The sequence below is a fragment of the Fusarium proliferatum genome (genome assembly GCF_900067095.1).
Source record: "Fusarium proliferatum ET1 genome assembly, contig: FPRO_scaffold001, whole genome shotgun sequence".
Lineage (NCBI taxonomy): Eukaryota > Fungi > Ascomycota > Sordariomycetes > Hypocreales > Nectriaceae > Fusarium > Fusarium proliferatum.
In genome coordinates this window covers 5,292,278-6,348,331 of record NW_022194790.1, presented here as the reverse complement: position 1 = coordinate 6,348,331, position 1,056,054 = coordinate 5,292,278, and the positions used below count along the sequence as shown (strand labels likewise).

General features: G+C 48.7%; 364 protein-coding genes and 8 non-coding genes across 372 annotated transcripts; 189 read left to right on the top strand and 183 right to left on the bottom strand.

Moving 5' to 3' along the window:
- Window positions 1–2,678: 2,678 nt before the first annotated feature.
- FPRO_00001 (uncharacterized protein) lies at window positions 2,679–3,315 on the bottom strand (the record flags this gene model as incomplete). Its single annotated transcript, XM_031225877.1, has 5 exons — window positions 2,679–2,782; window positions 2,925–2,968; window positions 3,023–3,038; window positions 3,170–3,194; window positions 3,256–3,315. 5 exons carry the CDS (start codon window positions 3,313–3,315, stop codon window positions 2,679–2,681), a joined length of 249 nt encoding a protein of 82 aa, XP_031076469.1.
- A 5,009-nt stretch (window positions 3,316–8,324) lies between these two features.
- FPRO_00002 (uncharacterized protein) lies at window positions 8,325–10,623 on the bottom strand (the record flags this gene model as incomplete). Its single annotated transcript, XM_031225876.1, has 4 exons — window positions 8,325–9,533; window positions 9,584–10,039; window positions 10,093–10,356; window positions 10,477–10,623. The coding sequence occupies 4 exons, from the start codon at window positions 10,621–10,623 to the stop codon at window positions 8,325–8,327; spliced, it is 2,076 nt and encodes a 691-aa protein (XP_031076468.1).
- Window positions 10,624–11,191: 568 nt separating this feature from the next.
- FPRO_00003 (uncharacterized protein) lies at window positions 11,192–12,153 on the top strand (the record flags this gene model as incomplete). The annotated part of the gene is made up of 4 exons (XM_031225875.1): window positions 11,192–11,234; window positions 11,318–11,852; window positions 11,920–12,022; window positions 12,082–12,153. The coding sequence occupies 4 exons, from the start codon at window positions 11,192–11,194 to the stop codon at window positions 12,151–12,153; spliced, it is 753 nt and encodes a 250-aa protein (XP_031076467.1).
- A 3,995-nt stretch (window positions 12,154–16,148) lies between these two features.
- FPRO_00004 (uncharacterized protein) lies at window positions 16,149–16,863 on the top strand (the record flags this gene model as incomplete). Its single annotated transcript, XM_031225874.1, has 4 exons — window positions 16,149–16,331; window positions 16,446–16,494; window positions 16,606–16,628; window positions 16,813–16,863. The coding sequence occupies 4 exons, from the start codon at window positions 16,149–16,151 to the stop codon at window positions 16,861–16,863; spliced, it is 306 nt and encodes a 101-aa protein (XP_031076466.1).
- Window positions 16,864–16,896: 33 nt separating this feature from the next.
- FPRO_00005 (uncharacterized protein) lies at window positions 16,897–17,346 on the top strand (the record flags this gene model as incomplete). The annotated part of the gene is made up of 1 exon (XM_031225872.1): window positions 16,897–17,346. The coding sequence occupies one exon, from the start codon at window positions 16,897–16,899 to the stop codon at window positions 17,344–17,346; it is 450 nt and encodes a 149-aa protein (XP_031076465.1).
- Window positions 17,347–17,940: 594 nt separating this feature from the next.
- Window positions 17,941–18,649, bottom strand: FPRO_00006 (related to reductases; the record flags this gene model as incomplete). Its single annotated transcript, XM_031225871.1, has 3 exons — window positions 17,941–18,190; window positions 18,239–18,549; window positions 18,599–18,649. The coding sequence occupies 3 exons, from the start codon at window positions 18,647–18,649 to the stop codon at window positions 17,941–17,943; spliced, it is 612 nt and encodes a 203-aa protein (XP_031076464.1).
- Window positions 18,650–19,320: 671 nt separating this feature from the next.
- On the bottom strand, window positions 19,321–20,161 carry FPRO_00007 (related to cytochrome P450 CYP4/CYP19/CYP26 subfamilies; the record flags this gene model as incomplete). Its single annotated transcript, XM_031225870.1, has 3 exons — window positions 19,321–19,521; window positions 19,583–19,803; window positions 19,849–20,161. The coding sequence occupies 3 exons, from the start codon at window positions 20,159–20,161 to the stop codon at window positions 19,321–19,323; spliced, it is 735 nt and encodes a 244-aa protein (XP_031076463.1).
- Window positions 20,162–20,404: 243 nt separating this feature from the next.
- Window positions 20,405–21,594, top strand: FPRO_00008 (related to dehydrogenases and related proteins; the record flags this gene model as incomplete). Its single annotated transcript, XM_031225869.1, has 3 exons — window positions 20,405–20,450; window positions 20,539–21,021; window positions 21,074–21,594. 3 exons carry the CDS (start codon window positions 20,405–20,407, stop codon window positions 21,592–21,594), a joined length of 1,050 nt encoding a protein of 349 aa, XP_031076462.1.
- A 263-nt stretch (window positions 21,595–21,857) lies between these two features.
- Window positions 21,858–24,008, bottom strand: FPRO_00009 (uncharacterized protein; the record flags this gene model as incomplete). Its single annotated transcript, XM_031225868.1, has 7 exons — window positions 21,858–22,186; window positions 22,246–22,613; window positions 22,672–23,031; window positions 23,091–23,297; window positions 23,362–23,485; window positions 23,548–23,681; window positions 23,737–24,008. 7 exons carry the CDS (start codon window positions 24,006–24,008, stop codon window positions 21,858–21,860), a joined length of 1,794 nt encoding a protein of 597 aa, XP_031076461.1.
- Window positions 24,009–24,936: 928 nt separating this feature from the next.
- FPRO_00010 (uncharacterized protein) lies at window positions 24,937–26,054 on the bottom strand (the record flags this gene model as incomplete). The annotated part of the gene is given in 3 exon segments (XM_031225867.1): window positions 24,937–25,470; window positions 25,489–25,773; window positions 25,788–26,054. The coding sequence occupies 3 exon segments, from the start codon at window positions 26,052–26,054 to the stop codon at window positions 24,937–24,939; spliced, it is 1,086 nt and encodes a 361-aa protein (XP_031076460.1).
- A 735-nt stretch (window positions 26,055–26,789) lies between these two features.
- Window positions 26,790–27,623, top strand: FPRO_00011 (uncharacterized protein; the record flags this gene model as incomplete). The annotated part of the gene is made up of 4 exons (XM_031225866.1): window positions 26,790–26,831; window positions 26,896–26,914; window positions 26,971–27,054; window positions 27,112–27,623. 4 exons carry the CDS (start codon window positions 26,790–26,792, stop codon window positions 27,621–27,623), a joined length of 657 nt encoding a protein of 218 aa, XP_031076459.1.
- A 42-nt stretch (window positions 27,624–27,665) lies between these two features.
- Window positions 27,666–29,021, bottom strand: FPRO_00012 (uncharacterized protein; the record flags this gene model as incomplete). The annotated part of the gene is made up of 1 exon (XM_031225865.1): window positions 27,666–29,021. One exon carries the CDS (start codon window positions 29,019–29,021, stop codon window positions 27,666–27,668), a length of 1,356 nt encoding a protein of 451 aa, XP_031076458.1.
- Window positions 29,022–29,160: 139 nt separating this feature from the next.
- FPRO_00013 (uncharacterized protein) lies at window positions 29,161–36,740 on the top strand (the record flags this gene model as incomplete). Its single annotated transcript, XM_031225864.1, has 5 exons — window positions 29,161–30,364; window positions 30,457–30,606; window positions 30,628–31,511; window positions 31,657–35,481; window positions 35,532–36,740. The coding sequence occupies 5 exons, from the start codon at window positions 29,161–29,163 to the stop codon at window positions 36,738–36,740; spliced, it is 7,272 nt and encodes a 2,423-aa protein (XP_031076457.1).
- Window positions 36,741–38,116: 1,376 nt separating this feature from the next.
- FPRO_00014 (putative mfs-multidrug-resistance transporter) lies at window positions 38,117–39,874 on the top strand (the record flags this gene model as incomplete). The annotated part of the gene is made up of 1 exon (XM_031225863.1): window positions 38,117–39,874. One exon carries the CDS (start codon window positions 38,117–38,119, stop codon window positions 39,872–39,874), a length of 1,758 nt encoding a protein of 585 aa, XP_031076456.1.
- Window positions 39,875–40,586: 712 nt separating this feature from the next.
- On the top strand, window positions 40,587–42,894 carry FPRO_00015 (uncharacterized protein; the record flags this gene model as incomplete). The annotated part of the gene is made up of 3 exons (XM_031225861.1): window positions 40,587–40,853; window positions 40,906–41,211; window positions 41,266–42,894. The coding sequence occupies 3 exons, from the start codon at window positions 40,587–40,589 to the stop codon at window positions 42,892–42,894; spliced, it is 2,202 nt and encodes a 733-aa protein (XP_031076455.1).
- Window positions 42,895–43,656: 762 nt separating this feature from the next.
- FPRO_00016 (putative transporter (major facilitator superfamily)) lies at window positions 43,657–45,312 on the top strand (the record flags this gene model as incomplete). Its single annotated transcript, XM_031225860.1, has 1 exon — window positions 43,657–45,312. One exon carries the CDS (start codon window positions 43,657–43,659, stop codon window positions 45,310–45,312), a length of 1,656 nt encoding a protein of 551 aa, XP_031076454.1.
- A 1,439-nt stretch (window positions 45,313–46,751) lies between these two features.
- FPRO_00017 (uncharacterized protein) lies at window positions 46,752–48,624 on the top strand (the record flags this gene model as incomplete). The annotated part of the gene is made up of 3 exons (XM_031225859.1): window positions 46,752–47,704; window positions 47,767–48,226; window positions 48,331–48,624. 3 exons carry the CDS (start codon window positions 46,752–46,754, stop codon window positions 48,622–48,624), a joined length of 1,707 nt encoding a protein of 568 aa, XP_031076453.1.
- A 490-nt stretch (window positions 48,625–49,114) lies between these two features.
- Window positions 49,115–51,298, top strand: FPRO_00018 (putative alpha-glucosidase (maltase); the record flags this gene model as incomplete). Its single annotated transcript, XM_031225858.1, has 7 exons — window positions 49,115–49,325; window positions 49,393–49,556; window positions 49,610–49,739; window positions 49,803–50,220; window positions 50,312–50,653; window positions 50,713–50,809; window positions 50,861–51,298. 7 exons carry the CDS (start codon window positions 49,115–49,117, stop codon window positions 51,296–51,298), a joined length of 1,800 nt encoding a protein of 599 aa, XP_031076452.1.
- A 1,268-nt stretch (window positions 51,299–52,566) lies between these two features.
- On the bottom strand, window positions 52,567–54,354 carry FPRO_00019 (putative Dextranase; the record flags this gene model as incomplete). The annotated part of the gene is made up of 1 exon (XM_031225857.1): window positions 52,567–54,354. One exon carries the CDS (start codon window positions 54,352–54,354, stop codon window positions 52,567–52,569), a length of 1,788 nt encoding a protein of 595 aa, XP_031076451.1.
- An 886-nt stretch (window positions 54,355–55,240) lies between these two features.
- Window positions 55,241–56,518, bottom strand: FPRO_00020 (uncharacterized protein; the record flags this gene model as incomplete). Its single annotated transcript, XM_031225856.1, has 2 exons — window positions 55,241–55,582; window positions 56,504–56,518. The coding sequence occupies 2 exons, from the start codon at window positions 56,516–56,518 to the stop codon at window positions 55,241–55,243; spliced, it is 357 nt and encodes a 118-aa protein (XP_031076450.1).
- Window positions 56,519–56,572: 54 nt separating this feature from the next.
- On the top strand, window positions 56,573–57,329 carry FPRO_00021 (uncharacterized protein; the record flags this gene model as incomplete). The annotated part of the gene is made up of 2 exons (XM_031225855.1): window positions 56,573–56,837; window positions 56,890–57,329. The coding sequence occupies 2 exons, from the start codon at window positions 56,573–56,575 to the stop codon at window positions 57,327–57,329; spliced, it is 705 nt and encodes a 234-aa protein (XP_031076449.1).
- A 220-nt stretch (window positions 57,330–57,549) lies between these two features.
- On the bottom strand, window positions 57,550–58,460 carry FPRO_00022 (uncharacterized protein; the record flags this gene model as incomplete). The annotated part of the gene is made up of 2 exons (XM_031225854.1): window positions 57,550–58,269; window positions 58,335–58,460. The coding sequence occupies 2 exons, from the start codon at window positions 58,458–58,460 to the stop codon at window positions 57,550–57,552; spliced, it is 846 nt and encodes a 281-aa protein (XP_031076448.1).
- Window positions 58,461–59,640: 1,180 nt separating this feature from the next.
- FPRO_00023 (uncharacterized protein) lies at window positions 59,641–60,800 on the top strand (the record flags this gene model as incomplete). The annotated part of the gene is made up of 5 exons (XM_031225853.1): window positions 59,641–59,670; window positions 59,700–59,900; window positions 59,965–60,435; window positions 60,502–60,630; window positions 60,711–60,800. 5 exons carry the CDS (start codon window positions 59,641–59,643, stop codon window positions 60,798–60,800), a joined length of 921 nt encoding a protein of 306 aa, XP_031076447.1.
- A 507-nt stretch (window positions 60,801–61,307) lies between these two features.
- Window positions 61,308–62,726, top strand: FPRO_00024 (uncharacterized protein; the record flags this gene model as incomplete). The annotated part of the gene is made up of 1 exon (XM_031225852.1): window positions 61,308–62,726. One exon carries the CDS (start codon window positions 61,308–61,310, stop codon window positions 62,724–62,726), a length of 1,419 nt encoding a protein of 472 aa, XP_031076446.1.
- Window positions 62,727–62,850: 124 nt separating this feature from the next.
- Window positions 62,851–64,096, bottom strand: FPRO_00025 (uncharacterized protein; the record flags this gene model as incomplete). Its single annotated transcript, XM_031225850.1, has 2 exons — window positions 62,851–62,876; window positions 62,914–64,096. The coding sequence occupies 2 exons, from the start codon at window positions 64,094–64,096 to the stop codon at window positions 62,851–62,853; spliced, it is 1,209 nt and encodes a 402-aa protein (XP_031076445.1).
- Window positions 64,097–65,151: 1,055 nt separating this feature from the next.
- On the bottom strand, window positions 65,152–67,231 carry FPRO_00026 (uncharacterized protein; the record flags this gene model as incomplete). The annotated part of the gene is made up of 2 exons (XM_031225849.1): window positions 65,152–67,152; window positions 67,208–67,231. 2 exons carry the CDS (start codon window positions 67,229–67,231, stop codon window positions 65,152–65,154), a joined length of 2,025 nt encoding a protein of 674 aa, XP_031076444.1.
- Window positions 67,232–67,695: 464 nt separating this feature from the next.
- Window positions 67,696–69,330, top strand: FPRO_00027 (uncharacterized protein; the record flags this gene model as incomplete). The annotated part of the gene is made up of 1 exon (XM_031225848.1): window positions 67,696–69,330. One exon carries the CDS (start codon window positions 67,696–67,698, stop codon window positions 69,328–69,330), a length of 1,635 nt encoding a protein of 544 aa, XP_031076443.1.
- An 89-nt stretch (window positions 69,331–69,419) lies between these two features.
- Window positions 69,420–70,913, bottom strand: FPRO_00028 (uncharacterized protein; the record flags this gene model as incomplete). Its single annotated transcript, XM_031225847.1, has 2 exons — window positions 69,420–70,539; window positions 70,591–70,913. 2 exons carry the CDS (start codon window positions 70,911–70,913, stop codon window positions 69,420–69,422), a joined length of 1,443 nt encoding a protein of 480 aa, XP_031076442.1.
- Window positions 70,914–71,314: 401 nt separating this feature from the next.
- FPRO_00029 (uncharacterized protein) lies at window positions 71,315–72,983 on the bottom strand (the record flags this gene model as incomplete). The annotated part of the gene is made up of 3 exons (XM_031225846.1): window positions 71,315–71,647; window positions 71,697–72,467; window positions 72,516–72,983. 3 exons carry the CDS (start codon window positions 72,981–72,983, stop codon window positions 71,315–71,317), a joined length of 1,572 nt encoding a protein of 523 aa, XP_031076441.1.
- Window positions 72,984–73,607: 624 nt separating this feature from the next.
- On the bottom strand, window positions 73,608–74,852 carry FPRO_00030 (uncharacterized protein; the record flags this gene model as incomplete). The annotated part of the gene is made up of 1 exon (XM_031225845.1): window positions 73,608–74,852. The coding sequence occupies one exon, from the start codon at window positions 74,850–74,852 to the stop codon at window positions 73,608–73,610; it is 1,245 nt and encodes a 414-aa protein (XP_031076440.1).
- A 672-nt stretch (window positions 74,853–75,524) lies between these two features.
- FPRO_00031 (uncharacterized protein) lies at window positions 75,525–76,457 on the top strand (the record flags this gene model as incomplete). The annotated part of the gene is made up of 2 exons (XM_031225844.1): window positions 75,525–75,723; window positions 75,781–76,457. 2 exons carry the CDS (start codon window positions 75,525–75,527, stop codon window positions 76,455–76,457), a joined length of 876 nt encoding a protein of 291 aa, XP_031076439.1.
- Window positions 76,458–78,308: 1,851 nt separating this feature from the next.
- Window positions 78,309–79,427, bottom strand: FPRO_00032 (uncharacterized protein; the record flags this gene model as incomplete). Its single annotated transcript, XM_031225843.1, has 2 exons — window positions 78,309–78,800; window positions 78,873–79,427. The coding sequence occupies 2 exons, from the start codon at window positions 79,425–79,427 to the stop codon at window positions 78,309–78,311; spliced, it is 1,047 nt and encodes a 348-aa protein (XP_031076438.1).
- A 1,435-nt stretch (window positions 79,428–80,862) lies between these two features.
- FPRO_00033 (uncharacterized protein) lies at window positions 80,863–84,377 on the top strand (the record flags this gene model as incomplete). The annotated part of the gene is made up of 3 exons (XM_031225842.1): window positions 80,863–82,920; window positions 82,988–83,205; window positions 83,255–84,377. The coding sequence occupies 3 exons, from the start codon at window positions 80,863–80,865 to the stop codon at window positions 84,375–84,377; spliced, it is 3,399 nt and encodes a 1,132-aa protein (XP_031076437.1).
- Window positions 84,378–84,545: 168 nt separating this feature from the next.
- Window positions 84,546–85,421, bottom strand: FPRO_00034 (uncharacterized protein; the record flags this gene model as incomplete). The annotated part of the gene is made up of 2 exons (XM_031225841.1): window positions 84,546–84,829; window positions 84,881–85,421. The coding sequence occupies 2 exons, from the start codon at window positions 85,419–85,421 to the stop codon at window positions 84,546–84,548; spliced, it is 825 nt and encodes a 274-aa protein (XP_031076436.1).
- Window positions 85,422–86,891: 1,470 nt separating this feature from the next.
- Window positions 86,892–88,472, top strand: FPRO_00035 (uncharacterized protein; the record flags this gene model as incomplete). Its single annotated transcript, XM_031225839.1, has 1 exon — window positions 86,892–88,472. The coding sequence occupies one exon, from the start codon at window positions 86,892–86,894 to the stop codon at window positions 88,470–88,472; it is 1,581 nt and encodes a 526-aa protein (XP_031076435.1).
- A 417-nt stretch (window positions 88,473–88,889) lies between these two features.
- On the top strand, window positions 88,890–98,574 carry FPRO_00036 (uncharacterized protein; the record flags this gene model as incomplete). Its single annotated transcript, XM_031225838.1, has 6 exons — window positions 88,890–89,236; window positions 89,294–91,147; window positions 91,226–95,193; window positions 95,251–97,074; window positions 97,127–97,899; window positions 97,954–98,574. The coding sequence occupies 6 exons, from the start codon at window positions 88,890–88,892 to the stop codon at window positions 98,572–98,574; spliced, it is 9,387 nt and encodes a 3,128-aa protein (XP_031076434.1).
- A 390-nt stretch (window positions 98,575–98,964) lies between these two features.
- Window positions 98,965–99,387, bottom strand: FPRO_00037 (uncharacterized protein; the record flags this gene model as incomplete). Its single annotated transcript, XM_031225837.1, has 2 exons — window positions 98,965–99,279; window positions 99,337–99,387. The coding sequence occupies 2 exons, from the start codon at window positions 99,385–99,387 to the stop codon at window positions 98,965–98,967; spliced, it is 366 nt and encodes a 121-aa protein (XP_031076433.1).
- A 2,092-nt stretch (window positions 99,388–101,479) lies between these two features.
- On the top strand, window positions 101,480–102,807 carry FPRO_00038 (uncharacterized protein; the record flags this gene model as incomplete). Its single annotated transcript, XM_031225836.1, has 6 exons — window positions 101,480–101,638; window positions 101,686–101,722; window positions 101,770–101,846; window positions 101,898–102,289; window positions 102,346–102,419; window positions 102,470–102,807. 6 exons carry the CDS (start codon window positions 101,480–101,482, stop codon window positions 102,805–102,807), a joined length of 1,077 nt encoding a protein of 358 aa, XP_031076432.1.
- Window positions 102,808–103,915: 1,108 nt separating this feature from the next.
- Window positions 103,916–105,619, top strand: FPRO_00039 (uncharacterized protein; the record flags this gene model as incomplete). The annotated part of the gene is made up of 3 exons (XM_031225835.1): window positions 103,916–104,276; window positions 104,337–104,472; window positions 104,518–105,619. The coding sequence occupies 3 exons, from the start codon at window positions 103,916–103,918 to the stop codon at window positions 105,617–105,619; spliced, it is 1,599 nt and encodes a 532-aa protein (XP_031076431.1).
- A 1,194-nt stretch (window positions 105,620–106,813) lies between these two features.
- FPRO_00040 (uncharacterized protein) lies at window positions 106,814–107,830 on the top strand (the record flags this gene model as incomplete). The annotated part of the gene is made up of 1 exon (XM_031225834.1): window positions 106,814–107,830. One exon carries the CDS (start codon window positions 106,814–106,816, stop codon window positions 107,828–107,830), a length of 1,017 nt encoding a protein of 338 aa, XP_031076430.1.
- Window positions 107,831–108,513: 683 nt separating this feature from the next.
- Window positions 108,514–109,519, bottom strand: FPRO_00041 (uncharacterized protein; the record flags this gene model as incomplete). The annotated part of the gene is made up of 2 exons (XM_031225833.1): window positions 108,514–109,351; window positions 109,416–109,519. The coding sequence occupies 2 exons, from the start codon at window positions 109,517–109,519 to the stop codon at window positions 108,514–108,516; spliced, it is 942 nt and encodes a 313-aa protein (XP_031076429.1).
- A 955-nt stretch (window positions 109,520–110,474) lies between these two features.
- On the bottom strand, window positions 110,475–113,895 carry FPRO_00042 (uncharacterized protein; the record flags this gene model as incomplete). Its single annotated transcript, XM_031225832.1, has 2 exons — window positions 110,475–113,762; window positions 113,824–113,895. 2 exons carry the CDS (start codon window positions 113,893–113,895, stop codon window positions 110,475–110,477), a joined length of 3,360 nt encoding a protein of 1,119 aa, XP_031076428.1.
- Window positions 113,896–116,096: 2,201 nt separating this feature from the next.
- On the top strand, window positions 116,097–116,717 carry FPRO_00043 (uncharacterized protein; the record flags this gene model as incomplete). Its single annotated transcript, XM_031225831.1, has 1 exon — window positions 116,097–116,717. The coding sequence occupies one exon, from the start codon at window positions 116,097–116,099 to the stop codon at window positions 116,715–116,717; it is 621 nt and encodes a 206-aa protein (XP_031076427.1).
- Window positions 116,718–117,338: 621 nt separating this feature from the next.
- Window positions 117,339–118,164, bottom strand: FPRO_00044 (uncharacterized protein; the record flags this gene model as incomplete). Its single annotated transcript, XM_031225830.1, has 2 exons — window positions 117,339–117,547; window positions 117,606–118,164. 2 exons carry the CDS (start codon window positions 118,162–118,164, stop codon window positions 117,339–117,341), a joined length of 768 nt encoding a protein of 255 aa, XP_031076426.1.
- Window positions 118,165–119,735: 1,571 nt separating this feature from the next.
- Window positions 119,736–124,305, bottom strand: FPRO_00045 (uncharacterized protein; the record flags this gene model as incomplete). The annotated part of the gene is made up of 4 exons (XM_031225828.1): window positions 119,736–120,363; window positions 120,424–120,519; window positions 120,578–124,017; window positions 124,090–124,305. 4 exons carry the CDS (start codon window positions 124,303–124,305, stop codon window positions 119,736–119,738), a joined length of 4,380 nt encoding a protein of 1,459 aa, XP_031076425.1.
- Window positions 124,306–124,896: 591 nt separating this feature from the next.
- Window positions 124,897–126,665, top strand: FPRO_00046 (uncharacterized protein; the record flags this gene model as incomplete). The annotated part of the gene is made up of 4 exons (XM_031225827.1): window positions 124,897–125,516; window positions 125,587–126,043; window positions 126,128–126,329; window positions 126,385–126,665. The coding sequence occupies 4 exons, from the start codon at window positions 124,897–124,899 to the stop codon at window positions 126,663–126,665; spliced, it is 1,560 nt and encodes a 519-aa protein (XP_031076424.1).
- Window positions 126,666–126,840: 175 nt separating this feature from the next.
- Window positions 126,841–126,924, bottom strand: tRNA. Its single transcript is given in 2 exon segments — window positions 126,841–126,876; window positions 126,889–126,924. It is a non-coding gene; the product is annotated as a tRNA-Thr (tRNA).
- A 636-nt stretch (window positions 126,925–127,560) lies between these two features.
- Window positions 127,561–128,958, top strand: FPRO_00047 (uncharacterized protein; the record flags this gene model as incomplete). The annotated part of the gene is made up of 1 exon (XM_031225826.1): window positions 127,561–128,958. One exon carries the CDS (start codon window positions 127,561–127,563, stop codon window positions 128,956–128,958), a length of 1,398 nt encoding a protein of 465 aa, XP_031076423.1.
- Window positions 128,959–129,306: 348 nt separating this feature from the next.
- On the bottom strand, window positions 129,307–130,652 carry FPRO_00048 (uncharacterized protein; the record flags this gene model as incomplete). The annotated part of the gene is made up of 3 exons (XM_031225825.1): window positions 129,307–129,429; window positions 129,496–130,403; window positions 130,514–130,652. The coding sequence occupies 3 exons, from the start codon at window positions 130,650–130,652 to the stop codon at window positions 129,307–129,309; spliced, it is 1,170 nt and encodes a 389-aa protein (XP_031076422.1).
- Window positions 130,653–133,590: 2,938 nt separating this feature from the next.
- FPRO_00049 (uncharacterized protein) lies at window positions 133,591–134,738 on the bottom strand (the record flags this gene model as incomplete). The annotated part of the gene is made up of 2 exons (XM_031225824.1): window positions 133,591–134,080; window positions 134,137–134,738. 2 exons carry the CDS (start codon window positions 134,736–134,738, stop codon window positions 133,591–133,593), a joined length of 1,092 nt encoding a protein of 363 aa, XP_031076421.1.
- A 955-nt stretch (window positions 134,739–135,693) lies between these two features.
- FPRO_00050 (uncharacterized protein) lies at window positions 135,694–136,264 on the bottom strand (the record flags this gene model as incomplete). Its single annotated transcript, XM_031225823.1, has 3 exons — window positions 135,694–135,808; window positions 135,862–136,042; window positions 136,093–136,264. 3 exons carry the CDS (start codon window positions 136,262–136,264, stop codon window positions 135,694–135,696), a joined length of 468 nt encoding a protein of 155 aa, XP_031076420.1.
- A 1,514-nt stretch (window positions 136,265–137,778) lies between these two features.
- On the bottom strand, window positions 137,779–138,734 carry FPRO_00051 (uncharacterized protein; the record flags this gene model as incomplete). Its single annotated transcript, XM_031225822.1, has 2 exons — window positions 137,779–138,355; window positions 138,418–138,734. The coding sequence occupies 2 exons, from the start codon at window positions 138,732–138,734 to the stop codon at window positions 137,779–137,781; spliced, it is 894 nt and encodes a 297-aa protein (XP_031076419.1).
- A 667-nt stretch (window positions 138,735–139,401) lies between these two features.
- Window positions 139,402–140,097, bottom strand: FPRO_00052 (uncharacterized protein; the record flags this gene model as incomplete). The annotated part of the gene is made up of 1 exon (XM_031225821.1): window positions 139,402–140,097. One exon carries the CDS (start codon window positions 140,095–140,097, stop codon window positions 139,402–139,404), a length of 696 nt encoding a protein of 231 aa, XP_031076418.1.
- Window positions 140,098–140,410: 313 nt separating this feature from the next.
- Window positions 140,411–142,493, top strand: FPRO_00053 (uncharacterized protein; the record flags this gene model as incomplete). Its single annotated transcript, XM_031225820.1, has 3 exons — window positions 140,411–140,818; window positions 140,871–141,528; window positions 141,580–142,493. The coding sequence occupies 3 exons, from the start codon at window positions 140,411–140,413 to the stop codon at window positions 142,491–142,493; spliced, it is 1,980 nt and encodes a 659-aa protein (XP_031076417.1).
- Window positions 142,494–142,909: 416 nt separating this feature from the next.
- FPRO_00054 (putative HOL1-Putative substrate-H+ antiporter-unknown biological function) lies at window positions 142,910–144,573 on the bottom strand (the record flags this gene model as incomplete). The annotated part of the gene is made up of 2 exons (XM_031225819.1): window positions 142,910–143,181; window positions 143,241–144,573. 2 exons carry the CDS (start codon window positions 144,571–144,573, stop codon window positions 142,910–142,912), a joined length of 1,605 nt encoding a protein of 534 aa, XP_031076416.1.
- Window positions 144,574–145,255: 682 nt separating this feature from the next.
- FPRO_00055 (FMS1-Protein involved in the biosynthesis of pantothenic acid) lies at window positions 145,256–147,075 on the top strand (the record flags this gene model as incomplete). Its single annotated transcript, XM_031225816.1, has 3 exons — window positions 145,256–145,559; window positions 145,750–146,048; window positions 146,131–147,075. The coding sequence occupies 3 exons, from the start codon at window positions 145,256–145,258 to the stop codon at window positions 147,073–147,075; spliced, it is 1,548 nt and encodes a 515-aa protein (XP_031076415.1).
- Window positions 147,076–147,561: 486 nt separating this feature from the next.
- Window positions 147,562–149,307, top strand: FPRO_00056 (uncharacterized protein; the record flags this gene model as incomplete). Its single annotated transcript, XM_031225815.1, has 2 exons — window positions 147,562–148,691; window positions 148,752–149,307. The coding sequence occupies 2 exons, from the start codon at window positions 147,562–147,564 to the stop codon at window positions 149,305–149,307; spliced, it is 1,686 nt and encodes a 561-aa protein (XP_031076414.1).
- A 779-nt stretch (window positions 149,308–150,086) lies between these two features.
- FPRO_00057 (uncharacterized protein) lies at window positions 150,087–151,642 on the bottom strand (the record flags this gene model as incomplete). The annotated part of the gene is made up of 3 exons (XM_031225814.1): window positions 150,087–151,399; window positions 151,448–151,572; window positions 151,614–151,642. 3 exons carry the CDS (start codon window positions 151,640–151,642, stop codon window positions 150,087–150,089), a joined length of 1,467 nt encoding a protein of 488 aa, XP_031076413.1.
- Window positions 151,643–152,351: 709 nt separating this feature from the next.
- On the top strand, window positions 152,352–153,832 carry FPRO_00058 (uncharacterized protein; the record flags this gene model as incomplete). The annotated part of the gene is made up of 2 exons (XM_031225813.1): window positions 152,352–152,535; window positions 152,589–153,832. 2 exons carry the CDS (start codon window positions 152,352–152,354, stop codon window positions 153,830–153,832), a joined length of 1,428 nt encoding a protein of 475 aa, XP_031076412.1.
- Window positions 153,833–154,348: 516 nt separating this feature from the next.
- On the bottom strand, window positions 154,349–156,028 carry FPRO_00059 (uncharacterized protein; the record flags this gene model as incomplete). Its single annotated transcript, XM_031225812.1, has 1 exon — window positions 154,349–156,028. The coding sequence occupies one exon, from the start codon at window positions 156,026–156,028 to the stop codon at window positions 154,349–154,351; it is 1,680 nt and encodes a 559-aa protein (XP_031076411.1).
- A 977-nt stretch (window positions 156,029–157,005) lies between these two features.
- Window positions 157,006–158,004, top strand: FPRO_00060 (related to isoflavone reductase homolog P3; the record flags this gene model as incomplete). Its single annotated transcript, XM_031225811.1, has 1 exon — window positions 157,006–158,004. The coding sequence occupies one exon, from the start codon at window positions 157,006–157,008 to the stop codon at window positions 158,002–158,004; it is 999 nt and encodes a 332-aa protein (XP_031076410.1).
- A 421-nt stretch (window positions 158,005–158,425) lies between these two features.
- On the bottom strand, window positions 158,426–160,661 carry FPRO_00061 (uncharacterized protein; the record flags this gene model as incomplete). The annotated part of the gene is made up of 2 exons (XM_031225810.1): window positions 158,426–160,350; window positions 160,406–160,661. 2 exons carry the CDS (start codon window positions 160,659–160,661, stop codon window positions 158,426–158,428), a joined length of 2,181 nt encoding a protein of 726 aa, XP_031076409.1.
- Window positions 160,662–161,013: 352 nt separating this feature from the next.
- On the bottom strand, window positions 161,014–161,829 carry FPRO_00062 (uncharacterized protein; the record flags this gene model as incomplete). Its single annotated transcript, XM_031225809.1, has 6 exons — window positions 161,014–161,222; window positions 161,255–161,350; window positions 161,410–161,465; window positions 161,616–161,710; window positions 161,734–161,757; window positions 161,785–161,829. 6 exons carry the CDS (start codon window positions 161,827–161,829, stop codon window positions 161,014–161,016), a joined length of 525 nt encoding a protein of 174 aa, XP_031076408.1.
- Window positions 161,830–163,069: 1,240 nt separating this feature from the next.
- FPRO_00063 (uncharacterized protein) lies at window positions 163,070–163,294 on the bottom strand (the record flags this gene model as incomplete). Its single annotated transcript, XM_031225808.1, has 1 exon — window positions 163,070–163,294. One exon carries the CDS (start codon window positions 163,292–163,294, stop codon window positions 163,070–163,072), a length of 225 nt encoding a protein of 74 aa, XP_031076407.1.
- A 543-nt stretch (window positions 163,295–163,837) lies between these two features.
- On the top strand, window positions 163,838–164,350 carry FPRO_00064 (uncharacterized protein; the record flags this gene model as incomplete). Its single annotated transcript, XM_031225807.1, has 3 exons — window positions 163,838–163,890; window positions 163,977–164,157; window positions 164,213–164,350. 3 exons carry the CDS (start codon window positions 163,838–163,840, stop codon window positions 164,348–164,350), a joined length of 372 nt encoding a protein of 123 aa, XP_031076406.1.
- Window positions 164,351–164,663: 313 nt separating this feature from the next.
- FPRO_00065 (uncharacterized protein) lies at window positions 164,664–165,229 on the bottom strand (the record flags this gene model as incomplete). The annotated part of the gene is made up of 3 exons (XM_031225805.1): window positions 164,664–164,905; window positions 164,936–165,062; window positions 165,140–165,229. The coding sequence occupies 3 exons, from the start codon at window positions 165,227–165,229 to the stop codon at window positions 164,664–164,666; spliced, it is 459 nt and encodes a 152-aa protein (XP_031076405.1).
- A 332-nt stretch (window positions 165,230–165,561) lies between these two features.
- On the top strand, window positions 165,562–166,575 carry FPRO_00066 (uncharacterized protein; the record flags this gene model as incomplete). Its single annotated transcript, XM_031225804.1, has 1 exon — window positions 165,562–166,575. The coding sequence occupies one exon, from the start codon at window positions 165,562–165,564 to the stop codon at window positions 166,573–166,575; it is 1,014 nt and encodes a 337-aa protein (XP_031076404.1).
- A 229-nt stretch (window positions 166,576–166,804) lies between these two features.
- Window positions 166,805–167,809, top strand: FPRO_00067 (uncharacterized protein; the record flags this gene model as incomplete). Its single annotated transcript, XM_031225803.1, has 1 exon — window positions 166,805–167,809. The coding sequence occupies one exon, from the start codon at window positions 166,805–166,807 to the stop codon at window positions 167,807–167,809; it is 1,005 nt and encodes a 334-aa protein (XP_031076403.1).
- Window positions 167,810–168,681: 872 nt separating this feature from the next.
- Window positions 168,682–169,455, top strand: FPRO_00068 (uncharacterized protein; the record flags this gene model as incomplete). Its single annotated transcript, XM_031225802.1, has 1 exon — window positions 168,682–169,455. The coding sequence occupies one exon, from the start codon at window positions 168,682–168,684 to the stop codon at window positions 169,453–169,455; it is 774 nt and encodes a 257-aa protein (XP_031076402.1).
- Window positions 169,456–171,570: 2,115 nt separating this feature from the next.
- FPRO_00069 (uncharacterized protein) lies at window positions 171,571–176,015 on the bottom strand (the record flags this gene model as incomplete). The annotated part of the gene is made up of 6 exons (XM_031225801.1): window positions 171,571–172,791; window positions 172,869–173,044; window positions 173,101–173,739; window positions 173,791–174,422; window positions 174,485–174,986; window positions 175,040–176,015. 6 exons carry the CDS (start codon window positions 176,013–176,015, stop codon window positions 171,571–171,573), a joined length of 4,146 nt encoding a protein of 1,381 aa, XP_031076401.1.
- Window positions 176,016–177,136: 1,121 nt separating this feature from the next.
- On the top strand, window positions 177,137–179,132 carry FPRO_00070 (uncharacterized protein; the record flags this gene model as incomplete). The annotated part of the gene is made up of 3 exons (XM_031225800.1): window positions 177,137–177,495; window positions 177,545–178,546; window positions 178,598–179,132. 3 exons carry the CDS (start codon window positions 177,137–177,139, stop codon window positions 179,130–179,132), a joined length of 1,896 nt encoding a protein of 631 aa, XP_031076400.1.
- A 121-nt stretch (window positions 179,133–179,253) lies between these two features.
- Window positions 179,254–182,018, bottom strand: FPRO_00071 (uncharacterized protein; the record flags this gene model as incomplete). Its single annotated transcript, XM_031225799.1, has 5 exons — window positions 179,254–180,295; window positions 180,345–181,012; window positions 181,062–181,142; window positions 181,191–181,785; window positions 181,834–182,018. The coding sequence occupies 5 exons, from the start codon at window positions 182,016–182,018 to the stop codon at window positions 179,254–179,256; spliced, it is 2,571 nt and encodes an 856-aa protein (XP_031076399.1).
- A 1,384-nt stretch (window positions 182,019–183,402) lies between these two features.
- On the top strand, window positions 183,403–184,413 carry FPRO_00072 (uncharacterized protein; the record flags this gene model as incomplete). Its single annotated transcript, XM_031225798.1, has 1 exon — window positions 183,403–184,413. One exon carries the CDS (start codon window positions 183,403–183,405, stop codon window positions 184,411–184,413), a length of 1,011 nt encoding a protein of 336 aa, XP_031076398.1.
- Window positions 184,414–185,040: 627 nt separating this feature from the next.
- Window positions 185,041–185,670, top strand: FPRO_00073 (putative amidases related to nicotinamidase; the record flags this gene model as incomplete). The annotated part of the gene is made up of 2 exons (XM_031225797.1): window positions 185,041–185,436; window positions 185,485–185,670. The coding sequence occupies 2 exons, from the start codon at window positions 185,041–185,043 to the stop codon at window positions 185,668–185,670; spliced, it is 582 nt and encodes a 193-aa protein (XP_031076397.1).
- Window positions 185,671–185,729: 59 nt separating this feature from the next.
- On the bottom strand, window positions 185,730–187,508 carry FPRO_00074 (uncharacterized protein; the record flags this gene model as incomplete). The annotated part of the gene is made up of 4 exons (XM_031225796.1): window positions 185,730–185,858; window positions 185,911–186,738; window positions 186,785–187,147; window positions 187,194–187,508. The coding sequence occupies 4 exons, from the start codon at window positions 187,506–187,508 to the stop codon at window positions 185,730–185,732; spliced, it is 1,635 nt and encodes a 544-aa protein (XP_031076396.1).
- A 2,164-nt stretch (window positions 187,509–189,672) lies between these two features.
- FPRO_00075 (uncharacterized protein) lies at window positions 189,673–191,407 on the bottom strand (the record flags this gene model as incomplete). Its single annotated transcript, XM_031225794.1, has 3 exons — window positions 189,673–190,652; window positions 190,712–190,789; window positions 190,843–191,407. The coding sequence occupies 3 exons, from the start codon at window positions 191,405–191,407 to the stop codon at window positions 189,673–189,675; spliced, it is 1,623 nt and encodes a 540-aa protein (XP_031076395.1).
- An 884-nt stretch (window positions 191,408–192,291) lies between these two features.
- FPRO_00076 (uncharacterized protein) lies at window positions 192,292–192,770 on the top strand (the record flags this gene model as incomplete). The annotated part of the gene is made up of 2 exons (XM_031225793.1): window positions 192,292–192,488; window positions 192,536–192,770. The coding sequence occupies 2 exons, from the start codon at window positions 192,292–192,294 to the stop codon at window positions 192,768–192,770; spliced, it is 432 nt and encodes a 143-aa protein (XP_031076394.1).
- A 2,528-nt stretch (window positions 192,771–195,298) lies between these two features.
- FPRO_00077 (uncharacterized protein) lies at window positions 195,299–197,518 on the top strand (the record flags this gene model as incomplete). The annotated part of the gene is made up of 2 exons (XM_031225792.1): window positions 195,299–195,606; window positions 195,658–197,518. 2 exons carry the CDS (start codon window positions 195,299–195,301, stop codon window positions 197,516–197,518), a joined length of 2,169 nt encoding a protein of 722 aa, XP_031076393.1.
- A 641-nt stretch (window positions 197,519–198,159) lies between these two features.
- Window positions 198,160–199,703, top strand: FPRO_00078 (uncharacterized protein; the record flags this gene model as incomplete). Its single annotated transcript, XM_031225791.1, has 9 exons — window positions 198,160–198,339; window positions 198,387–198,529; window positions 198,576–198,617; window positions 198,672–198,738; window positions 198,791–198,818; window positions 198,869–198,881; window positions 198,934–199,023; window positions 199,074–199,416; window positions 199,470–199,703. The coding sequence occupies 9 exons, from the start codon at window positions 198,160–198,162 to the stop codon at window positions 199,701–199,703; spliced, it is 1,140 nt and encodes a 379-aa protein (XP_031076392.1).
- A 1,290-nt stretch (window positions 199,704–200,993) lies between these two features.
- FPRO_00079 (putative acetyl-CoA synthetase) lies at window positions 200,994–203,240 on the top strand (the record flags this gene model as incomplete). The annotated part of the gene is made up of 6 exons (XM_031225790.1): window positions 200,994–201,048; window positions 201,104–201,127; window positions 201,179–201,205; window positions 201,255–202,414; window positions 202,463–202,723; window positions 202,776–203,240. 6 exons carry the CDS (start codon window positions 200,994–200,996, stop codon window positions 203,238–203,240), a joined length of 1,992 nt encoding a protein of 663 aa, XP_031076391.1.
- Window positions 203,241–203,480: 240 nt separating this feature from the next.
- FPRO_00080 (uncharacterized protein) lies at window positions 203,481–204,631 on the bottom strand (the record flags this gene model as incomplete). Its single annotated transcript, XM_031225789.1, has 3 exons — window positions 203,481–204,058; window positions 204,119–204,371; window positions 204,422–204,631. 3 exons carry the CDS (start codon window positions 204,629–204,631, stop codon window positions 203,481–203,483), a joined length of 1,041 nt encoding a protein of 346 aa, XP_031076390.1.
- Window positions 204,632–205,088: 457 nt separating this feature from the next.
- FPRO_00081 (uncharacterized protein) lies at window positions 205,089–206,427 on the bottom strand (the record flags this gene model as incomplete). Its single annotated transcript, XM_031225788.1, has 2 exons — window positions 205,089–205,953; window positions 206,012–206,427. 2 exons carry the CDS (start codon window positions 206,425–206,427, stop codon window positions 205,089–205,091), a joined length of 1,281 nt encoding a protein of 426 aa, XP_031076389.1.
- A 509-nt stretch (window positions 206,428–206,936) lies between these two features.
- On the bottom strand, window positions 206,937–208,393 carry FPRO_00082 (uncharacterized protein; the record flags this gene model as incomplete). The annotated part of the gene is made up of 5 exons (XM_031225787.1): window positions 206,937–207,001; window positions 207,053–207,328; window positions 207,384–207,461; window positions 207,514–207,936; window positions 207,988–208,393. 5 exons carry the CDS (start codon window positions 208,391–208,393, stop codon window positions 206,937–206,939), a joined length of 1,248 nt encoding a protein of 415 aa, XP_031076388.1.
- Window positions 208,394–208,900: 507 nt separating this feature from the next.
- FPRO_00083 (uncharacterized protein) lies at window positions 208,901–209,314 on the top strand (the record flags this gene model as incomplete). The annotated part of the gene is made up of 1 exon (XM_031225786.1): window positions 208,901–209,314. One exon carries the CDS (start codon window positions 208,901–208,903, stop codon window positions 209,312–209,314), a length of 414 nt encoding a protein of 137 aa, XP_031076387.1.
- A 173-nt stretch (window positions 209,315–209,487) lies between these two features.
- Window positions 209,488–210,292, bottom strand: FPRO_00084 (uncharacterized protein; the record flags this gene model as incomplete). Its single annotated transcript, XM_031225785.1, has 3 exons — window positions 209,488–209,848; window positions 209,897–210,133; window positions 210,192–210,292. 3 exons carry the CDS (start codon window positions 210,290–210,292, stop codon window positions 209,488–209,490), a joined length of 699 nt encoding a protein of 232 aa, XP_031076386.1.
- A 573-nt stretch (window positions 210,293–210,865) lies between these two features.
- Window positions 210,866–212,794, top strand: FPRO_00085 (uncharacterized protein; the record flags this gene model as incomplete). Its single annotated transcript, XM_031225783.1, has 7 exons — window positions 210,866–211,238; window positions 211,293–211,514; window positions 211,565–211,853; window positions 211,909–212,093; window positions 212,146–212,204; window positions 212,263–212,621; window positions 212,674–212,794. The coding sequence occupies 7 exons, from the start codon at window positions 210,866–210,868 to the stop codon at window positions 212,792–212,794; spliced, it is 1,608 nt and encodes a 535-aa protein (XP_031076385.1).
- Window positions 212,795–213,437: 643 nt separating this feature from the next.
- FPRO_00086 (putative monoamine oxidase N) lies at window positions 213,438–215,147 on the bottom strand (the record flags this gene model as incomplete). The annotated part of the gene is made up of 5 exons (XM_031225782.1): window positions 213,438–213,686; window positions 213,737–214,596; window positions 214,654–214,800; window positions 214,848–214,916; window positions 214,964–215,147. The coding sequence occupies 5 exons, from the start codon at window positions 215,145–215,147 to the stop codon at window positions 213,438–213,440; spliced, it is 1,509 nt and encodes a 502-aa protein (XP_031076384.1).
- Window positions 215,148–215,683: 536 nt separating this feature from the next.
- FPRO_00087 (uncharacterized protein) lies at window positions 215,684–216,565 on the top strand (the record flags this gene model as incomplete). Its single annotated transcript, XM_031225781.1, has 3 exons — window positions 215,684–215,745; window positions 215,792–216,028; window positions 216,082–216,565. 3 exons carry the CDS (start codon window positions 215,684–215,686, stop codon window positions 216,563–216,565), a joined length of 783 nt encoding a protein of 260 aa, XP_031076383.1.
- A 503-nt stretch (window positions 216,566–217,068) lies between these two features.
- On the top strand, window positions 217,069–219,069 carry FPRO_00088 (uncharacterized protein; the record flags this gene model as incomplete). The annotated part of the gene is made up of 4 exons (XM_031225780.1): window positions 217,069–217,765; window positions 217,818–218,095; window positions 218,141–218,268; window positions 218,319–219,069. The coding sequence occupies 4 exons, from the start codon at window positions 217,069–217,071 to the stop codon at window positions 219,067–219,069; spliced, it is 1,854 nt and encodes a 617-aa protein (XP_031076382.1).
- Window positions 219,070–220,077: 1,008 nt separating this feature from the next.
- Window positions 220,078–221,040, top strand: FPRO_00089 (uncharacterized protein; the record flags this gene model as incomplete). Its single annotated transcript, XM_031225779.1, has 1 exon — window positions 220,078–221,040. The coding sequence occupies one exon, from the start codon at window positions 220,078–220,080 to the stop codon at window positions 221,038–221,040; it is 963 nt and encodes a 320-aa protein (XP_031076381.1).
- Window positions 221,041–221,779: 739 nt separating this feature from the next.
- FPRO_00090 (putative D-amino-acid oxidase) lies at window positions 221,780–223,057 on the top strand (the record flags this gene model as incomplete). The annotated part of the gene is made up of 5 exons (XM_031225778.1): window positions 221,780–221,811; window positions 221,874–221,993; window positions 222,047–222,245; window positions 222,292–222,695; window positions 222,751–223,057. The coding sequence occupies 5 exons, from the start codon at window positions 221,780–221,782 to the stop codon at window positions 223,055–223,057; spliced, it is 1,062 nt and encodes a 353-aa protein (XP_031076380.1).
- A 289-nt stretch (window positions 223,058–223,346) lies between these two features.
- FPRO_00091 (uncharacterized protein) lies at window positions 223,347–227,156 on the bottom strand (the record flags this gene model as incomplete). Its single annotated transcript, XM_031225777.1, has 1 exon — window positions 223,347–227,156. One exon carries the CDS (start codon window positions 227,154–227,156, stop codon window positions 223,347–223,349), a length of 3,810 nt encoding a protein of 1,269 aa, XP_031076379.1.
- Window positions 227,157–229,253: 2,097 nt separating this feature from the next.
- FPRO_00092 (uncharacterized protein) lies at window positions 229,254–230,951 on the top strand (the record flags this gene model as incomplete). Its single annotated transcript, XM_031225776.1, has 1 exon — window positions 229,254–230,951. The coding sequence occupies one exon, from the start codon at window positions 229,254–229,256 to the stop codon at window positions 230,949–230,951; it is 1,698 nt and encodes a 565-aa protein (XP_031076378.1).
- Window positions 230,952–231,983: 1,032 nt separating this feature from the next.
- Window positions 231,984–232,586, bottom strand: FPRO_00093 (uncharacterized protein; the record flags this gene model as incomplete). The annotated part of the gene is made up of 1 exon (XM_031225775.1): window positions 231,984–232,586. The coding sequence occupies one exon, from the start codon at window positions 232,584–232,586 to the stop codon at window positions 231,984–231,986; it is 603 nt and encodes a 200-aa protein (XP_031076377.1).
- A 4,223-nt stretch (window positions 232,587–236,809) lies between these two features.
- On the bottom strand, window positions 236,810–237,604 carry FPRO_00094 (uncharacterized protein; the record flags this gene model as incomplete). The annotated part of the gene is made up of 1 exon (XM_031225774.1): window positions 236,810–237,604. The coding sequence occupies one exon, from the start codon at window positions 237,602–237,604 to the stop codon at window positions 236,810–236,812; it is 795 nt and encodes a 264-aa protein (XP_031076376.1).
- Window positions 237,605–239,401: 1,797 nt separating this feature from the next.
- FPRO_00095 (uncharacterized protein) lies at window positions 239,402–240,261 on the bottom strand (the record flags this gene model as incomplete). The annotated part of the gene is made up of 2 exons (XM_031225772.1): window positions 239,402–240,121; window positions 240,190–240,261. The coding sequence occupies 2 exons, from the start codon at window positions 240,259–240,261 to the stop codon at window positions 239,402–239,404; spliced, it is 792 nt and encodes a 263-aa protein (XP_031076375.1).
- A 1,687-nt stretch (window positions 240,262–241,948) lies between these two features.
- On the bottom strand, window positions 241,949–242,928 carry FPRO_00096 (uncharacterized protein; the record flags this gene model as incomplete). The annotated part of the gene is made up of 3 exons (XM_031225771.1): window positions 241,949–242,517; window positions 242,578–242,649; window positions 242,724–242,928. The coding sequence occupies 3 exons, from the start codon at window positions 242,926–242,928 to the stop codon at window positions 241,949–241,951; spliced, it is 846 nt and encodes a 281-aa protein (XP_031076374.1).
- A 737-nt stretch (window positions 242,929–243,665) lies between these two features.
- On the top strand, window positions 243,666–244,561 carry FPRO_00097 (uncharacterized protein; the record flags this gene model as incomplete). Its single annotated transcript, XM_031225770.1, has 3 exons — window positions 243,666–243,810; window positions 243,862–244,397; window positions 244,451–244,561. The coding sequence occupies 3 exons, from the start codon at window positions 243,666–243,668 to the stop codon at window positions 244,559–244,561; spliced, it is 792 nt and encodes a 263-aa protein (XP_031076373.1).
- A 253-nt stretch (window positions 244,562–244,814) lies between these two features.
- On the bottom strand, window positions 244,815–247,392 carry FPRO_00098 (uncharacterized protein; the record flags this gene model as incomplete). Its single annotated transcript, XM_031225769.1, has 4 exons — window positions 244,815–245,524; window positions 245,582–246,474; window positions 246,531–247,050; window positions 247,137–247,392. The coding sequence occupies 4 exons, from the start codon at window positions 247,390–247,392 to the stop codon at window positions 244,815–244,817; spliced, it is 2,379 nt and encodes a 792-aa protein (XP_031076372.1).
- Window positions 247,393–247,850: 458 nt separating this feature from the next.
- Window positions 247,851–249,527, bottom strand: FPRO_00099 (uncharacterized protein; the record flags this gene model as incomplete). Its single annotated transcript, XM_031225768.1, has 5 exons — window positions 247,851–248,046; window positions 248,118–248,760; window positions 248,820–249,088; window positions 249,146–249,378; window positions 249,429–249,527. 5 exons carry the CDS (start codon window positions 249,525–249,527, stop codon window positions 247,851–247,853), a joined length of 1,440 nt encoding a protein of 479 aa, XP_031076371.1.
- A 510-nt stretch (window positions 249,528–250,037) lies between these two features.
- FPRO_00100 (uncharacterized protein) lies at window positions 250,038–251,206 on the top strand (the record flags this gene model as incomplete). The annotated part of the gene is made up of 3 exons (XM_031225767.1): window positions 250,038–250,533; window positions 250,590–250,856; window positions 250,923–251,206. The coding sequence occupies 3 exons, from the start codon at window positions 250,038–250,040 to the stop codon at window positions 251,204–251,206; spliced, it is 1,047 nt and encodes a 348-aa protein (XP_031076370.1).
- Window positions 251,207–251,406: 200 nt separating this feature from the next.
- On the bottom strand, window positions 251,407–252,451 carry FPRO_00101 (uncharacterized protein; the record flags this gene model as incomplete). Its single annotated transcript, XM_031225766.1, has 2 exons — window positions 251,407–252,369; window positions 252,419–252,451. The coding sequence occupies 2 exons, from the start codon at window positions 252,449–252,451 to the stop codon at window positions 251,407–251,409; spliced, it is 996 nt and encodes a 331-aa protein (XP_031076369.1).
- Window positions 252,452–252,838: 387 nt separating this feature from the next.
- Window positions 252,839–254,062, top strand: FPRO_00102 (related to 2`-hydroxyisoflavone reductase; the record flags this gene model as incomplete). Its single annotated transcript, XM_031225765.1, has 6 exons — window positions 252,839–252,872; window positions 252,922–252,992; window positions 253,044–253,255; window positions 253,309–253,405; window positions 253,458–253,749; window positions 253,800–254,062. 6 exons carry the CDS (start codon window positions 252,839–252,841, stop codon window positions 254,060–254,062), a joined length of 969 nt encoding a protein of 322 aa, XP_031076368.1.
- Window positions 254,063–255,266: 1,204 nt separating this feature from the next.
- FPRO_00103 (uncharacterized protein) lies at window positions 255,267–257,385 on the top strand (the record flags this gene model as incomplete). Its single annotated transcript, XM_031225764.1, has 3 exons — window positions 255,267–255,687; window positions 255,735–255,946; window positions 256,063–257,385. 3 exons carry the CDS (start codon window positions 255,267–255,269, stop codon window positions 257,383–257,385), a joined length of 1,956 nt encoding a protein of 651 aa, XP_031076367.1.
- A 223-nt stretch (window positions 257,386–257,608) lies between these two features.
- FPRO_00104 (uncharacterized protein) lies at window positions 257,609–258,526 on the top strand (the record flags this gene model as incomplete). The annotated part of the gene is made up of 1 exon (XM_031225763.1): window positions 257,609–258,526. One exon carries the CDS (start codon window positions 257,609–257,611, stop codon window positions 258,524–258,526), a length of 918 nt encoding a protein of 305 aa, XP_031076366.1.
- Window positions 258,527–258,659: 133 nt separating this feature from the next.
- On the bottom strand, window positions 258,660–259,688 carry FPRO_00105 (uncharacterized protein; the record flags this gene model as incomplete). Its single annotated transcript, XM_031225761.1, has 1 exon — window positions 258,660–259,688. The coding sequence occupies one exon, from the start codon at window positions 259,686–259,688 to the stop codon at window positions 258,660–258,662; it is 1,029 nt and encodes a 342-aa protein (XP_031076365.1).
- A 332-nt stretch (window positions 259,689–260,020) lies between these two features.
- On the bottom strand, window positions 260,021–262,548 carry FPRO_00106 (uncharacterized protein; the record flags this gene model as incomplete). The annotated part of the gene is made up of 2 exons (XM_031225760.1): window positions 260,021–260,233; window positions 260,287–262,548. 2 exons carry the CDS (start codon window positions 262,546–262,548, stop codon window positions 260,021–260,023), a joined length of 2,475 nt encoding a protein of 824 aa, XP_031076364.1.
- A 475-nt stretch (window positions 262,549–263,023) lies between these two features.
- On the top strand, window positions 263,024–265,379 carry FPRO_00107 (uncharacterized protein; the record flags this gene model as incomplete). Its single annotated transcript, XM_031225759.1, has 2 exons — window positions 263,024–265,239; window positions 265,289–265,379. The coding sequence occupies 2 exons, from the start codon at window positions 263,024–263,026 to the stop codon at window positions 265,377–265,379; spliced, it is 2,307 nt and encodes a 768-aa protein (XP_031076363.1).
- A 413-nt stretch (window positions 265,380–265,792) lies between these two features.
- FPRO_00108 (uncharacterized protein) lies at window positions 265,793–266,758 on the top strand (the record flags this gene model as incomplete). Its single annotated transcript, XM_031225758.1, has 1 exon — window positions 265,793–266,758. One exon carries the CDS (start codon window positions 265,793–265,795, stop codon window positions 266,756–266,758), a length of 966 nt encoding a protein of 321 aa, XP_031076362.1.
- A 544-nt stretch (window positions 266,759–267,302) lies between these two features.
- FPRO_00109 (uncharacterized protein) lies at window positions 267,303–268,216 on the top strand (the record flags this gene model as incomplete). The annotated part of the gene is made up of 2 exons (XM_031225757.1): window positions 267,303–267,856; window positions 267,919–268,216. The coding sequence occupies 2 exons, from the start codon at window positions 267,303–267,305 to the stop codon at window positions 268,214–268,216; spliced, it is 852 nt and encodes a 283-aa protein (XP_031076361.1).
- Window positions 268,217–268,553: 337 nt separating this feature from the next.
- On the bottom strand, window positions 268,554–269,970 carry FPRO_00110 (uncharacterized protein; the record flags this gene model as incomplete). The annotated part of the gene is made up of 2 exons (XM_031225756.1): window positions 268,554–269,756; window positions 269,806–269,970. 2 exons carry the CDS (start codon window positions 269,968–269,970, stop codon window positions 268,554–268,556), a joined length of 1,368 nt encoding a protein of 455 aa, XP_031076360.1.
- Window positions 269,971–270,633: 663 nt separating this feature from the next.
- On the bottom strand, window positions 270,634–271,287 carry FPRO_00111 (uncharacterized protein; the record flags this gene model as incomplete). The annotated part of the gene is made up of 2 exons (XM_031225755.1): window positions 270,634–270,887; window positions 270,948–271,287. The coding sequence occupies 2 exons, from the start codon at window positions 271,285–271,287 to the stop codon at window positions 270,634–270,636; spliced, it is 594 nt and encodes a 197-aa protein (XP_031076359.1).
- A 298-nt stretch (window positions 271,288–271,585) lies between these two features.
- FPRO_00112 (uncharacterized protein) lies at window positions 271,586–273,727 on the bottom strand (the record flags this gene model as incomplete). Its single annotated transcript, XM_031225754.1, has 1 exon — window positions 271,586–273,727. One exon carries the CDS (start codon window positions 273,725–273,727, stop codon window positions 271,586–271,588), a length of 2,142 nt encoding a protein of 713 aa, XP_031076358.1.
- A 789-nt stretch (window positions 273,728–274,516) lies between these two features.
- FPRO_00113 (putative alpha-glucoside transport protein) lies at window positions 274,517–276,048 on the top strand (the record flags this gene model as incomplete). Its single annotated transcript, XM_031225753.1, has 2 exons — window positions 274,517–275,055; window positions 275,121–276,048. 2 exons carry the CDS (start codon window positions 274,517–274,519, stop codon window positions 276,046–276,048), a joined length of 1,467 nt encoding a protein of 488 aa, XP_031076357.1.
- A 436-nt stretch (window positions 276,049–276,484) lies between these two features.
- Window positions 276,485–279,123, bottom strand: FPRO_00114 (uncharacterized protein; the record flags this gene model as incomplete). The annotated part of the gene is made up of 3 exons (XM_031225752.1): window positions 276,485–277,684; window positions 277,742–278,005; window positions 278,059–279,123. 3 exons carry the CDS (start codon window positions 279,121–279,123, stop codon window positions 276,485–276,487), a joined length of 2,529 nt encoding a protein of 842 aa, XP_031076356.1.
- Window positions 279,124–280,536: 1,413 nt separating this feature from the next.
- tRNA lies at window positions 280,537–280,608 on the top strand. Its single transcript has one exon. It is a non-coding gene; the product is annotated as a tRNA-Thr (tRNA).
- Window positions 280,609–280,885: 277 nt separating this feature from the next.
- Window positions 280,886–282,720, bottom strand: FPRO_00115 (aurofusarin/rubrofusarin efflux pump AFLT; the record flags this gene model as incomplete). Its single annotated transcript, XM_031225750.1, has 4 exons — window positions 280,886–281,331; window positions 281,388–281,612; window positions 281,674–282,505; window positions 282,562–282,720. The coding sequence occupies 4 exons, from the start codon at window positions 282,718–282,720 to the stop codon at window positions 280,886–280,888; spliced, it is 1,662 nt and encodes a 553-aa protein (XP_031076355.1).
- Window positions 282,721–283,396: 676 nt separating this feature from the next.
- On the top strand, window positions 283,397–284,506 carry FPRO_00116 (uncharacterized protein; the record flags this gene model as incomplete). The annotated part of the gene is made up of 1 exon (XM_031225749.1): window positions 283,397–284,506. The coding sequence occupies one exon, from the start codon at window positions 283,397–283,399 to the stop codon at window positions 284,504–284,506; it is 1,110 nt and encodes a 369-aa protein (XP_031076354.1).
- Window positions 284,507–285,414: 908 nt separating this feature from the next.
- On the bottom strand, window positions 285,415–286,110 carry FPRO_00117 (uncharacterized protein; the record flags this gene model as incomplete). The annotated part of the gene is made up of 2 exons (XM_031225748.1): window positions 285,415–285,927; window positions 285,985–286,110. The coding sequence occupies 2 exons, from the start codon at window positions 286,108–286,110 to the stop codon at window positions 285,415–285,417; spliced, it is 639 nt and encodes a 212-aa protein (XP_031076353.1).
- A 1,196-nt stretch (window positions 286,111–287,306) lies between these two features.
- Window positions 287,307–295,112, top strand: FPRO_00118 (non-ribosomal peptide synthetase; the record flags this gene model as incomplete). The annotated part of the gene is made up of 3 exons (XM_031225747.1): window positions 287,307–287,574; window positions 287,635–293,790; window positions 293,854–295,112. The coding sequence occupies 3 exons, from the start codon at window positions 287,307–287,309 to the stop codon at window positions 295,110–295,112; spliced, it is 7,683 nt and encodes a 2,560-aa protein (XP_031076352.1).
- A 213-nt stretch (window positions 295,113–295,325) lies between these two features.
- FPRO_00119 (uncharacterized protein) lies at window positions 295,326–296,836 on the bottom strand (the record flags this gene model as incomplete). The annotated part of the gene is made up of 5 exons (XM_031225746.1): window positions 295,326–295,394; window positions 295,439–295,863; window positions 295,914–295,989; window positions 296,038–296,529; window positions 296,594–296,836. The coding sequence occupies 5 exons, from the start codon at window positions 296,834–296,836 to the stop codon at window positions 295,326–295,328; spliced, it is 1,305 nt and encodes a 434-aa protein (XP_031076351.1).
- Window positions 296,837–297,739: 903 nt separating this feature from the next.
- On the top strand, window positions 297,740–298,800 carry FPRO_00120 (uncharacterized protein; the record flags this gene model as incomplete). Its single annotated transcript, XM_031225745.1, has 2 exons — window positions 297,740–298,687; window positions 298,747–298,800. The coding sequence occupies 2 exons, from the start codon at window positions 297,740–297,742 to the stop codon at window positions 298,798–298,800; spliced, it is 1,002 nt and encodes a 333-aa protein (XP_031076350.1).
- Window positions 298,801–298,887: 87 nt separating this feature from the next.
- FPRO_00121 (uncharacterized protein) lies at window positions 298,888–301,246 on the bottom strand (the record flags this gene model as incomplete). The annotated part of the gene is made up of 2 exons (XM_031225744.1): window positions 298,888–300,979; window positions 301,032–301,246. The coding sequence occupies 2 exons, from the start codon at window positions 301,244–301,246 to the stop codon at window positions 298,888–298,890; spliced, it is 2,307 nt and encodes a 768-aa protein (XP_031076349.1).
- Window positions 301,247–303,648: 2,402 nt separating this feature from the next.
- Window positions 303,649–304,713, top strand: FPRO_00122 (uncharacterized protein; the record flags this gene model as incomplete). The annotated part of the gene is made up of 1 exon (XM_031225743.1): window positions 303,649–304,713. The coding sequence occupies one exon, from the start codon at window positions 303,649–303,651 to the stop codon at window positions 304,711–304,713; it is 1,065 nt and encodes a 354-aa protein (XP_031076348.1).
- Window positions 304,714–305,617: 904 nt separating this feature from the next.
- Window positions 305,618–306,442, top strand: FPRO_00123 (uncharacterized protein; the record flags this gene model as incomplete). Its single annotated transcript, XM_031225742.1, has 1 exon — window positions 305,618–306,442. The coding sequence occupies one exon, from the start codon at window positions 305,618–305,620 to the stop codon at window positions 306,440–306,442; it is 825 nt and encodes a 274-aa protein (XP_031076347.1).
- A 1,129-nt stretch (window positions 306,443–307,571) lies between these two features.
- FPRO_00124 (uncharacterized protein) lies at window positions 307,572–308,573 on the top strand (the record flags this gene model as incomplete). Its single annotated transcript, XM_031225741.1, has 1 exon — window positions 307,572–308,573. The coding sequence occupies one exon, from the start codon at window positions 307,572–307,574 to the stop codon at window positions 308,571–308,573; it is 1,002 nt and encodes a 333-aa protein (XP_031076346.1).
- Window positions 308,574–309,053: 480 nt separating this feature from the next.
- FPRO_00125 (uncharacterized protein) lies at window positions 309,054–310,208 on the bottom strand (the record flags this gene model as incomplete). Its single annotated transcript, XM_031225739.1, has 1 exon — window positions 309,054–310,208. One exon carries the CDS (start codon window positions 310,206–310,208, stop codon window positions 309,054–309,056), a length of 1,155 nt encoding a protein of 384 aa, XP_031076345.1.
- Window positions 310,209–312,129: 1,921 nt separating this feature from the next.
- On the top strand, window positions 312,130–313,512 carry FPRO_00126 (uncharacterized protein; the record flags this gene model as incomplete). Its single annotated transcript, XM_031225738.1, has 1 exon — window positions 312,130–313,512. The coding sequence occupies one exon, from the start codon at window positions 312,130–312,132 to the stop codon at window positions 313,510–313,512; it is 1,383 nt and encodes a 460-aa protein (XP_031076344.1).
- A 261-nt stretch (window positions 313,513–313,773) lies between these two features.
- Window positions 313,774–314,595, bottom strand: FPRO_00127 (uncharacterized protein; the record flags this gene model as incomplete). Its single annotated transcript, XM_031225737.1, has 1 exon — window positions 313,774–314,595. The coding sequence occupies one exon, from the start codon at window positions 314,593–314,595 to the stop codon at window positions 313,774–313,776; it is 822 nt and encodes a 273-aa protein (XP_031076343.1).
- A 325-nt stretch (window positions 314,596–314,920) lies between these two features.
- Window positions 314,921–315,416, bottom strand: FPRO_00128 (uncharacterized protein; the record flags this gene model as incomplete). The annotated part of the gene is made up of 2 exons (XM_031225736.1): window positions 314,921–315,337; window positions 315,393–315,416. 2 exons carry the CDS (start codon window positions 315,414–315,416, stop codon window positions 314,921–314,923), a joined length of 441 nt encoding a protein of 146 aa, XP_031076342.1.
- Window positions 315,417–316,380: 964 nt separating this feature from the next.
- Window positions 316,381–317,520, bottom strand: FPRO_00129 (uncharacterized protein; the record flags this gene model as incomplete). The annotated part of the gene is made up of 1 exon (XM_031225735.1): window positions 316,381–317,520. One exon carries the CDS (start codon window positions 317,518–317,520, stop codon window positions 316,381–316,383), a length of 1,140 nt encoding a protein of 379 aa, XP_031076341.1.
- A 1,482-nt stretch (window positions 317,521–319,002) lies between these two features.
- FPRO_00130 (uncharacterized protein) lies at window positions 319,003–319,350 on the top strand (the record flags this gene model as incomplete). The annotated part of the gene is made up of 1 exon (XM_031225734.1): window positions 319,003–319,350. One exon carries the CDS (start codon window positions 319,003–319,005, stop codon window positions 319,348–319,350), a length of 348 nt encoding a protein of 115 aa, XP_031076340.1.
- Window positions 319,351–320,231: 881 nt separating this feature from the next.
- On the bottom strand, window positions 320,232–322,237 carry FPRO_00131 (uncharacterized protein; the record flags this gene model as incomplete). The annotated part of the gene is made up of 3 exons (XM_031225733.1): window positions 320,232–320,770; window positions 320,837–321,674; window positions 321,725–322,237. The coding sequence occupies 3 exons, from the start codon at window positions 322,235–322,237 to the stop codon at window positions 320,232–320,234; spliced, it is 1,890 nt and encodes a 629-aa protein (XP_031076339.1).
- Window positions 322,238–322,581: 344 nt separating this feature from the next.
- On the top strand, window positions 322,582–325,213 carry FPRO_00132 (uncharacterized protein; the record flags this gene model as incomplete). The annotated part of the gene is made up of 10 exons (XM_031225732.1): window positions 322,582–323,514; window positions 323,570–323,600; window positions 323,648–323,731; window positions 323,785–324,043; window positions 324,097–324,196; window positions 324,249–324,370; window positions 324,426–324,636; window positions 324,690–324,846; window positions 324,896–325,057; window positions 325,134–325,213. The coding sequence occupies 10 exons, from the start codon at window positions 322,582–322,584 to the stop codon at window positions 325,211–325,213; spliced, it is 2,139 nt and encodes a 712-aa protein (XP_031076338.1).
- Window positions 325,214–325,579: 366 nt separating this feature from the next.
- FPRO_00133 (uncharacterized protein) lies at window positions 325,580–326,910 on the top strand (the record flags this gene model as incomplete). The annotated part of the gene is made up of 2 exons (XM_031225731.1): window positions 325,580–326,393; window positions 326,444–326,910. The coding sequence occupies 2 exons, from the start codon at window positions 325,580–325,582 to the stop codon at window positions 326,908–326,910; spliced, it is 1,281 nt and encodes a 426-aa protein (XP_031076337.1).
- Window positions 326,911–327,327: 417 nt separating this feature from the next.
- FPRO_00134 (uncharacterized protein) lies at window positions 327,328–329,207 on the bottom strand (the record flags this gene model as incomplete). Its single annotated transcript, XM_031225730.1, has 8 exons — window positions 327,328–327,378; window positions 327,430–327,794; window positions 327,839–328,445; window positions 328,527–328,555; window positions 328,611–328,695; window positions 328,746–328,828; window positions 328,879–328,915; window positions 328,962–329,207. 8 exons carry the CDS (start codon window positions 329,205–329,207, stop codon window positions 327,328–327,330), a joined length of 1,503 nt encoding a protein of 500 aa, XP_031076336.1.
- A 770-nt stretch (window positions 329,208–329,977) lies between these two features.
- FPRO_00135 (uncharacterized protein) lies at window positions 329,978–331,231 on the bottom strand (the record flags this gene model as incomplete). The annotated part of the gene is made up of 1 exon (XM_031225728.1): window positions 329,978–331,231. The coding sequence occupies one exon, from the start codon at window positions 331,229–331,231 to the stop codon at window positions 329,978–329,980; it is 1,254 nt and encodes a 417-aa protein (XP_031076335.1).
- Window positions 331,232–332,129: 898 nt separating this feature from the next.
- Window positions 332,130–332,684, top strand: FPRO_00136 (putative organic hydroperoxide resistance protein; the record flags this gene model as incomplete). Its single annotated transcript, XM_031225727.1, has 1 exon — window positions 332,130–332,684. The coding sequence occupies one exon, from the start codon at window positions 332,130–332,132 to the stop codon at window positions 332,682–332,684; it is 555 nt and encodes a 184-aa protein (XP_031076334.1).
- Window positions 332,685–335,583: 2,899 nt separating this feature from the next.
- On the bottom strand, window positions 335,584–336,182 carry FPRO_00137 (uncharacterized protein; the record flags this gene model as incomplete). The annotated part of the gene is made up of 4 exons (XM_031225726.1): window positions 335,584–335,697; window positions 335,744–335,808; window positions 335,862–335,966; window positions 336,020–336,182. 4 exons carry the CDS (start codon window positions 336,180–336,182, stop codon window positions 335,584–335,586), a joined length of 447 nt encoding a protein of 148 aa, XP_031076333.1.
- Window positions 336,183–337,472: 1,290 nt separating this feature from the next.
- Window positions 337,473–337,878, top strand: FPRO_00138 (uncharacterized protein; the record flags this gene model as incomplete). The annotated part of the gene is made up of 2 exons (XM_031225725.1): window positions 337,473–337,745; window positions 337,798–337,878. The coding sequence occupies 2 exons, from the start codon at window positions 337,473–337,475 to the stop codon at window positions 337,876–337,878; spliced, it is 354 nt and encodes a 117-aa protein (XP_031076332.1).
- Window positions 337,879–340,073: 2,195 nt separating this feature from the next.
- Window positions 340,074–340,454, top strand: FPRO_00139 (uncharacterized protein; the record flags this gene model as incomplete). The annotated part of the gene is made up of 1 exon (XM_031225724.1): window positions 340,074–340,454. One exon carries the CDS (start codon window positions 340,074–340,076, stop codon window positions 340,452–340,454), a length of 381 nt encoding a protein of 126 aa, XP_031076331.1.
- Window positions 340,455–340,855: 401 nt separating this feature from the next.
- Window positions 340,856–342,978, top strand: FPRO_00140 (uncharacterized protein; the record flags this gene model as incomplete). The annotated part of the gene is made up of 7 exons (XM_031225723.1): window positions 340,856–340,945; window positions 340,993–341,411; window positions 341,468–341,491; window positions 341,542–341,722; window positions 341,776–342,459; window positions 342,512–342,742; window positions 342,799–342,978. The coding sequence occupies 7 exons, from the start codon at window positions 340,856–340,858 to the stop codon at window positions 342,976–342,978; spliced, it is 1,809 nt and encodes a 602-aa protein (XP_031076330.1).
- Window positions 342,979–343,125: 147 nt separating this feature from the next.
- Window positions 343,126–345,276, bottom strand: FPRO_00141 (uncharacterized protein; the record flags this gene model as incomplete). Its single annotated transcript, XM_031225722.1, has 3 exons — window positions 343,126–344,191; window positions 344,255–344,379; window positions 344,431–345,276. 3 exons carry the CDS (start codon window positions 345,274–345,276, stop codon window positions 343,126–343,128), a joined length of 2,037 nt encoding a protein of 678 aa, XP_031076329.1.
- Window positions 345,277–345,726: 450 nt separating this feature from the next.
- On the bottom strand, window positions 345,727–347,583 carry FPRO_00142 (uncharacterized protein; the record flags this gene model as incomplete). The annotated part of the gene is made up of 6 exons (XM_031225721.1): window positions 345,727–345,926; window positions 345,985–346,078; window positions 346,133–346,161; window positions 346,207–347,242; window positions 347,301–347,424; window positions 347,507–347,583. 6 exons carry the CDS (start codon window positions 347,581–347,583, stop codon window positions 345,727–345,729), a joined length of 1,560 nt encoding a protein of 519 aa, XP_031076328.1.
- A 459-nt stretch (window positions 347,584–348,042) lies between these two features.
- On the top strand, window positions 348,043–349,532 carry FPRO_00143 (uncharacterized protein; the record flags this gene model as incomplete). The annotated part of the gene is made up of 3 exons (XM_031225720.1): window positions 348,043–348,189; window positions 348,246–348,553; window positions 348,605–349,532. 3 exons carry the CDS (start codon window positions 348,043–348,045, stop codon window positions 349,530–349,532), a joined length of 1,383 nt encoding a protein of 460 aa, XP_031076327.1.
- Window positions 349,533–349,941: 409 nt separating this feature from the next.
- FPRO_00144 (putative trichothecene biosynthesis gene) lies at window positions 349,942–351,077 on the top strand (the record flags this gene model as incomplete). The annotated part of the gene is made up of 2 exons (XM_031225719.1): window positions 349,942–350,117; window positions 350,171–351,077. 2 exons carry the CDS (start codon window positions 349,942–349,944, stop codon window positions 351,075–351,077), a joined length of 1,083 nt encoding a protein of 360 aa, XP_031076326.1.
- Window positions 351,078–351,823: 746 nt separating this feature from the next.
- Window positions 351,824–352,103, top strand: FPRO_00145 (uncharacterized protein; the record flags this gene model as incomplete). Its single annotated transcript, XM_031225717.1, has 2 exons — window positions 351,824–351,979; window positions 352,038–352,103. 2 exons carry the CDS (start codon window positions 351,824–351,826, stop codon window positions 352,101–352,103), a joined length of 222 nt encoding a protein of 73 aa, XP_031076325.1.
- Window positions 352,104–353,155: 1,052 nt separating this feature from the next.
- On the bottom strand, window positions 353,156–353,935 carry FPRO_00146 (uncharacterized protein; the record flags this gene model as incomplete). Its single annotated transcript, XM_031225716.1, has 1 exon — window positions 353,156–353,935. One exon carries the CDS (start codon window positions 353,933–353,935, stop codon window positions 353,156–353,158), a length of 780 nt encoding a protein of 259 aa, XP_031076324.1.
- Window positions 353,936–355,052: 1,117 nt separating this feature from the next.
- FPRO_00147 (uncharacterized protein) lies at window positions 355,053–356,173 on the bottom strand (the record flags this gene model as incomplete). Its single annotated transcript, XM_031225715.1, has 4 exons — window positions 355,053–355,091; window positions 355,140–355,820; window positions 355,956–355,997; window positions 356,093–356,173. 4 exons carry the CDS (start codon window positions 356,171–356,173, stop codon window positions 355,053–355,055), a joined length of 843 nt encoding a protein of 280 aa, XP_031076323.1.
- A 1,386-nt stretch (window positions 356,174–357,559) lies between these two features.
- Window positions 357,560–359,344, top strand: FPRO_00148 (uncharacterized protein; the record flags this gene model as incomplete). Its single annotated transcript, XM_031225714.1, has 1 exon — window positions 357,560–359,344. The coding sequence occupies one exon, from the start codon at window positions 357,560–357,562 to the stop codon at window positions 359,342–359,344; it is 1,785 nt and encodes a 594-aa protein (XP_031076322.1).
- A 592-nt stretch (window positions 359,345–359,936) lies between these two features.
- FPRO_00149 (uncharacterized protein) lies at window positions 359,937–362,555 on the bottom strand (the record flags this gene model as incomplete). The annotated part of the gene is made up of 3 exons (XM_031225713.1): window positions 359,937–360,896; window positions 360,948–361,201; window positions 361,256–362,555. The coding sequence occupies 3 exons, from the start codon at window positions 362,553–362,555 to the stop codon at window positions 359,937–359,939; spliced, it is 2,514 nt and encodes an 837-aa protein (XP_031076321.1).
- Window positions 362,556–362,994: 439 nt separating this feature from the next.
- Window positions 362,995–364,074, top strand: FPRO_00150 (uncharacterized protein; the record flags this gene model as incomplete). The annotated part of the gene is made up of 1 exon (XM_031225712.1): window positions 362,995–364,074. One exon carries the CDS (start codon window positions 362,995–362,997, stop codon window positions 364,072–364,074), a length of 1,080 nt encoding a protein of 359 aa, XP_031076320.1.
- Window positions 364,075–364,320: 246 nt separating this feature from the next.
- Window positions 364,321–366,638, bottom strand: FPRO_00151 (uncharacterized protein; the record flags this gene model as incomplete). Its single annotated transcript, XM_031225711.1, has 5 exons — window positions 364,321–365,255; window positions 365,313–365,582; window positions 365,634–365,792; window positions 365,842–366,037; window positions 366,093–366,638. The coding sequence occupies 5 exons, from the start codon at window positions 366,636–366,638 to the stop codon at window positions 364,321–364,323; spliced, it is 2,106 nt and encodes a 701-aa protein (XP_031076319.1).
- Window positions 366,639–367,542: 904 nt separating this feature from the next.
- Window positions 367,543–371,817, top strand: FPRO_00152 (uncharacterized protein; the record flags this gene model as incomplete). The annotated part of the gene is made up of 6 exons (XM_031225710.1): window positions 367,543–369,931; window positions 370,032–370,202; window positions 370,254–370,313; window positions 370,367–370,414; window positions 370,473–370,628; window positions 370,685–371,817. 6 exons carry the CDS (start codon window positions 367,543–367,545, stop codon window positions 371,815–371,817), a joined length of 3,957 nt encoding a protein of 1,318 aa, XP_031076318.1.
- Window positions 371,818–372,273: 456 nt separating this feature from the next.
- FPRO_00153 (uncharacterized protein) lies at window positions 372,274–375,781 on the bottom strand (the record flags this gene model as incomplete). The annotated part of the gene is made up of 9 exons (XM_031225709.1): window positions 372,274–373,073; window positions 373,141–373,592; window positions 373,653–373,919; window positions 373,970–374,075; window positions 374,129–374,701; window positions 374,754–375,137; window positions 375,194–375,386; window positions 375,448–375,471; window positions 375,527–375,781. The coding sequence occupies 9 exons, from the start codon at window positions 375,779–375,781 to the stop codon at window positions 372,274–372,276; spliced, it is 3,054 nt and encodes a 1,017-aa protein (XP_031076317.1).
- Window positions 375,782–376,369: 588 nt separating this feature from the next.
- Window positions 376,370–379,423, top strand: FPRO_00154 (uncharacterized protein; the record flags this gene model as incomplete). The annotated part of the gene is made up of 11 exons (XM_031225708.1): window positions 376,370–376,585; window positions 376,635–377,188; window positions 377,238–377,348; window positions 377,394–377,602; window positions 377,656–377,686; window positions 377,750–377,949; window positions 377,996–378,767; window positions 378,821–378,990; window positions 379,074–379,207; window positions 379,262–379,348; window positions 379,400–379,423. 11 exons carry the CDS (start codon window positions 376,370–376,372, stop codon window positions 379,421–379,423), a joined length of 2,508 nt encoding a protein of 835 aa, XP_031076316.1.
- Window positions 379,424–379,681: 258 nt separating this feature from the next.
- Window positions 379,682–381,323, bottom strand: FPRO_00155 (uncharacterized protein; the record flags this gene model as incomplete). The annotated part of the gene is made up of 4 exons (XM_031225704.1): window positions 379,682–380,111; window positions 380,165–380,549; window positions 380,608–380,792; window positions 380,845–381,323. 4 exons carry the CDS (start codon window positions 381,321–381,323, stop codon window positions 379,682–379,684), a joined length of 1,479 nt encoding a protein of 492 aa, XP_031076315.1.
- A 1,476-nt stretch (window positions 381,324–382,799) lies between these two features.
- FPRO_00156 (uncharacterized protein) lies at window positions 382,800–384,623 on the bottom strand (the record flags this gene model as incomplete). Its single annotated transcript, XM_031225703.1, has 1 exon — window positions 382,800–384,623. One exon carries the CDS (start codon window positions 384,621–384,623, stop codon window positions 382,800–382,802), a length of 1,824 nt encoding a protein of 607 aa, XP_031076314.1.
- Window positions 384,624–385,532: 909 nt separating this feature from the next.
- Window positions 385,533–387,258, bottom strand: FPRO_00157 (uncharacterized protein; the record flags this gene model as incomplete). Its single annotated transcript, XM_031225702.1, has 3 exons — window positions 385,533–386,275; window positions 386,322–386,908; window positions 386,957–387,258. 3 exons carry the CDS (start codon window positions 387,256–387,258, stop codon window positions 385,533–385,535), a joined length of 1,632 nt encoding a protein of 543 aa, XP_031076313.1.
- A 1,910-nt stretch (window positions 387,259–389,168) lies between these two features.
- On the bottom strand, window positions 389,169–392,364 carry FPRO_00158 (uncharacterized protein; the record flags this gene model as incomplete). The annotated part of the gene is made up of 5 exons (XM_031225701.1): window positions 389,169–389,642; window positions 389,719–389,922; window positions 389,973–390,049; window positions 390,097–390,200; window positions 390,251–392,364. 5 exons carry the CDS (start codon window positions 392,362–392,364, stop codon window positions 389,169–389,171), a joined length of 2,973 nt encoding a protein of 990 aa, XP_031076312.1.
- A 698-nt stretch (window positions 392,365–393,062) lies between these two features.
- On the top strand, window positions 393,063–395,062 carry FPRO_00159 (uncharacterized protein; the record flags this gene model as incomplete). The annotated part of the gene is made up of 6 exons (XM_031225700.1): window positions 393,063–393,119; window positions 393,177–393,243; window positions 393,353–393,511; window positions 393,569–393,652; window positions 393,705–394,684; window positions 394,736–395,062. 6 exons carry the CDS (start codon window positions 393,063–393,065, stop codon window positions 395,060–395,062), a joined length of 1,674 nt encoding a protein of 557 aa, XP_031076311.1.
- Window positions 395,063–395,694: 632 nt separating this feature from the next.
- On the top strand, window positions 395,695–398,079 carry FPRO_00160 (uncharacterized protein; the record flags this gene model as incomplete). The annotated part of the gene is made up of 5 exons (XM_031225699.1): window positions 395,695–395,890; window positions 396,046–397,330; window positions 397,385–397,500; window positions 397,549–397,746; window positions 397,799–398,079. The coding sequence occupies 5 exons, from the start codon at window positions 395,695–395,697 to the stop codon at window positions 398,077–398,079; spliced, it is 2,076 nt and encodes a 691-aa protein (XP_031076310.1).
- A 640-nt stretch (window positions 398,080–398,719) lies between these two features.
- On the bottom strand, window positions 398,720–399,577 carry FPRO_00161 (uncharacterized protein; the record flags this gene model as incomplete). The annotated part of the gene is made up of 1 exon (XM_031225698.1): window positions 398,720–399,577. The coding sequence occupies one exon, from the start codon at window positions 399,575–399,577 to the stop codon at window positions 398,720–398,722; it is 858 nt and encodes a 285-aa protein (XP_031076309.1).
- Window positions 399,578–399,887: 310 nt separating this feature from the next.
- Window positions 399,888–402,420, top strand: FPRO_00162 (uncharacterized protein; the record flags this gene model as incomplete). Its single annotated transcript, XM_031225697.1, has 3 exons — window positions 399,888–399,980; window positions 400,036–400,166; window positions 400,215–402,420. 3 exons carry the CDS (start codon window positions 399,888–399,890, stop codon window positions 402,418–402,420), a joined length of 2,430 nt encoding a protein of 809 aa, XP_031076308.1.
- A 745-nt stretch (window positions 402,421–403,165) lies between these two features.
- FPRO_00163 (uncharacterized protein) lies at window positions 403,166–403,667 on the top strand (the record flags this gene model as incomplete). The annotated part of the gene is made up of 3 exons (XM_031225696.1): window positions 403,166–403,363; window positions 403,418–403,556; window positions 403,612–403,667. 3 exons carry the CDS (start codon window positions 403,166–403,168, stop codon window positions 403,665–403,667), a joined length of 393 nt encoding a protein of 130 aa, XP_031076307.1.
- Window positions 403,668–404,061: 394 nt separating this feature from the next.
- FPRO_00164 (uncharacterized protein) lies at window positions 404,062–405,687 on the top strand (the record flags this gene model as incomplete). The annotated part of the gene is made up of 1 exon (XM_031225695.1): window positions 404,062–405,687. The coding sequence occupies one exon, from the start codon at window positions 404,062–404,064 to the stop codon at window positions 405,685–405,687; it is 1,626 nt and encodes a 541-aa protein (XP_031076306.1).
- Window positions 405,688–406,099: 412 nt separating this feature from the next.
- FPRO_00165 (uncharacterized protein) lies at window positions 406,100–409,305 on the top strand (the record flags this gene model as incomplete). The annotated part of the gene is made up of 2 exons (XM_031225693.1): window positions 406,100–409,170; window positions 409,239–409,305. 2 exons carry the CDS (start codon window positions 406,100–406,102, stop codon window positions 409,303–409,305), a joined length of 3,138 nt encoding a protein of 1,045 aa, XP_031076305.1.
- Window positions 409,306–409,360: 55 nt separating this feature from the next.
- Window positions 409,361–410,814, bottom strand: FPRO_00166 (uncharacterized protein; the record flags this gene model as incomplete). Its single annotated transcript, XM_031225692.1, has 2 exons — window positions 409,361–410,597; window positions 410,642–410,814. The coding sequence occupies 2 exons, from the start codon at window positions 410,812–410,814 to the stop codon at window positions 409,361–409,363; spliced, it is 1,410 nt and encodes a 469-aa protein (XP_031076304.1).
- Window positions 410,815–412,911: 2,097 nt separating this feature from the next.
- On the top strand, window positions 412,912–413,883 carry FPRO_00167 (uncharacterized protein; the record flags this gene model as incomplete). Its single annotated transcript, XM_031225691.1, has 1 exon — window positions 412,912–413,883. One exon carries the CDS (start codon window positions 412,912–412,914, stop codon window positions 413,881–413,883), a length of 972 nt encoding a protein of 323 aa, XP_031076303.1.
- Window positions 413,884–414,397: 514 nt separating this feature from the next.
- FPRO_00168 (putative proline racemase) lies at window positions 414,398–415,408 on the top strand (the record flags this gene model as incomplete). The annotated part of the gene is made up of 1 exon (XM_031225690.1): window positions 414,398–415,408. One exon carries the CDS (start codon window positions 414,398–414,400, stop codon window positions 415,406–415,408), a length of 1,011 nt encoding a protein of 336 aa, XP_031076302.1.
- A 286-nt stretch (window positions 415,409–415,694) lies between these two features.
- Window positions 415,695–416,931, bottom strand: FPRO_00169 (putative D-amino-acid oxidase; the record flags this gene model as incomplete). Its single annotated transcript, XM_031225689.1, has 4 exons — window positions 415,695–416,524; window positions 416,575–416,672; window positions 416,724–416,858; window positions 416,906–416,931. The coding sequence occupies 4 exons, from the start codon at window positions 416,929–416,931 to the stop codon at window positions 415,695–415,697; spliced, it is 1,089 nt and encodes a 362-aa protein (XP_031076301.1).
- Window positions 416,932–417,570: 639 nt separating this feature from the next.
- On the top strand, window positions 417,571–418,626 carry FPRO_00170 (uncharacterized protein; the record flags this gene model as incomplete). Its single annotated transcript, XM_031225688.1, has 1 exon — window positions 417,571–418,626. One exon carries the CDS (start codon window positions 417,571–417,573, stop codon window positions 418,624–418,626), a length of 1,056 nt encoding a protein of 351 aa, XP_031076300.1.
- Window positions 418,627–418,795: 169 nt separating this feature from the next.
- Window positions 418,796–420,077, bottom strand: FPRO_00171 (uncharacterized protein; the record flags this gene model as incomplete). Its single annotated transcript, XM_031225687.1, has 3 exons — window positions 418,796–419,624; window positions 419,673–419,806; window positions 419,859–420,077. The coding sequence occupies 3 exons, from the start codon at window positions 420,075–420,077 to the stop codon at window positions 418,796–418,798; spliced, it is 1,182 nt and encodes a 393-aa protein (XP_031076299.1).
- Window positions 420,078–422,151: 2,074 nt separating this feature from the next.
- FPRO_00172 (uncharacterized protein) lies at window positions 422,152–423,705 on the bottom strand (the record flags this gene model as incomplete). Its single annotated transcript, XM_031225686.1, has 1 exon — window positions 422,152–423,705. One exon carries the CDS (start codon window positions 423,703–423,705, stop codon window positions 422,152–422,154), a length of 1,554 nt encoding a protein of 517 aa, XP_031076298.1.
- A 1,201-nt stretch (window positions 423,706–424,906) lies between these two features.
- On the top strand, window positions 424,907–426,286 carry FPRO_00173 (uncharacterized protein; the record flags this gene model as incomplete). The annotated part of the gene is made up of 1 exon (XM_031225685.1): window positions 424,907–426,286. One exon carries the CDS (start codon window positions 424,907–424,909, stop codon window positions 426,284–426,286), a length of 1,380 nt encoding a protein of 459 aa, XP_031076297.1.
- Window positions 426,287–427,819: 1,533 nt separating this feature from the next.
- On the top strand, window positions 427,820–428,533 carry FPRO_00174 (uncharacterized protein; the record flags this gene model as incomplete). Its single annotated transcript, XM_031225684.1, has 1 exon — window positions 427,820–428,533. One exon carries the CDS (start codon window positions 427,820–427,822, stop codon window positions 428,531–428,533), a length of 714 nt encoding a protein of 237 aa, XP_031076296.1.
- A 484-nt stretch (window positions 428,534–429,017) lies between these two features.
- On the bottom strand, window positions 429,018–430,990 carry FPRO_00175 (uncharacterized protein; the record flags this gene model as incomplete). The annotated part of the gene is made up of 4 exons (XM_031225682.1): window positions 429,018–429,770; window positions 429,819–429,983; window positions 430,033–430,600; window positions 430,812–430,990. 4 exons carry the CDS (start codon window positions 430,988–430,990, stop codon window positions 429,018–429,020), a joined length of 1,665 nt encoding a protein of 554 aa, XP_031076295.1.
- Window positions 430,991–433,081: 2,091 nt separating this feature from the next.
- FPRO_00176 (uncharacterized protein) lies at window positions 433,082–434,113 on the top strand (the record flags this gene model as incomplete). The annotated part of the gene is made up of 1 exon (XM_031225681.1): window positions 433,082–434,113. One exon carries the CDS (start codon window positions 433,082–433,084, stop codon window positions 434,111–434,113), a length of 1,032 nt encoding a protein of 343 aa, XP_031076294.1.
- A 128-nt stretch (window positions 434,114–434,241) lies between these two features.
- FPRO_00177 (uncharacterized protein) lies at window positions 434,242–435,225 on the top strand (the record flags this gene model as incomplete). The annotated part of the gene is made up of 1 exon (XM_031225680.1): window positions 434,242–435,225. The coding sequence occupies one exon, from the start codon at window positions 434,242–434,244 to the stop codon at window positions 435,223–435,225; it is 984 nt and encodes a 327-aa protein (XP_031076293.1).
- Window positions 435,208–437,266, bottom strand: FPRO_00178 (uncharacterized protein; the record flags this gene model as incomplete). The annotated part of the gene is made up of 4 exons (XM_031225679.1): window positions 435,208–435,564; window positions 435,613–435,904; window positions 435,949–436,369; window positions 436,417–437,266. The coding sequence occupies 4 exons, from the start codon at window positions 437,264–437,266 to the stop codon at window positions 435,208–435,210; spliced, it is 1,920 nt and encodes a 639-aa protein (XP_031076292.1).
- A 662-nt stretch (window positions 437,267–437,928) lies between these two features.
- FPRO_00179 (uncharacterized protein) lies at window positions 437,929–438,244 on the top strand (the record flags this gene model as incomplete). Its single annotated transcript, XM_031225678.1, has 3 exons — window positions 437,929–438,013; window positions 438,060–438,179; window positions 438,231–438,244. 3 exons carry the CDS (start codon window positions 437,929–437,931, stop codon window positions 438,242–438,244), a joined length of 219 nt encoding a protein of 72 aa, XP_031076291.1.
- Window positions 438,245–438,585: 341 nt separating this feature from the next.
- Window positions 438,586–439,020, bottom strand: FPRO_00180 (uncharacterized protein; the record flags this gene model as incomplete). The annotated part of the gene is made up of 1 exon (XM_031225677.1): window positions 438,586–439,020. The coding sequence occupies one exon, from the start codon at window positions 439,018–439,020 to the stop codon at window positions 438,586–438,588; it is 435 nt and encodes a 144-aa protein (XP_031076290.1).
- A 1,655-nt stretch (window positions 439,021–440,675) lies between these two features.
- Window positions 440,676–441,218, bottom strand: FPRO_00181 (uncharacterized protein; the record flags this gene model as incomplete). The annotated part of the gene is made up of 1 exon (XM_031225676.1): window positions 440,676–441,218. The coding sequence occupies one exon, from the start codon at window positions 441,216–441,218 to the stop codon at window positions 440,676–440,678; it is 543 nt and encodes a 180-aa protein (XP_031076289.1).
- A 1,947-nt stretch (window positions 441,219–443,165) lies between these two features.
- Window positions 443,166–444,779, top strand: FPRO_00182 (uncharacterized protein; the record flags this gene model as incomplete). Its single annotated transcript, XM_031225675.1, has 1 exon — window positions 443,166–444,779. One exon carries the CDS (start codon window positions 443,166–443,168, stop codon window positions 444,777–444,779), a length of 1,614 nt encoding a protein of 537 aa, XP_031076288.1.
- Window positions 444,780–445,509: 730 nt separating this feature from the next.
- FPRO_00183 (uncharacterized protein) lies at window positions 445,510–447,096 on the top strand (the record flags this gene model as incomplete). Its single annotated transcript, XM_031225674.1, has 2 exons — window positions 445,510–446,700; window positions 446,746–447,096. 2 exons carry the CDS (start codon window positions 445,510–445,512, stop codon window positions 447,094–447,096), a joined length of 1,542 nt encoding a protein of 513 aa, XP_031076287.1.
- A 338-nt stretch (window positions 447,097–447,434) lies between these two features.
- Window positions 447,435–449,287, bottom strand: FPRO_00184 (uncharacterized protein; the record flags this gene model as incomplete). The annotated part of the gene is made up of 3 exons (XM_031225673.1): window positions 447,435–448,475; window positions 448,522–448,939; window positions 448,986–449,287. The coding sequence occupies 3 exons, from the start codon at window positions 449,285–449,287 to the stop codon at window positions 447,435–447,437; spliced, it is 1,761 nt and encodes a 586-aa protein (XP_031076286.1).
- A 493-nt stretch (window positions 449,288–449,780) lies between these two features.
- FPRO_00185 (putative transporter MCH1) lies at window positions 449,781–451,478 on the bottom strand (the record flags this gene model as incomplete). The annotated part of the gene is made up of 1 exon (XM_031225671.1): window positions 449,781–451,478. One exon carries the CDS (start codon window positions 451,476–451,478, stop codon window positions 449,781–449,783), a length of 1,698 nt encoding a protein of 565 aa, XP_031076285.1.
- Window positions 451,479–453,659: 2,181 nt separating this feature from the next.
- FPRO_00186 (uncharacterized protein) lies at window positions 453,660–453,884 on the bottom strand (the record flags this gene model as incomplete). The annotated part of the gene is made up of 1 exon (XM_031225670.1): window positions 453,660–453,884. One exon carries the CDS (start codon window positions 453,882–453,884, stop codon window positions 453,660–453,662), a length of 225 nt encoding a protein of 74 aa, XP_031076284.1.
- A 1,238-nt stretch (window positions 453,885–455,122) lies between these two features.
- Window positions 455,123–456,785, bottom strand: FPRO_00187 (uncharacterized protein; the record flags this gene model as incomplete). Its single annotated transcript, XM_031225669.1, has 8 exons — window positions 455,123–455,332; window positions 455,425–455,547; window positions 455,634–455,821; window positions 455,883–456,006; window positions 456,062–456,104; window positions 456,149–456,159; window positions 456,215–456,324; window positions 456,686–456,785. The coding sequence occupies 8 exons, from the start codon at window positions 456,783–456,785 to the stop codon at window positions 455,123–455,125; spliced, it is 909 nt and encodes a 302-aa protein (XP_031076283.1).
- A 1,029-nt stretch (window positions 456,786–457,814) lies between these two features.
- Window positions 457,815–459,685, top strand: FPRO_00188 (uncharacterized protein; the record flags this gene model as incomplete). The annotated part of the gene is made up of 3 exons (XM_031225668.1): window positions 457,815–458,470; window positions 458,522–458,802; window positions 458,850–459,685. 3 exons carry the CDS (start codon window positions 457,815–457,817, stop codon window positions 459,683–459,685), a joined length of 1,773 nt encoding a protein of 590 aa, XP_031076282.1.
- A 1,088-nt stretch (window positions 459,686–460,773) lies between these two features.
- Window positions 460,774–462,159, bottom strand: FPRO_00189 (uncharacterized protein; the record flags this gene model as incomplete). The annotated part of the gene is made up of 1 exon (XM_031225667.1): window positions 460,774–462,159. The coding sequence occupies one exon, from the start codon at window positions 462,157–462,159 to the stop codon at window positions 460,774–460,776; it is 1,386 nt and encodes a 461-aa protein (XP_031076281.1).
- A 171-nt stretch (window positions 462,160–462,330) lies between these two features.
- On the top strand, window positions 462,331–463,386 carry FPRO_00190 (uncharacterized protein; the record flags this gene model as incomplete). The annotated part of the gene is made up of 1 exon (XM_031225666.1): window positions 462,331–463,386. The coding sequence occupies one exon, from the start codon at window positions 462,331–462,333 to the stop codon at window positions 463,384–463,386; it is 1,056 nt and encodes a 351-aa protein (XP_031076280.1).
- A 1,831-nt stretch (window positions 463,387–465,217) lies between these two features.
- Window positions 465,218–466,480, top strand: FPRO_00191 (uncharacterized protein; the record flags this gene model as incomplete). The annotated part of the gene is made up of 3 exons (XM_031225665.1): window positions 465,218–465,465; window positions 465,521–466,034; window positions 466,166–466,480. 3 exons carry the CDS (start codon window positions 465,218–465,220, stop codon window positions 466,478–466,480), a joined length of 1,077 nt encoding a protein of 358 aa, XP_031076279.1.
- A 1,523-nt stretch (window positions 466,481–468,003) lies between these two features.
- Window positions 468,004–469,136, top strand: FPRO_00192 (uncharacterized protein; the record flags this gene model as incomplete). Its single annotated transcript, XM_031225664.1, has 2 exons — window positions 468,004–468,239; window positions 468,293–469,136. The coding sequence occupies 2 exons, from the start codon at window positions 468,004–468,006 to the stop codon at window positions 469,134–469,136; spliced, it is 1,080 nt and encodes a 359-aa protein (XP_031076278.1).
- A 2,093-nt stretch (window positions 469,137–471,229) lies between these two features.
- On the bottom strand, window positions 471,230–471,817 carry FPRO_00193 (uncharacterized protein; the record flags this gene model as incomplete). Its single annotated transcript, XM_031225663.1, has 2 exons — window positions 471,230–471,723; window positions 471,772–471,817. The coding sequence occupies 2 exons, from the start codon at window positions 471,815–471,817 to the stop codon at window positions 471,230–471,232; spliced, it is 540 nt and encodes a 179-aa protein (XP_031076277.1).
- A 7,176-nt stretch (window positions 471,818–478,993) lies between these two features.
- Window positions 478,994–480,394, top strand: FPRO_00194 (uncharacterized protein; the record flags this gene model as incomplete). Its single annotated transcript, XM_031225662.1, has 4 exons — window positions 478,994–479,335; window positions 479,634–479,731; window positions 479,917–480,182; window positions 480,234–480,394. 4 exons carry the CDS (start codon window positions 478,994–478,996, stop codon window positions 480,392–480,394), a joined length of 867 nt encoding a protein of 288 aa, XP_031076276.1.
- Window positions 480,395–483,364: 2,970 nt separating this feature from the next.
- Window positions 483,365–485,033, bottom strand: FPRO_00195 (uncharacterized protein; the record flags this gene model as incomplete). The annotated part of the gene is made up of 3 exons (XM_031225660.1): window positions 483,365–484,411; window positions 484,462–484,864; window positions 484,915–485,033. The coding sequence occupies 3 exons, from the start codon at window positions 485,031–485,033 to the stop codon at window positions 483,365–483,367; spliced, it is 1,569 nt and encodes a 522-aa protein (XP_031076275.1).
- Window positions 485,034–486,404: 1,371 nt separating this feature from the next.
- On the top strand, window positions 486,405–487,193 carry FPRO_00196 (uncharacterized protein; the record flags this gene model as incomplete). Its single annotated transcript, XM_031225659.1, has 1 exon — window positions 486,405–487,193. The coding sequence occupies one exon, from the start codon at window positions 486,405–486,407 to the stop codon at window positions 487,191–487,193; it is 789 nt and encodes a 262-aa protein (XP_031076274.1).
- Window positions 487,194–487,991: 798 nt separating this feature from the next.
- Window positions 487,992–488,993, top strand: FPRO_00197 (uncharacterized protein; the record flags this gene model as incomplete). Its single annotated transcript, XM_031225658.1, has 1 exon — window positions 487,992–488,993. One exon carries the CDS (start codon window positions 487,992–487,994, stop codon window positions 488,991–488,993), a length of 1,002 nt encoding a protein of 333 aa, XP_031076273.1.
- Window positions 488,994–489,353: 360 nt separating this feature from the next.
- FPRO_00198 (putative pH-response regulator palA protein) lies at window positions 489,354–492,086 on the bottom strand (the record flags this gene model as incomplete). The annotated part of the gene is made up of 5 exons (XM_031225657.1): window positions 489,354–489,675; window positions 489,726–490,971; window positions 491,018–491,726; window positions 491,781–492,018; window positions 492,082–492,086. 5 exons carry the CDS (start codon window positions 492,084–492,086, stop codon window positions 489,354–489,356), a joined length of 2,520 nt encoding a protein of 839 aa, XP_031076272.1.
- Window positions 492,087–492,738: 652 nt separating this feature from the next.
- On the bottom strand, window positions 492,739–494,574 carry FPRO_00199 (uncharacterized protein; the record flags this gene model as incomplete). The annotated part of the gene is made up of 2 exons (XM_031225656.1): window positions 492,739–493,724; window positions 493,773–494,574. The coding sequence occupies 2 exons, from the start codon at window positions 494,572–494,574 to the stop codon at window positions 492,739–492,741; spliced, it is 1,788 nt and encodes a 595-aa protein (XP_031076271.1).
- Window positions 494,575–495,292: 718 nt separating this feature from the next.
- Window positions 495,293–496,090, top strand: FPRO_00200 (uncharacterized protein; the record flags this gene model as incomplete). The annotated part of the gene is made up of 1 exon (XM_031225655.1): window positions 495,293–496,090. The coding sequence occupies one exon, from the start codon at window positions 495,293–495,295 to the stop codon at window positions 496,088–496,090; it is 798 nt and encodes a 265-aa protein (XP_031076270.1).
- Window positions 496,091–496,680: 590 nt separating this feature from the next.
- Window positions 496,681–498,316, bottom strand: FPRO_00201 (uncharacterized protein; the record flags this gene model as incomplete). The annotated part of the gene is made up of 3 exons (XM_031225654.1): window positions 496,681–497,438; window positions 497,500–498,023; window positions 498,063–498,316. The coding sequence occupies 3 exons, from the start codon at window positions 498,314–498,316 to the stop codon at window positions 496,681–496,683; spliced, it is 1,536 nt and encodes a 511-aa protein (XP_031076269.1).
- Window positions 498,317–502,292: 3,976 nt separating this feature from the next.
- On the top strand, window positions 502,293–502,784 carry FPRO_00202 (uncharacterized protein; the record flags this gene model as incomplete). Its single annotated transcript, XM_031225653.1, has 1 exon — window positions 502,293–502,784. The coding sequence occupies one exon, from the start codon at window positions 502,293–502,295 to the stop codon at window positions 502,782–502,784; it is 492 nt and encodes a 163-aa protein (XP_031076268.1).
- A 3,958-nt stretch (window positions 502,785–506,742) lies between these two features.
- Window positions 506,743–508,405, bottom strand: FPRO_00203 (uncharacterized protein; the record flags this gene model as incomplete). Its single annotated transcript, XM_031225652.1, has 2 exons — window positions 506,743–507,709; window positions 507,762–508,405. 2 exons carry the CDS (start codon window positions 508,403–508,405, stop codon window positions 506,743–506,745), a joined length of 1,611 nt encoding a protein of 536 aa, XP_031076267.1.
- Window positions 508,406–510,517: 2,112 nt separating this feature from the next.
- Window positions 510,518–510,991, top strand: FPRO_00204 (uncharacterized protein; the record flags this gene model as incomplete). The annotated part of the gene is made up of 1 exon (XM_031225651.1): window positions 510,518–510,991. One exon carries the CDS (start codon window positions 510,518–510,520, stop codon window positions 510,989–510,991), a length of 474 nt encoding a protein of 157 aa, XP_031076266.1.
- Window positions 510,992–511,738: 747 nt separating this feature from the next.
- On the bottom strand, window positions 511,739–512,967 carry FPRO_00205 (uncharacterized protein; the record flags this gene model as incomplete). The annotated part of the gene is made up of 2 exons (XM_031225649.1): window positions 511,739–512,156; window positions 512,204–512,967. The coding sequence occupies 2 exons, from the start codon at window positions 512,965–512,967 to the stop codon at window positions 511,739–511,741; spliced, it is 1,182 nt and encodes a 393-aa protein (XP_031076265.1).
- Window positions 512,968–513,334: 367 nt separating this feature from the next.
- Window positions 513,335–517,019, top strand: FPRO_00206 (uncharacterized protein; the record flags this gene model as incomplete). The annotated part of the gene is made up of 3 exons (XM_031225648.1): window positions 513,335–514,646; window positions 514,698–515,926; window positions 515,979–517,019. 3 exons carry the CDS (start codon window positions 513,335–513,337, stop codon window positions 517,017–517,019), a joined length of 3,582 nt encoding a protein of 1,193 aa, XP_031076264.1.
- Window positions 517,020–517,394: 375 nt separating this feature from the next.
- Window positions 517,395–519,103, bottom strand: FPRO_00207 (uncharacterized protein; the record flags this gene model as incomplete). Its single annotated transcript, XM_031225647.1, has 5 exons — window positions 517,395–517,510; window positions 517,559–517,579; window positions 517,635–518,050; window positions 518,100–518,873; window positions 518,937–519,103. The coding sequence occupies 5 exons, from the start codon at window positions 519,101–519,103 to the stop codon at window positions 517,395–517,397; spliced, it is 1,494 nt and encodes a 497-aa protein (XP_031076263.1).
- A 490-nt stretch (window positions 519,104–519,593) lies between these two features.
- On the top strand, window positions 519,594–521,336 carry FPRO_00208 (uncharacterized protein; the record flags this gene model as incomplete). Its single annotated transcript, XM_031225646.1, has 2 exons — window positions 519,594–521,147; window positions 521,208–521,336. The coding sequence occupies 2 exons, from the start codon at window positions 519,594–519,596 to the stop codon at window positions 521,334–521,336; spliced, it is 1,683 nt and encodes a 560-aa protein (XP_031076262.1).
- A 1,678-nt stretch (window positions 521,337–523,014) lies between these two features.
- Window positions 523,015–523,916, bottom strand: FPRO_00209 (uncharacterized protein; the record flags this gene model as incomplete). Its single annotated transcript, XM_031225645.1, has 2 exons — window positions 523,015–523,685; window positions 523,766–523,916. 2 exons carry the CDS (start codon window positions 523,914–523,916, stop codon window positions 523,015–523,017), a joined length of 822 nt encoding a protein of 273 aa, XP_031076261.1.
- Window positions 523,917–524,825: 909 nt separating this feature from the next.
- Window positions 524,826–525,964, top strand: FPRO_00210 (uncharacterized protein; the record flags this gene model as incomplete). Its single annotated transcript, XM_031225644.1, has 2 exons — window positions 524,826–525,015; window positions 525,069–525,964. The coding sequence occupies 2 exons, from the start codon at window positions 524,826–524,828 to the stop codon at window positions 525,962–525,964; spliced, it is 1,086 nt and encodes a 361-aa protein (XP_031076260.1).
- A 256-nt stretch (window positions 525,965–526,220) lies between these two features.
- On the top strand, window positions 526,221–526,719 carry FPRO_00211 (uncharacterized protein; the record flags this gene model as incomplete). Its single annotated transcript, XM_031225643.1, has 3 exons — window positions 526,221–526,335; window positions 526,389–526,512; window positions 526,563–526,719. The coding sequence occupies 3 exons, from the start codon at window positions 526,221–526,223 to the stop codon at window positions 526,717–526,719; spliced, it is 396 nt and encodes a 131-aa protein (XP_031076259.1).
- Window positions 526,720–527,327: 608 nt separating this feature from the next.
- On the bottom strand, window positions 527,328–532,644 carry FPRO_00212 (uncharacterized protein; the record flags this gene model as incomplete). The annotated part of the gene is made up of 4 exons (XM_031225642.1): window positions 527,328–527,891; window positions 527,942–532,053; window positions 532,103–532,426; window positions 532,482–532,644. 4 exons carry the CDS (start codon window positions 532,642–532,644, stop codon window positions 527,328–527,330), a joined length of 5,163 nt encoding a protein of 1,720 aa, XP_031076258.1.
- A 4,225-nt stretch (window positions 532,645–536,869) lies between these two features.
- FPRO_00213 (uncharacterized protein) lies at window positions 536,870–538,903 on the top strand (the record flags this gene model as incomplete). Its single annotated transcript, XM_031225641.1, has 1 exon — window positions 536,870–538,903. The coding sequence occupies one exon, from the start codon at window positions 536,870–536,872 to the stop codon at window positions 538,901–538,903; it is 2,034 nt and encodes a 677-aa protein (XP_031076257.1).
- Window positions 538,904–539,165: 262 nt separating this feature from the next.
- Window positions 539,166–544,508, bottom strand: FPRO_00214 (uncharacterized protein; the record flags this gene model as incomplete). The annotated part of the gene is made up of 4 exons (XM_031225640.1): window positions 539,166–539,986; window positions 540,266–540,374; window positions 540,434–540,631; window positions 540,681–544,508. 4 exons carry the CDS (start codon window positions 544,506–544,508, stop codon window positions 539,166–539,168), a joined length of 4,956 nt encoding a protein of 1,651 aa, XP_031076256.1.
- Window positions 544,509–545,587: 1,079 nt separating this feature from the next.
- FPRO_00215 (uncharacterized protein) lies at window positions 545,588–546,616 on the bottom strand (the record flags this gene model as incomplete). Its single annotated transcript, XM_031225638.1, has 1 exon — window positions 545,588–546,616. One exon carries the CDS (start codon window positions 546,614–546,616, stop codon window positions 545,588–545,590), a length of 1,029 nt encoding a protein of 342 aa, XP_031076255.1.
- Window positions 546,617–547,535: 919 nt separating this feature from the next.
- FPRO_00216 (uncharacterized protein) lies at window positions 547,536–548,086 on the bottom strand (the record flags this gene model as incomplete). The annotated part of the gene is made up of 2 exons (XM_031225637.1): window positions 547,536–547,542; window positions 547,692–548,086. 2 exons carry the CDS (start codon window positions 548,084–548,086, stop codon window positions 547,536–547,538), a joined length of 402 nt encoding a protein of 133 aa, XP_031076254.1.
- Window positions 548,087–548,450: 364 nt separating this feature from the next.
- Window positions 548,451–549,114, bottom strand: FPRO_00217 (uncharacterized protein; the record flags this gene model as incomplete). The annotated part of the gene is made up of 2 exons (XM_031225636.1): window positions 548,451–548,867; window positions 548,929–549,114. The coding sequence occupies 2 exons, from the start codon at window positions 549,112–549,114 to the stop codon at window positions 548,451–548,453; spliced, it is 603 nt and encodes a 200-aa protein (XP_031076253.1).
- Window positions 549,115–549,687: 573 nt separating this feature from the next.
- Window positions 549,688–550,827, top strand: FPRO_00218 (uncharacterized protein; the record flags this gene model as incomplete). Its single annotated transcript, XM_031225635.1, has 3 exons — window positions 549,688–549,708; window positions 549,761–550,737; window positions 550,821–550,827. 3 exons carry the CDS (start codon window positions 549,688–549,690, stop codon window positions 550,825–550,827), a joined length of 1,005 nt encoding a protein of 334 aa, XP_031076252.1.
- A 1,306-nt stretch (window positions 550,828–552,133) lies between these two features.
- FPRO_00219 (uncharacterized protein) lies at window positions 552,134–553,180 on the top strand (the record flags this gene model as incomplete). Its single annotated transcript, XM_031225634.1, has 1 exon — window positions 552,134–553,180. One exon carries the CDS (start codon window positions 552,134–552,136, stop codon window positions 553,178–553,180), a length of 1,047 nt encoding a protein of 348 aa, XP_031076251.1.
- Window positions 553,181–553,307: 127 nt separating this feature from the next.
- FPRO_00220 lies at window positions 553,308–554,551 on the bottom strand (the record flags this gene model as incomplete). The annotated part of the gene is made up of 2 exons (XM_031225633.1): window positions 553,308–554,012; window positions 554,063–554,551. The coding sequence occupies 2 exons, from the start codon at window positions 554,549–554,551 to the stop codon at window positions 553,308–553,310; spliced, it is 1,194 nt and encodes a 397-aa protein (XP_031076250.1).
- Window positions 554,552–555,290: 739 nt separating this feature from the next.
- On the bottom strand, window positions 555,291–557,613 carry FPRO_00221 (putative recombinational repair protein mus-23; the record flags this gene model as incomplete). The annotated part of the gene is made up of 4 exons (XM_031225632.1): window positions 555,291–556,228; window positions 556,276–557,368; window positions 557,417–557,544; window positions 557,598–557,613. 4 exons carry the CDS (start codon window positions 557,611–557,613, stop codon window positions 555,291–555,293), a joined length of 2,175 nt encoding a protein of 724 aa, XP_031076249.1.
- A 1,621-nt stretch (window positions 557,614–559,234) lies between these two features.
- Window positions 559,235–560,869, top strand: FPRO_00222 (uncharacterized protein; the record flags this gene model as incomplete). The annotated part of the gene is made up of 1 exon (XM_031225631.1): window positions 559,235–560,869. The coding sequence occupies one exon, from the start codon at window positions 559,235–559,237 to the stop codon at window positions 560,867–560,869; it is 1,635 nt and encodes a 544-aa protein (XP_031076248.1).
- Window positions 560,870–561,612: 743 nt separating this feature from the next.
- On the bottom strand, window positions 561,613–563,452 carry FPRO_00223 (putative DIP5-glutamate and aspartate permease; the record flags this gene model as incomplete). Its single annotated transcript, XM_031225630.1, has 3 exons — window positions 561,613–562,651; window positions 562,705–562,998; window positions 563,052–563,452. 3 exons carry the CDS (start codon window positions 563,450–563,452, stop codon window positions 561,613–561,615), a joined length of 1,734 nt encoding a protein of 577 aa, XP_031076247.1.
- Window positions 563,453–567,081: 3,629 nt separating this feature from the next.
- Window positions 567,082–567,903, bottom strand: FPRO_00224 (uncharacterized protein; the record flags this gene model as incomplete). The annotated part of the gene is made up of 2 exons (XM_031225629.1): window positions 567,082–567,435; window positions 567,487–567,903. The coding sequence occupies 2 exons, from the start codon at window positions 567,901–567,903 to the stop codon at window positions 567,082–567,084; spliced, it is 771 nt and encodes a 256-aa protein (XP_031076246.1).
- Window positions 567,904–571,119: 3,216 nt separating this feature from the next.
- On the top strand, window positions 571,120–572,988 carry FPRO_00225 (uncharacterized protein; the record flags this gene model as incomplete). Its single annotated transcript, XM_031225627.1, has 1 exon — window positions 571,120–572,988. The coding sequence occupies one exon, from the start codon at window positions 571,120–571,122 to the stop codon at window positions 572,986–572,988; it is 1,869 nt and encodes a 622-aa protein (XP_031076245.1).
- A 514-nt stretch (window positions 572,989–573,502) lies between these two features.
- FPRO_00226 (uncharacterized protein) lies at window positions 573,503–574,495 on the top strand (the record flags this gene model as incomplete). The annotated part of the gene is made up of 3 exons (XM_031225626.1): window positions 573,503–573,618; window positions 573,671–574,257; window positions 574,305–574,495. 3 exons carry the CDS (start codon window positions 573,503–573,505, stop codon window positions 574,493–574,495), a joined length of 894 nt encoding a protein of 297 aa, XP_031076244.1.
- Window positions 574,496–574,774: 279 nt separating this feature from the next.
- FPRO_00227 (putative acetylglutamate kinase/N-acetyl-gamma-glutamyl-phosphate reductase precursor (ARG-6)) lies at window positions 574,775–576,286 on the bottom strand (the record flags this gene model as incomplete). The annotated part of the gene is made up of 1 exon (XM_031225625.1): window positions 574,775–576,286. The coding sequence occupies one exon, from the start codon at window positions 576,284–576,286 to the stop codon at window positions 574,775–574,777; it is 1,512 nt and encodes a 503-aa protein (XP_031076243.1).
- Window positions 576,287–576,517: 231 nt separating this feature from the next.
- tRNA lies at window positions 576,518–576,589 on the top strand. The gene has a single exon. It is a non-coding gene; the product is annotated as a tRNA-Asp (tRNA).
- Window positions 576,590–576,968: 379 nt separating this feature from the next.
- On the bottom strand, window positions 576,969–579,536 carry FPRO_00228 (putative signal transduction scaffold protein, essential for virulence and fertility; the record flags this gene model as incomplete). Its single annotated transcript, XM_031225624.1, has 3 exons — window positions 576,969–577,228; window positions 577,277–579,112; window positions 579,161–579,536. The coding sequence occupies 3 exons, from the start codon at window positions 579,534–579,536 to the stop codon at window positions 576,969–576,971; spliced, it is 2,472 nt and encodes an 823-aa protein (XP_031076242.1).
- Window positions 579,537–580,433: 897 nt separating this feature from the next.
- Window positions 580,434–581,690, bottom strand: FPRO_00229 (uncharacterized protein; the record flags this gene model as incomplete). Its single annotated transcript, XM_031225623.1, has 3 exons — window positions 580,434–580,849; window positions 580,900–581,548; window positions 581,607–581,690. 3 exons carry the CDS (start codon window positions 581,688–581,690, stop codon window positions 580,434–580,436), a joined length of 1,149 nt encoding a protein of 382 aa, XP_031076241.1.
- Window positions 581,691–582,219: 529 nt separating this feature from the next.
- On the bottom strand, window positions 582,220–582,937 carry FPRO_00230 (putative PHO88 (involved in phosphate transport); the record flags this gene model as incomplete). Its single annotated transcript, XM_031225622.1, has 3 exons — window positions 582,220–582,614; window positions 582,677–582,837; window positions 582,918–582,937. The coding sequence occupies 3 exons, from the start codon at window positions 582,935–582,937 to the stop codon at window positions 582,220–582,222; spliced, it is 576 nt and encodes a 191-aa protein (XP_031076240.1).
- A 937-nt stretch (window positions 582,938–583,874) lies between these two features.
- Window positions 583,875–584,750, top strand: FPRO_00231 (uncharacterized protein; the record flags this gene model as incomplete). The annotated part of the gene is made up of 1 exon (XM_031225621.1): window positions 583,875–584,750. One exon carries the CDS (start codon window positions 583,875–583,877, stop codon window positions 584,748–584,750), a length of 876 nt encoding a protein of 291 aa, XP_031076239.1.
- Window positions 584,751–586,752: 2,002 nt separating this feature from the next.
- On the top strand, window positions 586,753–587,480 carry FPRO_00232 (uncharacterized protein; the record flags this gene model as incomplete). The annotated part of the gene is made up of 2 exons (XM_031225620.1): window positions 586,753–586,875; window positions 586,980–587,480. 2 exons carry the CDS (start codon window positions 586,753–586,755, stop codon window positions 587,478–587,480), a joined length of 624 nt encoding a protein of 207 aa, XP_031076238.1.
- Window positions 587,481–588,154: 674 nt separating this feature from the next.
- FPRO_00233 (uncharacterized protein) lies at window positions 588,155–588,687 on the top strand (the record flags this gene model as incomplete). The annotated part of the gene is made up of 2 exons (XM_031225619.1): window positions 588,155–588,224; window positions 588,332–588,687. The coding sequence occupies 2 exons, from the start codon at window positions 588,155–588,157 to the stop codon at window positions 588,685–588,687; spliced, it is 426 nt and encodes a 141-aa protein (XP_031076237.1).
- Window positions 588,688–590,037: 1,350 nt separating this feature from the next.
- FPRO_00234 (uncharacterized protein) lies at window positions 590,038–591,076 on the bottom strand (the record flags this gene model as incomplete). The annotated part of the gene is made up of 3 exons (XM_031225618.1): window positions 590,038–590,551; window positions 590,604–590,766; window positions 590,821–591,076. 3 exons carry the CDS (start codon window positions 591,074–591,076, stop codon window positions 590,038–590,040), a joined length of 933 nt encoding a protein of 310 aa, XP_031076236.1.
- A 5,632-nt stretch (window positions 591,077–596,708) lies between these two features.
- On the top strand, window positions 596,709–597,836 carry FPRO_00235 (putative thiamine repressed nmt1 protein; the record flags this gene model as incomplete). The annotated part of the gene is made up of 3 exons (XM_031225616.1): window positions 596,709–596,743; window positions 596,791–596,893; window positions 596,946–597,836. 3 exons carry the CDS (start codon window positions 596,709–596,711, stop codon window positions 597,834–597,836), a joined length of 1,029 nt encoding a protein of 342 aa, XP_031076235.1.
- A 666-nt stretch (window positions 597,837–598,502) lies between these two features.
- On the bottom strand, window positions 598,503–599,624 carry FPRO_00236 (uncharacterized protein; the record flags this gene model as incomplete). The annotated part of the gene is made up of 6 exons (XM_031225615.1): window positions 598,503–598,580; window positions 598,635–598,801; window positions 598,855–598,954; window positions 599,005–599,135; window positions 599,189–599,320; window positions 599,378–599,624. The coding sequence occupies 6 exons, from the start codon at window positions 599,622–599,624 to the stop codon at window positions 598,503–598,505; spliced, it is 855 nt and encodes a 284-aa protein (XP_031076234.1).
- A 1,875-nt stretch (window positions 599,625–601,499) lies between these two features.
- On the top strand, window positions 601,500–602,165 carry FPRO_00237 (uncharacterized protein; the record flags this gene model as incomplete). The annotated part of the gene is made up of 3 exons (XM_031225614.1): window positions 601,500–601,731; window positions 601,788–602,039; window positions 602,089–602,165. 3 exons carry the CDS (start codon window positions 601,500–601,502, stop codon window positions 602,163–602,165), a joined length of 561 nt encoding a protein of 186 aa, XP_031076233.1.
- A 1,307-nt stretch (window positions 602,166–603,472) lies between these two features.
- Window positions 603,473–604,228, top strand: FPRO_00238 (uncharacterized protein; the record flags this gene model as incomplete). Its single annotated transcript, XM_031225613.1, has 1 exon — window positions 603,473–604,228. The coding sequence occupies one exon, from the start codon at window positions 603,473–603,475 to the stop codon at window positions 604,226–604,228; it is 756 nt and encodes a 251-aa protein (XP_031076232.1).
- A 527-nt stretch (window positions 604,229–604,755) lies between these two features.
- Window positions 604,756–605,081, top strand: FPRO_00239 (uncharacterized protein; the record flags this gene model as incomplete). The annotated part of the gene is made up of 2 exons (XM_031225612.1): window positions 604,756–604,819; window positions 604,876–605,081. 2 exons carry the CDS (start codon window positions 604,756–604,758, stop codon window positions 605,079–605,081), a joined length of 270 nt encoding a protein of 89 aa, XP_031076231.1.
- Window positions 605,082–605,898: 817 nt separating this feature from the next.
- On the bottom strand, window positions 605,899–607,861 carry FPRO_00240 (uncharacterized protein; the record flags this gene model as incomplete). Its single annotated transcript, XM_031225611.1, has 7 exons — window positions 605,899–606,610; window positions 606,663–606,848; window positions 606,899–607,063; window positions 607,111–607,304; window positions 607,350–607,397; window positions 607,454–607,546; window positions 607,631–607,861. The coding sequence occupies 7 exons, from the start codon at window positions 607,859–607,861 to the stop codon at window positions 605,899–605,901; spliced, it is 1,629 nt and encodes a 542-aa protein (XP_031076230.1).
- Window positions 607,862–609,217: 1,356 nt separating this feature from the next.
- FPRO_00241 (uncharacterized protein) lies at window positions 609,218–610,458 on the top strand (the record flags this gene model as incomplete). Its single annotated transcript, XM_031225610.1, has 3 exons — window positions 609,218–609,376; window positions 609,430–610,162; window positions 610,211–610,458. The coding sequence occupies 3 exons, from the start codon at window positions 609,218–609,220 to the stop codon at window positions 610,456–610,458; spliced, it is 1,140 nt and encodes a 379-aa protein (XP_031076229.1).
- A 288-nt stretch (window positions 610,459–610,746) lies between these two features.
- FPRO_00242 (uncharacterized protein) lies at window positions 610,747–612,935 on the bottom strand (the record flags this gene model as incomplete). The annotated part of the gene is made up of 3 exons (XM_031225609.1): window positions 610,747–611,883; window positions 611,937–612,758; window positions 612,807–612,935. 3 exons carry the CDS (start codon window positions 612,933–612,935, stop codon window positions 610,747–610,749), a joined length of 2,088 nt encoding a protein of 695 aa, XP_031076228.1.
- A 599-nt stretch (window positions 612,936–613,534) lies between these two features.
- On the top strand, window positions 613,535–614,377 carry FPRO_00243 (uncharacterized protein; the record flags this gene model as incomplete). Its single annotated transcript, XM_031225608.1, has 1 exon — window positions 613,535–614,377. The coding sequence occupies one exon, from the start codon at window positions 613,535–613,537 to the stop codon at window positions 614,375–614,377; it is 843 nt and encodes a 280-aa protein (XP_031076227.1).
- Window positions 614,378–614,932: 555 nt separating this feature from the next.
- FPRO_00244 (putative ATP dependent RNA helicase) lies at window positions 614,933–618,275 on the bottom strand (the record flags this gene model as incomplete). The annotated part of the gene is made up of 2 exons (XM_031225607.1): window positions 614,933–615,113; window positions 615,163–618,275. The coding sequence occupies 2 exons, from the start codon at window positions 618,273–618,275 to the stop codon at window positions 614,933–614,935; spliced, it is 3,294 nt and encodes a 1,097-aa protein (XP_031076226.1).
- A 689-nt stretch (window positions 618,276–618,964) lies between these two features.
- FPRO_00245 (uncharacterized protein) lies at window positions 618,965–619,399 on the top strand (the record flags this gene model as incomplete). The annotated part of the gene is made up of 3 exons (XM_031225605.1): window positions 618,965–619,027; window positions 619,114–619,318; window positions 619,374–619,399. 3 exons carry the CDS (start codon window positions 618,965–618,967, stop codon window positions 619,397–619,399), a joined length of 294 nt encoding a protein of 97 aa, XP_031076225.1.
- Window positions 619,400–619,682: 283 nt separating this feature from the next.
- FPRO_00246 (uncharacterized protein) lies at window positions 619,683–621,506 on the bottom strand (the record flags this gene model as incomplete). Its single annotated transcript, XM_031225604.1, has 1 exon — window positions 619,683–621,506. The coding sequence occupies one exon, from the start codon at window positions 621,504–621,506 to the stop codon at window positions 619,683–619,685; it is 1,824 nt and encodes a 607-aa protein (XP_031076224.1).
- Window positions 621,507–622,160: 654 nt separating this feature from the next.
- On the top strand, window positions 622,161–622,958 carry FPRO_00247 (uncharacterized protein; the record flags this gene model as incomplete). Its single annotated transcript, XM_031225603.1, has 2 exons — window positions 622,161–622,540; window positions 622,592–622,958. 2 exons carry the CDS (start codon window positions 622,161–622,163, stop codon window positions 622,956–622,958), a joined length of 747 nt encoding a protein of 248 aa, XP_031076223.1.
- A 117-nt stretch (window positions 622,959–623,075) lies between these two features.
- Window positions 623,076–623,988, bottom strand: FPRO_00248 (uncharacterized protein; the record flags this gene model as incomplete). The annotated part of the gene is made up of 2 exons (XM_031225602.1): window positions 623,076–623,804; window positions 623,863–623,988. The coding sequence occupies 2 exons, from the start codon at window positions 623,986–623,988 to the stop codon at window positions 623,076–623,078; spliced, it is 855 nt and encodes a 284-aa protein (XP_031076222.1).
- Window positions 623,989–624,788: 800 nt separating this feature from the next.
- Window positions 624,789–626,025, bottom strand: FPRO_00249 (uncharacterized protein; the record flags this gene model as incomplete). Its single annotated transcript, XM_031225601.1, has 7 exons — window positions 624,789–624,965; window positions 625,018–625,197; window positions 625,244–625,324; window positions 625,382–625,447; window positions 625,494–625,521; window positions 625,569–625,846; window positions 625,900–626,025. 7 exons carry the CDS (start codon window positions 626,023–626,025, stop codon window positions 624,789–624,791), a joined length of 936 nt encoding a protein of 311 aa, XP_031076221.1.
- A 312-nt stretch (window positions 626,026–626,337) lies between these two features.
- FPRO_00250 (uncharacterized protein) lies at window positions 626,338–627,904 on the bottom strand (the record flags this gene model as incomplete). Its single annotated transcript, XM_031225600.1, has 2 exons — window positions 626,338–627,219; window positions 627,269–627,904. The coding sequence occupies 2 exons, from the start codon at window positions 627,902–627,904 to the stop codon at window positions 626,338–626,340; spliced, it is 1,518 nt and encodes a 505-aa protein (XP_031076220.1).
- Window positions 627,905–628,999: 1,095 nt separating this feature from the next.
- On the bottom strand, window positions 629,000–633,454 carry FPRO_00251 (uncharacterized protein; the record flags this gene model as incomplete). The annotated part of the gene is made up of 2 exons (XM_031225599.1): window positions 629,000–630,905; window positions 630,984–633,454. The coding sequence occupies 2 exons, from the start codon at window positions 633,452–633,454 to the stop codon at window positions 629,000–629,002; spliced, it is 4,377 nt and encodes a 1,458-aa protein (XP_031076219.1).
- A 5,725-nt stretch (window positions 633,455–639,179) lies between these two features.
- FPRO_00252 (uncharacterized protein) lies at window positions 639,180–642,089 on the bottom strand (the record flags this gene model as incomplete). The annotated part of the gene is made up of 1 exon (XM_031225598.1): window positions 639,180–642,089. One exon carries the CDS (start codon window positions 642,087–642,089, stop codon window positions 639,180–639,182), a length of 2,910 nt encoding a protein of 969 aa, XP_031076218.1.
- A 1,036-nt stretch (window positions 642,090–643,125) lies between these two features.
- On the top strand, window positions 643,126–648,618 carry FPRO_00253 (uncharacterized protein; the record flags this gene model as incomplete). The annotated part of the gene is made up of 1 exon (XM_031225597.1): window positions 643,126–648,618. One exon carries the CDS (start codon window positions 643,126–643,128, stop codon window positions 648,616–648,618), a length of 5,493 nt encoding a protein of 1,830 aa, XP_031076217.1.
- A 1,822-nt stretch (window positions 648,619–650,440) lies between these two features.
- FPRO_00254 (uncharacterized protein) lies at window positions 650,441–653,608 on the top strand (the record flags this gene model as incomplete). The annotated part of the gene is made up of 1 exon (XM_031225596.1): window positions 650,441–653,608. The coding sequence occupies one exon, from the start codon at window positions 650,441–650,443 to the stop codon at window positions 653,606–653,608; it is 3,168 nt and encodes a 1,055-aa protein (XP_031076216.1).
- An 849-nt stretch (window positions 653,609–654,457) lies between these two features.
- On the bottom strand, window positions 654,458–655,732 carry FPRO_00255 (putative chorismate synthase/flavin reductase, NADPH-dependent; the record flags this gene model as incomplete). The annotated part of the gene is made up of 2 exons (XM_031225593.1): window positions 654,458–655,604; window positions 655,698–655,732. The coding sequence occupies 2 exons, from the start codon at window positions 655,730–655,732 to the stop codon at window positions 654,458–654,460; spliced, it is 1,182 nt and encodes a 393-aa protein (XP_031076215.1).
- Window positions 655,733–656,817: 1,085 nt separating this feature from the next.
- On the top strand, window positions 656,818–658,073 carry FPRO_00256 (uncharacterized protein; the record flags this gene model as incomplete). Its single annotated transcript, XM_031225592.1, has 2 exons — window positions 656,818–657,783; window positions 657,840–658,073. 2 exons carry the CDS (start codon window positions 656,818–656,820, stop codon window positions 658,071–658,073), a joined length of 1,200 nt encoding a protein of 399 aa, XP_031076214.1.
- Window positions 658,074–664,202: 6,129 nt separating this feature from the next.
- Window positions 664,203–664,931, top strand: FPRO_00257 (uncharacterized protein; the record flags this gene model as incomplete). Its single annotated transcript, XM_031225591.1, has 2 exons — window positions 664,203–664,336; window positions 664,538–664,931. The coding sequence occupies 2 exons, from the start codon at window positions 664,203–664,205 to the stop codon at window positions 664,929–664,931; spliced, it is 528 nt and encodes a 175-aa protein (XP_031076213.1).
- Window positions 664,932–668,317: 3,386 nt separating this feature from the next.
- FPRO_00258 (putative protein kinase PAK1) lies at window positions 668,318–672,228 on the top strand (the record flags this gene model as incomplete). The annotated part of the gene is made up of 2 exons (XM_031225590.1): window positions 668,318–668,631; window positions 668,802–672,228. 2 exons carry the CDS (start codon window positions 668,318–668,320, stop codon window positions 672,226–672,228), a joined length of 3,741 nt encoding a protein of 1,246 aa, XP_031076212.1.
- Window positions 672,229–673,116: 888 nt separating this feature from the next.
- On the bottom strand, window positions 673,117–674,636 carry FPRO_00259 (uncharacterized protein; the record flags this gene model as incomplete). Its single annotated transcript, XM_031225589.1, has 3 exons — window positions 673,117–673,751; window positions 673,803–674,411; window positions 674,459–674,636. The coding sequence occupies 3 exons, from the start codon at window positions 674,634–674,636 to the stop codon at window positions 673,117–673,119; spliced, it is 1,422 nt and encodes a 473-aa protein (XP_031076211.1).
- A 656-nt stretch (window positions 674,637–675,292) lies between these two features.
- On the top strand, window positions 675,293–676,169 carry FPRO_00260 (uncharacterized protein; the record flags this gene model as incomplete). Its single annotated transcript, XM_031225588.1, has 2 exons — window positions 675,293–675,603; window positions 675,656–676,169. The coding sequence occupies 2 exons, from the start codon at window positions 675,293–675,295 to the stop codon at window positions 676,167–676,169; spliced, it is 825 nt and encodes a 274-aa protein (XP_031076210.1).
- A 695-nt stretch (window positions 676,170–676,864) lies between these two features.
- Window positions 676,865–679,965, bottom strand: FPRO_00261 (uncharacterized protein; the record flags this gene model as incomplete). Its single annotated transcript, XM_031225587.1, has 2 exons — window positions 676,865–679,691; window positions 679,856–679,965. 2 exons carry the CDS (start codon window positions 679,963–679,965, stop codon window positions 676,865–676,867), a joined length of 2,937 nt encoding a protein of 978 aa, XP_031076209.1.
- Window positions 679,966–682,087: 2,122 nt separating this feature from the next.
- FPRO_00262 (uncharacterized protein) lies at window positions 682,088–684,348 on the bottom strand (the record flags this gene model as incomplete). The annotated part of the gene is made up of 6 exons (XM_031225586.1): window positions 682,088–682,921; window positions 682,968–683,078; window positions 683,130–684,062; window positions 684,117–684,126; window positions 684,181–684,193; window positions 684,291–684,348. 6 exons carry the CDS (start codon window positions 684,346–684,348, stop codon window positions 682,088–682,090), a joined length of 1,959 nt encoding a protein of 652 aa, XP_031076208.1.
- Window positions 684,349–688,467: 4,119 nt separating this feature from the next.
- On the top strand, window positions 688,468–690,187 carry FPRO_00263 (uncharacterized protein; the record flags this gene model as incomplete). Its single annotated transcript, XM_031225585.1, has 2 exons — window positions 688,468–688,789; window positions 688,842–690,187. 2 exons carry the CDS (start codon window positions 688,468–688,470, stop codon window positions 690,185–690,187), a joined length of 1,668 nt encoding a protein of 555 aa, XP_031076207.1.
- Window positions 690,188–691,025: 838 nt separating this feature from the next.
- On the top strand, window positions 691,026–692,103 carry FPRO_00264 (uncharacterized protein; the record flags this gene model as incomplete). The annotated part of the gene is made up of 2 exons (XM_031225584.1): window positions 691,026–691,950; window positions 691,997–692,103. 2 exons carry the CDS (start codon window positions 691,026–691,028, stop codon window positions 692,101–692,103), a joined length of 1,032 nt encoding a protein of 343 aa, XP_031076206.1.
- A 244-nt stretch (window positions 692,104–692,347) lies between these two features.
- FPRO_00265 (uncharacterized protein) lies at window positions 692,348–693,124 on the top strand (the record flags this gene model as incomplete). Its single annotated transcript, XM_031225582.1, has 1 exon — window positions 692,348–693,124. The coding sequence occupies one exon, from the start codon at window positions 692,348–692,350 to the stop codon at window positions 693,122–693,124; it is 777 nt and encodes a 258-aa protein (XP_031076205.1).
- A 1,352-nt stretch (window positions 693,125–694,476) lies between these two features.
- Window positions 694,477–698,460, top strand: FPRO_00266 (uncharacterized protein; the record flags this gene model as incomplete). Its single annotated transcript, XM_031225581.1, has 1 exon — window positions 694,477–698,460. The coding sequence occupies one exon, from the start codon at window positions 694,477–694,479 to the stop codon at window positions 698,458–698,460; it is 3,984 nt and encodes a 1,327-aa protein (XP_031076204.1).
- Window positions 698,461–698,830: 370 nt separating this feature from the next.
- FPRO_00267 (uncharacterized protein) lies at window positions 698,831–699,265 on the bottom strand (the record flags this gene model as incomplete). The annotated part of the gene is made up of 1 exon (XM_031225580.1): window positions 698,831–699,265. One exon carries the CDS (start codon window positions 699,263–699,265, stop codon window positions 698,831–698,833), a length of 435 nt encoding a protein of 144 aa, XP_031076203.1.
- Window positions 699,266–701,496: 2,231 nt separating this feature from the next.
- Window positions 701,497–706,319, top strand: FPRO_00268 (uncharacterized protein; the record flags this gene model as incomplete). Its single annotated transcript, XM_031225579.1, has 2 exons — window positions 701,497–706,053; window positions 706,104–706,319. 2 exons carry the CDS (start codon window positions 701,497–701,499, stop codon window positions 706,317–706,319), a joined length of 4,773 nt encoding a protein of 1,590 aa, XP_031076202.1.
- Window positions 706,320–708,825: 2,506 nt separating this feature from the next.
- FPRO_00269 (uncharacterized protein) lies at window positions 708,826–709,950 on the top strand (the record flags this gene model as incomplete). The annotated part of the gene is made up of 3 exons (XM_031225578.1): window positions 708,826–708,862; window positions 708,910–709,159; window positions 709,206–709,950. 3 exons carry the CDS (start codon window positions 708,826–708,828, stop codon window positions 709,948–709,950), a joined length of 1,032 nt encoding a protein of 343 aa, XP_031076201.1.
- A 346-nt stretch (window positions 709,951–710,296) lies between these two features.
- On the bottom strand, window positions 710,297–711,488 carry FPRO_00270 (related to NADPH quinone oxidoreductase homolog PIG3; the record flags this gene model as incomplete). The annotated part of the gene is made up of 2 exons (XM_031225577.1): window positions 710,297–711,234; window positions 711,284–711,488. The coding sequence occupies 2 exons, from the start codon at window positions 711,486–711,488 to the stop codon at window positions 710,297–710,299; spliced, it is 1,143 nt and encodes a 380-aa protein (XP_031076200.1).
- Window positions 711,489–713,109: 1,621 nt separating this feature from the next.
- On the bottom strand, window positions 713,110–715,081 carry FPRO_00271 (uncharacterized protein; the record flags this gene model as incomplete). The annotated part of the gene is made up of 3 exons (XM_031225576.1): window positions 713,110–713,171; window positions 713,222–714,680; window positions 714,728–715,081. The coding sequence occupies 3 exons, from the start codon at window positions 715,079–715,081 to the stop codon at window positions 713,110–713,112; spliced, it is 1,875 nt and encodes a 624-aa protein (XP_031076199.1).
- Window positions 715,082–722,415: 7,334 nt separating this feature from the next.
- FPRO_00272 (uncharacterized protein) lies at window positions 722,416–724,191 on the bottom strand (the record flags this gene model as incomplete). The annotated part of the gene is made up of 1 exon (XM_031225575.1): window positions 722,416–724,191. The coding sequence occupies one exon, from the start codon at window positions 724,189–724,191 to the stop codon at window positions 722,416–722,418; it is 1,776 nt and encodes a 591-aa protein (XP_031076198.1).
- A 1,459-nt stretch (window positions 724,192–725,650) lies between these two features.
- Window positions 725,651–726,510, top strand: FPRO_00273 (putative histone H2A F/Z family member HTZ1; the record flags this gene model as incomplete). Its single annotated transcript, XM_031225574.1, has 3 exons — window positions 725,651–725,761; window positions 726,135–726,266; window positions 726,322–726,510. The coding sequence occupies 3 exons, from the start codon at window positions 725,651–725,653 to the stop codon at window positions 726,508–726,510; spliced, it is 432 nt and encodes a 143-aa protein (XP_031076197.1).
- A 793-nt stretch (window positions 726,511–727,303) lies between these two features.
- FPRO_00274 (uncharacterized protein) lies at window positions 727,304–728,146 on the bottom strand (the record flags this gene model as incomplete). Its single annotated transcript, XM_031225573.1, has 1 exon — window positions 727,304–728,146. One exon carries the CDS (start codon window positions 728,144–728,146, stop codon window positions 727,304–727,306), a length of 843 nt encoding a protein of 280 aa, XP_031076196.1.
- A 5,161-nt stretch (window positions 728,147–733,307) lies between these two features.
- FPRO_00275 (putative ERD2-ER lumen protein-retaining receptor) lies at window positions 733,308–734,118 on the top strand (the record flags this gene model as incomplete). The annotated part of the gene is made up of 4 exons (XM_031225571.1): window positions 733,308–733,335; window positions 733,398–733,456; window positions 733,509–733,575; window positions 733,625–734,118. 4 exons carry the CDS (start codon window positions 733,308–733,310, stop codon window positions 734,116–734,118), a joined length of 648 nt encoding a protein of 215 aa, XP_031076195.1.
- A 609-nt stretch (window positions 734,119–734,727) lies between these two features.
- Window positions 734,728–735,339, top strand: FPRO_00276 (uncharacterized protein; the record flags this gene model as incomplete). The annotated part of the gene is made up of 2 exons (XM_031225570.1): window positions 734,728–734,889; window positions 734,935–735,339. 2 exons carry the CDS (start codon window positions 734,728–734,730, stop codon window positions 735,337–735,339), a joined length of 567 nt encoding a protein of 188 aa, XP_031076194.1.
- Window positions 735,340–735,563: 224 nt separating this feature from the next.
- Window positions 735,564–735,988, bottom strand: FPRO_00277 (putative ribosomal protein S19, mitochondrial; the record flags this gene model as incomplete). Its single annotated transcript, XM_031225569.1, has 4 exons — window positions 735,564–735,597; window positions 735,647–735,829; window positions 735,879–735,894; window positions 735,946–735,988. The coding sequence occupies 4 exons, from the start codon at window positions 735,986–735,988 to the stop codon at window positions 735,564–735,566; spliced, it is 276 nt and encodes a 91-aa protein (XP_031076193.1).
- Window positions 735,989–736,844: 856 nt separating this feature from the next.
- FPRO_00278 (putative cellulase precursor) lies at window positions 736,845–737,941 on the top strand (the record flags this gene model as incomplete). The annotated part of the gene is made up of 3 exons (XM_031225568.1): window positions 736,845–737,033; window positions 737,080–737,216; window positions 737,266–737,941. 3 exons carry the CDS (start codon window positions 736,845–736,847, stop codon window positions 737,939–737,941), a joined length of 1,002 nt encoding a protein of 333 aa, XP_031076192.1.
- A 917-nt stretch (window positions 737,942–738,858) lies between these two features.
- FPRO_00279 (uncharacterized protein) lies at window positions 738,859–739,978 on the top strand (the record flags this gene model as incomplete). The annotated part of the gene is made up of 2 exons (XM_031225567.1): window positions 738,859–739,378; window positions 739,425–739,978. The coding sequence occupies 2 exons, from the start codon at window positions 738,859–738,861 to the stop codon at window positions 739,976–739,978; spliced, it is 1,074 nt and encodes a 357-aa protein (XP_031076191.1).
- A 1,480-nt stretch (window positions 739,979–741,458) lies between these two features.
- On the top strand, window positions 741,459–743,969 carry FPRO_00280 (uncharacterized protein; the record flags this gene model as incomplete). Its single annotated transcript, XM_031225566.1, has 1 exon — window positions 741,459–743,969. The coding sequence occupies one exon, from the start codon at window positions 741,459–741,461 to the stop codon at window positions 743,967–743,969; it is 2,511 nt and encodes an 836-aa protein (XP_031076190.1).
- A 1,065-nt stretch (window positions 743,970–745,034) lies between these two features.
- Window positions 745,035–746,106, top strand: FPRO_00281 (uncharacterized protein; the record flags this gene model as incomplete). The annotated part of the gene is made up of 3 exons (XM_031225565.1): window positions 745,035–745,118; window positions 745,178–745,381; window positions 745,522–746,106. The coding sequence occupies 3 exons, from the start codon at window positions 745,035–745,037 to the stop codon at window positions 746,104–746,106; spliced, it is 873 nt and encodes a 290-aa protein (XP_031076189.1).
- Window positions 746,107–747,649: 1,543 nt separating this feature from the next.
- On the top strand, window positions 747,650–749,344 carry FPRO_00282 (uncharacterized protein; the record flags this gene model as incomplete). Its single annotated transcript, XM_031225564.1, has 4 exons — window positions 747,650–747,765; window positions 747,815–747,942; window positions 748,002–749,032; window positions 749,084–749,344. The coding sequence occupies 4 exons, from the start codon at window positions 747,650–747,652 to the stop codon at window positions 749,342–749,344; spliced, it is 1,536 nt and encodes a 511-aa protein (XP_031076188.1).
- Window positions 749,345–752,045: 2,701 nt separating this feature from the next.
- Window positions 752,046–752,117, top strand: tRNA. Its single transcript has one exon. It is a non-coding gene; the product is annotated as a tRNA-Asp (tRNA).
- Window positions 752,118–753,779: 1,662 nt separating this feature from the next.
- Window positions 753,780–754,795, top strand: FPRO_00283 (uncharacterized protein; the record flags this gene model as incomplete). Its single annotated transcript, XM_031225563.1, has 2 exons — window positions 753,780–754,564; window positions 754,648–754,795. The coding sequence occupies 2 exons, from the start codon at window positions 753,780–753,782 to the stop codon at window positions 754,793–754,795; spliced, it is 933 nt and encodes a 310-aa protein (XP_031076187.1).
- Window positions 754,796–755,258: 463 nt separating this feature from the next.
- Window positions 755,259–757,941, bottom strand: FPRO_00284 (related to dna mismatch repair homologue (hpms2); the record flags this gene model as incomplete). Its single annotated transcript, XM_031225562.1, has 3 exons — window positions 755,259–755,470; window positions 755,521–757,656; window positions 757,710–757,941. The coding sequence occupies 3 exons, from the start codon at window positions 757,939–757,941 to the stop codon at window positions 755,259–755,261; spliced, it is 2,580 nt and encodes an 859-aa protein (XP_031076186.1).
- Window positions 757,942–758,686: 745 nt separating this feature from the next.
- Window positions 758,687–759,953, top strand: FPRO_00285 (uncharacterized protein; the record flags this gene model as incomplete). Its single annotated transcript, XM_031225560.1, has 2 exons — window positions 758,687–758,720; window positions 758,833–759,953. 2 exons carry the CDS (start codon window positions 758,687–758,689, stop codon window positions 759,951–759,953), a joined length of 1,155 nt encoding a protein of 384 aa, XP_031076185.1.
- Window positions 759,954–760,367: 414 nt separating this feature from the next.
- FPRO_00286 (uncharacterized protein) lies at window positions 760,368–760,922 on the bottom strand (the record flags this gene model as incomplete). Its single annotated transcript, XM_031225559.1, has 3 exons — window positions 760,368–760,556; window positions 760,642–760,668; window positions 760,722–760,922. The coding sequence occupies 3 exons, from the start codon at window positions 760,920–760,922 to the stop codon at window positions 760,368–760,370; spliced, it is 417 nt and encodes a 138-aa protein (XP_031076184.1).
- A 4,495-nt stretch (window positions 760,923–765,417) lies between these two features.
- On the top strand, window positions 765,418–768,689 carry FPRO_00287 (uncharacterized protein; the record flags this gene model as incomplete). The annotated part of the gene is made up of 7 exons (XM_031225558.1): window positions 765,418–765,429; window positions 765,516–765,767; window positions 765,821–765,940; window positions 765,991–766,638; window positions 766,686–766,919; window positions 766,964–767,299; window positions 767,346–768,689. 7 exons carry the CDS (start codon window positions 765,418–765,420, stop codon window positions 768,687–768,689), a joined length of 2,946 nt encoding a protein of 981 aa, XP_031076183.1.
- A 7,033-nt stretch (window positions 768,690–775,722) lies between these two features.
- FPRO_00288 (uncharacterized protein) lies at window positions 775,723–776,565 on the top strand (the record flags this gene model as incomplete). Its single annotated transcript, XM_031225557.1, has 1 exon — window positions 775,723–776,565. One exon carries the CDS (start codon window positions 775,723–775,725, stop codon window positions 776,563–776,565), a length of 843 nt encoding a protein of 280 aa, XP_031076182.1.
- A 1,580-nt stretch (window positions 776,566–778,145) lies between these two features.
- On the bottom strand, window positions 778,146–779,584 carry FPRO_00289 (uncharacterized protein; the record flags this gene model as incomplete). Its single annotated transcript, XM_031225556.1, has 6 exons — window positions 778,146–778,291; window positions 778,345–778,429; window positions 778,484–778,916; window positions 778,966–779,217; window positions 779,279–779,331; window positions 779,438–779,584. 6 exons carry the CDS (start codon window positions 779,582–779,584, stop codon window positions 778,146–778,148), a joined length of 1,116 nt encoding a protein of 371 aa, XP_031076181.1.
- A 786-nt stretch (window positions 779,585–780,370) lies between these two features.
- FPRO_00290 (uncharacterized protein) lies at window positions 780,371–782,053 on the bottom strand (the record flags this gene model as incomplete). The annotated part of the gene is made up of 4 exons (XM_031225555.1): window positions 780,371–780,988; window positions 781,023–781,049; window positions 781,100–781,293; window positions 781,342–782,053. 4 exons carry the CDS (start codon window positions 782,051–782,053, stop codon window positions 780,371–780,373), a joined length of 1,551 nt encoding a protein of 516 aa, XP_031076180.1.
- An 877-nt stretch (window positions 782,054–782,930) lies between these two features.
- FPRO_00291 (uncharacterized protein) lies at window positions 782,931–784,316 on the bottom strand (the record flags this gene model as incomplete). The annotated part of the gene is made up of 1 exon (XM_031225554.1): window positions 782,931–784,316. One exon carries the CDS (start codon window positions 784,314–784,316, stop codon window positions 782,931–782,933), a length of 1,386 nt encoding a protein of 461 aa, XP_031076179.1.
- Window positions 784,317–785,944: 1,628 nt separating this feature from the next.
- On the bottom strand, window positions 785,945–787,303 carry FPRO_00292 (uncharacterized protein; the record flags this gene model as incomplete). The annotated part of the gene is made up of 2 exons (XM_031225553.1): window positions 785,945–786,939; window positions 786,988–787,303. 2 exons carry the CDS (start codon window positions 787,301–787,303, stop codon window positions 785,945–785,947), a joined length of 1,311 nt encoding a protein of 436 aa, XP_031076178.1.
- Window positions 787,304–788,472: 1,169 nt separating this feature from the next.
- On the bottom strand, window positions 788,473–789,879 carry FPRO_00293 (uncharacterized protein; the record flags this gene model as incomplete). The annotated part of the gene is made up of 1 exon (XM_031225552.1): window positions 788,473–789,879. The coding sequence occupies one exon, from the start codon at window positions 789,877–789,879 to the stop codon at window positions 788,473–788,475; it is 1,407 nt and encodes a 468-aa protein (XP_031076177.1).
- Window positions 789,880–791,492: 1,613 nt separating this feature from the next.
- Window positions 791,493–792,620, top strand: FPRO_00294 (putative pectin lyase precursor; the record flags this gene model as incomplete). Its single annotated transcript, XM_031225551.1, has 1 exon — window positions 791,493–792,620. The coding sequence occupies one exon, from the start codon at window positions 791,493–791,495 to the stop codon at window positions 792,618–792,620; it is 1,128 nt and encodes a 375-aa protein (XP_031076176.1).
- A 458-nt stretch (window positions 792,621–793,078) lies between these two features.
- Window positions 793,079–796,535, bottom strand: FPRO_00295 (uncharacterized protein; the record flags this gene model as incomplete). Its single annotated transcript, XM_031225549.1, has 3 exons — window positions 793,079–793,507; window positions 793,557–796,285; window positions 796,349–796,535. The coding sequence occupies 3 exons, from the start codon at window positions 796,533–796,535 to the stop codon at window positions 793,079–793,081; spliced, it is 3,345 nt and encodes a 1,114-aa protein (XP_031076175.1).
- Window positions 796,536–798,304: 1,769 nt separating this feature from the next.
- Window positions 798,305–799,527, top strand: FPRO_00296 (putative 26S protease subunit RPT6; the record flags this gene model as incomplete). The annotated part of the gene is made up of 2 exons (XM_031225548.1): window positions 798,305–798,539; window positions 798,593–799,527. 2 exons carry the CDS (start codon window positions 798,305–798,307, stop codon window positions 799,525–799,527), a joined length of 1,170 nt encoding a protein of 389 aa, XP_031076174.1.
- Window positions 799,528–808,073: 8,546 nt separating this feature from the next.
- Window positions 808,074–811,045, top strand: FPRO_00297 (putative protein-tyrosine-phosphatase; the record flags this gene model as incomplete). The annotated part of the gene is made up of 2 exons (XM_031225547.1): window positions 808,074–809,966; window positions 810,020–811,045. The coding sequence occupies 2 exons, from the start codon at window positions 808,074–808,076 to the stop codon at window positions 811,043–811,045; spliced, it is 2,919 nt and encodes a 972-aa protein (XP_031076173.1).
- A 2,030-nt stretch (window positions 811,046–813,075) lies between these two features.
- On the top strand, window positions 813,076–816,114 carry FPRO_00298 (uncharacterized protein; the record flags this gene model as incomplete). The annotated part of the gene is made up of 1 exon (XM_031225546.1): window positions 813,076–816,114. The coding sequence occupies one exon, from the start codon at window positions 813,076–813,078 to the stop codon at window positions 816,112–816,114; it is 3,039 nt and encodes a 1,012-aa protein (XP_031076172.1).
- Window positions 816,115–817,109: 995 nt separating this feature from the next.
- FPRO_00299 (uncharacterized protein) lies at window positions 817,110–820,500 on the top strand (the record flags this gene model as incomplete). The annotated part of the gene is made up of 4 exons (XM_031225545.1): window positions 817,110–817,348; window positions 817,695–817,862; window positions 817,918–819,846; window positions 819,891–820,500. 4 exons carry the CDS (start codon window positions 817,110–817,112, stop codon window positions 820,498–820,500), a joined length of 2,946 nt encoding a protein of 981 aa, XP_031076171.1.
- A 370-nt stretch (window positions 820,501–820,870) lies between these two features.
- On the top strand, window positions 820,871–820,961 carry tRNA. Its single transcript is given in 2 exon segments — window positions 820,871–820,906; window positions 820,926–820,961. It is a non-coding gene; the product is annotated as a tRNA-Pro (tRNA).
- Window positions 820,962–821,715: 754 nt separating this feature from the next.
- FPRO_00300 (putative triacylglycerol lipase V precursor) lies at window positions 821,716–823,470 on the bottom strand (the record flags this gene model as incomplete). Its single annotated transcript, XM_031225544.1, has 1 exon — window positions 821,716–823,470. The coding sequence occupies one exon, from the start codon at window positions 823,468–823,470 to the stop codon at window positions 821,716–821,718; it is 1,755 nt and encodes a 584-aa protein (XP_031076170.1).
- Window positions 823,471–825,450: 1,980 nt separating this feature from the next.
- On the bottom strand, window positions 825,451–826,821 carry FPRO_00301 (uncharacterized protein; the record flags this gene model as incomplete). The annotated part of the gene is made up of 1 exon (XM_031225543.1): window positions 825,451–826,821. One exon carries the CDS (start codon window positions 826,819–826,821, stop codon window positions 825,451–825,453), a length of 1,371 nt encoding a protein of 456 aa, XP_031076169.1.
- Window positions 826,822–827,859: 1,038 nt separating this feature from the next.
- FPRO_00302 (putative Arp2/3 complex subunit ARC18) lies at window positions 827,860–828,614 on the top strand (the record flags this gene model as incomplete). The annotated part of the gene is made up of 3 exons (XM_031225542.1): window positions 827,860–827,865; window positions 827,980–828,375; window positions 828,438–828,614. 3 exons carry the CDS (start codon window positions 827,860–827,862, stop codon window positions 828,612–828,614), a joined length of 579 nt encoding a protein of 192 aa, XP_031076168.1.
- An 8,876-nt stretch (window positions 828,615–837,490) lies between these two features.
- Window positions 837,491–838,458, top strand: FPRO_00303 (uncharacterized protein; the record flags this gene model as incomplete). Its single annotated transcript, XM_031225541.1, has 2 exons — window positions 837,491–837,547; window positions 837,598–838,458. 2 exons carry the CDS (start codon window positions 837,491–837,493, stop codon window positions 838,456–838,458), a joined length of 918 nt encoding a protein of 305 aa, XP_031076167.1.
- Window positions 838,459–839,045: 587 nt separating this feature from the next.
- FPRO_00304 (putative translation initiation factor 3 (eIF-3) zeta subunit) lies at window positions 839,046–840,823 on the bottom strand (the record flags this gene model as incomplete). Its single annotated transcript, XM_031225540.1, has 2 exons — window positions 839,046–840,681; window positions 840,735–840,823. 2 exons carry the CDS (start codon window positions 840,821–840,823, stop codon window positions 839,046–839,048), a joined length of 1,725 nt encoding a protein of 574 aa, XP_031076166.1.
- A 567-nt stretch (window positions 840,824–841,390) lies between these two features.
- Window positions 841,391–843,423, bottom strand: FPRO_00305 (putative flavin-containing monooxygenase; the record flags this gene model as incomplete). The annotated part of the gene is made up of 5 exons (XM_031225538.1): window positions 841,391–841,551; window positions 841,606–842,385; window positions 842,440–842,680; window positions 842,727–843,206; window positions 843,259–843,423. 5 exons carry the CDS (start codon window positions 843,421–843,423, stop codon window positions 841,391–841,393), a joined length of 1,827 nt encoding a protein of 608 aa, XP_031076165.1.
- A 2,136-nt stretch (window positions 843,424–845,559) lies between these two features.
- Window positions 845,560–849,239, top strand: FPRO_00306 (uncharacterized protein; the record flags this gene model as incomplete). The annotated part of the gene is made up of 2 exons (XM_031225537.1): window positions 845,560–846,191; window positions 846,242–849,239. 2 exons carry the CDS (start codon window positions 845,560–845,562, stop codon window positions 849,237–849,239), a joined length of 3,630 nt encoding a protein of 1,209 aa, XP_031076164.1.
- Window positions 849,240–849,768: 529 nt separating this feature from the next.
- Window positions 849,769–851,598, bottom strand: FPRO_00307 (uncharacterized protein; the record flags this gene model as incomplete). Its single annotated transcript, XM_031225536.1, has 3 exons — window positions 849,769–849,962; window positions 850,015–851,080; window positions 851,134–851,598. 3 exons carry the CDS (start codon window positions 851,596–851,598, stop codon window positions 849,769–849,771), a joined length of 1,725 nt encoding a protein of 574 aa, XP_031076163.1.
- A 2,302-nt stretch (window positions 851,599–853,900) lies between these two features.
- On the top strand, window positions 853,901–853,982 carry tRNA. Its single transcript is given in 2 exon segments — window positions 853,901–853,936; window positions 853,948–853,982. It is a non-coding gene; the product is annotated as a tRNA-Gly (tRNA).
- Window positions 853,983–854,083: 101 nt separating this feature from the next.
- On the bottom strand, window positions 854,084–855,627 carry FPRO_00308 (uncharacterized protein; the record flags this gene model as incomplete). The annotated part of the gene is made up of 4 exons (XM_031225535.1): window positions 854,084–854,802; window positions 854,851–855,078; window positions 855,125–855,342; window positions 855,395–855,627. 4 exons carry the CDS (start codon window positions 855,625–855,627, stop codon window positions 854,084–854,086), a joined length of 1,398 nt encoding a protein of 465 aa, XP_031076162.1.
- Window positions 855,628–859,288: 3,661 nt separating this feature from the next.
- Window positions 859,289–861,623, bottom strand: FPRO_00309 (uncharacterized protein; the record flags this gene model as incomplete). The annotated part of the gene is made up of 3 exons (XM_031225534.1): window positions 859,289–861,428; window positions 861,482–861,517; window positions 861,577–861,623. The coding sequence occupies 3 exons, from the start codon at window positions 861,621–861,623 to the stop codon at window positions 859,289–859,291; spliced, it is 2,223 nt and encodes a 740-aa protein (XP_031076161.1).
- A 1,104-nt stretch (window positions 861,624–862,727) lies between these two features.
- FPRO_00310 (putative mitochondrial phosphate transport protein MIR1) lies at window positions 862,728–864,022 on the bottom strand (the record flags this gene model as incomplete). The annotated part of the gene is made up of 4 exons (XM_031225533.1): window positions 862,728–862,766; window positions 862,825–863,170; window positions 863,232–863,651; window positions 863,862–864,022. 4 exons carry the CDS (start codon window positions 864,020–864,022, stop codon window positions 862,728–862,730), a joined length of 966 nt encoding a protein of 321 aa, XP_031076160.1.
- Window positions 864,023–865,536: 1,514 nt separating this feature from the next.
- On the bottom strand, window positions 865,537–871,803 carry FPRO_00311 (uncharacterized protein; the record flags this gene model as incomplete). The annotated part of the gene is made up of 1 exon (XM_031225532.1): window positions 865,537–871,803. The coding sequence occupies one exon, from the start codon at window positions 871,801–871,803 to the stop codon at window positions 865,537–865,539; it is 6,267 nt and encodes a 2,088-aa protein (XP_031076159.1).
- A 515-nt stretch (window positions 871,804–872,318) lies between these two features.
- Window positions 872,319–872,613, bottom strand: FPRO_00312 (uncharacterized protein; the record flags this gene model as incomplete). Its single annotated transcript, XM_031225531.1, has 2 exons — window positions 872,319–872,535; window positions 872,591–872,613. 2 exons carry the CDS (start codon window positions 872,611–872,613, stop codon window positions 872,319–872,321), a joined length of 240 nt encoding a protein of 79 aa, XP_031076158.1.
- A 6,249-nt stretch (window positions 872,614–878,862) lies between these two features.
- Window positions 878,863–880,878, top strand: FPRO_00313 (uncharacterized protein; the record flags this gene model as incomplete). The annotated part of the gene is made up of 1 exon (XM_031225530.1): window positions 878,863–880,878. One exon carries the CDS (start codon window positions 878,863–878,865, stop codon window positions 880,876–880,878), a length of 2,016 nt encoding a protein of 671 aa, XP_031076157.1.
- Window positions 880,879–883,207: 2,329 nt separating this feature from the next.
- FPRO_00314 (uncharacterized protein) lies at window positions 883,208–885,438 on the top strand (the record flags this gene model as incomplete). The annotated part of the gene is made up of 2 exons (XM_031225529.1): window positions 883,208–883,419; window positions 883,470–885,438. 2 exons carry the CDS (start codon window positions 883,208–883,210, stop codon window positions 885,436–885,438), a joined length of 2,181 nt encoding a protein of 726 aa, XP_031076156.1.
- Window positions 885,439–886,292: 854 nt separating this feature from the next.
- On the top strand, window positions 886,293–887,429 carry FPRO_00315 (uncharacterized protein; the record flags this gene model as incomplete). Its single annotated transcript, XM_031225527.1, has 4 exons — window positions 886,293–886,829; window positions 886,875–887,070; window positions 887,124–887,237; window positions 887,287–887,429. 4 exons carry the CDS (start codon window positions 886,293–886,295, stop codon window positions 887,427–887,429), a joined length of 990 nt encoding a protein of 329 aa, XP_031076155.1.
- Window positions 887,430–888,563: 1,134 nt separating this feature from the next.
- FPRO_00316 (uncharacterized protein) lies at window positions 888,564–889,959 on the top strand (the record flags this gene model as incomplete). Its single annotated transcript, XM_031225526.1, has 2 exons — window positions 888,564–889,470; window positions 889,520–889,959. 2 exons carry the CDS (start codon window positions 888,564–888,566, stop codon window positions 889,957–889,959), a joined length of 1,347 nt encoding a protein of 448 aa, XP_031076154.1.
- A 286-nt stretch (window positions 889,960–890,245) lies between these two features.
- Window positions 890,246–891,376, bottom strand: FPRO_00317 (uncharacterized protein; the record flags this gene model as incomplete). The annotated part of the gene is made up of 1 exon (XM_031225525.1): window positions 890,246–891,376. One exon carries the CDS (start codon window positions 891,374–891,376, stop codon window positions 890,246–890,248), a length of 1,131 nt encoding a protein of 376 aa, XP_031076153.1.
- A 923-nt stretch (window positions 891,377–892,299) lies between these two features.
- FPRO_00318 (uncharacterized protein) lies at window positions 892,300–894,480 on the top strand (the record flags this gene model as incomplete). The annotated part of the gene is given in 7 exon segments (XM_031225524.1): window positions 892,300–892,425; window positions 892,507–892,666; window positions 892,678–892,815; window positions 892,944–893,059; window positions 893,257–893,697; window positions 893,918–894,128; window positions 894,248–894,480. 7 exon segments carry the CDS (start codon window positions 892,300–892,302, stop codon window positions 894,478–894,480), a joined length of 1,425 nt encoding a protein of 474 aa, XP_031076152.1.
- Window positions 894,481–897,465: 2,985 nt separating this feature from the next.
- Window positions 897,466–897,852, top strand: FPRO_00319 (uncharacterized protein; the record flags this gene model as incomplete). The annotated part of the gene is made up of 1 exon (XM_031225523.1): window positions 897,466–897,852. One exon carries the CDS (start codon window positions 897,466–897,468, stop codon window positions 897,850–897,852), a length of 387 nt encoding a protein of 128 aa, XP_031076151.1.
- A 2,338-nt stretch (window positions 897,853–900,190) lies between these two features.
- On the top strand, window positions 900,191–900,490 carry FPRO_00320 (uncharacterized protein; the record flags this gene model as incomplete). Its single annotated transcript, XM_031225522.1, has 2 exons — window positions 900,191–900,287; window positions 900,384–900,490. The coding sequence occupies 2 exons, from the start codon at window positions 900,191–900,193 to the stop codon at window positions 900,488–900,490; spliced, it is 204 nt and encodes a 67-aa protein (XP_031076150.1).
- Window positions 900,491–905,160: 4,670 nt separating this feature from the next.
- FPRO_00321 (uncharacterized protein) lies at window positions 905,161–906,399 on the top strand (the record flags this gene model as incomplete). Its single annotated transcript, XM_031225521.1, has 4 exons — window positions 905,161–905,284; window positions 905,329–905,904; window positions 906,110–906,212; window positions 906,279–906,399. The coding sequence occupies 4 exons, from the start codon at window positions 905,161–905,163 to the stop codon at window positions 906,397–906,399; spliced, it is 924 nt and encodes a 307-aa protein (XP_031076149.1).
- A 241-nt stretch (window positions 906,400–906,640) lies between these two features.
- On the top strand, window positions 906,641–906,943 carry FPRO_00322 (uncharacterized protein; the record flags this gene model as incomplete). Its single annotated transcript, XM_031225520.1, has 1 exon — window positions 906,641–906,943. The coding sequence occupies one exon, from the start codon at window positions 906,641–906,643 to the stop codon at window positions 906,941–906,943; it is 303 nt and encodes a 100-aa protein (XP_031076148.1).
- Window positions 906,944–909,677: 2,734 nt separating this feature from the next.
- On the top strand, window positions 909,678–909,759 carry tRNA. The gene has a single exon. It is a non-coding gene; the product is annotated as a tRNA-Ser (tRNA).
- Window positions 909,760–910,308: 549 nt separating this feature from the next.
- Window positions 910,309–912,136, top strand: FPRO_00323 (uncharacterized protein; the record flags this gene model as incomplete). Its single annotated transcript, XM_031225519.1, has 3 exons — window positions 910,309–910,637; window positions 910,682–911,003; window positions 911,048–912,136. 3 exons carry the CDS (start codon window positions 910,309–910,311, stop codon window positions 912,134–912,136), a joined length of 1,740 nt encoding a protein of 579 aa, XP_031076147.1.
- A 69-nt stretch (window positions 912,137–912,205) lies between these two features.
- Window positions 912,206–913,810, bottom strand: FPRO_00324 (uncharacterized protein; the record flags this gene model as incomplete). The annotated part of the gene is made up of 1 exon (XM_031225518.1): window positions 912,206–913,810. The coding sequence occupies one exon, from the start codon at window positions 913,808–913,810 to the stop codon at window positions 912,206–912,208; it is 1,605 nt and encodes a 534-aa protein (XP_031076146.1).
- A 960-nt stretch (window positions 913,811–914,770) lies between these two features.
- Window positions 914,771–918,684, top strand: FPRO_00325 (uncharacterized protein; the record flags this gene model as incomplete). Its single annotated transcript, XM_031225516.1, has 3 exons — window positions 914,771–917,745; window positions 917,796–918,116; window positions 918,165–918,684. The coding sequence occupies 3 exons, from the start codon at window positions 914,771–914,773 to the stop codon at window positions 918,682–918,684; spliced, it is 3,816 nt and encodes a 1,271-aa protein (XP_031076145.1).
- Window positions 918,685–919,060: 376 nt separating this feature from the next.
- Window positions 919,061–920,179, bottom strand: FPRO_00326 (uncharacterized protein; the record flags this gene model as incomplete). The annotated part of the gene is made up of 3 exons (XM_031225515.1): window positions 919,061–919,256; window positions 919,304–919,865; window positions 919,915–920,179. 3 exons carry the CDS (start codon window positions 920,177–920,179, stop codon window positions 919,061–919,063), a joined length of 1,023 nt encoding a protein of 340 aa, XP_031076144.1.
- Window positions 920,180–920,951: 772 nt separating this feature from the next.
- On the bottom strand, window positions 920,952–924,005 carry FPRO_00327 (uncharacterized protein; the record flags this gene model as incomplete). The annotated part of the gene is made up of 2 exons (XM_031225514.1): window positions 920,952–923,617; window positions 923,672–924,005. 2 exons carry the CDS (start codon window positions 924,003–924,005, stop codon window positions 920,952–920,954), a joined length of 3,000 nt encoding a protein of 999 aa, XP_031076143.1.
- A 636-nt stretch (window positions 924,006–924,641) lies between these two features.
- Window positions 924,642–925,972, bottom strand: FPRO_00328 (uncharacterized protein; the record flags this gene model as incomplete). The annotated part of the gene is made up of 3 exons (XM_031225513.1): window positions 924,642–925,041; window positions 925,092–925,288; window positions 925,337–925,972. The coding sequence occupies 3 exons, from the start codon at window positions 925,970–925,972 to the stop codon at window positions 924,642–924,644; spliced, it is 1,233 nt and encodes a 410-aa protein (XP_031076142.1).
- Window positions 925,973–926,621: 649 nt separating this feature from the next.
- On the top strand, window positions 926,622–928,437 carry FPRO_00329 (uncharacterized protein; the record flags this gene model as incomplete). Its single annotated transcript, XM_031225512.1, has 3 exons — window positions 926,622–926,784; window positions 926,883–928,259; window positions 928,322–928,437. The coding sequence occupies 3 exons, from the start codon at window positions 926,622–926,624 to the stop codon at window positions 928,435–928,437; spliced, it is 1,656 nt and encodes a 551-aa protein (XP_031076141.1).
- A 2,547-nt stretch (window positions 928,438–930,984) lies between these two features.
- On the bottom strand, window positions 930,985–931,702 carry FPRO_00330 (uncharacterized protein; the record flags this gene model as incomplete). The annotated part of the gene is made up of 2 exons (XM_031225511.1): window positions 930,985–931,260; window positions 931,649–931,702. The coding sequence occupies 2 exons, from the start codon at window positions 931,700–931,702 to the stop codon at window positions 930,985–930,987; spliced, it is 330 nt and encodes a 109-aa protein (XP_031076140.1).
- Window positions 931,703–937,178: 5,476 nt separating this feature from the next.
- FPRO_00331 (uncharacterized protein) lies at window positions 937,179–938,329 on the top strand (the record flags this gene model as incomplete). The annotated part of the gene is made up of 3 exons (XM_031225510.1): window positions 937,179–937,594; window positions 937,714–938,040; window positions 938,095–938,329. The coding sequence occupies 3 exons, from the start codon at window positions 937,179–937,181 to the stop codon at window positions 938,327–938,329; spliced, it is 978 nt and encodes a 325-aa protein (XP_031076139.1).
- A 4,926-nt stretch (window positions 938,330–943,255) lies between these two features.
- FPRO_00332 (uncharacterized protein) lies at window positions 943,256–945,593 on the top strand (the record flags this gene model as incomplete). The annotated part of the gene is made up of 2 exons (XM_031225509.1): window positions 943,256–943,448; window positions 943,516–945,593. 2 exons carry the CDS (start codon window positions 943,256–943,258, stop codon window positions 945,591–945,593), a joined length of 2,271 nt encoding a protein of 756 aa, XP_031076138.1.
- A 5,580-nt stretch (window positions 945,594–951,173) lies between these two features.
- FPRO_00333 (uncharacterized protein) lies at window positions 951,174–952,419 on the top strand (the record flags this gene model as incomplete). Its single annotated transcript, XM_031225508.1, has 3 exons — window positions 951,174–951,905; window positions 951,952–952,160; window positions 952,206–952,419. The coding sequence occupies 3 exons, from the start codon at window positions 951,174–951,176 to the stop codon at window positions 952,417–952,419; spliced, it is 1,155 nt and encodes a 384-aa protein (XP_031076137.1).
- Window positions 952,420–952,875: 456 nt separating this feature from the next.
- FPRO_00334 (uncharacterized protein) lies at window positions 952,876–953,619 on the bottom strand (the record flags this gene model as incomplete). The annotated part of the gene is made up of 1 exon (XM_031225507.1): window positions 952,876–953,619. One exon carries the CDS (start codon window positions 953,617–953,619, stop codon window positions 952,876–952,878), a length of 744 nt encoding a protein of 247 aa, XP_031076136.1.
- Window positions 953,620–955,880: 2,261 nt separating this feature from the next.
- On the top strand, window positions 955,881–956,959 carry FPRO_00335 (uncharacterized protein; the record flags this gene model as incomplete). Its single annotated transcript, XM_031225505.1, has 5 exons — window positions 955,881–956,095; window positions 956,151–956,240; window positions 956,294–956,520; window positions 956,572–956,756; window positions 956,807–956,959. The coding sequence occupies 5 exons, from the start codon at window positions 955,881–955,883 to the stop codon at window positions 956,957–956,959; spliced, it is 870 nt and encodes a 289-aa protein (XP_031076135.1).
- Window positions 956,960–957,706: 747 nt separating this feature from the next.
- Window positions 957,707–959,302, bottom strand: FPRO_00336 (uncharacterized protein; the record flags this gene model as incomplete). The annotated part of the gene is made up of 2 exons (XM_031225504.1): window positions 957,707–958,568; window positions 958,617–959,302. The coding sequence occupies 2 exons, from the start codon at window positions 959,300–959,302 to the stop codon at window positions 957,707–957,709; spliced, it is 1,548 nt and encodes a 515-aa protein (XP_031076134.1).
- Window positions 959,303–961,790: 2,488 nt separating this feature from the next.
- Window positions 961,791–963,185, top strand: FPRO_00337 (putative acetylornithine aminotransferase precursor; the record flags this gene model as incomplete). Its single annotated transcript, XM_031225503.1, has 2 exons — window positions 961,791–962,105; window positions 962,160–963,185. 2 exons carry the CDS (start codon window positions 961,791–961,793, stop codon window positions 963,183–963,185), a joined length of 1,341 nt encoding a protein of 446 aa, XP_031076133.1.
- Window positions 963,186–963,534: 349 nt separating this feature from the next.
- On the bottom strand, window positions 963,535–965,545 carry FPRO_00338 (putative glutamate decarboxylase; the record flags this gene model as incomplete). Its single annotated transcript, XM_031225502.1, has 4 exons — window positions 963,535–963,588; window positions 963,639–964,865; window positions 965,028–965,055; window positions 965,118–965,545. 4 exons carry the CDS (start codon window positions 965,543–965,545, stop codon window positions 963,535–963,537), a joined length of 1,737 nt encoding a protein of 578 aa, XP_031076132.1.
- Window positions 965,546–968,821: 3,276 nt separating this feature from the next.
- On the bottom strand, window positions 968,822–971,091 carry FPRO_00339 (uncharacterized protein; the record flags this gene model as incomplete). The annotated part of the gene is made up of 2 exons (XM_031225501.1): window positions 968,822–970,949; window positions 971,000–971,091. The coding sequence occupies 2 exons, from the start codon at window positions 971,089–971,091 to the stop codon at window positions 968,822–968,824; spliced, it is 2,220 nt and encodes a 739-aa protein (XP_031076131.1).
- A 1,410-nt stretch (window positions 971,092–972,501) lies between these two features.
- On the bottom strand, window positions 972,502–972,587 carry tRNA. Its single transcript is given in 2 exon segments — window positions 972,502–972,537; window positions 972,552–972,587. It is a non-coding gene; the product is annotated as a tRNA-Ala (tRNA).
- Window positions 972,588–973,151: 564 nt separating this feature from the next.
- Window positions 973,152–974,334, bottom strand: FPRO_00340 (uncharacterized protein; the record flags this gene model as incomplete). The annotated part of the gene is made up of 3 exons (XM_031225500.1): window positions 973,152–973,315; window positions 973,367–973,524; window positions 973,577–974,334. The coding sequence occupies 3 exons, from the start codon at window positions 974,332–974,334 to the stop codon at window positions 973,152–973,154; spliced, it is 1,080 nt and encodes a 359-aa protein (XP_031076130.1).
- A 1,048-nt stretch (window positions 974,335–975,382) lies between these two features.
- Window positions 975,383–978,282, bottom strand: FPRO_00341 (uncharacterized protein; the record flags this gene model as incomplete). The annotated part of the gene is made up of 4 exons (XM_031225499.1): window positions 975,383–976,552; window positions 976,597–976,912; window positions 976,962–977,263; window positions 977,311–978,282. 4 exons carry the CDS (start codon window positions 978,280–978,282, stop codon window positions 975,383–975,385), a joined length of 2,760 nt encoding a protein of 919 aa, XP_031076129.1.
- Window positions 978,283–980,677: 2,395 nt separating this feature from the next.
- FPRO_00342 (uncharacterized protein) lies at window positions 980,678–982,267 on the top strand (the record flags this gene model as incomplete). The annotated part of the gene is made up of 1 exon (XM_031225498.1): window positions 980,678–982,267. One exon carries the CDS (start codon window positions 980,678–980,680, stop codon window positions 982,265–982,267), a length of 1,590 nt encoding a protein of 529 aa, XP_031076128.1.
- Window positions 982,268–983,341: 1,074 nt separating this feature from the next.
- On the top strand, window positions 983,342–986,886 carry FPRO_00343 (putative ubiquitin fusion degradation protein 2; the record flags this gene model as incomplete). The annotated part of the gene is made up of 7 exons (XM_031225497.1): window positions 983,342–983,407; window positions 983,465–983,711; window positions 983,766–984,174; window positions 984,223–985,386; window positions 985,434–985,526; window positions 985,579–985,944; window positions 985,995–986,886. 7 exons carry the CDS (start codon window positions 983,342–983,344, stop codon window positions 986,884–986,886), a joined length of 3,237 nt encoding a protein of 1,078 aa, XP_031076127.1.
- Window positions 986,887–987,229: 343 nt separating this feature from the next.
- On the bottom strand, window positions 987,230–988,291 carry FPRO_00344 (putative AAH1-adenosine deaminase; the record flags this gene model as incomplete). Its single annotated transcript, XM_031225496.1, has 1 exon — window positions 987,230–988,291. The coding sequence occupies one exon, from the start codon at window positions 988,289–988,291 to the stop codon at window positions 987,230–987,232; it is 1,062 nt and encodes a 353-aa protein (XP_031076126.1).
- A 7,841-nt stretch (window positions 988,292–996,132) lies between these two features.
- FPRO_00345 (putative ZFR1 regulator of fumonisin biosynthesis) lies at window positions 996,133–998,670 on the top strand (the record flags this gene model as incomplete). Its single annotated transcript, XM_031225494.1, has 1 exon — window positions 996,133–998,670. The coding sequence occupies one exon, from the start codon at window positions 996,133–996,135 to the stop codon at window positions 998,668–998,670; it is 2,538 nt and encodes an 845-aa protein (XP_031076125.1).
- A 489-nt stretch (window positions 998,671–999,159) lies between these two features.
- On the bottom strand, window positions 999,160–1,001,869 carry FPRO_00346 (related to transcription factors; the record flags this gene model as incomplete). Its single annotated transcript, XM_031225493.1, has 7 exons — window positions 999,160–999,378; window positions 999,451–999,626; window positions 999,678–1,000,122; window positions 1,000,189–1,000,244; window positions 1,000,291–1,000,852; window positions 1,000,904–1,001,626; window positions 1,001,684–1,001,869. 7 exons carry the CDS (start codon window positions 1,001,867–1,001,869, stop codon window positions 999,160–999,162), a joined length of 2,367 nt encoding a protein of 788 aa, XP_031076124.1.
- Window positions 1,001,870–1,002,881: 1,012 nt separating this feature from the next.
- On the bottom strand, window positions 1,002,882–1,005,402 carry FPRO_00347 (related to transcription factors; the record flags this gene model as incomplete). The annotated part of the gene is made up of 7 exons (XM_031225492.1): window positions 1,002,882–1,002,933; window positions 1,002,990–1,003,186; window positions 1,003,293–1,004,080; window positions 1,004,226–1,004,568; window positions 1,004,711–1,004,728; window positions 1,004,948–1,004,970; window positions 1,005,246–1,005,402. The coding sequence occupies 7 exons, from the start codon at window positions 1,005,400–1,005,402 to the stop codon at window positions 1,002,882–1,002,884; spliced, it is 1,578 nt and encodes a 525-aa protein (XP_031076123.1).
- Window positions 1,005,403–1,007,650: 2,248 nt separating this feature from the next.
- Window positions 1,007,651–1,011,864, bottom strand: FPRO_00348 (putative xanthine dehydrogenase; the record flags this gene model as incomplete). The annotated part of the gene is made up of 3 exons (XM_031225491.1): window positions 1,007,651–1,009,373; window positions 1,009,433–1,011,631; window positions 1,011,680–1,011,864. 3 exons carry the CDS (start codon window positions 1,011,862–1,011,864, stop codon window positions 1,007,651–1,007,653), a joined length of 4,107 nt encoding a protein of 1,368 aa, XP_031076122.1.
- Window positions 1,011,865–1,012,740: 876 nt separating this feature from the next.
- On the bottom strand, window positions 1,012,741–1,014,223 carry FPRO_00349 (putative BNA3-Arylformamidase; the record flags this gene model as incomplete). The annotated part of the gene is made up of 5 exons (XM_031225490.1): window positions 1,012,741–1,013,237; window positions 1,013,289–1,013,504; window positions 1,013,552–1,013,721; window positions 1,013,771–1,014,103; window positions 1,014,159–1,014,223. 5 exons carry the CDS (start codon window positions 1,014,221–1,014,223, stop codon window positions 1,012,741–1,012,743), a joined length of 1,281 nt encoding a protein of 426 aa, XP_031076121.1.
- A 952-nt stretch (window positions 1,014,224–1,015,175) lies between these two features.
- Window positions 1,015,176–1,016,140, bottom strand: FPRO_00350 (uncharacterized protein; the record flags this gene model as incomplete). Its single annotated transcript, XM_031225489.1, has 2 exons — window positions 1,015,176–1,015,856; window positions 1,015,913–1,016,140. 2 exons carry the CDS (start codon window positions 1,016,138–1,016,140, stop codon window positions 1,015,176–1,015,178), a joined length of 909 nt encoding a protein of 302 aa, XP_031076120.1.
- A 618-nt stretch (window positions 1,016,141–1,016,758) lies between these two features.
- Window positions 1,016,759–1,017,209, bottom strand: FPRO_00351 (uncharacterized protein; the record flags this gene model as incomplete). Its single annotated transcript, XM_031225488.1, is given in 3 exon segments — window positions 1,016,759–1,016,803; window positions 1,016,815–1,016,951; window positions 1,017,002–1,017,209. 3 exon segments carry the CDS (start codon window positions 1,017,207–1,017,209, stop codon window positions 1,016,759–1,016,761), a joined length of 390 nt encoding a protein of 129 aa, XP_031076119.1.
- Window positions 1,017,210–1,018,150: 941 nt separating this feature from the next.
- On the bottom strand, window positions 1,018,151–1,022,837 carry FPRO_00352 (uncharacterized protein; the record flags this gene model as incomplete). Its single annotated transcript, XM_031225487.1, has 5 exons — window positions 1,018,151–1,018,663; window positions 1,018,719–1,019,271; window positions 1,019,319–1,020,254; window positions 1,020,312–1,022,392; window positions 1,022,442–1,022,837. The coding sequence occupies 5 exons, from the start codon at window positions 1,022,835–1,022,837 to the stop codon at window positions 1,018,151–1,018,153; spliced, it is 4,479 nt and encodes a 1,492-aa protein (XP_031076118.1).
- A 1,257-nt stretch (window positions 1,022,838–1,024,094) lies between these two features.
- On the bottom strand, window positions 1,024,095–1,024,568 carry FPRO_00353 (uncharacterized protein; the record flags this gene model as incomplete). Its single annotated transcript, XM_031225486.1, has 1 exon — window positions 1,024,095–1,024,568. One exon carries the CDS (start codon window positions 1,024,566–1,024,568, stop codon window positions 1,024,095–1,024,097), a length of 474 nt encoding a protein of 157 aa, XP_031076117.1.
- A 1,821-nt stretch (window positions 1,024,569–1,026,389) lies between these two features.
- FPRO_00354 (uncharacterized protein) lies at window positions 1,026,390–1,028,195 on the top strand (the record flags this gene model as incomplete). The annotated part of the gene is made up of 2 exons (XM_031225485.1): window positions 1,026,390–1,026,907; window positions 1,026,956–1,028,195. The coding sequence occupies 2 exons, from the start codon at window positions 1,026,390–1,026,392 to the stop codon at window positions 1,028,193–1,028,195; spliced, it is 1,758 nt and encodes a 585-aa protein (XP_031076116.1).
- A 398-nt stretch (window positions 1,028,196–1,028,593) lies between these two features.
- Window positions 1,028,594–1,030,725, bottom strand: FPRO_00355 (uncharacterized protein; the record flags this gene model as incomplete). Its single annotated transcript, XM_031225482.1, has 2 exons — window positions 1,028,594–1,029,835; window positions 1,029,883–1,030,725. 2 exons carry the CDS (start codon window positions 1,030,723–1,030,725, stop codon window positions 1,028,594–1,028,596), a joined length of 2,085 nt encoding a protein of 694 aa, XP_031076115.1.
- Window positions 1,030,726–1,031,210: 485 nt separating this feature from the next.
- On the bottom strand, window positions 1,031,211–1,032,975 carry FPRO_00356 (uncharacterized protein; the record flags this gene model as incomplete). The annotated part of the gene is made up of 2 exons (XM_031225481.1): window positions 1,031,211–1,032,028; window positions 1,032,081–1,032,975. The coding sequence occupies 2 exons, from the start codon at window positions 1,032,973–1,032,975 to the stop codon at window positions 1,031,211–1,031,213; spliced, it is 1,713 nt and encodes a 570-aa protein (XP_031076114.1).
- A 392-nt stretch (window positions 1,032,976–1,033,367) lies between these two features.
- FPRO_00357 (uncharacterized protein) lies at window positions 1,033,368–1,033,801 on the top strand (the record flags this gene model as incomplete). The annotated part of the gene is made up of 2 exons (XM_031225480.1): window positions 1,033,368–1,033,456; window positions 1,033,573–1,033,801. 2 exons carry the CDS (start codon window positions 1,033,368–1,033,370, stop codon window positions 1,033,799–1,033,801), a joined length of 318 nt encoding a protein of 105 aa, XP_031076113.1.
- A 2,873-nt stretch (window positions 1,033,802–1,036,674) lies between these two features.
- Window positions 1,036,675–1,039,370, top strand: FPRO_00358 (uncharacterized protein; the record flags this gene model as incomplete). The annotated part of the gene is made up of 5 exons (XM_031225479.1): window positions 1,036,675–1,036,881; window positions 1,036,937–1,037,056; window positions 1,037,116–1,037,382; window positions 1,037,435–1,039,176; window positions 1,039,226–1,039,370. The coding sequence occupies 5 exons, from the start codon at window positions 1,036,675–1,036,677 to the stop codon at window positions 1,039,368–1,039,370; spliced, it is 2,481 nt and encodes an 826-aa protein (XP_031076112.1).
- Window positions 1,039,371–1,039,782: 412 nt separating this feature from the next.
- On the bottom strand, window positions 1,039,783–1,043,578 carry FPRO_00359 (putative ribosomal RNA-processing protein 12; the record flags this gene model as incomplete). The annotated part of the gene is made up of 2 exons (XM_031225478.1): window positions 1,039,783–1,043,436; window positions 1,043,510–1,043,578. The coding sequence occupies 2 exons, from the start codon at window positions 1,043,576–1,043,578 to the stop codon at window positions 1,039,783–1,039,785; spliced, it is 3,723 nt and encodes a 1,240-aa protein (XP_031076111.1).
- A 350-nt stretch (window positions 1,043,579–1,043,928) lies between these two features.
- FPRO_00360 (putative VPS29-involved in vacuolar protein sorting) lies at window positions 1,043,929–1,044,646 on the top strand (the record flags this gene model as incomplete). The annotated part of the gene is made up of 3 exons (XM_031225477.1): window positions 1,043,929–1,043,997; window positions 1,044,055–1,044,465; window positions 1,044,518–1,044,646. The coding sequence occupies 3 exons, from the start codon at window positions 1,043,929–1,043,931 to the stop codon at window positions 1,044,644–1,044,646; spliced, it is 609 nt and encodes a 202-aa protein (XP_031076110.1).
- Window positions 1,044,647–1,045,034: 388 nt separating this feature from the next.
- On the bottom strand, window positions 1,045,035–1,047,184 carry FPRO_00361 (uncharacterized protein; the record flags this gene model as incomplete). The annotated part of the gene is made up of 3 exons (XM_031225476.1): window positions 1,045,035–1,046,592; window positions 1,046,640–1,047,069; window positions 1,047,136–1,047,184. 3 exons carry the CDS (start codon window positions 1,047,182–1,047,184, stop codon window positions 1,045,035–1,045,037), a joined length of 2,037 nt encoding a protein of 678 aa, XP_031076109.1.
- Window positions 1,047,185–1,047,492: 308 nt separating this feature from the next.
- FPRO_00362 (uncharacterized protein) lies at window positions 1,047,493–1,048,032 on the top strand (the record flags this gene model as incomplete). The annotated part of the gene is made up of 3 exons (XM_031225475.1): window positions 1,047,493–1,047,706; window positions 1,047,756–1,047,815; window positions 1,047,866–1,048,032. The coding sequence occupies 3 exons, from the start codon at window positions 1,047,493–1,047,495 to the stop codon at window positions 1,048,030–1,048,032; spliced, it is 441 nt and encodes a 146-aa protein (XP_031076108.1).
- A 1,932-nt stretch (window positions 1,048,033–1,049,964) lies between these two features.
- Window positions 1,049,965–1,052,100, top strand: FPRO_00363 (uncharacterized protein; the record flags this gene model as incomplete). Its single annotated transcript, XM_031225474.1, has 3 exons — window positions 1,049,965–1,050,391; window positions 1,050,485–1,050,559; window positions 1,050,740–1,052,100. The coding sequence occupies 3 exons, from the start codon at window positions 1,049,965–1,049,967 to the stop codon at window positions 1,052,098–1,052,100; spliced, it is 1,863 nt and encodes a 620-aa protein (XP_031076107.1).
- Window positions 1,052,101–1,053,405: 1,305 nt separating this feature from the next.
- FPRO_00364 (uncharacterized protein) lies at window positions 1,053,406–1,054,728 on the bottom strand (the record flags this gene model as incomplete). Its single annotated transcript, XM_031225473.1, has 1 exon — window positions 1,053,406–1,054,728. One exon carries the CDS (start codon window positions 1,054,726–1,054,728, stop codon window positions 1,053,406–1,053,408), a length of 1,323 nt encoding a protein of 440 aa, XP_031076106.1.
- Between the last annotated feature and the right edge of the window lie 1,326 nt (window positions 1,054,729–1,056,054).

The window sequence follows — 1,056,054 nt, the reverse complement described above, 5'->3', positions numbered from 1 at the left end:
GCATTTTATATAAATAGGGAATAGGAATGCCAGTAATTAATATATAAATAGGTTTATCTCTTTACTTTTGCCATTACTTTCTTTTACTGGCCCCTTAATTTTAAATATTAAACTCTATTACTAATAGCCTGCTCTTTATATCTTATCTAGCTAATTAAACTGCTTAATTTCTTTACTTTTTATAATATCTTTTAATTAACTTCTAAACTTTAACTTAATATTATAACTATAAATAAACTAATTATACCTTAAAAATTAAATAGATAATTTACCTAAATATCTACTTTTTAATAATATTAATTTTATTAAATTACTTACTATAGTTTTAATTTATATTAACCCTCTATTTTTAAATTATACCTATCTCCTATTATTAATAGTGCAGTTTTGATTTATATAGGATTCTAATTTGCACTAACTTAATGCGATTTGGAATTTAGGGATAGTATAGTAAAAGATCTGCTAAAATAGAAAGTCAGATTAGCTATTTTTAGGGGGCAGGCGCCAGTAAGTAGTTATCCAGTAAGGTAGCTTTATAGGCAGAATAGACTGTAATAATAACAATATAGATATATAAAAGTCGCTATAATTATTCTTATTAATATTATCTATTATAACTTAGCAATATTTAGCCTATACCTTAATATAGATACTATAAATACTTTAGGCAGTAGGAATTTAGCTTATCTTAGCTGCTAAATCATCCTAGGCTTCTTTTAATAAGTTAAGTACTAGCAGTTTCTACTGCCTAACCTACCTTTAGGTTTAATCCTAATATAAATATAACTTAGCGAGGAAGTGCTAATAGTATGCCTAGGCTATTTCTTACATAGCGAGAGTAATGGCCCTGCCAGTAAGTCTTTTAGCATCCTCTTTATAGCCTTAATTATACTCTATACAAGTATTACTAGTTAATTATTAAAATTGCAATTTAATAGTAACCTAGTTAGTAGTAAGTACTTAAATATTAGATTAATAAGCTAGTTTAGCCTATAATAGATTGCAAGATATATAGAGGTCAATTAAAACCTTAAGCGCGATATGCCCCCTCTACTAATTAAAATAACTATTAGGGATCTATAGTATGCCGGAGGTATTAATTATATCTTCTAGGCCTAGACTATAGCGCTACTTAAGCGACTTCTAACTATAGCTATATATCTATACTGTCTAGGTTGGCCGCTATATTTAGTTATTAAAGCTATATTCTTGCTTATTATTAACTAAATATATAAGAAGATAATATAGAAGCTGTATAATATAAAGTCTAAGGATCTACTAAATAGGATTAAGTAAAGATAATAATAATAATAATAATAATAAAGGCTTAACTACTTTATTTAATACTTATAGAAATATATAATTAAGTAGAAATAAAAAGCAAGTAGCCTATATAGATATAAATTTTACTACTGTCTTTATTAGAAGCACCTAAAAAGGGCAGTATTAATTACTTATTACAGAAGTAAAGGGAATATTTTAATATATTAGTCTAATATAAAGGTTTTAATTAGGGTCTAGTATGCCATTAGCCTATATAGTAAGGATAATATTAAGATAGAAGGTAACCTCTTTTTAGATCCTAAAATTTAAATACCTTTTTAAAGTAGTAATAACTTATATATACCGCTTATTAGCTTCTTAAGTATCTATAAGATAGGAGTGATTAAGCTGTAATATAAATATATACTATCGGTTTTAATTAGTAGCTACTAGATCTTTTAATATTATCTTATTAAAAGCTAGAAGTGGCAGTAGCCCTAAACTAAAAAGCTAGTAATCGCTAAATATAACTCTAAATAGATCTTTACTATAGTTATATACTTTAGCCTAAATAATCTTAGGTGACCTAGCCTTTAGGTAGTTAGGATTTAATGCCTAACTTGCCTTTACCTTTATATAGTATATTCTTACGTTATAAAGTAGATATAATTAATATTAGTTAGTAATTAGAGAGGCTTTAGGAACTATACTACCTAGCTAGTTATAAAGGTGCTTATAATAGGCGCTTTTCTATAGAAGTATTTAAGGCTTTTCTCTATAGTGGTTTAGTAATAGGGATAATAGCTAATAAATGTGATCTTATATGCCTATATTAAGCTAGTAAGAGTATATATTAATCTGGTTTGCATTAAGTCTAGCCAGGATACTATCTTAAAATAGGGCTAAACTTCCCTTAAGTGTCTGCAATATAAATATATTCTTTAGATTATATGCTTAAAATAGGAGGTAAGGGTTTCTAAAGTATAGAATAGTATCTTCTCTTCTTATTTATATATTATATATATTCGCTTTTTTTACTACTAATATCTAAAAGTCTGTAAGATTTCTGGCAAGGATACTATAGGACAGGCAAAACGCTTAACTCTTATCTTTAGTAGCCTAACGGCTAGTACCTGGTTTCTTTTAGTAGGCATAAGACTTTATATATAGCAGTTTATATAAGTTAGGTATCTCCTGTTATATATAGTTAGGGACTGTTTTAAAGATAGCTAGAAGGATAATGCTATTATATAAGTCTTTAAACTGTATTAAGGATAGGCTATTAGCAGAAGCTTTTATATATAATTAAGCTCTATTAGGGAAAAATAGAAGAATGGAGAAGTAGATACTGGCAGTAGTAAAACTGCTAAAAGAGGTATGCCTTATATATACTAGGTCTAGGCCATAAGGTTATATTACTTAAGCAGTAAATATATTACTTCTATAAGTAGGGAAAAAAGAGAGTTAAAAGTAGCTAGGGGCTTAAATAGTAGAGAGACTTTTTGCCTTAAACTAGATACTATTAATATCCTATTGCTATATAACTATTATAGAGCTATAGTATAGTAAAGCCTGTATTTTATATAACGATAAGGGTTTAGCCGGTTAGTTAGAGAGGAAGCTTTACTACTATAGAAAGGAAATATAAGGATTATAAGTACTGTTATATTTTATAAAGATAGTCAGTAAAGGAGGAAGGGAATGGCTAATATAGTCAGTATATTCCTAAAGTGTTTAGGTATTTTCTGGCTTGGCTTACTTATATAAACTTAGGCCTATTAGAGATATAAATTAGTATATTCTATTAATCTAGAAGGGAGCAATTAGATAATAATAAATCTATAATATACAGTTATATTAATGGCTAAAAAATACTTAAAGTATATAATTATATATACTGCCTTACTGGTATAGAAAATTAGGACTACTAGCTGTATTTTATTTATTAATTACTTAAAGATAACTACTAAGGATAGATTTATCTCTACCTACTAACGTTATTAAAGATAAACTAGATAAAGGTAAAGGTAATAAGGCCAGATAGACTGGCATTAGTAAGGAAGTAGAGTCTTTATATTAAGTAGAACCGGTTAATAATAGTCATATAGGGATCGATAGGTCTGGCATAGTGCCATTAGTAAGCCTAAAGTTCTTAGATATATTACTTTTATCTCTATCTTCTATATAAGTATTAAGATTACATAAAGATAATAAGAAGAGTATTGGTTTAGCCCTAGACTTAGGGCCAGGCTTGCTGTCTAATCTGCAGCCCTATCTAGGCTAAGCCATATTAGCAGAAATAGGTAAGGCTAGGTTATTATATAAATTAAGGCCTAAGAATTTAGCTATAGGTAGAAATTCTTAAGTAATATTAAACTGCTTAACGATCTATTATGCCTTTATAAGGTGCTGCTAGTTATAGTATTATTAAATATAGAGATGCATTTGCATATATGGCAATAGGGTAGGGTTATTCTTAAGACAATTAGGTCTGTAAATGGCATATAGAGATATATAATCCGGTTATAGGGTTATTTCTTTTACTTATATTATCGGCAGCTTATGCATTATTATAATCGACCGATTAGGGGATAAGGTTTGGCTTCTTTAGAGAACACTAAAAACTAGATAGTTGCCTACTTAATATAGGGTAATGCTCTCTTACTATTTATTATTATATACTAGTAAGTTAAAATATTAGCCTAATATTAAATTTTAGGTAGAAAAGATATATATTAAGCAAAAAGCTTTTTTTTCTAGCTATCTTAATAAATAAGTTTTATAGGAAATTTAATAAGTAGCTGCTTATAATAACAGGTAGATAAAAATCGTCTAAAATTATAACTCTATTCTAAAAGGCTGCTATATAATATTGCCTTAACCGATCTCATTCTTATATAGCCTTATCTGCCTTTTCTTGCGCTAAGAGTATATAATAGCCTATAGTAATATATACAGAATAAATTTATATAAAATTAATAAATATACCCTAAGCTATATAAGTAGAACTAGATCTTTATTAAACTGCTGGCTTACTTATTTTATTTTAGTTATAACTATATTTGCTTATAATATTTATATTTATATAGATAGAGTTTATACCTATTAATTTTACCTTTTATAGTCTGTTTATTACAGTATAAAGAGAGTATTATTATAAGTATCGGTTCTTATAATTGGCTATTTCTATAATAAGATAATTAAGTAAGATTATAAGGCACGCTATTATATAGAGATAGAATAGTCTATTTAATACTAGCTGCCGATATGCTAATATTATTGCGCTAACTTAATAGAATGCCTCTTATCTTATATATAAGTTAAAGACTGGTATAGTAAATAGTAGTTTTATAGAAAAATAAATATAATATCTAATATATACTTCTATATAAAGAATTATAGTACTATATATACTCTTTTTAATCTTATAGTTACATTAAAAAGACAATAACTACTATATAGTATCTTAAATAATAAACTTACTATCTCTTTATAGAATTAACTTAACTTATTTAGCCGTAAACTATTAATACAGTTAGGGGGTATCTTTATAATTATTAGGTAGGATTTTCTTCTAACCCTAAGCTTTACGTGCCTTTATATCTCCTTTTAGGTTAAGATATTAAAGTAAGTTTAGCGTATATATTTATTCTTTATTATATTAGCTTCAGGAGACTAATTAAAGTACTGTATGCATTTAAACGTAACGATATTAGTTGCCGCTATAAGCCATAAATAAAGGTATAACGTTATTTAGTAAGTAGCATTTTAATAGGCCTAAGTCTTAAACTAGATTAATAATAGAATATAAAAGAGAAAATAAGATAGAAGGCGTAAATTAAAATTAAAATAGTTTTAATACTTACTAGTTATTTAATTATACCTTAAACTATACTTCTCTCTACTTTTTATATGCTTATCTACTAACGTTAAATTTTAGGAGATTTTAATTGTTATTTTCTGCTTAGCGCTTGAATTTAATAAAGATATTCACTATCCTGCCAACCCTATCCCTACTTACATAACTAATCTATATCTATATATTTATTATTATATATATACTTTAACTTTCTCTTTTTTTTTTTTTTTCTCTTTTTTATTTTTTTCTCTATCTATTTATTAATTTAAACTTTTTACTTACTATATTCTGCTAATAACTATTTAATTATAGTTAACCCTTTTACTAAAATCCCCCTTTACTTAATGCCTGCTATACCTTTATTAATGCTATATTATTTCCTAGCTGTATTATACTATATAGGATACTTTCTGACTTAATTAGGGCTGCCCCTTTTATTAAAAGAGTCTTAACTTATAGTAGCTAGGGTTCTTTTCAGAGATATTTATATTTTCCTTAAGTAATTTTATTAAATTCTTTTTCTATATCCTTAATAATCTTTATATTTTCTTTAATTCCTTATATTAATTTACTAACTTTATATATCTTTCTATAAAGTGCTATATTAAATTATAGTTCTATTACTTTAAGATAGTTATATTAAAGGTATACTAAATATCCTTTTATTTTATTTATTAAATAGAGTTTATTATTAGGTATTTCGGTTATAATTATAAAAAAATAGTTATTATCTATTTTATCTAGCTTATATTATTTATACTAATAGTTCTTATATAATACCTAGGCTACTTTATTATATTAAGGGTATATTAGCATTATTTATATATTATCTTATATATTAAAAATAGGTTCTTTATATAGTAAGTTAAGTGCATTATTAGTATAATAAGCCTTAATATAGACTTTTCTTCCTATTTCTATATCTAAATATTCTCTAGCTTCTTATATATAGATATCTTCCTATATATTATAAATTCTTAAGCTGTCTTTATTAACTTTTTTCTTATAGGGTTATTCCTATTTTTATAAGATTTATTTATCTTAGTAGTAGAGGTATTAAGTAGTTATTTTAGTATATTTACCTTTATATTGTATACTATAGGAGCTTTATTATTTCTTTTATTAAAGTTAGTTTCTTACTTTAACTTCTTATGCCTAATATTTCTCTTTATTTTAAAGTATTATTTTAATAGAGATATTATTAATTAATTCAGATATCTAGCTTAATTTTTCTATATTAAAGGTAATAGCTTTTCTTTCTTTAATAACTCCTAATATTTACAGTTTCTTTATATTTAGTTATTTCTTAAGTTCCTTAAGTTTTATTTATTTATTTTCTCTTTTTATTTTCTCTATCTTTTATTAAAGTATTTTTATTTTTTAAAATCCTTTATATATTTATAATATTTTCAATTTTATAGCTTATTTTATTAAATTCTTTTTTATTTAAGCTTTTTTAAGGTATATAGCTTATTCTTCTTTTTTAGTTTTCTCTCTTTTTATATTTTAACTATATAATTTTATTTTCTCTATTAAATTATCTATTATATTTACTTTATATTATTTCTAGTATCTATATATATATAGCTATTTAAGGTTTTAGCTATTAAGTTAATCTTAATATTTACTTACTGTAATTTAAATCTTATAGCTTTTTAGGCTATAAGTATTATTATACTATATATCTAAATTAATTATAATTATAGTATTTATATTTAAATAAATTATATAGTCTATAATTTCTATTATCTAGTTAGGTAACTTTTAAGATTATAGGTCCTTTATAGGATCTATATAATATATTACTTTAATAGTTCTTTTATAGTTATTGTTAGTTTTAAAAGTTACCTTAATTATTATTATTTTATTATTAATTAAAGTAATAAAGGTTAAAGTTATTTCCTTTCTTATAGTTTACTCTCTCTCTCTTATATTTATACTATTATTTATTAATCTTAATTACTATAATAATATATATAATTAAATCTTTAGGTCTATTAGCTAGGTATAATTTATCCTTAACTTCTTTTTTTAGGCTTTAATAGTAAATTTCTATAAGTAAGTTATTATCTTATTAGGTTTTAGCAGCTAGCTATTAAAACTTAATTAAGTAAGTTATATATAACTTATATTATTTAAGTATAAGCAGTTTAGCTACTACCTGGCATTTTTTATTAATTATTTTAAAATTATCTTTAAGTGCTTATTTAAAGTTTTCTTAATTTTTAAAAATATTTTAAGTATTTTAATCCTATAGGTTTTCTTTATTTTTAAGATAGTCCCTTATAATAAGTTTAAATTAGTCTTTAGTATTTTTTTAAATTAATAATACAGTAAATAGTAACTTTTTAATTAGGCTATTTAGCCTATTTAGAAATAATTAAAAATAACCTTTTATTTAGGTAAGAAATAGGATTATATTACTTACCTGCCTTTTAAAGGGTTTTAATTTAGGCAGCTTAAATACTTCTTTAGGGTCCCTTTTATAGTATTTATAGTTACCTCCTTTATTATTTATAATAAATTATATATTTACTTATACTTATAGTATATTAATAGTATTATATAGTTATTAAACTTTAGTGGCTATTTTAGCATTATTAGGCAGTACTTTAATATATAGAGGTATTAAGGTATTAGTATTATTAAATATCTTAATAGTATATTATTATTTAATATAATATAGTATATATTAAATAAAAGCTATTAATATATAATAGTTATAGGTTTTAAATAAGAAATTAATCTATATTAGGTTTTATATTTATAGAAATATAAGGCATATATATTAAGTTTAGCTAAGTATTATATTTCTTAATAATTAAGTAACATATATTAGGCTTATTAATATAAAGAAGTCTTATTAATAGCTAGTAAGTCAAATTTTATTTTAATGCTAGTAAATATAGTCTATATACTAGTAGTAATTACGGTTTAGTAGCTATAATTACTATATAATTAGCCTTAATTACTGATAAGTATTTTAATTATTAAATAATTATAGATAATTACTGTAATTATATAGTAAGTATATATAATTAGGTTATTTATTAGTTAAGAAAATATAGGGGGCATATAATGTAAGCGCTTTTTTAAGTTTGATTGTAATATATATAGCCTATAAAATTGCATTTATATATATAATTCTAATAGAATTATCTGCAAATAATTCTTAGGTTTCCTTATGTTAAAAAGCAGCAGCTCAATCCGATGTCGATCCCCCATAGCCTTGTCCCCACTCCGCATTCCATAACGCCCCCGGCCAGAATTCATACCTCTCGCTGAACCCTTCGCCTGCGTCGGCCTGCGGCATGAAGCCTTCTGACCGCTGCGTGCCGTCGTCGTGCATAAAGTCGCCCGAGATCCATTCAACTGCAGTCCAAGGGTTCGCGTTAGTTGAAGTTGGAGGAGTCAGAGTGTGCAGTTGATTCATTTGCCTTAGTGTGGCAATGAGTTCAGGAACATCGACGATCTCTCCCATTTCGGCTAAGACGCGCTCTCGCTCGCCGAAGGCCTTTAAAATGAACTGTGACGGAGTGACTGCGGCATTCGGCCTGTGAGTGTCCAACAAGGAATGCTTAGCGTAAAGTGACTCAAGCACGGCCCAACCGCGATTAGCTAACGAATTCGCCGGACTGTGAAATAAGAAAGTGGCGAGGGAGGCAAGGATATCAAAGTTGAAATGCAAGCGGATATACCACGCAAAGCCCCATCGATCCATCGAATCATACGAGTTGCTCGCGTTTTCGCAGCTGGAGAGAATGAGTTTGAAGAGGCTGTCACGAGGAGACAAGACATCAGTCCCCCAGTCTGGTGATTCTTGCATAGGATGCATCATGTCGTGCAGCCGTCTGATAAGGTGTGGGCGGATTCCTAGGGCCGCCGCGTGGACTTTACTTGCAGCGGATGGAATAAACCTTCTTTCAATGTCCACAAGGTCAGCGTCAAGCTGTTGTACGAGGAGCCGATTATGGTTCAAGAGGGAAGCATCTATGCTTCCACGGTCTCCGCCGTGGCCAAAGATGTTCGCCTCCATGGCCTGACGAGCCTTCTTGTCGAGTAAATACGCCGATACCCGACTTATGACTATGACAAATGCCATCTCCGTAGGTCCCTCTTTGTGCACTAGCGGATCTGTGGCATCGGGGAACAGGTCCGCATCGTTGAGGTTGAGAGGGCTTTTGGTGTCGAAGTGCTCAGGCACGGAGCTGTGTGTTAAACCAGAGTCGATGCCCAGCTTGATGTCGAAAAAGACAATTTGCCACCAAATACGCCGACGCATTTCTGTTTCAAATGGCGAGAGTGATAGATGTGTGCCATCACGATGATAGCCCATGCTCATAGCGATTCGTACTAGTGTACCTGACAGGACCCAGGCAGCATGTTTGTTGCATTGGCCCATGAGGATGATCTTCACCGTCAGCCGCTTCTATTACCCACAGAAAAGCCATCAAAACTTACAGAAGTATGTATCTGAGCTTGCAGGACAACCATGTTGTACCGTCCCGGAGAACCAAACTGCGCCAGCGACACGCTGACTGCGGTAAGAAATTCTTGGAGGAAGTCGTCTCGCTGTTTTTCAGCACCAAGCATGTTTGTGATTTCGTCACTTCTAAGTGCCAATACAGCCAGTCCGAAAATACTATACACCAGTGCTTGTTGATCCAGCGGAGTCGATTCGATGTCGGCTGTTGTAGAGACAATTAGGGGTTGAACAGTGGGTGCGTGTATTATCTTGAGCAGTGGATTGACGCGCTCGAGATATATCTGCCACAGCTTGAAGGCTGTGATCGGGTCGAGGGTCGGACAGTTAGTGAACCTCAGGGGTTTATAGCCTGTGAAATCATCAGATGCATTTTCTTCGCTGAAAGCAACCTCTGGCTGATCCTGTTCCATAAGGTTCTTCATTTTACAGATCTGTATTGATGGTCAGCTTCATTGGATTGTGATGCAGGTTGAAGGGCAAATACCTCGTCGTTGAGAGTCACCCACAAATCGCCATCGGCATGCGTCCTCGCCGATTCACCAATTGTTTCGCTGCTGGCTGGCGCGATGTCGTTACTGCTGGTGGTGGTACCTCCCTGTCCTGAACGAATTTGGGAGCTGTCATCCACTGCAACGTGTTCTTGAAGCAATGCTTCACATTTGGCAAGGCGCTCCTGTATATCCCGAGCAGTAGACTTAAGCCTAGGCCTTGAGGGTGCCGGCTTGGAAGGTACGCAAGTTACGTTGTTCTGTTCGTCTTAGAGTCGTTCGTCCAAATACAAGCAGGATAGTGCGGTAACTCGATCACGAGAAGTGACAAATGATGTCACTTACACGAGACTTAGCGTGATAGAGACAGAATGACTGACCTTGATACAATTCGCACAAGGGATATCCTTGTTGCAGAGTATCTTCCTCCGGCGGCAATTTGCGCAAGAAAGGACCCGATTGCTCGGAGTGCCAACCCCTCCGTCTGTCCGCCTTCTACTAGCGCCCGCTATCGATCCTGTTTCCATGATGGAATGCTGAATCTGGACCTGATATTTGTGATCAGTGAAAAGATGCGATTGCTGAGCGCAGTCGCAGGATGCCGGACTTTGAACTGTCCACGAATGCGCTCGAATTCTGCGCTATTTTCTACCTACTCCCGCCTCACGGGGTTGAATAAGCAGAAGGCGCATATCAGCTAGATGCGGGACTTCGCGTTCTTAACATTCCGAGCGGTCATTTCCCAACTGAGCTTAGCCGATTCGGACCAGTCAGTTATCTTGCAGAGCTTGCTAGGCTATGACTAATCGCGGAGATTCTTGGGGAACAAGGCCGATGAGGGAGCGTCAGCGCCCAGTGCATGTAAATGCCCCAATTGGGCCAAGTAACTGCAGTGCGAAGGCCTATGTTCTACGCCGATTGCGCTTACAGATAAGTGACTAAGCCTCCAAAATGAGACGGGGAAACTATCGTGAGAAGTATATAAAGGCTAATCCGCAATGGAATTTGATGTTCATCAGACTTCGCAATCATCAGCGTCAAGTACCACCACCAAGTCTAAAGACTATACGCAGCCTTCAAACCTAACTCATCACAATGGGTACCACTACCAATGTACTCATCTCTGGCGCCAGTCGAGGTCAGTGTACTTACAGCTCTCGCTACCACCTCTCTTTCGTGGCTTGACAACCCATTGGCTCTTGAATCTCACAGAAATGGCAGGTATCGGCAAAGGGTTCCTCGAGCACTACCTCCGCCGACCACACCACACTGTCATCGCTGCTCTGCGTGACATTACCAGCCCTAACGCCAAAGCACTCCTTGAACTACCAGCCGGCAAGGGCAGCAGAGTCATCCTCGTCAAGATCGAAGCCACCTCCACAACCGATTCCTTCGACGCCGTAAACAAGCTTGAGGCCCAAGGCATTACTAAGCTAGACGTCATCATCGCCAACGCCGCCATTGTCGGCAACCAAGGTCCTGTCGAATCCATCGATCCCAAGGCTGTGGCCGACGTGTATGTCATCAACGCAGCCGGTCCGGCGCTTCTCTTTATGGGCCTGAAGTCTCTTCTGGAGAGGGCCGAGAACCCGAAGTGGATGGCAATGAGCTCGGCCGTTGCTTCAATTGAGGACTATCAGAAGTATATGTTCTTCAAGATGTTCCCGTATAATGCTTCCAAGGCGGCTTTAAACCATTTCACAAAGACAATTCACGCAGAGTATGAGAACATTATTGCGTTTGCTGTCTCTCCTGGGTAAGTGATCCCGCGCGAAAGTAGAGTTTCTTATAGGATTGCGCTGACGATGCCACTGTACCTTCAGCTTTGTCGAGACGGAGATGGGAAAGAATGCAGTCAAGGCTTACAAGATGGAAAACCCTCCATTCTCAGATCTTGATGAAGTGGCGAAGAAAATTATTGAACGGGTAAGCACCTGCTTTGTTTCTTGCTTCGCGTGCGGCGTAGGCTGACGATGGTTGGTTAGATCGACACGGCCACCAGGGACAATTACTCTGGACGTTTCATCCACGCGGATGGAACTCCGATTCCGTGGTAACCATGCGCCGAGCATTTGCTGTCATTCTTCGGCTTTGTCTTGAATGATAGCATTGTAGAATGGGTTTTCAGCTTCTAGGTTTGCGTTTGAGCGCCACAATTGACTATTTCCTTGCTCTGTGCATCTATGGCACTCTGTGTGAGAGGTGCGACTGTAGATCCGAACCTGAACTTGCTTGACTTTCAGAATTACGCTCTTCGTCCATTGCTGGATGGTCTGCTAAGTTTTCCATGCTCCCCCATCCAGTTGGCAGATTCATTTACTGCTCTGGCGTAGGCCACCCTTCCATATGCCTACCCTCTGCCTGCCACCTTGAACAGGGGCTTGGTTCCTATTCTAGTCCGCAAAAGCTTGATGCGCAAGGCATCTGCCTTGCGCAGATCAAACGGCTCGCCCGAGCTTGTCTGTGTGTAAGCGTGCTCGGTCGTGGCCGGGCCAGGGCGCTTTTTACCACCGAGCTTCCTCACCTAGTGCAAGACATTGCGTCAAAGTAGCACAGGGCAACAATGCCGTAGATCCGGCATTGTGGAAACTCGAAACGGAGCTATGATTGTTCTTGGCGCCGCGCTTAGATCCGAGATACTAGATCCTTATGCTGCGACCGGAGCTCCGCAGCGAGGCGTCGTCAGTGTATAGAGCATACATGGGCACCAGCGAAATGATTTGAGACGATCGGAATGGATAAATAAGAGACTGAGCGAGGTGTATACTGTAATTATGACACGTAGATTTCCATTTTATACATTCAAGCCAAGATATACAGCAGTTCAATCTACAGAACAAAGCCAACCCCCGTTCTACGTGTAGCCACGAGCCATGCCCGGCTAGACCCCCACCTACACCGAAGCTGACCCCCCTGACTTGGCCGGCTATATCATTATAGTTTCCGGTGCCACTGGAAGAATCGGTTCCAAGACAGCCAAGCCGCTAGCTCTACGCAACACCCATGTCTACCTCAGCGATATCAGTCATGCGTTGAGGGTGCGGGTTGGGGAGGCGTCGTGTGTGTTGAACAATACACTGAGAAATTCCACAGTAAATCAACAACATCGATGCACGAAATAAAACGTGGATCAATCGATACCTTTTAGCGTAATTAAACTATTTAGAACATGCCAGAGAATTTTACATACTGATAAAAGAGGCTACTGCTGAGTAAAGACAGAATTCGAGGTTAATCTTATATTTAGTGATCTTGATCCTTGATAGTGGCTTGTGAAGTGGGCAAATAAGAGGAATTATAAAATCAGGAGAACCCTGTCGAGTCTTTGAGCAGCCAATACGATGCATTATAAAATCGAAAGAATCGTCAGGAATACTTGGAGGACTTGAAAAATGAAGTACGCCTTCTGGGTGAAGAGCTCAGCTTGCGATAGTGAAACACAGCCAGACCACCTGGCACAGGTACGTATGAACACTGGCACTGAGGACATCAGAATAGATAGCGCGATGGAAGGTAAGAAGCCAGAAACAGCGCCAAGGATAACCTAAACGGTTGGATTAACACAACGATAGAAAGGAAGACGACTGCCAAATTTACCTGTGGAATATTCTGTATCAGGTTAGGCCAGGCAACTTGATGGTATTTACTTGCGCAATAATACCAACAATAGTTACAAGAAGAGCCTAAAATACAACAAGACCAGCAATGGCAGTGTAGATAACATATTGACGTATTGCAACCTGATACCATGACTAATTAAGGCTCTTCCAGATAACTTCGTTTAGCTTTCTGCCGATAAATCGAGGAGACTTTTGAAGGGCGCGGTGGTGTGTAGCGGCTTGAAAAGTAACCTGTATATTATATTAAGTAGAGAATCTGATAAAAAAGCAGTATGTTTCTTATAATCACCAGCAAGCCAGTTATTCTAAGCGTTCTGGGCTTTGGGGATAAGGCCCTTAAGCTTTTTTCGGCCCTATGGGATAGTGTCGACTTTCTTGCCGATAAGCCCTAAAGGGCCTTCGCGGTAGGTAGGTCGCTTGTCCTCGCGACTACAGCCGGTAATAAGGTTCCCATATTCAGGATCGGATGTGCTGGTCATTGCCCTTTCGGCCTTATTGCCTGTCTTCGTTCCATACTTAATGCGCTTCTTCTTATAGTCTGATCCATTCGATTTTTGCTTTCTCAAGATTTATAACCGGTTATCACCCTCTTAAATAGTCCTATCTAGCTGCTTAGTGTCGCTAGCAATCTAAATCTTTTTAGCCAAGCCGTTAAAGAGGCTACAGATATGGTCCTTATCGAAACACTCTTTCGGCACTAAAGTAAATAAGATAGTGCAGGATAAGATGCGCTTAGTATACTGTAGGGTCAGCAGAAAGGCTTACTGCAGGTTTATATAAAAAAAGAAGTTGTATATAATAGTATATATTATAAATATATATATAACCTAGGCTATAAAGTAATATGCTTATAATCTATTCCTCTTAGTTAAGTCTTTAATATTAATATTACTGTAGGAAAGAATCTTAAGCTGCTTCTTTTTATTGCTGCCTGTAGCATTAAGTAGAAGGAGAACTAGCTAAATAATGCAGAGAGTAATAAGGCAGATAGCGCAATAAATATAAAGGAATCTAATAAAAAGGTATAAATCTAGACTTTAGCGCTAAAGGGCATAGGTATCTAATACTTTCTAAAAAGCCCCTATCTAATAGAAGAATCTATTAGGTAGTATAGGACTGCATTTACTAGAAGATAGTTAGGATTAATATTTAAGATGCTAATGCCATCCTGTAACCTACTATTTATACAAAGTGCCTATATATGTTTAAGGCGCATAGAAACGCCAATTTAAAGTACAGAGGACGAGGAATATAATAATATAGATTATCAAAGTGGCAAGAACCAGTACTAAAGTGGAAACCATACCTAACTTATTCTCAGTCGTACTTTACATAATAATCATAGACCAGATTGCAGAATATTAGCTGCCAACTAGCCTCCTTGATTTATTAATATTATAACGTACCCAATAGGGACATAGGCTCCGCATTACTTGCTACACCCTGGTTCGGGTCAGATAAGCTCTTCTCTAAGAATTTTATAAGATTTTCCATCCCAATACTATCCATAAACATTTGTTTCCATATGGAAAGTTTACAAACATCCAGGAAGCAAAGATCCAGGTACTTATCACTAATACTGCGGTACTTTGTTTAAAGGGTATTAAGCTAGAATCGTCTAACTACTCTATTATAGAAAATGCGGAGAAAGGTATATATACAACTTTCTGCTACAGGGCTTCATAACTTCATGGCTCTACACAGCATTAGGACGACTGAGAATAGCATTGAAACTGTCCCGTATCTTCTAGTTCTTTTCTTGTTCAGATTTAATCAGGCCTATCAATCCTTGCTCTACAAACCAACCACTCATCCACTTGTCGAGGAGTCGACTAGTGATCTTCTACTCATTATCTCGTCCGTTTCCTTAAAGGCCTGAATCGTTACCTAAATTCAATTTGCCATTAATAATATCGACTGTAAAAAAAGATGCGCTCCTCAGGATATCTCGCTTCTCTGGTTGCCGCCGGCACCATAGCCGTTCCCCACAATGGCAACTTGCGGAATGACGACAAGCATTATGAGATTATTACAAAATTCAAGTACGTCACTCACTATATTATCGGTGGTGGAGGCGATGCTCCCCAGTGTACCTGCGTTTCTCAGCCTCAGAAGTCCAACTTTGAGAATCAGTCGGATCACTCTGGGCAATAAATTACCACTGCCATCTGCACCAAGCCTACAAACGTCGAGCCCGTCAAGAGGCCGACGCAAATCCCCAATCGGGATTCTGTTCCCGGCTTTGGTCCCAGCTACGGTCTCTATGCCAATCAGCAAGAGGCAGTTGATCTCCACAATGACGCCCGTAAAGCCGTGGGCAACGGACCTCTTTCTTGGGATGACTCACTTGCCGTGGGTGCCCAGCAGTGGGCGACTTTCTTTCTTTCTTTTTTTTTTTCACCTCGACATTTCGGCCTCGTGAGCCTGTAACCATGATGGGCTTTGTGTCCCTCGACTTCCCGTACTTCCCGACACTGATGGTCACTGCATCCTCACCCACCCATTCGTCGGCAGCTTACCGCTGCATCGATCGGCTACTACAGCTTAGCCTGCCTGCACAACTCGACTTTTTGGGCCCTCTTATGCCCTCGATCTCGACGCATGGTTCCCACATGGTTCGTGGCGCTTTTTGCAATTCGGAAGCTCCTTTAGCGATCTCTGCAGTTGTGTGCTACCCAGAGGCCCTCTTCCTCACAGCCTAGGCTACAGCCTGAGTCACTACCATGCAGTTAGTCATTACAAGGATGTCCGGTAACACTGCGGACTACGCTCCGTCCAGTAAGTCCCGGCTAGACACGGACTCACGGACTCACGGACTCACGGACTCACGGACTCACGGGCTGGTAAAACCCCGCGACTTTTAATGTAAGGTAGCTTTGCTTGATGTAGATTCGCTGCGTGAAGGGGGGAAAGTAAGCATATTCGTAAGCTTGGTGCAGACGTACTAACCGAATGAGGAGACATGTCGCGATCGGTGACGAGCCTTAGACCTTGCCTTTTCCAGTAAGCACACGTAAAGCTCCTCGATACCATTATCAAACTATAAGTAGGACACTTCCTTTCATTAAGGAGAAGCAAATAACAGAAGCTATAAAGATAGTCGCCAATAGCCTACACATCGTCCCCTCCAAGCTATATATCTACTAAAACAAATATCAGCCGCAGCCAGTCCAGCAAACCATGCCAATCAAATCAATCAACATCTCCGTTGCAAGCCATGAAACTAGAGAGGCCATGGTCTCTCTTATACAACGCGACATTAACTTCTTTTCCTACACCAACCCTGAAGAACGCCTCGCCGCTATCAAGGAGATATTCGCTCCTGACATCGTCTGGTTCGACTTTGACGGCTCTACACACCACGGCCATGATGGCTTGCTTATCCGATCATCTATTCTACTGGATCAGTTGAAGGGGTACTCGCATCGAGCTGATGGAGGAGCCAGTGTATGCCAGAATATGGCCACTGCACGTTGGGAGGTTGTCCCGGAGGGTAGTGAGGCAGATGATGAGCAGATACCGGTCATTCAGGGTGGTGACGTGCTTGTCGTGGAGGACGGGAAAATCAAGATCTTGTGGTCGTATGTCGATAGACATGATGAGGTTCTGTTCCCTCATTTGGGACAGTGATTTTGACTGAATCTAGGATGTTGCTCTAATACAATTAAGACGTGATAATTCTTTAGAGGGAAATTACAACACAACCGGCAAACTGCGCCATTTGATCGCTGATAAGGCTTTAATATACCCTCGGTCCATCTCCAGACTATTCCAGGTGCCTGCTTCTCCTGCAGTTCGCCAAGCACCTTATCGTTCCATATGGGCTCCAACCTTTCGTCCATGGAAAACAGTGAACCACTGGTCGTCCTGTTTAACAACAAATCACGTTCCTGGCCACCTTTCAGCGGGACTCCCCTCCCGCACCGTATGCTGCACTCGTGCTCAGGTACAAACGTCTTTCACCAGCTTGCTCCACGGCGGTGGATAGAAGTTTCATCAGCCTTGCGATGATACTCATTACCATGTTGCCGATCCAGTTATACAGCCAGCTGCAGGCCCGGGATTCTCGATTCCTCATCACTAGCAGATGCGATCTCGCAGAGACTAAACCGCGCTCCTGAGACATTGCAAGACACATCGAGAAAGTTGGAGTGCCTCCTAACGCCGATTTGCTGAATCTATAGGGGTCGATCCCAAAATATTCACTTCTATATTTACGGCGTCTCACAGCAGACCTTTCCTTTTCAGGTGTGCTTCCGTCCACTTCCATAGCCTGAGCGTCAGGTCTGCCTTGGTCGCGTTCTTGCTCGGCTTGCCGATCTTGGCATACGGCACGACGTACCCGCCCGAGTGATTCTCTTTGAAATCCGCGCTGGCGATGGCAAAGACGGACGAGATGCTGCCGTTGTCGACGTCGTCGAGGATTCCCATGCAGCGCAGGATGGACGTTAACTTAGGCGTCGTATCGAGAGACCTGGTGTTGTCAGTATACTGGCGTTCATTTAATGGTGCTGGCACTCACGTGTGAATATGCCCAGGATGCACAGCAGCAGTCCATATGGCGCCCTCTACTCCCGAGCCCGGCCCGTATCGTCGATTCAGCTCCTTTGCGTGCAGCACGTTTCCCAGCTTCGATTGCCCGTAGCGCGTCATGGAGCCGGCGACTTCCATGTTGATGTCATCGAACTTGATGCCCTCGGATGGCGCGAAGAGGCTGTGGCCATCGGAGGTGACATTGACGAAGCGAACTGTGCCTGGCGGGCTGGCCATGGCCGTGGCCGTGAGAAGAGGGAGGAGTTGGTATGTCAAGAGCCAGTGCGAGACGTAGTTTGTCTGTTGGCTGTTAGAGTCAGTGGGGTAAGTGAGTCGGTGGAAAACAGACCTGAAACTGCCCTTCGTAACCGTCTGCAGTGATCTCGAAAGGGGTATTCATGATACCCGCATTGTTGATCAATCCATGGAGAGCAAAAGGATTTCTCAATATAAGCCCTCTCCTGGCCGACTGCCTTTATCCCACTAGGCAGATGATTTGGTACGTACACGACGTAGGGTCGAGCCCGGATATTGAGAAACTCATTGACGACAATACGGAGACGCTACAGATGCTACGGCGGAAGTGGGAGGTGGCGAGTAAGTGCTTATTTTTAGGCTTGTCGACCAAACTGCTAATATAGGTTCTTTAGACCAGGCTCTTCTGCAGGATATAGAATGCTCTAGACATAAAAAGACCTGTGGCCCAGCTAGACTCGCCTAGACTCAGTTAGAGAATACTTCAGCTAGCTATAAATTACCTAAAAGAGAAGAGGCTATTGGCAAGCTTGTGCGCAAATGGACTAAACAGTAAAAGTTGTTCTGAGACATTGACAAACTATTAAGTTCTAGGCCATATAACACAGACTAATAAATACAACTACAGATCTAACAAAAGCCACTGCATGTGGCTTTGCTGTAAACTGTTGTTGTTCAGGAGGAATTTAAGAATAATTTCAGAGAAGCGGGGTAATAAGAGAATGAGAATAAAATAAGAGCAATGTGGCTATCTTTATATTTCTCATATAGGTCAAAGTAGTCATAAGACTATATTTTGTTCTCTTATATTCATTCTTACTTTAATTTCTGGAATGAAACATAGACACCATTGGCATTGCCACAACCAAGCGCAATCTCCTTAGTCCAAGGCTTTGGGTCCATCGATTGAATTGATGTGAACTCTTGAGCAAACCGCATTATAACCAGCAGAGACTCGGTAATGGCATATTGTTGACCAAGACAAATGCGTGGGCCCCCATTGAAAGGCAAGAAGAACTAAAAATAATCAGTGTTATGCTAACCTTTCGCAAAGCCAGGATCCAAAGCTTTAACTTACCCATGAAGGTCTGAGAGACTCCCATCTCTCGGGACGAAATTCCCCAGCATCTTGGCCATACAGATCTTTACGACGATGCATGGCGTAGACAGTGTAATTCACCATGGAGCCCTTTGGAACATGAATAGGATGATCACCATTTGGGCCGCCACCATGGGGAAGAATCGTATCCCGATATGCCATACGGCCATTGCTAGGGACAGGAGGATGGAGGCGTAGTGCTAAAGTCATGTCAGCGAGGGTCTTGGACGAAAAATTACACTGACATTCGTTGATGCAGTACTTAGCATATGTGAGATGGCGAAGCTGCTCGTATGTTGGTTCATTTGTGTCTAGATGCTTAACTTCATCTCGAATCTTGGTCCAGATATCTGGTCTTCGTGCAAGGATAAAGAAGAGATTACCCAATAGATTCGAGGTGGTGTCTCTTGCAGCTATCAAGACGCTTAACAGCTCTGCGCGTATCTTTTCCTTCGATACACCCGAACTAGCAAGCTGCCTCAGTAGACTGCCATGCCGGTTATTAGATTCATTCTCTCTTGGTACTTCCCTAGCCAAAGTCGATGTGCGAAGAGCCATAGCTTGATCGACATAATGCTCGACATAAGACCGTGGCCCGGCCCATGGGCCGACCCGTGATCCCTGTACCTTACGTGTACCTGGATAACAAGCTTTGAAATCAAAAGGACCTCGCTTAAGAGCTCATTCGTCAGGGCGTGGTTCTATCCGTCCAAACATCATAACTTGTCAGCCCCTCCCTCCATTTCATCTGTGAGCTTATCCTTCTGTTACCTGCCGTTTGTGCAGACGATGTGTTACAATATGGTCGGCATAGCTTTACTTGGAGCCGGAATCTTTGCGAGAGAACGTACTTCGATCCCTCTTGAGCTGTTTATCAATGGCAAGGTTGCATTGCAGAGGAGCTTTTGAGTCAATGTTGCGCTGACACGTTACAGAACACTTACCAGCTATTGAGTCCGTTGGACACCTCAGCCTCAAAGCCGTCTACTCACGCTCTGAGGAAGCGGCAATATCGCTTGCGAAGCAGGCCCAGGACATGGTTGATATCTACTTTGATAGCCCCCCCACAAGTGGAAGGTCACTTGACGATCTCCTCGCAAGGTCTGACATAGCTGCAGTGGCAGCATGTGCTACCATTCTAGTCCAGCCCCAACTTATCCGGAAAGCTCTGAGAGCCGGAAAGCATGTGTTGAGTGAGAAGCCGATAGCACAGGACACTGCAACTGCGATTAGCCTTGTCCAATGGTACAGTTCTCAGTCCAGCCCTCCGATATGGGCCGTTGCTGAGAATTTCCGATTCAATGAGAGTCTGAGGTATGCCGAGATGAGAACCCGAGAAATCGGGGGAGAACTTGCATCCTTCCGTTTGAGCTACTATGGATTGATAAGAAACGAAAACAAATACTTCAAGACCGAATGTAGGTAGAAAGTACTGTGCTTAGCCTTGACACAAATACTGATACGTTACAGGGCGCAAGACTCCGGAATTCCAAGGTGGTTTCCTTCTTGATAGCGGAATTCACTTTATTGCCAGCCTCAGGCTTCTGCTACGTGCCGTTGGACAGGAAGCTAAGGAGGTAATGGCCTTGTCAAGTTTGCTAAAAGAGCATCTCCCTCCTGTTGATACTGTTCACGCTATCATATCTACCACTGATTCTCGACACGGAGCAGTTTGCATCTCCTTTGGGGTAGAGCACAAATCCACTCTGGAGATCGAAATCATTAGTACTCATGGCGTTGTTGTTTGGACGCCTGTCAGTGTACAATCAACCATCAAATCAGATTCTGGGGATTCAATGAATGAGACAAAGGAATTTATCTACAACAATGGTGTCAAGGCAGAATTTGAGGCATTCGCTCAGGCCATATTGCAGAAATGCCCAGACCCACGTCAGACTCCTCTGGAAGCCCTCAAAGATCTATCTCTTCTGCAGGGTCTGTTGGATTCTGCCGCATGTAATGGCTCGATGAGGCCTGCCAAACTTGAGTGAGGATCGAATAGTACATTCTTAGCAAGTTCGTCAGGGTAAGGCCAAACAACACAGACTCATAGATACATAGACACATAGTGAGTGCTGATTCAATTGCTTGCATTACATATTGGGGCTTTTAATATCAAGCATACAATAATTGAGGAATTGATTATGATTATACCATATGACATTTTATCAGGACTTTTATTCTAAGAGATTTCTTATTTATAAAAAGACACTTTTCTACTTACCTTCCATAGAATGACAGGCTAAATATAATACTATCCTGCTCTCTCAGGCTTAGAAGGAGCCCTCCTGGGCTGTCTTTCAACAAGGAGTACCAATGATAAAATAGATGCGATTGAGAAGTAAAGCATTACCCTCATCTGCTCCGAGGAGGCATCTGCATACAGAACTCTTATCCGAGATTGTGTCTCGGGCGAGAGCATCCCGATGTTTTCTGAGGACAGCAGTATTTGTGCAACTTGCTCTGCTGTTAAGAACTTGACAGCTTCTCTCTTTATATGGTTGATCAGCAAAGCGGAACAGACGGCAAGCCCGATTGTGCCTCCCAACACTCTGATCTGCGTCACAGATCCCATTGTGACGGCTAAGGTTGTGTTAGTTGAGAAATGTCAATGATTTGGTAGTGGAATTGGGAGATCATACCTAGATCTTTCTCAGTGACAACTAGTGGCACCATCATCAGGATTGTACTGAGGTTGAAGCCGAAACCGAGGCCCATAATAGCCTCGTAGCCATATTGGGCCGAGGCAATAGATGTTGATGATTTTAAGGAGCTATATAGGCCTACTCCTATTGTCTGCAGTGAACCTCCGAGGAAGAGCGTGTAGAGAGGAGGAACTCCCAGCTTAGAGACCAGTATCCCATTGATAGCAGTCGCCAAGGGAGATAGAAGAAGTAGGGGCAGTGTGCGAATGCCAGCGTTGATAGCCGATGTCGTGTTGACCGTTTGGAATCTCTGCGGTATGTTGATAAGAGCAGCCATAAAGGGGAATCCGGTAAAGAAACCGTTCCTGGACGAAAGTGGAATTAGTTAACCGAGGACTTGGGATTGACTGACTGTGGACTTACAAGAGTAGTCCCATGACAAACCTGTTGTGCACCAAGCTCCAAGGAAACATGGGCTCACGGACACCGTCTCTACTAGACAGCAGTCGCTCCCAAGCAACAAAGGCAATCCAAAAGACACCAGAGAGTACAAAAGTTGATACAATAGCACCACTACCCCACGGGTAGGCCACCCCACCTTGCTCGAGTGCAAAGATGATAAGGATGGAGGCAGCTAATGACACAGCCATACCCACAAAGTCAACCCGCTTCCACATTTGTTTCGAGGCGAGGGAATGAAAGAATTGATCGGATTCGCCGTAGGGAAAGTTGAATGGGACCGAGAAGGCGAGAAGGACAGCAGCAAGCGCTCCCCCAGGGCCACTACAAGTAATGAGTCACTAAACAGTATCTTCATTGCAATGGAAGAAAATGGAACTCACTTGAAGTAGAACACCCAGCGCCATGTCGTGTGGTCTGTGATTGCTCCTCCAAGGATCGGGCCGAGGACACTTGAGAGAATAAAGGTTGACGACATGATAGAGATATAGGTTGCGTATTTGTCGGGAGGCACCATGAGCGGTACCATGATTGTCGACAAAGAGTAGATACCGGAGCCTCCCATCCCCTGAAAGGCGCGGAAAACGATTCTATAGTAAAGATAGACGATGATAAGGCGCATGAGGTTGGTATTATGACAGAGAATTGACATACAGAGGTACCATGGAGTCAGAAGCACCACACGCCATAGAGAAGACGGTAAATATCGTGATCGCAAGCAAAAGCATTAGCTTGCAGCCAAATATGTCACTTAGCTTAGAATAAATAATGAGGAAACCTGAGATCTCTTAGTGCCTATACCAGTCTTGGAAACCAGAGTAAAGTTGGCTCGGATCATACCGGTGTATGTTACCAAGTAGGATGTCACGATCCAACCGGCCATATTGAAGCCTTCAAGGGCATCCACGATTGAGACCAGGGCCGTGCTTACAATGGTAGTTTCCAATGTCGACAGCAAGAGGCTCAAGCAGAGGCTACGCCAATGGCAATCAGCTGCGAAGCAAGGGCAATTGAGCGAAAGTAACCTACGCTGAGGTCAAAGCATGAAGCCTCCATCCAGTATGGTACACCTTTTGTTTGGTCGCATTGTCTGATGAACCAGCCGCAACCTCAACATTCCTGTTATTGTCGCTCAAGACCGAGCCGTGGTTGCCGGATGAAGCTTCAGCTTCAGTGACCGAGTCGGGCAATCTACATGCATCGTCAGCAGACGGGTTGTTGCTGTCGTCGTTTGTCTTGGCGGGAGTCCCGGGCCGAAAGGCTGGTAAATGTTTCAATGGCAAGTCTGGTGTTTCCGACATGATGGGAAGAGAAATGTGCCAGAGTGAGTTATAAGAGCTCAACTGGCGTAAAAAGGACAGAGCGCAGTTGAGGGCTTCAGGCTTTGCGTGGGTTTGACCACTACGGACAGGTAAACGGAACAAAGGAGAAAAAGAGTGGGGGATGAATTTGTGGTCAGCTTTACGAGAAGGGGCAACAACAAAGATTTCAGCCTCAGGAAACAAGAAACAGAAATTTCTAATTCCCGGGCTGCCTCCACCTTTTGGTCTGTGCGTTTCCTGTGAAGTTCAGGGGGCGCGTCGCGGGCGGGGTGAGGTAGTCAGCAAGGGGGATAGATAAGGAGCCCGATTACCCTGTATCTGCAAATGGGGGATATTGTATCACTCTTGATTGGAGCGGTACACTGCGCTCACAATGTCTTAGATGAACAGGTTGCCATTTGAATTTTTACTATAGTTGTTTATTTACCTAACGATGAGCTGTTGGGTTTTGGTATTGCATTTCTCCAATGACATCTTGGTTGCGATTCTGCTCCTTGAGTTTTCCGACTTCTCCCAGCGAGATCGTCAGCGAATAACCCATTTCGGCACAAATGTCTCACTTGGTGAGACGCATGATAAGCAAATTTCGGTCAAGGGGAACCGCACGTCTTTTCCTTAATTGCCTAATTTGGACAGTTGCGTCTCTAGGTAAAGTTGGGCAGAACTTGATTCCCTCGGCATGACATTCTTTCCGGTATTATTTCCGCTAGTGGGATGCTAAATCCTGAACTCCCCTGTACCTAGATTGACTGAGCCAATTAGCTGGCTGAAAAGAGCCAAGACACTAAGATTAAGCATATATTTAGCCTTTGTAAATTTATTTAAGATAAGGAGCTGCATGCGTAGCCCTTCCCCTATCTAACAGATAAAAGTAAAATGCCACAATTGCATCAGAGATAAGGATGCTTCAACTACCATCGTCGATCAGCGAGAGGATTCGCTCATGGGCGAAAAAGATGGTGTCAATCTTTCCCGACATGACAGAAAACACTCGGCCGCGACGCGAAACTCGACAGCTGCGGTCATCATAAGCCCCTAGCGGCTTGGTCTTGACGGCAAGCTGTGGGCCAATGTAACGGAACGTTTTGAGGAACGTGGGGAGGTAGTGCATAATCTGTTCCTCCATAAGCGCCCGCTTGGCTGATATGGTTGCAGGGCTAACGTCGTCCCGTGCCGCCCGAGCTTCTGCTGCAGTCTTGAATTGTCCGAGAGGCGTGTGGGGGACGCTAGACAAGGTAAACAACCCCGGCATTTCGGTAGGGTAGACGGAAGCCAGGGGGCCATCGACCAAAGTCACAGCCGGAAATTCTGAAGGCCCCTCGTAGTAGAGCAACAAGGTGGCCTCGTATATTACCTCCAGGTCCAGGTCCATGTAATGCCCCCACGTCGCATCCACCACAAAGTCAAAGCGTTCACCTTCGATCAAGACGCCATCCTCCACCTATTGGATGTTCGAAACTTGTTGCCCAAGCTCGAGGGCTCCTTTGAGTGCTGCCTCAAAATAGGCACGAGCCTTGCTCAACAGCAAAACCCTCTTGGGCACGCACATAATGCCGTCAACGTTAGTGATATGAACACCCGCAGGTGCCCCTTCGGTGAACGCTACCCCGCTTGAGGCCATGGTGGCCTTGTAGGTATTGTAATCAAGCAGGGAATCTTGAGTGGGTACAGCGTAGATGTTGAAGGGCACAATGCGGCTGAGTTCGGGGTAGTGCTCGACGAAACGCATAAAGCCATCTCTTGACTGGAGACGTGTACCACTGTGACGGGCATAATAGAAGCCCATATGCAGCCTGAACTGGTTGTTGCCAGATGCTTCATGTAGCAGTCGCTATGCTGTTCAAACAATTTGACGCGAAAGCCGAGAGCGCGAAGCGATGTTGCAATGTGACAGCCATACCATCCACCACCGATGATGCCAAAACTGTGGGGGTTGATGCAGGAGTCTTCGTCAATCTTTGTGTTTCCATTGATACCATTACCATTACCATTACCATTGTGAAGTTCCTTCTCGAGGTTCGGCATATTGGTGCGTTTGCGTCTTTTGAATAATAACTTTGAGGATATTATTCTTTATGTCTCGCTAGACTCTAGAGGTACCAAACGAGCTTTTCGATGTATATCTAGTATTGGCCACAATATGCAACCGCAAAGATGATAAAAGCGATTTCAAGGATCTCTGTAGATGTATTGGGCTTTGATATATTTGTGATTGGGATAATGTGACCTTTTATCTTCTCCTTGCTCATGAACTCGGTCTTGAGTCCTTGACTTGGGAGACTTGATACATTAATGAGCTCTGTGCATTTCCTCGATGACCGAAAAGTTCCCCCTAGCTCGGAACAGTGTATTCTTCTTACTGAGTCTGGTGTTTGTGGAGGGTAGATAAGATTCTCAAGGGTCGGAACAAGATTGTCAGCACAATATACATATACCTTGCAGAATACAATGGTGGGAGATGCAACTCTGTCGATAAGCAACACATTTTGTATTGATGGAAATACTGTGTAAGCATATCGCGTTTATCTGTTACATTGAGCTCTGCAAATCTGACTTGACAATCGACTTGGCGGTTTGTGATCTTGCCACGTAGCATTAGTACTTGAACAAGAAGGCGCATATTCTGAGACTGATTACCTTTCACAGCGTATCAAGATGACTCTGATTACTATCTCTATACATCCTCCAGAGTGTCTTGATTCTTGGATAAACTCAAACTCTCCATCAACTGAAGTTCCCAACAGCTTTGCCCTCCACGCCATGCGTATACTTTGCCTTCACGGAATGGGCACCAACAGCAAGGTACGTAGCCGTCGCATCATGATTACAAACAACCTACTGTAACATACTCTAATACAGACTCTAGGTGCTGGAGATGCAGACATGTACATCACGTTCCTTCACACCGTTCAGATGATAGCATGGACTGACTTCATTGTAGCTGCACTCCGACATCAGCTCAGCCATTCACAATCGCACAAATACGAGTATGTTGATGGTGGGGAGCCCATGCCGCCTGCTCCTGGTTAGTCATTGAGTCATTTGTTTACTTGCTTAATCAAGACTCTTACACATAACATAGGAATAGAAGCCTTCATTGGTCAGGATGAGAGCCTTGCATATTACCATCCACACTCGGCAAAGAGCATTTTGACAGCCATTGGCGACCTATGGGAGTACACTGCCGAGGAAGGTCCCTTTGACGGCGTCTTGGGCTTCTCCCAAGGCGCATCTCTAGCCGCTATGATCATTGCTCGTGCCCGCCACTCTAACCCACCACCTTTTCAGTTCGCTATATTCTTCTGTGCAGGACTACCTTACTGTGAGAAGTCTTTGTCTGCAGGCGAGGTTAAGTTCCTGAGGGCTGAGGACACGCAAGGTCCCGTTATTAATGTGCCGACAGCTCATATTTTTGGCAAAAAGGACCCTGATGTTAGCTATAGTAAAGCTATGACTGAATTGTGCCATCCTTGGGGAAGAGTCCTTCTGGACCATGGAGCTGGGCATGAGATCCCGCGAGTGCCTGTTGAGATGGTGGATGATATGGCACGCGCAGTAGAGAAAGTTGTCACCAAGGCAGCGATCGGTCAGTAGCTATGAGTAGATTGATAGAAGAGATAAAGTACACGAGATAAATCATAGTAGTGCCATATTAACAGCTAACCGAGTGGTCCATGCAATGAACCCCAACAGAAGAAAAAGAAAAAGCGTAATATCGATGTTGTTGAGCTTGATCCAAGACATACGCACGTCAGGTGTCTGAAGATGCATTGGACGCAACTCGTTGCCTCGTGGATACACGTATCTTGGGTTTAAAGCCTGCAAAGACTCCTTTTCACTGTTCGCGGATGCTCCAAGATTGAGAAGAGACTTTTCGAATCTACCATCCCAATCATATAAATGCTCCTCAATTAGATTGGCAGCAAAGTGCTTCTTCCGCGATCCGACTATGGCAATTTTATGCATACGCTTGACGTTTCTCTGGAAAGACTCTTTGTCAAACAAGAGTATGGTTCTGATAGCTGACATCAGGGAAGATACATCGAAATTTTCTTTGTCAAGACGGACTGCAACGCCAGATCGTTCCAGTCTCAGTGTGGTGACCATCTGATCACCAAATATCCCCATTGCAACCATAGGGACACCATGAAAGATAGATTCATTGACAGATGAAGGTCCAGCGTGTGTGACGAATATAACTGTAGAATCATGTTCGAGGACCGAACGCTGCGGTACCCAGGTAGCAAAGTGCCACGCTTGGTCCTGATTCTTGAATAGTTGATCAATGGTCAAGTGAGATAGGTGAGATGATGGGACTCGAATACTGGTATCGAGTCGACCACGACTTCTAGCACTTAGTGCCCAGACGACACCGTCGATCAAGCCGAAAGAAATGGCACCAGCGAGACCGTTGATGATCTTGAAGATTTTTGCGTCGTCCAGAATAACATGTGTACCAAACGCAACTAAAGCGATACTTTGATGTTCCTCTAGAAAGGACTTGATGTCTCCATCAAGGGCAGAATATGAGTCCGCCAAGATGGGGCCTACAGGATGAACCAAAGGTGGAGTGTCTCGTGGTGTTTCCATGCCATAAAAGTTGTTCAGAAACACAAGATAGTCCGGCTTGGAAAGTTTAGGCCGAGGCGCAACCCCTTCCTTTCTCCGCATGGCCTTGGTCCAAAAGATCCAATGAAGAAAGAATGGCGCCGAGCGAAGCAAAAAGGTCATTTCAAACAACCTATCATAAATGCTTGCATGCTCGCTGGTCAAGCATATTTGCTGCATACCAGGTTGACCCGGAATGTACTTCTGAGGCATCATCAACCATGGCATCTGAGGCCACATGACTGCATGGGGGAGCCGAAACTCATTGCAGACATCCAGAGCCGCTTCAACGTGGAAGTCGGAGAAGATAAAATCAGGTTTGGTGGTAGTGATTACCTCCTTCAGACCGCGATATGTAAAAGGCCAGAACTCATCAAATGCCATTTTGCCTTTGACAATATCTCGGTTCCCTTAAGCAGTGTTCCAATCTGACCCTATTATAGCAGGATATCCAATAAATAAAGTCCTTAGAATAAACATTAGTGTTTTTATTGGTTGCTTTATTTGTGAATATAAAGCCATTATGTTTAAGGAGACCGAGATACAGCAGCGTTACTTTACTACTGGCACTGGAACAACCATGCTTGCCAATCGACTGAGCTATTTCTATGACCTTCATGGGCCTAGCATAAGTCTTGATACAGCGTGCTCCAGTAGTCTCAACGCCTGTCACCTAGCCTGTAATAGTCTAAGGTTGGGCGAGTGTGACATGGCATTAGCAGCTGGCTGCAACCTGTTCTACAACCCTGATACCATTATCCCACTCACAGCCCTTGGCTTTCTATCTCCTGATGGGAGATGCTACAGTTTTGATGAGCGGGCCAATGGATACTCACGTGGTGAAGGGTTCGGAATGGTTGTGTTGAAGAGATTGAGTGATGCTATCCGTGATGGCGACTGTATTCGTGCCATCGTTCGAGGCTCCTCAAGCAACCAGGACGGCAACTCACCTGGCATCACACAACCTACTCGTCAGGCGCAAGTTGACTTGATCAACGCCGCATATCAATCAGCTGGTCTATCCAAAACGCAGACACGCTTCTTCGAGGCCCACGGTACGGGTACTCCAGTTGGTGACCCCATTGAAGCGAGTGCTATCAGCGGCGCATTCTCAGAGTATCGCTCCGAGGAAGAGCCAATGGTTGTTGGCGCAGTTAAGACAAACATTGGCCATTTTGAAGGCTCGGCCGGGATTGCAGGTCTCATCAAGGCCATAATGGTCCTTGAGAAAGGCATCATACCTCCTAACATGGGCTTCCAGACCCCCAACCCCAAGATCCCTGTTCATGATTGGCATCTCAAGTTCCCAACCAAGCCTGAAGCTTGGCCTTCTAAAGGACTCCGACGAGCCTCAATCAATGCCTTTGGCTATGGTGGAAGCAATGCTCACATAATTATTGATGATGCCTATCACTACCTCCTCGAGCATGGCTTGAAAGGCAAACACCAAACTATTGAGTTCCCACCGGTTGAAGGCTTGAAGTCTTCCATCAATGGTACGAATGGTACGAATGGTCATTCAAACGGTATCACTAATGGCCACGCCAACGGTCATCAGTCTACTTCTAGCTCAAGTGACGATGAGTATATCTTGGTCAAGCACTTCAAAGGTCATGGCCCCCCTAGTCGTTCATTCTTCTTTTCTACCTTCGATGAAGCTGGATCAGTCCGCATGGCACAAGAATACAAGGAGTTCCTTGATTCCACCAGCAAATCAATATTTGCGGGTCTGAGGAAGAACAACGCTTCTTGAGTAATCTTTCTTTTACCCTCACCAAGCATCGCACACCCTTCCCCTGACGGTTCTCCGTCGCCGCAGACAGCATCGCAGCTTTGTCGAACAAGTTAGAGAGCAGCCCTTCACCTGTAAGAGCCACTACTGACCCTAAGCTTGGATTTGTCTTTACTGGACAAGGTGCGCAGTGGTACGCCATGGGTAGAGAATTGTTCTCTGCTTATCCGACATTCAGTACGTCTATTTTTGCTGCAGACCTATATCTGAGAGAGCTGGGTTGCCCTTGGTCACTTGTCGGTGAATTGCTTCAAAACCAAGACAAGTCACGCATCGATGATCCTGCATTGAGTCAACCAATCTGTACAGCCTTGCAAGTGGCTCTTGTTGACCTCCTCGCTACTTGGGGTATCAAACCAGCTGCCGTAGTCTGTCATTCATCGGGAGAGATTGGTGCTGCCTATGCTACAGGTGCCATATCGCAGGAGTCGGCCTGGAGGTTAGCATTCTATCGCGGTGCTCTGTCCTCTCGCCTGGCCATGTCTCCCGATCATACGAACGGAGCCATGCTCTCAGTGGCCATGAGCTCACCAGATGCCGTGTCATATCTCAAGGAACATGTTGGCAGTGCCTTGGGTAGAGACATCGTTGTGGCCTGTATCAACAGTCCGAGAAACGTGACGCTCAGTGGCAGTGCAGCATACATTGACAAGATCAAGGCTGCTGCAGACTCTGATGGTATTTTTGCCCGCAAGCTCAAGGTTGATAACGGTTACCATTCACCTCTGATGGCCACCATTGCAGATGAATACAGAAGCTTGATTGGCGACCTCGAGGCTGGAACCAATATATTACCAGGCCAGGTCGCTCCAGTCTTTTATTCGTCCCTCGGAGGGACAGTCAGCTCTGCCTCTGCTCTTCAGAACCCCGATCATTGGGTTGACAACCTGGTCTCGCCAGTCCAATTCTCCAAAACCTTCTCACTCATGTGCTCCAACACCAGTTCCAGCGCACCAGTCAAGAAGCTTGGATCTTCGGCCAAAGCAACAGTCAAGCCCCCGAAGATTACTCAAGTACTTGAGATTGGCCCGCATGCGGCATTGCGTGGCCCCATTCGTGAGATAATGGAGCTTACGCCAGAAGTGAGTGGCATTGGATATGAATCAGTGCTCCGTCGTGGTACTTCTGCGGTTGACACTGCTTTGGGCGCCGCCAACTGGCTTTGGTGCTGAGGGTACGAGGTGGACATGTCTGACGCCAGTATTGCAAAGGACAGCTTCCTTGTAGTCAACGCACCGGGATACCCTTTCAACCACTCCAACATCTATTGGAATGAGAGTCGTATCAGCAAAGGATACCGCTTCCGTCCTGCTATGCGACATGAACTATTTGGTGCCCCCGGTGCCAGATTGGGATCCAGCCAATGCTGTGTGGCGGAACTACATGCGTCTTTCAGAGAACCCTTGGGTGAAGCATCACCGAATCACTGGTGCTACCATCTACCCCGCCGCAGGAATGCTTGTTATGGCCATAGAGGCTAGTCGACAGATGGCAGACATATCTCGTGTAGTCAAGGGCTTTCGCATTCTCGACGCTCGCTTTAATGTCGCTCTTCGCGTTCCAGCGACGCAGAATGGTCTGGAGACGCACTTTTATATGCAGCGCTCGAGAGACCATCCCGACACTGTGGCGAGGACAGTTCGCAAGTTCTCGCTCAGTAGTTATGAGGGCGGTGAATGGCGTGAGCATTGCCATGGTCTGGTCGTCACAGAGTACGAACAACCTTATACTGTCGTTGATGATGGAAGAGAAGACTTTGAGTTCCAAGAAGCATGCAAGAATAGGCTTACGAGCGTTGAGAAGGCCTCAAAAGTTGAGACCTCATTTCGGCAGCTCTATGAGCATTTATCGACCGTCGGCCTTGACTTTGGCGCCACTTTCCAGACTCTCCGCGATATTCGCTGTGGTGACATTGGCGAAGCTGTGGCGACTGTGGAGAGGCAAGATCTTGAGAGCTTGATGCCTCTGGGCTATCTTCAAGATCACTTGATTCATCCCACCGTACTCGATGGTATCCTCCAGAGCATCATTGTCAGTTTGACAAAGGGTGGCCGCGAGATTGACCAAGTCATGGTTCCTTCCGAGATTGGCGACCTCTGGGTATCTGCTGATCCCTCAACATCCAAGTTCGATGCTGTTCGCGTCTCTTGCTCAGGCAAGTTCCTGGGCATTAGGCAGGCTGAGGCGCGCATCGTTGGTATGGATGTTGAAACCGGCAAGGTCGTTTGTACGGTTGACAACTTTGTCATCACTACTGTGGCACGAAGCGAAGGCGCTTCTTCGTCTGACGCTGCCAGAAGACTCTGCTTCAACCTCGATTATAAGGTAGACCCAGCTCTTCTGGATCAAGAGACCGCAGACAAGACACTCCAACCTGATGCAAAATGTGGTGCTACTACTCAACAAGCCCAGTTGATTCAGGAGGTGGAGATGATGTGTTTCTTGTATATCAAACGGTTCTGGGACAGGATCTATGATGAGAACCGCGACGCCAAGTCAGTACCCTATCACAAGAAGTACATCGCCTGGATCAGGCACCAACTGGAGAAGTATGACGCTGGCCTTATCCCTCATGCCATGCCCGAATGGCGGGAACGAGCAGCCGATGATGAATACATCAGCCAAATGGAGACCAAGCTTCTCAAAGAGGGCTCAGCTGAAGGAAAGCTAGTCGTCAATGTTGGACGAGAACTTCCTAACATCCTCGCTGGCAAGTCTGATGCACTGGAACTCCTCTTCAAAGACAAGCTGGTAGAAAACGTCTACCGTTCTGGAGTCGGGGCTGAGATTGGTTATGACCGCATGGTGGCCTATATCGATGCTCTGGCCCACAAAAACCCAGCTCTTCGCGTTCTCGAGGTTGGTGCTGGAACTGGTGGCGCCACAAGACCCATTCTCAAGTGTCTCACGACACAAGGTAATGGAGAGACTGGGACACCACGGTTCAGCCACTATGCGTTTACAGATATCTCGATTGGCTTCTTTGAGAACGCCCGAGAAATGTTCAAGGATAGTGCTGCACGCATGAGTTTCCGCGCGCTCAATATCGAGGAAAACTTAGAGCAACAAGGGTTCTCGGGCCCGGGAGAACAGTACGATGTCGTCTGCGCTGCCAACGTCATCCATGCAACAAAGAACCTGGAGGCGACCTTATCCAACGCGAGGAAGTTGCTAAAGCCTGGAGGTAAACTCATATTGTATGAGATGACAAACACTGGCATGATACGGACAGGCTTTGCCTTTGGATTGCTGCCCGGTTGGTGGCTATCTGTCGAGGACTTCCGTCAGTTCACACCACTGGCCGCTCCGAATGACTGGTCCAGATCTCTCAAGGCCAGTGGATTCAGTGGTATCGATCTGCACATCTATGACTTTCCAGATCATAGGCATCAGATGGTCAGCGTCCTCATCTGCACAGCGCTTGGTGATGGAAGTGAAGAAAATGCACCAACCACTTCCTACTCCTCGTCAACTATCAAGATAATCACTTGTGGTGCGGGATCCGGCTCAGCCACCCAAGAGAGCCTTGCTACAATTCTTGAGAAGCAAGCGGCCAGCCTCAGCACTAGCGTCGATGTTGTCAACTTGCACGATGCTGTGGCAGATCTCAAGGATCTGCAGCAAACTCGTTGCATCTTCCTAGGGGACATCGAGTCCAACTTTCTGGAACAAGTTCATGACGATGACTATGAAGCTTTCCGGAAGTTGATTGGTTCCACCAAGACACTACTCTGGGTCAACCAGGGAGGTGGTCCCTCACCCAAGAACCCTGGCGCTGACATGGTGACTGGTTTCGCTCGCTGCATGCGTGCTGAAAACCCAGGACTAAACTTTGTCACTTTATCTGTCCATGACTTGGACTCTTTTGACAAGGCCGGCTCCATCATCTTGCGAATCCTGAGTTCAGGTGGTGGAAGTGAGAACACCTTCTTCGAGAAGGACGGCGCTGTCTATATTCCACGTATCACCGAGGCCAACACAGTCAATCATCTCATCGCTGCCAAGACTAAGGGTGAGCCAGCCAGGTCAGAGACATGGCAGGATGCTAGCAACGGTAGAGCCTTGACCCTACAGTGTGCTGTGCCTGGTCTCCTTGACAGCCTTCAGTTCCAAGACGACGAGCTTTATGAGAGGCCTCTCGGACCTTATGATGTCGAGGTACGCGTTCACGCCACTGGCCTCAATCTTCTTGATGTCATGATAGCTCTAGGTCAGGTCATCGGCGAAGCGTTTGGACAAGGGTGCGCCGGCGTGGTGACTCGCGTCGGAACAGACGTTGAACGAGTCTCTATCGGCGATTCTGTTTGTGTTCTTCTCAGGGGAACTTTCAAGACTTTTGCACGAGGCTCTCAGTGGCAGTTCGCCAAGATTCCCTCAACTATCGACTATGCGGTGGCCTCAGCAGTGCCAGTTGTTTACACCACCGCATACTATGGACTTCATGACCTCGCGCGCCTCCAAGCCGGCGAGAGCATCCTGATTCACTGGGGTGCTGGTGGTGTCGGGCAGGCTGCTATCCAGCTCGCCAAGGCGGTTGGAGCTGAAGTGTTTGTCACCGTGGGCTCTATCGAGAAGCGAGACTTTGTGCATGAGCACTACGGTATTCCTTTGCACCATGTCCTGTCAAGTCGCGACTTGAGCTTTGTACATGGCATCAAGAGGTTGACTGATGGACGCGGCGTCGATGTCATCCTCAATTCTACAGCCGGACAGACCCTGCGTGCTAGCTGGGACTGCATTGCCCCGTACGGGCGATTCATCGAAATCGGCAAGGTGGATATCTTTGCCAATGCAGGTCTCCCAATGGGGCCATTCAATCAGAGCGTCACCTTTTCCTTCTTCGACATTGGTCTCATATCACTTGAAAGAGGCCGGCTATTCTCCCGCGTCCTTCAAGATGTCGTTGATCTGCTCGCCAAAGGATCCATCACCCCACCACAGCCACTGCATGTCTACAGCTATTCGGACATCCAAGAGGCATTCAGAATCATGCAATCAGGATCTCATATGGGAAAGCTTGTCTTGAAGGCTCAAGATGACGATCATGTCATGGTAAGGTATATCAACAGCTCATATCATGTATCAACACTAACATCTTCCAGGTCGAGCCCAGTCGAAAGCCCACGTATTGCTTTGATCCTGATGCTTCATATCTGCTTTCTGGAGGTCTCGGAGGTCTTGGACGCAGTGCAGCACGTTGGATGGCGTCTCGTGGAGCCAAGAATCTCATTCTTCTCTCTCGCTCCGGAACCACGCGACCTGCAGCACAAGAACTCATGAAGGAGCTCGCAGGCGCTGGCGTGACAGCGTCAGCACCTCAATGCGACGTCTCTGACCGTGCTACTCTTAAGAGGGTTCTCAATGATTGCGCTAAAACGATGCCACCTATCAAGGGTTGCCTCCAAGGCTCCATGGTCCTCAAGGATAGCATATTCTCCAACATGTCCCAGGAAGACTACTACACTGCCGTACGTCCCAAGGTGGTTGCATCAAGAAACTTGCACGAGCTTCTCCCTCAGAACCTGGATTTCTTCATCCTTCTCTCATCTGCTTCTGGAGTGGTAGGCAACCGAGGCCAATCCAACTACTGTGTAGGCAACACCTACCAAGATTCCTTAGCCCGTCACCGGGTCTCTTTGGGTCTTCCAGGTGTAGCTGTTGACCTGGGAATGATCCTTTCTGTCGGGTTCGCAGCCGAGAACCAAGAGAGCATGGCTAATCTTCGCCAAGAAGGTTTCAATGCCATGCGAGAAGATGAGTTCCTTGCCCTGCTCGACATGTTATGTGACCCGAATGGAAAGTACTCTACCAATGCCAGCCAAGATTTGCAGGCTTCGTCCTTTGCTCAAATCGCAGTTGGTCTTGAGGCGCCCGCTACTCTCCGCATCAAGGGCATCCCAGAGCCAGCTTGGATGACCGACCCTCTGTTCAAGCATCTATACCAGATCCGAGGGGAAGGCGATCATGAGGGTGAAGGCGACGGTGAAGGTTCAGCCACGTCATGTTCCACGCTACTCCCAGCGGCGGCATCGTTAGCTGACGCAGCCAAGATTGTTAGCGAAGCTATTGTTCAGAAGCTCTGCAAAGCCCTGTCTTCAAGTGAGCGGGACATTGACGTTTCAAAACGTCTTCACAGCTATGGAGTGGATTCCCTTGTTGCGGTCGAGCTACGCGCCTGGTTCATGAAGGAGGTTGGCTCTGATGTTGCTGTATTCGATATCATGAGTGGGCAGAGCTTGGAAGAGTTGGCTGAACTGGCGGCAAAGAGAAGTTCATTTGCCAGTTTCGATGACGAGAAAGAGGCCGATTGAGCATCATGGGATTCAATTTGTCAAACAATATTTTATTTCGCCAGGTGTACTCTGAATGGGAAATTGGGTTGGGCTGGTCGCAACTATTCCATGCCTACTCATGGGCTGATTGTTGCCACCAATGACCGGTAATTTAATCCTTAGGATATGAGATTGTATTTTTTACTGAATGATTAATTGAATGCGTAACGATTTCTACAACAATAATTGACCATGCCTGGGTGAGTGATCTAGAGTTGGTTTAAAATCGTAGCTGCATTCTCGAAGTTGATTTGGTATCAGGTTATGCGTCTCCAACAGCATTATGAAATATTTATGCAACAACAGTGAGCAGGAGATTGAAAATAAAGAGATTTGATTTCTCTGACTACAGAATTGCAATGCAGGACCTGCTACTTGGACTGAGTCTCATTTGCATGTGACATTCACCGTCATCATCTCTGGCCCCTCCTCCTACTGATTTATGCCGAGGAATATCGCAGCCGGATTCTATGGCGATATTGATAAGGTTGGCAAGCATCTATATTAATAGAGCTGTATGAACAACAACTACCGAAACATCCCGTTCGGATGTCGATCTCACGGTGCACCAAGAGTCAATTAATATGCCGTCAGACCCGGAAATATCCCAATGGCAGACCTGATAAATCTGGAGTGTGAAGGCCTTGGCCCAGGTAGTTTGCAGTTGCGCAATTTCTAATTGGTCGAATGTACCTTCCATTTAGTCAGTATAGAGGCTGATTCGTTTATTGAAAAGGATTGCCGTAGCAATGTGCCGTATGTCATGGTACATATGCTTGTCGATTGAGCACCGGGTGGAATAGTAAGGTTTGAGGTTCAGGATTGATTGCTTGCATGATGACAAATGTTGCGCAGATCGGAGTTATAACCACCGATGCTCCGATTTTGCTTGGTCTGATAACCAGTACGAGTGGATCTATCAAGAACTGGCTCCACTTCGCAATCAGATCCGATGTTGAGTAGCTTGAGATTTGACTTTCCGCGGACTCGAACTCCATGGGCAGTCGGCGACCATCTAACGTCCGCTGTGCCTGATTGTCAAGGGAAGGTGTACTACGCGTCGCAACTGATGTCGTAATTACGACTACTCATACGCAGATGTCTAGGATATTAGACCTTGCAAGGATGGTCTTTGAGTTTCCTTGATAGTCATATTATCCCTTGAACCTTCCACTGTGTCTCTCACTCCGCAATTACTCTCTTGCATCTACAACGCAGAAAGAACCTGACGAATGTCGCGCTGCATACATGCTTCATCAATCAAAGAGATAATGCCTTCCATCTGAAATTGCGAGCTAGCATATCTATATTCAGCAACACCGTTCCGACTCAACCACTCCACACTCGAAGAAACAATGGCGGAGTCCGACGAGAAGCCTCGGCCCGACGACGCCGAGCACACGAAGACGAAAGCTCTACCTCACTGGCGGCTGGTCGTCGATCAGGCTGGCGTTACGCCCGAGGTTCTTGCCTACAACTATCAAGGGTCCGGCACTGAACAGGACCCTTTTGTGGTTCAATGGATCCCAAATGACCCAAGGAATCCCCAGCAATGGACAGACTCTAAGAAGTGGTTTATAACATTATCCGTGGCAACAGCTACTTTGACTGTTAGTCTGGTATCATCGGCATATACAGGAGGCATAAAACAGATCATCCGAGACTTCCACCTTAGTCAGGAGGTAGCAACTTTGGGCGTCTCTCTATTTGTCCTTGGTTTCGCTCTTGGGCCCTTGCTATGGGCACCACTTAGCGAGATCTTTGGCCGCCAGCTATTGTTCATTGGAACGTATGCTGGCCTTACCATCTTCAATGCAGCCTGTGCTGGTGCCCCCAATGGGGCTTCGTTACTGGTCTTCCGGTTTTTGGCTGGCTCCTTTGGCTCTTCTCCCTTGACTAATGCTGGAGGAGCTATAGCTGATATGTTTCCGCCCGATCAACGAGGCCTAGCAATGACCCTCTTCGTGGCTGGGCCATCCCTTGGTCCAGTGTTGGGCCCGATTTGCGGTGGATTCCTTGGCGAGAATGCCAGCTGGCGTTGGGTGATGGGATTCCTTGCCATCTTCGCTGGAGTTATGTGGATCGGAGGAACCATCCTTATCCCGGAAACCTATGCCCCGACATTACTGAGGCACCGGGCTGTCAAACTGTCTAGCATGACTGGGAAAGTGTATATCAGCACCATTGACTTGAAGCAGGGGAAGGTCTCTCTACGCAGAGCTATAAGCACTTCCTTGCTGCGACCGTGGATTCTACTCTTCAAGGAACCTATTGTCCTCCTGTTATCGATTTATATGGCGATTATCTACGGCACCCTCTACTTGTTCTTCGCCGCCTTTCCTGTCGTTTTCGAACAGGCTCGGGGTTGGAGTCAAGGTATCGAAGGTTTAGCATTCTTGGGTATAGCTGTAGGCATGATGGCTGCTTTGATTTATACGATTCCTGACAACAAGCGTTATGTTCTCCTCGATAAAAAACACAACGGTTTTGCACCACCAGAAGCCCGGCTCCCACCAGCAATAATTGGCTCGTTTGCCATTCCAGTGGGTTTATTTTGGTTTGCTTGGACCAACTATCCATCCGTCCATTGGATCGTCAGCATCATGGCCGGTGCCCCTTTCGGCTTTGGTATGATTCTGGTGTTTCTAAGCATCATGAATTATCTGGTCGATGCATACACGATCTTTGCAGCTTCAGTTCTTGCTGCTAATTCGATCCTACGCTCCTTATTTGGCGCAGCCTTTCCGTTATTTACAGTACAGATGTATGACAAGCTAGGGCTCCATTGGGCATCGACGATCCCAGCATTCCTGGCATTGGTCTGCGTTCCCTTTCCCTACCTGTTCTACATATATGGAGCGCGCATCCGGACTCATTGCAAATTTGCCGCTGAATCGGACGCCTTTATGCAAAGTTTGAAGCAGGCCCAGAACCAACGGGAACAGGAGTCAGAAGAACAGGATACTATTACCGAGGACGAGCGTACAGTCATTGATGATGGAGTCATCAGTTTTAACCATAGACGAACATCCTCGGTCCATGGTCCATCTTCACTATATGACGGCAACCCCTATGACATCGATCGTGTTCACACGAGAGATTCATTCTCTTAACCTTTACGAAAACCAACTTGGTTCAGCTTTAGTTAGACTTGTAGATCAGAACTCAAGTACGTGATATTTTAATTCATTTTACCCTTAGGACCACATACAAATTACTCAGACCTACCTCGCCCGTATAAATTCCGTACCGGCTGCTAAATGAAGTTGGGATTTCTAGTCAATTCGTAAGTGAGATGAAGTGGGTCACGGAGCTTGACCCTGACGATGTGATGTGGATCGACTGTGCCTTGCTGTTGAGGAGTTGGGGATTTGACACTATCTACAAAGTTTCAGGAATGAAATCTTAACCTATCAGCAAATCAAGACATGCTGTTACGAGGGAGTGTCTTCTTAGGCAGTTCTTAAATAGTAAAACTACAAGCGATAGAGTCCAAGGTCATATCGATCTACAGCATGTCTTAGTTGATGAAATTTCACATCATGAGGAATGGTTGGAGGCTAAGCAATTAAACTCAACGCTAAGCGCTCAGCTGCCTATTTTATTCACTCATACCCACTACCGACTGCCGCTTTCCTCTCAAGAGGGCTAGGCCTATGGGTCTAGAGGGTTTTATGCTGAGAAAGGCAGTCACCGAAAATTATCTAACCTCCTTACTCTTGCATCTGCCTATTTGGAGGCCGATGCACTGAGACATCAATCTAACATAAATACACTGCTTGAGGTCCTCAACTTTCTTGTCCCATCAATTCTTCATTTGTTACAATGACTCACACCTGGGATCCAGATCCGGCACCGCTTACCACTGCCGAAGAAGAGATTCTGGCTGAGAGCGAGGCGGTGTCTAAGCTCAGTCAATCGCAACTGGACTCATTTAATGCCTGGGTAGGATCTAACAATCCAGGAGTACTTAAGGCAAAGTCTTGGATCACGAAAAGATACGATCTTTATTACAACACCTTCTCTTACTCTGAGCTAGTTCTAATGCTAAAGCGGGCCAAATATCTCTCTGGTAATGTGCCCAATAACGAGGTAAGAACTATCATTTTATCACAGGGTCTATCAGTCTAACCAAGAACCACAGGACCAGGTCGACTTTATCGTACGAAAGCCAGGCCTTGGCTTGCCTCTTGGCCACATGCCTGACCAAGAGGACCGCTTCCCTTTGCTCTTCATGGAGGATAATTACGAGAACGGCTGGCGAGCTGCCACTTTACTTATCCGCGAGAGTTGTATGCTCAAGCTCGTCAACGAGCTCTCCGATAAGCCGGAGTGGTGGCGTAAAGTTCAAGACGAGGCCATATCCAGCAAGTGGAAGAAAGAGGCGTTGGAAATGGACTGGACTTCTTATCGGAAGCATGCCGATTTTACCTCCGCTATGGCCGATGCAGTCAGTTAAATGAGCCATGGTGTCCTCGACGTTATGATACTGATACTTGAACAGTGCATCAGCGAGCTGCGAAACAAAGCAGAGCTGTATGAGAAGACGGGTTTAATGCCTGTTTACGACTATACAGCCACAGTTATTAAATCAGACAGTTTACTAACACCTGACCTGGCCAAAGCTCTCCAGGAGGGCGTGAAACCGCTGGAAGACGTCCCCCCAGAGTTGAAAGACTGGCATCCCAACTCCAGCGAGCAAGTCCTGGATCTTGTGCATCCGTCACTGTGGCCATTGATGTATGGCCGCTCCAGGGTCCTCAGTGACAGACTTATCGACGTCGATAACGCCCTTGCTTCTTGTGGTACTGGCGCCGTGCTACGCGCGCCGGGGTCCGAACAGACAACGCATATCATCGGAGAAGGGGGATTCTGTGAAGATGAGGTCGTGGTGCTATCAAATAAGTTCCAATGGTTGCCTTGCGATGTCGACCTTGACCCTAAGACAGGAAAGGCCAAGATTGTGAGTTACATCAACAATCTCCATCCACAAGAACATTCCCGACTCTATCCTATTATTGAAATGTTTATCGAAAAGTCACTACCAGCTTGGGACATTATCTATGACTGGGAAGACTCCTTTTCTGTGCAGCGCCTAACCACAGATGAGGCCGAATATGATGAATGTCCCTGCCCTGATCTCTGTGGTATCGAGGACGGCTATGGCTGCACTCCATGGAGGCGTCCTATTAGTGAGGAGGAAGAGCCTAGATACGATGTCGAGTCGTGGGGAGAAATGCTGGCAGACGGCGAGGAAGACGATCGTGAGCCTGATTATTACGAACTCGGCGAAGAGAAGGCAGAGGATTATAAGACGAATGCGGTGCGCAGAAACCTGGATGACGCTTGGTTTGCATCAACCCACTCTGCCAAGCTCCCCGACGCCGACCCAAGCGCAAAGGACCATGTGAGGATCCAGCCTTCAGATGTGAAAGCAAATGGGTTCTTCAACAATAGCAGTCAAATCCAGGTCATCGTCAAGCTTGCAAATATTCACCTGACGCCTGAGAAGCCCGTCTACAATGGTGGTTCGTGGCATACAGAAGGCCTGCTAAATGAACACATCGCCAGCACAGCTCTCTACTACTATGACAGCGAGAATATTACAAATTGTACTCTGGACTTCCGGACCTGCGCAGATAAGGAAGACCTGGCTGCCGAAATCTCCTATGAGCAAAATATGCATGATCCAATTGAGCGAATTTTTGACATTACTTTGGATGGGTGCATATTTCAGGATATCGGTTCTGTCCTTACCAAAGCCGGGAGGGCAATATTCTTTCCCAACGTCTTGCAACATCATGTTTCGCAATTCAGACTCGCCGATCCTACCGAACCCGGTCACAGAAAGATTCTCGCGCTGTTCCTTGTCGACCCAGCGATACCCGTCATCAGCACTTCAAATGTACCGCCACAACAGAAGCATTGGTGGACAAGTCAATCAGGATTGGATTCTGGGCGTGGCGTGATGCCACCCGAGCTAGTCGAAAAAGTGGTTAATCATATGGACTGGCCAATTGATTTGGAAGAAGCCAAAAAGGTGCGCTTGGATCTGATGAAGGAGCGGACATCGTTCAAAGCGGAGGAGGAATCGAGATTTGAGAGGATGGAATGGAATTTCTGCGAGCATTGATTGTCACTAGGAAACATGTGGACCTATCCGGATCTAGAAAAAGCAACGGAACACTTACCCTGGACTTGTCGTATCATAAACGCATCCGAAGTCAGCGTCTTAAACTTCACAAAGCTAAGGGACCCAAATTCATGTCACTAAGTAAAAGTAGATATTACTCATTCACGCGATTGGTGAAGGGAAACTTACTGCAAACTGCAAATATCTTTTCATTGTACCTAGAAGTGTTACACTTCCTGTTCACACGCATCAATACCTTTGACCAGGCATTCGGCCGTGCATGGGGCTTCATTAAACTCGACAAAGTCGTCCACTAACCAAATGTAGTAATTGGCCGCCCCCTGCTACGTGATCCTGGTTAATCACCCTTGGCACCATGTTGGGCATTCCGGGTGAGAATATGGACCTAACGGCTCGTAGTAAATGGCCGGATAAGAGCCAGTGCAGTCTTACCCACGGGGAATTGTCAGGCTTGACCCCAGGTTTTGCCCACATTATGGCTCGACCGGCGTATTCCTTGGCTTCCTGGGAACTAGCGCAAATTCAAAATGAAGCCACTAGTCAGTAAGTTATTCCAAGAAGTCCGAGAAACAAGAGACTCTGTGCAATAAGTTTGCCTCAGCCGAGGGACTATATAACTCCGCGAGCCTGATTATTGTTGGATCTCCTTATTCACTTGGTTATCAAAGCGATCGACCTCACCCTTTTACCGGGATACGAAAACACTTTCTAAAAGTTCAGGTCGCCAAAGCCAAATCAACCATGCACTCCTCGTTGGAGCCCACTACCTCGGGCAAGGCCACTGTCGCAACCGTAGAAGCACCCGGCCTCCACTCTACGGGTCAGGAGAACTTTGACGAAACCATCCAAGATGCCCAACTCGCAACCACAAAAGAACATTCGATGACTCTCTGGCAGGGTCTCAAGCTCTATCCCAAGGCTATCGGATGGTCTGTCCTGCTGTCCACCGCTATTGTGATGGAAGGCTACGACGTTGTTCTAATGGGATCGTTTTACGCCCTGGAACCTTTCAACAAGAAATACGGCGATTTACAACCCGATGGTACATATCAGTTGACTGCTCAATGGCAATCTGGCTTATCTAATGCTATGGCCGTTGGTTCGTTCATTGGATTGTTCATTACTGGGTTTGTCTCGGAGCGTCTTGGGTACCGGAGAACGATGCTATCTGCACTTACCGCTATCATTGGTGCAATCTTCGTTCTCTTCTTCGCTCCAAATCTGCAAACTCTTCTTGTCGGGGAAATCCTTATGGGACTCCCACTCGGTGTCTTCCAGACATTGACAGTGACATATGCCTCCGAGGTGTGTCCCGTGGTATTGCGATGCTACTTGACGACATATGTCAACCTCTGTTGGGTAATGGGACAGCTTATTGCCTCTGGTGTGCTGCGGGGCCTCGTCACCCGGAGCGACGAATGGGCGTACCGTATTCCTTTTGCAGTTCAATGGGCGTGGCCGATTCCTATCATCATCGGCGTGTTTCTTGCACCAGAGAGTCCATGGTGGCTGGTACGACAAGGGCGCGAGGCCGACGCTGTAGCCGCCTTGAAACGATTGACAAGCAATTCAGATGTTGACTTCAATGCTGAGGAAACTGTCGCGATGATGGTTCATACAAACGAGCTTGAAAAGGAGATCGAGGCGGGAACGACGTACCTCGACTGCTTCAAGGGCGTCGATCTTCGCCGGACAGAGGTCGTTTGTTTTACTTGGGCTGCGCAAAACCTCTGTGGTGCTGGTCTGATGGGATATTCGACTTATTTCTACCTCCAGGCCGGCCTAGCTACTGAGAATGCGTTCAACATGGCCCTTGGACAATATGCCATTGGATTCTTCGGCACCTTGTTTTCCTGGGTCCTTATGACTCGCTTTGGCCGCCGATCCCTATATGTAGGAGGACTATCTATGCTTTTTGTTCTTCTTCTCGCTATTGGATTTGTGTCTCTAGCCGGAACACACAATACGGCTGCCTCGTGGGCTACTGGCTCCCTTCTCCTTATCTACACCTTCATCTACGACTCGACTGTAGGACCTGTTTGTTATTCGCTTGTTTCCGAGCTCTCGTCGACTCGTCTACGCGCCAAGACCATCGTTCTCTCTCGCAATCTTTATAACCTATTTAGTATTGTCAATGGTGTCATTATCCCATACATGCTGAATCCAACTGCGTGGAATTGGCGAGGCAAAGCCGGATTCTTCTGGGCTTGCTTTTGCTTTCTATGTGTCATCTGGACTTACTTTCGCCTCCCAGAACCAAAGGGCCGTACCTATGCAGAGCTCGATGTACTCTTCCAGCAAGGGACCAGCGCCAGGAAATTCAAGGAAACTAAGGTGGACCCGTTCCAACATGGTCTTGATGGTAGCGATGACAAGCCAGAGAAGGCGGAACTTTGAAGAAGCGGTTTGGAGGCGGATATGTCTGTGCTTGAGATCGCCTTCCTGACACGGACATTCTTTTCGTTCCTACTATGTGTCTTTGCAAAATAGGGACTGGGAGAGTATAAGAACGGTAACGGTGGTATGAGTACTAATCTGAGTGCTGTAAATATCGGCTAGTGAGTTAGGATTGTGGCGGGTACAAGAACTTAGCATTTCATATGTAGCACCTTGCTTATTTTCAGAAAGTATACAATTCATCACGCCCAACAGCTTAGCAACAGGCATACTGTAATCCATTGTCTATTCACTGGAGCCCCTGTAAAATATTAGTCTTCCGTTCGTCTTTCACTGCCCCTGAAAATGCTGATCTTAACTCCGTTCTCGAACCATTGTCGAACTCCATATGCTAGCCACCGTCTGTTCAAAAATAAAAAAAATAAAAACCAATCTTACTTACCGACACTTGCTATCTCGTTCAAGATCATGGTATGCGTAGAGGGACCTATGAATATGAGCGGCGGTATAGATCGCTCCGGCTTAGATCTAAGCACTTCGTTTCGTTTCATGTTACGCAATTAGGGGTTTTTGAGTCCTGGGATCCTATGTTCAATCAAGCGGAGATTCGCGTTTTCCGGAGAAAGCTAGGCTCAAACTAGGGCCTCTCCCTCACAAGCCTTTCCAGTGTTTTCTCGATTTCGTTTTTGTTTCTGCCGCCGTGCTGGAAGCGGCCGAAATGGAGTCTCAGTATCAGATCATGGAGGCAACTTCTGAAGAGCCAATGTGCGGCGAGGACATACACTAAGGCACTGTTGAGAGCCATCTCAGATGCTTGAATTTCGGCCATTTACCGAACATGGCATAGTCTCAGTCACTCTTGTGCTTATGATGGCGCCAAAAACCTGGCGATCATGTGGGTTAGTCGGTTCGTTATGCTGGGGTACATGCTGGAGAAGACGGATGAGCTCGCGAATCGGCTTTCGCTGTTGTGCGGGGATGAACATGGGGTACCGAGCTTGTCAGCGCTATTGAACTCTATGACCCGAATCCTTGCCCTTTCCCTCCACAATCCATATTCTTATCGATTTGCATCAGCTGTTTATCGCGGTAATACCAACCGTACTTCCTTCGTCCTTCGTCCTATGACACTAACACAACCATTAGGGTCTCCTTGGTGATTAAAGGACACAGAAATTTATTTTGGTTCCATCCAGGCTTGAGCCAGACCTTCAATTTGTTTGCAGATTACCGACTCCATGTTCTCGGTGAGGCTATACGATCCCAAATCTGGCGCTCCACTGCAGCGGGCTCCAGGACGCGCATGTGATCAGTGCCGGCGGAGCAAAGCAAAGTGCAACCGTCAACAACCCTGCCTAACCTGCACGAGGAGGCAGATTACCTGCTGTTACGATGCGATTCCGAAGCCTAGAGGGCGCCGGGCTCGGACTCGCTCCAGAATGGAAGCATCTGATTCCAATGGCTCGATGAATACCCCGGATATCATGGCTTGGGACACTGATGGATCATCATCCACCACAGAGGCCGCCGTGGAAATCCTCGGCACGGCTCAAACAGCTTCACAGCACCATATACCCACTGACGGGCTGGATTTGGTTCCGGCACCGACCACAGAACTAGAGGGTAGTAATGAATGCAGCACATCCCCAGGTTTTGCTGAGGCGGATACATCATCTGACAGTACCAGCCCTGCCTCCCTTCAAGGGTTTCTGAGTGCTGAGTCGTACCTTAGCGAGACTAGATCTGCTCCGGAGCAATCTCACTTCGAGTCATCTGAATGGGGAGCTTGGGCGAGCAGCGACGGAACAGAGGCGTACCTGCAACCCTTGTTGCTTATGCTCCCGCGTTCAACCTTCCTGCCTTACGTGCACACTTTCTTCCAACGACTCTACCCAGTGTTCCCGGTTATCGATAAGGGATGTCTTCTTACTTTACTGCAGTCAGATGAACATCTTGAACAGCCGCTGTCGGCCGGTCTTTACTCATTCCTCGCTGCCCTTTCCGCTGCCGTCATCGCGCAACTCAATAGCGCAGACCTAGGAAGCCTCGAGGCACAGAGCTCAACCTTTGGCGATATCAATGATAGCACTCGGCCGATACCTCCTATTCGACCAGCCCTTTCTGCACAATTCTTTGTCTCACAGTGCATGCAGGCCCGCCAGCAGCACGGTTATATTGAAGAGCCCGATGAATGGACAGTCTTGACGTCTTTCTTTCTTTTCGCGTATCATGGGAATTTGGATCAGAGCCAGCTCGCTTGGTATTATCTCCGGGAGGCAATAGGATTCGTTGAGGCCCTTGGACTGGATCAACCGAGTACCTACAGGAGCCTTGATATGGAGACAGCACAGCGTCGATGCCGTATATTCTGGCTGCTTTTTATTACCGAGCGGTTTGTGGCTTCTCTAGTAACCTTGCACCCGTCAACACTGCCCTGCTGACTTGATTCGATAGAGCTTATGCTATCCAACATCGGAGACGAGCCGTCTTAGCCCCTACCATTGATCTGCCTCGGATATTCGAGTCACAGGACCCCAAACTAGCATACGGTTTTGTGACTTTGGCTAGGGTGTTCGCCGCAGTCGACGGGTCCTTGATTACCGCCTGGAAGGATCAGCAACCGTCGGGTACTGTTATATCTCAGAACTTAAACCCTTCAATCGCCAGCTATCTGCGCCGTAATGACGTGGAAGGCGTCACGTCCGATATCGAGGAAACTCAGCGTCTTGACATCCTGATCACCCATTTCTGGCTCCGTGTGCTCGTCTGTCAGCTTCAAATTGGGCATACACCCCAGGCAATCTCAACTGCTCAGAGATCCACTATAAATTGTGTTTTGGATACATCTAGAAACTTGTTGCAGATCATATTGTCTGCTACTCCACAGTGTCTTGAGTCTCACGGAATTGGCATGGTATGTCTCTTTGAACGGACGAAATTAATTAGTGAGAGGCTGGAACAAGTCTCTCATGCACGCTAGATCTTGTCATGGATGCAGCTAACCTCCTGTATCTTTAGGAGCAAAAGGTCTCGGATGTGGCGAGTTGCTTGTGTGATATTTTGGCAGGGCTGGACACGGACCAACCCTCCACGGAGTTCTCGGCGCCAGATGTCCTAAATAACTTCATGGTGTTTCTTGCTGGCTTTCGGAATCATGAGTCCCGGTATCTCCAGCCGCTTATACAGAAGACAACCACGGTTTTGGGGGCCAGGATTCACCCTTCCTCGTTCCCAATGGCTGCGGAAGACCGAATGAATGATCAGGAAATATTGTGTTACGAGGAGGACGGAAGTGCATGGACGCAAGTCTGAATGCTTCCTGAAGGAATGGAGTGTCTTATTATCTACACTCTTAAAAGCATTGCTACACATGCAACATATGTAGTAAATTTTCGGCTAGCAATTCATCGGCCAATTGGATGGCTAGAAGTTGTGAGTCAGTCTCAGTCATATTCCATAGGAAGACCTTTCTATAGTAAGGGGTTCCCCGAGCTTTTGGCTTGATCTAACAAAAGTATCCTGGTCGTGTAAGCTTGCGGATATTTTCCTCATCAAGATTTCCGTTATTACTTGACCCCACCTGCTTGTACGGAAGTGCGGAGACTCCGCGGCGGCTGCACTCGTGCTGCATTCTCATTCCAGTAATTGACCGCTGCATGTGCCTCACGAGACCGGCAAGAAAATGAGATGCCTGAGAATGCCATCGGCCAGTGGACTTTAGTGTGCACATAACATATTTCTAGGGTCTTCCGCCCGTCATGCACTTCGATTCGTTCTTGCTAAATCCTGCAAAATCGGCATCATGACTCTTACCGTGCCTGAAAACGTCAATATGGACTTGACTATTCCTCAAGATTCACAAAGAGTATGGTGGAAGGAAGCTTCAATCTACCAAATTTATCCTGCATCTTTTTGCGACTCGAATGGTGATGGTATTGGAGATATTCGTGGCATAATTACTAAGCTAGATTATCTGAAAACCCTGGGTGCAGATGTTTTGTGGCTCTGCCCTGGTAAGTCATGTCTCGTCCAATTGCTGCTTTACAGTCATAAGGAATTCCGCAACCAACATACAATTAGTATATAAATCGCCTCAAGTGGATATGGGTTATGATATTGCCGACTACCGAACCATCCACCCACCATACGGGACACTGGAAGATGTTGAAAACCTCATTAGTGGCCTGCATCAGCGAGGAATGAAACTAGTCATGGACCTGGTAGTAAATCACACGTCTGATCAGGTAAACACAAGCTAGAGAAGCCCCAACCCATTTTACTAATTTATCCCAACTAGCACGCGTGGTTTCAGGAGTCAAGGTCATCTCTTGACAACAGTAAGAGAGACTGGTATATTTGGAGGAAGCCGATTTTTGACGAACGAGGGAACAGACATCCCCCTAACAACTGGGCGTCTATTTTTGGCGGTAAGATTACCTTGCCCCTCAAGTACACCGAACACTTCCTAAACCTCGATTTTTCCCATACAGGCAGTGCGTGGGCCTACGATGGAACGACCGAAGAATACTACCTGCGTCTGTTCTGCAAGGAGCAACCTGATCTCAATTGGGAGAACCCTGTAATGGTCCAAGAGGTTCACGATATGATGAGATTCTGGTTGGACAAGGGTGTCGATGGATTCAGAATGGATGTGATCAACCTCATCAGTAAAACACCGGGGTTCCCAGATGCCCCCATGACCGTTCCAAATCAGGAGTTTCAGCCTGCCTATCAGTACTACGCCAACGGCCCTCGCCTTCATGAATTTCTACGAGGGTTCCGGAAAATCTTGGACCACTACGACGCCTTTGCAGTCGGAGAGATGCCCTGGGCTAAAGATGAAGGAGATGTTATCAACTCAGTCGCTGCCAAAAGAAAGGAATTGAATATGGTTTTTCAATTCGACATGTGAGTGTTTCCGAGGCCAACTCATACTGGACTAGAGAATCCCCTGCCTTGAAATGCGATGATGAACAAGTTCTAACCATTGATTGGGCAGCGTTGATATGGATAACGGCCCTGAAGGAAAGTTCTCTCCCAGAGCGTGGTCGCTTCATACATTGAAAGACATCGTGGACAAGTGGCAGACATGCATGTACGAGAACAACGGCTGGAATGCCTTATTCTTGGAGAACCATGATCAAAGTCGTTCCGTCTCTCGATTCATTCCACACAATTTGTCAAACCGGAAGCTCGCCGCAAAGTTACTTGCCACATTCATTGGCTTTCAGTCAGGCACTTTGTTTGTCTACCAAGGACAAGAGCTGGGAATGTCCAATCTGCCGAGGGAATGGCCAATTGAAGAATACAAGGACGTGGAAACCCAAAGCTTTTATCAACTGTTTGCTACCCGTTAATGCTTTCTCTAAATCGGTCCCCGTTCTAACGTATTGTCTCAAGCGCTCGAGAAAAACTGGCTGGCGATAAGGTCGGCCTTGAGTCATTTCTTGATCAAGTTCGTCTCAAAGCAAGAGATCATGCCCGCTCGCCAGTTCAGGTGAGTTGTCTCCCGTGTTACCATCAGGGATTTATCACTAAGTTTTGAAAGTGGAACTCCAAAGAACATGGCGGCTTTAGCACTGGTGTTCCCTGGATGCGCGTTAATGACGATTACACACAGTGCAACGCCGAGCAGCAACTTTCAGATCCTACCAGCGTCTTTTTCCATTGGCGTCACGTTCTAGAGCTACGACGGCAGTATTGGGGAGTATTCATTTATGGCCGCTTTGAAATAGTGGATCGCGAACATCCAGCCATCTTCTGCTACAATCGGATTGGTAAGACCGCCAGCGCCACGGTCGTGGCGAATTTCTCCCAAGAGGAACAGGAATGGTCACCACCACAAGCAACAGTAGATTCATTGAGAAATGGGACGATCGTTTTGGCCAACTGCGGAAGACGGGAGGAGCTTCGAGGTCATAGCTTGACTCTCAGGCCGTTTGAGTCTTTTGTTGTGCTTGAACAGGAAAGTGGTCATCACCTTTAAGATAAGGAGTGCCCTTTTTATTAATGCAATCTCATACCATTGGTAGTGGGAGATCGAGACATTTATAAATCGAGACATTTATAAGATGCTAAATATCGATAATGGATAGGTCTGAGGAGGTAGAAGAAAGCTTTAAATGAGAGAATCAAGAAATATGGATGCGCTTTTGTCTTGTATTAAGTTCGTTTGCCTTTTTCACTTGGGAAAAGATTAGTCTTCATCTTCATGCACTAAGGCATTACGATCTTCTCGCACGGATTTCTCCAGTAGACACGAAGACGTGTGTTGGGGTGATACCTCGACCATCTTTAAGCTTGTGGCCGACCTCGGCCAAAGACGCTGATATGGATTGATCCTTAGATTAATCGTGAGGGGCACGTGTGAAGGACAAGCTGGACACTGCCAATGCATATGCATATACAAGATCAATATATCAATTGTACATACGTTTTACGGCGCGGTGCCTCGGATTCCAGATATTGCCGCGCATCTTCGTGGACTTGAGGGAATCCGAAGGTAAGCATCATGTGGGATAAATGATGTTTTGCACTAGCCAAGGGGGTTGGCCAGCCTCTGTGGAGTCATTGGCTGAAGTCTCATCTTCGTGCCTCCTGAGAGGTGGGGCCGAGGGCCTTAAGATGTCCATGTGACGGTGTATCACCAGCCGGACATTTACCCTTTGAAGCCTAGACCTATGCCTAGAAATCCAGGATTCGGAGCCAGGTTGGCGCTAACCAAGTTCTCTCTGCCGATTTAAGCTCTCAGCCACAAGTCTCAACTGCAAATAACACATCTGGCTGACAACTTAGTTGTTGCTAACTAACGCACGCTTCCCCACGGGGTAACGTGCCACGCTCCGGACGATTTGCGCTCGGTGACTCTAGCTAGAGGTGAAGACGGCAGTATCCGCTTGAGAATTCGCATAATTGCCATAAAGAAAACAAAAGAAAAGCCGTCAGATACCAGCCACAACAAGGTATCCAAGACAAATATAGTTACATTATTGCCTGTTTCTATATGCGGTAAAGTAACCCAGCTAATTCGATATGCAGTTAGGGAAGCTATAATGGGAGGAGAAGAGAAAGCAGTGTTAGACGAGTTCTATCTACCGCTAGAGAGCTATTCTTCCCTTCCCACCCCGATTGACCGATGTAAGTCGCTCTAAGAGAACATCCTGGAACCTCACTTTCCTCAGCAGTTCACCCTCAAAGCAGATAGTACTACCTCGTGCAATGTGATTCCCCAGTCCGTCCCGCCAAACCATCATCCTAGGTAATTTTCCACTGGCCCCAATAGCTACCATCAATGTTAAGTTGACCTAGTTTGTCAGATTGGAAGTTCTGCATAGTGACCTTCTGACCGCTCACAGTCCAATTGTCGATTTCCAGATCCATCGTCACACCTGACTGCTTTGGAACAATACTCTGACCAATCCCGATGACGTTTGTCTGCAATCCGTCGGGAAATGCAACATTCTTGATGACAAAGTTCTTGTAGCTTTGCAATGGGGTAATCCGCAATAGACCTGGGCACGGTCCTTCGCAGACGATGTTGGAAATTGTAGCACTGATTGATTTGCTTGGGTCAGCTGATTTGCCATCCATATAGAATGGCGATGCGCCAATGATTGCTGACGGCACAACCGTTTCGGACTTGTAGTAGCGGGTGTGGATGACGTTGAGTGTATCAATCTTAATGTTGTCAAGATTCCTAGTGTCCCAGCCCATTTGAATAATGGGGTCATTGTGACATTTCCATACAGTGGCGCGAGAGACTGATACACCAGAGTAGTACATCTTGATCCCATCATCATTGACATGATAGAAGATGTCGTGGACTACACTGTTGGGGTAGATTGCCGGCCCATCGGTCTGGAAAAAGTACGCTCCTACTTGTTTATAGTCGACAATCTCAGAGGTTATGTCAGAGTTCCCGTTGAAATCCATCGTGTTGAAAGGTGGAGCTGCGACCGTTGGGCCCTGGCAAGTCCACTTTTGTCCTTGGTTGATGCTGTTGTGCCACCACATTCTCAAGCCATACTGGTCACTCTTCTCGGCAACGTAACCTTTGGCCGCATTGGCCTGGTAGACGTAGTGCTCACCGGAAAGCACGCCAAGCCCGGTAGCGTAAAAGTCTTGCTTGGTCGAGTATTCAATGGCACCCTTCACATACGCTCCCGGGGCAAAATACACCCAGTATGTGTTTGGTGACAGACGAATGTGATTCGAGCCCAGCTTGCCGGACTTGCCCTTCTGATCTTGGTTCATGTAGTAGACTCCAGGCGGAAAGTACAAAATTGGTTTGTTACCCCAGTCGCCGTTGTTGATAGGACCGGGCTTCATCGTTTGTGTGTTGCTTGACGACATACGAGGCTTCTTATTTGAAGGTAGAGGCGGGCTGGCGAAGATTGCAAGAGCGTTGCGCGGCTCTCTGCCGACGACACTGCCACCTGAGGTAACGTACTGATTACCATCAGAGCGGAACGTGTACAGGTCCGAGTTGAACTCAACCGACATCCGTCGTCCGTTGTTATCCTTTGGAACACGAATAATAAGACCACCGTCCCTGGATTGAGAGAGTTCGTATGAGATTGAAACAGGACGTATGATAACGTCGTTGGCCCTGAGGGCAGTCCCGTCCCTACGCTTAATCTTGACATCAACATCTTGACTGTATTCGAACTGCGACCAGGCCATATTGAGTCCGACCTTTGGTTCAATAGTGATACCATCGTCAACGTCGGTTCCTAGAGTGTTGCTGTTTGGTGCATCTGTTGGTGCATAGATGCGACCGTTGCCGTTTCGTGGGATGGCTTCGTAGACGAAAGAATCATAAAACTTGTTGGCACCTGCAGCGCTGACTTGCACGGTGTACTGATGTGACTGGCGGACGTTCCCTGGCTTCACAGGAGAGTCTGTGTTGATCTCTCCTTCGGAGTGCCACCACGTACAGAAGTCGGAGCTGCAATGGGCTCTGTTGTCGTACGCATTGTGGTTGGAAGGGGCTGCCCCGACCAAGGAGATGAAGAGACCTGCGAAAACCGCAAGGCCCCGCATTGTGTGTTCACAAAGATGCGAAATGATGGATTGAAGATGTGTGGTGAGCTTGTGTTGGCCAAGAAGATTTGCTGCAACTGACAGGAATAGTCCAATTATATATTCTATAATCAATGCCGCCTCCGCAGATCACCAGCAGCATCGCTAACCTGGCACTGTCGGCATATGCCCGACACTACTTTTTACAATTCTGCACTTGTCTAAACTCTTTGCAGTAATTGGCCGCGACTAGAGGATCATAACCAGGTTCTTCTAGTTGCAGCTCAGGTGATTATGGGGTAAAAACGTAGAGATGTGGGGCACGTATTAAGTTCAGTGCCCCATTCACTGTAATAGTAGTTTCAGTATTAGGAATTATATAGACTAATTTAGGTCTAAAAGAAGTAACTAAAAGGCTTACCTTAAATATATAGTCTTATAAATATACCTAAAATTAGTATCTTCAGCTTTATAAAACTAAAGACTTTATATTTATATATTAAATAAAAAAAGAATATTAATTATTTATGTATTTAATAAATAATAATTTACTATAAATTTTGTATATTTTTTTATCAAATATCAGACCTTTTATAAGCCGTGATTAAATTTATAAAATCTACCTACTAGCTTAATATAGTAATTAATTGCTTTATGCTATATATGCCTAATTAATTACCCTCAGCTTTATGTTAATTGTTTTAAATGGGAATTTCAAAGACTGGTATAACTTTCTAACCTATAGAATGAGCGAATTATGTGCAAGTTTGTAAAGCAAAGACAACTTTATAATAGCCATTGGTATATCAGTTTTATCTTAGATATGGACCCTATCCTCCTTATGTTAATAAAGTAATCTTCTGCGCCATCTAGAGAATTGGCCAAAATACTACCATACTGGTCGTAATCAAGGCCAAAAGAACAACAAAATGTCGTCTTCACAAACTTCTCCCTCGGCTTTTGGTTTAGCACCAGACCATTCATTTTTGCGGCCACTGTGTTTCTTCTGGAAGAAGGCAATGACGTAAATGGCAAGCCAGATTTGCTTCTTAATGTTCTCCCGGCCTTGAAGTGTTGAGATGAACGCTGGAATTTCTGGGATGCCGGTGCTTGGGAAGACATTAACTTCGATGACGATTGAATCAAACGAACTGCTACCCTCCTGGGCATTGATGAGCTGAGAGAGACTGTCCCCGGCAGTGTCCTCGTCCTTGCCATAGTCGTCCTCTTCTGCAGAACCTTGGTCGTCCTAGGGATCTTGAAAAGTGTTGCTGCTAATGGCCGTCCGCATCATTCTGGGTTGCGCGAAAGATCTGATACTTGCTTTCGATGCTAAGGCGTAACCACCAACTGATGCTCCTCCAGACGGGGTTTGGGCGGCCACGAACCCAAGATAAGATTGATTGCTGAGGGAGACACTTGACAACAGTCTCTGGCTACTAGCAGGAGCATTACCAGCAATGTTTGTACGAATGTCTGTTCTGTTCACGGTGGCAACGAAGGAGGTTTGCGTACTGGCCAAACTATAGGTGGTGCCAAGTCTGATGATTTCAGCTTCGCTCACATACTTCTCATCGGGATCGGTAGTCGAGAGCGCTTTGTCTTCAAATGTCTATATCAGGGCTCGTGCAGCAAGAGTCTGGATGACACGGCCGCGTGTTGGTGAAAAGGTATATAGAACCTGTTTCGTTATGGGGTTATGGGGTATATCAGGAACCTCATACACTATCTTGGCCTAGAAGTCGGACTTGAATGTACTGCTGATGATAGCATACCAATAGCTGCGGATGGCCCAGAACATAGTCTCGGATTTAGGAGCCTGTTGGAGTGCGCTTGTAAAGGTTGCTGCCTTTAAGCATCTATTCAGGTTCTCTTCTAAGCCACTGCAGGGGTCCAGTCAGCTAAAAGGCTGGGTTGACGGCAGTCAGACTGGGTTGCCATTGGTAGTTCACCGCCCCGTGTACCACTTCAGCCTGAAGGGGAGTTCATCGGCAGAACGGTCACGGCTTAGAAGAAATCATCTATGCCTGAGTCCTTGAAAGGGAACCGCCGGCTGCAACGGGTAGTGCGGGACACCTACCTTTCTTTAACTGACATTGCGTCTATTAGTCAAATCTATCCAAAGTAAAGGAAGACTTGTCGTTTGGGCCATGGCAATAACCCAACCTACCCAACAAGCAGCCATTTTGATGTTGGCACCTTCACAACTATCTTTGTTGCGTCTTCAGGAAGAGTTGCGATGGATCACCAGACACTTATCCAATTCCCTGAATCATATCCCTCAGAACCACTGGTCTCAGCCAGAATCAGCTTCATTGACTTTGATGCTTCTCACAACCCACGAGTCAAGTCCCTTGTTGAAGCTGTCCTTCCAATTCAGGCCGTCCTGAACCTTCACTCGTCTGGCGGCGGTGGTCGTCACAACGCTGGCATCTCCTGGCTCCTATGCCCACCATGGAGATACAGACTTCCAGTGTGGCTCATTTACCACCAAAGGCAAGAATGTAACTCAATGGATTAACCTTGATCGCCTATACTCTTCTCTACCCAAGGTAGCTGCCTTCTTCAGCGCCTTAGACATTGAAAAGCCCACACACTGCCGCGTCAAAACGTACGCCTCAACCGTGACAAAGAACGGCTTCAAGTTCCACATCGAGACCTGGGATAGTTCCAAGGTCTTAGAATGTGGAGCTTCCTGGGTTTCTGGTCCAGCCAATAAGTCAGGTATCACTATTGGGACATTTGGTGAAGATGAAAACTTGTCTCTTACTGCCAGACTCAACAAGACCGGTGCAGTCGACTTTAAGCCGAGTTTTACTGAGTCTCCGAGAATCTTCTTGGCGTTGGATATGTTAAATATTGACAGGGGCGGAAATACGTGTGTTCGCATCTCTAATAGTCATGTCATGGGAACACAGATGGAGTGGCGCATTGACACTTGGGTAAGTATGTCTTTGAAGGAAGCCGGTGCGAGTTTTATTGCTATTGGTATTTAATTATATAGTATCAGTACGGCTTTTTATACTCTAGCAGCTGCCAATAAGGTTACTAATCAAGTTCCTCCTTATAAATAGACAAAGTCCAAACTAAATGACAGTTTCTGTTAATATGCGTTCGAAATCCAATCTCAATGCCAGAATGTTGGCCCAATAATCCTGAATCAATGAATGTAAATACCCATAACTGGGCTCGATGGTGAGGTATTTATCCGAGTGTCTATACAGAAGGCCCAAGACTAGGAGCAGCTGTCATACCTTTCTTGGGACATACAGCCGTCGGTTCGTGGCGAGCTTCGCTGAAAGCAAGACTTAACTTATCCCAATCCCAGCTACGGGACAAGAAAATGAACGAAAATGTCAACACCGGCATCATCAAAACATCCAAGACACCAAAGAAAACTAATCCACCCGTGGTGCCAATCGTGTGACTTCCATCACTGATACTGAAAGCAATAGGGTAAAGAAGCCAGAGGATGTTCAGCCAAACTGACAAGAGCCTGTAGTGCTTTCCGATGTCCATCTTATTTGCCGCCTCGTAACTTTCGTTGATGGTACTCATGGCAAGAATCACATAAGCCAGGGTTCCAAACGCAAAGAAGCCCCATTTATAGCTGGTAGGAGTGAGAGCGGCGAACAGGTAGGTGAGGACCCAGATCCAAGCACAGGCAATATTGCAGACGATTGTGACCCAAGAAACGTTTGCGAGAAGGCCTAACGCCAGAGCAAGAGACGGGAATGAGACGGTCCAGTAGACATATTTAACGTAGAATAGCTGGTGGCTCGTATCGCTGTTGCGGTGTAGATGGATGGGAATCCAGCCAAGATCAGCAGCTTGAGCGTAGTAGCAGACGCAACCGACGAGAAGGGCGACAGTGAATAGATAGTGGAAAACGCGTTTGCTTTCATGGGCGACAAAGCAAAGGGAGAGAAGGACGAGCTGATCGCAAGGCAAGAGTTGGTCAATTCTAGGAACTCGCTCTGGGAATAAGAACAAGGACTTACAAAGGAGACACAGAAGATGGCAGTAGCAGCCCAGAGCCAGTCGGAGCCATTGACGGATAAACCATTAACAACACTATCTCGTGGGTTGACGTTAGAGACATCGTTTCCTCGATGTAAAATGTTCATTTTCAGAAGTCTTCAAGAAGGATGATTCTAAAGAAGAAGTGTAAAAGTATAGTGTTGAATTTAAATTGAGATGTGTTGTTGGCGATTGCCATGATTTCTCGACAGACTGGAAGATGTCTTATAGTCATGGACTAATAGCTACTATTAAATCTATGTGGATCTCAACAACAAGTTGATTCTGGTTAGTGGACAAATGAAGGGTCTCGGACTAATAGTTTGCTCTTTCGGATTATCGTTTTGCTGAAACGGTGAGATTACAGAGTGGTCGGAAAAATAGTTTGGACATAAGCTCGGACTTAAGGCTTGGAAGGATCCAGTCATTTTGTTCCATATAAAGCCAAAACTGAAAAAGTAGTATCGGAAAATTAGTTTCTTCTTTTATTGTTATCAATTACTCTTCCCACCGTGTCAGCGAATATTTGTAATTATTCGTCAGCTTGCGCGTCTCACAATGTCGAACCAACAACGCAATACAACCTCATGCAACGAGTGCAAACGCCGTAAGCTCCGCTGCGACGCGCAACAGCCTCAATGTGGATTCTGCCTGAGATCCAATACTGTATGTGAAGTGTCGCCACGTGGGAAGCGAGGTCCTAAGCGAGGCCATCTCAATGCTCTGCGTGACCGCCTTGGTCAGCTTGAAGAGATGCTACAGAGTCGATTCGAGTTTGAGCAAATTCAAGAACTACAGACCCATCAGCAAACCGGGCTGCAGTATTTAGTGAGTTACGATAGCTATTTTAGATGTCTATCTATCACACATATCCTGCTTCGACTAACCCCACTCAGCCGACGTTCGAAGCCCAATTACCAGATACAGCCTCTCCCAACCTAGGGGTGCCATTAGACTCGCCGCTAGCTCAAGCCTTTGGCTTGATTGATCCTGTAGTTCATGCAGAATTGTATTATAGAACTCTTCAAAGCCACCACCAGAAAGTAACTGACATGTTAAGGGACCAACTCTATTTTGATCGGGTCCATCCATCATTCCCCATACTTCATCAGGCATCTTACCTCGTATGGTCTAGATCGGCGAGCAGATCAATTGTCCAGAGATGCCTACAGCGTATCATGTGGATCATCGCCATCCTGCTATCTACACAGTTTCGTGAGTTGATCGAGCCACTGTACACACAAGTCAAGAAAGATCTAGAGTTTTCTGAATCTTTCGAAGTTGAGCATGCTCAATCGTGGACACTTCTTACAGTGTGTGAGTTAATGCGTGCTTCGTATAGCCAGGCTTGGATCACTGCAGGTCGAATGTTTCGACTCGTCCAAGGTTTACGTTATCATGAGATTGATAGCCCAGATAAAGTGTATGACTCGAAGGAAGATTCGACATGTACGGAAGAAAAGAGAAGAGTATTCTGGATGGCCTACTTACTGGATCATCTCTTCGTCATGAGGAATGACTGGCCTGTGACCTTGAGCGAGCATATGGTAAGCTATCTTGGACATGCATTAACGGAAGAGGCTTATGACTGACACTTCTCTCTTTTATAAGATCTGCACTAAATTGCCGGTCCCCGATAGTGACTTTCAGGGAGATTGTCTCGTCTCAGGCAACTTCATCTCCCAGGCTATAACAGACCCAGCCTCCCAAGCCAATTCACCATTCAACGACTGTCTTGCAATAGTAACGCTCTGTGGTCGTGGTCTGCTTCGCAACCGGCACAACAATATCTCCAAAGTCTATGGTGACGATAATTCCGACTTATCTGAGCATTGGCGCTGGCTGGAGGACGTTCTCTTTTTGAAAGATCAGATAAAGTCACGAGGAGATACATTCCATCCGCTAGGGACTTTTGCTCAGATCCTAGGTCAGGTAGCGGAAATACTCTTATGCAAAGGTGTTATACAGAAAAACAGTAACTATGGTCAGTGCATGCTGGATGACTGCCATCGACGGATCTCGATAGCCACAGAGGAGATTATTCGCTTGGCAAGAGGACTAACTTACCTTCACTTCTCTCAAGTAAGTAGTTCATTTTGTTTGCCAAGGCACGGTTTGAACTTTGCACTAATGTCATACTTCACAAAGGTTTGTCCCTTGATGTCTATGCCACTCTTCGCCGCTGCCGAGTTTCTTTATGAATATCGACACTTGAAGGATGGTGCCTTTTTACAGCAGCTTCAAGATCTAGTAGACGTATTGGGTAAGCTGAGGAATGTAAATAATTACGATAAGAGCTATTTAGATCTACTTCCACACTCTTGTATATTAGCATCACTAGATATACTGCAGTATAGCAAAGAGTAAAGAAATTTATAAGATATTACGATGAATCTGGAGGATGGAGTATATGGAACCACCTCGAGCTCAACATTGCCAAGTGGTGACTGTGTGATCCTTACTAAAGGAATCCCTCCGGAAGCCACTATTGTTTTCACCCTTTCGACCGGGACGACGATATCTTCACAAAGACACTCGTCAGTGCGGTAAAGAGGCTGGGATAATTTACTAGTAGCGAGACATCTGTCCACTGCAGCCCGGGTGATCTTCAGCCTTGATTCGAGTAAAACATCGGTGATGCATCCAAGGAGTTCAGCCTCTTTTCGCACCACCCATTCTTGATCATTCTGCTCTTAAGAATCTTTGTTGATGCTGAGCCTGGACTCGACCGTGGGAGGGGATAGCGATGACGTCAAAGGTCCCAGCGACCTCTTATCTTGTGTGGCATACGGTTAGTCTCGGTCGCTACCAAATCCAGGCAAAGGCGCAGCCGACTGCGCCCCACTAGGCTGATAGCAGGAGGCACAGTAGTTACCCTTATTGTCTCTCTCTGCATAAATGAGAGACGATGCAGCATCTTATCGCTATTTTCTGTCATCCTGATCTCCGTTAAAATGCCTCAGACAGGTCCTTCCATGTCCCCAGCATTGGGCATCCGCCTTGAAGGGAATCAACATTCATATTCTCCAGGTGACACAGTCATTGGCTGTGTTTACCGAAAAAGTCCAGTCGTGAGCCCAGACACATCGGTCACCATCTCCCTATCCGGAAGAGCCAAGTCCAAGATAGTGATCCACCGCGCAGAAACAAACAACGCAGCTAAATACCGAGGCCGTTTCAATCTCATCCCCGAGTCTGCTGGCTCCCAAAAAATCTTCCAAGGTCCGCTGCATATTCAAAGCGGCGGCGATGAGCAGACTTGGCCGTTTGCAATAACGCTGCCAAAGCATGTTGACCCGAAGTACCTACAAGGCGGGCGCCAAGAACACAGCTATTTACCTCTCGGCGCAACAGATCATGTTCTCCCATCGACCTTTACTCTTCGCGCGCTTGGAGAGACTGAGGGGTTTATCGAGTATTTTATGAAAGCTACCATGAGGGTCACCGGAAAGGGTCATATTGATGTGACTGAAGCTGTCCTTCCGTTCAATGTCATCAATCTCAGTCCTGACCCTCCCATAGCGGACTTTGGTCTTAAAGGTTCACGGAGCCGTCAGACCATGTCGAGCTATCGCCTTGTCCCCGGTATGGAAGCCGTTAAATTATCATTTTCCCAAAAGATAAAGCAGTCTTTTAGCACTTCAAGTGTACCAGAATTCGTCTACAGTCTACTCGTTGACGTCCCAACTGTCATCCAACTTGAAAACCCAATTCCGATCCCTTTCAAGTTACGTGTCGTTCCAGATTTGAAAGCGACAAGCGAAATCATCAAAGAAATCCCTCAAAAAGTCAAATTAATATCTGTTTCTATGCGAATCGTCAGCAGCACTGAGGTCATATGTGAAGGAACTCTGTTTTCCCAGACAAATGAAAAACGCGAGGAGATTGACTTGTGTGTTGAGAGTGCCCTAAACAGGATTCAGGGCGACATCTATATACCCTGTACAGATGAAGGGCCACCACTCGATATTGGAGCCATGCTTGGTTTGCGTCTTGAACAGTTGCGACCTGGTTCTCCTCAACGACCGAGCAATTTAGTGAAACTCAACCCTACCTTTGCCACATACAACATTCGGCTCTCGCACAGATTGACATGGAAGGTCATAGGTACAATAGCGGGAGAGCGCTTTAGTGCATTAGGGGCAGTCCCGATAAGGATCTTGATGCCAAGTGACGAGCGAGGTCGACCGGGTGAAAAAGACTCAGTTCAAAGGGACGGAACTGAGGCTGCATTTCACGGTGATTCAGGTCCCTCCCAATTGCAGAGAAATGAGTTTTGGATCCAGCCCCCGGACGATGACGCACCCCCAAGCTTTACTGAAGTAGTCGGGGAAGACCCAGAAGTACGTGTGGCAGAGAAGTCCGGGAAATAGACAAGTTATGATTTGGGGTTGGAAGGACGATGTTACAACTTATGAAACGATGATATAAACACCATGCTAGTCTACTACTAGAATCAATGCCTACAATCTAAGCTGAATTTCCATTGCTTATTGCTCAATGCTCCCAAAACTTCTTCCTGCCTGTTAGGTAGGATTATATGGACAGGTAGCTGCTCACCCTCCTCCATCTCTCTGCCCTCATTCTCCCATGACAAATTCAGGACCACTTCATTATTCTGGTCCTTCTGCCACGAGACCCGAGCCAGTATCGGCTGTTGCCAAGTACCACTGACTGGAACTCTGGCCTCGAAAGCCTTGAAGAGGCCTACCCGCGGCTTAAAGACGAGCACCCTCTCGCCGTTGATCATGGCGAGTTTGAACCCCGCAACCTCGACGGTATACTCATATAGAAGAAGGCTGCCCCATGCGTGACAATCCGATCTTTGCGTGATATGGTCTTCCACCCAAATTGTCAAGTGGAGTCCAAGTTGCTTTCGCCAGGGTGCCCAGAAACTGAGGAATTGGGCTTCGTATGCCCTATCGCCGACGATGGATAAAGCCCTCAAGCTATAGAACGCCATTGCTATAGATACCTGTGTGAACTTGTGCGCACGCTCATCTTCCACTTTGGTTTGCAATCCCAGAGAGCGATTTAAGAGGTCAGAGGCGTCTTTGCCAGTTACCGCGCCACAGAGGACTGCCCAAATTTGACAATGTTCACTATAGTGGGTATGGTTTGCAAACGTAGTGAGTCTATTCGTGAAACAGGTACCGTCGAAGCAGTGGCTTCTAACAGCTTGCACGATCAGCTCGGCTTGATGTTTATGTTCATCTGTGCGTGACGGCTTGCCCAGGCACAATTCGAGCGAACTGAGCCTCTGTAGAGTGTATGCGAACAACTGATTTGTATGAGTCAGGTAACCAGTATCCTTTGCAGCGGGCGGAACTACGAATGGCTTATATGAACTACTCCAGTCAACAAATTCCCAGTCGCCAGCTAATTGAGAAATGCGCTGCAGGCCAGTTATTTCGTCGAGACGACTACCAAAGGTGTATAGAATGGCATCAACGATGGGTAGGAAGTCAGAGACAAATTCTTTATCTCCAAACTGCTCGTAATGGTCTGTTAGCATGCATACCCAGAAAAGAGAGAAATGGGAAATGGTCTGCAGATAGTGGCAGGGAGCACGGCTTGCTGTCAACCCAATCTTTGGCTGAAAAGAGTTATAAAATTGTAAAATTGCTTGGCGTGCAAGTCGATCATCCCGGGAGATGGCGTAGGTAAAGAGTGCTGAGCTTCTTGTATCCATGGCGTACTGTAGTTGCTCGTAAAACGGACAGTCCTCGTAGCAGTCGTGCATACAATTCTCCAAAGTGCGTAATCTCACCTCCAGAAGCTCAGAGCTGTGCCAACTGACAAGATTGTTGAGGCAGCCTCGTCTATCAACAAGGCAGCCTTTTCACCACTGGCCGACAAGAGCTTCTTTCCAGTTATTGCCAATTATCTCAATCATGCAAAAATAATATCCGATTGCTCTTGGGTTGATGCTATCATCACGGGTGACGCAGTTTTTGAGGTCAGTGAAACGAGTGTCTTCTATTTATCATGGCTCTGACAAAGCATAGGGCTATCTCTTTGCGCACAACCTCATAGCAGTGCGGCCTGAGGTCTTTTATCAGCACGTGGAAAATGCGCTTGGAGCAGGCAATGCCAAGAGAGTGTTTGAGATGGATGAGATATCCAGAACCATGGATCAAAACTTGTTCTGTTCCAGGCTATGCACCTTGTGTGGTGACGTCATGTTCTCCCGTAAGACAATCTCCCATTCAGTCCATCAATTCCAGCGAGGCTAACTGAGACGCAAACAGTACCCTACCACATACTATCAAAAGAACTATGGCAGAGTGGCAAGAAACAATATCGTTGTATCCTTTCCCTGGGTCCTTCTTCTCTGGCGTCCTTGGAATCATTTCATTGAACTCGTGTACCAATTCATGACCTTCATGGAGCGCTTACCTCTTCAGAGACAGCGCGATGTTTGCGTCGGTTTCGTCCGGCGATGGACGGTCTTTGCCTATGGAGAAGAGCCACGGTCTCAGTATACATGGGTAGATGAGGCGGTGGCGGTGGCAGATTCCCGGGAGGGCTGGGTCGTGCGATCACGAGTGAAGGACTTGGAGGTTTCTGTATATGACGAGGACGGCCAGCGCCACTATGAGAAGTGGGAAGCATTAGATAAGTGGTTTCAATCACTAGGGCAGAAGGCGCCGGCAGCCGTTGAGGCTCTGAGTATCCCGACAGTAGTAGCTTTGGGAAACAAGTGAGCATATCTCGATGTTACTTGGGCACATGGAGATTACGGAGTAGGATCAGTGAGTAAAGAAATGTAAGAGAGTGAGTAAGTTTACGCTGCGACTAAATAAATATCATGCTGGCAGTAGATCTTCCTTTCTTGCCTTTGACTAAAGCCAAGACCATTGACTTGCTGAAATCAGGGACGCTGATTTCCTCTGGTTGGGGCCTCTGCGCTTCCTTCGTCTTGACCTGTACCCCCCATTTCCCATTGGCAATCTTGACGTCTTTCAACTCCTCCCCATCAACATAAACATGCAACTCACTCAATTCGTCCTTATCAACTGTACCAAAGATTGCCAATTGCCTCTCTCCATCTATAATCGACGCCGTGGCATCCATGGTGAGTTGAGGTGGTGCTGACCCGATGGCCTTACTCTCTAGTCCGCCCATAATGGTATCTGTCACCAGCTGTGGAGTTCTCGATGGCTGCTGACGAAGAAAGCTGCCCTTTTCAAAGGCATATGCATATCGAAACAAGTTCTTGTCATCATAAGCCTTTGATGCGAAGGTGAGATTGACGGGCATTCTCGTATCAGCCATGACACCCATTGGCACGCTGACAGTCGGTATACCAAACTGGCGAATAGCGCAGTTCCCGTTCGAATACAGAACACCATTGAGCCATGCATGCTTTGCAGACTCCTCGTTGATATCTGCATCAGCTTTGCCCACATCGGCATTACAAGGCCACACAAGCATGTCCAACTTCAAAGCATCAAGCCAGTCTTCAAACGCCGACTTGCGCTTTGACTCAAGGTTCTGAAGTGCCGTTGCAAGATTAGGGATCTCGTAAGTCGGGACCCGGCCATTAGTGATGTGGGCAACGACAGCTGTATGCCGAACGAGAGGATCGTTGGCGTCGTATCTATCCGGCAGACATCCAGGAGGATGAGGAAATATGGTCGATGACTCGACTTGTGCAAGACTTGTTGCCACTTTGGAATCTTGATTTGCAGCCAGGAAGTCGTCCCAGGAATAGGCCATCAACTGGCACATGTCGATCTCATTGCGATGAGGCGGTGTTTCCGACCTGCTCTCACCACCAACGGGTTTCTCGAACTCGGTGACGAGTGGAAAGTCAGTCTCGACAACAATAGCGCCTAGTCCCTCAAGTATGGTCTTGGCCTGTTTCCAAAGGTCGATAACGCTATCGCGGGTATAAACCTTGCGTGCATCCGGGTCAGAGTCGACGCCGCCAATGTACATCTTTGGAACTCCAATCTTCTTGCCCTTGAGAGCATCAGGATCAGACAGATCAAAAAACGTCTTTGGTCGCACAGAATTGACATCGGGGAGCTTGACGAAAGGCTGCTCCCGCCAAAAGTCGCAGCTCGTCTTGTCATCCGCAGCTACGATGACATCCAGAAGCGCAAACATGTCTTCCACAGTTCTTGTGTGAGGCACTACAGTGTCGCAGGTGGGGAAAAGGGGCCAGTTGCCTCTAATTGAGATGAGTCCTCTGGATGGAGTGTATGCTACCAAACCATTATTGGAAGCAGGTGAACGGCCGGATGAGATGGTCTCTTCTCCCATACCAAAGACGCCAAAGCTTGCTGCGGTCGCTGTGGCAGATCCATTGGACGATCCCGAAGCAAAAGCAGCCGTGAGATAGGCCTCATTGTATGGTGACGCAGCACGACCATAAACGCCTCGTTGCATGCCACCAGCAGCCATTGGAGGCATGTTGGTACGACCCAAGAACACAGCCCCAGCGTCTCTCAGCTTCTCAACAGTAAACGCGTCTTCATTTGCGACGAGATCTTTGAAAGCGGGAGACCCAGCAGCTACAGTCATACCTCTGATCTTGTAAGAGTCTTTGATCGTGCAGGGAATTCCATCCAGCAAACCCAGTGTCTTGCCCATGGAGCGACGTTGATCTGATGCTTGTGCAGCATCAAACATATCTTGATTGATGACTGGGATAGCGTTGAGCTGAGTGGTTCGGTGATCATACTTGGCGATTCTCAGCAAGTGTTTGGCGGTCAGTTCAACGCTGTTGGTATGGCCTTGAGACAGTGCAGATGCAAGAGAGACAATTGAAGCCTCTACGATAGAGAGGTTCTACAGAGTTAGTATTTGTATAACCATTTCGACATAATATGGCGGTACGGCTTACAAGATTCTGGTCGTCGATTGCCATGTTGGGCAGGAGTTGATTCTTTCGGGGCTGTTTCTGGGTGATGTAGAAGTAGCTTTAGGCTTACATTAATTCATAGAAGATTGTTTAAGTAGTAAAGCAATATGTCTCGCGTATGTAGCCAGGCTGCAGTGCGCGAGAATTACAACTGTTAATTATAATATGCAGCTGTTAAATATGGCAATCGAGTTAAGATTACAGGTAGATACTATATAAATTAGCAGCTGATGAATTAATTACCAGCTGGTAATTTGATTTATCAGGATAAGACAGTTTATCAGACTTCCAATCAGATAAGCGCTTATCGCGCCCTTCTGATTCGCTGGCAGGGTCACGTACTGGCCTCAACGGTCTTATCGTTTACACTAAGAAGCACTTCCATTTTGGATATAAGCCCATGACCGCCGTTACAATCACATCAATGTCTCGATATTGCAACAGCTCAATTACCTTGCACGTCCTCCAAGATGACAAAATCTTCGACCTACCATGATGATGTTCCTGGAACCGTTCGTCTCGTTGACATCAACGGGATGAACTCTTCAGGGCCCCACGACTCTCAGCACAAAGACATTGTCCTCATTCCTCGCCCAAGCTCCGATCCCAATGACCCCCTCAATTGGTCCCATCGTCGAAAGCTTTTGGCAGTCAGCATGGCTTATCTTTACGTCCTGGGAACAGGTATAGCAACCTCACTTCAATACTCTGTCCTAGCAGATATCACCAAGGACACCGGCATTTCTACTGCAAATCTCGTCCAGGGAACAGGAGTCATGTTTCTCTTCTTTGGTTGGGCTTGTCTGATCTGGCAACCGATCGCTACATTCGGACGACGTGGGGTATATCTTACCACCATGTTGCTTACGGTTCCGATAATGGTTTGGACTGCCTACTCGACATCTGCTGGAGAATGGTTTGCCCACAGGATCTTGATTGGTATTATCGTATCTCCAATCGAGTCTCTGTGTGAGGTCACCGTATTTGATCTCTTCTTCGCTCATAACCGTGGGACTTACATGAGTCTCTACGTGGCCATTCTCTTTGGGTCCAACTTCCTTGCCCCTCTCGTCGCAGGATGGTTCAACGATGCTTTTGGATGGAGATGGACGATGCATTTTGGAGCAATTATATGCGCAATCTGCTTCCTCATCATGTTCTTCTTCATGGAAGAAACGATGTACTTCCGGGGAGCCTCACTCGAGAGTCAAACAGCTACCGATAGCGAACACCAAGACCTAAGGACGTCCAAGGCCGAAGGAAAAGCAGATGAAGCATCGCCGAGAAACTCCTTACCGTCTTCCCCATCGATCATATACCGTGATATCAACTCCGGCTGGGAAAAGTACACCTGGTTCAAGGTAATGACAGGCCGACCCAGCAACACGGACATGCTACGAATGGTATACCGGCCTGTCTTCATGATCTTCCAGTTCCCAACAGTTGCGTGGGCTGGATTTCTCTACGGAATCAATCTCGCCTGGTACAATGTTCTGAATGGAACTGCCAGCCCCGTTCTGTCAAGCAACCCGTACAATTGGAACGCGGCGCTGGTTGGTTGTGTATATGCAGGACCGATCATTGGAGCAGCCGTTGCTTGTCTCTGGGTTGGAAAGGCAGCAGACTGGATCGCCCTGTGGTTGGCACGACGCAACGGGGGTATCAGAGAGCCTGAGCAACGCCTCTGGGTGCTGCTTCTGTCAGGAATCATCTCATCGGCTGGTCTCATTACCTGGGGTGTTGGTGCATACTACCACGTCCATTGGATCGGTCTCGTGTTTGGGCTAGGTATGCTTACGGTTGGGTGTGTTGCTGGAGGTGCAATTGCTGTCAGCTACAACGTCGATTGCTTCAAAGAGATCGCCGGTGAAACCACTGTCTCTATCATGTTGGTTCGCAATACGATCGGCTTTGGCTTTAGTTATGCTATCACGCCATGGTGGACAACCCAGGGATTGAAGAACTGCTTCATCACGGCAGCAATGATTTCACTCGCGTGTACACTTACCTTCCTCATCATGATCGTTTACGGGAAGCGAATTCGACGGTGGTCTATACCATCCTACCGGAAGTACATGGCTAGCATGGCAGCCTCGCACGAATGAGGGAGGGAACGACAGCCATAGAGAATTTTTCCAAGCTAAAGGGAAAGGAAGATGTTGCGCGATGACAGTTCATTTCGTATCTACCCAGTTTATATAATACATTTTGCCAGCTTTCGCAATTGCTCTCTTGCCTCGGTCGCCGTAGGAATATCCTGTTCCAAGTTCTTGACAATGTCCTCCAGATATGTAACCAGCCGCCCGACAGCAAATTGAGATTGGTTCTCGTCATAAAGAAATGCATTATACACCATATGGCCAACACCAAGCAACTGGTGAACGATCTGACTGCTCGCAACCTTGAACATGATGAGGGAAGCTTCGGTGATCTCATTGAGAAATTCTTCTGCCACTTTGATCACCTCATCAACTGGGGCTTGGCAATGAAGCAGGCCCATGATATTTACCAGTGCCTCAGTGCAAGTTATCTGAACTGCCATAAACTTGCATCGATTGCTCTGCAGGTCGTCATGTGAATGCGAAAGTACACGGAGTATAAAAGGTTTGCTGGCTTTTAGTTGATCCAGACTATCGAGCAATGCCCGCGGGGATGGTGGGTCGCAAAACACGGCAACGACATCCCTGTGGGGCTTTCGCTGACGAAGATTAAGTATCGCATACTCCATCAATCGGAAGAGATCGGTGATGTAATCCCACCCAGCCGTCCAGGCCTGCGTCTCACGACTCATAGCAGGTGTGATACGAGGATAAAGCACTGAGACCTGGGCCTCGGGAAGTCGAATGATGTGCCCAAGTACGCAGGCTGAATGAATCTCAAGCCGATAGACGCACCAAAATAGACGTCTTCGGTCGTCTACCTCAAGTAGAGATATAGAGCTGTCCCAGTTATTCTCCATATTGAACCCATGTTGAGCGATCCAAGCGTGGCATAATCCGAGATATCTATGAAGATCACTCTTGCTACCGCTTCTCAGTGAGAACACAGCCAAGAGGCCGAATGACCGTAGGTAGTCAAGATCAGGTGTATCCGGAATTCGTGCTGGAATGTGGGAGACAGCCTCGTCGAAATAGATGTTGGCATCATGGGAGACAACATCGCCCAGCAATGAGCTATCGAATACCGCTTTGAGGGTGAGACTCTGGGCGCTCAGTGCACATAGTGCCATCAGAAGCAGGTATGCTGTCTCCCTGGTACTAGGTATACTGTCTGCCCACCGTCGTTCGAGGTCATTCTCGGAAAGAAATGGAAAACTTGATTAATTTAGCAGCCAGATCAATGAACCAGATAGAGAGACGACATACTAGCACTGGTACATTGTGTCCCGGTAGATATCTATCAGACGACGGATGCAATGCGGAGACCTGAAATTAGAGCTCTCATTCTCGGTGTGCTTCTGGTTGTTGCCTTTCCCAGTTGCCACCGTTGGCTTCCGACCTCGTTTCCGCACAGGTCGGGTCATAGCGCATTCGGCCCCGTAGTCGATGCATGTGAGACAAGCTCGGTGACCTTCCCGGGGCGTCGCCTCGGTTACCGATGATCGGCGACACTTCAGGCCTCTGGAGTGACAAAAGTCACAGGCCTGTAAAGCTCGCTGTCTTTGGGTACCTGATGATCTGCGCTGCATTTCTGTCACTCGTTTTGATTATGATGTTACAATTAAAAGCGGGAAAATGGATGTGTCCGGCAAGAGGGCATGGCTTCATAAATAAAGTATTTATCAGCTGCTGAAGCTTATCAATTTAGCAGCTGATAAATAGCCGCTGATAAGAGATTGAGTGGAGTACACAATGGCCGAGCGATGTGTCTATGGGGTCAGTAAATATGTCTGTACAGCATTTTCAGAATGACTACACACTTAACACATACTAAAGAAAATAATATAAACAAACAATGTGGCTTTGTGAGCTACAGCTATAGAAATTATATATCTAGTTTAATCCCTTTCTCTCTTGCAAGAGTCTCTTGCATTGCCGATAAGGCGTCTGTAATGGAGCTACCCTAGACATGGGCAATTAGTTTTAGTACTCAGACGCAAACAAAGTCACCAGACTTATAAACGACTTTTTTATTATTGTTTGTCTTTAACCACGCTTTCTGGGGATAAGGGCAGAGCAGACGTTGCTGCTCATAACTGTTGTCGTCCTTGAAAGAGTGAGGCAGTTCCGCTGGCACGGTCCCGTTCTCGACCCAAGCCCGGAGTGCGTCAAACGTGTTCGTCGGCTGTCCCCCTTTGCCGCCTGAGCAGTGCAGTAGCCCAGGAACTTCGAATACGCGGTAAAAGCTTGCGACTTCAGGGATAATCTCCCTTACTCTTTCGTAGTAGTGTCTTGTGCCCTTGACTGGGATAAGCTGATCGTGCTGCAACTTATTAGCTCGGGTTGCTAGTGTGAATGAAAAAAGGACTTACCGTTCCATGATAGCCCAAAATCTTGCCGCCCTTCTTGTTGAAGGCTCTCAGGTCGGGATTGTTCGTCCCAATTACTGACTCATACCGCTGAACAGCTTCGTGGGCATAAACATCAAACGCTTCTCGGCTCATATTCTTGTACGACCAGTCAGGGTTCGCTTCTATCCAGTACTTGATCCAAACCTCGCCTAGCCCCACTGGAGCTCCTTGGCAAGTCCCGTTGCTGCACGTGGTCATGGCAAGTCCAATATCGTTTGTCAACTGGAGCGACTGCCCGCTGAGCTGAGCTCCCATGTTGGGGCCGTACCATATGAACTTGCCATCAGTAGTGCGTGGGCCTGACCAGGTCGATTTGGCTATCTTGGCTGCCTCCTCAGTGATGCTAACAATAGTAGCAGTATCGGAACAGTTGAACGATTTGCCGACGATGTCCATTGGATCAAAATCACAGGCGTCTTCGTTGGAGATGATTCCATCGACAATGCCATCAAGGCCATCACAGGCCTCTATGGCCTCCACCAAGATGGCGTTCATCTCACAAGGGTACGGAAAGTAGTCTAGCTCCTGCATAATTAGCTGAGGCCAAAAGGTTGACATGAAGAATTGGTTCCAGTTGATTGCTGGTGCACACGCATGTATGCCATCATAGGCTTCTGGATACCGCTGCGCAAGCATCATACCCTGCCTCCCACCTTGAGAACAGCCACTCCAGTACGAATACTTGGGTGCTTCGCCATAGAAACTTTCGATCAACCCTTTAGCAATATTTGCCTAGTCCTGTTAGCATAAAAAGGCCAGAAAGATATGGTGAGAACATACTTGATCGCCTAGGGAGATAGAAGCGAAGTTCTGGAGGGCGGAGAGATTGGGATTCCCTTCGCTGCTTAGGGCCCAAATATCAGGACCATAGTCCATTTGTAGTTGCAGCCCAGCGTCAGTCGTAGAGGTAGCATATCCCTCACCGATTGCTCCGCTCATGGCAGCATAGCTCGGCAGATATCGTCCGGCTACCCAGCCTCCTCCCCCGATGGATTGGAGTCGACCATTGAAGTTGACAATAGGAAGCCATGTTTCAACGCGGACAGTGTCGTTCTGGCCAGGGTGACTGTACGTGACCGTGATATTGCAAAAGTCAACTTCCTCGGCGACGGTTGTTGGGTGGCCATAGTAAAGCATCGACTTGGCCTCAAAATTGTAGTTTTCGACCAGGATGACAGAGAAGTCAATGACTTTCAGTCCAAAGACAATTGGCTGACTAATTGCATGAGCAAAGCAAGAGAGAGGCATGGTTGTGCGCTTGATTTACAGGGTCAAGTGTAGATTATGAGTTGTAGAGACAGGAGTATTTGTCTTTTTTCTATTTATTTACTCTAAAGGCTTCTTATGTCTATTCATCTCGTGTTCCCCACAAGGATGTAAAAGTCCACTTGTGGCAATTATCCTGCCAAAAATCATATTTCTTATGCAATTCTATAGTTGTAACTTAATATTCTCTATACGCGTAATCGGTAACTTAACAGATACTCGGCTCATCTAACAGTACAGAGCCTGGAAAAGAAAACGCTTTGCGACAGTGGATGCAGAAAGGGAGACAATACTCGTATTCGCGTGTCCACATGGGGTGAAGACTATAAAATGTGGAGTTTTGGCCTTTTGGGGATAAAGGGTCGGTATTGGCGTGTGATTAATGACGACTACACACATTGGCCGTCTTACTGAGCACCCCGAATCAAGCCTAGGTTCCTATATGGCCTAGTGAGAGTTTGCAAAAACAAATAATAAGGGACAGCATAATAGAATGAAAAGCATGAGTTGCCGAACATATATGCAATAATTGCTGCCAACGATGTATATGTTGAGCGCGCAAGAGGTGCCAAGGATTATTATTGCCGTTGTAAATTATTTGTAATACTATTGTTGTGTGAGCATTGAATTGGGCCATTGCAACCATTCTGCCCAGTGAAGCCCGAGATGAGCTGTAATGGATTGTATTAAATACTGTCCGCCGTCACCGAATATCCATGTAGATCTGTTCCAATGCAGCAAGACTGCAAAGAATGCAAGGATAACCAGCGCTTCTGGCTGTCGCTTCTTCAGCAATTCGAGGTACTCGTCGTCAACATCGAGACAAAATGCTATCGCGGCATCGAATCGCCGTCTGTTAGGCTGATTCAGTGCTGCATGGAGAGAAAAAGACCGCTGCAATGTGGATGCGGCGTTGTGGTATTTGGTCGCTGATGACAGGGAGGCGTTTGAGTCGATCATCCTGTGGAGGATGGCTGTGGCTTCCATCTCGTTGTCTGGTGCGGGAAACGCGTCTTCAATTTGTTGTAGTATAGGCGCAAGTCCTGAATTCTTGATTGTATGCCATGAATGCTTCGTCACAGCGCGGACACCACGGTGAATAGAGAGATAAGTGATGAAGCGGTCGAGAACAGCGCCAAAGCTCTCTCTTGGACCTTGAAGAGTATCGCAAAGGACATGGACTCCGACAAGTGATGAGAAGAGAAACATAGGAACGCATGATTCTTCTGAAACCTCTTGCCTCTCCTCGTTGAACAAGGCCAACGCCCTTGTCTGGAGACTGGTAGCAAGTTGGTAATAAGGTTGCCGGAGCGAAGGAGGGTTGCTCAGATGGAGAGCAGAGAGGGCAAGAAGCTGATTCATCAAGTAAGGGGCTTTGAGTGCATAGTCCATTGTGTGAGAAATGATGCTCTCATTGGAGGGGTCAATTGATGTGATGGTGTGACGATTCGTCAGCAGATGATGATAGAGGGCGAAATGGTTGAGATCGAACAAGTCCCCTCTGACTGGGGTATCTCCGACTGCCGTCAAATCAGAACTAAGAGACTGAGCAGGGCTGAGTGATATGGACGTGGGGCCCGCGGGAGATTGATGGGAAGAGAGATGGAAAGGAGACGGCGTATCCACGCTTGATGTTTGCGGCGGTGATGGCTGCTGGCCAATGTTGATGAAAATGCATTGGGAACCACGGTTGGAGATCTTGCAATTGAGGCAAATCGGTCGAGATTCATCACATTTCATGTGTCGTTGCTTGCAGGCGCCACAACCATTTCGAGACTTGCGGTGCGATCGACGTGGCTTGAGGGGCTTGTCACTGTCTTTGGAAGACTTCTTGGTCTTGGAGCGGGCCATGGCAAGAAACGATCCAAGAGAGTAAATTGAATGTGAGAGTAGAGAGTATGCGAACAGGCAAAGCAAGTCTAGTTCCGTAAAGAAGGGGGATACTCGTATTCTAGTCATGTTTGACCACGACACGTGAACAGTGGATCGGATTCGACCACGGATCGGTGAGGCTATGCTTTAACTCTCCGAAAAAATGATTAGCGGTATCCACTGATGCACACCATTCCCGTATCGAGTCCGTATGGAGATGTTTCTGATTGGCTTCCCGCAGTATGCACTGATAACGCCCCTTATTCCTCGTTTACAGACGTATATGATTGGCTACTCGAGCTCCACCAGAGCCTGCAAGTCATTGATCCTGAATTGTCAGTTTCAGAAATAGCTTGCATTACGGTTGGAATACTAACTCAGTAACGCAGGTCCATACTCCGAAATAATTTATTTAGTGATGGCCTAGCGTTTCTTGCAAATAGTGCAGATAAATAATTAATGGATATCTTATAAATATTGCCATACCTTTCAAATACAAGTAGCTTGCCATTTGTTTGTTCCATCCCCATCGACTGTTCAAAATCCCATTATCACGATTAAAGATTTCCGTCTATCTACAAACTCGGAACCGCTATAGTTCCGACCAAGCCATACGCCAATCTCACATTTTCTGAATTTTCAGAGAGCACAATGTCCACCGAGGGTCTCTTCAAGCCGGTTCCCGGAGTTGAACCTACCAAAGGCGGCGCATACCTCTGGCGCTACAGCCCCAGCGTACCTGCGGCAGCCATATTCTTGGTACTCTTTATGGCTTCCTTTCTCTGCATATCCTGGAAGATCTGGAAGACACGTACTTATTTTTGCATCGTGTTTGCCATCGGTTGCTTTTGTGAGCTGCCACCACCTCCCTCCATTTTTCACCCTGTCTCCTAACTTTGCATATCAGTCGAGATGGTCGGGTATGGCGTCCGCGCAGGTGCTCATAGCAAAACCAGCAAAATCATGCCATATGCCGTTCAGAATATGTTCATCCTTATTGCCCCCGCCCTCTTCGCTGCTTCGATTTACATGGTCCTCGGTCGAATCATCAGAGGTCTCAACGCCGATAAACACTCTCTTCTCAAACCAACAAAATTAACAAGGACCTTTGTACTTGGAGATGTACTGTCCTTCATGATCCAAGGCGGCGGCGCCGGCATGTCGGTTGTACAAAACGCAAGTCTAAGTAAATGGGCTGAGAGGATTGTCATACTCGGCCTTGTGGTCCAGATTGTCATCTTCGGTCTATTCTGCGTCGTGTCCTTGGTGTTCCATCGCCGCATGATCCGCGAACCAACAGCCGAGTCGATCGGAACTATTATGCCCTGGGAGTCAACTCTTTATATGCTTTACGCTGTCAGCCTTCTTATCATGATCCGATCAATCTTTCGAATCATTGAATATGCTCAGGGTTACACTGGGTACTCTCTTTCTCACGAATGGACGCTGTATATATTCGACACTTTGTTGATGTGGCTGGTAACGGTTATCTATATCTGGCGATACCCAGATGGGCTCAATGTTAACGCTGGCCATGTCCGCTGCAACAGCACGCTTCTGGAAGAGGTTCACAATAACAAGTAATAGTACAATAGGAAGCTAAGCATTTTCTGGCTGATTAAGGCGCGCGATAGAAGTATTACGTCCTAACCATCTTGAGTTTATGTAAAGCTTACCAATATCTAAGCAAAGCAGACTAAATAGTCCTTTTAAAAAATAATAGCCTATCTTTTATATAGTTATATATAGTATAATTGTCTTTCTCTGGTGAAAAAGATATAGGAAGTTTTTTAACTGATCTTTTAGAATGGGTTTAGCGTAAGGTTGCCTTAATACTTTCTGCTGGGATGACCAGGGAGTTGGTCGTATTACCAACCAGACTGTCGTCAGTGGCATTAAAGCCCCTGTTTGTGTTCGACTGGGCATCGGTGGAATCAACTTCACTCCTTTCTACTCGACCGACTTTCAGAAGTAGAACAGCATCAGTAGCGTGGTTTCTGTGCCTGGTCGTAAGGAATCCTCTGAGGTCGGCCTTATTGGGACTGCTAACAGCGTTACCACAAACAACACTGCGCTATTCACCCTGGATATCTAACCTATGGTGATTAGGTCTATCAGAGCATGACATGGCAGGAGATGTGACCTTTTAAGGGCTTCCTTTACCGGATTGACATTTTTCCTTTATGTATTTACAGAAATCCTGCCACGCCCGGTATAAGATTCCCGCTCTAGCGTGGTGGCCAATACAATCGCTACAGCTGCACACTTTCATATATAGTAGTAAATAGCTATGTAGATGTAGTTTTGGACCTGAGACTGCGCTTTTGGTGTACCGTTTGTGAGTTATTATAGACTATTAATTACCTATACATTTAAGGAAGCACAGCGTTGAGGTTAGACTGCATTGTTATGGAAAATTAAACATAGTCTCTCTTTTTAATCAGTAATTCACTTAAAATACTGCACTTTTAAGCCTCTTTCACTTTATGTATTTTAAGTTTTCGCGATAATATCTATATCTTTACTTAAATTATTATACATCCTGTAAGATCCTATAGAGTTAAATAAAGCACAGAAACTTTAAAGCAATTTATCTTAATTATTCTACAGCATTATGAAAAGTATAAATGTATATCTAGTTTGTAAATATCTTTAGGAAGAAGCAGCGCTAAAACAATAATGCCTGGAGAACCCCTATACTTTGAAAAACCAGTGTAATATCTAAACCCCAAAACTACCTAAATTGATAGATTCGCTTAAGCAGACTACAAGATCGCTATCACTCAGGTTGCCAAGGGGACCTTAAGACAATTGGCCATGTCACCTAGGGAGAACTACGCCATTGAGTGGGTTTAGCTCTAGCAGCACCGACATGAGCTTCAAGAGCATCCTCGACAGACGTCTACAGTTTCAAGCCAATTTCTCCGTTTATGGATGATGCGGAACCTTTCGACAGCAAGAAGGTTAGTTTGCGGCCCAAGATAAAAGAGATCTACCCTGTTACAGGCGACGTGCCTAAATTCCAGCCATGACCCAAGCAAGGCATGGACATTGGTTAACCGACGTGTCTTTGATCCCATGAGCCCAGGCTTGGGCCGTCTTCCTCTCTGCGTCCAAGTCATCAGCGCTTCTGGAGTTTGAAGGGGTGGGACTTACACATCCCTTTCTTTATGCATACTCCTCGGGGACGAAAGGTCAGCCAAAGTGCAGTTTTCGTGCTATCGTGGACGTCGCCCTCAACGGGCACAAGGAGCTACAACTCCATGGCCTACTGTCACCTGGCTCGACACAATTACAGTACGTCACCACAATTTGGCTCATGTATATGTCAAGTTTAATGGCGCTTTTCACGGGCTGCCTGATTGTTTTGCACGATGGCGCACGATATATGCAGACTCTGCAGGGTGGCGACTTAATTCACCAAATAGTCTGGTCTTACTCAATGGAGCCTTTAACCTGCACATCTTCCCAGCGCATGTCTTCCAAGATCTGCCAAATTCGTCGCCGGTTGGTAAATCCACCAGGAACATCCAGCCCAACATCGGCATAACTCCATATGCCCTCATCCCTGTAACTAGCCGCATCAGAAGGTGTAGGATGTGGAGAGCTCATAACCTGTCTAGTGAGCTTTTCCCAGTTCCACTTCTCGACTTCTTCCATATCCGAGGCAGTCTTATCATACACAGCCTCAACGGCAAGATCCCAGAGGAAAGGGATTCGGAAGAATACCTCCCTCCATACAGACTGAGAGACTTTGGCGTCGCCTTTAGGGAAGGTTTGAATATCTTGAAAGAATTCATAGATGTAGTCATTGAGCTCCTCTGGCGATACCTCTAGAGACGTCTGAACGACATTATGGTCCAGTCGCTCGAGATTTGCAAGGAGTCTAGAGGTCAAGTCAGGGATGTCCATGGGTTCCTCATCCCACTGGTGTATTACAGGTTTGTCAGCATAACGTTATAGGCCAGAGGTGAGACTTGTTTTAGGATATAAGCTTACCCATCCTTCCCATTCGTCACCCCATTGTTCAATACAGGGATAGGGGACGTAATAGCGTTCAAAGCCGAGAGAAATTGGCTGGAGAGGTGAGTTTGGGATAGGAGGGACATAATTCATATCCCTTGGTTGTGGTCGCTGTCGCTGTATTTGGCCAAGATAGCGAGCACAGCGGCGTTCCAGCGTCAACCAAAGTTGAAAGGTAGAGCCAGCAGAGACATTGAATGGCGACCCGATTGCGCGACTAGCGATGTTGTCACAAGATGCGTGAATCCCCATATACATTTTTTCCGTGGCGGTGCTCGACTGCTTATCAGATTGGCGATGGGAACGATATGGGTGCTGTGGATACACCTGTTTCCTATCTGGGAGCAGAAGTAGTTTACCAGGGTAAGACTGCACCTCTGCAGCATAGCGAATAATATTTTGGCTGGCTGCCTGCGCTTCCGAGGGTGCAGCGTCATACGATGGCCAATGGGGTCCAGCTAAGACAACTGTGTCCTCGTCAAGATACATGCCGCAAATAGTGCAGTAGACATAGTCGGGGTTGGGAACCATGGCTTGTTGCAAGGGAAGATGCAGATAAAGACTGGTAAGCTAAAGGCGTTTGCAATTGGAAGCCTGCGTATGTAGTGGTGTGCTTCATAAAAAGTTTAGAATACAAAAGCCAGAGAACATTGATGTCCTCATTTTTATATCAGTAGACCCCAAAGGTTCATAATCGGCTGTGCATTCAGGATTCCGATAATGTTCCTCTGAGTGACTTTGGACCCTTGGATACCACACACCAGACGCCTCTACCGCTTGGTTCATCTGTGACATTAAATTTAATATCACTGCCACTAACTTCCAGCAGCTTTACTAAAAACGCAAGGTACCTTAAATTCGTATTTTCCCTATTGGCATTTGCCCCCTGTAATGACCGCCTTATGGGCTATGTCGCTCAAAAGGATAAGCACTTAACCTTTTTGACTCACATCGCCATTGCTGCGCCTCCAATCAATTCAATGGTTCATCTAATTGTTTCGATCAACTGTGGGGGTCTTGTAACCATTCAGCGTCAATTCCATGTCTCGTCAGCATCTCTTTACAAAGCTTTTCGTGAATCATAGCTTTGAACGGCCCTGATGGCTTAGGTTATGGCTGAAAAAGAACTGTAAGCAGTCATTTCACAGCAGACTCCCCACATATGACCATCCGATCTTACATCAGCAGAGAACCCCAAGGAACTTCTGCGACGAGCTACGGCCTTACTGCTTGTAAGGGTATTCTGTCTCTCGTCAGCCTCGATCCTACCGCAAGAGGCAATTTGAACCATGAACCAAAAATTTAGACTCGCCATGAGAAGACCGCAAGCGCCAGGATTCAATCGTGGGCTGGGTAGATAGGATACGAGTCTGACGACCATGACTGGAGGAAGATGACATACAAGCCATAGTATTCTAGTGCTTAGCTCCCGTAAGAGTTTCTGTTCCCTCCCCTGAGCAAAGCCCCTTGTTGAACATCCAATCGCAACCGTCTTGGACTTAGATATAGAATACAGTCAAGGCTTATCTTTCGTACTGTGTTCATAGAGTAGCTCCTCCTTTGATGGAACGACTATGCGAACCTACCTGCACGGGAACCATAACCGTAACGGGCTATAGCTTATTGCCTTCCAGAAACGGACCTGCAGAGCCACGGTGTCTGCAGATAGGTCAAGTCATTGGTCTGATCAAACCAATGCCAATTCTATTTCAAGCAACTGCTTCTAAGCACCGGGTTTGATTCCTAGTCTCTGTAGCTGGTAGTAAGGCTGAGCATTGTTTCTCTGGATATTTGAAGATCTTGTTAATAAATTAGTATATATATTGTAAATGTCCTTAACTGATCCATCTCGAAAACCCAACTACAAACTCGACTCTTAAGCTCAAAAGCCCTTTTCATATTCTATCTATTACTTTATGGTCAAGCAAAACAATCCATTCACTATCTTATTCTTTCGCCAATTGTCATGAAATACTCTTTAATCTTGGCGCTTTGGAGCGTAAGGGCTCTTGGGGGCCCCTGCAATCCAGCTGAGACTCCAGGATCCGTCCCTACGTCAGGAGGACTCGAGGGATGTAATGATGAGCTTTCAGAAAACTCCTCTACGTCCCTTGTCGTAAATCTACCTGGACAGGATGTTGTGGTTGAGATTTCAGTCCCAACAGAGTCCCCTGACGATGAAAATGGTCAGGTCACGGTCTCTGTTCGTCCCACTGAGACTACCCAGGCTTTCAATGGTCAGGAAACTGTGCTTGTTTCACCTGGTGATACCGAGCCGATAGGGGATGACTCTGCTCCTGCAACTACAACAGTTCCCTCTGCTGGAATTATTGAACAACCCTCTGGCGATGTCACCTCAGCAGTAGCAACCGATGCCGGAAGCGTTGACACTGAAACTGCCCCTATCGTGATTGACTCTAAAGGTCCTCCCACCAGTACTGTTACGAACCCGGACCCGGCGACTGACTCGCAACCTGCGGAACAACCGGTCACCGACAAGACCACAGCCTTGGGCTCTGACAGTACTTCAGCTGTCGGCACTCCATCCGAGGGCACTCAGACAGAGGCAGGCAATGGCGCTCATACAACTACCCATGGCGAAGTTGCTACCTCCAAGCCTACTACCAATAACCCAGATACATCGTCTGCCCAGGTCTCGCCAGGCCATGATCATTCCTCCAACGCGAATACGGTCACTACAACTAGTGCCACCGCTACACAAACCGGAAGCAACGATACCCCTACTACAAGCAAAGGAGGTGATGAAACTCCTACTACCAAAGCACAGAGTGACGGTATCCCACCTATTACATTAAACCCGGGAACGACCGCCAATGATGCGAAACCTGCTCCTACCATAACAGACGCTCCTGAGGGATTAGCCCCAACGACTATCGGAGGTCATCCCGAGTGGGTATCCAACTCTTGGATCACAACGACAGGTGACAATTCTGAGACTACTGTAGTCCCAGTCCTTGTTGGCTGCCCTGGGTGCGGCGGGAAGGGCTCAGGCATTGTCTTATTCGGGTTTCCTAAGACAACGGGTACTTGGTTTAAGCTACCCGGCCTTCCTAAGTTCAAGTTCCCTTGCATACCTCCCTTCTGCACTACTAGCCCCGATACGCCCAAAGAAGGCGATGACGGCGATGATGATGATGACGACGACGACAAGTCTTCCGCTACAACATGTACTGATAAGGCAACTGTTACCGACTGCTTCGTTGCTTGTACAACCTATACTGGGCCAGCTGGCAGTACCATCACGCCAGAGTGCAAAACAACCTGCACCAAGACACACACAGGATGTGATGTGGTGGGAACTACCACTACCTCATCTGCTGCAGCATGTGGGCCTTCAGGAGACAGCGCATGCCAGTCCTGTGAGCGAAAGCTGGTGTCTGAGCTACAGCCCGAGGAGTCTGAAGAAGGTACCGAGGAGGACTCAGATGAAAACGACCTTGAGAAAAGAGCCCCAAAGAAGAAGGCGAAGCCCTTCATCAATGTTGGAGGTTGTGGGAAATTGGCCAAGAATCCCGAGTTCCCAGATTATCCCGGAGGAGAGACGGTACTGGGCAATGACGAGAATATCATCCCCAACAACTCCCCCTTGAAAGATATCAAGAAATGGTGGCTCACCACCACAGACGAAAACTGCAGCCCAGTACTAAATGGAAATCTTCCCGCGACCGAGTTTCGTTCGCGTCGGAATGGCCGCATAGCTTCGATCGACCATGTCTATGAAAAGAGTATGCTCTTGGACTATTTCAGAAATATCATTGACACCACGGGCCCTGATGTCAAGGGAGCGACTGATAGTACTCACCGAGATAAGATCAGCTGCAATGACATCAAGGCTTACGGCGGCGCAAATGCTGACAGCAGCAATAACCTCTTACAGAAAGTATTTGATGCTTTTCCCGGAGCAAAGAAGAGTGCAGACAATAGCAATCCTACTGCCGTCCAAAACCCTCAGTATCTTGATGACTTTATAGGGATGGACCAGTGGACTAACGGTGACGCAAAGGTACGACTTGTGCTCATTGAGATGGACTAAGATCTCATGGCGCAATCATGCTAACGTTTTGATCTAGGGATTTGTGGCCAATGCCGAGGACGTACGGGCTCAGTGCGACAAATTGGTCGAATCCGGAATCGATGTCAAAGCTGAAACATCTCAAAGTGATGCTGAAACACGGATTGAGAGGAAACTCGGAAGACTCGAGAAGATAGCTATCGGTATCGCGATGTTCAGTGTCTCCGAAGCAAAGGAGGCTATGATAAGACAAAACCACCGAATTCACGCCAGACTGTAAGTGTTTTTATCAGACCCGGTACTCTCTCCGCTAACACTGGTGTAGTATGGATATCGATAACAACGCTAAGGGCTGTATGGATGACCCTGCAGTAAAGAACGGTATCTGGTCATTTGCCGAGGCGTACAAAACCTTCATGGCTAGTAGATTTGACGGTACAGAGACCTGGTCTATCAACAACGCTGCCGACTACGGGAAGACGAAGCTCATTGATAAATTGACGTCCGACTTGGCCGCGGCTACCAATGTAGCTGGGGCAGAAAGCCCGCAATGGCAAGCCAAGCTTGGGCAATGGAAGGCTAGGTTCAAGAAAATGACTGATTCAACCGTGTGGGCAGTTCAGGTGCCTGACTGGACTTGGGAGACAACAGTTGCCAAGCGAGATGGCGATGGACTCTCCTGCAAACGTCCCATTCCACCCTCTACGTCTTCTGAGGAGCCAACTACTTCTAAGGAGCCAACTACCTTTGCCACTTCTGTTAGGACGACTTCAGATGGTCCAAACACCGAGGAGCCGTCTTCAGAAGAACCAAGTTCAAGTGAGACGACAACGTCGTCATCTGTCAAGCCAGGCCCAACAATCGGCCAACGTCCTGGCTGGTTGACAGATGCTCCCACTCTGACCGACCGCATCTCCCCTACCATCTCGACCCCTGAGGGTTCCTCTTGCACCAAGACAGTCACTGAGACTATGTGTAACCTGGGAACAGGCAGACACGGCCCAGCTTGTGTAACACACTCTCGGTGTGACTCGTGGGTCAACACCAAGACCACCAGCAAACCAAGCCCCAGCCCTACCTTGGCCAGTCCTAAGTTCTCTGAGAATATTCTCCGCTGTAACAAGAGTGGCCAGGCTTCAAACCCCAACGCCATCTCTTACGCTGCTCAATCCTTCTGCCGCGACATAGTCGCAAAGAATAAGAACAACGGCTACTATTGGTCTAACGATAGGCTCGAGGGGAAGAAGGTGCCTTCGACCGGGTATCACTTCCAGCTTGATTTCTCGGTTAGAAAGGATTGTCTTTGGAAGGCTAATTACGATGAGTGTATGAAGTACATGAACGTTGCTATCGATGGTTGCAATGGCCGTAGCAAGTCGGACAAATTGGGTGGATGGGTTCGGGATAACTGCATTGAGGCTATTATCAACCCTAAGCCCGGTATTTAGATCTTTCTGAAGCTTTTAGTAAGGTGCGGTCTTTTTAAGTAATAGTTTAGATTGAATAACATAGACGTTTTAGAGAGACAGTTTCAAGGTAATTTAGAGACTCTGTTAATAGAAAGGCGCTATTTAAACTATCTCTTAGACTTTCTCTCGAAATTCTCAACTACTAGCTCATCGCGGGGTGTAATCAATGACCTGTGTCATGCCAATACTGGGGTTCTTGCCGTTAGCGTCCTCGGTCATGCTATAGAATTTGCGTGTTGACTCGATGTCGGACTGCTGGAGCTGCGGCGGCTCGTTGCGGTAGTTCATGACTGACATGGGATCAGGCGCACCAATACGGACGGCCCTCTCGCCCTCTCTATCTGCAGTCATCTCATCACGTACGTCTCCGATGGCAAATTCGTGTCGCAGGCCAATGACATGCCCAAGTTCGTGGAGAAAGACATTCCACACTGCAGATCGTCAGCTTTGAAACTCATATCAAGGCTATTTTAAGGACTTACTGTGTGGTTTCCACTCTTGACTGAATGCATAAGAGTACACAAATACGTAGTTGAGATCCTCGCCGTTGGGAAAGAAGGCTCTCGCAAGAGTTGTTCCATTGGCACCACCGTTGGTCAAAACAAAGGTAGCATCCTTGGCTAGCGGAACCCATTCAAAAGTGACGCCGACATTAGCTTCATTCCATTTCTGTGCAGCAATTTCGAGCTGCTGAGCAGCGTAGTCGGCGTCTTCTTGACTTTTGAAACCGGCTCGCCAGGCAGCCCACTTGATAACTGATCCAGGAACCCAGCGAGGTATGTGCTCCTTCAGCCCAACGACTATATCCCACAAGCCATTCTTTCGCTCCATAGCTTCTTGGAAAACCGGAGGGACGGGCAGCTGGGTGCTACATACCGGAACCTGAGTAATAGCGGGGCCTTTGACATTTTCGTCGACGTTGGAGACGTCGGTAGGCTCGATGGTCTTGAGAAAGTCGGCTCCGATTGTTTGCTCAACAGCATCAAGGAGGATCTCCTTGGTCGAGGGACCTTCAGAAGCCATTGTGGAACTGAAATCAGTGCCACACCACTGCAACTTATCCAGCTTGTTTGATTTCGTGAGTGGGAAGAGTGAAGAGAAGGTAGAAGATTGGTCTGAAAGGCTGTGCTGGAGATGATGATGAGCATTTTTGGTCACGAAGGAAGATGCTTCTTATACATAAATGTACTTTGAACTTCCCAAGGTGATCAATATCCAATCCAACAGCTCCCGATCACTATCTAGAGAAAATCTTGGCAAGTCATCTGCGGCTGAGGGTCTGGACCAATCCTGAGACATAAATCGCCACCAGCTACATCACAATAAGGTCAGCTAACGGATCGTACGATCAATAGCGTCCGGAATATCAAGCCACCAAGATCGTTGTATCATGTCTTGTCAGTTACAAATTAACTAAACAAGTTGCAGATGATGCTATACGGCCCTTCGAGACCCGCCGAAAGGTTGTATCAGTAACATCTGCATATTTGAATTGAACAAGACTAGACAAGATAAGCTAATGCAGCATATTCACTACGGCAGTAAGTCTTTATGGTTAGGGGATCAATGGTTCATGCGACTACTGATTACCCGGCACCACTCAAGTGCTAGCGTGCCAGATATCTAGTTCTATTTCGCCAAAAGCGTCTGCCTACATACCGAAACTAATGCCACTGTCCGGCCCTAGTGCTGCCAGATTTGGAAGCCAGAGGTAAAAGGCTGGCTGAACGACATACCAATGCGGCAGCTGAGCTAGTGAGGCTGGCTGAAGCATCCAGAAATGTGACAATAGCCCACAAAACGCGGGGTAACGAAGTGGGGCTGCATCAAGCTATCGATCGCGGTAGGGTCGAGCCTTATCTATTGGCTTTTAACAGCATCTCCAGTCACCATGTCTTTTGCGCCATCTCAACAATATTCCAAGAATAGATACATCTAGATTCTTTCAGGTATGCCACAAGGACGCACTATTGAGCTACCTTTCCATAAGAAGAGCATATTGTCTCACTCCTTCTGTCAGCTGTCATACTGCACCATGCTTCTGCAGAAGTTGCTTTAGAGAGCAAAGCTACGTTGATGTCTGGTATTTGCCAATTAACGAGGGCCAAGACAGTTGACTTTTGTGAATACTGAGTCAAGTCGCCGGAAGGAGATAAACCTCCGGAATTTTCAGCTTCCAATCTGCTGTCACCGCCATGTGGCTGATCAATGATTTGCTGGTTGGGGAACTCCGCACGTATTGCCTGTGTCTCACTTGAGCTCGCCACTTTCATGCCATAATACATAGATTGACCGAAAGGAGCCTGATCACCCTCAACGATATACTACACTCGAGAAAGTTGCCATACTATTGTTGCGTAGCAGTGTAGCAAGAGATTAGACTCAAATATGCGATCAGGTATAAAAATCAGGATGTCTACTGCATGAATGTCAATATCACCAATCTACTCCTCAACAACATCAGCATATCAATCTTTATTACCATAAGCCATCATGCGCGTCCGTCGCTCTCTTCAAGAACTTGTCAGTCTTTATGACAGTGGTGATAGAACCCAGCTGGAGAACCTCGTCAGGGCTTTTCGCAAGATCCAAGCCCTTCCAGTTGATGATCCGGACTCCTTCTTCGTCATTGCTGGCTATCACGGCGAGCCTTTCGTCAAGGAAGATCCTACAAACCCCGATTGGTGGGGCGGATACTGCCAGCACCAGACCGTTCTCTTTCCAACCTGGCACAGAGCCTATCTGTATCGTCTAGAGAATGCACTCCGCAATGCTTTGCCTGAGGCCCCAGATCTGGCTTTGCCGTTCTGGGACGAGTGTGTCACGCATGGAACGGCCGAGAATCCCATCCCCTGGTTCGTCACTGCTCGCGAGCTGCCTTTCCCTGTTGATGGCAAGACAGACAACCCCTTGTTCTCGTACACGCTTCAGAAGGGCCTAGAGGACAACCATAGCACTAGGGACGCGAGCCGGTACACCAAGCCTGCCGGCTATACGACTGTTCGCTACCCACTTTCCGGCCTCGTTGGAAACCCCGCCGACAAAATCGATACCGACAGGCACAATGCAAAGTACATGGATCATAAGACCAACACCAAGATCCTCAATTCCAATGTCAAAGCCTGGATGGATGGTACGGTCAAAATCACACCCGACGGCGATCCTGATACCACACTTCCCGACACCTACTCGGTCTACTCTCGCTTTCAGATCTGCCTCAAGGCGCCGAACTACACCGTCTTCTCCAACAAGGCCTCCATGGCAGAATGGATAATTGAAAATCATGGCGAGCCGCACTATGGTGTCGCCCTCGAGGAGCCTCACAACGCCATTCACCTTGCGCTTGGCGGCTTCTATGAGAAAGGCAATTATAACGCTGATCCAATCCTTGGTGCCAACGGTGACATGGGCGAGAATGAGACAGCCGCCTTCGACCCCATCTTCTACCTCCACCACGCCTTCATTGACTATACCTTCTGGCAGTGGCAGCTCCGTCATGATAAGACAGCCAATGGCAGTCTGACAGTCGAAGCTGGCAAGAAGGGCACCATTAGCCTGGGTGACCCAACCTTCCCCAAGGGTACAGCTCTGGACACAAACAGTCCATTGGATCCTTTCAAGAAGCCTGGCGGCGGTTTCTATACCTCGAATGACGTGACAGACATCAATGAACTTGGATACAGCTATGGTCCTGGCTCGCTTGACAATGATCCAGCCCGTTTTGAGCCACCTACTGAGCCCATTGCTAATATCGCACGGGTGCACAATGTCAGTCGTGCAGATTACGCCGGATCCTTCGTCATCCGCACCCACGTTGAATTGCCTAGTGGTGAAAAGGTTGAAGTCGGGCGCGAAGCCGTACTCAGCCGATGGAACGTTGCGGCGTGCCGCAACTGTCAGGATCATTTGGACGAGAACTCGTTTATTGCTATCGACGACAAGACAATGGAAGTGTTGAAAGGCAACGCTGACGATAAAGAGAAGATCAAGTTCCACGTCCAGATCCAGTCGCGTGAGTTTGGTGGGGATAAATTACAGGAGCCTGTGAAAGAGCCGATAGTGGAGTTTTTGTAAATATCCAACAGGAATTATCAAGACGATGTTTATCGTTGAAGACAATTGACCAAAATACCGGCACTGCTCTTTGCGTATGTTAGCATTAACGACGCCAGAGGACTATTAAAGTATTGACCTTATATGACGTTACCCTACACCCCGATAACAGACGATAATCAGAACCACTTATTGGAGTTAACATACACTCTGTAGTGTGGCTAGTGAGCCTCTTAGCCACAGTTACTTTTGTGGCTGCCGCTGCCTCTATGACTTACAACCAACATACCGTATCCTGCAGGAGGCCTACCAACATGAGTTCCCCGCTTTGTGCCTGATCACACTTGGGTAAACAACAGCCTCTTTACTTTTGCTTACTTTGTTTGCCAGGAAACCCTGAACCTACCAAAATATTCCTCAACAGTCAGCTACTTGAAGATGTCGACAACTCTCGAGCCAGAAGCGTTACTTCAAGCAGTCTTTTATCACATAGTTCTTCCTTCCAAACTACCTAGTAGAAACGACGCGGATAATTCTGGCCTGGCCTATGATCTTGGAAGTCGGCTTTGGCGCGCTTTGGCCAAGTTCAGTAACGATCATGACCAGGACACTTGGAACGTCCTAATCAGCTCCATGAAAGCTACAGCATTTCTGAACCAGGGCCAACTGATCAGCCACGAACTTCTGGAGTTGTTTCAAAGCATCGCTAGCGGCGAGAAAAACATGTGGCTTGCTCTGTTCGTCACTCAACAGAATGCTGCTCTGCTAATCCATCGCAATGACATGTCGGTTTCTGAAAGCCATTACTAGTGGTGGAGACATATTAGCTGACCATATAATAGTGAAGAAACAGTCGTTTTCGAAGCATTTCAGACCGATGCGCCGGTTAAAGATGTTCTCGCAGCAAACAATGGCCTTACGTGGGAATTTCCCCATCGTTCAGTCCAAGTCCCACTCAACGTTTTCAGCGACATGTCCTTCATGAGAAACCTGTCCCAGTTTTTGGCACAGGCAAGCTATGAATCCTTTGATCAGTTCGCGGCGAGGGCTTCCAAGGGCGGACAATCAATTGCCGAATCCCGCGACTCCACGGATCCTGCCCTCGTAATTGACATGCTCATGTCACTTTTGGAGGGGCTTGGGAGTGGCGTACAAGTTCAGTCGGTCGGTAAGAAAGTTCGGGATGACGTTGTTTTGGGATCATCTGAGATTCCCTGGAGGCGCTCGCCGTACTGGCTAGTTCTCCGTGTAGCATTGAGGCGCATGCTACGAGAAATGCTAGACCACAAATGTGCCGGCGAGGGACGAGTCTATTACAAGTTTATTATCTGCGCCATGTTGGCTGAGCTTTTCAACGACTGTGTTGAACACCTGCACCCCGAGATGACGTTGCAGCTTCGATCAAAGCTCTGCCGCCGCATGGCAAAACTCAAAGCGGACAGCACCGCGTCTCCACCGTTTTTGCGCCCATTGTATGACCAACTTTTCGCTTCTACGTCGGGAGAGATTGAGAACATTGTGAAGCATGTAACAAAACGAGTTTCGTTACAATGGGATGACTTCAAGGCCAGAGTTACTCGCCGCATTCCAACTCTTCCGTGTCGCGTTCCAGAAGCTGATCTATACATGAGACTGGATAATAGTGAGACCTTTCTGAAAGCTCAGCTGTCGCAAAAGTTCAATCCTATATCCCGTACTAGCTCAGAGGATTTGCCCAAGGTACAAGAGGGAACAATTCTCGAAGTTGGTCGTCTGGCCGACCGCTATATTTCCCTTCAGGACAGTGAGAACGCTGTGGCTATGAAAATGACAACCGGCTCGCAGAAACCGCAACAACTGTGCATATCACTTTCTATGGGTATTGTGGATCTACTTAGCATTGTGGGAGAAACCTTCGACAATGACTCGATTCTGATGAGTCGCCACCTTCTCAGACTTTTCGAGCTTTGGACAAACATGGACGAAGCGGCAACCTCTACGTGTCCATTGCTCAAAGAATATCATCCCTTGTTCATTCCTGATGCATTGGATGTACTTTGCCTGATGACCAGGGACGAGATGAAGCGTTTGTTACGAGTACAGCAATACATTCGCAAGCGTGTGGCTTCACACAAAAAAGGCCAGGGTACAATCTTCGATGCCCCCAGACAAGCGTCGTCGTTTCCCGCCAGATATGTCGCTTCCACTGCGGCTGGTCACCAGATGTTGATAACCGCCACGTTGATTGACGATGCTTCATTGACGGCCCGAAGATCAACCCTATCCAAGCTAGAACGGCTGACGAAAAGGTATGACAGCTTGACACAGTCAATGAACGACCTTACCTGTACATGTACCGTATCACCTGACGGCAAAAAGATTGTCCATGGCTGCCGAAGATGTCCGAAGTTCTGGCAGCGAAGAAAGCTCAAGATCAGCGTTCATGAAGACTTTCTCCCATCAGCGGATACTGACCAGCATAATGCCCAACGGGCAGCAATCCTTGTTGAGCTACTTAGCCCTCAGTACTTATCTGCCTATCGTACAGCAACCTGGCGGTTGTATCTTCTGGGTACCACGGTTCATGCAAGCACCAAGGCCGTCCCCAAACTGCTCCTTGAAGATGTCACCAATCTCAAGAAGTTTTCCCTAGTGGCCAATAACATCTTCACGCTTGCTTCGCGCAAGAAGTCCTTCCGCCAAACTCACTATGGCAAGTTCAAATGACCTAAAACGCCTAACCAGGTCACCTTTCCCTTTGGAGCCGAGATGTCATACTATGATACTGTATCAAGGCTTTGGGCGGACGAACTCCCTAAGATCCCTTGGTATCAGCACCTTTTAGGTCCTTGGCTTCCACAAGGCCTCCCGGATCCATATGAAACGCCAAGAGGAGTACTAGGCCTGCTTCTACACCATCCCTCTTCTTACGAGATCGTAGCAAGCGAATCAATGGGACCGCAATCTACATCTGGTAACGATTTCTGTGCTTCCCAGCGAGCAGTTTCTGCACGAGGTCGACGCTGGCTCGAGATCCTGAAGGAAATGGCAGCTTCCAATTTCGACTTTAGTAGTAGAGCTACAAATTCTTTCTTCCATCGCCTTGCTATGCAGGCCGGCCCAGCTGCACTGGAAGAAGGAATACTGCGTGAAGTTCACAGTTTCTTCAACAGTGAAAAGTTCTGTTGTAGACTGAAAGAGCGCCTCGAGGCTTGGATGGATACAATGGAACAGAATTGGAGACAAGTCGATCGGATGAGTACCGTTGTGATATTTAGTCTTCGGCTATATCACCTTTGCCCGCCAGCATTCAAAGTACAGGCTCATGAACTGCTGTTGAGAGCCCGTTCTATCACCTCAAACTGGATTCTGCAATTACAGCATGAGGTCAGATCAACGCTTGACGGCGACCTGGCCGGCAAGGCCGCTACCTTTGCTTTCTGGGCCGCGTTACTCTGTCGCCAGACATTCTGGGGATGTTTGGGTCATGATGACTTTGAAGCAACTGTGCTCAAAGATGATCCGTTGCCTTTCTTCCGATCGTCAATCGCACTTCAGGAGAACCTGCTTGATACTTCGGATAAATTGCCCACTCACTTGCGCAGCCTTCTTGCCCAAGACATGTCTGCCTGTTATCAGATGAGGACAATCGTCGAGAAGTGGGTGAAGAGCGACATTGGCCTGGTAGAGAAGGCAATTAATGAGACATGGGCCAATGCCAGCGCTCTCGCTAAGAGGTCTTACTCCCCGTGGAAGAAACTTCCAGGCAAACACTCCTCGTGGATTTCATCTCAAACCACCCCTAGTGGCTCATTGGCTTCACAGAGAGTACATTATCATATACTTCAAGGTCATCTGCTAGTGGATCAAAAGCCCCTGGGAAGGCTTCCTCTTGAGATTAGAGATGATGAATCTATGAAGGAGCTTTTCGAGGAGCGACACTTACTAACACGGCCATCCGGGCTCTTGGACTATCAGGTCCTTACCGAAATGGAAGGACACCAAATCCACGTCGGGATCAGGGATAGTAAATTAACCATTAAAGCTCTATTCAGAGGCTCCATTCTTCAATTCGTCCCACGCTCCATGTTGAAAGGTCCCATGGGCTGGGACTTACCTGCAGACCTAGTTGACGACTGCGTGCACTGGTTGGACTTGAGTACCGGAAATCTCGAGATGCGTCGAAAACCACGGATCTGGAGACGCAAGTTATCGAACTGGATACTCGACATCCGAAAGCGAAGAGCCACTAGAAATACGGGGGCCAGTCTTGTTGAGCCAAACTCGGAGATTGGAAGAAAAATCGGCACTATTTTCCAAGATTTTGAAGACTTCAAGAGGTTGACTATATACCAACCTGCCAATGGAGAGTTATCCGTTGAGCTCAAACGCTTGGAGATCCGCTTCCAGGTCAACCAGAGAGGTTTACTGTACTGCCCTCAGCTCAAGGCTGAGGTGGACCCTCAGCAAGATATTGGGACGCTCCACGGGCTACGCAGTCGAGTCACTCTACGCGATATCTCAAACCCTGAAAGAAGAAGTGTTCTTATCCCAATTGGGAACATCCAATGGCAGAGAGACGGAATCCATGTCGCTGTCAGGATTTCCAACGAAGGAGTGTATGCTAAATACACACTCAACTCAGTCCTAGGCCGACTAGACTGCCCACCCGAGCCGCTTCTTCTTTACCTCAAGGCAGCAATACATGCACTAACCTCTTTCCCACTACTAGATGACTTGACTGGAAAGACAGGAACAGAGGAGGCTCGCCATTGTCTGCTCTCGCCTCGCAGTCAGCCTTGGACTCCTTTGGCGGGCTTCCCACAGAGAATGCTGTCTGTCATCAAGTCTCTATCGCCGGAAAGAACTCTCTACCCCCCAGGCATCAATCTGTATCAGAAGGTCCGATGGGATCAGCATTTAACTTCCACTATCCAACATGAAGACTTGGCTCCTCTAGTCGCTCTAATTGAACGTCGGTCACGGGACCTAGAGATCTTCAGTATGACACAAAGTCAGCAGGAAAATGTGTCATATAACGCGTCTGTGGCTCGCTTGCAAATCAGAGGCCGTTTTCGAAGACAGATTTATGAGCGTGTGTGCTTTGATTCTGATTCGACGATTCTTTCTCAGGCGGCACAAACAGATCACTTCGTCCCTATTAGAGACCGAAAGTCATCTGTGAAGAGCTGCCGAGTTTATCAGACCATTCGTGCGATGATGGAATCTGGTACTGGTGCAATTCGCTTTTCCAAGCTTGCTCCAATTTTGGAAAGGTGGAACACATTTCCTGGTGTCAAGGAGTCCTTATCAGATATCGATCTAGCAGCGAGCTTAGAGGTTGGAGCGCCACAACTTTGGGGGGAACTTGTTCGGAAGCTCCATGAAAAAGACCCGGCAAGAACTTACGAGAGCCATTTCTCCTTAGCCTTGTTAGCGTTCAGCGACGACGTTGACATCGTCGTGATAATGTGGCTTGTGGCGCTCTTTAAAAGCAATAGGTTTAGTCGTATCCAGCCGCCTAGCCATACCCTGTTCACAAACTTCCGCCATTTTGAAAAGCCGTCCAAGGATGTGGTTCAGTCGCTAGTGCTACCAGAACCACTCGATGACGGTTATAGTGGCCCAGTGCTCCATGACAAGCCTAAGACAGATGCGGCGTCAAGAATCACGTCCCGTATGCTCAAGATGTGGCCAAATCCACCTCTTTCAAGACAAGAGTTCGAACTATCAGTCAAAGACCTAAACGTGAACACCAGGGACTTCAGCCTAAAGAAAACATGGCAGAGACTCTACCCCGAGCTTCGCAGACTGAAGTGTAATTGGGAGCTATCTGCTTATCTCCTTGAGCTGGAGACCGCAGCAGACAGGTTGATAGGCGATCAATCGACGACGCAGCAAAAGACATATCAAGACGTCTGGACTTTGAAACCAACACATCTGGGAGGCAGAAACTCAGAGGGTCCCAGAGAATGCTATATAGTTCAAACTTCGATGACTGACTTGTTTTCGAGGCATAAAATCCACGACAGGCCCGGCGCTGACTCTCAATCTTGGCTAGAAGAAAATGACCAGTCTTTGGTTGGAAGCTATAACCCCAATCCCAAGAGCCAGGTGTCAGAGTTACATATAGCTCAAAGACCCGAGTTCAACATCCTCCAAGGGATTATACAGAGACTCGTCTCTTCAAAGCTCGCTTCACAACGGGCCTATGGGGAGGACCTTCTAGTGTCACTCAACGCTTTGGCTCTAGCGCAACAGACACGAAAAGTACATTATAGCAGACCACACATTGCTTCAGTCGAGAGGGGTATTACTCAATGTCGCCATCTCTTACGAGAGCAAGGAGAGGAAATCGAGAATTCGGTTTCGCAAGGTGATGAGGGCTTCGCGTGGCTTTCAAAAGGCCATCTTTGGCCTTGCTTCTCACCAGTTGCTATTCTTGAACAGCTAAGAAATGGCAATAGATTGCTAGTCCCTCGTGCATTGGTTAACAGAATAGTGGAGTATGGGGTAGTTATGACACGCCTTCAGCGTTACCTGCGGATAGAAGATGCAATTCTTCGCGGAGATGATAGATGGTTGGAGGAGAACTTTGAGACAGAGGGACACTCCAATTGGAGCCCGCTCAAGTACCCAGAATGGCTTCTCTTAGAGATCGACAGCAACATGCTGATTCGACCTGTCCAATTCGAAGTGGCCAATGCTATTATCTCACCATCATCGATGTCGAATTCTGTTTTACAGATGAACATGGGTCAAGGTTTGCACATGTTACTAATCACATCATAAAGAATCGCGGAACTGACTATTACTGTAGGTAAAACTTCTTGCATCATGCCCATGGCTGCAATAATGTTGGCAGACACGAAGAATCTGTGCCGACTGGTTGTGCCCCGAGCCCTTCTCCTCCAGACAGCGCAAATGATGCAGAGCCGACTTGGTGGGCTGGTTGGTCGAGAAGTTTGCCACATACCCTTTGCTCGACGATCACCTACCGATGACCAAGCTCTAGACCTTTACCAAAGCCTTCACAAGAGAACTCTCGCATCAGGAGGAGTCATGCTGTGCTTGCCAGAACACCTACTTTCCTTCAAGCTAAGTGGGCTCCAGAAGCTGGCCGACAAAGAAGCAAAGAAAGCGCAGAAAATGATGGACATCCAAGCATGGTTGGAATCATCGAGTAGAGATGTCCTCGATGAGTCTGATCTCACTCTTTCGCCAAAGACTCAGCTGATATATCCAAGCGGTATACCCACCATGATTGATGGTCATCCTCAACGGTGGCATGTTATCGAAGATATGCTATATTTGGTTGAATCTCATGTACCCCAACTTCAGGCCAAGTTTAAAGATGGGGTGCAGGTATGGCGACGACACCGGGGCTTTCCTGTCATTCACCTCCTGCGTTCTGAGGTGGAAGACCATCTTAACGCTCTTCTAGTGGATGATGTCTGTCATGGTCGACTCTCACATGTTCAATTCAAAGCTGATAATAGCCTGGATGCCACAAGCCCCGTCAAACTGCTACTCTCAACTACTCAACCTTCCGCATCTATCTGGGGAGATGCAATTGGGTCATTGAATGATGAACCCTCTGGTAGAAAGACTCTCTATCTTCTTCACGGGCTCATTCCCCAGCGGTTGTTGATTCTCTGTCTGAAGAAGTCGTGGAATGTTCAGTACGGTCTTCATCCGGACAGAGCTCCCATTGCAGTGCCATTCGAAGCTAAAGGAATCCCTTCGCAAACTGCCGAGTACGGTCACCCAGATACGGCGCTTGTTCTCACATGTTTGAGCTTTTACCACGCTGGTTTGAACAAATCTCAGCTTCTCCAGAGTCTTCAGTTAATCAGCAATTCTGAAGATCCCTCCTCACACTATCAACGCTTTGCGTCCTCAAGACACCTTCCTGAACACCTTGAACATTGGCATCAGCTGGAGATGGAAGACGAGGCTCAGGTCACTCTTCTCTGGCAATACCTAAGGTTCGAGAAGCATGCCGTCAATCATTTCTTGAATAACTTTGCGTTTCCGCAACACGCCAAGCAGTTTGGGGTAAAGTTCCAAGCCTCAGCCTGGGACATCCCCCTGCTATCCGAGAGTATGATACGGCAAGGTATGACAACAGGGTTCAGTGGGACCAACGACAACAAAAACATACTGCCGCGTACGATTCGTCAAGACGATCTGTCCACTCTCATACAAACCAACGCTGAAGTTCTGGTACATCTGCTGGAGCCACGCAACCAAAGATGCTATCAAGCTATTGATCCACACGGACGGCATCTCAATGAGATTGGGATATTGGGACTGCTCCAGAACAACGGGATCAATATCTTGATAGACGCTGGGGCCCAGATCCTTGAGATGGAGAACGACCAACTGGCTGCGGCCTGGCTTGATGTCCATCACAAAGCCCAGGGGGCGGTGTATTTTGATAAAGACAGCCGTATTATGGTACGAGCTCGTTTTCAAAAGTCTCCCGTGCCACTTCTGGCTAGTTCCTTTGTAGACAATCTCAACGAATGTGTAGTCTATATCGACGAGGCTCACACGCGCGGGACTGACTTGAAGCTTCCAATATATGCCCAGGGAGCTGTGACATTGGGAATTGGTTCGACTAAAGACCAGGTAACGCAAGGTAAGTGCATAAAACAAACAATCTGTCAATCGTATGTGGCTAACCATCATAGCTGCAATGAGATTGAGACAACTCGCGACAACGCAATCAATCGCATTTATTGCCCCTCCAGAGGTGTATACAAGTGTTTTGTCTCTTCGATCCGTCCATAGACCAAAGATTGCAGCTTCCCAACCATTAAAGTCTACCGACATTGTCCACTGGCTCTTAGAGCAAAGTTGTGAGGCTAGTGACAATATGATGTCCTTGCACATCGCCCAAGGATTCGACTTTTGCAGACGTACAGATGCTCTATTGGATTTCAGAAAGTCCTCACAGAAAAAGACGAAGAGAGACAAGCTCCTCCAAGAAACTCAACAGCCTGAGGGACAGATATTGGAACAGCTCTACGGGCCAAGGGGGAAAACATTGTCAACCGCCTTGAAAGCATTCAATTCCACACATCTACAAAAATTTGTCAAAGACCTACATGAGCTAGAGGCGGATCTAGTCAAATACAAAAGGCGAGCATGTTCCTTGGCTTTTGATGAGGTGGAGCAGGAAAGAGAAGTTGAATTTGAAGTTCACCAGCTTCGTGAGAAGCAGAACCCTACACATCTTACAGCACTTACATTTCCGGGCCTCGAAAATGCCCTAGTTCAATTCTGTGAAGAGCCTGAAGTAGGGCTGGATAGCCTGGATTTTATTCCAGCTCTCGACTTGATTGGCAATACCTATCTCGGACTGAAGCATGGTATCAAGGGAGGCTCCTCGAAACTGTTTGTCTCTAAGGAGTTCTCCAGAATAGTTCAAACCTGGAAGGCCGACGCTTCTCGCCAACTTATGGTACGTCCTCTAGCAACTCTCGTCAGACTAAATATACTAATGATGTACATATAGCGACCAGTTGAATGGATACTCTGGAGACCTGACATCGAAACAGCCTTGATTGTCATTCCTGAGGAAGCTGAGCTCCTTCTCCCAATACTCCGTAGGATACAAACCCCAACAACCTTTCTTCTTCCGTACACGTCCCCATTTACAAGATCTCTTTTGGAGGTTGGTACGCTTGCCTACTATCCTGTACCGACTCCGAAGAAGGAGCTTGTGATTCCTTCTTGGCTGAGCATTGAGATCGGCATCATGGCCGGTCGATTATATCTTCCTTACGATCAGTTTGCGCAGCTACGCAGCTGTCTCAAAGTCGGCAAAAGGGCAGAGCCTTTGGTGACAATGGATAATGCTCATCGTACCAGGAAACACATCCTTCCCAATTTCAGTATTCTCAGCCCTCAATCGCTCTCAAAATTCCTAACCGAGTGGATTTTGTATCGGTCTCGGTCATCTGATATTACGCACACCCCTATGGGATACCTGATTAAGAACCGGGGTCTTCCTGAAAATCATCCATTCTTTACTTCTAAACTCAAGCCAAGGACTATAGAAACCAGATCAGAAGCTGATCATGTAGCGGTGCTTAAGAATGCAGAAGCCGAAGATAGCGATGAGGAAAGCGAATAGAGTGAAATCAGAGACGAAGTTAGCAGTAATAAAGATGGTACGGTAGTGTAATAAAATCATGTTTGTGTTCCTGCTGAACTACATCCTTATACTGGTTAAAAGACAATGTACTAGTAAAGGTTTTTTTGAGAGGTATGCAGGTATTAGTACATTTAGTAGAGTTAGCCAAGTACCAACATTATTTGTACCTGGGATATACAAGGCGACATTTCCTATACTTCTTGAGGCTTGCAGCTAATCTTTTAGAAATCGTAGAGAGGTAAGAGAAGTATAAGACGGCAGAAGACTTAGTAAAGAGAATCACCAAGGTAGGAGGCATGACAGTAGTGCCAAAGACATTTTATGTTCTCTTTGTGTAGGCTCTTGCCTGATTCTCTAGACTGTAAGGTTCTAGAGTGGTTTTGTTGAAATATCGTTGAGTCCGCCATCTGGATCTCCAATATATCCTAGAATTTCCCCAAGTCCTGTAGGATAGGTGATGCGTTCAAGAGAATCATCGGATGCAGTGAAGAAATAGAACGTTCCGCCGAGCTCGAACAATGTGTATGGCGCTCCTGATTCAGCATCCAGGGCGAAGAGGGGTTTGATGTCACCACTCAGCCCGTGACGCTCTAGAACCTCGGAGACTTTACCGCCTTCACCCCAAACCTCGTCACCACCCATTTGCTGGTAATCATTTGTCCACTCTGCGGTCGGTTCGGGGTACTTGTGAGCAGTTAGTAATAAGGAATGGGATCCGATGTTCCGATTGGGATTACATACATCGCACTTGGTCACAAGTACGCCATCAACAACTTCAGTGTTTGGGTTCATGGTAAGAGTTGTAATTTAAATATGAATTCAAGAGGCTGGGTTATTAAATGACGAGCAATGAGCAGCGTGGAGTGAAGCAAGCGGCAATATATATGTACATATGTCCCCAGCAAATGCCACTGACGTCAATTGTAAGACAGTCTGTGACGTGGCATTTGTCCCAACATTTGATCAACAGCACTAGACTGATTGTGTTTGTTGTCGAGATATTTCAGCTCGACACTAGCAGTCAATCAATGCCACAACTGTTGATCGTTCCATAAATAGATCAATTGACTTTGCGAGGTCCAGCGCGCAGGTTTTAATGGGCCAAACGATGGCAACCGCACCTGAGACACACCCTTTGAAAATATTTGGCTTTGACACTCGTGTGTAATTTTAAGAGGTCAGTCAGTGAATCACTGGGATTCATGCTCTATTTCAAAATTTCTATGTCTGTCGTCATCTCAGTTGTAATGCTAGCTATGTATCTGTCATTGACTGTGATGTTATCTACATGCATGCAATACTTGCTGTTTTGCGCATCTTACCATATTTGCAGGTCACGACCTGCCTCACCATGCTGGTGGCCTGTTTGAAAATGGATCTATCGCTTGCTGGTTTGTTTTCCGGCAGAGCATACAAATGGTCAAACTGTATGCCTGCTACATCTCGAAGCTATGGAGCGTATTCCGACTTGACACAGTACATACAAGCTCAGGTGCAGCGAGGCATGACATGCTGCAGGCAGTAATGCAGCTCGAGGTTAGGTGTAGGGTACCTTCTGAAGCTATAGCTAATAAGCCTTGCCATAGTGGCTAGGATTAGTTACTGCATAATTTCTATAGCAAGGACGAGATACATATTAATTATGAAGTATAGAAGGTAATCAATATAATATACCTATTAGTTTTGAAGGATTCATCAAGGACATTCATATGTATTACTCTAAATTGTTGATGCGACCGTTGGTGAGTATAGTAGCCTTGAACTGTGTACTCCTTGCATTGCCGAAATTTTTGGAGGCCGGAGCCATTGATTGTCAAAGCGGAATCGGCTGGGCCTTCCTTCCGTCCCGTCCCTAGTCCCTGTGCGGTGTCTATACTAAATGAGGAATGTCGGAAGCGACGCCGGTTCAAGAAGGTTACATGCTTGCCGGAACAACCTCTAACCCCAGCCATGCTGTACGAGTGTGGTCTGTTGAAATTTTTGTTGGCTCGCCGGGGAATGATTGTCAGATTCGCGCTTCGTCAATATGATTGGCGCAATGAGTCTCATGGAAAAAGGTGCCAAGCAATGGGGAGCCGATTACCGGCAAGCGAGTTTCAGAAGGGAAGTGGGCGGCCAATGGTAGAGGAGATATGCCTGTGTATCGGCGACAATTAACCCGAACCCGATATCTGATCAGGGGAAAGAGATTGTTGGTTCCATGGGATCGGCAACGGTCAAGGAGAAGAGCTCGGGCAGCTGCAAGTTCCCGCCCTGTTGGTAAAGAAATGTGTGGCACTTAAGGTTTAATGGCTACCATTGTGCAGAATAGTCGTGGAATCTTGGCACTCTGGCTGCAAGAAGCTGATTTAGAATCTTTGGGAACAAGACAACTTAAACACGCGAGTGATATGGTTAAGATTGTGGTAAAAAGTTCAGTCTGAAGGTGGCCTTTAATTGCTATGTGAGGAAGTGCATCATAGAGGGACATGACTTGGAGCCGCCAAATAACCCAATAACCGCCAGTCTTGCTGAACTAAATCACCATGCATTATACAGGAAGCTTCCCTTTTCCAACACGTCGTATTGCAGCAATGCAAAAGCATCTGCATGCAAAGATCCATGCAAATAACCGAGCCTGCCGAGTCACAGATTGATGGTCTCGTCCGAACTCCTACCAGGATGCGGATCCAGCATCTGTCGTGTGTGGCAATACCCTGTCCGCAACAAAGTTCTCATCGGCTTTAAGGTTAAATGTCAAATGGGCTGTTTATTTGCAATGTACTGCTGCAGGCAGTGTGCGCATGCATGTTACGTTTTAAATAAAGGTGCACCGGTTCCTTGGTCTTCTCTCCGTTTTGCCTTGAACTCTCTTCTTCGGAGCTGCAGTTTCCAGTACACGTCCATGCCGGAGTACTACCAAGGGCCTAACAACTCGGCCAAGCTCAAAGCCGTGACGCTTACGTTGCTGGCTAGTGCTACTATTTTAGTCACATGGAGAATATCCTGGCGTCTCTGGAAGAAGGTCATTGGACTGCCAGATTACCTATTGATAGTTGGTCTAGTAAGTAAGCTCATCGTATTGTTCTCTATCACATACTGATCATTCAGTCCTTGAGCATCTGTCTTGCTGGCTTTAACCTAGACCGTAAGTGTCGCGAGTTTGTGGACGAAACACCTCTAACAAAGTGTCAGCATACTTCCGATGGGGCTATGGTTATCACAAAGATGACCTGCCGCCGGAGATCCAGAAAGCTTTAACGCCGAAGATTGTAGATTTCACCTCACCTCCCTTTACTCCATCTCGCCACTAACAAGGACAGTGCTTCTGGCTTAACCAGGTCTTTTTCAAGGCGACAGCAGGCGTGATCAAGCTTTCTATTTGTACTATCTATATGAACATCTTCAGCAAACCTGTTCTATTGAGTACAAAAATTGCACGGTATGCCAATTTTGCACTGATGGGCGTCATCATCGCCTATTACACTGGCGGCACTCTGGTATCAACTTTTCAGTGCAACCCGATCCGTAAAGCCTGGCAAGGTGATATCGACGGGACATGCATCGACAACACCAAGTTCCGTGTAGCAAATGCCTACATTAACTCTTTTACGTCTGTCTTGCTTGTTTTGATACCATTTCCTGCTCTTCTGTCAACAGGGCATCGGACAAAGGAGATATGGCAATTCCTCTTTCTCATTGCCTTGGGACTTGCGTAAGTTGACGCAGCTATCGATGGAAGGGTTTTACGTTGACAAGCTGACGAAATAGACATACGGCTTGTGCTGTGGTTCGCGTTGTGATGATCTACGTGCCGAACGAGGGAGCTGCTACTGATCCTCACTGTATGTCCATTCCCAATCCTAATGCTTTGTCGTCATCTTAACCATGTCAGGGTACAACACTACGCCCAATACTCTCGCCATGGCTGAGATATTCACGGCCGTCATTGTGTCTACTATCATGACGATGCGCCCTTGTTTCCAGGTTGTCTTTAGTGGGATAGCGACGACCGTCACGAGTACCTCACGCACACGAAGGACTAGAATGGACAGCTCAGGTGCTATGACATCAACCGCAAGCCAAATACGAAGGGCTGATCGTCAAGGTTTTAGCAAGATCGGGACAGCCAAGACTGAGGTGTTGAACATTGAGTTGCAGAGCAGAGACCGCAGTACTGAAGAGTTATTTGTGCCCGGTCGCCATACCAGTACAAAGCATGAAAATGTGTAGAATATGTTTGGACACATAGAGATCCTGTTATAATGCGTTGAGTATGAATAAGACGTTGGATCTTAGCCTGACTTCTGCCATCGTATTAAGACCGGCGTTTATAACGCAATTGTCAAGCTACATAGGGCTGCAAAGGTAATTGAGATGCAGATGTAAGATCGCTTTTTCCTATCACATACAGACATGAAAAATTACCGTTATCACAAGACGTCAGTAGAGCAAGCGTGTGGTTCAGTAGGTTCGTCTCGTTATCTATCCGCTACAACCATGTTCACTACCCTGACTTGTTGTCAAATTTAGTATCCGCACGGGGGTGATAGTGCCGCCTTGGCTTATTTGCGGGCAGTCTGATCCCACCAATAGTCCTTCGTTGGCTTTAAACCGCGTATAAGTCTAGGTATGTCGCTTTTTCCACATTGCCAAGATGAACTGATTGTGCCCACAGTTCCCTTTTCCAACGGGACCCACGATCTCTGTCCAACGTCAAGCTAACTGTCACATCCCGTCCGATTGAATTGAAGCCCGTGCTTCGATAGAGACAGCGGGGCAAGCTCTGAGCTACACTGGTACCTACGAATAACTCGTGGGGAAGTTGGGGGTCTGAAAGGATTGGATCTTGTGACTTCAAGCCTTGAGAAATGAGAATCAACAGTACAAAGCCAGTGCTGAAAATTAATCAGCGTATTGTTAGAGGCCCATGAATCTCAGTGCATTTTATCGCGGTCCCTGCTGTTAGTTCCAAAGGGACCGGAAATAAACTTCCTTAGTGCTTACACATGTACCAACAAGGAAACCCGTTGCGCCCGATTAAAATCCTGTCATCATCCGATTCCATCTTCCATCTCCGCCTCAATCTCGGGGAGCACGAACTGCAGCATCTGCGCCGCGCCCCTGCACCTCGCCTATGAAGATTACATACTCCCTGCCAAGGCCTATCCTAGTCATGCTTCGGGAATTTCGGTGGAACAAGGATTAGTCACCGAGAGACATTTGTTCGTCATCCCATCTCACCCCTCCCTCTTTTTGTCGTTGCTTCTTTAACTCGAGGCTGAGCCGCAGTTGTACAGCATTGACGGGTTGGGTACAAGTCAAGGCAAGCAGAGCAATAATGTCTTTCCTACTGCACCTCTGCTGGTGTTTCGTTGTACTCAGTTGCTTAATATCTACTGTTGTTTGTCATGATGACTATAGGGACTTCCGCCAAAGATGTCTAGCCTTGAAGCCGACAAAGCACATTCACAATTCTACCTTGACGCGACAAGAGTTTATTTCCGCTGGTACAACATTGCAGCTCTCAGACAACGTCCCGACATGCAACCGCGCCTCCCAGGCCGTCACAGTCGACCTCTGTCGAATTGCCCTCCAAATCCCTACCTCAAAGCGGTCATCAATCAGCTTCGAGCTTTGGCTGCCCAGTGATTGGAAGGGATCGAGATATCTGGCAACTGGCAATGGTGGAATTGATGGATGTGAGTGAAATCTTAGTGTACAAGCTTAGCGTTATCGCAAAGCTGACCCAGGACCTTTAGGCATCAAGTACGAGGATCTTGCTTACGGCACGACTAATGGCTTCGCCACCATGGGTACCAACAACGGCCATAATGGTACCACGGGTATTACGATGCTGAACAATCCCGACATTATCAAGGACTTCTCATACAGAGCGTGAGTACTGTGATCTTCCTCAGAACCATTAGCTGACCATCAAAGTCTGCACACTGGCACCCGTTCCGCCAAGAAGCTCATAAAAGCTTTCTACGACAAATCACCAGCTCATAATTACTATATTGGCTGCTCGCTGGGCGGTCGCATGGGTATCAAGGCCGCAGAGAAGTACCCGAAAGACTATGACGGAATTGTAGCGGGATGCCCAGCTGTTGACTTCAATAATCTCCAAGGCCAGAGGGCAATGTTCTACCCAATCACAGGGTCTGCAGACTCACCCAACTACATACCCATTGAAACCTGGAAAGGCCTAATCCATGACGAAGTTCTCCGGCAGTGCGACAAGATTGACGGCGTTGAGGATGGAATCATCGAGGTACCAGACAAGTGTTTCTTCAACCCAAAGACTCTGCAATGCGGCCCCAGACGTCCCAAAAACTGCTTAAACGCAGCTCAAATCGCTCAACTGCAAAAGATCTACGCTCCTTATACTTATCCCAACGGCAAGCTCATCTTTCCTCGCATGAACCCTGGCAATGAACTCCAGGCCGTATCCAAGCTCATCGCCGGCACTCCCTTCAGCTATTCTGAAGATTGGTTCCGCTACGTTGTATACAATGACCCCAACTGGGATGCCAGCACCTACAACACGAACGATGTCCGAAAAGCGGATGAGCTGAACCCTTCCGACATACGAACCTACCCTGAAGAACTACCCAAGTTCAAGAAACGTGGTGGAAAGTTACTGAGCTATCACGGTGGTCAGGATAACCAAATCACTCAGTTCAACACCCAGCGTTTCTGGAACCACATGTACTCTGCCGATAACAACCTGCAGGACTACTATCGCTATTTCCGTATGTCAGGCATGTTCCATTGCAACTCTGGTCCGGGCGCCTGGGCTGTTGGTCAAGGCGGTGGTGCTCCTGCTGCGGGTATTCCTTTTGACCCCCAGCATAATGTATTGGCGGCCATGGTGGCTTGGGTCGAGAAGGGCCAAGCGCCTGCGAGTTTAACGGGTACAAAGTTCATTAACGACACTGTCAGTAACGGGGTTGACTTTCAGCGTCAGCATTGTTTGTACCCCAAGACACAGACATATGTTGGCGGCAATCCCAAAAAGACATCCAGCTGGCGTTGTAGATAGATCTCTATGTGAACAATACTAAAGCGCTTCCGTTAATTTCACTGGTATATGTACCAGAGAATCCAAGTTGGTGGGCCTCCTGCAGGATCATCAGCGCTTGGGCCCGAAACTATTTTGAGCAAAAATGAAAGCCCACAAGACTTCGTAGGCGTCGCCCACACCGGGAGACCGGATGCCAATAGATGGGCACCTGCCTGTTGCGTCTGTGAAAGAGTTATGCCAGCCTTAACCTTTCTCACGGTGCTATACGGGGAAAGCCCGGGATAATCAGCGTATTCCCTAAAATCAGCCCGACCACATAGTGCACGTGTAATTCATGAATCATTTTAACTTGAGAAGTTTGGGATTTGATTTGTCTGAACTGACAAATTCGACGATATCATTGATTTGAGTGCGTTGGCTAATCGATCGAGTTGAAATATAACGAGCGCTGATTGCTGCTATAGATGCCATTATAGCAAATCATCATCTCTATGCAAAGCCGCTCGGTCAACTCAAGCCACAGCCAATTTAACACGCGGCATTACATGTGAAAATGAATAGAAGTACCTCAACTTTAAATAATTTTGCTAACTGACTAGGATCTTATACGAAATGCCAGTAGAGTTCAACAATATACCAATACTTGTATGAGTAGGGCTTGGCACTTGACTAGGACTTTTGTTTCGAGATAGGTCGCAAGGATTTCTAAGAAGAGTTAAGGTTGCGATGAGCTTATTTAATCGACATATAGATTTGCAGATTTTGGCGATGGGATATTTGTTATCCCTCGCGTTGATACTTTGTGGCTCGCTCTCAGTCTTTGCCGTCTGTGTTGATAAGGTTTATGCGTGGCACGTTGAAAAGATAAGCGCTAGGCGGTGATTACGTTCTTAGAGCTAAACTAGGCCCGAGCCTTGCAGGAGGGTCATAGATCAAGATGGATGTCCCATTGATTGTAATGTCGCACTGGTAATACATTAGCCGAACATGACGTTAGGTTACCAAGACCTTTCGACGGTGCTCCCGTCCTTCCCAAAACTTCTTGGCGGGGGCTTCCTGTGTTCAAGCTTTGCAGACGACATTGTACTCTCTTCTTCGTTGGCGCCGCCGCTGCCGGCCGATGTGTTCATGGCGCAGGCCAACTTTATCGATGGCGGTAGTATTTTGGCCATCAACTTGCACCACCAATGATTTGATGGTACGGGAGCCATCATGGTGATGCGTATCTGGAGCGATTGTTGCCGTTATGTGCAAGGCGAAGCCTCGGCGACTTGCGATTGGCTGGACCAGCAGAGTATGAATCGTAATATTCCACAAATTCTCTACGAGTTAGAGGGATATGTGAAACCAGTTGGTCAAGTAGACAAGAACGTATGGGGTTTCATCTACATCCCAGACCCGGCCGAGGCAGAGGACGGGACCCACGTCAATAACCCCATGAACAGGTCGTCGCTCCCTCCGGCTCCAGTCTTCCTCCGGAAGTTCGAATGGCCACCGACCCTCCCTTCCCACGGTCGGCTCATGAAAGCATTCACCTTTGTCATGTCAACAGAAATGGTTGAGCAGCTTCGGCAAGACCCTACAGCTGAGGGCGTGACATCGGTCAGCGATACTATTCAAGCGTTCGTCTGGCGTTCAGCCATAAGAGCGCGTCATCGTGTGAAGACTCATCTGTGGTGCGAGACCTCTGATGAAGATAAAATGGCCATAGTTGAGTTACCTATCGACGTCAGACCGTATTTCTCAAAGCTGCTACCAGAGTCGTATATGGGTAATCTTGTCATCATCAACCGACCAAGTATGCCTGTGGCGATGCTCTGTGGCACAGGCACAACAGTCGGGCAAGTTGCCCAGGTGCTCCGAGCTGCAACAGTTCACATCACACCCTCATTAGTCCACGATGCATTCACGCTGCTGCAGTCGGTACCTGACTACACCAAGGTGACTACCGCGTGCATGGGGATGGACGGGATGCATATTGCAGTCACCAACTTGATGCTTTTCCAAACAAGCGCTATCTCCTTTGGAGACGAGTTACTGGATGACAGCGGCATGCCGTCAGCGATGCGCATACAGATGGTTGCTATCAATGCGGCATTCCGGATGGCGGTTATACATCCACTGCGCGAAGACGGAAGTATTGAGTTTGTTATTGGTATGCTGCCAGAAGAACCTGATGCAGTACTAGCAGATGGCGAGTTTACTAGGTATTGCAGGTTCATAGGTTAGCTTGGAGATGAAGTATGATAGATCTCTCAGTCGTTTTATAGGATGGCACTCATTACTATTTGAGTTTTGTAAGTAGAGATGGTAAGAAAGTTATGTATCATCTTGAATATCTAGTTAGTAAGGTATTTAACTCTTTAAATTAAAGCGTATTTAAAAGGGCCTTTAAGAGGCAAGTTTTATATTTATCAATATTCTTAAATGTATAATTAGGTCTTTCAAATAATGCGTATTTAGAATACGTCTTACTGCTAATTTTAAGACCATTTGGCTAGCGGGTTCCAGGGTAGCCGGATTGTCCCTCCGTCTCTACAAGACGCGATCCCAACCCCACCCGTACTCGTCCTAAAATAGCACACCAACGTCTTTGGCTCCCAACCCCAGAAACCACCTGCTCCGAGCGTATCTCCCATACCATCCAACTCACCTTCTTTCTCCAGCTGTTCTATCCTCGACCTTCTGTGCAACGCTGTCAGTCACGCGCAACTAGTATGTCGAAACGAGCTGATACCTACGTCAATACATTCTCGTATCCCCAAACCACGGCAATAATTGGCGACGGAGGAGCCTGGCAGAACTCCATTCGTCTTTTGGATATAGCCTCATGTTTGATTTCGATATTTGATGAGGTCGTGCTTTCACGAGACAGGTTAACCACCAGTCGTTACAATCCAATCACACTTTACTTACTCAGCGGCAAGAAGCTCCATAGGCCGATCTCCGTAGGAATACAGCACATTGAACATCTTTCTTTCCACCTCAGGCCATGGATCCCCAAAGTGTTCAACCAGCGAATCTCCTTTGATTTGCAGAGTTTGTTGTGGGGTTACCAGGCTTCGAACTATTTGCGTAACGTTCTTGTCTGCAAACACGGCACCATGTATATGCAGTAGTGGGCCACTCTGAGGCTGGAATGCACTTACAGAACCAGGGCTTTGAAGAGACCATGGCGAGCCCAAACTCTGTATATCAGGAGTCGCGCCAACTGTTTCAACAGCGGGACTGTGAGCATAGCTGGAGGTGCTCTGTGGATGTTGCCCATAACAAAGCGGCGGCGGCGATACTTGTGGTCCAGGTACATAGACTGGATAGTAGTGCGTCTGTGTTTGCGTGTGCGTATAAGTTGCTGTCTGTACGGGTGGTGCTGCGTGCTGCTCTTGCTGCTTGTTTCCAAAAAGACCCATTATCTTGGCTCCAACGGCGCCAGCGCCAGCGATTGTAACAGACTGGGCCATCTTCCCCAGGGCATTTTGTTGGCCATGGCTTTCGTGATGCTTCTCAAGTTTATTGCGAAGCGTAGAGCCAGCCAGAAAGCCTCCACCCATGGCCAGTGCAGTCTTTCCTAGGCCACGATCTCCATCCGCAGTGACTTGTGTATCCATCCCCACTTCCATGGTAGTTGGCTGATTCTCAATCGCAGGGATGTTCGGATCTGGACCTTGAAGGCCCTGATATTGTTGTTGCTTGTGTTGGGCCTCGGGATGTTTCCACTGAGTGGCCCCTGTAGCAAGAAAGACATAGTACCTAGAACACAAGACTGAGCCACTCATTCGGACCCTCTTACGAAATTTAACTTGGTGAGACTTACCATGCATTATGCTCAGGGCTCCACTTGGCCATCCAGCCAGTCGGTAAGGGTGACCCATTACCTTCCAGCGTTTCCTCCGCAATCGGCAAAGTATATGCTGACATATAGGCAACACAGCGTCTTTGTGGATTGTTGGCAAGGAGGAGGATGGTGTTTGAGTTTAAGGGATATGGAAAATTTGCGAACCAAAGTAATGAACTTCTCGAATCTTGGCCGTGGCGTGAATGAATTGGGGACTTTGACAGGCTAGACGGGGTTCTTATACCCCATTGACGCACATGGTGCGCAGTGCCTCTAAGGACGGGCTGTTATTGAGAGGGACCTCAGAATTAGTGGCCAAGTCCTAGACTCACAACGGGGAGAATCATACATACGTATCAACACACCACAAGCAAGTCACGAATGATATCGGATTCAGCACGGAACGCAATGGGTGTAACCAGCAGTCGATTACCGTCTGTAAAGTTAAGCTTGAGGTTGCCTATAATCAACAAGGACGTAATTAGTTTTCCTGAACTTAATCTTTACCTAAATATTCTACGATAACCAATAATTCTTGCTGCAGTGGATGCATGGGTTTAATTGGGGGTCTTAAGACTTTGTGTGTGAAGTGCCGATAACCGCTTTTCAGCCTGACTGAGATATAATTCTAGTCAGATCTGTAGCCTAATGACATGCCATACCTTCCTCATTGGTTGAAAGTAACTCCGGGGCTATGATCTGACGTAAGTACTTTAGTATTGCAAAATCGAGACCTTTTGTGGCTTAGGCAACTATTGAAGCAGTGACAGTTTCCTGAGTTCTTATTAGTTACAATTTATTAACTCCTCTATTATTAGATAATTCTCCGACTTTCTACGGAGAGAAGACGAGAGCATCTTAAGTTCTCTATATTGATTCAGGCTCTTTGCCACACCTCTCGGCAACAAAGAATACATCTAGCTAACAACTTAAACATTATACCATAATGACTACCTAATGCGTACAACATAGAGAAGGAAACTGGTTAAAAATCTCGATGTCAATAGCAATAGGATTACAACTAAATGCTATGAAACTTTAACAAATAACCACCAAATCAGACATTTCCGCTAAAATTCTTTTGCTAGACATGTCTTCCTTGCTGCTCGTAAGGTCAGGGACTTGGGTACTGGGTACAGGTTTGCAGGAAGTGGAAGTCCATTTCTTTAAATCAGAATTCCACAGAAGCTCTGTAGTATCTTCATAATGGTTCGACAACTCTGTGTTACTGGAGACCAGTGCACTAGCAGCAAAATCTCGAAGATCTGCCTTTTCAAGAGATCCTGACTCAGTCTGCTCGGGGCTCTCCGACCCTGGACTGGAGGGGGTATCCTCTTTTGTGTCCTGAGACTTTTTGATCTCTCTCCACTCTTCAATAATGCATTCCCAACAAAATTGATTCGGCAGAACAATAGTCGGATGACCCATTTGCAGACAAAGAGCCATTGTGGCCAGACGACCAAGCCAATTGCCCATAGAGCGCACAATCGAGGGATTCCCGGGAGATTCCAATATCTCGTTCCAGTTGTCGATCATTGTGAACTGTGGATTTCCTATGGCGATTTGATTTGTGGTATGAGAGTCAGTGTGCAGACACGCATTGTCCAGAATCCGTAGATATGGGCAGCTAAGTTGGCCCAATATATCAAGGTCCGCAACCCATTCCCCATGATCGTGTATAGACACAACAGATTCTAGAAAGTAGACCTCAAAGTCTCTGTTTCCGTGAGCACCAACGTCGATTGGAAGGACGTAGTCGGTGAACCGGAGGTGGAGAGTAGTTGACTGAAACGAGTTCTCAAGCTTCCCGTCGAACGTATCGTGGGTCACAACCCTCCAGTCTCGCTCCACATCACGAATCTGAGGCTCTGTGGGCGGAATCATCATTGCTATTCCAGGCTTTCCAATGCTTCCCCACACTCGTCGAACTTCAGAGGGCAAAGCACCTTCAGCGGGATCACAGAGAAGGGCCGCTGCGATATAGATGGAATCGCCGGTGGCCATCGCCAAGACATTGCTCAAGTTATCAGGACTGACAGCAAGACATCCAGATTCAAATAAAGCTATGCAAGCAAAGGTTCTCCCAATGTCAAGTGAGAACGCAGAAAATTGATATCCCATGACGTCGATATTCGGAATCCATGGCATCTTGAATAGAGGCTGTGATGTGACACCGAGAGCTAACAGGGAATTTGGTAACATCTTGTAAATATTCTCCACAGTGACAAGCGCCCGTAAGCTCGACAGAAGGTCCCGCCTATGCATGATAAAGGCATCAAGGTACCCCAATAGCTTCAACGGGCTAATCGAGCCTCTCTCCAGTGATCCCGAGAGTGCTTCGATATTAATTTGGGTGGGTAGAGAGAGTGAGCCAGTGCGCTCATTCAGAGGCTGAGTTGCATACAATGCAATCCGATTCGGGTCCCCAGCGACGAGATGAAAAGAGACCTCGCTGGGATAGAACTCTTCCAAACCAGTATTTGTATCTCCGTCTAGGTCAACGAATGAAGTAAAACTATTGTTTGACTTGAACCTTTCAAAAATCGTTGGCGGGCCCGTCCAAGTGAAGGAACTGTCCCCCTTGGTTACGGAAACCATTTCCGATTCGATGGGAAGTGCACATTCTCCCATGCTTGCAATCTTTTGAAGTCTCGAGTCATCATAGTACCACTCTTTCATATTCTCATCTGTCGCGAATTGCGTTTGAACCCAACGAACATGTCCGATTCCTTGAATAGAAGATCCATCGTAGTTCCTCTTTAATGACGGCCGTTGAGTTGGAAAAGCTGTAGCATATTCAAAGTTTAGAGAGTAGCTCTTAGAGTCACCTTTCCCAACCAAGTATCGAATAAGATAAGCCCTCTCACTGCTTTGGCCGATGGACTCTGCATATGAGCGTAGAATCTCAACCCCATCTTCTTCATGATTAAGAAGAGGCAGAAGCGTCGTGAGCTTTAGTATGCCGAACAGTTCGGGAACCGGTCTCCCTTCTTCCAGAAAGCTTTGGCAATGCCTTTCCCCATAGCGCATGAGCTGGAGACATTGTTTCTGGGCCAAATCTCCTGAATGAAGTAGTGGATCCATAGCCCTTGCAATATAGCCCAACCAGTGCATCATTCCTGGGGCGGCATGCTGATGGGCTTCAGAATCGATATACCCCCAGAGTTGGGCAATAATGGAGGCTATATTCTTCCGATCTTTATTCCATGACCGAGTCAGGCTTCCGACCGAAACTTGAAATAGCTCTTGAACCGTGATGCGATTTCCCTGAGTTGCAAGTGATCTCTCCGCCATCACGGGCCCGCCGTAGTAGCGGAGATGGGAAAGTGGGAGAGACCAATACACTCCATGGTGCTTTGAACTCGCTATATTAAGCCCAATCGTCAAAAGCCCCGCTGGGTTAATAAGGTCATCCTTCTGTTCCACTCGAACTGGTGAAGGTCCCTTGCCAAGCACAACCATGTCCGGATATAAGTGCCAAGAAGAAAGGCCTAGTAGCACGGCTCCATCTTGGACAGACTGAGGGAGTCCTTTCACAAGAGAGTCAATAGCTACCATAGCAGATCTCCAAGAGCCCCGAACGTTTTCAAAAAGTTGTGGTGTCGTGCTGACAGGAAGTTCGGTGTTGTCCACTATGAGCATGAGTTGCTTCTGCTTTTTAGCCATCGATCTGTCGGCAGCCTGAAGCCAAGATCGTGCGCTCGCTTCCCAATGAGCAAGATCCTCTCGCGGAATCGAAATGCGAGATGTAAATTGAGCTCTCTCGTATGACGGGTCAGTTTCCTCAATTCCGGCAAGCTCACGCTTCCTTTCAGAGACGAGTTCCGTCCAGATAGATGTAGCTTCCGCGGTAGACCACATTCTTGCAAGCATGCAGGCAAGCAAATAAACCGGGATGGCGTGAGGGCCCGAAGTGGCAGCTGCCCATATACCAGTCCCATCTATTCCAATGTGATCGGCAAATATTCCATCCGACTTTGATGCCTTGGGATTAACCGATCGGCATTGCGCAATTTCTACCGCACGCCGTCCATAGGCCTTGATAAGATCTGGTACTGGAGGAATCCAATCCTGGAATAAAGCACCCAATTTCCGTGCTGTGACATGAGGCATACCATCCTCAGCCGCACTTCGTCGTGAAGGAGTTAACTCATTTCCCAGTGGCTTATATTCTGCCGGCGCCTGAAGCTTGATGACACTGAAGTCAACATTGAGCGTGGCCAGACCAAAGTTGGCTTCCGCGGTCTGAGAAATCAATGATGCGCCTATCTTCTGGATATCCATGTTCTTGGCTGTGACGAGGCGTCGTAATCGAGAAGACACCAACTTAGATATAATATGTTAGCTCCAAGTTAGAGATTATATCTTTGTGAGGGATTGAACATACCCCTCCAATAGTCGGTAAGGTTGTGGTTCGCCTAGTTGCCTTTTTCCACTCAGGAGGCCTCATAAGCTGCATGGCTTGAAAGGCATGGGATCATTGGCTCGCCCTCATAGCCAAAGGCGGTAACGACCTGGCCACAGCCGTACAGCCGCCTTGGCGGTTCGGAATCAATGAGACACCTGTAAGCCACGGCGGCTATAATTTCTGCGGACATCCCGGTATTAACCCCTCTTTAAGGGAACTTAAATCACTAGGTACTTATAGTACTATAGCCTGCCTAGTCCCACAGGACTATCTGCAATCGACCTCGTGTCTTACTCTCCTGGAAGTAGATCTGATGTCACACCGCCTTTAAACCTTACGACCCAGTTGTTTAATCTGCCTGGCCCTGATTTCCCAAAAACCTTTCAGACCTCTCGCCCACGCCATCTCGTAGGGTTTTCATGACAGTAAATCTCACCAGGCTCAGGTTCCCGCACAACGGCATTACTTCAGTGCTCGGAATGTTTCACGAGCTAGTCTGTATCATGATTCTGCGGTGAAGCTACTATTTGCCTGATGTCGCCGCTGACATACAATGTGAAATGCTTTATGCGAACGGCCCATCGTTTGGTAGAACCCAGCCTTTCCCTTTGGAGAACGGTATATATGTGGCCATAAGAACAAAGGATCAACTTGGGCATCTTAATACAGCTGGCACGCTACTTCAGCCTCCAGTTATACGACTGTGATATCAAGGGCGTCATTAAAGAGACTGGTTTGTTACGGTGTGCAACGGCATTGAGTGAAACTACAGCCACAAGTCGGCGAAAGCCTTTGTGGGAGGGGAAGAGAAGATGGATTGGAACTCTCTCTAACCACCGCCATGTTCCAAGGAAGCGACTTTGTATACTGGATTATGCTGTTGGCTTCTACATGTGTTGTTTTACGCGTCTTAAGGAGAAGCTTGCGGCGAAGAGAAAGTTGGGTATACGTTAGGTATAAGTCCTCAGTTGCTTAAAACAATACTGAACGTGAAATCGACAGATATGCCACTCGAAAAGATAGACATTAAATACTTAACTTCTAAGTGAAAACTGGGAAACTTTTGCCAACAGTATAATACGTGGAGCTATAGCTATTAATCCGAGGAGACGCTATACAGAGAAGATCAAACCGGCAGAAAGGGGATTGAGGCAACCTATGCAGCGAGTAGCCGATTGATAAAACACAGCTGCAGGTAGAAATAATACGAGCGCTCTAGACCCTGAGCGTCTCTGGGAACATCAATTTGGGGTTACTTACCCGGCGCCTATTAGATGCTATTCTGTGTCGGGTGCACTAATTCAACGCACCCCGTACATCGAGCACGTTGTCACTTTCATTTTTGATTCGCGCTGTTAACTTCGCCAAGCTTTAGCTTATGATAGGCGCGCCAGAGAGTAACGTCTGAACTGTAAGCTAGTCGTGATATGTTCTGGTGAAACCTGTGGCTGAGAGTCGAAAATGATCACATGGGACTTAGACTACTCGGCAGATGTGTTATACGAACAGCCATAGCCATACTCGGCAAATCTGTTTAAAGACAGATACCTCATTGTATGGGGAAAGACATGTATAGCTTGTAGTCAATCATGCACATTTTTATATCGTTGCAGGGTTACATCTGCCGAGCCTCAGGTCAACGGAATATCTTTTAGCGAAAGCCCTGCGCGCGCTTTTGTCTATACGACAGTTCAAACTACTGTATTTTGAGAAGGTTGACGGGAGATGGCGTGTTCTATCCCACTTGTCTAAGTCATTCTAAGCGATAATCCGATGTTTGGCTTACAGCTATTGGAACTCTAAATACATTCTGTGCCGTGATTGCCGAACTAGATCTGACTTGTGAACCAAATCTGTGGTAAGGCCGAGAGGCATACTAGTACTAGCAAGGCTTAGAGTTAAAGTTTAACATTTACCTACCAGTTTACTGGGTAGCCTACTATTCCAGGAGTTGTTTCAGATGATGATAGGACTAGAATTCTCGTATTCTAGTCTGTCCTTCATCTTACCCCTACCATGGCGCAATTACATGCCTGCTATCCAAGCCTGTCTCCGAAGATGAAGCTTCAGGATGTGTTCAGTATCATGGTAAGAGATATCACCAGAGATCCTGGATGTTGTTTACATATAAATATATCGACATACCGCTCCCTTTTATTATCTTTCTCCTCATCACATTCGCAAGTTATTCAATAGATCACTCTTCAACTCTTTTTAACTCACCACTATCTACCTCTAACATTCTTTTCACCATGAAGTTCTCTCTTGGTCCCATCCTCCTCGGCCTGGCTGCCATTACAGGCGTCACAGCCTCGCCTGTGCCAGCCTCTGATGCTGCCACCTTCAACGACAACGTCGCCAGAGCTCCTCATGCACCTGCTGTGCCTGATGATTTTGAGCAGACTGCCAACGTTGAGACGAACGAAGTCGCCATCGTCCCTCGCGACGTGAGCGATGAAGCAGCTTCAGGCTTATCCAAGAGAGCCATCAACAAGTTTTTCAAGATCCACGTCGTCAATGCAGCCGGCAGAGTCCTGGGCATCATTGTCATCGACTACGTGATCAACCAACTTCCCGGCAACCATGAGGGTATCAACGCCTTCTACGACAAACTCACAAACGTCAAGGTCAACGGTGAGATTGTCGCTACACATTTTGAGAATGCCGAGAATCCCTTCAAGACCGCACAGAATGTAGTTTTTGACTTCAGCACTAAAGTAGTTTCTGGTGTCATTGACCTGGGTCTTGATGCGGGCGGAACCGCTCTTAAGGTTGTTGGCACTTCGGGTATTGAACTGGGCAACCTTGTTGTCGCAAAGGTGCTCCATATCTTTAACGATCAGAACAAGAAGATTGGAAGCGTGGCTGTTTAATGGGGGGCTGTTTTCAAGTCGAGTGAATTTTAGAGGATGGTTTGGCGGGGCACAGATTGAGAGGGTTTTTACAGAGGCTAAACACAAAGGGCCCATCGTTTTTGATGATGACTTACTCTGACCGTTGGCCTGGACTTTTCCCTCTCGGCTTGTCTATCTGGGTTGTAAATAGGAGAACAATAAAACAATACATAAAAGGATGCAAAAAAAGAAAAAAAATTAAGTATATACAATAACACATATCTACAAGTTGATGTATATTATTGAGGGTTTTTAAGACTGCTATTTATGTTTACTAACATTATCGCTAGTATATACACTGTACCTTGTCTTAATACTAAGTGTGAGTTTCTATGTTAATAAGACATTTAACACTTGCAACCGATAAACATAGCAGACGTGACCTTTATTCTCCCTTCCCCAACTGAATGGTTTATAGGACTATAACTGACACCGTTGAGGACTTCAACAAGATAGTATATAAAAGTGCTAGTGAGTGTGTTCTATCTACTTGATAGTTTGGGTAAAGAATGATATAGCGTGCTAGACCGTCCTCCGTCCTGTTTCATTTGTCTTCTATGATTAGTTGTGCTGCAGTCGTCGAAACTGGCCACCCCCCAACTAGAAGTGAAAGCCGGCAACTTCAACGTCATAGTTAGCTCTGCCACAGTTCAGATTGGCAGGCTCATCATGGCTACAAGATGCACCCAGCTCGAAAGACGCCTCGTATATGCCGCCGGTAGCTGCCTTGTTTCCTCTGAACCATACACATCCTGCCTTCCACTCCCTGTTTACAAACTGGTAGAAAAGATCTTCGCCAATGTCGCCCCCTTTTTCTGTGTAAGCTGAATGGACTCCGATACCTGGGACATAGTGTTGTGTACTTACAAACAGAAGCAGAGGGCGTCGTACGGTACTCCCAATTGCGCAGATCGTCAGACCAGAAGCGGGTATCGTAGTAAGCGCGGCACAAAGATCTCTTTCCACTTGGGTCAGGAATGTCGACTCCAGTATCGAGGCGCTTATGGAGATAACCATCTTTCTCATATGTGATGTACGTCTGGATAGGTGAGGTGTGGTTGAACTGCCACTCAACGACTGCGGGATTGTCAATAGTCCTGTTGAGTCCATGGCGCTGCGAGTTTGCGTTCTCATACCAATCAACATCAACACCATCGACACGGAAAACAGGGGAGTCGCGAGGAGTGGGAGTGGTCAGTCCGATGAAGGTAGCTCCAGCGGTGGCACCAGCAGCGGCGATGAAAGTGACGAGATCAGTGAGGATGTCAACACTACAGGCGGCGTTGGTAGCAGAGCCATGAGCGCAGTCGAGAGCGGTGTTGCGAAGAGAGACAAAGAAGGCACCGGCACTGAAGGTTGCAGTGCTCACCAAGATGGTCAGGGCCGTGATAGGCCCACGGGCAGCTAGCAGAGCTGGGATAAACATATTTTCTTTGTAGGGTGAGGATGGTGAGGAAATGAAGGAGTTGATGTGAAGGAGTTTGGTGCTTGCTTGGATTCTGATACTGAAAGCGACGGGAGTTTATATGTTTTTCAGAGCTTACAATTCTTATACTATATATTCTCTTCTATACGGACTAGAAGGTCGTTGGAATCCTTAGGTGATCCCTGTATTGCCGTACTGTGATTCCTGCCGTCTCCTGCGGGTACCTATCGGAGACTGTGCCGAGCAGGCGGGTAGATCGGCAGCCGTATATGCGGTGGGTCTCGTATTCAACAACTATTTACGATGATCTTTGTCGCTATTGAGTTATAAAGGAAACTATCAGGATAAACTCTCTACTCACCTAGCTTTGAGAGGCGTAATTATCTTCTAGCAATAAAGACCGTTTGTACGCGTCGGGGCAAAGTCTTGTCCCATGGCATTCTCTCGGTTCAGCAACTTGGTCATCTTATGACCAAGTGCGTTCTAGTGATGCCTGGCCGATGCCATTGTCAATAAGGGTTTCCTGAGATTTGATCTCACTTGGATAGACAGAAGGCCATGAGTTGATCACATCATTGACTCTTTGGGAGCAGAATCGCCTGCCGTTCTTACCGGCAAGATGCCGAACATCCATAATTTGTTTGTCAGTGGCCATATACGTGGCTCGTGTTCCTTTTGCCAACCCGTGATGAATGGAATCTTGTGCTTCAGAGTGGAGGCAATGAGGCTTTGTCAAGGTGAAATGTGAGTCCGTGAACATTTTCGCAGATGCACGTGTCGTCTAGCGCCGGCATTGTTCCAATGGATATCAAGTTATGGCACTGTTTTGATTTAAACTTCGCGCTATTACGACAGCTGATCGGGGCGCTATATTGCGCAAATTAGGGACTGCATCAACATGGCCTGACCTTGTGGATTTAAACGAAGCTTCTCTTCTTTGAAGTAGGCTGAGAAGATTGACATCTACGGCAAGTGTTGTAAATCCCCATTTCCAAGCTCCCATTAATTGCATTAGCTGCACATGACATCTTCAAAAGGGTCCTAGGGCCAACTTCCGACCTAGCGAGGACTAGCTGGGTCATAGCGCCGGCAGATGGACTTGACAGGTAAAACCTAAGGGGCCTGCCTACCTGGGTATGGCGTATAGTCAATGACATTCGATCAATCACATGGAGTTAAGGAAATGGGGCCCGGGGACCAAGAAAACACCGGATCTTAAAGGAGGGTGTCAAAATATACCCAGCAAAAGATATCCTAAGGTTAGTATAGGTACTCTAAGAAACTTACCTAAATCTTTTTTGTCACTCAGGATCAAGGTCCTGAGTTTGCTTTCCTCCCGTAGATGAGCTAGGAGATAGACCACGGAAATTGAGGACGCGTACCTATGCACAGACCCTCCATGCAAAACATCACCACCTTCTCAGTACAGAAACATGCTGTTGATGTCACTATCGGTCCGACAGTCCGCTGAATGAACTGCCGACACGACGATCTCGCTCCTACAATTGAAAAAAAAAACACGATGGGTTTACTGATTCGTAATCAGTAACCTATGTATGTTAAACCTGCCTTCATCCCCCAGCTGCCAACAGACTCGCAAACCACGATTCATCAACCCTTGCCAGCGTCCGAGGGTCACCGTCCTCTACAATCCTTCCGTGATCCAAAACAAGCACCCTGTCGCAAAATTCAGACACAATGTGCAGTCGGTGGGCGACCATGACTATCGTGCAACCAGCAAACTCCCTCTCGATCATTGCCAGCATGTCTCGCTCCGTGTCAGCATCGACTGAGCTGGTGAACTCATCCAAGAGGAGTACAGAGCTGCCACTCGTTTTTCGTTTAAGTACTGCTCGAGCAATGTTGAAGACCTGCCTTTGGCCTTGACTAAGTGAGGATTCTGATAGAATACTGCACAGCCCGCCCTGTGATTCTACCATATCCCAGAGGCCCGTTGCTTGCAGAACTTCACGACACTGCTCTGGCGTTGCTACCCCCAGCGGATCTAGATTCTCCATAATAGTACTGCCTATTGGCAAGAACACTGGGTCCTGCGGTACGGTTATTATTCTTTCTCTGAGCATCTGAGGATTTATAGATGAGAGAGGGACACCGTCAATGGACAGCATATACTCGGCATTATCCTTTTGCAAAGGTTCTAACAGGGCGAGTAGGAGGAGAATGAAAGAAGACTTTCCGCTGCCACGCACCTTCAGTTAGCAAAAATGTCTCAAGACTCTGTGATAATGAGAGGCAAACCTTCCTGTACGACCGCACAAGGCTATCCTTTCGCCAGCTCGGATGAAGACATCAATTCCTTGCAGCGCGTATTCCTCAGCATCTCCTCCACTGGATCTAGATTGTAAGTCAGGTTTCTCAATGCCTTCTCAGAGAGCTTCAGCTAGAAACTTACTTGTACGCCGCCCAGACTCCTTGTACTTCAATGACGCCTTTCGATGGCCACAGCCGATCAAGTTTTACGTCACCGTGCAAAACACTTTCCGTCCCAGTCTTGGTAGTAAAATTCCTGAGACGAGCTACAGCTCCAATAGAAGTCTCCAATGCGGCGTAGAACCGCACAATGTCGCTCAATGACTGACTCAATGTCATCAGCGTGACAAGTGACGCACCAGAAAGACTTGAACTGGACCGAAGCTGAGTTATCAAACCTACAAGAGCCGTTGCCGTAACAGCAACGACTACGTTCAAGGTCAAATACAGCCAGCGCTGTACCATTGACAGTAGATACATCGGCCTCTGGGACTGGTCCAGCAGTCGATGATTGTGCTTGATGTTTTTTCCCGTCCAGCCTAACGCACGAATGGTGGCGATGCCTCTGGATGTATCTAGAAAATGTGTGTATAACGGACTCTTGGCCTCAAGGTCCAACAATCGAAGCTGTCGAGATGTACGGAGGTAGAACCGTTGAATCAACCATAGGATGAGTATCATAGCCGGGTAAGTCAGTCCTAGCCAGGGCGATGATGACGCGATAAGGACCCCCATTCCAACAACACCAAAGACATCCAGCACTACGTTGGCTACAGCCATGGGGAGCTCATTGTCAATGATAGTTATATCTTGGGAAAAGTAGTTGGTGATGGTCCCAGTATCCGATGTTGTCAACAATTGCAACGGTGCGTTGATAACAGTCTCCAACGCCCTCTGGTGCAGTACAGACCCACTGAGACGGATAAAAGGTCCTAAAACTAGCACGACAGCAGCCATAAAAGATAATAAAGCTAGTACTTGGAGTATTCCGTAGATTCCGATATAGTAGGCCTGAGAGTGTAGTTGCGACAATCCTCTTTGTGGTCGGGCCGCATCGTCAGCCCAGAAAGTGAGCCATATGCGTGGAAAGTTGTTGAGGAAGCCGTTGCATACACAAGCGAAAACGAAGGCGGCAATGGGAATGAGGCCTATGGTGCGTATGTAATAGGAAAAAACACTCCTGTCACCCAACTTTCGTGCCTCTGCTTCTTCTGTAGTCATGGCTACAGTTGGTGATGCTTGGGAGGATGTCGGGTCTGTTGTACTGGCAAGTCCCTCAGTCGAAGCTGGCTCTGAGGCGAAGCCTAGATCAGTATTTGAAAGTGTACCGTCGCCAGCGGGCTTCTCTGCAGTCACGTCTCCATCACTGCTGATTCTAATGACATAGTCCGCGGCTTGGAAGTGCCGAGGGTTGTGTGTACACAGAACAACAGTGGCCCCACGACGACGAAGCATGCCATCTCGTCCAAAGACATGCCGGAACACATGATCCGATGTCCTTGCATCTAAACCGCTGAGGACGTCATCAAAGATTAGGAGTTTAGCATCTACAAGGTATAGCGCCCTAGCAATTGCTACTCGTTGTCGTTGTCCGCCACTCAAGGCAATGCCACTGCTTCCAATCATCGTGCTATCGCCCTGGGGGAGATTTGCGAGGTCTCGATCGAGCATGGTGGCGTTTATGACGGATGCATATCGCTTGTCGTCAAATGAGCTACTACCAAGGATGTTGTTGCGGATGGTGGCGTTCGTTAAGAACGGCTGTTGATCGCAGTAACCAATGACTCTAGATCGGTGAACAACCACAGAGCCTGTCGCAAAGGGGACTTCGCCGAGAATAGCTTTGCATAGGGTGGATTTCCCGCTTGCAACAGGACCAACAATAGCTGTGAGATGTGATGTCGGAATGGCTATGTTGACATGTCTGAGAACAGTAACGTTCTCGTGCCACCCAAAGCTCCCGTTCTTGATCACGACGTGAGGAGTGCCTTTCTGCTCCAGAGTCTGCATCTCAACTCCAATACCATTGGTGCTAGCAATGGAAGTAAAGGACGACGTCATAGACGCGGCTGACACAATGCCATTATGCACATGGCGATACTCAAACCTTGGCTCACGTTCCAGATACGTCTGGACCCGTTGAAGGCAGGTTAGCGCCCCGAGAAACTGTGGAATCTTCTGAAACAGTATCATCAGGGGCGACGCGAGGAGGGTAAGGTATGAGATTGAGACGAATATAGAGGTAGTGTTGAGCGCCTTGGTTGCCACCGCAAATGTGATAACGGGAGACAAGGTCATGGGAACCTGAGAGATAGTAGCCGCTGCAGCAAGGAGCATACGCCAACGCCCACCGATCTCAATCTCTCTCACACGCAGTCTCTGCACGTAAGACTGGATTGGCTTTGTCATGCCTGACATCTTAACCAGCTTCATCTGCGAAATAGCGGACGCTGTGACACCAACTCTCATTTCGATTGCCTCCATCCATTCTTTTTGGCGCGGTCCAAGAAGTTTACCTATCCCAAACGCTGTCAAGGTTGAGACAGCGACTACGCCAAGAGAGGCAGCGAATGCAGCGCCGAGCTCTCGCTGAAGCAGCCAGCAAGACAGAGCGATCTGGATCGTATTGGCCCAGTATTCATGGAGGTCGAGGATTCCTCTTGTGATGCGCTCCACGTCGGTGCTCATCAATGTGAGGGCGCCAGAGTCGCCGTCGACGGGCATCCTCAGCTCTGTTGTCTTCTCATACACGGCGAGCACAAGAATGCCTCGAACCATGATGACGAAACGCTCCTGGAAGTACCAGTATAATGCTGTTGAGAACGCGATGGCCCCGTACGTCAGAGCCGTCGCGCCAATGAGTCCATATCCATGGCTCTGAGCTTGGTTTTCGCTCTGCAGGTAGTGCAAAAGGGCGTGGATGAGAAAAGGTTGGCACATACTGGCAGCAAGGAGCGCTGCACGGGGAATGATTGGTGGTAATAACTGAAGAGCTAGGATCTGCAGCAGTAAACGTGCTAGACCATACTTTTGAGTCTTGTATGGATTATTCCGAACTTTCTCAACAAGATGTTGGTGTGATTCAGCTTCAAGTGCTTTGTCGAGGGGATATAGACTCTCCAGCGTCAGGATGACACGATAGCCTTTCATGAACAGCGTGTTCAGCCAGAAGAAGACGCCAAGATTCCAGATTCCGCTCGTCTCCTCAGGGCTATGCTGCTTCATCTCCCAGCCAAGCCATTTCTCTTTCTGTTGAGATTCCAGGTAAATCATGAGAGCTTTGAGGGCAGTGGCTGTCGTCAATACAGAAGCGTATTCCTGGCCCAGCCCCGATGTAATTAGAAGCCATGCTGTCCGTGTCCGAGCAACGTCGAATAATAACGTGACGGAAAGGTAGGCAGCGATGGCCGTTGAAGGTCGTGGCGCTCTTGAATGCTCAATCCATGACAGTGGGACAAGAAGCAGGGCTGCAATGAACGCAAGGGAGGCAGCAGCCAAAGAACGTCCTGAAGCGAACCGGGACGAGTTTCGCCCAAGAACGATAAGGGCAAGTTGCAAGAGGGCCAACCCTATTGCAAGAGACTATACGACGATGAAGAGAGGGTTTGTTAGTCGCTTGTACTCAAGACAGGGTGATGCATTAGAGACGCATACCAGCTTCGTCCACTGAACTGCCGAAGCGCCGACAATTGGGCGACGGCGACGACAAAGCGCCAGGATACGCAACAGCCCAAGGCAAATGAAGGCAGTGGCTGGTGCAATGACAAAGACGACATCTTCAAAGGCGACAGTGAAGTCAAAGTTGCCTCTACAGCCACGCACAGCAGGCCCCAGCGAGTCATCGTTGAGACAGGCGCTAACAGACGACATGGCCGCAGAACTGACACTGGCACTACAGGTCAGCGGGGGAGAGCAAAAAAGGATTCTCGCCCTGGAAGGTCTTTATCTATGACACTGCATGCATTGTGCGGCACAGCTGAATGGGGATCTGCACGTTGGTTGAATGCCTGTGTACTGTGCCCTGTTTTCCCCGCTCGCCTGTATCACACTGTGCTGCACTTCCCTGCTGCGACAGATAAGACAGGGCAAACACGCCACCTAATCCTCACAAAAGTCCCCTAGTACCCTGTAGTAGTAGGGATCGTCAACATCTTCTGCCTACCGCCCGCCCCAGAGAGAGGGCCAACACAAGCTTTGCTTTGACTCAGATTACTGTGCTTTTGCATTGCATTGCAGCTGGATACGAGAAGACTTACGTCACATCAAAGACTGCGCAACACTGTCAACCACGCAGCTTCAGCCCATCTTTGCAAGGCGCGCTCAGCTGTTGTTTGCCTGCCAAGTGCCAGCCTAGCCACCACTGAACACACACTGTTCTCCCCTCAGAGCCAGAATCTATCGCATTTCAATTGCAGCCGACATTTTCTGTATGACACAGCATTTTTGTAGCTGGTCTGCGCCATGGACAACGTTCAGCACGGCGTCGCCGAGTCGACACCGCTTCTACAACCCAACCTCAATTGCGACAGAAGCCCTCCCAAGACGAACAAGGCCGATGAGTGGCGGACGGCATGGCAGCGTCACTTTTCCCAGTGGTCAGCTCTGTACATCTGCAGTCTGTTCATCCTGCTCGTCGACGTCCCCAACTTCCTAAGCGAAGTCCCCAAGCTGCGTATGCTCGAGCTTGGTCTCTGCCGTGATTACTACGCGGCCACTGATCCAAGCGTCATCGGCCGCGATGGCTCCGTTCCCGAGCATCTTTGCAAGCTCCATGAAATTCAAAGCGCGCTCGCTAAAATGAGAGGTATTCTCGGCATGATTGAAGGTATTCCTGGTCTCATACTCGCTATTCCCTACGGCGTCCTGGCCGATAGCAAGGGCCGTCGGTTGGTCACGGGCCTTAGTCTACTGGGCTTCGTCCTGAGAGACATTTGGGCATTTACTGTGCTCTACTTTCATCGAGTATTTCCTGTCCGTGCTGTCTATGCTGCACCCGCTTTCTTGGTGCTGGGAGGAGGGTCTACTGTCATCAGTCCCATGATCATGGCCATTATTGCTGCTGCAATCCCGGAAGCATCCAGGTACGTACACTGCCGCAAGGACAACCTTGCTGAGTAATTTCGGGCTGAAAATTGATGAAATTCTTTATAGAACAAGGGCTTTCTTCTGGGTGCAGGTTGTCCTTCTCATCACTGAGCTAATTGCGCCACCACTTGGTGCAATTCTCATGAAGACATTAGGACCACATTTTGCTTTTCTCACGGCCGTCCCACTTGAAGCTCTGGCCTTTGTGGTGCTTGGATTTATCCCCAACACAAAATCCTCCGACAGTGCCCCAAGCGACATAGAGGGCACGGAAGGAGAAGGATCCCCATCTGCCAACGGCGAATGTGAGGAAACTGTGAATCATGCAGACTCATTAAAAAGCAAGGTTCTACGGGCTCTATCACACCTCTCACACAACATCCGACATGGCGTTTGTACGTTGGGCAGTCATAAAAGTCTTCTAGTCGGCCTTCTCGCGCTTGTCGTTGCAAAGATGGCCCGGCCCATGCTAGAACTCATCTTGCAATACATGTCTGTGCGGTTCGGATGGCCGCTGGCCAAGGTGCGTGTTTTCCAAGAACAGGAAACCAGCAACTATCTCCATTGTAGTCTCCCGTGTTCGCTAACGCTAACGCTCTATATCCAGACGGCGTTGTTACTTTCGATCCAAGCCGCGGGTCAGATTCTGCTCTTTGCTATAGTCCTACCGCAAGTCAATGTCTGGCTCATCAAAAGAATGAAGACATCTTCTGCTGCGAATCTCGCTCTGACTCGAGTGTCAATCATCATCCTTGCTGTTGGGTCACTCTGCATGGGTCTAGCCACAGCTGTTCCGGCGTTCATAATTGGTATGTACGGTATCAGTGAGATCAGCTACGCTCTGACGAACTAATTCATTCATAGCCTTTTTTGGATACACGCTTGGCAATGGCTTTTCATCCGCCCTGCGATCTCTCCTGACAACCATGGTGCATCCCGATCATCTGTCACTCTTATTCACTGCAATCGCCGTGTTTGAGGGTATCTCGACTATTGGCGCCTCGCCACTGCTCGGACTGTCCTTCTCAGTCGGTTTGGACATCGGGGGCATGGCTGTAAGCTTGCCGTTCTTTGTTGCCTCGGTTCTTTATGCCCTTGCTTCGGTGCTGCTTGTTAGTGGCATGTCTACAGTCGTGCCCGCCTAGCGTCTAATTTGACATCTGTCCTTGTGAGACTGTTAGCATACATTTCCCACGGTTGATCAATTGATGGGGTATTGGCGCTGTGATAAATAGATATTCTGGGACGATATTTTAGGTGGATACATAAAAAAAAAACAATCCAGTAACTTTTATCTCGAACTAGAGAAACAATGTAAGTTGCCCCGTACTGGAATCGAACCAGTGATCTTATCATGTCGTGTCTTATTACTAGTGATACGCTTTACCACTGAGCCAACGGGGCTTGAAAGGATTGACACTGCCAGTTAGACAGTGTGAGTAATTGAGCGACTCTGTTCGCACAGCCAGGAAGGCTAACATCATCCCTTCATTGTCTCGGACGTCAAGATTGTCACGGGGAAACAAACCAGCCGCTCTGGTACGCGGGTAAGGATTGCAATTAGGCGCAGAATGTCACCTCGGCTGCCTATCATGCAGATCGTTGTGAAAACCCTTTTCCCCGCAAAGATAACATGCCCAAATCCGGAAATGATTGACCCCAGATCTAGAAATGATTTTCTCGCCATCTCAGCGACGTAGTCATCTTAGTAAGGCCTGTTTCAACTAACGCTCTGTGTATTGGCTTTCCAAATACTCGTGTGTCGGTCCAGGACACAAACCATGAGTAGAGCGATGCGTGGGTGAGTAAGATGACTGTGCATGATCCAGCTTGTATCACCATGTCCAGAAATGATCTTCATCTACTGAACTGTTCAACATGAGGGCACTTAGATGGTTGAGTCTAGTGGCAGCATGGACACAACTATAAAAAGACAATAGAAAGAGCCAAACATCTTAGCAACTCAAACAACATTCAATCTCTCAACATTCTCTCTTCTTGAACAAGACACACCACCATTTCTCAATTCTCACTTGCAACATGGCAGCTGCAGCAGTCCAGACTTACACTCCCGCGTCATACGACCACCGCGCCGTTGATGCCATGACTGACGTCGACGTGGCCGCCCAGCGACTCCAGGAACTCAATGGCCTGGATCACATGAAGTCCTGCATCAGAGACGTCTTCATGAAGCACGGCGTTGACAAAGTATTCGGCGTCGGTCTCCTCCACCGCCACTACGACGTTGCCCCCGACGAGAAGATCATCGAGCTTGGCCCAGTCTCGTCGCCCTGGGTTGTCGGCGATGACGAAGTCGTGACTGGCGGCTCAGTTCTTCCTCACACCTGGCGTGTCTTTGACGGTGAACTCAAGCCCACAGAGTTCAAGTTCGTGCCACAGCGTGATCTCTCAAACGTCGATCGACCTGTCTTCCCAGCTGCCTTTGTCAAAGAGCTTATCGGCGTACTGCAGGAGACAGGACTCGATGAGGTTCTCGGCGTGAGCCTGTACGAGGCTGGAGATCCTGACAACGAGACCATGGAAGTGACATATGGCCGCAGTAGCATCGTCATTCCTTCTACAGGTCTTATCGGCTCCAAGGTTATTGGCCCACAGGGCTTTGACGCATTCCAAGCTGCCTGGACTTTCAGCAAGAAGGAGGGCGAGGACATTGTTGCTCACCATGGCATCTGCGCTGCAATGGGTGTCGATGATGGTGTCACAGCTCGACATGGGATCTGTGCCGCGAAGGCTGCTGATGATGGGATGACCGCCCGCCATGGTATCTGCGCAGCCAAGATAAACGATGGTGTCCAAGCACTACACGGCATCTGTGCAGCTAAAGCTGAAACCGGCTTTGAGGCCCGTCACGGTATTTGCGCCGCAAAGGCCAAGGATGGTGTTAACTCTCGTCATGGTATCTGTGCTGCCAAAGCCCCTGAGGACGGTTTGAAAGCTCACCATGGTATCTGCGCCGCAAAGGCCAGTACTGACGGAGTTACGTCTCGCCACGGGATCTGTGCTGCCAAAGCGGCTGACGAGGGTATGACAGCTCGTCATGGTATCTGCGCCGCAAAGGCCGACGATGGCTTTACGGCACGCCACGGCATCTGTGTTGCAAAGGTCTCCGAGGATGGTATCAACGCTCGACATGGTATTTGCGCCGCCAAGGCCGCTGACGAAGGAATCACGGCTCGCCATGGCATTTGCGCTGTAAAGGCTACTGAGGGCATCAAGGCGTACCACGGTATCTGTGCAGCCAAGTCTATCGAAGACGGTGTCAAAGCTCACCACGGCATTTGCGCTGCCCGCATTGCGGAAGACGGTATCAAGACTAGGCATGGAATTTGCGCTGCGAAGGTTTCCAACGAGGGAATGACTGCTCGCCACGGTATCTGCGCCGCACGTGTTGCTAATGGGGATGAAATGAAGATTTAAGATGGTAGTTACATTACGTTGTTCTGTAGTCATACTGCAGGCCGGGGAGGAGTGAGCCATGTACACATGGTTCATTGACTGCCTGCTTTGGAGGTGTGTACAGAGAGATAGCCATAATATGAATATCTATTAAATTCAAATATAAATATGACTCTCCTTGAGTTCCAGTAACTAATTATGACTTCTGATTCAAGAGAATTTAGGGGTTTTTATGGTGACGTTACCACTCAATATATTTCTATAGGCATTTATCTATTGATCAATAGGCGCAGGCGTCAGTGACAGTTTTTTTTTAACTTACTTTAAGATCTTGTAAAAAAAGACTATCACACTCACATACCGGATTCGTCATATCCTGTGATCGGAAGCTACGTCTTTCTGATAGGATAAGTAGTAATGTAGGAGCGCGGTAAAGGATGTCGGAGGGTTGCATTCCGAGAGCTCCAGTAAGAACGTCCAAAGGTTTGGAAGCTAATTCCGACAAACAATCTGATTAGCTGAGCTTCGTTGGACCCTGAAAATAAAAGGTGGACTCACCTGTGATAAGAGTTCGCTCTTATGAGATGTAAGCTTAGCCGCCGGCGCATTCATCTCATCCTCCTTCAGTCGTTGGCGCTGCTCCAATACCATCAGCGCTCCGCTGTCAATGGCTCTCTGGAATTCAGCCCTATAAAGACGCTCGGCGGCTTTGAAAATCTCGGCTTGGTAGATCTGGCTCTCGTGATGTGGCCAGGCTTGGGCGCTGGCATCGATAGTCCTAAGGACACAACCGAGGCCACGAATTCTACTAACTCTCTGCATATCATGGGCTCGAGACATGACTTCAAATGAGCTGGTGTAGTAGGTCTTTACGACCGAGTCGAAGTCGCGAAAGCCTAGCGTCTTGGCGCAATCGATAATGTAGGCGATCTTTCGCTCCATGGTCCATGAGCAAGGAGGAGTAGATGGATCATCCAGTTCTGCCGGGTCACTCAGCGGGTGCAAAGAAGACCTGCGACTCGCATCAGGCACGGCGAGAACCTCGTTAATTTCGGTAGTTGGTGTCATCAAGAGAGAAGCTGTCGGTGGTTCTATGCCACGGCGAGCTGAGGTGTGGGAGATACCTCTAGTAAGGGAACTATCACCTGTTAGGTTCTGATATTGCAATGGTGACATGTCTGCGGCGGGTATAGGCGTCGTGATGTGGCCAAGTGGAAGCGAAACGCCGGACAACGAGCTCAGTTCTTGGGCACTCCAAAAGCTTCCCAGGTGACCGTTAGACTTTGTGAAGAGATTCTCTATGTGGTCAAAATGGGGTAACATATTTTCCCCGCTTGAATTCGAGCACGACGGTGCAGGCATTGGTATAGGGTGAGGTGACATTCTTGGAACGACCGATCGGGAGTTAAAGTTTGCGCACTCCAGTTGCAGCTCCAGTTCTTCGATACGCTTCTTGAGTTTTTGTCCTGTTTTTTATTACTTAATGATTCTATTCATTTCCAGGCTGACGAGGACATGGACGGATGAGAGCGAGCGATGCCGCAAAGTGGTGTTGGGAGAATTGTAGGTGACTGACTGTGCTTTCTCTGGGCGATGCGATTCTGTGTCTTTCGTCTATCTATAGTCTCTGCCAGAATCTGCATCGGGGCATTGCTGTCATCTTCGTCCGATAACGTCTGTTCGGAAAGACCTGACTGTGATCCAAAAACTGACATGTTGACATCGGCTATGATAGACGTCAATTTGTAGGTACAGAGTTCGTCGGCATTAGACCCAGCGACTTTACTGTCAATTTGAACCCAGCTGAAATGCTTACGGCTTACACTCCAGATACGAGATCAGGCATTATGATTGCCTCACCAAGAACGGCTCACTGCTTACTGCATGGCCGACAAGCCGACGCGCCAACACTAATGCACGGGCCGTGCCTTCCAAAAGTTCCCTAGCCGCAGATTGGCCACTAAGGAGCCGAGGCCAGTGTGAGAACAAAAATACAGGGCAATGGCACCGTACAAACCCAGACACCCTTACAGCTTCTCCACCTATGACGTCCCTTCAGGCGTATAACTAGCCAAAAACTGTAAAAGGGAGGCAGTATGAACGCTGTGGCGTACAAGGGTTCTCAATGCTTGAAGGATCTATCGTACTTATGCATTGTTTTCGCGCCGTGCGGGGGCATGTTCCTTCCGGTGCCACATTCCTAAATGAATCATGTGCTATAGATAGCCGAAACTTGGCCTTATCTCTCGGTCTACGTCATCTGTCAGATTTATACCGACAGATAATGACACAGATGTCAAGTTTTGTCTGCTGGTAAAAGCTCTCAGCCACAAGTCACGACTGCAAATAACACATCTGGATAACAACTTAGACATTATACCATAATAACTAACCAATTGATGTTATGCCCTTTCGAATAGGCCTAAAAAGGTACAAGACGAAGTACATGGTTCCGTAGAGATGATCTTGTAGACAGTGAGCAACAACAAGACGATGGGTCAGGTGTATTCTGTGTAAGGCTTTGTGTCCCCCGACTTTTTGACCAAATGCTGCTTCTGCTGTTCAAGTATCACTGGCGGATAGGTTTCATTCCAGGATAGCAGAGCGACAACTGGGACGGAGCCGCATGAGAGAGTTGTGGAGTAAAATCATAAAAGCTAGGTCATCCTCTCTGCAAGCCACTCTCCTGCTTTGGGTTAGGAGCCGATCCAAGCAGAGGAGCCACAAAGTACACTGGGATAGCGTTTCCCCACTCTGGTTGGAGTGTATCCGAGAATACCCCCAACAGATAACAGAGCAGAACCACCAAGACTTGCCAAGAAGCGGAAGACGCTCATGCTGATGTTTTTCCGAGACAAGGCACAGCCAAGGTTGTAGCAAAGTAGCCATAGGCTGGAAGTTTGTAAGATGATAAATCGCTTTGAAGCTCTGAGATTGGGCCCTAGAAGAGTGTACTGACTGCATAGGTGGCTATGAAGATAGAGAGGGTAAGGTGAGGTCGAGTTCGAGAGATGAGGTTATATGAAAGGTTTCGGTTACTGAGGGAAGTGCCGCCGGCGCGACCATGGTGGACGTGGGAAGCCATTGTAGCAGAACTACCTAGCCATAGAACCTTTAACACTTATTACATGATGTAGCAATCCTTGCTAAATATGATGTTACGGCAGTAAAATAACGATTTTATTCTAGATCTTATACTATGATAAGCTTCCCCATGTTGTTACACTTGCCATTCAATGCCTCGCCCTGCATTATTCCATAGACATAACACTCCCCAACAAACCTCAGACTATTCTCTTTCGCAGGCACGATAGCGTAAGGTACATTGCAATGTTCCAATACATATATATCATCTCCTCCTCTAGCCCTAGATGGAAATAACGCGAAACGTCCATTCTTGGTGATTCCCAAGCGCCTATTCGTCAATGCTCATTTTGATGCAACCCGTATCTCTTGGAATGTTGCACCTGGCTTTCGACGCGATAAATTTGCGAGCTCTAATCTACGCTGGCCAGCACTATTCTCAGCCGTCCCTCACCATTCTTTCCTGCGACCAGAGTATGCCAGAAAGCAGTAAAGGACGCTTCGCCGAGTTTGTGATCTTTGATCATCGATGTAAGACTGGTGGCATCAAGAAGAGGGATGCTAGCTGAACTAGGGTCGATATGAGAAAGATCCGGGAATGCGAAAATGTCGCTTTTTCTGATAATACTATCGACAAGCAGCCCATTCACGCAAGTTTAGCCCCTATCTCGAGCATCGACATCGTGAAGAAGATTGCGGCCTAACACTCCACACGCGCTGTAGACTCCAGGCACCCAAGAATCTGCCAAAGGAACCGCTCGACTGGCTCATGTCCAGTCTGGTACCCAAGAGGGCAATTGTGCAGAGTCGCGATCGGCATAGGCCAGCACGGTTCCAACATTGCGTGGTTTATCTCCAATACATCGTGCCGCAACGTCCCGCGCTTGTTGAGAGAACAAAGGCAAACACTTACTACTACACTTGGAGCTTGATATGTTCTGGCAGATTATACTGAATCTAGTTTATTTCTATTCCTCACTTTTACGACCTACCATTCATTAACAAGTTGAGCAATTTAGTTGACCTCTTTTGATTGTGAGACGATCATATCGTGCCGCATTATATTTGATGGACCGTTCCAACCAGGTAACCACTTATAATCCCACCAAGACAGCCAATCTGGGTCACCAGTCCCACGAAATGGTGGTTCGCATCACGGGTAGTCTTATGAAGATCAAATTATACTGTACTTGAAGCAACGATTTATCCCACTTGGAATTCTGAACTTCGCCTTATACTGTTATCATCTTAAGGGGCTGGCATGGCTCGCTTAGCGACTAAACTTCTCAGAGACGAGATAGTGGCCAACCTGCGAACCAAAATAAGAGTCTTCCCACAATTATTAAAAAAACTACGGGTAGGGCGTAGGAGGTTGATCAATGCGTACAGGTATAAGGACATACTATACGAGAAACGTTTTTATTAGGTTTATGCAGTGCTTATGGTTTATGTCCTAGCCTGTAAATGCTATTAGTACGAGTTTAACTGAATATTGATGTTATACAGCAGATGGTAATATTATTTAGATAAGAGAAGGGGAAAAAGAATAAAATGACAGCTTAAAACCGTCTACAAATCATCATCCAGTGGGCTGAGACCCTGAGCAGTACCAAGCCTTTTCTCGAACCAAAATCTCAACCTCTCAACCTTCTGCCGGTCAACCATAAAGTTCATAAAATCATGGGGGTCAGTGTGTGCTTGATCAACAAACCCAGGAAACCCAACCGGCGGAGCGACATCACTCCTCACGGGCCAGAAACCGCTCGTCTTCTGGAATTCCTTGCTTAGTAAAAAGTTCTGCAGTAACTTAGCGCCCTCGGGGTGCGGCGCGTCCTTGAGAATGGCAGTGTGCTGTGCCCACGAGATGAAGTTGCTCTTCTTAGGATATGTAGCGTTGAGAGATCCAGCGCCAGTTGTCAGGCCCAATGCTGAGGTGAACGTTGCGACGTAAGGTGTCTTGGAGTCACGGACAAGCGTCTGCGGAGTGGCTGCTCCACGAACCCAGCGAGGCTTCTGCTGGAGGAGTTTGTTGAACCAAGATTCGCCGTACTGATTGAGGCTGTGGATGTGGTGAGTCGAGGCTCATGCGCTGATTGATGATAGTGGAAGACTTACATTTTTTCGAAGAGGAAGAGGATGGAGTCATCGTCATTAGGGTATGTCAAAGCAAGCTTACCCTTGTACTCTGGCGCAAGGAAGTCACTGTATTCTGCCGGCGCCTTTTTGCCCTTCAACTTATCAGCGTTCCAGATGAGCTGCCATGCAATACCGGTGAATCCATAATAAGCGGCATCAGCATCTTTCAGACCAGAGTAGATCTTGTCGAAACCCGCAGGGGCATAGTAGAGTAATGCGCCCTCTTCTTTCCACCTTGGAAAGTCCTGCGTAGTCTGCAGAGCGAGTGTATCGACATAGACGTTGTTGCTGGCGAGCTGTTGGTCGATTTTGCCATCGAGATATTTGGAAAGGTCGGTAGTGAGATTGAGCTTCATGCCTGGAAAAGCCGATTCGAAAGCGTTCTTGACCGCGTCATTTTGGTTCTTCTCATCGCCGCCGAACCAGGCCGTCACAACACCGCCCTCTTTAAGGGCAGCTTTGTAGATCTGGTTGATGGAACGCGTCTCTAGTTGAGCTGTCGGACCGAAGTGGAGGAGGTTATCATACGCCGCTACCTTGGTAGCGAGCAGGAAAGTCAAAGAAAGCGATGGGAGGTGCATTGTGAAACTTGAATGGTGTGAATAGTGATGATCATAACTGCCAGCTCGGGTTTCAAACCGTCTATATATACTCAGAGCGCCTCAGACTTTTGTCTTCTTCCGACTTGTAGAGAGAGCTCCTACGCGGCCAAATCTCAACGAAATATACAGCATCGGTGCAATTATCGTCCCGAGTCGTCGCCAGAACGGTCGCCATTTTTTCAAGTCAGGTCACAGACATATGAATCAATATGATGTGTTAATCAGCAAGCGCGCGCGAGACCTGACAATAAAGTTTGGCCTATTCGCCTGCTATTCCCAACGTGTCTAATCCCGGCACTTTGCCATCCGTACTTCTGATTGAGTCCACAACTCACAGCTCTTATATCGGCCGAGGCCCCCGAAGGAGGCTTAGCGTGTGCTTCTATTCAAGGCCTTGAGTGACAAGGTGATAAGTAATAACTGAAAGTGTAATTTTGCCTAGAAATTGCGTTCAGAAGGTCATCGAGTCAGCACCGGAGGAACATTTGTACTAGGCATGAAATAAATACTTGACGCGACAATCAACTCATGATCCATTTTATAATATTTGAATAGAACTGATAGATACATTGGTTTTCTAGAACACTCAACGGCACTGAATGACAGCCGACAAATGATGGGCGATCGGGATGTGGTCCACAACCCGCGCGCTTGGGCCTTGTTATTCAGGGCGGCCGCGTTAAGGGCATTTTACAATAATGCCGGACCTGGTATTTGCAAGATCGGTTGGAAATAGAAAGAAAACAGGGGTTATTGTGTATATCTAGAAAGTAACTTCATCCTTCAACAATTCTCTGTACAGCCAAGAACATAAGCAAGTCCACCTAGCTAAAATCCAACAAGCGAACCAGCAACCAGCGAATAATGCATTTTCGTAGTTGTTTCTTTACAGATTAGTATTAGGTGCAACAGAAAACGCAGTAATCTAGCAAGCTTAGGGAGCAGTGTAACTACCATCAACAAGGATAATCGTTCCGGTCACATATATAGAAGCATCTGAAGCAAGAAACAGATACACCCCTTTCAACTCCACTGTTTCACCAAAACGCCTAGAATCATTAGTTTCGACACGTGCTTTGTTCTTAAATACTAGATCACTTACCCCATAGGGACTTTATCCATGATAGCGCTCATGATTTCCTCCGCGATTGGTCCGGATATGCCAGTGTTGATGAATCCAGGAGACACACTATTGACACGAGCGAATCCATGCCATTCAATCGCTAGGGACTTGCCTATACGGGCCACTTCGTCAGAAATTCTGGCAAGATATGGTAGGGATGCTTACACGTGTGAATGAGAGTGGCCTTGGGCGCGTTGTAAACGGCCTAACGCCTAGGGATGTTGACGATGTGTCCACACATGCTAGCTGTGGCGATAAAGCTACCGCTCTCGAAATTTTCGAGCTTAGAACCGTTGATCGTTGTTCCCTCTTGCTTCTGTCTTCGAAAATTTCTCCCAGCGGCGTGGGCGCAGTAGACAACCCCATCAGTGTTGATCTTCATGAGATCATGGTATCTCCCAACGTCAGAATCGATGAACGCTTCATCTCCCCAGGAAACACCCGAGTTCTCCACAAACACGTCGAGGCGGCCGTCGAAACACTCCGTCTTTGATACCTTCCACCATGTTAAGCGTTGTTGAGCACAGTTATTGCCTAGATGAGATAGCAAAGAGATGATCCCGAGATATGGATTAAATGCGAGATCGACTACTCTGTTGCAATCGGCATGTTGGAAAGCGGTCTTGTCATCGTGGATATATACGATTTCTTTCTGTTCTGCTGTGCGTAGCGTAAACCTGCCTCTCTTCCTGGTTACATTTAACTTCTTGTGCGATCGATGTAGCCGTCTTTGAGGTAGCATTGTATCGGGTTGTCATGTTACCATTGCAGTGGGTCACGGGCCCTTCTGGAGCCCCTTACATGTTAATTTATTGGTGACGTGCTTTATGGACTGTTCGCGATGCGGTGAGTGTCTTGATTGGTCACATAGCGGGACTGGAGATGAACACCGTACCAAGAGGGCATGTATTGATCAATCATCAACGACACTACGCAACTACTACGTAGTGTTTATTAGGAATCAATAAGTATTAGTATAGCTTCTGTGAGTTGAGGCTGCGGATTCCCTAGCGTAAGTATTAAGTGGGACATATGGCTACTACGGCATAGCATAGATTGGGGGTTTTGTTTATCTCAAATAAAACAATGGAGGAAAATGAGGTACAGGGTAGGTTCATTACAGCTAGCAAATTAGCCAGATGTTATGGCTGAGCTAAGTTGAGAATTATAATTAAATGATTGGTAAAGACTGGAATATAACTGTAACAATAGATTATTACTTATAATACTGATAATAGCTTGTAGAAAAGCCAAGCTAGCTGTTATGGATTTGTTTGGCATATAGAGTAATATGGTATGAGCTCCACGTCAACATCAGGACGTACGACGGGCTATCTGATAGTAACGTTTCTTCTTAGGATCCTATGTTTTAGTTACCTTGTGTTTTGTTGTAGCCTTACAGGTTGTTTCAGGAGATGATCGCCCCAAGAATGCAGGAAGAGTGAGTCCATGAGAGGCATGCAATTCTGGACCTGCACAATACCGTCAATTGGATTGCGTGCGTTGCTCCTGGTCAGTTCTCACTTGCGGCTATGATGCCTCGAGAAGCCTAACAATAGTCCCTACCCACTTGCCCTATGGTAGTTCATGCAGTCTAGTATATCTTAATCCAAGACTATTTCTCTGTATCCACTACCCGTGCCACCGAGAGCCTGATTGGAGAGTAAGGAATGCTGCTGATGACACGTTCACCTTTCTTATCTAAACTTAATCTTAAAGACGTGCTATACATATTTGTCAGACAAACACATATCTTACGCTTTATGTCAACATACACTAATAAAAGACGGAAACATTGCCATCCAATAGAGTTTCGCATATCAAGCTCAAGCATTGAGTGATTAATGGTCAAACCCAACTCATTCATCTTTACTCCTTGGACCTTGGTACCCTTGTTTACTTTCTCCGGATCTTAGATGCAGCCTTCAAGGGATCAAGAATCCAATCTTGGTCCAAGTCACTTGGGCTATCATCCTGTGACGTAAACCACGCGATTTCGAATCCCAAGACCTTGGAGTCCTTTGGAAATACAAATTTGGAAATCTTGTCGGCATCTGCGTTTCCGATGTAGAAGGTGTCAGACTCAGAAACAATGACACGATGTCCCTTTTTAAGGATCTTTGCAGTGGTGCCTTTGTGCCAGGTTTGAATAATCCAGTCCTTTGCCAAAGTGATACTCTTTTCCGAGTCGGTGAGAGGATCGTCCCATAAGATGACCGATTTCTTCGGCGTAAGAGTCTTGAGCCAGTTCAGAAACGTATTGAATAACTTGTTATCGTCCTTGGTGTTCCACATGTATGCGACTTCATCGCCACCAAAGTGATGGTAAGATGAGCCGAAATACCCGTCGACAGTTGATACCAAGCTGGTGATATTATCATACACTGCTTTGTTGTTCTGTCTGATGTCGAGCTGTGCGTCCGGTTTTGTCAAGCTTGCCTTGCCTACTACCAGATTCTTTTTCCATATTCCCCTAACAGAGTGTCGTTAGATGATGATGCAGGAAAGGTGACGTGGGGTAATTGTATGACATACCAGATATCACTATGGCCAGGCATGTCTGTCTCTGGATACACCATAATTCCCAAGTTCTCAGCATAAGATACGATACTATGGATATCGCTGGGCGTATAGTACGTGTGAGTCTGACTATACTTGACACTTGCATTCGTCAAGCCCTCACCCCCAGGCCAGAGCAGAGGAAAACTTTCCGCATCATAGATATGCCAGTGAAAGACATTGAAGTTGTATTGGTGAAGCAAGGTCAACAAATGAAGAATAGCTTTGACAGGGAAGAATTTTCGGCCTGTATCCAGCATGAATCCTCTGTGAGGATAGAGGTTGGAAGCCATCTTTTGCAGCTTTGAAAAGGATGAGTTGAGGAACTGCGAGAGTAATTTTCGTATCGATGCAGCTTATTTATAGGGCTTATGAGCTGGCCGGAATTCGGCAAGGCGAGGCAGACTCGGGCGGCAGGGGAAAAGTATTGCGGGGTAGCTAATTCACAGCTTTTACACACTCGCATAACCCGGCTCGGGCACAAGGCGAGTAATGAAGCGCGTAAGTTGCAAAGGGCAATTGCACAATATGATTTAAGAGTCAGGAAATTGTCTCAGCTTTGTTTTCTGGGCTGGTTACACTTTAAATAAAGGCCTGAAAAGTCTGGTTTAGGGCTGTGAAAAGTACCATTGTCTTGTGGGATGCCTCCCGAAGGAATGTGGCTTGAATCCTTGATGACATAAAAGCTGAAAGTGGTAAGGCTTAAGGCGGCTTAGCATGTTCTCGGACTCGCTCGTGGTCTAGGCGCTGGCTATGAATCCACATGCTAGGAATATTCACTGGAGGCTTTGGGACTAGAGTGGTCTGATCGGTGCGAGAGCTAACGCTAGTCAGGTTGTCTAGTTTCTGAAGCATTATTACATATTTCAAATAGAAGACAAGAATGTAAAAGAGCGGTAAGAATGTATATTACAGTGTTAACTATGTGACTTGTCGCCTCGAGCCCCATTGCCATCTTGATCAGTGCTCTTTGACTAGAGCCAATACAAAGCCATTAAAGATAGGCGTGGGCAACATGGGGTGACACGCCACATTGGGCATCAGTGCAGCCTTGACTCTATGATCCTTTCCAATATGCGTCAAAATAGATTCTGCTCCAGGCTTTACCTCGTCATTCTTAAACATCGCCGGCACCACGTCGTCGAAGAAAACACATCCTCCAGGCCGAGTCAATTTAACAGCCCAGTCAAAATGCTCAACATGATCCTCAAATTCAGCGTCGATAAACACCATGTCAAACTGCCGTTTCTCTTCTGCCAGCTTGGGTAGGACGTCAAGTGCAGCTCCAAGTATAACGTCAACGTCAAGACCTGCAACGTTCTCCAGCGCGACGTCGCGATGCTTTGGATCGATCTCAATGCTTGTCACTTTGGCACCGCCTTGAGCGAAGCAGATAGCTGAGTATCCTCCAAGTGTACCGATTTCTAGCACAGACTTGGCGCCCATGAGTTGAGTAAGGATAGATAGATGTTGGCCAGACATTGGAGTGACGCTGATGGGGGGAAGGCCCTTGGCTTCTGAATTGGCAAGGGCTTGTTCCAGTTTGGAGTTGGGGGTAAGGAGAGCATCGTTGGCGAGAGTATCCAAAATCGGAGCCTGGCGGAAATTGTCGAAACTGGCAGCAGCCGCCAGAGCTTTGAAGTCAATCTCGGGCATGTTGATAGATATTATATGATAAGATTGGGCAGCAAGGTTTCTTGAGTATTGAATTGAAACAAAAGTAATGTGTAGTAGCTACTGGAATAACGAACTCGTTAAGACTCTATGCATTGCTATAAATACTAGATCGAATAATCAGATCTTGGAGGCGGATCCGAGATCTCCAGAGCCCATGGACCGGACCGGACCGGACAAGTATCAAGATTCGGCGATCTGATTTGTCCTTGCTAAAGCCCGACGATTAACCGCTCACTGACTCTGCTCCGGATCTGACGGATCCGCGGATCCGAGCCCATTTGGTACATTCACAATGGCACCAGGCGCGCAGAAAAACGCGTGTCTTTCATGTCGCCAGAGAAAGCTCAAATGCGATCGTAAGCAGCCATGCGCGAATTGCATCGCTCGGGCGGTTGAGTGCACCGAACAAGACCTGCCTCCTAACCGAGCAGTGAAAAGACCATTACCTCAAGAGTCAGACTCTTCAGCACTGTCGAACATACTCTCGAGGCTAGACCAGATCCAAGATTACCTCAAACCTAGCAAGAGAGCAAAGCATGTCTCTATCTCGACCCCGATTGGCGACCAGCTGAACGCCATTCGCTTTGACGTGCCCAGTGTCTCGCAGTCACAAGAACCCGCATCCAATGACGCTCCAGAGTTGATGCCTCCCGAAGATCAAATGCAGGCCACCAAATACTCGGTCAATGATGGTTTCTTGGTAAGTTCTATAATGGCCATTCTGCACAATTCTCTATCTTAACACCCGCAAGTATCGCGCACTCACGCACGAACTTTATATATCGATCTCAGCAGACTACAAATCTCAGAAAACAATTGAGCCTCGTCACATACAGCTTCCACCCAAATGGGAGACAATGCGCCTCTTTCAAGTATACTTCAAATACTTGGGCCATGTCCAGAACATCATCTACGAGCCCCACACACGCACTCTTGTAAATGAGGCATATGACCAGATTGTCAACATCTCTGCAACGACTGCGCCTCGAGGACTTGCCCTGATATTGTCAGTCATAGCACTGGCGACAATCCTTGAGCCTGTGGATGGTGACTTGGCTACAGCTATTCCAATACTCAAGGAAAGGCTTGGGGTATTTGCCGCCTACATTCGAATGGCGATGGACTGCCTTGAGCAACATCGTCGACGAGCTGATCACACTATCGAGAATGTCCAGGCATTGGTTCTTCTCAGCTTTGGTATCCATCATACGGAAACCTTCTCTCCTCGGTATCGTGTCTTGCTCGCTGAAGCTATCGCTGTTTCTCATAGCCTTGGGCTCCATGTTGTGGATCGGGTATCTGCTAGACGTGGTCATTCCAAGGTTGATGCGGACCCAACAGCACAAGAGATAAAGAGAAGAGTTTGGTGGTATCTCGTGGCCACTGACTGGGCATCCTCAAAGGCAGAAGGTGAATATTTGTAATTGAGATCGAGTTGACATGCTGACTTGTCACGCCCAGGAACGTCTGGAGCTACCTACCTCATCCAGCCAAATCTCATCAGTACCAACCTTCCGAGACATATTGATGATGTCGACCTCAGTAACTCTAATCACAAGGAGCGGCCTCTCTCAGAACCAAGCACTATGTCTTACAACCTCCAACGCATCAAGGTTGCCGAGGTCGTTCGCTGCATTTCCGATCTGATGCCGCACGATCCAAGCGAAGCATCATGTGAGTTGTTATTGTCACTCGATGCGAAGCTAGATTCAGTATTGCGCGAGCTTCCAAATTTCTTCAGGACTGAGCTGGCTGATTCTGAAGAAACTAAGCAGATTGATAATGCATATCCTCATATTCCGATGCAGCGACTCTTGATCAACCTTCTCATCAACATATTCCGTTGTGGACTACATTTTCCTTATCTTCCTGGACGTGTCAACAAGTCTCTACATGCATTCTCACGCCAGGCTAGTCTAAAGGCTGCTCGAGCTGTTCTTTCTTCGCAGCGAGGCATGACCATGAAAGATATGTTACACGCTGCCGATTTCATGAAGATCCAGGGCACCATTTTCCACATGTTTATCGGGGCACTTGTTCTTACAACTGATATCTGCTGCAACCAGGATGGCCAGACACAAGTATCTGAGCTAATCGAGGTTCTGAAGAAGCTGGACAGTATCAAAGATCACTCCAAGATGGCTGCCAAGTTACTAGATATCTTAACGCAATTGCTAGTCTCGTATGGAGTCTGGTCACCATCGACGACTATCTCTACATATACTCAAGATGAAGCACCACTTGACCTCGGTCTATCGGGATCTAAGTACCTAAGGCTAGATGGCCTTGATATGCCCTTACCTTTTGATGAGCTGTGGGAGACATACATTGAGCAGCCTGGTGGCTTGGATATGCTAGATATTTTGGAGGCCTAAGAAAGAGATTACCCGGTAGGGTGAGAATGCTTTGCCCCCGCTACCCAAGAACGCATCGCATATCTTGAGTGGTTGATGAAGGACATACAATACAGTACTAGAAGTGCGGAGCATTTTAGCAGTGATATCAGAATTTAGCTGAATCACTTTTCCTCTATGGAGTCACATTAAGTCATTGCTTGCATTTATTGATAGGTGTGCAGGCCGTTAATCTGGCACTTGATCTCGATGGATTACTTACGACTTTAAGTCCTACAGCTAAGTCTTCTAACTGCTTAGGTTTCTATACTTTTAGGCGTCGTTACTTTATATAAGAAAGATAGTGTCACTCTAAAAGATCTTTTACACTTGTGATAAGCTTTTGACTTAAATCTAGATAGTAATAATACTCTTACTTCATACAAGGACTTTGCTTGTCAAACACCATCCCTATGTTCAATAAATCTACAGTACATAGGTGCTGTCCAGCGCCGAGCCGACTTGCCCCAATATTGCATAGGAGCGGTTGTCATAAAGAAGGCAAAAGACAGCAAACCAATGATAGTGAATACCCAGGTAAGAGATTGGCTGTCCATCCAGATACTCGCGCAGAAGGTGAATATAAGGGCGATGCTATTGTTGATCACAGCCACACCTACCATTCCCTCCAAAATCATATCCGGGTAGCAGTCAGCCAGGTAGCTCATACCTTAATATTCTGGTTAGGACAGGACATCGTAACTGTATCAGAAGGGAGGTGTCACATACCAATATCTCCTGCGCATCCCCAACCGAAACCTATGAAGCCAAGACCGATATAAGCCCCCCAAAGCTCAGGGAAAAGCCAGCCTTTGTCAGATCCAATGCCAAAAACAATAAGACCAACAGGGTTAATTATGGCTGCCGGATACATGAGCCATAGTCGGTCTTCAGCTTCGCTTATGTTACCTCGACGCCGTGCCATCCATTCAACGAATTTATCCGAGAACCAACCTCCATAGAAGCAGCCAATAACAGCACCAATCAGGGTAGGTATGTTCATCAATGCCACTGAGGTATCGCCGTAGTTCCATGGGGCATCGTAATAGTTATCCTCCTCAACAGTAAGGTAAAATGTCAGCCACGCATCTTGTGCACCCCATTGCAGCCCAGCATAGAGAACAGCAGGGAAGCTAAAGACTCGGAATGTTCCAAGAAGTGAGGAGAAGTATTGCTTGAAACCAAGGCCTATGAGTGTAGGCGACGGCGTCACTATTGCGATCCGCTGCCAGTATGTCTTGGGTTTGTCCTCAAACGAGCTCACCTGCTCACCCGTTTCTGATGCATGGTCACTTCCAAAGTTGACTTTTTGCATCTTGGGAGCTTCTGTATTGGCGTTGGATAGGTGAACACCGTCGAGAACTGCTCTGCGACAGAAAGTTGTCTCCTCGAAGCCAAATAGGAAGACAACAAAGGTTGCCACGCTGATGATGACTGCTAACCAGCCAATCCAGCTCCAGCCAAGATCACTATCGGTGATAAGTCCAGCAAACAACGGACCAAGAAAAGTTCCAACACTGGTGGCGAGGATGTACAGACCGAGAACCATACCGCGCTGATGACTAAAGAACAGCTCGGAGAGCGACAACTGCGCGGCAGCCTCGGCACATGACTCAGAGGCACCAACAAAGAGCTGGCTCCAGATAGCATCGGCAGACCGCGTCGTCTTGGCGAACCATATACTCCCAGCAATAGACGAAAGGAGACAGAGGAGGTATGTGCTGCGGCGGCCATACAGGGCGGGCAGTGGGGAGAGGAGAAGTGTCGTGTAACCGATGCCGGCGAACAGAACACCGGCACCTGTGTTCTCAGTGCTGTCGCTGATGCCTTTCGCCAGCAAGGCGTCTGAAGCACTGCCGGCCGAGTTGCTGGTGGCGGCAGTTAACCCTACAATGAAGAGCACGAGGAATGCATGCCAGTATTTCCGCCATGGGGACCAGTTCAGAGGGTCGTTAGGGGAGTTGGTTGGTTGGGGGTTGAGAGTAACTCGGTGTCCTTCAGAGACGATGATGCGTTGCGTTCCAATAAGATGCTCGCTTCCAAGGTCAGTTTGAGACTGCATATTGTTTGGTTGGCATGAATACAATGGGAGATATCAGAGTTGTGATGAGCAGGATATTGGCTTTGACATGGCTATCGGATAGGCCATGGAGGCCATTAATGAATTAAGAGAGGGCCTGCGCAATACATCCTTGAATGTTCATATCTTCGGAAGTTCGGGCTAACTAACACCGCATTGGCTTAGGTTGTGATGCCTCCAAAAGTAGTGTCCCTCCTCCTCGATAGGTAGCAGTCAGAGGAAAATGAGAAAGTGTGACTCCCTTGGGTTAGTATAAGCCGGTTATACGGCCAAGGGCTAATGGCGGAAAACTTGCCTCATCGGGCCTGACAGGCTGAGTGTTATCACTATCTCGGGACTCGGCATCGAGATTAATCAGATTTCCCCGCAAACTTACCTGATAACGATTAAACTAACAGGCACTCGTCTCCATTGACTGCCTTCTTACGGCTTAGTTTTATGATCATCTTGATAAGGGCGTTTATGCGAATGACGCGGCTGCCACACAGAATCTTGGTCCCTAATGATGCCCCCATTCCCCCAACCACTGCTACCATGATTTAAGAGCCCCTTTCATATCGCATGGGGTACATACTTCGATAACAGCAAACACAAAGCATCCCAGTCCAAATCTGACCCCAAACCCAAGTTATCTTACTATCTGACACTATCCAAATCGCCCAAAATGGCTACTACCTTTATACCCAGCGCCTTGGAAAAACCAAGCAATTTTGGCTCCAATCTTGAGGGCCTTCTCAAACGTGCTGTCATCACTGGCGCTGATGAGAAGGCTCGAATGAGAGGAGATAACCCTCTCCCAAGCCTAGAGGCACCGAAGAAAGTGATTGTAGTCGGCGCTGGAATTTCTGGGCTCCGAGCTGCTTCGGTCCTGCGCCGCCACGGCCTCGATGTTGTAATCGTCGAGGCCCGCGACCGTATCGGTGGCCGCATCTGTGCCAGCAGCCAGCCCGGCAAGACGCGTGATCTCGGTACGTGCCAGTCCAACAACACATGTGGTTAACAGTAAACTGCAGACCTCAGAACCTGGGCTGTGTGCCGTCCTATCACACCTGCATGTCCAATGCCGGTGTAGGTATGTCAACACATACGTTCCTTCTAAGGGTACGCCTTATTATTGTCATGAAATATGCTAACATTTCCTTTTTCTTTCGTTTAAAGGTGCCGCTTGGATGCATGAAACGTCGCAAAACAAATTGACCAAGTTGATTCCCAAGCTGGGAGTCGACTATTACTACGATGACGGAGCTCCCTTGTACTACACGCCTTACGGTAAAGCCGGCGCTCAATTCAAAGCCAAGAAAGTGGCGGATGAATTCGCCGATTACTGTGAGTGGTTTTATAAGAACAATCCGGATGCTGAGGACAAAAGCGTCGACGAGTTAGTAAGATCATTTGTGAAGAAGCACGATCTCATCACAGAAGATGAGCGCCTTTGGGCCCCACAAGCTACCAGAGAGGTCAGTAAACGTCCGGTGACAAACATTTGTCTTTTAAGACCCCGCTGCAACTATTCACGAGCACATATTGACAGCACTATAGATAGAGCTCTGGATAGGCACAAGTACATCTGTAGCATCTTCAAAACACCTCAGCTATTTTGTTACGGAGCGTAACCTCTACGTTCTCCATGGTGGCTATCAGAAGATCGTGGGGTGGACAGCTGAGTCAATACTCGACTCCATCCACCTAAATCACCATGTCAGCCATATCCAGTGGAGCGAGGATGGTGCCTCAAGTGCCGTCGTCACCTGCCAAGACGCCCAGGGCAAGGAAAAGCGTTTGACCGCGGATGCTGTCATTGTGACCGTACCATTGGGTGTCCTTCGTCGTCAGTTGATTTCATTTTCGCCTGCCCTTCCGTCCGATACAAGTGAGGGGATAAATCGATTCAGTTATGGCGCCCTGGGCAAGGTATTCTTTGAGTTCGCCGAGGTCTTCTGGACCAAGGACCATGACCAGCTTATATACTACCCGGCACCCCCAGAACATCAAGAAGAAGGGCTTGTCACAGATGGCATCCTGGCGCACCCTACCGTCACCGTTAACACCTGGCTCATGTCGGGGAAGAAAGAGCTATGTGTCCAGGTTGCAGAACCCTTGACGCAGCGGGTCGAAGCCATGAGTAAAGAAGAGCTGTATAGCTTCTTCAGGCCTCTGTTCAATCTTTACCGCACTGAGCCATACAAGGCCCTCCCTCAACTTGTGAGTATCGAGTGCACAAAATGGACTCAGGATCCATTAGCTGGGTTCGGAACGTACTCGGCCGATAAGGTCGGCGATGAACCCAGCCTATTCACTGACGCTTTGGTAAATCACAAGCATAGCCGTCTGCAGTTTGCCGGCGAGCATTGCACTTTGGTTGCTAATGGGTGCGTTCACGGAGCTTTTGCTACTGGTGAGACGGCTGCCACGAACTTGCTGAGTTCTTTTGGAATTGGTTATGATGGTGGCGACCTTGTGAGTCTTATAAATGGCCTAAATTAGGCTAATAGAACCCAACTGTAGCTTCTATAATACAAATAATATGTTATAAATCAGGGAAAATCTCATAGAGCTTGCTGTCAGGTTTTACACCTAACTACCTTTGTAATAATATCACCTAAGTAAAAGAGAGTTATATTTAGAAGACGAATCTGTAAATACATATATATATATATAAAGATAAAGTAATATGATAAGGTATTGCAGGGATACTTGACATTTAGCTATTTAGTAAAGAAGTTCTATAATTACTCCAAAGCCTTAAAGCAGTACATCCCTCTTATGTCAGAATTTGATTAATTGTTAGTGTGAACAACAGGGGTCTAGCAGTTGTGGCTTGCCCATAGCCTATCAGCTGCTGTTGTTGGTCGTTGTATCCCAGCCTGATCTGCCATCTCCGCACTCACCACATTTAAGAAACCTCACCACTCGGTTCAACGTTGCTCAATCCCTCTCCACCTTTCTCATTTACCCATAAATCGAGCTGATATGGCCAACTCCCCTTTGCCCTCAAACGCCATGACAGTGCGCCTGTCCGATCCTGCCTATTGGCATGAGTATAAAAAACCCCTAACATTGTTCCACGACCTCCCACCGTGCGATATTGCGGCACCCAAGACAGAGGTCATATGTATCGTCTGTCAGAAACCTGGTTCACTCAGATGTTCTCGGTGCCACGACGCCGAGTACTGCTCAACTGATTGCCAATACGGTGATTGGGATACGCACAAACTGATTTGTGAGAAGCTGTCATCTTTTTCCAGCGAACCCCGACCATCCAAGGACCATTTCAGGGTATTGATATTTCCCTATCAGGCATCAAGTCCCGAATTCTGCTGGGGATTTTTCAAGAAACACGAAACCGATTATGAGGTTGATGAGCTCATCATTGTACATTCGACTATCGACAGTTGGAAGGCAGCGAACGAAGGACAATATACAGGTCCATGTGAATGGGTTATGCGTGTTCGTGCCCTCAGTCGGGACAGTGCTACACACGGAAAGATTCTCGGGCACGCGGTCAGAATTGCTTCCTATAAGTCTTCTCATAAATTGCACAGCCATTTACGCGGTTTCAATGAGACAGTCCTTACCCTAGCCGGCCCTTTAAGCAAACGTTTCTATGGTCCACTTGTGGCTTTGGCATACAATCTGGATAGTCGGTCTCATTTTGAGACTATGGACGACATATCATCTGCTGACTTTGGCGCGTTGGTCGATGTCTTCCACAAGTCAGACTGGAACCCGACCATCGGGCATGTTGAGGGATATCCTAAAAAGACCGTTTCGGCACTTTTCCTTCCCGACGTTTTCAACTTTCATCGCATGTATAGCTCTCGCCCAGAGACAACGTCAGAGAGTCCCGATGAGCTCTCAATTCGCCGCCTAATTGGCGCGCAGGATTCAGTCGTTGAGGTGAATATTGCTGCAACGCTAGACTCCAAACAGCTTTGTTCGCACAGTTCTTGCGACTTTGACGCTATATCAATTAAAGAACTGTGCCTCGATGGGGACATATTTCATACACTACTACTGGGGCCTCTTCTCTTAGATCTGCCCTGGATTGGCAGGATTGCTTTGTTCACTGATGATCAGATTGACACTCCAGAGTACCGGTGGTAAGAATCACGCTGTCGTTTTCTACGTCGGGGTATTGTCCTTTGCTATAAATCTCTTAGTATTGAGCACGTGCCTGAGAGAGATGGAATCATAGTGTTCAGCGCATTTGGCGTCAAAATAAGCCCACTTCATCTGATTGCCTACGACGAGTTTATGTTTCGCCAACTTCAGACTGAGAAATCGAAACGCCAGCTTTCGAAGGCTGGCTTTTTGTCATTCTGGAGCGACCTCAAGTCTGGCAAGGTTAAGATAACAAATGAACTCAAGACGCCGCAATATTCCCACCTCAATCTTCTAGAATTCTGGGGCGATTCTAGACCGCGCGAGACCCAAACAATGACACACGCCGAACTCGACTTCTCTGAGGAGTCGAGTCCATATGATACTCCTACGGATGCAAAGTATATCCTGACTGAAGACGAAACTCAGGTCTTTCTTCATATAAGGAAGCTTTTTCGGGATCCAGACTTCGTGAGGCCTAATCAGAGAGACTGGCTAGAGGTACTCTATGATGCCAATACGCTTGTACAGGACAGGAAACTGGGTCCAGACTACTGGGCAGATGAACTAGACAAGTTCTTTACCGATTACTTGTCCTCTTTAGCACAGGATTGAGATATATACTAGCTAGGTATTGAATTACTTCTGATATAATTATAATAGCAAATAGATATAGATATAACAGTGAAGTTTAGCTCCTTAATCTTAATGGGAGAAAGGAAATCCTGCTGCCTTTTAATGGACTTTCCACAATACTTCTATGGCGACTCCTGTACAAGATCTACTAAGGCTTTAGCGAATAGGTCTGCATTACCGGGCCACCTTGCTGAAATATGATCATACTCGTCATTCTTGACAACAAAGCTGGGCTGGCACATCAGAAGAGCGTAATTAATAGAGACTACTGTGCGGCCAACTTGCATGAGTGAGAGGAAGAAAACCGATAGCGATAGTGGTAGACTATATATATAAACTGGGACCGCTAGCTCTTGTGGCTTCATACATTTATGGTGGCTGAAGTAAATACTCTTGAAGACCTTTAAGTAGACCTCATTGAAGTGAAAACTGATGAGAAACAGGCTCATTTCTTCTGTGTGAATATACGAACTTTTATGGCCTGAGAATAGAAGTGAATGTGTATTCCAGACAATCACATGACATCGTGAATCATCGAATCTTCTTCAAGCTGAGATAGGGCCGTAGAGCCAAGTAAGGGGACCTCTACTCCAGATCAACAATCTAAACGACAAATGTCGCTTATCAGCTTCTGTAAGTAATTAATCCGCGGGATCAGTAGATCCTTTTGAGTTTCATCCAATAGAATAGGATCCGATAAGAAACCGTACATTTACGAATATCTAAACTAGGCCAAATATTAATAACATACTCCCTAATTAGTCTAGACTTGCCCCCGCGGCCCCTTGGCCTCCTCCCAAAACTCCCTCCCACAGAGAATACTTGCTGCTTGCATGATCTTCCACCTTCCGAGAGAACTCTAGTTTAGAAGCATATGCAAAACCCACACCTATTCCCGCCCCTGCGAGCGGAGCCAATCCCGTTACCGTACCGGCAATGGCAAGCCCAGTTCCCCCAAGGACTCCTAGAAGCGGTAGTAAGTTTCGCTTCATCACGTCCCGTTTGCGTAGCTTTTCTACTATCTGCTGAGTCTCGATGCATTGCTCTTCATTTTCCAGACTGAGCTGTTGAAGGGATTCGTTGAAATCCTGTTCCTCCTCCTCAATCCGTTGACGCTCTTGTTGGGCACTTGCTCTCGTCCTGTGACCAAGTCTTTCTTCGTCATCGAGCTCTTGTCGTCTCAATTGCCAACTCTGCTGCTCCTCCACCAATAAAGCATCGTTCGCGCTATTATCATGCAAGAGACGTTGATAATCACGTCTGCCTTTCTCGACCTCTCTAGCCAGTTGCTTTTGCTCAGTGCAAACTTTCTGCAAGACTTTGTTGTAAGCCTTCTCTCTTTCGATAAACACGCTCCGTAAGGAGACGCGCAATTCTTGTTGAGCAAGTTTCATGTCTCGAAGTTGACTCCGAACTTCCGAAAGAGAAGTCGATGCCTCTGACTGATTGCAGGCTCCTTGCTCGAAAGACCAAACCTCCTGGACGCATTTTCTCTCGACTGATGAATACTCCATAAGCAACTCTCGCCCAGCCATGGTTTCTGCTAGGGGTCTATCTTCATCTACCAGCTCCTTTTGGAGTTGTTGAGTCAAGTAGCCCCCCTTTTCGTTCAACGCCAGTAGCTCATTGATTGCTTTTATACCCGTCTCATAGTCGCCTAGCCACCGTCGTGTTTGGCTGCCTTGTTGACACAATGTTCCCCAGAACTCTAGCGTAGATGAGAGGCGAGTTTCTCGCATTTCGGCCTCACGATAGTCCGGCCCTCTTATGTTTATTTGATCCCACATGGTTGTTATAAGAAAGACCCGGGATGCTGCGTCGGGACCACAAATCCTTTGTAGCAAGGTGAAGTTCTTCGAGGCTGAACCAGAGACCCGGTTGTCAGAAATGCGATGTAGATATAGTATACCAGCTAATTTCATTCTGTGTTTGTAGATTGTTGATGTGATGTACGAAATTTCCTTAAGAATCTCAAGGTCGGAGCGCCAGGTGTCATTAAACCCTGGCGTATCTACGAGGTAAATCACCCGATTTTCAACATTCATACTGTAGATTCCGATGCCTTTTGTGTCTTGAAAGCTTTTAGCAGAGATTCTATCAGTATGCCGACTCTACTCACAAGACTCCAAGTCATGGCCAATTCCTGCGTCTTCTCCTGTGAGTTTGGAGATAAATGTACTTTTCCCAACACCAGTGATACCCATCACAAGGATGACAGCATCTCCAGCGGAAGGCGAACTGGCTCTTGTTAAATGTGAGGGTCACCACCAAGGTCGCTGACTTACCGTGCCGCAAACGAAAAGTCGTGATTCATACTGCAGGAAATACGATTAGAAGATCTGCATTGAGGCGATATCATCAACCCTTGCGGGGCAACATTTAAACATAAGGGCGGGTTCGGGCGGACCGAGCCTTATTTTTCCTTTAGTAGCCAAAATGAAATAAAGGGGTAAGCGCACACACTAAAAGGGATTTCTGTCTGGGCACGGCGTTTAGCACTTGGGGCTGACACAAAGGTTGGGGGCCAGAGGCATAACGTTCAACCTCAAAATAGACATCCATCCATAGCGACTGGCCGATGGTTCCCAAAGACAGCGCTTCACCTTGTGTTTATTAATAGATTAACTGGAAAATTGACCTATTATGGAATCAGCCACCGAAATGGTTGCTCAGCTGGAGGTCGTTGCGTAAGATAGCAGGGGTTGTCCAAAATCAGGCTGAGGAATCGCTGCTATGAATCGGTTGATTAGCTCTGTATTGCTGACCGAATGAAACATGAATGGAGGTAAGCGCCCGAACAGGCAGAAGCCTTTGTAATAGTATCTAAAATTAGAAGTTTGGCGCGAGCCTTGTTTGTAGTGTTATGGTTATTCACTCCAACTCGTAACACATAAAGCTCGCTCCTCGCTCGTTCTATGCGTACGTGGTTAGTTTCAAAGTATTCCAAATAAAGCGACTCTTCTAAATTCTTTTGTCTCCACACTCGTTTTAACATGGTTCAAGCTCATTACCGTGATGCAGAAATGTTCATGGATACTCCAGCCTCGGCCGGGACATTTCAGCAAACATTTCAGGCCCCATTCAAGCCCAGCTCATCTGATGTTTTCATCGCCCTCATGGGAATGACAGGTGCTGGCAAGAGCACCTTTATTTCGCATTGCACGGAAGAGGAAGTCCGTATCAGTGAGCCAGGTGCTCTCGAGTCCTGTAAGTCAATAGTCTATAGTTAACCATGGCCTCTGTATCTAATAAGAAATCAGGTACACAGGAGGTTCGGGTTCACAAGTGCAAACAGTTCAGTCCGTTTGCCAACGTATATCTCGTGGATACACCGGGCTTTGACGACACTACTCGCAAAGACACCGACATCCTCAAGGAGATTGCAGGCTGGTTGACAGAAACATACCAGCAGAAGATCAAGTTACGAGGCATCCTTTATTTGCACCGCATTTCCGACAACCGCATGGGAGGATGTGCACACAAGAATCTCGTCATGTTCAAGCGTCTTTGCGGTCCTGAAGGCATCAAGAATGTGACATTTGTCACAACTCACTGGGAGAAAGTCACCCAGGCCGAAGGCGAAAGACGTGAGTCGACTCTTCAATCAACCAAAGAGTTCTGGGGTTATTTCGTGGACAAAGGCGCCACTGTTCGCCGGCACGAAAACACTCAAGATTCTGCCCTGTACATTGTGGAGCAGTTTGTGCCAGGCTGGTCGGCCAGAGCACCAGATGAGGTCAACCTCGCTATCCAGTCAGAGATGGTCGACTCTGGAAAAGACCTGAACAATACAGCAGCTGGTAAGGAACTGCAGGATACTCTCTCAAAGGAACGAGAGAAGATGAAGCAAGAAATGGATGCCCGAGATCGAGAAATGAGGGAGGCTCTCAAAGCTCGTGACAAAGAGATGTTCGAATTTCTCCGCGAGGAGCAGGAAAACCAGAGAGTTGAGTTGAGACGTAGGAGCAGAGAAATGGACGAGCTCAAGGTCAGCATGGAAAGGATGCACGCAGAGAGGGTTGGAAAACTTGAGGCTCGGCTTCAACAACAATATGAAGAAAACAAGGCGTACCGTGAGAGCGTCCAGCGAAGAGACAAGGAACACACTGCAGAGATGGAGAGGATACAAGCTAAGCATGCTTCTGAAAAGAACCGTCAGGACGATATGTTACAGAGTCTCAAGTCTCAGATCAACGAGCTGAAGCGGCGATCGCCTCAGCCGCAAAACACTCCGCCTCCATTCCCGAACAGTCATACCCAACAGTACAATGGGTACAACAGCCCCTACGATGCACGAAGAAACATCCATACGCAACGACCCATGGAGGATAATTTCCTGAAGTATCGTGGAAGCTACCTCTCCAATTGTTTGACTTGCGGCAAGTACTTTCACAGTCGCGAGAAGCTCTTTCGTCACCTTGAAGCCCAAAATCATGCTCGGGATATAAAGACGGGGCGACCTGAGGGGAGTCCATACCTGTACCAGTCCGGGTACACCAATTAGAACGTGACCTTTGTACTGGGTCCCTATATTACTACAGAATAGAAAGATAATTGATTTGATTCTAATGTTGGGTATACCACGAATCCGGACCAATATTGATCCATGTGTGACAATAGCATGCCTGAATAAAGTATCGTAATCTAATTTTCTTTCCCATTTCGAAAGCAGGATGGTGCTTACTGCGTCGTTTCTCGATGCATCCGACTTCATGCCTGCTTTCGCACTCGGATAACAGGGTGCAGCAGGACGCTACTGAATATACATAGAGGCTTATGGTGTATCCTCAGCGAAAATAAAGCATTGATACGTGATTGGGCAGCTCGATGTTCATTCCCGGTAGGGCTTAGTACTTTTAGACAAGAGCCTATTCTTTTCAGACAGGCCTTAGGGTCAGGAAAATATAAAAATTAGAAGAGGGTGCCAAAATAAACTCGGGAAAGAGTCCCCTAAGCTTGGGTCAAGATACATAAATCTTTTTGTCATTTAGGAATGAGGTCCTGATTTTGCTTTCCTCCCCTAAATAAGTAACCCGTACCTGTGCTCGCCGCCAAAACAATCCGAAAACCGCCAATCATGCCGTGGAGTCTCATCACGCGCAAGCCAAGCCCGCTCCAAGAGACTTAGAGCTTCTTTCGCAGATCCAAATGCTTTAAGCGGGCCCAACTTGGAGACAGCCTCGATAAAGATGATCTCGTCCTCTTCCTCTGCCAGGACTCCAGCTATGAAGAATGGCCACATGATGCTGCGCAGGGAGACCTGGCATGCAGGTGATCCAATCAATCTTGCAATGAACTGCACGTGATCTTTCGTTTCAGTCTGCGAAGGTCGACGTCTTTGTTCGACCATAAGAAGGTAGAGTGTTGCTCCGTGTATCCATGCCTGTGCAACCTGATCGGCCGCCAGGTCTTTCTGTGAGTCGACTTGAGAGTCCATTAGGCCAGTTTGGAGCTTCATTTTCACCTCGGCCAGTATCCTCCAGTCTCGTTCTTCTCTTACGTGGAATACATTGTCTCCGCTAGCGTTTTTTGACGCATCGATTGACGAGATCTGGCCCAGAACTGCCAGAACCCAGCCCGGACATCCGATGAACTCCCCTGTCTCCAAAGTCGGCAATTCACAGCCGTCACTTGTAGGTTCGGCAGCTATCAGCATTCCATGGTATGGTTGCAGTTTCGGCGGTGTTCCACTCATGACACCTGATATCACGTCTGCGTATATCAAAAAGGCCGAGAAAAACCGAAAGGCATTTTGATCATCGGACCAGGGTCTCATATGTAGGTTCAAGCCATCAAAAATTGAACTCCTAGGTGCCACGGTTTGTAGAAATGCGTCAAGGTTAAAAGTCCCATCTGCTTGACGGCGTGTTTCGATAATATCACGGAACAAACCCAAGGCTGCTGTGAGGTGCAAGTTCCAATCAGCGCCCTGCGCCATGGCCGTGTCGAAGATGAGCTGCTGAACAATGGCTCCTAGTAACCGAGCCTGTTTAAGAGGGTCCTCCTTACCCCGTGGCCCTTTGTTAAATGCGGCCATTTCGCTCTGGATAATTTTAAGGGAGCAGTTCATATGCAACGCCAGAGTATCCCAAACTTGTTGCTCGCAGGTAGTGCGGAGAGTCTGTCTTGCATCTCGCGCTAGGAGGAGGGTGAAGTAGTATGCACTGATACTGATAACAGGATGATAGATTGCGGGCTGTTCTAGGATACCTTTGAGTAACCAGGTGCGACCACCAGCGAAAGTCTGTGGGTGATATAGGGGGAAGAGATGAGGAAATACGGTGTCGAGGTAAAGGCTTGTCAGGAAATCATCAGTTTCCTTTTGGTTGGTTGGGTGACATGCTCTAACAAATGTGGCGGCATCGGCGCTGGACACCCACGTACCGGGTTCTCCAGAGGACGGGGAAGTATCCTCCGAAGAGGCCTCATGTAACTCAATTGCTGACGAGCCGTATTCCTGTTGAAGAGGTTGAACCTGGACGGCGAAGCCCTTTGCACGGCGAGACGTAGCACCTTGGATGACCTGGGCTTTGACAAATTTAGCCCTTTGCTTTTGCTTATACCCTCCGTCCATCCACTGCGGACGTTTAGGACTATAGTGGCAGTCGATTGAGAGATCGTCACAGCCTCTGCAGACGGGCCGAGTCCTGTCACACTTCTTGCGCCGTAAGCGGCAGGTCCAGCAGGCTGGGGCAGTCATTATGCAGCTAATGGGGATCAATGGAAGCCCGACGGTGTATTTTTCACCCTATGAGCCAAGTCTCGATGGGTTGTGTGGATGGAAGCGACGCAAGATTGAGTTGGGGTTGTGATAAATCGAGAGTCTACCTTGGTCTGAGCGGAGCAAATGAAGTTGGAAAAGAACTGGGTCGGCTTCTGGGCGCGCGCTGCCCTAATAGGGAAAGGCGTGTGAGCAATAATTACGCTTGACCAATTACCTGCCTAGCTAGCTACTCTTAGCTGGTCTGAGCCCATAGCTTATGATGGAACCGCAACACCTACAGACAATTCTGATCTCTTGATTTGATATGTCTCATGTTGCATGGTTACCTGAGTCATGCATAGGGATTGTAGACAAATCTGACGTTTCGTCACTGACCAATTCACCGCCAAAACGCCACGATGGACAGAGGTCTGTTTAGAACCTCTCGAAAGGCTATGAATTAAATAGTTATTTATAAACATAATATAAGATAAATAAATTAGCTTTTGTTATTGGCATAAGGAAAACCTACAATAAAAAGTGTTTAAAAGGTTTAACAGTCCCTATTTGTGAAATTATAAGTAAATACATACTAACCTAGCAATCTCGCAGTAATGATTATTTAAGTTACTTAATATAACCAACTTTGACTACCGCGCGATTTCTAAAAAGAAGTTAGTATTATTTGACTGACTTATCTTTACTTCGCACTGGAGAACAATAAGCCTTAAACTCACTTTATCTCTACTCGGGAGGGGTCTCGGGGACCAGATTCTACCCGCCAGCCCGGACAATATCCCTTGTACGGGCTCCATGTCGCACCTGGAGTCCTGTTTAAAGCCTACTAGAAGACCACGATCTTCGATTAATAAAAATTCCTTGTTCTTTCATCACAACGCATGCATCACGTTAGGGCTTTTTTTACAATTGCACCTCTCATCACCAACATTTCACTGAATTCGACGACATTCGCCATGGCCTCTTCCCCCAAGCTTAACGTGGTCGTCGCCGGCGCCTCTGGTGAGACAGGATCGTCCATCATGAAGGCGCTATTGGCCAACCAGGCGCAGTTTCATGTCATCGCATTAGCAAGGCCTGAATCGGCAGGCAAGGACGTATACAAGGCCATGGCTTCTTCAAGCGCTACTATCAAGACGGCCGACTTCCGCGCTGTAGACAAACTTGCAGAACAGCTTGCGGGCGTTGACGTCGTCATCTCGTGCCTAATGCCGATTCAACTGGTAGAATCAGAGACACTTATCGACGCTGCGCATCGTGCTGGCGTTGGTCGCTTTCTGCCCAGCTTCTGGGGACCTGTCATGCCTCCGCGTGGTGTTATGGCTGTTCGTGAAATACGAGAGGACCTTCTGGACCGCTGTAAGCGTCTCTATCTACCTTATACTGTTGTCGATGTCGGAATGTGGTACCAGGTCTGCCTGCCAGCACCGTATGCTCCTCCACCACCCGTTGCCGATGTGTTCATCGGAGATGGCAATGCACCTAGCGCCATAATAGACAAAGACGATATTGGGCCATATGTGGCCCGCATCATCACGGATTCGCGGACCCTAAACCGGTCTGTCTTTGCGTATGGCGAGGTTACCACGCAAAGCACCATCCTAGCCGAGGTTGAGGCTGCAACGGGAAAGAAAATGCCGTGGGATTCGATGTCGGCTGCTGAGCTCGAGGCTCGTATTCCTGATAGCCAGAGATTAGCGGCAACAGACCCGAATGATGTAGGGCTGTTGTTGAACCTGGCTGAGGATCAGTATAGGTATAGTCGCTCTGTCAGGCTCGACAACACGCCCGAGCATGCCCAATATCTCGGGTACTTGGACGGCAAGACTTTATACCCGGATCTCGAGTGTAAGTCGGTGCGTGAATTTGTACAGGAGGTGGTCAGCGGAGAGCGAGACCATCGTATCTATGTTGGCCGGGATCCAGTGGCAGATGCAACGCAGCACAGGACTTAGGCACTCTTGGACAAGAGGGGGGACAAAAGAAGTAAGGTGTAAAGCCAGTAGTTCTACTTATCATCAGAGAAAGTCAGCTCCATAGCTACATGCAAGAGGATATAGTAAACCCCAATTTTAGATTTTCTGTTTCAATAGTGTTACATGGTTCCATATATCCATCCATTTCTGATGTTGACCTTAGCTTAGGTCTACTAGCGATATGTAAATCTAGTTCTCGAATTTACGGCCATTAGCCTAATAAGTGATATGGTAAATTGCACTGCTATTACCCTGATCTTTTGATAACTTTTCTACTACCAATTTGAGATTTATCAGCCCAGTCTGATACTATGCCAGAAATTCACCACTACTATATAAAGTACTTCAGTATTCTTACACATAGTTTCTTACTAAATAAGTCTATAATATATTAACTTATCTAACAATAGATCCTGGTCTGGTCAAGCTTCAAATTCCTGACTTCTGTAGTAAGAGCGATTTTGCCGAGGTCCATATCGGGCTGGACATCCTGTATCTGGACTTTTACCTTCTTTGTCACAAGAAGCCGATCTCCTGCACTGGCGCCACTCCCGGTATAGTGAGAATCACCAGTAATCTTGATGTAAGGAGAGTCTCGCGTCAGCCCGTCAATGCTTTCGAGGAAGTCAGGAGCCACAATCATCTGGCGAATGACAATGTTGGCTATGGTACAAGCCAACAGTATGAGTGTTGATATGGCAGAAACGCAGAACCATGCGGCGCTCATGGTATACTGCTTCTCAGTGAATTCGGTCCAGGTTGCGGTGGTGTTATGCCAAAAATCGTTACGCCCAGAAAGGGTAGTTCCGTCAGCACCTGTAAGAACAGTGTTGTTGTACGTTGCCATTAAGAACGTGTTCAATGCTGTCGAAAGCCTACCTTCTAAGTATGTTCGGGATATGTTTTTGAAACAGCCTGCAAAATAAGGCCATACGGGATCGTCTATGTTGCTGTACATTCTCAGAGGATCATAGATGAATTTCTCCAGAGAGCTTGGTCTCAAACTCATATACGATGCCGTTGTAAACGGCATTTCGAACAATATCCCTTGGGCAACTGGCGAGTAAGAGAGGTCCGTTATTTTTGAGGAGAACCTTGGCTTTTGCGTCCTGCGGATCTGCGTTGTTCGACATTCCAAATCCCCGAAGTCGCCCGATCTTGTGCAGTTTACGGTAGAGTCGACATTTGAGGTACTAACGTTGCACACGCGGAGCATGAGGATTTCCCGACCCCGGCCCGTCGGACAGGTGCCTCCAACAACCATTTGTAGGTATGATTCGGGCTCGAGTTGGTTTCCAATTGGGTATAAATGACGCCAGGTGAGGTTGTCGTTAACGAGGTCCAACCACATATTTGGTGTGGTCCCAAGGTTACCATAGGAGTTTAGCGGCCCTTCCTGAGAAGGCAGTGACCCGTAAGATGTTGAAGTCATTCTATGCCAAAGGACCTTTGGTTTATCTTTAGAACCTTGGAGTGGTAGCCAAGAACGACCTTCAAATTCCTCACCGCACTTGAGGATTTGATATCGGGACTGCAACACCATACTAGAATTACCCTCCCGAGAAAAAGACCCCCCACGAATGGGAACACCAATAAAGGAAGAGTATGACACAATTTGATTTGACGGCACCGGCGTCCATGCCGTTGGATTTCCATCGTCGTAGTCTGGGAGATACTCCATAAATGGAATACGGACATTCCGCCATTGATCTTGTTGGCCCAGACGAACTGCCCGAGGCGTACCTCCTAGCTTTTTGACAACGTTTTCAAACTGGGGGCTTGACATGTTGGCATGTGAAAGCAATATCTCGGATGCAGATAATGCAGCGAGGACTGTCCTTCGAAATGCGCTGATCCTCTCCATTGTCAAAGTGCCACCATTAAACGCGTTTGTATCTCCTTCAAAGAGTGGCGATGAGTAGTCGTTAGTGGCCTTTAGAGGTATCTGCGAGAAGTAATGCGCAGCAGGGATGCTTAAAGTCTGCGTATTCGTATGCGAACCGAGCGATCGAACGACTGCCTGTCCGCCTAAAGGGCTTAAACACCATAATGCTGCAATAGAGAGTGTCCATATGCGAATAATCCTCAAAGTGAAAAGATTTTTCAGTGTTGATACTGTAGTCTGGCCAGTCAATAGAAACTCCAATGAGCCAAGGCTCGTTCCTCGTTCAGCGCTAAACAAAGCAAGAGTCTTGAGGAAAGGCCCAATAACCGCTGCGAATGAGATAGGCCAGAGAGTTGCAGCCAGCTGTAGGGCCTCAAGAGTATCCTCACCGAAGGAGCTTTTCTTCTTATTATGAAGTGAGGCTACGATTCCCAGAAGAACTAGAGCTGCGATCAGTGGTGCTGTTTGGAGAAAGGTTCGAAGACTGCTTCCTACCAATGTATGTGAGAGGAACGACTAGAAGCAATGCAGGTGTGCCAATTCTCAATATTCGAGGAGGCGAAGCCTGCCCAAGGGGTAGATAAGCTGTCCGAGTACCGCCAGCGCCCGTGCCCCCAGTGGCTCCTTCTGACGCTGTGTAAACCTCCATCAATGCCGTCTTTTCGGCGATCTCTGGTTTTGTTTCGGCATCTCTCTGCGAGGATGAATCGGCATCTAACTGTGCGCTGCTTGTTGTAATTGGAGTGGTCATAGCAGCAGGTGACGTCTTTAGGTAAAGTTTGGTTGCGAGCTGGATGTTTTATCTGCAGTTGAGACTTTTGGCTGAGAGCTTAAGTCAGAAGAGAGAACTTTGAAGTAAAGGGAAGAGGGGGACGAACTCTTGTTAACCAGGGTGTTTATAACGGCTAAATTCGAAACAACCCTTAATTAAATATTTGCTGTTGGCTGTTCAGCTCATGCATGCCAAGACTGTTGGTTGGACTTTTTGTCTGTGCAGATTGCTGTTAACCCAAAATCCCTGTTATGCACTAATTATACAGAGTAGTTAGCTCAGCAGCGGTATAATAAATATATTTAAAATAGCTAATAGAAAACTATCGTAATTAATAATTAAGCGTTAGCATAAAGTATTTATAGCAGTAATACACCGAGTAGAATCCGCCGTACGTGAGGTCAGCAAACTTCTTGACCATTACGGGACTAATGCCTGACTTTTCGACCCACGTTAAAGATTCAGCAATTTGTGTGATGGTGTTGAGGGCGAAAGCATTGCCAATGAGCTTAAGTTTAGCCGCGTTACTACGAGGCTCATCTCTAAAAGACATCTTATTACGTCCCATTAACCTTTGATGTATGGACGTAGCTTGTCAATGGATGACTTGGCGCCAGCAGTTGCGAAGATAAGCGTACTAGAATTGGCCACTTGAGACGGACCAAATGCTATAGAAGATAGAAACAAAGGAAGTGTTTTGAATATGTTATTTAGAAAGCGGACATACCTGGACTGCTGACAAACTCTGCTCCCTTGTCAATCATCAGTTTCGCAATCTTAATTCTGGGGAAATAGTTGAACACCCGGTAAAGAGTTTCCTGCATATGTCACCTCCTTCGGCCATGGACTCGTAGATATCCGCAACGGCAGAGTCTAAGCCCAACCAAGAGAAAGTAATGTCACAGGAGCCGACATTCGTTCAATGAGGTACACATCTTGGCATGGTCCGAGCCGACTTGGGCTGCAAAGTCTTCACATCGTTTCTGGGTACGATTGTAGACGACGAGTGGTTTGTCTAGACAACCTTTCTTGACGAGGTTCAAGCACATACCCTAGAAACAGATGAGGAAGTGAGCTAATAGACAAAGCAGGATGCTCTTACACGGCCCATGTTACCAAGGCCTATATAAAGGAGTTGGGGAGCCATTATACAACGAGAAAGTTAACTCTTTGATTGTAGCGTATAGACGATAAGATTACTGAAGATATCGGGATTTATTTTATTCCTGTCACTTGGCATTTGGTTCGGAGCTGCCTTTTGTAGCCCGTGCAGAATCTAGATAAGGAGCTATGGGTCTACTTCGGGCTTAGGACGGTAACGGGACTTCGTTGCATAGCACATAAGCTGGGAAGCTAGACCCTTCAACAAGATGCTGCCTGTCATCAGGGAGCAAGAAAACACCAGACCTTAGTATAAGGTGTCAAAATAAACTTGGTAAAGAGTCCCCTAAACTTAGGCTAGATTTACCTAAGCATTTTTATCGTTTAGGGTGGTCCTAGCCGCCTGTGTAGTTCAACCTGGTACATGTCAAGCTTGCGGTTACACTCAAGATCGATACTTTGCTCTGCAGTCCTCTAATTGGAACTTCATTACTGATAATAAGATACCTATATATATGACACGGCCCAATTGATGCAGCTCAAGATTGCATCGAGTCAGACTAATAAGCTAAGATGAACCTTACCTTGGAACCATGATTGGTTAGCTCGATGTCGTTTGCACATAGAGCGTAGTGCCGGCTTACTGCTGCACCAAGGGTGTAGGCGGAGATAATTATTTATTAGCCCGTCGGAAACGTACGTGGTTCCTTCTTACCAGATACAGGAACTATTACGAGGTTGTCGCTGCCTTGTCTCCTTCAAGCGAGAACGACTGAATGTATAAACTGTAACTGGGTGCATCCGGTGATGGACCTTTGCTCAGCCGAACCGCCGTAAGCGCGTGTCCGAAGGGCAGTCATCTACAGGCTGCATTATCTGCAGGTCCGTATATACCAGTCTCTCGTGTTCCAGCACCCACTGACTAACTGCTGTTCAAGAGGCCGCAAAGTCAAATGCGATGAGGCCAAGCCAGCATGCATACGCTGTCAGACTGCACGCTTCAAATGCGAAGGATATGCGTCGAACTTCCGCGTGGTGGCCTCTGCTAGCTTGGCTACCGCAGCACTTCCAGTCATATTATTCAAAACAGCTCATGCACCACTTCACTACCAGCCACTACTAGAAGAAGTACTATACCTCGCCCAGCACTTCACCATCAAGCCTATCCCGACACACAGTTCCACGCACGAGAAGGAAGCTCGTCTCACATCTGAGCTATCTAATCATGCGTCCAGGACAGGACACGACTACATCTCCGTGATTCACAGAAGTTCCTTTATCACCAACTAGGCCGTAGTCTCCGCTCCAACTCTGTCACTCACGACCTTGGCGCCCTCTGTTTCTCCGTTGATAGGCACCACGTTAGCTCCCGCAGTAGTGACGTAGAGAACATCTTTCTCTGCCTCAGCCACCCGGAGAGCACACGCTGTAGCCGATGCTACAGCCCAGGACGCAAACCCTCCTGCAATCACGATGCCCTCGTCGCCGCTGAGTAGAATTTGAATGGCCATGTTTGTCGGATGCCTTGTCATATACACAGCCCCGTCATCTGCAATACAAAAATCATCTGGGACTAGCCCAACTGTCGGTGGCGGAAGTGGGCTTGTGAGTGATCTCTCCACGTGCGTTTCTGGATATCTAGTCCATCTCAAACGATGAGCTGGCTTTTGTAACTAGCCGATTCTAGATGAAGATACGATAAAAGGTGCAGTGAGCCCGGCGCTTCCGTGGGGTCCAGCTACGGTTGGCTGAAAAGCAACTAGCGAGATTGGCTAAGTTGAACAAGCTATTAGGGTAGTTTTGTAATATTGTAAGTTCTACGATGCAGGAGCAGTTTTACATCAGCCTATCAGTGTCCGTCTGTGCCACCCTCGCACTTGGACACGATAAAGCAAAATGAGGTCAACGATCACAATTGGTATCTCATCTCACAGATACACGACGCGTCATTGACTTGAATCATATGTATATATATCCTGGTTCAACGCCTTAAAACAGATAGTAACTCTTACTTCACACCCAACTTCTAAACATCACCCCAACACATTGATATCATGGCCAAAATCGTCCGCATCACGTTCCTGTTGCGAAAATGCGACGATATTACGTATGAACAGTTCCATAAGTAGTTAAGTCCTCTAGACATCCCCTTATCGTTTCACCAGAACAGCCACTGACTCGTTCTTAATCTAGCTGGTCGGAAGAGCATCCAAAGATATGGCTATCTGTCCCCATCGTCAAGCAGAATCTTGTCAAGTACTCGCAGTTCCACGCTGATAAGAAGCTTGACCTCTCAGGGACTGGCATGCCACCTGTTGCACCCTTCGATGGTGCGGCTATTATGTGGGCCAAGAGCCTTGCGGACCTCCATGCTGTGAGGGTATATCCTATGCATAAAACTTTTCGTCGTACTGATGTTCGATGTAAAGATCTTTAGCGATCCTGAGTATAATCGGATCGTCGTCCCGGATGAGGAGAAGTTCCTTAAGCGCGCTGAAGCTGTTCCAATCATTGGCTGGGATGAGGTTAAATTTGTCACGGAGGGTTTGCTTGAAGGTGCGGAATGACCTGATGCAGGGTCTTTGTATCTAGCTCGCGTGGATCAAGAGCCTTTTCATTGCCATAACGTGCCCGTTCACCATTGATCGAAGTTTCAAATTGAAGTGCACTATAGATCCTATCCTTGAAAATTAACTTCCTTATCATTAGGAGTGTATCTAATCTATTCTATTAAGTCATATAGCTTCTAGACTAGGTCCGACTGACTCTGTTCCTTGAGAAGGTTACCTTCATTTGTAGTCCAAACCCTTCTTACATATTGAATTTATATGCGTGTCTCCTTACTCTCCCCAATTTCTTGGTTTTCTTTCTATACCATGCCTAAATTCTTTGGTCAGTTTCGACTACATGAGGAACCAGGCGACAAACCGTGTCATAGCCAGCTCCAATGATATAGTTGCCAATCTTCTTCAATAACCAAAGGGTCGGAATAGAAATAGCAATGGCTCGTGCCTCATCATCCCCTTTGCTCATATTCAGTAGCGTGCTCGAGGGAGCAGAAGCATCGAACACTGCTGGTTGCGCCAGTCCGACCATGTCCAGGGCTTTGCTTAGCTGAGCGCCTTCGATCAGCTTTCAGCTACGGAATCCACCCATGACGAGCAGAGGTAGATCTGGGAACTCCTTTCGGATGGCTTCTGCGAAGTCGAGAAAGAATGCTTCTCTTGCCGCTGTGCTTTCTTTCTTCACCCGCTTAACTTGATCAGGGTCCAGGATTTCCTAATTGACGTGTTAGACAATGCTGGAAAGGTCGGTGGCACAGGGGATAGACCTACGATTGGCTCTTGATAACTTACCCCACTGATTTCCAGGAAAGTGAGCCCAGCGTCAGTGATCCCCGGCCCCCGATTCTCGGCATAAAGGTCAGCCCGACGGCCGTGATTCATGATGAGTCAACGAATAAGGCCAGCCCCGCAGAAATCTTGTAGTCTGAAGTCGACCCTTGCTGAGTAATAGAAACAAAAAAGGGACGGCATCCACAACCCCCGATGTTGTTCTACTGAAGACGGTCTCGGGTGGAAGTGAAAGCCGACGGGGAGAAATCAATTCAGGCTGAGGCGAGGCTTTATTATTCTGAAGGATGAACTCACTTTTAAGTGCCACGCCGGCTACTGCTAGCTTTGCCACTTTCCGTTCAGTCTGTCATACTTAAGTGTGGCATCGCTCCCAGAAAGACTGTGTCCGCTCGTATCATTTACCTGATTTGCTATCAAACACCATGTCGAACCGTTACCGCAAAGTGGTCATACCCAGATACGGCGATGCCTCGGTCCTCGAGATCGTTGAAGACACATTAGCAGCCCCAGCTAGCAGACATGTCCAAGTCGCCCCAATTCACGCTGGTTTCTCCGGCGCCGACGTTCACATGAGGCGCGGTGTCTACCCCTCGCAGCAGAAGCCTCCCTTGACCCCAGGCTACTGTCTCGTTGGCACTGTCAAAGCCAACGGCACCAACAGCAATATCTTCAAACCTGGCGACATTGTAGCATGCTTGACCAAGTATGATGCGCAGGCTGAACTTGTCAATTTGCCCGAGAAGCACCTTATTCCTGTGCCTGCAGGCCTGGACCTGCAGCAGGTGACTGCGCTTGTCCTCGACTGGTCCACGGCGTACGCCATGGTTCACCAAGTCGCCAAGGTGAAGAGTGGACAGAAAGTCTTCGTCCACGGCGTTAGTGGATCTGTGGGCTATGCCACCATGAAACTAGCACAGTTGCGTGGGGCCAAGGTGTACGGCACGGCATCGGAACGAAATCACGCTGCTATCCGAGAACAGGGAGGAGTCCCATTCGTCTACACCGATAAGAATTGGATCAAAGTGATGAAAGACGGTGGTGGTGTTGACGCCGCTTTTGATTCCATCGGTTTCGACAGCTTTGAGGAGTCCTATGATATACTCAACGACCACGGCATAGTTGTTGGCTTCGGTGCCAATCAGCTGTCTCTCACCGGCGAGGCTCCCATCTCAGCTATCTGGCCTACAGTCAAGTTTCTGCTCAAGGGAAGAGTCCCATGGCGGAGCAAGCGAACATACTTTTACCGCATCGATCGCGATCAGCCGGAGTACAGGCCTAACATGAATACTCTTCTTGATCTGCTCGGAAAGGGCGAGATTCATGTGCCCATCAGGAAGGTCTGGGACTTGGACGATATCCAAGAAGCTCACGGTCAGTGGCACAGCGGATCCGGAGTTGGTGCAGTTATCGTCAACATCAGGTCCGGTGCTGCATAGTGATGTCTGCGATGAGGGTGCCTTGATAGTACAGATAGCTAAAATATAACTTTTGAAAAGCTTAAGGTATAGGCTTCAATAATAGAATTTTATATAGAACTATTCACTGCTATAGCCTGAAATGTAAGGCATGGAAGTGGAGACATTATATGCTTTTAAAAAGGCGTGAATCAAGCGCATCCCTTTTCTTATAATCATAAACAACCCTTTTACTATTTCATCTCCAGCCATGGCATCTAACTACCAAGCATTCAATCCCCAGATTCCATCCATCTTTGATGCAGCATTATACGACAACTATGACGAAGTCTGCTCCTTGATCCAGCAGAATGTTGATGTGAACGCTATCAACCCAAACACAGGCGCCACTGCATTGCACATGGCGAGCGGTTTGGAAAGAGGGCGCAAGGTCAAAATCCTCCTAGAGGCCGGTGCAGATCATTCGATCGTCGACGATCTACACGAAACTCCAATGCATCAGGCCGCAATCACTGGGAACTGCGAAGCTGTGAAGCTTCTGCTTGAAGCTGGCGCAAGCCCTCATGGAAAAGGACGTGACGATTCAACCCCGACACATATGGCGGCTTGGAACGGCCATACTGATGCTCTGAAGCTCTTGATCAATGCTGGCGCGGACATACATGCTGTCGATGAAATGGGACAAACGCCCCTTCATGTGGCTGCAAATCACGGAGCCGGCCCGGCTACTTTGCAAATCCTTCTCAAAGCAGGAGGCGATATCAATGCCAGATCTGACAGTGGAGAAACGCCCTTGCTTGCGGCAGGGGGATATGATGATATGGTGGAATTCCTAGTTCAGGAGGGTGCAGATCTGGAGATTGCGGATAATAATGGGATGACAGCTTTGCACATTGCCGCGAGAGATGGAGTGCGCAGTCAAGTACAGTTCATTCTTGACACAAATCGCTTTGAAGTTAATGGCAAAACGAAAGATGGAATGACATCGCTTCATTTCGCCGCGGCCAAGTCGTATTGTGAAGATATCACCTCGCTTCTTTTGGATAGCGGCGCCAATATCGACGAAGTCGACAACGATGGAAATACAGCTTTGCATTTGGCCTGCGAGAGTTGGCAGGATAGCGTCGTCAAGATATTGCTCGACAAGAGAGCCGATACGGAGAAGAAGAACCAAAAGAACGGAGAGACACCTTTGCACGTTGCCGCACGTTGCCGCACGTATTGGACGAATCGGCCCTCTTCGTGCGTTGCTTGAAGCCGGAGCTGACCCGCGAACGACGGACCAGAACGGGAGAACTCCAAGACAGAGTGCGGAAGCTACAAAAGCGGAGCAGATTGTATTACAGATTGAAGAGTGGGAAAAGCAGGGGCCTCATAGTGATGAACTCAATAGTCAAGTCCGGGGCCAGATCTTGAAGGCTGCCGAGACCTGGGATGAGATTGTAAGGTTATTAAAAAGTATAGAGTAACCTCCAGGCTTATTTTATTTAGTGCTCTACTGTAAGCAGCCTAACTCTCTGATTTGTTACATTAAATTAAATATACGATCTCGGTAGTTAGATAGTTCTACTATTACCCTTAATTAAAGGTAATAAGGCTCCTTCACTTAAAGCCAGATTGCTTGCTATGACTAATCTACGTGTGCCACACCATGGCTTGGGGAATTAGTCCGTCCAGAAAGAATGTTTATGCGGGGCGTAAAACCAACAACCAATTGACTAAAACTGCCGAGTGATTACTATTCACTAATTGTAAGCTTGCTCTAGTGTTAGTGTGGGCTGTCTGATTATGCAGCATTGATCCTACTCAATTGGGAAGGGCTGTTCGATTATATAACCTTGATCCTACTTATTTAGGTAAATGTCCTAGAACCTTGACGATTTACGCAGAATTAACTGTGTTGACAAATCGATGCGTGTTTTCAATGATTTGAGTAGTTCCAAAAGGCCGGAGGCAGTGGCGTTCTATGGAGCCAATATACTGGTGTTGTACTACAGTTGGATGGATATATAAAACGACTGTTTGCACTTGGCAAGATAAGAACTTCAGGAAAACTGCATTCATAGCCACCATTCTTACTTCAATAACCATAACTCATACTATATCACTCGTCCAAACAAACCCACCATGACTTCTCCATCTACTATCCTCATCACCGGCGGAAACCGTGGAATCGGCCAGGGCCTCGTCAAGACCCTTCTAGCTCGGCCTTCACTCACCGTCATTGTCGGTGTCCGCGATCCATCCCACCCCACATCCAAAGCTCTCCAGGATCTGCCAGTGGGCAAAGATTCCAAGCTTATCACCGTCAAGCTTGACTCCAGCGTCCCCTCTGATGCTGCAGAAGCCATTTCTACGCTCAAGAGCGAGCACGGCATTCAAGCCCTTGATATCGTCATCGCCAATGCGGGAATTGCAAACGAAGGCGGTCTAGTCCGTGACACAACCGTCGACAACATCAAGAAGCACTTTGAGGTCAACACCATCGGTCCTATTGTCCTCTTTCAAGCCGTAGCAGACCTCCTACAGGCTAGCAAGACCGGGAAGCCACTTTTTGTTGCTATTTCAACCCTCATCGGGTCCATCGGCTCTATGGAACACCTGGTAGCACTGCCGCCTACCAGCAGCCCTTATGGTGGCAGTAAGGCTGCTCTGAACTGGTTCATTCGGCGCCTTCACTTCGAAGAGCCTTGGCTTACTAGCTTCGTTATCCACCCTGGCCTGGTGGAGACCGAGATGGCTGTTGCGGCTTTTGGCACTGGAACCACCGAGAAGCTCTCCGTCTATGGATCTATCTCTGTCGAAACCAGCGTTACGTCGTTGGTCAATGTTATTGATAAGGCCGGCAAAGAACTCAGCGGAACCTTTCAGAATTATGATGGTACGGAAATCGCTTGGTAGACCAGTACCATGAACCTATAATCTTGCGCCGATAGTGGAGAAATGCAAGGAAACGTCGGTGGTCCAGGGTTAGCCTCCTGCCACATTGCAACTATTAAAGTAGCTTTTATAAAATAGACTTGCCTTGAATATCTCAAAGTTCACAAATACCAGACCCCCCTTCACAATCTACTAGCAATGTTTCTTGCTCCAGGTAGATATACCTAATAGCAAACTGGTAGGGATAGAAAGTTTAGCCTTTGCTTTTTGTACAATTACACAGTTGAAAGACCTTAGTTGGGGTGACTTGAGGGGAGTTCAAGTTGAACTGACCGTGACAACTTGCCATACTATTAATATTATTTTCACGATAAGCGGGTATACACCTTCACGAGACACTCAGCTATGGTATCAACACATGCTGTGCAACGCAAGGATCCAACTGATAGCATTTACATAGCCTATTATGAGCCTCGGAAGAGAAAATAGGGCAGCACTTTGTGTATGGGATATTTGGCACGTCACAAATAGAGGAGAGATTTTAAAAATATTGATACGCCTTATGGCTAGGATACCTGGCCAGCCAAAGCAGCCAGGATCGTGTGATTCTAATGCAGTTCTGAGTGGTTATGCTCTAACCACTACTGATTGATCAGCAACAGGTCAGTATTATTAAACGACCCGATGGGTGGCTTGTGAGCCGCCATATGCCTCTAAATTAGCCACACTAACCCCCCATTTTATTGAGGCCTGTTTGATTGGTCATATTGTCTTTTAATACTACTTCCACTTGTGTTTACTGATCGGTAGCGCCAGCCTTGCACCATAGTACCACCTAATCTCGCCATTACATAACACCCCCGTCTATTGGGAAAATACGTGGTTTGTCAGACACAATTGCTTCAAGAACCCAAAATGTTTCGGAATAGTAGGAAAGTGGTGAAGCTTTTCATTTTGTGCCTTATAGGTTTCCTGTAAAGCTGGAAGATGCTGCTTTTGTTCGCCACTTCTAGGTTCTTGCTGAAGGACGCTTGCCGAGGATAAGAGAATAGGACCTGGGCGGTGACAGGTCGGTCTATACGCTAGACTTCGTTTTAGTTTCTCTGCGATATTATTCTTTGGTGCGATTTAGACCAGCACTGTAAAGTACTTAATTAAACTAGTTCATAATCCACTTCTCGGTTCTGCAGACCGCAAGCCGGTTACTCTCTTTCGTTATAAGGCACAGAAGGCAGATATGCATGCTGGAAGCCACCATGTTGCTGCCCAGTGAGTATCATCTCTGTCACGGCAAGACTGATGTCCGATTATGGCCTCGTGATTAGTGATCAATTAACGACACGGAGACCATTACGTTCTATATATCAGGCCCTTTAGTGCACCCAACCACTCACCGAGGGCTCCTAAAAGTCTCTAGTAAGATCGGTCCTAGGGGTTCTGATAAGCTGACTGCCGCTTGCCCCCTACTAGACTGGTAAGATGCTCCTGAACTATGCAAATCATATATTAAGTGGTCGGCTTCTCTTGCAGTGCAGCCCCTTTTCAACCATTGGATATATGCCGTCGTCTTCTCACTTCCTTAAAGTCATTGATCTTCTTACTTTCCTGAATTCATTGGTCTTCTCCACTTATCACGCCTAAAACCTATAGCTCCTAAATTGCATATTTTGCGGACTAGGCCATATAATACCTTACATCCAAGTCTAATGATCTACTACCAAGGCTTTGGGGCCAATGTAACAATAGCTCGTATTTCGTCAATTAGTTAGCGCATATCTAGTAGCATACTTGACTTGCTATGAGTATTCGGTACCGTAGGGACGTTAGGTCAGGAGATTAAGTACGAGGTAGTTGAGGGCACAGTGTCGAGTGCCTGCTGAGAGCATAAGGAGAAATTAGTGCTGTTGCTGTGCGGCTCAATGCTGAGGGAATAAAACCTGCTAAAGATGTCATGCCTTGGCTTAATGATAGTTAGATAAAGGGATTATTGCAGGAAGTAGGTATATGTAGTATATAAAGGTTAATCTATAAAGCTACAAAAAGTTAAATTCAATCTGAGTGTCATAGCAGCCATATATCTATGTATTAAACCAGTCTTGTTCTCCCCCTATTTTCATACAATGCGATCCGGGGTGTTTAACGTTCGGAGCCTTTCCATGTCAATTTCTCCTTCCCTTTCGACGCTACAACTCTTAATTTTTCCCTTGCTTTTCTAGCAATACCTCCGATTGTGCCTCTCTCGCCTGTTCCTTGCTCAGATAGCTGGCTGTTTAGTCCCCTGCTCGCACTTCCATCAAGTACAGGGGTGGAATTACCAGACGGCAATATTGTTAGTGGTGTTGAACCGCTCCCTGGCACCGAAAAGTCTGTTTCTAGAACACTATCACTGTGGCTGGAAACTTGGGTAGTGTTTTCAAGCCCTGATTCTTGGCCCTCCAAAGTAGGAGGTAATCCCGGAGTTGAGGTCCATGTCAGAGGGCAAACAAGACTATGCCCAAATATCACTGCGCCGTCGCCCTGAATGTCTAGGGACGGGCTTCTTGCGTTAAGCCTGAATTTTCGACGTAGATGAAATGTCTTTTCAGGCAATAGGACCTGTACGCGGTCGCAACGACACTTGGCCCCAGGATTGCAAACATCAAAAAGGTGGTCGGGCTGATGCCAGTAATAATCTGTGAACAGCTTCCAGCACGGCTCACTCCCTAGGCCATACCCATTCGAGTTCATGATGTCCTTTATGACGGGTATAGTGGTTGCCAATAGGTCGCGTCCCAGTGGCATTTCACCCCATGCGGCACACGTTGAGCCCGCGTCCTTCGGCTTGATGATTTGGCCAAACCCTTTGCCAAAGAGGGTAACTGCATCAATCGCCCTCACTAGATCGACCCAACCGAACCCAGTATCCTGAAGAGTCTCTTCTTTAAGATAGATGGAACCAACTCCATCAACCACATCTGTGAAATCCCATCCCACAAGATGTCGTCGAAGCGACATCTTTATCTTCGCCTTGTATCCGTCCGTTGTCGACGCATCGGTCTGGATGTCGTGAAGCATTTGGAGAGTTTCGTACACCCTCCCTACCTCGTCTGCAAAATGATACCACTCGATCTGTCTCTTGATAGTTGTTTTGCCTGTTCCCTCTCCTCCCGGCGTGTCCCAGACGGTTTCTTCAATAGGCCTGTTCCACTTCTCGTATATCTTGAGGTCCATGTTTTTTTGACACCGGAGAACATTTCTCGCACTCATCTTTCCTTCGTACGGAGAATCTGCTTCAATGATATCGTCATCATTGAAGATCACTGTTTGATCATCTCTCTTCGTGACGCGATGGAAGCCCGAACAAGATGAAGCAGCACGCTGGATCCGTTGACAAGCCATGCCCGACGATCTTCGCAGTCAAATAGAACGAAATGTGTTCTTTCCATTTCCAATACTTGTCGATGATAGTCAGATGTGTTTCCCAGCCTCGCAGGTTTGTCCTTCTTGCCCACTGCCACAGAGACGCCTGCTGTGAGAATCTTGCCTCCTGATACAGAGAAGCGATCCAAAGCAAAAAAACGACCTGGCTCTCCTAGCTGTGTCTTTCTTACATGGGTGATATTTTTTGAACCTTTCGTTATATTAGCACCTCTCACAAGTCTTTCTATTCCGATATACAGAACATACCGGCGAAGTTCAAAGCATGTGCGCACCAGCCAACGACATGCCGAGCGTTGTTGATGCCTGTAGAAGTCAAATGTTTTGCAAGATTAAAATCATTGGCAATAGCTGGAACTCGCGGATCCGAAAATGAAAACCGGCTCCCGTCCTCGTTAAACAACACATGCCAATGTACTATTTCCTCGTCATACTCCGTCGGAACCAAGATTGTGCAAAACCCTTTCAGAAGGACTTTGCCACAAAAATTAGCTATCTGTTGTGTTCTCAATAGCGCAGAAAGAAGAGGGAGTGTGACTTCGAGTCCCGGCTTTGTATTTGACCCACGACGTCGGACGGGGAAACCATGAACAACCACGGGGTTTCTGAATAAATCCATCCAGCATTGGCCTTCGGGGCGTAAAGCATCATCTGAATATCTGATACTGAGATTAGCGACGGGTGCCATGCTCCGATTCCCAATGTCAATAGCGATCTTAGGCTCGGCGATGACAACCTTGTCAGCATGCGCTGATCGGAGCGCTGTGGTCAACCATCCATACAGCTCCCCTACTTCTGCAATTGCCTCAACAGTTCCCGAAACCTCCAACTTGAAGTTTCCTTGGAAGTCGAGCCATCCTGTGAGTTTTGTCTGGTCAAACAACGTGACTAAGGCCTGTTCAGTTTTTTGTAGAACGATAATGAGGGGAAAACGCATACCTGAGCACTTGGAGCCTGAGTTACTTCGCAGAACATGTTTTGTTAGGTGCAAGAAATCTTCACCGAAAAATTTCCAAGTACGAGTGACATAATCTGAGCATGTCAGAGCCTCTTGAACATTGTTTCCGTCTCGTACCAGTACGATTGATCCCGCGAGCGCGTCTTCAGCAATCTCGGTATATTCCTCTCTCGTGAAAAACAATAATGGTTTCCAATCTGACTCATATGTCATTGAACACCTTGGAGGACCTTTCAATCTGCTAATTGTACGGTTTTCCGTCCGGGCGTACAACGCGTCTCGGATCTTTGTGGAAATTGTTTTCATTGAACTAGCGTCAGAGGTCGTCATGTTGGCTTCCCGATGCAAACGAGAAATAAACCACTGGAACGCAGTCGACTTTTTGACTAATCCATGGTATTTCGAAGGTTCGAAGTGTGATGTATCGATATTTATGTCGTCATTAATTACTGGGTCATCGACATATGGTTCAGGGTTTGGATCTTCTTCGCAACTTTCTGCATCTTCTATCTGCCAACTGGCGACTTTATCGCCGAATGGCATAGCATCTGACTTTTGCTCAATATTATCACTGTCTCTCAGATAGTATCGTTCAAATTCTTGAGAAATATCCCTACAAGACGAGAATAAGTATATCAAACCAGAAAGGGGTCATAACTATTTGTGAGTACGTACTTTCGTTTCTGATGAAGGAACTTCATAATCTCAAAATGACCCAAGGTCTCCTGTTCCCCACCAATTCTCAAAGCGAAGCCGCGTAGTATATCTGGTAGACTCTTCAAAATTCTCTCCAAAGAGTCTGATTCTGGAATCTGGGAAGGTTCGAAGAAGCTGGCAGCAAGATCATACATATACTTTGACGACTCGGGAATATCAGAGGTGTAAATTGAAGTGTTGTCAGTGGCGTCTTGACTTTTCCCTTGCTCTCCCATATCAACAGATGTTGGGACAGTTGAGCCATTGTCAAATTCATGTCTACCTCCCGACTGTGCCATTTCATGCAAAGATATAGAGCTTTTTGGAGCTGTCATATCTGTTTCTGAAGTTACGGAGTGGCTGATCCACTTAGATGACGGCTCATCATCTGTGGGGGCGCCGGCTGAATTCTCTGCCTCTATATCTGACCCCGAAGCTACAGCATGCCGAATTGCTAGCATATTATCCTCGATCAGATTGACTAAATAGAAATGTCAGCGGATTCTCAACAGCTGCTTGCTACTGGTAGCCTACTTCCTGTCATAAGGTCTGCCAACCTGCGCTGATTCTCAATCGGCTGAGGAGAGATTTGCAGAAGAAGATCCCGCGTGTACACGGCTGCTGCCATTGCTGCATATGGTTGCCACTCTCGACTCTTATGGGAATCGCAATAGCTGCAAATACCGCAAATGAGACGAAAGGGCATTATAATTCCTGGTCCTGTTCCAGCTGCAAGACACAAAATATCCCTATCTTCAGTCGCTAATCGATTTCGGGCAATGGCGTTCTTCAAAATGCTATTCCCTAAGCCAATCGTGCCATAATGAATTTCTGATATATCATCCTCAGGGCGTCGGTCGCGACGCGATATGTAATTCGATGGATCGCTACTACAACCGTCCTCGTTACAGCATATGTCGTGCGTAGCATCGGGTTTGAATAACCTGTCAGTACTTGGACTTGGCCTTTGGTACCTAACACGCATCCGCGGATTCATGTCCAAAATGTCATGGATTCCTTCGTCAATATGGTTTCCGTTTCTCGCGTGGTAAGAAGCAAGACTGACTGCAGCGTTCAAACCAGGCAACGGTGGCGGGTGTATAGCTGATTCTCGTTCCACTTGAACTGTTCCACTAACAGTCTTTCGAAAATCGAGTTGTACTACGCCCGGCTTATTATTGCCATCGGTGCTCACCACAACATCGCCTAAGCGAATATCATGGTCTGGTCTTGGAACAGCTCCTCCAGTAGTGACCATCAAACACAGAATGATGTTAGGGAAGGATCTCAACATGTCGACAGTAAGCCTACCTAGGGAATCTAGTACTGACTCTGATGGCATGGTAATAACGACATTGAGATTCCCAATCCTTCCTGTTGTATAATGGCTGAGATCATGGCGGGAAAGGGGAAGAGGGTCGTGTTTCTGGTCCAGGATGCACAACACAGCGATGTATTCATTTTGTTGCCCACAGATCAAGCCGACTACGTAGTCTTCTGGATTTGGCATTTTGATGTGACAGGTGATTTTGAAGCTATGAAGGGAGTTGGCTGTTGTTTCTCTCCGGCGGCATTAAATTAATTTGCATACAAGCAGAAATAAAGTTGAGAGCCTGAGTGCTGTGTTTCTTAGAAATAAATCTGGTGGGCTGATGAAGATATATCTTTTATTAGAAGTAAATCTTTTGTAGGACCAGCTTTTAGGCTCGAATAGGATAGCTCAACGTGGCAAAGGAGGGAGCCAGGTGACGTGTCGTAAAGACTACATCTGTGCTGCTTATTGGCGCTTCTGGGATTCACCAGAGCGAATAGCATAGAGGCAATAGATATTTTCAACCTCCTTGTAAGTAAACATATTGCCCGATTTCTAAGAATCTATAAAAACACGTCTTTAAGATTATATTCTTAAGAAAAGGCCTATAATATAATTTATACTTAATTATATACTAGCTTTTAATAAATAACTGCAATCTAGCAGAAATAAAATAAAAATATTTTAGTATTTTCTAAAATAATATGTTTAGTAAAATAAAATCCTTATAGAAGGGCAAAGACTTGGCTTAGTTAGAGTTTCTAAGCCCATACTATAGATATCATAAATATACTTCAGGCCTAGGGGATAAAACGTGCTAAAGACAACATACTTTAACTCAAGGAACCTAATACATATATTAATGCTTCTTCTCGGAACAAGACCTTAATCCATTTTCTTTAAAGCTAAGCTATACGCGGTATTTATACCTATAGTGATTAACAATAAAGCACATCTGCGTCTCTCAAGAATATAACAGGAATACAGTTTATGCCCAGCCAATCCTATATATCGCCACCAATATAACAATGTTTCATGTTGCGGGGTAAGATATCTTGTGGCTCTTTGCAGGGGTGCCTAAGTGGATTTGGCCCCCAAGGCAGAAAACTGGATGACCTTGCGAGATTCTGCCTGGCATGGTTCTCATCTCTCATCTTTTCATTTCAATTTTAACTTGACGCAGCGACAATTTCGATGGGAGATATCATTTGCAGTTTCTTCAGCTGAAACTGAGATTCATCTTATTCCCGGGGTCGCACTAGAAATCATCAAGGTCGACTGTTGATGACCCCGACTGAAGGCCCCACAAACACCGCAACATGGCGATCCATAAGCTGACCCCGATCCTCATGACGGGAAGTCTATTCCTGGGACTTCTTCTTGCCATCGGCCATCATCTCTACTACCATTATCTCGACGGGAGGATTATCAAGAGTCAAAACCAACAGGAGTGGTTTCTCCGCGTCGGCACTGGTATAGCGTTCCTCGCAAGAGCCCTCTTGTCAGCAGCTGTCGGGTTCGCATACACGCAAATACTATGGCGTACCTTGAAATCAAAGTCTGTCACTATCGAGGGTGTTAACTCGCTTTTCGGCGTCTTGCATAATGCCTGGGACTTTACTGTTTGGGAGCTGTGGACGGCTGCGCCGGCGCTTGTTGTAGTGGCCATAATAGCTTGGTAGGTAAGAAGCTCGAATTATCTGCAGCTTACTGACATTTACTTGTAGGGCACTCCCGCTGATAGCAGTTATTACTCCAGCTACACTTACCGTCCAGGTATCTGACCGTCCAAACATCACGGTGGTCGACGCTCCCATTCCACTGCTCGATTATGACAACATGCTCAACTTTGCTCAATTCACGGGAGTAGGCGGAGTCGGATACTACGCTCCCTCGAGCTACGTCTCAAGGGTGCTCTTATCAGTCGCATCTCTCGGCTCCATCCTCACTATCCCAGCACCATTTCCTAACTCGTCATATTCCATCGACTTTTATGGCCCTTCGATTTCATGCAATAACCCCCGTAACGCGACCTTTGCAAAGCTCCTAGGTGATACTGTCAAGAACGAGACCTGCTGTGGCAATTCTGTTGGCTACGTTGGTTTTGTTCCGAGTAGCAACACAATCAACAGGACTGTGGAGGGCTATGCCTTGGCCGGTCTGCGTGGAGCAATGAACTATTCTCTCATCTCGACAGTTGCATCCATTGATCAGACGGCCAACGCCACAAGTTCGGCTAAGCTCTATGTTGTCGTACCCGATAAGCCCGCGTCAAGCAGTTACATCATGGCAAACAAGTCGATCGAATGCGCGCTCTATAACTCGTCGTATGCCGTCAACTTTACATTCGACAACGGCAGGCAGAACATTACATACAAGTCCAAAAGACTAAATGGAGTAACATCCACCGATGCCGGCCTCAACCAGGATACAGGCTCTAGTCAGTTCAATGCTGCTGTCGCTTATATCGCGCTCATGGACTCTCTGGGCAAGCTGCTACTTGGAAGTCTGGGCATCTCACACTATGGTGTTATGCGTGCGACTCAGACACAGATCATGAGCTCTATTCTCATGGATGCCAAAGAGATGCAGGTTCTTGGTGGTGTAAATGCGGCAACAGATCGGCCGGCAGCACCAGATTCTGTGATTGGGAATATCTCTATGGCTGATGCATTGGAGCAACTGTTTACCAATGCGACGATAAGCCTCTTCAGTAACTCCCAGCTACTGTAAGTGCGCGCATGTGCTTCTTGTGATCGGCGCTCTGTTAACAATTACAGGCAAAACGACACCACTGCATCTCGCGGTAACATTACCTACCTCACCACGCAAATCGCCTTCTCCTATGAGCCTCGCAACCTCTTCATCGCATACGGGCTAGGCGTACTGGCTTCTGCGATTATTGTCATCATCGGACTTCTATGTATCAAGTCTGCATCGGCATCCTATGCGACTACTTTCTCAACTATTCTGCGGACTACGAGAAACCCCGATATTGACACTATCGTCCCCGCAGCGGAAACATCTGGCGCAGAACCTTTGTCAAAACATCTTGGCGATACTCGTCTGGTACTCCGACGCCAGGAACGGAAGCTGGAGGGGATGGGTGAGGATATGGTGACGCTCTTTGCTGTGGACTCGATGCCGGATGAGAAGGGTAGGACAAAAGACCTTCCTTATGATTCGTCCCACCCGGGGGATAGAGGGCAACAATACTCTGACGTAAGTATCGAGCTTCTGAGCCATGTCGACCATTCGGTTACAGATGCAAGGACTGGAAATGGCGGTAGGAAGCCGTTTACTAGTGGAAATTGAGTAATAACAAGCATATTAGGTCGCAACGTCAGCATTTTCGGTAGCATCTTGAATGGCAAAGCAATATTAATTATATAGATATTCATGTCATGTCATTAAATCTCAACGCTTGCAAGTTGTTTTACAAAAAGCCTTGGTTATAATCTTGATTATAACCTTGGTTGAACCCAATCCCATCAGACAGCAAACCCATCTCTTGCGCAAAATACAAAGCTTGATCATTTTGAGCCCAACTCACTGCCCCTTGAAGGCGCTGCAGCAGATCCTCAGTTGTCTCCATACCCACTACCGACTCACTGAACTGTGACTGTTCAGACACAGGGGATGGCTCTTCTGTACTCTCCGGATATGTCTTCTGCGCTCGTTCCGCGACTTCATAGACTACGGGCGATTGGGGCCCTATGTCTATACCCATTTGCATGGCAAAACCCACGGATGGATCGTCTTCCATCCATCGTGAAAAGCTTTTTGCGTACGTTGCTGGGGACAGCGGTCGGGGGAGGGATATTTGTCGTGTCATTGGCATTGGCATTGGTGCGAATTGCGGTTGTCCTAGTAGCATGGGCATCAAGGATCGGTTCCTGTTGAAGAAACGTCTCAAAGCAGCTGGGAAGTCACTATCTTGAGCCAAGCGATCTTGACTTAGGCACACATCGATGGTCAAAGCTAGTCGGAGATATTGCGTTGGACTTCGGGCCAGGACATCAGCGTGATCGTTGGTAAGCATCATTTGTGACGGTTCCTCGCGATCACTACACTCCATAAAGTATCGAATCGTCTTGGAAATAGAATGAACGCCGTCGTACTTGGGGTGAAGCTCTCTGAAAACTTGGATGAGGACGTTGAGTCGCGATTGCTTAGAAGCAACTTCTGGACGGGCCCATATCTCGGTTGCGGAAGAGGCAGCGGACATCTTCATATCGACCATGTGCATCGCAAGCGGGAGAGCTGTGCATGCTACAGCGCTGCTGGGTAGCCAACGGGTGAGTCGGTGGGGATGTAGTCGGGCGAAACATTCTGCTATGCTTTTTGTGGCGTTTCGAAGATCTCTTCGGTTATTCTTGAGGAATTGGGTTTCGTGTGATGCGGTAGGAGTTTGGTTGACGAGACCTAGTATTAGACCGAGATGGAGTTCGTAATTGCAGAGGGCGACTTGGCTGGCGCTGGGGAGATGTCAGTGTATGTGTTGCAAGGGGCGATAGGGAGCCTTACTGGAAGTAGATCCAGACTAGGTTAGTGAACAACACTGCAGAGTCCTCGTATCCTCCTGAACTCAATGTCAAATCTTGAATGGCAAGCGGTGGTCTTGTAGCCACTGCCCAGTTCTTGAGTGACCTCTTGTGTTCCTGTACTTGTGCATACGCCGTCGAATGTGCTTCCGCATCTAGGATCGGCAACGTCTCGGTAGGATAAACTAGACCCAGGACGTCTGTGAGGGTGACACAAAGTTCTGTAAGGCGTTCTAATGTGAGGATGAGCTTGTGCTTTGTGGCAATGTTGTAGACTCGGGACGACTCAAGTTCATCGACGAGATCATCGTAACATAGTGGAGAGCAGTTGGCAAAGTCGAAATGGGCACTGGTAATCTGGATATTCCGTCGAACGCAGAGGGGCATGATTCGATCGCGTATAATACAGCACCACCAGATACGTTTAAGTATATTCCGCCTCTTGACATCCTGTTGTGATATGTGTAGTCCGTAGGAGGGAGAATCGTAACTATCGGCGTCGCATGACTTTGCGTGTTGAATCGCAATTCGGAGCCATCTACTGTTCGCCTTGCCAGGCCCAGAGCGGAAGGTTGGGCACCAGTAGGTCAAGAGGAGGGCAGACTGTGCGATGGAAATAGGATCGGGGTCGGTCGAGAAGTCGTATAGAAGCTAGATCAATGTCAGAAAGGCTTCACTAAATATACCACATGTTGTTTACCTTGGCCTTGGTATAGAAAGCCTCTTTGGCTTCGAGGATGGTGGTGAATCCCAACGTGCGGAGACTCTCTTTAGAGACAAACTTTATTTGTTAGAACAACCCAACTCGAAAGTGGTGATGTCAACGTACAGTGCACGAAGCAAACATCATCGATTGCAACAAAAGCATCGAAACAGGCGTCCCAGTCGTCGCAGAATTAGGTGTAGGGTCGTAGGCGTTCCAGAAATCGGCTTCATTGATAAGAGGCAGTAGAGGGTGGATGTAGAGGAAGTAATGTCGGATGAATTCGTCGAGGATCGGTTTGGACGGGACGCGTAGACAGCCTTGAGCGTTGAGGTGGTGGAAATCGCAGTCGCGCATGTTGAGGGTCCGAAGGAAGGGCATCGACGAGTATAGAGCTTTGAGTTCGGATCGTACGGGTTCGCTGGGCTCTTCGATGATTGAGGGTGTATATGGTGGGATCTCTCTGATCTCCTCGATGACATCTTCTGTGCTGTTTGTCGTGGGCGACTCGAGGTCAACACGCTCGTGATGCTCGACCGATGTCTTGTATTCGCTCTCTTCTAGTGTATGTAGCACGGCAGTCGCATCGTCGACAGGACTCGTTGGGTTATCGTCGTTCGAAGTCGGCGACGTCGTAGATGCCGCTGCCGTGACGGCTTCACAGTCGCGAATGAGGTTGGCATTGTCGGAGACGACGGAGACACTGCGATGAGGAAGGGGACTTTACCATGTCAGTAGAGTAGAGGAGGCGATGATATCGATAACATACAAGGCATCAGCACGACGAGCAACGACGCATTCACAGCCGTCAAGTCGACAGTTGGTACAAGGCGTCGAGGTGCGAGTGACATCACACCGGACCTTTCGCTTGCGACATTTTAGACACGCCTTTGTCGCGCGCTTCCTCGAGACGGGCTTCTTGGCGAAGCGAATCGGTTGCTGAGTGTTGTTCATCCTGGTACCTATAAGCAAGGGCGGAGACGAGCACGAAAGTGGTACCCGAAGTTGAAGAGGAGGAGCAGGAAAACGGAGGAGAATTGAACCCCAGATTTACCCCAAACTTGCACTTGTCTTTGCTGAGTGAAGGACCCCCCCCTGCTAGGGGCTAAGGGGCTGGACCCATGTGGGACGGATGGTAGTGAGCCTCGGAATTCTCGGCTAGAGGGGTTTGTGCCCCACGGGGAAGCTTCAGGTTTTCTCTTGACGCGGTGACATTAGGAATCAGATGAGGGTTTTTGATGTTCTGGCTATTGGTAACTTGTGATGGTACTTGTGTGAGCTGGCTTTGGGGTGAATCATCCTCCGTGTCGCAGTCTAGATTAGGGATACCCAGATAGCAAACCTCTAATAATGGTCCAGGTGGCGAATGGCATCTTCCGACGGCTAAATGAGCCGTCGAGTATGAAAACAATTCAATACCACCCAAAAACAAGGCTAGGGACCTGAAAACTATGTAAAGACTCCGCGAGAATTAATGGCTCGCGTATCTTGCATAACGTTGTGTTTGCCCATCGTATGACACCTATGACTGGGGTCTCTGAGATGGCGTGGGGACAAAGTGTAGCGCATTTTGTCACAACCATATACGTAGATCTGTCACTATAAAATCACAATCGTTGTTTTCGAAACAACTAAACATCAATGAGGGTTTAACATCCTCTTTGAGCTGATTTAATGGCCTTTTGCAGGGGCAACTCTCCGTTTAATGTCCTGGAATCGATGATCTCTAGGGTAGCTAAGGGTTACGCTACGTCATGTTTCTAAGCCAGGGCGACAGTCGCGTGACGTTGTCTCCAGCCACTCTCCCACATAAAGCCCGGTCGGACACCTCGGACACCAGAATCTTAAATACTTTTCATCCCACCAAAACTCAACTGTGAACAGTTTGCCCGTGACTAGCTCAATGGAGCACAAGCTTGCAGAACCATGCCACGTTTATTGCTGCTATTTTTATCTCGTGTTAATGGAGCGTGGCTGTGCAGCCAGTCAACGGCTCGTTCCAGACGTAATCGGCACGAGCCACACAACAAAATGTCACGATACCATCAATTAACCCCTGTAGCTCGTAGGTGTCGCCGAGTCTACCATTAGGCTCTGCGCAATACGAGGACGTCACATCGTAACGGTGCCGGAATGCAAATGGGGCTCTGTGTCTAATTACAGTAGCCTTGCCCTCGTCCTTTCTAGGGATGCTCCCTTGATTATGTTATTGTCTCAGTATAATTTCAACGAAACGACCCCATTCTTTCTTTTCTTCATGTTTTCTTTTTGCCTCTAACTATAACATCATTATTTATTCCATGGATTTACTATCGTGCTAGCATATACCGAGTACACAATGGTAAAGAGGTTCGATGGCCTTGAGTTTTGGGAGCAACGATGCAAGGCTCTCGAGCTATCGCAAACGCCCGCTACAAAATCACCTACCGACAGCGAGCCATCCCTGTCATTTGAGAGCCCAAAAATACACAGCGCCGAGCCAGCATCACCAGCTCCATCGCTAATAAAATGGCCGACGACTGCAAAACCATTCGGAAGCCTCGATGATTCCGAACCCATCTTCATTCAAACTGTTTCTGCAGTCCACGACGTCCGCAATTCCATGTCCTTTTCGCCCTCATTGGACCAACATAGCCAATCTGCATGCGTGCTACGGCCAAGTAGCTTTGAAGGCAAGGAGGAGTTCCTCACTGTTATCAGCAGAGGTGGATCAGATATAAAATGGGACAGCAGTATGGATGAGAGGAAATCACCATCAGCTGGCTCAAATATTACACAACTCAGACGTCGATCACCATTGCGACTCCAAACAACCAACTTATCTGGAATGGCACAGCGTCAACAAAGACACTCAATGATGCCAAATCTTCCAGCCGCGAATACCAACAATTCACCAATAGATTACAGACACACATTGAGTGCTTCAGCAGATTGCGACAAGTGCATCACCCGCCAAACAGACAAAGCATTCGAAGCCCTCACCAACGCCCTGAGCAACAAACGCCAGGACGAAACAAAACACCTCACAGTTATCCGACCGACCATAGACTGCCGCATGCCATCGCTCAAGTCACCAAAACCAATTCGACCCAGAATGATACGCCAAAAAACGCAGGAATGGGCAGCGACGCAAGAAGATATCGATAGCTCCACAGCGAGCTCTTTATCAAGTCCGCTGAGTCCAATGATGCCGATCCAGATCTCTTTAGATGGGAAGGACTTAGACAAGTCTGAAATACCTCCGATGGGATGTAATCTGGATCATGACCTGGAGGACTTCTTGAAGTGGGAGGCACGAAATGTATGCGCTTATGGATATGGGACAAATGGGTATACCCTTTCGCCATAGACTAGAAAATGATTTGATGATGGGAGGATGATATACGGTTAAATTGCTGGACATCCTATGACTAGATTAACACCTTCATAATTGATACAATCGATTACTCATAGAAGTGGGCGAGATCATTTCAGAAGACTCCTCATCGTACTAGTGCAAATCGCATGAAAAGTTTCATATGTCTATCTTAGCGTTATGCCAGAAATTATAGTCACTTCTAGCTTTTGGTAATGATCATAACGTTACTTATTACTGTACAGCAGATGATGGACCAGTGGGATGGAATCGAAGACCCATTCTGTCGGCTATAATATACTAATTGGGCATAAACCTAATGATCTCATCCAATGATATTCGAGATCGCTCTTCGGACCAAAGGACACAACAGTCAATATCCAGCCTAGTCAAGGCGTAATTGGTGATTTTGCGCTGTACCTGGATTAATCACCTGTCGGCTTTCCTTCCAATTACGTGATCATTTACCTTAATTCGACCTTGGTTGCTGAGTAATGGGAATATCGTCAAGTTAACCCATTGCTCCAGGTGAGGGGTCATGTCAATGACCTAACCAGTATATAAAGACACACGCACCTATTGTAACAACACTCATTATTCACAACATAATCAGCATCAAAAATGGCCTCAGCAACTTCATTCCGCGACCTCGTTGGCATTCCCGCCTCGACGGCTAGCCCCTCCGACAGCGTTCTCATCATCATCGATGCGCAGAATGAGTACGCTGAGGGCCAGCTCAAAGTGGTCAACGCTGCTGAGTCGCGCAAAGTCATCGCTGGACTTTTGGAGAAATACCGAGCTGCGAATGGGAGTGTCGTGCATGTTGTACATGATACACCAGAGGGCGCGCCAGTGTTCACCCCAGGTACTAAGCTCGCTGAGGAGTTTGACGAGCTGAAGCCTAAGGATGGCGAGGCTGTTATCCACAAGAACTTCCCTGGTTCATTCACCAAGACGGATCTTCAGAGCGTCTTAGATAAGACTGGGAAGAAGAAGGTTGTTCTTACAGGCTACATGGTAAGTCACTGAGTTGCATTACTGAGAAGCAAGACTAATCATGTGAAGGCTCATGTCTGCGTCTCGACTACGGCGCGTCAAGCTGACGAGCTTGGCTTCGACGTCATCATCCCCGAAGACGCCGTCGGTGACCGTGACATCCCCGGCGTCGACGCCTCACAGCTGGTCAAGGTGTCACTGAGCGAGATTGGCGACGCCTTCGGAACTATCATCAAGAGCAGCAGCATTGCTTAGAACTATCTATAAGTGATATAAACTTTTACAATCTATGTCATTACAATTCATTATATAATTCATTCCTGCTTCTCTGAGAATTCTGGCTGTACGAGTTCCCTCCGTGTGAATTTGACGTTGAAGTCTGTCTGCTTGACGAACCAGGCGTTGATGATTCTCCACTCCTTGCTTGGGTCTTCAAAGTTAATCTGCTTCTTGTTAGTGTTGACTTCATCAAAGCGCGGGATGAGTTAAGCTTACCTCGAATCGTCTTAGAAGACTTGGCACAACCTTGTAGATCTCGAGGAGACTGATATTCTTGCCAATGCATGTTCGGCTACCCATGCCGAACTGGAACATCATACCCGTCATCTTCTTGATACGCTTATCTTCCTCTTCAGCGTCAAGCTTAGGATCAGGCAACCAGCGCTCAGGCCGGTACACATCAGTGTCGGTGCCAAAGATCTCTGGGCGGTTATGGATGATCCAGGCTGAGACACCGACGATCGTGCCGCCCTTGATAAACTCGCCTCCGATTTCTGCTCCCTGGGGAGGAACGATTCTCTCAAGGGGAAGACCTGGTGCGGGGTGCATTCGGAAAGCTTCCTGGACACAGGCATGAAGGTAAGGGAACTTCTGAGCCTCAGAGAAAGTGACAAGACCAGTTTCGTAGTCAGAAAAGACACCGGCCTTGGCAGCCTCATCAAGCTCATTTTTGAGCTTCTGGTAGCACTCGGGGTTTCGGAGGAGGTAGTAGAAGACGGCGGAGAGGGTAATAGCGGTAGTTTCCGAACCTGCAAAAGCCATGGAAACAGCCATGGTTTGGACCAGAGTGTCTGTCATGAACTCGGGGCGGGCTTCACGAGCGGCGATGAACTTGGAGAGCAAGTCTTGACCGAGGGGCTGTTTCTTGAGGTTGCTGGTGGGGAGGCTATCAACCGACTTGAGCTCAGGGATGAGACGTTCAGCCATGCGGGCGCGGGCGAAGCGTGCGACGGCGATTGTTGAGTCAAAGAGACCCCACTGGGAGAGCTTGAGGTAGATAGGGTTCTTCTGGAAGATAAGATCCAGGAAGGGAATTTGTCCGATCTGAGACCTGTTAGTAAGAGCTTGGATAAATGAATGGATGGCTTACAGGTGCAACATAGAGGAACAGCTTGCCTAGGTACGCGACAATACCTTCGACGTCCTCATTCTTCTCAATGAAGCCATGTCTCTTGCTGTAAGTGATCTCGCCAATGACATCAAAAGCGTAGAACTGAAGCCATTGTGTAAAGTCACAGACATCAGACCTCTTGGCAAAGAGATTCTCGGTCTGTTCCAAGAATAATTTGGTGGTGTTGTCGACAAAGGGCTCGTATTGAACGAGTGCGCTCATGGAGAAGGCAGAGTTGACACATCGGCGGAATTGGGAGTGGAAGTCATTGTCTGTTGTGCTGAAGAGAGATGCGAGACGGTGGCCCTTGACCACGGATTGTTGTACGATGTAAAAGTCGGACTGAAGACAGTAAGCATGAGTTTCTGGAGCCAAGTGAATGACGTACCTTGACATAACCCTTGCTGAGACCATAAATGGACTTGAGAACAGCAGGGTCTGCAAATGATAGAGCATTTGGTCCATATCTGACAATATCACCATGCTTAGCATGGAGTTTCTGCAGTGTCACCTCAGGTCTCTGCCCATAAACATCCCAGAAGCGCCACCAATCCGTCAAAGACGCCAAAAAGGGACCGGGGTATTTATTTAGACCATGGTGATATCTGTTCTTGACCAGCCACGCGACAGTCAGTGATGTAAGTACCAACACCCAATGCTGGGCGAGGGCACTGAGAAGCGTTTCAACCAAGCCACTGTGCATGTTGAAGGCACAAAAAAGGGCAAACAAATTAAAGAATTGTTGAAGAAGGCACTGAAGTGGTTTATTTTCTTTATTTTTCTATCCAGCATACTCTCTTCTTATATCACTTTCCAACTTAGACCAGATCTTGATGACAGTCTCGGTCTTCGGGTACTCCAGGTTTGCCCCCACAGGTCATTCTGGGGTATTTGGGGACAAAATGATCCACCAGCTCGGCAAGTAAACACGGCAAATACAGCTGATGCAGATATCCGAGCACATTTTTACGTTTTAATAAATAAATGTCATCATAATTATATACCTACAGCATGTTACTGGGAAAACGAGGCGAGGAGAGTTTTTCCCTGCGACATGCCTGCGTTGGAGCTAATAAATGTCGTCGGCAGATGTGAACGGGAGAGCAATGATAACGCAGATAAAGTAAGCAGACGGGCGACGATAACGAGTCTTCATTCGCACAGAGGAGATACGGCATTCGGAGTTCGCGGATGAGAGATAGATTGCAGAGTGTGCACGTCGTCATCACAGCAGCCATATCGCGTGTATCACAACTGCCGTGTCACAGAATTTGCCGATGCTGGGATTGCACAAGGTTTTGTTGTGTTGCGTTGCATTGAGGCTCCTTTTCATGCGCCGTGTTTCGAGTCTGGTTGGACGCATTGCGTATTTATCAGCTGTATTTCATTATCTGTGACCAGAACTAAGTTTATTCTTCTTATCCTCCCTTTTCTCGTCAGATCATGTCATTGAACCCCAGCCTTTATGCCATAAGTCCTCAATTGATGTCGGAAAATATCGCGAGGCTCAACCTTCTCCCGCGCTCGATGCAACCGCTATCTGTTTGGACCTTTTGGAAGACAGACTTTTCGGAAGTACAGATGAAGACGCAATGTATCCGACTCAGAGGTACCTCTCATATCGAGTGTACTATTGGGACCTGACAGTTGGTCAGTGTACACTCGCAACAAAGGTTCCGGTCCTTCCTGTTGAATTGCGTTCGGATATACGGCAGGAATGTAAAATTTACAGCTCAGACCATGCTTCATAGCTTCCAATGCCATCATCGGCCCGTTCCGAAGTTTATGTGGCCCATGAAGCAATGTCTAAAGGTAATAATGGGAGCTCACAGGCAGATGGTATGAAGGCTTCTAAGGTATACATGTCATATCGACCCTCTTCGACTGAATAATCTAACATACACATCCAAAGCCCTCAATACGTCGAGTCTATTTATCAGTTATGATATATCGTTCTAGCAAAGCTTTAACAACGGAAGCGGACGTGGCCGCCGCAAAATCTTGCCATTCCTTGTTCTTGTGAGTGTCTGCATAGTCAGTCACCTTTCACCACAATACATGGCCAAGTCTCCCCATAAACCAACGCTCTCCATCTCAAAAGCTGCAATACCAAAGGGCTCAGCAAGTTCATCTCCACCCCGGCTCGACTTGAGTACCGTGTCCCGGAACCAAACCGACACATAAAGATCTGAGGCTTTTGTGCCTCGCAAATACTCCTTTGCTCTTCCCAGAGTATTTTCTCCTTCAGCCGATATCTCGGTACAAGGAAATTCTCATCACATCCCGCCTCACCGCATGATATATCGCGACAGCGCTCGCATACCTGGCATGGCTGCTAAAGCATGTACATAGTACCAAAGTGTCGATCTGATGCTGTTAGGTTGGTTCGTAGAGCCGATCACTGGCTGAGCCAAGGTGCTGATACTTCGAGTTGCCATTCTGCTGGATTTGTTCCAAAACCTTTGCTGATCTTTCTGTAAGATCGTTAAGAAAGACATCATTTCTCATGTGGATAAGAAAATTGCTTATCGCTTTTCTCGCGGCATGGATGGGTTGTTTGGTCACGAAGTTGTCTTGGTACCACGTACCGTACCTCGTTTGAACTAACTATCACGTCACCAAGAAAGACTTCTCTGCTTCCATCGTTGGGTCATTATATTTCGGGGATACCGCCGCAGATACCAGCCAGGAAGGCCACCTCTGACCCTGAGTGGGAACATTGTAAGCGGTCAGCTGCAGTTCATGCGCTTAATTTTGCCCATACTGGACAAGAGAAAGAAAGATTCAGATGACGAAGAATATATAAACTTAAATTATTTTATCACAGTATTTAAAATAATTAGTCATTGTGCTCTCGGTCGGTTCTGTTAAGTCTTTCGGACAGCTGATCTACCTTTGAAAAGTAATTCCTCCTCATGGTTCTCATCTAGCACTTTCACCACTTCCTTGGCAGACTCTCGATCGGTGGAACCTTGTTCGTGCTTTTTCGAGAGCGTGTGAGATTCGAGCAACTGAGTGGTTGCTTCTAGTGAGATAGCGTTGCCAGGAGGACCTGGCGCTGTGCCACGCCACAAGGATATATATGCACTTGAATCATGAGGTCGTCCATCAGCTAGCTTCTCAGATAGTATTCGCACAACGTCTGCTCTGATTCGAGCCTTGATGCTTTCCATAACCAGCATTCGTTTACGGCTTGATTCCTCGCCTTGGGATTCATACACATCAGGCATTCGCCAGGCAAAATATGCATTTTGATGTGAGGGCCGGACTTGAACGTCAGTTGGATACTCATCGAAAAAGTAAGAGCACAGTTTGCAGGGTGGTTTGCTTGATCCGATGAATTTCCAACGATTGAAAAACCGTTCAGGACGGATTCCACCTTCGGACCTTTCTAGCCAGTCATGTACTAGCACTTCTGCATGCACCTTGGGGAGAGGTGCACCACGCCAAAGTTCAGAGACCTTGGCGTCTATGTCGTGGACAGAAAGTGAGCCTAACTGTGCTGCGAAACGATCCAACAACGACGCATCGCTAGTCATTTTGCTCATGATCTGAGCAGCCTTCCATGGATTTGGAGGAAGAACACCAACCACTGTTGAACTTGATGGTATCATGCAGATTTGAATGTCTGAGAAGAGCTGAGGCCAGATCTCTGATACTAAGTCCATCAAGTCTACTGCACGCTTATAGGTAAGCAGTCGACCTGCCACATGAACAAAGTCTGACCAGTATGTCGTTGACATCATGCTATCCTCACGCGCCACACGGCGCCTGACGTCGACAAATATATGGGACTTGAAGAAGCTGCTTAAAGAAGTAATCAAGTCACATACGCTGAAGTGATTTACTTAATAAATAATCATTAGATCGGCAGTTGACCCTGGATAAAACGATCCAAATACTCACCTGGTTCAGAGTGACATGCGTCAAAACAGGCTTCTAGAAGGCGTAGGATTTGGGATATTTCATTTTGAGTCGATTTGCCTAAGACTTATCAGTTCCATTTGGAAACCGCAAACAGAAAATACGGAACTTACTTTCCTGGGTGCTCTCACGCTCACAGGCTTCAGTGCAAGCTTGTAGATGGACTTTCAGCGATCTCAAGTATCCATTTACCCGGCTTTTGCACAACTCGAGCGATGCGTGTAGGGCCTGGATCCGAAGGTTTTCTCTTTCCGCACTATGCTCCGGTGGAGCTGCAGAGAACATACGCAGAATAGAAGCTATACTAGCTTGAATAGCTTCGTGTCTTTCTGAACTTTGGTGGTTGAAGCCAATCACATACTGGACACAATCGGGCAGCTGTAACACAGCACAAGCCGAGATTGCTCCGCTACCAACCTCGGTGCAACAAAGGTATGCAATTTTGGAAACAAATGCTCGGAAAAGTGGCTCCAGACCTGTCAAAGCATCGAATTCTGGGTCCTCTCCTAGTCTTCGTCGTGGACACATAGATGTCAAGACAATTAATAATAAAAGAGGAGGGTAGAAACGTTTGACTACCCCCGGCTCTAGAGCGACCGGAAGCGGTTGCTGAGTTCCATTTGATTCTAATAATAAGTCAACGTACTGCGACAATAGCTTTGCTAAATGCTTACCCATATTCACAAATACCTTGATGAAAGTAGTCTAAGCAGAGAGGGTGAATGCCTATTGAAAACTTTATTGATTGATCGCGTGATGGTTCGAAGTTCATGAAGTGCGAGGTGTGTCATTTCAGAAGAACCGTCAGGGATTTCACCCCGAGTAGCGTGGCAGGCCTCAGACATATTGCGGCTTGAAAATTCATTGCTGGTTGGGTGACAAGCCAACTGTCGGATGTGAACACGTCAGTCACATGGCTAAAATGGTATGCCTCTTGCATATTGGCCAATGGGATCTTGTATTGATACCCTGTTACTGAAAACGCGAACAAGATTGTATCATCGATGTCCTGTCGCACCCGCAACGGTCCAATGAAATTGGCCTTGGTAAGCATTAGCACAATTCGAGTCGGTAGGATGAGATAAGTACGAGTCTGGAGCTAAAAAGCCTGCTCGTCCAACTACTCTGCTTTTTGCTTCTAAGATTTTGCACCTCGATTTCCTACAGCAAACAGAATCTAGAAAGAAGCGTTGTAAGTTTATAAGTATACAACACCGTGTCTGCATCCGCTTCCGTACTTGATTGGCTGAGCCAATGGTCTGACGCAGCCTGACAGAGCATATTCCCTCAGTTGGCTCTCACTACGTCCCTGGAATGCTTGTTGTTGAGTATTACAAAAGAGAAAGATGGAAGATCACTCGCCTGTTGCCAGGGGGGGAATGGCCCAATTCGTATCGTTGCGCGAACTCGAGCTCCATCCAACAGTTGATGCAACAGCTCTACCCACCCATACCGATGCTTCTGATCAAAGCGGCGAGCATTAGTCTCCAACCGCTATTCCAAACAGACCAGATTTATCTGGCATTGGATCTCATGATCAGATTCCACCGAATGAGCACAGCATGGCCATGGTCAATTCGGTTAGCGGAGCGTCGGTTAGGAGCAACGAAGAGCGGCGACAACCGCGACAGCTCTTCCAGGAAGATAAACTGCCTCCCATTAACGATTATGCCCATGGCGGTAAACTTACAGGATACTTTTGTAAGCATCCAGCATGTAAGACTCCTCGCCAGACATACAAACTAGCAAGTCGTGTGAAGTGAGTCAAACTATTCAGTCTCTCTCGAGTGGAAGTTGACGATATAGGAAACACGCTCGCAATCACTATAAGCCAGTCATATGTCCAGTTTGCCCAGAAAAGAAAGCGGAACAACAGGATATGAAAAAGCATGTTCGAGTTTATCATCCCTTTCTTGCAACGGTTTTGGGTATCTCTGGCGAGTCTTTACGTTGTTCTATCTGCCGAGAGGCTATCTCGAACAGCAGGAAGGATAATTTCAAAAGGCATATGCGTAACTCGCACGGGATTGAGATGGACTGAAAAAAGCCTTGGCTGCTAATCGCATAGTGAATGAGGAACTTCAAGAGGGTTTCACGTCTTCAGTCGTTGGGTTAGTTGGGGATAGAGTAGCCTTATTAGAGTAACATAGATGTTATAAGATATCACAGATAGGAGGTTTATATAAGCTGCTTGCTGATTAGAGATTTAACGGGTCAAGATATAATTATACTTAAATGCTTAAGCCTAAATATATCTCCGTATACATGCAAAAGAATTTCAGAGTTTTAGCTATCAGCATAATCCCTCTACATTTAAATTACTGTATAATATAGGTTTAGTTGAACTACTTACAGAGAAAGGTTACGCGCTTATTAAGCGAGAAAGAGTCTAGTTAGGATCGCTCGTCAAACCAATTCAAGCTATTAATTCCATAAAGTAGGAAAGTCGCGGCATTAACACGCTTCAAACCAATTAAGGCTTGTGGATTAAATGCCTTACAAGTTCTTCTAAAGCCCTGAATATATATAAATCTTCTATCCTGGGCACGTGAAAAGCACAGAAGTAGTCGGAGCAGACAGGAGAAGCTGCTAAGTGTGGCGGTGAATTGTTCTGATCTAGCTCAAATTCCTCAGCATACACAGCTACGTGATAGTGTCGTGAAACCTATGTCACCATTCTACAAAAAGCCGAAATCTGGCAAATATGGTGTGGGTGTAGTGCTTACGATTCTTATAATAAGCTGTTTGCTGTTCTCCCTTGTAATGTAGCTATTGACAGTCTGGGCCGGAATGCTATAAGAATGGCAAGGTCGGATGTAATGTATGACACTATCTACCGGCCTGATGATAAATGAGAGACTGGTTTGTTTGTTGAATTAAAAAAAGGAAGAGAAGGTCCCAAATTATAGGATTTTATTATATAACCAAGCTCTGACTAACTGCGGAAGCCGCTCTTAGCTATCTGGTTAGGTCGTTGTTCCAGTAAAAGTCCTCCCTATCTTCAATCCGTCAATACGAACCAGACACCAATGAGCAACAAATAAAAACTCTGCAAATAGTTATACTTTGCGTGCCTAAAGTAAGTAAGATCAACATATATATAACAGTAAGGGCTACCATTTTCTTATAATTTAAATGGATTATTGACTTTGATATCTAGGTAATTACCTTTAACAACGCGGGGTGTTGTTTCTGGAGTTTAAGCTGTAGCACTAATTCGGCATACCTCGGTCTAACTCTCCCTTATCAATATGCTTAAAGCAAGCTTTATCTTGACGTGATTCCTGACGTTTCCTGCGGAAGCTCGAAGAGGAAACCTACAAGCTATGCAGGAGGGAACCGAAGCGGGATGGGCAATGCCTTAGACTATTACACAAGGCTACGTAGATTTTCAACGCAGCCTCATTTGACCGAAGGGGAAAGGTGTGGGTTGCTATCAAGGTCTGGATTGCAAATAACTCGTGCGCTATTGGGGTCGCTTAGCATGGGTCGGACCTGTATAGGCGTGAAGTTTAATGCCCCTATCACGAGATCAGTATTAGCTTGGAAAAGGCAGTTGGAGCCTAAGAGATAGATAATCCACGTTTTAGCTACGAATCACAACGTCAACTGCTGGGGATCCATCAAGTTGGAAACTCTGCCTTAGGATAGGCGGTGAAGGGTATCTTAGACCGACGATGGTGACTGGATAGGTTTTGGGCTGATGGTATCTGGGGTCCCACTGAGCCGCAGTTCAGCATGCTTCGTAATTATGGAGCGCGCCACGCTATTGAAAGTTATGCACTATGAGTAAACGCGCTATTCTTAATAGTTTAATGCACGCGTTGGTGGTTCTGTATATGAAATACGGTTGGGCTTGGTAGGTGGATTATGGGATATGCGCTTCTTTGTAAAGACTGAGATGTGAGATATGGAAAAAGGGTGTCAATCCTTCTATAGTATTTTCTGAGCTTGCCAATTGGCCGAAGTAGCATTATTGCCATGAAGAAACTTTTACATTTCTCGCGACCAGTCAGATGCAGCGTATTATTAAATGTGATAGCTGTGGGTCAACGAGACACTTTTCAGCTCCCATTTTCACTCCAACGCTGAGCTTCTAATCAGTATCCAGACGTATCCGCACCGAAACGGTCAACCCCAGCGCTTATCTACCTATCGCTCAGATTCTAGAACCGAGCAGCTAGTTAATATGGCACGATGGCTGCTTCTGTGTCCATTAATATGGGGTATCGGCCCGTAAGGGGAAGCTATTCCGGCTCTTCAGCTTTCAGCTTCAAGCCAAGGTCTTTCCTAAAAGCGCTTCTTTCCATCTTGGCATGAAATCAAACGAGTCTCAGTATACAGAAATGACAGGTAACTTGAGAAACCCTGTGCATATTGCCCTCAACAGAAATGGTACGGAGGAGTTGTAATCGGTAGCTATCTATGTTCCCTGATAGGCATCTATGAAATTCAGTTATAAATACCAGCAGAAGTCCGGTCATTTGGCATTCAATCCTTTCTATCTTCAGAACTCTCAGAGCCCTCTTTACTCAAGTTATATTCTTTTTACTCTTCAGTCTATTCAAAATGGCAACCACCGTCGTTCTGCCTAGTCTTCCGCCAACTATACCCGCTGCGCCTAAGCCTGGTGACATTCTCAAGCATCCCTCGCTCGATGAGAAGAAGAAGGAGGCTAGCATTAGTATCAAAGATGCGCCATTTTCCGACATCGACCCTGGTGTTTTCAACAGCGAGCTCGTGAAGCTCAAGATCTATGCCAAGCCCCAGAAAGATCTCTTGGCGAAGCCAGAAATTGGCAAAGGCAACATCGTGAAGGGTACCTATATTGGCACTCAGGCTGCATTAACTCACGCATATGGCCGAATTGAGCGAAGGTAAGACCCGCTGATTCATAGTGATGACTGGATATATACTCACGTCCTCAGCTACGAGTCGTATTTTGATGTTCTGCAAGTTGAGCCTACCCTACCTCGCTATGTAGACCTCAGCCAAAAGAAACAGTTGTTTCAATGGTCGGCCTATCCGACAGAAGATGGCAAGCCTTCTCGATATCCTCCCCATCTGCAGACAATTCCCAAAAATGAACAAGAGAGCAAAATCTTCAACGCCCTCGGCCTCGTTGAGACTGGTTTGATAATCAAGCAGATCATCCCAGATACCTTTCTGGGCAAGACAGCCCTTTGGATTACTGGCCTTAAAACCGGAAACATCTCCGGCGCTCCGACTGCAGGAAACACGATTGACGCCTTTGTCAAGTACAACGCAGAACATCGAAAATCAGGAACCGATATTGAACAAGGACGCAATATCGGCCTTTTGCCTGATTGGTTCAGCGATCGCCGTTTCGCCGATCAGTCTTTCACTGGCACCAACCCCACTACCATCGAAAAGGTCCCCAAGGACCTCCTTGCCGAGTTCATCGAGACCGCAAAGCGTGATGGGTGGGATTACTGGGCCAAGACTCTTCCCACCATTGACTCTGCTTCGCTTTTCGTGCAAGACACCCGCTACTTCCGAAAGGCTTTTGGCGCGAAGCCTGATGCTGAGTTGAAGCACAAGGAGCCTTCTTCGGACGAGAATTGGGCTTGTTCAGCAGTGACTCTCTATCAGCTCCGTGAGGACGGCAAGTTGCACCCAATTGCCATTGTGTGTGACTACAAGACTAGCATGAAAGACTCGGTCACCATTTTCAACCAGCGCAAGGATCCCTCTGACTCGTCTGTGAAGGAGAAGGACGACTACCCGTGGCGATATGCAAAGACCTGTGCCCAGGTTTCAGACTGGATTCGTCATGAGGTTGGTGTGCACCTGACTCGGGCTCACTTGATCGAAGAGGCCTTGATCGTTGCAACCCATCGTACTATTCCTATGGAGCACACGATCTTCAAGATTCTTCAGCCTCACTGGTACAAGACTCTATCTCTTAACGCTGCTGCAAGAGAAACACTTGTTCCACAAGTGATCAAGGATCTTGTTGGCGTCAGCCCAGATGCCCTGTACTCATACGTCAAATATGAGTTTGAGAATTTTGACTTTGTCAACAATTACGTCCCCAACGATTTGTCCAAGCGTGGGTTCCCTAGTACTACTGAGGGCCTCGCGGACAAGAAGTACAAGAACTACGCATACGCCAAGAACATGGTTTCCATGTGGAATGCCATTCGCTCGTATGTCATGAAGATGCTCTTGATGTACTATGACCAGAAAACTGCCGATAAAATGGTTCAAGAAGACCCATACGTCAAAGAGTGGTGCAAGGAAATGCAGACAAGTGGTTGGATCAAGACCTTCCCAACTATCACGACTCTTGATCAGCTCTGTGATGCTTTGACTATGTCAATCCACATCGCCGCTCCATTCCACAGCGCCGTCAACTACTTACAGAGCTTCTATCAGTCATTCGTCCTCGCCAAACCTTCCACTCTGTGCAACCCACTGCCGACGTCCCTCGCCGATCTCAAGAACTACACCGAGAAAAACCTTCTCGACGCCCTACCAGCTGATCGTCAAAGGGAATGGCTACTTTCCGTTCAAATCCCCTGGCTATTGAGCTTCAAGGTACCCAGCGAGCGCAGTCTGATCAATTTTGCGCAGTCTCAGTGGCGCGCACACAAGTCTGGAGAGAGTGATGTGGACAAGAGTATCAGCAAGTTCAGTGAGGCATTCTATCTCGACTTGAAGAAACTCGAGGTTGAGTTCCTTATCACGAGTAAGGGGATGGATGAGGGCGCTATTCCCTACATGGTCTTGGATCCCGGCAACACTGCCGTGTCTATCTTGATTTAACTAGCGGTTTATACATTGTATGTAGCTTGTTGCTATTGTTGAAGCCGGCTTTTTTTACTCTGGAAGTTGTAGTTTAAACTTTAGCTAGAAACTAATCGAGCAGCTAGACGTTGACATTTCGTCGATAAACTGACCCGAGCATGTGAATCAAGATGTAGCTGTTATAACGAATGTTTTTTAGACCGTGTATAAGTCCTTCTTTAGCTTTAGATTAATATACTAATAATACAGTACTTATTAATTGCTAGAGACCTAGTCTATAGAGGAAACTATGTTTATAGGTACTTATAAGAGGCAAGGAGCTTATACATATTTATTAGTAATAATTCCTTAATTATATCAATACAACTGTAGATTTCTGCATGCATGCTTTGGCATGACCTAGTGGAGTGACGTAGCATTTAATAGAGAGGTAATAATCTCAAGTTATACCGTGTAATAAAATGGCAATCCTACATAAAGGCATGTCAGAATGCAAATTGGCGATATTTGGCCCATGGTGGGGTGGAGAAGACAGGGTTCTTATCGTCAGGTCAGCGCGTTGTAACGTTGCTGAGTTGTCAGTTCCGCCGCCTTGGTCGTGTCTTCAATTACATCCAACCTTCAGAATTGCCTCAGAATCATCAAGGTATACGCAGAAGATGGCAGAGGCTTCAATTGAATCGACCTCGCCAAAGGCGGCCGCTGCTTCATCACCTCCAGCTGAGGCAACCCCTGCACCTGCGGAGGAGACTTCCACTGAGCCACCCACTGCAGAGAACCCCGCCCAGCCAGCTGAGGATTTCCATAACCCTAACCATTGGGCCACCTTGAACGAGGAAGTATGTGGAATCACATTCTGTTGGACTCGGTTATTGACATTAGGTAGGATGCGCTAGGAGATGACGACGCTGATTCAGCGGTCGGAGATGATGTTGCTAGCTCAACCGAGTCAATTTCTTCGAGCATTCTTCACTATCGCACTATCCATGGGAGAACGTATCACTCTGAGCGAGGAAATGCCGAGTATTGGTATGGAAGCTCTCTTAAGAGTGAGCTCTCGACTGATGTATACCAGGACACCAAACGACGAGCACCATAACGAGTCTATGGATATCAAGTGAGCCACGTGTTGCCAGAGATATGTGTACGACCTCAAGCTAACAGCTAACAGTCACCACCTCCTGTCTCTGTCGCTCGAGGGAAAGCTCCATCTGGCTCCTCTGAAGGATGACATCCAGGTTCGTACACTACCTTTGGATATTTACGAGAAATTACTCACAGAGATCGTAGAAAGTTCTAGATATTGGAACCGGGACTGGTAGGTTATTGAGACCCTCCCTGACTGCATGAGTCTAACTGAGGCAACAGGCATTTGGGCCATGTGAGATATCTTAGCATACGTAGGCCTTTTCTCTTTACTGACTCTGAAATAGCGATTTCGCCGACGAGTATCCCAATGCCGAAGTGGTCGGGACAGATATCTCTCCCATCCAACCTGACTGGGTCCCACCGAACCTGAAGTTGTACGAAACCTACAAGACCTGCCTCTACAAACAGAGACTGACGCAAGTAGCGAAATCGAAGACTGTACCCAAGAGTGGACTTACGACCCCAATTCATTCGATTACGTACACATGCGCTATATGTACGGAAGTATAAGCGACTGGTCCGCCCTGTTCAAAGAGGCTTTCCGCGTTTGCAAGCCCGGCGGTTGGGTTGAGAGCTACGAGGCCTCCCCTCGAATGGAAAGTGACGATGGCACTGTAACCGAAACCTGTGCTATCAACGAATGGGGCAAGTTCTTTATCGAGGGCGGGAAAAAGCTAAACCGCACTTTTGAGATCCTCGATAAAGACCTGCAGCAAAAGGGGATGGAGGAAGCAGGCTTTGTTGATGTGAAAGTTTGGGATTTCAAGGTATGTTGCATCACTCTTTTCTTCGTATTAGTGACTGACTTGGATCGTTTTAGGCACCTATCGGAGGCTGGCCTCAGGACCCTCGACTCAAGCAGATTGGACAGTTTGCTCAGGCTGCGCTTGAACAGGACTACGAGGGCTATGTTCTCTATATGGCTAATATGGTTCTTGGCTGGACTAAGGAAGAGGTTTCTGTGTACTGCGCTCAATTGCGACGCGAGATTCGATCGGGGAAGTTTCATCCTTTCTACCGCCAGCGCGTTGTGTATGCAAGGAAGCCTGAATAGGTATCATGTCGCATGTCAACAGCTTCTCACATAGCCTCTCATCGCAGAAGGGCGCATGCAACTGGTTGAGAACTTGACAGTTGCAGTTTCACATTCGCTCTGATGGATATTAAAGCTTATCCTGAAAATTTAATTGGTATTGCCATAAGCTGCATGTTTTTCCTTCATGCAATTCAACCGTGGCAGAATTAGATCACATCATGACGCGACGGGTTTGACATGTGCAAGCTCTGGCGCAATTCACAAGCTTAACCTCGGGATCTGTGACAGTCTTGGCTTGCGTGTTCTTATCATCAAAGTAGCCGATGGTCGTGGCCAGATCAAGTCGTGAGGTTGATCATATGACCTGGCGTTATCAACTGCTTCGGCCAACCCTATAGCGCTTGATTTTTTTTTACGGTGGACCTCACTTTTTTTTTTGTCGTGTTGGGGAATCTCAACAAAACGAAAAAGCACAAGCCTCTGAATCACGAGAGAAATGAGATACCCTAGACTGGGATGTCACATCAGATATTCAGGCTCAATACGACACAGCCATCACAAGCTTCGCATCGTCTTGGCAGGGTCCAAATACGTGTCCCTCACTCGCTCCACGTGGTGATGTTGCCTCGTAGGGTAGTAAAGGCGAAGAACTGCCAGACCAGACCAGACTGGCGGTGCAAGCATGAATGACAAGGAATCACTCGTCTTGGGGATTACGACGGCAAAAAAAGACCACTATTTCCGCTTGCGGTAATAAGTGGAATGATCGCCAAGATTACGCCGCCCGATACCGCGGTCTCCCCTGTTGTGCTGACACTGGTTATAGTAGGCGGTGGCAGAATCTTACGGCAGAATTGATCTAAGTTTATTCCCTTATTCAGTGTTGAGTACCCAAGATCGGTGGTCAAGTGATTGAGAGCAGGCGACAGAGGGGATTAAGCTTAAGTTTATCATCAGATACAGTAATCGGGAGACTCCATACTTGGCCGAGTTTTTGAGCCAGGCTGAGTCACTGAGTCAGTACATAATATGAACCGCGGCTTGGATCGGCGAAATTGTGCTCTGACTGGCAGTGATTCAATCACAAGGCAAGGATTTCCACTGCCGCCCACTGCGTCATATCACCATAATCAACACTGACAAGGGTGCGTGGATCCTGCTGACCTAATACCTCCGCTCACCCCTTTTCCCCTTTCAGTCACCTCGACTTTTCACGATATCGATAAAATTCCAAGCTTCGCACTACGCGCTCCCAGCAACCCCCCAACTCATTGCATAACGAAAAAAAGTATATCATACGATTACATCATGCGTCAACCCATATCGACACAACCAGTCACCAATGGTGACGGCGAAGAATGGTGTACGTATTCACACAGTTTTGCTGACGTTTTGAGATTGTACTAAGATTGAGTTAGATCTTCCCGACAAGATGCTCGCACGTGCGTGAACCCATGCTGTAAAATAGCTGCGTACTAACAACTCGTCTTCAGGACACCCCAGCAAGCCTCACATTGGCAGTGAGTTATATCCCAATCTGGAAATATTTGCCGTGCTTACAGTACCTAGGCTTGGATGAGTACCAGCAGATGCATCAGCTCTCCATCAGGGAGCCTGAAGCTTTCTGGGGAAACTTGGCTCGTGAGCTCCTTACATGGGATCACGACTTTCACACCGTCAAGAGCGGCTCGCTAGTCGAGGGCAACCCAGCTTGGTTCCTCGGCGGAAAGCTGAATGCTTCGTTTAACTGCGTTGACCGCCATGCGCTCAAGGATCCTAACAGGGTTGCTATCATCCATGAGACTGACGATGGAAATGGCGGTCGCTCTATCACATATGGCGAGCTGCTCAAGCAAGTCAGCAAGGTCTCCTGGGCTCTCAAGGACCTTGGCGTTCGAAAGGGCGATACGGTTGCTATCTACATGCCCATGATCCCTGAAGCTCTCGTCGCCATCCTTGCTTGCACCCGTATCGGTGCTGTTCACTCTGTTGTCTTCGCTGGATTTTCAGCTGGTTCGCTACGAGATCGCGTCGTCAACGCCAAGAGCAAGGTCGTCATCACTGCTGATGAGAGTCAGCGAGGCGGTCGAACAATCGGCATCAAGAAGATTGTCGATGAAGCGCTGAGCCCGCTTGAGGGTGTTCAGACACTTGTTTTCAAGAGAACTGGTGCTAAGGTTTCGTGGACTGAGGGACGGGATCATTGGTGGCATGAACAGACTGCCAAGTGGCCTAGCTACATCCCTCCTGAGGCCATGGACGCTGAGGATCCTCTGTTTTTGCTGTATACCTCTGGTTCAACGGGTAAGCCAAAGGGTATTTTGCATACTACTGGTGGCTTCCTGGTTGGAGCTGCTGCAACGGGAAAGTATGTGTTTGACATCCACGAGAACGATCGATACTTCTGCGCCGGCGACGTTGGCTGGATCACTGGTCACACCTACGTTGTCTACGCTCCGCTCCTGTTGGGTGTCTCTACAGTTGTCTTTGAGGGAACACCGACATTCCCTGATGCTTCCCGTTTCTGGGACATCATTGCGAACCACCAAATCACCCACTTCTATGTCGCTCCTACTGCCCTTCGCTTGCTGAAGAGAGCTGGATCCGACCCTGTTAACCATGACACCAGCAGTCTGCGAGTTCTCGGTTCAGTTGGTGAGCCTATTGCTCCTGAGATTTGGAAGTGGTACTACGATGTTATTGGAAAGGGAGAATGTCACATCGTTGATGTAAGTTGACCTCAGATAACCGTCGATAGAGGTGACTAACTCGAGTAGACATACTGGCAAACTGAGACTGGCTCTCACGCCGTCACCCCTCTCGCTGGTGTCACACCCACCAAGCCTGGATCCGCTTGTCTTCCATTCTTCGGCATCGACACAGTCTTGATCGACCCTGTTTCTGGCGCTGAGATCCACGGCAACGGAGTCGAAGGTGTTCTTGCTTTCAAGACCTCATGGCCTAGCATGGCTAGAACTGTCTATGGCGACCACCAGCGATTCGAGGAGACATATCTCAAGGTGTATCCCGGATACTACGTGAGTACTTTACCGATCTGATTTAGCTGAGTAAATACTGATCATTCTGTAGTTCACTGGCGATGGAGCTGCCCGCGACCAAGATGGCTTCTACTGGATCCGCGGCCGTGTCGACGACGTAATCAACGTCAGCGGCCACCGCCTCTCAACCGCCGAAATCGAAGCTGCAATGGTCGAGCACGCCGCGGTCGCTGAATCCGCCGTCGTAGGCGTCTCCGACGAAGTAACAGGCCAATCGGTCATCGCCTTCGTCTGCCTCAAAGAAGCATTCCGAACCTCAGAGGAAGAAGTCCACGCCGAGCTGAGACTGCAAGTCCGCAACAACATCGGTCCCTTTGCTGCGCCTAAGAAGATCTTCATGGTGGTTGATCTGCCCAAGACTAGGTCAGGAAAGATCATGCGTCGTGTTTTGAGGAAGGTTGTTATGGGTGAGCAGGATCAGCTGGGGGATATCACTACGCTTTCGGATCCTTCTGTCGTTGAGAAGATTATTGGTGTTGTGCATAAGAGCGGTTAATGGGACAGAATGGAATGAAGGAAGGGATTGTGGTTAAAATTTGTTTCTTGGAAGGGTCATGATTAGAGTATTGCTCTCAACCCACTGTCTTTATAACTTGTAATAATCCAATAGAAGATGATGCCATATATTCTGGGCCACGTTTGCTAACAATTGCACTCTCATTCTCAAGGTGCATCTACAGTCTCCTTATGTCATGCCTCAGATAGAAACGAGAACAGCTATTTGGGTCATTGTTGTCTATATAAGACTCTTGCTATCTAGCCATGAACCGACGACAAAATCTAACCCTTCCCTCAACCAAGGCTCATCGATGGTAGCCTTAAAGTCAAACCCATGGTCTCCAGGTCTGATAGCTAAGTGAATCTGTGTATTTGGGTCAAACCGTTGCAGGTAATCTACTAGCTTCCGTGTACCATCGACAGGGACTGCTGTATCCCCCTCGCCGTGAAGTAGAAATAGTGGCGGAAACAAAGACTTTTCATAATTTGAGGAGGTCAAGGCCGCCTTCTTGATTCGCTCAAGGACGAACAAGTCAGGATCCTCACCGAGAAGTTCCAGATAGCGTCCATTGTGAACAACCGCCATCGCCGAGTCAAGTCTTACAGGTGGATCCGCTTCCGTGATTGCGGGCTTCACAACGTTGACGGAAAGGAACTTGTCAACATCTTCGTTAGGATAGTTTGGCACACCAACGATTGACTTGTCGTAACACTCGGTGAAGTGAGCCGCTTTCATGTCGACCATTGGATAAAGGGCGATAATTGCCTTGGGCCTGACAAAACCTGATAGAACAGATTGCAGAGCCAGGTAACCGCCTTCGACAAGTCCAGAACGTTAGCGAATGATAACAATGGAGTTTGATAAACTGAGCTTACCAGCACTTTCGCCTACAAGAAGGGTCCTGACAAGGTTCAGTTGAAGCTTGTGTTGCCCAATCGCTGCAAGATGACGGGAAGGTCCTCCAGAATGCAGCCAATTCCAGAAGTTGCCCATGTCATGAATGATATCCCGGCCCTTCACCTCAGGAAGAAGTCTATAGTTTGGACTGATGATAACGGCATCTTGCTCCTCTGCAAAGTCAAGGACCCATTTGGAGAACCAAGCAGGAAACAAACTGGAGCCAGTTATCTAATAAAGAAGTCGGTTCAATGTTCAATGCCAAAATGAAGCTTGCATACCAAAAAGCCGCCGTGAATCCTGACTATGACTGGTGGGTTCTGGCTTTTGAGGCGGCGAGGTATCAAAATATCGACACCGATTTGAACTCCCGCGGACTCATAGTATGTTCGAGTGATGGTGAAGGGATTGAAAACGTCGCTTTTGACACTGTGTAGGACATTAATGAGGGCGTTGAACTGAGCGTCACGCTCCTCGGACTGAGGTGCCATATTGTTTCTGCGTTGGGCTATGATATGACTTCCAGATTTACGGATTGTTCATCCGCCTTGGCTTTGTAATATGCGTAAAGAGTGAAAGGAGAAAAGCGCGCCTGCGTCGTTCTCCAAGTGCTGTTTGAGGTAATAGCCAATTTCCAACTGAGGCTAGTAGGCTCAGAAATGGCGGCACTTACCGAAACCCCGCCCAATGGCTTCTTACCTGATCTGGGATTAGCACAGGACGAGATTCAAGCAACGCCTCTGCCATGTCCTCCGAGTAATCTCATCTTTCAAGAGAGCAGAGTTGAACCTACAGATAGTCCCTGTATAATAGTGAGACAGGACCTAGGCAAAAGAAATATATACAAATATGATATCTATGACCTATTACTTCGTAAATCTCTTGTAATTTGATCTCAAACTACTACTGCTCTCGACAGAAACCAAGCTTTCGTGGTTACTGCGACCCTCATGGAGTTGACCCAGAAGGCTTGGCAGACACACCAGACGGTTCAAGTTTAACGCCAGGACCATGACGGTCAAGAAAGGCTCGGGATATCATGGCCTTGTTGGCCACTTCGTCTTTCGAAGACACCGATGAAATATCCCGCCCTCCATAGTGTACGCTTCCTCGGTCCAAGTCGGTGAGTGCGGTGATGGTTGCGTTATAGCTTGCCTCGTCTATTTGCCCACCGACATAACGCGCCTGGCCTTGCACATTGACTCGCCTTGCGAACACCAGATCCTTCACGGTTGAAACTGTGATACCGTACGCATTGTCAGCCATTGTGATGTCTTCAAAGACGTTAGCTCGCTCCTTGGCCAAATCCTCGCCGGCATGAGCAACCACGTTCATGCATTGATGGATGCTTTCCTTGGTCTCTCGTAGCTGTGCCAGTTCGTTGATGTCATCTTCAGAGAGGTCCGTTTTCAGCTTCATGGCATCCATCCTCTTATCGATTTCGCTTCCGTGGCTTCTGAGACGCGATTCCAACATACTAATGGAACTCTTGGCAGAACTGAGACTACTTTTGATATATTTATCTGCTGAAGGCTGTTCGGAGAACTGTGGGTTCTCGCTGGATGTTGATTCGAGTGCCTCGATGTGCAAAGATAGCTCAGTGCAGATCTGGAGCCCCTTTCGTGTACTTTCTTTCTCTTCGAACAGAGCAAGCCAGTCAGTGCTGTCAGACTCGACGTTTTCAGCCGGAGGGACAGCCAGGCTACGTGCTCTCTCATCGAGCCGCTGCATGTGCTTTTGGAGGTCGGCGGTTGTATCATCTATCATGTCCTTGTATTCGTCGATGACATTGCGTGTAACAGCCGTGATAGTTCTATAGGAGTAAAGCTGTTAGTTGATTCCATGCGTTGACCTTGATTGAGAAACCGCACATATTTGCATTGGCCAATGCTATATTAATAGTGGACTTATATCCCGCAAGCATGTCTCTAAAGTCTGTGATGTCACCCTTCAGATACTGCTGGCCAATCCAGTCCCGGAAACTTGGCCGGGTCCCATTAGAATGTTTTGTGCACCGAGCAATAAGCTTGCCATACTCCTCGCAAGTCTTTCCACAGCGTAGCAGGGGTAATTCAAGACAGTCGAAATTGAGGTCAGGGTAATTTGTAACCGTCTCGAGGAGCGAGTGCAGCACTCCAGTGAGATCATTCAGCTCATTTTTGAGTGCGCGCGCGTTGGCGTCCTGGGTTTTGTAACTGCGGACAGTCTTGTAAAGAACAGTGCTCGACTGAAAGGCGAACGTCACCAGAGCCAATACCCCAGAAGCAACACTGAGCCCATCTGCCATTATCGCTGTGTCTTACTCGAACAAGTAAGTACTATTGACAGAGGGGCGGAAATGAGCTTGGTAACGAGGGCATGCCGTCGCTTATTTAATGCCGCATTCGCCACGCTGACTATAAGGTTATGTCCAATAAGCAAGCAGCAATGTCAGGAATGTTAGACTGGGCTACCTTAGAGGGCGTTTATGCGTCGTTGGTTATTGGCGCGGGTCTTGCCGGCAACCGCGGGTGTGGGGCCAGCAGGCTCCAGCCAAGATAGATTACCCTTTAAAAACAGTGAATTCAACATTCCACGAGGCTGTGCAGGACGCGAGGTTTAACAATGCTCGGAGATATGAGGTTTCACTTTCATTGAGTACCCTTAATAATGGGATGTGACTTAGTATGCCCGAATTGTATCTCCAATCGTACAGACAGGTTGATCAAGCGAAGAGAACATACTTATGATGTGATCTTGAAACCAGAGGTCTCTATCAACAGAGCAAAGCATCTTTACAAAAGGGACCTGATTTATCTAGGCTTGCAACGCCTTGTATATTTCCGTCTCTACCCGTTCCGAGCACTCCAGCACCATGGCGTCTTGGACTTTGAGTCAGCAAAGAACCCCTTCAATTCACCTGGTTGACTTACCGCCATATGGAAGAATCTGGCTGGCAATAATACCGCCGATATTATTCTTGCGATCAGCGAACCAGAAGAGATTAGCCAACCCTTCCCAAGATGCCGACCCAGCTGCACGACCAGTTGACTCTGGGAAGTGATTGATAGAAAATGATAAGCCCCAGCCTTCAGTGTGATCATCTGGCATTGGAGTCAAGGGGGTTGGATTTGCCAGTTCTGGCTTGGCCACGGGGACGCTGAGGTTGCTGAAGCGTGGTCTATCGGGGATTTGATCAGTGAACATGTCTAAGGAAATATGTCAGTGCAAGCTGGATAGAGCATCTACCAGAGATGAACTTACCATTGACTGTCTCAGCTTTGAGTAGCCTGACTCCTGATTTTGCATCCATGCCGTTGTTCAACAGTAGTGAAATGATTCCTGTAATACAATGAGCGAGACAACGAGCAGGATGAGTGGTATCTGAACTTACGTCCAAACTCTGTTGGTCTTCCAAAGCAGCCATGACCACCTGCACAAGGAACCTTCTCGCCATCCTGAGCAACAAGTGGACGTCGATAAAAGTGATCTGTGGTACTCAACTTGCCACCTGGGCTCCTGCGATGCATATACGCAAGATTTCTCTTGTCCTCTTGTGAAGGATGGAAAGTGACGTGGTCCATTCCCAACGGCTGGAAGATCTTCTCTTTGAAGACTTCCTCAAGTGACTTGTTGTACGTGCGTTCAATTATCACGCCGACCCAGTCCAGTGAGACTCCGTATTGAAACGTCTCGCCAGGCTGGTTCACTAGAGGTCGGTTTGCTGTGTCAATTGCTTCTCCCGAGAAGTCATCAAAGCCAATGGGGCGACTAAACTCGGCCAGCTTCTCATCCTCAAAGGCATATCCGAAGCCAGCTGGCCAATCGTCAGTTCTCATATATAGTTACGGAGAGATTTAGGTCGTACCTGTGTGCGTGAGAAGCATTCGAAGCGTAATCCTTCTAACTTTCTCAACAAGCTCAAATTTCCCGTCCTTATTCCGAGTCAACACCTTGACGTCCCGCAGTTCAGGGCAGATGGCTTCAACTTGATCTGCATCATCTAAGCGCAACTTCCCTTGTTCTACGAGTTGCATGCACGCGACTGATGTTGCCAGTTTTGTGAAGGATGCCATGAAGAAAATAGTCTCTTCTGACATGGGGCTTTCTGAGGTGACTGCCCTCAAGCCAGAATAATGCTGAAATATTGGTTCGCCATCATTTCTGAACGCGGTGTAGACGAGGCCTGGAATCTTGCACTCGGTGCCCCCAGTCGTGTACTCGTCGATAATACCACGAAGCCTGGATTGAGTATCCTGTGGTAATACAGGCATGGTTGAGGGTGTATAAATCTGGAATAGTCTGATTCGGACGGTATCGGGACGGGTGCTTGACTGCTTGCTACTTGGTCTGTAGCGCTCGACTCTCTTCAGGCTATAAGAACAGCTTTGCCGATCTAGTACTTCGTGCTGATTAAGAGATACCCCAATATAGAAGCAGCACAATTACCAGTCTCGTCAATAGTATGCAACGGAGAACAGAGTCACTGACAGGAACAAGTGCGGGGATCAAGCACCAAGAATGGAGTTGAGGTTATTACCCAATTAGGAATAAAGTTAGGCTACATGCGCGATAAGCTACAGAGACTAAACACCATTTACATGCAGTCAACAAGCCGTGTAAGTTTATCTGGAGATAAAACGGGGACCCAGCTAGTTCTTGATGACAAAAGGCATTTCTCTATAGTGTAACTCTAGCAATCACCAAGCCAAGTGCAAATAACCAGCTTCAAGGGTCAATCCTTAGCAACACAGCCGTTCGAACTATACTTCATTATCAACATGTCTTCAGCCCGCTATCAATTCCTCCCCGGTCCAGTAGGAGAAATGCTCCGCTCCGCATCACTCGCAACAACCGCCACGATCCCACTATCAGGCTCTCTCGTTATAACGACAGGCCATGTTGGAGTAGACATCAAAACAGGACAGCTCGTCACTAGCTCTATAGAAGCCGAGTTCAACGCAGTGTTTGACTGTCTTGATGCAGCCCTCAAGAATGCGGGTGTTATTAAGGGCCTTGCTTCAGCTCACAAGCTGGTGGCTTACTTTACCCGAGCTGAAGATGAGGCAACGCTGCTTGGTATCTTTCGCGAACGGTATCCGGGACATACTCCGACTTTGACCTCGGTTGTTGTGGCTGGACTTGTTAATCCGGGAATGCATGTTGAAGTACAAGCTGAGGCGATCGCTAACTAAAGGGGCTATGGAGATGTCATGGTGGAGAAATAGGCACAAGGAAGGGACAGCGATGCATAAACTAGCTATAACGAGTGTAAGCACATTTCAGCAGATACTCAAGTTAAAATGACAAGTTACATACAATCAGCATTTCTATTTCCGGTACTAAACCCAAAATGCTAAGCGACTATTTATTCTCGATCAGGCATGTTTCGGTAAGGGTTGCTAGGATCCGCCAACTCCTCCTCCACACTCTGTATCGTCTTGACTACCTTTGCAGGGGCGCCTAGGGCAATTGAGTAAGGGGGCAGACTCTTTGTGACCACCGCCCCAGCGCCAACAGTGCAGCCTCGGCCAATGGTTACGCCAGGGAGGATAACTACGTTGCCACCGATCCAACAGTCGTCTTCGATACGAATGGGATGTCCGAACTCGACGAACTTGATCCTGGATAGAACACTTGTCTCGTGGCCTGCGGTGTAGATGTGTACGTTGGGACCCATCTGGACACGGTCACCGATGATGACGAGGCTAGTATCTAGAATGGTCAAGCTGAGGATGAATTAGCCATGATTTCTTTATTTTGAGATGTAGACTTACCCAAAGTTCATGAAGCAGTTCTCGCCGATGGAGACATTGCTTCCGTAATCAGGCATGAAAGGAGTCTCGATGTACGTCCCCTTGCCGACCTTTCCGAGCATCTCCGACAGCATCTGAGCCCGCTTGTCGTCGATCTCCTCACGAGTGCCAGCGCTGGGATCAATGTTGTTGTACTTGTACGCCAGACAGCGCGCTCTGTGGCGGCCGTCCAACAGCTCAGGGTGCAGGGGGTTGTAGCTAGCCCCACGGTCAGAGTGATGCACCGGCAAGGTATCAAGGTGTAGAGTGTACTTACAGCATGCCAGAGATCATCTTCTCATACTCGTCGCACCATGGAGTACCCTTGAGGCCCTTGGCGATTTCGATGATCTCATTATCTTTCTGTTGCTTGGCCATGACGAAGTGACGTGACGTTTGAGCAGTTTTTGACACAATGCTGATAGATAAGAAGTGATAACGATATGAGACTTTCAGAGGAAAGTTATACTGTCTGATTGTCGAGGTAGATACGGAGCTGGTACCTGTCCAAGTTGGAGAAACACGTCTGATCTTTTAAGCGTGGAGAAGGTGAGGGCTTATTACCAAAAACGGAATTAAGACATGACCCACGGAAAAAACAGGTCTACCCCACACAGTGCCAACTCTTCACAAGAGGCAAAGCTTATCGGCAAAGGCCCATCCTCCGAGTGATGCACTGCAATGCTGAGATAGCCCAACTCTACAGGCTCCATGATTTCCCCCGCGTTCTGGGGGTCTAATCTTGATTAACGGGGAGATAGATTGCGGGGGAGATACAGGTCTTGTTGATACGTATCTGGACTTCTATTGGCTGCTGGTTTGCTTCGCTGTAGTGATTCCGGCTAGCCGGCCTGGCCGTTGGAAATAGTCGACAGCGAAAAGTATATTACCTTGACTCCTGACTCAATCTGACTCTCATCACTCATCACCCTCATCCTTATACAGTTCACGATGGCTCAGAGCACAGAAGCCCAGAACTCCGACAACAAGTGCGACATCAACGCCACCAACAACTATGATGTTGATGTCGGCAGAGTCGAAAATGTCGAATCTTTCACAAAGAGCCCTGATGCAGTCGATGACAACATCCTCCTCGCTCAGGGCCACGCCCCCGTGATGAGACGATCGTTTGATCTGTTGGGAACGCTTGGTCTTGGCTTCAGTATCACCAACTCTTGGGTTTCATACGCCAGCTGTTTCGGACAGAGTCTTCTCTACGGAGGTGCCCAAGCCACTGTGTTTGGGCTAATAGTCGCTTGCGCGGTGCAGTGGCTTATAATTCTTGGTCTTGCGGAGCAAGCTTCGGCGTTTCCGTCTTCAGGAGGTGAGCTGATTGTTTCCATTGGAGGCAATTGACTAACAAGTTTGGAAATGATAGGTCAATATCACTTTACGTACATACTCGCTCCCAAGAGATATCGTCGCTTCGCTGCCTTTGCTGTGGGAATAATCAGTGTTCTTGGTTGGTGGGTGATCACCTGCTCTGGCATCTCAAACAACGTGCAATGCATCATCGGCATGGTCCTCTTTGTCAACCCTGGTTACCAACCTCAGAACTGGCATTCATACTTGCTATACATAGGCCTCATCCTAATCACACGTGAGCCTTCCCCGAACCCCGTGCCGAAGTCATCGTGCTGACACCCACAGTCATCCCCATCTTCACAATCCCACAAAAGCATCTCGGAAAGTGGACGCAAGCATGTCTCGCGATATCCGTCCTCGGCTTCGTCGTCGTCACCATCACGATCCTCGCCATGAGCGACGGGTATAACCACCCCAGCTTCATCACTACATTCGACGGAACAAGTGGCTGGCCAGATGGAGTTGCATGGGTGATGAGCATCGGTAACGCCATGTACGCCTTCGCTAGCATGGATGCCGTGATCCACGTCGCTGAGGAAATGCACCACCCAGGCAAAGCCATTCCTCGAGCAATGTAAGTCTGCAATCTCGAGACTATCCAGAAAAAGAACTCTAATAAGGCTTTGAAGGAACCTCACGATGATTATTGGTCTTCTTACCTCAGTCCCATTCATCTTGGCCATGATGTTCGTGATCAAGGATCTCGATGCCGTCAGGGCTGCGCATCTTCCAAGTCTTGAAGTCTTTCATCAGGCTACTGGTAGCAAGTCAGCTGCACTTGGACTCCAGTCTCTTCTTGTGGTCATCTTTTACAGTACGTTTCGTAATATTGACGGGATTTTAAACCTTCAGCTAACAGTGTAAAGCATGTATGCCTAGCCAGTGGATCACATGTGGCCGCTTGACTTGGGCCTTTTCACGAGATGTAAGCCTCCATCTTCTTTACTTTCAATGTCTTGAATCATGCTGATCTAGCTATTTAGCGTGGACTCCCATACTCCAACTACTGGAATCACATCTCACCCTCTCTCGGCTTCCCCGTCCGCACGACTCTGCTATCTGTTGGGTTCTGCATTATCTATGGACTGTTATACATGGCCAGCAGCCAAGCCTTCAACTCCATCATCACCACTGCAGTTCTTGGTGTGAACATCTCGTACGCCGTCCCTCAAGCTATCACTCTTATCCATGGACGAGAGAACAAGCTTCCAATAAGACCTTTTAAACTCGGCAAAATCGGGGGCTATCTCTGCAATGCCTGGACTCCTCTCTGGGTCACCACGATCGGTATCTTTATTTGCTTCCCTAATGCCATTCCTGTGACTGCAGGGTCGATGAATTAGTAAGTTTAATTGCCATTTAAATGAGTCTAATTTTACTAATGACTGTCGTAGCGTGTGTGTTGTACTCGGATGTATGATGATTATCTTGGTTGGTCTTTGGTTCACTGTTCGTCGCTACTTCGATGGCCCCGCCATCGACTACGAAATGTTGGGTTTGAGCCGTCCTGAGTAGAGGTGAAAACTTGGTAGCTATTCATAGCTTTCTCACGATGGAGATGCCATTTCAGGTAGGTCAAGCCGCATGCGTGGCCTTGTTTAGACTGTACTTTATTAGGCCCATTAGAAGGAGGCGCTCAAAGCAAATATTAACAAGTATGTGAGAATTATGTTATAGAAGTCTAATTGTCCCTCAAATGAGACCTTTTCAATATTATGCCAAGATTCCCAGAATACCGAAAAAATGATAACATGGATGGGTGTACCTCGTCTAAGCCCTAGCTATGGCTTTGTTAGGTCTATGGACACTTTCAAAACTGCTTCAAAATTCTTCCCAGGTAGAAAGGCTAAGGATATCTTCCTCAGCGTTGGAATCGTGTCAGTCTGGTATTCAATTGAAGTGTTTGGCGTAGGACGACACTATAAGCTCCTAGTTACTAGTCCTAAGTAGAAGTGACTTATCGAGCTCATAATTTGAATCATACTGTAATGCCGAACAAATCACTGCGCGGCAAACAAAACAAGTAAATAAACGTCAAGTCATTCAATTTGGCTTTCGGAATCTGTGCCAAGGCTTTCCTCAAAAAGAATCATAGATTACTGCTACACTACAATATACGGTTCCGAGTCATACTTCTATATCACCCAGTCCCACCATTTCATAGCTTACTACCAACAGCCTTCTTTCTAGCAGCAACGACCTCGCGATGAGCAACCTGCGCATTCAGACAACCCTGCTCCAAAGCACCATCGATAGCAGCTCTCCAACCATGAGCCCAGTCAGCTGATGCAAAAAAGACATTGCCATGTCGACTCTGAAGCTCATCCTGGTATTTTGACATGTAACCTGGCTGCCACCAGGCAGGACCTCCCTTTGAATAAGGATCTGTAGCCCAATTATGCAGCATCTTCTTATTGTCAGTAATAAAGCCTTCACAGTTGAGGATGGGCACCTTACTAGTCTCTTGACATCCATCGGATGGATTTTGTTGAGAGCTTCAATGGTCTGTGCTGCACTGTTCTCGGGGATGAAGGTATCCCGCTCGTCTGCACCAAAAGCAACAACGTGGACATCGCCGTTTGGCAGCACGCCATCGCCGTAGCCATACATCAAAAGACCGGGGAATTTCATTCCATTCCATCTCTCAAGTTCCTTGTTGCTCACATCAGCATGAACCTTGGTCATCTGGTTCACATGACCGATATTGATAGCGTCTTGTCGTCGTTGTGTGAGTGGAGGAGAGAACTCGATATCCTTCAAGACGTTGAGAGGAATGGTGTTGATGATCTTCTTTGCTCGGAAAGCATTTCCATTGCTACTCGTCACAGTGACCGGGCCGTCACCAGATGAGTCTTGTGCGATCGACTTGACTTGCGTGGAGAAGGCATATTCCAGCCCATCTCCAGTAGCTTCTTCAAACATTCGCTTCGCAAGTGCAGTCTGGCCATCTCTCAGCTTATATCTCAACCACACATCAGCAAAGTTATCAGAGCTGTGCATTAGTAAAGCATGTGAGCGAACCATATCCCAAAGACTAGACTCCTTCATTCTTCCACCTGAGATGTGAAGTAGTAGAGATACCAAGAGACCTTGTTCCTCGGCTGTAAGTTTATGCTTGATCTCTTCGAAGCGGTCGTGGCAGGATAGTTGATCCCACTTCTCAACAGTAGATCGATCGACGATGGGGTTGTCAAGCTGGGCGTGGGGGAGAGGGCAGATGGTGCGACCGAATTGGCCGTCGACGTTGACGAACATGTCCCAGGCTTTGGCTTGCATTGCGCCGGCTTCTTCATGGCTGAGCTTGCGTGGTGTGGCTCCTATGAAGTTCTCGCGTCAGTAACTTGGAGTGAATGTGAAATTGGTTATGTTAATACCTGGTACGTCAATAGTGTAGTACCCTTTATGCATGTCTGGACTTCCCGTGGTTATGAGATCACGGTCCATGTTATAACGCGTCATTTCTCTGAATAAGTAACCCATATGATGAGTCACCCAAGTTCCTCCCATCTCGTAGAGAAACCCTTCAAGTTGTTAGTGAAATCTTTAGATACAGTAATGTTCTTCTCACCATCTTTCTTGGCAGTATATGTCCTGCCGCCAATTCGATCGCGTGCTTCTAGCAGTAAAACAGAATGATCTGCAAAACGTCAGGGCGGTTCACTTGAGAGACTATCTGCTACATACTCAATTGACTGAGGTCGCGAGCTGCCGCCAAGCCAGCATATCCAGCTCCAATGACAATTACATCGTAGACTTTGTTGATTGAAGTGACAGATCGCTGAGGCGAAATAACAGCGTCACTCTCAAGTCCCTTCTGAAAGCCAGTGTGCGACTCCCAGATATGACCGTCCTTAGTCTTGGGTGCCATTGTGAACAAATTGAAATGCGAATAATGGGCAAAGAATGGAGAAACTCTTGGAGTTGCAGGATTCGAAGTTGAAAGCTTGGAGTCTAAGTTAGCTTGGATGGCGACAAACCCGCCTCAACTTTATCTAGCTCCTCCGGGCTGGTCAAAGCTAATCCAATCAGTAGTGGATTCTCAAGCCATCTCCAACCCGGCAAATTCCACAATCGGCCCCATCACGAGGTTGACACTATTTCCTATCGTGGACTCTGTGGGGTTGAAGCTGTCCTTAGTTCCTATTTAGGTAGTAACGAGAGCTCCGCCCGCAAAGTGGCTTCAGCGGAGACTCCGATATCTTAATACCGCACTAGGTAGTTACTGCAACTTCCATATCCATGGTCATGATAATTATGGCGTCGAGACTGAATGCTCTCCAGCTTCTGTTCATAAAATCTCGAACCACAGCTCGTTGAAAGAGTCAGACCATACTCAAGCTATACCGTATCATATCACATCGCAACACACCACTCGCATAACTTTAGTGTACTCTATTCTCAAACATGCCTGACTTTACTGGTCTCGAACTGACTGGCAAGACTGCCATTGTCACTGGCGCGTCTCGGTAAGTTACCCCAGGCAACCAACGATCTTTGACTAATACATTTCAGCGGTCTTGGTGCCGGCATTGCTATCCTTCTTGGCAAGCGAGGCGCCAACGTGGTGGTCAACTACGTCTCTGACGGCAGCCGAGAGCGAGCTAAGAAGGTCGCTCAGGAGATTGAGGCCAACGGCACAAAGGCTATTGTTGTCCAGGCCGATGTTAGCAAGACTGCTGAGATTCCTAAATTGATTGATGCTGCGCTCAAGATCAGCTCAACTGGCAAGATTGAGATCCTCATTCACAAGTAAGTCTGGTTTTATGAAAGAGCGAAATAGTAGCCACTTACACGGATTTTAGCGCTGCTCAAGGAAACGAGGCCAACCTGGTAGACACAACCGAGGAATTCTACACTCGTCACTTCGACGCCAACGTCAAGGGTCCCATCTTCCTCACAAAAGCCGCAGAGCCTCATCTCCCTAAGGGAGGCAGAATTGTCTTCATCTCGTCAGCAGGAGCACGTCTCGGTGTCGCAGGACAGACTGTTTATGCCGCTACCAAGGCAGCTGATGAAGCTCTTGTTCGTGTCTGGGCCAAAGAGCTTGGTCAATCTCACGGCATCACTGTTAACTGTGTGAACCCTGGTCCTATTGCTACAGATCAATGGTTCCAGAGCGATGAGCAGTTCCTTAAGGATATGCAGCCGTTGATTGACTCTACGCCTGCTGCAGCGCGTGTTGGTGAGGTTAGTGATATTGCGCCTCTGGTTGCGTTCCTCTGCACGGATGATGCGAAGTGGACGACGGGTTCTGTGCTTTCTGCCAACGGCGGTCTTTACAATTAGATTAGTTCTTAAGTTTGGATCAATGAATATACAGACAAATTGATGAATGAATGAATGAACTGAGATTGAAGCAATGTCATGTTGGATGAAGCATGTGATAAGACAACTTACCGTATAGTGACTTCATGTAAACTCCAAGCTGACATCGTGATATTATGACGCTCCGAGCTCAATGACTCGCACCATGACCAATCGGAACCTCTTTAAAGCAGAGAAACCTGGCGATACGCGTAGTCGTCAGGGTTCCTCCCCTGCTCGTCAAGTTTATCTCCAAATGCCCAGCGGACATTCGCCACTAAGATACGCACTGTAACGGTTTTGATTCCCCGTAGTCGATAGCACTAAAAACCTGGCGGGCGGGGGCGTCTTTAGTGTCATGATGGGGTTGGGGCCAGGTTTCTTTCTCCCCAAGCTTGGAAAGCTTTCTGAACCCTTCCCCTCATTCAGACCCTCACTTTTTCCATACTGTCTTCCAAGGCTTATCGATACTCATCAATTCAGAAATGTCGGCGGTAAAACCTCCTCGAGAGTTCAAGTTCGTCGGCGCATTCAGTCGCAAGAGGAGACGTCGTGATGGGACAGCGCCTGGATCAATCGACTTTGTCGGACCGACAACACGATCGAAGCAAGCGGCGACGAAACCGCAGAGTGAAGCTGTTGCTACTGAGCCTGCGACACCGCCAAAGTCGGCGGATGGTAACAGCGAGGGTCGAGATAAGAGTGCTGGTAACACTACGCCCCCAGCGGCAGAGGCAGAGGCAGAGGCAGAGGCGCAGGCTCCTCTTGCGGCGACGCCAGTGATTCCTCACGAGAATGCCAATCCATTTGATCACGATATGATGATGGGGGAGGGGATGAACAGCGGGAGTGATATCGACTGGACATATTCAAGTCTCATGAACCCTTTCATCGACACAGGTCCCTCGTTCATGGCGCCTTTTGACCAGGTCAATGGCCAACTGCCGATTTATTTTGGCCCAGACATTCCTCTCATTCAGCTGGGAGACTCGTCATCTACCGACAACTCGCCTGAGAATCACTTCATCGGACCTCAATTACCAAACGATCACGATAGCACTGCGGGTGACTTTGCTACAAATGCGCAGTCACAGGCAATTGAAGAGCCTGTTTTGCCGTTACTCAACTCTCACGCCGCGCCGAGCAATATAAGCGACACCATTGCGCAACTACTGACACGATGTACGTACAGTGATTGATATCGCTCAATAAGTCTCAACCTAATGATGATTAGATGACCAAGAATTCTGCGTCATGCCACTGACTCACGACTTTGCCGCCAATCCCTTCCGATTCGACGCCGAAACTGGACGAGGCTCACAACTTCTCCTCCATTGCATTCTCGCTCTCTCCTACAAACACATCAATCGCGATACAGGTTCTTGCGCCGGAGAGGCCAAGATGCACAAGAAGAAAGCTCTGCAAATGCTGAAGGACATGGAAGGCGTGTCGCCGGCGTCGCCGATCGAAGCGACTTTCTTGGACGCTGTGCTGATTCTCATGACACTTGATGTGAGTCATTCTGCAAAGGCCTCCAGTCAGGACTGACATCTCCAGTGCGCGACATCTGCTCATGGACCTTGGACCTGGTATCTCAAGCGAGCGCATAAAATGATACAGGCTGCCGAATTCTGCAACATGAAGAAAACACCGCGAATGCAAGCACGTATAGAGATGCTGGTCTGGTAAGTATCACTAAACACCGCTTACACAACCCGAATACTTACTGTCGCAGGTGGGATGTTACTCTAGCCCTCACAAGCCGCCAAGGATGTGTCCTCTCCGAATCCACGATAATCAGCCTCTTCAACCGCGACAAAACAAGCGACGAGACCTTCTACAGCGTATCAGGCTGTCCCGAAGCTTTATTCCGCCACATGATACGCCTCGGATCTTACGCACGAGAATTTGAGCTTATAAGCAACATGACCTGCGCAAAGTTCGACATGGAACACGTTCTCAATGTAGAGAAGGAGATACGCGAGTGGACTGATCCCGAATACGGCGACATCCCAGACCAACTCGTCTCAGACACTACAGGCTGCGATATAGGCGATGTAGCACACTACAAGGAAGATCTTCACCACTGCGCCGAAGCGTGGAGATACGGGCTATTAATCTACATCGGCCGTGTGTTCAAGTGGCAGCGCGATCAACCCGCCCCCTCAATACTAGGTTTCCTAGCGCGCAAGACACTTAATCATGTTACGTCCTGTAGGTATAGTTCTATGCTGCAGAAACAACTCCTTCTTCCCGTTTTCTTAGCGGGGTGTGAAACATCGGATGAGCACCTGAGACAGGCGGCGAGGACGTATTGTAGCTGGTGGAATGAACGGACGAGGTATGATATGTTTCTGACGGCGAATACGCTGCTGGAGGAGGTTTGGGCTGATGAGGCGGTGGATTCGTGGTGGGGTTCTGTTATTGATCAGAAGAGCCGGTCGAATGTCAATTCTGGAGAGGGGAGGCAGTATTTATTTGGATGATCTTGTTTTTGTACGTCCTGGCGTTTGTGGTTTTTCATGGCGTTATTTCGTCGTCTCGGGAGGGATGAATAGCTGTGTTGATACTTGATGTCAGATTGGGAAAAATGACATTCACGATTTGAACCACGGGAGAAATTTTTTATGTTTATATAGTTCGTGCATTTCTTACTAAAAATGGCATTCTCTATCTTCCGAATGGAGTCATATCTGCTGGGGTCACTGGGCCAGAACTGTCTCTGGGATTCTCTTGCCATGCATGCAATTCTTGCTGAGGGAAGTACAGCAGGGCGTTAAAAGCTATGAACAAGCCCGAGGTGAAGGAATGATATGATGTCCACTACCACCGCGTTGGTCTGTCGCAACATGTAGATGTTCGGTCAATTCGGCATTTGTGTTTCTCTGCCTGAAGAGCAAGACAAGAGATAGCGCAAGGAATCCCAATTCATCCGGCTAGTCTTTTCGATAAGCATATCCCCAGATTCTTTATCAGATGGCCATTTTCCTGATAAGTGCCTTTAACTATCTGGCGATTAAGTCCCGAACCAGTGGTCTTGTGCTTCGTTATCCTGTCGGGGCAACATGCTTTTGCCGTCACAACACTGCATCAGCAATCAGTGGGGTATTCCCTCATTACACTCCGCACCATACCACAATAAAGTGATTACTTAGTAGAGAACGGCTAATTTGGGGGGTTGCACGACAGTGCATCCTTGGGCTGGTGGCAATCCGAGCGGTTGCGGGGTGTGGTATTACCCAAAGAGGAATTACGCGATCCGGTAACTACTGTGTCAAGACTTGGTGAACATTCTCCATAGAGACTCGGGGTATCACAAACTACAGTCTTTGGGGGTATCTATAGACATCTGTAACGTCTACAAAAGCAAAGGTTGAATCGTATCAGATTGATCCATCTCACCAACCAAACACAGCATCTCAATCATCAATCACATCAACCGCCACAACAAACACTACCAACACAACACACCACATCAAAGACAAGATAGCAAAATGGCAACCATGGATGAGGTATTCGCCGGCTACGCCAAGCGACAAGCCATCCTCGAAGCCAGCACCAACATCCTCTCCCAAGGCATCGCCTGGGTCGAAGGCGAACTGGTCCCCCTGCAATCCGCTCGCATCCCCCTCCTCGACCAGGGCTTCATGCATAGCGATCTGACCTACGACGTGCCCTCCGTCTGGGACGGCCGCTTCTTCCGCCTTGACGACCACCTCGACCGTCTCGAGGCCAGCTGTAAGAAGATGAGGCTTCGCTTCCCCATCCCCCGCGACGAGATCAAGAAGATCCTCGTCGAGATGGTCGCTAAGAGTGGGATCAAGGATGCCTTTGTTGAATTGATCGTTACCCGTGGACTTAAAGGTGTGAGGGGTGCAAAGCCCGAGGAGTTGCTGAACAATAACCTGTACATGTTTGTTCAGCCGTATGTTTGGGTTATGGACCCCGAGGACCAGTATCATGGCGGTCGTGCCATTGTTGCACGAACCGTACGACGTGTTCCACCCGGCTCTATCGATCCCACCATTAAGAACCTCCAGTGGGGTGATCTCGTCCGCGGCTTATTCGAGGCCAACGACCGTGGCGCCACTTATCCCTTCCTGACAGACGGTGATGCCAACCTCACTGAGGGCTCAGGCTTCAACGTCGTCATCATCAAGAATGGCGTGCTCTACACACCTGATCGTGGAGTCTTGCAGGGAATTACAAGGAAGAGTGTCATTGACGCTGCGCGATCTTGTGGATACGAGATTCGCATTGAGCATGTTCCAGTTGAGGCTGTTTATCAGGCTGATGAGATTTTGATGTGCACAACTGCTGGTGGTATTATGCCCATCACTACCCTGGATGATAAGCCTGTGAGCGATGGAAAGGTTGGACCTATTACGAAGGCTATCTGGGATCGTTACTGGGCTATGCATTGGGAGGACGAGTTTAGCTTCAAGATTGATTACTAGGGCATTGATACTTGCAACTATTGGCATTAAATAAAACGCATTTTACCTTATATGAGTTCCAGTTGTAGCTGCATAAGACTGTTGAGCATTACTTGAATCATGCCCGAGATGATACAGGAGAAGTATAGTGAAATTAGAAGTTGTATATGCAAGGTTAGAAGACTCTCGTCATCAGAATCATATAAATCGCTTTCACTGGCCTTGGACACATCTTGTCTCGACTCTTGATATGAGCCAACTTTGAGTAGCCGAGTAAGGCCGAACAATCCAGCTTTGATTGAAAAGAAACATCGTCTCATCTCAACATATCGGACGTACCATCAGCATTCTTTGTCAGTACTCCTGGGCGTCTCCGCAATCACCCAGGCTCGAGTCTACCAAGAGCAGCACCAAGGACCTTGGCCAATAAGGTTACCGCCCTATTTCAAGCTGTCGGACTACACATTAAGGCCCAAATAGGCAGAGTCTTAGTTTGGTGTTAGCGCTTCACTTGGTGATAGAGATGGGGTGATTTGGTCTACTGCCTACGAGGGTTGTCGTATTTCCTATTCGGGTAATAACCTTTACAAGAGTTTCTACTTTGTAGACGGCCTACGCTTTTTGGAATGTTGGCTGGTATTACAGGAGTCTTATGTATAGCTTCAAATGATACATGGGTCCCTCTGGATGAAATAAGTAACACATTCAGAATCCTTCAATCAATTTGGATTCATCAGATTATCTAATTCACCAAGACAACATGAGTGCACGCGATAGCATCGTCATCTTGGGGCAAGTCATTAACTAGAATATCACCATGTTTGCTCTCGAATGTGCACTAACAGTTACATCAGAGCTGGCATTATCGGCCTTGATGTTGCTCTGGTTCTAGCAGAACGAGGCTACGGCAAGTCCATCACAGTCATTGCTGAACATCTTCCCGGGGACACGGCACTGAGTTATACTTCTCCATGGTAAGAAACATCACTTGAAAGCGCTGTAATTTCTCAGACTTATCTCACTATAGGGCTGGTTGTAACTTCTCAGCTATCTCTGGTACAGATGCCAATGCCTTAAAATGGGACAAGGCAGGATATTTCCATCTTAGCAAGCTGGCATCTGAGCGACCAGAGCAGTCGTATGTCAAACGAACTCCTTCTACAGAGCTTTGGGACGATAATGTTCCTCGCGATAAGATCCAGGCAATGTCTGAGTATCTAGAGGACGTAAGTTCAAGCTTAGCTTGACATGACTCCAACTAATGCATTACAGTTCCAAGAACTACCAGTCTCTGATCTACCCGAAGGCGTCAAGTTTGCTGTCTCCTTTACTACTCTCACTGTCAATGCACCCAAGCATCTGCTCTATCTCTATGAGAGATTGAAAATTGACTACGGTGTTCGCTTTGTTCGTCAGAAGCTTCCAGATCTTCAGACTGCATTCTTCAGCCAGTCTACCCAAATTTTGTTCAACTGTACTGGTAACGCTGCGCAAAAGTTGCCTGGAGTTGAGGATCCAAAGTGTTACCCGACTAGAGGACAGGTCCTGTTGACTCACGCGCCTGAGGTCCATACGAACATTATGAGACATGGTAAAGATTACGAGACATACGTGATCCCTCGGCCCTTCTCTAAGGGACATGTAATCCTTGGAGGGTATATGCAAAAGGGTAACGGGTAAGCGTAAACTCTCTAGCTATAATATGCATTACGAGCTAACCGATCTTCTCAGTGATGGTGCGACATACTCGTACGAGACAGAGTCCATCTTGGAGCGCACCAAGGAGCTCAGTGATGAAGTTAGGAATGGAAGTCTAGATGTCCTCGCAGCTTTCTCAGGACTTCGTCCGTCCCGCGAAGGTGGCACTCGAGTCGAGAGAGAGGATCTGACTGTCGCCGGACAAAAGCGCACAGTGGTTCACAACTACGGTGCAGGTGGCACTGGGTTCCAGGCTGGTTATGGTATGGCTCTTGATGCCGTTCGTGCCGCTGAGCCTGTTTTGTCAAAGCTTCAAACCGAACTCAAGTCGAAGCTATGATGCACTTACCTGCAGCAGATAACAAATGTCTGACTGATGTTCAATGGAGTCACCGAGGACAATCACTAGATGCATATGGAAGAGCCAGTATGTAATAAACAAGGAAAGATGTACTATTGTATTGACAGTATTGCTTCTAAGCTATGTTCTTTTCATGTGCGAAATATGATAATATCTAAATACAAAAACAGGTCGTGTAGGTCGTAAGTTACTCAGTCTAAGTAAAGTATGCAGTCATTGCTCTCATGGTCCCAGACACTTTGAGATGCATGTAGGTACAGAGGAAATCTTAAAAGAAGTAAACAGGATAAGGAGGCTTCTCATAGCCAGCCTTGGAAGTAGTGGTGTGCTCAGCTGCCTTAGGAGTAGAGACAGGAGTCTCGTAGAGCTTGGTGGTGGATCGGATGAAGGTGGTGACCGTCCCGTTGCCAGGAGTCAGATGGGTGGGGATGGTAGGAGGATGACCCTTGGTGGGAGAGGGGTAGACGTGAGAGTTCCAGGGCTGGATATGGGTGGTGGCAGTGGCGTAGACAGTAGAAGAGACAGCGCCAATGGGGCAGTCTGTGACAGTGGGAGGGCAGGCGGTGACGGTGAAGTACTTGGTGGTGTAAAGAGTGGATGTCGAGTTACCAGGAGGGTAGTAAGTAGCACCAGGGCCGGGAATGACCTGAGTCTTGGTAACGGGGCAGAGAGTGGTTGAGAGAGCGATGGTCTCGGTGGTGACATGAGGAGTACCAGGGCAGTTGGCAACGTGGGGAGCGCAAGCGGTGACAGTTCGGATGTTGGTCGTGTAGACGGTAGAGGTAGACCAGCCGGTTGTGACGACATGCTGAGTTGGGACAGGGTATGTCTGGTGGGGTTGGCTGGGTTGCTCAGGCTGAGAGGGCTGAGAAGGTTGGCCGGGAGTGCTGGGCTTGGTTGGAGAGGACTGCTCCTCGGTAACTGGGCAGACGGTGGTCGAGATGGCGATGGTCTCAGTGGTGACGTGAGGAGTGGGGGTCTCGCAGTTGGGGTGCTCGGGGCCGCAGGTAGTCACAGTTCGGACACTGGTGGTGTAGACAGTTGAAGTAGACCAAGCGGTGGTCTTGCCTGGCTGAGTAGGCTTGGGCTGGGTAGGCTGAGGCTCGGTTGGCTTGGATCCAGTCTGGTGCTGCTCGGTCACGGGGCAGATGGTAGTGGAAACAGCGATAGTCTCAGTAGTGACGTGGGGAGTAGGTGTCTCGCAGTTGGGGAACTCAGGACCACAGGCAGTGACAGTGCGAACGCTGGTGGTGTAAATGGTAGAAGTCGACCATCCAGTAGTCTTGGCTGTCTCACTAGGCTGAGACTCAGTGGGCTTGGGTTGAGTGGGCTTGTGTTCCGTAGGCTTAGGCTGAGTCTGGTGCTGCTCGGTAACAGGGCAGACAGTGGTAGAGATGGCAACAGTCTCAGTAGTGACATGAGGAGTAGGCGTCTCGCAGTTGGGGAACTCGGGAGCGCAAGATGTAACAGTGCGGATGGTAGTCGTGTAGACAGTTGAAGTGGTCCACTCAGTAGTAGAAGCAGGCTGGGTAGATCCAGCTTCAGACTGTCCACCAGTAACGGGCTTGGTGGAGTGCCCCTCAGTAGCAGGCTTCGTCTCGGTCACGGGCTTAGTCTCAGTGGGAACCGCGTAAGTGGGCTGAGTCTGAGTAGCGGGCTTTGTCTCAGTGGCGGGCTTGGTCTCGACAGGCTTGGTGGACTGTCCCTCCGTGGCAGGCTTCGTCTCGGTAGCAGGCTTGGTCTCAACAGGCTTGGTGGGAGCTGGCTTCGTCTCTGTGTGGTGCTCTTCGGTTACGGGGCAGACGGTGGTGGAGATGGCGATAGTCTCGGTTGTGACGTGCTTACCGTTGGGGCAGTCAGGAACGTCAGGAGCACAAGAGGTCACAGTGCGGATGGTAGTGGTGTAGACGGTTGAGGTAGTCCACTCGGTGGTGCTAGCGGGCTTGGACTCGGTAGGAACTGGGTAAGTGGGCTTAGTCTCAGTAGCGGGCTTCGTCTCGGTGACAGGCTTGGTCTCGGTTGGGTGCTCTTCGCCGCCAGTGGTAGCAGGCTTAGTCTCAGTCTCAGTGGCAGGCTTAGTCTCTGTGGGGACCGGGTAAGTGGGCTTGGTCTCAACAGGCTTGGTCTCAGTAGCAGGCTTAGTCTCTGTCTCGGTAGCAGGCTTGGTAGATCCCTCATGATGAGTAACAGGCTTGGTAGACTCCTCAATCTCAGTAGTAGGTACAGTAGACTGGCCCTCTGTCTCGGTAGCCTGGGTAGGAACAGGATAAGTGGGTGATTCCTTTGTGACAGTAGCTGGCTTGGTAGATCCGGCTTCGGTCACAGGGCAGACGGTAGTAGAGATAGCGATAGTCTCGGTTGTGACATGCTTGCCGTTGGGGCAGTCAGGGATCTCAGGAGGGCAAGAGGTAATAGTGCGGATGTTGGTTGTGTAGACAGTTGAGGTAGTCCACTGGCTGGTCTGCTGAGTGTTGGGCTTGGTCTCGGTGGGAATAGTCTCGGTCTTGGCAGTGGCAGTCTCGGTGGTGACCTTGGGAGGAGGATAGGCACCGGTTGAAGTTCCAACAGCGGGCTTGGTAGACTCAGCAGGGAGGGACTCAGTCTCGGTTTCAACACCGGTCTCAGTGGTCTCAGTGCCCTTGGGAGGAGGGTAGACACCAGTTGAGGTACCAACGGCAGGCTTAGTGGTCTCAGTCTCAGCAGGAACAGTCTCAGTCTCAGTACCCTCGGTAGTCTCAGTGGTGGCCTTGGGAGGAGGATAGACACCCGTGGATGTACCGACAGCAGGCTTGGTAGTCTCAGTCTCGGCTCCCTCAGTAGTGCCAGTGGTAACCTTGGGAGGGGGGTAAGCACCAGTAGAAGGAGAAGTCTCAGTCTCCTCAGGGATTGACTCAGTCTTGGTCTCGGTCTCACCAGGCTTGGAAACAGTAGCAGTCTCGGTACCTTGGTGCTCAGTCTCGGTAGAGCCGGGAACAGGATAAGTGGGAGTACCGGTCTCGCCATGCTCGGTCACAGGCTTGGTCTCGGTGACAGGGCAGATAGTAGTAGACACAGCGATGGTCTTGGTAGTGACATGCTGACCGTTGGGGCAGTCGGGAACCTCGGGAGGGCAAGAAGTGACAGTGTATACATTGGTGGTGTAGACAGTTGAGGTAGTCCACTGGGTAGTAGAAGCACTACCAGTTTCAGTCTCAACACCAGTATCGGTAGTCTCGGTACCCTTAGGAGGAGGATAGACATCAGTTGAGGTGCCAGCGGCAGGCTTGGTGGTCTCGGAAACAGCCGTGGTACCCTGGGTTGTGGGGGTGCCCTCGGGAGGGGGATACGCGTCAGTAGAGCTGCCAACATCGGTAGATCCCTGCTGGGTTACATCGGTACTCTCGGGAGGAGTGTACTCGGAAGTGGGGGTAAGAGCCTCAGTTGTATCTTTGCCGGGCTTGGTGGTCTCGGTGTTGGCAGGAGGAGGATACAGATCAGTTGAGGTTTTACCCTCAGCAGTAGTCTCAACGGCAGTAGTCTCGACAGCAGTAGACTCATGCTCAGACTCAGATGGAGTGTTCTCAGGAGGAGGGTAAGCACCAGTTGGAGTGGACTCTTCAGATGTGACAACGGCAGAAGACTCTTGCTCAGTCTCTGTCTTTTGAGTGTTCACGGGAGGGGGGTAGGCTCCGGTTGGTGTTGAGGCCTCAGTGGTGTCTTGTCCAGGTTGAGTGTTGGCAGGAGGAGGATAAGCGTTGGAAGGAGTCTCGACAATAGAAGTGTCTTCAACAGGCTTGCTAGCACTGTCGGTAGCTGCAGACTCGGGAGGTGCATAGTTGGTAGTTTCTTGGTGCTCGGAAGTAGCGACAGTAGGAACCGAAGGAGGAACATAAGGAGAAGTCTCTTGCTCAGTAGGCTCAGTGTTGGCAGACTGAGCGGGAGGAGGATAGAGATCAGTAGAGACGGCCGGGGGTTGATAGACAGAAGTTGTCAAGGCCGGAGGAAGATTGTAGTCTCCCCTTGGCTGACGACGATAGTCTAAAACACCAGCGTTGGCCGCGCTAAAGGCGACGGCGCTGAGTAGAAAGAAGCTTCTCATCTTTCCTGTTTCAACGAATGTTTGAAGCGAATGAAATGTTTGTTTATGTGAAACGAAAGTGAATTGTTGCTGAGGGAAAAAATGTGTAACGAGCTGGTGTAGCCTGAATCTTTATACCAATCTCAAGATCGGCTGTCAGGTTACAATTTCAGCTGAAGATGGATTGTTTCTCCACGTAAGTCATACGCGCAAATCAATCATGATCCAAACTTGGAAGCGTCTCCATGGCCATGCAGGCCCGAAGTGGGAATACGGGCGCTTGCATACAAAACATAGCAGGGTGAGGTCATTCCGGATCTGCCCAAACGGGAACTGACAGGGCGGTCAGTCGATGGGTGGTTGGATGAGAGAGAGTCTTTTGGGCAGAAAGCGCGTGCGTTTTGGTAGTGGATCAGAGACATGGTTGTTGGACATCCGAGATACCCAGGCGGCTCGGTTCCAAAAATACAGCTGCAGTAGAAACGCTGTGCCGATCATTTCATGATGTGGCCTGTCGTAAAAAACGGAGTTACTGTAGTGCAGGTGGACATGGGGTCGAGTTGACCCTGGATAGGCCGCTGAATAAGAAACGGTTCTAACAATAACTAAATGTCTTGGAGAGAATCAAGGTTCACGCACACGAAACATGCACAAGGCCTCGTGTTTGCGACGCACGACTCCGCTGAGGTGCTGTGACTGTGTGCTATTATTGGATCTCTCTGGCCACTCAGCGGCTATAAACAGAAATCGAGGGGCCTGCACGTCTTGGTTGGTTGGGATGATCCCTGCAAGTTTAAGCCCTCATCGAATCATCCAGTCGTCGTCTGCCAAGATGGTCTAGATTAGATCTCCCCCCAAAAAAAAGTCCAACCACGTCAATTCACGATTCTGTGCATTAGTTTTTTACGAGATGGAACTGAGAATAGAATGTTCTGAGGTTTTTTTTTTATTCTTGCAGAAGAAGCGGGACGTGATTCTTTTCTTAGGTATATGCCCCGTTCAAGTCAACCAACAACCTCGTGTTCGGCATCATTTATCCAGCGGGGAAAGACAAGAGAAAATAGATCTGGAAGAGATGGAAATGATATGGGTTGAAGCGCTTGAGAATAATTGCAAGACATGATCGTCATTGATCCTCGAAGCAAATCTTGACCTGAAACAAATGGCTTGGGGATCTGGCGCTTATTGAACCCCGTTTGTTAGCGCGCGGTTCGTTGGGGCTAAGGGCTTTTTGAAAGACGCCACCGAGGCCACTGGAATGCGGGCTGCGGATGAACCGTCGACGCCACGTCGCACCATCAGCTAGACTACCCTGGACATAGCGAGGAAATTGTAGATTCAATGAAACATTGTTTCTAACTCTATCATATCAATTACCTTTGCTGATGTGAGCGTCTATGTAGAGTAGATAGTGTAAAGAGGGTTAATTCTATGCAAGCCATGAGTCGATAGGCGCTTTGTAAGCTGTCTTATGTTTAGTTAGCTCATCGGTCGCCCGTGTTACACGTGTCTTTTCCGACGCATTTGGGTCAGGCTGAAGGATAATGGTATCGACTTACCACATGTTTTGTACATACAAAATTGATCTCTTATCAATAATCGTCTCTCGATCATTACCATAAAAAGCTTCCAACGCTCCTCTTGCCACACTCAAGGCAAAATCTGGAAACACATAATTTCCATTACCCGATTAAGTCAAGCCTGATGCAAGCACCTAACACTTTAAGCTCGACGTGTAGCCTTTTCAAAGCACCCAAATGGCTTGGTTTTCGCCACGATGGCTTTGAAATAAAGCCTCTAAAGGAATACATATCGACTCGAAGCCTATCTGGAAACTTCAGGGATGGAGAACCTTCCGATGAACGCTGGAAATATATAGGAGCCAGCACCCAAAGCTTACTGACTTTCGGGTTGATAGAGGCTGTGACTGAGAATCAGGTCCCGGAACACGAACTCCTCAAAAGAGGCAATGGTGGAATACTTGTTTTGTCACTGGATAACCTCCCCAGAATCATTCAGAAGTGGCTTGCCTGCATACGACAAACTGAATTGGAACCACGCCGGCTATGGTTGAAACGAGCGCGGGCCAGTCTCGTCCAAGCACATTCTATGATGATCATGTTTCTCACCTCGCGTTTTGCCATATTCGATTCTTTGGGTGATGATCAGCAACCAATGGTCATATTCATCGCTCTAGTCGGCGAGGCTCTTACCAATGCGATGAACACGGTTCACTGCGACTCTCGGCCACCGACACCGTTGTCTTGGTCTATGGTACTGGTAGAGGATTACCGACACAAAGTGCGAGAGTCGATGCTTCAATCCAATTGGTGTCCCTTCACTATCGAGTATTTCCTCAATACTAAATCTGTCTCTTGTGTAAAGTACGTTAGTGAACATAGTCCACCGTCGGATGGAAAAGATCATGCTACATGTCAGCGAATTAAGTGTGTGGCGAACCGAGTCGACGACAGCACCTACACTCAACAGCACACTCAGTCCTGCAAGGAGTCCGCTTCAAAGGACTGCAAATTTGAAAAGCCTGCCCTTGGTCAAGTCGAAAACCTCATTTCTCGGAACCAAGTCCCTGTCATTCGCATAGCCAACAGGTCTGAGGACGCTTTGGGGGGCTTGGAGGTACTCAAATCATCAGACTTGGCTTACGTAGCTATCTCCCACGTCTGGGCTGATGGACTTGGGAGCAATACTGAGACTGGACTCCCCACTTGTCAATTAGCCCGACTAGCAGCCATGGTATTCAAGTCAAACCCAGAAGGGGCATTCTGGATTGACAGCTTATGCATTCCCCAAGCAAGGGAGCACCGTAAGAAAGCCATAAGGATGATGGCACGCACCTATAAGGAAGCAAAGGCTGTACTGGTTCTGGACAGCGGCCTGCAGCGTTGTTTGTCATCGGATCCGGAGGCTTCAAGGCTGCTATACGTCTTGACCTCTGGTTGGATGGGTCGACTCTGGACACTGCAAGAAGCTGTATTAGCTGACAAGGTATTATTTTGCTTCGCCGACGCTCTCGTGCCATTGAGAGACTTGATTCCAAACAGGGAGAACTTGGAATTATATCCATATATGGGGGATATGGCGGCAGAGATTTTCCGTTTAATCAAGCAGAGCCAGTACAAAGATCTCAAGATTGGCGATGTTTCCCGATCGCTTCGCTGGAGAGACACCAGCAGGGCCTCGGACGAGACACTGGCAATCGCGAGCTTACTGGGTGTAGATCCTGGGATCCTCCTAGAACTACCAGCCCAGGAACGTATGATAAGGCTATTCGAAGAGCTAAGGGAGGTTCCAAGAAACATTGTTTTTCTTGGAGGAGACAAGACAGATATACCGGGCTATCGATGGGCCCCAAAGTCGTTTATGGGGGCTCATGGGGGAAGTCTTGGGGGGCGAGATCTCTCTACATATGAAAACGACGGAATCTGCACCCCTTATGGCCTTGAAGCTACATACATGTCCTTTTATTTCCGCAAACAAACGCTACAGGCCAGGAGCTCCTGGAAATTGTGGCATCCAGAGACCAGAAAGAGTTTTGAAGTTCGCGGCTTGTCAGATTCGGAAGAAGAGTACGAATGCGACATGCTGCTAACAAACGAACCGCTGCCGAAGGGGAGCGCGTCACCTTGCATCAGCGTTCTGAGGACCGCTAACCCGAAGAAGCTTGAGGATGGTTCGTTCATGGTTCCTTGCCAGTACAAGCAAAGAGTGGTTTTGGTTGATTTAGTCAAGGATAGTAGTAGTGAAGAGGCTATCTCCTTGCAAGGAATGGGGAGGATTAAAGTATGTATTTCCTAGAGCACTTGTATGATTTCATTGAGTTTTGTTTCGAAAGACAATATGTGGAGCCGTCTAGTCATGATGTCAAGCAGGACCGGGAATGCCCAGGTAGGAATGATGAAGCTGAGGAAGTCCAACGCTCTGCGTTCAAGAGGTTGGTGTATTTAATCACACTCATCTTGCTCTTTGGCTACTCTTTTGCGCCTTCCCGGCTGCGTCGGCTTTTCTCTCCAAACTGTCCCACCGCTTCTCCACTACACCACTTCGTCTTGCTGATTCCGGGTTCGTCAATTTAACATGCCAGTCCTCTACCATGGCGATTAATCTTTAATTTGACTTTATATCAAGCGCTGCGATGCCTTGAAAGCTTGCCCAACTCCAGCTTCGTCCTATGTATTTGTCGATAGGTTGAGGTTTCGGTCTCCATCCACTGAAGTGGACATGTTCACAAGCTTCTTTCACTTCAGGGCTAATTAGTAATCTCTCGTTACTGATTAGCACTTTTAGAAGCCTTGTAGCTTCGGTCTGGATAGTGCTGGTGACATATTGGTTGCGTTGTCAGGATGCGTTGTAGTGTGTTGTGATTTTTGAAGTATATAGAAAGTAATTAATTGACCTTAAATTCTCTAAAAACTCCTAGCCATAGCCATAATTTATAGCCCCAGTAGTAGTAAAACTCGAAGTAATATTTTTACCAAGGCTGCATTTTAGTTATACAAGCTATAGGAAGTCTATTACTTTCCTTAATATTATTGAACTAAATTAAAATTTAAAGTAGAATCAGTAAATATTATTTAGTATATATATATAAAGTAAGTAATACTATTAAGGAGAAAACAAGTATAACTTTAATATAACTATACTATAGAAATAAATCTAATTCAGTCCAATAAGGGTACCTTAATCTAGCCAAGGTATCTATCTCAGTTGCCGCCCTGATGTTACGATTCGTGCCCGTAACAGCGCTACAAAGCTTCTATAAGCAGCTGTACACACTACTGTTATTGCTGCAATAGCAGTTATAGCCCAGTCTTTGGTTAGGTATGACCGTTAGACCTGACATGTTCCCTTAATTCCAGTATCGTAACCCTCATAAGGCCCAACAACTCGCTGTTCCAGACTGGCAGTCTTATAACACCACTTGAAATTATAATCGAATGTGAAGGCCTGGCAATTGTCATCTGCATTGCAAAGGTCTGCGCAAGCTTGGGTATTGTCGGCGTTAACATAATCCACTAGGCTATAGATGACCACATCGCATTGAATCTTGATGGTGCCAACGCATTGATCCGGGATGCACCTAAGCGGCGCTGAAGTTGTGGTCGTGGCTGGTTCGGTAGTAGTTGTATCTGCGATCGACGTGACGAAGGTAGTGGTGCTTGGCTCGACAGTGGCTGCAGAGGTGGTGTCGGAGGCAGCCTCTGTACTCGTCTCTGCAAGGCTAGTCTCGACTGTGATGTCGGTCGAAGTAGATTCAGCCAGAGTGGTTGAGGGCGCAGTAGTGGTTGGCTCAAGCAATGTAGTCTCTGTGGTGGAGGCCGCAGAGCTGGTCTCAGAGAGCGAGAGCGAGATGGAGCTTCCAGGCTTGCATGGTCCCGCAGATATAATGCTAGCGACTGCACAGAATACAAAAACAGAATGAAGGGCAACCATAATGAGTGGTTTTTAAGTAACGAGTGGACGTCAGATAGATTGACTGGGCAAGAGTAAAGGCTAACAAAACAACAGAGAAGTTAGGAAATGGGAAGCGTCTCCTTAATTAGTTGTTTTTTAGCCTATATTTCTAAACAATGTGCGATTTTGTATTAGTAATTTTAATGTAAAACCAATAGTCTTATATTAAACCATACTAGTAAACCTAATATAGAGTAGTCTTATACTAAACTATATTAGTAAAATTAATAGTCTTATGTAAAGCCCACATAACCCTTAACTCAGTTTTTAATTAGTTCTCTAGCCAAGCTGGTTTTTTCCTCTTAAGATCCTGCCAAGCCATTTCTTGTACCATCACGCTTGACCATAGTCCTGCCACATACTCATCTTTAAGCAGACAGCCTAAGGTACTGGCGATGCCACTTATAGCCAGGAACCTACATATAGGTTTGGTCAAATACCGTCCACCGTAGTTCCAGATCATAGAAGACCAAATCTGGAGAGCTTTGCAAGCGGAACACCGATAATACATACCAGGGCTTAAGTTACAGTAACGCCTATTTGACCTACACCCATCCTCATCTACTATACCGTGCCGACATTCAAAATACATTTGCTCTATGTTATAATAAATCGTACGCGCAGATAAGAAACGGCTCCTGCAGTGCCTATACACGCTTTAAAAGGGGCTTGTGGAAAAATTCGGAATTGTAATAGAGAAGCTCGTCGCTATTCGCACCAAGTTGCACGTCAACGAGTCCAATACCTGGTATTCTCAAGCTGTCACTAATACGCAACAGACAAACGTAGAAACAACCCTCAGCCAAGTCTCTAGTATAGCTCGCCGCAATTACCACGTATACATTAGAGTACACCTCCATCATTCAAGACGACTTACGCGCCCAGTCTTCAGGGTTATCCTAAATAATATAAAGACTGTCTATCTAAAGAAATAGGATACCAAGATATCTTGATACCGCGACCGCATCTCGAAAAGTATTGGGCAGGTCTGTAACGAATATACCAGATATATATGCGTAATGCAAGGTTTGAGTTGTGGTTAATATTAGTACTTTACCCTAGTAGTGCGATAAAGATGCATACTTTCCCACAGTGCCTGCATCAGGCTCGATAAGCTTGATGCTCCTGTCACTAATGCAGCTAACAGTAAGTATATGTAAGGGTAGAGTTATATGACTATAATAGCACTTCTCGTGGTTATCCTGGCTATTTTTAAGCCATAAGATTACAATAAGGAGGGCTCTAGGTGACCTAAAATCCTCACAAAATGGCCTTAAGTAAAGTTCTCTAGCCAAAAGACTAGCTTCATTAGCTGTAAAAGTAACGCTTCCTAGCAGTAACGCTAGTCATCACTATATGGGATAAAAACAACAAATCCAGGCCCTCTCCCAAACCTCTGGGTCACAAATAATCTCTTATTTGGCAAAGCAGAATCGTATTGTGAGCTAAGTGCCTTATGGGGGATTTCCTGTTTTCCTAGCCGAGCGTCGATCGTTCCAATTTTCAACGGCGGTCTAAACGATAGTGCACAGAGAGCAGTTTAGTGCAGCGGACTCTGCCAATGAATCGAGGCTATCCTGCCAGGAAACCCCGAGCTCGTTGTCGATTTTAGTCTCCCTGTCTTCCTGTTTGATCTTGAGCACGTTTATCTGACTTTTGTCGAAGGCTCGACAAAATTGATCCCATCTTGGGTGTGCCGGCAAAGCGGAAAAGTCGATGGCACGGCAATAATCGCACAAGGCCATGGTTGAGAATTACGTAGGTGACTTATATTTGAAAGTCGACCGTTTTTCTCAACTGGAGTTTTATGTAAAATATGGCGAGAGATCCGATAACATATGCATACGTGGTATGATAATGAAAAGCTTCGACAACCATGGCCGCGTCACCACAATTCATGCCAAATATTCCGTTTGTTCTCCTTGTTGCCTCGTTTCCGCCTTGATGTAAGAAGCGCCATTACTTGATGACCTATCAAAGTGTAGTGGCGGCTTGCATACATGCATCGGGGTTGGTCGGATAGGGAAGCAACTGCACAAGTTCGGTCTTTTCCGACCGACATAAAAGTAATTACTCATATTTATTCATACCTCGGACTTGTAGTTGCGAAACTACTTCTCAGGGTCAAATATGTCGTTTTGGTGCGGCGACTAACGACCTTGCTGCAGAACCATGGGGTTAAGGGCTTAACTACCAACAATGGTTGTTGAGCGAAGCTATGAGCCAGTTGCCCACTGTCAGCTATCGGCTGTCAGCTATGACAGGACTCCGATACTGGACTGACCAATGAGCCACTCTAACTCCCTGTCGTGATACGTGCATGCCCTGTTATTGCCGTCATTTCTACAACTGCCCAGGCTCAGTGGAGACGACCTTCACTGCCTCGGCAAATCAGATAGATAGAATGCTTGAAAGAACGAAAAGTGATGGAGGGCCTCATTTTCAACCCTGCGGGTCAAAGCACTCGCCGATTCTAGTCAGTTGTCCATGCAAGCGGCAAAGGGTAACTTATCGGATATGGCTATTTGTAAGCTAGTCGCCAGGGCAGCTTTTATGACGATCATTACGGAGGCCCCTTCAAAGAAAACAAGCGTCACTAGACGTCGAGAAATAAAATAAATAGCCACCAGCCCAACTAGGCAGATTATGGGAGCAGCATCGTCTTTGAGATCGGTCTCATACTATGAGCATTCTGTGATATACTTATCAAGACCTGGATATTCCATAGTCATGGCCTCAAGTTTTTCTGGCCTCATCGCACCCATATTACCTAGTCCATACACCCAGTGCCTCGAGATTTGGTTGAGGAGGGACCAGAGTACATATCTGGAGTTACTGCAGGTATTTTATTGACTTTATTTTCAATTATTTAATGAATTCAGCCTACAGACATTCAATCTCGTATAGATATTGATAAATCGGAAGTTCCAGTTCATAACAGGGAAAGGTTAGCCAACGTCACACTTTGACATCACCGCTCTTGGCATTTAAACCCTCAGATTGAAGTACGATTGCGAGGCTTACTTACACATATTAATATGGACTTTTGTTTGAGCAATTGATAATTATCCTGCTATTACTCTTTATATCAATGAAGACATTCCGAAAGGCTTAGTTTCCGAGGTTATGGAGAACAGAGGTCAGCGGGAATAAACTCAATTTTGACTTTATAATATTGGGGACTGCTGAAAAGCCGTTTCACATGCCGAGGTTACCCATAGCCCCTGTGGTTGCCATACCTTAGAGTTTGAAGATCTGTCCCTTCTGAGAATAAAGATAGTCCAAAAGGCCAAACTATAAGATCAAGCTTTAGGCAGCTGCCAAAGGAAATAACATCCACGGCAGTTGAGACAGAAGATATTCCGTCTAACAGCTAGCTGAAGCTAGTTCATATGTATCGTACATCGACCAATAGCTTAACTGGGGCCGAAACCCCGGTAGTTTATCAATCAGCGATAGTCAAACTGGAGATGTTTTGGCTTTTCTCTGGGGCTGATTTTGAGGCTAGCTAGCTCGCTCGGAACGCTATGAGCCAATGATCGACGAAGCCCCATCAGACATCTCAGGGTCTCGGGCCGAGACAGCATCATGGTTTTTAAACTTCTGCTAAGATCAACTGGTTTTGGCTCTCTGACGACCTTCTAGAATAAGCTTAGAAGACGGCGTAGTGAGATGAAACTTGGGGCGTCGTCCTGTTTCGGTCATGAGAGCAATGGGGCTTAGCAGGCTTCAATAAAGTAAACCGTCTTGGTTCGTGTAGAAATATCAACCTTCGCAAAAGCCATGATCCTAGAGTCAACGCGCGTTTCGTGTCTCGAGTCAGTAGAGGCACAGAGCTCACACATGTCTACGACGGATGGTACAGTCGAAACAAAGATCTGCAGTCAGCACGATCAACGTCACAAAGACATGTGAGCTCAGCCTATCTGGACTGTACTTAACAAAATTCTGTAGAAACTTGTTCAGATAGCGACGCCAGAGTGATGAGATAATATAACAGTCTTGTTATTAAGTATGCAACTTGAAATGGTCAGATTACCTAGTCGCTATCAAATGCCGTCTAATATGCAAAGATGCCTTCATTCAACGAGTTATCGCTTGCTGCACGCGCCGTAAACCCAGTAGTTATGTCCCTGGCCCGTCTAAAATTTACCCCGAACCCGTTTTTTTGACCATTTTTAAATGAAATTCTTGTGCTCCATCTAATCAGAGTCCTCCTCCTCAGGCATCGGCCGAGGATTGCAGATGATTGTGCCAGCCCACGTGATGAGATTCCCCTCCTTGCCATCTCGCGTATCGATGCTCTCGCAGCCGCCCTGTGCGGCAACGGGTGCTTGTGAGAGGACCTTTGCGAAGAAGTTCTTGGCGGCTTCGTTGCCGGCTTCCCACTGGAAGACAACACACTCGTCCATCTTGTCGCCGGGTTCTTTTCCGGGTGCGACGACGGGGACTAGTTGGTGTCGTCGTCGCTCACGAGGTAGATCCCACCATGAATTCATGACTGCCGTCCAGAGCTCAGTACCGTATCCCTGGCGGCGGAACTCTGGTTTGATGAGGAACTCGGCTTCTGGCCAACCAGAGATCGAGGACGACATGGCTAGGACGTCTGGCAGGCCACCCTCGCCTATGAGCTCATTGGTCGATTTAAGAAAGGCGCCAAACCACCAGTGGCTTTGGTCGTCCTGAACCAGAGAATGGAGTTGTCGTTCAGTCTCGTCCTTGTCTTTGGTTGCGCGGCCGCGAGCTGTTGAGTGGTTCTGGATATCAGGGCGTTTGCGAAGCTCATGGAATGCATCCAGGTCGTTCATTGTGAGAGGTCGGATAAGCAGACGCTCAGTCTCTAGTGGGGGCCGGTCCGAAGCGCTGGGAATGGGTCGCTCCGGCAGAGTGACAGAGTAGCTGAACCATGGCGTCATGCCAAGGTTCTCAAAATCCTCAGCGCTGACGAAGACCTCGAGAGGGGGAAGGGCGTGATGAAGAGGTGCCATCGTTTCCATAATGAAGCTGTTGTCAACAAATTGTAGACACTAGTGGATGGGAACGAGCTTTTGGATGAATTCTGGAATTGGGGTAGAAATGAAACTAGTCAAGCAGGAGGGAATAAATAAGTGCCGAGGCCTGTCTCTTTTAAAAGGATTGTCTCGTATGATGTCGATTTGGTTAGCGACGTTACATAGTAACACGGCAGAAATGAGCGGTGAGTTGTTCTCGCATTTCAGTTCTGACAGGCCCCAAACGCGAAAAAAGCCGTTGGACTGGAGAAAAACAAGCCCCAGGGAATGAGGATTTCACATGCAGGGATTGCGCGTCGGTTAAGAAAATATGTTCCTGTAGCTAGGGTCCTCCCCCTCCCAGTGGACTGCACCTCGCAAATAACAAAACACAACATGACTCCACCAGGATTCTGCGGTATTTGATTTGTCTCCGTTCTTTTTGCACAGTGAGACACGCCAGAAGAGGAACAGAGTTACCTCCTGAAACTGGATACAGAGGGTAGGACTGCCGAGACTACGGTTTGTTTGGGTTTGGGGCGGGATGCATGCAAGGCGAGAGAACAACGCTAGCGTAGCACTCGGACCCCTGACACGTATTGAGGGTCACTGGCGTGTTTGGCAGGACAAGGCTCAGTACCGGGTATTTCTGGTGGTCAGCGTTGCAGCTGTTGGTTGTAATGGCGTTGGGCCTGTGCATATCTTTACTGCAAACTGCTTAAACACAGACCGGAATACAGTGCCGTTCGCCATTGCTCTTTGGGCGTTGAGCTTGGGATACTGAGGCGTCGATCACGATGGTCTGATAGGTGCCGTGTCTCACTTTGAGTCAACAGAGACAGTGTTTATTGGTCGCATGAATCAGCTGATGTCAAAGCACTGCGATGCGAGATGTTGAATCGCCTCATTGACGAACCAACAATGATACCCTACAGGCCATGTTCATATCGCGCGGTCATTCCCCGTCCCTGAGAAAACAACATGTTATAGATCACATCAGCGGGTATGAGAGGTCCACAGGTCAGAATGATCGTCGAGGTATTCCTTGCGCGTTTCGCTCGGGAAAATTGCATCCGTTGGGTGCATTTTCGTAAAGAAGGGTATGCGAGATGACGGCTTCTAACGGTGTACATCGCCTACCAAGCATTCTAAACCACCACAGCTTCATATCCCGAATCATGGAAATAAGGCAGAATACTAAATATCCAAGCTTTCGGTAGACATAGGGCTGACACATATCCCATTCCACCCATTATCAACAGTTCACTCACCTCGTATCGACTATACCCGAGCAATAGCCTTAAAACCGTTCGGATCCGCAACCCCCTCTCCGCACACGCACACGGTGCAGTGCGGCCCCTGTCACATCATCCCGCGCCGGCGCGCACCTATTTAGGGGGAACAGGCTAGGTAACACCCGCCCCTAGAAGATTCCAGTAAAAATCAAATCACACTGTCAAGAAAACACGCGCATGACTGTGCCGCTCGCCCCGTGACAAGCCCGGCCCTTCTTCCCAATATCACGGTACCGGTAAGCTAAGCCTCTAGGGTTCCTGTCAACTGCAACGTCGTAAGTAATAAGACGTGAAACACGAGTGGGGGTCTGTTATACCGAGGACATATTGCTCCAGATTGTAATTATTTTCTCACGTGTATTTGGCCGTATAGTCACTGTCACACCGCAATCTACGAGTGAGAGACAACTATTCTCTATGCAACTCTGTCATGTATCATGGTAACGTCTCATTATAACATATCCACTATATATCCCAGAACCAACAACCAACAACCCTCGAGCCAACATCAAGCAAATGGCAAATCCTGTCGGTTAGACGAAGAATCACACCCTGCGAACCGCCACCAATCCTGATGCGTACGAACAAACAGCCACCGAATAGCAACGAGCGCAATCCAAGGAAGGGGAGGGAAATCCGCCCAGATGCCGCCCTCGAAGTCCTTATCGTGAAGAATCAACGCCAGCGGCAGAATCTCGTTCCGATGAGATGCTTTCTTCATGGCGTTAGAGCCTATCTCGGCCCCTGTCTTCTCGAACCACGCTCCCCAGTCGCACTTGTCGGCGTACTTCTTGAGCCCGACAAGGGTGTCGATTTCGTTGTGCAGGTGTGTTGTGAGGGAGGGCATGAATGAGTCGATGATTTCTCTGACCTTGGAGCCGTCGAGGTCTTGGTTGCCTTTGCGGACTTTCTCGATATAGGTTGTGAAGCGATCTAGGCCTTCGTGGAATAGGTGGTGCTCCTCGATGTTGGCGTCCATGAGGCCTGGCACACCGGTGATTCTGTTGATTTCCGGAAAGATCTTTTCTTCTTCAATGTCGTGATGTTCTTGAATTTCTTGGCTCCACGCCCATGCGAAGCTTGCAAAGTCCACCTTGTCTTTTTGCGTTCCTTTCTCGGCGACATTGATTGCTTGAAGGTATATGGCGTTGACGCCGCGCAGGAATAGGTTATGGACGACAGCCATGCCTGCAGCACATTTTCGAGCACCTTCAGCGCGTTTTTCAAGCTATGTTTGAGTCGGATCATTAGTAACTGTATCGTCGTGGGCTGAGTAGCTTTTTCCAGAATTCATACCGAGTCACCTGCTTTTGACGCGCTGATGAGCTCAAAAGGGCCGTCAACCCACGGCTTCTTGGGAGCTTCCATGATAATATGCCACAGAAAATAACAATAAGCCTAATATTTCGAAAGACAGCGCATTACTTATATGCTCAATATAAGAGGTGCAGCAACATATTAGTGCTGACGTGGGATGTCTGGAGAGTAATCGGTAGGGCAACCAATCATGGAGTTGATCTTGTATCTAACGTGCATCTTTTTCATCCCGACTTTAATTTCCTATAAATTGAAGCTGTGACATCAAGAAAAACACCCAGTCGCGTGTCATACTGTTCCTCTTTCCAACGATTTTGATTCTGGCTTGCACTGCTCTATGTCTTTGAGAGCTGGATATTTGCAGCGCTGGACGCCTGAGCAGGATGATCTCACAATAGCCTCATGGTCCAAGCTTGCTGACTCAGATCTAATGGAGAACTGCTCACAGGCTACTGTTTATCCTGAAGCTTATCGGGCCAATGTCATCGCTCCAAGTGGAATCTGTAAAATCCTTGCTTAGTCGATGCTCAGACCAGACGTGTCTCGACACTCCTAAATACTGGGTCAGAAGTCCCCGCCGAGAAGCGACCCCAAGCGGGATCATAATGGTTCCGATATCCGATAAAATCAGCTGAAGGAGAAATACAATGTGACCAAATTCATTAGAATTCAATGAAGTGTATGTTAAATATGGCTTTATATAATTAGGGCCTGGAAAAATAAACCGACAGGGAATCCGAATGCCCATTGCTCAAGGTCAGCCGGGACGTGATGGTTATGTATAGGGTAAGTTTGTCACTGAAGCCAGAGTCACTATGATTTGCTCAAGAGATCGAAAGCAGCTGTTATGTCTCGAGTCTGGTTGTAAAAAGATCAGTGAAGCTCATAGTTATAGCTCTTTAAGTTATGTAGCTGTTAAAATTGTTGTCTGGGTCCGCGTTTTGCATGTACCAGAGGGAGATGCCTCTGTGCAATTCTTCCCGCTTTGCGTCTGAACCATGAGCTTGAGAAACTTTAGTTAGTCAGCGGAACCAATCTAAAAATAGGTCCAGGACCAAACCCATCACGTGTCACAGCCGGTGCCTCGGCTTCTTTTGTTCCGAGTCTTATCAGATCAGATCAGAACATCGCGCCCGACTCATAAAATCCGAGTCCCGCCAAGTCAAGACAACATAACTACCGATTGTTAACTCTTGGAATCTTCCTGATTCTGCCAAGCCCATCTCAGCTTGACCAAGTTCTCTAGTGGCGCGCGCCGTTGAATGTCACAAGCAATAGCGGCGACTTTGACCCAGCGCTAATATTTCCGCGCTATTTAGATGGAGCCTGTCAGAGCCAATGATGCGTATTCCGTCCCCACCGCACAGACGTTTAGGCGAACTTTCCGTCGTCTTGGCAGAACGCCAAAGTTGTTGTCTCTACGCGTGGAGACGCAGGTATCGTGATAGCGTGACCTGCGGGATTGGGCGCTATTGTCTTGGGCATCTGATGTATCGTTGCCTCTACCACGCTTGGCCAGCCACAACTGGGGCTGGCTTTAGGTGCAGAGCAAAGAGCAAAGAACATCACGCCATGTTATCGATACAAAGAAAGGGAGCATCAGGAGTAACAGGATAACGTTATGTTCGTTACTACATGAATTGATCACTAATTACATTATCGTATCCTCCAATCATGACCAGCATCGCGTATACGGTCAGAAATCCTGCAACAGGGAACGTTCTTGAGAACAATCCCTTTAGATGCTAGTGCCAGAAGCACCATCCGTAGCCAATTGATGCTTGCGCGCGTTATCCTCCATGCGAGCAATTCGCGAGTTCCTCTTAGCCTGCTGTCTACGACGCAAGAAGAACAGAATCGCCCCAGCGATCAAGACAACACCAGCGATAGAACCAATAACAATACCAGCAATAGCTCCACCACTCAACTTATTCGACTTGCCCGACTTGCTCTCTGCCTCAGAAGCATCAGAGCTTTCAGAAGATGTAGACGGGTGAGTAGCAGTTGGGCTGGGTCCAACAGTCGCACCAGCTGCCTTGTCATCATCACCGGGTTCAGTGGCGTTGAAGCAGGGAATCTCAAACTTGAACTCGGACTTTGTGACAAAGGTGATATCAGCGCAGGCGTAGAAGGTCTGGTTGTGAGGTGCGTCCCAGTCTGCGCGGTAGATGATCTGCAGAGTTGCGTTGTCGCCGGCTGAGACCTTGGAGGGGGCATCGGGGACTTGAACGCAGGTGTGACCTGGGTCGAGATCTGTGATGCTCTTTTCCTGAATCAGGGTTTCAAAGTCATCGTTGGACTTGGGGTCTACAGAAAGCAAAGTAAATCAGTATTGTCAACAGACAGTTGAAAGATGAGGCTGCTGACCTTCTGAGTACGAGATGCTGATCTTGGTATTGTAGTAATCATCCTGAGCGACCAGAGAGACAGCACCGCCAGCTAAAGAACAAAGTTAGTGAATTTTCTAGCAAAACAATCGTGTCAAGAACAAATGAGTTAAGAGGCTGACGTACTCATGGGAAAGTTGGTTCTGTTCCCAGCAGATGCTCGTGAACCGCAAGGAGCCTTGTTGTCCATGTCCCCAGACCAAACACGGTCCGGGGGCCACATGAAAGCGGCAGGTCCCATGTCCTCATCCTTGACAGTGGCATCCGTAGGAATGTCATCTTGCCCAAAGGCAAAAGACGCCAGAGCCAGAACGAGCAGATTCTTCAACATGATGACTGAGACGACGGAGTGACAAGAACAGCACAAGACGAGGCAGAGGCTCCTAGAAGACTGTGGTTACTGTTCTCTTCCAAAGATGAGGGGAAATCATGCTCGTAATATACACCATTTCACGGATACACCATCTTCACCTGGTACATGTGACACTGCGGGACTTTTGAACCGCCAAGTAGCACACTGAACCCTTTGAGGCAAGAGAAAATGCACTACGACTTGGCCGTTGACATCTGATTGACCCATCCGGCAATCGTGTGCCACCTAAATCCGGTGAACATCAACCTCCCCCTGCTTATCAGATGATCAGATAAGATTTTGATGCATCCCGACGCTCCCATTGGCGCGACGCGCTAACCGAGGACCGCAGCTAGAGCACTTTGGGGCTAACTGCGAGGATTAAAGTTGGTGCGATATCGGATATACAGGTCTAGAGTATGCACTTTATCTTGGCATCAGGTCATGAAATGCTGGCCTGGCCAATCAGTGGTGTTGAGGGTGTAGCTAGGTCTTCGGTGTTCTCGGAATGGGACGGATAATTGACCGGAATGCAATTTCCTGCTTTGCGCTGGACATGGGAAGGACTTGTGATTTAAGCTTAGCTGAGAACAATTGGCCTGTGCTATTGGGATCGTGCAGCTATATAGCCTTGGTCCTCCTTCCATTCGTCTCTTCTCATCAACTCACAGCTTCATCAACCAAGTCCTCCAATCGTTAGACTTCACTCGTTCAAAATGCATTCTCTCGCTGCCTACACTCTTTTGGCTTCTGCCTCTCTTGCTGTCGCCATTGATCCCCGCTTCGAGTTCCCCGACACTGTCCCCCTCGTCAAGCGTCAGCAGCCTGGTACCCCTCAGTACGCCTGCCACGAAGACTGCGGTAAGTAACCCTCACAATCACTCCCAGGACTTTTTTAACGACAGAGTGTAGGTCTCTTGATCACCCTCGCTCGCGATGACAGTGACTACTGCGACAGCGATGAGTGGAACGAGCGCTACGGCCGCTGCATGTCGTGCGCCAACACGTACGACATCTGGAAGTACTACGGCAGCGGCGTAGGCAGAGTTGCTCAGTCGTGCGGTCTTACCCCCAAGCCTAGCCCCTCTGGCTCCTCTGGTGCTGCTTCTACTACCGCTGAGGAGAAGCCTTCTTCCACTGCTGCTGAGGCTAAGCCCTCGACTACTGCTGTCGAGAAGCCTGCTACCACTGCGGTCGAGGAGGCTGAGACTACTAAGGCTGAGGAGCAGGCTACTGCTACTGAGGAAGCTGAGGAGGAGGCCACCTCTGAGCATGAGCATGAGGAGACTGAGCAGGCTCACACTTCTACTGAGGCTGGGCAATCTGAAGCTCATGAGCATACTACTCTTGCTACTCACGCTGCTGAGACTACTCATGCTGCTAATCCTACCAAGACTCATGAGGCTGGCCATACTTCTGTTGATGAGGTTGGAACCGTTGGTGTTACTGTAAGAGACCATTCATCCTATATTCCTGTATAAGCCACTAACGATACCTCTAGGCTACATCGACTCCTCTTCCTTCACATGTCATCGTCAACGGCGCTGCCAAGCAGGTTGGTATCTCCACTGCTATGGTCGCCATCGTCTGGGCCTTGGTCGGTCTCTACTAGGGAATTGGTACCTAAAAGTATTGGGGAAGGCATTTTCTGACGGGTGGGAATGAGTGCATGAGTAATGGACTTATGCTGCAAGAGGATTCAGGGTATTTTCGCTTCTATATTTAATTTTAATTGATCATTTAATTTCACTACACTCTTCGCAGAGAGGTTACACATCTTCCTGCCTACAATCCGGTGTGGAGATTGAAGACCGGCAGCTAAACCTCGAATCGTGTTGCGTTTCCATAGCGATCGAATTATAGAATTAAACATTTGGTAAGCTCCACAAAAAATCCCATGATCTATCTTCTGGCTCGGCCATGTCAGGGTCATCAGTGGCGAAGCCGAATGGAGCCATGCTTGGATCAAATGGCAGTGCAAGCCAGTTATCCACAGCCGGCAACGACAGATCTCCTAGTGATTCATCCACTGGGGGCATGCTATTGTCGAATATCCATTGAGAGGTTTGATCTACTGCACGTATTCCCTGAGGAATCGTAGTTGGGACCAAGCTTTGCCTGTACTTCTCCAGATGCATGTCCAACAACTCTCCATACCTAGAAGCTAGATGCATCTCGTCGAGTTTACTATTCCTCAAACCTCGGATACTTCTCTCCAAGATTCCAAGGGAAGTCTCCAGATCTGTTGTTCGGATCCCAAGACTTAGGGCTTTTAGAAGGAAAATAGAAACCATGATGATGCGGAGGAATACTCGAACAGGGCAGAATCGGAGCGTACCAGCCTCGAAAAGCCTGTTGACCGATTCGAGAGCCTGGCATGATGAGTCTATAACTTCTCTGATGAAGGAGTAGTCTATTGCAGTGATAGACGACTGAAGAACATCGGTGTCGATGGAATTTGGCGGTCTTTTACCAAGAACTCGATCAACGGCGGCCTGAATTCCAAACGAGTTCATAAAAGCCCGCAGATAATTGAACTCAATGGCCAAGTCTTCGTAAGCATGAGGACATAAATCTGAAGTGAGAAGCCGTTAGCACAGAACGATCTGAGAATGAAGTGGGCATGGCGTACTCTCGTGGCTGAGGTGGGTTGTCTTCCATCCTGCCAGCTGTTTCTGGAAGTGCTTGATGATGTTGACGTATCTACAACTACCAAGAATCTCTCGAATCCCTGTCGCCGAAGGACACAGAACATCGATCATTGTTCGTGTAAGATTGGTCAAGTCAAGCCATGCTATTACTATAGCCGAGTCGCCTTGCTCGTCTCTTCTGGAAGACTCTGACATAAAGCGCGACACAGAAGTGGGCATCATAGAAGGACATCCTAGTCGACTGGACTGCTGCTCCAGAAATATATAAAGCAGATCGCGTAATCGTGTCTGCTGGGCTTTGAATCCCGGTGGTTTTGCAGATGTATCACCTCTTTCGCCATCATCGCAGAGACCAAGTTCGAGAGCCAAGGACTGCACACAGCCTAGTAACATCCAAGACATACGATCCGAGGTTTTGGCGGGTAGTATAACATCTCTAAGCCACTGAGCTTCGTTGTCGTCAGTAGTGTCTGCCTGATTGTCGAATTGATCATCCCGGGGATCGAAGTCGGTGAGCAAAGTAGATGAGTCCCAGCCGTCTGAAGCCGGCGGTAGATGTATCGCTTGCGGGTGCCACTCTATGATCAGCAACAGAGCTTCTATGGATCCTCGGGTTCTTGTCTTGGCTTTGGATCGCTTTTCTTGGCCAAAGATAATCCTCATGACGAGATGCTGACAGTGCTCCCATAATCGATGGTGGACAATAGTGCTCCTGGCCAGACCGCCGTGGCCACTCAAGACGTGGTATCGGGATGATATCATGAGGATGACACAGCAGAGGAGAGGCTCCTGTGTGATTAGCTTGTAGTGTTTTTCGTGGCTTAGGTCAAAGCCTCTCGACACGGGAGATAGTGGCGCTAGGTTTTGCTGAAATCTGACAATGAGATAGTGAGTTATGATCTTGCTTTCATTTGGAACGATGGTACTTACAGGTCAACGTAGTTGACTGCTTCTTCGGCCGTGAACCAGCCCATTCTGACAAACCGGAAAGCCCGCCATACTGTCAAGGGACTGAGAGAAACGGGGGAACTGTGGTTGGGTCTAGATGCCATGACGGAGGCAGTTGTTCCAGGACTCAACGTCTCCGCGGTACGATGCAGTGTATGCCGCGTCATAGGCCCTTGATTGTTCGGTGAGGCACCATCCCTGTTCGCGTGTTCGATCGCAGGCTGGTACAAAAGCCGCAGCGCGTCGTTACCGTTGGAAACAAGTGTAGTAGTGATTTCACATGCAGGTCCAGTGGAGCTTATAGACGGTGAAGCTTCGTTCATTACAGCTTGCTGCTGGCGTTCGTGCAGTCCACTACGCACTGGTATAGAAATGTCTGGGAATGTCAAGTCATTGCTATCGTCGAGCATCTGTGATGGCTCTTCCGTAAATGTGTCTCGGCTCATATTGGCTTGAGCCAGCGAGGTACTGGCCATTGTAACACCATGTTCTGAACCCACAGCTGGCAGGAGACAATACCACATTAGCAAAATTGCAAAGGGTGAAGAGATGGATACAGGGGCTGAGGCTAGAGATAGAGACACCTACCTTGATCCGATGATCCTCTCCTATCGAGAGTCTTGCTCCTTTTCCGATGAGAGCGCTCATCACTGAACACGCATTCTTTGACTTCTCGTTGACATCTCAAACATGACGCGCCAGGTTTGTCCACGATGCAGCGGATCTTCTTCTTCCGACACAACTCGCAAGCGTGGTAGCCCCGGCGGAAATCACGCACGCGCCGTCTGCGAGAGGGACCACCACTATCGGGCAAAGTGGGCTGGGTTTGTGCGTCAGCGTCCATGGGTGCTTTTCTGCGTGAAGGGAGTTGCCTGAGGGTCGATTGTCCGAGAATCCTGAGAATCGGAAAGTGGCGGATGATGACGTATATAAGTATCTCTTTGCCGAATGTCGCTAATCATTTAGCGACGGACTAATTCATGAGGCTAGCTTGGCGTCGTGCGGGGGAAAGACGAGCTAAGTCCAGGTTTGTTTTGGGGCGACATGAGAAATCTTAGCCGGGTAATGGCTTCCGAATGAACACTAAAGATAACAAAGATTGACTACGCGATGATTCTCTGCAACAGGGCGCACATGATTTATCAACGAAGAAAGGCCGAGCTTATGATTGTAATATTGCAGTGCTCGCATCTTGTACTGTTGAAAAGAATAACTAACTCACTATGGAATGGATCACGCTCAAGCAGGCCAACTTAGTCGAAGAATTGTACATCATCCTAACAAACCAGAACAACCACTATGTTATGTGAGGTAGCGGAAGTTCTTGTTCTTGTCACCAAGCTCAGTAACATCAACAGCCATATCGGAATCGACGGGGCCATATTCCCGGTCCCTTCTCTTGTTCTCATGTTCCAAAGCAAAGTGCAGGCCCAATGCAAGGACAGAGATCAGTCCGGTCAATCCACAGCCAATGGCAGTGCCACGAAGGTAGAGAGGTCTGTTCAAGCATTGTGTTAGTATACGCACGCCCAATTATGAGGTTTCGAAATGAGCAACAGGGAGACTCACCCGTCAGAACTGGGAAATACAACACTGCTGACAAAAGAAGAGCATTGACCAAAGGTAGCTAGAATCGCTAGTCCCGCACCCTTCTTCGAGTCTCCTCCCTGATTGTTAAGCAGCCAGGTGATGTTGATGGCGAGCGCAGGAAATACTCCACAAGACGCAAGAAATATGGCGGCATATCGCGTTGCCTTATTAGACTCATCTTGAACAACGACCAACATGAGGTAGCCAATAAATCCAATGAACGCGCTGCCGCCGACAACATATCCTCTCTTGCCATACCTATCGCTCACCAAAGCTGCCAGCACGCAGCAGAGGAAGGCTAGAAAGTATGGTGGTGCCGTGAGGCCCTGTGCCGTGACGGATGAATATCCCATATCGCGGACAATCGTCGGAAGAAAGTTGGAAAGGCCGGCGAAAGAATAGTTACAGCAGAAATGGATGACGGTATGGATATAGTTTTGGTAGTCTCTAAGGCCAGCAAATATTTGGTTCCAGCGAACTCCAGTCTTCTTGGTGCGATCGCGGACCTGGAGCCGTTCTACAGCGTAGGTGGCATCTTTCTCGGATAGGTATTTGGCTTTGTCTGGGGAATCTGCTAAGAAGAACCAAGCGACGAGGGAGAAGGCTACAGTGGGAGCGCCCTCTATAACAGACTAGTCAGAAAGCTGTAACACAGAGGGTTATGAGCATGTTGCCACTTACCGATGATAAAGAGATATCTCCAAGGCTCCAGTGAGCCACTGATATGCGTGATTCCGTACGCCAATGCAGAAGCGAAGCAATTCGCCAACGGCGACATCCCCAGGAGGAGAGAAACACGAAAACCGAGCTCATCACGACGGTAAAACAAAGACAGGAAATACGGGGCACCAGCACCAAATGCAGCCTCAAATACACCAAGCAGCGCCCGGCAAGCAATAAGCCCACCGAGGTTATGCACAGCACCGGCACACATGGCTGCCGTTCCCCAACTACAAGAGACACACTGTTAGTGCCAACCATGGTTATTGAGATACAGCCTTGCTTACCAAACGCAAAGCCCGGCGACGTATTTGCTCGCGGGGAGGATCTTCCAGAAAAGGCTGGTCCACTCGAAGCAAACGTAGCAGATGTAGAACGCGTTTAGGACCCAAGCCCACTCAGAGTCGCTGAGACCAAGGTCATCTTTTGCGCCGGCGGTTTTGGCGTTGCCGATATTTCCTCGGTCGAGATAGGATAGGATGTATAGGCAGCAGACGATGGGGAGAAGACGGCGGTCAAACTAGATAACTGTTAGGACAGATGTTATATGTAGCATTGGTAGTAGCTTACTGTATTCTTGATACGCTTATTGGCCTCCTCGGGAACATCAACGCGTTGCTGTTCCTGGTCTTCTGTTGCATGTTCAAGTTCCTCCGTGCCCAAGGACATCTTGTGTTCAGACTCTAGGTGATTCATCATGACAGTGTACCGAAAGGCGAATTAGAGATGGAGACAAAACTTGATGGATTGAGAGTTGGGGATGGATCCTTCTCGAGGATTTCAGTGGGTTTTAGTAGTCGAGAGATGGGCTATCGATCTTGAAGCGCTTTGACCATATCATCGACAGATCCCGTCAGTCTCCGGGACTCAAGGTTTGTAGCTCGCAGAAAGGGGTGCATCTGATCTCGGAACCAGATCCAAGATGCGGGGTCCCCGCATACCCCAGGTTTTCTGAGAACTATCCGGGGGAATATCGTTAGATCCGGAGCAGAGCATGCTCCGGATAGCGGAGTATCCGTCACTTTCCGTGCATATCCGGATCCCAACCAGCGCCGAACCTTTGCCTATCTAGACTTTACGTATATAAGATGTTCAGCAAACGTCCCCGTTTCTACTGATTATCATCAACCATCTCAACATCCAAACAACACATATCAGCATCAAATACTCCCATTCACAATGTCCAAGTCAATCGTCAACAGCACCCCCTACCCCTTCCAGTTCAACCCCCCAACCCTGCAAAAGCCTGGCAAGCCCGGACAGATCGCGGATGTAACTGGCACTCTGAAGAATGTCCGCGGCAAGATCCCATCTGTCCACGCCTCAGCCCTTCGCACCATGATGCTTGAAGCCCACAATGATCCTACAAAGATTCTCGCCCATTGCTGCAGCTACGATGGTCTTTCATCACGACTCTGTGAGGAAGCTGGTTTTCCAATGATCTTCCTCGCTGGGTATGCTGTATCTAGTGCCTACGGTCTTCCTGACACTGGTTATATCGCTATGGCTGAGGTATGCGATAAGATTCAGGAAACTGTAAGGCAGGTCTCTGTGCCTGTTATGGCAGATGGAGATACAGGCTACGGCAGCCCGCTGAACGTTAAACGAACCGTGGAGAGTTATGCCCACGCCGGCGCGGCTGGAATCATGATTGAGGATCAAACATGGCCAAAGCGTAAGTCTTGCGACAGCCCTTCCTGCAATAGAATCATGTAAAGCTAACTGCCTTAGGCTGTGGTCATACCAAGGGAAAGTCTGTGGTCTCTCGTGGTGAAGCATACGCCCGTATCCAGGCTGCTTGTGACGCTCGTGATCAAGGCAAAGATATTTTTATCCTAGCTAGAACCGACGCGCTGATCCATGGCTGGGAAGAAGCTTTGAGCCGTGCGAAGGAATTCAAGAGGATCGGTGTCGATGCCGTTTTTGTCGAGGCCCTTCCCGATCGTGAGTCTATGCGTCGATGTGTAGAGGAGATTGGCATCCCCACATTTGCAAACAGTAAGTTATGTCCGTTGGCTGAAGTTCTCCTCAAATCATATGAATCGTGCTAACTTATGGTGTTAGTCATCGAAGGAGGAAAGACTGAGAATCTGTCTGCAAAGGACCTTGCAGAACTGGGATTCTGTGCTGTGGCTTATCCCTGGACGCTTGTCGCTGCGAAGCTCAAGAGTATTCGCGAGACACTGGAAGAACTGAAAAAGAGTATGACCGTTGGAAAGCCGCCTATGATACTTTCATACAACGAAGTTTGTGAGGGCGTTGGATTCAATAAGTATTGGGATCTGGAGGAACGTTATAAGTTCAAGGATGATGGCCTCGTGACTGACTCCACAAACGGTCATTCTTAGTCGCCATATCTAGTACAAAAGGCCAGAGATCTACTATGTACCAATTGAACTAGTAACGTTTGTCTAGCCTCGAAGACATACTGAAAGTTGAGCTATAGAGCATTAAACCACTAATACTTTGTCGCTCAGAAGTAGTCGCCCAATTCAACAAGGACACGAAGATGATGAGATCAAGAGTGATTACCGAAAAGTGCCTCCTTTCATTTTAACAGGTTCTTTTCTCCTCTATATCTTATAAAAGGAGCGAATAGCTCATCAACCATCTTTACATCCCATCGAGGACCATCCCCAAAACAGACACAGCTATCATACAGCCTGCACTTAACGTCTTCCAGTAGATGGCGCAAGACTGTGTTATCTCGTACAAGCGCAGCCTTTCTCATGTTCTCTAATTCATCGTGACTCATTGTCTTCCTGAGCCGTTTCTCAATACCAATACACGATAGCCACTGGTCTGGATCCTTGCCCGTAGAGCGATACTCTGTTTCTATTAGATTACACAGTACAAGTCCCAGATCCTTTTCAGCGGCGACGGCATAGGCTTGGCTAATGGAGCCCGTTTGTTTATACTCGACTCTTGCCTTTGCCATGGTCTCGATGAAAGACGGCTTGATATCCTGCGTAGCTTTTGAATGCTCCAGGCCTTTTTGGATGAGTGCTTTGGAGTTGTGTTGCGTGCATACTGTTTGGTAATGTTCCATGACTGACCAGAATAGAAGGCCTGCAAAGGTCTCGGCACCGGTTCCCAGGTATGGCAAGATGTCTTGAGGCGGTAACGAGACGCGTAGGTAATGTAATGGGTCTAGCCACATGCTGCACTCCAGACGATATTGGGTCGATTGTGGGGGGCTTATTGGGAGAGAAATGCTGCTGAAGCTCTGGAAGCTGGTTGCGTCTGTAGTGATGATGTCGCTATCTGAAGGCCCAGTGCTAGGACAGACTGTTTCTATCTGGGAAACGCTGGGTGGAGCTTCGATATCAGCAGCAAGTGCAAGCTCACGAAGGATGTCAAGCATTTCTTGTCGTTCATCACCTTGAGCTACATCTAGTAGTTTCTGAATGCCCTGCTTCAGACGCGCATTTTGATCCGCCAGCGCGTGGTTTGACTGGGCCTGTCGCTTGCGAAAAGCTGCTTGGGAGCGGCGGCCTCGCTCACGACGACGCTGGAAGCCCATGTAAGCGCCTGCATGGAGTCGATTCGAGGAAACTCACCGTCAACTCATCTTGAGGTTCTGCAACACCCATATTGTCGCTTATATGCTACCTTTTGATCTACCATTGGCCCAAGAATATAACGTTCTGTCAAGACTGTTATCCGAATCTTGTATTTGTCAGACGGAAGCGGAGTAGTAAGCACAAATGCCTTGCCCTGATTGGGTGGGTAATTTGTACAGATTACCCCGATCACGTAACCGCCGGGGACAGCTTAGGCCGACCCAGTATCGCCAAAAGGGTTAAAAAGTTGAGGTTACGTGTTCGGAATAAAATGTCTGCCCGGGGTCAGAAATTGACTAACAAAGAGATCCCCGGTCAAGGCCGAGAGTTATCTATAAAATGAGGGTCGTTCCGCTTCACAAAAATACATGAGAATCACAGAATTCCCAAATACATCTCACTTACAAGTCATTCAATATGGTCAAAATTGCTATCGCAGGAGCTTCTAGCGGTATGTTTAGCTTTATCAACTCAGTCCTAAAGTTATTGACCGTTTTTAGAGCTCGCCAGAGAGATTCTCGACAGGCTTGTCGCTACTGGAAAGCATGATATTACTGCACTCGTCCGTAAGGTACATCTGGACCATGACCCGCTTGTTTGAACTGGCGACTGACAGACCTAGGACCCATCGACATTTCCTGAGCTCCCGGGAATCTCTTGGATTAAAACTGATTACGACAACAAGTCGGAGCTTGTGAATTTATTCCGCGGCGTTGAAACCGTCCTCTCGTTCCTTGCAGTCCACTTGGATCCGGGAAATGAGACCCAGAAACGACTTATTGACGCAGCCGTTGAGGCTGGCGTGAAGAGGTTCGCTCCATCTGAGTGGGCAACGTAAGCTTCCCAGAAAGTAGTGACAAGTATCATTGCAACTGACTATGCTTTAGAGGGGCCAAGTTGGCAGACTCTCTTGATGTCATGTCATGGTACAGCGGCAAGATCGAGATCAGAGAATATCTCAAGAGCTTGAACTCTGATAAAAAGGTAGCATATTCAAGATATCCTCTCCATTACAGAGGCTGATTAGATCAATAAGGTTATCGAGTATACACTGTTCCAGCCTGGTGGCTTTATGGATTACCTTTGCCATCCATACAAGACTGCAAAGTACATCACCACTACCGTCGTCAACGTCGACTTCGTCAAGAAACATGCGATTGTTGTCGAAGGTACACTCGACGACGAGATCACCTATACAAGTGTCAATGACATTGCCAACATCGTCACACAGGCTATTGACTTTGAAGGTGAATGGCCAGTGGTTGGAGGTATGAGCGGTGATCGAATTTCTATTCGCCAGCTCCTGAAAATTGGAGAAGAAGTACGAGGTAAGTATGCTGACAGAACTAAAGGAGAGGAAGGTACTGACTTCACGAAGGAGAACCTTTCACTATTGAGTGGCTCAAGATGGAGGATCTCGCCGCTGGGGAACTGAAGACAGATAACTATCCAAGACTTCCACTGCCGTCAGTTCCTCAGGACCAGGTGGAAGCTTTCTCAAAGATGGTGGTTATCGGGACACTTACTGCGTTCCATCGTGGAGCTTGGACTGTCTCGGATGAATGGAATCAGGTTTTCCCTAATTATAAATTTATAAAGGTTGATGAGCTGTTGAAGTCAGTGTGGGGGAGTGAAAATTAACATTGGAGAAAATTTTTGAATTCTCTGGGGATAGAGAGACATATTAGAAATACATGACATATATAGTTATACTAAGGCTTATCATCTTTCCTTGGAGATGGTGCTGATTGGACGGTCCAGACTACAGGGATAACTGCCGCCTATAAGGTTAACCTTTAGGCTGTAAATATAGGTAATAAATAAGAATACAGTATTTTTTTTTCTTAATATAAGCTTTTACCTAAAAGCTTTTATAATAACTATTATATCTTACTATAAGCCTTAAGGTATTATAAAGTAAAGAGATTAAGAGATATATAAAAGGATATAACCTTAAGTTTATATCTCTATATATATACTATAATATAACTTTATAAATAGTATATTTATAGTAAATTAAACTATTATTAATAAGGATTATATAAGCTAAAAGGCTTAAGTATATATTTAAAGACTTTTCATTATATATAATGCTTTTTTATATATAAGTAAATAGTAGATTAAAAAGTAGTATAGCTTTAAAGACCTTATAAAGGTTAATAACCTTTAATCTTTTACTAAAGCCTACTTTAAACTTAAAACTATTCTAGATATAGTTTATATTAAGCTGGCCTTTTTTGGTTATAAGGCATTTAAGGCAGCTATTAATGACCTAGGTGCTTGTTATATTATGGATTTTGCTTGCCATAAGGCCGATATATTAAAAGAGCTGGCGAAGAAGGAGGGGACAGTCCAGACAATAAGGCGATTAGCAGGAAAACTAGTAAACGCGATGATTGAAATAAGGTCCAATGGCCTAAAGCCTGAGCTGAAAGGGCTTGGCTGGACTTAGAGTGCAGTCCGCCGAGATCCCAAAAAGGGAAATCAGCCTAGGAGGCCTCCGAGGACTGGTCCAGAACACTGGGGATGTACATACGCCCGACTTGCCAATTATAATGTACAAACTAACCGCCGTGGTAAGGCTCAATTATTGACAAACAAATCCTACTGGTCCACAGTCACATGACCTTATGCAAGACTAAGACAAAAGACTCAGACAGAGCCAGCTGAATATGCAAACAATTTGCACCTGAAAGGTTCTCGTTCTTATCCTCTACCTAGAGTCACCCTCTACAAAAGCTTCTGATTCTTGAGTCCTAGGCTGGAGTAAACCTGTGCCAGCTGATTTATTCATCGTCAAGCTGTATTGCGGTGCAGACGTCTTATCGCGTTCGCTCTTCTCGAAATGGATGATTCACTTCTCCGAGGCCATACCTGCCTGCACTGCCAGAAGCTCAACCTCTGTGACGAACTAGAAAAGGTTTTCATATGTAGAGACTTGAAATCGAGGCACTATCCGGACCATCACCACATGAGATTCACTGGTTTACGTCTTGACGATCTACAAGAAGGTGCGCGCAGTGGCTGCAGCCTCGGGAAGTATCTCTCTTCACAGCTTGGAGAAGGATACCCAGAACAATGGAGCCCACACGACTTGAAGTTGTACACTGATGATTGGAGGTTCTGGGGTCTGATACCTTTGGAAAAGACTCTCTCAAGTGACCAAAAGCTTGGATTCCCGATGAAAGACCACTATGTCCATGCTCCGTCATATAAAGGATATGGCCATCCAGAGTTCCTGTCTTATAATCTCACGACTGATCAAGGTGAGCTGGCCAGCTAAGCTATTATAGCATATCACTGAAGAATATAGAGTTCAAATGGAGCGAAGGACTGTCTTTCACTCGAAAGCCGATAAGTACAGATCCACTGTCAGACATCACCGCGGCAACTATTAGAGATTGGAAAGCTAGATGCGACACCAGGCAATGTCAATCCCACACAATCTGCTCCAGGCCAATTCCAAGATTCTTACCTAGTCGACTCATCGAGATTGTCAGAATTAGTAAGGGCCAGAAGCCTTGTGTGAGACTTGTTGAAGGAAATTCGCTAGAGAAAGACACCGAGTACACAGCTCTGAGCTATTGCTGGGGGGGTGACTTGAATAATTGTTTGAAAGAAAGCAATAAGGACTCGTACAGGACCGAATACCCTGGGAAGACATTCCTAGGACGATCCAAGATGCCATTCTGACATCGCACAAGCTTGGAATTGGATTCATCTGGGTAGATTCTCTCTGCATCATCCAAGACAGAAAAGGATCCCATAAAGAAATTGAGATCGGCCAGATGACACAAGTCTATACCCACGCAGCTTTCACAATTGCAGCCAAAAGGGCACCAGACGCTCATACTGGCTTTCTTCACCCGAGGTCACTTCCCTCAGGAACAACAGTCGTGGAGGTCCGAGACGAAGCTGGAGAAACAAGACAATGCATATTGACCTTCCAAGTTCCGGAAAGAGATGAAGACCAAAATTTCTTAGATACAAGGGGTTGGACATTGCAAGAATACATACTGTCTCGCCGATTGCTCATTATCGGATCGTTGACGACAGTGTGGTCTTGCCGCAAGGAACGTGAGGGAAACTGTGACGGATGGAGTCTGGATAGAAAACGAGGTGACCCTTTCAGGTTTGAAGCAACTTGGATTTGGAGTGACAAGACAGTGTTCAAAAACACGCACCGTCTTGATGCTATTGCCTTCTTCGGCACTCATCCCGAATACGATCACCCAAGACCTGACGATCGTTCCATTAGGTTGGAGTGGAAGTATCTGGTTGAGCTATACACCAGACGAAACCTCACAAGGCCAACTGATAGGATTCTCGCAATATCGGGCCTAGCACAGATTTTCAGCCGCATACGCGGAGGAAAATACGCCGCTGGCCTATGGGTGAATGACCTTCCTCAAGCGCTTCTTTGGGAAACCAGTTCTGGAGCTTCATGCCCAAGACCAAGTAATCAGGGACCATCCTGGTCTTGGACTGCTATTAACAGAGCAGTTACATGCGATTTTGGTAACGGAAGAAATGTCTCATCAGTGGACTCTATTGAGTATGAGCTCGATCAGCCAGGAGCTCCCTTTGGGTCTGTCAAATGCGGTACTCTTCGTGTCACGGGGCCTGCACTGGACCTGGAGTGGAAATGTAGCAGAAGTACGTCTCATCGGAAGAATCCTGGGGGGCATCATCTGAAGTACTTGACGGCTGATGGAGGGTATATTAACGCTAATATCAAGTTTTGTCCCGATGCAGAAGAGTCTGACTCAGACTGGGCCACAGTAACATTACTTGCTATTAAAACTCATGAACTCACGGCAGGCTTAGTCTTGCGAAAGAAGAATGACACTGATTGCTCAAGGTTGGGCTTCTTTAACGCGCGTCTTCGGGAGAATAACCCCAATTCATACTGCCAATTGCCGATGGTCAAGGAATGGGGTAGTAGAACTTTCACTATTGTATAGTTGATAGATCTCTGCATAAGACGGGAACAGGCACTGTCGGGATTCAGTATCAGAGCCGTAGTGGAGTAGTGAGGGGTTAGTCCAGCGGAGAGTGCTCCCCAAAGCGGCAGAAGAATACTCCGCGCCTAAAGGATGGGGAAGCAAATGACATAGATAAACTAAACTCAAGATCAGAATATGACATAGTACTCAGATTGAATCATACCAGAGAATCATCGTCAAAATGGCTTCAGAAAACCTAGAACAGCGCACTTTGCATCTCGTTGGCATTGGCGTCGGTCACTCGATCGCTCCGCCAATGCACAACCATATTGCTCAATCCCTCGGGCTCCCATGGACATTCTACGCTACGGAATGCGCTACCCTCGATGAATTGATGGACCTTGCGCGAAAAGACACTACAGCAGGCCTGGTTGTTACAATGCCTTACAAGAACGCCATCATTCCTCGGCTCGATGCGTTAGACGACCTTGCTGCCACCATCGGCGCTTGCAACAACGTCTACCGAGACTGGGAAGATCCTAAAAAGTTACGTGGGACAAACACTGATTGGCGCGGAATCAAGGGCTGTCTTCTCGAGAAGGGAGATCAAGCTGGTGTACCTGTTCTGAACAAGCCAGCCTTGATCGTTGGCGCCGGAGGAGCTAGTCGAGCAGCTGTTTATGCGCTCAGCTCGTACTTTCAATCTTCCATCATTTACGTGTTGAATCGCGATGAGCAAGAAGTGATAGATCTGATGCGGGACTCTCAGAAACTTTCGCCTGTTCCGACAATCATCCACGTCAAGGAGGGAGAAGCGCAGAAGCTTGAGACACCATACTACGTCGTCGGCACAGTGCCTGACTTTGAGCCTCAAACACCAGATGAACTTGCTGTTCGAGCCAACCTGGAAGAGTTCCTCTCTCGACCTGAAAAGGGAGTGTTACTTGATATGTGCTTCAAGCCGAGAAGGACGAGAATGATCAAGCTGGCGGAGCAGAAGGGCTGGCCTACGGTTGAAGGAACGCATGTTATTGGGTATCAGATTGAAGAGCAGTGGAGGCTTTGGACTGGTGAAGAGAGGGTGAAGAAGCTTGATAGAGAGGGAGCGTGGAAGGTTCTTATCGACTCGGCTGAGAAGAGTCCCGGTATCAACTTTTAGATTTAATCTACTTAAGCTTTTTCATGAGACATTTCATGAAAGACCCAGTGACTTTAATATGAACTGAAATTCTTTGCTACGAACTGGAGGTAGCCAGAAGTATTCCTATGTCCTTGGTTTCATTACTACACATCTAGATCTGGTTCAACTTCAACCTCTCAACAAATTTCTTCCAAGCTGCGATGCCCCTCTCGGCATGTTGCTTCGGAACATCCTGCCCCTCCTCAGCCATAGTTCGTGAAAACAACTCCATCGAGACGTATCCCTTGTAGCCCATGTCATGAATCAACACCTTTGCGATATCCTCAACAGGGAGATATGCACCTCGATCCGTCTCATACATATAAGCCCTGGCATTTCGCGACCAATTCATCCTAGCAGGGTTTCCGTCAACATGAAATGGATGTCCTTTGACAAGGGGAGTTTCCATCCTTTCAGCATCAACGACTTGGATATAGAATAACTTATCCAGTGTGACTTCTTTGACAAGTCTCTCTAAGGATTCTTTTAGGTCTTGATCAGCATTGGGCGTCTTGCCAGTTGGAGAAGCTGGATCACCCCACACACGTCCGGCGATATTAAATGTGTCAAGGCAGAGGCCAAAGTTAGGTCTATCGACCTTCTGGGCCACTTCCCAGGATTTCTCCCAAGTGTCTACATGCGTACTCCAGCATAAAGCTTCGTATGCAAAACGAATCGGGGGGTCTTGTTTGATGCCCAGATCAGCTAGTTCGACGAGATCTCCTACTATAACATCCATATCGCCGGTCAATTGATCAGCCGGGAGGAAGTTGGCAGGAATCTGAATCGTATTGGTACCCAAGATCTTTGCGATCTTGAACCACAGTTTGATCTTCTCGATGAGTCGAGCGTGTTGCTCCCGGTCCTTCAGACCCTCATAGAACAAGAATGGCTGAAGACCAATGACTGTAAGCTTCAAGCCATTCAGCAGCTCTCGAATATGCGATGCTGCAGCAAGAATCTGATCATTGCTGGGAGTTTCGACGCTGTGCAGTCTTTTTGCCTCATATTCAAGATCCTCATAGAAGACTTCGATGCCTTGGAAGCCATGCTCTGAAGCCTGTTTGGCTTTGTTGGAGAAGTCGTGGAGCCATGCTCGGCCGAGCGAGGCTGACAAGATTGCAGGCTGGAAAACGCTCATTTTGTTTGATTTAGTGGCTAGATGAACTAAGGGCGATGAAATGTCGTTGGCTTTAGGTAGTGCTTTATCTCATGTATTCAATTGGTGGCATGGTGTCGCTCGAGGCCAGACTGACAGAAGTGAGCCGGCAAAATACTGTTCCGATGACGTCAACCGGGGATGCAACTCCCGAGGTTCAATGGGTAAGTCATTATCCAAGATTTTACATCCGGTGCCTTACTAAGTATAGTGACAGGATATGGACGTTCTAATACAGAGAAGAGTCATTGTGGACATTTACGGGCAATGGTGGTATTATAGCCTTGATAGATGTCATTGCCTTGTCTACGTGCCTATGTATCCGCTTCTCTTTCTAATCGCTCCTTATATGCTCTAAACACCTCGTCTCTCATGAGATTAGCTGGTGCTCGCCTCGTGGTGAATAACTCAAACTGCATCATTCCCTGCTCTGGTAGGACCTGCAGACCATCAACAGGTATCCATCCCTTCTCTGATAACGACTTAATTTGCTTAAGCAATGGAGTCTCTAGTGGTGTGTACGATAGCTGTGAATGTATATTAGCTTGATTCCACCACGCAATGCAATACTAGCGCTTACCTCGATTGCGACGCCACCAGTCGGGCTTGAAAGCCAATGATCTGGGAGACTCGTGTCTGCTGAGCACTGCCCATCGATTTCTCGTGTTGCCACGCACGAGACGACAATTGTGGGTAGGCTTAGGTCTTCAGGCCATACGTCGTCTTTGGAACCAATTACTCTAAACGATGGGGCATCATGACTTCCGATCTCTATCTCGATGCCATCCGCCGTAGACCTCCTTATTTCTCTTTTGTACTGGTTATTGAATTGCTTGATGAGTTCTTCTGCCCTTGACCGAGTTCGGTTGTGAATCAGAATAGTCTTCACGCCGAGTCGAATGAGAGCGTACGCAGCAGCACGGGCCATACCTCCAGCACCAATGATGAGCCCTGTCGTCCGTCTTCTGACAGCATTGATAGGAGATAGATTTCGCTGAACGCAGGTATGAATACCAATCCAATCAGTGTTCTCACCAAACAGAGCTACTGTTGGTCCAGCCGTATTTCTTTCAAGTAAAGAGTCCATCGTAGCCTTCTTCAGACATAGAAGGGTGTTGACAGCTCCAATGGCTTTTGCCTCCTCACTCAAGAAGTCAAGCATGGGTAGTATAGCAGTCTTGAACGGTGCAGTTATACTGGCCCCTCCGAAAGTGTTATCTTTGATGAGCTCAGATAGCTGGTCTATCGATTCCCGAAGGAAGATGTTGTATCGGTGCGGCATGCCAAGTAGTTTGAAGGCCGCATTGTGCATCGCTGGTGATAGACTCTTGGACGTGCAATTTCCGTAGATGCCAAAATATTGGTTGTCGAGAAGAAAGGATGAGAAGACTGCTTTCTGCGCTTCTTGAACTGTGAGCAGAACATTGGATGGACAATCTTGGGCCAGCCTTCGGACCAGTGGGTGAGTGACTGGGCTGAGGATGGGGTTGAGATAGCATGACATGCGTCCAAGACGGCCCGTATTGTATGCTATTAATGGAATGGTATGATCTGGTGACGAATTGACTCGGTGGATAAAGTGCTGGGCGGCGAAGTTGTCTTCCACGGACCTCGCCTCTTGACAGATACGAATGATGTCGCATCCGAGACTTTGAGCTCGCTCAATCATGGCCCATTGCTTTGGTAAGTTCCAGCCATCTTCTGCTGGATCGGCAACGACATGGTGTGCGATGATCTTCGTTTGGCGTTTAGATGTAATGAGGTTCTGAATCTTGGCTGCGTCGCATTTGAGATCGACGCAGAGGTACTCCGGAGCCAGGCGTAGCCCGTGATGTAAAAGCTCAAAGTACTCATCCTCGGAGATTCTCCTTTCACTTCCGTATGTATCGATATGGTATATAATTGGGAGTCGTATATTTCTCCTGACGACGAAGAAATGCCTGCTGATTTTATCTGTGGCAGTGTCCTTGCTGTTAACCTCACTTCCAAGACTTGAATCCGGTATTGTGAGTTCAAGAGCATCTGCTTCCGTGTCCAGTCCACGAAAGTCGGTGATGAGCGAGCTGAGTGTTGATAGTGGTAAGGACAAAGAGTACGTAAACTTTCTGGTCTCGAGTGGTATGGAAGAAAGACTGTTCTTTGCTTTGTACTTGCTGTAGCAGTCGTCTCGTCTTGTGATGCTGTATATCAGCTGCAGAAAGTCTTCTTCAACCTTCTTCAGTGCAAGAGCCCTAGGCGATATATCGCCGCGTGAGGTTGCAGTATCCGGCTTGGAAAGTGTCATATCTGAGATGTTGTAGAACTCAAAACTTGACAGATTCCGGTAAGCTGGTGCTGCACGACGTGTGAGATCCCGGATAGTTTTCACGTCGAATACTCTCAGATGCCGTTGAATCTCTTCAGCGTCTCGCAGAATGTAAATGATGAGATGATCCTTGGCATACTCGGCAAGCCATTCCTTTCCAGTGCCTTCAACAACACCAGGACCGCACACAATAACTGCACCAGTCGGGTTGTCGAAGAGCATAGATCTCATTAGTTTCAACTCCTCTTGTCGGTATTGAGAGATGCCGCTAGTTGCCTTGTATGCTGCTCTAGAAAGCCCTGTGGCTTTGTAGAAGTACTGATCCGCATCTAGAATTCGAAAACCCAAGGCGCTTGAAGCCATGACCGCTAGCGTTGACATGCCACTGCCTCGCATGCCGATGAGCGCTATAGATGCATTTGGTGCATAGTTGTGTTTAGGGTGAGAATGGTCGGGGGTAGTTTTTCTTGAGAGTGGCGTTTGAGGAGTTGGTATCCTCGAAAGCCCCAGAGGCGTTGTTGCTGCTGAAGCTGCCATAATTTTCACTGACGTCTTGCTGGGGCTAACCATAATTCTTTGACGCTTAGGTCGATTGTGCGCTTCGTGGACTCGTCGAGACATCAGGCATAAATCCAAGCGATGTGTCTTTGAGCAGCCAGAGTCATGGGCACACAAGAGGACATGGTACTGTTCTCATAGCGGCCAGCCACGCCTTTGCCCTCAATGTGTTTAATCATATTGCCGACCCTTGATACTCGCCCAGGGTAGGTAAGTGGCCGCGGCATATCCCAAACCAATCAAATGGCACCGGCAGAAATTTCTGCCGCTCCAGTTAGACCCAGTCACCCCGCACAACACTTACTGGATTAGGAAAGGATGGAGAAAGATGATTGTGATGAGTGAGTCTGATGAATTCGAGTGTCGATGAAATCTGGCCGGCGTCAACCACCGGCAGTTGAGATACACACAAGAATGTGAGGAAAGAATAATCTCACAGCATTTAAGCCTCATAATGTCGACGACTTCCCGAGACTCGAAAGGCAGAGGTCAGCAAGAAGCTAGTCCACGAGCTTCAAAACGTGCAAGGACCGATACCGAGACTTCAGACAAGGGGCCCAATGGACGTAATCGACATCGAATTACACGAGCATGCAACGAGTGTAGGAGAAGGAAAGATAGATGCGGTGGCCAAAGGCCATCGTGCAAGTCTTGCATCGATAACAACCGGACATGCAGCTATGGACCCTCAAAGAAGCGAGGACTACGGCCGGGTTATGTGAGAGGCATCGAAACATTACTGGGACTCATCTTTAAGTCCATCCAGGGGAGCGAAGATTGGATATGTGGGCTTCTGGAGGGTGTTGTTCAACAATCATCCTTCTGTCCCGCATCTGGTCTCCACGATGCAAATATCTCTGTCGATTTTCTACTCGAAACATGGCATAAATCCTCGGTATCGAAGAAAATGGGAAGTCTTCTGTCTGCAGAGGGTGAGTTTGATGAAGAAGGTGCCGACTCAAGTCAGATTTTCGACACAAAGGTGGTCGAGGGTCTTACACTTTTGGTATCGACAAAGAATGGCACAGGGGCTCCAATGACGCCAAGAGATACGATTACAACACAATCAGGCCTACCAACCTTTGATTACTCTCCCTTACCTACTACATCAACTTCACCCCCTCATCAAATCGAAAAGACAACGCTTCATGACACCATCACCCGCCAACCAGAACCCGCATCACGATGCCTGGATTCCCTGCCATCAGCTGTCCCTGACCTTCCGAAGAACTGGTCATATCTCTTAGACCTTTATTTCGAGACGACGCATTGCTGGTTCCCTATATCGCAAAAGCACGAACTTCTGCGCGCTGCTTACACGTTATCTCACGAACCATCGACAGCATCTACTAGTTCACTATCATCTGGAGAAATAGCCTTCCTTCATGCTGTCCTTGCATACGCCTCACATCAGTCGACAACCTTATCACAAACTCGTAGCGGAAAGTCGACTGATTTAAAGTACCCCAACTTGCCACGAAATCTACTCGAGACAAGTTTATTCGCGAAGCCAACTGCCTTTGATCTCGGACATGTTCGAGCTCTGCTTATCATATGCCTCTTTGAAATGGATCAGAACCGTTGGTCTGTAGCATGGACTACAATCGGGCGAGCCATATACACAGCAATATCCCTTGGCCTATTCTCCCAGGGCACCGCCGTTGATCCGTCAAGCCGGGATGGTGTAAAACGGACAACTATGGGCTGCGCACTACTAGAAACCATGGTCGCAGCACGTCTAGATACGCTACCATACCTCACACCCTCCAATATATTCCTTCAAGGCGGCTTGTTGGCTGATGGGAATGAGGAATGGGAACCATGGAACCTGAAGATCCTCGCTGAACCAGAATCTCAGCAAGACGAACAGAACACAAACTTGCATGTTCCGGGGCATGTGATAAGTACGTTCAACCGATCACTCCAGGTCGTTCTATTTTTGAACAATTTGATACACCACAAAAAGAATCTTGCCACGGTCGGGAGCTTTAGCAAGCTCATGGACTTATGCAAGGAGAACTTGAGCGCTATGGATAGCCTGAGATCCACCAGCATGTCACCTCAGGCTCTTGGTCTTTGCATAGCTTCAGCAACCATCTTTGAAATGGTAGCAACTGAGGCTTCGGTCTCCCACCGTCCTATCCTCGAACGCCCAAGAGGCTACTGGGAGAATGTTTCAATGTTGGCCAGCCTCACAGAGAAACGCGTCCGGATCATAGGTCGCTGTGCTATCTCACCTGTTATCAAAGCTTGTATAGAATTAGCTGCGCGGTCTTTTCGTCAGCAGGAAGCGCATTATGCTCCTAGTAATTTCGGCGATGATTCTAATTGCGCCAAAGAAGCTGTTGCGAGATGTTTGCATATCTTGCAAGAGCCGCTGGGCGGAATGTCCCAAGATGATGTCTTGAACGATTCACTGCTTATATCTGCTGGTGAAGAGAGTCATTCACTAATTCCAATACACGGGAAGAGACCAGTGCCATCCCAGTTCGAACTACCACCAACTCCATCAACACTACTGTCGAGCAAGGTGGACACATCAGTGCCGGACAATGCAGTACCTTCACAACCACCAAGCGGAATGTCATTCCCAATAGACCCAACCTTGGGGTCAAACATTGAAGATGACGGTCTTTTCGACAGTCTCGCTACGTTGGACTCGACGGATTGGTAAGTGTATAAAGAATAGACACCGTTTTCGTAACTGACGAGCAGATAGGCTGGCAAACCCACCAGAGTTCATGCAGCACCTGGGAATGCTTGATGATGCCCCTAGTAATCTTGAGCATCTGTTTGACATGGGTTTCTAGTTTGAAAAAGCACGCATAATAGCTTGTTCAATATCCTGGCAATATACTCGGTTGCGAGCCACACCCACGAGACTGTGAGGACTCGCACGAATCAGCCACAATAGCTGCACACTACACTAGACATATCATGACTCTCGGAAAGTGGCTAGAAATGGGCCGTTGAGGATACCTGTGTCTAAAACGAAACTGCTAAACGATTTAACGGAGGGGGATGCACTAAAGCCGCCCAGTAGTGGATGTTGCTCCGGCCGGCAAAGTTCTTTCCCACTTTCCTTGGTGACCGGTCTATCACAACAATCAGTGCTCCACTCTTATCAATTCGACGGATCGGGTGATTTAATGCTCTGATGTCGTGGAGATCAGTACTCTCACATCATCAACCACGCTCTTGACACTTCGTTGATCGGTTCAATATGGTTGCAGACGATACAACACCAGCCCACCAACGGCCCAATAACGACAGCGGCTTTGCAACAAATAAAATGGCCCAGCCGTCAGATGCTGTGCCGCAAGGTGCCAAAGCCGACGGCCAGAAGCAATTCTACATCTTTGGCCACAACATATCACACTCTCTATCACCGACACTTCATAACGCCGGCTTCAAAGCTCTGAACCTGCCACATCACTACCAAATCCACGAGAGCGAGAATGTTGATGAGTCAGTTGAGAGCATAATTCAACGACCCGACTTTGGCGGCGCATCTGTCACGTTTCCACACAAGCTACAGATCGGAAAGTTGTTGGGATCACTCTCTCCAAGAGGAGAGAGCATTGGAGCTATCAATACCGTTGTTGTCACTGAATTCAATGGTGAAAGAGTGCTTCATGGCGACAACACGGACTGGATAGGTATCAAGAGATGTGTTGAGAAGTCTGGAGCTCGAGACTTTGCTTCTGCGTCAGCTCTAGTGCTGGGTGCTGGAGGTGCTGCTAGAGCGGCATGCTACGCTGTCCAGACCCTCGGCTTTGGAGAGCTCATTGTCGTCAACAGGACTTTGAGCAAGGCTGAGGATCTAGCGTCAAGGTTTCCAGACCTCAAGACCCGGGCATTTACAACACTGAAGGAGGCTGCCACTGCAAAGGATGCTCAGATCAGGTTTATCGTTGCCTGTATACCGGCTGACGATCTTGGAGCTGAGAAGATTCCCAGTAGCTTGTTCTCAGGAACTGGAGATGGAGTGCTGGTAGAGATGGCATACAGACCGCAAGTAACAGGAATGATGACAGTCGCTGAGCGATATCCTGGCTGGAAGGTGTACAGGGGCGTTGATGTTCTGGAGGAGCAGGCATATGCCCAATTCGAGTTGTGGACCGGAAAAGAAGCTCCGATTGAGGCTATGAGAGGTGCTATGCAAGCGAAGCTAAAGGAGAAAGCTTGAGAGTGTTGCTCAAATCAAGGAAAGTCAGTTGGCAAGAGGAGCCAACGCGCAGTATAGAAGGGTTGATGAAATAAACTAGAAGGACTGCAACATCCCAGTCGGTACTACCACAATTATGCCTCCTAACAGGCATAAGTTTCTTTTACGAATTTGGGAAAGATCAGATTATAATCTGAAGGGATGGTTTCATGCTATGGTAACACTAATCTTAGCTTATGAACTGAAAATTACGCCAAGTTGTTGCAGCATCTATAAGCCTGCCGACATAAGCGGCGCCGTAAGCGGAGACCAACGTCAGCGTAGAATCTCGTATTCGGATTCCGAAGGCGCTGTGTGTGATACTGGTAATAATTGTGATTTGCCGTGTCCAATGTGCTGCATAATAAGACCCTGATCGGCAAGCTCGGATTGGTACATCGGGGACGATTCTTTACAAAGAATGAACTGCCGACATGTTATTCCGGGCTTCCGCACCATGTCCTAGCCTCACATATAAGCACCTAACGGACGGCAAGTATCTACATTATCACCCAAGCGGTTCAGAATGCCCTCAATCTACACCCTCAATCATGGCGACGCCGACAGGGAACGGCAGCGCCTTGACCTTCAACATGACGTCTTCAAAGATATCACTCGTGGTGATCTTCCTCCCGTCATTTGGCAGCATCTGAAGTCTGTTTCAGCCCCCAAAGTCGCAGACGCAAACACAGGAACTGGGATATTTCTCAAGGAGCTTGCTGCCAGAGTGACCGAGGAGGCACAGCTTGACGGGTTCGACATTGACACAAGGAAATTCCACGAAACTACTTCCTTGCCGGCAAATGTCAAGTTGCAGTACGGCAACGTGCTAGAACCCTTTCCAAAACAGTATTTGGGAATATATGATTTGGTACATGTGAAGTTACTGTATGCAGCGCTGAAGAAGGATGAGTGGCTTCAAGCTGTAAAGAATCTCAAGACACTGCTCAAGCCGAATGGATACCTGTTCTGGTCCGAGATAGGAGCCTATGGATACGCCAGTAACCCATACTCGGCTGCCCTCCATGAGTGGAAGAGGATCGAGTCTGCAGCGGCCGTCAAATTCGGACGTGACCCCAAGTAAGTGCCCAAACCCTCAGTCTCCAATGTGTTTACTTGAAAGGTCTGCTAACATGTGCAAGGTGTCCTGTCCTCCTACAAAGTCAATTTCGAGAGGCTGGTTTGCAACAAGTAGATGAAAAGGTTTTCATCATGCTAGGAAGACCTGACCTGACCCCAGTCATCACCAGAGTGGCTTTGGAGTACATGGCGCAAAGCCTGAACGGTATTTTGTTATTGGATCAGGACGAGAGCCTGGGGCTGACTGAGAGTGGGATAAAGTCACTGGTTCAAACGCTTACCAGGGAGACTGAGGACGGAGTCGAGGTGGGAACGAATTTGCACTGGGTTTGGGGTCAGAAGGATGGCATGTCGTGCTAGACAAAAGTGAAATCAGATGGTTACAGACACTTTTCCTACATATTCATTATATAATGTGTTTCTGATAGGAATGGTAGAACCACGTTGAGCTGAAGCCAAAAGCTTCTGATTAACTGACGGTTTCGAAGGCTCTTGACCTTTATTGCGAGATCATATCGCTTTCTATTTACTGGGTTAGGTCTGATAAATAAGAGAATGTTAATAGGATGTTGGCATTTGACCTAGACAGAACAGGAAGTCGCTTTGACAAATCCTGCTGGTCGTTACAAAGAAGCGAAGTTAGGGAGGGCTGGGTGCACCAAGCCCTTACAAACCAAGCAGACCGAATTAATTTGATTTATGTGTCCTTGAGCATCTCCTTCAAGATGGCTTTGGTAGTGTTCCACAACATGACACAATCGTTGTTCATCCAAAAAGCCCCAGTGTACCAAGTCGATCGCTGACCCTGGAGAGCATTGGCCCTTGCAAAGATACCATCACGCAGCTGTTCAGCAGACCAGCGCCTATATAACAGTCCATGATCCGAGAAAGTTCTGAAATCGAGATCCGTAGAGTTTCCAGCTGGGATTGTTCCAGCATCCATGAGATTCTGAACTGATTTGCGGATAAGGTCTTTGGCATCGTCAATTGAAGTCTCTCTCGGGACGACAGCTAGTGCCCGGTGGATAGGTCCAGTGGAGGAGTTTCCTTTATAGTGAAAATATGCTTGGAAGGGGACTGTTGGGTACGCGAGGTAGTTTGCGTTGATGGCAGCTGGAACAACATTGGTGATCTCAGCTGCGGGCAGAGAAGGGTGAGATACAATGCCAGTGAAGTAGCGGTTGCCGGCAGCGGAATGGAAGACTTCCAGTTCCTCACTGGCCAGGTCAAAGTATTTCGGGTTGATTGTCTCCGGTCCGATAGTGATCAGAAGTCGCTTGGCGTTGACCTTTGTGATGTGCCCATCTTTATCTCTAACCTCAAGCTTCACTCCGCTCTTGGTTCGCTCAGCGGAGATCACTTCGCTCTCATAGAGGACGTCTTTGCCCAGGAGTTTTGCAGCCTTTTTCCAAATCTCCGTATTATCACCTGATGCTGGTTGAAACGATCCGACGCTGGGATTCCATGCCTTCCATACATCAATCATCAACGCAGTGTTGAGATCAACGACGACAATATCCCAGATGCTCGGGCTTGCGGCTTCTGCTTGATACTTGCGCGCGAACTCATACCAAGGCAGCAAAAGATCCGACGGAACCCTGTAACCTCGCGGGAAATGCTTGCTAGTAGGTAAAAGGATGTCGGTGTACTTGAGCCACTGGTCACGATAGTTGCCCATAGCATCAGCGGCCTCTTTCGTGGTGGGAGGCGTATAGTCAACTGTTTTGCCATCTTCAAAGTTGACGTACAAGTTCTCTGCGGGTACAGACTGGAGTGGCCCGATAGGAACTTTGAGTTGCCGGAAAAATTCAATTGAGATGGAGATGTTGGTAAATGCGTCAACACCATAGTTGTACGCCTTTCCAGTAACGGGATCGTACCATGACTGTGCATGACCACCCTACAAAATGTCAGCCGTTCGCCATCAATAGGTCACCCATTTTATGTACCAACTGCTTTTGCTTTTCAATGACTACAATCTTCTGGCCATAGTTCTCTCGCAGCTGGACAGCAGCATAACCACCAGATCCCCCGCCGCCTACGACCGCAACATCAACGTCAATCGCTTGGGCGGCAGCAATGAAAGCTGAAAGTAGGAGCGTGGAGGAAATCATAATGTCGCAAACAGTTCAAAGGATGTTGTGAAGTCAGTAACTGCCTGTGGCATACACGGCTACTGTATCAGTCAAGTAACGGAGTATTTGATGCAAAATAAAACAACGTGGCATTGCTACTTTTCTCCCGGAATAGTCGGTAGAAAAGATAGCTAAACTCTATTTGGTCGGATTAACATATTTGCATCCTTGTTCTTTGGGGCCTGTTAACATGCTGTACAGTCCTTAGGGTGAACATGGGTTCTCCAAACTTTACTAATAGTCACTAACCATATTAACTTCAAATATTCTTAAATAATAAGCTTGGATACAAAGAATCTATAGTGGGCACTAAAGAGATAAAGTAGATTAAGGAAGAATAAGATATGTGAAAGAAATGGCTCAACCGGTCACGGGCTGATCGATATAGTACCCTGCACTATCTCTCGTAGCTTCTGGGCAGAGCGGTGTCTTATGGAGAATATTGCAGGTCTAAAGATGCAGAAGCAGCTATAGGTGGAACTCAAGAACATGCCTCTAGGGAAATGAATACTATGATGCGGAAATTGAGCTGGATCTGATTGGTTTCACTATCATCTTCCCTGATGACCATGATTCAATACCACCAAATCCAGAAACGGCACACAAACACATTCAAACCCAACAAATCTCAACAAAGTCGACTCATGGGGTTTCCATGTCAGGACTCCAGCCTGCATGTGGTATCATGAGCAAGCTTTCCACCGAAGCATCCAGTGAGGCTCGCATCTCAATCGGCTCCGCCTCGACCTTGCTTCCCGGAACAGCAGGTCTAATCAAGGAAACATTATCCAGCCCAGGTTCTTCAGAACTCTTCAATTCTGAAATGGCGGTCTCGCGACGTGATACGACATATTCGTCCTTATCGATGCGGGCCTGGACACCATCTTTTACTACGCCTATGCAAGATAAGTCAGCAACCGCATACGGAAGGAAAAGGATTAATGGGCAGGATTCACAATAGTGCAAGAACTTGCAGACCACAGGGAGCCAGACTGCTACTGCCGTGACTTGTCCAAATGACCAAGGCAATCCACCCTTAGGAGTATACCGATCGCGCAATCCCTTGTAAAATCGGACTAGGTCAGCGAGCCTGAAAGCCATAGGCACGAGCGCCAAGAATGCCGTCAGAATGGCCAAGGACTTCTTCTTGATTAAACTCCGCACCAATGAGCACTTTTTCGGGGGGCAGTCCTTTTCATAGAAACCATGTAGCGTGTCTAGCGCCCAGTCCGTGAAAAGCAAGAAAGTCAGTACATGCACGAAGATCAGACTAAACTTGATAGGGGTGAAACCCATCTTTATGTTGCAGTTCATACAGTACGACATGGCCCCAGGATGGTTGCTGCGAAGAGAGTCTGCGTCTCCTGAAGTTCTATCAGAGTCGATGTTATCGCGCTGGGGAACTGTCGGCAGAATCGGATGAACCACTTCCCCAGCAGACTAGTATTTCGTCTGGTAGCAGGAGGTAACAAGCTACCTTTGCTCAAAAGCCTCCTAACGCGTCCCCAAATGTGCTTCCTCGTCCACTGACGCGTCAATGGGAAAGAGAGACAAAAGAATAAGACTAGAACGTACTGCATGATCAATTGTCTATCTAGGTAGTTATATGAAGAACTCGAGCACACCTCGTCTCAGGAAATTTGAGCTCTAGAATATCATGTCCTTCGTTCCAGATGGCTTGAGTAGGCAGTCGTTTGGGATACAAGACGTTTACCTGGACATTGCAGCTGCCAGCCAATCTTGGTAGCGGTATCTCCATGGAGCAGCTACCGCTTCTTCGCCACACAGAAAGGTACAGACCATTATCAGTCTCCAATCCCAGCGATATCCAATCATCATGCCAACGAGGTAGTCCCAGAGGCCAGATAGCATGTGCCGTCACAAGATGCTGGCGAATCATCTTGTAAACATCCATCCCCTCGATGATGAGCTCCATCTGCGAAGGGCTCAAACGATCAATTCTACCGCTAAGATAGACTCTTCCCAGCAGACTGTTCACTACAGTAAAGGCATTGAGTTCGTCACTCCATTCCGGCTGAGGATATGCCCAGCTCGCACTTTGCTCAGGCAGTACACATGTTGGCAGAGCTGCAGCGATGGCAGCGTACAGGATAGGGTCTTGCTGGTCGCTAGTGGACTGAAGTGAGTGGACTGACAGCATGGCGTAATCCATTCTTTGTGCACCGCTGGAGCAGTTCTCGATCACAAGGTTTGGATGCTTGTCAAGAAGTGACCGGACCCAGTCGAGATAGCATCTCTGGTGGAGGAGCTGGTTGGCACCAGCGGAAGATGGGCCTGGAGCATCGGTTCCTTGAATGACTTCGATGTTGTAGTCGAACTTGAAGAAACCAGCTCCGTAATGGACCACCAGTCTATCGACGACGCTGGTCATCCAGGCTCGCACCTCCGGATGGCGGTAGTCGAGTTGAAATCTCCCTCTCTCGACAACCCGTTGCCCATTCTCGTGAAAGAACGCATCCTCTGGTAGTCTTTCACCAACGGCACTCCGGACGCCCACGACTTCAGGCTCCAACCATAGCCCTGGAATGAGGCCTTTACTCTTAATCTTGTCCATCAGAGTTTTGAATCCAGAGGGAAAACGCCTCTTTGAAGGTTCCCACAATCCAACGTCATCCCACCAGTTGCTATCATCAGCGTACCAGCCGGCATCGATGACAAAGTATTCGGCTCCAGATTGGGCTACAGGATCAAGCAGAGCCTCGATCTTGTCTTCGTCAGGGTCTCCCATGAGACAGTTCATGTAGTCGTTGAAAATAATCGGAAGTCTCTTGTTATCATCATGCGGCCGAATGATTCGTCGTCTGTAGTCGTTCAATGCATGGATAGCGTCTTGGAAACATCCAGAAACCCGAGTCAGCGAGACCGGAGGCGAAGTGAAGCTGTCGCCGGGACAGAGAGTATGTCTCCAATCGTGGTCTGCCTTTGTTGGCCCTCCAGCCGCGATGTAGACGCTATCTTTGTAGTCGCCGATTTCCCATCTCCAGGATCCATTATGCTCGATCTGCCAAGCCCAGGTATCCGAGTTTGACTCAGACTCCAATATTCCCATCGGTAGGTACGAGCCAGTTGAGAAGGATCCCCTGTTCTGGAGACCATAGGTTGCCTGGGACCCTGAGTGGCCATCATGTAGCTCACAGATGCCGTTCTTGTCTATGCCAATGTCGGGTAGTGAATGTTTGCGCCATTGAGCTTCTCTGAACCAGCTATTGGTTGCCGTCCTAAGGGCATAGTTTTTGTTCCATTCATTCGACCTTGTTGTGAGGCCACCGATGGTCAAGGATGAAATCTGAGTGACAATAACATCCGATGACTTGGATTCATTTCTGATGGTGACTGCTGACCTAAGAACAGGCACATCTCTGTACACGCTCAAATGAGCAGTCACTGAGATTCTGGCTTTTTCATCCTCACTATGAATGTCCAGTCTCTGCATATCTGCATCATGACTCTGTTGATGACTTTTGTATTTCAGCCTGGAAGACAGATACCCGCCAACAAGTGATTTTGCCGTCTTGTCATTGGTATTGCCTTCGCCATTGAGCCTGACACTAACAATTGGTAGCTCAGACGAGGCAAAGAGGGGTGAAGCAGACTTCTGATGGCGATGATTTAAGGGGAGAATCTCATAAAGACAAATTGCCCCAAACTCATTTTTGACAAAGTTGATGGTCAGTGAGGTGGTCTGCCAGGAGATGAAAACAGGGTTATCTGCCATTGGAAAGACGGTGAGACTGTAATGACTTGAACGAAGTAGACAAGGCAGGATTGCCTAGAGATCTAATAACCCTGCACTTTCTCTTATACAAGTTAGAAATGCAGATCTCTACCTATCCAAGCACTTTGCCCTTCTCTACCCCTCCCAATACGGGCGCTGGTTGTGGTCACGCTTCTGCTTCTCGCACTTCGGAGGAAGCATCAGGAAACACCTGGTACTAGGAAATACAGAGTGGGGGTGGAATAAGCGATAATTGCGAACATCCATGGCGAATACCAATACTCGATTGGTCGTAAAGGTTTAGTGGCTGTCAGTAGTTCAATATCGGCTTTTCATTGTGGGGGTGGATTGTCCGACATAAATCTTCACCCACGAGGCTTGTCCCTGATTAGGTGTAGCCTTAGGGGCTAAAGGCTCAAGAACACAACGAAATCCCGAAGAACCTGGCAGACCAACCTAGTCTTGAGCCTAGATCAATGGACATTCTTTACGCTTTTCCAATGCCTCACATTGAGCGCATGGCGCCGATGTGGTCTGCTTCTCCGCATTCCGGCCACTTCGTGACGTTTCCCCATGGGGCTTGAGAGCTAATTCGGCTGTCATGCGACTTCAAAGTATCCCAGCTGAAGGGGACTCCAAGTCGCCAGAATCAGGCATTTCATTTCCAAGTATAAAGTATAGAGCTCGGACGCTGCGAGTATTCAAGGCCAGACATTCTCACCTATCTCCCCTTTCTACTATCAGTATTTGTTATCAGCAGCAGCATTAAACAGAACCATTTTACCGGCCATGGAGAAGACCATCTCTGCTCATTCGGTCGAGCACAACGAAGGCCTAGCTAGGCACGATACACGCGACGAAAAGAGCAATTCCAACGTCATGCTTGGCCGTTCTGGCTCCTGGGAAGCTACTTTGGACGAAGCCCAGGCGGCAAATGCGCATGAACATGCTCTCACTGTTCGCCAAGCCCTCAAGTCGTACCCGTGGGCTGTCGTCTGGTCCCTCGTTGTATCACTATCCATTATCATGGAAGGCTATGACACTATCTTGATTGGCTCGCTCTATGCATATCCTACCTACGCTCGCCGATTTGGAGAATATCAGGATGCAACCAAGACATACCAGATCCCCGCCCGCTGGCAGAGTGCCATGGGGAGCGGCCCGCAAGCCGGCGCCATCGTTGGTGCCATCCTGAATGGGTTCATCATACAGCGCTTTGGGTATCGACCTGCGTTCCTTCTCGGTGTGGTATTGATGGCTGCTTTCGTCATGGTGTCATTCTTTGGCATGTCTGTTGAGCTTCAGGCAGTGGGACAGATTCTCTGCGGGTAAGTCGACCAAGCTCTCCCCTCTGCTCTACCCTCTTGGACACCTCGGCTAATTCGCGACCAAGGCTCCCTTGGGGCATCTTCGCCACGATCGGCCCTGCGTATGCTTCGGAACTCTGCCCGCTTCCTCTCCGCGTATATCTTACCGCATACACCAACATGTGCTTCGCAACAGGCCAGCTCATTGGCGCTGGAGTTCTCAAGAGTTTCATCGAGTGGGACAACGACTGGGCATGGCGTGTTCCTTTTGCTTTACAATGGCTATGGATCCCGTTTCTGTTCGTCGCTTGTATATTCATGCCCGAGTCTCCCTGGTATCTAGTCCGCAAGGGTCGATACGACGAGGCTGAGAAGAGTGTCCTCCGTCTCATGGCCACTCACGAGAAGCCCCAAGCAAAGCCTTTAGTTGCACTGATGATTCACACGAACGAGACCGAGAAACGGATTGCAGAAGGCACTTCATACTTGGATTGCTTCAAGAGCGCTGATGTACGCCGTACTGAGATTGCTTGTGTGTCGTTCCTTGGTCAGATCACCTGCGGTGCCCAATTCGCTTATTCTGCCACGTACTTCTTCCAGCAAGCAGGATTGGATTCGGAGACCTCGTACAATCTCAATCTCGGCGGCACTGGAATGGCATTCTGTGGTACCATTGCTTCATGGTTCTTGATGAGACACATCGGCCGTCGAAACTTGTATCTCGCAGGTATGAGTGCCATGAGCATGTGGCTTCTCATCATCGGCGCCTTAGCTACCAACACTTCCAATCCCGCCGTCAAATGGGTCCAGTCGATCCTTTGCTTAATCTGGCTCCTCACCTTCTCTCTTACTGTTGGCCCAATCGGATGGGCCATCCCTGCAGAAGTTTCGTCCACGCGTCTGCGATCCAAGACCGTGGTCTTGGCCAGAACCTCATACTACCTGGCGCAAATTGTTGCCAATGTCATTCAGCCGTACATGATGAATCCTTCTGCCTGGAATTGGAAGGGTTAGTACATCACTCCCATTTTAGATCTCACGAATACTAATCCTTGGATCACAGGCAAAACTGGATTCTTTTGGTTCGCCTTTGCGTGTCTCAGTGTTGTCTGGGCTTTTTTCCGCTTGCCTGAAACAAAAGGTCGCAGCTACGAGGAACTTGACCTGATGTTCGAGGCTAAGCTTCCGACGAGGAAATTCAAGACCTATCACGTTGATGCCTATGATAACAGCCAGGGAGCAGGAGTGGTAAAGGTTTAGAGCTGGACGGGAGCTCCCCTGTGGCCGCTAGCCTTGGAGCTCGCGGATCTGGTTTTCTTTTGAGACAGCTTTACATCCATACCTATCAGTGATGGTTCTATAAGATATCGGGTTATCAACTAAGAACTAAGTATACATCACACTGGCTCCCTTCTGGCGAGTATAAACTCTCATTCCACCCAATGTGCGTTCACAGTTCCCATTGCGACATCTTTAGGTCTTGTAGAAATCTAGCGTAAGTCTCAGAAATACCCCAAGGTTTGTGCTGTTCCATCAGTAAACTCGATGCCTCTTGTAGCATCTGTAATGGGCCTTCGGTTGCACACAGGTCATCGACTCCCTCAAGGGGAAGACGCAGGTCCTCACCAAATCTTATAAAGTACTGAACAAGTTCATCGTCCATCGGCCTGTCTAATTGCATGGCGCTTGGCATCCGCCGCCTGGCTGACGCATAGTCGCGCATCCCATGGCTTTCTAACGAACCATGTGTCGTGGTCGCAGAACTCACAGAGTCCTCGATGTCGCTCGTCGGAGACTGCGCTATAGTGCTTGCAGATTCGTAAAGCCTTCGGATGTTCGAAGTTTGACCATAAGCCCAGAGCACCAACGATGCAAGAAAGAGCGCACATGGTTCAACAATCGAGTCTGATGAGTATCTCCTGACATGCCACAGAACAGCCCCAGCGTGTATGACTGCCAGGCGAGCTTTATATCGATCTTGAGTCGCCCAGATCTTGATATTCTGTCTTGGTTCTGAGCTGACGGTACCGTGACGATAGAGATTACTGGGGGTCATGTGTGTAATTCCCGAGAGAGTACTCTGGTCAGCAAACGCAAAGAGGTCTTGGACTGGTGCGAGAAGTGAGAGTCGAGCTAAGTGTAGATGCAGTAATACTGGATCTTCAAGTCCTTCTGCCTTAGCTGATAGACTGAGTGCTTCCCAGTGCAGCACATCAAAGCAGTCACAGCACTGATTGCGCCACTTTATGTACTCGGGTACTGAGCCGAGGTACTTTCTCTCGGGTACATGGATGTTTGGCTGATTTGTTTGTGGTATGTCGCGAAGCGCATCAGCCAAATATCCGTTAGCTGCCCATCTGCGATGGACCAGCATGTGGATTATGACAATGGTTGCAAAGGAATCCGATGAATTCTGCGACTTCAAGTTTCGCCAAATCTCCAGCGTTACTTCAGGTATTGTAGGTCTTGAGGCTTCTTCGGCAGAGAAGGTTATTGGATCGGCATCTCTATCAGCTAGCTTTGCCGAAGACCAGGCCTCTGGCGACTTGGCCGCCCATAGCTCCTCTCGGCATGGAAGCCGCAGTTGAGGTTGATCTGGGAACAAGCACGGATGATGCTCAGAAGCCAGAGCAAAGTAGCAACTGGCCAACTATGAGTCATATTAGAATGTGAGAGCAATCGCAAACAGGGGATGCGAGTTACGTACCCAAACGAAAAGACCCGTCCTTCTTCGTGTCTCTCGAAATCGCCAGGTGATCCACTTCTGCTCCAGACTCTGATCAGTCTGATATGAACCGATATTGTCATCCTCACTCAATAAGCGAAGCCGAAGACATGCTTGTGCTGCCATTGCTAAGCCGTTGTACCCGCATCTGAGTAGTTCCGGCTGACGACTTTGACAGAGTCCAACTGAAGCCAGGATTCGAGCCTGAATATAAGGCAACGGCTCTTGGGAGTCGATAAAATCGAGCTATGCAGAGTCAGCTAGACTCTTACCAGATAGTGAGATGGCCATTGCTATACTTCTCTTGCCATGAGCTCATGCAGGATACAGCATAAGCAATCTCCAAAGCGATTGACCTCTTCAGAACCAAAGTATTTAGAACCAATCGCAGCGGTAGCTAGGCACAAGCTCCAGCCCCAAAGAGGGATAGACAAATGTGATCTGTCAACGAAGGGGTTTACCGGATGGAAGTGCTCGAAGTAGAGACCGATAAATAGTTGAAAAGTGCGTTTGGCTAGCAGACTCTCTTTGTGCGCTGCAGAGTCGGCAAGTATATGGGAGCTAGTCGCATGAGAGTCCAGTCTTGACATGAGCTCCTCGAATATACTATCTGGAACGTCACTTGATGCCCCAATCCGATTACTTGCTGCCGCGGCTCTGGCATCTAGGTCGCTGATCCATGATATGTGGACCTGCTGACCCGGACTTGGCCCATTGTCCCCACCATAAGCAGCGCGTCGTTGGCGCATGTATCTCTCTGCTCGGCTTTCCCTGAAACCCGCTCCGTCTGAATAATGCGTGGCTTTAGTGCCGGGGAGCGCAGGATCGTCACTAGTGTCCGAAAATTGCGTTTTCCTTTGCTTGTTGGAGGCCATAGAAGCAATCAAGGCAGAAACATGGTCTTGTTGTAGGCTCTGCTCGTGTATTTCTGGGAGAATTGGAAACGATGGTTGCGTCTCGAGGCTCTGGGGAGCAGTTGTAGATGCATCACCGACTTCAGATGCTATACGAGGTATGTCGTTGAGACTAGGCAGAAATGCGCTGTTCAGTGGGACATCGTCAAATGGAAGCCAGTTTGTGGGTAATGAATAGGGGTCTGGGATATCACCAACGGTATTTGTCGGTCTTTCAGGCTCACGCGTAAGATGGCTTTCCACTGACGAGCTTTGGCCGTCGTTACTGGTAATTTGATCACTCTGTGTCAGATTCGTCTGGACTTGAACAGCAGAAGTCACGTTTTGTTGGCTCGTCGAAGTTTCAAGCCAATCGAGTGCGGCCCCAGGCATAGCTACAGTAGCAGGCGACTGCACAGTTGATGCCGTTGTTGTACCTACAGAACCCTGCTCGTCAGAGGCACTGAGCATGATCTGACGTCCCCGTCGTTTCCGGGGGAGGTAAGAGCATACAAAATTCCTCACGGCGCAGTAGGTACATGGCGTCCCTCCAGAGCATTTGATGCGTGATTTGGAACAAGGCGCACACGTTCTCCGTATTGACGAAGCTGTTGAGGTTTGTGCGCCTCCAGGTGTTTCGCGTTCATGTAACCGTTCATGTCGTTGTGCTGCATCCCTAGAGATTCGCCAACAGTAAGCAACTTATCGGCATGGCTCAAACGAGGTGCTTGTTCCTGATGAGAGATGGTGCTTACTTGCGACTGAATCTTTTATTGCAGTGGGTGCATTCGATAGCCTTTGTATGAGTATGCGTCTGAGTGTGTCGCTTCAAATGCTCATATCTTGAGAATTGTCGATTGCATGTATCGCATACAAACGAGGACCTTTCTTGATCATCTTGCATTTCCGGTGACTCATTCGATGTCGAATCCGCCATTCGTATATCCATTTAAGCCAGAGCTGCATGAGTTTTACCAGAAGTGAAATTGCCAGCACTAGAAGGGGTAAAGGATACTAATAAGTACTGGCTCCTTAGGCTAAGCTGCAGCACTAAAGAAATAGCGGCTGGGGTGTGGGGAACGCTGAAAATCGAGGCCAAGAGTACGAGGTGATAGGTACGCTTCATCTGATCGTGGGCTGCAAGTATTCACCCCGCACAAAGCTTGCTGAATCCGGAAAAGATGGGAAGTCAGAAGGATTCGTCTTCAAAACTATTGACAGAAGCAAACAGAGAATAAACAGGCACTTTGGATGTGACATTCGTCGAACGTGTTTAAGTTCTACGAGTCTAATACACCGTCGATCTACATGTTTTCGAGCTAGGTATTACATGCGGTCAAAGTGTATTTCTCTCGCTGCTGCTAGGGCCATGTAGTCCCTATAACGCGTTGCAACGAAAGTGAGAATAAGCTCGTACTCGCAGGACCGCCATGAATACGCCGAGAAGCGTCTCTTGGATCTCAAAGGGGGGAAACAATGTCACATGGCTGGTCAATTGATACAGCATATCAAATCGTAAATCAGGCTTGTAGAAATTACAGCATAATTAACTTCATGAGGCCTAAGAAAAGTCCTGACATGTGAAGCCTAGCGAGCGAAGCGATGCTGCTGACTTGGCTTCTAGGAAGTAGGAGAATGAAGATGATGATTTAGTTGAGCGATTTAGAAGAAGGGATGCCAAGCAGGATATTGCTAGCAGAACTAATTGAGTGTAGATATATCTACTGATTACCGTTATTGGAGAAGTGTTGTTATAATGATAATTAAAGGCAAAGATTATCTGATACAAGTCGAATGGCTGAGAGTATTGCAAAAGAGAGTATAACAAGCATGATATAGATCAATAACAAGTCAATACCCAAGCTTCTTAAAGACGCTCAATAAGCCCCGTTGGCTCAGTGGTAAAGCGTATCACTAGTAATGATAAGATCACTGGTTCGATTCCAGTACGGGGCAAGCGCAAAATGTTCTTTTTGGCGTTTATGCATCCAAGTTCATTAACTACCTCAGTCAAGCTCTTAGAGCCAACTTTAAAGCCTATCGCGACATAATAGATAATTATACCACATTTTGCTGTCTTAAAATAGATAGATAGAGTTCATCTCGTTAGCAGGACGACTCCCTCTTCTAGTTGAGCTATGATGCTGAAAATTGCCTATTGAGCCCTGTTCTAGAGACTACCAGGACCAGACATCGAGAGCGGTCCTGATAGTCTAATGGATCCTGGCGCCTCTTAGTGGAACACCTTCTCCCTCCTCATCGCGAGACTGCAAATCAGACAAATGGACCCGGCCGCAATGATAGGTACATATGCGAGTTGAATCGCTCTCGTGATGCCATGGATAGCCTCAGCCTTTACGTCAGGCTTTGCGGAATCGATGAGACCGCTACCGACACCGGCGAGAGCGTCGGCAATCTCGGTTTTGGAGACGTTAGGGAAGACGCGTTGGAGAGCTTGCTGGCCATAGTTGACAAATAATGCGCCAGACATGCCGGTGCCAAATACAATACCGAGCATCTGTCCGACTGTCATGAAGCCAACGCTGTAAGGGATCTCGGTAGGCTTGACTTTCATCTGAGCGACTGCAAAACCAGCTTGACAGAAGCAACCAACGCCAGTACCCAGAATAATAGTGTAGCCGTAGATCTTGGCATTGGATGTGTGCTCATCGACGGTATCTGATGCATAGTTAGTGCCTAAGTTGAGGTATTAGAAGAGAATGGATGTTACTTACACATGAGAACTCCACCAATGAGCTCCATCAAAGAACCTACGATGTACCAAGGATAGTAGTATCCTGTTCGGCCCATGAATTGGCCATTCAACAAGTTGAAGGCGACGAGGAACAGGATGAAGGGCAACAGATGGACTGATGTCTCTACAGCCGTGATTCCGCGAGTGAACTGGTAATACAGTGGCAGGTAGAAAATGCCGATAAAGCTGCCAAACGTTGCCAGCACTAACAAAGCAGTTAGCTTGAGTGAACTAATACAAGAGACTTTTCTGGATGCATGACTTACTCATTGTAAAGAAGAGACAAATCATGGTACGGCTCTTCCAGAAGTGCATGGGGAACAGCCGGTTCTCAAACGTGGTGCCAACCTGGAAGACCTGCTGGAGCACAAACAGGATGAGCAAGACACCAGCTGTCACAAACAGACCAATGCTCCTGCCTGCATCCCAGCTCCAAAGGACTCCACCAAAGTTCATCGCCATGATGAGGCATAAGACAGAACCAATAGAAAGAGCTGTACCGATGTAGTCGATCTGAGCTAGACGGTTGGTCAAGGGGACACCAGCTTGAGGCTTGAAGTCGGGGAGGAGAAGAACGTAAATTGGACCAATGACAACCCCTACTAAGAGGTTCAGGTAAAAGGCCCATCGCCAAGTCGCACTACTATCGCCAAGCGATCCTCCAACCACAGGGCCAAGAACAGTACCGATACCCCAGATGAAACCCGTAAGGCTGAGATACTTTGGTCTCTCGGCGTTCGTAGTGGTGACTGACAAGAGTGTCAAAAGACCCATGTACATGCCGCAACCTCCCGCTCCAGCGATGGCACGGCCGACGATGAAGGAGTTGATGTCAGGAGCGCCACCACAGAGTGCAGATGCACCCATGAAGACGGTAGTTGAGCCAATGAACAGCTTTTTCGCCGAGAATGTGCCATAGGCTTTCGACCACGGGAGTGTTGTTGCGGCTGATGCGAGAGCGAAAGAGACACCAAGCCAGGGAACAAGGTCAACGCGCTGATAGGTCTCTACAACTTTGGCTTGGACGTTGGCGACTACAGTGTTGTCCAGAGCGTAGAGGAACAGGGCAGAGAGAAGGGCGCAGACAACTAGGAACCACTATTAAGAGTTAGCAAACTTCTAACAAGTCCGCAATGGGGGTCTTTGGTGCATACCTTGACACCATGAACATTTCGAGGAGAAGGGTCTGGTGCTGGCTTTTCAACCTGGGGTTCCCTGAGGGCTTCATTGCCTAACGACTCAGGGCCCGGAGATGGAGACAATCGAGACTCGTCCGAGCTGTGCCCGGACTGTTTCTCTTGAGTAAAAGACATAGTGAAGAAGAGTATTAAAATTTTTACAAGATTAAAGATTCTAAGGTTATAACGCTAAAAGATACTGTTGAACGATGAGATATAATTCTAACGCTAGGTCGTGATCTGGGGTTATGTATTTCTGATGCTGTGGAGAAGCATAAAAGTTTTCATATTTAATTTTGTAATTATCATAACTAACAACCGGTTTCAGCAGGCATGAAACGAGGCTTAGAAATTGCGTAGAAAACGATGGAAAACATCAAAAGTGAAGGGATTCAGAACCCTGCCAGTCTGGCCCTATAGGGTAAAGAAAACAGGAACAAGACGACACGAAATCCGGCCCGTACCGTAACGTTACAGCACACTGTGTGGTATTCGCAAGGGGTTTAGCCTGAAAATGGAATTTGTACCCCGTTGACCAGGGGTCGGGTGCATACGCGAGGCGATGGAGGGGCTCGGGGAAATCGCGTGATTGTGAGCTAACACTAGCTGCCGCAATTGCATCTCAAGATCTCTGGATGTTGTCTAGGTTGTTAAGGATATTCTCCAGAAGGCTGCGGACTAAAGTGATGCACGTCAGGGATATAAAGTTGGGTCTTTGGACCAAGAAACTAGCCAGCGCAAACAATACTCAGTTCAATTCAAGCACTTGACTCTCGTTGCATTCCAGCTTTCGACTACCATTCTCTGCCAAATGGCTGCCATTACTCAAATTCAATCTTCTGACGGCAAACCAGCCTCTGTGGGATTTCATTACTCTAAACAAGAACAAATTCCACCAGATTCTATCGGCGTCGATCAGATTCTGGTATCCTTTATCTTCTCCCCAATCAACCCCCAAGACCTCCTCGTACTTGCAGGTCGCTACCCAGTCAAACCGCTGCATACCCTAGACAACGAGCCTGTTCTGGGCTATGACGGCGTGGCTTGCGTCGACGCAGTGGGTCCTTTGACCAACCCAGAGCAGACCCACATTCGGCCCGGAGACTTTGTTGTTCCGCGTCGACATGGTATAGGAACCTGGAGAAGCCAAGCTGTTCTTAGCGTGACGGATGTTATTCCCTTGTCGCCCACGAAGGATCTGCTTGGCGCATCTCTGTTGCGCATGGCGTTTCTGCCCGCTTACCTCCTTGTAGAGGATATGCGTGACTTGAAGCCTGGTGATTGGATCATTCAGAACGCAGGTTCTGGAAACATCGCGAGGCTTGTAGCGCAGTTTGCACGTCTCAAGGGTGTTTGTACCTGCAGCGTCGTGCGTGATCGGGAGGGTAGCACTTTCGATGCTCTCAAGGCTGATCTGCAGAGCCAGGGCGTTGAGATCGTGATCACCGAAGACGATCTCGCTAACCACGGCACCCAGGCTTCGGCAGAACTCGCGGATGCTGCTGCCAAGGGTCGTATCGTGCTCGCCATCGACGCCGTCTTTGGTGAATCCGGTGAGAGACTTGCAAATGTCCTTTCTCACAGTGGAACATATGTCAACTACGGGTCTCTCGGCGGCGCAAGTGGAACCATTGGCCTGTCCCAGCGTTTGCTGTTCTGGTCAGAGGTCAAGTTTCGGAACTTCCGACTGTCTGAACAGCTAAAGGCTCGGACTGCAGCAGAGCAGGAATCTCTCCTGCTGTGGTTCCAGGACCTGCTTTCTCAGGGACTTTTGCGTACGCCACCTGTGGAGACTATTCAGGTTCCTTGGGCTGTTGAAGGCAGGGATGAGTTTGAGAGGCATGTGAAGGAGGCTGTTACTGCAGGTCCTGGTGACAAGGTGGGACGGGTCAAGAAGGTTTTGCAGTTTGGTAGGATCTAGCTGCATATGCGCCTTGCGAGGCTCAACGCAAGTGGTGGGTAGTTGGATTAGGTAGTAATGTAACCCTTTCATGCAAGCAGAAATCTTTTACGAGTTGTCACATATAGTGAGATTGCGTCATGTAGTGTGCATATTGTCCAACACTGAAAGGGGTAACAATGCTTGCTGATAGCTAAGTCCTCAGCTCATTTTGGTATAGTATGTGAGAAATAAAAATGTGTCACAGGAATTGAGTTCTAATATGTTACATAGATGCCTTGGACTACCAGCTTTCACAGAGCAGTATATTTGGCTCGTGCGTCTGGGTCCTTAGGACTGATGTTCCTAAATGAAAGAAGTACTAGTCCAGGCTTCTGTTATCTAGAAACCATAGCACAGGCAAGCTCTTAGGCAAAGGAAGTTTTCTCAAGATATATAAATACTAAATATTATAAAAGTAATAAAATGCTTTTAATAAATTATATCTTTATAGCTACTTAATAAGCAATATATAATTTCACTATAATAAGAAGCCTTAAGTTAATATTATAAGTTATAATTACTTATTGATTTATTTATTTATTTATTTATCTTTTTTATATTATAAATTCCTATTGAAGAGACTTAAGTTAATATGTAATTTATTAGTATTTTAACTTTATATATTTCATCTAGACATTATGGCATACTTAAATATACTAACCGCGCTATTCTAATTAACCTTATGCGAAATCTACTAAGTTCTCTTTTTCGGCCACAACTCTCAACTGCAAATGAGTTTTGGCCCACTTCAGTTTTCAGCATTTATTAACATTGGTCTGGGCAGAATGCTACTGCACATAGTAACAAGAGGCAAGCTGCAAGAAAACAAAACTTTTTAAGATATATAAATAATAATTAATTTTATCTACACTAAGGCTTCCAGTCACCTAGGTCTCCTTCTTTGCCTGCTGCTCTCGCTCAATAGCTGACGCATTGTACTTGCGCAGAATGTCCAGCAGGCCAGGGATAGGCTCATCAAAATCAATCTTCGCACTATTCATGAACCTAGCCAAGAAACCGTAAATACCATTGAGAAAGAAGATCTCAGTAATTTCCTCATGACTGAAAGCCTTCAAAGCCTCATCCATGACCTCTTTGCTAACATGAGGCTGGCGGCTGAGCTCTTCAACAATGCGAGCGATCAATCGCTGACGCGGAGTAAACAGGCTCTCAGGCAATGGTTCTTTGGGGTTGCGAAGAGCCGCGAATTGTTCCTCAGAGAGACCGAGGACGCGGGCAACAGGCTCGTTAACATCCCACTCGTAGGGGGCATCAAGAGTGGCTGCTGTACGTAGAACAGTGGTTTGCCATTCAGAAGGGAGAATCTTTCGGTTCTCGCTCCAGCTGGAGGAAAGGAGTGTCATAAATGGTTTGAAGAACACGTTGCTGTTGGCGAGGAGCTTTGAGAGCCAGTTAGCCTATTGTGTTAAGGCTTCGTAAGGGGAGGGCCGACCTACCTTGAAGATGTTCCTCTCGAATGGTAGAGTTTGCAGCGCTGCCTTGATGTCTGGCGGTGCAGTGTTGGAGTCGACGTAAGGGAGCAAGTGCTCGTTGGTGACAACGCGGTTGTCCCAAGAAGCCATTTTTGACAATGAAATGAAAAAGATGGAGGGAAGTTTGCAAAAGAGCTGGAATGATTTCTCGTGATTTGGTTCGAATTTGCTGTATTGACTTTGAGAAGTGTCTGTGAAAATCCCTATATATATAAAAGTACTATGTGAGACATGATGTAACGTTACATTCATCTGCCATAACAGCAATCACATCGAGGTCAACATATCACTAAAAGTCAGACTTTTTGAGTATCATAGCCTTGTCTTGGCCTGTGTCGCATACGAAAACCCCTTGTTCTCAGCTCATCGGAACATTTCCTGCCCAGTACAACAAACACTGTGTAAGATTAGCGTCGCCTCGGAAGCGGGCCGCTTCTAGCACATTCTCTAGCTGCATGTCGCTAAAGTGTGACAACCCTCGGGATGAAATCAATGCAGTCACATTCTTAAAACCTTTAAACATGATGTATATGCACGATTTGGGAAACGTTTTTTCGAGATGCAGGCTTCGATCTTGCTTCTGAGTGTTTCGAAGGATTCTGATCCTTTACTTGCAACCCACCACCCCTTTCTGCAATTGTGCAGCTGCATATCGCCACTTGTGAAACACATCTTAACGGAGCCGCAATTACGAACGAGTAATTGAAAGGATTGAGGATGCAGCCGCTGATTCAATGACTACCTTGTTAGGTCTTCGATGCAACCCTCGTGGCGTCAGTGAGACTGCATAGATCGTGGGGGTCGTAGTCGAAAGCCCTGTTCAACCCGAATACTACATCCAGTACATGCATCATCGCCACTTCCAGAAAGGCATAGTCCGCGTCTTACACCAGTTTTGTGAGGTTATTCCCAAACGATTTGAGTAACGTATAGTAAGAAACGTATGACGAGATGTGTTCTACTCCTTGTACGGCAGGGAATCCAATCCTTCGGAACAACGTTCGGCATTGCCGCTCTGCTTACTTGCAGATACTTGCAGCAGACAAGGCAGTTGAGCCGGAGTCCTTGTGTCACCACCTCGGGATGTGAAAGAATTTCCCAAAGGTATGAAGGAAAGAACTGAAATAGAGATCATCGAAAGATATTTAGTATAAATATGGGAACAATCTTATAAAACAACTATCAATTTCATATCACAAGCATATCATCCTCATAGATCAAAGCACTTAGACTAATATTCATACCATCTTTTGGTAACCCCCTAAATACGCTAATAATCTTCCATCATGAAGCTCTACCACCACGTTGAGAAGCATGGGGACTTCTTCCTCCCCTACCAAGACGGTCTCAGTCTCAAGCCTATCGAAGCCCTGGTGAAGCACGAGAAAGACATGGGCTTTTCCGATGTTGAGACTGTCCTTCCTGCGACAGAAGTCCAGAAGGATATTCTTAAGGAGGATGTCCAATGGGCTGAAGCAGTGCTCTTCACTGGAAAGACCTCTGCCTTAAGCTCTGAGAAAGTCCTTGATGTATGGAGATCCTTGGCATATCACTGTAAGTATTACATTTTCTGATCAAAATTCATATGAAAGTGGTTACTAACCTTTGGACTAGATATATGTCTTCGATCTTGCATTACCAATGGACCAACGCCAAAAGTCGTGGTCCAGCGATGCATCGAGCCTGTTCAATGGCGCCGCCCTGAAAAAGGGTTTGAAAAACTTCATCGAGGCTCAGCATTCCTGACGGTTGAAGCCAACAACCGTTCTGACGAGATCAATCTCGTCCTTCACTTCCATCGGGCCCTGATTGATACAACCTCGCTTCACACGCTCAGACTCGATTGTCTTCTTCAAATCCATGGTATTCCTGGTATCGAAAGCACTGGCTTTACCGCATACACACGATACCTCGCACAGAAGCGCAAGGACATCGCCTCATCCAAAACCTTCTGGTCCAAGACCCTTTCAGACATTGCTCCCCAGTCAATCTTTGGTCTTGAACCTGACGCTTTGGATGGTTTCAACCAGGATAGACACGGTGTCAGTGCTGTGATCCAGGGCGCAGAGCTAGCAACGCTAAATAGCCTTGAAAAGTCTCGCGAAGACTCAAAGTCATGGCGCCAGACGTTCCTTGAAGCAATTTGGGCCCATGTCTTGAGCGCCCACTCCGACTCTGAAGAAGTTCTTTTCGGAACTGTGCGCCGAGACGCAAACTTTGTGGGCGCAGACAATTGCGTTGGGTGCCTTGACCAGACCTATCCCGTCCGACTGCGCGTTCCCACTGGCGAAGATGCAACTTTCTCTGACATTTGCGACTCCCTGGACAATTACCATACGGAAGCCGGTCGTCACGCATTCGTCGGCTACACTGGAATCGAAGAGCAGGCAACAAATGGCATGCTGATCGAAACAGCCGTTAGCTACAGCCCGACAACCAACACACCTTGCATCGCCCCAAGCTTGCGGAAGTTCCCCGTCGTATTGTGCATCAACGATGCCAGCGTGTTACAACTCGCTATTAAGTGCACAACCAAGATCCCACTGGAGAAGGTCGAATTGGTGTTTAGGCACTTTGTTTCGGCGATCTTCAGTGCCGCCAAGGGCTTGAGCGCAGTGGACAAGTTCCCTCTATCCGACATCCAGCTCGTCTCGGATGCTGAAAAGCGTCTCATTCTATCACGATCCGTCAGCACCCGAAAGGTGCAAGCTACGACTATTCCTGCTTTATTTGAGAAGACTGCGGCTCAATACCCTCAACGAGTCGCAGTTGATTTTCAGGGCGACGCTAGCCTCACCTTCGCCCAGCTTAACAGCTTTTCCAACCAACTCGCGAGGAGGCTGAGGCTTCAGAAGGGTGCTGTCTATCCGATCTTGGCTGACAGGTCTCTAGAGCTGGTCGTGGCTATCCTGGCGGTTCTTAAGGCTGGGTCAGCGTATACTGTGCTTGATCCAGACTTCTCAGTCAGTCGCCTCGAGCAAGTCGTCAGCGACTGCAATGCAGCAGCGGTTCTGTCCACTCGCAGATACATGAACATGCTCCCCAACACTGTCAATATTGAACAGGATTACGCGCGACTACGTACTGATGCCGCAGAGTCACTCGACAATACTGATGGTATTGGCGTACACGTTGAGCCGCAAGACCGCTGTTACATCATCTACACATCTGGTAGCACAGGAAAGCCCAAAGGTGCAGTACTCACTCATGAGGCCGCCACGAGTGGGATGCAGCACCACTCTCTGAACGGGCTGAACCGGTGGCTTCTCTTCTACAACCCAAGTTTCAGCGCTGCTCAACGTACCATCTTGAGTACTCTTGTTAACGGTGGAACACTGGTGCTGGCACCCAAGGAAGAACTCACTCGGGATCTCGCGGGAGTCATTAATCGGCTTTCGGTCGATGCCCTCGGAATTACTCCTTCTGCCCTCTCTCTTTTGTCGCCCAAGGATATTCCAAGTCTCAAGAGTATTACCCTCGTGGGTGAGCAGACTCCTCAAGAGCTTGTGAACACTTGGTCTTCCGTCAAGGGTCTTACACTGAGAAATACGTATGGCCTCAGCGAGTGCACGCAACTCAACTTTGGAAGACCGTTGGCCGCAGTGGGTGGTCAAGTCCCGAACCCTCGCATACTGGACCCGCCAATCGACACCACGAGCGTCTTCATCCTTCGTCATGGTAGTACTGAGCTCTCACCACTGCTCGTATTCGGTGAACTGTGTCTCGCCGGTCCACAGCTCGCCCAAGGCTACATCAACGAGCCAGGACTGACTGAAAAAGCATTCGTCGCGAACCCATTCGGTCCTGGAAAGCTTTACCGGACTGGTGATAAGGCTCGATGGCTTCCCAATGGTCAGATCGAGATTGAAGGACGTGTCGATATGCAAGTCAAGATCAATGGGCAAAAGGTCGAGCCTGCCGAAGTCGATCGTCTTCTAGTATCGCTTGACGTGATCAAGGGAGCTGTGACGTTTTCTGTCAAGATGGAAGATCGTCAAATCCTGGCCACTGGTGTTGTTCTCGATGACGGATCTTCTTTCAGAGATGCTGTCAACTCGGCGAGGAACCATCTTCGTGCCAACCTACCAGTTTTCATGACGCCAACTCTTTGGATTCCCATTGAGTTGGTTCCTAGAAATGGAAACGGGAAGCTCAACTATCACTTGCTGCGAACTAAGGCAAAAGAGCTCGGCTTTGCTGGCTTTGCCAAGCTCATGGAGCTGGGCGACGAAGAGAATATGGACGAAATCCTCAACGATGTTGAACAAAAGATTGCATCAGTATGGGCAGAATCTCTCAAGATTGACCGATCTGTCATTCGTCGATCTCATTCTTTTACCGACCTTGGCGGGACTTCCATTGAGGCCATCCGGGTTGTGTCAGAGCTACGCGAGCACGGTCTAGCGACTGAACTCGGTGACCTGTTGGCCTACACCTCTCTCAGCAACATTGCATCTCGATCTCAGACTGTTTCAATGGAGGATGAGCAAGACCCGAAGCCCTTCTCACTTCTTCAGGACGAGAAGCTGCTTCAAGACTTGCCGGTGAGCGGCGATATTAGCGACGCCTATCCTGTCACACCCTTCCAAGAGTCCATGCTGGTGTCAGTCAATTCGCCCTCAGATCCATACACCTATTCTCGGGCTTGGGATGTAAGTCATCTGGATCTCACACGCCTGAGGGACAGTTTTGAGCAGGTGTTCAGGTCTCGTGACATCCTGCGTACCGTGTTTATTCCATACAAACAGTCTTTCGTGCAGACCGTGAGGACTGACGTGGAGCTTCCATGGTTTGAGACCCGACAGACTTTAGAGGCTTTCCAGCACAGTGGTAGTGTTCATCACTGGGATATGGATAAGCCTCTCTGGAAGGTAACTATTACGTCAGATCAAGCTCTGGTCGTGACAATGCATCATTCACTATTTGACTTCTGGTCTCACGGCTTCCTGTATGACGATGTCGCCGCAGTCTACACCGGTGCACTGGTTCCTCACCGTCCAAACCTGAGCCGATTTATCCGATACTTGCAACGAGAGCCTTCTGCTAACAGCACCTCATTCTGGTCTGAGTACCTCCAAGGTGCTGAAGTGCTCAAGCTGAACAGCAACCAGCTCTACAGCAGCAGCAAACTCGAGTTCGACCTTGGATATAGTCTGACTGCACGCGCCAGAAGTGTTGGGATGACTCTCGGTGCAGTCGTCTACAGTGCATGGGCCATCATTCTCTCCCGGCAGATGGGATCCAACGACATCACTTTCGCAACCACTGTTTCAGGCAGAGAAGCTCCTGTCGTTGGCATCAATGATCTCGATGGACCTACCATGAGCACTGTTCCACAGAGGATCAAGCTCGACACTGAATCTACCCTCCGAGATATCGCTCAGAAGACAGTAGCCTCGTTTTCTCAGCTACTCAAGCATTCTCAAGTCGGTATCGCCGCAGCGCTGAAAGCAGGCGGTATTGGTGCACAAGACATCGACACTCTCGTCAATATCTTGATCGATGCCAACAAGACCGAGAGGCCAAGAAAGTCCCACGAGATCTTCAAGATGCGTGGTTCGCGGCCTCAATGGGAGTCTGGACACGGAATGACTGTTCTGGAGGTCCAAGAGTCATCAGGACAGGGCGACTCCACCATTCTCCGACTCTCAAGCAACATAGATCCTCGACGCTTAGGATTCATCAAGGACTCGTTGGTAGAGTTGCTAGGGATTTTCTGCGAGAAGCCTGGTTCTATTCTTTCGTCTACCAACATCATGGGCGCTGCTGAATATGACCTCGTCTTCAACCAACTTTCTAATCGGGCGACACTTCGAGTCCCAGAGCCTGAGTTTCTTTACAGCGCATTCAAGAGAATTGCACAAGAGGCTCCAGATGCTGTCGCGATTGACTTTAACAATGAGGATACTATCTCTTATCGAGCCCTCGACAAACTTGCGAATCGTTTTGCTCATGCCCTTATCGATGTTGACGTACAACCGGGTGATCTTGTGCCCATCATGCTTGACAAGTCAGTTGACATGATGGTCGCAATTCTGGGCACAATGATTGCTGGAGCAGCATACGTTCCTTTGAGTCCCGACAATCCCACAGACAGAAACTCCTACATTGTGTCTGACACCTCAGCAAAACTCATTGTGGTTCATCCCGCGTACGTAGAGTTTGGCGATCATGTCAAGAAGTCACTTGGGGTTGAGACGCTGGTAATGAAGGGCTACGAGGATTTGAGCCCGAAAAGCTCGCGTGGTGAGGATACAGACTCTTGTCCCATTGTCAACCATACTCCAGCCAATCTCGCCTATCTCATCTACACTTCCGGCAGCACAGGACTCCCCAAGGGTGTCAAAGTTCCGCACAGAACCGCTGCAGCTGCCGTCACAAGCATGATACAAGTCGAAGGCCGTAGCCAGGGCGTTTGGAGGACTTTGCAGTTCGCCAACTACGTATTCGACGCATCGGTTCAAGATTTCTTCAACACGCTCAGCAGCGGCGGCACACTATGCATGGCCCCGACAGACGTTTTGCTTTCTGATATTGCAGGCTGTATCAACCGAATGGATGTCCGTCAGGCTATCATCACACCAACGGTTGCCAAGTTGCTCAACCCGGCAGATGTCCCGCGATTTGAAACACTCATTGTTGGAGGTGAGCCGTTGACCTCAGACGTCATCAGGACTTGGGCGCCTCACTGCAAGATCTTGAACGTCTACGGACCAACTGAGACATCGATGGTGGTAACCACCAAGCGAATTGAGTCACTATCAGAAAACCACGTTGTCGGCAATATTGGTGCTCCTTTTGATACCGTCATGGCATTCATCCTTGATCCAAACGGCGAGACACTGCAGCCTTACGGTGCAGTTGGAGAATTGTGTATTGCTGGTCCTCAAGTTACAGATGGTTACGTAAACCGTCCTGAGCTGACGGCTGCTGCATATGTTGATAGCGCTAAGCTTGAGGTTCGTATCTACAGAACTGGTGACTTGGCACGATGGCTACCTGATGGTGAGATCGAGTGTCTTGGCCGCAAAGACAACCAAGTCAAGATCCATGGTCATCGCATTGAACTTGGGGAGGTTGAAAATGCCATTCGGAACTCGGGTCTTGTCAAGGACGCGATTGCTGTGGCTGCCAAGGTTCATGATAAAGTTCACCTGGTTGCCTTCTGTACCTTCAACGATGATACCACTGCTGGAATGAATGGCACTGGTATTCTCGAACCTTCCACCATGAGAGATACATTTACGAGCCTGCACGAGAAACTTGGATCATTGGCGACTTATATGATTCCCAAGTTCGTCATTCCCATGATCGATTTCCCGAAGCTGCCTTCTCGCAAAGTTGACCGCAAGGCATTGAAGAAGATGTTGGAGGACCTCGATCGGGATTTCTTGTCGCAATGTGTGCTTGAGTCTCCCAGCCAAGACCACGCAGTCGTGCCTGTAGAGACACTCTCTGAGATTGCTTTGGAGTCGGTTTGGGCGGATATCTTTGGCCTACCGACCCATCAGATTGGACGGGAGGCAAACTTCCTAGCCTTGGGAGGTGACTCTATCACGGCAATCAGTCTCACTGGCCATCTTCGCAAACTGGGATATCACCTCACAGTCCTCGATATTCTCCAATCTCCCAAGCTCAAGGACATGGCTTCTGCCATGCAAAAGCTGGATACTGAAGCTGTGGGCAAGAAGAGGGTTTTTAACGTCCCCGAGAATGTCAAGATGGCCATTGAAAGCACTGGGCTTACATGGGATGATCACGTTGAGTATGGTAAGTTGCTCTCTCTCACGAGTTGACCCATAGACCACAGGATACTGACCTTCATCTCTACAGCATACCCTTGTCCACCCGGCCAAGCAGAGTTCTTGAAGCAAGGCGCCCGAGACTCTCAGATGTGGGTTCTTCAGACCGTGCGGCGCATGACTGGTGTCATCGAGCCTGATGCCTGGATCAAAGCTACCAAGCAACTAACTGAAGCCAATGACATCTTACGAACGACATGGCTAGAGGCATCTTCCGGGAACTGGGTAGGAGTTGTCCTTCGCGACACAAAGCTTAACATCACAACTGTCGCCGTGGACTCGGAGGATGAGATGCCCACTTTTCTCGAAGACTTCTGGCGAACACGCTTTGAGTTCGGTCGCCCCTTTATCAAGTACGCCATCATCACTCACGGAGACTCATCCTGGGACTTGGTCATCAAGATGGACCACGCGGTATACGACGGAACTCTGTTACGTGTCTTTGATCAACACTTCGAGAACATTCTACAAGGAAAGCCTTTGCCTCCTCGCGTGGAGTTCCGCGATTTTGCTCAACACGTTTTTGAACAAGACAAGTCCAAGGCACTTGAATACTGGAAGAACAAATCTACACACGCTGGGCAATCATCTCAGGTTTTGAAGGGTCAAGATCTCGGGGGAGTGAGTGAGCCTCGAGTCACCGCCAGTATCAAGATGAAGATGGATACACGTGGCATTGAGCACGTAGCAAGGAACTATGGCGTCACTCCAAGTATCATATTCCAGGCTGCCTTCACTCTTTGGTTGGCTAGGGCGACGAAGAGTGATCATGTTCGCTACGATTATCTCCTCAGCGGACGGAACGTGGCACTTCCGGATCCTCAGTCCATCAACGGAACACTAGCCAATTTCTTGCCGATCTGGACAGGAACGAACTCCACAGAAAAGGTCTCAGATCTTCTCGCGAGGTTACAAGAAGACTTTTGGGCTGTCACGGAGAATGGGTTAGTTGGACTCGACGATATCTACCAGACCCTGGATGTGTCCCGCGCGGCTCATGGGAACAAGGTCTTGTTTCTTTCGCAGCCATTTGACCCTGTTCCCTTGGATGATGCAACAACCCGCAATCGATGGCTTGTCATGGCCAAGTCAAAGGTGCGGATGTATCAGCCATATGCGCTTGTGGTGGAGGTATCGAAGTCTTTTGGGGATATTTCGATATTGAAAGTCATGTACGATGAGAAGGTGTTTGATCATGGGATGGCTGAAGCATTTGCTTCTGAGATTACTGAGTTAGTATCGGCTATGATAAAGTGTGAGAAAAGAAGTATGACCGTTGAGGAAGTTTAGATATATGTTTGTAGATTTAGAGATTTTAGATTAATATTTAACGGACTTAGATCATCCTCATGGTGTCGACACCGTCTGGGCGAGGGTATCATGCATAGCAGCTGTCTATTTAATTAGATCTGCTTTGCTTAGGAGCATACTGCGACATTAAAAGAACCCCAAGCAAGAGCAGGATACTGCATACTATGAGTCTGTTCTCACGGCTTTCATCTCCTAGATTCTCTCGTAAGCAACTATGCCTATAATACGAAGCATGGGGTCGTGGTTTGCAACATACCTTCGCTAACAGTAGTCAGACAGAGCCCAGTGAAGAAATTGAGTGGTACCATCATCAATCCGTAAACTCGACCTCTTCGCTCCTCCTGAGTCACCCGGCTTTTGAGATAGGCCATGCTGGGATAGTACAGCCCGGCACATATCTCAAAGACGCAGAACGCCCAAAAGCGACTTGACTCATCTCGAAGTAGAATTGCCGACAGAAGAGCCGAGGCCGAGATAGATGACGCAAGCTGGATTGTCCGCGATGAAACTTGTATCGAGTTTGCATCACGCGAGGTGTAAAGAAACATGAAAGAGCCCAGAGACATTGCGGCCGTGAGACTCGAGAATATGGTACCGAAAGGAGGGTTTGCCCAGATCCTCTCATGGAAGCGCGATGACATGATTGTCTGGGGCCAGGAGTAAAGGACAACGTAGACAGAGCCCTCAAAGAAGCACACGGTTAGTGTAAGAATAACCAGACTTGGATCCTCTACCCATATCGTCAGCTGCATTCGACGGCGGACGGTCGTAGTTACATACTCAGAAGAGAGATAGCGTTGGCTTTCCATGAAGTCTCGGCCAATGGGGGCCTGCCTGATGTACCACGATTCTCGGCCTGGATATAGATTAGCAATCGATATGAAGTGGATATGGCAGAGTTTACCCAGGACCGAGTGATGACCACCAGTGCGAAGCTTAGACAGACGATACTGAGTAAGAAGGGTGCAGTATGTGAACCCAAGGCACTCACAGCTGCTTGAGCTACAATGCCGCTTCCAGCAGAAACAATGCCATTTATCACAGCCATCATGCTATATATCGTGCTCAAAGCAGTCCCACGATCCCCAAATCCTTGCCGTTTATACTCAGCTGTCATCCAACTCTCAAATGCTGAGTAAAGCAATGTAGTGCAGAATCCGGCCATAACTCTACCCGCAAACAGTACTATTACGTTACCTGCGAGCGTAGTAAGACAGGAAGCTGAGTATACCAAACAGTAGTATTGGCACATGGATCTTTTGCCATGCTTATTTGCCAGCGAATCCACAAACAGTGCGCTGATTCCAGCAGAGACAAAGCCGGTGGCAAAGAGAGTGGCGATGGCAGGCTCTGATAGCTTATGGGTATTCTTCAGACAGCTGTATAAATAAGATGCCTGGGATGAGCCACTGAAAGTTAGTTTCGCTCTATTGGGTGCTATCCCTATCATTTAAACGCACCTGGAGCCATTCTGCAGCCATCGCCAGACCGTAAACCCACAGAAACTTGTTGCGGAAATTGTAATATCTATTACCAGTTGAGTCATGATCGATATCGTGTATCTCGTCGTCGATCATATCAAGACGACCAGATTCGGCCGCAGAGGCTCGTTCCACCTTCAACGTCACATGTCTGTGATGCAAATAGGAAGCAATAATGAGCGGTATGATGAGAATGATGAGCGTGATGGTGTAGTAATCCATGACTGGCTGACATGTCGGGATGAGTTATGAAACAAAGACTCCAAAGCCGTATATTGGAGTCAGAGTCGGGAGAAAAGGCTAAGAAAATTGGACAATGCCATCGTGGGAATATGAGACGGGGACCGTGCTGAGGCGTTGACGTTTCACGCCGTACCCCTGATGTCTAAGGCTAGCCCTCATTGGTCTCTGTCGTAAACCGCCGAAGTGGCTCCCGGGAATCCGGCAGAAGAGGCTAGGGGAGGAAAGAAAACTCAGGACCTTAATCCTAAGTGACAAAAAGAATTAGGTAAACTAGCCTAAGTTTAGCCTGAGTCTAGGATATCTTTTGCCGAGTTTATTTTGATACCCTATATCGAGGTCCGGTGTTTTCTTGCTCCCCGAGAGAGAGGTCAAAGACTGTGGGTCAGAAGGATTGACGGTATCTTAGCGTTGACGTAGGAATTCTATGCTGAGCAGAAAAGAAGACACCTTATCAGTATCAAGACAGAAATAACTGACATTATTACAATGGTCTAGGGAGTTCTGCCTGACTGGTATGCCACAAACATGCCGAGCTTCTATTATTGACAGGTAAATTGGCTAATTAACAGAAGACATCGTGAAGACCCACGTTGCCGTTTATCCCGACTCGGCAAATTGATCCGAGCTTTACGTGTAGGACTAGCCCTATTTATCTGGAGTCCGCGTCTGCTCTACGGATGGATCGTGCCACTTGAGGTGAAACTCAAAATGGCAGTGAAAAGGGGATAATTGCCTCAATTCACTATGAGAAGACCGATGGCCAAAATCAACTGTGTTGAGTATCCTTAATGTAAGTAAGATGTCTATCTTTTTTCACTACCCTCTATTATTCTCATGCTTTTTTACTGAGTGTCAAGTCAATTTCCAGAGACCTAGTTTATCATGGCCACGTCTCACAAACTGGTCACAATTACCTTCGTTTTCGCGACGATACTGCTCTGTACTGTACTATTCACGAGATCATCACCTCACTTCTCAAGATCAATATCATCGCCGAATCATGCGGATGTGTTTAGCAACGATCTTCATCTAAACTCAAGACTTGCACACGCCGAAAAGCTATGGAAACGCTCCATTAAAGCTCGCGAGGAGATGGTCGAAGTAGTGGGCTACGACAAGGCGTTTCCTGACGGATACATGAACCCATTCAACGTCTGGGACTTTGCTCGCCCCAGCTTCTTCTGCCCTCACGATCTTGAGCGAGTTGGGTCAATCAGCGACGGAGGAAAGATCATCTGCGGCATGTCACGCTATGAGAAGGAATGTCCTGGCCCATCATCAGACTCAAACAAAGCAAGGGAATTCATCGTCTACTCATTCGGTGTGAGTGTCGACTCCTCTTTTGAGGCAGAGCTGCTCCAGCGCACGAATGCTCGGATATGGGGATACGATGGCACTGTTGATAAGTGGGCGCAGCAAGTTCCTGAGTGGATATGGTCGCGAGCCAAATTTCAAAAGGCCATGATCGGAAAGGTGTCAGACGGCAAGGCTCGGCCGCCTGTGTTTTCGATACAAGATCTTATGAAAGCCAATGGGCATTCTTATGTTGATCTCATCAAGATGGACATTGAAGGTGCAGAGTTTGATGTTCTGACATCGCTGATCGACTTTGTTAAAGAGCAGAGAAAGAACGGCAATGCGACGATGCCGTTTGGTCAGTTATTGGTCGAGATGCATCTTAAGCAAGCACCAGAAGGCGCTACCGTTCCAAACGACCTTCAATCCTGGCTAAAGTGGTGGTATTCGCTAGAGGAGGTGGGCTTAAGGCCAGTGAGCAATGAAGATAATTGGATCGGCGATAGGGTATATGGCATGCCCAGATTCATGGAGGTGCGTCTAAGACAACCCAGCTTCAGCTTATGCGCAATTTTACTGACCATCACTCATAGTACACGTTTATCAATGCAATGGACAAGGAGAGGAACTTGTTACTATGGACATGAAAGACGTAACCTTGGATTTAAGCTATAGACAGAATATTTACAAGACCACATAGTTGTCCCAAAGCCTTGATACCGTAGCTGACTGAATCAGGCAGACTTGGGGTCTTGAGGCCACTTATCCAAGGTAGCCTTCTTTCCAGTCAACGTAACCTGGACCTTAGCTTGCGTAGGTTCATCCAGCAACAGAGTATAAGTACCAGGATACACCACCAGATCTCCATTCTCACCCCTTCGTGCGATGTTATCCAATGTCCACTCGAGCGAGATATCCTTGGTCGAAGAAGGAGCGACATCATGCAAGCGACCATAAGCTGCAAGTGTTTTGAGCGGATATGGCTTAGGTCCAACTTCACTCTTGATAAAGACAAGGGATACAAAGTCGGAGGTAATGCGACCAGTGTTCTTGACGCTGACTTGGATGGTAGGCAGAGCGCATGTATCAGAGTATTGAGCACTGCAGCCCTTGAGAAGCTTCTGGATGTCGAAGGTCAACTTATTGGCCTTGAAATTGGCCTTGAAGCTGGTGTAGTGGAGGCCAAAACCGTAGGGCAGAACTGGAGTCGAATACCAGCGATAAGTCCTTCCAGGCAACGACTTGGTAGGTCTCAGGTCCATATCGGTCATGCCAATCTGCTCAGTGTATTTACTGGGATACTGTGTGACGGGTAGTCGACCAGCAGGACTCTTACGCCCGGTGAGTAAATCCATAACTGCAGTGCCGCCATCCTGACCAGGGTAGTTGACCCAAAGAATACTGTTGATCTTCTTGTTCTTCAGAAGAGCAGTGTCATCGACCTGATCGCCAAGCTGGATAACTACCAGTGGTTTCCCGAGACTAGAGAGCTTCTGGAGCAGAGTTAGTTGACTTTCAGGCCAGTCGAGGTTCTCCCGGTCTCTGTCCTCGCCAGCAGCTGAGGCGTCGAGACCGCCAAAGTAGAGGATATAATCAGACTTCTTTGCCGCAGCCACAGCATTGGTAGTCCAGTTATCGTGAGACGAGCTGTTCTGCAGCGTCGGACCCCAAGCCACGTTGGTGTCAAGACCAAGCTTCTCAGCTGCGTAAAGCGGGCTGTGAAGGAAAGGAGCACGACCGCTGTATCCGCCCTGGAGCTTGGAAGTATCGTTGGCCCAGAATCCGATCATAGCAACACTATCCTTCTTCTTGAGCTTCAGAGGCAAGGTGCCGTCGTTCTTAAGAAGAACGGCACCCTCGACAGCAGATCGGAGTGCGAGGTCCTGAGCCTTCTTGGTGTTGACATCGGCAAAACTGAGCGAGTTCCATTGCGCTTTGGCACCGTCAAAGAAACCAGTATGAACGAGCCCTTCGAAAAGACGTTTCAGCGAACGATCCATGAGCTTCTCGGTCAAGAGACCTTGCTTGTAGGAATCGGAGACGTCGCTGGTAGTAGTATACTCACAGCTAGAATCCATGCCGTTCTCAAAAGCCACCTGGGCACCTTCGGCGTTGGTCTTGACATACTTGTGATTCTGCCAGATGTCTTGCATAGCTCCGCAATCACTGGTGATCCAGTTGTTATCGCGCGTCCAGTTCCAGTGCCCTCTGAGAATCGTTTCCTGCAGATAAGAGTTTGCGCACGAGGGGATGCCATTCACGGCATTGTAAGCGCACATGATAGACCCGACCTTTGCATCACGGGTGCACTCCTGGAAAGGTCTGACGTAGTACTCGGCCAGATCTTGCGGAGTGATCTTGGCATCAAAGTCATGGCGGGTAAAACCTCCCCAGTCCTCAAAGTCGTTACCAGCGTAATGCTTGCAGGTAGCAACAATACGTCGCTGCTCCTTATCGCCCTCAAGACCTCTGACGATGTTCCGAGCATAGCGGCTGACATGAAGAGCATCCTCACCAGGAGTTTCGGAGCCCCGACCCCAACGAGGATCTTTAAAAGGGTTCACGTTGGGCGTCCAGAAATCAACTCCGCGCATGCCACCGTTGGTGAATGCACGCGCTTCAGTGCCGACGGTATTGCCGATGTCATGGATTAAATCATCGTCGAAGGCAGCAGCGAGAAGAAGAGGCATGGGAAACGATGTAGCGACATCGTATGGAGGCGTGTTAGAATCAAAGTGAGCACCGGGAGATCCAGCGACTCCATGAAGGGCTTCGTTCCACCAGTTGTATCTTGGGAGTCCAATTCTTGGTGCGCCAGTTGCATTGCTGTTTCAATCAGCTCCGAGACCGAGGTAGTGATTATGAGTGAGTGTCTTACCTCACTAGATTGCCCACCTTCTCTTGGGGCGTCAAAGCAGCAACTAGAGCAGCTGCCCTTTGAGGAGGAGATAACGAGGTATCGCAAATTCCATTCTTGCTCAAGGGCTCCTTGGTACAGTCGGGTAAGGTATAGAAGGGGGTAGCAGCTATAGCCCGTCCATTCAGAAGAGAAAGCGATAAGACGCTAGCAGCGACCTGAAGATTGAGCAACATAGTGTTCCTCAGCTAGAAAAAAAAAAGCAACCTTGTCTGGCCCAAAACTACTGTTCTTGTCGTCTACTTTTATACTTCTCGCTTCATTTCTTCATGATGTTTCTGTTAGCCGGTTACTGCGGAGTCATGCATATGCTCATTTGCGGCTCACCATAGCCGAGCGAATAGAAACTCAATGACAGAGTGCTCTCAGGGCGGCATATGGCACGATCGGCAATTGTCTAACCGCAGTCGAAGCTATCGGATATTATCACTGGGTGCGGGGAGCCGCGGGGATGCGGGGAGAAAAGAGTGCAGTTTCAGGCAGAATACGGATTGATGTAACACAATAAATAGCCTAATAGCAAAACCTTTATTAGAAGCATAATACATTAAAGTATGAGGTCACGATCAGCAGGTGTCGAATGTATTGGTTATGTCTATCAGGGTTAAAAGCTTATGGAAATTAGCAGAAGTGTAATATTGGTGCGCTTGGACGTGGGAAATATTAAGGGTCACGGCTAATATACAGGAAACCGTTGGGAACTCGGCCCTTCTTTTAGCTCGGAAGCTTGATATTGGCCCACGTGTTTCTCCCTATCGAGTCAAATTCACCTCCATATGCCGCTTATATATCCCGTCCACTCCCTGAGAAACCATACCACGCAAGCTGATGGGCTACAGTCTGCATGACAATGGTGGCATCGGATGCGGGAACAAACAGGAATCTTACTGTTGTCTCGAAGCAACCTGTGCCTGAATGGATACGGTCTCTTAATAAGTTTCTTACGGATCCCGATAATGGTTTCAGTCTGCTAAGTACTACTGACATTTCCGCTCAAAGTCATTCTTCATATAGAATCCGATACAAAAACAAGTCGAGATATTCGGCGCCAACCTGGTGACGGCACTCGTCTTTTCAACGATGCGGAACTTTTCAATTATCTTTTCTGCCGACTTGACACTCTATGATGCATGACCAATTTTCTCTTTCCTCTTCCCACTTTCCAGGTCAACTGATTCATGAGCTTCCTCGGGAAAGGCACAATATACCCAAGCCTCCCCCAACTTCTTCTTCTTACGTCATGGCCGCCATGAGACGGCTGAATTATATGAAAATGGCTTTGCATGCAAGAGTTCCTAGATTTGCCGCCCGGATCTTCGGGATAATATTCGTAATATTTCTTGGATCAGCCCAAATCTGAGTCGTGGACGAGTTGATTTTGAGGGTGGCTTGGGTAGCAGAGGCTAGTGAAAGATGTTTCCAATCCGTAAAGTACTGGAATGTTGAGTAAATTGAAACAATGCTGTTACTTTCAACCTGAATATATCAAAATTTGTGAGATCTGAGCTTTGGAAGCACGTCCCCCTGCTGTGGCTAGCCAAGGTCAACATATAGCTTCAAGTACAATGGTATGCGGCATATGTGGTTTGGGAAAAGAGAAACCATTGTTAGAGTTGTTAGAGACTTGTTACTTTAGGCGCTGTAAGATGTAGAATTGATTGCGTCTAATCTTCACAATTTGATTGCAGGCCTTTTATTGTATATGGGTGTTTGCAAAATATAGACATCAGCGCCTGAGCTCCAGTACCTTTTGAAGACATCATGAGTTTGTTCCGCTGTGGAGCTACTATGTGGAACGAATAAGCGAAGAATGCTCAATCAGGTACAGCATGCAGCCAAAACATTAATACAAGGGTCCGCTTTGCTAGTTTTGGAGATAGCTTGTGATAATATTGAGCTGAACGGCTTCAGCCGTACTGACCCTTCAATAGCGTGATTGTCTATTTGTCTCATGCAGCAAAAGTCAGAGCGTCTGGTGTCAGCCATTGTTTAAAATCGTATTATGGCGCTAAGCAGCGCAACTGGGGATTGAATGAACAGCCATCATAGGTCTAACTTATGCAAAGCTAAAACCAACGGAGTTAGTGTTCATTCTGTGGCTTCAAAGCGGGGGAAGGGATGAATTAGAATCTGCTTTCAGCTCACCACGACCAAGCCACAAGCACACCGACTTGCGAGTCTGAAATGACCAGTCGCGAAATCTATGTCTTCCAGATACTGTGAAGCGACATCCAGTGATGAACAGACCCCTGCCACCTCATTGATGGGCACGGAGCCGTCTGTCCGGAGGAAGTGGAGGCTATATGCCGTTTATCTATTAGTAGTGTTGTACAGAAGTCTACGGGATGGTAGGGCTGAGACATAAGCAAGAAGAATTCTGTCGCTATAAAGTGACCTTTTCCACGCACGCACACACATATTGGGGAAGATCGAAGAGTTATAAAGTCATCGAGACCCCCCTTCTAATCCTTCACCATCAACAGCTTCTCTTTTCTCTATACAGACCTATTGTTCATACACACGATCATCCTGTTCTGTCAAACTTACTTTTACACCTTTACCTTTCACCTGTACCATCATGGGTTGGTTTGTAAACCTCCTGGACGGCGTCAAATCGGCAGGCCAGTGGCTCATCGACCACTCGGGGGATATTGCTCCTGTTCTCGGGGCTGTAGGCAAAGCAGCAAGTTACCTCCTCCCTTTGGACAATAGCGTCCCTGATTTTGCAGCTAGTGCTATTATTGCAAACCAGGACAATGAATCGGGCTCAAAACGGTTGGCCGACTTTCCTCAGAACTTTGCATACGTCAGCGGTCGGCTGGCTGCCGCCGCAAAAGCGGGAGTCAAAGCCATTCCAAAAATGGCTGGCAAGACCATCACGATCGATGACGGTCTAGTGGGCTTGTGGACAGATCCCACTGGCCTATCATTCGATGGGAAACCTTCTACATCGATGTATCAGGATCTTTCGGCTTTTATGGGAACTATGAGTATCCCAGTCTTCTGGACGGATGGCTCTGGAGTTGTTCATGACACCGTCAACGACATTGGTCAGATATTGTTTGCAAACAGTGGATCACAGGATCTCGCTGAGCTTGCTGGTAGTGACAGTCCTATTGCCACAATTAACGCAACAGTTCCGACTCAGGATGGTTTCCTTTATGCCTGCCACGTCTACTACCCGATCCCAATGGGCAAAGGCGGAGCGGATACCTCGCTGCATAGTGCTATTCATCTCATCTACACTGCGAATGCAGACAAGGTGACCGCGGCCGTAGCCCAAGACTATCTCACAGTCATCAACCCGCTGAGTGACCAAAACTCATGGGTGGTGACAATGAACATTACCTGGGCCAGTGTTCCCATCGCTGGATTAGAGGATGTCCAGACAGCGTTCGCGGACATATTCACCAAGGAGAACTCTGTACTCAATCTCTTGGTTTCCAACGTCACTGGCACACTTCAGACCGTCAAAGTGCAAACTCCGGCTGATAAGACTCCAGCCTACGCCAAAGCTGCCGTACAAGCTGCAGTGACTGCAGCCATCAACGGCGGGTCAGCCAAGGAGAATGTGCCCGCCAGCAGCACAGCTCAAGTCTGTATTACCGATTCCTCGTGGCTACCAAAGGTGTCGACGCCCTAGGCTTCTGGGCAGGCCACCAGTGCAAGCTATGCAATATAGGTCTTGTAGGTATTAAGTTTGTATTATCGGGAAGAAGTCGGAAAAGGGCATCGAGAGGTTGGATGAAATCAGACGAAAAAGGCAGGGAGACTGTGAGGATGCTGTCGCTTTCGGAATTTGAATTGTGTACGATTTTGACTTTGCACAATGGACTCAACCACTATCATCCTTACTCCCCGTCACAATGCCAAGGTAGAACAGAGGAGATCACCTCTCATAATAGACAATCACCTTTACAAGGTATTGGCAAACACTTCGTTCAATCAAAGAATATCCATTGAAGTTTGATGACTGTCTATTGTACGCCTTGTAAATTGTACATTAGAAGTGCCTCCCTGGCTGGTCTTTCCTTCTATCACTGGAGTTTATAGCTTCCATAAAAGATTGTTCATAACGAAATACTGCGTAAATATTCACAAACCGTTCTCGGCATATTTCCCGCTGTAATTGAAGTTGGTAAAACACAGAAGCCCATCATCCCCACAGCTTTTGTTACACTTTTCGTCGTTGTACAATCTCGCCTTGGCATGATCGTCAGACTCACTGCCAATTAATAAACCGGCTATCAGCCATGATTCATCAGCGCAATTTGGGGTTTTACATGCTGACTCACGGCGCACGATTTCACCTAAAAGGGTAAGCTCTTAGTTTGATTTGACTCCACTTAATCCTTGAATAAGGATCATCCCGCGATCAATGGGAAGAACCAAGAAAAGCGAAAGAGATTATTTAGATCAATATCCTCCCCGGGCCAGTAATGGACTTATTGCATAGTACCTCAGAACTAAGACTAGAAACACTTGCCTTCTTTCTTGTCAAATATCGCGGGCATCCCCAGTCCAAGGTGCGAATACCTTCGACCAAAATGTCCGACTATCCCAACTACTATGCACCGCCCAGAGTATCACCGGGTCCTCCACCGGGTACCAATACGAACAAGCCACTAGCAATGTATCCTCCATCCTATCAGGCACCTCCACCCGGTCACCATCAACCCATTTATGCGCATGCGCCGGTGCCTCCTAGCCTGCAAGCACCACCAAGCTACTACCCTCGTGTAGGCTTCACCAGACTTCCCGTCAAGTTTCACATCTGGAATGTCATGACCAGCGGCGGCACCAGCTGTCTCGAACTGGGCCCTCAACTCAAAGGCCCAGTAGCCTACTCTGCAAAGATGTTCTCTAGCAGCAGACTCAAGATCAAGGAAGGTTCATATGCATCTGAGAATCTACCTATCTGCACTATAGAGAGTCGGCATACTTTCAGCAGTAAGAGCACTATCACCTTTGATGGTTTTTCAGCCAACTTTGTGGAGACCAGCATGTTTAATGATGGCGCTACCTGGCCATTTGACGTTGACGTCAACGGTACCTCTCAGAGATGGCAGTGGAGAAAGAAGAAAGCACAACAAGCATCGACATTGAGACAGATAGTTGAAGCCTTTTCTGAGAGCGATTTTGGAAGCTGGGAGTTGGTCTCTGTGCTAGGTCAGGGCTGGCCCATCGCTACCTTTCATGCATCTGGAGGTAACACCTTTGAGGATAATGCAGCGCTCGGCGTATTTGAGTTTCATGGACCAGCAGCTATTGGCCAGTTGGGTGACATTTTTGCGAACGTCTCTATCGCTATCCTCCTGCGCATCATATCGCAACATTACATCAGTAGAATTGCAGCATTGGCCGGGTCATAATCAGCCAATATCTAATTAGTGAGGGGGCCAGCAGCTTCAAACAATGAACTTAATCCATAACTCAATAAAACCCCGTTTTCCTTACAAGTTAAGCTTTTCATGTACGCCATGAAGGAACTTGTCATTCTAATTCTGTATGCAAGCAAATCTTGTCATCTTCAACTCGCCACCGGTGGAGTAGACACCTATCAGGAGTTATCAATTAACCATGGAAACGATAGGAAATCAACAGGGACTCAACACAAGAAAGAGATTTTGGAGTCTACGGCACCCCAGCCTAAGCATCGGTCAGGCTGTTCCCAATAGAATGGGCGTGGAAAAGTGTATGTTAGGCGAGCAAGAATGTTGATCGATTCTCATGTGCGTCACTGACGTATTCATATATGGGAAAGTTCCAGTAAACGACTTTTCACGCAACACAATGGATAATTTACTGCCCAAGGCCTAGTGTCCAATAATTGAGGTCTCCATTAGCCCAATAGTAGGGTGCAGGGCATCAAGATTGATGTCTAAGGAGGGCTCATTTGCAGCAAAATGCTGATGACATAATTCAATTGGGTACCGCCGCTGCTGAGGTTACCTAACGAAACACTAGACAAATCTCTCCCTCAATGTGCATGCAGACTTACCAGCTACAGGAGCCTAAAAGATCAGCGATTTATCAGCATACCAGATAGATCCGATACTTAATCAACAGCGAAGAAAGATGATATATCGATGATGGTTTAGATCTAGTTCAACAGAACGCGCTAGAGGTCACCTATTTATGGTCACCAAACCTCCCAGGATCACAGACATAGCATGAGAATCCGGGCATGAATATATCCCCACTCTTTTTAATTTAGTGGCCTGTTAGTGCAGCAGCGATTTGATTACAGGGCCGCCTATTTTGAGGCCTGCTAGCTACCGTGGCCAAGCCAATGAGATTTCGCTTCAGTACAGCCAAGCCGCCAATTAGAAGAGGTATACACAGCTGTGCTGTTTGGGTTTCAAAGCCTTGGGTACAATAAAGGCTCACCGAAAAGCGAGTTTAATATATATATCTGGTGGCAAAGTATATTGTGTCTGCCTTGCAAATATCCAGGAACTACCGCGACATTTATATAAGTATACATTACTCAAGAAAACCATGTGCGACGACAGATCTTATTACAGGCCTTCCGTGAATCAGCGGCCTCAATCTCACCACACAAATCTCGCCCTGCCCCATCGAGGCGCTAGAAACTACAGGGCGGGCGACTGCCAAAGCTCTGCCGCCAATCGATATAGTGAAGCGGTAGCCGAGTGTGCCACACTTGAACCAGACGAATGGCCGGATTCAGCAACTGAGGCCAATCTCGACCGCCGACATCCCTTTCGGTATTCTGCATCTGCATACCATCACCTGAAACTGGACCTACTGCAGCAGTCAACAGATTCGTTCAAACGATGGATGCCCGGAATAGTATACAGCGCGCCACCGGAAGATAGGTTGCAGCCCCAGGAACGATTCAGAACACCTCGTCGCTATTCAAGCAGGCGACAAGTGAAGCAGGAAGACGACATTGACGACGACGACTTTGTTTTTGTTTCATATGCACCCCGCACCAAGGCATTCTTTCACTTTGCTTGTCCGTTTTACATCTACGACCCAGAAAAACACCAACAATGCCTCCTCACTGCCGGCCTGAAGTCAAGCGAGGGTGTCATCGAGCACGTCATGACACACCACTCCCGATCACCGTATTGTTCAAGATGCTATCGGAAGTTCAACTCGTTGATTGATCGCGATGATCACGTTTTGAGCGGTAGATGCAAAAAGCGATACCCAGACCCCTCAGATGGGGTCAATGAAGACCAAAAGGCCTATATGTTACGAGCCAATGATCAGCACTTGAGTGAAAAGAGGCGCTGGAATCGAATGTGGTCTATCATCTTTCCTGCCACGGAGTGGCCCCGCTCCCCGTATCTGGATCGAGGCCCTGGGCTCAAAGCATCGATGGTAAGAGACTTCTGGGATATATACGGTGTGCAGCTTGTCTCGGAGATTCTCGAACGTCAAAGACCATTCGCGAGCCAGGGTAGTAATACTCATAGTGTACTCTATGAAATAGGGCTGCGGGATCTCTTACAAATGGTTATTCAAGAGTAGGTAGGACTTTAAGAGCATGGGCCAGACGTCATGTTATGGATTGGGGGCGTATTCAGGTAGGAGTTTATGGCTTCAAAAGGATTGATCGAGATGGGTATACATAAAAGCCTGAACGGTTCTAAAGGCGTATTTCTTTTACCAAGGTTACTTAGAAGTTAGATCAAAGTTCTCACGATCAGTTTTTGCACAGATTTAATGAACAACGCCGGGAGGGGGGAACTCCTTGCTATTATATTTATCAAAGTTCTGTAAACTTTCACCTTAATTAAACCTTAGAAACATCAAATGATGGAAAAGCAGCCCGCACATGAGAGCATAACCCAATATCTCCTTCCAGGCTAAACAGATAAAAGTTCCTCCTTGGCGCTAGTTGTAAATTGAGCCTTGCGGCACTAAGATTGCTTGGTCTATTTCAGCTTTCTAGAGTCCAAAGCCTCCCCATTTAGTAAAATATCATAGACCGTACTGCGTATGCCACGATCAATAGTGTGAGCCACGGTGACCCGTAGTGTTTCTGCGTGTATTCAAGTATCCATTGTCTTGATTTACCGACTCGAAAGAGCCGGTGGGATATCCAACGTACGGAACTGGAGGATATCCAGAGCCGGGCACAGTAAAATATTCAGAGGAAGCAAAATTGCTCCCAGAATTCGGATGTGCCCCAGAGCCCGGAATTGGACTTGGTGCACTGTAATTAGTTAACGTATTATTCCAGTTAAAGGAATTTTCTCTCTGTACCCCAGTCGGCGTTCCTTGAACACCAAGATAGGTTGGGTCAGAGCTGTAATCAAAGCCTTGCGTTTGTGGTTGCAAAGTATGAGATGCAAGTTCTGTATCAGAATGCATGTGGGGTGTGCTACTGTAGGTTGGCACTGGTGTTGTCGGCAATTTACTCGACTGTGCTTGTGGGGGTACGAAAGGGCCGATATGGGGTTGTGGCGAAGGTTTGTAGATTCTATCCACCCATCGTCTAACAATCGATTGGGATCCTTCTGGAGGAAAACCTTGTATAGATTCAAGCTCATCGTGGAGTATCGACTCCATCTGTAGACGTGAAACACAGATTTCAACGTAGGGCGACAGTGGAGGTTGTTGCCCTGGAAAGAGCCTTTTCCAGATAATGAACCACCTTTCTCTTTCACTTTTCCCCTTGCATGACCCAAGCTCTGACTTCAGGGCCTCGACTTCTCCGTCCAACATGACACCTGATTCTTCGATATTCGTTATCTGACATTGGTTTCCCGCAGTGGAATGGACTCGGAGTCTATGTGCAGCACCCATGCCACGGAACAGATGGCGGCAAAATGGACAATAGAGAACGATGTCGTCTTCTCGGACTGTGCCGTTAGGCTTTATGTTGACCTCGACCAGTCGGTGTTGTCGGCTGATGTGTTGTAAGACATCCGAGAGACGACTTAACTGGTAGCCCCGACACTCGGCATATCGGTGCGGATCATGTTTGCAAAACGGACACTCGAAGGACACTATTGCCTCCCTTGTTGGAGGGTATTTCTGGCCGTCTTGTTCACCACCTCCCCCGTTCTGATCGTGGCGGCGACGCTTGTTCGCCCTGCGGCTGCTTTGAAGAGGTGATTCGCTGGCGACTTGGCGGGGCTCACTGTTCCCCGGGTTCATCTTGGCACCAATTTTTGGGGTAGTACATTTGGACTTGAGGATGGAGCTTCAGTAATAAACCGATAGAAAAACGAGTGTTGAAAGCCAAGCTCTAGCCGTTCAGGAAAATCATAGATATGAGATCGGCTCCTGGTGTACTTAAGATGGTAAGTGTAGGAGCCGCAAGTTTACTAGTTCACAGAAAGACGAGGAGAACGGCTATCGTTGCGGCCATGTTTTAACAAACATCATTCTTTGGGCACGGATTTGACTGAGTCAGGTATCAAGGCATTTCCTCAGTTTCCTCAAAATCTGGGTTCTGAATGCACTTAGCTGCATGTTCCAACACAATTGCGAGCGGGCAATTAAACGTTCTTCTGGTTGGAGATAATATGCTTGAATTTAAGGCCATTAATTAATGATTGGTGATGGGGCCTCTAAGAATTAGCTTCCGTCTTGCTTTGTCACGGCCAGCGCAGACCCCACTTATGCGCCTACAGTTGACAACAAAGCACTGAGGCTAGGGCGCTGGCCACGTCAATCGCACCTCAGCGAGGGCCTCCTCCCGTCGGGCCTCGCCCACAATTGAGGAGTCCTACCTTGATCAAAAGAGTAAGCTTGATTCCGAATGTGGTGGCTTTGTCTTAGCGAGGCTGCGATGCACTTTGTAAATGTAATTCGTGATAACCTGCAGTACCCTTATTTTGCCAGTGGCTGTTGCGTAGTTGCTGAGCTGTTTGCGTGGACTCGATGTTTGCAACATTGCCCAATTGTTTGGATGAGGTCCCCACGATCTTGTAGGAAGCCTTCAACTGTGAGGAAAATCTACACAATTGCGGAACATGTTATGTTTATATATGCTACATAATTCAATGCAGTTTCCAGCTTTTCGAGAGTTTTGCATGACTCCGATAAGAACCTGGGCAATTAACTACCTGGTACGTCCATGAGCTCTCAGCCAACGTAATGACTCTTTCCGCTCCGACCGAAAGGTTTGTTTCGATCGTCGATCATCGATACACACCACATGCTGATAAAGCCGTTCCTGCAGCCCCTCGCACCAATCGGGTGCCGTCACAAAGTACAGTGACCGCGTCCAAGACTGGCTGGTTGACCCTGGTCTGGATATCCAGGGTAGGTTGTTGGGCCACCTCAGCATGCAGCCCCAGCCTTCAAAAGACGTGCCAACGAACCCACCACCCAAGGCACGCCTGTAGGCGGTCGCCTTTTCCAGTGTCATGTCAGCGGCTGCGCATGCCTTGCAATTGCTTTGTTGTCTCCCGCCAGCGGATTGTGGCTGGTGTTTCAAGGTGGTAATAGAGGCGAAGTGAGAGATTTGGGTCATGTTATGTACAGAGAGAAATCAGGAAAAGCCGTCGCTCATAACGGACTTAGCTTATTTGATTTGGCGTATCCCCCCTCATTCTTTTCAGTGACTGCCAGCACATCGGCCACATTTGTGTGACATACTCCCCCGTACTCTCACACCTAGCCCACCCTGCCAATGAATGCAAGGCGAGCTGAACCAATCACTCCAAGCCGAATGGCGAGATTATCGAACTCCAAATCACCCAATTGAGAAGAGCGACACCCATTTTGTACCATTACCCTTCACAAAAATATGTAGCATCTGGGTAATCAGGTTTCACAGTCCCCGGGCTGACTGCCTTGCGTGTTCTGCACTTAAACGTCTTTACTCCGCCTTGAGGCTCAAGTGCACCTTCAGTTGATGCATCGACATTCCATACCAACGGGTTTCCAAACGTCCAGCTCCAGTAAATAAGCGAACTCTCGCATCAGCTGGTCATCTCATTGTATGGTCTCGAGCAAACAAGACAAGACTCCTCCGAACGAGTGTTTGAGGCGTTCTGAACAATGTCTTTAATGCAGGAAGCAACTATACATGAGTACATAAGAAAAACAACAACAACAACTGATAACCATGCGACACGTCCATTATCAAGGTTGCAATTCCACAATCGCGTCTCTCAAGGCCCTTATGGAAGACCTATCTCACCAGCCCCGCCAAGATCAGGAACAGCTGAAATTTACCCACAAAAGTCAAGTTAGAAAATGCCTGGATTCCACTAAAGAGGCAAGGCTAATCTCTATTTCATTTCTAGTACCCAACGAAGACATATTGTTAGATCAATTTTTAACCGAGTTAAAAGACAATGCCTTCTCAACGCAGGCTGCATCACTAAATGGCGTGATCTTGCAAGGACGACCAGATACACCAATCCCCATTTCACGAAATACAAAAAATAGGAGTGGATTATCATTAGATGCTCTCCGACTTCCTTCAAACATATCCAGCAATCAATATCTTAAAGAGGAAGAGAAGCAGAGTCCGCAGTTTCCATCCCGCAGCTCAACCCCCAGCAAAAGGAGACGTACAGCTGGACTCAGCGATGATCTTTATGACCTTGATGAAGATGGCGATAACAGCCCCAATGAAATCGTGAAGAGATTCGCCTGCCCTTACTTCCGGAAGCATCCAGAGCGTCACCTCGAATGCATCAACCTCAAAATGGTCCGCATCTCCGACGTCAAGCAGCATTTAAAGCGAAGACATACAGCGCGTTACCACTGCCCCATATGCTGTGAGGGATTCTCATCCCTGAACCTGCAAGGAAATCATATCTTGCAACAAACCTGTGTACAAGGATCTGGCGCAAACTGGGACAGTGTTTCCCCGGCTTCTCAGAAGGCCCTTCAGGCTCGCTTTGGGAAAACCCTTTCGCCAGAGGCACAGTGGTATGGGATCTGGACGATACTGTTTGGAGAATGCCGGCCTATGCCAAAGCCACATCTGGACGGCGTGGTGAAAGAAGTTATAGGGATTCTGCGCGGGATTTGGCTTGATGAGGGTCGAAGACTGATTTCCGAGTTTGTTGAAGCAAAAGACCAGCCAACCAGTTACAATGATCAACTGTACCAATTACTTGCGGGGGTTCTGGATGAAGTTGAGGCTCGCTTTGAGCAAGAGTCGTCTGAGAAGATCTCCAGCAAAACATCTGTTATTTCTGAACCAAGCCCTGAGGAATCTGCGGGAGTGCAGCTGGACACTGTTTCGCGTTATGTCACGGAGGGACCTGACAGCCAGTCGCTCGTTGCGCCCTATGACACTACAAGCTTGTCGTTTGATTTCTCAGCTGCACAATCAGAGGTTTCCGAAGTTTCCTATCAAACGTCAGAGCTCGGCTTCCCTGGAACGCAATGTTTCCAGAATCAATATCCTTATACTGATAATTCTGTATCGGATTTCCCGTTTTCGGATTACAGCCAGGAGCAACCTATTGCCATAGGTGGAGCGATGCTGTGAATATACATAACCATTCAGTTAGACTACGTCAGAGCAGTACGGGGTTCAACACTTGCTACACTGTGTTTGCTAGTGATAAATTATCGTCTTTACAATCCAAAACAGGGAGTTTAGGCAATGCAGCTTCTGTGAATACCATGGTTATGGGATCAAAATGCCCCACTGGGCCGGTGCCACTAGACTGATACTATTGTATTGCTTGGTGCAAAGCCTCATATAGAGGTAATAGAGCACGGTGCTAGACAGCTCGAACGTGGATTGCTAAAAAGATGCCAATGTTTCTAGACTACTTATGTCATCCTCGAGGTCCTCCTCAGTCTGTTCATTGAAGTGAGCATAGAAGTCAAGAAACTCCTCCACGTCCTCATAGACATCGCTATACCACTCTTCATCATGGACTCCATATCTCCATTTCCATTCCTTCTTATCTTGACTTCTGCAGTATAAAGCGAATGAGCCGCCCCAGCCACGAGGGCCACCACCGATCTGGAACGCTATGGCGATTTCCCAATCCTCCCAAAGCCCAGTGAGCTGATTTTGTTGCTTTTGTTCCACATGATTCCGTACTGGCACACCGACAGCTTGAATCATGGCCTTCATTTTCCCGGGTCGGAGAGGGGTGATGAAGTCGAACTGGCATGCCTCACGATGGAACGGCAGCCCTGGACCTGTGATGCCGCTAACAAGGGTGCAGAGGTACTCCAGATCCGAGGGAGGAAATTCGGCAACCTCTACACCCCTCTCTGAGATGCTGGCCTTAATGCCGGCAAAGTATTCAAGTCTTAGCGAGGGGTCCACTGGATCGTCATCCACACCCTCGAGCGAAGCCGACAAGATCAACGAAGAGATGACGGTCTTATCGAGGACATCTAGGGGCGTTTCAATGGACTCGGGAACTTCTATGAGCTCTTGGATTGCCTGCATTCGTAGGCTCTGTGCCACCGGTTCTGTGCAGTTCGGCGGAGTAGGCTCAGCTTCGACCTTTTTAACCAGAGTACGGAGTAAGAATAAATTATGCTGTAGCACACTTTCGCGGTACCGACGAAGTGCGGCCTCGATGTTTTCGCGCCTTTCTTGATTCATGTTGAGTGCGTGGCTGATTAGGAGTGCGCTGATGCCTGTAGATGAAGATGAGAGAGATCCTTTTTACTCACTCTTAGGGAGTGCCCGGAATAAAACACTCTCCTACAGTCATACGGCGCTAGAACACATTAAGTCAAGACAAGGGTGAGTACGCCCAAAGGGAACCAACTGCTGCCTGCAGTGGTTTGATGACGATGATGTTATTGCAACTTTCTTCAAAATAGAGAAAATTATGTATATCGCGCAGTGTCACAAGGGAGACATAAAGTAAGGCAGGCAAAAAGTAATGTGTTAAATATCCCCCCACAATAATGAGCAAAAGCGACTATGTACGATTTAACACAGATTCACTGTCATCTGCTGACTTGTCCGTAACACAGCATGAGACTCCACGCCTTTTCAACTCCTCGTTGTATGCCCGAGTTCTAGCTCTGTCCTCCTCTGTAGGTTTCCTGGGAATATCCTCTACATTGGGATTGAGCATATTCCTACGGGATACATTACGGCCATCTGCGGCGAGGAATTTCTCAGGCATCGGTAAACCATCGTAATATTCTCTGATTTGGGATGGGTTGAGACCAACCGCATCAAGAACATTCCGTTCGGCGTCAAATGTACGCAACACACCATCAAAGCCGAGTGCAGTTATACCATGTCCGTCTGGATCTCTCTTCATCGATCTTTGTATATCGCGCAGTGACATGTCATCGCTCGCGGGTTGTCGATCTGCGAGGACTTGGGCCTAGAGTTGGTTAGTTAATTCTCACTGTAATCAAGACTCTAATGTTTGGACCAACATTCGGTTGCTGCCTTTCTGCCATATCATCAGCGAGTTGGATGGCCTACTAATTTGGAAATCTGGAACAAACTGCAGTTCAGATGAAGCATGTAGGGATGGTAGAAGTCATCAGTCGGATCGTGCAGTGCGTGGGTGATGGACACCTATATACCAACCAACTGGACTACCGTATCGGGAAATCGCCGCAACGATGTCAGCTGTGAAATGCGGCGCAGGTACATAGGTTAGCGGTGCACGAGGTGTCGTATTGGCATATTTCGGGAATACGACATCTTGGAGAATCACATCCAATGCCGTCTTAATTCTGAATTGTCCTTACCTACATAGGAAATATTCTCTTCATACAAATCCAGATATCTTTGCACTGTGACGGTATTTTAGGGATGTGAATGCATAATCCCAAAGTCCCACGGTTGGTCCACTGGCCTGCAGATCAAAAGTCCCTCGTCTGCCAAACAGCCAACAACGCTAGAGATAATTCGGAATCATCCTATTAAATTGATTTGTAAGACGCAACCATGAGTTCTGAGGATTATGTAGCTGTCATGTACGAGACGTGGCTACTCTGGCCAACATGCAGCTTGTTTTGCAAGTTCAACGCATGAGCTAACAACCCTAATTGAGGTCAGGTTATTGTAATTTCCTTGAAGTGACTCAACAAGCCAGTGCAATTTACTATTAATTCTGGCTTCGAGGTACTCCTGCTGGTTCTGAATGGGCTTGGGCCTGTGACCTACAGGTTCGTAGCGCCGTTCACCTGTCTAATTACTTTACACTATTAGCGACTATTGCCACTACTCCTGAGACAAACCTTGATACTACTTCATCTGAAAGGCCTTACTACAAGACGCCAAGACGATGGCCAATCAGGTCGTGTCCAGATGCCTCAATACGTGGTTAAGTTTGCGTGGACTTGAGTGATATTTCAGTGACATGGAGTACAATGGTATATAATGGTATACGTCTTAGACAAAAGGCTATACGTTTTACTTCTCTAGAGCCTGATAAATAGCCTTTCCATAAGCCTCAGCCCGATCACTACTAACAAGTCCACCACCCATCTTATTCATAGCATAAGCAATCGTCATACGCTTGTCCAAGTCCATGATAATAGTCGAGCCTCCCCAACCGCCCCAGAAACAGATTTTGCCCTCTGGAATCCATGGAAGTGCCGGAGAAGGCGTCAGTCCATATCCAATGCCAAGTCTGAACGGCAACCCAAGAACCAAGTCCTTTCCATTAGACTGTTCCTGGAAGATCAACTTGATAGTCTCCTCAGATAGAAGCTTCTTGCCTCTGGATGAGCCACCCAATGTGATTGCAGAGAGGATCCGCGCCAGTGAGCGGGAGTTGGCGTGGCCGTTCACAGCGCCTAACTCAGCTTGTCTCCAAGGCCCCGTATTCACAGAGTTGGGGTCAAGTGGTGGATTGAGTAGCGTCTTGGCTTGAACCGATCCCTCTTCAAACTCTGGTATGATTCCTGTAAAGTCTGGGGGAATGATAGGAGAGATGCGGTCCCAGGTCTTCTCCGCTGCGCCAATCTGGAAGTCGGCATCCAGAACGCTCGCGATCTCGGTATCCACGAATTCGCGCAGTGACTTCCCAGAGACACGCTTAATCAGCTCTCCAAGTAGATGTCCCGAGCACAAAGCCTGATATCCCGATGCCGTTCCAGGAGTCCACCATGGAGCTTGTCTTGCTAGCATAGCAGTCGTCTTTTCAACATCATACATGTCTTCAGTCGACAATGGCTCTTCCCAGCCTGAAACACCAGACGTATGACCCAACAAATGTCTGACTAGAACATCCTGTTTTCCATTTTGCTCAAATTCGGGCCAGTAGTGTGAGACACGCTCATTGACATCGATCAAGCCTCTGTCGACGAGCATGAGAACCGCAAGACTGGTGATGGTCTTTGTGCACGAGAATACATTAACGATTGTATCTTTTTCCCATGGCTTAGTTCGCTCCCTGTCTGCGTAGCCGCCCCAGATGTCCACCACTTCTTTGCCATCAATGTCGATGGTGATTGAGGCGCCAATCTCTTCACCTGACTCGAGGTACTTCTCGAGAAGAGCCTGAACGTCGTGAAACCTGAGGTCACAGGTTCCGTGGATCTGAGTCATTGTTGCTGTGGGGTCGTGTCCGGGCTGTGATCGGTATTGCATGTTGGACGAGGTTAAGGCCCTCCTTTGACAGCGACTTTATACCTGCAGCCCTTGGAGCTAGCGGTCAACATGCCGAGGCATCTTGACGCTGCTGTCCCGCGGGAAGCTAGTCTAGAACGCGGGGTATACCAGGCTAATGTGGATGTATTGGTTTTAGTTGTTTCATTTTGGTCAAGTGGGCTGCGATCTGATGGGTCCACAAACGAAGAGCGATACACTTAGGCTTCATATTGCTATATGCATGATGCCTGGTGCCAGAAGATTTATTATGAAATCGAAGTCGGTATTATATGTCTAAATTAAAATAAGAACTCAACAAGCCTATAACTTACTGTATGACCTTTGATAGTAGAGCATTCTTAGAGGATCTGATCTTGTCGTGGCGGCCCTCACTGGGTACCCAATCAGCTCATCTCATGGAGTGTATGGCTTGCATATAACCAAGGATCGAGACCGTTCTAGAGAAGCTATCTTGTTCTGGCTAGCTTTATCTTGTCAAGCCTCTGATCAATCTCGCCTACGTAGCTCTCGCTTAGTTTATAATAAGTAGTAAATGATTAGTAACATCTAACGTCATTGCATCCGGACTTCAATGATTAATTGTTAAATTGAACGTCTTCTCAAGCAGCTAAAGTGAATCAGGGTGCTTTAAAACGACGGAAGGTCTCTAATTGGCCAAGCGAAAGCTGAGGGTCGTTAAGAATTAGGAAGCGACTGGCTTGACAATGCAAACGCTCAAATTGATATTCAACATTGGATTAAAATGTCAGAGGTATTAGTTAAGCCAGCGAACGAACGTTATATGGTGAATTGATGTTGGACTTGGTTGATGGATGGGAATCACTTCATTCACTTGACATTACTTCCATCCCGACCAGCTGACGCCAAGACCAATGTTTTAATCGGCGATCGGCGGTCCCGGTTTAAATCGTCCTTCCCGTGCATGTTGAAATGCCGACAAGGGTTACAGGGATTCATCGCAGAGCTGTCACGTAATTAATAGTGAATTCGAACTTATGTATATGTAAAGAGGCGGAAGCATTCATCTCATGTCTCGTTTGGCGAATGTACGGTGAGTCTTCGGCCTAGAGACTGATACGCGAAAATATGCTGATCTGATTGACTTGCAGATCGCGTGCCAACGGTGCGATGCACTAACGGACTCTCGGGAAATAAGATATCTGACAGGGCTAACGTCTTTGTTCAGGCACCCAAATTCCATGTCAGCAAGATTGAACGACTGCCTTGTTTCTGATGAGGTGGGGTCAAACATACGTTCCCCGGTGGCTGAATAACGGCTCCGAAGCATCCGAAACCCGACATGATTCGCCATAAACAGCCCAACCCGCGAATCGCGGTCCATCAGCTGAATGTCTTGTGATCTCATGGACTCTCTATAATATGCGGGGAGGCGCCGCACTCTAATCCAGCCTGGCGATGATGCCACTTTTCCACCTTTCATCTAGCCCCAACGCTTCCAAAACCTCCGATACTAAGCCAGCCATGGCAAAAACAAAATCCAGAATCCAGCCATTTTTAGAGGCTGTTCGCAACGCCAGACAACTCATCTTCACCGTCATCGTCATTGCCATTTTCGCCATTGCGTGGTTGGTCCAGGGTGGTTCGATTGACATGCCAGAATGGACCAAAGACATGCGACACCTTGACGGGGACGACTGGACGAAATATGCCGTGATAATCATCGTCGCCGTCTGTGTGGTTTTTACGCTCATGATGGCGACGGGCATAGCGTTATTGAGATCGGATAGTGCTCATGGTTATTCCTGATTGTTTCGGATGCTGCGGAGGTAGGCCACCTGTTAAGCGCACGTGCGAGATAAATGACTGATGATTACAGGCATGGAAGCCTTTCACAGACTGCGAGAAGAAGAGACTAACTGATTAACGAGGCCATGATAGAAAGGGATACACCGAGCGACACCTTTATGTGATTTTGGATTTGTATGAGCTCGGATACATTATATGGGTCTGGACTACGCCGCTGCGGCAATGATAATGATATTCCCCCATTTGGAGAATTCACATGCCGTTATTGGCTATAAATAATGGAGTTTAGGATAATGTATATCAATGATTTAATTCTGTTTTCTGACTCTTTTTTGGTCGCTAATACATTTCCACTTGAAGCGCAAGGAGAATCTTAGACCAAGGTGGATAAAGTGATGTCGGCAATGATCAGTACCTTACCTAATTGCCTGCATCTGCATCGTACCTTAGAACCTACCACGATGCAGGCAGTTCAGGATCTATTAACAAGACATCGACCATTGAGCTGTGCTCGGGAGACCTCCCTCTGACCCTCTAAACCCTAATCTCGTTCCAAGATGCCATCTACTATGCACTAAGGCAATTACATTTCGGACGTTTGTTTCGCTGTATTGACTGACCCGTTTGCAATAACACGGTGCTCATAGCGGAGAGGTACCATGTTATCTTGATGTTGTTCTATGATGCAGCATCTCATAACAACCCTGTTCTTGATACCCTTTGCATTTCCAACGAATCGCCTCACAGTAGCCTAATCCTACTCCCTTCACGAAGTTAAAGCTTTGCGATACCAACGCTTCTTAGTGTTCATAGCACTGTTTTCAAGTATGCATTCTATCAACAATAACAGAGTTCACATAAACCACTTTCTAATCTTAGATCTAAAGGAATACAATTGCTTTTTCCACCAGAACCAGAGACTTAATATCCTCATCCTTTACTTCTGCCAAAGCCTTACTGTAACTGGCGCTAAAGCTTGCCTCCTCAGCCTCGGTCTCATTACCTGCCTCTGAAGCAGTGAAAAGAGCGGGTAATAGGCAGATCTTTACGTCTCGACCTAAAAGTTCATTGTCTCCAGCTTGAGACTGGCCGACCTCCATCTTGTCCGCATCAAATAGTGTACCTGGCCTGAAGAAGAGAAACCTAAGCCGTTTTACAGACAGTATAAGCTCAATCTTGATTTTCAAGGCATGATACAGAGTACTTCTCATGTCGCTAATTGTCTCCGTTTCGGGTTCGTTACGAGGTAAGCGTTGGGTTATATCCCGACTTTCTAAAGGCAGAAAGCAGCTTAGATTCTGTAGTATCAAGCTGGAAAGCCACTCAGCCCGTTCTGAGATAATCCTGTTCTTAACATCTTTGTCTGATAAGAGAGACTTTATGGAAATGATATCGAGTCGTTGAAGGGCGTGCCATCCATCTGGTCTCGTTAGCTTTATCTCCAGACAGCAAACGAGATGGACTGCAAGGACAATGATATACGTACTTTGAGTTTCTATATGCCTTCTGTACTGGTCTAAGAGTGGCGAGTTAGCAGCCAGGAAGGCTGGAAATACGTCTTCGAGAACGAGTTCAAAGATGCCTGCCGTCAGCAGAGAGGCCAAAACGACCTTTTTCGGTATCTGCGCTGTCTCGCAATGGCTGAGAAGCGAGCCAAGATCGTAAGCTTGCCCGCCAATACGTCTAGCCCAATTATTTGCCAAGTCAGAGAAGTCCGTTCGCTGTTCCGGGAGGGCGTCGTCCAAACTCAGATGACAAATCATTGAGGAAGTATCGCGAACGTTGGAGTGGAGATTCTGATACTCTGCCCGGAGAGAGGTATTGAGAAACCCGAGCTTATCTGCGTCCAGATCATCGTGGTTCTTCTCAAGGAGTCGTTTTCGATCAAGCTTGTCTTTTAAACTGGATATAACCTCTCGAAGCCGAGTTTCCTCCCCATATTCACGCTGTGCTGAGCTGGCAAGGCGAATGCAATCTTCCAAGTCGTGGTTTCTTCTTTTGAGCTCGGATATCCGGTTTTCCAAAGTCGCCAAATAGCTCTTCTGCCTGAGGAGATCTTCGTCTGACTGTTTTAATCTGACCTCCATGGAGGAGTTGGGCGCTGCCTCCGAGATAATATTCATGGCGTCTTCTTGAGAGTCGGGAATAACAGATGCGGGTTGGGGTTCTACATCTGAGAGTTGCGACGAGGCAATTGTGCTTAGTTTGGAATCATCCTCGCTTTTAACCCTTCCTGTGTTGTCGTCTTCTCCTGCGAGCTCATCTTCACTGAGATCGTTGTTCGAGGACTGCCTTGTCAACCCCAAAGAGGACTTTGCTCTAGTCTATAGACTTGTCAGTTTAGGTCCACCTTTCCTCAGATTCAGTCTCTGACCTTTTGTCCTGGACGTTCTGCTACCACGCTTGGGTTGCCAGCCTGTGGAGTAGGCAATTCATTGGGTTCTCTGGAGCTGCTGATTGAGTAGATAGAACGAGGTGCAGAGAGTGTACCTGATTTAGCAGCTAAACCCAAAGATCTGCTTCGCGTGTAGCGCGTTTCTTGGGCAGGACTTATGCTAGTGAACATTCTGTTGAAGGTCTCCTGCTCTTCGCCAACCAGAGGCGTGAGACCTGTCGTACCTAGCTCAAACAGATCATTGAATTTACCGCATACTCCATAGCTACGCCATTCCTTGTATAACTTTTGTCGGATGCGCTCTTTTGAGAATTGCTTTCCCGTCACCCTTTCGAGATAACCCGGAGCCGTAACCTCGAACTTTACACAGTACTGTACGCACCAGTTCAGGTATGCTAGAAGTTGAAGTCGGTCGGTGGTACTCCATAAGATACGCTCTGTCGCCTTGGACTTGGTACGTCGCCTGGATTTTCGATTGTTCTTTCTTGCCATGATGCAGTTGTTTGGGAGAAGCTGGAGGCCTGCGTAGCCGCTGGAACCGATGTTGGTTCGACCCCTGTCGGCCTCCATGCGGCCATGCGCACAGGTGAAACTTGAATTGCCCAATTGCGTTGACTCAACTTTGCCATCCTGCATATTCATCGAACCAACAACACGTTACCATTGGCCAACGCGATATCTACGCGCTCCCTTGATAGCTACGTTTCTGCCTTGCTGCCTAGAGAGATAGTTCGCTGTTGAATCGTGGGGCTTAGCTGCAGCGACAAGCAGATTAAATAGGAGGCTTCCTGACCTACTATGCGCGAATTGTTCAATTGGCTATCGGCGCTTCAATCATGTCATTCTCAAGGTCATCGACAGTAACTTTAGGTCGAGAAACTGCACCCAGTCACCAACCTCAACCGGAAGAGGACCATGTTAGACTGGAACCAATCAACCTTGACCTGCTAGATGAGGACCGTGGTGATCCCTTCCCAAAACGCCTCATCATTGCGGTAGACTTCGGTACAACTTACTCAGCAGTTTCCTATGTCGACGTGCCCCAGGGATGTCCATCCGATTCCGTCGACTCGAGGTCTATTCGCTCGATCGGAAACTACCCTGAGAACTACAATTACCACTACAATGATCCAATGGGTATGGAGGTTCCTACCGAGGTGATATATCCCTTAGATCGACACTTTCGCGACCACTTTAATCTCGATAATCCCGAGGAACATTTGGAAAACGGCGAGGATGTTGAGATGCCAGTAGCTGACGAAGAGGGCGACATCTCCATGCTCTCGGACGTGTCGGAGGAATTCCGATGGGGTTACCGAGTACATGAAGTCTGGAATCGTCCATCTACACACTCCAACACCACAAACCAGCCTTTATCTCGATTCAAGCTCTTACTTGACAACAGTGAGATGACTGAAACGGTAAGGCGAGATGTGAGACAGACCATCAATACTCTGAAGAGAAGGAATGTAATCCAAGGGCCGCTTCACGTCATCGCTGATTTTCTCACCTACCTCTTGGAGCATACTCGGTCTCAGCTGCGCCGTCACGGCTTCGATGATAGTTATGAGAAAGAAATGATTCTTTGTGTGCCAGCTATCTGGACACAGAAAGCATGCCGAGACATGCAGGCGTGCCTAGCAGTAGCTATGAAGAGATCCAACTTCACGAGGGCCGATTTACAGAACAAGAGCGTTGACAACCTCTTCATCGTGTCGGAGCCGGAAGCTGCTGCTGCACACATGCTTTCAACTTCGGCTGAAATAAAGGTACAGACTGTTCCCCTGACTTCTTTCACGATGCTGTTCTAACATAGCTAACTAGGCTGGAGATTGCTTTGTTCTGCTAGATGCAGGTATGCTTTGCCCCTCTTGCGCCTTTCCATCTAACAACATGACCAAGGTGGCGGAACTGTCGATGCGAACACATATCGAGTCAGTAGGGAGGAGCCATTGAGGCTTGAGACGGAGATAGTGGCTCCTGGAGGTATGTTGTGCGATACCAGTGTGTGGGATCTATAACTGATTATCGCTTGAAAGGTGGTCTACACGGATCTAGTTACCTGAATGAAGGTTTCCGGGATTATCTCAAAGATCTCCTTGCTGATGAAACATACCTCAATGATGGTACCGAAACCATCCATGGAATCGTCGAGAGAATAACATTCGAAGAATTCGAAAAGAGGATTAAGCGTGGGTTTGACTATAACCAGCAGACGTCGAGAAAGGAGATATATATAAGAGGACTTCGTGATAATCCTTCCAAGGGCTTCAGAAATGAATGTATTTACATTCCTAGGTAAGTCCAACTCGAAAGCCCAAAGGAAAAGCTTCTAAACCTGGCGGCGATAGAATCAAGATTCAGGAGATATTTTTCAAGCATCTAGACGCTATAGCTGAAATTGTGAAGAGCCAACTTGATGAAGCAAGGGGGAAAGGATACACCGTTGGGGTAGGTTACTTTTGGTCAAATAGGTCGTTCACTCTGACATAAGACTTTGCAGAAAGTTGTTCTCATTGGAGGATTCGGAACCTCAATCTCGCTCAGTCAGAGATTGCAACACTTCTTGCAGGAATACGGTCGAGAACATAATTGCCGCATCACATTGATGGAACCTCAGCAAGGGTTTGTTTCCTAAACGCACGTACCTATCCGCAACTCACTAAGCTCTGATATACAGAACTTCCATCATCAACGCAGTAGCATCAGGAGCTGTCCTCAGAGCTCTGAATAAGGCGAATGGGCCGGAGAGGATAGCTCGGTCGAGTTATGGCATACTGCGAACTGAACCTTTTGGACAGTACCCTGAGCACGCAGGTCTAAAGCCGTCCTACGACCGTCATGATGGGATGCCGTATATCAAACAAACGATCGATTGGGTCTTGAAGCTAGTCAGTTGTTCTATCGAGACTTTTCGTTTGTTAGAGAACTAACTTGAACACAGGGAGAAAGAGTTCCATCAGTATGGCAGTGTGAACCCTTCACCTGCAGTCATACATTCGACGTCTGGCCTGTCCGGCCCTTTATCTGCAAAGAGATACTTTATGTGTCAGACCGTGCAACGAGATCACACTATAGGAAAACCCATCCTAACAACAAAGGTGAGCTTGAGGATCCTGATGAAGTGCATATCTGACTGTATTCTAAAAGGTGCCGAGTATGTTGGCGAAATCGAGGTGGACTTCTCTTCTCTTCGAGAGCAGTTAGTCCCGATCGAGCCTGTTATCAATAGTAATAAACAAAAGATTGGGAAAAGACATTATAGGATCGACTTTACGATGGCCATCAAGGTTGTTGATCGCGACTTGGAATGTAAGTTCTGCCAGATGAGAATCTGTCTCACTGGGACTCTGAGGATATGTGTTGTCCGCTGACACGCCGTTTATAGGTTTTGCCATCCACGATCAGAAGGTAGTCAAGAAATGTCGAATAAACATCGCTTCTGGTTTCAGACCCGGAGTTAAATAGACACCTGTTGTTAGGGGGATATTTCTATAGAGGCTGATGGATTCACGTATGAGGGCAAGTAGTTTATAGAATTAACTTATAAGACAGCAGATCCATGACTCGCCCGCATCTGTAACGTATCGTGCCGATTGCCGGTTCTTAGCCTTGGCTCGCCCTACAACTTAATTTTCAGTGGAGTTCTAGCGGAGTCTTAGTCCAAAACTCAGATCCATTAGACTGGGTCTAGTGACGACATCTTGGCTTTCGTCACGAAGCCAAGAAACAAAAATCAAGGAAGATGATCTTTAGCTGTAAAATAAATAAATGCAAATGCCCACAGAATCTCAGATCTGATCGCGCGATTATACGAAAACTATCGCGATCAAAATGTCGCAACCAAGTGACCCCCCATACCATGCAGGGGACGGCTATGCACGCGACATAAATGGCCGCCCCGTAGACATCGAATCCGGGTCTTCAGCACGCGACAGAGCATTCCCCAAAAACGCACCTCGACCTCTACGACTAAAAGATCGCGTTGTCAGGATAACATGGAGTTGGTTCCCCTGCACAATGTCAACAGGCGGTCTCGCCAATCTGCTCAACGAACAGCCCTACACATTCAACGGTCTAAAAACCATCGGCAAAATATTCTTCATCCTCAACATCATCCTCTTCCTAACCTTCACCGCCCTCATCGCCACGCGCTTCGCAATGAAACCCCGCGCCTTCTCAACGAGTCTGCACCATCCGTCTGAATCTTTCTTCTTCGGCGCTTTTTGGGTCTCTATCGCGTTGATCCTGACGGGCGCGCAGTCGTACGGTGGTCCGGAGACGGGGCCGTGGTTCACGACTGCTATGAGGGTGGTCTTCTGGATTTATTATGCTTGTGAGATGGTGGTGGCGGTGACGCAGTATCATATTATCTTTGAGACGGAGAGGCTTGATATTTCCGAGGCGTTGCCGGGATGGATATTGCCTGCGTATCCGTTTTTGGTAACGGGCATGTTGGCGGCCAAGATAGCGGGGAGTCAACCGCAGTGGAGTGCTGTGCAGATTATAGTTGCTGGTTTGATGGGCCAGGGACTTGGGTGGATGCTTGCCCTGTTTATCTATGCAGTTTACTTGTCGAGACTGATTCAGCACAAGTTGCCGGATGCGTCCAAGAGGCCGGGCATGTTTATCGCTGTCGGGCCAACAGGTAGCCTCTCTCCCATTCACTTATCCTCCTCTCCATGCTAATTCTTACAGCTTTTACGTGCGGTGGCCTAATTGCACTTGGTACACAAGCCAAGTCTGCTCTTCCAGATGACTTCCTCAGCACCCCCAGCATCCCCGCCGGCGAACTCTGGTCCGGCATGTCAGTGGCTGCAGGGCTCTTCATCTGGCTCATGGCGATCTGGTTCTCGGCCCTGTCGGCGATATCAGTCCTCCGCGCCGCTCGAAGAATGGACTTTAGTTTGTCGTGGTGGGCACTTGTTTTCCCCAACGTCGGTCTTGCTCTGGCGAGTATCAATGTTGGGAACACTCTTTCATCAAGAGGGATAAAGATTTTTGCATCTACTTTAACGGTGGTGTTGGTTATTGTGTGGTTTATCTGTGCGGCTTTTCATATCCGAGCCATTATCAGGAGGGATTTACTTGCTGTTGGGAAGGATCTGGATGTTGAGCATGTTAATAAGCAGCATGATATAAAGGCTGAGAAGCAAAGGGATTAGCTAACGAGTAGCTGAACTTTATATATCACTGGATGGTATCAATCGTGGCTTTCGAAAGGACTTGCAGGTCAAAATACTCGAACTATGACATATTTTCTATCGCTCTAAGCCCTTTAAACGTCTTACGTGTTCAATCGAGTCCGGCTGGACAAAAGACGCAAGTGCTTCCTCAGAGCCAGAAATTGGATGTCTACAAACCCTTGGTTGTCGCCCATACCGTACTTTTTGCTAAGGCTTGGCGTCGCCACCAGTCTTCATTGCGTTCTATGTGACAGTCCTTGCGCTTAGACAGCATTATCATCTGAGCCATAATAATGTACAATGAGTGTGATTCCAAGGCCACTACAAAGCTGAGTTATAAACCCTCTCTGACTCTGACTTACTTCAACCAGACAGACTAGGCATATTCGGTGAGACCTAATGATTCCTGTCCTTAAACAGGATCTCAAAGTCCGGCTCAGGAGAGCACTAACAAGGTCAGCATCAGATCCAGGCATCAACTCAAGCATTCAAACTTACCAATACTTCAAACTCGATATTCTTGGGCCGACTAACTCCATCTGGCAGCTTGATATCATAGTTCATCAATAGTTCCGCCATGATGAGCTTGATGTTGATGGCGCTGAGATATCTCCCCGGGCAAGCGTGTCGTCCAAAGCCCCAGGACAGATCATCCGTCCCGCTGCTGGAATACATATACTTCTTCTCTTTACCTGGAGCTTTGCGCCATTTATGAAATCGGAGACCATCAAACTCCTCTGGATTCTTATACAACTCTTGGTCTTTGTGAATGGAGCAAGTGTTGATTTCTAGTTTGGTGCCTTTGGGGACGAATGTGCCGTCGGGGAGTTTCATGTCTGCAATGGCTGCACGTTGGAAGGTTGCTATAGACTATTAGCGATGTTTCTAATCCTTTGAGTGGACATACTGAGATCAGGTGAATTAAAGCGCTGACTCTCTTTGAGAAAGCTGTCAAGCTTGTCCATGGCCACCGTCGAGTCCTTCGTAAAATTCCCATTTTCATCTCGCGGCACTGACTTGACCTCCTCCCGAAGAATAGGGATATACTCTGGATGCGCCACAAGGTCGTAAATAGCCTGCGTAGTCGACGAAAACGTCGTAACAGTCCCTACAGCAATCAACGTCATCTGATGCAACAATTGCAGCTCAACATCATCCGCAATATGCTCATTCCTTCCATTACTCAAATGATCCAGCATTGTCGGCGGATCCTCAAGATTACCTCCTTTTTCCTGCCTCTCACGCATAGAAGCCATAACTCGCTTGCGGCCCTTGGTCCATTGATCTCTGATGGCTGAGCGTTCGGGGATGAATCTGTACACGAGGGGTCTGAGCCATGGGTGCCATTGCTTAAGGGCGCGGATGCAGTCGAAGCAGGCTAGGACGTAGCCGGTGGAAGCCTCGAGCCATTCTTCGTCTAGGCTGGCCGCTGTGCCTTGGAACACGCGAGCGTTGTTGGTGGCGATGAGGCGTAGTACTCTGTCGTGGACTTTGACGGGAGTCCAGTCTTGTCGCTAGTCAGTGGAGCTTCATCTTACTTAATTACGAGACTAACCTTTGTATTTTCCAATAATCTTTGGCATGTTCTTCTGAACCATGCGATGCAAGAGTGGTGTGAAGGCGGCTAGTGTCATTAGCCTAAGCTAGTATATGAAGCAGCAGCCAGGAAAGATACTCACAGAGAGATGCGGTCAAATTAGCCTTGATAGCGTGGATTACGTATTCTGCTGGACCGCCAAAATGCGTATACTCGATTTGCATGTCCTTGTAGAGTCAGTGAATATCGAATGAGTGCTTGGGAAAGGCAGGCGGACATTGTCAATTGAGACTTTGAAGCTGAGCGCAGGATGACTTTTGAGTTCATCGAGGAAGCGAGGTGGGATCACGAGTTTGACTCCTTTCAATCTGTCAGCGAGTTTAATTGTGGAGTATCATCGCGGGTCTTACCATCCTGTGTATCAAGACCAAAGACCTCGTTTTTGAACTAGACCGTTAGCATTTCGTCTTGTTCGCGACAGTCGCTGTCATACCCTTGCATAGCCTTTTGCCATCACAGCTCGAGGATTGAAACAATACTCCAGAGCCCTCTGTCGCGCACTTTTGATCTCGTCTTGAAGCAGTATCTTGACTTTGGGTGTTCCGCTAGCACTCCAGAATCTCAAAACGACTAGGACGATCGAAGTGGCGGCTATGACTCCAGCAGAAACGATGCTTGTCCACGACGCTTTGCTACACATTGTCTCCATTGACTGTTGGAAGGGAAGTTTGGCACTCATGTTGGAACTGCTTGCCATCGCATAGGATAATTAGACTGGACGACTCAGTGGACTTTTCAGAAATCATTGCGGTATAAGTAAGATCTTTATATGTCAATTGACTCTCACATCTTCATGTGAATCCAGCATTTGTTTGCTACGCTAGAGATTGTTCCTGTTGAGGTCACGGCGCTAGACATTGTTCTTTTTTGTGGCTGAGTTTGTGGACGCCAACGGCCAAATTAAGCTCACTAGATCTCCGATTGTTCTCGATGGTCTTTTAATTCCGACACTGTGAATGGGAACGGCCGATTTAGTCATCAACTCGGCATTCGGAAGCCATTTGCTTTTGTCACTAGCTTCTATTTGGTGGAGGTGCGTTTGGTACCATAATAGCCCTCACTTGTCAGGTTGTGGGGCAGAGCGGGGGATATTAATTAGCTCAGCCTTATTTATTTTATGGATCTTGATGTCTCTTTGTAAATGCAGTCGATAGAGAGAAACTGGCAATTTTCCTACTGCTAGTATATATGATATACATGTTACATATTTGGGGGACATTTCATATAGTCAAGGCAATTCAAGCGACAATGAAGGTCACGCTTAAATGTACTGGATATACTTAGAGCAGTCTTAGGACTAACAAGTATAGGCATAGGGAGGGCTACTGTAGATGTCCTCGGACTGGAAGTAAATAACCTATAGGCGAGGGTGTTCGAATGTAAAATAGGGCATCAGCTCTGCACCTCCTTATTGGAAGCTGCATCAGAGTTGATAGTGCATTGATGGAGTTAGAGAGATGCCACCTTGAGCTCAGAGAATGGCTTCATCTGGAACATGTGTCCTGCACCGCCACCACTAAGTCCTACCGTCTTCTCGCCACGCTCCATCGTCAACTTGGCATATTCCTCAAGCGCCTCAGCACCAAACGAGGCACGGGTAATAATAACGCTGCACAAATCCGCTGCTTCTTGGAACGCAGAGTTGGCACCGACGCCTCCAACAGGTGTCATGGGATGTGCTGAATCGCCCAACAAGGTTACTGCCGCAAAGTCGGGGCTTTTGACAAGTCCATCCCACTCCCTCTTGAATGTCTCTGGCGAAGATGCGAAGAATGCAAGCGTCGAAGATGCAGATGGGTCCTGGCTCTGTAGCAGTGACCGGACGGTTGGATGCCAGCTCTTGGTCATCTCCAGTGTTTTCTCAACAGACTGCGCTGCATCTAGGCCGTGGAGGTCTTCTGCTGCGATCCCCAGCAGGGTTCTGTTGATGCATAGAACCCAGTAGACGTAGTCATCTGGCACCCTGAACTTGGTCCTTTCGTCGAAGCTTAGGTCTTGTGGAAACTCCATTGTGTCAGTGAAGAGCTTGAGACCAGGATTGCTGTTGTCTCCAGCAAGACAAATTCCTGCGAAGAATTCGTTGGCCATCGACACTCGAGTTTCGGGCTTGATGAAGGTCTTTCCATATATAGCTCCGCACTCAGTGTCCAAGACAGTGTAATTCGGCATCATTTGCCGACGAATATGCGACCTGGTACCATCAGCGCCGACCAAGATGGCTCCTGTTTCTTTGGTGCCATCTGTAAACGTTACCTCGACACCGTCGCTGGTGACACAATAACTTTCGAAAGTTTTTCCAAAGCTGATGTCATCTTCCAGTCCTTCCAAGAGCACATTTCGAAGAACAACGCGATCAGCGTTATAATACTTCCCCTCCGGCATCGGAGGGGGACCGCGTCGCTCACCAGACGGTGTTGGTTTCTGACCGGTGACAGCATCGAGACCGCTCATGGCTGGGTTGAAGAGGGCACAGGTATTTTCATAGGCCTTCCAGAGATTGTCTGGGAGCAGTTTGTAGAGTGCACCCGCGCCGTCGGGGTTTATGCGAATGCGATAACCTTGGGGACGGAAGTCTGCGGATGAATCACGCTCAAAGATGTGGAATGGTACAGATGGACTCGCGTGTTTGAGCCCCTGAGCGAGAGCGAGCCCTCCAAGTCCTCCTCCGACGATCAAGATTCTGTTTTGGCAAGCGGGTGACATTTTGATGGAAAAAACGAGTAGTGAGTTTGTAGTTTCAAGCGAACAAGTGGTGAAAGAAAGTTCTGGTGAGATGTTGCTAAGTTGAATTCCTATGAAATGTTTTTCCAGTATTTATATATCTTTAAGTAAGAAGCCTTCTACAATAACTTTGCCATTTAGTCAATTTCGTATCATCCGGCTGAAGTATTTCGGGACTTTCTACGATCCGATGCTATCCACCCTGGAGCTATCATCGGGGGATTGCGCGAGCCGAATGAACGCTCTGTCCAATTAAAGGGCTGGTGATCCTCACCTTGCCTGATCGAGCTAAGTTTCGTTAATCAGCCTCAGGCTTTACTGTTTATGGTACGGTTATTTCCCGTCATCATGCTTAGACACATTCCTAGCATACGAGATGAGAAGCATCTGTCTGCAAATCAAGATGGGCTAACCGCGGATTCTATCATTTCTAAAATCACCTGCAGGGGACAATCCTCCCGATGGTTCAATCAAAGCTGGGCAATGTTATCAGTTCCGTCAAAGAGCCCGTGCCGGGTCACGTGTTGCTCAAGTTACATTTATAGATCTAGTACTATAGCCGCCTCTTGACATACGCTGACCTCGTCTGACAGGGCATACCTTGTCTCTCTAAACTCGCTTTATTTTGTCTATTCAAACGTCGTTGCATATTAATGTGATAGTTTCTATTTTTTTAGATTTATAATGATTTATTGTCTTAAATTGTTGGGACCAGATCAATGACGTAGCCCGTCGCTACAGAGACGCGACTCTAAGGCTAATGGTGACGTGGTTGACTCGACTCAAATACTCATGACCTTTACCGTCACAAAACCAAACTCAACACCTCCTCATGAACTCTGCATAATTCAAACAACTCAAACCATACCAATAAATCATCATGTCTCTTCGCATCTCACAATCTCTCAGCCGCGCAGCCCTGCGGCCCAATCGATCAACCCTCCTCAGATCCCCAATCATCGCCCGCCGGTTCCAGAGCACTCAGCAGAACAAAGACCTGCCCATCCTCTACTCTGCGCACGCCAAAGTCGTCGGCGCCCGCAAGGGCCACGTCGAGGCAGAGTCTCTCAACGTCGACCTCACCATGTCCAAAGCCCTCGGCGGCCCTGGCGACGCAGGCAAGACTAATCCGGAGGAGATGTTCGCCGCTGGCTACGGCGCGTGCTTCCAGTCTGCCATGAATGCCGTGGCCGCCAAGGACGGAATCACCATGCCCACTGCGCCTGAGGACAGTATTGTTGAGACGACGGTCCATCTTGTCGGCGACATGAAGAAGCTTGATATGCAGCTTCGCGTGGATATGAAGATTATGGTCAGGGGGTTGGAGAAAGAGAAGATAGAGTCTATTGTTGAGAAGACGAAGAAGATTTGCCCGTACAGTAGGGCCATTGAGGGTAATGTGTGGACAGAGTGCACGGTTGTTAAGCTGGATTAATTGAGGATAGGGGCACTACATACAAGTCAATCTTAACTTGTGTCTTTTAGATTGAGCTGACTTGGCAAATGCATGACATTTTTTGTTTATTTAGACTCGGAATTACTTCAGTCAAACAATTCAATGACAGATGTTATCAAGATGTTGATTACTTGACAATGGACAAAATAGTAAGATAGTAGTAAAAAGAAACAATCCATAAAATTAGGAAATTTAATACGTAATAAAAGCACGGATATAAGATGCTCTTTTCTGGCTTATTCTTTAATCGTTTGAAGACATAACGCGGCTCTGCGCTAAGGCCTATTAGTTGTATCTAGGGTAGCAGACACAGATAAGAGATGATCTACATTAAAACCCAGCTGTACAGAGATGCACACTAAGTCCAGAACGTTTTGACATATGTATCGGCGCCATTGCTGAAATTAAATTATTTAGCCCTGGTTGCGACTCATGGTGCTTGTGTCCTTACTGACCTGATGCCATCTGTCGTCTGATTCAAGCTGGAGGTAAATTCTTGCACCCTAATGCGTCGCCGTACAACCGACATTCTCCGAGACTTATACTGACTAATGGTATAAACATGAAATCAAATAACCCCGTTTACTCAATCAACGCTTCTGTATGAAGCAAACGAGGTCTTCACTTCGGTCCCCTCACATTGGGTAACATCGCGCCCAGTAGACTACGATCCGAGCAACCCTGGTCTCAACAAGCAAATCGTAGTGAGATTTTAGATCAGCCTCACCTGAAGACTGAAGAGGGGAAACCAACTGACACGTGCAGGCCATAATAGGTATCCGTATGTTTCCAAAGGGGAAGTGTTAGACGGATGCGCCGACTCCCGGCCGAGAAGCTCTAGGCATTTCTCTCTCAAGACGCCAGGTGGTGTTGACTCTCTTTGGGCCTCAAGAAGAGAGGATTGGGTACCGTCTCATCTAGACCTCCGTTCCCGAACGGTGGTTGAGTTGTGAAATGAGGCTCTAGGACCTGAGTTACAGGGATCACCAACTGCCGTGGATCCGAAGGCTCTCGGTGAACATTTCAGCTCTGGACAAGTGCATTTACGTAGTAAGGAGACCAGCCTCTTCTGCATATAGTCTGACCATATGCAAGATGCAGTGGTACCACGATGCCAATAAAGTAGTCACAATATGGTCCCGATAAAGCGACATGTTGAAGCCATGTTGCGGGGTAATGCAGCACCGGATGTCGGTGGAAGCAAGCTACAGGGGTGTTATCACGAAGTTTTGGACTCTGAGCTGGGAGCTCCAACCCAAGGTCTAGCTGAGAGTCTAGTGATAGTTTATTTCTTCCCCCCCCTCGCTAAAAACTCATTGCTAAGCCAGTCTCGTCTTGATGTTTCTCGATACACCCGAGTTCGGATCATCGCCAGTGTTTGTGCCGAAACGGTCCCGACGAGGCGTTACGAGCAAACATTGGACATGCATGGTAATGCAATGCGTTCAGGGTCATCAATGGCTATTTGCTACCATCTGATCCTGGCCACGTCTCACTGCTTGATCACAGCACGATAAATGGGTTGCTGGGTCGATCGTTCGGTAATACGGCACAAACCCGTCAGCCCGGTACAATATACGAGGCCGGTGTTACAATAACAAAATGTAAACGCTCAAGTCTACCCGAGGTTTCAATTACCTCGAAAATATTTTTCTCAGTCTCATAACCTCGCATTGCTATCCCACGAGAGATGCAACAGCTAATGATCAGACCATGACGAAATCAAACCCAATTCACCGATGCTGTGTCCACCTTAAATCTGCATTCCCTGTGTATATCCCCAAATCATTGGGCTCTGGGAACTGTCAGCTACAAAACTATTGACAGGGCTATCGAGCAGCTATTGGCAAGGCTTGCAGTAGCAGAAACCTTGTCGCGCCAATCCCCCGCCACCAAAATCTGTGGCGAGGAATCACTGGCGGTTTTTTCTTCTGTGGCACTCTATACCGGCCCTGACCATACCCGAAATAATCGCCGTTGGGCGTACTAAGAGCGGGTGTTCCTTTCCACTACCGTCGACGTCGTTGTTGAACATACACTTGAGGTATTTTTAGATCCACCGCGACGACCCCTTTGGGCTCTTTTTCTTAACTGAACCGAATTTTTGGGGATAGCTTATTGTTTGTAGCGTTCTGCTTCTCTCCGAACTAATAATGGCGTGATTTGAAATCAACATCATCAATACATCTTGATTCAAGTCTAGACTTGAAGATCGATCTGAGACTAGCGCGCTGATCCTACGCATTGACACTCCCCGGACTTGTCAGGTTTCGTCTATCTCTTGACTGGACACTAAGATCTCACTCTTATGTTAAGGCTGACAACGATCAAGGATCTCAAGTCCAGGTACCAGGTTCAGGCACAAACAACAAACGTGCCTCAAATCGCAATGCCGAGGGGCCGATACCTCTACAAAAGTGGCTTTATTATCCTACGTGGCAGGGCGGCTCAACGTGGTATCACCAGAACGTGTAACAGCTAGCCTCGATTTAGCGCAAGCCATGCTTATTACCGTGATGGCCTGTGCTAGTGGGACGAGAGGCTCTCGACCGTTGAATTGCCGTTCTCGTCTTGGGCGCGGAGAGAATTTCTCACCAAACATTACCCAGGTTGGGTCTACGCTAAGCGAAGCTCGTGATCCACAATACCCCATGTTTTCACAAGTCTGACGAAAGTACGGAGCAAAGAAGAGTCTTTTCAGGTTCAAATCGCCTCTTTTGGACAGCTAAGGTTGACTAAATACTATGTACGAACCCTCTTCTGTCCCATCGGCCAAGGCATCATCCCAATCCACCATCAAAGGAGTGTGAGAAACGAAAGTAGGTACAGCTAACAAGCGTAGATACAAGACTCTGGGTAGTATGTACAAGATAATCGCTTACTCCTTGATGGACTTGTAGCCGCCTCCCTTGCCACCCTTACCGCCCTTGTAGATGTTGATGTTGATGGTCACGGGCGCATTGAAGTCAATTTCACCAATGCACATTTGGAACTGATTACTGTGAGAGACGCGCGAAGAACGGGGATAAGGTACTTACGCCGCTGTTGTTGTTGCAGCAAATGATCTTTGCGTTGCAGACCTCAGAGTTGGAGCAGGTTTGAGCTTTAGGGTGTCAGGTTACTCACACAGTAGGAGAGAAAAAGAGAAAAACTTACTTCCGTCAGCGCTGGTGGTGCAGCAGTACTGAGTTCCAGAAGAACAAGCGTTGCCCTGGTTGTTAGTCGGAGCGGGACAGTCCTTGTCACTGCCCTTCTTAGCTCCTTCACGCAGATCAAGTTAGATTCACAACTTTATCATCTTTCGGTGAACTTACGACGAAGAGCTGGCATTCTGGGCCAGGGAATGTCTCCCATGGAAGGTGCTCTAGGCTCAATGTCTCGAGCCTCAACCTCAACAGCCGGCTCAGCGACAGGCGAAGCAATAGCGCCTTGCAGAACGGCGAGGCCGTAGAAGATGGTGGAGAATTGGAGCTGCATGATAGCTTAAGGCACAAGGCGAAGCTGAAGACAGAAGAGTGAGAGTGAGTGTGTGTGCTCGAGTAATGTGAACGAGTGGAGTAGTGATGCCGAAGATAGTTTGAGGGAGACAGAGACTGGTATTTGTGCAGATGTCTTGAAGTACATGTCCCGTAAGTTGAAATTCCAAATTCGCACCCGTTGCTACTGTGGACGCTTAGATGACAATAAATGACATAAGTGCCGTCTGTGTTAAGGTTGGCCTGCTCGTGTTGGGGACTGCGGATGTCGGCGTTGGGTCAATGCGCATATGCATGGTGATCCGGGGTATACGGCCATAACCAATATTCAGCCGGCCATGATATGAGCCACTGAATAAGCTTTTTAGTTTTGGGACTTTGGCCTTTGTGACGAGAGCTATTGAACTTTGCTTTTAGTATCCCCATATCCATCTAGTTGAGACCGTTTTAAACGTCTCGTGTCTTACACGTGATTCCAAGTCACTGCACCCTAGTTGTTCCCGAGTTCAAGACTAGTAGATCAATTGTTTGGAGTTTCGTGGTAGACAGAGTGTACTGCTTATGCTGTGAGGCCCGAGACTGAGGCGTGCTGCAACATCTGTGCTGTTACATGCGTCAAGCCCTCGCTTCTGTTGGTCCATCTTCCCCTGCTGATCCGGGTCTCGGCCTCCGAATCGATCAACACAACCAATGAATCACTCTGTCATTGAAGCCTAATTCGCCGATGCATCCTCGCCTCCGTTGGTTTCCTTTATGCATTACATGTGCTGTACTCACAGGCTGTCGTTGCGGCTGAGAAGCCATGCTTGTGTCTTTTGCTCACCTCGCCCGATCATTCGGAATCTCGGTGCCGACGTAACATGAAGTATTGGACTCAGCTCATCCGGACTATCGCATGAGGCTCAACCTAGACCTGGGTCTCGATCCAGCCTCTTGTCCTGCCCTCCAACGATTTCACGATGTTTGTTCAGTTGTGGAGTTAGCCAACCCCTCGTTGGGCTTGCCTTTGCATGAGTTCGGCGTTCACTATGGTCTAAGAGGCAGGAAAAGAGTTCGATAGCTTCAAGTTCAGCTGACACAAGTCCACTTGGGCGTCAAGAGACGGCATCGTGAGGTCTCAAGTTGAACAAGACATGCATTTCTATGAGACCAAAATGTGTATATAAGGACTACTATTCTCCCCCTAAACTCGTCTTTTCTTCATCACTCACTCACTCAGCCATCAACTCAGATCTCAAATAAACTCTTCAACACTCTCTTTCGAGACAATCACTTCTTACCATCCTTCAACATGAAGTTCACCGCCTCCGTTCTTGCTCTCCTTGCCGTTGCCACTGGCGCTCTCGCCTCTCCTCATGGTGGACCTCCTCCTCCACCTCCTCCCCCTCCCCCTCCCGCCCCCAAGAACAACAACAACAACAATCAGCAGAACCAGTGCGGCAACGGCCAGTCTCTCTACTGCTGCACCTCCGCTGGCAACAAGGCCGATGTTGAGTGTGTTTCTTTCACCAACGGTGGCCTTGGAGGTGTTTGCAACGGTATCCAGATGTGCTGCAACAACAACGTGAGTACACTAACATCCCAGACCTGGATGCGATTTGCTAACTAGGACGTAGAACGGCAACCAGGGCTGCAACTTTAACGTTGGCGGTGGCACCATCACCATCAAGAAGACTGTCAAGAACTTCGGCTGGTAAAGGGTTTTACCCCTCTATCGATCATGGTGACTTCGGCACTTGAGTCACTGACTATGATACATCGATATTTACGAAGATCTACGATCATTTGACACACGAAACCTTCACGATCATTACTACGCGATGGATGAATGAATTTTGAGATTGATATGGAATGATTCGCTTCTGCCGGTTCTGGTAGGGGATGGCTCTGGCCAAGCCGTCCTCGAACATTACCATCCACACGCTTCTTGGCAAGCATTTCTTGGGATCTAGTTAGTTGCTAAGTACATAACAATGAAAACATATCTGGTTGTTGGAATTTCTCGTCTCCTAAGGCAAAGTGATTTTAAGTTCCTTGTCATAATTTAAGCTCTCAGCCACAAGTGTCATCTGCAAACAACAAACTAGGCTTATGACTTATTAAAGCTGATACGTTAAGCTCTCGCTTATGACTCTCTAGCAGGCAGCTGGCTGCGCTCGCTTTGAATAGAGCAAGTCTTCAGGTTCACAATCACCACCATGGGCGAGTTTGATGGAGTTCAAAACTTCATTTGAACTTCAGTTTGTTTGATGTTGTAAGAAAAGGATAAATTTATGATTTGAAACCTAAAGGATTGATTTGATACGTCGATGGCGACTTGTGCTTAAAAAAGAGGGAATCCTGTCGAACTCGATGGGAGAATATTGACGCGATAAGCCGCCACGAATGGCAATGGGTGAGTATCTTTCTATCGGTAGATCGGAGTATAAATGATGAAGAGAGCCTCGAGTAGTAAGATAGAGGACAAGCCACTAGGCGAAAAGGCGATCTTTTGACAAGGCCGGTGCAGCTAGAGAAATCCTTTATATCATGGCCTTGAGTGATAAGGAGATGGGCGTCATTTCGCCCATGCCGGCGGGTCGATGTGAACTGTGAGATCAAAGTACGAGCAGGAATACAGCAAATTGGGCGCAGAAACGTGTGGTGCAGTTCACCGCCAACGTGCAGCCGGGGTATTTGCTTGTATGAAGCCCTAGACCAAAAGGCGTCAAAATGCTATCGCTGAAATAGAGTCCAGTGATAAGTCCCACGGTGACCGAAGCGATTACCTTGCTGCGGATGTTCATTGTGATTGCAGTTACTTTGAATGAACTCCTGAGAGAGATGAGTCTTGCAGGTCTGATTTGTGGGGTGATATTGGTCTTGCGGGGGAAGCTTGAGTAGAGGATAAAGGAGAAGAATAATAAAGGAAAAGACGGGGCAAGGACGAGATTTATTGATGAAGAATAAGAAGACAGAACCTTATGAGTATTTACCTTTTGTATCTGAATTGTAAAGCTGGTCTTGATGTTGTTAGGCAAAGCTTGATGACAGTGAAAGTTTGCAGAATTCCAATGGGAGGTATGAAGCTTGGAATAAACTTTGGGCGATGGATTGGGATTAAATGATTACTCGCCAGTGCTAAAGCGGATATCTTTTTTATTGATTGATCTTTAATTCTGGCTTACTTAACTTCGTGCTGGCTACACAACTGCGTAGCTGATCGTGCGCAATGAGGTTAAACTTTGGGCACAGTTAATATTTTAACATTGGTGACTCGGAAAGAATATGGACCAACTGAAAACCTGTGCATGAGCATTACCGAAGACTATCTGGGGCCAGGTAGCTAGGGGAACTCATTGCAAGAATCTTAACGGTCTCAATCATTGATCACCAATCCTTGTATATTACGTGTAGATCGATTGAATGCTTATGGAACTGATACCTCCTCCTTGATAATTTAGTGTTCAAAAAGATCACAAGAAGGTTGCGAATTGCAGCTTATCATGTGAAGGCATGGAGTTAAGTAGAAATAGTCGGTCTCTGGCTCCGAAGCCGAAACGCAAAATCCGGAAATTTATCAGCACGGAATTCGGCGAAACTGCGTCGGGACATCATTGGTTGGCTGCATAATATGCCCCACCCGAAGCAACTTTTATCGAGGCTAAGAGCTGACTTGATGTATTTGCTATCAACACTGCCGCGAGCCCGCATTAGCTGGACTGACTTACAAATCAGCGAGGAATAGAACCTAATAGTAAGAAGATTGACAAGAATTACTATATAAGTGCTGGTTTATGCTGTCTGATATTAGTGACATCTCACCACAAGACATTCCAAGCTCTCAAACTTGACTCTTACTCCACTAAACTTACTACATACCAACGCAAACAATACAATCCCCAATACCAAAATGTCCCACCCAATCATCTTCAACGGCAGTCTCGGTCTAGGCCTCATGATAGTCGGCCTCGGTCTCAACGCAATCCTCCGCCCAAACGACCATCTCCAACGCCTAGAGTTTCCCATCCCCACTGAACCTCTGGCTAAAAAGTTCAGTCTCGCGCTCATGCGGATCTGGGGCATTCGCAACATCACTGTCGGCGTCTTGATCTCCATCATCTGGACTATAGGGGATGAGAACCTAATGGCCAAGGCCCTGAGTGCAGCGCTGGCTATGCCCATTACTGATGGGTTTGTGAGTCGGATTATTATCGGCGGTGGTGAGACGCAGCATTGGGTGTTTCCTCCTTTGCTTGTGGTAATGATTGTTGGGTTGTTTGGATACTTTTAATGCAGGTTCTGTGCGTTGCTATACTAGTCTATGTGCTCAACCATTGTGCACTTTGCCCATGGAGAAGAGCTTTATTGATTACGTGTTGCCGCACCTCGTTTTCCCCACCGTCTTATACGCGTATTCAGTATTCATAAGAGAAGTTCCACAGAGTGCAACGTCAGCGGTGAGGCGATGCTAGCCTAATTCAGGTAATTTTCGTATTTTATAGGGATTTTCGCATCTATACACCCAAGTACTGACTTTTCGCATGGACTTTTCCGCGTATTATATACAATAGTGTCAAGCGTTCCCAAGTAATGACATCAGCGATCGGCCATTTGCTGATATAAAATGGGATTGTCTCGGTTTAGGGAAATGCTTCATTCATTCTTTATACATACTGCCAGATGAACCTCAAGATGCGTCTCTTGTCGAAGGTCTGCGTTCCCGCGCTTGCGGTGCTTGTGTCATTTGTTACGTCTGGACATGCAGAGGACCAATGTCGATGCGTAAGCTACTTTACATATGCCTCGTACGCTCTCTCACAGTTTCTTAGACAATTCGCCAATCTTGTTGGCCCTCTACAGAAACCTGGGACTCGTTGAACTCTACGGTCGACGGACATCTGATCCGGTACATCCCACCAGGTGCTGTTTGTTACAAGTCCCACCCTAGCTACAGTCCTGCTGCCTGTGATAAGGTCATTAAACAATGGTCTGAGTCAAAGTTCCACTCTAGCGACCCTGCCAGTCTACACACCGAATGGGCCAACGCTGGCTGCACTCCAGTCTATGAGAACGGAACCAGCATCTACGGCGATGTAGAAGCTGGTGAGCGAGGTTGTTCCAGTGGAGCGCTTCCCGCCTATGTTGTCAACGCTACTACGGTAGATCACGTTGTTGCAGCAATGGAGTTCGCTGGTGAACATAATATACGATTGGTCATCAAGAACACTGGCCATGCTGGTAACGGAAGGTAAAGCAGAATCACCACGGCATCTTGATGCATATATGCCTGCTAACCTGGTTTAGGAACCTGGGAAATAGTACTTTGTCGTGAGTAAAGTCGCAATCCAATCTGCGCGCAATACTAACCTCTGTGTCAGAATCTGGACCCATAACTTGAAGAGTATCGATCTGCGTCAAGACTTTAACCTGACTTGCCCCAATGCCCAAGACGCCCCAAGCACTTATATGGCAGCCACCGTTGGTGCCGGTGTTCAAGACGGCGAGATGTTTGAAGCTTTGGCAGCACAGAACGCGTTGGCGGTTGGCGGTACCAGCAATGTGAGTATCGTCCATCATTCGTAGTGCCTGTGCTTGACTGACATTTGCCAAAGGATGTGGGAGTTGTCGGCTGGGCCACTGGAGGCGGTCATGGGTTCGCAACAGGAAAATATGGCCAGGGGGCGGATAGCATCCTCGAGGCTGAGATTGTCACACCAGCAGGCAACTTCCTAATTGCCAACCAGTGTCAGAACCAGGATCTCTATTGGGCTATTCGCGGCGGCGGCGGAGGCACATTTGGTGTCATTACAAAGCTAACTGTCAAGGCCTATCGTGCACCGACAGTGGTCATAGGAGGCTTTGACATCAGAGCCAAGAACCAGACCTCGGAAGAGGAGTTCTACAAGGTCATCGCAGATGCCCATACGCTCTTCCCTGCGATTCAAGACGCTGGTATCCATGGTTATTATACCGTGAATGGCCCTCCTGAAACTGAGGCGTTGACTTTCAGCGGATCGTTTATGGGCTTTGATATTTCTAACAAGACCTATGAACATGCCCTTGAGCCATTCAGAAAGATGCTTGCAGCATCCAACAGTACTATTAATTGGTCTTTGACTAAAATCCCCGTTAGCACTTGGCAGGGCCTGCTCGAGGTGTTGCCCGACATTGGGACGGTCAGCCCAGGCTACGGCATTAGCGCCTCTCGATTGATCTCACGACTGACAGTCACAGAAAAAAGAGAAAAGTTTGCAGCTGTATACAGGAAGATCGGTCCTACTAAGGACGCACCATCGGTATAGATATGAACATGTTCCTGTCCTATTCACAGCGCTAACAGACCCTCAGAATGGCTTGCCTAACCTCTCTATATCCGGCACCCTCACCATTAGCCCCAAGCCTGTCAACAACTCTTTACATCCTTCCTGGCGAAATGCGACAGTCCATCTGATCACAGGCCAAAGCTGGACTGACGCTACAAAGGACACTGAAGTCAGAAATATCGTTCATGATATGACATTTAGAAAACTCGCATTGCTGAAGGAACTGGATCTTGCGCAAGGCGCCTACTTGAATGAGGTAACATGGTGTCCTAGGATCACTATCGACGCACTTGGCTGATTGGTGTAAATAAGGCAAACTCGATCGAACCTGACTGGCAGTGGTCTTTCTGGGGACCAAACTACGCACGACTTCGTGATATCAAGGAGAAGTATGATCCTAAAGGCCTCCTGTGGTGTCCTCAGTGTGTTGGTAGTGAGGACTGGGTCCAGCGACATGATGGTAGACTCTGCCGAGCGTTTAACCCTTGGTAAGCTCAGCCATCTTTTATTAAACACTCCTTTTGAGAATCCCTCCATGGGGACATAACCGAGGCGTCATCAAACATGATAGCAAGACCTAGGCTTATGGCCATTTACTATATAGTTGAGTGAATATTGTAATTGCATGACTACGTTTGCCTACTCCGTCCAATCCATTGACTGAAACGTGCCCATCGTGTCAAAGATACTATCATGCATCCAAGTTCCCAGATCAATGTGATGGTCTCCAAGTATCGACTCGAAGTTACTCCAAACCTCTAGCTGTGCCGGGTCATCTGCCACAAGGCCAGGCTGAAAGTCATCCCGCGAGACCTGTAAATTATCCTCAAATGTCAAGATAGTGTTGCTTGCATCGTGGTCACTTTCTATCGTAGAAGCGACGAGCCTATCAAATGCGTTTCGAGCCTTAACCGCTCTCGGCCACCGCTCGGAGATGATGTACAGCATCGTGCTACACGCTCGAACGCTGCTGCTGAACTTGGGACTAAAGATTGACGAATCGAGGCAGAAACAGTAAACCATTACCAACCCGGCGACGAAGTTGGCATGTAGCGAGAGCAAAGAAAAAGAGATGTAAGTCTGCTGGTCGTGAAGGCGTTTTGAAAGGGAGCAGACCTGTCCGGCGGAGTGGACCACCTCGTGGAAGGTCGGGCTTTGTGGCGTGAGGGTGGGTAAGAAGGGGAGGTTTAGGAGTATGATGGCTTTATGGTACTGAATCATATGGTAATCAGTCGTGAGGTAAGGATGAGGCTTGTTCTCAGGATCAGTCTGAGGGATAGTAGCCTTCCATTCCTCCAAAGCTTGTCGAAGACGATCGACTTTGTGCGGTTTTATCGCGGAGACATCCTTGTCAACGCGACATACCGTATATGAAATCTTGGAATCGATCTGTTGCAGCCGAAAGATATGAATAGCTGGCGTGAGTGTGGTGATCTGAGAAGGATGTTGTTTCGACTCAGAAATTGCTGCAAGGATGGCTTCGTCAGTGCCCAGCTCATCGTCGATGTTGGCTGGGAGCGGGACGTCAATATCTCTATCGGAAATAGAGTGAGGTCGACCCATGGTCCGCGCGATTGATCTCTCCAACATGTATGTCGTCCAGAAGATCCGTTTCCGTCTCTCATCGAGAGTTGGAGGGATGTTGGTGGCTTGTCGATGGAGGCCATTATCGATACAATACCGCATTGTTATCTCGATCATCCACCTGATTGTCGTTAGATTGCTCGTTCTGTGATCGATCTCCGCCAATTGTGCGGTGGTTGCTTACCAGACCCCAGGACCTGTCGGAGACCTTAATTGATATATCGTGAGCAGAAGCATCGCCTCCAAGCTCTCGAGACTACCTGTTGCAAAGATACTGTCCGCATCTGCCATCGCGCAGGCATAGTGTCGCTGGGTTTCTCAAGTCAGATATGTAGATCGTCTTGGGGGATAAATCCTAACCTTTGGAGACGAATAATGATCATCATCGTTGCTCAGCTGCAAGTAACGTGCTCCGATGGCATACACTAGTTGCAAGGTTGCATAGTCGCATCTGCTCCACATAACTTCGGAACGCACAGCCTTATGCGCTGGTACGAGCTCAAGTCTAGCCTCGTGTAGCGACAGGACTCTTTTCCGAGGCAGGAAGGGATGTTTTGGGTGCACCCTTGCATAGTAGGCCTCAATGAGCTTGTCGCCGACTTCCTTGCTGGGAAGGTCTGAGCCGTCAGACACTTGGCTGCCCTCAGAGTGCTGCCTTGTGTTGGCACGCATGCCTATTGAAGACCGTGCCGCGACATTGACTTGATGTGAAGTTTCTGCTCGATCACTTTGTCGTGCACCTACTGAGGGTAATGCCGATCGAAGGAGTTTGGTAAGAGGATACCCGCTTGAAGTCCCCAGAAAAGAATCCGGCGAAGGAGCAACAATCCCAGCGCTGGCTTCCAAGTCCGAACTTGCGGTCTCGTTCAAGTTTGTGGGCTCAGTCTCATTTGGACCAGATTGGGAGTCAAGTATCTGTTGCTGGATAGAAGAATGGCTCGTTGGAGTGACGGCATTTTGTCGCGGGGAGGCTACTTCTTGTTGCAGCCGTGAGATTTGACGCTCAAGAGACTTCACATACTCTGCTGGGTACGCTTGCTTGGCACCATAGGAGCACTTCTCCCCCGCAGCGAGGCAATTCGAACATGCTGGGAATTCATTATCGCAGCGCTGCTTGCGGCTCTTGCATCGACGGCATGCTACAAGACCTCTAGGGCGACGACGAGTAGGCCTTGCGCTTGACGATTCGGTTTGTGAATGGGACATTAGAGGAGGTTGAAAGGTCCAAGTTTACAGGGGGCCAAAGCCATTATTACCCCACCTCTAGTGGTGGCGCTGTACTTCTGTAATAGTGCTTAGTAACTAGTTCAATCCCAAGGTATGTTAGTGCCTATCGGACTGAGCGTTGGTTTGAGAGAGAGTCAGCATGAATTTATATATCAGACTTGTGAATATGTTATCAGACGTTACAATAAACTCGTAATTGATTGCTCATAACATCCTGTGGATATGCCGAGCAGAGTGAGATCTCAATGCCTCTAGTGACTACAATCTAGGTGGCGAGCACTGCCTGTGTCGACTCGGGTATATAGCTATATATGGCCCAATTTAAAGGGTTGGATTTTACAATGCTTATAACAAAGTGCTTTATTTACAATCTTAAAGGCATTTCAGCTCCCTAACCACGCCCTGCAACAACTGGACCTCTCCAATATCTTAAGGTGCTGGCGACCCTTTCTCAATTTGAGCCACTTCCTGTTTCTCTTCCCTCCCATTGTCAATGTTACTTCTGTGATTAACCGATCGACTATGCCCGGCAATAGAGACTGTTTCAAATATATTGTTGCTGTCCAAGAAGATAGCGTCGACCTCTTCCAAGTGAAGGCCGCTAGTCTCAGGGAAGAAGAAGAATACGCCTGGGGGAGACTATCAGAACTCGCTAACTACAACAAACAAATGACATAGAGGACTTACTGGGGAAATTGAGACATATGTTGATGGCAGCGTAGATGATGTAGTATCTGTACTTAAGAGTAGCCAGTCCAATGGGAGTAATTTCTGCAACAACCTATGAACCCCAGAGTTAGGCCTTGATTTATCAGATGCAGGTAATCAGACTTACAAAGTTGAATAGCCAGGCGGTGGCTAATACTTGTTAGCGAGAGGCGCGAATCTAATTGAGAATGATGAGCCTACCAGTTGACATGGCCGTGATGGGCACTCGATGGCTAAGGGGCGAGATCTCCGCAGCATACAGGAATGTAAGTCCAAGAAACCCAGTAGGAAAAAATAGCGAGAAAAGGAATATGAAGGCCGCCGCAACTCCCACCGAAGCCGTGTTCCCCGGCTGCGATGATCCGCCCGCAACAACAGCCATACAAACACCCATCCCCAAAGACGACACCATCATCAGTTTGCGACGCCCGAACCTATCCACTGTCAAGACACCAATGGGCGAGCAGATGGTCTGCCAGGTAAAGACCGAAGCAGCGATGATCTTTGCCGCCCTCGGAGTTTGGCCAAGATAGTCCTCGAAGATCTTGGCTTGGTAGAAGGCAAGGGCGTTGATGCCGCTCATTTGCTGGAAGCATTGCGCCGCGCAGGCGAGGCACATGCGGTGTAAAAGGCGGAGAGGGCCGTTGGTGAAAATGTCCTTGAGCTTGGCTTCTCCTGCGAGGGCCAGGGATGTCTCGATTTCGCGGATTGCCTCACGCACCTGAACGGAATTTGCGTCCGTGTCTGTCAAATCGGCTAGAACTTCTCTTGCGCGGTCGAGCCGGCCCTTCTTGGTCAGCCAGCGTGGTGATTCCGGGAGCAACGGTGTAGTAAGCATAATGATGATGGAAAACACCCCGGATAGGGCCATTGGGAATCGGAAAGTGACAGAGCCGTGATGGAAGGACATGCCCAGATTCGTCCAGCCTCCGATGGCCAGGCCAAGGGAGATGAATAAGCCTTCGAGCATCACCGCTGCACCGCGATGGGCAGCGCCAGAACACTCTGCTTGCCAGTTGGGAGCTGTGGCTGTGATATGTCCGAAACCGTATCCAGAAACCAATCGACCGACTATGAGTTGCGGCAGCGAGTAGGAGGAGGCTTGGAGAGATGCGCCTATCGTGTTGACCAAGGCGCCGAAAATGATGGTCTTCTTCCGGCCGAGCTTGTCGCCTAGCCAGATGCAGCTGAGACAGCCGAAGAGACAGCCCAGGGTGTACATGGCCACGACTGTTCCCTTTTAAGAAACTAAGTCAGTAAAATAGTTCCGAAATGGAGGGAGGTAAGCGGCGTACTTGGAGGGTCGAGTTATGGTCTTTGATAGCCCCTTTGGTGTGCACGGTGTCGAGGGCAGGAAAGGTTTCGACCCACGACGGAAGACTGAGAAAGCCCCCAGCGATAGAGTTGTTATAGCCAAATCTGCAAATCGAAACAAACTAGTCAGCTGTTACCATGCTCCAGCAAACTCATTCGTGTGCGTTCAAAAGCTTGACTGACTTACAAGAGATAACACGGCAGAATGACCGCCCAGATCTGGGCCATCTGGAGTTTCCTCCCTCGAAGTCCAAAGAAACTCATCTTTTCCCTCGATGAAAAAATTCTTGCAAGTTTAGCTGACTTGAGAAACAAGAGCTAAGGTAGGGCGACCAAGTAGACTGTGGAGAAATGTTTGTCAGAATCTGGGGAACTGGGGAAATGTGTCGCCTTTTATCATAGCAAGGATCCAACCCATTCTGTCGCAGACTAATGGCAATTTGGGTCTCTTCACAGCCTGCGGTGCTGTATTAGCCATAACGCATCAGTGGTCTTGTTAGTCAGTCGGCTCAACCGACAGACATTGTTGCGGGTGGATCGGCACCCGAAAGATCGGCTGAGCCGACGGAACAACCGATGACGTCGGAACAGCCAGCGAGCTGCCTACCAGGTCAATATAAGCAGTGATAGTTCCAATCCTGCTTTTTTACAATTGAACCATTTCTTCGATATAAATTTATTTATTAATTGAATACATTGGCTATCCTCGGCTGTATCGCTGCAATGGCTACTCGACGCCTCGCCACCTGGTCTCACAACCTCCGGTACTCGGACCTTCCGGAAGATGTGACCCGTGCAGCTATTCGAAGCTTTTACAATTGGGTTGGTTGTACCATAGCAGGTAGTCAGCACGAAGCTACAACGATCGCCGTAAGCTCAACACCTACTTAGCCAAACAATAGCTAACATGGGCTACTTGCCGGCAGCACCAAACACTGTCACCCTTCTTCGGCCCACCTACAGCATCTCTCCTTGGATATCAGGGATCTTCACGTTTAGATGCTCAGCATGCGGCGTTGATCAATGGCATAGCATCGCACGTCCATGATTACGACGACACGCACCTCGACACCATCATCCATCCCACTGGACCTGTTGCGAGCGCTCTTCTTGCTGTTGCCGAGTGGAGAGGCGGTATCTCAGGGAAGCAGTTCATTACCGCTCTCGTGGCTGGTATAGAAGCTGAATGTAAGGCCGGACTTGCTGTCTGGCCGGAACACTACGATGTTGGCTGGTAAGTTTGCATGCATTCATACGTCGACTTGACCAACTTACAGCCCTCAAGGCATATTACCTCCACCGTCGGTTCAATTGGAGCAGCAGTTGCAGTCTCAAAGATCTTAGGGCTTTCTCCAACAAAGACTACCCATGCAATTGGTCTCGCAGCAACTCAAGTCACTGGCCTTCGAGAGATGTTCGGTTCACACTGCAAATCATTCCACGTTGGGCGCGCTGCTCAAAACGGCCTTGTAGCTGCTGTCATGGCTGAAGGGGGCTACACTAGCAGTCAAGGTGCACTGGAGGCGAAACGTGGCTGGGCTGCAGTTGTCGGCGCCCACAAGCAAAACGCGCTTCGAACCCTAGATCGTTGGCTCAATACTGAGAATGAGGACGGCTTAGCTCGTGACAACACAGGCCGCTGGGAGATTCTGAGGAACAGTTTCAAACCCTTCCCGTGTGGAATTGTCATACACCCTGTCATCGACGCTTGCACACAAATACACGCGGAACTGACGAGAGAGGGACACACCCCAGCGGAGATCGAGTCTGTGACGGCGCAAGTACACCCTCTTGTCCTGGAACTTACCGGGAAGAAGACTCCAAAGGATGGCCTGGAGGCAAAGTTCAGCGTCTACCATAGTGGCGCATGCGGACTCCTCCTCGGCAGGGTCACGCCACTGGAGTACGAAGATAATGTTGTACTCGATCCCGCAGTCATTGCCATCCGCGATCGCATCACAGCAAATATCGACACAAGCATCACAGCAGACGCGGCAAAGGTCGCTATTTCCCTTCAAAACGGACAGGTATTGACAAAATACGTCGATCATGCTGTTGGCAGTCGTTCAAACCCTCTGAGCGACGCGAAACTGCAGGAGAAGTTCATTGATGGATGCAAGAGCGTTTCAATACGTGACGCTGAAGCAGTGAGCCAACGGTGCTGGGCGCTGGATGCTGTGGATGATATCCGGGAACTTGTAAAGCATCTGTAGCTGCTGGAGACGTATTCATAGTGGCAGGGCCTCTTTCATCAATGCCCAAGAGAGCACCAGCCCGTGTTCTTCACCGCTAAGTGAACGTCTCCATGTGCCGTCTGAGCGCAATAGTTTCGGTAAATAATAGAGTTCCGGCAGACTCATTTCGCAGATCATGCATTATGCAAGGGGGGGGGGGGTTGGTGATTGATATCAAGGACTGGTATTCGCTGCTTGATGTCGGTGACGCACGTTTAAAGTTTAGTATTCCGGTCTTTCCGAAATTTTACGCTCAACATACAAAGCACTCCGTATATAACTCCTATTTCTTCTACTCTGCAGGGAGGTCCTAAGTCTGAAACATTATCAACATATCTAAAATCCACACTATACAGCTGTGAATCGACACTAGATACGATAGTTCACTATGAAGTGTAGTATACTTATCTCATTGGTTGCGTCCTGGATTTTAACAGTCTCTGCTTCGAAGCACACAACTTCGAAGTGCCGTCCGATTTCCGGCGATATCTTATTCCACAATCAATTCCAACTCTATCCGTCTTTCTTTCGATGGGATGATCAGCGCTGCGTTCTATACCTCAGGTATGCGCTCCATGGCATGTAGTGGCCAGTTTAAGCCTAATAGTTCGTCACAGCTCGATCTACAACGCGAGTATCGCCGTCTGGGATCCCTACAGCTCATCAATCCAGCGGATTATCTCTATCCCTGGAATAACCCACAGCCTAGACAAAAGACTCTCTGGGACTATCATCGAACCCACAAACAATGTCCTGTCTGCCGTCGTAGAGGCCGCTTCATTCTTTGTAAGCGCGGGAAACGACGTGAGCGGCGATAACTTTGTTGTCAAAGTCGATCTCAACACTTTTGATACCAAGAAGATTAACCTGACTGCTGTCACCAAGGGCCAGTACGGGGCGTTTCTTGACATTGATAATGGTCTTTCTGGAGATCTTTACGTCAATGGTGCTTATCCATCCAGTCTCCTTCACATTGACTGCGAGGATAGAGTCTCACCTTTCTACGTCCGCGAGCCAACCACTCCTCCACGTTCTTTTGGGTTCGGAGGAGTGGTTCGAGTCGATGACACTCTGATCGTCAGCGACAATACCAACCATCAGCTCGCCAAGTTCACTATTCACAGTGGCCATCACTCACCAGTTGTTATCCCACAGACAAATTATCACAATTTCTCTGGTGGAAGCTCCCTAAGCCTACCTCACCGTTACTGCGGAAAGGTTATGTTGATGGCAGAAGATGTCATTGCAAAGAATACCTGCGGTGTCTCAGTGTTTAGCTCGAAGGATAGCTGGAAAACTGCCAATTTCTTGGGCTTCATAGAGAGTATTGACAGGAAGTTGGAGCCTACCTCGGCTATCAGTCAGACTTCTGCGCATGAGCTTGGCGATCGCATTTATTCAAGCGTGCTGTTCTATGACAACAAGGTCAATCCTACGATGGCGGGTAACAGGACTGACTTTGCTCTGCGGGATATCACGGATTCGGTCGACTCCCTACTTAGGGCAAACGGATTTGATATATAGCGGTGTAGCCATTCATGAATTCAGAATAGTGGGTAGACCTCGGATGTCATAGTAGTAGTCTCTCGCTTACTTCCCCACTGGTAGACAATGATTGGAGTGGTTACAGGGCTGATCTCTTTATACGAAAACCTTGTCGGCTAGCACGGCCCACGAGGAGTCGAAGCGGTACCTGAACTCGGTTGTTAAGCTAGAGCTACCTACTCCAGATCAACTGATGTTGTGTTGCACGTTGTTTTCATCTCTTCACGACCTCGGAGTCCAGCTCAGTACATGGCGTGCATCATGCTGGGTTCTGTGGGTAAATAATCGCAAATAGATCCAGCATCACCATAGTAATCAGAGACCACTAATACTAGCATCTTGAGACATTGTATTACGTAGAATTTGACTGCGATTCGGCAAATGAGGAAAGTAAGGAGGCAACGTAAACCAATTTGCAGCAAAGAGGCAATAGAGAACATATGCCATACCTAGCCACAAGCATTGGCGGAACCTCGGCGGACCAACATACGTCGTCCGCGGAGCTTCGAAACTTACATAGATTAATGGGCCCATAAACCACCATTAATATCAGTCGTCTGGTAGAATACAGTTTTAATGAGCCATGATTACGAGTAACTAGTAACTCAACGATGTGGATCCCGTTTCAGAAATTAGATATATATGTCACGTCAATCACTACTCGCATCATTTCGTCCAAGAGTATTCACAAGATCTAAACTTCGACAGTTCTACTCAATCTAACAATGCGCTTCACTTCTCTCATCGCTGCAATTGCTTCGGCATATCTAGCCTCCGTCGCATCGGCATGCCAGCCAGACGGCACCATTGGAAGCTCATTGCCGGCTTCTAACCTCAATTGCTGCAGTGGCTGTGCTTGGAATAGCTACATCCGGAATAATGTCAGTCCTCCAACAGCCTAAGGGTTAGTCAGGAGACCAATACTAATCCCTTTACCAGGCCGTTACATACTATTGTCCTTCGGTTTCTGGGAGCCAGTGCAACATCATTCCTTACCACGGCTAGGGTAAAAGGCTCCAGTCTCCTCATGATATCACTCACGCCTACGCACATGGCTTCATTCGTCCCATACTTCCTCAGTCGGCGATGGAATAATTGGAGGAAATGAAATAACACTATAACCAATTTTTTACCAGGAAAAGACCCATAGGTATTTAGGGCAGCAAATTTATAGCAACCATATTCACCATTTCTTGCTCTTCAACCAGCTCTTAGTCTCCTTAAGCCAATGAGAAGCGGTCTCGACTCTTTCTTTTACCCATTCAATCTCATAAACCTTGGCATAATCACATCACAGGCTCAGACATTCTTTCCAGTCCTCGGGCCAAGTCCTTCCCTCCAAAGACTGTGCAAGTGGACGCAATAGCTTTGGCATTTTCTTCACGCATAACTCGACTAATCTGTCGTCCCCCAGGAGCTTTGCTGCTGCAAGGTGCAGAGCTATCTGAAACAAGTTCTTGGGGATGTCTTGTGTTAGCAGAGCGTTTACAACCCTCTCCACCTTCTATTCGGGCGTCTAATGCAATAAAAGTCTGTCTCTGAATAGAGGTATGTCTGCTATTGTCGACATAATAATGAACTTTTTTGATAACTCAGTTAGTGGCCTTGGCGTAGAAGTCTATAATGCATATTTATAGAGCTAGAAGAGTTCATAAATGTGCTCTAAGTGTACTCATACAAGCATGAACTGGTATCAAACGGAAATCGTAGTTCTTTCTCTATACTTCTCTGCTATCAGTTGCAACCAGAGCAAGTTGACTCGCAATCACTAAAAAGGACCCATTCATTTTCTCAGCAGCTTATCCGAGGCCTCCTGATAAAGAATCCTGAGCCAACATGCGGCGGTGTTGTCGAATTCGTGATAGAAGCTCAATCTGTCAGTCGGGCGTGGGATAACAGCGCGTCACCCCGGTGAAACGCCGTAGTCCTCCTATATAGAGCTAAACACCGTAATTGTTCATATTGAGATTAGGCTATAAAGATCACAAAGCCCTACTAAATTCTCTGTAGTGACCACCGGCATAACAAGATCCTCATCTGCCTTGGTATAGGGAAGCTCAGTCCAAGCCGGAATCTAACGGGGGTTCCAGAACCATAGGTAGCTGATCGAATTGACGGATAACCGGAACTTCCCTTCCAAATACAAGTTTCAAGGGGCTGTTAGAACCGGGGGAATACAAGATAGGCGATATTTGGGCATCGAGAGCACCCTTGATGTCAGCCTCGACAGAATCGCCAACCATATGCGCGTCATCTGGCTTCACCTCCAGTTTTTCCAAAGCATACTGAAAGATCCTGACATCAGGCTTAGGATGGCCAGCATCTTGTGATGTGATGACGCACTCGACAAGATCGAAGACGCCAATGGCTTTAGCCTTTTCTATCTGAATTTCGGTCGGGCCGTTTGTGATGATAGCAGTGCGATAGCCATTCTTCCGAAGGCTTCTCAAAGTCTCGATGCTTCCCGGCATAGCCCTTCGTCTCGCCCTGTATGTTCTTTTGTATAGACGCCGAAACCACGCGATACATTCGGAGTCCGGGTCTCCAAGGTCCAAACTGTTGAAAAAGAGCTTGACCTTTGCTGAATCCTGGTCTTCGTGTGCTATTTCATTTCGGAGATACTGGTTATAAACGAGATCAAGGGCTTCGTTGTATTTGTCGACAAGCACGTCCAGCGGGATTTCACGAGGAAGCGGGAGTAAAATTCGTACGGCGGACATGGCGTAGTAGACAGATTGTTGGTGATTGAACAGTGTGTTGTCGAGATCGAAGAATACCATGGTGCGAGTGGGCTGAGACTCGATCGTGAAAAGATTATCTGGGGGTGGGAGAGACATGACGGGGGTTGCTGAGTTTGTTGACACAAAGATCGAAGGCATGACGGAAATATGAAGGGCAGAAACTTAAAAGAGATCCACGATGAACTTGAGTACTTATTATATAACCACAAATTAAGGTTATACTCGCAGGAACTTCAAGTGGCAATAGTGTTAATTTGTGGCTGATAGCTTAAATTAGCGCACAGAACTTAGTCCCTTCCACCGCGTCTTCATTTGTACCAAAGCATGCCATATTGTACCCTCCCAGTTCTCTGTCGAACTCCACAACTGCGGCTTGACTGCTCGTGTAACATCTCCGCCGGGGCCCGATGCTGTAAATGTTGCCAGAATCTGGCGCGTTGCCTCTGTCTCATATACCCTAGAGTCAAGATTCGCTTTGTCAAAATTCCCAGACCTCATTTCCTTGTCGATGAGAAATGGCACGTATAACTGAACCAAGCCAGCTGTTGCGGCTATGATGGGGGCCGCGGAAGACGTTCCCTGCCGAAAGCCATAACCACAGGGAACTCCCGGGGCAAGGGTTCCGAAGTGAAGGGGCAAGCTCTTCAATTCGTGCGGGTTATATTCTTCTAGAAATTTGCCCCGCGATGTGGTTTTCCTGACATATATGACCTTGGGCCATTCGACGTGTCAGTAGCAGGTCCCGTATGAGGTTCCAGCGGACCGTCTGTGTCGGAGATCGTGGATAGGCTTTGGAGCGTCCATAATTGCTGGGCTGTGAGTCGATTATTGTAGCACTGGCTCATGGAGCTACCAACGATATAGGCTAAAAGGCCTTGCCATGAAAGGAAGTCCTCGCGAGATCTCGTTCGAGTAGTCGAGGCGCTTCTCTGTTTCTTGCACAGCATGTTTGGCGCCTCGCATTGGGAAGCTACGAATCATCCTCGGACATAAAGGATTCAATTGCCTTGATCATGTCCGCTGTAACGTAAAGAATGGTTTTCGCGTCTTCTGACTCTAGGGAGAGTAGGCAAAGGTGGCATTCGTGACTGCGAGAAATGTAGTTCTGATAAAGCGTCCTTTGCAAGACTGCCTCCACATATTTCTTTGACTGTGTTCTATACGATTAAGATTTATAAAAGATGTATTAACTCATAAGAACTTAGTTTATAAATTATAATCTATTCTCATTTTGCCTTAATCTCAAAATTCCCTACGTTATATTAATTATTATCTTACAGAGTGCACTAGGCATACTTACTTCTTGAGTATAGCTCGCAAGCAAGGCGCCCTCTTTTGTAAATACCTTTGCAATAGCCAAACATCTTTCATCACCTGCCCAGGGGCAGTTGACCTCGACTAACATCCATTCGTCGGCTCGTATGCTTGATGATGAGTGAAAGCAGATAGAATGATTGAGAGTGGATAACATCCCAATTTCTGTCCCTACTAAAATCGATGATTTAACGCTTTCCGCGATCGATTCCGGAAATCGGAAGTAACCGTGGGCATATGGGGCTGTTGCTATTGCAAGCCAATCAGATAGGAAAACCAGGACGGCTTGATGTACCGTAATGTCATCAGCATGAAGGATATCTTCTCGTGCACGGATCCAACACCGCAATACTCTATCCTGTGGTGGAGTGCTATCATCTCCAAAGCTGACGGCTGACATATCTGGAGCAATGGCGTCGATGCCCTGCTTTTGACGCATATGTCGTTCTTCTGCCGGTGGTTTCCCGACCGCTGCCATTCCTGAGGCATGGTGAATGTGCTGAGGCTTTTTGGGAGGCGTTCGGGCGAACGATACCACAGCAAGATGGATGCATTTTCCTTCCTGGGTTGCGTGGACCGTTCTTGTAGCATAAGAGCGCCCTTCTCGAACTCTCGCGACTGAATAGGTGACTGGGGATTTATCGCTTCCAAGGAGAAAGAATTGGCTCTGCAGGGAATGACAGACAAAGTCTTCACCAACGGTCTGTTTTGCTGCTATCAAACTTTGTGACATGATAACTCTGCATCGCCACTATCAACTCTTGACCGATTTGAGCGTCGGAAATTATAGGAGAGTACGTACCCTCCATAAAGCCCTCTTCCTCCAGGAGGATGCCAAAGACCACTGGTCGTTTTCAGGACATCCTAGTACAAACACACATTTGGCAGTCTATTTCACTTTTGATGAGCCCAGAAGAAAAATTTCATTTGACAGCTTACTCTTTCGATCCTTTCCAGCTGGAATAAGCCTTCCACTTTCGACAGTCTGGGCAGACGGATCGAGTCTAAATGATCTACCATTCTTGACAAAGGTGCTCTTCGTGAGCGTGTGCGTGCATCAAACGACTGGGATACTCCGGTGGATGGGACAGGACAAATCAACTTTGCTTAAGGTCTTCACTTAAGCAGATGGGCAAGCTACTGCGCGTTGTAGCCAGTGGCCGTGTGGTGTACCGTATCTGGGAGAACAGATTTGCCTATTGATATTGAATTGGTTTTTTTAGCCTTATTTTGTAGCACTGTCCCCGAGAACAACCTCACAACGGATCTATTGATCTTGTTTTTCCCCATAAGGAAATAAAACTTGCCGCGGCTAGAGTGGAAATCCGTGGCTTCAACCCCGCATTTCCCTCTACCTCCTGACAGCAGACTTTTGATAGTGGATCGATAAGGAACATCCCTCCCACTGTGTCCACTATTGACAGAACTCGCCCATATGAGGCCTTCCGCGACATCTACCTCGCTTACAAATAATGCAATAGATTGTAGAGAAATAGCCACAAAGTCCAAGCCGCAAAGATATCTGTCTGCCGTTCGCCCTCTCCGGAGACCTTGTAGCGACAACGCCAAATATTTACTTTAGACTTCTTGTATTCTGTCCTTTCTAATGGGAATCCAAAAAGCAACACTATCGATTTCCCCCTCAAATGCTATTGTGGTGGCGGTATATTTGTGAGATAGAGCTAGCCTATGACGTCTGTAGTAGATTCACCAACTTCCCCATGATTTACGAGCCGTCGCCCTGTCCAAATATAACTTCGTTATGGTCCTCGGAGACAGTTACCCTGAGACTGACGCTAATACCGCGCCCTGCCTCGTATGCCACATTGCGGACGCCGACTTCCGTGTGTATATCAACTTCTCTTATCGACGCTGTTCTAGTTCACTACGGACCGGCCCTCTCTGGAAGCTAAGTTCGGTGTGGTGATTATAATTGATTGTGGCGGGCTGAAAAATGAGGGGTTGTTGAAAGAGGCAAAACCGGGCTGGCTGAGTGGGATTCCTCCGGAACTCATCGTATTACTCCTATTGGTCTGCTCAAAAGATGGCAGCGTCTAGACCAGACTATTGATCTGCCCATATTCACTAGCGCCGGGAGCCAAGATTCTGAGGAGAGGAAAACCCTCGCAAGCGTGGCTACATAGTGTCGTTCGTATGGATGGAAACTGAGACATTGATTGTGATATATGTGATGGAATGTGATTTATACGACAGTCTCTGTGTAGCTCATGAAGAGGTTAGCGTTGGGCATGCCTGCAGAGCACTATTCGGGCCTCTTAATCATCTATAAAAGCTCATCTTTGTGTCGTTTTGAATCGAAGGAGCCAGAAAAAGCAAGTCACTGATATTCTCTTTCAATCTTCAACATCATTACAAGCACATCGTTTTGCACTACAGCCAAGCACAATGGCCACTCAAAGACCTGAACTATCTCAGCTAACGGAGGAAGAGAAAGAGAGGCAGAGACGTCTCCTCGAGCTCTGCATGCAACAAGTGGGATTCTTCAGAGGGAAGAAGATCCCAGTTTACACTCCCGGAGATCTCGAGTACGAGAAATCTGTTGCAAACTCGAACCTCCTCTATCGCTTTGACAGACCCGGATGTGTCATCCAACCCGAGCATGAATCTCATGTTCGCATCGTTGTTCACCAAGCTAAGACAGTAGGCCTACCTATACGAATCAAGAATGGAGGCCACTCATACGCTGGATTCTCTTCTATCAACAACGGTATCTCGATTGATCTTGTCAATATGAAACGCGTCGACCTCGACATTGCCAACAAGAACAACATGACCATCACCATGGATGCAGGCGCGCTCTGGGCTCATGCTTATCACGAACTGATCAACGACCATCATGATAAATTGGTCATCAATGGAGGGCGTTGTCCTAGCGTCGGAGTCAGCGGTTTCACTCTGGGTGGAGGACTCGCACCTTTTACTCGAAGTTTTGGCCTGGGGAGCGACACGCTTCTTGAGGCTCGCATTGTCACTGCAGACCATGGAATCGTCCAAGTCAGCCCCAATGACAATGACCCCGAAAAGAAAAGACTCTTCTGGGCTCTTTGTGGTGCAGGAGGCAATAACTTCGGGATAGTCACCCAGCTCAAGCTGAAGGTTCAAGAACTGCACCACGATTATGTTGTTGCAGGGGTCTACACCTGGGCACCTCCCCATGACTCCAAGTATCAGACCGCTTTTACAGAAGCGATGATCAAGTTCTACACTGCTAGTTGGACCAACAACATGACGATTGATAGCAGTTGGCTGATGGACCTCAAAGATGCCCGTGATGATCCTTCTGTTCGATTTTTGGTTTACTATAATGGACTAGAGACACAATTTGACAAAGAGGTCGATGAACGTCTCGGAGATTGCGGCAAGGTTGATGATAAAGATGAGATTGACAGCAAAAACAAGTCACTGGCAGAGCAGCTCAAGGATCGAACGCTGCAGGAGACTTCAACCCTATTTCTTCACGAGACTCTTGTAGCTCAGTGGTCAGAAGAAACCCAGAAAGCCCTGCCTTCAAATCCGATGTTCAGGATCTACACTTCTTTTTCATTCACCGAGGCAAGCGTCAAAGAGAATATTTCCGAGATAATCAAGACTCTGAAGACAAAGCTGAAAGCTTTCAAAACAGACTTCAAAGGCGAAGAAGGCTCAATCAGAGTCACTTGGATTCATTCCGGCGGTAAAGCCAACGAGAAGGGTCCTCACGACTCGGCTTATCCTTGGCGTGGGTGCGTCTATCACACATATATCATGATTGAGTGGAAAGATAAGTGGTTAGAGACGAAGATGAGGCTGTTCCTTGCAGAGTTCAATAAGGCATTGAGAGGATATTCTATGGATGGGCTTGGTGTGTATGTCAACTTCCCGGATGCCACACTCGACAAAGACACATACGAAAAGGCATACTATGGTGTTAATCGAGAGGAGTTACAGAGCATCAAGGTATACTGGGATAAAGATAATATCTTCCAGTGGCCTCATGGAGTCCAGGTTGGACCTCACGCTGAGTCGAAGGGCACTGTGATGGAGTTCGCTGCTTCCCCTCTACCTCCCAGCAGTAATCCTGCTGTTGAGGGGTTTGTCAACCCACGCGAAGCCGCAGGCGTGTCTGCATGCATATCTTGGGATACCTTTAACCCGGCTAGCGGTAGCCCTATAGTTAGTTTAGGTAGCTAAACTAGTTAGGACTGGTGAAAGGTCATGGTCTCACGAGTTTAGAGTCGTCAGTCAACACAATTCTTATTTGATTTGATGGCTCAACAAGTCATCAATTGCCCCTCAGACCTGCTTTGCAAAGCGACTACTACTAAAATGCTTGTGCCCGGAACATTTTTGTACTGTCCGTTGATCTAGCTTGTGATGAGCTGTTGACCTAGAATTACTGAGTAAAAGGAATGATCCCCAGCAGTCCATGCTCCAGTTTCATATCTAACAGTATACCGCATCAGCCTTGGGCTAAGGCTTCTGACCAGATTCATAACATAGACCTAGTTAGAGCCAACGCACGCGCCAATGCTATACATAATAAAGAACAAGCCTGTCGGTGTCAGGTTGCCAACCTTGATACCCTCATCATCTAGATATCCATCCCTTGAGAAAGCGAAGAAATAAATATAAATGCAATGATGACAGTCCTAAGAAGCTTATTAAGAAACTAGTCAGCCTTAGTAGGGCGGGCCCCAGATAGATGCGGATAATGGTTTGACCTGTATATAAGAGAAAGAAAAAAGGGAAAGAGATAAATAAATAAACAAAATCTCTAATTTTTTCACCAATCCTTAGGCTTTCGACCCCACACGACCTGCTGGTAATAAAATAATTGTGCCGTCGTGGATGCAAGCTCTTTGCTCAATTGCACGCAGTAATCCCCCATATCGGAGTTCTCCCAACGACAAACATAAGTCATGAAACCAATCCATCCTTGTATATCTCCAGTAATACTCATTTTCGCAAGACCCCCGATGTTCTTCAAGGCTCGCTCCTTAGGCCAATTTCCAATTGGCACCTTGATAATCCGAGATTGAATGTCAACAAAGCCGACTGCCTCAAGATGTTTCATTTGGACGTCTGAAGGAAGTGGAATGAAGGAAGTACCGAGCTGCTTGCACCCTTCTTCGAAGATAGTACCCCACGTCGCTATCGCGCTGCCATCGACAATAGACTCATTTTGGCTGTGAAATACCGGATTGAACTCATGAGTCTCAATCCAACCTCCAGGTTTAGTGGCTCTGTACGCGCTTTCATATAGATGGCGCCAGTCGGAAACACTTCCACCTAGAAATCGCATATGAATAAAGTCTCTTTGGACCTCGAAAGTCCATTCTTTCGTGAAATCATCGATTTCAAACTGAAGGTTCGGCGGAACAAAGGATGGCTGTATCGGTGAGATATCCGTGCCAGTAACGTTTGCTTCAGGAAAGTCATCAGCGAAATCAATAGCCCATAACCCTGCACCTGTCCCAATGTCAAGAACGTTGCTGACGTGACTTGTCTCAAGCGGTGCAAGATAGAGTTTGCTTTCAAGGGCGAGAAAGGTTGCGTAATAAAGAACTTCCATCATATCAAGAGATAGCTGGTCTTTTGGTGCCCAGTACCGGGCGTCTGCGTCTTGGTACGTTCGGCCGTTGATCACTACAGATGCAAAGATGCTGGATGTAAGAGAGGTGGTACAACTGCTCTGAGGTGACCAACTATCATCACTTTCTTGGTCATCGGTTATACTATCAACCTTACTCTTTTGTCAACTTCTGTGTTCATAGTTTTCTCGAGCGTTACCAACCTCTAGAGATAACTGTTCAGGAATTTGCTTTGCAGGGACTGGTTGGGTGTCTTGCGTTTCGCTCCACAATGGCTCAGAAACTGCTGGAAACTTTGCATCATCCATGGTCATGCTAGAATAACTTTTGATATCGGAAAAAAGGGCTTCGGCGGTGATCATAAGCGCGAATGGCTCACCGTCATAAACGACGATGATTGACCCGCACAATGCTCCCGTTTTTCTATCAACCACCCAGGATCCAGATGTGCCGGGAGCTACATTTTTGAAGCGCATTAGCTTTAAACCAAAATTCGGATGTGTATACTTACCCAGTGGTGCCTCTAAACGGAGTTTTCGAGTCCAAAGTGTTGACCCGCTAATTATGAGAGGTATCCGGGCAGGCTGAAGGGATGCAACGAGGCTGTCTGACTCTTCATCAACCACTATAAGGACTTCGCCTGCTTTTAAAGACTCATCGTTGGTATACCCAGACACCCACTTTCTCGCTCTCATTGGCGTATTGGATTGTATTACCTGCGCTGGAGGGTCGACGTAGTAGTTGTCACGTTCCCAGCCAGCTATATCAGATAGCAGAGCAAAGTCCGCTGGTATCTGCCGCGATGTTTCAATACTCCACCCTGATGTTTGGGCTGTGCCTTTGACGAGTTGGACAATGAAGTTGATGGTATCCGAGGGTGTGACAGAAAGCCAATCGGTTGATCCAGTGACGTCAACGTAACCGAGTGACTGTTCAGGATCGTGATCGTTTTCGTAATTTTCAACCACGTCATTGTCGCTTTCGCCATCTTCTTCCGTTTCTTCTGACTTGGGGTGTACTGGCAAGGCATCTGAGGAAGAATTGCGAGTGCAGAACTTGAGAAAATATCGGGTCATAACATGACCGGACGTTACGGCTTGCCTGGGTAGAATATAAGTAACCAGCCCACCAATTCGTGATATGTTCTGCTCCAAGACTGCCTCATCCTTGATGATTGTAATGAGGCAAAGTAGGCCACAGGCAGAGCTCCCCTCCGGCTTAGCTAGGACATGAATGTATAGGGTCTCGCCACTGCGAAAGGTGATGCCTTTGTCCAAAGTCAGGTACTCTCTAGCAACGGAGACACTGTCATCGCTAATTCTTCCACCCCCCTCCACGTATATCTTGGCGTTCTGAGGGGAATCTAGTCTCAATCTCCTGACAACAGCCTCGATCTCCTTCCAGGGGTCACTTGCTCTGACAACCTTGTCCGCAGTCCTGAGCCAGATAGTTGGGTAAAGGGCGATAGTTTTTACTCCGTTCTCATCCTTTGGATATCCCGCCATTCGCAATTCAACCGTAAGACTTGCGTCAGCCACACTGGTCTTGCCAAAGGGGTCCCATGCCCAAAAGGAAGCCGTAGCCCATATCCGATTTAATTCGGGCATCAGGAGTATCTTGGTTTCTCTCGCCCTTATGAAGAGACTGTCGTACTGATCATCTCCATCGCAGTGATTGTTCGAATACCAGATATCTTTGGCCGAGAAACAAATACTCCTACAAAGGTGTGGCCTTGAAAAGCTCGTTTTCTCGAAAGGGAGTATCAGAGGCTCATCCGGAGAAGGAACTTGGTATTGCTTTGGAATAGACATGGTGTGGATTCGAGTAGCCGTCGCTGTAGCATTCATTCTGAACACATCGGCTTCGTCGATGCAGAACTGTAGCGCATGCCTAGCATCCAGTGGCAAGAGGGCACGTACCAAGTGAATTATAATATGAAGGACTTGGGGTGTCCAAGGAACAAACCAATGAAAACCCAATTCAATTGAGAGAGCAAGTCAGGAACTGGCCGAAATTGCAGGCGATAATATTTTTATACCTTGTTTTGTCCTTGAGCTGAAACAGCCGCAAAAGTCATATCATGCTGAGACATTCTGAGATCATTGGCAAGCCACTGCAATCAGGTATTGGTTCCCTCATGCAGCTTACAGACTTAGCACACCGCTTTTTAGTACCTATCTAGACTCCTAAAAATTTCAGATTGTTTCCCCAAGTCTAACGCTCCAATCTATCTCTTTATTGTCGAACAAGATGACCATAGGGAAACTTCACAACAACCAGAAATTCGAGCTTCTGGCTCAGATATGGCCTGGAATGCTGCGCGCAGATTTCGACACATACGCCGAGCTTTACGACAAATACTACTTATATCTTGACGACCAGTTCTTATCTATCCAAGAGAAGCCTACTTTGTACACTGCGCGTACTCTCGGAGAGCTTGGTGACCTAATTCGCCGTGTCCAAGTGTCAAATCATACGAAGAAGGCCGATATTGTCACCGATCAATCTCGGGCATCATATAACACTGTTGACATAGCCGCTACTATGTGGCTGACGATCCATATACAGCACTCAAATACCCAGTCCCCTGACTGCTTTCAATGGCCTGAAGACAACACACTATCAAATGCTTTGAGAGAGTGGCTTGATCAGAGAATTCCACCAAAGCGACCACTAGATGATGAAGATACTCGCCAGATTCCCCTAGAATTTTCCATTCCAAACCTGATTCGATATTATGAGATGAAGGTGATCTGGACTAGCGATTTACTACAACATTTGAAGATCGACTGGGAACATAACCAGATAAAGGTTTATGAGCACGGGATATGTTTACGAAACCATATGAAGAATCCTGGCTCGTTACCTTTACCTAAAGAATTAGTCAGAGAAGCAGTCGACACGTTAACACTGCTTTTCCCTAGGTGCAGGGATACGGACGACCTTTTGTCAAAAGAGAGACGGACTATATTAGACGTTCCGTATGGCCGTTCAAGATCATTGGCACTTTCAAATTATCACTATTGGCGGCGAAACCTTTCCGAACTTATCGCTCATTGGGAAAATGACCCTAAGGGGCTATCACAGATACGGCTCAAGCCCGATCATGGAAATCTGATGGAATACATTACATTCTGGGTAGCTACACTTGTGCTTATTCTTACGATCCTGAGCATTGCGTTCGGTGTAGCCAGTCTGGTGCTTGCAAAAAAAGCATTGGACGTTAGCATACGATCGCTTGAATTAAGCGCTCAGTCGTACAATCTGGCGCTGGCTATAGCTTGTGCAGACAAGAATGCGACAGAAACTTTACCTGGTTTCTGTAAGTAGTATAGCCATTGAATTATTTTTTAACTATTACCTGGGTGAAGCCGGATGAACACTTTGTCCATAGTCAATGGTATAGGCCCTGCAGTCTGATTCCACCGACACCAAGAAACTATTTCTAGTAAGTCCAAAGTAGACCCTTTCGCGCACAGAGTGTAGACCCTGAGCCTCTATTATGAGGCACCTTGACTTTTAGTTTATTATTCAGTGGTAATGCTGGGAAATCCACTCCTCCTTCAAAACAGTGGCTTAAGATGGCTTAATAGCTCCCTTTACCTGCTTCGCAAAACGACTGTCGCTAAAATGCTTATCCAGACTCAATCGGCCTGACTCATGCATAGATAACACATCCTTTTCTTTGAATGCCTTCCAGATTGTGTTTGTGTCTGTAGCGCTGGTGAAAAGAATCTTGACATGTGTCTTGACCCTTTGGTCGCCCGTCAACTGCAGTATCTCAAACAGTACTTTCTCCACATACATGCCTTGCAACATATCCTCATCTTCATAAAAGTTCACACTGTCTATGACACAAAAGAGTGTTGTATCGCTGCGTAAGCGACGAACGAGGACAGAGAACAGCTGGCATAGCTCCTCGACGTCCTCAACTCCTCTCTTTAACAAAGGAAGATTCACTTCTTGGGCAACTTTGTCAAGGTCTGCGTCATCAAAGTGATGCTGACGAAGAAGCTGTGCCGTGAGGCTCTTGATGAGTCCGATACCGCCAATCAGTGGATCATCGAGGTCGGTGTGCTGTCCGCAAAAGAACGCAACGGCACAGAAACGATCGACCTGTCGCAGGTTCCGCACAATAGCGGCACTAAATAACGACAAAGGCGTGACACTCGTTCTACTTGGCTTCATGTGTCCGTGAACCAGTAGTTCAGTAGAGCTCATTCTGACAACCCACTGCTTGAACTGTGTATTCTCAACCAAATGCTCAGCCCTCCCTTGATCACGGCGATCCACAAGTGCAGCTGAACCTGAGATCTCAGCTATGTCGACTTTGTCAACTGCATAGAGATCAAAGTCCAAGTTCATGTTAAGAATTCGTAGAAGCTGAGCTTGTGATACACGTGCTGGACCGACCCAAGGTCTTCGGTCTCGGCTGCGAGATCGCTCGGCTTCGAGTTGGGTATGAAGTTGTGTGTACTTGACTGCAAGTCTTGCGTTTTGCCTTTTTTGCTCTATCACATACATACGTCAGTGAATCTTCTGGAATTGATGTAGAGGTGAGCACCAACCGTTCAAAGCAGTGAGGTTGGTGAGGTACTCCTGTGATAACCTCATGAATGCATTCATGGCATTAGACGCAGTTGTGGCGTTGGCCATGTTAGCTGCGGCGTTTTGTTCATTCGCAGTAGCATTGCGTTCGTTAGCTGAGGCTAGTCTTTGCTGTTCTGCTGCCATTTTGCGACCCGATTTGTTTATCTCTGACTGGGCATCTGCTAGTCTTCTTTGTTCCCTTACAATCTTTATCTGATCCAGCTGGAGCTGTTTCAACTTGTCGATCCCTGGCGTGGAGTTAGCCCTATAGATTGTCTCTTAGATTGAAGTACCAATACCTTCTGATGCTTTGATGTTTACTAATCGAAGTTCACGGAAACTTCCGATATTGGCCCTCTCCATTAGTCTTGAACTGCTGGAATTCAGGTCCTCTAGGCAGCCCGTTAGATCAGCCTTGTAGCTATCTGCTTGCCACATCGATAGAAGCATTTTCTTTCCTGTAGATAGATTAATGGATGGTAGCTCAAGTACGTGGATGAGAATTACCTTTCTTCGCCCAGTAGTAATCGATGATATCCTCAATCGCCTGGAGTATTGAGCTAAGGACCTTCTTGGCGGCAGCAACGATATCATCTTCCTTCTCGTAAACAGCAACTATGCTTTCAACATCCTCCAACTTCTCTCGGAACTGACGAAGACTTGACTCAATCTCTTCTCGAATTTTGGCTGTCCTCTTAGCAGCCTGTATCAAGTTAGTTACTGAGGAATATCGTGAGGCATGGGACTTTTTAGCTCACGTCAAAAACAATGTCAAATACACAGTGAATCACTGAAGAGTAGTCCGTGTTAGGCAGGAGAGAGAGAAGTCTCTTTCCATCATCAACGTTATCTGCCATTTTGTGCGCTGACCGTTTCCAGAATCCGATAAACCCTGAGTAATCGTAGTAATTCGCCCTGGCCTTTTCGAGCACATTCACGATGTCAACCCATCCTTTCAAGCCCCGAATACTTCTTGTCGTACCGGCAAGTCTCTTTGGTTCGTCACAGCTGGATTTGAGCTCCTCCATCGCTTCAGGGAGCATTTCTTCCCAAAAAGGTCGCCGGTCAGAGTCCTCCGAGGTATCTTCGGGCAGTATGTCTGGAAGCTCATGCTCCTTGGGCGGTTGGGAGCCAGGGGCTGGATCTTGGTTATGTGTCATTGGCTCGAATCGTCCCCGAGATGTGCTGAATTGGACGTCAGGGTTGGCAAAAGCCTCATGAAATTCGGGCAGACGTTCATCAATGAACTCAAGACACGGTTGCCGTCTTATGAACCCTCTATTCTTATTCTGGCTGTTGGCCATGAGTTTGACCATGAACAGCAAGCTTGAGTGCCGCTGAGAGGAAGTGATGTAGTGTTTGGCGCATCAGGAACTCAGCCCCATTTCGTCAGCACAGCCTGATTCTTGACACAACTGAAAAGCACCAGTACAGAAGAGATGATCCGCAGTTCGTTTTCTGACGTAGAATGTATTTTCAAGCCGAACAATGTCATAGCGTAAGATGGATAAGTGGGTGGAACTCTACTTGTTCTACCCTTAAGCGATGGCCACGTACAATCACCACCCCGCTCGCGCTGTGGCCTCCACGTAGCTCCTCCGCTGACGATATCTGTGTCAGTCTGTTAATGGCAGCTCGTCTCCAAAGGTGGTCAGCAAAAATTGGTTATTCCGTTTCAGCTCCGGTGGATATTGCAGAATTAGCACCTAGCTTATGCAGGAAGATAGGGTAATATCCAATCAACAAGCTTCTTTCAACCAGGGTCTTATGCATCGTCCAAGCGCTCGTGCTCCCAGGACCTTCACATCACACCAGAACATAAGATCATGACCTTGTACTTCTGAGATTAGGAGTTCTAATTACAGCGTCTTTACGTTCTAGGAATGAATGGAAAGCGGCGAGTTAGAGAAGGCCAGACGTATTAGACTAACGTTTGAGGCTTAACTGGCTCAAGATAAGAGCAAGTTCCGTGTTGCGAGGAGGGTGCATGGTGATATGACTTGTCTTACATGCATATTCCTTCCTGCCTGATCAGCCTCTTCACAACTTGGTCACCCACAGTCTAATCCCTGCACAACCACTTTTTGAATCAGACTCTGGTCTTCAGTCGGACCTCCAACCGCGGGCCTTGCCACTGAGCGATTTAATTCATCCAGAACAAAATCATTTAAGCACCATCAATTTGTGATCCATAGATCCATGAGTACAATGGAAGAAACCACTCCGATGCCTCCTCCGCTGGATGTTCAGGCTCCAACTGGGAGCAATGACAAACCCACCAACAGCGTACCCGACGAAGCGATTGATGAGCCAACATCAAGCTCAAAGACCGCCGCTGATGTCTCTCATGACTCCAGCAAGTTGCTCCCAGGTCAGAACCAGAAGAAACCGTCTGGAAGTGCGACCCCTCGCGACGAGACTGGTGACATGCAGGCTGAGATCAATCGCCTCAATCGCCAGATCCAGGATCTCAGGATGATACATCAAGAAGAGCGAGAGCAACTTGAAGATGCATTAGAAGAAGACTATGAGTTCAGAAGCTGGAGCACGCGTGAAGTCAAAGCACACGGGATGCCCTTCACTCGAAGCCATCACGCCTATGTCGGCGAAAAGGTTCCTCAAGACTTCGCCGAGGAACTGGATCAAGTTGAGATTCTTCACTATGCACGGGAAGCTGAGAGGCAGGCTGTTCAAGCCTGGAGACTTGCTCATCCGGGACAAGAATATCAGGCTCCGCAGTCAAAGACTGGTCCGCCAAGTACCTCAATGCTTAATCGTGTGTCATGGACTGAGTTCCAAGACTCACTCGAGGTCACGGACCAGGCTAATCGATTTGCGATCGACGTACTGGTTGGGGAACCGAATGTGAAAGTCACACTGCCGAGCCTTCGCTATCGCACTAGAGGAGAAGCTGCAAAATACGGGTTCGACAACAGAGTCGATGCTACTGGCGCTACTGCCAGTTCTTCAGCAGCGGCAAATCTACGAAAGCCAACTGGTAGAACCATGTCTCGCGGCCAGGGACCACTGCCTGAACGTATCCGTATCAACTCGACAGCAATACTGAGAATCCTGAGTAAGATTTTCCAGGAGGAAATCTCAACGAACTTTGAGCCAGTCTTGATGATGAGGCCATTTCGAGGACTCATCTGGTACAAAGATGAGATCAGAAAATGGAGAGATGATCTTGAGAAGAATGTCATAAAGGCTCAGATAGAATCCGAAAAGACGCAAAATGAGGAGGAAGACAAAGCAGACACTGCCGAAGAAAAGACTACTACCGATGAGGCACCTGGACCCAGTGCAGCGGAAGAGCTCTCTGCAAACGAAAAGGAAATGGAGGATGATGGAGATAAGCCCCAGAAGGAGGAATCCGCAAACAAGGGCCCAAACCCGGATCTTGTCAATTTTTTCGAAAGCATAGAGAATGGTCAAATCCCCAACAAGACAGAAGACAAAACTGATGCCAAGGAAGACGAAACAAAGGAGAGGCGGGGTAGTCAGGATGCCAAAATCGCCGATGACGATAGTCTCATAAACACGCAAGAAGCCCTGGACGACCTCAACTGCCTAGTCGACTTCATCAACCATGATCTGGAAGATAAACTGGCGTACGTAGCTAGCGAAGAGTGCACGAAGGTCGTGTGGAGTGATCTATGGCACCTTTTCAAGCCAGGTGACTTTGTGGTCAGCAAGGACGAGAAGCAGGCATATCGAGTCATCCAAGTCAAATACGCGACACACAGCATGAAGCCACCAACTGGAAGGAACCTCTGGATGGCAGAAGCAAAGGCTAAGCTTGATGATTCGCCGATTACTATCCAGTGTGTTTTCTTAGACTTCGATGGAGAAAGAATCGGTCCCGTTACGCAGACCATCGACATTCATCGATACGAAGGTGAAAGGAGTATTCGGTCTCTCTCGGTTGTTCCTTTACGACGGGCCAAGACTCGTAACTTGAAGGAGGCTTTGATCAAGCGAGGCTCCATGTTTATTGAAGCGTGCGATCCTCAGCGTCGTGGTATTCCAATGCACTATTCCGGCCTCTCCTTAGAGACACAGGAAGAAATCGACAGTCAAGTCGTGATCGACTTTGAAGAAGCCTTCGCCACCAACGATGTCGGAGGCAAAACCAAGCCCTCGGGCTGGACGATCGAAAAGCTGGTCCTCGAGTGCTTCGCCGGTAGTATCAAGGATGAGATGCAACTCTACCTGCACGACGTCCAGACCAACTGGAAGCCTGAACTAAAAGACGTTGATCCCGGCGGTGACTCTGACAATACCGACTACACATCCGATAGCTCAGATGATCGATCGCGGCGTCGACGTCGCCGGGCGCGCATGAATCAGACTTGCCTTCCACAGTGTTGTTCGAATGAGAATGTTCACGATGATGTTTTCGTGGAGCATAATAGGAGCAGTGAATTTGTGCAGAGTCAGTTTTGGGAGGACGATTTGAATGAGGGGTTGCCGTCTTTGACTATCGCGGCGAGACCCTTGAGAGAGGCGATGGAGGATGAGGATTATATCACTGATGATGACAGGTTGATTACGAGCTATAGGGTTTTTGGGTTTATCATGAGGAGTAGAAAATGGGGTGAGTACCATACTCCAAAGCTAGACCTGGTATCGCACCTGGAGTCTTCCTGAAGGAGTCAGGTTATTTCAGACGCTGAACTGACGTAAACTACTTACAGCTAAGCTCGACTTGACATACCTCGGACCTATGAAGGGGCAGAACACTTTCGACCTACTCGTACTCCCAACTGGACACAGAGAAATGGTGGAAAGTCTGGTGACACAGCACTTCTTGGACAAGGCGTCTGCTTACGATGAGACGGATGAAGTGGATATCGTCCGTGGAAAGGGTATGTAGTCCCAGTCTAAAGGTCGTTTATAACAACTGACATGGGCTCCAGGCAAAGGCTTGATTCTACTTTTGCATGGAGCTCCTGGAGTAGGAAAGACTACCACAGCGGGTAAGATTTTCGAACTGCTGTAGCATACACAGAGTGATGACTGACTTGGGTAGAATGCGTTGCGACATACTTCCACAAGCCGTTATTCCAGATAACTTGCGGTACGACCGGTCTTAATGTATCAAGCTTTGACGCGTGATGACTAATGGAGTCTTATAGGAGATTTGGGGTCTACAGCAGACGTCGTTGAGAGTCGCTTGGAGAAGAACTTTGCTCTGGCGAGTCGATGGGGGTGCATTCTGCTAATCGACGAAGCTGATGTCTTCCTCGAGGCCCGGCAGACAGAGAACTTTGATCGTAACAGCCTTGTCGCTGGTAAGTAAAGGTTTCCTGAAACATCGCAGTGAGTTAACCACATTGTCTCACCCCAGTCTTCCTTCGGACGCTCGAGTACTATACCGGTATTCTCTTCCTCACCACCAACCGTGTCGGCACCTTCGATGAAGCTTTCACGTCTCGCATCCACATCAGTCTATACTACCCTCCTCTCAACCTAGAATCCACAGTTGCCGTCTTCAAAGTGAATCTCACGCGCATCAAAGCCCGCTTCGAGAAGAAGAAAGAGAGAGGGGAAGCCGAGCTTGAGCTAGATGAGCTGTCGATCGCCACATTCATTCATCGATATTTTGAGAAGAATAAGGACGCACGCTGGAACGGTCGTCAGATCCGTAATGCTTGTCAGACAGCGCTAGCACTGGCTGAATTTGAAGGCCAGAAGCTAGCCAACCCAGCGGCGAGCGGCGGCCGTAACGTCATGGAGTTCGCAGCCATGTCAAAGAAGATGATAAAAGTCAAGCTAGCAGAAAAGCACTTCCAAGACGTCGCCAAGGCTTATCTGGCATTCATTAAGTATCTTCGGGAAGTACACGGTGTCAGTGCAGCGCAGCAAGCTAAGAACTACCGTCTGCGACATGATCGATGGGGTCTTGGCGAGTCAGCTAGTCTGCTTGCTTCCAGACAGAGAGAGTATGGAGCAGAGGGCAAGCCAGAATATGGGCAGCGGTATGGTCCGAGACCAAGTGGAAGAGGAGACAAGCAGACACGAGTACCACAATATCGACAGGAACAGGACGTGGATGATAGGGACATTGCAGAAGAATACGGATATGCCAATGAATACCATGGGTATGAGTACCATGGGCATGAGGATGATCAAGGGCTTATGCAGGACGACGACGATGGTAGGGACTTTGAGAACGGACCGTCGTTTGATGAGGAGGACGATTATGACGAGGGTTATGAAGACCGTCCTGCCGCGCGAGGCAAACAACCGGCGCAGGACTATGACCAAGACTTTGGGGATAACAAATACTACCCCGATGATCAGCAGGAAACTGCCAAGTATCGACCAGCTCCGTCGCAACCAGAGCGACGTACGGCCCGTGGTGGAAATCGGGGAAGAGGCTCTAGCCGCAGCCAACAAGCTTCGAGATTTGATTTTGTTTCCAAGAGGAAAGTGATGCCAGGGATTTATATGAAGATGCCTCCTGATGAAGCTGATTGAAGTTAAGGGGATTTATATTTTCATTACAAGCTATGAAGTTTGAAGAAATGGGAGGTGAGAATATGTAGTATTTCAAATACCGGTCAATCCTAAAAATACAACCTCGCTTGACAATCTGTTTATTGCACTCTCACTGGGCTCTTTCTGCAGCGTTCTACGCTTGACCCTGAGATTGTGACTGCGCCTGACCAGTGCCCTGCAGTCTTCTTTGTTGTTCTCGGGCAGCTTCAACAAATTTAAGGGCATCCGAGTGAGCTTTAAGCTGCCTCAGCTCCTCTTCATCAAAGGGTTGTCCAGCCACAGTCCGGTCATTGGTAATTTTATCAATCGGGGCAATCTTCTGCTTACTGTCGTCCATGGTTGATATAGCTCTTGTATAACGGCCCTTCATCTCTTCAACCCATTTATTCGCATCGGCACCAGATTTCTCAGCCACTTCGTCTGGAGCCCGGAAGTTCATCTCGCTAACATGCTGATGCCGTGATCGGGGATTTTGGCTTGTTGAGCGACAGCTTGCCCTTGTGGGTGCCCTTGGGTTGTCTCTCCAGAGTCATTCTTCCGTATTTCCTCGCTTCTTCGTTGTTGAATTTTAATAGTGAGCATTTTGGAAAACTCTTTAATCGTTTGACGCGCAGCAGTACGCTCCGGGCTATTCTGAGGCGAATTGTTGACTTTATTCCAGAGGCCGTGTAAGTCGACTTCATACTTAGCCTTTTCTTCGTCGTTAAGCATCAGCAAGGCCTTAATATGCCCCGGTTTATACATCGGCGGAGTTCTTTCCTGGGGTCGTTCAGGCTGTCCACCAGCAGTTTGCGCGGCATCAGTAGCAGCAGCTCGATTACCGGCTGCTGCACCTTTCGCTTCAAATTCCCTTGAATATTCGCGACGGATTTGCTGAGGTACTTTAATCTGTGGATGAATAGGGTGGTGTTTTCTTTGGTGATCCTTGAGCTTTCGATAGGATGGAAAGCCGATGTCGTTGAAAGAGCACTTTGCTTTGGTACACTTGAGTAAGCCTCGATGTTGTATCTCGTGGTCTTTCAAGCCTGCAAGAGTAGAATAGCCCATCAGTGACCTATAACAGTCTCTGACGTGACATACGAATGCAGTTGGCCCAAACTCCTCTTTGAATACCATTAAGTCCTCTTTTGACAAATCTCGACTGTGGTCTTGGATTACTAGATGGATGACACCTTGGTGATAAGTTTCACGAATCGCAGAGAAAAGTGTGGGGTCTAGTGTAGAGGATGGCGGTTCTGCAAGAGTTATTGTTAGCGACGTGCAACTCGAGGAAATAGAAGTCAAAGAGGGTTGAGATCCTACCATTCATGCCTTTGATAGCTTTCTTGTAACTGATGCAAGAGGCCAAAAGAGCGGACACGTCTGGGAACGTTTCGAAACAGCCCAGGCGACAATCAAGTTGAATTGTGTCTGGCACTGAGATGTTTGTGAGTTCGTCCTTTCCACTCATTTGTAGTAGCCTTTTATGCGAGTTACATAGTTCGAGTAGCTTCTGCACGACTGCAGACGTCTCGAGACATAAAGGTGGCGTAGAACTGCTGGCATAGGCAAGAACATGTTCGACCCAGTACTCTACTGCGTATGGGAGTAATGCATGAAAGCTTTGGCCTATCGAATATTGATGCCCTGGAGTGCTTGGTGATTCTGCTGCGAAGCAAAGGCTCTGTAAAAGCTGAGATAAGCAGGCAAGAGAGATGGTGCTGTGCGCATCCAGCTCGTTTATAAAAGGCCCACTGGAGTCTGCGATAAGAAACCTGTGACTTGTCGGTACGTGGGGTAGAACGGTCGAAAGCCAAGGAGAAAAGCACACTTACTGTGGAACTGTGGAATGAATGAAGACCACCGATCCCTGAGGCCCGTCTTCTATGAAAGGCTTGCATATATCCAAAGCGTTTGGAAATGGCTTGGTGTTCTCGTTCATGATGCAAGATTTGGAGTGTAATTCCATCGCGATTCTCAATTCGTGTTTGCGAAGAGGCTGCTTGCCTTTGGAAAAGAGCATCCAGCTGAATACTCGGCGTTGCTTTGACATGTCATTGTTAGAGCAACCTCTTGTGATATTCGTAAGTATCTTATTATACCTGTAATAGTGTTAGTTCGGTCGTAACATGTGTCGTTGAATGAGTCATACGCATCAGCAAGGTCTCTTGGCAGACTATGCACTTTGTTAAAGAGGTCCTCTCTACTCGAGGCCGTCTCCAGGATTTTAAGGACAAGGAAAACCCAAAGAAACATCCCTACATTCATGAGTCTTCTAAACCTATTTGGAACTAGTGAATCGATCACTTACCTTGAGCTCTTTCGAGAATTGCTTCTTTGACACCAGCAAGAACCTGACCGGGAATCACTCCATCATGCCTATCGTTCAGTTCTTCGAGGGATGCGCTGACAATTATTTCCAGATCCTTAGTGACATATGCTGACTGGTCTGCAAGACAAAGTGTTGGCTTGTTCCTCAAATGTACGCGAATGCTCGGGATGTCTTGACTGGAAAAAATGAGTTTACAATTGTCTTGTGCCTCACTGATTGATGCCAGGGTTTTGAGCATATCCCGATGCTGGCTATTATCAACTTCGTCGATACCGTCAATAATGATTCGGATGTCCTGGAATGCGGCCAAGAGCTTCTGTACAAGCTGTTTAAGGCATGGAATTGACGGTTTACTCCCTGTAACAATACAGTCATCGTATATGAACGAAGCTAACTCGGGTTTCCGGTCGACCATTTGGACGCAGAGGGTCTTCAAGACTTGGCTAGTAACGCTATGACTTGTCGTATGGAAGTCGCAAAAGAAAAATAAGCAGTTCCTGGCACGATCGCTCCGTAGAAAGTAGATGAGCTGAGAACATAGGATAGATTTGCCTGTTAATCTTAGCCACTGGTTATAGCGAGAGGAACATTATCGGAGCCATACCCGAGCCAGGCTTTCCGTAAAGCCACAGAATTGAATGCCCCCTACCGAATTGGAGCCATGATCGAACAGGTCCTGATTTCGTGAGCCACTGAGACGTGCCTTCGCGGCAATGATCACGAAGTCGTTCGAGCTTCGGTTCCTGATCCAACTTGGAATCTCCAGCTTCCAACCACTTTGTCACTCTGTTATACTGTTCAGAATCCCACCTTTCTTCCCATTTTTTTGCATCTTCTAATGACTTGCGTCTCCATTCCCAAGTCTGGGAGATGTCCAGAGATACTGCTTCTTTATCTAGTAATTCGCTGGTTTGGATAATATTTTGCAGGAGTCCGTCAAAGTGGTGTTCAAATCGACCCCAGCCGGATGTGAAGAATATCTTCCAGCCTATTTGGAATATCAACAAATTGTTAGGTCAAAGCTTCTTCATATCTCACACATACCTGGTTTCTGAATTAGACGGTATGCACGGCTATGGAAATCGAGAATATCGCTATACAGATAGGAGAGAAGCTGCTGAAAATCGTGCGACTCGCAGAAAGTCTCGCCCAGTCGATTGAGGCGCGGCAATGCTTGTCCAATCCGCCCATAAGCAGACACTAATCTGTCTAACGCACCCGTGTGATGTTGGACTGTCTGGAAGTGAACAACATCAGTACTAAAGAGTCAACTGTCTATTCCGGGGAGTTTCGCTGACCTGGAGAATAAGCTTGAGAGGTGCCTGGTAGATTTTAGACAAGGCCTTGCAGAGATTGACGAGGAAAATATCAACTTACCCATATATATGGCAGAAATGGTGTCCCGTTACAAAGAACATCTATGGGTTTTGATAGCCGATCTATAGCGTTCAGAAACGGAGTCAGTCGATCAAGATTTCGCAAGCTCTGGCGTGCAGCTAATTGCTGCTCAATTTGCCGGATCGCATGTCGAACGTCGTTCACGGTCTCTACCCCTAGTATCTGTCGGTTGTCTTCTCCAGAGAGCTGCCGCCGGAACCGCTCGCACGCTCTCTCGATAGCTGTTTGACTCATCATCAATAACTTTTGGATTAAAAAAACATCGAGCTCCACGATTTTTCTTACCCCTCACTAAGATCACATGTGAGACGGGTCGGGTCGAGGCGCTGAGGCCCTACACATCTTACATAGCCTCCACAATTCACCACTTGCAAGCATAGCCGCTGGGCTAAGACCACTCACTACGGTACTTCCATACCAGGGGCGTTATTACATTGGCTGAGCCAGTCATGGGGTGGTGCCCCCCTTTTGTCACACAGTACACACCGCTCCCATCATTGATAACAGTTGCTCAACTGAGAACATAGCCGCCAGGCGAAGTGGCACAATGCCGTTTTTCATTGGTAAAAAAAAGTGCAAAAGGCAACTTACCACCACAATTCCGTTCGCCACAGCGTCATTGCATGAGGGTTGGTTTCCAGCGCTTATTTAGCTCAATGTCAATTGACTATAGCAGCATATTTTCACAAACGAGGCTCTCATTCACACAACTATTTCTCCGCTGTAAAGAACGTTTTGTTTGGACTTGAACATTACAAGTAGACGATACTCACATCGATGCAGTAACAACATTAGCTGGAACTCGTGTCAGCGTCGTCTGTAATGTCGTTGGAATTCAACCCGGCGAAGAGAAGGCGACTGGGGGAGCCAGATTCGTCGCCACCTTCATCTAACGTCCTGAACGACTTTGAGTACCATGAGGAGATAATTTTCACGGCGCCAGAGTTCGAATATCCCACGAATGTCATTCTTGACTCTCCAGACGTAACGATTCCTACCAAGTCGGATAGCGCTGCTGAACTCGTGTGTTTTGGGACGGTTTGTAGCAGCCACTTTCTCCATGTTGAAATACAACTGACGCAAGTAGTTGACATCCTTCACTTGCTCCACCGCCCTTGAGAACAACCAGAAGCACCTTTGTCCACTCAAAACTCAATTGAGACTTGGGAGCAGCGGCACCCTTCTTTCTGAGAATACCGAGCTAGTATGCGGTGTGCTGGGCACACAAGAAACTGAGCTGTTAGCACTATTCACTAAAGAGAGTATCGATTTTGAGCTTCTGTGGATGCCAGAGCAATCACCGAATGCCGGCGCTATCGGAAATACTGTAGCAATTTGGGTCACATTATACGGACCCTGTTATATGTCCTCGGGCCTTCGCGAAACCCTGCAAGAACTTGAGCTTTACCTGCAAGACCCAATTTATGCCCTAAGGGATACCCCTTACTTCAATCCTCAACGGTTTTTCAAAGACCCAGATGCTCGAACTACGTGTTTTACAGCCGGCGATACACAACTTGAGTTACATGCAGAGTTTAGCGATGAGAAGGTCGTTGTTACAGACGTGCTAGATAGCCTCACTGTTGAGTCTATCCTGCATGAAACACCAGGTTCTAAATGTCTCAAAACTGAACTAAAAGGGTGAAGTTCCTTTGGATCGTGAAATGTAATCGCAGCTAACCTGGCTAAGGCATCAAAGGCAAGCACTCACGTTCATGCTTCGGCGCGAGATGGGCTGGAGATTACACAAGCAAGGCGAAGACGTTTGGTCTCAGTATACGGATGATTTTGGGCATACCGCGTGGGTTACCCGACCCGAAGGCGGTGCAATACTGACTTTTTTTAGTTACATTAATAATATTGACTCGTCTATCCACTATGAGAGCCCCCAAAATTCAAAAGGCGGGATTCTAGCTGATACAATGGGTCTGGGAAAGACTCTCAGCATGATCTCGCTCATAGCCCATGACAGGATACTGGCGAAAGACCAACGAACAGGATCATCAGATGGCAACGTATTGGGGAGAGGCACGCTTATAGTGCTTCCACCCTCTTGTGAGTCCTACTGTGAAAATAAGATTCCACCGGCTGACAAACGGCATACCAAGTGGTTCAAAATTGGGAAAATGAGCTTTCACTGTCAGTGTCCCACCATGCATTGAGAAAATATGTGTCGAGAGGAGCAACCGCTGACATTCTCAGCCACCTGACCGAGAACGACTTTAGCTGGTATCGACATCATCGACTGTGTAAAATCAACCAGTTCGACGATATCGGTTTCTACGATATTGTGCTCACAACCTACTCTACATTGGCTACAGAAAGACGGTGTCAGGGACAGAGAAGTATAGTTCTCTCTCACTATTGGCATCGCATAATTCTAGACGAAGGCAAGTACCAAAGTAGTAATCCTAATAGCCTAATAGTGTAAAAGACTAAATCGAGTAGCACATGAGATAAAAGACCTATCAACCGCCAAAGCTCAAGCTGTGTGCAGTTTGCAAGCCGATTCTAGATGGGTCGTCACCGGAACGCCAATTCAGAATAAACTTTCCGACGTCTTCAGCTTAATCCACTTCCTTCGCCTGGATCCCTACTGCAACAAGCCAGATTTTGTCCAATGTATTACAAACCCGTGGCGACGTGGAGAAGACAGAGGACTCCAATGTTTGGCAAAGCTTCTAAAATGCATTATGCTAAGGAGACCAAAGAGCACCCTGACATTGCCTGCTCGAGAAGATCATCGACGGTTCCTCAGTTTCAACCAACACGAACAGGTTGCGTACGACAGTTTAAAGCTAAAAGCAATTAAATGTCTCCAAGACAGTCTTGACTCAAACCCTCAGGAAGGTTACCGAAATGCCCTGGAGAAGATAAGCGCTCTCAGGGATATTTGCGAATTGGGGTGCTTGCCAAAGCCTGAAGTGAAACCAGTTCGCGACTTGATGTCTTACTCAGGCTCAAAGTGTGCATCTCCAACGACGAGCACAACAACAGATGACAACGAGGATTTTACAGCCAGAAGAACTATAAGCGGGCATGATCTGGAAGAACAGGATTATCTTTACACGGAGCTTTTTTCACACACCACGACCTCAGACCTTGATTATTCGGACCTTTTGGACATTGCACATCGCTCGCCTTTGACCTCGATTCAATGGCCTACCAAGACGCGAGCACTAATTGAAGATATAAACAGTTGCCCCAGTGGTACAAAGAGGTATTGTCTTGGATCATATAGAGGTAATATCAAAGCAACTGACGGGACTTTAGCGTTGTTTTCTCGTATCGCACGTCAACTCTTGAGGTTGCACATAGGGCGCTCAAAGCCGTTGGTGTCAACTGTGTTCAGATTGACGGTAGTCTAATTGCTAGGAAGAGAAACCTTATCATCGACAATTTCTCAACCAAGAATGAGGTGCAGGTTCTCCTTCTATCTTTAGGTTGCGGGGCAGTCGGGTGAGCGTAACAAATCCTTAGAAGTGAAACCGACAGCTAACATAGCATGGCTTAAACCTCACCGCAGCATCAAGGGCCTATCTTTTAGAGCCACAATGGAATCCAGCAATTGAGGAACAAGCTCTTGCCAGGATTCATAGACTTGGGCAAACGCGAGCGGTCACAACTATACGCTTTATCATCCGTGACTCGATCGAGCAGGTGAGCTAACGATTCTTTTTGTCCGCTTGATATTAAGCTAATATATGTCTAAAGTATGTTTTAGATATACAAGAGAAGAAGCAAGACTTGATAAGTATGCTTAACTGGAAACAAGGGGATAGCATTACTACTAAGATACTGGTAAGTTGCTTAAGGATCTATTTAAGCCCTGTTTAGCTACTAACAACGCAGCATCTACAACAGCTCTTGCGTTGATAGGTCCTAAAATCATATCTATATGTAATCCAGGACTTAATTGACTCATTACTTAGATGCATGATTTTCCTAATAAATATAAATTGAACGATTTTCAGGAGATAGAGAATTACGAATCTTTAAGCTGAACAGCCAACCTTAACACGAAGATCCTTATGAAAGGCGGATAAGTTATTGCTTTTATTAGATATGCTAGTACAGGCACAGCTTGTCCCTATGGGCCTTCTTTCTCAGATAATTGTGAATTGACCCTGCTTGCTAGATTGTATACCGAAAGAATGTTGCATTGTCACCTTTCTCCCGCTCAGCATACTTTTCATCTTCAGTATACAAGCTAGGATCCTTGTGTGTAGCATCTCGGCGAGCGTTCTCGCGGCGTAGGTAGATAGCCATCCACACAGACAAGACCAATGCCATCACCTGGCAGCCCAAGAGAGTACCGAAGCCTGGGAAATATCTTGGAGCATCCTTTTTCAGGAATAGATAGGATGCAATGATGCCGCCAAGGTTACCACAGCTCACGTTCATCGCGATGCCGACACCCCGCTTGAGTGATCCACCGATGTTATTGCTGTTCCAGGCAATGCCTTGGGGAACAGATGGGAATATGCCCGAGGCGAGGAGGAAGCAGCCAAAGTAGCGAACTCCAGAATGGCGAACGGCCATGAGGAGAATAAGACCAAGTCCACTGGTAAGTTGTCAGTAGGTGGCTACAAGTATCAAGGTCCAATGGTTACTTACGCCATGGTGATGAATACAATCATGAATATTCCTCTTTGTTGGATCTTGTCCGCCCACCAGCCAGCTACAACGCACACAAAACACGCAACCAAATAAGGAGGAGTACTCATAAGCTGGGCAGTTGTACTGGAATAACCGAGGTCGCGAATGATGGTGGGTAGAAAAAGAGAATAGGAGTAGACCCCGGTAAATGTACCAGTTGCGATAAGCATATGTACCCAGATCTTCCAATCTTTGAACGCATCCCAGACATATTTCATTTCGAACTCTTCGGCTAGCCCCGATCGATCAAGCATCAAGCGTTCTTGGATATGTTTCCTCTCTGCGTCTGTTATGAACTTGGCTCGGTCGGGATAATCAGCCATCAGCTTGAATGAGGCCAGTGCTGCAGGTCACAACTGTTAACATCAATCTCAAGCGGGTTTGTCAAACGGAACACATACCGACTGCTACAGTAAGGAGACCTTCGATGATAAAGATCCATTGCCAGCCAGCCAAGCCTGCCAGACCTCGCATCTCCATTATACCACGGGCGAGAAAGCCGCCAAATACACCAGCAGCCGTCGCAGCAGAAAAGAAAATGGCCATGCGAAAGCCACACTCGTGGCGACGGTACCACATGGTGATACTGGAAATGTTAGCCTACGATACAAGAGGTTCGCGATTGGAAGGAGACGCACTAGTAGGCAATTCCCGGAAACAAACCGCCCTCAGCTAAACCAAGGAAGCTTCGTGCAGCCAACAGACCAGCGTAGTTATGGACTATGCCCATCAGGGTGCAGCAAATGCCCCATACGACCATCATAGAGGGGATCCATATCCAGGGCCTGAAGCGCTTCATGCCCATGTTGGACGGGATTTCTGCTATGATGTAGAAGGGAAAGAATATGGCGAGTGCGTGGTTGTACATTATACCTGACATGTTGAGGTCTAACTCGAGGGTATCCAGACGAGCATTGCCGATGTTGGTGCGGTCGAGGAATGAGAGGAGGTAGAGTAGAGAGACGAATGGAATAATGGACCAGTCGATTTTGCGGATCAGTCTGTTGGTGTCGGCTTCGGTGAAGCCTGCACCCTCAGCCAAGGACACTTTCGCATTGTCGGCCGTTTCAGCAATATTAACACTTGCTTTATCACTGCCTGCTGCGTCCTCTTTCATAGTGGCGATTAGACCAGAGACAAATTGGAATAGTGGATGTATGGAATAAAGAAGTGGTAGAAGGCTGATCTGTATTCTTAAGATTAGTATCCTTGGGCAGTATTTATAACCATACAAGGAATGATCGCAGACATCAATGCGTTTTCCCCCAAGACTGAAGATCTGATCCCCCACAGTCTAGATCCTTGTTAGCTTTTGGCGATCTGGGGGAATTGCAATGAGGGGATATTCCGATTCGGCATAACGGCAAAGCTTGGCTTTAGACTTAAATTAGACTATCTTCATCCTGTTTTCCCCGCACGAAGCTAAGTCCAGGTATAGCAGGTGCAACGTCAACCACTTGCACACACGGCTCGAAAACACGGCTTGCACGGCCCGAGCACGGTCCGAGGAACGAAGTCATAGCCGAGCAGGTTATCTCTCAGCCAATACAAGCTTCTGGCAACTGATGTCAAAGCGATGGCGTCACTGAAGAGAACGAGTAGCAAGTGAATTTAACTAAATTAGGACATGAATCTGCCAAGTCGTCTGTGGTGACGAAAGCTCTCAGCCACAAGTCTCAACTGCAAATAACACGTCTGGCTAAAGCAGCTTTGAGCCACCTTAACAAATTCGAACCAGCCCCTTCAGGTACTCATGGCCTAGCAAATAATTCACCAAGTCCATGTCCCACTTCCTGCTTTCCGGCCGGCCAGTACACGCTTGATATTATTTGGGGCCAAGTCCTGAGATCATCCTACTTAGCAACAGTTTGTGCAGTCAGATCAAGGGCCGATCGAAATGTTTTGAGGTGAGCCTCTGCGTGTTGGCTCCGCGGTCGTTCACCCAACGAAACCAAGGACACCGCAAGGTGCGTTCTTGGGTTGTAGCCTTTCTTGCTGCTCTAGCAACATCTGGCTGAGGTCCTGAATACGTTTTTTTTCCAATATCTCAGTTTCAGCAATGATGCGCAGGTGGTTGAGATCTTGATCAGTTATGCGAGTTGTGTTCATGCCTCTCGAACAAGAACATGAAGCCGGCTTGTGAAATAGGACGGGTCGCGAATAAAATGGCAGAAGTTTTCTTTGTCAATAATGATCCAGCACATGCTTTCTACGGTATTGACTGTTCGATTCGTTGCTGCCGCCCTTTTTTCTGTTATCTAGATGAAGATTTACAAATTTTTATAGAAATTGCCCTAGTTGTGAAGCACTGGTTACTTAATAACTGTTAACGGTTCCATATAGAGAATTAATTCTTAAAGTCTAAATATATTCTTTAGAACTCTATTCAATTTTAAGTTAAAGAGATTAAACTTTAATTATTAAATAATTTTATACTAAAAGAAAGTAATGAAGCTCTTTATATATTAAGCCAGCTATAATTAACAGCAGTAAAGCGAGTCAGTCATAGGATCCCTGCCCTTTGGCATAACGCATGCTATGCAGAGTTTTTTTTCTCTATAACGAGTCTATATCTATAAAGCGTAAGCTGAGATTATGGCGATTGTGAGATTGTCGCTTGGACTGCCGGTTCCAGCGAGGCCTGCTGTGGTGTCAACGGAAGACTATCATTAAATATTGCGTTGGCATTCGTCTTCATCGGCAAAATTCCCAAGCAGTGCATCACTTCTTTAACAAGTTGCTGGATTCGTTGGAGTCCCTTTCTTGAATCTGGGACAAGACTCAGTTGGCTGTTAAGCGATTTGACAATACCACCAAAGGTAGCCCAGGCGTCAACAAGTTGATAATAGAGGTTGCGAAGCGGGGCGCTCAAGTTCATATGGACCGATTCGAGGCTTTGCTTAACAGCTTCCGATAGCCTGATGACTCTGGAGCAGGCATCTTGTGCAGAGTGTTGTGTCTTTATGTTCAGGATCTGGGCTTGAAACCTGCGGCCGGTAGATGGTAGAGTCTCTGGAATGAGTTTGCATAGTCGGCAAAGAGCTTTGTATAATTGATGAAGAACCTCAGGTTCCTCATTCAACGCCAATATACGTGCTGGTGGTGGAGGTGTCCACGGATACTCTTGAGGAGCTGCGTCGCCGTCTGATGGGCGTTTAGCATGCCCTGGAACAGTTGTTGGAATAGATAGACTTGATTTACCATTTGGATTTTTTCGTGTTTGTCCTTTTACGGAGCCAAGTTCGGTAGTCTGCTGGAGAGTGGCTTGATTCTGGAAACAAAGAAATTCGGCTCGTAGTCCCATGATACTAGCATATAGGCTGCAGATCAAGTCGCTAATAAAGCGCCCCTCTGCACGTTCAACGAGAACTTCAATATTTCGACAGACCTGTGAACAGATCGGAACATACGCCTTTGTTAGAACACTGCAAGCGCGCCTGATCTGGTTGATGTTTTGTTTCATCTTCGACATCTCATCAGCCTGGGTGGCGTATGTCTGAATCTGCTCTCCAAGCTCGCCAAGATGGAGGCTTGCGTTATATGCTACCATCTGAAGACTTGATCGTCTAGAGTCTCCATCACTTGTGAGATCTGATAGAGCTTCGATGAGCCAGTGTATCCGATGGATGGAGAAAAAGACTGTTCGTGCCATCTCCAACGTGGGATCGCGTGGGCCGGAGCGAGAAATTGGAACGATGTTGAGAAGTTCACCTGTCGATGAGAATGGGTGGCCTTTCGGCTCTTGTGATTGGGCTCGTGGATACATCGCGGTATTGAGACTTAGTCCGCGACGATGCTGACTCAGTCTGTCCGTTGGCGGTAACTGGGGGATCTGTTGCAACCCGAACCTCTTATTCGCGTGGGTTACTGAAAAATCCTTGCGGATACGAATATTCCGAGGATCAGGTGTCTGAAGGCCGTCAGAGTTGTTTGGTGAAGGGCTTCCCTTATCTTGTTTCTGGTAAGTTGTCCTAGGGCTCGAGACCGCTTTGTTCTGTAGTGGCGAAGCCTTTGAGTGCGGTTTGGGCGAGACTATTGAACGTGAGGTCGGAAGATTGGCTCCATCAACTTTAACGGGGAAACGCCTGGCACGGCTTGGCTTTGAAGAGTGCTGGCGCGTTTCGAACTGTTGATTCGAACCCTGCGGAATCGGCGGCTCAGACCGGCTGGCAGTAGATGTAGCCTCCTGTTTCAAAAATTGCTTTATCTGAGCCGTGACAGCCATATCAGTGCTTCCGTTGACCCGTGCACTGTTGGAAGCATCTTCAGGGTACTGTGTTTCGACAATACGACTCAGCATCAGAGTCAACGGGTTGCCGTCGATCTTGAGGGCGAGGAGTGCAGTCATCTCGGAGATGCATAATGGCAGCTGCTGAATCTTATTCTTTTGGATTGCCAGGACCTTGAGAGACGCCATCTTTGCTACATCGTCTGGGAGGCATTCAATCTTGTTTCTGCTTAGATCGAGGATCTCGAGACGACTTAACTTCAAGAGCTGCCTTGTAGTTAGCCTTCAGCAGCATGCATATCACGGCTTGAGGGAATATGTACCACAGGAGGAAAAGTGTGGATGCAATTGCTCCGGATGTTAAGGTAGCGCAAGGAAGTAAATAGAGACAGGTGTGGCGGGATGTTCGAAAGACGGTTGTGAGATAAAGCTAGCCTATTGGTGATCTAGGTTAGCAGTTGGATATAAGCCTGAATTATGGAAGTACAGACCGCTCAACGTTCGGATTGAGATTATCGAGAGTATTAGCGGATGAGTCTGAGAGACCACTGTGGCTAAGGTCGATGGTGACGCCTTGGTCAACAAATAGCCCAGACATGGCCATCACTACTATTCAATACTCCCGTCGACAGTCGCTTCAGGCCTCCTTGTAGCTGCGCCGGATCGGGAGATACCACTATAGTGGGTGATGAAGCTGTCTGGCCGCTGTAACTTTAATGCTCTGTTCCTGGTGTCTGAGTGAAGATATTATTCTTTAATGGAGGTGACAGTACTCTGTAGATCTGGTGGGGCTGTGGTGTTGATGTTGTAAATCGACAGATCCGGTCGTGGCAGGGCGGGGACATTCATTGGAAACGCGGAGTCACATGTTGGCTTAGGTAAGGTGCTTTTGTAGGCCAACATCAAACTCATAACTTATTCCGCATTTCCTCATCAATCATAGAGGAAAACAAGACCTTACTATGTTCAATTCTCTCGATTTAATAATTGTATTGAAAATTGAGCCATTCTTTCACCCGATATATCCACACTCACTCCCTCCCGCCATCTCTATCGCCAACCATCCCTCATCATTATATTTTAGTCATTATGCATTCTTTACTTCTCAGTTGTAGCGACCGAATGCTGAGCATCCTCCTCATGTGCAGCGCCAAGCTTGGCCTCCACATCGCCCTTCTCAGCCTTTGTAGTAAGATGAGTAGCGACGTGAGTCTTCCAAGCCGGGGTACCGATGTACTTGATACCATTAGGATCCTCAAACATGTCCGCAGTCTCTTCAAGGGTCTTTCCAGCTGTCTCAGGGAACATAAACAAGACATGGATGAACATGGCAACATTGAAGACACCGAAGATGATGTAGCTCTTCCAAGTGATGTTCTCAAAGGCAACGGGCGTGAAAAGTCCCAGAGCAGTGTTGAAAGCCCAGTTGGATGAGGTAGCGAACGCGACACCTTTTCCTCGAAGACGAAGAGGGAAGAGCTCAGGTGGATATGTCCATGAGGCTGGACCCCATGTTGGTGCGTAAGAAGCGACGAAGAGATACGTGCAGGCGATGAGGCCCTTTGCAGCACTTCCACCAACACTCATGGAGACTTGAGGAGAGTCACGCTCATCCTTGGGGATCTCGGTGCCGTGGGCAGCCAAGATACCGGCGTTGGCGAACATCCATGTGCACATGAGAGTAGCGCCGATGAGAAATGTTGGACGACGTCCCCACTTGTCCATCCACAGAAGGGCGGGGATAGTCATCAAGACGTTTATGATGTACTGGATAGACGAAGCGAGAAGGTTGGCGTTGCCCTTGTATCCTGCCATTGAGAAGACGTAGGAGATGTAGTACACTAGAAATGTCAGCATCGAGTCCGGTAGCAGGTGAAGAAGACTTACTCATAACGTTCATGCCAGTAAGCTGCGACCAGATCTGAGTAAAGATACCAATGACAGTCCTGTTGATCATGTTGGGCTTGAACAGATCAAGGTACGTAACATCCGCAATCGACGCCTCAAAAGCACACATATCCTTGATATCCTGCAACTCCAGCGCCACAAACGGATGGTCAGGATCTCCATGCCCATGGACAAGGGTAAGTACACCATGGCACTCATCCCAACGATCCTTTCTCGCCAACCAACGCGGAGACTCTGGTAGCAACATCATCATGAAGAAAAGGAACACGCCAGGCACCATCTGAAGACCCCAGGGCACGCGGAACGCAGCGGTGGAGTAGTCGGAGGAGTGACGGCCGCCGATCATGGCGCACCCGTAGGAAATGTAGTACATAATCAGGATGCCCCATGTTATGGCCCATTGCTGCATGCCGATAAAGCGGCCGCGCTTGGAGGGCGGGGAGATTTCGGCGATGTACACGGGGACTTGGGCGGATTCGATGCCGACCGCGAAGCCGTTTATGATGCGGCCGACGACGAGCATGCCGATGTTTTGGGAGGCACAGGAGATGATAGAACCGATGATCCTATCGATGTTAGTATGTTACCTTTGTACAAACATGTTCATGACTTACCAGATGATACAACCAACCATGATGGAATACTTCCTTCCAAGACGATCACTGAGAATACCTGATACCAAAGCACCCAACCACGAACCAGCAGCCATACTCGCCGTTATACCACCCTGATTCAGCGAGGTAGGTCCGCTGCAATCCTCATCATCATCAAAAGGCGGTCCTTTAGGACCCTGGTTAAAGTAACATTTGTAAGAGTTCTCGCCCAACTGAGCAGAGATGGAAGAAATGTCAAAGCCGAAGAGTGCACCGCCTACGACGGAGACTCCGGCGATCACGTAGATGTTGCCAATAGGCATGGTGTAGTCAAGCCAGTTTGTAAGTGATTGAGCTGCAAATGAACGGTGCAACTAGGGCGGGGGATGTGTTTTATAGCTGTTATGCTGGTTACACTTGTTTGGGATGATGGCCTCGGGGTAATGTGTCCCGTTAATGTGGACGCTGAAAGGATTCTGGTTTGTCCTACGGTTACATACATTTCGAGCTCCTGATGCTGGAGATCCTTGCTGTTGGGAGCTTCTCCACTGGGCACGGGGATGATGTTCTGGGGTTGATGGAGGTGGGCAGGACATGGAATTGTTTGTGATATGACGTATTGCTAAATCCTTCGAGCTTTTGGGTGTCAGTCAATTGTTGTGCTATCACCTAATGATCCATTGCTCATGGTCTCAACTCAAGCCCTTGAAGTTTCTACAGCTTCAGTTGCTGAGGTTCATTACATTCAGACATCATGGTAAAAGCCAAAGCCCAGCTCTATCCCCATATTCTCCATCTCCATACGAAAAACCATCATCCCCAAAGATCACCATTTTCCCAGTGGATCTTTCATCTGCGACGTTACATCTTTACCACCGAGCATTTGGCCGTCAAAGTACTCTCTATTCGGCAATAGGCTGCCGCGGAACATTAACTGGCTAGTGGTGTGTCATTGTCGATCATGTCACTTGGATCAAGAAAATATTCCGTAAATTCGCAGGGTATAGTGCTTAAAACCGGTAAGCTCACAGGGCTTATTACTTAAAAATGCGGGCTGATCATTTCGGATCCGAGAGGGAAAATGGTGTGTTTTCCCCCGGATTCTCCACTGTGGGAATAGGTCCGAATACAGAGGCGATAAGCGCTGCAATGAGACCCAAGAGTTTGGGGGGTTGTTTGGGGGAGAATGGAGTCACATGTTTGGTCTGTTTTGACAGGCGAGGGTTGGTGCAACTATAGATCTTGTGATGGGATGAATCGAGAGATGCGACAATGGCATTTTTGTGATTCTGCCTAAATTGAACCGAATGCTCTTCTTGCTGTTTATCGTCTTGTGCTTTTGGAAGAGTCTGATGGTCATGTGCGTTTAGTGGGCTGGTCCAAACCGCTGGGAGCCGAATATCATATCACCAGCATTTGTAATTGACAGCAGAGTCAGTGAACAGTCAATACAGTATTAGCTTTGTCATTGAATCTTTATCCCTTAATTCTGGAAGCCCATAATCACGATATTCTGGCATCAATTGGCTTCCTCTGCCTCGATGAACGTAAGTGAACATTGGCCGGGAAGACTGGTTAACCTACACCTTTAAGACGCGCTGCGATCGCGTGGCGTTTCTTCATTGAGACATGAGCTGAGGCAATTCCCCTCCGCATTCTCGTACCATTATCCGAATACTCTATCAGATCCTCTGTTGCTAATGTCTCTGTTTCCTTGAATCAAATTCCTCGTCGCGGAGTGGCCTTTCAGTATCCGAAAGCCTCAGCAGCTTCATTGAGTTTTTCTGTTGTGTCTAGCATGAGACCTGGATACGAGGCACAAGCTCTCGCAGGTTGCCAACCATGAATAAAAGAACAGAGCTTCGAGTGGTTCTATTTCTCACAAGGAACTCTCGGTAATTATTGATGACGGACATAGTCGATAAACCCAAGGCAATTGCGCTTGGCGTGCCGTGCCGCATTTTGCGTCACTGCCGGAGCTACTGGACCACATGCCGACGCTTCTCTTCAAGCATGGTCCTGTTGAGCCTCATCACAAACGCTGCCTCTCACTGACTACCAAATTATCTCGAATCGTAGATATCAATTTGGTCATTACAATCATAAATGCTATCGGTATTAAACCCATCATTAACGAGCACTCATCGCCCATTCTTATGCATGCCATGCTTCAACGCCAAACTCCTATGCTTCAAAGAAGCTCAGCCAAATCTCACCATCATGCTCACACTCGCTATGCCCCAAACTCCTCAATCACACTCCTCCCCTCCACAAAGTCATTATCAACACCCGTATACGGAATCTTCAGTCCAAAGCCCTCAGGTCCACCAACCTTCATACCCTTATCCGTCTTCCACAGCGGATGCGCCGGCAGCGCAACGACATTAACGCGCAGTCCGTACCGCAAGTCCTGAGATCCAATACCCTCGCCGTCTTGGCCCAGGATGGAGATTAGGTCGGGAACCGTGCACACGACCTGTTGTGAAGCTTCTGAGCCGTCGGCGTCACAGAGCGCTGCGTAGAGATACTCGTTCTGGAAGGGGATCACCATGTGGCGATCGCTGGGGACGTCTTGCTTATGGGATTCGCGCTCGTCTTCGCTGAGGGGCGCGATGACGACGGAGCCCATTGTGTAGCCGCCGCCGATGTAGCGACGGACATCGACGATCTTGCCGGTGAAGAGGAGTTTTCCAGCGCAGACGTCAAACTGACCAGTTAGCAGATGCTCAATTACAGCAGCGCTCAATTGGTTGTGATACTCAATTGAACAAAGGGAAACTTACAATTGCGTCAACGTAGCTGGTCTTTTTGCGACGAGCGTTGTGCACTGCGCGGCCGAGGTACCACGCTTGAGATACCGTGTTGGGAACGCCGTGCGACTTGATCACGGAGCCGGGAAGGGGATTGGCGCAGACTGCGCAGCCGAGACCGAGTTCAATTACTGTTGTTCTGAGAAGACTCTCAAGACGGATTGGGTTGTCGGTGCTCTGTTGCTGTTAGTGAACTGTGAAAGAGATTGATGAGTGGTGATGCTTACCATGACGACACTGGTGTTTCCACGGGCGTCGGAGAGAACACAGGGCGTGAGGGAGTGACCGTACACACTGAACGTAGCTATGAAAGTTAGATATGGTCAATTGAGTCAGCATTGGGACACGTACCGTGATACATGGTGGGATAAGCTCGACCCATGGCATCGCCATCTACGACGGGGACGTCGAAGTGAACAGCTGGCGGGAAAGCACTCATACCATTTCCACCACCACTATCTTTGTTAGTATCGTTCTCTCAAACAAAAGAGTGAACTTGACTTACATCTCATCAATGTACATGCCATCAAAGGTCTTGTTCCCAACAACCTTGTTCACAGCATTGATACCAGTAACAATCTCATTCCCCCCCGCGATCCGCTCATTAATCACACTCGGACTGCCATACCACGAACCAAAGCAAATCATAGCATCATCCTTGAGCGCTTTCGGCGAGATAACCCTCAATCTCCCCTTGGGATTATTCCGCAGTGCATCCAAGCCCTTGAGGTACTCGTGATGTGTCGGTCCTCCACCACCTGTGCCGAGGACTCCGCATCCTGTTGCGATCATCTCAAGATCAACCTCAGAAAGATACCACGTTCCGTTCTGGACATCAGGACGGTAGGCATCGAGATCAACGTGCAGAGAGGGCTTGTACGTTGGTGTAAGCGCATCAGGAACGCTGACCTTCTCGCCCTCATCGTCCTCTGTCTCCTGCACGCTTATCACGGGCGGTGAAGGCGGCGGCGTGAGTTCCTCAGGGATAGCAAGATGTCCCACCGCACGAACCTGCAGTCGCATAGCGCCATTAGACATGTACTGTAGCGGCGTCTTTGTGACCTCAACAATCTTGACGTCGTTCTTGGCTGCGCCCTTGGAGATGGCCATGTCGATCGCTTTGGCGCACGCAGCGTCCACGATGGTCTTTTCAGAGCGTCCCTCGGGGATCTCCACAATGTCAATCTCGCCGGATACCTTGGCGATTGCTGCGCCTACGGCGTTGGCGGCGCCTTGGTGGATGGGAACTATGCACTTGTCCACCCCGGCGAGGTCTTCGGTCACGAGGAGTGCGCCGCCGCCGACGAGGAGGACGTGGACTGGGGCGGAGGATACTTTCATCTGCTCGACGACGCTCTCGAGCATTTTCTTCAACTCCTTGCGACCGCTTTCGATGATGGGAGCGGGGACGTCTTTGACGAGCTCGGGGTCGCCTAGTTTCGCTTTACCCAGCGCCACGACGATATCACTCGCCGTCAAAGTCTTGCCTCCAAAGACCTTGGCTTCCTGCTGGAGTAAATGTCCAACTGATCCTGGCCCAACAGTGACGTTTTGTGTGCTAGGGTCGACTTGCACTTTGCTTCCGCCGCCAAGACCAATTGACACAACCTCTGGCATGGAGAACGCAGTGCGCACACCGCCGACTTCGACGAAACCGGGTGCTTGTCGTGGAAACCCCGATGGAAGAAGTGCGCAGACATCAGTAGTAGTTCCACCGATATCCACGACCAAGATTTGCGGCTCCTCATCATCCGCGACGTTCTCCCGCTTATGATCCAGTCCAGCGAGATACGCAGCGCCAGTCATACTATTCGTAGGACCGCTTGCAAAAGTCTTGATGGGGAACTCAGCTGCTGTGTCGGCATCAATAAGCGTGCCGTCGTTCTGCGATAAAAAGAGCGGACATGTGAGTTGCAGCCTGTGCATTGCGCGCTTGAAACCCTTCTTCACGCGATGCCCTGTTCGTAGGATGGAGGCGTTGAGAATGGTGGCATTTTCTCGTTCTAGGAAGCCTGTTGGGCCGATGTCGTGGGAGCACACGACCTGGAGAGATGGTGCTTCTTGGAGGAGAATCCGTCTGCATTCTTCCTCATGTTTGCCATCGTGGTCAAGTGGTGAGAATACGCCTACCAAGGCGACAACGTTGATCCCCTTTGCGACGACATCACGCGCAGTCTGTCTAATCTGCTCATGATCCAACGGTTCAATTTCCCTCCCGTCAATCTCAAGCCCTCCATCGAGGTAATAAACTCCTCCGTCGAGAATACTCCTCAATCCCACAGGAAAGTCGGAAAACGGGGGTAATTGTCTAGTAAACGGCCCGCACAGCCTCACCACAGCGACACGGTCTAATCTCCGCGCATCAGCCTCGACAAGGGCGTTGATAAAGTGCGTTGTGCCGATGGTGACACTCAGAACACCGCTCTGGTCAACGGCCGAGTCGCGCAGCACCGCTCTTATGGCAGCCTCAATACCGCTGGTGATGTCTCGCGTGGTAGAGGCCTTGTGGGAGGCGAGGACGCCACGGCCAGGGGTGGATGTGGCAGCAGCTCGGATGTCGAGAATGGCCGCGTCCGTGTTGGTACCTCCGACGTCTACTCCGATTCGGTACAGGGACATGTTGGCGGTAGACAGGTGTGCTGTTGGTTGGGAGGATGATACCCTGGAGGTGCCTGAAAGCATAATATTACGGTGGGGGCGGCAGAGGAGGAGAGAGATATCACCAGATCTTTATAAGTCAGAGGTCAGTCCATGCTTCAGGCCAGGATTTAGGCCTGTACAGCACATTTGTTTTTTCTAGATTTCATTAGTGAGTAAGAAAAATCACTCCTCTCCAATGTTTTCCTGGATCATGCGAGAGGGGGGCGGCGAGGAACGGATGGAGCAAGTTGGCCGACGCCAGAAGAGAAAAGAGGAGACAGTGGAAAGCTTCCCCGAACTGCAGCGGAACGTCTTCTCCTTTGAGCATCGTATCTCCCCAAGCTGCCGATCTGCTTATCATTGGACAATCAATGTCGTGCAGACTGTCTCTTGGCCGACGCCTCAATTTGGGGTACGTATCTCTCACTCCGAATTCCAATCTCTGTGGCTCAAATCAATCATAAGTTAAGGCTGAGGATTAAACTTTGTAGCAGATCGAACGCCAGTCACGCCAACGAACTGCCCCCCCCCCCGGCGGACCCTTAATAGTTTCTGTCCCCCCCTAAAATCTCTCCCACAGTGACAGCAGCAGCCCGCCACCCTCAAGCTACTGCACACACTATCGATCCGGAGGCTTCGGGAAAATAATTATCTGAAGTTATTCGCAGTTCTCAACAATGGCCGTTGCGAATCTCGTCAAGCGCATTGAGCTACCGCGTGGCTCGCGCTTCATCGTACGCCAAAAACCTCCCCTTAACACGCGTCACACCCCCTAATTTGCTACTGCGCAGAATGAAGATGTCAGACCTGTTGGGACTGAGCGACGAACATGGACGTTTCTGACGTTCCACAACTTCTGTACGTTTACTTTTTCATTCGCTATTGGTGATTTATTGTTTTTGTTATTTGCCGAGATGGGAATCAATCACACTGCATAAGCGCAACTAACCAACGGGCAATCTTACAGGGCTGTTGATCAACTGCAACATTGCGACGTATCTGACCGGCAGCGCGCTGATTCCTCTCGGCCTGACGTGGTGGCAGGCCATCATCGCCATCATCCTCGGAAACATCCTCGCGACTGCAGCCTTGATTCTTGCTTCGCTTGCGGGAGCTTATTACCATGGTGCGTTTATCCACTCCTGAATCCTTCGCGATGGGTCAATTGGCTCACGCATTGCAGTGGGCTTCCCTGTCTTTAGTCGAGCAGTATGGGGAATCTGGGGATCGCAGTTCGTCATCTGGAATCGCATCTTTCTCTCTCTCGGTAAGTCACACCCCCTCCTCTACCAATGCTTGGGCTGTACTGACGCATACAGTCTGGTATGGCTTCCAGTCTTGGGTCGGCGGACAATGCACGTATCTCATGCTCCTATCGTGGGATCCCAACCTCGAGAAACACATCCCCAACACGATCCCCGCGTCGACCGGCATGACATCCGCGCAATTCGTCTCCTACTTCATCTTCTGCATCGTCACGCTCCCGTTCCTATGGATCCGACCGCACCGAATACAAAAGTTCTTCTACTTTGCCAGCTCTGTCACCCTCGTCTTCTTCCTGGTTCTTCTGATCTGGGCGCTGGCGACCATGGGATCGGATGGCTTTGGAGATACCCTCGCTGATAGCACGCCTCTTCCCGTCACTGGTGGTCCGCAGAGTGTTACGTGGCTCACCATCTCGGGAATCATGTCGACGATTGGTGGTATTGCCGCGGGTATTCTCAACCAGAACGATTATGCGCGTCTGTCCAAGAAGCCTGGTGATGCTATCTGGGGCCAGACTGTTGCGTTTCCGCTTTACAGTATTGGAGCTTCCGTCATTGGCATTCTGGTCACTGCCGCGACACAGAAACGCATGGGCGAGGCTATCTGGAATCCTCCAACCCTCCTCGCCGCTCTTCTAGCCAAGGATCCAACTGCAGGCACCCGCGCCGCCATCTTCTTCGCCGGTCTCGCCCTGTCCATCTCTCAGCTCGGCAGCAATCTTCCCGGCAACGCCCTCGCAGGCGGCATCGATCTCGCATCCGTGTTCCCCAAATACATCAACATTCGACGCGGTGCCTATATTATGGCCCTTCTCAGCCCCATCGTCAACCCGTGGCGTCTCGTCAACACAGCTACCGTCTTCCTCACTGTGCTCTCGGGCTACAGTGTCTTCTTGGCGCCCATGACTGGCCTCATGGTGGCTCACTATAACCTGGTGGCGAAGGCCAAGGTCAATGTTGACGATCTTTTTGTGGGTAACAGGGATAGCATTTACTGGTACAACTTTGGTATCAACTGGCGTGCTTTTGTCGCGGTAAGTTCCACATTACATCGCATAAAGAAAATAACTGACTCGTTTGTTCAGTGGATCGTTGGTGTCGCACCTACAATGCCTGGCTTCATCGCTGCTGTCAACCCCAATGCTAAAGTCTCAGATGGCGCAAAGAACCTCTACCAGCTCAACTACCTCTTTGGGTTCATCGTCAGTGCGGCTGTCTACTACGGACTTCACATGGCTGTCCCTGATAAGAAGTTCGATGCCTTCATCAAGGATGGTACCACTGCCAAGGAGGTCCAAGCTGTTTATGATGAGCGCTGGGACATGACCTACTCCGAGAGTGAGTCTGGAACAACTGAAGAGCACTCTTTCCAGCGAAACAAGGGCCCCAACTCCCTGACCACGTCCGTTTGATTACGAGATTCATGTTGGCGATGTTTCTTTTCAAGATTGCAAGCCTGTTATCTGCTACTCTCTATCTACACTGAGACCATTTTAATTATCATTTTACCATATGAGACATAGCGGGGATGCTGGATAAAAATTCATCACTTTATCTTCTGATTTTAGCAACGTTACCTCGGTAGACCCTGATTGAGATTGGAGATCATCCACTTGTTTTAATTGTCGCATCTTGAAATCGCGTCATGACAGGCTAAAACGCGAACATGTTCTGAAGCTCCGGCACTTGAACACGCTGGACACTCTTCCTTTTAGCTCCCGTGCCCTCTGTAATTTCACACTAATCTCATTTTCCGAGACACTAGTACGCAAGTAGAAGCGCCCCCTAAAAAGAACTCACTCGGCCAACTCCGCTTGTTTCTCCCTTTGCTAGGTAGTCGGCCAACTTATCATTCCCGGTCCCCCCTCCATCACGCGATTTTCGCCGACATCTCCTTCGCCTCTTTCTCTCCCTCCTTCGTTCCCGCAGCCTGGCTTGCTTTTACCTACACACTCTCCCTCAAACACGCGCGCGTGGAGCGTAGGTATTGCCGTTAACGGGTACCTGGCCCGCCTCCTCCGAAAAGGCAATCAGATCAGATCAGATGGATCACTCTCACTCGCAGGCTGAGGCTAGCGATCGGGAACGGGCTACTTCTTCCTCGTCCACTGCTACGCCCCGCAAGTTCAGCATTCGCAGTAACTTTGGTAAAGCCCGCCAGCCACGGAGCCGCAAAAACAGACCCTGCGACGCCTGTCGGAGGCGCAAGACTGCTTGTGTCATCACCTCCGAACCCCCTTGTGAGGCGCCCCCCCCCCCCCACGATTCCCACCCACTCAATACCACCTATCAGTACCAGTTCAGTGGTTCACCGTCACACAAAACTCCACTTGACACTTCCCGCTAGCCATTCGCCAATTGCTTATACTGACCGTTGCATCGATCTGTAATACAGGCCTGTTCTGTAAAAGCAGAGGCTTGATATGCCAGTCCCTCTCCGACACTGACCCTCTAGCCCACCGGCCTACATCCGGCCCTGGTCCCGAGTCCTCCAGAAGCCACGATGCACTAAGCCCGGAGTCTGCATCTGCATCTGTCTCTGCATCTGGCACATCGGCCATCTCACCCTCGGCGCCATCTGAAGCTACTCGGCACAGATCCGAGTCCGCAGCCGTTGTCCACAACGGCCTCGTGCGCCATCCCGTGCCAGTTCCTGGAGAAGCTTCCCTGGATCGAAGCATTAGCCTAGATCCACCGCGCCTGGAGCCCAATCAAGAAGTCGCCTATGCTCTTGAAGATGTTCCAGGCCGTACGGCGCACGCCATGGCGTTAGGCTCGGAGCAGGACCCTTACTTCCTCGACGCCTTTAGATCAGTGCTTCTCAGCGAGCGCGAGGGCATTGACGCCAACTTCGTGCAGGTCTACCATGGCGGGCCTGATGTGGATGATTACCCGATGCACTTCCTCCTGCTGCTTGATGAGTTCCCCGATCACAGAAACGAGGCTAAGCAGATGGCGTCCGATGCGACAGAGCGTATCGTCTGGCCCCACGGCCCGGCCCTCGTCCGTCTTTATTTCCGGCACGTCCACGTAGGATTGCCCGTCATCCACAAGACTCGCTTCCTTCGGCAATACGCGACCGCCAAGCTAGACATACCTACGTCGCTACGGGGCGCCGTTTATGCCTTGGCGTGTGTGTTCTGGAAGCAAGATGCAACGCTCGCGAGAATCCCTTGTCCGTTTGAGCAGCACGAACTGGTCAACCATGCGCAAGAGGCGTTGAGGCGAGAACTTGAAGCTCCCAATCTCTCAAAACTAATGTCAGCCCTGTTGCTGATGCATATGGTGCCCCCAGACATTGACAGCGTTGAGACACCGTACATCTGGGTGATGGCCTGTCAAGCCACAGCAATAGCGCAGATGCTCGGTTTGCACCAAGACCCTGACAAGTGGAACATAGCACCGTGGGAGAAGAGGTTACGCAAGAAGCTCTGGTGGGCAGTCTTTTACACAGACTGCTGGTCAGCTGTAAGCCACGGCAACCCCCCGCATATAAGCTACGAGTCCTTCACGACTCCACCCCCGGACATGGATGATCTGCGGTCTGGCGAGGATATCCCTGACGATCTTCGCTATATGATCGATCCTGAGGACGCCACGTTCCGCGTCTCTGACGGTGCACGCTTTCTTGAAATGATCACTGTGTCTCGGGAGATGCGTGCCATCCTTGACTGCAGCTTGTAAGTAACCCAACCATCGGCGTAGTAAATGTCACAGTGGCTTACATGATGCAGCGGTGTACGATCAACTCAGCAGACGCGTACTCAACTGATTCCTATCCGAGACACCCTCAAGGAATGGCCCAGTCTCATCCCGAGCTGTCTGGCCGTGAGACCCTACGCCCACAACGGTATGTGACACGCATCTTTTGAATTCGCCGATGTCTAACATGAACTAGGCCCCCTTCACATATCCTTCTTCGCTACGCAGGTGCTGCTCTTCCGGGGCCTCATGTTCCCAGCCACAAGAGCCGCAAAGGTCACGCCGGGCTCTAATCTTCAGCGATGGCTCTCCACCGCACTAGCAGAGTTCGAGCTCTTCACGACATTCATGGCGTACATCACCGAGGAGGAACTGACGAGCTTCTGGGGAAGATGTAAGTTTACCGATCAAGATGTCACTCTGAAACAGCAACTAATGCAGTGCAGTTGCCCGAACGCAGCTTATCCTGTGCGGAAACTTTCTGATCTATCTCTTCTTGCTGGCGAGTGATCCACGAGATATCGAGGTTGCTTATCGGTTGCTGGAGAAGTTCCATTCGTCACTGCAGAGACTTGGCGGTACGGATGATATAGCTGCTAGGGTCTTCTTGCGGCCTGTTATTCTGAGGATTGATTCGTTCTTTATGCAAGCCACAGAGCTGATCAAGCATGGAAGAACGGTTGTTCTTGAACCACCTATCACGACAGTCCCAAGGGGTGAATCTTAAAAAAAAAGTTGGAGAGTATAATTGGAAATTAGAGTGCAGTCTTTTCTATCATAATGAGTAATGACCAACTGAATCCTATGTAAATTGCCCTTTTTCCTGGTGTTACACCACAGTGATTTCGACTAGGATACGGCAATCTAATTACCTGTCAAAAGTGGCTTTCAATAAAACTCGGCCAAGTTTCTTGATTTTGTCAAACTATCGAAATTTCATGCAAGCCCATGGCATAGAATCGGCGCCATCGGCCAACACTGAGTGCATCATGCACAACAGATTTTGGTGGCTGAATATCCGATCGGCGAGTCGGGGGTCGATGGCTAGTCTCGGCACTACTCCACCTTTAACGTTCGCCGATGCTATCGACTAGGATCCTGTGATAATTCGTTTCGAGGTGATGATCAAGTTAAGTTCCCCGAATTACCTATCTATCTTACATCAGATTGTTGCTTTGCATGCAAGCTCGGTTGAGAAAGTGTCATTGGTGAAATACCGACATTTCATGGTGCGGGGTTGGGGAGTTGGTGATAGCCTCGGCTCACCGGCCTTGCAGCGGGAGTTGAACTGATACGACATGATCCTTGTATTGGAGAGCGAGACTCGTCTGATTATACGATACATGGTATAGGAACGACACGCGTAATCAGGCTTTCAACCACTTCAACACCTCAGCGGTGAACTGCTCAAAGCCATCTACAAACGAAACATGGCCAGCATTCTTGATAATCACCAAATCAATCTTGTTGCTCTTACCCGCTGCTTCGAACCCCTCTTGAATCTTATCTCTCATCTCCTTCATAGTCTCCGGTAGATTCGCATCCTTTTCTCCAACGATACAAATCGCGTCATCAACACTCGAACCAATCTTGGCAAACCTGGGTCGAAGATCGAAGGTCTCGCTTCTCAGTGCGTTGCAGCATGCTTCGAAACCATCGATCGTAGTTCCGGACATGACTGTTCGCATACGCTGTGTTTCTTGAGGGTTATTCTCGAGCCACTCTTTGCCGAACCATCGCTCTAGAGTGCCTTGGATGGTTGCGTCGAGATTACCTGCTTCTCGGGCTGCGGCGACGCGCGGACCAAAGGCATCTTCTGTGCCGGCGTTGATGGGCGATGAAGAGATGGTGTCGCAGATAGCGAGCTTGCTTACCACGTTGGGATACTTGGTTGTGAAGTATACACCCGCCGATGCGCCCATTGATACTCCGATCCATGAGTAGACCTTGTTGATCTCGAGCTTCTTGAGAAGATGATGGACGTCTTCAGCCATGGAGTCAAATGTAGGGCTTAGGTCCTTTGGTGCGGATGACCCGCCATGGCCGGGTTGATCGTAGCGTAGAGTGCGATAACCATTGCTGTTGAGGACCTTGACAACGTGATCCCATACTGAAAGAGGTGCAGTGAGGGAGTTTGACAGGATGATGAGGGGTCCTTCTTTTGGTGACGAGTCCAAGGCGTAGGCCAACGTTCTGGAATCCGGGAGCGTCAAAGAACTAGCCATCCTGATGTTATTCCTCGCTATAAGATGAGTTCTATGGCAGATAAAAGATGAATTAATAACCCGAAAAAACATGTCAAATGCCAATGGTATGCTGATAGAGACGTCGTCATGTTGGTCCGACCTTGAGGCGTAGGGTAGCCAGCGGTCTTTAGTTTCTCCATCCCCAAACCTTGAGCGTAACATTCCATTAGCGTCTTATTCCCACGCCATCTACGTATCCCATCGGAAGCATGCTTCCGTCCCGCGGGAAAAGGAACCCCAGATCCGGGAAGCATCGATTCGATGAGTCCTTTTCCCTTCCCTATAAACCATGTCTGAATCTGCAAATGCGAAGCGTCGTCTGCGGCGTATCCCTGAAGAATCCCGTAAACGGAACGCTCAAAGCTGTGATCGTTGTCGAAAGGTTAGTAACGATGTTGGGTTGTTGTTCGTTATGGGCTGGGGTTGACTTGGTGTAGAGGAGGTGCAAATGCGTACCTGATCCTTCTGGTGCAGGCTGTGTGAATTGTCTTGAACATAACGTCACTTGCTCGTATACGGCGCCACGAAAGACGCGTTTCTACGGGAGTGTGGATGATCTGAGTGATAGGTCTGTCTCACTTTTGTGCATCTTGTGTAATGTCGTTGACACCACTAGGTATCGATGTCTCGAAGCAATTGTCAGAGGTGCTTTTCCGAATGAGACTCTCGACCATGTTAGTGATCTTGCACAGCTGGGTCAGAAGATGGGGTATAAAATGCCTGATATCTCTGACCCTAATAGAACACACATGAGAGTTGAAGACCTGGTGCAGAATCCTCCTAGTAAAGAACGGACTCCGAGTACAGGCCCGGATATCGTCACGGCGGATTCGAGGGATGACACATCGCCGAGGAGTTCAAAGTCACATAGTGAGGAGCCGCAGTCGTCGCTTGTGAAGGATAACTCTGGCCATGAGCACTATATCGGACCTTCAGGGACTCTCAACTTCTGGAACCAACTCCGGAATCTTGTTGACTCTAATAATAGTCCTTATCCCTCGCCTGGTCGTGAAGGAGCCACCAAGTTTACGCAGGATAACACAAGTCGGCTCTTAGAAGCTGATGGCCAAGATGAAGATGACCAACCATCACGTACTACAACAACACCTCAAGATGGACCTTCGCCTGGAACAATCACCTCAGCTATCGCCCGCGACTTTACCCGTCTTCCAACAGCAGACATGGATGAAATACTTGGCCAATTTCCTCCTAACGAAGTCCTTGACTTGCTCATTCAGTCATACTTTAAGAACGTCCACGATGACTTTCCTCTGTTTCACAGAGCTACCTTTGAGGAAGAATACGAAAGTTTCATCGTCGAAGCTCGCAGCAATTCTCGACTTCCTTCAAGACCACTTCGATTGCCGGACTGGGGATGGATAGGCTGTCTTCATATGATTGTGGTTTTTGGCTCTATCGCTGACAGGTCAATACCTAACGTTGATCATTCTGCTCTTCGAAGGAGATCTATTGCAGTTGCTAGAGGTCTGCTCCCCCAGTTCATCTCGAAGTGTTCACTTACGAATGTTCGAGTTTTACTACTTCTTTCACTCTTTTTGCACAACAACAATGAAAGGAACGCTGCTTGGAACATTGCCGGAACAGCCACGCGGATCTCCTTTGCGCTTGGTCTTCACCGCTCAGACATGAGTGCCTCCTTCAGACCTCTGGAACGAGAAGTTCGTAAATGGGTCTTTTGCACACTCTACTCCTTCGAACAATTCCTAGCTTCAAGTCTGGGTCGACCTAGTGGCCTTCAAGAACTTGACGTCGAAGTCGTCCCGCCACGAGAAGGCTTTGTAGAAGGAGGCATAGGAACCGATGCAAGACTTGTATCGTGGTCTGTCAAGCTTCAAGCTATTCTCGCGCGAACAAGACTTTTACATGTCGGCATAAATCGAGGCTCAGGACCGACGCTAGATGAGATATTGAACGCGCTGAATGGTTGGAAGCGGGATATTGGGAAAGCACCCGGTCTCGATGTCTGGTGGATGAAAATGGAGGGGCTGGCCTTGGAATCCATTGATCATGAAGGGGCTATTGATATGGAGGAACTCAAGGTATCGCTGGCGTGGAAAACAAGAGCTCAACTTCGCGCGGTGCTACTTTTGCATATTCATTTTCATTACATCGCCATCGTGGCCACACGCCCACTTCTTCTTCGCGACGTCGCAGCAGCACGGAAAGAAGATGCGCCGAAAACTGCGGTTCCTACACATGCAGCTCTATGCGTGAAGCATGCATGCCAACTGAGTTACCTTATGATACTCCTGGATCACTTTGATGTTATCAACGGCCTTTCTGGCCTTGATATCTTTTACGCTTACTGCTCTGCCATGATTCTTATCCTGCGGTTATTACGATTGCGCCCTGGCGAAGGTGCAGAGAGCATCGGACCAGATGAAGTAATGCTGCAGAGCAAAGTCCGCCGTCTCGTCGCGACCCTACGAAACGTCATAAACCACACGGATAAATGCGGCTCAATGAAGCGATTGGCTCAAGTCGTTGATACGTTCTCCGAGTGCGCCAATAACCCGACTGATCCTCCGGGTATAGCGAATCTACCCCCGCAAGGGATCAACATGAACAATCTGCCGTACCCAGCTGGTTGGTCCGCTGAGCAGGTGCAAGTGCAGCAGACTCAAGGGGTGGCACTTGGATCGATGGAGGGACTGTTGGACTTTTTGCCGTTTCCGGGGTATGGCATGGCTGAAGGATCGATGGCGCAGTATGTGCCGGGGAGTGAGATGGAGATGACGGGGTGGCATGATATGGAGTTTTTGATGGAGGGGTATGGGGATCAAAGCAGGACGAATTATTAGACGGTGATATGATGATTGTAATGAATGTAATGGCTGATCAAAAGATATTGATAGTTCCAGGAGAAGAGGTTGAACCTGTTGATATTTACCTAGCCACAGCAGCCCTTGAAACCGATGGCGAGCTGTCATTCGTTTGAAAGGATGTGGACAGCAATAGAATCCCATTCTTCGCAAGGAGAACTAGTTCCCCGAGCGATACTTATTGAATAGTTGGCGGATGCTATCGTCTCAGGAGAGGATTTGAAAGACGGAATTCCGTGTCACATTGAAAACATTGTCGTCTGACATGAACCTTCACCCAGGCTCAACCGTATCTAATACAGCCCAGACTTCAGCTTGCGGGGAACGTAAGCCGGAGAAAGAAACTTCTCCGAAGGATTATTCCCGGAGGATCAGCGAGATATGCAGCATGAGCTGATTTAGGTAGGTGAGTAATGCATTGAAGCTCCGATATTACCTCAATCGTCAAGTAGGACTTACTTATTACGGAAGAACCTATTGTGTTTCAGTGTCCCAACACCAACTCTCCCTCGGATCATGTGTTTCTGACACTAGACTGAGGCGAAGGATTCACATGCTATAGCTGAAGCAGTCAGGATCAGAGCTCATTTACCCGAATGGTAGGATCACTGCATGGCCCCTCTTTAGAGCCATCACATAAAGATATATATTCCCCGCCAAGTCCAGCAGTAAGTGAGATTACTGCTGTGAAGATAACCTTACTCGGCCAGTGAAATAGCGGAAAATGGCCAAAGGCATCGCAGCTTTGTTGACCCTTCTGGGTGTCGCGTTTGCCCAGATCGACAGAACCTGTATTGACATTGCCTTCAACTCTGAAACAAACACGTTGTCGGGTAAATGCCAGCCTCGCGATAACTCAGGCTACATCCCCTCCGAGCTGGACCTCAACGACTGTTTCGGCTACGACGGCACTACCATTACAGTAAGTCGTGCTCGTAAACGTAGTTCGGTTCATAAAAGCTAAGCAACTTGTTAGCCAACTTATCATGGAAACTTTGCTGAAAGCTGTCACGGATGCGAGATGTTTGTAGCGCCTGATCCGTGGTATGGTGGTGCGGAGTATTGGATCAGATGCACTTGTGAGGGACAGAGTGAAAAGGTCGCTGTTCCTCTGGGTAAGTTGACCTCGGGCATAAATGTTGTGAGACTATAGCTGATTGAGATTAATAGAAGCCGCAGTTGCACATGAGTATGTGTCCAACAAGGATGGCCACTTGCTTTGTTGATGAAGAGACTGTGCGAAAGCCAGATCTATACTTGGCTCATTTTCGAGATTCATCAGAAAACGGTCGAAGTTGGTTGTTCGGTCCACGCTTTTGATCGTTGGTTGCTTGTTGAGGAAGTTCCTCGTACAGTAAACAAAGCAATTTCTTGTGTGATTCTTTGTCCATACAGCGGCAAAGAACGCCGAAAGAAATTTTCAGACGTAACAGCATCTCAATCAGAACATAAAAGATTTAATGTTCTGTCCAGTCTATGTTCAGTCCATGTATAAGTAGTGAACTATTTGACTCGTAGGTTTTATGCTCATCGTTCTCAGCAACACACCCAATTATCAACTACTACAAAATATACCAGCACACAAAACTACAACAAATCAACACAACTGAAACCTGAAGCATGTCTCCTGAACAAAGCCCTAGTCAGAATCCCGAGTCCCAATCTTCTGATACGCAGACCTCCCAAAAGTCCCAACCAGTGACACTGGACCTTCTCCCCACTGAAGTCCTTCTCCTGATCTCAGGTGAACCCGGAAAAGACCAAAACATCATCTCAGCTGCGGATTTCAAGGCGTTATGCTTACTCAGCCCTCCTCTCCACCAAGTGTACCTCCCATTTTACTATTTGGGGGATAACAGCGGCGCGTTCCGTCAGGCACTGAGAAACGCTGATGTCAAGGCAATGGAACGATGCGCCCACTTTGGAGCTACACCTGATACGAGATGGGAACTGCCTGAGTCTGGCGGTTGTCAATGCATCTCTGAGCGTCGGCATACCCACCACAGGCCCATCGATGAGCTACTGGAGTGCCTTTACCTAGGCGAAACTCCCATTGACAAGTGTGTCGATGCTCTGGAGTGGCTTCTGCAAAGACAGTTTGAAATGAAAGAGCAGCAAGATCAGCCGTGGTATGCAGCAAATGACTATTGTGACCACGTCCCTGAATTCCTGCTCATGATCCTGAGCAAGAGTCCTGATCGGGCCCGCACAGAAGGCATTTGCCAGATGATCAAGATGCTGCACAGCCATGGTTATTCACTCCCTCACAACATGAATTTTGATTCATTTATGTGTCGAAGCTGGGAAGATGCCGGACTAGTCCGCTATATCACAGGGCCTCTAGACATGGCTTTACGCTCCCATTGCCCACCCTATCTTCTTGAGCTTGTCCTCCGAGATTATGTGCGCCGCCTTGTAAGTTTCGAGGTTACATATGAGGAGCTCCCCCGTCCCCTCATGCAAAAATGGGCAGGGAAGTACCGCCTACAGGAACCCGAACACTTGCTTTTCGGAGGGGGAGTAGTGGAAACAGTCGACAAGCCGTGGTGGAAACTCACCAATGTACTACACGCGGCCTGGGGACTTTTCCTGGATCTGATGGATAGCTCTACGGCCTGGGCGGAGGAGTACCGCGGTGAAGCTGCAGATGTGTTTGAGCAGAAGATCGAGATTCTCATCGAGTATCAAGTGCTTAACCAGCTTGAAGAGAACATGCTGAGAGGCATCGTTCAAGCTATGCGGTCCATGACTGCTCCTACAAAAGCTAGCTACAACGGCGTAGTCAGCGATTCGGATTCTCAACGCTGTTGGGAAGCACTGTACAGAGCGATCATCCCTTTCGAGAATATCGAAGAGCATTGGTTTCTGGATTACTGGGATCTTATCGACCCTAACATTAGCCTTGGCTTTCCTCGAGAATGCCATCGCTTCCACATTGACCCCGACGACAATGTTTACAAGATGTATCACGACTATCAGATGCAGAACGACCAAATTAGGACGACTTTGAATCGTCCGTGGGGTACCGAGGGAGTTTCAAAGAGAGATGACGGAAAGTGGGTAGATCGCGAGTGGAGGCATGTGTTTCATAGCAACGATGGCTCAGGTCTAGGAGTGCGGGGAGGGGTGGACTTTTGGAGAGTACCCAGATGGACCGAGGGGGGGAGCTTCGCGGATATCGACAAGGCTGTATGTGAGCGGTGGACGGTACTCGATGACAAAAAGCGCTCAGATAGTGGCGTTTAGATGAGAGGGAAGCAGTATTCTTAGTCAAGAATGGGGTGGACATGGAAGTTGTATAGATTCGCATTGGTATTTTTGTTCATGTAATAACATCGTCACTTTTGCCAGCCAAGGCATTATAATGTATTTTCCACTTTCATTGTAAGTTTCATTTTTGCGCAACCATGCCTGCAGGCTGTGTCTGTCGATTGATTGGCTTGTAATTGATCTCCAACGTAGTGGCTTGCCAAGCCTCAATGCAGTTCTGACGTGGCATAAAGCCTCGCCGCCGGACGTCTTTAATCTGACAGAGAATGAAAACATGCTCTATGGCATTTACTTTCCTTTCCAACTTTTCATTCCCTAACAGCTCTCTTAGCTCCAGCTTATTCAGTACGTTATTTCCTGCTGCATGATCTATCTTCGCCCACCGGTCATGGATAAGCCACATTCAAATAATTACCATATCGCCATCGTGGCGCCTTTGACAGAGGACTATGAGACAGCCAGAGCCTTGTTGGACGAACCCGAGCCAGAGTACCTTTTGAAAAACTCGGGAGCTGCATGCTCCCTTGGAAAAGTTGGCTCACACAATGTCGTCCTAGTCGGAAGAGCTGAGGACATGACCAATGTCTCCGCTTTCGTCAATGTCGCTTTCGACCGTTTACTTGAAACTTACCCATCTATTCGAGCTGGATTCTTAATTGGAGTCGATGCTACAGCACCTGAAGAGAGCCTTGCCAAGCCGGGCGATATTGTCGTAGCATTTCCGCAGGAAAATCAACCTGGGCAAGTTCAGTTCGACGTGGACGGAACAACTATTTCCAGTCGCATCTCTACCACTTTTGAAATCAATCACCTGTCCTCATGTATCAAGTCTGTCATCAACACTATCCAATCCCCGGAGGGGCGCCAGCACTGGGGCCAATATCTGCAGGATCAATCATCTCGAACAGAATTTACTCCCACAAAGGATCAGCAGCCGCTGGAACATAATAAACCCAACAAAGTTCTGCGGGGAAAAGTCGCATCCTCTGCTCATCTCCTATCTGATCGTGATTTGGCCAAAAAGGTCGGATGCGACAGCAAGATCATGTGCTTCGAACGAGCCGGTGCCAGTATCAAATCAAGATTTCCAATATTGACTGTCTGCGGTATACTCGGCTTTACAGGCTCCTCTTCTCCAAACCTCAATGGGTCTGCGCTACGTCAAATCAAAATGGCCACAGTCATTTACACCATGTTTGTCTCTCATCGAATCGGTACCACCAAACTGGAAGACGAATATGCCTTTACAGATCGATTTCAATACAAGCCATTCGATTTGGAGAGTGCTGGATTTCGATTGGTACTCCTCGAGAAGGGCACTCAACCTCAATTAAGGTGCCGAATTGTACAAGCGTACCTTGACGAGAAAGTCATCTTCACGTACGAAGCACTGTCTTATTCTTGGGGAGGGAAAACAACACAGCATGAGATCGTGATGGATGGAAAGATTTTATTAATAACTGAGAGCTTACACGATGCTCTTTATCACTTGAGGAACCCCAATGAGGATCGAATGCTGTGGGTCGATGCTCTCTGCATTGACCAGAACAATATCAAGGAGCGTGGCCATCAAGTTAACCATATGGGAGAGATCTACAAGAAAGCCGATAGAGTCATCATATGGCTTGGATATCTGAGTGGAGGCAATGTTGCTAAATTCAAATCTGCAGTCGACATTTTCAAAGAGAAGCTACCGTTGGGCGCTTTTCGAGAGTGGGCACGTCAAGACGAACGCTGGCAACAACAATGGAATCAAACTGAAGCAAGCATAGGACTATACTCTCACAATGAGTTAGTAGATGGCCTTCAAATTGTCATGGGGAATCCCTGGTTCTCCAGAGTTTGGATCCTACAAGAGGTGGCCAACGCGAAAAGGGCGATTGTGGAGTGCAATCTTGGGAACATTCCGACAAGATTATTCGCCCTCCTACCACATGCTATGAACGTCCAGGTTGGCGAACAATGTCAAGCTGTTCTCGACATTATGCCAAGTCCGCTAAAAAGCTCATCCTGGTGGAACCAAGATCGGAGCCTCTGTAACTTGCTGTGGAAGTTCAGAGAATGTCAAGCCACGGACCCAAGAGACAGGGTCTACGCATTACTCGGAATGTCTTCTGATCTGAAAGACACTGGAATGAGCGCTGAATATGATAAAGATGAACGAGCGGTAGTGCAAGACGTTTGTGATTATCTGTTAGGGGACGTGTGCCCCGCTCAACAGTCGCTGGTCACAAATATCAGAGACCTGCAAGCACAATTACCTGCTGTATCTAGAGAACTGCTCCTACAGAAGAATCAACTGCAGCCAACCAACAACTCACTGAGGGCTTTCTTGAGGCGGCAGGCTGTGATTGAGACGATAGACAGCGAGGATTTTCTTGACCTCGTGCAACATGGAAGCCGTATTATACGTTTATTCTTGGACAAGAGTAAATCGCCTATTCAAATCACTCAATACACAGCACTCAAGGTTCTAGAGACAAGCATAGATGTCCTTGAGTTCCTTTGGAAGAGTCCAGATTTAATCATCGAGTCTTTGCCTAAGTTTGTCGCCAGAGCCATGGAATATGACGCAGAAGTCATGTGTCGACTCCTTGGGTCATCCTCCAACCCAGAACAGTCAACAGATCATGCCTTAATGGAAGCAATATCAATCGGTATGCGTTCATGTCAACCTTTCCTCAAGTACTGTAATCCAGCCCCCAAAATAACAGCGAAGCTACTGAGGAAAGCAATGGTTTCCCGTCCAGAAGTGTTGCCGCATCTTATGAGTGCCACTCCATCTCCAGTTCAGCTCCTGGAAGACATTTACTTTTATACAACAACTGAACACCCCAGAGGGTTTAGAATCATCGATGAAGACAACCAACCCATCGAGATGACAAAAGGACTGATAATCAAGGGCGCAGAGGCTGGTAGAGATGTCCTTGAGATTTTTCTAGAAGCCCTTGAGAACCCTATTGAACTAGAAGAGGATCTTTTCGCTATTGCGATTCCCAGTGGCTTACAAACACTCGAGTGCCTGATCAGACACGGCAAAAGTCCATTCAATATAACAAAAAGAGTATATCAAGAAGCAATCAAAGCGGGAAGTGATATACTAGATCATCTCTTCCCCAATTCTGCAAGGGGCATAAGAATGACGGAGTCTCGTGTTTTTGGCCTTTTTGAGGAACTAAAAGAAGTTTCATGGATGGAGGATAGTACCTGGGAAGAGCTTTTACTTCCCAATGGCAACATAAAGGAAAAGTTGCAGATCACAGATACATTGCTCAAAACAATCATTGGCCATTTCGGAGAAAGTCGGAAGGTGGCGATATATAGAGGGGAAGATGTTCCTGAGGATAAAGCTATAAGCGCAATCCAAAATGGTCCGGAAGCCTTTACCGAACTACTCAACCAACCATACTCAAACTTCAGAGTCACGGATCAGATTCGCCAAATAGCTAGCGAGCACATGTACGCTTTTGAGGCACTGAGAGTGACACGCCGGAGTGAAGTATTTCCTGACGAAGCGTTTTGGGAAGACGGGGGCGAAAGACGGCTAATGAGGAGAAAACTGGAAACCCATGGCTTGGACAAGCTTCCGATTAATGGAAGACTCATTTTGGATAGGATTTTTTTCAGTTAGAAGTATACGATAATAGTTTCATCTTCCCCCCCAACCTGATAACTCCTTATGGCAAGCATCCCATCCGCTAAAGTATGGCGATCTGGCTTCACCACCAACTTCGGACCTGGCAGATCTTGCAAGGTATTCCAATACCATATTCCCCCAAAGCCAACTCGCTGCTCCCTTCCCAGGATGTAAACCATCCTGGTACAAATTCCCAAGAAGATGAATCAACTTTGCCCACTCAAAAATCTCATGGCCAGCCTGTTCCGCCACAGCCCTCCCCAAACGATCCATCTCCATCATTATAGCATCGCCCATACCACTCTCCCTATGAACCGTCAAGGCCCTAAACATAATCGGAACATCCTCCCCAAACTCATCATTAAGCCGCTTGGCAATCTTCTTTATACGCGCAGTCACAAAACGGACCTCCTCCCAAGCCATCTGCCTGTTTTTCAAGGTCATCGGCTTATCCCCCTCATTATGCATCGCCGCACCACCCTCCCAGAAGGCACGCTGATCCCAGAGACCATTCTGCCAGAGGATTAGATCGGGACGGCCGGAGGGACCTTGGATGGGTGCTTCATGGGGCTTCCAGAAGATGTTCCAGCGTTCTTCCCATGCGACGTTCTTGAGGTTTTCGATCCACCACCAGTCTGGGCGGTAGGTGAAGGAGCCGACGGAGTGGAGGTAGACGAGCGTGAGGTTGAAGGCGGGAACTTCGCAAATACCTTTTGCTTGGCGGCCTGATTTGTCTTGGATGGGGAGATACATCTTGCTGTCGAACTCTTCGCAGAAGAATTGTGTCATGTAGCGATCGACTGAGTCTCCGAACATGACTACACGACGACCCCACAGCCAGCCAAGACCATTGTCTTCTTTCATCTGAACAAAGTCATTGACTGTTGTGTTCTTGGTTGGTGGGACAGTAGCTTCTACTGCTTTGCGACGGCGTCGACTCTCAACGACAGCCATGCGCATCCATTGTTGAGGGTTACCAGCAGCATTGAGATACTCTGGCTCAACAGCTGTATCGTTGAAGATAATCTCGTGCTTCGGTGGGTAAGCGGCGTACTCGGGTGGTTCCGAGTTGAGGTAATCTTCCGTGAAAGGAATCCATTGTGTATCTCTGTAAGCCTTCGGCTCTTTGGGTATATAAAGATATCCCGGTCGTCGATACGGATCTTCGCAATTACGTAGAGGCTCTGCTGTAGGTTCAGGAGTGACTGTCGATACCGGAGTTGGTGTTGGTGTAAAAGAAGGAATGCTTCTATACTGTTAGCGTGAGATCAACAGGACAGGTGCAACACTGACATCGTTTGCGACGAGTCACAGTACTGTTGTGCCTTTCGATGCGCAAACTCAACAGGCGATCGTACAGTATCAGAATAAAAAGTGAAAAGAACGACAAAGAAGAAAATGCCCAGTGCAGTGACGACCCCAACTCTCAGCGCAGGGCGCGACGGTAAACTTGCCGCGACAGCCATGATCGCGTGAGAAAGGAAAGAACAAGAACAAGAGAAGATCACAGTTAGATTCTGGGATGATGTACTGTCACTTTTATGGAAAACCGGGTAAAGTGGCCCGCAGAAACTCCTGAATATCCATGTCCCGTCATCTCAAAGGATTCGCGGACTGTGTCTGTACTGGGCTGTGCTTACGCTCTGTTGGTTGAGCGGGTGTAGATGGAAGCATCCACCAAATTTCAGCTTAAGTGTTCCTAAGCTTGGCGAGACCCCTAGTTTTTAGATGCCGGTGTCAGAAGTTGCAAATCCCGGGACCAGCCCTACAGTTACGAATATCCTCCGATAGAGTTTTTACTTTGAACCAAGTGGAACACAGTAGTTATGATTTAGGTACGAGCTAGAGAAGGTGATCTTCAGGGCAGATTCGAGCTTGAGGGAAATATCTCCTGATTGCATTGTGGAAATGAAAAGCTTACTGCTCGTGAAGTGATATGTGGAGACGATATGACAGATGCAACCGTTTGCAGCATGGATGGGTTGCAGATCATCAGGAGATTCGTCATACTGGAGTTCCATCCATAAAAGACTTTTCAAGCTTTTGCCAACGCTCTTAGACAGGGGTGACCTGGAAGTGCTTGGGTTGGAGGGACTTTGGATTGGCCCTTGATTATGATGTGATGTTAGTTGTAGGTTGTCATTCGTAGACAGCGCTCAGCTTCACACCATCGCTTACTGACAACTCGGGATGTTTGCTCAAATGGCACCTGTCAGCAAACCCGAAATGCAGGTTCATGGGCCACAGAATCCTAATCCTATCTCGCTTGATTGAAGGATGCATCCTTTTTGGGACACTCGTCACATCGTCTGTCATTCCATTCCATGATATGATTTTTTGATACAAATGCATAATGAGTTGTGTATTTCATAATTCTAGCATAAGACTGTATATATGAGCACAAAATATCCAAGTTTCACGAGGTGTTTCATCTGAAAACCGGGCCGGGAATAGCAATCTGTCTCTCACATCAGATAAGAATGGCGCGTAAGCTTTTTCCTTACCTTAATCTTAAAAAAATGGAATACTGGAGAACTTCTAAAACTGACGACCCACCATCAGAGAAATGCTTCCACTAACTACAGTGAGGGATAGATATGAGAATCGCGATTGGCTTTTTGGACTGTTTCACGTGCTTTGTCGGTTTATTATTTAAAATAGTGAAATCGCAGTCAGAAGCCATTCGATAAGGAAACGCGCGAGTCAGTTGGCCTCGCTTATCGGAACGGCCTGACAAAAACCAACGGCGCCCAGTTCTTGGCTTGCGATGTCTAGGGTTGGGCACATAACACAAACATGAAGAGCAAAACCATTACATAACTTTACCTCCACCAGGAATTGATGCAACAGCTGTGTTGAGGTCGACAGTCGAAGGGGCTTCAGCTCTGATGTCATGGTAAAGAACACAACTTAGTTCAAAAGTGCGACGTACTCCTGGCCCGCCGCAGTGGCCATAGTTTGTATGCTGCGCAAGATAACTTGGACAGTTATGATGCAGAGGTTATCACGGCTTAAAAAAGTCGAGATGGGATGGATGTCTTCTTATTTATAGCCAAAGCCTGATTGACAAATCGATGCCGCAGGGTAGGGAACTATGCCAGCCAAGCCTCAGCTCCGAGAGCCACCGTCGCTTAACAATGCCGCCCTAACACTGAAACGCGGGAACACCCAAATAGAGAAGCTCTCCCTGTTTCAAAACGGACATTACAAGGCCCAGCGTTTCCAACGTTTCCAAGCGCGATGCAATTGACCAATTACATTGAACTCCTTGTTACAGATGCAAATTCTTCCGCTAATAATATTCCGAGTCTTTCATCTCTGTTCTCTGTTAAGCATATCTCAACGAAACATTGGCGGGGGTACGCGGGATGGATTCTCAAGATGCGAGATGGGAGCTTGGCGTTGGTATTAAAACCAAGTGTTTGGTCGTAATCTCTGCGTTTGTTCTTTGGTTCAAACTACACTCGTTCTTTTTCATTCGTTAGACATTGACTGTCACTACATTTCTCTTGTACCTTTTATTTTTATTTTACCTGATTCTTTTATAATCTGCTAGACGCAAGATGTCTTCCTCCATTCTTTTCGCTGCCGGCCTTCTTGTCGGCGCCGCTCAGGCTTACACCCAGGTCAATGTTGCCTCTCCCTTTATGCTCAAGAACATCGATCCCATTGTCTTTCCCGGAGAGTACAGCAAGTCTCATCTCCACTCGTTCTTCGGCTCCGATGCTGTGACCGTCAACACTAAGACGAGCGCGGAATTGCAGAAGGGCTGCACCAATGCTGAGAATCCCAACGATCTTTCCGTCTACTGGATCCCTACGCCGCTCTACACTGCTGATGGAAAGAACTTCGAACCTATCCCTGTTATGCGCTTCAGCGCGTACTATAACCTTGGCGAAACACCCGCTGAGGTTCCTATTCCTCAAAACTTGAAGATGGTCGCGGGTGATGCCAATGCACAGACTCAAGCTGATATGCCAGCTGACGCCAAAGCGGAGTGGACGTGCGAAAGCGAGCCCATTCCCCTCGGCGCAAACGGATTCCCTACGTCAACCTGCGCAACCCACCTCCAGCAACTCCTCTACTTCCCCCAGTGCGTCAACGAACAAACCCTCGAAACGGCCTACAAGTCGCGCGACTACGGCACCGCAAACTGGTGTCCCGAGGGCAGCAAGTCCATGCCCCAGCTGCGTTTCAGCATCCGCTACGACCTGCGCAAGGTCCTCCCCAACGGCTGGAGCGGCGAGGCGCCCTTCAAGCTCGCGTGCGGAAATGCGTTCTGCTCGCATGGCGACTTCATCAACGGCTGGACTGAGGAGGCGGCCAAGAACATGGTTGCTACTACGATAGAGAAGCAGAAGTTCAGTGCTGTTGAGGGTGCGCTTGGTGCACCTGATGCGGGACCGACTTGTGAGGCTAAGGATGCTGATCCGGAGAATGGTACTAGTGATTACAATGAGAGTGTGGCTGTTATGAACAAGCGGGATGTTTCGGCTTGGGGATGGAAGTCCAAGGCTCGTGTTGTTCGTGCTTAGGTTGGTTGTTCGTGAATTGGGCTTATCAAGCAACCGGTTCTAGTAGAATTCTGCTGGCGACAACATATCTTTCATGGCTTGTATATAGTTACATGTGAATAAACCTGAGACTTAACATCATTCCCTTCCTGATAGTGCCCAGAGTTTTCGTGCAGGGGTTGATGTTGAAACAACCTTGTTGAGTGGCGGTCCTGTAGTTAGTGAGAAATGGTTGAGCGACCATTGGTTATTCTTGAGCCCCTGACTTGTTATCTTACACTTTAGGTCATTCGTATCCATTCATACTACACTTTCCGTTTTGCGTGGCTGCTCGGGATCTCTAGCCGCGTTCTACATGGGCGTTCTAAAATGGGTAGTTTTCCGCCCCTCGCCCAAATCAGTCGAACCCCTCCAAAAAGACGCCAATCAAGTGTATCATGCTAAATACTATAGATAAAAGCACGCCAATTGAACTCCCCCTTCATCCTCACTCAAATATCGATACTTTAGTCTTAAATTTTTCACAGAACTCACCATGCGCTCAAAACGAGTCATCTCAATTGTCACATGCCACGCAGAAGGCGAAGTCGGCGATGTTATCGTCGGCGGCGTCCTGGATGTACCAGCCAAAACGATGCACGATAAGCTCACATACTACATGGCTGAGCGAGATGATCTTCGACAACTACTTCTCCAAGAACCCAGAGGGCGCTTGGAAATGAGCGTTAACTTAATTGTCCCGCCATGTCGACCTGATGCAGATGCTGGCTTCCTTATCATGGCGCCGGGAGATTGGGTCCCAATGTCTGGATCGAATTGTGTCTGCACGACGACTGTTCTTCTCGAGACGGGCATTGTTCCCATGGTTGAGCCTGTTACTACTGTGAGGTTGGACACAGCTGCTGGACTGGTGGTTGCGACGGCAGAGTGTGAGAATGGGAAATGCAGATCTGTTTCCTTTGACAATGTCCCAGCGTTTGTGTATGCTCTCGACAAAGAGATCGATGTTCCTGGGCTTGGAACTGTGGTGGTGGATATTGCATACGGAGGACAGTGGTACGTGCTCGTCAAAGCAGAAGCGCTGGGTCTTCGAGTGGAAACAGTCAATGCCGATCGTCTCATCGATTTCGGCAAGAGATTGAAACAAGCAGTATTGGCGAACTGCATGCCCACGCATCCGGAGAACCCAGCCATCTGCGGTATCAACAACGTCATCATCACAGAGCCTTTGGAAGAAGGGCAAGAAGGCAAGACTGTTAAGCACACTGTTGTTGTAACGCCGGGAAGGTTGGATAGGAGTCCTTGCGGAACGGGGAGTTCGTCGCGTCTGGCTATTCTGCATGCGAGGGGTCTTATTGAGGAGGGAGAGTCGGTCAAGTTTAGGAGTATCATCAACACAGAGTTTGTGGGGAGGATCAGAGGGACGACGAAGGTGGGTGAGTTGGATGCGGTGCTGCCCACTGTTAAGGGGAGGGCTTGGATTACGGGTGAGAAGAATGTCCATCTTGACCCGGAGGATCCTTTTCCCACTGGGTTTCTACTCTAGACAGAGGATTATGACATATCACCATATGAATTTTGACCATAAGTGGTGTTTTATAGAATGAAGGGTCAAACATAGGGTCTTCCGCAATTTGCGTGCCAGTCTGAGATTTTATCATATTTCACAAAGTCTCTCGCAGTCTTAAGTTTCGTTTAGAAAACGAGATATGTATACTCAGGAGCATTTCACAAGTATTTCTGAGTTTCAATGGTTGAGGTTGATTAGACAAGACTTTCTCCAGAAATGTGATTGCAAATAACATGCTGAATGGCAGTACTTGGAGTTGACCTCACAGCTTCGCCCGAGTCTTATCAGTGACCTTGTCAACAAGCTCAACCACCCCCTCAGCACATCCATAAGACCCCATATACCCCCATCCCGAATGCCCATAATTATGAATAACCCACGTCTCATTATCCAGCTTCTCCTCCTCCAGCCTCAAACCGCCCTTTCTATAAGGTCTAAACCCAACACCATGCCGAATAATACTCAAACCAGTAATTCCCTTTCCACCAGCAATATCGGGACAAAGATCTACAATCCTCTGCATGATTCTATTTGCGGTATTCGGATCAGGCTGCGTGTCCCAATTCCCAATCTGATACGTCCCACCAATAACCGTTCCACCGCCAGCTGCTCGTTGCATAGCGTAGATCTCCTCACCGCTTTCGTCGAGGGCGCTAGAACACATGAAAAGCGGTAGGTTCTTGGGTGTTTCGTTGCGAACGAGGACGATTTGACCTCGTGCTGGTGCGACAGTTGTGTCTTGGACGCCTCCTAGCTTAAGAGACCCCAGACCAGTGGCATTGACGATGATGTTAGCCTTTTCGCCGGTATGGCTGAGATACTTGGCTTCATTGATGTGAGTGAGAATACCGCGCTTTATGACGACGCCGTATTTGAGGCATTGGCCGAGAAGCCAGGGGAGGTAGATGGCTGTGTTGATGCAAACTCCTTGATATTGGAAGCCAGAGTCGTAGCCTGTTGCGACTTCAGATGGATGGTTGTTGCGGAAGTTGTTGAAGATTTCTTTGAACCATGGGTTGTCGGCATAGAAATGCGCTGAGAATCCGGACTTGGCGGACTCTGTGTCTTTATTCCGACGAAGGACATGTGTTGCTTACGATGTTAGCCTTATCTGGTCTCAAATAACTTAATCATGAACTTACTCTGGAAATGAATGCCCGCTTCAGGAGTCTCCTCGACGAGTTTCTTTAGAGCGATCCAGGTTCGGCGTTCCCAACGACTTGCATCTTTAGGTGACAAGCTTGGAAATATTAGTATAATGGTCTGGAGAGGGTATCAGTGGTTGGCTCACGGAATGACATTGGCTCCAGCCCATGGGGAGGCGTACTCGGCGTCATAGTCGCCGGGCATATGCTTGCCAACAACAGTGACTTTGTTGCCCTCCTTGGCCAGCAACAATGCTGAGGTGAGGCCAATTACACCAGCACTTGATATCGTTAGTTCAAGTTTGATGCGGTGGATTGAATATCTTACCCGATAACGACAACAGTATTTGTCATCTTGAAAATTATATAATTTTAGATATTCTTCGAGAAGACTACAAAATATGTGATATTTGACCTGTACCTAGCTTAGAGAAGGTCGAATTTAAGTGATAGCTATTCATCTTGTTACATTCTAACTCATCATTTGTGATTGGTCACTTCGCGGATGCATGCCTATCTCGGCACAGCGGAGCTAGTGGTATGCGAACCGCTTCCTAAACAGTATCTGGGGTAGACTCGTTATCTAAAAGCACTAATCCAGTGCTGAGTGAACTCAAAAGAAGTTCATTCTCGCGCTGGCTTGCCAAGTTGAACATAGAGAGCTGTCGCGTGACTGATGTGAACGTCGCATGGTGTTCTAGACCCAGGCCTCATGGAGAGAGAAGCTTTCGGCCTCAAAGCGAGGTGCCAAAAAAAAAAAGGAACTGGTCTAAGGTCTCTTGATTATAGTATTCTACTAATCTGATGCCGATAAGCACTTGAGGATAGATATTTGGGGTTCTTGACGCCCCTGACCAGGATAAAGGCAAGCCTTTGCAAGGTAACCCGCCAATGAAATATGACACGTCAAACTCCGCATTTCATTTCACCGCTCTCTCCACTTCGGCGCCCTTCACCTTTGCACTTACTTAAGTTATTGGGCCGATTTCTGGGATGGCTACAACGCCCAGATACAGAATCGAAAGTATTCTCACCAATGTTCGGAGCGATAATCATGATGCACGCTTCTCCGTCCGCCGGAATGGAAGGGTATTCTACATCACGATCTCACCGACCAATTTTACCAACTCCCCCAGCATGACCGAGAAGTACATGGCATATCTTGAAGTCCTCAAGTCACGCGAAGAGGTCGTCGGGGATATCTACGATACTGATGTCTATGAATGGGTCATGGCCCCGTTTGAGCCTCTCCTGGTTGAATTTGCGCCTGCTCCAGAATGTAACCCGAAAGACATCAGAGTCACCCTGGAACAGCATTTATTTCCCGAGTTCTTTGTCTTTCAAATAGACATCATTGACGAAAAACTATGTCCTCGACGTGTTGAAACAGAGACGTCCCCTTCACGTCCATCTTTTGTACGCTTTGACGATGACTTTTGCGATGACTTGGAGACTTGGACTGCCTTCTACGATCCTGCTGGAATAAGTCTTAGCTTCGAAAATCCCGAGGATGCGCTTTTCGTACTGCCAAATAAGGTTTTCATGGACAATTGCGAGACTGAACTTTTCTTTAAGCCGTGCAAGTCCGGCATTCAGACTAAACGCGAACTTGAGACGTATAAAATGATCCATGCAGCTGGTTTGGACTCACAGTTTAATCTGTGTCACGTTTACGGCGTTGTCTTCGATGAATATGAATTCATCCTTGGGGTTTTGTTAACTCATATTGATACACGAGGCTGTCCTTTGTCAACTAAAATCGCTCCTGGGGAGCCTGATAATCCTCCACTTGACGTGAGACAACGATGGATTGACCAGATTGAGGCTGCATTTTCGGGCTTGCATGGCGCTGGTATAATCTGGGGTGATGTAAAGGCAGAAAATGTCTTGATAGATCAGGATAATGATGCGTGGGTTACTGATTTTGGAGGCGGCTATACCAGGGGCTGGGTTGATAAAGAGGTGGCGGAGACTATGGAAGGGGATCAGATGGGTATGGCGAGGCTAAGAGAGTTCATCTTTCCAGCTACATCAAAAGCGGAACAGTAATGTAAGTTCTCTTTAGATTCCAAAGATTGCAGAGGGATATACGACGTGTAAGCAACTTCAGTGCTCCGACAAAGAGGCTCCCGGGCGGTTCGTATCCATGTCGCCGACCACTGTCCTACTCAAAAGACAATAAGTTAACTTGAAATGATAATTACTTGTTTCTTCGCATCTAGTCAGCTACTGCAGCTTCCCATATTTCTTTTACATAATCATCCTCAGAAAAGTCCAACGGCCATGCAATGTTCAACAAGACCCTCCTTGCATCCTCCCACTTCTCCAACCCCATATCTCTACTCTGTTCTTTTATAACCCTCTCGAAAAATGGCTTGAAGCCGGGTTCTCGCTCCATATCCCCAAGTTTCTCATGTAAATAAAGACTCATCAATCCCAGAAACGATTCCCAGAACAACAGTTCTGCGATATCAGGCGTATTCGTCTTCTGAAGCGCAAATGTGAGATCACGCTGGAATATCCTCATGCTACAGAGGTATATCTCCTTCGTGAAAGGACGCCACAGAACAACTACCTGTTCAAGGAATAACTCAGTTGCAACGACCAATCCGCACCATGAAGTCTTTTGCTCAGCCTCTGAAGTCGCTTCATATTGGTGGTCGGTGGGTGTAATCGAGGTTTGGTGTGATTCAAGAACTGCGTCGTAAACTCTAGCAGCTGCACCAGTTCTCCAGAAATCATCGTGTATCTTTTGAGCTTCTGTGAGATTGTAGAATTCGTCCGTGACTTTACGAAGACTGTTAACTATTGACGCGCTGTAGACGTCCGAGAGCCTTGCTCCAATATTAGGCAGTATGAAGAATGTTGAAAAGAGGCGTATGGCTTTCAGTTTGAGACAGTGTAGATACTGGCCTTCTGACTTGTACCATTTGTGCATGAGACGCATGGGATTGGAGACTGAGAGGCTGCTCTTGTCTTCGGTTGATTCTTCGGCGCGGAGGATGCCATGGAGAACGGTCTGTACGCCGTGAATGAAAGTGGAGGTTCTGGGATGTTAGTTGACTTCGGGTTATTTCTGGGTGGTAGATACCTACAGTAGATAATAGCGATCAGAAAGCTCTTGATCACGAGTCTTGCCATTAGTAGTCAATGGGTCTGTTGTCGGACATGGCAGAGCGTAGATGACATTTAAATGCTTTTCAGCCATTTGCATGTTACCACTGCAGAACTAATAGTGGCTTAGTACATCTGAGACAATAAGTGACGTTCATTTGCCATACCTCTGTATATGCCAGCGTGGCAATCTGCTTGGTGATGGCAGCTGAAAGTGTGAGATCTCCACTGGAGAGCCATTTTTTCACCAGTCGCACGGTCTCAATTCTATGAAAGAGGAATGTATGCTCAAATGCTTCGAGACTGCCGACCTTGAAAGTAAAGTGTGTAGCTGCCATCAAGATCGCATTGCGGAGGGCTTCGGGGTCCGATATGGTATATGGCATGCTGTCAACGTAAGCATTGGTTTGCATTGGTAAGCATTGGTTGGTGAGACAAGCTTCTTAGACGTACCAATCTTTGCCATGATTTGAGACAGATGTTACAAGGGTTTCACCGTAGACAAAAAGGCTGTTAGTGATTGATGGTTGTTTGTAAGTGATAAGACCTACAGTAATTAAAGAGTTCATGTGATTTGAGGGGCATGTCAATGGCCACGCAGTCCAGCGTCGTCGCAGAGCTCGACAAAATAAGCTGACGGACCAAAGCCTGGGTGTTGGGCACCTCAGGCCCCTTGGAAGAACTCGGAGCCTCCCAGGGAACATGCTCCCACGGCTGAGTCGCCCCAGCCTTCTCCAGCGCCCGTCTCTCCCTCAGCGGTATCTTGACAGGCGGGTATTCACAAGTTCTCTTACTATTAACGCAGTTCTCACTGCCAATTTGCACAGTCAGCCTCCAAGCCTGGCTGTTTTTTTTGGCTGGGATCTCATCTCACCATGTGGGACGCTGCTCGCCACACCGCACCCTGCGACTACGGCACTCTGAGCAGCCAGTGCGGCTTCGCGTGTGGGCGCGCCGCTGTCGGACTTTGCCTTTGCCCATCGTTTCGTCAGTGGCGTGACCGGCCATGGCTTGTGTGTGGTTTTAATGGCTTATCCGTTTCGGTGAGGAGATGGGAAGAAAGGATGGAGGAGATCCATATTACGCGTGTGTCGTAAGCACTAGACAGGGTTGTTGATAGGTGGGGATGTTTGGGCCAAGGCCTGCTGTTAGGGAGCGACTTGCAAGATTGATGCCAGGATGTTGTGTTGGGGGTATTGTGCGGGGAGAAATACCTCGTCTAAATGTCCGGAAGCGTTGAAAGCGGTAATGCAGTAACATCAGCCTCGAAAGATGGAGCCTCATTGGGATAATTTGACGAATACGCGCATTTTCTGCTGCTATTGCTTTGGGGGCATGTCAGAGATATGGAATAAGCATACGGAGTAGAGAAATAGGAACAATGGCATTCATCAGATTGAGGAACCATGGCTATTATTTATCATTATATTAATGGAAATAAGAAGCCGTAGTATGTCAAATAGAATCATCATCTCTTAATACAAGAAAAATAAATAAGCCGCACAGAGCACCTCTAAGTTTCGCTGGTATACACTTTAGCACCTAAATGAAGAATCGTTTCAGCCCTATCTTTAGCGTCCCCTAGCTAGCCACTCTTCAGGGGGGCTAGAAAGCACCAAACCTTAATATAGGGTGCCAAAATAAACTTAGTCAAGAGTCACTTAACTTAAGGCTAGATTTACCTAAGCATTTTTATCGCTTATCGATATTATAAAGTCTCAGATGCAATACCTCTGTACCACAGAACGATGCGAAGATCGAAATGCCAGGCGCTGTTCATTGCTGTCGTTTTACATTGCAATTGAGTTCACTTGCTGTTCATGAAATGACAGGGCATCTGTTCTTTTGTTTCAAGTCTCCCACGGCTTCAATGAAGGTGGGAACTTCTCAAAGAACAGTTGATCGAGAGCGTCTGTCGTGCTCAGGCCCTTCTTTGGCGGCAACGGAAACAAAGGATCGGAAACCTGAACAGGACGCTATGTACTTTATTTCAAATTTCAATTATGAACATGGAATCTACCGAGGCCAGAGCTTACACGCCATCAAGTCAGCGTCGGGGTTGGGGGCCTTCTGAACAAAGGAAGCAGTCTCTGAATTCGGCCGGTCACCTTTTTCATCGCCTCAAGGTAAATTCAGGTTCTAATAGATTTCCTCAGCCCATTCATGGAGGTCCAAGGTCTCAGCTGCATGGAATCTAAGCTGTATTTGACGACGGATACGGATAAAACCATGAAGCCAAGGAGACATTCCTCCGTGACCGGTCAGTGAATGTATTTCGGTGACTTTTGGCAAACACAGAGATAATACAATTAGAAATAAGTGAAGAAGGGGGGAAATTAAAACTCCTAAAATTGAAAAAGCTTTTATAATAGACTATAACTAACCAAGCCAGCTTCTAAATCCATATAGTCCTATCTCAAACTCTTGACTCTGCTGCCGGTTACTGGAGATGAATTCTCCTTATATTTCATCGCTGAAATCCTGACTTATGTGTGACAAACAGTATAGATCGAACTTAAGCCACTGCGCTTCGACTGCGGCCACAAACTCATCAAAGTCTACAAGCTGCCATCGGGGCAGATCACAGCTGCTGTGCTCATATGCATGAATGTAGTCCCAGTGAGAATCATGCCATATCCCATTCTCGTCCTGCTTCAGCTTCCAGGAGTCATGTTGCGTCCAGGAAAATGACATCTCTGCTCTAAACTTGGGCTTTTGCAACTGGTAGTGAAACCATAACTCCCATGGATTCCAGCTGACTTCGAAGATGAAACGATGAAGAGGTGGAGGGACATCTTCATCGCTTCTTGGGTTCTGACTATCTACCACAAGAGGTGATTCAATCGAAAAGGGGCGCAAAGCTTCGCACAACATGTGCCAGCATTCCTTGCCGTCCCGTTCTTCATTTAATCCGCCATGTCGTTGCGCTCTGGTTGCAATATTCCTCAGGGCTTTAAGAATGCTTCTCAGCGCATCTAGTTCGTACGAGTCAGCTGCCTGATGGCCCATTAGCTTAGACATCTTCACTTGAAAGTTATCGGCCGCCCCGCCTGGGTATGCCTCTTTCCAGCTTATCGATGGATCGAACATGTCGCGAAACAAATTCCAGGCCATGTTACCCAGGTTCGTTTTCTGGAGGTGCCATTCAAACCTATCTCCCTCTGAATTCCCTGCCCATCTAGTAAGTTGAACAGGCACGGTCCTATAAATTCCCTTTATATCCAGGTTGTGGTGCTGATACTCCTCAAGTACAATTTTAAGGAAGGATGGAGGGCAGTGAAGTCGCAACGCTACATCTAGAGGCTGATTGATCAGAGCTGGGTTATCTCTCTCGTGCGGGTACAAACGATAGCGTGTCCGGATGTTCATCTGGTAAGGTAAACAATATCCATACCTCTTCATGAGCTCAATCATCTTTGTTATCCCACTTGTTCGAGCCCTTTCCGTATTCCGGCTTAGGATGGTAACCAAGAGCTCAGGCATATGATCGCAATCATCGTTGCCATTTTCGTACCACGGTTGGCCTATCTGCTCGTTAGCCTCCAGTTCCTCGTCAAGCAACCATTGCAAGCCATTCAAGCATTTGCTCAAGGGAGAAGTGCCGGAGGCGACAAATTCCAGAAGGGAATCGAAGAGTCTATGCTTCTTGTGCGGCACTTCCGATGGACAGCTGCAGCCACGGGGAAGATCCCTTATGGTCCGCGGTGCAGCGCCAAGCTCAGCACATCTTTGCATGACCTCCAGGTCACCATGTGCAACAGCCGAGTGAAACACGGCGTACCCGTCAGCAAAGTGGTACATGGGGCGAATGATATGGAAGAGTCTGGAGCAGCTCAAAGCTAAGCCCTTGAGATCTCTATAAGGTAGAGTTCCTCCTTCCCCCCTGGGCTTTCCCGTAATCATGAGAAGTATTTCCGTTGGAAGAAGAGCCAGTCTCCCCTGTTGTTGAGGGGTTGAAGGCTTCATGGGTATAGATGGAGAAGTAGGAATAACTTCGGTATCCTCGTTTGACATGCTTGCGTTGGGTGGCTGTGTGATTTCCTATATGTCCCCTATCTCTTGATGTTTCATAACCAGATGCTTGGTATGGCTTAGGGTCTGTTACCATCGAGCAGGCAGGGCTTGTACTTATACTCAGCCTAATTTCACTCCAACTGTTCAGATCTTGTGATAGTTCAGCACCGCTCCACACGACGAAAGCAGAGTTCTAATGACTGACTATTCGTCCAAAAAAAGCTCTTCCGTGTGCTCGTTTGAAGTCTCCTTTGCTTCTAAACTTGGCGGAAACACCCAAATGAACAAAGTAATGTCATCGAGACTACAAGTTGTTAGCTAGATGTGTTGTTTGCAGCTGCGACTCGTGGCTGAGAGCTTATGTGAGCACAGAAAACTTAGTCCTGAGAAGACTGTTCTGATATCAATTTACTACTGTTTAGTGTTGAACTGAGACTGTGTTCATTGTTGTTCTTACAATCTCAGAACAATGTGACTTTTTCTGAGAACTTGAAGCCGGGCTTCTCTATATACTTCCCTGTCTCCTCGTTTGCTGGTGTGAATAGGCTGCTTGCGACTTGTGTGTGGGCACCACTGCCAAGTCTCTAATATCAAGGTTCTCAATGCATGTAAACCTCCCATATTCACTACCAGAATTTCGCAAAGACGATTACAACTATATCCCACATCAATAAATGGCTCTCTAAAAAGCTTATATCTGGAGTATATAAGCTGAAAAGGTTCGTGAGTAATAAGCCCCCGAGTTGCCTGCCGAAATCCCTCAGTGAGCCTGTAGTGAGCCCGTGGTAATCTTTTTTATATCATTATTGCGTTTATCATAGATAGGGCATAAGAACATGGCAACCACAAATTAGAGCTTTTCTTTCTTTTCTCCCAATATCAATCAAGGCCTCTTCCTCTTCGTGACTGTTGCGCTCCAAGTGTCGCCAATGTTCACTTTTCAGCCTGAGCATGCTCTTTATTCCGCGTTTAGCTAGCACAACCTGAGGTCAAAATCTGACAGTGGCAGACTGATACTGTAGCAGTGGCATGCCACTCTTGTTCACCCCACTGCTCAACTGCTGGCTTCATCACCGCAACGCTACAGATTTTGTTTACTCCTCTCAACTCCCCTCACAGTAAACTCTCACATCATCATCAACTCAGAAGCCAGAGTGACATTTTGATTCCCCATTGCCATCCCATCCCGAAATCCACCACAATGGGCTCCCTCCTCCCTCTCGACTCACGATGCTCATCCTTCATCGTGAAGCCCTCCGACAAGCGACCTCAGCAGACGGGAGCTCTCGCGCGTCTCCCTGTCGAGCTGAAGCGCATGATAGTCAAGAACATCGACAAGCCCAGAGCTAAAGACCTTAAATCTCTAGCCTTGTCTTCAGCTGCGCTCTTCAGCGTCATTCGCCCACTATACTACCGATCAGGCAGCTTTGAAGATTTCCGGCAAGCACTCAAGACTGCAGACGTCGCCAGAATGGAGCGCAATTACGAGTTCGGCGGTATTGATGTCTCGATCGTCTGGGGCAAGAAACATGTCAAGTGTCAATGCCGCAACAAGCTTGCAAAGCACAGCAAACACAGACCGATTGACCTTCTTCTGTTTCGCGTCCTCAAAGAAGAATGGAACCCGAGTTTTGCAAATGCTCTCATGTGGTTGTGTTCCAAGGGATTTTCGCTCCAGCACTGGCCTCGCAACCATCACTCGATCTCGTCTATGTCCAATATGATGCCTGAATCTCTTATTCAGCTTTTCCAAAGAGGGATGGGAGATCCTGACAAAGTCAAAGGAATCTGCGACATGATCCAGTTTCTAAGTGGTCAGGGTCTTCCCATCCCTCTCCGTCTGAATCCCGAACGGGCTCCAGGCTACGCAGCAAAGGAACGACAGGAGAGAGCAGTAGACTGCAGTTGCTTAAAATGCGGTCCTCCCCTGCGTCACGTATGGCACGAAACCACCATGACCATCGCCCTTCGATCCCATTGTCCACCCATCATCCTCGAAGTCCTTCTCCAAGAGTACACAAAGCGCGGTGTTTTCCTCACAGACTTGGAACTGGATACTTGGGAAGCCCCGCCAGCACTGAAGGATTGGTGCGATGCCCAGGAACCTTTCCTCAAAGGCAGACCTCACCACGAGCCGTGGTTCATCGAGACAGACTTTGCATCTGTAATCTCGAGTCTATACGCCGACCTCATGGAGCCTGTTACTGGCTGGGAAGAGGAATATCAAGGACAAACAGCCGACATCTGGGAGACCAAGATGAAGTTGCTCCTGCGCTACAACGCTATCGACGAGCATGAGCGGGATTTGTTCCAGGGAGTTTTGGAGGCTCTTCGACAGATCGCCAAAATGAGCCCGGGCACTGACGACGCCGCCAGAAAGTATCGATGGAGCGCATTCCGCAAGGCCATTCGAGACTTCGCAACAGCACCTGAGCTCATGAGCACGTATTTGGACCAGGATGATTGGAGCGAGTCTGAGTTTCCGGAGGAGACGCGACGTCCGCACCGGTTTTATATCGACGAGGACATCAATCCATCGTTCTGGAGTATTGGGAGTGCTGTGGTCAGATCTCACGATTGATGGATCTTTTTGATCTTATCGAGACTAATAACATGTCTTGGTGGTATGACGATCATTGTGAGCACTGAGTTGCTCCCCTAGGTATGAAGCTGGATATGAGCAGTGGGTGGCTTCTCTGGAGGCTGATGATCGGATTTGAGTGTGGTATGATTGATTTTGCAGCTTTTTTTCAGGGATGTGTTTTTATAAGGGTCTATTGCATTAGTACTCTTCAGTCCGGCGTGGATTTGTTTTTGCGGAAAGGGGAAAGGGTCTTTTGGTTCGTGCAAGTGGTATTGTCTTCTGGTGGTTTCTTTTCGTCATCTCGGGAAACACTTCACTCTGAAATCATGATGTGCACGAGATTAGGTATCACAGTGCAGTCTAATTGAGGTTTATTTTCTGTAGCTACTGCATCTAAGGTCCTACACGTATCGTGCCAGAGTATCTTGACAAAAAACACATGAGGTTGTGATGTAGATAAGCCACTCAACGAAACTACTGCGTAGTGGACTTCCAATCTTCTTTGAATGCTTCTACGATGGATCATCCCGTTACTATGGTCACCACTGGAATAATCTGACTCTTGTACCAATAGAGGCTACGTTTGTTGCGCCGCTCTACCCATTTCGTCCAAAGTGAGGGTAGATCGCATCATGGCATACAGACACTCAGAATTCTGATTTCCTGGATAAAGTAAGTCAACTTTGCCAAACTTTCTTCTAATCGGAGAACATGAGAAGGACAACTAAGATGGCCCGCTGGGCTGGCTAAACAAAGATGGGGATTGTGCACAGTAGACTTGTCACTTGAGTTAGGATGACTTCCTTTGCAGCGCAGTGACTTTTCCTCTTACGTTGACTCCTCAACGCTGAGTCTGTTTCTGAACTGCGACCATCATGCTTGCCAAATAACTCAGCCGGGGGAATCTAGCCGCTCTGGTGCTGCGTCATCCCTATCAATCAGCATTTCCCCCTCTCACCGTAGCAACAACCACTCCCACACATCTCCCTGCCCGCCAGTGTTCAGACCCTCGGTGTTCGTTCCCCCAACAAAACGTACCCTATCCATTGTAGAACTGTGTTCAGGGCTCAATAGCGCTTGAGAGCTTGACTCACAGGAGCTAAAACTGTGCGAACGCGTTTGGGGCCACTGTCAAGTTTCTCCTCCAATATCAACTCGCTCCAGGTTCTCCCAACTCCTCACATCTTCCCTCCTTTCACCAAGGCGGCTTACCAGAACTTGATCCTTAGCATCTCACAAAACACCGAGCACAGTTCATCTTGCCCTTTCCTTTGCATCTCATCTTCATCGTATTCGCGGCTGGTCATTTCTCGATATCACAACAATAACAGCTCACGAAGCACCAACGCGCTTCATTTTCTACCCTCTTCACATCTCCTCTCCTGCCACCAAGGCGGTTGACCACAACTCAATCTTTCACAGCTCACAAAACAGTGAGTGCAACTCACCTTGCCCTCTCCTTCACATCTCATCTCTCATAAACACCAGAAAATCTTTCCCATATCCCCCATCCCCCAGCGACTCTCCATCATGCCTTCCGCAGCCAATACCTATCCTAACATCACCACCGCCTCCCAAAGCAGCACATCCTCCACTGCTCTCATCCCCACCATCACCAAGACCACCATGGCCCCCAACCCCTCCAACCTCGAGCGCATCCCGCAGGAGGTCCTCCTCCACATCACCAGACTCCTCATCTTCCGCGGTGCCTCTCGCCTCGCCCGAACCTCAAAGCATCTGCACCGCACCCTGAACAGGGAGATCTACAAGCTCGCCGGCAGATACGACAGCTGGTACCCGCTCTTCTTCGCAGCATCAACCAGTAACATCGCAACTTTGGAGCTCTGCTTCGAGTTCGGCGCCGTTATCGACACCCACTGGCCTCTCAACGAGACCATGACCTTTGGGTACGGCCAGCGACTCTACCTCTCCCTGGGCTGTCGCCCTCTGCGCCAGGCTATCTCGTCTCTACAGTACGTGGCTGTGGACTGGCTCCTTCAGCACGGGGCTGATCCTGATGAGACGCTCCTGGAGGCGGTTCTGATTCACCGGCGTGAGGCACCTCTTTCTCTTGCCTTTCGTTGCGGTCGCGGGTCGTGGGAGAGAGTGCTTCCTTCACGATCCATTATTTTCACTCTCCTCGAGGCCGGCGCTGACCTGAACGACGTCGATGAGGGCCCAGCCGAGGAGATTGAGGCTATGTACGATGATCGTAGCTACATCACCCCGTATTGGTACTCTTGAATGGCAACGATGTTCGCGCGTTACTGGCTGCTGGTTGTTTGGGCTCTGAGCATCAAAGCCACTGGGTCACTCCCGCCTCGCCGCGCCGGATGACTTCCTTTTGCGTTTCGACTTTCTTTCGCGCTTTATCTTTCATATCTCGACACAATTTCACCTGTTCGCTCTCATTCACGAGTATTCATGGCTGAGAATCGTTGAGTTGTGGACGAGGCAATGTGACGATTGGCTGGGTACAGGGTAGTGAGGTAACAAGGACTCACATGGCGTTGAGCGGTCTAGGCGTATATGTGCTTTTAAATTCCATCTCCTCTGGAGGAGTAGGCAGCGGTATCATTTGTGTGGGTTTCATTTATGATCACGAGGATACGTTGCTATTTTGGGGAAGTCGATGGACACTGAGGATGAAGTAGACAGAAATCTATTGCTTGTACTGTCTCGCAAAAAACAAATCGCACGCGCTCTCGCAAGTCTAGTCTATGAAAATCTAATGTAATCCGCTCTCACCCGTCCTCGCCATGTGCTGCTGGCACTTGATCATGATATCCAACTGATCACTGACATCCTTCAACCGCCCCAGCACCTTTCTGTTGCCATCGGTGAAGTTGAGGATCGAGTACGGCACACCAGTGTCGTTGCAGAACTCCCGGATCATGAACTGCACCTTGCGCAGGTTATGGCGCGGCACACGAGGGAACAGGTGGTGAACGGCCTGGAACTGAAGACCGCCGTGCACAAAGTCCATCCACGCAGGGCAATCGACGTCCATGGTGGTGCGGAGCTGGCGCTGCGCAAAGGACTCGGTCTCGCCGAGGTCGACGGTTGACATTCCCCAGTGGGAGAGGGTGATCTGCACGTGGAGAGGCATGGTGATGATGTGGGAGACCAGGACGAAGATGACGCGGGTCGTCCAGTCGGGGAGACCGCGCCAGAGGAGGCAGTAGCCGAAGAGGAACCAGTAGCAGGCCATGAAGGTGATCTCGGTAGGGCGAATCCACCAGGCGCGACTCTTTCCAAGCTGCGAGGACTTCTCGGAGAGGACGTGGAGCCAGGAGAGGAGGTACAGGTTGAAGCGTGCGATGCCCATGACAGGGTAGTAAGTCCAGCGCTGGAAGGGAACGAGGAAATCGGCGGCGGCGTCCCAGACGAAAGTGAAGTTGTAGTAAGTTGAGCGGAGAGACTTGAAGAACGAGGGGCATGTCGCAAACAGGGGAACGTTCTGAATATCAGGATCATGTTCCTAAACAGGTCAGTATTGAGTAGTGTTTGATGAGGGTGAGTGTCTTACCGGTTGATTTGTCACAAGATGGTGCACGTTGTGACTGCTCTTCCACCAGCCAATCGACAGACCACAGCAGAAATCAGCAATAAACATGCCAATGAGAGTGTCGACGACAAAATTAGACGTAATCGCAAGATGGCCAGCATCATGCGCGCTGAACATGATTTGATGCTACCCATGTTAGTCAAAAGCTTCAGAACACGACAGGGAGCGCACATACCCAGAACAATCCCAGGAACACAGCAGAAGTGATGTACCACTGGTTATAAAACAACACACCAAAGAGCGTAAACAGCGTCGTGTACCGCATCATCTCCTTCCCATACTCAACGTACGGACACTGATAAAGACCCTCATCGTGAATCCTCTGGTGGAGAAGCTGGTACTTCCTCGCAATCTCATCCTGCACCCGCGTATCCAGCGACGGGTACGTTTCAAGGTCGTTCTGAATCTCCCGGGCGACTCCAGCATTGGCCACACGCAGCGTCGCAGTGCGCTTTCGCGAATCATCCGCCGCCGTCTTTACCGCCCGCTGGCGGAGCCCTTCCCCCTGATCTTTGACGTCGACCACGCTGAGCTCTGACGAGGCGGAACTAACGGCGTCGTCGAGACTCGTGTTGTCGTTGTCGTCGGTGTCGGAGGATGTGCTTGAGTCCGAGATATCAATCTCTTGGGCGTCGAGGCGGAAGACGCCGCCTCTAATTGGTGGTGTGCGGTTCACCCAGGATCCTTGCTTCCGACCGATCCGATAGGCCTTCATTGTTCGTAAGGTCGCTTCCGAGTGATAGCTATCCCAAAGAAGAAAACCCGTGTTAGCTTAACCTGATCCAATCTGATCTGATCTGTAATGTTGTCTCCCCCACAAAACGCACTGCACATGTCATCTTGGTGTGTAGAGACCAAATTGGGCAATGGGGGTGCTGTAGTGTGTTTCTCTTTTAGGCGTAGTGCTCCCGTCCAACACTCAACCTCAACACCATAAAAAGCATCGTGACTTACGCTTTCATCTCATCGGTCGCATCTCTGCCCACCATATGAAGAACTGCTAATCTTCCACCGGGATGTCTATCCATCCAGCCGTCGAGCTTGAGTACCGAGTCTTCAAAGACAACAATTGTTTGACCAGCTGCGATCATCCTCTCAACCGCCGCAGCGGTCAAGATCTTGTCGCGGTTCATTTCGGGGTGATTTTGGTCGTGATCTGGTATATAAGGAATGTCGAAATGAAAGGAGAGACAATTGAGAAAAATAGAAATGGGAGAAGGAGAGGAACAGTGATCGAGTGTCACTGGAGGAAGAGAGAGTGGATATGAATGAAGAGCAAACAGAGCAGAACGGGAATCACAGCAGCAAACAGCCGAGGCAGCACAACGAGATAAGTACTTGCTCACCCACTCACACTCACTCTCTCTCACATCAGGGGCACAGCCTTCGATAGAGCTACCATATCCATTTATTTCACATCGTACGTACCCCAATGGCGCATATTCGCCCCCCTCATGCCAATAGCCAGAAAAGATAGCGTCGCTGGGGTTAGCTCAAAGGAGATTGACCACATCTCCAGAACCCTGTGTAGCCAAGTCTTTTCTCAGGTGCAAGGACCACATATTAAAACTGGTCTTGGTCTTGGGGTCCTGGGACTAAAGAGACCAGAGTGGAGATGGGTTTGTGAAACAAGAGTCGTTGTGGCCTGGCCCTGGTAGGTCACTTAAGTTGCTGCGAAGTTAGGGGGGGATCTAGACCCGAGGGTGGCTTTGGGTGGTGACAGTGACGGGACACGTTCTAGAAAAATAGCTTATTTCCTCACCCTGCTATTGCGTATGCGATGCCTACAGATTGTGAACGTTTGGCATTGATTGAACGAGCAGACACGAGAGATACACACGTATCGTTCGCATGTTCCGTATTGTCGTCCGTCTGCAATTACGCGTAACAGATATTACACTACGGTACTCAAAACACTTTCCGTACCCGACGGACCACTCGCTCTCGTTCTCCTCGTTCTCTCTAACGCGTAATCGGATACCTCCCCCTCCAGGAATAGCTCATCTCTTGCTCCGTCCGAGTATGGATACGAAAATCCCTCCTCCACCGTCGGAAAACAACACGCGTTCTGGGTCCTGCGCCCCCCTCCTCACCCCCCACTCCCCCCTGTCACGCTGAGCTAGCGCCTCGCCCACTTGCAGCGGGGGGGGCGTTACAGTGCAGAGACCCTGAATTTTTCCCTTTTCCTGTTTTTTCTTTAGGGGATCTTGTGTCCTGTCCCGCGGGTGCCCGTATTGGCATCGGCGGTTGGTCCGTACGCGTAAACGAAATAAACGAAACCGATGTGAGGAAAAAAGTCAAAAGGAAAAGGGGCGCGCGCAACACATGTTCTAGAATAAGGGTCTTTATCTGCAAAAGTATAATTGCTACAGGGTCTCTCTCGGCATTTGTTGGGTGTTACGTACATTGCGTTGCACGTGGTGACTCTGTTGGAAGCTTGTCATGTTCTACTCGAAACCATCTCGAGTAAGGTATCTTTAGCTTCAAAAGGGGGCCAATCTTAGCGTAGTGTAGAGTAGCTATGTGCTCATAACAACATGCCATGAATCGAACCACACAACGAACCAAGATTAACAAAAAACCTTGGCTAACGCGAAAAAAGAACCTGTTTTTCGTAAACGGCGCAGCACAACTACCTACCTCACTCAGTAACTAACCTTGCGCCTTTTTTGCACAAGACGCAAGAAAGGGGCTACTACAGTCTTGGCTTCAGCGAGCTAAGCTTTAGATACCCCTGCTTTCCGTGGTGCGAGAGATTAATGTGTCTCCGTAGGCTTGGGTGTCCAATCCTGTGACGAAAAATTAACGTGTCAAGATTAACTCTATGCAGCTGTGACCCAGATCTTGCTAGCGCCCCACGTTTTATCTTGAGTGTTTGTGTGGTGGGCTCATCTTATCTTATCGCCGTTTTTGTCTCGGGCGGTTAAATAAAATGAGATGGGGATGGGTTTTGGAACTTTGGTTGGATGGTTTAGGGTAGTGATGATATTGCGACGGTATGTTCCGTTGGACAATTGAACAGTTGAACTGGACAAAGGTTAATTGAGTATGTATTCTGATGATGATGTATTGTTCAGTGGCTTCTCAATTGTCTGCCGACATCGCATCAGTGAACCCCTCATTGCGTGATCTACCAAATATCCCATACTGCAACAAACCACTCACCACGTGAATACACTCACCACGCAAAGGCACTCACTCACAACTCAACAACCATCATCAAAATGCCCTCCCAAGACTTCACCCAAATCCCCGTCATCGACATCTCATCACCCACCCCCCAAACCCTCTCTAATCTCCGCACTGCCCTCACAGACATCGGCTTCCTCTACATCTCCAACCACTCCGTCCCCACCTCCACCATAACATCCCTCGTCAACATCCTGCCAGACCTTTTCTCCCTTCCCCCAGAAGCAAAACAAGAAATCGCTCTAGAAAATTCACCGCACTTTTTAGGATACAGCGCTGCTGGGACGGAGACTACAGCTGGGAAATATGATCTGAGAGAACAGGTTGAGCTTGCGACAGAGCTTGAGAGAGCGCCTCATGGGGCGCCGCTGTACGATGGGTTGAGGGGACCGAATCAATGGCCGTCTGGTCTTCCCGAGCTGAAGGGTGTCGTTACGCGGTATATCGATGAACTTACACTACTAGGGGAACGCTTTTTGAGACTTGTTGCGCAAGCTCTTGATCTTCCGGATGACATCTTCTTCTCGTACTTGTCGGACCAACATCGTCTCAAATTGGTTCACTACCCTGCATCAACAACGTCATCCCAAGGCGTCGGTCCTCACAAAGACTCCTCAGGATGGTGGACTTTCCTGCTCCAAGCATCCCCCCAAGTAAATGGCCTCCAAGTCCTCAACAAATCCGGCTCGTGGATCGACGTCCCCGCCATCCCGGGCACTTTCGTAGTCAACATCGGCCAAGCATTCGAAGTCGTCACCAACGGCGTATGCAAAGCGACAACACACCGCGTACTATCATCCCCAGAAGAAAGATTCAGCGTTCCCTTCTTTCAAGGTGTGCGACGTGATTTGACGAGGGAGGAGGCGATGACTTCGTTGAAGGAGCATTTTGACCGGTGGGGAAAAGGTAAGGAGGCGGGTGAGGCGGGAGCAGTGGATAATCCGTTTGTAAAGGGGTTGTACGATACTTGGGGGGAGACGCAGTTGAGGACGAAGGTTAGAAGTCATAGGGAGATTGGGAGGAGGTTTTATGGGGAGGTTTATGAGAGGTATATTGAGGATTCGTGAAGATGACGTGGGGTTGTGAGGAAGTGTCCGAGAACTTTCCGCGAGGGTATAAATCTCCGACACATCGTCACTCCAATCAATTGCTTCAATTTTACTCTGTATCAATTAATGATTCATAGTGTATTAGGATGGCACTCGAATTACCCACGCGACAGCGATTTACAGCCCACAGTGGCAATGTATATTCATACATCTTCATCCCTCCAACCTCCCAATCCACAACCCTTCTCTTTCTTCATGGCTTCCCATCAACCCTTACAGACTGGATCCATCAAATCCAGCACTTCTCGTCCCAAGGATACGGCATCGTGGCCCCTGATCTTCTTGGCTACGGTGAGAGTAGCAAGCCAACAGATGCAGACGCGTACCGTCTCAAGCCGATGAGCGATGAGGTCATCCAACTTCTTGACCATTTGGACCTGAAGACCCTCGTGGGAATCGGCCATGATTTCGGCGCGACGCTTTTATCGAGAATGGCAGCTTATTACCCTTCGCGCTGGGAAGCTCTCGTGTTTCTAGCCGTTGGACCGCCGAAGCTGGGGACGCCGTTCGACGTTGACATGATCAACACCATGACCAAGCAGTTTCTGGGGTATGAGATGCTCGGATACATCCCATGGCTAGCCGATTACAGATCGCAGGGAGTTCTCGAGAAGAACGCTGAAGCGGCGATGAGTCTGATATTTTGTCGCGATCGGGAAGAGTGGGAGGCGTGGTTCCATCCTCTTAGCAAGATGGAGGAGTTTGTGCGCGAAGACCGCAGACTTCCCATCGCGCCGTGGTACACCGAAGATTTGCAGAAAGCACATCTCAAGGCATTCGGTTCGGCTGATGGGTATAAAGGCGTGTGTCGCTGGTATCGAATGTGGAGAGATAACCTCTTCGCCCCTGATGAACAAGGCTACGAAAACTTTTGCATTTCGCAACCCGTTCTCTTCATCGTCCCATCAGAGCCCGAGCAATCCGCCTCTCAACAGCAGCAAATGGTTTCATCCTGGGCACCTCATCTTCAAACCGTCAAGCTGAACACCAGCCACTGGATCCATATCCAAGCTCCCACCGAAACCAACACCACAATCCAGAACTTCCTCACCTCACGCAGGGAGACTTAGCTGCTCAGGCCTCAACCAATCAAACGTATCCAAAAGATCAAAGTTAAAATCCAACTGCGTCGGAATGTCCCAGTCCAGCGTATCCAGCGCTCCTCCACCCGCAATCGGCGCATTGAGGTTGTGGTCTAGTACACCCTGTATAACAGCTTTGCAGTCTGCGCAGAGATCGGCGTTGGGGGCGGGAGGTCGGACCCAGTCGAGGAATCCGATGAGAAGACTGAGTTTTTGGATTATGGCGGAGCGGCTGAGTTTGGGGCAGTCGGGATGGGTGCCGCGGAAAGTTGGGCGGAGGAGTTCGAGACAGAGGATACCGCCTCCGGGAGCGGCGAAGGCCATGAGCTGGAGGCGTTAGATATACAGAGGAGTGTAGATGTGGATTTGACTTACGAGCCATTCGAAATCTCGTCTCATGCCTGAGAAGCGATCTTGGTGTGTCCAGAAGAGGAGTGTCAAGGTGACCATCTCAAAGCTGATCGGGAGTAACCGGTTCTCATCAATGTGGCCGAGACGGAGTAACATCCTCTCTACAAAGAAGAGATTCTGCATGTGTTCTAGTCGAATAAGAATTCTTGAGTATACTTTCTGGACATCGCAGTCTGGATCGTCGAGTTCGTCGGGTCGATGAATGAGATTGGCTGGGAAGCTCTCATACGTCCTCTCAGCGCGAGCCTTGATCTCACTACCCTGGTCAGTAAAGCCCCCAAAAGCATGAGAGTGACGTACGTTAGGCTCTCAAAAGTGATTTTGACGCTATTCGCAAGCGCAATCTCAAGAAGCTCATCCTTAATGTAAGCAATCTGTGACCGCGCCCTGACCATAGACGATCCTTTCAGATCACCCACGTGGCGAAACCCATTGGAATCGAGCTCTTGCACCGCATGTCGTATAGTAGCTTGATCAGATTCGAGGCACAAGTCTGTCAGGTCGAGTGGCAAAGGGGATGAGAAGAAGCGGCGACTGAGCAGCGGTGGACGGCCGGTGAACGAGACGAGGACTTTGTCGATGTTGAAGACGCGGGCGGTGATGCGACGTCTGTGCTCGGAGCAGAGAGAGGGCATGTAGTTTGTGTCTTCTGATCCGACGTGTCGACCAAGGAATGTGAGGAGTGCGACGGTCTCTGCAAAGTAACGCCAGCATGTCAAACCTACGATTGTTAGCGAGCTTCAACTTGTGTGATGAACATCAACTCACCTGCATCGCCTGAGACGAGAGACTCAGTGGTGACTCTTCGGTAGCAAAGATACAGCATAATGTCATTCCCAGGTGTGAAATGTCGAGCCAGTTCAATGCAATACCCCAAACACTTCACCACAACAGGCGCATCAAAGCTCGGCGAGCCATCCCAATAAGTCCAGATCAACCCAACCGACTCCCATCGGATATTACTCCCCGTGAACTGATCAGTCCAAGCCTTTGCACTTGAATGCTCATCGCGCCAAGGCCTTGCCGTGTTATTGCTTATATGACGCGCCACCACATCTAGGTCTGCATCATCTCGTGAAGAGAGATACCGTCCCCAGTCTTTATGAAGCGTGTCGATAATCTCCTGAATCGCTCTAAAGATCCACCCGTCTGTGAGACAGTGAAGTCTATGCGCCATAACATCATGCTGAGATTGAGGTAAACACCGAAGAACATAAAGACTCATCTCCCTCAAGTGAGCCGGGAGGTCAATCACACTTCTACCCCTCGGCGCCCTCGGCTCAACAACCCCCACCGGAGGCCCGTGGACGAGCGAGAGGCTATTGCGCGTTTCTTCAAAGACAGCATTGTGACTGGTGAAGCCGAGATAACCAGGAGCCACGGCAGGTGAGGGCGTTGAGTCAGTGCTCGGTGCAGGTTGAGGTTGGGTGCGAACGGGGGACCGAAGCCGTTGCTTCTTGACCGTGGCGCCCGAAACGGTGTAGACGCACGTCTCGTTCCGCTTTCTGCAGCGTGAACAGGTCGGCTGGCCGTGGTCGCAGGCTACTTTCCGCGCTCGACATGGATCGCAAGCCTGAGGGCGACCGTTTAGGCGTAGGAGGAGAGGGGCCGTTGACATGGCGCCATTGAAATGCTGATGAATCCGATGATGATAAATCTTAAAATCCTCGGCTTGGACGTCGTCTTCGGCTTGAGATATCGGCCTCAAAATTTGTGCGTGTTGCGTTTGATGTTTCGGGGCTGGGGAACAAAGTGTCTAGCGTGGGGTTCGGTCTGACAATAGAGGACTCGGCTTGACTTGGTGGACTCGGCCTGAGACTCGTGGACTCGGCTTGACAATGAGTGGCTTCGGCTTGGACTCGAGGGGCTCGGCTCGAGAATAATGGAGAGTCGGGGCCCAGTACCCACTTGGTTCAGCTCGGCTTACAGGGGTTTATACTACTTTTGGCACGCCGAGTGGTGATGCAGAGTGCGGAATGTGTCACTCGGAGTCGGATCGAAAGCCTTCAATCATGCAGGGCTGACAAGATGTGATCCATTTCAAGGGCGCTGAGATGTCATTTTTTAACGTTTGTGACTCAATCGATTGATGGTGTGTAGACTCTATCTCGAGTATAAGTAGAAGCTGTGTCCCCGAGATTTGAGGCATCAGATCAAGATACATCAGCATCATTACAGTTTACAGTCTACAAAGACATTTACACTACACTCAAAGAAGCACTCTACACTACACTACACTATACACTTAAAACGCAACACACAACACTCAACACCTCCACAATGTCGAACCCTACATACAAGAACGCCAACGTCTCTGAGACAACTCTCGTTGACACAACAAAGCCTTCAACAAGTACCAAGCCTGGTATGTCTCATTCACACCCCCTCAATCACTCTCACTAACAAAACAGGTCTTGAAACAGCACCTCATAAACCTTCACTCAAGGAAAAGATCCAGAGGAAGCTCGCAGGCTCAGTCGACCCTACAAAAAAGCCAGCCGACCCCTACAAGTCATGGGAAGCTCGATCAGGTCAGCAAGATAATCACTTAAACCCAAATGCCGAAGCTAATGCGTTCTTAGTAGCACTGCTCTAAATGGACCGAGACATGACACCGTGAATTTTGGCTAGAGATTTGGACGCATGGGAGCACGCTATGATTAAACTTGTCTTTTTTCTTTTGTTCGATGGAGATATCCCTGTATCAGAATCAACTGATCTGTTGCTTTTGCCTTTGGTCTAATAAAATACAACACCCTGGTGCTTATTCCCATTCCTTCGGTCCCAACGTCAGCCCCAACCCAACCCGTAAAAGTAAGCCCATGCCATGACTGCCGCGCAATGTCGGCAGATGCGGGCGTATATAACCCAACTCCCAGTAGCGTAATCGGAAGTATCGGGGTAAGATAAGCGCGCTGGGATCCGATTTTCTCACGTTCACTTCGAGTCCGAGACATCCTTTCTCTTGGAGACCTCCCACTCCGCGCGGGTGACCTCGCCGCGGGTGTAGATGTCGCTGACATTGGTCCAGAAGTGCACACGGCTTCCAAAATGGTGCTGCGCAATGGTCGCGATCTCTTTTATGGTGTCGATGACGCTGACGTCGAAGACGCTCGAGCTGCGCAGGCTGAAGAACAGGTCGCAGTTGTTGGGGTCGGCGGGGATGCGCGGGTTGTTGGTGAGCACGAAGTGTACGAAGCGCTTGTCGAGGAATTTGGGGAAGTCGGCGTCGCTTGGGAGGATGAGGAGGCGCGATTCCTCGTCGGTCTTGTAGACGGCGACAACGTCGTCGAGGAATTCGGCGTACCGGATTTTGTTCTCGGGGGTAGGGGAGAGGGCGGGGAAGATGTCGAAGCCGCACTCAAAAGACATGATGAGGACTTGGTTATTGGGATGAATGAGTGTGTTTATGAGGGTGGAGATGCAAGAGATGTTGCGATGGGGGGTTGAGATGGACTTGAAGGAGATGGATGTCGATGGCGAAGTCGCTGAGCATCAATTCTTTGCGCTCCTGCCTGGCGCTGGCAACTGCGAAGCTGTTTGCTCCAACATTTATGCACAATTTGCCCTTAGTTTCGAGGCTTAAACAAACATCTAGTTCATTTGGTGAAGCTCGCGACACTCTAATCTACAAATCTTGTTGCAAAAGATGAACCATAAATTTAACACCTTCAACAAGCTTTCGCATCTTTGAAGGACAAGGACAAGACTCAGTAGCCTACGTGTGTGTGCACTGACGGAGTCAACCATCTTTTTGCTTGTTTTACTTGCGGATTTTGTGTTGTTTCAAACTAGTCTGCCTCCTTTTTGTTTGCTGGTGAATGACAGCAAATGAAGTTATCACGAAGTATGTGGATCCCAACTTGGGGCTGCTTGCAAGGTGCACAAACGTATAAACTTTCAAAAAGACAATGGAGGCAAGCCTGTTAGAAATGGATGGAACCTTTCTTGAAGTTTAGAGGAGAAGTAGTTCGCTGAGTGCGAAGTACAGCTGCATCCCAAGCCGCGGCTCTTTCTCCATTATTGCAATTTCGCAAGCAATCGCGACACGACCAAGTCTCGGCTCGAACACAGCGACCAATACGTATTTTACAGGCTAAATGGCTATGTACCTCCTTAGATGTGAACCGTGATCGGAGCGTTCCCTCCCTCCCTCAAGGGACTCGGCCTGCTCCACTAATGGAGTTCTTGAGTAAGCTGCGACTGGATCATCTTGTAGCCTATGAGCGTGAATTGGACAGAAAATAGACGGGGAGTAGTCGGGTGGCCCCAATGCAGGGCAAATGTTGGCAGGATGAAGTCAACAGTAGCACGCAACTCTGCTGACACCTCAATGCTACCGACCAGCATCCTTCAGGATCTACGAGCTAAGCCAGAGCGTTACGTCCAAGTCTTACCGATGAGGCCTCGGCTATTTCGTGTAAGGAGATGTAGACTTTGAGCTCAAAAATGCCCGAGTAAGGGGTTCATGCACAGCTCTCCATACCTGTATCTCTAGAAATGACTTGCTTGGGACCAGCACAGTACTACTCAGAATTGTAGATGTTGCTGCTAAATACAGATTTTGGCTAAATTAGTTGAGTTAATATGTATTAAAAGTATTATGTGGTTAGGTCTCCGGTATCTCGGACGGGGAAACCGTGTCGTAGTGTACGAGTTCTCGCTTTACGCTTCATCCAATGGGACCGAGAGCCTCGGTTGAGACTGGGGTCGACGCCGAGAAGAGGCCCCTTACTAAGATGTTGTGGCAAGGTAAGTTGGCCCCCTTGGGTAAGGATATCACTGATGAATCACGATGGAGCTCCAAGAGTCCCCCGTCAGGACTTGCGGTCTCGGATAACTGGTTCAGTAATGGATGCCAATAGATATGCGAAACACGTTACCAGTGTAGCAAATTGAAACTGCCTCAGGTCCGTCTGTAGCTTGCTATCATTAGGAGTCTTGAAGGTTAAGTTGTAGGCGATGGGGGACTTGCGATCGAAGGTAACTGAGACATATTTCATGTGTACGTGTAGACGAGGGGACAACTAGCCAAGCAGAGCTAGAGGACCAACTTCCACGACGTTATTTTCATCCGTTGTTTCCACCACTGTCTCCAGCACTGTAACCTTAAAGTCCATACCCATACATAACCTCTTGACCTCCGCCTCCGCCTCCTCCACATCCTTAAGCGTATAGTACCCCCACTGCTTATTATACCTCATTCTGTGCATCCCATTCCAGTACCTAACCCTCTCGCCAAAATACTCCTTCGTAATAGCTAATACCTCGAGGACATGAGAAACAGCTACTTCTCGTGATAAGCCACCGTTTCCGAAGCTGAGGCAGAAACTCAGGAAGAAGTTGCAGTGTTCAGGATTGGCGGGGATTTTGGGATACTTGGGGAATGTGAAGAAGTAGAAGGCAGTGTCAGCGTCGGTTATAAGGAGCGGTTTGGATGTGGAGGGATGGGTTCGTGACGAGAATTTTGTTCTGAGGCGGGCGAGGAAGAGGGCGTAGAGGGATTGACTGGAGGGTGTTAGGGGGAGAGGAGGGTAGATGCTGAAGCCGCATTCAAACTCGACGGTCATTTTGGTAGCTTGGATTATGTTGTTAGTTATAATGCTGATGCCTATAAGTAGAACGCTTACAGGTTTCGCTGTGACGGCGACGGTCAACGGCTGTACTTCAAGCTGTAGATGGAGACTCGATGGACGAGACGGAATAGGGGGTCACTGGCATCGCAAACTAGAAGGATCTCAGGACTTATACAGCAACCTTCGAGGTTACTGTTTTCGACATAGTCTATCTGAGTAACGTGATGTGCCCGTTGTCAGGTTATTGCAAAGCCCATCTTCACATTCGAGGCTGTTGTCAACCCACGGTGTTCTTTGTTCAAACAAAACGACCATGTGACTTCTTTGAGGTCAGTTGGACATCTCTCACAACAAAAAGCAGTGTAATTACAAGTATCTATGTAAGGAACCCCGCATTGGGGTTTTGATTGACTTGTTGCGTGATCGTCACAGAGTTCGTGAGTCAAACTTAACACAGCAACAAGCTCATCCACCATATTAATTTTAAGCCTCCCGACAGTCCAGCCACTGATATCGCAACGCAACACGTAATGAAAAGCGCCCCCTTCTATACCACCCAATGAGCCCTTGAACGTATCATCGCTCTCCAAATCTGAACGGGTCTGCCGAAAAAGCCTTGATACGTTCATCATCACATGTGACCGACAACTTCTCAAGCTGTACATTCCAAGACTCAACAGTAAAGAACAAATTCTTCAGGGCATATTTATCTACGGGAAGCCTGTTGATGGGGCAAAACTGCGAGAGTCAAGTGACGTGAGGGTTCTGGGCGGTGTCACGAAACTCTAGACTTGACCGGGGCGCTCCCGTCGATTGTGTCGATGATCCTGCCAAAGCTTTGAATGAGAATATAGGTGTATTCGAAGATGGCACGCGCGACTAGGGACAGGCGATAGGAGGAGTTGTAGGGTGTTGAACTGAATACTACGGCGTCGGGGCCTGCGAGGGAGGTGAGCTGGAGTATGTGTGCTCCCTCGTTGTTTGCCGCGCCTGTAACAAAAGTCTTAATGCTCAGGTTGTCCTCTACTATGGTGCTAGCTCTGGAAGACTTGCATTCAGGGGGAGAAAATGTCATACCGTGAAGGCACTCAAAGGATAGTCACACTCTCGGCCCACGATAGCTTCCTCGGTTTGGGTGCAACTTCATGTTCAATAGCAACAGTTACTGCGCCTACGAGTGATACCCACCAGAGCATAGACTTCAGCTCTGGACTCAAGTTTCGAGCCCCTTTCACAACACCAGCAAAATTCGGGAGGAATCGTCTCGCTCCAGGTGGATTCATCCAATGTAACAGTGGAAACATGTATCCCAACAAGACCAGGTTTTATTCCCGGAAAGGGTACATCTTTGTTTAGCGTCAGCGAAGACGGTGGAGGCGAAATACCCAGGCCTCGGTCTTGGAAGACCTGATACGTATTGCGTGCATTAGATCAGATCAGATGACGTTTTAATCTGATAAGATCATCTCGGTGAGCGATTTTCACGGACCCGTTGTTGTGAGAAAAGCAGCCAATTAGACATGTAGGCGATGACAGGTTAAAATCAAGGGTCCCCACGAGTTCAGGGCCGGTGCCGGACATGACGATGCCGAGGTTGTACTGTAAATGTACAATAATCTCAGACACGAGCTTGCTTCGTAATTAATTGTGCTGTGTAGATCTTTGAAGGGTTAAATAAGATACACGTGTAAAGGACCTATCAGTAAATGCCATATCAAACTGCATGCATTTGCCTCGCAGGACATCTCAACGACATTGGACGGTTCTTCACCCCACCATCAAGCCCCGAATTTGGTGATAGGCACATCTAGCCCACTTGAGTGGCTCCCGCATGGACACGGCCCAAATCAAGACGAGGCCCATGGCTCTATAAGTACCTTACCTACCCAATTCGCTGCCACAAAAAAAAACATGTTCTGATCACCCAGAATTTACCCCAGTATGACTCTTTTCATCAATGGCAAGATCCTCTCGAGGACTGTCGCCAGTTTGGCCGACGAACCCACCTTTGCTGAGAGCATGTACATAAAAGACGGCATCATTCAAGCCGTCGGCACAAAGGATGATGTGCAGGCCAAAGTCACGGGCGATGATGTTGTCACGCAGGATCTCGGGGGGCAGACGGTTCTGCCGGGGTTTGTAGATGGGCATATGCATCTTTTGCTACTTGGTCAGTCGCTGAGGAAGATTGCGCTGGAGGGGTGTAAGAATCTGGAGGATATTCTTCACGAGCTGCGCACGTACGCAAAGGCGAATCCGGATGTTCCGCGGATCATGGCCAAGGGATGGATGCACTCTATGACGCCAGATGGCGTGACGGCCAAGATTCTGGATGAGATTGATGAGAGGCCGATTTACGTTGATACAAAGGACATGCACTCGACGTGGTGTAATTCAGCGGGCTTGAAGGAGATGAAAGTCGCTGATCTGGAGGATCCGCCGGGCGGTATCATCGAGAGGGATGAGAACGGCAAACCGTCTGGTGTTCTCAGCGAAGCGTCCATCTTGTCGATTGTCTGGCCTACGCTTGCGCAGCTTGCGTCGAATGAGGAGCGGATTGAGTGTATGCTCGCTGCGTTCAAAGCGTACCATGCGTCAGGATACACCGGGATCATCGAGATGGCGATGGATGAGTACAGCTGGGAGAGTCTCGTTGAGCTGAAGAGGAGACATCCCGATGTGGCTATGCGTGTAACAGCGTATTGGATCGTCAAGCCTGCTGATACAGTTGAAGAGCGCACGAGGCAGGTTGACAGGGCGATTGAACTTGCGAAACAGTATAGTCTAGAGACATCGCCTGATCTTCGCATCGCGGGCATCAAGATCATCTGCGACGGCATCATCGACGCCTGCACGGCATACCTCTCAGAACCATACTCCTCAGTCGCATCACCGCCGCCGTTCTGGTCAAGAGAGGATCTTGAACCTGTTGTCAAACAGGCCGCCGATGCAGGAATCCAAATAGCCCTTCATGCCATCGGCGATGCAGCGATCCATATGGCAGTCGACATGCTCGAGAAGTACGGCAAGCCAGGATCCCGACACCGAATCGAACATCTCGAGGTCTCATCCCCCGAAGACGCAAAACGCCTTGGCAACCTCGGCCTCACAGCATCCATCCAGCCCGTCCACGCCGACCCAGCCATTCTGCGCGCATGGCCACGCCTCATCGGCACCCGTCGCGACCGCGCCTTCGCATACCGCGAATTCGCCGACTCAGGCGCTCTCCTCGCCCTCGGAAGCGACAGTCCCACGGCCCCCTGGAACCCTCTGCACAACGTGTACGTAGCAGCGACACGACGCTCAGCGAGGGAGCCGGAGTGTGAGGAGGTGGTGAATGAGCATTTCAAGCTTGGTGTCTGCGAGGCTGTTGTTGCGGGCTCGCAGGGCGCGGCAAAGAGTGTTTTTCAGGATGGGAGGGTTGGGTCGTTGGAGGTGGGTAAGTTTGCGGATCTGGTTGTGGCGGATATGGAGTGGGATAGTAGGACGTTGTTGAAGGCGGAGATTAGGGAGACATGGTTTGCTGGGAAGAGGGTTTGGAGTCTTGGGGGTTGATTGATGGGTTGGGAGCGTGGTGTTGGTGGGTTGAAGTTGAGGTTTAGGTTGGGATGGAGTACAAAATGAGATAGACAATGCAGTGGGTGATTCTTGAGACGTTCGGCGAATTGAGTACGGTGAGAGCTGATCCTCTAGCTACCTGTTCCCATCATGTTACATCGAATGTTGATGTAAATGTTCAATGTTCAACTACGTTCACGCATCTTCTCCCCATCTCCATCTCAGATCCAACACCACACACACTCTCACTCCCTCAATCCATGACGCACTCAACTTATCCCTATCACATCAATCATCTGCCCATTTCTCGTCTATCAGATATACAACACGTCAAGTTTATCTCTCTTCCCACGATATCTCCAAACCTAACATCCTATCTCCTCTCTCGCTCCCAATTCTAGCCTCCGCTTTCTCCACCGCCCTCTTTTTGTTTTCCGCGGGAAAACATCTCCCAACCCGTCAGGCCATTCCCCCGCATCCCAGTTATTATTTTTTTTTTAGTTAACTTACCTATCTCAGAACAGTGGATGCACTGGGAACCACCCCCTGGCTAGCGGTATCTCAGCACCTCCACTCAACTTATCGCAACTGAGGTGCTCCACTGATATACCCCGGATCATGAATCGTATAATCGCCCCCGGGTTCAAAAAGGGCGCTGCGTCGCTGCTGTTTCCGCCCAGCAGGACGAGACCCATCTCCTCTCTGATCACAAACTGCAATATTCATCATGGCGGACACAAAGAACGACATCGAGGTGGACAAGAAGATCATCCCTCTTGACCACGACGACGTAGAGGCTGATATCAAGAACGGCACCGTCACTGACCTCGACGAGGCAGAGCTGTTCCTCCAGCAACATGGAATCGCTCACTCCCGCCTCAGCGAGCTCATGGCCGATGAAGATGCCCTCAAGAAACTCCGCAGAAAAGTCGACTGGTCACTCATGCCGCTCCTCTGCGGAACTTATCTCCTCCAATATGTCGATAAGCAAGCCCTCGGCTACTCAGCTGTTTTCGATCTCTTCTCAACGACTGGCATGACCTCAGATGAATACTCCTGGATGGCGTCCATTTTTTACTTTGCGTACCTCGTCGCCGAGTGGCCTGCCTCGTACCTCGCGCAGCGTCTACCAACAGGCACCATTGTCAGCACATTCGTCATCACCTGGGGCTCTATTCTCTGCCTCACAGCAGCGTGCCAGAACTTCGCTGGTCTAGCAGTCTGTCGTTTCCTCCTCGGCGCCTTTGAAGCTGTCATCACACCAGCGTTTATGCTCATCGTCTCGCAATGGTTTCGTCGTGAGACACAGCCTGCGCGAGCTGGTCTGTTCTACTGCTTCAACGGCTTCGGCGCCATGTTTGGCGGTATTCTCTTCTACGGCGTCGGCCAGGCGAAGGGGTGGGATGTCTGGCGGACCATCTACGTGCTCTGCGGCGGACTGACTATCTGCTGGGGTGTGATCCTATTCTTCTTCCTGCCCAACAACATCCTCACTGCGAAGAGATTCAGTGTTGAGGAGCGTGCGATGCTGATTGCCCAGAGCGCGAGGAACAAGACGGGTGTGTTTAACAGGAAGATCAAGTGGAATCAGATCAGGGAGGTCTTTGTGGACTCGCAGATCTGGTTGTTGTTCTTCTTTACACTGTTGAACGAGGTCATCAATGGAGGCATTGCGAACTTCTCCAAGTTGATCGTTAAGGGGTTCACGCATGATGCGCTGCTGACGACGGCGTATGGTATTCCGTACGGTGCTTGCAACGCCATCTTTATGTTTACGGGACCGTATGTTGCGTCCAAGTTCAAGAATGTGAGGACGATCGTCATGTGTGTTTGGCTTTTGCCCACGCTTATTGCTGTTACCTTGTTCTGGCAGCTTCCTCGCTCCAACAAGGGCGGCCTCCTTGCTGGTTACTACATGGTAAGTCCCCAACCCCTCTCAATCTGGACCTTTCTAACTGTTTAGTGCGCTTCCTTCGTTGGTGCCCTCATCGTCGCTCTTCAAATGCCCGCCTCAAACGTCGGCGGCTACACGAAGCGAACCACCGCCACAGCCTTTGTATTCCTCGCATACTGCATCGGCAACATCATCGGTCCCCACGGCTTCATTGGCTCCGAAGCACCAATCTACCAAACCGGCTGCAAGCTTATCATCGGCTGTGTAGCAGGCCAAGTTGTCATTGCGATTGCTCTTCGCTTCGTGCTCATCCGTCGAAACCGTCTTCGTGACGCTCAGGGCCCTGTTGTGGAGGATGAGAATGCTGTGTTGCAGGATCTCACTGACTTTGAGAACCCCAACTTCCGATACTCTTACTAGTTATGGGAAATGTTTATGATGTCATGAGTGTTTGTTTAGTTAGTGTTGGTTAGAGTCAATTGAAGCTTTGGTCTTGGACCCTGTATACCCCGGATTCGGTGATGACTTGGGAACCTGTGCGTGAAATCTGGGGTATTCCACTTTGACGCTGGTTTTACGTAAAGGAATTAATATGATCAGATGGTTATGCACGATGCTAGGTTATTGATCCCGGGGTTTCTTGGCAAGATGGGGTAGGCATGGGTTAGTCGAGGCGATGTCTGTTTCTCCGGGCACATCACTTGATCTACGGAGTCATGTACTCTGAATCAACATTTTAGTGTCATTCATTGTATTACCTAGTCCTCCCACTTGGACGAAACCCTCCACCAAAACTCGCACTGCTCATCTCCCCACGTAAACTCAAGCAACTCAGCTGCCTTCCCAACCCCCGTCCCCCCAGCCCTCTCATCATTCCCCCTCCCAAGCAACATCGTCTTTCCCTTCCCGTCTTCAAACGAGGTCCACTCCGGTCTATGCGCAAACTTGCCCTTTATAGCATTCGGATCACCCTTTGTGATGAAACTTGTACAATACGCGTGGAACTGGCCAGATACTTCTCTCTGCGCAGGTGAAATCTCACGGACTTCTCGGTTGAACGTCTGATATCGCATTTGATCACCGTGGTTGGCACCAAAGAGGGCGGTTTTGTTGAGGGCCCAGTGATACAGATATGCGGGTTCAGCGTTGGGGTGGTAAGTTGACCAGATTACGGTTTGGCGGACGGGGCATGTATATGCGTAGTGGCCGTAAGCTGTCTCGAGGCGCTTATACTGCGATCCTACGCCAGGAATACCACGAGTGTCGAGATGTGGTGAGTCGGGGTTTGTTGAGGGATCAGGATACAGCTTCTCAAGCTCCGCAAGTTCAGCCTTTGTGAGATGCGGGAGAAGTTCACGAAAGAAGCCCGTGAAATCCTCAGGTTTGTCGGCTGTTCGGGGAACGTAGAAAGCACCCTCATTCGCAGCTGAGCCTGTCAAAATGGGAACTCTGTGGAACTTGCCAGACTTCCATGCTTCAATAGGTCGGCGCGAAATGACATCTCCATCAATAACAGGCTGCCACGCCCAACGAATAGAAGGGTCTGAACGTCTAAACACTTCTTTTCCAGCTTTGTCCACAGTCTCTGAGGGAAGTCCTCGAAGACAAGTGAGGATCTTTGGGTCTTTGAGGTTCTTGAAGTGTGAGCATGGTGTTAGGTCGAGAAGTTCCCGGAAGTGTTGCGTGTTGAGCGCGGCGTTGGGAGGATGGACTGCGCGTGCGGTATGAGCTCCTGAGTCCATGATTGCTTTGTGGAAGAGCTTCTTGGGCTGATTTATGTCCATGATGAGATGCCCAATCTGTAGCTGTTAGTAACAGTTTTAGGTGAAAGGGGAGGCCACTTACACCATGAGCTGCAGCGCTCAGTCCCATGATGGTAACATCATCAGGATCACCTCCGAACGCAGCAATGTTCTCTTGAACCCACTCAAGCGCAACATAGATATCCTTCAATCCTAGATTCAACAGACCTTCCTTGGCAGTTAATTCAGTGTTCAGTCCACCGAATACGCCAATGCGATACTGCATGCTAACAGCGATGTATGGTTCTTCCGAGAAAGCAAGCATGGTGTGAGAATTATGCATCCTTGCAGCACCACGATTGAATGCTCCTCCAGGAATGAGAACAGCAACAGGAAGTTTTCCCTTGCTTGGTTTATGGCCCTTCTTACGCCAGATGTTGATGGTGAGACAATCCTCTGATTCATAATCTGGACCCAGAATGGGGTCTTTGAGGAAGGGAACGAGTTGTATGCCAGGACATCTTCAAAGGTCAGCGTACACTTCAACATGATGCTTTTGGAACTTACCTTGGTCCTAGATAATAAGCTTCAATCGTCTCATTGCTCTCACCCACAGGCTCAGCATGTCTGAACCGTCGTTCACCAACCGGAGGCACAGCATACGGAATTCCCATGAACCCCTCCAACGGTTCAGGAAACGTCCCATCATCAACAAACTTCCCAATAACAGTCCCCTGCTTAATCCTCACAGAAGGCAACGCCTCCGGTCCAGAACGTCCAAAGACATCAGGATACGCTGTAAACGCAGCGGCCAAGAGGACAGGCAATGCAGCCAACCACGTCCATGAACTTCCCTTGCGTTTAGCCATGTTCAATTACGATAACATCTAATCTTGAGCTCTGCTACCTATACGATCGTGCTATTTAGATAACACCCATTGACACTTTTCCGTCGGGCGTAACGTCCAAGTTCCCCGGATTAGTTCCCCGAGACTTTCCTATCTGGATGACTTGCAAGGAACCAAGTGGGAACGCTGATGCACAGAGTTTAGAGCTACGGTTGTCAAATTTGAGATCCGTGCTGATCGGCTGCTAAGCTTGGGCTCCGAAGACGATAAGTTATCAAGAGAGGGGAAGTTGGCCGCGGGAAACTCGCACCCTGGTCAAGTGATAGTGGAGTCTGTTCTGAAATCCGGGGTAAGCTGTATGCATGCAGGGAGCTTTGACGAACGGAACAACGGCAGACTAAGAAACGCTATGTATTCGATGATATCAGAACTATGCTGCTATAAGATTAACTAGACCGACCCACGTATGCTGTCTATCTAAAACGCCAAGATGATGAGATGCCGAGATAACATGCTAAATCACAATTCCACGCTGAGACCATCCCCCCCTCCCTTTCCAAGCCCAGATCAGTAACCCAACAGCAACCCACACAGTAACAGTCTCAGCCCAGTAAGTCGGAGCATAGCACTGCTCACCATAGCAGAATAAATCACCACGCTCTTCACTCCCAGGCGCAGACTTTGAGTTGTTCGCGCCGTTCTGATACGTTGCTGAGTAGACAAGTCCCCAGAATGTAGACCCAGCAGCAGGAAGCATACCGATGATGCCGAAATTCGTAGCAAAGTTCTCTACGCCCCAGATAATCGTTACGATTAAGGGTGTGAGACTGAAGATTGCGCCGTAGCCTGCGCCCACGAGACCTGAGACGAGCCAGAAGCGCTCAGCGTGGTTTTGGACTAGACCAGATGCGAGGATCAAAAGACCGATTGAGAGGAGTGTTGCGAAGAAGGCCATGAAGGCGACGCGGGAGATGGAGAAGCGGTTGCTCACGGCCGAACGAGCATGCGGTGCTTGAACGTGCTGTGTCTGGGGATACGGTGCCAGAAGATCTGTTAGAGTGCCGATGAAGATACGAGAAGCAGTGTTTGTGACTCCAAAGATGGACACATGTGTCGCCGCTGAAGTGCGATGGCTTAGGCCTTCCATTTCAGGTGGTGTCAGTGTGCCAATGATTGTGCCCAGGTTGTTGATGAAAGCCTCGCCTGGTCCAACGATCAGAAGGAATGCCAGAGCAAAGGGCCACATGGTGCGGTCAGACAGGAACGAACGCGTTTCAGCGTTGAGGACCCAGTTCTTCTTCCACTTTGCATCGTCTTTCGACGGATCAAGTAGCGCTGAGCCCTCCGTCTCATCACCCGTCGCACCGTAACTCCTCTCGGACCTGCCGAGTAGAGAGCTTCCATCGAGTAAGCCGCTCTGCTCCAGCTCCTCGATAGCCTCGTCGATAAGCTCGTCTTCGTCCACTACACGTAATGTGAATGTGCCCAGCATACCCATGGAGAAAGTCAAGATGGCGAGGAAGAGGAAAAAGCGGAATACGTCCAAGTCGCCCTTGGAGCCGTCTGGCCGCGTCTCAGTGAACAGACGAGTTCCCGCTTGACTCAGCCACATGGGACTCAATCCAAAACAAGTAATCGGCGTAGCGAGCGCCAATCCTCGATAACGACCTTTTCCAAAATTCTTGGCGCAAGATGACACAGAAGCCATGTAAAGCGCGCATGTCGCGATACCAATGCACACAAACGCAAACATCAGAAACGGAACGGACCAGTCTCCATTGACACGATATCCAGGATGACTGCGATACTCCAGGTCCAATTTTCGATAAACACCTGCTGCAATGCCATATCCGCTACCGAAGAGGATTCCTCCCCCCAGCGCAAGCGGCTTCAGCCCAACGCGATCGCAGATATACCCAATGAGCGAAATAGGAAGGTACAGCGCTACAGAGCCAGCGATGGCGACGGCGTTGACCTGGAACTGGGTGTAGTGCAGGCGAGACTGGAGAAGGGGCGCGTAGAGGGAGAAGACGACGATGGAGCCGCAGGCGAGGGCTATGATGTTTGCTGCGATAAAGGCGATGAGGCGGAGGGCTTGCTTCTCCTTGTTTCGTCGCGCACGGGAGGATGAGTCGGAGGACGAGGCGTAGGAGCTGTATGTGGAGATTTGATCGGCGTCGAGGCGCGTGTCGTCGGGGGCGGGAGACGACATAATGATGAGGGTGTAGGATGGTTGAGGAGGGAGAGTTTAGGATAGTTTCATGGTTAAGATACGGAGCAGAATAGATAGAGTTTGTGAATGTGAATCACGTCAGTTGGGACTGGTCCATCGCGATCCCACGTCATGGGTCATGCTCCGAATCGTACCCCACAATTCTGTGCCGAGGTCGGACAAACTTCCGGATCAGTCAGAGCAGAGCCTTATCAATCTTATCAATCTGAAAGACATGGTCACGAGCTTCATCAAGATACCTTCACTTTTGGCTCATTGAAGAGCAATTCATGTGTTTCACCGGGACAGACATGGAGTCAGAAAGCCACGCAGGAGATCACAGCTGATTCACAGCTTGTACATCATTAGAACATATGTCTTGGTCGTACAGTTTGCGATACAGACTACCCTAGACAGTTACTAACAACAATTAGACAGAATGCCAGAGGCCAAGAGATAGCTAAAAAAAAAAAAAAAAAAAAAAAATCTTTATGCCTTGCATCTTTGACATTACTGACCAAAAGAAAGAGAATATTTCGATTATCTCTTATTCCTCTGCCTGTATGCGTGTTTTAGATTGACCGTTGTTGCCGCACAAACGCTGCATCACTGTAAAGTACAACGTCTGGCGAAGGCTGGATTGTTACAAGAACACGGTAATACATTTCTCGTGGGACACTAGTCTAAAGGTTCGGCTAGGTTAAACACGAAGAACAGCATGTGCTATGTCAAAGAACAGGGCTTAATTGAGCCCAAATTATTTGAACTCGAGGCGTCAATTTGCGATGTGCAATGAACGTATGGGCGACAATCAGGAACAGGTGCATCGCATGTTCACCTAAAGTCTCACATCGTCCTTCCTTACTGCGTGTGTCCTGGAGGCTTCTATTAAATTTGACAGCTGAAATATTACGGCAGAAGGCGATCAACATCCTCCAGCAACGCGTGCATCATCGTCAAATCTGGCCATCTTTCGGCACCAGAAGAGAGACCCCAGATTTTCGAAATGGCCTGTCGTGTCTTGAGTCGCCGAAGAGGAGGGCAAACTTCAATGCTCTCTGGGCGGGAGGCTTCGGGCAGTCACCATTGATGATAGCTCCAAATCTCGCAAGAGGGCTTCATACAGAGTATCTGTGTTCGGAACTGGAGTGAGATCCATATTTTTGTTTTGCTGCTCGCTTGTTGCTTGTCACCCAGTGAATGGCCTGCGAACATGTTGGTACGATGAGGGGATATGAAGTCTGGAAGTGCTTGCGACGGGTCGGGTACTCTTCAAGTTTGGGTTGAAAGTGTTGGAATGGAAAGTTTAAGCACCCCAGTGGGTTTATTTAGTCGTAGCAGTAAAGTCTTGTGGCGTGTATTATTGCGAGAAGGCTCGTGTGTTCGCAGGCCATTCTCCGAGAAGAGTGGCGGCATACGTATAAGGGGAGCAGTGCTGTAACTGTGTATTCTCCGTCGATGAGGAGCTGTCGGGTATGGGATATGAAGTAGATGCACCGCTCATGTCGAACGTGATGATAAATGTCCTGCATGGAACCATTAGATGTTGTACAACATGAATTTGTGAGGCACGCACCTTTGCAATAATGCTATTGGCCCCATCAATCGATACAACAAGAATCAGGACATCAGATTCGGTGTTGAGGTCAAGCCGAGTATTCCTTTGTTGAGTGGCGACACTTGTTCAGAGGTTCGTGTCGCCTCTGTTCGAACAACAATGAAGAAGAGGTAGTCGCCGGGAGACATGGCTCAAACTTGGCAAACGGCATGCAACACCGTCTCGAATGATTCTGGCCAGAAAAGATCTGGTTCTGTACTGCTGTCGTGCTCATGGATGTAGAGGGAGCTAAAACGGCGGAGTGAAGTGAAACATATTGATGCTGTGGACACTGCATGTTAGAGCCATCGCAATGTTTCGGTACGGGCTGTGGCAAACCTGGTGACATGGAAAAACCCACCAGAAGTGTCACTGATGCGAAATAAGAATGAAATGAAGCGATGGGTGTTCCCGCACGCGGAAGAAGGGAGTGTGTAAATCGAGGTTAGTATATCGCATCGCAAGACTCGCCGAGATAAATGGACGAGAGCAATGAAGACACAATTGAGTGAAATAAATGTTTCTGGTTTAGCCACAGACCGCTTATCCTCACCGACCACCGGACAACCTCTTCGCACACAGATTCAGTTGCTGGCAATATATATCGATATGGAAATGGCCGCACGCGGCACCCGCTTGTCGAATTGGCGTTCGGAGCACCCGACATCCATATCCTCATCCTTGACGACCGCGTCGCTTCCATATCCATATGCACTTTCTGAAAAAATGTGTGCAAAATGGTTTTGGGGTTTGGTGACCGTGAGTCGATTTTCTTGTTGCTCATCCTTAATGTCGTTGACGTTCATCATCAGAATCACCGACTTTCAAGTCTTTCTCGCAAACATTGATGTGAGAGCAAACTGACTCCAGGTTGAAGAAAACAGAGGTTTGTGCCTGTGTTGGTGAACGTCTCTTGGGCTGAGGGAGCAAGCGATGTTGACAGCCACTTCCACGTCCCCTCGCTCGCCCTAGCGGTGTTGGCCCTGTCGACCTCACTGCGAAAGGCGTGTCTTCACCGTCGCCACCCAGTAACCTGTCACCAGACTTACGCGGTAGCAACTGGTAAGGCATTGTGGTATAATGTCCAAGTTGTGAGCTAGATGTGTTATTTGCAGTTGAGACTTGTGGCTGAGAGCTTAAATCAGCAGAGAGAACTTAGTCCTCGTCCTTGATGCCATCGCCGCTCAGTATGAGGATCATCGACTTTGAAGTTCTCTGGGCAAATGTTAGATGCTGAAGAGGGAGGCAAAGGAACGTGGAGTGAAGTGACCCAGAGGGAAACAGCACAAAGAGAAGGGCGACATACCTTAGGGAAGAGCAAGCGTAGTTAGGATAGCAAGGTGATTTGAGGTCGAAAGGTCGAAGAAGATAGAGGTTTGTGCCTTGTGTTGGTGAACGTCTCTTGCGTTGTAAGGGAGCAAGCGATGTTGACGCTCCCCATTTCCTGGTGACCGAGATTATAGCAGGCGATTCTTCCACGGTGCTCGAAGCGCGTCGTGGTCTTTCGCGTATTGTAATTTCAACACGAGCAGGGCTTGAGGTCAAAGAAAGGATAGGAAAGAGTAAATATAGATGTAATAGGAAGCAAACTTGAGGATGGAAGCGAGTAGGAGGTGTCTTTGACTGATTTGTGTACGTGTTGTGATGGTCGTGAATGAGCGAGAAGCTCTTGCAGACTTCCACTGCGTGTCCCTCTGTACAGCTTTGCAGGCTCCGGCCTTGGCAGGCCCAACTACCGCAGCACGCACGCTCGATTCGGTGCTCAGTCCCCTCGCCATTCCTGCAGCAGGATGTCACCGTCCCCCAAGAATGAGGGCGGGAAGATGGCTTGCACCTACACCGAACGGCGTGCGGCCTCCATTACGTCCATGGAACGTTCGATACGATGTTCCGTGCCTTCGTCATTCCTGATCAAGCGCGCCCGGAAAGGACCTATTGGGTTTCAAAGTCAGCTCATGAATATGCCTCTCAGTTTTATTGACGTACCGCTGGTCACCTCAATATGAGGGAAGAGTGTTGCTGTCACTCAGGAAGCTGGCAAATAGGCTTATGTCTCATAGGCCTCCTCTTCATCGGACCATCTACACAGGCAACCCCAGTACGCTGTCACGCCGGAGCGGGCAGGATGGCCCTGGGCCTGCATACTCATGGTGAGATGGGCCTGGGTATATCTGCATAGGCTCATTGAACTGTAGATGAGGATGCTGAGGTATGTCCATATAGTTAAAGCCACCAGGAGCTGCGACGGGAGCCATGGCTGGGGGCAGCATCGGCATATAACCCATTAGGCGGCATGGGTGGAGGTTATTGGGGGACCATGTGGGTGTAAGGCATGGCCGGTTGATATACATGCTGCTGAGCAGCAACGACAAGCTGGTCCTCGGGGACTTGCTGAGAGGCGACAAAGACCTGTCCTTCAGGGGCTCGCTCAGTGGCATCAGGCGTGGGGTTGGGAGCGTGCCCTGGTAGGGCCTGTTGAGGTGTCAAGTCAGCTTCCACAAACATGCCTCTCAGCTTTTTCGACTTACCGCCTTTCACCATCACCCAGCCGAATGTACTAGCCCTGAAAATGGATGGTGCTCAAGCGTCTCACCAATACCTCGTGCCAACGGTCGAAATACATCGTCCATAGGCATGAAGTTGCCAGTGAGCACTGGCTGTGCCTGGTACATTTGGTTTTCCATGACCTGAGCGGCTGATTGTTCATCGGAACCGCCCTTCTTGGCCTTGGGGGCTCGCTTCCGACCTGAGTTGAGGGCATGTCAGTGTACTTGATCATTGTGATCAGAGGTAGAGCATAGGCTTACCAGGAGTCGCCTTCTTGACGGGGGTTGAAGGAGTGCTTCCATCGTTTGACTGAGCCTTGAAGGCTTCGATTTTCTTGTTGAAGAAAGTCCATTGGTTCATCCGAGCAGCGCGTCCTGGTAGGGCCTGTTGGAGTCATAAGGTTAGCTCATGCAAACGTGCCCCAGTGTTTGTCACATACCGCTTTCACCTCCTGAAGAGGGACGGATACCAGCGTCAACATCCTTCAACAGGTTGCTCAGAGACATGTCTCATCCAAGTAGCGTACCTTGCTAAGGCCTGTATGGTGTCAAGTTAGCTCTTATGAACATGCTTCTCAGTGTTCACGACGTACCGCTGTCACCTCATTACGAGGGAAGGATGTTCGATTCACCCATAAATGGGGACGGTACATGCCCTGAGAGAGGGCGGCAAATTGATGCGGGACGGAAACTCTGGTACCAACTGCAGCATCCGATGAAGCCCAGGTGTTGCCATTCGGCTGTTGTTAATGCTTCGCCCCGAGAGCGGGGGAAGAGGATCACCCCTGGTGTGGGGGAGGTAGAGAGTTGGTGAATCAGTGGCAACGCGCTGAATCGAGAGCACGAAGGTTGTTGTGCTTGGAAAATGCAGGGGAAAGTACGGCAGGTGAATAGGAGAATGGAAGGGCATGAGGGGAGGAGCGAGATCCGCTTGAGAGGCGGTCTCTGTCACCCTCAGGCGTGGGTCATGATTCGGAGGCGGTGCTCAACGTCACACCAATTTGAATCGGGGCATGAGCTGTGATAGCCTTCGAGGCCTGGCAAAAGGGTTGGCGCCGACTTACTCGGCTCCAAAGTAGTCTGGATTCTGAAGAGTTGCAGAATAGTGAAGAGACCATTGGTGGTTGGAGAGTGAGGATCGAGATCCGCCTGAGAAGCGGTCATTGTCACCCTCCGACGTGAGTTACACTCTGCAGCTAACACTCAGCATCACCTCGTTTTGAATGGGGGACAGGAGAGCACCCAATGCTGAAGAGTCGATGGTCGGATCCGCCTCAGGGACGGTCCGCATCACCCTCCAATTGGGGTCTCAAGCCGCAGCTGACACTCAGCAATATCACCAAAGTCCGAAGACCCGGGATGTCAACATCTGTCGAATGTCAGTGCCAAGTCTCACGAAGATATTTGAGAGGCGTCACTCACGCGTTAAAACTCTGCTGGGTCCGGTGCGCTCTCGACGTCCCTTGAAAATCCACGGGTGGAAATAATTCTCACGCCAGATCGTGCTGCATGAGGGGTCAGTGTTGATGATTTTGTTCCGAAGGGTCATACTAACTTGTGAATGAGGACCGGCCAAGGCACCGATGGACTTGAGTGAGGCGCTCCGTCCTGCTCAGGAGCCACACTCACCAGCTACAGTGAGCGTTGGCGGACCAAAGGCACAGTGAATCTGAGCCAGTGGTGCCCATAGTACACAAGGAACTGGGTGATGAAAAGTTAGCTCAACTCTGGATGCCATCCAAGAGCTGAGGGATATTATTGGAGAAAACATGCCTTTTTGGTTGATAGTAAAAGCTTATGACATCTCAAGGAGATATATCAAGCCAACACAGTGGAAAGGACTTGAGCGTTTGGGGAGTGCGGTGCGCAGTGTCAGAAATATTTGTTTGGGGTGAAGGAGGTAATGAATATTTGGTAGAGGGAGAAGAGATGAGAAATATTTTTGTGTGGGAAAAATATTGGGAGCTTTTGTTGTGAGCAAGAAGGCCAGGAGGTGACAGTGCCAGAGGAGGTGGATCATGTGACCTGTGCAATGCAGAAGTCCCTAAGTCCCTAAGTCCCCTACAGGAGGGGAACTTGCTCTGGTAACACTCATTTCTCAACTTCTGAAAACTCGTCCGCTCTCAATTCTTTTTTTACCACTGAATAATTCTGATCGATCTACACGCATAAACGCGTTAAAGACTTGCAGCAATGGACGAAAATGACAAGTCCTTGCGCGCTGCTTCCAGGAAGGAGGAGCTTGATGCTCTCTTCGAGAGTCTCTCGCCCTTCGATATCCTTTACCTGAGAAAGAAGATTTCCGAGACAACGATCACCCTTGCAGGCCTAGAGAAGCTACCACCTGAGATGGTCTGTGAGATATTGAAGTACTTCGACTTTGAAGATTACCGCGCTTGCCTTGCGGTAAGCAAGAGTTGGAAGACTAAGTTCGGTCAGAAAGAAACAATGGCTCAAGCCTTAAACACATTCTTCCCTGGCCTTATCCCTATGAACCCCAATGATCACCCTCAAAAGCTCTTCTCGATGGAACTAGCTAAGCACCTCAAGTGGAGGTACCCTCACGATAGTCGAACCTGGACACCTTGGGACTTGTCAACCACCAATTTCTTTTCCCGCCAGACTGCCGCAGTCCACTCCCAGGGCATTCCTTGGGCTTTTCTCTACAATAAGGGAAAGCTGGTGTGGCAGCTGTCGACCCATATCATCATAGTCGATGATATCAGAAAAGCAAATCGGGAGAGATTCGCCCCTCTTGCTAGTGCCATGAGAGGCGCGCGATTCCAAGCGGCCGCAATCAGCGACTACTTCCTGATCCTTCTCGAGCTCCTGCCAGGTTTGAACAAAATGTGAGTGCTTTAGCATTTCTGTTGAGAGTGACCTCAGACTAACATCTCTAGCCATGTTGCCAAGATGGATACCAGGGGGGCTTGGGCTGAGCTCACCCTTCCCGCTGGTCTCGACCACGCATATGTAGATCTGAAAAAGATGTTCTTTGTCACCACAAATGGAAAAATCTTTAGCTACAGCTGGCGTGAGTCTCTACAAGAAGTAGACCTGTCCGTAATTGGACACCCCTTTGGGCCACAGCCAGGCTGTTATGGCTTGGCGCAAGTGTTACCACATCCTCAACATGATGATGTTTTCTTCGCTGTCTGGGCTCTCTCCCACCCCGCTCGTGGTAAGTTCATTGACCGCAAGTTTCTCAACATTTACTGACGCTAGTAGGCCTGAATCTCTGTACCCTGAAGGTGGTCAAGTTCAAAGACGGAAAGATTGCTGCCATCAAGACGAAGGCAATCCCAAACCCGTTGCAGAACCCCCAGGAGGGGTGCAGCGATCTCACTCAACTTGCTATAACCTTCTCCGCCCGCAAGTCAGACGACCACGGCACCTACACCCTAGCCACCTACCGCTTCCAGGGCGTCGAGAAGAGGAAGCTTGAGCTCTGCGGCTGCTGTGAGCCTAAGACCTTGAAGGGCGATTGGAACGTGATCACCTTCAACCTCTTCACAGAGGCTTTTGCCGACTACGAATTTCTCTCCGCAGACTCGGACCTCCGGTATAACGGCGACCCTACGGCTATGCGAGGCCAAAGGAATGTTAACAGATTAACGGACACCCATTTTTGGAAGGGTGATCTAGTCCTTGCGTCGTCAATCACCTACGATGAATTAGGACCTCACGAGTACGCTGAATACTATACAGAGACTCATTTGGAGACTCTCCGACCCTTGGATGCACCAGCAGCGCCAGTGCCCCAATGGAGACCCATGAGACACGCCGACCCTGGGCAGGTGCTGCGTACAAAGGTGTTCCAGGACGACGACTTTGTTATTGTGCCGAGCCTCGGCGGGCTAGCTCTGTACAAGCCACAGAGACAGGCCCAAAACCCGGGGACCTTGTTTGATCACACCCTACCATTCCAGGATATGGGTCAAGAAAATCTGCCGCTCAGGTTTCAATTCTGGCAGAACGCCAGATTTATCGAACTTAAGCACGAGGACGATCCGGAGGAAGGGGACGATGAAGATGGGGATGTTGGCGGGGACGACGGGAATTGAGGAGAGAACATGGTAGCGGTGGGCTGCCCCGATCAACCACCACCGCATGGTAACGAGCGCAGGCCTGTCTCAAGAGGAGCTGGGGTTTCTTGAGCAACATCGCCTGAAAGACCTGCTCAAGCCGGAGGATATCCAGCCCAGGCCTTTACCAGTTCCGAACTTGGCAGTCCCTACTACCAAATTAGATGAGTCACTCCGGTTCAGTCTCCTGAAAAGTAGCGGCCCTGTCATTCTTTTCCTAAAACACCAAACTTCTCTGCCACAATTTACATCCCGACAACTTCATCCTCCAACACAACTGTCACCACAGATCAACATATCTTAAGATCGTTTTCGAGAGGCGCATCTCCTGACACCTCAAATGTGCTCCCCTTCACTTAGTAGGGCATCAACAAAATCGCCCTTACAGCCCTCGTATCCAACTACCAGGTTAAATGAGGTTGCCAAAGGTCGCCAAATGATATTGACTGCAGGAGTTGTCTCAGGAGGAGCAAGAGTTCGTTGAGCACCATCGCCTGGAGGGCTTGCTAAAGTCGGAGACTGTGCAGTTCGGACCGCTGTCAATTCCAAGGCTGTCGGTCAGTGGATATTGACTAGGTGAGGTCACTCCGGTTCAGTCTCCGGAGAAGGATCCTGGGCCGAGCCTGGTAACACAGCTCGTTTCGCCCCTTCACCAAGCACCTTGCCATCTCACGCTGGGTCGTGTTTCAGAGGTTTCGCTATTTTCTTTGCGTTCACTGGCAGAGGGTACATCCTCTTTTTGTTATTATTGTTGATGAGCGTTATGTTGATTAGACTGGGGATCAGTCAAAAGGATTATCTTGCTATTGCCCTCAGTGCTTTGAGCGGACTCCCGATCCAAAGGGGCTATCAAAGATCGTGAGGAAGAGGACGGCGATCCTGGCGTTGACGGAAAGGGATGATGAACAATACCCCTAGATATTTGCTACTAGTGTTTAATAATGTATGGCATTTGTATTGAGACTTTCTTACACTACTTTCTTCATTTCTGATGGCCTCGGATGTAATCTAGATGACACCGGAACGAGATAGCGCAAGAAACTTACGGAGTCAATTCATCTACGGTACTAACGTCGACCCTGTGTAGCCGCAGTCACTTGCGCCCACCAATCATTAATCCCCTCAACATCACACCAGTCCATCTCAATAGGATTCTCAAACCACCACCGTCCATTCTTGCGATCGCTCTCATACTTCTTCAAACTGCCCCCATCAAAACGATGGTTCTTTACACCCACAAGCAACACCGCACTTCCAACACGAGGAGTGAAAGCTTCTGGATCCAAAAAGACTGTGAGGTGTACTTGCTTCGACGTAGACGGGTCTGCGAGACGTGCAATCCGCTGTCGATATGGCGGAAGACTCGAGGGCTCAACTGCGGAGAGGTGGGAGACTATGGCGAGGACGTTGCAGGACCAGTTCTGGGCGTAGGGCAGGTGGGGGATTTGACGGAGGGTGGTGAGCTTGAGAGGGGTTTGGGGATCGTGCCAGTCTCGTGGGAGGGCGATGGCTTGGTGGGATGTTGGTGTCTCTTGGGTTATCGCAGTTCTTTGTGGAATTTGTGGTCTTCCGGGAACTTCAGCCTTTTGCGGTGACTGTGGCATTCGCAATACCTCCACCTTCTGTGGTGTTTGTGGTTTCAGTGAAGGCTTTGCCTTTTGTGGTGTCTTCGGTTTCTGCAGTGTCTCTGTCTTTTGCGGCGTACGTGGCTTCCGCCAAAGTGTTCCCTTGGTTGGTGTCTGCGGCTTCGGAAGTGCCGCCGTCTTTCGTGGAGACTCAATCTTTCGAAGTGGAGGTGGCTTCTGGGGGGTCTTGGGTCTGTTGTCATCCATGAGTCTCTCAAAGGCTTCGAAAGCTTCTTCGGCTGCTGCTTCGTCAACATCATCAAACTCCATGTAATCCTCAAAGACTGGTTTGGGAGGTCCCTTTGGAAGTTCGGGCTGATCGGGAGCCAGCCTGACCTCTGGCTCAGGTTCTGGTGCTGGTTTGGACTGAGGCACAGACTTTGCTTGAAGTGCTGGTGCCGGAATCTGTTCAGGCAGAGGTTCCTCCTTCTTCTGGAGTACTCGATATGCTTCATTCCAACCGACTGTGATGAGATCTCTCACCAACAGCATCACCATGCTCTCCTCACCAATTTCCTTCCACTTGACATCGAACTTCTCACAGCGAACATAAGCCCCCAAGGCGATGTCCCCTGTCGTGACGAAGCGGTGCATATCAGGCGCCAATATCGCCTGAATACAGACCTCACCATCGCCAAGAATAATTCGGATGACTTGCCATCGTCCTGATCTTGAGACCGAGATGCGATCAACGCCCTCGACAAGAAAGATGCTTCCGGGGATACAATACTTGGTGCGCAGAATCTCACTGACAAGAGGTTTGAGTTCAAACGGTTCGCCTAGAAAAGTGTTGGCGGCGGAGTCGAGCTTCAGCGATCTTTCAGGCATGTGTGATGATCCATCTATTGTTGGTGTTGATGAAGATGAGATGAGATGAGATGAGTAAGTGCTGAGCTAGCTTACAAGCGTGAATGAGGTCAGTATGCAGTTATCCACTATTTACTCAAAGCGGGGTTTGTTTGTTCACAGAACACTCATCATCCCTCAACACAACTCGAAATGAACAGTCCGTACGCAAAAGAAGTCGCCGTCGCTATTGGCGCTTTGAAAAAAGCTGCACAATTGAGCCAATCGATTGTTTGTGATAAGGACAAAGGCGCAATTGAGAAGGATGACTTGAGTCCTGTCACAGTAGCCGATTTTGCGGTCCAGGCGCTCCTCACATCGACGATCAAGAATGCGTTTCCGGAGGACAAAGTTGTTGGGGAGGAAGATGCTTCGGACTTGAGGCAGAACCCTGTGTTGATGGAGAGGGTTTGGCAGCTCTTGGAGGGGGTTGCTGGGGATGAGGATACAGTGTCTCTGTGCAAGTTGCCTGAGAGCAGGGAGCAGATGTGTGATCTTATTGACGAGTGCGGGGCTAGTAGCCCGTCTGCCACCGGGAGAACTTGGGTGTTTGACCCAATTGATGGGACGAAAACCTATCTACTCGGTCAGCTTTATGCTATCAACATGGCTTTGCTTGTGGATGGTGAACAGACTGTTGGGATTGTTGGTGCGCCAAATTTGTCAATTGATGCAAAGGCACCTCTCAAGAATGAAGAAATTGATCGCACTGGTGAAGGATGTATATTCTTCGCTGTCAAAGGCCACGGCGCTTACATTCGCCCCCTGCAAACCGATCAACCGAGGCGACTCCCTCTTTACAACTCCAACGACATCAGCCTTGTCACCAGCTCAACAGTTGACTCCGCCCTCTCCGGCATTCACGAAATCGTCGCCTCGCGTCTCAACACTGCTTATCCAGGAAACGACCTCCTGCCTTGGGTCCTTCGCTGGGCGGTTCTCGCGATGGGTCTCGGTAACACGACAGTCTGGGTCTACAAGCGTCGAGATCGATACGCTAAAGCTTGGGACCATGCGGGTGCCATGTTGTTGTTCGAAGAGACTGGTGGTAAAATTACGGATGTCCATGGGAAGAAGATTGACTTGACGGCTGGGAGGAAGATGAGTGCGAACTTTGGGTTTGTTGGAGCAAGGGAGGACCATGGAAGGGTTTTGGAGGTTGTGAGGGAGGTGCTGATCGACCAGGGAAAGGAAGAGTTCTTGACGTGACCAAGGGCTGAGGGCTGATTGTGATGCTTTTTTGAAGAGGTGGAAAGTGTATTTCGCGGAGATGCTTTGCAACAGGTGTTGTCTTGATCCTGTGGAGGTTAGGTACCGTCAAAGGCCATGTATACTCGAACGCACCATGAGATTGACAGCTCAATTGAATGGCTGATATAAACATGGTTCTCGATCCCAACGCGTACCTGTTAAGAAAACCCCTGGGCTGTATCACCGCCGGCGGCGCTGGAGTGTCGGTTGCGTGGTGTTTCCGTATAAATTTTGACCTCAAAGTCTTCTTAAGCAAACAGAACACGACACAGATCAATGGCGGTTTTGGTTGAAGGCGCAAGGCTGGTCAACGAGATAACCATGCATGTAAATTAAACCATTAACTTCATGGGCATGTATTAAAGCTTCGTGTGATCTATTAGAGAAAGTAAACAAGTAAAAAGAATCAGAGTACACCGAATTATATCGTTGATGATTTGCTTCCCCAAACTTTACACACTGCAGTGGTTGAGGCGCTTAGTTTGTAGCTGTAGGCCTTAGGTAGCTGCGCAGAAGACGTAGACGAGCCTGCTGTCAGACAATAAACTCAAATTGCGGTCAAAGATATTTGTATCAGTGAAAGAATGCACAATCGGCTAGTGTTGGCTGCGAGGGAGCACGCAACAGGTCATACTGTTGCCCCTGAATCAGCTATTGCTTTGCGCTTCCGATTCCTTCTTGAAAACAAAGGGTCGCTCCCTGAGTCGGGCTCGTCCCCACGGGCAGCATCTTCGCTGCGTTGTGCCTGAAGGATGAGCTGATTGGTGCAGCGAGTTGGCGCACATGTTCAGGTCGAATTATCCGGCAGCTGTGACGATAAGGTCTATGAATTAAAATTCAGGTATGGTTGGTGGGTTTGACTTGACGTTGTCTGTGGGGATTCGATCTTGGAAAGGGAAACGGTGGGGCAAAGACAAGATTCTGGCTTCGGAGTTGGAGCAGGAATTCGAGTTTGTGACTTGTTCTTGGGACATGGAAATAAAATCTGGAGTTGGAGTGTAAAAGGTTAGCGTTTGTAACTTCTCGGGATAGAATGGGGTTGATGCTCACCTCGAGATGCCTTTGAGACTGCCCTTTGATCAACAATGTGAACACTCGAAGCTGGGTACCGGAACACCCGCTTTGCAGTTGCCTCACAGTCACTCTAAGTCTGTTTTTCGAATCAGTCTGTATTCCACTTTACTAACTTGTTCATAGGGAACTATTGAGGTGAACGGGACGTATCAACCAGTGTTCACCTCAATGTTCGATAACTTACAGTAACCCCTTTCTTGTTGACTACCTAACCTAGGTAGCTTGCTCAGCGCAGATGTTCACTGTCGTTCCAAGCGGTACTGTAAGCGAAAAGTATGGAATTGAATGCTCCGTGAAGAATACTGAGCCAGCACTGACAAGCAGCCGTCAGTCCTTCCCCGCTGGTCTCCTACTGGCGCTGGCGTTGCTGCTCGGGAGCGGGTCAAATATTTGTAGAAGTCCAAACCTCCCCTCGTTTTTCCTTCTTCCACAAGACTTGCATAAACCTCAAGATCGCAAATTAAACAGAAAAGCCTTTCTACATCGCTCATTTCTTTTCCTCATACGAATACGATTCTAAATTATATGCCCATCAAAAGCAAGTATGTGAACTACTTTCTTTATCCTTGTCATTCAGATCTCAGACTCTCTCGTATCTCAACAAGAACGACAATCTGCTCGACCTACAATACTGGTCCCACGATCTATTCCTTCCAGAAGTCGCTTATTTGTGAGTAAGTTCCACTGACCTCTCCGTAGCTCTCACCTACCCATCATGTCTTCGCCTTCTTTCTCGAGCCTACCAAGAGAGGTTCACCTGGAGATCGGCAACTTTTTGAGACCCTCTGAGATGGCAGGGATTATCGTCGCATCTAAATCCATGCGTAAGGCCTACGCAGCATCATTCTTTCATGACGTGTCTTTCAGGGGAACTCAGGGAGATCTTGTGGGGGAATTGGCTGCATTTCTCGTCGCAAACAAGACCCAGGCAACAACTAGGGACGTCGTTGTCCCCACCATCAAGTAACCTCAAATTATCTCGCCCGACATTGCGAACCTCCATTAACATAAGACTTAGGTATACAACCATCGAGACTGAGCCCGACGTTCCCTCCCCTGTTCTGGAAATCGGGTTGATACTCCCACGGCTTATCTCCAGCTGCTTTGGGGTCATGAAAAACCTTCAGGGGATCCAGCTGGACCTCTGGTGGCTTACAGACTTCCAGAGAGATGAGTTGTGCGATAGGTGCGCGGGCCTGCCTGTATGGAATAGCCTCCGGTCAATCAACATGGAGAACGAAGCCGACACAGAGCTTCTGGCTATCCTGGTTAGCAAGACTCGTCCGGAGTCCTTCAGCGGACTGCAGTTCGGGGGTCAGACCAAATTGCAGGCCGCCAGGCAGTGTTCGCCTTTCCTCAGACGATTGGTGGTACCATTTAAACTCCCCGCTTCGACAGATGTTGTTGACCACTCGAGGTTTGTCTCCAACAGAACCAGCCTATTGACGCAATTTGGCCGGTTGGAATGGTTGGTTCTGACGCCAACCCATGTCAAACCATTGTCAATCGACATGATCCGCAAGGATCCCAAGGTATGTTTATTTCTCGTCTGCTATTGTCTAGGTTGGTCTAAACATAGACTAAACTGGTCTACATTATGTCTATGGCTCAACCGAACCATTATTTCACTTATAGATTCAGACCATTACTTACGTTTCCGAAGGTGTTCTTAAATGTACTCGTGAAGGAGCTCTCCAAGTTGCCTTACCTCAAGCGGCTGGGGTTGACGTTCCCGAGTCTAATCCTCGAGGAACATCAACCCGGGGTCCCGGGGACTGGTGTGGGTTTGCCCGCTGTCGAACACTATGTTCGGCAGTGGAACGAGCAGATCTTCGCCGGGATCCCTGCCCTGCAGCAAGCGGCCTTCATTCATGGAGACATTGTGTTGAGGGCAGTAAGGGAGGCAGATGCCACCATTCGTTTCTCTATCGAGAGCGATTTGGACCGACACGCGTTTCCCTTTGGGACCCTGTACTGAGCTCGCTCAGGCCAGCCGTTGGTGACAAGCGCAAGGCACTGCCAGTGAGTCTTGATGATGCTTCCACGTTGAGAGTAGTCGCTAACGTATTTGAGTAGACACCAGATCGAAAGGTATTTTTTCTTTCCTTCGCCTCTTGCCGCCCCTGAGATAACGCTTGCGGTAATAACACCGCGAAGTAGATCGAGGCTTCCGTACACTCAACTGTCACGGCGCTTCTCTCCTCGGAGAGTGGAAGGAGATCCTTCCAAAAGCCAGTGACTTCCCTTCCCCTACCTCTCTCACCTCAACCTGCCTACCAAGACTTAAAATCCTGATCTTCGAAAGATTCACTCCCATCATCCTCGCTCACTTCGCAGAGTATTGAACTCTTGTCTTCGCGCCTAACTTCCTCATTGAGCAAGCCTTAGGTGCTTTGAAATACAGAATCGTTCATTATCTCAGAACGAAGAGCCCAAGCGACGGCGGAAGTAGCAAAAGCGTTGACGCCCTCATCGGCCTTCAATCGTCAACCCCCCCGTTCTCTACTACCCTGTGAGCATGTATGGAGCATGGAGTTGCGGAGTATCTGTTTGTCTTTTTATTTGAGAATTCGATTTCTGTCTGTGGGTGATCAGCAGAAACAGCACCTTTCTGTAGAGTTGTAGAGACAGGAAGAGAGAAAGATGCCACAATAATACACAACATCATGCACGCGTAGATTCACACAAGTAATATCACTGCTGTCACTTTGAGAATGTTCCGTATCCAGGAGAGTGCTCGCCTCAGACACTCCACTTTCTCAAGACATCTTCGTGCATGTCAAGATAGTAGTTTCGTAAAATCCAAAGACCATTTCCTTTAATCAGTGCGTTAGTTCACCATAGTCCTGCCGTAGTATGTCTATGCGTATGCGTTAACACTGATACCTGACTTCCCAAGAGTCCAGCATACACCGGGGCCGTCTTACTGCTTGAAGCTAAGGAAACCAGCTTGATTATGAGTTCTGGCCCGACATATCTCGCTGGAATCTCAAGTTTTAGTAACCAAGAGTGCCTCGGCCATACTGAAATTACTGCTAAATAAATCCCATGAACCCTAAAGAACAATCATTAGCATACTTGAGGTCCAGTAGGGAGTAACTGTGCCGGCCACATCCATTCTTTAGCCTGGTCTGCAGTGCTATGCCCGCCAGTTCCTAGCACTGCTGGATATCTTCTGTTGTTCTACCCAAAGTGCAGACTACCCACTGTTTTTCTTTTCAAAAATACACACTCAACACTTCCCTTGCATCAACTCTCATTTCTCTTCGGTCGAGACTCTCACCACTTCCAACGCTGCTGAGCCGACCACTTGACGTCTAAACTTGTCAATATCGTTGAATTATCCAGTCACAATTCTAAGCACCCGACCAATATTCTCTTCCGTGAAACAGCAAACAATCCCCCCCGTCAAGGATACCGAGCGCAGACTCTCGGTGCTGCTCTCATCTCCCACATCACTCTTCACTCGCACGCCCCCTTCCACCCTTCAGCTAAGCCAGCATGGCTTCTCTTGTCTCGTTGCCCCTAGAGGTTCTCGGGGAAATTGGAAGTCACTTGAAATATCGAGACCTAAAGAACAGCTCGCTGATCTGCAAAGCCGTTGAACCGGGGATGCAGATGCAACTTTTTCGGTACATGTCGTTTATTGGGACGAGAACACAAATCACCGAAGTTCTTATGCGATTCCTGGCAAGTGTGCACCAAACTCGTACCAACGGTATGAGCAGGGCATGTCGGTAAGGAGTCCAGAAGACATATCTCGTATGATATTTACTGACTCGTTTTGCAGCTACCTTCGGATCGAGGTGCTACCACAGGATGCAGACCCCTTCGACGAGTGCAAGGACTTGCTGCCTGCCCTTTTGATCTCTGCAAAGAAATATCTCCCTCGAGCGACAAACCTGTCCCTTGCCCTCGATGGGCTCTCGAGAGGAGAAATTACCTCACTTAACCGAATGGTGAAGGAGGTGCCAACTTGGGACGCGGTTACTGTCCTCAGATCAGACCTGCGCGCCCCAGTTCTATCTTTCTTGCTTAGATACGTCCTGGTCAACGTTCGAACCGTTGACGTTGTACCCAGCACCGCCCGACATGAGTTAGCTTCTATCAAGGAGAACTGCCCAGATGTCCGAAAACTCCGAGTGAATTTCAAGACACCATTTCCCGACTTCCTCAAGCACTTAAGGGGAGGAATCCGGGTCAAGATCAACCAGCTTGACAATCTCGAACAGCTGGTCGTGCAGGAGAGGGGGCCGGCGGAGAGATGGCCCATCGGCGGGATACACCGACCGGTGGACATCCCTCTCCGGCTGACCTTGATTGCTGACCAGCTGGGAGGGTTGTCAAACCTCAGACGACTCTCCATTGAGTTTCACCCCAGGATCATGACCTGGATCCTCCCCAGCCGACGCCTCATCCCCGGAGACAGCTTGCGAACAGACCTCGACACGTTTCTGATGAGAGCGATCGTGGCGATGGCGGCGAGACTCACACAGGTGGAAGAGATTTGCTTGGTGGAGCGCAGCGCTGAGTTCAACGGCGTCAGCATGGTTCACCGTGGTGTTCGCGACCCCAACGGTGTGATGGTCGTCACGATCGAGGCCCCCGGGGATGAGCGTGACTGGTACCGTTGAGTACAATGCGTGCTCTGTATCTTCTTCCTGTTCCCCTCTTCTTTGTTTTTGTTTTTTGTTCAAAAAGAAAAGACTTATCAAGGTAATGTCTTACCCTGGCAGAGTCTTCGGAAAGGTTTTGTTGTGTTGCGTTGGAGTTCAGGTTTTTACGAGGATGTCGATGCAGAGGTTTAGGCCTACACTTTACTACGCAAAGGAATAATAATGATGTATGAGTCGATAATCTGGATCCTAAAGTCACAAAGTGAAGTATTTACAAATGCCATTGTGAATATCTTGATAAGGTGGTGTTGATGGCTGCGTAGAAACCGACACCAATATCCGCCAGAGACAAAGACAGAGACTACACATCCAATTGCGGCATGTTTCCAGAGCTGTTAGATACCTGGAAATCATCACCCGCCCCATGAATGTGATTCGATATGTGCTTTGGCGACTGAAATGTGTGGAGGTAGCAGCGATGTTGCTGAAAGACTAAGGTCGCTGACCTCACAGTGGAAGCCAGTCCCTGAAATCGCGATCCTTCGCGTTGCAGGCGGGCTGAAGTTAGGTCGGTACCTAACAAGACTGCCTCAAGAAACTCTCCCCCGCCGTGATCGATTGTCCCTCCGCCATCACGGGCCGACTCCCTTCCCTCCTGAACCTCCCCTCGATCTCGTTTCTCTTCCACCGCAAGGCCAGCTTCTCGACCTTTTCCTGGTTCCCAGCTGTGTTCCGTATTCGCGCACCACTTCGCTCCCGCACTTTCATTCCAGCTTCACACACGCAGCTGCATCTAGACGGCATCTTTCCTCCAGAATTTCGTGGTATTTAGGCTCATCACCTCGACTGTTTCCACCCAACTCTCGCCTCTCATTCAATGTGTGTCTGTCTTACTAACGGCAAAATGGTACATTTGACCGGCTCTTGTCTAGAAACAGTCACTGACCTCGACGACCGAAATCCTGGGATTCACCGAAAAGCTCTTTATTGTGCGGGAGCTCAAGGTCTTCCGTCATCTCTCGCAGCAATAGCCGCTGAGTTACGAGATAGATTGCGCTCTGCATGTACCCATCCCCTCGTACGTTTCACCTCGTTGTACATGCTGTCCAATCATGCTGACCTCCTTCTAGATCCGGGCCTCTGGTGTAGCGAGACAAAGCTGTGGCCACCTATTTGGTCGCTGCATCCTGAACTGTCCAAAGAGATGAAAGTGGTCAAGTCTGGGATGGATGTGTCGTCACTTGGATGGACAACAAAGACGAGCTATGATGAAGTACGACTGGCCGGACGAGCACCAGAGGAATTTGGGTTCATAGCGAGGGGCTTGGGCGCTTGACGCGCAAGTGGTCAAATGTGTCGCAGTCGAGAGCGAATCTGAGGATACAAGCAGTCTTGGGTATGAGATACGTCTCAAGTGAGGATCCAACCCGTTGGAAGTGTAGGCAGCGCCGCCAAGGTCCATCCCTTGCACTGCGTGAGATTGAAGTCAACGAGATCAAAGCCTCCGTGGCTGGCCACATAATGGAGCTAGGGTGGGCTCATCTCTGGCCCCTTTTTTACACAGTCTCATCTCCAAACGAGTTTGACCTACGATGGACATCTCTTTGTGCTTCTATGTCTCATACCGTGAATAAACGTATGGCCTGAGCCTGGATAACGTGTCTCTATCGTCTGGGGCGGCGGCGGAGGCGGCATGGGAGAGCGCCTTGGTCTTAGCAAAGAATGGTACAGCTTTTACTGTTCATGAGAATAGAAGATACTGTTTCTTTCGGGGCCTGCCATTTCTGTACTGAAGATCTCCTAAAACTGATGCAATATTGGAAATACGAATCATTACCCCGAGAAGGACTTTTATTAAGCTAGATGCCCGAAGGGAAGAGGTATGGCGACCGTGGCCCGGAAAACAACTTGCAAAACAAACAAAGAGACACAGCTCCTTATCAAGCGAAACACCAGCCTCACAAGAGCGAACGTCGGACGCGTCAGGGAGGGATCAGCAGCAGTGCCTTCCATTATCGTGTTCGCCCAACCAAATTCGAAGGCTGGTAGAAGAGGATGTCAGTAATGGCTGTGGTATTGTCGTGTCGAGTGACGCACCTTCAAAGCCTGTCTCATCGACGACCGAAGATTCCCAGGTGGTTTTTCATTTTCCAAATCTGCTCATTGAACTCAATCTCCCGAGGTGACACCTTGATCCGTTCGACATGCCTTCCACCTTTAGAGCCGATTATGGCGAGCCAGGTGTTCATTTCGGCCAAGGCCTTGAGCGCATTCAGTCCCGAAAGGTTGGGCAGGTCGCGGGAGATGATCTCCTTGGTTTTGATGAGCCAGGCAACAAAAATGAGCCCCAAGTCCGGGCGGTTGAATTGGAACGGTTTGATGATTTGAGAGATCTGGACGACAATGTTCATCATGGAATCCAAATTTCTTTGGATAGTGGCCCAGACAGGGCCGTCTTTCGGGTATTGTAACCCCTCTATAAAAGAAGGGTGTACATACCTCCGAAACGCCTCTTTGACAGCTCCGTCGGTGCCATGAACCCATGCGTATTTGATCCACACAACGTGGTGAGCATAGTGGCGAAATGTTTCTTCAAGCGACATGACTATGGAATATTAGGATGATTATGGATAGAAAGAGTGTTGCAACTTACCAATCATCGGCCCCGCCTCGGTCTCCTCTTGGGACGACTGATTCATGGTGATATTTGTTTCTGCGATCAGGTTGAGTGGTGATGGATAGTGATGAAGAAGGAGAGAAGCGGGAATATGGTGCGGATTCTATAAGCTAGAATCCGGCACTAAGGATGTGAGAAGTGCATTAGTAACATATCGGTAGTGGCACTGACAACGGACCGTCACTGCAACTGATGCGGAGGGGTGCTCGGCCAGGTCTGCTTGTACTGGCCACTGAGCCTCCAGTTACCTTGGCAAATTTACAGTGGGCTCGTTACAAGTAGGGACCTGGGTAGGTCTCGTTTGAGCTTTGAAGTACCCAGGTTCCTTATCCTACTTGCGTTTGCGAAGAATCTTGATGCTGCGAAGAGCTTCACAAGCTATGACAAGGGCGAGTTTCCGTAACCCCCTTGCGGCCAAGTTTCTCATCTGTGAGGAATCTCACTGCATAAGGAGATAGTCTCATTGACCACCAGTAATTATGTCACAACTCCATGCGTTTCAGACAGTTCATGAATGGGGGCGTCGGGCTTTATCCAAGTGTCTTGCACCGGAGTATGATCTTCGACTATTGTTGAGAACCGTGATATTGCGCTCGAGCACCACTAATCGCTGAGAACTGATTCTTGATCTGTGTTCCTCGTCACATTCATCCGCTACGTATTCTTCTCGAATAATATTGCGTACAGTTTTAAACAAATGTTCGTGAAATCATCCCACACTTCGTCGCTCTTTTGCGTGCGGCGACGGTGTCAAGAAACCCCTTGGCCCTTCGAGTTTTGCTCCAGGACTCGACTGCACTCCTGGTGATACCTCTCAATTCGTCGCTGTACTGCTTCATCTTTCACCCGGACCCTGATCCTTCTCGTGTTCTTCGTGTCGTGGCAGCCTGGAGCCGCACATTTGACCTTTCTGTTTTCCAGGGAGATATTCGTAGCTACCGTCCGACTACATGTAGTTGGAATGTAGTTTTCCAACGACTCCATTAAGCTCGCCCCCTTCTATTCCAAAGGGGTCCGACTGCGGTAGATATTCTGAGCGAAGGCTTGGTGGCTTATCATATGCGGATCAGTATTTCGTCAGGTTTTCAATGATGTCTTCGGGGCACGATGCTTCAGCACCAAAAGGGGGAGCTTACCGCTGGGTTATTGACTAAACACAATCTCTCAACTTCATGTTCGTGTTTCGAAAGCAGGTGAGGTTCCCATGGAGGTCGTCGGTGGAATTCTTGGCTTTTTTGCTGGCAACTTGAGGAGGCATGGAGGTCCACCGTCCCGCGTACTGGACAGGGTTCCAGCGTTTCGCTAGTCGGGGTGCTATAAAGATAAAGCATCATCTGTAGCATAGTTTGGTGTATTGGGGGCCTCAAGTTGTCTTCTCGATCCTGTGTGGTGTTATAGTTGAGTGTTAGAAGGAATGTTGAGTGAGAAATGGCTGGGGTCAGCACCAAAACGATGCTTGGACCATAATGACGATAGAACCATGAGATTACCTACGAAGTGGGATAAACCTTTCCTTTAGAAGATCTTAAATATTACTGTGAGTGTTTTCAACAAAGATGTAGGCTTATTTCCCCCGAATTAAAAAGGTAGAGGGGCGATATTGCAGTCTGTAGGGTAGGTTCACGGGGAATACACAGTCATGCATTCAATTCTTGTCCGATTTACAATGGGACATGCGAGTCAAATAGGTTACACGGCCTCCTCAAAGGAAATTTCTTGATGAGTTCTGTAATAATTCATTGTTTGAATCTCTGAAAAGGCAAGAACTACATCCTGTTCTATGAACAAAATGGTTGACAAGAGGACATGTCGTTCGTGATCCCTTGTTCAGCTGCCGCTCCAGAACACATGATTGGCCAGAACAGCCGCGCGCATATTTTACGGTCCCAATCTTTGTTTGTCTATGTTTCCCGTGCCACAAACACTCTCTCGTCGCTTCTACCATTCATGTTGAGTAAACAAAACCTCTCTGGCCCTTTGCGAAATACCTGACACTTTGCTACCCGAACACGTAACCTTTCTATATCATTGAACCCTAGGCTTCATCCTTTTCCACCGCCTGGTCTCCAACGGCGAGATGCCTGGGGCAGAATTGCTAAAGACTAATACGACTTCCTCGGGAAACGCCCTCGCCACCCTATCACAATGCCTCCAAGTTGTCTTCCATACTTCAAAAATGTTGTCGGTCAACCGCGTTTGAGCGCTCAATGCTCATCACGCGCTCCGATATCCCTCGTCGTGATGACCTGTACTTTCGGAAAGGGCGACGGGCCGAAGAGCTGGCTGAATCCTCAGAAGAGGCTCGGTAAGTCATCGAGACTGACTCTCAGGGGACGAGCCCAGAGACCGTCTTTCCTTCTCAGCTTAGCCAAAGATGAGCTATGTCGCTGGCTACGTTGGCGGCGCTGCAGGACTCGATCAGCTGGGACATTGGCATGGACGGATTGTAACACTCCAAGAGGCTCTTGCCATGTGCTTCGAAGATAAAGCGAAGGAGGGATAGTGTAGTCCTGTGGCAGGGTCTCTGAACTTGGAACCTTTGGGCGGCCTCAGTTGATGCCACAGTCGCCCAGGCTCTCTTGTCCATGCTCAAGGCCAAGTGGACGAAACGATAACGGTGGGATTGGGTTCGAGCAGGCGCATATGATGCGGGACGCTGGTACGGTGTGGAGTGGAAATACTGCGAAGACCAAGGACATTAGTATAAGACTCCTGATCAGATTGATCGCATAACTATCAAGGTTGGGTAGGAAACTGCTCTACTGCACGTACTAGCTTCCTACTTGTGAAAGTGGACGGACTGCGGAGGGACGTTCTGTGTCGGAACAGGAGACCACTATTCGATCAGTCACTGCCTCACTGGGCCGTGTGTGTTTGCTCTTTGTTGCTGGCCCGCCCCATTCTCTCCATGACAGATCCCATCTGACTTCAACTTGATCTCAATTGGCGACTCCGATGCTGTGGAGGGCGGCTATCGGGTAGTGTCCTGTAGTCTCATAAGTCCAATTTGGGCCACTCAGCGGCCCCTGACACATTGGAGTCGATAGCGCCTTAACTCCTTCTAGCGGTTATCATGTCTGGAGCGAGATGTCGAGTTTTCGTTTGTGTGCTGGATTGGCACGTCGCTAGCATCCCCTTTTGGCATCACGGAAGAGAAAGGGGAAAGATCGAGTATGTAATCGGACTCTTCCCAACGAACTTCGAGTCACCTCTCGGGTAAATCTCCACCATTGATTCATGTTGTAGTTCATCGATGGATCAGTGGGCGTTGAGGTCTTGAACGTCTTCCGGTGTGTTTGCTGTCAAGAATCGCATCCTGCTTGAAGCAGCTGAAGTAACCCTCATTGCGCTATCGGAACTGGGGCCACTCAACGGGGCTGACGGTTACCATGAGCTTCTGGTTGGGAGTTGAATATTTTCCCCATGAATTCTGGTCAAGGCGCAGCTCAACAACCACCCTTCGTCCCCTAAAGGGGCCCACGCGATTGGTACCCCAGTACAAATGGAAGGGTAGTATGAAGTCGCAAGATATACTGAGGTGGTTCGTCCCGCTTGTACGTGTCTCTGAAGTGACAGCACTCCTGAGACAGGTTAAGTCGAGGGCATCATGAAAGCATTGTGGGTAAAGTACCGGCGCCGTATGTATCGTCAAAGCCCATTTGCAGTTCAATCATGACGTAGCGGTCAAAGGGTGAGTGATAGAGATAGTAGTTCGTTGTCGGCTGTTACTTCGGAGTTGGCGCAATCGTGCTGCTGAGCTCGCTGTGTATTTCATCATTGAACTCATGATCTGTAGAGAACAATTAGAGGTGTAGTAAATGCATCAGTATGAAGCTGACACACCATAGCCGGCCTCATCCCCTTGCCGTTGCTTGGGCTACAAGTGGTGATGACGGTAACCTTGCTTCTCTTCCCAGAGGGCGGAGACGCAGTGGTCACTCTCCCAGACTACAATGTCGAAGCAAACGTGAGCTTTCGGGTGCGATCCCTTGTGAATAGCGGTATACAGACTAGTTCCGAGCAAAGCCTAGGATCTTGGGTGCCTTTGAGGGCTGATGGACGTCATCTTTGGGACTGTACGCGCGCTGGCCCATCCCTGACTTGAGCTGTTTGGCTTTCTCGCGTATCTAACCTTTGCCCCAGGTAGGGCTGAGATGATCGGATCGGGTTCGGGTTGGTGGTATTGTCGAAAAGCGTTGACGCTATCAGTCGAGTCAAGTGTTGTTCAGCGCAGGAGGTCAATGAGAATGTGTTTTGAACATGACGCAGAGCTGTTCACTTACCCATTTCCGAGATTGAACATTTGTGAGGCTCTGAGGTAAAGGTGTATCATATGAGAAGCCCTCTTCCTAGCCCTGTATCACTTGCCACGGTGGGCCTACTTGCTGATGAGATTCGCGGGATATGTCTGAAGAGCGCCCCTCTTGTAAGGTGAAGGCATTGTAAGCGTCCCAAGAGGCAATGTATGGCGAGTGAAACAGATGCAAAGCTTAGGTATTGACTTGGGGAATTAGGATCGAGTGGGATCACTTCGGTCTGGGATATTGATCGTCAAGTGAGACTGTGTGATGCACCCCTTTTCCGCAAAACACTCCAAATTCCTAGATCGAAGAAGTGTTTGGGTGGCGAAGAGGTCTGTTGCTTTGAACATCAAGCGTTTCTGGCGCCTGTATCGTCTTCAAAGGAAGGGCTATCAGTGGAAGCGGGGTGTTGGTGGAAGACACCGGGATGGCCTATTTGCAAGATGCACTGATGGAAATTGAGGAGTGGGGCGAATCAAAAAGAAGAGGCCAAGTCCACTTCAGACGGGAAAACGATATTCTTGTGAGATGTGTTCAAGACATTGCCTCGCGTCCCGAGGCTTTTTCTGCGCCTGGAATTCTTTCAGAAAGAACAAGTGCCCACTCTTTCTTCGATGGCGCCAGTAAAATGCATTCAATCAGTTGAATCTACAATGCTACTGGTACAGATTTGTGACTAAAGATGTTTCTGGTCTCCATCAATGAACCTGTAGTGGATGTAGGTGTCCTTGTGGAAGTGTCGGCGCCAACGGCTGCATTGAAGGAACTCGTTAGAAGGTCTCTCTTCTGACTGTCCGACTAAGGTGAAAACAGCTTCAAGAGCTCTTCTTTGTACATGCGTTGTTTTAAGACGAGGCTTTCATTCAGAGACCGCACACCTCTACGTCTAAGGGTCACCATTCACCACTACCTGCTGCAGGCCAACATCATGCCCCCCTCCCCAGGCATAACTCCTCTCATGATACAGAGCCTCTCTTGCTGCAAGTGTTTCCTGGTCTTCTGAAGAGTCGGAATCGTTTATGAATCAGATTAATGTAAATTGTCCAGATGTCGCTGCCGATTTGGAAGCCCCTGAGACCAGATCACCATTAGATACTGTTATTAACAAAGCCACGACCGAAGTAGGAAGTCCTGCGGCTTCCAATTGTTGTCACCGAGTACCGTGAATCATGTAGATCTTGCAATACCTTTCACTCAAGTGTTCTGTGGAGTCGTGGACGTGTGGTGCTGTGTCCAGAATGATGACACTGAGCAGCGCTCAGTCAACGCCGGGTCAATTTGATGCGAGCTTGAATAGCTTGCGCGCCTTATATTGGATCGGCGGTGACTACGTCCCAATAGCTTGATGTCACGTATCTCGCAAGGTCGGAGCTGGTCAAGGTCGGAGGGCGATGTGAAAAGGGGTAGAGGACACTCTTATGACAGCGATGGAATTGCATGTTGCGAACTTGTACGAAAGGTCATTAGAGTTTGTTTTCAGTGTTTTAATGGTGTATTACTGCAGCGATTGCTGGGTTGCTCACACCTCGGTTGTGGCCAATGTGGTGGTGGGTAGCTCGCAACAGTCCGCAGCGGGATTCGTATTTCGATTGAGTTACTGTCCCTTTCCCTTCGGTGCCTGTACTCACTTCAGGTGCAAGCGAATATCACAGTGAGTTTTCAGAGATCTGTAGTGTGCGTGGTGTTTGTCAAAAGGAGTAACTTTGTCAAGATGTCTTGGACCAGGAGCGAACCAGTGTACATATCACTGACTCCCAAAATACGGCTCTGACACTCTCTTTCAACATTCGCCTTGAGTTTGAACACTTAATTTGTCAAAGCGGGGGCGGTATGGTTTTGCTTGCGGTCTGAATCACCGAGTGTTTCTTGGTCAGGGCAGTGTCAGAACGCGAACACGGACCTTGTGCATAGAATGCTTTTACCCAACGGCCTTGGCCACCACACAAAAGTACGCACAGAGGAACCAAGTGCAGCAAATGGAGACCCAGCCAAAGGCTCCCTCGCACCATTGACGAGGAGTGTATCCATTGATCCCCAAGTGTCAACCTACCAGTAAATCACATTAACGAGGAGGATAGCAAAGTGATCTTATTGTCTAAAACTACCAATCCCGTGATACATATTCATGCAACTGAACAATAGAATATCATAGCACTTGGAGACGCCTTGGGAGGGTCTGTTCAGGGTATCAGCTGCCCGCAGGTGACTAGATAGGTGCACGTACGTCTCCCCAGGGGCCATCCAACGTACTAGGAACCACTGAAGCTCCCTTCCGGTAACACAAGGAGCTCCCCCTCGAGCGAATTGGAAGCGTGATGTCATTGTTGCCAGTAACAGAGACGCATGGCTGCCAGTGGAAGAGGGCAGAAGCCCTCATGCAGCTCGGTTGCTGGGGCTCTATATTTCTCCCTTCCTACTTTCCCCCCATCCCTTCTTTCCTTCCTTTCTCATCCTCAAACATTTTTATCCCCTCTCCTCCAATATATTTATCGCCAACGACGTCTGGCTCCGGGTCCTGCGCGGCCTCAACCTACCGACAGTGAGTCACGTCACCTTTCCTTCTCTCTCCTAGCGGAAACATCTCGTGCTGCTCTTCATTTCTTCTCCCCAAATCTCCTCCTCTCTTTCCTTGCCCCCAAACACGCAGTGCCTCGCGCTTCACTTTACTCAGTGATTCACTTTCGCTTCGACGCATGAGCACACATCACATACTCACCACTCATCTAGGGTCCCGGGCCAGCCACTTGAAGCGACTGCCCGTCCTTCTTGTGGTCTCTGGCACCATAGAGGAAAGCCTCCCGTATTTTCTCTATGGTGCCGGAGAACGTCGTCGATGGTTGGGACAACGACCCCCTCCAGAGGAAGAGCCATTCCCTGGCCCGGACAACCAGTCGAAGATGAAGCGCTCGGTTGAGAACCCCGAACACGTTGGTACGCAGCCCCTCACAATCAACCGCAATGGCAGGCAACTGAAACTTGTTGACCTAGGTCTGTTCACCCAGACTGCTGGGCAGTACTTCCGCAATGAGCGGCGGCGCCATTCCCAGTATGACGGCGGCCGCGCTTCTTCTTTCCAGCCTTTTGGTCAGAGGTTCAAGGGCAAGAACGCACTTGTCTTCTACCCAGATGGTAATCCCACTTTCGCTGGCGCTCTAAGCCAGGACATGGACATCTCCCACCGCATCGAGGTCTGTGGCACTCCTGCGCCCTCTATCGTTGAACTCGGCAACTACATCACCGTAAGTATCATTTGTGATCTAGGGAAATGCGAAATGTACTGACCTGACAGATCAAGAGCAGATCAGGCACCGACCATGCTTCGCCAACTCACCGAACCTCCAAATCACCTTTCTCAACATCTTCCCCAACACACTGGGTGACTCCTCTTCCCCGACATACTGGGTGACTGGCCGCCCCAAGAGGGCCGCCCCTACGAACATCCGCGGTTCCGAAGCACGTTGCGGGACGTGATGTCCGAACCACCGTAAGTACCTACCGCCCTGTCTTCCATCACAGGCAGGACTGACCTCTTCACAGATAATGCTTCGAAATATCCCGAACAAGGACGGCCAACCTCCTTCGGCGCAAATTGTTGGCGCCTCTCTCGGGAGGCCCGATTGCTTGTTTCGATTCAGGTTGGCCGGAATTGTTTGGTGACTTTGTTGTGAGCCGCTCCGATCCCCGTCGCAAGGCGGGTGAGTGTCGGCCCTGGTCCTCGGGGCCCACACGAGGAGCGCCTCGCTCGAGTCCAGCGAGTGTAAGTTCATCTTCAACTGTCTTCCACGTCCATCTATGACGGAACTAATCTATGTTTGCATAGTGAGGGGACTGAGCATCGGATTGAGCGGTCTATGGATGTTATGGTCGCTGCCCGACGCAGCATGTACGGCGCCGACATGCTTCCGCGTACCACCAACTTCGGGGTGACCCCTGAGGAGGCCCGCGAGCTCAACAAGAAACAGCACGGGAGCGTTTTGAAGTTGGTATGTCTCGGTCTTCCCGGTGGTTGCATGATGTTGTCACCGTTCCTTTGGGCGGTACGATTCTATGTAATCGTCGGGGAGGCCGAGCATATCATCTATGTAAGTTATCTTCAAAAGAGTTGCCCTCCATCTCAACATGCTAACTCTTAAACAGTTTTTTCCAACACCACCAACTTCGGAGTGACTCCTGAGGAGGCCCGTGAGCTCCATCAGAGTCAGAAGGCCCATGATGCCGCCAAGGCCACTGCCGCCCCGGATGGGGGTGGCATCTGGGACGGCGGCGCTTCTAAGGACGACCTCAGCGACCTCATCTGAGCTCGCCACCGACACAACCCTGCCTACGATACCAACGAATTTACGAGTTTCATGAAAGTCACGATGACCAAGTTCTCTCTGTCGATTTAAGCTCTCAGCCACAAGTCTCAACTGCAAATAACACTTCAACCCTTGGCTCACAACCTCGCCAGTTGAACTCGACAACTACATCGCCGAAGTTGCCGTTGTCGCTTACTTTCACGCGTCGGCTCCATTGGTACTCTCTTTACAAAGACATCCATCCTTCCCCCGGTCTCAATCTGAAAAGCTCCCTCATCTTCTCAAAGAGTACCAGGAAGCCTGTGATGATATCAAAGTCAGCCACCGGCCTCGTCCTATCATCACTTCAACATCCATCCTTCCCTGCCTTCCTTCCTTCATCAACATCCTTACCTTGTACCCTCAACATCTCTACCTCTCTACTATATATATTGTTCATTGCGCGACCAGATCGCAGCATTGAAGCCCCACGGGGTCTTGTCTCACCACTATATATATACACACACTGCGCGGCCGACCGTAGCATTGAAGCCCCACGGGGCCTGCCCTCCCGGCAGCAGAGCAGTCATTTGCTGGTCAACACGGGAACCGACATCGAATTCGACGGTTAGTGGCTTGACTATGGGAGAGCAGACAGTATCCCGTATTTTCCACTTGACTTGCCGGAACTGTGACTGCCGCAACTGTGAGAAGCAAGGACACTTCAGCGGGGGGGAAACTCGAGAAGCCAACATTAGTTCGGCTCTCTATCCCAGCTTTGGATCAGACTCGTCTCATCGTCATGACAATTGGTAAGTTGTCTTCATCCCTCTCTCCGACATTGACATTGTACTAATTAATATGTCTAGCCTTGGATCACATTGATCTCACCCCATTTTCCATGCCGAGCCAACCGAAGAATGAAGCAAACCTACCTCACGATTCCTCAACACGCACTATACATTGGCCTTCAATGGCGACGCTCAGGCGAAGCGACAAACTTCCCTTTTGTATATTATATTATACATGACTTCCACTGGACGAGCGAACATTAGTTCCGCTCTCTATCCAAGTCTGGACCAGCTCGGCGGAGATCACCAGCAACTGGTAAGTTGTCTTCACTTCTCATCGACTTGACTCATCACTAACTTGTCAATCAGTATCCCTTCGGTTCACTCCCTCTCTCCCATCTCACAATACATTTCTTTGACTACGGTTGGCCCCTCCACCGCCAACTCACCTCCCACCTCGACCATCTTCAACTCTCGCTCTATGTGCCTGGCAAGGCAATGCGAGACTTGTGACTGGGAGCTTAAATCAGCAGAGAGAACTTAGCTGGGCTTTGCATGCCATCTTCTTTGTTTACTACTTGTGGTGGAAACTTGGGATTGATCAGCGCACATAGCATGCAAGCAATTCATATCAATTAGAACATACATCTCCCACACAAGACCTTGTGAACTCCAAATGTGACTGTCCGCCCCGCCTCATTGCCACCACCCTCTTCGTCCACTCCGACAACTGAACATCTCTCTCCGCACCAACTCCTTCGGTGACATGCTAAGACTGATCCATTCACCGTGCAACGTAGAGAAGCATGCAGCCACTGCCAAAAACCACTCCTGGCCCGAGCCATGAACAAAAGAATTCTCCGTAAACAACATGTCACCCTGCGTCAGATCAATCTTCGTCTACAGACGCAAGAGAAGTACCCCGGTGATATCGTCACACTCTAAGGCATAAACCCTGCTAACCTTTTATTCATTGTCCCAGACAATCCACACGCAGCTCCCAACCACGAACCCGTTCTCCCCGGCTTCCGATGATTCCATGACAACCGCTGCACATCACGACCCTTTGATCTCTCCAGCAAGTGTTCCAAGTAGAAGAGCAAAGTCACCGTCCATTCCTGGCCGCCATGCTGGGTTTTGGCGCAAGTTGCAGAGAATCGGGACTACCTCTGGGAGGCTTCAGTACACCACATTTCCAATAAACGAAAGACCAGTTCAGTTGTCTCTCATGTCGAGAGGTGCGGGCCTCGAAGAATCAGAGTTCTTAGCATGATCTTCCGATGTTGCTAGATCTCGTTTCTACTCTGTATAAACTCGCCGACAGGAACAGCTGTTTGAGCGCCCTGACGACACTTGAGCTGATCCAAGGCGTGTTACAGACTCTTCATAAGTCCCCATTGAATGGAGCGAGCACTTCACTAGCACATCCCTCTTGTGAAAGTCCTGGGCCAATATTTCCCTGCTAAACGCTTGATAAGGCCAAGAGTTTATTCTATCGTGAGGTTTGACTCCCAGTCTTGGTCGGTTTTCTTCTAACGTGGTGTTTTACAGATTCATCCAGCGTGAGAGCCGAAGCTCAGTCGCCCATCCCAGCTTGGGAATGCATATCAACGTCCATCATATCGCACGATCCGAGCCAAGAATAGACCATCAAGAAGCTTTCTATTGATATGATGAAAACGAAAGAGGCATCGACCAGTGCGCCAGCCTATCCTGAAGCATCAATTATTCCAGAACGCCTCACAGGAGGTCGCAAGGGTTTTTTTTATGTGTTTCGACAATTCCATTCAACACATGGCCGTTTGGGGTCTGTTCTACCCCATTGTCTGTCTCCCATCCCTTTCGTCTCTTCAGCCACGAGTATCCGTCGTTGACTGTGAGTCTATACACCAGAATCCGAGGATAAGTCGCTCCTTGTCTTTCCCCAGAAGGACTCAGCTGCGGTATTATTCCCATCACAGACCAAAACGTGGTTCAACTGTCACAGGACAGGCAGCTCGACGCTCACCAGTAGATTCAAATCGTTTTCATTAAAGTAAAATGTTCAATCTAAGCTGACAAAGTGGTATCAAACAAATCTATAAACAAAGGAGAAGAAAATAGTGGCAAAGCCGGATATCACAAGCCCATCACATCCAAAGATCGTCCATCATAGTTCTCCTCTCATACTGTACATCCATCAGCCACCCCCTTTCAATCCCTAATGGCTCTTATGACCGTTAGTCTTAGCACCCTCCTGCCCAACAGCGTTAACACCAGCATTCAACTTCCCAAACTGCCACTCCGGCAGCGTAATACCTGTCTGCTCGTTAATAGTGCTCATCAGCGGCGGCAGCATCTGGTACACATTGCGCATCGTCTCAGTCGCATCGCCACCGCCCTGGCCAGCACCGCTCTGATTTCCAGTGTTCCACACGCTGATCTTGGGCTCCAGGCCGCGGATGGCTGCGGCGTTGGCCTTGGCGAGCTCGACGTATGTGCCCTTCTCGATCATCATGTACTGCAGCAGTCCGGCGGGACCGCCGAAGGCCTGGGACAGCTTGCCGTAGGCGTCAGCCATGGCGGAGATACCCTCTGCCTCGCGGAGCTTGCTGACGAGCTCAGCTTCGGCGCGCTGCTGAGCGGCGTAGTTGTAGGCTTCGGCTTCATTGCGGGTCTGATAAGCTTCGGCGTCTGTGTTCCTTGTGATCTTGGCGTATGTGGCTGCTGCATCTGCATCTGCGAAGAGCTTGGTCTGGTAAGCTGCAGCATCGGCCTTGCGCTGACTGGCCTCCTGATGAGCGCGCGCATCGGCCTCAACTTCGTACGCAGCAGCATCAGCAGCCTGTTGCTTACTCTCCCTCGCAATCGTAGCCTTGACGACATCCGTGGCACGAAGACGTTCCATCTCAGCAGCAGCACGCTTAATCTCAACCTCCTTCTTGAGATCCTCATCCTTGGACTCAAGGGTACGCTGGGCTGTGACGCGGGCGATGTCGACATCGCGGGTGAGGCCTGTGCGCTTGGTGTCGAGTTGTGCTTCTGCTTGAGCGCGCTCGATATCACGAACTGTCTTCTGGACGGCGGTCTCGGCGTTGATCTTTGCGATCTCACGCTCTTGCTCACCCTTGCGCTGGGCTTCTCCGACGTTACCGCGGAGTTGAGCCTCAGCAACGTCGATTCTGGCTTGGTTGGTGGCGCCCTCGTGAGCTTTGCGGGAGAGCGAGGCGAAGTAGACTGAATTGGGTGCGTCCTTCAATTCTTTGACCTGTGGAATGTCAGCTATCGTGTGGGTAAAAAGGGGCTGGGGGTACGTACGTTGGCGTTGAAGATGAGCAGACCAAACTGCGACAGCTCATTCTGGATGTTTCGGAAGATCCTCTTCTTGAAGACCTCTCGCTCAGTGAAGATCTCTTCCATAGTCATGCTAGACACAAGAACTCGAGTTTCACCCTCGATGATGCCCTTGACGATGTTGGCAACATGCTGGCCCTGGGTGACATTCTCCTTCTCCTCAGAGTTGGCCAAGAGCATAGCATACTTCATCAAAGCGTCCCCTCGGTCCTCACGATCAAGACCATCGGCTTCACTGTCGCCATCAGGGCGATTGGCCCCGCGCTGGTTGACATCAGGGCCCACTGTGAAGACGACAGGAAGAGAGAACTGCAGCTTCTCCTTAGTCATGGCCTGAAGATCCATGGCATAGTCGTGAGGGCGGATGCTGTGAGGAGTTAGTGAGTGTTGGCCAGTTGAAGAAGGGGGGAGGAATACCTGAAGCGTGTGCATCGTTGGAGGGGCCAGACCCATGTTGCTTTGGTGATCTTGACCGTCTTGATGCCCATGCCAGTGATGGCAAGGTACTCATCGGGGGCAGAGATTCTGTAAGACATCTTGGGTGGTTTTGAAGGTAGAAGAGAGTGGAAGTGTAGTTGGGTATTGAAGGATTGAACTGGTGTTCTGTGACCAGGTGTAAGTAGTTATTTGCAGCGAGTGTTGTATATCTCTAGAACCAATGTTACTAGAGAATTATTTGTATAGTATGATCAGAAAGGTGTGTCTCACAAAGCGGACAACCACTCCCTTATATGCTTCGATCATGACACAGGAACACAAACATGCATGTCTCAAAGCCTGCAAGGGTCATACTCCATGATGAATGTGCCTCGCGCTCATAGCTTCCAAGAGGTGGTGGCGGAGTCTGGAGTATCCCTGTCAATTCCCATGTTTCTGGAAGAATTCCATGTCCACAGCGGGTATGCAATGCGGTCCCGTGATCAGATTGAGTTGAGGAATAAGATTAAAGAGAATGAGCTTGTGATGTGATCGCCACTTTTTGGGGAATGCCCGGGTTTGGTGAGGTTCTTTTTGTGGTGATGTTGTTGGTTGGGCGTTGGGCGTTCTCGGGTGATCTACAGTGGGGTTCGCCTCTAAAGCATCACCGAAGCTTCAGGGCACTCGTGTAAGTTGGCCTCGGGGAGCAAAACATCAGGCTTTAGGGTGCTAGAACAAACTCAGCAAAAGATATCCTAAACTCATGCTAAGTTACCTAAGTTTCTTGTCACTTAGGATCAAAGTCCCAAGGTCGGTTTCCTCCCAACAAATGTCATTTTCTAATGCGTTTATTAGCAATTGGTTCTCAGCGCTTGCTGTTATGCTATCCATTCTCCCAAACTAACGTTCAGCCGCAAAGCACTATCAACACAGCCCTGTAAACGGACCATCTTTTAATTTCCGCGCACATCGCGGAATCAATCAATCACTCACACAAGCATTTCCTGCCGGTATCCGAATCGAGCATCTTGGCTAAACGCCCGGCCGCAATGCAGATATTCACGTGCACAAAACATGATTCGATGATACTTGGAATGTCCCAACACCGCCAAGCCCCCAAATTGCATGACTGAACAACCACCAACTCTGCTGCGCCACGATGAGTAACCAATGATCACCACGGGCACTCCTTCAGGCAGACATAATGTGCAGCCCAAGGCTGTGATGAGAGTCCCCTCCTCTTTTGTGGTTTCGGCGATTGCTAGTTTGACGCTTTCGATACTACGCTTTGAAGACGGGGCGATACAAGGCTGAGTTGGTGGTCACTCAAGCGCTATTGATGGTGGGCTGACTGATTGATCTTTTTGTCTAGGTAGTTTCAGGTTTTATGTATGTATGTATACGCATCGGGCGTTTGGCATTTGCTGTAGCATCGACTAAACATACGTCTTGCAGAGTCTCCAGACTTGGCTTCTTCTCATTGCAACATCATGTCTAAGCAAGACTCCTTCGATGGCGGGGATCTTCCTCCCCCATACACTGAATCCGGCCCCTCAGCATCACTACCTTCATCAGAACCACGACAGTCAGTCACGACTATCTTCTCCTCACATTTGAACAACCTCCCCCTACGCATTCAATCCGTTCAAGCCGTTCGCAACTCAGTGCGCGATGGACGGGACAGTGAAATACTCACCCTGCTGGTGCCTCACATTGAGGATATGCTCTCGTCAATAGCGGCCATGGATCCGCCACCGCGAGTCGTCGAAATGACCATGGTGCCAGAAGAAGCAGTTGGTGAGGGTTGGTTCTTTAGCGATGAAGATCAATCTCGAACTGTTGTACGTGTTAAAGAAGATCGCAAGCTGGTAGGCGACCAAAAGAAGCCTGTTAAACAGAGTGAACCCCCCAAAAACAGAGCCTTCGACGAATGGGGCCGATGGGAAGACGACACCCAGGAATCAGCCTCAGACGACGTCCTCTGGTGGTCAGATCACGACATGGCAGTCCGTCTAGCAAAGTACATTTCCCCAGAACGAGTAGACCGTCAGGTTGTCAGAGTACACGTCGAACAAGCAAAGAAAGCATCAAGATGGGGCTTATTCAAGAAATCTGAACCATCGACACCACCAGCGCCGGTAGTAAAGGCACAGGAGGAGGAACCGGTCACTATGACGGTCAAGGCTGAGGAGGTTACGTTTCGGCGGGAGAACGAAATGGGTATTTGGGAGGGCAAGACAGGATGGGGCTTGGTGGTCAAGGTCAAGTTACGGCAGTGATGACGTTGTTGGACATAGGCTGAGAATGAGGGCATTGTGAACACAGGATATATATAGAGTCGATTGGACAACAAAGACATGAACATTTTCAGGGAATATTCTCTACCAGCCAGCATCTTGTCAAGTTCAATTGCGGATGTGATTCGGAGATCTAATTGAGTCCTCACTGCTACCTGCATCCAACTGGTAAATGCGTTCTATCAATACACGCCAAGTTTAACAGTTAGATTTGGCAGAATAAAACATTCTTCTCTAGCCGATATCACTCCGTGACACATTGTATCATCTCAGAGTCTTTTCTGTGCATTGGCGCGCGGCATGTAATACAGTGAGTGGTTACGTCGAACCATATCTTCACTACCCCCTAAGGTGACTGAATGCTGACAGCAACTTCTGAAGCCATCACCAACGACAGAATCACTTTTAGAGACTCCATACTACTGGAATATAAGACCAAGACTCCATGGACATCATAAATAAGGAGCTAGGCCTCTATAGAACACGACTGTGAACAACTCAATTCGGCCTTACACCACGTCGTGAAACTCACCCTGCCTGATCTCACAACAACATCTCACAACCACTGTATCCCCTCTCACAGCATCCATCTTCACCATCCAATCCCTTTTTTCCGCCCTCGTTCGTGATACACCTCTCTTCGTCTTAGTGCCTGACTCACTCGCCGACTAAACCCCACCTCATCTACAAAACCCTCACCTTCACCCATAACCTCCTCGAAAAAGCCTTTAAACCTCCTCCTCTCACCCACTTCATCCTGCAAAATCCGCTTCCAACACCATGGCTTACAACGTCCTCGTAACAGGCTCATCCGGCCATCTCGGCACAGCCCTTATGCTCTCCCTCCCGACATTCGGCTTTACACCGCTCGGGATCGACATCTTGCCCTCTGAGAACACAACACATGTTGGATCAATCTCAGACCGCGAGTTTGTAACATCTCTTTTTCAGAAACACCCCATCCAGCATGTCCTTCACGCTGCGACGTTGCATAAACCCCATGTCGAGAGTCACTCCAAGCAAGACTTCATCGACACAAACATCACCGGCACCCTCGTCCTTCTCGAAGAAGCCGCCAAACTCGGCGCCCAGATCGAGAGCTTCGTCTTCTTCAGCACAACAAGCACATTCGGCGCAGCACTGAGTCCCAAGCCCGGCCAACCCGCCGCCTGGATCGACGAAACCGTCGTCCCCATCCCCAAGAACATCTATGGCGCTACAAAGGTCGCAGCAGAAGATCTATGCTTCCTTGTCCAGAAGCAAACAAATATGCCCGTCGTCATCCTCCGCACGAGCCGCTTCTTCCCGGAGCAGGATGACGATGAAGATCGCAGAGCAGCTGTCTCGGACGACAACCTCAAAGTGCTCGAACTAGCGTATCGCCGCTGTGACATTGAAGACATAGTCCGCGCGGCAGTCTGCGCGATGAAGAAAGCACGGGAGATTCAGTTTCGGAAGTACATCATCAGCGCGCAGCCGCCTTTCCCTAATGATGCTGACACGCTGGCGATGCTGGACAAAGACCCTAAGCAGGTGTTTGAGACTGTTGCGCCGGAGTGTGTGCAGGTGTTCAAGGATAAGGGGTGGAGTCACTTGAAGAGGATCGATCGGGTCTATGATTCTAGCAAGGCGCTTGAGGAATTGGGGTGGAAGCCGGAGTTCACGTTCAAGAAGGTTGTCGAGTTGGTTGGGGAAGGCAAGGAGTGGAAGAGCGATTTGACGGGCAAGGTTGGGAAGAGAGGATACCATGCTGTCAGCCATGGTGTTTACACTGTCCGATGAATTAGCGGCCCAAGAATTGGCATTGGAGGGGGGGATACAGCGAAAAACTTCACAATGGTTTTGGGACAAGATACAATTGACACTTATGACACTGGGCCCTCAGGAAGCAGGAAACAGGAAGACATCGGTTAGACCTTGATACGGGATGTTGAAATAAACTCAGCAAAAGTTATCCTAAGACTATCCTAGACTTAGGTATACCAAACTTACACTAAATTTACTTAAGTCTTTTTATCATTGAGGATCAAGGCCCTAAGCATTCTTTCCTCTCCCAGTGGGTGGTAAACAAACTCGTATTCGCCATGTATGCAATGTCTACTAAACAGCCCTCTAAAAATCAGGGTATCTACACAACTACACTCAACCAAACTTGATGCCAGAGTTGGGATTCCATGTCCCAGGTGCAGGAGGCTGCCCTGAACCACCAGACTGACCAAACTTGATTCCCATACCAGGAGTCCACATTGCACCAACCGGCGTTGGTTGCACTGGCTTTGGCTGCTGTACCGTCTCTCCCCAAGATTGTATGTTTGCCTGAGCTGGGCTCTGCACAGCTTGAGGGGCTTGTTGTGGTGATGGTGCGTATGAGTGGGAGGGGTCTTGGTGCGACGGCATTGGGCTTTGGGCAGGAGGTTGTTGGTGGGAGATGTTGAGGTTTGACAATGTCGGCATGTTGATTTCTCTGTAATTTCGGTCAGTAAACGATTAGTATCAAGTTCATGGAAAACATACTCTTCCAACGCTCTGGCCTCCATGCGGCGCTGAGCCACCCAACCGCGAATAACATCACGGAAACCCTGTCCAACAATCTTGTTCAGATCATTGTAAAACTTGCGTCCAACTTCGAGGTTGTTGATAATCTCCTTGTACTTAAAATAGGCATTATCGAGCTTCTGCAAAGCCACCTCGCGTTCTCGGTTCCCACGCTCACCCATCTGTCGCTTCTGCGACTCAAACTCACGATTGATACGCTGAACATCGGCCAACAGTCGTTCTTGGTCTTTTGCCTCTTTTTCAATCGCTTCAACTTCGGGCTCATACAACTTATCAAGTCGTTTGTCAAAGAACTCCTCAAAGTGAGCCGGGACGAGTGCTGTGTTAGGATACGCTCGCTCCAATCGGGCTGCTTCCTTGAGAATGTCCGGCTTAATGTCATCGCGCCGGGCGTTTTCCCGCAAACTTTCAACCTTTTTGCGACGACGGCTCTCGAGACGAAGAACGTCGTTGTATGCGCCGCGCAATCTTCCTATGACAGGTTTCAAAGTCTCGGGTATGTCAACCCGTCGGCTCGACGGCACAGAGTCCATCAGATCTCGGTCCGGTCCGGAAAGGATAGCAAGCAGGTCCTGGATCGCTCCGAACTTCTCTCTGACGACCGCGTCACTACTGATACTGCTTTGGAAGTAACTCTCGATCTCAGAAGCGTGCTGCCAGAGCTTTCCACCTTGAGGATCTTGCCGACTCTCGGGTCGCACCCATCGTTCTGTTCCGTATCTCATCCGTAACCGCTGATCTTCCTCTTCTTCCGAAGCTAGAGCCGCTTTGCCCTCTTCGAAGATTGCCATATCTCCAGACCGCAACTTGTCAATATCCGCAAAGCCCTTTTGCACTCTGCCAATGGCATCCGCTTGTCTGATCTCCTCAGCATGTTGGACCAAACTTGGCGGTAGACCCAGGGGTTTCTCAAGAGCCTGTAAAGATCCAGGTAGCCCAAGCGATGTGAGAATTTCGTGAATCTTGTCTGTGAGCGATTCAAGTTCCGGAATAATATTCTGGCTAACCATGCGATCACGTCGTTCCTCGTAAATCGATGTGGCGACGTGCACCGAGAAGGGGACAAGTCGAGAGAACAAAGCTGGTCCGAACTCGGCGTGGTCTCCAAAGTAGTCATAGGGGTTGGCAACTTGCGGTGGAACCCGAGCTACGGCCATGTTTGCGCGATCAAGAATCTTGAGCTCCGACTTTGGTGGTACAGCAACTGCAAATGTTAGTACTCAACAAAACAAGGGTCGCAGCACACATACTTAGGTAGATAACATCGTTGTCCTTCTCTGCTCGCTTCAAATCTTCCTCAACCTTGCGCTTCAACCCATTGAGGTCGTCAACCACCGTCTTGCCAAGATAGCCACTTCGGGCCTCCTTAATGCCCTCCGTCGCACAAGCAACAGCATCTTTGAGTCGCGCAACCTCTTCTCCATATTTTCTCTTCTCAAGACAATCGCACGCTGCTCGGTATTGCGCAGCAGCAGCAAAGTGATGATGCTTGGCGCTCATGTGGTGGATCCAGGCACTGCTTATGGCTTCGCTCTTCATAGCAGCTTCGCCAGCAAAGTTATAAAGGTCGGACACTCGGGCTGCGAGCTTTGCAATTGACGCATCTTTGTAGCCGTCCATAACGGCTTTTTGCCAGAAGCATTCTTGGCTTTGGGCAAGGAGTAGTTGGATCAACGACTCGAGTGTGTCGTGGTCCATGTCTTCGGGAGGATCGGACATTCGCAGTTCGGGGAGGATCTCTTTTTGCATGTGTGATAGAACGCCAGCCGCGAGGGAGAAGTAGTTTGCTGCTGATTTGAGGCCTTCAGTGTTACCCCGGGGCGTGTTGATGGCGAGCTGGGAGTAGAGGGAGGCGAGGTTGTAGAGAATGTTCATAAGCTCGTACTTGAGGTTGTTCCGCACCATAGGGCGCTCGGTATTGTATCCAAGCGCAGGGTACCACGAAAATTCGGCGCCAATCTATTCATCAACGTCAGTTTGTTGCGCAGTCGTCCAACATCGCGTGACACTCACATCTATGGGAAACTTGCCCCCAACCCAAACAAGCTGCCCGGCATAAGCTTGAAGTTTCTTGATGCCGCTCGGATGCGGTTCTCGCACGTTCACCGCATCGCGCCGAAGTGCATCAATGACCTCGAGGTCATGCTTGAACATATCCGGGTGCTGGTCATATTTGGTGTTGATATACTGCCGTATCGTAGAAGCAAGCGAGAGGTGGGTCGACTTGCGAAAGGGGATGGATAGGATGTTTCTGAGGAGGGAGGGAATGTTAGCTGAGTTCAGGATTTCCAGTATATCTGGGTCTTCTTACGACGACATGGCTTCGTTTGCGAACCTGCGGGCGGGTTCTTGAGCCTTTGTGTTGTAAAGTCGGCTTTCTTGCCAAGATCGCTAGGCTAGAGTTGCAATGACTTCATGAGAGCTTGGAGCTTGTGGAGGCGCCACGTTGGAGGGGCAATGACATACGATGTGGCGCAGCAGTCGCTACCCTAGAGTCCGGGGAGCAAGAAAATATCAGACTTTAGAAGAGGATGCTAAATAAACTTAGCAAAAAGCATCCTAAGCTTATACCGAATTGCCTAAGAACTTTTATTCCTTAGGGTAAAGACCCAGACTTTTCTTACCTCCTCCTGGAAGTATGTGGGCTTTAATGTCGGGACCGATGACACGCGGTATCTACGATACTGGGTGGTCGTTATTATTAAACATCAAAAAGACACTTCCTACGTAATTTCGGAAAACAGACAGAAAACTAACTATGTAACTAAGTGGAATATTGTTCACGCATTTGATCTATATGTTCCTATAAATACAATGTCAAAGATATTCACATATAGGTCAGCAGTTCGTGTTCGTGTTCAAAAAATGCACTTGTTATTTTGGCTAAAACTACTTAGAATTCCATAGCAAGAAAATAATCAAAGTATTACCTCCCTCAGTCGTGGTATCTTGACAATATCCGTTCTCATCTCTAACGGTACTTCACATCTCCAACTTCAGGTCGGTGAACTCCATCATCAACATATCCCGGAGGCTGGGTCTGTCCTGCACTAGCTCCCGACGCCACCGGCGCCGAAGGATCGGAAGGTCCGGTGGAAGTGGGGTCCCGATCGGTTGGAGACACGGAGTTGACCTTGAGAGATCCGACCTCAGCACCCTTCAGAGTCTCGAGGAGGTTGCGAGCACCAGCCGGCCACATGCCGCTCTGGCGGGGAACCTCTCCTCGGATGATCTGCTCGACTGAGACGCGCTCGCCGTAGAAAGCAGCATTGGCGTCCTTGCGCTCGACAACGACAGTGCCGTCGACTTGAATACCTGCGTAGAAACCGCGGGACTTGACGTAAGAAAAGACGGGCTTGAAAGCGCCGGTGCTCAAGCTGCGGCGCTTCTTCTTCTTGTCGGCATCGGTCTCTGGCTTCAGGCCTTGGTTGTCCTCGGTAGGGCGGGGAGGCTTGGGTGGAGCCTCTTCGTCCTTGTTCTCCTTGTCCTTCTTCTTTCCATCCATAGCGGCACCAATTTCAACAGCACCGCCGGCGCCGTATGGACCAGCAACAACAGCAAGGTCACTACCCAGAGCAACACGAGTCTTGGCGAAAGCGTTGAGAGCCTCTCGGCTGTTGATGACACAGACACAGTCGTAAATGTCAAGACCGATCATGAAACCAGCGCCAACGGAGTGGACTTGGATGCCTGAAGGAGGACCCCATGATCCATCGGGGAGACGAGAGATCAAGATACCTGAGCCAGTGGCACCAGAGAAAGCGTAGCCGGCACGAAGGGTTGTGAAGATAGCCAGACCTTGGGCCTTGGCGATGACCTTGGGAGGGATGTTGACAAGAACTCTCTTCTTGGGCTTCTCTTTGGTGGGATCGATGATCTCGTCATTCGTCTCCTGTGCCTTGGGGTCTGTTGATGTGGGAACCTGGCTAGAGCTAGGATCGGCGTAGACACCGTTTTCTAGAGTATGTTAGCGGATGTTCTGGTCAAGCTGTATGGGTGACTTACTGCAGAAGGACTTCAGAATAGAAGCTGCCTTGTCACACTCCTTGTCGATGGTCTCGGGGAGGAAACTCTGGCTACCAAACTTGTGGGCTAAGCTGTTGATAGGCGCAGCGGCCTTGATACCAAGCTGACTGAACTTTTCGCTCCAACCAGGCTTCTTGTGTGTCTCAGGATGCGCGGAAGTCGAAGCCTGGGTTGTGGTTGTCTCGGGACCATGACCGAAGCCATGGCCATGTGTAGGAACTGTAGGACTTGGCTGAGGAGGCGCCTGACCCTGAGCTGGCTGGTTGGTAGGAGGGGGCGCAAAAGTAGAATGAGCAGGGTCGTACTGCGGAATAGCGTAGTTTTGCTGGGCCTGCTGAGACTGCTGAGCGTCAAAGGGTTGGTGAGTCTCCTGATGCTGTTGAGGCACAGTGACTGGGTTGCCCTGGAGAGGGTTCGGGTGAGCAGCGGAAGTTTGGTGTTGATCTGGCGCGGGAGGAGGACCGGGAGGAGGGGGAGGGAAGTACTGCTGTTCTAGCTGGCGCTTCTCCTCTGCAGCACTGGGATATTGCTCATTTCCGGTAGTGGACGTAAACGGAGGAGGCTGCTGCTGGCTCTGGGATCCTGAGAACTGGACATGTTGATCGGGATTTTGGGGTACGCGGGGCTTCTCGTCTCCCGGAAGCTCAGCAGATCCTTGGTTGTACGCTGGAGGCAGAGAGGAATCTTGAGGTTGATTGTGGGAAGGGTCGGCAGTAGGAAGTAGACCACCTCCATGCTGGTTGCCAGCGGAATACTGGGGAGCTTTCTCAGGATTCGACATCGGATTATAGGTACTAATGTAAAGCTGTAGGTGTTGTAGTTGTAAGGTTTGAGGTTGAGAGTCAATGGCGGGGTAGCTTCGTGTCAGGTATAAGAGCTAGGAACAGGGAGAGAAAGTGGACTGAATCTTAGGTTCTGGGTGAGAGATGTCTTTAATAGACGAACAGGTACTATATTTATTAGGGACGATTCACTGATATGAGAGGCCTCGTCACTTCTAGACTCATGAGTGGCGTACGAGACAATTCGAAACCGGTTCCATGAACTGCAAGGAACCTGAACCATTCTGCGACAAGCCGCACGCGATTGATGTCATCATAGTGGCTTGGCGATAAGGTGCTTGCGTGGCTGAATTTCAGGGTCCTACACAGCCACCATGTCAACCAATGCGAGCTCTTCCACCGTAAACCAGAGGGAAACTGTTGGGGAGCATGTGAAATTGTGGAAATATTGAAATGGCGGCGATGGTGACTTATCTAGATATTTTGTAGATACTGCGTTTTGTATGATGCGCTGGTGCACGGAGATCATCGCTGTTTTTCGGAGCCCGAAGCGGGTGTCACTCGGGGAATGCTAGGAAAGCTTACCCGAAGCCGGTGATCCTCGGTTTAAGCTTACACAAAGACCGAAACGCTGTCTTGTAAACTTCATTTCGCAACCGTGATAATAACACATTCTCTTCAGCTCTTGAGAGTGACACTTGTCACTAGACTTCCACCATGACACAAATACAGACCTCCAGCGATCCAGAGACTCTCCATCTCCCCCGCATTCTCTGCCTTCACGGCGGCGGCGTCAATGCACAAGTCTTCGAACTTCAATGCCGCGCTCTCATCAGAAGTCTCGCTTCCTCACTGCGTCTAGTCTTCATGCAAGCACCCTTCATCTCAGCGCCTCACCCAGACATAGTCAGCGTCTACGGTGAATACGGCCCTTTTCGGCGCTGGCTCCGCTGGCAGCCCGATCACCCCGAGATTGAAGCAGAGGCCGCCGCCGAGCTACTTCGGAACCAGGCCCGCAGGGCTATGGACACCGACCCCGGCACCGGAGAGTGGATCGGCATTTTGGGGTTTTCGCAGGGCGCTAAGATTGCAGCGAGTTTATTGTGGACGCAGCAGAAAGTGACGGAGCAGTTTGGTGCAGAAGAAGCGCTGACGCAGTTCAAGTTTGGTGTTCTCATGGCTGGGAGAGCGCCCTTGATTACGCTGGATGCTCGGCTGCAACATCCCCCGGCGGTTGTTGATGCGGCACTGTTGAGCTCCGAGTTCAAGGACTTCCCCGAGTCGAATGTTGGCGACCATGTTTTGAACATACCAACACTGCATGTCCATGGGCTTCGCGATCCTGGACTCGAGCAGCACCAGATTCTAATGAAGACATACTGCGCAACTGGTACAACGACGCTGGTTGAGTGGGATGGTGGGCACCGCATACCGATCAAGAGCCACGATGTCGACGCCGTGACAACTGAGATCTTGAAGTTGGCAAAGAACGCAGGCGTGAAGCTGCCAAACTGAATATCGCAAATGAATTCTTTTCTTTATTTCCCGACAAACCAAGATACACTCAGAATTTCTGGTTTCTAAGCTGTTTATTCACATAGACTAGACAAGACTTTAATTTTAGTATCATGTTCTTATTTCTTCTGTTTTCTTGCTCCCTGATCACTTTTAAGAGTTTTGATCTGGAACCTATGTGGTATATTAGTTGATGAACTTCCCTACATCAGGACGGCTTCAGAGAAAAGCAAGAGTATACAGAGATCGCTTGTTAACTTACTAACCACCAGTGACACGAAAGGAGGAATGGCCTTACATACCAAACCCGAGCCGTTCCCTTTTGCTTGGATTTTACCTCTCCGGTGATGAAGACGCACAAGAGCAGTTAACGACGTCTGTGGTCACTCTCAGCTGCTCCTCACAGAGAGTGTAGTGATAAACTTGAAGGTAATTATTCTTTCTGCCAAAATGTAAGTTTTCGAATATCTGATGTTGCCATGATTTTGATATATGGGCGCTTCTTCGGTTTGACAGCTTTGGGCTACTTCTTGGCCTCTGCAAACAGCTCTTTATTACTGCTGTCGCCGTTGCTGTTATGCCTAAGTATATTATGAGAACCAAGTTTTGAGTGCCACACAATAGCTTCTGCATGCTGATAATCCTGGATATGCTGATCGTGGTGATGGTCTCAAGCGTGAAACCGAATTTTCGTCGATGATCTGCCGTAGCGAGACAGGTCTAGTGACCTCAGTTAGAAGTCCCAGCTGGTAGATAGCATCACCGTGGGATCGAATCCCCTTCGGATCGATCGAGGAGGTTTGTATGACGACCTTGCTATGGCAGTGCTGGTAAGCAACCATATCCCAAGCTTCCACAACTCCAGCCCCTAGAGCAAGCTCTGATGTTCCCCGTATAGTAATGATAGGTGGCTGCCCATCTTCTCGCGCCCTCTTGTAGCGAAAGAGCATCGCTACACCTTTTTTGCCGTTCCACAACTCCATTATGTTAAGTCTCGGCATCTTGGATGCAGCGGCGGCAGCATTTTGAAGCATTTCATCAACATGCAGTGGGTCTGCATCTCCAGTGAGGACGTTTGAAGTCAGCGCCAGTGAAGTAAGTTTACCCCACGTCCATGAATCCTGAATCTGAGGCGCTGCGAAGAAGCGACTGGCATCGACCATAAAGGAGGCGGATAGTATCTCAAGGTGTAGGCTTGTGCGAGCAAGCCTCTCGCTCACAGCTCGGCTTGGCACCCTAATAGCGGGAGCCTGGTAAATTTCTGCGTAAGACTGATCGAAGTTCTCGAATATTATTAACTTGCGTAATGATCCCCTCTGGGGGAAACTCTGGATGAGCTTTTGGTTCCCTGTTTCCGATTGGTTAGCGGCTGCATCAATTAAGCTGTCAGAGATCAAACAAGCACTTACATTCATCGGTCAGGATTTTCATATCACCCAATTCTCTCCAGGGTTCATAACAAATTTCCTTTATGTTTGGGAACCGCGTAAGCATGTTCGTGATTGCGAGTGAATTCCATCGTCGGCGAGTCTGTTGGCGAAAGAGCACGACCCCAGCGACAGGCACAGAGGGGAGACTCCGCCACCACCGCATCTCAGCTTTATAATCAGGGAAAGGTCCCCTGCCCATGATCTCGTCAAATACGTGCTCGACGGCCGGTTTCTCCGGAGCATGGATATGCTGTCTGGTAACCCAGCCATGGGCTGGGTCATTCGCGATGGCTCCGCGTTCGTGTCCATGATGAGATGGCACACCTATGTCGGTGTCCGAGGAGAAGCTGAGGTACTTGAACCAGTGCTGGTTGTCACTAGGCGAGTAGACACTAATATCGAGGACCAAGTCACCACGAGGCTCCCATGCGCTCAGTGTTGTGAATAATTTTTGAAACGCGTCCACGATGAATTGGTTGTCAACTTCGTCCAAGCCCCATTGCCTCCTGTCAGCGCTCACGCATTCTGTGCAATCGTACTACTTCAGTTCCACCCGAAACCAGATATAACGAATGTGGTTTCTTTTTCGGGCGAGAATGGCTTGAGAGTCAGGGTCGGTAAGGCGCGGTACTGTCAGACTGATCTCGGCAAAGTTGTGCGGCTCGATCATTGATCGCCAAGCTGGGGAAACAGCCGCAAGCTGACTGTACTTCCCGCCGAGAAATGGGAGCAGACCAACAATCATGTTCTGAATCTCTGCAGGGAAGCGATTCCAGGATATTGTGTCCATGGCCATGTTTTTACTAAGCTTGCAGTAGGTTGAGTGTCAAAGATCGGAATTAGCGTGGACTGAGGAGAATGTGATGCTGTATAGCTCTAGGTTCGGACCTTTGCTTTGGGGTTGACGAGATTAGGATCGAAAGCCGGCTACTTCTGCCCTTTTATACTTGGTCTCGCTTAACTCAGTCATGACTTTGCGCCTTGACTTTCAACAGCAAAACCTACACAAACTACTGTATAAGCTCACCTTATGTATGTTTTGTGTGCTCTGTGCTTCAAGCTGGATCATTATCACAGAGGAGCAGCAGGCAGGCACTTATTTATACACCTTCAGAGTTACTTGTATGGATATCTAGCTTTACGGCCAAAAGCAAAAGCTTAGACAACAGTAAGAGCCATGGGTATTACCTGTTCCTTTGTGCCTTGGGGCTGAAGCCTCTTCCAAACTCTTAACCTTATTACACTAGAAACTCACAAAATTAAGTAGTGACTATAGGCCCAAGCTATAATTATTTAACCAATAGCTGAGTATTAGATCCTTGTTTTATTTTTGACTCATCTATTTAGGTTGTTGAAGACAGGTATTCATGGTGTAGCTGCGGTATGTTGGTTATTAGGATCAGATGACTGGTAGGCTTGCTATACATAAATTATTGACTTTCCAGCAGAGTTTCTGGTTTAGCCCTTTGACTCCGCAAGAGCCATGTGTCTTTGATGTTTATTTACCTGGATCTCATGACCAACCAAGGAGCACAAGACCAGCTCGATGTGTCAAGGAGCATGGGGGAACGACCAAGCTTCAACAATATCCCATCACCTCCTGTCGCCCAAATCGCGCATGGTTTGGTGGTCTCCGACAGTGCCAGGGAAAAGTGTGGATGCATACTCAACCATGCCTATTCGATAAGTGAAAGAGACTATGCAGCTGGCTACAATTACCGAAAGATAGTGATTCAAGTAACTTTCCAGAGGCAAATACCACAAAAGCCGTTGGACAATCGAGTGAGCCGCCCCTAGGCGAGGCTATGTGCAAAGGGAGCTTTGGGAAGAGCAAGGTGTGGAGGATGTTAACCTGATACTTAGCTAGATATGGCTAATGACTTTATCCACTAGATAACAAGAAAGCAATAAGCAAGTTACCTTGTAGCGGTCTTGTAAATTAAGATGAGGCTACATTGTGTCGGGTAAAGAGGCACTCGTGACCTTGCGTTGAAGGTTGATGGATGCTGTAGATTCACGCCATTTGCGCGTCAGCTTATATCTTGATAATATCAGTGGCCTTGGTATAAGTACTTGGAAACATCCCGGTGCCGGTATATGATAGGAAATTCCCGGCGCTTTGTCAAGTAGTCTGGACGCGGTACGATAGGTAGGTGGTAAGGTCAGCGGTTTTTTGGGTAGGGCATTTAGACAGATGCAAGGCATGTAGCTTCGGTAGTGTGGTGATGCAGTGCGTGGTCTGTTTGTGTGTTCCTCTTACGCAGTGATCAGATGTACTCTTGATGCGTCTAAAGCTGGTTGACATTCAATCTCGACTTGGCCAGTAAGTCCGGAAGGCCTCGATTTCTTCCGCCGCGCTAGATTAACACTTTCCTATTCTCCCTCTTCGCCCTGCTTCTGTTCCCCCCATCTCCAGTCCGTTACGCTAAAGATATGCTTCCTCCCTGTCCCACTTAGCTCTACGGTACGCCCACCGGTTGCTAAACTCCACCAGTCTAAGGCATCGCAAAGGTCTCCTAACCGCAATGAGTCTGGGATTATGTGGAGTGATCGTATCAACGTATTCATCTGGAAAGAGTGCTAGGCGCTCGAATACGAGAAGGGTTGAAGTCGTCGACACGACGTACGTGTCAATAGATAAATTACATTTATTGTCATGGCCCGATGTAATAGCGACCTGCATTGGGATCAGACAATATGAGATCACTAGAACCGTAGTGCTCCATAGCATCTGATCTTATTATCTGACAGCCTAAGGTGTAAGATGTTACTTGAAGTAGATTAGCAAACTGACGTTAAATGGATCGGCGCCCTTGCAGGATCGAGGACACCGTCACTCCCCTAGTATCGAGCCTACGGCAAAGACTAATCGTCATCCATTGAACTCTGGCGCTATCACACTGGTTTTCATTTATTTTATCTTTCTTCAGCACGAAGGGTCCCCATGCAGCGTTACTTTACATCCTTTCGCACCTGAGGATATCGGCACTTAGTTTCACGATAACTGGCAGAACCAGCCAACACCATAAAGCGGCGCCAGATCCTCGTATCAAATACGACTGGAAGATGTCAGTCAGACACCATGTAAAGGCGAAATACCGAAATACGTTCGTTTATTTATAGAGACTACTTATTTGAAGTGCTCAGAAGATGTATAGTTAGTTATGGAACCGATTATGGCTTCGGATCTTCTCGCGTTTCCGAAATGCTCTCTGTTTTGGCTTCATACCCCAAAACGTGCCTAAACCTCGCTTTAGCTACCGGAGCCTCCGGGGTAGGGAAAACAGCGGAATGGCTTTCACCAAAAAACGCTGACCCCCGGCCAAAGTCTGTCCGCTGTAGGTAAGACGTTGGACACTTGGTCCTCCAACAGACCTATCACGGGGCTAGAAAAATGTCGATTGGCGATCTCGCTTAGACGATCCGGATATGCCAGGTAGAGCCTTAGACAGCGTAGTGATTAGCCCTATATGTCACTAGCGCACACTCGCGGCTTCTGATGTCTGCGCGAAGGTGGAGCGCGACGATGCCCACTTTGGCCCCCAATTCACTCTCACTCTTAATTGGGCTAGCCTAGAACTGTCAACAAAACGTAACGCCTGATTGCACTGGAGACGCCATACATCAGGCAAGGAAGCTCAGCCTCTCCCCAATGAAGGCGACAAGACGGCGTGCCAACTTGCGTTCTCTCCATCCTCAACGTTTATAAACCCATTCTCCGTATCGCCGGAATCTTATCGGCTCAGTGTGAACCCCGCTGTCGATCAAATTTCTTGGCTTCCTAGGACTCTCGTTTGTTAATTCAGGCGTGCCCCACATGATAGTGGAGGTGTTTGTTGTTGATTCTCTCATCAGGCTGAGGAGCCAGGGTTTTATCCTCTTGTTGTCCAATCGGACATTGGCCAAAGTCTCAAAGGATCTAGAATGAACTGATCTGCGGGCTAAATCTAACGCCACAGCTCGTCATGGCATAGACTTTGACAAACAAGTTCAAAGCTGAACGTCTTGGATCGAGCTTCACGCACTACCTCCACAAAAGGGACAAAGCCCATTGGACTGCATTCGTCGAAAAGGTTGCGACTGTGTGCAATTACAAGGGTACATTTCGTACCATGAACTGCCAGGCGATGCTGATCTGCTTAGCACTCTCTGTGAGGGGCGTAGGGTTATGATAAAACGCTAAACATGCCAGGGCACTTGCAACCACGTGCAAACCGTTTTTGTTCAACCCGTTTTCTCCGCCGCTCAAAGTCTATATCACAAAAAGTAGAACTTCGTCGGTCTAAGTCATCGCAAGAAGTCGGTTTAGGATCATGTAATAGAAAGGAATTTTCCCGAAATACACGTAAAGAGGCTCACTGGCTCTATTTGAAGGGCACTGCAATCACTATAGCCGATGAGCGCTAAGATAGAGAGCTCCAAACCATGAAGTGATATTGAGGCTCTTCAGCTGTATTTTGAGGCTGGATCCTAACTTTAGCTTTGGCGAGGACGTCCACTCTGACGTGGTGTGGGTCACATGTGTGCGAGACCTCTCCCTTGGATGGTTTCGCAATGCTAGAATACCGGTTGGTTCATCATGTCCGCCGGAAGAGGAACCAACAATGTGATGCAGCTGGACAATGGAAGTGAGATAACATGTCGGCGACGCTTTAAAACCAGGGGGTCCATCTCGCAGTGAAGAAACAAGACGTGTATTTACCAGCTCGTCTTGTGTTCTGGTCAATCCTTTCCTGTGCCACTCTTTCACTCTTCCTGATACCACTGGCGATATGGTTCCTCCAGCCTCTGCCTTGAACCCCACCGAGTATATGTCAATTGACACAGTCGAAGATGCCCGTGCAGTTGTCACTCAGTGTATCAATGGAGGCCTACAGCTAGTTCCTCGCGGCCCAGATGATCGAGAAGCTGCTCAATTCTCGTGGCCGCCGAACGCAGTCTTTGTCTTTGAAGTTTTGGACCAAGTGTCCTGCCCACCCGCATGCTCTGAAGAATTCGAACCCAAATTTTACATCAGAGATATCCCGAGTGACACTCGAGTCAGTCTCAGGCGGAAATCCATAACAGTCGTGGTGGACGGTCGAAGATATTGTGTGGTTGTGATTCTCAGCTCGCAGACCATTACGAACCATTATGGGCATCCTCATTTGCAAATGCTTTGGCCCTCAGAGCTGAAACTATCAGAAATCCATACACCACCTCAAACATATGCAGCAGGATTGGAGGATACTCTACAAGATACGAGAGATTCGAGAGTGAAATGAAGACTACACGACAGCATTGAAGATAAGAGGGTATTTTCAGCAGTGCCGAGACTTGAGCCGGGATCAGTCTTTGGTTTCGAAATATCATTTTTGTATGAAGTTTTTAGTTATTAGCAGCTAGGATCCTGAATCGCCCATAAAATTGAATGGACTTCGCAAATCCTGTGATCAACCTTGCCCAGGACATACCTCTCGCATCAATAGCATGTTGACCGCTAGATTGCATCTTTCCCTCCACCATCTACACAACAATGCCAGCGGGTCTCGCTCTTTCGAGGGCAGCTAGAGGTGGGGTGTGCAAGAGTGTCTCTATGACCATCGCTTCACCGCTGGAGAGTCTAGAAGCGTCAAAGTCCACGACAGACAGTCACCGGGTCGAGCATGATTTCGGAAGGCAGCAAGATAAATTAAGGCAGCCGAATGCGCCCAGCCGTTGGCTTCATCACGCTTTTCTTGAGAAGCTCATGTTCCGGTCGATCATGCGGTAGATCCGTTGTATCCAGTAGTGTATCCGTCATGAGAAGAGCTAGGACAGATGGAATTTAGCAGACCTGAGCTTGGCGCCACCTTCGGCCTTAACCTCCCTGAAGAATAAACACCGGCCGTATCACGATCAAAGCAATTCATCCAGCCGATACCTTGGCAGCCAAAGCCGAATTACATCGGACCAGTATTGGGGGCACAGGGGAAGCAAGAGCCGCCAAGTAACTCTTAACACCATCAGCCTGAGAGTGTCGCACGAAGGGAACCGGTCAGGCCATCCCACCATGGGTATAGATGGCTATAGACATGCTGTAGATATTGCATAGCTACTTAGAATGGCTCGTGCTTGATAAACGCAGTGTTGACTATGACTGTCGCGTGGCCATCGTCATCGAGGGGACTCCAAGAAGAGCGGCCCAAGCTATTACCGAGGTTCATTCAAGTGATTACTGGAATTACTGTAGATACAGACCCGTTTGTATTTCTTCCTCGACAGTACCATCTGGATTGGTTCTCGTTTCCGCATCGCATCGCGTATCAGACTTAGCCCTTGTTATACTGAGTCATGGCCTCCGTGCTCGCTAGTCGATTGTGAGGGATGCCGCCCCCCTCAACTTGGCTTCATTTATGTTTGAATGCAGGCATCTTGTAGAGCTGAACCGTCTTTCCAAGTATCAAGCATATAGAGAACAACAAGGTTGAACCCTGTATCCGTTCACATAGATTGGTCGCCCAAAGTACCCATCAACGAGCACTGCACTGTTGTTTCAATCGAGGTACATCTCAATTCCGATGATATTGGTACCCCAGGACGTGTTTGACATGTCTATCATCACCCCGCCTGCTCCCACGGAGGGTATTAGTAGGGAGAAAGCTCGATACATGGTTTTCCCAGGCAGCGTTAACGCGCAAAACGCATCTATACACAAAGTCAAAATTACGACTGAATCCAGAATTACTATCTCACTCCTGCTGTAACGAAAAGCATTACCATTCACAGGATAGTAATAAACAGACAAAAATTGTTACGGGTTGATGCCAAATACGATTGAGCTATACTGAAACTTGGATGTACACCTGGGGGAAGAATAGCCTTACAATAATTAGTGCCAGACGCAGAGTTACTCTTCAAGTCATCACGGAGTTACACTCAGACATGTCTTGCTTAAAGAAACATTTTCCCCATGGTATCAATGAGACATACCCATTGCAGATACGCTTGCCAAACAACACAGACACATGGTGTCCGACTGCACGAATTAAAATAGCACAAACCAGATGTTGGTAGACACACCTTGATACCAGACGTTTTTTCTGTAGCTTGGTATAATAAATGTAGTTGGCCAATCTGGCTTTGAAGGTTGGCTTGTTCAAGTGCTTCTGAGGCAGTCCGCCCATAGTACTTCAATATTCACAGCTTAAGATGTCAACATGCCGGGATCGATCTAGCCGTCCATCTTCCCTTTGATGTCGACCGGCACAACGAAAGCTGCATTGAGCTTGGATGCCATGTCTAGGCGCTAAATATATGTAAAGAACAAAATGGTAAAAGGACTGGATGAGGATAGCTAAACATGTTGATGAGCGGCGTCCCTAGAAGCTCGCGTGTAGAGCAGTTGAATGGACAACGTTTGCGTACGGTGTAGATGCATTTCTGGACCGGACACACAATGTTGGCCTCACCGCACGCACCTCTGAAATGTTGCTTGTCCAGCCCCTGAATCTAAAGTTCAAGTTCTGCCAAGTCCTCTTCACACATTGCGTTACTGGCCCAGCAGTTCCATTTGTGAAGCTGTACCATCCATTTGTCCATTTTGCCGATTATTTTAGTCCTATTTGTGATTTGTTTTCATAGTTTGCAATTCGTCTGTGAGCTTCAAACATGAGCCTCGTTCCACAGGTCTCACCATTGCGATCCCTGTTGTAATGCCGCCCTCAAAACCTGCCACATTTACAAAAGCTGCAATCCCAGACCAACAGGTCGTAGAAACACATTGATATGCAGTAAAATAGCGACAAGAGGCGAAGACGCTGTTTCCGTGGCAGTAATTGAACGATTGCTTTGAGAGCTCTAGCTACGTAATGATTCCCCCCACTGATGTCTGGAACTGGTTAAAAAATATTGGTTGACTCTCTAGGACCCTAGGTACCTTCGGGAGCCTCCAAAGCTCTCGTACCCAAGCTTCTTTGTTGGCCCACGGACGAATCAGGTATGATGATGACCTGGATAAGCATAAGCGACATGCACGGCCGCTGACCGGCATGTGTTCAATCGGCATCCTTGCTCTTCATAGTTAGGATAGCAAAGCAAATTTGATTGCTCGTCTGGTCGAGGTTCGTCGAACCAACATGTCGTGAGAGTCAACATCCATTATGTTGTCAGTCTAGCTTTAGCGTGAAGCATCGAACTCCATTCCGGGGAGGGTATCCGATCACAATCTAGACATGGGCTGGGGGACAGGGTACGAAGTTCCGCGCATGAGATGATTGCATCATCTCCTTGCTTGGGGTATGTTGTGCGAAGCATCCTGCTCCTGGTCGAGCTGATCGTCCTTACAGTACTTTTCTTTGACATCTCCGACGCCGACGCTATCAGTCGTGGTTCTTCAGTCAATATCTCAAACCAGATCAGTTCGGCGACTTTCATTCCGACACAGAAGCCCTCTTTACTAAATCTTTTCCACCATCTTTCTCACCCTGACTGTCTAGGACACCGCACCTTGACTCTTTATCGGTACACATAAGCATACATGTTTCAGCAGCCCTTTAACTAGCCTTTTCTGCTTCTTCTCTCTCATCAGGTGCTGCAATAACTTTCACATGGCCCTGGAATATCGACCTCAAGTCCGCTGGCATGGCAGATCTCGCTACATGTTGCCATGGTATCGCGGTCTTTCCACTTGTTTTATAGTGTTTGGCACTAGTATCATTTGTCGTCTGTCGCTACTTTGAGAGCTTCGGATTCCCCAGTTTTGTGAGAAGAATGCTCGTAGAACTGGGCTCTTTACGATCTACACAGAAAGAAATTATCGAGGAAGATGGATGACGAGCGATTTTGTGAGGTCTGAGTTACCACGGTCGTAAAGTTTAGTCCATGAACATTGTATCATACAAACAACATCATCAGAACAGCTAAATTGCGAGACTAGCTTTTCCCGGAAGAGCATCATTATTCTTTCTCACATTCGAGTTTTTATTAACTTGTTGTTCTGTAGATTATAGCCAAATGAGTGATGGCTACTGATAAATACAACTGTACCACTGAACGTGAGGTAGGGGACCATTAAACAATCTGATAAAAGAGAATCTTTGCAGGAGAGAGAAGAAAATAAAGGAGGAGAGAAGGAAAGAATAAAAGAAGTAAAGTTGAAAAGAAAGAAAAAGAGAAGGAAGAATAGAAAGGAAGAGGCGGAGAAGGGAAAGGCCCTGGCGACTGTGCTGTTATGTATAAGGTAGTCCTCAGCTGTGAACTACTTTAATTGCCCTTTTCCGTACCAATACCTCCAGGAAAAGTCTTGGATAAAAAAACAGCTGAGTCTCTTCTCTTCCTCTGTGTAGGGCTAGATCCATTGTTCTGTCTTGCGTTCTTTCTCGCATTTCTGCGTGAAGTTTCGACCTCTGCCTCCCTGCCTTGTGAACGTGTAATGACATGCCCTCTGTGGACAAGTTCCGGAACTTGGTCACCGACATCATCCTCATGTTGAGAAGATGGAACATAAAATGCTGGCCAGATAACCTGCATGATGTCGTCAATTTCTATCGGCTGAGACTTAGCTCTCGGCTGGCCCTGGTTTTCTGCCCGCGTCACCAAAGGCTCCCGAGCTACGCCGGATAATCCGGCCTTGCTGTTGCGTTGGGATTCCAACGATGGTAACGGCACCCAGTCCTCAGGCATACGCAAAGAGAATACTGGGCGGACTGGCTCCAATAGTTGCTGAACAATTAACCAGGCCTTGCATGCCTCCAATGAGACCTGGTACAGGCGTGCTTTCAAAGTTTCCTTCTGTGAAGAAGGGACCAAGTCGGCAATGGCATCAGAAACTTGATCAGCAACCATCTTGGCACGAGCTTCTCTATTTCGGGCTTGCCTTGCTGGCTGGATCTTCAGCAAAACCGCACGCGTGAAAGCTTCATGCATTGGATCCTCTGTCTCTAAATCCCGTAGGACATCTTCGAAATCACTGTTTTGAGTGAGATATGTTGATCTGAAGACATGATCGGTGAGAGCCATGCTGTAGATCCTGAGACCGGCAGCAACCCTCATTTGCTTAGCGGCTGGAGAGTTAGAAGCAGGGAGAGGGATAGTGCGCTGGATGGAAGCGTGATTTCGAAGCCTTCCCCATACTGCGGCGTCAGTCAGGCATGCTTCGTCTAGAGCGATCCCAATGGACGATTCCATGAGGTTGAGCGCGTTCTTCAAGATACTATCCAAAGCATCTCCACTACTCAAGCACATTAGAAGTTGGCTGTAATAGCACTCTGGCTTTAACGTACACTTCGGCTCTTCTGGCCTCAAAGTTGTCAAGCTCGACAACGAAAGAATGAAACGTTGTTAATCTTCCGCGCACTTGGTCTAAGCTCGTAGTTAGACCATCTACTCGCTTTTGCATAGACTCCCTTGCACTTTGATACGTTGCCGACTCTTTCTCTGCTTTCGTCAACTTTTCCTGCTGCGAAGCGTTAGTAGCCTCGAGTGCATTGATCGTGGACTCCTTTTTCTTAATCTCATTCATCAACTGTTTGGCATATGATGACTGCATCTCGAGCTTCTCTTGCAGCGCCGTCAATTCATCTTGGCGTTTTTTGATGCTTTCGTCGGCTGCTTGTTTTGCTTTGAGGATTGCCTCGTTCTGTGCCCTTTGAGAGCCGAGCTGCTTCTCAAAATCGACCTTCTGTCTCTCAAACTCAGTCTTATGTCGAGATAGCGCTTCGATGTTCGTATCGTATGCGTTTTGGAGCTTTGTTTTGTCTTGTTTGAGTTCTTCGTTCTCTCCGACGACTTGCTTCAGGGTATCGAAACCGCCCTCGGAACAGTACTGGTGAAGCAAGGTCACCAATTGGTTGATGGCATCTGACGCGTCTCGGCGAGGCGACAGATCCTTCACTCCCTGCACTCGCTCTTCGTTGTGCGACGGCATTCTGATTTAGGATAAAGTTTGCAGGTTGCCGGAACATTTAATTAGTTCTGAGTATCTAGGAACCGGAGGAAATTGGGCATTATAAGCGTGGGAAACGACGGCAGCCTGATCTGTTGATGAACTTGGTCTTTGGCTAATATTGATAGTCAAACCTGGTCGTTTGGTGGGCCTCCCTTCACATCATAGATGCGTGTGTATGTGAAGAACTGTTGGTTGTGTTGGTTGTGTTGGTCACAGCCTGATTGACAACAAAGCCCGCAGAAGTCATTCAATGCATTCATGATGGCTACCAAAACCGCTAACGATGCAAGCAGAACCGATTTGTTTGTATTTACTTTTCATCGTAAGTTAGGCAAGTACGCTGAGAGATCAGGTCAAGTCATTGATATATGCGATAAATTCAAGAAACTTTGGGGCATCGACAGTGCACCAACTTGCGAGGCACACTCATCCCTCTGCCAGCTGTCATACCACCCACATTTCAACAGAGAAGCGGAAACACCTGCCTGGGTGTAATTGGAGGATGCCGTGGGGGTAGCGTACGCGATTCCCATGCTGAATAAAGTGATTCGGTCTTTATCAGAATGCTGCGCCAGTTTTGGCAAGGAGTTCTTCGACTGCTAGGCTAGCGAAGTAGACCTCAAAATTATCGTTTGCGACCACTATGTTGTATGGCACAGTTCCTTGGGTAGTTTAGGTGGAAGAAAATGGATCTGCACTACAAATCCCTATCACTGTCCTCCGAAAAACCTGCTAAACCTATTCTGAGTCAGCTTCTCTGCTAGGGTGGCCCTTCAATCCCCCGTGACCGAGTTTCTTCACATTTGGCTTTCGATCACGTCGCTCTCGTCTAGACCCAATCCTCGGGGGTGCTATTATGCCTCTCCATATTTTTGTTATCTATCGGCCTCCGCGAGCTCCGGGCTTTTATTCCGAGGGTTGTTTCACATGGTAAAACTTTACCCAGGACTTTATGCTGAGGAGCAAGAATCGAGATATAGTCGTTTGTTCACCACGGGGTGGACCCGACGAGTTTAAAGACCCCTATATTCGAGCTTATCAACGATAAAAGCAGACTTGGAATATCCCATCACCCCTACGCTTTTGCATCACATACTTGTAAGCATTTACTTCTAGCTCCTAACCATTGTCTGTAACATGCCGTTAGAAAACCCACCGATTAGCTGCACGGATCCAATTTCAGTGGTCAAATGGACTGCCACTTTACGCTCATTCGATAATGTTGAATTCCCAAGATCGGGTTAAAGCATGGCGTGCTTGCTTCTGACTATTTCCGATAGACCGTACATGTACTCGACAGATATGAGAAGCTGATGTATCTTGCGGTGAGCTCGATCGTATACCAGTAGAATCAATATCTTGTGCAAAACCGAGATCCTATTCCAGGCTGATCCCTTTACCGAGAGCTTTTGCTGTTAGTATGGCTGACTGGGATATGCACTAATTGTCGATTCGACTTGGCTAGTCGCGGGATGGACCGCCCCGGATCTAAGCTGTTCTACTCTAAACAGATCTTCTGCTTTGCCTGTAACAAGGGCTAGCAATCTGGACTGAGAAGTCCAGCCCTACTCGGCAGGCCCAATCACAAGGGGAACGGCCGCGAGATGGAGGGTGAACTTGACAAAGGACCAATTATAACGATGTGACCACGCAATTGCGGGGTCTTGAAGATGAACTCCTTGACTATAAGAAGCGTACATCTCCCTGTGAGGCAGTAGAACTTACTCGCTTTCTTCCATCCTACATCATCATCTATCGTCAGGCCGTCAACTACTACGAACGAAGATAAGTGTAAGTATGGCCTCAATAGCACGGAGTACACGTACACCGGGCAGTCAAGTGACGCCTCCATAAATAACATCTTCTGTGCAGGATATCTAAACCGTATCATAGCCCGCGATCATAATCAGTTGTTCTCGTATACGTCGCGTAATCCTTATACACATACTCAAGTACTATAATACCATATAATCGGAAGATAGTGTAGTTCGAGAAGGTCGTCGCTTGGCAGGTCCCTTCCGCGAATCTTCGACGCGTCTTGAACACTTATCGGCACGTATCGTATTGTTCCCTTCGCGATTGGGCATGCAGATGTCGAACCAGAGCAACGAAATGGAATACTCCTTTGACGATAGCGTCAATCGGGATATTGATGTGCCAGATGCTGAAGCCTTGTCTGGGACCTCGTGCAACAGCGAAGATCCAGTTGTTACGACGATAGGGCTCTTAGCTACTGATGAGAATGAAGAACAGGTACAAGAGGTGATTGAGGATCTAGAGGGTAACGGGATACTCCGTCACCTGCGTGCTGTAGACAAGTACTTAAAACTAGGCGAGAATAGATCCCTTCTCAATAATCGACGTTTTCCAGACAGCGAAGGGAATGACCTCATGTGCAAGTCTGCTAAACATAGAGATACACTTGATCTTCTATGCGATATACATGATCTCCAGAGCTCGAATGAACCTGTTGCGGCCATGACGTATTTTCAGGACTACAATTATGCTATTTCTCATTTGGATCGTGCGAAATATCTTTTGCGTCAGTGGTTGGCTCAGCGATAAGGTGTAGGCCTTCAAATATGGAATAGATGAGGAGTTGAGCCGCAGTGGTTCATTTGCAGCAAAGTAAGTTTGATGCGCCTGTGGCTACCCTTGTGGATAGGGTGTTTGCAGCTCGGAAAGAGTGGTGGTAGTGGAGAAACACAGTTTGGATGTTGTCATGAGTTCAAGTATTTTGATGTTATATGAGGGACAGTACCGAGATTGTTATAATGATTTACTTAGTTATATGTTTCAGTTGATTGCAAAGCTAGGATGTCACGTATGAAATTGCCATACAGGGCGCGCGATACTATTGGGATTGTGATACCAGTAATCTAGAGGCACACAGTGAACGAGCATCCTCTCGGTCTTTGTTCCATACGTTTTGATGGAATCTTGATTACAGACACGACTAACCACAGGATAGGAGCTACAAGCCAAGACGCTAATTAGTGAAGAGGCCGGTAGATTACGAACGGCGATTAAGGCTTCCAAGTTCGCCAGGCTATCTAAACTAACGTCAATCTACCCGCAAATGCCAAGCTTCCGTGATATCTTACGGTCCATTGCTATTCTTATTCTAATCTTTTTGCGTCGGGTCAATTGACCTTCCATAAGCACATACCAAGCTAAGGCGTAGGGGTCCCGCGTTCTCCACGAGCTGTGGTCGTATGTGATACCTGAAGCACCGAATTGACTCATTTCAGAGAGAATTGCCGCAGAGGAAGTTGCTGCGGTCATTATGCTTCTTGACTGAATCATAAGGCTCTAGGAAGGCTGAACGGGGTGCTTCCATGCCTGATATGCTATCCAAGCTTGATACGAACTTACAGCAAGCGATGCTATTCCCAAGAGCACAGCAAAGATGACTCCGATGAGCGTAGCCATCATTACATGTCTCGCACCACTTTTTCTCTGCATGGACTGCTGGAGCCAGCCACGAGGTCGAGGGGTTTGAAGCTCGTTGTATAAGTCTGCCAGTCGTTCGGCTAAGTAGACATATGGAATGCTCTCTTCTCCCACACGTCTGACGGAACTGAATTCAAAGTTGAGGATGTCTGGATCGAAAGAGCATTTCGATATGAGTGAACGGAGAAGCTTCTTGGATCTTGGATCCGAAAGCGGGAACAGAGTTCCTTGTAGAGAGTCCAATATCTCAAGGACTAGTTGGCGTGGTAATACTCCTCTGCATACTGTAAGCAACCTGAGAGTTCTTGTTTGCATGGACCTTACCTCTTCAGCGAAGAAGACGGACTGGAACAATCTCCAGCATCCCGAGTCACTCTCAACTGTTCCTTCAGAAAGGTGGTGTAGTGGTAAACCTCGAGGTAGTTGTTTTTTCTATCAAAATGCAGGTGGTTGCGAATATCTGATGTCGCACTGATAGTGATACCCAGTCGTTTCTTCAGGTTGACGGCTCTGAGTTCCTTCTTTATATCCGCAAATAGCTCGCTATTGTTATAGCTTAGCACATTGTGATTACCAAGTGGAAACGAGTCTTGCACGTATTTGCTGAGAGGTACATCTTCTTTCCAGTGAATTCGATAGGTCCCTTTCTCGAGTCTGTCAGAAGAATGATGCAGTGCTGAAGGGTCGATCATCAGAAGTGCCTTCACGCCAAGTGCCACTGCATCGACTTGACTTGTTCCATCAGTCTGATGTGAGGTTGTATTCGTATTCGCACAAGTCAATCGGCACAGTTCCGATAGAGTTGCGTCCGGATTGGACTTTAAGATGGAAACGACCTGAAACAGATCCTCGTGTGTTTCTATGCGTCTTTCACTCGCAGTGGTTGCGTCCATGTACGCCGAAACAATTGCTTTGTAGTACGCAAAATATCGCTGAAGCTGAGGAATGCGACCGCCGATGCAGCGCTGATGGATACAGGCATGAGGTCGTCGTTCATTGCAGGACTGAGACAGATCCCATGACCACAAAGTCATCACTATGCCCAGATACACATCTTGACTGAATTCATTACTGATCCTTGATGCCATTGTATGTGGAAGATTAGAAACCGTGATGAGTTTCAAGACCTGGAATGCGCTTCGATTCAGAAAGTCAGGGGGAGAAACCTCGACATTATTGCAACTTTGTAGAAGACGGCCTGATGTAGAGTCTGGTTGCAGATCTAGGCTTGAAAATCGACTTCGGATTGGCGGTGGTGTAGTGATTGGTCGGATATGTGATACTCATGCAGCTACTTATGCAGTCTTGATGCTTAGCCACCGCCCTCGAAGCTGAGCCCCAAGCGCACTTGTCACGTCTTACATATGCTGCCTTCAACAGTTTGAACATTCTGTAGTCGGTCGAATCTTCTATCAACGTCAAGAAGTTTAATTGTACAAACTTCGATATGCCGAAATGACGACCGTTGAAAGATGGCAGGGGCAACTGCCGTCCCACCTGAGAGGCGGCGAGGGAAGTTCAACCCAGGTGGCTACCCAAGATAGCCCAGATGTCGAATGTACGGAAGGCCTGAGGCACAAGTTGTCAAACTGGCGAGCTTCTGTTCCTTTTCGCTCACCTCCAGATATCATATCGAAACCCGACCAACGAGTTGATCCCAAGACACCACAGTACGAGGAGTCTGATTCTGGTATCGGAATCACCACGCCATCATCTCAGGATGATCCAAACGAGCCTCCTGGCTTAGAGCTTCCCGGGGCTGATCTTAGGCATTTCGACAGGCCTGTCTCTGACCGCCTGAAAGCGCGATTCTTCGACATCAAAGTCCTGTACACCCAACCACTACTAGATTACATCCTCAAGAGGAAGAAGAACCCCGGAGATATCTCTATGAAGCTGAAATACCTGGGACTCAGTTCACTAAGCGCCCAACTTCATATCGTCATTCAATGCGAAAGAAAGATCGCCAAGAGAGTGAGAAAGTTCTTCGCGCAAGGTCATGTTGAAGAAGAGCTTTTGCCTGACTTTCGGGTGTTTGTGCTGGAAAAGGCACTCTTGCGACTGACGGATGACGAGGCGATAGAGGTTCTGGCAGACTCTGTGCCAGAGAGAACATGGTGTGGAACGCCCATCAGGCTGAGGCGAGGCAATGTGTCTGTCGTAGCGACTTTTGGTGGTATTATTGTGGTAGAAGCCACTCACAAGCGTCTAGTTGGCTTGACAGCTGCCCATTCTCTGAAGAAATTGCACAGCCCTCTATCTGATCAGCTCTTGACGCATGATAGAGAGGTGCCCTTCTCATCCTCATCCTCGGACGCTTCCGAGAGCGAAAGCGACTCTGATTGCGAGTCCACGATCACGACTGAAAGCTCAGTGCAGCATCCTGAGCACTTGGATGGCAAGGGACTGGACACCACTGCGTCTCAAAACACTTTGGAAATCGGTACCATAATTTGCAATACATTCGATACTCCAATGGCTCAAAACTATGACTGGGCTATTATTGATTTGAGCCAACAAGCGACATTACCTAATAGAGTTGTCCAAGTTGGACAGTCTGACTCGTCAGATTTTGAGGAAGAAGCCGACCTTGAACCCATCATATTCCCAGTTGGGAATCCTTGTGTATCAGTGTCTAGGCAAGTCATGGTACTAAAGAAAGGTGCCAAGCCGATTGGAGAGATGTCTCTTGACACTTCCTCTGTGCTGATATCCCCCGGATCATCGTTTGTTGAGGTCTATGATCTTGCCATGGAGCATGGCTCTTGTAAGTGAATTTGGGTACTCTGTTATAAACAGCCGACTAATGAGCCCCCAGCGTTAAATCCCGGTGACTCCGGCTCATGGGTAGTCGATGCGAAGACCTCGGTATTATATGGTCATGTTGTTTCAACTGATGCCTTTGGAGAGGCCCAAGTGATGCCCATTCGTTCGACTCTCGACAGTATTAAGGTGCAGATGAATGCCACACGGGTATTCCTGCCCAATATTGATGAGATCAAACTGTTGCAGGAGGAAGTGAGGAGTCAAGCACCAGCCAACCTAGAAATTTCACCGGTCACAGAAGCATGCGAAAAGCAGGAAGCTGCACAGGCAACTCGCCCAGAAGATATGAAGGGAGGCCAGTCTGTGTCATTCCCACCTTTCAAGGAAGCCCCTGGTGAGTCTTCGTCTAAGCCCGCACTATCTCAACAAGATATTGTTGCGCAGAGCCTCGAGATCGCTCGTGAAAGTCCTGACGGGGCTTCGTATCCTTCCATCAGAGAGATCCTTGAATCTGCCCTGGAAGAAATATGGGCCAAAGTACAGGATCAGCCTGACTCGTATATTATGACGAGAGATGAGTTTGCCGTCTTCAATTTCTTCCAGGGTCGCTTCGCCGGTGATAAAATGGCAATCTCTGCTCGAAAGAGATTTTGGGAAGCAGCAGCATCTGTAGACTCTTCAGAATCTACAAAGACCGAAAGTAGTGATCTTGCTCAGATTGACGCCATTCGGGAGCTGGTCCAGGCCTCATATCGACGCGCTGGTACACATGGCACAGATTTCGCCAACGTGGCTACTAAATTGTATAGACTTGAAATGACTCTTAGGCGGCTGCGAGATGAAGTCGCCGAGGAACGAAAAGAGTTGCCTATGCACATCCAACAATCCTACACAAATCATCTCCATTCACTAGTCGAGGATTGGGATTTCGCAATGAAGCGAGTCAATTCTTTACTTGATACGTATCATGAGGAGATAAGTCTTGCCGGGGAGGAGGGTTCCAAGAGTGGTGAACTGAAGCCCATAGAGCCTGTCTTAGCTGGTAAAAGGATGGCAATTGAGCTGCTACTAGACTCAATCCAGTTACAAAAGCCTCAAATTTACGATCAACACCAATCTTACCTCGAAGAAATCAAGGACAAGGTCGACCATATTGCTGCTCACCTTTTCGCCCACTGGAATGCTGAATCCTTTTCAGGAGGGAATGACGCTTTATGGCGACATTTCCAGCTACTGCTGGAGAAAGAAGGATTCTCTTCTCAAGTCCTAAGCAAAAAGAAGGTGAGCTATATAGAGTATTTGAAGCTCTTTGACTGATGCTGACATGGAGCAGGATATCCTCATGGCCTATATCAACGACCTTGGATATATTGCCGATACTACGACCAATAAACTCTCTCATGCCCCTAAATCCCTTGACAACCCTCTGGAAACTGTCCCTCGTGGCCAAAAGAGGCCAGGCATGGAGCCCAAGTTTGATGCAACTATACAAATGGATCTCATTACAACAAAGGACATTATTGCCCTTGATAAAAGGGATTCAGTCATGCAACAGATCCAAGCTAGGCTCGCATCAAGGGGGGCAGACACTCTACAACAGGCCTTGACAGCACAGGTTTCGCCAGTAGGAACTTATCTCCCAATGAAGAAAACATCACCAAGCTATGTCTCATTGCCCACACACAAACGTAATAACGATCGGCCCGGTCTTGCTCAATCCTCTCGACACATGGCCCCCGATCAATATGGCAGAAAAATAGCCGACGATGCCCATTGGACGAAGATATCACGCAAACTTGTCAGTGTCGAGGTTCTGCAACAAGCCGGCGTGCGATACGAAGCAAGACCAGATTATGTAGCCATACTTGGTAATTTATCCAGAGAACAGGTGGCAAAGCTCGTTCACGATAGTGAAGCGACGATAACCTCCCGTCCTCCACCGCCATATCTTGAAGGCGGAAGTTCTTCCGGGCAAGGACATCCTGTGTTCGCAAACATCGATGACGAAGAGGTGTCCTTCATCCCTCTGATCGAAGGCGGCGACAAGGATAACGCAGCTGTTCGAACACATCGCAGGGGGACTACCAAGACTCGTCATGGCGATGTCGCATGGTATCCCCCGCGCAAGGAGGCCGAAAAGAAGCAAGAAAAGTCCGGGCGTAAACAAGAGGCTTTATACGGAACCCAATTTGATGGGCCTGATGGGCCTATTATACGCACAAAACGCAACCCTTACAGGAGAAAGAATGGCAGGAGTGGACTTCATCACAGCGTAAGGTCCTATGATAAGGGTGTTCCAGGTGGTGTAGTTGGAATTGGCAGCGCTGCTGTAAGCTTGCTCAGTGTGCTATCTGAGGCTGCGTCAGCTATCTAGACACTGGATACGTGTTATTTACTGTTTTTAAGTTTGAATCTTAGTAGCCGTATGCAAATCGTGGATTGATATAAGAACGCGAAATTGAGGCGTCGAAGGTACAAACATAAACCTCGAGCCTATGTTACAGGGATCCTAGGCTGGCTTTACACAAATGCAGCCAAGCAAGTACGCTCTTTCGCAATGACCTGTATGCAACAGCTTTCCTTTCATATTCATTGCGATCTATTATTTCATACAAATTTTATTAAAACCGCTCTTAGCTCCACAATACATGACGTTTGGAGTAAGTCAGGAAGCATTAGATCCCGTTGCAACCAACTCTCCATCACCTGGCTTTCTAATACTTCCTACACAGCATACACTCCTTATCCATCACTTCTGAATTCCAGCTTTCATGTAGGATTCGTCGTCGGCTCCTGTGTTCCCATCCATCTCGTATATATCCGCTCTCTGTAGCTCCTCGTGAGCAGGATAAAAGTAGTATGTATCTTGTTACCCCAGTTAGCACCCTCACAACAGGAAATTCGAGAAATTACTTGCCAGATTTTCGTTTCCGTCTGATCAGAAAGTAAGTAATACCCAGCCCTATCAGCACTGCCCCAGCTACGGCACCAACAATGGCGCCGCCGATTATCGCACCAGAGGGTGAGCCCGAATTCGAACCAACCCCTTTATCTGTTCTTGAACTCTCAGATGCAGAGGGCTGTATAACCCCCGTAGTGTTCTCACACTTCTCTCCTATCTCTTCATCGAATACTCTCACGGGGCTTCTTTCTCGAGTAGCATTGGCTTGCCAGAGCGTAAAAGTCCCAGCATCGTGATTGACCATGAGATAGGCCGCTGTGAGGAAATATCTGCCGAGGATGGGCGGTTCGTCTTCAATGTCTGTTATGAGAATGTCGCGTTTGGAGGTATCGGTTGTTCGTGAGCCGTTGGAGGCGATGTCGACGGTGGGAATCATGTATTGGTTGTTTGGGACGCGGATCTTGAGGCCGGAGTCGAGATGAAAGGTCAGGTCTGCCAGGAACCTACGAGTGTCAGTGGTTTCGAGCATAATTGGAGATTGATACAACGTACTGCTTATCCAGGCCTGTCTGAAGAGCGTTCCAGTGCAGTCCACTAGACGAGTAATTCGTCTTCAAACCGCTGATAGACTCAAAATTTCGTATATACGGCGTCGGTGCTTCAAAAAGCAAATGATTCGCCGGATCGATACAGCACTGCAGCGTTGTCCCCTTGGGAAAGATGCTGACATTCGTTCCACCGAGATAATTGATCTGGATATCAGTCAAAGTCACCTTCATGCCAGTCCAGCACCCATCCGAGCCATCAAAATCCCCATATACAAGCGGCGCAGTGTAATTAGCACCAGTAACTTTCTTCTCGTCATAACCGCCCAGTATCATCAATCCGTCGAGAGGTTCTTTGATCCACATACGACCCCAGAATATGGACCATACTCGCGAACCAATCTTTCCCGCTTTGCGCAAGGCGTTGAGATACGTTGAATTACTGCCTAGACCAAGAGGACTTAGAGTGCTGTATGTATCATCCCATTTACTCGTCGGTATGCCAAAGGGAAAGTCGTCGAGATCGGCGGAACCTTCGAGATTGAAAGTGTCGACTGCGCCGTTTGCGCTTTCAACAAGGTTCCGAACTCCGTATTGCCCGCCTTTAAAGAATGTCTCGTCTGGTGCACCACCTGCTTTGACGATGTCCCTCGCTCCTGTGAAACTCGTGGACTTCTCTTCGTTGAATATTCCTCCTCTTCGGACTTTGCATGATTCGTCGTTTGGGATGCCTGAGTCTTTGCAGAATGGGTCGGCGTATATCCATGTATTATTCAGATCACTGTCCGTGTTAGTCGTATATAGTGATTATTGAAGTGGGAACGTACGCCCAAGGCAAAAGAACAGATTCTGAGGCGGTGTCCCTATTTTAGCCGGAATCCCTTTCATGAATGAGTTGGCGACATCTGGAAGGACTTGGACGTCTTGAAGTTGGAGAACTAAGGGCTCTGCGTCGCATGATGATGTGAGGGCCTTTTGCACGAAGAGAAATGTTAACAGAAATCGATACATCGCGAATTATGGTATTAAAAAAAGAAAGAAAATGGAATAATAAGTCAGTAGATCATGTTCATGAATGCGAGCAGAAAGCGCATCTTGTTATTTGTCGTTCAAAAAGACTCAGTGGCTCGTGCCTATTCTAACCAAAACCAACACCACGGCTCTCCAACCACTTACACAAGCCAAGTCTACTCAAAGAGCGCCGTCCCAATGACATATGTTCCCGGGACTCGGGCAAGGCGAAAGAATCACTTATGCTATGTATAGCATCAAAGCCAGGACTTCCACAAACGGAAATAGTCTCGTTTTAGGCTTCCGGACCATCAACCCTACGGAGTAAGCTAGGGTAGGATAGGTACCACCTCACAGGGATCAGGATAGGCTGGCTTATCACTACTGACTTTAACTCAATCCGTAAGCTGCAACAAAGAAGCCATTTCAGGACATCTTACACCTTTTTTGTTTTTTGTGTTTGTTTTTCTTTTCTTTGTCTCAGCACACCATGTTTCGTCGCCGTGCTTCAAGACGCCTCCCTTCACGGGTCGTGCTAATCGCTGCCTTTCTCACAACCCTCTTTCTATGGCGTCAATTATCGCACCAAAGCGGCGTGGTGTTTGCAAAGAGCTCTTTTGACTGGTCGACCGTAGGGCTTGTTCATCCGCCGGCGGATGTCAAGCCTTTACCTATTGGTCACGCAAAGCGCATGCCCAGAATCCAAGCTGAGAAGGGCAAATTTGTTAAGACGGAGGAGACTGAGAAGAGGAGAGATGCTGTGAAGAGGGAGTTTAGGAGAGGCTGGGAGTCGTATAGGTTGAAGGCCTGGGGGAGGGATGAGTTGATGCCGCTGACGGGACAGGCGAAGGATCCGTTTGGCGGGTGGGCTGCTTCGTTGGTTGATGCGCTGGACACCCTTTGGATAATGGATCTCAAAGCGGAATTCAACGAAGCTGCGAGTGCGGCCGCGGCGATAGATTGGGGGAAAACAGACGAGAAAGCAGTCAATCTCTTCGAAACGACAATTCGACATCTCGGCGGTCTTCTCAGCTCATATGAACTAAGTCGCGAACCAGCATTACTGCAAAAAGCCACAGAACTCGGAGAAATGCTATACATCGCCTTTGACACGCCAAACCGCCTTCCGGGATTCTGGCTTAATTTCGACGATGCGTTAAAGGGCAAGCAAGTTGCTGGTATTCACGACCCTTCAGCCTCACCGAGCTCGCTGGTCATGGAGTTTACCAAACTCTCACAACTAACCAACGATCCCAAATTCTACGACGCGACAGATCGTGTATCGCGGTTCTTACTCAGGATTCAGAACAGTACTCTTTTACCGGGAATGTGGCCCATGTGTCTTGACTTCCAGAACGAAGCTGTGCACGATAACACGTTTTCGCTTGGTGCGCTGGCTGATTCTCTATATGAGTATCTACCCAAGATGCATGCCCTACTCGGTGGGTTGGACGAGAACTACGAAACCATGTACCGCACGGCGGCGGATGTTATTATCAAGCATTTGCTCTACAGACCTATGCTGCCGAACCAAGAGGACGTGCTGTTCTTAGGTGATGCCAGGGTCGGTGAGAAGATCGAGTTGAGCACAGAGTCTCAACATCTCACCTGTTTCGCAGGAGGAATGTTTGCACTCGCTGGAAAACTCTTCAGTATCGCAGAACACGTTAATATTGGGGAAAGACTCGCACGAGGATGTGCTTGGGCATATAGCGCTTTTCCGACCGGTATAATGCCCGAGATCTTCGACCTAGTAGCCTGTCCGACCCTCTCACCCTGCGAATGGAACGAAACGCTCTGGAAGCCGCTAAATAACCAAAAACTCCCTCCTGGATTCCGCCACGCGCGCGATCCACGATATATTCTCCGACCTGAAGCTATCGAGAGTGTGTTCATCATGTATAGACTCACGGCTGATCCGAAGTGGCAGGATATGGCGTGGGATATGTTTCAGGCTGTTGTGAAGTATTCGAGCACTGAGCTTGCGAATGCGGCTGTTGATGATGTCACGAGTACGGAGACGTCGAAGACTGATTCTATGGAGGTGAGTTATTGACTTAATGATAGGGTGTGTGTGTGTGTGTGTGTGCTAACGGGAGTGTAGAGTTTTTGGTTCTCGGAGACGTTAAAGTACTTCTACCTGATCTTCTCAGAACCGGATTTGATCAGTTTGGATGAGTATGTGCTGAATACGGAGGCGCATCCTTTTAGAAGGCTTTTAAGTCGGGATTAAGGGATGGGACCTTGATCCTAAATGACAAAAAAAACTTAGGTAACCTAGCATAAGTTTAGTATACCTAAGTTAAGGATAAACTTAGGATATCTTTTGCTGGGTTTATTTTGATATCCTGTATCAAGGTCCGGCTTTATTGCTCCCCGAGGGGCGGTAGATTGCAATGATCTTCGCGCTGAGTGGACCACGCAGCCCGTGTCGGACAAGATATGCCTTTCATGGTCATCTTAACGAAATATAAATATTGATGATGATGTCTTGAAAGAATGCCTCTCTCTGAGCGCTTTTCCTACTGGTATGAGGCCCAAGATCTTCGATCTAATAGCCTGTCCGACCCTCTCACCCTACGAATGGAGTGTTGGATGTAGGAGAAAGTATCGCCCACATCGAGGCCTTTGGGTCCCATGTAGCATGCGTTCCATGACTCAATTCCTTCCTAAAGTTCCAGAGGTCATATTCCAAGAAGATTACCAGCATTCGTCAATATGTATCTGTTTTCCAAGTTCTTTGGAATACCTTTGTAATCGAGTCGCAATGTTCATGAACGAGGTCACTCATTGGGCGATGCTGGTGTTTCACCTCTTTGTCCTACACCTCGAAATAGCAACTCGAGGCCATGGCAATAAGGCCTTGACCGGATCTGATGTATTGGCCAAAGAAAAAATACGAATGTGTTCGTTATTGTCGAGGTTCTCAATGACTTCGCCATGGTAATTTAGGATTCCCATTCTCATGGCCTTCGAAGCAGATATACCAAAGGAAGTATATAGCTCCCCATAACCACCATTCCCATTCGCAACCCATAAATCAATTTCAAGCAAAATTACCAACATTTCTATAAACGACCATCTTTTTTTTTCCTCCTCCTGACCCTCACCCTCAGCACTCTCGCTACCCCACCTCCCTCCCTCAACACAACCTCCCTCTCCCAGCACCATCCCTCCCGCATCGCACCGCGCTTCATCTCAGGCGGTTTCTACGACAAGTGCAAAGACGTGCGTTTCTACCTCGCAAAAGCAGGCGACACACATCCCCGCAAGAACAGCTTCACCGGGTACAAGTCCTCCCCGTGGCTCGTCGCCAAATGTCCTGATAAGAACGGTAAGTATCTTTGTACGTGGTTGGCGCTGAGTAAGTGTTTGCTTAATTCGGAGGGAGAGCTGTATCGTGGTGCAAAGTAAGTGTTCTCACTGTTTATTGTTTTTTGGATGATGGCTGATGAGAGTGGTAGTGGCAATTTTCACGGGTCGTGTACGGCGTGTAAGTTGACGGGAAGCAACTTCAACTGCGGGTGCTGGAGTGGTTTGAAGAAGGGCAAGAATGACTTCGGGAACCGAGTTCATCGAACGAGCATCGACTTGAGTATATTTTCTCCTTCCGGATATGATGGTTTGTTGCTAACTTGCGATAGATGTTGCTGTTGGCGCTGTTGATGGGTATTTGACCTGTCATGGGAATTGGGGAATCCTCGATTATTGCAGTGGAAGGCCATCGCATGATCCCTTTCTAGATTCCAAGTGATGATCTTGCATCAAGAGTTCTTGTTTTTCGTTAACGGATTTGCTGCCTTTTTCTGTGTTGTGTTTTTAGTCGCATTCGGTCTGTTTTTACCCTTCTTCACATTCATTCTTATAGCTTCGTTTTCTCTCGCAATTGGCATCGCATCGCTTGTTGTATATTAGACCTGAATATTTAGTTTTGCTTCTCCTCTTTGTTGCCGCCATCGATTCGTTGATTCAACCAACTCCGGACATCCCTTCAGCAACCATCCCCATTTCTTCAGAAATCCCACACTGACCTCCCAGCTCTTCCCATCATGTGCCTCTCCCCAAACAATCAGATAAGCATCATCCAAACCCTGGCTACTCATCAGTCCCAGGATGTCAATACACAGCTCATCTTCATCAAATACACCGCTCGTGTATCCCTTTAGCATGTTATCTCGCAATTGAGGGAACGGCAGTAAATCGACCCAAGGATGATGCTCAATCTCGATCTGTAGCTTTGTTGGCCGTAAAGATTCGGGACATGAGGACTTCACCAAGGTACCGTCTGCGGACGAGGGACCTAGCGCGTTCCAGGGCGATATCACATCGTCGCAGCATAATCCCTGCAGCGGGATACCGATGTGAACTGCATTGCTCGACACGGCATTAACGGCGTTGAGACGGATAAGCGAAGGTAGAAGCGCCGGACGATGGTTCTTTAGACTATGTTGCATGTGTACAAGTTGCATGAATGCATATGCAACAGCACGTTCTCTGGCAGTAGTGAATATGAGGATTCCATTCGTGTGGACTTCTTCGGGGGTGACATTGGCATATTCCTCATTCCGAGCCTTCCGTTTACCTGCTAGAGTCAGTTTTTACTTCAATGAACAGTACAGTATAGCAAAACACAGTATGTATGGGGGGTAGTAGGGGACTGACGATAAGCTCTCTGGTTCAGGCGGTTCTGGCGTCTCCGTCTATCCCTCGCCTCAGTGATCCCCGTCCAATCATCATCTGGGTCCTTGAGCTCCGTTAACTGGGGCAGCTGGCCGTGACGTTTCGGAGCCGGCGGTTGAGTAAGCTCTGCCATCGGGATTCTTACGTGAAGAGTGCAAGATTAGTTAGACCCTTCAATACTCGGTCAAGACTTTTTATGTACTTGGATGACGAGGAAATTGTAAACTCCGGGAGGGAAAGAAGAGGGAGTTTATTACTGAGCGGTAGAGATAAAAGACTACGTAGACCTCGGGCTGTTTATTGCTTACAATTGATGGTTTCTCACTGCTTCTGAAGCCTTTGGAAGGTTGATTAGCTGGGATCGAAGCTTCAGTGATGGGCTCTGATTTGCTACGGAGATAGCACTGATGGCGCTAATGCAACCTGCTGACATCAAGACCCGAGCAGAATTTAATTTAACGTGACGGGACGCTGATGTCAGACCTCTAATCCAACCCAACACTCACTCGGATCAAATGTAACACCGTCCGACTCCTCCAAGATCAATGACATGCTCCATCCATCCATCCATCCATCCATAGATAGCAATAGTAACACTCTCCATCGAGTCTAGCTAGTACTGTATCTCCATTGAATCATCAACTGCCGATGCATCTTCCTCGTGGCAGACCCGCCTCGATATGGAGACGTCGCCCTCCCTTTACGGGCCTTTTCCCTTCACAATGCGGACTTCGATTAGTGGGCTAACTAACGGCGATGGCTTCCTTTTTGCGTCCAGTCCCAAATGAAAAATTTAACTCCGTTTATATCCATCTCCATTCTATGGCATTACATCGTCCATCGATGCTGATAAATTCTCGGGTCTTCGATGACGTTGCGGAGTCCGATCTTTTTTTTTCTTGCCCTTGCCTTGGATGGTTGTAGAAGCTTGGAGGTGGAAGTCATATATATATAGCTTGCAAACTCACGTAGATGATCTGTTCAATACAATCCTGATCTTGTTTACTTTTCGTCTTCAAAAGTAACTACCCAGTATACAAAAATGTCTACCGATTACGAATTCAAGGGCTGGCTTGGCCGCGATCCCAGCTCCGTCAATGGAAAGATGGAGTGGGATACCTTTGAGCCCAAGAAGTGGGAGGAGAACGACGTCGACATCAAGATCACGCACTGCGGTATCTGCGGTTCTGACCTTCACATTCTTCGCTCCGGTTGGGGCGAGACACCTTTCCGTAAGTGCTCTCTCAGTCCACACATACAATGGTGCAAGTACTGACAGAACCAGCCTGCTGTGTCGGCCACGAAATCGTCGGCAAGGCTGTCCGCGTCGGCTCCAACGTCACAAACATCAAGGTCGGCGACAGAGTCGGTGTAGGCGCCCAGGCCCGCAGCTGTCTCCGCGACGACTGCTCCGAGTGCTCCGCCGGCCGCCTCAATTACTGCCCCAAGATGGTCAGCACCTACGGCTCCATCTACCCCGACGACATCGGAAAGTCCTACGGCGGATACGCAGACTACAACCGCACTGACTCTCGCTTCGTCGTAAAGATCCCCGAGAGTCTCCCCTCAGAGTACGCTGCGCCCATGCTCTGCGGCGGTGTCACCGTCTACGCTCCCCTCCGTAACAACGGCTGCGGTCCTGGAAAGACTGTCGGTATCGTCGGTGTAGGCGGTCTGGGCCACTTCGGCGTTCTCTTCGCCAAGGCTCTTGGTGCTGATAAGGTCATTGGTATTTCTCGCAAGGCCTCCAAGAAGGAAGAAGTCCTCGCTCTCGGCGCTGATGCTTACATCGCTACTGACGACGATGAGGACTGGGCCAACAAGAACGCCAAGACAATTGATCTCATGATCTGCACCGTCTCAAGCAGCAAGATGCCCTACAGCGACTACTTCAAGCTTCTCCGTCACGGCGCCGACTTTGTGCAGGTTGGAGCTCCTGACTCTGGTGAACTTCCCCCCATCAATGCATTCAACCTCATCATGGGCCAGTTCAAGCTGAGCGGAAGCTTGATTGGATCGCCCAAGGATATCGAGGAGATGCTGCAGCTTGCTGTTGAGAAGAATGTCAAGCCTTGGGTTGAGAAGAGGCCGATGGAGGATGCCAACCAGGCTGTTGTTGATATGGAGAATGGAAAGGCGCGATACCGATATGTTTTGGTTAACCAGAAGAACATTGATTAAATTAGCGGGATATAAATTATAGATAGAGATAGACTGTACATAAGACATGAATGAACAATAGAATAATCTTGAACAAGAATCTTACTCATTTGGTGATTGACTGGATAGTGGCATACCCCGCTAGTTACATCACGCCCTTCAGCACCATGAATCGGCACTTCACTCACTGGACTACAACGGCCTTGTTTAGTCCAATTAACACTCATTATTCATTGTAACTACTCATACCAATATCCATGTCTCATGCACCTTCATAATGCCTCGTTCAGATGAAGCACAAGCCTTCTTCCACGCCGTGTACTCAGCTGTCCAAGAGATCCCCCACGGCAAAGTCACAACATACGGCCACGTCGCCATGCTCGTTGGAACCCGTACCAAACCCTCCCTCACACACCCAAAATTCCCAATCACTAACGTCCTCCAGCTCAAAGACCTCGTCAAGTCGGCGTCTGTCTCAAACACCTCCCCGCCGATCCATCCCAGCCCTTCAACCACGACAACGTCCCGTGGCAAAGAGTCATAAACTCCAAAGGCCAAATATCGCCTAGGTTCGTCCATCAATCCCTCACATATATACACATCACATCTGACGATATAGATCTCAACCTGGAGGATCCCGCTCACAAGCTGATGCCCTCCAAGCAGAAGGCGTGCAAGTCGAGACAAACGCAATGGGCGAACACTCAGTAGACTTCTCGCAATACGGCTGGTTCCCAGAACTGCTTCCCTCAGAAGAAAACGATCAGGGCGAATGACCAAGGTCTTTGAAACTAGTATTTACCACTATCGTCTTTCGGAAAACAAAAATCCCACGTTTTTGTTTTCCCTATATGTAATTTGTAATTGGAACCCAAAGATCAAATGGGTCCCCCCTCATAAGAATCATCCCATCTTCCGCTTCATTCTTTGAATCAAAGTCCGCCACCCAAAAAATCGCCCCTTGAAATTGAAGGGAGTCACAATAGAAAAGAAGAAAAATTACACATGTATAAAGACAGACACCCAAAATGACATCTTTATGCATCGAGCCGCTCGTGTATGTGATAAATCCCCCCTTTCTTCTTCACAGGGTAGAAAAAACAACAGAAAGTTAAATAATAAAAAAAAGAATCCTCTTAACTCCTGGCCAGTGCTTGAAAACTTGGTTGGGATGCCCGACGACGAAAAAGGGATCGCCAGACCGACAATAAACTCGAGGGGGAATATGGTGAACAACATCAAATCAGAAACGTGATGACACATAAAGGCGTTGCAAAAAGAATCCCATCTCAACCAACCCCCCAAATGCTGAATATGTGTGTCCCGTGATCAAACACTCCGGAACGGGCCGCGCATAAGTCGGCTAGCCACAGCTTCGCCTCCTCTAGAAGCAGTTCAAGCTTCCCTTCTTCTTCTTGCCCTTGTTGATGGCATTCATACGCTCCTCGAGCTGGCGGCGAGCAGCCTCGGCAGCTTGTCGTTTCTTGCGCTCCTCCTCCACAGCTTGGAGACTCCATCTGTTGTCCTGAACAGGCTCGGGGGGAGGGCGGTCCTTGAGTTCCTTGACCTCGACCTCTAGCTCACTAGCACGCTTCTTCCAGGCATCACAATCGGCCTTAACTTTATTAGATTGCCTTTCCAGGTCGGTAAGAGCCTCCTCGAGTGTCTGGGTAAGCTGACGCTCCGCATTAAGATGCTTCTCGATGGTTCGGATACGCGCTTCCTGGTCTTCAGTGATATGAGAGATGTTGATGTTGTCCTTGCTGATAGGACGTCCATTCGTAGGTGAGCTGGGAGCTCCATTGACTGGAGATCCCGCCCCGTTTGGCAGGGGAGGCAGAGGGATAGCTGGTGGGGGTGATGGAAGGGAGACGTGAGATGCGCTCTTGCGAATGGTTGAGTTAGAGTTTGACCGCTGGACGCCAGCCGCGACCTCGTCCATTTTAGCCTACGAAGCGTTAGTCAAGTCCACAAATGATCTTGCAGGGGTAAGCTTACCTGGAGAGCTGCATAATCTTCCTTCAAGACCTGTAATTCAGCAGTGAGGCGTGCAGTAGCGGCATTGGCCTCGACCAATTGACTGTTGCGTTCAGTCTGCAGGGTGCTCAGTCGGTTATTGGTGATTTGAACCTCGTCAAAGTTATTCTGGAGCTGCTCCTCAAGCTCCTCCACAAGTCTGCTGTTCTTCTTGCTTCGGTCATCAAGATCTGTCATCCTCTTCTTTGCGATCTTGATCTGTTCGACCAGAGGACCAGAACCAGCACCTCCATCAAGCATCTCAGCCAAAGCAACCTTGGCGTCTTCGAGATCCTTCATGATCTTCTCATTAATAGATGTGAGCTCGTTAACGTGTGACTCAATCTCGGCCCGCTTGGCCTGCTCCTCATCAAGAGCCTTCTTGCTGGCAGCAAGCTCATCGATACGCTCAACTAACTTCTCAGCATCGGCATCAAGACCAAGAGCCATGGCGACTTGAGAAGCTGCCTTGTTGAGCTCATCGCGAACCTCTGCAAGCTCAGTCTCCAGTCGATGAGCACTCTCGGCATGTTCTGACAGCAACACTTCGACCTGCTCTTCGTAGCCCTTCTGTTCGGTCGTCTTAAGATCAGCCAGGGCCTTGGCGTGCTCAGCCTTGAGCTCCTCGAGCGATGTCTCGTTACTCTTCGCGCCCTCATCATGGGTCGCGATCTGCTCCTGAAGCTTGGTAATAAGCTCTAGCTGACGGGAGTTGTCCTCCTGCACAGCGTTGTGGCTCTTGTGAAGCTCGTCCAACTCGGCGCGAGCAGCAGCATGAGCCTGCTCCAGTTCCGCAACCTTAGTGGCGTTGCTGTTGATGATCGCTTTATACTCGTCAATCTCGTTACGAAGGAAGCTGATGAGGTTCTGTTGTCGTTGCTCAGCTTCGCTGTTTGACTCATCCTTATCGCCATTCTGGGATCGAGATGCAGAGATTTGAGCATGGTTGGAAACAACTCGAGCCTCAAGCTCCTCAATTGTACCCCGCATCTGGGTTTCTGTTGTTGCCATAGAGTCAAGGGCCTCCTTGTGCTTCTGCTCCCAGGTGGCAAGCTCAGTCTGGAGCTCGGCAACACGCTGCTCGTGCTTGGAGTCAGCATTGTCGGGCTCCTGGAGACTAGACTTGGCAGCAAGTGCTTGTCGCAGAGACTCAAGCTCAGTTGTGAGTGCTTGCTCACGAGCCATGTGAGCGTTCCTCGTATCAGAAAGTTGTCTCTCATTCTGCTCGAGCTGATCCCGCAGTGTTGCCACCATGGACATCTCTACAGGGCTGGCCTTGAGACTGGATCGCTCTCTCGTCAATCCCGAGATGATGGTCATCTTGGTCTCCATCTCCTTCTTCGCTGCTGCGACGTCTGCTTCTAGTTCCTGAATGCGTTCGCTCCTGACGTGCAGTTCGTGGATAGCGGCATTCAAGTTCAGCTCGAAGCTCTGCATGGCCTCGGGCTGACCACCGAAGTGCTCAGAAGCAATGTTTCGCAGTGATGAAAATGAGCGCTGGGCACGGTCGACAACGAGCAGGTTCTGACTTGACTTGCGTCGAATGACAGGAGTGCTGGAACGAGGTGATGTAGCTTCCATGACACGGGCACGAGATAGGTCAGTCTTGAGCTCCTCAACAATATCGAGGGTCTCGTTGTGCTTGAACTCAAGCTGGGCATATCTCTCGGCCAATTCTCTTTCAGCAGCTTCACGTTCCTGGGCCATCGACTTGAGTCTTTGGAGCTCAGCAGCGATCTCCACGTTGTCATCCTGGGGCAAGTTCTCCGTCGATGCGGCTGCGGGCTTCGTGGTAGCGGTCTCATCATCAGACAAGATGTCACCGTTTGATGAAGCGGCAGTGGCAGGAGAATCCATTGCTGAGGATAATTCCGAAGAGAGCGATCGCGTAAAGGATGACCTCGGCCCAGTCTTCAGATCATTAGTTCTAGAGTCAGAAAGGAAAGACTCGGGCCGGGTATGGGTTGGTGTGGCCACAGAAATGACCGACTCGCGCTTGGGGTTGACATGGCGGGCCTCATCAACAACATCCTGCATCTCAGCAATCTTACGCATAGCATCCTCGTACTTGGCGTGGAGAGAGTCGTAGTCATGAAGAGTCGACTCGTGCTCCACGCGCAAGTCAATAAGCTCCTGGGTAACGTTCTCAAGCTTGTCAGCAACAAACTTGGACTGAGCTGGGCTTGGAGGAGGGCCCTCCTCGGTTGGCCTCTCAAGACGTAGAAGGTCCTCATCCACTTCCTTGACAGGGCCAATCTTGGTATGAGGGTGGTCTTCCTCGTCACCTTCGGGAATCGGATCCTCCATTTGGCTATGGCGACTAACATGGGAGAGGTTTCGAGAGTGTTCGGCCATAGCACGACGAGACGCAACACCATTGGTTTGCTCAGCATTCTGGTCGGTTCCGTTCTCGGTCCCGGGTTCCTTGCCATCTTGGATCTGGTCAAGTTCGTGGAGAAGCGAGTCGAGCTTACCAAGACTTCTTTGTCGCTCAATCACTTGCTCAAGTCTATCGATTTCACGTTGCATCAACTCGGCATCTTGGTCCGCCTCAGCAAGACGCTCTTCAAGGGTCGAGATGTAGTCTTCACATGACGCCTCATTCTCTCGAACACGGGAAATCTCCTTACGAAGTTCCATGATGATCGTGGCGTTCTTCTCTTCACCGTTGGTATGTCCATCCAACTTGGCTTCGAGATCGTGGAGGTAACTCTCGGTGTTATTCTCTCGGTCCATGAGCTTCTGGAGACGGCTCTGGAGCTGGGAGTTGATGGTTTCGACATAAGCGCATTTCGTCTCCTTCTCGAGAAGGTTAGCCTCGGTGTTAGAGAGTGTGCCGCGAGTAGAAGAGAGAGACTGCTCGAGAGACTGAATCGTCTTCTCGTATTCCATAACGACTTGCTCAACAGCTTGCGCGAATGAATTCGATCGGTTGAGGCGGTCATCTGCTGTATCGCCCGACTCCTCATGGTGGTTCGCGCCAGATTCGTTTTCACGAGCACGCGCCAACTCAGCAATGAGTCGAGCATGGCGCTGGCTCAAGGCGGTATAGCTTTCTTGGGTGTCCAATAATTGGTTCTGGAGCTCAGCCTCGCGCTCGTTTTGACGGTCAGATCGTTCAGTAATTCCTTGCGCGTTACGTCGAGGGCTGTTGCCGCCATGTTCGGCACTGCGAATTTGTTCACGGAGAAAGGCAACCTCAGCCTTGAGGCGGTCAATCACAGATTGCTTATCACCCTCTTCGACTTGTTGAATGCGCGGTTTCGATTGAATCGCTCGAGCTCGTTGGGCATACTGGACGGTGTTCAGGGTCTCGCTCAAGTGGAATTCGGCCGGCGTAACACAAGCAATCATGTAAGTGATGGCATTACCACCGAGCGAATCTTGTAGTAGTCGGGTAAGTCGAGAGTCGCGATACGAAACGTGGGAACCGGGGTTTCTTGACGAAAGCTGGCTGATAACTTTACCAAGGGCGGCAAGACCGGCATTGATAGAGATACCCTCCTTTGCTCGATCGCCCTGAGCTCCGGTGTTCTTCAGTCTTTCACTTCCAGCCAAATCCACAAAGTGAAGTTTGCTGTCGGTTGTCACAGTAACATCCTGGCCCGTCATCGCTTCGAGCGGTACGGAGAAGCGCTTCTCCTGAACGGACGACTTGTTCTTGCGCTGAACAAGGTTAAGTGAGAAAACCGCATGGGATCGCGACGACTTGGCGTTGATAGCTGTGGCATCAGTCTGGCGAATAGAGGAGCCGAAGTTCAGAGCATTCATGAGATCGTCCACCGAGTTGATATCGACTTGTCGAAGGCCTGTCAAGATGATGTTTCCCTTTGTGTCTTCGCGAATGGCCACATTGCCGCGCTCGTTCATCGGGGTCGTTTCAGGAACGAGCAGATCGCGAAGGTGTTCGTTGTAAATCTCGACATATGTAGCTTTCAGCGACCACTCGCGATCGCCAAGCGTATTCTGCTGAGTAAATCCCCGTGGGCCTTTGAGATGCGAAAGAGAGCTGCGGTTCGCCTTGGCTTTGGACTTTGGGGTCTCGGGAGTATCGAGCTTTTCAAAAAGCGCCATGGCAGCTCTGGGAATAACACCTAGATACTAGTTAGCAAGCGCAGTCGCCACTTGTTCGCTTCAACGTACCCATCAGCTCTTGGTCATATTGTTCGCCTGGGCCTGAAGTGCCCATAGTGTATGATTTTCCAGCACCAGACTGGCCATATGCCATCAAGGATACATTGTAACCTTGAGTAAAAGCGCCAATGCAGTCCGACACGTAATCCCACACACCCTCCTGCTGTGTATCTGAGCTAAAGACTCGGTCAAAGACAAACAGTTTGCGACCTTGTGGAGAATCGATTGCCAGGCTGGTATCAGAGGTCGTTTGGACCATGGCTCGTTGAAATCGCTGCGGAATCAGATCGTATCCAGGATCGTTAGGGTTCAACGGCGGTCGGACTCGAACGGCTGAAAACGAATAAGCATTATTATCCCCAGAGTTTGATGACAACGGTCGACTTACCGACTTTGACCGCCGTCCGACTTTCGTCGTCTGAGGCTCTGCTTCCGCCTCCAGTCTTGCTCGTCATGCTCAACCTGCTACTGCTTCTAGGATGGGCTCTTGCGATGGCGCTCATGGGCCTTTGAGGGATTCCTCCCGGCGAGGCCGGGGGCGAGGTCGCCATAGCTAAGTTGCGAAAGAAATGCGCGGTCTCTCAGTTCTCGTAATCGTCACAGCGATGTATGTCGCAAAAGCTGTCAAGGCCACAAAGGGCTTCTTTGTATATTGTCTTCCTCGGAGGGAGAAGTGGTGGTCTTTCAGAACGTCATAGATGATTGCAGCGCCACGAGAGTCGTCGGTTGGTGAGGGGATCGCGAAGTGTTCCAGACGGTCTCACGTGCGGCAGTTGACCTTTGGGGGACTCGTAGAAGTTTCAACGAGTGAGCGCGAGGCGGATGTTCGATTGTTTATTCAGGCCAGGGGTGTAGGGGGAAAATGTAATTAAACAAGCGACCACGGACGATCGGGCGACGGAGTTGTCGAGGCCTGGGTCTAGGTCTGGGCTGGCGATGCCTCGTTCCAGTTGTGGAGCGAGACGTAAGTCGCTAGCGGAGGGGCTTTTGTCAGGGTGGAATTGGTAAAAAGGTGAAAGAAAAGAGCGGAGGAGAAGGGAAGAGAGAAGAAAGCGGTGGGAGAGGAGGTCGTAGATGATGCAGAGGCAGAAGAAATAACTTCAATGGGCGGGCCGTTGGCTGTTTGATCACTTTTTTCAGTTCAGGAGTAGAAAAAGCAACAGGAAAAAAGGGACGGGACAGCCTCAAAGTGGGATCAAGCCCACCAGGGGTAAACTGGACACCTCTGTCAGGTTGGTTCAAAGTTCAGTGCCTTCCAGCTTCCTTCGACTCATTTAGGGGATTGTGCCAGCGCAAGCCAATACACACTCAGCGGGATGGAGGGCTGTCAAGTCCGCCCCTGGAGGACTAGAGGTACATTAGCGCTGGGCCGGCTCGGGCAACGTTGTCAGGTACCTCGCGTCTGATGGACGTGATTGCCTGACCCCTGAATCCCAGGGGAGGGCTAGTGGTCCTTTAGGTTAGCTGATGGCGGAGAGGGCGCCTACTGGTTGGACAGCTTCGTTTTAACTGGATCCCTCCCCCGGCGCTGGTAACCTTGTCCGCGCAACCAGGCCCAAGGCCCAGTTCCTTAGTGGCATAGACCCTCCAAATGGTTTGTCTGCTTGGACCCTTAGCATCAGTGCCATAATCTGAATAATATTTGGTGATAGTGTTGGAAGAGACTGATTGGGACTTTACGAGACCAATTAAGCTGTGAGAGTGAGTACTCATTTCTTTTAAATGTGATATCCGTCTACTGATTCATGGACCGTATTTCTGATAAGAGACTCCATTTGTTCTCGCACTACTTCAAACTTGGCCGATCCCAGTGACCCGAGCAACAGGCAACGAATCCTCGTGGATGTTGAGGGTTAAACCGCTTAATCAGGCCTTATTCAAGTTCGTCTTTACAAGCAACAAAGTCAAACCAAACCAACCACCTTGATTAGTCTCTCGGACCAATTCAAATGCCTCTTCAGCCCGAGGCGATCTTTTCTGTCCTTTCTGTTCAGGGGCTGAATCTAATATCCGACGCGTCCAAACTAACTTAGCGGCACATCGTCACGTTTGTTGGATGGATACGGCTGGATGTCATCAAACCAATGCAAGAACGGTAACCGATATACCGGTTTCACGCCAAGTTTCCATAGAAAGAAGAGAAGAATACCGTTAGACATTGACTCAATAGCGAACTTGATGTCTTGTGTCGTCGACAGAGTTTTCAACGTCCCCTCTTGATGCGTTGTCAACTTGACCCCATATCAGAACTTACCCCCCTTGCGGTTATGGCGGTCACGCAGCAAAATACATATGCAAGTACCTTGATAATTATCACGAACATCGACGCGTATCACGCTGCAGACAATGCTACACGGAACGCACTAGCAACCGCCCCATGCACACCATCCTGTTTAACTTAACAGTTTCGTTGCTTTTGGCGCCCGAGACAACTATCAAGATCCCTCCGATAACTAACCCATGAAGTTCAAACCATCTCCTTTAACTTTCATCCCATCTCCTATTACAGTAAGATCCAGGGTCTCAGAGACTCAGACGATCGTCCCCTAAAATACTCCGTAGGATAATACGTAGATAATTAGCAACCTGAGACTGTCTCTTCAGCCCTTTACCCATGTCCCGCTGAGCCTAGCCTGGAGCTCACATGGCGCCCCGTTTGAAGCGAGCCCAGGTCTCTTGGTCCATCCGTTACGGAGTATTGAATGGCATCATTTCGCAACTTGAAAAGCAAAATGTGGAAACAGTTACTGTGACCGGCATGGTTTCTGTCCGCGTTTTGAGACGCATTCAACTGCGGAAGCAAATCGCGGGGGTCAAACACACCACGCCCACGGTATGTTTCAGGTCCAAGCCCCCACTCCTGATCCCAATGAAACCTTGATACTTTGAACTTGTTACTATCATTTCTTCTTTTGAACAATCTTACATGACCTGACAAGTGTTCAACGGTGAGTTATTGAAGGTTACGAACTGTTGGTCCTTGTTAGACTCTCTTGCCGGCCTGGCAAGGCCGTTGTTGCATCGATATGTCAGGACAGCATGCCTGATTGTCTGAGACAGTTCGTCTCACCAAAAAAAGCCACTTCGCCAATGGAATGCATGCACGTTGCCAGCATGAACTACCGGACACCTCGGCGGCTGAGCCTGTCCTTATTCGTCTGCCTTAAGAACTTCGTTCTCGCTTGTTGCTTCAACGCCCACTTACATAAAATCGCCAGGGATCTTGGTTGTCACAGTAGCTGTCAATGGTCAGCTTATCCACTATCAAAACAACAAGATGGTCGGTGCCACTGAGACAATATCTCCATGAGAAAACGAGCCAAGAGTTGAAATCTTAGAGTGGACAGACCATGGTAACGGATATAAGATGTGGATTGTGTTAACATACTATACCTCCACTTCGCTAGTTGGATCTACCAAACACACTGCTGACCACCACAATAGCTCCAAACACTGCTATATAGACTATATACCTTGGTAATAGTCCATATCGATGGAGAGATAGAGAGACTGCAACTATTCACAGGGCCTTGTGATTAAACATGAAACTTTTGTTATCGCAATGTTACTGTTCCTCTGCAGGATAGACAATCCCTATATTCATCCCTGTCCCTACCCTAAGCCGTCCATATGCCATGAATTATAGACACTGACTCTTGCTTCGACTTCCTTTTGAGAAACGCCAAGATGTTGTGCCTCCTCATTGAGTCTTTACAACGTCACGATGTGACGTTGCACAGCTTGGTTACTGACGCATGTTGTGTTCGCTAAGCAGTTTACCCTGTCGAGGAACGGCACTGAAGGTTGAGGCTTGCATCACGGAAAGAAGATAGTTGGAGACTGAGAGACGAGTCAGTGTGGATATGATGTATCGCCAATAAAACGTCGTGATATAGCACGGGATCCTGACTTAGACATGAGCTTCAACCCTCGCCATTGAGATCGTCATCAATAGGACTTCGCTTCGGAGGAAGGTCTATATCTTAGGCTATAATCGATGGTCATATTATATTTTCGACCAAGCCTTATCGTTATGCTAAGGAGATGGGTTTTATTTTACTGGGATCAAATACGAGATAGTGCCTCCTTTGAGGATGTCTCTTTTCTTCTCCATGCCTCGAGTGATCGTGGTTTGCGAGGATCACCTGGACTATATGCCAATTGAGCTCTGTCACCACTTACGGAAGGCGCAATTATAAATGGAGAGCTGGTACTTGTCTGGAGCGTAGACTTGGAGATCAGTGGTGACTATCATGGATGCTGTACTCTATAGATTTTGTGTTAATCCGAAAAAAAGGCATGAACTTGGTATTGCCCTAACCTTTCCAAACAAATTTTATCAAGGAAGCACAAACCTCATACGGGCAAGCTGCTGGAAGACCATATAACGGCTACCAAATTACGACGAGAAAGTGTACGGAAAAGATAACAAGACGGATGGTTCTTGTCCAGTCTCGCGGGAGCTATAGGTTACTTCACATACAGGGAGCTAAGATCTGGGATGGACTAACACAAATTACTACACTGATGCCAATGACTACTACTCAGTGAAAGTGCATGAAGCCATGCGTAACACGACTTTATTGTATCTCGTCTTACATTCACTTGATAGTGCTGAGTGGCAAGTTCCTTGATAACTACACGTGACTTTGGCGTTTTTCGTGTGCCATCCAGACCAAGGTCGTCGCGTCACAGCGCGCCCCGCCATTGACCGTAGAGAGCCTCAACTTCAAATTAACGATCGTCAATGGTACTCGTCCAAGTATCCCCAACAAAATGGCACCCGACGTGATTGATCTCATCTCATCGAGTCCGTCACCAAGCCAGTCCATCCCACCCTCTGCGCAGGTACCCGAGATCAATCGCATCGTTGAACCAGAGAAGCGACACCTACCAAGTATCAACGCAACACATTCTGCATCGCCAGGACTGTTTCTTTCCGATGATTTCGACACAACGATAGATCTTGACGAGCCAATATTGGTCGATGCAAATCCGAACAAGAGACGATACCTTTCTCCTCCGGCGCAACCACCTCCACTCAAGCGCATTTCTCCAGCTCTAGAACCTCAAACGATTCTTCCGCCAGTGCGAACGAATGGGAATGGGCGAGCTTCCGTCGCTTCTGATCCTATAGAACTTACGAGTTCTCCAATATTCGAATCACATGGCCAGCTGGTATATTCGACCTTTAGTGGCAAACCCTCGACAGATACTATCAGCAAGCCCACTAATCAATCGCTTGACGCTGAAGACTCTGATCCTTTCGCAAGTTCACCACAACCGGTCCGACGATCTCCCCCGAAACCGAAGCCCCTCGCAAGACCTATAGAATCTTCCGATCCTTTTGCAAGTTCGCCCCATCAAGCGCCGATAACGACTAAGGTGCCCGAGGCTATCATAACATCACCGCCTGCGCCTCCGCCAAAACCTGCGCCCAAGCCAGCCCCGAAGAAGAATGCTACATGGGATCCAATCTCTAGTTCGGCGCCAGATATCTTCTCTTTCGATTCATCGCCGCCATGTAGGAACAATACTGTTATTAACATTGACGACTCCGATGGCGGGGACAGTTCCGAGGACGAATTGCCAGATATCGCTTCTTTTGATGTTGCCAAGATGCGACGTCGATCACGACTTCAGCGCTCACAAAGCGATGTTGTGTCATCTAGATCTCGAACAAAGCCCGTATCTTCGAATACAAAGTCAGCAGAAGAGCGAGCACGAGAAAAAGAAGCAAAGGCAGCAGCCAAAGAAGTCGAAAAAGAGGCTAAGCGACGTGAGAAGCAAGAAGCAAAGGAAGCCAAACTTCGTGAAAAGGAACGCACTGCTGCGCTGGCAGAGGTCAACAAGCTACGTACAGACAAAAAGGTCTCGACACCAGAAATGATGGTCGATATCCCTTCGAGTCTAAATGCCACGGTCACAACTGAGCTCCAGACTATGCTAGAACCCTTTGATGTGCAGTACACAACTTGGGATAGCCCGGTCGACAATGTGATCAAATGGCGAAGAAAGGTGCGCAGTCGATACAACGACGAGATTGGTCTCTGGGAGCCAATACCTCTTCGCCTCGAGGATGAGAAGCATGCTCTCGTTGTGATGCATGCCGATGAGTTTGTGAAGCTGGCGCAGGACGACCAGATCTCAACTCACGTAGGCAAGATGCAAAGACATTTTGCTGATCATTCTCTCGTCTACTTGATTGAGGGTCTCACACCTTGGATGCGCAAGAACAGAAGCCTTCGCAATCGTCAATTTGCATCGAATGTTCGCGCTCAGGAGGCTGCGGCTTCTACTGCAGGTCGTCGACGAAACAACAATCCCCCTCCGGAGTATGTATCCGAGGAGCTGATCGAAGATGCGTTGCTGCAATTGCAGGTGATGCATGAAGTTTTGATCCATCACACTATGATACCGATGGAAACGGCCGAGCAGATCCTCACATTCACCCAACACATCTCAACAATTCCTTACCGAAAACAACGAGACATCGCGACACTCGGAGCAGGGTTTTGCATGGAGAGCGGACAGGTCAAGACAGGCGAGGACGCCAAAGACACCTACGTCCGAATGCTGCAAGAGATTGTACGAGTCACAGCCCCCATTGCATATGGAATCGCGGCGGAATTTGGCACCGTCAGCCGCTTGGTTCGAGGCTTGGAAGAGCGCGGGCCAACCCTTCTCGAAGGAGTGAAGAAGAGCGCAAACAAAGACGGTGCTTTCTCAGATCGCATGGTTGGCCAAGCTGTGAGTCGACGCATGTACAAAGTTTTCACGGGAGTGGACGAGACAAGCACAGATGTTTAGAACAATGTATTATATGTAATGATTCTATGAAGACCATCGATCATGTTACGATGTAATTGTATGAGACCTATGAGTTCATCGTTAGCCAGTGTTACCATAGAAAATGACAACAAAGATGGTTTGTGAACAAGCTGTCAGACAGCGGTTGGACAAAATTGTTTCCACATTGTGTATTTCAGTACAGGTCTGTGTAATTGCTTCTTCATCATAAAGCTTGGGAGTATTGTGAGTAAAAAGAAAAAGAAAAATTTTAACATACCATTTAGCGAGATACGATGTCCTCATCTTCGAGCTTGCGCTTTCGCGATGTTGGCTTGAAGAATGAGTCCATCGTCTTTTGTTTCGCGTCGAACTTGGCGCTGCCAATTCCGCCTCGGGTCTTTCTCAGACCTTTAAGGTGGTCGACGCTGTTGATCTTCACGACGCGCATGTGGAGATGCTTGTCGGAAGAGTCGCGCGTGACGAGGGCCTCGATGTAGCCGGTGTTGCTCCATGAAGGACGCACAAAGGTAGATGCTTGACCTTCCGGTTCGGCATCTGGACCAGCTGATGAAGAGGTTCTGTCGCGGAGTGCTTTGTAGAAAGTACCGAGAATGATACCGTGAGCAACAATGCAGACGGTCGAGTCTTCGTCTAGTCGAGGCAAATGCTCGTCCAAGAAAACATCGACCCTCTTTCTCATCGCCAGCGGTGTCTCAGAGCCCTCATGCTTCATCGCAGCCCCAAACTTGGTGCCCTCGCCCGTCCCAAAGTCCTTCTCCCTCAGCTCCGACACCTGAATCAATTTCAGATCCTCCGCACGTTTCTGCGCATTGAGGATAGCCTGGGCGGTATGCACCGCGCGGCTGAGGTTCGACGAGAAGATGCGATCAATGGCGACGTGCTCAGAGAAGTGAGATGCTAACCGTTGAGCTTGCATGACACCATGAGCGGTCAAGGCTGAATCGCGAGACCCAGCATAGAGGTTTGCGACGTTGTCGACTGTCTCTCCATGGCGTATGAGGAAGAGACGCATCGTTGCATCGTTCAGGAAGGCCACGCCAGAAGCAAGCTGGGCATGGTGATTGTTGATGGTTGAGAAAGCTGGAGGAGAAAAAAGTCAGAAATTTGTAGTGCAGATTTCGTGCTGACTCATCGGCTTTGGAGTTAGTCCTCAAATGAGCTAGCTTCAATTGAGCACTCGGAATTTTCACTTCAGGTCAATGCGCAACATTATTGGCCAACTAAATCGTGAAATTCGTAAAGCTAAACAAGACAAAACTCCGAACTATTCATACTAATTCCATTCCCAAAAAATCCCCCAAGATATAATTCATTAAGAGATATCCATTAACCAATCATTAAAACTTGTTTATTTCTTACCGGTGACTGTGCCGACGACGTCACCAAGACCAAGGCTACCGAGGATCTTCTTGAGTCCAAGACCTCCGAGAAGACCATCGAGCAGACCACCAAGACCAAGACCGTTGAGCTGAAGATATTGTTAGCGAAATGATCAATTGATTGTGAAGATGAATGGTTGTAACATACCAGAGGACCCAGAATGGGACCGAGAAGCTTGCCAACAAGGCCGAGCACACCGCTGAGCAATAGACCAACAGCAGCGACAATCTGGAAGAGAGGCTCGGCGAGGAGACCCCAGAGAGGGTTGATCTCCTTCTTGGCGTGAGGCATACCCTCGAGCTTACGCTTACCCTCTTCAATGGTGGTTTGAATCTCAGTAGAGAGCTGTTATCTTGTTAGCGAATGCTTCAGGGTATGGGAACGTGATACTGACCTCCTTGAGCAAGTTGGCGAGGTGAGCCTCCTCGGGAGTGGCCTCACCACCAGCAGTCTTCTGCTTGGCGTTGCGAGCGATACGGCCATCGGGGTCAAGACCACGGATGATACCGTTGGTCTCGGTCAGGATCTTACCACCATCCTCGATGAGAGGCTTGACCTGTCGGACGAGTTCCTCCTCATCACGATCCTCGGGCTTCTGAGCCTCAGCAGCGCTGATCTTGTCGTTGATGGACTTGCAGATGGGTCGGAGCCTCTCAAGAGTCTGCTCAATCTGGTAAGCCAGTTGCTGAGCAAGCTTCTTGTTCTTCTCAGCCTCCTCAGTCTGCTTGGCCTCGTCGGCCTCAGCCTGCTCGCGCTTGAGTCTCTCTTCCTCAGTCTCACCCTCAGGCTCGGGCTCCTCCTCCTTGGGGATATCCTCGAGAAGAGAGACGTGACCGATGACGGATCCCTTCTGGTTGAAGACATCGCCATCCTCGTCGATCTCCTTGCCAGCACAGTCGAGGAGCTCACCGCTGGTAAGCTTGCCGATGATGTTGCCATCAGCGTCGACGACGTTACCCTCGCGGTTCACCTTTCGGCCAGCGAGAGGGTTGTGCTTCTGCTCCTTCTCAGGCTCCTCCCAGCGCTCAGCCTTACCGATGACATTGCCGTTGGAGTCAGTGATCTCACCGTCATCATCAACAGCACGTCCAGCAAGAGCCTTAGCGTCACCAATGACAAGCTTGCCAACAACCTCGCCAGCTCCGTTGACGACCTTACCATCCTTGCCGACGGTGCAGTTCTTGAGCTGAGCGAAGGGGCCCTCCTTCTTGCCGCCGCGCTCACCCTCAGAGACGAGCTCGGCCTTGCCAATAATGTCGCCAGACTCGCTTCGGATGTTTCCATCCTTGTCAGACATGCGTCCAACAAGCTTCTGGACATCACCCTCGATGACACGGCCGTAGATCTCGCCAGACTCGCTGACGAGGTTACCGGCCTTGTTGACGCGCTTGCCAGCAAGAGCAGAGTTGTCGACGGGCTTCTCCTCCTCAACCTCAGGAGCTTCCCAGCGCTTGGCCTTACCGATAGTGTTACCACGGCGGTCGAGAATGTCACCATCCTCATCGACCTGACTGCCCTTGAGCTGCTTGGGATCACCCTCAACGACCTCACCAACCTGCTCGCCCTGGTACATGACACGGCCGTCAGACTCGACGGTGGCGCCGGGGAAGTGCTCGAAGGGAGCGGATGCCTTGTCCTCACGCTCAGAGATGGAGACAGGCTCACCCTTACCGATGACCTCGCCGGAGTCGTTCCAGATGTCACCGTTCTCATCGGCGCGCTTGCCAATAAGCTCCTTCAGTTCACCCTCAACAACCTTGCCGACAACTGTACCGTTGGCGTCGACGAGCTTGCCGACCTTGTTGACCTTGGCGCCCTTGAGGATAGAGCGGTCCTTCTTCTGGACGCGGTCCCACTCAGCGAGGGGCTCGGCCTGGCCGACAACCTTGCCATCTCTCCAGATCTTGCCGTTCTCGTCAGACTTGAGACCAACGAGCTGTCGGACCTCGCCCTCGGTGACCTTGCCGATGGTGTCTCCCTTGTCGTTGGTGAGACCACCCTCCTTGTCGACAACAGCTCCCTTGAGGATAGAGAAGTCCTTCTGCTCACCGCGCTCCCATTCGGGAAGAGGCTCAGCCTTACCAACGGCCTTACCAGTCTTGTCCCAGATGGTACCCTGGTCATCAGAAGCCAAGCCGATGAGCTGCTTGATCTCTCCCTCGACGACCTTACCGAAGAGGTGACCCTTCTCATTAACGAGGTTTCCGTTCTTGTCAACAGTGGTGCCCTTTAGGATGCTGTAATCCTTCTGCTCACCACGCTCCCACTCAGGAAGAGGCTCGGCCTTTCCGACCTTCTTGCCAGTCTTGTCCCAAATGGTGCCCTGCTCATCAGCAGTGAGGCCAATGAGTTGCTTAATCTCGCCCTCAGTGACCTTGCCGATGAGGTGGCCCTTGTCGTTGACGAGGTTACCCTCCTTGTCGACGGTGGTACCCTTGAGGACGGAGAAGTCAAGCTGCTCGCGGTCCCACTCGGGGATGGGCTCAGCCTTTCCGAGCTGCTTGCCGGTCTTGTCCCAGATGACACCTTGGTCGTCACTGCTGAGACCGATGAGTTGCTTGAGCTCTCCCTCGACAACCTTGCCAAGCTTGTCGCCCTTCTCGTTGACGAGGTTGCCCTCCTTGTCGACAGTAGTGCCCTTGAGGATGGAGAAGTCGAGCTCCTTGGCAGCCTCCTCGCCCTCAGCAGCCTTCTCTTCAACAGCCTCTTCACCTTCGGCGGCCTTGTCCTTGGCCTCCTCGGTGACATCGCCAGCGACTTCCTCGCCCTCAGCAACCTTGCCCTCGGCAGTCTCCTCGCCTTCAGCGGCCTTGCTCTGGGCGTCTTCGGGAAGATCCTTAGCAGCATCCTCGCCTTCGGCAAGTTTGCCTTCAGCAGTCTCTTCACCCTCGGCTGCCTTGCTCTTGGCGTCCTCGGGGAGGTCAGCAGCAGCTTCCTCACCCTCAGCAACCTTGCCCTCAGCGGCTTCTTGACCCTCGGCGGCCTTGCTTTGGGCATCCTCAGGTAGATCCTTAGCGGCTTCCTCGCCTTCGGCAGCCTTGTCCTGGACCTCATCGGTGACACCAGCAGCCTCCTCGCCGGGAGCGACAGACTTCAGGTCATCACCAGCCTTGGACTTGTCACCGTCATCACCAGGGGTTTCACCGCTGGGGATCTCGTCAGCAACCTCAGACTTGGGAACCTCGTCCTCGGCACCCTCAGTCTTCTCCTGAAGCTTCTCCTCGACATCCTCAGGCTTGGGAACATCCTGTTCGTCGACCTTGGAGGCAACGTCCTCCTTGGCCTCCTCAGGGATATCCTTGGCTTGTTCAGGAACACCCTCAGCAGTCTCCTCTGCCTTATCGGTTGCCTCCTTGGCCTCCTCGGACTCTGGGGGAATCTCCTTCAGCTTATCTCCAGCTTCAGGAGCGTCGCGGTCCTCGAGGCTGATGTCCCTCTGGTCTTGGTCCACGGACTTGACATCAGGTGTCTCATCCTTGACCTCTGGGGCTCCAGGAGTCTCGGCTGGTGTCTTTGTGTCGGTAGCTTGGGAGGTGGCTTCTGACTTGTTGGCAATGCCCTCAGTCGCACCGCCAACGGTGTCTGTGGCGCCCTCTGCGGTGTCGCCAACAGTATCTGTGGCATCCTTCGCTGTGTCGCCAACGGTGTCTGTAGCCCCCTTTACTGTGTCGCCGAGGCCAACGCTGTCTGTAGCTCCCTTTGCTGTGTCGCCGACGGTATCTGTGGCACCCTTCGTTGTGTCGCCAACAGCTCCTGTAGCTCCTCCAACAGCCTTTCCAACGGTGCCGGTAACGCTACCGAGGGCGCTTCCCAGACCACCAGACTTCTTCTCTTTGGACTGGGTTGTGTATTCACTCTTTTCCTCGTCGTGGGAATCCTCTTCCTCCTCAGGCTTGCCTTGTCCTATGGGCAGGGTCTTGCCGAGGACATCGCCTGAAGAGCTGACAACATCACCGGCTTGGTTGACGGTGTTGCCAACGAGGTTCTGGAGGTTATCGGTGTCGGCGATCTTGCCGACGGTCTTGCCGGCGTCATCTAAGACTTCTCCGGCATCATTCACGACGCCAGCACCGCTCCTGGGGACTGACTCAAGATTGACTGCAATGGGGACGATAAGCGCCAAACTTGGTGAAGGACTATTGAACGCACCAGGGGATTCCTGCTCTTTGGAAGAGGCAGTATCTTTTGTTGTGTCTTGAACCTGGGAGGAGAGGTCTGCCATGATGTTGTGGTAGTTTTGGACTGGTTCAACTCCTTCAAGATCGAGAAAAGGGTATCTTTCAGATAAGAGAGGATTAATGGGGTATCGTTGTGTTAGTTGGGAATTGTTATTGTTATTGTTATTGTTGTTTTGGGTATCGCTTCGCAAGTTGGCCAAGAATGGAAGAAATTGATACTTTTGTCGAAACCGCAACCACCACCACATCTTCAACTACTTATACCGACACACGGCTTATACAAAACAAGTTTTACTACCAGGCCAGGCCATTCTCGATTTCGATCACGTCAATTCAAAAGTCACAACGTCAGTGTGAGCCCAACTTTTTGCTTTCTAGCCATGATACTGCGCCGCACCTTGCTATCAGACGAGCAAGCTGCAACAGCCACACGTCATGGTGAAGATCTAAGCGCGGGGAGGGTGTGGCGAGAGCTGTTGGATGACGTTATGAGGAGCTCTCCTAACATGGATATGTTACACAATGAGCACTGGGGGGGAGAGAGCTTTAGACGCAGAGGTACCGTGTAAGTGCCTCCCAGGCTTGCAGGCCCAGGTTGAGGCTGCTCTACCTTCCCGACGAGAATGTCCAGCGGTTGTGAAAACAGGCTTGCGGGGTGGAGGATGCACACCATCTACGAGACGGAGCTTGCACATTCAGGGTATGGATCGAGATGAGAAACTGGGTCTGTCTAGTAGTGAGGGGGGATCTAGAAGAAGGGGTTGCGTGTTGCAGTAGCGGTAGCCTCCAAAAAAAAAAAAAGAAGACAACCGGGTTTCTGAGGTCCAACTGGAACTTTGAGATGGCAAATGTGCAGCAAGAGTGAGTGAATGATGAACTAATCTAGCGTGACGGGGAGGGGTTACCCCATGAGGTTTACTTATTCCGAGGTGTGGAGGAGCGTTTATTGTCCACTTTCACTCATACGAATGGGATGCATATGCTTGCTTTGCCTTGGTTGGCTTGGCTTACCCTTACCTTTCTTTGCCTTACATGAGTGTATGTAGTCAATTTTGCATGGGGGTGTTTATGGAGAAGATTGGATAATTGTGAAACGCACCAAGAAAAAAAAGAAATAAGTAGATTATCGATTATCGCTATCCTTTGTCTCAGTCTGACTACCACTGCTCTTTGTCTCGGTTACAAGGTTTCTATTGAAGACAGTAGGAATCTTGATGATGAGCTGAATACCATCATAGGTGGACTTGACGTCTAGGAACAGCTCGTCAGGCCTTGGAGCACCCGGTGGCTTTGGAGCATTTGCAGCATTGTTAGTACCCCCAGCACCCTGGGCCTGTTCCCTCTCCTTGTCCTTGTTCTCGGGAAGTTTGTCGGTTCCGTCCTGGGACGGCATCGGCTTATCGAGCTTGCCAATCCTGTTGCCCTGGTCATCATAGATGTTTCCTTCATCATCGACTTTGAGTCCACCTGCTGCAAGTGGCTTGAGAGCAGGCTTGATGTAGTTCTCGCGGACGTGGCCAGCCACTTCGCCGTCCTCGTCGAGGACCTGTCCATTCGGCATGACTGGCCGTCCTACCATGGACGGGAGATCGCCTTCTACACGGCCGAGGACAGTACCGTCCCAGTCTAGAATGTTGCCAAACTCATCGATGTATTTGCCGTCTAGGCCAGCAGCCAGCTTTTCAGGTGAGGACTGTGGTTGTGGCTGTGGTTGTGTTTTTGAGTCTGAGTCTGAGTGTGCATGTGTCTGGTCTGTGCTCTCTGATACTGGCGCTATCCTTGGTATGCGAATCTCAGGGTTTGAGACTTTTGGTTCAGATGTTCGTCCATTGCGGACAGGAACATTGACCTCGTAAGTGCTGTGCGTAGGATCGCCATCAGGGGTGGGTGATGAAGAAGAAGAAGAAGGCGACATTGGGATGTGATCAGGTTGTTCCTGAGGCTGATGATCCTCGAGGTGAGGCTGGAGTTTTTCCTGGTGCTGTAGCTGCTGCTGATCCTGGACCTGTTTTGGGGGTCTGCTGGGTCTCGAGGTTCCAGGCTGGAATATGGAGATGGCAGAGGAGAGTGCAGACCTGATGCCAGCGCCGTGCCAAAAGGACTGCTTTGATGTTGACGTGTGGCTGGTAGAGCTTGGTTTGTGCGGGGACATGACGACAGCCTCTTCATGCATGAAACTTGGAAACCTCGAAATGGGGCTTGACCTTTTGTTTAGTGCTGTCTGAATTTATTAGCTGCAGTGCAGAGTCAGAGAAAAGAAACGGGCAACGCCCCCTATTTCTTTAGTGTAAAGTGTATCTGATTTGAACCCCTGTGTCTAACTAACTAGCTGTAACAGATGAGAGCCGCATTTTGAGAAGAAGACCAAGGTGAAAAACAAGATGTAACTCTGGAAATATTCTGGTCGAGTTTCTCTGATCGTCCGCGCTCATCACGATCGCGGGCCACCCGGGAACAAGAGACTAGCAGGGATGTGAGCAAGATGAGACAAGACAGCTAAAAGTGTGAACCCTGGCTTTCAACTGATTAACGACAACTGATTGGTGGGAGCTGCTACAAAACCTAGTCCCTGCTTCCACCCTGGACCAAGCTTTGTCTGAAGCTGGTTCCTGGCTGGAACGGTTGGGCTAGACTTGAAGAGGACGGTGTTGGAGGTGGCTTGCGTGGCATTATCGTGTGTGGCTTGCTGGGTGCCAACTACATCCTTGTAGTTTGATGCAATCTGACGTTTTGGTTAGTGTCGGGGAATTTTCAAACTGACATGTTCTTTCATTTTCGTCACTCTGTTCTCACTCAGTGTGAGTACTGTGAATATCTACTATTATACGGTGTTCACAAAGAATCAGAGTAGAGAGTGAATGCTTTTGGATTCATGTAATATATAACGTTGTAGTGTTGTTGTATTTATCCCTCCCAGAAACAGCAGTAGTAAACCATCATTAATAAACACCATGTTGCGCCGCCACAGATCGTCGTGCTGTCGTACTAACAGTAACATTACATGGGTCCCATCATGACACGAACAGAACAAAGCCAAACATAAACATAGCCTAAACAAATAGTGCCAATCTCTAGTTTCTGCACAGCGCAAAGCGATAATTAGCCTCTGCTTGTCATCAAAACAACACACGGCGGCGTCTATCCCGTTCTGGAGATTTGCAAGCCAAGTAAGATACGACGGCCACAGGGACAAGTTTTTAAGGAAAGATTGGGGAGTTATCACGTACAGTAGAGAGAGCTCGAGATCACCGTGGATACGAGCCTTGAGCTGGATCTCAATGTCGAGGTTGAGATCCAGGCGCAGTCGCAGCGTGTCTTTACCAGCATCACCGCCGCCGCCCTGCTGCTGACCGCCCGTGAGACCGCCCAGACCGCCCGTGACGCCGCCTAGGGTGTTGGTCACGCCGTCTGTGACGCCGCCGACTGTGTTGCCCAGGTCTCCGGCGAGAGGCAGCTGGTCGAGAGGTCCAGATCCTCCGCCCTGCTGCTGCTGCTGTTGGGGTGGTGCTTGCTGGCGGCGCTTGCTGCCCTTCTTCTTGCTGCGGCGCTCTCGTCGGGGCGCTTCTTCGCTGGACATGGTCTGGTCGTCAGACTCGATGCGGTCCTTTTCCATGGAAGACATGATGAATTAAAAGAGTCGCTTGCTTAAGATGTAAATATTGAGTGTTGGTGTTGGTGTTGGTGGTGTAAGTGGATTAGTATGGTTTGGATATCTCACTAAAAAAGTTACAGCTTTGGAGAAATTAAAGAAACTTAAAGAACGGGACATGATATAAGTTTGAAACTACACAGAATCTCATAACAGGATTTAGAGGCCCATGAGGTCATGATCGAGATGAGAATCCAGTAAAATACCCTGCTCAACCCAACCCACTTTATGTGACTTGACCCCTCCACTACGATTCTGTCTCCAACGGCCATTAACGGTCCCCCAGACATTCGCTAGACTACCCCAGCCAAGCCAAGTCAAGTCAAGTCATACCATGCTATTTCTTGACATAACTGCTTTCCATGCCGAGCTGCGGTCTTCTCCTCAGTCTCACTGGCTGACATCTCTCCTCATCGTCAATCTCGTCCTCAATATCACCCTCCGGGTCCCAATAGACAGCCCATTTCCCATCTTCGTCCCGCACCGCCACAAACGAATCATGATCTCCCTGCAGCGTCAGGAAGCGCTCATCTGCTGTCCAGCCCCAGGGTCCTATGACGTGCCCGATGGTGTCCTTCTTCCCCCCAAAGGTCACCATGTGCGTGTCCTTGTCCACGAATATCCAGTTCAGCGCTGGCGGGTCGTCAGACACCATGCTCACCAGCCCCAGGTGCCCTTCCTCGCTGGGATACTTGAAATACCAGCCTAGAAATCTGTAGCCTTGCACGGGGGCATCTGACAGGTTGAGATACATCTGGTGTTTGTGTGTGAGAATGTGTATGTGTCTAGTGAAGTGAGAGGGCAAGGAAACTCACCTTCTTGTCCACGAGAACTCCTTGGCCAACCTCTTCTATCTTTCCATTCTGCTGTAGCATGAACGTGAGGTGGAACTTTTCTTGTTCCTTGCTCATGCTCTCATTCTGTCTCTTCTGCGCACTCACGGCGTTACCCACGCCTGTAACGGTTGGGATAGCCGCGATGGCAAGCAATCCGATAACCATGTTTTCCTGATCTGCTTTGTTCTCTTTGGACTTGGTTTTTTTTGCTGCCGCGTATCGTATTGTGAAAGGGTATGTTTGACAGCAGCAGCAAGACCCTCTCACCCAGACTGCATGACGTCCAGTCCACTTTGTAGGATCTTGACCCATACATTTCTCTCAACACCAGCCACACGCATATAATCCTGATCCCTGCAACCCTCTCTACACTCCCACCCCCATCAGGTCAAGCTGGGAGTAGAGGGGAGGGGGTAACGTCATATGGCCAGGATTGGGATGCCATTTTTTACGTCACTTTGACCTGTCACGTCGAAATTCGTTTCCAATCCCATCGCAACGATAGAAACCGGTTCTTCAAGGGTTCGAGGTCGGATACAATGACACTTATTGCGTCAGTCAAGCATCTTCAACAGGTTTCGGACTCGACACGTATTAATCTCAAAAACCATGCTTGGGACTTTAGTATAGAAAAACTTCAACTTAATTATAACGTGTCAGCAGCAAGCAAATAAGTCATTGTTTATTTTTTGGAAACCCATTATTCATTCAGCGAAGTAAATACTACCATACACAACCATGTCTTCTCCATCTCAGCAGGTAAGTTGTGCTACTAGTTTGTATTCTCTGATCGGGAATTAAATTCCTCCAGGACTCGCAGAAGCGAGACGAATCTCAGGCTCCTCAGTCTCCTGGTCAAGGCCAGAACCAGCAGGAGCAGGGTAACGACAGCAACCCTTTCAACCAGAACCAGAACGAGGGCCAGCAAGAGGAGCAGAGCCAGAACCAGGGACAGGGACAAGAGGCTCAACAGCAACAGCCAGGTCAAGAGTCTGAGTCCAAGCCTGAGGATGCTAAGAACGAGTCCAAGCCCGACACCGAGAACGCAAAGGCTGAGACACCCGGCGACAAGGAGGACAAGCCTGAGCAACCTGGTCAGGATAAGCCCGAAGAGCCCAAGGCTGAAGAGTCAAAGCCAGAGGAATCTAAACCCGAGGCCTCAAAGCCTGAAGAGGCCAAGGCAGACGACAAAAAGCCCGAGGAAGTAAAGAAAGAGGAGGATGACGCCGACTCGAAGCCAGAGCAAGCAAAGGCCGAGGCCCAAAAGACCGCCCAAGAGGCCAAGCCCAAGCAGAAGCGCCAGCCCGTCAAGGAGGAGAGCGAGGACGAGGACGACTCTGAAGACGACGACGATGACTTTGACTCTGAAGATGACTCCGAAGAAGACTCGGAGGAAGATTCCGAAGACGACGAGTCAGAGTCCGAGTCTGAAGAGGAGAACGAGCCCGCTACACCTCCCCAGCAGGCTGAGCAAGGCCGCAAGGGCGGAAGACGCGGAAACGCAAAGGTCGCCGATGTAAGACGTCGACGACCTGCATGGCTCGACGAAGAATCTGACGATGAGGGCCGCAAACAGTTTTCGAAGCAAGACCAGCAGTTGCAGCAGCAGCGCCAACAGCAGCAAATGCAGCAGCAGCAGCAGCAACAACAACAACAGCAACAGATGCAGCAGCAACAGCAGGGAGGCGGCGGTAAGAGCGACGCCCTCAGCTTGCATCTCGAGCTTAACCTCGAGATCGAAATCGAGCTCAAGGCTAGAATCCACGGCGATCTCACACTGGCACTACTGTAAGTGTTCTCCCCTTTCCCCCCTATGCTGCGGACTCCTTTCTATCTTTTTTGTCCGCCTTTCTCATCTGACAAGTGCATAGCCAATAGTGACATGTAATTTGCAGGGAAGGAGCATAAGTATAAAAAAACACTTAAAGAATGCTTATTATCTAATTCGGCGACGACTACGACGAACGATGCTTTTTCTCACGTCTCATACCTATCTAGCGGCGTTTTTTGGGGCATGAAGTTTACGACTTCGTTTACTTTTTTTTGTGTTGGTTTATATGTACTCTGTATAGTAGGAGTAAATAAAGAGTTGAAATTGGGTTTAAGTTTGTTGCATGTTTCTCAGAATTATGTGATACGTGACACTCGCGCGCGAGGACATGATCTAAGTCTACAGATCACATCTCATTATTAGTGGTGAAGTGTAGTGTAGTCGGTAATAGTTCACGTCTCGGCTATAAGCCACAAGAAGCTAAAACATTAGGTCGATCGTGTTAAGATCTCAACGGTTTTTTTGTCGATAGTGTCGTTGCAAGCGGGAGATCTACCGCAAGCGATGATGTCGATGAGGCTGAGGCTGGTGATGAGGCTCGGGTGGCACACACGGGAACGGACGGACAGACGGATCCAAGCTTTTGGGTTCGGGTTCGTGCTTTTCTGAAGCGAACCAACGGAACGGATCTCGTGATGGGAGTGATAAGATCGTCGTTATCATATGGTGACACTCGTACGAGAGGGTATCTCGGGGCCGGTGATTTAGGGTAGCTGACCGACGTGACCTGTTGATGATCTTGGGATGCGAATACGGAGTCAGTAGGTTAAAGAATACGGTGTTTAATTGAGTGATTTTATTGGTCTTGTTACACATCGGTATTGGGATGACTACAGTGGCTGTGTTGTGTTGCAGAACCTCAGATATTTCTATTCATTACCAATTGAGGCATCCCACAATCATCACACTGAGAAGCATCGCCACACTTAATCTCTTCCAATGTTTCATTAACAAACTCAATTCTAACTATTTTAAAGCCGGACTTATCGGTACTCGCCAAGAACTCCGTATTCACTATTTCCGATGGTATAATCATCACTGTAAATTCTTCAGTGCCTTAAATCTGCTTAGGTAGGTCTGCTTAGAGGTGGCGCCCAGGCAGTGCAAGTGACGTATTACAAAGCAGACGCCGAAAGTCCCCGAACACGATAGCATCGCTCAATCTACGCGACACAAGCAATCCCCTCTTGCTTACCAACTCTACACTATAAAACAAATATCTCCCCATATCATCTTACCTTTTCCCATCACGTCATTTCAATACAATCGCAAACCCACACTTAGAGACTTCTTTCAACAACCGTCACAATAACGTCTCCAACGAATCCATCGCCACTCCGCTGCTGTACAAACATGGCAGACTCTCCCATGTCCGACAGCGAGCAGTCCTGGCTCACACTACGAATCACACACAGAAAAGCAACCTACGAACTATCCTTCCCCGAAGATGCGACAATCACAGACCTGTTCAATGAGATCGAAGCAAGTCTCGATATCCCCGTCGCAAACCAAAAGATCATCGCTCCAAAGACTCCCCTCCTCAAAGCCCCCTTCAAGAATCCCGACATGCCCCTCCTCGACCTAAAGGGCAAGCATCTGACGCTCATGGGCTCTGGCGCTGCCGAGATTCAGCAGGTGCAGGATATGGCCGAGCGCGTTGCGAAGCGCAATGCCGCGAGGATGGCGCAGAGGAGTAAAGCACGACATGCGACGACGACGCGCCGAAATCCACAAGACTCACAATATACATTTCTTCAAGTCCGGCCGCTCCAAGACCTTCCGAACCCAGACCGAAGTCAGAAACTTCTTCTGCGGCTGAAGGAGGACCCTGGTATCCGCGCTGCCATGACAAAGCACAAATTCGCTGTTGGGCTCCTTACAGAGATGGAACCTCTTTCGCATACGCAGACAACGCACGAGGGAACAAGTCGCATTCTGGGATTAAATCGCAATCAAGGCGAGGTCATTGAACTGCGATTACGAACAGATGCGCACGATGGGTATCGCGATTACAAAACTATTCGCAAGACATTGTGCCACGAACTGGCGCATAATGTTCATGGTCCGCATGATAGAAACTTCTGGGACTTGTGTCATCAGATCGAGAGAGAAGTTGACGCTGCGGATTGGAAATCAGGCGGACACACAATCGGTGAAACATCGCGATATACTGTTTCTGGACGTGATGAGGAAGAGGAGGATTACCCTGAGGACTTTGGAGGTTGGACGGGTGGTGAATTTGTCTTGGGTGGTGTGAAGAACAGTTCCACTGCTGGGATGAGTAGACGAGAGGTACTAGCCCAAGCAGCACTCGAAAGACAGAGAAAGGAGGTTGATTCTGAGCGCAAGGTGCTTGAGGAGAAAAGACAACGATCACCACCCAGTGATGAATCTAAGTAACTAAATGACATTTTGGACAGCGAGGCGTAGGAATACCCAAAGAAGGCATGGCACAGCACAACATAGCATAGCATAAGCAGGCGTTAGCATTACAATCCGATACACTATTTCCATACATGCTGTTCCCTCAATAAGGAAGAGGATCCAAGTTCAACCCCTCAACGCTAAACTTGAAGGCATCGTTTCGCGAGTAACTCCCCGCAGCATCAAGATCAAGACGACCCCTGATACAATCACGGAAATCAACATCCGCAAAGATCAAGCCATCTGGATCCTCCCACTGCGGTCCAGCGATGACATCTCCAAACGGCGAGACAATCGACGAACCACCACGAGAAAGAAACTCTGGTTTTCCAGAAGAGACAGCGCTCTTTGCAGGAGGAGGTTGAATGTTCACACCGTCGTCATCACACCCCAAAACAATCTCATTCCCATCCTCGTCAAACACCGACTTGCGTCTTCTTCGGCTCGGCGATTTCGGCAGCGCAATCTCAAACCCTTCCTCTGTCATGCACGATCCACGACGCTGTCTCACACCGTTTGTTTCAGAGGACGCAGTGTTCTTGGGAACGCACATGTTGCTGCTGACGACGAAACAGCGTCCCTCAACACCGACTGTTCGCATGAGTCCAAGCCAGGCATCGCGGTTATCGGCTGTGGGCGCGAGGTAGAGATTGATGTTCTGCGCGTAGAGCGATTGGCGTAGGAGGGGCATGTAGTTCTCCCAGCAGATTGCGGCGGCGAGATTGATGCGTATGCCGCGGATGGTGGTGGTTACGGCGCGGAGGGTGCTGGGCGAGCCTTGAGCCCAGATGAGGCGCTCAGAGCCAGTCTGTAACCGTTAGTTCACCTCATATCAATTCACAGTAGAGAGAGCCTCACAGGAAGGACTTTGCGACGCTTTCCAAGCATACCCTCCTTGGGACAGACATAAACAACAGAGCAATACAAGCTCCCACCCGCCTTCTCAATACACCCCACCACGATAAAAACACCCGTATCCCTCGCAATACGCTCCAACTCCTCCCGCGAGCCATCACCACGGACCTCATCCTCCTCGCCAAGCTGTCTCTTCACCCACTTGATCCCCGCACCACCGCCGCCAGGCCCAACGGTGTCGCCGAGATCAATGGCGGAATCGAAGTAGCGAGCGAATTCATCGCGTCCTTCTGCACTGCGATTGCCAATCTCGCAGCCGAAGGAACTGCCGCGGGGATACCCGCCGATGAAGGCCTCGGGGAGGAGGAGGATGTCGATGTGCGATGAGGATGCGCGCTGGGCGAGGGTGTCGATGAGGGCGATGGTGGAGGAGGTGGAGGATTGGGTGCCTGGGGAGGCGGTTCCAAGACGGATATGACCAGCTGCAGCCATTTTGAATCACTTAAACAGAAACACAGATACAGAAGGATGTTGTTGGAGTTGGGGTAGAGGAGTGGTTATATAGATCAGGTGAGGATGGCATGCTCAGCAACGAGCGGGGCAACTAAACCAAGCCAGCCCATTTCTACACAGTATTAAATGTTTCAATGCTTTCCCCAGCGGATGCCTCGGCGCCTCTTTTCGTTTCCAAGGTGAGATAAACAGTCAGAGTTCGTTGAAAGCTGAGTGAGAAGTTGGGAGCTAGACCATCTTTGAAGCTACCCCGCATAGACATGGAGATATGCGGCCCGCTGCGGCATCATGACTTCGGGCTTCGGATCCGAAGTGGGAGGCGATGTCGGATGAGGCGTGAGACAGGATATGACTTAACAAAGAATAGAACTTGTTGCGATGAGTCTAATTGATAATGGGAATAGGAGTTAGTCACTGGTCTAGCCGATGTGGAAGTTTGAGACTCATCATGTTGCTCTTGCAAGGAGCATCGTTGTGAGACATCGGTCAAGCACAAGCGACATACACTGGGGCATGGAGTGAAGTTTTGTAAATGCCATCAAGGTGAAGATCATCGCCTTGAAAGACGGTTGTTGCCCAGTGGATATCGCAGGCCTAGAAATCAAACCACTTCGAAGAACAGGGACGTCAAGTATCGTATGCTGTAATTGACAGCTTGCTCAATTCATCATGACTCTTTATACTTTTCTTACATGTCAGGGTATTCTTCCACACAGCTCTATCTCCTCCTCGTACTTCGTGTCGTCGCAGGCGCCGGCTCAAACGCATCATCATCCGAAATCTCATCATCGCTAATCTCAACAGCTTTACTCTGCGTCCCGCCCTTCTGCGATTGTGAAAAGTTCAACTTTGTCTGTCGTGCATTCTTGGCCGCTCCTCGAGTCGCCGGGGCCTTGGCGGTGCTCTTCGCAGCGGTTCGCCGTGTCTTTGGTGGAGGAGGTGCAGGCTCTTCTTCCGATTCCATGATCACGTCTTCTTCCTCGTCCTCACTGTCTTCGAATGCCTTGCGGCCTCGTCCCTTTGCAGGAGCCTTTACAGGGGCCTTTTTGGCTGGTGCCGCTTTTGTGGCGCGTGTTGCTCGCTTGGCTGCTGATTTCTTGGCTGGTGCAGGGAGTGGCTCATCATCGTCCATCAAGTCCATGTCGTCATCTTGCTGAGTCGCCTTGGCTCGTCCGCGGGCAGTCTTTCGTGCGGGTGCAGATGCGCGTGAAGAGGTCTCGGCCTGTTGTTCATCCTCGTATGTCCAGGCATCGGGCTCATTCTCCCAGCTACCATCAAAGTCACTGTCCCAGGTGGCTGGTTTTGGTTTGAGAACTCGTTTTCTCTCCGCTCGTGCTGTTTGCATGCCGCTAGCTTGCTGCTGCTCGATCCTCATTCGGTAGATATCCATGGCACTGTTGAGATCTTCATCGTCGGACTCCAAGCCCAGCATAGATCGGACTTGCCCTGTCAGATGCTCTGAAACAAATAGTTCCATCGCATGTTTGTCATCCTTTGTCACGAACTGAGCCACAGCATCACCGAACGGTCCTTGAGGAAGGACCTTGAGTGATTGCGCCGACAGAAAGTCTTGTACCAGATTCTCCACCTTGACCATGTCGTCAGCACCATCGAGGGCCTCGAGGGCCTCCGTTGGGTTTGCAGCATTTGCTTTGCCTGGGCTGTGTTAGTGACATCTCTTGCTGACAGCAACATTGACTTACGCTGTGACGTCTTTTTGCGGTAAAAGTAGACAACATCATTCGTGTTGGCCACCTTACCAACAAATCGATTTGAGAACCTCTGGGGATTCTCAACCTCAAACTGACCGCCTTCTGTGGCCGTATACTCCACCTTCAGACGAATGAGCGGAAGAGGTCGTTCTTCTAGAGCCTCTTCGTCTGTTTGAATGGCCTCCCAATCCGCATTAGCCTCCTCAATCATCTCCTCAACAATCTCCATCAGTCTTCGTGTGACATCCTGACGGTTCTCCTTCTTCTTGTCAAGTCCCTTGAAGCGCTTGTCTTGCGAAAGGATGACTTCCCGTGTGACAAAGGGACGTACGCTCTTGAGTGGTAGCTTGTCAACCTTGAAGTCTTTGCCTGTGACGCTCACAATAGCAACGTGCTTCTGAACCGCCTCACCGGGAACCAGTGAAGTTGCGACGGATGAACCTGGCTGCATGACATGAAAGCCTGTTTCGGGGTTCTGCGTAGGGTCGATCAAACACTCGTGCTCGTGACCCCAGACTACAAGGTCAAGCCAATCGGGCAAGACATTCTCGGGGAGGTAGGATGTGGCTGTATGGGCATGGTGGTTCTGGTGAACAGCCAACAAGTTGAACCAGTCAGTCATCTGGGTTTCAGGTCGGAACCACTTGACTTTGTGATCTCGGAAAGTACGGAACATGCGCTCATCTCGAACATTACTCAACCCAAACAAGGCAAGCTTTGTAAGACCCTTTTGTAGCAGAATCGGCTTGGCCTCGATGTTGTCTGCCTCGGGGACACGGCCATAGTAATTGAGTAGTCCGCTCGCTTGTAGGAGATCAAGAGAACAGAAGTTGCCTTCACCGGAAGGATCATCATGATTGCCATGGATCGAAAAGACGGGGATGGAAATGTTGATATCGGGATCTTCGTAGTTGACATGCGTGAAAGCACCTTCAAAGACAGATGCGGCATCGGACAGAAATTCGAGAGGACAAGGTTTCATGCCCAAGCAGTTTTGTCGGAGTGTACGCATCACTTGGTAAAGGGACTTTCGGGAAGGTTTGTTGTCGTGGAAGAGATCGCCAGCGAGGAGAACCATATCGACCTATTCATGTTAGAAGCCATGATTGACACTAATGGCGATGGGTCGTACATCTTCAGTCCGGGCAAGGTTCAAAATTTCATCGAAAGTTCTCCAACTGTCATCCCTACGAATCGGGTCTCGCTCTTCATAACCGACATGATTGTCGGTCGCAACGAGAATACGAATGGTATCCGCCTCTACGGTCGTTAGCAAGAGCAGCAGTAATACCATAGTTAAAATAGAGACTCACCGGTGAACTCGGGCATCTTGTACAGCTTACGATTTGTGTGACAATCGAATCGAGCTGTGATGTGGGTGGGTGGATGAATTGGACGTGCTTTACGCGGGCTGTTTCAGTGAGACGCGAGTGGTAGCTGGGAAGGTGACGCGCCCCAATGCGAGGTCACGTGCTCATCATCTACACCTCCACAGCTTAACAATGAATGGCTCTGATGCCAAAAGTGACTGCTCATCTTTCCCAAGCTGTCAAAACAACATCAAGTCCTTCTAGAAAAGCAAAAAGCAACGAATGCGGGCTCTAAACTCTGACGCCAGCCGTTGAATGGCAGCGGGATCTTGCAGCAGGTGTCAACCACGAGTCAGTTACTGATGGATTAATTACGCAGGCGATGAAAGACTATTTGCCCAACATCAGACCACGGTTCGACCCATCATCTCAGCACTAACCAAGGTCTCGGTCTCGTTCCGCACTAGACTCCTCCGTCCGTCCCTGTTCCTGAAAGTTTCCCACAGGCGATGTTACCATTGCACGTTTTTAGTTCAGTTTTGATGCATGGAGATAGAAACGGGCGTTGGGTTCTCACTGTAACATTGCTGTTTCTGCGCTTCGATACGCGAAGCAGCGAAACCTCCACTTTCGTGTCCCTATATCGTGAGGGATATTGATAGGACGAGGTACGAGATGCACGGTTGTTAATTGGAAAAGCTTGGCTGATCAAGAATGAGGCCATTATCATCAGCGGGATGTGGAGATTTTTGGTCCACCTGCTGCTGCGCGTGCGTCCTGAGACTCGCGAGCTCGACCTTGTACGTCGAGTTGATCCAAACAACGTGGCACAGCATCTTCTCCTTTCGTTTCTTTTTTCTTTGTTAGTACGTACTGTAGTATTCACGATGCAAGGGGATATCGAGATATATTTGTTTTTTATATGTTTCAGTCCTCGGCGACTCTATATTTCTCTCACATAATTCTCCTTCTCTTTTCATCCATCCTTCTTCAACTTGTCAACACAGACCATGCTCTGCCCCGACCAACATCATCAGATGCTTCATTTGGCTCGTCCCGTATGCCCGAAACTACTACCTTCCTGGTCGACTCATATACAGTAAGCAAAAGACGCCAAAAAAAGAGCTCAAACCACTGTTACTTGTCATGATCCTAGCTGTTCAATCCCTGGTAAAGCATGCAGCTCACGGACCCGTGGGTGCTGGATGAGTGATTGCGACACAAGATACGATTGGCTTGGACTTTAGCTTCGATCCTTTCTACTGTACAAGACCCCAATTGCGATTTAGTAATTCAGCTGCTCGAGGGCTGGTCCTTGACGACGCCATCGTAAGATCCATTATACCTTGTTGATGCTCCCGCGATCACACCTCCGCTTTCAATATCCGCATCTAAGCAACCAACTCCTATTCCAGTCACTCGACCCCTTCTCCGCTCGAGGGGGCGAAGGAGTACTTATCTACATCCATTGTTCATGATTCCGTGTTTCAAGGCCTCTGCTGTTCCTATATCACTGTCCAACTTTCGCTGTTCGAATCCTTCTTGTCCAGCTTGTACAGCAATCATCCCTACACTCGCCTTATACCCACGTCCCTGGACCTACAGCCTAACTTGATCATCATATCATACCATACCATACCATGCATCTCGTTGCCAGGATGGACCGGGATGTCCTCCACGGAGGGAATATCTGGTCTCCCAGCCCAATCTTCCAGACAGAGGTTCCTTTCTTTTGGCGGAAACGACGGCAGCTTTCCATTGGCGATCTTCCCGTCGAGATCTTTACCGCCATATGTCGCAATCTCTGTGTGCATTGCCAGCATGCACATGTTGTCGATCTCCCGCCAGATGAGATCGACCACGCCATTGAGGCTCAACAGGCATTATCTCGCTTGAGCCGCACGTGTCGGCGATTTCGAAATACAGCTCAGCCTATCTTGTATCACTGTTATCACTCTGGGCGACAGTCGAATTATTCGAGCAGTCCTGAATGGTGGGATGATACTGGTGCAAGAAGACGAGAGGTTGAGACTCTCGAGGGGTTTCTTCGTACTCTTCTTGAGAGGCCTGACTTGGCTAAACATGTTCGTGCTTTGGCATTCTTTGCGCTGAGAGAAGTAACTGCTCGTCAGATCTCTAAAGAAACGCAAGCTCTCTTCCGACATGCTGGTGAGCGCGCTGGTTTTCGTGCTCTGCCGTCCTATGAACATGTTGATTCAAAGTGGCTACAAGAAGCTTCGATTATGGCTGCACCTTTCGTGGAGCAACTACTCATTTACCGATCATCACAAGAAGGGCTACAGTACATAAGAGACTCCCCTTTCTACTTACCAAACCTCAAGTATCTGGTGTTGCCAGGCCAGGGCAGGGATCCTGACGATTGCTGCCACATTCAACAAATGCAGGATGTCCTAGCCAAGGCCCAGAATCTTGAAGTGTTGGCAGCCAGCGACGCAGACTGCGGGACGGATATCCCCCTTCGCGAGCGATTCCGCTCAGAGCCATGGGACACTGCCCTCGCAAGTCTCCGTCGCCTATCACTACACGGCTTAGACCCCGATAATCTCGCCAAAATACTTCGCCGAAGTCCAATTCTTGAAGACCTCGAATACTTCTGCGACATGGACAAATACACCGTTCTCCAACATCACCACCTCGCCCCCGTTAGCCAATCATTACGACGTTTATGCTACACCAGCACAACGTGGGAGCACACATCGGGCGGCGCACAAGATATCATCGAACAAGTATCCATGTTTCTCCGCTGGGACTCATCACTCCGCGGTGACGCAAGCTTCGTCGACTTTCCTCGTCTTGAGATCCTCGAGATTGAACAACTTCTCCTTTACGGACCCGTATTCGACGACGAAGAAGAGCGAAAGCAAAGATTCGAAGCCATGAAAGATATTGGACCTGAGATTTTCATGGCGAGTCTCCCTTCATCATTGCAGATTCTTCATATAGGAATGGTGTTAGCTTGGCCAGAGATGCACCGCGACTTACTTGGTATGGCGAAGAACGTATATCGGTTTCAGAACTTGAATGTTGTTGCTGTAGATCCTTACGAAGCGCCGCCAAAAGAACAGATCAAAGAACTTGAAGATGCTTTTGCATCAAACGGAATCATATTCCGAATAGGGCAGACGACACAAGTTCCTTTTGGGAGGGGTATGTTGGGCGTCAGACCAGGACACCCTGAGAGGTCGAGTGAAGGAGATCTCAAGTTTCCGTTGAATCATAGGAATCCGTCATATCTGGACTTTTTGGACTTTTAGATAATAAATATGTCTACGAGTTGAGCACATGCAAAGAGATTACTCGGTGAAATTACGTTGCTGATGGATGGAGTGATGGCCTGATGCTGCTATCTCATGATGTGATTTCGGCTCGTCTAGGAAGTATATGATGCTATTGTCATTTCTTCGGCGATCGAGTTAGCATGTGCTTGTAACAACGATAAGCTGCCGAAAATATCTCTAGCCGCACGTGTGAGGTCGAAATATTGATGTCTACATGTGATAAGAATTGAATGACTCTTGGGGAAGTTGGTTGGCAATATTGACATGTTCGACAACACTTATGACAAACAATACTGACAAAACGAATATAGAGCCAGATTGACTTTCATCTGCTCTATGAGGTACCATCAGTCGAGCTCTTTGCCTATGGGCTGACGAGAGTGACTCTACAATCAAGCTATAGGTTCACCCGTGTACGCTTTAACTGGGTATACGGGTGGTGTTGAGACTTCTATGCATCTCGCGGACTTTGGCCTCCTCAGGGAGTGCCTCGAATTGAAGTCGCCTCCAGTTGAGTTCAGTTGACTCGAGTGAAGATACTCCGAAATGATACAATTGTTAAACATCAGTTTAACACACGTTAGGAGTTAACATTCAGATTAGAAACATGGTTCATAAATTGTTGAATGTGGAAGATAATATTCATCTTAACTACATACGCTCATTACCCGCGAACGGGCATCTTCATATACACAGTAAACATCCAATAACGGACGCATCTAGAACAACCAAGACACGAAAGTCTTGTAGAACCATCCTCCACGGTTGGGGCCCTCAGCCTCACGCTTAGCGGCCTGAGCAGCCAGGAACTCCTCCTCCTCACGATCAATGACATCCTTTCCAGTGTAGAAGTCGGCCTCATGGGGCTTGACACCGCGAGACTTGGTGATAAACTTGTGGCCAAAGATGAGAATCAGGTACACGGGAATACCAAGGTAGCCAGTGATGAAAGTCTTGTACTTCTCACCACCAAAGATCTTGCCGGTGTCGGCATCCCTGACGAAAACGTCGTAGTTCTTGGTGAGGGCGATGAGAATGCACATGGAGAGAGCAACGATGGATCCCCACATGCCGAAGGGGGCGACATAGGGAAGAGCTTCGTTGGCGAGACCTTGAGCCTTCTTGGCACGGCACCACCAGATGTGAGTCGTGAGGATAGAGATCCAAGACATGAGACCGAAGATGGTGGTGAGGTTGACAAAGTAACCAAAAACCTTGGTCGAGTCGTCGGCAACGTTCATGAAGGCCAGGAGACAGAAAGAAGCAGACATGGCAAGGGCGTAGATGGGAACACCATGCTTGTCAGTCTTCTTGAAGATAGCAGGAGCCGAACCGTCGGAAGCAAGACCGTAGAGGGTACGGCTAGCAATGTACAGATCAGAGTTGGAGGCGGAGAAGACGAAGACGCAGATACAAGCGTTGACGATGTGAGGGAGGACCTTGACACCGGCGATATCAGCAGCGACGACGAAGGGAGAGGCAGAAGCACCGGTCTTGGCCTTGTTGGCAAAGGCAAGCTCCTCAGAGTTGTAGGGGACGATCATTCCGACGAGGAGGACGGAAAGACAGTAGAAGAAGAGAATTCGGTAGAAGGTCAGCTTGATGGCGCGGGGGACGGTCTTGCGGGGGTTCTGGGCCTCAGCGACTGTTACACCGACGAGCTCAGTTCCGAGGTAGGCAAAGGTAGCGTTGACCATGCAAGACCAGAAGCCAAGGAATCGTCCAGCGTCGCCAGTCATGATATAAGGCTTGAAGGCGCTGTTCTCGTTAGTGAGGCTCAGAGAGAAAGAGTGAGGAGTTGAGGAACATACCCAGGGTTGCTCCAGTATCGGAAACCCTTTCGGTCATGGTCAGGACCGCCGCCAAGAGCAAGGACCAGGGAGAAGAGGATGATTCCAATGATGACGATGACCTTGAACGAGGAAAGCCAGAACTCGAGTTCACCGAAGAATCGAATGCCGAAATAGTTGATGACGACGATGGTGACTAAAAAGATGGCGATGAAGACACCCGGATTGACCGTGTCTCGATCAACCCAATATTGAATGACCAACGCAGCAGCAGTGAGTTGATTGGGCGTGACGATGATGTATTTGAACCAGTAACTGGACCCGTTAGCTCGCGTGACCTCTTGGAATATTAGGAATATAGTACTCACGTCCAACCAAGCGCAAAACCGAGAGAGGGATCACAGAATCGAGAAGCATAACCAGTGAAACCAGCAGACATGGGGAGCCAAGCAGCCATCTCACCCAGAGCAGCCATGACGAGGAAGACGACGAAACCAACGAGCGTATAACAGATAAAGACAGAGCCAGGACCAGCTTGCGCCAGGGCCTTGCCAGTGCCGACAATAAGACCAGTACCGATCGCACCACCGATGGCAATCATGGTGATGTGACGGGCCTTGAGACCTCGGTGCAGCGACGTCTCAGCGCTGGTCTCGAGACCGCGAATGTGACGATCCTCACCGACGCCCATGTCCTTGGTGGGAGCTGCAGAGGCATCGTAGCCGAGATCCGTCTTCTCGACGTCGTTTCCCTTTTCGACGCCGCTCATTGTGATGATTGGTTTAAGTCAAGCCAAGAGATCAAAGAAAGGGCCAAGCTGCCAAGTGCAAGTGTAAGAAGGCCAAGCTGCCAGACAAGAACCAAGCTTTTGGGGGATCTTAAAGCCAAGGACCTTGGCGATATTGTGTGTGCTAGATTCTCTCCCCAACGTTGCACGAGAAAAAAAAGACAAAGATGGCGGGACGAGAAAGGATGAGAGGGAGAGGGATGAGCACAGCTATATACCGAATACGTACGTCTCACTCTCACTCTGATTCAACCACACGCGAATAACCCAGACCAGGCTCTGCTATCAAATTTTATCACAGTAGAGAGAATGCCAAGACGACCCGATGCTCAAAGTGGCAGCCCATGTAATGCTCTCGATGGAACCCTAGACGGACAGACAGAGTCAGACACACGCACGCCCGTCCTGTGAAGATCAAATCACGTAACGGGGGTGTTTGTCAGTGTGTGAAGTGGGAACTTGGTAAACCGGGGGTGCTTTAGTTCGCTAGTGTTGGCTTTAATTCAGAGATCATCGGTCCAACCGTTCTCTCTGTCCCTCAAATGGGGTCAGATCCTATCTCTCTGCATGTAACATTGTGGCGAGTTGGTGTGTGCCTCGCCTCAGCTGTGCATTTGTACTGTAATTCTGTTGCACAGCACAGAATCTAGAACTCAGAGCATTCAGTGACTGTAAGGTAATCGGGCGTAGGGCAGATTTGCAGGCTCTTTTGGGCCGTTGGTTTTGTCTCATCGCTATAGTTACGCCAACCTCCTACTAGCAAAGATCGGCCCGGCACTTGATCATGGCGCCGAGGCTGAAGGGAGAGCAAGTGTGAGAGGGAAGGAAAAAAAAGGGCGCAGACCAAGGCTCACTGTAGTGTAGTGTGGTTTCTAGAAGCTCGGGAAGAGATAAGCTTAGGCACTTTGCTCCGAGGCCTGATCCTGTACGACATCTCCAATGGCTGCTGCCTGTAAGTTACCTAGTACCATACTGCGCGAGTGTCACAGTGAGGATCTTGTTAATGAGATTCCTATGGTATCCACTGCTATCAAACCAAGCCACGCCCCTTACGGAAGGTCAATAAGGTTCTCGTGTGCTCTTCTCTTCAAAGATAGGCTCTACTTCTTCTCTCCAAACCACACCCCGGTCGTACTGCGGTCTTGGCTCCAATGTTTATCTACCAGTATCTGCCGTCTGTTTCTCTGCGGGGAAAACACAATGAGGACAAGGGGCAGAGATAGCCAGGGATGGCTCTGACCACTGCCAGCTCTGATTGAGCAGCTTGTTCTCTCAGTGGGTACTTTTGGTGTCCACCCCTTGAATAATACCATCACGTTCACATGATCTTTATCTCGTACAGGGGCAGGGATAACGGATACAGACAGATTTTTGGCTCCATCCATTCTCCGCACCCAGAGATACCAGTAAAAGTTAGTTTAGCAGGTTTTTAGTCAGTGTTTTTAGTTAGACCTGACGAGAACTCCAAGAAAAACAACTCTAAACTGCATGCTTAAATGAGGGAAAACAATATCTTTTACCTTATTATTAGCTAATACCCCAACTCGACCCCCCCCAGCCAAGAGTGCGGAGAGCCCGTCATCAGCGGGAATCACTTTCCTATTGTGGCCGTCAGGGATTCTCTCCGCACTTTTTCTGAGCGGTCCAGACGGTTTTTGCCTTGCTTGGCAGGGAATGAAATAATAAGCACAGATGATGATGATGAATGCTACACTGATGATTTGGGGAAAGGCATTCGGCAGCATCGACATGACTAGTTAGCTCGGCGAGGACCAACACTCTAATTACATTCTTTTGTGTCATGGAAATTCAGCTTTGGAGGAGGCTGAGACATTTTGTGACTTTTTAATCACACAAGTGATGAAAAAATCATGCCTTGGTGTACGCCTCGATGCACTGTCGATCCGGAACCTGAAGCCAGCCTCGGGCGCTCAATCACACCACTTTGCTCTGTCAAAAGCTGACAAGCTTAGGCTGAATCCTGCACGTACATATTGAAGGTTTATTATAAGCATAGATAAGGACTTGACACCTGCTCAAGTGCTCGTAAGGCGTAGGATAGGCACTCTGCTAATCGGGCACAAGTGGCTGAACAACAACCTTATTCACAGCAAATATTTACGCTGGCATCATTGACAGTGCCACAGTCGCTTACTCAACGTAAAAAAAAAAAAATCGGATCCGAACATCCTTGTAGCTATCGTCAATCTTGAACGCCCTGCGGGTCGCCTCACAGCATTCAGAGGCCAGATCTTGCTCCTCGTCAAGATTATCGTACGTTAAACAAACAAATAACTAAACCTTAAGACTGAGAACTATACTAATCTCATCAAAAGATGCCTTACTATGACTAACGGTTTGACCTTGCCGCCCAGTTTATATGTCTCAAAACTCCAAGCGAAGGTCAACTAGCTGCGCATCCCTGTCCACACCGAGAAGATATCAAGGTGAATACACTTGCGCGTTCTCCTCAACACTACTGCATACCAAATTAATGGCTGTAACGATGCTCCAATACCCCTCAAAAGCCAAGACTTGGGCTGAAATCCGGGGCCCCAGTTGATCCTGGGGAAGTATTACGTTATAGCCGTCTGGGGAGATCCACGGATCATGCATTCCGCTGTAACGCTAGAGAATTTATCGTAAGTTGGGATAGGGAACGTTATATGATCAATGCTTGTGTGGTCTATGCTTTGGGAGGATAGATGATGTGTTGTGTAGTGGCGAATGAGGAGTTGCGAAGAGGCCGTGAGTGCCGAAAGTCGGGTTGAGTAGAATGATGGTTCAGGAGAATGTCTTGGCAGTGAAGGTAAGAGAACATGGATGTGATCTTAAGACTCATTGCAGTGGGATGAAGGGGTCTGGAAAGAATGTCACTGGGTGGTTTTGACTCACATGGAGTTAAGCAAGGTGAGAAAGGGTTCACGGCAACTCTTCACGGCAACTCTTTGGGGCTTCACAAAGGGGTATCCAAGGTACGAATAGATTGAAGGGACAGTTCTTAGAGCTTGAAGCGGACATCATACGAGACTGGTAACTCCTCCTTCAACCATCTTGTATGCCCCTGAGCAGCGTTCTCTTCCTATGTGCTTGAGACAAACTCACTGACATGACCTACTAAATTGGCGGGTAGATTCTTCCTCTCGCAGCCAACGCATAAACAGCTTCGTTCCATAGTCTCTGGGTTGCTAGAGTGGAACTGAAAACTCGATCGAATCTCTGTCTACATGGAGGGCTATACACTGGGCTGACGACAGGCGTAACTTAGAGATAGCAAGCTCTATGGTCGATTTGACTCCCCATTCTACTGCCCTCATGCGACTCAAGGTCTGGAAAGCCATCTATAATGCATTGGCGGTCGATACTACTTATGAGTCAGACATCACACAATGAGGAAGCATTGAGCAATTAACTCATGATTCAACTAGATGCAATCCTCTCACGCAGCTAACGTACCTTAGATCTCAGGGACTGAACGATAAAATGCTTGTATGTTAAGATTGTGTATGTGCATCAACGCCTATCTAAGTTCACCAGTGACCGAACCTAAACAAAGAACCTAACGCCTTTTCCTCTATCCTAGACCAGCTATACTACAATCATCTCCAAGCTTATTTCTTGCACTTGCACTTAGGGTCGAACACTACAGGGCAATCACAGCAGACTTCATCCTTGGACCAAGTGATATGGGCACCCCAGTTGTAGACCTGGTTAAGGGTGTTGTACTCAGAGTACGCCTTATTTATCTTCCCAGTCTCTGGGTTCAAGAAAACCATGTCGATGCCGTTTCCGCGACCACGACGAGTTCCCTTGGGGACCTCGAAGTCGCCCTTCCAGTAGAATGTGAAGGAGTTGCAGCCGTAGGCGATGGGCCCTTTGATGAAGGCGCTGGGGTCATTGGTCTTTTCAGTGTTGCCTTCGATGAGCTCCTTGCGGTTCTTGTAGATGGGAGGAAAGTCATCGTTCTGAAGTTTGTTAGCCTGATAGGTGCAGTGGAAAAGTGAGGATGTGTTTACCTTGGCGTACTTGTTGATCTTGGAGGATGATGAAGTCCACCAGATAGACTGAGAGTAAAACTTGACGTCCTCCTCGAAAATAGTCTTGGCCAGCGCTCCACCATCGGTGATACCAGAGAAAGTCGAGACGTATTTGTTGACTATAGACTCAAGCTTGCTCTTCGAGATGCACTTTGTGGTCTGCGTCGTCGCCTTTTTGCCTCCGGTGTTGGTAGTACTAGAACTAGAAGCCTGCTTCTGCCCAACAGGTTGATACTTGTTCGTCTCAGGATGATCATAATTTCCTCCGTAAGCGTTATATCCACCCTTGACAGGAATACCAGCAGCTGGGAGGATAGCATCAGCCCTGCGGTGGATGTTCTTAGCTGAAGTTGAGATGGCGCAGGCCAGGATAGAGAGTGCGAGATATGCCTTCATTTTTTTATGATGAACCGCAGTTTTTTGTGTTTTAAAGAGAGTGGAATTGATCTAAAAAGATCAGGAGTTTCAAGTTTGTGGAGTAGTAGTTAAAGAGAGACTGAGACATGACATCCGCAAACGGGAGGGACTCGTCTCTTATACCCTGTGACTCGTCAAGTAGATCATTACGGGAAAATTCAAGTCGTCGCTGATGATTGACATGTAAGTTTGAGCTATTGTTGCTCTAGATTTGCGTGCCTTTGTTGGTGGCCGTGGCAAAATTCCAGTTGTTCCTGGACTAGACTCGATGCAGCGGATGTGGAATTGAACTTGAGAGGTTAGCTGAAGATACTGAAAGTCATGTACAATAGAAAGCAAGCAATATATATAAGGTATTATGAGCAATTCTGTGTAGCTGCGTTCGTTGACTAAATTGTGTCAAGTTGTAGAATGTCTCACCTCACTTGGAAGCGGTTCATCTGAGACTATTCCCGCATCTTGAATATCTGAGATATAGACTTGGCATGTCCAAAGGCGTTACTGTGGCGCACCCTAAACACGAGCCACTCAAATACTTACACACCAAGAGACTGGTGATCTGTCTAGGGGAGAAAGAAAACTCAGGACCTTGATCCTGAGTGACAAAAAGGCTTAGGTACATTAGCATAAGCTTAGTATAAATTGAGCCTGAGTTTAGGATACCTTTGCCAAGTTTATTTTGTCATTTAGGATAAAGGTCCTGAGTTTTCTTTCCTCCCCTAGCTGTGTAAGTGAACGCTTACAATAGTTGGCCCAGCGACTTCGGAATGTTGTCTCCTATCGCCAACCCCGACCCCAGCACGTATCCGGAACATGGTACGACGTCTGTGGCCCTTCCATTTCTTCTAGTCTCAGCGCTCACAGATTACCATACGATTACTTGAGTCGTCTATCGTGTTTCGAGATCTTGATCGTCCCTGGGCTTGCTTCCGCGTTCCGATAACCTGGGCGAATGTGGAACGTCAAGAGCAGGCAAAGAACACGCCGGTGATTTGAAATCATACCTTCGTGTGGATTGGCCTGTTGTAATTTACTTCATGTGGCTGAAGGGGCGCGGATGAATTCGTGGTGATGCCTTCACAGGGGCTTCAGCTTAGTAGATAGCCACGGCGTTGGTCGACAACGCCTCTTGTCAACTTTTCTAAATCTCTGTAGGTAACATTAAAGAAGCTACTCACGACATGAGTCATTATCAAGCCATTCTTAGTCATGTAGAATAGAGATTTTGTTGTCCAGTAGGCAGAAGCACATCACGAGGCGCGGCTCTCCGGTGTACCTATTGATTGATACATGAACAGCCAAAGACTTCTGCCATGAGCATCAGTTTGACACAACTTCTGAACGAGACCTACGATAAGGTGCGTTTTGACCCAGCTAATGTATTTGAGATATTCAAACAGGAAAACGCAGTCAGTGAGAACTGTCTATCATCTCTTCTGCCTCACACCTTGCCATCATCAACAACACACCAGCCTCCTCATCAAATAGCCAAATTTCTCGCTCCTAGATTGGAGGACTAGTGAGCCTCGAGGCCTCAGTTGATAGTCGAATAAATGGGAGCATATGTACTCACTTCACCATCGTTACTTTAACATTTGTGTTTGACCAGATGATCTTGGGCGGTTGCAATGAATTAGCACATACGGTAATGCATCAATGTGGTCTCTGTACGGTGCATAGAACACTTCTCTGTCTTATAATGGATCAGTCGTAATCCTATTCTCGGAGTTTATAGTGCGTTCCTAATGGCAATCCCTTTACCGATAATCTTGAACGGTAGTTAGTTATACCATTTGGGACAGTAGATATGGCAAACTGTGTCAATCGAGATGGGATAGCGGGAGTGTCAATACAGGTTCTCAGGCAAGATTCTGGTACTACCATAATGGAAACGATATCTATAGTTATAATGCTCATTCGTGTATGAGCACTTACTTAGGCACATCATATCTTGTGGCTCAACGGCGATACACTAACTCGTTGATAAGATCTAAGAACTTTCAGGGTGCCACTGCAGAAGGGGCCAAGGCGCCGTCTCTCATGGATATCCTCGCTCAAGATGGCCGTGTAAAGGATTATATCACAGCGAGCAATGAACTGAGGAACCCGCGGCCCCATAGACACGCTTATCCTAAGGGATAAAAAGATTTAGGCAATCTAGTCTAATTTTAGAGGAGTCTTTATTGAGTTAATTTTGACATCCTCTTCTAAAGCCTCATGTTTTCTTGCTCCTTGAGGTTGCCTTCTCAGTTGCGCCGAGACGATGGCAAAGCACGCACTATAAAGCTGCATCTGGGATGAAGAGCCACAATGAAAAATAATGACTATACGGTGAGTGAGAGTCTATGGTGGATTTATCTCTTTCCCATATGAATAAGCTATACTTCAATGATGCATCCTCAATGATATCACGGGATTGACAACTTTGGTATGATTTCCATGGATTTCCCATGGTTAGCTTCCTGACCTTTCCCTCTCGAGATACCCCGAAACCCCGAAATATCATGTCAATCGCTCGACTTCGGCGAAATACAAAAACGGCTCTCACCATCGGCTCCCATTAGGTTTTCATCCCATTCTTCCATTGGACGACAATTCTGGGGTAAACCGGATCCCTGGGCCATAACCCGCAAAGATCGACAAGGCCAGCACCATAATCTTGGTCCGGGGAAATCGTATAGCACGATGCCGTCACCGCTTCAACCCCACAAACGACAGAAATGTCTGTAAGTGGCAATCGGTACCGCGAGCACATACGATTTCCAGTGTAAATCGGAGTATCCGTAGCTTTGTAAAAAGAGAGCATGACCGTTGCATCCCCACAACTTCCCCGCGATTTCTTATAAAGAACAGGTTTGAATCGGTCCGAAAAGTCTGGGGATCGACTAACACGCGGAATTTCAGTGCCTCTCGGTTCGGAGCAGATGCTGAGTTTTCACGGAAGGACGGATCATGATGTTGTGGAAGGAGGTAGTCCAGGGGAGGAAAGAAAGATCAGGACCTTGACCCTAAGCGACAAAAGTGTTTAGGTAAATCTAGCCTAAACTTAGGGGACTCTTTGCTAAGTTTATTTTGACATCCCATATCAAGGTCCTGAGCTTTCTTTCCTCCCCAGAGCAGGTAGTATGAGCATATATATCGTGGGGTCGCGCGGGCTGTTTGCTCGTTAGTTCTGTGTCCCAATCGTCCGTCATGATGGCACCCTCACACGCTGTGATACAATTCCTCTTTGCGTCTCTGGCTGTCGGCCAGCAGATCTATCTTGATGCAAAGGGCCCTACTGAGCGCCCTCAATGCAAGGCTACAAAGACGCCGCATGAGCCGAAATATACGCATACACCGTTTAGTTATACCCTCTCTGAGACTGTGAGATACGCTACTTCGGTACCATCTCCTACCACAACGACTACATACGCCAATCCACCAGAGTCGCTCATCTCTCTCGTGCCTTCACTGTCCTTCACAACCTGGGGAAAATGGGATCCCAATGCCACCGCAAAGGCCTCAGATACAGATGATCCTTATGGGCGAGCTGCATGGACTGCTCTCTGGGAGCATGCGAACCCGCCCAACTTCACCGAGACGGGAATATTCAGCACAACTGTGTCTCCCACTCCTATTCCCAGCAGTGAGCTAGTCCTTCCACCACGGGACTACTTTGGTCCCTCGGACTGCTACAACTTCCCCAAGAACTTCAGCTTCGGAGTTGCTAGCTCTGCGAGCCAAATCGAGGGCGCAACTGCGGAAGAGGGCAAGGCGCCATCCCTTATGGATATCCTCGTTCAAGATGGCCGTGTGAAGGATTATGTCACGAACGAGCATTATTACTACTATAAGCAAGATATCGAGCGTGTTGCTGCGATGGGTGCTAAGCATTTCTCGTTCAGTATTGCTTGGACGAGAATTTTGCCTTTTGCGCTGCCTGGAACGCCCGTTAACCAGGAGGGTATTGATCATTACAACGATGTGATCAATTTTATCCTCGAGAAGGGCATGACTCCTGAAGTTACCCTGCTTCACTTCGATACGCCTCTTCAGTTCTTCGGCAGCAATCTCACCAAGGCTGCTGATCGACCTGAAATTGGCTACGTCAATGGCGGTTATCAGAATGAGACTTTCCAAGACGCTTTCGTTCACTACGCCAAGGTTGCTATGGCTCACTATGCTGATCGCGTGCCTGTTTGGTTCACGTTCAACGAGCCTCTTCTCTACTCATACAATGCACTGTCCATCAACAATGTGGTCAAGGCTCATGCGCGAGTTTATCACTGGTATAAAGAAGAGCTTGGCGGAAAGGGCAAGATTGCGCTCAAGTTCAATAATAACTTTGGTGTACCCCGGGACCCCAAGAGTGAAGCTGATGTCTACGCTGCGGACCACTTCAACTCTATTCAACTTGGACCTTTCTGCAACCCGATTTACCTTGGCGAGGACTACCCAGAGTCATTCAAGAAGACCTTTGACGATTATGTTCCTTTGAGTGAGGATGATCTCAAGTACATTGGCGGTACAGCAGATTTCCTGGGCATTGATCCATACACCGCTACAGTCATTGCACCACCCGTCCCAGACGATAAAGACAGCATCCTCGAATGTGCTTCAAACTCCTCCTCAACCTTCCGCCCCTACTGCGTCAACCAAACTACTACAACCGTCAACGGGTGGAACATCGGCTACCGCTCCCAAAGCTACGTGTATATCACACCCACCTACCTGCGCAGCTATCTCAACTACCTGCACAACACATGGAAGACCCCCGTGGCTCTTACAGAGTTTGGTTTCCCCGTGTACGGCGAAGCTGAGAAAGATCTATCTGACCAATTGTTTGATACGCCAAGGAGCATTTACTACCTGAGTTTCCTGTCGGAGACGCTCAAGGCGATTTGGGAGGATGGTGTTGAGGTTGTGGGGGCTTATGCGTGGAGCTTTGCGGATAATTGGGAGTTTGGGGATTATGATCAGCACTTTGGAATACAGACTGTTAACAGGACGACGCAGGAGAGGAGGTATAAGAAGAGTTTCTTCGATATGGTGGATTTCATGAAGGCGCGTGGTGTGGAGTGAATGGACTGGGCATGTTGGCTTATACTGTGAGCTGTTACCATTCACTTATAAGTTTTGAGCAATGTAAAAATAAGCCCTCAGTTGACTTCTAGTGAGAAGCGAGTCTAGCAAAACTCATCCAAAGGCAAGGTTTCCACCACTAAGCGGGTAGCAGAAAAAATACCGAGTCGCTTGATAACTTTACAAGGGCTGTGCATCAAACGTCATTCATAAGTTGTATAGAACTCTGTTTAGTTAATCTTGGATTAATACAATCGTCTATGTTATCTATTGGAGTCACATTGAGATCCGCCCAAGAGCATCATGAAGTCATCTCTATTCTTCCCGTCTGCCATTGAGACTTGGTGCAACTTCCCAATCAGGAAAGTATTCAAAACACTGGCCAGGTTCCCCAGATCACGGATCACCTGACGTCAAAGCCGATGGACCTCGGCATCCTCATTGAACTCATACAGCAGCTTCCAAATCTGACACTCGGAAATCGGAATATCAGACTCATACTATTTACAACAAAATGTCGACGTATGAAACAGCTCAAGATCAGTTCGTCACTGTAGATGGAATCAAGTTCGCCTACAGGCGCTTCGGCGCGAAACAAGGCGTACCCCTCACATTGTGTATGCACTTCAGGTGAGTTCTCTTCAATTATGAGCTAGCTATGGGCAAAAACTGACGGTTCTAGGGGAACAATGGATCATTGGGACCCAGCCCTTATAAATCCCATCGCGGCCAAACGCCCCATTATCACCATTGACAACGCCGGCGTAGGGCGCTCAGAGGGCGAGGTCCCCAAGCAATACAAGCAATGGGCACAATACTACATCAACGTGCTCCGCGCACTCGGCGTCAACAAGACTGACGTGATGGGCTTCTCTATGGGAGGCTGCGTCGCTCAGCTCGTCGCCCTCAACGGAAAGGATCTCGTTCGCCGCCTGATCCTCTGTGGAACTATGCCTAGCACAGGCGAAGGCGTTGTACCAGCGCCTTCTCTGAAGGCATTCAATGCTCTCAGTGCTGCCAAGACGGAGGAAGAGCACAAAGAAGCTTTTCTTATGAGCATGTTCAACACTTCTGATAAGAGCAGGGCTGCGGGCGAGGCTGCGTGGAAGAGAATTACCAGTGCACGAAAGGACAGAACGGATCATGTTGATCCTGCGAATGCTCGTCGCCAGGGAATTGCTTTTGCAAAGTTTATGGATCCGAAGCAGGCCAAGGACGCGTCTTACGATCGTTTGGAGGAGCTTCGTTTACCTGTTCTCATCGCGAATGGTACGTTAGACTGATACTTGAGCTGCAAAGCACTGACACAAAAGTAGGAAGTGAAGATCTTCTGTTACCCACAGAAAATAGCATCGTGATATGGAAGAAGTTGAAGAATGCCCAAGCGCAACTACACCTGTACCCTGATTCTGGACATGGCTTCCTGTATCAGTATGCGGATGAGTTTTCCAAGCTGATCAACGTCTTCTTGGGTGATGATGAGTCTAAGCTATCAAGCCGCCTTTAGAGTTGAGGTGCACAGGCTGTGGTCGGCGATGGAGAAATAAGCTAGCCAACAGTTGGCCCGCTCCCCCTCCAACGCGAGGACATACCCAAGGGGATAATGGATCAAGGCGAGCTGTTAATGAACCCAGCGCTGTGTTTTCTTGTGTGCTGTGGTGATTGTAAGTTGGCTTTGGCCCATGCCTGTCAGGCTGGGCTAATGATGTGGGTGTAGCCAACATTTACTGAAATTTCATTGCGTTAGCACTATAGGTGAAAGAATTCATTGACTTTCTCCTCCACTTCAAGCTGTTCCGCCGCTTTCAAGGTTGAAGTCGCCGAGCGAAGCTCGTCCAGACACGAAATTCTCGTATACAGAGCTGAGAGCCACTGAGTGCATATCGGTTCCGTAGTAGAAGAGAACTCTGCCGTCGTTGTGGAAACTGCCATCAGCCTGTTCAAAAAACCAGGTCAAGTTCTCATCCCTCTCACTAACAGCCCAAGCCAGAGCAGGGTAATCCTTCTTAATACCAGTAAAGATATTCTCCATCGTACCATTAAGCCAGCCAGACTTGGTAGTAAACAGACCCGCCAGTATAGCCGTACCTTGATTCTGAGGCATGACGATAGCCATGCAATGCATAGCATCATCATAGTAGGCAGTGAACTCCTTCTCTGCTAGTACACTGGCATACTGATCCACGATAGCCGCAATATCAAGACTGTCGGAGCTGCTGTTTGACGCAGCCTCGAGCTTCTTGATATCATTAAGTTCCTTGATCGAGGAAGTCTTTCGCGTGCGATTGCCCAGGCGGATGAGTGTACCAGCGCCAGAGTCAGTAAACAGTTCCTTCTGAAGGTTACCAGGGTGGATGATAGCCACGCTGGAGCTTCGGGGAAGATCGTTGAGAAGATCCTGTATCTCCCGGATTTTGAGACGGGTGCCGTAACGGCACCAGGGCTGAGCCATGAGGTAATCAAACTCATCATCAAGGTTGATCTGCGAGATCATCTTCCCCTCACCATTAAAAAGGCCTCCTTTTTCTGAGAGGTAGATAACCTTCAAGGGCTTCAGGGTACGAGCAAGTTCAGCAGCCGCAACGTCTGCATTAACATTTAAGAGGTGACCATCATCCCCTTCAGCCATTGAAGTCAGGATCGGTACATATCCTGCTGATATGCTGCTCTCAATAGCTTCCTTCCGAACCTCAGTGATCTTGCCAACATACTGCCACTTTTCCTTATCAAGGTAAGATGCAACGAAAGCTCCCTGTATAGCTCGTGTTGCAACACCAAATGAGTCCAAGCGTTTGATGAGTCGTAAATTTTCTTCTAGAAAAAGCTTGCGCGCAATAGTAAGGGTTTTCGCATCAGTCACTCTGATTCCATCTTCAAATTGAGGAATCACCCCCTCAGCCTCTAAGAGGGAGTTCAGCTGCGGACCTCCGCCGTGGACAATCACGGGGTATAGCCCAAGCTCATAGAGCAGTAGTATGCTTGCACAGAATTCGTCTAGGTGTTCCTGAAGAATGGCGCCCCCGACCTTGATGACGGCAAAGTTTTGTGAGGCAAGCGTGAAAACCTTGAGGTACGCTGCTGTCTCGCGCTTGCTGCCAATGTTGCTAAGAGTCTGGGCCACAATCTCACGGGCCCGGTCTCTATTGAGCGAGGAAGCCGCGGAGAGGGCCTGAGTTGTTGAGAGGGCGCGGTTGAGGCATCGGATCGAGGTCAGGGCAGGCGCGAACACACGAGGGAGACCTCGGGAAGTTGCCGGCCGGACGCTGGTCCTAAGGGCAACAGCAGCAGCTGGCAGCATTTCGAAATTGCCTCTGCAGCAGATTGGGGTCGTGGGAGGTGCAATCAATGCGATGCACAAGTCATCGTGGTTGTAGTTGAGGTGGAGGTTTTGGGTTTAGACTCATCCTCTTAGGGCCAAGTCGCTCCGATTCCGCAGCCAGTCAAGGTACTGGGGTAGGGGTATTCATGACATCTCTTTGCGAAGAGCCAATCACAATCCCCTCACTACAGCAGGCTTTAGCCCTGTTCGTCTTCCGTAGTATAGTGGTCAGTATGCAAGCTTGTCACGCTTGAGACCCGGGTTCAATTCCCGGCGGGAGAGATCCAGCCATCTGCGATACGCAGATTTCAATTTTTGCCTTTTGTCATCCTTCATCAGATCAGATCACTCACTCACTTCTATGAGTTTTCTTTTCACTACCAAGAATATCTTACTATGGATACACTCCGTGAGATACTAGAAGTAAAGCTGAGCCACCACTAAATGCCGGGTATCGACGAGTAGTATAAATAAACGAAATCACCCTCCTCAACATGTACAGATACTATGACACTTGGGTTTCCCGTCTCGTTGCTGGGCGCCCCAATCCAACTGCTACAATACCATGGGCCGCCAAGCAACAATGCACCACCCATACCCTTGAAAAAAAAAGAAGTTCCTCCATATCATGACATACATACATATAAAGCATCTATCTCCATTATCGTGCAAACACCTTGACCACGCCGTCGCCGCCAGCGCTGACTACCCATTTTCCATCTTGACTCCACACGCAGGCACAGATGCCTTCACCGCGCATCACGCGGTGACTTGTCACTTCTTGCGTGCAGGTGCGCTTCTCGAGACTCCAGAAACGAAGGGAGGCGTCGTGACCGGCGCTGACGAGCTCACGACCGTCAGGGCTTAGTGAAAGGCTGGAAATAGCATCGGGGTGGGCAATCATGTTATATGTACACTGGCCTAGAAAACAATTAGTCTTTGTAAGTATTCAGGATACATGCAACTTACCGCTGTTGGCATCGAAGAACCGGATAAAGCGGTCTTCGTGGCCAGAGATGATAGTTCCCTCAACACCTGAACCAGCCATTGATCGTCCACCTCCGGTAGCACCTGAGCCGGCATCTTCTTCGCCTATGCTACCGCTGTGATTCTGGTTAGCCTGATCGAGGCCGATTGTCGTCGCCACAACGGCATTAACGCTGGTCTTGTTAGACTGATCATATGTTTCAAGGCTGTCCATGTTGCCGATTTGTTCACCGGTTCGGGTGTCATAAACGATAATCGCGGCATCTGAGTACGAGACAACGAACGACTCTCCAGTGGTACCCAGAGGTGTGATGCACGTCGGACTGGCGGTGGAGCCGTCAGACCTCGAGATGTTGTGTACAAGGGTATGGTTGAAAGGCGAGTTGGAGGCGATAGTGGGTTGGGGAGTATTGGAGAATCCACTGCCGGAGCTCATCGAGTTACCACGGACTCTACCTCCGCGACCGGTCATGGCTCGGTTTGTTCCAGGTTGTGGTGAGCTCAGCTGAGGAGGTGCGCTCACTGACCACAAACGAACACTGCCGTCTGCGGCACCCGAAACAACCAAGATACGATCCGTGCTACCGTAAGGACTTGAGCTTCCGAATATTTGACCAAGAGTTGCTGGCAGAACACAGATAGCCCAGACTGCATCAGTATGTCCTTCAAGAGTCGCCTTAGGATCGACTCTTCCACGCTCCCAAACTCGAATGGTCGCATCTTGGCCGCCGGAGAATATCCAGCCGTCGCCTTGTGCGCGACCTCCAGTTGAGAAATTCGGCGAGGGTGACCACGATGTCAAACACAGAATTGCTCCTGAGTGACCACGGTGTGTAAAGTTGGCTGTAACATCAAGGTCTGACGCTGTGTGCGCAAGACCGCCAGGGTGACCATCTAATCGAGGAATGTGGAAGCGCTTGATCATACCGTCGTCTCCTCCAGTACAGATTTCTGGCTCGCCGGGGCTACCGCCTCCAGAGAATATGATTGTGCGAACAGTGTCGAGATGGCCTCGGAGTCCAAATCTGAGCTTGAAATTACCACTCTCAGCTTTTTGGGCAGCCAAGGCTAGCTCATGATCGGCACTTCGTCTTCTAGACATGGAGCCTTTCCGTCGGTGGGAGCTGTCTCGTCGGCTCGGCGACTTGGGGAGGTTATCAGCAGTAGGGAAAGCATCGGTATCAGGGCGGTTAGGTTGAGAATTGGGCTGGGAGTTTCCAGGTTCAGGGAATGTGCCCTCAGGGAACTCCCATCCATCATTCTCGGACTGTGCAGAGTGTTTCTCCCTAAGTTCAGCAGAGTCATCCATTCCACCCAAAACTTCTGCCGCATGGTTTGCTTGTGGCATGTGATCTTCAACCGGTCGGGATGTTACTGACACGGGCGCGGGCCAGTCATTAGAGTTTTGATACATGACAGGTGGATGCTCGGACCGCACCATTGGCTGAGGCTGGTGTTCTTGCTTCTGGCCAAAGTGTTGCTGCTGGTTTTGACCATGAGGCGCATGATTCTGCTGAGATATCCTCGAGTTCATTTCTTGAGAGTGATTCTGAGCATTTCGTGTAGGGAGCTGGAATTGCTGCTGGGGAGCTGGCATGCCAAACGCCTCGACTTCTCGCAGATCCTCCATGATCGGTAGCGGGGGAGATTCTCGAGGTGGCTGCGGGTTCGCGGGGGTAATCATAAGGTACATAAATTCGGATTGGCATTGATCAAGAAAGGTCTTAAGATCTTGTCGTTGAGCTTCCTCGTCACCTCGGTCGAGCTTCTCATAGTTAACGCCATCGACGCCGGGCACGGGCATATCCTCCAAGGTAGCTGTGACAATGTTAGTATGGAAGGTCGGCACAAAGGGGCATTGCTCACATCTAAGCTTCTCTTGTATCTTAGCAGCCCGATCATTCTTAGCCGCTGTCTCTGCATCAACTGCTTCCTGACCCTGAAGCTGAGCCGTCTGCTCCTTAACCTTTCGCTCCAGCATAGTCACATACTTCCTCAGCACGCGCTGAGTAGCATCGGCCCTCCGCGCCTGACCCTCGAGGTTGGCGATGCGGCCCTTCATCTCCTGCTTCTCAATCTCCCACGAGTTCCTATCGCGCTCATGTCTGTGCCATTCTGTCTGCAGGAATCGCATGACGCCCTGGAGGGTGTATTCGGTGGCCTGGGGGATGTTGGAGCCATTGCCCTGCATCATAGGTCCCATCTCCAGGCCGCCCACGCCGTTGCCAGCATTAGGGCCCATCGCGGCGCGCCTCTCTCAATTGGGCGGGTGCATGGAGCTTCGAGTCGGTTTGGGAGAGATGGCGATGGAGGCGAGCGAGTGCCGGTTTAGAGGTCGGACAAGCTCGGTGCGGTTGATGGAGTGTGATGTGATGTGACGAGGCCAGATGCTGGAACTTGGAAGCTCCTGCGCCAAAGATACAACGAGCCTTGGCACGTGTTGTCGTCTCGGTGAAGATTCGGTCCTGGGTTATCTGAATCGGCGTCGAATCGGGATATCGTGGTTTGCTTTCTGTCGATAGAAAGCCAAAAAATTGAGCGTCGGGTCGTGTGCTGCTAAGAAACCAAGCTTGCCAGTCTTGGTCGGGTACTTTGAGGTCGGGTGCATCTGTCTGTTGTGCTGTCCTGTGTGGTGCCCTGTACCTCCACGCTGCTAGTTGGTGCTATCCTCTGTATTGGCGCTTTGCCGCCGAGATTTTAGCCAATCAGCGCTGAACAAGCTTGACTTGGAAACCCATATGAGGCTGTCAGGCATCAACTTGGAACCCCTGGCTAAGGGTGCGGATCACCAATCCAGGGACCGATATTCGACAAGGAATTTCAGCTCCTAACAAAGCAAAGTTGATGACAAACAACGCCTTTGTTTGTGTCTTGTTTTAGTGCTGGTTTTGTAAGTCAAACATGAAGCAGTCCTTAATTGAATCCGAGACCGTGGAACATTGCAGCGAAAAGTGATTCGGTTGCCCAACACGAATTTACTCCTGAATCAGGCTCTATTTTGATATACCAATCACAAGAAAGATAGTTCGATTCTCTGCCTGATCGTCCTCGAGCCTGGTTAGGCCTATCGGTACGACGTTGCTTTAATCCTCTGAACTCCAAACTCCAAACCCAGGCCTCAAATCGTAATGTGACGGCATCAAAATTCTAGCTCCTCAACTTCCATACCACAATCAACACATGTCTTGACCGTCATCCCATCCTCATTCTCAACCGTTCTTCCCCATTCATGAACATGCCGCCCACCTCCTATTGCATCTCCAAACTTGCTTGCACCAGACTTGCTCAAATTCCCAGCCTGTCTGCGAAAAGCGTCCGTTCTTGTCTTTTTCTTCAAATCAAGTAGCTTCTCTTTGAACTTGGCTTCCTTGCGAGCTTTCTTCTGTGTCTCTCGTCGTTCATACTCAACGTCTAAAGCTTCTGATGACCCCCACTTCGTCTTGATCGCGTATTCTTCCACTTGACATCGAAGGAAGAGCATCATGTCGTGCCAATGCGATTTGTGGGGGTTTGGCTTTGAGAGATGTGGTAATAATTCTGGATCTCGTAGCTCGGCTATTTTATGTTAGCGATGGCAGTCCGAGAACTTGCACGGATACACTCACGGTCTGTAAGTAGGTAGTCCTCCTTGCACTCAGTCTTGGTCAACAACGAATACTTTTCTGGATATTTCTCCTTGCACTTGTTGCAAACGCAGATATGGAAGACTTCTTCCCAGACAAAGTCAATCTCCAAGCTCTTGCAGTCCTGGCACTTCTTTCGTGTCTCGTTGTCCGCAAGCACACTCAACCCAGGCTCAAAAGGACCTGCCTTTAGCCTCTTCAAGTTCCGTATCAGCTGTAATCTTTCCCACTCCTGAACGCTCATGTGCTTCGGTCGCTGGTCATCCTCAGACTGTCCAGGCTTCTTGCCACCCAGAGCATAGTTATGCGGATCATCTTCCGTCGATAGGAAACCACCCTTCGTATCTGTCATGGCGCTCATATTGTAATCGACGAACTTTGTGAACTTGCGCGCCGGCCGCAACGCCTCCTCATCGCCTTTGTTACGTCCATCTCGATTTGTTCCCTTAGAAGCATCTTCTGTAGAGATGGAGCTGTACGGTCGCTTTCCGTCGGCAGTTTTAGAGATGTACACATCTTTTGTTGGCACGAAGCCTCCAGAGCTCTTGGGGATTTCGGGTGCGGTGCCGGTCGCTCGTTGTTCGGCTTCACGCTGGTCTCGGATCGCCTTTGCACGCAGTCGGTTCTCTTCCTAGATACATGTCAGAATCTCCAGAGAAAATAAATATTTATTCCAGGACTTTACACACTATGCGCTTCGTAACTTCCGGGGTCGGCGGAGTGATTGTGGGTGCAGGCTTTGTTGCCCGAGGTGGTGTAGATGGCCGTTCCATGATGAGCAATCGGAGCGGAGACAAAATACCGAAAGAACAATGCAGAGACAGAGACAGCTGGCTTTCGTTACAAAATCGCAATGCAAGTGGAAAGCGAGAACTTAGGGAGAATTCAGAGACAAAAGAGCGAATGCAAATGTCAAAGGAGAAGTTTGACTCAGGGTCCTCGATGACGGCGATGGGTGGCGGAGGGGCGGTTTGTCGCGATCTAGATCTGAATTATGTCACCAATTTCCACGAGAAAACGTGACTGCAGCCTACGCAAACTTTTGACATTCACCAAAATTTACATGGCTTTTGAGGTCAAAGTCCTCTCAGGTTCTCGTAATATTCTTCTTGCTTTTCTACATTAGATATCATTTCAAGAAATTGTTAAGCATGTTCCAATCCCTTGATTTTGGCTTTCGCCATAAGCAAATACTTTTGCGAGCCATGACACCTGTATTATAGTACAACCAAGGTCTATTACAACCCTAGCCTACGGTCCACGCTATCCTCTAAAGCCGAAATTCGTTTTAGAAGTTCTACTTTACTCCTCCTTGGCACCACCACGGCCAGCGCGCTCAGCAGCCTCAACGGCCTTCTTGTCGCTCTGGGCGGGGCCACCCTGCATGGCGCTCATGAAACCCTGGGGCTGCTTGAAGGGACGCTTGAGGTCACCGGCGGCAGGCTGGCCAAGGACGTGGATCTTGACCATGTTGTTCTCGAAGGCGCTCTTGAGAGGGATGATGCTCTGGATGAGAAGAGGGTTGGTGTACTTCATGTAGATGTGCATGAAGGCCATCATGGCCATACCCATAGCCTGGCCACGGAAAGCGGTGCGGATCTGCTGGTTGTCGTAGGCGTGGATGGTGGTGGTGACAAGTTTGCCCTCCTCAGTGGATCCCATGGGAGCGGGCTCGACATACTTGAGGGTTGTGAGGTCTGTGGGAAGCCATGTTAGTATTGCGATGGTAGAAATTGCCTCAGAAGTCAAGTTATCGTACCCTTCTTCTTGTTGATCTTCAGCTGGGTGTAGAAGTAGAGAGCAGCAATGATGACGTTGCTGGCGAGATAGACGGCGCGAACGACGTTGAGCACGAAAGGATCATCGAAGGGAACACGCTTCGACACCTGCATCATACCCAAGATGATGATCAGGTTGGTGCTATCGCAAATGTCAGCGTTTTCTTCTTTGCGCCACCGGACATAATCTGCGCGACGGCTGTCGCGTGGAGAGCGACTTACATCTGAGGAGAGAGAGCCATTTTGATTAATGAGCTGAAGAGACCGGTAAGAATTGAAGAGAAGAAGCAAGGAAAGAGAAAATGGCAAGGCCAAAGGATTCGGAGGTTGATGAATAGAGTATGAAGATGGTTGCAAAGATTAGAGTGCGGGATGAAATGGAATGGACATGTCTTTGCTGGCCTTTTGGAGAGTGGCCTCCACCTGTGGCTTTTGCCGCACCCTTAGCCCCCTTTGGCCACTGTGGGGAAGCTGCCCGCAAACAGGATGAGACAAGACCATTGGCTTATCTCAAATTTTAGGGGACTTTATCTCAGGTTGTGCCCCTAATTTCATATGTCGGCCTCCGTTGCGTCCCCGAGCCTCATCGCGCCATTCATTCTTCCAACTTCCCATTGCTTCCATTTAGGATTTGGTGTAATCAAACAAAAGATCGACCTGCCATCTCGGGACCCGCGTGAACGTGAAAGACCCGTTTCTATTTTCTCTCAAAAGGCCTAGTTGCCCAGGGCCTGAACAGGCTCAGCACAAATCTGACCTTGCGGAAGCCCGGAAGCTGTGTAACTGCACCCTTTGACTTGTTTCTTTGATGAAAACGGAACGATTCGACGAGTTCTGCAGAACAACCATGGACGTATCTTTGAACATTGTTCGAGTGGACATTATGCTGAAAGAAGGGAATTGATGAACAAAAAGTATTCGATGTTCTCAATGCGAGTTGAACAAAGGAGAGTCGATATTCTCGATTATTGTTCAGTCGAAGCTATGTTCAAATCCAAGGTTGACCCGGTCGCCATGATGGACTCGTCAATGGACTCTGTATTTCTTTAAATACCTAAGGGACTCTCACGAACCTCTTCTACACTCACAGACTCAGTGTTCCACACAAATTACAGAGCCATTTCACCTCAAATCAAACCGTGACTTAAATCAGGTCTTTATACCGAATCAAAGCCCAAAATGTCGTACTCATCACAACGCTACGATCTTGACGCTGCGGCAGCTAGGAGGCGAAACTCCGTCTATTCGAACCAGAGTGCTTACAGTGACTATGATCGACGTCGCAGCAGCAGGTCCTCAGGTAGTCGTGATTCTCACTCGTACTCACGTAGGTCTGGCGAATCCGAAGTGCCTTACCATATGAGATGGGAACAGCAACATCACTATTCCAGACGAGATCAGGACCTGCGCCCGAGAAGGGGCTCAGCTTCTTCCCCAGTATTGGACGACGATTACTCTCATTTGAACAGAGAGCGCCGTGCGAGCAATGACAGACGACGCTCTCGCTCTGACAGAGGGCGGGATCGTTCGCCGCAGGAGGAGATCAACACAACGCTCAACAGTGGTCGGGCACCAATTATCAGGCGAGTGTCAACATATGGTACTTACATCGTGCCCCTCGATATGCAAGGACGCTATCAAACTTCGGACCCCACGAGATGTACTTGCAGATGTTGCCCCCATCCGACAGGTATCTCCCATAGCCACGATAACTATGGACATATGTCCGACGTGCATACTACCAGTCAAGGCCGTTCGCACCCGCCCCACAGATATAACCGCAATGGCAGGCCTGTCTTTGAGGTATATGACAACACAAGGAATGGAATGCGAAGCGAAAACAGTTTTTCGTTTACCATTTCAGTCAACCCCCGACCATCATGTGACCGCATCGTGGCCTTCTTGGCACCCGACAAGCGGTACGCCAAGGTTCTAGTGCACTGGAACAACGGGACGGTGCAGAGGCTCGACAGCAATGTCCCGATGGTTGATCTTCTAGAATACGCAGAATATCTCGAGATCAGGGAGGTGAAGCAGGTGCGCTGGGCAGCCTGACTACCGGCGTATCATGATGTCAAGAAAGATGTAGATCGGGTGAAGTGGGCAACCTCACAATTGGCGCGGGCGCCAGATGTGAAGATTGAGGGTGACAGACGAGAGATTTTGTGGAGATTGATGGTTGAAGGGTGAGCAGTAAGACACGGATGAATATGACGATATCAGAGAGTGTAAGAGTAGATAGTTTTAGATGGGAAAACACAAATATACGAGAAAATATACTCTGAGGCCTGCATCGTCAAGTCCCATGATACTGCAGTGATGAGGGGATTCCAAGAATGACAGCCTCAGCCTCCACAGTCTGCCTAAATTCGAACCACCACATGTAAAACCCACCACTCATGTAACATGCCGTGCCGTACAAGGCTGATAATGGAGTATCATATCAATCTTGTAGTCTATATTACCACTCACAACTGCTGTCCGGTACAGTACAGAACAGTACGTAGCTCTGCCACCCCCTTCACCGTTTGATATCGACTCACCGTGCCCTCCCTGAAAACCTCATGCAACCACTTTAAATCGTATTTTGTTGTAATTTCATCGTTAATGTCTAAATAACCTTGTGATCCACCTGATACAAAACTCCGGCTAGAGGGGCAGTGAGTCAAGCCTCGGTGTCTTTATGGCACGATAATACCATATTGTAGTCTCGATTGGGGTTAATGTTATGACGTTCAAGGGTTCGCCTGTCGGTTCGCTGCCGACTGTGGAGGCTTTTGCCTAAAATTGCGGCGTTGCCTTTTCCCCACGGCCGGGACTAACAACCAACAACAACCACAACCAACAGACGGGCAATTACTCGGTTGGAGCAACTTGTAGCGGTTTTACATCATATATTGTAGATCAAAGGATGCAAGGCACCCGGCAGAGAGCAAAAATGATTCTCACTGGCATTGAATTGTGGGAAAAGAGGATACCAACACATACATAGCCTTGAGCGTGGCAATCGATAAGCGCCCAATGAAGGAATTGGGGGCCCTGCATGCAGTGCTACACTATTCATACTATCAATATATACAGACTGGACTCTAGAACTCTTGTTTCCAGGGCAGACGCAGACACAGCCACGCAGAGTTTGAGCATCGTCGCACACATGTTTCTCTTATTCGACGGATAATGCTCGTAGGAATTCCTCCAGCCTTCTTAGCCTCCTCCTCCAGGCACAGGTGGAGTTGGACCACTCATATCGCAGGGATCTCACGAGTTTCCACCTGAACTCGACCGGGTCACTTAGACTACACACTACTACTACCTGCATTACATAACCTTACACGAGAGATAATGAACCACCAAAAAAGAACGCTACGGAAACTAAACACCTCAGTAAAATCAGGCAGCCTAGATTCTAAAATGGAGGAACAACGTAATCAACGCACTCAGAAGAATGCGTCACCTATGCCAAAAAACCGCTCCTGAAGGAGCCGGCATGACTAGTGCGGTGTGTGTCGTGCAAGGGACACCACTTAGACGGAGACCCGGAGCATCATATAGATCGGAGACAGGGGTGCGACTCGACCAACTGCCCTTTACCTAAACCAAACCGACCCAAAAGGTATCACATCCCATGGACGGGAGCCTGGCAGTGCGGCTCGGCACGATACCTCATGCCCACTGTGGAAAATGGGGTCCGCGATAATGGGCGGGCTCGCTCACTACAACACTCTGTTGGCTTGGGTTGGGATTGGATTGGATTGGATCAAGTCCCGTTGTTGCCTATAAGACCTCTACCTTGTCCACGGACGCTCTTATACCAGATGCCTCGGGGTTTAAAAACGCCACGAGATGCTTTCCGTTCAGGCAGAAAATAAAGATCAAGACACACAAGTTCCATCCAAGCATATCTCCTGCACTTGAGCCGATATACATACAATCAGTTGCAAGAATTCAGTTGCCTATTACCACCTCTCTTATCCCCCTTCGCTTCTCGCCAATCGTTCTATGGGCCACCTAGGACTCCTTCACCTATACCAGTCCGTTATCAGAAACAGAAATAGCCATGTTTGGTACTTGGAAGTACGATCCTGAGACGGATGAGGTCCAGAGCGTTCGCAATGGCTTCGACCCTGTCACGGCCCGCTCCAGTTCCCACCAGGCTTGCGATCGCTGTCATGAGAAGAAGGTATGTCCGCCAAAGCATTGGCTAGCCCAACAAGGCTTCTTAACGCCAAGATCCTTCCTCGCCCTTTTCGCTTAGAGCTTATTTGCTGACGATGACCTGTATAGCTCAAGTGCAGTGGAGACAAGAATGGCTGCGAACGATGTCGGAGCAATGGTCTTCGCTGCGAGTATACACGCTCCGGCTCCAAGTCTTCCAAGAAGAAGAGCAGTCCTCGCAAGTCCAACGATGGCGACAGTCCATCGAGCTCCAGCTCCCGACGAGGGGGCAGCTCGTCCAAGCGCTCTAGCAAGCATCACGGACACTCGTCTCGAATAGTCACCTCGGGGGACGAATCAGGGGGTGTTCTGAGCCAGTTCGACTTCTCACAGCTCAGCCCTGAAGATGGCTTCGATCTCAACTTGCTCTCGAGCGCTGACCAGAGCGCTGGAGGCTATGCCACGGCTGGACCCTCGGGAGACCAGTACAGCATGCAAGGCTATGACACAAGCTACCAGCAGTGGGATGCATCAGGGTACTCACAGGGCTACTCGAATGAAGCCTGGGGCGGCGAGTATGACCAGAGTGCTTACACCCATGATCCGCGATACTATCACAGCGGACGCTAGCCCTAGGGCAAGGCTGACTCGGGAACATTGTAACGACATCATGACGGAAAGTGTATGATTAAACTCTTCTTTTTTTCACTTCTCTTTATACCCCGTTTTAATCCTGTTGTTCCTTTTCTTCTCTTTTCTTTCTTTTGTTAGAGGCATTGTTTAGCAACCCAATTTCATGTTTATTACACTTACATAGAACACAACGCTTGGACGGACCGTCATTCCTTCTGATGGCAAGGCGCACACAAGCTATGAATATCGAATGTTTTCTGATCTCTGATGATGTACGATATGACCTACCTGTTTCGGGTGATTATTACTGTGGCGGAGCGCAAGAGCTAGAGCCCAAACCGAAACGTTTCGGCCCCAGAGCTAAAGGGAATAAGAATAATAATAGAAATCGCGAACCAGAAACAACGTTTATGCACGGGGGGGGAGATGACTTGTCCACTGCATTGCATGCTGACTCTGCTCGTGTTGTTCGTGTTGTTGGAGCAGACATGTGACCTCGAATTAGGTAGAACTGGAAGTTGGAGTTGAAATGCCTTAGTCATCATGCACGACGTCACAAATTGACCGGGGTAGCAAAAGAGCTCCCAAAGCTTTTTGCATCACGACTCTAAGCTCATCGCTAAGCGCCAATTGCAACAGTTGCATTTCTCACTTGCATATAATTCGCAAAAATGGCGAATGAAGATCTAGTGACGGCGGTTAAGTCAAAGTCTGTTTTTGACTATCTCAATGATTGGGGCAGTAAGTCACTCACTCACTCACCCTTACCATTCACATTTCCCAGTATCAGTGCAAATGCTCTTGTGACTCAAGAAAAACAAGTTATAGACTAACATTGAAAAACCCAGCTGCATCTCTCCCTCCATCTCTCCTCGCAACCCTCATCACCGCTCTTCACGCGCGGCCCCCATCCCTGCCCCTCTTCATCTTCACACCTCCGCTTCTCTTCTCGTCCTATCTCAACCTGTCCGGCTATCCCACCGGCAGTGCTGGCTTAACCGCTGCCTGGTCGGGACTCTACGTGCTGTTGGCTCTGCGACGACGTCAGCCTTTCCGTGGACGGTTCTCGGTCCGAGGGGTCGTGCGTGGCACGGCTATTGGGTTGGGGGCCGCGAACTGCGTTGCTGGCGGTTGGGTCTATGCCAATGGTGATTTTGAGAAGGATGAGAAGGCCAGAGTGGACAGAAACCGATGGGGGAACTAGGTTTTGAGTTGTGTTGGCTGTATGATAGGTGTTGTACGATATGTTTGTTGTATGTCAGTGCGGAATGAGATTGTAGGAGCCGTTGGTCCGGCAGTTGGGTGCGTTGGTTATGAATCAAGATGTATATGCGTCACGAAAATGAACATCTGTCTTATCAATTTCCCATGGCCAGGATAACAAACTAGCGCCAACAAACCTCATAATGCTGTAACCCTTCGTCGTGACTCACAAGTCATCTCCCATATATCTGAGACAAAGCAAATTCCTACGCAACACTTTCTCATAGTAGAAACTGCCGGTCATGAAGTTGTAATGCTTCAAGACAAGGTCAGATCATAAGCTCGTTCCCGGTGCCTGTCGACATTCGGGAACGAGCTTACCATCCAACAATTGGCTGCAATACGAGACGGCGAGGCAGATTTACATAAACCAAAACGACCCTGGCATACATGATGAGCCCATCATCTAGAGCATGCAGAATGTTCCTTTTTATAAGCTGGAGTGGTAATTGAGTCAATTTCCATGTTGCTGCTGTGGCTGACCCAGGTTGCAGCGACACCCAAATATAGCATCACCAGCCTCAATCCTACCCTGTGTTAGTCATGCTGTCAAGAGGATCATATGAGTCAGAATGATATATATTGAAGGGGTTGCGATGCTTTGCTATCGCATATAGGACTTGAGAAAGATAACTTAGGCTTCCTTGAACTTTACGATGAGTAATACCTCAACTTAGCCAAAGGCATAAACTCAAGCTTAAAGCTCTAATCATGGTAGCAGTGTCAGCATCTCACGTGTTGGAAGTCATAAATGATAGCACTTTTTCTTCTGCTATTTTACCCAACGCCCTGCTATCCAGGTATCATCAGTAGGTATCTATTAATACAGTTCAAACCCTGTATTCCAATGCGCCTTTTTCTTCTCCTATCGCATCAACAGGCAAACTCGTGCCTCTGTTGAAAAAGGGAAATCTCCAGCCCAAAGTCTAGCATTCAGTGCCTCCCCATCTCTTTAGAATAAAACGCCAGTCCGGAAGACATTCTCAGCCCTTGATTCGTCTCCCGAAACTCATACGGCCCTTGCCGTCAAATGCATAGTAAGTCATGAATAGAAAAAACCTCGACACATCTGGTTTTCGAGTGGTAGATATGAAATCCTTCTCTTGGTGGCCTAGACACGTCGTCGTCGGTGTCTGCCGAATCGAGGTTGTTCTAAGTAAAAGGAAAAGTATCGGTTGTACATGTGTAGTTTGTGAAAAGAGCTTTTTCGTGTTCGACTGAGCTTTTCGGGGGATGAAATGATCAAAGTTTTATCAGGATGTCAGTATCGGCCGTGGCCGAGTGGCCATGGTCAGAGAAGCAGATGGTCAGGTCTTGTCGCTGTGCTGAGTTTTGATCCTGACATGAAGAACAACAGCAAGACGAAGGCTGAGAGGAAAACGGCTCGAAAAAATGTGCGAGGTTGAAACCGACTGCGATTTTTGCAGACGTCTTTTGTCATGCTGGGAATGGGATTCGGAATTCCCAAACTTGAGACCTGGAAGTCATCAAGATAGTTGACATCGCATTCACGGGCCTTCGGCTCGGCGTAGCTCTTGTACTCTGCCACGACGCTCTCGGCGTCCCAGCCAGCGATCTTTCGGACAACTCCGACAACGCATCCAGTTCGGTGCTTTCCGTGATTGCAGTGAATCAACAGAGGGTAATTTGACTTGTCGAGGACGATACTGAGGATAGCCTTCATTGTGCCCAGAGGAATGGCTTCCTTCTTGGTGCCCTTCATGTTGAAGACGACTTGTCGAATACCTTCACGCTGGACGAAAGTCTCAAGATCGTGATCAAGTTCATCCTTCTTGACAAGCGTGCTACAACAGGTTAGCGGCGATGCCAAAAACGCATCATAATGGAGGCACTAACACAATGGTCTTGAGGCCCAGACCCTTGAGGTACTCGAAATCGTGAGACCTAGGAAAGCTACTTCGGTAAACGCCTGGAATGACAACGCCAAAATTGTGAGGTCGGCCATTGAAAGGCGCTGTGTAGTCGGTTGACTGTGATTGATATGCCGATGTTGAGGAGGCTTAAGTTCGGTTAGAGATAGTTCATTGGGACTAGATTATCTAGTGCAACTTACCACTCGAATTACTAGTTCTTGAAGATGTTGATAGGGATGCTTCCATATTGACGGCCGAAAGGCTCCCGGATCGGCTGACATTTGTAGCATCGCGGCCATTGAAGAGGGCTTCCTCTACTTCTTGCATCGTCTCTTCTCTTGTGGAGCTTCGAGAGCCCTGTCTTGAACGGAATTGTGTGGCGTTGGGTGTTTGTTGGCCTTCTCTGGTATGCGTGGGCTCCTCCACGAAGAGTCGTGAACTGCGTTTCGAAGTCATATTGTCTAGGGTCATACAGTCTTGCTCTGATCCTCTAGGACTATTTCGGATGACTTGGTGATGTCGCTGTGATAGTAACCGTGATGTAGATGGCTGATAGATCGGATGAAGTAGGTGGTAGGTAGTATGAAGAGTGAAGTTGTCGTGGGGGAAGGCGGGTTGATCTTTGAAGGCGGGATGGACTTTTAAAGTCGAAAGTTTGAAGTTGCAACGGTAGGTCGAATATGCAACCTATGTAGTAGTTGCAAGTGCTCGCGCGTTGCAAGTATCGGCTACAAGATTGTGGAATTCATTTTGGCGACGATGAGCTGAACAAGCAACTTCATTCGAGTCTGGGTGGGAGGCACGAGATCAAGTATTCAAGCGTGGGGGGGTGAATCCTTGCTCTGAAGCAGGTCCCAGTCTCCAGATAATTTAGCTTGGGTCTTTGACAGGAGCTCGGTCAAGGAGAAGGAGAAAGGTTGGTGGTGATGAAAGGAAGAATGGGGCGAGACGAGAGAGACAAAAAAAGATGCCGGGCTTGCTTTGAAAGACAAGGCAAGGCTGTCGTGGGTTCTTGTCTTGTCTCGAACAAGGGTCCACCAACGGATGGATATGCAGTAAAATCCCGACGATGCCAGGGACTGTGACTGGGACTGGGACTGGGATTACTGTAATCTGCTGCCCGGGCGGAGCGGAGAGGACTGACTTCTCTCACTGCTGAGAAAGCGAAAAAGCGCGAGGAGTGGCCGTAGTTGACCAACACACGACAGTAAGCAAGGATTGTCAGTAGGAAAAATCTGGTGGTGGTGATGATGGTTAAGTAGGAGTGACCTGGCAGAGATGGGGGCGACAGAATAACGGCCAAAGTCTATGGGGGTGTAAGAAAAGACTCTGGGACGATGACGATATGTGTGATTGGCTCTCTTGGTGCGGACTATACCATAAGGGGAAACTCTCGCGGCTGAGCTAAGAGGACCAGGTGTGTCGGGGGTAATTTATGGTGGCCCGCGACCAGACACGGAGCAGCGAGTTCAGGGCTCTGGAGCCTCCATCACAAACTAAACTCCACTGGCACTCACTGAGATGGAAGCGAGAGTGAAAAGTCCGCTCGGAGATACCTACCTACACTGACTTGTCTTGACTAGCTAACTGCACAGTTGTTCCTAGATCCATTGATTAACAATCGACTAGTCGTGACAACTCAAAGATCATCCTCTGATCAGAGACAATTTTCCCACTCAAACGACTAGACCAAACCCGGGTCTTGGTTACATCGCAGACGTAGGCTGCACGGGTCTCGAAGTGAATGAATATCGCATATCAATCTCCATGGATCACAGCATGCATTTTCTCACACTCGATACGTTTGCGTTTCAAGGTTGTTCAGTCTCCCCGCGTTACCAGAAACTCTATCCAACTCTGTCATGTCATCGCACATGGCATGCTTCTTTTGTGGCTCTCTCTAATGTTTCTCCCGGTTGTTTTAATGCAAAAGTTTATACGGATATGCACCTAGCACTGAAGTTTGGGTGATTTGCCGAGGCGGGCTGTTTTCTCGGCCGTCGGCACGTAGCTTTCGTCCTAAGGTTTAGACATCCCACGTCCCCCATCACGATGCTGCATTTGATGCAGCATGCTCAAATGGAAAAAGCAGCAAGGCCATCGTGGAAATAGGCTGTATGTACACAAGAGGCCTAGAACCCTCGGTCGCGCAACTCGAAGCCCTCGAGCCACATGGTGTCTCCAAGCCACACCCTCTCTCGACCAATCTCACCCTCTTTTGGGGATGACGATGACGGAGACGCACGTCCTTTGTGCAAGGTATCCCCTGGTCGGGGCGCATCTCCAGACGCGACAGCAACAGCTCAAATATGATGACAGCATCAAGTAACGTTAACCGCCTTCATTATTTTATGCGTTATACAACAATCAATACGCAAACATGTCGCCTCTTTCTTCCTCTGTCTGTTTTACCCCAGGATCATCCACGCAGCGGAAGTCTGGAGTAACGAAGATCAAGTTAGAGTTTCCTGCCTCAAAACGCTACGATATTCGTGGGCTACCGCGCAAGGCACATTTCTGCTGTAGATCAGTAAATGGTGTGCTGCTGTTGTAAACAAGTGGATGTCTTTTAACGGAAGCTCATGTGGGAAACCAATAAGCTTGTAGTATCTTGAACCCTTTTTAAACACAGACCGCCGCTCACCTTGGATCTGAACGCGCCGGTGCTCGTTTGATGCCAGCTAAAAACTAGGTTGGTGTGTTGATCGCTTGAGCGACGCATCACCTATTGAGGGGTAATAAACGACAACGCAGCATTTTCTGGCTTGTGATTTACCTGGACCAAAGACGCGTTGTGTTTTGAAACTATGCGATATTATAAAAAGAAACTGTGTTGTGCGTGGTTGTCTCCAAGTGATGTCAAGTTTTTGGAGGCGAGGCACAAGGCGCGGGTGAGACACGGCGTCGATCTGTCATGCTCGAGGTTAAACCTCCACGTAGCACAAATACGTATACATACGTGTATTGCAATATGCACACCGCACCTGATATTCAGATCTTCACCTCATGAAACGTCTTGAAACCAACATCCAGACGTCTCAAAGAGACAAACGTCAACCTGTAGCTTTTGGGCTTCCCCACGGAGTGCAACCAATGATGCGCAGCTTAAGTCAGAGCTGTTTTTGGTAGAACTTGGCCCTCCAATGAGATACTGTGTGATTTATTTTGTCACCCTTGCTCAACATTTGTACCAAGCCAGCCCTGAGCCATTGCCGCCACAGTGATCATCATCGTAGCTTGGCGGATTCGGCACAGTCGGGGGGCCCTTGTGCCTGTACAACAAGTCCCTGAAATGATGATCCATTCTGCATCATCGCATTCTTCTTTTTTTTTGCCCTGCACTGCAAATGTGCATGATTTTGATACAAATATCTTAATATTAACCTGGCATCTTTTGCTTCAGACTTCATTAAGTTACATTTTGGTAGGGCCTCATAAGCTTTGGTGGTGCTTTCACACAAAAATTTAAAATATTTTCTAGCTGTGAGCTGAACTGAAATGGTCTGAAATGGTCTGGTTGTAAGTGGCGGAAGCGTGACGGCCGGACTCGACCGAACCACCGACCCGGCCGTAATTACGGCTGTATCGGATATCTCCCGGCGTCGCTCTTATGATACCGGCGTCAAATAGTTCTTGTTTTTTCTTGTGTTAGTAACGGAATATCGCAAGATTCTAATCCGATCTTATGCTCCAGACTCCGTGGATATTACCAATTCATATCTCCATCGTCCGCTATTCCCGACCGTCACGGGGTTTTCCTCTCCTGCAGCGCACCATTTGAAAATCTGATCGACGTCATCGCTGCTTACGAGACTGGTTTCGTCTCACTCCAGCCTCAATATCAGCCTCACCTAACAGCCGTAATCATTGCCTTCTTCACTTTGTTGCTATATCTGGATGCTTTGAGATTATTCAACGGCATGCTGCCGCCGTCGAATGTGCATCGCCCGCTTACACGCGACATGTCGTTTGCAGATACTCCCAACCACCAATCATTTTCTCGCTTGCCCTGGGCGTAACTTTAACTCATGGTCCGTGAACGGCTTGAAATGTTAATGTTTCGCGTCGCATCCAAGGTTCAAAGACTGGAAAGTGCTCGTGTGCCTGTATCAATAAACTGACACGGATACGGCATCATCCTAGGTTGAAGCAGGCCTCAGTATACCAGGCACTTCCCTGTCCGGGGAAGTCTAAGTCAAATCCAAATGTCTTACACCGCGCGGGATGAAGCTTTTGCAGGAACTTTCTTACGTACATACAGCTCTCGGTGAGAGACGCACATCTCGGTCGCCTATTTTAGGAGCAACCGACCTCAGATCTGTCTCAAAACCAAAACAATAGGGAACAAGAGACAAGGTCCCACGTGAAGACCTACGCTTTTCGACACCGAAGATGCAACGGGCCAAGCAACCCGCGATATTGGGATCCTTGTGTTTCCTATTCGGGACACCGAGATCCCACGGTCTCAGCTCGTTCTCAGGGGAGAGCTCTGCCCCAGCTCCGGGTCTAGATCCCCGAGCCAATTAGGGAGACGGAGTTTGCGACAAGCTATTGCATCTAGAATTCCTTGTGTCTTTAGAATTTTGTGAGAGGCCCTTCAGCCCTGTCAACGGCAGTAGGACATGCGGGCGCCTGGCCGAGTGCACGGAGCTGTGAGCTTTGAAGAGGGCCAATGGGATTGGTCGTAGGAAATGAAGAATTGGCGTGAATTGAATCCGAGAACCTTTTCTCCTTATTATTATGTGTGCTGTTGTCAGTTGATATGCTCAAATTGCTCAATGCTACTGCTCAGTCATTGTTATGCAGCTCCTTGTCTCCTCAATCGAGCATGTACCCAAGACATTCAACGGACGCATGTTGAAAGAAGCTCATCACAACTGTTTCACATGCGAAATCACAATCGACATTTCTAACCCGGAAACATGTTTTGCCGAAGAACTTTCCTCGATCATCCATCGGCAAGTATCTCCTGAGCCGTGTAGTAGACGGCAGTTTCTCGAAGCACCCCGAATTTGCCGGCGGCTATAATGAGCATCATGCTATCGAAATGACAGGTTCTGTCAAGCGGGCACCTGTCCCAACGTATCGTCAGATCATCTGTGAAGCTATTGGCAGTTCTCTAAAAGATATCTTGGTACATATGCAACTTGTTGTTGGTCGAACCGAGCTTCCGGTCTAGGTCTAATTGTATCACGATCCAGCAAAAGTGTCGTGAGATTGAGGTTGTGGTGGACCTTGATGAGCCTACCCTGAACTGAAGCCTTACCGCGACATTTCCAAGATCATAATGTGAATGGCAAGTGGCTCAATTTTTGATATTATTCATTTCATGGTTCTTTTCTCAATCACTTTCTTCAGGTTTCATGGGTGAACGCAATTCATGATCTGGTGTCATATCATGTTGGCAATCTGCATAGAGTTAACCCTACTGCAAGATGCCCCACGACTTGAAATGTTAAGCCGAGCCGTGAAGCGCTCTCGAGGCCTCTATCACCAAAACTGAGCCATTTGTTGTTACATTACTACTCACTATTGATAACCGATAGCCAATAAGACCTTTATTTCCGTACAAATGCCCACATTACAATGACGTTGAGGTCGTGTAGGATGCATCAACCCCGCTGAGGGGTTGTTGAGGCATTCATATATCAAGACCCCATCCTCTCACTTTCTCAACTCTTGTTCTTCAACTCATCTATCTGACAATTGTCTTGTCTCAATCAGTAACTTTGTTTCAAACACCACTCACATAACTTTCGGTACGATGTGACATCGCACGACCAAGGAGCAATGGCTCTCTTCGCAATTATTACCATGTATCAAGGTAACGTTTAAAAGAACGCATCCGGGTGTTCAACTGCCTCTATGCTCTGTACCTCCCCTCATCTCACGATGCATCTCATTCACCTTCAATGGTGATGACTGTGCGTCGTCTGTGAGGACGGGCAGAGCAGGGCAGTTGATCTGAGAAATACCGGCGAACTTGATCTGGATAATACCAGCGAAAGGACATGCTTCTTGACATCCTCCCCTTTGCTCCGGGTGACCGGGAAACTAACCCTAGCAGTACACCACTTGGTCTTTCATCATGTCGACTGATAAGATCACTTTCCTCACCAACTGGTACCACTGACTTGCTATAGTAATGAACTTGTGTTGACTGTTATTAGGCACGCTACGCCTTACCACGCGCCGCTGTACCTAGCTCAGGCTAAGGGATACTTTAAGGAGGAGGGAATCAAGGTTGCTCTTCTTGAGCCCAACGATCCTAGTGTAGGTGCCTGTTACCTGACGAATGGTGACCAACATGCTGATGACCGTCCAGGATGTCACTGAGATCATTGGTACTGGCAAGGTCGACCTTGGATTCAAGGCCATGATTCACACTCTGGCTGCCAAGGCTCGAAACTTCCCCGTCCAGTCCATCGGTAGTCTTCTAGATGAGCCATTCACTGGCGTCGTCTACCTCAAGGACTCTGGCATCACCACCGACTTCCGCACCCTCAAGGGCAAGCGTATCGGCTATGTCGGTGAATTTGGCAAGATCCAGATCGACGAGCTCACCTCGCACTATGGCATGACTCCTGATGACTATACCGCCGTGCGCTGCGGTATGAACGTCTCCAAGGCCATCATCAAAGGCGAGATCGACGCCGGTATCGGTCTGGAGAACGTCCAGATGGTTGAGCTCGAGGAGTGGCTCTCTGCCCAGGGCCGCCCCAAGGACGATGTCCAGATGCTTCGCATCGACGAACTCGCTGAGCTTGGCTGCTGCTGCTTCTGCACCATCCTCTACATCGGCAATGAGAAGTTCCTCGCTGAGAACCCCGAGAAGGTCCGCTCGTTCCTCCGCGCCGTGAAGAAGGCCACCGACTTTGTCCTCGCCGAGCCCGAGAAGGCCTGGGCCGAGTACGTCGACTTCAAGCCCGTCATGGGCACCGCGCTCAACCGCAAGATCTTTGAGCGCAGCTTTGCCTACTTCAGTAAGGACCTCAAGAACGTCAAGCGTGACTGGGAGAAGGTCACCAAGTACGGCAAGCGTCTTGGTGTTCTTGACGAGAGCTTCGAGCCCAACTACACCAACTCGTACCTCGAGTGGACTCTTTCTGGAGAGTCTAGTGACCCAACTGGAGACCAGAAGCGTATTGCTCAGCTTCAGAAGGATGTCGCTGCCTCTGGTGGCTTCCACCGTCTTCAGGCTGAGGTCAAGGCTTAAGTGCGCCCTAGGATGATACGGAGGAATATGATTTGACCTAGTACAGATACATATCTGATGCACTCTCTTTTGGTCTGGAGGAAGCTACAAGGTCACTCGTTTAGCAGGCTCTGCCACACCAATATCAAGAAATTACTCCGGTATTTTTAGGTCATTTACGTGAAGTCTGTTGTATCGTGACGATGCTGACCTTGGACTGGAATGCTGACTGCCACCACATCGATGAACCGTTTCCGGCCAACCGGCTGGGCGGCTGGATTGGCCGTTTCCTAAAGTATGCATCTCTATAAGCGCATTTCTTTCGTGCGGCTGAGATTCCCCATGTTCACACTTTAATCCGAATGAAGAATGTGTGAAGTCTACAGCCCTATACAAAGTGAGACATGCTGAGCGGGCAGCCGGGAAGCCACTTGATCTCAAGGCTGACATGACAAGGCTGGTATGTTCAAACGCTGAAAGCGGCTGTGAGAGTTTCTTGGGAGATTTCACAGAGAGATGCCTGAGCATATGTATGAAAGGAGGGTATTATAATATTGATGGCGTTGGAGCCTGCTTGGTGTATATGCCAGATATCTATCTACATGTAACCCAAGAAGAAGCATTACTGAAATCGCATTATCGTCTTTAGAAGTCGTGAATCTTATATCGTTGAGAGAATATGTGTCATTATGGTGTGAACTCAAGAACGTGCTCTGGGTGTGGGTTGGCGAGGAAGTCTGGGGGCAGTGTACCAGGAGGAGGAGCCTGCATCAAGGTTCATCAGCATTCTGGTCAAGAATTAAGTCAGGGGATACTAACCTGAAGCTTCTCTGACCACTTCTTGATATCTTCGTAGTTCTTGCAAGTGTGCTTGGTGTTGAAGTCGGGGAACGCGCTGGGGTTCTTCCTGTCGTACCAGACTTGTCCAAGAACACCGGTATCAACGTTGCACATGAGAACTTGGCGAATTGTGTCAAGGCAGTGCGCTGCAGTAGTCAGTACTGGAAACTTGGTAGAGAAGCGCGGTAGTGTGACTTACTGACGTGCAGGCGGAAAACCTCGCCGTCGTTCTTGAAGGCATGTCCACCCAGGGCCTTGTAGTGGTCGTAATTGAAGTAGAGAGACTTACGGACAAGATTCTGTGACGAGATTAGATATTGTTCCCTTTACTTTGCAATTGGCTTCATACCAGACAGTGAAGGTGATGCATGCCCTCAACATTGACGATGAAACCGCCGCCATGTTCAGGACTAACTTGGACATGGGCATCAGTGAGACCGCTGGCAATTCCATCTTCGTATGAGATGACACCAGGTCGATCTTAAGAATGTTAGTCAATGCTTCAGCAGGCTGTTCAAGAGGCAAACACATACAGTCAACACCGAGTGACTCCCACGCCGCATCGACTTTAGCAGAGCCGTTCTTGCGGAAGTCATTCTCTTCCATAAAGTTTCCATCAAATGGTTGCTCGTGGTATTTTATCGAAATGTCCTTGAGAACCGGCGCTGTAATTGAGAGGTCAATTGATGGTTCTAGGTGGGGTTATTGAGTCGAGGACTTACACCATGATGTTGTGTGTGCAGCACATGTCTGGTCAATGTTGAGATATGCCATTGAGATCCAAGCACCAGTGAGTGCTGAGATGAAGATAATTGAGAGAAGAGTGAAGATCCATCCGACACATCTGCATGCAGAGCATCGCCGTCTTCGAGGAGGGACATAATGGTAGGATTCTGAGTCTTCGTCTGTATCTTGACCGTCGACGAGAGGGTTCAAGAGTGCAGATTCTTGTTCTTGCTTGGGAGCCATGTTTGCAACAATTGGGAGGTGTGAACAATAGAAGAGAAAACAATTGATGAACGAGTTGTGTTTAAAGGTGAGATGAATCTGAGTAAGACAAGAATAGAGTCAGAAGTGAGAAGAAGGAAATAACCCAAAGCTCTCGAGGTTCTGATAAAATCAGAACGGGAACTCTCGAGACCCTTAACATGACGATATTGAGCGGCTGACACCCATAGTGCCAACTCAATGCACACTGCCGATTCAGCCGGCGCAGTCCAGCAAACTCTCATGCTCCAGATGAGGCAATCCGTGGTTATCACAGCCCTCACAAAAGGTTCTAGACATGGGCATCGGAAGAGAGGCTTTGGAGCTAGTCTAAGCAGTGAGATACGCAGAAGTGAGATAGCAGTACACGATAGTACCGACTTACACGAGAAACGAGGCGGGCACCAATCACCGAGACCCAGACAAGAAGCGATCATACCTACATCGACATAGCGCACCTCGTGAAGAAAGGCTGAGATGTGTTTAGGCAGGGTAGGATCCCGCCTCCGCATCCGACTTGGTATCGCGCTAATGTACCAAGACCAGAGAAGTTGCTCTCCGTGACCAGACGGATCAGAAAGCTGTTGGAAGCATCTCGCCTTAGAGGCGATTTAACTTCCCACAACCGTGAGGCTGAGGTTGAATCTGACCAACAATGCTCCCTGCAGAAAGCCACAATCGCTACTGTAATATTTTGGCCGCACTTCTTTTTTTTTTCTTTTAAAAAAGATGGCTTTTGGTAGTTAAGGTTGTAATCGTTAGCTACTAAGACGTGATGGGAATGAGGCTTGCAGGGGGTTGGGCAGAACGTTGGTCTTGGTGGTTTAGCTATACGAAGTCGATCGCTTCTAGTCCGTGCTGCCGAAGTTCTTCTTTTTTTTAATTGACGACATCGAACCCCATGATTCGCAATTGGGACGGGTAGATCATATCGTATAGCAAGGGTTTAGATCAATCCAAGACATTTTCGTCCATCAACTACATCATCAATCCCAAAAGGGCCACCCGAAGATGGATCTTATGCACGTCTGACACGACATATTAACTTTCTTGTGCTATTTACAGTGCAGTATGTCTTGGAGACTTACAATGGTCCGTCTCTAGACTCTTATCCAACGTGCATTAGCTCCGCTCACTAACACACCTTGATCATCGTGCTAGTTGCCCAGATCGTGGCTGTTCTCCCAGATAGGGAAATTATGCTGATTTCTGAGCTCAGCGAGGGCTTACACGATAGCTCTCCCGGGTTAATCTCTGTAGCTAGCCAGCCACGCTGAATATCAACCAAGCTAGCGAGGCATCACGATTGCGAAGAAGCTAAGGTAGGATTTCAATGATGCAAAGCTTCTCGGAAACTGCGCGATCGTTACCGTGAAAGGGAAGACATGAGTGCTCAGCCTTGGCGTGGTCCAATGGAGAGCCTCGTCCGGATGGTGATCCCCTCCACGTGCAACCTTGGGTTAGCTGTGAGACTGATACGAGGTTTTGCTTTTCTAGCTTAGACTTCACGGGTGTTAGTCTGAGCAGGCTGGTGAGTTGTCTGATGCCGTAGGATCCGACGCCATCGTCGACTTTCGCTTGGCATACCGAGTCTGGATCTGGGAAGTAGACTTTCGGAGTTGAGAGCTTCCAGTTTGCTTCTGCAAGCTAAGGTTTCTTGATCAGGATGATCATGGGATACTTTTCTGTACATCCAAGAGGCGTCCATCCTTGTCCATAAAGTCGGAGCTCCCATCGTGAGCTGAAGTGTTTCCTCACCACCCTTCTCACCCATCTCTTCAGCCTTAACTACCCAGCACCCACCCTCTTCTCTGCTCCTTCACTCTACCATCTTTCTATCCTTCTTCAGACATCAAAATGAAGTTCACCGCTGTTACACTCCTCACTCTCGCTGCGGGTGCCTTGGCGGCCCCGGTTGCTGAAGCTGCCCCCGAAGCTGAAGCTGCACCAGGATATGCTACCTACGGCGACTACAAGGGCGCAGGTGAGAACCTGAAGTCTTATCCTAGCTACGGAAGCTATGGTGCGAAGCCAAAGCCAAAGCCTAAGCCTGCTCCGGCCCCTGCTCCTAAGAAGTATACCAATTATGGTGAGAAGTCCCTTGAGCAAGCTGCAGTCCACGTTCACACACTTACACTCTTCCAGGAAGCTACGACTACAAGAAATATGGCTCCTATGGCTCTTATAAGCGTGAGGAGGTTGAAAAGCGTGAGGCTGCTCCTGAAGCTGCTCCCGAAGCTGCCCCTGAAGCTGAAGCCGCTCCTGGATATGCTACCTACGGCGACTACAAGGGCGCAGGTGAGAACCTGAAGTCTTATCCTAGCTACGGAAGCTATGGTGCGAAGCCCAAGCCTAAGCCAAAGCCCGCTCCGGCTCCTAAGAAATATACCAACTATGGTGAGTCAACTCTTTGCACACTGCAACGACACTCAACTGACACTCGCAGGATCTTACAACTACAAGAAGTACGGCTCTTACGGCGCTTACAAGCGCGCCAAGGAGTTCATCGGTTCTCTCTTCTAAGCTCAAAACAGGAATTGATATGGTGATGAAAGGGGTGTTGGAACTGGGACAGTACAGGATGGCACAACGCACATAACTGTTCTTATGAACGACTTACGATTCTCAACGAGAGAAATGTTTAATGTTTTATGTTTGGAATGAGTTTGGACTTGATGTAATGGAGTGTTTTGGGATTCAAGGTGGTGCAGGGTTTACTGTTAGATATATTCTTAGACTCTCTTTAATACTATTAGATCTTTACTCCAGCATAAAGCCTCCGCGCAAACAAACCTCTGATATCTAACTAAGAGATCTGGTGAGGTTTGTCACCCGATTTCGGTCTGGTTGGCTATTTGAGCTTGGCACTGTCGTGCAGTGGCAGCTCATCTGTCACTGACATGCAACTAACCCTACCATAACCAAATAACTCGAGACTTCAATCACAGCGGGTTTGTCTCGTTGTTTCCACAACGACCGAGCAACTCAAATTGACTTGGCCCATTTATTTCCTGCATGGTGCCGGAAGTGCTCCATCAACTGCAGGAATATCTCCTCGCCCTCTTCGAACCTCACTCCTCTCTTCAACCTCAAAACCATCCCGTCAAAAGTCTCACTACGCTCCTTCAAGAGCATCTTTTACATTAAGGCTGCATTCTATCGTCACCTCCCTCTCACAAATAAATATTCTCGCACTTATACGCGAGCTCGTTCTCGTGTCCTTGTGCCGTGTCATTCTCCGGTGTTAGTACTCGTCATTCATATTTCTGCAACAAGCGTTGCATCATCACTCGACTCTTCATCAATGTCAAGCATAAGATACATCCCGTGCTCGAATAGCCCCCAAAGTAAAGATATCGAATACGGCCGTCTATTCTCAGAGCCATTATCAAAGCCGGGCGGAACTATATCATATGAGGGCTATCTCCGCGCCTTACAACTATATGGCCGGGAGGATCAACTGATAAATAGCCATAAGGTTCACAGATACGATATGTGGCTAGCACGGTACCCCGAACTTCATCAATCATACAGGGAACAAGCTATTCGAGACGGCTATAATCCATGTGGTGGCACGTCGAACGCCTTCGCCGGCATATACTATCCAACCCCACCGCCAGGCGATTCGTCCCGACAATCTCAAGCTGATTCAGGCCTCATTTACCTCCATGCCCCCTAGCATTTCCGTCAAGCGACGTCCAATACATCTGAGCCACCATCCCCAGGGTCTGAAGCTAGCCTAGAAACCATGGTGCCCCCAAGACGCACCCCACGGAACTCAACTGGTCAGTTTGCTCCCGCCGAGGACGCAATTGCGGACTATAAAGGAAATGTACAGGCAAGGTGCCCGGAATGCGATTGGCGCTGCAGAGAATGCCCTCCTCTTGGCCGAGTTGGTCAAGAGTCTCATTACCCCCGGTGTTACCGCCGACCAACACGAAAAGGCCCGGTCTATCCTCACATCCATGGGGGACCTCAAAGGACTAACTGCCAGCCTCAACATCATCGTCGCAGACCATGCTACTGAGTCTGAGTCCCCCCAGCTTGGGTCTGCCATTCGGGCGGCTTATAACTCTGGCGGAAGCGCTACAACAGGCTCCCGATTCAACGACACCCCAATTCCTATCGACCTGACCGGGTCCCTATCTGCCCGTAAGCGAAGGGCTACTCAGTTAGTCGATCTGGAATCAGATGAAGATCTGGCACAATTCGAGGAAGCCGCCGATCGAACCCGAGACGGTATTCCGACCACCCCACGACCTTTGCCTGCGATGGGTGGGACTAAAGGACTGACTACAGGTCTAGACATGATCATAGGCGAGCAATTCCCGGAACTGGCGCCTAGCTCAATCGACTCCGTTCTTCGAGCTGCACACGCTGGCCGCAGCGGAAGCGCCTCTAACACTTCCAAGAAGTTCAACGATAAACCTATTCCGATCGACCTTACCGGGTCGTCTTCCAGCCGGAAGCGCCAGGCACCAGATCATGACTCGGACGAGGACCTCCTGGGGGCATTGAACGCCCCAACTACAACACCCACCAGCGCTCCCCCTGTCCGCCGTTGCCCGCATGGCGGGGATTCATAAGTCCTTTGTTATGTCTATTGATACTCCGTATGCCGCTTTGCATCCCTAACTCAGAATCGACAGCCATGGCATCATATGTCAGTCCCGTTACTGACATTAGCTTCTTTACCAATGAGGCAGACACTCGCCAACTCGCCAAAGATACAGTATTTACTATGAGAGGCCTTGGATGGTAGCCTACTGCCAGACTAGCTATTCGGTACCAGCGGCCTACTACACTTGCAGAGTCCTTCGCACCTGTGCAGGTTGTCCCCGACAAGCTGACCCATAGTTTTGGGTCAGCCTTGGAAGCTACTTGATATAAAGAATGGGAACGAATGGGTGCAGATTATTTCTGCAGAGGAGGCTCGCACTCTCAGATGGGAGGATTATGATGCAATTGATCAGGCCCCTCAGGTTTCCGAAGGATGAGTAGAAGGAGACTTGACTACAGGCTTAGTACTAAGGTAGATCCCCAAAGAACAGACTTTCCCAGTCATATTATAATGTTTTCTTTCTTTTCCCCTCCATCATCATCCATCATCGAGATGGCAGACAAGATGACGAGAGGCATGTGGTTCAATCCCATTATCATCGACGACGATGAGCAAGGTATGACCATTGATATCAGCAACCTCAAGCCCATTTCACTGACGGTTTAGATACAGTTGAACTCGAAGGTGATCCTCTGCCCAGCACACTTCCTCTTTCCAACACGCTTCCTCTTCCCAATGGCCCTCCAGTTACCAATGGCCCTCCAGTTACCAATGGCCCTCCCGCTGTTCCCCTGCCGAACACGACCTATTCCCGCCGTCCGGTTTGGAACAATGCGCACAAGAAACCAGCTTTGCCGGTTGCTTCAGGAATTCTATAATAATTCACCTGCAGAATTCCACCGAAAGGTGGACCGAGCATATTCTCAGTTCCTTCATAAATTCAGTACAACTCCACAGTCATACCTAAGACGAATCCCACCAGTTTTTGATAATGGGAATTGCTTCTCTGGGTTCTCCCAGGTGTATCCATCGGCTACACTCACCCAACTCATGCAAATGGTACTACACGCAGAGAAAAGACAGACCTGGGTTGTTTTCCATGTATAAAATCAACTTTTCGAATTTTTTGGGATGCTGCGCCTCGCGCGCAGCATGAAGCGTTCTACATCCTGGTCCACCATACCAGAAACGACCTGCAAGGCCTGCTCACATGTGAGACTGAGGTCTCCCACCTATGCAATTGGAGGCGCTGTATCAACCCGCAACATGTTACACTCGACTCCCATACTACGAATATATCACGGAAAGCCTGCTTCAACCAGGCAGCAGGGCATTTCAGTGCCAACATTTCGGTGAAGGAATCATGTGATATTCATGACCCGCCATGCCTGCTACAGCAGGCAACGTTACCGACCACGGCAAAAGTAATCAATGAGTGGGCTATGGCTCGAGATCTAAGTTAGCCTAAGTTTAGGCATACCTTATGATCATAGTGTCCTAGGATTTATCCATGTTTTCTAAGCTTAGGCATAATTTACCCTAAGCTTAGGATCAGACAGGCTAAGATTTAGAAGAGAAGAGAACAGAACGTGAGGATTGGATATACTCCAGTAGTTGTGATCAATCTATTGAGCTTCAATCAGAGATACCTCTTCTTGGAATCCACTCCAAGACACCACAAAAACAATGCATTGTCTAGTGAGCAAATCTAAAGTCCAAACGCTGCTGGCCCTCATCCGTTGTGTTCAGAATGTAGTCCTGCTGCTGCTCCTTTGTCAAAGCATTCCATCTCGCATCGCGGACTTTATTCCTCCAGATATAGAAAGCCTTGACGATATAAAACAAGACAATGTTGGCAGACGTGATGCCAAGGATGACCCTGTTGCCTCGCCTGTACAGAGGCTGATCGTCTTCACGGAAGATGTTGGATGCAGCAATGTTACCAGTCTGCACGAACATATTGTACAAAGCAGCACTAATAGCTCTCGTGCGTACACTATTACTGTTCTTGGCGTTCCAACCGACGAGAATAGCATGGCAGTAGGGGTAACTCAAAAGACCTGTGATGAGAGCGTATCGAACCCAGGGGGATATGTCGCCAGGAAGAACGACGAGGGCAAGAACCCATGGGAAGATCCAAATGTTGGAGAGGGACGATAGCATGCCTCGTTCTTGGACACGCTCAGAGAGCCAGGTGATGATGAGTAAGTTGACAGCGTAGAGAAATTGTGAGGGAATAGCGAGAAGATTGGCTTCGAAGACAGAAAAGCCAATTTGACGCAGGATGAAAGAGAGATATGTGTTGAAGGGCGCCGGAGGGATGTACACCATGAGACCGATGATGTAGAGCGGCCACTGCTCCCAGTCCTTGACGGCTTTCCAGAGCTTGGGAAGATTGACAGCCTCTCTGAGAAAGGTGTTAGTCCGTACGCATAGTTGGTATTTCTGGGGCAGCATACCTGTTGTTCATATCACCCTTACTAGGATCATCGCGAAGAAGTCGGTTCACCATGATGTACTCTTCGCGTTCATTGAACCAACCATTCTTGCCACGGAACCAGCTCTTTGTTTGGCAGGGACCAGGAGGCATGAGGACCCAAGAGAAGAGACCGATGATGAAAGTGCCAATAGCTTCAAGGAGGAATCTAGAGCCCTGTAAGTTTGAGGTTCCAAAATTGGTAAAGACGGTACTTACAGCCATCGCCAACCTCCCCAGCCCAAAACACCACGCATCTGAAGGATACCAGCTGCGAGAAGAGATCCCAGGATGTTACTGGTGCTCAGGGCAGTCCAGAAGAAAGCCAGCCTGATTGGTAGCTCATTGGACTTGTAGAAGTAAGTGAGCCAAAGGACAATATCACTATTCCTGTCAGTTGTTACTCTCGTTTCAAGATGTGAATGACCTACGGGATGAATCCACCCATCAAAAGACCCAGAAGAGCCTTGATAGCAAAATAAGCACCCCTGCTATGCAGCGCAGCTTGGGAACCCGCAACGAGTGACCAACTGCAAATGAGGAACGGGATCCATCGATCTGCACCAAGCTTCTTGCTAATCAAGCCACTGGGGAGCTCAGCAGAAAGGAAAGACACAAGGAAGATCTAAATGGTCAGTTCAAGTACCGAGCTGAGCAGGGGTAGACCTACAGTTTGGCCGTAGTTGAAGTCATTAGTGTTCATACCTACTTCGGGCAACTAAAGGAAGCTATTAGTCAAACTTTCACTCCAGATGCATCGGAGAATTAACTTACCATGTTGTCGGAAATAGCACGGTTGATGTTTCGTCGGTGGAAGTCCAGGGAGAGGAACATGACCCATGCCCAGAGACAAATGCGGAAGTCGATCTAGAGACAAGCTCATGTTAGTCAACTGACCTCCAGACAGCCATATAATGGTTTCAGTATAAGTCCTGTGGTAGAGCAAAGTACCTTTCTAACCAGCTTCTTCTCTTCCTGAGCAGTCCAAGTGAAGCTTGGATCGAACCGATGTCGATTCTCATATTGAGCATTCTCATACACCTTCCTCCAACGATCCGCAACCTCTGGATCCGAGAAAGGATGCTCGATTGACGAATTGGCGGTCTCATCACCGCTGTCAAAACGACGGTCCTCGGAGTCAGTCTTGCCGATGACCCCTTTGGAGTCCTCAACGGCAGCCATTTTAGATCTTAGTGAGGGACAATAGTGACAGCTGAGAGCAAGTAAGTCCTCGGAGAAAGAGAACAAGAGGGAGGGCCGCGGAGATGTCGAACATGATGTGATGTTGTGTGGTGCAGGGCTGGACTTATAAAGGCTGGCAGTTCCCCTACCAAGACTAATTCCTTTAAGCTATTGATCTAAAATTTACAGTATTTGCCCCCATGCTTCTTGGGATGCCTCTATGAGAAGACACGGGGGTTATCAATGTCGCGATGGACTACGCAAATCACCTCAGGGCTCGGCGAACGAGTGTTTTCTGGGCATGACCCAGCCGATTCAGGGTTAATCGACGCCTCCAGGTCAACTACGACGCTGGGATACTGAACCAACATGGACAATCGATCAAGCTACAACAGCTTCTGTTAAACCTGGGGGTTCGATCTAGACCATTAGCCACTGCCAAGGAACCAATAAAAACCTCTCGATAAGTCAAGAGATTTAAGCTTACAATTGGTACGAGAGATGGGGTGCTCTGGAACTAGCCATGGTCGAGTTCGGAGGTTTGTCCTATCTCATGAGAATAGAGGCATGACGTGCTTGCGATAGGGACCAATCGCTGAGGGATCCGACCGAGACGCCGTGAAATGGGAATAATTACGCTTCTTATGGAGAAATCTTCGGACTTGGCGTTGTTCGGCAGTTGGAAGCGTTACGGGGCATTTGGGTGATGGCTGAAGTCGAGTTACTGGGGTCGACTATTAGATGTACATTTCCCGACAATAGATATATTTAAGACAACTGCAACTCTCAAATTTTGAGCCACAAAGACTTACAATACCTACAAAACCCATTCTATAGACATCTTGTACTTCTAAAGAGTTATGGCCGATAACCGAGACATCGACTCTCCCTCTCGATAACCCCGACTGATAGGCATATTGCGTGACCCATCCCCAGGAATTGCGCCAACTCACCACCACCCTCGAGGCCTCAACCACGAGATCCGACATTGCGCAATACCATGCTATAACGCCGTGATAAATACTCTCGGATCGCCAAGTTACTCTACATTGCAATGTTACACTCTCCGTCCCTCTCGGCCTTTGCGTGATTTGATTCGCGTCTTGTTGATCAACGCAATAGATGCGATGCTTGCGCGATGTCTTTGGATGATGACAATGGTTGACAATTACAGTTCGTCATTGCGAGTTCTCTATTGCGGATGCATACTTCCCCGCGCTGAGAGTATGATGGGAATGGGATTTGTCAGATGAGGAGTGTGTGGTATATAAAGGTCGTAGAGGTCCAGGTGAACTACACATTTGACGTTAATCCCGTATCAAAGACTTATACAATATTTGATAATACTCACTCAAGATGGCTCCCTCAGCTGTTGAGACTCAGGCTCCTACAGTCGATGCACAGAAAGTAAAGCTATACCCCGGCCACGTCGAGGGCGTTTACAAAGAGTTATCCCCCGTCGCCTACCGTCGTGAAGCCGAAGAGAAGGGCATTGACGGCCACGCTGCCGCAAAGGTATATCACTTCCTCTCTCACATGCACTCATTACACTAACACCAGTATCTCAGTACCCAAACTATCTCCCAACATGGAACAAAGACCAAGTCTACCCTCCCCTCGAGCCTTTCGAGCACTACGAGCACGGCAAAGACGCAGACCCAACATTCCCCAACCTCCTCAAACCCACCACAAAGATCTCCCATCTCACACCCACAATCGGCACTGAGATCGAGGGCGTCCAACTGAGCAGTCTCTCCGACGCCGGCAAAGACGAACTAGCCCGCTACGTCGCCGAGCGCAAAGTCGTCGCCTTCCGCAACCAAGACTTCGCCGACCTCCCCATCTCCGAAGCTCTCAAGTTCGGCGGCTACTTCGGCCGTCATCACATACACCCCACGTCTGGTTCGCCAGAGGGCCATCCCGAGATCCATCTCGTGCATAGAAGTGCGGGTGATAAGTCGTACGAGGAGTTCTTCAAGACGCGTGTCAGCTCTGTGGCGTGGCATTCTGATATTACGTATGAGCAGCAGCCGCCGGGAACGACGTTTCTTTATGTCCTTGATAACCCTGATACTGGCGGTGATACCCTCTTTGCGAATACTGTTGAGGCTTATAATAGATTGTCGCCGACGTTTCAGAAGTTGCTGCACGGACTTAAGGCGACGCATTCTGGGATCGAGCAGGTTAATGCTAGTGTGAAGAAGGGGAGTATCAAGAGACGTGAACCCGTTGTCAATGAGCATCCTATTGTGCGAACACACCCTGTTACCGGGGAGAAGTCGCTCTTTGTCAACCCTCAGTGTAAGTTACCTTGCGCACGACTTGGAGAAACAAGCTAATTGTTACAAGTCACACGAAGCATTGTCGGCCTCAAGAAGGAAGAGTCCGATGCCATTCTCAACTTCTTGTATGAGCACATCGCATGGGGTGCTGACTTCCATGCTCGTGTGAGATGGCAGGAAAAGACTGTTGTCGTCTGGGATAACAGATCGGTTCAGCATACTGCCATTGTTGACTGGCAGTCTGGTCAGCGACGACATCTTGCTCGCATCACACCACAGGCTGAGAGGCCATATGAGACCCCTTTTGAGGGTTAGATCTAAGATCAGATAACAGAGAAATAGTATATAGGACAGTGTTGAGAATTCACACATCCCTGAAGCGGAACCAAGAATACAAGTCATACTGCATATCGAATCATGCTCATTATGATGTGTCACACAAGCAACTTTGCGTGTCAATAGTTTCATTGATATCTCGACATGCCTCATCTGGTATCTTATCCCAACCAGCCACCGTGTTCATAAAATACTTCGTTTCTCATCCAACGCCGCACATGATATTCCCAAGCAACATAAACCGCCCTCTCTATCTATGCATAAAGCTCAATTCATAGTACTCCAAACCTGATGCCCAAGCATTGTCGTCAATAGCGCAATCCCGTACTTTCCAGCGCCTTCGTTCTCCTGAAAAACCTCCAGTGCAAGCCAGCAAACCGCTGCCAGCTCGACTACATTCAGCGCAGAACTGATGTATGTCGCTGTCGTAGGGAGCCTTGTTTGCCGGCTTGTTTCGCCTGTCTCTCGCAACGCAATGATACCAACTGCAGATAACAATGCAAGCTGGACCTCTCGTCCAAAAGGCATAGAAACTGCTACGGTGAGACCCCAGAAAACGAGCATCACGGCCAGAGCGGTGAATTCAACACCAAGGTTGTCGAACTGAGGTGTACCAGGAGACACACGAGTGTCTGAGCCCCTTCTATGTGTGGAGACTCCTGAATGTTCATCTGGATAACTTTGTTCCTTTCCCAAAGTAAAGCTCTGACTCAAGAGGTCAGCCAGCCCATTAGCCTCGTCATTGCTGCGTTCAGGAGCAAAGAAACTGGGCGGCTTGAACGAAACTTCACGTCCGTCATCTTCATTCTCGTCCTTCTTCTTAGCCGCGCCTCGGAAGAAAATACTCTCCTGCTGTGCCGGCTTGGTTCTGATAATCGGCGCGTTAGGAGGGTTTCGTATACGCTGGGATGGGTTCGTCGGCGCAGGAGGGACCTTGTACCAGAAAGGGCTTGTTTCAGCGCTCACGGGTGCCTCTCCAAAGGATTTCCGGGGTCCATTAGAGGAGGGCGTGTTTTGGAAAGCTCGGTATGGTGACTGAGATTGAGTCTGAGATTCGGTTGGTGTCCAATCCATCTCGTCCGAATATCCAACATCTTGTGTCTTTCGAGGTGTGATGTTTAGAGCGTTGAATTGGGTACGAGTGCTTCCTGGGGCCCTATAGGAATTGCCTGGGGGGAGTGGTTGTGGTGAAAATGTCCTAATAGGTGACGGATTGAACCGATCCGGCTGAGGTGTTGCTGTAGGAGAGTCTAAGGCTTCATTCAACAGTTCTGAGAAGGTTTTTGGTTCCTCTCTCTTCTCTCGAGTAATCCTAGGTTGCTTCGGTGGCGAAAACGTTGTGGTTGAGGTGCCAAACAGGGGTGTGGTATCGACTTTGATAGACCTTTTTGCGGCAGAATATATCTAAACAGATTAGTACAGCTTCGTAGAGGCGCGGCTTCTCCGCCAAAACTTACCATGACCATAACAACTGACATAACCAAGTGCGCGCTAAGTTTGGTGTTCCGCGATTGAGCCTGTCCTCCATCCATCTCCAACACGCGGCGGAATAGGATGCGGAAGAAGACAATCAACCCCTGAAAAGCATACCATTGTGTAAAGCCCAGGAGGTGTCTTGTGAAGCCTCGGCTGACTTGTACGAACTGAGGATTCCACCACGCGGATAGTATACTCGCAACAACGGCGCTGTTGATGAGAGTATCCGCTGGAGGAAGAAGTGCCACAGCCAAGCCCAGACCCTTCACAGCCAGCGTCGACCAGCTCCTATCGTCCGGGTCGTACATTCCCACATCTTGGTGTTCCAACGCAAGAGTAATTGCTCTCAGATGCCACAGCATCTGCATCACCAATCCTCCCCACCATAACCCCTTGCCTAGGCTATCAACCCAATCCAGAGCGCCCTTCTTTTCAGGTGAAATCTTTCTCCCTCTGCTCTTTTCCATCATCCTTCGAAGATGATCCGTCTTGGCCGTATATCCCGCCCGTCGAATCTGACCATCAACTCTCTCGGCGCATTCGTCACAAACTTGGGGATATCGTTCCTCCAACCCCTTTCGGAATCTGTAGTAATTTCGCTCGAGCTCGGGATAATCGGGGTGGTTCGTATCGTCAGGTAGATACTGCGCCAGAGATGACGTAAATAGTCGCTGATTCTTCAGGCATGTTGCGCAAAAGATGCTATCTTTTAGTGAGGCTGGAGGTGAATGTCGAGGAACAGCGTATTGGGTTGCAGGAGCTTCACGTTCGGTGGCTACTGGAGGATCCGTAATCTCTCCATTCTATTCGCAATTAGCGACTGCGTCACAATACCGAAAGGGCGTTCATACTTCATCGAGGTAGTTTGTCGCATCGCATGATAGGCATAGAAACTGGCGTGTGATGCCGTCATATTTTGTATTGGACCTCTTCCCGCAATAAAAGCAGGTTAGATGTCTGGTCCCTCGCAGGCGTGGCATAATGTCAAAACCATTGCCGTACCAAAGGGACAAAGATATGAAAAATTACGGTGATGTAAAAAAGGGTTCCAACGAGCGTGTTGTTGATCGTCGTAAAAAACAAATCAAGGATGATGACGGTTGTTTGGGATGGTTTCTGCCGGGCGGTCAGGGGACTTTTTAGAGGCCCAGGAACCCTTGTAGCGGGGCCGCAGTTACACACCCCTGTCCTGAGGTGTAACAAGAGCTGCTGGCTTAGTACTCTACAAGACCCAATACCTAGGTTCTTCAATGGGGGGTTCTATAATGAGAATTGAGGTTAATGGGATGAATCTACTCTTCTAGCAATATTCTTTCTCAATCTCTAAAGGTCTCCAAATATGATGCTGTAAGGACAAGAAAGACCCAAGCTTCAGTGGCTTCTCAGCCCTGTAAAGCATCCTTCTAGAAGGTCCGCAAGTGGAGGTCACGTCACCAATATCACCCAGCTTCACTTAGCTTCAGCTTTATTTGCTACATATTACACACATTGCAGCATCTCACAACTTCACTCCCATACTCACTCTGCCATTAATACTATCTTCCAATCTCATCACCAACTCCCAAACAATGCCATCATCATGACCACTCAAGCCTCATCGTCACACCCTCTCCCTCCTCCCCTCCATCTCACAATCCGCTTCACAACAGCCCAACCAGATCTCGAACTCGACATCCCCTCACCCCAAACAACAACCGTCTTCGCTCTAAAACACCTCCTCCGCACGCGACTGTCATCCAAAAGTCGACTACGCCTCATTCACCAAGGCCATATCCTCCCCGATGCGTCAGCGCTGAGCTCGGTCCTCAAACCACATCCTGCGCCGCCGCCTACCAATGATGATCCGAAGGGGAAGGGCAAGGCTGTCGAGGGTGCGAATGTGTCGCGGGTCTATGTTAATTGCTCCATTGGTGATGAGTTGTCGAGTGAGGAGTTGAAGAAGGAGGAGGAGGAGGCGCTTAAGCCACCGAAAGAAGCGACTGGTGATGGTTCGAAACCTGCGACTTCAACGAGGCCGCGACCACGGGGATTCGATCGATTGCTGCAGTCTGGATTTTCGCCTTCAGAAATCGCAACTTTGAGAACACAGTTCACATCAATTCATACATCACGCTTCACACCAGACGCTATGCCATCGCCTGACACCCTCCGCAACATGGAAGACGCATGGATCGACAACAACGCTGAAGGTATCCCCTCCGGATCCAATCCACTCGATGACGAAAACTCCGGCATGGCTTCTGTACTAGAAATACTAATCAAAGCCATGATGGTCGGATTCTTCTTCCCACTTGGAAGTCTAGCATGGCTGATGCGCCAGGAGGGTATCTGGAGTAAGAGATGGCAGATATTCGTTGGCTTTGGTGTTGTCTTTAGTCTTTTTATTGGGTTTATCATGGAGCTGTCAGGAGACCGGCCTTAGTAGAGCCTTGAAGCGCACCAGATGGTGCTCAGTGCTTCAACGGCGGTATTATGTTTGGCTTGGGGGTATCGAGTGTTCAGGCGTTGATCTTGGACGTTGTCATGCCAAAGCATGGGTTACAGCGGTTGGGTGGCGTTATGGCTTTACACGCATTCTATATGCTGCTCTCCAGGGCAGGAGAAACAGACAGAATATACCACAGCGATTAAATCACGCGTCTCAGTACATCAGTCCCAAGCCTTCATCAATTCTGGATAGCTTTTATAAAGTCTTGCAAGTTCCATGATTCCTTTTAAACTCAGCCGAAGCTAGAGTAGGTATGCAGAGCAGCAAGCGTTGCAATTTCTGTATGTAAATCTCCATGCTGATTCCTCGTAGCCTCCAAGTTGCTCTATTAATTTAGATATCACTTTGACCAAGGTTCGCATAGGTTTATTCCTAATCCCTCGAGCTCAAGGTATACTACAACTCTTTTTTCCACCCCGACACGCCAGACTCCCAAGCCGGTGAAAAATATTGAAAAAAAAGAACACATTACATGATATTTTCCCCATTTTATAGGTACAAGCTCTGCGCGGCCACAATATCTCTACGGATCTTGGATAAACTGTCCTCGAACTTCTTCGTTAGATCGTCGTTGCCCATAACCTTGGCGGCCTGGCCCATCTGGCGAAGCAGCTCTTCCAGACGACGGAAGAGACGGATCAGAGAGCCTTCGTAGACCTTTGTCATTTTGCTGGAGTGTGTTAGTAACTCTGCTGTAGCGGAATAAAAGGACGACTTACCAAATCTCAATGAAAGGACGTCCTTGGGCCCATGCGTAGACCGTCTCCATCAGCTGCCACTTGAGCTTCTGGATATATTCCTCCTCATTGACCTCAAGCTTGCATTCCTGGCTGACCTTGGCAATGATGCGAGCCTTTGCCTGAATCTCACGATAAGGTTTCGATAACTCTTCCTTGAGCTGGGTTGTCTCAATCTTCTCATCGAAGATAAAGCAACTCATGACGGCAGCACACATCTCAGGAGTAAGCTCGTTGAAGAATCGGTCGAAGAGCAATTCGGAGAGAAGCAGCTCGTGGCCTTCGGTGGATGAAATCTCACAGGCGACGCGAGCCTTTAGCTGGACAACTTCGGAATCGTTAATAAAGCCGAGACGTCGCAGCACACGCTTGCGAGACTTGAGTTCGTCCATCTGGGCAATACTGTACGCCTTGGCGATGGACTTCTTGGTCTCCTTGACCTTCTCGGTGAGCTTAACCTTGGCGTGGTACTGGTCCCAAAGAGCAGGAAGAAGGGGCGATAGGTGAAGAGGATTAGCCAGAAGTCGGGACTCGAGGACTTCGATCTTGCGAAGAAGCTTCTTGAACGATTCATCGGTGATTTCCATGTTCTCGATGGGGTCCAGAACAGGCAGACCATCGGGGAAGCGGCGCTTGACCTCCATCAAAGACTTTGTGAGCGTCTCCCTTTCTGACTCAGACTTGAGGCCATCCTTAGGTAGGAAAAGTCGAATCTGACTAATAGCCTTGATGCAAGTTAGAAGACAAGGGACAATAGCAAACTTGACGTCGTCGTCGTTGTCGTCGCCGAAAGGTTTGAGGCCAACGGGCATAGGGGCATCTTCGACGGGTTGAGTGGGGTAGAAATCCGCACTGGATCGGGAGATGGGAAGAAGCACGTCAATGACATAGGATTCCTGGGGGGCATATTCGGGTTCACCCATCTTGGGCGCGCGGCGAGGGGTCTGGTTGACGATAACGCCCCAGCCAAAGTCGGTTCCGGTTCCAGCAATAGTCTCGTTCTCGTCCTTGGGGTTGTAAATCTGCACCAAACGGCCTGGCTGGAGGTAAGAAATACTGTAGTTGGGGTGCTGGATAACAGTGCGCATATCCTTAGTATAAGCGCTGAGCTGCTGTCGAATCTGGTAGTAGTCCTTGACCGTGGACTCGTCGGCGATGCTGGTGTTGTCGCGCTCCTGTTGTAATGACATCAACTCCTTCTCCAAAGAGGGGACGCTAGCTGCGTTCTGGAATTGATGGAAGCATCGCTCCAGCATAAATTCGGGAGAGATAGCCTCGATACGTAGCAAGTTGAGAATCATGTTGTAGCCGAGGTAGAACGCTGAGTTGAGTCGATCTTGGTGGCCAGTGACAATCTCCTTGGCGGTGTCGGGTTCAAGCTTGTCGTCAATCATCATGATAACAATACCGCGAGCATCGAGACCACGACGACCAGCACGTCCAGCCATCTGGATGTACTCGGATGAAGTGAGAGGGCGTCTCTTGACACCATCCCACTTGGTCACTTGGGTGAAAACAACAGTCTTGGCAGGCATGTTGAGACCGATGGAAAAGGTCTCGGTCGCGAAAAGAACCTTGATGAGAGACTCCTGGAAGAGAATCTCGATAGTCTCCTTGAGGATGGGTAGCAGACCAGAGTGATGGACACCGATACCTCGCTCCAGAAGAGGTAGCAAGTTGATAATCTGGGGAAGCTCTCGATCTCCCTCTGACAAACTCTCAATAGCGCTGTTGAAAACCTTGCGGACCATGGCCTTCTCGGAATCGTCGTTGAAGCTGAGTGACGAAATGTTCATGGCCAGGTTCTCACACTCTCGCTTGCTAAAGTTGAAAACAATAACGGGGTTGAACTTCTTCTTGATGGTCATTCGAATAATCTTGGAGATATCCGAGCCACTGTCAGCGCCACCCTTGTTGGTCTTCTTGTTCTTGCCCTTTCCTTTCTGACGAGCATTAGGATCATTGGGGTCAGCGCCCTTCTTTTCCTCAACCTCTTGCATGACCTTATTGAAATTCTGCTCGTTGAAGTTGCTCTTCTCATCAACGATGAGACGAGCGCCGGTACCACCACAGGGGAAGAAGTAGTTCTGTAGAGGAGTAGGTCGGAAATCGGTATACACAACGTGACAAGCTTGATGATGGATCTTGGCAATCCATTCGGCGAATTGGAAAGCGTTGGGAATGGTGGCAGAGAGGAAGACGTATCGGACCTTGTCGGGAAGCATGATGATGGTCTCTTCCCAAACAACACCTCTTATCTTGTCTCTCATGTAATGAATCTCATCAAAGACGACCCAAGCGACTTCTCGCATAATCTCAGAACCGCGATACAACATAGATCGCAAAATCTCAGTCGTCATGACAAGACAACTTGCCGTAGGGTTGATAGTAACATCACCAGTCATGAGACCAACATCTCCAAAGATGGCTTCGAAATCTCGGTACTTTTGGTTACTTAGAGCCTTGATGGGACTTGTGTAGATTACTCTTTGGTTGCGCTTCAAACACTGTGCGACAGCATACTCAGCGACAACAGTCTTTCCGGCAGAAGTGTGCGCGGAAACAAGAACACTCTCCTCTCTCTCGATAGACGCCACGGAAAGACTCTGGAAAGGATCGAGCTTGAAGTTCCATGTTCGCGCGGGTTGCTCGGGGGCCTTGTGCTCAGAAAGGGGGACGTATTCGTAGTCTAGATCCGGAGGCAGGGCTACCTGATGCTGAATATTGTGCGACAGAACAAGCGATGAATCCTGCTCTGTGAAAGTAGCTGCGCCAGCAACTTCTCTCGACTCGGCCGTCTGGAAAGTATCTGCCATGACAGGACCAACACCGTCCTCCTTCTTCCTTCGTTTTGAGTCCTGCTGACTGGCACTCTCCGAAGACTCTTCATCGTCCGAAGAATCTCCTTCGTCTTTTGAAGACTCGGTCTTGGCGTCCATGTCAACGTCCTCAGTTTTCGCAGTATCGCCATTCTCGCCGTTTATCGCGTTTGCCTTTCTCTTTTTCGTGTCACCCTTGCGATTCGGCACATGCTCATCTTCGCTCGCGCTCGGGGCGTCCACCTTGCCCTCGAACACATCAAACATCTCATCCATGCTGGGCGGTGTTTTACCGCGATCGGCTTCCGATCGCTACCTGCAGGAAAAAGTGATCGAGATCGGGTGGCTGATTCAAGTCGCGTGCTAGTCCTTGGAAGAAAATTTTGGTATATGAAAATTGAAAAATGTTGCCTTTTCGTGTACGCAAGGCAGAAAAGAAAAAGCTCGTCGAAAAAATAGGCGTGAGCTTGTCGTCCTGTACAACACAAGCGAGGAATCGATCGATCGTCCCAATTCGTGGTACACGGGCCTAGGCGATTAAAAAAAGTTGGTTGATGGGAAGTGGGTTGGTTGCGGCAGAAAAAAAATCCCCTGGACAAGCTGTGGGCGGTGAATGTCTTCAGCGACCGGGAATAGGTAGGTCAGGTCGACAGACACTAAGCTCAGATCTGTATTTTCAAGTAAATACGACTAGATTTGCATTATCTCAGTGATCGCATAGTATATTTTCTTCTAAACTAGGCAGATCGCACCTATAATCTACTCAAAAAAATGCTCACAGCTAACTAAATCTATCGTTTTTCCTTGCCGAGTCCGCTGCGGTTTAGAGCCGACGTCACGTCTCCAAACTTACGATCCAATCACAGCCGATTGGAGATTCCATGTCAGCAAAGTACAAAGTATCTCTGCACGTGACCTACTAGCGTTTTGCTCTCCAAACCTCAGACCACCATCTCTGACCTCGGATGCTATCATCACTGACACATCCCCAAGCTTCCATTTCGCAATCTCCACTCCTCACCGTCAAGGTACGTCGACCCCCGAGCCATTGACCAGCTCGCCACTCCTCTCGCAACCATCGCGAACTGAATTGACCCTTTACTCGCTCCCGCAGATGCTCTCCCGCGCCGCCGCCCGTACCACGACCTCTCTGGTCACCAAGCGAGGTTTCCAGACCACCCGCGCCCGCATGTCCTCGCCCTACCACTACCCCGAGGGCGCCTACAGCAACATCCCCTTCAACCCTCGAAGCAAGTGGTTCGGCCTCGGATACTGGACCTTCATGGCCACCGGCTTCTTCGCTCCCTTCGGCATTGCTGGTGCGTGGTTTCCGTCCCGATGTTCTCCGACTCACGATGCTAACGAGCTGCGCAGTCTACCAGACCTACAAGCCCCAGTAAATTACTCGCCTGTGGATTGGATTTGCTGTTTGGTTGAGAGACTGGGAAGCCTCGATGTGGAATGTGGTGTAAATATCCGAAATAGACATCGGTCATTCTCGACTCTTGATTCGAAATTTCATTTGTTCGACCATCAGCTATATCGAACCATACGTGAAAATGCGATTATAAAAATCGCTAGCTATGCAATTCCAAGCCAACCGGATCTTTATATACAGAACTCTAGAGCCCCGGGGTATTATTCTAAGTTAAAGTGCATGGTAGTACAAAATCTACTGTTACATCATAATCTCGTTCCATCTTTTTTATATCTTCGATACGACGGGCCGTCCCATTGACCCGTCGACGACTTCATGTCTGCGCCGTCAAGAATGGTCTGGAGAATGGATTCGATAAACGGCTGTCGGTCCACCGGAATATCCCAGCGCTTCTCCATCTCATCATACACTTCGATAACGGTCTCGTTTGAGCTGCACTTCTTAGCAGCTCGCAAGGCCCAAATGACCAACCATCTGTCGATGGTAAACCCTCTTATGCTTTCGTCTCGTGCTTGGTACATTGCCTTCAACACCCCTTCTAGCCGCTGCTCACTCCATTCAGAGCCAGTAAAGCCACCATGGGAGTAGAATCCTTTGAATAAGGACAAGAAGATCGTCGCGTGAATGGGAATCTTGAGGAACTTCATCTCATCAAGAAATTGTGCCACCTTGGCCAAGTCTCCAACTTTGACAGAGTAGTGCTCGACGAAAAGTTTGTATGTGTGAAGGTTTGGTGAGAGTTGCATTTGCTTCTGCAAGGGCTGTTGAAGCTCGGGATGCTTCTTGCCGATTCTCGTAAACATCATCAACACCTTGGTAATGACCCGACCCATCCCATAGTCCCTATCCGGAATATTGGGCGCCATTTCGTGACCGGACTTCATCCTCTCATATGTCAGCTCAGCCGCTGACTCCTCACCACATCGCAACAAGCCCGATATCACACAATTGAGCACAACAGTGTCAATCATTTCACTCGCCTCAACCATGTCTTTGTAGGCAGCCCGAATCCCATTCGAGTCCATCTTGAGTCCGAAATAGTGTATCAGACTGACATGATGGTATCGATTGTACTGATAACCTCGGCTTTCCATCTCGTTGTAAATCATGTCCGCGAGAGCAAAATTTCCGGTTTTTGACGCAGCATCGAAAAGAATGTTGAACGTAACTTCGTTCCCTTTGGCGTCGGGTGATCGCTCCATCTCTTGCCACAATCTCAAAGCAGTATCCATCTCGGTCGTCGTTACGCGAGCTGCATATTTCGTTGCAAAAGCCAAGGCATAGTTCCAATGCGTCCGTCGCAGCGTCAAACCTGCGGTTTTGACGTCGGCGATCAGCGCAAAGTAACGCAGCATCGACTCTGAGTTTCGTTTAGGAGGTAAACCCATAATCTTCAACAACCTGTTCCGCCATGGCCAAGTGAGATACAACATCCTTGGTTCTGGAAGCTGAAGGTACAGGTCGTATATAGGTTCGAGGGTTGCTCGGTATGGGTGGCGGAGCTTGTACGATATGGCTTTGCATAATTTTGCGATCAACTTTTTCGTCTCGTCATCGGCCTTGAAGGTCTCATCCTCCGTCGGATATTCAACATCTCTTTTGTTTTCCGACACTTGAACTTTCTGGCCGTCGGCGGGGGCATAACCCCTTCGGTATGGGTCCCGATAGTAGTCCAAGTGCTCTTCAACGGTTCCCGCGTCTTCCTGTGGCACAAGAGCCATGAGGTGTCGAGGGTCGTGGCCATACTGAGTATGGAATCTCTGATTTATCGGGGGTATCGGCGCGGCGGCAGCGGAAGCGGTGCTATAATTGTTCAGGACAGGTCGGGAGCGACGGCAAGGCAAGGCACGTCGAGCCTCGGTAGCGGGCGAAAAGGTCGAGAGAAGCCATAACGAGCTCTTGGAACAAGAGGACGGGGATCTCGAGTTCAATCTTCTTCTCTGTGTCTCTTTACCAGCCTCTCTCACAGTGCAGAGACTCCTCCTTGCGGTAGTAACCCCAAAACTGGCCGACGCTCGGTTCGAAAGCACCGCACAGAGGGAGCCGTCTATTCGACTAGAGACTTTCATGAGCTCCTCCTCATGATGCTGCGACTTCTGATTCGTAGCCGGAGCGATATTTTGTCTCGAACTGTGGATTTGGGCAAGGGAAATGGCGCTGAGAAAGAAATCAGATCGGCAATCTCTCTCAGGAAGAGCTAATGCCAGCGGAAGTTGAGACGGGAGGCTTGTTCTTGTAAGTGGGACCTTTTTCGAGATGGTTTTTTGCTGCACTGTCATTCGCGCCGAGCTATGGGGAGATACCCCAGATGACGAGTGAAAATAAAAGCCGCGCTGTATCATATGAGATGTAAACAGATAAAGCAAGGTAGGTAGGAGATTTCTTTGAAGTACAAACAAACAATCAATTTTATGTAGGGCCATATCTTAGTTTATCATCTATTAACGCAAATAATGTTATATATTCCATCTGAAAAGTAATTTGTACCTGTATATTTGGTTCTACTAAATTCAATGTCTGACCTTTATTGTCAACATCCCACCCGGCGTTAAGATTTACCGATGCATCTCCAAAATTTCCACTCACCACCACGACATTGCGGCTCAAGCCTAGTCCCGTGTGGCATCACTCCCAATCAGAGCGTCAATTGATACCGTAAGGCCGCCTCTATTTATATCGCCATACTCAATTGAGGCTCTACTGACACTGCCGTAGAATAGACCATGGGAGGCAGACAGATCCGACCCGCAAGGGTCCTACAAACAGTCACGGAAGAGCTCAACCACAACGTCCTCGGCGACAAATCCATCCCTACGCCGCCATGGTATAACATCATGCAATCCGTCCCTCCGGCCGAGACACTCGTTCGAAACGTCACCCCCCGTCTAAGATCGCCGAACCTACAAGCTAGAAAGCCAAAGAACCTCTATCGGCCTCAAGGGATATGGTATCGTGAGGATAGGCTGCGATCAACGTTCTATCGAGACCATCCTTGGGAGTTGGCGAGACCTCGGGTTATTCTTGAGTCAGACGGAAAGGATTACCAGTACTGCGATTGGAGCAAGGGCTTGAGACAGCCTAATATTCCTTTATCGGGTGAATGGCAAGTTTCTCTGGATCGGTAGTCTGATGGGACCAAGCTAACATTCTATAGTGTTGTTCAACGACAATTATGGTTGATGGAGAAAGAGAAGCTGTCAGAGAAAAAGGCATACGATATCACACGCCGCGAATTCTACCGTCTACGCCAAGAGGAAGAGATCGAGAAGCGAGTGGCCCTCGAGGAGGCCAAGCACGTGGGCGCTTACTTTGGCAAGTCCCGCATTGATGTTTCGCACCAGCTCGAGGACCGTGAGTTCGAGAACTGGAAGATCTGGGCTGGAAAGGAGACGGAGCGACAAGAGGCGAGTCGCAATTCGGAGATCGAGGACTTTGGTCTCGAGGAGGTGGAGGAGGACATCGCAGATGATGCAGAGCCAGAGGAAAAGGCCGAGGCTGTTGAGGGCAAGAAATCACCTTGATAGCATTATATCAGGGAGGGCGGATGATACCCGTCATGTACACAAACCATGTAACCTTTATTGTCTATGTATCAAAAAGCATCAACGCATATTCCAAGAGATTCTTGGGTTGGGATTTCAACCCATCATCTTATCATCTGTCGATGAAATATCCGGTCGCCTAGCGTTGAAGACCATCTCACCACAGTTCCTGAGCCCATACTTATCAGCAACTTCTTGGTGCTGTACCAAAACGTCCGCGATGCCAGTGTAGTAGAAGAGCTTGCCCGTGAGGCTCAGGGTACTGATGCGCGCCCAAGACTCGATATAGATGAAGTGCATTGAGTTCTCGGGTATCCTGCCCAGGAGCTTGAGAATGTGCACTGCCAGGCCGACAAAGAAGCCAGTCGCGGGTCCGTTGGAGTAGATACAGGTAGGATATGCAAGCTCGGCGCCATCAATCTTGGGTGGCGGAGTCAACAAAGCCGGAAAGATGCTGACCAGGCTGAGAAAGGCCGTGTAGGGGGTAGTCAGGAGTGATTGGTGAACACGGCGCGCACGAGTGACGGTGAAAACGTCGTATGCTCCTGGGTTGGTCCCCTCAGCAGCACACAGTGCCTTCAGGTCTGCTTCGTAATCTTCAAGATGATCCTCCGACATGGTATCACCGGAGGAGATCAAGTACCGTCGGTGAAAACCATCAAAGTTGCAGAAGCCATCGTCCATCATCATGAGCATCTCCTTAGTGTGACCACCACTACCTAGACAAACGATTATATAACCAAAGGGAGTGCGACGTTGGTTATGAGAAGACAGTTCTCTGCTCACTGTTCTGCGGCGACGCCTGACAAGTCGGATATGAAGAGCCTTGGTTTTGTCAGTATCGGAGGGTGAGGTTTGGTTTCGATTGTGAGATTTGGCTTACAGAGAACACAATAAGAAGGGTGACGATGTAGATGGACATGGCGGAGAGAAAGGCCACGAGCGGTCGGGGCGAGGCAAGGGCGCCTATCGCAAGCCCTACGCCTGCAGCGACGATAATCATCACCATGTTTGCGTTGAGAACTCTCGATGGTAGATTGATGTCGCCGTGCTCGTACTGTGAAGTGAGTGAGGTTGGCGTAGAACTTGACAGGTGGACCTTTTATCTTCGCACTCTAAGCAAACCACTTGGTGATCGAATTCAGAAACCAAAACAAGAAGGGTCAAAAAGCGAAAGAATTATATCCACCTTGAGCGGAGGCAATGATTCAATGAAGACTTTGTGTTGCTTTTCAGTCTGTTGCACAAATATTCATCTGCACCTCTCGACGTGACAAAGTTGAAAGTGGCGTCTGGCACTGGCACTGGCAGCAGAGACCAAGTAATTCATTAAGCCAGCCAAGCTCATAACGCTGAGATGCGTCTTCTTCGAGATTGCATATGAACACACCAAACACAATTTACCATGTTGAATCAAGTGCACAACCTGCATGTTCTCTTTTAGCTTTACAATCAAATTTTACGACCGTCTGCTATAAAGACCGGGACTCAATGGAGTTGCTGAACTGACTTACAGTGTTGAATTGGACTACCCTGGATCAACCCTTCATGTTTCGATCCCACCCCTTCATCGTACAAGCCAGTGTAATTCCAGAGCACATATTTACCAGATTATCTGATAACCGCTGCTTTAAAAAAGGAAGAAGAAGAAGAAGAAAAAGAAAAAGAAAAAAACTCCCGCCTAAAAACCCTTGAGTCCAAATGTTCGCCTCACATTACAGCGTTCTCTCCAACACAAGCTTCATTCAGCAAAGCAAGCAAGTCCAATTGTCACTTGACAGTCGAACTACAACCCAGTACTCAAACAATTTAGAAGAAACGTCGCTTCTTCTTGGGAATAACCTCCTCCTCAGGCACTTGCCCTCCAACAAGTCTTCTCATCGCCTCTCTTCCAGAGTCATCGATGACCTCCTTCATCCCTTCACCAGTCGCAGCCGAGCATTCGATGTATTTGTGTGCGCCAATCCGAGTGGCCTGCCAAGTTGCCTAAAAAGGTCAGAGCATGATTCACGGGATCGAAAGGAGTTGGGGAGTCTACCTCTGATGAGCAAATGCAGCAAGTCGGATACGCCAACAATCCAGAAGACGAGAATGCAGAACCAGTCTGATGATCTTCCAAAAAGCACTGGTCGCGAAGATCCTTCTTGAGACCGACGAGGTACAACAATGGCGCAAATCTCGCAGATTTGGTGAAGCCTTGGCTCGAAGCGTGATGCCACTACTCAGTTAGTTTTGCTTCATCAACAGTGGAATGCTGAGCTTACCCATTGGATGATTGTGTACATAGATATCTTATCAGAGATGTCGAAGCAGAGAAACATGGCGTCCCATTCAATGTAGGTCAGCTTTTCGACGACGTTCAGATCTGGTACGCCAGAGGTGTCCTACAGCTCCATGCGCACAGGCTGGTTGTGGTAGATTCGTTCGTTGACGTAGGTCTCAAACAGAGGACGAGAAAAGGCATTTGACTAATAAATGTCAGCATGAACTCGCATGCTTGGATGTCAGACTCACGTCAGGAAAGTATCCATAACGGGATCGACTGTCCAATGTTAGCACATACGTCAACACAAGGTCTGCGGAACTCACAATAGCAAAGACGTCTGCCCAGCGGCTTTACTCCCCACAAACAAAAAGTTCAGACGGACAGGATCCCTCGGAATCTCCTCCGGCTCCTTTCTCTTCCTCTTGCGGGTAAGCAAGCTCAGAAAACTCCTTCGCTTCCCCTCCGCACATCGTTGCATCATGCTTGAAACAGGTCGAGTAGAAGAAGGTGTAGAACTACGTCCGAACAAAGGCGTAGCAGCCCGGAAGAAGCCGAGGCGCGTGGAAGGTCTAGCCTCAGGAGGAGAAACATCGCGAAACGTCTGCCGAGGCATGGTTAGTATTGCAGAGAGAAGCTTGTCAGGGGGGGATATACGAGGCGTGTAGGGGGACGTTCGTCGAAGTGGTCTCCTTCGAAGGGATCTTCGCGATCCATACGGCTTGGAACGCGTTGACGCCATGAGTCGATGCGCTCTTCGGGCATCATGTTGAGGAGTGACATTGGAATGGAGTTGCTACAGCTTGGTTGTCAAAAAGGGCAGAGTTGCAACGATTGGGAAAGGTGACTGTGATGGTGAAGAGAAAGGAGCGAAAGAAAGAGGCTGCATGAGTAAATGAAGAAGTGCTTAGATAACAAGTGAATTATGCCGATTACACGTGAGATGAAAGTGGTGATGCATGCAGCCTTAGCTTGCACTGGCAGACACCCGTCAATGCTTCACTCCATGCCACGCCATATCACATACCATAATCTCAGCCGAACCAGTAAATAATCTACCTTATATATCATTACTTCAGTGCAACACCTCAGCATCTACTCAAAAAACTCCGCCGCATTAGCGATATAAGCCCTCTTCAACCTCTCCTTATCAACCCCCAACAGATCCCCCGGAAACCACTCCTCCAACCGCCCCCCCGGCCTCCCAACACCCTCTCCCAACTTCTCCCCCTCCTTACCAAGCATCATGACCGCCAACGCCGTCCCACAAAGCCAAGCATATACCATCCCCTCGCCGCAGAACCCAGCAGCCATCCACTCCCCTGATCCTTTCGACCCAGGGGCTCGTCCAACAAGAGGCATCAAATCACCCGTGAAGCCTATGATGCCAGTCCAGGCTTTGATGAGACTGCTTCCAGTGCCCCAGTTTGGTTCGTAGACGGAGGGTATCACGCCGCGGATGTGCATTAGGGGAAGGGCGTGGTTTTTGCTATCGTCCCAGATTCCGACTTGATCGAGACCGTCTTCCTTGCTGCGAAAGAAACCTCCTCCTATCATTAGATCGCCTGGTGTGCCATCTGGTCGATCTGGTCGCTGGGTTATGTAGTCGAAGCCTGGGCTGTAGATTACAGACCATGAGCGGTTTCCTTGGGTTGGAGGGAATGAAGATCCTGGTCGCTGAGCGCTCATATGTGCGATGGCACCGACGACACAGCCCCTGACTGGAGGGAGGAGTTGTCCAGCATGAGCATTCGTTGTGTGGATGACATGCTTCGCCTTGATGATACCACGAGGTGTCGTAACTGTATAGGATCCATCTGGGTTATGAGATACCTTCTCGACGGGTGTATGAGTATTGATACTCAACCCCGAGAACCGCTCGAGTAAATCGTTCCACACACTCGTGACAAGACGGTATGGCCAGAGTGCACCAGCCGTATAAGTCACAGCTCCCACAACAAGCTCATTCAACCCAAACTATACCCATTAGTTCCTCACTCAAAACCTTCATCTGCATAGAACTCACCTCCTTTCTCGCCTCCTCCGACTCCCAAACCCGATGCTTCTCCTCAGGCATCCACGCCCTAACATCCTCAACCTGCTTCTTCGCCTTCTCAAAATCCTCCCTCTCAACAAAAACATCCACCGTCTCAACCTCTCTAACCTCGGCAACCTCGATCCCCTTCCCCAGCTGCTTCATCATCTCCAAGTGCCTTCTCTTAAACCTCACTATCCGCCTCGCATTCTCCGGTCCCAATTTCGACTTGAACATGGCGAATTCATCATATGGCGCACTTTTAATATGTCCGCCGTTTCTACCCGTTGCACCGCTGCATAGCTGTCTTGCTTCACACACTACAACTCTTAGACCAGAGTTGGACAGCTCTAGGAGAGATTTTGTTACTGCTGCGCCTGTGATGCCGCTGCCGATGACGACGATGTCTACTTCTGAGGGAAGCTTGTCATCTTGGATGTCGCATAGTGCTGGGAATGGCGGGTCGTCGAGCCAGTATGACTTTGTGGGCTCTGGCACGGGAAATCCTGGCTCTGAGGACGCGCGTTCGAGAAGAGATGAGAATTGCTTGTGAAGCGTCAGAACAGTCTTCAGACCAGCTGATATGGCCGATGCCGTTGATTTGAGCGTCGATATAATGGAACCCATGTTTGCTGGTGAGATTTACGGTCAGATGAATATGCTGAATTACTATGGAGAGAATATATAGCTGACCCAGGAACAATCGGCATGTATAGTAGCATTTTACGATGCATCCAACCACAAATGGTAGGTTGGACAGGGTTGTTGTTAGCTAACAGTTATCTCGCAGGAACCAGTTACGACGCTAACCTAGGTAGCCTCACGGATCTCGTGCTCACTCTAAGTTCTGTCTGCCGGAACAAGCTCTCAGCCACAAGTCTCAACTGTAAATAACACATCTGGCATATAACTTAGACTTATACCAAGATGTCTGACCAATTGCTATAGCGCAAGGCTGATAAGAGGAAAACCTAGATGATGGCTCTTTGGCCGGCCTTGGAGGCGTATAAGATCGTGCTCACTCAAATAAGAGACCAAGCCATCAAACCTCAGTATACGGAGTATGAACCAACGACCTTTTAGCTTGCATTTTCTCTAACGTCTAAGAGCTACCTTGCCGAAACCACCAGGATATATGCCCGTTTCACTGCCGTCAAGGTACAAGCAGATCGCCAAACAAAAAACACCATCAACATTCTGGTTTTCGTTCCCCATCCCCAACACCAACGAAACTACACGCCAAGAAATTCAAAAACAAGCACTTCCTGCAGCGAAGCCAGAGCCGCTGCCAATCCTTTCCTCCTCGACTCATCACCCACTTCCAGCCCAAGTGAAACAAAGAGTCGACAATAAAAACGGGCTTTTCAAACTCCAGCTCCGAACCCCCCCCCCCCCCCCCCCCCCTTTCCTGTTTGCTGTTGCGCCATAACCGATGCAGGGTATGTTTTAAGTTGAATTCAACATGTCATAAGACATAAGTCCTGTTCCTTCTACCCTTTGGGTTTTGTTCCAGTTCCATACCGCCATGGTGATAATTCCTGTGAACTCCAGGGTCCCTCCGTGGGAGAGAAGTTGGCCGTGAAAGAGCAAAGTGCCAAGAAAAACAAACCAAACTCCAGCGAAAGCAAGAAATCCATTTGTAAAACCGTCCAAATTCAAGTGAAGTAATGGGTATCAGACACTTCGTCTCAAACGTACACCACCGTCCTTATCTAAGGTCATCTAAAGACTGATCATCCCGTTCTCGGCATCAAGATCTCCGGCATAATCCGTGTGATGCGAGAACCGGCCATAGGGATCAAGCCCTAGCTCCTGTCTCACGTCCCTTTGAATCTGAAGGAAATATCTCCTCAGGCTACGTAAGCCTTTGAGAAATCCTCCGTCAGGCTGATCAGGGTGTTGCGGAGGGCAAGGCTTGTCGTCAATTTTATCAAAGGGAGTGACACTGTTGGCGAAATCCGCAATCTTGAAATCAATCTCCCTCTTGTTCTTCGTCTTCTTTCGCGAGGTCTCCTCCGTATCTGTTGCACAGTCGGTGGTAGACTCGTACATCGTTTCGTTGTCCGCATCCTCGGACATATCACCGTCGTAGAACATGAGCAAGCTCGCAGCGTAAAAGCGGTACCCGTTCAGCTTGCTCACAATTTGTTCTAGTTGCCCAAGCTTCTTGAGCACAACTGGAATATGTCGCAGAATACTATGCAGATCGACACCGTTGTATAAAAACTTTTGCAATGCGCCTTGGAACTCGTCTCCAGCTTTCAGTTTGCGGCCATAGTATTTGTCCTGAAAGTCATATGTTTCTTTCGCAGCGTTCCACACTTGCAATCCGCAAATTCGAACGCCTAGCTCAGCTGAGGTTGTGTTTCGACACTTTTCAGTTTGCGACCTTTGCTTCTTTGGAGTAGCCTCCACGCCATATTGTCGAGTTCCCATCTTCAGGTCCATCATACAAGGTCTCTTCATCCCTGAGGTAAGGTCCTCTAGAAGTAGGAAGTATTCGACTCGATCCTTTTGAGTCTTTGCCTCTTTCGGATTGACTGGCCTAGGAATCTTGGTGAACTCATGGGCAGTGTCTTCCATAGCTGGAGTGGGCTCAGTCGATTCAATGGCAAACTCGTCTTCAGGGCGTAGATGCTCCAGGTACTGTGAGTGATGGTGGGCACCATTTGTGTCAGGATGATGGTGCCCATTCGTAGAATGTGTCTTCGAGTGTCGCTTGGGCTTATCTTCGTTGTCTCCCTTATACCCAGCATCATCAGCCTCCTCAAAGTACTTCAAGTCTCCCCTGGATTCTCTAACATCCTCGGGTTTCCGTCGAAGACCGCCAGCAGAATACCTGCGCTTCTTCTTCGCTACGAGGGGGTTTTCCTTTAGAGTTTCTGGCTCTGGAGCGCTTGTTCCAGTCACATCCTTAACTTCTTCAGGAGCCTGCTCAGGCTCAGACTGAACGTATTCATCCATCCCAGGTCCGAGATCACTATGTGAGTAGTGATGCGCAATCTTTCGTTCCTGAGGATATCCGTTTGCTTCATCGTGGCCGTTGATGAACGGGGAGTCACTTTTGATCAAAGCAGGGTCGGAATTCGTGGATCGTAGGAGACGTTGCAAGGTAGGACGTGGAATTGATCGCTGGTGTGGTCGGCGGTGTCGATGAATCTTGACAGGTTCCTTCAGGAATGCGTCGTTGAAAACCTCGTTTCTCAACCTCTTATTAACCATGGTTGCGCCCCAACTATTGGGTCGCTCATCCAGAGGCGGTCTGCTCGATGTGCCAGAAGATGGCACGGAGGGGTTTGATACGGTAGAAGTTGAGATACTTTGTCGTCGGTATTCTCTTGGCAAAGGCATCGGCTGGAGAAGGTTTCGGGGGAGAATGTGCCTGTTGTCGTCGAAAGTTACCGTCGGAACAGGGATGTTGCTATTGGCGAGAGACTGGCTAATAACTCGGCCTGTCGGTTTCTCGACTTTAATGGCATCCTGGCCCTCGTTCTGTTCCAGTTCGTTTCTACTAGACTCCAGCTTTTCCTGTGCCTTTTTGCGCTCGGCTGCTGCCGCCTCGTCTTTCTTGGACGTGCTCTTTCGGCGAGCCTGTTTCTGGAAGGTGACATTCAATACACCGATATAGCTGTCAAAGTTAGCATTTCAGCACGATCTCAGTAATACAGACGCAAAGGGTCGCAAAACACAATTCGATCAGACGTACCGAGGAAGGAAAGGCAACAGATCACGGTGGTATCTCTCTATAGTCTCGTAAAACTCATTTTCCCTATTGTTGAGTTGCTTACAGACAGCCCTTCGAGAGAATCTCCAGAGGGTGGTGTGTCCACCAACTTGATGTTTATACGGAATGAGCTCAATCGCCTCCAGAGGCTCTTGAGGGTCATGCTGGTGATCATGGACATGGTCTTCATACTGGCTCACGATTTGCGGTTGTTTATGAGAGTCAGTTGTCACTGTGATTTCCTCCTCAATAACGGCACCCTCTTCACCTTGCTGAGGGATGAGGTCGCCGCGTTTCAAGGTAAGCTTCTCACGAGAAGGGTGACGGGAAATTCCATAAGGAGGTTCATCCTTCTCATGGATGGCTTCTGACTCTGGCTCATCGGCCTTCACAAGCCACGGACGCTGATTACTTTGCGATAAAGACCGCACGCGGATACTACGGGCCGCGATGCGGTCCTGTGGTTCACTTACACAAGGATCTTGGAGCTCTTGGTGGGGCAAAAAGACGGCAGATGAGATCTTTTCTTCCCCAGATTCTTCGGCTTCTCCCTCATCGCGAGATCCGACATCAGTATGAGCACTGCCCGCCGAGTCCCGTCTGGACTCCACAATTTCGGCTTCACGGGCGGCCTCGGCATTGGAGACCGGGATCGGCCCCATAATTTTGGCCGACTCCACCTGTTCGTTTCCATCTTTGGCCTGGGACGCTGGCTGCTGCACTCGCAACGGAGCCTTGTCTTCAGATTCAATGAGACCGTTGACTGGAATGGAAAAGTAATCCTCGCTAGGAGATGTGCTCAGAACAGGCTGCTCATCGAGCGAATCTGATGTGAAAAAAGAACCTTTTCGGTCTTCCTGGCGAGTGCGAATGGCTGTCGGCTCTTTGTCAGAGGTTGTCGGTTGGGAAGCGTCGCGCAAGGCATGTTTATGGTCCTCCTCAAGAGGGGCCAACTTTTCTTTCGCTGTTTGTTTTGTATCCTTGCGACGTGGCTTATCCTCTGGTGGTAGACCTTCTTTGAAAAATCGTAGGCTGTAGCTAGATTTGCGGCTACGAGCATTATGCTCCAGGCCAGCCATTGCCTCAGTCACAGACTTCTCAACTAAGCCATCTTCTTCTTGTCCTTCCACAGAACCAATGGACCAAATCTTTTCAGTCTTTTCAGCTCCATTGCCAGACCAATGGGGAGGCATCTTTGCCCATTGTATCGGCCTCTGTTGAACGGGTTTCGCATCCTCCTTTCGCGTCGCCAAAGGTGGTGTCTTGGTTCCTGAGCGAGTATCGAGGGGGACGGGTCGGTCAATAAGGGCTGCTGTGTAGCTTGTAGTTTGAGTTTGGTAATAGTCAACAGATTGTCTATCGAGATCCAGAGATGTCGAGGCCTTGCCGCGGGCCGTATCAGTCGGTTCCTGATGATCAAGAGCACCTCGAAGTGTAGTTGCCAGAGTTGATTGGCTAAAAGTCGATGGGACGCTCGCCGCCTCCCGAGGGACGAGCGACGTCATCGTTGTAACAGTAGTAGACGCTCCCATATTGATAGATTCGGAAGTGGCTCTAGCTAACGGCCTAAGAGCGGTGCGCTGAGCTGGAACATTGTGATAAGAAGATTCGAAGGGGTTTGAGGCGCTATCGCGATCGTATTGGGAAGCGAGGTTCGCTGGTGCGGATGGTGGTCCTGTCAACGAGTAAAGACTTGACTGCGCAGTGGGGGTAGTTGGAGTCGAGATAGTCGCAGAAGATGGGACGGTCTTGTCTAGGTTAGACTGTCGAGCGGCAGTAGATGTATTTGTAAGAGTTGCGGGAGAGGGCGAAGTTATAGGAGGAGTAGATGTAGGAGAGAAGGATTTGGGAGATTTGATATTGGTGATACCTCTCGCGGAAGCCAAGGCTTGGGTCAGCAGGGAAGGACCGGTCTGCCTCGGTAGGGGACCAGGGCCACGAGCCTTCTTATTACTGGAAGTAGAGGCAGTGCCAAGAGCAGCGCCGATGGGGAGGGTATCGGCTTGGTCTGGAGTGTCCCTGGCACTGGCATCACCACGGGGCACGTAATCAGAATCAGGAACAGAATCAGGCACGTTGTTGGGCACCTTGTCTGTAGAGGGTGGCGGTAGGAAGGGAGAGACGGAAGAGGGAGTGGGAGTAGTGTTGTCGGCTGCGGGATCAGCAGCGACAGCAGCAGCGAGGGCGACGGCGGGGGATTGGTCAAGGTGCCCTTGATGGGTATCATCAACATCATCAGAATCATGATTAGGGCCAGCGACACTGCTATCTTGTCCGGCGTCCGCGCCTACACCTACGGCTATGCCTGCACCAGCGCCATGGCCTGTCGCAGAAGTATCTGGCAGGGCCTCAGGGACAGGCGCAGAACTGGAACAGGTACGGATACATTGCTCTGGCTCGCTCACCTGAACGGCGTGTGCGGCATTTTCGGACAGACGATGCGGACTGGACATGAGGAGGAGGACATCTGGCGCGACACGCTTTGCTTGGTTTGTTAGGAGAGAGGAAGAAGGAGAGGAGAGAGTTGCGAGTTGCGAGTTGAGATTGTGAGGATGAATGTGGATGGGAGAAGATGTGGGCGTGGAGGAATGATTCGTAGATACGGGACCGGGGGGCTTGCCTCTGGCTTTAGGTTGGCTTTTTTCGGGGGGGCGGTAAGGCAAGTCAAAGTGCTATCTGAGACCGAGGGAGGGGCACTTCATGGCCCGGGCGGGGCACTGCCAGTGCAGTCCCATCAGTAAAACCCAGCAGAGCGTTCATTGCCCTCTCACCCAGTCAGTCAATCACTGCAGCGAAGGCTAGGGAGGGCGCCCTGGAACATCAAGCCATCAAAAACGATGTATCTTTTTGACTGACAAGTACCTGACCCAGCACCCAGCCCGGCATTTGGCAGCGACTAGGGGTTGCCTCTCTGGCGGGGTGACTTGATCAAGGTCAAGGTGACCCGGATACTTTTTTTTCAGGTCAAGCCAGACATCAATGCAATCCAGTCCATTCCCAGCCCATCACTGTGCCATTTCGCGGGGTCCCGGGCTCTTAGTGGCCGTATTCAATTAACTTCCGGAGGCCGAATTTTCTGATTGCCAAGTTCCGGGCCTGGCTTCATCGTTCCCCGGTTTGGATGTCTCTACCTACACCGCAACTAAAACATCGTATGGACGAAGGGATTGCTGGTCGAGCAGCAGCAGCAGATCAGCCCTAGTAACCAATACCGTATAGGCACACACCGGGAAACTCAGCCCAAGTCTGTGCTCGTCGCAGGAACCCAATTCCCAAGCTGTTGGATAAGCCCAGCCAGCGGCGGTCACCTCAGTGGATACTAATTAATGTGTTGCGGCACCGGGAGAGCTATCCGTGGTGCCCATGTGAAAGAGAGGTTGGATGGAAAGTGATTTTAGTGTTGAGAGGCTCAAACACTGGTTATTGTTATCTGAGACGGTCAAAGCAAGGGATTTGAGGCCAAGTTGTTAATGGAACTGCAACACAGCAGATGTTGAGGAGGGGAGTGTTGAGAGACTGATAAGGTTTTCTTTCAGTTGTGATTGTGATTGCGATGAGAGGGAATGAGATGGGAATGAAGGGGTGTGGCTGGCTAAACCCTTCCTATTGATCCCTATCGCTACCATGTGGATGGATTGCGAGATAGCCGGGCTTCTCGAAGGTGAAATTCTAGGGGACCTTGATGTCAGTCAGCCTCAAAATAGATTATTGCCAGCTGTTTACTCTGATCAGACTTGTGGAACGACATTCATTCATTCATTCATTGCATTAATTCAGTCAGCTTGAACCACTCAAGGTCTCAGTCTGATCAACTGCGAATATTATCGCTTCCTCTGCTTATCAGATCTGCATTGCCCAGTATTATCTGCATATGTTTCCTACCACTTCACCAAGTCACACTTACACTCGCAGTTTGCAATTGAAGTTGCAATGTGCCTAAAAGAGTACCATAGTTGGTCCCGCTGTAAAAGGACGCTCCGCAGATATGCGTGAAGCGTCAGATCCCCATGCATGTCCTTATCATCATGGATCCAGCTTGAGTAACTATTGGGTAGACTCACGATGCTTTAGGCAATTATTTAGAAGCCCCGCTGCGCCGTCGCTGCCAGAAAGTGGAGGTTTTGCATCTAACCCTGCAGCTTGAGGGTGAGGAAATAAAACTGCATCATGCCTATGACTTTTGAGGAAGCTGTGCTGTCTGAGAGAAGTCAATGGCTGATAAGACGCCTATTCAACCCTCTCTAATGCTATATCTTGAGAATGTATGCCTCTCAACTTTTGAATTGTTTGTCCTCGGATTCAAAGTTCGAGTTGCAAACTTTGAGCCAAGGCTGACGTATTTTGTCGGCCGCTTGGCGGACTACCTATGCTGTGTTTCACAGGGATCATCACTGGGTCATTCTTGGGTCATTTCTTGGATTTTTCTTTCGCTTTGGTCACGTTCGCCCTTTCATTCTCGGCTATGCAAACCGCAAGGGAGACCCACGTTTAGTTCGTGACATTTGATGGTTTCTGTTAGCAATTGGCTTTCATGATTGGTGCTTCGTCTCTCTTTTGATGCGGCTGCTGGATGGTTTGGTTCCCCGACGAGGCTACACTGAAGGGACTAGGTTAATCCCTTGACAGCAAGAAGTGAGGAACAATGGTCGAGGTTGAGATAGAGAGAAGTGGCGTGGCTAAGGTTTCGGAATCTTTTGGTTTGGATTCCTATTCGAACATGGCGTATGCAGGCCCTTCTTGTTGGTTGGTCTCTCAGGAGGTTACCATGCTGTATTGCGAACTGGTTGTAAGCCAAAGGCGTTACAGTGCTCACTTGAGTTTTAAGAATTGATCGAGCAACTCTCATTCCACGTGAATAGAATATCACAGGCCTAAGTAACTGCCCATCATCAACAAATCTCGTCATACTCTCCCATCATCGCACACGTATCGTTCACCCTCCATCAATGCATTTATCAAATGGTGTCTCTTAGTGCGGGGCTCCGTTTGGTGGGAATCTAAAAGGGTGTCATGTGATGCCTCGAAACTGGCCAAGATCATGACATCTTCGCAATGCATCCATGATGGGTGTTGTTGATATCAGGTCAGGTCAGTTGCGCCGACAGTGCGATTTCAATTCCATTTATGCGCTGATCATAACCCCAGATTCCCTAAACAGAGACCCCAGTGCACAAGACATTGACATCTGGATGGTTTGGTATTGGTTCAGACCACAGACTCGGTCTGCGGCTTACAATTTGCATTTTTATTATCCATTACACAACATGTTGGCTTTGGCCAGTAGATGAAGAGTCTGGTGTCGCCTTGCCACGTCCGGTCTTTTCAGTCGCTGACCCCAGAGCACAGAGCTTCCTCATTCCATCATTCATCATCATCATCATGGCCAGCTCATCAATCTCCGATGACACAATGAAACCTCCGAGACACGTTTTCTCAGCAACTCTGTTGAATGGCTCCAGCCCTGCCGTCCGTACCCCCTTTTGGCATATTATGAGTTTTCTTTTTTGGTTTGAGCTTGATCCTAATCCCCTGAAATGGCATCCAGGAAACGTGAAAAGATTACTCCGTGCCGTGGATCGCTTCATTTTCGAGCCCTTACCGAATGCCCATTGCAGAGTAGGGTAGATTGCGCGAGACGCTATTTCTTTCTTTCTTCTATTGTTGCAATTGTGCGCTTAGCTTATATCCTTGGGGTGTGTTGTTAGACATTAGATCTTTGTCGAGATATCCCCGCTAATAACATGCATCAACTGCAAGAAGGAAGACAAAAGAGCCGAGTTCACATATGACTGCGGCCGCCAACGGTGCAAACACTTGCATGAAGCCATGGATGTTCTGCAACGTTTAATCGGTGGAATTTGTTTCGAGCCCTTGATCCGAGAGAGGCGTGCACTGAAACATCCATGGTTAGACCTTACCCTATATCGCTCCGGGTAAAAGAGACTTCTGCTATCAAACCTCCCCGGTGCCCCGAACAAATTTACAGTTTCTCAGAACGCATGAATAATGAAAGGCTCTGCTCAATAGATACATAAGACGCTGTTACTGGTCGTATCATCTCGTTGAGCTACTGTAGCTTACACGATGGCGGCATGTCCCATCCCGCCAAAGTGGCTCTTGGGTCTCTTACACCAACACCAACATCAATTATCAAGACACATGAATCCATGGAACAAGCCCTGCCCTGACCATCCTTACCTCGATTGTCCAACCAACAAAGTCGCTGATCTACCCCATCTTTTAGCCAGACTCTTTTTTATCTCGCCAAAGTCAATGCCACAGAGATGTGCATGTCACTCTCCGGCCAATAGTTGCCCGCCTCTCAACAACGTGCCTCGACTTCACGTTCCATGACGTTCGAAACACTCGACCTTCAACACAACCCGGCCTCATTGTCACCCCCGGCTTCAAATCTTGAGTGACATGGACTATCTCGAGTGAGACATGTCCTACGGCGTTGGCTCAGCGCCAATTCAGGGGAAGGGGAAGCGAGAAGCACCGTGGAAGGAGAACCGGCCGATCCTTTGGATATGTCGTGTGCTTCTCTGTCACTCCCATCAAAGACAGTGTCTAAAGGATGTTTATCAATACAGGCCCTTCTTTAGCCGCCTCAACCGGGTTAAAGACCCGGTCGAGTGTTATCTGCTTCGTAGTAGGGCTTTAACTCGGCCTTGCTCTGCATCAAGATTCCCCGCCTCATGGTATTCTTCCAAGACAAATCTTGGATTCGCGCTCTGAGAGATCTGCCAGTATATGGATACAAATCCACAAACCCACAGAGTCCATGGTCATCTGACTCTTGCAAATGGGTCTTCTTCCAAGCGCAACGTGCAAGAGACAAGAGACGACAGCCCTAGCAAGGCAAGACCGGAATTACATCAAGATATTGCGTGGATCTATACCTCAGATCCGACTAATAAGATTTCTCCTCCAGAGCATGCATATTACCGTTCCCGGGACCGGGCTGGGCGGAAAACTGCTCCACCCCCGATCCCGCTGTGTCACTGAGATATCCAGACAGCCCTGGCATCGAATCCTCAATTTCTCAACACGGACGACGAAGTACCTCCCCCCTGAGAGATCATCTCCAGGAAACGATTCCGGCATCTTGACTCACGTTCCGTCGCTGCTTCTAGTCTACACCGAAACTTCCAGCCAAAGCTTTCACCACACTGAATCGTCGATCTAGCTCAACCCATCCACAAACAGCTGCCCTCGCAACCATGTGCCGCCAGGGGGCGTGTAATCAGGGCGAGGATGTACTTGTTTGTACCACTTGGCATAATCGTTACATGCTGCTATTAAAAACACCAAAACGTAAGTTAAGTTAAGTTCAATTAGAGATTTGTGAGGCGCACCTGGTCCCTGGCGAATCAGCTCCGTAACCGCGGGCTCATGGGCGATGAAAGGGGGACAGCATTACATGCCTTGCATCATGCACGTTTCTCTTTGAATAGACGAAGGAAAAGAGTTTTTATGCGTCTTCATCATGATTTGCATTTGTAAGAAGCGGTGTCAGAATCGAATGCTACGAGGTATAGCTTGAGGAAGCTTGTCCCCTCGTTTCCAGGGCCCCGGAATGTTGGGCTTGCACGTGGTTGGAACAATAGGGACTGACTTTCCTGAGTGTACAATACGTAGTCAATGCTTTGTAGCTCTGAGCTGGTCCTATTCCATATCGACGCGTGCCGTGAATCCAATTTCGAGTCTGATAGTGTTGCCTCTGCAACAGAGCTTGCGTGTCTCGTCTTTACTACACCCCCTCAGGGAGCAAGAAAATATCAGACGTTGATATATGGTGTTAAAGCAAACTCTGCAAAAGGGTTCCTAAACTTATCCTAAACTTATGCTAAGTTACCTAAGTCTTTTTATCACTTAGGATGGTCTGAGTGTGTATGACATGATTTGAATTCATGTTGAATCTACTTGAGGTATCTACCCGTTATACGCCTGAGTGGTATGTGAAACTCCATATATGACTCCCGTAGTCTGACTGTTGTGTCTTTCATTCCCTGTTCATCCTTAAACTCCTGATACGCTCGAGGTCCACGACGCTCGGCATGAATGCTGATGCATGAAAAACAAAATCCTTTTTTCTCTCTCAAGTAGTGTATTTATCCATAGGGGCAAAGCCCGCAATGAAATCTTCGAATTGTTGTAAACGTTCTTGGTGATCCTTCACCATGGACTTTGCTGGACCTGAGTCTTCTGAGGGGATGACTCTGTTCCACTAAGGTTCCATTCGAAAACGTGGTCCATCTCGCGGAACACATCTTCCGCCATTTCCATAGGGTCTTGCGATTCATCCGATTCGCGATCGCTCTTAGTCGGATCCGAAGGAGGAGCCGATCGACGCAGCTGGTCTGCCGAAAGGAAAGCCTCTGCCATAGCATCTGGCATTGGACTGCCAACTGTACGCTGTGATTCTGATGGGAGCAAACGCTGTTTGTGACGGATGATAGGTCCCCGCACCACGGCATCAAAGTGCTTATGGAATTTGTCACCTCCAGATGTAGGAAGTTCAGACATAGGAGTATCAGGTGGCGGTGAGCCTTGACGTCCCTTAGATGTAGATGGGCAGGGTGTTGTTGGGTTACTCGAATATCCCTCGGTTTCATGGGGTAGCGGTGCGAAGGAGACTCGGCGTTCAGAGCTCCTGACAACCCAAGGGTTCTTTGTTGCGGAAGCCAGAATACCTTGCGTGCTTGGCATACGACTTCCCGATCCCCTCCAAACAGCGCGCTTGCTTCGACGAGAACTATGCCCTGGAGAAGTTGATCTGAAGGATGCAAATGACTTGACCGAGAACTGGGGCTCGGGTGTTGACTCTATGACTGTCGTGGCTGCCGCGGAGGCATCCTGCAGTGGCGTATCAACTTGAGATGCAACGGCAGGCGTGTTTGGCTCTTCGACTGTCGTGCGATCTTCTATTTCGACAACAGGTGTCAGGGGCAGGGGCATCGTCGGTGGTTCAGCCATCTCGTTTGTCCAAGGGGTTTGTCCCACAGGGCTGGATTCAGCCACGATAGTGCCCGTTTCCTTTGACTCTAGCGTAGGGCTGTCTGTAGATATCTTGCCCAAGCTCAGTGTAGCGTACTGAGAAAGCTTGCTATCAACCCATGGAGTCTGCTGTGAGAAGGGAATACGCGTGTCCTTTGGTGAGTTGGGCTGGCGCTGTTCTTGCTCCAGCTGTAACTCCTTGGCTGGGCTATCGACAACAGTTGGTCTCACGTTCTGTAACGGAGGCTGAGGAAGACTCAAAGCTCGACGGATAGTCGTCTTCATGGGAGTAGATTGAACCGATGTTGTTTCCCGTCGATCACTGGGAGGGTTAAATGCCAGTTTTGATGGGCAAGATGCTCTTCTTTGGGGTATGCTTTGATAAGCAGGGCTTCCAGTCAATTTTGCCAACTTGTCCCATGAGCTTTGAGGAATGAATCTCTTCTTGATTGAAGTTCTGAGAAGATACTCAGCATGAGAAGGTGTTGTGGGCGTCGTATCAGCCTCGCGACGACGTCCTGCCAAGGTTTGTGGCGTCCTATTATTGAGTGTTGTTGGGGATACGACTTCAGTGGCTTTCGCTTTGCTAACCTCTTCCTCTTCCTCTTCGTCGCTAGATTCATCCACGGAGGCTGTGCCACTGCCTCCGTGGTTTTCAGTTACAGCTAGGCTGCTGGTGACATCGGCTGTCGCAGTCACACCCATGTCCTCATCTTCTGACCCTGTGGCTGATTGACATTCGCTGACCGAATCAGATGGCGTGGTGTCAATCATCGAAGAAGGTCGGCAGTCAGAAATCTCGAATCCACGAAACTCCTTGCTTGAGATAGATGACAGAGGACTTGTCACAGCGATTTGGTCAATTTCCATTGCTGATTCAGACTCTCGTAGGCTGCGCCCCTCCTCTACTGGTGTGCTGGCCATATCATCGTTGGGCGACGACAGGCCAGACCAAGTGTCCTCGTCTCTGGATATGGACACATCTTGGTCTGATGCAGTCTCAACAGCTTGATTGAGCGTTGGCCGCATTTTAAAACAGAAACTGTCATCTTCTTGGGTCTCAAAAGCGGAGCGAGGATTCCTGACAACTTCATCTTGGGCTCTCAAATCAGTTGTTGCGGGTACAGAACCTCGTTGACGAACTGAAACTTGGTCAATACCGTCTTGTAACGATATATTCCCATGTGCGTCCAGGACGGGAGTGCACTGTAGACTTGATAAGGATGATGACGAACGCGCAGAGGGTCGACCCAGCTTAACCTTATCGCGGGATAGTTCGTCCTCTGAAGTGGGTTGCTCATGTTGCTGCGTTGAGAAGAATCTCTTTGTTGCAATGGCGGAAGATGGCAAGCGATCGGGGACACTTGAAAAGGATGTGTTGAACGCCTTCGTAGCTGAGAGTGAAGGTTGATTTCGGGATGGGACCGGAGTATCAATGGAGCCCGTTTCTATGATATCTGTTCGTTGTCGTTTATTCGCCAAATGCTTCAACCATGAAGATCCCTTAGCCTTTCGTTTTCTCTCAGAAAGTGACCCTTGTGGTGTTGATGCCCAAAACTTGTCCTTCGGTTTCTTTTCAGCGTCCACGGCATCTCTCCATTCCCGGACCTTGGCGAGCTCGTCCTCTTCCAAATAAGGGTGTGTTTCGGTCTCGGAAGTTTGGTTAAGGCTTTCGGGGCTCGGGAGGTGACATTCCAGACTATCACTAGCCGGCTGAACCGTCTCTGGTATAGATACGTTGCGTCTAACGTTGGCGGACCTTTTCAATTTCCCAGGCGACGTCCTTATTATTCTTGCACTTCCGGCCGTTCGGTGCTTTGAACGCCAAGGGTTGACCCAGTTCGAGGACTTCGCATCAAAAGGGCCTCTGAGCAATGCTGTCAAGAGGACTGGTGTTTTGCCGTCGAGAAATCGTTGACCTGCTGCTTCGATACGTAGTTTTCGTGACATAGGGTTATCGTAGTTTTCGTCGTCTGAACCCTCATACAAGACATCTTCAGGGTCGCAAGTCGCTTCGCAGTAAATCGTGTCTTCACCCCATCCCAGAGCGAGCTCGTCCGCTAGAGGATCAGCGGTTTGGGCGGCCATGTTGATAGTATTGGAGGCTTGCGCCCTTGAGGTGGAAAATCGTTGTCTTTAAAAGCATATATAACGTTTACCGACTGTTTGGGTGATTAGTCGTTCTATTGATTCACGATCCCTGTTTAAAGAAATGGAACGGTCTATCACCAGGGGAGACGCGCCCCGCGTCGAGTCACGTGGTGTCGCGTAAAGTGCTTTATTGTACGTCATGACCGTGACACAGAGCGAGGAAAGTCCATTCACAGCGCATATTCTTCTTATTGATGAGTGAAATCAAATAGGGAACAATCGAGAATATGTTTGCATTCAGCTTTTAGTTCCTAATTGAAATCTGAAGGCCATCTTGATGAGGGTGACAAAAGGCTTCCTGAAGACCTGTGATTGCGCCAAACCAGGCTTTTCGTTCCGCGATATTGCCCCGTTTATACTATGTACATTTACAACTTCTTTTAGGGAGCAAGAAAGTATGAGACTTTAGAAGAGGATGCTAAAATAAACCCAGCAAAGACTTCCCTAAACTTAGACTGAATGGTCTAAGCATTTTTTCCCCATCACTTTAGGATACAGGTCTTGTATGTAAGTTTTCTTGCCTCCCCTCCAGCCATATCCAAGATCATTCAGGCTGGTCCCTAGCGCATCCATCCTGGCAGGGTTCCGTCCCACCGTTGACAGAGCAACGGCTCTAACCGTATCAAGGACCCTGGTCTTGTTTATCTCGATTCTCCAAAGTCCAAAGCTCAAGGATACGCGCAAACAACGTCGTCTCTCGATCTGTATTTCGCATGTGCTTGTTTGTTCAAATATTTTGTCAAGACCCCATGTCTTAGTTCAACAGCCCTACTTCTCGCCTGTGATTTAATACATCTTCACCTCAGCATTCTCATTCCTCTCCTCTCCGACTCTGTCTTGGAGTTCCTCATACAGTCCATTGCAATAAACACATCACCTCGCGACCCCACCTACCGCCGCCTATGATTTTTGTTTAGTTCATGGCTTCGCATTGACATTTTTACACCTTGATTTGCGCTTCCAGGGTGACACCATGGAGCACGCTTGGCTGGACTCATTGTCCGAAGATTGGGTTTCTCAGCCCAGATCTGATTCCTCCGCCATTCAACTTCCCCCTCTGAAAGATACCGAAGAACCCAAGACAAAACCACGAGAGACGCCGAGTAGGATACCGCGTAGAACGTTGGGCTCACGACCCCAATTATCGTCGGCTGCTCGCGATTCGAGCTTCAACATACTCAGCGAGCGCACCGCGAATGATATCAACATTTCGAGCCAGCGCATCGTTAGACCATCATCACAAGGCTCCAAATTCCCACCCGGAAGGTTTGCCAGTAGATCTGTCTCTGCCTCCACGACTGCTTCTGTTGTCCATAACACTATTCAGCACAAATCGTCACCTGGAAGGCAACAGGATACACCAGAGTGGAAGAGACGACTGGTGTACGGCGAGGTTCAGTATGGCGAACAGCGCGACCTGTTTTGCTCAGCTGCAACCGGATTACAAGACATGTTCAGACCGCCCGACGCTTCAGGCGACGATGCAGATGAAGAGGGACGCCTGGAATCATCTATGATGCCGTCTAGTCCACCGTCATATCCCCAGCGCGTTGCCAGCAACGACCTCGAACCCGATCTGAGTCAACTCGACGAACTTGATGAACTTGAGGACCAAGACCCATTGTATCCAAACGATGTTACACCGAGCCCTAGCCCCCGACGGGCACAAAGAGAGATCAAATACAAGCTTAATGTGGAAGATTCTATGGTGTCCAGTATACCTAGCCCCCGAGATGAAACCCCCTCAAGAAACCGAGAGGAGTCTTATCGCGATGAAAGCTGTTTAAGCGCTCCTTCGGAGACGAACGGCAGCGTTCGAAAGATTAGCGGCCAGAGCGTGATTCGCAATGAAGATTTCAGTCCCATTCTTATCGGCAAGCAGAGCGACAAGGACGGCAAGATGGACTTTGCGCCCATTGAGCTGCCAGCAGACAGATTGAAGCAGAAACTCGAAGCCTTGCGCATTAATCAGATGCTTCTCGATCCTGCAGTTGATCCTAAGACGGGATTTGATGAGCCCAATCCGGAAGCTTCTGCTACTCCCGAGGACACTGAAGAATATGCAACAAAAGGCGGGTTCTTGAACCTCCAACGAGGGGGTCGATCAGGAGATGGTTCATTTCGCTATCGTGATCTCAGCCCTGGCTTGGGTGTCGACACAAGTGGAATGCTTCCAGAGGAGTCCCTGCAGGCCAGCACTCCCAAACAGTTTCCTTCCGTACGAACGGAAGTTACCAACCCATATCAAAACGACTACTTTAACATCAGCCCGTCCTTGCCGCGAGCTCCTTTCCCCAGTCCAGACAAGAAGCAGATTAATCAGGGCAGGAGTGCGCCATCCGCTGGAAGTCCTCTCAAGCTTTTTGGCCCTTATGATACATTTACCAACCAAACACTGCTCCGGCGTATCAGTCAATTCGAGGAAGGCATGTCGGGTACCCCTTCCCGGCAATCCTCGGCATCTCAAGTTCCTCATGATCAGTCTGATATGCCCGCTCACGAATACGGAGACCCCATGTCTAGCCCTGCTTTGCCGACAACGAGTCACAGGCCTATTAGTGGAAGATCTTTCAGCCGGTTCGGCCTTGGAGATCTTGAAGGATACGAATTTAGTGAGGAAGTTTCTTATGTCTCTCAAGGAGATGCAGCCTACTCCGACAAGGAAAATGATGCCCCTCAATCACCAGATGTCCCACCAGTTGAATCAGTTCTTCAACATCCGGAGCAGGTCGCGTCTCCCAGTCATGACGCCCAGTTACTCGTACGCAGGCGCCGGGGCAAGTCCACATCGTCATCTGGTAGCAAGCACCACAGGACACTCTCGGGTTCCAGTCACATCCACAGCAAATCTCTGAGTCCAGCAAAGGGTGCTCCAGGCAATGTCAATACCCCCAAACGCGATAGCGGATCAGAGGGTAAGAGACCTCGAACGTCTCCGTCCAAGGATCCAACGCCAAAGCGTCGCCGCACGCTGCATCGTTCCGACATTGCCTTTGGCCGAGAGGATCGGTTAGAAGGAGTAGAGTCCGCCAGCCGTGACATGCAGTCGATTATGGGAAGAAAACGCAAGGATGCACGACCTAGTGAGTTTCAACTTGCGAACCCCAACGTGCTTGCAATGAGAAACATTCTCCGCCCACGCAGCCCTACGCCAAGCCGTGGCTCGTCACAGCGTAGTGAGCCGAACGAGACCATGCACTCGGAGGACGATATAACCCTCGAAAAGCCGAAGAAGACTCTTGTCCAGGCATTGCAGGAGGAGACTCTGGGTTATTCTACGGATGGCCATAGTGAGGTCGACCGTAAGCCGTCTATTAGGACTCAGGACTTTGTCGACCAGGCTGCGCAGATCATGGCCATGATCCGAAATCAAGTGAGACCACCAGGTCTCTCAAGTGTGGAAGAATCGGAGGCTGAGCATGGCACACCCGAAGGGGATGACCTCGATGACTCTTATCAGGAGTCAACGAATGAGCCCCTGTCTCGTCCTCCAAGCCGCGAAGGAAACCCTATGCCCAGGCCACCCAAGCATCAGGAGGATCCAGAGCTGATCAAGCGGTTGAAGAAGTACCAGGAGTTTAGCGACATGGGAGACATCATTACTTTGTCTATGCGATCCATGGGCCTAGTCAAGGAAGCAATTCTTGCGGATCAAGAAGTTGAACGGGAAATTGAGAAGGCCCCTCGTCAGAGATCAGAGCTCTCATATAACACTGAAGACGAAGTCATTAGCGATCCACCCAACATTCGATTGTCAGCTGGCCCTGCTCATGATGCGCTGCCATCGAGCCCCTCACGCGACTATCACTCGCAATCATCGGGGGTTTCGACAAACAGATCCTATCCTACAACGTCCTCGCATGGCTCTGAGACTCGAAGAACTATCATGCCCGAAAGTGTGTCACATCTTATCCCAGATCGAGTGGGTAGCATGTATCTCGATAAGCAAAACAATATCTGGATCAAGAAGAAGGAGACACCTACGCGACGGCCCATGAATATTCTTCCATCAGACAGTGAGGATGATCCTTTCGCCAGCATCCCAGATTTGTCTGTGGATTTGACGAGAGAAATGCAGAACCTCCATCTCACCACCGGCAAGAAGAGCAACGCCGCCGGTAGTCCAAGCCAGGCGAGGTCGCCTACCAGCCCATCCAAGTTTGCAAAGTTTCAATCTGCTAGAGGCTTTACGACACTGTCACCTGACGGGCAACTGAGTCCGGAGATGAACAGCCTTGTCGGAGAAGAGTTCGATAAGTTAGATGCCCGGGTAATGGAAGATTCGGAGCTCTATCTTGAAGAATCTCGCCAAGATGAGAGCAGCTTCCACGACGACAAGGCTGACAGTACTCCCTCGACGACCACCAAGAAACGTAACCTCACGATCACGTTCTCTTCACCTGTTGCATCCATCATACAAGATGTGGTGGTAGCAGAGGATTTGGACAACCTTGAAGATGACCCTGAGCTTCCCAATGGCCATTTCAACAGTTTATCACCTAGGAAGTCGCCAGGCCATGCCAGTATTGGAAAATCAGCATTGAAGAACGGCGGTAATGGACAGGGCTGGAGCAACCGTATCCCCTCACGAAATGGCCCAGCATTTGTTCCTCGACCTGTTTCGCGGATTGACGAGCAAGACGAGGATAGCACAATCGAGCTTCCTATTGATGACCAACGCCAAGTCAGCATTATTGGGGACACAAGTGTCGTCAGTCACAAAACACCCGATGGCCGCCGCACCAGTCTCAGCTTCGTTGTCAACCCAACACCAAACAACAACTTCTACCCAACTCCCACAGACGACAGTGTCATGATTGGCCAGAATGTCGGAAAGCTTTCCCTTAGCCCATTGTCTGAGTTTACTATCAATAATACGGATCAGTCGTTCGGCTTCGAGGTCAGCTATGTCATGGGTCGACGGCATGCAGCCACTGGAGATGGTTCTAAGAAGGTCATGTCCATGACGATACGGGAACTTGTGGACAAGCTTAGTGAGGTTGAGCCGTATGAGCCATACTGGGAAGACATCACAGAACTAGATCTTCATGAGAAGCGGCTGGGAAGCCTGCACATGCTGGACCAGTTCTGCGGCAAGTTGGTGACACTAGACGCTTCCAAGAATGCACTAGGACACTTGGATGGCGTGCCGCCTAGTGTTCGGCAGCTCAAGGTATCGCAGAATATGCTGACCGAATTGACATCTTGGGATCACTTGATGAACCTTCAATACGTGGATATCTCTGGTAACGAGGTCAAGAGCCTTTCTGCTCTCAGGGGTTTGGTACATCTGCGAAGCATCAGGGCCGACAACAACCAATTGACGAGCCTTGATGGCCTCGATACCCATGATGGACTGCTGTCTCTTCGAGCCCGAGACAACTTGATCGAGGAAGTTGATTTTGCAAGAGTTAAGATGGAGCGCCTCACTGAACTCGATTTGGGGGGCAACAGAGTTTCATCGGTCCGGAACCTTGAGTTGGCTCCCGCTCTATCACGGTTGAGGCTGTCCAAGAACAAGCTTACAAGCTTTGTAGCGCCATCGTGTATCAAGACACTTCGTCAGTTGGAACTGAGCGATAACCAACTTACCTGCTTGGATGTCAGCAACTTGCCCAACTTACACTCAGTACATGCTGATCGCAATCGCATTACTGAGTTGAGTGGCTTCAGCCGAGCTCGAAAGCTCGATAGCCTGAGTCTCAGGGAGCAACGGGCAGATAAGGCTCTCGACCTTGGCTTCCTTTCGTCAGCTTGCGAAGTCCGTAAGCTTTTCCTCTCTGGCAACTACCTGGGCACCTTTGAGCCCACAGTGGACTTTCTCAACTTGCAGCTCCTTGAGCTGGCCAACTGTGGAATTCAGGCGTTGCCGGACAACCTTGGTCAGCTGATGCCCAACCTCCGAACGTTGAACATCAACTTCAACGCGATCCGAGATTTGGAACCGCTCCGGTTCATTCCACGACTCAAGAAGCTCCTGGTGGCAGGCAACCGACTGGCTGATTCTACCATGGTGACGGAGTTGCTTATCGAGTTTCCACACCTCACTCAGCTTGACCTAAGGGACAATCCGATCACGATTGGTTTCTACGCGCCAACGCAGATGTTGGTTCCTGCGGATCGTGAAGGTTACGTTGACCTGTTTATGCTGCCTGACACAGATGTCGAGCGAGACCAGCTGTTCTCTAGTCGACTGGATGAGATGACCAAGTTACGGCGAAGACTACACCAAATTGTGTTTGTGGCAAGTTGCAAGAGATTACGAAAGTTGGATGGGCTCGGCATCCACCGAGAGACGGTTCTAGCCAAAGACGCCGTGTTTCAGACACTGGTTGCTGAGGGCCTGTTGCCAGATGAGACACTCGTGGGTGAAAACTCTTCACCTTGCAAAGATGTAACGGCGGAAAATGAGACAATGGGGACGATGCGAAGCAGCCGTTGGAATGCAGAGGACAGCTTTGCCTAAGGGGCATTACAAAAGTGTATAATTCAAGAGGCGAGAAGGGGGTTTTGAGCTGTGCATATTTGAATGAGGCGTTTGTGGAATGTTTTGATTGGTTTTGATTTCCTTTTTTTTTATTCTCAGATCAAGGGAGCGAGAGGCAGGCTAGGGAATGGCCCTCAAAGGGGTAGGAAAACGGATTATGAATGAAGAAGGCATTGCCAGGCTGGATTTTGGCACTGGTAGGAGTTCATGGGTTAACTATTACGAGTAATTATCTTACATAAAGTAGCTTATGGGGACATGAGCTGTATGAATACATACATGGTATGAGAAGTCATGGATATTGAAGCTGAACTGAAGATGAAGCGTTGCAGCAGAAGTGAAGTGTCAAACAATTAATTACGAGACGCATTGACAAGGGAGGCCTTAGCCTGGTCTGTCATGCGGATGATGCTGTAGCCCAACCCAAAACGCGTCCACTTGGTAAAGTATCAGGTACAAAATGGTAGGTAATCTTCAAGGGTACCTTGTATCAGAATATTAATTGGCTGCAGGATGAAGTCACGCTGATCATTGCAGCCTCATCGACGTCAGAGATACGCACTCCATTTTGGTGGAAGGTTAGTTATGAAACTTTCTATCAAGGTTGCTTGCTCATCAAGCTCTCAAAGATGGACAATGGTCGTGTGATACAAGAGACAACATCTTTTTCTTTCCTTTCAGAAGAAGAAACAAGCCACATATCGTTTTACTGACGAGTCAGACATCAACATCCTTGCTGGAGCTGGGATGCGAAATGTTCTGGAATTGTCCAGGGTGCGGGAATCTTCGGGCTGTTGGCCAGGCGTAGTCTAGCTGGGATGGCCCTGGAGATGAAATCTATTTCACTGTGCACGAGCTTGTAAGTGATCATGTCTGAGCTCAGCTTTTTGCGCTGGCGGTTTTGTGTAGTTAAAATAACAAGCTTTTTTTTTTTGGCTGGTGGTGGTGGTGCCCCTTGGGCTTGAAGAAAAGGGAAAGGGAAAACCCAACCGTGGAGACGAGCGTCAGGTACCCTTTTGATATGAGAGGTTGATAGGGAAATAGTGCGTTTGTTAAAACAAAGGAGCTATCTTGGCGTGGTCGTGAATTAGGGAAATCATTTGTCTATCAACAACATCCTTTCATCTTGACGTTTGGGTTTATCGCTTCTCTTCGGTTCGGTATCACCCATCAATGCCTGCTAGGAATTCAGGGCGGGTTGGTGCGGTAGGGCGACTTGGACCTCCCTAAAACTGATAGATGATGCCCTGGAAAGCCAATCAGTTTTACGGAGGAGCAACAAGCCCGGACGGCCTAAAAGGGCATAAAGCATCTGGACTTAACCTAACTGCTGGGGTTGCAGGTACAGATACTTTGAGGAGGCGTAGTTTGGTTGCTCTGACTCTGTCTTCCTAGGGGGTAATTTTAAGACATTATTCAATGGTTGCAAAGACAACAGAATATTTCTTAATGGTTTACTCTGAATGCTCCTCCTATTCAAAGCTTCTTCCAGCTTCTTCATCGTAATTCTATGAATACTGTCACATCTTACTTAATATCATATCGACAGCTTGCATTCATCCCCATGCAAAGGCACATGTACCCAGTACAAACCCCTCGGTTGCCTTTTCGATCGCACACCCTCCCTCGTCTGTGCAACCCACACCCTTCATTATTGATTGATTGATTGATTGATTGATCGATTGCTTGCTTGCTCTCTCTTTCTCTCGCTCTCCTCCTCTTCATCCTTTTTCTCCCAGCATTTTACCTGTCTTGTCCCTAGACAAGCACAAAACCCCAATACGATTCGATCTCATCAGCTATGGCGACGGCCATGGAAGCGGCCGACCCTATGTCGTCACTCCAGAGGTCCGTCTCCCAGCACAGCAGCGCCTCATATGCGTCACACGCCTCCCACGTATCCCACACCTCGAACCGAAGCTCCAGAAGCAACCGAAGCGCAACTGTCAGAGGCCCTCGCGGTCGGAAACGCCCCAGCCAGCCTGTTAGCTCTGCGAGTAGTATAGCTGCCAGCGACAAGAGTCTCACGAGCTTTCCTAGCTTCTCACCCGAGAGTCCAGGCGGTGATCCCCTCAGCGGACAAGACGATGCTCCCGACGACACCCCCGTTCCTCCGGTCGCGGCCCCGGATGTTGGGCGCAGTTCGATAGTTGACCTGACTGGAGGCTCAGATGTGCGAAGTGCCTTGTTCGAAGAGGATCATCCGGTGCGCAAGGTTCCGGGCTCGTTACATAACGCCGATGACGAACATCTTCAACGCTTGATATCGCGGCACGGCGCCATTGGACTGATCAGACAAATATCCGAGGACCTCGCACAACGAGATGCCCAGATCGCCAATATGCGCCGCCGCGCTGATGAACGAGAACGGGCCTTGCGCAAAATCATTCGAGAATGCGGCCTCTCTAACCTGGATCTTGAAACTCGCCTACGGACTGTTGAGGCTGAGCTACGCGCGGCCAACAAGGGACTCCGGAGAGAGGATACTGGATTAAGCGACCTCATGAGTGATGCGATGCAAGACACCGTAGTGGCTACTGCGTACGGCGAGACAGTCGCCAAGGGCTCTACCATCCGCGCAAGCAGCCAGTCTTTCAGCAACCCCAGCGAGAACGGCAGCGGCAAGGGCACTTTAAAGGGGTGGAAGGATTATCTCTGGGGCTCTGGGACCGCAAAGCGAGGCAGCCGTACGAACAGCATGAACGGCGAAGGTGTAAACCCTACAACTGTGATTCGATCGCACTCTAGTATGGACCGACGACCAACGTTGCAGGAGGATCTCTTCAGCCCACCAGACACGCAATCTACTCGAAGCCCAAGCCGTGCGTCAAGCATTCAATCGGGCGCAACTGGCGAGCGCAAAGCATCGTCATCACTTGCAAGCATGGCCCTTCGTTTGGTGGCGGGCGGAGCGATAAGTACTCGCGAGGCTGAGTCTCGAGGCCGTGCTACGAGCACTACCTCCAACAAGGGTGGTTCTCTCCGAGCTGTTTCGACTACAAGCAGCCGCGCTGGTCAGTCTCGATCAGTGTCGATCGCTGGCGGTCCCAAGGCGTTGATGGCGATGCGTAAAGCGACACCAGGACCATCTGCTCAAGGATCAGGCCGATCACAGGGGCAAGAGGCTTGGGACAGCATGCGAGGCAGTCCTCCGGATAACTCATCATCACGACAAGAGAGCTATGGGCCTGTGGAGATGGACGCTATCCGATCACCAGAGTCACAGCCACCAACATTAACACATATCTATAACAACTTTCCGAACAGCGAATATCTGACGGACCGGTTTGGATTCATATACGATCAGCGACGCAAGAAACGACAACGCGAGGCGGCGCAGGTGGCTCGACATATTCGCAAGGGCAGTCGTACAGAGATGCTGGCCAACGGCCGAGGTGGCATCTCACCTAACGCATTAGAGGACCTTCCCAGCCCCAAGGGAAGTGTGTCGAGTGAGGGACGTCCTGAGAGCCTGAACAGCATGGAGGAACGTAACGCGGAAGAGGGCAAAGCTAAGAGATGGACCGATTATCTGAAAATCGCAACGTTTCCCACTGAACTTCTCAGTCACACGCCAAGTATCGCGATTCCATCCATCGAGGTTATGGAGGGAGCTCAGACACCCGAGCCAGAGCTTTACCCTACCGAGCCTGTCAAGCCAGTAATCGTATCAACCAACTCTGGTCTTATTCCATCAGCTAGCACAACTACTGCAGTCGACAGTGAGACCTCACGGCCGTCTCAGTCTGAATCATCCATCGCACTCACCAAGGACGATACCGAACCTGTCAAGCTGCTCCTGCAGCAACTGAGCGATGTCCACGACGCCCTTCAGCGTGAAAAGACAGTTCGATGGAATGATTTCCTCCGAAAGGTGCGCGCCGAACGCAAGCGGGAGGGCGAAGCCGCAATTGCTGCCGCCAAATCCGCTGCTGATGCTCGCTACGAACAACCTGCCATGATCCTTCCTGAAACCCGCGTTGCCGATGGCGAGATGATTGGAGTTTCAGGCCTCGGCGTCAAAGGCAAGGTCGGAAGAGCTAAGTGGAACGAATTCAAAACCCTGGTTTTGGGCGGTATTCCCGTCACCTATCGCGCCAAGGTGTGGTCAGAGTGTTCGGGAGCTGCAGCCCTTCGTGTCCCTGGCTATTACGAAGACTTGGTCGCTCAGACCGGCGAGGACGACGATGCTGTTGTTGTTAGTCAGATTCAGATGGACATCAACAGGACCTTGACAGACAATATCTTCTTCCGCAAGGGACCTGGTGTCAAGAAGCTGAACGAAGTCTTGTTGGCGTACTCCAGGCGCAATAAGGACGTGGGGTACTGTCAGGGCATGAATTTAATTGCTGCCAACTTGTTGCTCATGATGCCTTCTGCTGAGGACGCATTTTGGATTCTTACTTCAATCATCGAGAATATCCTTCCCCACGGCTACTACGACCACTCACTCATGGCTTCCCGCGCAGATCAACAGGTACTGCGACAGTATGTTTCAGCAATCCTCCCCAAGCTCTCAGCACATCTCGACTCGCTATCCATTGAGCTCGAGGCCTTGACTTTCCAGTGGTTCCTCTCCGTCTTCACCGACTGTCTCAGCGCCGAGGCTCTCTTCCGCGTCTGGGACGTCGTCCTCTGCACCAACGACGGCAGCACATTTCTCTTCCAAGTCGCCCTCGCCCTCCTCAAGCTCAACGAGGGAAACCTGCTACAGTGCAACACACCTGCCGGGATATACACATACATCAGCCATCAGATGACAGAGCACGCCATCAGCATCGACGGTCTCCTCCAAGCAAGCGAGGGTCTACGAAAAGTTATTCGCCGAGAAGACGTTGAACAGCGAAGAGAGAAGGCTATCCAAGCTGAAAAGGATATGATTATGGCTCGAGATGGAGACTCAGCTCGAAGCAAGCCCACAGCCGAGACGGAGAGCGAAACAGCTGCAACCCAATCAGGAGAAGAGTAAAAACTAAAAGGCGAGCATTAAAGAGTACAAGATAAGATAGAAGGTGTGATTGGATCAGGGATATTTTTTTCCTTTGGGAGTTTTCTGTTTTTGTTTGTGTCTCAGAAAGGCCATGATACCCACACCCCTGGACCCCCAAACACAAGGTAGACGTGGGTTGTTGTCCAGGGGAGTTGATGCATTACGGCGTTGGGATATTATCGAATTGGAAGGGTTACGAGGCATTAGCTTGTTCATATACGAGGGGCATAAGAATAAATACGAAAAGAATTACCACTGTTATATCTCGCATGTGTTCTATGATGATGTGGCACTTTTTGAGGAAAAGGAAATATCCCCAGCTATCTTCTATTGGTCTGTCTCTGGATTTTTCCAAAGACTACAAAGAACTTGTAAACAGCTGTCAAGAACATTATAGAAGTCTCGGAAGAATATTGGCACAAGGTTTAGGATTAAAAACCGTGGCTTAGGTCCTCAGGGAGCAAGAAAATACCAGACCTTAATGTTAGCTCAGCAAAAGACATCCTAAATTTAGTAAAGATATCCTAAACTTCATAAAGATGTCCTAAATTTATATAAACTTAGGATATCTTTGCTAAATTTTCTTTCTTCCCTTAAAAACTTGTCAGAATTTTCATAAATATTGAACATTATCGTAAAATTACTCAAGTCTTTGGATTGAAAGGCTAAAGATAAGCTAAGAATAGTCTAAAGTCGTCATCCCTCATGTCAATAAAAGTCCCATCTCATGCTCTCCGTTTTTGGTATCTAATGCACTGCGATCCTCTCGTTTTCCTTATCATAGTCCTTGTCATGGCCCTCAGCATGATCCTTGCCATTCCTACCATTCTATGGTTTGACTGTAGACATCTTTCTCGCATTCTGTTGCATGAGAGCATCAGCCACCATGATCGCCGCCATTCCCTCGACGATAGGGACAGCACGAGGCACAACGCAGGGGTCGTGTCTTCCCTTAGCAGCGAGAACACCCTCGCCTGAGCCATCGTAGAGTGCTGTGATCTGGTCCTGGCTGATGGTGGCAGGAGGCTTGAAAGCGACTCTGAAGAAGATGGGCATGCCATTGCTGATACCACCCTGGATACCGCCGGAATGATTCGTCTTTGTCTGGAGTCTAGAGCGAGGAATGCCTGTCCTCTGGGTGGCGGCGTCGAGAGCAGGTGCTGGCACGAAAGGATCGTTATGCTTGCTTCCGGTCATTTCGGCCCCATGGAACCCGGAACCTACCTCAAATCCCTTGACAGCGGGAATAGACATAATGCCGTGGGCAAGACTGGCCTGGAGCTTGTCGAAGCAGGGCTCACCAAGACCAGATGGCACGTTGCGGATAATGCAGGTGACAGTTCCGCCAGTGCTGTCGTGCTCATCGCGAAGCTCCGCAATGCGAGCCTCCATGGCTCGGCCAATGGCGTCATCGGGGCATCGGACAGGAAGATTTTCGTCAACTTGTTCGCGGGTGAGAGTCTCGGCGAGACTGAGGAAGGCAGGATCGTTGCTCATGGCTTCTGTATCAGCAAAAAGCTTGATGGTTCCGACGGAGCTGACGAAGGCAACAATCTCAATGTTGTAAGTCTGCTTGAGCCACTTCTCGGCAACAGCACCAGCGGCAACTCGAGCAATAGTCTCGCGTGCAGAGCTGCGACCACCACCTGACGAGGCCTTAACCCCGTACTTTTCGAGGTAAGTCCAGTCTGCGTGGCTGGGACGGGGGTACATGTCGATGGTCTTATCACCGTAGTCCCTTGGTCGCTGATCCTCATTGGGGACGGTCAATAGAATCGGTGTTCCGAGAGTGACGCCATTTTCGGTTCCAGAGTTAATGGTGACGCGATCCTTCTCGTTACGAGGTGTGGTGATGGCCGATTGACCTGGTCGACGGCGGTTCAGCTGAGGCTGGATATCGGCCTCTGTGAGGTCCAGGCCGGGAGGACAGCCATCAATGATACACGAGATGGCTCTTCCATGCGACTCGCCAGCACTGTAAGAAGACAAAGAGATGGCTTTTAGCTGCTGCTTGTCGATTTTGGGGGGGGGAAGGGGGGGGTTAGAGCTGGAAGAAATAGAAACTTACGTCGTCACCCGGAAGATTTGCCCAATGCTGGACATGATGTAATGTGTTGATGATTGTGTTGATGATGGGGAGAGATAATCCAATGGTTGATGAGTTGGAAGATGAAAGATGGCGGCCGTTGGAGAATGGAAGGGAAGACAATGAGGCTGTTCTTGGTCTGGAGGGGACTCGTTCCTGCCGATTTCGGTCCAAAATTTTGTGCGTTTGGAAAGCGCGGGGGAGGGGCAACACGGTAGATGGATTGTGAGCGATCTGATTGGCCAGTCAAGATAGCCTCAGTCGATCAACTTCAGACGGATCTTTAAGAAATATCATGGAACTCTTGTAGAACAGGCGCCAAGATATCAGATGAAAAACATGAGCTATCATATCACTTGGAAGGGCCATATTATATACTTGTCATTAAGCGACATCGGGCCGCTGTTGCTGTGACTCAATTGATGTCCATCCATGCATCTCGTCTGATTCCATAAAGTCTGGATAATCGCTCTTCCGCTGTAGATTCAGAGCCAATAGCTACCTGCTCCAGGGGCTCAGGGAGCAAGAAAATAGCAGTCCTTGATTTAGGGTGTCAAAATAAACTTAGCAAAGAGTCCCCTAAACTAGGCTAGATTTACCTAAGCATTTTTATCGCTTAGGGTCAAGGTCCCAGGTTTTCCTTCATCCTACCTAGCCAGAGCCCAAGCATTCTCCATCTCAACGGATACAAAACGTCATGTCGAAGCAAAACTCGATTCAGATTATCAATCAATTCCTTTCTTCACTCGGTACTTTCCTTTTTCTGCAAGGCACAGCGCTCTCACTGGTTTGGATGTTTCCCGAACCCGCACCCGCTACCGTCCGTTGCGGAACTGAAACTGCCCCTAAAGTTTACAGGGCTTTCAGCGCCCTATTTCCGGTCCGCGGCGGGGTCAACTTCAATTGGGGTTTTCCGTCTCCGAGGCTGAGAACAACCAAACGTTTGTTTCCTCAACTCTTTTGCTCATTGGATACATTAGCTTCAACGACGAGTCTCATCCATTGCCTTGGATAATACCGTATTTCCGGCCCAATTGCATGTCCATCTATGGCTTTGTCTCACTGATTCTCAAATTCTATTCGGATATTAACTCTTGTCATCATGATGCGGCCCAATCGCTCGTTTTTAGGCTCAACGCCTCGAAACATATCACGACATTTCCCCTCATTATCAGCCATATCAAGACGGCAATTCACCGGTGCAGCATCTCATTCATCCAATAAGATCCAAGTATACACTTCAACTTCTCGTGATCCCTTCCTGAACCTCTCTGTTGAGCACCATCTTCTCCAGAAGACGCCCCCAGAGTCAACCATACTCTTCCTCTACACCAATGACCCCTGTATTGTCTTTGGTCGAAACCAAAATCCATGGATGGAGGTGAATCTTCGAAGACTGTCCCAGTTCCGTAATGATCCTACAAGCGTAGGTTGGACTGGTGGGCCAGTCCAGCTTGTCCGTCGTCGTTCAGGGGGAGGCGCTGTTTTTCACGATGAAGGAAATGTCAACTTTAGCGTCATTTGCCCTCCTGCAGTATTCGACCGGAACAAGCACGCCGAGATGGTTGTAAGAGCTCTATCCTCTCTTGGAAAGCCAAATACGCGTGTCAATGAGCGACATGACATCGTTATAGATATCCCTGATGACCCGATCGGCACCTACAAAATCTCAGGGTCCGCGTATAAACTCACTCGTCTTCGGTCTCTTCACCACGGAACATGCCTCCTACGCAGCCCAAACCTGAACAATATCTCAGGGATGTTGCGTTCGCCAGCTGAGTCGTATATCAAGACTCGTGGCGTCGACAGTGTCCGCAGCCCTGTCCGCAACGTCGGCATCGAGAATGCTGCTTTCGAGGCTGCCGTTGTGGAACAGTTTGCAAGCATGTACGGCAAATTCGATGTCCAGGAGGTCGTCAGTGACAAGGTACTTGAGACGGATAGCATCAGCAAAGGGTATGAGGAACTACAGTCGCGGGACTGGATCTATGGACAGACACCTAAATTCACCTTCTCAACTTTCCCCTACGAGGAGGACCCTCGAGAGCGTCCTCAACTGGACTTTGACGTGAGTGATACACCGCTTGGCAGAGGCATATGGCAAATCAACTGATGGGGACATAGACCAAGCTTCGTTTCGAGGCTAGACACGGTGTCGTAGACAAATTCACAGCCGAAGGCCCATCATCTCCCACCTCAGAAAACGGTCTGTCAGCACTCACATCATCATCCATCTATAACGTCTCCAGCTGGGGCGCACAGCTTTCCCAAGCTGGTATGGCCGATGGCGATGCGGCAAAGGTCGGGCCATGGATGGACGATATCTTGGGAGTCGACTTCACGAAACCCCAACAATAATGCCGCCATTCTCTGGATAGGCTGCAACATGATACACGCAATGTCAGAGAGGTCAATACGCTCAATCTCTTCCGTGCTGTCCGTCTCTTTCATACACCACCTCATACTCCGGGCATTCCATTATTTTGCCCGGTCCTCATGTCATGTCTCACTCACAACGCGAAGGCGAATCCGAATAGACCCGGTGACTGCCTAGCCAATTGGTAATGGTTAGCATGTGAACTTGGCACACCATAGTGGGAATGGCCACACACCTTTCGGAGCAGAAGAGAGCAAGGCTGGCTGAGCCTCGCACGCGTCGCGTTCAATCAAAATGTACGCGTTGCACTTTCTTCGCCGCTTCACGGTCTGGGCCATACCTGGAACCAATATTGTTGGAAGCGAGAAACAGATTCCGGTGTCCAACTGGTGGGAAGCTTGGGGGCAGCTAAGAGCATCACATGGCTTGTCAGCCGACCTAGGGTCCAGTCCATCCATCACGCATCAAAAATTCCCAACATACGTAGCCTCTCGACAGTGCAGTCTGTGCTCAGCACCACCTCATTCAGCCGCCCGCTGCTTGATAGGCGACAGTCTTCATCCTGCCTTGCTTCCAAATCCGGCGCACTGTCTAGATCTCATGATATGACTGGTTGGGTCGTTTTGACAAAGATCATTGTGTGGCTGCTAATAAAGCAGCTGCTTCTACGGTGAGTATTGTGAGACACTTGGCAAAGGTATTGGAATCAGATCACGGACTGCCGTGGCTGCCGCGTACGAAGCGAAGAAAAGGGGGCAAGACCCCGAAGATGTATGGGGTTGCAGTCTTGAGCATCAGCTTGCTCGATATCAGGTTTTTCGAAACGAAGATCGACAGCCTTACGAAACAGCCGGTCGAAGGAGGCACAGGGTTCAAGAAATCTTCGGTATTAAGCTCTCTATGCACTTCCATGGGGCGTGAGCAGTTTTTCGACAAAAAGAGCTGAGGAGACGTGGTGAAAGCGTTGGTCTTTGTCGTGAAATTGTGCAATCCTATAGCGATATCCTTTTGAGTTTATTCTGTATATTAGCCCTGCTCTACAAAAATGTCCGGATTCCTGTTGCAACCCGTACGGGAGTCTCTTGAGATCTTGAGATGGAGTGTACTAATCCACTCACGGTCTAAGGACATGGGCTCCGAGACATGCATTGATGATCTCGCGTGGTGATTGCGACTCTATCGATTTCGTCCGTAGCGCTTAGGTTGTTCCGTTTTAGTGCCCTCACCAGAAAGGCGGTGTCAGGAGTCAATGCTGTGATGATTGTAAGATGCAGTCTATCTTGTACGGGCGCAAAGTTGTGATGAGAGCTGAGTGGCTTCCGCTCTCCTGGGACCCTGGACACAGACTTTGACCTAGGGCTGATCTGATGTAAGTCGTGTACCGCAGATAAGGCAGGCTCTTGTAATATTAGATATCCGTGTTTTTGGCTTGCTTCAAGGTTCTGAACTTACCCTGTTCATGCAGATGTCTTACTATGGTCATGTTGACCTAAATACGGGTATCGTCGACATTAATCAATACGACCCTGAGTTGACTTGGGTGATATCCGGATTCGTATCAACGCAACCCTCATGAGACACGAGACTATTCCCAAAACTCTTGGGCAAATCGATAGTTGATCTGGGGTACGGTAGCCTGTGAGTAATCAATCCATCAATCAGTCAGTCAGTCCTTAACCCTCCAACATTGCTCACCAAAGACGACATCATATTTACGTTGGACTAAGACATGCCTTGCTTCCCCACACCACCAATACACATGAATGGATGGATGGGTCCATGTCCCCATTTCCATCACGTTCTGGGATCCGCAAAAGCGAGCATGTTGTGCATGAGCATGAGCATGAGCATGAGCCTACCCCAGCCCCAAGCTCACTCGCCCAACAAATAGCCTATGGAATTGTCTCATTCAGCAGTCGACAAGCTGCCCATTCCCGCCCATGGCGTTCAGGGATGTCTATCCGTCTCTAATCCAGAGGCGCAGGCACATGTGAAGGCTCAAAAGAAGAATGTTTGACAGTCTCAACATCCAGATTTGACCAAGACTGCACCCACCATCTCTATCACCAGGCTTCGGAGGAGTAACCTCGACGCCGACTCGTGTCGTGTTGATGATGATATGATGTTGTGTTCATGGTCTAGTGAGTGTCAGGGATGTTAGATCCTCATCCGTATCTCTCACCAACCTTGGGCGATTTCCATGCGAAGTCCTCGGGTAGGTAGTGGAACTGTTTTGCTTGCTTTTTCTTCAACAACCCTGTTCCTGGTGTGATGATAATCACTCACACTCGCACCAACAAACCCGGTGAACGTAACCAATCCGCGCGTATTTCATTTCAGCCATTGATACCAGCAATGTTCCATCTCGCTATTCAGGTACCAGCCCTCGTATCATAACCTAGAAGCTGTGCGCGAACAAGTCCAGCAATCCGATCCCATGAAGGATTGCATAGCAATGTGGCTCAACTACCAACTGCCTCAGATCACTGAGGCTGACGAATCAGTCTAAGCATCATGACCAACTACTAGTTGCCTTGATCAGCGGTGACATGTGTTTATGTGAACTTATTATAGTTGAAATAAAACAGTCAAGTTTGTCATGTTCCGATCCCCAGGTTGCAAGAAAACTTGAGGCCTTGATAACAGATGTTAAAATGAACCCATCAAATAGTCCCCTGAATTTGGTACAGTTTGCCTAAGTCTTTTCGTCATCTGTGACGAAAATCCTAGGTTTTCTTTTCTCCCTCAGTCCGTCTGGCTTATGGAGCACCATCTCCGGGAATTAGTGCATCTTTCATTCTGGCTGCCGTGTTCTGCTGGATCTGAAGATCTATTTGCAGTTCTGGCCAGCCAGCTTCTGTTCGGGGGAGGGGTACTAAGGTTTGTTAGCTATCAATCTGTCTGTGCCCTCATACAGGGGGGTAGGGCTGGTATCTGCGAGCAATCCCACGAGATACCTAGGGGCCAAGTCCTTTCACAGTGCACTTTGTTCATTGCCTTGGCACACAAGCATGTCAGGAGTTAGCTGCCAGAAGAGTCAGCCAAAATGGCTTAGACCAGAGAATACAGTGTGCCTCTCGATTGTGGCCTTGACCCTGAATATATGACGAATCATTTTTTATGATATCAAGAAAAGAGTCATAGGGTGATTGGGGAAAGGCGTCATGTCTGTACTGTATGACGGTAGACCAAGACCTGCACCGTATTACTGACGACTATCATTTCTAGAGGCAGGCAGTAAGATGTGAGCATTTGCCGAACGAGGGTAGCAAAAGTTGAAATCACCAACATTTGATAGTAGGACGAGCGTTATATGCAGCCTGGTGTGACAACCGCTGTTGACGAAAGGCGTTGATCAACGCTGACGGGCATTGTGATAGCACGGACTGTAATTTGGCCTTGATCAGATATGACAGGGCGAAATGTCCCGAATTGGAAATAAGAATATCACCCTGTACTCCGTTGAGAACAGCTAAAGTGCGTGAGAGGTTATAGGTGATCGCTCAAGATGTGCAGTGACCACGAATTGTCTTCGTCCAGCGACTCTCCTCATGAATATTATTCGTCAGCCTATGGCTGAAGTTCCCGTCTTACCATTTTTGGCATCTTCGACTCGGCAATGTAACGCCCCGGAACGCCTTTCAAGAACATGACGAAACAGGTGCAGCGCCTCATTCGCTGGAATTATGGAAGACACCATCCTGCTCTACCGTCGCTTACGGCGGGATCAACGTTTCCAGGTACGGTACGGTCGGAGTAGCTGACCAAGGTTCTTCAAGACCAACGGCAATCAGCGGGCATCCAACATTCCTTTTTCTGTCACATAGAAGGGTTCTTGATAATCACATCTGAGTCTGGTAGCTTGTCCGGCATCTCTGCCATGTTAGGAACCGTAGGGCGTTCTTCAATCCATACAAATAACAATCATTTCTATGATACTCGAGTTAATGTAGCTTGATATGCCACGATTCGAGTTATGGCCCAAGGAAAATATCTGTGGAATCACTGTAGCATCCCTGCCGCTTGCTGTGCATGGTGCCCATGCAATGCAGTCAGTGTCAGGGTCAACTTGGAGCGGGATCATTCGTCTGCCGATTCTGTGCTGGTTTTGCGATGGCCACGTTCAGATCAGTGAACATCCGCCACGTTAGATGCAGGAACTCGAAGCGCCGTGGTGCATTCTCTTGAGTGCACGGTATGACATAGCGGACATGTCTCGAATAGGGAATACCACGGAAAGACATGTATTACCACGCAGATGTCACCTTATTGGTGGATCAAGATCTCTCTGAAGTTTGATGGTAGCAAAGAAGTATGGATGTATCTGGGGACCCGGCTTGCATGAATTTGCGGCACGCTTAGCTCTCTTTTCTCCCTGCTCCGTTGCTGGAGATCGAATGAGGTTAATAACAACAATCGCGACAAGAGTGAACAGAAGCTGGTCCGTGGCCTCGGCTCTTATTATGGGACGGAACGACAGATGCACGGTTGTCAGGCAGGGATAACTGGTGCGGGTTGGGGCCATCGTCAAAGCGGGAAACCCCACTATCGACAGCCCATCGCGCGCTAATAAGTGAGTTGCTATTGCGAGCTATTCCATCAAGCCTCTGATGGTCAATAATATCTTGCTTCAATGACACGGGAATTGAGTCGAAGAGACATTCTCGTCAGCTAATATCCTACTCTGCCTCGACTCCAATTGCACTTGGTGCGGATTATGGCGTTGTCGGGCGGACCGAAATCGGCCAGAAAGAGTGTGATGACAATGCCTTTGGGAGTTCAAAGTCATCCAGGCCTGATCTATACAGAGATCGTAGGAGCACAGCGTCGTATCTCTGCATGCGCCTCTTTCAAATCGAACCCCGGTCTGCTAATGCAACGGGTAGTCCAACTGAATCGAGACCGAAGCAGGCGCCTGCAGACTGCAGTATTGTCCTCCAGGGTTGTGACATGCGAGCAGCGCAACAACATCCCGACCAGCGCCGACAAGCAGCGTGAAGGAAGAACGGCAGTCAGGCCACTAAGCAAAAAGCCTGCCAATAAGGTTTTGGGCTTCTTGAACGACCCAACCACGAGGGGCGGAGTCAGCCATCGTTGTGCAACTGCGGCGTTGTTGAGGGGACAAGAGGTAAGGCGCCGCGCTGACAGCTTCTTGGTCCCTTCAGGGTGACGATGATATCAAAAATCGAGAATAGAGGTTGTCTACGTAGGCTATCCCTGCTTCGCCTCCCCTGTCAAGCTGGCTACCAGCCCCTGACGGTGCTCCATCACCCAGCGACTTCCCCAAAGGATGGGCCCGCTCGGTGCTCCGCTCATCGTCCGAGCCGGCCCGGTGTTGAGACGCTCTGGTGGTTGTGAGGTGGTTCCTTCTTGCGGGGAAAACTACCCAATTAACAAAATTTGAAGCCGGGGAACTTAATGGGGCCATCTCAGTATGGTATCAAGGTTGAAGTAGTAACAAGTGGTTCCATAATTGAAATTGAGCATGCCAAGATCAATCCAAAGGTCTCGCGATCTCTGCACAGATAGCCTGACAATAGATGCGTGAATGTGTTTTTGCAGCAGGCTCTGCTCAGATTACCAGGTAGGTGATCGTATCGAGCCTTACTTGGAGGAGTTTCACCTCCGGCTGAAAGCTCCAAGAATGTAAAAACGGCCCAAGAAATCCATGAATGAAATAATTTGCCTATTAGGACCCCTGCTTCTCGATGGCGTTCTGAGACATGGGAAATGCAGGCTCGTTCAGGTAAAATCAGGTTCCTTGAGGTGAATCTGTGAAAGCCACTCAGATGCTGGACTGTCATTTTCCATTAGAGACAATCCTTATCGTTGTCTCAGCTAGCTTCGAATTTCTTGTCATCAAGAGCTTGGGCTAGATCCATTCGATGTCTTGTTTGTTGGTTGTGTATCCTCATCACAGGTGCTAGTGGTGGTTAAACTACCTAACCAGCTAGACTAGCTCAGAGTCTTGATCAAGTGATATTGAACGTGACTGCCGCTATCGTCTCCTCAAAACATCGGGGGGTGCGGGTGTGTCCTTCTTAGTGGCTAAGCTGTGATCTGGCGAGTGATTGCTGGGCTCTGTCGGGCCTTTGGGTGGTATCGTGAAGATGCCTGACGGTCGAGATTTGGAGGTTAAGCTTGAACAAGAAGAAACAGTTCCTTCTTGGGATGACGAGGATCAGAGAGTGGATGCAGACTTCCGTAGTGTGGCGGGGAAGTTGCAGCTACCCAAGTTGGTCAGGTACGCAGGAGAGGTGAGCAAGGTAGGATGGAACGGGCGGACATCAACTGCCTGCCTGCCGGGACGGGAGTCAATTGCTTGATGCTACCCTAAAGTGCCCGCCAAATTTAGGTAGGTCTGTCTGCGATCGTCTCGTCTTGTGATGATGAGCCATTCAAGAACGCTACAGTAGCATGATCACTACACTGATAATCTTTACAGAGAACCTGGTCTATCTTCTGGGGCTAGGATCAATGGAAGGAACGTCCGCCAAACACGGAGCAACGACCGGCGGGGGCCGGATGCCGGTCTTGTGCAGCTGCATGCATATACATACCTACAACACGGCCAGTCTGTACAGCAAAGTGCAGACAAAAAGAATCCAGACGCTAAAATACGGCAACAGGGTACGGTACAGGGTGCGTGTTGGGACGGGAGTGAAACCGACAAATGGAGTAGCCATCGTGGCGAGTCATTTACCAATAATTTCAACAATAGAGCCTCAAACATAAACATGAACTCAGCATGTCGAGTCCCAATGAACGATCTAACTATTATGCGTTCTTCACCGATAGATGCGCATGGAATGCATGTGATTCAGACATGCGAGGCGTAGCTGGCCAAGCCCAAGCATGAATCAAACGACGGACCCTAAGCCCGGAGGTTGGAAATAAAAAAGGGGCAGCGAAGAATTGCCGACTCTGATCGACGCAGCGGACTGGCTAGTTCGTCGTGGTGCCAGGGTGCAAGAACGCTCTAAGTGAAGTCTATCTCCGGCCATACTGTTGATCTTGGCAACCACATGTCATTGAAATGTTGTGCAACATATCACAATTATGCACCACAATCCATATCTATCGACTCGTAATGAGGACGTATTTGTGACTCGCTTGAGAAGCTGAGTCTCACAAGACATCGAACCGTTCAGAGTCGCGGCGTTTCAAGGCTGACCGTTTGCAACTGAGACTTGAACTGGCACGCGAGCACCACCCGTTTTCGTAGAACCTCACCTTGAAGCACTGGACATCCATGTATGAACGGTATGAACAAAAAAGATATTATGAAGACCAGACGCCGTATCCTTGCAGACAAAGGGACCTGAATCAGATCAACTTCGGCCCTGCAGTCCATGACGCAGACAACGGCGTTTAGGGCGGCGTAGAAATACCGCCAGCACTTTTGATGCGGCATGGACAACTTCCGTTGAATCTCTGAAACGAGGCTTTTTGAATTCCAATCTGTTGGTTAGTATGTAGAGTAGACGGCAAGACATGACTAAGCCAGGATGCCCCAAGTACAATCTCAGGTACGCCAGAGACAAAAAGCAAAGAAACAATGAGCGAAAAAAAAACCTGCATTCAGAGACACGGATCTTATCGGGCTGGGACAGGGGAGCAAAACTAATGCCCCAGCGAAATGGGTCCAGCCAAAGACATCGCAAGGCCTAGCCAAGCCACCAAGCCCCAACGCGAACGAGTTGGGAAATCACAGACACATGGAAGTTGAAAATGGTAAACTACCATTGGCTCGAGGACAGCTGCTTATCCTGCCGTCCATTCCTTGTGCCTGGTGTTATCTTATCACTTTCCTCGCTTGAAGCTGAGTAAATTGAGTTTGAGACTGCGCTTCAGGGGCTCGTAATGATTCAGATCAATCACTGGTGAGCTGTACTCCGTACAAGTGAAGTATTCACAGCAGCCCCAGTGATGTGCTTGAGGAATCTCCTGGAAATTCCCACAGACTCATGGATCTTTCCAAGGCTCCGACAGCTAGAGTGATGGATCATGGCCTGGGAAGGTAAGGTACCATAAACTTAAGTTCCCGTCCCCAGCGAAACGCTGCCCCACTGACAGCAGCAATACTTTCTCAGATACGGTTTGAGGGCAGTGTCTGTACAGTGTGCTTGGGCACCGTCTGTGGTGTTTTCGGGCTCTGAAGACGCCCGCAGTGTCCTCGATGGCACAGTCTTACAGTACGAATCAGAAGCCTGCGATATGAGTAGCTCAGGTATCCCTTAGTGCCACTTCTTCTCCAGCATCACCGCCTCCCGCACTTTGACCCGCAATCGCTTCGCTTGAGCCTTGCTTGTCTTGTCTGTTCGAGTTCCCTGGCTGTCTCCATTGCGTCAGCTACTCAATAGTTCAGGACCTCCAAGGTTGAGTTTTGAGCTCTTGTCCAATGCGTGTAAATTTCCACGAGGTGTAATTTTGGAGTCTTGTAGGCTCCAATCAAATACTTGTGAGTTGTAAGCCAATTGTCCAAGTCTCCAGATAACGATACACTCAATTAGAAGTCACAAACCATGCCCCTCACGTATTCTCAGGACGTGGTGAGCTTAGCACAACAATGAATTGACTTCGACCAGAGAAGGGTTGTCCGAGGGAATTATCGCAGTTTGGTAGAATGTCTCCGTCCAGTCAGATGGCGCCAGGGCCTCCATTGAGCAAACCGGGCATTTTTTAACCAATCTCAAGCACGCATCGATGTTACTGTTTCTGCAGCGCTGCAGAGGACACTGTAAATCGTCATGCCCAAAGCCATCCTAGCCAGCCCAAGCGTTGCCAAGACATTTCGGACAAGGCCAGGAAATGCTCAGTGCTGGCTCGCTTGAGAGGACCCTCGTCGGTCATGCCTAGGGAAAGCCTCGCTTCTGACTAGTTGTGGCTTGATGTTGAGAAATTGCGTCGAATGATGAGCCAAGCCAAGATGCGTTTCGAGATAACCTCATCTATACTTTTGTCGAGAGAGATGACCACGCCAGCGGCGACGGCGACGGCAACAGACGACGTGTGCTAGAGAGCGAGGAACGGAGCGGATGGAGGAGCGAGCAGGGGCCGAATCCTTGAAGGCGGCCGGTCCACTCCGTAGTCCAGCAGAAACAGACATCGCCGTCACAGAAAGAGTGAAAAAGGCGGCGTTCAGGGGAGTGTTGATAAGGAACCCACACCCTTTCTGATCGATGACTTGCTTGGCTTGTCTTGTCGAGAAGAGACGGATGGTGATATCTACTACGTAGACCATAGATACCTAACTTGGTAGACAGGTACCTGACGGCATTGGGCCTACAGTTGAAAGGCAAATTCGAGATGACTGCGCGGTTTATTGACTTGTTGTGCTGGCAATGAGTGAGTCGTCTTTTCTGCTGGGGACAACGAAACCTCGGCCGGGCTGAGCGAAAACGGAACAGATTTGTGTGTGTGTTGTATTTTGGTGACGCTGGACGGTGGACGGTGGCCGCTACTGACTGGAGATTTTGGGCGAGGTGGAGTGGATAAGGTCGAGGGGTGAAGCTGCAGTGTTTGAGGGCAGTGGATCTAACAGCGTATCTTTGAATTTGGCCTAGGGTTGATCTGAAGATGGTGAGGGAGAGAGGGCATGGCGCCATGGGTCGAGGCACAGACCAGAAGACTTCCTCGGAGCTCGCACAGTAGAGACTTACCACATTGGTACCGCTATCAGATCGAGCTCGGCTGCGACAACCACTGGCCTTTCTTTTCGACGGTCGCCACTACGAACCACACACCATTCAGAGTTGCAGTGAGAGATGGGCCTAGTAAAAAGAGACGGACACTGTGCCTTCCCACTCACAGGCAGTTCCATACCCACCTCCATCATCACCAACTCCACTGGGTCCAGTCCAACACCAACACCAACAACACTAAAATATCCACACCCCCAAACACACAAGACCTGTTCTCTCTTATTGCACTGCTCCACTTGCTCTACTCTTTTGTCCAGCCTATTTTACCAACTACTCCAGTCACCATCTCAACCTCTCCTCTCACCGAATCTCTTGTTCCTCAACTTCAACGTCTTGGACGTTTTCGACACTCACTCCCCTTCGATATACGCTTCTCTCTACACGCGACAATGGTACTATAGATCGATTCCTCGTCACATCCCGTTGTGACTTCAGCAACTCACGGCCCGCCTGTGCGAGCCTTCTGCACTCCCCTTCAGCATGTCGAGGCGACAACAGCCGCTCCAACAATCTCGCCCATCATGGATCCCTCACAGTACTACCAGCACCATCATCACCATTCCCACCGCCATCACCACAAATCTCTATCGCAGCAACAGTCGTCCGCCTCCCTCTCGTCGACGGCTCGCGGAGCCCCGCCGCTGCATACCCATCTCCCCTCCTCCTCCTCCATGCCTCTGAGGACCGCCAACAGCACTCCGATGTCTTCGCCAGGACTTTTCAGCCCTTCGCCTTCTAGGCAAAATCTCGTCACCTCCGTATCCGAGAACAATACACCTCCCAATTACAACCAAAGTCCTCTCCTGCACCCTTTGCAGATGCACAAAGTTAGAGAGTAAGCATTTCAATCTGCGATGGGAATATCGTATCGCATTGTCCGCCTTTCTTTTTCGCTTGTTCCGCTTCCAATCGGCTTTGCTCGCCTATGGTGGGGGAGACGGCCAGGGAGCCTGGCATGCACCAACCGTTTCACTTATCAGACACTAACGTATTTGTCAATCATAGGACACACAAGGCCCTCATTGACTCAGATACCGCCACAGGCCGCAAGCTCATTAACCAATATGAAGTGATTGAAGAAATTGGCCGTGGAATGCATGGTAAAGTCAAGCTGGCTCGTAACCTCGAAACAGGCGAAAATGTGGCTATCAAGATCATCCCACGTTTCTCTAAGAAGCGTCGCCTTGGAAAGGTTACAGCAAAGTCCCCCCAAGACAAGACGAAGAAGGAAATTGCCATTCTAAAGAAGATCCGTCACCCGAATGTCGTCGCCCTTCTCGAAGTCATTGACGACCCTGAGCTCAAGAAGATTTACATGGTTCTTGAGCATGTGGAACTCGGTGAAGTTGTGTGGCGCAAGAAGGGTCTCCCTCACATTTGTCTATTCGAACGACGACGCATAGAACGCGAAATGCGAGGCGAGCTCCCAACTCCCGAGGAGGACCGCTACGAACAACTACTCGAACATCGCCAGGCTATCAAGCAAATGAAACGAGCCAAGATGGCACAGAATTATCCGGGCCAGATGAACTGGAGTTTCGAGAACGGAGGGGCCGACGAGCCTAGTAGCAGCCTAGGAAGTCAGTCTCGCATATCCTCCATGCAAGACTTTGCCATCAGTGATGGATCACCATCGAGACCTACTTCACGACAAACCTTCCGCGATGAACAAAGGGCACATTCACGATCACGATCTGTTGTTTCGTCAACTCGGGCCGTTGAAGATCCCGACGAGTTCATCAATTGGGAAGACGACATGGAAACCCCCAGCGCTCTTCGATCAAACCCCACTTCGAGTACTGCGTTGGATGGCACCATGTACGGCCCGTACGTCGACGAAGGCTTCCGAGGACGTTCTCCCAGCATGGCTGATTCGATCATCTCACACATGTCCTCACTCGATTTCAACCCTCAACAACACGACCCCTTCTCAGACGACTTCTCCTACGTTCCATGCTTCACCTTTGACCAAGCTCGATCAACTTTCAGAGATACTGTTCTCGGTCTTGAATACTTGCATTATCAAGGTGTCGTCCACCGTGATATTAAGCCAGCCAACCTCTTGTGGAGTAAAGATCATCGCGTCAAGATTTCTGACTTTGGCGTCTCCTACTTTGGCCGACCTATTCGTGATGGCGAATTTGACGACACAGTGTCCGAATCTGAGGCCAAGGATTTCGACGATGATCTTGAACTCGCCAAGACAGTCGGTACACCTGCGTTCTTTGCTCCTGAGTTGTGCTACACCGACTTGGACACAGAACAACCCAAGGTTTCGGAACAAATCGACGTTTGGTCTCTTGGTGTGACACTTTACTGCCTGATCTACGCTCGAATCCCCTTCCTCGCCGAAGATGAATTTCAGATGTTCCGAAAGATCGCAACAGAGGAAGTATACATCCCCAAGCGCCGCTTAATGCCCGTTCACCCCTCAACCTCACCAGCCGCAACCTCCCTCTACAAGCGCCAGAACATGCATCCATACCGCGACGACAACGACTTGGTCTATGAAGAAGTTGACAACCTGCTTATTGACCTGCTGCGACAAATGCTCACCAAGAACCCCGAAAAACGAATTCGACTTCGAGACATCAAGCGTCACCCATGGGTCGTCCAGGATATCATGAATCCTATCGGATGGCTCGACGACACTGACCCTGCTCGCCCTTCTTCTGGTCGAAAGATCCAAGTCGATGAAAGGGAAATGTCATCCGCTGTCGTGCCTCTTACCTTTCTGGAGCGTGCTCGCTCAGTGGTCAAGAAGGCTGTTGGCAAGGTAATGCACCCCCTTGTGGAACGAAGTGATAGCAAAACGCGACATCGAGCCAACAGTAGTGCTGCTAGCTCCACCGGCGACAACGTAAGCATGTACAATAACGGACCTCCGACTCCTCATGGGCAGCACCGCGAGAACCGCCGCAAGAGTCTCCGCCCTGACGACTACTTCGCGAGTGCCATGCGAGATGCCGCCGCGGCGCCTGAGCATCCTCTCTCAGTCAGCCAATCAGTCAGCCCACAGCCCGAATCCGTCATCTATGACCCGTTGGCGACTGTTCTCCCCGAAGCCGGCGTCTACCGAGGCCATCATCATGCTCATAGTGAGAGCGAGTCGATACGCGAACCCGAGAAGTCATCTTCGGCAGCCTCTCTATGGCCCTTCCATCGTCACGCTCATAGCCATGGACATACTAAAACCACTCAACACTGGCTCCATCTTGGTTCCCCCATGCCCATCTCTCAAACCACTCCTACTACACCTTACTTCTCCAGCCCAGTCGACGGACCAGATGACTCTGGGGCCGAGACAGTCCGAAAGACTCGCGACCTGGACTTGACAGATTCCATGGATGAAAGCTCGCGGTCCAAGTCCGTCGACCGTGGCCTCTTCTCCAGCTCAGATAAACGCGCTGAACCTAAGGTGGGCGTCAATACTACCGTTGCCCCCGGCAGTGTCCAAGCACCACCTCGTCATGGAAGACGACCTGTCAAGTCCGTTGACTTGGGAAAGGCTTCGCACCATAGACGCTTGGAAGCCTCTATACTCTCTTCATCTCTTGCCGTCGCCGCCGGTCAACAGCATAGTCACGCAGGTTCCACCCGCTCTGTTGAACCTTGCAACAAGACCCGACCGCGATCCCTTCAGAGAATGGATAGCGCCCCGATCACAAGAACGTCACCACCTCGTCACTCGGAAGATCTCTGCATGCGACGATGTGATCGACAAACTGAACAGATCAGTTACTCTTGCCCGCCCTCACCCATCCAGGAAGAATGGACTCGAGATGAACCCCTTCCACGCGCAGATACCATGCCCACCACTAAGTCGTCAAGTGTCGATTCAATGGAGGCTTTGGCCACCCCATCGACTAGCCCCAGTGTCACCAGCCCTGTCTCAGCGCTCCCTTCTACAGCCAGCACATCAGAGCGGATGTTGGCATTCCAGTCCGATCCCTCTCTGCCAGCCCTGCTCAGTGGTGCCAGCTCCGTTTCAGCCGACATGGAAGCCGAGCTGTTGTGCAAGCCAGGCATTGTTAGCGCTCACCCTCAGCTACTCGAAACCACCGACAGTCTGACGCCACCGGCTTTTGACAAGGAACCCAATGGCTTTCCCATTGATCACGTGTACGGCAATCCTCCTGCCATGGACAGTGGCTCCCTTGCTGTCCATCTGGAAGGTGGTGCACGGGACTCGGTGACTAGTACTCCCGTTGCCCGGCCCGTTGACGATGATTTAGACGACGATGGCAGTGATGACGGGATCTTGCTTATGGCCACTAAGTCAAAGAAGAAGCCAGCGCAGACTACGTCACGACCTCCAGTCTTCAACCCTCGAAGACGTGACACCAACATTAGCATTGCGAGCACCGAAACTGCCAAGAAGGTGCCAACCTCTGCATATGGTGACGAGGGGACGTCGCCCTATGAAACATGATACCCCTTCCCCGTTTCGTGGCATATTTATTAAGTTCATTTATTTCTCTTGTCACATACTTTGTCAAATGCCAGACAAGCATTGAGAGTCTTTTTCATTATGGGTTGAGTTGCATCTTCAGTTGCCTGGAGAAATGTTTTGGAGCATGAGGCCTTCGCTTTGCACGAAGCTTGGCATCACATCAGGTGTTTTCTTGTTATTAGATCGTTGCTCGCATCCCAGAGAGGGATCGTTACTGCATTGCTATTTTATGGCATATCATGGGTGGCTCAGTTGCTATAAATATTTATCCCGTGTTGTTTTTGGGACGGATAGTTGTTCGTGGGAGGGATGTATGGATGAGGAAATGAGAATAATGACGGGTTTATGAGCTGGAATGAAATCGAAGGAGGAGGATAAGGATGAATATGTATCGGATGAACGGCAGAGAGGCCCAGAACGTCACCGCTTCGTCGGAAGCCAGTCCTATGTTGACGGACGCAGTGTTTATATATATGACGAGAAGGAGGAGGAATAAGAATGAATCCCTTGCATTTTTTCATGCTGGGCTATATACAGCGGCATCATAGCAGCCTGCCCTAGGGAACAGGGAGGCTTGCGTGCATTTGCATAGATACGGTGGAGAGATTTGTTGCTTTCTTTAGCTGGATGTCATTCCATCTTGCGAAGATTTGTGTCGGTGCTGTGCATCTGACACCGATAATAATAGCCCCTTGAAACTGCAGAACTCTGAGCCTAATATGTGAACTTACCTGTATAAACTTCGATGAAGTTATGTGAGCTTATTATATAAACTGATATGAACTTACGTAAAATTATGTAAACTTATGTATAATAGAAGTCAAAATGAGTCTGATGGTATATTAAAAGAATAACTATACGTGTCCGCTAAACGGCAAATTCCGATACTACCTCTTCCTTTTTGCTAGCAAGGAGTGCTGATACCACCAGTCCCAAAACACAGACCACTAAGACTCCAGCGGCGTTGACGACTGTTCGCATGGCAGATACCGGGGGTTTCTTGCTGACGATATCAACCAGGATCTCATCAAAGCGCTTGGCCATCTGCTCTCGCCCAAACAAGTCCTTCACTCTCGCAGCACCCTTGTCGCCCATCTTCTGCACATCAGCATCGCTAAGTTTCAGCGCACTGCGCACGACATCAGCCCAGGCATCTACGTCCTTTGGCGATCGTAGCCATCCCGTCTCGCCATCAACGATTGTTTCTACGGGGCCACCTGAGTCGGCAGCTAGTACTGGTGTACGGGCAAGCATGGCTTCTAGGGGCACGATGCCGAAGTGCTCGTTGGCGGGTGTGTAAAGAAGAATACGTGCCGAGCGGAGGAGCGATGCCTTGAGGGAGTTGGGGATCGAGAGGAGAAAGAGAACTGGAACGGTTGCAGGCGCAGATAGAGCGGTAATGAGGGTCTTTGTGGTGAGATGTTCGAGACCGTGGGAAGAGGCGAGGGTCTCGAGCTCAGAGTGATATTGGACATTCTCAGCGACGCGAGGATCGTAGCCGCCTAATGACAAGTTAGTATTACTTTCAGGTCAGAGGCTCATGTATATCCTACCTGCAAGAATGAGCCTGCATCCCTTGCGCTCAGCTTCAGGAATGGAAGCAAAGGCCTTGATCGCAAGACCAATATCCTTCTTCCTCTCAAAGCGGTTGATACTGAGAATAATCTTCTCCCCCTTGAACGGAACATCACCATCACTGCCAACATCCTCCTTCTCCCTGACTTCCGTGTCCACACAAGGATACACCACCTTCGTTTCCGTACGCTTCTTCAAATTCGGCCACGTATTGTTAACCACGCCCTTCGTGAAACCCGAATTCACAGCCACAGCGCTCGCAAAACCCATAGTCCATTCCTCAAGCCAGTCAAACGGACGTCGGTACAAGCGCTTGAGGGCAGATTCGCGACCTTGCGCGAGGAGAAGATCGGGGAAGTGGCAGTAGAAAAGGATGGGCGAGGATGGAGCGATGTAGCGCATGAGAGGGAGGCCGGCGGAGAGCTGATCGACGATAAAGGCGCGGGGTCGTAGAGCTTGCAGTTCGCCAGTCAGAGCAATGTGGATGAGAAGATGGACGTGACGAAGGATGGCGCAGAGGATTGTGAGGCGCGAGAGGATAGACATTGGGATGAGCCAGTGGCCGCGAACACGAACATCGAGGGTCCCTAGTCCCGTTAGTCAACTCGTATACAAACAGTCTTGGAGTTCTTACCATCACGACACTCATCAAAGCAATGCTTCGGATCGCAGTGATTGGTAAATATCACGACCCGATGTCCCCTCTCCTGCAACCCGACCGCAGCATCGACGACAAGACGCTCAGCACCTCCAATGCCAAGATCAGGATGGAAGAAGACGATGGAGTCTTTATCTTTGGCGTCCGAAGCCATGATCGCGGTCTTGGTTTTTGGTGGTGGTGGTGGTTATGAGAGGCTATGTACGATGTTTGGTTAGTGGGGGTTTTTTGGAGTTGGAAATGAAAGCTCCAGTGGGGCTTGAGAAGGAGGCCTGCTATTGGCTGGTGATAACTGGACAAGGACCTTTATCACAAGCGATAAAAAGATTTAGGTAGGCTTAGTGTATTTTAGCAGAGCTTTAGACCAGTTTATTCTGGCACCCTAGTTGAACGTCAGAAGTTTTATTTCCCTTCGAGGTTGGGGTGCGTGGCTGTCATGGGAAGTGGGACCGTTTCATCATGAGCGGTACGTATCCTTTTACCCCAGAATCTTTAAATCGTTCACATGCAAGAGGCTCAAGGCATCACGACAAACAATACATACATTATTAATAATACTTGGACTCGGGTACTAGTATCAGTATCTCACTCTCCAGTATAAAAACCCATGAAATTTCTTGTATCATGTGATCTCTCATATGCCGAGAAGCCCATCTCAGATTCATCATGTATCTCACTTTACCCCAGGCATATCCACAAGCCGAGGTGTTTTCCTTAGCCGGCCTTCAACTCCACGGCTCTTATACCACCCAACAACGCCCACTCTCCCTCACAACCTCTCATCTCACTCTCAAATCAAACCATAGAAAAATGTCTACTCTCTTCACACTCCCCATCGCAAAGTGCGGCGCCCATCCCGGCGGAACCCTCACATGCACAGAGCCCTCACCGAGAGTCTACCTTCTCACCCTCCTCTCACCACCCGACAACCGTCTTACAACACCCGTTCTCAAAGCCTTTCTCAACGCTCTTGACATTATCGAGTTTGGTTATCCTCACGGTGTTGTAGCGACTACTTCTGGAATCCCAAAGTTTTATAGCAATGGTCTTGATCTTGAGCATGCTGTTGCGACAGAGGGTTTCTGGCCTTTGCTCTATGATGTCTGGGCTCGTTTCTTGACGTACGTTTACAATAAGACTGAGTGCTTATGAGTGCTGTGCTGACTGTTTTAGATACCCTATGCCCACAGTGGCTCTCATGAACGGCCACGCTTTCGCAGGCGGTCTCATGCTCGCCACAGCCCAAGACTATCGCCTCGCGCCAACCCCACGAGGTTTCCTCTGTCTCAACGAGCTTGTCTTCGGCGCACCCCTCAAACCCGCCATGTCAGCTCTCTTCCGCATCAAGTACTCCCACTCAACCTACCGAAGCCTCGTCCTCGAAGCCAAGCGCTTCACAGGCGAGGATGCCCTCGCAGCTGGTATCGCCGATGCTCTTGCGCCCAAGGGTCTCGAGGACCTGCTCAACTTTATCAAGGACAAGGAACTCATCGACAAGAGCAAGTCTGGTGTTTACGGCGTGTTGAAAATGGAGATGTACGCTGGTTTGGTCGAGTTTATGAGGGGGCCTTCTATGGAGGCGCATGAGCAGAGATTTGAGGAGGCGCAGAGTAGGGAGGGTGAGAGGAAGGAGTTTGGAAAGGTTTGGTATGAGCAGTGGTTGAAGGATACCAAGGCTAAATTGTAGATGTCTATTCTTGTACGATGTAAATGTGAGCACATCCGTTGCTATTTGTAGAGTATTTGATGCCCTGGCCTACCCTCACATACCAAAATATCAACCTCTTTACTTAGGGCCTACCCTTATATACCAAAATCACTCTGTATATCATCGGCAAATGGTGGTGTAGGGGTATCTACCTATAACCTATAAACCTTCTAAAACCCGAACCTAAATCCTAAAACTCTCTTCCCTGCACCACTCTTCGTTTTTTGCAGTTCGCGTGTTCGAATTCAGGGTGAACAGGACAACTCTGTGAGGTATTTTAAGATCTATCGTGACACTGTGATGCTTTTTTGTCGAGTCGAAGGGCTAGCAGCCACAGCTTACAGCCTTCACATCCATACTCACTCTGGATTCATGTCCTCACGAGTCACGTCGATTCAGTGTATAGCCCACTACAGCATTACCCAACAGGTACAGGGGAATGCTATCAAATATATAGCTACCAAGCAACATATCATTAAAAGCCAAGCCTATATCCATACGCCTACTGCGCCAAGCTCGAACTTAGGAAACTTGGTATAACGTATTAGCCCTATTTTATTGCTCCCACCAAACGCCATATATGCGTACCAAATACGCCTCATAAATATACCGGGCCATCCCTCGTGGGTATATGCGATTTGACATGCTCAGATCTATTATATAAGTCCGCCGAATCAATGACCGCCCTGACCCATGTGCGGATGCTGATGCTCAAAAAGACTCAACACATCTGAAGGTATGTAGTCTAACCAAGGCCCCATCATGTCTGATTGCTGCAGTCCCAAGGCAGCAATGTCTATATCCTGGCTGTCGAAGGTGATGCCATCCATGCTCCCCATATTTCCCCAGGGCATCACATATGGGAAACTCGTTTGGCCAAAATACATGGCGTTTGCCCCTGAAAGAGTCGTGGCTGGGTTCACGCCATTTTCAGCCATCGCTGTCGGTGGCGAGACACTGTATGTATCAAAAGCAGTGGAAGGTGGATTTGTCGGCGTAAACCTCGACCCAGTGGTGTAAATGTCATTGGCCTCACAATCCTCGGGCAACCCATCGAACTGAACAGTAGGGCGAGTTTGTGTACTCGTTGCTGAGAGGTTCGAAGTTCGGCGAGGTACAACCGGGCGAGACGACTGCCGCACAGCTGAAACATTGGGCTGGGGATAAGCTGGCGCAAGCATGCCCGTCGAGTCTGGTAGACTCTGCCGAATAGGGTCAAATATCATATTGCCGGGTGGCGTGCTGGGAGCTCGTGCCGGCTGTGAAGTTTGAGCTCCAGCTCCTGGCGTCGAGTCTCGATTCTGATACATGAGTGTCAGGCTCGAGTTTGGAGAGTTGGCAGTTCCTGCCAGAGTCCACGCTATAGGCGGGCCTGACATCCTTGGTGATGCCTTATTCTCGAATTTGGGGAACGGGTTGTTCAAGGCACCGCTACTGCTCTTGCGTCCAGCTTTAGTACTTTCATATTCTTCTGCTGTATACGTTTCGCAATCCCATATCCCTTTGGCCCTCTGGTCCAATGCAGTGATGATGTAGGTAGCTCCACCCCAGTACATTTGCACTTGTTGCAGAGAATTAAAGCACTTTTGGTAGTTCTGATTTGCTGCCGAAGCCAGCAAGGAGTGTCGTGAGGATTTGACCTCTCGAGGTTTATTACCTCCTGGAGCGTCCGGATGATGCCCACCTGGTGGTGAGTTGGCCCGTGAGGGTGAGCTTGATGCGTTTGCGCTTGACTCCATCACAAAGGCGCAAGCTGCAATGTAGATTGGCTGACTAACAAACGGATTTCCAATAAAACTCTTGGAGTCTATCAAGTCTGCAAATGACAAGATGTCGCAAATCGTTTTTGCGCTGCTCATGCTGAGCTCGCGACTGTCTGGTAAAAGTTGTAACTCACTGCGGAGTTCAGCAAAGGGTGTAAGGAGAGTCGGCTGATGAAGGATGATGAAGAGAGCATGGAACCAGAAATGCAGTAGGATGAATGTGGTACCCTGGCCTGCTCCCAAATACGCTTTGAAGTTGTTTACATTGAACTGTAACCGCCAGTCCCAACTCTTGTAGAGCCTAGTCAGCTCATGCTCCATCTCACCAAGCTTGTCCCATGTTTCCTTGGTGAGATCCTGTGCATTGCGAATTTTGTTGAGAACGTCGCATACACGTCCGTAGAGGTGGATTATTTGGAGGAAGATCGGGTAGGGTGCTGGCCAACCTGTCGCTGGGTCGATAAAGGGCTCCGGGAATGAGAGTTCCAAGTCGTCATCTCGAAATGTGACAGGCCGTCCCGTCCCTGATGAGATGACACGATCAAGGATAAAGACCGCCCAAAAAGTATCCATCCTTTCTTGTACGAGCTCCTTTTGTTCTTGAGCACTCAGCTGACTCGATTCACCTCCTTTCGCCTCGGAGCTTCCTTCGTCAGCCGGATGGCGGCCCCAATTCTGAGAATACAAAGCGTCCTTCTCGCCATGATACTGAACTCCCACCTCTTTTTGCAACCCCAGGTCGACAGCCATACGAATAGCAAGCCCGAGATACATCCATAGAGCGCTGTCCTGGCTTGCTCCAAAGCCCTCATAAGCCATGAGAAGACAAGCTTGCACAGCACCAACAGTCGGACATGGGAACGTATCAACAGTGGCTTGTCTGGCTCTTTGCGCAAACACTGCGCCCCTTTCCATCCTTGGCATTTTGTCGTTTCCGTTTGTAAGGATTGGCGAGTCGGAGAATCTGGCGGCCAAAGCGCATATTGAGTCAACCAGGATCGGTTCAACTCTCTTTTCTTTGACCATCCGTAAGAACTTTGACTGTCGAAGGAATGGGTAACTGGAGCCCATTTGCACAAAGAAGGTGTTGATGAGACTAATTATTAGTGGGTGAACTGGAGCTGAATCGTTAGGGTCGTATGTAGGTAGTTCCTCGCTGACTACATCGCTCCCAACAGCTGAGCTGCTTCCTTGCGGCCCACTATGTGTTGATATCGGTGACGTCCCAGCCAGTGAACCAGCAGTCGAGCGCCGGCGATCGCGCACAGAAACAACCATTTGTTTAAAACCAGGCACAATGGCAGTTGGGCCGAAGTATCGAAAATAGGGGACGCGGTGACTTTCGGAGCGTCGCACAGCAGTAGGAGAAGTTGGTAGAGTGGAAAGGTGATGGCCATTCTGCACAGTCGCATTCGGGGTTTCGCGGTCTTCAACCTTTGGATCGATCATGTTTGCGAGCGACATTGTCGTCCCTGAAGCTACATGTGAATTCGGAGTTTCAGGCGCGTGCTGTGATGGCACAGACGTCTTCTCGATCTTGATATTCTCATCATGGTAGTGGCGGGGTTCGTGCTCGTCTCGTTCGTGGGCCTGCTTATCCAACGGCGATGGTTTCTCACAATCCTCCCTCTTGATTTCTTCAGGGTATCCTAGACATTGGTGGCCATTCTTGGTACAGGTAGAGCAAACAGGCCGTTCGCCAGCGCATCTCGTCTTTCGTTTCCGACAAGTCAAACACCTGAGCCGCAAAGGGGTTAGCACCTGGCAATTGGGTCGGGGAAGAGTTGGGCATTGTGTAGCAGGAAGATAGACTAGACTAGAAGACGATATACTGTGGAAAGTAGAGTCATGCGACTCGTTCTGTGTCACGATGTTATGGTGGTAGGACCGGAGTATACTTACGCAGCATTGATTCTACGCCGCTTAGAAGGCGGTTGTCCTTGATTATGTACAAAACGAATCGGACGCGGTGGCGGCGGAACCGAATCCGATGTATTTGTCTGGGTGCTCATGACTTAGAACATGGTGATGCTTCTCCTGGGGGTCGTGTAGTTGGGCGCAGAAGCGGGCAGTCGTTGGGAGTTGAAGAAGCCCAGCGCAATATGGAGCCAGGCGAGTTTAAGCGATCCGAGTATGATGACGAGTGACAAGCTGACCAGCGGGGTTCGACGTCTTTCCGGGCGTGTTGCAGAAAACTGTGGCTGTCGATGTTGGGCAAATATGCAACAGGTGGCGAGGCAATGCAACCTCGGAGAAGGAGGACGCAAGGCAAGGGATGCGAATGCGACAGGAGAGTTGTTGCGATGGTTCGTAATTTCTAGGCGAAGGAGTTAAACTGGTGATATTCCCGTACATAAGCTAGAAGCCGCAAAGCTGGGCAAGGGCGCATCAATGGTTGAGGAGCATGGTCTGGATTGGGTTTGGGTAATCAATCAGGAACATGAAACTAATAGGCGACGGCACAGAATGAAGCTCGTGAAGTAGACCAGGGGTTTGAGATTAGGCGATGAGAGAGGAGTTGACAAGGACTTTAGTGTTGAGTTGTGCCGTGACGCAAGAGAAGACGGATACAATAGAGTAAGAATTAAGACGGCAACATTAAGAAAATATGACTAGAAGAAAGGATGAGAGGGAACAAGATGCAATGGCAAAACGAATATGATTGCGAAAGTGGACGACAGGGAATTGAGTGTGCCCGGTCGTCTGGGGACGGGGATGGTGTTTAGGCAGGTGGGGTAATTGCTCATGTGGAGAGAAAAGAACTGCAAAGCTCAAGCCTCAAGTGATCAGAGACATACGCAACACTCAGAAATAACTTACAAGCTAATATCCTCCTATTTCGTCGACAACAGGTGTGAGTTTGTAGGAGAGAAAAGGAGAGGCTCTATCTGAAGCGAAAATAAGGAGCCAATGCAACACAACAAAACTGGGCATAAAAAAAAACCAAACATCGTCACATCAGTGGCAATAAATACCTACCATTAGCCTTGATCCCTCTCTCGTACCTCAGTCTCTCCTCTTTTCCCTCCGTCATCCCACTCCCATTCATCCTCAGCCCTTTCCCACGGATTCATCTCGTCCAATCCTCCTCGTCCAACTCCTCTTCCTCCTGTCCCTGTTCCCCTTTTCTAGCCGTCGCCCCCAACCTTGTTAGTGAGAACCAACGTAACGGCCCGCTTGCCGCCTTGTTCAGCCCCCTCCCAGGACCACGATGATGCTCTTGTGCTTTGCATATTGTGTCTCACCTATGCATTCTTACAGATGGGGCTTTGTCTTCTAACCTAGTTGCATGCGTTGTATAATTGGATTCCTCGTATATCAACCATTCGCTTCCAAGTTCTGCCTGCTCTCTAAGCGAATTGACTGCAGGTTGGTGACAGACCATCTAATTGTTTCATCTTGAGTGATGAGAGTTCACCCCACGCCGCTAGACAGTTGTCAATCCCATGATCCGACAGACAGCCATCCCGAATAAGCCGGTCCGTAACATGGATAAAGCCAAGAAACCGGAGTTATTAATTAACTTTGGTCCCAGAATGCGGGGAAGCCATTTTCAATCATGGTTTGTCAGTTTCCAGTCGCGCACTTGTACTCGTACCCGGCTGCGTAGAGACTCAAACACCACTCCTCACCCTTTTGGAATATATCTACATCTTGATGGCCTTCCAACGCCAATGCCAAGCTCATGCAGATCATTATGCACTGCCCGCAGCATCATCGCCCGATGAAACAGAGCTCACAAATCTGTTGAACGAGTGGCGAATGATAGCGAGGTCCACTAAACAGGCATATCATCCATGGTGCTCTAGGACTTCAAGTGGGTATAAGCAAACAGACAGGTAGCCGTCAATATCCACATATTCTCTTCATGTTCCATTATAAAATACATCTCATCACGGTCATATATGCCATACAGATACAGTCGACTTCCATTCAGATAACCGTCCCTAAAATCACCGTATAGTGCCGCCTCTACAATTCCAAGTGCTCCCAGCCATCCCAAATGTATATATCACTACGCTTCCCATTCCTTTTCAACTCCAATAATATCCAGCTGTGAATGATTGCTGAACGGGTATCGCCAGTTCGCTGTTGTCGCTATCATATGACTCGTCCGTATTTTCCTTTCCTTTCCTATCCAAAAACGATGGTTACGCCCATATCTGCACTCACTCTTCTCCAGAGATCACCACCACTCCTGACACCCATCATCATCGCCTCTTCTTGCTGCTGCAACATATCGGCCTTGTCCGCACGTCGCCAGACTTCTTGCGCGATAGTCCATGCACGATCAATATTTGTCATGCCTTGCCGGCGGTTGATAGCAATGAATGCCTGTCGGGCAAGTTCACGATCAGCTAGTGTAATGGCCTCACAAGCAGCAACAAACAGTGGCCAGAGAAGAGCACTCATAGGGCCAGTATTGCTGACTGTTCCGACACAATGGGTCAGACTGATATGAGCATGGCGCTGTACGAGCGGGTGTCTCCTCGGGTAGCTGTAAATTGTCCGGTAAAGGTAGACGAACGCAGAGTGACGATAAGACAAAGCGTTGCTAAGAATACTCTGGAGTCGGCTCCTTTCTGCAGTTTGCTCAGGGCTCAGTTCCTCTGGATTTTGGTTCAGAACAGAGTTTTCGGGGACGGCAGGATGCCAGTCCTCCAACGCCGCCTCGATAGCCGTTGCAGACGTCTCAAATTCCGTTCGGAGAACAGCAACCTTGGAAACCTCTTCGTTTGCAACAGCAACATCAAGCTGATCCTTGAGTGCCAAGAGGTTGGAAAGCCGATGGATGATTGGCCATAAGGAGGTGGCCATGCCCAGCAGAGTGTCGACACTGCCCAAGGGAGATGTAGCGCCACAAGAATCGAGAGGAGGGAAAGGTGTAAGATAATTTGTGCCGGGAGCACTAGAGAGAGGAGCAGTACCAAAGGACAGTGCTGCAATAACATCGTAGAAACGGAATGCCTGAAAATCGTCAGCAAGTTGCTCATTGATCCAGTTGAAAACTTACCCGCTCCAAGAAAACACCAGTGGGATCAGTGGCAGTTCCATTGTTGCTCATGATGGTCATGGCGCCTTTGAGATGGCCATCCACGATATTGGATCGACCCTTTTGTACCAGCTACAAGGCGTCAGTTACACTGCTAGACATTCGATCGATTGATCGACTTACCACTTCATAATACACTAAAAGCATGATAGCAGCTAACAACTCATTTCGGTTTGCGCCCGAGCCCTTCTGAATCAACCGCGCCAGACCCTGAATAGCTCTGTTGTGAAAATAGACACTCTTCTCGTCATTTTCAACCCCACGGTACTCGAGATGAGCACTCGCTAAAGCATAAACAGCGTTGGTGACGGCAGGGCTCTCATGGCACAAGGGAAGCACAAGCTGCTGGAAAGGATTGCCACTCTCTTCGCGGAAGACGATGAGATGCGACAAAACGTTGCAGAAATGGTCGACAAGGGCACGACGGTTCGTACGTTCGGAGAACTCTGTGAATACCGGAGCGCAGAACTCAAGTCGAGGGGATTGTGTAGGAATAGGCGCGATCATAGCCAGCGAAGGGCTAGGGGTAGCGTATGCGGCTGCGTATGTGCTGGCATACGTTGTTGTCGGAATATTGATGGTGATGGACTCCCGGCGAACAATCTCTTCAATATCCTCCTCTCCGTTCTCAATATGTTGAACGACATACTTGGAATCATCGAACGGGGGCAATTGGAAATCGACAGAGTCAAGAGGTGAAATTATTGGAAGGTCCGTGGTCGCCCAGTCTGTAGGGTCATTTGTGGATATGCTGGCGGTACGATTGACGAGAGAAGTGTTGAGCGTTGGTGCCTGTGTCGTAACAGGAGTGTCGTCGAGTGAGTCCTCGTCAGCTGATCCATCATGCGCATCGTCGTTCCATTCGGAGGTAGCATGGATATCCAAAACATGAGTTGCCCTGTCCGAGCTCGACGAGGAGTTTGTGTCAAATGGCGAGCAGGGAACAGTTGCTTCACGCTTACGCCTCTGACGAGGTCGGACAGGTTCGTAATTGCACTCCTGGCCACGTTCTTGGCATCGGGCGCATGCAGGTCGAATCTCGTCACATTTCTTTTTCTGTAGTAGCTAGTCAGTATCATGTCCACTGTACATGTAGAGTGAGCTGTGTACCTTTTCCTTGCTATAAAGATTATTAGTTAATTGCTAATATAGGAAGAGAGAAGCAATGACTTACCAGTAACTGCATCCTGTGCGATGAGAAAAACGTCTGAGTTAGCACGTCCTTTGAGTTAAAACGAGGAGCATTGCTTGTGTGACAGAATGCTTCCAGAATGATTCACATACCTGCGCGCGAGCGCTTCTTAGGGACCTTGGGTGGTGCAAGTCTGGTGTACAGCAACATCGTGGCCGTTATGTGGTGGCGAATATAGATGATCGAAGGATCACAAAGTCAATCATGCGGTTTCCATCCAGGAATTGGGATGGTGGCGCATGAGCTTTGCGGGTATTGGTGGGAGACGTTTCGAGCTTTACAGTCTCAGCACAAACCGGATGCTGAATGCTATGTTGAAGCAAAAGTAGTCGTCGACTGAATATTTTGAATTGAATAACTGATCTGCGTGTGGGGGAAGTAAGAGGGGGAAATAAAGTCCACAAGAAGCCGAGGATCTGGGGAGAAATTGGAGCGGAGGCGGGAGATCGGTAGTGATATTTAACAAGTAGTCCAGGAGATGGTCACGAACGTTGGCTAGGGCGAAATATGACGATATAATCAAACAAGAGACAATGGTCAAAGTTTAAAAGGCAAGATTGAGGCCAGGAGCAGGATTATGAGTAGGACCCAAGACGTGAGGGGGGGAGAAGAAGGGGAAAAAGAAGAAATGGAAGGGATCAAAATTGATGCCTCGTGCGTCTCTGGGGCGTCATGGTTCGGTCTACCGTCTAACAGAAGGTCCCTCCTTGCCAGTCTCGTCACTCACTACACACCATCGTGATCTTTCAGCATCCACGACAATCATGGATCCCTGGCCCTGGCTACGACACTTGCCCGAGTCTGGGCAAAGCTACCTTTTGCTAGCTTGCGGGGTTACGGGCGCTGGTCTGCAAGTGCACCGAGAGCATCAGAAATCTGCCCTGAAGAATTTTGTAACCGCTGCTCCTTGTTCTGCGGAGAGCATGGAGATTTGGGGGGATGAAAATGGGACCATGGGATGAATTTGCAGGGGGTAACGGAGAGCTTTTGCGGTGGGATGGAGAATCGGGGTATCAAGGCCGATGAATTTATACTGTGTTTGCTCTGTCTATTCTCCAGCAACGCACAGTGACCCTACAGTATGAGTCTTTTTCCCCGTTTGGTGCAGAACAAATGCAAATCCACGCCCCCGCTCGTCTACAGCAGGTGACTTTTCTTCACATGAAAAGCGACCCTCTCCTCTCCTCTCATCCAACGCCACCCAGAGACAGAGTTCTAGAATTGCCAGGAGGAACTGGACGTTATCAATGTAACCCTCTCCAGCTCCCCAAGACTGAATCAAGTATTCGGAGTCAAGCACCGACCTTGTGTCCCTGCAGCCACCAAATGGCATCCTCAAAAGAGGCAAACCACGGCCCAAAACCACATGGCCCTGGCATTCTTTTCCCCGGCGGGCTGGAAAATCCGGGGTAATGAGACTGCCAATTCAGCACCATCCGGCTGCCACTCGGCCGCTTTCGGTCCAGATGGTGATGGGCAACTCGCTCTGACAGGCGCGGCAAACCAGAAACCTGGCTAATTGCCAGGCCAAGCAAGCCACTGAGAGCATCCGACGCCATGCCCTTCCCGCCCCCGCGTGCTTTGCCGGACGCCGCAACCCTTCCGTTTAAATGCTGCATCGGTCTGAGATCTACGCTCTTCAGGAGAATGGGAATCCTCAGGAAGATCGCAACAAGGGGTGATCACTTCCCCCGCGTGCGAGTCTGGTGGGAGGTTCTGAGTCGATTATGACCGGTTCGCTTGCGCAGGAACGGCAAGAATCATTCGTCCGCCAAATAAAGTTCATGGACCCTTAATTCCGCCCTTTGATCGGCAATGCTCTCAATTCAGCATCAGTGGAGATGAATTTAGCAACACGAGCTACGACGTTGACGACGTTAACACAGCGTTGGTATACCTGCCAATTCTAGAAGCCGTCGGCGAGTTTATTGCCAGCGTCTGAGCGTAGAGTGCCAAGCAAATCGGAGGCTTATGGGCAAGATTTATCAACGGCAGCCACCGATCGTGAAGCTCGAGTGCATCTTGGCCACGGGGCCACAATAGCTCTCGTCTGGTCTTGAAAGTGGCGCCTGGTGAAGCACCGGCATGCAGCTAAAGTCGCAGGACCCTTGAGAGGCCTAACGATTCTTGGCAGCGGGCAGCGGCCGGGTCCTTTCTACTGTCTTGTATGGATACCCAACTGTCGAGCATCCATGCGATATTTGGGAGGTCCAACTTCATGATATGAGCGCCAGACCTAGGGAGGTTTGGTTTGGTTTGTCTCTGAACAAGCATTTGCGAAGTGGGGAAGAGTCAACACTTACACAATCTGGGCTGATGATTGATAATGCTACTCTCCGAGTACCTTACTCCATCCTTCAATCTTATGATCGTAGTGGGTGGTCAACTTAGGCTCCTAGCCATCTGCAGCCACTACTGCACTACCCTGTTTGGTCTTGGACTTCTCACCGAGGATTCACTTTGAAGGTTGCGAGTATTTGCGCACTGACAGAAATGACGTTCTTTATAGTTATTAAGGTTAACGAAAATGCTTCTTCTCTGATCATTTCCTCAGAAAACCGAGGTCCGCAACATCTTAGGCGTCCTGCTGATGAAGACCGGCTCCAATGACGTCTCCACCTACCACCAAAGTCCAGCCTGTTCGTGCTCACTAAAAGACTCTATTTTAGGATAAACCGCCGCTACCTCACGATGTCAACAGTCATCTCAAACCAGGCATCAAATTTTTAAAGCAGAAGCCCCTTCTGACCGCCAAGCTAATTTTGCTTGATAAAAGTCAGTTGCCTTAGTTGACGATCGCAAGGCTACCAGAGGTTGACCGCTTAGAGCCGGTCATCGGTCAACCTGGCCAGCATATTGCTCTCACGGCAAGGAAGCTTTTAACGAGGACAGCCGAAGTGCATCGCTTGTCGGAACTTTTCAAATGGGCCTATGATCGCCCAGCTGGGGTGATGTCTACACAGTACACGATTTATTGAAGAATTTCGTTCAATCGCAATTCTCACCTGTGCCAGCAAAGGGTGCCTGTCTTCATAGTAGCTTGACCTCGTCAGCAACTCTCAACTGACTTCCATTATTCTCTATTACTATTATGCCTCCACCCCCGAAGTTCTCGGCCCCCAATCCCCGGTGATTTGGATGAACTTCTGTCGTTATGGACAGGGTTCCCTTCTCCATAAGACACTTGATTCGTGGCCTTGTCTACTTGTCAGACGGACAACACCGCTGAATGGCTGCCACGGTAGCAACGCCAATGCACTTGAGCGCACCATATGCTCCCAAACAATGCACTCTCCGTTCACAGTCGGCCACTAAGAGCTTGAGAAATCCGTCGCCGACCAATCGTGAGATGAGAGACACTGCATTGTCTTGAGGGATGGTATGGAAATAGAGCATCGAGGGGGCTTCGCTGTTGAGCTACCTTGGCGTTGTTCCCAGCGAATCCGATGAGCTGCACCACAGCCTCAGCTGCGACTGGAGCGATGGTATTGGTGAAGATGACGAGCCACAATGCAATACCGCAAATATGGGTGCTCTCTTGCAGCTCTGTCACCGATCGATCGGCTTGAAGCTCTTGGTCTATGATGTTCTGTTCGGTTTCAGCTCGAGCAGCCCCCGCGAGAGAAAATGAGCCGCGTGTCGAGCCCATTATTGCTTATCCGTAGGATATTGCTCATCGCCGTGCAACTTCTCACCGTTTTCATTCCACCTGCTTTCACAGTCTCCACGCTGGGCCCACGATTATTATTACCTTAAGAGGAGCTATTTCTTGCAATCTCACGGGTGCTGCGCTTTTGGGTTGACCGCCCAACCAGAACGAACCGTGCAGTCGGTTTCAGTGGGCTTCTCGCTCAGCCCTACAGGTCGTCTGGCACAAGTGAAGCATTTACTGCTCACTCGTGGCGTAGCATCTTCAGACCCCGGTTATTGACAAGCCTCTAAGGCCTCCATTGCTGACTGTAGGAACATTCCTATTTTGTCTGACGCATTTCTCCTTTTCTCCTTCTCATCATTACTTTTGGCTGTCTTGTTGCGAAACGGCTGAATATTCGACACCATCCTCACGGCGATCTTGTCTCGAACCGATCTGTGACCGTTGTAAACCCGCGATTATCAATCAGATTATATCCGTTGATTTGCGACAACCACCAGCCTGAAGAGGCTGCATTTATCCGAGTTACATTTTGCTCATGATCGGCGCCCCTCACAGCTGAACGAAGCCACCCTCGATTCGCTGTCACATTTCCCCTCAGTTCCTGATCGCACAAGATGAGGAACTGGGGGTGTAGCTTTTGCCTCGCCTCGGTCGTTGGTGCATTTTGGGCTTTGGGTGTCGAGGCGGCCGACTACAGAAGACATGATGGCGTTCATCGTATTGAGAAGGAGGCGCAAATCACACAGTCAGCGGGCCTTGCTCAACGAGCCGAAGCGCAATGTGCGACGAGCATGAAGCTATGCCCTTCGAGTTTGGATGGAGGGTGTTGCCCAGAAAATTATGATTGCGCCAAAGAGAGCTGCCAAGCGACAACGAAGGGGCCCTCGACGTGTGGAACAAAAATAGGCTGGCATGTTTGCGCTCCGGTCTATGGAGGTTCGTATTCTGGGAATTTCAAGCGTTTGTGAACAAGGCTCACATATAGCAGGAGGCTGTTGTCCTGACGGTTACCTTTGCGAGACAGCCGACAATTGTGTACCACCCTCCGGATCAGCATATACATACGATTGTCCAGCTAGCCAGTATTTGTGTCCGTCATCACTGAGCTACGGTTGCTGTCCGAATGGAATGGCATGCGGCGTGAACCAGTGCTACTCATCTGATCCTGTAACTGTCACAAGTACTATGGTCATTACAACGACAATAGGGGGGGAGCGGACGACTTATAAAACGACAGCCGTGACCGTCGAAACACCAACAGCTCCTACGGCTCTCCCGACGGTAAATGCTGGCGAAGACAACGACCAGGCAGTTCTAAAATACTTCCCTTCGTCGATACCCAAGGTCAGCCCAACGACCTCATCTGACGATGATAACGGCGACAAAGGAGGCCTTTCGACTGGCGCATTGGCTGGTATTATTGCTGGCTCTGTGGCTTTCTTGATTATCGTGTTAGTGGCGGCATTTATTATTATCCGCCATCTGAACAAAGTAGTTGCCGCTGTCGCCACACCAAAAACATCAGACAAGTCCAACGGCTCAAATAGCCAATCTCGACAGACCCGAGAGTACAAGACAGCAGATTCGGCTGTTGATGAACTAAGCATCGATCCGTTAATACATCCGTCACTGATACCTCCCCGGCCACGAAACCCCGGCCCTGATTCTGCAGCAACTTCACCATTCGGCCTCGCTAGCGCAGATCACAGTTCTAATGAGCCTACGCCAGGAGGGAACGGCTACCACGCAGTACCAGGAAGCGGCAACACCAGCAGACATGCTAGTTTTGATGCAATGGGCAACAGGGACGATTACTTCAGCGGTGTAGCTGCTGGCGAACAACATCGAATGAGCCATATCTCTAGACTTACTGGATCGACGAGGAACCGTTCAAGTACAGATTCACACGGGACGTATACCCATGTTCGGCACTACAGTAATGCTTCAGAAGGATCTGATGGTTCCCCTGGAGTGATGGTAGGTGCTCATCCTACGGCAGAGCTAGAAGCAACACCGTACGTACCAGAACTGCCAAGCTCTCCATCATCGGTGGTATTCCCAAGAGATGAAAGGCGACGGTCATCAGGCAGTATTTCCAGTGTCCCGAGCCGACCTCCCGTAGCTCAGCGTCAGTCGGGTGGACCACGAATACGGAGTGATTCTCTGGGTCAGAGTAATCTCAGTATTGTGAACGAAGAGATGCATGGATTCTATGGGCCGAGTGAACACCTCGTTGGTCAAACGGACAGCCATCGGCCGGGGACTCGAGGCTCGGGTAATAGGCAACCAAATGCACCTATGGAACCTCCACGACCTGTTGCGGAGGAACCATGAGCTTAGTTGTTGCGTTTCTTTCCTTGATATACGGTTTTTAAACCAGGGTATGATTCGACTAGGCGGATGGGGTTGATTATTGGGAATTTGACATAGCGTAGCATGGCGTTCACTACTGGGTTATAACTCTTTGGGCTGGAGAGGTGACTTAACAGGTCTATCTAGAAAATACACGAGTATATGGAGAATCTGGGGTCATTTGTGTCTGTTAATTTGGTTGGTTCAATCGAGGGCTTTCCAGCTGACTTTGTGAATGATGGTGATATTAAATATTTTGCCTTCCTATACATCTTCTCAGTCTTGCATCCTGCGATGGGCTACCGAACTTTGCTTTTTCCTCTGTGATTTCAATCTGCACTTGATTTATGCTTAATTTATACACCCGAGCATCGGGTCACCAGAATGCAGTTGCAAGGATAGGGATGTATGTTGGTAAGTTGACAGCTGCTTGAGTGGCGGCTGGGATAGAAATTGCATGCAGAAAATTGTACATTTATTCCTCATTAAGTGGCTGACTTTGAAACTGTTCTTGTTTAAATGCAGACACATATGTTTGTTCGGGGCTAGAGTAGGACGTGTCAGCTCAGAAGCGTGAGTAGTACTCTCGAAAGAATGGACTCAATCTGTAAGGTTATCACTGAAATATAACATATATAATCTATATGAGACGCTGTTTTGTTCTTGGCTTGTGGTTGTTGATTGGCTCTCCCTCATAAAAGACCGGTGCGATGTTGGGCCGCTTACAGCTTTGATTCTTTTGTTCTGCTGCATTTCAGCCGCAAACCTGAACTTGACCTTTGTTTTATCGCGACATTGATGAATGAACCCAAGATTGATCATGATACCTGGCATCATCCACCATTTGTATACTTGGTTTCGACCCAGTCTGGTGGCGATCTTCTATCGCAATATACCATGGGCCTTGCGCTGGCGGTTGCTATTATTTCAACCAGCTGCTTTCCTAACATATTCCATCGCCACGATACCGTGTCTTTTTTATCGCTCTTACACCGTTGAATATCTACATATTGCACCAGGTCGTTCTGTCCGCGCATTGATCTTCAAGGCTGCTGGTGTTGGAAAGGGGAGAGCTCTCAGGCCACTTCATGTGAACTTTCACGCTGGCGCATTTATGGGGGGCTTGCCAGAGGGCCATGCATATTTCGATCAGCTGGTATCAGAACAGACAGGTGCCGTTGTTGTTGACGTTGACTATCGCGTGGCGCCGGAACATGCTTTCCCAGCAGCTGTCGACGATGCTGATGCAACGATCAAGTGGCTACAGGAGAACGCTGAAGAACGTTGGGGCGCAGATCCAACTTTGATGACCACGAGTGGTTTTTCTGCCGGAGGAAACTTGGCTTTCGCGGTCACTCAGCAGAAAAGCTGCCAGGCACCATCTCCTACATCTATCAAGGCCATCGCGACTTTCTACGCTGTTCTTGACTTCCGTCTGAGTCCCTGGGAGAAACCGCATCCAGACAACATGCCCAAGAATGACCCAGCAAAAGTCTTTTTGCCCCTTTTCGATGCATATGCAGCACCTGCAAGAGCAAAACACTCTAAAGACCCAAGGCTTAGTCCTGTCCTTTCACAAAAAGAATCGTTGCCAAAGAGGATTCTTCTTGTCGTCCCTGGTATCGATATCCTCGTTGCAGAACAGACTGAGTTCGCAGAGAGAATCAACAACGAGGACGGTAGTAGAGAAGTCCAGAGAGTTGAAATCTTGCATGAGAAAGATCTATTCCATGGATACTTGGAAGGTGAGTCACCAAACCATCTTGCGAATTCAAGCACTAAACTTTCCAGTCCCTGATATCGTGGTTAAGCGGGATATTAAGCATCGTGCCTACGACAAGGCTATTCAGGTTTTCAAGGAGACTCACAGGGAGTATGATTGGACCTGGAACGCCTGAACCTTATTAAATCAACAACTTTGGCATCTTTAGTATGGCCAGTGTGTTAAACTTCATTACACACTCAATCTTAACTCTCTCTTCACCAAATTACAAACCAAATTCTACTACATACTTTCTTTTTTAAGCTTTAAGTGCATATTTTAAACAGTTTTAATAAAAAGAACAACTAAGCTGTCCTTTTATTTTCTTAATTTTCATCTCTACTCGACTCCAACAGCCAGCCGCGTTCCCGTCTTTCACAATGGCTCAAATTCAGGATATGTCAAGCCGCTGGATATGCGAAGACGGGTCTCAGTTGTCAAAGACAAAGAACAACCCGGACTCATTTTTCCTCAACTTACCCGTCGAAATCTTGCTCATCATTCACTCATTCCTCCCGGCAAGCAGTCAGCTGTGTCTTCTAACAACCTGCCGCGGGATAAAAATATTACTAGAGTACAGAACAGTCTCATATTCTCGATTAACACTTGAGCAAAAGCAGGAGTACAAGACATTTGTGATACGGCAATTTCCTAATGCTTGGCTTGATGAAAAAACGCTACGTTTCCGAGAATTTCAAGAGGAAGACCTCTACCCACAACCGCAAGGTCCTCCAGTTAGATATCAACCAGGTTGGAAATTCAATGATATCATCAACTTCACGCGTGGAGCCTTATTGATAAGGCATAGGCATGTTCGGATGAGCCTCATATACCACCGATTGGAAAAGAAGACTCGCCAGCAAATGTCGTTTCTCAAGAGTCTCCTGGAGCCATACCACACTGATTTCTCACCATGCTTCAACATACACCCCTCGGAGAAGTCTGGAGTAGTAGGCCACTTTGAGTCTCATCCCAAGCTCGTATCTGGTCGATATCTTCTTCTCAACAAACAGACCTTCACCAACTCCCTGAGAGGCGGGACGATAGGACTCCACAAACTCGGGTACTTTGGAGCTTGCACACATCAGGCCATGTCAGAACTCAACTGGAGAGCCTTCGTCGTGCGCCGGGGCTGGGGTGAGGAATTTGGTGTCTGAATAAACCATTTCTTAAGAACGTGGCAGCCTAGTCGTCTCAACGAGGAGCTAATCATATGCGTCCATGAGGCATTCAAAAACCCTGGAAGTCGGGTAGATGGCATGTGCCCGTACTGCCTGACGGAGTTTTCGATCTGCACAACAAAGAAGAGGATGCCGATGTGTGTATGGAGGGACTTGGGGACCGAGGATTCGTGTTGGAGTCCGGTGTGGCAAACACATTTGGGGAATATTGATCCTCAGGGTTTGCCCAGGGGTGATAATTGCCTCGAGATTCGGTCTCGTTATAGGGATACGGGTATAGAGGGTCAACTTGGTATCACATTCGAAGGACCTTGACCCTAAGCGATGGAAAGTATTTAGGTCAATCTAGCCTAAACTCAGGGGACTCTTTGCTAAATTTATTTTGACACCCTAAATTTTGGTCCGGTGTTTTCTTGCTCCCTGAGGGTGGTCACTCAAGTTTATACATTTAAAGCAACACAAGAACATGCTGTGTATATTGTGGTGACCGAGGAATGCGGCAATCTATGTGAGTGAAACACACCTAGACCCGACGGGCCGTTCCTGGGGGTGGAGGTTGGCTACCCTAAACTTAGTGTTGGAGGTGACACTTGCTGAAAAAGGCTCGAGTCACGAGAGGGAGAGGGAGCAGAGTGCAATGCAGTAAAATGCAAGTATATCACCCAATCGTGGCCTGAGGTAATTAATGTTGCAGATAAACCCCCAACAGCAAGGGTTCGTTTGTTCGTTGCTGGGCATCGCAGTAGTCGATCAGAATGGATCCTAGTGTGATCCAATGGAATGACATCACCTCTGTTTGCCCACTAACTACCTAACAGGGAGAGCTAAGAGCTACCTATGGATTGCTTGCTCCCGCAAGGGATAAAATACCAGCGAGCTCGAACTACAATTCAACTATCAAAGACAAAAGGAAACCAGAGAAATTAAACACAATCATAATTTACATGTAGTCTCAATCATGAAAACCAGCCACTTTCCGTTTGCGAATCTGACCGTTGTCTCGACATCACGCTCAGGGATCAACGTCCACAGACGCTGTCGACCCAGCAACAAATGTAAACAATGACCGGGGCCAGTCCCAACGTCCTCGACCAACCATCCGCTGCCACACAAGCCCAGCGTCTTCTGGGTCTGGGCGATACAGTACAGCGCCTCCCAGACTAATATCTGCACGATTCCAGGAAGACCCCTTGAGCTCTCCTCTCTTCTTCCTCCTCTTCCTCGCTTCAATATCCCCTTTTCTTTTTTATCGTTCGTGTGTGTGTCACTGCGAAATACTCCAGGCACACATACGAAAAGGCACAAGCCGCTGACCGCTCTCCCCTCAGATGCCCCGACGTAACAGGCCTGAGGACCTCGATTTCGAGATTCACGTTGATCCATCTTGCTTGAGCGATCCTATGGACGATAACGATACAAGGGCCCCCGAGGAGCCAAAGGTGGAAGTGGAAACAGACCACGATCTAAAGAACGACTCAGCCCAAGAGCTTGATAACGACATTGATACGACAAACCACACCGACTCACCATCTGAAGCAAAGGCCGAGCCTACGGTCGAAGCTAAAGAAGAAGATCAATCTACTATAACACCACGAGAGACCAAGGAAGAGGCACAATCTGATCAAGAGGCATCAGATTCAGAGGCCGACTCAGAAGCCGAATCAGAGCCCGAAGCCGAACCAAAAGAGGAAGCTAAAGCCCAAGTCGACACTGAAGATAAGCCAGAAGAACCAATTGAGGAGCCAGCAACAGAGTCAGAAGAAGTCGAAGCTGTACCTACTACATCTGAAGCTGAGGCCGACACAACAGCTACAGAGCCCTCATTAGACGACACAAAAGATAACGACGAGGATCATACCCCTGTCGAAGACGCCATTACCACTGAGGACACGCCTGCGGACACTCCAACCGAGTACACCCCTTCCGCAGATATCCCCACAGACAACATTCCTGCCGAAGACTCCACCGCTCAGGACCCCAAAGAGGACGAACCTATCGAAGAGGACAAGGCCAAATCTGCTGAAGCTGACGTCAAAGCCTCTACTGGGGGTAACGAAGAGAGGCACTTTTCTGAGACCGAGTCAGACCGCTCAGGCTCTCGACGTGAGTCCTCTGGCTCTTCAGGATCTGAATACTCCAGCCGTCGACACTCTGGTCGCTCCGAAGCTATCAGCGGCGTTGCTCGTGACATTGCTTCACAAATTGACAACCACGAGAAGCGCGAGTCACTGAATAGCTACTCTGGAACAGACGATACTGGTTATATCTCTCATTCAGAGTCGGTCAGCACTCGCACTGGCCCAAAAATGTCGACCGCTGGTATGAGAGGCGGTGTAGATGAGGCTGCTGAGAACAGCTCCCACCATGAGCACGAAGACGACGTTTTCAGTGATCGAAGTCCTCGCAGCTCAATGGGATCTGTCTCGGAGACTGACAACAGAAAGGCTCAGGATGCTATGTCGCGGATGACCAGGTCGCCTCGTGTCTCAGGTGTATCTGGTATTTCCGGCTTCTCAGAGTATGACAGAGAAGAGGAAGACTTCATCCCTACCATCCGAGGCAACCCTCGTCCTGTCTTCCGATCACCTTCTTCTGTCAAGGCCATGCAGATGTCATCGCCTCCAGGCTCAACAATTGGCTCCCCTCGATCAAGCCGTCGAGCACCTCTTTCTGCATCTCGACTTGGCTCTCCTCGCTTTTCAGAGCAGTACTCTCCTAAGAAGACACCGCCTCGTTTTAAGCGATCTACACCGCCCCTTGTTCTTCTTCACGTTACATTGCTTCCGCTTCGGTGGCCGTGGGGTGACGTGCTCGAGAATGCAGATGCCGATGATCTGAGCAAGGAGTGCAAGGCTATTCGAGATGCTTGGCGACTATTGCAAGATCGCATGGCAGATACCACTGTCGAGCGCGGCATCCTCCTACCTCACCCCCAGAGCGACTATGAGGTTCTCGAGGAGAGGCTGCTTGAGGCTCTTGACCTCCCAATGAGGCGTCGTGCTCGTATCCTAGAGTGTGGTCACTATCTTGGTCCCTCCAACGAGATGACAATAGAGGACTCAGAGGAGGAAGAGAGTGAGGAGGATGAGTATCAACAGCAAGAGGAAGACGAGCGACGATCAAGTCGTCGCTCTCAGGCACCGCCTACACACTGGTGCAAGACATGCAAGTCGGACATTAATTATGAGTCACTCGGCCGTGCAAAGGTCTTCCGTGTCAAGGTGTATGCCAGCAACGGTCTGATTCGTGGCGGTGCCTGGGAAGCTTGCTGGAAGGAGATGGAGCGGGTTGATGTCGAGATAGAGCCTCTTGTTGACGCTGTATCGCAGCATGAGCTTGTGTCTCTGGAAGCTGACCAGGAGAGAGAGTTGGCGATGAGGGAAGCTGAAGAGGAGGAAAGATACATCAGATTGGATGAGGAGCATCGGGAGTTTGAGGAGAGGGAGCGAGGACGTCTGTCTAGAAGACGGGGCGAGTCTCGTAACCATGTGGAGGATATAAGCCAGATGAGTGAAGGCAAGTCACGTATGGAGAATCATGATGCTTCTCGTCATGAGACATCCCGTCATGAGGACTCTCGCTACGACAAGTCACTGCATGCGGAATCTGTTCATGATAAATCGGCCTACGATGAGTCACTTCACGAGCCCTCTCACCACGAACTCTCTCACCACGAGCCTTCTCATCATGACGAATCTCTCCATGATGTCTCGGAGGCTCGTGAAGCATCTATTCACGAAACTACAGAGGATCATGACCAAAGCCACATTGCGAACGACACCCAGCCTGCTGAGGAGCACTCGGCTGATGTTACCAAGGAGTCCATGAAGGAGCCCGCCGATGACGTCGAGGAGTCTTTTGCTGAGGACCAGGATGATGAAAAGAGCCGATCATTTGAGGAGCTCGAGAAGGATATCGACGACCATCTTCAGGAAGAGCGTGAAAGGAGTCTGGCAGAAGAAGCACGAAATATCGGACCTACACCCGAGCCTTCTCACCTTGGAGATACCAATATGGAGGCTGAGGAGTCATCTATCGCCCCCGAAGACCCCACCGACTCGAAGGATGATGATGCAGAGCGTCTGAGGAGAGAGGAGGAGAGGTATAGGGAGATCTATGGCGATACTCCTGCTTCCAAGGAACATCATCAGGAATCCCAGCGATCCTTCCACGAACAACAGCCATTGCACCATGAACAACATTATGCTGAGCGTAGTCGCTCTTCCGCCGGCAACCACGCGCCCGACTATGCGCATGCCGCTCCTCGAGTGCCTACCGCTGAGGAACGTCGCCAAGCAATGAAGAGCGCTACTCTGCCAGAGCTACTGGCCGAGTCAGCTCGTGTAGTCATGCAAGACAAGAAGAACATCTTGATCGGCTTGCTGAGTGTTCTCATTCTTCTCTTGGCTATCCGTGGAAACACTGCACCCCAACAGGATCCTAGGAATTTCCAGACTGTTGTTATGAATCGGGAAGTGCCCACCGTGACAGTGACACAGGCCATCAGTATCCAGGCGACTGAAGCCGCTCCTCAGATTGCTGCTTCTGCGGATCCTGTCGAGGACGAAGAGGAGGAGCGCAATGTTGAGGTTTATCATCCTGAGGAAAGCATTGTTGTCGAGGATACCCCTGCTCAGAACAATGCCGCCCAATATGAGCAGGTAAACAACAATCAGATTGCTATTGGCAACTCCTATCCTAGCCACGATGGCTCTTCGACTGGATTGGTCGACCCGTGTGCTTCTTGCTCAGCCCCTTCTCAAGGATATCACGGAGTTGAGGCACCGCGAGAACTGGAGGCTGGACCAGCCGCTGAGTCGCCTGAGACCGAGAAGCAACCTACCTGTGAGGAGCGCATCGTTCGTATCGTCGAGACAGTAACAGCTGTTGAGACTGCTACAGTCAAGATTACTGAGTATGCGACTGAGGTTCCATCTCAAGAGACGCAGGCTGCTGAGGCCGTTGAAGAAGAGAAGCTTGAGGAGAGTGCTGCCCCTGAGGCAGAGGATACATTCGTGGCCGCGGACGCCCCCGTCGATGGTGAGGCTCCTGTGGAGGAGACACTCCCCGCGGAGGAGACGGTCCTCCCATCTAACGAGGCCGAGTCTGTAAAGGAAGAGGAGGACCCTGCTCAGGAGACTGTGTCGCCTGACGAAGAGGCCCTTGATGAAGTCGGGCAAGAGGCTGATGATGCGGAACCCAGCATCGAGGCCGAGGCCACTTCCGAGTCCGCCGCCCCGGAGGCTTTGGGCTCTGACGAGGAAGCCCCCGAACAGGCTGCGGAGCACTCGGAGGAGGCTGATGAGCTTTAAGGATTTGCAAGCGCAGCCATGCTTTATATGCCTTGATGTAAGTTGCTACGAAGGATATACCTAGGACGCATTCGTTTTTTGATGAAAGAAAATGAGGGATACACATGTGGTTTTTGGTGCGATGATAGTTTGAATGATGCATGAAGGGTACATAATTAGGAACCTGTTACGGGGGCTATCTTAGTCAATATGATGAGAATAGACACGTTATGCTTGTGATGCCCATTGTCCAAACTCAATGTGATGTAGCGATGAATTATGTGATGCTTGCATAGGGTCTATCAAGAAGTTGGAATACTTGGCATGGCCTGGAATATACATCTCATTAGGCCACGTATAATCGACCCTTGGTCAGGTCTCGCAAGGCTATTCAAAGCCTGATATAGATATCCATACAATCAATCCTCCACTCCCTCTTCCCCAGTAAATTCCTAAGCCACTCGATCCCCAAGCCCGACCACTCGGCCCTCCTGGCAGCTAGATCATCACTGGCGGATTTTATGATCGCCGCGACCGTAGTGTTGGCCATATCGAGGACGGTCGAATTGAACGTGAGGTCCCCGGATGGCGAAGTAAACGCTACATCCGGTGTTATCGGACGCGGGAGGAACCAATTACTGCCAAGGTCGAAGAAGCATCGGTCGGACCAGTTGCACGAAGTCAGGAAGAGAATAAGGAGGAGGATGGAGCAGTACACGCATGGCCGATTGAGGAAGTAGGTGCAGATAAAGAAGAGAAATATGAAAGCAGGCGAGGCGTTGGTCGGGATGAATAGGAGAGGAAGCCAACTGCATTGAGGCAACATGGTTAGTTTTTGGTGATCTGAAAGACAAGAGTGGTTGTGAAGGGGGCATACTACCTGCGAAGACAAAACATGCTGGGCGATAATTATACGATGAATAGAGGTATCATGTGGCGTCGATTGCCTAGGAGACGGGGATGTTTAGTCGTGGTGTATTGCGCGAGGGCGCATGTGGAGGGTTTGCTGTTGAAGGCTGAGGCTGGACTGGAGACTCGGGAGGAGGATTTGGTGGCGGTTTAAAGGTGTTACGTCGTTCTGGAGGGTGATGAATGGGGGTGATGCTGTATTGGGTTTAGTGTCTTGTTGAGGCTCTGGGTTAGGTATTGATATCATGGGATTGGCTGGACTAGAGTGAAAGACCCAGAAAGATATTTGAAGTTGTACTGGTGTTTTGGTCTTTATGTTGTTTTTGGGTATAAAGAGTGTAGATGATGGGAGTTGTACTTGTTTTCTTCCTTCCCGTCCTAGATGGAGTGTTTTGTGGCTGGGCGGTTATTCACTTGGCTTCCGAGGGTGTATAAGAGCACTCAATACTGAAGATAGGTAACATCTACGACTGACATGCACTATAGCATTTGTTTGAGTTTTAAAACTACCTAGACAGATGATAAATAATGAAATGCAAGTTATATGGTATTAATCAGATCTGCGCCTGCTGTTTACTGTAGTCGTCGCGATCCAGATATGCAGCTCGTTGGAAGTCTCGATTAAGTTCCGAGGTACAAAACCTAAGCGCCTAGTGGGAATAACCACAATTTGTCCCTGGATGACCATCATCAAACTGGGGGATCATTTACGCTTCTGGAACTGCTAGATTCATGATTATGTAATTAAAAGTTGAGGCATCGAGGATCTCAAGGATGTCGTCTCGGAAAAGAAAAGAAAGGAAAGCCTGGTCTCAGAATTTCTTCAACAATGTTGGGACTCAGACAGCAGCTGCTGCATATGCAAAAGCCAGGATCTCAAGTTCTTTCAGGCTCGAACCGAATCTCGGGCTGCTTTACTTTAGCTACTTGTTTTATGAGTCACCAATAATGTACATGTCTCTGAGATCTGGATTCATTGCCTTGGCCAATAGAACTTGAAGAGGCGGTGACTTTGACAGCTGGCAGTCTGGGCGCTACCTTAACATGCCGAACTGGTTCACTCATATCCATGTCTGTCTGTCCTGTATGTATCACAGCTGAGAGAGCTTTACATTGCATCAGCCACATTTGAGATTCGATGCTATTGATGAAAGAATGTTTGATACTCGGTGAAAAGAACAGACTTTGTAATATATGCCTTTTCCATGTAATGCCGGTAGATGATATTCAACGGCATCATCCGATATCATCCTCTCAGTTTGAGGTACCAGCAAATACAACACACAAACATCAACCAACCAGCCCCAGTCAACCACGTCACTCCTTCACTCCCTCCAGGTACTTTAGCTCTGTGCGTTACCTTGCAATGGGGGAATAGTGAGGTGGAAACATCCCTCCCGTCCGTCACCTCAACATTAAGTACCTTGCCTTGCTTTGCCTTGCATTGGATTGCACTGCTTGTAGCATTGGGCAACGTGGGCTTGGGCTCCAGCAGCAGCCATCAGCTGGTTACCAATTTACATCGTCAATCGATCGAACTCATTGCGCAAAGCTGTTTCCTGAGGCCGCCCCAAACACTAGCAGAGGTGCACAGATAATTGCTTGGGATCACCTTGGTTGCTTTCCCTCACAAACCTCACCTCTCCTAGGCTTTTAGCTCATCAGCTTAAAGTGAGGTACCGTACCACTGCGGCACTGCCGTTACCGCTACTGCTACCGCCCACCGCTACCAGCCACTGATTTGGTGCTCTGCTTTGCCTTACTTCACCGTCATCATCACCGGTTTCGCGACTTTTGTTTTTTCCTCCCCCCACGTCAACCACCTTTTTTTATCTTCATCCTCAACTTCATCTCATCATTGAAAAAGATTGAAAGATAGAATCGCATCTACTCATTTCCATTTTATCATCTTGATCTCTTTTCTTTCTTTTTCTCTCCCTCGTCGTCCCCTTTCATTCTTCCTCTTGGCGTCCTCTCGGAATCTGTTCGGCCCGTTTGCTTTTGCTTTCGTCCCGGTCTCCGCTTCCATTCGGGTTCGCTTTCTTGTCGTCTCTGAATCATCCACCTTCAGAAAAAAACCACCAACAATAATAACGCGGTAGCTCTTCTCGAGTCCGCAACCGCACCCGCTACCCTAGGCTTGTCGCCATGGACAATCTCGACATGCCGCCGGCCCCTACGCCGCCTGTCAACAACATGAGCATGCCTTCCAATAACTCGGATCGCACCGCTAATCTGCTGAACTTGCTCAAGTTCAGCGGTTCAGGTGGCTCGCAGCTGCAGAGCCAAGCTGCTCACAATCGGGCCCAGGCTCACATCCAGCAGCAGACCCAGCAGACCCAAGAGCAGCCGCAGGAACCTGGTTCTCCTCAGCAGATGCACCAGCAGTTGTCGGACCATCAGCTCCATCAATTCAACCAATTCCAGCAGCATGCTCAGCAAGGTCGAGGCATCATCCAGAGCCCTCTCCCTGCTCAGATTCACCAGCCTGCGCCTTCTTCTGCTGACCCGACTGGTCTCTTGGCTGCCCTTATGCGCGGCGCCCACGAGCCGGAAGAGCCCAAGCAGGCCCAGCAGCCGCACCCTCAGCAAGCCTTTGGCAACGGTTCTCCCCCGGCCGATACGCGCTCGTATCTGCTCAATTTGTTGAACCGCCCCAAGCCTAGCCAGGGCGAACAGCAGCAATCGGCTCTGACTGAGACCACGCGTTCCAACAACCTTACGCCTCAGTCTCCCGACCTGGCTCCTGCCGAACCTGCTCGCTACTCTGGCAGTTATCAGCAGCAGTACCCCCAGCAGCATGGCAACCAGTACTCGAATCAGCAGCACCGCCCGGTCGATTCCTACGCAGGATCGCACGCATCCGATTCCTTCCATCATGTTTCACAGGATCAGACTGACACCTCGGCTCTTTTCCAGCAGCTCTTGGGGAACCTTGCTCAGTCGTCTCCTCATAGCCAGAGCCAGAGTCAGAGCCATATGGCTCAGTCGCCACCAGCTCTTCCTTTCCAGATTCTTAAGAAGGACTCGCCAGCTGCTTCCCAGCATTCTCACCACTCCCACCACTCCCACCGCCATGACCACTCGGTCGGCGCTGGCAGTGACCGAGCTGCTCTCCCCACCTCTCCTCACCAGACTCGTCGCAAGGCAACCCGAACCGCGTCTCTGCAGTCACACCCTTCGGTGAAGCAGGGTACTCCTCCGACCTCCGAATTCGACAACTACAATTCGACCGCCAAGGAGACCGTCGCAGAGGCCATCGAGGACATTGCCGAGCAGGCTGATCATGAAGCCCGGGAAGCACTTGAGCGCGCGGAGCACGAACGGGCCCAGGCTGAAATCGCCGAGGACCTTGACGATATGCTCAACGCCAAGTCCGAGAAGGAATTCGAGGACAGTGCTCACATTGCCGCCCAGGCTATCCAAGCTGAGCTTGACCGCAGCGACAATGAGGGACTTCTCGAGGACACCCTCCCACACGATGTCGCTGAGACTGTTCGCGAGATTGTTGACGAGGCCGCTCAGGGTGTTGCTGACAGCTGGGAGAGCGCCGACCAGGACGAGATCGTCGTTATTGAAGAGAAGGAGACCCCGCCTGTCAAGGTGTTTAACTTCCCCATGAAGCCGTGGATCTCTATTACTCTTCAGGAAGAGGGCACCGAGCCACGACCCTTGTTCCGCGACGAGACTATCATGGATATTGCTCGACTCAAGAAGGAGTTTGATCAGATTGATCGAAACCTTTACACCGCCACTGAGAACTACATGGCCTACGGCATGTCCAAACAAGGTGGTCTGCGTGTTATTCGACAGGAGGATGGCAAGGATGCCAAGATTTTCACCGACACCAAGGACCGTATCTTCAACGTCGCCATGTCTGTTACACCTACTGACCACGACGGCGCTCACCGTGAGGCCATCATCGGTACTGGCATCAGCGGCACCGTCTACTGGGTTCAGATTCGTGATGGTGACAAGGATCACATCGAAGATGCTCATATGGAGGGGTATGGCTTTGCTCTGCCTCCCATGAGCTCCCAGGAGGGTGATGCCCCTGGTGGTGTTCTCAAGACCCGTGCCCGCACCTCGACAATTCACCCAGAGTACTTTGCCGTCGGTCGCGGCAAGTCCATCAACCTCATCTGGCCTTCATACATCCTTCAGAACAACCTGTTCAAGCCTGGCCACGACCGCGTTGTCGACACCGAAACTCTTGCCAAGCAGTGCTCCCTGAAGATCAACACTGGCAAGGCTGGCAAGGACTTCACCTTTAGTCAGGACGACTCGGTCATCGTCTCTCTTGACAAGTCTGGTCGGGTCAAGTTCTGGGATGTTCGAGACCTGACCGCTGTCAAGGAGGGCTCCGACCCGCGTGCTCCCATGCCCGCTGAGACCAATCTCGAGGTCAAGGAGCCCCTGATGACACTTGCCACCACACCTGAAGGTGAGAAGGCTTGGCCCACTTCGGTTCTTCTTCTCGACAAGCAGCGACCCTACCAGAAGCGATGTGCCCTGCGATACATGATTGTTGGAATGAAGCAGAACCACACTCTGCAGCTTTGGGATCTTGCTCTCGGCAAGCCCGTGCAGGAGTTCAACCTACCCCACAGCAAGGAGTCGGATGCTGTTTGTAGTGTCATGTACCACTCAGCCACTGGCATGATTGTCATTGGCCACCCCACGCGCAACTCCATCTACTTTGCGCACTTGTCCGCACCCAAGTATAACCTCAAGAGTGTATCTCAGGCCGAATATATTCAGCGATTGATTGCTCAGGACTCTTCCATCCCCCAGCCGGATAGTACCGCTGTCATTAGTGGTGTTCGTGAGTACTCGTTCGCTAACCGGGGAATTCTGCGAAGTCTTGACATTCTTGGCACTCCTGCCATGGTTCAAGATGCCGACGAACCCACTCTGTTTGAGCTGTACGCCATGCACTCCAAGGGTGTTGCTTGCCTCCTTGTCAAGCAGACTGAGCTCGGATGGTCCAAGGACAACAAGGTCCTCGACGGTGTTGATGCCGTCGCCCAGGGCGTCGTCACCGTTTCGAAGCTCAAGGCTCCTCAGCCCGCCGAGGCACCTACCCCAGCCAGCAATGGAGACGCCGTTGTCCGTGTCGTTAACCGCGGTGCGAACAAGGAGAACATCCAGCCCACCCCAGGAGCCCAAGCCGAGTCTAGCCAGCGTGGACTCGAATCGACTACTCCAGCCAAGGCCAAGAGTGAGCCGAAGGAGGCTGAAACGCCTGTCCAATCCGCCAAGGAGTCTCAGTCGGAGAAGCCTGAGCGAAAGTCAAGAAAGAAGAAGAACGCTGCCAACCAGGGTGACACAGCTACTAACGGCGCTGCACCTCGCGCTGGCAATAAGGATGCCAAGACCGCGAACAACGCCTCCACACCTGCTGTCTCTAGTGAGGCTTTGGATGCCGCCATTTCTGGACTCGAGTCTCGTCTCACCGTGAGTGTCGGCGAGACCCTCAAGTCATCGTTCAAGAACCTTCACGGTAAGATTGACGATGACATCCGCGTCCGTGACGAGAACTTCAATCAGCACCAGCTTAAACTCCTTGATATGGTTTCGGAGGTGCTGAACGAAAACACTCAGAAGGTCCTGGAGGCTCTGATCCACCACCAGTTCACTGAGCTCGTCATTCCTGCCATTGGCGACAAGGCTGGCGCCGCAGTTACCGATCTTCTAGACAACAAGCTGCAGCCTCATCTTACTTCTACCGTACAGAAGGAGATCCAGAGCTCTCTTCCTCATGCTCTCAACCGATCCCTGCGCTCCGGCGATTTCATTAAGGCCATCTCCGACCGCGTTGGAAACTCGGTTGCTACGAGCGTGCAGCAGGAAGTCCTTGCGACACTGACCCAGCGACTCACCCCGACGTTCACTAACATTGCAACTCAGGCGTCGCAGCGTGTCGCAGGCGAGCTTCACCAGCAGTATCATGACCAGTTTGAGTATATGAAGGCCCAGCATGCTTCCGACACCGCCAAGATCGACCAACTCCTTTCTCATGTAACTCGTCTTTCGGAAATGGTTACAACCATGTCTGCCTCTCAGGCGGCGCTCCAGGCCGACTTCCTCAAGTTCAAGCAGCAGCCTGTCCATGAACTTTCCGGGATCCCCCAGAATGTAGGGCACGGTCAGAGCATGCCCCATCACGGCTACGCCAGCTCAAACCATCATCACCCTCAGGCCAGCCACGCTGGTAGCTACCACCCCAGTCAAGCTCCTAGCCAGGCCGCCAGCCAGGCACAGCAGTATATGGGCAGCCCTCAGTACCTCCGTGGTTCTCAGCAAGTGAACAGCCCTCAAGCGTCGCAACAGGCTTCTGATTACGTCGCTCCCGCCTCCAGTGTCAGCGCTCTTGCTGGTGCCTACGCCAGCCAGCGTAACCAGACAGAGCCCGAGGCTGATCACGACTTGATGCAGCGCATCAGAATTGTTGAGCAGGCTATTCAAGAGGGCCGTTACCAGGACGCCATGATCCAGTGGATCCAGAGTGGACGTGAGGAAGAGATCTTCCGTCGTTGCCTCAGTCGCTTCCCCCCTACCAAGTTCGAGAATCTTCCACCCTTGATGTTGCTTGTTGTTATTGCCACAATCTCCAAGGATCTGAAGCCCAACGCTCGTCTCAAGGAGGAAGTCGAATGGATCGAAATGGCTCTCCGAGCCTTTGCCGAGAACCTTCCTGCCTTTGTAAGTTCACACTATATCATGGATAATGAGCATCAACTAATGTGTCATAGGAATGGGAACAACAGGGTGCTCGCGATGTGATCAAGAGTACGACTCAGACCATGCAGCTCCTTATCGGACGCATCCAGCCTCTCATTGGTGGCATCCAGGATGGCTTCCCCACGGATCCTTTCCTGGCCAACCTCGAGAGAGCGAAGCTTGAATGGATCATTCGAACATCCGAGCACGTGCTTGACACGTTCGGTGCCCCTCGACGCTACGAGTAATTGAGGGCTGTTTGTGTACAGCATAGAATTGTAGAGGAATGTGGTAGCCGATCACTGCTCGGCAAGCAACCTTTCGACTTGTCTAACGGAGTGGCCTGCGGAAACGCAGACCTTTGACGTGGGCTAGAAGTTGCAACAGCAACGGTGTACATGACGCGGGGAAGGGAGCATTTCGGAAGCATTCACGATTTGTGAACACGACACAAAAGACATAAGACACATGTGCATTATCAGGAAGTTACAGATGTTTACGGCCTCGGGTCATGGTAATGTTTTTTGCCAGCCTGGATTTGGGATCATGCTGCGGGCGTGCGAAACCTTTTAACGTGGATTGGAGGGTAATCGGTTACTATTGGTGCTTTGACTCGTTTATTTCTCTTTTTCTCTTTTACTTTAGTTCATTTCAAATCATTTCACTTCTTATTTGGGATGGAAATGCTATGATACCCCGGAGAAAGGGGGGAGGGACAGGATGGTGCGATGGCGGAGGAATGACGAAATGGGGGAGCGGAGAGAGAAGACCATGTCTTGTTCTTCTTCCTCTTTGGTCTAGTTTTGGTAATTTAATGTTTGAGTTGATACGGATACTGTCATGGTTTATGTCTAACTGAGTGAGATTTGACTTGATAGGCTGTTTCACTGAATCTCATCATGTATCGAGGCGGTTTCGGCGAGAGCATATCAAGGGCAAAGCAGATATATGAACAAAGGCACTTGTCAATATAATCTCTGTGACGTAGCAACATGGACAATTATGATCACCACATCAATAATAATCGATGAACGAGAGCAAAGAATGAGGAACGACTAGCGAGACGTATATGGACGGATGAAGGAGATGATCCTTGTGGCCGCCGGAACGTACGGATATTAATAGTGATGACAGGCTGCATGTTCTCGCCTCTCGCCTCTCGGTAGACAACTTGGCGCCGATAATTAAGCCTTTAAGGTCGGACAAGCTTTTTTTAACGTGTATCAGATCAGCCCTAGAAAAAGGGGTAGACTCTGTGTGGGATCTGTCGTTCGATGTGATGCTACAATGCATCTGATCCTGACTCTTGTACCATGGTCTAAATAACACGAAGCTACACAGAATCCATGCTCGCCTAAAATTCAAATAGCTTCCTTTAAATAGTGGTGAGCCTTATGTCTATATGTTGGAGAATAGCATGTTGGTGATGAGATCATAGTCCTCGTAGTCGTGCCATATCAGATCATACCAAGCTCCCAGTCTCCATATACCGAGGTTTCCCAAACCACAAACACTCCATTTCTTTGACTCCGATCAGAGGAAGTGAAGCTCCGATCCCAAAACCTCCGCTCATTCCGGATTTCCGACACGGAAAGCGTAGAGAATCTCGGGGTGGTAATCTAGACCGAACCGCCGGGGTTTTTATCTCAAACGGAGAAGATTCGACAACGACCTAAATTGGGAATCATGATGGTATCTTCTTGACGTCAAAGAAACAAGCTTTTTTTTCTGCAACGTCTTCTCCACGAGAATTGTAATTTCACTGCCTTGTTTAAGCCAATGACTTATCGCCATGCTGGGTTCAGTGTAACCCATCTCTGTGTTGATCGCGTGCATATTCACACTCGGCAACACGTCACGCTGGGAGATATGTGCCGCTGTAGTCACTCGACGGCCAAGACTGGTGTTTGGATACATTAAGCTTTGGGAGGGTTTAATTAATATACTGGGAATAAGATACAGTTGTGTTGGTTAAGCTTATTGCACTCGCGCTGTACCCGCATGGGGATGGCTGAGGTGAGCTTATGATGTCTCAGCCACTGCAACGCGTTGTGTCTGTGAGATTATCGCAGGGCTTGGAGTATTGATATTGAAGTTCTGGTCGAGTCAGATGTTATAAAGTCCGACGGCATCCTCGGTGGCTTTGGACTTGGAGGACTAGATAGTATCCACAGATTTGGGAGACAGGGGGTGTTCTTGATCGGACGTTTATTTTAACTGTGAGAGCAGGGATATTCTGCTGCATGTGAAGTCCTGAGACGGCCATAGAATAATAGAACAGTACAACATTAGATAGACATGTCCCCCAAATGGTCAAGCGCCGGGTGTGATTAGAGTAGCATCGGTATTTCTGTTCCTATTCTCCGATGGCAGTGACATACAATGCAATGCAATCATTCAATATTTGGCTGTGTCTTGTGTCTTGTGCTTTATTCCCTGTTTGGTACCACCCCCAATAAGTTTCCTTGTTCGTGCAACTTACCTAGTTACCTTGTCTTTGCTATGCTTGGCCTGCAGATTTGTTTCTTTTATTATCTGCCTACCTACTTATATCTAGGACACTACTTTATCTTGTTTCTGTCACTTTGTCCTTAAATCCTTCAGCCCTTCTTCCTTCCCTTATCTGGATAGATCTTGATGGGCAGTCTATATCACCCTCTTTTATAGACACGGTATTTATTCATCCTCATCATATATAATTGTGTTTACTATCTTCTATTTCTTTGTATTCTTTTCCTTTTGCTCATTTCAATCATGGTTGTAGCTTCAAAGAATGTGGTCGAACCAGTGTGTAAGTCACCATCACGCTCTAAGCTACATCTCACTGACAACTCCAAGTCATCGTCCTCGCCTTCACTATAGGATGCCTCATCAATAGACGGCGAGACACTCAAATCACGTACAACGAATCTCTAGACGATGTTGAAGACCAACGATACGTTGACTCGCCTCCTCTGAAGCCCACTCTCCTCCAACACATCGAGCGCCCAGTTCGCAGAGCTCCAAACTTCTTCTTTGTTCTGCTATCTCGCTTCTTCAATGCGTTTCCGTTCTTGATAGAGATTTGGTACTGGAACTTGACATACTGGTACGTCTCTCATCACGCTGATTCATGCACGTACTGATGGTTGTAGGATCTATCAAGGCCTTCGAGCAGTATCAGCCCGAGCAATCGCAGGCAACGAACCAATCTTCACCCGCGCTCGAGACCACGCCATTCAAATCCTCACTCTAGAATCCTTCTTCGGCCTCGATATCGAACAATACTTCCAGTCATACATAATGAACCAACAGCCCTGGCTCATGCCCATCCTCGCAAAGATATACTACTCCCACATCAGCATCGGCATCCTCTTCCTCATCTACATCTACACTTATCTCCCACCCCCGACCTTTCAACGCATTCGTCGTACAATCGCCGTCGACAACGCTATTGCTTTCGTCATCGTGACGCTCTGGCGATGCTCGCCTCCGCGATTGCTACCGCAGCAATATGGCTTCGTTGATGTTCTGCATAGTAAAGCTGGGGGCGCTAATGTCTGGAACAATAATCGGTTCCAATTAACCATCGCTGCGATGCCGAGTTTGCACTTTGGAACATCGCTCTTCTTTGCAGTTTGCATGTGTCGATTCTCTCCGCATCGTTTCATGCGCATCCTCGCTCCTCTATGGCCGACCGCTATGCTCATTACTATTGTCGCTACTGCGAACCACTTCCTCACGGATGCGTTGATCGGGGCTCTGGTTCCGTTGTTAGGATGGCGCATCAACCGTGTTGTTCTTGTTCTGAAGCCGATTCAGGATTATATCTTTGCGCCGTTGATCAACAGGCTGGACCTGGTCGACTCTGATGTGCGAGTTGTTCCAAAGACTTTGTAATTACGATATAGAAAAAAGGCATTTCTGTGGACATGAAAGTCACGAGAACTAAATGCTGACTGTGTACATTACGAGGAGGGTTCTCACTTCTTGGTTCGAGTTTCTACACACCAAGCAATTCAATGCAATGATAATTATAATGAGCCCTCGACACAGCTCTCAAACCACAATTTTTGCTTTTATATGTGCCGCCGTGTAAAACTGTACTCCTAAGGTATCTTGGTGTTACACCAGACGATAACCGTAGCCAAAAACGAATGAACACAATACCAACATAACGTAGCACAAATGACACGCACTTATATCAGGTATCCATCTATCTCATGATCCGTGTAGACTTTCTACTCTATTCCTTCTTCGAAACCCTCACCACTACCTTCCCAAAATGCTGCCCGCTGCTCAAAAACTCCAACGCCTTATTCGCCTCCTCAAACCCAAACACCTTGTTCACAACAGGGTGAATAGAATGCTTCTCATAAAACGCCACCATCTCCTCAAACCGATCTTTCGGCCCGTTCAGGATCCCCTTGAGCGTCACATTCCTCCTCAGAGCCAGCACATTCACGCCCACTTTGCCCCCGGTGTCCTGCTCCTCTTCTTTGCCGGAGAGATAGCCCACGCAGTTGATCAGCCCGCCAAAGGCTACAGAGTCGAATGACTTGCGGAGTGTTCGCGCACCGCCTGTCTCGAAGATGATGTCCGCGCCGTGGTTCTCTGTCGCCTTCATGACGGGCTCTTGCCACTCCCAGTGCGTGCGATAATTAATGCCCGTGTCAGCGCCGAAATCCTTCTTTGCGCGCTCGAGCTTATCGTCGGATGAAGAAGTGATGATGACGTTTAGACCAGCTGCTTTGGCGATTTGCAGCCCCGCAATCGCTACACCACCCGTGCCCTGCAGAAGAACAGTTTCCTTCTTCTTACCACCATCAGCAGGCTGGCCGAGTGGTCGCATGCCGTTGATGCACATCCAGGCGGTCACAGCTGCGATGGGGAGACACGCTGCTTCCTCGTCGGAGAGATAATCGGGCACGGGGACAAGAGCGTCGGCTGAGAAGCAGCGATATTCTGTTAGGACGCCGGGAAGAGGGAGACCGAGACCGGAGGCCATGTCTTTCTCGGTGACTTGGCCTGTGAGATGGGTCTGATTAAAGATAGACATGACGCGAGCGCCGACTTTGAGTTTTGGCGATGAGCTCTGGATGACGGTGCCGCACATGTCGGAGCAGGGCACGAGAGCGTCTGTGTCTTGGATGGAGGCATGGTGGTTATAATCACCATTGATGACTTCCAACAGTCAGTATCACCCCCTTTTTCCACGTCAGGGACAACTTACCTTCAGTATCTCGATAATTCAACCCAACGGCAAGAACCTTGACCAAAACCTCACCCTCCTTCGGCCTGGGAACTTCACCCTCCCCAAATGCAAGCTTATCAAGGCCATCCTGACCCGTGGTCCACTGTCTGTTCTTCTCAGGCGCCGGCATATTTTCGTCCTTTGATTTTCCAAACGGTAGGTATGAAGAGATGAAGCTCGCCATGATGAGAGAGAAAGAGAGAAAGAGAGGATATATAAATACGATGAACAGACGACGTCAACTATCAGTCAGTCAATGCTTCTCTTACAAAGTGGAGATGACGTCGCTTTTGGTGGATGAGGTTTCAAAGTGGTCGCCCTATCAGAGGAAAGGACTAGATCGTTTCAGGTATCAACGCCCGTGATGTAGTTAATGTCTTAATAATCAAGTCTCGTTGATGCTCAGCGAAACGTTATGAGTTGCATCATACGAGTTGAATCTTTTTTCGATATAGGTTGAGTCAGAGTTGAAGATGAGCAGATACTCGAGTTTGACGGTACAAAGATGTGGGTCTTGATGATGCGTTGTTGATCAGTAACTCTCGACATGCGCGGTTAAGACATTGATTGGGTGGTATACATACATACAATACAATACAGACACGCAGCAAATCATCTATTCAAACAACACCCAGAGCACAACACTTCACTTCACTACTTGATTAGTACACTTTGTTCGCAAGGCATATCTCATCTCTCTTTGGCTCTCCCTGCTCGTTCTCTTATTCGTGTTTACAACTTCCTCCAAAACATCTCCAGTCAACGATAGCCAAATAGCCCACACGCGTCCCATGCCAACACACCATCTCTAACTCTCCTCGAGTCACCGCGACCAGGCAGATCAAGAATTAATCAGGTGAGATCAGAATAATACCACTCCCGTCCAATCCGTACATAAATAAAAATAGATAAAAATAAAGGATAAACAGAAACTGTAACTGTAACAGAACCATGAACCAAGACAATTCAACTGTAATGCAGATAACCAGATAGTGTAACTTTTTTCTTTTCCTTCCAACGGGGCCGGGCCTTCGACTCAAAAATCACCCATGTTCGCACTCGTCCATCGGCCCCTTTCAGTGCCCCTTTGTCCAAAAGCCGGACTCGGGCGTCTCCAAATGTGTCGTCTTCATCGTCGCGGTCATGCCAGGAACAGCGCCTAGACAGAAATTATTTGATTTGGTGGGTATAGTAGTAGGTTGTAAGTCGCCGAGGCAACCCCTCCCATTTGCTGACGCTGAACAGCCTGATGAGGAGAAGCCGGTATAGCTGTCTAGACGTAACGTCGTAAAAGCGTCATAATCGTCAAGTGGTGGTGGTGATAGTGGTCGTAGGTCTTGTCGGGGGTACGTACATCCGGAGGGTACTCCAGGTTATGCGTGCATGCGTGCTGCCAAGTGCTTCTGTCTGTAGTCTGTGACCTTGTACATCTTTGGTTGCCCAGTTGTGTCGAAAACATTTGTGTATCCAGATATCCTATCCCATGCTCTCTCTCATCGGTAACTGTCATCATGTCGGCCACACGCACACTTCCTTAGGCCACTGTCGTCCCCCACAATCTTCAAAAGTCATAAAACCGTTCCCACGTAAACTATATGCAATGGGGTTCAACAAGACAAGTGAAATTCCTGCCATCACTTCCCCAGGTATGTCGGTATTACAAGTCATAAAAGCAAATGCGATGCAAAATTTCAATGCGTCGTGGTCATTGTCGTCAATCCGTAATGATACGCGCAGTTGTAGTCGGCGCCTGACATACAGGTCGTCGAAGCCTAACCCATCAAGGGGTGGCCAAAGAATCACACTCAGTGATATCGCGAAGCGTTGGTTGAGCTTGAACCGACGCGTGCTCCGTTGTCGGACGAATCTATCGTGAATTAGCCAGTGTTCAATCGTTCCATGTCTCGGTTGACATACCACCACTACCGCGCGTGGCGTGGCCGTTAGCACGTCGCCCAGCAAATCCGGCATTGGTCTCCCACTCAGGTCCGCGAGGCTGTCGCTCAGGTGCTCCCTTAGAGCTGTTACCGGGGCGCTGGCTGCCAATAGCGCCAGGAGTGCTTCGCGCCTGGTTCTGCATGGAGGCAGAGTCATAGCCCAAGTTCAGGCTGTTGAGGCTGCTCAGAAGAGCAGAGTCATTCTTGGGTCCAGGTGTCCCAGAGTTGCCAGGGTGGCCAGAAGGTGACATGGCACCTCCCATGTATTCACCGAAGCGAGCAGCAGTCGAGCTACCACCCATGTTGTTCATTCCCGAAGGAGCGAGGTAGCTGGAGGAAGCCTGCGAAGGGCTCGGGGTGAAGGATCGCAGATCAGCAAAGCTCTTGGCGGCTCGAAGGTTGTTGGGAATGCCGTTGCCTTCAGGGCTTCCGGGAAGCTCGATAGTGGGACCCTGTCGACCCATCATGTGGGAGTAATTGCTGCTGGCAGCTCGTGTCTCACGGTCAGCGGCAAAGTCAAATGTAGCAGCACGGCTGAGGCCACGCTTATGCATGTCCAGGTTGGTGCCTGGCTGACTGTGGATGTGGGCGGTGGGTGACGGCTGTTGTCGCTTCAGCACCGTAAGCTGGCGCGATTCGCCATCGCCCACAGACTGGTGCTCAAGGCCCATATTGTGTGCGAGAATGTGGATGGATCGTCGATGCTCAGGAGCGATACCAGCAGGGAAGACCAGAACCTCTCGCGAGTCGTCACGACGGAACATAACCAATTCGGTGTAGAACTCGAGAGTCTGGGGGTCGTTCAAATCAACATCGCCTGGCATGGTCAGTGCGGGAGATTGAACACGAGATGCCTCGAGCATGCCGAGGTGCGATGGGCCCCTGGCTTGAGACTGTGAAAGACTACCAAGTGACTGGATAGAGCTTTGCTGGTGAAGCATGGGGGCACGGTGCTGCTCCTCAAGCTGGCCTCGTCGTTCTCGCTTCTCACGTTCAATCCTCTCCCTCTCAGCCTCAGGGAGCATCTTCTTGTACTCAACGCGTAATTTACGGCCATGGACATCCATGCCGTTCATCGCCTCAATCACCATGCGTGTATCCTCAGCAGACTGGAAATTCGCGAAAGCCAGACCTCTGAAGACGCCATTATCGAAGTGGTAATTGAAAGCATATGGCTGAGGGAGGTGCATCTCAAGCATGATAGAAGCCAGAGTCTCTTTTCGAACGGCGAAAGGGATGTTCTTAATAACAATAGCTGTAGGGATAAGCTGGTCGGCGTCTGAGGTGTTTGATCGAAGATCAGTGGGGGAGCCGTGAGATCCGGGGTGCTCAACACGGAGACCACCATTTGACATGGGGTTGTTGTTCATGCCTCCTTGGTAGGGCTGAAGACCTCCATGGTTACCATGAATACCAAGCGCGCTGTGATCGGTCCAGTTCTGTTTCTAATCAGACATAGTCATATAAACTTTCCCTATTTACATACCTGGGGAAGAGCGGCTCGTCGGTTCACATTTCGTTGCCGTCCAGGGCCATTCAAGGCACCGTTCACCGTAGCGACTCCGGTTGTGTTGTAGTTCCAAGCTTGACCATTATCCAGCATGTAGCCCTGCATACCAGCCATGTTCTCCATACCACGCTGATTGTACCCACTTCCGATCCTGTCGGCAGGGTAAAGAGCAGATGAGCCTAGAGGAGCGTCAAAAGGGCGTTGGGACTGGCGAGGTAGTGAGAGGCCAGCGAAACCACCGGCTGTAGCATAGTTCTGTCTCGAGTTCGGGGAACGATTGGTTGATGTACCATAGTCAAGGTAACCCATATCGTGCGGTTGCTGCGACATTGTGATGATGGGATCCAGCTTGGCAAATAGCTGCTGTTTTTACCCAGCAGTCGACTTCACCTGCTTTTCTTGAGGGTTTATATCAAGCTGACACGTACAGAATGTGCAGTGTGTCAGGAATGCAGACGCGAGGGGGTATCGGGGGATGCGTAACAAGCAGTTAAAAATGCGGCATCAAATCGTTGGCTCGTGGGTCTCGGTCGTGAAAGCGGTGTAGCTAAGTAAAGTTGAGGGTACCAGGCGCAGAAGAAACTGTCTATAAAGTGCTCAAGAAGAGTCGGGTCAAACAAGGTTCGGGGGTTCCGCCTCAGGGTCAATGACCACAAAAGCTTGTTCCGTCAGGTGTAGCGAGATGCCTAAAACAAGATTGAGGCCTCGGGCAACAAATGTGCGAAGCTTAAATCGAAGGCACTGCGAGATCCTGGATGGCGATAAAGGCGCACAAATACAGCCAGCACAACGAAGGAGGCCGAATGAACCAAATTCCTATATTCGAAGATTTGGCAGAAAATGGCGGAGTAACGTCAAAGAGCGTTACTTAATGGTCGCAGTTCGATATTTCTGGGAGCCAAAGGTGATAGGCGGATGACCCTGGAAACCAGCGACGTCTCAAAAGTAGCTAATAAAAAGACTACAAATGAGCAAGAAATAGTCGCGCGAAAGGGGAAATTGGATTCGCGCGATAGCCTCGTCTTCTCGTTGGTGCAAAAAAGGTCGAATGGAGGTTTCGTAGACGTAAGGGCTGTTGGGTGTGGACGAACCAAATTGCGGGTGACGGAGGAGGAGTAATCAAGGGAGGGAGACGAGACGAGAGGGGGAAGAAGGAAGAGAAGAAGAGGGCGACTAAAAATCGGGGGAGGAGAGGGGAGGGAGGAGGAGGATAAATGATGAGGTTTAAGAGAGAGAGAGAGGTCAGGTAGAAAAGGGGACGGGGAGGGAAAAAGATGGAACAAGTCCCAGTTAGCAAAATGTCCGGGACGTTCTCAGTGATGGATGGATGATCTGGAACGGGAAAACGGCGGACGGGAGACGGGAGACGGGGGTGTTGTAACCAAATGAAGAGAGAGGATTGATTGATTGATTGAGAAGGGGATTAATTAAGTGTCGGGTGGATGTGGTTGGGGAGGTGACAGCGGACGGCGAATAGTTTCCCGTGCAAGTTTCCTTTCCCTTCAGGTTCCTTTAACTTTAGGTTCCTCTCAGGTTCTGTCCTGACTCTTTACTAGTTACCAGTCACAGCAGCGCCAGCAGCCGTGGAGGGGCCCTGATTTTTTTCTCTCATGCCCTCCTGGGGATCCATGGATCCATGACTGACCTCCAATGTGAACGAATGAGGTGGGATGGGGCGGCGTCGTTAGGACAGTGCATACACTGTGATGAACCACCTGAGAAGAACCGCAAACACCCCCAAGCCCGGCGCAAATTGGTGGGGTTTTCAGCGCAGTTCAATTATTCTCCAGCTGTCAGAAGTCCACTGTGGAACCCTAGCATGTCCATCCCCTGAGATGCTCGTCAAGGGGTTGTTCTGGGACCCCATGCCATGAGGTGGCCCTTGAGATTTACCATTCCATTGTTCAAGATCCATCCGATCCATTCATTCATTGTTGGGTATCATTCATTCAACGACTCACTCGAACTTATTTAGTATCTAATTCGCTAGCAATACCGGTTAACTTGACCGTTAATGAAAGCCCTGCTCTTTTTAAACAGTACCGTGTCTAATATTAGCCTTTCTTTTTTTCCCCCTACTACACTTACTCTAAGTTAGATCGAAATGCACTTCTAAATTCTTAGCTCATGGTGGGGGCTTTGTGAAAAAAAAATTAAGTGATGAGCCCGGGACGAGGGGACGCTGGCCGGTTTTCGTCAAGCCACCACTTTAACAACCTAGGTTGGCATTGATTGAGAAAGACAGTCAGCCTCTTGGAAGGCTGAGAGCACAAGAGGCTGACGGTATTGGATGTTTGATGCTGATGTTTTTGTGGAAAGGCTGCAGAATGACACCTCGTGATGGTTGTAGAGAAGCAAATCAGATGCTCTATCCCTGGAGGTCCAACTGTGGCAGATGCTCCAACAGTGCGAGCAACGTCATCCCGACACCGGTATCTCTTAGCTCAGGGTCAGTGGACCGCATGTTATTGGACACGCCCAATTGTGATGGGAGTTTTGCTTTGTGTCTGTGGACATCGACGAGAGACGTACATATATGGATTGGGTGTTTATTATGTCTACCAGAAAATGTTGGAGCGACTTTTATGTTGTGCATACTGCTATGCATTCAGATCTGGTATTACGTGCATCGCCAGGTAACACCAGCTAATTCTTTAGAGGTATACTACTGCACGTATAGGTTACAGCTCAAGCCTGCGTGTCGCATTATTTTACCAGTTCAGTTGGGTAGCAAGCAAATGACTCTCAGTCAAGACCTGACTCGATGTGATGCATGAACCTGCAAGTGACTCAGTTGGGGTCACAGTTCAGCATAGAATAGGATACCTAGGATATAATGTACGGATAAGGTAGGCTATGAAGCACAACCTCTGGTCCTTTCAGCTTGTTGGGTAGCACTGTTCCAATACTTTCATTACCCAAGGGAAATAGGGGATGCAATGGGTGTGAGAAAAGAGTCAAGAGGAGATTGTCATTGTCAGTGAGGCATCCAACTGTAACACTCACAGAGACGAGACAGGACAGTCCCGCAGATCGATAGTCATTACGGGCGGAAAATCTTGGCTGTATCGTATCTAACTGGCGTCTCATCTTGTAATGATTCTGCTCCATCCTCCATCTCGCATCGTATCTTTAGCTCCCCTTTATGACACACCCGGCCGGCTTGCTCAGTGAAGCTCCCCGGATGATGCTAACGTTAGCTACCTAGCTCATGCAGCGTAATCACCTCCCTCACACAGTCAAGCACTCTCCGTCACACTAGACAAGACAAAAGAGACGACGACGAGGTGACATGGCATGTCTCTCTCACTCCCTCTCTCGACTTGCACCGTGGTTCCAGGGGTTGCCAAGGGAGATTTGAGATGCCTCAATTAGAATGGCATGTTCATGCGGAAATTCGACTACTCTATTCTAGGGTTTTCTTCATCGTCAAAGCCACGTGCAATGATGCTGCTGCGGCTCTTTTCTTGACCCTGTCTGTCTGCAGCCTGCTGCCCTGCTTTTTTCATTAGTACGCGCTATCGCCTACCGCTTGTTTGTTGACAGACACTTTGGCCATCAAATGTCCATAACTTTTTACCTTTTATCCGAGCGTATGCATAACAGCACCTGATTTATCTCTACTGCAGACCAAACTGCTTGTTTTGACTTTCACATTAACTTAGTACCTTAGTAGGACTCTCTATCTCTTTCGTCTATGGCAGTACATGCGAGCGGCCCGTCGGACGGGAAGCCAATCAAGTGGTGGAGTACAAAAAGCATGTAAGACTTTCTAATGAATAATAAACTTTTCGACAAAAACAAGAAGAGGAAAAAGAAAACATGCATCACCTGGGGGACACCAATCCTCACAAATTCCCATTTTATACACGTCATTGCGCCGCAAGACACAAGACACAAGCCCATTCTTTTCACGATGAACAAACTGAAAAGAGGTGATAATATTTCCTGAACCCCCTTTTACTTCTACAGTGCTTCTTCCTTTTTTCCAAAACTCTGCCCCTCTTTGTTCGTTCCCAATGCCCATGACGAAGCCAGGGTCATCCTAACCCGCCCACCTGGGCCGGTATCAGGGGCCCAGCCTGATCTCAGGGGACTCCCCAGTCTTTGGGTCGTCGTTCGTGTCCCATGTCCGTAAGCCCTGGTACGGTACAGGAGAGACGAGCGAGGGGACCCGGGTCCCTGGAAATTGAGCGTTGATTAGCTGGAGGGGCTGCGTCTCTTACGAAGAGTAAGAGGACGAGCTTGTTCTCAGACCTTTTTCAAGTTGAGTTTGCCTTCTGTATTGGTCTGTCGTATCGTTTATATCGAACTTGGGTGGATCACACTTCAAATGAAGCTCGTGTATGTCGCAGACCTACCTCATCTTCTAGCAACGACTGGTCAACAAAGCATGTCACTACAGACGGTATTCATTGCTTGGCCCCTCATCTCCTTTCTCTTTTGCTCGCCTGTCAAATTCGAGAAGCCTCACTAGCGCATCCTATTTCGCCTCGCCGCTGTCCCCTACACAAAAAAACAGAGGGGTCTTTTCTTCTCAAGGCATCCCAGCTTAGCCTCATCTCGCCGTCGCTCGGTTGTCCATTCCCCCGGAGATGGCGGCTCATAGATCACGCGGCCGACAGTCGACACCCCTGAACTCTCTTGTTTTAAGATGAACGAACCCTCGTGAAAATGCTCTAGAAGCTCCGGCAGACGGATCTTCTCCCCGGGTCTGTTTTCTGTTGGTCTGTCCGCGCAAACACGCGGCGGCATCCTTTGTGAACCGATCTAAGCATATATGATATCCATGTGGCATAAGATGTGCAATATTCTTGTAGATGAAGCTTGATTCTTGTCTACCCTGTTTTGAAGTCATGATTTTGGCCGTCCAACCTTTTTGTTGCCCACCACTTTGCAAGAGCACGTGTCTCGTTGAAACATGATGCACAAGAGTAAATACGGTCATGAGACGTCTTTGGCTACACCCACAGATTGCAAGTTGGCCCAGTTACGAGGTTGTGATGTCTCACGCCCCGAGACCTCCAGCAGGTTCAGGATTGATTGATGTCTTGATCCCATGTTTACAGTTACCAACCAGAAGTGAATGTTTCATCATTCAAGCCTAGTGGGGGATCGGCGTCAGCCGCTGCAACGCCCCATTTCCCTTTTCGCCATGAGATGAGCCTCACGGCTTTCTTCCATGATATCGCCACAATGACACTTGCCACTGCCTCATCCAAAACCAGAGGAGAGGTCGACTAAGTCTTAGTGAATGGGAGAGGAGGCAAGGTCAGGCACCAACGCGACACAGGATCTGACGCTAGATCTACAGTACCGTGGAAATCATTCCCAAAGTGCCATTCTATCGGCATCCAATATGCAGGCCTCCGCCCTCGCCTCTTGCCCGCAGCTACGGCTGCAGCTGCAGCATGCAGCTCGACTCGCCTACTCACCACTGACCACTCACACTCAGCTCTCAACTCGCCTCTTTTCGCTGATACTACGGAGCTATTCCCGGATCTCATTGAAGCGACGTTGCCAAGGGTAAACAAAAACTACTTAGGACCTCTTTATTAAATGACAAAAAGGCTTAGGGTAACTTCAGGTAAGCCTAGTAGAGACTTGGTATGATAGCTATTTTTGGCATCTGAGCTGAGCATCTGAAGCTTTCTTGCTTCCTAAATCTACATGTCGCCCATCAATTGCTTTGACTTCAACTTCACCATCCATCTTTCTTTCTTTAATCATTTGAAGCTTCTCATTGTACCTAAATTGATCACTTGTGTGGTTGGAAGCGTTAGATAAGATACTAGCGGTTCAGGGTGTGATGTTTGAACTGTTTGTATAAATTACCTACCATCTCCACGCCGCTGTCTTCATTTTCGCTCTCACCTAATGACTTCGTTCATTTAATGAGATTCGAATGGACATTGAAATAATTTTTACTTTAAACGGACCAAGAGATTGGCGATGCTTTAGCTACGAGCCAATTATTAGGTTCACCAATTGTGTCAAGTGCTTAAATGCCTATGGGATCCTGAATGGGATCTTATAAAGACTAGATGCTAGGCCGAAAACCAGCCCCAGGAGCCAAGTATATACCCTAAGTCACACAGAAAAGAAACAAGGTATCATTTATTTATCTAAATTCTTAAGATATAGGATAAAATCGGCAATAGGTATTTGAGTATTACTATCAAGGGTGATAGATTCTGATATCTAGGAACTTAGCTCTTACAGTAATTAAATCACCTCCTACTAAAACTTACATTCTTTTAGTCAAAGCAGAACAAATCTTAAATAATCCTTTACAGGCTTCCCAATAGTCTTATTCTTTAAGGTATTAAATGACCTTAAATGGCCATAGACAGCGTCAACAACCTCCATGATGTTCTGGCACGATATTATCGCCAAATCCTCTATTTCCAGCGAAACATAGATGTACAAAAAGCCCCGGTCTCGGGATTATGATATGAGAAACTTTCATTCTTCTTTCTCTGTTTCCCTCCTTGATTCCCCTTCTTCATCCTCCATCCCTAGTCTTCGGTCTTTCTTCGACAACCAGCTGATGAGGGGTTGGGACTGGCAATTTCTTGATACATAGGTTGAATGGACACACATCCCAGGACGGGTAACTTGGGAGAAATTATGCAATTTACCGGAAGAACTGTTCATTGGAATGAGAAAATGCTCGCTGGGTCTTTATTTCAATATGTAATATATCATCTGCTCTTCAAGAGGCGCTGTGTGTTCCGACCCAGTTGACACCGGTCCAATCACGAGAGTCTGGAAATTTCAGATTCGAGACAGGAGACCGCTTCTGAATACAATGCAATGCCTTGAATAATTCAGGAGTCGGATCTTCATCCTTTCTCGAGGAATTGGGCTGCCTCATCGGTAGAAATCTCCGGCTTCCCGGTGACAGACACTATTTGGCCCTCGTAGCGGGATAGATGGTCAAGTTCAGTACTACTAGCTGTAAAATATTATCAAAATCAATATTCCCTTGGCGAGACTTTCCTGGGATATTTATTTTCTCTAGAGTGCAATGCGGCAGTGTTCAAGTCTCTTGCTTACATTTCCCTCCTATCTCTTTCACTACACTCTCACTCCCATAATTTCGTTTACAGTCTATGGACTAGAACCACAAAATCCCCTCGTGGGCTTAAACATGCTGATCAATAACAGCCGCTTTGGGCTTGACTGGGTGTTGTTTTTAATTGCTTCATACTGTTCAAGAGACGCGACGCAGCAGGCAAATGCGAATTGTCTTTGGTATTAGCGTTCTGCTTCGAGTTTTGCTGCCAACATTATGTGCAAATTCACAGAAATAAGTTGGCGTAGACCTTCAACATGACTCTCTCTGGCACGCATATGTCCCAAATACTTTAAAGATATCCCCTACCCAACAAAACCAAGCTTTGACGTTTTCATGACAATCTTCACTGGAGTGCAAACCCAAGGAGTGAGTGGTACATTGGATATAATCGAAATACCATACTCGACTGATATAATCCTATATCAGAGGTATCAGACATGTCTCTTGACTGGTCTCCCCCCCTGAATTTTGTCTTCATCCACGCCCTGGCTTGCGCATGCCCATTCCGATCATAACTGAAAACAGGCCAGTGATAGGACGAACCAACGACATGCGATTTCCCTTAACTGGCTTCTAACTGGGCCTATAATGGTCTTCGCGTGTGAGTGTCTGCCAAAGGAGCGTACTGCGGACGAAAATCTGAAAGTAATAATGTCGCCTTGAAGAGAGATAGCTCAGGAGATGTAAGCAGAGGGCGTAGTACGCTTGTCATGTATTCATTTGTGTCATGAGTTCTCATCTTCGGGGCTAGTCTCAGCTTTTCAGCGCCCATATGCTGCATTTTGCTTTTTTTGGACGACATAGAATGTAGGATGGTAACCTCGATCGTCGCCAATCTTTCCATGTTATTGATTATTTGGCCAACTTTGGAGTAACTGGCATCCTGATTATACAAGGCCTGTTCCGTGTATGTGGGATCGTGAGAAACATAATTGTAGCCGGAGGAATTCCTAATAAAACTCGTAGAAGGACCGGAACGGGAGCAAAGAAAAGCGTCTGATTCGAGGCACAACTTGGGCGAGGTGGCACATGTAAAGTGCTGAAACGCCGTTTCGCGGTGCTTTTTGCTGAGGCCTATAAATTGTTGCCAGAGGCTTGATTCGTGACTCAATCCCTCGTCAGAGGAAAGCTCGGAATTGCTAAGGCCTTTGATTTCACAAAATTTTCGATAGTGGTAAATACGATCTGGCTGGCCGACGATGCAAAATCGTTTCAGGTTTAGCATAGAGGTGCGAATTTGCCAAATGATCTCATGCCACAACAAACAAGTACTCTCCGCCTCTCCCACAATCTTGGCCGTTGAAAAGATATCGCGGCCATCAGTCCAGAAGCCCTTCTGTGTGCTCGGATGACCAATGTGTTTGGATAGGACGGCACAACCTGCGAGAAAAAGCTCTTCAAGATCTAAAGAAGTTATCCAGTCGACCTCACGCTGATGACTGAAGACGAAGTGCCCCAATGAAAGGCTTCTGAGCTTGGGCATTCCGTTTTCTCCGCCAATAAGGCGTATATCAATGTTGGGGAACCAGCCCCAATATGACTGGTAATGTAGCGAGAGGACCTGTAGGTTGGCAGCGACCCTCGAGGAATGCCAAGTGAGAGGTAGCTGAGTGAACATCTCCTGGCATTGATTTGGGATCGCAGTTGTCTCTGTGAATGCCCATTCTCCCCACCTGGCTTTGTGCTGCGCTATATCAAGCCTCAAGGCCTTGATGTTTCCCATGGCTGTTTTGAATTCGGGCATATTCGTGAGTTCTGGATCATGGTAATCTCCCAAGCTGGAAATTATGAGAGTAGATAGAGTAATCGGAGATGACGGGGTGTCAGAGGGTGAGCTCTCGATTGAGGCACTGGAAAGTGTGTCGATGGGTTTTGGCACTTCCTTAGTGAATGTTCCCGTCAAAATGCGAAAAACAGTTTTCAAAACCCTACTTCTGAACTGGCTGGAACCTGCTTTGAAATCCTGCAATGCGAAGCTGGCATCAAAACACAGATGCAGAGTCTGAATGTTTCGAAAGCGAGCTAGAAGGGGCAATGCATCCCAGAAGACAGGAAGGAGCTCGAACTGGTCTTTCTCAAAATAGTAAAATCCATTATATACTATGCTGGAAACATCACAGCTGACTTCGCGGACAAGTCCACTCAACTCAGAATTGGCGAGCTGTATGAAGCGTTGAGGGTCATTGTTGTCTTTTGCTCGGGCCAGTAATCGAGTGCGGCGAAATAGCCGTCGTGTGGCCAATGGCGAAAACCTGTGGTCGACGAGTCGCAGATTCTTTACATCAGCTGGTGGGAGAAACGACATGACATTGTCGAGGGTCTCTGGTGGTAAGTGGTGAATCCTTGTAGCAGTGGCCATGCTGAACATGCAAGGGATTAAAGAGTGAATTGGGGGCTTGGCGATCTGCATTGAAAACGGTCGCAAGCAGGAGTTAAGATAAAGTTGGGCGCGAAGTGCTTTTTTGTTTTTGGAAGAGGTGGAAATATTATGGAAGAAGGAAGGCCATCCTCTTCCCTCTCTTAAATGTGGAAGGCACATTCATAGTGGCGGCCCTGGGCTGCAGTGCAGTGTTAACGGCAAACATTGCAACATGAAACAAACAAGAGAGTAGAACACAGTGGCTGGGATGGAAGTGCCTTGGATAACTGTCTCGGTGACGGCTGGCTACGTGGATAGGCAAGATAGGAAAGTGTTTGGCCAAAGCCGAAAGTGCAAAAACACTTGAGTTGAGGCCTTCGACAGGTGTGAAAGACTTGATAAGATGGCTTGCTAAGATTGAGATATTCCATGCACACCACCACGGGAGAAACATATCTGAGCAGGTAATATTGTACTACAAGATCGGCTGATAGATCCATTCAAAGGTCATGTAAACTTGTTTCCAAATATCAGACTTACATAAGGTAGGTAGGTACCTTGGGCAAGGAAGATAAAGCATTTGCTCGGCTTGGTGGTTGTAAGTCAGGTAAATGCTCGGCTAACAGGGGCTAGAACAGCCACACTTCAGCCACAGCGGGACATGATCAACCCCAAACCGAGCCTGAGTTTCAACTGTTCAATACACAACGACATCTCATCAAGTGTCTAACAAGATGCCCTGACTTGTCAGAAACCGAAAAGATACCGCTTCTGTACCAGCAGCCATGCCAGTACATGCTGTATCATCTTTATGGCATTCAACAATCTCCGGGTGAGACATAGCTGTGAATATGCGGCAACCCGTTCCAAGCATGACAGCAAACAAAGATGAGATGAGCCAAGTAAGTATCAACACAGCTTCTCCGCCAACACCTCTAGGAGCTTGAAAGAAGTCTTTCTTGAACATGCCACCTTTCTTTGATCTATATATACCCTTTTTGAGGACTTTGCAGCACCATAAACCCTGTTTTGGTGATACCTAACCAAGTGCCTCTTCTCACACAGCCTTTGCTGGCCCAGCTTGATGGCCGGGTTTATCTCGGGTCACTCAGCCAATGAGAAGCGTCTCTTCATCGGCAAGTGCAATGAGCAATTAAGCTTCCAGCAGCCAGAAGGAAGCCAGACGCTACCTGAGGCATGTACCTCTGTACCATCCAATCCCGCACCGCATCTCACGCAAGCTCGCCCTTGGCCAGAGCCTGCCTGAAGAAACAACATCAGCACCGCACCGCAGCCCGCTAAATTTCTGCCACTACGAACTCTCGATCCCGCGTTTTTCACATCAACAACATCAATCGCCATTTCGACCGATCGGCTACCGCGTTCGAACCCGTATTGATTCATCCCCAAATTTTTGATACTTTTATCTTACGACTTTTTTTACGCGATCATATCGACAATGCCTGGTGGAAAGGGAAAGTCTTCTGGCGGAAAGAGCTCCGGCGGCAAGACGAGCGCTGCTGAGGGCACCAAGAAGCAGCAGAGCCACTCTGCTCGTGCTGGTCTCCAGGTGAGTCTCAACTTGAAAGGTAGAAGAGGAGGATAGGCTTGCTTTGTCGACCGATTTGCGCACATGCCATGTCCCGCATCCCACATATTTCAAGTTTCACGATCCGTTCTCGACGCGTCGACCATCTCCGCACGACCAGAAAATCTTTTCAAATTGACAGCGCACCCTGTATTTGGCCCTCGCCGCGCGTTTGAGCTGATGCGACGGTTCGGCAACTGGTCACCGATATTCTGGGGCGGCTGTCGACGTTGTTTGTATGCACGTTGGGTTGAAACGGGACATGACGGAATGCGCAAACAAAGACGGCTCGGGAAACATTTCTATCAAGGATTGCTGGTTTCATTTAAACTCGTACTAACATGGTATTTCACAGTTCCCTTGCGGTCGTGTCAAGCGTTTCCTCAAGCAGAACACCCAGCAGAAGATGCGTGTGGGAGCCAAGGCTGCCGTGTACGTTACAGCTGTTCTGGAGTACCTGACTGCCGAAGTCCTCGAGTTGGCAGGCGTAAGTTTATGAGTCATTGTTGTTGCCTGAAATTAACGCTAACATTTCATCACAGAACGCTGCAAAGGATCTCAAGGTGAAGCGTATCACACCCCGCCACCTCCAGCTTGCCATTCGTGGTGACGAGGAGCTCGACACCCTGATCCGTGCGACAATCGCCTACGGTGGTGTCCTGCCACACATCAACCGCGCTCTGCTGCTCAAGGTCGAGCAGAAGAAGAAGGCCAAAGCACTTGAAGGCTAAAGACGTATCGTTTAAGGCTCTATTTTGCTTTTATTCTTTGGGACTTGCGGTAAACCGGTATATGGGATGGTAATGCAGAAATGCTTGAATTCGAATTCGATGGGGGCGTCGCGTCGAGATATGAGCGGACGTCCGCACGACCACAGCTTGGATAGCTGAGGGCGCCTGCGCTTTCAATAAGCACACGACGAGCTCTCGGGTCTGCTCCAGAAGCCGATGCCCGATGACGAGAGGGTTCACGTTATGACGAAATGCCCTGTGCTGTTTGAGTTGCGCGAGCTGTGTACAACAGTTGTGTTTTCACCTTGGTGTCTGGTCTGGTCTGGTATGAGATGCGACACGGAACCGCTGTGCTGATGGACTGGATTAGGTAGACACGGAAATACGAGTTCCTGGTTAGTCATCGAACCTTCAATGTTAAAATGAGTGTGGTTTGTTATGACCTGTTTGTGTTAGGAATGTGGATTAATGAAGTTATCACGCCCGTTCAAATGATGTTTATCTATTATGATCCGCTCACTCAAAACAGTTCCCTATTGCATCCCCGATCTTTGCTATGCTTTTCATTATCTCATCTTCCCTGAATAGCTGTTCCATGCCAGCCAAGGACAGGCAAGAAGACTTGGGACCTTTATCCTAAGCAATGAAAAGACTTAGGTAAGTTTAGTAAAGCTTTAGACCAGTTTAGGCACCATTCTTTATTATCATACGTTTTATTTCCCTCCTGTGGCCAGTCTTTGCCGTCAATTATTTCTCTTCTATCCATCACTCCTCAGCATCTTCCTTGTTTCTTTTAACTCGACTTCGCCAGAGTCGATGCATACCAAGCATCAACATCCCTCCTGTATGCCACAAATATCTCATCCTCGTCATCATCAATGTCTTCAGGATCTGTCATCTCCTGATCGAACTGCGGTAAAAGCTCACAAAGGGGCAGCTTACCTTCTTCTTCTTCATCATCATCCTCGTCATAGTATGTGGAGTGGGACGTGCCTCCTGTGGCCTTCGGGGGTCTCTTCCTCAATGCTTCATAGCGCTCTGTGTGGCACTGACCGGGAAAGTTACAGTCTACTTCGCAATTTTGCTTCCTCTCAAGCATGCGCACCAGACTTTCCACCGTAAGATGAGTGCGTGCTTCGACTTCGAATTTGTATCGCTTCGCTCGACGCTGTGCACTATCCAAGCCATCGAAGCTGCGCTTGATGCGGCTCTCCCAGCTCTCAGGTCTCGCTTCATACTCCAAGCGAAAGCGCTTCCAGTCATTGTATTGATTCCAGAACTCGTAGTCGTAGTTAGAAAGCGTTATGGATGGACGTTTTGAGTATTTACGGCTTGTGGGAGACGTTTCAGCCTCTGTAGTAGATCTGCTATCTGGACTATGGTTGCATGAGAGGGGAGACTCTTGATATGTTCTGGTAGGTCCGCCGTCTGAGCTTTTGCCTGACAGGTACTTGTAAGGGGGGCTACTGTTGTATGAAGGACACTTGATACAGCGGCTTGTGACGGAGATCCTGTAGTCCTGCCCGCAGTTGCGACATTGCCATATACATGGCTCGGGTGTTCCAGGAGGGGGGTCCTTGGGGGGAATGCAGTTGAGGGTAAACATTCTGATGGGTTGCTTATCCAAGATGTCCATTATTGTTTCAGTATCTGGATGCAAGTTGTGCGGACTCGAAAGCATCGAAGTTTAGTGTGGACGAGTTCTGGAATACTATGTTGTTGAGTTGTAGTTAGTAAAATGCTTGAGATAATACCAACTCATCTGCAGCATGTCGCATTATATGGTCATATGAAGTTTGGTGATGAACATTATGCTTGATTGTTGATCATACAATGAACTTCCAAGGCATCAATGGATGTTCATACAATCGAGTTCAAAGGGTGCCGAACATATAGATCTCGACAAAACTGCCTGGGGGAGGATTGGCATTGTCTTTGTTCCGGTCTATGAGACCAGAGCTGCCGTGAAAGAGGCATAGGCGAACAACGATCATTTGTTAGATGCCTGAACAAAAACAGTAAATATAAGATATCGTGGGATAATTTGTTGTCCATCGTGGGCTTTTATTTGTGGATCTGTGGTGTCTTTGTTCCTGTGTAGACCATCAGGGCAACCTGCGGGCATGTCAATACAGCTCAACTATAACCATCTTCTTTCCACTACCGGTTTGAAGTATTACATCATTTAATTTGGTGCTCGAATGCTTCATATTTGAAACAAGTGTCTCCTCTGTGTCATTGCGACGCCCAGGAGTCCTGTCAAGATCAAGTATAAGCATTACTTCAAGCATAATACATGGCAATCGATCATTTCATTACAACTAAGTTGACTATTTCAATCCATTACTTGAGTTATTTCAGAGTCAGCAAGCGACGGTATTGACTTGTTTACTCAAACAGCAATACTTCAGAGCTAAACCCTTGAATCCATCACTGAGCCTTGACACTCCGTATTATCTCAATCACACGGCTCACAATTGAAGCTATGTTAGTCACCAGTGTTTTCAGTGTACCTAAGTAACGCTACAATCTTGGGACAAGTTATATATTGCCGATTGTAAACGATTACATCGGGAGTTGTCCATAACATTGGATCTACTAAGCTTTTATCTGTGATAAGGTATCCAGTACCTCGACGTCACCAGCTTGAATTACTTCAAGCCATTTTACCTAGTAGAATTATGGACCGATTAATCATTGATACCTACGAGGCTTTGGAGATGTCTGTGCTACGGGGAGTGTGGTTAAGCCAGCCAACAAATTCTCGGATATTTATAGAACCCCGAGACCATGATAGACTGATCATCATGGCTCTGGCTTCTTGATGTGGCCAAACTATGGCGCCTCTATTCCTCTAATACACCATCAAGGTGCCAGTATTTCCATGACTTGATCTTTTTGCTTCTCTGGGATTCTCATGGTCAACGCCTTCTTCCATGCACAGTTGCTCTTCAGACCGAGTGCCACTATATTAGGGCTGTGGTTGCGCCTCATGCAGATATTTGTACGATTTTGGATGGATAACATTATGGCATGATCACATTTTGTGGTCGAACTCGGTTTGCTACTCATCTATGTAGACTGTTCTGGGGAAACGATGTTGTAGTAAATCTTTGTGGACGCAAGACTTTACTTTCAAGGCCTTTTCTTATACATGTGCGGTGTGTATAAGATAAAGTTCGATACCTCGTAGGTATGAGCATCGTCTACTGGATCAAAGGACAAACTTTCGTACTCAGGACTCGCACTCGCTTTTGTATAAGCGAGCTCCATTGGCTTCAGAATTGTATAAATCAAAGCAAGTGGAACAAGGACAGGAATTATGTTGAACTTAACTTTGTCACTTGAACTTACCGTCGTTAGTTCTCCGTTGATCTAACATGTTCTCTATAAACTCACTCCTCAAATTCACAGAAAGGTCTTCAAAGCTTCTATGATACGACACTCCGATCTCGGTACATAAGTGCCTCTTTGAGATAATGAAAAAAGTTTATTGCCCTCAGAAGCATTTAGTACAACAGTTATGGCTTTTATCACGACCTGGATGGTGCACATAGGCTGCTATGAAACTTCACGTTTGCGTTTCCGGTGCTGAAGCTCGAGAGTTCATAAACTTTCACGGACTCTTTGTTAACTCATTGGTTATGCATTCTCGGTGTAAGTCCCCGACACTCACATTGCGTGACCACCTCAAAACTCACGATGCAAACTTCAAATTCACAACAAGTATCTGGACACGTAGACCAAGGGTTTCTACCCTGGATTTGAGTTGAGGAGTCTAATATTTGTCTATATAAGGACGAGCTCCTCCCACTTGGAACATGATTCTTTCTTCTCCTCAAGCATGTTTTGTTGTCGTGTTTGTTATCGACTTTCTTCCCTTCTTTCATTCGTTTATTCATACCATTCATTTATTCATTCATTTATTTATCATTGTATGCCGCTTGCTCCGCATACAGTACGCAGGGTACAACTTCAAAGTATTCACCACACTTGTCACACGAGATAATAGTCATCGACCTAGGCGCACGTGCTTATGTCGTGCGCCCTTTGGGAGGACATGGCAGCATCGTGTTTTTTCGGGCAAGCCTTTCTGCTTCGTGCGCCTTATATCGACAGGGCGGGTTGGCTTAGCCACGCTAGCAAACGACGAATCGTACGGTACCAGACACAGTCAATTAATCATCCTCCCTATTATTAGTCCACTTGCCAGGTTCAATATTCGAGTCTCCTTGGTTCTATGCGGGATCATGGTTTCATGATATGGGGCCACCGGAAGTAAAAGAGACGCCGAGGGAGAGGAAATAAAAAAGAAAACGAAAATGAAGAGAGACAAAACCAGAAAAACATAATAAAACACAAGAACAAAGCGTCAAGCCAATCCTCTATTGTTCTGTCAGGGGCATTGCTCTTGGCACAAACAAAAGTCACGCAGCTCAAGTCAACAACTCGGGATGACCTAGCCAAAATAAAACTCACGAGTGGCGGCAGGTATCTACTCGAGGGGCAGAAGGCTTTTCATCATGCCATGGAAGAGTTGAATGTTCTTCATGTGCCTTCCATGAGGTGATGGAAGCCTTCAAGAGATGATGACGGCTGAGAGTCAACGTACCAGGCACTGCTTGCTCCGTTGCCAGGAATACTTCGACTCTTGTGGAGACTGACAGTGCAATCAATGCCATATGCCAGCTGCTGGAGTTACGCTTCTTCGATGCTCAAAACTGCGAGAGAAAAGGACCGATCGGCCATCGTATAATGGCATTCTGCCATTTTAATATGTCAGACGTCTTCGGGTTCTCCCCTAGCGGTTTTGAGACCTTGCCGGAGAATTGCACCTGCTGAGCACTTGATAAATTGTCACCGCCGATACTCCGGCTACGACTAAGAAGATCGGCACGGGACACCATCAGGAGACTTAACTGAGTAGTGATCTGGCCTCCTTGAGGACTGGGTTGAACTAGGAGAGTCCTGTTGTTGTTTCGACGTCTACCAAAAAAGATAAAACCACAATAGCCCCCCGGGGTACGAAAAAACAAAACAAAAAAAGCACGGAAACGATTTGGCGGCGCACCGGCGTCATCAGTTCTTATATGTCTTTGTGATACCCCCAGACTGGCTGTCACAGCCAGTGAAGTTATTGTACCACAGCTCTAAGGACCTGGGCCACTGTCAGAGAGCGACCCAAGACCTGTGTGCTGTGAGTGAGTCCCCAACATTCTTGGTCATGAACATTTCAAATGATCACTCTTGTTGGATAAAGCAAGACCTGGTTCCGATGGGTTGTTGCGGTATGCTCTGCATCGCCGGTAGCATCAACTATCGTCTTTTACTTGAGCCACATCATGTTACCTTTGACGCTTGAGGAGAATCGTATAGCTCTCTAGGGGTCACCCAAAACAGAGAGCTGCGAGATCTGCTGTCCTTTGGACATTCCAGGTATCGCCCTAACGTCTGTTAACACCTCAGATACCTCTCGCCAGGTAACTTGAAGTGGCTCGAGAAAGAAAACACTGAATCAGTCTTAAAGAAAAAAAGAGAAAAAAAGGATGAAAACGAAATGAAAACAAAAGCTGTCAACTGAACTAGCCCAGTATCCCCTGGGCATGTCTTTTTGGGGGCTAGGGCCAGAAGACTCTGTCCTGACAGTGCATGGTCTTTGATACACCTTACGGTGTGGTCCGCCATAGGAGTATCTTGGGCCTGTGAAAGCTGAGATTTGGACATGATGATGACTAGGTATGGAGTCAACATTATGTTATGATGGAGCTCGAGTTTCCCGCCTCGGTCCCGACTGCAGTTACTGATTGCAGTTGAGGATGGTGGAGGAGGTTGACGGGTTGCCAAGTACGATTTGCTTTGTATCAAAATGAAGCATTGGGAGTGTAGGAACATTCTGGGAATACAAAGACTGTCTGTGCATGGTAAAGGATGTATCATGTTACAACCATTGGCCAGGCATAATAGTCTAGTGGTTAGTTGGTTGGTGGATTTACTTTGCTTGGATGGCGAACGGCACCTGCGCCCTCGATCATCTTGCGTGTTCTGCAACTTCATAACATCAAACAAAAAACCTGCGGTTTAGGTAGTTTAGTAAATATACTGCAACCGTACATAAAAACAAGCGGAGCCATCGTGACGCGATATCTGTGCTTGAATCAGTTGGTATTTGTTTGGGGGAGCAAGAAAATATGACCTGGAAGACTTTAGGCAATTTAGCCTAAGCTTAGGGGACTCTTTACTGAGTTTATGGCATCCTCTTCTAAGTCTTTTCATCACTTAGGGTCAAGGTCCTAAGTTTTCTTGCCTCCCCCTGGGGGTTCTAAGGACCTAGTGAGTAAACTACCTATGTCTACAATATGAAGAACGGTTCAGTAACGAGTAGATTCAAGCCTGTTTTTCATGAAGTCGTTATCTGAACCATGGTTCATGCTACATTCACTTACTGGTATAACTTCATGATAACAGCCACACGCCCCTGACCTGTGGCTGTAATATTGTGGCGCTCAACTTGACACATGCGAGACATTACGTAGCTAGATGGCCCAATGAGCTTGCAATCGCGTCGTGTCCTTTTTCAGCCAAAGCTCAGCTCAGTTTCAAGATTCATGATTCTCCCAAGCTCCCCTTGTCAATCCCTCGAGCCATCACCATCCAACCCTCGTCCCGAACGATCCTCAATTGTATCCGTACTCACCCACCTTTGACAGGTTGTCGCTCGCTTCCCACTCGCTGCGCTTCTAGCAGCTATCTCACTTCTTCAAATTCCTTATCTTAGCTTTGCGACAACTACCGCAATCATGCCTTTGAACGTTTTCCGAGTCGCTGGTACGTTTACGACAATGCGGAATCGACGGTTCTGTTGAGTCGTTTGCTGACTTGTAGCACAGCGGATTTCTCGCATCTCGGCTCCATCTTCATCTTGCTTCACAAGATGGTGCAGCTCAACGTTGGTCCTCCCTTGTCAGACGCTGTGGATCAGCAATACTAATCGACTTCAGAGCTGCTCGGGTATCTCTTTCAAGTCGCAGACACTCTACATGCTTGTCTACATCACCCGCTATCTTGGTACGACTCCTGTTAATAAATCCCAGAGGCGCATTCTAACCTGCTCTAGATCTCTTCAAAACCGATAGCATCTACAACTTCATCTTCAAGATCATGTTCCTTGGCTCCCAAGGTTACATCATCTACCTCATGACCAACGCCTACAAGCCTACCAACGATCCCAATGTCGACACCTTCCGAGTCCAGTACCTCCTTGCGGGAGCTGCTGTTCTCGCCATCGTCTTCCCCTATCACTACACCATCTCGGAAATTCTGTGGGCCTTCTCCATTTGGCTTGAGTCTGTGGCTATTCTCCCTCAACTCTTCATGCTTCAGCGCACCGGCGAGGCCGAGACCATCACCACCCACTATCTCTTCGCTCTCGGCAGCTACCGCGCTCTTTACATCCCCAACTGGATCTACCGATACTTTGCCGAGACTAACCACAAGGTCGACACCATCGCTATCGTTGCTGGTATCGTCCAGACGGTTCTGTACAGCGACTTCTTCTACATCTACTACACCAAGGTCATGAAGGGCAAGAAGTTCAAGCTCCCCGTCTAAACGATCAACAAGACACAAGACACCTGTACGAAAGAGAGCACCAGGCTCTCAAAACACGTCTTATACGTTTTGACACTGTAACGATGAAGTAGCCAATAGGCAAGACAAGACAAGACCAGAGTTTTGGTCACGACAACTCCGGCTTCTGGAGATGCATGCACGGCGTTGGTTTGGGAGGTCAACAAAGGCGGTAATTACAAATGGCGTCGCCGCTTGGCTTGGAGATTTTGGGGAAAATGGATTGTTGATTTCAGTGCTGTACCAAGTCAAAATAGAGTGTAGTCTATTTGCGTTGAATGCTGCTATTTCTGTCATTTGTAATGAGCTCAGGGCACTCTACAATGAGGAAACGAAGAGGCATATGAATAATTAAGCAGGGAAATACAACATGAGAAACCTCGAGTGCTGGTTTATGCTTATTTGATTGTGCCTGGTTGGCTTTGCTTAGTCCCATTAAGCTTCTTGGCATTGTGCGGCTCATGCAAGCCAAACAATGGATTAGACCATGACATTGAATCACGTGACTCTCCCTCTTAACGCGTCGAGCATCAATCGCTTTGACTTCATCTTCAACATCTTAATTAACATCGCATCATCAAATCTTTCAATATGGCTAGTGATGCGCCCGAAAAACCAGAGCAGACCCCTCCTGCGCCAGAGGTACCAGCTGATGAAGCGCCCGCTCCAGCGATTCCCGATCCTCGATTACCAACTCGCAAGGATGTCTCGCTACGGGAGTTCCTGAACAAGATGGATGACTATGCGCCGATTGTACGCACTACAGACTCCTGATTCGACTCATCTAACACTCTCTAGATTCCCGACGCAGTCACACACTACTACATGACCAAAGCCGGTCTTCCACCACCTCCCCAGACCGATCCACGCCTCGCGCGACTCCTCGCCCTAGCAACCCAGAAGTTCATCGCGGACATCGCCGCAGATGCATACCAGTACAGCAGAATCCGCGCATCATCCAATACCAACAATCCCATGGGGTCTCTTGGTGCAGCTGCCGGATTCCCTATTCCTGGTCAACCAACTGGCCAGCCCGGAAGCAAGGATCAAGCTAAGGGCGCACCGCTGGGTATTCAGCGACCGGGCTACGGAGGTGGTGGACAAGGCGGTAGCCAGAACAGGACTGTTCTAACCATGGAGGATCTTGGTATGGCTGTTGGAGAGTATGGTGTCAACGTCAAGCGTAGTGAGTTCTACCGCTGAGTATGTATTTGGTTATATGACTGCAAGGCGTTACGGTTCGGCGTTCACGGAAGGATTTGGGTCCCTACATGATATCAAATATGAAAACCAGGAAAGTCACAGCTGGTTACAATAGATCGCCTGAATATGCGAATGGATCTCTTCGTTGATATCATTGCTCTAGTGATGTTACATGTAGTGTTTTGTACATGGGTATACCCAGATTCCAGTCCCTATTTGATATTCTACCTCTTGTCCCAGATATTTGGCTTTCGTGTTCTATCATCAGTCAGAATACATCCATCTTTCGGCTCAGACCGAGACTTACGGTGAGAATTCGCCAAGCTTGTGTCCAACCATATCTTCTGTAATGGTCACCTCATGGTAATCCTTTCCATTGTGCACCTCGAACTTGAGACCGACAAAGTTGGGCAGAATCGTGGCTGATCGAGCCTGTGTTCGCACAGGAGGCACCTTATCGCTGGAAGACTTGGGCCATACAATGGGTAGGCTATCGCATGTTAGAACGGTCAAGGTAATCGAGTCGGTCGTCGCCTTACGGTACCAAGTGCGGCCCTATCAGCAGAATTAGCACCCAACAACATCACAGTGTAGAAATTGACATACCCTTCCACACTGATCGCTTAAGAAGAACCCGTGTCGCGTGCATTATCGCTGGCACATGTCGTTCCCTCGAAATTTCAGACCGGCATCACCAAGCTTCAATGCGACGGATCTAGCCGGGTGTTGTTTTTTCCGATCGGTTAGTCCGAGACTCGCAGCACGTGACTACCCCAGCACGGAACGGCTACCGGCACCTCTGTGCTTCTCTCACCTGAGGTTTAATATGGGCGTTGTAAACGGAGAAAGAATCCCACCAACGAGATAGAAATGCTTGTTTCAACAAGAGATGATCATTTCAATAAGTGTACGACAAGTTGCGTCATTGAGGCGTTCTACTCCTTATTAGGAGGACCACAAGGAAAAAGAAGTCTTTTCAGAAACGAGTCAAGTGGCTTTGATAGACTATGAAAGCCGTTGTCATTAGTCTTGAAATGTCAGCCAAGAAATACTATACAACTCTACTCCACGAAAATCATCTCAACTTTTCTTGCTTCACTATGTTCAGTACCGGCAACGCGGCGTGTTAGTGAAATATCAGGGGGACCTAGCTCCTGTTTCAGCCAAACAAACAGGGAACATCGGCAAATCAGTTACCACCAAACTGGGTCATGTTCTACACTTCATCTGGAGAAACTATTGAAACGTACAAATCGACCGAGTCTATTCCTATATGGGCTCACGGAGGATCAATAGTCAGTCTGGGCTGGCCCTTGTCACATCCCGACTTAATGAACTTGCTACGACGGGAGCTATGCGTAGTACCGCAAGTTGGGCCGAAGCTGAATGTGTATATATACTCGCCATGTTTCCTGTATTTCTTGGCTCTGCTCTGCATGGCTCGTTGATCGATCCTCCTACAATCATTTGAAACAAGAAACGAATATCCACTCCTTCTAGCAAACATGCGGTTCACGGATTTCCTTCTCGCAAGTGCTGGCGCTTCCCTTGCTCTGGCTGCTCCTCATACTACGAGGGCCAAGGGCAAGTTCCTCTTCACTGGTTCCAATGAGTCTGGTGGTGAGTTTGGTGAGGGTAACCTCCCTGGTACGCTCAACAAGGACTACATCTGGCCTACCACGAGCTCCATTGATGTAAGTATCTTGGCTTATAACTTGTCCTTGGTGCTGACTATGGTAGACCCTCGCTAGCACTGGTATGAACACCTTCCGTGTCGGTTTCCGCATGGAGCGAGTGACTCCCAGTGGCATCACCGGTGCCATTGATGAGGCTTACTTCAAGGGTCTCCAGGACACTGTCAACCACATCACCAGCAAGTTAGTAACTACGTTTCCCATTTTGACATAACTTCACTGACACATGCAGGGGTCACTATGCCGTCATTGACCCTCACAACTATGGCCGCTTCAACGGCAACATCATCAAGAGCTCAGACTTCAGCGTCTGGTGGCAAAAGGTAGCCAAGCGCTTCGCCAACAACAAGCTCGTCATCTTCGACACCAACAACGAGTACCACGACATGGACAATTCTGTCGTCGCTGCTCTCAACCAAGCCGCCGTCGACGCCATCCGCAAGGCCGGCGCAACCTCCCAGTACATCTTCGTTGAGGGCAACGCCTATACCGGAGCCTGGAGCTGGGTTTCCAGCGGCAACGGCGCTGCTATGAAGGATCTTAAGGACCCTCAGAACAAGATCATCTACGAGATGCACCAGTACCTCGATTCTGACTCCTCTGGTACCTCCGAGAATTGTGTTAGCTCTACCATTGGTGCTGAGCGCCTCAAGGCTGCTACCCAGTGGCTCAAGGCCAACAAGAAGAAGGGTATTCTTGGTGAGACTGCTGGCGGAGCTAATGCCCAGTGCATTGCTGCACTTAAGGGCGAGTTGCAGCACTTGCTTGACAACTCTGATGTCTGGACTGGTTGGTTGTACTGGGCTGCTGGCCCTTGGTGGGGTGACTACATGTTCAGCATGGAGCCAACTACTGGTACTGCGTACAAGAAGGTTCTTCCTCAGATCAAGCAGTTCATCGGTGCTTAAGCGATGTCGTGGGCATGGTTTGAACCAGGAACGAGGGAGAAAACGAGTTGACTTGGGTGGTCTATTATTGTAAATACTTACTCGACGTAAATAGTTTCTTGAGTATAAATCAACGTTTCTTGTTTTATATGCTGCCCTGAAGACTGTGGGATGTCGGGATCTCTATTGTCGTGATGTATGAGAAACACATTCGAATCATTGTGACTTAAAGGCACTCGAATTTGACGTCTGTAGCCATGCAACATTTTTGACTGGCTATATGTTGTTCAGAATAAGACGGTGGGCTTTCTAGTTACCTGATATATCTTTACACGATCCCAAAACCCAAGTGCTTTACTACCCTAAGGCCGCCTACGGAAGCATTTCTAACGCTGATAGGACTACCAAATGTTTTTAAGACATAAAACAATGTCTAATGCACCCTGATAGACCTCCAGATTGCATCAAGATGTCGTAGTTCTTGGATCTGACTGATAGTCGTGTAAGTGATACAGGGTAAGCTGATTGGTAGCAATGACATTGAGTGGTGGGGGATCACGTGGAGTCGAGACTTTGGGACAGACTCAATGGGGAGAGTGGGCGTCCGCCAAAGACCAACTAGGGATTGCCCGATCGGAAAACACCAGATTTCTGGCATCCCCTTTGCATCACCATATCAACCACACTTCGATTGCTTCATATTCCTCATGCGATTCGGTCACAAATAGCACAAACCCGACCAATACGGCGTTCGCCTCTTCGACGACGCCCTTTTCTGTGCCATTGTTCTCCCCCAAAGAAGCCACTTTCCCTCTTCCCGCATTCTCGACGGCCAAACTTAAAACCCTATTTAATCTTCAACACTCAACGTACGACTCACGAATCGTACCTCAGAACTCCTACAGACACCTAGCGACCTCAGAATAACTAAAATTTCGATGCCCAGCGCAACGGCTTCCGGAGCTGATACGGGTGGCTCGGCTCGATCTCGCGATCATAAGCAGGGTAACCAAGGACGATCTTTCACCCCAGACCAAGAGGCAGCGGTCATTCGTATCCGAAGATGCGAGGCCACTGCGTTTTATGACATCCTAAATCTTTCGAGCGTCAAGGACACATGCACCGAGGCTGAGATCAAGAAGGCTTATCGGAAGCTGTCGCTTCTGACCCATCCCGACAAGAATGGACACCCTCATGCGGACGAGGCCTTCAAGATGGTCAGCAGAGCTTTTGGCATTCTAGGCGATAAAGAGAAGAGGGAAAAGTTTGATAAGTTTGGCACAGATCCTGATAGTCGATTCGCCAGCGCCCAGGCGAATAACCCTTTCTTCAACCAACGAGCCGGTGGTGGTGGAATGGGAAGAGGTGGCCCGATGTTCCAGGATGACTTGACTCCGGAGGAGATGTTTGCCCGTTTCTTTGGCGGAGGCGGCTTTGGCGGTGGTGGTCCATTCGGAGGTGAGCAGAATTGACAAGCAAGATGAGACTTGTACTAATGTTGTAGCCTTTGACACAGGTCCTCAGTTTGTTTTCAACTTTGGAGGAGGTCCTGGAATCAGGGTTCATCAGTTTGGCGGAGCTAGGCCGAGAACGCGACCACGAGAAGCCGATCGTGGTCGGCAGAACGAAGGCAACGCCTTCCAAACGTTCCTGGGTCTACTACCCATCATCTTGTTCTTCATCCTACCTATCATCACATCCTTCTTCTCCGGCGAGTCTTCAACGACATCGGCATCAGGGCCTCGCATGGTCTACGACAATCCTCTGCACCCGTATACCGAACAGCGCACGACACCGAATCTGAACGTCAATTACTACGTTAACCCCGAAGAAGTTGCCCAATATTCCGAAAAGAAGCTCAACAAGCTTGACCGTACAGCTGAACATCAGCTCTTGAGACACCTCAAGAACGAGTGCGAGAACGAGCTGATATATCAACGGAGATTGAGGGATGCTGCTCAGGGCTGGTTTTACCAGGACCCTGACAAGATGGCACTCGCACAGACATACACAATGCCGTCTTGCGAGCGGCTGCAAAATATGGGAGTGAAGGTTTAACGACGTACATGCACAGATGGTGCCGTGAGCAGGTGGATATTATATATTTTTCTTGAATAGGAGTTGGCGTTGTGGCATTTCTGGGACTGCATGGCGACGAAGAAACTCGGACCTGACAAGCAAGCAAGCAAGGGGAGGACGACGCCCATAATCAAGTTATGTATCATTCAGTAGCGTTTAATGCTTAAGGATGTGTTTTTCTAGGGGAGGTTTAAAGACGATCCAATTCGAGGTAGATTTGTTGAACTGCGTTTAGAATGCACACCAATCGCTTCTTTTGACTGCCAGCCACCGCAAGATACCTTATTCTCCGGATGGCCTCGGGGAGCAAGGAAACCCAAGACTCTAGGGGAGGATGCCAAAATAAACTCAGTAAAGAGTCCCCTAAGATTAGGCTAGACGTACCTAAATATTTTCGTCGTTTAGGGTCACCAAGGATGGCTATTGGACCCTTGGTCTGAGCGTTGGATGACCGTTGAGTCTAAGACATTGGTGGATCACGAAGGAATGAGTGCTTATGCCGTCCACTGGGACATTCTCCGGTCAATAAAGATCTTATATTCTCATAGAAATGAGTAAAAGACAGAAAGATTGTCGAAATGTTTATTCTAGTATGAGTAGGTAAATATCCAAAATTATCATGTTCACTCATTTAGTCGCGGTGTAAGTTGGCATGTCTCAGATCGTCAATGCTAGCTTAAGCGACTTCAACTTTGTCAACCAATCTGGTCAAGAAAGAGGACAAGCGAGGACCAGGCTTAGAATCATGAATTGTAGGTGCCGCTCTCTAAGCGGTGAGGCAATAACAGGAATGGCATATAATTCTTCTTCAGCTTGCTCGATACTTGAATCGACAGGCCCACGTCATCGTTCACGGCCCGTGGCGGTGGTAAGCAAATGGAAGTGGGCGGGGCACCTCAGACTTGACGCCCGCGGTCTACGTACCTCAGGTACATTACATTACAGGCACCACCACCCTCCCAGCTTTTTCAGCTCAGCGCATGCCTATCTTTCTTCATTATTCGCGTTCCAACCAAGAAAAACTCGCATTGAAGTCAAGGCCTCCAGTCACTTTGCTTCTTGTGTGATAGTAGCTTCTCTACTCAGCGAATTGCTCAGTTTTACGTTGCACCGCCACGTACAGAGCGGGACCCAGTGACGACACATCTCCCCACACGAGCTATTGCTATTGCAATCAAGAAGAGCTCCAAGAGCTGGAGATCAACATATACAAGCGACAAATTTCACTATACGACGCTTACTACAGATATCTGGTTGCTACGTTTTTAAATCTCATGCATACAGCTTACAGCGCTTCGAGAACCACTTCGAATCACTTCCCCGCAGTCTCCCGCCTGTGGTAGCAGCGCATCAGCTACAAGGACCAAACGGAACACCGAAGCCCTCTATTTGACATGTTACTTTGACACTCGAAGTTCCCAAGTTCCAACTTACCTCAAATACGATCAAAGTCAAAGCGATGTCGAATAATCCTTGGGCCGAAGGAGGGAGCGAGCCGGGGTGGGAAGATGTAGGACCCCGCCGCGATGGACAAGCATCTTCAACGGATAGACCAAACCCTCAAGCTGTTCCTGCAGCCCTCAGACCCGGAATCGCTTTCGATAACCAAGATGAGCAGCAGGCGTGGGGAGAAGCGAGGACACAGCCAAATAATCAGCCGCAGTCTCAAGAGACGCCTGCAGTATTGAAACCAGGCGGAGACAGACCAGAAACGAACCCTTTTCTACGAAAGAAAGTTCCCTCAAGACAAGAAACACCGCCGACAGAATCATTTTCGAAACTTGGTATCGAGGAACCTAATACGAACCCATGGCAACCTGCGATAGAGGTGCAGAACGCACCATCAGCTCCGCAACCGATTCCAAACCTCATGGACGACGTCCCTCCTCGAGGCGCATGGACACCCACGCCAGAACCACTTCCTGCTGGATCACCTGGTATGGTGTCACTACCCTCTGGTGGCGAATCACCTGCATGGGATGAGGATCCTTTGGGAAGAAATGACAAACCTCCTGCGCCACCTATGAAACTCTCCGCAGAACTTACTGGGGACACAAATATCTGGGACGATGTAGGCGGCGCTGACAAGGGGAAGGCCAAGGCTACAGGAGAAGCCCGGCCAGCATCACCCGATGATTGGAATCTGATAGATTCAGAGCCATCACCGAGCCCCATGAAGGAACCTCAAGAGGAGAAGCCACCCTTGCCACCCAGGCAACCAACACTACAAACTGAACCGTCAAGTTGGAGAGCATCTAGAGATCCGATCGACGGAAAGATGGAGACCTACCAGATTAAGAATATACAATGGCACGACTCGACCTCGTCAAAGAACCCACGAATATCCCCAATCTTGATCCAGAATGCAAACGGGCCTTGTCCTCTTGTGGCTCTGGTCAACGCGCTTACCATGACAACACCTGCCGATGTCGAAGATACTGCACTTGTACAAACTCTTAGATCGAGGGAACAAGTCAGTTTGAATCTGCTTCTGGACGCTGTTTTTGACGAACTTATGTCACCGCGACGAACCAGTTCCGAAGATGCATTGCCAGATGTTGGAGATTTGTATGCCTTCTTGCAAAGTTTACATACCGGCATGAACGTCAACCCGCGCTTCGTCCCTACAGAGAGTATGATAAATGCTTACAAGCGTACATCGTTGACACATTTACATCCTGCCGAGCGAGGGGACTTGATCCCAGGGACTTTTGAGAATACGGCTGAGATGGGTTTATATGCCACATTCTCGATACCATTGATTCATGGATGGTTGCCACCAAAGAATGAACATGCATATGAAGCGCTGGAACGACAAGCAGCATCATATGAGGATGCACAGAATCTTCTTTTCCGAGAAGAAGAGCTCGAACAGAAGCTGTCTGACCCCGAAGGTGGACTCATAGAGGATGAGCAGCAACTTTACCAAGATATTGTCATCATCAAGGAATTTTTGGATAATTCTGCAACCCAACTTACGCCTTGGGGCATTGAAGTTATTGGCAAAGCCATTCGGCCTGGTACATTTGCCATTCTTTTCCGAAATGACCATTTTAGTACGTTGTACTGTCATCCGCAGTCGATGCAGCTCGTCACGCTTGTGACGGACGCAGGATTCAAGTCTCATGATGAAATCGTATGGGAGACACTATCAGATGTCAATGGTGGCAACACCGAATATCTTTCAGGAGACTTCCGAGTTGTGGGATCTGGCGGTCTTGCTCCCTCGACAAGTGCGGGCAACTACTCCAACAACGATGGCGGAGAATGGACGACGGTACAGAATAGAAGGGGCAAGGAGAGACACGAAGATGAGCCGCCGATGAGTCCCAATGCTGAACAGGAAGACAGAGATTTGGCTCTTGCGTTGCAACTGCAAGAAGAGGAAGAGGAAAGACATAGAGCAGAGGAAGCCCGAAGACGAAGAGAGAGCATGCTTTCAGAGCAATTTATCGAGCAGCAGGCCTTTCAACCAGGAAATACAACACGTGGCAACCATGGAGGTAGAGGAGGAAGAGGTGGGCAACCTGCAAGAGGAGCTCCACGAGGTGGAGGCGTCACCAGAGGAGCCACCGGTCTCGTCCCAGGACGCAACAGCTCTGTCAGCGCGCCCACCACAAACACAACCAACGCACAGCCCAGGGTACCCGCCCAAAGAGTTCGATCCCTCATCCCGGCTCAACCACCGCGACCGCCCGTGTCACGACCAGCAGATGAAGCAGCAGACGATGCGCCGCCTTCCTACGAGCAGTCGGCGCACGACAGGACGTATCAGCCGCCGGTAGGACACCCGAGCCACCCGAACAGCAGCCCTACGATATCGAGGCAGACTAGTACTGCTGCGAGTGTGAATTCATCAATGCCAGTGGGGCAGAGACCCTTTGGGCAGTCTGCGGGCAGACGGCCTTCGGGGCCGGGGGTAGGGGTAAATGGCGGTGGGCAGAGGGAGAGGGACTGTATTGTGATGTGATTTTTTATGAGCATATGAGAGACGGAGTCTTGACTGGGGAATTAGGAGTTAGGAGTTTAGCGGTGATTGTAGCATGGACGGGTGTATCTGAGTAAATTTCATTCATCAGTAGTATCTGGTAACTCTCATGGATGTTTAAGTGAGTGAATCTGTGTCTAGCTGGATCTGCCCTCAGAGAGTAACAAAGCCTCTGAACTCATGGTAAGGTACTAGGAACAACTAGCCTAGGGTCTATAAATCTACATATATATAATATACTGGAGTCTTTTCATCATTTCGCATAGATTGATTGATTGATGATGCCCTCAACTTCTGCCACTCGGTCAGATAGACCTCGGCGTCTCGGTAAAAATAGCACATTAGGGTTTTTCCCTTCTAGGCAGGTTAGACTTTATTTACCTCTTATCCAATATCAACTCTCATCATTTCGCATAGACATGTCAAGTTTTCTCGTCTCCCCTTATATGGCTTGCTCAGCACTACAGGTCGTGATACCTTAAGCTACTACTGTAGAATAACTTTGTTAAATTCTTTCATGTGATAATTCAATGCCATTAACTACTCAATGTTACAAGGGACCTCGGAAGACAGGCAATATCTGATGCCTGTCTGAGTTTGGAGAGCACGGCAGTTGATTGAGATCGACTGAGGGAACTTGAATGTTGCTGTATACACCCTTCCGTAAGACTAAGTATTCTCCCTTGAAGAGGATTCGATATGGATATTTCGTCTTACAGTGCTATCGCACCCCAATTCAGACCAACGGAAGCTGTTCCTACATCCTGATAGTTGTGCATGGCTGCTCTCGTGTGACACACCAGGGGTAGATGTACTAAATATCCGACCGTCATGGGCAATTGTACAGGCGGTGGAGAGTGTCAAAATGGCCGTTGCGCAGCTACACATAGCATCCGCTTCAACCTTGTTGACATCATGGAAACACAGATTGAATTTCAGCATTGATCAATTCTTCTACAAACAACAGTAGTTGCTTCTTTCTTCACTGAGAGACTCGCATTGAACCCTTTTTTTCTGCTGCGTTGTTGAGGCGCAGACGCTGTCATCATGGCTATTATCGAAGGGTGGTTACCACCCACTCGGGAGAACTACGACCTGATGCTCAAAGTCTGGCAGATATCTTACCCAATTGTAAGCATTATATAAAAAAAAAGGAACACGTGAAATAATACAGGTCCTAATACTCTCAGATTGGCTCGATGCAATGGCTTACCAGTTGGTATGGCATGGGCAAAACCTCAGTCACAAGCCGTCTTAACCTCCCCGGCCGTATTGGCTGGTTGACCATGGAAGCCCCTGGTTTTCTGACGCTGCTGTACCTGATGAAAGTTCTTCCTGAACAGCATGGAATCGACGATCTTCCGTGGCAGAATAAAGTGCTTGCGGGTCTGTTTGTAAGTGTATTTCCCCAATTCGTTATGCTCCCCGTGCGTATTGCCGTTGAGGGGGAGGGCTTGAACTACCTACCCGAGGTAGCGTTATGAGGAGTACGTAAGTGAGTAAGTGATGAAGGCTAACGTTGGATGGTATGTAGGTGATTCACTATTCGTACCGCGCCGTCATGTTTCCCTATCTTCAGCCTTCAATGTCACCGGTGCACATCGCCGTGTGGCTGCTTGCCTTCAGTTTTCAGATTTGCAACGCAACATGTATTGGATCATGGCTCGCAGCCTACGGACCTACCACTGAAGCAGCATGGTCGTCACAATCATCCATCTTGCAATTCTCATCAGGTATTCTAATCTTCTATCTCGGTCTATCCGGCAACTTCTTCCACGACGAGGAACTACGAGACATCCGCCGGCGCGAGTCCCAGCGGCAAGAGCGCGCGAAGCTGGACGGCCACGCGAGCAATAAGGGCGGCGTGGAGAAGCACTACCAGATTCCGCAGGCGGGACTGTTCCGGTACGTGCTGTACCCTCACTACCTGTGCGAGTGGGTAGAGTGGGCTGGGTTCTGGATGGCGGCGGGCTGGGGATGCGCGCCTGCGAGGGCGTTTGTGGTGAACGAGATGTTTGCCATGTTTCCGAGGGCTGTCAGGGGACGGAGATGGTACTTGGAGAGATTTGGAGAGGACAAGGTTGGGAGGAGGTGGGCTGTTATCCCGGGGGTTTGGTGAGGCTAAAGAGGGAATGGTATGATGGACGGTTAGTTATGCTTATGCTAGATAGGCGATGTTAAGTTGATGTTAAGCTATGGTTGTGGTTGTGGCTATGGGTATAACTAGGGAATGGTCATGATAGAGTATTGGGCTATAAGAGCATTCACTGTATGGACAGATGCCATGATTACCATCGTAATAGACAAGAACCGAGTATAATAGCCGAGATATATGCTAATCAAGTGGGATACAAGTATGTGGGATAGAGTTTTATATTGCCACTCTCAGTGATTGAATGCATCGTAATTGTTGTAGAATTATGGATACACTCATTCATTCACACGCTCTTACACAGTGAATATGACGAGTCTCTCTCTCTCTTGGTGTCTCCAATTTCTAGTTGCCGACTCCAATTGCCGACCATTTCTTGGTCCGTGCCAAGAATGACCCTCATCCCTCCACCTCCGCATCGAGACCTCGCATCGACCATTCAAACCAGGCAAAACCTACCCCAGAAATCCGGGGAAAAAGATCTCACTCTTACGATTGCTAGGTAATGAGCGTTGGTTTTGTGGAATTGAGAGAGAGAATCTGGGGAAGCAGCGGGATTATCGTAAGATGAGATTCGCAAAACCTGGGGAAGCCTGTATAACACCGGGGGAGAGTCAACCAAAACGACATTGTACAGTTACATTTGAACAGAAAAGTGTATGCATACGGCAAAGTTGGAGAATTTGTGGATGCTACATGTATTATCCCTTTCCACGTGGTGGTAGTGAGAATACGTACCTGGTTGTGCTCACTCTCTAGGTCATGATCTTCACCCTCATCCATCTCCAACACAACGCAACAAAACCACCTCCTGCTTTCTCTCTCTGGCAGTAATGCCCGTGAAATTTCCCCGCACCCGAGACTACTTCCCGAAATCTAGACTTATTTACTAGTTTCTCTAGTCTATCTCAAGTAAACCTTTAAGCTTGTTATGACTCTACACTTCGGCGAATCTCCTCCGTCGCTTACAAGATACTGACACAACGCCTTGACAATGAATTACACTGGGACACTCTCAACATTTTAGCCGAGTCGACCTATCACCATAGCTGCATATCAATAGACCAGGGGTGGTGGTTTGTTTCCGCGGCGGATGAAAGCATAGCCAGAAATAAGATATCACATTTTGCGGGGGGGGTTAAAACCCACCCCCTTGTCCCCCCCCAAGCTAAACCGCTCCTAGGGCAAAAATCCTCTTTGAACTGACACACTGACACACACACACTCCAAAGAAATTGATTGCCATGCAACTGCAAGTCTCGGTACCAGTAGCTTCGTGAGGGGAAATGCCAATCTAGACACCTTAAACTGGGGGGTTGCTTGTCCCGACACGGTAGCCCGAGGTGTTATCCATCCTTGGCTTTTACTATATCAAGACCCTGCTCCTGTCCATTTTTTAATGTTTTGGTTCTTCTGTATCTCAAGCATCAGTTCGCAGAAGCTTGAAGACCTATCAACTTTGATTCTTTTCTTTTCTTGATTGTGACCCTTTTGTGAGATCTTGCCCGTCATGGCTGTATCTGATAGGGACCAGGAGAAGGGGTTTGATGAGCGCTCTGAGATGAAGGGAGGTGTCATTAATGATTATCATGATGCTGCTGGTCACGGTCACACTGCTACCGACGCGTGAGTATCTCACTGACTTAAGATAAAAACCCATACTGATACCTTACAGCTACGGTAACTCCCTTGTCCAGTTCGACCCAGCTGCTGAGCGACGACTACGATGGAAACTCGACTTGTACACCGTCCCAACCGTCGCAGTTTTGTATCTCTTCTGCTTTATCGATCGCGCCAATATCGGTGAGTCACTCTCACTCTCACTCTCAACACATCAACCTTGACTAACACATACTCCCCAGGTAATGCCCGTATCGCTGGATTGACAGAGGATCTCAAGCTCGTAGGCTACGACTACAACAAGATCCTCTCCGTCTTCTACATCTCATACATCATCTTCGAGATCCCTGCTACCGTCTGCTGCAAATGGATGGGCCCCGGCTGGTTCCTCCCTGCTACCTCTCTCGCCTTCGGCATCGTCAGTGTCGCTACCGCCTTCGTCCACAGCCAAGCTGCCATCTGCGGTGTTCGTTTCCTCCTCGGTATCTTCGAGGCTGGTATGCTTCCCGGAATCGCATACTATCTCTCCCGTTGGTATAAGCGCTCTGAGTTGACTTTCCGTCTGTCTCTCTACATGGTCATGGCTCCTCTTGCTGGTGCTTTCGGTGGTCTCTTGGCCAGTGCTATCCTCAAGCTCCCCCACTTCGGTAGCCTTCACCATTGGCGAATGATCTTTGCTATTGAGGGTATCATCACCATCGGTCTTAGTCTCATCGCTTTCGTCACACTCACTGATCGACCCGAGACTGCTCGATGGCTCACTCAGGAGGAGAAGGATCTCTGCATTGCCCGTGTCAAGTCTGAGCGTCTCGCTCAAACCGAGGTCATCGACGGTATCGACCGAGTCAAGCTCTGGCGCGGTATCTCCAACCCCGTTACTCTTCAGATCGCCTTCATCTTCCTCTTCAACAACATCACTGTCCAGGGTCTTGCTTTCTTCCTCCCCACCATCGTTGGAGCCATCTATCCCGAGTACAGTACCGTCCAGAAGCAGCTTCACAGTGTCCCTCCCTACGCCGTCGGAGCCGTCTTTGCTGTTGCCTTCCCTGCTCTCAGTTGGTACCTCGACAGACGCCAGATCTTCATCATCCTGTCCGCCCCCACCGTCATTATCGGATACGCCATGTTCTTGGCCTCTGAGACTCCCAGCGTTCGATATGGTGCTTGCTTCTTGATTGCCAGTACCTGTATGGTTCTTGGTACCATGACCAATGCCCACATCAGCGCCAACGTCGTCAGTGATACCGCACGAAGCAGTGCCATCGGCATGAACGTAAGTTTCTCTCCCATCAACCACATTCAACCTCCTCTAACACTTAGATAGGTCATGTTTGGCAACATCGGTGGTCTCATCGCAACTTGGTCCTACCTCGTCAAGGACGCCCCTAACTTCCCCATCGGCAATGGCCTCAACTGTGCCACTGGTAGCATGATCTTCATCCTCAGCATTTCCGGCTACTTCTGGATGAAGTGGGACAACAACCGACGCGACAAGAAGAACGTCGAGCAGGAGCTTGCAGGCCTCTCACCCGAGGAGATTGCCAACTTGGACTGGAAGCACCCTGGCCACAGGTGGCGATTCTAAGCTGTGATATGGATGGTATGGATTTTGGATATAAGCATGCTACGATTGGGTATTAGCGATGGGTCTTTTGAATGGATAAGGTGCTTACCAGGTCATTTTGGATATTAGCGAGTCATCATTATCTTATCTCAAGAATGAACATGATTCTTCAACTTGCATTTTTTGATCCACGTTTCTTGTCTACCTCACTTGGCCGACAGCTGACGTACCCAGCAACGAGGCTTCCTCGAATCTTCTCTCTCTCTCCAGTGGCATGGCATACCTGAAATCTGGTTTCTGTTACTAGGTACTGCCTAGGTACCTATCGCCAACAGGTTCCTGTGCACGAGATGTCTCCCACTGACTGCATCCCCTGGGTAAAGAAAGAAGATTTAGGAACTCGATCCTAAGTTACCTATAAAATGACTTGGGTAACTTACGATAAGTTTAGTATATCTTTTACTGAATCTAGGTATGATATCCTTTGCTGAGTTCATCTTGTTACCTTCCATATATCAATGTCTGATGTTGCCTGAGGAAGGATCCTTAACCCCCCTGGCTTACCTACCTTACCTTACCTACGTAGTAAAAGCTATTCTTCTTTCACCATCATCATTTCAGCTCCAATACACTTCTCCAGTCTCCATATCAGCAACTTTTGGGCTACATAATGAATCCTCATACAAACAACAGTACAAATAACCAAGCCCTCGCCCCCCCCAATAATAGGTGGATCAGGTGCCCCCGGAATGATGATGATCCCAAAACAGTTGAGCGATACAACGCCTTGGTGCGCCAGTGGAATGCCTGGGCCAAAGAAGACCCGGCAGAAAATGAGGAAAACTGGATTGCCCTACTCGATCGATTTAAACTCCCCCCCCCACAGGCAAGCACGCTCTTTCGCGTTAGTCGTTACTTTGAGGGCCAAGAACAACGGAGGCGGGCGTGACAAAGTGTGCTGGGGATATTGTATTCTCGCCAGCTTGTTTTAGGCGAATCTGACGACAGTCACTCAGCGACAGAGGAACCGTACATTGAACCAACTGCAGCACTGGTACCCAAGTTCCAATATCATGGGACAGCCTCGTTATAATGAAGATGGTCCCTCCTTTCCGACCGCCAGCGCCCTGGATCCAACTCCTGTCCAACGCAACCCAACGGGAGGACCTGAAGAAGACTCAGGACCTCAAGCCTAAATAATCACAATGTTTAGGTAATTTTAGCCCAAGCTTAGGAGATTCTTTACTAAGTTTATTTTAGCACCTTTTTAAAGACACCACCTTTAGCTAGACTCGAAATCAAAACATTGCTTGCCTATCGTTGCCCTATAATGCAAAACAGTGAAGAATGAGGTCAATCAAGTATGTCCACCAATACCAAAAAGACAATCTGCGTATCGCAGATAGCTGGATCTCTCCCGCCGCCCAGGAATTGAGTCCGGGTCTCAAGCGTCACAAGTACTGACCACTTTACTACGGAAGAAGAGCAGGTTATCACCTGTTGTAGTGAGGGTGGGAACATCGTCGCGTATGGGATCCTCTACATCAATCGTATATTGACTAGGTAGAGTCTTTTATGGTAGATTATGCTATAGGAAGGGAGATCGATCTTCGGGTAGGCGAGGAAAACAACCAGTTCACAAACCACGTTGATGTTTCAGGGAAGGAAGCGCACCTGTACGACCGCAAACAAATCAGCCCTCCTGCAAAGGAAAGGTCATTTTTGATACGACGTGCGAACGCTTAAATCAACGGTCCGAACATTGCCCCTATTCTGTTGAGGAGTATTTTAGCAATGCAAACTTTGGTCTATAGGCAAGAACCACTCTCCACCGTGTGAAGTTGCAGAAAGTGCAATAGGTACCTACTTCGTTCGACAATAGCGTCCAGCTCTGTTCTCATCTTGTCTATCTTCTTTCATCCTCTTCATCCTCTTCCATCACCATCTTCCACCATCCTATTCCTGAACCATATTCTCCCATTCATCCTCTTCATCTTGTCTGATCGTCCCCAGGACACCAGTCGTCTTCCTCTTCTTGTGATTCCCTTCGCTCTTTGAATCATCCCTCAACTCTACCTTTCAAGCCCTGCTCTAACCCGTTGGTCATCTTCCCTTGCTTGTCTTTCTTCATACATTCTGTCATCCCGTCTTGTCGGTATCATCTCAGAAGACTGTGCGCTGTTGCTTCATCGCCAAGCCTTGGCTCGGTTCGACATACACAGCTGCATCTCATCACTGATGAATTCTAATCCTAGCTTCCTTGATGAACCGGGTGGATCTTCAGTGAAGATACCGCAAATATACTGAGGGCGTGCCTTATATCGTTTAGCGTGCGCGGTGATGAAACACAAGTGTGTGTAATCCTTCTGAGAGGTGAAGCTTTGGGGAGACAGCTCTTTATATATGGCCGTCATGATATCTAGGTTTCCAGTCTAAACCTTGATATTAGACAGCAGGAATATTAAACATTTTATATCGGCGAATATGTTCTTTGCGTTTGTGTTACTTTAAGCCGGAAACTCTGCTCTCATAACAACAGAAGCTGTGGAGAAATGGAGTCGAATAGTCTCCTTTCAACTCTGGTCGCACTGCAGAAACTTTTATTCACTTTCTACATATTCAGTGCACGATGAAAAGCATTGCAGTTGAGAATTTCCGATATATATCTCCTTGCGCAGCATCGTTGCAACAAACCCGCTACAGCAGGCTTTAGCCTGTTTCGTCTTCCGTAGTATAGTGGTCAGTATGCAAGCTTGTCACGCTTGAGACCCGGGTTCAATTCCCGGCGGGAGAGTCGCCTCACGAGAACTACTCGTGATATCAATTTTTGGTGTTTTGGTCTCTTTTTGCTTGCCAAGTGTTGTGTCGTTGGAGTGCCGTAGGGTTCTGCTAACATAAGGTTGCACGTCTTAGTAATCGACTCAAACCTTGAGTAAATCTTAATTAAATGGAAAGGATTAAACTCTGGAGTGTTATTTGTTAGGCCAGCTCCATTGTGGTCCAGTTTTTTAAATGTCAAGTCTAAAAAGAATTCTCTCAGAATGGAGTTCAGACCCTTGCCATGTAATACCCGGCGCTTCGGGGCGTGCTAAATCCGGATCGGAAAGATGACGACGACGCATCCAAGATCTTGACCATGCCAGATGGGGCCACCGATAAAGTCTCGCTCGGTCCGCAGTTTAAGTGAAGGGTTGATGTTCAATCTATCTTTAAAACTGTGGCTGCAGTCTCGAAGCATTTTCGCTTATTAGTCGCAAAGAATAAATGCCGTATTTCCGTTCCATCACAAAGCCTCCATCAGCGCCTGCATCCATGCCTTGTCGAGTTGGTTTGGAAACTTGATTTTACAGTTGGATTTACTCCGTAGCACGTCTTGGCCTCATTTCACTGACGCTTGGCAAAGCCCATCATGATGATCAACAGCACACGACTTCTTTCCTGTGCGGGGCCTAGCGCAACCGATACAATGTCCACTCTCCAGTGTCCGCGTATTCCTAGTCGCTGTGAGCATTCGGTGTAAGCATTGGCATTTCTCGGCGAAGGCGCATTATTACACAGCCAAGATGTTTTTGTGTCGTTGCGTGCGACGAATACACACAGTTTGGCGGTACTCGGATGCTGGTTGCCGTGCAGCTGACGTACATCTTGTCCAAAACGGATAGAGTCGAGTTTTGGGCGTTTAATTGAGGCTCTAATTTTGATGAGAGGAATGGAAATGACACTGAAGGCGTTGGGGGGAGATAAACTTTAACAGTCGATGAAGCCCAAAGCCTCAAGTATCGCATGATGATTTCAGATCTGATATGGGTTAATGAACATGATACTCGTGTCTTACAATTGGACGGGATGTCTGTCACTGTCACACTGTTACTGATACATTTTCTTACACTCAATCAGCTAAGGCAATGCAATCCCGCTCTAGGCAAGGAGGCGCGTGCCCCGCGCCCCCTGGAAACAGTCGCGGCGCCGCCCACCTGCCGGTCTTCCTTGCACTTGGGCCTGCATTTGCGTCTTTCTTATTCTCTTCCCCTGCTCGGGTTGTTCCTTCCGCTGGGGACAAGGAACCCACATCTTCCGTCATTCATTTCAAGGAAAGAGACCCTCATCACCGTCTCTTCTTCACATTCTCTTATCTCTGGGCCTCCTCTTCTCTTCTCTCCTAATAACGATCATGCGTTGTTGACATTGTCTGTGATACCTCATTTGTATCCCTCTCTTTCTCTCGGCACCTTCTCCTTTTTCTCTCTTGGATCAAAAAGTATCGCTACTTCTTCTCCCTTACTTTTCTTATCGAGGATTTCAACTTTGTGACGATCCGATCCGCCCACCTCCCGTTGCATGACATTCCTCCCTCTACAAATCAAGCGCATCGCCTCCGCATACGTTTCATTCGACTTCCAACCTCTCCTCCGTCTTCCTTCCTACCATTAGCATAATCCGACATACAGCAGCAACCATGCGTTCAGTAAAATCGCTGCTCCTCTGGAGCTTCGCCTCCTTCTCTTCAACAACCGCCGCTCTCGCATTTCCCCCACTATTCCACGAAACTCGGGACGCTGAAGCTTCGTCGTCGATTGCCAAACGTGCAGATGAAAAGACACCGAAATACTTCGTCGAAGCCGGTCGAAATATCGAGCTTGGCCATTATGACAACCGTTATTTCGAATCGAAGGTCTCGTATGAAGAACACCGTCTCGTCCTTCGAGATCTAATTCGAAGCTATTTGTTCCATATGAATAGTTACGGCGTGGAAACATGGATTGCTCATGGAACCCTTCTTGGTTGGTGGTGGAACGGGCAGATCATGCCTTGGGACTACGATCTTGACGTTCAAGTGTCAAACAATACCCTTCAATGGATCGGGGACAACCTCAATCGTACTGAGCATAGTTGGAACTATACAGAAACTGCCTCGGGGAAATTTATCTCGAAGAGATACCTCCTAGATATCAACCCCCACCACGTTGATATCGACCGCTCAGACGGAAGAAACATTATCGATGGCCGTTGGATTGATATGCAGAATGGCATGTACGTTGATATTACTGGCCTCCGTGAGCGCGAGGTAGACCGCCCAGGTGTCTGGAGCTGCAAAAACAAGCATCGGTATAAGAGCCAGGACTTGTGGCCTATGCGTATCACCGAGTTCGAGGGCGTCAAAGCTCGCGTTCCATTCAACTTCAATAAGATCTTGGTTGACGAGTATGATACAAAGAGTTTAGTCACCGAGAGTTGGGCAGGGTATGTTGCCACCATAGCTGTTTCACCGTCTTACCGTTGACGGGGCGTCGCCTCAAACCTTGACTTGCTAACCTAGTTTACAGACACCGTTGGGATCATGACAACAAGATTTGGATCAAAGAGACCGAAGAGGAAGCGAAGCAGCGACAACTTGACGCCGTTGATCGCCATTTGGCCGAAGCAGCCGCAAATCCACAGACTGATGAGTCGCAGGAAGCCGGGGCGGCCTAAATACTCACCACTTATACTCATACTTTTGAGTAACTCACATTTCTGATTTACATTCGATATCGCATAAGACCCGCGAGTCAACGAAATGAGCCATGACCTAAATTTCACAAATCATACCCTTTCTCTTTACAACGGGTCATACGAAGGTAGCCAGGCCTTTGCTGCACATGAGGCGTTGGATGTATATTACGGCGTTGGAGAGCGGATTTCAGCATAGCGCTGGTTATGGTGGCTTGCTATTAAGGCGTCCACGGCAGAGATGACTGCTGTTTTCATCACTGGGATCTTTGTCCGAGTTTTGTCAAATGCCTGTAAACCTAGAAAGATATCCCTAGTTGCTTGCATATTTGCTTCATAAACGGTTCAATGAAATGTTGCTTTGGATGCATAAAGGTCTATACTTATGCTGAAGTGTAAAAACAAGCTCGATGTAACACGGGTATCGAGAAATGCACATAACCCATCAGGACTCCTCTAGCCAGTTCTTCCATGAAACCGCCTTCTGTCGTTTTGATTCTTGCCAACCGCCAAACTTGCCCCCGTTTCCAAGATCAATCAACGGCGCCATACTGGGCCGACCATGCGCGCACTGAAAGGGAAATGCACAACGCGACAGGCGATCAATGAGATCCTCACATTGATTCACCGACAAAACATCGTTGAACATGATTGCACCTAGCACACAAAGTCAGTAAAAAGGAGCAAATAATAGACAACAAACATACTTCGACAAGCTCTGGAGTGTAGCAATTCCAGAATGCCCCTTGGACATCCGTTGAAACGTGATATCGACGGCTTGTCAGGGGTTGTGGTTGTGGTTGATGGTCGCACAAGTGGAACACTACTATCCACACTTCGCCAAACTTCTGTTCGTAAAAGTTCGATGAGAAGTCGGGGTTCCAATCTGCACCGCTCGATGATGCTTGGAGGGAGACCCGTAACTATGATTTTGTTTTGTGAGGAGACGGGTGTTTGGTATGTGATACCCCAAGCAGCAAAGTAATCACGATATTGTTCTAGAAGAGACCATTCTTCTTTTGAGACTTCGAAGATTACGGGTCGGTTAAGAGGTTCTATGACTGGTGAAATTTGGTTTGTCAAGGGGTCGTGGGTGAAATAGCTCGCCATGAGGTCCTCAAGTTGACATCGCTCGTCGACTGCGTGTTGATCGAGCATGACCAACGCAGAACTCTGCTTCTCGTGCGCCAGTGTCCCAGATACTGCACGCTCAAGGGGGAGTTTCACTAGTATGAATTTGCGGTCGACCTGTTCTATCACGGTAGCGCGAGCAAGCGCGTGACGTGATATTCGCCCACTGAGGCTCATGGATCCTGTTTCGAAGCCAACATGAACGCCCCCATGTCCACACTTATGCAGTTGATCTTGTGCTGAGCTATCGATACACGGCACCAATGCTTCTGCAGGGTGAAAAATGGGATTCTCCCATGAGCTGATGACACTCTGGAGCCATTTGCTAGGATGATTGTCTCGCTTCTGTGCACCTTGACAGGTAACACTGCTGCTTGCGTCACCACCACCTGTTGTGTCGTCAATAGTACATGCGTCCGACAACACACCACTGTTTGCAGACGAGCCTGTTTTCTCACCTTCTGGTTCGGGGAATGGCTCGTCAAACGGCTTGCGCAACAGTTTCCCGCCCTCACCAACAAGACGACCCAGCGGCGACTCTTCTCGCATCTTTGTACGAACATCCGCAGCTTTTGAGGTGGCGCTGAGTGGCGTAGCTCTCCCAACTTTGACCCGGTGCCAACCCTCAAAGGGGCTGTCTGCTCGTGCTCCAAGTGAACCAGATCTGGAGACAGGAGCGGCGGAACTAGCTCTCGAGCTATTTGATGATGAGGCTGGTTGCTTCTTAGGCTTTTTCGACCGGCCCAACGTTCTTGCTGTTGAGAATAACGATTCCTCGGGGGCTAGTCGAACTTTTTGTGGACGAAAATGATGCTTTTTGAGAAATCCGTAACAAGTCGCCTTCAAAAGATCAATGATTGCAGATAGCGTCTGGCCTTGACTGTCAAGTCGATCGGGATTGCCGAGGCCCTCCGACCCTGTAGTGCTGATTTTGAGATAGAACATGGGCCATCTCTCGATGCCTTTCCTACTCTTTAAATCTCTTCCTGTAAACTCTTCCAGCTTCGGCGAGTTACCGTTGTGGTCTTCGTCACCGTCAATCACACCAAAGCTAGAGTTTCCAAATGTCTTGTTGATTTCTTCATAAAGAACATCCGTGCCAAACTCGTTGCTGACAGGCTGAATCCCAAGGCTGATAAACTGAGAGCGCCGTGTTGCAACGGGATTCGTGGAGATAGCGCCTTTGACGGAAATCGGCCCACATGATGCTGATATGGGCACCCAGGTATCTGCGTCGTCTGAATCGGCAAGGCCAGCTTGTGTGAGAAGTCGAGAGGCTCTGGAAATTATGTCTGCTTTGTCTGCTGGCCGGAACCGTAATTCGCGCTGGGTTCCTGTGTTCTTGAGTGAAATGGATACACCGAATGGCCAAGCAAGGAGCAGGCCCACGACGGCTCGAACCAACCTCGACCATTCCTTGTCGAGAGCAGACCTTTCAGCAAACGTAACTCTCTGCTTGACCCTGACTGGCATATTGCCAAAGAGATCTCGAACAGTCGTGCGAGTGCCATGATCAAAGTTGACAAGCCGTGATTCAGGGGGCGAAGGCAAATGTCTAGCCAGTATTCGAGAATTGTGAAATGAGATAGAATTGTGTGAGATATGCCTTTGGTGGTGAGATGTAATGGTCAGAAGGGAAAAGGTAGCAAGAGATGCTAAGAAATCACCATGCTTCCCATGAACGGAAGACCTGGAAGGGAACTTGGATGTATCTGCGAAGGCGTAAGTACAAATAGCTTCACGTAAGTAATATCGTTTCACCCACGGTGGAGCTTCCCGAGACCCCCGCCATCTTTAAATTCTTCGGGTGGAATTCCGGACCCGTTATCTTCAACGGTACAATTTCCCCTGCTGTAGTCGATCGAGATGTTGATCTTGGAGGCGCCAGCGTCTAAGGAGTTTGTAATAAGACCGCAGACAACGCCGTTGAGAGAAGTAATATTGACCGATGATTTAATCTTGTCGACAACATCCTGAGGAAGTTGCCTGATGATCATACTCTACAGCAGATCATGCTTGTTTGTGTAGAGTTGGTCTTTGGTTGTGGTGTTGAAAGTTTCAAAGTTCAAGTTGGGAAATGACGTCGAAGCGAGCTGAAACTGGGTGAGCTGTACCTAGCTAGGGGGCACCTGGGTTTAGGGCGATCTAATTAAGGCACAGTGGGTAACCGTCCCCGAATCCAGGGTCCGCGAGGTGGAGGTGGCGCCAAGAAAAGATGTGCCTTGGGCTTATAGGCAGCTCAGTCCAGGCTCGAAGCCACTGGAGATTCGACGGGTACCTGCGGGAGACATAAGGGATAAAGGGGACTTGACACGATGGGAGGTGTGTATATTTGAGTCAATGATAGGCCATGAACGAATAGGAAGGATCGTCGTCTTCTGGCCCGTGTCGTTTAGGTAGTTGTCTCGTCATGCAACAGATCCATCACGTGATCCCGATCCCGACCTTCGTACCATCATGCTTCGCCGCTTTCAGCCTTTGTATCCGTACTGTTACATGCCATGCCACACACTTTGATCTGCTGACGACGTCTCTTCTAGCTTCATCCCTTAGTTTTCGCCTTTCGTTGTTCTGTCTTCCATCCACGATTGACGCATCATTTTCGTTTCTTTTCTACCTCGAGCGAGCCTCTCTTCTCTCTACTTTGTTCATTGTCTCCCCGCCTCTGCCCGCTACCCAACGACTGTTCTGGTAGCTTTTACCTAACGTTTCGATTCAATTCAACGACTTCTTCTCAATTTGATGGCGACGACCGACACGATACCTCCAGAGCATGGTGAGTGTTGAAGCATTGTTCATGTTTATGAGATTTACCATCACGCGATATCGCCACTCTGCGATAGCCTCACAATTCAATGCCTGATGCTAGCCTGATGCTAACATTTCAGACCGTCAAGGTCAACGCAGGAGACCGTTTTCCACATGGGTTAAGAAACTCACCAACTTCAAATCATCCGATGGTGAACGTCAAAAGAGGCACAAGAAACGAAGCCACAAGAAGAACAACCCCTACCCTGAATCTGGACAGGTCGGCAACGGTGTAACCAACGGAACGAGTGCATGCACTTTCACCACCACACAGACGGGTACAAGCAATACCAGTGTGGACCGATCCACTCGGACATCTCGAGATGACCAGGGACCGCCAACGATCGGGCGTGGAAGCGTGACCGGTACGGTCTTGACAGATCATGAGGCCTCCCATTCACTTATGGCACCCAGCCATAGGGCAAGTTCTGTCGCTGGAACGAGCCGTACCGTCGGTGGAGGAGTTGAATCTAGGAGGGGGGGAGACAGTACATTTTCGAGTCCAGCACCATCTGTGAGGTCTCTGACGACGACCTTGACCACGATACAGTCAATGGCGCCTAACGGGGCAGGGCCAGCTCAGAATCATGCTTCACAGCACCATGGCAACACGCAGTCCATTCAATTCACCCAACCGTTCCCCACTACAGGAGCACCAGCATCAGCCATTCCGCCCCATTTGGCGCCAACTGGCAACCCAACGACTTACACGTCTGCAACCGCCAACAATCTGCTTACAGACAACGCATCTATCCTGACTTTGGCGTCATCAAGTAAGCGACGACGAAGGCGCTCTCTCGATACCGATGCGTCTGTGCGTGCTCTTGCGCCTTCGTCACTTTGGGGTGGCAGCCGTGAAAGTCTACCACTTAGTGTTTTGAGTGCAAACATCGACCCGATGGGTATGCCCACTACTCCCGGCATTCACGGCAATCCTCGAATGGCAACAGAACGCACGAGCATTTACTCTGCAACAGGTGTTGGGCCTGCGATTTCTGGTGATCGAAACAGCTACTACGCCAAACAAGGGGACGCTGCAAGTGTTCGAAGTGGGTTGCTTGGTCATGGACGGGCTGAGAGCGTGAGCGGCAGCATTGGTGGTCTGAGCAGTCCTCTAATTACGCCACGAGAGGTATTCAACGAGAAGAGCGAGAATGAGAAAGAAGATACCCCTGTGGCTTCTAGAACGAAGGAGGCATGAGCGTGTTGATATTTATTGCGAATGATTGATGCTTTGTTTTGCTTTACGGTACTGGGTTGGTTGGGTCTGGCGGGTTTGGCAGGAATGCGAGCGTATTTAGTGATTTGCTTGACTTATATAGAATTCTGGTTTGGTGCTTACTTACTATACGCAGTCGAGGGAAAGTTGTCCCTTAATATACCATACATGATACCCTGACAATTGTTATGATGAGCGCCAGACGAGCGAGCTTTTGATTAGCTGTACGTGATAATCTGAACCATCATCTTTCCGATCCGGATTTAGCACGCCCCGAAGAGCCGGGTATTGCATAGCAAGGGTCTGGTCTCCATTCTGAAAGATCTCCTGGGTGCTACTACTTATCCCCCTCTCCCGACGACATATGCCGCCCTCCTTGACATCGGTTCGAGCCATTTACTCAAGGTTAGCTTCATCGTCATCGGCGACGTTTAAGGCGTCCTCTTCATCGAAATCGGCCTTCATGATAGCCTCACCACCATGAATGTGGATGGTAGGATCGTCGGTGCTGAGGTGATGATCAGTGTCTTCGCCACTGTCTTCTTCTTCGTTCATCGGGATGTTGCCATCCTCACCCAGCATTTCCTCCGTGATGGAGTCCGGACGGACTTTTTACAAACCGACACGCTGCACATAGGTCGTCAGACCGATACATAAAACTCTGTTTTACCTTCCAGTGCTTTTTGACTTTGGTCTCCTAATGGTACGTTAGAGGTTTACCCGATTAAGAGCTACAATAATATAGCGGACCTGTTTGGCCAGGAACTTTTCATGTCGGTGGGCTTGGCCTTTCTCCAAGGTATCGGGCGATATGCTTCTCCCACTTCTTCCGCGAGACACCATGGGGAGGTTCGAGGATCTCCTTTGCCTTCCCCTTCGCAGCCCACCGATCCAGAAATTCGTGTGGAATGAGAGGAGCGCGGTCTCGTTGTTCTCCGTCGAGCCATTCATGATTCGAGTAGCGCTTGTGGTGTTAGATGGCGTGTGACAAACTGTGATGGGCTCAGGTGTTATTCGGTGAATCTGACTGCCACTGACCGGCAAGTTTACTGTTGGAGGCCGGTCGAAAGACTTGGCTCAGCTCAAGTAACACTCGACGACTTCTATCTCTGCTAGAAAGCTCCCGAGATCTGGTCGTCGTTTGAGAGACTATGATCAGCTAAGATAGTCCCCTATGGCCCTTTCTTCCACTGAATGGCGCTTAGTACGTTGGAGATACCTTATGATTCCTCTGTGAATCAAATGATCGGTCTTTTTTAAGGTGAGTAGTGAGTAAAGCACATATGTGCGGCTGTGCGAGCGTGCTGTTTTGGGGATGAGAAGGTAGAAGGGAGGGAAATGTGATATTCTGAAGACGTAAAAGGTAGAGATGGATATTTTACAACCATTGCCCTAAACTTAGGATGATGCCACTGAAATGGTGGAAAATGCAGCAAAAAATGTGAATTTCATTGAATGCCAGTGAATCACTGCCCGACGGGTCGCTCGCAGAAAAAACTTCATTCTCTCTCTATGTCTACCTCATCTCCTTTTCTCCTCCATCACCACTTCTCTCTTCCATCACCACTTCACTTCACACACTACGAACTCCAGTTCTCCGATACACAGTCTATATGAAATAACTCTATCGGTATGTCGCATCGCATCAATAATATCGGACTTGGCTTACGAATTCCACTTAAGCTAATATTCATCTACAGCTAATCAGTATCAACATCGACGTCTCCTATTTGGCAAGATGGCGACCTCTTTTGCCGGCCTTAGTTCTGAGCAGAAAGCAGATACTGCAGAAATGGAGAATCAAGCGACTGAAGCATTCCCATCAATGAAAGATCTCGCCGATGCACTGGTGGGAGGAAGCGGATGGCTTGAGAATCCAGACGCAGCGGATCGCAAGCGCGTAGAAAACATCTCGACGAGGAAGAGAACCTCGATTACGAAGATAAGGATGAAGGGGACGACGGCGATGGCGACTCGACAGATGACTCCGACGGCGAATTTGATCTGGACCTCGACTCCGAAAGTGACTTTTCGGATAGCGACTCTGACCCCGGTGTTTGCCAGAACGCAGTCGTTCAGTGACTAGATGCATTGCATATTGGCATTGCATATTTGCATTGCAAATATTACGCCAACGCCATGAGAATGGTTAGCCAAACACCGCCTCAAACCACTCGACAGAATTCCTGGTCTCAGACCCGAGATCGCTCTCAAAACCCACCAACAATATGCAGTCTCAAAGGCTCTGTGGTCCATGAAGTTCATATTCAAAGGCATGATTCTCGGAGACCTTCATGGTCTCGGCAAGACTCTCTCGGCACTTTCTATCATAGCACTCAAGTCTTATATTAGATAAGGTCCATGTGTGGCCGTTGCCCCCCTGTCTTGTTGTCGCCAGTGGGTGTCTGAAATCCAGAAGTACTTCAAAGACGTAAGTGTTGTTGCCATCATATTTCTTATATGCTAGGATCTAATTCCGTCTTGCAGGATTTTCTCCCAGCTCTCCTGCTCGCTGGTGAACAGGTATCCCCGATACAGCTCTACAAATACAAGGTCATCATCGCATCATATCACCAAGTGTCAGGAGAACTTGGTCGCATACAAAGATATTACTCTATGCTCAGAGCCGCTCGTTCGGGATCAATTGAGCGCAGTGAATATCCAGCTCGACCCAGCCTTTGTCTTCTCTCTGGTATATTCGGGCTACCAAAAGGTCCATGCCATCAAAAACACGCGCAGCCGAACTTACAGAGCGATATTCAACCTCCGGGATAGGTTTGAAAACTGCATCATGATGTCTGGGACACCGATCGACAACACCTGGCTAGACAGCTTTGCGCTGCTTTCTCTACCCCGTGGACACCATCCACACTCTGGGGGCCATGGGGGCTATATTCGCAAACGATGGACCGCACCAGACAAATGAGGTGCCTAAGGGCCGTTTCATGATAAGAGACTTGTCCAATTATTGGATGCTGTCACAGTTCGTCGGCCTGTCGACCATCAGCTCCTACCACTACCACGCATTCACAGGATCCCCGTCCCTTGGAAATTCAGACATCGACCCAGATTTTCAGAAGTCAGAAGAAAGCATGCACCAGTACTATGTCAGCAGGAACGCTAAGAATGGGGATTCTTGGAGTTTGCTTGTCAAGGCCCGGCAATACGCATATCACCCCATCCAATGCTCGTGGAGCTACACGACATCAAGTCAGCCGCACAGATTCGAGCTCTGCGGAAAGAACAAGCAACTAACGACGCTCTTGATGACTAAAGTCAATCCAAAATAAGCGAATGACTTCGATGACTTCCTCAAGGTCGGAATCCCTGCTCCCCTCGAGTTGAAATCATCATGACAAATACCGTACCTCCCAGATATAGCTGGCATATTATCTTGCTTTATTTCCCTGCTCGAAAAGCCTCTATCGTTTCCCATCTTTCTCATCATTATTCGCATTGATTGCGTCAGATTCATTATGCAACTTGGGCCGATTTGAGACGATAGGCAAAGCAATCTATCCGCTCTACGCATTGAGAACAGCAGAGTGGCGTTTTCCCTTGATTTCTGGTAAGTCTTTGCATTCATATTGAAAGGACTCTCAGTTTTCTAACCCTGGAATCTTTAGGTCAATGACTTCTGCTACTTTGAATCAATCCACTCATGTTATCCTTGAAACTCCTGAGTCACCATGCCCCGACTCAGCAATCGAGAGAAACGGCGAGCACGTTTCGCTGCAGCCCAAGACAGTCTGACATCCGAAGAACTCGAGAAACAGAAGGAGCAGAACATGAAGGTGGCCCAAAAGCCCCTTGCCCATACCGCTCTCTATACGCTGAAACTCTCCAAGAAGTGATTCATTGAGTTCATGGAAGATGAGCACCCTGAAGTTGACGCCCAGGTTGAACTTTTCGCTCCTGATGGCCATGACCAGGATCACATTCTTCTCAAAGAGTACTCTTGCTAGGAGAGGAAAGAAATCTCAGAACCTTGATCCTAAAGGATGAAAAGATTTAGGTAACTTGGTATAAGTTTAGCCTAAATTTAGGATACCTTTTGCTAAGTTTATTTTAGCATCCTATATCAAGGCTGGTGTTTTCTTGCTCACCGAGGTCTCGGTACCTGGCACGCTTTCGCGTTGGAAGATTGGCAACTACTTTGAAGGTCAATGCTATCATTGGTAACATCAGCTGTCTGTTATGATCAATAGAGCGAGAATCCAACCGAGTTCAGAACAGGGACCTTCGAAGGCAAATGAGCCCTTTCATACGAAACGATTTAGCCGTCCAAGAAGGCCCTCTGACGGCAGCCAAACCTAACCTTTCTGCTAGTTCGAAAGATGTTTCGTCCATCGTATCCAAATCATACGAACCCGAGTATCTGGGCATCTTTGGCTCCCTGCCCACAGTTCTGAACCTCACACTGCACATGATGCTCGTCATGGGCTGGCTCATTGGACCTACTGAAGAGAGAACGCATGCGGGAAGACACTTGAGCGAAGCCCTTCCGATTGTGTCTACTATTCCGATGTCTGTTGGTCGGACACTAGTCCCCCAGATCTGTCCCCTCTGTATTCATAACGATGCCGACCCAACTGGTCTTTACATATTGCACCTTCTGGGATTTGTAGCATCACATCCAGATTCAGATCAAAGATCAAGAAGGTGTTGAGCTCTGCCCATGTTCCGGCAAAAAATGTGACTATAGCGAGAGAATGGACTCGAGATGAAAAGTCATTTGAAGGAGGCGCATCCTATTGTTTCCCACTACGAAGATAAGCCCCATATGAAGCGACGAAAATTAGGCAAAGGCTCTGCGGATCAGTAGTCTGGGGTAATAGAAAGGCGTATGAGATTGGATTGCGGTCAACATGCCGATTGCTGTGCCATTTGACACTACTGATATGGAGATAAAGGAGCCCGGTTGTTATTCTAATAGGGTCGTCCAACAGGATATCAGCAGACTTTTGGAGTTGATCACATCCAATATCAAAATAAACTCAGCAGAAGGCATCCTCAACTTAGCAAAGGTATCCTAAACTTAGTGAAAGTATCCCAAATTTAGTAAGAGATATCTTAAACTTATAGAAAGTTGACTAGGTCTTTTATCATTGAGGATCAAGGTCTGGAGTTTTCTTTCGTCTCTGAAGGACCGGGTAGTTTATAACAACAGTCTGGTCTCTCTTCTAAGAGAATTCTTTTAGACTTAATTAAATCATTTACTTCAGAGTTAATCCTTTCTATTTGACTAAAAAGACCTACTTGAGGTTTAAGTCGATTTCCAAGGCATGCAGCCTTATGCGGCTACAATGATGGGTTGGGTGCCCCTGGAGTAGCAGCCACTGTGGCGCTAGGCAAGCTCCTGGAGCTCCCCAGCTTCAGCGTCCCACCTTCGTCATCGCGCCGCGGCTCATCTTCTCCAATTCAAGACATTCCCGAATGCTTCAAGATGGCCATCTCAGTAAGTACCACCCTGCTATCGTGCGCGCATGGGGTTTTACCGTTCATGTGCACCTCGAGACTTATCATGCTGACAATGAATCGCAGTGGAAGTCGTTTGACTTCTTCGACGTCGTCCAGATAAACATCGCCGACGACGAAACCCGACAGCTCTTCGAGGGCAACGAGATCTCGAGCGTTTGCGCAGGCTCTGACAGCCTCTTCCTTGGATCTTTCGAAGGATACGTCAGCATAATAAATAAATCATGGAAGATTGTCAAGCGCTTCCAGGCTTACGAGGCTGGGAGCATCACGCATATGCGCCAGGTCGAAGGAACAAGTCTCCTGTTGACAGTTGCGGTACGGGCTGTTGAAGCTTAGATGACGAACCGATGGACTGACGGTGTTGATAGGAGGACATGAGCAGTGAGCCTGTTCTCAAGGTGTGGGCGCTCGATAAGCTTGTTAAGAAGACCAACACACCGACATGTCTGAGCACGGTCATGATCAACAATAACCGACGACAATTTCCCGTGAGTTTTATTGGGAACCCGATATGACGTTGGAAACTGACGGGTTCAAGATATCTGCGTTTACGGCTACGGACGATCTTACACAAATCGCTGTGGGATTCACTAACGGCGCAGTTACCGTAATTCGAGGTGAATTGGTCCACGATCTCGGTACCAAGCAACGAATCGTTTTCGAATCAGAAGAGCCTATCACCGGTGTTGAACTCGCATGGGATGCCGCACAAAAGCTCACCACTCTGTTCGTTTCCACGACCTCGCGAATATTGAAGCTCGGTTTATCCAAAAAGGGCCATGGATTGCCGCCCAAGACCATCGAAGATGCTGGATGTGCAGTGGGTTGCATGACGCGTGACCCAAATACGGACGGCGTCATTGTTGCGCGTGACGATGCTATCTACACATACACAATGGACGGCCGAGGGCCGCCCAAGGCGTATGAATCGCCAAAGAGCAAGATTGATGTTTACAATGAATATGTTGCGCTTGCGTGTCCACCAGCGAGCAGCACTGCAAAGGATTCTGAGGCAATGAGGCGACGTTTTGGTAATACTACTACTAATTCATTATTCAATGCGTCGTCCTTTGTGTTACTGGATATGGATCTTCGAGTTATCGGCCATACAGAGACGTTGATGTCACCTGTGGGACACTTTGTTGACATCTGGGGCGATTTCTTCACTGTCCTCCAAGATGGCAAGGTCAGTTGAGTCTGCCGGTTTCGATGGTCTCTTATTAACTTCATTAGGTTTACCGGTATCATGAGAAAAGCCTGCAGCAACGACTGGAGATGCTGTATCAGCGGAACATGTTTCCTCTGGCTATCGAGCTGGCGCAAAAGTCTGGAATGGGTAATGAGCAGCAAAGCCTTATTTACCGCCGCTTTGGCGATCACCTGTATCAGAAAGCCGACTATGACGGCGCCATGGTTCAGTATATTCGAGCCATTGATACAACTGAGCCATCTCAAGTCATCCGCAAGGTGAGGAGCTTTTTTCTAAGCATGAGCAAGGCTAATATTCATAGTACCTTGATACGCAACGCATTCACAACCTAATTCAATATCTTGAACAACTTCATGAACATCGAAAAGCGACTGCGGACCACACAACCCTGCTGCTCAACTGTTACGCAAAGCTTAAAGACATCAACAAGCTTGAAAAGTTCATCAAGTCTCCTGGCGACCTCAAATTTGATCTTGATACAGCAATTGCCATGTGCCGTCAAGGCGGATACTACGAGCAGGCTGCATATCTTGCTAAAAAGCACGGCGAGACCGATCTTGTGGTGGATATCTTGATAGAGGACTCCAAGAACTATGTCGAAGCGCTCGACTATGTTTGGCGTCAAGATCCTGATATCGTACGTGGCAGCGCTTGTTGGTGTGAACGATGGCTAACATGTCCAGGCATACCCTTGCCTACAGAAATACGCCCGAGTGCTCATAGAGAATTGTCCTCAAGATGCTACCAAGCTATTCGTGGACTATTATACAGGAAATTATCGACCTCGGCGCACTTTGACGGTACAAAACGAGATTGATACACCCGCCAGTGGTGGCTTTGCGGCTGGGGCGGCCAGCGCTGTTCAGAATTTGTCCAACCTGCTGCCCTTACCTTATATGAATACATCTTCCGTCGCATCTCCTGGCACAGTCGGAAACACAAGGGCTGTGGTTAGCGATGGGAACATTATCGTGGACAACGACGATATACCAGCACCAAAGTATACCCCTCCTCCACCAAGAACCGCGTTCTCATCGTTCATCGACCACCCCGATGAGTTTATTGTCTTCCTCGAAGCGTGTCTCGAAGAAAAGGAGCTCAAGTCGAGTGACCGAACAGATCTTTACACCACTCTCTTTGAGATGTACTTGTACAAGGCAAGCGAGAAGAAGGGACAGGATCATAAAGAGGATTGGGAGGCCAAGGCGAAGAAACTCATCCAGGGTGATCATGTGCCTATGGAAAGCTCGAATGTTCTACTTCTCTCGCATCTTGCAAATTTCCAAGACGGAACTATCCTTGTCAAGGAACAGGCAGGACTGCGTTTTGACATTTTCAGATCTTACACATCAGCTAAGGACACACGAGGTGCCATGAAGGCCCTCAGAAAGTACGGCCCTGAGGAACCACAGTTGTATCCAGCTGCGCTGGCATATCTCACTTCTGACCAAAGGGTACTGGAGGAAGCTGGCCCTGATGAGTTGGCCAACGTGCTAAACAAGATCGACAAAGATGGGCTCATGGCTCCTTTGCAGGTCATTCAAACACTTGTTGGTCAATCTTCAGGCGGTGGCGTAGCTACCATGGGCATGATCAAACCATACCTTCACGAGACAATCACAAGAGAGCGCAAAGAAATTGCTACCAACCGCAACCGCATCAACAATCTCCGCGGCGATACGGAAAAGCGCCGCGTGGAGCTTGCAGACCTAGGCTCCAAACCCGCCGTTTTCCAAGCAACTTGGTGTTCAGACTGCAGCCAGCGCCTTGACCTACCAGCCGTCCACTTCCTCTGCAAACACAGTTTCCACCAACGCTGTGTTCGAAACGGCGGCAACGACGACGATGCGGAGTGTCCCAAATGTGCACCGGAGAATGACATGATCCGCAAGATGCGTGAGGGTCAGAAGGAACGGGCTGGCAAGCATGACCTGTTCAAGATGGACCTGGAGAACAGCGAGGATCGGTTTAGTACGCTAGCCGAGTGGTTCTCCGGAGGTGTTATGGATGGGCAGAGTGCGGAGTAACTGTAATGTGAATGAGGTGATGGCGAGATGCATGGTGTCTAAAGGAGTTTTGGGTTCTTATTTGGTCTTTGCCTTGTTTTTTTGAGGCTTTGATAATTATACAATCAACATTTAGGCAGAATGGTCTTACTTGGTTCAATGTTGTTCCAGATGTTCGTTAGTTTGTTGGTGAGTTGGTGACACAGAGCTCAGATGCCTCACTGCCTTGTCCAAAATTTAGGTAAACTTATGATAGGTTTGGAGGTCTTTTGGTATACTACTTGACAAAATTGTCGGTGATCCCGCCCGGAGGGTTCACCCCTTTTTCAATCTGTCTCTAGAACACAAATCTTCTCAGCGATATGACGATTCCCCCCAATCCTGTGACATCGTTGTTTTGTCACTTGGAGCTTCTGCCTTGTTTTCTGCCTTCAAACTAAGCCATTTGCTTATCCTTTGTCAAAAGTTGTTGCTAGAAATCTATGGCGTTCTGCTTGGTGTTTGAACTGGGCTGATTTTCTCAAAAACAACTCAACATTCCTATTAGAATATGGCAATCTTTCATCTAATTACGTTTTGTTTTCTGGAAACCCCAAAATTTTGTGTCAGAGGGAATCGCTTGGTGGTTTCTTTTGCTTAGCAAACAGAGGCCAAACTGAAGCCTGGTTGTCAATGATATGCAAACTAGGCTGCACTTAGCAAAGATTTTACTTGAGTGAATTCTCTCCGAGCTTGAGATTCTGGGTATAAATACCACGGCTCTGTCTTCTTCTTTCCTTCTTCTTTTTCCATCATCTCATCAATCCACTTGGCACTATAGTACTATATAGGTATAACACATCTGCAAAAGCTCTTCGTCTCCGATGAGGATTTCAACCCCGAAGGCCTCTTTCTTATATACTGTCCTGAGCTTAACCAACTATCACAACACTCCCTTATATATCCCACAACTCGCAAAGCCTTTGACCGTGAGAAGGTTCGGCGGAGATTATCAAGCCCAAATGGGGTCCAAATGGGGGTCTTCACTGGGGTATCAGTGAACGAGCCGAGTACTGCCAGCGGTTTTCGGCTCAGGTGCTGCTGGTGAACAACGAGGAATTTTGGGTTTCGGTCGGCGTTGCTGTACAAGTCGTGTTCTACGTCTGTGTCTTGATTAGCTATGCTTTGTGGTATAACCGAGAAGCTAGAGATATATACGTGAGTACTATCTGATTCCATTCGTTGAGTTGCGACACTGACTCTCATCTAGAGATCTGACTGCAAAACCAGCTGGAGAACCTTGAACAGCTGATCGTGCAAGAGGAGAGCCCGGCAGAGAGATAGCCCATCGGCGGGATACACCGACCGGTAGACATCCCTCACTGGTTAACCCTCATTGCCGACCAGCTAGAAGGGTTATCCAGGCTGAGAAGTCTCTCCATAGAGTTCCACCCGCGGATCATGACTTGATCAGTATGTTTCACATATATTTTTAGCTGTGGTGCTTGCCGTATACGTACAGTAGTTGGCTATTTTCATGCTTGAGCCCAGCTACGAACACAGTTCTCGTCACATCTCTAAGATACCCCTTCTCCTCCACCATATGTCTTGTCGAAATTCAACTGCGTGCGCTGGCGTGCAAAGAGTCCCGCGAAGTGTTCGAAAAGCACTTGAATAATAAGGAACGGCTTGGGTAGTGAGAATAGCTTTGCTGAAAAGGCCAGCCGGCATGGTACCACAAAGCATTCCACTCGGCTATAGTTCCCCAAAGAAGAACGATAGAGAGTGTCCATTGGTTACACCGTCCAGATTCTCGTCAAAGGGATCTTGGCTCCTCTCGTGTTCCATCGTTCAAGGTGAGTCTCAATCAGAACAAACCGCCTCTTGAGAGGGTTATCTAATGTAATGATCCAACACAGACAGCGAAGCAGAGTCGACCGTCACTCCATGTCCATGCTTTTGTACAAGGCTTTACTGGAGTCGTATGTGCAATGCCGTTCCCATCCCCTTATGATAACCTGTCTCCCATCTCACAGCTCATTATCTCTATCTCGTCACTCAAGTGTCGTCTTCTCACCCTTTTATCTTCTTGACTCACGATACCCACTCATCGACAACAAGGTTGGCACCATCTGTTGTATCATCACAACTTGGACTTTTAAGGCATCTCTCACCAGATCTGCCGCTGAGATGGCTGGTGCCGAGTCCGACGACGGGCCGTTGTGCACCGAAAACAAAGAAACTTCCGTATGTGCTTAACAACCCTTGAGACTATATTATCACGGCTGAACAGTTAGTTACTGCATCACGGTTGCCGGCACTCTCCCCCAGCTCCCACGGGTTGTAACCCCCTACGGTAGCAAACTACAACTATGACACAAACATGGTCAAGTTTCTCCTCAGAGAGTGTTTTGCACTCAACGTCTACATCCTTTCGGCTTTGTAAATGGTTTCAAAGAGGAGATAGCTCCTGCAATCCTAAAACCGCTATGCCCACCACGTTGTGTGGGTAGGATACGCCTGGACTCATGGCCCTGACGAAGCTGCTAAACAAGCCTTTCGGAAATATGTATGCCCTTCTTTTATTGAGGGGCTAAAGTACCTGAAATACGGCCCCGTCTGGGCTACTATCTAAAGAAATTTGAAGTCTATGGTGTGTGGGACCCAGCCAGGACGGTTTCAACCGGGGCGTGAGAAAACTTGGTACAAACGTCACAACGAGCAAGCCTGGTGATTGCTTGTCCCCTAACCTGATATTGGGGACCATGAGTCGGTTGAACAGATCTCGGCAACCTGGAAGATGGTTCGGGACGTACTCTACGAAAATTTTACTCTCCCACTCTTCAAACTTCAACCAGAAGTAAGTTATTAGCCTTTCGAGCGTGCAGGGATTGCGGTTCCTCTGCAGTGCATATAAACCATAAAGCTCAGCCTAGCATAGAGCCGCTGTAGCCTCGTCAAACGAAAATGGACGTTATATATGCTTCTACGGAAAGGATTCTGGTCGGTCAGCCTCAAAAGGCTACCTTCCATCATCACAGAAGAGGAAAAGACCTCAGGTGGAGCATGACGAGCATGAAAGCGACATAATTTCCCCGTGGGCTGAAACTCTCAAAGCCATGAGTCAAAAGATGGCTGCCATGGCCCGTCTCTCACAGGGCCCTAGCAAAGATCCTAGCAGTCGAAATGAGAAATCTTGTGGTTGCGATAGTCTTGACACAGCATCTGGGACTCATCTGAGAGAGAAGAAGGAGGACTATAGAGACATCACCAGAGATATAGGACTGAACATATTTCCGGCGTTGAGTGGACACCACATGAAGCTATTAGCAATACGAAGTCTCATGGGGCTTCAGCGAGCTGGCCTGGTTAGAAAACGAATGGGCCAGAGATCGTCTGGAGAAACTTGAGGAGCCATTCGTCACCGCTGAGCTCAGTCCGCACCTACGGCTGTGGAGAGTCTCTTCGTGACGAGGATGGCGCTCTCTCTCCTAAACCTATATTTATATATATATATTCCATTATATCTTTGATACTTCCAAGATCCCCCGCAGTTACTGCTAGCCTCTTCCTCTGGATCATCTACGACAATGGGTTGCGTAAAACCTTTGCCAACTTTCATCGAAACAGGTGCCTTCCATTGCCCCCAGAGGCCGAAATCGCCCAATATATTATATGTTTCAGAGCAGAACAACGCGGAAGTTGTGATGCTCATGGTTTTGGAGATCATCAAAGCACAACATCTTGTGGAGGAACAAGGCGAGGGCAAGTGGCTCCAGCCCCTCAAGCATACCCTAGGAGAGACTCTGTACGAACAAATCGTCCAGGCTGGGGCTGCTTGATTGATACCAATCATCATACTCGATACAACACATTATCTACGCCTACGAACCAATTTGTGCTTCCAGATGGTACGGAGTATGAATCGGTATCCCCCCCTCGATATATGTAAGGAACAATACGATGACCTACGTCAATTGGACAAATATGGATAGGACGCCGAGGAAGAACTCAACACAGTGCTCCGAGCACAAGATCAAAGTCCAAAGAAAGGGCGATTGTATCTTTATCAGACCCTAGGGATACAACATGATGGTCTGCTATTCAGACCTCACCATCACTTGAGGAGAGGACATGTACCAAGTGCGCAAGGCTACTGTATGCCCTCGGTCGTCCTTTTATGAAATTGCACGAATCCTCTTCGAGACCGATCCTATTCACCGTTCCTTACACATTACCATCGCTCGACTGTTCGCAGAGCAATTGAAGAGGGACATCCAAGCCCGTCATGGAGATGACCAGGCTACGTCCTTCTCCTTCTCAATGAACTTCAACCTTCCTTCCGAGGAGATAGCACCAGAAGGGAATCGCAAAGAATGTGGCACCTACAACAAGGTCGATAAAGAGTTGAGATATATATATATGTCCGAGCCGACCACTGACAAGACGAAGAAGGCCAGGCTCTTGCTTCTCACCCGCCCAGGACGTAACAGACCTCACAGCAGACTGACGATGCCAGTGTGATCGATAACAACAATGAAATTGAAAACTAAATTCTCAACGATTTGCAGTCATGGCTATGCCCAGCCAGAGACAGTAACCATTAGATAGTATCAAGGTCCGAAACTAATGGTGCCTTTGCACCTCTGCCATTTGGCATCTCCTCAGAAACCAGTATAAAGAGAATTCATCGACCAGGGCAATACGAAAGCTGCCATCATCAAGAATAGGTTCACATCAGAGCATCGCCATATATCAGATGGCCTGCCGGCCAAATCAAAGGACACACAGACCACAGTAAACGATGCAATTCGCTTACAGCAAAGTCCCACACAATACAACAACACTCACAATACATAGCACGAGTGTGTGTCTCGACCTTGTCAGGATTGTCAGAGTACAGATCGCTGCACTAGCCAGAAAATGCGACATTAACAAGTCACGGCAAAGCCTGGCTGTGCCAGAGCTCTGCAAGCTTAAGGATCGAGAAAAACAATGGAGACCAGAAAACATAAGGAAGCTCTCCACAGGCTCCATCATCAACTATTTTCCAGCGAAAAGACAGAAGAAGAAACAATCAGAAGACGTACCTGGCAAGTTGAAGTGGGATGGTAGCAAAAACCAAAGACTTCGAAGGTTCTGTGACCTTAGAATAGAGGACAACTGGCCAGTCAAGATCCTCGAGCAGATCTTGCATAAAGATGACTATCTCATTCATTTCAGAGTTAAGCTCAGAGATGGCACTATCATCTTCGCTTTGGCTTCCTCGTCTTATATACACGTGATATACCGGCAGATCTAATTTTGTCCCCGGATCAAACCCCTTCTTGAAGGGACCTCTGGCTTTATTGCATCCGTGAGTTACATATAGAAGAACCAAGCCATCCCTCATCTCACTCATCTTGTAGATTCTGGGAGAGATTAGAGGTGACCTGCAATTTCAGTACCTCCGGAGCTGTCCTCTGACCTGAAAAGCTCTCAATATATGCATGCAGGTGGACCTGTTCCGGAAGATGGTATTTTCTGGCCACACGGCAGTAGTCCCTCGAGATTTATTAGCCTCGACATTACCGATGACCTGAAGAAGGAGCTCGAGGCAGCAAAGGCCGAGACTGCCAGCGCGCAGGAACCCTCGAAGTGAAACCTACAAACCTCACCTATAAACGTAAGTTATTACTTAATACCGTCCGACGTTGGTAACTTGCCTGCTAACATTCTCCTAAGACACCTGAATAATCATCAAATGGCGACCATTCACGGGATTCTTGGACCAGTCAATTGTCCGTGGTGAGCAGATTTTGACAGGACATGGGACCAAGGATGACCAGGAACCTAGAACTATTCTACAAAGACCCCGACTCCAAGGACGAAGGGACTCTTGACTTGCCGGAATGCCCACTGGAACAGTTCCAGAATGTATGTACCTGTGGGGAGAATAAAAGCACCCACTCATAAAAGCATCACTAGTCGCATTCTAGGCGGCCAGTCCCAGGTTGAGTTCCCTTGCAAGCAGATCGAGATTCGGAGTGTCTTGACCATTCTTATATAAATTGCAGGTAAACTTTTGGCCCTATGGCTATGCAGGGCCAAAGAAACGTGAAGAGACTGACAGACACCCATTTCTGAAAGGGAGATCTCGTGCTTGCAAAATCTTGACTCTTTGGAGCTCAAAGGGCATCTGAAGTGGAGGAGATCCATGTCAATCGAGCCTAGACTCCTACCCCTATGTATATCAGATCGTGGCCTTGGAAGGGAAAGCACCGCGGCATGGAAACCCTGGGTGCAGACTCAGAAAGCCTAGATACCATGGCAACTTACTTGCCTCCCTCCTATTTTCTTGGATCTGCATATCGCACATCGCACACCCAATATGCCCGAGTGAGTACACCACAGACTATTGCGATCAATGGGAGCTGCTCGGATGTTCGCAGGCTCCGGGTGAACTTGAAAACCCCCTTCCACGGTTTTTTCAAGCACCTTGGGGGACGATCCCGGGTCTTGTGGCTGAGAGGACCTCACTTCGTCATTTGCCTATGGCTACACCGGCCAACCAACTGATACTGAGGACATGCAGGCCCTAAATAACAAGGATCTGGATGGCCCTTTTCAGACTTGCCATAGCTCAGTGGCCTCGTTGTCTTCTAAAGCAGGAAAAGTTATACCTAAAAAAGTGCTTTTACTATGCATGCGACTGGGAATAGCTGGATACTGGTGATGACCGTGTCCAGATCCTTTTGCGACTCCTCGAACTGGACCACAACAAGCGAATCACCGCTTCCGAGCTGGCACCGTAGCTAAGGTGATTAGGATAGCTCCCTTGCACCTGGCGATACTGGCAAGAGTATCTCGGTGGGCCAACGCAACGACGATGAGGCTACAGATGGCCACGTCTTTGGTTTGATGTCAGAAAAGAGGTCTTGAACCCCCCAAAGTCACATCTATCCTTCCAGCTATTTCTGGCTCACCCCAGTCGATCGCTGCCCCACGTTGCTGCTGCACTGCTCGATCTCACAACTTACAACCTCATCCTTCGCATCACCACACCATGAGCGCCAAAAACTCATCAAACTCCAAAATGCCTTTACTAGAATCTCGATCGCTCGTTGCGTCATTCTCTCGCGCCCTCACGTCGTTCCAATCCTCGCAAGACTCATTCCGCATCCTCTGCACTCTACCCCACACTTCCAATGTCCCCGCGCCGCGCCGACCAACCCGCCCACTACAGAATCTTGTGATTCTAGACTCAAGCTTCAATCCGCCGACGTTAGCGCACGCAAGCATGGCACGTTCTGCGTTGAGATTAGAAGGGGAGAAGAGGCTGATGTTGCTGCTGTCGGTGAATAATGCTGATAAGGCGCCGAAGCCGGCGAGTTTTCCTATCAGATTGAGTATGATGGAGGCGATGGGGCGGGAGCTGCTTGACGAGGGTGTAGAGATCGATGTTGCGGTTACGGCGATGCCTTTCTTTCATGATAAAGCGAAGTCCATATCAGAATCAGGGTTTTATGCTACACAAGACGGAGGTCAACCGGTACAAACCTTCCTCGCAGGGTTTGACACGATAGTCCGCATTTTTAATCCAAAGTACTACAACGAAGGTATCCAAAATGCGTTAGGGCCATTCTTCGAGAAGTGCAAGGTGAGAGTTACGACGAGGCCGGATCAGACGTGGGGAGGAGTCGATGAGCAGAGGGCGTGGTTGACGAAGGAGAGGGTGAGGGATGTTGGCGGTGATGAAGCTTGGGTTGAGAGAGTGGAAATGGTTGAGGGAAGAGAAGGCGATGGCGATGTGAGCAGTTCGCGGGTGAGAGAGGTTGTGAAGGGTGGTAAAGGGAGTTTGGATGGGTTGGTTGGGGATGAGGTTAGAGGTTGGATTGAGAGAGAGGCTTTGTATAGAGAGCGCGATGAGAGTCTGTAGTGTTATATTGGCGATATTCGAAATAGCCACTATGCGATCTCATAAGTCCAATATAAAGTTTCACAAGTGCACCGAGAAACTCATGAAAACCGCTGGAAATGCTTGCCAAACGTTATCGGGTTATAATTCGAGCGGTTCTCTCAAGCACAGGCACTGCAGGGTAGAGGACAAGCCAAAAGTCAAATCACAACATCTTGCTTTGGGACTCAGTTACTGCGAGATCCTGTCTCCAGTGAATGGTTTTATTTCCATAGCTATTTCAAGGCGAAGTGATACTCAGTTCGAATCTGGTACATCAAGGTGAGACATCGTAACAGAAGTATATTCACCTGCGTACAAGTAGTGAAGAAGACGACGCACTGAGCGCACAACGACAATGAATGCGCCTGCATGAGAAAGGACTTCACATTTGACCATACTGTGCATGCATATCTCGAGACAGATGCTACACATGATACACAACGCAGATCTACACAAGGTCAACTCCGAAATCCGTTCCAACCCAAGTCTCGAGAGCATCACAGAGTGTCAGAGTCAAGTATGGCCTCCCATCTCGGCGCAATGATTCATGCAGTCGCATTCTGCTTCCGCATTTGATCTCAATTTCGGTGCAAACCTTCAAAGTGATCCACTTCAAAAAAAAATAGAAGCTCTCGCATCGCGTAGAAAAAAACCACTGCAGCATCCACACTCCCCTCGCTGTGATTCGCTGCGCAGCTCAAAGTCGTCTGCGGTGGATCATCAATCCACATCCTACCAACCAATCAGAATCTCAAAATCCCTCAAAACCCTGAGGCTCAAAAAAAAAAAGATTCTGCCAGCAACTTTTAGGCGGTGAAGCCAGAGTGATCCCGCGCCCCACAGGCACTCTATAAAAGCGCGCCTTCCCTCCGACCTTTTAGACTTTTTTCTTCTTTTCTTCTTCATGTCGACAATACTTCAGAGAATCATTTCTATAGTATTCGACCTTCTCTTGGTTCCCTAAAAGAGCCACAGATCCCACCCTGGTTGATGAGTGCATATCCTCGACACCCTAGAGTGAATACCTTGGTCCTCTCGATCTGTCCGCAAGGATGGCGGTCTTGCCTGCTTCGTGTAGGTGGCTGTATAGAGATGGTTGTATTTGATGATCTCGACCCTGATTGCGGTCTTGCCTTCGGGCGCGCGGTCGGGGTGGGTGTTGATGGACGTCTGACAGGCGTGTTTTCTACTTCTCTTTTTCATTGCTTGCTGGGGCTTGCCCTGGGGGTGAGGAAGAAGCTGTGATGTTAATGTGTGTTGCTACGGTGATTGAAATAATTTGCGCGCCAGGAAAGAAATGCTGTCGAACGGAGTCACGTCGCGTTGATGCGTAGACGTCTTGCTCGAGTGTATGTCTATTGCCAAATATCCTACCGATTATATATTATCCCAACAGCCATGTCCAAAATACGCCTTTGATCGTCAAGATAAACAAGCCCACGCACTACGTCTTTCCCATGTGCCCACGATCCTCCAGCTCTATGTGCCCGCCCGACCGCCCGACCGCCCGACCGCCCAATATTCTCATAACTCGTCGCATTCGTTGATACCTCGCCGCCTCAAGGCTTCCGCGCGTAAACGTACCGTACCATCATGTATCCATGAACCTTGCGACTACTGATCGCTTTTCGCATCGCCGCGAGAAACTGCGGGTATTCCTCCCTCGGCCAGTTCAGCACGTTATGCCAAAGATACAGCGTATATCCTGCGACGAGCGAGTCAGCGAGCGCGAGACGACATGCGATGGCGGATACATACCCTCGAGATCGTTTTCCAAAGTCAACCTGACGTACTCGCCCAGCTCAAAAAGCTTCCGATTACTGGTCCATCCTCCCACGGGTAGCTGCAGCCCAAACATCGTTAGCAGGTATCACCTCAAACAAATCCGCCGTCGTACCTTGTAATCAAATATCCTGACATCCGTAAAGCCAGCCTCTGTGATACTCCTCTCCTGCAGCGCCTCCTGCTGAAGAAAAAACGTCCTCCCCGTTGCTGCGCCGCCCTTCTCGTACAGATCCGCCCACTTCTGGAGTGCAGGCTCGCTGTCTGTCGTTCCGTCATCGGAGTAGAAATGTATGTCAGCCTCGCATGATTGGACCCAGCCACCGGGTGCACAGCAGCGATATGCTTCTTGGAAGAGGGCAGGCCAGTCTTGGACTCCTCCAAAGAGGTAGCGGATATGGATGAAGTCAAAGTAGTTGTCTTTCCAGGGCCAGGTGAGAGTTGCATCTGCTATCTCAAAGTGCACGTTTGGAGGAACCCATTCAGGCTGGGTGGGTGAGAGGTCTGAGCCGATTACTTGAGCGCTTGGATATGCATCTGCAAAGTCTCTGAAGACAAGTCAGTCAATTGAAGTGAGAGGCGGAGAGGGAAACTTGCATTGCCCAAATTCCGGAACCGGTTCCGACATCGAGAACTCTCTGGACATGAGGCGATATGGGCGCCAAGAAGAGGTTGTTATCTAGCAGTATAGTGAGGTAGTGATGGGTGATGTCAACCGATTGAAGCTGCTGCTCGTCATTCGGCATGACATATTCATGAGCATAGCGATCGCTGTGATATGTTCTTCCTTGAATAGTTCTGTACTCGAGAATGCTCGCCGTCACCGAGTCCGGGTACATGAAACTGGCACTGAGCGGGATATGTGAGTTGAGCGGAACAGCAAGACATACGAGATGTGGAGCAAACTCACGCATCGGATCCAAGAGCTGAATCAATTTCATAACGATCAATATCGGAAGTTTCCTACAGACACGGCAAAAAAAAAAGACACAAGATGTTAATTCCCAGTGATTATTACTCTACAGGTTTTATGTAAGAGAGGAGGGAGGTTAGGTAGGGTACAACGCACCTCAGGGTCCTCTGCGGGGATGAGCTCGGCCTGAGGAGCGGGGGAGGATGGAGCAGCGGGGGCTGCAGCAGCAGCAGGAGGAGGACGAGGAGGAGGAGAGTCAGTGGCAGTAGCAGTGGGGGTGTCTCGAAGCTGTTGGTCTGTCATGATATATCGCGATCCATAGGATTACTTGATACAGTCAGTGCTCTTATGTGAGTGATATGGGGGGTGAGTGGGTGTGTTGTTGGTTGAAGGGATCCAACGTTTGTCAAGAGTGGAGATGTTTCTGGACAGGGTATATATCAGAGCCTGTGTATCAGAGTCAAATCAATACCGATAGATGATGAAAGAAAAAAGAGAAAAGAAGAAAGAAAAGGAGAGAGGGAAGATGAGTCTAGAGTCTAGAGCCTAGTGCTAAAAATCAAAAGGTCGGTATAGCAAAAAGCAACCTTGATTACCTACCCAGAGAACAAAAGGATCAGAGGCAAACAGAACCCAACCGACCCCTCCTTCGTCTGCCTTCGATGGAACCCAAGGTAATCAAGGGAGACTACCTAGAGTAGACTAGACTAACTAGAGCCTTGGGCTGTAAACGCAAAAGTTACTTGTACTTTTGGTTCTGTTTGCTAGACGGTGCTGTACAGTAGATCCCGTCGCTCCCGTAAGCGGTGTCTCAGTAGTAGGCAAGGCCATGGGATGGTTCAGTGGGGGGCTGCTTTGAGTCTAGTGCCCTCTCGTCTCAACCTTGATCGTTACATCACATCAACCTCTTAGCATCACCCGTGATAGCTTCAACGGAAACTTTTATATCCAATCAGTTCAAGAGCGTCCAGAGCTCGTTCAGTTCAGCAAAAACAATGGACTCTACTTATCCCCCAGTATCGCGAATGCTCAACCCCCGTACCCAGCTAGATCTAGTATTTCTTGCAGGAACAAACAAGCTTCCTTTCATTACGCTCTTGTGAACTGGCTCCACCATTCGAAGGGAATTGACTCTTCGTCAAGTTCCCCTTCCATGAACTCACACCAAGTCTGGAAATCATACTTCAAGTCATTAGGAACCCCGTCCTCAGTAAAAGTTCCCAGCATTTGCTGACACCACTCGACCACATCAACCTCGTACCAAGGCTGGACCTGATCACGGTCAAAGTACCCGAGTATATGCTCGATCTCGTACCCGTGATGCTTCTGCCAGAAATATCTTTTATTCTTATGGAATTCGGCCCTACCGATGTTCCATATTGTCAGGTCACGACGTCTGCATGCATCAGACCACATAAACCACATGTACCATGGGTTCCACTCGGTATCAATAACGAACTCATGGACGCGTCCAGGTCCATTGCGAACAATTGCGCGGTTTATATCGTACAGAAACTCATACCCGCCCGCGCAATAGGGTCGAACTGCCTCGCATAGCGTCACCCACGAACGCATGAACTGCGTAGGCACTACACGCCCTGCTGCAGTGATTTGCGCTGTAATTACATCCAGAGCTCCAAGAATACTCTTGAGCAGAAGCTCCTCAAGCACGTCAATCATCTCGTACTTGACCATGATGTCGAGCTTCTGCCGGAAAATGTCAGCGACTTCTCCAGCATACGATGCTCTCCAACGGGTCACCGACGTGCTGTGCAAATCAGCATGGAGCGTTCCGATAAGAGTGCCAACGGAACTTACACCCACCCAGTCATCATCTATACGAGGCCTCTTTCCCTTACAGGTCTTCTTGAGACCTTCTGGGCACTCTTTGTAAAATGTGAGCAGGCTGACGCCTCGACTGGCATATTCCTTCAGCATCAACTCCAGAAGACGAGGCGGAATATGCGACTTGAGCGCCAGGTCTAGTGGGGATTCCGTGAAATACGTGTCTGCTATCGCACCATTGACGAAAGGGTATGGCTGCGTGTCCGCCTAGTCACACGCCGGATGGTAGAAAGGTAACTTGTCAGTGGCCACCACGCCGTCGAGGGCGTTGGATCGAGTTGGGTTCGGAAAGTCATAACTGCTCAACAGCTCAATCATCTTGAGATACATTTCAACTCCAGGTCTACCAATGTCAAGTTGGAGTTGCTTCAGGAGTCGCGTGGGCATGTGTCCAAGACCCATATCCAGCCGTAGATATCGAAACCCGTTAAGGGATTCACCTACCAGATTTGCTTCTCCGCTAGCACCCTTCTCAAGGAGCCACTCAAGAGCTTCATAGACACTGATTCGACTTTTTTTCTGCAACTGTTCGCTTCGCGGACTATCATGCCGCTCGTCCAAGTGGAGGAGTAGAGCATCGATCGGTCGATACTCCCTCCAAGAAGGTCTTACAGGCCAGCTCATTTCGACTGGGGCTGCGCGGCATTCGCCACAGAGACGCATGTTCGGCAGATAGGCCGATTCGACAGCCCGCTGAAACGCCATATATTTTGTGGCGCGGAGGACATACGGGCGGGCAATCCGATGCATCTGCTCGCAGACCAGTGTCAGCTTACACAACGCGTCGACGCTCACGTCCCTGTCTTCGCTGATTGATCTAGCGATGAGATCTTGAAGCTCTTCGGGCAGACCGAGAAGAGTGTTGCGCGGGATGAGCTCAGAGCTGGAGCCCGAGGCGGGAGGAGGTGAGTTTTGTTGCGAGGACATGATTGTCCTGGCAACGAAATGCTACAGAGATAATGTTTCCGAGAAGGAAGATAGTATTTAAGAAAAGGAAGGTGTCGTTTGGGTTTCTCGAAGTGATGAGAAGAATGTGTGTGTGAGGTTTGATCTCTAGTTGATACTGCAGATGAGTGTCAGTTTATACTCGCAGAGACGAACAGTTCTTTTCGGGAACATAATGAGAAACTAGGACATCCAATGCTGCTGTTCGCTACATCAACTACACAGTAATATTGAATTGAGGCGGAAAGAATCTGATATCTTTTCAGTGAGTATGGTCAGTGACATTATGGAGGTTGGAGCTTTCGTCTTTTCATCCCTGAGTACTACGGGTTGTTCGTTCCTGCGCATGTCTGCTCGTCTGTTTATCTGTTTATTTCAATCATGACAGCGGTAATAATGTCAGGGCATAATGGGAGTCTTGGGTCTGACACTCAACGATCTTAACAGCCTCTGTAGATCGAAGACATATAGCGTAGCTCTTTTCATATTCTAGTGTTATCTGGAACAACCACATGTCCCTACCTCAACCAAATGCCCATCCTTTGTCAATAATTAAGTACCTCCTGTTCCAAAAACAATTGGTACACCCGGCTTCTAGCCATAGCTTGTTCCTCTGCTATGCTATGGATTTGCTGTAAATGTGAGGTTCTGGCCCGAACAGCAGCAATAGTTCATCATACGTCTCTATGGGTGTAGGTACAAATCAAAGAGTTTGTTTTATGCTTTTTTATGATCTAATCAGATTGACGCTCTAACTAGTCTACGAATCTAAATCTTAGCAGAGAGAAACAACTACCTAAAATAAGTAGCAAGATCCTCAACGATAGCTCTATCGTCTGCCTCGCTTCCAGTTACATCTTCATCGAGAAATCCGACCGGTGCTAAGAAAATGTCTACGGCCCCCTTTTGTCATAAAAGCAAGCCCCGGCTTTTTAACGCCTATAAAGTTCCAGGCGTCTAAGGGCATATTGACCCAATCTCTTTCGGTGTTATCCTCGAGCCAGGATGGGTCGAGCTTGTCGTGAACATGTTCAAAAATAGTCGACCTAGCATCGACCAGGATCTCAGGGGGATACCATAGCATACCAGGGATTGCGAACTCATGCACGCGTCTCTCGTTGATGGGGTTAATTGCTTGTGGATAGTCTTCTTGAGAATATCGATTGCCTACCCTCCGACCTAGGAAAGGGGTCTGATAGATGGAGAGGCAGATCTCGCGCCAGCACCATGTGCCGTCTCGTTCAAAGTTGAGACCGCCATTGTCTCTCTGCTTTGCTTCGATCCTACGCAGAGCTTCAAGGATATTTTCAAGTGCCGACTGTTCATTGTCCTCAATCCCGTCATATTTGATGAGCAACTTGATCTTAGCCTCAAAGGTATCGGAAAAGTAGCTCGGGCTGTCTCCTTTGTATATCCATGGAGCAAACAGGTCATCGAAAAGGATGTGGACTAGATCATGGAGTCCTGTCCATTCGTGCCAGTCAATGTCAACTCGATGGCCAGGGGCAAGGCGAGACCTGAGAGTCATTCCCCGATCGAAGAGCATCTTGTTAAGAAAAACCTCGAAGAGAGCGGGGGGGGAGGCCGACTGCAGCATTATCTGCATAATGCTGTCAAAGCCCTTAGCAAATTCCCGGTATCCTGGATGTCCGCCCTTCTTCGCGGGCAACACCCTGCGTAGCCTTTCAGACGGAAATCCCAAGCCCTTGTCTATAAGGAACTCGATTACCTGGCAGATGCCACGATGTTCATCTGCATCTGTTGCCGTTGGGATCGTGGTCAGCACAAGGGGAGGGAAAACAGAAGAAGTTATTAACTCTCCCTCGATCCTTTCGACCTGCCCGGTATGATATCCGTTAGCGAATAGCCACTCAGCTACTTTGATGAATGCATCAGCCGAGAAGTACCCATCCAGAAACCCCAATGAAAGGATATCAAGCGGTGTCCAGCAGATTTCGCGGCGCCCGGTCGTTTCCCAAAGTCGACTAGTGGGAACGTTTCTGTGCTTGAGACACTCAATTATGAGATCAAGATTGCCCATATAGCAGGCATGTTCGAAAATCTCTCGCTTCCCGTTGTAAACGTGCTTGAACGTCAATTGAAAGAGTCGAGATGACACGTGGTGAATGTTAAGATGATCTCTCCATTCCAAATCCTCAGCTTCAAAGATGCAGAGGAGGAGTTCATCGGGTAGATCAAATAGACCAAGCTTCTGGGACTTGGTCTTTCTTTCAGTAAGAGACATTTTGTCGTCGTTGTTATTGTGGTTGAATAGTGTTTGCTCAAGTGTACGGAATATTGTTACTCATGCCTCAGGGCCTTATTTTATACTGATGTCTTTCTACTGAACAGCCAGTCTCCGTAAATCTTTGACTTCTGAACATTACATTCGGTTGCTCAATGTCCAAAGGAATCAAAGACTACTGTGCATTGCCCTCTCACGGATTCATTGTGCCTTTTAGAGCTTGTTTCCAGGCAAAGGGGTAAGGATGATGATAAATGATCTATTACGGGGCCTGCTCCGACTACCAAGGACGCAATAACATTGGGCCTATCTTTGTTAACCGAGACCTAACGTAAGAAATACTGAAAAACAAAGCGATGTTAGTCTTGTTCTTGTCTTTCGGCAGTCTTATGTTCAGACTATGGAAGAGACAAAGAGAGCGGGTATCATGTACACTTCACTTGTGATATATTCAAGAACCTTACTTTAATAACAGATCTAAACGGCAAGAAATGCTTCTCTAGGTTAGCTGCATATGGAAAAAGGATACCTAGAGGGCAACAAACGACCGGGGCGCGTTCTAATGATGGAAGAGCGACGAGTTGTGTTACACAAAGACGATGGGTAAACACCAACTTTTCGGTAATTTTGAAGCATTTACCTGAATTTTAGTGATTATATTCTCGTGAGACGATCACTTGGTGCTATCCCTAAGATGCATTAAAATATAGCATTACTAGGAAAGGCAGTTTGCAACCCCTGAGGACATATCATCTGGCAACAATTTCCCCTTCTCCAACGGACACTGTCCATCAGTATAGCTTGGCCCTCCTAACTCCACTGGTTTTTCTTCCCGTATCGCCTTTCAAAGAGTTCCGCTCTCAGCAATAGAGGCTGTCCATCCATAGCTGAAGCCTGTTGGTATGCGGAGATTGACTCAATATTCTCATCTCTCACTGCTGTGGAGTATCTCCAGTCTGTCGATAGTGTATAACCCTCAGCGCTCGAACTGTATGACACCCATGACAGCTGAGATACATATTTTCCTCGTTCGCCAGGCTCACCCTCTGATCCTCAAGTTCCTTGTCCAGCTGCACACCAGTGATGGAAAACTCGGCCATGGCCATTAGAAGTGGCCTGTAGTGTTGGGGGACCTGGCTCCAGGCGCCTGTATCCAGGTCGATCTTCACAGTGATTTTGGGGACCGAGGTTGACTATGAATCACTGTCGCATTTACCTAATATGAATTTGACTGTGAATCATCTCCTTCATGTAGGCAATTGGCATAGAGTTACTTAAATAGAAGATATGCAGAAGACAAAGATATACGTTCAAGTGAGCAAGGCTAATGATTAGCATGACATTAACTATAATATAGGTATCATTTATCTGTTACAGATGTCAGCTACAAGCACTTATGGCCACCAGTAAGTATAAATACAATTTTTATAGACGCAATAACGCGAAGCATAATGTTGAATTATAAGTTCCTCAATCTCCTGATATACTCGTTTTCTCCGCATCCAGACTGCTAAAGCAAAAACAATATCATAAACTACTAGCCAATTTACTAGTCCTCATCAGCCCCTTAACGACAACACCTCATACAACACCCCTGAGTACCAACAATACCATTCACGGCCCGCCTATCAAGGTATGGGATCCGGCGCCTCATCCCTCATTCTCAACCAGACTTCTTCAGTTGCCCTGTGCTCACGATAACCCTTGCAGGAAAACTTGTGTGGTGGGACGAAAAAGTCCCAGTCGCAAAGGGGCATGGTCCACCAATCACCTATACTTCTGTCCTCGAATTTTGAAGCTTCAATTCTCCCTCTGCGTTCTGCAAGAAACATTTTCATCCAGCTTAGCTGTTCTGGGGGGTACCAACCTTGGTGATGGAGTTCAAATGCGTGAATAGGGCGGGGATCCTGACTGTGCAAAGGCCTTTGTGTCAGGACTGTCCGTTCGATAGCAAGATATGCAATTGACATGTTTAGCTCTCGCCAGTACCAGAGCCCGTCTTGGTCAAAATCGAGGAAGCCTTGTTCGATTCTTTTGCGCGCCATCTTCTGAAGACCTCCCCAAATACCTTTCAAGACCCGCGCTTCGCCATAATCAACAGAGTTGTATTCGATCAGCGCCTTGACCTTGTCCCCGAAATTGTCTGCTATTCCGTTGGGATCCTCAAGTCTGAGTAGCACCCTGGCCATATCCCCGTCATCCTCTTCTAACATAGGGGGGAGTGAATCGAAAATGTATCTAAACATTTCCCATAGGAACGCGGAGGTCTCCGTGGTTTCGCCTTTATAAACCTGATTGTTGGTGAGACTCTTCAGGGTCAAGCCTTGGTCATGGAGCTGCTTCAAGAACAGCTTCAGGATGGAAGCCGGGCAGTGAATAGCCATTATAAATCCTATCAAAGTTCTACACATTGGCTCCCGCTCTGCCTCGAACGAGTATCCGAGAAAGCTTGGAAACATCATACCCTTATCGACAACGAAGTGGATGACATCGCAAATTGCTTGAAGACGTCCAGCATCATTGGCGTCCCATACCATGAACAGAAGGTCCGCAGAGAAAGGACGATAATGTCCGGGAGCATCACCAGTATTTTTAACCGAGTAACTAAGCTCGTATCCATGGTCTGACAATCACTGTCAGGTTTGCTTGAATCTTTCAACAGAGAAGTTACCCGCTCGGAATCCATCGACTACGTAATCCCCTGCTGAACGATGAGGACTTTCCCAAACGGTACCAGTTGGGATCGCATCTTTATTCAGACACTCGATCAATATATCCACGTCAGCGTGCAAGCATGCGTTGCGAAAGAAGAAAAGGTCTCTGGCCCTGAGCACTCGCTTACCCAGACTGTGGAAGAAGAAACAGCATACATGGCGAAGTCTGCAAAGATCTTCCCATTCAAGAAAATCATCTTCCGTCATGAGGAGAAGGACTTCAGGAGGTAGTCGAAGTAGGCGGCTTTGGGTCATGTTGCGTGTCGCCGACATGTTGCTGCTTGAAGGTTGATGTGTGCAAAGTTAACGACAATTTCTCAAAGATTCTGCGCTGCGTAGAATTTCCTCAAGTCACTGTTGCTTGAAAGGTACAAGTGTTTGGGGCAGCAGTCCACAACTCTCAATATATGCTCATGTCTCACAGTCCGTCACAGAGCAGTCCACTGGCAGTGAGAAGCAGACTTAGGCAGAAGCGTCAGTACGCTGTTTAACTTGCGTATGAACAGTGCCACTGGCCTCACAATGTTATGTCTGTTCTTCTGGTATTCATAGAATAAATACCATAGATTACTAAGAACTTAGCATACCAAACAGTCACTCACCAGCGCAACTCAAGGGTTTCCGAAATAAGCATTTTCTTTTGAACTTCTACCGATGCCGTTCAATTGGAACTTTGAACTGATCATTGCTAGTTACTAGTTCCAACTGCTTTTGGTAGAAGATTCCGGGCAGGGGCTGCATTTCTCTACTCTAGGTGACCAGCTCCAAGCTTGTGGGTGCTTTTCAGGCCACCTCGATAGGCTCATATCAGCTGCCCTTCATCCCGAATTCTACCATAATTCTCGAAATCTAACCTCAGTACTTCAATCGGCCTTGAGTGGGTATGAGTAAGGAGGAGAAACGAACAAAGGAAAGCTGTGGTCACCACAATCATTGCTCTATCGTCTCTTACAAAGCCATTGTACAACAAAGCAAAACTCGAATCATACAAGGCACAGCTTAGAGGTAGCAGAGGTGTAAAAGAGGACTCGGCCAAATCTCATTAGACACTTGCCCGTAACCCAAGTATTTTAGGCTATTGTTCTATATTAGGGGGGGAACGTCTTACAAAAGTTGGGTTCAAGATAGAGTTCGCAAGACCTTGGGGAGCAAGAAGACTTCTGTTATTGAATCAAGGTGTCGATAATCTGGTCTGAAGTCCTACTAAGCTTATCCTAAATTTACCTAAACTTACCCAAGTCCTTTCATATCTTAGACCAGGGACCATCTTGACATAAGCTTCACGGACTCTTGAACAATCCTTGTAGGGAACTTCGGGATACTTTACACAACCGTTTTTCTATTTTCAATCTATACTACTACAGAATCTTACATCTAGGACTGCTGGCTACTGCTTCCAGGGGAGAATACTCCAGCCGGTTTACTCTACGATCTGCCACTTTTCAATTTATCATTCTAGAGTGGCTGGGGATGTAATCCCAAGCATCCAGGGGCATTTGAGCCCACTTACGTCCGGCTGGCTCCTCTCCTTGTGACTCAACGTCCTTGGGATCTTGCCCAGACTCACGAGCTCGCTTCTCGAGAATCTTCCTCCTCGCATACGCCAGTTCTTTGTGGGGGAGCCACCCTCTACTGAAGTATGGGTTAATCATCTCCCAGTCTCCTGGGTCGGTGAAATGAAGATCCACGGTTTGCTTTTGAACGTCCTCATCAGAGATATAAGCAAGTGCTGTGCATAGCTCATACCAGCACCATAAGCCATCACGCTCAAAGTCAAGATTACCCTGGCTTACCTTTCTGGCATCAATCTTTCGCAATGCAGTAACAATGTCCCGAAGCACGTATAGCTCAAAAGCATTGGCTCCCTGATGTTGAGTTAGTAAGCAGATCTTTGCTTGGAGATCATCGCTCATACTACGGGTGCTGTCACCCTTGTAGATCCAGGGAGCGAGCATGTCATCGAACAAGATAGAGAGAAATTGCGAGACGCTTCCCAGTCCGTCGAAGGATGAATGCCATGTGCTAGTATAATCGAAAACGAGGCCCTCGTCGTTGACCTGTCTCAAGTAGAGCTCAAGAATGGACGGTGGGCAATTGGTCTGCAGCATAGCCTGCAGCATGGTTGGGCGATTTTCCCTGGCTAAAGGGTAGTAAGCTGGCCACATTCCTCTCCTCCAAAGTCTCCTGTCCGGATGCGGGATTCTCAAGCCCTCTCTGTAAAGGAATTGGATGACATTGCAGATCCCTTGGTGATGTACTTTGTCGGTAGCCGTTGGAAGCATGGATAGGAGAGCATGCGAGAAGCAAGGGAAGGGGATGCGGACCAGAGAGCGTAGTTTCATAAAAGTGAAGAGCTCACACCCCCGGTCCGACAGCCATTGCCAAACTTTTATGAATCTCTCTGCAGAAAAGTTGCCTTCGTAGAATCCTAGAATAACAATGTCACCGGGCCCGTGAGATCCGTCGCCCCAGACATTCCAATGCCAACACTCCTGGTAGTTGTCTTCCACATCTCTACGGTACACGCCATTTCCCGGCTCAATAAGACCCAAAGGACCATCGGACAGGGCCTTCTGGCTGCACTGGGTCGGCACGGCGCCATACTGAGCACAAATAGCTAGCGTATCGAGATCACCACGAAAGCAAGCCATTCGAAAGACGCAATAGTCTCCTCCCTGGTACATGGGCTTGTGAGCAACCCGGGATAGCCGAGATGATGTACGGCAGAGGTTGTAGTAGTCCTCCCATTCCAAATTATCCTTGTGGAGAATCTCAAGTAGAAGCTCAGTTGGAAGATCGGTCAGAGCACCCTGCAGTTCGCTATTCGTATTGTTAGATGAGGATGACATGCTGATAGAGTTGAATGTCGAAGAACACAGGATGTACGGAGTGTAGTGCTTGCTACTGTGGTGATGTGTAAATAAATACCATCGCTTCAGGTTCAGAGAGATGCAATATATACCTATATCTTGGACTACATACTTGTGAGACTCATGTTCGAGATAACTTACAGAGGCTTTCATCTACCATGGCAAAAAGCCTGTTCTATTATTTAAGCAAAATCTACCCGAGAGTCGATGAACACCTCTCTGGCTCTCAGTCCATTCTACGGTGAGGCTGTTCACAGAGTATACACCAGACATTTACATACCAAAAGGGTACTCAAACAGGGCAATTTAGCCAAAGACAAGTTTATGTTCAGTCAAATGGCTAAAACACCAAAGCTTAGATAAAGAAAAATCATCAACATGAAACACACTCGCGAGTCAAGGAACCAACAGAGCTAAGAACGAAGCTACAAACCACGCTTGAACAGCCCCATCACCACATGGGCCTAGTGCCGCCCCCTCAAGGAGCAAGAAAACACTGGACCTTAACGTAAGGTGTCAAAATAAACTTAGCAAAAGGGATCCTAAGTTTAGGCTCAATTTATGCTAACATACCTAAGTCTTTTTGTCACTTAGGGTCAAGGTCCTGAGTTTTCTTTCCTCCCCTAGCGCCCCTCCCTCTATCACCTGATTGTCAAACAAAACCTCGCCAGAAGAAGCCCGAGCTGAAAACACAGGACTTTACTTGTTTTTGTTTATCAGCAGCTAGTGAATCGGAGGCCTGAAGAAAGGGGAATGGTTAAACACCTAAAATCAAGCTATCGACAGATTAGCAGCGTAACACTAGACTATTTGTTTAGAGTGCCTGTCACAAAGAGGCTAAATCTAAGGTTCTAGAATACTTCCGGATAGTGACCTTACGGATATGCATGGAGTTAACGTTGCAGCTACTACCTAATCAATCCATCATATTAGAACCCTTGGCAAAAGTGATAAATGAAGGACCTTCCATCTTGGGCTCTCCTTTAGCCGTCCGAACCACGGCGTCGGATCCGGAGCTCGCTCATCTACCGAAGCGCTCCACTCGAATACGCGGGATCAGAACCATCCCATCTTTGCTTATATCCATGATCCATTTATCTTTAAGGATTAAAATATACAATCTAAATAAAAGGTCCTGACACTGGAAGGAGATATTAACATTGGATAGGGGGGCGTGTGGGCTCTACAGATAACCCACCGCGCCGAAACATCAACGGAATTCCCACGAATCACATCCCGGACCGCTTCCGAATAGGGCAACATGGGCCGGGAGGGTCCGTGGCTCGATGAAGCATTACACCCCGAAATAAGGCTGTAATCAATCGTCAACTTCGCCGAATTCCCGTCTGCCAAGGGGGCTTTTCCGATGCTAGCATGATGCTCACTCCATAGGGTGGAGGAGCAGCCTAGCTTGGCTTACACGATGGCCTGAGATAGTTAGTATATGAACTTCACGATATCTCACTCTCTCTCTCTGACTTGCTTCTCGGCATTCTCTCCTTCATTCTTTCTCATCCAACCAGTAGCTGGGTCTCTGGTTTCTTCACTTACACACATACATACTGCCACTGTCACTCCCTGTATCAACCATCATGCCTTCTCTCTTCAAGACCCTCTTCGCGGTCGCCGCCGTTATCCCCTCCGTCCTCGGCGCTCTTCCCACCCGCGCCGAGGGCTTCGCTTCCTCCACCACAGGAGGAGGCAGCGCTGGAGCCGTCTACCCCAAGACCGCCGCTGAGCTCGTCTCGTACCTCGGTGACTCCTCCGCCCGAGTCATCTACCTCGACCGCACCATCAACTTCATTGGCACTGAGGGTACCGCCAGCGAGACTGGTTGTGCCCCCTGGGGAACTGGATCCAAGTGCCAGACTGCCATCAACCAGAACAACTGGTGCGGCAACTACCAGCCCAACGCCCCCAAGGTCAACGTCAAGTATGACAAGGCCGGTATTCTGGGTATCAAGGTTGGCTCCAACAAGTCCCTGATCGGCGTTGGCTCCAAGGGTGTCATCCGTGGCAAGGGTCTCCGAATCGTTGGTTCCAAGAACGTCATCATCCAGAACGTTCACATCACTGAGCTCAACCCTCAATACGTCTGGGGTGGTGATGCCATTACCCTCGACAACACTGACAACGTCTGGATTGACCATGTTACCACTTCTCTCATCGGTCGTCAGCACATTGTCCTCGGAAACAACGCCTGCAACCGTGTCACCATCTCCAACAGCAAGATCGACGGTACCACCAGCTGGTCTGCTAGCTGCAACAACTACCACTACTGGGGTCTCTACTTTGCTGGCTCCAACGATCTCGTCACCTTCAAGAACAACTACGTCTACCGCATTTCCGGCCGTGGCCCCAAGGTCGCCGGCAACACTCTCCTCCACGCCGTCAACAACTTCTTCCACGATGTCCCTGACCACGCTTTCGAGATTGACTCTGGCTCTGTCCTCGCTGAGGGTAACATCTTCCAGAACGTCAAGTACCCCGTCGACTCCAAGGGTTACCAGGGCCAGCTCTTCGGTGTTCCCACCTCTGGCTCTCCTTGTGCTGCTTCTCTTGGCCGCAACTGTCAGCTCAACGGCTTCGGCAGCTCTGGTACTCTCGGTGGCACCAACACTGGCTTCCTCAGCAACTTCAAGGGCAAGACCATTGCTAGTGCTTCTGACTACAACAGCGCCAAGAGCGTCATGACCTCCGCTGGCTTCGGCATGGCCTAAACTAAGCACCTTGTTTGAGATGAGGCGTTGATATAATATCACATCTGGCAGCATGTCACTTCTTTGTACATAGTATCTTTGCATATATTATCTGGCCATACATACCAGGCCTTTGTCAATACCAGTAACATATCTTGACTTAATCACTTTGTCACCAGAGTTGGAAGCTACCGTGATAGAATGACAATGGTGAGGAAAGACTAAATCCAGACGTTAACACCTCACAATGACCAGTCCATAATGAAATCCATCGCATTCCCAATGCTCATAACTCAATGGCCCCCCAAAAACAAACAACCTTCTTAAAAGTTTAAACACCAAACAATGCAGACCCCCGAATCAAGGGCTCATCGAATGCACTATGTATGATGTAGTTTATGTTCGTCCAGTATTAACAGTCCATGTAAATGCACATTCTCCCAATCAACTACTCAACCCCTTTCTCACCAACCAGCAACTCATGCTGGGAATGCCATGCCCCTCGTCGATCTACCAATTGTCTTGTAGCTCTGGTATTTACCATCAGCTCCCATGACGTCGAATCGTTCCATGCCCATAGCATCATCCGTATATCCACTGAAGTAATAGCCAATGACGACGACCAAGTAGGTCAGCATAAGAATGCTGCCCTTGAAGTAGTTACTCTTTCCTTCACCGTACATGTAGCTCAGCAAGAACACGCACAGAATGACAGTGACAAGATCCCACTGGGGAAACAGAAGCGAGAAAGTATACAGCGCCGGGTCACCACCCTCGGGGACACCTGGCCAGAAGGCCGAGTAGAAGACGAGCGCAGGGATCTGAAGCAGACACACTTGCAGGGCGTAAGCCGAACCAATCTCCATGGAAAGGGCGATGTTTCCGTTCATAGCAAAAGAGATGGCGTTCTGGGGTTGGTCAGCAATTATCAGTCAAATACGGAACAAAACCACTTACCAAAAACTCGGTAGTGTTGGGAACAAGGGCGAACAAGGTGATACCGAGGAACTTTTGATCAATCGAGAAGCTTTCCAAAACAACATCCACAGTATCAACCAGAATTTCAGCGATAATTGCATACAGAACAGTAGCTCCGAGAAGGATTATGGAACTCTTGGCACGACTCCAGTTGGGCGCGTCATGACCGCCATGTGCTTGGTGAGCTTCGGTAGCAGGTCCCTCAGTCTCGGCATGCGTGTGGGTGTGTTGACGGCTCGCTGAAGGACGAGCGCCGGGAGCATGAGTAGGGGGTACAGTTGATGGCTTTCGCGACATGCGTTCGCGGGATGCAATAGTCGCGGCCGCGGCAGCAATCTCAGTGACCTCACGCTGGAGGATCTTGTTGTCGGCATCACTTAGACCGGGAACATGAAGAGCAGAGCGAGACTGCTCACCGCCGCTGGATTTGGGAGGCACAACATGGGGGGTCGAAGCTGAGCCATTGGTAGGGGCGGTCTGTCCGGTTGTAGAGCTCTGACGAGAAAGGTCTTCTGTGTAACCAGACTGCTTAAGAGACTGGCCCAGAATACGCTTGTAGAGTTGAGTATCGCGAACATCAGCACTACTGGTTTCAGCGGTGTTTTGAGAGTGAGTATGAGGATGGCTGTGGACTTGAGAAGTGCGAAGACTGGATGAATGCATATGGTCTTCGTGTCGCTTCTCCTCAACCTCGGCGTTCCAGATGACAGCAGCGTGAGTTCGGAGAGTGAACCATAGACCAATCAGGTATGAGAAGAACAACATGGCTGCTGCCATGTAACAGTAAGGACGAACAGCCTCCAAGTAGAACCTGTCACTGAGTGAAGGAGCTTGGCTGAAATAGCAGCGACGACAGTCTCTATTTTCGCCGGTGTTGTAGTCCTCGCATTCCATACAGTTGAGCTCATGGGTGCCATAAATCTGATAAAACAGAGTAGGGCCAAAGGCGCCAACAATGGCAAACAGCAACATGGTTGATGTTACACCGGCAGACCTGGCGTTGAAGCGCTGCGTCTTTCGCTTAATAGCACCGAAGCACATGGAAATACCAGGCAAGAATAGGATACCTGCGAAAATACTTCCTACGATACTTCCCTCAACGAGCTGTCCCTTGCCCTGAGTTAGAGCAACACAGTAGAGGAACACTTCGACAACAGTGGCGAAGAAAGCGTTGATGGCGGCACCCACACCCATCGAAGACTGGGCCGAGATAGATGCAACAGCTTGTCCGATAAAATAAGCCAGAGGGATGATAGACAGGAGTCCAGCACAGAAGAGGAAGGCTGGAGATGTAATGAATCCTTCAACATGGAAGATACCCTCAAGGACAATCCAATCGGCGATAACAAAGACGACGACAACCATGAGGTTGATAAGGAAGATGTTGGTACCATCAACAGTATACTTCCAGTATCGAGTTCCTACAGCACGGTATGTGCAGAGGAGGACTGAAGAGCTCGGACCATCGTCTTCACGGATATATCTAATATCGGTCTCAAAAGACAAAGCCAGGGGATGTCGTCGAAGGTGGTCAAACAGCAAGAATGTAGCCTTGCCCATGGGGATCCAGAAAACTAAGAACCAACAAATACCAGATACAAGGAGGAGCAAAGGCGAAATGAGACAGTAGAAGAAGATGAAAAAGATGACACGGCCAATATTCCACTGGCCACGTCCAAAAAGTCGTCTCTTGATTCGTGGAGGGAGCTCTGAGGGCTCACCACGTCGGCCACGCCCAAGCAAGCTCTCTGTCTCGCTGGGCTCAGAATCGATACTTCTTCTCGAACGTCCGACAATTGAGCGATTGCGATCAGGTCCAAAGAACAGTCGGCCATACTCGAGGTCTCCGCTTTGCCATTGCTCATATTCAGAAATGCTGCGTCCTTCATCTTGGTCCTCGTCCATGTAAGTCTCGTCCTTTTCCAGGCGGACAAACTTGCCAAATGGGTAAAACAGATATCCTGCGAGACCCCATAGAACTCTTCCATACTCTCTCCCACTAGGAGCAGCAGAAAAGAGCAGGCATACGATGGCGCCAAGAGCTGCAAACGAAGCTAACCACCAACCAAACAGAAGGGTCCAGAGCAGATTGAACGCGAGAAGCCAGCTGCTCACTCTTCCGCCAGGCGCTGAATGAATGTCTGCTTGTGCAAACTTCTGAATTGAACGATCCTTCTTGTACAATGCTGGCTTCCATACACGGATACCGAAAGGGTGGGTCTGGTTGATGGCCTGCTGTCTGTCCTTGAGGGTGAAGCTCTCGGCTTCACTGACGTCGCTATCTGAGTCGTCCTGGCCCTCGACTGGAGTAGTCTCCTCTTCGTCCCCTTGTGCTTCAGCAGGGCTCTCGGTCGATTCGCCATTATCGTCGTTGGTATCGTCATTTTCATCGTCTTCATTCGTGTGAGATTGAACTCGAGAGAGTTGGGTCGAGAGCTGAGGTCGTCGACGATATGATTGTTGACGTTCGGCGGCATCGGCCTCTACCTCGTGTACATCGTCATCGGCTGAGAAAACACCGCCGCGATAAGGCGTGTTCGAGGATGGGCGTCGAGGCATTGGTGGCTTTCGTAGTCGAGTGGCAGATCGCATTCTCTCGGGGCCTCTCGCAGGACGTGAAGATTGGGTGGCGCGAGCCGAGCTGCGCTCTTGAGATGTCTCTTTTGATTGTTGAGCTGAACCTGAAGCAGTTGGACCGCTTATCGAGCCTAGGAATATTTGAAATTAACCCCGGTCTCTCGCCAAGAAAAGGCATAGAGCATGGAACCTACCATAACCCTCTGGTCTCCGCCGCACAGTGTCAGTGGACTGGAAGCTTTCTGACAAGGTCTCTGCCTCGCGAAGAACGGCAGACTCGGCCTGGGCAAGCGGATGACGCGTATCCGATGGAGATGCATTGCCAGACGAGTCGCCAAGTTGATGCCCAGTCGACGAGCTCTCCCGTCTCGAGGGATCCATAGTGGAACAGTGGTACTGCAATCAACAGTCGAGTAATAGGCGACTTTTATCACAAAAAACTTTTGTTTGATGCAAAAAGGTGAACAAATAAGAGAAGGCAATAAATAAGACACAAGCTCACAAATGCGACCAGAGGTAAGCTGCACCTATCTCTATACTTGAGGGAAAAGAGGGAATGCCGAGCATGCCAATGTCACGATGCAGCGCCGAGAAAGTCGTACAGACGATGCGACGCGATGATCAAAACGGCCCAAGCAACCAAGAATCGCGATGCGACGAAGGATTGGGCAGCGGGACTGGACTGTGCTCAGTTGGGATTGAAAATTGAGATGAGCACAACTGAGATGAGCTGGAATTTGCTTCTTTTCTGGATAAGGTTAAGAGAGAGGAAGAGAGGAAGTTGATGAGGGAAAAGAGATGGACGGAGTCTCTGAGCAAGCAAGTAAATATATATGTTACTCGAGCTGCAGTGAGCTTTCCAAGAAAGCGCAACAGAAAGCGCAAAGAAGGAGTCAAGGCAGAGAGTGCCAAATAAATCGTGAAGGCTCACAATTGACTCTTGTTATTTTACGGGGGAAGAAGGAATGAGTTTTCAGGTCCCGTAGCTGAACACAAAGAAAGTTTACTGTGGTCTACGGATACAAACTTTACAGTACTGTAGCCGTATCCAACTCAAAGTCGATGGAGCACTGCACTCTCACAAATCGACTCTGGATATGTACATAATAAGACGATAAACAAGCTAGGCCATCGACATCGACAGAATCCAGCCCCTAGTCTAGCTCCTTTGCCTGGTCCACCTTAGCCAAGCTCGCAGCTCGTGATCAACCAACCTTCCCCATGACAGCTTAGTGTGTCTTATCGCACCTTGCGCGTGTTCAACCTCGTCCAATGATTCGACGTCATTATGCATCCCCAGGGTCTTGGTTGGTAGCAGACAGGCGGCTCTTTGCACAACAGTTGACCTTGATCAACAGAGGGATACCCAAGGTAATCGATGAGATGTCCGAATTTCTAAGAATTCCGAAGATGGTCATGGGCCAAGATAAGATATTCATCCGCTTTAGCCGGGTGCTGATCCATCTTCTTCCCTAAACCATATCTTGATACCTTAACGGCCGATGTCATGTCAGCTTCGATGAGCCTTGCATCAACTCCTAAGCGGTCTAGTGTGTCTCAGTGGGGGTAACGCGGCAGAAAGCGTTGTGGGTGGTGGAGTTCCACTGTCATGGCAGCCATGAGTCTGTACACTTGAACGTCGTGAACCAGATGAGTACTTGACACAATGAAACGGCTCTCGAGAGACTCGACATTTCACACAGAGACTCGGTATGCAAAAGTAACCACGCTCGGCTACCACAGACCATAATATTGATCCCGCACTAGACCGTTAAAGAACCCTCAATCTGTAATTCTCGGCTGGTTCCATCAAAATAGTTCCAACTCAACCTTCCGTAAAGCCTACCCTACACCTGAGATCGCCCGGACGACGGCACAACATAACGCCGACCCTCGAGGGCAGCAGCTCCCACCTGCTTGGCCCGTGCGCTCATTCGCTTTGGAGGATTACGAGACAAGCTGTAGCCTTGTCATCGAGCTTCAACCTCATCGCAAACCATCGCCAACACACCCAATCTCCGACACGCATCACTATCTCCGCCTCCACCCCGAATCCGTGAATCTGGCAATTCGTGCCAAAATCTACATATCTACACCCCGAACAGTTTTTATCCGCTCGTTTCCCTGACGTCAAGGGAGCTTCGCCAAACATGGCGCTCGACGAGTACTACCACAACAAGATCGAGGCTATGAAGCTTGAGATTCTCAAGGGACAAGCCGCGCTTCGTCGTCTTGAAGCTCAGAGAAATGACTACAACTCCCGCGTGCGATTGTTGAGGGAAGAGCTGGGTCTGTTGCAACAGCCTGGTTCCTATGTCGGAGAAGTCGTCAAGGTCATGAGCACCAAGAAGATTTTGGTCAAAGTCCACCCGGAGGGCAAATATGGTATGCTCACCTAGGTCATCTACCTTTGAATGCTCAATGCTGACGCTTTCTAGTGGTCGACGTTTCGGATAGTGTTGATATTGGCAAGCTCACACCAGGAAAGCGAGTCACACTCCTGTCCGACAGCTACAAACTCGAGAAGATGCTCCCCTCCTCCGTCGATCCTCTCGTGTCTCTCATGATGGTAGAGAAGGTTCCCGACAGCACATACGACATGATTGGTGGTTTGGACCAGCAGATCAAGGAGATCAAGGAGGTTATCGAACTTGGTCTCAAGCACCCCGAGCTTTTTGAGTCTCTTGGAATTGCACAACCCAAGGGTGTCCTGCTATACGGCCCTCCCGGTACTGGAAAGACACTACTGGCACGAGCTGTTGCTCACCACACTGCCTGTAAATTCATCCGAGTGTCAGGTTCCGAACTGGTCCAGAAGTACATTGGTGAGGGTAGCCGAATGGTGCGAGAACTTTTCGTCATGGCTCGAGAGCACGCCCCATCCATTATCTTTATGGACGAAATCGACAGTATTGGTTCCTCACGAGTGGAGGGTTCTTCAGGAGGAGATTCCGAAGTCCAGCGAACTATGCTTGAGTTGCTTAACCAGCTCGATGGTTTCGAACCCACTAAGAACATCAAGGTCATCATGGCCACCAATCGTCTCGACATTCTCGACCCTGCCCTCCTGCGCCCAGGACGTATCGACCGAAAGATCGAGTTCCCCCCGCCCAGCGTCGAGGCCCGAGCAGATATTCTCCGCATTCACAGTCGCAAGATGAACCTCACCCGTGGTATCAACCTCACCAAGATCGCGGAAAAGATGAACGGGTGCTCTGGTGCTGAGCTGAAGGGTGTGTGTACGGAAGCAGGCATGTACGCTCTCCGAGAGCGAAGAGTGCACGTCACACAAGAAGATTTCGAGCTTGCCACGGCAAAGATTCTCAACAAGCACGACGACAAGGAGGTGTCTCTTGGTAAGCTTTGGAAGTGAGAAAACTGCGACAAGGGGCGTTCTTTTATTTATCCATATTATTGTCGTCTCTGCTGCTGGTTAACCTGCTGGGTTCGCAACAGAGCCTGGTCGTTCATAGATGGGTTGGGTCATGACAGCGGGAGCGGAGTTGTAAGGATAGAAGATTGTACCATAATGGAAACAACGATCTCAAGCGACAGAAGCATGATCTTTGTAATTTGTGAAGTTGTTTGTATAAGCTCAAATGTTTGTATCAGGGTAGTCGAATATGAATACGGCTAGATTAAGGGTGCTATCACCAAACTACATATATGGTAGGAGTTGTTTATAACTATCAAGAGGGTAGTCGAATATGAAAATGGCCAGATTAATTAGCTATCACCTTACTTATCTATATAAACGCTAAGAGTTATTTGTAAATACCGGGAAGATAGCCGAACATGAATCCGGCCACTACCATCTACCCACACGTCTAACTGTATTTATCTGTGACGATTGAAACTGGCACTTGGGAACGTAACAAAGCTTTATGGCGTCAATCTGATCTCGCTAACCATATACTGGAACTCGACTACTCTGTACTGTGCTTCGAAATCCGTGAGTGAGTCGGCTTCTCTTATTTAGCTTCAAAACAAAAAGCTTGATGCAATGGATCTGATAGTGTGCTACCCTGAGATCTAATAGTCTGACCTTGGTGCGTCCAAATAAGATCGAAACCTTAGCAGCAATATCTGCGTCGCTCTCGTAGTATATGTAAACGATCTTTTGACGGCGCCTGATGTCAGTGGGTGATGTCACTAACTGAGTGAAGGCATGCTGCCATGGCCTGCCAGATAAGCGCGGTTGAAGATGGATGAGAAGTGATAGGAAGACGAACGGAGAAGTTGAAGATGCAAAAGAAGAGGGAAATGTGAAGAGAAATGGAGACAATGATTGAGCAACGACGCTTGAAAACAATAGCTACAGAACAAGATCCAGGGAGAACGCCGATGGAGAAAGCTTCTTGGCTACATTACCTATTTACGCATGGCTATGATTCATTGTGCAATCTCACTGCACACCAGTGTTGACATGTTTATCGGCCATTGTACTCACTGAATCACTCACTGGACTCTCTCCATCTCTCTCCCGCGCGAGTAATAAATCTAACGACAGATTGAAAGTATTATTCATCCTCCATCACCACTCCGCCATCCCTCGATCTACACCCGAATGTCCCATTTGACACAACATTATCCGTGACGCTTTGGTGATGTCCAGCCCACCCAAAGCAGAGGCCGGACTGAACACGCCTCCCAAGAACAACAGCCTCGAGAACATTTCACCTACCATTGTATCAATCTTGAAGAAACCGATCAGAATGTAGAAGCCCCAAAGCTACTGAAGCAAGAGCAGAAAGTTCCCAACCGAGTGACACCTCCAAACCAAGGACGACTGAAGCGTCACAGAAGCACGCAGGCCTCGGAGGCATCTCCACAGTCCAAGCGGGCAAAAAGACTTGGAATACCCTTGACTAATGCTGCTCTCCAAGATCCCGACAAAGAGCTGGAATTATCCATCGAAGAGGAATCCCGTATTGTTAAGGCACTCCGGGTCGAGGCTGAACGAGAACATCTTGTCAAGCTTGCCAAGGCTCAAGCCTTGCGCGAATCAAAACAAGAAGATATGAAAAGCACACGGAACATCCCCAGGAAACAAAGATGCAGGAGCCGACTGTGGAATAGCAGGAAGACATCACAGAGGAGAACCGGATAGATGATGCGGCCCCCCTCCGAAACAGACGATATCCTCGATCTCACATCTGCACTCGCCAAGAGTCGAAGTGTTCAGTAAGAATCTGAAGATGCCGATAAAAAGATTGGAAAGAAGTACTGACTACTCCTTAGGTAGCTCCGATCTCGCGGACAGAAACATCTTGGGAAAGCTGATGCATAGAGATGAACGCCAACGACCTCATCGCTTCATTTGACTGTGAAGAAAAGGACGATTACAACGGCGGGATGGATGACAGATATGACACGTCTTTGGACACTACGAGATGTACAGTGAATGTTTCCTGAATAGCATGTGAACAAGTCGACACCACTATTCGGTCACTCAAAGGTTGAACCTGGCATGTAAATAGAGCTTATATTCAGTACGAATACACACCTTGGGTGAGTGATTCTTAGTTGAGAAGGTGGTGAAGCTTTGAAGACACCAGCCTTGGAAGAAGTGTTAGATGTACCTTACAATGACTTCGAAGCGTTTGATAGAAGCCTGGTAGGTAACCCCACTGGTCTAAAATAACATCGTAACAAGGCCGAGCAACGGCAGGCATCGTCTGGAGAGGAGAAGTTCAGCTGCCTGGAGGCTGACACCAATCTCTCCAAGTTGTTAACCACCAATTAACCTGGGTGCAAGAAATGTGCACATAGACTCTTATGATGAGTTTATGCAACCCAAGTCTTAAGCTTAGGGTTATGAAGAGCTAGATGATGATCAATTTAGTAGACTTACATGATGACTGGTCTAAGACGCCATGTTGCCCTAGTTGGTGGATGAGAGTCAACCCTTCCTCGCCCTTGCATCAGCAAAACGGTGGTTTCTGAAACCGCATACGGGGAATACGGTAAACAACACACAAAATCATGCGAATTGTCTCGAATAGCATCAGCTGTTCGATTGACTTTTCTTCTTAGCAGTCGCATGCCCTTGCGTCGGAGTGATAGCTCCGCTGACATCAGAGACGTGGATCGCGTGTAAGTCCTAGTTTAGCTAAGACACCATTTTCAGGGAAAAGCGAGCTTGGAAGTCAGCAGGTGATGAGACCTGGTTGAAAGAGTCATGCTGGAGGAAGGTAGTTGACATGGTGCGAGGGGCAGCTTTAGAGATATGTTTCAGTTTTGCACTTTGGAGTTGTTGGTGGAAGTGTTCGAGTTTGTGGCTTGAGCTTATTACTCTGTGGTTAGTTTGACGACTCATGAGGGAAGCAGTTCTTGTCAACAAGCTTTCAGCTCGTCTCGGTATCGGATGTGACCTGTCGAACACGAGGGTATGAAGTACAGTATGCGTGAACCATGGTTCAGGAACTGGGGCTTACAATGCCAAGAACAAGAACATGAGCCTTCAGCTTTTAGCAGGGACTGATGGGATCATTCAGATGTCAGAACCTGTAGAAACAAAACACTACATGATATTCAGTTGAGGCGTTTTACAGCCGATTTATGGACCCAAAAGTTCAAGCTTTAAGTCTCTGATCTTCATCCTCATTGAAGTCATGTAAAATGTACTTACAGTTAGCCCGCATGTAATAGCATGATTTCAGGGAGACTAACCACTATTTTCTCTTTTTGCTGTACTACTAATTCCCCCTACATATCAGCGGCCAGCCATAGCGTTTTTAATCCTTTGAAACGTCCAAACTAACGATCAAGACGTGTCCTCCGTCCCACTTGAGCTCTATCAAACGCCGCTCGGGCGCCCCGACAACTGCCAGAGTTTCAAGAGCTCGAGTCGCGTGCCACGCTAAACAGATTCATGCTTGAGTCTAGAACAACGATCGAAGCTTGGTATTTCCAGCAAAAAACAGGTATTTCCAGCCACGTGTAGAAGTGCTTTGGTCAGCTGATAGCTCAACCGGTGAGGCCCGATGCTTTTATTTTGTGATCAATATGAGAATGACTGTTTAGGCATTTGCTATTAGTTGATTCTCTGGCGGTGACAAGGATCGGGGATTGAGGGCTTGGGTTGAATCGTGATCGTAATGTAGGTGTTTTTGGTGATGTGCTTGTGACGGATTGTCGAGTAGATGGTTACGAGTCAGTTGGTCATCGGTGATGTAGTGACACTGACGGGCCGAATTAGCTCTGGGCCAGACAGGAACAAAGTGTGCGATATAGACTAGCTTTTTCGAAAACATACAAGTTCCAGTGTATAATCGAAGCATAGTATCGGGATAGTTCCTATATTGGATAGCTCTGGGATAGCTTTGGCACGAATGACTCTGGACAAACGGCCTTCGGTCTGAGCACTCGAAACGGTACAAATCATTCACAACAGTCCACCATGACGTCTCTCACAGACATAGGAAAAGTATCAACCGTAGAAAAATATCATTGGAGTGATTCTGTCCTCCTTGATTTCGAAGAACAAAACTAAGGTCAGGGTACCACCCATCTCGAGGTTATACAACCAGTCGGAATGGAGAACCCTCGACTCCCACATCCCACCCGAGTGGCTATCAAAAGGCCATGTAATCAATTAAAACTGCATTCAATTCTTCCTGCCTTATTTAGAAACCGAACTGCCTCGTGTCAACACCGTCTTGCATGATCGACATGCCTGGACGCATCCACGGCAGGGATACTATGTCTTGACAGAACCACAACTGATTATCGACAATGACAATTCCCATAAGAACGAGGCTCATCAAAAGTCGACGATGTCATACCCAGTGTCTAGAACACATTGGCTTATGCGTTGTTGCTCAGCTGAAGCACAGCCTGAGCATCGAGAACGGTCCATCATACGTCACTGAGGTAATAAACCTCTATCGCACAAGGCGCACAAGGCGTTCGGGACTCAGTCAGACTTGAGTGGATCTTTGGATATCCATTTCCCGTGGGAACGATTCTGCAGGTTTGTCGAACATGGCAAACTGTCAAAGTGGGATGAATCTGATTCTGTCAGGCATCTCCTGGCTAAAACACCAGTTTGTTGTCAGTCTCGTCTCGTGCCCCTTCCGCCCACGATGCTAAAGGTCAGAAATTCAAGGGTCCGCCTTGCTTCGATGAGGCTAGTACTGTAAGGCGGCGTCTCGCTGGCACACAGCCTTGGCTGAAGTTGGAAGTCAACGCCATGTTTCTGCGAACAACTAGCGGTAAGCGATTAAAGTTTCGATTCCTACTCAAACAGTTCCACTTTGAGAGCATTTTGTCCGCAAAGACTTGAGTGAGATTGTTCTCGCCTTGGCCCTTTCGAGATTGAGGCCATGCTGTTGAGTCTTTGTTTAGAAATAATTGCAAGCGCCGCTGATGAGTTGCTCTACTCGCGTGCAACCCTAGTTGGACAGTTGATTTGATAATCTATCCGTTATGGAGGGGATGATCTCAGGGTCCAGGCCCTTCGATGTGGATTGGAGCAAAGATGTACATACGTGACGGTGAGAAAAGATGTCTGATGTGTGAGGCTTCCATCTGCAAGGGTGTGCTCTTAGCGTCCGTTGGATACCCTAATCAGGAACCGTAAGGAAACGGCAGCTAGCTACTGTATTCTCGCAGGACTTGGCTTGGTTGATAATCGAGGCTTGTTAAGCTTCGGCCGGTGGAATACGGAATACCGAAAAGCTGGATAGCTTCGTCCGCGACTCGGACAAGGGCGTCGGAGTGACATGCATCAGGCAATCCTCGCATAAACCCGAGTCCCCTGCTTATAATTGAGCATTACGTTTCTGATATCTGCATCAAGCTTTGCCTTAACTTAGTCTAAGCAGCGGTCCCTGAATTCATCTCGCAACAAGGGAGAGAGCATGAGCCAGACAGCCTTGAAACAAAATCATAGACACAAGATCAAATCGCTTAGCGGAGGAGCAGCCGTTTTTTGACATTAGCCGAAGCCGGGATATGGCATGGTTCCGATTCAGCTTTTGTCTTTGGGCAGATGGCTTTTCAGCTGAAACTCCGTTACTGAGCTATCCAGACATTACAACAGTAATTGTCAAAACGGTGAGCGTAAGTGGGATGGTTGCTCGACGTCTCATCAACTACGTCATGCCGCAGCATTTAATTTCGTAAAGACCTGGTCGAGACTCGGCATCAGACTTTACGACCGTTGACGCGAGATCTGAACACGCAATTCTCCAAGAGCTGAAGGCACAAAACAAACCGTGATTCGCAGTAGATTCGTTCTCGACTCTAGCGACCTTTTCAGACGGAGGTTGGCAAAAGTCGAAATGGGCAGAGAGCGAAAAGGCGGAGATAAGTCAGTGGGAGAAAAGAAGCAAAAAACCGATGCGGGCCAGTGACGTTGACGATGGCGCCACGCGGATTTCTGGTTGGTTCAAGCCCAGACAAACAGATGCACACACGCCCCCATGCGCACCGTTCCATTATTTCTTTCCAGGTGGGGACCCTTGACGCTGCAATGACGATGTAGTCAGGGGGAAGACTCGAGAGACGGTGACAGATTCGATAGACAGAGGGGGGAGGATGAGCATCAGCGGGGGATGAAAGTGTGAAGATGATCTGGATCATCTTGGGACAGGGGAAAGAGATGATGGCATCTGCATGCTCGAATGAACTCTATTATAGTGCTCAATTGTAAGAATACGAGCGGGAAAGATGCCGTCGTTGGTTGAAGCTTGCGTAATAAGCTTCAATAATACATATTCTATCAGGCCAGTCAGGCTAGTACCTGCAGTTGCTACGACATTGTCAACAGAAAGAGTTTGATACCTTGAATGAATTGATTTATATTACACCTGTCAGAGTTTATCACCTGAAGCTATACTGAGCCTCAATGTCCTGAACTATTGGCCAGGTTGTACCAACGGACTCTCCCCCCTCAACCTCCACCGCCAGAAACCACCAAAAGATCAACCAAACACTTCAACAAGTAAAGGCAAGCGTGCAATTGCGAAATCAATGATCTTCAAGGGTCCTTCTGTCCATCTGCACGAACAGCACCAGAAACAAAAAACCGCACACACACACACACACACACACACACACACACAAACAACTCCGGACCGGCGTCTCTTACTCCCCCCCTTCTCCAGAAAGCAAGCGTCTATTCGCTTGGATAATCTTTACCACACGCGACCACCCCTAACCCCCAACGACCGTTCTCACCGGGAGCTGTTTCTGCAGTATTATCAGAACTGCTTGTGTCTGTTCAACTGGTTGGTTCCTCTCTCTTTTGCACCACCCACACAGTCCTAGTCGAAGCATGCCACTATGAGATCGTCGGTTCAGCAACAGAGTAAATGACACAGGAGAAAAGAGAGACCACTTTGGAAGTTGTCAGTGTTTATGCACTTTGACGTGCAGGTGTACGGTAGCCATGATCGACGTCGGTGACTGACTGTAACCCGACTAAAAAGCTTAGGCTACTGTAACGATATGCTTCTCTTCGTGCCTCTTTTTTCAGGCCTTCTTTCAGCCCTTTGGAGTTTCAGGATAAACAGGTCCCTTCTTGGATTCAGCCCTGGCAGAGAATCTGGTGATAACTTCTATCTTATCGTAGAATCGAACGATTCGGCTGTGAGTTTTCCAGGTTTTGATTGATGCAGGATTGCTTTGCTTTCTTTTTTCTGTACCGTCCGTTTTCTCGTCTCCCCACAGAGGACTCACTCCACTTGCAACGCTGACGCACGAGGACATGCGATACGGTAGGTTGCAGGGGACGTTACGGTAGGATCAGGGTACGTACAGGAGAGTTGGGAACCGTATTCATTTTGACAGCTGCAGATTTGGATTACAAACCTGTGTCCTCGGACATTATAAACGCCACGGATGCGAACCGCGAGCGACTATTTCTAATATAGGAGAGTCAAGACAGAATAGTCTGTGAGGTTCTAAAGTCTAATAAGTATTATCTAAGAAGGCAAATATAGAATAAAATATTTCTTTCCGTTCTATCACCCATTTGGGCTGTTGATTGCCCTCTCTCAGATCCTCCTTTCTCCACCGCACGTCATCGCCCGCGAGACGCCACCGTCGCCATCCCACTGACCCCGACGGTAACGGCGTTTTCACTGTACCACTGGCCGTGTGAGAGTGAGAGTGAGAGTGTGTGTACCCATAAACTTGTTGCCACCGTTCATCACCATTTCGAGCACTGCAGGCTGCATTTGTTCTTGTGAACGCCCTGTACGTGTGTTACAGCAACACAACACGCCTTTTCTGCTGTGCTCCCTGAACTCATCTCAACTCTCCTCAGCTCAGCAACATCTCTTTTGCTTCTTCTACACCGACTTGGAGACTGGGCAGCACTAAGTAAAGTCTGGGGCACCTTCAGTAACGTACGCCAGGACCCTTCGAATCTGAAATTCGGCTACCGTCTAATTTACTGTCGCAGCCTCTGACCTCCCCCTGGGTTTTAGGCCATCACCCCCTGACCCCTACCGGTGTTGACACCCCCAGCCAGCCCAGGCCCCCCCACCCCCCCTTCTTGGCTTGTTTCCAAGTCTTCCAGGGATCGGATTCATAGACCCCACCAACTGCCCGCTTCTCTTCTTGACCTAGCCTAGCCTAAAGGAAGAGGGTAGCCTTCGTTCATCCATCCATTCATCTTTATCTTTGGTGCATTTGCATTTCTTTAATCAACCTTGCCTTGCCTCGCCTTACTCACTCCCACACTACACTCGTACTACACTTCTCGGTCCTAGGTCCCCTCGCCCCCCCGAGACCCTTATTTAGCTGAAGCTAGACTTCCATTAGCTACTACTATTCTCGATATAACCGACTCCAAGTCCCCTTCTTCCCAATCCATCCATCACTTACTCACTTTAATCTAATTCTCGACCTCTTCACCATGGCCTTATGAGCCTCGCTCAGCCTCTCTTTACCCCTGCGTCTCCAGAGATGACGTCGACTACTCCGATCAACGCCTTCGCTATGCATGATACCAGGACTGGCGACCGGACGCCATTACACTATACAATGAAGACTCCCGCACGACACTCTCCCGGCGGACAGTCTCATTCTAATAATATTTCCCATTCACGATCTAATTCGTATAACATCAACCACTCCCATTCTCACTCTCAGACACTCCGACCTACCAAGTCAACAAAAACATCGACTCCTCTCGCCTCTCCCCGGATGCCCTACTCAGTCGGTCAGAATCACCCTCCACCCAAGCTTTCGCCTCGCGTGGTCTCCGACAACAGATCACCAAGTCCTAACTATTTTGGCCTCATCGTCGAATCAGCCAATGAGCGTGGAGACTCCTCCTCAGGACTCCCTAACGAGAATTGGAGCCCTTCATCATCAGTGAAATCCTTCCAGGCTGCGATTCCCAAGCAGGTCCCTCTTGATGCTAATCCCGAGTTCGAGGCCTTCAAGAGACAGGCTGACTTCAACCGGGGCAAGTCGTTTGCTCTCTCCACCAGTCACTATGCTCAGCCTTCAGTGACATCAAATGGATTTGCACCTGTGCGCCCTCGACCTCCCAGATGGCACACCCATGGAAGTGACACTGGCGGCCCATCGCCCTTTGGCCGTGGCTTGAGCTCTGCCAATGTTCGACCAGCCAGCCGGATGGATGTGGACCAGGACAGCCTAGGAGATTCGGCCTATGTGTCATCAGACTCGAAGCGTAATTCCGAATCATCTCTCTACGGCCATGTTCCAGCTCTGAACATGCCCCGATTCGACTCTCCACTACCAATGGACCCTTCACAGCAAAGAGCGAGTCTAACTCGATCTGAAGATCGCGACCCTCGGCTATCTGTAATGGAACATCGCCCGGATCCTCCTGATTCTCGAGATATTCGACGCTCTGCAACATTACCAGCAACACTGGAACCAGGACAGCCTCACATGATCACAGGTCAACAGCTAAGGGACATTCTTCAGAGTGTGAAGCCAGAAAGACTGCTTATTCTTGACCTTCGATCATCACAGAATTACGCCCAGTCCAGAATTCAAGGTGCTCTCAACCTTTGCATACCCACTACACTTCTTAAGCGAGCCACCTTCAACATTCAGAAACTCAAGCAGACTTTCCAGACTAGCTCTGACTCAGACAAGTTCTCTACCTGGAAGGATACTGACTACATCATTGTTTATGATGCCCACGCCTCCGACAAGCGCGATGCTATCACCGCTCAGAACATGATTAAGAAGTTCACGAGTGAGGGGTATGCCGGCGGCACCTGTATCCTCAAGGGTGGCTTCAACTCTTTCCAGGAGAACTTCCCTGACTTGGTCGATCACCAATCTGCAACTGGATCTCCTGGAAAACCCGGTCCTGGTCATGGAGGTATTGCACCTGTCATCGGCGGGGTCATGCTTCCCACTACTAGCAACGACGTGAACCCGTTCTTTTCCAACATTCGCCAGAACATGGACTTGGCTGATGGTGTTGGCCAATTGGATGTATCGCGACCTTCAGCCCTTGACTCACCCTCTCTTCCCCGTTGGCTACGAGAGGCCGCCGCGAAGCCTGACCACGGAAAGAAGGTTTCGGACAAGTTCCTGCATATTGAGGTTGACGAGCAATCTCGAATGAAGGCGGCCTATGCGGCTTTCAACCCTCAAAACAAGGATAAGCGAAGCCAGGTTCAACTCTGTGGTGTTGAAAAGGGTGTCAAGAATCGATACAAAGATATCTTGCCTTTCGAGCATGCTCGAGTGAAGTTGCAAGAGAAGCCTGAAGGTTCATGTGATTACATCAACGCAAGCCACCTCAAAGCTTCCCGAAGCAACAAGCAGTACATCGCCACTCAGGGACCACTCCCCGCCACTTTCGAGGTATGTCGCAAGCCGCTTACACTATGCGAGAGTTTGACTAACGTCTATTCAAGGACTTTTGGTCTGTCATTTGGCAGCAAGATGTGCGTGTAGTCGTCATGTTGACTGCAGAGTCTGAAGGCGGGCAGCTCAAGTGTCATCCTTACTGGAAGGGCAGAGACTTTGGAGCCATTAGACTGAAGCTTCTGTCTGAGAAGAAGGTATCTCTGGACATCGACAAGCATAGGTCCGATTCACATCACACGCCATCGGCTTCGGCCAGCGAACAGGGACGCAAGCGTGCAAACACCACGACAACATTCGAGTCTTCGACACCTACACCGAGACCAACTCAAGGCCCCGTGGAGACCCCCTACGTAATTGTTCGCAAGTTTGCACTTTCTCATACCGCCCATCCTTTTGCGCCCATTCGAGAGATTACTCACTTGCATTTCCCGTCGTGGCCTGACTTTGGTACACCTGCACAGCCATCGCACCTGTTGGCGCTGGTTGAGCTGGCCAATGTCATGCAGCGTTCTGCTCTGCCTGTTGAGACATCCTCGATGGTGGGATCCAAGATTACGTCACTTGAGTCACTCCCTATTACATGGTACGATGAGCCCGAGGCCGACTCTCGGGCACGACCAATGCTGGTACACTGTTCCGCTGGATGTGGTCGCACTGGAACATTCTGCACTGTCGACAGTGTTATTGATATGTTGAAGCGTCAGCGACAGGCCAAGATGGATTCGGTACGATCTCGTGATCATGACGGAGATGTCAATATGGGCGAGAATGGGGACATGTCACCCCGCTCTACCAAGCACTTTAACTTTTTCACCCCTGGTCAGCGATCCAACATGGAGAGAAAGGTGGCTCGAGGCGGCGCAAACATCAACATCGACTGGCTATACGACGATAGTGTGGATCTCGTCCAGAAGACGGTGGAGGATTTCCGAGAACAACGACTCAGCATGGTGCAGAGCCTGCGACAATATGTTCTCTGCTATGAGACAGTCCTCGAATGGGTAACGAGGATGAATGAGCGAGCGTCAAGCGCTCCAAATGGACGACTACGAAGTGGCAGCCTCCGCCACTAAGATCAGGACGCATGACGAATAAGTAACGGTTATTATGGAGCACATCTGCATAGGGCACATGGAATAATGCAACACACGGAAACTGGATGGATGGTACAGGCGTTTAATGGTTCAGCTGCGTACGATTCTATAAGGAGGCTAGCGCGGCGAGCATGCAATGCTTACGAAAGGGACATTATAAAAAATCAGCGTTAAGGGGGACCTTGACTTGATACTTACTATGAGTATGATTGGTTCTTAGGGGTTTCTGTATAGTAGAACAAAAAGGTACGATGGAAGGGGAACGGAGCAACCTTGGAATCATTGGACTTGCATAGTAGGATCATGAAAGGCTACGTTGCGTGTGCGATTAACATTGCGAGAGATTCGTTTATGTGAGATGTATGATAACAGAATAAGCCAAGTTAAATTGCAGTATCAAAACTGACACTATTGTCCTGAAGATATGGAGCCACGTCTGAATCTATTACATATTATCGTGGAGATATGTGAGCCCATCATTACAACAACAATAGAAAATGCTGGTAGTCCAAATACATCGATTTCCTAATTGGTCGTTGTATCTATCACGCGAGACGTAGAGGCGCATCTGGGTCCAATTGCAGCAAATCACCCAGAATGGCACAATGCACAATCGCAATCTTGGCTCCAAAAAGCGTCACGGGAGGGGAAACACGTGTGATGACGTCGTATCGAGTACACATGCATGAATCTGGGGAGGGATGGGCTTTTCGGTAAACCAAAGATAGAAATGTCATGGCTGGGGTATGAGACGAGACGAGACGGGCATGACCGGGCTGGCCAGCCTGGAGGGGCGCTTCGGTAAGCGGGAAAGGGCCTCGTTTCAGTAATCGTCGACTAACCTAGTGACAGTAGAAGAGGGAACGGATAAGGTTAGGTGATTTGCAGAATTGATGTGATTGATAATCGTGGAGACATGGTTCTGGTGGGTTCTTTGGAATGGATTAGAGCTCATCTTATAAGCTGACCTAACCAGACTCAACTCGCTATCGTGGACTCGCTGTAAGCCAGTGAGTGAGTCCGCTGGAGTTTAGTGGCCTAACCCCAGGCTCCCCGGGCAGCCCAGGGATCTTGACACATGCCCTGTCCATTGTCCACTGTCCACGAAGCTGGGGCGTCAAAGTTTCACAATGTTCCAAGGAAAAAAGGATTCTGCCTCAAGTAATAACAAACAACAAAAGAGGAAAAAGAAAACGTCTATGCTTTTGGTACTCGAAACTGGAACCTTCCCTCCTTATTGTTAACCCCCCACTTCCCTTCCCTCCCCTCCCCTCCCACTCTTTACATATCCCTTTAAGGTAGTCGCGGCGCATGCATCCATCTCATCGTTCTTGAAACGGGTGCCTTCCCTATCGTCGTCGCAAGCAGTGGAAAGAGCGGCACTTGGAAGCCACCAACTGCATATGCAACTGCAGCTGCAACGACGGGAAAGTGCGAGTCCAACGATAAGGAATTACACTTCATTGGCTTGACTCCCCCGCCATCACCTGGCACTTGGTGTCTTCTACTGTTTTCCCTCCTCCAACCTCACTCACTCACTTCCATTCTTTTCTCTTTCCATCTTATCTTTATTCACAATAGCCTGACGCTTTTGTAAGCTTTAATAAACGGCCTGTGCAATACTCATATTTTGTCTTCCGCATTCCCCTCGTTTCTACTCATCTGCGCCTTTATTATACGCATTCATCGCGACTTGTTGCGCATTCTCTCATTTCAACCCTCCATCCATTCTTTGGTGGGCTCGTTTAGCGGATTTGAGACCTCCCCGTTTTAGCCTTTCGCTGCTGATTCAGAACCACCCACGGATCCCACTGCGCCACCAGAGTTGCCCAGACGAAACGCTCCTAGTCTCTCAACCTTACTGTACGCTTTCAGCGCCCAGCCTGATCTCAAACCGGCCTCCCCCGTTTGGGCGTCGACAAGACGAATATCCCGCCCTGGGATTGACTTTACTTTTACCATTGATTTATTCTTTGGTAACATCACAACACAATCATCCAGCGGTGGTCATGTCACATCTGCCATCAGGCGCCGACACGATGCGCCGCCTCTCCCACGACCTGGCGGAGCCGTCGCGCAATATCGAAGAGTCAAACGGGGCGCCGGCGGACCATGAAATGGAAGATACACTCGATCTCTCCATGCCTCCTCCCGATGAGGAAGACGATGTCCTAGATGACGACTCCAGAATTTATACACCCCCTCCCCACATTGCCGCTCGCTTTTATCGCCCAACGCAGGCTCGTCGCAGAGATTCGGCTGCCTCGTCGCGCCGCAATTCAATCTCGTCTGCTCACTCGCGATGCTCTTCTATTCAACCATCAAGTCACCGAGGAGGTGAACAGAGCAAGCATGTCGCCCAGCATCTTCGCCGCGCCTCTTTTCTTGAGGACCGCAGGGCGCGACTTGCCGATCGAGCGGCGCATGCCGAAAAGGTTCGCCTTCGAGCGGCCCTGGCCAAAGCGACTCATCGAGATACTTCACTATCGGAGGAGCGAGCCATAGCGGCACAGCAGGCCAGGGAGCGCAATTTGGCAGAGATTGTCGCCAATTGTGCGGATGAGGTCAAGAAGGCAAAGCAGGTTGCCGAATTTATGAAGGAGAAGCGAGAGCAGGACATTTCCCGATTGAAGGCTCAGATCGAGGAGCGAATGGCTGAGGCAGAAAGACGAAGGGAAGAATTACGAACCAAGAATGCGTCTAAACGGAGTCGCGGGCAGAGTATCATGGCAAGGAAGCCCACAGATCCCATGCCCGATGCCGAGCAAGAGAGACGCAAGCTCACGGAAGATGAGGCCGCAAGGAGCATCCAATGGTGGTGGCGTGGCTGCCTCCGAAAGAGAGCCATCTCCGAGTTCAACAACCTCGGCTTGACCGTGGATGGCATTAGAGATACACACTTCGATACTGTCGTTGAGCTCCTGGCTCAGGAGCGGGTTCTTGTCATCACGGCACAATTGCTTAGACTGTGTGGTCTTGAGGAGGGTGAAACTGGTTCGGTTGGCGAGATGACAGCCGTTCGCACGTTTCTCAGTGCCTTCTTGATCCTTGGCCATCCCAATCAAGTTCTCAGCAACAAAAACGACAGTGGTGATGAAGACGTCGTTGATGTACTCAATTCTCATCGATTGCCTTCTACGGACCTTGCCAATCCTCAGTTGCAAGGCTTGGTGGGCAAGGCCCGTGACTTGCTCATTTCTTTTGAGAATACCCTCTCTCGCTTGACGTCCGCCAACAAATACACTATGCCACCTGCACTCAAGAAGAAACTTCCTGAGGCGTATGCCACTTTCTACAACGCTTTCATCGCTTGGAAATCTCGGGACTCTAATGCATTGATTGAGGTCATGCTTATGCAGTTTGTCGAACTTGACGCGATCTACCATACCGTCAAGGATACAACTGACGATGCTGCTACAGCTCTTTACAAGAAGAGCATCCAAGACAACCAGTTGATGCTCATAGTGCGGATCAAGAAACTAGCAGGTGCAGATAAGGGCAAAGATATGATATTCAAGGCGGTTGCTCAAGCCCGCAAAGATCGACTTGCCAAGAAGAAGACCGGAGACACAAAGCCCCGTGTGGCTGAGCACGCACCCGGGGAAGCAACTGAGACAGCTAAAAGTCTGGTCTCATCCGAGTCTCAAACACTGACTCCTCCTGCGACACCAGCCAGCAAAGCCCAGGAGAAGGCACCTGCGCCCAAGACAGGCCTCAATGGTCTATTGCCTAACAACAGGATTGTGGTGCATGAGCTGGCCATCAACAAGGAATATCAACTCTCGCCTGACGAATACCGAGAACAGCAATCGGAGCGTTCGAAATATATATATATGAAGATGCGGACCACTATGACAGATGACAACAGTGGAATTAATTTCCAAGTTTTTGCTCTTATCGCGAGCTACATCAAGGAAAGGCTCCAGCGTCTGCTCAAGCCGGGCAACTCCATGTATAACCTTATCGGTGAAATTCTGGACCCCGAGATGGCAGAGCGACAATTCGCCCTCGGCAACTTCTCATACGAGAAATTCTTCACTGCGATGTCGTCACTTCTGCCCAAACTATGTGCCCCTTTTCGCGATGAAGAGGTTCAGGACTTGATCCAGAACAAACTTGCAGATGGCGACATCATCGATCGAGTTGAGGCCCTCAACGGATTTATTGATGTAATGCTCTGCGACTACATCAACTATCTTTTGCGAACTGCTGCACCTCAGCTTATCCAATCCGCGGCACCATATGAATCTAAGAGGTTCGCTGAGGATTTTGAGAAAGGCGAGCTTGGCCTCGCTGCAGCCGAGGCGACGTGGAAGGCTTCGCGAGCAAAGGTTCTTGCAGAAGTTCAGAAGAGGGACCCAGAGGGAATCAACCATACGAGGTCGCGACCAAATGCTGGAAAGTTCTATGCGCAGATGCTCGTGGACATCTTTACCAGGATCTCTCCCCCGCCCATTGAGGAGGTTCCAGAGATGCTTCGTCTAGATTACAACCGCATCGGCCAAGTATCTACCACTATCCAGCGGGTTATTACCGCTGGTGCTGTTCTGCTGCAGTGCAAGAACCTCTTGAAGCGGGATGTTCGTTCTTCATGGAAGATGGAAGCAACACGCATCATGGCTGTTCTCGAGGCTGGCCATCCCCTCCAAGCCACTGTGGACGGTGTGATGGCTGCCCTTGAGTCTGGACGTTCCATGCCGACGGCTACCAAGAGCCACCTCCGCGCTCTTGTTACCAAGGTTCTGACTGCCAGTCAAGACATGGCACAGAACGGAAACGAGCCTAGAGAACCTGTCTTGCGACTATTGCTCACCCGCCTTCGTAGCAACATTCTTGCCCGCCTCGCTGCAGGATCAGCAAGCGAGAAGGTCAAGGCGGCCAACACGGCTGGCGAGAAGCTAGCCAGTCTCGGACTTTCTGAGTTTGTTGATCGAGTTAGAGAGATTTCGAACTTACTGGAGAAGATTGGAACAGTTGACAGAGCAGCCCATGGGCCTTGGTGGGATGCCGTGGCGACAAAGGTTGAGCAAGAAGAGATGTCGACATAGATGTAATGGATTGGATTGTTTTGATAGGGATTATGCATGATGAGCAATAAGGATGCATGGTATTTGGAGGTTAGCGTTTGATTCTTTCAATCAGGCAGGAATGGGTTTGCTTTTACTGGGAAGCGCTTTTGAACTTGGGTTGCATGGCGTACTGGTATGGAAAGCCAATATGGCTTACTTGGTGGAATTGGATCAAGCTTGTCCCTTCAAAGAAGTGTGGCAGTGTTGATGGGTAGCTCATGGGATCGGCAAATTGCACTTTGGCTGGAATAATGGATAGAATGTTATTTCAACTGAGCGGTAGAAGCGTACACTATATCTGGTTTCAGAATTCAATCATAAGAAAGCAACAGCAAGCATAGTGACAATTGCACTTTTGACCACTATGAATTGGGTAACATCGTGCCTAAGAAAGAAAACAATTACCTCAAAGATTGAGTAAGCGTAAAATAATAGAAAATTGTACAAAACTTTGAATAATCTATGATAAATTTATCCCAAGGTCTTCCAGATTACAGTTAGGAGGACATTCTGCTATCGCTAACCCTCTCCCAGTTTGCTTCATGTCACAATTTCATACATCCACTGTTTGCTATAGACTTGAATGATCTCTGTATGAGTAGCCGACTCGATATGATTGTGGTTTCTCTCACTCCTCTTGAGTTAGGTACTAAATTACCCTATCTCATGATGTACAGTGCAAAATGAATGTCATGACACAATACACACGGCTCGGCCATCTCGCTTGTCGCCGGCAATACGGCATACCAAACGGCCCTGAGCCTTACGTTGACCCGAAAATTTCGACACAGCATCGACACTCTCTTAATACTGATACGATACTGGGGGCAGCTACGCTACAAAAGTGCCGTCAATGGGGGCTCTCAGTTGCTAAAAGAGGATATCATTGGCATCCCATAAGAGTTCACCCATCAACGACCTGCCCAATTGCGACGGCGCATCACACCTGAAAAGGGTGAAGGATCCGGGCCAAAATGTCGTCCTCGAAGGGCCTTTTGCGACATCTGCCTCTGCCTCTACGTCTGTGGAGCAATTGTAGCCCACTATCGGTGATTACACGGCAGACGGCACCGTCTGTATCTGTTTCTGTTTCTCAAGGAATCGTCAACTGTGGTATATTTTCGAGAGGTCTTGCTTCACTTGTAAATGGTCAAGTGAAGCCGTTGAATAGTCGCCGTGATAATGGACGGCCTATGCCAATCGGTATTCGGAGGTACGTTATCCCTTCCATGATAGAGCTCCCGTCTCCTGTGGTTCCGCTGGAGATAGAAAGGGAGGGGCAGCTGGGATCTTAACGGAAACCGGCCCACACCCCACCAGCCGCGGGGTCCTTTCTACACGGCAACGCATCATCACGCTCTTGTTTGCTCTGCCTACATTACCTCACCTACTAGTCCATTGCCCTTTTGTCAAGCTATATCTTGCCGCCTGTTCCACTCTCACATCATCTGTCTCCTGCAATTTCTTCTCTATTCTCATTATACCCCATTGTTCTTGTGAACAACTCGAGACTCGCTAAGCAAAAGCTCAGAGCTATAGCTTGCTAACACAACAAGCAGTCTTGTTCCCAAGATCTCTGACCGAGCTTGTTCCGCCCACGCCAGACTCGCCCGCAACGAAACAATGACTGACCGCGATGTTCTCCCCGACAATGTCAAGCCCAAGCACTATGATCTCTCCTTGAGGGATCTCGAGTTCACCAACTGGACTTACCAGGGAACCGTTACGTACGTCACGCCTCCTCTACCCCTCATCGTGAAGCTAGCTCTAACAGCTCTACAGTATCGACTCAGAAATCACAAAGCCCACCAAGGAAATCATCGTCAACACTCTCGAACTCAAGCTCTCTCACGCCAAGGTCTCCGTCGACTCCAAGACATTCGAATCTACAAAGTTCGACTATGACTCCAAGGCTCAGCGCTCTACCATCACCTTTGACGAGGAGCTCCCCGTCGCTTCCAAGGCTTCCCTGATCATCGAGTTCGAGGGTATCATCAACAATGAGATGGCTGGTTTCTACCGCAGCAAGTACAAGCCTGCCGAGACTCCTTCTGCTTCGGTTCCCAGCGATGGTGAATGGCACTACATGTTCAGCACACAGTTCGAGGCTTGTGATGCCCGCCGAGCTTTCCCTTGCTTCGACGAGCCCAACCTCAAGGCCACTTTTGATTTCGATATTGAGATTCCTTCCGACCAGGTTGCTCTGAGCAACATGCCTGTCAAGGAGACTCGACCTTCAAAGGATGGCTGGAACATTGTATCATTCGAGACCTCTCCCGTCATGAGCACTTATCTGCTGGCCTGGGCTGTCGGTGATTTTGAGTACATCGAGGCCTTCACCGACCGCAAGTACGACGGCAAGCAGATTCCTGTCCGTGTCTACACCACCCGCGGTCTCAAGGAGCAGGGTCAGTGGGCTCTCGAGCACGCTCCCAAGATCATTGACTTCTTCTCCGAGATCTTCGACATCGACTACCCTCTGCCCAAGTCCGATTTGATTGCTGTTCACGAGTTCACACACGGCGCCATGGAGAACTGGGGTCTCGTCACCTACCGCACTACCCAGGTTCTCTACGATGAGAAGACCTCTGATCCTCGATTCAAGAACGCCGTCGCCTATGTCGTCGCTCATGAGCTTGCTCACCAGTGGTTCGGCAACCTTGTCACCATGGATTGGTGGGATGAGCTCTGGCTCAACGAGGGTTTCGCTACCTGGGTCGGTTGGCATGCTGTTGACCATCTGCACCCCGACTGGCAAGTCTGGGCTCAGTTTGTCAACGAGGGTATGGAGGCTGCTTTCCGTCTAGATGGTATCCGTGCCAGTCACCCTATCCACGTTCCTGTCCGGGATGCTCTCGACGTCAACCAGATTTTCGATTCCATCAGCTACCTTAAGGGTTGCTCTGCCATTCGCATGCTTGCCAACCACCTTGGTGTCGAGACTTTCCTCAAGGGTGTTTCTAACTACCTGAAGGCTCACGCCTATGGAAACGCTAAGACTACTGCTCTGTGGAACGCTCTTGGCGAGGCCTCTGGCAAGAACGTCAATGAGCTCATGAACCCTTGGATCTCTAAGATCGGTCACCCCGTCCTTACTGTTGCTGAAGAGCCTGGTCAGATCTCTGTCAAGCAGTCTCGATTCCTGTCTACCGGAGATGTTAAGCCTGAGGATGACACCACCACCTGGTGGGTTCCTCTCGGCCTTGAAGGCAAGAAGGACCATGCCGGTATCGCCTCTCTGTCTCTCACCACCAAGGAGGACACCATCCGTGACGTTGACGAGGACTTTTACAAGCTTAACAGCGGTGCCACTGGTTTCTACCGTGTCAACTACCCCCCTGAGCGCCTCGCCAAGCTGAGCAATCAGCTGGATAAGCTCAGCACCGAGGACAAAATCTCCATCATTGGTTCCACCGCCGACCTTGCTTTTGCTGGCAACGGCACCACCCCTGCTCTTCTGACCTTCCTCGAGGGATTCGGAAAGGAGAACCACACTCTGGTCTGGCGCCAGGTTCTTGACTCCATTGGTGGTGTCAAGTCCGTTTTCGGAGAGGATGAGTCTATCAAGAAGGCCCTGGATAAGTTCACCCTGAAGCTCATTGATCAGAAGGTCAAGGAAGTTGGTTGGGAGTTCCCTGAGGGCGAGGACTACCTCACCGGTATCTTGCGAAAGGAGATTATTGGAGTTGCCGTTGCCTGCGGCCACCCTGCGTAAGTGTCTTGCATCCGTAGCTTGACTGGACTAACATGAGTAGTGTCACCGAGGAGGCCCTGAAGCGCTTCAATACCTGGGTTGAGAACCCCGAGGCTGGCTCTATCCCCGCTCCTATCCGTACTGCTATCTGGCGCGCTGCCATCATGAAGGAGCCTGCCCGTACTGTTGAGATTCTCAAGAAGGAGTGGTTCAACACCAAGTCTATTGACGGCAAGCTTCTCTCCCTCAGCGTTCTCGGCACTGTCAAGGACGCTGAGCTCCTCACCAAGGAGGTCATTCCCTTCAACTTCAACGAGTCTCCTCCCTCCAACGCCGTCCCTGCCGGAGACATGCACGTCCTCGGTGGCTCTGTCGCTAGCAACGTCATCGGCCGTCCTTTGCAATGGAAGTTCATGCAGGATAACTGGGATGCCGTCATCACCAAGCTTGGCAACCCCGTCGTTGTCGACCGATACATGAAGCTCAGTCTGGGCAGCTTCACCAATGTGTCTGCTGTTGACGAGATTGAGAAGTTCATGGCCGACAAGGATACCAGCAGCTTCAACCGAACTCTGGAAACTGTCAAGGATAAGATCCGTGGACGTGCTGCGTACCGTGAGCGTGACTCTGACAAGCTCAAGGAGTGGCTCAGCGCTCATGGATATGCTTGACTGTGTAAACTATGATATTGGAAACACGTTTGTAACAAAAGTTAAATACCATTGAAATATGACGATTGTTGAGATTCTTCAAAGTTTGGCTCGAGGGCTGCCCTGACGTCTGGAACCGTTGACAGTTTTTGCTGGGATCTGAAAATTGGCGTACCTGAAACGACAGAACATCTCGACTTTGTCAAAGGATCAAACCTAACAGCTTCTGCTCACAGTATCCCAACTTGATATCTGATTTTACTTAGCCATGGCCCTGAAGATCCTGGTGTTTGGGCCTGAATCACAGCGAAGGTGTAAGCCTAAACGATATAGTAGTAAACTCGGAATCCAATCTCAACGATTCCACAACAGGTTCTTTGGAACCTTGATCGGTCTGGTGGTCTAGTGGTATGATTCTCGCTTAGGGTAAACCCTACAGCACAGCTTGCGAGAGGTCCCGGGTTCAATCCCCGGCCAGACCCTTCCTTACTTTTGCAGTATGACCGTAATTAAATAGGAAACTGTTTCTTTTTAGCATTCGTAATGGTTTTCCACCTCAGAATGCTGCTTTTGAATAGAATGTGATTTCTTTTGATACATATGCGCATAACGAAGTGCATGCGGTGTGACGGTCATCTACCCTTTCACTTTTAGGTGAGCAGTGAAGAAATAGACAATATATGCTTACATCCTCTAGAGGTGTCCGAATTTCCAGTCAGAGAAGAACCAAAGGTCAATGAATACTAAGACAGCTTAAACTAGTAATTGAGACATAGCTGGCCTGCCAACGAGCATATCCATATGTCGACGTACCACTAGATGAGTAACTGATGCAAGAGACAGTGACTCAACAGGCGATGAGGACCATAAGAGAAGAGGAGGTCTGTAGATATGAGAAAGGCAAATGAGTCGAGGTCTTAAATTGACGAGCAATAGTTGAGTCAACAAAAAAATTCTTACAGCTGGAGTCAATGTCCTTAAAGATCAAGAAAATGGCAAAGCTTTAGAGGAGAGCCTGATTAGAGCATGTCTTTGATGGACTGGGTAAGGAGGCACTGGGCCTTTCGACCTCTTTAAATAGACTTGAGATGATAGGTAGGACTTTCGGAACAATATAGACAACAGTGAGGATAGACATGGATGGTGCAGAATCTCAACTCGGGCAGTCTTAGAAAATATACACAACTTCAATCTCTCACTGAATAGCGATGCATTAACTCATAACTATATCCTAAATTATACCTTCAAGATATCCACATTATTCGAAATCCAATCATATTGCGCCGTCCTGAAGTTATCATCAATGATACTGTTCTTATTCGCCGTCTCAAACCACATAAGCTTCTTACTCCCCTTCCACTCCGGCCAATCAGCATACTTAGTGACGCCCTTATTAGGATCCAAGTTATACACAAAGTTGAAATAATACGTCCTGATACTGCGCATAGCGTTATTCGGCCAGATGCCAAAGAAAACTTGTAGCAGATCAGAACCGTGCATCGTTCCGAGAATAGGAGTGCCGTAGTTGTAGCTTGCGAGGTAAGACCATGCTGGGACGTCGGGGTTCTGCTCAGCTGCTGTTTGGAGAAAGATTCGACGGGTGAGAGAGAAGACCAAGTCGCCGAAGATGGCGGCGCGGCGCTTGAACATGGGGAAGACTTCGTTGAGGAGAGATGTTCGGAAGGGACTTCCTGCGCTGAGGGCGGTGGGATATGTGTTTACCAGAGCGGTCAATTGCTCCTTGGTGGCTTTTTGGAAGTATAGTTGCTGGAGGTAATCGACGAACTTGGCTGTGGTGGTCAAGTTTGGCTGGAAGAGAGCAAAGAGAGTGCCTTCGTCTTCCTGGTTACCATTGATCATGGGAACAGCGTGGTAACGACCTGATGCGATGAGTGCTTCTGGACTATCAGGAAGAACTGTACCATCTGGGCGAGGGAGGTATGATAGAGCGAGTGAGTTGTACGACAAGAGCCCGGGAACAGAGTTTGCTGCGTTCAAGAACTTGTCGTAGCTCAGACCCCGAAGACAAGCGAGGGTATCAGAGGATCCAGAGCATCCGCCCGATTTCACAACTGCGTCGTAGATAGCCTGTGCCTTGTCGCTGTCCACTGGCTCCGCGGGGGCAACACTGCCAGAGTTCATGATGGCGCCGCGGAAAAGGGGCTTGCCGTTGTAATCGGCATCACCGCCGTAGAGAACCATCTGATCGAGCACTGAGATGGCACCAGCGGATTCTCCCCAGATAGTGACCTTGTCAGGATCACCACCGAAGGAAGCAATGTTATCTGCAACCCACTGAAGACCCATTCGCTGATCAAGAAGACCCAAGTTCGAACTTCCATCCTTCTTGATCTCGGCACCTGGCATGAATCCGAAACCAGCCACGCGGTAGTTGACAGCAACGTAGATAAAAGGTTGGTCCTGATCGATGGCAGTGCCCAAAAGACTGGTTCCATCGTACATAGCGCTTGAACCAAGTTCAAAGCCACCGCCAAAGATCCAGAATAGCACAGGGAGTTTATCGCCAGCTTTGGTACCAGCTGGTCGCTGAACAGTCATGGTAAGACAATCCTCCTGACCCGTGATGGGAGTAAGGAAGGGAATAGACAAAAAGTCTGATAGAAACTTGGAGATGACATCTTGGGCACCAGACGAGATGAACATCTGAGGACATGACGGGCCAACAAGTCCTGAAGCGTCAAAGTTGCCCAGAGGCTTGGACAGTTTCTTTGGTGGTTTAAGTCGCAGAGAACCGGTTGGTGGATCCGCAAAGGGAATTCCTCTGAAGGAGTCAACTTTGCCAGAACTCGAGCCGATGACAGTTCCAGAAGGAACAGCGACTGTGACTTTGGCAGCTCGTTCTTCAAGAGCTGGCGTGGCTGGTTCAACGGGCTGAAGATCCGGAATTGCATCTGGTGCAGGGAGAGGAGCTGGAACAGCTACCACAGCCGTGAGAAGGCCGAAGCCAGAGACAAGACTTGTAAACTTCATCGTGAAGCTCAAGCAACTGTAAACTGACAGAGCCTAGAGTGTAGGAGTGGTTGGAACAAAAGTCTGAACTAAACCACCACGGAGAGAGCCGTACACAATAAAGTTTAAGTCCTCTCAAGGGCCAAAACAACAAGTCAACAGACACTGAACCCGCTGTCTCAGTTGAATTGCTGATCCTATTTTCACAGGGGAAATGAGCTCAATTTGAACCTCGAGCAACATCGCGCTCGACCCTCCCGCTTTGACATATCCACACAATATATTGAGTTTTTCTCCCTCTTTTCAACCCTGGTTCGACGTCGACGGTGAACTTGCATCTTTCTCATAGGTATTTCCCCCAGAAGAGGAAGCCATCGCCGCGTTCAAAGAGTGCATAGCAGCTGTATCAGCCCGAAAGAAGTCCCTGAGCCGAAGAAAGTCCCCGCTTCCCCGTGGGGAAATCAGCTGCCAGAGGGCTATATGTCAATATCTTCCAAGTTTTCTGACTCTACGAGACCGAGGCAGAAAATGTCGTCCCTTTAGTCCACGTGGAGAGGGGGAGGGATCGACGATCAGCTGGATGGTTTTTGTGATAGTGTGTTTGCTGTGGTTGGTGGAGATGTGGAAAAAAGATGGTGGTACCGGAGGAACGACAGAAGAGAACAGTTGGTGGGGAAGCACAGTTGATCAAAGATGGCATTGGCATTGACAGTTGGTGTAAGTCGGAAAAGAGTTCATACCCCGGACCCTGAGTGAGATCCTTGTCTGCCGTAGTCTAAAGTAGTTCGTTCGGGCCCTGGTGACCTCTCAAGTCCGGGGAATACAGCAACAAGAATGCGGGGGAGCATTACAAATGTCGGTCTGTAACTAGTTAATACGAGGAATGTTATTGTTCCTATGAGGGATTAATGTCCTTTTCGAGTAATCTATTCACTATCTGCCATTCCTATCCCGCGTATAGATCCAACATCCCCCTGTTCTCACATTCGCATCAAGAACGTCATCACACATAAACAAACCCCAGCCCTTTCAAAAAGGTTACAATTGAAACAAATTAAGCGGTAGAAACAAAAAACCTTGTTAATTACCGGGTAAAAGCCCCAACCCAACCCAGCTCAGCTCAGCCTTATCCAGAGACAAGGTTCTATAACCATGCCAGTGCAAAAATGGTAATATTTGCGATCAATACCTGGAGATGATTTCACCTGAACTAACAATCGCTGACCCATCACACGCACAACTACATACTCTCCGATGTTCGAATTAGGAAGCTCTCACGATGCTATCCCTAAAAGAACACTAAAGATATGCAGGTGCAAGTTCGGATCAAGGTATGGAGAAAAACTCAAATATCTCCGCTTTCTTGTAAGCAGAGCGGAAGAAGATGGTGTAGTCGTGCAGCATTCCGAGGTTCGGGCTGAGTCCGTGAGGTTAAAAGAGAAATGAATAGACATGTGTTTCTCTTTGACAAGTGGTTGCTTGTGAGAGATGGCTTTGCGTTGAAGGACTCGTGTCGAGCCTACTAATGGTCGGAAACGCTCTACCCCGCGAACAACCCAAACAGCAACTGAGATCAAGAGTCAAGGCCAATGCTCAAGAAATGTCATTGAATTCGTGATCAAACGCAGACCATCTCGCTAGAAAGATCAAAACCACAAGAAAGGCATATGTACATGTCCTAAACCCGTCCCTCACTTCAGTCCCTCTGAAAGCTCAATTCAATTCATAACCAGTCCCCAAAAGCCAAATGCTGTTTGTTGCTCATACATGCCCTGATAACCTAACCTTGCGCCGTCAACTATCTGATAACCCTGCGCCGTTGCCCATGTCATGCGTGCCTGCGAGGCAGATTGAGTCTTCATGCAATCCCAAAGACAGTCCAGCCCCAGCCAAATGTATTGTGTATACCGAATGCGTCCTGTTGCCCTCAAAATTAAACCGTGGGGGTATATCCATCCCATCTTAGTTTCATATCATACACACACTGCATGTAGTTTGCTTTCACATCACCACGCCCACAGGTGTACCCTCGTTTAGACAGCGCTTCTTTGAAACAATTGCGGGCTCTTCCTCCGTCTCTTCCTCGTAGCTACTGCTGACGACCTCGGCGAGGACATCTCGCTTGCGCTTCTCGCCAGTTGGCTTCTCGGGGTCTTTCTCCCATGTCTCGATCTCATCTGGGTTGAACGTTCCGACAATCTCTTGGCCTAGAGCTTTGCCCAGTCTCTCTCTGAGTCCGAGAATTGGCCAGATGGGAACTCTTGTGTATTCGATTTTGAGACCAGACACAATAGCGTCGTCATCGTCAGCTGGTGCCTTGAAGGGATCGTGGAACTTCTCCAAGAACTCCTTTGTGATGTGACCAGTGTAGACAATAAACTCGGATGTATCAATGTCGTGTGTCAGGATCTTCAACTTGATGTCGTGGAAGTTGGGGCTTGGAGGAATGCCCTGCCCTGGTGAAATGCGCGAGTCGCGTCTGCCACTGATAGGTGGGGTAGGGTAGAAGTGCTTCTGCGCCATCCCTAGAAAGACACCCACAAAATGAGCATCGTGATCGGAATTAGAAGGTACGAGGATTCGAGCTCGCAGTTGCTGGAGGCGAAACACGGGTTCGTTCCATGTTCGTCCAGGTCCAGAAGCGACGCGGAAAAGGTTGTTTCGAACTGAAGCCAATTGAGTCTTGCCAATGTAACAGATCATGGGTAGGTTGGCGGGGCTGTAGTTTGGCGAAGACTGTGTCGAAATGTTGAAGGATTCAGCGGGTCGCGTTGAAACTGATTTGAATGAAGAGTATGAGGACTTTGCCTCCTCAGATGGGTAATTCCACATAAGCTGCGCGCGTACAGCATCACGATAAACGCGACCGCCAAAGTATAGATGGAGTTCGGGCAAGTACTGCGGCTTGTTGAAAGGTGTAGGCCACAGCGTGTTGAGAACCGACTTGACAGCATTTGAGGATAGAATAGGGTGCAATGGGTCGGGCAGGAGGATCTGTGTGAGCGCGTTGCTAAGGCTGATGATGGTGTTCGATGGACTCAAATGTCCTCGCGATGGTGGCGTGCCTGGGGCCGCTGACGGCTGAGGTGTATCGCATGGCGGCAGTTCCTCCCATCTCGCGCCGAGTAGCTGAGCGTGTAAATCTGTCCAGCAAATGGGTCGCACAAAGAGCGATGTGCCGGCGTGTTGCTGGAAGATATCGTAGAGCGAGTTCTCTGCGGGCCGGTAGATACGCTGCGGACGCCTTTTTCGCGGGGCGACAGTGGGCGCTTGTGAAGTGCAGGGCGTTGTGTCCAGTGATACACCGTTACCGTTACCGTTGCGCGACAGTGAAGTCGAAGAGGGAGAAGAAGAAGATTGTGAAGTCGCCATATCCACCAAACTGCGCAGCTGTCCGATGAAGCTGCCGTTTCCAAAGAAAGAACTGTCACGAAAGAGGGTTGATTAGCACTGCGTGTAAATGGGTTGTTGAGGGAGGAATGATGTCGTTGATGTCAGGGAAATGAACAGAAGAATAGCGCAAACTTACTCAAATGCAAGCATCCGATGGTTGAATAGTCGATCTGTATTTGCCTCCTTTTGGATGACTCTTTCAGCGCTTGTTGGTTGCCTGAAGCCGGATGTTTCTCTCCAGTCTTTGTTGTAAGTTAGGTAGAGCCTTGGTTCTGCGACGCGCCCTTAACGATTCCCTGTCGCCTGTTTATCTCCAGTCTTTTCCAGTGACAAGCTCTCCGCTAGCGTCTGGCACGAGCGTCGCCCTTGTCAAAAAGGATTGACGGAAAAAGTAAAAAAAAGGGGAGATTTTTCAGCGTCCAATAGGAAGTGAGCAAAAAGAAGAACAAGGCAACTCTTGTTAAAAAGCAGACTCTTCAGTGAAAGAGAAAAAGAAGTTGAAGGAGGGGAGAGCAGAGAGGGAGGAAATATCGGTGACACTGAATGAATCACACTTAGGGCGTGAAACCAAGGCAAGGCTTCTTTTTTTCACTCTAAGGTATGAGTTGTTAGTGGATACGACCTGCATCAGCGCCAGGAAGAATCTGCACGAGGGACGAGGGAAAAAGCGCGTCGCCACCGTGATTCGTCGCGGAGCTAATCGGCGCGAATGAGTAGCGAGTTCACGTGAGGAGCCATCCCTGGCGTTAGGCAGCCATAAACGGAGGCGCACGCGCTGCGCCACATCATCGCTTGTGGCCTGATTGACAATCCTCCGATTAAGGCATCAACTTTGCTCTGCTGCCAGCCTTGCCCCACACCAATAGAGTGAGTGAGCTTCGTGAGCTTTGGTGTAGCCCCGCCGGTGACGAAGCGAAGCGCAACTCAGCATCTAAGCCCGTAACTTGCGCCGATTTGTCCATTTCCCTCCCAAACAGCTTTAATATACTGGAATTGGTCTGTTAATTGCTGTTCAAGATGCCGGTATGTCCAAGCCAAACACCCAAACTTCATAAATAACCACACAAGCACACTCCACCATCTCCTATTGCATCACCGCATGTCACGATATCAACCAAGCTAACAACACCTCTCTAGGCATACAACTCCGTTTTCAACAATGATCCCAACATCCCCCGCATCATCGGCAACTTCCCTCTCCTCCCTCTCCGTACCAAGACCAGAGGCCCTGCCTACACCCTCCCCAACCCCTCGCCGCCTCTGCCGGCCAACGAGTCTCCCGACCCCGACAGCGAGAGCTATGATATCCTCGACGAGGTCCTCGCCCTCTTCCGCGCCAACACATTCTTCCGCAACTTTGAGATCCAAGGCCCTGCCGACCGTCTGCTCGTGTATGGAATCTGGTTCGTCAGCGATTGTCTGACAAAGATTCGACCCCAGGCTTCTCTGCGTGATGCCCAGAAGGATGTTTTGAACTTGGCGCTTGACCTTAACTTTGCTATTCCTGGAGACCCTGCATGGCCTCTCAACCAGGTGTGTTTTGCCAAACTCAAACTGCAGGACAAATTGGCCGGTTTGCTAATGTTTGAGTGTAGATGTACGAGGCCCCTAGGGACAGACAAGAAGCGGAGCAGCTCAAGCAATATATGTCGCAGGTTCGACAGGAGCTTGCTTCTCGATTACTCGCTAGGGTATATGATGAGGATGAGACTAAGCCCAGCAAGTGGTGGTTGAGCTTTACCAAGAGAAAGTTCATGGGCAAGTCTCTGTAGAGTATTGGTAAGGGGAGAAGAGAAGGCATTTTAGAAGACTATCACCAAATCGAGGAGCTGGCGTCATACAAAATACATTTTCAGTACTTACTTGACCTATTACTGTCCGCTTCTCAGTCGTTGGAGAGTCGGAACACTTGAGATGTCCCAATCGAGTGACAAGATGAATCGCCTACACAGGCCTGTCAAACTTACCACATAGTCACCATAACTTATTATTTTATCCCAAAGTATCATAAATACAAGTTAACATAAACGTAGCCGCGCGTTTTATGACTTGAGATTGACTACCTTTGTTATTTGGCACTGCTCCTTTGGTGTGTGCCATTGACAATCAGGGGCAACATCAATGCCACTGTCCAGTTTCCAATATAACACATGTGATTGTTTAGGCAGCTTATTTACCTCTACCATTACTTCAGCAATTGATTATTGAATAACCTCATATTGGGTAAATAGATAGTAATCAAGGCCTTTATTCTGACTATAAATTCTCCCAAATCCCCGACCACGAGACAGAGTTTATCTCACCACATAACATCCGACCTTATATTACACACATACACACATATATATACTTAGTCATCACTATATAACTTTCTTCTCTCATATCCAGACAGATGAATATGACACCTTTCGCCTCTTTCCCACACTCCCCAGAAGCAGCCCCTCGGGATCGGTTGCACCTATTAAAGAGCATTCAACTGTGAGCGACCGAGATGCTACACTCCTCAGCTGGACCTCAAGAAAACAGCATGTGCCGAATCAATTTTTCCTGGAGATATTTCTTCTCATCAGGGAGGATTGCATTACATTCGACGTCAATCCCCCAGTCAAGAGACTCTGCCAGCTTCACTTGCGCAAAGTCATCCGGGACAACTGGGCGGAGGGCGTAGAACATCAATTTATATCAACCTCGACGAGTACGCAGGCTTCAGCCATGTCGCATAGTCGGCCTACACAGAAAACGGTTTGGTCATCGAAGTTCATTTGAATCTACAAGCCATCAAAAACATGGTCATGAAATGTTCCGAGCCAGTCAACCCATTCCAGATCGACCGCCCGGAACTGGCCTTAGTATTCGTGGCATCGACAGCAAAGGCATATGGCTAAGTAACCCACAGACGACTGAATCTAACGACAAGGATACGTAGCAAAAGTCTTTCAGCTATCTAAAAGGGCGTGCCAGAAAGCATGGGCAGAAATGACAGTTTGGTTCGTGGTCATTTTCCTTTGAACATTCGACAAAGCCTCGCCACTCAAGCAGCTGTTCACAACGTTAGTTATCTTAAAATATACGGTATGTTATGAACAGACCTCTTCCTCGTTGATTGCGAACACTGTACGCTGACTCTTCATTTCAGCCCCTCGTGGTCGTAGGCCCAAAGACAACTCAACAGCTCACGACCATGATCTGCGAAACCATGTTATTCTTACAGTTGAGGAGTACATTGTATTCCTTAACAACGAGGTTTTTGAAGCTGTCGTCAATACCAGCAAACTCGGACACTGCCCTGCATCTATTTTAGACAACCTCCTCATTCACGAGGCGAGATCATTATCAGTTCTCCTGGACCCCTTTCTCTTTCGAGCTGCTCGTGGAAGGCAAGATATTCCTTTGGTGTCGCCATCATCAAATCTTTATATACAATGAAACTCTCTACAAGCAGCCATAGAAGTACCTCACGGATTCGCTTTCCCATGCTTTGGCCTGCGAGGTGAAGGACGGTTAGGATTTTTAACCCTGCCAAGTTGATCGACAACGTCTACCCAATGGAGGACTACAACCGATCAATTGTCTTGTTCTATTGCTTTATATCGAGGCGTGATTGTACGCGTAACCTCACTGGATGCAGGTCTAAGAAAAGCAACAAGGACCACGTATTTTTTAGATATTGCGATCCTCAGTTTGTCCAGGCGGAAATAAAGCTGGAAGGGCTCCCTACCCAGCAGGACAGGCAAAGCTGTGCTTTCATCGAGTTCCAAAATCAGAGGCTCGAGGCCGTGGAACAACGCGAGATTTCCAAAGCCAATCACGAAAAGATAAATAACGAGCTCGCTCTAGGGTTAGGGTAACCTTCTACGAAGATGTCCAAAGAAACTTGGAAACCATGAAGCACATGGTAGTCGAGGTCTTTCGACCCATTGACCCTTTTCAATTCAACCGTCCGTCCAGACCTGGGGCTAATTTTCACCCAGAGTATCATGGAAGAGTGCCGCGTCAGCTCGATCGAGCATCGTAGACAATTTGATACTCTGGTCAAATCACCTCATAATTTCATCTAATCAACGGAGGTGACATACCCGTTACAGCTACGGAGTAGATGCACACCAATACGCAGAAATGTTTCGCCTTACGACCGTACCCGCGGATTTCACCCATATCACGCCAACTCGAGTCCCTTAGCCAAGTGCTGAGCAGAAAGACCCAACCTCAAACGAATCGACCAAGTCAAGCATATTCCAAACCATCTTCTTCAGCACCAGAGACATTCTATCGAAACCCTCTTATCACCAGCTCTGAGATTTCCTTCCCGCTCCCATCATATATACTAAGAAGGCGTTGTCTCGTGTTGACGCTCTTACCATCGACACAGAGTTCTCTATAGTCACCCGTCAACCATGGGAGGTCGCAATTATTGAGTATCTATCTGCAAAAACTCGACTGAACACATTCATCAACTATAACTGGTGTATTCCAGAACTATACTTTTTACAGGCTGGAATCCACAAAAGCACTCTCTCCTCAAGTCCTGACAGCCCTCAGGCGCAGGTGAACATATGTAAAGAAACCGGGTAGCGACACGTATGTATTAAAAGCCCTAAGCAAAAAGGAGAGTCAGCCAAGCTGTGTTACACAAGAGCTGTTATTTTGACAAGAAGCTCACGACAGAAGAAGACAATTCAAACTCTGTGTGGTCTACGAAGGATAGTCAACAATACACAAAGAAGTCTATGTTCTCTACTCACATATGTCATTTTATGACTGAAATATCCTGGAATAGGGCTCTCCCACCTCTGACAACGACAGCAAGGACGTTGTGTCTTGCCAAATCGACTGAACAAGCCTGGACTCTGAGAACACCATCTACGCTACTCCATCTTGCCTGACGCACTCTCCGAGACGGTAAAACCGACAAACTTTGATACAAAGTCGTTAACAGGCTTATTCAATTTGGGGTATTGGGACAAATTATAATCTCATATATATACGGCCCGTTTGACAGCCTACAATGAAAGGCTTATACAATCAGCATGGTCCACCTGGTGAATCCAGAGAGGTTACCAGAAGAGATTCCTGAATTATTCCCGATTCGCGATGTACTACCTCCGTGCCTTGTTCACCACAATGCCAATCTCCCAGTTCGCCCTCACTACGAACTTTGAACCCATCCAAGGACGGAAGTGAGTCCACTTTGCGGTCACTCCGCAAACCTCAGTAGTCGGGTTCACAGGTAGAGATGACAAGGAAACGTTCGAAATTCGACACCGTCCTACTACCTCTGAGCCAACAGAAGGTACAGGTGTTGACTTGGCAGATGTTCTCCAAGTTTCAAAGAGGTTGAAGCCGCTCTCATATTGTCCATTTCAGAAACTCGACTACGAATGTCAAATTCCAACTCGAGACTGGCTAAATTTCGTCAAGACCTGGGACGCATCACACTGACAGGAGAAGTTGACCAATATGCCATGCATTTCTGTCCGCGCTTCTCCAAGGTGAAGTGGTTTGACTTGGAATAGAGACATGGTTGTCAATCAGTCTTTCCCCTTTCTCACGAACGTCTCCTGGCAGAGCCATAAGAGTGTCTCTGCGGATGTATGATATTGTTCAGCAAGTTATGATACAGTTTCTAAAAGGGCCAAAAGTATAATGATCGAGATAGTCGACACTCCTTGGCTATAGATGTAAGTGCTCACAGTGAGGATTTGATCCTAGGCTTGATTAAGTATAAATTGTTGGTATATCTTGCCGAGGATTAAGTTTTACTATAATTAATTCTCTCTCTTATCTTAACCTAGATGAAATAATTACTAACTATATTATAGGTGGACAGTTGCTATCCTGACATTATATGGGTATGAGGCGATCACAATCCGCTCAGGGGACACCCAAGCGGAACGCAGCGAGGTCATCAACGAATGGAATGACAAAGAATCGTCAGTGCAGGTTTTTGTCGCGAACATGAGCACGACAAACTTAGGGCTAAACCTACACCACGATTGCTAGAATGGAATATTCTTCTGTCTCAATTTATCTGCAACTCAGATACTGCAGACCATTTTTGTGACGAAATCAGAACATCTCATACTGCAGCATATATATCCCATACGACAACCCGCGAGAACTCATGTCGACAAGTTTCTTCCTGACGACCAGATCAATGATTTCATTCAAGGTCAGGGGGAGTCTAAAGTTGTCACTAAGTTTCTGCATGCCAATCCAGACAAAGAACTAGAGTTGATAAAGATCAGTCGCCAACAGTATGCTCTAGAGCACGTATTATCATCACGTCAACATCCAAGCACACCACCGACTCCAATTTCTATATAAATCTTCTATAGAACATTCACCCTTGAATGCCAAGCTAGGCTCAGAATCGGCTATCACAGCGTATGGCAGGGTCTTCGACTTAAAGTATGATGATGATGTCGGGTACTGCGTCGGGGAACTTGGGAATCCCCGCACACGGTCCTCACTTTTCTCAACTAATACCCTCTCTCATTTCACTCTACCACTTAAATTGGATAGGATGGGGAGGTATAACCTTAACTTCTCCAGCAAGCAACGATAGTTTGGATTCATTGAGAGCTACGTCTACGACCCACGAGCTCGGTGTGTGATCACAATATGAAGCATCAAAAGCTGATTGGAAAGCAAAGTTTCGTTCTATAATATATATCTACTCAGCATAGTTCAGGCATAGACCACGACTTCGACTCGAGAAAACCGCCAAACACCACGTGAGAGAGCCAGGAAAGGTCTTGAGACGAAACATAAGGCATTCAGGGTCAGCGAAAGCTAGCACCAAGTTCGACATTATGGACAATCAAAGAAAGCTAACGATGCATTTCGACATCCTGAGGCCACCGCGCACGGTTGGAGTGCCGAGGCACTGCTGATGGTTCTCCGAATCCACGACCTGTTCCAAGAACCTAGAGTATACATCCACAGCAGACATCATCGATGCCAGATACTTCCTTGATATCTTCCATACCTACGTCACAGATGAAGACCTGGAAACATTAATAAGGTAGCCCTATCTTGAGATACTCATACTCTCCCTCCTGAGTATTCCGAAACAAAGACGTGGAGGAAGCTTATGTGACGCGCAGGTCATGGGGCTCTGATGAGTTTGCAATTGCATATTGCCAACCCTGCCAGAGGAGTGGCGAACTTTATCGTATATTATACTCAACGGCATCAGTTTATAGCCACGTAGTATCGCAGCATATAAAATGCTCACCTTCGTCATTGGCCCCCACGAAACCAAATACACCATCCATTTTGCCCTTATCGCTAAGCAGTCTCCCATCTTGAATACCCTCGCCGACAGACATTTCAAGGACGCCTTGGGATAACGCTTCAAATGAACCGACCTTGACGAAACCATATTCCTGAGCTCGAGGCTATAACAAAGGACGACCTCCATAACTTCAACGAGACATGGCGCCGCAAGCCCAGAACTTACCGAGATATAGGTTCCCTATCCTGCCATCCCTTTTGTTCTTCCTCAATGCCGAACACAACAGGTGCAGAAGATATTTTAACACAGACAAGAGGTGATATCCAAAAGTAGATCTACACAAACCCACGCCCAAAAGAGTATCTGGAAGTATCTCCAAGACCAGCGCTGTTAGTCACAAGTCAATCATTGATAAATCCGCGAAACTTATCACGGCTAAAGTCACCGGTCTTGAGAATGTTGGTCTGAACTTGCATTACAACTGCTAGAACGGGATTTTCCTTTACTTTAACCTCTCTGCCACCCAGATCTTGCAGATCATTTTCCGACTCAATCGACTCAGGCAGACCAAGCAGGTCAGATGGCACATAATTAAGACCAAAAACTCCTACCAAGATAATGTAGAGAGAATCCTCGTAAATAAGTGGATAATCCAGGCTTCAATCGAGTCTGGTCTGCCTAAGTGGCTATTACATAAGCTTCTCGAGATGTGTTTATGCGAATGCCTTAAGGCTCAATGGCACTAGCGATTCAACCGATATGCCTGGATCGTCGAAGGAGAATACTCAGGCTCTGATATGGCCTACCATTCCGATCATATCCAAATCGTAGGGTTAGTGTTAGGGTTAAAGAAGTCGTTGGAAGCCTCTTGACACAACATTAAGCTCTTAATATACAATCCTTTAGCATGTGGCCTGTATCCTAGAACACGGATTCCTATATAAACCAGGAATTGAGTTGGCCATCTTGAGTGTCAACAAACCTCAGGCAAACTCACGGTTGAGCCCACAGAAGGGTCAAATTCCTTAATTAGGGGAGTCTTACTTGACTGGGGAGCCCAGGACTCCTCGAACCTGGGAAACCGATCCCCTGGGTTTTCAGCCGGATGCTATAGGCACTGCTTTCTATCATCCCCAGCGCATGGCTTGTTGCAGATAATCAGCTCTGTAATGACGACCAAGTCAGAATGTCCAGAAAACAACCTGATGCTATCATGCTTCGGGCGCGCTCCTCGAAGAAAGAAACGAACAGCATGTTTTCTGAATTAGACAGCTCCGAGGATCCCCAAGGTATAACAATCTACAGCCAGGGTTAGCAGAGCGATCTGCAAACACTGGCCTATAAAATCTTACTCTAATATCTGATAACAAGACTGGCCATAGAGTTGATGCGGCGGTTTTTATACCACCAACTCTGGGTGAAATGCGTTCAAAGTAACGCTGCTTTTGATCGCTCGATACTTACCAAGCTCTATATGCAACTGAGACGCAAATATTTATTACTCTTCTATAAACCAGATATATCATGTCCCTTTCGAACTTCTCACCGCACTTGGTGGGAAGCTAACAAGCACGTCAGCGGGGGTTAAAGCAATGAGGAAATATTGTTGGAGTTTGGTCGGTTGGAATGGGCGGTGCTTCTGCTTCACACCTCTTCGAATATTTCAACCTCTCTCTCCCTCACTCACTCATCATCTCCCCAAGACTATATAGAGCAACCATAAGCCCATCAATGTCACGGAGTATGTTTCTCTTTACCTTGCCATTCTCCCACTATCCAAATACAGTTGCTGACCTGTTCAGCTTCAAGCGGATAGAGTGGATGCAATCCTCAAAACAGCTAAACAATCACCTATCCCATTGGAAACAACATACATACCCAAGCATCATCAGAAAAAGAGTGATTAGGTGGACGAAAAGAAGACTTGAGCTGCTTTCTGCGACTATCTCGAGACCATTTGTTGGATAGTAGATATTTCCTTGTCTATATATTTATTATTATAAAACCGTTGCTTAATTAGCATAACCAGGAGGCCAGGATGTTGCAACTGGGTTTCATCCGTACCGCATCTTCAAGGTCCTAGGTGCCAAGGTATAAGACCCGGAGGACAGTCTTGAGGTCAGGGTACAGCGGGTTAGATTTCCATGCACAGGGCTTAGGAATGTGAGCTGGGAGCTATTCGAGGATATATGGGGCTATAAAACGTTGAGATTATACCCTACTTCAGAACGCAGTCCCTGTTTGTCGGCCTAGCCGCCGAAACGGAGGCCAAGACCCAGAAGCTACAGAGGAGAAGATAGTGCCATTTCCATCGATGAAAGATCTTGTTATCCCGCTCATCACTCTTTTTACTCCCACAAAGAGTTACCACATTAAGTCTTTCTACAATAAATAGATATTTATAATATAGAACCCCCAAAAATAAGCAATATAAAACACTTATGTATGGCCACAGAACGGTTCAAGTTTAGTAGCACTCCACCTGTTCCTAGGAAGGCCCTATATCTATATTCTTCTGGCTTAACTCCGATGATATGCTACGTAATTCATAACTAGTAATAATTTATATATACAATTCTCAGGCTATTTGCCTCGTTGGTCTCAGGATACACTGAACTTCCGGGTCTCTATCCCTAAGTGTCAAAGATATTTAGATAAAATTTAGGGTCGACTTAGGAGGTCTTGAGACCAGCTTTTTTTCACACCTTGATCTGGACAAACGTAGATCATGAAAATATTAAGTTATCAGAGTATTTCTCTGGGCGTTGCCCTCTGTTAGTCTTGATGGCTATGTCTCTCTCAGCAAGGTGCCTTGGCTAACAACTCACGGCAGAGTTCAAGAAGCTGGGGTGAAAATCGGGTGGAAGGCGCTTATGTGACAAAAGTCTCAGGAGCCCCTTACATGTATCTTTGGGACTCAGGCCCAATGTCGAAACCGTGGAAGGCGAGGATGGCATGTAAATAAGACGAGTTCATTGACGTTTTATGAGGGAGGGGACGATATCTATGAGAAGAATAGCAAACATGAGTTAAAACAATGTATATACATGAAACTGAGAGTGCTTTAATGACCAACGAAGTGCTTCAGCACTATTAATATACTTACCACTACCTTTTCAATGCCATTATCTTAGGGGTCCTCAGGATTGATGTTGTATAGTTTGGGAAGCAAGCCCGACTGATGCTTCTGTTACCCTGAAGCTCCTTTGCACTTCTCCTTCACTTTTTGATACGCATATCTACTTCATTCTTACACTTCCTCAGTTTTAAGACAATACAGCATTCTTCATTGGGTTCCAAAACCTCATCATCACAATACTCATCTCCATTTGCTACCCCCTCATTGATAACTGACGATTCTCGACATCGCTTCATCGTGGCCCATCGACGTTTCCAAGACTCTCCAATACCATGTACGTTTCTCGGTCTAAACGAATCAGGAAGCCGTCGAGTAAGTTGCTTTACTCGGTAAGTCATTATGTTCATCGACGCATTTGTATGTCTGATTAATCGAGTAGAATGCGGTTGCAAAACCTAGCACGAAGAAGCACAAGCAAAGTCAACAAAAACGGCCAGACACGCCCACCAAAACAGTAGAATGCATAGAGGTATCCTCTAGTCCAACAAATCCTACCACAGCACGCAAGAAGCATGATGTGGCCCCGGGGGCCGTAGTCTCTGCCACAGCATTTAAGCATACGCCTCCTGGAGCAGTAGTCTCCGCGATGACGCCCGAAGTCTTGAGAACGCTGCCGAAGCCACGCACTTCTCAAGTATTAGGATTCTGGCTCCTAGAACAAGTTGAGCATATTTACAAGGAGTATAGAAGCTATTGTTTGAAGGAAGATGAATACGGCTATCCAAGGAAAACAAAGCTCGACATGCTCGAAGTCACTGTACCAGAGAACGGAACTGCCATTCCGTTCGATATCATGTCCGCCAAGCACCCCGGCTTCCAGAAAGTACAACTCCTACAAGGAGTGCAGTTCATTTTCTATTCACCTGAGTCACTGGTTCGATTTACGAATATCTTAATTTCAACCCTTTTTGTACCACGCCTTTTGCCCATCGTGCCATGGGCCCAAATCAAACTGGTCATTTTCGACCCCACGTGTCTTCCTCAAGCACCAGAGCTGATGGCTTGGCAAAAAATTGGCGTTGGCCAAGATCCTCCTGCTTCTTGGACGTTGGCCTATAAGCATTATGATGATTGGATGAAAGCCGTCAAGAAGTTCTGCAAGCTCCCGGTGGCAGCCCTGGTCACTCTGCACTTTTGCTACCCTTATCGGGACTTCGACAGTCTTGAATCTCTTTCGAAACCACTCCGAATAACCGAGAATCTGGGATTGTCGAATATCGAGTTTGAAGGGAAAAACTAGGAGCAGGTTCCTGAGCCGGAATTCCATAGGGCCATGGCCATACGTGCCATCACCCGTCAAAGCATGAACAGCAGAAATGAGAAGATGAAACAGGACCTTGAGGCCAAGTCCTATTTCCAGTCATATGGGTCGTGCTATTCGAATTTGCAGTTGGACAAGAATAAGAGTGAGTGGCAGGATGCCCTTAAATATCGCAAAAATGCGTCCGATTGCAAGGCACTACAAGCACACATACAAGGGACGCTTGTACTCATAGCAGTATGAGCTTGGGTTGGGCGACAGCTAGCATTGCCATTCAAAATTCTGTTTTTTCAATGATATGAACAAGAGGTTCGCAGTGCAATAGCTTCTTCAATAAATATTGATTCATTGATACAAGTTCACCCCTGGTATACTACCTTGATGGCTCTGAAGGGATCAGCAGTAAATAGATGTAGAACATCAACTAAAAGAAGCCAAAATGCTTTAATCATACCGAATGGATTTGTGAACTGGATGTGATGGCTGTCAACCTAGATATGCTCCAGGTGGACGATTACTTATACAAACGCTATCAAGACATCCCTGATCCAAAGCCTCTCTTCAACTCAAGTATCTATCTTTCTCCTCTTGAACCTTCCCCTCGCCTCAATTTTACCTTCAACAGGCACCGCCCTCCATGCTGTGAGTAAGAATCCATCTGCACCACCACGGCCCATCATGAAAGGATGTGTCCTCCCAGGAAGGACCTGCCATCGTCGTGCCCTGCTAGTCTGGATAGTCACACCCAGCAGAAGCGTAGGGTTAATCGGGAACTCTTCACTGCCCTCCCAGCGCTCAAGCTCTTCGGCTGTTTTGCTTTCGACCTCTGGGGGAGGCGATGATACCCACGCGGCTCGACGCGCCACACTAAAGCAGTCGGCCAGCTGCGTCAGGGGCTCGATGGTGGGAGAGTAAATAGCGATGGGGGCGCCACCCGCTAGCAAAGGTACTGTGCTGCGGACAATGGAGATGGGATCCATGGTGCTTGCAACTGCGAGACCAGAGAATCCTCCGGCGCGTGTTGTGTCGACCACATGCCGAATACGCGCCCACCTTCTTCTCTTGCGGTGATAGTTCCCTCTACGGTTTGTCTTCCATGTCGCAATTTCCTCTGGTGTTGCCTCAGGTGGCTTGTTGTTGTATGCGTCATCTTCCTCAGGCGACAGGAGCTGCAGCCATGAAATATCCATGAGGTTGGTGTCGAGGGGGTGGTAGGGCGGAGAGGGGTTGGCATTTGCGGCGTCGTAGTTGAAGTATCTTAGAAGGGCGAGGTTGGGCTGGGTCTGGCCGTGGATCAGGGTGAGGGTGTTTCTGTTGACGTAGGGAACATTGAAGTCGCTTCGCTTAGAAGATCGCTTCTTCTCCTGCTTTTGTTCGGGGTCTGTTGCTTCTGTTGTCTGGGGCTGGTCTTGGTCCATCTCGTCTGTAGGAGCAGTGTTGGTTTCTGTGACTTCTGGTGCAGCGGGATCTTCCGTGCTCTCCTCCTCAAGCTTGGGGTGCAGGATGTCCATCCTCTCAGCCAAAGATGCCACCAGCAAGCCACCCGTATCATCCACCACCAACCACCTCCCACCCTGTGAAGCACCATTATCCTCGGTAGCAACACCTCCGTAGTGGACATCAGCCCAGCAACCGACCAGCGCCATCATCTCCTGCCTCATCTCCAGGATCTTTGAAGCATCGCGGTCCTCCAGCAACCACTGCGCTAGCATCGGCACGTCAAGAGGTAGCACGGTAAACCGTCGAATATACTTTTTGGTCTTGAGGAGCTTGTACTTGGCCAGAGAATACGCAGTCTTTTGGTCAATGGCCGTATGCGACAGGAGTAACTTGGCGATCAGCTCCTTGCCCGCCGATGCGCCCTTGCGCTTGAGCTCCTCGATCTCTTCTGGCTTGAGAGTCTGTCGGGCCGAGTCGTCGATGATCTCGCGATTCGATCGAATAAGAACCTTTCCGCTCTCGTCGACAAGAGTGAGCTCCTCGCCATCTGCAGCTGCAACAACATCGTCACCCTCGGCTGGTTCTGTCGCTTCGGCGCTGGTGTCGGCCAAGTCGTCGGCATTGAGCTCCTTAGCGGGCACGACGCGCAGGCGCGCAAATGTCTCTCCCTCGCGCTTGTCTTGGACCTCGTATGTGAAGTGGTACGGACGGTTGATGATCAGATTTGTTGGGAATGAGCCATACTTGCCCAGTGAGATTGTCCTGTCGCAAGTTAGTCGTGCAGGGAGGGAGTGGGAAAATGACGATTGGCTTACGTATTTGGCACGACCTGTAGTACGCGATATGTCTCGTTGGGGAGCCGTAGGGCTACCCACGAATTGGGCTGTACCGTCTCCTTGTCCATTGCGTTTGTTGGAGCGAGTATGATTTGCGATTCTTGGAAAGAAGAAAAAACTAAGGTAAGCCAGCCTCACCTCGGTGAGCCCCGCCACGGCCCCCACACTCCGATCTTCACCGAGATCGCGGGAGCAAGGGTACTTCGTCTAAGTAATGAAAAGATTCAGGTAAGTTTCGTATATCTAGAGCCTTTTGGCCAGTTCATTTTATTCTCACGAGAAACTTATGGAATGGAAATTCACGTTCAATGACACTTGTTTTGAAAATACGCACTGGATTGAAGGTACTGATTAGCGTGAAACTGTAAGGCATGTACTGAAGCAGCTGCATGTGTTGCAACCATCAAAAATCACAAGTTTTTCATCTGTTGATGGGTTTCTTCTACAAAAGATTTACTCCGCAGTGCTAAAGACTCGCTAGTCCACAGGGAACCAATGACAACTTGCAAAACTCAAACCAACCTCTCATATTCGGTGTAAGTCGACGTCGCAAACGACCCAAGGTCTATCCTTTCATGTGCTCAAAACTTCTCGTGGCTTCATACTCAAAGTGAAAATCTGATTTCAATATCCGCTCACGCAATTCGGTCGTCATGGGCGTTCCGTTCGTTCGTGGCAGACCCAGAGTGTCCGCCAAGAAGAGAGGCGAAATAGTTGCAGATACCGTACCAGGCATAGAGGACCATGCTCATGCTTCCGAAAAGAAATAGAGGCACAAGAGTGTAGGTCGCAAGATCTGTGAAATCAGTTAGTATATATTTCAAATAGGGAGGCATGGGGGAATACTTACAGACAAAGCCGCCGGAGCGCTTGACAATGTTGTACAACTCGTTTCGCATGATGTTCTCCGCGCCATGCTCCCACTTCCAGGGACCAACCATTCGGAACTTAGTGTTGAAGTTGGATCCCATGGCCCAGGTGTAGAAAACCTTCCAGCCCTTCTTCATAACCGAACGGGCCTTGGGTGCGGAACCAATGTCGAGAGCGATCTGGTAAGCATAGCTCTCATGGTCAACAGCTCGCTTGGTTTCGTAGAAACTGTAGTTGCCTCGGGGGTGAAGACGATAGTCAAGGTCATAAGACTCAAGAGCATTTGTGTCTCGGATAGCAGGTACCTCCTTAGGGTACTGGTGTTGGAGCAGGTGAAGAACCCAAAGCTGAGCCTGAAGCTCGGCAAGGGGTGGGATGGCTCCAATAGAAGGACGGACAAATCCAATGTAGCCAAGAGTCACATCTTCTTCTTTGTAGATCTCTCGAATGTTGGTCTGAGCGACAGTTGGGTAGTCGTTGTCCAAGAAAGGGAAATCTCGAGTGTAGCCAGTTGCAAAGACCAAGACATCGGGCTTCAGCTGCTCCTTCGGGAGGGTCGAGTCACTCGGAAGCTTTTTGTCGAACTGCATGTTGCCATCTCGGTCAATGCTGGTAGGCCAAGTCATCACATCAATCTTCTTGCCCTTAGTGTCTTCAATCTTGACATTCATGAAGAAAGATCGGATACGGTTGCCCAAGGACTGGGATCGTTTGCCGACGCTCATATAAGGTAGAGCCTTGTCGGACTTGCAGAGGAGGACTATTAATATGTTAGCCGATGTGTCTATAGATTGTGGAAAAGGGGGATACTTACTTGAATCCATGTACTTGCGGTCAGGGCTCATCTGGCCAACCCACTGATCAGGACCCTCTTCGGTGCCTGAGATGAACTTATGCATATTTTTAATCCAGCTGTCGTAGTAAGTCCAGAGAAGCTGGCTCTTCTGAAGCTTTGGATGCGCGTAGGCTGTGTCAAACAGGCTGGCGACAGAGGTGTCGACAGGCTTATTGGCAGTGGGGGTGGAACGTCCCAAGGCTTGAGGGATAGGGATGATCTATAAACTGTTAGCTTATTCTTACAATTATAGTGTGATAACATACCTTGGGTGCACAAAAGAAGCCATCGCGATGACAGAGTGTCACAGTCTTTGCGCCAGAAGTGACAGCGAGGTACGCAAGATCCATGCCAGTCTCGCCAGCACCCATGATGTACACATTCGTGTTTTCACCAAACTGATCTCGAGACTTGAGACGGGATGAGTGAAGGACCTTGGGAACTCGTTCGATGCCCTCGATATTGGGCATGACTGGGTTGACGTTGATTCCACTGCAGATAGCAACGGCATCGCACTCCCAATCAAAGGCACCTCGCTTGTTGCGCAGAGAGATGACATGATCAGTGTCGTTAGGTCCACGACGGACTTTCTCAACCTTTGTGTTACACTCGATCTTAGGCCAGAGGTCGAAGTTGGTGGCGTAGTCTTTGAGATACTGAACGTAGACTTCAGGGGTAACGAAGTCAGGGGCATCGTCTGGGAGACGAAAGTCGGAGAAAGCAGTGAGATACTTTGAAGAGACGAGCTATGATATGATTAGCATATGTTTTCATTGAAGGAAATGGTTGATAACTTACCTCAGCGTCTTCGTAGACGCGGTAGGAGAAAGTGCCGCCGATCTGGGACTCAGCTTCAAAGAGTCGGACCTCGATAGGGGGAATGGGGAAGTACTCATGGGCATGAGCGAGAAATCGAAGGGTAGCTAGTCCAGCTGGACCACCGCCGATGACAGCTACCTTCATGGTGACTTGCCTTGTGAGGTAGAAATGATACAAAAGAGTTGTGAGAAGGTTATGGTTGATAGAAAGTGAGATGGTGATGATCAACAATGAGATTTTGTCCTGGGTGTTGATGTAAGATGAAGAGACGGATGAAAGGGAGTTTCAGAAAGAGGATGATAATAAAACCATGGAAGAGTAAATATACTACAAACGATGTTCCTGGTGAATCAGGCTGGACGTTGCCACTGCCAGTGTCAAATGGAGGGTGCTAGTACACAGCGACATGTTCACTCTGGAGTGGATTTGAACAGTATGCGAGTCAAATCCACTGGTACATTTCAATACTATTCATTATTGAAGGGCATTTAATTAAATCAATCGATTTACTATATATTACAGACATTGGAATAGTGACAGGGCGAAAAGTGAGGGCATCGCGAGTTTCGTGTGGTAGCAAGTTCTATGGCTTGAAAAGCCCTGCGGCTGGATAGTTTACGATAGACATTTCATGGCACACAACTTTTTAACAGTCTCTCTGAATGTTCACCGTCAAAGCCTTGTGTTCAAAACGTTTCCATTGTTCATATATCTGGTGACTGAACATCCCATTGCAGTTCATTCAACTGTAATCATGGGTGCTCACTCCCGCATAACGTTACACGCCAACTTTTGCGAACACTCGTACACAGGTAGTCATCGCTCGCAATTCTTCTACTGTCTCTCACGTAAATTTCGAATACGTTTGCTGACATAGAACCCAGAGCATTACTTGTGAGTGTTACCTACTCCCTCCTGGATGAGGCCACCTACGAAGGGAACCCATGACCACCACCTGGGACTTCCCTGATCATTGTTCTTTGCAGCTATTGCCTCATTGTTTACTTTGAGTCCGCAAGAATTGACAAAGACCCCGTGGGGAAAACAATGGATCGTCGATTTGTCGTCAAACTCAATAATAAAAAGCCTCGGCACTCGTTCAAGCTTAAAGCTTATCGCGAACCCGCAGGATGCTTAAATTTCGTATTCCATCGTCTGATCCTTCGTTTTATGTAACATTTTCTGTCATTTCTAGACCAAGGAATCGTTAGGTTATCTCCGTTCCTGCATGCTGCCCTTGTTTCGACCTATCGAAATTTCCCAACGGAGTGAGTACTCCTCAATTTGAGCCTCAGGAACCAACGCCAAAAGTCCTTCGATATCATCGACAACTTCTTTCTTCAGCATCGTCAAACAACTATTGGGCTTCTTTTCCCGCAAGACGATATGCATCCTGCAGCCAACTTTGGAGCCGGACCGACCTCGTTATTTGACTACGACCTATCATCGTCAATTACGCAAATGTGCTCAACATAGCCTCGAGATCACCTCATGTTGCATTGTCACATGCAATCTTCGATCGAGTTACGTGACCAGCGAACCATGGAACTCATACGCGCATTCACGAAGAGACGGAAACTGGGACTGGGACTGGGATGAGAGCCTAGGGGATTGATACTGTTTCTGAGCAACCCGGAGGCCATACGATGTGGAACTCGTCGAATGGCGCGATGGATATTCACCAACATCTTAGCCATGTGCCACACAAGTCTCATTCTCCTCGACAATGAGCTCCTAGGTCAAACTGCTGTAGTATCGTCCCAACGTCTAGTTGAAGCAGAAAGGTCACTAAAGGAACTGTTTTTGTGTCTCAATTTCTATCATGGTGTTCATTCACGGCCATGACAATTCAGTGAGTCAACCTGAGCAGTGTAATCCGAAGCAACTCATGAAAACCATTAGAGGTACTTCATGGCCTTGCTTCATTCAACAGCTTGGATAAACATCAGGAACGGTTTGTTGTTGAAGCCCTTCTCCTCACCCTTACTTTCATTGGCGACGTTTCTGGGGCGTCGTGGATCCACAAAGCCTTCTTCGATGCAATATCTCCTCATTCTGAAGCTTGACATACTTCTCACCGAAGCCTCAAAACTTTGGATATCGCCATGAATACGGCGTCATCATGTTTCCAACCTCCTCCTTACACATGTGATATTCAGCAATTGAGATGAGTCTAAGTACAAAAGAGTTGGAGGATCTCTAAGGATGAGTCTCATCAAACCGATCAAGTTCTCACCTCATTCGTTACCCTCTCATTTCTGCACTCTGTTCGAGTAAGAGATGAGAACGTCCCTCTTTTACGCCCTCAACGGGGCCCTCGGGGTGGTCGCCCACGAGTCGCTTGCCCATTTCAAGATTGAATCCGGTAAAGAAGAGCATCGCTCTCTTGAAGGATGCTCAAAGGATGGCAAGTACAAGTGGGTTCCCGACCCTGCGACATTTGTCTTTCCTGAGAACGACTACAAGCCCGGCAACTCCTGGGACCTCTGTGTCGGCACATCTCATTGCGCCCCCCACGAGGCCTTGACTCAGGTTTCCTTCGATTTCAAGGACAACGGCATCGTCTTCAACTTCAAGCATATCGACCACTACAAGTACGAAGATGTAGCCGTCTACATCGAGCGTGGTCAGCCTCCCACAGAGGACTCTTTCAAGTACAACAAGAAGAGCGACCACTGCAAGGCCAAGAACGACTACAAGGAGGCCAAGTGCTTGGTTCCCTTCTTCTCCCTTTCGGATGGCGGCTCTTACGGCGATCTCTGTCCCCTCGAGGACAACGGAGGCTGGAGACTTTACATCAAGGTCAAGGCCACCGTTTCCCACGGGAACAAGAAATACGAGCTCTACAGCCGCTCTCCCGATATCAACGAGAAGTACTTCGTTGTCAGCTACACCTGCGCTGAGTGCAAGGAGTAAGTCGACCCGTTAATCAGCATGTCTCACCTCACCTAACATCAAGCAGGTACAAGCACAAGAAGATCGAGTTGATTGAGGAGAAGGAAGAAGCAGAGGCCGAAGCCGAAGAATCTGAAGAAGAAAAGGAGTACAAGAAGAAGAAGGAAGAGGCTGAGGAAGAGGCCGAGGAGGCAAAGAAGAAGTACAAGAAGAAGAAGGAGGAGGAAGAAGCTGAGGCTGAGGCTGAAGAAGAAAAAGAGAAGAAGAAGAAGAAGAAGGAAGAGGAGGAAGCCGAGGCTGAGGCTGAGGAACAGGAAAAGAAGAAGAAATACAAGAAGGAGGAAGAGGAGGAGGCTGAAGCCGAAGAGGAGGAAGAGAAGTACTACCCCCGCTTTATCCTTTCATTTCCCCAGTACTCATACAGCTGCAGGCACAAGGAGCATCACCATGAGCATTACCATAAGCATCACCATAACCATGGTCACAACCATGCTCATCGTCATGGACACAGACACGGTCACCTCCACGGTCATCTTCACAAGGAGCATCACCATCATGATCACCGCCATAAGAACCATCATCATGACCCTCATCATAAGCATCATGCCCGTTCTTATGATCATCATGACCACCATAAGCACCACGATCCTGGACATTACCATCATGACCACCACGATGGTCACAGGCATCACGATCCCGGTCATCACCACGGTCATCACGGTCACCACGATGGCCATGATCACTACAAGCTCCATCACTACTATGATCCCAACAGCCACCGCGACTTCAATGCTTTCTTGGACGACTACTTTAAGCACTTCGGTTATCACTACCACCACGCTGATCCCGGTCATCACCATGGGCATCACGGTCATCATGACGCTCATCATCATGGTCACCACGATGGTCACCACCACCGTGATCCTTACAAGCATCTCTATGGCGAGCATCATGATGGAAACCACCATTATGAGCACCACGATGGAAAGCATCACCACAATGAGCATCACAAGCATCATCATGTTGAGCACCACAACCATCACCACGGTCACAACGAGCACCACAACCATCATCACGGTCACAAGCATCACCACGGTGAGCACCATGATGGATATAACCACCACCATGCTCGCGGCTTGCTCGAGGAAAACAGAGAGAAGCACCATGGACATAAGCACCACCACGGACATCATCATGGACACAACCACAGCCACGCTCATGACCATGTTCACAAGCACCGTCATAAGCACTTTGACGACCATGTCCACTACAATGAGCACCATGTTTACTACGACTATAAGGACGATGGCCACCACGACGGTCGCCACCATGGGTATGATCATCACGATCCTCAAAAGCACCATTATGATCATCATGATGGCCACCACGGTCACCACGGTCATCACCACCATGATCCTCATAAGCATCACTACAGCCATGAGTACGACTACGGCCACTACAAGCGATCTGAGCACAAGGATCCAGTTACCATCTACTACAAGGAAAAGTCCGATCACTCTCGCACTCACATTGATGCTTCCAAGAAGGAAAAGGCATCCAAGAGTGAGCTCGAGGCCGAGAAGCACAAGAAGCTTTTGGAAGAGGCCAGCAAGGACGAGTACAAGCACAAGCACAAGGGCGATCCTGAGCACAAGTATCACTCCGAAGAGGATAAGTACAAGCATGAGAAAGAGCACGGGCACAAGTACAAGTACGGACCCAAGTATGAGCACGAGCATGAGCATGATAAGAGGTCTGCTTCCGAGCATGGTGATTACAAGTCCAAGGAGGAGGTCAAAGAGGTTCTGAAGGGACACTTCCAAGAGGCCCTCAACAAGTTCTACCATGCTTACTTTGCAAATAAGGAGCACAAGCACTATGAGCACGAGAAGCCTGAGGAGAAGTACGACTCTGGTCACTACAAGCACAAGGAGTATAAGCATGAGGAACCTGAAAAGGAACACCACTCTGGTCACCATGAGCACAAGGAGTACGAACCTAAGCACTACGAGCATAAGGAGCATGAGCCTAAGGAAGAGCACAAGGAGCACCACTACAAGCACCCAAAGGAACATGAGCATGAGCACGAGCATGAGCCCAAGAAGTATCATCATGATGAGAATGAGGAACATGAAGAACATGAGGACAAGCCTGAAAAGAAGCATCACTACGACCATGAGCAGAAGGAGCATGAACACGAGCCCACCACCGAGTTCGAGAAGTCCTCTCACTATTCCACCAAGAAGGCGAGCTTGGAGAGTGAGAAGGAAAAGGCCAAGCACGAGGCTTTGGAGAAGCTTTGGGATGCCCGCATCACCCATGAGCGCAAGTTCAAAGAGAAGCTTTTCTTCCTTGAAGTCGGCCACTGGGGTAAGAAGGGCGCCCACAAGCGCTCTCTTGAGTCCAAGCCTAGCGAGGCTACTGAGATTGAAGTCAACAGTGCCAAGGTCGAAGAGTACATTGAGGAAGCTGAGGACGAAATCTTGGGGAAAATCGAGAAGGCCATCCGCACAGCTATTAAGAAGACCGGGCCGAACCCTAGCATTGAAGCTATCGTCGAGTTCCTCCAAAAGGTTGAGGAGGTCATCGAGAAAGCCATCGCAAAGAACTTCCACAAGATCGTCCGCCGCATCGTCAAGATTGAAGGTGTTGCAGAGCCTGATGAAGATCTCATTTATGATACCCTTACTATTGCTATCCAGGATATCGTCAAGGTTGCCGACAAGATCTTCGTCAAGGCCATCAAGGATCTGGGCGATAGCCCTTCAGATGAGGAGGTCGAACACGCCATCAAGACGGTTCTGAAGCTTCTCGATGAGGTCATCGACAAAGAAGTCCGCAAGGCCCTCATAATCATCTTCAAGTTGGAGGAGGAGACCGCTGAGACTACTGAATCCACCGAGCATGGTAAGCACGATAAGCGCTCCGATCCCTATGACGACACCACGGTCGAGAAGGCTGTTGAGAAGACCGTTGAGAAATGGGCTGCTAAGTACGTCGAGGAAGATGAGAAGAAGCACAAGCCCCTGAAGCGCTCCGTGAGATTCGCCCGACTCTACAACTGATGCGCTCCCAAACGAGGCCAAGGCCATCCAAGCATGAGATTGAATACCACAATCTGAAGGCCAGTGTCACTGGACACAAGAGAACCACTTGACCTGGGTACATAATAAGGATACAGTACTTGGTGCCGTGTCTAGTTGACAGGTTGAGGAGGGATTAGGTACATTGTTTCATCATTTAAGATAGCCATTCCTTTAATAAAAGTAACCTGTCTCTTTCTTATATGAGCTGCGCGCAGTTAAGATGTGACGATGCTTCAGAAAGCCCCTTTACGGAGCAAAAAAACCTCCAACCTTAGGTCAAAGTGCTAAAGGCAGGCTGATGTATAGACCTACTAAAATTATACTTATCTTTCCTCAATTTACCTAAGTCTTTTTGTCATGGGAGACAGGTCCCAAGTTTTACCTCTCCTAGAAGTCGCATGTGCAAGCTTATGTGTTCAATTTGGAATCATAAAATTGGTATATTCTGTATCTTATTCCCAAACGCCATTCAACATAAAATCATAACAGTTCTATCGCAATCTTTTCTCTAGTTCCAGTTAGGAGCATATGTGATGAAAGCCATCAAGCAGCCTGAGATCAGACCAGCTGTAGGAACAGTGATGAACCATCCAAGATAGATCCATCCAACCATGCGCCAGTTGATAGAACGCCAATCTCCGTTGCAGAGACCGACTCCGACAATGGCGCCAGTGATACATTGAGTAGTAGACACAGGCAGCTCTGCAAGACTTGTTAGTGCATGCTGTTGAAATGTGTCTGTGGATTAACTTACTAAGACGAGTGGCCAGGATGACAGTGATAACAGAGCCGAGTTCCATGGAGAAGCCACGAGCAGGAGACATAAGTGTCACACGGTTACCTAAGTTTCGCATGATATTGTAACCGTATGTCCAAAGACCAATGACAATGCCAGCACCACCGAAGGCGAGAATCCAAATGGGAACTTGAGCCTTACTTCCGGGGACTGCGCCGGACTGCCAGATCTGGTAGATAGAGGCGTAAGGGCCAACAGCATTGGCAACATCGTTGGCGCCGTGGACGAAAGACGCAGAGGCAGCAGTCATGACTTGGAGGAAAGTGTACAGGAATTCAGTACGGTTATCGAAATGTTCAGCACGAGCGTGAATCTCTTCAACATCGCCGGCAACAACAGACTTCTCGCTCTGGGAGCTGACAATGTCCTTATCGACACCGTGGAGAATGGCAAACTTGAAAGCCCACCACATGAAAGCACCGGTATACCAAGGGGCATCAGGCTTGGGTCCGACCATGGACTTGTGCTGGTGAGGGTTGACGGCAGGTTCCTCGGCAGCTTGTTCAGTGACAACTTTCTTGTCATTGCCAGCGGCCTCGAGATCTTCACCAAGGGCAGCAGCACGCTGAGTGCGGCGCTCCTCAAGTTCCTCGCGGGTAAGATGGCCTTCGTAAAAGTTGCGGACGACGCCCTGGAAGTTGTCGGGGGTGGGAGGGACAGGACCACGGCGGAGGAGGAGAGGGCCCAGGAAGATGTGGTAAGCCTTGAGCTGCCAATCCTCCTTGATGACGATACGGTACAACCAGGGGACGAGGAAAATGGCCATGAGAAGACCCCAGCCAGCACCAGCGGCGACAATCACACCGGGGATTTGCTCCTCAGTAAGGTTGACCTCATAAGAGCCACCCTTCCAGATGAGAAGCATGACAATGAGTGAGGCAGTGGCCCAGAAGTAGAAGGGGACGAGGATAAGACCCTTGATAGCAGGGCTCTTGCGGAGGAGGACGCAGTATTTTGTGAAGAGGAAGATGCTGGCACCGAAGATGCCAGAAAGCATAGGGGCGATAATCCAGGCGAGGAATACCTGCGAGTTATGAGTTAGTGAATATGGGTGTGAGATGGTGGTTGAGTACTAACCTGAACAACACCTTGCTGAATATCAAGAGAGCCGTCCTCCTTGTAGCCAACCCAAGTAATACCAGAGCCGCCAAGGGCACCAACACCCATACCCAAAACACCACCAAGGATAGAATGGGTAGTAGACACAGGGAAGCCAAAACGGGTAGCAAACGTGAGATAACTAGCAGAAGCAACAACTGCGCAGACCATGCCCAGCATAAGAAGAGCAGGGCTATCGTCAAAGGCCTCGACATCAACAATCTTTGTTCGGATGGTATCAGCCACACGGCCACCAACACCAAGAGCACCAGTGAACTCCATGATACTGGCACCGATCATAGCCTGGAAGTAGCTAATAGATCGGGAAGACACCGATGAAGCCCATGAGTTGGCGACATCGTTGGCACCGATGTTCCAGGCATCGAGGAAGGCAAAGATAGTGCCTACCGCGAAGAGGTAGTCGTACTGAGCGAAGACTGCCATTTCAGCGGTGCAGTACGAGTAGAAAGAAGAGGTTCAGAAGGAAAGGGAGGATGTGTGAGGGATCTGGAGACTTCAGCTTCTACGAGACATTTCCGTAGTATATATAAGTTTTTTCCAGCTGGTGGAGAAGAAAAGAAAGAATTGTTCTACGTGGGCCATGGAGTTACTGACACGCCCCCCAAGAGAAGAGCCAAGACAAGACATCGCCAAGACGATTCCACCGAAGAAAAGGACCTCGAGCTAGGATTAACATCAAACATCCCGGGCTTGCCACAGAAATTCTTGTACGCCAAGAGTCAGATCAACAGAGTGCGAGTGTGACTGCGTAACACAGAACAGGGCTGGAACATGCACGAACCGGCTCTACAGCAAGCAATTGGCTTCTCTGAACGGTAGCAACACATCCGGGAGGCGTTGAAGAAACTGGAGACCCTCTCCACTTGAAGAACTAAGCTTACCTTAAGCTTGTGACTAACTTTGTTTCCAGTGCTAAAACGTCTCAGGCTGTAACTGGCGATCGCGGGAAAGGCAAGAGTGATGGTTTTGGGAAATAGAGCACGCGACACATGAGCTGAGAGGGGAATACGATGGGTTTGAGGTGGGAGAGGAGTGAGCATGCGACATGATTCCTAATGCGTCACCGACGTCTGAGATGGTGATGCAGATGGCTAATGCTGGGGGCATGTATGCCAAGCTGTAGGCGAGCCATGGCTTGACGAATCCTGGAGGGGAAACGAGCTGGAGAGCTTGTGACGATCGAGAGAGATGGCGAAGGTTGAGCTTGAAAGGGTTTCTGAACTCAATTGCTCGAACTCAGCTGCTAAGTTGTTCCTCTGTAGACAGGCTCTTCACAGTTCCCTTGAAAGAGCCCAATGCTTCTTGGTTTCTTAACCGTCGAACTCGACGAGCCTCAGCTTCTGAGTAGAGGAGCCCTCGTGTGCTTGAAGCACAGACACGCGACTCGATACTCTTTTCAGGCAAAACCTCCAAAGCTCGAAACACGCAACGAAAAAGCGACCAATCAAACAGGCACCATGCGTTCAAAAGTCGTCGGTGCACTAAACGAGAAATGCTGTAGGCAGGGATCATGATAGACGGACCCTCAACTTTATCGTGGATAAAGCCAAGGAGCTTGTTCCTTTTTGTGCTAGATCTGCGGGTATTGTCCGAACCAAGCTTTCAACGCGGCGAATGAGAAGAAAGGATCTCTACACGTGTGAGACGTCAATGCAAGATTGGCTACTGGGGCTGCATTATGATGGTCAATGTTTTTATGGTGGAGAGAGAGGGAGAGGCAAGGAGAGGATATTCTCGGATGATTCTATCGGTATCCGAAAAGAGTATATCCCACGCAGAGATATGGTCTGTGAGGTGGCTTTTGAAACAATTGCCATGGGGACTCGTTCTCAAGTGTCACCGAGGCAATAAGACATTACTCTTGGCGTAAAGCCGGGACGTGGGATTTCCGTCGTCGATGATGGCTATGATATTGATTCCAGGCTGTTCCTTGCCACGACGAATGTAAATCAGTGCTCAGAGAGACGTTGCTTCTGACCCACTCGTGATCTTCACGGAGTTGAGGCGAGTCTATATGGAGCACTGGCTGCTTCACAAGCAGAGCACAACGCTATGAAGAGCCTATCTCACACAAATTTTGCTGAGGTTGAATAACGATTTGGTAAAAAACTGAATGTTTATGGTCATATGAAACCGGGAAATAATAAGGTTAGAATTAAGGTATCGGCAGTTAACGTCCCGGTTGAGATACAGGGTAGGATCTCGGGATTTTGAGTTGATGATAAAAATAAACGTGAAACGGTTACTACACGCGGGAAAGCTTCGACCTCTTGCTGATGATCTTATAGTTTCTGAAACGGTAACTCAATGCTTGACTGTACGTGTTTCTTGTAGCTGATATATCACTGCGTGTTCTGTTTCATCGAAACGAAGCGAGTATGTCACTGCAGGGATAGTTGCAACAGATACTCACAACTGGAAGTATTGGATATGAGAGCATGTGAGGTCACTGACTGAGCGACCAAGTCTCATGATTCAGCAGTCAGACTCTCTTTTTGGCGTTTGGTCTCCATGCTAGATATCTAGACAGCAAGAATATACTTGAACAATGAGGCTTTTATCGGCCACGTGACAGCTTGCCGCTTCGGGAGTTACACAATCTGTCTCTAATTGGCTCGGCTAGATACCCCACAACTGCCCCACGGAAAATTTTTAGCCCATCCACCAAGACCTAGCATCACGAAACATGAATTCTGCTACCACAAGACTCTTCAACGAACTACAAGCGTAATTGGTTTAGTGGTAAAATTCTCCGTTGCCATTCGAGCAGCGTCGGGGAGCCCTGGGTTCGATTCCCAGATTACGCATCTCTTTTGCCGTTTCTACGTCTTGTGCATCTGTTTCTTTTTTGAAAATGTGGTATTCCGACCACTAACTATGCTACCTACTCTGGAAGGAATTGCATACATCAAGCGCGTGCCGTCATATCTTTCTCCTCATGCTGTGTACCTTGAATCTTCTCTTCATCGAGAGTTCGCTCTCCAAGACCAATGTCTGCCTCGTAGAAAACGTCAACCACCTTCTTGTAAGAGGGGACAAAGTTGACAGCAATGGGATATGACCAGGCTGCGACGAAAAACATCATGGGTACAACCATCGAGATACCAACGTCATGCATATCTGCAACAGCTCCTGTCAGGGGAGGCACACAGGCACCGCCAATAACACCAGCAATGATGAAACCACTTCCTCGCTTAGTATGGCGACCAAGACCTCTCATACCTAAAGCAACAATGGTAGGGAAGCAGATAGACTCGAAAAAGAGAACGATATAGAGGAATGATACACCAGCTGTTCCGTGATGGACGATAGGCGGTCCGATAAAGACAATGCACATAGTCAAGAACACGAAGAACACCTTTCGCGGCTTGCAGAACTTCATGAGAAACGTTCCGAAGAAACGCCCGACGGTAAAGGCTGCTTGTGCGCCGGCAAAGAGCTTAGCTCCCATTGAGTCTGATGTTCCTTTGCGCATCTCAGTCGCGTAGTTGATGAAGAAACTCGCGATAGCAACTTGCGCGCCGGTATAACAGAACTGAGCGAATGAAGCATGGAAGAGCTTATACTGTTTATAGAAGGGTTTATCATCGGCTTCCGAATGTGTCTCTTGAGCTTGCAAGGCCATGTCTGGAAATTGTTAGTGATGGTAGTACCGGTGCAGGGGATTCGACGAACCAGCGTCGGTGATTTCTGGAATCTTGGAGACGTAGAAGAGGCACGCCAGGATCAAGACGAAGACGGCAATGGAGAGGTAGACCCATTGCACGTTGGCGAGCGCTGCGTTATCGTCAAGATTGTTGAAGAACACATATGAGCCGAGGACGGGAGCAATGACGGTGCCGATACCGTTGAAGGCTTGGGAGATGTTGATGCGAATTTCCGAGTATCGAGGAGGACCGCAAACTATAGATGTCAGAGACGGATACAAACTGAGGACGAGTCAACATACCAGTGATGAATGGGTTAGCAGCAGTCTCAAGAGAACCAAGTCCGTTTCCGATGATGAAGATGGACATGCAAAACCCAGCAAACGACTTTGCCTTGATACACGGAATAGCAATCAACGCGCCAACAGCATACAAGCAAAGACCCCAGATGAACACAGCCTTGTACGAATAATGACGAAGGATCCACGCAGCGTGTCCCAGCGACGCAAGAGGATAAGCACTGAAACCTCTATCAGCTCTACTACAATACTCGTCGATAGTGGTGTACATACCCAAAGTACGCAGCCTGAAGACCTGCCGATCGCGCACGATCGATATGCAGCACCTTTTGAAAGTGCTTGTTCAGCGTATCAAGGAGTCCATAACTGAAACCCCAGAGGAAGAAGAGAACAGTAACAAGCGCAATAGGCCAGATGGATTCTCGCAAGGTGAGCTCCGCTGCCTTGGTGACTTTCTTATCCGAGACCTTGAGCGATCTCTCCTTGAAGAACTTTTTGGCGCCCATGATGAATGTATTACGAGGGGGAAAAAAAGGAAGAACTACAGTTTTGAGGAGGCGAAAGGGGAACGAGCAAGCTATTTACAGTTTTCTTTTATCGGCTCGAGCAGCCCCGAGCAAGGGGGCGGGCGTCACACATTGACCGTCATCGAAAGTGTGGCATCACGGTTCTCCTGCGCTGTAACCTCATCAGGGAAAAGGCTCCAGTAGCTTGAGTATGTTTGTTGGAGAAGAAACCTGGGGATTTGCGGGGGAAGGGGGAAAGGGGTCTGGAATGGGTTTAGTTGATGGAGTGATAAGCATGGTTTATGGTTGTTTTTGGTCGGGGACATGATTCAGGTTTTCGGACTATCCATGATGATCGTTGCAATGATGGACCGAGTGGGAGGGGATGTGGGCTGAAGATGCATTGGGTGACACTTCTAGAAGAGTTTGTAGAGATACCTAAGCGTTACTCTAAAGTCTAGAGCTTTGACAAAGGGAGATGTGTAGTAATAAATATTGCTGATAAGTGATGTTGTTCATGCATACCGACCAATTACTCCAACTTTCACAAGGCATTCATCTGCCGAACGTGGCTGGCAATAGCGTCAATTCCCAACGGCACTCTCCCTCGGCAAGTCCCCGTCTATTCCTCTTAGTTAAATTACAATCTCCTCCTTGACTTCAATCCCCAAGAACGAGGGGCAGAACGTCAAATGAAACACAAGAGCTAAATCCTCCGCTCGTGATACGCACGCAACTTACGTGCATAAAGCGCCTTCTTGTTACGGCCATTTCCATGTCTATCATCGGACTATTTTCCCTCTAGGCTCTCGGCTTGGTTAACCCACATGCCGAATGGTAATTTACCTGGGATGGCCAATCGCATTACTCTGTTGGTTGCGAGGAAGTTTGTTAAAGTGCTGTGTCTCAGGATGCGACGTGAGACAAGGGGACCTCAGGGCAGGGAGGAAGAAAACTTGGGACTTGGGAAGAGGATGCTAAAATCAATTTAGTAAAGAGCCCCCTAAACTTAGGCTAAAGTTGCCCAAATATTTTCCTCCTCTAGGATAGAGGTCTTAAGTTTTCTTACAGCCCTTAGGGGGACCTGAAGGTTTGACGTGGTGAATCGTTGGTTGAGGTGATGTTGTATCAGAATGCTACAAGTTCAAGTCTATTCACTCCCCTGACCATGATCGAGAAGCGTTCTAGACTTTGTCACTGTCACGTACGAGAACAGTCGTCTTATTCGCTCAGCATCACAAAGCCGACAGTACACCATGAACCTTCGTTACCTCTCTGTTTATTGTGATGTTGTGTGATATCTTAGATCGTCACATGGCTATATTCCGAGTGATCATGAAAGAGCAAGAAACCAGACCTCAGTAAAAGATATCCTAAACTCATCTAAAATCTATCACAAAGTTAGACCAAGTTACCTAAGTCTTTTTGTTAGGATTGAGATCCCCAGGGCGTATAGGTATAATATCCCCTTCTCATTACACACACCGGCGACATCTTGACAAGAAAGTCGATCCATTATCGTCTCTGGAAACGAACCGACGACGTCAGGTATCTGAACTCCATATTGGACTCATTCACTCAGTTCAACGGACAGACTGCACTCCCCTCAGTACAACAATTGGGAAGAGGCTACCTTCTTCCACGACAAAAGAACGAACCACTCTCCGATAAAGCTATGCCAAGCTTGATTACCGAGTTCAAGGTGGGTGCTTCTCTTTATTCATTGATTATAAATGCATAATTAATTCCATACTCAGAAAGCCAGCCAGCCCTACGCATACAGATCTGAACAAGGGGGTCGCGCAAGCCGCTCGTCGAGTTCTTGGAACTGAGAAAAATAAACGATTCGCCTATTCGAGCAAGCCTCCCATAATCGTGCCTTTTCTACATCCTCGAAAACTTCTAGTTGCAGATCAAACCCGACGACGATGATATCAACACCAAGGTCTGAGCAATCTTCACGCCAACGCAGGTGCATGCCAACTACACGGCTTGCACCCCAGAGACTGTTTCAACTATGTATTGGATACTTTGTCCCATATTGACATTCCGGGGAGTGAAGATAACGAGGAGGAACCGAGTGCAAACAAGGAGCTATCGGACTGGTTGAACGATCCAATCTTCAACGCGCGTTTACGCCGATGTGGTTACCGAGAAACACGGGCTCATTCTATCAAAATCCATCGATGATGCAATGACACGACTCAATAATGCAACCGATGTCAAACGCTCTCCGTGCCGTTTTGGAACGGCTGGCTTCAAGTCATGCGGGTTTACTCGCGAGTAACCAAGCATCCCTTTCCGGACAATTGGACTTCGCTATAGACGGTATTGAGAGAGGGTTTTCTGACTGAGAGCAGATGGCTGAATACGTTTCGCACTCGGGTCAAGCGGGAATACGTTATGGAAAGTAGGGTCCGATAGATGGATGCCATCAGCTTTCATCTTGCTTTGCTTCGATTCTGGACGAAGTCTGACTGCGATTTTCTCAAGCCTATCATCTTGATTATGGATGGAGCCAGCTATTTCACGAGGGATAACATTCGAGGATGGAATATCCCACCTGACAAGAGCCCATGGAAATGCGCAGAATACAGGCACACATGGAAATAGCAACGTAAAATCAATAATGAATCAATAGTTTCTAGTTATAACAGTCGGGATTGACATTAGACTCACTTACATACTTGGGCTTGATAACATCCACTCTGCTTTCTCATGATCACAAGCGTTGCAGATTGTGGGATAGATGGACAAGTGACGTTATCTGGGGATGAACATTCACGAATTCATGAATGAATAGCAATGAGAGGTTCGGGTATTAGATATATAATAATAGGAACATTTTAAATACAAAACTGCCGCATACGAGAAAAGTCGCCTTGTTCACTCAGCAACAATACTTTTGACCGTGAACATCTATTTGCACGGTAGAACACCAAATACAGAACATGAACCCTCATTCACTGACATGTTCAGCCAGCGCCGTCTCAAAATGCTACAAATTCATGATTTTTCCTTCCTAACAACTTCAACCATCTCAAGAACCTGGTGTTTCAACATACAAACTCCAAAGCAAGGTAAAGCAAGGAACTAACTAACCAACCGACATCATGCCTTCTATCCAGGAAAACAAGACCAACCTCATCGCTAAAGCGAAAAACATCGAGGAAACCCTCATCAACGTGTCCGCCGATGCCGCAACGATCGAGACTTGCTTCACTCTCATCGCCATGTCCCGCGGCACCCATGAAATCAAGCAACACTGCCAAACCTCCGGTTGCAACAAGTTAGTCAAGACCACTTTCTATTGTAGATCCTGTCAGGCTCGTGCTAGTGCTCGCGCTCGCGCTCGTTCTCACAAGCACCAGTACTCGACTCGATCCAAGGCTCGAAAAAACGAAGATCGAATTAATGCTGACTCGATATAGTCTGACAGGTGAGCTAGTAGTCCGGACTAAGAGACAGATGGCTGATCCATCGGCGTTTGAGAGAGGTAAGGAGTGGGAAACTCCAGGATTAATGGCTGCTTCACGAAAATGCATAGACAAAAGAACCTCCAAGTGAGTAAGTCGAACAAAAATAAAGTCTTTCTTTTAGCACGCGCTGTGTCAATAGCACAAGTGAATCTATCTCTAACCCAACCCCCCAAACTCCAAAACTATGTACCGTTCGCTCTTCGTCCACCTCTGGTACTCCTGTCGACATGTCTCTTAAGAACCTTCCTCGTCTCCACCAAACTCCTCTTATGCTTGCTCTTCGCCTTGCCCATCGTCATAAAGATATTCTTGTTACGCTGCTTCTCCCTATTACTCGTGCTCTTGCCCTGGGCCTGCATCTTGGACTTGCTGATAGCCCGTGTGCTCTTGTGCTCCTCGCGGTCTGGCTTGCCCTCCTTAGCAAGCGCGACACGCTCTTCCTTGGTGAGCTTGCGGAGACGCGCGGGCGCTTCGATCTGCTCCGCGGTGAGGCCGTCGTCGCGGTGGCGATTCTCTTCTTGCTGTCGCTTGCGGCGGTTGCCCATTGCTTTGTCGATGGAGGCCGACATGCGGAGCTCTTGGAGTTTGGCGAGATCGGCGGGTGTGAGGATGGTTGTGGTGGCGAGCTTGGAGATGCGGTCGATTTCAGCCTCCTTCTCCTCCAGAGCCTTCTTGGTCTTTTCGTCCATAACAGGCTCTTCGTCTGTCTTTTGCTTCTTTGACGCAGGCTCGTCTTCGTCATCCTCCTCATCGGAGGAATGATAGACATTAATCCAGTCACCAGACTCGCTGCTGTCATCAGAAGCAACCTCCCACTCATCGGATTTGTTTCCCTCGTCCTCTTCATCAGTAGCAGCATCCTCGGGAAGACCTCTGGCAAGTCGCTTCTTCTTCTTTTCCTCCTCCTTCCACTTCTCCAAAAGCTCCAGACCTTCAATACCGCCGACATCCTCCTCACCAAACTTACGCTGGGCCTGGAAACCAGCCTTCAGGTTGATAGTGGCGTTCTTACCACGGTCTCGCTTCTTCAGAAGCTCGGCACCAACCTCTCGGTACAGTGACAAAAGACCCTTGGCAGCCATCATGACACCCTTGTCCTTGCTCTTGCGGTACTGGACCAAATCTTGTAATAGAGTATCAGTCATAGCCAGGGGTTGACGGGCGCAAATCTCGCGAATAGAGTTCAGGCCAGCAGCTGCGACCTCAGCGGCCGAAGCTTCTGAAACGAACTCGTTTGCGATTTTCTGAATCAGGGGCTCCAGCACATCGGGAGGCACCAAGTTATGGACTGCCTGCGCCAATGAAGCTAGAAAAGAAGTAACAGACTGTTGTCGAGGAGTAAGGAACTTGATGAACCAGGAGTAGAGCGCCACAATAGTCAACTTGTGCAGACCAACAAGTCGGGTGACGAGTTGTGTTACTAGAATCTTCGTGTCGAGAGATAGTTTCGCCTTGGTGTTTTGTAGATGTTTCGAAAATAGCTCCTCAGCAAAGTTCTGAGGGTCGTGAAGGAGGTGAAGAGCGGAGAAGTTGAGAGGATGAGGCTTTGTCTTCTTGCGCTCAGCGCGCTTGACCTTATCGACAGCCTTGTCGTACTGCTTCTTCGACTTCTTGGTCTTCTTGTTGATACCCATCTGATGCTTGACCTGGCTCAGATCAACCTCCTCATCACTGCTCTCGTCCTCAAGTTCCTCACGCTCCTTGTCTCCACCCAAGAAGAAGCGAACAGCACCGACAACAACCTTCTCGTTGTCCGACAGACAAGCCTCCTTCATGACATCAACGGGCTTCGCATCGGTCCAGAATTGTCGCTTCCACATCTCGCGGGTGAGCTTGATGGCCCAGATAGCTCGAGGAGAGGATCGATCGGCGGTTACAAGGTTGTAAAGAACGGTCTGAACGGTTCGGTTAAGAGGGTGGTTGATGGATTTCGTGTTCGAGTTTCGCAGATCGCTCAAGATCTTCTGGAACAGGGTTTCACGCAGAGTTTTGCTAGGCGACGATACGAGAATGGGGAAAAGCGTGGTGAGGACGCTGGTCGAGTCGATAACTTCCTTTCGTCGCAGCAAGACCAGACTTCCCACAATCTTCTCCCGCAGCTCGGGGTGTAGAATGACATGGTTCTGTGTGAGAATAGACTTCAGATCGTCGGGGAAAGTAGCTGTCTCTTCCTTGTAGCAATCGGCGACGTGAGCGATTAGATCGATAATGTTGTGGAAAGATTCGACAGAATCGGCGGTCGCGGTGCCAGGAGAGACCAAGAAGATCTCACGCTGAGCCTCATATTGTTCCCATTGCTTCAAAAACTCCTCCTTGTACGACCTAGCGCTTTGTATCAGTATTTAATCGCAGTATCGAGTAATTTAGGGACGCACTTGGGATCGCGACGGATTTTTTGTTGCAGACTCGCGCTGTACAAAATGTTAGTGAATGGTCAAAAAGAAGCGGAATTATTTCGCAATTGACGCACAAGTCAGCATCGAGCTTCTCGAGTGCAGCGACCTTTCGTTTGACCATTGCGACGTCGAGGCTCTCGCTGTTGATCTGTTGATATAGAGCGGGAGGGTGGGGGATTGGTCCCTTTGAACTTTGTCTGCAAACGAAGAAAATTTGGGAGATTTTCTGGCTGATAAGATAAGCTCATCCCTATGCGGAATTGGACCGCGGTTCTAGGTCCCACATCAGTCAGTGTTGGACCATGATCTTAGAGCAATACGAAGCTTGATTGTCCGTAGCCTTCATACAGTAGCTTTAGCATTTGGCGGCTTCGTTACTGGTGCTCGTTGGAAGAGCAGTCAGTGCCATTGACGTGTGAGGTGAGATGACTTTTCACAAGGCAGGAGAGGCAGTCCATGAGTTGAGACAGTGCTTCGCGCGAGTTTCACCCAAACCTACCTACACAATGAGCGCAACGTGATCTCAAGATGACACTAGATAAAGAGCATTAATCATCGTTGATCGAGCCATTTCTTGTTTCTATTTTTGGATAAGGTATAGATGGGCGGCACGTGGGGGCCTCGTGGGTTGGCATGATGTGAGGAGAAGGAAGGTGCGATAGCCTGATGCTCAGCCTTATTACAACGACATGTCATGATGAACATAATCAATTCAAGGCGAACATTAATTTTGTATGTGAATAGTCCTCTAATACGCTCTTACTAGATACCAGATTGCTCAATCAACATCATTTCCTTCAATTGGTCCTAGAGCGCCGCTGGTGCCAGTTGCGAATAGCTTCACATATCATAGTCATGATGAACAAACAAGTAGATATAAGAGTCCACAAACTCCCAGTCTATGATTTCAGCGTAAAAAGAGACTATTATACAACCTTTCGGCGGGGTATCACCCGTCTGCTGCCCATTAATGCGGAAAGGTATCATAGGCAAACATGAGTCTAACACGAGCATCCCCCCTCAACCAAAAGATCACTTTTTGTTTCCCAGACAGCGAGAGCAAATCTGGATGTCATCCGTAAGCTCCTGCTAAGCTGTTTTGGCATTAACAGCAGCTGTTGTTACAAGTAGGCCCAGCTCTTGGGCAATACTTGGGCCACACTCCCCAGACTTCTCATATCACCTCTCGCACCTCGCGAATCTTTCTAGATGTGATTAAACGCGCTTAAGCAGCGATTTCTACACCACCTGTAGCTCCCATAGCCTTTGAAAATGCGTTAAAATGATGCCCGGAACTATTAGGGGGGTTGAAATTGACATACCTTCTTGAGATCACCATAGATGGCGAACTGACCGGCGGTGAGGGTACCGACCATGAAGAGACGGGCACCAATACCGGAGTACGAACCACGGAGACCAAGCTCCTTACCGATCTTGATGAGACGAGAGACAGTGCCCTCACCGGGGAGACCCTGGGTCTTGTTGATCTTGGAAAGCATGGTGTCGGCGGGCTGAGAAACAATGGCGGCGGCGAAACCGGCAATCAGACCAGAGCCAAGGTTGGCAACGGTCTGCATACCGTCGGAGAGGTCCTTCTTAGGGAACTTGCGGAAGACAGCCTCAGAGACCTTCTCGTAGACGACGAACTTGGCCATGGTGTAAGGGATCCTGAGTAGGAAAGTCAGCTTGCTGAAACACAGTTGAGCGGTATAATAGCGGGAATACTCACTGCTTGAAGAGAATGGGTCCGAATCCGGCGTAGAGAGCACCGACACCCTCGTTCTTGACAATCTTGCCGAAGCCAGAGACGAGACCGCTGGCGTAGGTGGGCTCAGAGACGAGACGGATACGGGTGGCCTCAAGAGGGCAGAGGGCGATATCGGCGAAGAACTCAGCGGTGGCGGAAGAGGCAAGGTAGACAGCAGTTCGGTTCTTGGAGGCGGTCTCGTAGCCGAGAGCGTCAATCCACTGCTGCTTGAAGAACTCGTAACCACCGAACTTCAGAGCACCCTGGAGGAAGTAACCGGCAAAGGTAGGGCCGACACCAGTGAGGAGGGCACCAGCACCCTCATTCTGGACAACCTGGCGGAAACCACCGACGAGACCGCGGTTGTAGGTAGCGGGGTCGAGCTGGATACGGGTCTTGACGCTGTGGTTTCAGAGTCAGTAAACTTGTTCTTTCGATTCGATTTGGTGTGCTTTTGCTTCTCCATCATGGCTCTCAAGGTTTGCAGTACTGCAAAGTGTCCATCTCGGGTTCCTCATTGAGTTTCTCCGAGACAAAACCCGCACAACCACAAAAACAACCTCTCAAGCAATTGACGACGAGAAACTCAGCGCAGAGGCGATTCAAACATACACATCGACGGGGGTGAGACCACCGTGGGTGACGGAACAGCAGACAGCACCGGCAAGGGCGAATCGGGAGTAGAGAGCAAGACCAGTCTTCTTCTCGGGGGTCTCAGCCTTGATGTTCTGGACGACGGCGTCGACCTTTGTGGAACCGGTAGAGGCAGCCATTGTGAAGGTTATGTGATCAGACGTTTACAAAAAAAGACTGAGGGGAGATGGTGGAGTGAGAAAGAAGAAGAAGAAGAAAAGGGAGAGAGAGCTTCTGGTGTTTTGAGTGACTTTTTTTTTTACTTGGTCCCGCGGCGGAGCAGCTGGGGAAAGGGAAAAATAATGCCTCCTTTGCCATTGATTTTTTTTAGAGCTCGGGAAGACTCGGATAATCGGCGCCGGCGAATGCACGGACCGGGCCAAGGGGAGGATGCTACGCAATTTGTGTCCGTTAGGTAACAAACAAAGCCCCAGAGACTAGCTTTTCGCACTCATGATGCCCCCATATCATGTCTATCCACTGGCTCACAGCGGCCAACAGATCATGAATACTTGCAAGGCCCGGGGTAAAGTAGAGATTGGGGAATGTCCTCCCCCAGAAGCAAAGCTGCCAGTGACGTTATTCCAAAGACCGCTCTTTCGGTGTAATCAGCCTGCTACAGGATCTTATGACTTGCAACATGTAACCTGATAACTGACTGACATTTCTCATACTCCGCCAAGACCTAGACATCAGTGAGTTTCTAAATCTCTTCGTCTTACTCTTCTAAAATGAGGAAAATGCCAGATTTGGTGAACTCTCACATACTGGGCTCCCCGAGGATTCCTCGGGCAGACCCACCAGTAACTAACCGTTGCTCGCCAACGTGTCCACGGCATTGGTTGGATAAGACAAAGAGAGACAAGTTTTTTCTTGCGTGCTTGTTTATTTTATCACCGGGCCAGCCAATGGATATTGCGCGATAAGCAATGTCTCTTCTGCTCGCCCCCTGCTCGACTCGGTCTCGGAGGTTAATCAAGTTCGCGACAGTGCGTTCTTCTATTCGGAATTCGACGTCATACCATCAATGAAGATGATACTCGGGTAAATAGAAGACTCTTGAGGATATCAAAGTTTTCAATGTCTTCATAAACAAACTTTTCTCAACGTCCCCTTTTCTGTCTGGCAGCCACTTCGGTACCTAATGCATCCAGCCTGTATCATGCAGCCCTGATAGGCGCATCTCAGATCAATCGCCGATTTCACCACCTTCAGCCGACGCTGAACCACCAAAATCATTATCCCTGTTCAGCCAAGCTTAGCCTTGTATTTCTCTCCTTATCTCCGATAGGGAGCCTACTGCCGATACAAACGTCCCCTTTGTCTTTCAGTGGAAGAAGATCACAAATAAGTGCCTTGACTTATATCAGATCAGGTCATCTTGTCAACTTATACGAACGCCTGATTATCGTTCTTTCCCGAGGTCAATTGGTGTTTAGAAACTTTCCTGATTTGGATATTGAATTAACATGATTGGTTCGATTATTTATGGTGACGTCGTTGAGGCTATCCACAAAACCAGAGCACCATCACTAATAGCCCGACTTATGTCTGTAGCTCGTTTTGCATCACATGCCTATCGTAGAGCTTGTGTAAGAAAATTTGGGGCCATAATAAATCATCAGTGTAGCAGTATCTTGCTATCGTAGATCCCTCATTCCCTGCCATCCTTACTATCCCGATCAAACAGCCTCAAGACATTCTCATTATCATAAGCCGTCACTAAATCCAGAGTAGAACGCCCCTCAACATCCTCCGCCAAAGGATCAACTCCCTTGCCCATAATAGCTTTGAACAGATCCTCCCTCTCGTCTGCCATTTCATGAAGAATAGTTCTCCCCTTGTCGTCTCTCGCCTGCCAATCCACTCCTAATTCATCCAACCAGCTCACCACCTCATCCACCTCATCATCATCGTAGCCCCTCATGGCAAGGAAGAAAGCTGGTGTTTGACCAGCATTGTTGCGCGCATTGATATCCAGTCCCAGCTTCAAGAACCGCTCAAATGGATTTCGAGTGTGACTTCCGTCATAGCAGAGACACCCAAAGAGGCCAGGGGCAAGGTAATGGAGCGCATTGTTTCCAAGACCATCAGTGGCAAGCATATCGGCACCCTGTGTTATGATATAGTCAAGCCAGTCGGGCTCAGTTTGGTCGAACTCGCCATGCGCCAGCGCAGCTAGGCCGTAATGGAGTGGCCGATATCCATCAGAGTCAGTCTGGTTGACCAAGGCCGGTACAGCGTCCCCTAGTTCCTTGAGTGATTCCAACTTATCATCGTTCAGAGCTCGAGATCCGAGTCTAATATGCAGTGCGTTTCTGCCGAAATTGTCCACTGCATATGCATCTGCCCCTTTGTCAAGCAGGAGTCGTAGAGACAAATGGTCTTCTCTGGCCCCCTTACGGCCTCTACTTGACACTCGCTCGCAAGTAGCCAAAAGAAGGGTTGCTCCAGACGCATCGCGGAACTCCATATCAAGATTGGCCAACTCTAAGATCGGCCCACAGACACGTTTTCCCTTCAAGATTTCGTGCACAACTACCCTCTCAGCCATAAAGGGTGGTCTGAAAATGTGAGGACATTTGGCATAGGAGATAAACTCAACCACAGAATCCTTCTTGTGCCACTCATGGGCTGCTATAGCCATCGGTAGGGAAGGTCTGTTTGGCAACCGAACCTTTTCAACGATGACAAGGCAATTGGCATAAGGACTGAAACCAGCTCCTAGTAGAGCTTCCATCATCTGTTTGGCAGCAGCATCACGGTCGAACTCAACTCCGCCCCGAAGCGTACCCAACGCGGAGCTGGCCAAGAGCAGAGGATGACCCTTCCGTATGATCTGGGCTTCCTGGGGATTTGTATCAGGGTCCAGTTGCTTTGCATAATGTAGTGTCATCTCCCAAGACGCTGCAAGGGAGGAAGACTTTTCGCCAGACAGCAGAATGCTCAAGATATTTGGGTGCTTGGACTCGATCGCAGAAAGGATGGTGGTTGGACTGACTTCAGCTCCATGACTGACTAAGAGTCGAACAAACTCTTCTTGGTGTGCTGCTTTGTTCAAACATCCGTTTCCCTCAGAATCGACGACGTTCACGTCAGCGCCTTTGTCGATCAGCGACTTCATCGCCGCAGTCCGGAAGGCGCCCCATTTCGTGAAAGAATGAAGCAGCGGTGTACATCCCTTGTCGTCTCGACTTTCCATATTTGCCCCTTTAGAAAGCAGGTAAGGCATTGCGTGAAAGACTTGCCACCATTCCTTGCCAGTGACTAGAATATGAAGAGCAGTGAGACCGTCGCGACCTCGTGCGTTTATGTCGACTCCTTTTTCCTCTACCAAGACACGAATGACGTTCATGTTGGGAGAAGAGCGCCGACAAGCCGTCACAAGCAAAGGCTCAAGCTCTTCCGCGCCTTGTTCCTTTACCCATTTAAGATCGTCAAACCTGGCAGCCTCTTCTGGAGAGCAGCAGTCATTGACTAATTCATAGTAACCATATTCGACGAGTCGCGAAAGAATCGACACACCATCGGTATCGACAGCAGTATAGTCCGCACCAGCTTTGTACAGGTTTGCTACCAAAGCGAAGTGGCGGTCCGACAGTAATCGTGCGACTCTCTTCCATTTTGTTTCTTTTGCACAGGGTATGAAAGAGTCGCCCAATACCGCAATCTCCGTCTGACGAAGAGCCTTGCTTCTTGATATTCCAATATGAAGAGGAGTTGGGAGTTCAAGATGCCCAGCTTTCTCCTGACAGTTCCAGAGGAGGTTCGTGATGTAATCTTGCCATTCATCTGATGCGAAAAGAATCGCACGGTAGAGAGCCGATCTTGGACCGTGTGTACCCAGAAACACATCTGCCCCTGCATCAAGCAAAGCGTTGATGATCTCATCATATCGCGAGGCCTCATACACTGGATCGAGGAACTCAAGTTGAGGCCCCGATACAATCTCATCAAAGTGCCTTTCCTTATTCTCGACAGTGTAACCAGAAGCGATGTCTGTGTCGGGATCTTTCAACTGGTAAAAGGGAAGCTCGTCATCACGAGGTATTTTCTTGTGTGGCCCACGCTTCCAGAGACGTTGCTCACGGTCAAAGAATACGCACTGAAGAATTGGAGGGAACCAGGGTTCAGGGCAGCATGTCCCTCGGAATTCATCAAAAGTTGGATTGACCTCAGCTCCGGCTTCGATTAGGAGTTTCACAGACTCAATGATCCCAGAGCGACTTGCGTAATGCAATGGCGTGTATTGGAAAATATCCTTCTGGTCGAGTGCCACTTTCGTGGCGTCAGGATTCAGCTCGTGCATACGCTGAAGTAGAATGCCAAGACTGTTACTTCTCTTACACCTCGAGGCGATATGCAGAGCATTCATGCCCTGGCTTGTGACAACGAAAGGGTCTGCACCGACGCGTAACAAGCGGTCGACAGTGTAAGTGTTCGTGGAGGCGGCAAAGTGGATGGCCCTGAACCCTCGAGTATCTGAAGCGTTGACATCGGCTGATCGTTTAAGGAGCCACTTCAAACAATCTTTTGCATGGTAATTGACCCCGTGGCTTCCGTCCAGACGCATGCGGCAGGCTAGATGTAAAGGTGTCGTGCCAGCATAGTTGGGTTTGTTAACATCCAACCCGGCCTTTTCAAAAAGTGAAAGGAACGTCTCTCCTTTACCTGATAACCTTATTGCATTTGGGACGAGAACCAGCTCGTGGCATAGAGTGTTGCCGTGCAGGTCCACGGCACAAGGTGAAACACCAGCCTCAAGGAGGTATTGGTATACCTCGGTGAGTCTCCTTTGTGCATATTGAAGGTCGGTAATGCTGTGGATCGCTTCGTGAAGAAGGGTTCGCCCGTGATTATCGCGGGCATCCAGACTTGCGGAAGCCTTGATAAGAATATCAAGAGTATTAGCTATCATGGGTTGCTCTGGGGAGTTGCCCACAGCCCGAAACAAGGGTGTCCGGCCCCTGATGTCCTTGGCATCGATCTCAGCTCCATATTCTAGTAGCATGCGCAGACATTCCTCTTGGTGGGTGAGCCCCTTGGCGACAAGAATATGTAAAGGCGTCTCTCCATCAGTATTTGCCAGATTTGGATCCGAACCAGCTCCTAGAAGCATTTTTAAAACTGACGGCAGAGTGCTGTCTCCGCTCTTGCAATCATCACCTCCACAGTTCCTGGGCGAAGACACCCTCTCGTAACGAGAAAATGCGTAATGGAGAGGGCCATTTCCTTCGAAATCAGTGACAGTACAATCGGGGCTAAACTTCAGCATCTGTGAAGCAAGGGCTGAATCATGATAAATGGCAGCAAGAAGTGGCGTCCTGCCATTGATGTGTTCTCTTTTATTGATGTCCACATTTCCCTCTTGCAACAGGAGCTTCAGGTACTCTTCGTCGCCTTTCTTTGGCAGGCAGTGCAGCGCGGTCTTCCCATCCTTTGTCTCAGCATTTGGATCAGCGCCCGCCGCGAGCAGACGTCTCAACACGTGAGAAAACTGCGCGGAGTGTATAGGAGCACGACCCAGAGAATCTCTCTCGTTGATGTCTGTACCAGCTTGGATAAGCAACGTCAAGTTACGATCAAAGTCTAAACAGTCGAGATCCGACATGTAGTGGGGAGAGATGTATGGCCGACGTATGAAATGAGACTGTCGCTCACAGAGCTCTATCAGGGGAGTCGACCAGGGGCGTTCCAGCACATTTTCTTGTTTGTCCCAGGCATCGGCTTCCACCCTGCAAGCAATAGAAGCATCCGCACCAGCATTCACCAGCACCTCAATTGTTTCAACACAGCGTGTTCTAGCAGCCAGAAAGATGGGTGTCTCAAATCCTGTCGTATCATTCGGATTGACATCAGACTCCTGAAGAAGGCGCTTAACGAACTGGGGCTGCCTGTTCTTTATGGCGATGCGCAAGGCAGATCGTTTCTCAGTAGTGCTTAGCAATGGAAGCATCGTTTCTAAGCTGTTGACATGGCCGTATGATGCTACATATGACAATGGCGTATCTGCATACTTTCTGGTTGGCTCGGTGTCTGTTAGGAGACATGGGACTGTAGGAGCTATTCCCTTTTCAATGAGTAGCTGAACAACCTGTGCTTTATCCTTCTTTGCAGCTATATGCAACGCCTGAAGGCCTTGAAGGTCATGAGTACTAGGCGATGCCCCCCGGTTTAGAAGCAGCTTAACGATATCTGCGTGACCGCTGAAAGCAGCCCACCACAAGGGGGTTCTCTTTCTTGCGTCTTGCTCGTCTATGCTCTTCTGACCCAGGCGATCAATCAGGGTCGAGATGCACGCTTTGAGGCCACACAATGCAGCGACATGGAGATCCGACATGGAGATGATGTCATCTTCAATCCTCACTCTTTCAGGGATATCGAAGTATGTTGTCAGCCAATTGTTTCGTGTCTCCTTGTTGCCCAAGAACAGTTCGATTTGCTGATACAATAAGTCATTTTTCAAGCAATACCATTCAGATTTTGCAGCATGCACATGCCAATTCTTTATAGCATATGCTGCGAACGGAAAATCCACGTTGCGGTTGTGTTCGCGATGAAAAGTTTCTGACGGAGTAGGAGTTTTATCTTGAAGGCAGCCAGCGCAAAGATATCGGAGGCAAGCGAGAGCAAGATCGTAGTGAGTTGGCGAGGATTCTAATATGGGATAAACAGGGGTATGTACTGTTCTTGATGTCCCAACCAAAAACTCGGTGAGTGAATGGTGCACGACGCTTACAGTCTCGTCTGGTAAGATCTCGATGAGAGGGCCACACACAGCCCGGACCAGATCCTTGTTCTCTTTCAAGCCATCTGAAAATCTGCTTCCACCGACTGTCTTGAGCATATCGGCAAGCTCTAGCAGTCGAAGAGGACGGGTTGCGTGAGTCACCCATTGCAGTATTAACACCTGTGTGTTCTCTGAAATGCCCGATCTCTGAGCATGTTCTCGTAGAATTCCGATGTACATAGCGTCCAAGTCAAGTGGGAGCTTGTGGATTGTCTCATGAATGTCGGCTCCTGGCTCCAAAAATGATTTCATGGCCAATTTAGCGTAGAGGAACAGACCGTTGGCTCGGCCAGGTACCGCTTCCTTGACAAGCTGTTGATCGCATTCAGAAAGAGAAGTGCCGGATAGACAGTATCTCACGTAAGAAGAGATATCGACATCCACAGCCTTCTCGTCCATTCGGATGTGAAGAAATCTCGTGCCTCTCATTGCGGCCTCAACACCAGAAGTGGGTCGGCTGGTTAACAAGACCTTCACGGATGAAGGCTTCCAGTCACCAAGCTCAGCCAGTTGGTTGATGAATTCGCTATTCCCATGGTCCATTTCGTCCAAAGCATCTGCCACACAATAGACCTTGGGCACAGACGCCAGAGCTGTTCTTAGGTGTCTCCATAGCTCATCAACTGATATACTATCCAGGTCCCGACCCTCATCAACATAAGCCTTTAAAGATGCCTGCAATGGAGGGCAGTAGACGAGAATCTGAGCCAGCCAGTCTCTGAGAAGGTTGATGGGCCGATGATTGGCTTCAACAATTTGTCGAAAGAAGAAGTAAAGAACAGGGATTTTTTCTTGGGAGAGTTTGTGAATCATGCTGGCTGCAACGACAGACTTTCCGGAGCCTGGAACACCTTTGATCCACAAGAGGCCATCTTCTTGGCTCTCATGCCATTTGAGGTAGTTGTCTGATCTGCGAATCCATTTTCCAGTACCTTCGAGATGGAATGCCAAATGTTTGCGATATTCGCTGCTTTCAATATCGTATTCTGTAGGTTGTAGCCACTCGCGAATACGGGCAATAGTAGCTTCAGATTGTGGTAAGATATTTCCAGAATTATAATTGCTGGTATCGTCTCTACCGATAACCACAATATCACTGCCTTCGGGCGACGGCGATCGCTCGACAGACATGTTGCTCGCTGGGGTGGAGAGTATGAGTGGAAATGATCAAATTCGTTAGATTGCAGAGATGGCCGATGCTCATCAACGTAAACTCCAGATTAACACAACATGATGAAAAGATTGATCGTCGCAGGTTGTAAGAGGTGAGGAGGAATATTAGGCTGCAGTCAGCAAAAGGCATGGATTAGTTCACCTGATGATCCCAGCGAAAGGACTCCGAAGTCCGTAGGACTTACCAACTAACCTCAAGGCACTGCCATCTTAGTTAAACCATATGAGAATGAGAAGCATAATGAGGAGAATTCGGAATTCAGATACTTATTTGATGAATAGAGCCAAATTTGATTGAGTAAAATGGTATTCCATGAGAGTTGAACTGCCGATTCTGTTATACAATGCCCAGAAGGAAACAACTTGAAGGCTCCCAGTCCAATTCTATCCCCAACGCCACGCTAAAAGTTCACAGCCACAACACAACCGTCCCGATCCTGTCTAACAACACATAACGTTATCCATTGTTATGCTCATTTCCTTGGATTATAAGCTCTGTCAAAAGCCATAATCTTATCCATGCCTTCCCATACACCGTGACCAGTTCTTTGGCCTGTGACGTAGAATCGTTCTGTGCGGTCTGGAGTGGTGGCCCACTGATTAAGCATGGCGCCGGTGGAAGCGGCCTGGCCGCCCGTGTAAGTCGAGCCACCAGAGGTGTTGATGTTGGCGTAAACGGTGTTGTATGATCTGAGAAATGACTGTCAGTGAATCATTTTTAACATATTATTTATCAATAACTTACTGGTTGGCAGTTGAAGACGACATATTGGTTTGCTCTGTTGGTTCAGAAGTATAGTCTACTGATTGGTTGGTTGTATGGTTGCTCTAAGCTCAAGTTGTAGTGATAGGTTCGAGGGTAGAAGACGAGTCAATGTATTGATGATGATATCAAAATCTCTGCTCTAGGAAGGAAAATACCTTCTATTTATAAGAAATCAAGTAACGCTTCAATCGCAAACACGCAGAAACGGGACTTTGAGCAGTCTCAAACTGGAAAAACACCACCATCAACATCTCTCAACTCCAGCATCCGCAAAAGAAAACGGCCCCCATCAAGCCACGGTCGCGCAGAAGCGTAAAGGCAACAAAGTCAACCGCCAGGCCATCAACACCACCGCGAAAGCCTCAATTGGACGGTGGCGAAAAAGCAAACTGAAACGGAGACTGCGCCGCTGGCAGTTCAGAGAAAGTTGAATAACTCAACTTTTGGCGGGAATGGGACCCGTCTCATAACACCCGCAATTGCGCAGAACCTCAAATCGTTAGAAACCCCCGGTGACATCAGCCACAGAGGTAGCCAAGATAGTGGCTCAGCCGGCCGGCCCCCAAAGATAAGGCTGCAATTAATTGAGGATGAGAAGTACTTCGGTGAGGGTTTTGATACTCATTTGCGGCAACTTGCAGACAGCATGTTAAGTTGTCTCCACGAATGATGGAAGGCCCTTAGTTGAGCGCTTTTCAGCATACTTCACTGATCGTCACGAAGTGGGAAAAACAGTGTAGCTGCGCCACAGTTTCAATCTCGGACGGTTATCATCAGTGTAATCCAATTAATTCAGTTCCCAATGCTCTTTTCTTATTGGAGGTCTTCCTAGACAATTTGCTGCACGTTTCAGGGTGGAATCGGTTCAAAACAAATGGGCTATGAGGGAGGCAGTTATCACGATGCTGACAAGTTCATAACGGCCATCATGAAGCTCAATACATCCCTGGAAATCAAGGCCATGTTAATTACATGCTTTCGGTCAGTTGCCACCCTCGCAAGATGACATCTGCGAACTTGCAATTTTGACAAAAGATCATTTTTGTCTGGAGAATGACCGCACAAGGGTTTGACTAGGCCGACTTGACAGGCTTGTTCAATGGTAACTTCGGGAGGGAACCGATACTTGACACATGAGACAATTTTTCAGTGCATCCGCTCAGTGCATCCGCAACACCAGCGCCCTTTCAGATCGCTGTCAGTTTGACAGAGATCGCTCTGAGTCGGGGTGGTCGAAGCGCATCACTGACATGTCCTTGGCACATCGTAGGGCTAGCCTTACGATGCTACCAACGTTTCATCATCACGATTATGGGAAACACGTAGGCACAGACTATTTGAGCATACCTACTAGACGTAATTTGAATATAAAACATCAAATTTCTATGATGAAGTGCGTCCAACGCTGTTATTGTTGGTCATTCTGAGGTTAAAAACAGATTGCTCATTTGCACTATATATTTCACTACCCTACACCTAAGGTACGTAAGTGGAGTATTTCTCGATTTCACACATGTTCTCCAGACCATGATCAATACTCGATCTAGGCTGACTGATCTCATTCAGCTCCAGGACGTGTGTAAAAGGCTACGTGGTCTGGTTTGGACCTATATCATTGACTTGAGCTTTCACGTCAAAGTAATTAGCTGCGAGAAATGTGAAGCCGAAATCGATATTTGATTGCGAGGTTTGGGTGCATCATCTCACTCTGCGATAAATTGCATCCTTTACCTGAGCCAGGATGATAAGGAAACAAAAGACTTGGTAAGACTTCGGAATCTCGAAATCATTCTCCAAGCGTTATGGAGCCAATGCAGAGCCTCATTGTCCCACCGCTGAAGCCTTAAACCTTGAGCCCCATCAACATTCCAGTGCATCGGCAATCGAAACTTTACATTCCAACGGTCCTCAGCCCTATTTACAACTACCGAGACTTATCTGAGATATATCGAGCATGCATGTAGATAAATTTGGGAGCTGCGAACTATTCTCCTGTTAAGTGTTCTCATCAAAAGTTCATCATCCACACACATTATTTTCACAAGTAAGGTCGTGAGTCAAGTTCGGCATACTATTGAGGGCGCAACTCCATCCGGAATTGAGGCAACGGGCCTCAGGATAGAACCGGTAAGATCATGTGTAGCTGAGTCTAGGATGGATCGCCTGAGGAGAATGAGATCGTCTATCATGGTCGAACGAAAGCGACAGGGTCGACGGCCACTTGAGAAACGATCATAGCACAAATCCGAGCAATGCAGCCCGTTTCTGATATGAATTGGGGGTACCTATGGTAACGCCTGGAGCAACGCACGCCAGATCAGAGAGCAGCTTTCTATGCCAAGAGCACTATCAATCGAGGTCAGCATTGTGTTGTTGAGACAGCCTTTCTGTTGCCTCTGACGCTGGAAAGTCTATCGGGCCAGGAGGATCAGCGCATAATATTAGTATGAGTCACAAGGGAAAATAGATCCAAGCCCGAAAGGTATAGCATATCGTTGACAAGGTGATGAACCTCAATAGTCAGAATAATTCAAAACAACAACATTGCTGGGACTGACAGCTTCTTTAACTCAGAGTTCACCATGTACTACCTCCAGCGAAGCTTGACAGCACCACACCATCATCATACTCCCATTGAACAAAACAGCAAACTCAGGAGCCTCATTTCCGCAAATCCCAAGACTAGCTTCACAAGCGCAACGCAAAAGCCCAGAATAGACGTGAGCTTGGCCAAGACAAGCTATTCGCAAAACTATCAATTCCAAGTTTCGATAGCTCGACGCTTCGACCATACCATGCCGAACCCCTGCGCTCAGCTTGGCCTCGACCTCTAGAGGTCAACAGGGCTCCCCTCCCCTATCTGGGGCAGATCATCGGGACGAGCAGAGCTTCCTTCTCGGCTCCAGTTGTGGCAAAAATGTCCAAGGCACCGGTGCGTGCGAAAGCGAGAGTGAAGATGAAAAAGACATTTAGACTAGATTACTCCGTAGATGACATTGCTTTTTCACTATACGATGGGGCCCGAGCACGGGTTGCCAAGGCATAATGGGCTGATAGGAAAACTCAGTGTCTCCGTGCATCAGTCATCAGCCATCACTATGGAGATAGTCGCTGAACTGTAATGCATTAGGCCAAGACCTGTTAACGAATGCCTGAATCCTCTGCATCGATAGCATGCTCCCATGACGAAAGGATTCCCCTTTTCCATACGGATACTGCAGGCCAACACAACAGCAACGGCCAACGAAGAGCTCACCAAGAAGGGAAAAAGCAGACTTAGGCGCGGTTTGAGAGTGACAGGCCTGCATGGAACTATCACCGTTGGCGTGGTGCGCTAACACAAATCGTCTCCGGTGACAGGGGCAGCATTGGTAAAGCAGAACGAGAAAGTGGACTACGCTTTATATGGGGAACAGAAGAGGCGCGATAGGAAATAAGTACATACGATCTGAGGTTATTTCGCACTGGAATGCGGCTTCAACCGATAGAACGTGTCGTTTTGTATCGTCTTGTCTCACAGCGGGAGATGACTCTCCACTCCCGCAGCCGCTGGGACATGTCGAGGCTTGGAGTCGTTGAATCAACTTCAGTTGAGGAGAGCGACAAGACGAGGATATTAATTGGTCCCTGGGGCTATCGCGTGGTAATGGGCAAGGATTCCTCAGATCGTGTTGAACCCTTACGATTCTTGTGCGACAAAATGTCACCTCGTAGGTCATGTCCCTTGCATTATCGCGATTTATCCAATTATCACCGGCAAGGTATTATTTTATGAACAAGGAAGAGCACAGCTCAGGGGCAAGGATAGGGATTCTTAATGGTCCAATGAGATGAACTAGATTGTTGGAGAATTTGCGAATCAACCTCGGCGCATGGATCCGAAAGCACCGACCGTTTATTCATGCCAAAAAGTTTCAGTCGAATCGAATGACCGGACGATGTCGAAACTTGACACTTCACAAAGGGTCCTATCAATCATGGATTATTGCGTATTATCGTCAACGAGTCTTCCCCAGTATAATATCAGTGCCACCGTAAATAAGACGATTATAACTACCACTACCGGTAGCATGACAGCCACCGTCAGGAACGCTTTCGCATCGACTCCTCCTCTTTACCCCTAAAAAAAGAAAATATCCATTTATGCAGATGCATAAAACACACCCTCTCGTATGCACGCAATTGCTTGCGACGGCTTAACGCCAAGTGGGCGAGTCACGGACGCCAATTGGACTCTAGAAGACGCCACAGCGCGAATGATGCAAATTGCACCGCTCTCGTAGCGCTTCCCATGGATTCTTTCAAAGTGCCCAAGCCACCAAACAACCGGATCTTTGGATGCCCGTTTTTTTTCGTGGCAATTGGGTTCATCCTTCTTTAATCTCCCCCTTGGATTAATGCAAGCCTTGATAAACCGTCTATGACGCTTGGTTGTGTTTCCGTGTGTTTCCTCTCCTTTGTCGGTGTCATCCACACACTCTGGAGATTGCGGACGCTAAAATCTGCATGCTGTCAGGTACCCGAACTTTCAGTGTTGATAGTGCGATGGCCATTGGTAGGGATCAACAGGCACACAAGATGGACGTTTTTGGTACCAAAACAGAATGTGAAGGCTGCGCAATGCTATAAACGGCATTTGATGAAGATGAAAGAACCAAAAGAGGACGAAAGAGTTTTCAACAGTTAAACAATATCACCTCTTTTGCTCTAAAGATACTCTTGATCGAGAGTAAAGAAAGAAAATAATGGAAGACAAAACGTCAGCTCTATAAGTTGGTGGAGTACAAGCAAGTCATCATGAGGGGCTTCTTTGAAGCAGACCAAGGAAACAATTCCCAGTAAAACCAACGGCTTCTTCGGTCCTTGGGAGTTATGATGCTACCATTCATAGGCTATCATCACGATCGATGAGATTCCAGCAAAGATCTCGGTGATCGTCATGACGATCAGTGAAAATTCTAGATGCCAAAACTTGGAATCTGTGGTTCTTCGGTCGTTGTCGCTCCGTAGGTTAACGTACTGTCTGTCACTGCCTCTCACTAACAGAGCCGATATGGGTTGCTTAATTTCCTATTCTCCATATTGCCCCGGAGAAGACGATAGAGTGAATCACTGAACGCTAAAAATAACAAACCTTCTTTGAAGCTAGATCCAATGGCCGACAAAGGCTACCAGAGGAACAATACAAACTGCCGATGACTAACAACGTGCGATTATTACAGTTGCATGGAATTATACAGGAAATGAAGGACACTACTCCGTACCCCTATCAGTAACAGCAACTAGGAAGCAATAGACAGCCTCAGCTGCTGGGATACTCCAGAAGGTTATTCGTATTAATCAAGGTTATCGCGAACGATTTGGTCCAGCCTCGAGCTGAAATAACGAGGTGTAATAGCGCCAACCATCGAAGAACCGGATTCTTTGGTGCGACATCCGACGAGAAACTATTGCTCAGCGACTCGTCTCTACTAGCTATTCCAGCTTTAGGCCTTGCAAGGTTGAATGTTTGTAAACGTCTCCCCGGCTCAGATAGACAGAAGTCCTTGTATGTTAATCCCAGTATCGTATCGCTCCACCGCAGCTCTCGGCGACTGCCTCTTAGCGACCCCCGCTAACAACGCCCAAGGCGGTTAGTTTAGCCACGATTTAGTCAGGGGTCAGGGGACCACCCCTGTGGAGACCCGACTCAGCGCACCATTACCCAGATGGCTAACGACTTTCATCGTTCTTTGACCCGCACGCACTTTGTTCAACTGTTGCTTTTCCAACAGGCGCCTTTCACGGCCAAGGCCGGGCTGACGGCACCAGAGCCCGTCATTTACAGCACTGCACTGAGCAGGGCACCCGTTCTGGATTAGTTCCATCTGCTCATCTCTCACATGGGTGTGAAGCCCTGCTCAATAGCGCCCTAAACTAACGCGAAGCTCAGGCACACTATCAAAATCTGGGTATGGGTCACCCACCCACGCCCAACGGCCCACGCCCGCGAGAGGATGAGAAGAGAGAGAGAGACAGAGAGAGATATGGGGGAGAGAGGCAGGGTAGGGGATGAATGGATGGACGGACCAGGCTCACTCGGTCGTTTCTTGCATATAAACAGCATCCTCCGACCTACATGGGCATTCTTTTCCTTCCCACTCCTCTTCTTGTCACTCTCTTATTAAGTCTTCGCGGAATATAAGTAACTCTTCAGAGTTCTACCGCAGTCCATTCGTTCATTACTGAATCTGTACATTCTTTCCAACATAATGAAGAGCGCTGTCTTTATGGCCATGGCCTTTGGCCTGGCTTCTGCCAACATCTCCCCCCGATACAACGATCTCCCTCCTTCCACGGAGACTTGCGAGTGTGATACCGATGACCTTTGCTACCAGGCTGTCCACGCCGTCGGTGCCACTTTCTGCGACGCCATCGAGAGCTGTGATCTCCCCTCAGCTTGCGCTGACCGTCAAACTCTCCAGGAGGCTTGCACCTGTGTCCTCCCCACTACTACCACTGCTGCTGCCGTCTCTACCACCGAGACTGCTAGCACCGAGGCTGGTACTGCCACAACCGCTACCACTGAGGCCGAGACTGCCACCACTGCTACCACTGAGGCTGAGACCGCTACTACCGGTACCACTGAGGTTGACACCGCTACAACCGGAACCGCCACTACCAAGGCTGACACTGCTACCTCTGAGACTGAGACCGAGACTGCCTCTCAGTCTACTGAGACTGCCACTGGTGTGACCACCGAGGCTGCCTCCACCACCACTGCCCCTGCTGAGACCAACACCACCACTGAGGAGGAGGACTGCGACTCTACCACCGAAGAGCTCTCCACTGGCACTGAGACTGCTACTGCTCCCACCGGCACTGAGACCAAGACTGAGACTGCTCCCACCGGTACTGAGACTGCTCCTACCGGCACTGAGACCAAGACTGAGACTGCTCCCACCGGTACCGAGACTGCTCCTGTCAACACTGAGACCAAGACCGAGACCGCCCCTACCGGCACTGAGACCAAGACCGAGACTGCTCCCGTCAACACTGAGACCAAGACCGAGACTGCCCCTACTGGCACCGAGACTGAGACTGCTCCTGTTAACACCAAGACCAAGACTGAGACCGTTCCTACTGGTACTGAGACTGAGACCGCTCCCGTCAACACCAAGACCAAGACCGAGACCGCTCCTACTGGCACTGAGACCAAGACTGAGGGTGTTTCCACCACTGAGGGATCCCACGGTACCCAGACCACTGAGGCTAGCGTCCCTTATACCGTCCCTTACACCACCAAGACTGTCTACACCACTGCTGTCCACACCTACTCCAAGTGCCCTGACTACGTCAAGGACTGCCCTTACGGAACTCACGGTCCTTACACCGTCACTGAGACCGTTGCTGTTTCCACCACTGTCTGCCCTGTGACTGAGGAGCACCCCAAGCCCACTGGTTACACCACAAAGACCGTCTACTCTACTGAGGTCTACACCATCTCCAAGTGCGCCTCTACCGTCAAGGACTGCCCTTACGGATCTGTCACCACCAAGAGCTACCCCGTCTCTACCACTGTCTGCCCCATCACCGAGGAGCACTCCAAGCCTACCGGCTACGCTCCTCCTGAGTACACCACCAAGACTGTCTACTCCACCAAGGTCTACACTGTCACCAAGTGTGGCCCTGAGGTCCCTAACTGCCCTTACGGTTCCGTCACCACTGAGACTGTCCCTGTCTCTACTACCGTCTGCCCTGTCACTGAGGAGCACCCCGCCAAGCCCACTGGCTATGCTCCTCCTCCCCACAGCACTCTCTACACCACCAAGACCGCCTACCTCACCAAGGTCTACACCGTTACCAAGTGCGGTCCTGAGGTCCCCAACTGCCCTTACGGCTCTGTCACCACTGAGACCGTCCAGCAGACCACTGTCTACGCCACCGGTACCAAGGAGATTCCTTCTTACCCTACCGTTGTCGTTCCCAAGCCTGAGTACCCTGCTCCTAAGCCCGAGCACTCTGCTCCTGCCAAGCCTGAGTACCCTGCTCCTAAGCCCGAGTACTCTGCTCCCGCCAAGCCTGAGCAGCCTGAGCACCCTGCTTACCCTGCTCCTCCTGCTAAGACCGAGACTTACCAGGCTCCCGCTCCCAGCCAGCCTTCTGCCACTCTCCCCTACCACGCCCCCACTGGCACTGCCCCCGCTGTCGAGGTCACTGCCGGTGCTTCTCGCTTCGGTGTCGAGATGGCCGTCGCTGCCGCCGGTATCTTTGCCGTTCTTCTGTAAATGCATCATGGAACATAAAACTTTCCCTTTGCTGTTTATTTATTACAAACATAATAAGCTTCACTATGTACATAGTATGATTTAGACGATCTTGGCTCGGCCAAGTAGTGGTAGAAAGAATGGTTACGATTTTTGGATAATATTGTGTAATTTTGTTGTTGAAGATACCACATCATCAAATTATAGACATGTCTTAATACGTCTTTGTTCCCCGTGATTCCCAAAATATCTTTTTACTCACTCGAATAACTTACTGACTGCTTCATGTCCAAGTCCTTATCTCGCAGCTCAACAGCTCCGCCGTTTATCACGTGAACTCACTTAATCCCTTGTCGTCACTAGTGTCTCCATGTGATACCAGTTTTCCAAAACTCTATCTCCTTCGATTCATCATGTGGAACAGCGCTAGAACAAAGAGGAGGGGGTGAGCAAAACAAATTAGGGGACCGTTTCAACCGGATCGTTGGGAACAGAGACAGGGCGGGATTTTCCCCGAAAGTCAAAAAGGCTTGTGGCCGTTGAGGAGAAAAAGGGGAGACATGTCTCTGCTCTGGAATGCGGGAAGCAGATAGTGGTGTGTGGAAGGGTTCTAGAAAATAGGCGTGTTTGGAATGGAAATGTGGCTTTTGATTGCGGTGTGAGAGAATATCGGTGAGGATGGCGAAGACAGATAAAATGACAAAGGACGCCAGATAATAGGTTTAGATAGAGAGCCAGACAGGCAGAGGATTATGTTGGACTGTTGTCAAGTTCAGGGGTGTGTGATAGAAACATTCGAAGGTTTAAGAGTACCCGTGATTGGCTCTTCAGCACGAGACAAAGGGAAGCAAATAGCTCCTTGAACGAGATCCATGAGTCGTCCGAGTTGTCTCATCACTCAATTCTCCCTTTGTCCCGTCACACCCGCAACGTTCCAAGCGATGGCGTACTCCGCAGTGTCTACGTACCAGCTATCACAAGGAGGATGTGGTGTCATCGATGGCTTCAAGGTTTCAACAGTCAGCCACGGAAGAAACGATGTCGTGGCTACAAACAACTAACCGATTCTACCGCTAAAGTTGATAAATGGTAGCTGGATTTATGGCGGGGTAGAACTGTCTGGTTTTTTGAGGTCGGATGACTTATAGAGATGTCGAGCGCGGCTGTTTCAACTAATGAGGCGGCGAATGCAAGGGATGATGACATACATGGCGCGCTTGGAGGGAGACGTTTCAGAGAAGGGATGCAAAGGGGAACCTTTTTTGATAATTGAATAACTCGGAATATTTAATGAGCTCTGTTAGAGATAATTCACTCGATAAATTAATACATGAAGCACACGATCCGTTGTACGTCTAGGTGCTCTGTATTGTCCGTTCAGTTAATCCAACCCTAGCCGTTCAGTTGGCCCTTCAGTCTCGGCACTTCCATCATCGTCAGTATCAATTCAGAAATTACTCTTGTCCTCAGACATATTGACATCATTACTCTCCGCTATTGATAAAGGAAGAAGCAGCATTTTGCTGAAATACTGCATAGATGTTGGTGGTGATGCCGAAAAGCCTCGCTGGTGTGGCGCAAGGCTTTTTGTGCCTGGAGCCACAGTAAGCACAGCCGTGATCTGCGCCTCTGCATGTGTTCCACTGATGCCAGGGCAGCGACCAATGTTCCCTCTGAATTGACAGGTTCGGCTCTAGTTCCGTGCCGGAGAATTGAATATTTCATCATTTAATTGATCAGATGATTAAGAGTTTTGACGTAACTATATTCATGTTCAGACTATTGGAATGCCCCATATTAGCAGTAATTGGTGGGAACTGTAACATGGAGCCCTGTAGCACTATCAAACGGCCTGTATTATAGCTGTCTACGGGAATGGCCTCAGCGTCTTAGTTGCAGATTAGATTATCTCCCTCGTCTATCTCCAGATCACAAACGTCAATGCATCGGGAACGCGGCACTTAGACCTCCTACGGACTTATGCTCTCTAGCTATCCATTTACAGCACATTCTGTCTCACCCAAACATCCATTTGTAGCACTCGCAACCTCTTTCCGAACAGGCCTCCTGCGAGCGCTGAGGCGCAGCACCTCTCCCATTCCACAGTCTGCTGCAGGTTATTTGTGGCCCGCCGGCCTGTTCTGGCGGCCATCTTTTTTCTCATCACCACTGCCCTCTAGCGACCTGACCTATGACTCTGGCCTACGAGGGAGCTGACTTATAAGCTTGCGACTCCCGTATCAACCATCAGCATCATGACAGCCTCGTGAACTATAGCTAAAGCAGCATCGGAATTCCTCTGATTGCCTTTTCTCCATTTGTTGTTGATTGTGAATCAAAGCTCGGCGCAATGAACAATATCGTTGCCTCGCCGTTTAATCTCCAAGTTCCGATGTCATCTGCTTCGCCTAGCGGATCTAACAATACCACAACTGGAAGACCGCCACTATGGACACCTTCGTCGCGACGAAAAGTCTCACGGCTTTATCTTTATACTACGCTCCCTTTGGAGAAGATTATGGCAGTTGTTCATGCTAAATCTCCCGATACTCCTGCGCCTGGGTATGTGCTTCTTGACGTTGCGCTGTGGACATACACTAACAGTTGTATAGTAAAGATTCCGCCCACAAGACACTCAATGCGATGCTCAACAAACAGCCACGATGGCTTCACCCCAAGACCGAAGATGACATGGTTCGCCGATTAGAAGAGCTGGCTCTTTCTCCTACACGCACCAGCTCAACCCATAATTCCGTCGCATCTCCAACTCAAGCTTCTGGACCTATTCCAGCTCTCAACGCTATCCCAACGCCGCATCTTGTTCGAGATCCCGGTACCAGAGTTTCGCTCGAGGTTCCCCCCTTTAATCAATATCCGCAGCAATATGTCCCAAATAATGGAACGGCCGCTCAAAGACAAATCCAACAAAATCAGGAGGACAACAGTACGTTTCGAAACTTCTTACAGCGACCTACATTCATGACTACGTCGACGGACTGCACTACCGGGAGTTTACGGCAAATACTCAATGACTATTCACATCCGTACGTCAAGACTGTTAAGCGCCTCATAAAGCGATATACAGCGCCCCTCAACCGTCGAGGAACCAGTCTATCTCCCATCTCGGACGAGGAGCCGAGTGTGGCATCATGGCTCAACGATCGTGACGCACCAGTTCACTTGCCCATGGGACCTTACTACCTCCCCGGAAACTTCCTCTGCCTCGACGAATTTGCCCACTATACATGTTTTCCGCAAGATGAGATCCATCAAAAATTGGCTTGTTTCTGCCGCCCTATTCACGAGATCGAAGAGCCGGCTTGGATCACAGCACATGGCCCTACCCAAACTGGCACCAATGCATTATCAGCTGCCATCCATGGTAGATTATTTGAAGAGCGCGATCAGTTTGGACATACGGCACTTCATCTCATGGCTGCGCGATTCTTGTCGGATTACCTTTTTCAAGCGATCATCTCGGTTGAGGCCAACGATGTCCTGAATGTGCAGAATACAGCGGGCCAGACACTCCTTCATGTATTGCACACTACGTGGTTTCTGCCTCAAAATCAGAAGTTGCTAAAGCAGTTGTTGGATGCACTCGCCCACAAAGGATTCGACTTCAGTGCGCGCGACTGCTATGGACGCTCATTCTCGCATATTCTCTTATTGCGGGTCACACCACCTGAGCTACGCAATTATGCACTGGGACTGTGCAGTGCGACTAGCTATCAGAAGAGGGACGCCTTCAACGTAACACCTACCTACTCAGCCATCCCCGAGCCTGGATTGGGTATCAGTAGAGCCAGCACACAGGCTATGGATGTCGACGCTCCAGTACCAATGTCTCGACAAGCTAGCATCGCTGATCCTTGGCACTTTGACGATATCCACGAGGAGACACAACTCCTCAAGTACATCAATGATGCGGAACTCAACCCTCGACTCGAAGACAATCAGGGTCGTAATGGACTCCATTGTCTCGCAGCCGCCACACTCAGTGAAACCAGTATCACGCAAAAGTACTACCTCGATGAGAACGGTGCGCCAATCGACCGAAGACGCAGAAGGGACAAGACTGTTAAGAACTCGGACTCGTGCACCGATAGATTACAATTCCGTCTTGTTCTCCTCCAGAATCTCCTCGATGCAGGCGTCGATCCAAACCACTGCGACATCCACGGCAACACACCCCTAATGGCCTTCGTCGCTCAACTCCCCGAAGATGACGACTACAAAGTCGGCCCCGATATCATTCGAGAACTCATCGATTCCGGCGCACAAGTCAACGCTCGAAACCGATCAGGCGAAACAGCACTACACGTAGCTGTTCGCTGCGGTCACAAACTCGCTGTCAAACAACTCGTTGAGAGCGGTGCATGTGTTCACGTTCGTGATGCAGCAGGTAGAAGCGTGTTGGAAGTCGCGGATGTCAAGATGAAGGGTTTAAGAGGTCACGATGATGCAGAGTATGCGCACCTTGAAGCGTGCAGGGCGTGGCTGAGTGGGATTTCAGGAGGTGCAGTGCAAGAACCGACTGTACTTCAGGAGTGGGAGGTTGTCTTAGGTAATGAGAGTTGAAGAGTTGATGGTTATATGTGTGTATATGGGGTTTGCACTTATGGGATGGCGTTGGGATAGAAGCGGATACCAAGGTGTTATATGGCAAAAGAAGGTATAGACTTGCTTTCACTGTACATATAGGGACTTTAGATCTCCTCCACAGAAATCAAGAAAGAAGTAAAAGCGATGTTTTTCCCAATACCACGTAAGTTGTTGGTGACAGTGTGTTCTGGGGCAGTTACTCTGCCTATCCTCTGGTGGCGGCATACGCCACGACGGCGCAGCAAACTATCAATAGACTGAGAAACCGGAGGGATTACTCTAAAATTGGGAGAGATTTTGTAATAGAAATCTGGTACTTTTCAGTGTCTCCGATGCGATTGATGAAACCGCTCGTGAACCTCATTGGCGGACTTTAGGGCAGCTTCAAATGGTTCCTCCAGGCCTTTCATCCTATGCACTTTCTAGTCCAAAAAGGGATCTATAAACGCATCGATGCACCTTTGCCGTCATCATGCAGTACGATAATACCCTTGCTCTAAAGTCCGAAAGGCCAATCATATTGTGAGTTGATTGAGACAACCTTTGCTTTCGGACATGTTGGCGAAAAAGCGTCAGCATCGGCCCCTCCTACGCCGATGGCTGACGCCAGCCGCGATGTACTGCAACACCGCACTTCATTTTATTCGTATGCACCATACAATCTCAACAATATCAATTTCGGACTTTAGAAATGGTTTTCAGTATAAATATCGTGGGAGATTCCCACTTGAAAAGACATATCATCATCGACACTCTCAATTCAAAACATACACTCGATAAAACACTACAAAACACAACTTGAGCATTCATCAGCTATCAATTCAATCACCATGTCTCCTCACTCTACTTCAACCACCACCAACGACCTCGTCAACGAATATGCCGACATAATCAAGGGCAAAACAATCCTCACAACCGGTGTCACACCCAATAGTCTCGGTGCAACCTTCATCCTAGAGACCGCCTCCAAATCCCCATCTCTTCTCATCCTCGCAGGCCGCAACGCCTCTAAACTCCAAGAAATGTCTGAAGCCATCACTAAAGCCAACCCTTCCGTCAAGATCCGCTCTCTTGTAGTAGATCTCGGCTCTTTAGCTTCGGTGCAAAAGGCCGCTGAGGAGGTCAACAGCTGGAATGATGTGCCTAGCATTGATGTCGTTGTTAACAATGCTGGAGTCATGGCTATTCCGTATACTAAGAGTGTGGATGGCTATGAGATGCAGTTTGCTATTTGTCACCTTGGACATTTTCTTTTGACGAACTTGATCATGGATAAGATTCTTGCTTCGGAGTCACCTCGCGTTGTCAACATCTCGAGCAATGGTCACAGTCTTGGTCCTATTCGCTTCGCTGATCCTCACTTCAGTGTAAGTCATCTAATCTTGCAAATTGTACCATACTAACTTCAACAGGACGGCGAGCTTTACGACCAATGGAGTGCCTACGGTCAATCCAAGACTGCAAACATGCTCTTTTCCGTATCTTTGGCTCAAAAGCTAGGAAGCCGTGGTCTTCAGTCTTACAGTGTTCACCCCGGCCTCATCCTATCAACTGGTCTCGGCACACATCTAGACTTTGCCAGCATGGACGCTGATCTCGGCACTTTCAGTAAGTCAACTCAACATACTCCATACTCCCACTTCTCTAGCTAACAAACCCAGTCAAATCTCATCGCGCACGTGGTAACTCTGAAGGGTGGACAGCCATCCCCCCTGTTCCCGTAGAAGTCGGCGCTGCGACCCATGCATTTGCTGCTTTTGACCCCAACATCAAAGGTGAGATGTTATTTCCAAATGTGTATGGATAAATACTAATATCAAATAGCAAGCAACGGCGCTTATCTCTTGGAGGCGAGGGTTGCTGATCCTTTTGTTGATACTGTCAAGGCTTGGGCGCGAGATGCTGTTGAGGCTGAGAAGTTGTGGAGGCTGAGTGAGGAGCTTGTTGGGCAGAAGTTTGGATACTAATCGCTGAAGGTTAGTTTTTAGCTTGGAGACAATACGGCAGAGCTTGGATTGAAAATTATAGGTAGACTACGGAGTACAATTGCGTTAGATGATCGTAATTGCCGCTTAATATGATCGTTTGCTTCTTATCTACCTCATCCTCTACTTTTTGCTTTGTGATCTGTGTGTTTGTTCTACCTTTAGATGCCTTGAAAGTGGAACGCCGCAGACAAACTACTTTAATGCATAAGACTGCGCAATTTGATTTTTTTGATTATTTTGCTCACTTCATCATCTATAATGTTGAGGAAAGTGTCTTCCTCTCAGCGGTTATAATGGCGTGTCACAAAAAGCCAGCCATGGATCTCATGTCGTACGCAGATGGAGATCTGACGTATAGCTTCAAAAATGCAGCAACGATACCTTGCGCCAATCTAAGCTTTATATCTCAATTCAAATAGTAAAAAAATGCCGTTATAAGCCTTAGCAAGTGAAATAACGAATTGTAGGCAATAAAATCGAATTAGGTTCTCACCTGACAGCTCGATATGACCCGTCAAGGTGCGGTGGCATGCGTTGGTTGGCGCATCTTCCGAAGCATTGAATCATCAGGGTAAATGCGGTGAAGCGCTTTACACAAGCCAAATCACGAGGCAAGAGATATCGCAGGACATACATGTCAAAGCGTAGCAAATGAATCTGATAATTCAAGCAATATGCATTAATGATATTTCACAAATTGCAGCCCCTCATCCGCTGAAACTACCTAGCCCAGGCAGCGCTGATACTGGTGCGTTGTGGCGCTGAGCTGCCTGTTTAGCGGCTGAACTCTGCATACCCAGCACCCAGCACCTTCTCCTACCCGACCTGACGGGAGGTGGCAGACTGGCTGTGACTGCCTGCTTCCCCGCCCATCACGTCCCGATTACTCACTGGCCATTGATATGAGGCTTCCGCTACTTCTCCAACCTCACTCCATCATTTTTGTTTCTGCAACACCATCGATACTCTGTATCTTCACTTTCTCTTCACTTCATACTGCTCCGCCGATCGCTTTTGTTGCGTCGTCTTCGCTCTTTTGACCGTCCGTCTTTCTAATCTACACCCCTCCTTCATGATCGCGAGATAGCGATAAGCTCATGGCCCACGGCTATCATGAGTGCTCCCGAAATTGCTAATGCCCACGATGGCGTCACCATCCAACATCCCCCGGCATCAAAGGATACAGACCCTTCTACAGAGGCACCTATACAATCAATAGAGACTCCTCTCAAGTTTCGAATACCTGAAGATTGCCGCACCTTCTCGCCTTTTCCTCGCCTGCCGCCAGAGATACGTGCCCAGATATGGCAAGCTACCCTGGAGACTCCCGGCATGCACTTTCTCAAAATCGACACCGACTGGCACCCGGCAACAGGGCTTGGGAAATGGTGGCTCAAAGAGCCGATTTTCCTCCACGCAAGTGCTGAAGATCACGATGATGACGTTGATTCTGTGGCGCTCGAGGTCAGAAAAGAAGCTCGCCCTACTGCAAAGGTGTACGGTACACTGAAGCCTCTCTACCCCACTCCCCAAGCCGACATCTCTTATTACACGAATCTCCATCAACAGCTCGCCAAACTTTCTGTCACATGCAATGAAGCTGCCGCTGTAGCTAAGTCCCTCACAAATCGGTCTACGACTTTCCGCCTTAACACTGGCCGGATCGTTAGCCTCAACTCCCCCTCGGATGTCATCTACCTTGAATACGTCCCACCTGAAGTCTACGAAGACAGCATACGCTTCAATAAGGTTCTGAACTGCTCAGGGCTCGATCAAATTCGAAAGGTCGCGGTCAGATATTGCCACAAATGGTATGAGAAACAATCGCCCAGGCGATGTCCAAACTGCGGCCTAATCCACAGCACTCCTGATAGAGTCAGGTACCCGAAACACTTATACAGGTTCTTGGCTCAATATCTCCCCAATCTGGAGCAGTTCTTCTTTGTCGATTACCTCATTCTACGTAAATCCGACCTCAATGCTGCCACAGATCGCTACGGGTTCCAGAGAGACTTGAAAGGTAAGCGATAGATGTCAGAGGCTTGAGACAATAGCTGACCTCATTCAAGCGAAAACAGGCACATGCAGGTTCGAGGGTGGGAACAGAAGCTACTTCGAAGCGGACACGCAAGATTGGACTATCAGCTCCCGAGTTCTTGAAGTCAAATCCTGGCTGCAGGAGAACTTTGTCAAATACGCCAAGTCGAGCAGCCTGAGCGCCCACAAGAACCCAGAGCAGGTCGAGTTTAGTGTTCTTGCTTGCGAATGGAATGTTGAACCACCGTCAGAGCCAAAGAAGGCATTGGCGACACCGGTTAAGAAAGGAAGAAATAAGAGAGCCAATAGCGAGGAGCACACTTTATCAAGGACGAACCGACGAGGATCGACGCCAACGGTATCGCGTCCTGTTGCCGATAGCCTCCCACTCGACGTGGCTATCAACTTCCCGTTCGTCTTTGACGCAGCTGGCAGCAACAATTTTGAATTCACCTTTTCTATGTCCCTATAATGACTTTGCATGGATTTTATTTGGCTTTTGCGAGGAGTTGAGGCTAGCACTGAGATTTGGGCTACAAGAGCCAGCACTTTGATGCTACAGGAGGACGACGAAGCACATCAACACCAGAGTGCTCAGCCATGAATTATCGTTAAAGAGATTAGATTAACTTAGAGTATAAATTCCCCCATGAACCGGCACCTTAGATCCGAATTCTACGTCTACGACTTACTCCTACACTACGAAGTTGCTTCTGTAATTCCTCATTTCCTGTATAGCAGAGCCAGCTGGAAATTGTTCAGTAAATCCCCATCATGGTGAATTCGTCCAACATATCCTTTGTTATCCTATTAATCTCCATCAATTTGCCTGGCCGCGTCGTCCACCCATCCTCCACATCTCCTAGCTCAGTATTCAGCATATCCCGATAACGCTGATTAGTCAACAGACCTGTCCAAGCGCTTTTGCTTGACCATGCACTAGGGAGTCCCATGAGAAGATTCATCTGACTCATTATGTGGCGAAACATCTCGGAAAAGAGGACGAATTGGGTTGACGGCTCGATCAGAGGTACTTCGGCAAACGACATGGGAGCGGCATCGATGAGGTCCTGGTGTGGATCTGATATTGAGTTGAATATGATCCTGAGTACAACTTCAAGATGTTTGATGAGTTGCACGTAGCAAGATATTATTAGAAACATGGTCGGTGAGTCGAATATAGGGGGAAGCTCGGGTGTAGTGCTTCCGGATGTTGGTGTCGCTTCACCCGACGAAGAAGCTATCGACTCAGGAGATTCCGTGTTTGCCTCAAGGGACAGCATCATCCTGTTTGTATGTGGCTTGCGACCTTGGCAATACACAGTCCGTATACCGAGCTGCCGATGCAGTGTCTTGAGGACAACAAGGTACTCCTGCGCCGCCTTCAAAACCACCTGGATATTCTGATACCCATTCTGCCTCTCCCGATCCTCACACACAAACGCACTCAACCGAAAGTCATTCTCAAGCTGCGACACGAATTCCCATCCCCGGTGGATATCGACATTAAGTTTCGACAACTTCTCGAAAACCTGCATACTGGGTACTATGATCTTTTGCTCGATCTCGGGTGGATCAAGCTCTGACACAGAAGGCCACGCATCCATGGGAAACGGGAGACTTTCAGGCGTATACCCGCAAAACGGATCAAGATTCCAAGCCGTGTCGTCCAGTAGCGCTTGAACAAACTGCATATCCTCAGCAGGCCTGTGAAGCACCATGTCCTTCTTGGGCGGTCTGCCGACGCGTCGTTGCAGGCCGGCCTGACATGTCAGGCCGAGACGGGTGCAGCGGGCGCATGAGGGCGAAGAGAGGGACCGTGAGCAGCGCAGTTTCTGCCGGCGACAGCGCTCGCATGCTGAGCGAATTTGATTCGGGTGCGTGTGCATTGTTTGTTTTGGTGATGAGTTTTTGAGAAAACGGGCTGATGATGAGTGAGACGGACGTTCGGAGGCTTATTGTGGGGCGACCGGAGGCTTTTGGGGAGTGGAGATACGGGAGGGACGGGAGGGAGGCGGGGCCGGGGTGTTTAAGCTTGGGTTGTGATTTGTTCGATTCATAATTAGATGACGGTTTTGGATGGTGAATGTTTGAATGTATCACATTATCCGTCATTAAAGGGTCTTTGCGTGAGGAATTGTGACGTGGCAGGGACGGCTGAGAGCCATTGACCTGTGAGTTGTTGGTAGAATTGAGTTCTGACGGCTGTTCAAACGGTTGAGTGTGTCATTTCCCGCCGGTGTGAATGTTGGGAAGCCTGGCCTGAGTGGAAGCGGGTGGGCAACCTGGACTGTGATCTCTGATATTTGCAGTGGTTTAAAAATTGGGAATCAAGGACTTTTGCTTGTTTGGCTGCATCTCATCTCTCACGGCTCCAAGTGCGTGTACAAAGATTGAAGCGTTAATTGCTCAGTCTCGGGATGTGATGTGATAGATGCGATATCAAATCTGATATCTCACGGGAACATGCCTGAATACACCACAGCTCCCGTCAATACAACACTCCGCCACACGGCAAGGCATGTCACCTCATCAAGCACAACTCAACATTTAGGACACAAGAAGTTTTCTCTTTTCTCTTAGCCCATCAAAAGTTGATGTAATGAAGAGCTCGGACTTGTCGTCCAGATATATAACCTCTTCTTCTTCCCGATTTCATTTCTGTTCTTCAATTATCCCGCCCCGGGCTTCCCTCGCGGTTGTGCTGGGGCAACCCCCTTGTGACGATGCTCTCGGTCTCTGACCTTGGTGCTGAGTCTTTTGTTTTGCCGGATGTTTCAACTTCGTCTGCTGAAGGGAGTTAGAATATATGATGGCTCTGATGCCAGGGTTGACGGCTCTCTTGCCATCGACTCCCTCACCATCGACCCGCTTACTATCACCGCCGACGACAATGTTTGACGACAACGAGCTTGACGAAAGTTCGTTGCGGGAAGCGGTTGGTCTGTCTCTCCAGAGATGACCCAAAGGTTCGTTGATCGTTTCTTTTAGTTTTCACCATTTGACTTGACAAGTTTAGCTTTGCCAAGGCGAGTTACCATTCTTCTTGAGGGATGGGGTTAGGGGGCTTGTTCATCCAGCCCCCAACACACTTCACGCACCCATCACCCTCGAAGATACGCTGATGACGGGGACTATGCTCTGGCATAGCTTTCAAATCATTGTTATCACTTACTATGGTAAGGCTCAGGTTCTTCAAGTCTGACTCTGGTAATGTCACTTGTCTATATCGTCCTCCAAGCCAGGAACTCCATGCATTCCATGCCTTGGACGGATGATCAAGAGACTTTACAAGATGACAGATTGTCATCGACACAGACAATTGGTGGTATGTTACACCTTTTACTCTCTTTGCATTCATTATATTTAACCTAAATCAGGACCCAGAAGCCTGGAGGACTAGGCTCAACTGCCTGTTGACAAGCATCGAGACCTTTGATGCTTACCGACAAGCAGGATCGGCCGAAGACGTTGGAAAGTGGCAAGCTGCCACTGATTCGGCGCTCATGTCCCAAGGTGGCCACAACACAGGGCCCCATACAGACAGCCATGGCATGGGGAAGTGGATGACGGTGTCCAGTCCTTGTTAGTATCTGATGGGTCTTCTTGTTGTTGGACCTCCACAAGAAGCACAATGCCGTACCTGGACCACCAGGAGTGGGGGCACCACCCGTTTACCAGAACTACACTTGTTGGGATGAGCGTTAGGGGTTGTTTTGTCCCAGCTTATCATTGTGGCAAGTGGCCTCTGGCACTCAGTCAAACCTAGCCTTCTACTGTGTGGCCACAACGGGGAGACGATCAAATGGCCCCTGGGACTCGCCAAGCCTTATTTAGACCTCAACAACAACAAAGTACTGTTGGCTTGGGGTCTGCAAAGTCTCGTCAACATTCTCACCAACCCAATCCAGTACTGGGCACCGCTACCGACCAAGCACATCCACCATGTCTCTCCCTTGCTGGATTGCATTACTGCCTCGGCCACTTCATAGTTCACTACTTAGATCTCAGCTGCCGAAGGGATGCCTACGTCTCAAGTGAGGGACACTGGTCTGTTCAAGGCTATGCCACCTACTGCATGGACAGAAGACCACCGCAGTCCCAAGTCTCGTCTACATATCATATGAGAAACCACAATATGGCTTTGACCAGTGTGGCGTTGATGAAGCTTTACACCGAAGGACATGAATCCCAGAGCCGTTTCAGGCCCGTGAGTCCTTGATAAAAGGCGACCAAGACACGAGAGATTGTGAGAAGCACCACTGCCCTCAGTATCTGATCCAGGCACCTCGCAGGCATCGATTTGGGTACTAAGTGTCGGCAAAACAAGATCCCTCCGCTGGAAGAAGAGGAATCAAAGTGATCCATCTTGATCAAGTCGAGATACAAAGCGGAAATCCAGCGGGCCAAGTAGCGAAAATATACAGCAGCCGCTTCTGACCCCTCGGAGCTCTTCGGTGAGCACAACCTCTAGTCAAGCTCAGGGAGTTCATGCCCTTCTGACCAGAATGAGTCTGAAGTTTCATGATGGAGAACCAAGCTCAACATCCGTAACGGTGCAGCTTACCGGGAAGCCCATGTTTCAGACCAGAATGAGCCTGCAAGCTCGAGCACTCAAAAAGTCCGATTTTCAGCGGATGTGTAAGGCATACCCTGGGCTCCTACAGTCAAAGAGTCTTCTTGAGCATGATCAGACAGATGGAGGAGTTTGAAGTTCTGATAGTCGACATGATCAACGGAGACACCGACACCAACGTTAGCACTTCGTGCCCTCTGCCTCACAGTACGAGAGCTGCTCCTACGTGATACGAAAACGCAAGCACAAAGTTTCCAAGCACGCCACAGGCTCATGCAACAGAAGAGTATCAAGTACAGCGACTTCATGCAAAATATAACCTCAGGGCAAGTATACAATGGTGATAACAACCAGCACGAGTACGAGATCGGACTCTGGTACTTCTCAACCGGCATGGCGTCACAAGGCTGCCCTTGAAGACTCCTCCCATTCCAGCCATTTCTCAGCAGCACAGATGTTACCGGATAGATGCTGCTTACACAGGGTATGAGCCCAGCCCGCACCGCGATCACAGAGGAAGGGGGCAATGGTCTACCCAAATTCGATCTCCAGACCTTAAGAACAATATTCGAAAAGGCATCACAAAACACATGGACGTACAAGAGACCCTACAATTTAGTTGAATGGAACGTCGACAAAAATTACGAACAGGCTCTGGAACGCATCGATGACATTGAGGCTGGGAGAATCTGAATACTATCTCTGACGACGAGGATGTAGAGATCATCATGTCTTCACCAGCAAACGCCCTCTAAGCTGTCACTTCGGGACGCTCCATCAATTGCATTTTGGGGAGACTCTCAGAAGGACCCCAGGTTCAGGTCAGATCAGTGGCTCTCCGAAAAGGAACATTTCTTCTTTTAGACCTTATTGCCTCCGATCGTGAGCCAGGATGCGGATTAGAGTCGAACCTGTCCATCTACCGCTCCCACAACCTCAAACACAACAAGGCGGCGAGGCTCGTCCACAGCCTCACATCGAACCAAACGCTGAAGAGCCTGGGTTTCTCTGCCGTCTTAGCAACAGTCTACAACATCTTCTCAACAGTTTCGGAAGACTTGTCATTGGTGTAGAAGACATGATCCCAGCCACCGTGTAAATTCATTCACAATGCTGTCCGCCTCACCGGATTTGCTATTCTGCAGTACGGTCGCTGGAAGTACCAGTACTTCAATGGACGCCTAAATGGGTCAAAAAGATTTCGGTGATCTTAACAATCCGTGACTCAAAGGATCCCAATCTGGTGAACACGAATTGCTGCAACTCTCCAGGCGGGCATACGTATTGTCTCCCGTATCTAGACCCTGCAAAGTACCCGAACCCAAGCCTGCCGGCAAGATCGTTGGGAGATGCTTTGCCCATGCTTGCCCTTCCCTGTGGTATTCCCATTCAAAACCCTGCACAACAGACTGAGAGTCGGCGAGTTCGATTAGGCTCGTATCATAACTGTGAGGAAATGGTGTCACGGGCTGGATACGAATGGAAGCTTTTCGAGACGATTGAGGACTTTTTCAAGTCTTACATCGCTTCAACTGTCATCACCGCCGATTTAAGTGACGTTGAGATCGATGAGGAATCACCCTTTCAATAATCACCACCGGGTGATTCAGTTTCGGCGCACCCAAACCCCTACGCAGGAAGGACTACAGATCAGGTTTAATGGGAAAGTTCCGCCTCCAAGAGCTAGCCAGCAACTTCAGCAAGACAACAGAACATTCCCTTCAGTCCACCGGGGTCCGATCTGAACCTACCACCAGTTCTCCAGACCCCTTTCGCGGGCCGTCTCCCCAAAAGGTGCCAAAGATGCACCGCAGCTTGGGACTGGCTCCTAGGAGTAAACGGAGGAGCAATTCAAGGATCTCATTGGTGAGATGGTGTCTCTACAGCAGAGCATGTCACTCAATGAGCACCCCCACCTCTCGGCGACTACGCTGAAGTCATGAAGGTTGAGCATATTAACCCACGGCAACGAACTTACGGAACCTGCTCCTACTGGTCGCCCTAAATGGAGAGATACGGCAGAAATTCTGGGAAGAGTGATGACGCTCGGGCACTCGGAATCTCACTTCTTGGAATGATACGAAACCTCGCATATCGTTGCAATCAAATGGCAATGGAAAAGGAGATTGAAGTCCTCCAGGCGGCTTTCGTCTAGATCTATAAGATATACGCCCGCCCAAATAAATCTACATTGGATTGTTTAGTTTAGTCCAGGCTCGGAGAGTTCTCAGGACGACGACGCTGTGGTGGCTCATGCTGGTACGCCCGACGTGTCAAGATTGACAAAACCTTCGCTCCACCAGGAATGAGCTTGCTTGTCTTGACCTGAGCACGATATCATTGGCTTGTTCATCAATGAATCCACCTGCAAAGAAACCCCATCCCCGCGATTCAAGTGCCGTCCTGTTGTACGATAGCTTCGTTCGTGACCAGTCAGATGACGGCAAGAGATTCGCCATACTGAGAAATCAGGCACCCTAGAGAGAAAAGAATCTAAGGGGCAATTGCTCGCTATAAAAGAGCCAACAAGAGCAATCCTATCAATATACTGAACATCGGCATTTATAAAGATAACCCAGTTCCTGCATGTCTTGCAGACCGGATGGATTACAAGCTGATGGACCTCTTGCGCACTGACAATGGCAAGCTCGAAGAACCGCTTCTTCATCAGTCTCTTACCCAGCTGCCTCGATATATATTAATGTGGCTGTGGCCGCGGATGTTGAGAATGATGTTGAGGGCTCCAAAGATGAACAATTCGACCTAACTATCAATATACAGTAAAGCTTTGCCATTAACAAGACGAGAGACAGGCTCCAGGTGAGCCTGCGAAAGGATCATCTTGAAGGCTATTCCTTTGCCAATCTACCTCGATACGACCCAACTGATAGGAAAGGCTTTGAAGCGCGTTTCTGGTGCAGAGTTGAATGAAGTTGCGGAAAAGGTCGAAAAGAGACAGCTCTGCGGTATCACGTTAACGGCGCTGAGGGGACTCAAGCGGAGTTCGATGAACCGCCGTGGATTTCAGAATGCATGAAGTTGGAGAGACCCCGGCAGGTGCTTCGACCACTTCACGATTTCCCAATGTGCATCATTGAGGAATAGGTTATTCGAAGTTGAGGTTAGCTAATGACTTAGGTATCAAATCCTCGCTGTGGTGATGGTTTGGCTGAGCCATTCATCTTTGGAGGCCCTGATCCTCGCCTTCGTCTTGCAAACCCCAGCTTCGTAGGCTAGGGTTAACCACGTGGAATCGGCTTCAACATCAAAATCTAAGAGCTCTTGCAAAAAGAACATATGAGTCCAACGAGCTCATAGATAAGACGGCCACTCTCTAGCAAAGCATGCATCTGAATGAGCAGAAACAGCGGTGGATGTTCTTCAAATCACAGAAGCAGCATAATGCAAAGGGGAGGGGGAATTATCAAGATAATATTTGTCTCCTATCAGCCTACGGGTGGCACTACACGTCGAAGCCTCCTGTTTCTTCCCCCCGAACTCAGCTTTCGCATCATCGAAGAGTCTGAAGAGACTTCCATCTGTCTATCGATGTACCAAAGATTCCATATCACGATATCATGGCCTTCGCCTAGAGGGACACTTGGAAAAGCAAGGATGGCGCGGTTGGGGCTTGTCTCCAACTTCAAGGAAGATGCAATTCTCGTCACCCATATGAGGCGCCCTCACCGTTCAGAAGAGAGCGTCGAGCACCGATTTGAATTTGAAAAACTCAATGATCAGATCAGGCGGGCCAGTGATCTTTCCTCAAAGGATATTAGTCGCTACTAGTGTCCATCCTCCAACTTGGTCGTCGCCAAGATCTGCACCTATAGTGAACATACCGCAGGAAGCCAACCCATGGCAGTGTACAGGAACCCATGTGGCGCAATCAAGCGAATCCTTACCCCATGAGCCCCCCAAACCCCAATCTCACCGCGTATATGCGAGGGGTTGGCCCCTAGATATTTCAAAGCTCCTTCACCCTTGAGCATTCTGACCTTTCGTTGAAGCCTCTCCCTCAAATTGAGGCCCAGATCCAGACCTATCACCAAGAACAAATGAGCGCCGGCTCCGGCTGGCAATCTGATTCAATCTCACCAAGGTAAGGCCCAGAAGGCTATTCATCGTTTGAAAGCCACGATCAGACACCCAGTACGTGAACAGATGTGCAGACAATTCACCAACAAAGATATGCGGACAGCACATCAGCAACTACGCACAGGGGTGGCAGCTATGGCCCCAACATAATATCGCCCCAAGCTCCTTGAACCGCACGGCTCGTACCTGAGAAACAACACATAAAACCCAGACCATTGCCGAAATGGCTCAAAACCACGTTTCAGAGAAAAGGAAATACTGCCCTAGTTCTATCAACCTGACCCAGAATAACACATGGCCGAACAAAGCTCGACCTATGGCTGAACGAGGTACTTTGGCAGCCGGGCAAGAACAAGAAAAGATCCCGTAGTGCACCTGCATTCACACCGACTGCGGCTGGCCCTGAAATTATCGCCAGCCCCAGTCCACTTCGTTCCCTTCAACCTCAAAAGAAGAGAGATTTGCAGCACTCGAAGTCCACGAAGCCTGAGTTTAGCTTCACCGTGAACTGAAGGCCGATAATAGCGGCAAGAATGCACCAAACCCGAGATGAGTGGGATAGGAGTGAGTTCGCCGCTATTGTTATAAACGAGGTACGCTGGTCAAGGCAATAAAGAGGAGGAGTTTCCTCGTATTGTCGAAAAGCGCCTGAAGAAGACCGTCGTGCTTTTTGCGAAGATGGCTGACAAGCACCAACTGAATCAGGATTCAAAGGATACTTCTTTATGAGCTCAAGCAAGGTCTCTTGATATGACCTCTTTGTTCAAGCTCACCGAAGGAGAATTTGCTGAAAGCATTGGCGTGGAGCGAGCCACAGACAAGGACAAGGAAGGGGAAGAGGGTCCTCTCTGCGCTCCCTCCTCGCCCAAGCTGCCATACAAAGGAGACTTTCAAAGGTTGGCAGACGCTGGTGCTTCGTTAGCTTATCTGAAGAAGCAAGAATCAGAGCTTCGCGTTGTCCCGTGCGGAATCCGACAAACTCATCGGAGGCGAATGTGACCAGGCCGAGGAAAAGCTGACGGCAACAACGCTTCGCAAGTCGCCCCGCCGACAGTGGTAGCAGACATCGACTCTTACGGAATTTCTCGTCCCCTCCTACCAACTGATTACGACGAACCCAGGGGAGACAAGGCGACGGTGGAGGAGAGAATCAAGATGCTTGGTAGACACCGGGGCTGACCCCCCGAACGCTGAACAGTGCAGAGGCTACCAGGAAGCTTTCAAGAACGAAGAACGCAGGCAATTGGCAACGGGACTTTCTATAAGGGTGTCACAGACCGTGATACTTGTTACTCATATGAAGGCTTCCAGAAGCGCTTTGAGACACGCGAGCGTGCACAGTGAGTGAGTCTGGAAGAGCAGCGCGCTGCCTACACTGTCATCGACGCAGACACTACCTCTCATGGCGGTTATTGAGGCGGCCCGATCTATCCAGGATACGCCATGCACGGAACGGAAGATAATCATCCGCGTCCCCTCTCGTCAAATCCTTTGTAGTCCATCAAAGTCAACACCCGGACTATCCCTGTGATACTTGCTTGGCCAGCACGAGCATTTAAGATGACTAACTCAGGCAACTCAGGGTGGGAGATCGACCGAACGCGTCCAAACTAACGACGCCTGTATCCGCCCAAAAACCGTGAAGCTGGTCAACCAAACCTACAACGCAGCCGCGCAACGAATTGCCTTTGCAGAACGCCGACGTAGTGGCGGCCAAATCGGGACTCGGCCTCCAAACACATTTCACACCAGTTACTATTAAGACTTGTCTGATGATAGGCATAATATAGTGGTACTCGGGACATCTGAGGGATATTACCTTTGCTTTCTGTGCGGCAGCCCAAGATGATAAGATCTCAAATAAACATATTTTCCGCCCCCAAAAGGCTGAAGAGCTATGGAGCCAGAGAAAAAGAACTCGTCTCGAAAAGAAAGCTCATCATCGAAGAGGTCATGCAAAAACAGAACGAATAAAGTACTTTGAAATGCAAACATGACAAACTGACGAACTATATGTGATGATGTCCTAATGGCTTCTTACCTCGTCGGTGCGCCGACTGGCGATGCCACCCCTGAACTCATCACCCGTTTACTTACGCCTATCAAGCTCCATGAAATTGCTTTTCGTGAGTCTTTACTTTGATTCTCATATTATTTTATCTTGTTTTGTTGCTGTCGTCATGTAGCTTTGTTTTTCCTCAAAAGGTACTGAGGCATGACAGATGAGAGTCAACAGCAAGACTGGGGTCGCTTCATCGGCATTGCACGAGATAATGTTGTTGAGAAGCGGGAAAAGATACTATTGCTGTGCGCTGTTGCTCGGTACTAGAGGCCTGTCCCAACTACATCACTACGAATGGTCCGCAGTGTCTCCTTTATACAAAGACTGGAGACACCGGAAGCTATGGCTGCTAGTCATTGCGTGACTGTCGAAAAGAGCGATAACACCAGGAGAACCAAACTGTCTCTTTCACTTACACCAAACCGCAACAGCCAGTAGCGGAAAGATGTTATATAAGACGCCTCTGACCTCTCACAAGTGCAAGTTTTGTGAGGAATATGTACCCATGCTATTCCTCTCAACATGTACTTGAACATGTAACGAGTGCCTTCGAACATCACCTCGGATGGCGGTGATTAGGATGGAGGAGATACTTATATGGATTTCCTCATGTCACTACTGTTTCATGACTGAGAAGAATAGAGCCCTCAACTCACTCGACTCTGTGATTTTCTCAGAGTTTGGTATCCCAGGCCATACGCGTGCCAACGTGAACTGGCCTGGCTTCAACTCTTCATCTGTGCCTTCTCGCGCATACTTGATGCATGTCTCGAAAAGCGGCCCACACCTACAAAGCTCAAGTATTAGATTTCTGCAGAGCCACCAACTTGTGCCGCTCAGATTCTTCGACGTGATGAAATTGGAAGTTCTGATGTGTCAGATACTGAAGTATACCAAGTTCTAGCTCCACTGTTCTTCAACCGATGCTTGCTTAAGAAGAGGCTCCGCGCGAAGAACCTTGCCTTGTTTTGTTCCAGGACACGCCGTAAGCCACAGTTCTTGTGGACCGACCATCCGTCGCCGAGTTCATCAGTGAGTATCTTCGGATGACTCGCAATCTTTGGCGTCTCAGTCGTGTAATGACACTGGCTTAAGTGGATGTCTTAACGCCACCAACTTCCAGATCAAGAGGCCATGTTTCAAGCTCAAATAAACAATAACCCGGAAACAAAGAGGCCATCGAATAATTATACCCTAGTTGTGAGCTAGATGTGTTATTTGCAGTTGAGACTCGTGGCTGAGAGCTCAAATCAGCCTGGACCGCGATGAGAAATGCAACCTCGGAGCGCGGCGATGCCGATGAAAAGCTCAAGGGCATTGCGAAGAACAAACGTGAACGCCAAATCGCAATCAATTGCGAAGAGCGAGAGGCCTTAGACCCCGAGGAGAAATGTTGGGATGGTCCTGACAAATGTGGTCCGTGCCTTGAAGAGGGACTCCTATGTAGGGAGGTAAGTAAACGCTCTTTCTGACCAGTCTGTGATACTAAGGATTCATTACAATAGTTCCTAAACATCCAGGATGAATATACACAGCGACTCATGCCGAGAGAACTTTGACAACAGGCCCAAAAGGGGCCAGATGCATACTGCGAAATCAAACCACTCAACACCGCCCCCAGAGCCTACAAATAGCCTGCCAGTCTCAGACACTCAGCAGACAGCATCCAGAAGCCAGCAGACACGCCAGTCGATGGTATAATACAATGCGAAATGTTTCTTAATTAAGTTCACTAGCATATCGACAGTATCTGTTCCTCAAAGCGACGGTTCAAACTTCATCCCTCACATCAAGCATCAAACGTAATCATCTACTCATCATGGCTACGATCATTTCAATCGAGCCGCCGGTAGGGATCGAAATGATCCTGTCAGTGTTCGCCGGTAGAAAAGGATCTTGACATCGAAGCTTGGATTGGTTTTACTGAAGATGCCTGGTCTTACTTCATCCAAGCCCTGTTTGTCGCACTGGAACTTCTCTGGTCAGGCTTTCAAGGAGTCTCGTTCACGTTCATGATGGCCAATCTCGTACCCACCAACCGGTGCATATAGAGATCAACTGTGCAGATCGTGAGGATGGTGAGCAATCGCCCGAGAACGACGGTCTACTGGACTCGGCACGGCAGGTAACGATCCAAAAGCCAAGACAAGCTAACTAGTCATGATAAGCCATGGCAGGTATGTCTCAGAGGCCCATCGACAAATTCATTCATGGGCTTGTCCGTAAGCGATGTATGACTGCATATGCCTTGCCAAGAAGATGGCGATGATACCTCGGTTGGTACAAAAAAGGAAGAAACCAATGGACCCTCACAACGCAGTTCCCCAAGTGGTCTTTAATAAAGGAGCCATGGAGAATGTTTTGCCCGGGTTGATTCTTGCATGCGGTCAACAATTCAACCTCAGAGCACACCATTTCAAAATGCCGCCCAAGAGACGAGGCCCAAGCAGAAAACGATGAGCATCACCGAATGTCAGTCAAGTCCCGCAAATGAAAGGATCTCTGTGACAGCATCAATGAAGCCATCCAGAGCCGCAGCTCAGATCCGACCTCACGAGCGCCCTCACGAGCGTCCTCCCCAGAGCCTCGACTTGCCGCCACGCATAGGTGATAACGTAGGCAGCACACCGACATAGTGACGACCAAATCGTTAGTCAGGTCCCCAAAGACAGCGACGATGACCCGGAGTCCTAAGAGACCCAGCTGTGGTTCAAACTGAAGGGAGTCCGAGTTCGGCCAGAGTCTGATTGAAGAGGTGATTAGCTGCGCCAAGATCACTCTCAGCCTCCAAGCTCGAGCTCAGAACAAACATCTTCGCCATCTACAGCAGGCCTCTCTGGTCAAAACCGTCACCTCAGCGCAAGTGCCTGCTACAGCTCGGGATTTCTATCCCTGCCATCCCGTGACTGAAACTGAGCAAAGTAATGCTATACAACTATCTCGGTTTAGTCTATGGGTGTGCAGCCAATACCCGAACCTGATCATCTATCCGACTCTGATAAAGAGTCGAACAATGCGGCGCCTAACATCACGGAAACCGTCAGTTATCGGACTACTCAATGCGTTCCATGTCTCAGACGCATTATCAAGGTCCCCTTGGAGTACATTTGAATGAGAATTCTAAGCCATGCATCCTAATGGACCTGAAAAGTCACTGGAAAATGGCATAGGATTCTGTTTCCATATGGCTTGCTAGAGGATCAAAATGGGTATTTCTGGCATGAACGAACAGCGTGGTGTGTGTTCTCTCGAAGAATGACATCTAAACCGGCGCCATATTGCAATAAATACCGACACGTTAACATTGAAGAAACTCGTGTCTCAGGAGTTCCATATATGCTGGACCCTCTCCCACCCCAGGGACAATATACGACGATAGAATCCAGCAGATCTAGGATCACGCAAAACAGTCAGAGAAGAGTTGGCAGTGTGCGGAATTGTACTGATCGGTCTTATACTGTTTCTCTTCTAATAGAGGATGAAAGGAACGCTCCCTATGCGGGGATCCCGTCCCATGACGAGTATAATCAACGAGATCTGCGCCGTATGTCGGGCATATCATGTGGAACGCAGCAAATCTCTGTCGATCTGGCCTAACTACTGTTTGAGCGGATCACCAAATCCTTGCCGCAAAAAAAAAAGAGAGAGAGAAACCCGAAAGGAAAATGGAAAAGGAAAAGGAAAAGCATGGGGGCATGCTGGGCCAAGGACAATTTGACCTTGCTGGGGGCTGCCCATATAAGCTGTCCCTTCTCCGGTGGAAGGGCTGGTGAAGATACTGGCCGAGGAGAATTCTCTCATCGAGAGCTACAGTGCCCTGGTGTCAGATACGTTAGGAAGGACCTTACAACGTGAACGACAGGAACTGAGAGACATTGAGTCAAAGGTGCTTTTGGCATTGGAAAAAAGTCTCAATGTTGAAATGGGCAATATTTACCGAATTTCCGATTGGAGAGTTCATGTCTAGCTGCCATCATTTGGGCTACTGATTTGACTTCAACTTCGAAAGCTTGCAACTCGGTGTGTCTAGCAAGCTTAGCACAAAAGACAGCTTCAAGGAGCACCAGTGTCAGACAACTGGCGACAACTTGGAACATGGCTCGGGCTACGAGCTTCCTCTACAGTTGCGTGCTCTATCCCTTACAAACAGTCCTGGGGTGAATCTGATGGCTATAGGGAGGCGCTGCAACGGAGTCGAGGCATCTTCTGGAACCAGGCCGAGCAGGATGCAGGACAAGGACAGGATCAAAGATTCCGTCAACTGCTTCTCATGGAAGAAGCGGTGACTTCTATGAAGATAGAGATCGACAGGATGCATCGAGAGAGTGCTATTGAGCTTTATGAGTTCACCTTATCGATTTACGTCAAGCTACGTCCCTGGGATTGTCTCATCACCTCGAAGACTACGTCCTAGTTTCTTTCTTCGCTTGTCTACCGCAGTTTTACATGCTTTCTGATATGCAAAGACTAACTGGAACAAGTTCGAGGACGCGCCCACTGACAAACTTGACCGTCAAAGGTTCGAAATTTGGATATTTGTCTACCAGCCTCGGGAAACTAGGCGACTTCGTCTACAAGTACAGTGCTCATCGACAAGATCAGACCACGAGAAATACATCTTATCCTGAGACCAGGAATTGAAGAAATGCCAGAGACTCACTTATAACTCCGACAGTATTATACAAGCGATCTGTAAAGGCAGGATCATCAACAGGCGAAGGGAGTCAGTCGGGCTTCGGGTGATTGGAGAGATTCAAAAGTTGCTGATCTGAAAGTGCCCCTGCATGACGCCGCAACGTCATGCAACGCATGATGATGCTCTCCACACTCAGCATGTTGGTAACCTTCAACCTCGGCGCCAGACTCACTCAAGAGTAGGCGATTGTACCATGTCCCAGGCACACACAGTCAGAAACCTACTGCAACCAAGACTTACGATGGCTCAGGTTGAGCACACAAACCTTCGAGAGACATCGGCCTGGCATCCAGAAAAGCGTCCACGCGAGCTGGAAGACAGCGAGACGTATCAGCCCCACCCTCTCCTCTGTCTAGAGACGTACTGTTAGGACGTGGTGATGACTCGCAAACCCAACTCAAAGGTCAAGATACTTCTGCGGTAGCGAAAGGCGGTGGTGCTGATGATGACTTCGAGGAGGGTGTTGATGCTAGGGACAACCAAAGTCTAACCAAAACATCACCAGGCGAAGCACTACCAAATACTGAATGGGATTTGCGATGTATGCGGCCTGATCATGGAAGAAACACCATGCTGCCCCAGCCCGCCCTCACTATACAAGTACACAGTTTACTCGTCAGGATATGGTATTCGCGAAGGTTTGGACTATCTGAAACTCGACAACACGGTATCGACAACACGGTATCGACAACACGGTATCGACAACACGGTATCGACAACACGGTATCGACAACAAAGGATGTTCAAAGCCACTTACGAATGTTTGGAATCGACGGACTTGGCGCCAAATATGGCTGGCTCCGTGAGAGACATGAGCTGTCTGTGACGGTGACAAAGGTTGTTAAGGAGCGCCTTGAAAAGCCCACTGCAGAGGTTAATGGCCTTGATAGCAGTAAGATTTTCCTATCAGCCCTCAACAATGACCTCTCGATCAGGAATGCCGCTCTTAGTGAGAAGAGCAAGCAACTCCAATACGGCTGTCTAGGTGAGAGTCTTCACCAGGGGCTTCCAGCAGATACAGCGAAATAAGAGGAAGCCTTTCGGCATGATTGATCGAACGATTGAACATTCAAGCACTACCGCCCCAATATCAGACGATTGCAATTCTTGCGCGTGCGTTGACGCATTCAAATGATCTGATCACGAATAAGCTCCCGAAAATGCACATTCTTGTCAAGACTTATGCATAGGAACACCATACTATGAAACGAATCACGGTCTGGAGACGGCAGGCACATGCGATCAGCTTGAGGACGAAAAGCGAGGCTTTGAACAGATGGCTAACGACAACTCGTAGGTTGGTATGACCAAGTGAAGTCCAAATGGTTCTTTTTCGTCTGCGGGTGCTCACAGAAATAGTGCCACTGCCAAGTCTCTCCTCTCGGTCTTGCTACAATCAGACCCTACACCAAATGCACTCAACGTAACGCTGGCGGAAAACCATGATGAGCAAAGCCCAGCGGAACTCCTCGGTCTCTAACCACCGAGACCATCAAGACTAGAAATCCCGGCGCTACAGCCAAGGATAGATGAGTCTAGATCTATCGAAATACGGAAACAATTGTGCAACCTTTAGCATGCGTACAATTTGATTTGTCTTCCACAAAAGCCTTTCGCAGCGATCAAGGCTATGCTTCGGAACAGCAAAAGGATAAGATCTGTGAAGGCCGCAAACAAAAATCAACTGCGACCCTCCCGTTCAGTTATCTCCAAACAATGTCATGCCAGACAAACTTGCCCAACCCATGGGATACGATCGGCCACAGGCACTCGAATTCAACATTTCAGAGCTGGTCCTTGAAAGAGCTCCGCCACCAGACCAGCCGAGAGGAGTTGCGGCTACAGAACCAGCTCAAGACGTTCTTGACTACATCGAAACCGACAATGAATACGCCCCAGTCGACTGTATGGTAGCAACTAGCAAAGAGCTCGATCTTTCTGTTGCTAGTAGTTATCAGGAGACGCTCGGGCTTGTTCTTGAGAGTACTCCGAATATAGTCCACCAGATTCAGGTCTTTCCATAAATGAGCAACAAGCCTACCATCACAAGTCTCTCTGTCGATGTCGACCCGATAACAGCAATACTATAGAGTCACGTACATGAGGGGAAGCAGGCAGCGCTCTCTGTCCCCAATAAAGTTGTCCCTCTTTGCAAAAACACCACCTATCCCTACGACAGACTTCCCTCTGGCGCCTCCGCCAAGCCCCGACAGGACGCAGGGTGCTCTCGAGCTTATGGCTACTCAGCAGTTGTTACCGAGTAAGCCGTAAACGTCCGCGGCTACGATTAGACAGCCCGTGGCAACTCACCGAGGCTTTCTAATCAGCTATACCCCAATCCCCCAGGTGTATACGCCCAGCACTACTCTCCGGCACCAAGTCAAGGTGCAAATCAGGGAAGTCCATCACCTCGGGGGATTGAGCTAACAAATCTGCAGCCACGAAGACATCCTAATGACTCGTCGCCTGTCAGAATCTGCAGATTGAAAACAGCCAGCTCGAGATGGAACTCCAAGGCTCAAAGAGGAGCCATGCTCCAAGTTGGGCAGGCCGTGGAGTATCTACATATGAAAGGGCTTTTTCACACAGATGTTAAGCCTCATTGGTGACGAACCCCGTGTATTGAGCATATCCATCAACTTCTTTTCCAACAGTATGTCACGCACGCACAGCTACCTGAGCCTTTCTCCTGTTACTAACTACTTCCCAGCACAATAGAAACGAACTTCTCACCCCTTCCCCGTGAACTTCTGGTACCGCTTCCAGAACGTTGACGGAGACTGGGTCAGCCGACACCACTGTCAGCTCCTGGACCTGCACGAAAATAATGCCCGTGTTCTCTCATGGTCTCACAAGGATACCTGATCTCCTTGGAAGAGTTAACCAAGGCGAGAAGATGCAGTGAGATCGAGCGGTAGATTGTTGCACTGCAGGAAAAGGCGCAGCAAAAGCTCTATCGGGGGCTGAACGGAATCATGCGATCTGACTACAAGCACGAGATTAGCAGACTGGAGAAGGAGCTTACTGGTCCATTACGTGAACGAGGGAGCTCCTTCATCTCGCCTTACGTCCGCGGTTGATTTTGGTGTTGGTGTTGGTGTTGATGCTCAACAGACCCGGACAGATATTGCAGGAAGAAACACAAACGACTCAACCAAGGGAATTAACACCTTTTTAGCCTAGCTAACATACCGAGATACATTACACGTCCATGACTTCAGCCGCCCATCCGAAGAAGGCCGTGCTCTGATTGCCTTGCCTTTCAAAGACGCCAAAAGGCAAGGGCAGTTTGATTGAAGAAATTACTGGAAACCCCCGTGTGGTTATTCTTCAAAATCAGCTGGATTGATACCCTCGGACTCAATCACACTATCAACATCGAACCCGCAGGGCGAACGATATGTTCCACGAGGTATACACAACTACCCAGCATGCCAGTGACGAAAGACGGCCGCCACGGAGCTCGGTTTGATGTAAATCGGCGCATAACGAACGCATCATGAGACGTTACGACTGACTTCCAGACTGATAGTATTGTTTAGGCTGAAGCCTGGCTTGCAAGACAGAAGAGTCTCACTGATGTCGAGATGAAAGATGCTGCCTCAGTCATCAATACAGACACTCAGGTTCGTCTTGATGAGGTTATCGCAGAAGTGGAGAGTCATGATCCAGGCTGTGAGAGATATCTCGCCAGAAGAGCCTGGTCTATAAGACCCTATTGGACTAATTCCAACCGATTATCTCCTCCTGGGCTTTTGGCCTAACCATCTTGGAAGCACAAAGTAGCGTTTCTCGTGGAGCATGCGCATACCATTTATGAAGCACGAGGAAGGACGGGGCTATACTTGAAGCATGAGCTGGGTTACGGTTTACTATGGTGCTGAGTGATGCATGCATCCGAAGTATTCTTCAAGCCAACACTCGCAGCAACTAAAAATTCCTTTCTGTTTGCATCGCACAAGATTGACATGTCGTCTCTTTCACGAAAGACAGATACTCAGAAAATGCTCCGGCACACCAAGGGGTAGACTATTAAGCCCCTTTGATGTTAGAAAGGGGTCAGTCATATTTTGCCTCTTGATAGACACTACTGGTTCCGAAGTCATAACCTCAACACTGGACTCCAGATTCGATCAAGCCACAGGATCTCATGTTGGCAATAGAGCCTTCTCTAAGACCCTTCTCCCAACAGTGATCTTCTCTGAATCGCAATAACCCCCCCCCCCGACATTTCACTCTTCGTCACCAGAAAGCCGCCACATACGGAGGACAGGCCTACAATCCCTTTTCAACTCGCTATTGCAGGACTAAATTTTGGAACCATGAGAATCACCTAGGAGTCTCATGTCCAATCTAATGGCCAGTCTCTGGATCTTTTAACTCTTGGGGAAGGCTTTATGGTACAACGTCGATTGAGGGATCTGAGAGCTTGCAATTCGAGCTATATCCTCAACTTCACCAAGGCTTGAATTGAAAACTCACATCAACATTTACCAAACCTTCGGCTGTTAATTACACGAGCCATCTCAACTAATATTTATATCTACATACAACTAGATACCTGGAAATAAGAATAAATAGAGGAGAGTTAATAGGGTACTAAGTATTTAATAAGTCATAGCATAAAATGCAAAGAAATCTCATACTCATGTCTCCAATGGTGATTGTGTGAATAGAGTCTCACTCTAGGCTCGTCTCATTCCAGCAGATGCCGGCTACTTGTACTACCCTGTACCCACAGAGTTTATCCAATAAGAAGGCGCAGTGGCAGAGTGGTCTAATGCGATAGACTAGAAATCTATTCTCCTCGGAGGCGTCTGTTCGAATCAGGCCTGCGTCGATTGGTATTTTTTGTCGTTTGCCTCTTGTTGTCCCGAACATTCATTTTTTTAACTAGGTCATATTGACAACAGCTTCGACTGATTTGATGCAAATCGAGGTTCAGATGATATCGATATACATGAGCTTTACTTCGACAGTTGACATATTCATTATTGCAACTAATGCACATCCAATAAAAGGTTTCTCTGTCCGAATAGCCAAAAATTTATAACATCCTTAGACTGGTAGTAAGACGGAGTGAAACATTCGCCGCGTCTCATAGGACGGAGGCTTACTCCTATTGAAAGCATCCGAACGTAAGCCCAACTCCAGCAACAGGATATCACACAAGCTACCGTATATAAGTTAGCTTAGTTGACAAATCTCATATCACGGAGCATTTCGTCAGCAATTAGTTTCCTGTGCAAGTCGTAGTTCATTTTATAAAGCCTCCGGTTTTCTCTTCCTTACTTCATGAGTTGAGAGACGTCTCTTATAAATTGGCATCCTTCCTCTAAGGATGTGACAATATCACCAAGGCAAGCAGACTTGTTGCACAGTGATCATCATGGCTTCTGCAGAAATGAAAGATACTGCCTCGCCTTACAGGGTCGAAGCATCTAACCAGACACTCTCATCACCACCCTCCGTCAACTCGTCGGACCAGACGAAAACAGCCCAAGAAGATGAAGAAGCTCAAGTACCAGTGACTCCAAAAACAAAGCCGGCTTTCAATAGAGATTATCGCTTCTGGATGATCATGGTTACTTTAGTCCTGGCAACACTCCTTGCATCTCTCGAAGCAACAGTCGTCATAACTTCTCTTCCAACCATCGTCGAGAGTCTCAATCTTGGGAGTAGTTACATCTGGGTTACTAATGTCTTCTTTCTCACCACGTAAGTCCCCCTTCCGATTTCTCGAAGTGGCTAACATGATACAGAGCTTGTGTCCAGCCCATGTTTGGCCAACTCTGCAATCTCTGGGGCCGCAAGAAAGTTATGATGTTCATCTTTGCTACATATACACTTGGAAGTGGTATCGCAGGTGGTGCTAACGGCGGCGCAATGCTCATCGCTGGACGTGCTATTCAAGGTATCGGTAGTGGTGGAGTTACAATGGTCAATGATGTGATCATCTCTGATCTAGTACCGCTTCGATACAGAGGAAACTACATCGCTATCCTTCTATTAGTAGCGACTATTGGCTTCGCTGTTGGGCCTTTTCTTGGTGGTGTTATTGTTGAGAACACGACTTGGAGATGGGTAAGCAGATCAATGACATATGCAGGCATATACTGACTCGTTAGGTGTTCTACCTCAATCTTCCCATCGGAGGTGTTGCTATTGTCGTTACATACTTCTTTCTCAACCTCCAATACGATCGAACTCAATCAACCATGGATAAACTCCGTCGTATTGATTACATTGGCAACGCTATCCTCATCGCGTCAAGCGTTTCGATTCTCATTGCCCTCACCTGGGCAGGTCCAGTTTATCCGTGGTCCGATGCTCGAATCCTAGCTCCTCTGATAATCGGTCTCCTCGGCCTTGTCGGGTTCGTTATATATGAAGCTTCCGGAATTCCCTCGGAACCTGTCATGCCCATTCGCCTATTCCCAGGGCGCACATCATACATCATCTACATCAACACGTTTCTCAACATGTTGCTAATCCAGTGGTGTTACTTCTTCTTGCCGTTGTACTTCCAAGCTGTCAAGTTATCAACACCTTCACGGTCAGGAGTGCAAATGCTCCCCGTTGCTCTCATCGCCATCCCAGGCGCAGCCCTCTCTGCGGTCGTCCTCTCAAAATGGGGCAAGTATAAACTGCTTCACGTATCAGGCTTCTTCCTCATGACACTTGGTGTCGGCCTCCTCGGTCTTCTTCACGAGGATAGTCCCCCTGCAGCTTGGATCTTGCTGCAGTTCATTCCAGCTATTGGCTCTGGCTTTCTTCTAAACACCCTATTGCCTGCTTTTCAGGCAGCTACTGATGAGGAAGACCAAGCTGCTGCGACGGGGAATTGGACTTTCATGCGTTCCTTCGGCTCGGTCTGGGGAGTAGCTATCGCTGGATCTATTTTCAACACGTATACGAAGCAGTATTCACGTATGATTCATAATGAACTGGCGCGAGAAATGCTCAGCTCTGGAGATTCTTATCAGAGCGCGACACGAGCTTTCGTTCTGCAATTTGACGAGGTCGTTCAGACTCAAATTCGACATGTATTTATGTTATCGTTGAGCAAAGTCTATGTCATCTCTGTAGCGTTCGGCGGGCTTGCTTGGGTACTCTCTCTGTTTGAGAAAGATGTTCCTCTGCGAAAAGAATTGGATACACAGTACGGTTTGGATGAGAAAGCGCCTGTTGAGCAGAAGAAAGAAGAGGCATCGTAATCATATCTAAATTTGTCTTTTTGTCAAAGCCCGGCCTTTGTATTCTAATTACCCATCTCCTATTCAAGATCACAAGAATTCCTTAACAGCCTCCCAGAAAGCCTGGGGATTCTCAGCCATAGGAAGATGGCCCGTTTGAGGCACGATCTTCAACTCCGCGCCATTATCACCAAGTAGCCCTTTGCTTGCATCCATAGCCTTAACAAGAGCACCCTTGGCATCTTCCTCTCCAACAACAAACAAGCCGCGGACTTTGCAGCCACCCATCTTAGGCTTGAGATCGTAATCCCACAGTGCTGTGTTGCTATATTTGAAGCCTTCGACGTCATTAGCGGCGACCATTTCTGTCATCCACTTGACAGTCTCAGCGTTGGTAGAGGGATGGAACCATCGCTGGACGGTTTGTCCAGCGAGCTTCTCGATACCCTTGCCGTTGTCCTCCTCGGCCAGAGCTGTGCGGTCCTTCCACGCTTGTGTGTTGGCAGCGCTTGATGTAGGGTTGAAGTCGCAAGCGATGAACTGCTGAAGACGCTCGGGGTACTTGATAGCGAAGTTCAGGGTAGTAACACCGCCGAATGAAACACCAATAAGGGTGTGCAGCTTGGTGATGCGAAGAGCATCAAGCACTTCTCGAATATCGTCAGTCAAACGATCCACGGTAGCAGCTACGGGAGGCTGAGGCACGGCGTGTCGGCCACGGGTATCATATCGGAGAATTCGGAACTCAGGGCGCTCTCGCTTGAGGATCTCAACGAGGGGATCCCACATGTGCAGCGAAGTCAACAGTGAATTGGTGAAGGCGATTGTAGGAGCCTTGGGGTCTGGGTTACCCTCCAGTCGATAGGGAATGACCAGAGAATCTGAAGTTGTGATGAAAGAGTTGATAGCAGCATTGGGTCCAGGTGTTGTAGATTGCTTTGAGTCGGGTGAGGTGAAAGCAGCTGTCGAGGGCAACTTTGACAGCGCTTCCAGCTCTCGAGGAGCAGGTCCAAACACATAGAAGAGAGAATATGTCCTTCGACCCTTTGAAGCAACAAAGTTGTCAAAGACTTTGGTGCGCCATGGAGTGTCCATCGAGGCCTTGTGCTCCGCTCCACCCTGGCCATTCTCCTTAGCATAGTCATGCAGCGCAAGGAATGTCGTCTTGCCCTGCCCCTCAAGATACGAAGTCTTGAAGGCACGCGAGCGCAACCAACCAGGAACCTTGGCCAACATGGGGATATGCTCCTCAACCAGCCACTTCTGATATTCCTCTGCAGCACCCTCAACGTCCTTGAGCTCAATTGTGACCGCAGTAGTCTGCAGACCCTCGGCCTCTTCGTCGATCAACTTCTCAAAGGGCACGAACTTGTCAGACTCGTTGGAATGAACCAGGTCCCAGAAATATCGCTTCACGTCAACTTGGCCAATGGTCTCGGCTTCTCGAGGAGATCGGTTCGCACGCAGTGTGAGGTATGTCTCGGTCTCAAGGTGTGGCATGGACGTGACGTCGTAAGCAGCGAGGTAGGTAGGTTCTTGACCATCCGTGGCTTTATATCGAAGACCGTTGGAGAAAATCTGAGGAAGACGAAGTCGGGTCGGGCCGTGCTCGTTATTATACCACTCGTGGAATTGGTCTAGAGACAGCCCAGGCTTGGGCTGCATCGTGACGTAGAGGTTACCGGGAGGAGACATTGTGATCGTGCTTCAAGTTGAGAGCTGTAATTGAGGAAGAGAAGCTCAATGAGAGGTTGTCGAGTTGTTATAGAGCGCCCTCAGGCCTTCCGGAAGAATGATTTACATGACGGGAGGTGGAGCGGGAGTCTGCGATTCGGCTCGGCAGATGGAATCGGGAATGTAGCGGGGTGTACTTCACTGTAGGTATAAATGTTTACCCCGCCACTCACCGAAAGGTCACCGTGAATACGGGGTCCACACCGGGAGCACACCGAGAAGTCATCGCGACTGAGCAGAGTGTGAGCAGCTGGGTAGCTAACCTAGCATCATGTCGATCCATGGTGTGAATACACTGCGAAGATAAGGGCAGCGCAATATTGTGCCGTATGATTTAGGGCATTTGTACATAGCCCTCTGCCCGCAGCTGCGCTATCACATTATCTACGCCAGTGCAGTGCTGAGCAGTGCTTTGGCTCTCTTCACTTTCTTTTTCTATCTCACGAAACCATTAATTGTGCTATTTTGTATTACTCAGACTTCTTTTTCTCTTTCTCACTCTCATACTCTCGATTTTTCTCTCTCATTAATTTGCCTGGCACTGTATATTATACCACGATATATCAGCAGTCGGCCTCCCGCATGAAGCATCCCGCTTTATCCAATATATTGTTCCCATCGGATATCACAATCTGCATCTATCCATATCGGGCGACACTGAGGAATCGATCTCGTACATATAGCCGCCAATCAACTCAGTTGTCCGCCTCTTGAAACATTACAATGTCCATGGTGATGCGCTAAGAAGTGCATGTGAGAGTCAACCGCCACATGCAGACGTGCCAACAAAGCTAACGGCCTGTAGAGCTCGCATCCCATATCAAATATATCCGAGTTATCTTTGTTGTTGCTCTTCTGTTTCTACTGGCGTACAAAATCTGTTGAATCACTCAAGGCCGACGGCCTTGTTCGCTCGCAGCAATGGAGGTCTTTTGCCGCAATGTCCCCCAGGACTTGTCAGAAGAGAGCTTCAAGCAAGAACTCATCCCGTTCATGAAAGCTTTAAATATCACAGACTTCTTTTGCGACAAGCCCAAGAGCAAACCTCAAGCATGGGTCAAATTCCTCAATCCCGGCGATGGCTACTCATTTCTTGAAAGACATGGCAAACACCAGCGTCACGACCTACCACAGAAGGAGAACATCAACCCGCGATATCCTTTCAAGACCAACTTCAGGCCAAAGGATACCCCGCGTCTCCATATCCTCAAGGCAGCTGTGTTTGTTGAGAAGAGTACTCGCGTACTCGATAAGCATTCCATCGCACATCTCAAGCATGAACGTGCTAAGGAGCAACAAAAGGCTGCCGCCGCTGCTTCTGCAGCTACCACTACTAAGGACCGCCAGGCTCCGGTTAAAGCCTTCATTATCAGCAGTATCAGCTGTGGTGGTAACACTTTTCGTGGTCCCGAACAGGTCATTACATTCGTTGAGCACAACAATCTCAACCTGCTCGGAGACGTTATTGGCAAGTTCACGCCGCAGTGGTTGACTGTTTATGACGAAGCTGGGTACCGCATGGATTTCCACAACGACACTATCCAGGATCTTATCGCTAGTCGCAATGATGCATCCATCACTTTGGTCTTGACTGAACCGCCAAAGATGTATACACCTCACAAATCCGACAATCCAAATCAGGCGTGGAAACGAGTTCAGGGTCTGGTCAACTGGGGGCTAATTCGCGAATACTCGTCATCTTGCCTCGTCTATCGCATCTTCTTCACCTCCTTGAACGATATGAACGAGGTCCTCCGCTCTGTCAAGCACCGAGATATTCTCGCTGTCACCTATCATGATCTCCCATCCGTTCTGTGGTCATACATGGAACCCGAGAGCAACCATTTCCTCGGCCGCCAACAATTCACGGAGAAGGCTAAGCTCCTTCTGGCATCGGGAAATGTTCACTTCGCTCTTCTCTTCCAAGTCCAGGCTCTGGTCTGGGGCAACTACATCAATCCCGCGAGCGGCATAGAACTGCTACATATCCTCGATAAAGTCATTACGGATGCTAAAGTGAAGAAAGTCGCGGCTCCCGTCACCACAGGTGCCATGAAGACCCTTCTTCAAAAGATTCCCTACCCTTGTCCTGGCACGGATCCTGATGAGTTGAATGTCGTCACATTGATGGCCAGCATCATGAATGAAGAGTACGAGGCCAGGGCTGAGAACCCCAAGCGTGACAGAATCTATGGAGCCAAGATTCCAGACCATCAGATATATATCTTCAAGGCCATGGTGACGCCCACGCGTGTTCTTCTCTCTGGTCCCGAGCCCGACAGCAAGAACAGGGTGTTGCGAAAGTATCACGAGAACAATGACTATTTCTTACGCGTCCTCTTCTGCGAAGAAGATGGACAGGACCTCGACTTTCACCCCAAAGTTGACAACGAACCAATCTTTGCCCGGTTCCGACACGTCATGGACGAGGGTATCACAATTGCTGGCCGAAAGTTTGATTTCCTAGGTTTCTCCCATTCATCTCTTCGTTCTCACTCCGCCTGGTTCTCTGCACCTTTCACCGATTCAAACTTTGAGCACCAGACTCCTGCAGCTATTCTGCAAGCCCTGGGAGACTTCAGCGAGATTCGAGTTCCGGCAAAATGCGCAGCACGAATTGGGCAAGCTTTCTCAGAAACTCCATATGCAATCCCGATTTTTGAAACTGGTATCAGCCACCGGTTTATTCCGGATGTCAAATCTGAAGATGGAACCCGTGTGTTCAGTGATGGTGTTGGAACAATCTCCCAGGACGCCTTGGGGGAGATTTGGCCTTATCTCTCAATGCGAGCTGCGGCACCAACATGTCTTCAGATCAGATGGGGTGGTTGCAAAGGAATGCTTTCTCTCGACACTAGACTCAAGGGGAAAGTCTTCTGTATTCGACAGGAGTCTATGATGAAGTTTCCAAGTGACGATCTTAAAGAGCTCGGAATTTGCGACGCTTCATCCAAACCTCTTCGGCTCGTTCTCAATCGCCAGATGATCAAGATCTTGGAAGATATGGGGACACCTAATGATTGGTTCTTCAGACTACAGAATAATGCACTTGATATACTGCGCAATGTCACAGCCGACGCGACCAACACGAGCTATTTCTTGGACTACCAAGCCATCGGTGTCAATATGGGGCTGCCCAAGCTGGTCAAGCAGTTGTACAAGATGGGCATCGACTACCGCCGGGATAAGTTCCTCAAGTCAGCGGTCGAACATGTCGTCTTGCGAGAACTGAGACTGCTGAAGCACAAAGCCCGCATTCCCGTTGATCAAGGGGTCACTCTTTTCGGCGTCATGGATGAGACGGGATTCCTAAATGCTGGTGAAGTCTTTGTCACCTACGACAAGACGCACGGCGTCTACAGAGGGCGTCGCATCAACTCCACGCTGAAAGATGGCCGAATCATTGTCACACGTTCACCAGCTCTTCACCCAGGAGACATCCAGATCGTCAACCAAGTCACACCTCCACAGGGGCATCCTCTACTAAGCTTGCAGAACTGCATCGTCTTCAGCCAGAAAGGCAAACGTGACTTGCCCAGTATGCTAAGTGGAGGAGACTTGGATGGTGATCTCTACAACATTATCTGGGACCCAGAAGCATTGCCAGGCAAGTATTTCTTACCAGCAGACTACCCGAGAGTTACGCCCAAGCCACTAGATCGCCCGGTGAAGCCCCAAGACATTGCCGACTTTTTTGTTAACTTTATGCGAACTGATATCTTGGGCATGATCGCTACAAGACATGTCGTCTTGGCTGATTATTATGAAGAGGGAACAACACACTCTGACTGCATTTCCCTTGCGGGCATGCATTCTACAGCGGTCGACTTCTCCAAGACAGGCATTCCAGTCGATGTAAAAGCTTTGCCCAGGAACCCCCCGTTCCGTCCTGATTTGTAAGTCTTACCCCCAACGCCTTGCATAGATGTCTTAACTTATCTTGTAGCCTTGCAACAGCACCGCCCTTGAAGACGTACGAAAAGGGTCAGATCGCTCATCTACATGATGAAGATGAAGATGACAACGCCGACGATGGCATGGCTCGTTACAAAGCAAAATATTATGAGTCTGACAAAATTCTCGGTCGTCTATATCGAAACGTGGATGAGAAGAAGATTTGGGATGAAGATATCCATCGGATTATCAACACAGCTGGACCTTCTGTTTGGGATCAGTTATTAACCGTTGTTGAAAGCGAGGTGAACAAGTATAAACTTGACGTCGATTGGACACGTAGGTCCGACGAGGCGTGGAAGATCAGAGGCCTGTGGGTTGAAATATGCCTCTGACTGCCTCAACTTGCTAACAATTTCAGATACGAGTCGACTATCACCGACAAGATGTGGCACTTCTCCGAAAACCCACGTGCACCGCTCACAGAAGTCGAAGTCTTCTGCGGTTTCATCCTCAACAAACGCGGTGCCCAAACACGCCGCCAGGGTGATTCATCTGTCAAACTGAAAGAAGAAATCGACCGCATCATGACATGGATCGTCAAGCAGATCCGCGATCGCGGTGTAGGCGACGGCGCAGAAACTCTCAGCACAGCCACCGACGCAGACGCAACTCCTTCGCGATGGAGAGAAGACGTCGTAGAGTTATGCTGGGCGTGTGTAGCAGTCGCATGTATCAGAAAGGAATTTGCGCCGATAGTGTATCACGGAACGGGCGAGCTAGAGAGTTTCAGAATCGTGGCGGCTTGTTGTCTGCTGAAGGAGCTGAATAACCTGGCTGGGAAGATGGAGATTAGCGCTGGAGGAGGCTTTGTTGGTGTTGGACGAGGACGGGGAGGGCGTGGGAGAGGCGGTGCGGGGATGATACTTCCCATACGATGATTGAGATTCACGAGGTGTATATGCGAGATGTGGTAGATACCAAGACTACTGGACAGAGATATGAGAGCTTGTAAGAGTTGTATTAGAGCTGGCTAGAGAGTTCGATGATAATAAATAATGAGAACATCAGTTCAGTAATAACTCAATATCTAGATGGCAATAAACAACACTGGCATAGAATGTCAGTCAGAGCCAGTTAATAACACTGCTTGATAGCATCCTGATCTAAACACTACTACGAAAACCGAAACCCGCGAATTTCAACCTATGTATACAATTCCAGCTAGATACAACTAGCGTGAGCGCCGTCCCAATTCCTCACACAGCCCAACCCAGCCCAGACCTGTAACGATACACACTTGCTGTCAAAAAAAGCCTAGACCGCGCTGTATCCTCCTCGACTTCCTGTTCCCTGCACGGTGTTGAGAACACGGCGGATCCAGTCCTTAAGTAGGTAAGGAATATCGCGGATGGTGTCGCTGTGGGGGAGAAGATCCCAGCCGCGGGCGCCGTAGCGCGTGAAATTGATCCAGGATGAGAAGATGAGGTAGCCGGCGATGCCCAAGAAAGCACTAAATTTGTTAGAAATTCGTCATAGAAACTGGTTTTTGTTACTCACATGATGATAAACCAGGTGAAGAAGCCCCAGTGGGAGCTTGAGCTGTCATCATCACCGCTACCGCCGTTGTCCTCTGGCTTTTCGCAGGCATACTTAGTATACCATGTCAAGCGCAGAACCCTGACCTTTTCCTCATCATCAAAGCTATTCCAGATAAGCGACGCATTGTCATGCTTCAGCTGGTGCTCGATCATAGACTCGCCCTCATCCTTATCATCACCATCCCCTTCCTTCTTATCGTCGTCCGCTCGTTTCTCGTACTGGTCTGAAGTAACCCACTCGCCCTCTGTTCCCTCCTTTTTAGGATCGCATAGGAACTCGATGATGGCCTTTTGATCGGTCTTCTTGATATCGCCCTTGAGAGGATCTTTGCCTCCTGTAAGGACTAGTCGTACGCCCTCTTTATCCTTATCGGAGGTTGAGTCGCTTGTCTTGAGTCGCGTGGGTGTAGCATCGAATCGAGAGCCGCCAACGTTTTCGAGATTTCCTGCGATCGCGATGACATTCGTAATCTCATCTGTCTCCTTCTCGCCAGACTTGAGAAGGTGTGTAATACCGCAAACTGGATTTGTTAGTCAGACTCGATTAGCGCTTGTAGATCTTGTACGCACCTCGAGTGCCGTTTGGACATTCTTCATCCTTCTTGCCACCCTTCTTCTTCAAAGGCTTGCAGATATCTAACGTATAAGTTGTGTTGTAATGTTCGGGAGGACTGGGCTTGAATCGCGTCGTCAGGACCGAATGAGGTCCACCAAGCTTAGAAAGATCAAAAGTATGGCCATCTGCGCGAATCTTTCCGCAGTCTAGAGTTTCCGCGGCGAAAACTGGAGCTGCCAGCAGAGGCAGTAGAAAAGCCAACAGATCCGGCCGATGCATCGAGAAGACCTTGATAGAAGAACGCAGAAGTTTGATAAAAAAGAGGTGGTTGCCAGCGCTAGTATGGAGATGAAATTACGGATGGAGTGGTAGTATCGGAAAGGGCCGTGTAAGCTTAAAAGAAAGAAGAGACTCGATAGATCAGATTACGAGCGCGTGCCTAGAATAAGCAGTCAAACTGTGCTGTGCTGTGCTGTGCTGTGTGATGTGATGGATTGGTCACGTTGCCTTGAGCTATCGCGGGTTTGCTAGCGTCATATGAAGCTCCTGTCGTCTTGGCGGTTGTGTCATTGCGCCCAAAGGTAGGAGCCCAGTTCCACAAGCACGTGACAGTCTCTGGAGCTCAACAAGTCACCCAGCTAGACCACATGGCAATATCATTATAATCCCGGGGTAGTATAATTCTTTTCTTTTTATTCGTGGTCAATTCTCAGGCTTCGTAAAAGAGAGAACGCTACAATAGACCATCCCTCATGATGTTACAATAAATCGATACTTTCTTCCAACCTGAGCCGTAACACCAAGAACAGCGACATCTGTCACTGCATCACATTGTCCAGAACCAAACAGCCAAACGCATAAGAAACCCTTGAACCTGGACTGAAAACTTTCCTCGGGGTATAAATCTGCCCAAACTCATAAACCGTATAAAAATAACATGCTGGTCCTGCCTGAACTCCTTTGATGATCAACCACCTGGTTCATCCTCTGCTCCTGTCTGCCGTGACATTAATTCTGCCCACTATTATCTTGTCAGGTCTCGTTCGCGACATCACATCCCCTGGGGACCACCCATCATTCCATTCATCCCCTGCATTTGCTGCATCTGTTGCATCTGCTGCTGTTGCATCTGCTGTTGGTGCATCTGTTGTTGCTGCTGTTGCTGCTGTTGCTGCTGCTGCATCATCTGCTGTTGCTGTCGGCGCTGCGCCATTGACGCTTGCATTAGGTTCTGAGCTTGTCCCATGCTCTGCGTCTTCATTTTCTCGATCACGTCTGGCGGAATATGTTCTTGGCCACCATACTTCTGAGCTACTGCTGGCATCATCCTACTGAAAAGCAGTCTGGCCTGTTGTTGCATTTGCGCTTGAATTGGATTTTGTTGTCCCATCTGCCCCATTTGTTGTTGAGCCTGCTGCTGCTGGACTTGTTGCTGCTGCTGAGGGCTCATCATGTTGCCCTGTTGTTGGGCCTGCTGCTGCCGTTGCTGCTGCATCGCCTGGAAAGCTTGCAGGTTCATGCCGTTGGGCATCATCTGTCCGCTGACTTGACGCTGCATAGGACTATTGCCCATCTGGCCATTAACTTGGTTCATGCGCATCATCTGTTGGAACTGTGCCTGCATTTGAGGGGTGAACTGTCGTATCTGGTTGCCCGACATGTTCTGCATTTGCTGAGCATATTGAGCCGCCAACTGCTGCTGCTGTTGAGGGCTTATCATATTACCCTGCTGCTGTGCCTGTTGCGTAGCCATCAGTTGCCTTTGCATTGCTTGCATCATCTGCTGTTGTTGCTGAGGGCTCATATGGCTCATGTTGCCACTGTTAAGACCGTTTTGCATGGCCATCTGCTGCTGTTGCTGCACAGCACGTTGTTGTGCCAATTGAGCCGCATATTGTGGGTTCATTTGGTTCATGCCCTGGCCATTCATCATCATGCCTTGACCTGGCTGCGAGTTCTGTGCCATCATAGCTGGTGGAGGGCTTGCCTGGCTCATGCGAGGGGTTGCCACCATGGCAGGCCTGTTGATCGGAGTACCTTGTGCCATGTTGGGCGTTGAATGAGGCATTCTTGGTGTGCCGGAGGGATGGCTCTGTTGGCTGCCCCTGGAAGACATGTTATGAGCCATAGGGACAGACATTGCTGCGGCATTTTGCACGACAGAAGACGGCCGAGGGGGGCTGTTTGCCATCCCAGAGTTGGTCTGTTGCATTGGGACACTGGCAACCATAGGAGACGACATATGCTGAGGTGTACCTTGGCCAGCAACTGGAGAAGACGCCGGTGGTTGAGTAATCTGAGCCTGGAAGCGGGGTTGTGCTTGCGGAGGCATATTATTAGCTATTTGAGGCGTTCCCACAGCTGCGTTATTGACTCCGTTGGTGACGACATTGTTCTGAGGATGTCCGTGTTGTGGTTGGCTCCCGTTGACTCTCTGAGCATTTTGGTTGTTCTGGCTGTTCTGATTCGCCGCTTGGGCGCGAGCTTGAGCTTGTCGTTGAGCTTCTGCCTGTCGCATCTGGGCTTCTCTCGCAGCGGCCTCCCGTCGGAGTCTTTCTTGTTCAGCGTTTTGTTTCTGAGCCAGCGCAACCGCATCTTGCTGCTGTTGCTGTTTCGCTTGTTGCAATTTCCTGTCATTCTCCAGCTGCTTGAGCTTCTCTTGTTCCTTCTTCTCGGCATGTTCTCGACTGATCTCAGCCAAAACCTTAAATCGCTCGAATCGAGGCTCGAATGCTGATGCACCGCCTGAGGCATCGCCATCGGCTGTGCCACCGTTCTGCGCTCCATTCGCATTTGGTGCAAGACGCTCGTCGGCAACCAGCATGAAGCGTTCTGTCTCTGCAGCAGCGGCTTCGTCCGCAGCCATCTCGGCAACAGTTCGTTTGCGTGTTTTGGGTTGAGGTGGAGCCTCTGCATGCTTGGGGTGACTCATTGCCTCCATTAGGATAATTGTTTCTTCAAGGTTCTTAGTAGGCTCAAGCACCAATGGCGCGTTTGTTGCCAACAGGATCTGCCCCTCTGCAGCATGAATATTGCTGCTGTCGAGCTCTGTCTTTTCACGTTTCTGGCGCTTTGCGGGTGGCGGCATGGTACCAGCTGTAGGTGTCGGGGGAATAAGTGACATTGGTGTGGACGGGGGTTGGCCAAGGCCATCACCCAGTCCTCGCGGGGTGGAAGCTTTTATTAACAGGTCCATCTGTAAACTTTCGGCCGTCGGATGGAGCACCATGGTAAAGACCCGTGGTTTGGTCGCCCTGTCCTTTTGCTCCTCAGGCGCTGGCATGACGGGGGCATTTTCTTTTTCAGCCACATCATTCCCTTTTGAGCTTCCATCTCCATTTGACAAATTCTCTTTAGGAAAAGGAACATTCGGCGATGGTGTGAGACATTGGTTATAGTTATGGATGGAAGACGGCATCATGGAACCCTTTCCTTTTGTGGGTTTGGCAACGTTCTTCGCTTGCGCAAGAGACTTGTGGTCGTGAACTTGAACAATGAGACATCCATCATAGAAGGGCACACCGGCATCGGTGAAGTAGGAAAGAAGATCATGGGGGATCGTCCGGCTTCTGACGTGATCGAGGAATATTTTCATCGGTGACTTGTACGGAAACACGCCATCTTGATTATCGAATCGGAAATGTGTTGTGTGTAGATGGCAGACAAGAGAGGGAGGTCGGCCGGCAAATTTGTTCAGGATATAGGAGTCTGTAACAACTTCATTACTGTTAGTGTATACGCAACAACACGATAAGTCAGAACATCGCATACTATAGGGTCGAGGTTCCGCGTCGTGGCCAGAGTGGTCTGCCGCTAATGACGCTGATCGTAGGCCAGCACTATTCCTAGAGTGCCGGCCCTGCAACTGCGATGCGGTTTCTCGTCGGGCTCTGTTGACAGGTCGGACGGTTGATGCGGTAATGGCCCTGTCGCTCGCCGAATGTGGCGGTTGCTTGGCACTCGGCGGAGGTTTCTTTGCCGACATTGATGGGGATGGGGATGATTTTGAGGATGTTATAGCGCCATTCGTCTGGATACCAGGAGGTACTGGGCGCTTCACTTTGTTGGCGACATTTTGATGGACTATAGGTCCAACTGGCGCCATCGTGTTGTGGTCGCGCTGCGCCGCGGGGGCTAGCGGTTATGACGATATCTCGGCCGATGTGGTCCGCTCGACTTTGGTGGAATATTTGCTTAGGTCGCAAACATGGATATTATGAGCGAAACGGCACGATGCGGGATTCAAGGTTGATTTGATGAGAATAGGCTGGTCGCACGTTGACTTGATGGATGATGCGGAGTTGACCGCGGCAGTCTCACGTTAGGGGCGCGAGTATCTCAAAGAACCGCAAATCGAGAACAAAGAAAATGGTCCATGAGAGGTTTTTCAAATAGAACAGAGCCGTCGATTTCTTTGTAGGTTTTGTTGCGTGGTGTCTGGGGTCGGATATTAATTCGATGATGGTTCACGCCTTGTCGCCGTATCACGGGAGCATTCCCTTGGATGAAGTCGGCTCGATTACGGAAGTTCACATCACGTGACGAGGCGTGAACAAGCGCATCGTCGCAAAAGCAAGAGGCATAAAAGGTTTACACACAAAATTCAATATCTTCTAAACAAGGTAGATGAAATAATTGAATAAATACACGCGTGCTCGTGTCTGTAAATAACCCTTAATAGCATATACTAAAGTTCAAAGGTCATGGTATCTCGTGCCAGATTGCGCAAGACGCGTTAGTCTCACTCCTGGCCCTGAACTCGACGCGCCCAATCATCATTCAGCCTCATACTATCGACAACCACAACTCCACGTCCTCGTCCAACTCTTTCAGGGCGCTGCCACCATTCTTGGCTCTTTCCAGCCCTCTCAGCTTCAGACTCGCTATCTGCCAATCCACCAGAGCCACCATCAGCTCCAACAACCAGAATGACGTCATGTCGAAGCCAGGTCTGGAGGGTGGTGATGATGCTGCCATCCTGACCAGAGAGAGCCTTCTGGAGGTAGATGACTTCTGGCTGGAGGTGTCGCAGGATATGAACGTGGCCGTTGGGTGTAGTGAAAGGGAGAACCATTGTCTCCTTTTCGACCAAACTTAGAGCCTGTGAGTAGATAGAGTTAAAAGAAGGGCTTGCGGATTCACTACGAGTTGTCAGCAACAGTACGATTCGACAGCGTAAATTAAAGCATACAGCTGGTTCTTTGACTCTTCAGCTGGGGTTTGAACTTGATCGTGTCCAATGTTAGAAAATGAAGAGCTCAGCGAAGTTGGCGGAAGGTTACTAGTAGCAGTATCCATAGTAGATTCCTTCAAACCAGGAGCGTAAATCAGAACAAATAGCTTAACCTTGGAGTGATCGATGTTTCGAGGGATGTGGGAGAGGATAGACTGGAGCGTGTTAGTGCGCGGCCTCGGAGAACAGTCTGGTCAACTTACAGCGTGCTCGTGGAACGAATCCTCCTCTTCAGGCACGGCGCCTGTCTCGGCAGACACCACAATCGCAACCGTCTTGCGTCGCCTATTGCCGCCGACGAGTGGTGACGACGTATCGGCGGGCGCTCGTTCTTTCTTAGCATCTGCTTCCTCTTGCCAGGGGTTGGTATCGTCAAAGGGGCTCTTGTCCTCCTCGCGAATGCTAGCCAAAGCCTTGCCCATAGCTGCACTCGCAGCTGCGACACCAGCCGCCACAGTCTTACCTGTCGAGTCAAAGAACTGCTGCGGGCTCGGTGTTCGCCGTAGAGCACCAGACATGCGCGAGCCCCAGCCTCCGCCGGCCGCATCTTCGTCCGCGGGCGCAATTCCATGGCTCTGGCCATCAGGTCGTGGTGGCTTCTCGGGGCCCTGAATATCGCGCGAATTGATATCTCGGGAACCGTGGGTTTGATTATCACCTGCGCGAGCTTGATTGCCGTAGTCTAAGCCGTAGTGGTCGTCTTCATCATCTCCGTCTTTTCGCTGGCTCCATACCCAAGCAGCCACGCCCACAGTAGCAACTGTAAGTGTAACTGCGAGAGGGACCCAGTGGCTCCAAACTCCCCGTCGCGACCGCGACGATCCGTGATCGGGCGACATTTACGCGGCGCACTGTCGCATTGCTAGGTGGAGGTGATGACGCCAATAGCAGTAGGCGCAAAGGGCCTTTTCGTGCAATTCGAGTGTCGTGAGTTTGTGGCTCTTGAGCAATTGCGTGATATTGGTGCAGCCGTTAAAGTAGCGAAGCCTGGGGCCAGATCCGATTCTTGTCGATACGCGGTGGTTGGTGTAATCGGCATCAACAAGCCAGTGGAGCTGAGGCCATCTACCCCCAGCAACAACGGGGTCAGCAGCCCGAGGGCCGACAAAGAGCTCAGCGCAGCGTTTCAGGGGCTCAATTGCGGGGGACTATCCAATAATCCGTACCGAGGTCGGGCCCAGTCCGTCCACGTGAATCCGTGTGGGATAAGATGTGGCTGTGCGTGACGACAGCCACAGCTGCAGCCACAGGCGGGACAGCACCCCACGAACGTACATTTTTGATGTCTTGGCAATGGATTTGAGTGACTCTTCACTTCATATTTGGCTTCATACAGCAACCACGGCCCTCACGTTGGCATTAACAAACCAACCCACAGACTGAGGCCACAACGGACTTCTACCAAAAGTTGACTCTGTCTCAGATCTTTCACCTTTGTATCAGTAAATCAACAAGGAACCCCGCGGTGTTATGCCCCACGCTGTATCAATGCCGTCAACTGGGCTTCAAGCCCTTATTCTTTGCGGGCCTGGCTCGTCATTCCCAACATTCACCTCTAACCCCGATGAGAGCCCCAAGGCCCTCCTCCCTATTGCAAACCGACCTATGGTCTGGTACGCGCTTGATTTCTGCTATCGAATGGGCATCACAGGTCAGTCAAGTTTGGTGCTATAGGGTGACTCATTGAGTATATCCGTAGATATCTCCTCACTCTCCAATTATGAAAGGATACATACTGATAACTACTAGACATAAATCTTGTCTGTCCTCCTACAGCATCCGAAGCTATCTCAACTGCTCTGAACACTAACCTTCATCTAACTGCGCTGCCTTTGCCGCGACCCGACATTCTCTCACCAGTAGATCTTGATCAAAACACAGGCACTGCTGAGATCCTACGACTGCCAGAGATTAGGAAGATTATCACTGGTGACTTTGTAGTACTCCCTTGTGACTTGGTCTGCGAACTTGGAGGAGACAAGCTTCTACAATCATGGATGGTCAAGTCAGCTAGTCTGACAGACATGCTTGGAACTGCCAGACTTTCCAATGGCCATCGATCAGTTCACAGCGGCGCACTTGGCGTTTGGTACGACACAAAGGCAGTTGCACCTATCAAGAAGGAGGAGACAGACTTCATTGCGACAACCCCATTGCCTTCATCTCCTGTTACACCATCAAAGGGATCTCTCTTCTCAAACTTGTCAAAGCTGGTGTACTCCATGCCAACCGACTCCTTGAGAGATTTGACAGAAGACAAGGGCTCACTTCCCATTCGACACGGCTTGTTGCGTGCTCATTCTCGTGTACGAATGTTCACGACACACCGAGATGCCCACATCTACATCTTCCCTCGATGGGTTCTCGATTTTGTCAAGGATAACGAGCGAATGGAGAGTATTGGTGAGGATGTTGTCGGATGGTGGGCGAAGGCTGGCTGGCAATCCGGTCTTGCCGAAAAACTGAAGCTGGAGAGTGCCTGTGCCCAAGGTCGGGTTGAGGAGACCAAGGACGATGAACGACCCAGCTCGCCTTCCCGAGTTTCCACACCAGATAACATCCAAAGTGATTGGAACTCACACGGAGACACGACTGCCGAGACATCAGTGCCGAGTATTGCAGTTGATGACGAACCATCAGCTGCCGAGAAGTCGAAATCGTTCCAAGTCCCGCCGATCGTTGCCTATGTCCACCCGGGCGGGAGCTCAGCTCCTTTGATTCGTCGTGTGGACACGGCACAGCTGTTGCTCGCTATCTCACTTCAGCTAGCCAAGCTTCCATCACTCGAAGAGACAGGCGGAGAGTCACCATCACCATATGCACATGCAAAGAAGATCGCTTACCCTGAAGGCGTTAAAGCACGCACGACAATCACACAAAAGGACAGCCTCATTGCGGAAAATGTCACTGTGGAGGAGAAGACCTCTATCAAAGAGACTGTGATCGGCGCCGGTTCGCAGATCAACGAGGGTGCCAAGCTCTCTCAGTGTCTACTGATGGAAGGAGTTGTTGTTGGAAAGGCATGCAAGCTGACACGTTGTATTATTGGAAAGAGAGCAGTCATCGGAGATGGATCTGTTTTGACCGACTGTGAGGTCCAGGAGAATCTGCTCGTTGAAGCTCGAAGTGAGTTCCCGTTTCCCTACCCTAGAGGTGATCGACACGCTAATCAACCCACCCCTGCACAGCTGAGGACAAGGACAACAAGCTCATGAGCTCTGAGGGTTTGGAGGCCACAGAAGCTGAGATGGAGGAAGTCCTCCAGGACATGGAGGCTGACGCCGAGCAAGCAGTGATGGATTAACTTAGAATCTCGGATGTAACCGTAAACGGAGAAGCATTCAATAGAGTTATTCGCTTGCTTGTTTCGACCCAACTCTCTGCTATTCCCCTCACTTCCAATATCACCACTATGGTTGCATTTCACGTGTGGTGTTGAATGTTCGAGACTTTTCCTTACATCGCATGGTAGTATCGAGGCCCGGTACGTCTAGGCCGAATGGATGCCCGTCAAAGTGCCATCGCCACCTGGGGAATACGATAAGTTGGAATGGATTCACAGGCGAATGCTAAATTCAATATCGCTTGACGGGAAACGTCTGACTTGAGACCCACGATGTCACCTACCAACCGTGCCGAGCTATCCTTCTGGGGCAGCTTACCAACATGTCTCGCTTCACGTTCTTCCGAACAGCAGCAGCTCTGCAAGGAGAGCATTGTCGATCGGGAAATCGTACGACTTTTGCACTTTGGGATGTTTCTTACCAAGAACTTTGGGATATCTCTTTCTCGATAGCAACAGCACTAACTAACCTAGATGTGAAGCGCTGTCGAGGTTGGGGATAAGATCGACGATCGTAAGACGGGACGAAACTAATGCACTGTCACCCTAATCAAGTCACTTCACTTAACTCATTGAGGGCGTATTCAGATATCGTCCCTGTCCCGCTCTCTGTCCGCGCTTTGACGATGTAGCTGATCGGAAAGGTGTCACTGTTGTTGGTTCGCTTCCCTTCTACGCGTAAGCGCGCGTGGGCCTATCTAGGGAATTCGGAACCGAACCACGACAGACGGGTACTCCAGCCTTGCAGTGACATTCTAAACGTAAGACTATCGCAATGTCCACTCTGAGGGCGTGGGAAGCGACCGGGTGACCGCGTATCCTCTTTACGGCTGGAGAGTGACAGCTTGTCGTAAAGTCAGGTAGTATGCCACACCCGCCGAAGATCGAGAGAATATACTGAGATCGAAAGCTGAAGCAGAGGCTGTTGTTTACTAAGAAAGTAAAGAAAAAGTAGGGTCCAATATGCATAGATTGAGTTTCGTGGATCATCATACAGGGCTGCGATTGTTTAGATTGCCATGTTGAAACGAAACAAAGTGGCTTCATAACGGCTTTTGCTATAGATAGAATCTGCAACTCTTTTGACAGCCACGTTTGACGGTATTTCCATCCAATTTACAAACTTCCCCATGTTTGTTTATTGTCCGAAAGACGTCAGATATGCTTATTTCGCCCTTCGACTGCAGAATCCCACGGTCGCTCAATGGTCTCGAGTCGAGTCTGGATCTGGATGGTCTGGCCTCATCTCGCCTCGCCTTATCGCGAGCCGTGTCAGGTGTCGTCGTGGCGCGGTGACTGACATAGCACATACTGAGTAAGTCAAACAATATTATGTCACCAACGAGGTCACCGATGACAAAAGTCTTGTAAACTACTGACCCAAGCCCAAACGTATGGGACGATTTAGCCCAGAAGAGATTTATCTGTTTTAACATACGCCCTACGAAGTGTAAGGCAGTTGGGTACTTGAAACCAACCTAAGCCCTGAGTTACCCTACATGTTCTATAGCCTCATTGGTAGAATAAATCTCCTACTGATCGATCGATCGCGTCAACTGAAGGAGGCGCATTCTAGAACATGAAATATCGAGGATTAGTGTTTGGGAGGCCATGGTCAAGAGTCATGAGCTGCATAAATCAAAATCGAAAATGTCAATATCGTGAAATCGAGGGGCTCCGTGGAAACTGTTAATCCTTTTAGCGAGAGGTATTTACTAGGCCGCGGGTAGCTAAACTCCATTTAGGGAATGGAAGTCGTGGATAGTGACCTAATACAGCCAAGCGTAACCACGGCTCCGGTTCTGGGCGAAACTCTATCACTGGCTTCCCGCGAATCCACAAGATCTGGCCACTGGATAATAGCTTTGCCGCCAAAACAACAGTCTAGGGCAATGCAATTGTTGTGCCTTTCACCGTGAGAAAAAAAAAGATCGATGTTATTTTGAGGCTGCGTCACCGTCCACTAGCTGCCGGTCCGACGTATGTTAAGCAATGCCACGCGCTACCAACGGTCAAAACGGTCGTTTTGAGCCTGCATTCCGGTGCTATTGATATGCGAATGTCACCGTAAGCATGACCGTCTCGTCAAGAGGCGAGAAACGGTAGCGAAAGAGAGTCAATGACACCTATTGGCAAAGGTAGTATCCTGAGGGAGAGAGTCAGGGAATATTAAAAAAAGAATACGGAGTAACGCAGATTGGTCTGTGGCGGGTGAAAACCTCCGTACCTTGCTTTATGCTGTGTAAGAGTCTCAATCTCGGTCTCGGTCTCAGTATCAGGGCCAATTAATTATACCCTGACGTGCCTCTCATGCTGCAGATGCAGATGCAGACGCAGATGCAGACGCAGCCGCAGATTATGCAGATGACGCAGGGCCAAGGTTTCGGGAGACCAGAATCTCTAAAATGGAACAGGAACAGGAACTGCTACAGGGAGCAGGCCCTGAAATCTGGCTTTCCGGACCCCTGACTATCCCCAGTATAGTGATCTTCTCCCGCCCGCCGTCCGTCAGATCACAAACCTAGTTGGCGGGAGATTCACGGCGGGTGTAACAGCGGCTGCGGTGTAACTTCGATCTGGGGGGGGGGGGGGGGGTAGCACAGAGCACCCCAAGCCCAAGGAAACAAAAAAGTAAAACCCTGCAGTGCCAGTACCATATGGCATTTCGGTCTCGCATCGTGAAAAGTAGAGTGCATCGGCGATCTCATGGAGCCTGGGCTCACCTGGTATGATATATAGGCTGGGCAGAGAACCGAGGGAAGTGGACCACGAATACTCAAGGGACTGAAAGCTATCCAAATAGAGAGCACTAACATATACCACCGAGTTTGGATGACATTCTTCACATAGATCAATGTAGGGCAGAATACCAATAACTAGTTTACAGAAGCTAAGGTAACTATGTCAGCGGAGACTGACAGCTTCGGGACCGGTGGCCCAGAAGCCGTAGACCCCGGCCGGCCGAGTCCCCCACTCCAACCAACGCTGCCGGTCTCCTCCAAGCATTGTATTGGATGAGTTGAGAGTGGTTTCGCTCGCCCACGGTCCCGTCACAGTGAGAACCAGATGTGGACATGACCAGTTTGCCGTCGGCAAGAGTACGGGCCCGTCAATAATTTCTCAGTACTGACAAAATATGTTGGCGTTATTAATCCACTGCCAGTTGAATTACCTTGTTGCAGCCACCGAGAGCCACAATAACAGCCACAGCAGGCAATCTTGACATGGCTACACAAAGTCAGTCAGCCAAGACACGAAGCGTTATTCTCCTTATGGATCGAGGTACAGTAGTGTGCGTGGTATACTGCTACAATCGTCTGATAACTAGCCTGATAGATAGATTGTCAACCAGGGAGGGTAAGGACAATAGCGTATGATTACCGTAAACAGAGGGAGACAAACACCAAATGGGCCGCAGATGTAACATCGTCTACTCGATACGGGAGTCAAGGGATGCGGCCAAGGCAAGTTGACAGGTTGATAAGTTGGTGATAGTGATAGTCCCCAAGTCAATCCGGCAATTCCTGGGCCCCGTGCCTGCAAAGAGCTCTACACAAGGGAACATCGTGCACCCAATTGGGCCTCCTAGTGTTCGCATATGGCATTGCCAACCAAGGAATCCAACTGTACATCAAGGGCACTAGCCCAGAGGGACGCCGGCGAGTGCGTGGAGAAGGATTTTACTGCGCAAGACCACTTTTTGTCTGATTAGACCATCCTCTATGGAGTATGCAGAGTGGGCAGCATTTTATGATAGATCACTTAGAGCCCCAACACAAGGTCTCGACAGCTGCTGGGACTTGTGGCGCTTGGTATGACACTCAAGACTCTGATTGGTAGGATAACCTGCGGAAGTGTGCCCGCAGCTCAGGTGAGACTATGAGGTTATAAATCTATGATGCCATAATGAGAGATGAAGAAGAAGCTCCAACAGCAGATCTGCTCCACGGTCTATCATAAGGGAAATTCAGCATTCTCATTCTTGGTCATTCTCGCACCACACGAGACAGTACGAAAATCCTTCTCATATACTAGCATCTTGGCACAGCACATAGTGTTTTTTTATTTTTACTTTTGGGAGCTCGTATATTTTACGGGAGCAACGGCGCTGGAAAGCCGGGCCGGGGATGGATCTACCTTTGGGATAACGGGCTTGGCCTTTCCTCGGCGGGGGGAGGGGCCTCTTCCGTGATCCATTCCCATCTGTGTATGTAAGCTGAGGAGGAGCTCTTTGTTTGTCAGATCACGGGCCTCGACTCTTCAGCTCTTGAGTCAGCGGAGACGGGAAGCAGGGGAAAACCTGGTACGCGTGCCTAAAGTGCTCCCCTCTTTCAGACTCTCACTCTCTTGGCCCCTGGGCCTGAGTTAGACAGAGGCTAGGCACGGGAAGAAGTGGATAGGAACATGGGAGCACTCGGATTCCCGTCGGGGGCCCGTATGAGATGCTACGCTGCTCGGTATGACCAGCCCAGTTCAGCTCAGGACAGGGCAGGACAGAGCAGGGCCTGGCAAAGAGACAGGACGAAAAAAGCAACTTACGATGCCGTATGACGAAAGAACTGCAGATGCCGGGTATGCAGTTGAAATGGCCCTGTACATGGTGTAAATGAGATGAGATGAGATGATGCTACGAGCTGCACGCACTATTCGTTCACTGTCCAATACTGCACCGTTTTCTTAACATGGGATGCATATGTATAGTAGAAATGATGATGAACACTCTGTTTCTCATTAAGGCCGAGACTCTACTTACATCCGCTTCAGACACTGCAAGGGCAATGATGGTGAAATCTTATGGGCAGTCAGTACTCTGGCATCTTCCGTTCGTTTAGCAAACAAGGGCATTGCGTATCGCGTTAGTAACTCGGGCTCACATCATCCATTTCGACTAGGTACCTTACCTACTTTAGGTTGAGTTGCTGCACATTTTCCAAAGTGAGAGCAGAACAGAAAGAAACGAAAGAGAGAGTAAAAAAAACGATATATCACCAAACTGAAAAACCCTGCCCAGCCCATCTCAGGTGTCTTACCAGCCTTCAGCAATGTATGTGTGAGTGCATTACATTGCAAGAAGGGGGGGCGTGTAATGCTACCGCGCCGACAGGTCTAACCTGGACTGATTTACAGTGGGGATTAGAAGAAGAAAAAGTCAGATCTATGAAAGAACACCAGCGCCAACGCCAACGCCAGCGCCAGCGCCAAACAGCCTCTCCCTCCAATGGCTCCCTCCACTGAGAGGCCCCTGTCCCCTCTCCGTTCCTAGATTTGATTTCTTGGGAGGATCGCTGGGTCGCTCCCCGGGAAGATCGCCCGGCACTAGGAACGCTTTGAGAGCTGACACTGGCTAAAGGCAGTGCGCTCTTATCTGAGGTGCCCTGTATCTAGGCAATCACTGTAAGGTCCCTATTGTAGCGAGCGATACCTAGTGGGTGCGGGCCCCGCAGCTACCGTCCCGAGCCTCGCGTTAGTGCTTGCACCAGAGAGTTGCGCGATGCACTAACTTTTCCATTCCCTTTGTTATGACTTCAGTGTCCCAGCTTCCCTTATCACGCCTGGGAACGCGTCCAGGTCGCGTTTTCACTGGGGCTACCTACTACCAGTAAGGGAGCAAGAGTATAGTGCGCCTCGGTTTGACTCGATGAGCCAAGCAGAGCTAAGATGATGGGGTAGTAAGAGGGGTCACTCAACCCAACTCGACTCGATTTGACCCCTCCTCAGCAGGAATAATTCAATGGCCGACGGATAATAAACTCGGAGACATTGAAATGAAGAATTCGAGGGCAGCCTCACACTATTGACGATATTCCCTCTCCTTGAACAACTCCTTTGATCAAGGAGTTTCAACTCTATCAATAGAGTCAGTTGAATTCGGTTGAGTTCGGTCCTGTTTTTCAGTTTTCAGGTGTCAGCCGAGGCTCCTCACTTGTAAGCGAAACGGATGCCCTTTGTTCCATTCTCTCTCTTGTGTGTGTCTGTCAGTTTGGCAAGTCTCTCTTGTCTCTTTTGTCATATTGAGAACCGTGCGCGGCTACAATAGAATAGGTAGTTTTAGTGCGCAAACTTGACAGGCAAGGCATTTCCTTTCCTATCCTTTCCTGTTACGATAGGCGAAGCAGGGGCCCTAACCAGGCTGACTGACCACGCTCACCTGTCAATGGGAACTTAATTTGTATTCTATGCATATGGACTGTAAGGATAGATACCGTGGTTGCTCCGCTACCGTCCGATATCTCCATTTTCTCGAGGTCAACTCGAGCCCTTTTCCATCATGATGGAGATTTGAGTTTAGCCGCTCTGACGTTACATTCTTCTTTGGGTCTGGTCTGGCCTGGCATGGCTGAGTTACCCAGCACCCGGCACCTTTACACCTTTAACAATTGCCGATGCCACCCTTGTAAAGCTGCAATGCGACTCTGCAGCTCTACAGTGCAGTTGGAGTTGCATCCGCAGCAGACCTTCCGATGGTTGGAGTGGATGGATGTGCAGACCGACCAACAGAGCTTCTTCTTCTTCTTCCCGTCCAATGACATCACAAGAAGCCCTCCTCTGATGGAGTTTTCCTCCCGTTTGTAGGTAGGTAGGTAGGTAGGTAGGCAGGCAGACACAGTATGACCAGACCAGGTTGTCGTTGGTTTGCAGAGTCAGCATCAGCCGAAAAAAACCAACACTCTGAGACGTTTATCGGATCAGGGTCCACGAAGAAACTCTACTCGACCTACTCCTACAGTCTACTCCTTACACTCACTCACTCTCTGCACTCAACTCTATCCGTAATGTGCGGATACGAGCACACAGTTCCCGTGTTCTTGCAGTGATGCCCCATCCATCGCCAGGAACACCCGCAGGTCCCTTTCGTTTTGGGTGAGACCTGCACCACGCCTGTGATTACTTTTCACGAATAGTGCCAGATTACCTTCAATCACTCTACGCCTTTGCTAAACCTTCTCTCCTGCTGACCCACATCTTCACTTTGACTCTCGAGTGAGAGATATCCCACTAAATCGTTCCGCTCTTTTGTCTTGTCTTGTCTTGTCTTGAACAGTCTCGACACTACTGTATGTTCAGTCTCAAGGGAGTCGAGATATGGGGAAACCAAAAAGACCTTTCGGATGGGGCATGTTTCGCCCAGGAGGTAACACATCCAGGCACGCTCAGGAACATGAACCTTCTGATGGTCTTGGCTCGGGTCCCCTCGACGCGACACTGTCTCACTTGACGGCCTTTCTGAGCGACATTTCCACTCTCTCCCATTCCAGGCCCTGATCATTCCTAGTGATGATATCCATAACTGTCGGAGGCAAGAAAGCTAACAGTTTTCTGAGTGAGAAGAGACCGACCGAGACGATATGGAAGTACGTACATCCGTACATCCTTACACTAGATCTGGGGCACCCACACAATTACCTCAGAGAGAACTCCCACGCTCTGGGCGTGGCTTACCCATACTCACCTTGACATGGACATTGACATTGACAGGTAGGCCCTGTCCTGTGGCCCATGTGCGAGATGGATAGATTATGGAGATGGACATGGACATGGAGATGGACATGGAGGGCTGGCGTCAGTCAGTCCAGTCAGTGACACCTTTTCTCACCCCGGGGGTTATGTTCGTGCACTCATGCAGGGTCCGATATAGTCACCCACTCAAGTTCGCCTCGAGTCTTTCAGGTAATGGAAGAGTGAGAGTTGGAGTTGATGCATGATCGCACACCCACACCCTTTTTCTTTTCTTTTCCCTGGGATCCGCAGCATGGTCATGGTTCGGCGGCTGCAGGGGTGTCTATAAAGTTGTGGCTTCGAGCGAGGAACCGCCCCAGAGTCAGGGACGCGGTCTAATCTCACACCCACCCATCCTAGTCCATACCGCACCCCCCATATGCCGACCCTTGGTTCAAGCATATTCTCGACTGCCATTATACGTGCCTTTGTTCTGGTTCTTCACTTTGTCCCTATTCTCCGAGTCCTGCATTACTCAATGCCAGTGTAGTATTTCTTCATCTTTCACTTTCATAAACTCAACTTCTCGGATCAAGTTCCAAGTCTGTATTGGTCTCTTCCTCTTGCTGCTGTATAACTAACTAGTCGGCAACTAGTCCAGCTGAGGGCGTTGAGGGCCGAGCGAAACATCCCCAGGGACGCTTGATCATAACTGACACAACTTCATCCAAAACATTGCACTCACTCTATGCGAGCAATAAACCCACTCGTTCAACTGTGGATCTATCACGCCTCTCCCGTCGCCCTACCTGGACTGTTCCTCTTCAAGCAACAATCTCGATCTGAGCTGCTCGAGTTCTCTAGACACCCTTGTTCGCATTCTTGCCCTGGGGGTATTGGATCATAGCTGTGTCTCGCGGGTTCCCTACTAGCTGCACCGGCTGTGTTCAAGGATCTACGGGTGGTTGAGTTAACAGCTTGACTGTCTCAGGACCCGCAGCCTGATGCTGCGTACCTCATTCCACCTCATCTCTATATCTTCAAGGGCGTCCGTCCTCGAAAGATGAAAAAACATTCCCGATCAGACTCACTCACCAGACAACTGAACAACTTCACTCAACTCTTGATTGTTCTTCACAGCCTCTTGAGACCAGCCTTGAACACTCTCACCCTTCATTCAAGGTCAACTCAAGACATATTCACATACATCTCATCCCTTCCCCATCCATTCTCTCTTTAAAACTCCTTGCTCTCATATATTCAAGATGCAGTTCGAGTCGGATTACCGGTTCGACATGGACGACTCCTTCAGCCTCTGCAGTCAGCCCATGTCCTGCCCTTCCACCACCACAAGCTTCTCCTCCGCCTCATCAGCCTACGACCCATTCACTCCTACATCTCGACGATCAACACCTCATGAATTCGGAAACATGGACTTTGATGGCCCTTACAACTCTGTCTCCCACCGGGGGGCGGAGCTGACCCCTCCCTCATCAGCAATGGGCAAGTTCATGTTTGGCCCTGTCAAGCCTGAGCCTGAGCACATCTCATTCTCGGACTCTCTCCCCAACACCCCCATGAAGCGAGAGCAACTCGGCTTCGAGTACGAGCACATGATGGACATGAACATGGCACATCACGGATCAATGGGCTCATTAACACCATCAAACTCCTTTGGCATGTATTCATACTCTCCTGATGCCTCAATGGGCCCCGCCTCTTTCATGATGACACCAACCCAAAGCATTCTGGCTCTGAGGCTGCCGAGACCGGCTCATCATGGTCTTGTGCCAACGATAGCCCCATCTCGTTCTTCCCCAACAGACAGCTCTCAAGTGACTTTGACACTTTTGATATGGACCGCCACTCTCAGTCACCTCTTGGTTACCATCTTCATGACCCCAACTCTCCCAACCGCATGCGTGCTCAAAGGAAGTTGATGGTGCACGAGATCCAACAGAAGAGTGCTGAACTTCAGCGAGCTCAGATTCGATCATCGAGGAAGCGATCGATCAAGCCTGATTCTGCCCAAGTTGATGTTGTCCGAAGAGCCATGTGCAAGTGTGACTACCCTGGTTGCCACAAAGCCTTCCGACGAAACGAGCATCTCAAGCGTCACAAGCAAACGTGAGTATTTACTGAGAATCATAAAAAATGAACATTTTCACTGACAATATGCAGTTTCCACGGTGAAGGACCTAACCGTTTCTCATGCGAGTTCTGTGGAAAGGACCAGTTCAACCGCCAAGATAACCTCAACAACCACCGCAAGCTACACGCACGACCCAACAGCCGCAACCGCGGAGTTGAGTTCATCCCTGCTGCAGTCCCTGTTATTGAGCAAGAGGAGCGAAGCAGGAAGCGAAGAGCGCCCTCAAAGTCCAAGATTGCTGACAAGCGGGGCTCAGAATACTAAGCTGAGCCTCCACAGTCATTGACTGCTTGGCATTACCTACTTTTGCTTTTACCTTTACTTTTACTGATGGATATATCTTGGCCCGGGTACCTTACCTGAGAACTCCGTCAGTCGCCACTGGTGGAATAATGAGACCAGGGAAGAGTCGAGTCCCAAAAGGGCGCCACTTGTATGAGACACGCAGAACAAGACCAAGACCCGCGCACTCGCTCAACTTGATTGGGGAGATACACACACACTCATACACACACACACATTCAGACACACATACCTAAAAAAAACTAAAAAAAACACCACTTACATATTCTGTCTGTCTCGTCCACACACATTCGCATCTACACACTATCATATACGGAAAAGGCGGAGCTGGAAAAGAAAGGAATTGCAGCAATTCTGCGGCCAGACCGTCATCTGGTCTACGCCGCTACACTAGAGACTCAAGCAAGTGAGCTCTTTTGGAAAGGAAACGAAATTACAGGAAACACGAGGGTGTAATGGTCTGTATGATTACTATGTCTGAAGAAAAGACGCGGAAAAGGATTACCTGACTTGACCTGACTTGGCTTTACTATTACTTGGGTGGCATTTGCATGATGGAGTTGTTATCACACAACCAGGTCCACTTCAAAGGTGCAAGGGCGTTTCTACTCTTTGGGGGGAGGCTTTCTGCTTTACTTTGTTCTTTTACTTTTACTCGGTGTTGAGGAATTTTGTCGAATTCGCTCTTACTTTACTTTTTGGTTAGCTATTCTTTTCTCTTCTATTACCCCCCACATTCTAGACAAAGAATAGCTGGGACAATATGGTGGCGGACGTAGGATTGGAGCAGCAAATAATGAAACAAGAAATTCTGTCAAATGAACACCTTCGTCATGACTCTCTCCATAATGATCTCCATGCAAGTGACATATCGATTAGCAATTCCTTTTTTTGAGCTGGCGCTGGGAACACGGCTGGCCTGGACATAGTGGTACCTGTTCGTGGAGAGACAAGACAGAGAAAGCTGGAGATTGCATTACATAGTGCAGGGCAAGGATGGGAGGCATTCACGTGTTGATTGATTGGCTTGGGGATATGTAGTTTGTGGTCAGAAGCAGGCTTTCAGATGGCCTATACCCAGAAAAGCAGGAAACCAAAAGATATCAGATATGACAAAGACAGCATCCGACAGAGAAAACTTCAGCTTCAGCAGGCTTTGGAGTTTCCGGGACTTCTTGGCCCGAGCGCAGAGCGAGAGCGGAATTGGAGCATTTCACGGACTGGCAGGCGGACAGTTGAGCGAAAGAGACTGTGGATGAGTTGGGGTGGATGGTTTGGCTTCCGATAGACAGCTCCATAATGTCTCAGATCTCAGGGTAGGACAGCCTACTGATCCGCGAGTCACCCTGGCACCCTAGTCCCAGCAGAGCCAAGGTACATGCACAGGCTCATTGCTTCTGCTAGATTAGGATGAGATGGGTGAGATAAGATGGCAAGATACGGCGTAGCAGCACCCACTGCTCTGGGTCTGGCAGATTTGATGTGCTGTACATACATGAAAGAGACAGAAAGACGGGTCGACAAGGCATTGGTGTGGTGTGTTGCTCTGGGGGTCTCGGCGGACACTCCGATGGACGTCGGATGTGATATATGATAATTCGGAGCTAACAAGAGGCTCAAACGGTAGTGGCTGAGACGGGAGAAGGATGATGTGATTGGAGCTTTTAGGTCCGGCCAGAGACTTTTTGAGAGCCTGGATCTAATAATATTAAGATTCAGATTGCGGGTGGCACAAAGACACATGTCAAACGGTTTCTGATTTGCAATAGTAGCAGAGGGAATGTCAACCGTCTTTGCCTCCCGACTCGAGGAATGCTAACATCAACGACATGTAATAGGCAAAGGCCATTGGACACGATCCGCAGCGGAGTAGATTGCTATTTAACGTTAGTTCGACAAAAGCTGCGGATAGAGGTATTTCCTCATTTGGAAAAGAGCTCTCTTGGACTCGACCGGGGCCCATTGTAGACTACGCGGGCCGTGGTGGAGAGGAAGACTCTACTGGAGGAGATAATGCCAACACGTACAGGCAGACCATCGGAAGAGAACAACACCCTCAAGGAGAAAATATTAGAGTTTCCGAGTGTCAAAGGGGTTGTTTAGCATCAGAAAGGTTGCATAAATAGTTCCAATACATAAAATTAGTGACAGAGGAAAAGTCCTCTTCAGGGAGAGGTATGCAGCCAGTTGCATCCATCGCGGCTTGGGTCAGGCAGTTTACGGCCATGTCTTGAGTGAGAATCGCCTTACAAGTACAACTAGTTTGGGACGAGATGGGTAGGGAAGAGAAAGAATTGGGGAATTATGATGACATGCACACATTCACATTTCGCACAGAGACAGGGGACCATGATATGATCTGATATCAATGTCGATCATTGTATGAGGCTGAACATGATCGAGTCCGTGCCGACAAGGGGAAGGGGATCTCCAATACAGTATGTATTGTATTGACTGAGGCGTTTAGGGGTCACTTGTATGGGGTGTCAGGGTGTCTCCAATATCTCGAGAGTCTAGTGGTGTCTCTTGGGTCGTGGTTCATATGATGATTCACTATATACGATATCAGTGGATAACAGCCCGTGGCTGAATTAAAGGCTGACACAAAACCCTTGGACCCTTTTTTTCTCTTGCCGTATGTGTTTTGCAGCTCGGATACGGACCTCGGGGGGAAATATTAAACGACCCCAAATGCACCAAAATTCGCTGGTGTTCCACCCATAGAGGGGTCGTTTTTTATTTCCTCCCCTAGACGGATTCCCACAGACTCTGTACTGTTGCACAGACCCATTTCCTTGGGATTTGAGGCGTCGAGGAGACGTTTGTGCCTGGAATGAGCTGAGATGAGACGCCGATGTGCAACGTGAGATGGGAGGGGACGAGAAGCTACTGGAACATGACACGATAGATTCGATTCAGGGAGGCTCAGGAACAGGAAACAGGGACAAAACGCCCGCGATCTCCGCAGACTCTAAAAAGATATGGACCTTATTCTTTTGTTATCTAGCAGACTATGGACAGCACTCAACTCCATTACTACGCCATAGTTAGCTCAATACAAAAAAAAAAATGACAAGTTACATGAGCTAATGTCACCATTCATCTCCTAGACCCCGTGATGCCCTTGGACCAAGAGACAGAGAGAGAGACAATTACGTCTATCATAGAGCACGTAGACGGGAATAAAGGATATGTAACAAACGCCGGTTTGACGACAAGGCCGGCGCGGAGACTAGGGTCGAGGCTATTGAGTTACGGGAATGGCTTCTTTGATGAGATTGGCGGGGTTCCACAGAGGTTCCCCAACACAGTAATTCATCTACAGTGCAGTTCTTAGTCGCAAGTAGAGCCCAAGAACCCCTGAAAGTCTCTTTCTGTTCCCTGGGTCGGCACTTGTCAGAACGAAACAGAGTTTGAACGGACCGGTGGAGGCTATTTCGTGTTTGGCTGTTTACCTGTTGCGATTGGGTGTGACGGAAGATGCTTTGGGAACCTACAACAGCCTATGAATGATCGTTGCATGGTTCGTTCCCGCAGCCGGTTTACTTATCTAAACGAGGTTGCAGCCAAAATGGAGAATGCAATGTAGATCAGATAATCAAACACAGGCCTTGTCAAGCTGAATTGCGATTTCGGGTGTAATATGTGAAGGCCGCGATCGACGCCGGGTTCTGTGCCCAGAAATCAGTAATAGTTGGACATGGGTTGCATGAATTAGTTAGGCAATGGATGAGTAAATGGTTGAGTTGATAGTTCTCTTTGCTTCTGAGACTGTTGTCGTAGGAATGCAAAAAGAGGCGGTTGTGCAGAACAGCATGATTTGATGAACCACGGCGGTGGCAATGACGCAAGAGATTAGAAGGCTACTGTACGTAAATACAAAAAGAGAAGCGAAAAAAAGAAACAAACCAACATGATCTTGGTATGGGGGACGTGCTATTCCGTGCATTAGATTGCATATGTCGATTACCTTGGCCTACAGTGCAGTAAGTACCTAGGCTGGGTAATTCGACGCCTCCATACAGTAACAGGCGGAGCCCCTCCGTCGGGTGAACGTATCACATGTATTTGCGCGCCTGTATTTTGAGAGATGTGATAGATCGCGGGGAAAGAATGCGTCGAATTGGTTGGCAAGTCTGCTAGGCAAGACAGGGACAGGGACAGGGATAGGACCTGCATGGCATTTTGTGGGGATATAATCAGGTAGAGTGCCTGCCGTCGGATACTGCACTGCACTGCAATGCGAGAGGCAATAATCTGTTGAGCTGTGAGAAGTTACAGTGACAGCTCTGTTTTCCGAGGAATCACCTGTTAATCAATCTCGCAGGGTTACATCAACTGCAGTCTTGACAGCTGTTCAAGGATACAGACCCTCTCCTCTGTAAGTCCAGTTGAATCTTAATTCAGCTGTGAAGGTCACTGATGACGAATAGAAAGTCCTATGGACAGTTTAAGAGAAGCTATTGATACAGTGCACACCTCACCTTTACGTACCTGATCGACCCCCTGTAACTTAGCTCCGATCTTGGCATAAGCCGTTAAAACAGGCTGCCTCCACAGAGGCTCACAAAGAGGCCTGTGCGCTTGGCACTCGCTGCTGTGCCACAGCCAATGACAAATCCGCGGAGTATCGCCGTCTGAGTAATGTCATATCACCAATCTCCACTGCCAGCCCTGCCAGCAGCAACATGCACATGCAGTGCTAGTAACCAGCTGAGGAACGGAGCGTCAGCACTTTTTACTCCCGTCTCTCTCTCTCTATCTCTTTTTACTGTATGGCCATGATCGTCAGAGTTGAGGCCCGGATTATCTCGACCGACGCAAACCCCGGGGATCCCGGAGCCTGGTTGTCTCGATGCTGAACCTGGCTGACTTAGCAATCTCGCAATGGCTTCGCTTCCATCTTACCAAGATGCCATCTCTCCCGACTGGCTGCCCCTAGTGGCTCCCTACATCTCTCCCAAGGACTATCCGGCCTTGTGCGGTGTAAATCACCGGTACTGGGACGTTTTTGCCCCGCGCATATGGAGTCGTATCCCACGCTCAGACATTGTTACCGGTCTTGATGATGCAGAACATGGTGAGCCGCGAACTGAACAATGCCCTAGTCTCTTGTCCTCATAGCAGGAACTGATTAGTTTCATCAGATTTGGATTGGTTGATGAACTCTGTTTTCAACGGCGTCAGTCGGCTGAGATCCGAGACGTTGAGCCTTGTTCGAGTCTTTGATGCTCGCTCCATCAGGGGCACATATTCTCTCAGCATGGGTGTCAACCTCAATACGAGCTTGAAGAATGCAGTCAAGTTCTTACCAAACCTAATCTGTATTCTCATCGATGGCCATGAAGATCTTGACCCTTCTGAATCCTTCGCAGAGGTTGGCCATCGGATTCAACTCCTCACCATGGCCGGTTGCCCCGTGTCACTATCAAACAAGTTCATCAACACCCTTCGCGGAATTGTCTATCTAGATCTATCGTACACTTCGGGGTCACTCCGTCCCTTATTCCAAGACGATGTGCTCCCTGAACTACGTCTCCTGAAAATCCAAGGCAAGGAGGTCGACGACACCACCGTCGAGAATCTAACCGCTCGATTCGGAACTCGTCTATGGAGCTTGGACTTGAGTAACAACAAGCTAACAGACCAGGCGCTCGATAGTATCGGGGCTCATTGTTTTCGACCAGCCGATCCTCCCCCGGACGCCAACTTTGATGTCGAGGGTAAGCTGGAATTCGGATGCACAATCCCTGACTTTGGGACTTGGATTCGCATTGTTGAGTCTGAATGGAGTGCCTCTTTCAGTCACCCAAACAGGCATTTTGTCGACGCGCCGTTGTATGATCTTCACGATACATTGCCCCAAGAATGTGCGTCTAAACGACTGGACGGGAAGTTCCCCGTCAAATCAGATGCGGCGGACGCCGTTTGCCGGGGCCTCCAAGGCGAGGACCCCTATTTCCCGCCAGCGAGCTTTCAAGCGTTACCGGGGCTTACGCATCTCAACGTCTCTGGCAACAGGGTCTCAGCCCTCGGCGTCATGAAGCTGCTTACGCTGTGCCGTGGGCGCCTCGAGCAGTTTAGCTGCGACTCGATGATGCTTGTTCCGCCTCTGAAAGAAACTATGGCCGCAGTGTGGTGGCCTAAGGCGGCTAAACTCTATGGCTTTTATGCTACACATACACTACGACCCGTGCTGTCGTCCAACTTGCAGGTAGTCAAGCTACACCATTCAGTAGTGACCCAAATTCCCACATTGGAACTTGAGGGATTCTCTAGCATGGCTTGTCTGCACATAGCTGAGAATATCCTACTGCCGCGGGCTGAGATGGCCTTCCCCGAGCCATTTGTCCCTGATATGAACCCACGCATCACCTCACTAACCCTTACACATATTCCGCGACGCTCGAGTGGCCCGCTGATCAATAGACTGATTTCCTTCCTAAAACTTCTCTCTGCGCAGGAGCGTGCGCTTTTTGACCTGTCATCTCGGCGGGGTCCCAGCGTCTTGGCCGGCCTCCGTCACTTCCGGCTCGAGTTCGAGCAGGATGCTTACGAGGGTGACGCCTATACTGCAGGAGAAATAGATGCTGAGGAACTGCTAAACTCGGGCGATAAGGGGTTCAGTTTCTTTGATGACGAGGCCAGCGGGCGCCCACGGCCCGTTCGAGAGCTAGCTACCTCTCCCCCTCACAAACGGGATCAGACGGAGTTTTCCGTTTCTCAAAGGGAGCAGGACCTGGAGACTGACTACCTGGATATAGACGTCTGGGTGGATGGAAAGTCCACTAGGGTCCAGGTATGGGTCGGCTCAGCCTCTAACGAGAGTAGCAACCCCATGCTACGAGACTATCGAGAGCTGGCGTTGCATTACAAAGTGCATGATCGTATCGGACCGGCCTCCCCTGCACAAATACGTGCGGGCGTCCCCTGTTCGGCACTCGTCTTTCACACAGCATGGTGTATGGCGATCATGCCCTGTCGGCATAGGTCTGCCGCCATAAGAGAGCCCACAAGGGTCGAGCTTGACACGATGAAAGACGTGCTGTCTGAGCTAAAACAGTTTCGACTCCAAGGCAGGGCAAAATACCTCAAGCTGCAAGGCGAGTCTGCCAGCGGAACCTGCCCGCCTGGTCCACCCCATGGATTCTGGCTTGGGAAGCTTGAGGTTTCGACTCACCAGAGGGCGGCGCTACGGAGCAAAACCGCAGACTATTGGAGATGAGCCGGACGTCTAAACTACTGCCCGAAGAAATTGTGCGAGGAATACTCCGGACACTTCAAACTTTGTTTTATCAAATAGTCTGTCAAAGGATAGGTTTGTGTGTCTGGAACTGATCTTGAAACTTTTGATACTTTCGTTTTGACGTTGGGCTAGAGGAGACCGAACATCGTCAACGGCGCACTTGGCATTGAGTTTCACAATTATCTGATGGGGAAATACGTGGTTAGCATAGGTAGGCCGATGTACACCGAATGAGGAAACTCCGGACATCGCCATTTATTCAGGGATCGCCAGCTCAGGTGGCAAATGTCATGTCTCTCGTCGCTGAAACTGTCGGTTCTTCAGGATGCATAATTCGTATTCTGGATTGACTTGATTATGACGAATTCCTCTTATGTTGCGCTTTGATGCAATGCAATACAGATTTATTCCCTCATAGTCTGGATATTGACAGTCAGCTCGAACCTGACCACATTCCTTACTAAGGAGATGATGGACATTCGCTTGCTAGCCGAGGTATGGATTCCAAGACAGACTAACTAGCAAGCTGACAGGTATAGCGAGTAACATCAAGTCAACGCGTCGTCCAAGATAGGCAGCCTCTTCATAGCAAATGATGCCAAAGAGGGGTTCCTAACTGCATTGCGTCAATGCATACTAGAGCCTGGACCCTCAGCTGGCAGGAAAAAGTTCGCCTACCCATGAACCCTTTTCCCTGCCTTACAGAGAAGAACCCTTGGGCATGTGCAACAGGGGGGGGACGGAGATGTTCTGCGCTGTGGGTAAGAATGTCTTTGACGGGTTGATTATAGAGTTTGGTGGCACACGGCACAGAGAGTTGATCTTGACCAGTCCTTGGAGGGCGTTGCAAAGAGAGGGCCCGAGCTTAGCTAACAGTAGGAATCTGACCGTTGGGTTAGAACCAAACTCTCCCCTTTTGGCTAAAAGCAGCGGGCTACAGGCACAAGGCACGGTAATTGTTAGAGTTTGGCGGCTTTGAAGCTATTCGCAACGGAGCCCCAGGTAGGAGTAGGGGCCCAATACGAGCAGTGCATTCTTGGCGCTAGTGCAGCGACCCGAGCCGTAAACGTTAGCCTCACCAGAACGGTTTCCCGAATGGCTGGAAGAACTTCTCAATTTGGAATGAAGCCGAGTATTAGGGTTTAATTATCTTTCAGTTCAGTCTCTGCTCTATCTATCTTGGGTTTCATTTCTCTCAGGGCCAAAACAAAAGCGTCCCCATTCGTGCGGGCTGTGCATACTGCAGTCTCGCGCTGTGGTGGTCTAGAACGCCGTAGACCTGGAAAGCAGGCCCAGCTAATGTGCGTTACAGGACAGTCTAGCCTCCAATGGGGCATAATTACAATCTTTTAGATAATATTTCTGCAGCAGGAAGAATAAGGGGAATTCTGCAGTGTAACATCGCCTCGTTTTGCTGCCAGGGCCTGTTCCACGCAGCCGGAACGCAGGGCGACGGGCGTCGCATTGCGCGTCGGCGTCGCCGCGGCATCTGCACTTTGAACCTGGTGTCGACGGAGGTGGCTACCTGACGTCCAGGGATCACACGTATCGGGGACCTATGGCAAAGCTCCGCTGCTCCCGAGGGGTTGGGAACGGACACTCCCGTTCCTTGCATGGTCGTCTAGTGAGCCGGACTCTCGGGTCTGTCGGTGCTTCCCTTTCCTTCTTCTGGGCAGAATATGCGGCTGTCATCGAGATCTTCAGCAGCTCTACGGACTATGGTGCTATTAATCCCTGGCAGAGCGTGGCATGACATGGGGGAGTTGTCAAGCTATTGATTTCTTGCATACTGCAGCTTCGGCGAACGCACATGGGAGGAATGCACCATTGGGACGCAGACAGGATCAATATCGCGTGAGATGACAATACCTTGGAAAGTAGGCCGAAATTTCCTCCTTGGCGGATCGGTAAACCTCTGCTGATACTTGGAAGAGGTGGCAAAAAACTCTTCCATCAGCTTACACAAAGGCCTGCAGAGCTGTGAATGACCTGTCATTCATTAAGACACGAACTAGAAAAACACACGGACTGCTAAGGGGCCACCTCATATGCGTTATCACGCCACATGCATCTCAGAAATTCGTCATAATGGTCGTAAAGAAAGAAAAAGAGGTCAGCCTTGGTCCCGTCCGTGTGGGGCCGAGCTGAGGTCCGCCCGGCCCGCGGCTTTTATCGTACAGGAAATCCGAGAGGCGCCTAGGGCGCTCTGGAAATGGCACAAGGCTGAGAGATTCAACGGCGATTGTATAGAATACATGAACTATAGTTATTGGCAGTGGAACTGTATAGGGTAACACCAAGATATAGAAAGTCGATATGGCGTGGAAGTGAGAGCATTCGTGATCTACTGTTGTTGCGACAGAATATCAACATCAGTTTGGCCAATTGCAACCCTCAGGATAATAGTTATTAAGTTGTCTGTATCCGGTATCGTTTGGAGACGTATCGAGCATTGTACCTAGTTTCCTACATATCAAGCAAGACCTCTGATCAGTGGATCTCACAACCAAGCAGCAAGCGATCATCAAAAAGAGATGCCGATCTCAAGACCCCTTGCAATTAACTAAGATATCTAAAACAATAGTTATGATCTCTTGTTATTTGTTCAGAGAATTGGTTGCAGCCACTACATTACCACAGCCGTCGATCTATCCTCAGCATATTATACTGAACCTGTTACTTGCTGGCCGGATAAACACACGCGCGACGCAAGGGTCATACCAAGTCATACCAAGCTGAGTCACCACATGAGTGAGCCATCATGTAAATTCGTCATTATGTTCAAGCACTGCATTTACGGAACAAAAGATCAGAAAAAAACCGTCGGACGCGGTGCCGAGTTCTTTTCCAGTCTTTTTCCGGGCCGGCCTGCGGTCCGCCGGAGTTTTACAGCTTCCGTCAGATCCCCGGAATCCGACATACCACCTTTGTTATTTCCCACAGAATGGAATAGACTTGGTATTCATTAGCTGCGATTCAGTCAGACTCAATAAAGTATAGCAGTAAGGTTAAAAAAAGGCTATGGTTATAGGCTACATCGTTAGAGATACCTGACAGAAAAGGTGCACTCTTGGGTTCAATGGGATACCTAACGCGGATAGCTACCAGGCAAACGGGACATGGCTAAGAGACTCAACGATAACTATATAGAACTAAATTATACTATGAAATAGTATGAATGGCATTGGCCTCTAAATCAATGATATCACGATGTAATAGCTATGTGGACAGAGTTGAATGCCATAAATAACTTGCTCACAAGAACGAAACTTCTAAAGACTTATAAGCTCAATATCAACACCAAATAGGTGTAACATATATATATATATGTAACCGGAAGTTTTGGCTGGTATCGATTGCTCAAACATGATCAATAATTGTAGCCATCTAAACTCATCACACAGTCTTTCTCGTGTGAATTAGAAGTTTCAAGTTGTGATGATTCTTCACAACTGGTCTATCGAGTTTGAAGCCATGGCTATCGGTAACCTCATGGCTTGCCCATACCATTTGATTCTACTCTCTAATTGAGCTTCCATGCAGATATGCTTGAATCGTTAAGGTGAGAAGATTACAAAGGTATTCCCTAGCTAACCTCTTAGATGTGAATGTTGACCAAAACAAAGTCAGTCCTAATTCAGCCCTATTCCCATGGCTCTAGAATCAAGATCTCTTGAGTCCGGTCACTACGGAAGAAACCGCAATTGTTTCGATTAATGAATGCCACATACCCGGCTTGAGGTAGTAGCTATCTCGGCAACAGGCTTTCAGCAAGTTCTCATGTTTCGAGGTGCATGGGCTTCAGCATGCGATATACGCTTCTTGCACCACTTTAACAACAAGGCCCCCTCACATGCCGTAAGATGTCTAATATTATAGAAGATTTCTTGTACAGCAATGAGGCCGTCCAGTAGCACCTATAGTTAAAGGATAGAATACAACTCGTTGCTAAGGATGGGGTCATTACCCCCTCGGGGAGAGGCTTGCTGACTTGAAGAAGGATCTCTTCGCAGGACGGATTGCTGGAGCTACCATCATATAGAGTTGCCAGCTGAATGAGAGTCTCTCGTAGGGTGACATCTCGTAGGTGTCTTAAGTGCCCATCTAGGTCTTCCTCGTGTGCTCAATTCTAAGTCGCGCGAGTCCATCAATGACTGGAATACGGCCCTCTTGGAGTTTAAGACTAACCCACTTGTTTATTGTAAACCGCAATTCAATCGTCTGCTGGAAATACATGGTCTAGAACCTGGTGAGGTTAATACCATGGTTCTTGAATACAAGAGAGTATATTCTATCATCCTTATTAATTATGTAAATCAGACCTGGTATACATAGAAAGGCAAATATACCTGGGCAAAGATGACACGCATACTAGGTCACAAAGAATGAAATATGTACTTCAAGCTCAAATAAAACCTGTGTTCATTTGATTTGGCACTCTCCAATGTTGGTGATCTTGTGGACGCCGAAACCTCCGACACTCGAGGCCACTCGGGCCTTTATGACGCGTCTTCCACCAAACTGATATCTAGATAAAACTGCAACGGATTAAACAATCAGATAGATGCCACATTATCAGACGCGACACGGAAATGTGCAGGAGACAGTTATCGCTGCCAACTTTCCTTGATAACTACCCTAGACTAACACAGCTTCGGCTGTCGACCTCCGCCACATGCTTTGTATATGCTGCAAGATTAATCTACTGATTTGCTCAAACTATATTAATGTGAATTTGGGCATCGAATTTGCATGTTGCTGATCGTGAAGTTCTGGTTGATCATCATTCGCAACTGAGCGATTGTATCACTGAAACCGTTTTGATCAGACTCAACACACGCGCAAACTTACTGAGTGACACATAGCAGATTGGCTATCAAGACTCAGAAGAACATCTTTTGAGGAGAAGCATTTGTACTGGAGCGAAGGACGCGAAAAAAGAAAGTTATCGCGTCTCAAGTCCTCACGTTGATGGATTTAGGATACTGTTCAGCGCCTGGACTAAGGCGCACACTGCACTGCTCCTTATGATTACCAACATGAATGTTCATCCCATATTCATATAATTAAGTTTTGAAATAGAGTAGAAAATGCTAAGATGACGATGATCATGCTGTGCCTCTCTTACAAGCAGACCAAGTCTCTTGTAAACCAACCAGCATCTACCAACTAACCTGGGTCAACACCACGAAGAAGAGTGTTACTCAGCACTAAATCAAGTACCTCTCGGCAAAAGCCCAGGTATGCTAGATAAAATAAAGTATTAAGCTCTTTGAACAGTGGAAATGGTGGTGTTTACGACAGTAAGCGCGTCTGCTGACTGTATTGGAGACTCCGAGCTCTGCTTATCCGACACTCCTTCACGAGTAATATTCGGCCTCAGTGTCAGAAACACCCATAATCGTCAGCAGAAGCCCTAAAGATGGGTTGGAGCTGACGAGAGTTGATAAAGGTCGGATCTCTTGCGTGTGTATGTAGATTCTGCGATGACCTTTTCGCAGGAAAGTAATCCTTGCAATATTCATTATGGGAACTGGCGATGCGGAAACTTGAGTTGAAATGATTTCTGTGAGAGCGCTCGATCACTTGCGAGAGCAGTTTTGTGGTGAGGCTGTGCCCATCAGTGATGACAACAACAACACAAAGGCACCTTCGACAAGCGGTGATGAGGAAGATGTTCAGAAGAAGACAGCGCCGCAACTCTTCCACGAACTGGCAAAGGGCGATAATAGCTTGAATGCTGTCAATACCGAAAATGAACTTCTTCGACTCCCAGCAGAACTCCAGCTCATGATCCTACAGCATCTCACATTCGGCGAGGTCGAGTCTCTACGACGAACATGTCGTCTCCTTCGCTATACAATCAACAAATCTTTCATACGCGAAGTCTTCCCCAGCATCAAATTCGAACTGCTCTCAACATGTTTTCGCTGTCTTCGCTACGACGCGATGAGAGATCATCTCATTCACGCCGATGAGTCTGACGCGAGATATCCTCTGGCCAACGAGTGTCTCGACTGCGTTTCTTCGCGAGGAGGTTTCGTCGTGGGCCGTATATATACCCTCGGAACGTTTGCGACTGTTTGTGTATGTCGATATTGTGGGTTTCCTGTTACGTCGGATGCGGCGTGGAAAGAGTATGAGTTTCATCGTGTGTGCTACAGGCGATATCGGATGATACTGCTGTACTACTTTTTGGTTGGCTGTGCGCAGAGTACGATTACCATTGCAGCAGCGTCGCTGTGTTGGAAGTATTACAAAAAGGAGAAGCTGGTTCTTGGACCTACAGTGGTAAGCGAGTGAATGTAAGAGTAGAGTGTTGTGCTGACGGGCGTAGGTCAACTTTCTCATGGCGTGTTGGGTATTCTGCTTGAGTATGGTAAGGGGCACAGAGATGAGAACTTATCACTGGTCTTTACTCTTAGAAATGAGTATTTTTGGGCTTTGGATTCCGCCCCTTACAGGTGTTGTTAGGACCATGGGGATAAGATCCGAGGGAGTTCGAGCAGCAGACATTGCAACAATCTTTTTCATTGCTTGCAACATGTAAGTCCAAATGCCGACAACAAAAGAATCACACTAACAGAGCAGGCTATTTCGTTTCATCAACGTCCTTGGAAACACCCTCCTTGTCTCCGAATACAAGCTCTGGCGCCGCTACATGCCAAATCAATCAAGGCCAGCTCGAATCCTCAACAAAGTCATTGCATTCCTCATCTTCTGGACGTACCCACCAAGTATTGAGCAAAAGTTCCCGGGAAAATGGTGGTTCTCCAGACAGAATACTCAGGCTGGAGGTGTTTGACACGGCAGATGGTGGATGGTCTGGGGAAACGGGACTTGCAATCTGGGGTAGATCCGGAGACACGGAGGGCGTGGAGGTGACATTCTTCTATTGGTCGCTCAAGTTGCAGTCACTGCTTTTTTTTCTCTTTCTCCATTTTCACATGAGATCAGATCAGATCTAGTAACGTTTTGTTGATCGTCTTGGGACATGGGTCTTGGAAGATGATGGGGAGAGGCTTGGCTATGCGATGCAGGTCACTTCAGCTCAACAACTCAACTATGCGCTCACGGGAGATTGGATTATGTTGCTAGGCACAGTATCATGGCGTTGCTAGGTCTCACTAAACGTGCCTGTTTCACGAAAGGATTCTAGATTTGACATCCTTGACTTTCAGGAGATTATGCCGACGAGGCAACTCGGTAAAACTTGCTCATTTTTAAGAAACTCCTGCTATGACTACTTGAGCATCTCTTCCTAGTTGGCATGTTTCTTGGTCGTCGTCTCGGTATGGTTGCTCGCAACTCGGGGATCACGGAAGCCTTGGCTCTGATCACCGCGCTCAGCGACATTGCCTCCTCCCTGTCCAAAAGCGCCCTGGAGGGATTGTGAAGCTGACTGGTCATTGGTATTCTTGCTGCTGCTGCTACCACCCTTGTTATTGCTGTCGTCGCCGCCACCTGATTTGTCCACTCTAGGCTGGTGTTGGTCGTGCTTCGTCGCGTCTCTCTTGGTTGGTGTGCCATCGTAGTTGCTAGCCACTCTCGTATCCTTGGTCTCCTTTCCAGACCCGTCACCAGCTTTCGATCCTCCAGTGCCAAACAAGCCCTGCAACATTCCACTGCCATGGGAAGTGCTCGATGTACCGGGCTGGTCTTTGGCAGACATCTCAACTGAAGTTCGAACGTTGGAGCCGCCAGCGCCAACTCCGCCGCCTACTCCACCGCTGGGAAGCTTCTCGGGAGGTGCTGTGGTGCCCTCTTTGCGGTTCGAGTTGACGTGGCTAAGCTCGTGGCCGCCTGTGACGGCATTTCCTCCAATGCCGGCGCCGCTGAGTCCTTCGGCCTTTTTGGCCTCCGCGCGACCCCTGCGGTCTTGCTCAGGTGTGGTCCCGGGCTTGGATCTGCCTAGATAGTAGACACCTGCACCGAGAGCTGCTACGCCTGAAATGATGGGAACTGCAGCGGAACCTTGTTGGCCAGCACCGAAAACTGCCTTCATCTTGATGGGGTTTTTGAGACGTGAGTGATGTTAGAGTGTTTAGAATTGATGCGTTTTAGAGCAATAGTTAGAGGTCAGATGAGATCAATTGGACAATGTTTGGTGAAGAGAATGGATTTCTCCCTTCTGTTTGTTTTCTACTGTCTCTGTCTGTGACGTCGTTGACACAGCCATGACGGATGGGCTACTCATGATGACAGCATAGACGTGTAAGTCAATACCATAAACAGCAAAACGTCAGGGACCAGAGCAAGCCATGATGGATCATTTATCGATAATGATGAGCCCTTTTATTAGGAGACAAAGCCATTGAGTCTTGTAATCACGATGAGGTTATAAAACGGCGATTGAATGTGTAAATCATCATGATCGAGTCGAGTTGATAACATGGAACTTGTGGGCCAAATGCCATCAATGACGGCGTGAGTTGGTTGTTATTCACCGACCAATGAGATGACGCGTCTCGGTCTTTTGTTCTTCCGACAACCCCGGAAATACAGCACTGCAAGTACCGTATTTTTAGCGACCTCACTAAAAAGCGGAACCGCGATTTAGCGTAAGACTAAACCACGGAGCCGCAGTCAACCATTGTTTCCCCTCATCTCAGGGCGTTGCAGGGGGGTCAAAGGGATCAGAATCTGGGGCAATGGGGAAAAGGGAGTTGTTCAAACTCAGACTCCGGACGTTCTTGGGCTTGGACGTGACGATCAATGGACTTTTGTGTTGAGAGTGGAATCAGGTGACAGTCAAAGCTGAATTGTGCTTTGACTGTTGAGATGCTCTTCGATCCATTGTTGGCAGAGACACAGCATATCAAGTGCTGAATTGGAGAAGAGGGTTACATTTCTCGAGTCAGTCAACGACCGTTACAACGTGTAACTAACTGTTATGCTGCCATACAGAGGTTAAACGCCTTCTCGACAGCCGGTCTTGTCTCCTCTGTCAGCCCAACTAGACTGGCACGCATCATAATCGACCCATCAACAAAAGCTTTCTGATGCCAGACACTGACTTATACGTACCCTGCCACGTTGCCCCTACACCACTACAGTAACCTTATAGGCCTCCTCCGTAAATCTCATGTACATCCATTCTATAGTGATATCCACTCATCTGGCAGCGGATCCGAAGTTCTGCTTCTTAGACCACCAACACGAACCCAACTCTAAGATGCACGGAGGTAGTACCAGTCCGGGGCCCCGGTGATCTCTGATACGTATCCATAATAATATACACGTTTGTTGGTCATTTCGATCCTTTCCCCAGACTGCAGTTTTGTAAGTGATCTGTTCTCGCTGTTGTGCTGTTGTGCTGTTCTCCCATATCTTGTCTAAGTCACCATGTCTTTCCCTCACAGCAACTCGGCTGGCCGGGGAATAACCCAAAGTCAATCTTGCCTCTCGATCTAGACTATCCTCAACTAGCAATTGACACGCGTAGAACATTTACTCTCCCCCAAAACGAATCCCCCCCGCACAAAAATGCATCAACGGTGAGGCTGCTCCCTCCCTAGTCCCTGTCTCCCTCAGCCGGGCGAAGGGATCGTGTGGAGATGGTGGCATCTGGGGTTAGTAGAGAACTTGAACTCCAACTCAAGGTCTTAGCGTTGCCAATCTAAATTCCTCCCCCGCAACGCAAATGCGCAACGCCAAGCTGGGGTAGGATGCTACACTCTTTAGGCTGCGAGAGGTTAGACTGAGGAAGGACTCGTCGAATCGGAGAGTTAGGCCTCCTTCTCCAATCCTGCTGTGGCTTTGATGAATCGAAGACATGCCTTGACTCGGATGACACGGCGCCAATGCCAACCAGGCCCAGGACTTGTGCTTCTAGATGGACAGGCGGGCTGATCTTCTTGACGCTCAGATGCCGTTGTTGTTCCTCTTCTCCTAGTGGTGGAGATCTGCGACTGGGTGGACAGTCCATACAGGACCTGGGGAAACAAAAGCAAAAGCAACATGAACCAAAGATGTAACATGGGGCCGGATCAAAGGGTGGCGCCCCTGTTCCGTGCCAATCTGGGGGACCAGGCTTGGCTTTTGAGCTTATGTCCCCGTATTGGCTCGCAATTTATATATATTAGGGGAGCTATGGCCTGATATAAGTCCGTCCCTGTCCCTGCATCTGCATTAACTTTGTTGTCTCTCCTCTTCACTACCTCAGAATCTGATTTCGATTCTATATACCATTGCGACTCTTCTCCTTTTCACTAAGAAAGATCAGTCTCTTCCCAACAATCTCCCATCCTGGACGAAATCACCATCATGGCCGCTACCACCGAGCACAGCGAGCAACTCAACGAGAAGCACGATGGTCTTAATGGCTTCGACCCTGAGGCTCAGCGCCTGGAGAGCCTGAACAGGTTGCGAACTGCCCAGAGTGTTCAGATGAGCCCTGAGTTGTTTGAGAAGCTTTACCTTTCGCCTATGAACAAGGTCAAGGGAGATCTTCGACAGACATTTGGAAACCCTACACCTATGTACGCTCGTATCACCTCTCCCCATGCCGGAGTCTATTACTAACAACAACTGCAGTGCTCTTGTTGGCTTCCTCCTCGCTTTCACACCCCTGACCTGCGATCTCATGGGCTGGCGAGGCGCTGGTGGCAGTGGCGCTGCCTCAAAGTACGTCTTAATCCCCTAACATCCCCTATAAACGCGTCTAACAATAGTAACAGTGCCGTCTACGTCTTCATGGGTGGTCTTCTCATGATCATCGGTGGTATTCTCGAATGGGTCCTGGGCAACAGTTTCCCAGCCTGCGTCTTCTGCTCCTTCGGCGGTTTCTGGTTCTCTTATGGTGGCACTCTCATCCCTGCTTTTGCTGCCTACGCCTCTTATGCTCCCGCCGATGCCACATCCTCTGCTGAGGGTCTTGCTACCCAAGGTTTCAACGCCAGTCTTGGTGAGTCTATCTTACTGTCCTAGCTGATGACCCTTTGCTAACGATAAATAGCTTTCTGGCTGCTCTTCATGGGTGTCTTGTCCTTCATCTTCCTCATCTGCGCTTTCCGAACCAACGTCGTCTTTGTCATGATCTTCTTCAGCTTGACCTTCTGCTTCTTGATGATCACTGCTGCCTTCTGGGCTCTGGCCGATGACTTCACTGGAAATGCAAAGCTCGCACAAAAGCTCCTCGTGGTATGTCTTCCCTTACACTACACATCTGACCTCTTACTAACTTGTCTCAGGCTGGTGGTGCCTTTGGATTCGTAACATGCATGTCTGGCTGGTACATCCTCATCGCTGTCCTCTTCGCTATCGTCGACTTCCCCATCCAAATCCCCGTTGGCGACTTGTCCACTGTCATCAAGGGATACAGCGAGAAGGCTCGTCGTGCTTAAGCTGGATATGATGGGATTAATATGGAAAAGGGGTTGTAAGGAAGATACGCACATCAGGGCATCTCCTTACTGGCGTTGGTGATGGCGTTGAATCATCCAACAATTGGAAATGGGTGGCTTCTTGTCCGACGTTCGGACTTTGAGATTCGAACTTGATTTAGTTATTGGTTATATCCAAAGGATCTAGTTACTTTATTAGCGGAAAAGATAGTGAATACCAGGGACGTTTCCCGTTATGCTCTGTACCACATTAACTATTTGTTTTATGAAGCAACTCTGGTTGTTAGTTTTGGGGAGAATCCACACAAACTTGTGGGTGAAAGAGTGTATTTTCGTTGAGTTTATTGCGCAGTAGATCTCCTTCGTCTTCCACCCAAAGTCACCGTACGCTTACAACGACAATTAGAAGCGATACGAGGAGGAGTCTTACCATGATGCCATACATAATTCTCTCATAGCCAGTGAGCTTTAGAAACGACGTCAAGATAGTGTTGTAGTGTCATATGTCAATTTTTCGACTGGTCGCCTTCGACGCTACGAGTACCCGACAATGCTGTTCTTGGGCTACAAGTATTAACGTGGTTGGATGCCGGACTGAGGTTACGCAGTGAATGGCGACGAATAGTAATATAATTTAAAGATCCTGATATATTTAGAATTAATTTAACTCCTAGACACCCACATTCGTAACTCATCTTGAGAGACTGCTTCTTACTCCAGCCCTTCCAATACAAGTCCAAACCCTCTTTAAGCGATGTCTTTCTTTCTAAGAAGCACCTTGACATCGTCTCCGTATCTCTCAAATCCAACGTTGAATCCTCCGCGCAGAGTTGGCACCCTAAACTCCTCACCAGGAGCAGCTTCAATGTCAAATGTTCGAAGCATAGTGGCAACAACAGAAAAGACGATATCAGTACCAAACACGCGACCAGGACACATATTACCCGCAACTCCAAAAGCTCTGACTTTGCGAACAGCACTTCCGGAGACTTCACCCGCTTTGTTGATGAACCGAGAAGCTTTGAAGGACGGGGCATCAGGACCCCAATTGTCAACGTCCAAGTTGGATGCACACATTGGGAGCATGAAGATCTCTCCTTGAGGAACGGCAATGGGATCCGAGTCGGGGAGGTTCAGCATGAAATCATGGCGAGCGATTCGAGCGACTCCTGTCATGTGAAGACGGAGAGTCTCGTACCAAGATGCCATCAACCATGGGCATTCAGTACGAACATTGGCAAAGTCCAGACGCGGCTTGTCTTCCCCTTCAACATGTTTGAGCTGTTGCACCTCGTTGAGAATAACCTTTATCAACTCTGAGTCCGTCAGCAAGTGGCGTGTGAGCCAGACTGCAAGAGTGCTAGTGGTTGCGAGGAGGCCTAGAGCTGAGACCATCTCAATATGATAGTAGTCTGGGTTGTTCTCCCAGTTGGGATCACTGTGGGCCACGACATTGATGCTGTGAGCTGTAGTTTGAACACGGGCTTCCCGGTGCTCGAGATGGAATTTGCGAAGTCTGGTCAGGAGGTACTTGCGAGAATTCCAGGCTGAGTGTGCTGTAAGCCAAGCGAAGGGCCGTCCAAGAGTATCGAACGTCTCGCTGAGTTTCCTAAAGTCTTTTAGTATTTTCCGTCAAATACATTTGGGTAGAACTTACATGAACTCATTGGAAAAGTCTTGATCCATACTCCAGGGGTTGGCAACTCCCCAGACTGCACTCGCTGTCGCAGAAACAGCCAACTCAAATACCCAACGTCCAACAAGAACTTCATTCGTCTCGGGCATCTTCATCACACGCTCCCTAATGTTGTTACTTGAGCGCTGATTGAGGGACACAATGTTCTCGGCGTGTCCAAACTTTTGCTTGTGCAGAGGCTGAGGGTTGTAGCCGAACACTGCCTTGATGGTCTCCTCCTTGAGACCAAAGAGGCGAGGGCCAACATAGACAAGAACTTGAGCGAGGCCAGTGTCATTGACATGACGAGAGAGAACTCGATCCATGCTGGGATGACAGACAGTGATTCGGGCAAAGGGGATGTTGATTGTGAAGATTGGTGCAGTGGTGGATTTGATCAGACGGTTGATGTAGCGAGTGCTGTCGATGGTCAGGCCAAAGAGATGACCCAACCAGGGAACAACGCCGGACAGGCGGGGGAGATTGGAGATGGAAGGGGTGTCATTGATGGAAGGCTTCTCCTTAAGGGAGCTTGGAGACGAAAGGAATTGCAGAAGACGGCGAGTCAGTGCTGGGAGAATGTAGACGGCTACGGAGAAGAGTATGAAGGTGGGAATGAGATTGATGGTGAGGTAGGTGAAGGCCTGAGACTGGAGGATAGAAGACATGTTGAGTTGAATCAACGCTAATCAATGATATAAGAAGAGAGATAGAGAGATAATGGTGTAAGAGATGATGTGATAGTTGCTCTGATGAACCTCTCCTTTCGTCTGGCCATCACTCCCACTTATACAACTTCACGATAGAACTTCTCAACTCCAAACACATTCATCATGATCAACCTCAGGTCTCGGCGAGTCTCTCCACCACCAACCTCAACTGTGAATAAGCCCAAAGGCCTGGACTACCAAACTCGCCATATCACATTCCCAGCTGCATCACTTATCACATGAATAATGCCTCCAAGACCATGATCTAGCGAATTTTCGAGCCACACATACCCAAAAAAGACTCGAATACCCAATGAAGTCGAAGAATCGTCATGTTTGTCGTTACACAGGATTCTAGATAGAGTTCGATATTGTTGGAAAGACATATATGCAGTTGGTTCCCTTTTCTAAAGGAGTGGGTGTACACGGCGATGCCCTCACTTGTGAACAACCCAACAGACATTCTAGATCCGGCGATACCTTGGAGGTTGTCAATAGTTCATCAGCAACGCCTAGGCTTGTACAGCCTTCTCTGACGCCCTTTTCTTACGTCGTTATGTCTCGCATATTATAGGGGGCGAAGGGGTTGGTGGCGTACGCATTTGGGGTTGGACCATCTTTTGCTGATAACATGGCCATACGGCGAGAAACGTTCGTCTGTGCGATCCTAATAACCGTCACGCTTTTATTTGACTTTACAACGTCTAAGCTAAGTATATAGTTCTTCAGGAGACGGCAAGTCTAAAGTGTGTAGCTTTGTTAATAGACTTCTGTACCTGAGGCCAAAGACACAAGCTGAAGTATATCACGCCCCAGATTACGAACCAACAGAAATGTTTCTGGAATCTCCGAATGACCGTGGTCGTGTGTAGCCATTATGCTTTTAGACACCCTGGTTCAGGTTTCCCAGTTCCAAGTCTTTGGGCCATACGCTAATTGCACAACACCCTCTTTGTTCCCTCAACCCATGCAGACATATCGCCATCAAAAGTCTAGATCTACAACAAACAAACAACTTTCTCGGATCGGTGCGAATCAGGCCGAGTGTGACTCCAGTCAGGTCTTCGGGCGCCGAGGAGAACAACGCCAAGTATAGTCGGTGTGAGTATTGGACGCCATGATTTGACCAGATGGGGGGATACTGTTCTACACTTCGGGTATTGTATCTTGCGTCGATTAGGTAGGTGACACTTGTATGACCAAACTCATCGGGATCGTCGATGGAGGATTTATCAAACGCGTTGGTAAGGCTGCGACCACCGGTGGCGTGAATCTTTACTCCTCCAGCGGTGCACGATCCAGGGATCTACGCTCACATGGGAGAGGTCTCGTATATGGCTGCACAACGGTTCTAGACTTGATTGGATGTAGTGATAAGGCTGTATAACGGGCGTTAATTATAGGATATGGACTGGAATGCCGCTGGATGTTGGTGTCGGGTTTGGCTGGCTGGTGAAACGGGGGCACTGCTAAAGAATCAACTGGGCGGAGTGGCTCTTACATTATTTCCTCTCTAATATGACCTCTATTTGGTGAATAGATGATCCGGTGTATTGTTTGCGAGCTGAAGGATTCTATGCAGTTGGATGTTCATGTTTCATCCGTTGGAATGTTAAGATCGGAGTCGCCTCAAGACAAAACACGACTATTGACAAACTGCATATGTCTGAGACATGTTTCTCAATTCCTTACTTGGGGAAAGATTGGAGTACTTTGTTGATAGTGTCAAGACTCCAGAGATGACATGTCGTGTCTATGGCTCGTCTCAACATATTGCCTAGAATTTACACAAACCGCTTGCTCAAAATACACATATCACATATGATAGTGTCATCAGGGCACCATATATTAGTAATAACTTATCACAAAATGAGCTTTCATATACATAAAGCTTCAGTATAAAGGGGGCGCAAGCGATTTGAAGACGTGATAATTTGATGAGAGTTACACTTTACCCAGTGACGCAAACTAGCCTCAACTATAGGAGACTGCCTGGGTACCATACGTTTGCTACGAGACTCACCAGATCAAAAACTATGACAGGTCTCCAGAGTTTCACCCGAAATGCAGATGCACATCAATCCCGCCAATGAGTATTCATGCGGTGACTCAGTTTGGAAAGCATCGGTCTCTGAATATCAAGATGATACGGCAAGGGCGCGCCTTGAAAGGGTTTCTCAATATGAAATTTATAGTAAATTAACAAGGATTAAATATGATTCCATTGTTTGAGTCAAAATGTCTCCATATTGGATCCTTTTTGGGCAGGGAAGTGACTCGAATAAAGTTTTTAGTGTCAAAACCGAACTGCGATAGCGGAGGCGATTGATAAGATAAGAATCACAAATATTCTCTCTCTTTCCCCTCATAACGCAATTACACTCACTCAACCTCGCATTTTCTCTCTTTTCCGTATCCTCTTCTTACTTAATAATACATAATCGCAATGGCTCTGCGACTCCCCCTCCGAGCTCGATTGGCGTCCTGCGCTGCCGTCGCCCGCCCTCGCATCGTCCGCCGAAGTTTCGCTTCGCTACCAAATGCCGACGTCGCGTCCGATTCCAAGAGCGCTGCCATTGTGAACGAGCATGCGCCTTATATGGTCGCCACATATGCCCGTCCTCCGCCCGTGTTTGTCAAGGGAAAGGGTTCGTGGTTGTGGGATGCTGAGGACCGAAAGTTCTTGGACTTTACAGCCGGTATCGCTGTCAATGGCCTCGGTCATTGCGATCCTGAGTTTACTCGAATCTTGAGCGAGCAGGTAAGAAAAATATAGTTTAGATGGTGGAATTGAGTTGCTAACGGTCAATTAAAGGCCCAAACTCTCGTCCACGCCTCCAACCTCTACTACAACCCATGGACGGGCGCCCTCTCCAAACTCCTCATCGAAAAAACCCTCGAGTCAGGTGCCATGCACAATGCAGCCTCAGTCTTCGTCTGCAACTCCGGCTCCGAAGCCAACGAAGCCGCTATCAAGTTCGCCCGCAAAGCCGGAAAGGTCGTCGATCCCTCGGGCGAGAAAGTCGAGATCGTCTCTTTCAACAATGGTTTCCACGGCCGAACTATGGGCAGCTTGTCCGCGACACCGAACCCTAAGTACCAGAAGCCCTTTTCGCCCATGGTCCCTGGCTTCAAGACGGGAAATTACAACGATATTGCTGGAATCAATGATTTGGTCACTGAGAAGACATGCGGTGTTATTGTTGAGCCTATTCAGGGCGAGGGTGGCGTTACTCCTGCGACTGAGGAGTTCCTTGCTGCGCTTGCGAAGCGATGTCGTGAGGTCGGTGCTGTCCTTATCTACGATGAGATTCAGTCTGGTCTCGGTCGAACAGGAACTCTTTGGGCTCACGGTAACTTGCCCAAGGAGGCTCATCCCGATGTCCTCACAACAGCCAAGGCTCTCGGAAATGGTTTCCCCATTGGCGCTGTGCTTGTTACGCAGGATGTATCTGATAAGATGAAGGTTGGTGACCACGGTACCACATTTGGCGGAAACCCTCTTGCTTGTCGTCTAGCGCACTACATTGTCGGTCGTCTCTCCGACAAGCAGCTCCAAGCCGACGTTCGCGCCAAGTCCGAGATCTTCAAGGAGCGCTTCGCCAAGCTCCAGAGCCAATATCCCGATCTTGTCACAGAGGTCCGTGGACGAGGTCTGATTCTAGGCCTCCAGTTGTCTGAGGATCCTACAGCCATTATCAAGGCTGCCCGTGAGCGGGGACTGCTCATCATTAGTGCTGGCGTCAACACTTTGCGATTTGTGCCGAGCTTGACTGTTACAGATGAGGAGATCAACCAGGGATTGGATATTGTGGAGGCTGCCATTGCTGCTACTCGATAAAGATAGAGTTGGGTGTTTATGATTACTGGTTAAAAGTGTTTGATGTTAAGACGAGAGCGAGACTAGACAAAAGGCTAGATACCATATACTGATTTACGTTTTGCGATTGCCGTAAATATGAAGATGAGACGAATGGCACTTAAAAATTAAATAGAAGAGTTAAGTTAAGTCACTGGAGTTGGTATGAATATAAACGTGTTACGATTGGAAATCACAAAGTAATGGGAAATAGCATGTTAGAATGTCGATTCAAATCAATTGATGGCCTGTGTCCGTATATAAAACGCACATGACACGCTCAACGCCAAACATCCCCGATATCCTATATCCTATATCCGTCTATGTAAATCTAGCAAATAGCATGTGTCTTGCCAGTCTTGCCCTGGAGAGAATGCGACTCGCCCTGGGATATGTTAGCTGATGAACAATTGCCAAAGAACATAGATTACTTACCTTGTAAACAGGGTGGGCATGCTTTCCACGACCCATGGCAGAAATGTGATTCCTGATGTACTCCTCGCGCTTCTTGATAGACTCCTGGTCTGTCTCCTTGAGAAGACCATGGCACAGCTTGACATCGCAGATGAGCTGGTCACATCGACTCTTTGTGAAGTCCTCTCGGACAACAACTCGCAACATCTTGACACCAGAGTTGGGAGCCATGGTGTAAGCAGGGACGACCCAGCCCCGAGAACGGAGGTGGTGAGCGAGAGCAAACTCGTCGTAGTAGCGATCAGGATCACCGCCCTCTTCAACAGTCTTGAAGCGGAAGGCAACGAGGGGGAGACCAGCTCCAGATCGTTCTGACATGATGACGAAACCCAAGTTCTCAAGGGTTTCTGTGAGGTAGTCGGCAGTGCGGGTGAGGTTGCTCATGATAGCACGGTAACCATGCTTTCCGAGACGGATGAGCTGGTAGTACTGACCAATGACCTGCGATGCACCCTTGGAGAAGTTAAGAGTGAAAGAGGATTGGTCGGCTCCGAGGTAGTTGATGTTGAAGACGAGCTCTTGGGGAAGATACTCGGGAGATCGCCAGATAACCCAACCAACACCAGGATACACAAGACCGTACTTGTGGCCTGAGACGTTGATGGAGACGACCTTTTCACATCGGAAATCCCATTCTAGGTCAGGGACCACGAAAGGTGCGACAAAACCGCCACTGGCAGCATCGACGTGGATGGGGACGTCGAGATTTCGCTCAACAAGGAGATCATTGATGGCCTTGATATCCTCGTACTCACCAGTGTAGGTGGTTCCGAGAATAGCGCACATACCAATGGTGTTCTCATCACACAGATCAACAGCCTCGTCAGGATCCATTACGAATCGATCAGGAGTGCAGTAGACGAGCTTCTCATCAATCTCGAAATATCGAGTGGCCTTTTCCCAACAGACCTGCACAGCAGATGACATGACAATGTTGGGGTGCTCGGTGCTCTTCCCCTCAGCTTGTCTGCGGTTCTTCCAGCGCTTCTTCATGGCCAGGACAGCAAGCATGATGGCTTCTGATGAACCAACTGTAGATGTACCGACTGATTCGCCGGGAGGAGCGTGGAAGAGATCACCGATCATGTTGACACAGCGGTTCTGAATGTCGGCGGATTGAGGGTACTCCTCGTAATCGATGAAGTTTTTGGAGAAGGACTCGGCCATGAGCTTTTCGGCTTCATCTTCCTGTTGTGGGTGTTAGTGAAGCTATTCAGAGATATGGTGGCGGGGTAATTTAGTGCTTGCGCTGGTGTTGCACAGAGCGAGCTGTCATCCCCAGAGCCAAGAAATGGTTCGTCTCCGCTGTGGGCGGGCTTGGCAAACGACGCATATGGATTGATTACGTACCATGTAAGTAGTGACAAATGATGCCAAGCTAGTGAAATAGCTGTTAGCAGCTGTTTTTGGCTCTTGGAAGTGGAGGCAAAGGAAACTTACTTGAGCATGGGGTTGTTGTCGAGACTCAGATCATCCTTGATCATGCGATAGGCAATGTCGCGGGGCATCTCATTCTCAGGCATATGATGCCTGGGGAGGTCCATGCCCGCAAAGCGAGAGCCGTAGACGCTGGTGGTGAACTCATCCTGGTAGCTCGCAAGCTGCATCTGAGGCTTTCTCGAGGTGCGAGAGCTCGTGGAGCGGATAGACGCAGCGTCAGAGTCGTCTCTCCCACGGACAACAGAGAGGTGAGACATGTTGTCGATGAACGAAGGAGTAACAGTTCCGTTGGCAGAAGAAGGGAGATGTTGGCCGTTGGAGGGGAAGTAGCCGTTTGTACTTGACTTTACGGGTCTTCCTTGGTCGTCTGTCTCGATGATGGGAACAGGTGAGGCAGCCTCACTTGATGAATGTTGTACGAGACTCATGATGGAAGAGTTGGGGGAAGAGGGGTAGCTCTTGATATAGGCAGTAGATATCACACACAAAGTCTAATGTAATAGGCCGAAAAGGGAAAAACGGGAGCTGCCGGTTTTTCCTTGCTTGCTTTCGTATAGTGTAGTGAGTGTTTGGTATGCGTGGCGCGTCTTTGGACGTGGCCGTTTTAGTTGGTTAGAGCTACAGTGACGATGACGGCAAGCCGCAGCCGTGAAGGTTCAGTGGAGGGGTAGAACGGGAAGCTCGGCAATAATCTTTGGTGTTTGAGAGCTGAAGCTGTTCCTTAGCGTGAAGGGGAAAGGACGTGTAATACAAGAGGAGTTGTTTATGGGGGGATGACAGATGAAAACCCAGAGAATGGATGGATATAAGAGACGGATGGTTATGTATGAGTGATGCAATAGAAGGGATACGAGTGGAATCGAGAGGAAACAAAAGAACTCTCAACGAGGCAGAGCCACCGACTTTTTAAGCAATTCTCATGAGGACGTGAATAAAATAAATGCCTCCAAATTTACAAGCATGGAAATCCGGCACCTCAAACGGGAGCCCGCGCGCATACCTTAGTTCATAGGTAGCTATCCGTAAATCAAGGTCAACGGCCCAACGTGGTTCTGGTACCTGAGGCTTCTGTAACTTTACAAGCACTGCCCTGTTGATGATCCCGATCCCAGCATCGTATTGTCCTCAGTACCAGCGCAGTCAGAAACACGCCAGAAAGATACCTGACAACTACATGATCAACGACCCCGTTTTCATCCGCTTTTCTCCTATTATTGGGACTTTTTGTCCGGGCATGATGATGACGATTCCTGGCTCGCTCGCTCGCTCACTCACCTTTGCGCTATCCCCCCCTGCTTCTTTTTTCGGTGATACTGGGGAGTCTCGTTTCTTTGACTTACACCGACACCTACCGCTCTGGCCTCTAGCATTGGCTGTATATATCCCTCATAGACTTTATTAAAATTACCAGTTCATTCTGGCCAAGTTCTTTTGTTTTGCGGGCGGCCTCACGTAGACCGAAATAAGTAACCCAGCGACGATTTTTCTGTCTCAGGCGTAACGCAAACAAGTCAAGGTCAGCTCACCTTGCAGCAGCAGGCCCCCTGTTACCACATTGGGTAACTCGGTCAGTGTCGATTCGGTGACGTGAAGCCGAGAGAAATAACACGCGGTTTTCGGGTTCTGGTCTCCGGGCCAGGGTTGAAGCATCTGATGATGTTCCCTTTTTTGCAAAACACAGACGGTCAGTCTCCGTGGGAAAGGGGTTGCGGTGTTTTTTCTTCTGAAGCAGATCGGACGGACAGATATCCTAGTTCTTTGGGGTGCAGGTTCTGGGGGGAACTTGATCCTATTTGCTGGCCCTTTTCTGGGACGATGTAGGTGAGTTAACGTAGCATGGTATTTCCCCAGGTAAAGTCGGTGTGCCTTGTTTTACGATGTGCTCTAATTATTGCTGTTCTCACCTCGATATGGATGTTGGATAGTATTGCGGGCGTTGAACCCCCAAACTCACTCCATCGTCTCTTGATCTTGATTATGGGCACACATATCTTGCGCCTCATGTTGTTTGCCCCCATATTTTGGCCACAAGAACTCGATTCCAGTCATTCCGTGAAGATTATCGAAATTCGTAGAGGACAAGGGCTCTGTAATGACTTGCAGCATTACCATGTAAGCCCCCTGCTCGGGCATCAATATTGTTCTCAGCGATAGAAAGGCACAATTTTACCGGGTAAATTCGAGAACTTGGGTTACTAGCAATATCCTTTCTATCTTTCTACCTTCCTCTTTCCATCATCGCCATGACCCTTATGGTCAAAATCTTCCTGTTTACTACTTCCTTGATATTTACAGGGCTGAATAGAATGGGAAATGTCGCGACGGCAGCCCGGCCAACAAGCGCGGTCCAATCACGGAGGTTACCGGCCGGTGAGACGGGCCTCCAGACCCACATTCACGGCCGAGTTCCGTAAAGAAAAGAATTGCTTCACTCTCTTTTACCAGAGGCTGAGACTTGAGGTTGAAACGGGCACTTATAGGTACTTGATTAGCGAGTACTCTAGGCTATTATGCCGAGAGATCAGCCAAGAAGGCTGGGCTCGCTCCCCTCTGCTCACCATGTCTAGTCTTTGTTACAGCATTATCCACTATGTATCGTTTCATATGAGGCCATCTAGACCCGTAGAAAACTACACGTCTACTGGTAAGCATTACGAGCTCTAAACGATCGACAAAACTCTCCTCAAAACACACGTATCATTTATGCCTCTCTATCCGTGAAGAATAATCCCCCAAAAAGGGGTCCCTGTACGGTTTCTCCGTGAGCTGCTTTCTCACCCCAAGTAACCTGACTTCTGTCGTCCAAGTGGCGTGTTCTTTCTTATTCCTCAAAGCCCAACATCCCCGGATTGAAAGCTGAATCCTTGCTCATAATCCAATCGGCCCAACTCCCGCCCAATTTCGTGGGGTCTATCATATGTTGCGTGTTGTGCTCACCGAGACTGAGAGCACTGACGCAGACACGGTCCGTCCGCCCCCTTTTGAGCCCTGTTTCTTCTAGACGCAGACAATGCTTCGAATGGCTTCACTTTTGTCGGTGGGCGTCGCAGGCTGAGGCGTTAATGTTGTGTCGTTCTGAAATCATTTTGAAGGCATTTCAGGCTATATTGGCCACTTTGTCAGCGATTAGAGCACCTTTACGCAGTTCAGCAGTAGTGAATAAGCGATGACACTGCATACTCTTCATTATTAACGTCAACCAACATCTTGAAGGCAATGCTTCCAGCCACAGCGCCTCAGGAGTAACTTGCGTTAACCAGGCCCACAGCGCGACGGTCCGCCGGGATTCAATATCCGCGATCCAGGCTTGACCGATCCGTTTTGTCCCGTCTTACTATTTCGAGACGATGGTCAGTGACTTTGGGCGGTCTTCTAGAAATTCGATGCATTGCAGCTTGGTTGACCAGGCAGTCCCAGTCTTGTTGATCCTCATGACACCTCACTCCAGGCCGCAAGTTGTACAAAACATTCTAATAAGGGTGTCCTATGTGTATCTACAAACAGTCATATCTTCGTAAGAATCAACTACAGAAAACATATGTACCCTCATTGTGTACTCCAACTTACAAACCAACGCAAAATGCAACCTCGCGATGCAACTCATCTCGCTTTATGCGACGAAACCCACATCACCATGCACTATCCATCTCAATGCAAGATCCCGTCCCTTCCGAGCTGTATGTATGTATGTACGTACGGATACTCTAGTCGTCATCGCCCATCCCCGTCAACCCGCTCGCAAGTCCCTGCATACGTCTCCCCAGCAGATCATCAGAACTCTTGAGCTTGACAAGGCTCTTGTTTCTATTCTTGCTCTTGCTCAGACCCACACTCTTGCGTCTCTTGGCGTTCTTATCGCCGTTTGATAAAGACGTTCCGTTGGTGTGCGCTCGTGGCGTCGTGTCGCCGCTTTCACTGCCGCCGTTGAGGTCGGGGCTCTGCTGGGGTGTTGTCTGGTTGGAGCTGCGTCGCTGGTTCATCTTTGTCATGCTGATCTCGAGGGGTCGGTCTTCTTCGCTGGATTCAGTGCGCATGTGGTGACGACCGTCGCCGTTGATTCCGAAGCCGTTGGTCTGGGACCTGGCGGCTCGGGCTTGTCTGTCTTTACGAACGCGCATGACTTCTGCGTGGTCGAAGAGTTGATCGAACCAATCGATACATCTCTCAAAGTGTCGCCAAGCAGGAGGATACACAGTTGGGAACTGCATGAAGCCATGGGACGTTCCAGGAATCAGCATCACCTCAGCTGCGTCTCTATCATTGAACTCGGCGTTCTGGTGTCTCTCCGACTGTTCCTGAACAAATGCAGCCTCTTTGGCACGGCGAAGTCGTCCTGCAAAGATGACCGTATCATCGACCAGAGGATCTCGCTCTCCAGTCATAAAGTATGTCTTGGGAAAGTCGACGAGCAGCGCTTCTGGGGCCAGCACGGGACTGAGAAGATAGTCCTGGCTAAAATCAGGTCGGTTATGAGCGCCGATGTACAAGATAATCATGGCTCTCATCATTTCAGGCGTGAGGACTCGGTCGTTGAAGTAAGAGATCATCGATGAAGTGGCTAGTCGCGTCTTCATCGGCTCAGGATGATGAGATGGCTTTTTCTCGTCGGTCTCAGAGACATCTTTCGGGAAGCTCAATGATCGGGGACCAACATGAGAGAACTCAGGGTGTGGACTTCTAGGTCCTTGAGAAGCCGCAATCAAGGCCTCTTTCGTTGTCAAAGCGCTCAGCTTGGTATGCGGTGGCGGTGATCCATCTTCTTCGTCGTCAGAGTGATGGGGAGTTCCCACGAGCTCATTGTACTGCATGCTCTTGCGTCGCATAATTCTTCTGTTCGTTTTCCTCGCCTTTCGGTCTTTGATCAAAGACATCTGCTCATCTGTCATCCAGTTGCCGATGTTCATATCCAAAGCTGGATAAAAGCACACAAGTCCATCAGGAGCTGGTAGTTCTGTTTGGCCTGGTCTGCGGAACGCGGAATGTCTCGTCTCCATTATCATCAATGTTGAAGCAACCGCCAGGTTTCCTCCAGCACTATCACCAGTGACGATGATTCGAGGGACTTCGGTGCCTGGCAGACCTATGCATCGACCTTTGGTGTTTACAATAGTTCTGTAAACATCGAAGCACTCATTCAGTGCATATGGATACGGGAACTCAGGTGCCTTCTTGTAGTCGAGACTTAGAATTGGCAACGCTGACTTGGCAGCCCATGAGAACAGCTTGTCATCGTTACAGCGAGGATCCATGGCAACGAAGCCACCACCCGGGATATCGAGAATCAGTCTATCGTGACGGTGAAGATCTGACAAAGGGCCATCGTAGTACAGCCACGCAAGTACAGGCTCTTTGTAGTCGCTATCGGCAGGCCGTGGAATTCGAATCTGTCTTGGAGGCCATCGCATGAAACGAGGTCGCATGAGTCCTTGAAAGAAACTCAAATACGGCGAGGTGCCCTTATTCCAGGACACTCGCAGATGTTCAACAGTAATCATACCCCGGACCTTTCGGACCTTTTCGTCTGCCTTCTCAGCAGCCACGAGGTAGAAGAGCGAGAAGACAATGCTCGCCATATCGCGCAACCATTTCGTCTTGATCTTCATGGCCGTCCAGAAGCCAGCGTCCAGCGCAGTCAGGACCCATGTAGCTCGGTAGTATGTTGCGTCGTACATATTGGCCAAGGGCTCTGGGCTCGCGAGTCCGACTAGGGTGCTGAAGTTTCGGGCGGCGTACAAGTAGATCATCGTTATCACGACGGTTTGCCATGCTGTCAGGCGCTTAGAGAATAGTCTCGAGAGCAACTGAGCGCCGGGAGGGCCATGTTTGTGGCCTCTGTAAGTGTGTTAGTATTCCGGGCGCATATTCATAGGTGGAATGTTTACTTTACTAAATAGGCAGACCAAAAAGTCAAGACTGCGAGGACCTGGAGCCGTCGAGACTTGACTGAAGGCCGTCCTAAGACGTGGTCTATCATGCTGAGTAGACCAAGTCTGGGTATGTGTTTTATTTGGTAATGCCGACGAAGTATGCAAGATCAGCAAAGAAACAAAGGAAATCAATTAGAGCGCGGACACATGGTGTCGTGTCGTGTCGTGTCGTAGGGTCTCTCGGATAAATTGATGGTCGTTCACATGAAAGAAAAAAAGGCCCTGTAACACACACGACTCGATATCCTCGGTGGTGGGACTAGGACAGGACAGGGTTACGAGAGCCTTATCGTGAGTTGGCCGTTATAAGTCGATAAGTGCAACGGTCTGTAGTATGATACCGAGTGTTTGGGGTGTTTCACGTCCACAAGAATATCATCAATGAGAAGAGGAGAAGAGGATAAGAGAGAGCAAAAGTCAAAAGCCATTGGATAGATACATGAACAACAGAGGCAAAGGCCAATTCTCGAGCAAACAATGGATCATTCCAAGCTCAATTCGGTCCAAAGGCCGAAGTGAGATGACGACTCGTGACTCGTGACATGTTTTGGTAGCGTAGCACTCACTATATTTTATTTACATGTGAAAGTGTCGTCTCCAAACTCCGGGGATAAACGCGGGGGACTTTTCAATCCATGGTTCATCTGTGGGGGCCGCATTGAGTATGACGTCGCTGACATGGGGAATATTAAGAACATGACATTCTAGAAATCGATACAACAATCTACAACTTACGTATTATGAGACACAAGAAACTATCATACAAATGCCAAGTCTTTTTTTCCTTGCTCACGAGGTCTCAAGCCTCTCCCGTCGTAAACTCCAACTATGCATGGCACATCAGCTGAAAGCAAAAGCTAATAGGTAATCGTCCGGAAACGAAATGGAATGTGAGCTTTGTTCATGCGGGACACATGATTCATTCATTCATGGCTTGGGGCGGCACGTGTCTGCTTCTCCAAATGCAGCACCCCCTGGCTTGTCAATCACATGCAGCAACACGGCATGGCTGACTTGTCATTGACAAAGAAGGATTATTGATGCTTTGACTGGTTTGATGGTTACAGGCGCTTATGGACGGTATATGGATGTAGGGACGAGGTTTGGCAGTGACGTTCTCGAACTTTAAGAAGAGACGAGCCAAGACTTGTTGCACGTATTGGTTCCAGAATAGAATGGCTTATTAGATGCATTGGTCTTGTTCAGTTTGCCTTATTGCTCCTCTAAATAGCCCCCACGTTCTGTTAAGCAGCTGCCGCTTCTTCCAGCCGTTATTCATATCCACATTTGAGATGGTCTCCAAACTGGAACCTTACTGAAGTCACAGTGCAAGAGAACAAGACCAACTGGGATGGCTATGTATTTGGCTAACCAAGAGACGTCTATGGAGGTAACGTGACTAAAAGTAGAGCCATTAGGACGCCTGGGGCAAAAAACACCGCAATCTGGCAAAAGATTGGAGACAGAGGGATTTGAACCCCCGACCTTTCGCAAGCATTCGAAACAATGCAAAGCGAACGTGATTCCCCTACACCATATCCCCGGTTTTACTGAAAGCCGTCCCATTGTTCTGATATATATCGCAAATCTGAGAGTCCGCTCGAACATAAACTCAACTTCCCAGAACCACAATAAAACCAAGGTTCATACTCCAGACCCTCTTAAGCTTTACAATATGTATCCCTAATTTATTGGCCTTGGACCACGATCGCTTCTGTCTCTGTCCAGCTGGTGTTGATGTTAGGCAAGAGAGTGAGTGTATACCTCCTCGAGACTTTCAACCCACCCTATAAACACAGGCAAGCATGTTATTGATTTGGACGTTCTCTGCTCTCAAAACCTTTATCGACTTGATGTCTTTAGTTGTTTCCTGACAAAGTCTCACGATTGTCATCGCAGCTTTAGGTATTTCGAAGGTTGGTATTACCGTATCATGTTTTGGCAGTACAAGGTCTCACAAGAGAAATAATCAGTTGTACTCATACTAAAGCAACTTTAAAAGATACAGGAGAATTTTAAACCTATCCACGCCCGAAGCTCTGCTCCAGCCATATTTCCATTATGTCATTCCCCTCATCTCCTGATTTTGGGTCCGTCAGCGTGTCATTTATTTGACCTTGCTAACAACAAACTGAGCAGCAGTGTTGGCATCCTGGCTGTATGTCAAGTGGTCAGGGGTAATAGCAGCAGTACCAGCACAGACACCGTCCCCAGCATGGCAGATAATCTTGACGCGGTCAGAGGGAACACCCTGGATAGCCTGTCGCTGGACTATAGAGCTGTTAGTTTCTGAGGTTTTGTTGGACGCTGAAAGTGACTTACAAGGATCACCAAAGTTGACAACAGCAGCAATCTTGCTGGTGGTATCGGCGGGGAGAGACTTGGCTGCGTTGTGAACCAGCATAGCACCCTGTGAGTATCCAGACATGACGACCTTGGTCTTGGGGCACTTCTGATAAGCCTCCTTAACAAGACTCGCCCTGTATATGTTAGTTACAAGCGACTTCACGAGCTCAAGAAGCGTTGACTTACATCTTCTGGGAACCAGCCTGGTCTCCCATTTGCATAATGCCACCGACACTGGCGGCATACTCAACACCCTGGACAGCGAGCTTATCGCTTCCGAGCTGCTGAGCAAGAGCCTGGAAGAAAGGAGGTCCGGCGGCAGTGCCGACGTTGCCCATCTCAGTGGTACCGCGGGCAAAGATAACCGTTACGTCCTTGCAGTCGCCGCTGAGGCCGTTCTGAGTGGAACCACCGAAGCCGCCGCTGCTGCCACCGGCAGATCCAAGGAAGCTGCCGAAGGGAGAGGTGGATGAACCACCCTCAGCACGGGGAATCTCGCTAGAGCCCGTGGGTTGAGAAGCGGGAGCGCTGGTTGAAGCGCTGCCGGAGGTATCTCCAGAAGTGTCTCCTGTGGTGTCTCCACCAGTAGAGCCTCCTGGGAGGAAGCTTGAGCCACCACCTCCGATAGGGAGACTGGGAAGACCACCGGTTGAGCCTCCAGAGCTGGGCAGACCTGGAATGCTAGGAATACCTCCAGATGAACCACCAGAGCCTAGGCCTGGAATACTGGGAAGTCCTCCAGTTGAACCTCCAGAGCCTAGGCTTGGGATGCTGGGAATGCTGGGGAGCCCACCAGTAGAGTCGCCGCCAGAGCTGGGAAGTCCAAAGCTGGGAATACCAGAGCCAAGGCCAGAACCGAGGCCAGAACCAAGACCCTGTCGAGGAGCAATGGGACCAGCCACTGCAAAGGGCACCAGGGCGATGAGAACAGACTTGGAGAACATGATGAATGAGGTCAAGTTTTTAAAAGAAAGGAGTTGTTTAGAAGCGAATGAAAAGGAAAAAGCGAATGAATGCAAAGTTGCTGAGCTGAGTTGATCTGATTTCGACTCTATCGACGACTTCTATCCTGCTTATATGTTCTCAACTCCAACGCTCGAACCTCTTCTTGAACAACCCTGCATCGTGATAGATTCATCCAAACCTCGTACCTCATCCGCAAGGTCTTCCCGAGTTGGAAAGGCTTCCGAGTGTTATCAATCTCTCACGACGGTGAGCCTTCCCTCAGATCATTCTTCTGTCAAGCCATTACTCACCAACCCTGGCCGCGTACCATCTCGTAGATCGGTCATGTAAATCTCAAGGGTAACTTGGTAGGGGTGAGCCTGGATGGTGAAACGGGACGACGACAGATGAAACAGCGGTTTGGGCCGTGCGGTTGAAACGGCGTCTGAAGTTTGGAGCTGACAAAAAGAACGAGTCATTTTAGCACTAAGATTTGGTGGACGCTTTTTATGCTAGTTCGGGGCTCATTTGTACGCTCAGTTTCGCTGAGAAACAATGGGCCGCACGTTTTCTTTTGTTTGACGGTAGGCAAATCCGAAGTAGTAGTCAATGTGGAACGCATGGAGATACCACGGGCTGTAGATCATGTAGTAAATAAACTTGATTGATTGGATTGTCAAAGCCATTTTCGTTTTCTATCAACTGATCATGTTCTGACTCGGGCTGCGTTGTAGTTAAATTGCGTCTCGGGTATAACTCAGTTCGAGGAATAGTGCTATCCACACTGAAACTTAGCGAGGAGAGGAAAAAAGAAGTCAAAGTATTCATTCCTTATGATATATGACAAGTAAAACCGCTATGCTAAAAACATGACTGAGAAGAGTGCTGTTGAATCCTATTTGTTGCTCTCGAACGAATAAATTCTCCCATTCGTGGAATACACATATAAACATCCGTCATCAAAACAAACACCACGTCTCACGACTCGCAACGTTAGACAATCTTGGCAACAACGGTATATCAAGCGGCATATTCCTTTTTTCTAGCTCACGAACTAGCAGGGCTGCCCTTCGGAGGCACGAGCTCGGTGGCCTCATCGCCCCTCTGATCAGCGAGACGGACCTTGATGCCCGCGTGCTGAGCGTAGACGCGGAGGCCGATCACGCACACGGCATTCCACGGCTGTTTCTTCTTCTTCTTGAGTCGTTGAAGCAGCGAAGTGGGTAGTATATCGTCGTCTGAGCTTGAGGAGCTATCGTCTGGTTCTGACGAGGACACGGACGATGAGTCTGAGCTGTCGAGATCCGATTCCGAGGTTGGCTCTGTGCGAGGCGTGAAGACGGGGTTTGTGTCTATGCTTTGCATGGTTGTTCTTCTGCTGTGTTGGGGACTGTGATCTCGTGATGACATTGGTGAGTTTGCGAAAGTTGGAGGGCCTCTGTGGTCGGCAGATGAATATCTGGTGGATGCATCTGCAGATCCTCTTCTCTTGTCTTCGGTTCCTTGGCTCGTATCAAGTGAAGACGGGTCCTCCTTTGGCTCGGTTGGTGTTTCACCAAGAGTCAAGGCTTCCAAATCACTCTTGGAAGAATCTTCTGGCCAAAATCCAGGCGGCGCCTTATCTGATTTTGCTCCAGTATCATCCTCTTTCTTGACGGGCTCTTCCTCATCCTCCTTCTTTGGTTCAGGCTCCTCTTTTTCCTTTTCTTTCTCTTTCTTGGTCTTCTCCCTTTCAGTGTCCTTCTCGTTGAGTGACCGATTATACTCATTCCTCATCTGCACCATCGCCGCCTCCATACTGGCCATAGCTTCTGCCATCTGTTTCTTCTTCTTTTCTTGCTTCTTGCCCTTGAGTTTCTTCTTCTTCTCGAGTTCTTTCTTCTTGCGGAGGGCCTCATCTTCATCAACGATTCCGCCCTTGGCATGCGCGAGATCATACTGCAGACCGATCTGGCGTAGCTTCTGAGGATTACTGTCGGCTCCCATCTTGACCATCTTTTGGACAGTCGGAAGCCAGTAATATCTCTCGGCTGTGATTTTTGGGATAACTTCATATGTACCTGGCTCGAGTTCGACCTCGCAATTGATCGAACGTCGATCCCACTTATGGACCGGACGAACCGAGCAAATGGATGTCTTGTCATCAGCCGTCTTGAGCAGAAAGTGCAGGACAAATTCGTATTGCCCCTTCAAGTCTTTGAAGTAACGTTCATCGAGCTACGACTGTCAGTCTGCGTTGAGTTGATCAATGAACAACGTACCTGTGAGAGCACAATAACCACCATGCCCTCTTCTTTGACCTCGATGATGAACTTCTTCTTGAGGTAGCCGGTAAGCCAAGAGATGCTGACACTAGTCCATTGTTGAGCTACCGTCCATCGCTCATCAAAAAGACGAGTTCTGTACATCCACTTGAAGTTATCTAGCATGTCGTTGAAAGACATCCAGAAAATTCCATCGTCGCCAAACTGATGCTGAAGCTTTCGAATCATGTGAGGAGTCCATTGTTTGGATCCATCCGACCATGGACCATGCCACTCGCCATGGCCATCTTCAGATTTCTGCCCCCAGGGGTTTCTGTACGTGTTAGTTGTCTGAGCAAAGCAAAACTGCAAGTCATATTTACCGAATCTTGACCAAGCGCACTTTGTTGCCATCTTCGTCTTCGACTTCGGCCACCTTGAGAATCGAGTATGCATGTCGTAACACAATTCCGTTGTTATGGTCCTCTCCTGGGCCACCGGCAGACAGACCAAAGACGAATTCTCCATCCTCGCCGTCAGATCCCAACATTTCACGCCACAGTCTTTCTTTGCGAAGGACTCTATTACCAGCGACTACGGTATTGACGCCGCCTGTGAGATCTTCGACTGCAGTGCCAGACCACCCACCATCCAAAGCATGATAGTCACCATGAACCTTGGCAAACTGAAATCGTCAGTTTTTGTCTTGAGTATCTCAAAGGGACAACTTACAGCTTTCTCAAGCAAGGGCAGCCAAGTCTCATTAGGGTCCTCACACTTCGCAAAGTACAGAGACTCGGAACCGGTTTGCTTCTGCTTCTTGTAAAGTCGAGCTTTCTTACCCGTCGCATCGTAGACTTCAGTATCTTCTCCAAAGTCCTTGTGCTTCAGGTAGAGGTTATCATCAACCACAGTTGAGATCCACTCTCCGTCGCGGTTGAAGACAAAGCCGTAGACACCACATTCTTCATCTTTTGCGACACAAATCTTCCTCATCAAGTCTTTGCGATGAGCGATAGTTGCGAGAGCCGCTAACCACCAGCAGTCGCCGCCAGCACCTTGCTTGATGTCTGTGCTGGAAAAGCCGCCAACTGTAAACTGAGGATTTTCGAAGATCCATGGAATGCGATGGACTGAGCCTGGTCTGGAGTATCGAGAACCATAGTCTCTGCCGCTAAACATGCGTCTTTGCAGGTTATTCTTGTTAACATCAGGCTTATCGTCTTCCAGCTCGTCGCTCTTGTTCCGTGTGTTGCGATATTTCTTCATTCGCTGAATCTTAGGTCCCCTCTCGGATGACAGTGGTTCGTCATCACTGCTGTCCTCCTCGAACCCTCTCCCCATTAAACCATTGAGACAATTATCTTGGTAAGACGAAAAGTCGGTCTCAATATCAAAGTCCGGGTCGCTGAATTTGGCATTGGTTCGTTCACATTCCCGAACAATGGCTCTAACTCGAGCACGGCATTCTTTGGCAGCATCTTCATAGCTCTGTGCTGCATTGCGAGACTTGGGATTAGACGAGTCGGCGTCTGTGAGAAGTGACTCATAGAGGCTCTGAGGGAAGATGGAAGTGACCTTGCCTGGTGCCTTGGAGTGATACTTTGACCAGAACTTGGAAACAAGAGCTTGAGGGTTCAGAGGTTTACGCTTTGGCTTAGCAGGAGTCGGCTGCTGGCCAGGAGGAGGAGGTGTTGGCTTCATGTTTAGGTGAAGAATTAATTTCAAGAGTTGGAATGTCTAAAGTGCATTGGAAATATTGGGGTCCTATATAGCCTCTCAAGGCGTCTTCTTTGTAAAGATCGATTGGACGCCTTTGTCGGAGACGCAGTGACCTGTTTGGCTGATGATCACCAGGTAACAGCAGCATCGCCGTGTTGCACACGGGATTGCGCAAAGTATACTGAAAGTGCAGTGCATGCATCTTGGCCTGTAAGCCGCCGCTTTACGCTCTCTTCCCGCACCGAGTCGGTTACAATATGCATCACGAAAAAGGCTGTGCCAGAAGTGATGGGTTGAAAGGTGGGTGAAGTGCAGCAGGAAGCGTTACAGTTGATTAGGCAACAAAGGACAATAACTGGAGACGTGGAAAGATGATGGGATTCTTTGAGATCTGATAGGTTGATGACATGGACAATCACGGGTTGAAAGAGAGGCTCTTTGTAAGTGGCAGTGTTCAAAGAAGCGATGCAAGCTATTATTCGCTGACGATTGCAGATGTCGGCCGAAACCGACGGTTCGCTTGGAAGGAAAAAGCTGAAATCGTTCGTCAGAATCAATCAGGCCAAGCGACCTACCCTAAAAGCAGCGAGTTGGGGGCCATTTCCAACATACAACAGTCAGAACTAGAGCAACGGGTGCATGCCGAGAAGAGCACGAAGGAGTGAATTACTTGGTTTTATAAGCCTCACGTTGACAGAATTGGCCGATCTAGTCCGCTTTGTTCGGTTTTGAGGCCGTTGGTTCACCTTCTGTAGCGGGATCGTCTGACGTTGTATTGCAGATAACAAAACGAATCAAAGACGACTTGATCTCTGCCACGTCAGCAGGGAAGATGCCTCGCGGGAGCCTGGACGAGACGAGGGAGAAAAGATGAGGCTCAACAGGATGAAAGGCAGAAAGGGAGGCTGATTCGGAACATGGTACGTCTGGACTGAAATGTATCCGGAGGTGGGATAGCCCCGGGGCGATTCATAATGCCGAAGGATCACCATGACCTGGTAATTTCTTGGTCTCGGGACATTCAAGACTGACTATACTGTAGTACCTAATCACCTTCTAAAAAGAGTATTTCGATTCAATACCTCGATTTACTTTGATGCAGGCAACGCAGTTAGTGCGCAACTAGGTTTCGGTATAAATGCCTGATGCTGCTTTGACAGGTTTGACAGCCTCCACTTGGTTCAACAACGGCCTTGATTTGAGACCCTTCACGAGTCAGTCTACAACCGTTTTGCTTCACTTATTTCTGCAAGGTACCCAGTGATCGTCATTCTTTGGTAATTAACCAACCCAACGCTTTCCCCTTTTCTTTTTCTCGGTATTGTCCATTGCCGATTCCATGTTTTGAACAAACTCTAAAGAGTGCAACCTCCATCGCGGAGCCGGAGATCTCGGGGTTTCTTACGGAACCGCACACAGTTCAGGAGCACAGAGAACTCATCGAGAGTTGTAAAACGTGGGACTGCAACGTTAGCGGTGCAGTAGCTTACAGTACGGCGCTGGATATGGAATGTGAAAAGCCGTTGAAAGACAACTAACCTGTGTATGGTGAGAGTTGGGCTCTAGCTGACTAGAAAGTCCTGGCTTGTTCCTTCGCCCATGTGGATTCTGGAATGGGAGAGCCCTGCCTGAAACTGTCACTGTCAACGGTGCAACCAAGCCCAATGTGGTGAAGAAAGGGTTCGTCGTCGGCAGTTGGCGGGGGATATGCTCAATATGGGCATGGGAAAGGAAAAAGTAAGGCGAAAATGACAGACCGATGATGTAATCGACAAAAAAACCGAGAAAAGGACCCTGACCCGCGGGAGTAGCTGAAACTGATGATGATTTGGGTGATGATAGTGAGAAGCAATTATCACAAGAAACAAAGAAACTTTCAATAAACAACAAGAATACAGAGGGAAAGAGCACATCATGGCCATCTCATAGACTCTAATCACTTCCCCAATGATCTTCTGTAGACCCTCAATTGATCATTCTACTCGCATGCATCATAACAAGATCCCTGCTTTTTCTACGGCCATGCTCCTCTCCTGATCCGCTTCTTTTTTGTCAACCCCGCCAAAATGCTACCTCCTAAACTCTCCCGCTAAAATTGTTAGTACATACACCTGCGCTCTTATCACATCATGGCCGTGGCATGGCCTTCTCGGCTCTACCTCCGCCTAATACGGTCCTGATGTGCACATCGAGATCCTCCCTTTCTTCCCTTCTTCATCAAAACATCGACTCTCCCTCCCATGAGCGTCACCACGACGTCGCGCAACACGCACACAATCCACGAATACATGTCTCGACCTCAAGTCTTCAATTTCTTTCCGATCTGGTCCTATTCGACTGTTCTTTGATCCGGCCATAATCCCCCGTTTTACCGATCATGGCCACAACTCCTCCTCCCGCAGCGGCTACAACCCTCCGAGACTCGAGACAGCCGACTCCTACTTCTCCTGTCGCTCCTACGCCGACTGCGGCTGTTCCTGTTCTTTTGACGTCTGCGTCCGAGTCGAGCGATGATGGAATTCGTTTGAGCCCGGCCGCTGCTCGCCGCTTCGCTCGCCGCAACCTTCGCCGCACATCTCCAACTCCCGACCTCGTCACTAGTCTCGTTCGGCCGCCCTCGCCAGATACTTTTTACGTTGGAGCACAAGTCTCGCAGCAGGTTAGACAAGATATCAGGGCCAGAATTGATCCCTCATACTCGGGTCTTTTGATACCAAATGTTAACTCGGATCGTCGAACCGGACCCCTTCTGCCTCCACATCTATCCTCCCTCGGAATACCCAAACGATATGGCGGCAACTGCATCTTCGATATGTATTCTTTGACATATGTCTATGAACCAGATGCCAATTTACTATGTCCTATCTGTCATGATCCGCTGGTGGATCCGGTTACAACTCCCTGCGATCATACATTCTGCTACCGATGCTTGCGACAGAGCATTGATTCTAGTCCTTCCGGAAAGGCCTGTCCCATTGACCGAGAGCCTCTCGCCTGGCCTAACTGCTTCAGCGCACCACGGCTCATTCGCACTCAGCTTAATAGTCTCAAAGTCAAGTGTCCTTACCATGCACGAGGCTGCAAATCAGAAGTTCGTCGTGAGGTAGTCGAAACACATGCTACGACGGAATGCCGGTTCAAGGACTTCACCTGCCCCGGCGCTGATTGCGACAAGAGATTACGCTCCAAACCCGAAGATGACACTTGCCCTCACAAGGAAGATAAATGTTTACACTGCAAAGTGACAATCGAGGCCACTGATCGCGAACTGCATTTGTTGTCATGTCCGAACAGCAAAACTCGCTGTGAGACATGCTGGAAGCTCGTATATCGCAGCCAGATCAAGGACCACGATGAATTAGAATGCGAAGGTGCTGTTATCAACTGTCCTTATAGCGAGTTTGGTTGTCCAGCTCGTGCGATGCGCGGGCAAATGGATGCTCATACTCTAGCTTGCGCATTCCACCCAGACACACCGTCAGGCATGATAATTCGCTCACAACGAGAAATTATCGATTCCTACACCAACCTCGGCCAACAAGTCCAGCAACTCCAGACTCGCCAGGATGAAACAAATCAACGCATCACAGAATTTAACTCATCTCTCAGTCGCCGGGGCGTGGGCGACTCGGTAATAGGTGACAACCGCACAATTCAAGACCTCGACGCTGGTTTCGAAGAAGTTCACCAGAACCTGACACACCTCGAGGCACGGCAGAGTATGTGGACTATCAACCAAATCATGCCCATCCGTGAGGAGGTAACTGAACTGCGAAACAATATTAACATGATTCGAATGCATGTTAACTGGCTCCTGAACCGAAGCCGCGAAGAAGGCCGCATAAGAGCAGCCGCGAGCTCTGGATCCGCGGCGACTTTGCAGAGGGACAGGTCGGTAGAAGGCCCTCGTCTCGCAGAACGTCGTCGGTCAGCTAGTGTCGAAGGAACAGATTTGCCCCGTCTGTGATCAGTGTTTGCTTTCTTTTCTACTCTAACTTTTTAATCTTTTATTGGCGTCACGGTTTATGGAAAACCCCGGCATTTACGCGTAGGCTTGGTCGGAAAAGGGTTATGGTTCATTGAGCATCGGCGGTAGTCTTTCATCATAGACTTATTTTAATCTGACGACTCAGGTTTGATTTCCAGGTGTGTTTTCTGTGTTTGGATGCTTCTTGTGACACATTGCCTATTTCAGACATGACGCTGCGTCACTTGAAGATCTTGAAGGCCTGACGTCAGGGGTCTAGAACTTCATTCATTTCCACATACTTCGCCATTGATGAAAAAGATTGAACTTTGAGTTAAGGAAGAGCCAGCCTGATCATAAGAGATGAAACTTTGACAAACTAAAATGTAATTTTCACGCAGGCTGCCATAAGTATACTATTGATTGACCTGGGTAGAGAGAACACATCATAATTGATTGGTTTTGAGAAACTCCTTTTTAAAGTATCATATGCAAGTTCTAGATCTTAATCATGATACAGGAAATACATATGCTGCATCCTCGACTCTGTATCACCTCAGCTTAGACATGACCAGCAGTCCTCGGAAACCGTGAGCCACTTTATATTGCGGAGTTTAGAAGAGTACTGCGGAGTTTGGGACATGATTTGGCAGGCCAACATAAATCTTACGGCTTTAGTGGTAGGTTTTTTGTTCAACTAATATCTAACATCTTATCATTAACACTATTACCAATACCTCAGTGACTGTTTCTTCCAGGTCCTTCTACACGAGTAGGCAACCAAAGTTTCAGCGCCACAGCTCAGAAGCAGCCACTAAAGCCTCACCGCCCCACCTCGAACCTCAAGAGTTCCTAGGCCCAGCTCTGCCTGGAATTCCCCCACCCTCAGGTCCCCAAGCTCATCATTATCAACTGTACTACGTCTTTGTGAGGCTTGGGTCCACACCTCATAGATCTCGCCCATCTCCCTCTCAGCCTCGCCATCTCATCTGAACCTCTTTCTTTCAACATAATTCTCGTCTTTTTTCACTCCCTCCTCCTTTCTCATCCGCACTTCGACTCGTTATCGCCATCATGGACCCCAACGAGCAACCCTCATGGGCTGGAGGCGATGCCCCAGACAAGGAGAAGATGGAACAGGCAAGTTGCGCCAACAGAGCTCATGATGGGGACTTTATGCTAAGCTAGGACCTCCAGATCCGCGCGAGACGTCTGGCCAAGCTAGGTACATCAACGCCTGTGTCTGCCAAGTCAGACGAGAACAAGGCTCCCGATTCCGAATCGTCGAACCCCTCGCGCACGTCAACGCCGAAGCCGCAGCCGCAGCCTGCATCCGTTGAATCACGGCCCAAGATCAACGTCACCCCCGCCGCTCCGCCGGCTTCTTCCAGCCCGAACCCCTTCGACAAGCTAGGGGTGAAGGCGGAGCCATCGAGTTCAACAGGTACTTCCTCTGTGAATCGTAAAAGACTGGCATCTGAGATTGACGTCGCTCCAGCGGATCGACCCTCCCCCAAGCCATCCACCACTCAACCCGAGCCCGTCGAATCCTATGCCGACCGAACATTGTCACAGATCTTCCGCATCACTGTCGACCCGCACAACATGGTCAACAGCAGTGGTCAACGGCTGACGTTCCTCCCAAACCTGAATGAAGAACTGAACGAGTCCGGAGAGCCTCTGAAGCTGTCCGTCAACACGCTAGATCAAGCTCTTATGGAGGCCGCCAGCAGCTATCCCCATGATAAGCCTCTTATGAACTACTTCTTGCCATGCTGGAAGCGTGCTGTGAAAGCGTCGCTCCAGTTCAAGGGAACGGAGGGACCCAAGTTCGAGGTGCACGAAGAGGCTAAGCGTTTGTGTATGAGCGGCTGCTTGTTTGCCCTGACCATGCCGGATCTCTATGGGTAAGCAATTTCACCGCGTCGGAGATACAATCCTGACGCCTCATGTAGCCGATCACCGAACCCTAAGCATGATACACTCATGCCATACCTGTTGAAGGGCGTGCAGGACGAGAACGGCCTTTGCTTCAACTTCATACAGGAAGCTATCAAGCGATTCGACGATGACGAGGCTTTCCCTGCTCTATTCAACGATGCCATGATTCAGATCAGCAACAAGCTGGGTACAATTTCCATGGACCAGGATTACAAGCCGTATATCCAGGCCATGTTAACGTACACCAGATTCCCTCCTCTAATCGTGAACCTTGCCAAACACCCGATCTTCATCATGGCTCAGTCAGCTGCTGGAATCGAAAAGCACACCCTTCTGGGCCCGTTCTTCCGCATCTCACCACTCCAGAATGAAGTCATCAAGAGCTATTTCCCTGGGGCTCGTGGTCTTGACAAGGGTAGAATCGCAAACTCACAAGACGCTTTGCGAATGGTGCTGAGGACACACCAAGATGATCTTTTCGCGATCACAAACGCCTTTATCCGTGCAGGCCAGGAGACCAGATCTCGAACTCTGGACTGGTTCGCTTACATCATGAACTCAAATCACAAGAGGAGAGCACTACAAGTTGACCCTAGAGAGGTTGCTTCTAACGGATTTATGATTAACGTGACCACGATTCTTGACCGATTTTGCGAACCCTTCATGGATATGGATTTCAGCAAAGTAAACAAGATTGATGACAACTACTTCCGGAAGCAACCACGGATAGATATCAGCGATGAGACAAAGCTGAACGCAGACGATGCATATGCGAAATCGTTCTATGCGAACAAGATAACAGGCGAAACCAACTTCATCTCGGAGGCTTTCTTCTTGACCCTGGCAGCGCATCACTATGGAAGTGAAGCCTGCAACTCCCAACTGAAGAATTTGGACAGGGACATAAAGTATCTGGAGAAGCGAGTCAAGATCATGGAGGCAGATCGTATCAAGTTTGTGAACAATCCTGTCCAACTTCAACAGTATGACAAGGCTGTTCAGAGACATGTCGACGCTCTCGAGAAGAGCATTGCTGTCAAGCTTTCCATCGAAGGTGTCCTGCTTGATGAACGGATGCAGAGCACTTCATTGCGTTTCATGCGCATTGTAGCTGTGTGGTTGCTTCGTTTGGTGACTCGATCAGAGTACAAGCCTGGTCAAGAGTCGAAGGAGATACAGTATGTGTTCTGGCGCGCAATATGGATGATGATACTGACAACTGTAGACTCCCCCTTCCTGCGGAGAAGTCAGATGTATTCTCATGTCTACCAGAGTATACGCTTCAGAATATCGTGGACAATTTCAAGTTCATATTTAGGTTCGTCTACCATACTGGCATTCGATGCAGGCCCCAACTAACAAGTTAACAGGTGGCTACCTAAAATTCTTCCCAGCGCTGTTGGCGATGAAATGATTGCGCTCTGCGTGACATTCCTCCGCTCAACTGAGTACATCAAGAACCCCTACCTGAAGTCATCATTGGTTTCACTGCTCTTCTCAGCGACTTGGCCATTGATGCATCTAAAGCGAGGTGTTCTAGGTGACCAGCTTGTTGGCAGCCAGTTCGCCAACGATCACCTTCTTAAGGGATTGATGAAGTTTTACATCGAGTGCGAGTCAACGGGCGCGGATTCTGCATTTTATGACAAGTTCAACATTCGATACGAGATCTTCCAAGTGATTAAATGTGTGTGGGTCAACGACCACTACAAGCGACAATTGACACGGGAGAGTCGGTCAGTAACCCCCAAAGCCATCGTTTGAGACGGTACTAACACCGCCACAGAGTTAACAAGCAGTTCTTTGTTCAGTTTGTCAATATGTTGCTGAACGATGCTACATATGTCTTGGATGAAGCTTTAACTAAGTTTCCCAAGATTCGTGCTATTGAGAAGGAACTCGAAGATCCGTCAATACCACAAGAGGATCGCCAGAAGAAGGAGGAGGAGATGCAACAACTGGCTAACCAGGCCACGTCTTTCATGCAGTTGGCCAACGAGACGCTTGAGATGATGAAGCTTTTCACAGAGGCTATGAGTGAAGCGTTTACCATGCCCGAGATTGTGTCTCGTCTGGCAAGCATGCTCAACTACAACCTGGAGACGTTAGCAGGAAAGAAGGCGGCTGCGGAGCTCAGTGTTTCTAACAGAGACAAGTACCACTTCCGCCCTATCCAGATCATCTCAGACATTGTCGACATCTATCTCAATCTCGGCAACTCGCCAGTCTTCATTGACGCCGTTGCTGCAGATGGTCGTTCCTACAAGCCCGAAGTGCTGGAGCGTGTTTCACGCATCCTCATCTCCAAGCACCAGAAGGATCCCGCAGATGTCGCTCGATGGGACAAGCTCAGGGTAAAATTTGTCGATGCCAAGACGCTCCTCGACCAAGCGGAACTCGACCTGGGTGACATCCCTGCCGAGTTTGAGGACCCCATCATGGGTGATCTCATGAAGGATCCTGTCTTGCTACCCAGCAAGCATATCGTTGATCGATCAACCATTGTCCAGCATTTGCTAAGCGATCCTAAGGATCCTTTCACGAGACAGGCCATGACTATCGATGATGCAATTCCACAGACGGAACTAAAGGAGAGGATTGAGCAGTGGCGTGAGGAGCGGGTGCAAGCTGCCAAGGACAAGTTGAAGAGTGATGCCATGGATACCACAGAGGGTTAAAATCATGCGAGAGAATGGTTTTGAAAACGGCGAATTATCTGATTATATATGTTCTATTGTCTGTCGAAGATTGGGGATGGTGCATGTGTACGTCACTTCGCTCATCGTGTGAGCATGGAGAATGGCCTGCTTAGAAGGGACAGTCTACATGATATGACAGATCAGGTATGATGACAAGCGGCGGTTCAGGAACTGCAGCGCATTTCTAGATGATAAATATCTTGTTCGCAGAAATATAGCGAGTTGCATTTCCAGTTAACCGTCCTATCTACCTACACATCAGGGTATTTCCGCCGTATCCCTTCCCCTATCCCCAACGCCTACTTCACTTTTGAATCACAACTCAGGCCCTCAAATCCTTGTACTCCTCCAACACTTGCTCCAGCTCTTTGAGAATCTCCTGCTTGCGCTCATCAGAGCACCAGCTTTCCTCGACGGCACCGCGGACGATCCATGCCCAGTCCTTGACGGAGAGGCTGAAGGTATCTTGGACGCGGCAGTAGACTTCCTGGACGTAGGCGCCAAAGTAAGCAGGATCGTCGCTGTTGACACTGAAGAGGACGCCAGCATCGAGGAACTTACGCACAGGGGCATCCGCGAGCTCAGGCAGGTTGCAGAGAGCTACGTTTGACCAAGGGCAGAAAGTCAAGAGGGTACGGTTGGCAGCCAGTCTCTTGAGGAGTTCGGGGTCCTGAGCGGCTGCGAGACCGTGGTCGATGCGCGAAACCTTCAGGTGCTCGAGTGATGCAGTGATGAAAGAAGGGGGTGCTTCCTCGCCGGCGTGAGTGGTGAGATAAGTACCAGTCTTTGCAACACGGGCATAGACCTCGGTGAAGAGTTCAGGAGGGAACGCCTTCTCGCTCGAGACCATGCCAAAGCCCGTCAGGGTACCATCATTGAAATGGCCGCGGTCCAGAAGAGTATCGACAAGAGCATGAGACTCGGGAACAGGCAGATGGCGAAGAATACAGACAATCAGCTCGACAGTAATGCCCAAATCCTTCTGAGCACGACGCTTGGCGGCTCTGAGTCCGGCGACGACGGTGTCGTAGCTGACACCTCGAGCGATGTGCGCCTGAGGATCGAAGAAGATCTCAGTATGTCGAACCTTTTCGCTCGCCGCGCGCTGGAAATACTGGTACGCAAGAGTCTCAAAGTCGTTTTCGGTGATAAGCACGCTCATCCCGAGGTAGTAGTAGTGCAGGAAATCATCGAGACATGTGAATCTCCCATAGCGTTCTCGCAGCTTGTCAGCCGACTCATAGACAGGGTCTTCAGGCAATTTGATCCCGTTCTTCTCAGCGAGGGAGAAGAGAAGCTCAGGCTCAAGAGTTCCCTCAATATGGAGATGCTGCTCGACCTTGGGCAGGGCCTTGAGGAAGCTGTGGAACTGAGATTTGCACATATTGAGTGATTGATCTTTGCCGATCAAGTTTATTCCGTCTCGCTGAGTTCTTGCCTGGGATTACCACTGCAGTCTTATTTCTTCTTCTTTCTCTTCGCCTTTACCAAAAAGACAGAGGCAATTAGACTGTGGAGAATTCGAATTATTCGCACCGATTGATCAAGTTTTGACAATGGAACTCGATAGGCCCAGGCCCAGATTGATTAGCATCTCGTCCAATAAAAGCACGTAGAGTAGCGGGAGCTCCCGGCCCCGTCAAAGTCATTCTTTGTTTGTGGTTTCATTCATTGTGATCTCGGAAAGTGTATCAAGCATAAGGCAGATAGATAGATAGATAGATATATTGACTGTGTGTGAGTATTCTGTGTATGTAGGCAGAGTAGGTAGTATTCCGTTGCTGAAATGGTCGCTATTATCTTGGTTGATCTCGATGTGTTGAGACAGGTATCTTGCTTGGCAAGCTTGGTAAGCGACTTGTCATAGTTGCATAGGTTGACATGGATCCGTGGGCTGAAATGAGTGCCGGAGTCTCTTGCCTTTGTCAATTGAAATTCCTTTTCAATGTCCACTGATCATCGCATCAAGTGCTGACCTCGGGTACTAGTCCCGGCCTAGTGGTCAATTAGCATCCTACTGAACGTCTTGTGCCTACCTAGTCGTTTGTTGGGTTGGGCCATGGCACACGCAGAGAACTCCACGGCCTGAGACTGCATAAATTTCTCCGCCCTTGAGAGGCTTCTTCTCATCTCCTCCTCAGATGCCAGTCTCTTGAGTGTCTTGAGTCTTGACCGTCACTTGACTGAACAGCGGCTTATCGTGCCACCCCTGAACCATCCGTTTCCAGGAATAGGGACGCACTCCCGTTCCGACACCCGCGCCAAAAGCAAATGAACCTTGTCCAGTCCTCCTCAGAGCACAGTACACTACAACCTCAGGAACAGACAGGCTGGGATGGGATATCTATGGCTTGCGGGTCCCAAATCCACATCTCAGCACTCTCAAACGCCAAGCAAACTTTGAGAGACAATTCTCTCATATTGATTACTCCATGTTTTTCCTGCCTCGCTCTGGGTTCCGTGTTAGGTATCGCCAGAATCTGCGCGGGCTTCTGTGCCAGCTTAGTATTAGCGATGATGATGTAGTATTCCTCCGTCTCGATGCCAAGGCGTTTTATGTCTTCCCGAGCATGGGCGAAAAGGATGTGGGTGTCAGGAGAATCGATTAAGAGCAACTTACTGGCTAGAATTGCCGGCTTATCGTTCCCTACTGTAGGAGCCGTATGCGTGCACGCCGAGAAGGGAGGATGGTCCTCTGATCTTGACTCGCCTCAGCTTTCAGCTAGGTTGCTACCCTCGTCAGGACATGTAGCATCTTATCCATCAAATAGTGTGACGGTACGAATCGGAACAGTTCCCATGATCACAATCGGATGTGCATGAGGATTCATAGCATCTATAGGGTGACATGCGCTATCGACAGTAATTAGCTTCTCTCCCTTCTCAACAGGCAATATGGCATTATGGTTAATAGAACATGCTTCACATTGGATTTTCGGATTCTTCGAAATATCAATTCCTAACAACAGAGGTGGAAAAGACCGGTTCCCCGACTCCATGGGGACACTACTGCTCTGTACATGGCTCAGTTTCAGACATTGCGGGGGGTTGGTTGGATCTGTGCCGCCATGATGAGATGTAGGGACCCAAATGCGTGCCATTGATGAGTTACTCCCGACAGGCAGGTCCGGAATGTCATCCAACTCGGCCTTTGCTGTCGAGAATGGACGGCCCAGTCGTGTTTCTGATCTGAAGAGGACATATGTCTCCATGTGATTTCCCTCCAATAGAATCCACACAATCTCGAACGCCTCTTGGATACATTATCTGTCAGAGAGTCGTGTATTTGATATTACTAAGAGTCAGGATTGATAGCTCTTGCTTCTTGAAAGCGATATGACCAGAAATTGTCCAGAGCTGTCTGATACCATATACCTGCTTGAGGGCTAGTCGCAATGTCGGTGGCGCCATTCCGTTCGGTAGCTTATATAACTGGCAGATGGCATCGGAACACAGGTGTCCCGTTAACTAGTTATACTAGTATGCATTATTATCTTGCCTGCCTGACAGACACTTCGTCGATTGAGAACACAGACCAACAGAGTTGAGGGTCCAGTCGCAAGTCCCAAGCAGACCTCAACTCGGTCCAGGAGACAAAGACAGGCGTTTCGGGCCGTGTACAACGCTATAGATCTGCCTGTCCGGGAAGTTCATTTGTCCTTGGCATAACTCAACCGATGGAGCTCTAATCCATCACGATGGAGCTGGCAGGCTGGTCCTAGAAACTAGGCCATGTGGAACAGGGTACGTAAGCTCCAGGAGTCATGAGGGACGAGGATGTTGAATTGAAAATAAGCCTGCTTGGTCTGTTCGCCGAGCGAGTGGAGAGAGGGGGCAGAGCACCCCAGTCAAGGACGGCTAGAATGTCTCAAGAACCGATTAGCAACCAAACATCGGGCGGAGGAGCCACATGCCAATTGGACCAAGCTTTGCCGGCACTTTGACTAGGCAAATGGATCAGATAGCTAGTCGAGTGGCTAGAGGAGATATTGTACGGAGATATGTTCAGAATCAGGTGAAGAATGCGGAATGCCATCTTCCTCAATGATTCATGTCAAATGCTCAAAGCCTTGTGCTAGTCTTAGCTTGTGGCGGTTATTTGATTTAGCGGTACTTGAAATTGCGACTATTGTGCCACACAGCTACCTGCATACTTATCAGTGAGGAAGTACCCAATGGAGCTGAGGGAGGAAAAGGCTTGACCTTGATGCTTATCCAACTGTCATAATCTTTCTCCGCGATCCGCACGGTGAGAACACGTGGATTGGCGTGGTCCTGAACGCCAAATTCGCGTATCCAACCAGGCGATTACCGTATGCCTGGTCCGAAAACCAGGTTGCTGGAGAATATGAAGAAGCCCATCCAAACCCATGGCGGTATATAGTGAGATGTGGGTCTTAATCAGCCCCGACGAAACCAATTGAAGAGTGAGGTGCAACAGATCCGTCTTATATCATTGGTCATTCTTCTCAACCTGACATGTAAACGTTTCTGTGGCTTGAGCGGATCATCTTGAATAGGAAGGATGAACCGCCAAAGAGTGACAGAAAGTATCTCAAGAATAAATATCTAATTGCGATATGCTGATCAATTATGCGCACATCGGCTGCCTTTCGATGTCTTTGAGTCAGTCGAAGTATTGTTGAAGACTCCAACGGCTGGCAGGAAGAAGAATGATCGACAAGTGCGGATGTATGCAGCCGGTGGCGGTGATTCGAGCTGCCACACTCCATCGCTCATGAATTTAACCAATTGCTCACAAACCCCTGGAGTCAATTCGTAGCACGGCTCTTGAAGGCTCATTCCGTCATCCAAGACGATGGAAAGACGCACCGATGGGCCAATCTTCAATCGCTGACTGTCAAATTTGAGGAACTCTGAGGCACTCGAAGTCTTTCGATCGTTGAATCCCCTACCGAGTCTGTGTGATACTCGAACTGAGTTGGATGCTGTCCTATCTGTGTCAGGGACTGGCTTTGATACTCAGAAGCGCGACTCATTCCCGGATGACAAGGCCCATAAACGAATGACGGGCCGATGAAACAAAGGCTTGACCATTAAATCCGTGCCAGCGGGCAAGTTTGATCGCCAGATCCGTCTCTTCTCAGGTGGCTGTTGAAAATGCAAGGTTCTTGGCCGAGTGAAGGAGCTCAGACCGAAGGGATTAGGCGAGTCGTTTGAAGAAATGGTATTGAAGGCCGACGGAGAATACGAGGAAAGATACCTAGGGAACGGGGAAATCAGACCTGGCAGTGGAATTGAGGAATCAACACAAGGAGCAGGGGAGGTTTTTGTTCATCGACATGAAAATCTGAGCATGGGAATAGGGTAAGTTATACAGACAAGGAGATATCCGCGATAAGGCCCTTCCTGCCCATAAGTTTAAATTAGCAGGTTTGCTGTACTTAGTACTCTAGAGGCAGGAGTTAATCTTTAACTCTATCTACTATGGGCAGGTACTAATTCCCGACCGATCGAAGAACGAACCCTCTCAATCAGTGGGTTGAGTGAGAATCATTGTTTCCCTCCCTGAATTAACCAACAAGCCTAAGGAAAGTCATCAGATACTGTATGAACTGAGAAACACGGCAGGTCCTGCACGGTGAGACCCCTGTAACAAAGGCAACCTTAACTTTACCTTCCCTGTCTACAGCGTAAACCTGAGGCTCGCCTAAGTTGTATCGCGGCATGCATTCCCCCCGCCAACAACGTTATTTTCATCTTCTTCTCAACTCCTATTTGCGAATTCAGAACAAGATACTTCCGCTTCCGCTTCAGCTTCAGCTGCATCTACAGCCTGCATCGCTCGCTCGCTACCTCGCGCGCATGCGAGTGCCCGAATACTGTATCAATAACACGGTGCCATAGCTCGCACTAAAAACCGTCTCCGAGATCGTGGTCCCTGCTGCAAGACGATAGCATGTACATATGGCACCCTTTCTACGGTAGTCAGCATCCGAAACCACAACTCGAATCTCAGCCCACACGGCCCCCCCGCCCCCTCGATCTTGACAAGGGCACACGCCAAAGCCTAGCAGCGAATGAGGACCTCACCTTCATCACCCCAATTCGCGATCCGATGCTCTGCCAAGTATTCGTAGCGCAGCCTTTGCTATTGCCAAACTACCTTTGGATGCATAGAGAGCTTGGGGGCCGTGACCAGACACGACTCGATACATACAAGGCACCGATCAAAGTAAACCGGTTTTCGGCCCCGCTGCCTCCGCTGGCGGACCATCTGTTTCCACTTCAATCGGCCGTTGGTAGACGTCGCAACGGATTGCTTTTAGTCTGACGCGCGTGACAACTCCCCAAAGCGAAGCGCCCCTGCCGCCACTAAATATGAATCAGTGTGTCTGTGCTCCATGTCCATGTCGCCGGTTCTCTGAATTGTAGGGATTGACTTGCATACGAATCAGACTTGGCTGGACAACTAACTCATCTCGTCCCAACTCTATCCTGGCATCGAAGCACTGCGTCTGCCCTTCTGGAATTTTAGAATGTGTATGGATGTGACCAGCATACGAGGCGGGCCCGCATCTCTCCCACTTCACTTGGCCATGGACGTGGGCTTGATAGGATGTCTAAAGAAAGCAAGCCACTCGAATCTCCAACGCCGGTTGCTCGCCGACCTGTGCTTTCTTACTGTATGCCCCCCTGCCTTCTGTTACATACAAGGCGGGTCATGGCCCGGGCAGCACTGTATGTACTGATGATTGTACAGTTCCATGCGGAGTGCGAAATCTCTGGACCCTTCATGGTCCTGGACGTTATCATATATGCATTACCTACCTAGTGCCTTGGTGTCCTAGCTGGTTGATATGCTTGTATGGTGCAGTTTATTTTAACCTTCATTCCTCGCGCTGACCAGATATCGAGATCCTGCCCGTCCATATAGGGCCCGGGCGAGCCACCCGTCCAACCCTTCCCTTCCCGGCGGTTCACTCGGCTCTAGCCCGAATCCCCACTGCGACCCTGACTGGGGATTCGTCATCCGCCTCCCACCCACGGCGGCGGATATAACCGTCCTATTGGCGAACACCTGGACAAGGTGGCACCTTCGGAAACCATCATGACCGAACCCATGCCCGCCCGGCAGGCCGTGTGCCCAACGGCAGCTTGCAGCCTTCTAAGTCGACCAGCAAACGATTCCAGTCCACCAGCTCGGCGCAAAGCCTCGAATGGGCCAAGGGCCATTGTAATCGACATGCTCGGACTGCACACAAACGCGAGAGCGACTAATTATTATAGTTCCCGTCTACGGAGTACATCACCATTCTATCCCTGGCCTCAAACTGCCTATCGGTTGCTGACGCCACATATCTGGCATGACAACCATGAATCAGGAGTTAGTGAGCCTTGTGCCGCCCAGTACTGGTTGAGCTCCATAGCTTCATAGCTCCACTAGCCAAGCAGTCAGATAGTAGCCAGATACCGCTGAACCATGCCAGACCGCACAGACGATGTGTTTCAGTTCTGAGACTACACCCTGATGTGTGCAATCGCCTGCAAACATGTCACTTTCACATAAGTAACTCGATTTGATCGATACGTACGAACTTTGGTTCGGCTGCATATTATTGCAAGGTGCTATGCCCGGGGAATCTGGGAATAGATCTGGCTTATTATAGTGGTATTTTGTACATTAGAATCAACTCAACGTGTCTGAGATTGAGGTTGAGATTCGGCGAATTTTCTGGGCCTCATCTACGAATACCTGACCGGCCTTACTATAACAAGGCACGCCGATCTAGGTGCGGGGGTAGCACATGGCATCGCGGATAACACAAGGCACAGATGACCGAATATCGACCGGCTTGGTTGTGCATAACATCTTCCGGAAGTACCAAGCTTTTCTCAGCAGACCAGCGCCGAGAAAAGCTTGGTCCAGACGGGCATATCGGTCAGCAAAGCGCCGGGAAATGGCTCACTCAGTCGTTGGTCACTGAACATATAGTGCGCTTACCGAACCGACCAAGCCTTGAGGGCATATGCTCTATAGTCATGCTCATGCCTGGCATAGCTGAGAGCATTTGGCGCACAGGGTCTTCTTGTTGATGATCAAGTCCAGGATCTCACTACGGACCCGAGTTCTGACATCCGAGGATGGCATTGGGGTTGGTACAAGCACTTGTCTTGTTGGATCGATGGATATACTGCTAGGATCTGGGATTATGACTAGCAACATATTCCAGGATGCCCGTCTCCGCTCGAAACACATTAGCGGCCATGGCTGATCTCAACAGCCCTGCTCAGCCAACTCGTCAAGGGTCCGGCCACCCCTCCACCCAATTTACCATCGCCTGGCCCAGATAATATTTCCGAATCTGCGTTAACGCGCGGAGAGCCCCGGATCACGGACCAGCGCCACTAACACGGTGCTGCTCCTGGTGCTCCTGGTGCTCCTGGTGCTGTTGTGCCCGCCCAGGTAGCTAGTGACGAGCAGCGATATACCTGCCTGCAGGCGCCTCTTCTTCCATACGGTACATTTCCTCTTTCTCTCAGCCTAGTCGCCGTGAGCCAAACCTAACGACGTCAGCTCCGGCCTCGTGGCCTCGCCTTTTCTTTTCTTCTTCGCAGGCCCTTCCAGAACAGAAGATTGTCCCGGGTCTCTAAGGCTGCGACTTCAACACACAGCCGACGCCCTTCTTGAAGTCACTCGTTCTAACCCGGCCAGTACTCCGAGCCGCAGATACTCTCGCCTACCACTGGAACTTTGGACCCCAAATAGACATTCTAAGTCTAGGAGGAGTGCTATCAGGTACAACGGTAACGGCCTAGAGCTTTGCTTAGCCATTCCTGGTCCAAGCATTGTAGTTTGGGAAACCCGCAATCTATTCCTAGTGTTAAATAAGGTGATGAGCCGAATAGCTACTTCGGAGCAAAAAGGTCTCGGGTTACACAGCTTCGCGACACTCAAGATATCCATTTCGCAGAGACGAATTCACACTGTTGATTGCGGACTAGGACACTGGCGGCAAAGATTGAAGGCTCCGTTGCAGGTTTAATTGACAAACAAACGGCATATCCTAGCTTCTTCTTTCCGGGCAAAGCGAGAAACGGGAGTTTGCCCACTTTGTACTTGACGACCTGCAGCTTTCGTTCAACAGAGTTACCTTTATGCTCGTTGACCGACGCCCCCCTAACGTTCATCCCGTTGGGGGACCTTTTGAGGCTTCCTCGACAAATCCTAGTAGAGGCTGGGCACCGAGAGGGCACCCAGCTATGTCAACACCGCAGAACGTTTATGCTCGCTCGCCCAATCTCTCCAACAGATCCTACGACTCGTCTTCTGTCTCATCTGCAACTTCCCCCAAATCTTTGTCCCAGTTTGCGCCAGGGGCCATGAGTACCAACCCACGTTTGAATGTTCCGGCAACGCCCCAACCTATTGGCATCCCCCCTTTACCTCCAGTCACTCAGGGCTTTCAACCGTACGGCCCAATGACCACGTCATCTTCTCTTGGACACGATTCACTCGCTTCGAATGAATCTGTAGCCAGCACTCCGGGACCATCATCCGCCCACTTGACAGGACCAGGTGGTCAGGGACAGAAGAGAGCATACCGACAGCGAAGGAAGGACCCCAGTTGCGATGCTTGTCGAGAAAGAAAGGTGAAATGTGACGCAACCGAGACGACAAGTTGCTCGGAGTGTTCGAGTCGAAATGTCAAATGTCAATTCACCAAGGAGACGAACCGGCGCATGTCGTCTATCAAACAGGTGCAGGACTTGGAGAAGCAAATGGAACGAGTGAAAAGGGAGAACAGTGGATTGCGCCGTATGCTTCAGGATCGAGAAGGGCCCATGGACCTCGATGCTGAAGGAGGTGACGAGAATAGCTTTAGCTTACCAGCCATTGGATCCGAACCGAAGCGACGAAAGAGACCGGCACCAGTTCCAGAGCTAGCGAGAGCGAGAGCCAATGTACGCGATTTCTCCAGAGGTATCTGGAAACTCCCGGCCCAGTATCGTGAACGAGCCCCTATATTCTTCGACCCCCCGAGACCAGAGCTACCTGCTAGGCACGTGGTAGACCAACTGCTGCACGCCTATTGCAACTCGTCCCACTCCATGTTTCCGATCATACACATGCCATCGTTCCGATCTACTATCAACGACCTCTACAACAGCAATGCATACAACAGAATGTCCCCAGCCTGGCTTTCTATGTTCTTCGCAGTCCTGGCAACTGGCAGTCTCTTTAGCCCAACATCAGGCTCCCAGCCAAACTCCTTTTACGAACCTGCCGAATTTCTTGAGATGGTCAACAAGATGATTGACCCATGGTCTAACGACTTTACTCTGGAACATGCCCGGGCACTAACATTAGTAACTCTCTGTCTGAACGAGATGAACCTGAAGTCGGCGGCTTGGGGATGGTTGGGTAGGGCTGTCCGTGTTTCTCAAGATCTCGGCATGCACGTTGAATCAGGACCATGGCCAGTGATTGAAGGAGAGATGCGACGCAGGACCTGGTGGATGATATACATACTGGATAGGACCTTGGCTACTGAGCTGAGCCGACCTGTTCTGATCGACGACGACGACTGTGACGTGTCATTGCCAGCCGGGGTTGACGATCAGTTCATCCACGAAGGAGGCATGTTAGTACCTACGGGGGCGGAACCTTTGACTCACTCTCTACTCGCCGTTATCCATGTTGTACGGTCGTATTCGTCGCTTCTTACAGCGCTGACACCCCAGTCGATGTCATCAGTTCATCTCTCAACCCTTGACACCCATCTAAAGAAATGTCTGAACACCTTTCCGCCAGCATGCGATCCTTCGAGCAGCGTGCCCCTTGCACCTGGCTTTCTTGCTCCGTTGGCATACCTATTCCACGCTCGTCTTCTCCTACATCGGCATCATCTCGATCCTGTGTACCCCCTCGAGGCTCGGATGGCTTCTCTCGAAAGCTGTACTCACATTGCTCTCGAGACCGTATCTCTACTCCATCGATTAAACGGAAGCCTCTTGGCCGACAGTGCAACTACCTTGTTGACAACGCACATATTCCGCTGTGCCCTATTTCTTCTCCTTACAGGTTACATAGACCCTGCAGTGACGGCTGTGAGAGCACTGGCTTCTATCGATCGACAAAGAGATATCACAATCGCCTGCGGTCGTTACCTGTCGTTCTTTGTATCCGCCTTGGCAGCCAAGAGAGCTGAGTGTACAAACTACCTAACAAGGAGTGCTCCGCCGCACTTTGGTTCTTCAAGGCCATCGATAGACCAAGCAGCTCTTCTACAGATGCTGTCACGCGACGAGGATTTGATTGTGTACGTTTCCGCTGATCTTCAAGCATCAACTGATGCCTCGTGGCTTTGGGCAGGCCTAGAGCGAGAGGTCCATCTGCACCAGTCCCCGTCGCCGTTTCAGCATCCTACATCGGCCACCAGAAACGAGTTGTTCAGCCCTGAGGCTCGAACGGGACTGGACGAAGTCGACAACAAAGATTGGGGTGGATGGGCAAGGCTCGAGACGGCCATTCGTGGACTGGATGGTGTGCCAGCCACGACTTCGACCCCCTCGAGTGCAACTTGGACGCTACCTCCGCCCATCAAGAGCGAGACGCCTGGCCCAGCGGTGGAACTCCCAAGGCTAGGCGATGTATCGCGTTTCGGGTCCGAGATACCCAAGTTGGGCGAGGGAAGTACAGCGGTGAGCCCTGTGGCAGGGGGCAGCAGGACACCGAGTGGAAGCGCAACCGCCCCAACTACCAGCAAAGAGCGGTTGAGCATCGCCAATATTATATAAAGAGTTCGGTTGGGAATTATGAAAGCGATTCTTAATGTTTATTTTATGAGCCTTGTCTTCCTTTGTCTAGTGCTGGAAGCTGGCTCACCTGCAAAAGTTGAAGGAACAAGGCGTATATAAACAGCCTGGTTTTGGTGCATTCTGTTTTGACATGGCGTCCTGATATTTTGTTGCGTATAGCTGCCTCCAGGTACTATAGCATAGTACCGCTTGGGGAGAATCTGTACGAAGATACCACGCGCTGCATGAGATGAGTATAGGATTTTTGCATAGCACAGAGGCGCACCCGGCGTTGTTGGGACATGACCCATAGAGCTGTATACTTTCTGCAACGGTCATAATGGATACACGAATTTACCGTTTGTGTGGTAGCACAAGGAGACAAGTTTCAGCTTGAATATCCCATCAAGACCGTTTCATTTATATTCCGTTACCAATTTGAAGTGAAAAGTACGTCAACATCGGTGTGAGTGAAGAATATGTCGGAGCTCAGCTGGGTGTCCCTTTGCTCAAGCCCAGCTTGACAACTCTCTCCCGCAGCATGTCTCGCATATCGCCATTATCATCCATGTACTCGGTCAGGTCAAGGGCCTTCATAGCCCATTGCTGACATAGATTCTCATCACCTCTCGCCAAGATATCAATCGCATGATTAAATGTTGTTGCGATGATCCAGTCCAAGTCCTCTGCAGGAAAAGGCCTCTGCACCTGTGATAAATGTTAGCCCTCCCTAATAATGAACCCCGTCAAGAATCTATAGTGATGGGAAGAACCACTTACTTGGCTTCCTTCGCGTGCTATCTGGACTGCTTGTTCCACAACCTGGAAAGCAAGGTTGTCATCCAGGGGTAGAATAGCTTGGAACATGCAACGCATGTACTTTGCGAGTTGCTGGTTGTCAAATTGCTCCAGTGAGAATATCTCATTGATTATAAGCCGCATGGTTCCATACACGACTATTGGAATTAGTTTTCCGTGTGCGCTGTTAGAGACCAATTGCCACATACCATTTCCTGAAGCTTCACTCCTTAACAAGCAGTCTCCCATTGCCTTATACATAATCTCACTTTTGCAAATTTGGGCCTTCCTGATAATCTGACTAAGATCGTCCCAACTCCTTAAGCACACGGCACTCTCGAAGTCAAAGACAAAAAGCGTTGATAGCTTGGCTAGGAGGTCGGGATATATCTGAGACTTGGGATCGTTTCGGAAATGAGCGTCAAAAAGGGTGTCGAATTCTGAAATGTGCCGTCTTGTTTCAAGGTACTGCTGCAACTGTTCATCAACCTTGTCCTCGGTACGAGCCTGGGAGACAAGTGCCGCGGCGACGACAAAGTGGCAACGGACGGACATAAGTCGTAGATCAGTATCATCCTCCGAAGGAAGATCGGATGGGTAACAATCCACAAATGCGAGACACGCACGGAAAATGCGGATCAGATGCCACAGCCCCTAGACATGACACTTTGTCACACCGATGTTGTATGCGTTCTTTCGAAACCAGTGCAGCTCCGATACTGTGAAGACTTTGCAACCTTGCTCATCCCTTGGATCCAATTTGGCGTGCTCACAAGCTGTGCGCGTTAGAACACAATCAACCTTTTGAGAGAGAGAGCTTACCCCTTTCGAAAATCCGGCAAGTTTCTCCTGCAAGTTCAGGACTTGCGTCTCCTTCGCTACCCCCTTGCGACTCAAGCGAGTGTATAAGCCTGATGGTACACCTCAGAATCGATGGCAGATTGATAGTCAAAGAGCCTTCATCATCAAAGGTTCCAGCAACCGCCTTTAAAGCTTCCAAGGTCATCAGCTTATCGCCGACGTGCTGTGCATCTCTTATACATGCGTATAGTATATCTCGACACTGAGCTTTCTCGGCAAATTTGCCCAGGAATTCGACACATTGACGACCCAAGTCATGGTCCCAGTTCAGAAGAGAAACCCTGAACATGAGGTATCTGGTGAGTGGCTCATCCTGGGTACTTTTAGGCATTGAGTGAAATGCAGAAAATGCAGTCTCTGTATCACTACAAGAAGTAGCGCACAGCACCAGCCTTCTGCTGAACTTGCCCTGGCATGCCTCGCCACTATTCGCAAAGATAGAGTGGAGCGCAGCCTGGCACCAAAGCTGGGATTCTTTGTACTGTTTCTTGGAATAACTAGTATCGAGCTTCTTCCAAATGAGCTTCTCTTGTCAGCCACGTGAATGAAAGAGTGTTGAAGTAGTTAGACTGACAGAAAGTGCAGCAGTCGACGCCTCAACATCACACTGACCAGCTTCTTGAACGAGCTGATCCAGGGTCTGGTTTAAATCTGCTACGCTCACAGACGCGTCTGCTTCCATCGTGCCCATCCAAACTCGCCGGACAACGGCCTTGCCTATCCAGTCCATGTTGCGAAAAGGCATAAGTTTCCTGAGCAATAACTCATCCATGAGACCTATCGCCAAACGGGGACCTCTCATTCGCAGTTCGCTGATCGCATGCAGAAGAAAGCCGAGCCCAGCGTCCGACAGATCAAGCGACCGTATCATACGGCGCAATATACTCGCGCATGCATCAGCGTTGAAGACTTCGCTTGGAGATCGTTGAAGAATCTCGAGTCTCCAATGTAAAACCACTGGCTTGTCCCCGATCTCTGATTCAACATGCGACACTAGATTCTCAGCTTCTTGTAGTCCATCTTGCGATCCTGTGGCGAGAAATGCCTGTATGAGTTCGTGGTGGATGGATATTCGAAGTTCCAACCCTTCTGTTGAAAGCCTTTCTAGCGCTTGGTCATTTATGAGGTCAAGTGCTCGCCGGAGCCACTTCAAAGCCATTTCATTATCGCCCTTGGACAAGAGGTCGCCTCCGATTCCGTGAAACGTGTCAGCCAAATGTTCAGCAGAAATTGGATCGAGATCGTGCAAGAGGACATCTGCTTTGGCGTACATGTGCTCCGCAACGTCGAGACGGCCCTGTTTCCATGACTTGACTGGTCAGCAAGTCGTCAGAGATGCTGTTGCTTAACTCACCAAAGCACATCGCATGGTCAAGTATTCAGCCTCAATCTTTTGCACCTGAGCCCTGTCTTCAGTAGTCAAATTGTTGATATTCTTTAGTTGGTCGATGTAATCCGCGGCTTTGGCCATACTTAGAAGCGCTCCGTCCAGGTCCGATGATTCGACACACACTCGCGCTAGTGTGAGTGACAAGCCCATCATGTATATAATTTCTTCCAGATTATCCCTCCTTTTACCACGTCGATGCTCCCGTGCGAGAGCATGGGCGAGGAAGGCTAGGACCCGAGTGCGAACCAGCAATTGAGTCCTAGAAGCCGACTGTAGGAGGTTGTCCCTCTTTCTCCTTTCTTTGATACATTCGTTCCATAGCTTCCTCCCGATATCCTTGAGATTCCTGGAGACTTCTAACGGAGGAGCAATGCGGTTCTCCGCAAGAACATTGGCTGTGGCTATGTGATGGTTCAGATCGGAAAGGAGAACATCGGTTGAACTCGAGTCACATGAGGTGGGCAACTTGGAAAGGAGATCTGCGGCGAATTCTGTCCCAATACTGCGGGTCAGTAAGATCTACTACATGTATTCGCTGTTCGATCCTTGCCTATGATTTCCTCGAGCTTTTTGGTGCGGTTGATATTGGATACTTCAGCCGACGCCATGACAGGCTTGAAAAGGGGAAAGCAGCCGCCTTGTATTAGAAGCCGTACATTTGGAGAATAACGTGATTATCAGGTATGATATGAACGGAAAGAATAAGATACCTAAGGCAAGCTAGGGTAAATAATTGCTCGACCCAATAAGATCCTCCTGCATTTAGAACCGAGTCATGTGAGTCTACTGCGAACGGAACGGTCGAGAGCAGGAGCGATGAAAGTGCTCCTTCCAACTACCCACCCAACTGCCCAAAGCCGAAAATCGGACTCCAAAGGTCATGAACCCAAGGAAGGACCCGGAAGAACACCATCATCACCGAGGGTCTTCTCAGAAGCAAGATAATATTCAAACTGTCATCTTCTGTCTAACGTAATGCAAATGAATACATACGCTCCGAATCCTTGTATCCAAGCGCCGTTCCCAATCCCGACTATTTTCTTTTTCTTACTAATGTTTGAGGCCTCATAGCACTCTTTTGCAAGTGTGGCAACTCATGTTGTGCTTCTTGTCACGAAGCATCATACATTTACAGCATATACATGTATCAATGTGCCCATGGTTATTGTGCTGGTGGGTCATGCGGCAAGAAATTACCAACAATAAGAGCTGGTCTATTCGAATTAGTCAGTATGCGGAGGCAGATGGAGCCCGAGTGACTAATACGTACAGTTTGTGCTCGTCTCTTCTGATCATGAACGAGAAACAACATTTCACAACTGGATGCGTTGACCCAGGGGTTGGGTTCTTCAGGGAGCAGGCCGTCAAGAGGGTCTCGTGTGCTGGATCGAAGGCAATCGTGCCAAACTCTTCCCAGTATCGCACCATTGATTCTTCTGTGAGGATTTCGTGCAACGCGATTTTGCCCTAGAGTAAGCGAACGTTAGCAATCTATTTGCCAAACCCCCCTGTGCTTTGACTGGCACCAAACTACTGTCACGAGGAGGTGTAGGCCAAGCAAAGCAAGACTTACATCTCTAAGCTGAGCTACTGACACGCCAATCAACTCTGCCATCTCCTTGTTGCCCCTGAAGATTTCACCGGTTCTTCGCCAGCAGCACGCGGGCACTGCCATGCTTGCAAACACCCGGTCATAGTCCATGAGCTGTTTCTCAAACCACATCTCAACGTACACAAGTTCTATATCCGTCAAAGCATGTGCCTTTTCTCGAAAAGCGGGCCGGAACCGGGCGATGGTCCTGAGAATCTTTTCCCTTGACGCTGTTGTGATGTGTGAATTGAGATATGCACCCAAGCGAGAATAACCGTTGATGTAATTGAATGGTTTTAAGAGTCCAGCGTCGTACTTGGCCTTGAGCACACGCGCCATTCGCTCCTCTGGCGTGTCGTTGCCTGATGGGTCGGCAGCTTGTAGATAGTATTCGCGAGCCTTGTCGGCGGGCACAACGCTTCCCGGTCGTGGAATGTTCTTGCCCTCAACATTCGGAGGGGGTGGCAGCATTGATCCCTCTGTCATGTTTGACATGGTGTTTGAACCACCGACTCCCATAGAGGTGTTGGTGTTATTATTACCAAACCTGGGTAGCATTTCCGACTGGCTCTGGCTCGACCGCTTGAATGCCGGGCTCTGCTGTTCCTCTGGCGGCACACTACCGTCATCGAGCAGACTCGTATGGAGGAAATCGTTGAGAAGATTGAACTCGTGAGTGACTTCTGAGGCAATCATGTAATTGGGGTGATAGCTGTTCATATCATGAAAATGGTTCTGAGCTGTCATCCACGCATCTTGGAAACCAGCAACTAGTGAGTGGCGTGTCAGCGATCTCAGATCAGGAACAGATTTCTGGGCTGCCCCAACCTCAGCCCACCCGTCTCCGCTCGTGATTAAAAATCGAAACAAGGGACAGGCCCCTCACAGACCAGGACAAAGGGACACAAAACGTACATTGATTCGCGTTACTGTTGCCGTTGTTCAACGCATTGCCCTGCAGGCCCGAGACCTGGCCGGGTTGCACAATGGACAGTGGGCTACCTTGACCGAGGACTCCCCCAAAAGATTTGGAACCTCGCTGCCTCGTCGTGTCGAACGTTGGGGGAGGTGGGCCCATGGTACTAGAAATCGAGCTACGAGCCATATCGGACTGTGCGTCTGATTCATCAACTACAGAGGGCGCCTGTATGCTCTGGGTGCTTTGGACACTCTTTGCTTTCTTGGAATCGGCATCGCGAGGCTCATCGTGACAGAGATGTCCAATATTCCGTTTAATGCATCTGGTACATGGTCTCTCCTATTCATGGCGTCAGTGACTTGGTTTTGATGGTGTAGAAAGCAAGCCAGCCCCTCCCCTGAATAGCTGAACACAACAGCTGCAGCTCAGGTGTCCCAGCATGTTATCAAGGCAAGAAACAGGGGCCTAGGATCGTACTTACAAGATCGCAAGTCATATGCTGGACGCAGGTAGAAAACGGATTGTCAGCTACAGTTCTCTCAAAGCTCACATGTGCAAAGTGATGGGTAAACTAGACGAGATTTGTCTCATGGGCGCCATGTCCGTCGCACAATAATTCAGCCCAACAAATGAACTGGCTGCTTAGAACGCCTAAAGCTGCTCGAGGTCCAGACAGAACCAATGCGAACGCGCGTCGTTGAACTTGGGGTTGACTTACAGATCGTCGACAATATACGCAAGCTATAATGAAGCGCCGCAGCGATGTCAGCCCAATGCTCTTCTTGTTACGATAGATAGATTCATGCGCCATTTCAACCATGCCCCTGGAATTGGAGTTGACGAGTCGACGGCTTGGCTAGTTGATTGGTCATGTCAAGATTCTTTTGATCGCAACTATCCAGTATCATGACTTTCACTCACAACCCCAGCGCGAACCCTCGTGAGCACATGCGCAACACCACATCTAGAACCTGTGCAAGGGAAGATGCCTAGTGTCATTACTTAGGAAAACGTACCGTGGTTGACTTTGCGTCTCTTTTTCGTAGGGGCCTTATGATTGCCAGAAGCAGTGGCATTCGAGCTCTTGTCGCGATTCACAGCCTTGCCATCGTCGCCTTTGGCAGGCTCCTGCTTAGCGCTCTTGCCCATGGTAGCGGCATTCCGGTCGGTCATTGTGTCTTATGCTCCCATTGGATCTCTTGGTTACGCAAGGCGACGTCAGGTTCGCAGATCATTTGCGGCTCGCTGCAGCAATCTTGTATGGGTCTACAGCTCAGCCGAAGCGACACGATCCATTCGCACGTTGTCGGCGGCCAGTTGTTGCGATTGCGATTGTTATTTCTGCAGTTCCTGTGCGCGGGTGAAGGTTTGTCGACTGTAGCTTTTCCCTGAGAGAGTCGCGCGCGCGTGAATTGGTCCCGTGGAGAGGGGGGGGGGGGGGGGAGGGAGGAAAGTGGCTGCGCAGGTGGTGTGAGCCGAAACGGTCGAAAGGATGAGGTTTTGAAGGGCACGAGTGAGTGCAACGAGATGCAAGAGATGAATTGATAGCTCAGCAGCCGAGGCTGGCCCAGGAGAGGTGAAACAATGGACACCAGAAGCTCGTAGCCGTCCAAGTTGAAAGAGAAGGCGAAAAGACTTACGAGGACCTGGACGGTGAAGTTTGAGCCAGGCGTAGGCGTAGGCTTAGGCTTAGGCCTAGGCTTAGACCTGGGGCCGAAATAGGCTGGTTGACCACCCAGTGACTTGATTGAGGATTGTGGGGGCGCCTAGAAGCAGAAGCAGCACAGGCTCACGAGCGAAGTGGGCCTTGGATCAGTCAGTTTACGTTGAATATCGTCGTGAGGAGCGTGAAAGAGGATCAATCCTTATTAAAGTGATGCGTATTAGACAAGGGCTTGGTCACTGTTAGTCAAGAATTACAAATGAGAGAGTAAGATCTCTCCTTACTTTAGGGACTGAAGAAACAGGACAGAGCCAAAAGTCAACTGCACCTCGTGAGCTCACCCAGGCAGAGGGCTACCAGTGTGAAGGAATTGCTTCCTGGGGGCTGGACCTACACACCTCTTGGAATAGCGGGGTTTAGGGAAGATGCCAGTGGTCCCCGTCTCGGTGAACGAGCGGCCGGGGCGGGTCCGGACGAGTCTCCGTACCGCCGGAGCACAGTCCAGAACCTATTCCCAAAAGCCTCAGACCTGCAGACATACACAAGTAAGTACATTATTCGTACTGATCGATTCATGAGCTTCTGATGCCGATCCAGCTGGCTTCCAATTTAATAGCTTCCAACTGCCGGCAACCGAGGCAAACGCAGTCAGCCGAACGGTCTTATACAGAATTCATAACCTAGGTACGCTAGGAGAGGTAAGAAAACTTCGGACCTTGGTCGTAAGTGATAAAAAAAACTTAGGTAACTTAGCATAAGCTTAGGATGCCCTTTGCTAAGTTTATTTTGATACCATATGCATAATGTAACTACACTATACAGTGTTACAAGACAAGACGAAAGCCGTTGTTTATGCATTTGCCTCACTTTATGGGGTACATACTTCTCAGCCTAGGCTATTAAATGGAGGGCATATAACTGCCAAAATGGGAGATATACGTCCATATCTGAACAAGACAGAAAAGACAGGCCTCCAATCGAGCTCCAACATCCTCACATCTGCTGACCCCAGCCTCCAATTTCAAAGTCAGGTACAATCCCAATCTCTCCAACAATCAGACCATTTTATTCCTCTCAAATCATAAAAAACAGGCCGTGCACAAGTCAGGGGCCATGAGTCTTTTCTTGACCATTTCTGACATGATCTTGTAGAAAGAAAGGACCTCCTGGTACGATAAATGCTCCAGGGCATGCTGACCTTGACCTTCGGTGAAAGAGAATGGCGCTAAATAAACTCACAGCAGGCTGAAACACTTGTCCAAATCGAGTAATAGCTCGTCTGGGGCATCTCTGCGCGTTATTATTCCTTCACTGCAACACTATGATGTTAATATCACTTCTCATTTTGCACTATATTAATTGCCGCATAGCATCCTTTCCTCGTTTATCTATATCGCTGATGTCATATTGTGAACTTGCCGTTGAAGTATTCTTGTAGCTCGTCGCTCTCATTCCGAATGTCGGCGATTCACGGCTAGCTCACTCTTTGTGGTTGACGACTTTGGAAGGTTAAAGAGGATTTTGACCAATAGGATTTGATCCATATTCTGTTCGTAACTTCGTTTTACTTGGGCCAAGACGCACGTACATCACCAAGGTCAAAGATTCTGCCATACAACATGATACATGATATTTCATATTATGTACTCGTAAAGTGTGCCTGACCATGTCAACCTTAACTCCAATAGTAAGAGGTATCCTAAACACCAAAATCCCTGCTAGACCTCATAGTCCCTCCCTGAAGGGTCATGTATCAGACTAGATCGCAACGAAGAAACTCCTCTCTCCCTCCTTGGGCAAAACTCTCGCCTTGCGCATAATCTCATCCTCACACGCCAATCGGATCCTTTCAGGTGTCGCTGGACTCTCGAGCCGCAGAAGCCCCTCACAAGAGTCATCGCCGATCGTAGCCTTTACTCCGGATTGTGCGCGCGCTGCCTTGAGTGCATCTCGAATAGCGAAGAAGACCGAGCTTCCCATGAAGAATGGCGGTTCACCCACACCACGGCTGCGTTGAATGGTACGTAGCTCTTTCCATTCCACGTCTTTGAGAAGTGACACGTTGAAAGTCTGAGGGATATCTCGGAACCCAGGAATCTTGTATGCGCCAGGACCCCGTGTGAAGAGATGTCCGGCCATGGGACCGTTACGTAGCCACAACGATTCTTCCATTGTGAAGAGACCGAGACCTTGCATGAACGCACCCTGGATTTGACCATAGTCGATCGCTGGGTTGATAGACTGACCAACATCCATCTTGATGTCTGCGCGTATGCAGGTCCACGTTCCAGTCAGCAGGTCAAGTTCCACTTCAGCTGCGGCAACTCCCTGAGTGAAGTAGAAGAACATCTTGCCCTTGTTAGTATTCCAGTCGTATCCAATTTCGGGCGTCTTGTAGAAGCCTTGGGCAGAAAGATTGACACGGTCGAAGTAAGCAGCATGGGCGAGATCCTTCATGGTCGCCTCAGGGCCCAGCTTCTTTCGATATGGTGCTAATCGCTCGTTCAGCTGCTCACATGCGTTGAAGATGGCGTATCCGTTCAGATCTGACGAGGCCGAAGCAGCTGTTGCAGAGGCGTTGGCCACTGTGTTGGTTGAAGTCTCGGATATGAAGACATTGTCCAATGGAACACCCAGTGCTTGTGCTGCAATTTGGGTGAGCTTGGTATACAAGCCTTGTCCCATCTCAGTACCACCATGGGCCACCAAGACAGAGCCGTCGTGATAGATGTGCACCAAAGCGCCAGCCTGATTCAGAAATAGAGCGGTGAACGAAATACCAAATTTGGTCGGAATCAATGCCAGACCTCTCTTCCGCCACTTGTTCGTTTGGTTGAAATCGGTAATGGCATGTCGGCGTGCTTCGTACATCGCCTCTTCCTGCACCTGCTTGTACATCAGGGGAACATGCCAATCTCCAAGACCTTGCCCGAAATGAGTCTGGCCGTCCTTCTCGTACAAGTTGATCTGGCGCAGCGTCTCGACGGGCATTCCCAATCGGTCAGCCACCTCCTCCATGTACGACTCTGCGATGAACATGCCCTGAGGTCCACCAAATCCTCGGAACGCAGTGTTAGACATCGTGTTCGTCTTGCACAAGCGTCCTCGAATGTACACATTAGGAATATCGTAGCAACCATCGATATGGGTCATTGCTCGCTCGCACACGGCTGCACTGAGGTCGAACGTCCAACCTGCATTGTTGAAGACATCGCAATCCAAAGCTTTGATCTTACCGTCTTTGTTCACTCCGACCTTGTACTTGCCAAGGAAGGGATGGCGTTGTCCGCTCGTAACCATGTCTTCCTCTCGCGACAGCATGTATCGGACTGGTCTCTTGGTCTTCTTTGCGGCGAGCGCCAAGATGGAGCTGAGAATCACTGATCGTGACTCCTTTCCTCCGAAACCGCCACCCAGTCGCTTGACACGAACAACAACCTTATTTGACTGTACATCGCAAACTCGCGAAGCGAATACTTGTCTGAAACAAGGGTTAGTATCCAATATTGGCAAAACAGGAATAACAAGAACAAGACTCACGTTTCGTTGGCGTTCTGAGTACTGGCAAAGATCTCCATCTCTCCATCCTCAGGCTTGGGGACAACCAAGCAAGCATTGGTCTCGAGGTAGAAATGCTCTTGACCGCCCATTCTCACTGTTCCAGTGAACACATGGTCACACTCCTTGAAAGCCTTCTCCGTATCTCCCTTCTTGATTTGTCGGTAGAAGTTGTGGTAGCTATCGGCTGCAATAGCATCCTCAATCGAGAGAACGGATGGCAAATCTTCATATTCAATCTTGACTGCTCGAGCAGCCTCCTGGGCTCGCAGGGGAGAAGTCGCCAGAACTAAGGCAATCGGCTGACCAACGGTCAGAACCTTGCCCTCAGCGAAAAAGACCTCGTCAAAGTGAGGAGCACCGAATTTATTGGCATCAGGGGATGGCATGTCATCCTTATCAACAACATCCACTACTCCCGGAATATCCAAAGCAGCCGAGTAATCAATAGAGATGATCTTGGCGTGTGCTCGTTTCGAAAGGACATAACAGGCGTGAAGCTCGTTCTTCATGGCAGGAATATCGTCGGTGTATTGCGCCTCGCCTGTTGTTTGCTTGAGGGCAGCCAGATGGGGGTTAGATTTGCCAGTCACTTCCTGCTTATAAGCCGCAGCGGCGTCTTCATCGACTGCTCCACTGGACAAGTCTCGTTCAATCTCGTCAATAGCCTCCTTGTCAACCTGCTCTGAGCTTCCATCGAGGATCGTCAAAACGTCATGGTAAAACCGGTAGAAGAATCCAAAAGCCAAAGACTTTCGGTAAGATGCCATGCCACCCGGAACACTAAATTGCAAGTCAAAGTCGCGACCAAGAGCGTTCATAGTTCCCTCCAAAGTCTCCAAGTCGGCAAACCGTCTCCCAACAAGGTATTCCATGGCTGTTTTGGCAGCAGCCGTCATAGCAGCCATGCCACCATAAATGAGGGCTGCTTCTTGAACGATACCTTCATCATCCAAGCGAACCCGCAGAGCTCCAGTGACAATAGCTATATCGTCATCCTTTCTCTTGGCCTGCTTGTATGCTCTGAAGTATTCGCCCTTACTCTGAGTGACTGGAATTCGTATCGACGCAATGATCGCATCCTGTGCGAGTGCTGTCTTTCGATAACCTGTAAAGAACTGTGAAACAGGGATCTCTGTTTCCTTGGAGGACGACTTGGCCACTAATACAGCATTTGCAGCCCAGAATACGGGGTTGAGATCTGAGATGGGCGATGCAGTGACCAAGTTACCCGCAGGGGTACCAACGTTTCGAATTTGTCGCCCAGCGAAGAACTTGAGCTGCTTGAGCATCGCCTCAAATACCTGTGCGCGTTCCCGTCCATAGTGAGGGATAGCATGCTCGCAAATACTCTCAAGGTCAGTCAGGATAACATTTCCGCCGATCTCAAGATGGTCGTCCTTGAACGTGTACTGCCGCAACTCCGCAATATCGCCAACATAAACTGACACAGGGTACTCCAAAGCCTTGAACTTTGTTTCGATCTGAGTTTCTGTGCTTCCACCGATAATCTTGGCCTGAGGATGAGCACTCTTGATCTGCAGGAGTTGCTCGACGGTGACAGGACGATACCATCTCCGTCTCTTGTTTCCGAAAGCCAAAGGCCGGAAGTCATGTCTCTTGAGAGCCGGTGGGAAGATAAGCTCTGTGTCTGGGTTATACTCGATGAACCCTGGAGGCGTGAACCTTTTGATAGGTGCATCATCGAGGTTTGCTTTGTCCATGCAGCAACCTCCACTCGGTGGACCGTTGCCGTTCTCCATGCAGCATCCAGTACCCCCTGCTTTCTTAAACTTCATACCCGGCTTATCAACACTGAACGTTTGAGCCGCATCTAGGATAGAACGGTAGCCAGTACATCGACACAGGTTGCCATCAAACGCCTCCTCAACATCATCTTTGGAGGGTGAGTCGTTGTTTCGCAGTAAAGCATACAAGCTCATCACAATACCAGGAGTACAGAAACCACATTGGCTGCCATTGGACTTGGCAATGCGCTCCTGAGTTGGGTGGGGCTTCTGGGAGCTACCGATACCTTCAACGGTAACGACATGTTTACCGTCTAAACTGACGAGAGGAGCCAGACACGCGTTGACACTGGCATGGTAGATCTTCTTAGTTGTTGGGTTATACTGGCTGACCACGATTGTGCAAGCTCCGCAACCACCTTCGCCACAGCCACTATCATTGTCAGAACCGCAAGAAACTGGGGCTGCTATAAGTGCTTACAGTTTTGTTCCTGTGAGACCAATTCCTCGTAGGTATTCTAAGACTGTGACCTCTGGATCTATGTCGTCCAGAACAACTTTGGTCCCGTTGAGATAGAATCGAAGGGTATCATCGAATTTAGAGGTTAGGGTTGCCAAGGGCTCAGGATTGGACTCCCTTGTGGGAGATACAGCGCTAGGCGCCATGATAGCGATGAATCAAAGGAATGGGTATCTTGAATGGTTGTTGGGAAGAGAAGAAGAGTCCAAGAGTCAAAAGGGAAAGGATAGAAAAGACAACGGGGCCCCTGTGGCTCTTATCAACAAACGAACCGAGGCGTTGTACAGTTGCTGTAGAAGGGATAGAGGGCTCAGGTTCACGAGGCGTGGCCGGCAACGGTTAGACAACGGGTTCAAGTTGAGAATCTTCCCTGCGTCATATTGACAAAAAACAATTGGACCTTGTGCAACGGCACCTTCCTCTTCCTAACGAGATACCCGTGATAGCCAAACAGTGAACGAATGAGAGGACGGACTGTTTCTGTTTAGGACGTGTCAAGGTTAACTCATCGCCACTGATAAGCCCAAGATTTGCACCCCCGCTCTCAGCTACAGCAGCCACTCAGTGCTTGTTCCCTCTGTTGCCTGTGCGGGGAAGAGAGCCTCTACCCCACGATGCAGCTCGCTAACGGCCGGCTCCGCGACCACGATAGGCCAGTTCCACGATCGGGATCCTCCACTTTGACATCGGAGTTCAGAGACAAGACTGTAGATATTCTGCATATAGCGGTGAACTATGAATGTAGCAGCTGTAGGATAAATCTAGAGAAATGCTGTAGTTCCTGTAGTCTCCATCGGACTCGAAGACATAGTAGCAGGGATCCAGATAGTGATAGAAAGGCTTGACCAACCAGAGGATTCCTCACACCCTGGTTATCGTCTATCTCACAGACTCATGCACATCCTAGGAGGCACTGAGATACGAACCAACTGCACTATAGGACTTGCAGAACAAATATGAGATCTACGAAGCCCGTCTAATCTAACGCTCCGACTCTTTACTTTCTTTCTGTCTAACACGCTCTACTCTTGAATGTACGTCTTCAGCCCCCTTAGCCTCTCCTTAGCCTGCTCCAAGATATCATCGTTCTTACACACAGCAAATCGGATATAATCCTCCGCCAAGTGCGCATTGTTCGGAGTATAAAATTCCGTAGGAGGAATAGCCGCAACACCAATCTCCTGGATGAGGAACCACGCCAGCTTGAAATCTCGAGGCCGGCTTGCGACGTGAGGAGGAAAGGGGTAGTCCTCTGGTAGCTTGACCTTGGCCATGTTGACAAGCAGGAAGTAACCGCCCTCGGGGTATGTCACGGGTAGGTTGAGTTCCTCGAATACCTCGTTGAGACGGTCGACCTTTGCCTTCATCTCCTTGATGGTCTCATCCCAGAAACCATTCTTGTCGGCTTGCTCGAAACCAATGGCGGCGGCTTCTTGAAAGGGGGCGGGTGTTGAGAAACAGATGCGGGTGTGAGCGGCAGTGACGGGCTGGATCAGCTCGGGGGGGCCAATCAGCCAGCCTGTAAAGTATTAGGAAAATGTCATATCTCGGCAACAGACTCTTCACATACCGACACGCCAGCCGGTGGCATAAAAGTTCTTGCCAGCAGATCCAACAGTGAGAGTGAGCTTCTCCACCTCAGGAGAAAGGTTGGCAATTCGTGTGAACGGCACGTAGAAAAGACGGTCATAAACCTCATCTGAAAGAATGATAGTCTGGTGCTTGACAGCCAGATCGGCAATCTTTTGTAACTCGTCCTTGTGGAAGACCTTGCCTACAGGGTTGTCTAAAGGAGGTCAGCGCTGATATAAGCGGGAAGTTTGTGATACTCACGGGGAGTGTTAATGACAATCATCTTGGTGCGGGGCGTGAAGGCCTTCTCAAGCTCGTCAAAGTCAATTGTCCAGTCTGCAGCAGAAGAGTTCTTTGTGGCTCCTGTCTCGGGAGGATGAAGGGGAACATAGACGACCTTGCCTCCGGGCATTTGAATGTTGCTAATGTATCTACACCAACGTTAGCTTAGTATTTAATACACGAAATAAGGGCACTCACTGATCAAAGAAAGGCTCAAACACAATAACCTCGTCGCCAGGTTCAATAAAACCCATGAACGCACTCAGCATACCCTCATTGGCACCAGTTGTGATGATAATATCAGTCTCAGGGTCCAACTGACGCCTCCAGAATGGCGAGTACGCATCCGCAAGGGCTTTCCTCAACCGCGGTCGTCCCTTAGCAGGCGCATACTGATTGCACTCAACACGATCCAAAGCCTCCTTGGCAGCGTTAAGAATGAAGTCAGGAGGGTTGTAGCCAAAGAACCCCTGGCCCAAGTTCACAATAGGCTGGATAGGTGAAGACGCAGCGGCCTCATTGATCATGGACCTATTTCGGCCGAGTTAGTTATCGTTGTTCCTGACAGGATTTGTACGAAACCTACCAAACATCCTTCTTCTGGCCCTGGACTCGAGCCGCGGGCTTGAGCTTTTGCGTCTGGTTACTCATGACGCTGACACTGCTTGAGAATGACCTTGATGAGTGAAGAGGGATAATGCTTCGGAGTGTAGTCCGGAGCACGGATTGGGAGGGGCGGCTCGGGCTTAATATGGAGCGCAACATCAACAGCGACGAAAGGGTCCTTTTCCAGTATTAGTCAAATTCTTCGACAACTGTACTGTAGCAGAGATACTCACGTATAATTCTCCCAATGAGAGGAACCACGCCTTGACAAATTAGATCAATAGCAGTCTTTCTCTCCACAAGTAGCTCGTGTCTCGAACGGTTGCGACATCGCCGTAACCGGGAGCGATAAGTGATGACTAATAACTTTTGCGGGGGTTTAATTCTCCTACTAATCGCGTCATTAGCTCCGATGATGAGCACTGAAATTGGGTTATCAGGATTGGCTCGCAAGGTTGTGTCCGGCTCTTGATGTTGATGCTGCTGTAGAATGCCATCGGCTTTGTTCCGACGATAAGCTCTTCTATCCCTTGCTGTCCGCTCTGAATCTCTTGTCCAGATAGCGAGACCGGAGCGCTCTACTATCAGTCGGAAAAGTACGACATGAGACTCCATACATACAGATATCCGTGACAAGGGTCAACTGACATAGGGACGGCTCATAGTTCTGATGCCGATAATGCTTAATGAGGAACTGGAATGTCTTCAGAGAACAACTCGTCGCTGTCGCAAACACCACACGTAAATCAGTTGCTTTAGTACAAATAACTTTATTGACTTAAGATATCACCAAGTGCGAGAACACCCTGCTATACAAGTCTCATCCTGCACTACTCCGTAGTTACATTCGCTGTTCTCTCTGTCCATATCCAGTCTCCGTGTTGCTGTTCTCTCTGTCCATATTCAATCTTTTTCATGTCGCTCTAACAGTTCCCATCAATGAACTCTTGCTTCAACTCGACGACAGATAACCCGGCAAAGGACAAGGCAGCTTTCTCTACCAAAACACCAAAGGCTGGAAGCCCTCAGGAGACTTCAGCTCCTCGACAAAGTAGGGGCCAGCCTCCAGACGCTCAGTCACCAACTTCACCAGCTCGGAAGCGGTGATCCGTTTGTTATGATCCCACTCCAGCAGGCGCAGCAGGATCTGCAAACGGTCATCGCCATGATTTCGCTTATGCAGCTCGTGTGTGTGGTTGGAGCACTTTTTGGGATATTGCTTTTCTTGCTTCACAAGACAACGAGGCCACTGGGCCATCATCCCAAGAAGTGAGATCCCGAGTGCCCAGATGTCGTCGCTCTTGCCGGAATTTCTGCCGTATCTCTCCATGTAGGGCGACCAGTAAGATCGGGTTCCGTACGGTCGTTTCATCGGGTCAATATGCTGGACCTTCATAACCTCAGCACAGTCGCCGAGGACAACATCAACTGGGGACCAGGATCGAACAATGATGTTACGCGGCTTAATGTCGGTGTGAAAGAGTCCCTTCTCATGCAGATACTCCACGGCCTGCCCAACCTGGAGCATGACTTGCAAGGTCTCTTCACCTTTGAAGCCTCTGGGGTTGTCATGAATTCTGTCTTGAAGACTACCCCCGGCACAGAGCTCCATGACAAGGACATTGGCGGCTGGATTATGCTTGTCCTCACAGTATTCGACGAGCTTGACGATTTGGGGCTACATAAATACATGGTCAGTTATGATGTTCAACACCGCAATACGTAAAGACTTACATGATTCAATCTAGTCAAGTTTCTGGCTTCCTCTCGCAGGTGACCGTAATTCTCAGGAGAGACCTTGCCGGCGAATAGGCTTCCGGTTTTGACGTTCAGGACCTTGTAGACGGTGGCACATGCGCCTCGGCCTAGTCGAGTTCCTCGACGATAGGAGCAAGTTGGGAACTCATTCTGGGGTACGAGGGATGCTCGAACGTCCTCGTCGGTCCAAGCGGTGATGCTCATAGTGAATGATGTTGTTGTATTTCACACAAGCCTTGATAGTTTTGAAGGTTGGAAAGGTTAGAAGGTGATGGTGAAGAAAGGGAAGGGAAACAAAGTTGGCAAGGCCATATCGAAGAAAGAAATGTATCAATTCCCGGACCACAATGTAGTGTAACCGCTGCCAGTGGTTGTGCGTCACAGAGATGAGAGGACAGTGTCAACTGTTCATTGCCTGCCACTGCAAGAACAACCAATAGATCTCGTTTATGCCTTGAGAACTGCCACTGTACCATGAAGTCAACAACTTCACTTGGCCTTTGAATTGTATAATGAATTCTTGGTACATGTTCAAGCAATACAGTGCCATTGTTTCCTTACCCAGAAATCCAATACAAGCCTTGCAGCAGAGCAATATCTCAAGTGACCTCAGGGAGCAAAACATCAGACCTTGATAAGGGGTGTCAAAATAAACTCATCAAAAGGTATCGTAAAGATATCCTAAACTTATACTATGTTGACCAAGTCTTTTTATCGTTTAGGATCAAGATATCGAGTTTTCTTTTCCCCCTTGAGTGACAACCCAAATTGCACACCTAGCATACCTAACCGGACCATTTTTAATTGGACAAGAGCACATCATCAAGTCGTAGAGAGGGTGATTCGCTTCAATTTAAGATGAGTTCGCTAATGCATACCCAAGATATATGCTGAATTTTCCTGCTTTCATGTCTTCCATGTCTTTCGCTGAGTATTACTTCTCTCACAATCGGTGGAATCGGCATAATTTTGTACCCCTGGCTCGCGCCACAAAGCGACCTCCCAGCCATGCCAGCTAAGCAAGCAAATGTCGAATATTGTCCCTGATGAGCCTGAAATACGTACCCCTGAACGTGACCGCGAGAGCCAGGTTTGCCAAGAAGAGGCCTTCCCAGAAAATCGTCATAACTGGGAGATCAGGACCATCCGGATGAACAACTGAAAGGTTAGGCTGAATGGAGTCGACACCATAGACACAGTAGTACTCACGGACTTGCCAGACAAACGCTATTATGGCTGCGTTGATACCATAGCGTACAAGCTGGGAAACCATTATTGGTCGTTTCCTGGGAAGCCGGCTCGAGTGGGCTGCAAGTAGAAGACTCGTTGGTTCAAGGTTCAAAAGGGAGCTCAGAGATTTGCCGTTGACGATGAACTATTGGTATTTGTATTGATAAAGGTGATTCAAGTGAAGAGTTTGGTAATGATTGGATTTGTTTGGAACCTAAGGTACCCGAGTGAGGAGAGTCTTAGAGGTAGGTAGGTCATAAGGTATGTGATTTTGGTCACCGAGGTAAGAGCGACTTCCTGATTTTAATTAAACTCGACAAAGGGCAAGCTGAGCTCATGCTAACTTACCTAAACCTTTTGTCTCTTAGGGTCCTCTTGACCTAAAGTAAGTAGGTACGTATGAGGTTGCAAAAGGGTGAGGGAACTCTTTCCTAGACACAGCTTCGAACGAGACCTCTGCTTATCAAACTCCGTGTCTACTTAGGGAGGTATAGAGGGACTCCTCGTGGCTTGAGGCCACTCGTTCAGTTGAGTTTCAAGGCTCAAGGCAGCGACTGTGTGATCAGCTGAGACTCAATATCAAGGTTATTGTGGTTTGTTTTGGCGTATATGATGACTTATTTATATTGTGTCATGTTGATAACAAACGCTTTGTTTTGTTTACATCACCAGCGTTTTTTGCTTTACTTCGCGTATTACTACATTGGCATTTTAACTTCTGAATCATTGAAACTCTGTTGACTTTCGGGCGTCTCTGAGGGCGCCGGTCGTGCACCTGATACTACATAAACACACTTCCCTTCGTCATGCGTCTTAACCTGATCGTCATATGCGTATCACTCCATGTCCCCCAACTCCCATTCGCCTAATGCATACCATAAACACTGAAATCCATAAACGCCTTCCCATGGTTCCAAAGGTAGTTGCTAAAATTGAAGAGGGTATTCGGATACATAGTCTACAGCTGCTTGTGTCGGTGGCAGCTCAGATTGCGTCGTCGCGGCGGGCTATTGTACGTATGCTCGCCATAAGTCGGTCCATGAATTCCATCGATTCACCTCCAGGGACGTCTGCAAAATCTTGTTGTCCGGAAGAGGTGCTCGTCGCCGGCACCGTTGTACCGGTCGCGTGTACCAAGTTTGAACCCGTAGATGTCAACGTGCTATCCCGGGAAGGTGAAGCACCCTGCTGTTGTGTTGGGGCTAGGGCTGAACCTTGCGAAGAGATCTGAGCAACGCTTGGCAATCGCGGAATTGGAATGGGGGTCTTGGAAACCTTGGTCCCAAGTTTTTGATTGCCCATAGGTTGCCCATTCGAAAATGTCTGCTGAGATGCCCGAATCGGTTTTGCAGCCTTGGGCGTAGAAGGCGAGCCTTTGCTCTCGGCTTGTTGCAAGATTGGCTTTCTGGCGGCAACAGGAGCAGGGGTCTTAGATGTAGGCGCCATCGAAGCCAAAAAGTTTGCAGGCAATGGTACTGGCGACTCTTTCGGGGGTATCTGGATGGGCTGTTCAGCCGACCCTTCATTCCTATCGAGAATTCCAGGTACTTACCTTGTATTCCTTGAAAATCGTCCCAATCCTGGGTTTACTACTCTGGTTAGGGGGCTGAGTGGTCTGTGGGGACTTCTGGTGAGGCTTTTCTTCAGCCTTCTGTGGAGGCTTCTGCGGAAGCCTCTCTTGGGGCTTCGGAGTCGACTTATGCGGCTGCACCTGGGGCTGTATTGGTGCCTGTCCTTGCGCTTGTATTGGTGCATGCGTTTGCACAGGCATATGGGGCAAATACTGTTGTTTTATCGCAGGCCGAGGAAACTGGCTGAAGCTAGAGGTGCCAGTTCCTGGAGACGACATGGGCATTTGCTTCAAGTTCGGTTGTTGGCTGATCCGAGGCTGGCTTACAGGAGACGCACGGTGGCCATGCCCCGGAGAATAGTGTTGTTGAGGCTGGTAGGCGCCGAAATTCTGATTGCTCTGGAATCTATTATCCTTGATTGTGCCGTTGAGATATGCATCCTTGTTGGCCATAATATGAGCCCTGAGGTTGCCCTCGTACCCGTTGGTGAAGCCTCCCCAAGGAGCATATGGCGTCCGGTACTTAGTCGAGTCCCTACAGAGGTTAGCAAAGGACGAATTTGTTGAGTCGATAACACGTACCTGTTGTGGTTGACCTGGAAAAAGGGATACTTTTGGAATATAGATACATCTGCCTGCGAAGCCACTCTTGCTTGTGGTATCTGGTGGTGGTTTACAGGTGCCGGAGCCTGATATGGTTGCGGATAGGAATGAGCTACTCCAGGATGACTAGGGGTAGGTGCAGGAAGGGCAGAGGTATGTCTTCCGTGCCATTGGTTCTGCTGATAATGTGGCAATGTGTTCGCAGGACTCTGTACCATGGGTGTGTTTCCGGGAGGTGTATATGCGGGCGATTGCCTAACCTCAAACCTTTGCGCAGAGTAGGCGGGAGCGGCTTGTTGTCCTGCAGGTATAGGGTGTGCATACGGATACCGATAGTTCCCGGGCTGTTGCTGGACTGGAACGGGCGAAGGGGCAGCTGGTGTGAATCTTTGAGTGGTGAAGTTGCCCATCGCAGGGTAGTTGTTAGTAGCAGGGGTTCGTGGCTTGTACATATATGGCTTATCAAGTCGCGCTGCAGGATAAGGGATGGCGGGCTGGTAGGCTTGTCGGGGAGGATATGCTGGAACCGGCCTTGCGGGTTTGACGGGTTTGGGAACTGTCGATAGGAAATTCCCCCTGGGATTATGACGTTGGTTGCGAGGATCCTCGGTGAATTGGGCGCGGGCTTCTGTCGATTTCTTAGGCAAGTAATACCAAATTTGGTCGGGTTTGCAGAAATCGATCTTGACTTGTTCTTTGTTTGCAACAGGGTGGCAGTTGAATTCGGCCCAAGTGCAGCCTTCAACGAACGGATCGTCCTTCTGGGGCTTGCCGTCATGAAGTCGTTTTGTTTTGAGCTTCTCCTTGGCCTTCTGGGACGCGGGCATCGGAATGGCCTTTGCTGATGCCTTTGGCAGACGATAGTCGGCTGGATCGGGTACCAGTAGCCATTTCCATTCGACTTCAAGGCGGTCACTGCAAGCGGTTAGTTTAGATTTGACGAGATCGAGTTTCTGATGTATTCGAGCATACCCATTTGGCAAGATGTCGATAAGCAAGGTTTGTTCATCGTGCCGGTTTTCAACCACAACACCAGCAAAGATGTCTCCCTTGAAATACTGCAACTGGCAGGTCTCGCCAGGCTGAAGCTTTGAAGCTGCCGTCCGAACTCGTGAGTCAGTGTCCAACGCATCTCCATCAAGCTTCTTATCTCGCTTCGTCCGATGGTATCGACAACTGAACTCAAAGGCCTGTTCCTTATATTCTGTGCCATCTTCGCCGAAGACTGGGATCTCTTCTTCTTCAACGAAAACACCAGCTGCGGCCGCGCATGTTGCATGATAAGCCCGAGCGCATCTCTTTTGGGAGCATTGAAAGCAAGCGCCTTGTTTAGAGCGGCAATAAAGACACTTGAGTTCGAATCGATCTTTGTGGATTTTAGACACGTTGACAACTGTCTCCTGTCCATCGATTGTTTCGGTATACGTCTCTGGCAGATAATGCGCGCAAAGTCGATGAGCTTTTCGGCCATCATCTGTGGGCAATAGATCGGCCGACGGAGTGTCGTTGGGGCAGAGGCAGCAGGGTGGTTCGACCTTCGATTTGAGACGAAGCCTGATCTTCTTGACCTTGCCTCCCTTCTCGCCAGGAACACGCTTTCGCTTACGGCCAGCCAGTCTGAACTTGACACCAGAGCCAGAAGGTGGTGTGGGCATGCCACCTTGTTCATCTTCGTCATCTTCCTCTTCGTCCTCGGTTTCTTCATATTCTGTTTCTTCTCCACGTAACTTGCGCTCGATGTCGTAGACATTAATCCAGACACTGTCTTGCGCTTCAGCGCACTCGCACTTTTTGGCGATTTTGCCGATGTCTAACCAAGAATCGAGTGCAAAATTGACAGCTTCGGCACAGTTGTAGCCCAGGTTGTAGCCAGAATGGTATCCATATGGATAGGTCACGACGAACTCTCCAGGGTAAGATACGCATTTGTTGACAGTGATGTTATAATGCGATTTTAAATGTTGAGGCGAGATGAGGAATCCTTTGTGACGAAGAAACTGGTCACAGGCCTTCGCATCTGTAGGCCAGATATTTTTCATCGCAGCCTCGAACCGGCGGGCATCGGCTTGGGAGATACTATACCACTGCTTGGGAGCACCAAAGTGAAGATAGTTAATACTGTAAAGATCAACATCTTCAAGGTGCCAAGCAAAAGTTGCTTTCCACATGCCAAGGTAGAGATAAGCGGTGTTGACTCCTGGAACCTTTTCACCCAAGACATCCAAAAGATTAGGCAGCTTGTTCAAATTCCACTGTTCGGTCGATTCGTCAAAAAGCGTACCCATCAGATCAGCGCCGTAGAGGGGAGGTGCGTAGGTGAGGGTCTTCCAGTAAGCCCTCTCAAGCTCCTCACAGCGCTCGGGTGTATACTCGGATATGTCCATCTTGTAATCCCAGTCTTTAAAGGCAGCTTCGTCGATCATAGCGGATCCCTCTCGGCGACTGTATTTGCGACGGGCCGAGACTGTTTGTGTCTTGGTTCTTGCCTGTCGAAGGCCACCCATGCGACCAACAGTAGGTTCATAATCCTCCTCAACCTCTTCACCTGGGTCCTTCTCTACTGACTCGACAGGTTTGTCCTCAGTCTCGGCAACCTCTGGCTTGGGTGAGACCGGAGTCATAGGCCGGTCTTCATTATCATCCGCCTGTTCTTGCTTGAGCCGCCTCCCCCTGCCTCCTCGCTTGGCAGGTCGCCCCCTACCTCTCTTCCTAGGGGTCGAAGGTTCGGAAGGTTTAGCCACAGTTGCGGTCGCAGCTCGAGTTCGTGCTTTAGGCTTCTCGGCGTTGGCGCGTCGCTCACCACGTCTAGCCGGGGGCTGGTGTTCGCTCTGGTCGCACAGCTGGCGCCACTGGGGCAGATTATAGGATCGTCCGTGAAGGATGTTGACTTGGCGATAGGTTCCATTGGATCCCATGATATCTTGCTTGATTGGCTCTCGAACTTTAACCTGCTTCACAAGGTCGTCGAGTTTGGGAAGGGCATCTTTCCATTCTTGTGGGGGGATGACTTTAATGATGCCGGATTTCATTCCATAGCTATCGACGGCTTCCATCTGGAGGATACATTAGCGACGGACACGGGGTAACTTGTAGTCGACGTACGAAGCGCTTAAAATCCTTGAACTGGTGCATGGTGGGCTTGAAGATAGGAACAGCACCAGACCAAGAATCCGGCAGGACCTCTCCAATGTCAACCTCTTCGTCAGCATCTTCCTTCTTATCGTCGCTGTTTACATTGTCGCTAGGAAGAACAGGCTGCGGTGGATCGCTCAGGATGGGTTCGTCTTCAAGATCGCTCAACTCAGAATCTGAACCATCAGACTTGGCCGTGTTGTTGCTATCGGGAGGCGAATGCAAAAAGGTAGCGCCAGGTTGAGCGGTCGTAGGGTTTTTGGTGTTGGTATCGACAGGCGCAGTCGCAACGACCGTATCTTGAGAATGTGGTATGGCAGCGACAGCAATGCCAGCGTCGATCGACGTGGACGTCGACTCCGACATGGTGGGCGATCACGTCGCAATCAGCGACGCTGCCATTGAGGGAGGAATTCTGAATTTCGGGTCCGTTTCTCGTTGCGGCGTAGTACAGACGATTGAAAATATCGATGCAGTGAAAAGAATTAATTACTCTGTCAAAATACTTTTGCGCTGGAAGTGTTGAGTACAACGGACGAAAAGGGCGTGAGCGCAGAGTTGGAAAGTGGTACAGTGGGTGAGAACCTGAGTCTGAGTGGCAGGTAGGTACAACTTTACTGAAGTTGGTGGTCAGAAGGGCAGGTGATGCGGATTGAATTGTTAGCGGGCGAATGAGATGGCTCGCTTGGAAGTATCTTCTTAGCTTATCCTCGGTAGGCGGTACCTGTAGGCCTCGTACTGTGCTAAGATTTCAACTTGGGCTAAATGCAAACGGAAGAAACAGGGCAGGGAGCCGCAAGGGGTAAGAAAATATCAGACTTTAATATCAGGTGTTAAAATAAGCTCAGCAAAAGGTATCCTAAATTTGTGTCAATCTGCCCAAGTTATTTTGTCATCCCGGATCAAGGTCCTGAGTTTTCTTTCCTCCACTCCTCCAGGAGAGGTACCTCCCTCCTGGGCCCGCTAAACACGCATCATTCGATTTCGGAGGTTTCCATCATCATCGTAAACTGGCCCCCTTTTTACAAACGCATCAATTTTTTCTTTGGAGGGTGTTGGCATAAGCAGGGCGAAATATCTAATTGACTATTGACTATTGAACTATCGAGTACCATAACTGATGGTGGTCTCTTATTTGATACTGAAAATGTTGTGACTTGTTCTGTTTTCTTGACGCACACATAGGCTTTGTTATGCATTGTTTAAAGATCTTCCATCTGATGCAGCTTGATCAGATTGATAAGATTGGCATCTGAAACCAAGGACCCAAAAGCTGGGGACATCGCCCACTACCGATTATCCTGGCCTGGCTTTGTCCCACCTTACGTAGGCGACATTAGCTCACGAGCACCTCACCCCCATCTGTGGTCCCCTGCTTCAGGGCTGAGTTAAGTGGTTGTTAGTTGCTGTTGCCATGGCTCCGCTTCGTTCTTCATCTTTAACTCACTATATTGTGTTGTTCCACCCGAACAGCTCGTAGTGTCTATGTCTTGCATATGCATCCCTACATGTAAGCTATCATGATTCGCTCGAGTTGACCATTGAGGGTTGTCACTTGAACAGATACTTCCATCCCGACGTCGAGGCTATTGTATGACAAACTCAACTTGATCCATTGTTCCATTATATTTCCACAGCACGTTCTATCTCACCTTGCGGCCTCCTTTGTGTAGTGTTTATCTTGGTTCCTTGAATATTTGACTGACACACCAGCGACGGGACTATCGGAGGAGATATAGCTCTTGAAGCTTTCTCCTTTGCTCTCCCCCACAAACCGCTTCTAGACTCCATATGGAGATTCTGGTTCATTGTTCTCAAGTCTTCGTAGAAGTGCTCATGTCTTTGTTCGTAGTCAACCACTGACGGTATTCTCGAGCTGCGCTCCTTTCCCCATAGTAAACTGCTGATCAAGTGTGCCAGCCGAGAACTTATCTGGTAACTCACAAACGGTATCACTGCGATAGCCTTTGCGCAAATATGTGATGGATCGACTGTCACTAGTTGTCCATGAGACTGAGCTTTAGTCTCCTTTGTTGAGACGATGGGGTTGATGACTAAAAGTGAAGAAAGAGTCCACTTCCGTGCCTTATCGTGCATGATATGATCGCGAGCTAAGAACCTGGAGGGTGTAGACGCCGACGAATTACTCCATCGTGATACAGTCAAGTTAGTAAGTCACACAACACATGTGTATTACATATTTATTTGAAGGGCCTAAACTGCTCACCTCTGTTGGTCCTTGGCTAGCCAATTGGTCACATCATCAAAGTGGTAACCCTAGTCAACTCGTTATTCTGTGTACTGTCTTCATTTACTCAAGTCACAGCTCGGCCACTCTTGAGTAGACTTTGAAATTGGTTAACAAGACATGCCAGGAGGGTAGCAATCCTCATCCCCGGGCTCCGAGCTTGTTGTATCAGGTCTAAGACAGGAGCGCTAGATGTTATTCATGAAGACGGTGCTTCATAGATTTAAAGACACTCTTCATACTCTGAGCCAGATTATTGGTCCGGATCCGAATGGGCTGGTATCGAGCCGACATATTTGTTTGGCTGCAGACATTGCACAAAATCTGATAGACTTCCAAAAATATTTGTATTAAACATTCATGCGCTACAGACTAATCGTGGAGGCTCAACACCAGTGTGCCTTGTAACGAATCATCGTATCCTACCTACTAGGTATGCAATTTGTATTTGTCAAATATTTTATGTGTATTCCTCAAAGCTATCTCGGGTTACCAATATATAGAAAAGGCTTCGGGTCATTCTTGTGTACCCAATGCCAACCAAGTTCGCAGTTGCACTAAGCCACACCAGGGGGTGAGTCTCCGTACCTCTAAGTCGCGATAGTACATGGATACAAATGGATGTAGTAGGAGACACTGAACATCTCTCACTCATAGAGTGACTGATTATAAAGCTGTGCTCAGCGACACAAATAAGTCACTGCAGGAAGTCAAAATACTTGTCAAACGCCAACCGGATATCAAGGAGTTGGTGTTGGGCCCATGTTAGTCACTTACAAGTGCCGTCGGTGGGCGCAACTAACTCCGAGCTGGCTTCAAGACAACTGACGTCAATATCCTGTTTTACCAAAACATATTCTTCGTATCAAAGAATTAGATTTGGCCTTCTGCTACCGTAGCCCTGTCTTACTCTCTGTCACGAGGATGACCTTCCATTGCGCGACCTGCAAACCCCGCCGTAGTAAGCATTCTCTTTACGGATAGATCTGCGCAGTCAGCGGTCAAAGCCAAGCCAAAAGCGAGCCTTGAGTCTCGGTACTTTTTATCACGAATGAATCAGTTCCTTGGCTGTTTAAAGTCACTGACTCAATATATCTTCCATCGAGATCTTGATCATTGCAATTGACACCGGGCTTATCGTCTTCCCAGCCACCCCTATCCGCTCACATTCACCCCGCACTCAGCACTATCTTGGCCCTTTTTAAACTTACAGCATCAAAGAAGCTGGGCTGCATCCTTTAGCTCAGCCATTGGATGGCATCATGGTGAGCTGACCTATCTCATCACTTGCCGGCCCTCCATGGCTTTATCGTGCCCCCCCGCCCGCTTCCAATGCCAGCCTTGTTGGAGGAATGCCAATGGAATGTTGCGAGGAGTTTCTGTGCCGCTGTGACTAGGCGTTGGCTACTTGTACATGAACCTCGGTCGTGTTAGAGCTGCATCAGGCGTTGGGTGGATGGATGACGGTCAGTTGCAGGTAGCTGCAGCTTGTTCTACCATAAGCTACCTACCTATCTATGGCCCTCACCTCTTTTGAGCTGAGCTGGGTCTTTGCCTCTCTTCTCTTTCAATTGCCTCTCACCTCTTCTTGGTGAAGGAAGAGCTTCGCCTTGATTATCTACCTATAGTTGACCTCCCACTGTATTGTCGTAAAAGACACAGCCCTAAATATGATCGTGTTCAAGCTCTTCGCAGCTTTACCTCTCGCCCATGGCGTTATTGCACAATCCGCCGGCACTGGAGAAAAGGTCTGGGCTGCCGTCGCATTCATCAACCATGGCGAAAGGACACCCGTAATAGCCAATCTTCGTACCGTATTGACACCTGAGGGAGCTCAGCAGATGCTGCGACAAGGCACTGCATTCCGCGCTCGATATATTCCAGACGGTGTGAACAACTCCGACTATCAGAGCATTCAAATGGCTTATCTCCAGAATCTCAAGCCCGATGTGATTGACAACGACGACATTGACATCATTACTCAGACAGATGAATGGGTATCGACTGGTGCTCTGGCCTTTATGCAGGGCTTCTATCCGCCATCACCAAACGCATTTGACAATAGCACTGGAGGCGAAGAGATTGCCGTGAACCTGGCTTCTAGCGATAACAAGACTGAATATCCGCTAGACGGATATCAATACCCCAGTATTCGAGCCCCTGGTTATTACGATCCAGAATCAACAGCGTATGCTCATTGACCTCTCCCTACCTCAATTTGACTAATAAAATACAGACTACAAGGCACTTATAGATGTTCAGCTTGGCAGACAGAGATCACCACAAACCTAACGCAGGAAAACGGGCTCGACGAGCTCTATGATTCAACTCTGCCCTTCTATCAAAACCTCTTCTCTACTGCTCCATTTGATGGCACAATTGACATTGACTACGCCAATCTCTGGAACGCATACCAGCTCTGGGAATTCGTCGATTATCAGTATCGACACAATGAGACTGTCCACGAGGGGCTCAAAAACGCAAACTCAACGCTGTCTTTTCTGAACACTTACGCCTTGTCGATAGAGCGCGCACAAAACAGCTACCGCGGCTCAGACGACGACAGCGAACTTGGTGCTCTCTACTCTGTCGCCGGCCGAACCATGGCGTACAAAGTCGCATCGCAGTTCAGGAGCAACATTCGCTGGGGAAGCAGCTACAACAAACTCACACTCATGTTTGGCTCTCTCGATCCCATTGTGAGCTTTATTCAACTCTCAGGTCTTGTCACCCAAGACAACATGTTTCAAGCGCCTTGGTCAACGCTCCCCAAGCCTGGCGCAGCATTGGTCTTTGAGCTCTTTGGCGAAGATCCAGATGATCCTGATAGGCAGCCATCCACGGATAGTCTTCGTGTGAGAATGTCCTACCGTGCTTCAGCAGACGCAGACGAGTCTTTCCAGAACCAGCCCATCTTCAAGTCTGGTCCTGATGGTATCGCATACTCGAGTTTCATACAGACTATGAATAACCTTGGAATATCACCTAACCAGTGGTGCGACGTCTGTAGCCCGACACCTGCTCCTTGGTGCATCACCGTCGACTCGGATGGCTCTAACTGGGGAGATGACTCTTCAATTGGGCCAGTCATCGCAGGAGTTATCGGAGCAATCATTGCAATCGCTGTTCTGGGTGTTCTACTCCTTTGCCTGTGTGTCTGCGGCGGTCTTCGGCTACGTCGTAAGGGTCCTGAAGAGTCAACACACAGTGCCGCTGCTGTAGGGGCTACCACAGGAGGCTTCAAGGGTCCAGAAAAGAAAGATGGCGATGCGGATGTCGTGGTGACAAAGCAGGGCATTCACCATGAGCGCGTCGGTAGCTGGGAGCTCCGAAGTCCAAGCGAAATACCTCCTCAGACTTCTGGAATCGTGACCAAGGACATGGGATCTCCTCCTCAGAGACGATCGTTGGATGACAGTGACGACGATATCAGCGTCATGAATGCGGCACCAGTGAAGGCTCGCGAGAGTGTTTGAGTAAGTAAGGGCGAGTGGACAGGTAAACTATACGGAGGAACTTGCATGCATGGTTATACCCTTTGATTCTTACAATCGTTCGAGCTATTGATACCTACTTGGATGGATTTTATAGGCGTTGGTATTGGCGAATTTGCATATACACTCGTTTGAAGACGTTGATCATTGGCCATATGTGGCATAAACTGAAAGGACTGTTACTATACAACAGGTAGTTCGACTGAACTGAGACTATCACTTGAATACAGACCGAGTTTGGACATTTTATGAAGGGTAAATGGTCGGATGCCAAGATCGATATCATGATTGTCCTTGGAATAAGTATCTTTGGACACCTTCGTTTAGTAAAATGACAGATAATGGATGTTTATCCTAGGGGTATCTATATCTCACACGCCTCACACAATAACAAATTCCTCCTCTTCAACCCCATCAAGGTCAAAAACCTCCCCATTCATCATCCCATGTACATAGCACTCCCCGACAAGTATCCACGTCCCATCATCCTTTCTTCTCAGTAAGAACGGTGTTCTACCTCCATACAACACAACAACCACATCTTCAGCTTGCATAATATCCGGCCCAACAACAAACCATCCCCCAAAAGTTATCGCAAAACCCCGATATCGCGTAACAAGCGTTGCTTCATGGCTCCACTTGAACCCATCTCCCGTCTGCGCAAGCTCTTGTATCTCTGGTGAAACGGCACCAGGTTTATCCAGCGCGCGAATAAGATACGCTGCACCGTTCGCGAGCCATTCTTCCTTGGGAATACTCTCATATGGCCGTGAGCGATCTGCTCCGATACATGCGTTCGTGAGTGTTTGCACAAGGGCGAAGAATGCTGAGTCGCCGTTTCGATAGCGTTGTCGTAGGTTGAAGGGTTGGTTTCGACCACAGATATCTCGCCATAAGGCCTCGATGGGGAGGCGCAAAGGGTTGTTGCGACGGAAGTGAAAAGCGTTATTCCAGAAAATCCACGATGGTCGACGGATACGATCCAAGCGAACACCGTAGATGTGAAGAGCTCTTGTTTCTTCGTTGATACATAGTTGAGGGCGATACTCTCCTGATGATCTATGAGGAGTCACGGGGGTACCCATGAGGTGCAGAGGCACAACCCGCCAGTCGGGGACCCAAGTCGGTAGATCTCCCCTCTCCATAATTCGTTTCTTGTAAGTAACCGGTATAGCATGGCAAGCGGACAAAAGCAGAAGCGATTCGCACCCGGAGAGTTCTCTGACCGCGACGTCATAATAGATATCTTCTATCGATCTGCTATAATCCGCCACCAACTCTGCAAGGCTCGAACTACCAGTGTGGATGGAGAAATGGCCAAGAAAAGCGTAGACATGGTCTCGAGGGTCCTTAGATAAGAGATGTCTTGCGCGGTGAAGTTCGTATATGAAGGCTGCGCGGTTATGGTTGACATCGTATGCCTCCTCTGGCTCAACGAAGCGTTGATATAGATACCGGATGTTGGGTGTGAAGACAGCAAATCGTGAGCGTAGGAAGTGGTAGGTCGTATTCAAGATGCCTGCAACTGACGATAGTACCTCCCAGTCGATCTCTGCATCGCCCCAGTAAAGAGTCGCTGGTGCTGCTGTTCCTATTTCCTGAACAATCCATATACGATTGAACTATTCTCGTCAGTATAAGGCTATTCAGTGTCTCTCATAAAACTCACCCATGGCAGTCTCGATAGATTCGAGAACGGCACCCAAGGTTTTCTATCCTGGCTCAACAAATCTTCTGAATGAGCTCTTTTGAACTCGTTATGTAGTTCTTCATCATTAAACACTCTATGAAGGTAGTGAACCATCTCCATAGCCGCCTGCCCATGCCCTACCTTGTCTTCTCCGAGCCATACCAACACATGCTTCGCTCCCTTGTAGATAGCATTCATCAGACTGACTTGCTGACTTCGTTCGGCAATATCATCCTGGTTGATGCAGACTTGATCCGCCCATAAGCGTCGCTGGGTAGTTGCATGTCTCATACGGCGTAGAGCACCCTCAATGCTCTCCGTTAATGGCAGCGGTTTCCCATCGCATATAATCTCAGAGGATCGACCACCTGTGCCCCAGCAATATGAGATGGCTTCATATTGTGGGTTGAGATCAAGATTCTCAAAGCCGAGGTGGCCAACTAATGGGTCATTGCCCGTACCAGGCTCAAGAGTGAGAATGCGGATTGTAAAGTTATTCGTGAATGGTGTATAGGCGTATGACTCTGGAGCTGTTGGTTCTGATGGCTGGACAACACCGGCCATGGATGATAGCAAAGACACAGTCGAGCAATGAGACTTGGTTCTGAGAAGAGTCCTAGAATGAGATGTTGAACGTTGATGGTGAGAAATGCCATGCAGACCGAAACTTGAAGGCCCAGTTCTTTTAGATCGCTTTCGCGAAACCTCAACCGACGGCGTGGATTTAGTTTCTTTGTAGATCGTCAAATCACCAGCATGAGTTCTTTTTCGCAGAGCACGTCGACTCCATAGTCGCACTGGAGATGTAGACTTAAGGGACATTGCAATTATCACTGAACCAGAAAAGGAATGATACGGTACTTAACAGAACCAACAAGCGGTTACTAACATGCAACACAGCCACTCGCCATGGTTCTTTTGCGGAGATCCATGCAGCCATTCTTTACAGACAGCAGTAGGTCAGCGCTAATGTCACGTTATAGATGCAAGAGGTTATGCAGGGCATAGCACATCACGTAGGAAATGGGACAGATCATGGCCTTCAATGTTTAATATGTGATATCGAGCGGCGGTAGGCCTTTCTATCTAACTATACACAACTTTCCTGTGTCATCAATCGTTCCAAGTAGGAGATAAAAACAAAATAGATAATGCGGTAACACCTCGCATGGGCGATTCATCCTTTGTGCCAGTAACGCCTAATCCCATCCCAATCCGCTGGGAATCCCAAAAGTTACAAATAAGAAAGTAATGAAGCGCTTAGTGCATGTCCTTTTCCCATTCCCCACAGTCCATTAAACCACTCTCTACAGGTCCATGGTAAGAAGTTCTAACCTCGATGTAACAGCGTCACAGCTCGCGCTGATACGTTGCACGCGAGCCATGGCCAAAGCAGCGATATATTCTTCCTCACCGGCATCGACAAGTTCGAGACGGGCAAGTACCTTTTCGGACTCAACGCCGCCAAAGATGTCAACGTGCGATAGACCCTCAGTATCAAACTCCTTGGGTTGCTCACTGGTGGTGGTAGCGGTCTCAGTATGGAACAGTGCGAATTCAGGATCAGACTCAAACTCAAGATCAATAGGGGCGGCGTCAATGGGCTCAGAAACCTCGGGCTTCTCGACAGGGCGCTCAATGGTGGGCACCTCAAGCTTCTCCTCCTCGGAGTCGAAGATGGGCTCAGCGAAGTTGGAGGTCTTGCCAGAGAGAACAGAAGCGTCAATAGCATCAGGAAGCTCAGGAGTATCGACAACAAAGACCTGAGGCTGGAAGTTGAAAGAGCCATCAAGAGTGAGCATGGAGAAGTCCATGTTCTGCTCAGGGATCATAGCCATGCCAATCTGGTGCTGAGAAGACTGCTGAGCGTTGTAGGGGTTGATGTCCTTGGGCACCTGTCGCTGCTCAGGTTGAGGCTCGACCTTGAGCTGAGGAGTCTGCTGAACAGCGGTAGGGTTGCTGCTGAGGTTGTCCAAGAAGTTGGAGAAAGAAGGCGAAGAGAGAAGCATGCGGGTGAGGTCAGTCAGACGCTTGTTCTCGTCCACGAGAGCACGGTTCTGAGCGCGGAGGTCACCGTTCTCGCTGACCTTGTTGGCAATCTCAGTCTCAAGCTGAGTGATGTATTCTGAGGCATTGTTAGCAAACGGCTTCGATTGATCGTCGCGGAGAAAACTTACCCTTTCTGCGGGAACGGAAAGCGCGAGCGGAGACCTTGTTGCGAAGCTGTCGTCGCTCCTTGCTGCTGAGCTTCTTGCCCTCCTCGCTAGCCAAGAGGCGCTCATCCTCATCCATCTCCTCTTCGTCCTTCTTGGATCGGGGAAGGTTGGCCATGGGGCTGGTAGCCTGGCTCTCAGGCATTGAGGGCTTGGCTCGCATAGAGTTCAGGAGCTGAGTAATCTTCTGCTCAACAATGGGGTCGGTAGGCTGAGGGGCCTTGCCACGAGACTTGGGCTGCGATGCCTGGCGCTGAGCCTGTTGTTGCTGCTGAATGATCTGCTGCTGCTGTCGCTGTTGTTGCTGAGCCTTGACAAGAGCGGCTTGGGAGTGAGCACCAGGCCAGAGACGGCCGTTGTTCTGTGTGGGCAAAACGGGTGGTGAGGGAAGGCCAGCGTTCTCTTGCTCGATGCTGCTAGGGTCGACAGTGAAAAACTGTTGCGTCTCGGTCTGCGACTCGAAATCCATATCCATATCCGAAGCACCCAAAGTAGCCTGCGAAGGAGATGTGTTGAAATCAAACAGATCAGCCTCGGGGCTGAAGGTGGTTAGGTAGTCGATGTTGCGGAAGTCTTGGTAACCAGTGTTGTTCGTCTGGTTAACGGCCATTGTGTTGGCGATGGCACCGGGCACAAAGCCAGTCTGTTGTCGGTACATGTCATAGTTGTGACTGGGGCCGCTCAAGCTCTGGGCAGTTGTGGTGGCGGGAGCAGCGACAGCGGCTGAGATAGGGCTCGCGAAGGTAGCCTTTGATGTTCCTGATGGTGATACTGAAGTAGCAGGAGATTGGAAGTTATCGTACTCGGTAAGATCGAGGAGAGCGTCGATATCGACGGTATTCTGGCCAGGACCCGACATGTTGTTGTATCAGTTCGGCGATACCGGAGGATGTAGTGTTTGATATGAGTAAGATTGAATTCGTCGCCCAAGTGATGATCAGTGGAAGACTCGAGTATTGTCGCGATAAATTTTGTCTGTTGTGTTTATCTTGCTTAGAAGATCGTTGAAAAGTAATGGTTGTTGAGAGATGGAAGTTCTGTAACAGAAGCGATTGTTTGGAAGTTGAGAAGGGGAAAGATGGAACCAGGCAGAAAATCGGGAACTGGGGAGGGACCGTGTTCTATGAATGGGGTGGGTGCCTTGGTCGGCGGTACGTACCCGCCGGGTCCGACAACATGATCCCCCGGTGTGTCAGGGAGGGAGAAACTGGTGAAAGCCACTGAAGCCCACTTAGGTAATCCACTATAAACATGCTCAAGGCCCCCAACTTCAGGGACTCGGCCCCTGAATTGATTCCATTCGAGCGCTATGAACCGCTAGATCCAGGTCTCTCTGTCAGGTAACGCCGGCCGTTGTCAGGGCTGACCAGGGAGCAGGGATAGATCGGCGGCCGGGAATCCGACTAGTGAGGGAGAGGAGCGAGGACGCGTCAGCTCTTTTCTTGGGTTGTGCAAGCCAAGGGTGGGAGTCAAGGGCCAAGGAGGTGGATAACTCATTGAGGCAGCGCCGTAACTCTAGAGGCCAATCAAGATGCGCCTCTGACGACCGAGCCTCTCAGAGACAGCAGCGAGCGTATCCCTGTTTCGCCGTCCGAGGGGGTGCGGAGCGAACAAGGTGCGAGTCTTGCGAGAGTCTAGCTCCAAGAAGAGAGCGAAACGAACGACCAGAGACGTCTGCGGCCTGAGGATGACGACGCTCAACTGCCCCTTTGGGACAGGCTTGGTGCCAAAAAGCCCATGATGGAGGCATGGCGCTGGTCTTTTTGGCTCCTCAGAGTCTCATTGCTCGTCTTTGGCTGCGCTTTTTCGTATGCATTTCTGGTCCACAGTCGACTTCACCTGCAGATGCACCTACGAGCTTACGTCTCTCATCCTCTGAGGCTTCGTGGCCTGGGCTCAATATGGTCAAGCCTCAGGCTGATTATTCTTCTGCCTACGTCTGAATACCAACGTCCCCTCCTGTTTGAGGTTATCAAGCTTGATGCAGACAAAAGCACGGCTAGATAATTCCTCCGGCCAATAGTTCTGGTACGGCTCAATGTGATAAGGGGAGATCAATCTCATCGTCACCGTTAAATCCGGCGGCTGCTCCAACCGGACGGCAAAGCGGCAGCCCATCGCTATCGGTTATCATGGCTTGCTGGAATGCTCGTCAGCAACTTGCTACAAGAAGCTGTGTGAACTCTGCAGACAAACAACAAATGCATACCAGCCAATTCACTGATCAGCGTTGGCGGGTGCTGAAACCTGTCTTCCGTCCGACCCGAGCGTGGCTGTACAAAACAATAGAATTGTGCCCTTACACTGGCTGGTATGCTTTCCAAAGCTTGTCTCCTGCTTCCAGAGTCCACTATTACGATGCTCAAGTATAGATGCAGCTACTTTTCCTCTAGCGATGCGTTGCCAACTCAGATCATCAGGGAAGAAACGCTGATATGATTCATTTCCCTTGATTCTTGCTCATTTCAATAAGAAATGAACAGACAAGGCCTTGCCTTACCGTAAAGACATTGCGGGGATGACCATCTCCATCAATATCATATATCGATTGCACTGCCACCGCCCTCATATCCCAAAATCCCACCACCCCAAGCACAGTCCATTTCAGAAGCCTGAAGAGTCCCCGAGTTCATCCCACCGTTCACTTTTCCTCTTCTGCTCTACGCTGCGCTGCGTCGCTGCTGGCTGCTCCATCTCTCATTGCTCGCTCTTTATTCCTGTTTGCTCACTGTCATCTACTGTGCCACGCTGCTATAATCGTGTAAACCCACACAGCCATATCAGCGGGCACCCATTGGGCTGTGTCATCAGAGTTGGAGTCTTGGCTTCCCAAGTAAGCTCAATGATCGTCGTTCTTGAGATGGCTCGAACCACTCATCTTCTCTGGTGGTTTCCGTCGTACCACAAAGAATGACATCGGGTGTTAATAACGCCGTTATGCCGTTGCCGGACTCTAGATCTTGAAGGCACCGAGTAATCTTTGGCGTTTACAGTGCTGCTAGTATCCGTACGGAACGGATCTGTGTTGACATCCAAGCCTCAAACCCGGGTTGTTTTTTTCGCCACTCCTCAACCAATGAGTGTTGGATTCCCGTGACAAGACAAACCGATCGACAGTCTCGACAAAAATAGAACTTCCCAGTTTGTGGTCGCCCTGGCACTGGCTCAACTGCCGCCCTGATTATCTTCTCCACTGCCCCTGACGATGATGGACAATGACACAAGAGAATACGGCGTTTGCCGTTATTATGAGTTTCATCCAAAACGCTTTGCTATGCACCAACCGAGACCTGTTTCACAAAACGACGGTTCTCCTTTCGTCGACAGTGGTTCCGTCACTTCATCCCACATACCGGAAGCCTCGAACAAGCTTTGGCTAGGGGGTTTTGCCGTGGCGGGAGTCTCGAATTATAGTCGATCGACTGATTATCGGTACCAGGCTTGAAACATCTGGTTCACGTTACGGCTCGAGAATTTACCCCTTTTGGGTTTATTCTTTGAGTGTTCAACCATCTACGATTTCTGATCTGAAGTTCTTGATTCAACCTTGTGCCAAGACTTCGCTTTCGCTTTACTCAGATCTAATACAACTGCCGGCGGTGATGAGAGCTTAATCTTGACGATCCTGGCCAAAGAAGATTTTAGCATTGATTAAATTTCAATTTTCGCATGGTTTAAAGAGCACAGCCCATGCAATTAGCCACCTTGGTATGCTGGCCTCGACATCGCCTAAAGTTCTGAACTTTTCCAGAAGCTAGATCATTAGCGACTCCAGTTCCAAACCGCAAGCACATAGCCTCTGCCAAGACCGTGATAAGGTAAGAGGCAATGAGGCTTGAAAGTTGTCTTTGCTGTAATAAAAATAGCTCCATGTGAATGAATATTGCTTGCGCCTCAATGAACTCGAGATCGAGACGGATTCAAGGTCACATGTTGCATCACGTGTGATATATCACATGACCATGAAATTGGTTAGCACGTGATTGGCTCCGTGAGACAGCCTGCCTCTAGTTTCAGCCTCTTGAGGCCATCCATCAATGGCCCCATTCGCCTGCATCTGCATGCATTTGGAGAACGTCGTCGGAGCCTTACGTCCTACAACCGTGCGCGCCCAACTGCACTCGCGCCTGAACAGTCGTGTCTGACATATTCCTCGCCCGGCCAAAGTGTTAACTGGAACGCGCTTATCGGTTTGTATATACCGTTTCTGTCTATCTATCTGTGCCTTGTTGCGACTCGTGAAAGATTGAAACAGTTTCGGCCGTCACATTTCGTTGTTGCATCGCATTGCATAGCATAGCAGAGTATTGCGCAGCATCGCTCGCATCGCGACAGCCTATTCTTTTTTGCTTGTGTTCTCCAACTTTAAAGATACGGTTACCATCCAAGCTTGCACTTGCAAATAGGTACTGCAAAGAGCATCATCCTCTGCAAGCATATCGCGTTCTACTAGGCCTCAGAAGGTCCTATCAAGTTGCTATTTCAGTTCCCTCATCCGAACATATCAACTGAAAATCTATCACTCGCCACTATGGTAAGCTGACCATAGCCGTACAAAATGGGGAGAGAAAAACGAAACCTGCCCGCGGCTGTGGCAGGTGGCCCAAAGGAGAGGCATAGACGTGCACAAAGATCTCAGTATGATCATACAGCACCTGTTCCCCCTGGCTTTGTTGCCAAACCAGCTCTTCCAAAGACAACGAAACATCACTCGTACTTCGAGTTTGTTGAAAACAAGGACAAGAAAAAGAAGCTTGAATTCCAGGTATAATGCGATTGTTGCGCAACGAGGTCATCACAGCACTCACCACCATGTATAGATCACTACAAAGAAAACACCCCCTCCTGGTTTCGAGTTTGTCCCTGCCGGCAACCCTGAACTAACTCAAGCATGCAAAGAACTATCCCGAGAAAAAGATGCCATGATATTTATCGTATCGGTATGCAAAACATAGATGTATTGGTCTCAGCCGTCTGTTACTAACCTCGCCACATGAAGAACGCAAAAGAAGCATCCGGCTCAAATATCTTGGCTCACCAAGTCCATCGCATTGGACATCATGTTAGAGAAACAATCGTCGAGGAAGCCCGCGCGGGTCTAGGGCATGTCATGGAGAACATGCTTGCAGCCGCTTGCGGTGTTCCCGAACCCATCCCCGAATCTCAAGAGGAATACGATGCACAAGTTGACGCTGCCTTACGCGATCTGTTTCCCAGAATCCCAAACACCGATCGACGGATGATCATTGAACATGCTTTCAGACGTGTTTGTCCCCCTCCCTAACACCTTCATACAGACAAGGTATTTATTATTATAGGATCCAACCAACAAAAACAACAAGGAAAAAGTAGGCCTTTCGGAAGACATAACACTCGCCCGAAGGGTTCAACTTGCGGTCCTCGCTCACATTCGTCATACTCACACAAGGTATGACACTCTGCTAAGGGAGACCACATGGCAGAATGCTCGCAAAGTTGTTGAGGCCCTTTGTTTAGACACCCTCGTCAAGTGGCGAGGAGATGAGGAGAGCGGTCGGGACCAGCTGGATGAGATATTGAGGGAAGTCGTTGTGATTTCCGACTCAGAAGGTGAGGAATCTGGTAACGAGTCCGACTCATCAATCGAAGAGGTTGTGCATCAGTCTACAAATCCCATTCCCAGCAGGCCTGTACAGAATGTCTCTGGCCAGGCCGGTCCCGGTCACCACCAGTCTCCCAGACTTAACCAGGGCCCACGAACACCTGCCACGCCAAAGCCAAAAGGAAAGGTGAAGAAAACAAAGCGTAAGACATCCGCCGAGAAGAAAGGACAGCGCGGATTCAAACGGTACCAAGCTGCTTGGCAAGAAGCCATTGACAGAAGCCGCAATGTACAAGAGCCAGCTCCCCAATCTCCCCAAGGGCCCTCCCCTCAGTATACCCGTGGTCAGCCGCCGCCTAAGGCTCTGGTTCCCTTGGGCAATGAGTTGCCTGCTCCATCCCAGCTCAGAATTGTTTCTGGAGGTGCGGGACCTGCACCTTATGAGAACGGTTATGTTGGGAAACCTCAGTATCCTGCAAATGGCCATTTTATAAGCTCGGGGCCACAAGTTGCCCGCAAGGTAAAGTCACCATTTTATGACGCGCCAGCTAGCGCTCATCCGCCTGTGTCGAGAGTGGCCGATCGATTACAGGATATGTTGGTGCAATCCATTGAGCCAGCGTCTCCTGATACTATGAAACCGTCCTTTGTGCGTGCAGTACCCCCACGGGGACAGGACTTCAGAAATGAGCCCCCTATGACCACCAGTATGCAGCATCCAGTTATCATATCTTCTCCATTGCGAGGCCCTCCTGCAAGAGGCGAGCCCATGGAATTATCACGACCTGTAATGGGTGAACCGTTGGTTCATGGAGATAGGCCCTACCAAACCTCTGGCCACAATCCGTCACCACCCCGTGGTCACATGTTCGATGCCCCTGCGCATCACTATAATACCAGATCTCAAGGAATACCTGCTCCTCCGGCTCCTTTGGATCCTTCACATCGTTATGGTACAAGATCGCATGGAATACAGAACAACCCAGCGAGGATTTTAGTAAGTCGTCGGCCATATGACGAGCCACAAAGACCGGGAATTCGTGACACCCCTGTTGTCATGGAAGATCGTGGTGGATTCTATGAACGAGTTCCGGTTCATTCAGCTGGAGACTTGCCATCGTCATCCCGTGATGAAGTAGGGCCTGGCTTTAGACTTGCTGCGGAGCCATATAGAGTTGCAAGAGAGCAACAGGCAGGCCCTTGGCAGGAGAACTCCCGGCTAGTACCGGGCAACCGAACCAACGCAGACATTGAGATGATCCCCATCAATCGCGTATCTCTGGAAGATCGACATCGCCCTATCGTAACGGACAACCGGGCTGGGCCAGCCCGTGTCCCTGTGGCTTCAGGAGCTCGAAGTGATATTAGAAGCTACTCCGAGCGAGACCCTCGTCCCGTCCGTTATAATCCACCTGGCCCAGAGCCTCGTTCCGTTATAAATCAGCCGTTAGCACCAGGCTACGAACCATACCGCGAGGTGTAAGCAGATTGTAGCTCGTCAAATCAGAAAAACACTCACATGATATAGTCGTTACGAAGAACGAGTACCCGAACCCTTTCAGCATCGGGAGCCAGTGCATCGATACTACCGAGAAGAGCCCGTTGTTGGAGGAGACGGACGACCTCGGCCACTGCACCCGCGTCGAATGGAGGATGTAATTGTGCTTGAGTAATGCTGCAAGATGATTTGGAGAATTGCGGATACTGCTTGTTTTGCACATCATAATGCATGTGCATAAAGTATTTGAGCGCGTTGAGCATGGAAAAGGCGTTGGAGGCTACATTGTTGATATTGCAGTCCGGCAAAAGTGATGGCAATGGAATGAACTTTGAACGATGGCATGATCTGATGATACCCCGGTTCGGAGGAAAGAATTGACTACTACAAGAACTAGTGTTTGAATTGTTAGACGTTTGGACGAGGCCTTTTACTCCCCATGATACGACGATGAACCGTGTACGAATGAACTTCATGATTGCTTGACTTTTATTTACCCTAAAACCGCCCATGATCTAAACTCGAACTTGAAAAATAAAACGAATACCGCAACCTCATGACGCATCGAATGGGTATAACTATGGCATCTAGTTGCGTCCTCTCCTAGGCTTTCCCACGCCAGACACTCCGTGTCTCTTCTCAACACCAAGTCCCTTTCGTCCTGCAGCGATGCCTCCTCTTCCACTCTTTCCACCACGACCGGCTCCTCTACCGCGGAAGCTTCCACGGCTACCCCTATCCCGTCCAGGGCTGATCCTGCTCTTGACTGCCGCAACATCGTTGTCATCCATCTCGAAATCCTCGTCATCGTCGTCCTTGGTGCGACGGTTGGAGAACTTGAGCTTGCCTCCGCGACCGCGCTTGGCAACGTCCTTGCCCTTGAGAGCAGCAACGTAGGCACCAACACCTGAAGCTTCAGGGTTGGGCTCGTCGACGTCCATGGCACCCTCGTCATCACTATCCTTGCCGAGGATGAGCTTGCCGTCAAGGTCGACCTTGGCCTTGGTGCGTGTGGGCTTGCGCATCTTAACGGGCTTAGTAGAAGAGATGTTGGCCAAGGCCTTCTTGTCGAGCAGATCGAGGGGTTCGTCGTCGTCTTCAACAATGTATGTCTTGCCACCCTTCTGGGCCTTCTTCTTTTGCCTAGGAGCCTCATCTTCGGATTCACCATCATCATCATCAGAGTCACTGCTGTAAAGGGCCTGGTCGTATTCGTTCTCGAACTGGCGCTTGGGCTGAGCCTCGTCGTCGTCACTATCGTCGCCGTCGTTCTCACCCTTGGCAGCATCCTTCTTCTTCTTGGAACGCTCCTTGGTCTTGCGGATGTTGACGATCAATTTCTTGTCGTCATCAGGTGTGTTCTTGTGAATATTATCATAACCAAAGCGACGGACCATGCGCTCCAGGATGTGCTTGACCTTGGCCTTGAAGTGGCCCTTGTGCTCATGACTCCAGACAATGAGATTGGGCACGAGAGTTGAGAGACGAGGAAGCATGAGCTCGACAGGGAGGCCAATAACGCAGACCTTGACGAAGCCCAGGCAGCTCTTGACGATCTCTCGGTTGTTGGAAGTAAGGAAAAGATCCATGGTCTGGACCAAGTCAGATAGAGTAGCGTCGCTCAGTTCGCTTCGAAACTCATATAGAAGTCGGCTGATGGCCGTAATAGAAGCTGAAATCATGTGAGGTGTGCTGCCAGCCAAACCAGCGCTGACCATAGTGAAGAACTCCTCGATATTAGCGGTTCCAGCAGGGGCATCGCCGGGCATGTGAGGAACCTTGCTGTTGTCGATGGGTGTTCCATTAGCCTGGACCATACGGTGTCCCATGCGAACCAGGAGCTCATATGCTGTCTCACGGGCACGCTCATTGTTCTCCTTGCAAGAGATGACAACTTCGCTGAGCACAGCAGGAATGAAGTGAAGGGAGGTGTCAGGAATGAAAGGTAGGAGGGCGATAATGGCCGCAAGGCGTTCTCGTCGAGCAGGAGCTGAGACCTTCTCGGTGCTAGAGAAGATAAGTTGCTGGAGCTCAGCACTTCTCTCCTGAAGAGCAGCCTTTCCGATCTCAGAATCCGCTAGGCGGGGGATGAGCTTGTAAGCCTTCTTCTGAAGTTGAGGCTCCTCCTCCTTGTTGATGATGACTTCGGCAATCTTGAAAAGAGCAGCGAAACTTTCCCTGGGGAGATAAACGGACATTGTGATGACGAGGTCCATCAATGTCTGGGCTGTTGAAGGCATGTGATCCTTGGACTTCTGGTTCTCTTTCTTCTTATCCGCTGGCTTCTCCTTCTCCAACTCGCTGGCAAGCATAGTGCTGACTCGATCGAAAGTCTCCATCAACTCCGCGTTGGGTGTGATGCTAAGGAAGGTGTTGATGGTCTGAAGGATAGGACCTCGGCTTTGAGGAAGAGTTTGCGTGTAAACGTTGAAGAGGACTGCAAGCATGTTGCCTGCAAAGTTGGAAAGGTACTCAAGGTTCTTCTTGGCATCAGCACGGCTAACTCGGCTCTGAAGAACGAGATCCTCCTCCTGGTCCTCAATATTGGCAATAGCTTGGTTGGACTCGATCAGAGTCTTGAGCGCTCTGCATACATCCAGTCGCAGCTCAACTTGCTTGTACAGGAGGTTAGCCAAAATCTCGGCGAAGCCCTGGTCGAAAGCATCGGTAAGATCCAGAGGAAGATCGCAGTATCCGGGAAGAGTAGACCAGATCTGCTGGACAACTGTTTCGTAAATCTTGACCTCCATTGTCTTCTCAGCCTGTCCATGGTCAAGAACCCTTTGAAACATAACCTCACTGAGAGGAACCATCTCACTTTTGAAGTGAGCTAGGTTTGTGTTGCTAGTGTAATCTCGTAGAATAGGGAACATCCAAGCACGGCCTGGCTGGCCCTTTGCTGGCTTCGCGAGGTTGAGAGGGAGAATTGAGAGAACAGCCTCAGGACCCATTGCTCGGATAGCCTTTCCAATCACCTCGTCAGCCTCCTTCTTGTTGCGGAAAGAACCGTTCTCTCGAATTTCGCCGATAGTCTTCGTGACGTTCATCATGATAGGGTAAGACCTCCATCTCAAAGTATCGAACATGGCTCCCAAAACGTTGAAAGTCTGGAGCCAGGCAGCCTGAAACTGAACAGTCAAAAGAGACTCTGCTGACTTGGCCAGCTTCTCGAGAACCTTCTCGTCAAAAATTGAAGGTTCAAGGATAACATTTTGAGGGATACAGTTGGCCATGAAAGACACTAGACATTCTGAGGCGGAAATTCGAATATTCTCGGAGGGTGCCTCAAGGAACTGTGCAACCATATCAAACAGCTGGGGGAGGTTCTGGAAAGTCTCCTCAGGCTCGACCTGGGCGGAGACATCGTATCCTCGGGACAGAATGGCGAGCCACGGGGGAACAAGCTGGGTGTCGTTGGCAGCTGGTCGCAATTCGGAGATAATTTCCATAAGTCGTGGGAGCTTGGCTGATGAGACCTCATCTGTCATACCCTCGAAGATCATCTCGAAAATCTCGAAAGACGCCATGGTCATGTACTCGTTTCCGCTCTTTGCGATGCCCAAGAGGAGTTCACACAGAGACTCGATCTTCTTGCTAGGCCAGCCACCACTGGCAGCCGCGACAGTCTTGACCAGTTGAAGAGCGTGGATCATAGCAGGGTCATGGCTAACATCAGCCTTCTTTCCCTTGCGCGCCTGCGCAATCTTGCCGGCGAGATCCTCTAGGTTTTTGGTAGCAGTCTGGGCGCACATGTCGGCAGCAGGGTGATCCAGGGAGGGACTCGGAGGCGGGTTTCGAAGAACCGTCTTCAGAGCATCTTGCGACCTCTTTCGCACCTTTGGTCGGTGGTCAACAGACATGTTCAAGAGTCCAGCAACAGCTCGTCGAGGACCGATCTGGGAGACAGAAAGCTCCCAAGAAGCGGCATCCTGGGCCAGAAGAAGAGATTCGAGACATCCTATGGACGATCGCAACAACGGGGCTTCGGCATCCTGCAACAAAAGTACGGGGGCGAGAAGAGTAAGAATCTGTGTAAACTTGGATCGGAGCAGAGGTTGTGGGGCATAAGGCGTAACGACGTCGAGAAGGTAGACGACAGGAGTCGCCAATTCCGGGTTTACAGTGTCATTGCTGTTCGCCTGCTGAAGGAGGGCGAGAAGAGCGGCAAAGTATCCTGTTGGCGTAGGAGCCGTGTTCTGTTCCTTGAGAGTCGACTCGACGGCCTGAAGTACAACGACAGTCTACAAGCAAAAGTTGTTAGTGTGCGACCCAAGATTGAATACGCTGAAAAGGACAAAGTAAAGTGAAACATACCCTCTTCTGACTCTGAAGTCCAGGGGACTTGATCTTGTCCAGCTTTTCAGCCAGAGAAGGGGTCGCCATCTTGATTCTGAGCAATTCAATGCGCAACCACCAACTGGATTAATCGTTCGGTGAAAAGAGACCCCAGCCAAAAATTCCCAAATTTTTACTTGCTTATCGCACCCCGCTGAACCGATAAGAATTTGATGTGGACTTTCTCGGTGGATGAAGCTAGCCACATCTGTCATCCTCCCCGTTATGAGGATGTGGCGTCAGCTTACCGCTGTATCCGAGCGCCTACGTACGTACTGGGCTGTAGCTGTGCCCCTCGGAGCTGACCTTGGGTAAGGTGTTAGCAGCTCGCGCCTCTCGTTACTCAATCGCGAATACGTCTATAGCCTCGATTTCTCTTCCGTCCTTACAGAAACATCATGGCTTTCCTCATTCTTGTCATAGGAGACCTCCACATCCCGGATCGGGCGCTCGACATTCCCGCCAAGGTACGCGTGGTGCTTCCAAGGTCGCGCGCATCGCTAACAGCGTCTCTGTATCTGTAGTTCAAGAAGCTCCTCTCTCCCGGAAAGATCAGCCAGACGCTTTGCCTCGGAAACTTGACCGATAAGCACACGTACGAGTACTTGCGATCCGTCTCCCCCGATCTGAAGATCGTGAAAGGCCGCTATGACGTCGAGGCCACTTCCCTGCCATTGACGCAGGTTGTCACCCACGGAAGCCTCCGAATTGGATTTCTAGAGGGCTTCACACTTGTCTCTAATGAGCCTGACCTTCTTCTGGCCGAGGCGAACAAATTAGATGTGGATGTTCTGTGCTGGGGTGGCACTCACCGCTTTGATGCCTTCGAGTATATGGACAAGTTCTTTGTAAATCCTGGAAGTGCGACTGGCGCATTCATAGAGGGGTCAGGGCTGGAGAGCGAAGAGCCAACACCAAGCTTCTGTCTCATGGATGTACGTGCTTTACAAATTGTCCATGTTTGAGTTTGTTTACTGACTACCCTAGGTCCAAGGCATTTCACTCACCCTATACGTCTACCAATTACGAAAGGACGACAAGGGCAATGAGAACGTGGCGGTTGAGAAGGTTACATACACAAAACCAGTTGAACCTTCAGCGGGAGGATCATCATGAAATTCATATAGATAGGGGGAGTTTACATTCAGCGACGTATTCAAGATCAGCAGCAGAATTTATACCCAGTCACATTTTGGAAGACCACGAGATGGGACTTACATATCCAACAAAGCATCAATTGGCAAGACGAACTGCCAAATGTTGACCAATTGGGTCTTGTGTGTGTCCAATAAAGACATTAAAACTGTAAATACAAATATTGGCAAAAATAAACACCATTATTCATCGCTTTGTAGAGGTATCTTGGGCATGTGACCAGTCTGTATGATCCAGCGAAGCAGTATCAGCGCCGACAAGCAACATACTCCTTTTGAATAAACAAGAACAACAAATGACAAGAACGCCCAAATGCTCTACCGAACTCCCGCTATTGCAATATGCATCATTACAGCATCATACTCCTTCGCCTAGATGAGGCTCGCTCCCTAGCTCCAGCGCCATCCTCGGTGTGAACTGCTGAGGAAACACGCCGGGACGGTCGACGGGTAGTGACCTTCTTCTTGATATCGGCAGAAGCTTCTTCGTCATTTTGTGGTGATGAGGGTGTGAATTCATAAACATCAACTTCACTGACACCAGTAGTGTCAGAAGCCGTCTCCTCCTTGACTTCTCCATCTTCGTGTGAGGTTTCGCTGCTGGCAACAATGTCTTGAATCATCATAGAGGTGCGTCTTCCGCCACGCATAGCTATAGGTTTAGGGATCTCAGGAGATGATCCTTTGCCAGCCAGAGGGCTATCGGGAATGCTACCTGGCTCGTTTTCTGTGTTGGCGGCGTTGGTATTGGGCAGATTCTTCCATGACTCTTCAGTACTGCTCTCACGCTTCGTCCGGGTAGTGTCTGGGGCTTGCTCAGCTACACTAGACCTCCGAGCATATTTGCCTTCTCCAGCAACAGCGTCGAGCATCTCCTTGGTGGGTCGCCGCATCTTGTCTCTGAGGTTAGGCTCTGCATAGCTGACTGCGGTCCTATTTCGTCGGCTGGGCCTTGCTGGTTCTCTGCTCGCGTTTACGTCGCCAGGTGGAGGTGTTCCTCCTCGTCCGGGTTCCTGAGATGCGGCAGTATCTGGTGAGTTGGGAGAGAGAAGTGCTGGGTCTGTGAAAGGTGTTGTGAGTCCGCATGTGACCTCCACAACCTCAGGGGCCGTAGGAGGCTGGAGTACAGTTTCGATAGTGATAGGGACCAAGGTCTTGGACCTGGACTTGGGTCGCTCCTGGGAAGCCTTTGATCTCATGAGATCCGCCTTGGCTGCAGCGACTTCATCGGTCACAACTGGTTTGGAACTCTTTTTTGGCGAGGTCAAATCGTCGTTGGTGCTCTTGGCTGCAAGGGGCTTCCTTGTGCCCGTCGCACTCGCCTTTTCACGAGCGTCCTTTCTCATGTTGCTTAGTTCTGTCAATGTTCGGCCTCCAGCCTTCTCACGTATTGAAGGCTTGTCAATAGTGTTTCGTGGGGGCTCGTTTTCGTTGTTCACCCTCTGAGATCTGCTCGTGACCATATCATCTCGAGCGGCGAGCTTTCGCTTTGACCCAACCTTGACTGGCTGGGGTTGAGGTACTGGGGTATCATCGATAATTTCTTGTACATTGGTCTCGATTGAACTGGTTGCTAAGGGCTTTGCCTTGAATGGCTCCGGTTCCTTAGGTTTGGTGGCCTTTGGGTGTGGCTTCTTTTCGGGCGAAGGTGGTCTCGGTAAGGTCTTGGTAGTCTGAGGTGATGTGAGCTTTTCGGGTGGCGCGAGTTTCCTTGTGGGACTTTGTTGTACGGGTGCTGGTGTAGGTGTCGGTGAAGGGCGTGAGTGTGTGGGCGAGTCAACCTTGACAGGCTCCTCTTCCTCCTCGATGAAATGGGAGACGGGAGGAGGTCCAATTTCTGGTGACTGAGATGTGTCGGCCATGTCATCGTTGTCGGCCTCTGACCGAAGTGCTAGGATTTGTTCTTGGCTGCGTCTTGTTAGAGAACTTCTGTCTATGTTGATCGAATGACTCACTTCATGGACTGTCTCGGGTACGACTTGGTTTCTGAAATATGTCCCAGTTCCTCAATTTCACGGGCCATATCTCTAAGGCGTCGCTGTGAAGGACTGGGTCGAGCTGAGCTGAAGCTTACCCTGGGCTTTGTTGACTTTCTTGGTCGTGGAGAGTGTCGCTTCATAGGCGGCTCAAGACCAAGACCAGCAAGAAGGGTACCCCATTCTGTGAGTTGGGATTCGAGTTTTGCCTTGATAGCAAGTGCATGATCAGCAATTCGTCGAGTGTCGTTATCTTCGAGCTCTTTCTCTAGCTCTATGATACGGCCTCTGAGCTCCAGGTTCTCTGATAGCATACAGGCGCAGTCATTCTCGAGTTCTCGGATGCGAAGGGCACGTATGTTGTTTGATTTTGCAAGATCGCGGTTCTGACGTAGGAGTTTCTTTCGAACTAGATCACAAGACATGGTCAGTTCGCGTCATGTTACTCACAGGAGTTCTAGATGTTGGAACATACGCGTTTCGAGACTGTCCGTAGACACGGGGGGTTCGTTCAGTCTAGCCATAGCTCATAATGCGATGGATCGTGACAATGTGAGCAGAGGCTTCCTGTGGAGTTAGTAGGGACGTTGCTGATATGCTCTCGCACAAGTCACAGAGTGTTGTTGGATGTCGGTCTGAAAAAGGGAATTTTTGGTTGCATCTATTTACTCTCGTAACTGTTTTTTGTCATAGCGCTTGGTTGCCGGTTGCCCCAGTGACGGAACACCCCACGGTGAACCCCACCATCGTTGGACGGAAACGCAGTGTTGGGCTTTACTGCTAAAGACGTCGCGAATTATTCCAAGTTTGGTGACACGCCATAAATACGACCATGTCTTATCCAACGCGACCGATCTCCTCGCATATGCGCGCACCGAGCGCGTCGGCTTCATCGAGTGGACAGTCACCGGCATTATTAGCGCGAATCGAAGAGAAAAAGGCCGAACTCGAAAACCTCAAAGAGCTTCGAGAGCTCAGCGCAGCGGTCGCAACACAAATGGAAGCTTTGGAACAGAAAATCTCAACCCTATCCGACGGAACAGAAGGTAATGATCCTATGTGAAGCTATCTAGTGCTTAGACTGACTCCCTGCAGCAATTGCAGCCGTTGTTGGAAACTGGCATAATGTGCTACGTGCCATCAACATGGCTTCTTGTAGGTTATCAAAAGTTTAAGACTGTTGGTCTTGTCTAATTTTCCGATAGCCAAATTGGCCAAGACGGCAGCTGATCCTACAAACGTATCGGAAGATTCGACAGGGCCTCTGCCACAAACTCTAGTACGAATTCCAACCGAGCATGCACCAGCTCTTCAAGCCCAGGCAGAAGCTGCAGAAGCTGCAGAAGCCGCAGCCGAAGAAGAAGAGTCATGAACAAACTTTATCATGAGGGAAAAACTACGAAGCCGACATATCATCTGGCAGTCTGTAAGGTGCCTTGCGATTCATGCGTGCTTCTATGGGTAAACGCTATATGCAACATCTATTTGATAGACATCGCAAGCTTTTTGCCATCTCCACGAAATATCGGCATTCTTGAGCCAGGCAGCAGCAATCACTTGCAGTTCCCAAATATCCTCAGCACAGTGTTCTGCTATCACGCTCCCATTGTGCCTCGAATGCCGCCCGGGATCTATAGAACATCTGAACTCATGTCTGGGAGGGGGCTTCCGGATAAATGAGTTTTCAGCATGAAGAATAAGATTGACATGCAGAAATCAGGCTTGTTCTCAGAAGACACCTAGGTTTCCCGTCTCCGGCTATAAGTTCCCAACCCAAAGGCATCAGGATGCTGGGGGGGCTTGGGGTGGTCCTTGAAGGGGGGCATCGGCGTTGACTGATCCCCTGTTTGGCTGAAAAGAGGCAACAAAAGTTTCGATTCGAGGACGATCTGGTGGAGCTATCGCAGGCTGAACGAGAATTCGAGCGTGTTTAGCTATGATTCCCTCGCCAGGTCCTACAGGCTTAGTAGCTACCTAACTTCGTTGATAGAGTTCTTATTGGTATGGAGCGACGATATAGGTGGCTATGTACTTTATGTCCTCTTCCATGGCTGATTTCTCAACCCTCCTCCGGACTTTCTAGTAAGGACAAAGAAAATTCACGTAATATTGGGAGTTTACTGGCTTAATTTGAGCCCTCGGGTGAAACTTTTACAGCAATCATCATGATACAAAGTATAATTGTGGATATCTACTGGTGATTGTGATTTGGAACTGCATATGCAGTAGAAGTGGATCTCATTAACTCAACCCTAGGCAACGAGATGAAAGCCCAAGAATACTCCGTACATACAGAGTACAGACAGTAATGGTCTGGCACGCGGCAGGCTTGATAGTGACTTCGAGATTCCAAAGACTTGAGAAAGTTTAGATGTTGGCTGTTCTAATCACCGGGTTTACCTATATTTAACTGTCTAATAGGCTAGACGCAGTACCGAGATGATAATTCTATTTAGACACATCTGGAGCTGAAGTGATTAGTTATAACCCACCTGGAACTTAATGTACGTATGAGCTGCACAGTGGGACTCCCGCTCTGGGGCGGTCATCTTATAAGTCGACCAATGAGACGCAACTTTGAGTTCATGGAGACAAAAGCCGTTGAAATTGTGAAATGATAGACATGACTCGACAATTGATTTATGAAGGTTACAGTTATGGATAGAGTTCAGATGGCGTTTGGCTGTTGGATTTGTAACAACAAAGAGATTCAAGGTGTTCGAAATGCCTGATGGAGGTAATAATATAATAGAAGGCACAGCCTGTAACTGCGAAAGACTGTAGTAGGTAGGTAGGTAGGGTGACAATATGCAGGTTTGCGGTTGCCGTGGCTCTCATTGTTGTTTGTTTTTATTGACGTTGCCCAACTTACAAGCTTTCTTCCCCTCGCCTCCCCATCATCAACATCAGCATCTCATCATCTCTCTCCGTTCACCATTGCTAGATATTTTGGTCGTTTCGGTTTCATCGATTTTGATCACATCCATCACATCACATTGGCCTCTGCATTTATCACACTCAGACAAGGCCCCGCTGTTGGCCGTCGCTTTGATACTATTATCCCTGCTCCTCGTGAAATTGCGCTCAGGTCCCTGGCTAATATTCCCTGGAATTTGAACTACGACACGTCTGGTGGCGCTCCAATCTCTAATCATTGTCTCTCAAGAGCCTCTCACAGCTCAGCCCTGGCTTTCTAGCCTCGCTGTTAGCCTAGGGGTCTCCCTCGGCTCCATCGAGAACTCCGTCCAAGAGGCTCATTGTTCAGAGGCCTTCCACATCCATATCCGCATCCATGGCTACTATCATGGGTCATCAACCCCAAGCCCACCGTGCCACTAACGAGACCCTGGTCTCTCCAAGGCCCGAGGCCAGCCAGGATGTTAATTTCATCGAGCCCAATTCTGATACACGTCCCTCTTCGATCCCCTCTCCCTCTCCGTCATCTCGAGGGATTCTTCAAGAGCTTTCAGCTGATCATATTCATAACAAGAGTCTTGCTTGGAACTCATCTCGAAGGGAGAACAACCAAAACCAGAAATTGTACTTGAAGACCGGTCCTATCAATCTGCCAACAAAGACAATCACACCTCGAGGGCCACGGCGCTCACTCGTTGATTCCGACAGCTTCGAACTCCTCGATGCGGTTCCTGAAGAATCAATTGAATCCAGTGACTCTGATATTGCGCCCAGTGGGCCTTCAGCTTTAACTTCACACAAGCTACCTTCTCCAGGTTCGTTTCTTGCGTCTTTCATCATCACTCCAAGTCACAGCTTGTTAATTTCCTGTGCCATTGTTGTGCAATCTGCTAACACAGCCCACAAAGGAACCACAGTCTATTCACACCCGTTGTTGGATGCAGAGCCTCAAATTGGGCACAACTTAGAGAGTCATCTAGCAGGTCAGTTTGAATGGCTCGTGGCGTTTCCAGTGCCAGCAAGTACCTCCAAGGACCATGGCTCTTCGGACGACAGTGAGAACGATCGCCACGACGTCGAGTTAGCGGTTCATGGCTGCACTTTGCTGTCACGACGTCCGGGCCCCGCCGGCAATTCCAAAGCTGACGTCTTCAATCTTCTAGCCACACCGTTGATTGCTGAGGAGTATCTGGCTTTGGGATTTGATCCTTCTCAAGTTAAGATGGCACTGCCTCCGCCTCCAGCATATGAGCTTCATCAGAATGTCCCACTTAAGATTCCCGAGGTCGTCGAGACGGTAGAGCCTGTTTCGCCTTCTCTTACTTTGATTAGTGAGAGAGGCAGCAGTTACGCAGGTTCTTCTAGGACCGGATCCTTCTCGGTGCCCCGAATCGAGGACTCTTTCGAGGAACTTGATAAACTTGAGGATGAGCTCGAAGCCATCAAGGCTTTCACCCAGCCACAACGCATTCCTGTGCCTGAGAATACTGTACCCAGTAACAAGCATCTCGAACCACCCTCCACGGGTAAGAAGCCGACCGTTTCGAAGAGGGCATCAGTCATCGGCATTTCTTCCACAGTCCGCATCAAACAGACTGAAAGACCACAGCTTCCTCTTCGACGATCAACCTCTCTGGTATTTAGAGACAAGAAGCAGGACGACTCCGACATCATCCGGAATTTAAAACCACAGACTGCTGCACGCGGAAAGCTGACCAACTCTCACCCCGCACCGTTGAAGGCGCCTGTCAAGTCTACAAAGCCTCCTACTGTCCCCAAGTTTGAGCTTCCTGGTGAGGCTGTTTCTCGACGCCTGAAGGAACAGCGCGAGGCTCGTCGAGCCCAACAGGCTGAGGCTCAGAAAGCTTATGCGCCTCCTCCGAGACCAAAGTCTAGCAAACCACTTACCAAGCCGAACTTCGAGCTTCCAGGAGAGGCGATCTCTCGCCGTAAGCGTGAGGAGCGTGAGGCCCGGCTCAAAGCACAAGAAGAAGAGGAACAACAGAAACGGGAGTTCAAAGCGAGGCCTGTGCGTCATAGTTTAATGCCGGGTAGCATTCCGCGAGAAACGATTACCAGTCTTGCTCGACAAGGCAAGCTCCCGCAAGGCGAGGCAACTAAGACATCAGCCTCAACTAAATTAAAGCGGATGTCAATGCAGGGCCCACGACCACCCACCATGTCAGAGGCTCCGGCTACCCAGAGTCGAGGTCGCCTTTCCACTGCAACATCACGAGAAGATCTTAGCCGGGCTACCTCAACTTCTACAGGAAGCGGCGGTGGAAAGCGAACTACACTCACTGCAGAAGAGGCTTATCAACTGAGACTTCGTGGGAAGGAGATTTTCCAGCGAGACAACACAAGCTTCACACGAGACAGAGAGCGTGAGAGGCGCGAACGTGAAGAAGCAACACGCCTTGCTCGTGAGCAGGCTGCGGAGCGCTCTAGAATTGCGAGCCGGGAATGGGCAGAGAAGAAACGACGTAAGGAGTTGGCCATGCTGGAGTCCCTTAAGGGACACTGATCGCTTCAAAGACAGGCAAGTGCTTGGTCTCACATTTTGCAAAGGCCTTTCCTCGTGGAGTAGAGGCATTTCATTCCCCCTAATCTACTTGCCTTAAGCCTGGAGTTTGGAAGGCTTGGAGTTATAGCACTGGTTATGTGCACTTTTGTTTTTGCGATATTGTTGCTTCGAAGGTTTCTATCTCTAGGCGTTTGTCCGTTGGTTTCGAAGGACATTGGTGTACCAGAGAACATTCACGCAGCCAGAGACTGTACCGCTGTGTGCTGCTGCAAAACTTAGTTTCAGAGACTATCATCAGATCATAAAATTCCAGAATTGTCTTACATGTCTTTTCGTGTCCCTCATCCAAAGAGTGCCATAGAATGGTTAGTATTGGCTTAATGGGCGTTGGCATCCATACAAGAACTGAGAGACCGGCCACTCGAGGTATCTGTCGACCAGGATTGGCACCAGGGAAGCTCACTTTCATCTCTGTAACAAGCCTTGCTTTTCTCTCAAATGCCTCAATAAAGGCTCAGGTTACTTCTCTGCGACGCCCATGTCAACGATGTACGGTTCTAAATCCATACACTGTGTACTCAAACAAAGAGACAAGAGGTATTGAAATGTAGATGATAGGCAATTTGGGGTTCAGAATTGGCGTCACTTGCATCATGCCGTTAACAACTGATCATACAAATACTGTTACATAACGTTTCGTCAATTCGCTTGCTATATACCTCTATAAATCCACGTTGCAACATTGTTCAACCGGTGACTTCTAGAAGACCACACCAAACCCCCCTTACACAACTCAACTGACACACCATCCCCACCACTCTTCAACTTGGACATAAACTTTTTTACACTTCCTCTTGACCCTAAATATTACCAGGCGAATAATAATTGCCCTTTCAATCATCCCAGACAGAGGGCAAGATAACTCCATCGTTCCTCATATGTACAGATTCCACCTCATGATGTAAGCATATTCCAAGGGTTACCACCCTGTCATTGGTGCCCTTTGAAGCGAGATAGGAAGAAAGAAACAAGAACCAGAAATGCTCCGTTTTGAAGATGTGGTAGCCAAAAAGGAAAAGGTTCCCCTAGCGGGACGCAGGGGATCCGGAAAAAGTGAGTGATTAAGTTGCAACCTATTTAACATAGGTGACTGATGAAATAAAGGAGAAGCCGGAAGTGTGAAACGCCGTTCGAGTGCATATTCCACCTCCTAGCGAGAGTTATCGAAAGGCGTGGGTATCTTTCTAGAGACATAGGAAAAGTCGTGGTGACCGAATTAGGTAGCACGGCGGATCAAGTGAGAGTTTAAAAGTTTTGTGAAATGCCCGCGCTCTGCTGTGGGTAGTGAGAAGGGTTCTCAATGCGTGTGTTTCGTCGTGCCGGGTTATCGCGAATGACTGCCTGTTGTGGCCCGTTGTCGCTATAAGGGTTCTGTGAGTATTGGTCGTAGTACCCGTTACCAGAGCCATATGGTACTCCCATGGGGTCCGAAGCATCGGATCGGCCAGCAGCACTGTAAGAGGAGGAAGCGTTGGATGGTCCACGATGCACATCTGCGCCTCGGTTGTTGGCAGCAGAAGGGCCCATTGCTCCGAGAATTTCGCCCTCTGGCGAGTGTGAGCCGTCCATAAGAGGCTCGCCAGAGCGACCGTCTGACATGTTGCCTCGAGTAGGCGAAGTAATATCTGAGTAGGCTCCAGTGACACCACCAGATAGAGTAGTAGAAGCCTTGCGACCAGTAGAGCCAAGAGTAGTGTTGCCCCAGCCGCGGTACCCAGAAGAGCCATCTTCCCTCATCTCATAGCCACCATCTGCCATTCCAACTGCAGGGATCGTGGGGTCAGCGTTGGGGTTGTAAGCATAATCCTCGACTTCCTTTCGTCGCTCCTCTTCGGCTTGTCGTCGAGTTTTGCGCTTCTTCCACCAGAAGAGACCCAGGAGCGCAAGGATGGCAATCGCAGCGATTGGCACAGCAACACCGATAGCAACTTTGCTCTTCTGGCTCAAACCACCACCTCCATTTCCGCTGCCACTACCACCGATGGCGTCAGCATCGTCGGTACTGGTGGCGGAAGCGGAGGCTTCGGTAGCGGTAACTCTCTGTGTACGAATCGCGGTAACCAAAACAATGCTCGTTTCGGGTCCCTGGCTCCCCGTTACGGTGACAATAGTCGACAAAACCTCAGATGTGGTGATTTCAGTGGCAGATGCCTCGCTTTCTTCCGTAGTGCTCTGTCGATCATTGCTTTCATCGGTTGAGGATGCGTCTGCTGCCTCTGTAGTTGGTTTTGCTTGAGTTGACTTGCTGGAGCTCGTCGGTGAGGGCGAGGGGTCGGAAGAAGGCGATGCATTATCAGATGTTGGCGCAGGTGCAGCTGTTTCAGAGGCACTGGCGTTATCGGATGCTTGGCTCGCATCATTAGTCGCTGGTTGTGTTTCGTCGGCAGATGGGCTCGGCTGCGTGGCCGAAGGACTGTTGTTTGAAGCTGGGTTCGAAGTTGCGGGTTGTGCTGGTGATGAGTTCTCAGCAGGAGACGAAGGTTGGTTGGCGTTGCTGTTATTGTCGACAGAGGATGGGTTAGGGGCCGACGCCCCTGTGGGCTGAGTGCCTTGACCCGGCGTGGACATGGCTAAGTCTAGCGGGCTCACGACGGGGAGTTGTCTATGATCGAGAATCATGTTAGCGACCAGGTAAGACTCGCATTGAGAATTGAGGGTATTCAGTATTTGGTCAAGAATAGTGAGAACATGTAGCAAGGGAGGTGGTGCAGCAACGAATCAAGACAGTCAACACAAGGGAGTCGTTGATGGAATAGACGTGACAAGGTCGGAATGATGGGAGACAATATTGGCGACGAGTTTCATCCAAACTGGGACCTCAAATTGACTTGTATGGGGATCGTCGAGGGATAATTGGATTGAAGGATTGATAGTGAAAAACGAGCGAGCAACAGGTACAATTGCATCGGGATGGATGCAATGTATCGTGACACGGCGTACCTTTGGAACTGTTGACCGACCGTCGATCCGTTTGAGAATTAAGGAGTAACGAGGTAATTCGCAAGGACGCGTCGAGATTGATTAAGCGATATTTAAAAATTGACCTGCTGATGTATGAGAAGAAGTGAAATAGAGGAGAAGCGAAGATTAAGATGAAAGACGAGAATGAGGTTGGCTAACTAGAACTGGGCTGAGCTGGGCTGGGTTGGGTGAGTGATTGGATTTGGAAGGTCGGGGGGTGAGACTTGAGACAGAAAACATAGACGACACGGACAGCAAAGAGCCCAACTGAAGCGTACTAGCGGCCGCTGGAGGTCAGTTCGGGGTGGAGGCTTTTACTGGGTCGGCCACTGACCGGGACCTGAACCTGGGGCCATGAACCTAAACTTCCAGGGCTGGGCCTGAGCTAAAGATCCAGTTCTTTTTTCGCCTTCTTCCAAGGCTCTTGTGAACGGGCTTGGGACTGGATTTGACGTAACGTAACAAGAGTACCTTAGGGTAACGTACGTACCTAACAGAGTTTGTGCCGGCTACCTATATGTACACACAAACTTAATTGAGTAGGAACTCGGCTCAACTCAACTTCAACTGTGCATCGACCGTTGGTTTAGCCTAAAGAAATATATTTCTCACTGTTGAGAACGGCGACTAAAAATAAAGGAAAGACGGGTGCCGGTTTGCTTTCGGGAGGCGTATACGCTATCCAGGTCCACTCGCTTTGACACAAGAAGAGTCAAGATCAACAAACAAAAGACAAAACGTATTGTACGTGTGTAAAATGAAAGAGAGAGAGAGAGAGAGAGAGAGAGAGAGAGAGAGAGAGAGAGAGAGAGAGAGAGCAGAGAAGAGAGAGAGAAGAGAAGACGACGAGAGAGAGTAGTACGACGTACGTACGTACGTACGTACGTACGTACGTACGTACGTACGTACGTACGTACGTACGTACGTACGTAC